We start from the raw sequence: 1,081,734 nt of genomic DNA on the forward strand, positions 1-1,081,734 counted from the left end.
TGTTCTCCCTCTTCAAAATGCTTCTCTCTCCATGCTGCTCCTCTCCAAACCACTCTTCATGGACATCTTCCCAATATCCGATGTCTTCCCATCTGACATTCTTCTACTCCCAGTGCATTCCTGTTCTCTCAGTAGGTTATTCCCTCTAAGTTTCTCTATCCTTATTGTCCACTGAGTTCCTGTCCCCAGGCCGTTTTACGTCCCCAAGTACACACAGCAAAGCTGGGATAACTCTGTTTGAGTAAACACTCCTGTCAGGATACATATGGGCTTAGTCCGCTCCTCATAGGCCAAGTTCTATGTGAAGTTTGTTTGGAAAGAACTTAATCAGATGAAGAATATCAAAGCACAAAATTAAAGTGATTGTATATAGCTAAGGTTTTATTTAATTGTTTGAGGTTGCTTGTTTAATAATCTTCCTCCTGAGCAGACACAGATTGTAAATTTATCTTCTGAGGATTTCTAGAGTTCAGCAGCCAGAAAAAAAACCTAAATTACTAAAGCAGGTCAATGACAAGCATTTCTAACCGTTGGTCCACGGACTGTTATTTTATATTTAAACCAGTAGCTATCATCTTAAAATGTCAGAGAATGATCTATTATTTCTCTTTACTCTCAATACACTTGCCTATAGCACTGCCACACCCCACTCACTTTTAAAAAAATCATCCCTCCCTGGAAAATTTCAGAGGCAGCTATAAAGAACATGTTAAAATACACATATGGTTTGTTGGTTTTAGACCTGTTGGGAACAGAAACAAGTTCTGTAAAGCTACCTTTTGGGCAGGGCTAGGGTTTTTATAGCCATAAAGTTCCATCCTGACTTTCACAATGCAAACACTAAATACAGCAATATCGCTGTGACTGCTGTTTGTGCCTTTGTGAAGTATCCTCCTTCCCTCTGGAAGTTCTCTGCTCAGTTGCAGAACACAGCACACAGTTCCATGCTTCTGCAGTTTCTGAGAGCTCCCCAAACCACCTGCCTCCTGCTGCTCCGTGTTCGCCTCTCCCATTGCCACTTCTTTTTCAGCACTGCTTTTTTTTGCCTGCACTGGCATGGCTCATTCTGCACCTTTTGCTGTGTTAGAGGCAGCAGCTGCAGTGCTGTAGCAGGGAAAAGAACTAGCTGTGCTACATACCAGGGAGAAAAAACCAGCAGATAATAAGATATGTCACAATAATCTCCATTTTTGGGGGGCAAATTATTGCCCTTTAAGTTGCATCTGAAAACTGAGCTCTTTGCACATCAGTTGCTGAAACAGATGCTGTCCACAGCTGATGGCAGAGCAGCTCAGCCCAGCAAATTGTGCATAAAGCTTTTCTATGAGGTAAATATTACATAGCAGTGGCATATCATGCTATTCCAGACCAGCACAGACTATAACCAATGCCTGTCCAAATCTGCTGGCAAAACCCAGCTTTATACCAGTACCACTTTAGGAATATGCACAGCCCAGATCTAAATGTCAGGCATCCAGCAGCAACCCAGGAATGCAGCATGGCCACTGGGTCTCGGGGCTGGTGCCCAGGGTCCCTTTGAGTAAAACGTGAAAAACCACTATTTATTGAACTCCTCTCTGCCTGCTCTCCCCTTCCTTTTTCCTCTTCCTTCTTCCTTCTCACTGCTCTACTTTTGGACATTTGCTTCAGGAGCTGCTTCTCTTACCCCAGACATCCTGTACTACACCCTGCCTCCTGCCTAGACTCACCTCCATCTCTTCCCCTACTTTTTCCCTCGTTTCTTTTTTGCCTTCCCATGTCTCACCCCATTTCAACCTCTTTTCCTGAACAATTTCCTTCACTCAGACTTTTTGGTTCCCTCTTTTGAACCACTCCAACTTCCAGTTGTTGCCTCATTCTGTCCTTCAGCCACCAGCCCATATGAGGTCCTCTCTCTTCCCTGACCCAGAGCTTGTGTCCCTTGTGTGGTACTTCTCACACTCTGCTGGTCCTTCCTTGCTGATCCCATTAACTGATGCCATGTCCACGTGGCACTCAGGAGACACCAGAACAGGTGCCATAGATGTACTTGGACCATTTTAAGCACGCTGGCTCTGACACAAAGCCAGCAGCATAATCCCAGGAGGACTAGGGCTGGTGGCACATGCACCTGGTGGCAGCCTGGGCTACTCAGGGTGGAAGCACTGCTATCAGCAGCGCTGAAGCCCACAGACAGCAGGGGACAGGCAGGAAGGGGGACAGACAGCAGGAGACAGGCAGGCAGGGGACAGGCAGGAAGGGGGACGTGGCTCCAGTGGAGACCCCGCATGCTGTGCTGGGATATGCAGTGGCCCCAGAGGAAGGACAGACTTCTCTTCTGAGACCTGGCAGTGCTGGCTGAAGGTGGCATCTCTTCTGGCTGCAAGCTACCACCAGCTGCAGCAGCCAGGCCTTGCAGCCATCACAGGGCTGGTTTGGATTTGGGGAGATGAGGAGCACTCCTACAACCTGTCCTCCATTGGGGACACATTGAAAGGGGGTTGAAGAGGGTGGTGAGCAGTCTCTGGAACAATTAGGATTGTCCAAGTGAATCTCCAGGTCTTTAGAATCCATTTGAAATCAGCCTCCTCTCAGTAGGAGAAGGGGAGAGGCAGGACTTTTGCTTCGCTGAAATTCTTGTAGGATCCAGAGAGTGGCTCCATCGCCTCACACGGCTGAGGGCTGCAGCTGGGAGAAGATTACAAACCCCAGGTCTTTTCACTTTCCCTCTCTGCAGAAATCCCCCAGATTTCTGGCTTTGAAACAAGCTGACTTCGCCTTGCCTGCAGATCGGGGATGGAATCGGGAAAGAAACCTGCTGGCATGGGCGGTGCCGGTGGTGCCGTGCCGTAGGCAGTGCAGCGAGACTCCCACTCCCCCAGGCAGTGCCTTGACCTGAGGCTCCCTCGCAGAGCACTTGTGAGGGCTCTCCTACATGCCAGGGCATTTCGGAGACCCATTTGTTCATCTGGGGTAAGCAGATTGACTGATTGCTTGCTTTTCTCTGTTCAAGTGTAAGAGGAAGCAAAACCTTTATTTCTTTTTCCCCTCAGAGATTCTTTATAAAGCATTATCTCTACTACTGTCAGCTGACAACCTTTGGCGTCACTACCACTCAGTGCACTGAAGATGCCTCAAGGTGTGTCAGTCGTGCTTCACGTCAATGCGCCTTGATGTATCTCTTTGGCTGGAATTGAAAGGTACAGTTTCTAAATCTCCCGGTGACCCATTTTGCATGGATCACTGGTGCGCTAGAATGTAGCTACTCCTTCCCATCGTGTTAATGCAAGTTTGCCTGCGTTCAAAGCAGCCTGGCCTCCATGTGCCACGCTGAGCACAAACGGAGAGCTCGCGCTTGGGTCTCTGTGTGAAACGGGCACGGCTGCTTCAGACTTAATATCTTCCACACAAGTTACATGCTTTAGGTGTTTTCATTGCTCTATCATAGCCCCTTTATTTAAACATTGTAAATTCTTTTGCTTGATAAACACAGGCAGACAGCTGGGTTTTCTTAATCTTGGGGCTTGTAGTCAGCAAGCACAGTGAATGCTCCCAGGTTGCAGAGGCACCCTCTCCTGCCCGGGTCCCGTGGGCCCTGCCTCAGCTAAGCTGGGCAGCAACGCTCAGCGCTCACCGTGTCACCAGGAAAAGGACCAAAAGGCCTGCGAGGGGGCTGCTCTGGTCACAGGTTGCCTGCCTGAGTGTCCTTGAAGCCAGCCCTGGGGACAGCCCTAATTAGTACTTCCAGCGCAGCCCTGTGGCTCCCTGCGCTGTGCTGGCTGTGCACTGCCCTGTCTGCCGGCACACTGGGATGGGAAGGTGGGTGGCGGGAAGGCAAAACCTCAGGGGCCCTTCTAGAAGGCCCTGAGGCCCAGCTGTGATGGCAGATGGGATTCATGGGCAGCTCCAGCCCCGGGCATGCTCAGGCTGCCTGCGAGGGCAATGCAAATGCAGTGCACCTGCCCGCAGGGTGCCATGGCCTCCTGAGTCCTTTAAAGGATGCATGGCTGGGGTACAATGTAAACCCAGTGCTGATTTAGTCCAGGAGCTGGTTCTGCTGGGGTGAATCATTTAACCATACAAGCACCCCATGGCTCTGCCTCTCATTTCCATGTTGTGGCCTTCTTTTCCCACTCCACAGAGGAAATGATGGCCCGATCCTGGGCATGAACCGCAACAGAAAAACGCTAGGGAAACAAGGAAGCATTGGAGGGCATTTCAGTTATATATACAACTGAACAAATCTGGGTGATTGGGTCAGATCCTCACCAACTTTGTTTGTCATGTGCCTATTATCCTCTAATTTTATTTCATGAAAGCTGGGTGTTGAAATTAATGCTGCATTAAGAGGTATGTGGCAGCTCACACTATCACATGTAATGTTCCTGCCAAGGTACAACTGTACCTTTGTCATGATTCATATTTTCAAACTCCCATTAAAAAGGTTAAAAACGGATTTTCAGTAGTCCAGCTGTGGGTACCTCACATTTTTCTGAGTCTCGTTTGCCTAGTTAAAACAAAAAAACAAACTCTAGACACACCAAGTTTTTAATGAAAAATTAGTCTGCAATGCAGTTGTGTGGTCCTGTCCTTTTCTGGGGTGCACAACAGGTCCAGTTCCCTAAAATGACCCAGTAAGTTCAAACGAGCTTACTGGGATTATTGCACAGTAGTGAGGGCTAAACGTGGGGACCTTGCTGCCTTTGCCTAGGTCTGTCCTTACATAGGCAGCACTTGTTTGTCTACTTCAACAAAGTAGACACTTCCAACTGGGAAGTGAGGATGTGAGCAAATGAACGAGTTACTGCAGGGCAAACAGGGGATGTGAAAGTTCAGCACCTCAGCTACTACCCAGAAACTGCTCTAATGTATTTTTTAACCCCCTCATAAATGCAAACTCACTTTTCCTCTCCCACAGGGAATGATATACTTGGCTTTTGCTACAAGATGCTGTGGGTAAGAGGGTGCAGGTGGACACTTGCCACCACAGAGCAGCCAAACTGTAGGTTGATGGCAGTTGGTTGTCTCCCTAAACTCTGGGGCAGAACAGGTTAATTTCCCTAAAAGCCCCACTGTAAAATCCTGATTCAGGGGAGGGAATGGCATGGGAGCTTCAGTTCTCAATTGGCCTTTGCTTCACAGCCACTTGCAGGCAGCAACCTGGTTTGACTAAAATTCGTTAGGTTTCAGCAACAGGAAATTGCAGATGAGACAATGCTCTGTAAAGTGCATTTGCTCAGTTTCAGTTGCAAGCTGTGAAAAGTAGCAGCTCCCTAAGCTCTCAATTTTAACCCTGCTATTAATACAGTTTTTTCTAATAGCATTGAGACTAATGTAGCATGAGGGTCTTGTTGTAGTAAACAATCTCCCAATGATGTTCAAGAAACCCACGTCCTGTCTTCACACAGTTTGCTGTCTAAATGTCCCAGCAAACTCCCAAGCACCTTACAGTGTCCCAGCCAAAATACAGATGGTTAGGAAGGTGACTCTATATTAAAACCTAGTTTTGAGGTGTTTCCTGCACCAGAAAGCAGAACAGGCACCCTGAAATGCTTCTCAAGGCAATGATGCATGCTGTTCAGGGTTCATGAGAGGAGAAATTAGGGTTTTGGCCAGTGTCTTACTCTTTTTCCTTGGAGAGCCCCAGGGACTGTTCTCATACAGGTGCTTGGAGTGCAAGGCAGGAGAAAATCCTTGCCCCGAATTTGGATGGGCTTTGCAACCTGCCCCCGAGGACTTAACACCACTCTGGTTTCCACACTGCTCTCACTGGTAATGTAGACAGTCTGTGGTTGTATAAAAGCTGTTCAAGATGGTTGAATAAACTGCTAGGACTCGCTGCAGCACTGAAACCTGAAAATATATTCCTCCCAAAGCAGACAGGAGAGGGATGGATGCATGGCTGATAGGAGCAAGGCTGGCTGGTGTCTGCCCCATGGCGAGGTAGTGACTCTTCCCACTCCCTGAGGACAATAGGCCCCATCCTGGGAGTGGACTGGTTTCAGTATGGGACTCTTCATCTTGATCCAGTTTGGATGGGTCAAGACATGTTGAGACATGCCCTTTCAATATGCTGCATTTTATTAAAAACAAAGTAACTGTTGGCCAGATTGTAAAACTAGGTGGGCCTCATTTGTCTGTCCCTACTGTAAGCCAATGAAACCTTCAACATATTCAAACTCTCACCTTTTTACCCATTTGAATGAAAAAGCATCGCTAATAAAAGAAAATGACTCACCTAATGCTAAACCTGAGCTCTGTAGATCAGCTTTGATCAAATTCACTGACATTTGGATAACTGCGTTATTATAACTAAAACATCTTTTAAAGTTTTTTTTTCCAGACGTTCATTCTTTAAAATTTGCTTTGATCACTGTGCATATCCTTTTCAGCAGAAATTTGTCCACAGAGGGTGAATTTTTTTCATTTGTTTTGCATATGGATTCTCTTTCCTTTGTTCATATTTTAAATCAGTGAAGGTACCCTTCAAGTTAGCCCTTACAATAAAAATGCAGCTACTGTGTGGCTTTTAACAACTCATTTAACCCATCTGTGCTTCCATAGTCTTGTTAGAAACTCAAGGCAACTCACACTTATTTATGCAATCAGGCTGATCATGAGGCTTAATTAGATTTTTTTTAGGATAAAAGAAACATTTCAGAAGGGTAGAGCAGGGAAGTGACGGTCGCTGTTATGGTGGTCTGACAACACCAATTTGTTATAATAGTAATATGTTATAACAGTAGTGTTACAAAATGCTGCACAGAAGGATATTTCTTTCAGAAAGTAGTTTTGAATTAGTTCAAGTGCTCCAGTTTCCAAATAGGAGTCACAATCTGAGACAATTAAAATAAATGGAAGTAGGAATGTGCCAGGACAATTACAAATTAAAAGACTGAAATCACTGGAGATGGAAGGGCAAAAATTTGCCTGTGTGTAAGTATGCATCTGTGTATGAAGCTCAACTTTAGATGTTGAGGAGGGTAAAGTTTGACTTTTCTTTTTCTATGGAAAAAAAATTCACACATGTATGATGCAATAAAATCTAGTTTAGCAATAGATAAATGCATTTGTAACCAATTTTTCCCTTTCAAGCAGGCAAGATCACTGTTCAAGCTTTAATTTGCTAATTATCGTTTATTGTAATTTGACCATGCAGCTGGGGAAGGTGGTGGTGATTGTTCATCAAAGAGGGCAGCTGCCGGGCTCTAGAGTCAAGATAGTCTTATTAGTGGCTTTTTACAGCGTGGGCAGAGTTCTTGTTAGAGCTTGTAACAGAGGTGGATTAACCACAAATAATTTTTTAAACTTTGAAGTCTAAAGCTGTAGCACCTTTTGCCGTATTCTAGGAAAAAAAACCAGACACGTTCAGATAACATTCGCTGGTGAGATTCTCCCCCTGGCTCGTACCAAAGTGCACTCTTCACCCTCCCAGGGCTGCCTGCGCGGCCATTTTGCAAACACGGATCCTTGTCATTCGACAGAGTGAGCCCTGGGACTCCACACGGCTTCTGCCTCCGATAAAACTATTTATGAGCGCACACACTTCCAAAGATCGGGCCCTGCGATCATTAGCTCCACACCAAGCTTCTTAGCGATAGCTTGTTCTCCCGAAGTACTTTAGGCTGAGAATGCCTATTAGTATAAACCTGCTTTAAAGTGGAGATAGTAATTTTTTAATGCAGACATCCTCTAATATTTTCATGATGTGGCTTATACCTTAATAGATAGCAGTTGCGGTGCAGATCTGGCCGTGCAGTTGCATAACATATTTGCGGTAATGAGAACCCTTGCCAACATGGAAAATTAATATTAAGAAAATCAATGTAAGGAAAATCTTTAATAGGTTTTTGTCTGTGTCTATTGCAATTTAGCAGTTAGCAGAAGAAACGAATTTAGTACCAGGTGAGTAGCCAGCTCTTCAGAAATCATGTTTTGTTGACCACATTTTAAGACCTGCTGTTTTGATTTAGCGCATCAGGAGCAATATCTACTTTGTAAACAACAGCATGAAACACCACACTCAGGATCCCGCCTGGCATACTCAGCTGTCAGAACCTTGCCCACAAGAAGGAGTTCCTTGGCACTAATGCTTTTCATGTTGGTGCCCGTTCTGTCCGGGGAAGTGCTTTGAAAGCTCAGAAATTTCAGCAGGGCAGGAGAGCAGCTTAATGCCCAAATCCGCCTACCAGTGACTGGGTGAAAAGACAGTTTTTCACAAGCAGTGTCTGTCAAATCCTTTGGCAAAACAGAGTAGCTGTTTTCCCAATAAGAAAGGCTGCTCATATTTGTTGCATGTCCAAGGACCGCAGTGTTACAGCAATAGGGCAGCGTGCAGACACCGCTGAGCACAAAAGGGGAAGAAATCCTGGATGGGGACCAACCTCCTCTGCCTCCCACCCCAGCCTCTGCCCCCCCCAGCTCACAGCTGCCATCCCATCAGAGAACACCAATATTGGCATCAGCTTTTGTTCAAGGTGATCCATGGTTTAGGTGTTAGAGTCTTTTCAGCCTGGGTTTCTCTTGAATGAAAGAAGACTTTTTCTCCTTTTTGCTGCTAGGAAGGTAGGTACTGACCCCCTTTATTTCCTGGTGATTGTGGATATTAGGAATGATGCAAGCACAAGATATCTGGCACGACATTACAGAAATCAAAGGGAAAAGAATTCTTGGAAGAAACCCCATTTTTTTCAATTTAGACAGCTTGAAGTTGTTTTGTTTCATTACCTCCTACCTAAATTTCTTGAAAACAATACTTAGCGAGAGGGAGGGATTTCTTGGTAAACATTGTGTATTGTGTGCTATTTTTCAAGGAGTGGGCAGACTCCTAACAGCCTCTGAGTGCTCCCTGAGAGACACCAATTGTGAGAGGAAGGGTAGTATTTGATCAATAAGAAACGTGTGTGTGTGAACACAAATAAAAAGAGCAGCAAATCCAACCCTCTTATCTCCCTTCCTTCTTGCATGCCAGATCACCTTTGGCATCAGCTCCAGTCCTGCAGCTGCTGTTTTCAAGCAGCTCTCATCAGCACCAGCCCTGGCTACTGACCTGCTCTGGGTGCAGATTCAGGCCTGGTCTTTCCTCATCCCTTCCCTTCACCCTTTCATTCCCACAGCCCAAAGGATGTGGAAAATGAAAGTCAATTGTTTACTCAGCAGTTCTTAAGAACTAAACAGATATCAGAAGTTCTCTGGAAGTGAAAGATGGCAATTATTTTCTAAAACACTGCCATATTTTTTTTTAAGAAACCCTCTGCTGCTCATCCTTTCATTACTGAGGGTGCGCAGGGAACAAGGCTTGTTTTATCACAGAACGGACTGTCTTCCTGGAAACCCAAACAGACACACAGAGAAATGTTGTTAGGTTGAAGGATCTTTCAAGATTTGGATAGCTAGTTTTTCCCAGATAAGAAATAATTTATTCTTCATAACTAAATCAGAAAATCTTTAAAACAGATTGACTAGCAATGTGTTAATATTCATCATCATCTTGAGTACTGGCAGTGGCTTGATCACATTTTTCAGAAATGATACATGAACAAAACATGCTTATAAAAGATAAATATTGGTGCCCATTCTGTGCTGTGCATGCCCGTCTCATTTATTTATCTCCCCAAATATTTAATGCAACTTCATTTTTCAACGTGGATGGTTAGTTCATAGTTAGTTCATACACAAAAAGTAACAGAGTAATGCAATATTGCACTTTTTTTCCCCCTTAAGAATGAGATAATTAAATCAACTTTTTTTTCAGTTGCCTAAGGTATTTTTACAGAAGGTAGATAACACACATATATATTTGGAGACACACACATTAACACACACCCAAAATATATACGATGTTTTGTGGCTAAACCAGTTGCTTTTGTCATCAATAATAGCAAAACATGGACTGGATCCAATTGCTTTGCAGTTTTCTGTCACATTAATGCAGTATAGAAATATAAAAATAACATACAGTGGTACTTACCGTATTACAGGAGGAAGTTTTCTGTCTGGATTTTGAACTCTATTCTCATCTCTATTAGAAACCACTATTTTATCTTGCTTTACAATGTTCCTTTCTCATCACAAAAATTGCTGCTTATATTCACATAAGCCATTCGGCAGAACGATAAAGATAAAAATGTGCACAAAGAATAGAGGACGAAAGTTTATATCAAACAATACACATCAAAGCAGAGAGACTTCACTTCCTTTTTGCTACCTCCACCCGAAGATTTTCACATTAATCAGATCATTACTACATCATTGCTAGTAGCCCCAAATGGCTCATATTAATTCACTTCTTCTCATTGAAAATGATTTTTTTATTAAATCCTTAAGTATCATTATATCAAAATAATATGCTAATAAACATTTTAAATAGTTGATAATGTAGAACATTTGCCCTTTTAATTTTTGCTAGGTGTACCCCAAAACAAAAACATGTCAAAAGAGAAAAGAATCTAAAATTTCAATTAATCTTAGCCAGAAATTCAAGTGATGACAATATCGAAGAGACTTTGTAATACCCAATATCCCCTGACAATATTTCAAATCCACATATATAAAATATAAAATACAAAATAACTTCTTGCTTGACTTCGTTGACCCAGAATTGTCAGTAGAATGGAAACGTCAGTAATTCCTAAAGGTATCAAAGTGTGATTTGCTCTGATTTCAGCTTAAATTATCTGTTTGTCTATATCTGTCTTTTCTCTCTTTCAGAAAGCAGAGGGGATTTGTTCGTTCATGGTCTTTAAAAACACTGTCTTATTTTCATTAAGCTAAGCCCACTGCTGATGTAATTCTTGCATTACAAAGGTCTTAATTTAAACCATGACATAAATGCTTTTCATCAGTTGATTTTTTTGTTCTTTGTGCCAAATTTCTTGCATTTTAAAAATAAAGAATATGGTGTATAATAACTGCTGCGGGACAGGCTGCTTTATTCTTCAATATGAAAGACAAATGGGGTGTGACATGCATACGTTTCAACATGCAGCACTTACTTCTTCAGGACCTTTACTTTTTCCACTCTTTTCTCAGTAGACTATTTCACTTCCTTTGAATCAGGCCTAACGATAACACCGGATTGGAAGCACGGTTCTCGGCGTTGAGCACACTGACGGGACCAAGAGGTGAAAAGTGCTTCTAATCTCTCTCCTCTCTCTCTCCCCCTCCTCTCCCTCTTCCACTCCCTGCCTTCCTCTCCTTCCTTCCCCCCTCCACTCAAGGATTTGGGGTCTGCAGATGATAACTTACAGAGCGCTTTGGAAGAAGGGTGGGGATGCATTCCTAACACCCCAAATCCTGGTTTGCATTACACATTAGGGATTTCAAAGCACACCAAGATTTAATCATAATCAGAAAGAAGAGAAATCGTTTCTACAACATTCTGCAGTATCGAGTCTTTTTTTTTTCTTCCTTTGGTATCCCTGTAACCAATACAGCAAAATTGTATTGCCCTCATGTCCTACTATTATTGCAATGATCAGTGAGCTGTGTTAATGCACCTGGGAAAACTACATAACTTGTTTGGATATTATTTTGAGTTTAGGAGCTTGGTTAATTTTAAGACAAAGTCAAAAGACACTAACTGTTTCTCTACTTACGTGTGAGAGTACAGAAGAAATGTTTCTTGATTAACATTGCTACAAATGAATCAAGATTACAATGGAAAGGATGCAAATATTTGATTTAAGTAGGATTTTTAACACAATCTACACTAACACCAAACTGCAACATTAGTTCATTGATCTCCACAGGATAATATTGTCAAATACAGAACAGATTTAGAAAATCTCAATTGAATTTGTGGAAGGAGTAAAATCTTTCAATGATCTTTCTGCATCGACTGCATTTTAGAAGATGTTGACCTGATACTTCTATGTTTGTCCTGGCTTTATACTTTGTCTTTAAAGCAATGCTCTTAAAATTGCCAAAACCAGGATACAGGGACAGGTTGACCGTTAGTCTGTCAACTTTCTTGTATTATGCAAGACATTAAATGAAATGGAAAAGGTGCCTTTTTTTTACTCAGATTAATTATTTGTAATTAGTTAATTTTACTTGAGGTAATAGATTAATTCTTTTTCTTGAACATTGGGAATCTAAATAAAATTGAAGCTAGGGAAACAAATATTTTTCCTATGAAGTACTTAGGACAACAGTATGTTGAATACTTCTAAAATGCAGATTATATCCAGGTTGGATATTATTTGGTCTGTTATTTTATCTTTTCTCCTTTATTCACTTCATTGTCTGTGCAACGTTCTCTTGTGTGAACCTGAGCTAAAGAAAGCGGCGCTATTCTGTAAGGGTGTGTTCATCTTTACATATTTTAAACCTATTTTGATAGATTTATATCAAGGCTGAAGTAATTCACTCTGGGAAAAAACTTGGCATCAAAACTTTTAAATACAAGCAGATTTTTCTTTCAAATTTTTTTAAAGAAAATTTAAAAATATTTCGGCATGTTCTTAAAGGCAAAGGTTTAAGTCCTGATTCATTTTAAGTTAATGGGAGCTTTGCCATGACTTCAGTGGAGCCAGGACTTCCTTCAAATGATGGGAAACAATTACGTTTAGCATTTTCAGATGGAAATTTTGTGCTTGTATAAATTAGAATTGTCTCTTTTTTTTTTTTTTTTTTTTGAGGTGGGGGTGTGTGTGTATACATATTGTATAATCCATAGCGTGAACTCATCTCTGGATATCTTTCTGTTAAGTGACTGTCTTTTTTTCATTAAGATAAGTAACAGTTCAACATATGTGGTTACTTAAGAAATTCCTCAGGATCTTTAGTGGAGTCTTTCAGGATAAGATGTGAAATCAGCCGTTGTCATTCATGACAAAGATCCCGCATAATTTTTCCAAAGAGTTCGGCATGCCAATGAAGAGTGGATCAGCATGAGTGATTGTATTTTGCCCATGCACTTTCCATCTGAGGTTTGGATCCGAGATGGGACTTCTGCCTTTCCTGCCCTAAGCTGCCTTCAAGTACCGCTTTGCATTTTTGGCCTGGCCAGGCCAGGAGAGCTGTGAACTTCATTACCTTGCCTTGCTTCACAGAAAGGCAAGGTTATCATTGGTGAAATCCTGCTCACCTTAATCAAAGACAAAACCAAACCCCCAGAGAAGGAGTTAAGGACTGTTTGAGTGAGGTACCTGCAGGATGGGGCTGGCCTTTCTCTGTCCCTCCAGTAAAGCTGTTCCAAAGAGATTTATCATACCTGTCACCTCCAATTGTTTTCAAACATCAGCGATACTAAAGCTATCCAAGGCAGATGGTACAATTTTTGTACAAGGGAGGAGTAGTTTGACCAAACCTACCCTGAAGTTCCTGCCTTGAACCATCAGAACCCCAATATTTCCCTGGGGATTTAACCCCACATGTGGCCAAGTCAGTCAGGCTACTGTAGAAAGGACAGCCCCTTCCCCATGCCAGCAGGGTGGGACAGAGTCCAGCTCTGTGTTTCTGGATGTTAGAAGCTGGACCAGCTCTACTGTCATAGTCTTAGATGTAAGACAGCATCTAAGGCCTTTTTGGGTGTTTCCTGTGGATGTGAGATTGATGGTCATTCTCTGGTGCAATCCTGCTTATTTACAAAAAATAAAAAGTCTGCTTTCCTGAACCCCATAAGGGATGAGCAGCAACATGCAACAACTTTTCCTGGAATCACTGGCCAGCACTCCCAGAGTTTTCTACTGAAAGGCAGCTCTGCTCCCTGCTTTCCTCCCGGCTCTGACATCAACAGTGGCTCAGCTGCATCCTGGCTGTGGTTTCTCCACAAATTTTGTGGACCTTTCTCACTGCTGCTTGTATGCTTCACATTGTCTGCACCAAGGAAGGCTGGGCTCCCACACACCACAGGTGCATGGGCTGTGCAGCCTGGGGAGATCAGAGCTTCCATCTGTCTCCACAAAAATGCTGTGAACCTGAACAAGCTGGGTCAGCACCACACTATGGCCATGCCCTCCCCACCGAGGCACAGGTATGACAGAGCTGCCCTTGGCATGTGTACCCTGGCTGCCTGCCCTTCTCAAACTCTGGTCAGAAAGCTGAGTGACAAGTGTCACCTAATTGTCCAAATAAAAAGTTCCTTCTGCTAGATACACATGTACCATGGCCTTCTGAGCTCAAGTGTGTACCCTACTGTGCTCGTGATGAACAGGCAACACTGCAAAGTCTTGAAAATGCAAATGCTGGCAGTAAGCACTGAGGTGAGGCTGAAAAGTGAGTTGGATATGGCAAAAATCAGTGATTGCTCTGTGAGCAAACATGGAAACAGAGCCAAGAGAGTGAAACGCTGGGCTATTAGGAGGAATAGAAATGGAGTCCCTGTATGTCTTGGCTGTTCTCTGTATGTAAATGTACTATTGCAGTGTGTAGCTGCCTCCACACATACACTTTCGTCACTACATTAATTTCATCCTTCTGTGGGGAATAACTACATTACATGTTAATGCTATCAGTAATTTGCACTGTTAACATTCTATCATACTCCCAAAAAATCCAGTGAAAATCTCATATTTAGAATAAAGAACTCTATACCCCCAATCTAAATCTATGTATGTGTGACCAAACATCATTTTTTGCTGCTAGGATGAAGAATTTTCTAGATTTTAGAAGATTTTTTTTTTTTTTTTACATCAGCATGCAGTCCAAAGCCCAAGGTAGATCCCAATGTAGAAGCTAGATGTTGGACTGCCAGGCAGCCCTGTCACAACTGGATGTTGCCTTATGCTGCTGTGTTTTGTGATACAGCTTTTGTTTCCACACTTGTGATCTGTTATGTTATGGCTGTGACCAAATACACATGGTTGATGTACTTGCAGTTTCAGTTAAATGTATGAGGGGTTTAATAGTGTGATGAGAACTTGTTATTTCAATTTGCACAGCTTTTAGTGGATGCCAAAATAACGGGCTTCTGTGCGTCTCCGACCTTTTAAGCATTGTAGCCTTTTAATTTTGTTGCTCAGAGTAACCACTGCCCTCTATATATCCATCCTGCTCTCCATCTGGTATTCTGAGACTGCAAGCAGTAGTAAAGGTGGGGCTACAGACATCAAAGATACTCATATGTCTTGAAACTAAGCACTGTGCTAAACTCCCTTTAATGCCTCTGTGGGAAAGTGTCTCCATATGTCATCCCATGTATTTTCTTTGCTATTTAAAGTATTGCTTAATGGTACACTAAGCTGGTGGAAAACTATTTGCTTTGTTGGGTTAGTTCTATTCGGGCTTAATGCAGGGCTGGGTAAGCACCAGAGCCTGCACACGGGAGCGAATGGGACCAGGAGCATCTGGGGTGGGAGGAAGAGGGATTGGGGCACCCAGCAGGCAGTGGGGTTTCCATTGCTGGGAAGTGGCTATCAGTCCAGCTGAGTGGAGAAATCCTTGGCTGGCTGGGACGTGTTGAGGCAGGGGTGTAACTGGACTTGCACTTCATCAATTGCACAAACATTCTGTGGGTAAGTGGGGTCTGTATCTGTGAAGTATTTTCAGACCTTGTAAATCCTCATCCCCATCTCCTTTGCTTAAGTCCTACTCCTTTTGGATTGCTCCTCTCAGCTTCATGCTTTCTCTCTCTTCTCAGCAATTAGAGCACCTGCCTGCACTCCTGTCCTCATTTCTTGTCTTCTCTGTCTTCTGTGATTCTCTCAACTCTGTAATCACTCTTCTAACAAGTCCTCTGGAAACTCCTTTTTATGTTCCCCTACTGATTTTCGAAGGACTCTTTCAGGTTTTGACTTTGATGTCCTTCCCTGGTTTCTGTACACTTCATCTCTGGACAACCTCCTACTAGAAACAGATATGTAGAACTCATTACTGTGCTAACAAGTCATAGACCTACCACGCATCTTCTGCCACATCCTCCTGCTTTCAGTTTAATTGCCTACATTTTAAAAAAAGCCCATCCATTCCCATTTCTTAAATCTGGGCCACACACATTCAGGAATGCAGAAGTCATGAGACCAGAAGGACAATCACTCCTTTTGTCTGGTTATTTATCTGGACTTTAAAGTCAACTTCCTTTAGAACCTTGATTTTTCAAATTTGGGGTTGTTGTTCCCTCCTCATTTATAACTACAGATCAAATGCCTTGTAAGAATTTGTTTTTCTCAGAGATATTATTTCTTTTCGTCTCTAGCACATGGTGACATCTTTTGTGTCTTTCCAACTTCTGTAGTTGTGGAGAGGCCATTTCCCTCTGGCCATTCTTTGACACCACTTGGGCTACTGTGCTTTCTTGGTTGCTGTCCTATTTCTGCAAGATACCCCAGGCAAGAAATCGAGTTAAGAGGTAGGTTCTTGAAAATGAAAGTGATAAGACTGATGTGGTGGCCGATTGGCCAGTGGTACAAGGGACAGAGGGAGCTCTTGGTAAGGCAGTCTCTGGTGCCAAAGACTTCAGTTATGGTGAGGGACAGAAGCCTCTCCCAGAATGCCATGTTTGGTTATGGTGCTGTACCCCGGTTCAGCTTGCCCGGTTGGCTCCTGGTGTTGGCCTCACCCCTGTACTTACCCTGAGCTGTCACGTGCTCGGGGTCATTTGCCTCTGGAAACCTTCACAAGCTGTAGCAATAAACTGCTTTCTGTGGAACTCTACACAAGGACCCCTCTCAACTCCTTGCTGTCAGCTTAATATTACTGAAGCCATCCCTGAGTCTGTGTGTTCATGCCTGTGAGCCACGGAGCCGGCAGGGAACCCAGACTGACAAGACTATCTTTCAATTCACAGTCTACTTATCACTAGCTTGACTATTTCACCTGTGCTATTGCAGTGGTTAGGACCCCTACTCTTGCAGTAGGACTTGTCTTGTACTAGAGAGGGTTACATTAGTGAAAGTCTTTGTGGACAATCTACTTGATCCAGCCCTTAATCTCTCCTCTGTGCTCTCCTCCCTGCCTTTCTGCACGATGGGACCAGGGTGGCCGAGGCTCTTGTGCGAACGCCCTTGGTACAACCCTGCCTGCTGTTACACAGTGTAACCCCTTGTATAGGTGGCTGCACTCCACCCCATACGCACTTTTTCATTGCAGTATCACAGGAGGAAAAGTTAGAAGACTTTAAAAGCAATGTTTTATTGGAATAAAGGTGATTTTTCAAAGTTGACTTTTAAACAGATAGTAGAAAATGTCAAGGCTTCTGCTAGTGTTTAACTGTAATATGGCATTGATATGGAGGATGCATTATCAAAAGGTAATAAACTCCAATCCTAAAGGATGTATGTGGCCAGCACTTACACTTATTCCAAGATCTTTTTTGAAATCTTACTATTCATGAACCATGCATGACTCAAGCTTGCCATACAGGAGAACTGTTTTATCTCTCCCTCCAGTTATAGTATTTATAATAAAAATAGACATTATGGTATACATTTAATATAAATAGATATAATTTTACTTTCCAAAGACATGCAGTTATGGAAAACTACCTTTGACCATCAGAAACTGAGTGCCCAATATGTGTTACCCAAAAGACTTCATAGCATTTCAGTCTGAGAAAATCAGGTCTCATACCTTCTCATGAAGCAGCCTGGTACGGCGATGTGAGAACTGCTTTTCATTTGGGAAGGCTGAAGAGAAGGGATTTGAGCAAACTAACTCCATACATTCAGGACTAGAAAAATGCTGGTACATAAATTAAAACTTTTCAGAGAAATCAAATTCTACTCACTTTGTTGGAAGTACAACTCTGTTTCCAGCCAAAGGAATGAGCACGGTTGATCCCTCTACATATAGCTTTTTGAGTTTGGCAATTCAAACACGAGAGAAAGTATCTCTCTGACTCTTCTATAGAGGAACCATTTTTCCTGCACTGATGTGAGTTGGGCTGTACCAGTATAAGTGAGGACAGCACTTGACTTGGCCCTGTGTTCATGCTTATAATATTGCCCCTATTCACAGAGTGGAAACTTGCTGGATTTTTCCATTAGGAGGAGAAATTGATGATAGGAGTCAGGAATGTCTTTGGTTTATTTACAAAGCATGTACTCAGAATCTTGTTTCTCTGAATGCAGCAGAAACAAACAACAGGCACTTTTCTTACTCAAAGTTTCCAAGCCTGAGTCTGTAGTGCGGTGTGTATTCCATAGAGCCGTGCTGCTCTGGCTTGGGCCCCTGGCAGGGCTGTTTCCCTGGCTGCTGCTCCTCAAGGGCAGTGAGGTGAGACATGCACATGCACACGCACACCCAAGCCTCCTCCTCCCCCCATCCAAGCTGGCTTCCTAACCCCCACATGCCACAGGGGATTCTGGTCAAGCTCAGCCTGCTTCTGGCCGAGCTCTGTCATGATCCAGGTTGCATCTTCTGTTGTCTCCAGCCTCCTACTCCTGAAGGGACTAGAATGCTCTTTTCATTTAACTTGAAGGACAGACACGTGCAATAGCTTTTTGGAGGTATGTGACTGCCATGAAAAGCCCATGTAGATACAACCCACATGTGCACATGCACACACGTGCACACTCCTGCATGCACACACGCAGAACCTCCAAGCCTTTAGAACTGCTGATTAACTTGTAGTATAACAGAATTATAAAATTGTTTCATAGTTGTCTAAATTATTTATAATTCTCAGTTCCTTTATTGTAGGCATGGTTTCACGCTAGTTTTACAACCAAATAGCTTATCTCAGATCTGTTGCATGAACTTTTTTCAAAGGGAAATAGGTAAATGACAGGGAAAAATCTTGACATTTAGGTATAATTTCTGAATGCCTGCAACAAGACAATGTTCTCACATTTCAAACAAGTGCTAATTTTTATGGTATTGACCCAGTCACTCTTGAGCTCTGCTGATCACATTTTGACAGGAGGGTACAATGTATAATGTCAAAGAGTTTTCATTCCATGAAAAAAATTTCCTAATAATTTCAAACTAAAAAGGTGGAGATGATGGGCAGGCAGAATTATACTGTGCTATATTTCTCAGCTCACAGTCTTAGAGTTTTTTTCCATCTTTAGTAATATTTACTTGTAGCAAAGAACATTAAAATAGTTTTAAGTGCAAGTGAAGCTAAAAGCAGACTCTTACCAAAACCCACTGCACAAAAAGTGGAAAGCTGATAGAAGAAGATGTTCTCATGCCATTGTAGCTTTGTAGTATTCTCATACTTTCTTCTCAGGACAACCTGCTTGTTACCTGAATTGCATAAAGGTTCCCTTTTTCTCTGATCTCTACAATTCCCTGATCTCTGTAATTTGTGAATTTTCATATGTAAAATTGATCTGATTAATTCTATTTTAAGTACATGTACAATTCTAAAACAATTTAAAAACTATTGCTAGGTTGGGGTAAGCATTAAATTTATCACATTTACATCAAATAAGAGAGTAGGTAGTAGTTTATGAAACAGATCCTTTGAACCCGATGTTGGACCCATAAGAAATGGATGTTTTCAATGATTCTTTTCATATGTTTATTGGATGCACACATTGCTTATATCTGTCAATACCATTGAGAGCTATGACTAGATAGGGCAAAATAAACATTTTTAAACATGAACAGACTGCATTGGTAGCAGTGGAATGCATCTAGCTAGCTAAAGACCTTGTCCTCAGGCACTGAAGGGATCATAATTACAGTTGCAACTCCACCTTCTGGCTTATTTTGCTCTAAGGAGTCCAAGATTTTGGATCTTTTATTTGAATAAATGTGGATACTTCCTTCAGGGTTTGAAAAAGGGAAAAAGTGACAGCTACATTCCAAAGAAAGCTTAGCTGGATGGAAAATGACTGCTTGCAATACTAACATGCTCTTTGTTTAGTGGCACAAATCACTATCATCACTTTTAAAATGTGTAACTAGAATAAACACTGGATATGAGAGCAAAGACTTATCTTCATTTCATGAGTTGAAGATTTCCACATGAAAATAGATGTATATGTGTAAAATCTTTTTTTGAACAACATTCAACAAATTTATGGGAAAAATACCATGGAAAGCTCTTCTCACCAATGGCATTTGGGCTACTTTAAAGGAACACACAAAGGATAAATGAATCACATGGAGATGGAGAGTGAAAAAGCAGCTACATCCTTGAATAATTTTGTTCTGTGGTAGCAAAGAGTCTGAAATTTTCCATAGTTGTCTCCATATTTGTAAAGCTAGGGTACTGCCACAGACACTCTTCTATACTAAAGACAGTATTTTTAACATTTAGTATTCCTCTTCACAACACCCATCTGTAGCAATCAATTTTGTGATTACTCTCAATGGCTTCAGAACATTCAAACTCATATATTCCTGGTTAGAAGGGTTTTAAACATACAGCTCTCTTTTTAAAAAGGAATATACACAGATATGGTTATAAACATCTTCTTTCTGCATCCTTAGAAATAAATAGAGACTGAGAGCCATACACGGGATTTAATGGAAGAAGTTATAACCCTGTGTAAAGACAAGCACCAGCAGTGGAACAGTGATAAATGAAGCTGTTCAGGCTCCCTGGCATGTTGATTCTGTGGAGTACATTTTACTGAAACAGTTTCCATATCATGTTTGGCCTCATGAATGTTCAGTGGTAGAGGCCAAATCCTGTCTTCAGTCCAATCTCTGCAATTCCCTTCAACCACGTCGCAGCTTTCATCTGTTTTCTTGCATCAGATTCTTTCACGGGAGTTCAGCCCTGCCAAGCATCTTGAAGTTGTATTACCAAGAATGTTTCAAGCACAAATCTCTTAGCCTCATCACTGAACACAAGTGCCTTCGCCCAAGTGCAGGAAAGGTTTCTTTGCCTTGAATTCAAGGAGAAAAACTGGCAGTTTTGCACCACTTTGAGTCAAGATCTTGGCCTTTAAAGCTGTGGCATAAACATAGGTGTTGAGCCAAAGCGGGATTTGGACTTTGGAAGAGGAATCAGTGTCTGTAGGAATCTGTGAAATGTTTCTGTGTGAAGAGAACATTCTCCAGTATGTCCCTAGCCTGGCCTGTCCGCAGGGCTTGGGAAAAACAGCATCTTGATTTTCTCCACTACAACTCACATTCACAGACTGAAATTATAGCTGTGCCTTGGTCTGAACAGTTTTCACCCCTTCCATCCTTGGGGTGTCAACTCTTTCTCCCTTCTTGTGAGCAGAAATTAATGGAAAGGGAAGGAAACTTTTGTTAGTCTTGGCTCAGGGCTTCCTGGGGCACTAATAGGCTGACCGAATTGTCAAGATCTCCCCAGAGGAGAAAGGACTCAGCAAAACAAAAAACCCCATGATGAGCAAAATCAAAACCAGGCAGGAGTGTGAGGTTTGAGGGCTCACATGTAGATCAGGAAGGTATCAGGGGATCACACCGGGCAGAGAACTCAAAAAAATGCTCATCAGGCTGCAAGTATCTGGTTATCCTTAGCTAGACTGGTGCACCTTGATAAAAAGCCTTTCCTGTCATCATCCCTCACGCTCCCCTACCTCACTGTGCCAGGCAGCAAACGTGTGCTGAGGGGACATGCCCTCTGCTCCTGTCCTGCTCCCTGGCAAAGGGCCTGGTTAGGCTCCAGGCAGAGCTGCTCTCTTCCCCTTGCTAGTACCAGAACAGCTTCTGTGTAAAAATGGAAGACAAGAGAAGGCCTTTCGCAATGCTACCATGCTACCAATCCCAGTGTAGACAAGCCAGTGCAGGAGCACTGCCCTGCTGGTACTGGGACATTTAGAGGGTCATGGATTGGCTTTTGTGGTGCTCAAGCGCATTCCTGACTGGAGCCACTTTTAAGAGAAGTTTCAGGCTAGGGATGGGAATGAGTGGAGGATGGTAGAAGGAAGCCAACAAGAAAAAGCAGCTGAGGAACAGCAAGAAAATGAAGAAGGTATTGTGTCTTTCCCTGCTGTGAATGGGACCATTTCACTGGAAGAAGAAACATCTGAGAAATAATTTTAAAATACTGTCTCAAAACAGTTAGGACTAGCAGACATCAGTCAGGGGAAATCTGTCTTTAAGTTCCAGACTCTGGAACTGTATTTCTATTGTGTTTGAACCAATTCAGTCAACCCCACTTAATTTCCATTGTTGAGGGAATCTAAAATAGGCAGGAAAATAAGAAAAAAACAAAGTCTACTGGAGAGATATGCCGAGAAAGAAAAGAGCATTTTGAGAAGAGGGCGGAAAAAATGGAGAATTGACAAGAAGAATACAAAATGTAGAGCTAGTGAAGCAAATTTTTTGGTGTGGTTTTTTTTTGTTTGTTTTTTTTTTCTACAGCAATTTTGTCATCAGCCCATTGTAACCATCCACCTGTACAGTATCTGTAAATAAACTGGGCATAACAAACTAATCTTCTGACTTTTCTTTGTGTCACCCTTATGGGGAAAATGCCACAAGAGAAATTTATCTGACACGTTGTCATTTCTCTTTGCATTTTAAACCTGTTCAAAATGAAAAAGTAAAGCAGTTTGTTTGAGTTGCAGAAGGAGTTTTGGCTCACTCCCCACAAAAATATGATTATAAATTCCTCCTGCATTTACTGTTGGCATATTATAAACAATTGAGTCCACTGATTACTGGGTTATATAACAATTTTCATGTTATTTGAGACCTAATTCATCAGGTGCTCTATGAAAGTGACATAGGTATTTTTTAACATCTAAAATTCAAACTAAAGGAAACTTTTTCTGTTCTGTGGGGTTTTTATTACTAGCCTGAGGAAGAGGAAAGAAAACTGTGGGAGTTCTTGCCTCATACTCCCAAGATGATTGCTTTCAGTGCAATTTTTACCCATTTGCAGCTGGTCTGTGAGTATTCCTGCTCTATGACAGTGTTGTCCCCATCCAGATATTCAAAAATGTCAGTGTCCTTATTTAAACCTCTGGGGCTCAGCCTCTGCGTTTGATTCAAGATTTTGAAAGTCTTGGCATCAATCCTAATGCTTCTTGGTGAATTGTAGAGCATGAAAGAAGCTGCATTTTGATCACCCTATTTTACCTTAGTGTAGAACACTGAATTACCTGTCAGAGATGGGGAAAACTCACGGGAATGAATATAATCCATTCATTAGGTTATGGTCACAAAGTCCTTAAGGGAGTGTTCCAAAACCAGAATGCTGGATTTGGTATTTCTGTGAGTTAGCAGAAAAACTTGACTTCCTATTAACTATATGCCCAGCAGTGCCAAAATTTTTAATAAAGCCATCAAAGTCACAGAGCAGTACCATACTCAAGTATTCCTGTAAGACATACTACAAATAATTAATTTTTTGGAAAAGCTTTCTGAGATCTTCAAAACACAATTGTAGAAGAGATTATCTGTATAAGAATGACCCAGCTGAAGAACATAATTTCAGAAAACATTACTAGCCACACTATGGAATACATAGTTCCATGCATTCTATTGTATTCTATGTATTTGTCATATTCTGATGTATTCTTGCAAACTGTATAATTTTGCCTACTACTGCTATACTGAGGCAAACCTGAACCTCGACTATTTGGATAAGTGAGAATGAGGGTGTTGTAAACTTCCCTTTTCTGCAAGTTTCTCACAGGTTAAAAGGCTTCCTTAAAGAGAAAGTAAAGCATGTCCATTTTGTAGTTACAGCCAATTGGACTCACATTGTCCCTTAAGTTCTCTTCAGCTTGATTATGAAAGGAAACTTATTATTAATAAGAGAGATTCTCTGAGCAAGCTAGCAGTCTTCACTCTTCCAGTTTGACTTGTCAGTTGGGGAACCAGTTTTCTGATATAAGGACATTTTCCTAGTCATAAAGCTGTGGAGACCATCATGTTCTTTTGCTGGACTTGTGGAACACCTAAGAGTATTTGGACCCCTTTAGATGACACTGGATTTTCAACATACAACAAGCACATACTCCAAGATTTTTAGAAAGGATCATAGATCCCATTTGATAAAATGTGCAAGTGAGACATAATGTGTAACTTTTTAAACTCATAGTTCAGGAATTGATTATTCATTGATAAGAGGTTCATACAGCAAAGTAAGAACATACTGAAAAAGAACTTTATTAGATCAATTTCTACAGCAGGATTTCTGGCCCACAACAAGCAGCAAATCCCACGTCCCACCTTTGATTCCATTATCAGCTATTTAATGGCATTGTTTATAAATATAATCATTATTTGTACAACAGTGTCACTTAGAAGTTTTAAATATGAGCCCACAGTTGAGTCATTCCATCTCGGGGATTCAGTTTCCCAATCTCATAGTAATATTTCAGAGCCATGTTGTTAGGAAGGCTTAGCAATGTTTGCTGAGCCCTTTGAAGAAATGAAGCAACATATTAAGGTATAAGGAGGGTTGTTATTTTTAAAAAATTGTAATTACTTTTCAAAAGCAAACAATTTTGGCAAAGTGATAAAGGGCAGAAAGAAAGAGGGAGTGTAGGACTGAAGATAGTATGTTCATTTTTTCCTCACTAAACAATAAACTCTTTAAGGAGCACTATATACTTTCATTCTCATTGTTCTATCACCCAGCCTCTTGCACTCAAGAGCAGTCATTTCATATGTATATTTACACTTCTCAGGCCATAGTCTCTGCTCATGCTTTTCAGCACTTTATACATTTATTTAAGGATCAACTTGGAGCACTTACTTCTCCTTTTGAGAAAACACATCACATTCACACATCACAGCCTGCAACTGCAAAACTACTATAAATCATAAAATATCACTGACATTCCCCTTTCATCTTCTGATAGATGCTCTTTTCAGGGGTTTGCTTTTATTTAGGTTGCTTTGCTACTTTGTCCTTGGGATTGAAATACATCATCTTTAATTTCTTTTCTCAGCCAATAGATGTTTTTTCCTCCTGATAGTGCACAACAGTGGGATTTTAAGCTGTTGGTGTATGCAAGTCCATCCATGCATCTTTGGCAATCAAAACTACACCACAAAGTCAAGTCCTTTACCAAAAGGCAATGCCCATATCAAAACCATTAATCTTACATTACGTCTATCAGTAATATATTTCCTGTTAATTTTTTTTTGTCTAAGTACCACTTTGGGGATGAAAAACATGAAGGTACAACTCAAACCATGACATTTGTGTGCTATGAGGAATAGGATAAAATGCTGACTTTGCTTTCCATGGTTTTAAGCTGAATTCAAGTAGTATAAATTAGGTAAGTGTCCAAGTGAGAGGAAAAAGTAATGCAGTCTAATGAAAAAGACTAACACAGAAGAGACAGTATCAGGAATGGAAGGGGAATGTCTAGAGGACAGGCCAGTGAGAAATTTCATGGGCAGTCAGATGTGGGATGAGATTAAGAGTGTGTTACTGCAGAGATGCAGTCAGGACCATTAAAAAAAAAACAACAACCAAAAAAATGAAGAGGATGTTACTAGTTTCGAGCTCTGCTGGTAATTCTGCAGCATGCTTTAACTTTATCCACAAGTTGCTGCTTGTTGGCTCATTAAGCCAATCCACTTGCTTTTTAAATTGCCTGTATTGCTGATGATATGCATGTAAATATTTTGTGACAATATTTTGTGACAACTACTTCCCATCATTGAAAATATGATCTAGTTCTGACGAAAAGGTGATTAATGAGACTCCACAGCTCTTTTGAAATTTCTTTTGTATGACTACGAAAAATAGAAATATAATTTAAAAAATATCCTATTCCTGATGAATTTTAAACAAATAAGCAACAAAGAGTCTGGTCAGGACAGTTTGGGTAAATTTAGTTGGTGTGAATCTGTGGCTAACATGAAACAGCTGGATTTATGGTATTCCACCAAACTTCTTTCTGTTTTCTGCTTAAAGTCACCATTAAGTCCATTGCTTGCTTTTAACTACCTAGTTTCTAAAAGCTGTACATTACTTTAAATGGTGTGTTCTGTGAATCTGGTCACAAGATACTGACTTGACTGTGCATGAAAAATATGCTGGAGATAAACTGTCTGTCTTTCTGTCGAATAACAAAACGTTCAACTCTGTAAATAAAGTTAAGGCAGTCTATTTGGAACAGGAATTGAGCTCGTTTTAAAAGCTGCTTTCTGAAAACAATAATCTCCTATCTCTAAAGGTGAAATGGGCTCTTCTTGGATTAGAAAATACTGTCTTCTTCAGCATTTGCAGGATTATGTCTCCACTGTGTGAACCCAATATTCACACAGGATTGTGTAATGGTAAAAGTATTTGCCTGGAACAGCCAGCTTTATGATTGACTGATGATATTCTACTGAAGATTGAAGCGAAGATAACATTTTCAAAAGAAAAAAATATTGCTGGCACTTGACTACCTGTTCTGTACAGCATTCATTCGCACTTGTCAACTAACCAAAATAAAACCTTTAACGCTGCCAATTTGTGACCCTCTTTGCTGTAAAATATTCTGTTACTAAATCAGCATTTCTCTGCTGCCTGTGTTTGTCTTAAACCTTTTTGTGAAACAGTATCTACCCCCTTAGAGCCATTTACTGCTCTTGCTGTGTACGCAATGAGAGCTCTGTGCAAAGATCAAGGGGACATTAGGTGTAGTTACATCCAGGTGATAGTGATGCAGGGTTTACTTTAGGGTTGCTCATTTATTAGGATACATTTTGTGTGTTCTTACTGAAGGATAGCTCAGTGGTATTGGAGCCTGAACTCATTGTTCTCAACATTTAAACACTTTTTATGCTGAATAGTTGGGATGAGCTGGGGTAAATGTTTTGAGGTTTTTTAAGGTAATGAGTGAAAGACACATGAAACTAGAGTTATGTTTTACCAGCTTAATACAGCCATAAACTGTACTGCCTGATTTATAATGAGAAAATGTTAACATTTCTTATAATAATCTGTGATGAATAGGAAGTGTTTTTGCCTATGGCTATATTGTGCTAGGGTCTGATTATATCAGAGCTCATAAAAGAAAAAGTCAGAAGGGGCCACTGTGATCATCTGGCTCTGCCTCTTTTTTTTAATAAGCCGTGGGACTTCCCTGAATTAATTCCTGTTTGAACTGGAGCACAAAGTTTAGAGAAGCAGCCAATCTCAATTAAAATATTTCCAGTGATGAAGAGCCCACAGCAACCCTTAGTGAATTGTTTCAAGGAAAAACTATGCTTGCCCTTACATTTTTGAGCCTTATTTTTATTTTGAATTTCCCTTAATTCAGCTTCCAGCAATTAAGTCTTATTATGCCTTTGTCTGCTAGACTAACACTTATTTATCAAAATCGTATTCCTGTCATAGATACTTACGGTCTGTGATCATCTCGACTCTTAGCCTCTTCTTTTCTGAAACAACAGATGAAACTCTCAGAGCATGCTATAAAACTTTTTCTAGTGGTTTAATCAGTCCCATGGCTCTTCTTCATAGTCTGTGTAATCCTTCAGCATCCTCTATGGATTGAAAACATCAAGAATGGACTCTAGCCCATCATGAGTCCTATCAATGCTAAGTGTAGCAGTGACATCATCTTCCTCGCTCTATGCATGCTCTTGGATCCCTTGGATCCCTTTTGGCTGCAGTGCTCATTGAGAGGTTATATTCAGGAAGTTATTGACCATCAACATTCAGAGGTTCAAGTCAAAGTTAGAAATGTACTAAGTAACTTAGAAGTAAAAAAAAAGAAATATTTCAGAAGATATTCTGAATTATTTATATTATTATTTTATTTATATATAATATATATAATAGCTATAATTATATATAAATAGATATATAATATTTATATATATATATATATTTTTTTAATATGATGTAGGACCAAATTACATCCAAGCTGAACATAGCTGGATAGAGGTGCAGGAAAAAATTCTGCTCACTGCCTGCCCCTCTTATACGTCTATGTATGTGGTTGTGTGCAACAGCTTTCGTGCTTAGAGAAGCAACAGGGTTGAACTTCATGTGCTCCACTCCAGAGCACATCAACTGGTGGAGGAAAGCGAGGAGAGAAAGGGGTGGATGGCTTCACCCACAGCAGAACTTTCTCCCCATCTCTCCACAGTGCTGTGTAGGTGGGCTGGGCAACGGAGGTCCTCTGGCATTCCCTTCCTGAACATCACCAGTCCCAGAAGACTGTGAGGAAGGAGCACATGGAGAGGCAAGGGGGTGCCTGGAGGTGGATTTCTCCAATCTACTTGACTGCAGAAGCCTGGTTTTATTCAGTTTCTAAAGCAAGGGTAGTGAGATAGTCAAGACCATATGATAGCCTGGCAGTATTCCTTCAGCCTCGCATGCTGTTTTCTCTAATCAGCTTCCTCAAAGTAATTTTGCACTTCAATTTGGAGAATGAGTAAGCATCCTCACACTACTCTAGACAACATCATCAGTAGTTTGTGTAACTTGCACAGCCACCAGCCACTCACCCCCAGGAGATTAGCAAAAATTGTGCTAAACCTTCTTCCCGTGTTTAGTCACTGTTGTTGCATGAAATACTTACATAAAATCTGATGTAGGTATTGTTGCTGATGCTTCCTTTGCCTTTACTGTGGCAGCATAGATGGGCTTCAAATTCATAAATACTACTGATATCAGCCAACAGTACAGGGTAAAAATGGACATGTTTTAAACAGTAAATTAACCTGTGACAATGTCCCCATAGGAACTATACTTACACTAATGTTTCATTTACTGCATTTATTTAGGATACCAAAATTAATTGCAACTACCACAGCCAATTTATGTGCTTAGCATTCTGTTACACACCCTTGAAGTCTGAAATTCATTAACATCATACATATTTTAACACACTCATCTGTCTCTTTCTCTTTCCTTAACTGTGTGTAGGATCTAAGATATTTTCCTCGGGGCTTGGAGAAGTGCTGCTCCACACTGTGCTGTAGCACAGGGTCTTGGATATAGCCCATAGGAGTCTAATGAGTGTTTATCTTTTGATAGTGCCAAGAGGCTGTCTTGCAGTCAATCCTTCCTGTGTGGCTGTAGTTTCTCAATGTAGTGCTGATCATATCTCAGTGAAGGTGGATCTTACTATCCTTCATAGCAATGCCAATGACCCAGTGTTGCAATAACGTCTCAGAGAAACACACTGCTGTATTATATCAACAAGAATTTACTCCTTCAGTGCCCTGATTTTTTTCATGATCACAGCTTGTCCTGGGGAGATCCCCAGTTACAACAAAGTCTCCTGTTTAGAAGGCAATCAGGGTTCTGGTTGTAGTGAATACCCATCTTTTCACATGCACCACTCTTCCTTGTTCTCTCACCACCACTAGTGACAGTGGTGATGGGGCTATGAATGTAGAAATTTGCAGACAACATTGTGTGCAGCCTCAAGATGTTGTTCAGGCTCTTGGTACATGTATTTTTTTATTCAGGAAGGGCTGGCTATATTTTTTTCTTTGCTTTTTGCAAAGATAGAGTCCCACACTCTGTTCAGGCCAATGCAACCACCCAAGCTAACACACTCCTAGATTAACTTACCATCTCTCACTTGGGAAACAGTTCAATTCACAACATGCAGCTCAAAACCAAAGAAATATGGGCTAAATTTATGCAGCTGTGACAGTGCTTTAACTTCACATTTGCAAGAGATGTATGAATACTTATTATCTTCTAGCTCAAAATTGTAACTTCTCAGTGCATTTTCTTAGAAGGTCCATTCCTACTATGCTGCAAGGCCTGCTAAGGGTTGCTGCAGTTTTTCACAGCATCTTTTGCTGTTTGGACCACATTTCCCCACATGCCTCACATCTGCTTACCAGGTTCCTGGATATTCTTGATATAGTTTGGCCAGTCTACTGTGCCTCTGGCTCTCCAGATACAGAATTCTCTTCCAAAATCACTCTGTGTTATTCTTAAGAGTTTCTATTTTCAGTCATCCAACTGCCCTTACATACATTATCTTCTGTGCCCAATTCATCTTGATAGCTCCAATATATTTGAAAAGTAAGCAAATTTTTTCCCTGATGGCTGGCTACCCTATCAGAAATCTAGACACAAGCACTTGTAAATCTTTGTCTTGTGAAGTTTGTTTTCAGATATTTTCCAAATGCCTGCCTTGAAACCATCTGTATAAGAATTAAAAAAAAAAAAAGAAAACTATCCACTTCACACATACATTGGGCAGAAGCTCACTTTTTCTTTAATCCTTGGTTAAAAACAGTGTATGATTGGATTTTCTATCTGTCAGAGTACTTCTTGCTCATTTTCACTACCTTCACGCTGTAGGACTCCTATGGCTAAAAATTAATTCTTTATATAAAAAAGTAGAATTGCTTTGCAGAGTCAGAAGATTTTGTTAGAAGTTGCTTATGATTTTCTGCCCTTAAACTTACACACACAACTCTATGGCCAGACACTCTTCCCAGTGCATATTTTCAGCCTTTTGGTAAGAGTGACCTTGACATAAAAGCTATGGAATATTTCTGTCTTCAGTGCAATGCCCCAGTTCTGTTTCAATTGCATAATATTATTTACTATTAATTTTAGTTATTGCATTTAAAGGTGTGAGATATGTTCTCTGATAGATGCGATGGCAGCATTATGCTGAAATTTTCTTTCTATAGCATCTTTCCTCAGGAGCTGCATCAAGGGTTTCCAATTCATTCAAGATTCTTGGAATAAATATCAATAGGTTTTTTTTATAGTTTATTAGGAGAAATAAGAGAAAATAGCAATGAAAAGCATAAATATAAGAAATTAAAATATATGTGAATAAGATTATAAGAATATAAATTGAGAATGTAATGCAAAAAAGGAGACAGCAGTCAGCCCTTTTCTCTCGTCTGCATGTCCTCCTGACCACTGCTCTCTGGGAGTCAGATCTTTTTAGCATTGTCTCCATGCTGAGCCCAGCAGTGATCCCTCAGCTCGCAGGGAGCCACGTCAGCATCTGGCATGGCACAGATCCCTGCTGTGCAAATGAGCTAGACAGGGGCTGGCAGAGGATGGCGTAAGGCAGAACTCGTTTGTTCAGGCACATTTCTACCACTTATCAGCCATGCCAGCTCAGGCAAAATTTCTTCATCAGCAGCGTAGACACATCCTAGGCTCCTGGACATTATTTAATGCATGAGACTAAACAATGATCTTGTGGGACTTTCTGTGAGTTCAGACCTCAGTGACATTGTGTGTGCCTGCTTTTTCGCACACATATACAGGAGGAAGCCACTACAATGAAGATTTTAAACCAAAGCAGTATCAAGCCCAAAAGAGAACTCACTGGACAGGAGTCTGTTCTGTGGCATAACTGGCATACAAGTGAATCAGTCTGGAACTGCTGATCATACAAGAAATTAGATGACTGTAAAAAGAATGTGACATCATTTTATGCAAATAATGACTTGACGCTTAGAATGTGACTGGTATTTCATTATGAAAGGATACAAACTCTTAATTGATAGTTTGGTTCAATTGCTACCAAAGACTGGCCAAAAATGGCTGGAAGACAAGCACACGGTCTCAGAGTTGCTGTCTAAGTCTATCTGACTTCCTACTCCTGCTTTATTTGTAAGACAGAAAACACTGACTTTCCTGGGGCACAAGTAAGGTGCAGGTCTTTCAGCATTGCTTGCTGATGGGCATTGAGAAATTCCCTGGCTGGCATAATGACCTTGAAACATTATGGAGATCCTGAAATTAAGAAAGCAACAGATCAGCATAGGAACCCCACATAAAATTGGGTTCTCAGTACATAGGACTTTCCTCCTCAGTTCCATTGTTTTCTCCATTGTCCATTACTACAAAGAAACTTCAGCATCCTGTCCAGAAGCTGCCTTGTATTTTAACCAGATGCCCATTTTTGATCTGAGGAATTGAAACTCCTGGGACACACCAAGCACGCACACATGCACCCACCAGCATGTCTAACTGCAGTCTGAAGAGCTGAATAGTTTCTTTTTCCCTGTAAGAATTTCCCAGTGCAGCTGAGGAGTAAGCTAGACTAGGTTGAGTGAGGAGCCTGAGAACAGCTTCAGGGCTGAAGGCATGTGTAGGTTGGATCACAGGGTTTAGGTGTGTCGGGCAGGCCTTGAATAGAGAGGACACAGGGCAACAAACAGTTGATAAACAGTAGTCAAGCTCCAGGTTTTAAGCACCTCAGTGATCAACAAGTGGAAGTCTCATGGAAGTTGAGAGGCCCTTGATGAGGGGAACATTGCAGAGGCCAAGAGCCACAATTCTGAGGGGCTGTTGACAAAGTACACCTTGATACACTTGTGCTATATCTTCACTGGGTAGCTGGTGTGTGCCTTGTGCTGGGGCTCTGGCCCACCGCTCACACAGGTACAGGGCTCAGCCAGGCTGAACCATGACCTCTGCAAGTGCTTGCCTTCCCTCATTGTAGCTGCAATACTGGGAAAGTTCTGCTGACAGGCAGTACATTAGGCAGGCTGCAGAAAATGGTTCCAGCAGAAAGGCTGGAAGTCATATCTCCATATTGCCGTTAGCTGGGTGGGCAAGAGGAGGGCAAATTACTTGGAGAAAAGTTGAAATAATTTTCCCCGAGTCCTGATAAAATCAGGTTCTCTATGGGGTGTGTCAGCCTTTCTGTGTCACTTACCCAACCCTGAAAAAGGGTTGGTAGCACTGTACTGTTTGCACCTCAATCATAAGTCACATAAGAATCAGTAGTTAGGGTTGTCCTTTCTTGCACTGTTTTGAGAAACCTCACTTCTGTCATGAAACTGCTCTTACCTTATTTTTAAATTTCTTCTCTGACATGCCTGAAGTCAAGAAAAAAAGCCTAAAATCAAGGGTGATAAGAGCATGCTATAAGTAATGTCCTCTGAAACGTCAAATGAGCTTCCTCCTAAGATCAAGTAAGGATACTCTTCCAGCCCAGTTGTTCAGCAAGATGCTACCAAAATCCTACTTTTCAAAACAAAGATGATCCTTTGTTTCTTTCAGGGATAAAAATTTTAAAACCCTCCCCTGAGAAAATCTGGAGAGTTTTTCCAGACTAGAGGAGCAAATCTGTCCCCCACAACACTCACTCAACTACTTTCAGTCCAGCCGATTCCTTATCACTCAAAATCTGAACACCTTTATTTTAAAGTCTTCTGAGGGTGGATCTATCATGAAAAGAGAAAAGACATGAGAAGGAGGCTCTCTGCACATGTGGAAAAATGATCTAGAAGAAAGTGGGGAAGAGAAATGAAATGTGTTTCAGTAGGAGGTTACATTACAATTCTCACATAAATTGGGTCTGGCAAGAACCTGTAAAGCAGAGTTCTACATGACAAACACATATAGGGAAAATCTTCATGTATCCACATATTTGGTTTAATTTTGAAGTGCCGCTGCAATGTGTCTGCATAGGAGAGAACAAGAGCACGTACAAGTGAAAGCAGGAGAGAGTCAGTTTCTGTGGCTATGCCAGCAGGGCATGACTGTATAATTTGTAGTGTGGGAAGAAGCTAGCATAGAAGAGCTTTGCAATGTTGAAAGTATGATGAAATACCTGGGTTAAAAGATTAATACAAAGAGAGCACATGAAGAATCATAGTGAGGAACACAGGAAGCCGAAGGATCAATAAGAGTAGTCCAGAGAGACAGGGAGGAACAGCACGTGAAAGGCAGAGGAGAAAAGCAGGGGACTGACTACTGGCAGTGTAAGAGGAAACACCTCGAAATAGAAGAAGATAGGAAATTTAAATGGGAAGAAATAATGTGAAGACATTGAGGAAATGCAAGGCAAACAAAGCCAACTTTAAATTTTTTTTGGTAAGTTAGGAGTTTTCTAGGGTGAGGACTTTTTGGGGGGGGATTATTGCTCTTTTGGTATAAAATGCACTATAGAGACAGAAAAGTGTCTACAGTCAGTACCATCTGATTGTTACCTCTCATGATTTTGGTTTGGGGTTTTTTGGTGAGCTGTAGTTTTTTTGATTGGCTAAATTCTTGGTGGTTGATTGGTTGGTTTTTTTTGGTTGGTTTGGGTTTTTTGGTTTGGGGGGAGCAGTGGCAGGATTTGGTTGGTTGGTTGGGTGGGTTTTTTTAGTTTGGACAAAATTTTTTCCTTTCTTTACAAGCTCTCTTGAAAAGCAGCTCCTTCTAGCTGTACCTGTGCATCTCTGTTACTGGCTAGTGTTCAAACTGTCCCATTTACTTTTCAAAAAGAATCAAAAAAAGTGTCATAGATTTTGTCATGTTAAGGGAAATTCTCAGCTATTCCTTGAGCAGTTAATTCTCTTCACATCATTTGCAGTGAAAGATAAGGTGTGAATATCTTCCCTCCTAGTCTTGCCTGAGATATTTCCATTCTATTCTGTCAGGATTTCCATTTACAGGTGGGATGTAAGCATAAAGGGTGCAGCAAAGAGGAACACAAGCTAGAAAAGGGAAGTAAGGAGCCAGGCAGAAGAAAGATGCACAGATGGATGAAACAAAGCAAGGGCAGTCAGGAGAGAGTCTATGAAACATAACCTGGAACAAAAGTAAAGCAGAATATAGAATAAAAACTTGATAGGTAGAGGAAGTGAAGTGACATGAAAACTGCAAATAGAGCAAAAATAGAATTGAAAAAGAGAAAATTAGTAAGAAAATGAAAACATAACAAAATTTGGGCAAGAAATCTAGAATAGTGGGAGAAACTAAAGGAAACTCTAGGGCAAACGAGAGAAAAGTAGAAAGAAAATAAGTAGAAGAAAAGCAGAAAAATAAGCCAGAGAGTAATTCTTTAAAAGAGTAAATATTGACTGAGGTCAGTGTCCTTTTATTTATAGGGGCTGTTAGGGAAGAGATGTACTATATATTTATGAAACACCTGGGAGGTTGGAAACAAATGCTGGAAACAGGCACTCCTGCTGGAAGACATATTTTTGCTTTCCTTAGGCCTTTCATGAACACATAGTTAGATCTCTGTAGCTAATTAGGCTGCTGCATTACTGATAGGGTATATTGACATTGAAAAAGAGTGGACAGGAGGCACAACAGGTACAGTGATGTGTATATAAACATTTCTAGCTACACCCTCATGGGAAAAAGTTCCAACTCTCTCTATGCAGAAAACAAGTCATGACCTTTGAGAAAGTAAGCGATAGAGACAGGTCTAAACTGCCAGATTTTTATTCCTGTCCAACAGGACAGAAAGGGATGCAAGGGAAATTAGAAATTTGGCTTAGTTTCTTGAACTTCACTTCTATGTTACACACCTCTGTTTATTCCACCACAATGGTTCAGGTATTTGGGCTTTTCTTGGATCAATTTCTACACCAGAACCATGTCCAGTTATTCTATATACTTTTTACCCCAGTTTCAAAGCATTATCCAGATTAATATATATAGAGCCATTGACTTTGCTCATGTGTATAAGCGCTTACCTTTGTTTCTAAGGCCTTCTAAATGCTTTAATTCACAGAACAGATTGTTCTTTTGGTGTGAAACCATATTTTTTGTTGGTTAAACACTAGCAGCTGGATGGACTTTAAATGTGTTTTAATAGGGACCATGAAATTGCCCTTTTGTTTTACATCTTCTTGTACTTAGATTGTGCCCTTATTCCTTGTATTTATTCACAGTATTTAATGTAGACAGTTAAAATGCTTATAAGAGAGAGGCAGGGAACAGTTTAACCTCTGACAAGGGCAGCATTTTTAAATTCAACTGTAAGCACTTAGTTTAGGAAAATCTGTTTCCACTTTTCTGATGAACCTTTAAAAAACAATTCAGGTTAACTACATACAGCAAAGCCATGATATCAGCCTTGTCACAAAAGGTCAAATCCTGCAGATCCCTATTTGTATGAGAAGTTCTTCAAACTGTGAGTCCTTTTCAAGTGAAAGGAATACACACATGATTTTAGGATTGGCAGAATTTGGCCTCCAGCTAATCACTTGGCAAAATTGTGCCTCCACAAAATTTGTTGTCTCAAGTAAAACTTCATAATTGGTTTTTGATTCCTTCACAGTAGTATTAAGATCCTTTAGGAAAAAAGACTGCCAGGTGATTAACTTTCCCGGGATTCAGAATGTTTGCTAAAATGATAACAAAAAAAGCCCCTAATAGCTGAGTCATAGAATTTAGAAAACCAAAGCTTTACAACAGTGTAACCTAGAGATTAATGAATTAATCTAATTTCCTCTATGGATTTGAATAAATGTAAAAATAGAATTAGTCTTGGAAAAGCTGATTTCAAAATGAAGGATAATCTAGTCACTTTAAATGGGCCAAATTCTGTAGCCTTACCAGAGGATAGTTCCCAATGTTGGCATTTGATATCAAAGGAGTATTACCTGACTCAGGGCTGTAGCTCTGTAAAAGAAGATGTTACTAGAGCTGGCATTTTTATTTGCTTCCAGAAGTATTTTCAGAAGTGAAGCAAGGTTTCCCTTTCCTCTTTTGAAAGCAAAGAGGGATTCTTCTTTTCCAGCTTGTTTGGTAAGAAGTGCTGCACCACACCACTGTCTCTTCTTGCCTGCTACAAGAAGAATGTCTCCTGCTGCCTCAGCAGATATTTGAGGGCACTACGTGTGTCAGTCTCTCCAGGGATCCTCCTGCAGCCAGTAATGTCACTTCATATGGCTCCATTGCATTGCAAGACAACACGGTATGGAATGGTATCCAGATCCTATCAGAAAGGAGCAGATAAAATCCTCAGAGCAGGCATTCCTCAAGGAAGGTTCACACAAAAAAACAAAACAGAGCTACTGTAGGTCAACAGCAGAACTACAACTGTTCACAACTCCACGGCATCTCTATCCAATTATTCCAAAGGATTTGGCAAATGCCCAAAAGGAATGATATGGTTGTCCACTTTTGTAGGAAGAAACAAACTGGATGAAGTTAATTTCTTTCAATGACAGACATCTGTGATTTTTTACAAATGAAATGTGTTCCAAAAGGCTGGGGGCAGCAATATAGCCCTGAAGTTAAATATTATTTTATTCTGAATGTATTTTCACTAAATCAGGCTTCAGATATTGCATGAGTTGAATTAGACATCTTAATAGAAAACTCTTTGTGATACAAGAATCCTCTAAAATAACCTGAAAATAGCTGCTCCATGTCTCTTAATGCCAAAATTTTGCAGGCTGCTATCTCTAGTACTCTCCCTCTTTTTCACTGTTCCCCTTTTTGAATCTATCCCAGATGCAACACTAAATACCACTTTATCCAAGACCTATGCTTCTTCCACCTCTGAAGAGGAAAGGAAACCTTTATCTGGAAATATGTATTTTTGGTTGTTTGGTTCTTAATATGTTTCCAGCTGTTTCAGATTAGTCTCAGAGGCCTAGGTGGTATACAGAACAGAAGGCAGGTGAGACCGTTCATGATAAATGAAATTTATCTCATGAACATCAGCACCTCATATGTGTACAAGTCTGTTTTCCCCGTTGCCGAGTTAATTATTCTTGGTAATAATATTGAGTCAGACACATGACTATATCATTGCAGACAAACCCATGTTATTAATGCATTTTCACTAAAGTAATCCTTGCCACAGGCAAGATTTTAACCTTCTAAGGGGTTATAAGCTGCTCATGCACGTAGTTGCTCTACCCAAGGAACAGACTGTGAACAAACTTAAACTTGTAGTCCTGGTTTATGTCTTGTTCTCCCTCATCTCTGGGGAGGAATGAGACACAGAGCCACAACCATTTCAATATCTCTGGAAATTCTTTGATACAGATGAAGTTCTATGTAATGATCATTTATGAAAAAATCCTGGGTGAACAAACACTTCTTTCTTAGTGTCCCTGCAACTTCTTTATTAGGTACAGGAAGAAAGAAAAACACCAGCTCTTGTTCATGAAGGAGATAAACCCAGCTGTCACGCAGCCGCTCAGGAGAGTTGAGTCCTGTTTGCTCCAGTGACTAATTCCAGCTGAACAGAGCACATCTTGTCTTTGCTGGCATTTCATTTTGAAGGACCTTACCACCCAAACCCTGGTATCTCTGTTTTTAACTTTCCCTGCCCTGGTGGCTGGCGGTGCATCTGCCTGTGGCTGGAACGCAACGCAGCTGCCCCAGCGCTGAGCACCGGCAGCAGCGCTAAAGAACACGCTCTTACTCAGCAGAGCAGTTCCCTGCGTACCCTGCAATCAGCGCTGCTTACTCTTCTGACCTCTTTTTGCTGTTGGTAGCACTGCAGAGCCAAGGAGCTCTGGGAGGGTGAGCTGGCTTCTATTCTGTTTTGTACATCTTCAACCAAATTCTCAGCTAATTTCCTGTTGTGGAATCTTTATTATCAACAATGACCTATGAGGCAGAACGAATACTTGTTACTTTCAAATCTCGTGTGGAAGCTGCAGGTTGCCAGCTGGAAAAAAAAAAAAAGATTTCTGACCTGTAAATTTAGCAAATATGATAGTAAAGTAATCAAAAATGAAAAATAAGGATCTTCATTTTGTCCCAGTTAAAGACTAACTAAATTATAAACTCATTTTTAAAAAGTGTCTTTTTCAGTTTTGTGTGTGTGTGTGATTTTTCCTTTTTTTTCCCCTTTTTTGTTCTTAAAGATGTTCTTTAAGGCTCTGTTAAGTCCCTTGGTTTCAAAGCATGTTGAAGCATATAGTTTTGTTAACCCTAAAACTGGCATCCTAGAAGTGTCAAAAATGAGATTGGCTTAAAAATCTTAAGTTCCAGAAAAAATAAGGTGGAATTTTTAAACTCCTAATCTTTTACCACATTCATATTTTTAGATGTTACAAATGTGACCAGTAGAAAGGCACACAAAGAAAAAGCAGCTTAAAACGGTCATGGGTTCATTCACATCCAAGAATGGCAGTTATAAAGGAAGAAGCAAATATTGAAACTCAAGATAAAATCTTGAGACTTTTCAAAACTGAGCACCACCATCCCCCCAGTCTAAAGCAGCTCTTGTTCTGGAATCTGGATTGTAAATCTCTACTAAGAAGGTAGAGCAAAAATACAGCACAATGGTGTCATTTCTGTAAAGAAAAGTTAACTTTAAAAATATCCTGAGAGCAAAGCCACTTAGAGCTCAGCAGCTGGAATGAAAATACCTGAAGCACTGGAAGACTTGCAAGTGCAGATTAAGGTATACTTCTCCTAGCCAATTTTGTCCCCACGTCTCTTTGCTTTGGAGGTGAAAACAGTTAAAACCAACTAGCTCCTTATGCTTTGTCGAGGTCAACAGTAGTTTTAAATGTGAAAGGACTGAAGAACTTAGTCCTTTTTCAGGTAGCCATTATAGCAAGACCTGTTGATTGTATAGTTGTATATGTTGATATTTTAGGAAGTCCACAGAACAGTTTAAATTATTCTGAGATGAAGAAAATCATAAAGAAGAAAAGCATGTAACTGGAAAGCATCAGTCCTAGTGGAGAGTGGACTAAACCAAACTATGCTGTTAAAAAGAAGGGGGGGGAGACGTTTGCACAGTTTGTAACCTACAGAACAAAACTCCATCTTGAGCAAGGATCCAGTGGCAAGAAATGTAGTGCAAATAGAATTGGGCAGGAGGAGTAAACAGGGTTGAATTCAATCTGTATTAGAAAGCTCATAGTAGCTCTAATTCTACAGAAATCACAACCACTCAACATAGTAAACAGCCTACAGGTAGAGATCCTAGTGCAACTTCAGAAACAACAAGAAAAGTGGAGATCATCTGAACGACCTCTCTACTCCTGCAAAAAAAAGCGCTGAAAATACATCATTGTTGTACTGAGGACTAAGTGCTCACTCAAAGAAAGCATGAAAAGTGCATAGATCTACAGGGCATAAGGTTTTCCTAAGTAATGCCTCTCCTAGGTGTAAAATACCTTTTCAAGAACTACTTATCTATTGTTCAAAAATGAGCTACTTTTGCTGATACAGAAGCCCATTTTATCAAAGCTTTTCCTGAAATCCAAATAAATTGTTCTCTGTGAACTTTTGTATTTTTATCAGCTTTGCAAAACTCTAAAAAGATAAAGTCAAGATAGAAGACTAATCAAACAGAGGGAGCTTTTGACCAGCCCTAGATGCAGTGAACTAACACAAAGTAAGTAAAACTAACGTGTGGAAGCAGTTTGCATGAAATTATTGTCAGCAGCTTTGCTCAAAACACAGACCAAAATTTTTCTGAGAGTCCAAATGCCTGTTACATTTCTAAGAATGATTTTATTCCTTTACTATCCCATTTGCTCCACTTACTTTTGGCTGGAATGCACAGAATGGCTGACTTCTGTGCTGAGTGCAATTTTAAGCCAAACCAGTAATAACGTTTTTTGAGAGCTGCTCCCTTGAGTTTTCCCTCTCAGATCTTCACACTCATAGAACCTGAGAAGTTGGAAAACTTAGATTGCTGGGTGTTCTTTCAGGTTGAACTCCTGAAAATTATTTCAGGGAAAACAAAATTAACATACGGTGTTAATTTCATTTCAGAATACACAACTTCTCTGAAAAAGATGAACAGAAAAAAAGTGACAGAACTAGTCCATGTTTGAGCACCTTGGAATTTGGGATGCCTTTATCGCATACTCTACCTTTAACTTGATGAGAAATTATCTGTCTCCTGAGACAGTGGCCATTTTGTTTGCAGTTGCTGTTAGGTGAGAAAGGTGCACTCTGTTTCCTCCAAAACCAGAATTACTTTTATTTCTTGGGCTTTTTTCTTGAAATTAAAAGAAAAAAAACTTAAAGACCAAGAGAAAAGTGGAAAGGTTTTGTGTACATACATGGGTATAAAAAAACCCCAAACAACTAAACCAAAGCTAATATAAATATAAAGTAAATAAACATAATCTATAACCATAGATGGTGTTATAATTTGGTACTTACCTGCATTTTCATATATATTTTGTTGGAGAGAAAATAGGAATCTGCACCAAGAGATGTTGCAGAGCTGCAGCACAGTGTCCACAACACCCTTTTCCAGAAGCAGTTCAATACACAGCAGTTCCAGGCTTTATCCCTCATAATTACATCAGGTGTTACCATTAGTCTGCACACCATCAACATAAAATATTTTACTTTTAATCAGACATCTAGCTATTGATTGTCATTTCAAAATTACTCAAATTTTGAGTAAAGAATCCAGACTTCAACTGCCAGTGCAAACCTACATTTTCTGTGTCAACTGCTGATCTCCACAGGGGCAATAAGAAAACTCCAAAAGGCAGTGGAAGAGCCCCTTGCTTAGTATCCCTACCAAGCAAGCCCATTTTGTCCTTGGAATAATGCATTGTATGGTATTTTCTACCTTGTTTGGTATTTAGAGTTGGAATTTATTGCCAGGCTTCCTGGCAGCAAGCTGTGCAGGTTGCAGGCGGAGGCTGATGGAGGTGAGTGAATTAATGTGGTGGCTGTTTGGAATGTCGTCCAGCTGCCAGGGAGAATTATGTTTGTTTGCCTTTGGCACAAGTGTGAAAGGAACAGCCATAGATTTCAGAAGTGTGAGTCTACATTTTTATATCTCACACTAATGAATACATTTTTTTGTATCCTATACATTTGGGGAAATAGAATTTATTTGTAGATTTTATTTACCACTTGTGTGGTAGAGAAAGAATGTTTCCTCAGAGACTGAACTTGTACTTTAGAAAAGAAAAAGCAAAAAAAGAAAGAAAAAGAAAGAAAAGACCTGACTAAGCCAAAACAATGTCAGTTAAAGTCATCCAAATTTCACTATTTTTGCAACTATATCTAAAGTCAGATTATAGAATGAGGAATTTCAGCAAGATTTGAAAATTTCTTCATGTAAGATTGTTTTAGTGGTGGAGAAATGTTGCTGAAAGACATAACTTTGTATTTGTTTCCTGCTGGAAATTTATTTCTTCCAGTCAAACCTTTCCTTTACCTATAACCTGTCAGTTATCCCTACCCCAACCCCTGTGCTATCAACAGAGGGATGATAATGCTATTTGTAATGTGCTCTGATGTGAAAAGTGCTATGGAAAATTGAATTGTTGTTGCTGACAGGACCAGAAATTTCCCCAACCAGATCTGTCAATAGCTGACACTAAAACAACAAGGTACAAAGTGCATTTGAAGACTGTCAGACACCATTACTTTTTTGTTTTCTCTAGCAAACTATTCCTTAGATAACTGAATTGACCTAGCGTTGCTTAAAAAGATCAAGTGCTCAAAAGATCAAGTGTCTCAGAAAGAAAAGGCTGGAAAGAATAATATTAGTTACTCCATACTATGTAAAGCCTAATGATCTCTTGTCCCATTATAGTAAGTAAATAAAACTGTCACTTACACCTCTTCTGTTGATCTTAGTAATATAGAAAGGAAAACAGCTTTCTAGTTTTGGTACAGTAATGAACAAAACCCAATAATTTGCAAAATTATCTATTTTTAATAATTTGCAAGAAGTCACACCATAGGACAGATTTCAAAAAAGACAATAATGAATACCTATAACTAGTATCTTAGTTTCTTTGTACAGGCATGTAACTTACACATATGATCAGAAAAATTGTAATTTCAAATAAGCTTTGCAATTTAATTTTAATTATTCTGAATTTATTGTCTATATGTTAATTGATTGTTGTTAAGACTGCAATATACTGTAGCATACTTTGATGACTATTTGAGGAGCAGCAAATATATTAAAGAGAAAATAATTTGTTGAGCCAATATTCCTCAAATCCTTGTTCCATTCTAACCACTTAAAGAAAAATATTTGCAATCTTAATCAGAGCCCTTCAAGGAAGCAAAGATGTTTTAAATGGCATATCCAGCAGAAGAAAGAAGAATAGATGTAAGCTTGCAAACAAGACTATTTTCTGGTAGGATGAAGATGTGAGATGTCACTTTGGAGATGGGATTAGGAACGATGAGGCAGAGACAAGAACAAGGAAGAAGGAAAAAGGGGGGGACAACAAGAATAAAAAGAACAATAGAAAATAGGGAGTGGAGGGTAAATAATGCGACAGAGAAGACTGAAAATAAAAGTCAGTGGGGACAGAGAAAGAGAATAAGACACTAAGGGGCGGGGGAGAGAGAGAACTACAAAAAATGAGTGTAGGGCAAAAAATCTGTAAAGGGAGGAAAAGAATCTCACATGAGTGCTAAATTTAAGGAAGAACGGCAAGTCCCTCTTGGATGAATCAGTGCTTCCCAATTACCCACATGCAACCCCTCTAAGTCACCCTATGATCATGACTGCGCAGCCTCAGTGCCAAGACAACTATTTGGAGCTGTGGTCCAGTGTCAGAGGGAGCAGAAAAGATGGCAGAAAGAGTCCTGTGGCAGGGAAACCTCACTTCTCCCCAAGCCAAGTGTTCCTGCCAACAGACCCAGCTGCAGCTGGCTACGGCTGGAGTCACTTGGTACTTGCTCTGCACGCAGTGTGAGCGACCCAAGAGCCGCAGGGGTGCTGCAGGCAGCCAGACCGCTACAGCTTCCCCTCTGCTTTGCAAGCCAGTGCCTAGGGAACTGAGGGTAGAACGATATCTGAAGAACAGAGCAGCAGGAGAAATAAGGAAAAGGAAAACCAAAAGAGGGCAAAAGAGGGAAGAGAGTAAAAGAGGAAAGCAATTAGTGGTCATGGCCTCTTTACAGCAAGAAATGACTCGTACTACATACATAAGTGATCCCTAGGCGAACTGTAAGCGGGAGAAGCACAGCAAGGAGCCTGCTGTGGATCTCATGAGCTGAGTAATATACACGAAAGCGTAAGAGTGACACATTTCTGTCTCAAACCCAGCCACTCTTAAACATGGAAATACTTCTGCTAGGGCAGTTCAATGGCATATATACATATCAGTTCCTTTCTGATCAGCTTTGACCTTTTCCAGAAGGCAAGCCTGGATTTATCTTCTTTATTTATTTTGCCAACATGGCCGTATTTTTCAGCATAGTAATTAGTTGAGTCAGTAGAGCTCTGGGAATAGACTTCCAGCTGACATGTGCTCCCTCTTCTGGTTGGCATTTGCTTCTACACACCGAGGTCAAAGTAAAGATAAATTTGGGTCCTCTAGCTTCTTAAAGAGACTTAAAACACTTTGTTTACTCTATTTTGATACGGCTGTGAGATCTCCGCTGCTCATTGTCCTATTGGACCAAAAGGATACGAACATTGATGCACTTGTGCCTTTCAGACAAAAGATTTTACCATCCATGAAGTCTATTCATGGATTTGTTTGTTAAAATAGTATTTCTACTGTTTTACTGATATGAGCATGCATTAGCGCCACTGTTTTCTTCCCCACAATGAAAGGTCACTCATGCTCCCTCACACAGCCATTCCCAGCTGAGCTCTTGAACACAAGACAAGCAAAGTTTCATTTTGGGGGGATCTGATACATTATTAAAGAAGCACTATTGCAAGAAGTCTTGCTGGTCCACTTCATTTGAATAGAGAGATAGTGGGAAAACGCAATGCTAAAATATATCCTTAGTGAAAGAGCTCAATCTAAGAATTTCTGTGAAAAGCATTCGATCCTTACTTTGACTGTGGCCTGTTGTGGCATAACCATGTGAGCAAGTACCTACAGTTGGTAATGGAGTGGCTCAGTTCAGAGGGCCAAAACCTGCTGTCTGCAGGAATGGGGCTGTCAGGGCTGGCTCAGCACTGGTTATTGAACTAAACTCAACAGCGATCAACTCTTGAATTCTAATCTTGTCTCTAACACCAACTCCTGGTCAAAACCAGTTATGATCTTTTGGATTTGCTTCTACATCTACAGAGAGGGAATAATCCTTGCTTGTAATATTTACCAGGCACACTGAAGCAGATCTTCAGCATTCACACCTCATATCATCTGTTAAACTGCCTCTACTTGACTGGGGACTAGGTCACACCTCTTTGGTGCTACCACATAAATGTTAAAACTTAACCATCATCTGGTCTTCAAAAAGAGCAGCTCCAATTCCCTGCCTTTTTTTTTTTTTTTGGAAAGTAACTCTTTGAAATATTGTTCTAATAAAAAAGAACAGAATAAATGTCTACTTGGCCAGTTCTTACGTCAAGATCTAGGACAGATTGCTGGATAGTATTTAACATTCAGAGTGGAAGTATTACTTTGGCCCTCAGGCAAAATGAACCAAAAACTTGTCTACAGTCATGCCAACAACAAATACTGAAGAAAGCAAACATTTTTTTTATTTTAAATATAGTCTTTGAGTTTTTTCAAATAGAGACTAAATTTGGACCATTGTCTTGGAAATAAACAGAGAAAATTTAGATTTTTTTCCTGTTAATCAATTTTCTAAATATTTAAATTTAAAATAACCTGTCAATTTCTATTTCATCTTCTAGAATTTTGTCTTTACTGGTTTTTAAACGTTTCCTACCATTTTCACAGTTCAGTGCTTACAGACAGTAAAGCAGCTGAACAAAATAGGCACCTACTAATATTTCCAGATCTTTTTCAACCCACAGGCAAAGCTATACTCCATTTGTCCATAAGAATTTCACTCAAACTTTTGGGGTTTTCTTTGGGGTTTTTATTGTATGAAATCAATATTCAAATATATATTCAGTTAAGTTATCAGCTAATGCTTGCTAGATCTTACATCAAATCTAGAAAAGTTAATTTTTATCGTATAATCCAAATGGAAATGTAATTTGTGTGAGATTTGCTTTACTATCATTATCTACCACATTATTGCAGAATGAATCAGCACATTGCTAAGACAATATTTGCGGGACACAAAATGCTCACAGTACACAAAAACATTTGTTGATTATGTGATACAGATATATCTCAGATGCATATGTATCTAAAAATCTTTTTAGCAACACTATCTTGTTTCAAAGAAACAAATCAAATAATGCATACTTTCATTTGAGACCAGTGAAATAAAGCAGAGCTGATGGGGTTCATACTCTTTTCTGACCAAAACTCATTCATCTAACTAAATATTTACTCTGTTGGATACCCAATTCCTTGTCAACCCAAAGAAAAGCCGATACTTCAGAAACATACATCTGAGGCAAATATTTTACAGCTATAACACACAAACAACTCCAGTGACAGGAATTCCTGTGTCACATTATAAAAACCTGAGATATAAAAACCACCACACCCTGCCCTTTTGCTTGTATCATTGGTCCCCAAACTCTGCTTTGTGAGTGCCTGCTGAGCAGATTGCGGCCTTTCAGGGAACACCACTGGGCACAGGTTTGGAGAGCCCTGAGAGGCAGCAGAGTAGAGCACCATGGCCTTGTGACCAAACACACCACACGGGTCCCCTGGCATACAGTATAGCTCACAGCTGGACAATGCTCCACAGGAGAAGCACTTGGCCAGCAGTGCTGCCCGTTCTCCTGAGAGAGGACCAGAGTTGCCTACCTCAACCTTAGAATGGAATTTCAGTCAAAATGAGGAGGAAAGGCTTCACTTGTTGTGGTAACAAGGAAATTAATCTTGCCCAGGGCACATTCAAGTTTAAATCACTGCTCTCAGATTTGAAGCAGTGTCTGAAATGGGGATTCACCATGACAGGTATATACTTAGCCACAGTTATGTGTCTGTTGTCTGTCTCCTTTGTGGATTCTCTTGCTTTCAAAACATGCTGAAAAGTCTTGATTTCACTCTGCATCAGAATGAAACCAAATGCCAAAACCTCAGAATTTTTCACGAAACAGAGTCCTTGTTTCCTGGCCAGCCTTATTATTGAACCTTAATATGATACAACATGTGTCCATATTTGCACACATGGTCCACAGCCCTTACACATGTGTAAATCCTACTGAAGTCATGTATAAAGGATCAGGCTCTAAGGCTGTTATAGAAAAAGTTCATGTTTCACTGACTTTTTGGTATTCTTTGAAGATATTACATTTAGAGTAAATATAAAGAAGTACATGTTATATGCAAGATTTTCAGAGAACATTTAACTTCCACACCAGAAGGTCACATCTAAGGCAATATGGTCTTGGAACAAGTTCAAAGTTGTCACACTTGATAAAAATAGCTTAAAGGCCACATAACTGTGCTGGAATATGGGAAAACAGTGGAACATGAGCGGGGGAATGATTGAAGGCCCCATTACTAATTATGTACATACTTTGTTGCTATTGAAAGCTAGGTTTCCAAGCATGTACATGGTACTTAAGTTAAATAGAAGTCCAAGCAATTAAAAAAATATGAATGCTTTTGCATTACTATATCTAAGGAAAGAACCTTTCACAAATATAATTCCTTAGAATAAAGGAAAATCTTTTAAAAATAAACAAACAGATGATAAATGTATCTAGGTTTTTTTTCTGTTTGTTCTTAGTTTCAAAATTATGTTTATATACTTACATTTTTGCACTGCTTGCTATTATTTTTGTAATATTTTATTGAAAATCAAAAGATATATTTATTTTGTTAATATAAGAAGCTACATTCACATTTTTTCATATTTCACTTCAAATTGCTGCAATTTTTTCAGTTTCTTCTAACCTCCTGAAAGAGGGACAAATGTACACAACAAACTGAATCTCAGGAAAAGTTGAATCACACTGGAAGATGGGTTGTTATAGCACAATATGTGGTACATTATTAATACAAGTTTACATTAAACTGCCTCCTGAAATACACACCATATTGGCAGTAATTAGCCCTTAGGACTGTGTTCTACATATTGGATACTTGTCAAACCACAGTCAAATCTCCTGAGGATGCTTCAGCCATACATTTAAGTGAGTGCAAAATAAGGTCCTACAGCCCTTCTGCAAACTGATTCACTCACACCAAAGTCCCACTAAAGGGGCAGTTTTTCATGACTAGGACACTCAGTAAGTCATATGGGTCATATGTTTTACACACACAAAGCCACACCATACATCTTCCAGTTTAATGTTTTGATTTATTGTGCTACTATGTTAATTTTGCCCTCGTAAAGAATGACATGCAGAGGAATCTTTTACTTTGCGTGTAACTGAGAAATTTGCTATATTTTGCACATACTTTTTAATGATTGATGGCATGGTGCAATCCTTGTGCCAAAACATGAAAAAAGCTAATGTTTAATGATTTTGTAATGCAAGACTCCTGACTTAGTTTTGCCCAGAATTACTACATGCAGGGCTCAGTCATGTCCTAGTCCTATTAATCTCAGTGCGGCTCTTGATGATGAGAAAACAAAATTGCTACCTTCCATGCTTGGGAACAAATTTTTCATTCACCTGTATTTTTCCCTGTAGAGAAATGGTCTCAGATAGAGGTATTTTTGACCAGGTTTGGTCTCATAGGAGACTGATATATGTTACCATGGAAGGTAACATATTTTATGGCAACAGTCTGCAAAAGGTATGTTCTGTGACAGCAACAGGGTTTTTTTTGCCATAATAATGAAGTGCTTAAGAATTGAAGATATTCCTTCAACCAGAGAAAGACACCTGACAGCAAAGGTGCCCCACGCCTCCCATGATGCAAACAGCTAACAGGAGGATTTTATATCTTTGAGGATTAGGAAGTAAACGATTGGAAAAAGGGCCTGAAAGCTGAACTCCAGGAGGTGCACTGGATACACAGAACTTTCTATACATCGCTTTTAAAATGTATAACCATGGGAAAGGTTACATTATATTGCAGCAGAGAAGCAACAATGTAATTTATGCTGCTCAGTTTAAAAGCGTCACATTTTTATACAATAACAAAAAAGTAGGGAGTCTGAGTCATTAGAAAAATACTTGCACAGCTGGTAAATTGTATTTTTTATGGACCTTATACATGTGATTCTAAGCACTAAGTATACACATTATTAGGGTCAATCTAAATCCAGGCTGATGAAAAATCTGAAGTGTTGGAGGATTTAGAATCTTCCTGTGGATTTTGTTGTAGCCTCCACATCTATGCTTTCATTAAAATAATATCTGTTCTAACTTCCCAGGTTTTAAAAGAGGCCTTTACAACTCTAACCAGTGCACTGTCTTGTAGACTGTGCAGCCAACAGATTGAAACAATACCATCAGGATATATGTAATAACTACTATATTTATTCTGTATTTTTTGTCTTCCTGGAATGGATTGACCACTGATTCAGAAGCAAAGAATTACTGTGATATGGCCCTAGCTTCTCACTCAATTGGAGATGGCAATGTTTTAGTGGTTTTAGTGCCAACCATCTATGAAAGAGCACAAAGGTAGCATGCCCCCAAAGAGCAAGAAGATCAGGGTCTGTGCGGCTGTTACAACCCCACTAAGAGGATTGTACTGCTCTGTACTTTCATCTTTGTAAAGTGAGAGTGAAACAGTCCATCACAAAGCTGGGGAAGAAATGACTCGTCTGCTGACCATTCTTATTTTGTCTTGGTGTCCGGAAAGAAGTGCTTCATTTTTTTACTGCGGCTGGACAAAGACAGACCTACTGGAAGTGCTCCCAGCTCCCTGAAGATACTAGGATGTTTTGGGTTAAACTCATACTCTATTCGGGCTTGGGTTCACCTTCTTTCCCAGTCATATTTACACACCACATTTCTTTTGGCTGTATTTCTCTGTGGTCACTATATCCCTTTGTTTACATAGGGGACAATTCTGAGAACTGCAGTGAACAGGAAGGTTTTTAGTCATCTTGCCAGTTCATATTATTTGCTGCTGGAAAGACCTTGAGCTGGTAAAGATTGGGAGGCATGCAATTCTCCATGAGCTAGTGACCATTGCTTTTATCTCAAATGGTTTTAAGGGCCATCCAAGTAATGCAAACTGGATTTACATTACTCCAGTCCAATGAATTGGATCTCATTGAAAAGATTTTGCTACCAACATTTCTTGCAGTGGAGCAAAACTAAAAGCTGCAGTCAGGAATCAAAGTAATGTTTTACAAGACACTATACAAACCCAGAAAAAAAAGATGATCCCTGCCTGAAAAATATACAACGTAAAGGTGTCACTTGGCTTTATGCTTTCCCCAGATGTAGCAATTGGCATGTGTTTGTACATCAGCTTTGCTGCATGAAAAATGGTTGCATCTAATTACATCCTAAGGTAACAACATGGAGATATAACTGATGGATGGGGAGCCCAAGGACATAATCATATGACAGTGATCCATTGGACAGGGAGGGTATCGGTTCCCTTGCTCCTAGCTGTTGTCGTATTGATAGACATCCTGGTGACAGTAAATTTTATAGAAAGGAGATGACAAAGTATAATGAGGGTTTTCAGAGGTGTTTAAAACATGTCATCTCCATGTATGAAAGACTGCTTAGGTGATAACATGCACAGAGTAAAAAACTTGGTGTTGGGATGGTTATTTGCATCTCTGCCAGCGCAGAAGGGCCTAAGCATCTGCAAGAGTAAGGAGGGAGAATAAGCCTAATGTGCTTGAAAGGAGTGCAAAGCACTGAAAATTAAATCCTTCATCTCTATTGTGATAAACAAACAACTTAATGGAGGGATGCAAAGGGGAGGTTGGTACTTTGTAGAGAAATGGTATAAATTTGCAGTAGTCAAGTGCTTTAGAAAGGATCCTCTTGTACCTCAAGACATGAGCTGATGAGAACATGAACTTTGTCTTGCTAATTAATAGCAGCTGTTCCACTTTCAGAAGTTTTCCATTTGTAAAGTTCAGGTTACCTTGAGAATTTTTTCCCAGCTTCCCTAAAGGAAGTATTGACCATTTTTCAGTATCAAATTTGCGTGTTTGAAAGAAGCAAGTACACTCTGCTATGAAATACCACTACTTCTCCCTTTTCACACATATATGTTTCTTTTTGAAAAAGAAATTGTGTGACACATTAGAAAAAGCAGAGGTATGAAGAAAAAATAGCCTAAAATGACTCAGTTTTTCCAGGTAATTTGTGACCAGAATTAAAATAAGCAGCTGTCTTCTGTTGCTAAGAGAATATCTTAGAACACTAAATTGTTAGGCCTAATTTGCATTTCTAGAAATATCACATTTGTTTGAAAACACAATAAAGGTTATGACAAAACATGTGGATGAAAGAATGAGACCCATTGCTGCAAAGCAGGTGATTCATGTAGTGTCAGCTTTTCAAATAAAATCTAAAAATTAATTTTGGAAAGTTCTTTCCATCTTATAGACTTGCTGATATTTGTTCTTAGGCATGAGCTATCTATGGAAATCTTGAATAAACTATCAGAAACGTAGTGTCTGGATATAAGCAAGCTTTATTTTTGCAGCCCATGTCACAAATGTAAACTACTGATAGACTGAGTTTGTTGTATGTACTTCATTTCTCATACAGACCTTGAAAATTTCCAATATCAAGCAAGATTCAGAAAGGAGTGAGAGCCATCACTAATAAAAGATTTTGCAGTATCTTACACAGTATTTCAATAATCTCTCACTTCAATCATGCTATAAACATTGGCACACTTTATAAAAGTCTTTCAAATTTTGGCTACCATTAATAACCTGGGGTAACATTCTCCCCATCTTCTGGGTTTTAGATTATACAGAGAAAATAATAGGTGAATATCATGTAACTGAAATGGCATCCACACCATCACATCCATCATCTTTGGACAAATGAATGATATCAATCTGTAAAGAACTCTTCCCTATATTATGCCTGGATGATATAAAATGTGTAACAAGAAGTATAGCAAGAAGTTATTTGCATCACATCAATGCATGTGGGATGCAGCACACTGGAAATCAATACTAACTGATAGTCTGTTTCAGAAAAGAATGGACTGACAAAAAAAAAAACAGTAAATCCTTGGAATGAAATGTAAGATATGCAATCCTGCCTACTCAGAGAATTTAAGATTGAAGGGAGAAGTTTCAACTTTCTGCAACTTCCAATTCATCCCTAGGTTACTGTTGTTACCAACACTGAATTGAATGTGGGCAGGAAATTACATGAATGAAAAGAAAAAAAGATGGAAAGCAAGCAACTGATAATGGCTGCTGCAACAGCAAGAAGCACTCACTTAAAAGGAAAAATAAATACAGGGTGTCTCAAAATTAGCAACCAAACCAAAAATGTCTCAAAACTGCAATGTGATGAATAGACTCTACACCTTGTTTTTCAGGGGCAGAGGGAATTCTGAGCAGTCATTCTATCAGAAGTGGGATCCTTGCAGAGCTTTTACAGCTATGGATTTTTGGAGAGGTGTGAAACAGCTACTTAATTTCCTGATAAAATACATCAGAAAATCATTTAAGGCTAACATCTGTAAGTTCTTGGAGAGAAAAAAAGTTAGCCTACCTAAGGCCTGTAAATTATATGCTAGGACAAAGACCTAAAGTATTACTAAAAGTTCTGGAAATGACAAAAAGCCTCTGTCATACAAAAGATCTATGTATCTCAATTATCAGTTTTCCATATTTTCTCTTTAGTCCTTTATCCATTTCACAGTCTGATTTCAATTTATACAGATTGATTTAAATATTAGGACCCATGTCTACTTATCTATAAAGTCCAAGAAACCCAGAAGATCAGCCCTGAAATATTAAAGATTTTATTCAGATGGAGCTGAGTCTGCCATTCAGGTTCCAAGGGTGACTTTGTGGAGCTGGCACATTTTCTTGGCTTTGCAGCTCCTGTTGCTGTCCAACATGCCTGATATTCATTAATATCAGCTCTATAATATGTAAATCAAATCTAAGATCATTTTTGTTCACATGATGCAGAAATTTTAGAACAGACTTCAGCTTCTGCAGGAATGTTCCTGGTACAGCTGCAGGACAAGCCAAAGAAAGGGCATCACAGACTGTTATAGTTTCACTGAAAAACTCACTTTGCCAAGAAATATTGAAAGGAACTGGATTTTAGCATAGTTCCAGCAAAAAGGTTCCTGAGCTTTGCCATTTTTATCTTCATCCTCTAAAGAATTGTACTAGTTTGAAAACAAACCAGTGGGAGGCAACAAGTCAGAATAACAATTTAACAGGGAAATCAAAAAATAAAGCCAGAAAACACTGGGTTAAACTGACAGAGTCAGGATACAACCTGACACCCTGTTAGTCAGGGTGGTGGTGGCAGTCCGATAAAATGGTGGCTGCAGTCCTCCTGAAGTGATGGATGTGGTTCTGTCAAAGCAGTGATCCTGTAGGAAGGGGCTGCTCTTCCTCAGAAGGTCCAGTGGTGGCTGTGCAGCTCCTGTCCTCTGGGAATCCAATGGAAAAGGGTGTCTGTAGTGTTCGGAATCTCAGATTATATCCAGGAGGGAATGCTTGGTTCCTCCTTCTGGGTGGAGCATCTCACAATGGGATGATGAGTCATGAGGCAAGGTGTTGATGGGCTCATTAACAGAAGATAGAGCGAGGACGCAAGGAAACACTGCCCCACCTGGTTTCAACAGCTCATGAGGATGGTAATAGAATGCACTGCAACCCAGGACAAGAACCAACAAATGACACAGAAAGAAGCTGTTGGTTACTTTTAAACTTTTGATAACATATAAAAATTTTTACTGAAGAAAAATTATAATAGCAGAATATGTACAAATATTTATTTGAAATATATTGACAGCACATTTATGCATTTCATATTTACTGAAAATCATTCATAGGTACAAGTACCTATAAAATCATAGACTTGTCATTTTTTGTAAATGCAAATATGTAAATACCAGAAAAAAGTGATCATTTAACTCATGAAAAGCAGGACTATTTTAAAAGACTGTATGCTAGAAGTTGTCATTGAAAATACACATTTTGCATGAACAGTATAGCAACAGTCTAACAAACCCTGTGTGAAACTTTTAGTGCATAAATCTCCTCATACCCAGAGGCGGTAATAAGTTACATGTTTCTCTACATACTCAGTTTGAAATTGTCAAACATATATTTCATGTACTGGAACCAGAAATAACATCTTCTTGGCTGACTTTTTTTTAATGTATTTCATAATTAGGTGTAGAAGTCAAAGATACCACTTTCTACCCAAAGGATACATAAATCCTTCAAGTGTATCAGAACAGGTCAAATACTGCTATATACCCTAAAATTTCACTATTGCAAGGTAGGTAATTGTTCTCCTTTGTCACCAATTCAACAAAAACTTGAAAAACACTTTCCAGTTTTAACTTTCCCGGTTAGATAGCCATGCCTGCCTCTCATGATTTACCTGAAAATTATACTCCTAGAAGACTAAACTGTACATTTCCACCCTGTTCCATTCAGGTTTCTTATCTTGTCATTCATTCATTCAGTCATGTGAATAAAATTCAGGACCATGCATTCTGGAGATGTAATACTGCCTCTTTATTTGAGGTTTAATAATTCCCAAAGCAACCAAATATATATACAAAGAATTTATGCATGCAGGCTACATTTTAAAACACCAGTCAGTTACTGTAGCTAAATCCTTACATTTGAGTGCACCCTCACTGTCTGGACCAAACTGTTTCCAACCCAACCCTGCTCACCCGGGTTAAGTTGGTTGTTAGTCCATTGCTCACCCTTGGGAAGAGGGGATTGGACAGAACCCCGTTAACTCAGAGTGAACCTACAGAGGAGACGTCAGGTGAGACTGGTGAAGCTGGAGCCAGGTTAGCACCCGAATCTGCACAAATGTGCCCTGCTCTCCACCGTCCTGAGCACTCAATCCTCAAACTGCTGCAGGGATTTAAATTTAGCAGAGTTGGTAAAAGCGTTTTCCTAGAAAGCCAGATGAGGCAGCAATGAGCTGGCATTATACAGCAAAAGCTTCCAGAACTTCATGACCTTTGATCACTAAATCAGTACTTTCCTGTTTAAATCAGAGTGAATGTAAATGTTCCAACAGACTCTTGCCCATAATCATAGTTACAAATAATAAATTTATTTTGATCTTTTTTGAATACTAATTTTCCATTTTAAAGGTCCCACAATTAAATCTATTTTCCTTAACACTTGAAAAAAATTACCACTTCAGGACTATGGCTGAGAGCTTTTTCACTATGATTTTCAGGCACAATTTAGGGAATAGAAGAACAAGTAAAACTTATGATAGACAACTGTTTGCACCTTAAAATTTAGAATATACCAAAAATTCAGATTACAGTGAAAGCATATGTGCAATTTTAAAAAAAAAATTGCTTTTATTGTTTCCAAATTTCAAATCGATGTGCATTTTGGTGAACTTGAAAATAACCCCATAGTAGTATGGGGTCTATTAGAGTAATAAAAGTGGCATGGCAATTTTTGTTTCCCAGTTTCTGATTTATGATTTAATAATTAGGTAACATGGCATCACCAATAACCTATTTACTTCTAATAGTAAAACAGATTGATTTACATTGTTTGTTTTTGTTAATGTAGTTTTTTAATGTTTGAAAAATATTAGAAGATACATATTTTTAGTCAATTTAGTTTGAGCTCAGGAAATTCCCAGTAAAACAGAGAGGGCAAATCTTAATATGTTTATAGTATATTATTCTTATATATTACAATATATATATATTTATACACATATTTTACACCTATCTATAATATACTACATAATTTACTACAAGTGTAATCTGTAGTAGAAACAGAAAAAGGAACCAACAAGAAATTTTACAAATCAACTAGTCCATGTTTTAGCACCTAGAACAGGAGGAGAGAAAGAAGCCTAAGTAATTTTTATATTCCTCACAGGTATTTCTGAAATATCTCTATTCATATTGATAATTTATGATTACGATCTCCCTCACGCTGTCAGTCTCATGCTGTCTACAGGACACCTCAGTAGGGTCTAAAGAATCACAAACCAGCCGTTTTCTGCCACATGAATACATTGAAATCTTCTGGGACCAGTTGCCTATATCCATGCTGCTGTACTTGGAGGCATTGGAGCAGAACAGACATGGACAGCAGTTTGCTCAGTAACCTAATTAAAGGATCCAGCGTTAGCTGAGGGACACTGTGAAGGAGGTTGGAGGAATAAAAACCTTTTTCCAGTTAAAAAAGAAGATCCTCACAGGTTGTCTCTCAACCCTTCTTGACAATAACCTCAGACTGTCTTATGTCCTGCAAACTGCCCAGGTCAAACTTTAAAAAATCTATTTAGATGTCTATTTTCCATGTTTTTCCCCTTGATTGCAGCCTCAGGGAGTTTGCCCTGGTTGATGCCATGCCTGGAGTGCTGTGTCCATTTCTGAGGTCTCCAGCTGAAGAAAGACAAGGAACTACTGGAGAGGGTCCAGTGGAGTGCTATGAATTTCCTTAGGGGTCTGGAGCAACTCATGGATGAGAAAAGGCTGAGACAGCTGGGGCTGTTTAGCCTGGAGAAGGAAAGACTGAGAAATGATTTTATCAATGTCTATCCATATCTGAAGGAAGGGTGCCAAGAGGATGGAGCCAGGCACTTCCCAGTGGCGCCAAGCAGTAGGATGAGGGCAACAGGCAGAAAATGATGCACAGGAAGTTCCAAGAGAACATGAGGAAGAACTTTACTCTGCAGGTGACAGAGAACCCAGGGAACAGGCTGCATAGCAGAGGTTGTGGAGTCTCTTTCTCTGGAGATATAAACCCTCCTTGATGCAATCCTGTCCAGCCTGCTCTAGGTGAACCTGCTTTAGCAGGAGGGTTGGACTGGGCGATCTCCAGAGGTGCCTTCTAACCTCAACCATTCCCTGATCGAGTAATCCTGTAACAGCCACTTAATCATCCTCTACCATTTTTAGATTTTCCTCATTTTTTAATGAACTCTATTTTTCCCCTCCATTTTGTATTTCATTGATCCCACTTCTGTTGCAGAAAATGGGAAATACCCTATAGCAACAACACTGAAGCCAGAAACACATTGACAGACTCTTTTATCAAAAAAAAGTACTCTGCAGGTAGATATGTTTCATGAGGACCTCCTTGAAATGCTTTTTTTTCATGTCTGGCCAAAAGTGACACCATTCTGTATATACTTTTTCAGTCTCCAGGTAAACTGTATCTACTTTTGTTAGCTTTTCAGGGATTTCCAATCATTCAAGTTATATGATTGAACAAGATTCGCATACCACTAGATCTTCAATTTTTAATTATACCTATCCTGCATGTTTCAGTGAAGTGTTGAAATCCTGAATAAATTGGACTAGCTCAAGGAGCTGACATTTCTAGAAAGCATGCCCTTGTTGTTGCAGTATGCCCAAACTCATTACTGCACACCACCTGCCTACTACCTGCAAACTCCCCATGTACTCAGCTCTCATCCCTTTGTACATCAGGGACCTTCACAACCTTCTCCAGCTATTCTTGTTTCATACCATCCATTTCCTTTCCTTCAAAGATTTATTCCTGCATGATCCCTTCCTTCAATTTTTTTTTCCATTTTTTTTCCTGTAGGAAATAAATTATTCAGGGTGTCAACACGCTTGAAGTAGAACTGAGATGGAGGTAGTTATAATGAAATGCTAATAACTGCCAGGAAAATTACAGAGTTGTTCTCAGCTGCTAGGTCTGCCAAGCAGCTGCCAGGAGCATTATGTGTTTCCCCTACTCTTCTTCTCATTTTGGATTTGGATTCTCATTTGGATTGATTTTTCACCAAAATAGGGTGCTGTCCTCCAATTCTGAACTTTCAGAAAACATTCCAGCACTGATTGGATATGTCATTCAATAGTAATAACATAATGGACAAAGAAAGAGAGAACTGTTTTTCTGTTGAAATAAGGGCTTTTGATGCAGGCTTAGGGTGTGCTTCAACATTACGCTTATCTGTTGGCACATCCCTCTGTTGTGTCAATGCAACTCTGTGGGGAGGCCGTGCTATAAATGAGGTTGTTTCCATTAACATTGATTATTTCACTGAGCTGGCTTGCAGTGCAGACTCCTGAAAAGTTTTACCAGTAAAATTCACGACTCTAGCAGAGAGACAGAAAGGTATAACAGTTCTGTAAAGGAATTCTTCAAAAACGTTCATCCTAGAGAAATTGTTTAGTCAGAAGTACAACTTTAATTAAAGACCACTGACACTGTTAAAATCTTCCTGTCCCTCACCTGCCTGCTACCACTTCTTAGCCACAGGTTAACATGCCACAGGTGCTGAAGAATGGTTGACCATACCCTCAAATATGAGTTGTGGGAGTGGTGACCACTGTAAGAAGAAAAGCAGTCCAAGCTACTTTGACTCTTTGAGAGGTGAAAGACTGCCTTATGGGCAGATGGTGATTCATGAGCAAAGATGGCACAGCAAGTGAGGCAATGGTGTATGCAAAATGAAGTTTGATTCATGGTTAACTCAGCATGTGTATACCAGAGGCAGACCAGACAGGTAATCCAACAGGAGTTGGAGCCTCCAGACCTTGATTAGCTCAGCCACATTTAAATACGTGTACTGCTATAGTGGTAGGCTCCTACCCAAGCACTTGCTGTTTGGGCTTCACATGAACTATCTCAGATGCTGTATAATGTTGTCTTATCTGTTTTCAGCCACGTAACTACACTGGAGATTAAACACGTGGGATTTCAAATTTCCGTCAGGAATATGTAACTCAAGAGGCATATCCCAGGCCTTCCTTTAAAACTCAAACCAGAGGCCTTTGTAAAAGGTTATTCATTATCTACATCAAAGCCATGCCCACAGGCACTGCTTACTGCACTTTTCCCTGACAAAAATGAGCCCAGCTCATTTCCAGATCACCCACATGCCAACATGTCAGTCTGCGAGGATTCTATTAACTCACTTTCCAGGGCATTTTCCGGGTGCCACAAGCAAACCCAAGGGACTCGGGGCTGCTGGAGAGGGCTTTTCTTTATGATCTAGAGAAGTGAGAAGCACTCTTGGCATGCAGAACATCAAGGGTGTTTCTGGGCGTCAGGAACTACTCTCACATCTGAAATGGTGAAATTGAGAACCTAAGCAAAACCTTGCTGTAAACGAAGCCAGAAAATGCCCACCTTTATTAAGAAGAGTAGGAACAAGAAGTGTTTGCCACCACTGGAGTTTGCCCCACACAGTCATTTGTCAATTATAACAACCTGAACCAAACCTTGAAGCTGGTCGAGGCAGTGGCACATCTCAGAGGTCCACAGCGCTCCGGATCACAGCCCGCCATTCCCAAGCTCCCCACAGCAGCGGATCCCACACCCCTGGGGTGTGGCCGGGCCACTCGGCCCTGGGAGGAGACTGTGTCGAGTGCTGCGTGCAGTTCTGGGCCCCTCAATTCGGGAAGGACATTCAGGTGCTGGACAGGGTCCCGGGAAAGGCCGTGGAGCTGTTGGAAGATTCTGGAGCACAAGTCCTGTGAGCAGCAGCTGAGGGAGCTGGGGGTGTTTAGCCTGGAGAAAAAGAGGCTCAGGCGTGACCTTATTGCTCTTTACAACTGTCTGAAAGGAGGCTGTAGCCTGGTGGGAATTGGCGTCTCCTCCCAGAAAACAATCGAGAGAACATGAGGATATAGACTCAACCTGTGACAGAGGATGTTCAGGTCGGATATTAGGAGGAATTTCTTCACTTAAAGGGTGATTAGACACTGGAATGGACTTCCCAGGGAGGTGGTGGAGTCATCGTCCCTGGGGGTGTTTGAGTAAAGACTGGACGTGGCACTTAGTGGCACGGTATAGTTGACACGGTGCTGTTCCGTCACAGGTTGAACTCGCTGACCTCGGAGGCCTTTCCCAGCCTCAGTCATTCTGTGTCCCTGCGGCTCCAACACGCAGCCCACGCGCTCCCCCACATCGCGGCCCCGCCGGGGAAGCCCCGCCCCTCCCCGGCCGCTCCCGGGCACGTGACCTCCACCGCCCTCAGAGCCGCCGCCTGGCCCCGCCCCGCGCTCGCGCCAAGCGCTTCCGGCCGAGGGCCGCCGGAGGAACGCGCATGCGCCGGCGAACCCGGAAGCGCCCGAGCGGCGGAGCCGGGGCGGGAGGCGCTGCCGGAGGCGCTGCGTGCGCGGCGCTCCCGCGGCCCGGCCGGCCCGGGGTGGGCGCGGAGCCTCGGGGCGCTGTGCAGGGCCAGGTAAAGGGGCCCTGAGGGGGCGGGGGGCCGCGGGGGGGACGTGCGAGGATGTGTCCCGAAGGTATGGGCGCAGGGTTCCCGGGTTTGTGGAGGTATCCGGGTGGGGCTCCGGCGGTGACGGGACAGGGAAGGGTCTCTTCAGGACAGTGGGAGTTTGGGAAAGAGTGTGGAGAGGGATGGGAGTCATGGCAGCCCCTAATGTAACTTCAGCTCGGTTCATGAGGGATGTTGGTTTCTTGGAGTTCAGGGTGGCACGAAACTGGCGGGGTTGCCTTGTACACGGTGCTGAGACCAGTGCATCTAAGGCGATATTTTAGTGTGGAGTCTTAAAAGTGAGAAATTACCCATTTTTGGTGTTACCGATAAAAGTTTATCCTTTTGATGACTCCAAAAAGGAGTTTTCTTTTCACTTAAGTGCTGTGTGAAAGCATGGTAGACTGCTCAATCACCTTTTCTGTTTCTTCGTTCATTTAGATTTTCTTTTAAACAAGCTAGTTACTAGCTTGTATGTGTGTATATATATATACACACATATGTATGTGTGTGTATATACATATATCTATATATATATAACCTGAAAATCCAAAAATGCAAGTAGACGTGCTTGCATCTTTCTATGCATTTTATCTTTATATGTAACTATATGAATCTCTGACTATAAACAATGTTTAGAATTATTTACATACATTCAAGCAATGGGAATGTTACATTATTGAAAATTAGACTGGAGATACATAACTAATATCTCAATCTCGTCCTCTTTTCCTAGTGTGTGACCTGTAATACAGAGGTCTGCCAGAATGCTGGAGTCCTATGTAACTCCTATTTTGATGAGTTATGTGAATCGTTACATAAAGAACTTGAAGCCTTCAGATCTGCAGTTGTCACTCTGGGGAGGAGATGTTGTGCTTAGTAAACTTGAATTAAAGTTGGATGTACTTGAACAGGTATGTTATGTTTATAGCAGTTACAGTCCGTGTCTTTGATTTAAAAGAAATTGACTGAAATATTTTAGGTCGGTCTGCACAGCTAAGTAATAACTCAGTGCTTGCTGGTTTTCTTCTTATGCAAGTATTTTTTCCCCCTGCATTTAGTTATTCTTGCTTTAATTTCATGCCATTTGTTTAGCAATGAATGGTAATTCTTACACATTCTATAAGTTATGGAGTGTGAAGAGAGGCTGTTTTGTGGACGTGTTTCTTCTTTCAGTAACTATTATTTTAGGGTATGAACATAATTAAATTGCTTTTCTAGTCATGTTTACTAATTACATATAGTAACTAAGTTGAAAGGTCACAAAGTAAAGTGTGATCTCTTTTTAATTATGCATGCTAAACCCATTTGTGCTCTTTGTATTGTTTTCTGACTCCAGATTTCATCATTTCCAGTTGCATCTAAACTTAAGAGTAATTGAGGAATAGATTTGATCATCTGGTTTCTGTGGATTGAATCAAAGACTCAGTAGAATTTAGCTTTAAAATAACAAGGCTGACCAAGTAAAACACTAGATACAGAATTTGGAGCCTGCTGTCAATATGAACTGGTAAAGCCTTAGCACAGGGGTGATTTCCTTTTATGCTTATCTGAGTTGACGGCTTGAGTGTGTGAGGCCGAGAAAGCTGCTTTCTGTTGTGCATGATGTAGCAGGGCTTAGCTGGAGTCCTGTGGCCAGATGTAGTCCAACCAAGTGAAGGAGCTGAGAGAAATGCAGTAAAGAATAGGAAATTTAGACAATACATCCCTTGAAAGAAGAATAAAATATACAGGGAATGTGTTTTTAATATTGACTAAAATAAGGTGAGACATGATAGGGCAAGAATTATTTGGATCTGACAAGAAGGAAGTGAATAAATTGCATGTTGGGCGACTTAGGTTAGACATAAATGGAAATCTCATTTATGTGTTGGATTATGAGACATTGGAATAGGCTGGTTGTCTCTTTCAGGGACACCTTTTAAAATGTGAAAGAAATGCATATGGTTAATTAAAACTCTCTGATCCTGTTCTGGAAGAGGAGACAATCTTACAAGAGATCTTGTCCTATTTTCTGTGCTTTTTAAAGAACCTTACTTGTCTTCCTTCAAGCATTTTTTAGCCACTGTATTTTCTCTCAAGTCTGTTAATTGGTACATCTTGTCCATACAGCTGATGTTCTGTAGGATGTGTTCCCTCGTGAGCCTTTTTAAATGTTTATGTTATAGAACCAAATAAGGGTTGATCAGAAAGGAGTTCTGGAGGTCATCTAGTCCAACCTCCTGTTCTGAGCAAGGCTGTCAGATAAGCTTGTGTTTTTCTTCAGCTGAATCTTGAAATCTTGAAATCTCCTGTCTGACGAGAATCTCCTCTCTGGGTTAGCTGTTTCAGTGCTCTGCTGTGCAGAGAGAAAGTTTGTCCTAATAACAAATGATGACTTGGGATGGATCTATCAAACTTACTGTATTACCTGACACTCTAAGAATTTTGCTGCTCTCATTGTTGATGTTCCCTTTCCAGTAGTTGCAGTTTTCTGATAAATGATTCCTTGCTTGTCTTTGTCTGCCTATGAACCGAGTTCCTAAATATCCAGCTCAATCTGATAATGTCATGGCTCTTGTGGCAAATATTGCCATATGTACCCATGCTCATTTGAGTGGGAATTTCGATATGCAATAGATGCAAAATTTAGCTCAGATTCATTATTTTTACATTATTTGGCTGGGTGTTTGTGAAATGCAGTTATCTTCATTTGGCTCTTATTATTCTTCAGAACTTGTCTGGACCCACAGACTGTATTTAGAATGTCTTTCTCTTTTTTTGTGGAGGGGATGCTGTTTATGTCTGCTCAGCAAAACCCTTTGAGTAAGCAGTATGTGGTAATGCAAAGTCACCAAGCCCTTGCAGCTGGCAGGAGCTCCCTTGAAAAGCTGCTCTCTAGAAATTACCAGTATATATTATTTTAGTTGGGTTCTCTCCCTGGGTGGATTCATGATACCTGAAGTTAGTCTTTCTGTCCTGTGTTGCTATCCCCAGCCTGGTTCCCTGCTCCTTATGTGGCATGAACACAGCTTTAATTTAATGCTTCAGGTTCTTAGATACAAATGCACCTATCCAGGTTGTATCTGTCTAGAGCCTTAAACGTTTCCAGAGAATTCCATCTTTCGTGGAGTTACACTTGGACTTTTGGGAATGTTAGCATAGGTGCCAAACTACCTGGACAAAGCACCTTATAAAAGGTTTGGAAACAGGTCTGTGCTTCCTACTCCCTGCAGTTCACTGATGTTAGTGTTCCCATGTCATGTTGTGCTCTTATGAGCCACTGTCATAGGTTACCAAACCACTACAGCCACCAAACAGAATCCCAAAGGACAGATGAGAACAGAGCATAAACTGCTGTTTGTCTTACAGAAGATTTAACTTTATTTTTGGGACCAAGTTGGAAGCAATATCTCTTGAAATCAGATGTAATACAGTTGTTGACATAGAAAATTTATCAAATGTGAAGAGAATGTTCCAGTACCTGAAAATACTTTGCATGTTTTTTACGTATGTTTATGTAAGTTTCATACTCTCATTAAGTTAAGCTGAATGTCATTGTAATAACTCTTAGGGTCTGTCCTTCTCTCTGTCCCATTTTTTTTGTACAATATCAGTTCTGTAATGGAGGTCAAGTACTAGTTTGTACTCGGCCTGAATCTTGTAGGTACAGTGTAGCTTTTGTATATAATTGTGTCACTCTCTGAATAGCCAGTTAATTTTATAATAATTATCTTTACTTAAAGATTAAATCTAATAAAATGCTGATATTTTTTCCTATCCTGAATCATTCAATTACTAGAAGACTAAGCAGTCCAAGAAATTTTCCATCTGTACACAGTATGCATATTGTACAAAAACTGCTTCAAGAAAGTAATTTGTAATAAAATTTTGAAATTAATATCTTAAAGAGTGTTTTTTGGAAAAGTGTTTCAAGCACTTTTGTAAACTTTTGTGTGAAGTCCTCATAGTACCAGAGGTAACAGAACTACCTCTGAACTTGGTAAGTAGCTTGTGTGTAGGGTATCTGTTGATACAGTGGTGCCAAAAAGATGAGATACATTGTGATCTCTTCTTGCTGCTTGTGTATATTCCCATAATTAGTTTTTAGCTGTTTTGCAAATGCAGAAGGGAAAGATGAAGTAGTCATGGGAAGACAAAGGATACCTAGATCTAAAGATTATTGAGTTTTATTATAGTGTGGATTTTTCATATCCAAAAGAATTTGTAAAGAAAGAAATATGAAAATTTCTAATATACTTAAAATAATTTTAAGGAAACGGGAGCATTGTAATATCCTTATTTTAAATCTGTTTTACGTGCCACTGGTTACTTGTGAGCTAGGGCCTTGACTGTGAAGAAAAGGTATTTGAGTTAACACTGATGTGGAGAACAAGTACTTGCCTATCACCCCAACCTTTAGAATAGTTTTGTGTTTTAGAGCAAGGGGAGATTTTAGCAAAGGGGAATTATGATCACCTAGTCTGCAGTATGACAAGTTAGTCAGTTATTTATGGGTCAAGCCCAGAAAATTGTTTTTAATCATATGATGTTAGTTATTTGTGGGTCAAGGCGAGGAGTTTGGTTTTAGTCATATATATTTTTGTGAAAGATTCATATGATTAAATGGAAAATCTAAAATGCAAAGTGTAATCAGTCATGGGTACAGAAGAAATATTAAGAATTTCAAGCAGTACTTAATGAAAGGAAAAAGACTGTGTAGGAAACAAGGAGGAATAAAAATGTTCTTTGTTACATTGTATTATGAACAAGTTACTGAATTCGGCACACATTTGTATTGTCTACTGAATAGTACAACAAAGAGTTCTTCACATTGCTTTATTCTAATTCCCTAGCTGTAACCAGGACAGCATGTTTCCTTAATGTCAGATAAAATTTGTAACTAAATTTCTTTGAAAAAGAACTATCTTCTAAATATGTCGGGCATTTGCTTTTATCACCTTTATTTTGAAATAAATCCTACTAAAGTTTCTTTCAGCATTTTGGAGTTAACTAGACAAAAATGAAAATGTGTTAAATACATCCATCAAATAGTAGAAAAATAGCTATTCCAGAATGCCTTTTGAAGTAAAGACAAGCCAGGATCTAAATAGACATTGTGATATTGATGAGTGACAAAAACTTATGCATCTACAAGTCCAGAATGGGAATTAGTCTTTGGAAGACAAAAAACTTTCTATCATTGTTAACAGTGGTAGTTTGCTGCTTTGATCTCTGAAAGCATTGTCTCTTATGTTGTAATGTATTTTTCAATTGCATGGTTTTTTATAATTTGTTGCTGTGCCACACCCCATATTCCCCCCCCGCCCCCCCCCCCCCCCCCAAAAAAAAAAAAAGCTCTGGGACAAAAGGCACTACTTAAGTTATTGTATGATTAATTATGTAGCAAGATCTGTAGCTAAACAACCCAATATTTGCTTTTCAGTGTCTTCACTGAAACTGTCTGGATTAAAATTTTGTGTTGCTTGTGAGCCTAGGGCTGAATTTTTAGGAAAGGCTTTTTGGCTAAAATCATGAAGTGTAGTAGTGAATGACATGAAGAAAAAACACTTTGTAAAAACAAATTAAAATTTTTCTTTGTACTTTTAATGAGAAAGACTGTAACTGTCATCTCTTAGAGTGGGGATTGAAATTAGATAGGACTTTATGTAAGCATGGCTGAGGAAGGAGTCAGGAGTTTCCCTAGCATGAGATGGGTATGGTTTTTTTAAACTTCATTAATCAATACTGATTAAGACCCAAAAACTAACTTACAAACTGAAAGTTGTACTTGGCAAAAAAATAGAGTTATAATTTTGTGTAGTTTCCTCCTCTGAAGTTTGTCAGCAGTGAATATACAATATTCTTAGCTCCTGGATACAAGGTAAACTTTTTCATAGCACCAGTAGAAAGGTTTAGGAGATATCAGCTGCAGAATGGGGGAGTGTTCCCTAAAGTTGCTCCTATTAGCAGCTGTTGTTGCTCTGGTGGGTAGGTATTGGTAAGAATGGTTGACTTGCCTCTAGTCATACCAAAGACTATCCCAAGATGCAAACCTGTCACACGTGTCAATAGTGGTTATTTCAACTCTGAACTTAGGAAATGGTAACTACTTAAGAAAATAAAAATTTTTAGTGGGCTTTCAAAACATATCACCAGGATTTTATTATATATTAATTATTCATTAATTTATCACTGATAAATGTATATATTTCAATATATTTAGGCAAAAACTGACATTAGCTAGCTTCACAGAAATATTGTATAGGCAGACTTTAAGACTTTATAGTACATATCAAGCAGTAAATGCAAAATGCCCTTGTCCCCAGATTTTATTCATACAGAAGTTCTGTACAGCAGGGATAGGTCTAGGGTCCAGCAGTTCAGGAAAAGAGGCTTTTTGGATCCACTTGTAGATGTTTGTCTGAAATTCCCTAGCAACTTGCCTGCTTGATTTCAGAGTTTCATGGACCTTCTCTGTGTAACATCTATTCATTCATAGAAATTCTGAGTTGAGTGATACATGTACATAAACTGAGCCAAGGGGGAAAGGTGCTTAAGCCCTGGCTTGCCAGGGTGATTCCAGAGTCTGAACAAATGTTCATGTTCCTGAGTTTACCAAAATACAGTTAAGAACCTGGGTGTGCTGGTTGGCAGCAGGCTCAGTAGGAGTCAGCAGTGTGCCCTGACAGCCCAGAGGACAAACCCCTTCCTGGGCTGCATCAAACTCAGCATCACCAGCCGGTCACAGAGGTGACTGTCCCTCTGTACAGCCTTGGTGCGGCCTCACCTTGAGCTCTGGGTGCTGCTCTGGGCCCCTCAGCTGAAGAATGAGGGTAAAGGATGTGAATGTGTCCAGAGGAGGACAGCAAAAGTGGTGAAAGGGCTGGAGGCAGCGTCCTGTTTGAAGGGACTGGGGACTTTGGGCTTGCTTTATTTGGAGAAAAGGAGGCTGAGGGGTGACCTCACAGATCTCTACAGCTTCCTGAGGGGTGGACAAGGAGAGGAGATGCTGAGCTCTTCCCTCTGGTATTCAGGGATAGGACATGTGGGAATGGTTCAAAGCTGCACCAGAGGAGGCTTACAGTGAACATTAGGAAGCATTTCTTTACTGAGAGGGTGATCAAACACTGGAACAGGCTTCCTGCAGGAGGTGAGTGCCCCAAACCTGTGAGTGTGTAAGAGGCATTTGGAGAATGCCCTTAATAGCATGCTTTGACTTCTGGTCAGCCCTGAATTGGTCAGGCAGTTGGGCTATATGGTCATTGTAGGTTGGCCAAAACTGCTGCCCTGCATTTAGGAGAGTTAGATTCACTTATTTCTCAACCTGAGAACATACTTGTTGGGGTTTTAGTTCTCCTCCTGTTTTTCTTTTTCTCTTAAAGGAAATTTCCCCATACATGTTGCCAGGGGGACAAATTACTGAGTTCTTAAGGAAAACAAAGGACCTGGTCATAGGAGGAGGGGTGCATCTCTTTCACCTAGGTTTGTGGGCAGTCAGTTCCTGGCATTTGGACGGAGAGAGAGGCTGCTTCTTCAGCTGCCTTCCTTCTACTGGAGAGACCCCGGGATCCCAAGCCCGCCTTCCCTACCCCGCTGGGAGCCGGGCTGTGGCCGCCCTGCCCCTGCCGTTGCTTCGAGCCTTTGCTACGTTGTAGCTGTGCTCACCCTGCCTGCCCAGACCTCCGGGGGGTTCCCACTGCAGCTCCGCAGTTTTGATACATCTCATCTGCCACCCGGGATTTGTGTTTGTCCCTGCTGTTCCAGCCTGCTGTTCCCGAGGGTCCGGCCGGACACCGGGATCGGCTGCCCAGGGGTTTGTGAAGCCTTTGTCCCATCCCTTCCCGGGATCCCAGGGCACCGGTGCCGCGTGCTCCCCGAGCTCGCTCCGGAGCGCCCCCTGCAGCCGCGGGGGAACCATCGCACCTGCCCTGCTCACCGGGAGCCGCCAGCGCCCCTGCCGGCTGCGAGCGGAACTGCACCCGAGGGGAAAGGGCCTGACAGCCGAGAAGGCTGGGGCTGGGTTTGTGATTGTTTGCTGTTACTGCCAGAGTTATTGTTGTTTGTTTGACTGGTTATACACATACAGATATATAATAGTAAAGAACTGTTACTCCTATTTCCCGTATCTTTGCCTGAAAGTCCCTTGATTTCAAAATCGTAATAACTCGGAGGGAAGGGGGGTCGCATCTGCCATTCCAAGGGAGGCTTCTGCCTTCCTTAGCAGACACCTGTCTTTCAAACCAAGACAATACTACACCTGTAGTTCCCAGCATCTAAGATGACAATGAAAACACCAGGCTATAAGCAACTTGAAGATGTGTTGTTTTTTCTCCATTAAAACTTTTAACCTTGATATTAAAAAATGTCAGAATATGAGATTAGAAAGGTGAAAAGATGATTCATCACTGAAACCTGAGCATTAGAATACTTAGTATTTAGAATGCTCACTTAACATTCTGGCATACCAAATATTGCTTCTTTATTTTACCGTAAACACTTGTTATTCCAAATCTTGATTGCTAGTCCTGGGACCAGTTCTCTAGCCTGACCCTTCTGTTGGTTAAGTGTTAAACTAATTTTTTGCAGGAGAACACCTGAAGCTACTGGGGAAATTTTTGTATTGTATGTACCCCAGTTTACTTAGTTGGGTACTTTTAATCTAAACTTTGGCACCTTACTTCCTTCTGCATTGATGCAAGCAGCAGCTGCCTCCCTGCGGCTGTTCTGCAGAGCTGTGATCTATGCATTGGCTGGATGGAGTGCCCAGGCATTTTTTAGGAGTTCTGGACTGACTTGCACTAGTTTTTAAAGCAGTGTGACATCTACATTACACCTTAGTGTACAGGAGTCTGGTTTTGCCAATGAAAAATTTAATAACTTTGTATTTACTAAGCAGTTTGATGTGAAAGGGGCAACAATAGGCCAGTCTTAAGAGCACTGACCTCTTAAAACTCTTAAACACTGAAATATTTTGAAAGAAATTGTCTTCCTGTGGCATGGTCAGTGTTTAATTCCAAATTTGTGGTCTTCACAATAATACAGGTTGCATATCAGTTTAAGTATTTACCTTCACCTTGTTTGTTTTTACTTGTCCCTTGAATAGTGAAACATTTTGCAGTAGCTTCATGTGAGCGAGAGGTGGTTTTAAACTATCTTTTATTATCGAGGACATCGTAATCCAAGTGTCTCCTTTGAACAGACTAATTATAACATAATTGTACAAGTGATTATAAAGGCAAATGCCAAGTCCTGTGGCACACTGCTGATTAGGGGAGGAAGAATAACTTTTGACTTGTTTCGTGATAGAACCTTACTATTTTGAGTTACAAACGTATCTGGAATTTTGATATGTTTCAGTAGTTAATTCTGCATTCTTTGTTGTTGTTAGGAGCTGAAACTGCCATTTACTTTTTTAAGTGGGCATATTCATGAACTTCGGATTCATGTGCCATGGACGAAATTGGGATCAGAACCAGTTGTCATCACTATCAATACAATGGAATGCATCTTGAAGTTAAAGGATGGTGCTCAGGTGAGAAATGTGATGAATGCTTTTCCAACATTGTGAGGTTCATGAGAATAAGAGCTTCTATAGGTCACTTTCTTGAAAGCCTTCTGAAGAATCCGGCATGTGAAGTTGGGGTCCCTTTTATTTCTGAGAGGCTAATGTTGTTCTTGTCATGGCTAATATCTTCATGCTTATTTTTAAACTCTTATTATCTCTAGCTGTGTTCTTGTAGATGTGAAAGCAACTTAAGAGTGCTCTATTAGATTTTCCTATGACTAGAGAAGAAATGGATTTCAAGAGCAGTATAGCATCCTGTGTGTTTCCAGGTTCTGCCTCCCAAGAAGCAGTGCTGGTTGCTTGAGTCAGCTGTATGTGGCACAACTCAGCACTGGGCATTTTTCAAAACTTGTGTTGCTGTTATTTAAGGAATGCTTTGAAGATCCTGGAGTGTAAATAATTTTTACCTTTAGAAGTTACATTGCTTGCTTGAGTGTACTTGGAAGACTTCTCGTATGTAAGGGTCTTCAGGGATTCTTTTTCTTTTAGTTGCTCAGAATAATTTGTGCATTAGGCTGTTTTCACAGGCTCAGGAAAGGTTTCCTTCTGACATGATGAAGCTGCAATATGCACTGGCTCAATTTTTTTCATGTGTGTAACTTAGTTAACCAAAAGTACTTGGTTACATTAATGTTGAACCTGTGGGGTCTTTTTAAATCAGTATGATGCTTTAATTCTAGAGAGGCTTACAAGTTTGTTTTGCTTGTTGGTTTTTTTAAAGCCTTATTCACATTTCAATTTCAACAGTTCTTCACTTATGTTAAGGATCATGCAAACAAAAATTCCAGTTTGTGAAAAACTCAAGTGTTTGGTACGGTGCTTGATGAGCTGTTAACATTTCACATCAATAACTAGATACAAGGCAGCAAGAACATTGGAAAACACTTTCCTGTTATGTTTGGTATTTCTTGTTATATTCTTTTACAGTTACAGAGCTAAGAGGCTTTTTTGCTGGTGTAGAAATCTCTAGTCTTAGCCACCCAGAGAGGACATGCTTGTGTTCTGTAGTTACACTTGATCTGTGTGCATATGTGCATATATACACACCAACAGCCAAATACTAAATATTTTTCCTATGTTAAGGTAAGCTTTTGACACCAGATGTTCCATGAGAAATGTGTTTTTGGAAGCAGCAAATTACAACTAATTATGAGTTGCAGAAAAAGATTTGTAGCCCATGACTTTGTGCAACTCAGAACTAATATTTGATATGGGACCTTGCAGATGGCTACTGCTGGAATGATCAGATTTCCTGCTTGCATGGTATTTGAAACTTAAATTTTGTGGTGCATACATCAAAAGGTCAAGTGTCATGAATGTAAAGCACTCTCAAAACAAGTATTTGTTACAGATGTTTAAGATTCAGAGGCAAGAAAAGAGTTTTGAAAATTGCAACTGACGTTTGAACAAATTATTCAGTGGTGTGTATGCTCAGGAGGGTAAAATCTGGGTCTGTGCCATAGAAGGATTATCTTTGACTAACAAGAATGTAGACGAAAACACTTTTATAGTGTTTTCTGAGAATATGGTTTAAAAAGTTGACAGGTTGAATTTCATTTTTTAAATTACTATTTGAAAGTGTTCAAAGTAGGACAGTGTACTTGGCTAAAAGCAATTGTCATAAAAATTTCTGTAATCAGTGAATAAAAAATATGAATGAAATGAAATATTTCTGTGGAAAATTATAGTAAAATGAACTTACAGTGAGTTTAGCACCAGTTGGAACTGTTCTGCCAAGAACTTCATATCAGTGAAGAGCATAATTAGCAAGAAAGTTCAGTTTAGTTCTCAAATTGATTGGCTTGATCCTATATTTCCTTCCTCAGGTGAAACCTCTAATGAGCACATGCATAGTTTCACCTGAGCAAAAAATAAAGTTCTTGACCTCAACTTAGTGAGATGTGGTTTTTTTGGAGAGGTGCTATTTCAAACTGTTTCTGTTTCTGTTCTGTTTAATGTGAAGATTAAAATATATGGCATTGTTTGAAGCTGTCATCCAGTGGACCCTACAGATTTTGTGCAAAGGAAGAGACGGTTTTGCCCATGTTTTTGAAGAGTATCAGTTCCCTGGGTGCTTTTGTATATATATATGCTTTGCTGTGATGCTGCGTCATTGTTAGTTCAGCTTCAGTGTTAGTTCAGTTTGCATTTTTTTGTTGTTTACTCTTATTGCAGCATCTTCTCAGCTAAATTTGGTTTAGATAGTAATGGCTCAACTTCTAGTTTTATGCAAAAATTCTTTTTCTAAGCAGAAGTGTTGTATAAGTAGTAATTTCACTTAATGTACAAAATCCAGAATTATGTAGCATTAGTTCTATTTACATTTTGAAGGTCATTGCTTTTCCCCTTTTTCTTCTGTGCTTTTTTTCCTTTTTTTAAAATTTCTATATCTACATCTAAAAATCAAATGTTAAATGTGTCTATTTTATGAGAAAATTAAATTGAAGTGCATCAGGAGCAGAACTTTGCAGTGATTAAAGTGGTGTTCTGTTGAACATGCTTTGTATGTGCACTTTTGGTTATGAGTTAGCTTAGTGTCAGTACTTGAAATAAAATTTGGCTGTGAGATGTTTCACATTGCTTTTTGATGTCTGTCAGCCTAATGCAGCTGTGCCTGGCTTTTTTTTTTACTCTTGAACTAATCTTCTGCAGCACTGAGTTTTAAGTACGAGCATTTATACTGTCCTCAAATATGGTGGTATGATTTTTAAATCTGTTCTTAAACACTTAAATGTGATTCTGAAGTTTGCTTGACTTATATTTGAGTTAATAGTAATTGACTGTCCTGACACTGTTCTCCATGAGTGCTATGTTTTGTTTTAGAAGGTGGTTAAAGTTCCAGTATTATATTCTTCTCATTACCTATCTCTATATATTAAATCTCCAGACTTCATATAGAATTGAAAACACTTTGTTAAACCTGTGTCGGTTGCTGTTTTACATCCGAGAGGTTTTTGTCCTGTTGGACTATTCTTAACTCTTTTCTCTTCTACACAAATTCTTTTTTTTTTTTTTTTTTTTAAAAGCTATTTGAAATTCTTTGCTCCTTTCTCTTCCCCTCTCCATGCTAAGATATCTCTGTGCCCAAGCTAGGGGCTTTAAGTTCAGGTAGTGCAAATTGGGAAGGACAAGCCTGTAAGCCCGTGTCTGTTTTCTTCGCCTTCCTGCCATTATACCTAACCACAAGACTATTCTTCATGTTCAGCCTTGAGTTCTGTGGTTTTTCATCTTGGAACTGATGCAAATGAGGAGATCAAGAAGAAATATGTTATTTGTATTACTGCTTCACAGTTGAGTCCTTGCCTTTAAGCAGAACACAGTGCACCAGAAATATGCTGATGTATATGAAAGCTCTCTGTACTCCAAGAGTAATTAATGATGGAATTGGGGAAGACTGTTAGGTTGAAGCACTTAGAGGGGCACAGGGAAACCAAGCAGTTTGGATCAGCATACCAGACAATTGAGTACTGCTCCTTTCATGAGGCATTACAAAGAAAGTTGTGAAGGAATATAGTAACTTTGTGGAGGCATTGGAGAACAGCCCACAAGCATGTCTGTCAGAATACCAAACACATTCTTACCTGACAACTGGTAGAGACTGCCACCAAAGAATGCTGGAAGCAGAAATTGGTCTTGACCAGGAAATGATTGAGATGGGAGATAAGGTGTGTTGACAGAATATGCAGGACTTGGAAGGTGAAGACAGAAGGCTTGTGTTTGAGGGTATAGTTATATAAAGTCTTTTTGCTTCAGTGGTAAAGTTAGCTCCAGATCTGAAGCAGAGCTTTAGTGGTTTTTTCCCTCACCTGGGTTGTAGTAGTTCAGTCAAATGTGGCTGTATGGACAAGCAGTGCTGTTTTTTTCTGTTTGATTCTGTAAGTCTGCTGTTCTGTGACTGCAAAAATATGGTAAGACTTGAGGTCAGAAGACTTCGCTAACAGTCTTTAGTGGCTCACCTTTATGCTTTTTATTTGCTCATGTGGAAGCTCAAGGTCTTTATTTTTAAAACAAGTTTCATTTGGTACTTACTTTCATAGTAGTAGGTTTAGTTCAGATATTGAGTTTAATTTAAATCTGATATTGAATTTTAGCTCTTGTATGCAAAATTTAAGGTGAAGGTTATATTGAGAATTGCTCTATAGGAAGCAAACTATGTTATCATCTAGTGTTGAATCATACCAGGTTAAGGATGAATATGAAATTCTTATTAAGCAGCCAGTTCTTGATGCTCTTATTTGTGTTTTAATAGATTAATAAAAGAAAAAAGAGGATCTTAAGTTTGTGTGTGCATGCATACAAATTAGTGTATATATAAGTAACAAGAAAAATTTTCCATATTATTTTGAATTTAAAGAAATTGCTTCATGCAAATCAGACTGTAATTTAGTATTTTCCGAAGGTTCAGGAGGGCTTGGCAGACTCTTTTGTTGGGTTTTGTGCCATTTTTTGTCAAGAACTCCTGTCTGAAGAGCTCTTATGTTTTCTATGGATTGGTTTATGTGTGCAAAAGTGTTTTAGTAGGAGGTTCTCATCTAAGGATATTATCCTTTTAAGAGATAAATACCATGCCCCACAAATCTCTTGCAAAAACATTTAGTAAACTTACTCTTTCAATAGAGGAAGTAGTAAAGGTAGGCTGTAACAGATGCTAGAAAAGGCCTTGCAGCATTTGGTTCAGACAGTTTGTTGTCTTCCTCCAGTGATTTTAAATGAGAGGCTGAGGAGGAGATGAGCAGCTTTGCTTAAACTGGATAAATACTCACATGTTCTAGCTGGGCACGAAAGAGTGATCATGTAATTTACATATTTTTGTTCCTACTAACCACTTTAATAGACTTTAAAAGCGAAGTATCTGATGCTGTAGATTGCAGTAATTCTGCTTATGAAAGAAATTGCCCTTGTGAATTTGTTCAGAGACTCCTGCAGGCATATTCCTTAATACTCTAGTTGTAGGAGTCCTGCCACTGCCCTTGTGTTGCCTCAGTCTGAATCCCTGTCTTGTTTACCTGAATGCCTGTTACTGACGTTATACAATCTTAATACCTGTTGTAATAATGACCAGGCTGATTTTAGAACCATAGAATCATTTCAGTTGGACCTTTAAGATCATCAAGTCTGTTAACTGTTTTGACAACATGAAAAGATTTTCTTGACAAGAACTGCATTCAAAATCTGAGCTATTTTCAATATCAAAAAGCTCAAAATCTGAGCTCTTTTGATTCAAATGAATGCACTTTGCATGTTATGAAGAGAAAGTAGGGTAAGGGTATGGCGCTGTGTTGGTATAGGTGCTGTACTTAAGAGTTTTCCCTTCAGTTCCTGTAGCAGCTGGAGCAATAGTATCTAGTGAGTAAATGTTGCCTTTTCTCATCTTGTTTTCTGAACAAGATCTTCTCTGTGTACCTCTTTGTGGTGATGTTCAGACCAAGTTTGTGATTTTGAAGAAACTCCTGGCTGTTCAGGCTGACTGTGCTTTGACCTCTGTTACAGGGTTGTCTCAGAACTAATGGGCTGTATACCTTTTTGGTCAAACTACCATTTTCCTAGAGTACATTAAAAGGAAAATGTGCTACAGCTGTTAATTGGAATGAGAAGAGCACAAGATTGTGTGAGTTGGTAGTAGAATCAATATCCTGTCATGGATCACCAGGCGTAGTGTATCTTACATTGGTGAATCCCATGAAATGAGTTTTCCTTTTTCAGAAGCTGTTCTGGCAGCCTAGGTTCAAAAAGTCTACATCTAACCTACATTTAATGCCTGCTTGTCTGTTTTTCATAGTTAATGTGTCTGGGACAGTAGGCATCTCACAAAATATCAAATTATGAACATGTGCAAGCACCACTTTTTTTTCCCCTCCTCTCCTCCTTTGTGAAAGCACATCCCTCTAGTGTCCACTGAAGCTTTAGCAAAATTGCATGTTCTGCTTATATAAGGGTTCAGAAAAGGGTTTATATGGTAAGAAAGAGGAATCTGAGCTTCCAAAATAATGGATTTCTATCACTCTGTTAATTTTTGTAATGATTTAAGTAGCAAGCCTTCTTCAAACAATCTGGAATTGCTTTCTCAGAATGTCATCTCACTCAAACTAGGAGAAAAAGGAAAACTGTGATAGTCAAACAGGTCCCATATTACAGGCAAAGACCAGTGCTTGATATCTATGTATTTGACACTGTCAGGAGACAGCAAATTATTTACTCATATTGTATTTCCAGCAGTGTTTTGAACTCTGTATCAACAGTAGAACATTCCGGTATGAGATTATTTGTCAAGAAGATTTCAGTGCACATTTGAAGAATTTGAAGCATATGAGAATGCAGTGATAGCTTTGTTAAGGAAGATAATGGACACTGGCACAACCAAGCAGCCGTACTTCAGATTGTCAAAGAACTTTCTTTCTCAGGCATTGTGGTGGGTTGACCCTGGATGGCTGTCAGGTGCCCATCAGAGAGCTCTATCACTCCCCTTCTCAGATAGACAGGAGAGAAAATATAATGAAAGGCTCATGGGTTGAGATAAAGATAGGGGCAGATCACTCACCAGTTACTGTCATGGGCAAAACAGACTTGACTTGGGGAAATTAATTAAATTTTTTTACCAATCATATCAGAGTAGGATAATGAAAAGTAAACCCAAATCTTAAAGGTATCTTCCCCCACCACTCCCATCTTCCCAGGCTTCACTCTGTTGCTAATTCTCTACCCCCTTTTGACAGTGGCACAGGGGACAGCGAATGGCTGTTGTGGTTAGTTTATCACACTGCTGCCGCTTCCTCCTTAGTGGGAGGACTCTCTTTGTGCTCCAGTGTCCCACGAGGGACAGTCCTCTCCAATGTGAGTCCTTCCTAAGGGCTGTAGTTCTTCATTAACTGCTCCAGCATGGGTCTGTTCCATGGGATGCAGTCCTTCAGGAACAGCCCAACAGATCCCAAGTCCTGCCAGCAAACCTGCTTCAGTGTGGGCTTCCCATGGCATCACAGTGTCCTTCAGGCATCCACCTGCTGTGGTGTGGGGACCTTCACAGGCTGCAGGTGGATCTCTGCTCCACCATGGGCTACAGTGGCATAGCTGCCTCACCATGATCTTCACCATGAGCTTCAGGGGGATCTCTGCTCCATGCCTGGAGCAAGCACCTCTTCCCTATCTTCACTGGCCTTGGTGTTTTCAGGGTTCTTTAGCTCCCATGTCCTTATTTCTCTCTACTCCGGCTGTAGTGACTTTTGTCCAACCGTTTCTTTTTCCGTCTTAAATCTTTTTCCTGGTAATTACCACTGATGGCCTTGGCCAGTGGCAGGTCTGTCTTGGAGCTGGTATGGCTTCCATCAGACATAAGGGAAGCTTCTAGCAGCTTCTCACAAAGCTGCCTCTGTAGATCCCTGCTACCAAAATCTCGCCCTGCAAACCCAGTCCAGGCATGAACCAGTGAAGACCTTTGTCCTTCGTACTAACAAACCTCAAGGTTATAGTCTTATTATCATGCATACACACCTCATACTTTTGCTGGTGTTTATTTTGTGCTCCTATGTACTGTAGAATCTATTGCAGTACTGGTAGAGAGCAAGAAGTTTCTGCTTTTCACATTTTGGAAGTAAAGCTCAAATTTCTGTTGTCTTGTTCTTTCTGTTGCTTGAACTCTCTCTTTCTAAATGATGGTTTTCTTTGATTTGCAAAAAGTGATTGAAAGACTGTCCTCATAATACAGTGCTGGTAGCTAAAAAGCTAAAGTGACATGGCTGTATTATCTCATAGCTGCTATCTCAGTGGAGAACTGCTGTGTAAAACAACTCTTTTTCAGCATTAGTAATGCCTGCCAACTGTTGGGGTTTGGTTGAAACTGTTCAAGGCCTCAGGTTCCCTAGCTGCCTTGTTCTAATTCATAGTACTTGATCTTTAAGTATACTCATATGCTTGGTTTGACTTAGGCGTATGGACGAGGCTTCTTGTCATCTATTCCAAGTTGCCTTTTTGCTTTTCTAAAATTTAAGTATTTAAAATTAAGGATTGTTCGGGGGTTTTTGTTACTATTTGTGTGTATTGGCTTAGACTGGCTCTTTGCCTTTTTAAGGTGTCAGTTGTGTGTTGAGAAACATGCCCTTGCCAAAAAGGAAAGAACTCTTTTCAAGTTCTAAACAACTCACTGCCCTCCAAAAAAACAGCTTAATTGCCCTTTAAATTCAAGAAAGACAGAAATTTGTTTACTTGTGTATAAATGTAGATTATATACATTAATATCTCAATTCTTTATACACAGTGCATGTGAACTTTCTTTTAACTGCCAAATCAGTGTCTCAGGTTTGGAGTCTGGATTTGGACCTCTCTTAAATGCTTGTGTGGTGCTAGTGCTGTATCTCAATTTATGACCTATCTGTAGGCTGTTGAGAAGCCTTGCAGCTGCAGAGACTGTGGCTTCAATTTTTGTCCTTCAGCTGGTAAAGTCTGAGGCAGCCAGATTGAAACGTGCATATCCTGCAACCAAGAGAGCTCTTCTGGAGTCTTGCTGTAGTGTCCCAAGTAGATTTACAAAAGTAGGCACTAAATGATTTATATCAGATTTATGGTGTTGTTAGCTTAGTACAAGACGCTTGTTAGGACTTTTGGAGTTTTTTGGTCTGATGTGGAACATCAGCTGGGATTCTGTCTTTCTCAAGTAGCAAGAGGAAAGGATAATGCAGATGGGAGTAGTACGTGAAGGAATGCTGAGGCACCTAAACAGACAAATCAGTTAGGTGAGAAGAGATTAAAAAAACCTGAGGGATGTGAAGGGGAAGGTTGGTTTTTTGGGGTAGTGCGTGGTGATCCTTTAAGCTTTCATATCTTTACAGGTAATTCTAAATAGATTGTTTAATCAGGTGAAGGTAGCGCGCTTACATGAAGAAATTCCTCTTGTTTGCCCTGGAACACCTGACTAGGTGAGAAATATCTCTTTTATTTTGGTGGAACCTTTTCAGGATGCCATATTTTGGAAAGAAGTAGTCCTAATTTTAGATGTGTTGGAGTAGTTTTCCATGTATGTATATTTTTTTGGGAATATTGCATAGTGCTGAATTTATTGAATCTGTCATAATATTTTAGACCTAGTAATTTAATGTATTAGTATTTTCTCCTATGCTTTGAAAAAAATATTTTCAGAGCAGATTACTACAACACAGTTACTGCATGGGTTTGTTCTAAAATAGAAGTGGATCTGGGGCTTGCTGTTTTCTGAATCAACTTGTATTTCAGCAGAAATCAGTGCTTTATGTGACATGTGTTTTGGATTTGTACTTTTTAAAAGCCTTGGGCTTTTGGGCAGGCACTCTTAAATTAGTCTGTGGTTCTCACTATTTTTGTTAATTCCCTTATTTTTTTCTTATCCTGTTCTTTTACATGTGTTGGTTTTTTTAAAAATACTTAAACTCTGGGCACTGACTTCTTACCTAGATTTCTCCTTTCTACTTAGAATTCTGGTTTAACTATAACTGTGCTTTGACTATTGGCTGTAGAAGTTGATTCCTCTTCTTTTTGGAATCTCTTCACTCATCCACGTGTTGTGTAAGTGTATCCTTATCTGATCAATCTCATTCTACTAAATTATCTATTGAATAGCTATCAGCTGACCTACTGAACTGATCTTTCTGAACTATAGCCAGTGCTCTATTTTTTTTCCAAGAGTTGTGTTTTGGGACTAGAGAGTGTCCAAGACCCAGTGTCTATATTGCAATGCCATGTCAATGCAGTTGGCAATTTTAACATTGGCAACTCAACATGGAGAGTAAAGCAGCAGAATAGGTTAATTTTCAAAACTGAGTTGTTTGGGAAATAACATAATGAGAATTCAGAATCTCAAAACTTAGTTTTAAATCAAGAAATGTTTCTAAACATGTTCTTTCTTTTTTTTTTTCAATATTATCTTTGTTGATGGAAAATATTTGTTTTTATTTGCTGGAAGTTGAAGTGTTATGAGCTTGTTGCACATGGGCTAATGCTTCTGAAAAACAAGAGCTAGATAGCAATCTATGAGACTTTTCCTGGAACTGGAATGTATTAGGATTAGAGATTTGTTGGCATAGAAAGTGCAAGCTGTGCTTGGGAGTGTGTTCTGACAAGCATTTCCCCGTATCTTCGTTGTGGAAAGTTGTATATTGTTGAACATATTGTTATCAAGTAGGGCACAACTAACAGTCAACCCATTTATCTCTCCCTGTCTCTCTGCCCCCCCCCCCCCCCCCCCCCCCCTCCCGGAATGCTCCCATAGCATTCTCTAAAACTACTTCTAGAATTTGACTGTAACTTGCCACTGGTAAGTCATGCTCCATTAAGAAAAGAAAAATTGGAAATCAAATTATGTGACCCATAGCTGTTTGACCCCCAGATATGCACATTTCTCTTTATTTATGCACATGAAAACTAATAAACCTATGCCAAATGCCTGTGTTAACAAAATATGTATTATTTGTTTTAACCAAAAGCAGGTGTGTCTCTTCTCAGCATGACAAATCATATTTCTATGCTCATCTCTGTACGAGTTCTGACCTGCAATACAATTTCACTCCAGTGAGCTGCCTCTTACACCTTTTGACACTTAGAATCTGTACATATCCCACTTTGCTTGTGAAGTAGTTTGAATGTTGACAGTGTCAGTAGCCTTGCCCATGTGAAGGGGAAGAGTGTTTGTCTCAGAGGAAGCCCATGTTCCTCCTTTTACTCATTTAAAACTGTAGTTCTTTATTTTCTACTTTATTGTTCTAGATTCCTTTGCTTGGGGGATTGTGATGTTACTTAACAAGTGAGGAAGCAGCAATGACACCTTTTGTACTGCGCTGCTATAGGAGCTTGTTCTCGATACATACCTTTGGGTGGGTTTATATATGTGTGTATGTATTTATGCCTATTAAAGACAACTTTCCATCTGACTTTTTTATTTCATTATTTCTTGATAGTAAGAAGGAACAGTTAGGACAGGAAATACAGATTACACTCAGTACATAGGTAAACAGTTGTTTTGCATGTGTTATAATTTCACATTAATCCAGTTAGTAAGGCAGTGAGAGCAGGCAAGAGCCATTTTCTGATTATTTTGTGGGCAGGCACTGTCACACATGCCCAGCTAAATGGTAGTCAATGTATATTAACTTGTTTCCCTCAAACAAAACCACTTTTTTTTTTTTCTGAAGTTCTTTCATGGACCCGTCTTCACACGTTCTGTGATCACTAGAAAACTGCAGACCCCAGACTATTTTACACTACATAGTACAGCTGTACTCTGGAAAGTTCAAGAGTGTGAATGTTATGGTTGTTTATAAAGCAAGTCACCTGACTATGCTGTGTGGCAAGAGGAGATTATATATAAGAACTTTCTAGGCTGCAAAATGAACTTGGAAACTGAATGTCACGTTGAACTGGCAAAGCATCAGTTAGAAAGGGAACTGTTGAAATGTAAATAATAGTTTTGTTCTGTATCAGCTATGGTAGTATTCACTAATTTTTCAGTGAAGTGGCTGTGCTGCTGGGGAATTGAAGGAATTACATGCAGCAAACCAACATCATAGCAAGGAAATGGATGGCATAATTTAAATATTAGAGCTAATGCAGCATTGAGTGATTTAATTTGTATTTTAGAACTGTGGAGTATGTTGTGGGTCTCAAAATTGTGGATTTGAATGTGAATGCAATAGAATTGCTTTTAGTGCAGCTTAATATGCTATATTGCTGGCAAAAATCCCAAATAGTCAACAGTTTAGTAGGTAAAAAACCTACTAATACCTCTAACTAATGCTAGTGATTTGCATATGCTTATGTATTTCAGATGAGTTTACTTGTGTTAAACTGTTTATTGCCTCTGGGATATGTGTGAGTACAAAGAGGGTTTGTCTGTCTAGATACACGAGTTTTCTAAAATCTACTTTGAGTGCTTATGTTCAGGAAAACTTTGTCAAACTGACTGGTACCTCCAAAAGGTGAAAGGGCTGTTGGCTGTTCAGGTCTTCTGGATGTTCATTCCTGACACAAGTCCCCTTGAAGATAATTCTGTGGCTTTGTATGTCATGCTTTTATTATCACATCAAAGTTAGCAGGAAAAAATAGCACATCATCTTGCCAGAAACTTATGTGTTAATACATAATGATTTTTGAAATATGTAAGTAACCTAAATGCCAACACTTACAAAGATAATTACAAGTGTTCTATTTGTAAGTTTATGTATTGGGAGACTATCCATGGAGACAGAGAGGAGGGTGATACAAGAGTTCATCTATTTGAGGAGCTGTGTTGCAGGATAGTCCTGGACAAGAAACTGACTGAATTGGTCTGTGCTAGCCAGCCAGCAGATCTGTTCATCCCTGCCACAGCCCCTTTACTTCCCTTTGGTGTATACAAAGCATTTGGAGAGCAGAAGCTGGTGTATCACTGATGAGGCTGAATTTGCATTTGCTGTTAGGCAGCTCAGGGTTTAAACCTACACCAGCTGCTTTTAAAAGAAGGTTGCCACAGCATGTCTTTGCTGTTCATGGTGGTACACCAGGTAGAAAAGGTTGTTTGGTTTCTTTTTTGCTGTGGTTAATCTGGTAAATTAGTATTTGGGAGTGATGTTATGGTATGTATTCCTGAATATTGGAAAGGAACCCATTTGCACAGGAGCAGAGACTGACAGTGATTGCTGCAATGTAAGAGTTGAAACTCAGATACCACAACATTGCTGATTTATTTTCCAGAAAATAGGTTTACTAAGACAAATACAAGTACTAACATGTGAATGGTGTATTTGTCTTTATAAAGTACAGATGACCTGTTCTGATGTGTAGATACAGTTGTATAAAGGAGAAAGATTAAGAGTAATCCCTGTCCATTTACTGATCTTTACTCAACTTTTTCCCTGACCTACTTACAGCAACGAAATTTAATGCCAATAGTCAGTGTCTTTGTTCCTAGGTACAGGGAAAAAGGGTTTATATATCATCTTTGGCATAATTCATAGAAGTTTAGGGTCATATTCTGATTCAGCTTTCCCGGTGTAGGTCTGGACTACTTCAATTGATTTACTTTGGAGTAATTCCAGACTTATCCTGATCCAGCTAACATCAAATCAGGACCCTACAGTCCAGCTTTGTTTCATGTAGTTGGGTGAAGAGTTTGGATTTGTGTGGTTTAATGGGGAATGAGGTGAGGTAATGCATTTAAAAATATGTCCTTGGAGAGGAAGTAGTTTTTCCTCATTTGTTGATAGATTAAAGTATAGATAAATTTCTTGGAATATATTTTAGCTCCTCATTACAGCTGAACCTACTATTTGAGAATGGGCATGATTACAGATTTTGTAGTGGAAAAATCCTGTAATTTATTCACCTTCAGTAAAAGCATCTTAAAATTCCAAAAGACAAAATACTCTTAATTCTTTCAGTACAAACTATGCTCTGACATTATAGCTTGTTCTTTTTGGAAGGAGTAGTATTTTCTCTAAAAGGGTATAATTGGATTATAAATTATTAGATAAAACTTAAGGAGAAGAATTCCCTTTACTCACCTATTGCTTGTGGCTTACCTTGCAATACCTGCACTTGAAGAGTGGCTCCTGCTAAATAATTGATGCACAACTGATGTAGATTGTGTTTTATTTTGAGCACTTATGGATAATAATAAATTCAGTCTCAGTGATAGTCACTTCTTCCAAAAGAATGGGTAAATGTTTAGGTATAAATGTGTGCTTTCTTTTCTAAGGAAAAGTCATTGTCTTTCCTCTTTACAGGCCGTAGAACCTCAGGGAAATTGTTCTGTGCTACTGGCAGTACTCTGGACCATCTAGTCTTGTTCCAACTGTTATAAAAGTGTGAACTTAAAACGTAAATGTTTATTTCTTTGCCTCTGGAGAACATTGAACAAACTTGATTCCTTTTTTGAGAAACATGAATTTTTCTTTCTTCCCTGTCCTCTGGTGTGTTTTAATGGTTCTGCCACTGACTTGCTGAGAAACTGTGTTCTGAGGCCCTCAACTTGGCTTCAAGGGATCCACTTGGCTTCCTTTACGCATGCAAAGTTCTACTGAGCCCAGAATGCTATGAGGTGTTATCCTTCATTTTCAGTTAAAGTCCTTATGTATTGCACCTAATTGGAGGATGAACAATGCAAAACTGCTTTTCCTTTTTTATTTTATATGCGTAAATCATTCTTCTGGAAGTTTTTGTCATGTAAGGGGTTCTATTGATTTGAGTTATTTAATTTGCAGGTACTTTCAGTTAAAGCTGAAAATGTCTTTAGGTTTCATCAGATATCAAAGCCTGTTAGGCCTGTTAACCTCTCAGCATTATTCAATATTTCAGATTAGTTTAGGATTTCCAGAAATGAATTCACAGCTGCTGCAGCAGCAGTAGTGTGTAATTACATAGAATTAAACCCCAAGATCATTAGTCCTGTTATTCTAAAAGTGTGTTGGTAATGCAGGACTACTTTTTAAAGAACCACAGTGGTTTTCCATGCAGTTCTAGGAGGTGAGAGGCCTCCTGATCAATGCAATCAGTGTTGCTCTGCTGTCTGCTATGGGGGAGCACAGTAGACAGCAGTGTTCCAGTCCTTGGGTGGGTGGGCTGCTTTCAGGTTTGTTTTTTATTCCCAGTGGCAGAAGAGTGTCATATTTCACAGCTTCTGGAACACTTTCTGTAGGTGAATATCATCTGGATTATGTTGTATATGTGTGTAGTTCTGCTGCCTTCTGGAAGTCTCTGCCTTCCTGTATCTCTACTGGATTCCAGGTGTTTAAGTTTTCTACCCTGCGGCTTTTCCCCAGCAGGGCCTGATGAAGACCTGAGAAAGCAGGTAGACAGGGATTTGCTGCTGACTCCATACGATTCATTCAGCCTGTTCTTGATGGTCCTCTTCCCATATGTTCCTCAGATGTGGACAGTGATGATGTTGTAGGATAAATGCATTGTTCTGGCAGTGGGAAGTGGACATCTTTCTTGGAAGCTCTTCAACCCTTTTCCCAGCATGCATTTAAAGATGGGCTTATTATATGGTGAGGGAGAGGCTACAAGCCCCCTAGATAAAATGGTTGTGGGGAGCACACTGTCTGCTCCACTGCAGTCATCTGGTGTGCAGCTGAGGTTCTTAGGAGAGGCAGCCAAAGGGAACAAGCTAGATGAATTGTCCTGCCACACTGCATATGGCCTGTGGGTTATGAGTTGTTCATCGTAGATATTTGCTTATGATCCTTAAGAACATTAAGATTTTGCAGTAAAACTTTAGAAAAATATTTAACAGCATGAAAAAAATCTGCTTAAGCCACAATGAACTCTCTAATTCTTTTTACCAGCCTTTCACAAAGAGAGAGCATCTGGTGGACAGAATAGATCAGAGTCCTGAGTGCATATGCTAGTGGTTTCATTGTCATCAACAGACATTACATTTTTGTTGATTTATTTTGTGCAATGACTAAGACTTCATTTCCTGCTCTGTTAAGGATGTTCTACTTTGCTTGACTTGTACAAAAATGAAGTATGGTTGTTGTATCCATATAAAAGTTGAAAGCAATTGCATGGCATGGAGTTAATGGTGGACATATCTTTTATCTACCTTATGTGTATGCACCAGTTCTTTTCATCTGAAATCCTCTAGTTGTTGATGATGCTAAACCTTCTGCAGTTAACTTTCCCTTCTCAGGACTGTAATCTAAAGGTCAAGATACTGTAATCTATTCTTCATTTATTGCATATCAAAGAGTATTCCTCTCATAAATGTGGCTTATAAAACTTTAGTTTATTACCCATATACCAATTGTTTAAGCACTTCTGTTCTCAGTCAAGTAGAACCAAGTGAACTGTTCATGTAGTTGTAGGAAAGTCAGAGATTCACTTCTGCTGGTGTCTGTATAACCCATCAACTTGAAAAAAGAATATGCTATAGCTGCTCAGTCATTTTACTTCTGGCGTTTTTGATGAAAACATAATTTCTGTAAAAATGGTGGTTTTAGTGTCTCTTGTCTGGGGAAAAAAAAACCAAACAAGATACTGCATTTGGAATAGCACAGGGCAGTATTTTTCTGCTTGTCAAAGCAGGGCCCTCATGTTCTTGGTCCTATTCAATATTGAGCTGTATCTAATTGAACAGCTCCTGTGTTGTGTGTGAAGTGTAGCTTGGATGTCTGGTTCTCTATTCTGGCCTGTGTTCCTGGCTGTGTTTCCTCAGCAGCGTTGCTGTCTTTTTCTCTGAAGCACCTAATGAGGTACATGAGGTGCCCTGTAACTATGGTTACAGGGTACCGCCAGGGAGATGTTCTTTTGGAGGAGAGAGCTGGCTACCCTCAGAGCTTGTGTGTCTTGTGGCTGCATTTTTTTTCAGGTGCATGTTTTCTTGTGTGTGAAAACAGCAGAGTATTTTCATCATACAAAATAAAGTTGTGCTGCTTTCAGTAATGTTGGAAAACTTTATTTGAAATAATAGAAATGGCGAAGTTTAAATTCTCAGAAATCTGAAAGTGAACTTTGATGTGTCCAACTAACTGTTTCTTTTTCCACCACTTTTCATCTTGATCTTGTACTAAAAGCAAGTATCAAGGTTGTGAAACCTCAGGAGCCTGACTCAGTGAATTGGCCTGTATGTTAGTATCCGGTGAGGGATGGACTTGCCTCAGAATTGCCAGCTCATGAGCACTCATCTTCCCTCTGGCTGTGCTGGACCTGGCTAGAGGTTGATCATTCTGGCCCACAGATTCTTAGTTTAGGATGCAAGTATAAGATTCTGACTCTGTTTAAGGGTAAACTGCAGCTAATTTGAAACTAATACTAAATGTCTTTACACATTGTTCAACCAATCTGATGATTATACTAATACCAGGATCCTATCCTGTCCTTGGCACCAGTGGGATTGGTATGAGTTCTGTGAGTGTTGCTTGTTAATAAAAGATGGATCGTGGCTCTTGAAGTATTTTTTATGATCTGCTGACACTGGTATTTCATGATTTCAGATTTAGTAGGCTTCTGAATCCTCCTGAGCGGAGAACAATCTGATGTGCTCCCTTCTCATCTTTTGTGGGAAACAACTTGTAGGCAGTTTTCTGGCTCCAGAATAAATGATGGCTAGTGCCACAAGGAGAGAGAAAGCTGAGGGAATTGCAGCTAGCAGTTATGAAGTGATCCCCTGCTTGTGAGATTCCACTCTGACAGAAATATTAAGGAAGCATGGTGTGATGGGATTGAGCTTTTTGAGTGGTGGTGGTGCCCTTCTTCTTTCAACTTCGTCCTGTCCTGCTCTGCTTGAAAAGAGTTAAAATGGCATCACACACATACCTATTCCATTCTTGCCACTTCCTTCTGCCTCATCTTAAAATGATCTTAATGGTTCTTTTTTTTCTGTCCTAGTGCTTTTGATTCCTGTTTTTATGATTGTAATATTCTTGGATATCTTTACCCAATTAAAACTCCTAATAGTGATACTTGTGTCTTTAACATGTCACACACTAGTATTTTATATTTTTGTTTTTCTATTTGAAAAAAATTATTTCTTGGATTTGTGCAAAAGGCTTGCTATATAGGCAGAAAGTGAGGACATACTTAGGTGATTGTTCTGCTCTTTTCAGTTTTCATTCCTGTCTAAGGAGACATGTAATGCTTTAAGTGATTTATAAAGTAGCCTTGTAAACACATTCAGGTCATAACAGCATTATAATTTCCTTCATACGTCATTGTTTTCATCACTGGACACTCTTGTAATGAATTCAAGTGTGATATGATCCTTACATTTATACTGACTTGATGTAACTTCTTGCACCAATCACATCTTGATATTTGTTTCTGTTCTTGAATATAAATTCATATCAGGTCTACTGCTGTTACTGAGTGAGAAAGGGTTTTGTTCATGCAAGGTTATCCTCTTTTTTCCTGCAGTTTAAGAAACACAAGTGTATTCCCAAACACATAATTTGCCTTTGCTCTGGTTTTGGTTCACTGCAATGTGCAGCCTGTTCAAAAGAACAGGGACTTAATCTGTGTCCCGTTCTGATTCTGAAAGGCACCATGTATGTAAAAGCAAATACTGAAGTGTGGTGCTACTTGCTTTTGACTATATACTGATTAATCAGTAAAGATCCTAAATGAGCATCAGACCAGTCTTGCATGGTGTGGAGATTTTTTTTTTTTAAATTTGTGTTTGCACTATTGTTTCAGATCTTGTTTTAGCAATGGTAGGAGAGCAGGCAGGAAGACGTGGAAGGGAGGAGAGCAGAAATGCTTAATGACATCCAGGTCAGCTCATGCATGTAGCAGTTTGGTAGGCTAGAACATTATCACAGTTATTCTTAGGAGATCTCTCAGGTAGTTAAACCTGTTTTCAGCTTTCTCTTCCCCATGTACTTCAGATCACCACTTGCTGTGATACTTGCTGCTTTGTAAGGTGGTGTTCTGCTGCCTGAGCTTATTCTTTGCCTTTCCAAACTCTCCTTCCCTGCTTCAACCACCTCTTTCATTTGACAAACCCACAGTGCTTCAATTGCTACTTCATTTTGAAGGTGAATATAGATTTATTGGAGCTATTGCATAATTGATTTTGTTTTAATTAAAGGGGTGTGAGACATGAGTAGTAGAAGCATGCTCCCTGTCAGAAAGCCAGCCCTTAGAAACGTCTGCAGTCCTGAACCAGTTTCTATAAATATTTGCTCTATTCAGAATCCTGATCTAAACTAGGCTGAAAATTAGCATAGGAACTGATTAGAAGACAAAGGTAAATTTTCCCAATTCTTACAGTAGTTGGAAATGTTTATTTCTTTAAGATTAACGAGTCTTAAGGATTGAGAAGTATTTATCTGACAGAATAAGTTATGTAGTGCTGTCTCTTTGAGTCTGATTTTATGTGATAAAAATTCAAATTTGGATTCTATTTGGATGAATCTCATAAATTTAAAAAAGTGAACACTTGCATGCTTTCTTGTGGAAGTTTCAAAGTACTTGCATTTGGTTTGGTAGCAGAGGTAGTGTGCATGGAGTTTTTTGAAGTTGGTATTTTTTTGTCTGGCAGTAAAAATGCAAATAATAGTTGTCTTTATCTTCTGTTCATAAATGTCTCACATTAAAAAGTTTTTAATGAATACCAGTTCATTTTTGGAAAAATTGCCTTTTCTTTACCCTCTTGGGAATGCTACTTTTGTCATGTTTTTCTCTTTATGCTTTTGGGAGCTTTAATTTCTAAAAGAATTCTATTTCCTGCACTCCTTAAATATTTGATGTTTTATCCAAAGCTTCTTATATATATATCTATAAAACCACTTTATACTCTCACTAGAATGTTAAATATTTAAGACTGAAGTCAGTACATCACTGTAATGTCATGCCATTTATGATCCATTTTATTAAGCCATTGCTTTCCCAGTGTCTTAATTAAAATCACCCCTTTCATGAGAACAAAGCTATATACTCCATTTAACATAGAGAATGGTCATTTGTAATATGAATTTAAATAGAAATTTAAATGACAAGAGCAATGTTAAATGCAAATATTTTTCTCTGCCTTTTTTTTTTTTCCTTGCTATAGTCTAAGACTTGGAGACAAAAACTTATGCAGTAATGTACCTTGGAATTTGGTTGAAAAGAGGGTTGACGGTGTGGTTTGTTTATTTAATTATTGTGTGTATGAGGCTCCAGATACTATATTCCCACACATTGAGTTGCATTATCAGTAAATCAGTTCTTTTACTCCTGTAAAACAGCAGCTGAGACAATCTTCTAGCTACGTTTAAGTTGCTGGAAAAAGTCCCTAATAAAACTGATGAGCTTATCAGATTTTGAAACTAGTCTCTAGTGCATGTAGATATTCAGAGACAATTGAAACTAGCTGCCTGTTGGTGTTTGCTCTGTGGACAGCTCATTTTTGTTCTTGCTGGGGCGGGCACTGCCTTTTGTAGAGTGTGCAGAAGGCTGCTTGTCACTGTATGAGATCAGCTTGGGGACAGCAGTATTGTGCTTCACTACCCATACTGTAGCTGCTGAGAGGTCTGCCACGTCCTTGTCTCCCAAGGTTGGCCATCTCATCCCCTGCTGTCCGTGGCCCTTCCTTCACCTTGTCTGTGGCCCAGCAGCTTCTGCAGTTGTCAGAACTTGTGTAGTTTAGTAGCTTTACCCAGTGTGTTTCACTGCTGTGATATGTATTGCTCTTAATGAAATTCTGAAACCAATAGTTTGTTTGGCCAAAGATAATTTTGAAAATGCTTAACCATTTTAATTTGGTACTTAGTGGCATTTACGGAGAATACCATGTGGGTAGCAGGTAGTTTTATGATTCTCTGGGGGCCATGGTTTGCTATAGCTGGTTTTGTTGTACTCTTATTCAATAAATGTTTTACTGAATATCTCATAACAAGCTGCTCTTAGACACTCATGGTGGAATTTTGTAATATTGCTACAATAATCCACCTGTATAGATTTCAGCAGAATGCTTAATGAATTAAGTCTTCCCCTACTGCTGGCGTCCCACCCTCAGCTGGCGAATGTCCCAAACTCTGCTTGAAAGGTAATACTGGGGCAAAGTAACTGGGAAACTCAGGCTCCTTTTGCCTGAGAAACAAAGCTTCTTCCACCAGAAATAAAGGGTGGGAGGGAGAAAAGGAAAACTCAAACCTTGCTAGATATGTAGAGGTAACAAACATACCATTCATTGCTTATCTGAAATGCTTTAACATAGCTTCTTCATTCTACTTATATTGTCTCATGTGGTTCTGTTACATCCAGTTGTTCCTGTGCGTATCTGAGGTGCACACTGGCACCTGGTTTCTGAACACTGTGCTGTGGGATATAAAGATGGTTTAAAAGTAGTCATCTAAATTACTGTACATTAGTATGGAGAAAAACCTGTTTCCAATAACTTTTATAGGTCTTGCAGTATTTATTATATATCTAGTAATAGCTGTGTATGTAATTGTCTTTATATGATCAAAATACATTATTGGACATACTTTTACATTCAGATTCCAAATTAAAATTTACTGTCAAATGTGAGTGAGGTTTCTTTTTCCATTTAATAATGCTGGAACTGAGATCTACCACTGTGTGCAGTTCCACTTAGTATTTTGTAGTTGATTGAAGTATTGCTGCAAGATGTTAATGGGAATTTTCTCATGCTTCTTGGTTTGGCTGTTGTTCAGAGACTAGTTTTCATAACTTCTTCCAAACTATTTCAGTAAACTTACATATTTTGTGTTTCATAAGCCACTTAGTAAATTTTGATCCCTTTAAAATCTTGTAGAGAAACAACCACACATTTGAGTTTTACATAGCAAAAGAGATACATCAGAAAGAGAATATGGGCAATGTCTGCGGTTTTTTTTTTTCCTCTTTCTTAGATTAAGCCAGGTGACTGGCCATGCCATGATATACACTCTTTGAAGGCTGTATTTTTTTTTTGTATTAAAGATGCTTTTAAAAAAGTACTTTGCTTTTTGTTTCTACCATTTTGCTTTCATTTTCCTTTGTATTTTGTCATCATTGTGGTATCTCACTTCTATTTCTGATCATCTACTAGTTTTGGCACTATTGGTTTTTTTGGCACGATTCAGTAGTCAATGTTGGAATAAACAATTATTGAAGAAGCTTCCTACTGTCCTGGATGAATAGGATTTTAACACCAACAGGAGCTTTTTGATCATCTTCTTACAGAAAGCGTCTATAAATTGAGCTAATTTTCCCTGAGCTTTAGGGTTACCATAAATCACTTTTCTTCTGTGGGCTGAAATATGGCACTCAAAATATTAGTCTAGTGCCTAAAGGCATTTCTTGGGTAGACTTATGAAGCACTTTTAAAAAACTTGTTCAGGATGTTTGTGGGCTAAGTAGCCCTAGGAAACCAAACATCTCCTTGCATATTTGGAAGTATAAGAGAAAATTTCCTCGTGGTGATTTCTTGATTCTCTGATACTGCCACAGAGTAGGTGCTCTGGGCTAATGGTACTTGCAGCAGGGGAACAACGTGAGACTATAATGTGGAAAGCAAAAATAGAGTACTTCCTGCTTTTCCCTCCTGACATTAGGAAAGGGAGGAAGATTTTGTGTTCAGAACTTACCACAGAGGTTGGAACACCTTAATTTGACAATTTTGACAGTAGTAAAGCTGGGAAAGGACTCAACTGGACTAGTGGTCTATGGCTGGTGTATACTTTGAGATATTAGGTAAGATGAGTTATATATCTTTTGGTTGTATGAATATGGGTGGTTGGGTGAACTTAGCATAATGGAGTGTATTAAGCCAAGTGTAATATTTGCATAGGAGCAGTGAGTGACAGAATAAAGGGGGTGGAGACCAGAAAAGTGATGAGTCTGCTGGTGCTGCCTCAAGTCCTCTGGGATGTGATGTGCACCATCTATTTCTGCATATTTGTTTCCTCAGCACTGTGTGGAACATGCCCAATCTTTAGACTCAAAAAGCAGCTGTTGGAGTTTTTGTTTAAGTCAACTGAAAAGCCCCACTACTTTTCAGTGCTTTATCTTTTTTTCCTGCAGTTTTATCATTAATGCTGCTGATGCAGTAGTCAGCAAAAATTCATTTTGGAGGCCCTCAATTGTGTGACTTTTAAAGTTGAGTTTAGAGATGGTTAAAATATTTTTGTGAGAATTTATTCTTGTTCAAAAAACTTACAATGTGCAGGTGTTTTGTGTAAATGGTCCCCTCATCTTTGGTAATTTTCCCTTTGGGAGAGAACCCCAAGCTACTGCCAGGATTTACTCTCTGTGGTTGCTTTCTGCAGCTGTAAATCAACACTAGTAAGAAACGAGTGATCAGGTGCAGTACCTTGAGTAATTCGCAGCCTTTTCTATGTGTCCTCTTTAGCCTTCAAGATCTTTTCTGATTTTAGGAATGTGTAAATAATGAAAATGGTTGCTGTGTGTTTAAATGTCTTGATGTGACCCCTTGAAAATTAGTGCTGTGCACCTTATTTCAGCATACCAGTCAGAGGTAACTACTGGGATGTTATCAGTGATTTACATTGATCAAAACTCTCTGAAAGTGAAAAGCTACTGTCTGTGTTCATCTTTAGCACCTAATTGCAGTGCAAAGCTTTTATTCTAGAAAAAAACCCACTTGGTCCTATCATAGAGAAACTAAGAAATGTGTTTAGTCTTATGCTGTCACATCATGCCTGTTGGGTTTGGAGAGATTTTGTGCTTGGAGCATAAGGAATCTTCAGTCTGATACAAGAAGAATGTATTATTGAAAATCCAAATACATTTCTGTTCTGATTGGCCTAAAATGATGTAGTGGTGAAGATGGCTTGCATTTTAAAAGAAAAATCTAAGCTCTGCTTGGTTTTCTAAATCAAGCAATTCTTACTTAATAAATATGTTTTTAACTGTATAATTTTAGCACTCGTTTAGTAGACCAAAAAAACTCTAAAATACCTATACAGTTTAAAAACCCGATCAGGCAGGAAAATGTTCACATTGAAGTGTAAATTTGAGTGGGGGGAAAAAAACGACCAGGTAAAGATCTTTAATTTACTAAAAGTTGTGGATGTTAGTTGCAGCAGTAACAGACAAAGTTTTTCTCCCTAACCTAGAACATGCAAAGTTTTTGATGAAATACAAAGTTTCTTCACTAGTAAAGTAGAACACTGTGAATACCATGGACAAATATCACTTATTCAATACTTCTCACCAAAAACATTAATATAGTATTTTGCAAAGTCAAATACAGGAACACAGATTACTTGTAAAAAATGTGCTGTATTTGGGATCTCTGTGTTTTTTGTCTTACATCTAATTTGCATACTGGATCTAGGGGAAAAACTGTAGTATGAATTCAGTCCATGGAGATAGTTATGGGACATTTTGTTCATGGAAGAAGTTGTAAAACAATGTCTTAATAGATAATGATATTAGATATCGGAAACTTTAAGCAAAAGTTCATAAATATGTAAGTATACATGCAGAAACCCATATGTAACTGCATGTTGGCTTAGCTCTAAGCATATCTACATATACTGTGTGTGTGTTAATCTCTTATTTATATACTACACTGATGAGCATTACACAAATACCCTAATGAAGTAGTCTTTTTTGGAAAGTAATTAAGGACTGTAATATAGTACATTTGCACATAGGAGCCGAGGGTTTATAATAGGCAAGTGTGCACATAATGTGATTATAATTCAGCCACAAAAGAACAGTAGAAGTGGAAGTATCCTTAGGTCCTATGTTACATATTAAGTTTTAGTTAGAAATGACACTTTTGTAAGCCTGCATCTGTATATCTGTATGAAGTATTCATAACTTAAATTTGTAGTTAAAGGATAGCACTGTGACTGTTTGTTGTTGTTGCTGTTGTTGTTTTTCTTTTTTTTTGTAATCTAGAGTTTTAATGAAAATTTAAAATTATATATACAATTGATAACTTTAAAATACCCTGTATCATGATTTGGCATGAACCTTTGGCTTCATAATATTGTTGCTCTTTTTTTTAATCTACATTGTTCCTAATTTATTTTTCAAAGAGCTACTGGACCCCACAGGTTGTCTATCTCCAGTATTGCATCTCTTATTTTTTTTAGCCACCACATTGAAATTGCAACTCTTTGATTGTATTTTAAATTAATTTTTGTACACTTTTTCTACTTAAACTATCTCTTTTCAATCTAATGCTTGTTGGAGTATGGGATAGCTTAAAGAAAGAATACCTGTGGGTAGAAATCTGCTGTTCATCATTTGGTTCAAGTACTTATCTACATGTAAGCATGCCTGTGTACTTCCACAGAGGAAGCAGGATTAGGATGAAGTTCTAACAGCCAGATGGTGTTTCTAGAAACATAGAAAGTCACAATGTAGGGAGCACAATCAGTATAGTTAAAAACATGGATATTTAGAAATCCTTGTGTGGCTGTGTTAAGACTCATATACGTAAGATGCACTGCCACAATCATGTCATGCAGTAACTTCCTTTATATGCAGTATATTGTTTCTTTGGACCTTCTATTGCTGCTTACAATCTGATTTTGAGACTTGCACACACAAAAAGGACTATTTAGGCACTCAGTGCTTCAATATTTGTTCAGTTTGGAGGTGTGTGGTTTTTTGCATCCTGTCTTCTTTGCTAGGAAATTTGCAAATAATGTACAGGCCTGCTAACTATATGAAAGTTAGATGCAGTTTTTTTCTGATAAAGTATAAAATAAATACTTCATCTCTTTGTTCAAAAAATCACAAATTTGTGTTCCTCCCACAACAGTAAGTCTTGAGAATTGGTTGACCATGCTTACATGAGAAGATTCAGAATAAAGCATGACTCAAAATGATAGGGTTTAGAGCCTTACATTTCTAGAGCTACTTAGAAGTATGTATGTGTTGATACTTTCTGTTGAACAAACTTAGTTTTTGAAACGCTGTTTGGATATTTATTTTAATGGTATATAAGACACATTCAGAAGTGGTAGTTGCAGTTTCCAACTTGGTTCAGTTTGCTCTGTGAAATGGGTAAAGATCTGGTTCGCTGGCTGTTTGAGGGAGAAGGAAAAAGAGGAGAGTAGTGAGGAAGCCTGCCTGGATAGAATAAATCAAGGGTGTCTGTGTATGGTGGATTCAGGAGTGAAAGGACCATGGTCTGTGCCACAGGAGGGTGCTAAAGCATGAATGTGATCCCTGGGTGATTGCCATGGATGTCAGACAATCCTCAAATGTCCTAGTCCTTAAGTTATTGGTATTATCTAAAGTTTACAGAAAGACTTACCTATAAAGTGAGGGATTTGTCTTCTGACTAATGAAATTTTCTGTTGCTCTTCAGGACTGCAGATAAAAAGCATCAGTCAAGAAAAGCTCTTTTAGTTTGACATGAATGCAGTTGCACTTACATGAATTTATAGTATTTTGGGTAGTACACCTTAGGTTAGTTCTTGAAGGTGCTGCAACTATCCACGATTGTAATACTTTGTAAAAGAAGTGTTGGTGAAACCAGAATGAGTTGATGACTTAATGGTATGTTATGTGTGATTATTTGTGTCAAACTTAAATTTATAAAACAGATCTCACAATGTAAACTAATAGATAAAATCACGATGAATTAATGATGTAAAAGAATATTTCTGAGAGTTTTAATTTCTTTTTTAACTTTTTATTTCTTAGCTGATGTTATTCAGTAGTTTTGTTACAGATGATGTTCTATGTTTTGATTTGAAACAAGATACAGTATTTTCTTCTTCCTCACGAAATGCTCTCTGAGCTTTCCTTCTTGGCATTATGTGAGATTAGAAGATATTTCCAAGCTTTTTTTACTTTCCCACATACATATTTTTTTCCCCCAAGTTGTTTTCAATCTTATTTCTCCATCCTGTTGTCCAGTTCTAAATTTCTTCCTGTTGCACGCGGCTGGAGTCACAGTTGAGCACAAACAGTAAGAGTCCTGTCTCCCCAGCTCCTTTCAGAATGTTTATATGTTTTGTTCCTTTGGGCACTCAACTTCATTTCTTTCTGACACTCACTTTCCTATCTTGTTTTAAACATGTACTTATTCTTTCATTGCAACTTTGACCAAGGATAAAATATATTTTCCATTCAAAATGGTTGGCCCAAATTTGGAAGAAGGTATTTTTTTATTTGATATTAAAAATCATCAATTTAGTTAGTACTAAAAAAGGTATATTTGAATTCTGAATGTTCAAATTTGTGTAAGGAAGTGACATGTGCATGGTGTTCACTAGAAAGAGTAGCAAATGTTGAATCCTAGTATAAAGTCCATACTGCCTGAGAGCAGGTACACTGTATTTTAAATTAAACAATGTGATAAAAAGTTACATGTTATGTTAGAATATAGACATTTTATGTAAAAGTTTGCAACATTTACAGTGTAGTGCTGATGGCTGCACTTGATTTAATATATAGGATTCTGGTGGTATTGTGTGATAGAGTGCTGGCTGTTTTAGAAGATAAATTACTGTTTATTTAGGTTTAAGTTAATATTTCAAAAGCTTTCTTACTTAAAAAGTAGAGTATTATAAATAGCAATAAGTTCTCTGAAATGCTCTACATATTATAGACTGACAGTTGCAAAAGAAAAGACTGATTGTAAGTAGAAAACCTGTAACTACATGTTTTGAGTAAGTTGCTCTTATATGTACTTTTTAACATTGATTAACCAGGAAGTTTTTGCAGCCATTCAGCCAGCTTTGTAGTTTAGTCCAATAGTTTTAAATAATGTTATTTAAATAAGATGTAATTGATAAATTACATTTGGTGTAAATCTGTACTTCTTCATCATGGTGTCTGAAGTCTAGCTTAAAAAGCAAGAATAAAAATAAAGTACAAATTCTCAAGTGAGTTGTTAGAAATACAGCAGAGCTATTAATGTGTACTCGAAAGTTAGACAACAAGCATTTTGGGAAAATTATGTGGAGGTTTTGCTTGAGACAACTAAATAATGAAGCTCTCAACTAGCCTTCTGTGTTTAAAATTTGATCAGTTGGAAGGTAAGGATACTATGCAAGTTAAGAGAAATGTTTCAGACAGGTATATGGAAGTATCTAAAATCTGATGGACAGTTATACTCAGTAGACTTTGTTAAACCTGTTTGGGTATTCATACATAGCATTAATACAATTATATAATGTAACATGTATGTTCATAGAATGGATGAAAAGCATACTACATGAGAACTACTGGAAATAAGACAATGAAGTTTTATCTTAACATAGCACTAAAAAGTGCTTTTTTTTGTAAATACTATTATTACTTTACTATGTTACTGTTATTACTATATTACTATTATTTTTGTAAAGGTTGTGCTTAGTTTTTAAAAAGGAGAATAATTTTTTATTAGTGTTGTGTTGGTGTTTCAGTCTCCTTCTGTAGGTTGTACTGTATGCTGAGATCTTACTTTTTCTTTAATGAAATGCCCATGCTTCTGAATTTGCAGAATGCAGTGTTTTAGTCTTCCTGTACCTGTGGCTGAGAAATCTTTCTACTTGAACCTTCCTGTACAGGCAAAAATGTCCTGAAAAGGCTGCCTTGGGAAAAATTCCCTGTTACGTGTTCTCTGAAGAATGGCCACAAGCTCAAATTTTGCTTGGACTTATCTCGTACAGTAACTGAGGAAGAAGGGACATCTAGGCTAAAATCTCTGATGCAGATGCTTTTCAGTTGCATTGGGTTTTAAGACTGAAATCCTAAGGAAACCAGATGTGCATTTCTTTATCATTCAGTCTTCTCTGCCTCTTTTTTTGCACTGCCCCATGAAATTTTGAACCTCCTGTGTAGTTTCAAACAATTTTGATGGAGAATTAGTCACTGTAAGGATAACCTAAACACTTATGAAAATCAATAGCATCTGGAGAGACTCTAGTGGGTATACTCTTCCTTTTGACATTGACATGTTTAATTCCTTGCCATTTCATTACCTCTTTGCTCTCTTTCTGTCCCCAGCACCTGCCAAAAGCCAAGCTCTAGCCAAATGATGCTCAGCACTGAAAAGAGCTTGCTTGGATAGCAGGTTCTCCAGGCAAAGCTTTGTGCCTCAGGCCTTTCACTGTTACATGTCAGAGGTTTGTTGTGATGATGGAAATTTGAGAGCTGAGGATTACTCAATTTGCTGGGACCCTGCTGTAGGTCTGCTGTTCAGTAGTGTTTGGGATTAGGAGAAAATTTGGTCTGGACAGTATTCTACCTTTGGAGGAAGTGGGTGGCAAGGTTATGTTGTAATAAAAATTATTACTACATCCTGGGCAGGTGCTTGGTGGAGAAAATTCTTGCACATGGGGTCTGGCTTTCTAATAAAATCCAGTAGGAAATGTGTTAGGGGAAAGTACCCTCTAAAGAAAGTGTGAGCTACAACCCATCAGAACCACATGGGGAAACAAATACCCTCAATCATGTAGCACCACAAAAGAAAGTGATGTCTTGGTGAATTCTGGTGCTGGTTGAAATAGTGCTGGAGATGAGTGCTAGCCTTCTGGCAGGTGGAAGAGAGCATGAGAGAGTGACCTTAATGGATCAAGCTTTTGCTAATGGTTCGCAGTTGTTGTTTGATGAATCAGTGATAGGACTGAGCCATGATTACAATGACGATTTGATGTCATGGTGAACACTGCAGGAGCATAGTTGATAAATGCTGGAGAAGTAGTTCTCAGCCATTCTCAATATTCCAAGGTACCTGCAACAAGGATGAGAGTATGTCCAGTGTTTGGTACAGTGTCTTCCAAAATAGCAGACACAAAAATGTAAGCAGGTGGTGTAAAAATGTTTGTTTGTTGCAGTGCTGGCCAGTTCAGTAGCTGGACCTGTAAGAGGGTGAGATGCTCCTCTAAGAGACCCCAAATTGTGTGTTAGGCTGGATGACAGTGAAACAAACTGGTCTGGATTTTTTTTGTGTGGAGATTAATTGTTTAAACTTGAAATATCTATCCTATTTTGTTCTGACTTAATTTTCAAGAGATTTTTGAATAGGTATCAGTTCTTTTATCTCTCTTAATTTTATTTACTTGTTTCTCAACACAAGTTGGAAAAGAGAATAAAAATGGGTCACTTCTCTTAGGTTTGCAGCCTGTTTTCCTGAGTGTATTTCCTGTCGCTCTTTTCTCCTAGTCCTTCAGGGTGAAATTGTTTTAGTCACTCTTCTTTCTCATTTTCAGTGAGAATATATGGGGCAGAATGACCCATTTTAGCTCACATTACCAGTTTTGCTGAAGGAGCTCACCTAGCACTAGTCTTTCTGCTATGTCTTTCCTCCTGACTCTTCCTTTCAGTCAGCCTGGTGTGGGAGTTACTGAGTTAAGAGTTCTATGCATTGTGACTTTCGTGGAACAAACATGTCAGAACTGACTTTTTTTTATCCCTTCCATCTTTGCTTCTACAGTGATACTAAATCTTGAATATAGCCTTCAGTTGCTATTGGTAATATTTCTTATTTTGGTTTTTTTTGTTGTTGTTGTTGTTTTTTTTTTTTTTTTTTGGTAGCTCTGAGAGTTCTAGTCATGGATCAGACTTCACTGTGTTTGGTATTAAACGCGGAATAATGTTACAGAATTAACACCACCCACCCATATTCCCCCAAGCAAAGCACTGCACAAACTTCCTGTAACACGAGGGAATGAAATCTTGAAAAAGCTTATCCTAAGAGAAATTGCAGAAAAGTCATTTTGAGATGTTTATTTCTATTAAAAAGCACTTACATCATGGTAGGTGGCCTCATAACTTTTAAAAGTACAGTAAATTTATCACAAACTTTACTAGATGATCAGTTAACAGTTTTTAATAAAACTTTCTTAACATAATGAAAAGAAGATATTTGTACAACTACCCTCAAAAAGAACTTGCAAAGTAATTTTATTTGTTACTCTGTCTTGAGTGTTGAGAAATTGGGGTATATTTCTGAGAACCACTTAGTGAGAACAGCCTGTTCTATTTATCTTTGGCTCTATGACCTTGTCACCATAGACTTTCAGATGCTTGACAGCTCCTTTTCTTGTAAACAAAGGAACGTTCCTTTCAAATGCCCTGGATAATCAGCTAATCAAAACAGTAGCAACATCACAGGGAGATGTTGTTGTCCAGAAATCAATATGAAGACGGCACACATTTTAGATATCAGTGCAAACAGATTCCTTACAAAGCTTTCTGGTTTACCTCTGAGGCTGCTGTGGCAGCTTTTTAGCCCGTCCACAGCATTTGTGTGGATTTTTAACTTGTACCTCTATTTTGGAGTAGACTGTGCTATGCTAATGTAGAATTAACAAAACATGGCTTATGCTAACACTGGGAGGCGGATGTAGCATCCTTATCTAATGCGGGTATCTTAAGCGTGCCTTGTTGGGCATCGCTGCTGGTTGTTCCTGTTAATTTAACATCAGCCAAGATCGCATGCAGCAAGAGGCAAATGGAGGCTGACCCCGTGATTAAATTATTTCTTGGTTGCTCCACTTTGTCTGTTCTGTTAACCAAACTTAAATCTTGTTTGTTTGCCCCACTCTTTGCCCCAAATTCATTGGTATTTCTCCTTTGTAGTCTGGGACATAATAAGAATTTATTTTTGACATGTTTCTACATGAAATAGTGCTGAAAAAAACTTTGGTAGAAAAAAAGACTTTCCAGCATGTTCTCATCTGCCGTAGAGAAAGACAGCTCAGTCTCTGAGCACTCACTCTGAGATACGTGATTTGAAAAGATTTAAAACTGAGTTTTGTTACAGTGAAATAAAAACGGACAGTCTCAAATAGTCTTTTGAAAGTACTGGAAGTGTATATATAGAACCTGTAATTTCTATATGTAATACAGAATTCCTTAATTATTCTGCAAAATTGTAACACAACCTGATTTGGCTAAATTGTCTTCAGTATTCTATACTGTCATAGTTTTAAAATATACATAATTTTAATGTTAATGTGCATTAGGGTGTTAAATCACACCTTGCAAAAGATATACAAATGTCATATTTAGGTCACTGGATTTTCTCTGTTTCAGTCTTATGCTTCTAGTTTGCTGTTCATTAGAAAAAAAATAAAATTAATTTTCTGTACTAATTTCTAAGTAGTACTTAGCCTGTGTTAGCCAGAAGTGTTATTCTGAGGTTAGAAGTGTAAGATGAATCAATTTCTCTGTTTATGCATAATGCATATTAGCAATTGTATACCAGTGGAAAAGAGCCAGATACCCTTTTGAAAGCAAGATCTTGATGGCGCTTACCATTTTAGTGAAACTTGTGTATTTTAAAGATAGTATTTTTTAAAAAATTGTATTACTTTTTGTTTCATTTTCACATACTGAGGAGTCATGGTGCAATTTGGAACAATTTCTGTTGAACTTCATGCCCAAAGCAAGTCCAGTTAGAGCAGATTGCTGCAGGGCTTGGCCAGCAAAGTGCTGAATAACTCCAAGGACTGAGACTCTACCACTTCTTTGAGTAGCCAGTTCAATACTTGATCACCCTTCTGATGAAAAAGAGCTTGCCCTGCTTGGAATTGCATGTTTCAGATTTGTACTGTGAAAAGATGAGTGGCAACAGACACAGCCTGGCACCCACTTCTCTGTACCCTCTCAGTATGTAGCTGTAGGCAGCAGTCGGATCACCCTTCTCCAGGCTGGACAACCCTAATTTATCTCAGTCTCCTCTGAGAGAGAGCACAGGACGTTGCTCCTGTGCCCCAACCACCATGGTGGTCCTCTCTGGGATCTGCTTCTGGGGTGTCTTGGAGAGCCCTAGACACCCTAGACTGGGTGCAGTATTCCATACAGTGTCTCACAGGGAGCCAAAGGCAGAAAATAATTGTGCCCCTGGCTTCACCCTTGCTAATACAGCCCAGCACAGAGTTGGCCTTTGCAGCAAGGACATGCTGCTGGCTCATGGGCAGCTTGCTGTCCCCTGGGACCCTTGGATTGGTTTCTGAAAAGCTGCATTCTAGCAGTTTGGCTTTTAGTCTGCAGCTCCAGAGTATCTTTATCCCAGGTACTCCAGCACTCAGCATTTACATCTGGATTTCACTGAGTTCCTGACAGCTCATTTCTTCCGCCCCTTGAGGACCCTATCAATAGCAGCCCTACCCAGCAGTGCATCAGTTCCTCTCCCTAGGTTGGTGCTATCCACAGTTTTGATGAGGGTGCACTCTATCCCATCTTTCAGGTCTTTAGTAGGGATGTTAAACACCGTGGGCTTGGTACTGATCTCTCAAGGATGCCACAAGTAACCAGTCATCAGCTGCACTTTGTATCCCGAACACAACCCTTCAAGCTCAGTGGTCCAGCCACTCTTCCACTGAACTCCCACTCTCCAGCTGATATCTCACCAGTCTGTGAATGAGGTGTGTGAGGAGACTGTATCAAAGGCCTTGCTAAAATGAACACATCCTGAATGTTGCTTCTAGCCTTGCCACAGGCAGCCAATTGCTCAGCCATATGAGCCCTGTCCATTAGTGGGAAATAAGTTCTACTCTCCCAGTTTTTGTGTCTTGCTATTTAAAATACATTTTACAGAAATATGAATGGATGTCTTTTAATGACTTGTAAAGGATATTAAGCTTATTGTTTTAGAAATGATAAAGGATGAGAAAAAGCAAATTTTATAGACAAAAAGGAAAAAATGGGTATGGAGAACACTGCAAATTTGTGTAGTAGGTAATTTGAGTCAGTTTGGGTTTTAAAATTTTAATTTGTAATGTTCATTGGTTTTAAACAGTTTCTTCTTTTTTGTTTTTATGGAACCCAGTTTTCTTTGTCTAACTTGGTTTTATGAAAGCAGAGGGACAGTATTTGCATAAATAGCTAAGTGATCTCCAAGAGAACATTATTTTCCCATAAAGTGTGCTGCTGAGGCATTTTGGAGATCTTGCACACTGAGTAGGATTTGTGTTTTAAAATAAGACTGTGTCTTTTTTAAGGAGAAAACTGTTTTGAATTTGGAAAACATAACAAACAAAGGAAAGAATAATGAACAAAGATTATAAACTCCACTTACTAGAAAGGATCAAAATAAACCTCATCTGTTATTGTTGTGTTGAGGTATTGTCAGTTGTAATTTGCTCTAAACCTTGTAGTAATGGTTTTAAATTGCAGTAGAAAATTGACTGAGGAGCTCAAATATAACTTTACTAGCCTAGGTGTCTTTAGCATGTTACTTATGACTTACATAGTTCTAGAACTAACCATAGTGCTTCATAAAAACATTTCAGCTGACTACTGGATCTGACACATCTGTCAGAAGTGAAAAAGGAGCCTGGTTGTGCAAAATTGTATTTATCATCTTTGCATAACAACACCCCAAACCAGGACCTCTTGTTCAAATTTAAGTTTTCTGGGCTCTACTTATGATACAAGCTAGTGAGAAAAGATACTTTTGTACATGAATTATCTTATCTAAAAATCATCACTCTAGATATATCATGAGTATTTTTAGTTTTCCAATGCTGTGACTATTGTTTGGAATCACTATCATTAACGCTAAAATGAATGGAAGTTTGTCAAATCTCATACTGTAACTATAGTTATTAGCACTTCTAGAATGTAACTCCCTTCCTACCACCATTATGATTTTGACTTCAACTTTTAAGTGTTTGTCATCTGGTGTGAGGTGGATTTATGGGAGTGCAGTAATTTTAGTGCTTTTTGGCTGGGTGTTACTGATGACATCACTGTGATCTAGACACAGCGTGTGACTCTAGTTGGTTCCAGTTTTAAATAGTTTCATAATTATGCTAGTTTTGGCAGTTTCCTTGGAACTTTCCCCATCTCTTTAATGAACATGTTTTACTTCTGGGATTATGAGACAACCACATGTTTGAGAAATTAATAGTGTGCTCTTAAAAGTTAACATTGAGCAGAAGTGTGCAGATACAGAAACCTTTTGGATATATGTGTACTTAGGAATGTAATTTTTATAAGTTCATGGCCACTCTTATCATCTTTCAGTAATTGGAGAATTTGGCTTATAAAGTATCAGTAACTCTTGTGAAAAATGGTGTGTGTTCATGCTCAAAAAACCCAAAACCAGCCCATGCAGCTCTAAAATATTTTTGATAATTGTGTAATGTAAGGAAATGAATGGATGTTATCCCAGATTTAAAAAAAAACCACCCTTTTTTTTCAAATGTCAGGTTGAATTCTTCTTAAATGTAGGTGTACTCTGTTACTTCATATGGATTGAGTCACACAGGTATATTTCTTATATAAATTTGTTTTTTGTTTTGGCACCCTTTTGGAACATGTACATTTTTGCTTGTGTTTAGGTCCAAATTGCTGTAAATGATTTCCAACCATTTTCCATCACAGCAGACTTGTAGCTCAGGGAAATATAAAAAGGTTATTATATTTAATGTGTTTATAGGTTGAGATTTGAGACTTTGTTTCAAAATTAACTCTAAGGATTCTCCTCCCCTTTCCTTTAAAAAACCAATCCCTTCTCAAAAGCCGCAGTCCTGGTGTTTATTCCTAGCTCTCTGAAACTGGTAAAAGCTTAAACCACTCTTACTTAATCTTTGCTCGTAATACTCAAAAATACTGCATAGATTTTATGAAGTTTTGAGAACATGTATTGAGCATAATTGTAGCAGTATGTAGATAGAAAAGTTAGACTTGAATGTAATCAGGCTTGATAGAGTTAACACTTTAGAAAAAGAATTTCCTCATTCCCTTGTCCCCTCTTCTCTTATTTGTGGCTGACATAAATATTAAAAGTCAAGTGTAATGTGATCCTGTCAGACCAAGGTGCAGCACAGCATTCTGTGCAACCCATGAGGGAGCTTGGGAAAGAAGGAAATGTGGTAATTGAGCTTGGGCTTTTTTGAAAGTTCAAAATATAAGTAGTTGTATAGTCACTTACCTGAAAAAATATTTTCATGCTACACATGAACTAGTTTCCAAGAATTTTAGATTGAAAGTGTATGATCTAAGTTTTCTCAGTAAACTGGAGAGGAAGGAGTGTTGAGCTTTGCTAATGGCAAAATACATGTTGATAAAGAGGCTTCTGTCACACTGGGCTTAATGAAAGCTTGAAGCTCTTGCTTTATCTCAGTCAGGTATGCCATGAAGAGAGAGGTGGTTTTCTAATGAAATTGCTCCATAGTTCGAAGTTCAGAGAGAGTCTTCAGGAGATTTGCATTCCTCAATGAAAAGTATCAGAAGTTTGTCAGAGATGAGTAAACAAACAAAACAAACAAATGCCCTCTAAACAGAGTTGAAGCTCAACACCCATTTCGGGGTTTTTATGCACTGGAATGAGACTTTCCTGTATGATTAAAATTGCCAAATAACCATAAATTAAAAAAACATCCAACAGCTTGCTTTTCAATACTGTATTTGTTACTGGCAAATCTCAAATCTTTTGTGGTAACTCATCCTTCTTTTAGAAGCTATCATCTAGTCTAATATATGAATATGCCTGTCTTATGCAATTGCCCCAAATAAGTTAAAGCTTCTATCTTAATTTTATTTTTTCCCCGACTAAGATTATATTGCTCTTTTTTTTTTTCTTAGTGAAATGGGATTTCCATTTTATCAGAAAGTTTCCCGGTTTTGTTGTTCTAAGTACAGAGTGGAAGGAAAAAATTTTTTCAGTTACTTTTGAAGTTTTAGACTTGTATTTAAAATGTATCATTCCATGTAACTTAATTTTTTCAATGGAAAAAAAAATCCACATCAAAGAGCAAGTAATGTGAAGATTCTCTTTTGTAATTTCTCTGAGATTGTTAGAAATACCAGGCAGCATGTGGGGAAACACATGATCTATCCTGTACAAAAACCCAGCACAGTTTAAGCTGCTTGCTTTTTGGTGTTAGGAGGACTTAAGAATATTATAGTTCATACTGTGGTGCTTGACATTTGTTTCCCAAAGCTTCTTTTTGTGAGCAAAGTGTGTGATATGATAAGTGGCATGACCCAGAAAGCATTTTTCACTTTTTCTGCAAGAAACTACATCTATCAAAGTAATTTGGCTTAGGTCAAAAGCTGTGTTTGCATCCTCTTTAACCTGTTCTTTTAATACATTTACAAGAATATTTGCATTACTTCTCTTGGCTTTCTTACACTTGAGCCTGGTAGTTAAACTGTCATTCTGGAATGTAATGGGAATACTACTGGTGTCTTTAAAATCCTAGATTCAGCTAATTAAAGTTTTCTTGTGTCTGCGACTCTCCTCCTGTAAGGCTTATATCACATTCTGTAATTATGAGCCATGTTTCTGCTTCTGAATTCCTTATGTTGAATGAGCTATATAGAAGCTCAAGAGGAGCAGGTGCCCTCAGTTCATTTATCTTTTCTGGGGTCATGTTTTACTGTTATAGAAGTCTGCAAAAATATTTTGCTTTATGAATCAACTTCAATTAGCGGTATTAGGAAGGATGTGAGTCTGACATCTTGGAACCATCTGAGGTGGTTTCATGAGTAGGAATGTAAGCTCATACAATTAGGTAGTTTCTCATACTTGTTTTGGAAATCTGCAGGGCTCTGTCTCTGAAGGAACATTTCAGCAGAAATGGAGCTAGAAGAAATACATTCAATTGAAATGAATATTTAAATGACAGGTTTCTTTTTTAAAGTAAAGTTAGTGAAAGTATTAATTTTATGTTGTTTAGCTCGTTCGGTATTAACTTCCGTAGTACAGGTTTGAATTGATGGAAAAACAGTAACAGAAATTACAGAACCTTTACCAAGTTCTCCCCACATTTATTTTCTTTGTTTTGTTGACTTCATTGCTTTCTTTTCCTCTAGCCGGAAGACCATGAAAGTTGTGGTTCCAGTTCGACAAACCGCAGTACCACAGAAAGCACGAAATCAGCAGTAAAATCACGACGAGTTCAGCAGTCTGCTTCTCCTGACCCTGATTTACCTCCAGGTAATCCATAATTTCAAAAGCTGGTTAGGTGTTTTCTCTAACTCAAATACAAATGTTTATTCAGATGGCCACAGTGTTTAAGTTAGATTGTTACATTTTTGTCTACCTACAAATCACATAAAGGTTAGTGAAATACTTGTATGCTAGAAAATAGAACCAAATCACAATAAAATGTAGTTTAATGCTGATAACCTTTCTTTCCATTTTATCAAAGTCTTACGTTCACATAACTCATTTGTAGTTCAAGGTAGCATCATAGAATCATAGAATGACTTAGATTGGTAGGAACCTTAAAGATCATTTAGTTCCAACCCCCAGTTATGGGCAGGGATTCCTTCCATTAGGACCAGCTTGCTCAAAGCCCCATCCAGCCTGGCCTTGAATAAAACGTCTCTGGGCAACCTGTTCCAGTGCCTCAAAATAAAGAATTTCTTTCTATTTTCTAGTCTAAACCTGCCCTCTTTCAGTTTAAAACCATTACCCCATGTTCTATCTGTACACGCCCTTTTGAAAAGTCCCTCTCTAGCTTTCTTGTAGACTCCCTTTAGGTACTGGAAGGTTGCTATAAGGTATTTCTGGAGACTTCTCTTTCTCAGGCTGAACAACCCAAACTCTCTCATGTTTTATTCATGTTTTTTATTGAGTTCTGTATCTACGGGTAGAGATTTTTCACCTTTTTTTTTTGCCCAGATATGGAATTTGAATGTGAATGTGAAATTTGGATCCTGAACTTGGAGATATTTTGTGATATAAAAATGTCTAAGGAACTGTGTATCTGATTACTATTGCCTCTGAATTTGGATATGAAGTTTCATGCAGAAAATTAAAATTGGAGAGTACTGGAATGAATTGCAGTTTGCCTTCCTGGGGCATGTAATTTTAGATGGGTTAAAGATATGAGAGTTTTGTGTTTGGCTTTCTTGCTGTCTTTTGTTAACAGAAAGTTTATACTTGACATGAATCAAAAGACAACATTGAAATTTAGTGTGTGGAATACTATGTGCTACAGAGTATCATCTTGCTTTGGAATGATTACTTGAGGAGCCAGGTCTGGAGGGTCTTTACAGCTTTGGGATCCAATAAACTCCAGTGGCTTGGAATTGTGGGAAACCTTTTCCTACCATGGACAGCGCATCAGCTGTGGCAGCTCCTTGGCATTTGGTTCTTTGGGTCACACCTGCAAACAACAAAAGTCAAAGGCTACCCAAAAATTGTATGATTTTATTTCCTTCAGTGACATTTGTAGGATTTTTGTAAGTTACTTCCTGTGTGGCAAAATTGCATTAATACAGTTGTATTGATTCTTGTAAACTACAAAGTTGCAAATACAGGTGGCTTTGATTTTGTTTTTGAGTGGACAAATAGCACTGTTTAGTATAGATCTCCTGTGTGATAAAATGGCCTAAGCTTTAGTTAGACGTGGAGTCATCTACTTAGGTTTTGGTTGGTTGGTTGGTTGGTTTTTTTCAGTCCTTGGAGGATGTGTGTATCATATTTGTGCTGTATTTTTTAAAAAAAGATTTATTTGTCCTTTTGTTTTAGTGTCCTTGGAGATGAAGCTCTAGAGGCAAAGTTTAGCTAAAAATGTAACTTTGACAACAACAGACTCCTGCTAAACTTGTTTAGATGCGTCCAGTCTGATGCTATCAATTCTATGGCTATAGAGATACAAAGTTTTTGGAGTGTTGTATCTGAAACTGCATTTGTAGTGCTTAATAAACAGTGCAGCCTCCTGCCTTCTGGACAGTTTGAAAAAAACATACTTGTGGATTTTGTGTTGCACCTCAGGAAGGAATTTAGCTCTACAGATTTTCTGGTGGTTTTATTCACTTACCATAGAAAACCTATATTTCAGTGGCAAAGATGCTCATAGTGTTATTCTAGAAATCACAGGAGTATAAGTAACCTTTACCTGCTTTTTCCCACTTGTATTTGAAACAAAACCCTTTTAAAAAACCCCTCCAAACATGAAAAGAACAAACCCTTTATTATACATGAACTTGCGGATGTTTTTATTATTTTGTTTTGAATAGTAGGAATTACCGTTTCTTAAAAGACTGTTCTTCACATCTGAAAATCTGCTTCTAGTATATTTGAAGCTAAACTTAACCAGGAAGCTGGTTTTTGTGTGATACTTCTAACAATATACTGTACCACTAGCTTGGAAATACCTTCATAGACAGTTTTTTAGGAAATCCATGACCCCTATTTTATTTGGAAGATAGAACTCTGCTCCCTCTTTTTATGCACTCAGCCAAAAAGACATACAGATGAAAATGGTGTTGCTCTTTTCCTGAATGCCTCTGGAAACTATCAGTACAACTTGTCTTTTTTTCCTTCTATGATGTAATGTTTTTGTCATTCACAGCAGGAAAATGTATATTAGATTGACTTTGAAAGATCCTTGAAAGCAAAATATTGAAAAAACTTTGGACCTGTGGCAAGACAGCTTCACTTTCTTCAATGAAATTAGTAGCTTGCTTTAAAATCATAATTAAATAACTGGTTATAATTTTATAGTTGCTAGTTAAATAGTCTGCAAAAATATTTCTATGCTGAAATTAGGAAAAGGAACTAAATGCCTTGTGCTGCCTTCTGTTTATATACAGCTCAGTTTACATCACTCTGGTGATGAATATGGGTCTCTTATGCCCCTTAATTATTGAAATAATACATCTGGTTTTCTGAATTCATATAAACTAAAAATGTTATCGTTTGAAGGAGTCAGTGAAAAAATCCTTAAAAACAATTTATTCCAGATAGTCTTCAGTAGTTTTAGATTGGTATGCAAAAGAAGCAAATTCAGATTGTGTTAGAAATCTGACAGTACTAAGCTCTGAAAACATTGAATTTAACTGCATTTCTGGATTTCCTTTTTCTGGTCGTTGACTTTGAATCTTGAAAAAAGGAAAAAGTCTTATGTCAGCTGTGCAAATTTGTAGTTGTGGAACTCAGGAAAATCACTTATGTAATGGTAAAACTTTCCATATACTCTAAGGTGAAAAGTTATATTTGAGTATGAAAAAGATGAATACCTAGAAAAAGCATAGTAGAATGGAAGTAGCAACTTAAGTATTTTTGTAGTTCTGACAGTGTTTTGATGTTAATTTTAATTTTTAATTTGAATTAAAATTGTCAATATTAATGAGTCTTATTTAATGCAGGTTTCAGAAAACTGCTCTTGAAACCTATGGATTTAAGCCTGTATCATTAGCTGGCTTTTTTCAGCATAGTCACCAAACTAGAACTTGATAGTGTGTATTAAATGTATTTTTAGATGTGCATAATGCTATAAATTTGAAAACAGAAATTTTAAGGCTTGCTTTTTTCCAGCACAAGTGAGTCGGATCCATAGTTAGATCCAATATACGTGAAAGACATGAATATGGGTAGTATTTAGTTTCTTTACAATATTGTTAAAAATATGACTGTTAGCCACATACTCTGAATTCCCAGATGAGATGATTTTTCCAATCACATTACCGCTAAAAAGCATGTAAATGGATTTGTTCCCAACAGGCTTCAGTGCAGGTGCTTACTATTTGGGTTGTTGACAGAAATTGTTTTTGAAATGCCTCACAGGGGTCCTCCTGAACAAGATGTGGGTGTATTAGGTTTTAGAATGAGAAAGTACCAGGTGTGTTAATGCTTAGTTAACTTATAAAAAAACCTGAGGGACTACCTAGGTGTAATACATGCACACTTGAAAAGTAGCCCAGCAGCTGATGTTCACTTTTCCAAACCTATTTCTAAATATCTCTCAAGTAAAAAAGTAATTGTTAAAATTCTTTGTCTACAATAATCCATAGTGTTCTGTTTCCTTAATTAGTTTGAAAGTTAATTAGTTTCTATGCTCTATTGTAGCCATAGTTTTTAACTATTTTTTTTATAGTAGCTTGCATTTCTAGGATGTGATTGACTTAACAACTACACAGAATGTTAGAGTTTTAAGTCATGTTATTTTATGGGTAAAGAAGGTACAATTATACATAGTTTGTTTAAATTTTGGTTTTTAAAAAAGAATGCAAGTTGAAAATAATGAACATATTGAAATAATGATTTTTTTTTTTAACTAAATAAATGAGTCTACCATGTCTTCCTTATCATTCCCAAAAATTTGTTTTATTTTATAGGTTATGTTCAGAGTTTGATTAGGCGTGTTGTAAACAATGTCAACATTGTGATCAACAATCTCATATTAAAGTATGTGGAGGATGATATTGTTCTCTCAGTCAATATCACTTCTGCAGAATGCTATACAGTGGATGAGTTTTGGGATCGAGCATTTATGGACATCTCTGGTGAGTAGATATTTTTTGTTTTACATATAACTGTGGAGGCACTCTTAAATTTTGAAGTCTCATAAAATGGCTTTTTTTATCAGAAGTAAGACAATTTCTGCCTGTTTTGATTTGTACTCTTTTTTTCATGTCCTTTCCTTAATTCTGATGAGCCCATTGTAATAATATAGATTGATTCTTACTGCATCCTTGTATGATCAAGGATAATAATGTGCCACTGCTCGTACATACATGCATCATACAAGATGGTTTGTAGTCCTCTGCCCACACTTGCCATCCTGTGATGATATTTGAATTTGTGCTTGCTGCTGGCAGTGAGTGCTTAGGCAATTTTTGTGAATGAGCAGTAGCACATTAAGGCATTCCATTGCACTTGTTTGTGATGATCTTAAAACTCTAAACAGGCTGACAAGAGAGGCAGTAAAATGTGCTGCACTATAGTGAGCACAGCATACCAATTGCAAGACATGATCCTTTTCACTTCACATGTTCAGGGGAAAAAGCCCCCAGCTTCTGACTCTTTATCTTCGTCTTCAGTATTTGAATGTTTCAGTCCTTGAATTGCCAACGTTCACCTCTAAGTCTAGGTGCTCTTGCTGACATTGGATAGAGGTGGAACTAGGGCACAGTAACTGTGCTAAGATCACACAGAAGATTTCAGGTAGAGTGGGGAATTCAATTAATGTTTTCCTGAACCTTTTTTTTTTTGTTCTGGCTAAAATAATTACAAACTAATATGACAAAATCACAAAATATATTTCATGTTAAGATCGCTATAATAGCTCGTTTCTTTTGGAAGGTTCAAAAGAAAACTTTGGGGGATAATATGCAAAATTGTTTCTGGAAGAATAATGAGAATGATATTTATTGTATGCTTCCACATGAAACAGTACTCTTCTCTTATAAAAAGAGCAAAGGTACGGCAAACGGGGTGAAAATTTAAATTGGGTATAACTAATTTGTCCTCACTTCCTGTGCATTCAGCAGAAAAAGTCAGACACAGGAAATGCTTCTCTTTAGTTACATAAGCAAGTACTTTGCTGCTGATTTAAATATCAATACCAAAAAACTACCTTTAATTGCTTTCTTCTAGTTAAGAACCTGTATGCATGACTTACTTTTCTTATGCAATATATTTTTTTAACCCATACACTTCTTTTAAAAGCCACTGATCTGGTACTGAGGAAGATGATCAACTTTTCTGACTGCACAGTATGTCTTGATAAGAGAAATGCTAGTGGTAAGATTGAATTTTACCAGGAACCTCTGCTGTACAAATGTTCCTTCAGGACTCGTCTGCATTTTACTTATGATAACCTCAACTCCAAAATGCCATCAATTATTAAAGTAGGTATCCAAAATAATTTTTGCTACTCACTTTTGAAGTTTTGAGGCTTTTCAAAATACCCTTTAAAATTTTAAGTAAAACAAAAAGCTTATGCTGTTGTGTTTAGCTAAAGAAATTTTTCAATTGTGTTTTGATCATATGGTGCAATTAGTTTATGTACAGAAACAGCACATAATTAAGGAAGTGATACTCTCTAATATTTTCATTTTTTTCCTGGAGTTTAAAAAAAACCCATAATTGTAAGGGAGGAAAGAAAGTCTGCAGATAATCTGTTAAAAAACCCCAGTAGTATACTTTAGGGTGTCTGCACTAAGATGCAAAGGATTTTTTTTGCCTTAAGTTATTGTTTCAAATGTAGCTCCAACTCTCATGAATAACAAGAAACTTCAGTGTATTAGCACTCTGCAGTGAACCATGTGAGATGGATTAGCAAGCCAAACTCAGCTCCTAGTAAGCAGGGGTGCAGTATTAAATATTATTCACAGACATCTGACACTAGGTGACATCTTTACACTTTGCAGTGCAGAAACCAAGTATTGAGTTGGTGGAGAGATTGCACTACCTTACACTGTTTTTTTTCTGCTCTGAGTAGTCATGCATCTCCTCCCTGCTCTCAAAGAAGCCAGTGGTGCCCATCTAATCAGCTGAGAGGTTTTTTTTAAATTAAGATGCAGACAGTGTTAATAAAAAATAATCTCCATGTGTATGCACTGCAAAATGGTAAATGTTGAGGTAAGTTTTGATGGGCATTTCTCAAGAATATAATTAAAAGTGTCACTTAGTTCATGATACAATTCAGGCAGCCCTAGGCTGCTGTCAACTTGAGGCTGGGAGTTCAGCGTGTCCAGTTTGTCAAGTGCCCTGTATGCCTTTGGTTACTTTACTGTGTGGGAACTGTAAGCATTTGGTTACTTTGAGCAAATTTCAGGATTTGTGGATATGGCAATGACCATATGAGGATTTATCTGGCTAAGAATAGTCACAAAATGCTGCACACAAATGCCTGGTGGTATGCATGTTTGCAGAAGCTTCTTTTTCATGTGTGGATCTTGATTTATGCCAAGACTGATTCTTCATACTAGAAAGAAAAGCTTTTTCTCACCCTTCTTTGTTCAGAATAGGTAGCAATTTTGGAAGTTTGCCTATTTTGAGTTTTATAAACAAGGAGTTGTGTATTCAATGATACTAGGACTTCTAACATTGTGCCTTAACTTCACAATGTATATGAACTCCAATGATAATAAGGATTCTTCATGACTGTCTTTAGCTTACCAGTTACAGGCTTAGGTTCTGTGGTGACAGTATGCTGCATATAGACAGTAAATCCTAATGTTAAAAAGCCTTATTCTTAAGTAGCCAAAGAGTTCTGTTAATTTTGGAGAACTAATCTGTACTGAGCTCATCCTATATGCTAAGTTTGGAGAGCAAAAGTTTGTGGCCAAATTACAAGTCTCTGACACTGCACTTCAGTGTAAATGCTGACAGTCTTCCATATATTTTAAAATTATATAGTTGTAAAAAATGATGGTTGTTATTTTATTGCTTACAATTTTTAGTGGATACTGGACTAAAAGAAAACTCATGCTAAAATGCACTATGATGGACTATAAACTTCTCTGGTCATCTTTGTTGGCCATTTTTTGCCTCTGCCTTATTTTAAGGCACATATTAGTTTGTTCCAAGATGTTTTAACTTCTTTTTTTAGTTTATATTTTGATTTTGGTTTTGGTTATATTGCACATAGTTTACTTACTGGAGTTAAAAGTATGCCTAATGTTAGACAGTAATTTTGTTACAATAATTTTATTTTATGCAGCTCTTATTTAATGAAAGGTAGCTTTCTTATCTTGTTTGGCTTTGTCTTTATAGAATAAGCTCATACACAAAATAGCTGTTTTACAGCTAAAATTTTTAAAGAAGGATAAGTTTTCATCCCAATAATTACAGTCTTTGCAAAGCTTTCTTTCATTTAGTGAAAAGCATGTTAACTGCATGTTTGAAATGGAATATTCAGAGGAGCCAGTTTTCTGCACTTCAGTTGGAATTAATTCTTCCCCTCATTACTTGGGCACTTGAAACAAAGTTTGGAGTGGGAAAGAATCAAAATGAAGGACCTTGTATATTAAAACAGTATATCTAAAGTTTCTTTAGCATGCAGAGATTTTAAAGAAACTCTATAATGAAAAGTTTAATCAGATGCTCTTACATCACTTATATGTGAGAAATTTTGCCAGCATCAACTTTAAAAAACAAATACAAAAGTGTTTCTGTATGTGTAAACATGTTACATTTGACTTTTCAACTGAAGATCTCTTGTGTGACCTCCCAAAGAGTGAATGTTTTTGGTAGTCGTTGTTTGCAGCCCTTTGCCTTCTGTTGTATTGCAAATCTCATTTTTGGAAATAGAATGCCCATAGCAGATGAATATGGAGTTGTATGGTTTAAAAGTGGGCTTTACTGATGGCAGAGCTTTGTTATTATTTGCTTTTGTTCTCTTTTCATATTATAGATTCACACATTAGTTGAAAGTTTGAAACTTTCAATCTCTGATCAGCAGCTTCCTATGTTTATACGTATAATGCAACTTGGGATTGCTCTTTATTATGGAGAAATAGGGAACTTCAAAGATGGGGAAAGTGAGGATTTGATTTGCCACACGAAAGATATTTTGGGAAATATCACAGGTAAATACAGCTTTTAATTTGTAAGAAGAAATGTTAAAAACATGTGTTTCTTTGCTTTTTGTGAATGTAAATATCCAAGTCTAGTTCTTGCCAAGTATCTCATCAGTCTGCAGTTGTTAGAGGCAGTTCATTGTGCTGGGTAAGTATGCAGTGCTTTAATGTCTTTGATGTTATGTTCCATAAAGAATTCTGATGGTCTTAACTAAACTGATGTTAAATATGATCTAAGAAGACCATTTGAGGAGTTGTGACACAGTAGAGTACTTTGGATTTATCTGTCAATACGCCATGCAACAAGGCACCTTTTCATAAGCAAGTCTAAAACTGGCAGCAGCCACATCTGAGCTAAATAAGAGAAAAGCCAGTGTGCTTTTTAATTTCTTTGAAAATGATGATTGAGAATAGATATATCAGAACTTGTTCGAAACAGCAAAGTATTACTTTACCCTGTTTCCATAGTTTTGTCCTTTTACACTGTCTGGTCTCAACTGCTTTTTATTTTCATATAACATGTATTCCCTCTTCTACATGATCTTTCACGGTAACTTGCTGCAACAGGTTCTTTTCAGGAGCATTGCAGTGATGACGGGTGAATTTTCTTTACCTTTGTGGTTGTTTCCTGTCTGCTGCTTCCCAGGCACATTGGGGTGACTCTTGGGGTGATTCTGTGCAGGGCCTGGAGTTGGACTCAATGATCTTTGTGGGTCCCTTCCAACTCAGCATATTCTGTGATTTTGTGAATTTATTTAGAGATTTTTTATTTTAATTTTAATCTCCTCAAGACAGAAGTTTTGGTTATCTTTCCAAGATTGGATTTGAATCTGGGGAAATAGGAAGAGACATTTATCTCACCACCCCAAGAGCGTGACAATGTCTAGAAAATTCTTGGAATTTCATTTGAAGGTGACACAGCTCTCATAAGCTAGCCTTAAGTTTATAATATTTCAGCAGTTTGAAGCTTTGTGTAAACTATTAAATTAATTAATTTTGTTCTGTTTAAGAAATATACCATTTTATTTTGCATTAGAAGACTATATTTTTTTCTTATTTTATTCTGTGTTACTCTCATCTCTGGTTTCAGAGAAATAGATACATGATTGATAAATGAAAGGAGTGGAAATTTTTTTTCCAAAATACAGCCTTCACTGTTGGTTGGCACAGATAACTGTTTCACTCTTATGTCAGATGTAGAATTCTCTGTAATGTTACTGCTATGTGGAACTGAGCAAACAAATAAGATATCTGTAAATAGTTCTCTCTTGTTTTCTCTAAAGCTTGGTTTTCTGCACTAGAAACTCTGCATTGCAAGAAAGGAGAAGTTCATTACACAAGACTTGTGATTAGAAGTAATTAATATTCTGGAAATATTGGCTTAATATTCTGCTGAGACTTAGAAAGCATACAGGTTTTAGAAAAATGATTAGTGTGTGTTTTAATAACTTATTACATCTAACCAATGTTTTGTACTATTTACAGGAGTAAGTGTGAAGGAGTTTTCTCGGAAGCACTGCTTTCAGACAGAGGGTTGTCTTTGTATCATGAATATCTTTCTTTTGTTAGCATGAAATTTCCCCCAAATTTGGCTAAATATTCAGGCTGTAGAGGATTACAATGTATTTAGAGTTGCTTGAATTTCATACCTGCATTCCTGGTGTCAATAAGGCAACTAAGGCCATTTAAATACAGGAAAGATGCAGGAGAATAGAAAAATCGTATGAGTCAATATGAGAATAGCTGGGATGGGTAAGCAATGAGTTTCAGATGAAAAGATATAAGGATTAGAGACAGAGAAACTGGGTAATGAGAAAACTGGAATGAAGCTTTAACTGTGGAAGAGGACAGAAGTCAGCAGAGCCAAGCGGGTTTTACTTGGCTTCTTTTGGTTAAGGTGTGAAATGAGTGGTGAAACAAATACAGTTTAAGCAAAGGTTAATGTTAAAAGGCATCTGCCTACAAGTATTCAGTCTTTTTTGCATCTAGAATTAGAGATTCTTACATCCAAATATGTGTAAAATCTTTGGTAATCCATCCCATCATCCTTATTTTTAATGTATACCTTCAGGAAGATTGAATTGCAATTGATCAATCCCATTTGCATTCTTTTGAACAAATGTGAATATTACTTCCTAGCTTTCCATAAAACAGCCATCTAAAAAAGAAATAATATAATGTAACTTCATGCTGTTGTACACAATATTTTTCAGAGGGGTCAGTGATTAGAGTAAGATTGCAAAAGAAGAAATCTGTAATTTCCTACGCGATTTTTGTTCAGCTATGCTGTGCTCTAACATGATCATTGTACTTGATTATATGAGCATATGTATTTGACAGAACTAACTCCTTCGGAGCACAAGACAGATGGCAATTGTTGGATGGCCAAGCCAGAGATGTAGAAGCAGTTCTAGAAGCCCATTTCTATCTTTACTGCAAAATATTTTGCTACGCAGAGGCTAAATGGTCACTCCATTTATGCTTGTTTCCAGTGTCTTAATTGTCAGTTTGCAGTACCTTCTTTGGTTTATAGCAGTCAAATTCTGAATGAGGAAATCATCTATATTATTTAGTGATACAGGAATGAACATATACAGTTCTGTCCTTGAAGTATGTACTAAGTTTCGCTCATGAAGTTTCATGGCTGATTCAATGAAATGAAAATTCATGCTATTGCCAGCAGGGATAGTGATGCATTTCTTCCTTCTTCCTCTAGTGCCAGCACTTGTATTCGTGTAGCCACAGGCTAAGCTGGATCACTTGTGCCTGGCTGAAAACTAATGCAGACAGGGGAATAAATAAACAAATAAATAAATACCAAGAGGGTAATTTTCTACTGGGTTAATTCCAGATTTATGTTGAGAGATACCAGTTCCCAGACTCTTATTACAGATAAATACCTCAAATCCTTCAAAAGAAAGTAAATTTCTGAAGATCGAACTTGATTTGAACATGCAAACAATGAGATGCAGTCACACTGCAATCTTGTAATATATATAAAATATATTTGTTAACTGGAATCACTGCCCTGCGTTATGGATCAGGATTGTTCCAATGCGAACTCGCTGTGGATGGCTAGAAAGAGTGGCTGTAGAATCCTGATGCTGAGTAACATTTTGTCCTTTAACAAACTCATGTATGTGAAACAGGGTTTTTGTCATTATGGTTCACTATCCTATATGTTTGCAGGTGATGAAGTGGTTAGTGTAGTTAATTCAAAGCAAAGAGATTTTATGTTTCCCAAGTACATACTCCCCTTCATATATTCCTTGTTATAAAGGAATTTACATTGTATTTATATTTGAAGTGTTAAGAGGATGTTGAGTGTTGCTTATGAGGCTGGTAGGCATTTCCTCTGAAGTTTGGTGGTTATATAGTGGCTGTAGTAGTTTTAATTTAGTGATAGAAAATAGATACATCTTCCTCTTCAATTTTCTGTCTCACAGTACATAGATAGAGGAGCCAGGCTAAAATGGTGCTGATTTTAATGGTTTCCAAAATATTAAAAAATATAATCCAAACTATTACTTGGCATATTTTAGTGTTGTCTCTGTGTACTGCCAAGAGGAGTATGCTAAATGATGGCTGAATTTTATGGCCATGTAGACCAAATGTTATGGATGACCGGGGGTCTACACATGTGCCTTTTTTTCAGTTTTTGCCAGACCTTCCACCATTTCTTTTGTGCTTGCCAACAGCAGTCTGTGCTAACTACTTGAATCATGCTCCTTATCAGTTTTTTTCCTTCTGTAGCTGACAGTCCTTCCTCTTGGCTTTTTCCAAGATTTTACATGCACCTCTTCTGTATTTGCTGTGTTTCAATATTTATGTTTGGATTGAAATCTGATCCCTGAGACTTCTGTGAAGAGAGCAGAAAGGAAACTTGCATTGCCTTTGTGGGAGGAGGTGTCCTTGCCTCTTAAGCATGTGCAGAGAATTCTCATGAGTGGTTTTTTATTACTCTTTCTTCCAGTATGCAAGTATAAATAGAGTAAAAGGCTAAAGACTAATTAGACTAAAAAGGTCTAAAACTGTAAGAATGGGATCTCTGAGTTTAAAAATAGGTAAATAGAAATTGAATATGCCTATTTCTGTTCTCAGTTAAATGATTCATTAAACATATCCTTCACCTACAGGAACAGTACTGCATCCTGTACTGCCTGTAGTAATTCTGAAGTATTTAATAGCCCTTGTGAGTCCCATAAGAGTGGTGATGAAACCAGATAAAAGCTTTTTGTGCTCTTCGTACATGCAGTTTTACCTACCTGTTTGGATCATGAGTCTTAGACTTGAGTCTTCGGGGAAGTTCTTGTTTTGCTCTGTGTGCTATCTCTAATAATTTTCACAGAAGACCAACATTTTGACTTTGGCTCACAGATGGATACCAAGTTTTTTGAGCATAGATAAATTTTGTATCTTAGAATATTTGAAAAGCTTGGTTTTAAACGAAGGAGGTCTGCAACCTTAAGTTTTATATCTGTGCTGTATTTACGTTTTTTTTGCATTAGGCTGTTGCAACTGAAGTACTTTTAAATTTCATTTTAAAATTGGAAACTACAAGATCATAATATATCATCATTTAGTAAGGTTTAATTTTGCAGCTTTAGAAGGTTTTTAATGGAAGAAGCCTTGAAAGCTTGTGGTATAGATGGCAAATTCTGGTCTCACTGCAGATGTGTGATACTAGAACTATGGCAAAGACCCTTAATATTTTTGGAGGAAAATGTTAATGAATCAAAGAAGTGTTTGAAAACTCATATTCAGTATTTTAAAATTTCTACTCACTTTCTATGATTATAAGCCAAGTACTAGTGAATGCTCTGTGGAATACTGTCCGAGATAAATTTCACATACCATAAATTTGAGTTTAATAAATAAATTTTCAAATATGGTTTATCTGAAATTTAACTGGGTTTTTGTTTTAAAAGGCACAGAAGATGAATCAAGCTTAGTAATGCAATATCCTGCACAGTATACTAGTCAAGATCCTTATTTACATCAAGATGATGACCAGCAGCAAGGATGGGTTTCTTGGGCTTGGTCTTTTGTTCCTGCTATTGTGAGTTATGATGATGAAGAGAATGATTCTAGTGGAATTGATGATGGAACAGCAGAACAGCAGAAATCTCAGTCCCTCAAGGATCCTATTATTTCAGTTGGATTTTACTGTACCAAGGCAACAGTGACTTTTAAGGTAAATATTTCTCTGTGTTATAAAGGATTCATTTGACTTGTTGAGGAAGTGCATAAAGATTTCTGAGTGTTTGTCTATTGTTTGATTCAAGACAAATATTGTTGGTGTTATGATGGGAGTATTATATTCATGAATAACAAGAAATGTGAATGCTGAAAGTTCCTCTTCCATTATACTGGACTGATAATGCCAATGTGAGTCGGTTTTAAGGTAGCATTTGAGTGTGAACTTCATAATATTTGAAGTAAACCACTTAATTTACTTAACACTTCTTAATATTTTTTGATGGGAGAAAAAGCCTGAAGGCTTTCTATAAATGTTTATTGCAGTATTCTATCCATCTAATGTTTATACAAGTAGGTATTTTTTAAATAAAAATTTTAGTTTATAGTTTCATAGAATTTGAGGAGTTTTTAGTGACTACTCTTTTTTTGGTCTGTTGTGTGTGAAAATATGAATTTAACTTGATAATGTTGAATTGATTTTCTATAGGTTGAAATTGCATTGAAGAAAAAATGATAAATAGTGCATATAGTCTGAGCTATAAACTGTGTATGTAGAGAAGGATTTAAGTATTACCTCTATGCAAAGCTGAAAATTATGGCTGGCCTTCTCTCTAATATTTTGTAAGCTTCCAGAAGGGAATACGGAGAGTGAATAAGATATTGAGATGTACTGACAGAAATTAAAAATTAAGGTACTGAATTAGCAGAATACTTTTAACATGTCTCAAATTGTATGCAAGCAATTTTATGTGCATAACTGCACAAAGTGCCTCTTGGCTTTACAATTAAGCATGTATTCAATCAAGGTCAGAACTTTGCCACAGAGTAATTTAGGGTTATTTTTGACTTTGAGCCTTTCAGATGAACTGCAATACTTTCATAACTCTCATACAAGAATTATGTGCCTGATTATATACCCAATACTATCAGGAGCTCCCTGTCCCTTTCTTGCCTGTTTGGCTTGACATCTGTGCACAAGAGTGTTGTATGGGGCTTTATGCCTAATTTAGCAATTTTTTTTTTGGTGGTGTAGAATGGCATTTAGCTGCTCAGCAACTGTTAGAAAGGGTAAGACAAGTGACTTTAGAAGCTGTAGACATTCTGTGGGGAGGTTGATGTTTTAAGCTTCAGCCTCCTGAAAAATTTGGTTGCAAAATTTGAAGATATCAGCAGCATTCAAGCATTCAGTCATGTTGTTTTGTGTCAGTCTGCTTCAGCCTATATTAAAAGAGGCTAAAAATAAATAATGGAATGTTTTTTTCCCCTCCATTTATTGTATCCTTGGGAAACACTTGAAATGTGAACAAACCATCAAAACTCAAATTTCTCATTTATCATGGCTCAGCATCTTCTTTTGCACTGTGTCATACAGTAGTAATTTTGTGCTCTTGTTCCTCATGCAAGAAAATGCCTTAAAAATAATATGAACTTCTTTTTTGAACATGTGTTTTGCTAGAGAGGGCTTTCCTAATGCTTCATTTGCAAGTTCACACATTTTATATTAGGAAGTGATTAAAAACTACTTAAAATGTAACAGTTTGCATTCTGTAAATTTTAAATGTGATGTATGATGCTAATATGGTGACAGAAGGAAAACAGAATTCATTGTTCTGCTTGCATGCAAGGAATGTTTGGAATTAATTTGTGGTTCATCTTTTGCTTAAAAAATAAGGTCAAGTTTCTGCATTAACATTTTGAATAGTTGGTATCATTCCAGCTAAAAATTATGCCAAATTAAATGTACCGTTTTCTAATAATGGTGAAAACTATTCTTGTAATTTCTGAGTTCTTTTAATCAATTAATTGCTTTTCCTCTACAATAATTGCACACAGGTGAAGGGTGATCAGTGATTCTTTTTAATCCAATTTTCTTGGACATTTGGGTTACAAAATTTTAAATTGAAACAGCATCTGTGTATCCAGTTTTGAAAATGAAAGTGTGTAAATATTCCTTTGTAAAAATTAGAATTTGAAGTATTTATGCTGTTCAACATAAACTAACTCGTGTTTTTTCATGCCAAATATAATATATTCAATATTGTGTTCCTCTTTTCTTGTTTTTCTTAGCTGTAGGTTGTGCTTTTTAACCTGTGTGTGTTTTCCCATTTTGAATTTTTTTATCAAAATCATGCAAGAAATGTAAATGCATGTTGCTCTCAATTGAATTGACATGAAACAAAAAGGAGTATGGTTGTAATCAAAATGTGTCTGTAATATTATCATGATATTTAATTATTTTCTGGGAATAATGAATAAAGTATTAATGGATTTTTACAGCAGTTTATAACCTCATTTGATATTAATAATGCAGCTGTATATCTGTTTCATCTTTTCACACAGTTTCTCTTTAGATAAGCAAACTAAAAATACTATAGTGGATTTTAAACATTCTGTTATAGCATATTTCCACCAGTATGAGACATTCCAATATGGATAATGTGTTTCAGCTGTTTAATTGCACCTGTTTCCTGACAGTTAATATTTTTTTGCCCATAGTTTACTTTGTCTTTATCAGTTCTGTGTTTTAATGACAGTACTGCTGTTTAATAATAATATTGACTTTTATAAGGTGTTTATCCTGTTGTTCTGTAGCTCACTGAAATGCAAGCTGAAAGTAGTTATTACAGCCCTCAGAAAGTAAAATCTAAAGAAGTTATATGCTGGGAACAAGAAGGAACAACAGTTGAGGTAATTTTCCATTGGCAGGGCTTTTTTGATACATTATAAGTAATATACCAAATAGTTTCAAATAAAATATTTTTTAATTATTGCGTTGCTGACTTTTCATATTCTCTCATACTGGATGTCTTTATTGTAATAATCATGTAGATACTAACTCTCTAAACTTCGGTGCTGTAGTGGTTAAACACTAATAATCCCTTTCTTTCAAGTGCCCTGTATGATTGGTGTTTGTTAAAACTCTAAATTTATAAATGAAGCATATTTTGCTTCATTTTTGTCCATCTTCTCTATTGCTTGTGGAGTAGAAGTCTTAATATTTATCACACTTTTTTTTTTTTCTCACTAGGTCCTTATGAAAGGTGAACTTTTTTTTGATTGCCAAATTGGTTTTGTTGGTTGCCAAGCTATGTGCCTTAAAGGAATTATGGGAATTAAAGATTTTGAAGAGAATATGAATCGGAGTGATGAAGTGAGTATGTTGAAATATCAGTTGATTTGCAGAAAAAGCAATCCTGTTATCCTTTCTTAAAATATTTCATAGTAAAAATTGAAAAGACTGATGTTACCAATTGTGATTTTTGGATGTTACTGTGATCTAGAACTCAATGTCCATTCCTTAGAGTTCAAAAGAGAAATACCTCAGTCTGAGAAGAGGCAGAACATAAGACGTATTTTTTCTTTTTGGACAGTAACCCATTGTTGCCTTTGTCAGCATACTTTGATTTTGTATAACAAATTAAAATACATTTGAAAATCTTTGCAAGTACTTAAATCAACAGAAGATTGGAAGGGAAAAAATGTGAACACTGCATGCTGAAGATAATAGACATGTGGTACAAATACTGAATGAGTGTCTTACCTCACTTTTCAGTAAGACTGAGAGCAGTATGACGTGAAGGAGTGAGACAGTATTAATTTTTGTATTTTAAATAGATGCAAATCTTCAGTTGCCTAACACAAAATCAGGTATCCTTATGAACTACTTTAAAAATATTTAATGAAGTGTTGCATGAAATTCTGAATTCAATAATGATGATTTTTAGTTGAACTGTCGAAAGAATAGTGCCCCGTAGATAGAAGAGTATTGGGGAAGAGCAACTATTATCTATGTTTAAATAAAAACAAATAATGCAGCCAAGAATAGCCACGCTAGTGCCCTGGGAAGTCTACAAAGTATTTTAAAGGGAAAAATTAAGAATGTGAAAGAAAATACCAAATGCCTATATTTATGTCAAATATCTCCTAATGTGGGAAATCATATACGGTACTGTGATAGGTATGATGGGGCAGCTTCTTAACTTTTCCCTGTGAGAGTGTCATGGATCGGTATCCATCTCACTTGTTTCTGTATGCAGTGCAGAAAACAAGAAAATATCCTTACACAGCTGCTGAGTATGACATTGTTGGGATTTCAGGGATGCAGTGGGACACACTACATGACTGGTGTGCTGCAATGGATACATATAGGCTTTTCCAGAAAGAAGGGGTGGGGAAGCAAGGGTAGGCCAACTGGAAAAATGCTATGCTGACGTTGTTAAGGACAAGGGAGATGTGGTTGGGCATGTGAGGGTAGACAGCCACTTTGTCTGTGGAAACTGACATTGTCAGGTATAAAATCGTGAGGGAATTGATTTTTTTTTTTAGACTGAGGTGGGGTGGGTAAGCAAGAGAATTTCACTGAATCATGGAATATTCTGGGTTGCAATGGACCCAGAAAGAACATCAAGTCCAGCTCTTAAGTGAATAGCCCATACAGGGATTGAACCCACAACTGTGGCATTATTAGCACTATGCTCTGACTAACTGAGCTAATTTCCTTTAGGTTAGTTAATGAGGGACATTTGGAGTTTTATTCTTACTCATTTTTCTGCCACTCTCTGGTCTAATCCATGCTTTGTGACAGTGGTGGTGATATTACTTGCCTGTCGTCTGTGTACTGTTATGGTTGTGGGATTGTGCCTTTCATAAAGGTTCTGGCTCTGCCTGTGATTGAGATAGATAATTGGAAAAAATAAATCTCCTAAATAACTTATTTGGTTTCATAACTCTTGTTAGGAAAGTTTTATTGGTTTCAGAAGGATGGAAGTCTGCGAGAAGGCATGTTAAAATCTAGATGAATAAAGAATGATAATGTAGCAGTGAGGTCATACGTGGAAAAAAAACTGATTGTCTTGGAGGGGACGGATGCAGCATCTGAAAGGATTGTTCAGCCAGAAATGGAGTATGCAGTGACAAGTTTGTGTATACTGAAGAGGATGGGGCAGGATTTGGAGCAACAATGATCTGAGGTTATTTGCTGTTAAAATGCAGCTGGTATGTTCTGTATCATGAGTTGTATAATACTCATTAGCTCAGACCATTTTTATTGATTTGAAAATGGGGAAGGAGTGGACAGGAGCTTAGCTTTAACAAATAAAGTTAATTTCACTGTTTTATCTTCATTCATAATGGAATATGCTCTTGAGGGATGCCACTCTGTGTGTTATTTGTGTATAATGACAGAATTGAAATTGCTCTGCTAACTTGACTGTATATTTTTTTTTCTCTCCTGCCTCACTTTCTACTGCCTCATGAAGGAGGCATGCTTCTTTAACTGTGGAGAAAATTTGAGTGCGAAAGGAATGACATACCTTACCAATTCACTATTTGATTATAGAAGTCCAGAAAATAATAGTATTCGTGCAGAATTCATATTGGATGCAGCTCATCATAAGGTCAGAGAATTACATTTTTCTTACAGAATAATTTCCAATGCTCTCTAATGGATTTCTTAAAATTATTTAGATCTGTGTACTGTTAGAGGACTGAATTCTCTTTACTTTTTCACATTTAGCTGAATCTTACTTTGTAGCTGGCCAAAAAAAAAAGTGAATCTGTTTGTGTTAAAAAAAAAAAGACACCCACAAAAACTGAGCCAAAGAAAGAGCCAAACTGAAAAAACATGTCCAGAAGAAACCTCAAACTCCCCTCCTGCCCCAAAAACTGAATTAATGTCATAGTTTCCAAAAGCAGTAACCACAGAACATTTTAAGAGGAAAAGAGACACATGAGAGAATGCTACCAAAAAGTCAAGCTTTACCAGCACATATTTTAAACCCAAACAGTAAGTAGTCTATGGTCTTCAAACTAAGAAGTGATGGCAGATTTGGACAGTGTTAATTCTATTGTTTGTGTCCTGTATTTGTCTACTTAGAGAAAATTTTGCTAATTCTGCCTTTTGTGGAGACAAATTTTCAGTCACCTCTAGTCTCTGTTGTTGTAAATTGTGCAGTAAAACTTTATTCCCTGGTTGTCTGCAATTATTAAAGACTGGTTGCAATGACCAAGGTGGTCTTTTCCAGGTGTGTTCATAGGTGGAGGTCTGTGCTGTTTATTGTACAGATAAGCCATTTACAATTTGGAATGTATCTAATTTCCTTTTAATTTAAATTTTACTATTTCCACCTTTCTAGTACTATTGATGAAGTGTAACCCTGAAGAATCACATGAGAAAATGAAATTAGTAAAATCACAAGTACTTAAATTCAGACTTTTCCTATAGTTTGTTTTAGTTTTAAGCTTTACTCTGGGTTTGGTTTGTCTTCAATGCTTTTACAATCTGCCTATATTTTTGGCAAGAGAGGAAACAAATTTGCTGCTAATGTATTGTATTATGTATAAATCCCAATGTTGGCATGAAGTCTTGATAAGTTTCCTACTGTTGAAAGATGAACCCACAATATTCCTTGAATAACAATGCCAAACTGAATGAACTGAAGTTTTTAGTGTATTTAATTAGGTTGATGTGTTGCATGTAAGAGGTCAAATGAAGAATATTTACTTCATTAAAGGTACTAATTGACTAGAAGTTATTGATGAATTGGTCAGCATGTCCACAGGAATTATGGATGTGCATTTGTGTGGCCTCAAATGGAAGTAACATTACCTATCAGGAAGGTGAATTCTTTGGGATGACCTCTGTCCTTTGCTTTGATAAGCCTTTCCCTGTGTTGATGCACAAATCCAAACATGAATATATCTCTCTAATACCGGTCTATCAGTTGCTAGTCTCAAGATTCTTTCCTTATACAACATTTTCTTTGTTTGCTTTGCTTTGTTGGTAGGAGACATACACAGAGATAGCTGGAATGCAGAGGTTTGGGGCTTTCTACATGGATTACTTGTACACAATGGAAAGCACCAGTGGCAAAGGTACCTTTTTTTTCCTTTGTTTACCCTGATAAATAATAGAAACAAAGACTTTTAATGCCCAGATGGTCCTTGACCAGTTGTCCTCTAACTTACCTTAGATTTACCATCGGGATCATCATTAAAATGCTTTCATCTTCATTGATGTCTTTCAGAGATGAGTTGTTTAGGTTAGCTGTTGATTGTTGGTATTCTTCCTTTTTTATTTTTCTTTTCCTGCATAAGTAATCATAATGATATTTTTTATAGCCAGTTGCTAAACTGAAAGTAATTCTTTTGTAGTGGTGGAGTTCATGAAATATAATGTCTTTTTTTTTTTAAAGTTATTGACTTTGCATGTAAAAAAATATCTTTTAAGAAACTGGTTGAAGAATGAGATTGATTATATACTTGGCACAGAAGATGAAAAGGACTATTGTTTTTCTTCTAAGAAGAAAAACTCAAGGATGCAAGATAGTGTGAAGAATTATCTTTAAATATATGTACCTAAACAATTTGATGAGCAAATATTAGCCTAAACCATGTGCACATAGATATTGGCCAATTCTAAATAATTTTTGAGATTCCTATCAATTCTTTTCTAAGTCTGAGAAGTGATTTTAATGCAGTAAATATATCTAGTTTTGTAGTGTCACAAAAGCTGGGACAAAGGAGTTAATCTATCAGCAAGTAGTATGTTTATATTCTTAGCATTAATTGTGATACAATTTCCCCCTCACTCCTGAGAAGGCTGTCATCTACAGCTGCTGCTCTGCAGTTTTATTGTCAAATTAATAATACCTTCTTCCCCATCTGTGTATTTATTATTGTGAATACTATTTCTCTGGATATCTGTTGGAAACCTCTTGCTGTTTTGTGACTGAACATTTATCTGTCCTTGCTTCATAGTCCAATTCATCTGGATTTTGGTTTTTTGTGTTTCTATTTCTGTGTAAGAGAAATCACAACTCCTGATGTTCAGTTGTCTTTTCTTGACTTGGTGGACATTAAGTCTAAAAGCAGTAGGAAAGAACCTTCCAGTTTCCTGAGAGGATGGATTGTGAAAAACTTGCAAAAATAAGTAAATGATGCTGTTGCCTTCAGCAGTAGAGGCATACCCCAGGCAATTTAACAGTTCTTTCCTGACTGAGGCTTTCCTCTGTACCATGAGCGTGGAGTGAAGCTCTGAAAATGTACAATTAAGTCAAACTTCTACTGCAGACATCTTCTGGTTTTAATAATGATATAATGTTTAATTGCACATTGAACTCCTATGTAGAGAAGTTGAAAACCTCGGGTAATCCTTATCTCCTCTTTGAATCTTAGTATAGAATTAAAATATGCACAGACTATGTGCAATATGAAGAAAAATTGATTTTGTGGAGTATTTTGTCTTGTTTCTCTGAATGCATAAGGAATGTTATGATCATATCTCTTCCTGACTTTTAATTAACCCTTTTCAGAAATCACTGAACTTGGAAGGACTTTTTTCTTTTACTCAGTGCCAGGCTACTCATATTTTTTGACTACATTTTTCCCTCCTTAGATTCTCCTTTTTTTTTTCTTTCCAGAAAGGCTTTCTCAGAGCCTTGGCTGCTATTTGCTCCATCAGACACTAGGAAAACACCTCACAAAATGTATCTTGGTTTCCTGTCAAGTCTTTTTTTTCAGTCTTACTCCTTTAGTTTCAGCAACCTGCTACGTAAAAGAATGGAATAATTAATTTTTAAATTGTTTAAATGGTTGTTGTTTCTCTAGAGCCAAGAACTTAAGATCTTATATTTTTAAATAGTTTTGTTCCTCAGAAAAGCAAATGTGATGCTTTCTGCTAGTCATTTTCTACCTAATTTTTCCAGATTGTGGGTTAAATGCGTAGTTGTTAAATAGAATATAAATAAATAGGTGTAAAATACTTACTTAAGATGGTATAAATATGTTAAGATTTTGAAAACAATGTAAATCTGCTGTATTTTTAATGTGTTGTTTATATGAAAGTTTGCATTTTACTATTTATTTTGGTATAACTGTTTTTAGTTACAATTAGTGCACACCACATACCACAAAAAACCTAACCCAACTTAAGTCATAGGAGGCAGTTACTGTGATTGTAAGATTTTTATCTGCCAAGGCAATTTTGGTTTGACACATTCTTTGCACCTTTAACCTTTCCTGAAGCATAGGATTACTGATTAAACCACAAGTGCCTCCTGGATAACATTAACCCTTAGGAATTTCATCTGTCACTTACAGAAGTGCATTAATCAATTTCACTATTTTGAATGAAAGCAAGGTAGTCATGCACAGTAGTCTTATTTTGAAATTCTGTCTGTCTTCCTTTATTTTTCTGGTTTTTTGCTTCGTATTTCAGTGCAGAACAATTTACCCGAACCATTATGTAGCCTGTCAGTTCCCTGACCACTGATTTGCATGACCTACAGACCTAGCAGGGCATGCTGTTGAAGTTACCTTTTGTTTGTAATGTGTACCTCTCTGCTTTGCTGGCAAGTTTATGATGCAGCATTCATTTTGATATTTTTTGTCGAAGTAGACATGATTTCCAGAGAGCTTGAAAACTCAGTGATTGAAAATTGGCTGTCTTTATGCATCCATGAAGTTTCTAGTCACCTGTGATCACCTACTTCTGTAGAACCAATAGATTTTGTGTCCCATTCTCTTTGCACTTAGTTGGAATTGTATGGAGCTGTTCCAGAAATTGGTTTGTATAAATTCTGACACTTAAATATCCTGTTCATATACATACAATATATACAAGCAAGTCTGGTTTTTCTTCTTTAAAAAGGTAGGCTGTTACTACTTCTGGCTTTATTATTTTTGGACTTATTATTTTTTATGTGATGTTACAGTTTTTTACACCTTTTGGTAGTGTTCATCTGAACTGAATACCATGTAGAATTGGAAGGATAAAAGTATGTATGTTAACTGCCTATAAAATAAATGCAGAAGTCTGTATGCTGGGTCTTAAAAAAATCTTTTTCAGGTTTTATTCAAAAGGTTGTAACTCAGTTCCAACTGAAGATTTCAATAGGTTTTATAAGGTAGTGTCCTTCTGTCCTTTTATCTTTCTTTATTGTTCTTTTTCTTCTCAGAAAAACGACAAACCAAGGGAAGCAGAGGCTATAAATGCTCTCACCATCAACTTCTGTTAGCTTTTAAGGATAAAGTTAATTCTTCTGCTGAGTGTATAAGCCTCTAAAGACCTGCAGAGCATTAGGCCAGCTGTGCATCAAATTTGGCATAGTCTCGGTTTATTTGGGACCTTTTTCCTCACCAGTGCTTAGAAGCAACAATGTTTTATGGAGTATGATTTAAACATAAGGGAAATAAACCCCTATCCTTGCTTCCTTTTCCCCCAAGTTCAACTTCTCTCAATATAAAGACTGTTTTGAATGAGTGCAGTTAAAAGAGTTCAGTAAAGGAGAGAGACAAAAGGGTAAATGACTGGATTCCTCTTGGGCAACCAGAAATCACAGAATTGTTAAGGTTGGAAAAGAACTAAGTCATTGAGTCCAACCGTTAATCCAGCACTGCCATGTTCACCACTAAACTGTGTCCCCAAGTGCCACATTCTTATATTTTTTGTACACTTCCAGAGATGGTGGTTACAATGCTTCCCTTGACAGCTTGTGCCAATTCCTGTAGCCAATTTCAGTAAAGAAATTTTTCCCAATATCCAATCTAAAGTGCCCCTGGTACAACTTGAGGCCTCCCATCCTGTAACTTCTTACATGGGAGAAGAGACTGACCTCCTGCCCCTGCTACACCCTCCTTCCAGGTAGATGTAGTGAGCAATAATGTCTTCCCTGAGCTCCTTTGCTCCAGGCTAAACAACCCCAGCACCCTCAGTTGCTCCTCGTAAGTGTTGTGCTCCAGGCCCTTCACCAGCTCCGTTGCCCTTCTGTAGTCTCAGAATCCGTTTAATCTTGATGTTTATTTTGTCAGACTGTTCATTTATGTAATGGTCAGCAAGACATTCAATGTTTAGTGCTTGTGTCAAAGCAATGAAGACACTTTCAAAGTGATCTATTACGGAAAAAAATCAGAGTGAAGTTCTGCAAACTAAGTATGTTAGAGGGATGGGGGTATATTTTTACAAGTCATACGTGACAGGAAAACTTGAGCTTCTAAAATCTGCATGATTTAACTGAAGAATTTCCATGAAGTATGTTTAGAGAAATAGTCATGCTGTTTGGTAGCTGATGAGTAGCCTGTATACAGTGAATGTGTGATTTTGGTCTACCTTATTATCCTACTTTACTAAACTACTCGTTTATCTCTGTTGGCTCTTAAAAAAAAGCAGTCTGAGACATAATGATATAAAAAATTTTCTTTCTTGCTGCCCGTACATCAGTGAATGGTGGTAAATGTGAACGGAAGGAAAGGTTTATCTTAGTTGGCAGTCTGGTTCTTCTAACCTTGTCAAGGCAGCTCACCTTTCAAGGGCCCAGATCTGTCATGTGTCTTTGCACCACACCTTTTCCTTGATTATTAGGATGGATATCTTGGTGACAAGCTGTAGAAAGTTTTGAACACCACGGCTGTCACTGACATGTGGGGTTGCCATAGAAGTATAGACACCTCCAAAGAGTCCCAAATTTGAGAAACAGGAAGTTCATGGAAGAGTTCCTAAGTTGTATTGTGCTTGGAAGCAAGGCAGAAATTTGTCCTGTTTGCTCTGCATTTACCAGGAATAGTTTTGTTAAAACTCATTAAACCAGTCATTGTATATTTGTGTGTTATATTTGCATTGTTATATTTTTCTGTATGTTTATAAGTCTTTGATCACAGAATTTGAAACAGAAGTAGCTGATAAAAAATGTTATTATGTCCAATTGTTTTGTGTAACTTTTTATAAAACTTCTTGTAGTTTCTGGGAATCAGCAAGACCTTTCTTCAGTAAAGAGTGAAGATTTGGGAAATGTTCAGGAGATGTCGACAAAAAGCCTCATTGTGGGTCCACTCAATCTTCGACTGGATAGCAGCGCAGTACACCGGATAATGAAAATGATAGTTTGTGCTCTGGAGCACGAGTATGAACCATACAGCAAAACTAAGCCAGGTTTGCTCCTTTGCATATACACAAATATACTGAATTAAACCAGACTCCATTTAGGGCTCTTGAAGGTGCAGCTTTCAAATAGTTAAAACTGCAAACCTCTTGGGGATTTTATGAGTCCAAAGAGCAAAATGTAAAATAAAGATAAAATTAATAACAATATCCTCATCAGTGTTGGATATACTTTTGAGATAATTTCAGACACTTTGAAAGCCCTTTGTTGTAGTCATAAGCCTCATGTTGAGTAAGAATGGCTTATTTCATTGTCTACTCTAGCTTAATTTTGGAGTCTTAGAGAAGAAAGTATTCCTATCGGTGTTTATTAGTTCACAATAATAGTCACACAGGATGAAAATGCATGGGAACAAGTTATGGTAAACTGTTAAGATGGGTTTCAGAGAGCAATACAGATTTCAGGTAGAGAAAATCCAGTTAGTATTGCATTTAGCCTTAGGCAGAACCAGTGTGGAATAACATTATTAACTATGAAGGGGTGGGGGGAGCTTTGCACTTTTTGCTAGTCCCTAGGCATTTCTAAAACATTGACTTTATATATTTTAGTGAAACATATGTGATCTTGATTTATTGTAGATATTATGGATGGAAATAGAACTATGCCAAGCTCAGAAGAAATAGCATCACTGGAAGAATACATTCCCACTAGACTTACAACGTTCACTGTTCTTAAGTGTACAATTATAATCCCTGTGGCAGAATTCAATTTACTAGACCACTTGCTGCCCATAATCATGGGTGAGAAGGTATGTATGCACAGATAATAATTCAGTTCCTTATATCAGTATGTGCTGTTTTATATATATATATATATGCATTTTCTTACTGGCCTGTTATTCCACGTGCTGGAGGTATCACTGAGTTCTGGATTAGTTTGGTGCCCACGAGCCTTAAATTCAGATACCTAAAAGGAGTGCTGTCTGAGTAGTTAGACTTGGAAAGTGAAGGTCTTGTGTAAGGATAGGAAAAATACTTTTGAATAAAAAAGGTTTTAAAGCATCAAGCAAATGAAAAAGCAGTTGCTCTGATCTTTTGATCAGAAGAGTACCTGTTCTGGAGGTCTTTGCAAGCTTGGTAAAGTGTGAAATCTTTCAATACAGAGGCTCGATAGAGACTGCATAGATGTTAACAGCCAGGTCTGTGCTAGTTCCAGACAGGATGTCAGCAGGACTTGGGCATTTAACTGCTGAATGACTAGCTCAGAGAAACAGAAATTTCCTAACAGCCTTTGTTTGTTTTATCTTTTGGGTATGCATAGTATAATGCCAACTAAAGAATCCTATACTGGTTTTGTTCTTATAGGTCTCCTTCTTCAGTGCACAAAGCTGAGGTAGTGTAGGGATAAATCTATACTGTAGGGGTAAATCTGTGGCTTGTAGTGAAGACTTGCAGTAGGTTTATCTCTCATGCCAAAGGCTGGAAAGTGTTTTATGCATAAGGACAGAGTGGGAAGAAGAGAAAACCCCATCAATTCTTGAGTTAAATTTCTAGGAATTTTTGTCCAATATTTCATCTGATAAACCGAGAGAGCTGTGATAGCTCATCCTGAAGAAGAAAATGCTTCGAGGAAACCTCACTGTGGCCTTTCAGTACCTGAAGGAGGCTTCTAAAAAGGAGGGAGAGGGAATTTTGTACAGGTAGATAATGACAGAACAAGGGACAATGGTTTTAAACTAAAGGAGATCAGACTTAGTTTAGATGTTAAGAAGAAATTCTTTATTCAGAGGGTGGTGAAGCACTGGAACAGGTTGCTCAGAAAGGCTTTTTCCTTTTTAGCACTTTCTAATACATTGCACTGAGTAGTGCAATGGGTGGTGGTGCTTTTCACCTTATGGGCATGGGCAGATGGTATCTTTATAATGGGAGAACAGTCCCATGTTTGTTGTAGGTTTGAGGCATAGAAGTTGAATTCCAGTGAACTTTTTGTTTGGTGTACTCATTACTCGGAGTCTCAATTTACATTTCTTGAATGAAGTCAACCTTATTTAAAATAATGATTTTGAATTTTAGATTGAAAATTGTATATACATCAACTTATTGTCCTATTTTGATGCATATTTAATAAAATTTTTAGATTTGTAGTGTAATTTGGATTGGAAGAGATGTTTGGAGGTGTTCTGCAGGAGTTCAATGTCCTGGTCAAAGTAAGGGCAGGTTGTTCCAGGGGTTGTTCTGTCAAGCACTGAATTAGCACCTCTTCTGTCTCTCTCTTCTCTGTACCCTCCCAGTATGTCGCAGTAGACAGCAGTAGGATCCTTCTCTGGCCTTCTCCCGGCTAAATGACTTTAGTTGTCTATGTTTCTCCTGAGACAGAGCCCATGTGCTCTAACCCCATAACCACTTTGTTTCCAACAAACTTATTCTGGTATGCCCATGTCCAACCTGTGCTGGATGCAGTAGTCCATTTTAATGGATACTATAAAAAATAGACCTGGATGTCGAAAACTGTGGTATTTATTTTCTATGGAATGGCATTGTCTTTTGCTGAGATACCTGGCATAACTGTGAATACATAACAGATGACAGTGTAAAGGCTAGATCAGCATGAGATTATTATGATGATAGTGCTTTGGAGTGATAAAAAGGTAAACAAATATTTTATGGGACGAAATATTTTGACTTGGCATCGGCCAGCTGGCAGGTGATTACCAGCTATTCTCACTCCCCTTCCTCAGCAGAATGGGGGAGAAGAATGGGACTGGTCAGGTGGAGGGGGAGATCACTTAACAATTACTAGTATGAGCAAAACAAACTTGTCTTGGTGCAAATAATTTAACTTATTGCTAAGAATCAAAATAATATATATCCCCTATCCCTCTTTTTCCTTCAGACTCAATTTCACTCTGTCATTCCCTGACTCTTCTACCTCCCATCCCACAACAGAGGGGGATGGAGAATGGAAGATGGGGGTCAGTCTATAAAACTGATCTCTGGCACTCCCTCATTCTTGCACTGTTCTGCCTCAGTGCAAGTCCTTCCTCCAGGCTTCAGTCCTTGAGGGAGAATCTGCTCCAGCATGGGCTCTCCTCAATTCTGCAGTGCCCTTCAGGGCATATCCACCTACTCCAGCATGGGGGCCTCTGTGGGCTGCAGTGTGGATGTCTGCTTTTGTGTTGTCTCTTTCATGGGCTGCAAGAGACTCTGCTCTGGTGCCTGGAGCACCACTGCCTCCCCTCCTTCTCTGCCCTTGCTTTTCATATTGCTGCTTCTCACTTCTTCAAGTCTTTGCAGCCTGTGTGGCGTTTTTGCCCATTCTAAAATCTGTCTGCACAGAGGTGGCCCCAGTTTGGCTGAGGAGCTCAGCTGTGCCTTGTGGTGGGGCTCCTGCAGCACTGGCTGGAATGGGCTGAACCTGGCCTGGGACAGCCCCTGGTGTCCCCTCACAGTGGCTACCCCTGACTATCAGCACCTGGACACCTGCACCCAAGACAATTCCAGATAAAAAGTTGATTATTTTAAACTTCAAAGAAGGTATTTTGAGAAGATTTGAGGATTCATAGTATAATGCCATGGTATCTGTAAATAGTTTATTACATGTAGATTTGCTTGCATGTTTGGGTAAGAACATACAGATATGATAAATAATACATCTGTAATATAATTATTACATGATTTTTCCCCCCCGCCCTAGAACTTAAGCGGACTGTTAAATGCTGCAAGTTTCCAGCCCCTGCGGCCTTTACCTTCCATCCGAATTTTGGTGGATAAGGTTAACCTGGAGCACTCAGTGCCAATGTATGCTGAGCAACTGGTGCACGTGGTCAGCAGCCTTGGCCAGCCATCCGACAACCTGCTTCACTACTGTTACTCACACTGCTATCTGAAGGTAAATGAGGGCCTGAGATGTGTTTCTTACTGCAGTGTGCTGAAAAAAGATCGTGTACGTATAGTTAATCCTAAGTGTTAGCAGGTTTCCTGTAAGAATGTGTTCAGCTAATCTAAAAGGCCATAGAGTAAACACATTTCACAGAATGTTGTTGTTTGGGATTGCTGCTTCTGACTTGAGCCAAGTGTTTTGTAATACGCACAGGGAGCTTCATGTGAGGAAACTGCAAACTGAAGCCCCAAGGTTCTTGTGACAAGACTGAATTAAAAGAATTCAGAAAGAAACCTTTTTCCTCCTCTGATAGAATGCTCTTATGATCTGTATATTGCTGTAAAACACACAAACCTGATGGGATGTTAGCGGAAAAACCATCACTAGTAGTATTGATAGAGCAAAACCATCATAGTGAAGATATGCAATCAAAAACTGCTACCAAAGAACTTAATTATTTTTCATTATAAGAGGACAGATCTCTGAATGTTCTCGATTAAAGATGCATTATATGAGAGGATCTCTTATTGTGAGGCTGAGGGAAGCCTATGGTATGGAAAACTATTTTGAGATGGTTCAGTTGCCATCTGCTCTGAGGAGGAGTTTTAAAGCAGGCCTTTCCAGCCTTTTAGGATGTGTTTAGGCAGTTTGAAACCTTTTGGGTGCCACTAAAACATAAATATTTACTACTACTACTGTTAATTTTTCTCAATTTCCCAGTTATCTCTTCACTTCCATGCTGATATTTTTAGTAAGAATTTAATTATTTAAATCTTTATTATCTACATACAAGAAACTGTGTTCCAGAATTGCATGGCAAGCTTTCAGTATTCTGGGTGACATGTTTACGTTCTGTCACATGTAAAGTGATAGGAATTGCAGTACTGCAAGCCATCTGTATGTTTTTCAGTTTGAGAGGATTTTTTTTCTCTTCAGAAAACTTTTTAGTAGCAAAAGTTGGACATCAGCTTTGAGTTTTAAAGGGTTTATTTGTTAGCTTTAATAGTGGCTGAAGTGTCCTGTTCTTGTGAAGGGTGGTAAAGCATGTTAAAAGGCAACTCTACATCAGTTTGTTTGCCATATTGAACAGGGAAACATCATAAAGAATTTTTGTGATGAATCTTTCTTTAGGCAGGCTCTTACTATGAAAAAAAGCTTTGAAGGGAACCTTCTAATTTCCTTAAATACCACTCTTTTGTACCAGTGTTGTTATAATTACTCAAAGTGATTTTACTTTATATGAAAGGCAGTATGTAATCTGCAAGTCTAAAGGATATAGACTGAAGTATTTGAATTGAAAAATTGTAATTCAGCATTTTTTAAAATTCAGCAGACTGTAGTTAACACTTTTTGAGCGAAGAAAATATTTTTACATGCATTTCTAGGGCATTATTTGAGGTAGATTTTTTGTAGCTATATTTATGTTTGGGGAAAATGAATTATCTAAAAATAATACACAATTTATTTAATATTTACTGAGTATATTTATAAATACATATATTATGTTATAAAATATCTTGAAAGTAATCTAATCATGTGAGAATATACCATTTGACCAATTGAATTTGTTCCAGATATTTGGTTTTCAAGCAGCACTGACTTCTTTGGACACTAAAGGACTATACTGCATCCCTGTTCCAGTTATCCCCTCATTCAGTACTGCTGTTTATGGCAAGTTGATCAAGTTCCACAAATATTGGTGAGCATTAAGCCTGTACAGTGTGTTTAAGTCATGTGCACAATTACATTTGCATTTTTTATGAGTGATTAAAAAATGCCAAGTTTCATATATATCTGTAAACTTCTCTGTCTCCTCTATCGTATTCTGCTATTATAGCTGTTATCATTCATGGGTTTCTTTGTAAGGATAGCTGTCAATAAACACTGTAGACCCTTGTTTGGCTGAGAGAACTGGAGCATGGTGGTACTAAGTCTAAGGTCACTGGTTCAGTCCCTGTATGGGCCAGTCACTTAAGATCAATGACCCTTGTGGGTCCCTTTCAACTCTGCATATTCTGTGATACAGAAGTAAATGGCTTTCTTCTAGACCTTGTAGGTTTCTGGAACCAGTTACCATTCTTTCTTGAGCTGATACAAAAGCTGAAGTTACATACTAATGGGAAGCTTGATTTTTTTTTTAACTGAATAGGTCAGCTTTTTCTTTTTTAAACTCAACCAAATAAAAATCAACAAACTGGGGGGTAAACTCCCCAAATATCCCAAACCCACATCGTTTCTACTACACTTTCCTTTGTTTCTTATTACAGTTGGAAGTGTTTCAACATTGTGATGAGATATTTAAACTGTTTGTAGTAGTTCAGATGTTAAATAGAAATATTTTTCTTCTGAAAACAGTTCTGTACTTTATTATGAAATGTGCTATATAATTTTTTTAGCCTTAAATGCCATGGAAATTCAGTGTTTATCTCTACAGTTCAAATCATGTGATCATAAATGTCAGTGTGTAATAGTTTATATTAATAGGTTACATTTATAAAAACTATTTTCAGGAAAATGCATTTTGGCAATACTTGGGACAAGGTATTAGTTTTCTTTATCCCTCATTTTGAGCAGTAGCTGTCTGTAACATTACTTTATGATTAAATCCATGCAAAAAAATTTTACATAAAGTGACAAATTATTAAAAAAGCATGTTGCTGGTTAAATACTTTGGCTTCAAACATTGTGTTGTATAGCTAATTTTAAGATACATTTGTTTGTGAAACCTTAATGGATTATACAAAAAAAGTCTACATCTATGATTATTCTTAGTGTCATGTAAAGAATATACTAATTTTTCTCTCACAAGCTGTGATACCATGTTAAATGTAAATGGGTTTTAACATTATCAGCACACCACCAGGTGGTAGCAGCCTAACTGACTTTGTCGTATTTTCTATCAATAGTTTACAAAAGTATTAACGACTTCAAATTAATTGCTGTTGTGTTGTAATATTTTGCTAAAAAATAAATGTTTCCAGGATACCCTATAATCAGCACTAATCAGAGTACTTCAGGACTTTACAATTGACGACCTTTCCTTTCATTATCTGACATTTAACACTAAGCTCTGGTTAGTAATCCTGGTTAGCGAACTGTAAGAATAAATTAGTGTTGAATGGCAAACTTAGATTTCTTTACTATATTGTAAACCCCAGGTGTAGTTGTGAAAAATCAAAAAAATTATTTTAGAGATTAGTTTTTAAAGACATCTGTCATCTGACAAGTTAATGGTATTCAAGTGCTGCTGCTTTCTCATGAGTGTGTTTGTGCTCTTCTGCGTGTGCTTGTGCTCACTGTGCTCTGTCTCTTGCTCACTCACACTTGGTTTCTTGTGCTTTTCCTCGTGCACTGTTTCACACCTGCCCTCACACTCTGCCTCGTGTTCCTGATCTTGCCTTTGCGTTCTCTGTCTTGTGCATTCTTGGATTCTCTCATGCAATTTGCCTCTCTTGTATTCTTTGTCTCTTTCTTTTAAAAGTGCATTGTACTACCGTGCATGCCCCACTGGAAAGACCTGTAGTTTTGGGGAGTGGAGGCAAGGGAATGGTCTTGCCTTAGAACAGCAAACCATCTATTGGCATTTATTAGGAGATATTGTTAGATCAGCACTTATTGTAATACTGTGGTCTAGTGTGTTTTGATAGTTTTCTCACTTTTTTCCTGTGATGTGATCTCTTTCTATGACTTATTTATTTTTTAATGAAATAAAAAACTTTATAAAATGAATTTATTCCAACAATTTATCTAAACTAAGCAACACCAATTTGTGGTAATAAAGTAGAAAAACAAATGAGTACAGCAGCAGCCTGGGTAAATGAAGTGTAGTTTGAAGTGAATAAAACTCCAGATGAAACGCATCAAATAGCACTTCAGCTAAATCGAAATCAGCATGAGGACTGAGAGCTTCATTGAAGTCATGCAGTGAGTGAGAATTAGTCTGGTAGGATAACCTGGTAATGTCATTAAACTTAAATTCAGTCCTCCCTCCCAAATTATACCACCTGCTTTATTTGGATTTGTGGATTTCACATTCCACAGTTTCTTAAAGTACACACATCTGATGCTACATGTGTTCTTCTATTTCTTCGTAGAAAATACATACCACAGACCATACCTTTTAAAAACAAAGACATTTTATGAACTGTTATGGAATCCCTTAGGTAGTATGTTTTGAGTTAGCAGTGAAAATCTCAACTTTATTTCTGACATAAATCAGTAGGTTTCTTTTCTAGTTTCAGTACAATAATCTCAAAATTACTGTTATATACAGTGTATAAAATACTGTAGTAATATTAATTTTTTTAAAACTAGTTGATTTGACATTGGCAGGATGTTTTAACAGATAAAATTTCAGCAACATCAGCCCAGTGAATTCCAATAAATAACCATAAATAGCCATAAATTGCTGTTTTGTTTACCTATTAGATTGATGTCTCTTTTAATTTCAGTTGATACACTTTCTTCATATAAAAGAAATGTGCTCAAACTCACTAGTTAACTAAGTCTTGAACATCTTTTAAATTGCATAGCTAATCTGTTTTTATTGGAAAGTACAAACCATCTGGTCTTTTGTTTTTGTCAAGCGTAACAAGATGCAAAATACAATGTTAATGTCAATATTTTACAACTGCTTTATGTAGTGTTGCATGCCAGATTGTAAAGCAGCTTTCAGAGCTTTCAGGAGGATGTCTAAAACCAACTGAGAATTAGCAGAATATGGTTAAAAGCCTAGAGTGAATGACAAGAATGTTTCTTGCCAAACAGAAATCTTAGAGAGGAATTAGCTGATTTTCTTTTATTTTTTGGCTACAATGTCTGTGGTAACAGATAAGGTAATCTGGTGTGAGACACTTCAGTGTTATAACCCTCTATCACTTATAAAATACCACTTCATTGTACTTCTGACAAATGCTGAATTGACATTACAGAATATAGATTCTTAATAGCCTTCCTTTTATTTTTCTGGTATCTGATTGATAGTGAAGTGTCCTCTGTATATTTTCAGCTAGGTATCAGTCTAGTTATGTGTGTTATTTTATTGCTGTTCTTAACCTGTCTTCTCTAAACAAGTGTTCCAGACTCTTGTTTTTATTTTTTTTTATCAGGTCTGTAGGGAGTTTTTCACTTACTGTCTCTACCTGTGACAGATTTTGAGACTCTGAGCTCTAGTAGAATAAGGTTATAAATAAGAATGACATTCTTATCCCTGATTGCTTTCTATTCAGCTTCTTGGTCCTGTAGTCTACTTTCAAGAGGTCTGTTTTCTTGATAGTGAGTCCCCTCTTTATTATTTGGAGACCAGAGCAATAGCTGCTGGTTTGCTGCCTTCAAGGTAGCACCAGTACAGAGTTGACTAATAGCTAGTCATGTTAAGTTTGAGTGTGTGAATTAACCTTTTATAAAGAGGTTGAGAGCCTGCTGGGTAAATTATTATCTAGGACCTCATGGTCTGCACTTGAATTATTAGAGTACAGAACATTTAATTGGTTGTTCTTGAATTTTTACTCTATCAGAACAAACAATCCTGAATAGAAACTTGCAATTAGATCTTGGTAATTATTGGTAAACAAAAACCAGTATTTGAGATACTAAACAGATGGAATCTTTGCAGAAATTCTTTCTTTTGAGCTATTCTCTGCAGACTGCCTTAAGAAATAAATTTTAGCTTAAATATATTCAGTGTGCTAATCTCTATCAAGCTTCATCTTTCTAATGAAGAAGGATTTTTGGTAACAGGAGATTTGATTTGTGTTGGCATTGTAATTTCATTTCTTTAGTGTTTTTACTGAAGTGCTAATCATTATTGACAAAAGCTGGAAAAAGTTGAAAATTTGCTCTGGAGTTAAAGGCAGTCACATGTATGATATGCAGGGCACCTCAACTGTCCAGAGATCTGTCACTTGTTTTACTTGTGAAAGCTGTGAATTACAGACCTGACATAGTTATTTTATTAATATGTGCACTTATAGTTCTGAAAGATCACTTCAGAAATTTAGATGCAGTGCTCTTCACATGGAATAAATATGTGTATTTTCTGTAGGCTCTTTTCATGAACTCTTAAGAACATTTATATAGCATAGCTGCTCTTAATATTATAACACAGATTTAACTGTAAACATTTACTGTATCCTTAGAATCTGCTACATTTAGAGTAGATTGGCACAAAAGGATATAGCTGCCTTTTGGCTAACTATTATGCAAAGATTTTGAGAAATATACTTTGCCACCAACCTGAACCAAAAGCATTTTTTCTTATCTCGCTTCCGTAGTTTTATTTTGATTTTGTCACTATGTAGTTGTGAAGTGGTTGCTTTGTACACACAATTTAGTTTCTCTTTTATTTTCTAGCTTTAATAATAACATTACAAAACCTGAGGATTCTAACTCCCTCATTACTACTGTATAAGCTTTTGCTCAAACTTTTGTTATTGTGAAGGTGTTTGTATTTTTATATAGCTTTACTTCCATTTTCTTTCATCATGTGTCCCCTTACAAGGTGAACATCCCTCTCTTAATAGAAGCCATGTACCTGGTATTCCATACAATTGTATTCTTATTAATAGAATTTGTTGTTAGACTCCATACACAATTGAGTAAGGTCATTACAGGTTCTAGTCAGGATGTGCACCTGCTCATGTCTGCTTTAGAGGTCATCTTGTAAATACTGTGTGCATTTAATGGTATCCCCATGAACTGACAAGGATGAGAGCAATTCATGTTGATCTGCAAGCAGGGTGGTAGATGGAGATCTGGCTTCTTACACAGTAAGAAGTTATTTAGCAAGGGAATTAGGTTCTGCTGACATGGCCTTTACCAACAAGGTGCTACTGTGATGATGGAGATTTTAGGATTTGCTGCTCACCAAAGAGAGGATTAAAAGTGTATAATGGGGGATCAGGTGAACTGCCTGTTTTTGCTACTTTTGTGATTAAAACATCTTTGCAGGGTATGTCCAGTGGAGTAATCTGCTAAGAACTAGAAATCACAGTAGATTTATGAGCTTTTTGAGAGTCACGAGATGTAACTGTCATGTCATTCAGTGCAGTTGTCCTAGTAAGAGGCAAGCAGATCCTACTGGCAGGTAACAAAGAACCAGATATCCACAAACTGTGAGCATTAGATCATAAATCTAAGAAGTTTTCCAATAAATTGACACGTAGGTCTTGATTTTGGCAGTCTGTTTTCTTGGCTAGTCACAGTAGATCAAGAGTCATGTCAATTTAGATTGGATGTGGATTGCATTTTACACGGGCAGTTGAGGGGCATGCTCATTTCTTGGGTCAGAAGCAGAAACAGGTTGAAAACACATGAAACTCATTTTGTAGCATTTGGTTGTGACTATTACTTATGTCAGTAGTTGTATTTAACTGCCAGATGAAAATTTGGGGTATTCTTCAAAACAGAGAAGAACTGGGGTTGAATGCCTGAACAGATGCATTCAGTGGATGGGACAGGAGAGTTTCAGCCACCTCAGCATTGTGCCACTTCTGGATCCGGCACGTGTTAAAACGTGTTTGAACTGTTGAGATTTGCCAGTGATAGGGGCTGTGAGAAAGCAGAGCACAACAGTCGTTCTCTTGGGTTCTGCAGAGGTGGTTGTGTGCCTCACGTGTGAACAGTCAGTCTAAGGAGTGTGCTGGGTTGCTTCAGCATTGTCTACTTCTCTGCTATTGCCTAGAAAATGCATCAAAGAACATAATGCTAAATCAGATTTTTAAAATAATTTATTGTTAGCTGGTTTTGGTAGGACATTAGGTGAGCAGTGAGTGGCACTTTCAGAAGTTTGATTTACTGTGCATCTTAGTGTTCGAGGAGTAGGTATGTCAATGTTGTATAGCATATTATGAACAGTAATGTGGGCTGATTTAACAGCTTTAACAGAAGGACTTTTCATTGATTTTCATTGACATATCTTGCTTTATAAAAGTTCAAGGAGGTCATGTTTGTTTATAAGGATGAAGTTATTTAAAGAACTTTTGTGGAACATTTCTGATCTGCAGTGATACTAACATTTTAAGTTTCAACAAGAACCTTTTGGGGCACTTTGCAACTGCGCTGTTCTGGAACACTTGGAACAGTAGGGGTTTTGCATTCTGAGTACATGACATGCAGCTTGATTAGTGTAACAACAAATTAACTTCAGTTGCAAACCTCTAGTTTAATTTTTTTTTAAAAATCAAGTCCAGATCAAATGTTACTGTTCTCAGCAGATGTGGCAGGCAGCATTCAGCAAATCTCTTAAAAGTGCACTTTTAATCAATGTAAATTGGAAGCAGTTGTATTGTTCAGTATTGTCAATGAGGAGGAAATTTAGCTGACACTAAAGGGTAGTCATTGGGAGTGTTTCCAGTGTAGTTATTTAGACTAATTAATTGTCAAGTCTTGTCAGTGAAAGTAAATTAAGCTTATTAACTAATATCTGTCCAGGGAAAGTGATTGCACATGGTGAATAGTTAATCCTGGTTTTTGTAACTTTTGCCATCAGGATTTGCTGGCATTTACTAGAAACAAGCAAGTGATATTTCAAAATGTGCAGGATTGTCAGGGTTGAAACTGCATTTTGGTTAGAGACTGGTGAAAGGTATTAAAAACCCAGTCTTAAAGCTGAAATGCTGTTACATAGCATAGAACCTAAACAAAAATGGAATCCCTAATGTATATTCGTTTTGCACTGGATGTATTTAGAAATTCCGTTTCTCTTAGTGGTCACACTATCTGTATAAAATGATCTGGTTAGGATTTTCAGTGATATTCTCTGCCGTGATGCTTTACCCATGTAGACTCTGGCTAGAAAGATGCAGTTCTTCACACAGAGTTTGTCCTTTGTTTCTCGAGAATTTTATCTGCAGTTTGGTGTCTTTTTTTTCTGCCTCTAAGTGTATCTGTGAATTATGAAGAGAAATACAGTCTCTGGTTGGCATCTCTACTGCTAAATAACACATTGCTAGAAACTCATCTGTGACTCTGGGGCTTGGTGTTTTCTCATGTCCCAGCTCATACACATACCTACCTGTAGCTTTCCGTTCCACTCCCAAAAGGTGGGAAAAAATAAAATTAGGTCTAGGAAGGACATATGGTGGGGCTTCAGGCTGAGGACAGCTTCTGACATGCTTGGGCCCTTCAGCACTGTTTGAGAAAGTGCCAGCTGCCCTGGCCTGAGGCTGGCGGAGAGCAAACAGGTCAGCAGTATGCACAGCACAGACCATTACTGGTGCTGGCACTCAGCCTCAATAGCTGGCAAACAAGGATGCTTGAAACATGCACCCTGAAACTGATTGTGGTGTCATTCTGCTAGCCAGCCCTATTCAAATGTTCATTGTGACACAGAATTCTAAAGAACTGTACTTTAGTGTTGCAGTTGCTCGCTCACATTTCACCTTTTTCTTTACATCTACTTTTCAAGGTAATGCCACTGGAGTTGATAGGATTCAAAGCACTGTTTAAAGAACTTGTAGTCATTAAATAGAATAACTTGAAGGGAAAAAAATGGCCTTTCATTCATTAGGACTTAAAATAATTCTACAGGCAACTATATTGGATTATTCACCTTGTTTATGAAATAATGCACCTTACCAAAGCTGTGTGTTTAAGGGCTTCTTGAATGAACCATATACTTACTGATTAAGCTATATAAAATGCTGATTTTGCATTATGCTCATGGAGCATTGTCATGTTACTGGCCAGGCTGTAGCATATCCTTTTTTGACTGTACACAGCCTCACTCTCAAGTGGTAGGCATCATTTCCACCTGAAGTGAGGTACCAGAAACCAGAGTCTTAAATGATGCACCTACTCTTACAAGCATGTTAATGTGACTCTCAGTTGAAGCTGATGACCATGATAAATGGTGACTGAAAAAATTTTATTTAAAAAAAGCTGTATTTATCTTGACTCAAATAAACCAAATAATAAAGGCTCATGTGGATGTTCAGCTGTCCATAATACCTGAGCATCTTTACTGCACCTGTGTTCATCTCTAGGTGGAAGAAACATACTGTCCTGTATCCAGTATCGTTTGTTTGCTGTATTCTCCTCATGCTTGTTTCGTCTGCGACCCAGAGGTGTTTTTTCTTTTCTACAGGTGTAGTCCTTCTCATAGATCAGGATCTCTTTGGTTCTAAGCTGTGTTTGTTTCCTTACACACAAACACTATGCATTCTCAGCATTTTTCCTCAAGCACTTCTAACTTAGTTGTTTATAGGTTTTTATTTTTTATTGCTATTTCTTTAGCAATGCCTTTTAAAGGAAGTTAAAGTAACCTGTCAGGTGTACATACTGAGGAATAGTATTGAATGAGTACTGAGGTACAGTACTGAATGCATATAAACATCTGGATCTCCATTTGGGCCTGTATGTTTGGTAAATATTCTCTGGTTTTCATTATGTTTTAATCTTTTAAGGGACACCAGCTCCCAGTTTCTGAACAAGATTTTTTTAGCATGGCATGTTTTGGATGAGGATGTTAGAGGGCCATTTGAACAAACAACACAAAAGAGAACAAGTCAAGTCAGGCTCAGGTGGGGTATGAAGCTCTTAAACAGTAAACTGTGAGAATAAAACCTGTTTATCAGATTTGGAAATCGTTACACCTGTTGCAGATACTTCTGATATCAATGGAAAAAATGGAAAGGATTATGTTAGTTCAGACACCAGTATGAAAATTGTGGATTTGTTTTTCAATTGATCAGATTTTTTTTTCCCATTATAACATGCATGTTTTTAAACAAAAACCAATATGATTCTTTTCTTTGATGTTTAACTGTTTTTTTTCTTTGAGTTTAATGGCTGATTCCAAAATGAACAAATGAACAGAAGGAAATATTGGGTGAACATGATTAGAGTATTTATTTGATGATAAAGAAATATCCATGGAGAATGACAGAATTAAGAATCTGACTTTTGTATTTCAAATGAGCAAATATAAGTGGGATTTCTGTAATGTCACTGACTTAGTCTGTTGCTCTCAAAGTACTTGTATAACTTTGATTTTGCATACATGTTGGATGTGGCTGTGCATGGATATAATACAAGAATATATCTTTTTGGTGTGTTTTACTGACTACCTTTTCTTCATTATGTGTGTATGTGATGATTTTGATGGTCTTGAAGACTCACTAGGGCTTGTGGAGTTTTTAATTAATTAAATAGATGTTATGAGACACAGTGAATAAACCAAAACTGAACACAGGAAAACTGTCCATAAAATCTGCTTCAAAGGTTGTATTATTTTTGAGGAATGAATGGTGTAAAGTAATGCTGGAGTCAGTACTTAAAGATGGTAAATTTGGATTTAACAATAATTGTACTCTTTGAAGTATAAAGTATTATGCATTTACTGAGATTTGATGTTTTGCTTTAAATAGCTTTTGATAGCCTTTAAAATTCTTTTGAGGTTGGTACTTAATGAGGCCACAAAATAATAATTTTAAAGTCTTTATACTCTTTCTGCAGTTAGGCAGTGTATACATGTGAACCATTAGCACACCTTGTCCATTCATGTCCTTGCTGTTGAAGACACCCTTGATTCTTTGTTGTGTCTTCACCCTTGTGAAGACACCATCCATTCTTTGTTATATTAAAGGCTTTTCTGGTAATCAAAAAAACAAAACATGTTTCCCTGTTTCCAGCAACGTGTTTTTGGTGCTGTAACTTCTCTCTTAAAGGATAGTGGAATTGGCTTTTGAGGTACTGTAAGCCGCAGAGTTAAGTCCTTTTGTGTAGCAGTGTGGCTGGATTTAAAGGATCTCTCTTCCAACCCCAGCCATTGTGATTTACCTTTCTGGATTTGACAGAATTCAGATACAGAAGTACAGCTTTGTTTCTTTTAGTCTTGTGTATTTTGTTTGTGACATCTCCATTTAGGGTAATAATTTTGTTCAAATAATTTTGTTTCACTAATGCAGACATGCACCTTCTTACTGTTCTGACTAGCTATAAAAAATTTACCAGAATTTCAAGTAACCTTTTTTCCTCTCATTGTAAATGTGTCCTTTTTTCCCACCAAAATATTTTATCTATTTATGAAAGAAAATACACAGCATGCAAAACTTTTTAGAAGAAATTCACAGAAGCCCCCAATCATAACCCACTTAGCTTTTTGGAGAAATTTTTTTTCTGAGATCAGTTGTTAGTGTTTACTTGAAGTTGGGGTTGTGTTCAGCTCTTAAATCTTTAGCAAGGAATTTGAAACTGTGTTAGTTCCCAAGAAGACCTTTGAACTGGGTTTGTCAGTGCAGTTTTCTTCACTGAGCACCAGCACGTTTGAGTCCTTCTGGCTCCCTGTTTTACCTCCTAATGGCAACCAAATGGTTCTGTGTGGCAGATTTAGAGGATTGATTTAATGGCTGTTTCTGCTGCTTCTGGGATTGTGTGAAGGGGGTAGGCGGAGAGGGAAAGGGAGAGGATGGGGTTACTTCCCTAGGCAGTAAAGCAGGCTGCACTGTGGGAAGGAACCACCCTGGTGGCTTCTGAGATTGGATACACTGTAGTATCCAAAGCAATGGTACTGGATTTATAAAAGCTATAAAAAAGAATAATGCTTGCTTTGTTTTAATTAACACAGATCTTTGTGGTTTGGAGGTTTATGGCCACTGGCGACTTTTACCTGGTCACCTCTGGTGATTTTGGTCATCTGCAGCTGTTTAGTTACAGCATCAGCAAGTTTCAGCTGTTTCCTTCTTGTCCCCCACCTGCAACTAACATTTACCTACAAGATAAATGATGATGGATAGCATTTAGTTTGGCATTGCTGCTTTTTCATGTAGGATCTCTTTTTCATCAAAAGGTACAAGGCACAATTAAAACGTAGGTGTAAAAGCTCTCTGCTTTTCATTATTGATTGTACTGTCTTTATTAAGTCAGTAATTCCCTATTGAAAGTCCCTGCTTCTTTCCAGACTTGATTCTGGCTTTTTTTTGCCTGTAATACATTTTGATTATTGGCCACTGTAATCAATACTGATTTTTCTCATGGTCTTTATATTTGGATCTTGTGGAACATAATGGAGCTAAATGTTATATCCCTTCCCTTGTTTTCACTAATACCCACCATCAACAATCTAGGAGGATTCCTAGATCCAAGTAAAAAAGTTAGGCCTCCTTGGAGAAGTCAAGAAAGACTGGATGTTTAAAGTGTAAGTTATTAAAAAACTACTGAATTCTCATTGAGGGCATTCCATGGGGAAAGTTTCTTATCCCTTTTTTTTTCAGATCTCCACCCCATGCCTTGTGGAGTTCTGAAAATGCAGTTCTCTAAAGATGTAACTTTATGCATAATATATATGGTTTACACACATTGAACAACTTAAGTACATAAAGAAGATTGAGGTTTGCTTATCTCTTATCTCTTACCTCCTATCTCCTCAGAGCAGGGAACTTGTAATTTTATTCTTTTATAGATTACTTGTATCACTTTAATGATTATTTCTGGAGACATGTGTTAACTAGTGCTTAGAAAAAGAATTTTTTGCAAAGAAAGAAATAGCAATTAGTCCCTGACATCCACTTGCAATGTGATGGCAGTTCAGATCCCTAGCATCTGTCCCATTGATGAGTCAGTAAGCTGAATTTGATCTAAACATCCTAAATATGTTTCTCTAATGCAGCTGCAGGTTTAACATGTTCCTGCATTGCAATTTCAGCAGCCACCTTAGTATGTCATGTGTCCAAAAATAAGACTGAAAACCCCCAATCCCTTGTTGGTGTCAACAGATTTTTAGCTCAGATCTGTTGCATTTTGAGGCACATAGGCAGTGACCTAGCTAGAAGTGATCACAGACTGCTTTCTTGCCTGCTTTCTGAAGCTTTTAATCCACGGGTAAAAAGACTCATCTGATGCTTAGTACGGCTCAAATCATGTTGGGGGAAATTAGAACTTTCTTACCTTCACATTCCAGGTGTTTGTTTTTTTCTTGCACACTTTCTTCTTATGGTGTCTCATAGCAGATTACAATACAGGTCACTGTTTCTCACTTCTTGCTGCTTCACAAACCAGTATTATTATTTGCATGTAGCAATCATAATTTTTAATCTAATGGTCATAACTTTAATGTCCAGGTGGGACAAAATTAATTAAATGATTTTAAAAACAACCCACATTTAGAGCTTCTGACATGTCCAGAGTTGTGCATTCTTTCATTAAAAGAGATTTTTTTTTTCAAGGTTTCTTCCTTTCAGATATATTTTGATGTTATGATTTTTTTTCTTGCACTAAGCATTCATTTTTGCTTTACTGTATAAAGCTGAATTTTATTGTTCCATTAAAACACACACTATACTGAGAATTGAGAATGGATAGCCTCTGTTCATTTTCTAAGCCATATTAAAGTTTGTACTCTGCCTATATTGTTTTGTTTTCACAATTGTTTCAAGGAAATCTGTGGAGATTTTATTGAAGTTTGCATATAACTGAACACTTTGCAGAAGTTTTTTCATCACTGACTATTTATATTTCAGAACTGCTATTAAAAATCTATACAGAAGTCTGTTTTAAAATGATACAATTCTTCTAATCCCATATGTAAAATTTTCAGCAATACCAAGTTAATGTTTTGCTTTACTGGAAAAAAAAAAAAAAATTGGTGAACCTTTAAGTTCATTGTTTTCTTCCTTGTAATAAATTGTATGATTTACAGTGTTTCCTACAAATAAGTGGCCAGGGCAGCTGCAGCTCCTGAAAATTCTCTATGTAAGAGATGATGTAAGATACCAGGCAGCCTTAAGTGAAGTCTATAGAAGAGCAGAAGTTTTGAAGACATCAGTCTTGGAGACATTTTTGGAATGAAGTGTTCTAAAGCAAGTTTAATTGTTTGGGGGTTTTTTTTGTGGTAACTAACTTGGTCCACTAGCATGAATAATTTTATGTCACTCTCTGAAGGCTGAAAATTGTGTTAGTATATGTGGGCATGTGATATGTTTGGGGTTTTTTGTGAATAGCAGAGACTTCAGTTTGGCATTTCAAACAATAATAGTTCCATTTCCCTTCCTACATATTCCCTTCAGAGGTTTGATATTTGTCATTAAGTATCTAGACATTGTTTCCTTTGCAATAATAGTAGTTACTTAAATGTTAAGGAAAAGGATCAAAAATTTTCTTTTATTTTTTAAGTTGATATGAAACATTAAAATAAGTAGAAATACAGATTTGTTGTAGGTATGTCGATGAAGCCTTTGCTCATGTCTTATAAAACCAGCATACACTTTCTGCTTCCCTAAGAGGGAAAGTGTGCAAATGCTGACTGAAATTATTTGGGCATTCAGATTACATTCAGGTTTTTCTAAGGCACAATTGCTAGGTTCTAGTAGCAGGTTACTGGCTTTGTTATTTTGGAAAAAATGAACTAATAGTATTTTACTGTACAGGATATGAGTAATAACAAAAATCAAATTTTTTCAAGCATTTTGCAGGTTCCAGCTTTGCAGTTAGGGACTCTGTATAAACCTCTGGACCCAGCTGTTCACCGCTATATTCTTTCAATCACTCAGAGGTGTTGATTTTACAAGAATGAGTTGCTGTTCCTAAAGTCTACAAACTGAAAATATTTCATAACAGGCCTGTGAACCTATATGGATTGGTTATATGGGTGCCTATGCATGCTGTATAATAAGGACCAATTCATGTTTTCATTCAAAAACAGCAAAGAAAGCTATTTTCTTTAATGGTATGCCAGATTTATTCAAATATTTCAGCAAGTCTATATTACAGTTTGTCAGCAAACTGGGTACAGCCAAAGTGTATTTAAAAATCATTTAATTAGGACAGATTCATTTTCACTCCATGCCACTACACAGCAAGACTTGCTTGTTCATATTTCCTTAAATTTATTCTGGAACTTGTCCAAGTTCAGCTTTAATGAGTAGCCTATCCTGCTAGTTACATTAGGATTTATTTTCCCCTAGAGAAGAGTGTTTGAATTGGTAGTTTTTTAACCTGTTCAGTTAAATGAACATATGTTCAGAACTGCATCTTAACTCTTGAGTGTAAAGACTTGAGAAATAATTATTCCTATTGTTGTTGCAGTTCTAAAATGCAGTTTAAGCAGTAGTTTTAGACCCAAACTATGTGCCACAACTTTTTTAATATGGTGAAGAGTTTTGATTTGAAGTTGTTTAATGCAAATTTAATGATACAGTATAGAACCACAGATCTGACTTGGTTTACTGAAAAAAATTATTTGTACTTGTATTTTCACTTATTACTTAAATATATCTCTTGGGTCATAAAACTTGGTTAAATATAGCTCAATACCTTATTAATGATGTATTTTCTGTATTAACAGGTGCAGGTTGGTGGCAAACTTACATTTTAAGATCTTTTAAATGCATTATTTGTGTTTCAAAACTATTATAATAAATCCTGAATTATAATTGTACTTTCATCATTAGCTGGGTCTAGTTAAAATTTCCTTTAAGCAACATTTGCTGCACACATGGTACAATGCTTCCCCTGCCTTGATGTTTTTTCCTATAAAAAAGGATTTATTTTCAACTTCCCATTCCTCCAAACTTATCTGAAAAGGACCAGAAGTCTCTATTCCTATGGGATTTTTAAAGTACAGTATGTGTAGAATTTGCATATTGTTAAAAAAAATTCATATGCTGTTACTACTCCTAAGGGACAATTTTATGTGAAACTTTTAAGTTTTGAATGTAGCATAGGTCAGTACAGTAGCTGTAATGTGTATTAGTCAAATAGTCAGACATTTAAAGCAAGATCTTTTGCACTGCTGTATTATATGCTGTGTTTGTCACAGCTCTTCAGTTTCCCTCTGAAATACATTAATTTGTTAATAAAAAAGTGTTTAGATGGACTTACTGCAGAGTCATGTTCATTCTGAAGTTTGCTGAAAAAGGTTTTCTACCTTTGTTCCTTCCCAATTTTACATTAGGAAACACATCTTTTGAAATATTCAGACACTTTGTTCTGAAATACTCAGTTTTCATCCTGCAAAACAGTATTCAGAAATAGGAGGGGGGAAATAGAGAACGTGTTGTGTGAAAGGATAACAAAAGGAAAAAATACCAGAACGGAAAAACGTAACTGCACTTTTGTAATGAGATAAATAAAGGATTACAGTACTTGGCTTAAAAAAAAAACCAGGAAGCATTCTGATGTCACTATGCATTACATTTCTTTTTGCCTGCAAAAGTTTTTGTAACATGCATATCTAGTTTTCCAACTTCAGTTCTGTGTAAAAGAAGTGGGTTATGCTGTCTGTCTAATCTTAAGCTTTAAAAGAAATTATTTATTACGTATACAATTTTGTTTCACAGGAATAGGTCTTCCTAAGTACAGAATTGCCTTTTATACTCCTTTACTCATGCACACTTATTTTTCTTAAATTGCTATATTACTGAGCTTGGCTTTAAACTCTAGGAAATTTTAGGAAAACAAGTTCAAATTCTAACGTGAAATGAACATCAGAAGTTGCAGAACTGTAATCTCCACCTGTTCTTTTCAAAGAACCCAGAGCTGTTCTTTGAGTGGCTACAGGCATATGTGTAGATTTTGCACAGAGCATTTTCTGATCTGAAGAGTTGAAATGGGATGCATGTTTTCTCTAATTGTATCCACAAGACAGTGGTCATGTGTCCTCTTGTGCATTTGTGTGGTAGAAATGGTCAGAATATGCTCCAGGCTCTTTATTCCTTTTGGGTGTCTGAGTCAAAGTGTTTTTCTTTAGTGGTGTGGTTTTGTGGTTGTGGTGGTGGTTTTTTGTTGGTTGTTTGTTTGGTTGGGGTGGTTTTCTGTTTTTTTTTTTTTTTTTTTTTTTTTTTTTTTTGTTTTTTTTTTAACCAGGTGGTCTGTCTCTATTTGCCTGACTTAATACTGGTATTATTTTCAGCTTTTGTTTCATCTCTCCTTAAAGTAGTTCTAATTTTCAGAATAGGTAATTTTCTGATGTTTAGAAAAAACACATTTTTTTAAGTGGATTTTTTACACCAGCTAATTTCAAATGTGTTCAGATGCATTCTTTCCTATGATTTGCACTTTTTGTGAGAAGAACATTGTCAGGAAAGGTTTGCAGTTTGTTTAAACTTTAAACTGAAACAGGAAGAGCTTCAGGAGATATTTCCTACCCTTTTGGTGACATGCTGTGCTGAAGCTGAAGAAGAGGCTGGAATGTGGTCTGGTCATGTACTCCAGAAAGATCTGTACCTGTCTGTCAGCAGGTGAGGCAGGTGGGAGATGCGCAGTTCCCCAAACAAGCATATGTAGCTTCGTTGTTCTGGCTTGCTGTTTGGTGTCCGTGACTCCTGTTAAAACAAACAAAATCCAAACAAACCAACCAAACAAGGCTTAATACAAGGTCTCTTCTTCAAAGGCCTCTAATGAGTTTTGATTTTTCTAGCAATAAAGGCTGTACCTATAGGTAGGTTCAAACTTCAAAGACAGATTTATTCAAACAGTAGACCGGTCTTTTTGCAGGGGTGTTGTGGGGCATGGTGTTTGTTCATATGAAAGAAATTTCTACTACCAGATGCAAGGCTGAGTTCTCCCATATAAACATGAAATGTTTTTCCTTCATCCATGTTTTTTTCTGCAAATGGCATTTGAAGCTGGCAGTATAATTGTGTCATTAGCTTCAAATGAGTTGCAAATCAGAGGCAGTCTTGTTGCTCGTTTCCTCCCGGTTCTCAGTATTTTTGAGACAGGTAATCCTGATTCCCAGCTTTATGAGGTTGGAAAACCTCATTCTGAAGAGTACTGATTACTATTACAGAAGGTTACAACATCTGTTTTTGTTTGTTCTTTGTCCTTCGTCTGTATTTACATCTGTTTTCTGAGAATCTTTCATGAGTATCTTCTTTCGTAAGAATCAGTTTTTCTTTTTATTTTCATATTAAAATAGTGAGGAGCAATGGCTATTGTGGATGGGCTTTATCTGACACTTTGATCTGTGGTATAGACATCCACAGCTAAGGAGTATTGTAATGTCCCTTTATAAGCAGTGGGCAGAAACAGTGACCTGCAGAGACATTTCATCCTCGAAACAGGAATGAATGGATCTCTGTTATGTCTACATGTGCTGTTTTCTTTCAATTTACCTTAAAAGGTTCTAGACCACAGTCTTAGCCGTAGGTATCTAACCCTAATAATTCCTCTTGGTCCAGAGAAAATGGTTTTCACTTAGCTGTTTACTGGTATTGACAAGGAATTAAGGGAGGTGCTCTGTTTAGGACTTAGAGTGAATGCTTGTATGTCCAAGTCTAAACTGAAAGTGATGATGTTATCTTTAGCTGTACCACTGTATCAACGCAGTAGTTGAAAGATGTCTTCAGATGTTCAGAATGCTTATTTCCAAACCATGCTTCCTAAAGTCACATCTGCAGCTTATGGGCCAAAAGTGTTAGCAGCAGAATATTTTATTACGTTCTGCTTCATCTAGAGCATAGTGATCCTGGGTCTGAGAAGCGATGAAGTATTTTCCTCTTCACAATTGTCTTGGTGAAGGCCCACTCTCCCAATCAGATGCAGAATGTTCAAGAAGTCTGCTCCTTGTTACCAGAATTTTGTGGCACTTCATGCTGCTGGAGGTTTTAGAATTTGAGCATCACGAATGGCGTGCTTCTGAATTCATGGAGCCTCCTGCAGAGTCTCTACTGCTAGTGCTACCCCTCATATGTTAGGTCATACAGCTGCTAGCATTTTCTTTTGGACTTAGATAGGAGATGTGGTGTATTATGGCTGCTTCTGAGAGTTCCTTGGAAGGTTTTGCTGCTCTGAGGAGTCATTGAGTATCTGCATGTCTTTACATTTTCAGTCCCTGAGCGTTTTGGTGAAGCATGCTTTTTTTCCAAGGCCAATGGATTTTGTGTGCTGCATCAGCAGCTTTGTCTCATTTGAGGTTCTGATTTCCAGTGGAACATTAACCTACTATTTATTTTTAAGGGGCTTTAAGCATGTCCCTAAAATTTTCTAATGGAGGAGATTCCTCAAAATGAGAATTAGCTAATATGTGCATCAGTGATTATATTTCATGGGATCATAGAATGGTTAGGGTTTGGTGCAACCTTTTAAGATCATTTAGTTCCAACCCTCCTGCCATGTGGGACATTAGAGAAAATAATGCTAAATAACAGAAGAAGTAAATTTCAGTGATGAAGTTGGAGGTGATTAGGGCAAGAATGATAATGTTGAAAACATGCTACAGGAAAAGGCTCCAAACTGAGATGGCTAAAGAACCTTTATAGTTTTTGTTGAATGTAGAAAATCAGTCTGTTGCTTTATTTCAGGTAATGGTGTATATTAGGAAGAAAAATTAAATTACTGACTTTGCTATAGTTTTTGTAAAGCATTCTTGTTAGTGGTGGATTATATTGTCACAGAGGAATTTATTTCCCAAACAAATGTCCTCTACTTCGCCCTAGCAAATGCCTGTCTCCTCCTGTTGCTCCTCCCCAGCTGAAAGATAAAGGGCATTGAAAAATAGTAGAATCACTTAATGAGCTTTGTCAGCAAAATACGGAATGTGGACTTGTTTGTATTTTGATGTATGAATATTGTCTATGTGTTTTTTGGGTCACTAGCCATATGTCATTTAGTGATGCACTGTAAGCTTTTCAATAAAAAAAAAAAATGGAACATTCAATTTTTGAACAAATGTTTTCTGTGTTTTTAGTATCGGCACAATTTTTAGTAGCTCTTTCTGGTGGGAGCACATGGAATTGCTTTTATTGAATATTTTAAAACCAAGAGATAATTAGATAAAAATATGTGATTTTTTTCCTGTTATGTTCTTGAGGGAGATATAAAGTTAAATCATGTAACAAGTACTGTTTAGGTTTCATTTCAGTGTCAGTAGAATCAGCTCTTACAAGAGGAAATCTAATAGGCACACAGTTTCAACCTTACAAACTAACTTCTTGTACTCTGATATTCTGTGACTAATTTTTAAAATGGTTATTTTTATGTGCCAAAGTAATGATTTTCTTTTTTTTCTTTTATTATTTTAAACAGGACCAAGCGAGCTCATGTCCCACTAACAGAATGCATTTTTGAGCTCCCTAATTTAACAGTTCAAGCAACTAGAGCTCAAACCCTTCTGCTTCAAACTATTTATCAGAGCTGGTGTCATCCTGTTGGGAATGTCAGTTCAGTGGTGGTAAATGAAGCTTTACTGAATGAGGTTTTCCAAACTTCAGGTAAATATGTGATGCTTCTGGTTAATTATTTATTGTGATACAGAGCACTGCTAGTGAGTATGCATACAACTATATCCTTTAAATCCAAGTTTTACTTATGGTGGCTAACAGACAGAATGTTTTTTGTGTGTATATGGGTATTTATAGCTTATATTTAAAATCCAGGATGTAAGCTAAGCCACCCAGCCTCACTCCTTGGCACCAATTTCTGGATGCATTTAATTTTCCCATACAGGATAATTTTTCCATGCTTCCCTCATCCGAAACATCCACTTTTGCTACCTTATATGGTACAAATGTTATTACTTCAGGATCATTTAGAGGTGAAACTGGATTATTAAGGGCTTTATTAATCAATGGCATACATTGATTTCTTTAGAAGGGCTGCAGATGTTTCTCATTATTTCATAAATAAATGTTACTTAACTTATGAAATTGCTGAAGATGTGCAAGTGTTGGTGATGATTACATAAATAATGAAACTTGTTATTTGTCATCCTTTTGTGAAACACTCATAGATTTTGGGAATAAATTAAGGATTTTGACCAGTTTACAGAGGTTTACAGAGGAAACCAGAGTTTTCAAGTACATAAAGGTCATCCAGAATATATATATATATATATTTTTTTTTTTTTTTTTTTTAAGATTTCTGTGCAGGCTAGAATAATTTAGAGCTATTATTTTTATTTGTTGTGAATAAACCCATAAAAAGAATAACAGATATTTTGGAATATACAGCATTGCCAGTCTTGGAGAATGTGTTAGAATGATTTAGGTGTAGAAAATTGTGATTTGAAGCAGAGTGGTGGATTAGACCACTGGAAGTATTTCAGCCCTGCTTTTCTTGACCCTTTACATTCTTTTTTTCACTCCTCCTGTTTATTGACGTTAAATCTGTGTTGATCTAATGTTGCAAAAGAACTGCTGTATTTTTGTGTAACCCTTGGAATTACTGTTTAAAGTGCTTAGGTTTTCCATTTTTCATAAAAGTCACTTTTGTCTTCATTCATTCATTCTGTGTGGGTCACCTAAGAGTGGGATTGTGACATTTTATTTTCAAGTCCTGATACTTGTGAAGGTAGCAGGTTTACAATCCACTCCATGGAGAAATCTGAAAATACACTTGTTTGATCACTTCAGATGCGCTTAGGGTTTGCACGATTTCAAACTAACCTGTTTTATTATTTAACGTATTTCAGTCAGTCAGTTCAATGGACTGTGAAACAACTCTGCTAACAGTATCTTTGCTGAATAGAAATCTGGAGCATGCATTTTAAGTACTTCAAATAAAATAAATGAACAATATAATGCACTTGTTTTGATCTTCTCTTGTTCATGGCTTAATGTTTCACCTGGTAAATTTTACACTTCTGTAGTTGTGCTTGGCATTAACTAGACTGAAGGCAGCTTTGCATTCAAGGCTTTGAAATGATTGCTGTCAATCCCTTTGTCCTAATTTTTGGATTGATTCTGTAGGCCTACAAACTTTTGTTGGAATACTGTTGTGTAAAATATAGTATCATGCCCTATTGAAAGTCATCCTTGTAATTAGGGTCAGCTTCCACATACTTTAACAGTAATGTGTATGCGTGTAAGCCTCTGAAAAAAACACTTGACTGTATTTGCACAGGGAAGTTGAAATTTCAGCTTTTCTTTTGTCATTTTTCTTTCTTTTTTCCTTTTTTTTTTTTTTTACAAAGTAAATATGAGGATAATGCAGTCAATAAGGAACTTGCCAGAAAACAAGGCACATCTGTTAAACACTTTTACTTACATTCAGCTTAGTTTCTCCAACATAAAACAAAAGCTGATGAATGTTTCTTGGGAGTCCTTGTTTTGAGTTCTTGCCTGCCACTGCATGCCCTGGTGCTCCTTTGGGCTTACACAGAGTGACCTTACGTGGCTCGTGTGCTGGGCCTGGCAGTAGCTTGATAAGGTATTTGGGCTCCTCCTCATGCCCTTGTGTCTCTGAGAATCTTTGTGGGTGAACAGGTGAGATTTACTTGTGTAACCTAAAATCTCAAGGGAAATGTTGCCTTTTTCTGATGGTATTGTGTTTTCCCTCTGAGCAGAACTTGTTTTTGGCTATGTACGGAAGTAATAATTCAAGAAAATAGCTTTCCATCCTCATGGTGTTGTGGATTGATTGCTTCTTTGATTAATTTAGTATAAATAATGGAAGTATAAACACTTTTTTTTATTTTTCTTGCCTTCCTTTTCTTTTTCTGATTATGTTTATATTAAATTGTAGCGTTCTTGCAGGAAAAATCAACAATATGCTCAGATTCCCTTTCTTTCACTTTATCCAGTTTTTCAGGGAATCTTTTTCTTGAAATTTATTGCTTACATTCTGCTGTTACAGAGAATTATAAGCTATGTGTTTCATTAATACAGTGGCACAAATGTTCTTCTGTGTTTACATTTTCAAACTTCTAAAAGCCGTATTTCTAACTAGTTAGAAATATAGCAGGGCAAACAGCTATGTCTCTATCCAGATTTTTTCCCCTGTTAAAAATAAATAAAAAAGCCCTCCTTACACATGAAATTATTCTGACAAAAAGGAAAAAAAAAAAAGGGCTTATGTAATTTACCTTCTATTTTTAGTGGTCTGTTGTTATCCCAAGGTTTCCAGCAAATCTGCCTGCTACAGGCAGGATCACAGGATTTTATGTGTTCTTGATACTCAGTGCAACATCATGCTTGTTTTATAACCTGTGGATGAAATGTGTCTTCCTATAGAAATGGGCTAGTTATTAGCTACCCATCCAGATCTATTCTACCAAATTTGAAATATACTGAGACTTGAATTTTTTCTTCTCTGGGTAGCTCCTTCCATGTAGCTGGTCTCAAATGTGTTTGCCATTTTTTTATATAGCCTACTACTTTCTTAGCTGCCTGTGACTGTATTGCCACTTTTTGTGTGTGATTGAAGAGTATTATTGGACTGAAACACTTGCTGCTGAGCTCTTTATGTCTTTGTTGGGGCTTTGTGTCAGGTGCTGTTGAGAGTGTTAGGCTTCCTTAACACATCAATTCAATACTACTTGAACTCAAAAGTGATACCAAAACCTTTGTAACCTCTCAGCAAAGATTTTTTTTTTAGCAGGAATTATGTTGAAAGCATAGTTGTATGCTTTTTCCAACACAGCCATCTCTTCCAGTTTTAAAACTTTATCACTGAAACTTACAATATAGGCTCACGATATGGTCTAGGATGTTCTATAGGAGAGGAACAGATAAATTAAGGGAAAAAAGAAAAAATGAAAAGAAAGAAAAACAGGAGGAAGAGAATCACCTAATAAAAAGGGAAGAGAGCTGCAGAGAAAGATAAAACAAGAAGAAGCAGGTAGAAAGAGTTAAAGTAGAAAAGTAGAAAGAGTTAAAGTAGAGAAGCAGTAAAAGTTAAAAAAACCAAAAATTAATAGGAAGACAAGTACAGACACATGAGTAGCAGGAGTGGAGGAAACCTCAGAGAGGAGCACATGACTACTGGCCCTTTCTTTCATCTGCTGTGGAGAGGCTCACAAGGTACAAAGGCCCCTTTGGGGACCTGTTTGCTAGGTAACAGCTGAAAGACCTTCTATGGATCTAGTTTAAAAAGGGAACTCTGCACTGTGTGTTTCCACAAACATATGAACAGAGTTTATTGCTAGTATCTGGGGTTCTGTCCTAAATTTTCACCTGGAGCAGAAATGTTATCTTGCTCCAAAACTTCTTTCAAAGGTGATTGAAGCTGAAGTTGGTCTAGGGATTCAAAACAACCTCTCTGAGCTCTATCCTCTACAAATTCTTCTTGGTAATAGATTAATGGAATACCAGAAAGGGAAGATTGCTTGAAGATTAACACTCTTCTGTCCCCCATCTACTTTCTTCCTTTTGCTCTTCAGAAACCTTTTCCTTCTAGGAGAAAGACACTTTGCTCAAATATTCCCTAGTTTGTTACTAGATTTCTGTCTTCATTTGATCATCTGAGAATTTATCTTTTAATTAACTTGCCCAAAGGCAGGCTGTGTAAAAAAAAAAAAAATTTGAAGTCTCAAAAGCAAGTTGTGTGTGTTTGGTTTCTGACAGAATATAAAAATGAAGTGCCTGTACTACCTAAAATTTCTATTTGTCATACATATTAGTAAGGTCTCTTATCTTAAAACTTCCAGTAAAAGATGTGTACAGTACTGTGATTGATGGAGCTCAGAACTTGTGGAGGACAGACAAAATGAGTATGTCAAGAAAGATGTACGATTTTTACACTAGAATTTTTTTATAAACATGTTTAAATATTATGTCTGTCTTAGCTTGAGATGATTTAATTCTGCTAAGAGCAGGTTTTTAATCATAAGTTACATGGAATTTAATGGAATTTCTGAAAGCACTTAACTCCCCTCATTGCAATTGCACCTTTTGTAATCCATATATTTAAATTTCTACTTGCAAAAAGTTCTTTTTAGGGTTCTTAGAAGGCAAGATAGTTTAAAAAAGAGATAAACAATTAAACTTACTACTTGTACTTGAATGATAAAACCTATTCATTCAAGATTGATGGATACTGCCTGAAATAGTTGTGCAAGAACACAAAGAATAGAAAACTTAAAATAGATGGGAATACAAGTGACAAAATGCAGCATAACAAACAGAAAGTAAAACAGCTGCAAACAGCTTTTTGCTCTTTTTCATGGTTCAAGAAAAAGCATTACTAACTTTTTAATGCATTACATCTAAAATAAAAAAAATAGCACAAAAGCAGTCTTCAAGCCACATGTAACTCTTTGGAAATCTATGTTTTGATTTAATTTTATAAGCCTTTTGGTATACAAGCACAACAGCATGTTACATGTCAGCTAAATAATGTTAGTTCTTATGCTTGTGAAACATCCCGATTTTGCATTTCAGTCAGTGTAAATCTGGAAACAAATATGAATTTGAAATACAACATGCTTTCTACATTATTGCATGTACAGATATTAATATTATTACAATTTTTATTATATAATTTTTAAAATAAAAAGTAAGTGTACAAATTACCAAAATATTGGGAAAAGGGCACCAGGTAAGATCTTTTAAAGGCTGACCATGATTAATCCTTTAGAGTAATTTTACTGTGTATTCTTTCCATTATTTGTTAGTAAGTACCTGAAGCACTCAGTTTCTAACCATTTCAGCCTGCCAAGAAAATACATACACAGTCACAGATGGCTTTAGTTTACTCTGGAAAACTGGAACTTGCTACCACTTTTTCCTTGTCCTGTTCAGGTAGTTCATTATTTTGTTGACAGTTCGGTTCCATTAATCTGGTATTTTTGGGAAAATTGCTTGCAGACCTTACATTTCTCTACTGAAGGTGATCAAATAGGCATTGAATCCCTCATGTAAATGATGTCTTAAAGTTAAAATAAAATCTATTTTCCAGAAAGTAACTGTAAAACTATTTTATGCAAGATTTCATGTGGGATACCTTAATGGTTGAATAATAAATTTTACCTCATAAAAATGAAATTCAATAATACAGTAGCTTTCTCAGCGCAGTAGCATCTGGTTGAATCTCATGAGAGCCAATATTTTCCAACTCATTAGGATCATGTCGTTCTGTATGTCGTCAACATTGACTTAGCCAAGCTACCTTTACTTACATAACCGCCAAACTATTAAATAGGTCTCTTGTGGAGTGAAGTCAAATATTCCTCTTATTTTGCTTTTGCCTTGGAAGAAGAGAAGAAAATGTACATACTGTAACATTTAAACATCTGGTCTAAACCACATCAGGGTAACAGTGAGGAAAGTAACAGGATTCAGTATTCTTCCCAGGTGTACATATAAAAAAAGGGTTGTGGAACTGCTGCATAGTTCTTTTAACCACTTAGGAAAAAGACTAAAATAAGTGACTTGCCTTTCTAATACCCTTGTTTTTAAAACGACTTTTTTCCTCTCGCCTGCTCCCTTGCCACCAAACTCCAAAACACAAAAGCCAGCAAAAGCCCAACATTTCAAAGTTTAGTGGTAATGCAGGTTGTTCAGCTCTAATCACTTCCTTTCAACATACTGACATTTAATCTCTGTTCCATATAACATGGCCAATTTTACATTCATTTTGATGGGTATGAATTGAAATTTCTGTCTAAAGTCGAAGTGTAGGAGTGTATTCTCATAATTGCTTGGGAGTGGCAGGACACAGCTGTATGGGACTTGTATAAACAGTTTACTGTGTTGTGTGGGTGATTAGCCACTCGTGTCCTCATCCTTCATATAGGCCCACAAGGCAGTGTGTAAATAGTATTATTTTTATATGTTGTACATTTCTGTGAAACTCTGGTAGATTATCAGCTCTTATTTCAGATGGAAAAGCAGCATGGATAAGCAACCTAAGCACAATGTCTTCTTTAGCTTAATTTTTTAAGCTTAATATAGTCATGTATAAGGTGTTATTTCCTCTTATAGCAAAAATTTTCAGTGATATTCTTAAGTCATGAACTGAGTTGCACTGAAAGGAGATAGGTGGGATATTTTATCATTTCAGTACGTAATCAGTGAGATTTATCTTGCTGACTATCTGAATAAATCCTCTGCCAGAAGCAATGGTTCTGTTGTGGCCTGAAATGAGGAACTGTCATAGAAAGTATGCATTGAAACCTGTAATTATGACAGCTTTTTTTTTTTTCTGGTCTAATTAATATGCAACAATAAGCTTTGAAATTGAAACATACAGTATTCTGGTGAAAGAATGGTGGTAGGCATACTTAAGGTGTTCATATGAGCTTAACTTTGGTATATGATGTTGTCCTAAAGAATCTGATATACTTAAAGATCCACATGAGACTTTTTAAATGTCTGTTGTGTTGAAAGTGAATGTATACATGCTGTCAACAGTACAGTGAAGAAGAAAAAAGAAAAAAAAACCAGTAGGTTGTGAAAGGAATACATGCATGCATGAAATCCATAGCTGTATATAAATGTATATAAGTTTCTTAAGTTGAATTATTTCAGAATTGCAGGAGAGATCAGTTCAGTGTGTATGCTGAAATTAACAACAAACTCTTGAGTATGTTGGTGGGCTACCAAAAATCAAGACACCTAAGCTTAGAGCTATAAATAGTGCCCTTACTCCAGAGTCTGTAGTTTATTTGCACAAATAGCAATGGAAGCCGTGACTGAGAGCACCTGTTTTGTTTGTTCAGCTGCTAGTTTGATGTTATTTCTTGTTCTTGTGCTTGGATAGCAGAGAGGTAGGCTGTCTTTTTGCCTTGTTCTAACTGCCAGGTACTACATCAGGTGAAAAACTCTACAGGGAGGTTGAGAGGGTGGCTTTTTTTCAAAGAACAATAGAGAATATTGAGCCTAAATTACTGGAATTCAGTGTTATGGCAAGAAGGCTAGGAAGAACATAAGTCTGGAATCTGCTGCGTAATAGGAACTCAGAATTTTCTGAGGGGCGTTCAGAGCACACACAAAACAAAACTTCAGAGATAACAGAAGGAAAGGTTGGTTTTTTGTGGGAGGGCCCAGAGAACTTGTTGTCAAGTTTAGAGTGAACCTGGAAACCATCAGTGGTTGCTGATATAAGAATGAATCACGAATGAGAAGGCCAAACCGTTTTCTTGACATCTGTGTTTTTTAAGAAAAAGTTCATGCAGAGGTTCTGCAGTAGAAGTATTGATGCCAGTCACTGCCATTTCCTTAACACTGTTCTTCAGAAGAGCAGAAGGAAGCTATTTCTTTGTACATGGCAAAAAATAATAGGGTTGTCAGAAAATTCAAGTTGGAAGGGTCTCCAGGAAGTCTCTGCAGTTCAACCTTCTGCTAAAATCAGAGTCAGTTAGGGGATCAGACCAAGTTCTTTAGGGCTATACCCAGTCAGACCTTGAAAATCTCCAAGGATAAGAACACCCTCTCTGTGCAACCTGTGCCACTGCTTGACTGTTCTCATGGTGAGAACATTTCCTCCATTCCAGGCAGAACCTTTCATATTTCAGTTTATGACCATTGTCTTTCATCCTACTACTGTGCACCTCTGTTCAGAGCCTTCATCACGACCGTCTCATACATACGGGAAGACTGCTAATATGTCAAGTGTGTTACTGCTGGTTTTGACCTTATTAAACATAGAACAAAACTACAGCTGAGAAATCCTAATTAGTATTAAGACCCCGTGATGGTGACTCCAAAATTCTCTTCCTGTTCTAATTCTCATACCAATTAGATTTAACCTGTGTGTTGATGTCTCAGTACATAAAAAAGTCAATCACTCTGTTGTCTGATTAGCAAGTATACTGATGTATGACATGAATGAATTCCAGCTCAGAATATCAGTCACTCTGTGCTGGTTTGACATTTGTGGAAATTCCAGAAGTCAGTATCTCTCCTTTTCCCCTTCAGATTAAAGAATTCTATATTGAAGGATATTAGTGTATGTAGTGAGACATTCTGAGAGGAAATGAAAATGCATACAGATGCTACAGCACAAAGAAATGATCTGTAGCTTATGTCCTTTATGGTATAATGTTTTCTGTTTATGGTTTCATTGGACATTTTTTATTATGTTTGCTTATTTCTTTTTATTTATTGAAACAACTTGAATCACTTCAAAAGAATTTGGAATGCCTTATAGTGCATATCTTCCTCCTCTTTTATTCAGAATGAGACATTTCACAGTTTGGAAAGGAACAGACTAATTACAGGTTTTGATCTTGATGAGGCAAGAAATATCAGCAAGGAAATTTTTAATGGAATAGATTATTACGGAATGTGAATGAAATGAGAAAATAGTAAAGATAAAATTGAAATATTCCTGTGAGGAAATTATTGTAGTAAAAATGTGTTTATTGTACTAGTAATCTTCAGAAAAAAAACCCCAAGGCATAATCAAAAGTAGATAGGTTTAAGAATAAGCAACTATTAAGCATGATAGAAGCATGTTTTCTGTTTGCAAATATGTAACATTGATGGCTGACTTTGAGTAGTAAGTTTATGTAATATGTATAGTCTTGATCAAATAGAAGTTGTACTGAGTTGAAGTCATGGGACAGATTCCAAGTATTGGACTGCTGCTTAAAACTTATTAGTGTCTACAGTACTAAGAGTTAAAAAATATTAGTATTCTCTGAAGTTACTTTTATAGAATGAACTCTAGTGAATGGTATGGAAAACTAGTTTCCATTTGTGAGAGCATTTTGGTACTTGTGGCAAGGTAAGATGATAAATACCAATAGTATTCTTGCCATAGAGATACCAGAGCATTATGTACTACAATAGTATTTTGTAGTCTGATGTCCCATGTGATTTCTTATTAAATTAAATCAGGCTTTTAAAAAAGATATATATACCTTGTAATTATTTTAAACCAAGTGATTATAGATCCAAATACCATTTTTAAATTGCTGGATATTCAAGAAAAATACATTCTTCTGCAAGAATATATCATGTGGGAGAGTTGTTAAGCTGTTAAAATTGCAGACTGTATGAGGAGTAATTATTGTGTTTCTTGTAGTTGAGAGTAATGTTTTTCCTACATGTCTAGTCTGCCTTACAGTCACAGAATATAATTAATACAAGGTACATGTAATAATGTAATGGTAAGGACAGAAAGTGTGTTTTTACTGGAAAATACTGAGCTACAATTATAGCAGCTCTTTTCCCATTAATTTTCCAGTTAGTGTTATGTCTCTAAAGGCAGGCAGTTCTTTTGGAGAAAAATTCTACCAAAGGTAGAAATACACAGTAACATTAAAAGGTAGTAATGATAAGGCAGACAAAGTCAGTGAAATATTAGCTTCTCAGGAAGCTATAGTAAGCAAGATAACTCTTAAATTAACATTTTACAGTTCTGATTTTGCTATTGGAAGGTAATCATTAAGGAACTAATATAGAAAAGGATGTGTTCTGTTACAGTGTTATTTCATGGTATCCAGTGAATGTCCCTTCTGTTTGTGTGAAGCATAATAGGAAAATTAAAAATGGCACAAGCAGATGTAGCTGATTTGATCTTGCTTTGAAGCGTTGTACTGCTGTAGGCAAGTATTCCTTACTGCATAGTATTGTAAAGGTGTGTATCACACTTAGTGAAACATTCATCAGAATCTTGGATTCTAAGGAGATGTCAGAGGTCTCTGTATAACCACAGCTCCTGGATTTTGGGATCTTTGCTTTATGCGAAATAAGAGCTCTTACACCTGCTTAACATTCTCCAAAACATACTTTGTCACAGGGCTGCTGGCCATTCAAGGAAAGTAATCAGAACTATTTCCAGAAACACCTTTGTTTTAGTTGGAGATCATCTAAATAAGCAAAGTCCCTAGTCTGAGCTTAGTTTCTTTCTTTTATGACTGTATCAAGTTCAAACCAAATGTGTTATGCCTTTTTTTTTTTTTTTTTGCTTTGAGTGTAGCATGCTGAATAAATATTATGCTGTCTTATGCTTCTCCTAGTTTCATGCCATGGCTTTGTTGCTGCATCTTGCTTATGCTCTTTTCCTACTTTTACTGTATTTTTGTCAAATCCTGTGATAGTCAGCCCATTTCTTTATGAACTTCTTGGTTACAGTCTTTATCCATTCTTCTTTTGATTTGCCTCTTTTTTCTTCTTTGATACATAACAGGGGACCTGATCAGTTACGTATGGATAGGTAGAATTGTGTCTTGTATGGTAGTTTTAAATGTTGTTCTCATTAAAGGTGCTTTCTCTGAACGGGGGTTTATGGTAACCATTTCCCTCTCCCCCCTTCAGTTATTGAAGGGCAAAGGAGTGACTAGAAAATACAGAAACTAAGAAGAAATGCAAATCTTGTGTAGTGTTATAGAAATGTTTTAAATCTTGACTGCTGGAAAGGCTGTTTTGAACTATTCCAGTTAATTACTCAAATTTTCCGATTTGCAGACATGGGCTTTTTTTTTCCTCAGCCTGCTGTTGGAAGAAGAAATGCTTAATTGCTCTATGGGGTCTAATCGTTTTGAGAAGCTACATTTAGTTCTTCACATGAATTGTCCCCATAATGGAATTATATTATAGTCTGTTTCTGTTTTCTGAGCTAAGTGAATACTGGATGATTTAGAGCGAAATGCAAGAATTCCAACATTATAGAAGCCAGCTATCTTGACACCTCACATGGGACTTGGAGTTTCCTTCATATGATTTCTTGGATTTTACCTGGCTTGTGTGGCATACTGCAGCTGAATATAGCACTTCTGTTATGTCAACTGCTTTATTCTTTTGTTAGTTATCACTTTTCATTCTCCTATATGTAAACTCAGATTTGTAATGTAGCCGAATATCAGGTATTTTAGTAATTGGAATTACTGGAGAAAGTTTTCAAAGTAATAATGATTAAAAATACTAATAAATTAACCACTTGCTTTGTTACAAGGCAAGAAGACCAAGAAGAGTTTTCAAACTGACTGATAGCTTTCCTAGCTAACTTAGGAAGTCAAGGAGTCCATAGGGTTTCCATTTTCATCTATTTCCCAGAATATTTTCCTTCCATTTTGCTGTCTTTTTAAGGAAAATGTTTAGGAAAAAAATCCATTTTTTTGCTATCTCAGTATCAGCCTATTTTGTGTGAACTCAGTGGATTGTACTCAGAAGTTATCTGGTGTCTTTTGCTTTCAGTTTGGGTAGCAAAAAATACATTCTTCAAATATGGTTATGCCTGTTTGATAGATGGGTCCAATCAGCTTTCTTTGTGTTTTCTGATATTTTGGCTTTTGATGGACTATACTAAATTCTGTTCCTCTCATTGAACGATTGTGTCATCTTAGAAACTCAGACCTCAAAGTTTGAGGTGCAGAATTACTGTTTTTTCATTACCTTTGGATTTGTGAAGAATAAATCAGTCATCCATCTACACTGAGTTCAGCAAAAGAAGTTAAATAAGAACTTGATTTAATTGTTTGCTTCATAAAAAGGAAATTTTCAAACTTCTGCACTTCCAAACAATGACTAGGGTTAGAGAATAAAATAGGGGTTTTGTCAGATGGTCTTTGGATATCACAAGAGTGTGTTGTGATTTGTGATGAGACATGAGTCCATTTTTACCCTGTAGAATGGAGAAGAGTGGCAGCCCTGCCTTCCAGACGGGTACTTCCCTTGCATTAAAGATGTACAAAAGCAAAACAGTTTCTTTTGTTACAGTCTTTTACAAGCAAAGCAATTGGGAAGAGAGAGGATGATTTATTTTATTTATGTATTTATTTTTTAAACTAGTCATACTGTTGTTCATGCTTCTCAGGATTTAAATGTAATTTTTTATTGGTGCTTGACAGTGAATATTGCTGTTGGAAGTAGTTATGACTGTGCTTGGTATGCTCTGTCAGTAAACGTCTGACTGGCCGGTTTAGAATTGTAGTGTATACAGTGTAAAACACCTGTTAGATATCTGTTATACTTGATCTTTTTGCAGATTCTTTTAGAGTCCCTCTTGACTTTTAAAGAACATAGTTACTGTGTGTATTCAAGAGCTTTTCAAATGCTGTGGAATTGTGTTATAACAAAGATAACGTATGGTTCAGAGGGGTGAACTGCGCTATTCTGGGCACGGTCTTAGGAAATTGTATCTAAAAATACACTGTTTGTGCCAACAAACTAGATCACTTCAGAGACATTGGGAGTCCATAGATATTTACGTCTACTCGTTTAGACTGAGCATAAGCTTTAAAGCAAAGCTTTGAGGCACTGACATAACAGCATTTGCAGTTCTGTTGAAAGCTCGTATGATTGTGTCTTGCTATAGCTCTCATAGCTCCTGGTTTCATCAGTTAACTCTGTATTCCGTTCACTGGGCTTAGATGAGGTGGTTGTGATCACCAAAGTGCTAAGCACTTGATCTTTTGTCTTTCAAGAGAGCTTTTCATAAAACTTGCTTTGATGTGTACTTCATGTCCAGGCTACTTTCCCAGTGGGATTGCTTTTATGCCGCTGTCTATTCGTATGTTGCAGTATCCCATATGTTATCAATGAAACACAGCTTGCCAGCAGATTTTGAGCTTATCACCAAGGTAGTACCTCTACCATATTCAGCAATAAGAACAACTGCTTCTTTAATTCATAAAATTTGCCTTCTATAAATTTGCACAGTCTTGAAAAACTCTCTTCGCAGGTACAAAATATTTCCTAAATGCAAGGAAAAAACTGTCTGAAAAAGGGAGTAGTACTGGACCAAACTATTGTCATGACCTCAGTCTTCGCATCTCATGCCCTCCCACTTCCTTTGCTGCCTTCATTTGAATGATGTGCTGAGTTTGAATGTAAGCCTTTAGGCAAGTTTCTTTCTAACAATGTCGGTAGAAAGCTGTTCTAACTTAAAAACTGGATGGAAAAATGATCAACAGAAAAGAGCTGGTGATTTTTACAGCATTGCAGTAAGCGCTAAAAAGTCCACACGCATGGTTATGAGATGAAATAAAGAAATATGGTACAGAGCATTCACTGAAAACACATTTTTTTCAATATCTGCCTATTAAGCATTCACTATCAGGCATTCAGATGTTGTATTTGCTATGGTAACACTTGATGAGAAAATTGAGCTGCAGCAAAAGAAGCTGCAGACTTTATAACAGAATAGCTTGAAGTGCATGCAAATAAAACAGATGATTTTTTTAGCGAACTGACTGTGTATTTCCCTCTGTCTTACATTCAGAAGCTGGTCTGAGCTATGAAGGTTGTCATTCAGGTTTCTCTAATACTGTCCAATCTTTTCTGGAAGCCATTGAACTGTACACATGCTTCCAGGGTGAACATGAGACCATTTTATTGTACCAGGTGGCTTTGTTCTTAGGCTTTCAAAATGCCATGAGTATCTGTAGGTTAATCAGATGGGTATCATTAGATTTTCTTCAATTTTTCCCTTGAAATTCTTGTTTGGTGTAATGCAGTAAGATTTACCTGTGTGTAGAATATAAACTTCTCTATGCATATTGTGTCACATTCCTTAATCTCCTTGGCAGTTTGAAAGAGTACTTTTACTCTGTCATTTGGCTATAATTGCACATGTTGAATATAATTGAACATATTCTTATAATATGTTTATTTCCTATGCATTTATGGTACTTCAAAAGCTTCTATTGCAAAGAATGGAGAAACTTGAAGCTTTAATGTGCTAGTCTGTGTTCATATGGCTATGAACCACAGTGTAGTTTTTGTAGCCAGCTCTTTGCTTTCCTTTACTGCTGTTTTGAAACTGTTTTCATTAATAATAAGTTGTAGTCAGTTAAGTCTTCTCATAATCTAAAGGGAAAAGATATATTCCTCATTTCTGTAAAACCCACTTCAGTTTTCTTCTACACCTAATAGTCACGCTCTATTTCATTGAAGTAGGACAGAGCTTTCTTGTTTTAGCGATTATAAAGGTACTTAGTGCAGTTGCACTTGAAATTGCAGTTCAGAGCTGAAGTACCCTTATGAGTGCTTCCCTGTTTGGATACTGCTTACCAGGTGGAGCTCAGGAACCTGCTGGCCGTAGTGTCAGGATGCTTTCTTCTTTTAGTAAGCCATAATATCTGCCATTTGCTTTTGCTTTCACCTATATTAAATACAAATATAACCTCTCAACCAAGTGTTTGTATTCAAATGTTGAATATATTTTGTTGCCATTTTTTCTTAGCTTTTCCCAATTTTAAGCATATAAACAGAAAGAGCATCAAGCTGAGAAACAACTCCATGGTGGTTCCACTTCAGATTAACGCTCTACGTTGTCTTTTCCTCGCAGAAGTCTCAAAGATCACCTTGACTTCCAAATGCTGCTCAAGTCATTCTTTTGAAAGGCCACTGATCATCTTAAGACTTACGTGGACTTTGGATTGGGACATGAGACTCATAACAGAGATTGCATGCAAACCTTAAACAAATTCTTAGTAAGAGGCAAATCTACTTGTATTTCGGTCAACTGCATTATCTATTCAAAATGTAACTTTTCTGTCTAGCATAATGAGATACAAAATGTTCCATTACCCAAAACAAATTCCAGTTAAAAAAGATGCTTTTTATGTTGACAATAGTTCATGACTGCAACAACTTTATGAGACTGCTGGGGTTTTTTGGTAGATTCATGCTGGTGTTTAAGTACAGGAGGAAAATCCTGTGGACTGTATTTTAAAAGAATCGAGGCTGGATGATCACAAGGCTTCTTTCTTTTCCTATTCATTTTGTGTTACTTGATAGTTCACAAATTTTCTGTTTGAAATGTTGGTTCCCCCAGTTTTCTAATTGAGGCCAGCTGACTTCTGAGCTATCCTTTTGTTCACGTTGTCTGTTTAGTGCAGTTCACCCTTTCTAGGTGCTAGCTGAAGTATATTTTGTTACTTGGTTTTTCTTAACTAACTCTTTTAAATGCAAGATATTAAATCTTGGTAGTCTAAACCCCAGGAAACTGATTTGAAGTTAACAACGAGTAATTTAAGTTCCTGATGATTGTCATGGCATTCATCAGTGTAATCTTTAAAACAAAAAGAAAACCCAAAAACCAAAACATCAGACGTTCTTTTATAGTGACTGACCTATTTCATATACTAGTGGAAACATATCCTTCTCAGGAACTTACCAAGCAGTAGCTATTGAATAATCATCTTTATATATATTGCTGGTAATTCAGAGATATGTTGTCATTTTAGATGTTGGCAAGAACAAACCTCTCTTTTTAATTGGAGCTAATTGGTTTTCATTGTAAGGCATTTTTACTTAGCCGACTACCTCAGATGTTTTTTGTTTTTTGCAAATTCTCTCTGGCAAGGGTATCTTCCTTATAATAAGGGGAAAAAATCCTAAATATGGAATTGTTTCAGCAGCATTCTGCTTAGTCAAGGTGTTCTGTGGAGGAGATGGCTTGGGTTTGTGTGATTTCATTGTTTCTAGCATAGCTGTTCATACTGTTTCCTTGCTACAAAAGTTAATACTCTATGGACTGCTATGTAATGTGGATAGAAGCCTTTTGACTGTTCAGCTATCCTTGCTGTTGGGTTTGAAATGCAATTTTCTGGCACTGAAACCTTTGATGTCAGGAAGGTTAGATAACTTCTTTGCTTTCTGTCCTTGATGTGGACCATCAGCTTTATTAGCGTTGGAATCTGTGTCAGATGAATTCCTTAAGCCTACTGTGAGTTCCACGTGTTTTATCCTGCTTTTCACAGTACAACATAATGTTGTACAGTGCTACTCTTCTTAAGCTTTTAGTTCCACACCTGTTTCTTTGTTGAAAAAAAATGCTTCCAGAATATATAAGTACAATGGAGTTCTCTTTTATATCATTCTCATCTGTGTTAAGAACTTTTTGATATTTCAGTTGTAGGACTGTTTCCCAACAAAAGTCATGTGACATCAGCAGTGAGGTGCAATAAGAGCTCTCTTAGGATTACTTAAAATAGAATGGAAGACTTTGAGTATATAAGGTTGTGTGGCCTTGAATGTGATTTTTATTTGATATATGAGCTGTGACATAGCTGTTGCATGACTGAGATGTGCCTGTAAGCGATGTAGTGTACAGATGGGGTTTCTCTGAAACAAAGCCAGCGACTAAATCTGAATGTGCTCATTTAAAGGGTAAAGAATACTTCATAAAACATATGGAAACATTTCTATGTTTTTTCATTAAGAAGGCTTCTTACTCCTTGCGCATTTTTTATGATTGTTCATGCTAATGCGTCATTTACCTGAATCAAGACTGCCTGTGCATCAGTTCAGTTTAGTGACATTTGTGTAGTGGTATGAATATTTTATTAAAAAAACCCACTAAGTATACTTTTCTATTATTCTAGAGCTTTTCATCATTTCAAAGGTGAAATAATCCTTTTCTCAGAACTGTTGGAAAAAACCTCACCATTATGTGTTGCAAAACACTTCATTTAGGAAGACTATCAAACAATAGTAATAGGGCTGTTGCACAGTAGGATTTGAATTAAATGGTTTTTGGGATCCACTGGAATAAAATCCAGAATTATATAAATTTGAACAAGAAATGTACACCAAACTGATAAAAGAGGATCTCACTACTCAAAGTATGAATACTGAAAACGTGCAGGAACCATAGCAGCCCGCAACTCAGCAAGGTTTTTCTGTGTCATGCTATGTCAATAGGAGAATTGAGCATCCAAAGCATCTGAGCTTCTGTGGTCTGTAATTACTTACAAGAACCCTGTGGAAGAGACATGCATTATTAACTTTTGTCATTTTATGGGAAAAAAGAAAATACAACATTTCTAAGTACTAACTGGTAACTTTTTCTACTCAATTTATTTGCAGGGATGTGAGGTGGAAATTTCAAATCCCAAGTTTTCAGTCCTGCCCACATATTTGTCTCCTGATTTCCCTGATTAGACTGTGCTTTAAATGCGGAACGTCCTTTAGCAATAGGTATAGCATCTAAGATGTTATGAAATGAATTTTTTTTCTACTATGATATCAAATCCATAGTGGGTTTTAACACTAAAATGTATTAAATTATTGTAGTGATGGCATTTATAGATGCTTTTCAGAATTACTAATTTAGCAGAACAGGGCCCTGATGCTTGAGGTTCCTAGGAAGTAGGTCAAAAAAAAATAATATTTACCTTAGAAAAGAAGGGTATTAAGTACATTAAAAAGCAATGGTTTGTGTTTTCTTTACAATTGTCATGTCTCATCTATAATGGATCAAGAATTTTGCTTTGCGCCCCTCAGACCCATGATTGCAGTGTGTTTGAGTCAGATTTTTTTTTAAACTATTTTTTCAGTCTAACCATACGCCAATGGAAGGCATTAGGGTTCAAGAAATAAACGTGGAACACTTGCATCTAGCTCTTACAAAGTCATAGATAGTCTTATAGAAACTTTTGGCACCTGTTATTCTTGAACACCCTCTTGAAGAGTTTTGGTGCCAGATTTTGGTTTGTAGGCATGTTTATAAGGTTAGGAGGGTTTTAAAACCTCGTTTGTCCTGTCTTATAAAGGATGTGATTTCCTTTTGTTTGTAGGATGTAGGACCATACTACTTTGTATAGGGGCACTATGCACTGCACTCCTGACTGTGGCTTTCCCACATATATAGTCAAGCAGATATGTGCGCAGTTTGTTCAGCTTGTAGATCCAGCTGGAAGTTATTCCTTCTGATGGTTGTTTTTCAGTCATTTTTGTTGGTTTTTTGGCTTATAATGTGCCCACATGTGCATGAGAGGCAGCTCAAGGCAGAGGGGATGATAGCATTGCCCCAATGGAGAATGCCTCATAGATGAATGAATTTATAAGCTGGTCTTGGTATCACTCTCTGCAACAATCTCAAGCTCATATTTTAATGCATCAGGTTCTTTTACTTTTTGAAAGATGTACAGTCTTGCAGATGAAGATCATTTACATTCTTTGTGTGCTTAATATAACTATTAATACTAGCTTCTTACTGTTTGCACTGGACTTTGGTAAATGGCACAGGATTATTTGCACTTCATCTATTAATGCTGAAATTGATTCTGTCTCAAGGAAAAGGATGTCAAAGTTGATGAAATTTTACATTCTTCTGTGCTGTAATGTACTTGTAGCATTGTGCCAAAAATAGTGTGTTACTCTGAGAGGTAAAACAGTTGAATTTTTTCTTATTAACATCCCTACATTGAAAATTCACAAAGCAGAGGTCTGCAGTCAGCGTGTAGGTGGGATTTAGTCTCTCGATTTTGAAGGAGGAACTTTTCATAATGCAGAGTTTTCTATACTGCTACTATTTGGTGGTCATTTCAGAAGATGTCACTACTTAGCTACTCTTGTATGGTGAAATTTCTGCACATATACTGTTGTAAAAGTTTCATCTGGATTTTTTTTTTTTTTTTACCTTAAAGGGAGGGGAAAATATAAACAGTGAAAAGTTGTCGTCATTTGGGGATGTAAGAGGAGAAATTGGAAGTAGGAGCAGAGAAAAGAAACTTTTGATTGTAGGAAGGTACATATGGAGATGGTGTTTGCGAAGGGATCCTGCAATTGTGAGGAGTTGTGAAGCAAGCCTCTGTACAGCTGCAGGAATATGCAGTGCAAAGAAAACTGCTATTCTTATCCAAAACTCTTCGAAGCATTACTATTATCCACGGTATAAAACCAGTTGAAATATTTTTAGTAAGACCTGCCATGCCTCGCAGTTTGGATAACAAGATGATTTTTGGTTCACAAGAACAGTCCTTCTGGTATGGTATTACTGGAACAAATACGAATTTATCGTATTTACTTTTTGGGGGATGGTGCTGGGATTACTTTGGTTTCCTCTGTGTTTGTGCAAATAGACAAGATGCATCTCCCTTAAGTCTCTCAGGCATTTTTTTCCTTCTAATTAATTGATTTCAGTGTACAAAAATCTTCTGTACATCAGGCTGTACGGCTGTATTCTGTGCAGTTTCTTACTAAAATAAGTAAATACATTACCTCATCTCCTAATTGCCTAGCTATGCCACTGATGACCCAATCCTTACAGCACAAAGTTGCTGCCATTGAAGCTCAGCCAAACTCCAGGGACCTCTCTGTAATATGCTGCTGTAGGCAATTCTTAGCATGTAGAGGCAAACACCTTTTTCCCTTGATTTCATTTCCACTTTCATTTGCCCTGGGATTTTTATTTCCTAAGGAAGATTGACATTTCAGTTGCTTGAATATGTAAATGAGCTACGCGTTTTGTCATCACTGGGTGCAATTAAAATATCTTTGTTTTCATCTTTGTTTCTTTCTATTTCTCGAATGTGTAATATATTTGTGAGCAAAGTAACTGATTAGCAATGCTGCTTAGGTAGTTTACATGGTGTTCTAAGATCCTTATCATTACTTTCTTTTTGTTTGCTTTCTAATTTCTCAGTTTATACATTGCAGTAGAAATGTTGTAGAATTCTGCAAATCTTTAGGAATTGTTAGAGAAATGTTAGCTTATGTGCAGCTTGAAACCAGCTTAATGAGTTCTAAAACTGTGGTGTTCATTTAAAAAAACCCAAGCAAAACCCAAAACATCATCTGTACAAAAGTTGGAGTAATTCTAAATTAGTAAGTTTCTAAAACTGCCAACTGCCTCCATTTTTAACATTAACAACTGTCTTCTGGAGAAACAAAATCTGATCGTCAGCAAGATTATTCTTAATCTCTCTTTGGCCTTACCCTACACTGATGATGTGCTTAGCAGAAGAAATAATTTCTTGTGTATGAAATTTACTTTTTTTTTAAAATCTATGTCTTGTCTTTTTCTTTATGCATTGCATTTATGTGTGTCCATACCAGTATGGACATATTAAGATTCAAATGCCTTTTAAAGAAGTGTTAGCATAGGTGTTAGTATGTGTGCTATTAGGGTAGCTTTACTTTGTTAGAAAGTAAATTTAAATTTCTTTTTATTCGGATCACTGTTTGAGGTAAATTCTCTTTCACAAATCATGTTAACTTCTCTTTCCTTGGTGTCCTGTTGTAAATATTTTATGTCTTTTGTGTATTTTCTCCTGTTGCAATGCATTATTTTGATATTCCAAATCTTTCCACCTATGAATCTAATGGCAGATGTGTAGTTTCCTGTGACAGAATGAAGCCTACTGAAAGTTAGTGTTCAACATCAGTTGCCATTTCATCCAGCTGATCTACACATCGCTTCTGTGTACTCTGTGAAAAGTTTATTAGTTACTGTTTCCTCTCGGAATTAATTTGAAACATATGTCTGATTATTAATTATGCATTCTGGCTGGTGTGTTGAGAAAATTTATTTCCTGTATTTATTGACATTGTCTGAAGTCCTGGGATCTACACTATAATGTAATCACTCCAAGTAGTAGCTAATACACTTTGATGTAAACAGAGAAGCTACACATTAGAATTTTTTCTATGATATAATTGAACTTAAAGAGGATTTTTCCCTTGCTCCCTTGCTTATATGCATGTCATTTGAAGTTTCCTTACTGTGGTTCATTATGCATTTGCAGAGTAGGGGCTTCCTAGCAAAGTAGGGGCTTACTGCAAAGGTAGTTGCCTTTCCCATGTGCTGTAGTAGCATAATGGAAAGTCCTAAAAGAAGATGTAAGTGAAAGCTTAATTTAACGTCTTTTGTTTGATTGTTGGGTCGAATGTCACCTAGCCCTTCTTACCTTTAATTCTTTGATGACTTGTCATAAGATATCTTCTTTATCCAGAAGAAATAATTGAGTTCTTCACAGTGAAGTTGAGCTCAATTTGCCATCCTGAGAAGAACCACAGGCTTGCCTCTGGAAGTAATAATTACAAATGAGCAAGAATACCGCCATTGCAGATGCAGTAATTTTAGTTTTGTTCCATAAGCAATCATCCTCAGAGCAGAATTAACTTGATTGTGGACAGCCCAGAAACAGACTAGGGAAGGATTTGATCCTCTCCAAAAGTCAATTAGTGCTTTTGTGTGGACCTCCTAGCTCAGACTCCTGCAATGCTGGCATATATGAATTTAAGATATGTATATCCATTAAGCATAGGCTTACATATTTGTTTGTGGGGCAAAAATCTCATAAGGTAAAATATTATGGGGTGTGTGTGTTTCTTTCTGGAAAGTGTCTGGAGACTGTTAAGCAGCAGTAGCTAATGTGAGGTCTGTGAAAATGCGTGGTGAAGAATATTCCATGTTAGAATACAGTGTTCTAGACATGAATGTAATTTTTCCACAATTGTAGCAGTGTATGCGTGTGCCTATAGGACAAAATTAAGGCAAATGAAATAACAAACATCCTTGTAGTATTTATTATGTTCCAACTTTTCTGCATTATAAAGGGAGGAGATATTTTCTGTCTGTGACATGCTAAATATTGAATTAATTTCCAAAGGAATGTCTGCTTTTCATTTTTAAGATGGTATTGTATTTAATGCATTCTAGGCATGTGAAAATGATTATGGAAATGAGGGTCTGTGATCTGAACTTCACTGCCACTTGGGTGCGCAGTGTAACTTGTGTTAAAGACCGCTGTTATTCAATACTGCTGCTAATAAGGGCAGTTCTTTGTTAAGTGCAATAATCCCATTTTATTTCTCTTTAGGATACTTCTTTTTTAATAGATACAGGAATTATATTCTCACAATTGGAAGTTGCATTGAGAGCTTCATTGTTGACTTTTTAATGGTTTTATGTGGAAAAAGTGATTTGTCTGAAAAAAAGTTCCATTAATGGAAGGCCCCATATCTTTATTTCCTCATTCCACCACCCGACTTCCCAGTATCAGAGTTCTAATTTTTATATCAGTATTTTTCCAAATATTTAATAAAGTGTTTCTAAGTAGCAAACAAGACAGTAGCTCTTCTGACTTGGACTAGTAGAAGGGCTGTTGCCATTTGTCTTTTCTCTTACGGATTGTTTTTGAGGCTATTTCATTACTAATCTCTCACATATAAATCTTCCTTCTCTGCTGATGACTGTAACTAGCAAAATTGTGGCATTATAGTCCCTCTGGAAGAATAGTAGTTGCTCCTTATGGTGGGGCAGTGTAAAATTACCTGGATTGAGCATCTCTCAGTTTACAGTTAACTAATTATACTAATTGGAAAAGTTTATTAGTTAACATTGCTCAGTCATAAATTAACTTGCTGAAATACAGTGTGTGATGAGCTACATTTGGACAGTTTGAAGTGCTTAAGAGAATTGAGTTCTTAGCTTAAGACAACAGCTGGTTGGAGTGCTAGAAAAAAATTGATTTTCACCCGTGAGCTCTCTGTCTTAAAGTCCAAGGGAAAAATATTAGTTTTCATCGTTTTATTGATGTAAATAAGAGAATATGCAATGTCTTGCTATATAATAGAGAAATTTAGTTGTCTTTAAGGATTTAATTTAGATGGGCTTTAACCATAGATTCATAATTAATATGTAAATACTTAGCAGTGCTATAGAAGTAAAGGGGTTTTTAAGATTAATTAACTATTTGGCTCTTCAAGACTTCAGGATAATAGAGGACAAACAGTGTTTTATTTTCGTAAATAAGCCTCTTCATTTCTTTGTTGAAAAAATTGTACTTGACTGGAATTAAAGCTTTAGAAATGTATTTCACCAAAAGATCTGCCAGGAGAAATTTTTTTTCTCTCAAGAAATCATCACATGAAATCCACATTTTATGGGCATGTTATGTAAGGAAACTACTTTTCAACGCACATCTGATACAAGTAGGTAGTATGCAAATAGTTTATCCTCTTTTCTGCATGGAAATCTTTGCCCTGGATCTTTGAGTAAGTAACATGAAGTTAGAACTTCATTTTAATGTGGAAACAAAAAAGAATATGTAGGTTATTTATCAAGTTATTTTGCCTTAAACAGTATTATAAAATACAAAACAGTGGTCGTCACTTACTGATTTAATTAACAGTAGATGTAAGAGATACAATTTACTACCAAAAAAAAAAGTAAAATCTCAAAGATGAAGCAGTTGTGTAGTTTCCAAGCAAGTAATACAGGACACATTTAAAAAGCATAAGAAATGGTTTAATTTCATTAACTGTGGTCTAATATGTTGTGCATCCCACTCTTCGTAAACCACAGTGGCATTTACTGGCTATTGCTTCAAAGCACTACTGGTTTTCATCCCTTTTCATTGGCCAAATGTGTCATAAGAACATTAACTGAAGTCTGGAAAACAGTTCTCATGGATTTTGCTTTAATGATAAATCTAGCATATAGTACACTTGCTGATATAATCAAGTGAATGGAATTTCCAAAATCTTGACTTAATGTCTTTTAAGTATGAAGCAATAATGTTTTTATGAAGTAGCTTTTAAATGGCATTTGTTGAAGTGGAGAGCAGCTAGATGAGAAGAGTCTGTTTCTAACTGCAATCAGCAATGATCATAGTATCATATTACAGTCACCCTATAAAATAGCTTGTATTTTAAGAAAAATGGGGGGAAAAAAGGAAGGTAGGAATGGAGAGAAAAGCAAGCATGGTCTGTGTGATGCCCGAAGGGGTCTGGAATTGGTTACAGTCGGGTAATGTTGCTTCAGCTGTTTGGGCAACAGTAGTATAGTTCTCAATATAGGAAGTTCTTTATCAATTATTAGGTTTTAAAAATGTTTTGGAGATACAGTCAATATGCGTTTCTCAAGCATTTTTATTATGTAGGGTGGCTTTTAAATTCTAATGTTTACCAGGATAAGATTTAACTAAAATAATGACCATAATTATAGAACCTTTTGCAGTTCTTCCCTGTATTTCTCTGTAATACAAAATCTTTTTTAATCACTTTTGCATTTGTATCTGTGTAAATGGAATGTATCTCTGCACTGTCCATCTTTTTCAGTTGATAGGCTTTTTGAACAGGGAAGATATTTTCTTTTGTTTCTTACAGAACACTAAATATGTTAGTGATGGTGTGTTCTAAAATTTTTCACTGCTGAGTCTCAAACTTTAATCTAGGGAACCTTTGTATCCTTCAGACAATTATCATTCTCTTCTTTAATGTGTAGCATCAATGAGTGAACTGCAAGAATTTTCTGTTGTTGTTGTTTCAGCAGTAGCTTTCAGTTTTCCTGCAATAGGCAAGGTGCATCTACTTCACTTAAATTATCAAGGTCTGCCAGCTTAACATTGCGCAGGAATGTCTTGCATAATAAATGCATACAAAGTTGGGAGACATGAAATGCTCTTACTCTGCAGTGCTGTTGATCAATATTCTTGAATACTTCCCAAGTGGGACTCTTCTATACTTTAATTTGTATTATTTAATTTTAAAAAATGGCGTGCTATCTGCAGCAGAAAATGAATTTCAAAAATGACTTTATTTCCCTAGATTTTCAGGTTTTTATTTGCTTCTAAAGGGTTTGATACAGTCTTAGGCAGGATGTGAATAAGACATACATAATATAACTGTACCTAAAATGCCAGCCAGCTAAGGCAGGCAAATTTTTGAATTTGAGTTTTAAATTAAAAGAAAACAAAAGTGTGGATTACTTGATTGTGAAGAAATTCTAAATATGGTTTGACTTGTGCAAGCAAAAATAACATAGTCATCCCTGCCATGTAGGTGTATAGACACATCCTTCATCATAAGAACTGTGTTTCCCTATCCATTAGTTCAAATAAGTTCATTTTTTTCCTGGAAAAGACTTGTTGAAAGTGCTTTGCTTACCTGAGGTCTCTAGACAAAGAAGAAGGTCTATGGCTTGATTTAGTTGTATTAGAATGCAGTTCTTCAGGATATGGGAACAGTCTGAGGGAAGGTTGCATCATGATGTGCTTATATCTTTAATTTTTTAATTGGGACATGTTATCTTGGAGGGCTCAGACCACATTCAAATCCATACATACAACAAGGCTAAGCCAAGTTCCACATTTAGTCTGCTCAGGGAAGTAGGTCCTGGTGTTCTGCTGGCTTTTATGGACTTAACATTTTGCAGAGCTCTACTACTTTGAGTGTTCAGGGCTCTCCTTCTTTGTCGTCTGTCTCTTACTAGGACATTCCACCCCTCACCAACCGCCTTGTTCTTCTCCTTGCTCTCTTTCCCTCTTAAATTTATATTCTCTTACAGTTCATTGCATAATATTAGTACATAAAACCACTAATTTCTCTTTTAAAATTCTTTTGTAACATTCACAAAAACATTTTCTTAAAGATATCCTGAGAAGTCACATTTTTGCTTTATGGGCATCGTATTATTTTGGTCTATAATATTGTGGTCATCTTTAGCTGTTTTTCAAGAAAGATATTTTAGGTTTTTAGCTGAAGTAGGGCCAACTGATTTCTTGGAAGCTTTTATTAAGATTGTAGGTCATTTTAATAAAGCAATTATTGTTCTTTTGAATGTAGTTTTTTCATCAGTGTTATAGTATGCCATTAAATCTTGAAAACTTTGCCATCAAACCATCAGTCAGTTTCTGCCCTCTTCCATTTATTATTGTGTCTTTGATATGAACTCTGCCTTCAGTTTACCAGGTTAGTAATTCCATTGTTAAAGCTTTATACATGTATTTTGTAGGCTGTAGATCCAAGATGGGTGCAAAATATGTATCCCTGAAGTTAAAGATTTTCTGTTGTGATTCAGAAAGATAGTTGTTTGAATGAAAAGGAATAATTTACTCTGCCCTTTACATTTACCCTGTGTTGGAAGAAAAGGATTAAAAGTGGAAGAATGGTGAGGAGGACAGTAAATTTGCCCAAGTGACCTTGCTGTTGGGAATGCTAAGAATACCAGGCTGGGAAAACTCCATTTCTTATGCCTAGTGCTGTTCACCTTCTGTCTGTTTGGAGAAGTAGAATTCCTGTGTAGAGATAACACTAACAGACATGTCTGAGCCTCCTGCTGGGACAGAGTGAGAGAACAAAAACTCAGAGATCATAAAAGCTCAGCCTTGTGATAAACTACACATGCATGAAGCCCTTTGGTATACTGGGGCAGGAAATGGCCCCTCCTGCTGTCAGCTGGGATGAGCCGAGCCTAACGGAACCTGTGTCCCCATGTGTCTCTCTCCGCTGGGATGAGCTGAGCCTAATGGCGCCCGTGTCCAGGTATGTCTCTGTGTCCCCATGTGTCTCTGTCTTCTGGGATGAGCTGAGTCTAATGGTGCCCATGTCCAGGTGTGTCTCTGCCACCCAGCATTGTTAGTGAGGGAGTGAAATAAATCTACTCTTTGCATTTCAGCTGTGGTTTGGTGGTTGCTCTGGTTACCTGTATGTGTTGATTCATACTCTCTATATTCTAAATAACCATTTCTTGTTTTGAAGTGTTTCTTTCTGATTTTGTTACATGTTGACATGTTTTAGTGGCTTTTATACTGGATATGGCTGAGTACTGTTCATCTGAGTCTGGTGCCTTTTCAGCATTTACTACAACCTGTTTGGCTTAAAAAACCATCTACCTTTATAGACATGAGGAAATGACTGTGTTGTTGTTAGTTACATATCAGTAATTATAGTGATTAGATCTTATGTTACCATAATATTAACATAACCTTCCTGTACATTTCTGAGCCACCAGTAGTGATATTCCTGGTGGATGACACATATGTGGTCTTGAAATGTCATTAGGTCATGTTTAGGAAAGTGACCTTTAGGAAGCCCCTTCTCTTCTTTCTTGAAATGATGCAATTAACTTAATGAAGCAGGGGCAGTTGGGAATGGATTCCTGCTCATAGTGTTCCCAGGTGCTGCCAAGTCCTGGTCTATGCAAGGAAAAATGTGGTTAATGTTCTCAGTGCCCGTCAGTGTCTACTGTACCGATGTGTCAAACTGACATCTTCCTCTCAGCACATGAAATCTGGAAGAGCTGTTATGAGTATGTAAACATGTCACAGTCAGAAAAGAGAGCAATTTATAAGGTCTGGTAAATTTTTGTGTTTCCAAACAAACACCAAAGAGAAGCAAGCACAGGTGCCTGCATATTTGAACTCAAAGTTTAATGGCTGAAATTAATCTAGGATTACTCCTGATAGTGTTCATAGTTTCTCATCTTTTCTGAGGCAATTTTTAAATGCTGAAATACTTACCATACGGTGATGGTTCTGAATAAATAGGTGGCAAATAGTTTTAAAAATTTTCTTCATTTTCTTACTGATTCATTTTATTATTGATTTTGACATATGAAGTTTCTTAAAGGAAACTTGCATAAAATTAAGTTTACTGCTTTTTCTGGTTGATTAAAATGTTTTTAACATCTATATGACCACCATGGAATTCTGTGGATGCTGATGTCTTCTAAACAGTATTGAGAGAAAGTAATTTTAAAATGTAGTTTTAAAGTATTAAAGTTTTAAAATGTATTAAAGTCAGTGTAAATAAGCAACTTAATCACAGTAAAGTGTTAATTCTGCAGTTCTCTTTATCAAGTGTTTTTAGGAATTCACCTGTGATCTAAGCAGTTACAGCAAAAAAGAAATAGAAAAATCCTCTTTAGCTATAGTAAATGTGACAAAGCATAATATATAACTAGTAAGAAACTTTGATATACTAACTATAATTGATTCCAGCGATTTGTCTGTTAAAGCCAATGCAAATAATTGTAACATCTGTCAAAAAGCAACCACTAGCATGAAAACCTTTTAACATTTTGCACTTAATAAACTATTTTATACATAAACTACCTTATTGTTTATATTAAAAACTAAAAAATATTCGGTCTGTTCCAGCCATTCTAACAAAAACTTTAATAAGTAGACATTGCATAAAAATGACACAATCCAGCAGTTATTTGGTAAGGCCAGCATAATCATAAATTTACCATCCATGCTTTTCCAAAAATACTAACCCATATTGTTCTCTCTGGACCTGTTGCAGGGATGACTAATCCAGCTGCTGAGGTCTCCCTTTATGTGTTTGATGGAACACTTGGCTTGCTAGACTACAGCTGTGTGTTTATGTGCAGTGCACACCTGCAGGGGCCTGACAAATAGCTGTAGTATGCGGAGTATACAAAATTACCCTGGCAGTGCTGCAAATAAGGAAGTTTCTGTTTTGAAGTCCATATGTGTGTGAGCTTGAGATGCCAGCTGGGGTATTTATGTTGCATTGCACAGATGTAAAACTGCCAACTGATTTTATACCAAATAAAGGCTAATCTTTTTATACATACTTGGTGTCAGAGTTATGAAGTGGTACATAAGAATGTTCTCACGACTTAGCTCTTTTAAAATAAAAGCTGACATTAAAAATGCTCTAATGCACAAGATGCATAGATGCTAAGGACAAAAACGTGCTTAATTTACTTAGATATCTGCTGTAGGATGGTATTTTAAAGGTTTTATTATTGGTGATATATAGTTTTTAGCTGCACATAATCAGGACTTGATTTATTGTATGCATATACACTGTGCTATATATTCCTTTTTCCAGGAAGTCACTTCAGCTCTGTGGTGAATCCAGTTTATGGGTTCTGAAATGTGAAAGCCCAGTTTATATAGCTACCTAACCTGAAAGCTTTGCTTTCCTGTTTTCAAATGTGTTTGAGCACAGTGATAATTTTTCATCAAATATAATATGTATATTGAAATTTGTTATAATTTTTAGTAAACCTTGTTTGTGAAGATACTTTCAAAGGTAATACTTGCTTCCAAATACTAAAGAAATTACAATGGAAGCACTAATTTCATTTGCTAAAGCTAACAAATAGCACCGATATGAGTTCTGATGGTTTGATGATTTTAGTCAGTAGCTTGGCTTTTGGTATGAAGTGTTTGTAAAGCCAACAAGGTGAAATTAATAGTTTGTTTTGGGTACTTAAGTACTGCATGCTTAATCCTTTTTAAATGCCTAAAATGAAGGCTTAGCAGGGGAGAGAGGGTTAACGTGCAGATGTGAAAGTGGACAACTTTTGTGCTTTTGACTAGTCACTGGAAGTTCTCTAAGCCCATAGTTACTTTTTTAGGCTTAACACACTTTCCTTTTATTAATTTTTTTTTTGCATTACTGTGTGAAGCAATTTTAGTAATGTTTTTAATTTGTTGTTTATTCTGGGCTACTACAACATTTGAAGATGTACAGAATTCTGCTTTGGCTTACTCTGTCACAATGTCTACTTGAAATGCATTTATGCTACGTGTGTAAGAACAAAGGAAATGGGAGCAACGTTGAATTGTATCACTATAGAATGTGTCCCAAAGGACTTAGGAATTTATTTTGCTAAATGTAGTGCACAGCTTAGAACTGACTAGCCATCACACACAGCTCACCAGGCTGGTGGAGTTTTTTCAAAGCAAAAGAATTTCATACATATGCACATATGCATGCACATGCTCACCCTGAGAGAGCAGTCTTGGGCTTCTTGTGCTTAAAATGAACATCTGCAAGTATCCCCCAGAAGCTCCAACATTATCCAGGTTCACATGGTTTAGAAATAGAGTTTTTTGATGACTGACTTTTAGAGCAGAAACCTCAGGCATTGCTATTAGTTAACTGAAGAGTTGAGCTGTACCCCCATAATACTGCCAAGGCATATCCTCTTGGCTAACATAATAAGTGTGCCTGTGAGATGCTCAAACTAGCATTAGCTGCTGAGAACTAGTCTGAAGAGCAGAGAGGGCTGGGAAACAACACAGAATGCCAGATCTCAGTGAAAAATGGAAACACTTCAAAAGAAGTTACTTCTGCTAGATGAGTATAGGAAGTCTTAACTGTTGTTATATCCTCTGTTTAGGAGGTATATTTAAGACCAAAAGAGCAGAATTCTGTTGGTGGGTGAAGAAATATGTTGCCAAGATGGTTCAGTTATTTTGTGGCAGGACCAGCTCTGTTATAGAAGGATATCACTTCAAACAGATTGCCGCCACTGCAGGTTGCAAACACACAACTGAAGGCTTCTAGTTCTCAGCTCATGCACAGATGTCTTTCAATAAGTTTAGCCAGTAATTTCTTCAAATTGCTCAGTTTATCAGCAGCACATGTCATCAATCCTGGAGTGGTTGCTCAAGTCAAACTACAGAATCCTTAGCTTACAGACACAGCTGCAAACAGGTGAACAGGCAGAAAGTAATTTGTGCAGCTTGGTGGCTGTCAGACAAAAGACAGACAATCTGTGTTTAAAACAGATTGCAGGCCTGGCATGAGCCAGACAAAAGGGATTTCTACAACTGCAAATAATTCCAAGGTTAACATATTTTCCTTTCTGCCATTAGGTGATTTGTTAAAATTGGAAACAATGAGCATTATAAATCTACACAGAAACTAGAGATAAGATGAAAGAGAAAAACAGATTGCTAAATAAGTTTACATCCTTCTGTTGAAAAGCATACAACTGGTATTCATATAGCACTCCTTTTTATAAACTGAGTTATAATACCTATAAGGACATTTAATACAGATTTTAATTATGCTAAGGAAGTCTAATTGGGAAAAGAAAAAGCATTGTAAAACCAGTAAGTTCATAGTATTGTTCCTCTGTCTTAAAAATTTGACCTTGTTTTCTTTTCAGAATCTCCTTGGGTTATCATTCAAAGGTACTGTGAAGATTTTGCAGGATTTAATTTTAATTTTGAAGTCCTCTCTTCCTCAGATATTTTAATATTGGGTAGATTTATCAATATTTACTGTACCAAGTATATCAAAGTGAAAATTTGTAGCAAACAAGCTTACTGTAGTGCTAACCTAATTACAGTAAATAAGAAAATATGCAATTACCCTATCACAGATGTTACCTCAGATATGTGACTATAGAATATCTATTCCTTCCACTTCTCATGGGCTCAGTAAACTTGCCTTGACCTCAAAACTTCTGTAGCCTTCCATGAGGTACTAATCAAGCTAATGTAATATAGCCCTTCTTCCTGTTTAGTTCAGTAAGTACTTACGTGCAATAATATTGATGGGTAATTCTATGCCTAGTTTAATTTTTGGCAAATTTATTTTCCATGTTACTTAAAATTTACCAGCAGAGAGAGATTGTGGGTGGAAGAACTTGCAAAAAGTGACTGTCTGCTCTAAAGCAGCATCTGCTTTTGTGATGATATGATAGGGCATAGGGGATAAATCATTCTGCTTTGAAATCCATGGAACTCAGTGTACTTTGTTTAGTGATACATATTATGATGAGTTCATGAATACAATGGATAATCATGCAAAAGTGTTTACAAAACATATTTAAGTTGTCCCATCAAGAGCCACTGTTGTTTCCTTAATGAAAAAATTAAAATATGTTCTTTTTGTTACAATCATGCCTGTATTACATACTTGAATCCAGCATAAGTATTGTTATAATTGAAGACTACTGTTGTTAGGCTACTTTAAGTTCATACTATTATTAAAATACAGCACTAAATTCTGCAGGGAAACCTGATGCTGAGGCTGAGTTGAAAAATTCTTTAAATTTCTCAACTATAAAGATATCAGAAGCATATGCTTTTATAAGCTATAGCATGGAAGTACCCTTTTTCATGTTTTCTGACAAAATGCAGATTCCAAGATTAAATTGTGTCTTTAATATGTGTTATGTTACAGGACTCCTTGCATTCGGATGTTCTTCTATTTTTTGGATCTTAATAGACAGTAAGGTTTTTAACATCTCAAAAATTAATCACGCTAATGGATATTTCCTGTTCTTTGGCCAGGAAAGATTTTATACTAGGTTCTTTCTTTGTAATGCTGACAGCACATGTCCTGCTTGTTGGTTGTGCAGGGTGTATGCTGCAGATTGCAGCCTGACATTGCTATAGTGTTCTGTGCATGGGCTTCATGTATTCACTGTAAAGGTGAGATCATCATCTTTAAAGGATGGTTTTAATTTGTGTTGGTGAATCAAGTGGATACTGTATTTAAGGAAGGGGAAAAAAGTGTATTCATGCAGGTTGCTGTCTGCAGTCCAAATTGCTGATCAGAGAGTCTTTATACACATTGGTAATGTGCTGTGCAATATAAGCTGAAATATATTCCACAAGGGAGGAAAACGGAATAGGTTACATACGCTGTTCCTAAGTGCAATGAATATAAAACTCCATTACTCACTTTAAGCAGGTGCTTTTTATATGAGGCTTTAAAGAAATATAAAACTGCTGGTGAAATGATTGGTTTGTACAGACACGACTTAACTTTCAGTACTTTGACCAGATAAAGAGGCTAAAAATATTTCTACCAACATTTCTTTAATGATTTCAAGGATTAAAGGTTAATATCCTCCTAGTGTAAGAAACTGCCATTCCAGACACTAAATATACTGTTTTCTTTAAGTCCTCAGGAGTTACACAAACTATTTAAAAGAAAATACAAACATGTCTGTTAAACTTAGAGCATTGTGTTTTTAAGTTGATATCTTAAACAGCCTATATTAAATTGTTGGAAGGAATACAGTGATATAAAGAAATGCAGTGTGATATAGAAAATTGTGATGAAGAATGATGCTCCTGTTAGAAAAAAACCTCACTTTTAATGAAAGTGAAATCTTATAATCTATGTGCATGGAAAACCACAGGTAAAGGGGTAACCTCAGACCTTTTATTTAAAGCAGCATATACGCTCTGAGAAGCAGAATCATGGGAAGATTGTTCATGATAATACTGATATATACTGTATTTTAATCTTTCCATTTAATTTCTGTCATATTTTACATACCTGCTCTGTCTGAATTACTGTTTTCCTGCCATTTCCTACTCCTTTATAGTCAGTGATTGTAGCAGCAATTTCTGTAGACCATCTTTTAATCATGTGATTGTGGGCTTTCTTCACTTCCCAACTGAGGGATGTTAACATTCTCTTTTGCTTCCCCCCATGCTTAGCAACTCAGGAAATTAACTGTTAGTGATTACACCTTAGATGTTCTTTATTTTTGATAATACCATTACTGAACACATCTGACCTTCTTCTGAATTTTGATGAAACCTTTGCAGTTTCATCACTGCTTAAAGGATTACTATATCCATCCTCTAGAATCCTCATCTTGTTTACCTTTTTACTGGCCCATAACTGTTCTCTCCTGTATTCAGTTAGCTCTGACTGAGCCTGTGACAGATTTCAGCCACTGGATATTGTGTTTGACAGCAAACAGGTGACCAGATGTCTTGTGTGTTACAGGGAAGTTCACAATCATGTGTAGGTCCAGGTGATATCTGGCACTTCTTGTCTTTTGCATAGTAGGTACGTTACATAGCACTATAAGGTTTGAATCTGTTCTGGTGAAGGAGGCTTTTTAAAGGCAGTACAAACTCATATGAAATGTTTATTAGTTTTATAGGTGCCAAATAGCTTATTTGAGTAGGTGTGCCGTAGAGAGAGGAGCTCCACAGGTGCAACAGAAGATGATAAGGTCTGAGATGAGCTCTGATTTGTCTGTGAATTTGTTCTTTCATCCTACAGTTTGCTCTGCTAGAAAGTTTTTCTTCAGTTGCTACCCAGCTTTTTACTAGGAGTTGTAAAATGCAGACTGTAATCCAGAGTCTAAGATAAATTTCACTTTTTGCTTAGTGTGTTTGAAGATAAGCCCTTTGAGCTAGTACTGGATTGACCTTGAATAGATAGAAAATGCATTTCAGATTTTTTGAGATCCTATTAGCATTTATAAATGAGTGGAAGTGTTTTCATATATTTTACATGTTGACATTTGGCATGAGCTATTATTCTGAGATACAGCAAAACTACTGTATTTGAAATGGATAGAAGGGTTTTACAACTGAGATGGAAGCAACCAATTGCAAGTGCGTGGCTTCCAACCAAAGGGTGTGTTACTGAGGGTGGAAACTGTGAACTCTTTTCTCCATCTATCTGTCTTCATCCTTTTCAGGATCTTGCTTCAAATGCTTTACTGTGTAAGTTTCTCAAGTTCTTATTTTTCTGTATCCTGGAAGCATTTGTATCCATGCCACTTGAAGCACTTGTCTACTGACAACACATAGGTATGAGGATTAATAGGACATGCTTTTCGAGAGTTAAAATCCAGATTTTGTATGTTTTTTTGCATTTTCTTGGACGACAAAAGTTATTTTAATGCATCAAGTTTGGCTTCTACCATTTGTCTCAAGTGATACAGAATATCTGAAATGCAGCTGTTGAATTGGGCAGAAAGGAAAATCAGTCCTTTTCTTTTTAAACCTCTGTTTACAACAGTAGGAACAGTAGCACTTAAGGTGCTTTAATCCTGTTTCCTGACCAGTGTGATATTGCCAAATCCAAAATAATGGCTTCAGTCAGGTATATTGGCTTTAATTATAATTGGCGAGGACTGAATAGCCAGAATGTTAGCAATAACGAGGTTAAAAATAAGAGATTGCCCAAAACTACACTTTTCACAGCAGGGTTTAGAGCTATTTACAATACTATTTATGTTTAGAGATGGAAAGTGGTATTCCTTTTTTAAATGTTGGCTATTTAGATCAAAAAGATTCACAGTCCAAAAGGGAGCAGGAGGAGTCTGGTGGTGTGGGATGAGGTCAAGATTGCTCATGGCACAGGGGTTTGTGATTGTCCGCGTTGCCCAGGCCTGGCCTTCTCTGACATGTGGCATGGGACATGCTGCTTGCCACTCCATAGCCCCACCTTGGCTCGCAGGTCTGCTATCCATTGTCTGAGCTGCCCTGGTTTTTCCCTACAGTTGCTGAGGTAGAGCTGTTCCCACCTCGTTCCTCTGCTCTCACAGCACTCAGGCCCAGCTTTGTGCCTCTGCCAAATTCAGTACAGTTTTTTGCAGCAGATTTCTCTCACAGACCAATTGCTACTAGTGAGATTCACATCTTCCCCCCCACGTTTTCTATCCTGAAAAAACTTAGCAAATTTCTCTCACAGTAGTAGTTTAAATAAATACTACTAATCACATGTGAAGCTTAGCAGTCAGTGTGCAACACTTGAAAATTGTTGTCCAGCTGTGCTCCAGTCAGTACCATTTTGCAGGTGGAAACAGCACATTGGGAGTTATGGTGGTCTATAAGGGAATGTTTCTATTACTAGAAGGGAAGCATGGTTAAAATTTTCACCCTTATCTCCACTAACATCACCTCCAGCTGCACTGTAAAAAGCACCTGGAGGAGGGTGTTTGGTCATCCCATTACTTCTTTTGGTGAACTTGGCAGTGTTAAGTTTGCAGTTGGACTTAATGATGTTAGAGGTCTTTTCCAGTGTAAATGGTTCTATGATTCAGAGATTCTGTGCGTTTCAGTGGTAGCTGTTTAGTTCTTCTGTTAGCATTCCAAATTAAAACTACATTTTACCTGACTGGAAAAATCACTTAAAATAGATTATCGATAAGGAATATTTAAAGGTTCTTGTTACCTAGGATGCCTTAAACATATTGTTCCAAATGTCCTATGTTTCCTTCAACGTTGTTTTTTGAACCACAGGTTTCTTATTTACCTCTCCATTTGAAGGATTTTAGAAAAATCAAGAGGCTTTTGGGTTAGGGCAAATGGCGACCTGTATGAAGGCCATTGTCTGGGGGATCTTGAAACAGGAATGTAGCAACAGGGTTTTGCCTTTTTTAAGTGACTCTCCCTATAGGTGAAATGCTGCTGCTCTTTAGCAAGCTGGGAAGTATTTTGCAATATGTCAATCTCTGTTTATAATGATGGTCCTGCATCTTGTTTAGTATTTAGGCAATGGAGAAACTTTAGTTAGTTTACAAGCAGTTTAAGGATTTAAGTGATTAGTTAGAGAGATTTTTAACATGTGCTTTTTGCAGCTTATGTTCTGATGAAGAGAATGATAGATACTTTCCTTGATAAGTATTTTATCATTGTTGCCCAAGAACAAAGCAGCTTGACCTTCTTTAGGGAGTATTTCAGTCTGTCACTAAATTTCACCCTTTCGTGCATTTGCTTTTTCTTTCAGTACCATGGTTGAAGAGAAAGCAAAAGCAGAGCTATTTTTTAGGACAGGGTTCTCTTATGTGTGGAGCTCTGGCACAGAAGCTCAAGACAGTAGAAAACCTGTCCAGTTCACAATACATTAAAGGCAAGACAAGTCTACCATAATCCTGTTGTTAGTGCCCTGTTAAGTCTTGGGAGTGGGTGGAGATGAAACAATAATTTCTTGGAATAGTGATATGTAGACTAAAAACTGGTTTACACAAAAATAAATAACTATGATAATCAGAATAGAAACTGTGATGTTAAATAAAGTTGAGTTAGAAAAAACACCCAAACAATTGTACCTTGACAGTTCCTTAAAATAAGTTGCCTGATTTACTGTTTTGAAGAACTAAGAAAATAGTAGCCTGTGAGTATGTACGTTAGGGTTGAAAAATATGGTCTGTAGACTATGGTGACAGATGAAAAACATGAAATTGTGAACACAGTAAAGATGCTTGAGGTACTTCATTGCAAAGATTCATATTTACTACTGAAAACCCCCAGAAAATACTTATACCCCAGCTTCTACATTTAGGAAAACCTCTCTTTGTCTCTGTTTTTCCAGTTAAAAAAAGGAAGAGGGGCATGGGGGGTGCAGGAGGGAACCCCAAACACAACACCCCAGTGTTTTCAGGTGATGTGTGTGAGGAAGCAGAGTGATTGAAAGAGATGTTGAAATTCCTATGTTGCTGCTGTTTTATTGCAAAGAAGAATGTGAAAGCTTTATGCTGTCCCAATGCTTTGAATGTGAGAAGTAGGACTGGTGCCAGCTATAGCTGGTCTTTGTGGCTTCTATTATGTTCTTTCGGGAGGGAGGAAGGAATTAAATTTGGTTTTAGCTTGGAGTTCCTCAGAAGGGCCATCTCTCTAACCAAGTCAAATACAGACTTTCAGAAGTTCTCACTGAGCACTGCCTAAGCAGAGACTGAACACAGATGAGTATCTCTCAGGAAGGAAATGAGGTTTCTCTTATGCTTCAATTTGTTTACTAGCTTTCTGTGTTAGTCATGTAAAACCTAAATATATGTTTCTGTGAAAGTAATTTGACATTTTTTGTCATGATTCCAGTAAGACTTATGCCTCAATGTTATTTCATTTAGTTAATAGCTCCTTACTTTTATTCATGGATTGATATTTTTACTGTTTGAAATAATTTTGACAAGTATGTGACAGTCTTTTACTATATGATGTTGCCAAACCATAGTTTATTGGTACTTAATGCTTTAAATATTGAAATTTTTCCTTCTGAGGCTGCAGCCTAAATGTGGGGACAATTCATGTGGAGTTGCTTCTAGAAGTTTGTCATGCCTTACTCATTTCCTATTTCATATTTTGCAGTTCTTTCTTTTATGATCTTTCTAAAGAATTATTGTATTTCAGGGATTTGGCAGTGCACAGTCCTGACTGTTGTCCTCAGAATCAGTAACATACCTCTTTTGCTGATTTTCTGTCCTTGTTATTGATCAGTTTAGATTTTGTTTCATTGCAAATTCACCTTATCACAAATGGATTGGTAAAAGATGTTCATTGGTAAATTCACTAATTAGGGAATGTTTTTAAACAGTACTTAAATTAAATGAGTGCCTAGATTTCTAGGCTTGTTAGCAGAAATCCTGAGCTGATCTATAAAGACATAGCTGTGACCTGCCTTTAGGTATTTGTTTCCCCCCTGCTTGCACATGGAATGGTACTGAATGCAGGAGTGTGGAGCAAGCTGTGTGGTTGGGTTATGTACATGGAACAGACCAAAGCTATACCCAGAAAGTTGGAGGGAGGATGTGAATACCTGTTTCAAAGTGTGGGAAAACCTTTCTTGGCAGCACAATATTTCTGTACGTGTATCTGGAACACAATGGCCCTTTAGGTTTGGAATTAAAGTGAGTTAGTGTGTGTGAGGTGTCAATTGTCAAGGTATAGTAGATTTTTAGTTAGAAAACCTTTCTGCCTACTTTTGGGTTTTACCGTATGGAAAAAACAGCCTTTTAAGTCTTTGGTGATGTGATGTATTCTATGTGTCTGAATCAAGTGAAACAGGCTATGCTTGATCTCCAGGTATACACATGGCTACGTACTGGGAAGGAAACACCTGACTTTTACTGCAAATCATTCTACAATGGGCAAGATGTTTCCAGAAAAAAAAAATCAGACATCTAGAAAATTTATCTGGAAGGAGCCATAAGTTATATTTGATGGAGACCAGCATATGTATCTCTTTCTCCATAAAGTCTTTGATTCCCCTGTTCCTGGTGAAAATAATAAATTAACTGAAGAAAAAGTGATTTGTACTAAAAAAAAGGTGTTGCCCTAATTTGACTCCACTGAGCAACAAAGTCAAGTAAATCAGAGTGCTGCTTCTGCAAGTGTGATTCCAGAAGAATGAGTACAGCACAAGTTCTACTCTCGTCTTGCACCTTGGAAATAAGCCTTTCTCCTACTTCATTTGCAGGATGTTGAATTTGCATAATGTTTGCTGTTGGCAATGATAGATTTGCTTTTCCTAGTTTCTGTTAAAATTCATGCTCAATGTCTTAATTAAAATGTTGTGGTTTGTTTGTCTCCATACAAAATTTGAGTTAGTACATGGAGGCATGGAGCATTTCTTATCTAGGAGTTTGAACATCTTCATGCTCAATCAATCCCTTAAAACACTACTTTAAAAAAGTTCGTAAACGTTGAGGGGAGGGAAAGAAGCTGTAGTCTTTGCTTGCTTAAACATTTGTCTGCTGAAATAGGTATTTAAGGAGTATCTTAGTTATGTGAACAACCGTTGAGACTTCAATTTTATGATGATATTGTCATAATGAAAGAAATAAGGGAGACTCTTTAGGAGGAACTAAAGTTACAGGGATGGAAACTACAGATAGAGGCGTATGAAGGAAACAAGGCTTCTATCTTTTCTGTAGAGCAGCTTGCCAGTTTGACAAGTTTATGAGAGATGGTTCATAATTTCCAAAAATTTTCAGAGCCTGAAGAAAATGGCCTCCTATTTTAAACCAAATCATTAGAAATGGTTCACTAAAAGTCTCTAAACTTTCTGTGCCTTGAAAAAGATTTGTAACTTGGCAAGGGCAATCACCTTATATTTAGGTGATTTTTGTCTTTGTAATGAAAGTCTAGTTAGACATTCCAAGTTTCTTACTGTATTCTCTGTATAGGATTTCAGTAATTAATAAATAGGTTTTCTGAGTATCCATCAGACCAGAGCTGTGAAACCGTAGTGGAATTTCTGGCAACTTCTCCTTGATTACTGTGCTGTGGTTATCAGGTGTTGAAGCTGAAAGCAGTTTGCCATTTGACATCAAAGCAACATAGGAAAGGAACAGTCTGAGTATGCTGTGTTTTTCTAATAGTTTTCTATTTTCTTTTCAAATAGTTGAAAACAATGGACGAAGTGTTTACTATCTCTATAACAGAAAAAAAATAGTGTATTACTGCTACCAGTTACTTCTTCATATGCATGGAAATAAAATTGATAATTATATATGACCATGAATATTAGGGGTTTGTGGGTTTCTTTAAGGCCAAGCCATTAAGCTGTCCTGGCTTCCCATCATGATCCTTAACTGCTGGCTGGGTGAAAAAGCAGTTCATTGGCTCATTTGAGCAGTGCTTTGCTGACTGTCATGAATATAGTAACTGGTCAGTTAGGGCAAATACACCCATGTTTTCATGAAGGTTGTAGAAAATAAATGTCTTGAATAATGTTGTCATATCTTGCTGAAATTCAGTAAGTCCAGAACTTACTTGTTGTGGGACTAGGAGTAAACAGAAACAAATAGGGAGCACAATCACACTAAACTTGGTTCCTTTTTTTCAAATAGGATACTAAACTAAAATGTAAGTTATGCATGTAAGTAACATGGAAAGTTTTAGTCTCAATGCAAAGAAGTTGTTCAGAGTGTCCAGTTGTCATCTAAAAGTGAACTCCATTATGGAAATTATTTAGTTTTAAAAGTACTTAGTCTTCCATAGTGAAGTGAGAGAAATGTATTGGAATGTATTGGACATCACACCTTGTATTTTGATTCTTTGAAGTGTTGCTGAAAAATGAAAACAGCAAGAAGCAACCAGTTTTAAGACGGCTTAAAAGATGGGGATCAAATTGTGACCTCAATTTGATTTGCTTTAACTGTAATAGTGGTTGCTACTAATAGTACTTGATATTTGTTTTGGAATTGGCAAAAACTTTTTTTTTTTCATTTGAACACAATGGCCTCTATTTTGTACAGAATTATAGGAACTATGAGGAGGCAGAAATGCCTACAGATACCCTAGTTTCTTTTGACGCATTTGTGCATTGTGTCAGATACCATGCCTTAGATCAAAGGATATTTTCAGCTTTAAAAGAGTCTTACCATGGACAGAAATGGGTATGAGGGTTTATTAACAAGACAAACTGGTAGTTGGTCTTTCAGACTGAGAACTGATGGGGTGTTGTAATGGAAGGCACACAAATTAGTTTCAGTGAGCATTCTTTGAGCCTGAAGCCTTCCTGAGTCACGAATTAGGAAAAGTCTGGATATACCTCAAAGACAGAAGACAGGTTAAATTTTGATGAGAAAATATACCTGTAGTGTGGAACCTACTTTCAGATGGCAGTCTGCTTTACCAAGTGCTGTGTGTGCCTTCATATGTTGCTTCTTTTATTGTATCTTGGAAAGTACTTTTTATTCAAAAATTATTTTAATGTCTTACCAGAAAAACCCCCCTTGAATACATATCAAGAAGACTGCTTGCTAAATGATTTTATATGCACTATGAAATACTCTTCAATCTTTAGGAACTGGAATAGGCACAGTGAGCTAAGCATAATTACTAAGTTTAATCTGAAATCTTCTGTTTCCTATAATTTTTTTAGGATTTTTTTCCTTACTAGTTAATATATATCAAAGGTTGTTCTTTGGGTTAAGTCTTTTGAGAGATTTTGCAAAAAACCTAATTAATTAGTTCTGTAGATAATATATTAAATTTCTTTAATGTGTGTAATAATCTTGAAATACGTATAAAAATGCTTTTTTACCTGATATTCCACAATACTTTCCTTGCATAATTATGGATTTTGGAACAAATTCTATGTTTCATACACAAGGAAATGGTTCCATAATTATACTAATGTTTGCATAATTAACAAGCTGCTTGCCAATTTTAACTGACGAATTCCTAGTTGCTTCTGCATGAGGGGAAAAAAGAACCATAAAAAAGGCAACTTCTGTTAGTTTTTCCTTTCATACTTCTTACAGGTGTTGAAACTATTTATTTCTAATTTGCAAGTGAATTTATGTGTTTTTTTTCCTGATAGGCAGTGCTGTACAGAATTGGAGGGCTGGCTTCCTCCACCTATGCTCTGGGGCTGTTTTAGGGGGCTGCCCTCAAGCTCTGCCAACATATCTCACTCTTGGCTTGTATGATCCCCTGCTGCTTCTGCCGCAGTTCTAGGCAGCTCTTCAGAAGTGACTGCCAATAGCACTGACTTCTTCCAAGTGGTGCAGTAGTTTTCTGGTGCTCACAAATGGGGGCTGAGGAAAGACCACCAAAACTTATTTCCACTTGTGACCCAAGGCAAGATTTGAACTCCAGTTTCCGCTGAAAAATGGCAAGTGTGCCATTGGCCTTATGTACCGCTCAGCTGCGTGGATTTAATGCTTTACATAGCTACTGAGTAAAATGTTGTTGTCTAAACAAAAGCTGAAAGCACTTAATCATTTTAAGATCCTGGAATTAAATGGTCATAATAAAAACATGAAGGAGAATAGTTGACGTGGCACTTATAAAGTGAAAACAAAAGTGTATCTATGTGTGTATATGCATATTTATTATTTCAATTTCTAAGTGGTCTTGTGTGTTTTCCTCACAGTATCTATATATATTTAATGCATAACTGTTTGTATTTAAAAAAACCATAAGCAGCATTCTTTCACTTTCATTTAAAAACTGTGAATCACAACAAAAATGCTGTAAGAACATCTAAGGTAGATAATTAAAATATAATTAAGTTTAAATGCCTTGGTGAAGGAATATAAAAATATTTAAATTCAACAGGCTAGTACATTTGCAGTTTTCTTTTATTAGGTGTGAAATCTAAGAATCCCCTGCCAACTCTTGAGGGCTCAATCCAGAATGTTGAATTGAAGTACTGCGGCACATCATTGGTCAAATGTGCCTCTGGGACCGTGGGATCAATAAAAATTTGTGCCAAAGCCCCAGGTATGTGCAGCTGGACCATGTAAAACTTTATTGCCTGTATAGGAGAATTGGCCTTGCTTTTTACAAGGGGAGTTACTGAAACAAGAATTTACTCGTTGTTCCTATGAATCAGAGAGGGGTTTTTGTATTCTGTTTTGGGGTTTTTTTGTTATTATTAAGTATGTCATGATGATCCAGTCTTGCCTCAGTATAGTCAAATTTTACACTGAATTAAAAAAAATAGATTTTTTTTTTCTGCTGAGACAAGTATTAATCTAGAAGCATTCAAGAAATAGGAGAAATACAGAATACTTTCACCTAGCTTTATCCTTAGCATAATTTTGATGTGTTCTCTTGATTGTTTAATGCCTCATTTTCCATTAATGCTACAAGTATGTATTTTGCTTGTGAAGTTTTTGAGGACTCTCTGATGGTTTTTTTACTTCTTAAAAACAATTTTTCTTGAGGAGCATATGGGAACTTATCAATGTCTATGATATCTTTATGTATAAAAGCAGCTAATGTCAAGAACATTAAAAATTAAGTGTCTGTAAATTGAGTTCATGGTGATGTTTAAATAGATTATTTTATAAAATTGGGAAGGAAATTACTATTTTAAAGATAGTCAATTACTTCATTTGAAATCCTCCTGGATGTCAAGGCATTTACAGGATAAACATTAGGTAGGCTGTTCAACAGTTTATATGATGCTGCTTTTCTATTTCCTCTTTTAATTCTGTATTCACAATGTTAATTAATAGATGTTCTCTTTGGACTAGTGAATGTTTGTCTTGAAAATTTATCTTGTTACACTAAAAGCTGTAATAAGTCTAATCTTTATCCTAGGTGATGGTGGAAAAGAGAAGCTGATTCCTTTAATTCAAGGCCCTTCTGACACCAGAGACTTACACAGCAGTAAATGGCTCAATGAGAGTAGAAAGCCAGAATCTCTCTTAGCTCCAGATTTGGTAGCCTTTACAATCCAAATTCCACAGTATATGGACTACTGCCATAATTCTGGTAAGTACAAAACTCTTGTTAAGCTGGTATCACATTACATTTTTCCTATCCAATGTAATTTTCAAAAGAGGGGCTTGATATAAAACGTGCCAAATGTCAAAGTATCTTTTACACACACTGCACACATTATAACTTTAGCTCGCTGTGAGACAAAAGAACTAAAAGCTGCATTTTGATGTATGTCTTCTTCAGTAAGGAATGCTTCATTAACTTAGGTTGCCTTTTAAAATAATTATATGTAACTTTTGTAAACTAGGCGGGGGGAAGGATGAGGCAGGATCCATGTTGAAAATATCAGGTCTATTCTTTCTTCCTGGTACTGTGTTGGGCTTCTTATACAGAAGTTGACATACTGAATTCTAAAGGGTTCATATAAATTTGTGTGATAATTTATTATTAAGAATTTGTTTAGCATAAAATTTGTTAACAGTTACAAATACTGCAGGGCACACATCCGAACTCATCAAATTTGGTGGCCTTTAAAAGAGAAGTTAATAATTTGTGAGAGTTGTTTGGCTAAATTTAAGGGTGTTGTTGATTTTGTGAGTATAAATACTTTTATACTGACATTCTTATGGTTTCTATGGTCTTGAAACAAAATACTGGTCTGTTTTAAGCAACACTGACAATTTTGAAATGTGTCTAGTTTAAAATAACTCATGTAGTTTGTGAAATACACATGGAACTAGGTTTTGCTGTCAGTGTGCTGCTTCTTAAAAACCATGCTTTCATGTTTTTCAAAGCTTATTCTATTGGCATGCTAGGCATGGAATGAAATGGGGGAAAAAAACAATCCAAAAATATCTAGGTTAAGGAAAGCAAAAGAATTAGCTGACCCCAGTATTATGAAACACAGAAATAACTTGAACGCTTCAAGTGTGCTTTTTTTCCTCTGTTTTTTTTCTGTGAAATGATTCTTGAATGGCATTAGTCTGAAAAGTAACAGTGAATTTATTACTGTCAGTGCAATTTTTATGTGCATATGTAAGCAACATTTGATTCTTATGTGGAGTAAATATTTGTAAGCACTGTGCACTCCAGCAGTTGTTAGGTTATTTTTTTTAATAATTGTACTTCTATGTTTCTTGGAGAGCATCATGTTGGAAATGTTTATAGCAGTGTTTTTATAACAATTATCTTCAGTTCCTGCTCCTGAAGCATTGCCAAAAAGCAGTTCATGATTCAACAATATCTGAATTACTCAGATCCATTTTTAAACAGAAGCTAAAATCTGTTGCACCTGTTGACTCAAATAACTTTAAATGTTCATAACAACAGTATTTATTACTATGATTAATTGTTGCATTTTTTGAGGATTTTTTGGATTTAATTTTCTGACTTTAATCTTAGTCTGTTAGTTATATTTTAAAGGATCTATACTACAGAATTAGTGTTTTTGTTACAGGTTGTAAGGTTCTCATACATTTTTGCTTATCATTATAGATAGTCCAGTTAGATGGCTGAGAGTCCTTGATGGGTTGTGACAGGAAGTGCTTACCAGAATTAAGGCACTGACAAATGAAGTGCTGGCCAGACTCACATGCAGGGACTTTGAGAAGCAAAACATTTTTTTGTAATAGACAATTGTCTGTGGTACCTGTTTTGTAGATGAAGGAACATGCTTTAAAAATGTTAAGATCTTAGAGTTGAAAATGTACTGGACACTTCACCTACCCCCTCAGTGTCTCAGGAAAGTTGTAGTGATTCTGTGTACTCAATGGCATTCTCTAACCTGCGTGTTCAGGCTTTAACTCTGCTCCCCTAGATCTGTGAGGTGGCACCTGTGAAGAGTGACAAGTGAGAGGAAAAAGCTGACTGATTTGCTAAAGCTTTGGTCTCAGTCAATAGGAAGGATGGCATACTGCAAATGATTTTATTTTTTTTTTAACATAAACTAAACCAGAATCAACTAATGTTTCAATTGTCTCAGGTTCTATACAAATGATCAGCAAAACAAAAGCCTTTGCTTTCAAATACTTGCTGTAGAAACTGGGGCAATTTAATACAGGAGATATGGCTATCATTTTCATTATGACTGTGAAAATTACATGTAGGGAAAACATGAAATGCTTTGAGAGCATAAAAATGCATTTGCTGTCAGTTGCAGTCACTTCTGGGAGTTTAAAAAGCTATACTGGATGATTTCACAGAAAAAACTCATCCTTTGGTAATAAGAGGGCTTTTTAAAGCTGTACTAGTAAAGGTGATTGTGCAGTACTGAAGTTGTGCTGTTTGTGAAATTTTTCCTAATAATGTTGTATATAATTATCTGGAATAGGAATTTGGACTAATTAATTCATTAAAGGGAATGGAAAATAACTTGGTCAAAAATCAAAGCAGCTGTTTGGTTATAAAATGCTAAGGAGGAGGTCGTGCAAATGGCATGAGCTGCTTGAATAAATCAGGGCATATTTACCTGGAGAACAGGTAGGGGACTGTTCCTCCTCCTCTAATTGTTGCATAAGCAACTGTCTACTGTCTTGTAGCACTTGACTCATATAATTCAGGGTGATCAGGACAGTTGTGCAACTTCCTTCTACAGCTTGTCTGTATGTGGCCCTGTAAAGTTTGAGGATGTATTTACAATCTGAGGGATAAAGCATTTGACACCAGTATGTTCCTTTTTGCTATTTCCCTTGTGCTGTTCAGAGGAAGAGGAAAAAGAATATAGTTCTAGTAGTACCATACTGCATTGAGTACAACCATCAAAGGAAAAAGCTCTAAACTGTACTTTCAAAAAGGGCAGCATTTAAAGCATGTGATGTGTAGCATGCACAATGTAATACCAAGTATAAAACAAGTGCATATACAGATGATTACCCGTCAGGAGTGTTTTACTGTCTGATGCATAAAGTGTCATTATCACAGTGGAAAACCTATGGCAAAGGAAGTATTTAGAGACAAAGAATGTAAATATGATTTTGTTTAGTCCTTAAATAGAAGTCTGAATGCTGTGATTTTAATTTTGGCTACTTCTGTTTTATGAAAAACTGCCCCAGGTATCTCTATGCGTAGTTGTAAAAACCAGTGAATATGCTCCTCAGTCTTTAAACTGCAGCATATAAAATAAATACAAGAGAGGAGATTATTCCATTACCCCAGGGCTTGGGGAGGTCTTCTTACTCTTTCTCTGAAATAACCCTAGCTTTATTAACCCTGGGAGCAAGCTGCAGACCTTGTTTGTTTCACCTGGCCTTAGAGAGAAGAGGGAGATTTCAAAATGAATGCTGGTGTTAGTGGTTAATTATGAACAGCTGTTGAATAGATGAGGTGAGCTGATTGCGCTCTATTTGGTTTGCCATATTGAATAATTGGGAGTACGTGCACAGCCAGTGTATGGACAGCTTTATTACAAATAAATCAAGGGGAACAAAAATAAAAAATACAATTAATAAAGTTTTCTCTGAGATCAGCTTAAATAGTCAATAATGCAGCAGTGAAATAAGGGAGTAAACAAAAGTACTTGTATTCATATCAGGCTCATATGTGTTAAATTTATATACCCAGTGGAGCAAGCAAGAGTGGGAAAGCTTCTCTAATTTGTCGAAGCTGCATAAAGGCTGAAGAGCAAACATTCAACCTTATAAAAGTTGGTATTTCTTGTTTAAGTGATATGTTTCTCAAACTTCCAAAACTTCAGAACTTTTTTCCTCTGTCAGTATTTTGATTTAGATAAGATCACTCCATTCACCCCCTTCCCATGCCAAAGGGAAAAAAATAACTAAAGAAATAATATCTTCAAGTACGAAAAAACTGCCATAGAAGTTGTAGCAGCAGGAACATAAACTTTTTTTTTTCGTAAGCCATCTGATTTTTATCTGTTAGAACTTACTAGAAAGGAGGTGAGAGATTATAGGTACGTTTGGTTTTAAGCATATACACCTACATATGCCCGCGAACTTTCCCTTTTTTACAGTTAAAAAAGCATTTCATTTACATATTTTTAAATTTAATTTTGACTGCTTGCACTAGGGATATTAGTGTGAATTTTGAAGCTGGACCAATGACATTTTTTAAGTTCTCATCTAATTTAACTGATGAGTCCTTGTGGTAGTAAGTAAATAAGTAAAAAAATTTCTAGTAAAAGAGAATTCATACTCTAATTTGAAGTATTTTGGAAAGATTTAACACAATGAATGAATAAAAATGCTTAGTATATTGGAGTAATTAAAGACAATTCACATTTGTGGTTTGGACATAAATGTGTAAAAATTATACCCATCTATCTTATTGCATTTCCTTTTCTCTCCCTGAGGATTTCACTATGTACTTTATCTGTAATTGTTGCCAGTTTTCTATCAAGTTCCCACTGGGCTTCTGGTGCAAAAAATCTTATCCTCTCGATGACAGAGCTTGCCTGAATGATTTCATGCTCTTAGCATTTTTGTTCACGGGAATTAGGGGGAGAATGTAACTGCAGCTGAACATAGCATCTATTTTTGTAATTTTGAAGTTTAGACTCTGTTATTGGAACTAAATGAAGAGATGCAGGTGTTCTCCAGTTCAAGTCCTTTGGGATTTTTTGATGGTAGATGCTTGAAAAGAAAATGCATGTGTTTCCAGAGTCAAACAGCAGCTGTGGACAAGGATTTATGTTTTTCTCAGAACTTTGGGATTTCAAAATGTTACATTTAATCACATGCACAGAAAGGAGAGCAAATGTTAAAGATGTTACATATAAAACTAGGAGACTGATCTTTTTACCATACCAACTAGTTGTGGGAATAGAGGAACAAAGTGATCTTTAATCTTAATATGCACAATTTCAAAAGGATTATGATAGTTGCCAGGACTCTGGTCTTTTGAGAGCTGTTCTCAGGCAGTGCACAGCATTTATATCTTCTTAATTGCTTTTAAAATCTGGTTTATTCTTATATTTTTTTGTTGGAAAAATATGAAAGTTAATAGTATGAGTTACTGAAAACACAGTATTCATGTAGGCTTATTTTGGAGGGTGGATTTAAATTCGATAAGTATACATTTTTAGAAAAAATTTTCTGGCAACGTCCTGTAGTTTTCAAAATTTGATTTAAAATAGCAGTTCAGCTGCCTGAACTGCAAGGCTATATTTGGAAGTTTTCCTTCTGACAGAATGTGTGGGCAAAAGTATTTTGTGGTAATGCAGTTTCTCCCTCCCTTTCTCTCTGGTGATTTTGCAATTAGTTGACTGTAGCAAACAAGATGTCTGACATCTTAACTTTAGCTGAAATGCAGGCAAGGGCAGCAGATGGTGGTGCTGCTGAGCAATTCGGGAAGGGAGAATGGTGTGGGGGAGAGCAGGTTGGTAACAATGGTAAGTGCCAATTTAATTACTACCAAGGAAGAGAAAGTAAAAGCCTCTTTTAACATTCACCAATTTGTGTGTGCTCCATTCTCTGCCATTATCCTCACAACCTCAGTATGTTGAGCACTACAGCCATGTTAAATAGCAAATATTTTTCCAGAGTTGAATCACCACTGCATCATCTACTTTCTTACAAAGATCCAGCATATAGTACTTATTGTAAGAGAGAAGTAAACTTGTCCTCAAGTGCAGTCTGTTCCTCTGCTGGCTGCAATTGTAGATTTCGTGTTCATAGGAGTAGCAGCAGGGAGGGACGTATTATACTATGCTAACTAGATTAAGACTACTTCCAGTGAGTTGCATAAATCTGGCAACTGCCAGTAGGTTCTGGTTATAGAAAGGTAATTGCACAATGCAGGAATAAGACAGCTTGTTCAACTTTCCCTCAAGTAATTCTGCAAATCCTCTTGGGCAAGAGGTGTTTTCATCTCTCTGCTTATGTTGAGGTCAGTTTCTCTCAATATGCCATAAATCCTTCAGCTGTACATGTGTTCTAGAATTCTGAGATTGTGACAAAATAGGATTCTAAGTTTTGTAAAATCTTACTTTAAAAATTGATACTTAAAAAAAGAAAAAAATGAAAAAAACTACGCAGTCATGTGAGTTCTTAGGAAGTTAGCCTCTGTAGTCAAGTTCCCTGAAAATATCTCTGGTTTTCTTTCAATCCAGACTGACTTTGAGATGTACTGTTCAGCTGCACTGTGGAAGTCAAGTCATATATTTAGTCAAAGAAGCACTTTTTGCCTTTTTATCTTTTTTTTTTTTTTTCCCCCTTAATAGAGTCACTTAAGATTAAGAATTTGGTAATAGGGCAGAATACGAACAAAGCACAGTGAAGATGAGGACTCAACTCCAAATGCCAGGAGCCTTAGACATTACACTGGGAAATCTGTTGACTGAGGGAACTGGAAATCCTGCATCTCATCTGGATTTTTAACTTTTTCTGAAAAAACTCATTGTCTGACTTTCTCTTTTCTTTTAATGCAGGATGTGTTCTGCCTGTAGATAACATAGTTGAGCTTGTAGTTCTTGGGATGGTTTGGTCTCGAGTGGTGGGTAGTACAAGGTATGCAGTCTTTAAAGTACATGAAGGAGATCTCTCCACCTTCTCTTTAAACAGCTCATAACCTAGAAAATTCTGTAAAAGTAACTAAAAAAGTTTTTTAAAAGCCTTTTCTTTTTTAAACTTTTAACTCATTAAATGTGTAGAAGTTAAGGAATGGCAGATATGAGATTATTTCTGCTACCTTTATTTTGTGTGTGTGCATGTGTGTTCCATTGGATTTCTGTTCACTTTACAATCTGGCAGTATCAAAGTGTTCCATATGGCCACCAGAGTCATATTTAACACTTCTGTTATTGAAAAAAAAATCTGCATGTGGGTTCAAATGATAATTTGTATTTTCATAACAGTAGAGGCTGATGTATCTGTGCTTCCTTTGTTTATGAAAATACATTTACCTTTTTAACTTATGACATCTGGAAAAGCATTATTCAGCAAGGTGACTAGATACTTATTGTTGGTTTGGAGTGTTTTGAAAATGTGACAGGCATAGGCTCTCAGCAATTGCTGACACATAGCTTTGGACATTGAAATCTGTTCTTAATTGAGAAAATATATGTTGGCCAGCATATTGGGATAGTTCCCTCCCATTTTGAAAAAATGCCATGGGATCTTTAACTTCCATTTGGATGCTTCCCAGACATGGGCATAAGGGACTGTAACTGTTTATTTTCAAATAGTGTTTAAACTATTTCCAGGTTTTATAATTGAATTATATTGCTCTCACTGCCTCATTAGTGATGTAAATGATTCATACAAGATAGCTACTTTTTTTGTAATGAAATGCTAAATAGATATGACTGAAAATCAGTAGACTTGCTGGTAAATTGTAAATGCATTTTGACTAGGTCAACTTCTGTTTTTTTAAAATTTTAGTCACAAGCAATTAAATAGCATCATAGCACATTTGATAAAAAACAGTGCTAAATGAAGTATCTTATTTTTAATGCAGAGATTATTATATATAAATATATATTTGTTCCTAATCTAAATATTTTTCAGTTATTTTCATGATTCAGCTCTGTAGCAGGTTAAATAAAGGCTACATTTCACTCCCAACATTCCAGTGTTCTGGTTATAATACAAATGTACTAATAGTCTCATTTTTATGATTTAGGATGCAGTCAGAGTGAATATTCAACCACATTGTCCCTTTCTACCCAAACATTAGTTCCAACAGAAATTCCTTCCTATGATGGTACAAATAGTCAGTTGTGGTCAACAATTAAAGTTGGGCCATTACCAAGTGACTGAATAGCTAGTTTTATGTAGAAAGCAGCAGTTCACAGTCAAGATTAAACAAAGCAGGTTAGAATTTTAACAGTATTTTATTTTTTTAAATTCAACTAGATAACCCCTGTGATGACTCCCAGTTTAGGACAGACTCCTATAGCTGACCAAACTGAAATAATTTTGAACAGACAGATGATCTTTAAGGTGTCGAACTTTGGAAACATTTAAATTAGTTCTATTTTTTTCATGTGCTGTGAAGCTTCTCAAAGTCAATCTCTATTACCAGAATCTCTATGTTACCAGAAATCTGCAAACTGTATAAAAATTAATACTACAGGAACTATAATTCACTTGTAACCTTTAGACCATTTAATCACTCCTGTGCTGTATGAGCTGATTTCATTTTACCTGTGCACTCAAATAGAACTAATACATTCAAGATACATAATATGTACTTGTGTAAGTTGACAGAAGTAGTTAAAATTGATACCAGGAAAACAGTGCACTGTATAACTTTTCAGTTCTAGTGAACAGCTAAAATTAGCTTACCTATATAATGTGAGCCTTTAATGTTGAGTATCTCTGTATGACAGATTTTAAATACAGCAAATTCAAACACAAATGTGATATATTTGAGGTTATCCTGACATTCTCAGTATCACGTGGAATGCTAAATCTATTTGAGAAATGCAGGGATAGGATTAGAGTGGATATATAGTTTAGTTAAATAGCCAAATATTTTTAATTCTTAATTTTAATCTGATTTACACTCTTCAGTAGAGGAAAAGGCATTTTGAAAAGGAAAAAAACCCATTTGTTTTTCAGAAGTCATATCTGAAAGAGAAGATTCTAGGTGTTGCAGCCAGTTCAGATAAGACCAACATATGCTGGAGCAAAGTAATTTGCTGACCTGACTCTTGAGTTTCCATCCAAACACATTTCTGCTGCTAATTGTTGATACTGAGTTCCACTTGCAGCACAGCATATTAGTGCATGCTCTGGCTTCCTGAGTGTTTTCCTAATTTCTGATGTATTTTCAAGGTGAAGTAGACAGATCTGGAAAAAAATGTGATTTTTTTCCTCCAGGAGATTTAGAAAACTGTGTATTTGCAGAATAGCAAATAATTTAGGGATTCTACTTCATGAACTTACGAGAACATTTCATGGTTATGCAATGAATGGGTACTCTGACAATGTGAATGGGAGGGATGGGGAGTTCCAAACATTTCAGCTATTACAGTCCAAGTAAGAGTTTGCCTGCATCTACCAACTCCTAACATTTTAGCCTGGGTTCACCATCTGTCACTGTAGAGCTTCTGGGGCTGCTCGTCTGGGATTTGTGCCAAGCTGAAGAAATATCTTTGGCTATGCTGCCTCATGTCCAGATATCTTGCAAAAATAGACCACTGCCTTTGGGAAGGTGGACATGAAAGGAGTCGTACTGACCAGAGTTTGAGCCATGGCTTTTTGACTTTCAGTGTTTATAACTGTCATGCCAGTGGAAAAAAGACCATGTTCTAATAATGTGATGCAAACAATAAATGAAAATATAGTTTAATCAGATATCTAACATTAATATTCAAATTAATAATCTGAATAATTGTCTGTCTGCCTCTTCCCGTCTCCTGCTGCCCTCAGAAGTACCTGTGCTTGTTTTACTTCTGGAATAAAAATGATTAAACCATAAAGAAATATTGTGTAAACACAATTTAAACTATAAAATTAGAACTAGCTTGGCTATCATAAGAATTTTTCCCCCTTAAAGTGGGGAAAATAATGGGAACTTTGTAAATAGAAACAATGCTTCGAAAAACAAGGCAAGATACAATTGAATGTAAGAATTATTAAAACCAGTATCTGGCTCAACATTAGTGAGCACGGTTATGGAGCACATGTGATGATGGATCATCACTTCTGGATAGTATTCTTTTCTCTTCTGTATGTCCATGGTATAGATGCAATCAGTCAGATGTCCAGTTTAGCTAAAAGTTGATAAAGCACATTTTTTATGTATTGGTCTTTGCATTAATTATGTGTACAGCATATTTCTTATTTTTAGTGTCACTATGTTCATGTTTGGTCATCTATTCAATAGAAATAAATAATGAAATGCGAATAATATGAATTATCTTCTGTACTTTTGGGCTCTCTTATGTCCCTGTTGTGATAAGAGAAGAAGAATTCAGTATTGAGCAAATCTTCTTTCAGGTTGTGACCTGAAGATTTATACAAGACAATGAAATATGTTCAAACTATCTTTGTAGTATTTGAAAGATGTATTAGCCTAAGCCGTGGATCAATATTTTTCAGACAGTAAAATTATTGCAAAACAATTCTTTCTTACATGTTTCATAATTAATTATTCAATGAAAAGCTTAAAATGAACCTATTATATTAAAAGTGTGGTTTTAAACCAACTTTTGGAAAATCTTACAGATAGAATGTAATTTCCTGAAAACAGATGTGGATTTTCAAGGGCACATATCAGTCGTTTAAGCAGTTGCATGTCTAAACTAATAAAATAAAATTTTAATGCAAGTTGCAGTCAGTTGATTAGATTCTTTTTAATTAAAAAATAAAATAATTAAGACATATTTCTATCTTTCAAAGCAGGAGTCATAAAATATAATCACAATACTAATTATGTTCAGTGTAAAGATTTTTATAATAATTTGAAACCAATAATACTACTTTTTTTTTCACTGGTAACATAAGCAGAACATAAGCCTGTGAAAAGGATGACTTAACACAACTGTTGATGCACTTCAACTGAAACATCTTTATCAAGTTAATACAAGAAGCAGTCATGCCCTACTTGAATTACTCATTTATAATGGCTGAGCAGCAGCCTGGATGTGGACTTTGAAATCCTGGGAAAATAAGATGCATGCATGCATCCAAATGTCTAGAGTCTTTAAAGCAGCTGTAAAATGTTGAAGTGAGATGTCAGCTACTAGCTGTTGTCTACATTTTTAGTCTGAAAGGAAGTGTGATCATTTAATTGCTAACCAAGTTTAATACTATTATAGTTGTTACATCCTCAGTTCAAAACTTTTTTGTTTCTAGGGCCATTGGAACATATTGGCCTGAAGAATCAGAATATTTGTCTGCTTTTTTGCATACTTTTATTGCACAGATGATTCCAACATTTTTTGAAGATCTTATTTGCTTTGTTAAAGTACATACATTTTTCTCTAACTTTTATTGTGCTTGTAATAAGGGAATAATAATCCCAAAGATGTGTAAAATATCAAAATAAAGCACATGTGTGGGTAGCAATTCCAAAATGGCTACCTTTGTGCTCAGTAAGGACATAAGAGTATAATAGCTGATAAAAGCCATATATTAAAAGGATCTCTGTCTGTTTGCACTATTGAGATGTTGCTGTGTGCACAGTTTTTTGTAGATGATGGCATTGCCAGGTTCCTTGTCTTCACAGCCTGATTTCATGTTTTCTTTGAAAAGACAGACATATAGGAAATTAACTGTTCAACTTTAATTTTTCTTCAAATTCTTGCACAATTCCAAAGGGTGTGCATCCCGTTATACTTGAAACAGAGATTTTTCATTAGAAGTGCCAGATGTTTCTCAAGTATTCTCACACTTCCCAAGTCACCAGCATAGAAGTAAACACTCTTCTTTTTACTGCAGGAATTGTACAAGTTCCTATGACAAGAAGTGAGTGAGAGCAGGAAAATCCAGTTTTTCATGTTGGAACATCTGTAAGGCAGTGTGAACTTTGTGTTGCACTTTGGAGACAGATGATAAAGTCCATGTTGTATCTATCCAGGGATATTCATAATCATCTTACAGCAGTTGGTGAGACTGCAAGGGTGCTTAAATAATCATTCAGGAATTGGTCAAGTAGCTTTTTTCTTCTTTCTGTTACAAGTAGAATTAAGATGACTTACCCTTTGTCTGTTTCCTGAAAAAATCACTATCTCAAAATCATGATGGAAGGAGAATCTGTTTTCTACACAATGGCAGCAAATTAAGCCACCAACTCAGAGATTGTGCCGTCCTTCCTGGTGCTGGGCAAATGGAGAGGTGAGAATAATCCACCTTAAAGGTAGAAGTAGGGTGGTTAAAAGTCTTCACTCATATTTTTTCCAAGGCAGCCCTAGTAGAGTTACTGGGTATAGCTCTTACGAAAGCACTTTAAACTAGATTTGAAGGAGGAAAGGAATAAAACCAGGCTTACTACAGATAAACCTGGGGGCAGTATGCCATTGTCTGAGGGATGCTGTGGTAGCAAGGTCCTTTGGTCTGCCACCTCAGTGGAGGTAGGGGATGGAAATCCATGCAGCAGCAAAGACACAAGGGTTATTGAATTTTTAGAAACTATGGAAGCACCTGAGAATGGTTACATAGGAATTAGGGCTTGTCATCCCCAAAAGGCAGTAATGAATAGTCCAGCTGAGGTGCATTTACAGCAATGCACACAGCATGGGCATCAAGCAGGAGGAGCTGGAAGGCATTGTGCAGCAGGAAAACTGTGATGTAATTGCCATCATGGAAACATGGTGGAATGATTTGCACAACTGGAGTGCTGCAATGGATTGCCATTAACCCTCCACAAGGGATAGGCAAGGAAGGAGAAGTGTTGAAGTAGCTCTGGATGTTGGGGAGCGTTTTGATTGTCTAGAGCTTAATGATGGTGACAGTAGGGTGAGTGTTTAAGAGTCAGAGAGAAGGACGACAAGGCCTTGGTGGGAGTCTGCTATACACCTCCCAAGCAGAATGAAGAGGCAGATAAAATATTCTATTAGCAGCTGGGAGAAATCTCACAATTGCTGGCCCTTGTTCTCATGGGGGACTTCAACTTACCAGATGTCTGCTGGAAATGCAATACAATGGAGAGGAAACAGCCTAGGAGGTTCTTGGAGTGTGGAAGTTAACTTCTTGACACAGCTGGTGAGCAAGCAAACTATGAAAGGCAGAGGCTGGACCTGTTGTTTGTGAACAGGGATGGGCTGGTGTGTGATGTGGTGGTTGAAGGCCTCTTGGGCCCAGTAATCACAAAATGACAGAATTTTTGGTTCTTGAAGAAGTAAGGGGGGTGGGGGAGCTGCAGATCTGCTACTTTGGACTTCCAAGAGCATACTTTGGCCTGCTTAGGAGACGGGTTGAAGGAGTTCCTTGGGAGACAGTCCTGAGGGACAAAGGAGTTCAGGAGGGCAGAGCAGAATTAAAGAGGAAAGCTTAAAGGTATAGCAGGCTGTGCCCATGTGTTGAGAAACTTGAGCTGATGAGGAAGTGTCTGACATGGCTGAACAGCAAGCTTTGGCTGGAAATCAGGAAAAAAAGAAGAGTGTATGACCTTTGGAAGAAGGGGTGGAAAACTCACAAGGATTGCAAAGATGTTGTGAGGTAATAAAGGGAGAAAATTAGAAGGGCCAAAGCCCAATTAAAAATCTGGCTACTGCCATGGAAGACAATGAAAAATGTTTCTGTAAATACATCAGCAACAAAATCCATTATTGGATGCCGGGGCAAACATAGTGGCAAAAGATGAGGAAAAAGCTGGGGTACTTAATGTCTTAATGCCTTAGTCTTTAATGACAAGACCAGTTGTTCTTTGGGTACCCAGCCCCTGACCTGGAAGACAGGGTTGGGCACAGAATGAAGGCCCCGTAATCCAAGGGGGAATAGTCAATGACCTGCCATACAATTTAGACATACACAGGTCTGTGGAGCTAGATGAAGTCCATCCAAGGACTTGGGGGGGCTGGCAGAAGAGCTCACTGAGCTATCTTCCATCATTTACCAGTGGTCCTGGCTAACTGGGGAGGTCCCAAGTGACTGGGAATTGGCACTAGTAACCCCCATCTATAAGATGGCAAGAAGGAGGATTTGGGGAACTCCAGGCCTGTCATCCTTACCTTGGTGCTGGGCACTGTTATGCAGCAGATCATCTTGAGTGTCATCATATAGCACATGCAGGACAACACAAAGGGATCAGGTCCAGCCAGTGTGAGATTAGGAAAGGCAGGTCTTGCTTTTCCAGCCTGATCTCCTTCAATGACAGGGTGACCTGCCTAATGAATGAGGGAAAGGCTGTGAATGTTGTCTACCTGTGTGTTAGTAAAGTCTTTGATACCATTTCCCACAGCACACTTTTGGAGAAACTGGATTTTCATGGTGCGGTTGAACGTATTCTTTACTAGGTAGGAAACTGGCTGGTTGGCCAGGCCCTGAGAGTGGTGGTGAATGAAACTAAATCCATTTGGTAACTGGTCACTAATGGGGTTCCCCGGGGCTTAGTGTTCGGGCCAGTCCTGCTTCATATCTTTATCAATGATTTGGACAAGGAGATTGAGTGGGCCTTCAGTGGGCCTGTCCAGTTTGCAGAGGACATCAAGTCAGGTGGGAGTGTTGATCTGCAGGAAGGTGGGAAGGTCTACAGAGGCATCTAGACAGGTTGGATTGATGGGCTGAGACCAACAGTATGAGGTTAGACAAGGCAAAGGGGCGGGTCCTGCACTTGTGTTATAACAACCCCATGCAGTGCTTCAGACTTGAGGCAGAGTGGCTGGAAAGCGGCCCTGAGGAAAAGGACCTGGGGGTGCTGGTCAGCAGTGGCTAATGTGAGCCAGTGTGTGCTCAGATTGCCAAGAAGGCCAGTGGCACCTGACCTGGAAGTGTCTGGCCAGCAGGACCAGGGCAGTGATTGTCCCCCTATACAGGGCGCTGGTGAGGCCTCACCTCAAGTACTGTGTCCAGTTCTGGGCCCCTTAATTCAGGAAGGACATTGCGGTGCTGGTGCTTGTCCAGAGAAGGGTAATGGAGCTGATGAAGGATCTAGAGGGTAAGTCATAGTAGGAGTGGATGAAGCAGCTGGGGTTGTTAAGTCTTAGAGAAGAGGAGGCTCAGGGGAAACCTTATTTCTCTCTACAACTGCCTGAAAGGAGTTTGTATCCCGGAAGTTGATCTCTTCTCACAAGTAACAAGTAATAGGACAAGAGGAAATGGCTCCAAGTTGTACTAGAGGAGGTTTCAATTGGTTATTAGGAAAAATTTATTCACTGAAAAGGTGGTCAGTTGTTGGAATAGGCTGCCCAGGGAAGTGGTTGAGTCACTGTCCCTGACAGCATTTAAAAACATCTAGACGTGATATTTAGGGACATGGTTAGTGGTAGACTTGGCAGTGCCAGGTTGATGGTTGAACTCTGACCTTAAAAGCCTTTTACAGCGTAAATGATTCTATGATTCTATCTAACCAGGGAGGACAATATTTTATCTTACACTGTTTTGTAAAGTGGAGTATTTTGGATGGGTTTGCATTGCTGTTTTCCAGTGAGGTTCTCTATTGAGCTGCTGCAAGCATATGATGGAGGGATGTTTGCGGTAAGAATGCACCAAGCCTTTACTGTGGCTTGGCTCTGCTTGGATTTAGATGCCACGGATTTTCACCCCTTCTCAGATGGCAGCAGCTCAGCTAGCTCCAGTAAAAGGTTTCTCTATATTGAGATGTGAATTAACTGAAGTAGGTTACTCCAGAATACTTGCACTTGAGAGCAAAGAAATTGGTAATTAAGAAGCATAGTTGTACAAAAGTAGCATGAGGTAATGCTAAGGGAACAAGATGTTTTTCATTCATTTTCCGTGAGGTCCCCCCCATAGCGAAACACTTGCAAATGAATGCTGCTATATTGGGAGCCAGTACAACTCAGACTCAGTTACAGCAGCATTTTGGACCTGGCTTTGAGGAAATAAAGCAACATCTGAATTCCTGCCATGCTTATCAACATGGGGAAAGCAAAGTTCTTCAACTTCTGTGTAGTAGAGGTACCTCTGCATGTTCCTTTTCCTTAATTCTCTTGCTAGGGGTGGTTATTGGCTCATACGTATCAGCCAACGTGGAGAACTGCTGGTTGTGTGTTCCTGAGCCTTGGACCTAGTCTTTGTGGGTGTTTGGTTGGGGTTCACACCTCACAGGGCTGTGACTCTCACCAGCATTGGAACATCAGAAGCCTTTCTGGGATTGCTGCTTCAGGGAAATAGAAACAGAGTAGCAAATAATAATTAAAAAAAAAAAAAAAAAAAAAAGGCAAAAAAGTGAAACTAACCCAGCTCGCAGTCCTACTTATTTCCATTTTTCAGAGAATTTTGTTTTCTTTAGAGACAAAGCCCTCTTTTTACCCTTCATTTCTTAAACTGGAATGCCACAATAAGAATTTGAAAGGGCCAGAGTCAATTTCTTAATTAGGGTTGGAAAAAGTGGGAATATAATTACTTACCAGACAGCTGGTATAATTTTCCTAAACGTTTTCATGTTTAGCTATACTTGTATATAAGTACAAGGAGAGAAAAAAATATCTATTCTCATTCTGTTGGTGAATAAAATATTCTGAGTACTGTTGAGGTTTGGGAGGAAAGCTTAGAAAAGTGATGGTGTAATCCATGGTGCATTGTGTGACGTAGCCCTATAAATATATTGGAGAGCTACAACTTGAGAGAAAATATAAATCTTTTTAGCTCTAGATGTTCTTGTTTCCCAGAGGATTACTAGTGGAACAGGAGGACAAATTCTTTAATTCCTTTATCCATAAGTCAGTCCCTTTGGAAAATCTCCAGTTGGTTCTTCATACCCCAGGAAGAATGATAGCCAAACACTTGTTGTTTTTTGACAAATTCTACCTCGTTGCTGTCAGTACCAGGGCAATGTGATCAACATTTTTTTAGAGAAATGCAGACAAACTCTCCTTAATGTATGTGGGATAGAAGATATACTCTGTGTGTGTGTATATATATATATATTTATTTATTGTGTGTGTGTATACATATATGTGTATATATATATACACATATATATTAGTGTGTAATAATGTCTTTTAGTATATATGTGTAGTGATTTTTTCCTGTTAATTTCCAGTAATTTTCCTTCATAAAAGAGGATAATAATAAAGTATCTTATGATCTCATAGATTTTTTGTACTTCTTTTGAGAACTCCACCTGGCCTTGTCCTGTCACGAGTATTCACGTGCAACACTTTTGAATGAACTTTGCATGCCAAATTATTTTTTACATAATAGATCTTTTAGTTTATATTAACCAGTATGCATGCTATCAACACAAGTTTAGAGAAAATCAGTATTTTTAGCATTATATGGCTCCTTTACTAAATTCTTACTGTGCTTTTATAAGTTAAATTATCTTCAAACAAATAGGCTGTACCTAATAAAGTACATTATCCCACTAGAAATTCTGAACAAAAGATACTGTGTGGCAACTTGAAATATGACCAAGGCAGCTATCATTGCTGCTTTTAGTAGTTTCAGAATAACATTACACCTACTTAGAACAGCAGAATGTGCCTTGCATGTCAGTGTGCCAATGCAAATAATATTCAGACTTTCTACTATGTTTCTTCTGTGAAGTGCAGTTTAATATTTAGTTACTGATAGTGCCCATTATTATTGTTATGCTTTGGATCAAGGAAAAGATAAAATAGTCCGAATTACAAAGCATCCAATAGCTTGAATTTTCTGCCCAAGGAATAACAAGAAGTAGCAGACTGAAGTTCAAATTTATATGGTGAATAAGTTTGAGTAGTTTTCTGTGCCATTAGCGGAACAAATTAAACTTTTGCTGCTTGAGTGCATATACCTAAACAGTGTAGTGTGGGAGGATTATCAGCCAGTTAGTCTTATTGGTTTATTGGCAGTAGAGCAGATTTAAACGAAATTTTCCCATGGCAGAAGTACTGTATCAGCGATCCCAGAAGTTTTCCTAAGAAATTTATGAAGTGGTATGAAAGTAAATTACTGAAGAGCCATCAAAGCAAGTATGTTATTAATTGACAATTTATTGACTTCATCCTTACTGCTAGTTAAAAGAAAAAAAAAGGATTAGGATTCCCACTACACTTTGAAAGCTGCGTGAGGTCTTTGTACGACATTTCAGTTAACCTGTAATTAATTAACTTAATTTAACAAGTATTAGTAAAAGAGTAAAAGCACACTTATTGTGATGGATCTATAAAAATAGTCATAAGATCAATGTAAATAAGTAATGGAAAGTGTGAATCTGGGTCTGGTTAGGGCAGAGTGTAACACCAATTATCTTTGATCTTTTGAGAAACTTAGTCCTTGCTCAAGGAAATCTCTCATAAGCATCACTGACTAATTGCTAAAGAACTGCTGGGTCTTTACCCTTCAGCTTATGGTCAAAAATATATTGCTGTTTATTATACTGGACCATTCTTCTGTGTGTAGCTTCAATACACTTAATTCAAACAAACTTCAACTTGATTTTGTTATTTTACCTATATTAAAAGAGTAGAATAGTGGTTACAATAGAAAGAAGTGATCTTCTGTTTATTCCAATTTCTTCTATTAACTTGCTGCTTCTGGCTAATTATTTAAGTCTCTGTTTATCATTTCATCTGCAAAAATATATGTTACCATCCATGTGAAATGTTATGGGAAATGCCATAAGAATATTTTCAGGCTTTAAGTTGGAAGGTATTACATGAAGACTGGAATTTTGTAGTGATGGTAGTTAGGTATTAGCGAGCATGCTGTCGGTTTTATAAGCATCTAATATTTGATATAGGAATTTAATTCCTACTAATATTATGTAGAAGTGGATGTCTCCTTAAACTTAAAAAGAACAATCTAAAGCTGTTTTTTCCAGATCATTAATGTACATTTTAAATTTAGAGCTTTTAAAATGTCACTCTTAATTAGACATGTACATTTAATGACAGGAATATTTTTTCCTATTACTAGTAATCCGTAAAGCCAACTGCATGTAAAACACACAAATTCTCTCCTTTTCTGCCTCTTTCTGACACCTGTGAACTTTTTGGTTGTTTTCAATGACTGGTAAATTGTTTTCCAGGTAGGAGGGAGAATGCTTGACTTTGACTCACAGTCTAATTTCTTGAGAAAATACCATTGTGTGCAATGTGTCAACAATAGAAGCTATTACAGAATATTTTTCTTCTCTATCAGATTTTGGCCAATTTACCCCTGAAAGCAGTCTCCTGGAAATCTGTTTAATCAGTAATACTGTTTTGAAAACAAACATTTTGTAAGGATCTGTCCTTTTTCATTAACAGCTGCAAACATTATAAATAAATCTAAGTCTTTTTTTTTTTTAGTCACTCATGATATGCTTCCTTTCTTTGCTTTTGTCAGTTTTACCTACTTTGTTCATGGTACTTCAACTTTGATCTGGGCTAATTGCCATTAAATTCACACCACTCACTGACTTGGCAAGCCAGAGCAAGTTAATGCTATTCATCATCAGGAGACCAGTTACTTTCTTCTGTCCCCTCTAGGCATGTGCTTGTTTGTTTAACAGCAAAATGATTTGAGCAGTTTTACATATGCTGCTCCTGCATTTTCCCATATGAAAGTCAATAGCACAGCAGAATTCTACAACTGAAAGTTTTTAAATAGGTTTATTGCTTAAGACATAGGTATATTAATTTTTTTTTTCCTTGCTGCTTCAGATGCTGTTTCTATCCCACAGCGAGATTTTACAGGAGGAATTTGGAGCTTGTCCTTGGGTCAAGGAAGGATTTTTGTCTGTTTGATGCTTCTTCACTTTTCAGAATACAGAATGTTTTTGCCTGCTAAAACTATTAAAATACATGTAAATGAGACAAATACAGGCTTTTTTCTAGGGCTGGTTTTTACACTCCTCAAATGTCTCAGGCTGTCTGATCTTGGGAGAGGAAAAGACAAAATCTCCCAAATCAGCGTCTGTCTTGAACTTGCTCATTGTCTTTGCTGGGCTGATGTGTTAGCTTCTGGCACAGCATAATTTACCAGTGTTAATGCTGATAGGAAGGAATTATTTTATTAAATAAGCATAGTTATTATTTTTAAGCATTTAAAATATTAAAATTATATTTTAAATATTAAATCATTCTGATGAAGCAAGTGTATTGTATAAGTTTCATATCTATGAGCTTGTTTTTTTTCTCCAAAAGTAGGAGGATTACCTTCAGTGGAAAATGGGATAGTGGTTATTTTTAACCCCCTTGTGCAATACTACCCTCAAGAATAATTTATTGACCAATAATAGTTCGTCTTCCCCGAGAATGTAATGAATTGAGGCAAGCTGTAACATCTAACACATTAATAATAAGAATAATTAAAAGTATGAAGTAGATTTTTATAATATGTAGAGTTAAATTGACTCTATTTGAAACTGATGAAAAACTCGTTTGGCAGCATTATTGTTAAATCCTCCTGAAGGCAGCTTGGGAGATAATAATAGTAGTTCAAGCCTTTGCTAGTGTGTTTCTTGAATCTTTCATAACTTTTTGACCTTTATTAATAATAATTTTTCTGCACCATGTAGTTTTGATATAATCACCTCTGTTTAAAAAAAAAAAAGAGGGGGAAATACATTTGAAAATTCAGAACATATTTTTGATTGTAGAAAAAAATATACCAATGCTGCTTCCTGCTCCCCTCCCATTCAAATTGAAATTTCTGATTTGATCAAAAGTATTTGAGGTGTTGTTTTTTTTTTTAAATGAGCATCTGTACTTTGAGTTATTTTCATTTTGTTTTGGTTACTTATTGTTCATTATTTCCAGTTACTGGTACCATCTAGTGTTTCTAGTGCTTTTCAGTGTGTCTTAAACCTGCAAAATTAATGTTACTGGAATATTATTTTAATTTTTGTCTTAGACTTCAATGAATGATGCTCACATCACTGTGTGGAACAATTGAACAGTCTAATGCAAAGTTTTTGAATTTTGATAACGAAGATAATTAAATTATTTCTTCATGTCAAAGATAAGTAATGAGTAAAATGGAAAGGGAAAAAAAAAGTAACACTGGTCTGATGGGAAAAATGAAGGATAGAACTGAATTTGGAATAGGGCCCAGCAAAAGCAATTGGACAACAATTCTCATTTGGGAAGTACTGAAAATCAACAGTGTTGTGGTGAGCTGCATCCAGCTGCAGTGCCATCATTTTCTGTTAGTGGGATAAATGTGAGGGCTTGGTACCTGGTCCACTTTGGTTCTTGCACTTCTTTTTCTGGATAGTAGCAGTCTTAAGAATCAGTTTTAACAGAAATGCTTCATGGTGCCATCATTGTTCAAACAAGTTCACACCGCAATAGATTGCCTGTCAAGTGCAGGATGACAATCAAAGCAGAGCTCAGCCAGGTGCCAGAAGCAATGTAGCCAACTGTGGAAGTAGCAACCTGACCTGCACTGACTCGCTCTCTTGCTTCTAACAGCCCACACTAATAAGAAAAAAATGATGCTCACAACAGTTCTGTCAAGTGGATATGTTGGAAATTGTGGTGTGAGAGCATGAATAGTAGCCTTAATGTTTAAATATTTCCAACTACTGTGCAGATGTTGTATTCAGGATTGTTTTGGGTCCTTAGGGTCCTTCATCTCATTTTGGAATGATGTAGTGTAAAAGCTTGTTGTTTGTTTGGTTTGGTTTATGTGATACAGTTTTCCCATAAGACTTGTATTAATGTTCAGGAAGCAAGATTTAAATAAGAGACTGTTTCTTGTTTTAGTAAAGTTTGAATTCTTTCTCCAGAAGAATAAAATGTGATGTGAGACAGTTAAATACAGTAAAAAATGAAATAAGCTGTCCAAGCTGAACTCACTGGACCACCCAGGTCTTGGACCACCCAAGGGACCAACAACAAGCAATTGCCTGAAAGAGGTGGCCTTTTGCTGGAGGTCGAACAAGTTGTATTGCAGACCTTGGATATATTCGGTAGAGATTTCTTACTGCAGTTGGCTGGCTGCCTACTGGAGATGGTCATTATTCTATATTCCCACTGTATCAGTAATGTCCCTGTAAAAATGGCATTTCTTATTTACTTCTGACCTTAAGAATTTTTTTTTTGTCTTTTAGGACAAAAGTAAAATTAGCTGCTTAGTGATGTGTTGTTGCTAAGTAGAGATTTCAAGTTACTAGAGTTGTGTAGTGTCATATGTAAATATAAATATATATATAAATTATTTATATATTTTATATATAAATAAAATATAATATATAAATTATTTATATATTATTATATATAAATAATATATAAATGAGATTTTTGAATGGGGGGATATTTGGTGTCATTGCAATGAGAATTAAATTGGAAGCACTCATGTAAGTAATTCTTCATTATGCTTCTATTCCTTCATTGTGCTTCTATTTATGAGAAATGCTACAATATGAAACCAGAGAATTCAGTGTTAGAATTGCTGTGTTCGTAAGCTTAAATGGCCTTTGGAAAATGTAGAAAACCTCTTAATTTGAAGTTATTCCAAGTGACAGGTTTTGTCCTTGAATCCACAGTAAAATGATGTATATGAGTGTGTAAATATTTTCTGTCATTAAAAATAGCCATTGATTTAAAATTTCCTGTGGCAATCATAATTTCAAGATGGTTTCCCATTCTGTTCTTTTTAAAATTTGCTAGATAAAGTGTAAGTCATCTAACTTAACCACCCCAAATCAGCATTTTTATGTACATGCTTTTTCAGCAATAGTTTTATTCTAGTGATGGTAACTTAAAGATAGAAAGGATACAAGGAGGGTTTGCTGAAATGTAATTAACTGTTATGTGAGGTAAAAATCCCTCCATCATGTATCAGTAAAATCTTCTATTCCTATAATCTTGTTTTAGTAGCTAGAGAAAATACTTAAAAGTAAACAGCTGTACCTTATGCAAACCTTCTCTTAAGTGTATAGCTTTATTTCTTTAGAATTCTTTTTGATTGTTTTATTTAACATCTAATTATCTGATTTTTCTTTTAATCCTTTCTTAAAACCAGAGTAAAGGTAGCATCTAATTTCTCCTTTTTGCAAGCTGGGTGAAGCACTGGCTAATTAATTTCACTCCTGTTAGAGGAGTGAAATTTATTTTATAGCTGTTAATCCACATACTTTTGTAATACTTTTTCAATCTGAAATGAATACAAACATTGTTATGACCCTGTTGAAAGACACAAAGAACTCCTGTGGCTTTGCAAGATAGGAAGAAGCTTTTGAATAAGGAGGACTTCAATTAAAGCCCTCTAGGCAGGGCTAAATGTTGTACTTGTGTGTTATTGTGGGGATATATACATGTTTACACTAATTTTGATCTGTGTATTAATAATAGTTTAATTGTCAAATTAATATTATTCATATAAAAGTTTCACAACTACTGTGTTGTAGTTTCATAGAATGCTTTGGGTTGGAAGGGACATTAAAGATCATCAGGTTCCGGCCTCACCTTCCACTAAACCAGTTTGCTCAAAGCGCCATTCAGTCTGACTCTTCTTTATTTAATGATGTTAAATAGTGATGGGGCAGACCCCAGAAAAACATACCCAGACTGGTTTTTTAAATATTAATTTATGTATAAGGAGTATGAGAATATAGATAGACTTGAGTCATCCACATCATGAAATGCAATTACATGTGCCAATGTAATAATAATTTTAAGTCAGCTTTGTTTGACAAAACATCAGTTCACATGTCCTACAAGCCATAAAGCCTTCTCCTTTTACCACTTTATAGTCAACTGAGTAAAACAAACAAGTTCTGAGATAAAATAGTATATTAATTTTTAAAAATTTCATTTAATAAACAATATGATGAAATAGTAACAGTGATGAAGGAAGTGGTCAGTATTATTTATAGGTATAGAGATAAGCCTTGCATTCTTATTACTAACCTTTCTAATTTTCCTCCAGTTCTCTAATGCTAATAAGTCATTGCAAATCCATGTAAACAGACTCCCGATGAATGGTTTTACTGAGGGGAATGTTCTCGGCAGGGCTTTGTTAACCTGATGTTCTGTGGTTTTGCCTCGTAAAACTAGCAAAGGGCTCTCTGCATGGAATGTTAATGGGGTGAAGTAATGAATGCAGGATGGGATGTAACATTCAAACATGCATAAAGTTGGGGGTTTGGAGGAGATCCTTGCAGACAGTAGCAAAGATAAAAGCATTGGAATTTTTTTTTGTTTGTTTTAAGCCAACAGTTGGATCTCTGCTGGAAATCTGGCTTTGAAATAAGAACGTAAGAAAAGAATTAGAAATTAAGCTACATAAATTTCTTTTAATTTGGTCTTGGTGAAAGAAACAAGTTGAGGGTCATCCCTGAGGTTTTAACACAGTTTTAGAAACTATTCCTCTTTCAAAACATTCTTCTGACATACGTGCTTTTTAGTTCTGCATCAAGAGATTTTCTCTTAAGGGGTAGGTTGCTTGTGCTATACTTTTGCTTTCTTTTCAAAAGTGTTTTTTGAGAAACATGCAACTGAACTATTTCAGTTCCTGGAATTTATAATTGCTTTTGTGGGGAAAATGTATTCAGTGCTTTGTATTCCTTATATGCTTGATTCTTGAGGAATCAAGCAGTTGAAATTTTTATACAAGTGCAGTGCTAATTAGTTACATTGTTCAGGCACGACCTGATCTTGATTTTGTTGTCCAGTGAATGGAAACATCTATGGATGAGCTGGTTTTGCTCTGTCTGAGTGATGTTTGTTGGTTGAGGGCCCAGATTAGGTCTGGTGAGGCAGGTGTATTTATTTCTGTTACAGTAAAGCCCACCCATAACTGTTAATCTGAGGATGTTGGTCTGATCATCTCTCCTTAATGAGTTGGTCATTTCATCCTCTCACTACTCAGTGTGCAAGTTCTGCTGCATCAGAATGGCTAACCTGAAGGGCTTTAACCTTTCCCTGTAAATTTATCAGAAACATGACAGCAAACAAGATGTGTAACTGTGATTTGAAACAGATCATCTTTTTTTTTTGGTGAGGGGATGTACTTTTTTTTTTCCACAAGACAATTTTTAATTTCTTATTTAAATACAGACAGGCCAGTTGCATAAGATTTCACTATAAGGAATAAGAAGTAGCGATGCTGCAGAGAATGGATACAGCTTGTCTTGGGAATAACTGCTTCTCCAGATTTGAGGAAATAAAAATGATCGCTAAACATTGACAGTTGAGGGTATGATAAACTAAGCACTGTGAGAACTGCTTACTAGGTAATTTGAAAAGTAGATAATCTCAGCTGTTTGATAGTAGATGAGACCTGATCAAACTCAAATTTGCCTATTTGCTGGCATTTGCGTCTATGTTAAATGAAAGAATTGGGGTGGATCAAGCTCGATTATTATTCTCAATTTTTACCAAGTTTTGAGAAAACAATTTTGTAGCACTGGAGAAAATACAGGTGTTGGGTTTTTCTGGGGGTAGGGCTAAAGAAGAAGAAGGGTTGAGAGACGGTATAGCCTTTGTAGTACTAGCATTGCTGACTGATACCAGTTATAGATAAATTATGGAATATGTATATGGAGTACAGTAAAAATGGTCATGAGAGAAAGTGGAATGTGAGATGCTTACCTCTATCAGTCAAATGTTGTTAGAATGAACAGTAGCACAATACATACATTGTAATGATTTACGTGGGCTTGTACAATTCACCTGTTTTAAATAATGAAGTGTCTTAGCTTATTCTTAAAAAGGTAGTTAAGAGATAGCTTTATAAACTGTATATATTGATAAGGAAACAGGCTTTTGAAACTTTTCAGAATCAAATGAGATTGAACAGTGATTATAGAACAACTTAAACTCAAGAGCTGTGTATTGTAATTATCAGAACAATTTATGAAGGGTGATCAATGTGTTCTCTAATACTTGTAATGATAAAACCAGATGTGGGCTTTTTTAGAAGTTATGTTCAAGTACAACAGCTATGTTTGAAGGCTAACTGAAGAAAGTTCTGCTGCCTGCTTTTCAGTAGAATTAATTAATTAAGTGGATGGATCTTGACGCATTGCTGTCTCTCAGTACATGGTACTAAAAGATTTCTGTGGTAGAAATCCTGTTTGGTATGTTAGCAAATAATGAGCCATTACTACTCTTCCTCAGAGTTTTTTGCTAACTTCTTGATCTGTAGAATTCTGTAGTATTTGCTATGAAGAAAAAACTTCAAAAGAGTAATGTGCAACTTTATGTCAATGATTGTCTTGGACATTGTTTGACTGTTAAATACAAGCAAGATATGTAGTGAAGACTAAAATTGCAACTGACCCCACTCTTGCAGGCATTCAGTTGTGCTCTCAGTAAGATGCACAATGCTTGTTTCTGGTCATTCGGGTTACTTCAAAAGGATAGAGGTTTTTTCTCCTGTTTGATAGCAAAAGTTAGAAGAAGTTTTTCAATATAAGGCTTGAAATATTTGAATTTTAACCATCTGTTGAATATGTTGTGTATTGGTTCATGGAACAGTGATTGCATTGCAATGATGGCACCCATCACTGCATGTGTCTCCATGGATAAGGGCCTTTGTCAGTGCCTAATGAAGATACAGAATTTGGATGAGAAGTTGGCTCAAAGCCAGACAGATGAGTTAATGGCAGGGGTTGAAGACAAGCAGCCTGGAGGAACATGTTATTCTTTGATGGAATGCAACCAATATTAATTCTTGGAGCACAGAATGTTTATTGACTAGGTGCTCGTTAGGCCAAACTAGTTTAGTTTTTGTTCTTTCCTCCACCACAAAAAAAAGGGAAAGCTGGTTTAACGGGACAACTTGTGCTGACAGTTATGTAACAGCATAAAAGTTTAGGAAATCAGGAGTGTGTAGTGGCAGTTCCAAGGATTGTAGAGCCGGTTCTTAGAATCACAAGCAAAAAATCAGAGTATTCTTATGATTATTCCATTTTTCTTTAGTTAATTTTCTTTTTTGTACTTGTGTATTTTAAATATAAATGAATTCTCAGTCGTTGAAATGTGAAATGAGTCTTTAATCAAGTTCACTTTTACTTTGTGATTATAAAATGTGGGACACTGAACCTCCTTTTAACTTCCAATATAGTGATGCATCAAGTGTCTGTTGGGGCTCTCAGTTTGAAAGATTGCTTAATTAGAATATTTTTATTACTTATGATAATTTATCCTTATAATTGTCTTTTAATGTTATTTTGAAGTAAAACTTTAGCTAGTTACTCTTAAATGACAACTATGAGTGGAATAAGCAGGTATGGATCATGCATTTTCCATCTCTTGAAGAATTACTCCATGCGCTGCTTGAAGAAAAGCAAAGAATAATGATTACAGATGAAACTTTGAGAGATTCTGCTTCACATTTTTTTAGGAAGGCTTATTTATTGTTTGAATTATGCCAAAACATAAGCAAAATATAAATTGCATAACTTAAATCTCATATCAGAGGGTCAGTGATATTTCAGTTTTTCAAAACAGAATCACAGAATGTAAGTTTCTGCATGAGTATGACACAAGCAGACAATATTTATATATTTACTTCTACCTCACTGGAATGAAAGAAGTTGCTTTTGACTGGTAAAACATATAAACCTTCATCTAATATGACTTTTTAATGTCTGTCCAGGGTTGAAAGTTGTGTAGTCTGGTTTAAAACTGGATGATAAAGCTTGTTGTGAGAATAGAAGCCTGGAAGCAGAAGGCAGCCAAAAGTTGATTAATGGCTAGTAGTCACATTTAATTCAGTTCTAAGTGTGGAATTTACTAATAAAGCCCCTTTGGCAAATCTTCAGTGATTTGAGGTAGAAGTTTCACTCACATGAAATTTAACAGGTGATTGGGATAGTGTTGCATCATTTGTGAAAAGAGCAGCTTGTAAATCTGTTCCATTTGAAAAAAATCAGAATAAAATACATATAACTTGACTCTTGAGCAGTGTTAAAATACCTCCACTCTGTCAAGTTCAGGGTTCTTGGTTCAAAATCTCCATTTGCATCAGCACATGTGTTTGACCCTCACCAAAGTCGTGGGAAGCTTGTAGAAGTCTTATAGCTCACACATTCTCCTGAGCACTAGGACTTGGAGAAGACCCAGAGAAGTCCCTACATATGCACTCCAAGACTCAGGAATGAATTATTTTCCAAGAAACTAAACATTGGTTCTTCGACTGTTTGTAGCAAGAGCCTTTCTGTAGTATTTTTAAACTTTTCAACAGGGTTGTTTTATGCCAATACTAGTAAAAGTTGTATTTGTTTGCTGAAAAGGTCATGAACCTAGTAGGATTTGGGGTCAGAACAGAGCATAGGAAGTCTAATGTTAGTAGGGATTGGATGGTTAGCCCAACAAAAGCCAGATTAGTCTGCATGTGATGCCAGGAACCTCATAAAAGGAATGTTTTCAGTATTTTACTTTTTTCTACTGTGCTGTCCCCTTCTGCTCCTTTAAGCCCAGATCATGATTTTTTTACCTGACGGGTATCACATATACCTTTTAAAAAGAAAATAAATGCATTAGAAGAAGAGTTTGGGCTAGCAAGAAACTTGCAGAAACTGTCAAGTTGTAGGAAGCAAACACTGAAAATTAATCATCTGAATCCTCAAGCTTGGGGAGTTCAAATAAAGTTGTGACAAATATTTCATGTTGTGACTGACATTTGAAGAGTTTAATGTATTTAGGTTATTCATACAGACCTGCTCCAATGTTTTGTTTAAAAGAGAGTGAGTTTCTGGAAGGCATTTGTTGCTTAATCATATGAACTATGATTATGGTATCATAGGAGCAAAATTATCATTCTACCATGAATATTTAATCTTAAAATGTGGACTAGAAAAATTTCTCAGCTGCTTTTCTTTATCCTTTTAGCAAAGCAGAGATTCCATGAAATGTCTTTCAAAATTTTGGTTTATTTTTGCTTATTTTTAGTACACTGCAAAGGAAAAGATGCAGGAAACTAGAATTGAAACAATTATTTTTTAGATTGTTAATTCAGGGACTCTTCTCACATACGTCATGTTTAACAGAGAATTTAAGTTAAAGCTTAGCCCTAATGTACTGATTTGTAGGTTCTTTTTCCCTTTTATTTATTGGAAAAATCCTAAATGTTTCTTAAGATAGTTCTTCTCTACCACAATCCCATAATACAAGTATTAAGTAAGTAGGAATAGTTGGGTTCTGTGAAGCTGTTATCACTCTTAATACTGTGTGGCTGCTGCTGAAAAGGTCAGCTAGCTGCTGGTTGATTTGCTCTTTCTGGCTTCTTCGTTTGATAACCCAAATCGGAATAGTTCTACTTCCTTAAAATGTCAAAGACCTAGATCTGTCTTCACCTGATAAAGAACAGGCATTAGGGCTTAAGAACTGTCACTACAGTCTCATTAGGTTATGCTGCTGATTTATAGATTTGTCTGTGGCACAGCTCCTTGACAGCTATGTCCTTTGTTAACACCTTTCTTATCAAGCTTTGCTTTCTGCTTTCTCTGCTGCTTATTTATTTGTTTCTTCTTCTGTGAGGTCTGGCAAAGACAAAGTATTTGGCTTTTTGTTGCTGTGTGGAGGAGTGCAATCAGTAGCTGCAGCAATGGCAAATGCAGGGTTGGGGCAGTGCTTTAAATTGGTGACAGGAGAGCAAGTTTTGGATAGAGTGAGAAGTTTGTTTTACTTTTCCACAATTAGAAAGTGATTGCATCCTCCTGAGTGCAACACTAGACATTATTGTCTTGAGAGGTCTCCTCAGGAGTTGTTTAGTTGGTTAATTTGAACAGAGCCTGTTACTTCAGGCTGCTTGTGCTCTTGCAGGACTAATGCAGAGAATCCCATGTACATGTGGTAAAGAAGACAGTGAAAGGAGAATGATCTAAAAATACATGAAGTTCTCTAGTAACAGTCTTACTGTCACAAAGAGAAATGTTTTATGCAATTGAAATACTGTTTTTTTGGAAAGGAGAGAAAAACGAAGTTGCATTTAGCTGGTTGGGAAGCCCCTGATGCAATTACTGTGTGTACTAGAAGTCCAGACTGTAGGGCAGGCTCCTTTCAATGTTTTTGCAATACTGGGAAATGACAATCGTAGAATGGTTGGGATTGGAAGGGACCTAAAAGATCATCTCGTTCCAGTCCCCCTGCCATGGGCAGAGACACCTTCTGCTAGACCAAGTTGCTCAGAGCCCCATCCAGCCTGGCCTTGAACACTTCCAGGGATGGGCCATCCACAACTTCTTTGGGCAACCTGTTCAGTGTCTCACCACATTCAGAGCAAAGAATTCCCTTCTTATACCTAATCTAAACTCACTCCTTTAAAATTTGACTCCATCTCTTCTTGTCTTCTCGCTACGTGCTCTTGTAAAAAGTGCCACTCCATCTTTCTTGTAGGCTTCCCTCAGGAACTGGAAGGCTATAATTGGGTCACACTGAATCCTTTTCTTCTCCAGGCTGAACAATCCCAATTCTCTCAGCATTTCCTTGTATGAGAAGTGCTCCATCCCCCAATCATCCTGGTGTCCCTCCTCTGGACTTGCTGAAACAGGTCCATGTCCTTCCTATGCTGGGGACCCCAGGGCTGGATGCAGCACTGCAGGTGGGGTCTCAGCAGAGCAGAGCAGAGGGGCAGAATCCATTCCCATTCCCATCCAATCCAGTCCTGCTGCCCTCCGCTGCTTTGGATTCAGCCCAGGACATGTTTGGCTTTCTGGGGTGCAAGTGCACTTTGCTGGGTCATGTCCAGCCTCTCACCCACCAACACCCCTAATTCTTCTTGAAAGGGCTGCTCTGGATCTGTTCATCTCCAGTCTTTGTTGATAACCGGGGGTTGCCCCAACCCACGTGCAGCACCAGCACTTGGTGTTGTTAAACCTCCTGAGATTCCCATGGACCCACTTCCCAAGCTTGTCCAGATCCCTCTGGATAGATCCTGTTCTTCAGGTGTGTCAACAGCACCACTCAGCTTGGTGTCATCTGCAAATTTGCTGAGGGTGCACTCAATCCCTTCATCTACATCATTAATGAAGATATTGAATAACACTGGTCTTAATACCACTTTTCACTGATACCCACTAGGACTCAGAGCCATTGACCACTACCCTCTGGATGCACTTTCTTACCCATCTAACAGTTTACTCATCAAATCCTTCTCTCTAACTTGGAGAGCAGGATGTCAAAGGCTTTACAGAAGTCCAGATAAATAACACCTGTAGCCCTTCCCATGTCCATTGATGTGTTTACTCCATCATGGAAGGGCACTAGGTTGGTCAGGCAGGACTTGCCCTTGGTGAAGCGGTACTGGCTGTCCCGTCTTCTCCATGTGCCTTAGCACAGCTTGTAGGAGGATCTGTCCCGTGCTCTTCCCAGGCACAGAAGTGAGTTTGACAGGTCAGTAGTTCCCAGGGGGTCCTCCTTTCTGCCCTTTCTAAAGATGGGTACAATGTTTCCCTTTCTCTGGTCAACGGGGACTTCACCTGACTGCCAGGACTTTTTGAGTATCATGAGGCTTGGCAGCTACATCAGCCAGTTCCCTCAGGACTCTCATCAGGTCCCACAGACTTATGTACATTCAGGTTATAATTATTTATATTATTTTGTTTATTAGATTTATCATAAAAGATGCAAAACCTGATCACATTAATGCAACAGGCTACTTTCCCTGACCACGGCTTTTATTGGAAAAGGATGGGGATGCTGAACATAACTTCCTGTAAAATTTTAATTTGATCGCTGGAAGTATAAACCTTTACCCTGTTTTGTCTTAAGTAGCAATGACAACAGATTCTTAATTATAATGGTATTGGAAAGCACTGTTACAAACTGCAAGGGGATTTCAAACTTCCCATCTATTATTTTGCTGAATTGCTCTGAAAGTTAATTCATTGTGATAATGGAAAACTCAACAATTATTAACTCTCTATATGTATAAACCTAAACATGTTTTTCAGTCAACAAGTGTTTCATGAGATTGCAACTAGTGAATATTTTTTTGATAGTATTTGAAAGATGTATTTAGGTTTGTCCACTCCCAACGAGATGTTCAAATGGCAAAAAAAAAGATCATTTTCTTTGAAATGGCAGACTGGCCAATCTCCTAAGTGCCTTGTTTTCAGTAATTTCTTCATTCTCCTTAGATTGTCACTGTGCATTGCATTTCCCCATCTCCATTGAAACTCCTCCTCAAAAGCTCTTCTTTTGTGAACCTGTCAGCTGTCACGGAAGCAAGAATTGGAAAAGGGTATGTTAGGTCACCCAGTCAGCCTTGCTGCTGGTGTAGTGAGGAGAGGTCAGCAAACAGGGGTGGTTCTGTCTCCCCTGATATATTTTCAAGTAGCTACTGGCACATTCAGTGTAAAGCCCAGCAGTCACTTGTGTTTTCTGCTAAGCACTAATGGACTTGGTCCACATAACCATGGTGTTTCAAACATCACATTATGAAAAAGTTTTGGGTTTTTATTACTGAATCTGAGATCTCTGAAAGAAACTAAATGTTGATGGTAGGAAGCCTGTATCTGTGAAGATGTAGATAATATATATATATAGCGTGTATGCATGTGTTCCTGTTGCTAAGGCAGGAAAGTCCATACGTGGCATTTGAGGAGACAGGAGTAGTGTCTTGTAGCTGCTTGATACCTACGATGATGGCCACCCTGACCACAAAAAAAAAAAAAAAATAAAGCAATCTGGGGTGCCCTGAAAGGAAATCAAGCCTAAATAAATAAATTATATGATACATAATTATCTAACATGAGTAATGGATTTCATCTGTAAAACTGAAGCCTGTAAAGGCTCTGCTCTACAGATAAAAGGTAATGCAACCTGAACTGGTAGTTTGGTGCAAGTGAAATCTTTTCATGTCTTTTGGGATATATGTAATTGTTTTAACTACGTAACACAAAACAGGTGGATACTAGACTGATTTAAAAGGGGATGATGAAGAAATAGAGGAGACAAAAAGTTTTACCAAGTACATATATGCCCATATGTATGCATGTATATAGGTATGTATATCCAGGTGCTATTTTCTCTCCATCCTGAACTTTATATTGGATATTTCATTTGAAGAGAATAGCCAGGTCAGTATCTAATACCATAGCTTTGTTGTTGGGCTTAGCTGATCTAATTAGTTGTCAGTGAAAAGGTGATGCTCTTGTTATTCTGAATGTTATAGGTGCTGTGGTTATGAGCACACAGATTGCTTACATCCACTGTCAGTATCAGACCAGTCTTAAGCTGACTTAAATGCATATGTGATGTGACCTGATTGGATAATTAGCACAATTAAAGATAGTTTGATCCTATCCCTTTGAGAGAGTGGAAACCCTCCATGGCTTCTAAAATAAATAGGAATGTCTGACAAAAATCAGAGGCAAAAAAATCATGCTATGTTCCACTCAGTTTAGGCTGTAAATTTTATAATAGCCTGATTTACAGCCTGTGGAGTTCAGGATTGATTTATTTGCTGCAGTGTGCTTACAATTGTTGTTAAACTCTGACTATGCTGTCATTTAGGTAACATCAAGCTTTTCAACCCAGTAGGGAAAAATGGATAATGTGTGTTAGTTTCTTGTAGTCAGGGAACTAGATTCCATGACTTAAAAAGTAAATGTGCTAAAGTATTTTATTTTTACCTTTTAATTTTTTTTCCTCAATTTTTCTTTTTTCTTTTTTCTTTTTCTTTTTTTTCCTTAGTCCTGGCAACAGCTTCTAACACAAGAACAGTACCTGGAAACTGTTTTTATATTGTTCTGTTAGTAAAGGAGAACAGAATATCTTCTTGATTTAAGTGGAGAACTTAGTGCCCCTGACTTTTTACCAGGAACCTCCTACGCATGCAAGGACTAGTACATATTGAGATTTCTTTCTTTCAGGATGAACTTGTGCACCAGGGATGTTTCATGTTTGCTTTTCAAAACCTAAACCTTTCAGCACGTCTTTTCATAAGTAGAATTAGAATTGCTAGTGTCAAATCCAAAATGTTTATCTGAGAAATCCTGATTGAAAAGGACAAACAAATGTCTGGGGAAAGATTTTATCTGATACAGTAGCTTTGTAGTCTAGATCTCTGTGGGTATTCTGGTCAGAAGTGCAATTAAGACAGTTGTTAGCATTCTCTCTCTTTGTACAGGTTCTTAGCATTAACAACCAACATCTTTCTCAAATGGCCAGAAAAATCCATATGCCTTAAGAGGAAACTCCCTGTTAGTTCCAAATTATGAGGAAAGCTGATATCTTTGCAGCCATAAAGTCAGGTTCATGTGTAATGCACCCCACAATTCCCCCAGCTGTCGGCTGGCATGACAGCTATCAACATAATCACTAGACATGCTCTGTGGCTCTGACCCTTTCCTGCCCTTAATATAGGAAAGTGTCTGTTCCATGAGCTAATGATCAGACACAGATAATAAGGCTTTCCTTACCCCAGAAAACTACTTCAAGGCTGTCATGCTCTCCTAAGTAAGGATCTCTTTAGCCCTAATACAGCCCCTGCTTCCCTCAAAAGTAACAGAGCTTTGAAACTTCACCGCTGCTTTAAAAACTGCTAGTCAAGCATTGTTTGACCAGTTACTCCAGAAGTGACATCAGGCTATTGTATCTTCAAAATTACTAGCTGGCTCCAATATACTTATAGTTATGGTCAAAGCCTTCTCTCATCCTGTTAGCCATTTTAATTTCTTCTAACTTTTAAAAGGGTTATGCATTACAGTCATTGCATAACACGGCCACTTATAGTTATTTCTGTAGTACAGGAAGAAACTGTGATTTGCTGCCAATTTTCCTTTTAATTTATTGCTGAACTCACAGACGTTCTGGTAAGTCCTTAAAAGAAAAAAAAAGGCAAATATAAGCTATCATTATCATCAAATATGAATTCACTTTTTATGGGGATTTAATTACATCTAAGAAGTTGTGGTACTGCATGTCATTTTGCAGACCTCATTAGAATTTTTCAAATCTGAGTTTCAAACTTTGACTTCTGAATCTTGTGTAGGGAAGTATTATTATTCTCATTTTCAAAGTTGCTGGGAGCTCAGCAGGCACATCTTGTTGATACCAAAATGTTTTATGCAATTGCTTCAGACTTGTATCAACTACTGTATTACTTTGTAGAATATGTCTGCATGTTTCCCAGTGTAGCGGGACTTCAGTGGTGTTTGGGATTTCATGTCCTGAGATGAAATTAATATTTACAAATAACTGTGATTTTCATTCACAGAATCATTCTTGAACTCAGATTATTTTTTATTTTACAGTTCAAACTACTCTTATTTTCAGTTACTTTCTTGTTTCCTTCTGCTCTGTTGATTTTGTGAGAATAAACAGAAGTAGAATCTGTAAATATATGTTTGTGAGATGTTTATGAATAGTGCCTGGATGAGCTGCTGGAGGGGATGGAGAAGGTTGTGAAGTGGTGAGAAAGTTGGCCTTTGGAAATTCAGAGTGAGGGAGAAATAGGTGTGCCTTCATTGAAAGGTCATAGGAATGGCTGTTTTCATCTGCAGTGTACGTGCACAGTTGGAGGCAAGGAGGCTTCCACTCAGTTTTGCAGAATTAGATGCAAATGCCATAGCCTTTGCACCTTAAATGATGGTGTTTAGGATATGCTGGGGTTTATGGTAATCATATGATTCTTATTGAGTAGACTCAAAGTGTTACACCACCTTGGATGATGGCATTTAGAGCCAACTGAACGTCATTATTAACATTTTATAACCTGGTTATGTAATCTCCATCTCCAAGTAGCTGTAACAGTGGTTTGGAGTTCTGTTGATATGATTAACTTAATTTCTGACGTTTTTTCTCTGTTTTAGTTATTAAGTAGTTGTCATTGAATGAATCTTCAACACAAAAGAAACTTTGTATTTATTTCTTTTGATTGCTTTGGGACATTACAGTGCCTTGCAACTTGTGTTAACTTCTGGATTTTCAAACTTGTGTGTGGTATGAAGCCTGCTGCACTGCAGAGGGCCTGTTTTCACACAGGTGCAGCTCCAACCCTTTTACCACAAAAGATCGAAAGCTGTTGTGTTGGCAAAGTCGGAAGGCTCTTTGGAGGACTGCAGTGGGAAGTTTTAGTGGGGGGAATAGGGTAATGATCACTGTATGTTTGGCGTATTTTCTGGGTTTTGATTTTTGTTGAGTGATTTTCCATGGAACATTGTAAACGTTTATGCTTCTGTAGCTCATTCCTGCTGTCTCTCTTCTAATAAATTATGGAGCTGTTTGCTGTGTTCCTACAGCCTTTCACCTAACACTGAATGACTTCTTCCCTGTGAATTACCAGTATATTCAGGAAGCCATTGAATAATTTGTGGTGATTTAATCTGGTTTTGTGGAAAGGCTGGGAAATAACTCGCTTTTTGCAGAGGCACTGATGAGGGTGGTTTTTTGTAGCTAGTTTGGCAAAGTCTGCCTAAGGGCTACAGAATGAAGGTTGTAAGGACATCCATCTGGGTGTCTGGCTGGCCTCTTGATTCAGGCCAACTTCAGTTCAAGGCAGGAGTTGCTGCTCTGAGTGTCCAAGCAGAGGTTATCCCACCAAGATTCCAGCTGCTCCATGGAGGCGGATGGAAGCTGCCCTGATAGAATAATTTACATTGAGGTTAAATTCTAATCCAGGAAGTGTTACTCTGGTGAGAATCCATAATACCTGATTTAGTATCTTGTGTCTTCAAACATTATGGACAAATGAGTTCCCATCTGATGCTTATCTTGGGCCAGGGCCGCGCTGTAGGTATTGCTTTAGATTGAGTAACTACAATGTAAAAATAATAGCAGATTATTGATAATATGGGTGATTACAACCACCAACAAATAGATTTAGGCTCTGGTTGAGATTTTTAGTATTGTATTGAGAACCTTGTGTTTAAGGAATTGTCTGTGAACAAATTAATTAAGGTGACTCTTTAAGGTGTTTTATTTTCTTTAACATTACTGCCCCCATATGGATATAGTCAGAACACACAGTGGAGGTAGGGAAGTAATTTTGTATAATAAAGCAGTTTTGGGGTGGTTTTTGTCAACTCTGAGTTCTTAGAGTTCAACTTGCTTTTACTTGCTTGGTAATCAAACAGAGCAATTATGGCAAGCTAGTTGCTGATGCCCTTAAACAGGTAACTTGAAAAGAAATGCACTTTTAGAGTAATTATAACTCATAGTTTTGCAAATGCACCTGTAATCCACAGCTTTTCTAGGAATTTGTCTTACTGCCAAATAGAGATTCAACACTTAAACTTTATTTGTAAGTGAATTTTTATGTGAGTGTAGCTGCAAACTTTTAAAATCTATTTGAATATTTTAAAATATTAAATGTAACCTCTAACTTTTGAATAAAGTCATGTAGCTGGTACGTGCAAGTGAATTAAAGGTGATTTTTGTTAAAGCTCAGCATGGTTATCTGGAAGAAATACATATTCTCATTTAGTTTATGTAACTGTCACTTAAGTTAATTTTATTGCTAGAGTTAACTGGTTTCTGTGAGCAAGTACTGAAAAAAAAGGAACTCATCTTTTTTTCCATAACTTTGTGGGGTTCACTGTAAAGTACTAAATTTTCAGTCCTGAACTGGTTGGATTGAAAGTTTATTTTTAACAAGCCTCATGCAGTAAAATCCAAAAATAAGGAATTAATAAAGGTTTGCTATTGCCACAGCAGCATTTTTTTAAATGGCCATTTCCAGGCAACTAGGGGAACAGTTAAAACTTTTTTTAATCAGCTAAAGTGTTACAGTGTTGAGTGTTCTTTATTTATTCCAAGTAGCTCATTCAGTAAATTCTTCGAATGTCCCAAAGGGCTCTGTGTGGAAAGGATGTTTACAAGTATAAAGTCAGTGTTATAGTTACACTATATGCTTGCTTAATGCCAGTTTGTTTTAAACACGCTCATGTAGGTTAGCATTTGTAATAGTAACTTCATTAAGCACAGTGATAACACTTGGTAATCTTTAAAATACGGCCAGTAGTGGTTTGATTTCTTTTATTTTGATGAAAAAATGTTTTCTGATTTCTTCTGCATTTTGAGACCATTAAAATGATACCAAACAACAATTTTTGCTGCATACAGCGTATCTTCCCCATCAAGGAAGTCTTTCATTCTCTTCAGCTGTATGTGTGTAATTTGATAAAACTCATTATTCAAATGAAAAAACATGAACTTGCCTCTGAAGTGTGAATTTATTTTGGATAGTGTTTGTTCATTGTCTGTAGGAGAAAGAATGGGGGATATGTAGCATTTACATACTTTTGTATCTAAAGTAGACCTTTGTAAATACTACTGAATTATCATTTCAGTAACTCATTAATTTTTCAGATCTCTTGTAAGACTGAGGCTTTCATTTACAATATTGGAATTAAACTAGCCCAAAATAACATAAAGACCAAATGAAAAAAGGAATTACAAATGCCCCCTTAATGTAAGAAGAGCACGCTCTGCATGGTTATCTGTTAGGGATTGAAGTGTTCATTCTGTTGTAGTGTGTAGCAATTTGCCTTTCAAGCAGGCAATGCTGCAGAGCGGCACAGAGAGCAGCAAGTCGTGTGCGTGACAGCGTACGCTGCCGCTCACTGGGAGGAACAGAAGAAGAATGGAAACATTTTAAGCTATGGGAAATGAAACAGAAGCTCAGCAACATATCATTCATGCCCTAATAATCTATTGATAATTAGCATATAATATGGTTTAACAGGAGTGATAGTATTTTAGGAAAGAAATTAGGTTAAAAGAATGTTTACTTCTGACCCCACTTTGCAGCCAGATAAGAATTAAAGTCATGCTCCGTGGTAATGCATCTGCTGCTCTTCTGTGCCATTTTAGGGCAGACGTAAAAGCCAATTGCACAGGAGATAGTAGTAAAATGACTACAGAGAAAAATTAGCTGACATAGAATGGAGTGGAAGAACAGCTGTTGTAGTGGAGCTGAGTGACACACTCCTTGTCTTGTGCCATATTTTCCTTAAGGGAAAAAGCAAGATCCACATGGTCCGAGTTAACTGACTGTTCTGTAACATCATTCCAGTGAATTGCTGAAGTGAGAATACAAAATATGTAGAAGGTTCTTGTTCTATTACCTTAGCATTTATTGAAATAAAAAAAACCAAACAAACCAAAACAACAAAATACTGTCTTATAGTTTTGTTCACTTTCCCTTTCCTGAATTTCCTGTTTCTGAATTTCTTTTCATTTATGTTTTAGTTAAATCTGTTCAACAGAAGAATATATTTGAAAGGCTATTTTCACATTTGGCTTACAGCATCAAAGTGTATGCAGGACCTCAACCTACTTTATTGATAATTTTTGTATAAATTTGAAATAGAAATAATGCCAACCTAGTAGGAACTTTATAGATGATAATTATTTGCTATATGAGACCTATATTTAAAGATTGCCATAAAACTTCAGTTACCAAAACTGAGTTACAAATCAGATTACTCTAAAGTATTTGTCACACTGTAAAAGTAAATGGTACCTTCAAAAAATAAATTGTATTACAGATTCAGAAAACTAAGCATAGTCACGAAACAAAACCAAAAGGGTAAGTGTAGGACAACATGTCTCTAAGAGTATGGGGTATGTGAATGGGTCAAAAATGAAAATATTACATGTTCTTGAGGGGCTGGCTACATTTGAAGAAAAAAAAAGATGCCAATGAGAATAAAGATATTTGGTATGTTAGGAATAACATGGACTTGCAAAAGAACATGAGACAGATAGAAGGAAGCTATTGGATACCAGAATGAATGGATGGGAAGGAAGGTTAAAACTCAGAGTAACTGGTTAGAGTTAAAAAGATGAAACACAAGTGTTTCATATCATCATATATCAGTATATAAAGAACATAAATTAGTTACGCCTTAAGAACATATTTTTAAGCTTTGATTTGGGATTTCTAACCTGTAGATGTTGCCATATGGCTGAGTATTTTGAGTGGGTTTTGAACACCTAATTTTCACTAAGACCAGCAATATTGCCAGAGCTTCCCATGCTATCATTTTCCATTGATTCTCCCAAACTTATCAATGGACCAAAAGATAGTGTCAGGCTGCTCCATTTAGTTAATTTCAGTCATATTATTCTACCATGCTCTTGTGGGAACCTACCATGTTCTTGTGGGGGAATCTCTTACAGAATTTTAAAAGAAAAAAAGGCGGCCGCCAAGCAAGCAAGAAAACTCATGCCTATTCTGTTGTCTTGTCCTCTAAAACTGCTGTATTTACCACTGTCTTCTTTAGTGTCACCAAAGGACCAACAACTTGCAACAATTATATCAGACACAATGTGTATTGGTGCTTTTTCATCCCCAAATGCAGATACAGCTTTTATTCACTTCAACAAAGTAAATGTTGTAGCAGAAATTTTGCAGCACAGTACACATATATGCAGATTGAATGTGTTCCTTTGTAGTTCCTCAGCAGAGGTGACAGAGTTCTCCTCCTTTATATCTGGAGCTTCAGTAGGGCACCGTAGGGTCCATTTTTCTGCCCGTATAACACCGCTAAATTTGACCTGAATCACCAGAGGGCACTGCTGGGTCTCTTTAGAGGCCCATAGTGTCCGTCTCTGCCTGGGAGAGAGTTGATGATTATAGAGGAAGCTATAGTTTTTCATAGCTTATTCTCTGATAATGCCTTTTTTCCTTCTTGACCCAATAAAAGATCTAGAAAGGAAATGATAGAAGATGCATCTACTGAGTTTGGGTGTGAGTTTGTTTCTTCCCCCTCTCCCTTCCATTTTGCCAAATCAGCATGTCTCATGCATTCTTTCTTCAGGCACCTAAGGTATAGTTCATGGGCTCTCATTTAGGATCCACAGTATCCTGGTAATCAGTAATCATGAACTTCTGTGTGTCAACTCGATGCTTCCATTGGACAATATGAAAACTGTGATGCCTGTAAAAAAAAATATATATTGCTGGTGGTACTCAAGAGGGAAAGATCCTGCCCAATTACTCTCTGCCAGCCAGCATTCCCTGATGGAGCTGGGGGCTTGGGAGTTGAAGGCATAGCCAGACCAACTGGGGAGGATGAGTTAGTTCTGGCGGAAGGTGCTGGGAACTGTGTGTATTAGTTTTTCAAGTGGCATCTGTGGGGGATTCTCATCCCTTTCCTGAATGCGATGATCTCTTGTGACAAAAGTCTTTGCTAAAACTCTTTGCATATCCTGTGGGAATGGGGATATATATATAATTCTGGAGGAGTGTTTTAAATAGAGTTATCTCTTAAGTTATAAAAAAAAGATTATCAAAAGAAAGTCTATATCAGCATTTCTAGATATTACAGCAATGCTGGTATCTCTTACATTAAAAATCTGTCTGTAGAATATGTTAGAGGAGTTAATGCTAAGTGGTTTTGTGATATTGTGAAGAAACTACTGTTCTTCTACAGGATAATACAAGACTGAATGAATTTGTGGATTTTTATTAGTAAACAGGGTATGGATTATCCCCATAGTGTTATTATAATCACAATGTTTCATTGTAGAAAATGTGCTGCACATGAAATACCTGTTGTTCAAAACATCAGTTTTAAAATAACTTTTTTTCAGTGCCTGTAACCGGTTCACTAGCCACTACAGCTGGGGAGCATAAGATATGGGCACAACTACAAAAAGATTAGATCCACAGATGATCTATTCATTAATTTGCTTTATTCTGCTTAAGTGAAAAAGTCATATCTAATAAGGAAGTGTACAGTAGGTTCTTTTGATGTTAAAAGTGCTCATCTTTCATGTTTGAGAACCATTTTTTACCTTGATTTTTAAGCAAAATTAGTGTTCATTACATTGTGGTCTGACAAAAAATACATGTTTAAAACGGATTATTTTTAAGTGGTGTATTACCTTTCTACCATACTTCCGAGGCAACAACTTTTATACACTATCTGTTTTATACTTAGAAATATTTGACTTGGTTGCAGCTTATGAATACACACCTAGGATAGATGCAGAAAAGTCACAGTTTAAGTGAGGTTAATCTTGCCATCCATGTTTACTTTTAATTGTCATCTTTTGAAATTGGATACATTTGCTTTCTCACAGCTCAGTTTCATTCACATTTAAATACTGCTTTTGTGTTTTCTTTCACTCTTTCTGTGCTTTTGTGATTGAATTAGAACTATCAGAGTATTTCTTTTTTATAGCTATTAGAATTATTTCAAATATGGAACATCTTTTTCTTAGTGTCTGGGAGTTTTTATAAAATTCAGGTTCAGCCTGTTTTAGTCATAAGCATTCACTGAAATCTGTTATCCTGCTCTTCTATAGCTGAATGTATTGACAAACAAGAAGAACTAGACTATTCAAAAATACAAATCCTTTAGACTGTTAAATAATGTTTCTTGTAAGTTTGTAAGCACACTACAAATTGTTAAAACAGAAAATCATAATTCAGCTTGTGATAAAGATCTGGTGCTATGCAGGAAGATGTTCTGAACTGGGTGGTTGTGTGAAAAGGATTAATGTAGAATTTGGCATAAAATCATCTGTGTTAGAATATGTAAGGGTGTTAGGAACAGGTGCTTTTAATGAAATAACTGAGGACGCTGTCAGGTCTTCCGAGGTTTGACAGATGCAGGCACTAATGTAAACGTGCTCTCATGACCACCAAGCAGTCCAAGCAGCACGATGCGGTGCCTGCTTACTCAGTGAACTTTGCCAATTTCGTGGCAATCCAGACAGGAGCATTCCAGCTGACGGTACAAGAATTTAGAGCAAATTCTGTTAAATAATGTGCTTCCAATATGCCTGTGACTGTAGCAGATTGCTGTTGTGAGTCTCCCTAAAGGCATACTGTAAACACAACTGGATTGATATGAATAGAAGTTATTGTCCATAAATTAAGGAGGTACTCAAGTTAGTGTGTAAAAACAATGGGATATTCCTAGCTACCAAGGACATGAAATTATTTTCCAACAAATTCTCTGGATGATAAGAAAAGATGAAAGTTCTTTTCTTTACACATATCTGTAAAATAAGAACATGAAGTCAAAAACTTCCAAGGTTGTCATATTTACTATTCATCTGCTTTTCTCCTGGACTGGAAAGAGCTAAGTAAACAGAGTTATTCTGAACTCTCTTGTCACGTTCTTCAGTTGGACAGTGTTTAGCATGTAGCTTGTCATTCCGGAGATAGCTGAGCATAGACTAATATCTACTGAAAATTTGTGTGTGTTTTAATAGCCTTTGGATTTGGTATAAATTTACATAAAAGGAGAAAGCAGCTGCACAGCAACAGTATTAAAGCAGATAAAGTTTATTCCACATGAAATTCATGATGTGATAAGGAGAAAGAAGCAACTGAAACACAGCAGGTGTGTTAGTGCTTCTTTTGTTAGCAGTGTTTATCAACTGGTGTCCTCTTAAACCCATGACTTAGTGAAGCTTTAAAATTACTTAGTACATAAACTAAGTTTTGTTTGAATGAAAACTGCATCTTTTAAATGCATGTACTTCAGTCACTTTTAAACGGTCTTTAAATGTTCTCACAATTCTTCCCCACTCAAAATCCCAACCCAAATGCCAAGTATCCACTTAGTATCACAAAATATAAAGCTGTAAACAGGCACAGGACTTTATAAACATCTGTATTTTATTCCAGAATTCTGTTTTTTACATGCAGTGTTATAATCATAATAATGGACTATGAGGTTAATGAGCTGGGGAAGAAGCAGCTGGTCAGAATTACTTCCCTTAATTACTAGAAAAGATGAGGTAAAATCCTACAGCTTTCTTTTCTCTTCCAGGTACAGAAACACCATAGTATGCTTGCTGTTATGTTCACCCCTGGTTTTAGAACTGGCACCTCTCCAGCCCCAGCACAGAGATACAGCTCTGACATATCTGGATTAGCAAATGATTTGTTTAGATAGTGCTATGGTTACATAGTAGGGACCCCATAGGGCCCCAACATGTGGTGTCAGGCAGAAAATTTAAAATTGCAGGGCGTATCTAAAGCATGGCTATAAGTGTTCCTTTTAATGTTTCATTACTTAGAACTCTATTTACTTATTTTCTTACTCCTTTTATCTGATTGAATTTCTTTTTTATTAGTTTTAATAGTCTGACTTGTGCACTAATAAAAGCAGGAAATCTTGATCTAAATAGTTTTTACAGGTATGTTTTTTGCTGATCTGTAAGTATGATGCAAGAGCACACACCACGCTTTTGGAGCACATCCCCAAAAGATCTGCTTAGAAAATTAGCATTCTGAAGACAACATGATATATTGTTAGCCATCTGCAGTAATATTTGCTTTGTAAATAAACTCCATGTTCTGATAATGCTTGTGCAGATGTTTTATACAGTTTACTTAACAATTTTTTTGCTAAAAATCTTAAATGAGGTTTGCAAAATCATGAAGCTGCAGTGTTCAGCTTACTGTCAAAATAATACGAAAGGTTACGTGTTTCTGTTTATTTGTAACATCTCTAGCAGAAGACACTGTAAAAATGTGAAAGCTGGTTTCACTTAAAAATCACTTTTTCAAGACAACATATTTAAAAACTCCCACTGTGACCTAAATGTATGACAGCAGCTTTCTACACTTCTCCTAGTTAAGAGATGCAGTTTTATAATTTCCTTACCTGTGTTTTTCCAGTGCCCATATTGGAGAAGTTTATGTACATTTAAAACACAACAGTAATTTTTTTAAGTAACTAGACAGTGTAGTTTGTATTATGAAGGAAGAGAACCATTTATTCAAGCCCAAAAGTGAAAGTAAAATTCCTGTTCTCCATCTAGCTAAGCATGAATTTAAAAGACTGATTTAATTAAGCAAAATTTTGGATTTATTAATCAAAATGTATGTATTCAATTAAAATTTACCTTGTTTCAATTTTTGTAAAAAGCTTAGCAGAGGTGGAAGAGGTTAAAAATTTTTTGAAAATAGGTATGTTTACATAATACAATGAATGCTATAATATATATTATCCATAGTTAATATAATACAGATTTTCTATAGTTCAAAAATATTAGTTAGCCTGTCTTAGATCCACATGAGTGGCATTCATAACACCATGTCTTAACACCATGTAAAAATGCCTTTTTCAGCTTAAAAGAAAATTAGGTTATATACTAGTTTTTTCAGTTTTTTGCATGCATCATGTTTAGCACTTCCGAATCTTTATAAACATTTATCTTAACAGCTGACCTTAATTGTATGTTCCAAATTCACAAACATAATGGTATTGAGAAGAATAGCTTCTACATCAACTAAATGATGATTTTGTAAAAATAGTAAATGGCAAATAACCATCTCCCCCGTTCACTGCTGGTAGAAATTAACTGCACAAACTTTGGCTTTGTTTGCAGTTTTGCGCATTAATTTCTGATATGAAAAAACAAAGTTACTTTTTCTGCTGGCTGTGTTGGAGGCTCACAGCATTGTTTCAGGAAAAGAAAAAAGCACTTTTTATAATAAACTAGTTTGGCAATCTGGATATCTTTTAGGATATTCTGAATGTTATCATTCTTTTTTTTAAAAAAAAACTATGTCATGATGTAATGTAGACACGTAGTTTTGTATTTAATGTAGACATGACTGAATCTGGGATTAAATAGTCTAATAATTGTCTATTTTTAGATTTTGTTTCTTTACAAGAAGATTATACAAAGGAAAGCTATTCATTCTGATGAGTTTACTAGCATCCCAGATGAATGTTAGAGAAGTAACAGACAAAACTCCAAGTGAGGAATCCAGATTGTGCTCTATGCACTGAATATTTTCATAGGTAAATTCAATCAGAATTCTGGAGAATTTCACAATATGCAGCAACAGGGTATTTATGCTGTGTGGGCATTTTTCAGTTAATAGTACACTGTATATCTTGAAAAGAACCTCCAATATGTCATGTAGTTAACTTGAAATCTTCTTTCTGAAATCCCTTGACACTGCAACACATTCTCAAGACTTTTTGAAGCTGGCTCCCCTGTTGTAGATGTGAATATAATTATTTCCACATTTGAGATGTCAGTTAGTCCTTGCCTGTTCATGTCTTGGTACAACCATTTCAGTGTATGTGGAGATGCTCGTCTGTCCTCTCTCCTTTCTTATGTGCAGGTTTCGTAAGTTGATGGAGGAGTTTTGGTTTTACATGACAGGTGTAATTCTGTCAAAGTGCTACTGTAAATCTCAAAATCAACTTATCTTTAATGGTCTTGTGGCATTTCATTCAAATTTGGAATGAAATTAATATGATATTAGTAAGTGTACCTCTAAAATGTAAATGGCCTTATTTATGTAAACTGAGTACACATTTGATGAAATATCTTTTTAATGTGTTTCTGCTGTAAATCACAAATACTTTTGAAAGCACTGCCTATGCAAAAAGGACCAAGATTGACTGTCCTTTAGGAAATTTGCCCATTTTATGTTCATAGTATGTAAGACTAGAATATCTTTCCCACTGAGTAACCAAGCACTACAGATTTTATATTTTTCAAAGTTGTTTGTTTTAAAGAAAACATTTGCTTTCAACTTGAGCCCTGTGTATCAAGTTTCTGTTGAAGTGCACATATTAAAAAAAGAAAAGAAAAAAAAAAGTTTGTGGCTGAACTGCTTGTGTAACTTTACCTACCTTGCAGTGTCATGACTTTAACAGTATACAAACTGTGGCTATTTTTATTCAGGCTCATTGTTTGGCCACTCATATATATGCTATTTATTTCAGTCTTGAATCACTGCTATAGAGCATGAAGTCTTAAGCAATAGAAGGGAATATATGAATTAATTAGGACTTCCTATTTAGAAGATATATAGTTTTTTGTTCTTACATTACTTACATTACTGCTACAGAAAAGCATAATCTTATGTGGAATTTCTACTGTAAATCTTGCTTGCCTTTCTAAATTACTTTTGTTTTCCTCAGCCTCTGTGCCTGTGGGTGCATTGTTAATTGAGCACCTCAGAAATTACGTGGAATCATCTATGTGTTCTCTGTTGCCTCTGAGAAGCTGTAATGTTTAAGAAAAAAGGAAACAGAAACCACAACTGTATATTGTTCAAATTACTTTTAAAAGGAGGCACATGAGGCATCTACTGCTGAAAATATTTCAGTTTTATAACTTAAAGTGAAAGACCAGTTGGTATCCGTAGTCACAACATTACAAATGTTCAACTGCTAAAGAAGGAATGAAAATAGCTCCCTTGGTGCCCTGTTGCCATAGGGGAAGAATCCTGTTGCAATTCCCAGAAGCATACTGCAGTAAGAAATTGCAAAATACAGTTTTGGCAGATGATAGTGAGGTGTTTGTAAATGCAGAAGCTGAACTGTATTAAGAAGCTTCTTGGCAGTTTTCAGTGAATTTGCTGGTTTTAGTTTAAAATCCATATTTTAAAAGTATATAACTGAAGGTTGTATTGAAAATCACTTAGAAGGAGATATATTGAGGCATTTCTCATTTTAACTAGATTATTAGTTCCCAATCCTCCTATAATGTTGTGTCACAGTCGAAGAAAAGGTGTAGCACTCTACCAATCCAGCCATAGAGAGAGGGAAGATGCAATTCTTTTACCAGTGTGGTTATGTATATTGTGGTGCACAGTTAACTGCCTAAAGGTCATAGAAATAATAATTTGTAAATGTAGTAAAGCTTCGCTCTGCTGTTTTTCATAATAGAAACCTTGAGAGAGATTATTAGGCATTCTCACAGCTTAGGTAAGAATAATACATTTGGGTCATGACTGATACTATTCTCTGCATTGATAGAGGTGATGGTATGTAGTCTTCTCTTCCCTGCTGGCTCTTGGGTGATATCAAGTATTTCAGCAAATACCTATTTCCCGTGATTTCAGAGCCTTGGAGCAGACCTCAGCTATTTTCTGCCTATTATATCTGATATAGATATATAGTCTATATATAGAATGGTTCTGTATGACTAATTCTTTCAAACCTAGCCTATTTAAGATAGCTTTGAGACATCTGCTCTGTCAAAATATTATTCCCCTCACTCACTTGCAAGAGGTCTCTGTCCATTGACACGTTTTCTCAGTGGCTTGCCTGTCCATGGCCTTTCGGCCTTCAGCTGAAGCTCTCTGTGCAGAAATTTGCATGGACTTCGGAGGGGTTTTTTAATAAGCTGTTTTGCAGAACTGTCTACAGTGATTAGAATTTGTTTGTTGCATACATGGAGACTCTGGTATCTTCATCAGTAACATCTGTGTAAACTGCCTGTAAAATGCAGCTTCTGGTGGTACTTACAGAATTGCATTCACACATACCTAGAATAATGCAACGATAAAAACCTACAGATAATATTGCCTTTAGAAGAGGTTCTGGCATTGCAGCTTGTCTCTGAGGTCCACATCCAGATGGTTTGGACATGGAGATTTTCAAAACCCATTTGCTTTGGAGTTGACTACAGTAAATAGGCAATCATTTAAAAATGATGAAAAGAAAATCATTTAACCAGTACATGTGTATACTTTTTGTGCTTTCTGCTCTGGGATTTGGAGAATGTATAATGCATTTGGCATGGAGCATAGAGTGAATCAGGGAGGATAAATACTGAATAAATGGTATTGTGAAACAGAAGTTTGCAGGTTTGAATGCTTAAAACTGAACCTTTTGGCTGACTGGAGCTGGGTGCAGTTTTCAGAGAATTCGCTGGTTTTAGTTTAAAATCCATATTTCAGTTCTCTGTGTACACAATGCATTTATGCAGTGGCATAGAGGATATTTTCTGTTTATTGTGTGTTCCTTCCTTCCTACTGAACGTTGATCTAACACTTTTCTAGAATAAAAAGAAATGTTGTTTTCTTAGGCAAAGTAGTCAGCTCAGTTATCATTTACATGTGAAGACATGAGGCCACAATACCAGTAGGAAAAGTGTGTTCATCTGTATTGAGTCAGGTGGGATATTTGGGAGTTCCTGCGTCAGCACGGTTTGTGGTTACTCTGGATAACTGAGCAGAGCTGGTCACCACACTGATGTTTGGCTAGGGCAGATCAGGTCCCTGCAAGGCTCTGCCTTTTTCCATAGTGAAAATTACCATGTTTGCCTATGCCTGTTTCTTTTCTCCTAAATAATTCACTCTATCTCAGACTAGTGACAGGACTTGAGGAAATGGCAGGAAGCTGAGGCGGGGTGGGGGGAGTTAGAGCAGATATCAGGAAAAGATTCTTCACCCAGAGGGTGGTTGGGCACTGGAACAGCTCCCCAGGAAAGTGGTCACAGCACCAAGCCTGACAGAGTTTAAGAAGCGTCTGGACAATGTTCTCACCTGCATCTTGGGGGGTGTCCTGTGCCGGTCAGGAGTTGGATTTGATGATCCTTGTGGGTCCCTTCCAGCTCAGCATGTTCTGTGATTTATTTATTTAATTTTCTCTCTTATCCCTTCTAGATAGACTAGTTTCTTTAAAAATCTATGATTAAACAATGTGTGCAATTTTTGTAGGCAATTCCACTAGATTACATAACTAAATCTGCTTTGTACTTGTTGATTCTCTAGAACACCAGGTTGGAGCCATAGTACTTCTTATTTTATCACTGAAGTTTTCACAATTTTTTTGCAGAATAGAATATCATCCAAAAGTAATACTAGACTCCTGAGATTAGAAGAAGAGATTTGTTGCCCGACTCCTCTGATTTCTAGTGTCAGTCCATTAAATAAAGGAATTAGCAAAATTCTTGATAAAACATCCATATGAAGATTCTGTTTCTAATCTTCTTGAGAATGGATGTTTTCAATAGTTCATTAATTCCTTGGAATGACTGTGTTTTACAAGTGAGACTAAAAATCTTTGTAACATGAAAAAATGGCCACAACAGCCTTTAAAATGGGACTGAGGAGGTCTCAGCCAGGGCAAACAAAAAATTAGGAAAATTGCCACATAGTTGCTTCAGAGCTTCAAACAACTTCTTACTTTAATGGAATGCAGTCTCCTCATGATCCATAGGAGTAACTGTAAGTGGTACTTGTTCCATACAGAAAATGGAAAGGAACAGCCTTGACATTGCAACATGTATCTGAATTCATTTGTCAGAGAGCTAAATAAGCTAAAATTCTCAAGCTTTGGTTAGCATTTTGAAAACCTGGTCAGGAATGATCAAGTCTAAGGACTGAGAGTGAGATTGACCATCAGATTTATAATAGGGACTAGTAGATAGTTTTCTAGTGGAACTTCAGGAGGAAAAGACAAAGGGATCAGATTTTGGTAGAAACCTTTGTAAACTGCTAGTTTGTGTTACTGAGTTTCTGAATACCTGCTTTCGTAGCACGGTGTCCATTAACAGCCTCTGCATTGAGTCAGTTTGGGCCACCCTGCAGTGTCTGACTGGAAACACAGCTCTCTGGGCAACTCAGATGTTACATTTCTCCATATTCTTTTATTCATAAAACAAATGTTCTAAACACTTCATATTTTCAAAAGCATTCAAATTTTCTTTACTTGCTGACAGTATGGTTTTGAAGTCCTTATAGTATATCCTTGCTTTCTGTCTGTTTAGTCCTTTCTGTCAGTTGAATTTAGAGTTCCTCACTTTCCTTTTATTTACAGAATAGTAAGTGTGGTGGTCAAATATATAAACAGGACCTAAAAGTGAACAGGACAAAATGATACTTAAATGAGACATTCTTGCAATAAAACTGTAGAATTAAAGAAGAGGAGCTATGCAGCTCAGCATAGGAACATTGCCATTACATTTTCGTAGAGATGATTCAGTAATCATTTAAATTAAGCTGATATTTCTGTATACTACAGCTGCCTACACATTTTCTTTTTTTCTTGATCTTTACTGCCTATTAAACTGTTTCCCTGAACCCACGTCACCATATTCTCTAAAGGAAATTAAAGTTTTGCTCAAATGATTTTGGATAACAAAGCAGCCTTTCAGGATAACTTTTTTTTTTCTTTCAAAAACATGCAGCACACAAGTTAAATACGAATTTTCTAGCATTTTTGTGAAAACTTTTATCTCAGCATGTCACAAAGTTTTTAGTCAGTAAGAAAGACAAAATGCTAAATGGACTTAGTTCCATTCTTAACATCAAGATCATAAGAAATGACTGAAGGTTGTTGTCCATACCTTGGTTTGATATGGCTTGCTTCAGATTGTTTTGCAGAAATGTGTCTTCTTGTGCATTGAAAAATGATGCCTTACATACAGCTCTTTGTGTTAACCAGTGTATCCAGGAGTTTTGTGTTTTGCCTCATTATGTTTTATCTTTGAGTATACTTCTATATCATAATTCTATAATTCAGCATTTGTGCGCATTTGAGTATATATATAGACAAAGACAGGATATTTTTTTCTTTAAAAAGATGATGATGGCTTATCAGAACATTCAACTGAAATTAGGCCTGTCTGATTTAGTTATGATTAACACAAGATGGACTTCTACATTTATTTTTTTCTATTAGCTACAGTAAGCACTTAGCTGTGGCACATAATTTTAACATCTGAAGTTTATCTCTGGGTCCTGCTGTGTGATTTAATAATTGCAGTTCTCTGCCTTACTTTCTCTATTTTTGAAATAAAGATAATGATGTTGACCTCTTCTTTTTAAAAGTTGTTTTCTGCTATAAACCTCAGTAGGAGTTAGAATGTCACAATAGTTATAGAAGTACATTCTTACGGAAAGTTTCTGAATATCAAAAGCTATTTTAATTTAAAAAAAATAGTGCTAAAATATCGTGGGGTATGTATTCTTGGGCAAAGAATAACTTGTATGAGGGAACTGTGTTATTACACACCAAAGTGCCTTAGTTTATGGGAAAGTGTTAGCCCACTACTTTTGTTTTAGTGAAATATTCTAATATTGGTCAAAGCAACTAAACTAATTGATCTCAGAGTTATTTTAAGCACTTGGTGAATGTAAAACTCTGTGCAAGTACAGTAGACTTGGAGGTTTTTTCTGAGATAAAATTGGGATAATGTTTACATCTGTAGGCATTCAAGTCAACCTTGAGTAGAGACATGCAGACATATACTTCAATAGTTAGACAAAATGTATTAACTTACTGTAGCAGCTATAATGTAAAAATAATTTTTCACATTCATGTAAACTTTGATGTGGCTTGAAGTATCTGTTTCGCTTGTCTGACTCAGCAATTCAGGATGAAATGCAGGACAGTGTCTCTTAGATAAGCTGATTATTTTGCGAGCTGATTGTTTTGCAAGACAATCATATTGACTTTGCCCTTGGTATTCCAAACTAGACCAAAGTTGTTTGATTATTTTTATGCTGTGTAACTGCAATTTCTAAATCTTCAGCTGTCATTCTTCATTTTGGGATGTTACTGAAAATGGCTGTCATGCCACAGGATAACTAATTGTTAAAGCTTGTTTGGAATGTGGGTAAGTGAGCCACAGCAGTACTGGCAGTAAGCAGAGTAGTAAAGAGGAGTCTTTTTCCCTTAAGATATTTTCACATTTAGGGATTTACAATGCATCTGCTTTGAGTCAGCTAGCAGAAAGAATTAGTTACCTATATAGTTTTATAAAATAGAACTCTTCACTTAGGTGTCAGATTGGCATTTTTACAGTATGCCTTAGTGAAAATGCCCTTCAAAACAGTAAGAAAAAAAGTAAAAAAAAACTTTCTTCTTTCAGGTATCATTTAAAATAATGGGATACTAAATTAATGATGCTAACTCAACCTGTTAGCATCTACATATCATTCATGTGTCCTGAGACATTTAGGAGTCATGAGTGCTCAATGCTAAAATAATTCATGGTGCAGTTTATATAGCAAGATGGTGTAATATTTGTTTAGTTAGTTACAAAAAATATACAAAACTTGTCAGAATTAGGTGTTATTGTGGGTCATTCAGTTTGTTCATATTTGTGATCCCTCCGTTACAGAAAATGTACATCAACTCAAACTTGAGTTTCCTGTACAGGTTTTTCAGTTCATTTTATAGGGGGATTTCTGAAATGCCTTGCTGAAAGTTTTTACTGGAAATAACATGAAGGTGTGTTTGTATACTGCTTACCCACAGAGCAGAATTTGGAAAAAAATCTGCCAGGGTGGTCCTTTACTGTTGCAAAAATTCATTTTCAGGCGCATAAATCACAAGAATATTTATTGTCTGTTCTTCCTAGTAATTTTTTTCCTCCAAATTGTTAGGAGTGACTCAGTAATGCAGTTTACTCTTTCACAAGGTTTGTGCATCTCCAAAAAGCATTTTTTGCCAAGGGTTGCCACCTCCCTTCTCCTTCCCAAAGTGCTCATTCACTTCCACATTCTTCTTTCACTGTCCTGCTTCCTTCATCCTTTTCCTGTCTCTTTGATATTTGAGGCCCTTTCCTGTTGTTTTGTGATGACTGAGCATTCCTCAGCTCCACAACTCTACTGCTGAACTCTTCTGTATTTCACCTATCCTGTCTTTACCTCTGGCCTCTGTTCTTTCCAGCTGAGTCCTCAGGGTGGGTGTCCTCTTCCACCTCACCAGAAGTGTACCACATTCCCTTTTTTCACCACTTGTCTTTTTCCCCCGAGTTTCTATGGAGAGAGCCCCAGGCTAGTGACCCCTCTCCTCCCTGCTTTTCCAGCAGCTTATGCTCAGCACTCCAAGTGGGAGGAGGTGGCAGCAGAGCCAACCCAAGCAGGAGGCCCCAGTTATCTTCTGCAGGCTCCCATCCCTCAGGAAAGAAAGTGCTGTTGTTGCAGCTGTCATCATCCAAGGAGTCTCGTCAGGAAGCTCATCCACAGGATGAGAGTGCCAAGCATCGCTGTGCTCTGCTGCCTTCCATTCGTTGTCCTCCTCTGCCTGCCTGCAGCCTCCCTGTCTTTTGTTCTTTCAGGAGAGAGTGGGAATTTGTGAAGGAAGGAAATTATTTGCCCAAGCTGAGCCTGGCAAATGACACCATGACTCAGGAAATTCTCAAACATTAAAGATTACACGGTGTTGGGTCCATACTTGTTTCTCAAATCTGTTACTAGATAGATGTAATAGATAACTCTGGCCAGAACTGAGGTCTGGAAAGGAAACCCTAGTATGCTATGGGACTAAGGTCTGTTTTTTTCTGAAATGTAAATTTAATTAAAAGGAGAAAAGGGGATGGGAAGAAAAGGAAGTTCTCCACAATCTTAATGAAACCCAGGGAACTCAAGCATTGCATTTTGATGGAAACAGAATAGCAATTAATTTTTTTTTTAGGCATATGAGGAGTCTGCTGCCAGCTTCAAGCTTGATCCTCAAATCAGTGAGAGCTTCTTTAAAAACTGGGGAGGATTCTTATTTCTTGGCATGAAAACAGGAGGCAAATCTGAAAAACTTTTTTTACTAGGTATTGATTTTGAAGAAAGCTGTTACACAGAAAACAACTTTACATAGGTGATTAAACTGCCCTTAAATACGGTGGCTGAGTAGCAAACACAACAGTAAATTTCAGTAATTTAGTGTGACAGAAGTGGCTTAGGAATCCGAAGTTACCTGAAAGTCAACTTGAAAGACAAATTTTGTAGCTGCTTATCTGAGTACTTCTTCTGGGTTTTTTTGTTTGCTTGTTTTGTTTATTTTTTTTTATATCCCAGATACAAGCTATCAAAAGGCAACTGGCAAAATGTTTACTCTTTGTGCGGCCTTACTGAAGAATTTTATGGGATTGTGCTAGTGTTGACTTAATTGAAGGGAAAAGAGAGTTTCAGTTCAAAGCTTGACTTAATTGTATTGAACTTGCTAGTTGTAGCTATTTTTTTTCAGTAATCAAGAAACTATGTTATTAGAATGTTGTGCTATAGTAACACTGTATTTTTCTTTTCAGATGTCTGCTAGAAATGTGGGATTTTCTGTTGACTTTGCCTGTAGGCTGACTTTATGCTGCACTCATTGGGAGGTCTGTCTCCCACTTGTCATATCACATATATATTAAACCTTTCATTAAGTACTGCTGACAACAGGCGGTGTCTCTTCAAGATGCAGGATTCTTTTACTTTGGCATATAAGTATCTTATAAAAGATAATGATTGTAGCATATATTTTATCAATCCTCTGTTGCCTTCTGCTTCCTTTTTCTGGTTTCCTGCACATCCTGCCGCAATGGATCTGCTCTTACTTGTGTGTTACCCCTTTATGCTTGACATTGGCTTTTCCTTTAACTGCAGATTTATTTCTAAGGTTTATTACTGACATTTAAAACCTTCAGCTCACATGGACTAGTCTGTGTATAGGAGTTCCTCACAGTGTGTGTTCCAGCTCCAAGCTTGTGCTAGGCAGATGATTTATCTTTGTGTACTTCTTGATGGCCATTTTCCCATTGTGCTTATCAGGCTTTTCTTGTGTCACCCCAGGTTGGTGGGTCCTCTGCCACTTGGAATTCAGCCGGTTTAAAATTTTGTTATATACAATAAACTCATAACTTATATTTTTTAATATTAATTTCCCATTTATAATTTTTCTGATGTGTCTTTTGAGGCACATGTTTTTACTGTTTTTTAGAAAGTACATTGAATTGTGTGTCAAGCTTTCTGAATGTATTTGAATTTATTATTAAATTCAGATTGCTGCATAATTACATTATATACCACAGAGTAAATGTAGTATATATTGTTTTAGGAACTATGATTCTTGGTATTATAGAACTACTGTAATTCTGTGGAATTTGGTGTTGGGATCTTTCAGTAACCAGGATTTAGTTTTAAATTTATTTTTTATTTATTTAATTATTTCATTTATTAATTTGTAGTAAAATTGCAAAGCTTATGTGAAAAGATAACTGCCTACTACTACTTGCCTCACTTCTTCAATAGAATTGATAATACCTTTGTATTCATTACCCCTTTGCTTCTGAATTGTACAGCTCTGTAATTATGTTCTGCTGCAATAGATACATTATCATTATTATACACTATTAGAAAAAAAGCCTCACCAATGTATCATCAGATTTTTAATGCAGGTTTAATGGAGATAGTGCTTCAGAAATTAGGTTTTAGTGTGCATGGTTTGATGTATATGCTAATGTTTCTGGGTACTGAGATAGTTTTTCTCCTTTTTTGAGCCTTAACATTTTCCATGTAAGTTTTTCTTCACAAATGTAAGGAAACTAGAAGTTTACTTTTAAGAAATAAAGTAGCCCTGTCTTGTCCTAGGTCTTAGAAGGTGATATTTAAAGAAAATAAGATGTATATAATAAAGCTTAGGAAAATCCTAAGAGTTCACAGTACGGAAGCTGCCAGTGTTGTCAGAGTTAAAAAATTTGCCTTATTTTGCCTAACTCATCCTCTAAAGAATATTCACGACCATTATTACAGGAAAAACGTTTGTCCTGAGCTTTGGACAGAGCACTAGTGTGAAGTAGGCTTGCCTTTATTAAAAGAACTCACTGTCCTGGACCATGGGGTTTTTTTAATTGAAGTTGTGGGGAGTCATGCATTATATTCTTCCCTTTCTGTCAAGGGTCTTTTTGACTCATTTTTTGCAGAATTTTAATGTTGGCTGAGAATTTGAGGGTTCTGTGTATTCAGTTACACAAGCAATTTTGTGGAAACAAGCATTTTTCTTGACAAAAAATTATTAAGTAAAATCAAAATGCAAGTTGCTGCAATTCTTTTATGTGTACATATCCCTAGCACTGGTAGTGCTGGTAAGTTTCTCACTTTGAGTAAGTTATTGACATTTATGCTTTAAGTATTATTATTTATTATATATGTAAATCCAAGCCAAAAAAAAAGTCTGCATTAAAGATGATTTGTGTGCAAGAAAACTGAATACATATAAGGAGATTCTTGAGAAGGTAGTTTACATTTTTTTTCTCTTTTCTATGGTCTGCAGGTGCCGTTCTCTTGTCCAGTGTACAAGGGTTAGCAATTAATGTTGATCCAGTCCTGTATACTTGGCTAATCTACCAGCCTCAGAAACGAGTTAGTAGACACATTCAGCAGGTATGTATTTTTGAAGGAAAAGGGATGGGGAGAGGGGAAGCTTTCACTTCTATATATCCTGGTAGTGCATTTTTCCAAGTATTTGTTGTTTGTTACCTCTTCTGTGTAGTTTTTTGCACGCACTGTTGATCTTATTTTGAATTGTTTAAAATGATAAGTTGGCATACTAAAATTTTAATTTCACAATTTTTTCATTTTTATTTAAAAGAACAAAGAAGGTGGGTTTGTGTTCACCATTTAGGATCATTATTTTGCAACTAATTTTAACTACTGAGCCCTCATAAGCCTGAGTCTGAATAGTACATCATATTTTAAATATTGGGATGGTCTATCAAATAACTGCATAACTGATTATAAAGTCAGCATTCTTATTAAACCCCATTTTAATAGGAGATGAACCATACAGTTCATAACTTGACAGAAGTGAACACTGTAGCAGATTCTGTATCATGTCAAAATACATTTTTGCATATGAAGTGCTTGAAAAGAAGAAGCTAAGGCTGTGGGTCTGTGTGGTGCAATGGTTTCTTTGACATATTATTAACCCTAATTTTCATGCCACATACTCCTGACCTGAAAAGAACAATGGTTTTGCCTTAAACTAGACTTACTTATAACTGTTGTTTGGCAGAATTTCCTGGAACTTAAATTTGCTATAACTGCTCAGACTGGTGGTTTATGTCATGTGATGTTCTGTCTCACAAGTGGTCAGTTATTAAGAGATAAGTGTAAAAATCTTTCGATATTTGTCTCATAACTATAGAACACTGTGCATGTCAGAGAAGTTTCCTTCCGGGCCCCTGAAAAGGGAGGATAAACATGACTTGTAAACATTTGTTTCTTGTATGTAAATGATCTTGCTGGGTAGTAGTTGTCAAACATTAATTTGAGTCCCATTAAGCTCATTCTGCACCAGCATCTGAAAAACTTCACTGTGATAGTGAAGTTTTATTATTGTTTTAATAAATTTACTCTGCTTTTAAATGTATTGAGTTATTCTTCGTTCCAGCATTATAACTGGAGCAGCACAACATTTCCTGGTATATCTCTTTTGCAAAACAAACCATTTTTCTACTTCTTACTGTTACGTAGCCCTCCAAAATGTAATCCTGCTTATCCCGCTTATTTCAAATGTTTGTATAAAAAGTGTCTTTAACATCACTGTATTTAATCAGCTGTTAGTCAATGCTTTCTCTTTTGATACTGGGTGACCAGATGGGTTAAGTGACTGCATTAGGAAACTTGTTTGTCCCAGGTTTTGATCATCAGTGGAAAAATTTTTAGCCAAATTTTGTTTAAGTATTTATTTTGTAACTTGTGTCATTACCTTATACAGTCTTCTAAATTTTTTCATGATTAAAATTACTGTGTCACAATTCTAATGTTAGCATTTAGAATGTCTTAGAAATTTGAAATGATTTTAAATATGAGTTTATAAACCCAACTGTCAATGTCATACTATTTTCATCATTAACATAACTGTGGTAATGGACTGCATGTAATAATACGAATTAAAGTGTCTGTAGCAGTCATGAAGAAACTTTATTTGAAAAGAAAACTATACCTGTATTAAATTAGCCTTAAACACAGATTTTTTTCTTTATGTAATGCTATAATTATCCTAGAATAAGGATTCTAGTCAAAGTTAGGCCTTGTGCATTATTTTTTGGAAAAATTCAGCTTGTTACCACAGTCTAATTAGTATAACCAAACAAAAATGCTCTATAAAGCCTTCCTAATTTTTGAACATTTAACAGAATAGCCAAAAGATGTGATGCTTTCAAGCAAAAGTTATGGTCAAAATGTTATTGATTGGTAAAGCTCTTTTCTTCCTCTAGTCTGTCAGTCTTATACAACTGCAACAGACAAAAAAGAAAATACTTTCTTTAGAAGTTCTTTGAATGATTCAGAGATCTTAAGATATTTTAAGTTTTAACGTCTACTTAATACAAGGGTTTTGCTCTGTCATTTTGAGTAAGTCAAAGTTGTGACTTCTATCTGAGAACACAGAGTTAGAAAACCTTTCAGTACATTTGGCTCTTGTGTATACATTTAACTCATAATGTTAGTACTTGATACAATAAGTTAAATGAAAATACTAATTTATTTCAGGGTACAACTATAGTCATGTAAACTTCTGATTGCATAAAAGACAGGGCTGGGATTGTCTGGCTCCCCACAGGGAGGGGACACCTTTACATATGAACTTTGTCATATTTGCCTTTTAACTATTATTCTGGGATTTTAGGTTTAGGTTTATAATGCCAATTTGGTGGTACACGTATTTTTTATCTACTGAAATCCTCACCGTGTCTGTTATAACTGGTTTTATCTGAAAGCATGAAAAGTTAGAAATACGGAACATAATAAGCTGCATTTTTACAAAACTCATGGCATTTCAATGTCTTTTTCATAAAGCCATGCTTTGTCTTCTTTAAGATTAATATGATGAAGCCACTGAGAAATGTAATTCTCTTTGGCCTCACTGAAATTTTATTCAGCTGGAACAGAACAATGACTGACTGCTGTGCTGGGCTGTGGGGGTACATGCAGCCCAGTGAGGATCACCTTTCTTCATTTATTGCTGTTGTACTACTGCTAGCCAAAGCTCTGTTGGCATCTTGCTGCCCAGCAGCTAATAACTGTAGAACTGGTGCAATAACTGAGTCCATTATATTGATGTTCATTTTTAAGAATACTTTCGTCTGTACAGATTGTTTTTGTAAAATGAGCTGTAAGTGTAGTGACACTCAGTGTGGGAGTAGTTTGTGCACCAGTTGCTTCTCTGCTTAAACCCCTTGTGTTTTTTTAGTCTGAGTGCCCTGTTGAAAAAGTAAATTCTTTATAAATGCCCTATGAAAGGTTAATTTGAACAGAATTTGACAAAGATACCACTATAGAGTGACTTCTTGTACTCATGCTGTTTATAGCTTGTTAACAATGCCTCTCAAATAAAAAGCAAAATAAAGCCAATTTTAAAGGCCTTGTTTCCAGTAATTTAATATTTTATTTTGACATTTTTGGAAGATTTTTTCAGGTGAGTCTTGTGGAAGCAAGGCCTTGTTTCTAGTAATTTTTAGCTATTCTTTAATATTTTATTGTGACTATTTTTAAAGAATTTTTCAACTGTGGCTTTAATTTTGTAAACCAATGCTGGTTTTCATATATTTGCTCTCTTGTAAATGCCCATACTTAGCTTTACAAGATAAAAATTTGCAGAGTTTCTTTTCCTTGATAAGGAGCCTTACCTATACTTTGATATGGGACAGTCAGTATGTGTGATACTTTTTGCAAAAAATTTATAAATGATTGCATGCCATCTTTCTCAAATGCACATTACTGTAAAGCCTTTGTAACTTGTCAATACTTTTCTTACATTATTGATTTCTGTGAGCTAAGATGCATAATTTTAGGGAAAGACTGAATTATCAGAAATATGCACACATAGATGTGTAATATAAATCTGTATTGCTCATATTTCTGTCAGTTTTTTTGGCTGTTCCATACATGTGCATGTGTTACTACATAATTTAAGGAGCATTTCAGTAACAGAATAGATCTAAACCCAAGAGGTCAGGTTGAACATTATTAGTCATATATACTAAGTCACTCATTCCAGATTCATCATGCTTTAAAAACACTGGAATGTAATACACCTACCTGATTTCAGAATCCAGATTTCTCCCTCTTCTCATGAACATCTGCACCTTGGAAGACTGTATCCCAATTCAAACCCAAGAATTTTTCGTCAGCTGTATAGGTAGATTAAAAAGTCAGTCATTAACAATTCAGTATTTTTTTTTCTTCAACTCTGCTTTTTCTCTGCTCATTTTCTTTTTTCTCTACCATTATCTTAGGAATTTTACTATGTTATAAAATCCTTTTACAGCTTTATGGAAAGTTCAATGTGAACTGAGGGTAATATCAATCTTGATGTGTGTACTTCAGGTGGTACTTCATTCAGAAGTCTGCACCAGAGATCTCCCTGGAATTTTTGACTAAGATGAAGTAATTTTATCATCATGACTTGATCAGTAAACTCTTGTAGAACAAGTCGAGCCTTTAAATTGTTCAGTCTTAGAATGACTTTTGGAATATTGCACATCCTTGATGCTTTAAGAGCCAAATGCTTCTGATCATGAATGGCAATGAATGAATGACACAATGTAAGAGGAAGTTTCAGTACCCACACTTAGCATTTTTCCATGTTGCAGCAAAGTCGGCTGTTGAGGGCAGAGCTGTGTTGCCTCTTTTTTCTCTTTTACCTTGATAAATAGCTGGAAAGGCTTTGATAAAACAAGCGTGTTTCTACAGTAAACATAATTATCCTCTTGGTGTGCACAGACTTCTCAAATTGTAATAGATTTTGATTTCTGGTATTGCTTGCAGGTCAGAAGCACCGTGTTTATCCCTATCAGGTTCTGTCATCTCTTACCCCATGGAAGGCATTTAAGTTTCTGAAGGATACAGAAATGAAGTTGCTGCTTGCTTAAAGAACTAAAGCTATATGAAACTCAAACCTTATATCTTCTGCTTTCAGAGGCCCCTTGAAACTGGTGATGGAATGCTTTCATCAGTTGGTGAAAATGAGGGGGTTCTTGGCTGACATCAGTCCATCGCATAGGTTTGGAAACATTACAGCTAATCAGTGATCAGTCTTTTATCTCAGCAGAACACTTTCCCAATACCTGAAATGCATACCTGAAGCAGTCATAGAATTTCATCTGAATTAGCAAGTTCACCTGCCAGGAAAGAAGGTGGTTTTGTGAACCCCAGGGGTTAAGCATGCCTAGTCTTTTTATTTAGCAATTAATTTTAATTAATGCAATTTTATTCATTCATTTCATTTTAATTGGGAACTAGGCCTAATGCCTTGCTTTGTTTGAACTCTCTGAAAAAATGTATGTGTATTAGTAATCGTAGAAATAAAACACTTAGATGTAACTCGGTAGTCAAGCAGTGATTGCAATTTCATGTCATTAGAACTTGCTGCAAGGTACACAGGGTGGATCCTCCTGGCAGTCACAGCTCATTCTGGTACAGTTTGGACAATCCTGTAAGCAAGGGTAAATATTCTTCTCTAACCTAGATAGTGATTGCATGAAAGTGATCTTAGATGTTCAATAAACACCATGTCTTGAGCAGAACTGCTCTCTCTCCCCACTGCAAAGACTTTGTTTATTTTTTTTCCTTGCTGGTTGCAAGCTCCTGCACATGTAAACATTGGGCTGTGTGCATGCAGCATCCACCATATGGGATAATTGGGTTTAGTACCATCTCAAAGACAGCAGCCCATGTCTGGGCTGAGGCTTTTGAATTTGACATTTCACAAGCCAGTGATAATATTTAGGTTCCTATCTTGGAATATTCTTTTGCCTTTGGTTTGATATTAAGGAGGTGACTGTATAGGCATCCCTCAAATGAAAGTTACTCGGCTGCTCAGTTGTTCAAATTTTCTGTTAAACTTTTATCTCATGTTCCTAGATCTGCCTGCAGTCTCTTCAGTCTCACACTTGTGGGAAATTATAATTCAGAAATAAAATATTTAATTACAAAACATCCCAAGAAAAATAAAATATTAATTTACCTAAGGCAAATTAGTCCTCTTTATAGTGTATTTTAGCTTTAGTTAGTTGGCATGTCTCCACATAAATCAGGAAATACTTTGGCCCATTGTATTTTTGGCAAGTTTTTTTTTTTAGCTATTATTTTTCCAAGCCTTTCTCTGATTTTAGATCTTTATCATTTCCAAAGTTGACCACATAGTATGAAGTAAAGAAAAAAAAAGTATCTGTTGATCCATTTGCATGCTTAAGTGGTATATATGTGTGGGTGTTTTGTGCACACATACTTAATATGGTGTTTAATGTGTCAGATTATTTGTGCCTATAAAAATTAAACTAAGAAAAGGATTGCTTTTCTGTAGTTTTTCAGCCACTGCTTAAAAACCTAATTGTAATAATTACATTTGAAAAGTAGTAACCTTTCTTATTTTGAATTCCATTAATTTTTATTATTGTAGTATTCTGTATATAATTGCATTGCATTCTTGCATTGATAGAACTGTCAGTATTCTAGAACAGAATCTGATTTTGACTTTGTGTCAACAAAACAGCCTCATATAAATGCTGCTGTCGTTTCAGAACTTTGTTACATGCTTTTTATCTTTTATAACACTACCAATTAGTAACCATAAAGCTTAATCCCAAGTAGGTGTATTTAAGCCTTACTGCATACTTTATAGCTGGCTTTTTGGATTCCAAAATTTTGGATTTTTGATGAAATGCTTATGATAACACTAGCCTGCAATGTTTCCTTTCCCATCAGATTCATCTTCTCCTGCAGCTGTGGGGCTCTTGTCATCTGCTGTTTCCCAAGCCACAATTTCCTAATCAGTTTGTGGCTAAACCCCAAATCTTGATGATCCTTTTCCATATAGTTCAACACTGATCTTTCATCTTCTGGATTCTTTTAACCAGAAATCTTTTGCCAAAAACCTGACAAGATTGTCCTGGGCGTCATCAGCAGCAACATCAGGCTTGATTTCAGTGAGCAAAGATAAAACAGCTGTTTTATTGTCCAGATCAGCACTCAATATTCAGTCATAATTTTTTCCAGCTTTATCTGGCTGTGATAGCCTTGATGTTTTTCACTCTTTGACTAGTGGTGTAACTTATTATATTTTGCTGATCCATTTCTTCAGTGGTTCAGAAATAGATACAGCTTCTTCAGGCAGTATTTCCATCCTGTTGTCTTTTGTACTGTCCTGTAGTGTCTGCATTCATTCTTCAGAAATTCTTGCTTCACTTTGGCAAGTCAGTGTTCTTGCAATGTTACATCCGGAATTGCCAAATCACGGCTCAACAGTTGCTGTCATGGGAAAGCTGCAGATGGCTATGCCTTATGAAAGGTTGTATCAGATAAATTGCAAGATTTTGAAAATAAGTGGTGTAAAATGTCTGATGAAAGTTTACAAAACTTCAAATCCTTTCCCTGTATGCAAGTGGGAAGTATTTCTGTGGTGCAAAGGTTGTCTTTTCAAAGCTGATGGGGATTTTTGTTGGTGTTATAACTAGAGGGTATGCCAAGGTGGCATGTTACTGTATTCCAGAAAAACTTCTTAGTGCTTTCGGAGACAAAGCTAATGACTGTAGATAGAGAGGGATGAGGAGAGATGAGAGTTCTGTTTGTCATTGACATTAGTATTTTTCTATTAACTTTGCATACCACTGTATATATAAATTGACTGTTTTCACTGGAGTAGGATTAAATAGTTGATTGTCTTATTTTAATTTACTTTTATAGTGGAAAATGGTGAAGGCGTTTGGAAGTCATTCCCCTTCAATTAAGTGATTTTTCTGTTTGTTTTGGGGTTTTGTATGTGTGCACATATTGCACACTGCTTGATTCAATGATCTGTTTTCTATTGGAGAAAATTTACAAGCACATTGCCCGCCTCACACGAATTTGTTTCCCACAGAGATTCCTAATGCAATGTGTGAGGTTTCTCATTATGCAGTTATATGGATTACATTTTCACTCCAATATGAACAAAATTAAATTACACAAAAATTAAGATGCGTGTAATCCTAATGTCTGATCTTCAGAAAAAAACTTTGTCATCTTTAAATGATAACCCTCTGCAAAATCAGCAGTAGAAGTATTCTGCTTTTGTCAACTGGGATGCATCTGCAATTTACATAGCAGCTGATGTTACAGCAAAATGTTAAGTGCCAACTGTATAGCAACATGGAAGATCAAATTGTTTTTAATAATTTTGCCTTTTCTAGCTTGCATTTATAAAAGAGTAACAACAAAGCCAATAGACTCTTTTCATTTGTTCCAGAACCCATGTGGATTAATACACGTCACTCTTTCCTAATCTTAAAATAAGGATGCAGTACTTCAAACTTGGTTTTAATGTCTTTAGTTTTGTATAGCAGTTTCCCATTTTGAGCAGTTTCTCATTTATTGATGAGCTTGAAAGACAAAGCAATTCAAAATCAGTAGCAGTCAGTTAAATCTTATATTTAAAATTTTTAGAAGGAGCACAATAATGTGGAAATATCCATACATCCTATATTTTTAAGTTTATTTAAGGTTAATAAATTCCTTTGGGTTTTCATAACTGGCTAAAATTTTCCAGTTTCCATTAAACATTTAGATAATTATTTTACTTCAGTCATCAGCCAGGTTTATTCATATGATTTTTGGTTGGCTAACAACCATGATACTCTAAGTTAGTTTTATTTCACTTTTTTGTTTTCATAGAGCTTTTCCTCAGACTAACAGGACTGAAATAAAGAACTACAAGTGCAAGTCTGAATGTAGCATTTCATTTCAATTTGTTTTCAAAATATTTGTGCTCCAATCGGTGTTTCAAGTTGTCTTCTATACATTTCAAAATACGTAGTTAAAACAGGTTTCTCCTGACAGTGCCATAATTCAATATTAATGTGTTTTGGGTTTTAGAGGTTCACAAGGTGCTTCTTTTTCTAGCAGTCTGTAGGAGCTGTTCCGCTTGGTGTGTCAATAACTCGAAAGAAAGAGGATGAAGCATCAGTTGGAAGTGCACCTTTGGCAAGGCAGCAGTCAAATCAAGCCTCTGAGTATGCCAGCAGTCCTGTCAAAACAAAAACAGTAACAGGTATTTCACTTAATTGAAACTATCCATTCTGCATCTGCAACCTTCCTCACTTACACACCTCCACAACTGAACAGCGTCAGCTGTGCAAGTACTGTGGAAAAACTTTCAGCTTTAGAGAAATTAAAACTTTTAAAATTAAAACTAATCAAATGTATAATTTTCAAATACATGTTTATTCTCATTTTTGTTTCGGGCTCTCTTTGGGGCCCTTATAGTCTCACGTAACACATTCTGTAAAATGAGATAAAGGAGATCTGCTTTCAATAGAATATCTGCTATTTACCTTGATATTTAGTCCATAATTTTGTCAGACTTCACACTGTGATTAATCTCTTAATTTCAGTCAGTCTGTTTACATTGCTTAAAGTCTGGCATCTGTGGAAGTAAAGGTTTGTGCATAAACAGTTAAAATTCTCTGTTTTCAAAATCAGTCACCAATAGAAAGTGCATTTGTTGGCACTTCTGCTTATGGAGTTCAAGAAATTATTTATTTTAGGAGTATTTTCTGGCCACTTAAGAGTCTAAAGTGAAACTTCATTATCACTAATCAAGATAATATGGTTTTTTTAAATTTCTAGTATGTTTATTCATATGGTACTGTCGGCAAGTAGTAAAGTAGGTGATCATCCAAAAAAAATTACTATCCAGCTGAGACTTTTAGTGATCCTTCTGAAATACACTGAACAAATTCTCTTTTCCTTTGCATTGATGTTTATTTTCAGATTATCATGAAGCACTTCAAGATGTTGTCTGCTGAAACTAAGATTGCAGTCTTGTTCAATAATTGTCGAGTTAAATGTTATTTTGTGATTAAAAGGGGCTAACTCAGAAAATCTATTTGCTGGATATTAGTGGGTTGTCATCTTGTCACTGGTAGTAAGACAGCAGATTAATGTCGATGACTTCCATTTAATTCATGAATATCCTTCATTTTTACCATTTATCCATTTATTTTTACAATTCATCTATGCATTTACTTTATTCTTGCCTGTGATGAAATGACTCTGCCAGGCATATTCTTCTTTTGACAGTATTTATCATCTGTTCTGCTTTATCAACATCATAAATTATATGATTTGTTTCTTCTTTATGTTAATTCTACCTGTGCCTGCAAAGCACAAAGGTGTAGTTCACTAGAAAAACTTCCGTTATTTTGAATATTTGACATTCAAACCCAGCTATTTGCATGAATAGATTCTAGATTTATTTTTTCTTCATTTATTTAACCAGTTTATAAAAAGCAGGCATGTAGTTTGCAGAAATAGCTTTGTACTTGGATTTTGAAAATTAAGTGTCCCAGTCTGGTACCTACTCAGCGCAGTAGCCATTTTAGTTCTTTAGTGTTTGTTATTCCTCACTTTGAGTATTATCTTCTCTGATCACACCAGAATATAAAAGAAAACATTATTGTTCAAAATCTAGAAATGCCATGGATGCCAGTTTTGCTTTTTGGGGGCAGGGTTGTGTGTATGAGAAATAATAAAATGAAATTATAAATTATAAAAAAATGTCATAAAAGAAAAAGAGGGGTTTCTGTGCATCTTAACTTCTTTCACCTTTTTAGTTTGAAGTCAATATCAAGATCTGTTTTCAGTTACTGACAACAGACATTGCTGCAAAAATGAGAAGTTCATTTGTAGATTTCATTTGTTATCTGCCACTTGCTTTACTCATTCAGTTTATCCAATAAGTTTAGCCTAGATACTGACGATTTTCTGAAATTAAATAGATATTTGGCTTCTCTATTAATAATTTTGCAGCATAGAGTTTGATACTATAGAAATGAGAGGTGATGATACTAATTCTCTCAAGAGAGGACCTTGACTAAGCATTTTCTTTTTTTGAATTAGAAGCAATCTTCTAAAGAAGAGATTATTGAATTTGGTTTCATTAATTTTCAACAGTTAAAATTGTTGAAAAAATGCTACTATTTTTTCAAGTGAATCTATATATACATATCAGAGGGTCTACTGGGTTTATTTTTAAGAGGCAGTGTGCCTGACACTACCGTGTTGAAGGTCAGCCTGTTGTCATGGTTTAACCCCAGCCAGCAAAGCAGCTGCTCACTCATTCCCCCAGCAATAGGATCGTGGAGAGACTTGGAAGGGTAAAAGCTGGAAAACTCGTGGGTTGAGATAAAGACAGTTTAATCCAGAAAGCAAAAGTCACACACACAAGCAAAGCAAAACAAGGAATTAATTCACTGCTTCCCATAGGCAAGGAGGTGTTCAGGCATCTCCAGGAGAGCAGGGCCCCATCAGGTGCAACGGTGACTTGGGAAGACGAACTCCATCACTCCCCTTGCTTCTTCTCACAACTTTATTTGCTGAGCATGATGTCATATGGACTGGAATATCCCTTTGGTCAGTTTGGGTCACTTGTCCTGGCTGTGTCTCCTCCCAACCTCCCATAAAAGCCCAGTCCCCTGCCACTGTGTCAGTACAAAAAGCAGAAAAGACCTTGGCTCTGTGTAAGCCCTGCTCAGCAATAGCAAAAACATCACTATATTGTCAACCCTGTGTTCATCACTAATTCAAAACACAGCCCTGTACTAGCCAGCATGAAGAAAATTAACTCTACCCCAGCCTAAACCTGTAGGTACAAAAATGCTGTTAGCGAGGATTTTCTTGCTATTTTCTAAGTCCGTGAGAGACTTTTCTCTCTCACAGAAGAGGTAGCAGAGTTATGTAAACAACTAAACCACCTGCAACCTTGAAAAGTCTTTTTTATGGTATAGTAGAAAAATATTTTGACAATGGATGTTTTGGGATTTTGGCCAATCACGCCCAAGGGGTGGCTGGTCCTTTGTCCAATTAGACTAGGAAGAAAAAAGTCTATAAAAGAGTTTGTAAAATAATTAAATAAATCAATCTTGCTGCACAGTTCCTGCCTGCTGGATCTTCTCCTCCTCCTCCTCCCTATGGCTGCGGGACACGGTGATATACCGTAGGAACCAGGCCTGCGGTAATATAAACCCAGTACACCTGTGTTTTAAAATGTTTATGTATTTGTTATACTCTGGAGATAAAATGTCAGGTACAATATAGCTGAAATATTTGATATTTATGTGCAAAAATTATGAGTAAAAATACAAAATTAATGTCAAAGAGGAAACACCTTGTATAGTAATTAAATTAATTGAAGAGATGCTGTCTGCTTCAGTAGACCACACAGATTTCCCTTAATTAAAAAGAGTCATGTAATGCTGCAGTGCCATGCAGGCTTGTTCTGTGTATAGTCCCCTGAAACTTCATGTAATGTTGGAATCTTTTCCTGTGGTTTCCTTGTGCCAGGTTTGTAAAAACTGGCTTTGTAGTGGAAGATTCAGGGGACAGCAGAAGCTAACACATATTTTGTGTCACTGAAATAGAAGATCTCTGATTACAAAGCTACCAGTTATAGAGGTTAGAAAAGGTTAGATGCAAATGTGGAAGGTGAGATCCCGTTCTCAGAGAAGTTTCAGTGGCTTCTTTCTTTCAAAATTTGTTTCTTTACAGCTGTATAATGTGTTGGAACATGAGGAATGAGTGACCACAGTTTATTAAACTAAAAATAGAGTGCCTGTGATTCTTCTTCTTTCTAATTTTTCTGGGTCCCTCACTCCCACCATCTTTCAATTTATTTCCTCTCTGTTAATTTCACCTACTTTCTGTCTGAGTTTTCTTTCATTATTTGTGTCACGTTTTTACAACAAGAATACCACACTGATTATACATCTAGGACGTCTAATGTTACCAACTCTACAAAAGCATTCTAGGTAAAGAGGCAGTGATCCTTGTACAACTCATCTTTATTAATCATCAGGGCTTTAGCTACACATGTTCCAAGTTGTCAGAAAACTGAGATCCTACATTGATAATGTTTACATATGCATGATCTTTGCAGATTGAAAGAGATTTGTCTGAAAATCATGCTATTCACGTTGTGATTTTGAATTCATTCTTTTCAGGTCTAGCATGATCTCAGCAGTCACTCCCTTGAGAACTGCTGGAAACCAACCCTATGTACTAAATTAATGCAGTTTGTAATCACAGCTGTAAAATTATTTAAAACGTTGGTCTTGAGTTCAGTTTATTAGTTAATGGCTGCAGACAACCTTGCCAAAAATGTAGCATGGGAAAAGAGCAAAACTACTATCTATATGGCATCTGTGAAAATCCAGAGTTACTGTTCTTAAGTCTTGAACTGTAGTTATTTATAAATCTCCTTAACCACAGCGGCTTCACAACCAGAGTAAGATAATGGAATATATTGTTTAAATCTGGTATGATGTGGCTGTGAACAAGTAAGGTGATAAAGAATATTGAAAAAAAAGGTTACTTCTGTTTGTCTGTCCACCCACTTTTCCTCCCATTCTCAGCAATTCAGCAGTTCCATGTTAGTTCAATGATTAGTGATCCAGAGACCTACAGCTGTGTATAGAGGTAGAGCTCTCATGTCTCGATAGAGGAAAAATGATTGCTATGTAAGTGTGTAATTATGTAATATATGTAACATACTTATGCAGGAAGATAGTAAGGGCTGCAGTAGATGAATAGGTCAATCCTTGAAAGCTGTCTTGGGCACACTACTGAATAATGATTTAAGCCCAAGTGTCTGTTTTCACACATTCAGGATGTGTTCATTACTAAAATAATCTGTAATTTTCATTCATATTTATAAATTTTTTATAATTATTTTCACATTTTGTTTGAAAAATATAACATTTTTCATGATCAAAGATGGAATTGAATATGGGGGTTTTGTGGTTTGGATTTTTTACTGCCTCCTGGTGAGGTCTTTTTTTTTAGCCATGACACTGAAATTTAATTTCACTAACATCTACCATGACATCCAACATTTATCAGTGTGGAAGTAACCATGATATCACAGATACAAATTTAACATTACCTTATGAGGTGTAATCCAATGACTATGGCATCTAATTTTTCAGTAACAGTGGGAAAGTAGCCTCACACATGATCTTAGTATGAAGAATACCTTTGATGAAGGAGGCTACTTTAGAGAGGTTGAAAAGGTCACTCAGAATCCTGAAAGCTGGCTTTTGTTATAGCCAGAGAACAGGTAGGTAAATGGAATTTAATGTATCTTCTAAGAAGTCACGAACATTCTGGTTGGAGTAAGCTCCATAACCTGTTATGAAAGCATCTGAAAACTGACTGCCTTGTCCCATGACTGAACATACCCTTGTCAAACAAAATTTTGCTGATCCCTGTTACGCAATAGTGAGATGTTTGTTCATGGTGCAGGTGGTGACTGCATTTCAGCCCTGTCATGAGTGTACTTTAGGCCTGCAAAAGGAAGCAGATGTTTTTCATTGCTATGTCTAGCACGTGACTGCTCCATTTTATTGTCTGGTGGACAGATTCGAAGGGCATTTGCAAAAGAGAGTGAAACAGTGGTGGGTTTGGGGCAACATTTTTCATAGACCAGGTCTGCACTTCACACAGCAAACTAGTCTTTTAATTCCACTACAAATTCAGTATTAGTTCCAAGTTCAAAGCTGAGAAGAGAATCCAGCCTTGTTTCCTTCTGCAGGAAGTGTAGATGTGTTGCATAAGAGTATGTGCGTATGGAGAGAAATAAAGGATATAAAAGCATTGCATTTTGGAAAAATCTCTTGTTGTCTGCAACACTGATATTTTGTTCTTTGGAATTATGTTCTTACAAAGAAATAATTAAAGAGTTTGAAATATTTAAAAATGCTGTTACACCTAGTCCATTATTTGTATTTCAAGTATATGGAGGATGGTGTAATAACAAGAAAATTGAGACCTCTTGTCTTAGATAGCCTTTATGTTTTCTCTTCTGTATAAATCACCTGAATTCTAATAAGGGCAGCAATCCTTTTTCCAGTTTCTTGCTGGTTTACCCCGCTTACTTGTTTTCCCAGAACTTGTAGAAACACCATCTTTAAAATATTATGCTTTTGAATTTGACCAGCAAATACCTAAGGAGTTACAGGACAAGTAAATGAATTGCATGCATTTGCAGAGAATATCGGATTGCATAAGCCTTCTTTCCATAAGAAACCAGGTAAAGAAAGATCCCCATCCTTCCTTTCAATCACTTCTTAACTTTGGTAGTGTAGATATAATAAAACTTGAGACGCTTAAGTTAGATACTTACTATAACTGGAATTTCTTGGGGTTTATGGGAAGTGCTAGTAATTCGATTTTGAAAGCTTTACTGAATTCTCAAAATTTCTTCAAAGTATACATGAGATATTTCTGAACCACTATTAAATACTTCTACATAAAACTGAAGAAGGGACAAGGCTTTAAATTTAGACATGTCTCTATTTTATTTAGAACAGCTGATTCCAGACAAATTGATGGTTTTATTTGAAGTTTTATCTTAAGTTAATAAAGTTTCTACTGAAAAGTTTCAGTGTAGCAGAATAGGACCTGTACATAGCAAAACTGGATGCAGTTACTGATTTTTGTTTTTCTTAAAGTACAACTAGAATGCAGTTAGATTCCTGCTAAAATGAGCTGTTGGAATGCAAAAAACTGGCAAATGTGAGAGAAATCTGGCTGGTAAGAAATCAATGGATTATCTGAAGTATTTGAATTAGTAGGTCACTATTTCTGCTCAATGAACTGAATGATTATCGTTTATTCATGCCTACTATGAAATGTTGACTGATGATTAATTTGGGAAGATGAATGAAATTAATAGATGCTAAACAGGTTAAGTAAAATACTTGAAGGAATAAGTAAAATCAGGAATTTAAATCTGATGCACATTTACCTAGGGTACCTGAAAATACTAGGATTTTTACAAATGGGCTTTAGTTCTTGGATTATTTAAAAGGAAGGTGTCCAGGCACAGGTGATTTAGGGAAAGTTTTTAATGGCTGGACAGTCACATATCTATATCGAAAATGAATTGTTCTGAGTTTTGTCAGCTAGTAAAATGTTTAACATTTTTGTTGTGGTGGCATGATTTCTTCAGTTCACTGTGTGGATTTCAGAAATGTTAGTAACTCAAAGCCAATGTCATATATCAAACATTCTTTCTGTATGAAGAAATTCAGTGTTGAGAGAGAGCAAATGGTTGTTTATTTTTAAATTATATTTATAATTCTAAGGAACTTTGTGTATTTTTAAAAAGGCAGAGTACTAGGCAGAATTCCACATTTATCAGAACTTACTGCAGATCCAAAAGCTGAAATTCTTACTTCATGGTATAAATTGTATTTGGAATGGTAACTGATATTAAGATAAATTCAGATACGGACTTTAGATATGAACACACAAATATCACATTTTTGTAATTACTAATATGGTAGCTCAATTTGGCCTCTGAATGGCTGGTTTTGATTTTTACAAGTGTCAGTCCTCTTTTATTTTTGCTTCCAGAACTGAATAGGTATTTTTTGCCAGAAACCGTGCAGCAATCATTAACAATTTGGTGGGAGAAAATGCTGACCATAGGCATTCCCTAGCCAACATACACTTTCACACAGAAAGATCCTTTCTTGTTGCACAACATTAATATCACATTTGTCTTTGTTTATTGACACATGTTAAAAGCCTCTGTGTTTTAACACTTACTCTGCTGTTAACTCATTGGGTGACCATACAAATTCATACCTCTCTGCTGCCATTGTCCTGCATGTAAGGGATTCACTCTCATGCTTTGCCAGGGACTGTGTGGCTCAGTTATTATCTTGATAAAAGTAATGTGTTATCTGCAGTGTTAGTAAAGTAGAATTCAAGAATGCTCAAAGGCCAGTAAAGAAATTATTTATGCAAAGACTACTCAGTATGCTGGCAAATATATTGCATATTTTTATAAGCTTAAAAGGACTTCCTGCTGTCATTTAAGTACTGCTTTTATTCTCAAGCATTCTGATGGAGAGTGCAAACTTCAAAAAGTAATTACCATAGTCGATTCTTAGGAAAAAAAATACCATTTATATAAATAATTCAAGTATCATTCATCCAGGAATGGAAGTGTGGGGAATAACTTGTCTTAAGACACCTCAAAAATAAAATGTGAATATTTGTGAAAGACTTCTGAATGGTACTGATGGTTCAGAAAATATTGGTAAATGCAGGTTTGAGCTTCTCAGCATGGTTTCAGTGAGCTGCTGCTTTGAAATTGAATGGTGGGAAAAATAGTGCATTAAGATAGGAAGTATTTTAACAAGATATTCCTCTGTGCTTTTGCAATTCCTTGTATATGTAAAATTTTTTAATATTAAATCACAGAATAAAATTATTTAATGGAAGTGTATTATATTTGGAACAGAACTTTGGCTGTCATATATACTTACACAAAAGTGTGGATGATTTGTAATGCCTTCAAATATCTTTATAAACACATATGTTTAGTTCTATTGTGTCGCAAGTATAAAAATATAGGGACTTGTGAGGAAAATTGGAAGGCAAACGTATGGACAAACAAGCTTTTATGTAGCAAGTTTCACTGAATTTTTACTTTTATATAGTATTATACACAAAACCAAAAACCTGCTGATTTACAAAAAGTTGCAGGTCTTTAGAAGGTGGTGGCTGTTTGGGGATTAATTAGGGGAGTAATTTTGGGGTTTTTTTACATATGAGGAAAACAATTCATCATCTGTAAAAAAAAAAAAAAAAATATATATATATATATATATGTATGTATGTATCTGTAGGCCATTTTGATTTTTGGGGGGTTTTATAAAGTTTGAATTTTCTCCTCCACTGTATTTTGATCTCATTTCTAGTCCTTTAGACCCCGTGATCAGTTCCTTAGGGTGTTGCATTTGTTGCAAACACTTTAGTATTTTTTAGTTTGTTTTTGTATGGAAAGACATATCTAATGCATGAAACTGAGTACCTGCTAGAGAAATCCCAATGAGTACTTTGACTCTGCAGACTGCTTCCAATTTTAGTAGAAGAAAAATCTTTCTAGAAAAAGAGCCATGTAGTAAGAGTGCACTTTCTTTGGATTGCTTTTTTCCTTTAATGTGTTTTGCTGTGATGGCCTCTTGGTAACTGTGGTCAGATTGCACCAGCATTTTCCTCAGCTTAGCTCCCTTCTGGTGTGTGAGAAGCTGTATGACAGATGATGTGATGTTGGAAGGAAAGCTTGCCCAGCTTGCTGAGGTCATGGGACAGACACATTTTGGGTACAGTCATGAAATGTGATGGAGGAGAGAGTCCTGCTGCCTGGGTGTCTGTCTGTGACCTGTCCTGAAGTAGGAGCACTCTGAGCTTTTGAGCATCAGTGAAAGTGTGGGTTTGCCTGCAGCAGGATAACCTTTTCCAGCCAGAAAGAAGCTTCTGCCTTCTTAATGCATGAGGTATCACATGAGGCACACAGTGGGACTGGAGAAATGAGTCCATCTTGTGCCAGAGAAATTGAGACCTGATAGGTCTGTACCACATAGAAATCAGGAATAAGGCACCCCCCTTTAGTTCAATTGCTAGCTGTAAGGAGATGAAAGCATGAGACCATCACTGACTACAGATTATCAGGAGTCCTCAACCCAGTAATGGAAGTCTCTGAGGTGTGGTTTTTTCTGCATTGAATTATTTGAGGAAACGTCCATTTGTCCCAAATCGCACATCAGTTTTCTTTTCCCTTTTTCTATTGCTTAAGTCACTGTATTAATAGCACAGAGTAGTGTCATTTTCACAAAAGTTATTTTTATTTTCAAAACTTATGTATTTTCTGGATCAGACTTCTAAAAGAACTCATTCCCAGTAGGCTAAAAAACACAAAGAAGGAGACATGTCTGTATAAGAAAGACACCTTTAACTAGAATTTATACCTCTAAGTCTTGCTTGGTGGAATCTCCTACAAAGTGACTACTTTAATAATTAATTTTGCAGGATTACCCCTTGGAACTCCCTTTGTACTTTAACCAGAAATTGTGAAATGAGTTATGAAAACTGCTCCTTCAATGAGTACTATTTTTTGAAAAAGTCTGTTCATTATCAATGTGTTCTGAAATTGGTAAGCGTGGAAGCTTCTGTGTGATTGATGTGGTGTATATGTTTGCAAAAATATGAATTAAATAATAAAGGACTAAAATGTTCCTGTACACTGGTTTTCTTAAAAATTCAGCTGGTGTAACCTGAAGCAGTCCCTACTCTGGTGGGTTTTTTCCCCTCATCAATTTGGAAGTGTTTCATACGAATCGTATGTTTTATCTAGCTATTGCTGACTGGCACCTGGGTTCAACACAAGACTGATTACATTGCCAGGAAATGTTTTGAGGTTTTCAGTTCAGTAGTAGCTAAGTAGCATAATTATTTTAGGAAAATACCTTCATGCTGAGACAGATGAGGCTGATCCAGTCTACATGTCTACTGTAGAGGACTAGCCAAACACTCATGGTAGCCACACCTGACAGTGTCTTATCAAGTGTCATTTCCTGATGTCCTTGCCTGACAGGGAATTAAGACACTTCTTTCCCAGCATCCCTTCAGGCAAAACTCTGGGATTTACAGTACAGGAAAAAAATGTACTGCTTTTTTTTTTTTTCTCTTCAGGAGTTACTTGGTTGCTTGTTTCTTCCTTCCACTCTGATATACTTTTTATTCCTTTTCTATTTTCTATGATATATGGTTGAATGGTTCCTTATCTGTCTCCTGGATTTTGAGACTTTCGTTTTTTTGGTCTCTTGGTTGAGCATGAGGGGTTATAGTGAAGCTGGATTTTATCATGGATATTTCTGGAATTTTGCAAGTTTGAATTACACGTTTATGAAGAAAAACAGGAGGTACTTCAGTGAGCTAATTTTACTTTTAATTCACAGATTATTTTTTCTGGCTATTACACTAACTGAGTGAGAATTAGCATTGTTTGTTTTCCTGCAAATAAAATATAGGAGATTGGAACAAAACCTAGCTTTAAATCCCACTCATGAGGGATGTGCTTGTTAAGCGATGTAGGATGTTGAGAATCCCTGCTGAATGGATTGTAGAATACATAGGTTTACATTGTGTTTATCTACTGATCCTGAACTGAAGTATCCTACCTGTGAAATTCCCAGAGTCTCAGAGTGACTTCGTATGCCATTCTCACCCTTACCCACCCTTGTGTTGTAGAGTTCTATGCTTCAATGACTCTTATTTTAATATTTCTTGGTGCTCAAGGTGTTCCTAATTTTTACCTTGTAGTGTATGTGTAGTGTAGGGCCTGACTACAAAGAATATGATGTGAATTGAGGTGGGGTAATAAGTTAAAGGAGAACAGCTATTTCTTGATTAATCTCTTTGTTCTAACTTAATCCATTCATAATGTGGATGGAAGACATACTGCATGGCATAAAACTGTCTGTGTGAGAAGATGTTATAAAACAGCTATTGCACGCTGCTTCTCCAGATGGACAATTTACATGTTTGTCTCTCCAGAACAGCTGACAACAAACAGTCCTGAAATGTCATGCTTTTTACACTCTCACAATCCAGTTTTCATTCCTTATCCTTCTAACATATCCCTAATTGGAGCCAGGAATCTCTGAGAGGAATAATTATACTACAGCCATAAAAATCCTCTTTCACTCTCTTGACCACCTCTCTTTCTGAGTCTTTGGATTCTGCATCAGTTTAATAAAGCGACCATTTCTCTTTAAGATGATTAAAAATACTATTTTTGAGGGATTTTTTTTCTGATAATGTTACTGAACTCTAGCCTTGAGGGGGAAAATGGCACAAATTAATTCTTCCAGTGACATTAACATTGCATATTCTTGGCAGAAATTCACTTCTTAGATGTTTCAGTTTTAAATCTTCGCATGTTCCATTGCCTTACTGAAGAACCAGTGATGCATATCAAAGAGCATACATTTTTGCTTACCTTAGTTCAATTGATAGCATAATTTTGTCTTAAGAATTTTTCTGTAATTTTCATGCCACATATTTCTCCTAGCTGTAAAATTGGTAGACATAAATCATCACACACTGATTTCAATTTAGTTTAAATTTAAGTAATGAAGTCTTCATAATTTATTCCTGCAGTTTTGTCAGCTTGACAACATGTAGGCCAAAACTAGAAGTGTTAAATAAGCTGACAATAATTCGGTGGGTATCCCAAAATACAAGGAGAAGGATACTCTGTAAAACATGTCAGAAGGAACTATGCACCACTCACAGTCCTCTTTTGAAGTTCTAGTGTGTTTATATTTAATTTAATGTTTGTGTTATTTAAAATCTTTTCATGTTCATGTTATTAAATAACTAACTATTTAAGGAAATGTCTCTTTTTATTAGAAAACATTGAATTTTGCTGAAATATTTCATACTTTATTACCTTAAAATTTGACAAAGTAAGAAAATAGTTTAATTTTTATGCCTTTTTTTGGAAGCATACTCAAGTTTTTTAATGGAATTTTTCAAAGAAAACAAATTAAAGGCTGTTATTTAATGTGGTCTGTAATTTCTTACAATTTTAGAAAGGTGAAACCTTAGATGACACTGGCAGCAATGTATGTGAAAACCCCTTGGATTTCGATTGCATCATCAAATAGGTTATCACACTTTGAAAACTGTCTTAATTTGGTTAAGTCAAACATTCTTCATATTATTTTCTTAGCAGTTCATGTTTAAAAAGTTGGAGCATTTAATTTTATTGGTTTGTATTTCTCACAAGGCTTAACTGGTACAGTTGTAGCGACAAGTTTAAAACAAATTACAGACACATTATTATTATGTGCATAGTGAGATATACACAGTGAGAGAAAGACTCTTTTAGAATGTAAAGTAACTGTTTTTCTTTGCTATCAGTAAGTATGTTATTTACTTAGATGTTCTTTTTGTAACTGAGTGTTTTTGTTTGCATTAGAATCTCGTCCTTTGTCACTCCCTATGAAAACCATGCTGAACTCATCTGAAAGCTGCAGAAGTCCTGAGGAAAGAATGAAGGAATTTATTGGAATAGTATGGAATGCAGTTAAGTGCCTTACACTTCAGGTAAGATGAAAAGGAAGGGAAAAAACCCCTATGTGTTTCCAAACTTTATGATACTTTTTATGCATCCTAGTGCTTTTTATTAGAGGGATTTTAAAGGAGCTCCCAAGTTTTATTGTCTTATTTCAGTAGTTTCAAAGTCTGAGAGAATGAAAAATAAAATAAGATTTTGGGTAAATTAAGCAAAGAATACTTTGGGTTTAAATATTAGGTTTTGAAATACTGTTTTGTACTTAAAGGGAAAGATCCTTCAAAAATTATATGAATAAAAATTGCTTGTCACACTTTTCTGTATTTAAAAACCAGCAGTCAGTTTTGCAGAATGCTTTCTTTTCTAAAACTATCTGAGGAAAGTGCATATGATAAATATGATAAATATGTTACACTGTGAAGGCTCAGCAGCTTACTTTCCTACTTTTTCATGAAGGACAAGTAGATGGCTGCTTGGATGAAAGCATTTTGATTTATACTGCTCTAGATTGTAGCTGCTGATTAGTGAAAGCAGAGTTTTCGTGCAGCAGTATAGATGCCACGTTAGGAGTCCAGTGTTAAAATTGCAAGAACAAATACTAGATGGTTTAGAAGTGCTAAAATCAGGACTGTGTTGTTCCCAGTACTTACCAAGTGCTTATTGAGAAATTATCCTAATTTAGAATTACTATAACCTGTGCCTCTTGAACCATACATTCTATGAGATCAGTATTTTATGGTACATCAGGATATAGTAGCAATTTCTTTTTTTTTTTTTTTTTTTTTTTAATTAAATCACAAAATGCCAAAAAATTGTCTTTATTTCAACTTTTGGCAAGTTTTTTGTCTTTATTACAGAAAGTAATTGTTGAATGCCTGTTCCTTCTTGCTATCAAGAAATATATTTAATAATATACAGGCTTATCCCAGAATATGTCTATCCACCCCTCTTTTATGTAAAAAGTACTTAAAATTCACAGTTTTAGAAAGTTTGAAAGTTTTGCCTGAGCAAGAACTTTAGACTTGTCACCTGATTGCAGAACACAGTGAAGTTGAGGAGATGCTTTCCATTAAATCTATTTAGTTTTCAGCCTTCTCTTTCATCATTGTTTCATGAGTATTTTGCTTGTTTTCCTTTCTTTCTTAATATTCTCACCACTGTAGATTAAAATGTCTAGATAAGAGAGAGAATTTGTAATCTATTTGAAGGAAGCAGTGTATTTTGGTTATGTGTCTGGGTGGCACTTAGCACAGTGAGACTCCCTATATAAATGAGGCTTATAGTTTGAGTCAAAAATATTAATATAACAAAGGGGGAAAACTGAATCAGGACTATGATACTTGGCTCATATGGTTCTCATGATACTCTTTTTTGTGAGCAACAAATGTTTTGAAGAATGGTTAAAATGCCAACCATGAAGTTTGTGTGTTACTAGATAGGAAAAAAAGGTAGTGTTTCTTTCTGTGGAGATGAAGACTGGTGGCAGCGATAGGCATGGGTTTTCTCAAAGAGTAATTTGTAAATATATTGCTTCTCTGACCTAACATACAAAATAGAGCTCACACTGGCAGAGGTATGGGTACTTTTATCTGGTGCTTGAAGTTCTAGATTTATTTACTTATTACAGGTTTTTTTTGGTGGAGTACTCATGGTTTCTATTTTCATGATTATGACCATGAAATGATAATTTTAGTTTTTCTCTGTGTTGAAATTAAACACCCCTATGAATTCATACAATAGCTTACACACTTTGTTTCATCCTTATGCTTTAATTGTACTTTGTAAAGTGTTTGCCAGTATCTTCCCCGAAGTCTATTACATGTTATCAGCAAAACATTTCAACAGACTCCAAGGAAGCACTACAGGAAAGCTCAAGTATGTTCTTCCACATAAATGTGCAATAGTCCCTCCTTGTGAAATATGAAGGATTTATAGATATGTTTCCTGTTCTTTTTATTACTACTAGAAGTCCCTATGTCTAATTTATTTAAATATGTTTTTCAAGACACAAATGACATATATATAGCTTGTTTCTTTCAATACCATCCAAAATGGGAAATCTGTGCAAGGCAATATATAGAGGGTAAGAAAATGAGTATCATGACTCTGTTTTGAAATTCAAGTGTGTTATATTTATTTTATTATATATAATGTACATTTTATTAAAATTATATAACTATATTTGAATGTTAAATTCATACAGATTTTCTGTATTATTATTTGGCATGAAAAAGGGAAATTTCTAGAATAATTTGTCTGGTTAAATGCTGGAGCACTTAGACTCTGTGGCTTTTTTTCTAAAGCTAATTTTCATGTTCCTGGATCTTTTAGTAACATGATTGTAGGACAGAAAAGTCTGTAGTTGTCATCAGATAAAACTGAACTTTGTAACTTAAAATCATCAACGGATTATTCTTTTAGTGGAACTTAGAGTAAGTAAATGTGTTTGGAACCAAAGTAACTGGAAAGTTTATTTTGGATCCAAAGTTGGTATTTGCTTAGGCCTAGCCCTGGCTTGCTTCTGATAGAATATTGCATGAAGATTTTTTGCACTGGAGTTGTGGTAACCTATTAGTATTTAAGGGAAAAGACTTTCATATTTAATTAAAAAATGTTGGTTTATTATTTAGTTGTTGTAGGATTTTATATGCAGCCTTGAAGTCTTTTTGGCAGTTACACTGTGTAGGAGGGTAATACTCATTTTTCACATGTTCTTCATACTAATAGTTGCTAAAGTTGTGAAGCAGTATAAACACAATTCTTTTTAATTGGCTGTTAATGCTGAATTCCATTGAGAACAATGAAGGATCTGTATTAAAAGTAAATTATTTAATGAGTAATGTTGCAACAAGTGCCAACCACATAAGAATGTAATTGTTATATATAAAACTTAGGTATGTCATATGCCTTCAAATATTCCTGAATTTTTTTGAAAAAAAATAAATCCTTTACCTGAAACTATTGAAAATTTTAGTTTCTTTAACACATATAACTTGTAAAAATTTCTAACCAAGTGAAACACTGAAAGGCGAGGAAGGGAAGGACAGAATTGATAAGACTTCCTGTTCTTTGAACTACGTTGTTATCCAGGGGTCAGGAAGAGATTCTGTGACTTGTAATTTAGCAGTTTCAGCTCTCAGCAGTTATTTGTCAATTATGAGATAGGATTATTTCTTAAGTTGGTTACTTACCACAAACCAGCAATAATTTGAGTTTTCTGTAACTAAATAAAACCTTTTTAAAAGGTTTAAAAGCTTTCTTAGAAAAGAACAGGAATACTATGAAGCACAATGACACTGTGTTTTAAGTGGTCAAAGAAAATGTATCTGATCCTTATTATGGTCATTTTTATGTACAGGTAGCCTGCTCTCTTAGTTCTTTTGTGTTCTGCTTTCCATTTATAACATTTTTAGTTTTGCCTACCTTCAAGACATGAATTTCTGTTCTTCCCTTTAAGATTGTAAAAAACACTGCATGTCTGGCTCAACTGCAGATGGTCTAAATGCAGAACGAATTTGGATGTTGGCGGCTGAGCTATGGTCTTATAATACTGGGTGCACCAGAACCTGCACATGAGATGTGTAAGCAGTGGTTCTTTGCAGTTTGGGGAGTCAGTGCAAGTCTGTACCCAGAAAAACATGTTACCTTTCTGCTGAGAGCGTATGAGGGTTGCTGACTAATGCAGAGAGAGGCAACTTCCCAGGAGAGATACCCATATGCAAGTGTCACCTTGTAGCAAGTCTTCAGTGCCTCTAATTGATTTTTGTAGCCATAAAATGTGGGTTATGAAAGGGAATGTCCTTATGGTATCACTATCATGAAAGGCTTGAACAATCTGTCCCTCTTCATTGCACTTGTGGGGAGTCACTTGTTTTGTTTTCTTCCCTCCAACCTACCCTCCTCAGTTAGGAAGACTTAATTTTTCAGCAGTATTTATTTAACTCTCCTCTCTAAGGAACAACATTCCTTTTCATAAAATAAGAATTAAAAATACTCCAGTAACTTAATCTTTTCCTTTTTATATACAAGAGTCATTGGACATTTTTAGGCTTATATGTTTGTAAAAGTGTAGCGTGTAGAGTTATGCTTTACCTAATGTTTTACAAGTAGAAGGGAAAATAGTGCTTGCTTCATTGGTTTATCATTAGTGTACATTATTTAGCACGTATAGGCCTTGACAGAATAGAAATGAAAATAGGGGGTGATCCTGTTTCAAGAATGTAATAATTCGTTCTCTTTAACACATGAATGTGTTCAGTATTGGCAAACGAACATGTTGCTACCAAAACTGAAATCAGATCCTTGAAACAGAAAGGATGTTGCCATGGAAAAATGAAGTAACACTCAGTGCAGCTGCGAAGCATTAATGAATAGGATATTTTTTTAAAAGATCATTTGTGTTTGGTGTGGCTTGGAGGGTCCCAACCAGATGGTTTCCATGAACAGGATCTGACCCTCAGCTTGAGGACTTCTTACTGGCAGATTACTTCATTTTCTTTCCCTTGGATTGTCAGATCCTTACATTAATGCAGGATTTACTGCTGCAGATTTATATTCAGTTACATAAATCAGTCACATCTTACATTAAATTCACAATTTTAGGCACACAGTTTAACGGTTATTTAAAAAGTGTAAAAAGATTTATATGATAGCTTTAATATATACTATTGATGTAGTTTAATTTTAAGAATTTGGATTACATATATTTTGAAACACTTTCCGATTGGTGAAGCAATCTGTAGCGCACATTCTCACTTTTGTCCAGCATATAATTCCATCATTTTAGGTGTGCTCTTCCATTCCTTCCCTGGAACTTGTGAATAGGCAAATTTCCGGATTCTGTGAATTAAATGTACATAAATTCCATTGAAGTTGGTAGTTGTGAAGCTGCCTCCAAGAAGTTCAAAAGGTGCAACTCAGTTTTGCACTTATTGGGCCCTTGTGCATTTGACTTGGTAATTTCTTGTGTGATTATAATAATTGCATAATTTGCTCTAAAATGGGGACTTTTGCCATATATTCATTGTGTTCGGCTTTGAAATCCTGCAGTAATGTTTTGCAAAATTTGTTATTCATATAAAACTTTAAATGAAACACAGGTAAGCAAACTGTATCTGTAAGCAACTCTGTAATATTACATATTGTCAATTTTTAGTGAATCGGATTTAGGATCCTGCTGACTGCACCAATTTGTCATGAATGAGTGATTTAGAGTAACTTAAAGAATCATAATCAAAGGCATTAGCAAAGGTGATTTTAACATGAAGTCATAAAGGTGTAACTTGGTAAAGTTCAATAGCAAGGTTTGCTCTATCATTTACTACATGGTTGAAACATACAAGGGAAAATGGAATTAGAATAAATTTGTCATTATTTACATGGAGGCCGAAGATGGAAAAGGATAAGGTAACCCAAACACTGAGTCATGAAATTCAGACTGGACTTCCTTGCTTGCCAAACCCCTGATGCTTAGGTGCAGCTGGATCTGATCTGGACAACAGTTTGTATCTAACAGAAGAAATACAAAGCGTAAGGAAGTCCTTCCATTGAGTCATGAGGTTCAGAGTAGATCCCCTTGCTTTCTAAACTGCTGATGGAGCTTAGGTCCAATCTTAGTCTCAACTTTGACAACAGTCTATCTAAAGGAATTACCTAACATGGATTTCATTAGTTTTATTTTAGCATGCTATCAGCAGCTTTCTGATGTTCTATTGCAAATAAGGGATCTCTCTGCCTTGGGTTACGGAAGGAACACTCAGTCTCAGATAAGGAATCCCAAACACTGGAAGGCATCCCAGCTCAAGGGGAGAGTCACTGGTGTGCAGTCTAGTTGCAATTTAGAGAAAGCTTGAATTGAACTCATCCAGAGATCTGTTGCTAGTAGAAAGGCCTCTCTGCCACTCGGAGCAACCTTGAATGGTGTCCCAGCTCAAGGGGGGATCACTGCTGTGCAGCCATCCTGCCTGGCAGGGAGAGCTCAAAGGCAGATCACTTAGGCTGTCATTGGCTTGTAGTCAAATTGCATGCAATGGGAAGGGCATGCAAGAGACTCCTTGTACCCACAGCTTTCTTTGTTCCTTGATAACTGAGTCTTGGAAAAAACACATTCAGGTGTTATGTTTTAACATGATCAGGCATGATGCTCATTGGGTCACTCTGCTCTTTGAGGGTTTCCTGGAGGAGTTCTTGACCTGGCTACAGCTCAGGCCTTTACCTCATTTGGAGCTTGTACGGAGCTACTGTTGGTCTGGTTAAGGAGTCTGAGTGTATCCATCACACATATGGAGGCCTGATGCTATCATTTAAAGCCCACCAAAATTCATGATCCAAGTCCCATTCAGTTGCTTGAAAATGAATAACAAAGAGTTGCTTGTGTAAAAAAAGAATTTCTATCAGGAATTAAAAGGGGTGAAACTGTTGTGATTCTACTTCAGTATTCTTGATACAGCAAAGTAAAATAAACCAAATGTGATCCAAAGAACTTTTCTTTGGTACAAAGCTGTAGTGACCTGTAAACGAAGTGCAAGAACTCCACTGAGTATTGAGATCTCTTCTTGAGAGTGCTTTGTAAAACATGTCCTCTAGATCCTGCTGCTGGTAATGCGAAGTATAGTATCTCTTTACGTTGGTGGAATTTTTGGATTATTATTACCACATGGTTCGTATATCCAGGCAGCATTTGATGTTAATCATTATAGATATGTATATATATGTGTGTGTGTATGAAGAATGGGTGATTTTTTATAAACTGTTTACTCAGCAAATGCAGGGATAAAACAATAATTATACTGATCATAAGTTCTTTTGTCATCTATTTATCATTATTTCACAATGGCTTGACCTGCAACCTATTACTAATAGACCAGAAAACTATCTAATGTGACAGTGTAAAAATCTTTGCAAATTGACACAAAGACTAATTTTCCATTAAAAAAAATCCAAATCTATTACATCTGTAACAATACACCCTAGCTTTTCATCCAGTATAAATAAAGTACACTCTGCAACTTTGGATCAATAAACTACTTATCAAAGATGTAATTAGCTTCATTTTACAACTCAAACAGTTCTAAGTCCAGAAACAAACACAGACTTCGTGAACCAATGTATTTATTTTTGCAAAATTCTACTTATATTTTTCTGTAGTGAATTCTTGTCAGGTTGTCTAAGCAAAAGGGCACAAAAATGCTGAAAGAAAGATGAATATCTGTGTACTCACTAGGCTGGCAAAGTACTTACAGTGCCATGGAATTCTAGCTCTATTACAAATCACTACTGTGGTCTTGAAGGCCTAATAGCCTCCAGGGAAGAGTATGAAGTACAAATCTTGGTTATTGCTTTTAAGCTGTCTTAAACGATGTCAAATCGAAAGAGTGTTATGTAAGTTTGCAGCAAACAAATGTTTTTATCACAGCTACAAATAATATCTTGTCCAACAATTTTTATGCTAGGCTTTTCCAAGCAATGTGAAGAAATGAACTGAATCACAGCTTGTATTTGCTTAACAAAGCATTCAAGTGTGCAGGCTGTTGGAGCCTTTCGATATCCAGGTGCCAGAATGGCACATGTAAGAGCCAAGGAAGACTAACAGTCCGTAGCTTACATCACCTCTGAATTAACAAGATGCGATGAGTTGAGTTCTTGGTTTGGACTTGCTCAGCCTCTCTAGAAGCCCCTAAGAAGATGTCAAAATGGTCAGACATGTTTCAGGGTAACAACATTGAAAGTAAAGAAAAAAAAAAGATTTTGTATGAAACCATATGTGCTGCTTCTTATTTGCATTGAAAAGTGGATAAAAGCTGTATAAACTTTGTCAACTTTATTACTATCTCTTTGTTTATGTATACACCTCTCTGTTTAAAACTCAGTCAGTTTTTCTCTCATTTGTGTTTTTCCTATTTTTTCTAATGATTAACTTTTTTGTACTTGCTCAATACTGTTGACTATTAAGTAAAGGCAGAATTTTCCCTGAAACAGTTCTTTATAGAAAATAACAGCATATAAAATTTTGACTAGTTCTAGAGACTTAGCTGTTGTTAACAAAAGCTAATGAACAGCAAAAAGTGGAGGGCTTTCTCGTACAGAACATTTTCTGACTCAATTGCACTTTGTAAAAATCTGTTGAAATGTAGATATATGTGTGTTCCCTTTACATGGCAACACCTTTCTGATGAATTTACACAGCAAAAACATCCTTCTTCTTTCTCCCCTCCTATAATCATAATTTAAGAGCAAATATTATTTTCCAGCATTTTGCTTCATCTTTTCTCTTAATTCAACTAAAAGTTTAGACTATTTTCAGTCAACTGTTAGGCATTAATAACTTCAGATTTTGTACCAAGGTGTATACTCCACAGTGAGGGGGAAAATAATCTGTTTCTGAGAATCTTTCTTGGCTTTGTCTTTTCAGCTTGAAGTGCAGTCTTGTTGTGTATTCCTTCCAAACGACAGCCTGCCTTCTCCAAGTACTATTGTGTCAGGTGACATTCCTGGGACTGTGCGAAACTGGTACCATGGGCAGGCCAGTATGCCTGGCACACTTGTCATCTGCTTGCCCCAGATAAAGATTATGAGTGCTGGACACAAACACATGGAACCATTGCAAGAAATCCCATTTGTTGTGCTGAGACCCATCCTGGAAGAAGGTAACGTGATAAGCTCAAAAAACCTAACTCTTTTGTTTCCATTTCTAAATGTTATAAAAATTATCTTCATTTTACTTTGAAAATGTCTGATTTTGTACTGCTTTTTTAGCAGAATGTTGTTATGTATTATTGATGTCTAGCTATCTTACTTACAAGGTTGGCCCCATGGAAATCAACATGGAACTCATCATCAAAGAGCTACTTCTGTGATATGTTTTGTATATTTGAAACTAAAATAATTCAAAAGTTCAATTTTTACCTTCAGTGGTTTTCTTATTCAAATTATGGTGTAGCCAATGATTTTGACACAACAGGAAGTGACAGTAAATCATGAATTCCAAGACCGAATGGAGACAGGTTAGGAAAAACTCCTCATCCCACCAAGGTCTTGCGTGTAACATTCAAACTGGACATTAGTTAAACATTCTTCACTGAGAGGGTGGTTGGTCACTGGAACAAGCTTCACAGGAAAGTAATCATGGCACTAAGCCTGTCAGAGTTCTGGATGCATCCATACAATGCTTTTAGTCGTATGATTTAATCTTAGGTAGTCCAGCAAGGAGCAGGGAGTTGAACTCAGTGATCCTTATGGGTCCCTCCCAACTTGGGATATTCTATGATTCAATATAAAATGAGAAAAGAAATTCATAAGTATGGCAAACTGTCGAAAGAAAAGAATGAGACTTTAATGGTCATCCTGATAGGCAACAGTTGTGTTCTGTGTTGTGACTTAGGAATTGTAGCAAGCATTTTGTAGAGATTTGAAGAAAAAAATTGTAAAGGTTGAGGAAAAGTACAGTAGTTCTTATTTGAAAAGCTAATATTTGATAGGGGTTTGAGTTGTAGACCAGCTCAAGGGAAGATTTAGCTTTTAACATTCTGCAACTGATTGAGAAATGAAAGGAGGAGATAAGCTGATAAGGACCTAGGAAGTGAAAACAAGTTGCTTATGTTCAATATTTTTTACTGTGTTTTGTTTTTTAATAGAGCCCTTAGAAATGATCAGAATAAATGGAAAATGGACTTGCAGCAGTGTTCTGAAGAAATAGTGATGTAAAAATCTTGTTCTATATATATTTATATGAAAACTTGTGTACTGGAAATAGGTGAGGCAAATATTCTGAACCATCTTGAGCCTTGGGTTCCAGGTTTGTTTTAAGGACTTCGATGAGAGCTAGGCTCACAACCCAAATTTCAGATTTCATGGAAATGCCAGTATTTGTGGTATATGTCCAGCCAGCAGCTCTGGCTGCACACAGCCCCTCACTCCTCCTCTCTGGTGGCCTGGAGGAGAGAATCAGAAGGTCAAAAGTGAGAAAGCTTAGGGTTTGAGATAAATACAGCTTAATAGGTAAAGTAAAAGCTGCAGTTGCAAGCAAAAGCAAAACAACAAATTAATTTGCTACTTCCTGTCAGTAGGCAGGTGTTCCAGCCTTTCTGTTTGGTTGTTTTCTTTGGTTATTTGGGGTCAGCTGTCCAGGCTGTGTCCCTTCCCAACTCCTCGTGAACCCTCACTTTCCTTGCTGGTGGAGCAGTGTGAGAAGCAGGAAACACCTTAAGCACTGTCCAGCAATAACTAGAACATACCCATACTATCCACAGTTTTCAGCACAAATCCAGAACAGTACCATACCAACTACTATAAAGAAAGTTAGTCTATCCCAGACAAAACCAGGGCATTGGTGTACAGTTAGTTACCAATGTTAGTTCATTGTTGTATTCTCAAAATGTATTCTTTAGAAAGAATTCTTGCTTGTATTCATTCTAAGATGAAGAGAGAGAGATGCAACAATTGTTCCATTGCTTTTGTGACAGCATTTTCTGAGAAAATTATTCTCTTTTCTGTGTACTTACTGCTGAAATATAAACAATTTAAACGGCATGAAAAATTAAGTCAAAATCACATTCAAGAACTAGTCCTGCTACTGCATTTGAAATTTGTTAGGATTTATAACATTGTGTTTCTTCTCCCTTTGGTCTGCCACTTACATTGGACTCTTCTTCCTTCTGTATTTTGCCCTAAGTCATGGCAATGGAAATAAAATTGTAGTTTTTAGTATTGAAAGTCATAGCAGAGGTGCTGCCAAATGAAAAGAAAAAAAGTTTAAAAGAAAGAGAGAAAGGTATATGTGTTTTTCCTAGTAACTTTCAGTAGGAATGATCTAATTTGCTAATCATAGTGACAGAGAGAAGATAAATTTAACCGAAGTCTTTTGTTTGTTTTAAACGGATGATGTAATTTAAACCATTTAAGAAAGTAAAAAGTCATTTGAATTTTGTCAGACCCAGATTTGAAGGAAAGATCCTAGTGAGAGAAAAGAATCCCCCTGGTTGGGATAAAGCCTATGGTAAGGAATTTATTTGTGTGTGGCTTTCTGCTCTGGGAATAATGCCAAACAGAAGTTCTCACAATCTTGATTTTTTTTATTCTCTAATGGAGCCTTTGCCTTCTCCCATGCCAAGACTCCCTCTTAAAGAGATTATTTCAAAGTTTTTTCAAAGCTTTAAAGTCACCTTCTTTGTTTCTTCCCGTGTAGAGGTAAATAATTTTTATGGACTTGTATTGTGAAAGTCTCTTAATTTGCTTTCTGTCTTTGAACAAGACTTCAGGGACACTCTGTCATTCTTCAGACATGCTACCATCTCTCAGAAATTATATTTAGTCAACATTGCTTTTCCTGGTAACCATTTTTTGGATCATTCCTTCTTTATAAAGAAGATATAAGTAAAAGGCTTTTTCACAAGGGTGTGTTGTTACTTTTAAGGAAGCTGTGTGCTCACTGATGTATTTTTCTTATTACATGAAAGACTAAAAGAGGACAAAAAGGGAGCATATTCCTACTGTCATTTGGGAATATTTCATCCTACTCAGATCCTTACTGACCTCAAGATGTCAACATACTGTAAAAATAGCTTATACACTATCCCACAATCCCATTTTTCCATTTGTTTTCAGTGTTTTGCTGCATCTCGGAGGTAATTTTAGTTTGTAGGAATACTTTAAAGAGCATTTTAAGTACTTTTACAGTACTTTCATTCAGAAACATAATGTAGCTCAGTCATCCTAAATAACTAAGTAATCCATAAATGGATTTATCTATGTAAAGAATGAAATATTCCTTTGAACTTCCGTTGAATAACAAGTGCAATTAAGGTATTGAATTACATTGAGTATTATTTTAATAATAAATAAATAAAATTATCAGATAGAGATCCATGAGGTAGTAGTATTTACTGAAGATGTTAAAGTAGAATCACAGAATCATAGAGCCTGGAAGGCCAGGTTGGAAATGACCTTGAATGATCATCTGGTCCAAACTTGAATGGCAAAGGGACCCCAGATGGCATTATCCAACACCCTGCTCATTTGCTTCTCGAAAGCCTGCACTCTAAGGAGGCTGTTCTGGTTAATGATTATTCCTACTGTAAAAACTTCCTTATATCAATATTAAATCTCTCCCAGTGCAACTTGTACCTGTTGCCCCTTATCTTCTCTGTTTTGACACCTTGTAAAGAGGAGGACCTCTGTCCTATTTGTAACTGCCTTTTATGTAAAATGGTTACTAAGAAGAAAGTAAATAGTTAGAAACTCAGTTTGAGCAAAACTGAAATGTTTAGAGAGGTGCTTAGAGTGAGTTGTGACTTTCCGTGCACATCTGACTTCAAATACTTGACAATTCATCTGTATAATCTCCAAGTTGCAGCCTACAGCGATAGGATAAAATGTGGTAAATATAGTTGGACAACATATGTTGCTGTGGTCAGAACTTCTGGACTGCCAAGTGGTCTTCCAAAAATCTAAACTCTTATAACAGGAAAACAAGTTGAAGACATGAAGGGAACTTTTGCTTCAGGTAAAGCACTGGTTTAGAATAATAATAAAAATTTTTAGTATTGATGAAATTCTCCTGTGTTTAGAGGTTTACATTTTGAATTATATTAGTTAATGTTTTTTAAATAATATTAATTAATTATTAATAGAATAATATTCCTCTTCGGGTTCATAGTAGTAAATTTTATTAATTTATCTTTGTAAAAATGTTTGCTTATGTCGGATACAGTAAGATACAGATCTTTAGGTAAGACACAGTAAAATACTTTTAGAAAGCAGTGTTCAACATATCTTAACATTGTTGATATTGCTGGTAATCATACTCACATTTTCAGGTGGATAGCCATATACTGACAGTCATGTGAATCACTGTATTCCAAATATTTAAATTTGAAAGATGGCTTTTGTTTGTGAAATAAGACAGATTATATATCTTCACAGAATTTTCTAACATATGTTTAAACTCAATAATTTGTCAAGTGACTTACAGGGAAATAGGAAATTAGGGCTACATAGACTTCAACCTGAAAACAGAAGCTAAATGTTTTAAGTAGAACAGCAGTATGTTGGCGTTCTTAGAAGTTATCAGTTTGCATTAGATTTTAAAAAATGTTTACCTATAAATTTGCAGAAATTATTTTTTCAGTTATTATATTTAAGATAAATATTTGGCATTGAAATAGTGTGCTGTTTCTCAGAAGGGTTTGTGTGTGACCTTAAAGATTAGGGCAGGGACTCTTCACTAGACCAGGTTGATCAGAGCCCAGTCCACCCTGGCTGTGAGCACTTTCAAGGATGGGGCATCCACAACTTCTCTGTGCAACCTGTTCAGTGTCTTGCTACTCTTGTAGTGAATAATTTCTTTTTTATATCTAATCTAAATCTACCTTCTTTTGGTTTATTTGAGTTTGTATTCAGTGTCACCATCTGTAATAGTAATTACTATATTTAATTTACATTATGATAATGCCTTGTAAAATTAGTTCTCACATTTGAGAAGCTGGGATTATGCAGACAGAACTACTTCCCTGTTGCATGATTGGGAGGATGTAGAAGTGACCTAACATGTAGTGATTGCAGTATCTTTTTTTTAAACATTGCATGTCACATGAGAATGAGGGCTTTAGAAATGCATGTAAAGAGCCTGCAGTGTGGGTAGAGAAAGGGAAATGAAGACAGAGTAGTCAGGTTGCTTTTTAAGGATTGCAAGGGATACTACTATTAAGCCTGGGAATAGATCCCAGAGCACATGCATGATAAAGCTTTCATGATCTCTCTCCTATCATTACTAATTTTAAACAAACAAAATTCCTCTTTTGTAGAACTGTCAGCATCATATACGCAACACTGTGTACAAATACCGTATTTCCAATCTGGTTTTTAAAATAAAGATAAGTAGTACATAAAAATGAGAGCAAGTGTAACAATTATTAGTAGTTAAGTACATTTATCAATATTATATGTCATGCATATGGAAAGTCGCATTATGAACATGAGTAATTAACTCTAGCAAAGAAACAAAGGGCATCAATAAGTACCAGAGAAAGCTCTAGTACATACCAAATTATTTATTTATATATTGGAAAAATAATTCAAAAATTATGTAGGAAAGTAGTCTTTCCAAACTACTGCAAGTAACAGATAAATGATACATGGCAGTTCATTTAAAATTGTCTGATAGTTGGCTCAGTCAACTGCCAAATACCTGAAAGTGGTATTTATAAATTTAAGAAGTTATCAAAGCAGTGGAAATAGTTTAATAAATAAATTTTCAAATACATATCAGTGATGATGCTCTAAGAAATTAAAAATAAAAATTTATGATAGTAGTAGGGCAGGAATTAACCAGAATCTTCACGGTAGTAGTGGTCTTTCATGTGTATATTTTATAGTATTTACATAATAGTTGTTGGGTGCACTATCGTTTCACTGAAGGCAATTCCAGTTTTTCCAATTTACTTAAAATATTTCAGAATTTCATCAATTAGGTGACAAAATAATAGTATACGTAGATAGAAAGGTTAGATGTAGAGAAAATTCTGCTAAATGTGGCACTGATTTTCCTTCCCACCAAGAAATCATCCTTTAAATTATGGGAAAATCCTATAAGCAATGTTGCTTTTGATGTTTAGATGCTTTGAAGTAATTTTTATAATAGTTTCATAAAATAAATTTGCAAATGAATGAAGGTACATTTTTTTTTTGAAAAACAAATAAGACATAGGTACAACAACAAAACAAGGATTTGTCAGGTGCACAGTTCCAGTAGTGTTAGGACAAGCACATAGTGTATACAGAGCTGAATAAGAGGTAATTGATGACATCAGGGGGAATTTTATAGTTTTAAATTCACTGTATCTTTACAAGAGTGTTTTTTTTCAACATACTGTGGTTTCTGTACATTGATAAAATTTTATCAGTGATTTCCTTTTAAGGTATATAATGTGTGCAGTCTAGGAGAGCTACCATTCATTTTTTTCCTTAGATATTCCTTCTTTCTAATCCATGAAATATAAACTATATTAATTTACTGTGGTGGTCACAGAGAAAAACTAAGTTCATATATAATAATTAGAAACTTGTCACTGGAGTTGGCTTTGCATTTAGTTTTTTTCCATCTATTACAATTTTTTTTTTGTCTTTCTTGTCTGTCTGAACTTGGAAAAAAGCACAAATTAACTGCTTCAAAACTTTTAATCTGCAAACCTTTTGAAAATATTTTCAAGTTACTTTGAACTGATTTCTTCAGTATGTAATAGCTTCAAAATAAACTACTGAAGTTTTCAGTTTGTTCTTAGGATGAGGCACATAGGATTTTCTGATGCATACTTCTGACTATATAAATTTATTGCTGAAGCCACCTGTGGAAGGAAAAATAGAAGTCTTACTAAAATAATATGGTAAAAAGATTTTAGAATGAAGCTTTCTTTTCTTTTCAAATCCCTTCTAATATCTTCAAATAATCACAGTTACCAGTTGGTGCTATTTCTTTGGTTATGATTTCTCAGCAGGACAGTACTGACTGCAGGCCACATCAGGCAGGAAAACACATTCTTCATATATTCTTTAAAAACACTGGTTTGAATTTTTTGTTGTCCCATGAGACCCAAGGGGCCTATCCCAGTGTACCTTTGTCTACCATTTTCTCCTCTGAATCTCAAGACTTGCTCCCATGCTTCTGGGGTATTAGATATAATTTGGACTCTTCTTATCCAAGACTTAGGCCAAAATTTTGAAAAATTAAACCCCATACCAAATAACTTTCTGAATTTTCCTGTAAGAAGGAGAAATTTTCTCCTTCTCTTTCTCCAGATGAATGTTCTCTGTACAAAGATGAAGACTGTTTCAGGCATGGCTGAGGTTTGTGGATGCTCACCAGCCTGCTCTGTTTGAATCTGACACTGCATCCAGCTGCTTTTACATTACTTCATACTGGGACAGACAGTTTCTCTTGGTGGATTGAAAATTCCCATGTTGGGCACACAGTCTCTGTTGTTCAGGTTGTGACGAAAAGGCACAACTTCCTCAGTAGAAAATCCGATAAATGGGATGAAGACTTCCTTTAAAGAAAACAAAACTAAACAAAAGAAACCCCAAAGCCCCCCTGAAATATTATTATGTTCTTAGACCTCTGAAGAGCAAAAACCTGTATCTGTTTCAGGTAAAATCAGAATTATCCATGTATCTTTCATTGCCTTATTTTCCTCACTTTTGAGTATTCTTTGGGTTTTGGTTCAATGTTTCTCCCAGTGCCTAATTTTTTTTCTCTGGGACCTGGTTATCATATGTGAGATTGTATTTGGTTTACATGGCAAGGTTTTGGTAGTGGGGTGGACTGCAGGGCTGACGTCTGTGAGAACATTCCAGAAGCTTTTCTCATGTCCAACAGAGCCAGTTCCAACCAGCTCTAGATGGACTTTCCCAAGTTGAGTCTGTTCTGCCCATGAACAATAACAGGTGAATTATTTCTCCCTGTCTTCCAGCCTTTTGTTATATTTTCTCTTCTAGTCCAGTGAGTAAGGAGAGTGATAACAGCAGCTGTAGTGGGTTTCTGACACTCAGCCAGGGTCAACTCACTACAGGAATTCTGTTTCAAGTTCTGTAATCTGTGTGCTCAGTTTCCCTCAATTCTAGCTGGTAGAGTTGTGGAAGATTTCCCTTAACCAAAAGGAGTTCCTGTTAGCCCTTTAAAGAACTACCTAAGTAGTTCTGTGATCCTGCTTTGGAAACTTTTATGTTTCATCTATTGACAACCTAAAGAAAACTGATTGTATGGAAGCTGTAGGCATTTTGTTGTTGAGCTGTGCATTGCCAATTCCCTTGCTGATTATTCTTCATAATGATTCTTGGTAGGATGCCAGGAATTTCTTTGGATAGGCTTCCTCCTAAATACAAGAAATCAAGCCCTAAGTGTATGTCCATAATAGTTTGTTTTTATAAAATCCATCACCATTCTGTTCCTAAGAAGTTAAGTGAGACAGTGGAAAGAGCTGCACTGTGAGCATTGGGATAGGCTTCACTCTGTGGCACCACTGCGTTGAGGTGCAACCTGTAGACTTTTTGAGGAAAGAATTCGCTTTTTTAGTATTACAACCTGTAAATAGGTATAAGTATATAGTAGCAGGAATTGCCTCTGAATTGCATCGATAATGCTGAAAACAGTGGGGAGTGGTTTCTGGATATTCTTCACTTTGAGGAAAATGATATGAAGCAGAAGAATTTCATTAAAGTTGTTCACAGTTTGGAGTTAAAATTCCCAATGGATTTCAGTTCTTAGAAGTTGTAAAAAATTTATTGCTATTGTTTAGATTTTGAAGTATAACATGGAATTGATGGTTGAATTCTATTTATGAGAGTTTGGGATCAGTTTAATGGTTGTTGATTGCACTTGCTGACTTCTAAGGTGGTTTAGAACAAGGCCTTTGCTAACTGTGTGAAATTATTACCCTACTTTTTATTAAGCAACTGTTTAACTGTTTTCCCTTCTTTTTAATCACTAGGTGATGCTTTTCCATGGACAATTAGTCTGCATCATTTCAGTATATATACTCTTCTTGGACAACAAATGACACTTAATTTGGTAGAACCAATGGGCTGTACTTCTACTTTAGCTGTAACTTCACAGAAACTGCTTCCTTCAGGGCCAGAATCCAGGCACTCGTTTGTCGTCTGCCTCCATGTTGACCTTGAATCCCTTGAAATAAAATGCTCCAATCCCCAGGTTGGTACATTTAATTGATTTATGAAAGGAAATTTTAAAAAAAACTTGATTTAAGTACGGCTGATCTGCATTTTCGTGAAGAGGGTCTCTCTCTTAATTTTTTTTTTTAACTGGGCCATCAAGATCAAGGTGCTTAGATTGAGATTAGCTTTGAAGCTTTCTCAACTTTTGTAATTTAAACTCTTCTCCAAATGTAATAGCTCTAGCATTAATGCATCTTTTGGCTGATGGAGCTAAATGAATTGCAGATGTACCATTAAATGCTACAATACTGTTCTGCTGTCACTGTGGATTCTTATATTGAAGTGGTTTAATGTAATTTTTTTTGCTACATTTTCACAGAACTATCATGTCTTTGAACCTAATGTGTTTTTTAGGCAAGCAATGGTATCCTCCAGTAAAGGGAAGAAAAAACAGATGAATGCATGTAAACAAAAGCTACCACCTCATTTGTGTTTATTAGAAGGAAAAGGTGTTCTTAGATTTTTCAGAAAGTACACCTAGTGTTTTAATGACTTGGACCTAGTTTGATGTAGTTTCAAATAGAGTAGGTGTTTAATAATATTAAAAGTGGAATGGCATTGTTATAAGTGCAAGTCTTACCTAAATGTGAGTTGAGAACTAAAAAGAAAATTGAAAAAGACAGTATTTTTCAAGCATTCCTATTAAAATGTAATTGAGTGATTTGTTTTGCAAACTAAGAAAATATTTCAACTAAAAAATTGAAACTCTAAGCTCCATATAAATCACATTATGAGCATAATGACATGTTAAAATGAAGTTGTAGTATGGAATATTAGGTCAAATGTTGTTGTCTTAAAGGATGTCCTTGTACACTGTGATGTTATTAATTTACTGCAATGACTGAAAAGATGCAGAAAAATTATTTGAGTTTACTAAAGGTTCTTGAACTGTCTTTCCCCCTTTACATGTGCCTTACTTGTCCTTTCTGCTTTACTTATGCAAAAGGGAAGAAAAAAAAGCAATCAGTCTTCTTTAACCAGATGTCGAAGAATAGAAGATGAAAAATACAGTTACATAAACAGCATTTGATAGTTATAAATTCACAGTAGAGTAACTACGAAATTTGATTCCTTACAATGACAGGCTGTATTTTTTCTATAGATGACAGCCTTAAACTAGGTGAAATTTGGTGAATTTGTTAAATGGTAGCAAAGGTGAAGTATTATATTTATATGACTATTATGATTTAATATGAAACCATGTTCTGATGGTTGTAAAGTCAGTAGATACTTCCAGTGCGCAAAATTGCCAGGATATTGTCTTTGGTTGTAGTTTTCAATTTTGTAGTAATGTGTTATTTTTAAAGTATAACATGCTGTAACATATTGAGCTTTACAGATTTTGCCAAGTAGTCAGTGGGGTCTTATTGAATTATGTGTGGTTTTGCTGAGGAGGGGAAGGAAGCAGTGAGAGGGGGAAGCCTTTTTTATCAAATACTGGCAGTTATCCTTTTTGTCCTACCATTTTTCTTCTCTTAAATAGCATGTTCTAAAAATAATTATTATATATTAACTGTTATGCTCAAAAATACTTAGAAAGGAGGGCGGCCTTACACTTACACTAGCTGTTCTCATATAATCAGAAATGTATTGGCAAAATACACATTTGAAAACGGGCAACTAACGAGAGAAGTAGAAATCCTTCCATTTTAATCAGTAACAACCAATGGAGTGCATTAAAAATAACCAAAGATGCAACTTTATCTGAAGTTTTGAAATTTTATTTACATGTAGACATGTGCCATCTTTTTTGTTTTAATGAGGCTTTATTGTGAGGCTTTTTGGTATTTTTTTACCTTTTAACATAACTCCATGAAAATCATCTCCCTCTAATGAAAGTGTGCGTTTTTGTTTCATGAACTTATTTTGTCCCTAGTTTCAGAGCAGGATAGAGTATTTTGATCATACCACTTGGTTGGCTGTTTGCTGGTAATGTTCAGAGACATGGCTATTACTGTCTGAAATAGCTACTCTTTCAGAGTGGCTGGAAAGATTCTAGCCTGAGCAATTTAAAAAAATCTCCCTGTCAAGGTAAGTAATTATTAGCTTTAATGATTAGGATTACTGCAACCCCAGGAAGATTTAAACCTTTCAGTGTTGGATTAACTGATGACAAACCTCTTCACCTTGCTGTTTGACCATATATGTAAGCACAAGTTCCTTCTTTTGCATTACTTTGTGCCTTTAGGAACAGTAGCATAAATAATTTTCTGAAAGCCCTGCTTCATTAAAAACAAATATAGCTTAAGTTATCCTTTGGTTTCTTGAAAAAAAATTGGGACATGGGGAAATTGCAAGCATGTATGATTTGGATATCTGCCTGTATTCTATTAAATTTCTAGAGATACTTTTGCCAGCAAAGTGTCAACAGCAGTTAATGTTATATTAGTCAATCAATTGGGTGGATGCTACATTAGTTAGTTACATTAGGACATTAGTTGAGCTTCCTGCATTACATGGAAAAGACTCAGGAAAACTTAGAATTTGGTAATCTAAAGGTTACCAGTGCCTATCAGAGTGCTACAGACACAAAATACTTTCAAGTATAACTGAAAGAGCTCTTCATCACCGCTAGAGTTGTTCGTCTGTAGATTGCTCTGTGTATGAAGAAAAAAATGTACTGTGAAGTTTATCTCCTCTAAGGAAAATTCTGTCAAAAGATTATATGACCTGCTCTGTGTAAACCTTGAAACTTCAAAAGAAAATCCAAGATGAATTAAGAAGGTTTTTATAAAATTCCAGCATTTCACCTCTTAAGAAAGGACTGCAGCATGTACTTTGAGACTTCATCACACATTCTCACGCACAAAATCAAGTACTGTTTTCTATCAAATGTAGATTGACAGCAGTGTTTTTTTGCATCTGTTCTGCCCACATAAGAAGCAGCTTCATAGAGCAGAAGTGTCCTGAGGCTTAAAGTTCTTACAAATATGAGAATTTCAATTTTTTATAATGGCAACTTGGGTATGGTATCCAGCTGTGAATCTGCTTATATATTATTTTCAGTTTTCTCTGACCTTTTTTTATACAGTATATTCCAGTATGTTGTCATACAAACTCCATGATTAATGCCTATTTACAAAAACTTGTGTAAATATCTTAGAACTTAGTCAAACAATGTGCAAGTTAAACAATGTGTTTCTGAATATTGGAATGACATATACCAGGAGACTATTGAGTTTGGTAGTGAATATTCTTCCAAAGGCAGATCAATTTCACATGCTGCATGCAATCATTATTTTAATACAATTTGAATGATTAATTTTGCATTGTTAATTTTTTATAAAGTTTATGTTTGCCTTTTCCTACAGACAGTATCTGTACATGTGAAATATACGATAAATTACCTTTGCTTAATTGTTAAAATTTCTATTAGTAAAAGTTTTACAGGACCATGTTGTTATGTTTTTGAGCTATGTACCATATGTTTAAAAGCAAAGATTATTTTTATCAAAGTCACTATACTGTAACTGATGTTTATTATTTTATTTGCAACGTAGTTGCTTACTAGAACATTATAAATGGTGAGAAGTTCAGTTCTGCTATAGTACAAGTCTGTGTGGAGGACTTTGATAATTTTTCCTTCATCTCATTAAGAAAAGCTTCATCCTAATATTAAGTTTTATTTTTTCCCTTAGGTGCAGCTTCTGTATGAACTGGCTGAGATCACAAGTAAAGTTTGGAATAAAATTCAGAGGAAGGGAGTTCTACATCAATCTGTGTCTTCTGTCTATACTGAAACCATGACAGGACCTGCTCCTCCTAGTTCTCCAGTTAAAAGCAGCATTGGTACCATTCCACCAGATACCAGCACATACAGTCCATCTGCTGACATTGGTACCACTACAGAGGTATTTTTATTTCTTAAAAAAATTTGTTGATTGAGTTCTGACCTGCAAAATGTGGTGGTGTGCAGTCAAGGAAGAATCAGAAAAATCAGAAAGAGTAGTAGAGTCCAGGTGGAAAGTAACTTTGCCCCAATAAACTAATGAAGAATACTTTATTACTCATTTTGGCAGAACAAAAGAGAGAGAAAAACCATTTGCTGTATTGGGCCTATATTTATTATTTGTCTGTATTGTTTCTTTTTGAAGTGAGTGCATATTAGCTTGTGGCACAAAACTGTGGTTAGTGTGTTCAGGTCAAGAAGCATAAGCAGTTTTTCAAGTCCAGAATTAGTAGAATAGTAAGGGTTGTTTTGGAAATACCTGTGCTACTTGTGAGCCATTCCAAGTAGTGAGCCAGTCACTCTGATGCCTGGGTCAGTAGATAGCTGCTGTGTGTAAATTGTATTGGCAGCCAGGAGAGGTACCTGGGCTGTGAAGGCTTCCAAGGTTGGCATTGTACCCAGCTGTGTGCTCACCCCACCTCCATCCAGCCACTGCTGAACCACAATGCCACCTATGAGCTACTCCTGAAGCTCAGTCCATTCACCTCTCTCAGCTGTGCAAGTCTTAGAACTGCTTTTGTAGCTCAGTCACATGAGCATTTGGGTATGCATCTTCAGATATAAGATTGGCCACTCGGTTTTATGTATTTCTGCTTCCTTAATTTACAACATTGTGTAACTGCCAGGGGCAGTCTGGTACCTGATCATAATGTCCGTGTGCGCCTAACACTATAAATATTCGAGGCAAGGGGAGTAGTCCTGTGCTGTACTGAGGAAAGCAGGCTAATTCCTTTATCAGCATGAATGCAGTGTTAAAATTCATCCATGGGTATCATTAGCTGTAAGTCACCAGGTAGCTGGTAATAGAGTAGAATGGGTGGTCACAGGAAGCTGTACAACTGCACAGGCATAGCATTTGTGGTTTTCTTAGTGCCCCTGTCAGGTTTACTAGTTAAAATAGTGAGTTAATCTTGTTTGTGCTACAGGAGAGAGTCAAAAATGTGTAAGATGAGTTGAAGGGATCCCAGGGTATCACATATTTGCAATTCTTTGTTTTTAACATAAATCTATTAGAATGTGGGGAGACTTTTCTGAATGACTGGGTTTCAGTCTCAGGAGAACCCCATCAACTATAGAGACACCACACAGAAGAGTTCTGAAATACAGGCAGATACACAATAATTTGAATTCTGAATGCAATTACAAATTCAACATTTGGTCACGATTGGTTTAGCCCTATTTATAGTTTATATTAATTCCCAGGTTTGGGGAAAGTGAAATGGTGATTGCTGATGCCTACTTTTTATATGCATCATACATGCACACACCCCCCAAAGAGGCAACTGACATTAAAAGGTCTTTGAGCTAGAGTTTCAGTTATTAAATTGTTCCACTAAAATGTTTCTGGATTATTTGAGTAGCCTTGGTTTTGGTGTATTTCTATGCGTGTATGATTTCAGTTGTGAAAAATTTTGCCATGGATACAGAATTAAAGGTAAGCAATAATAGTAAGAAAACAATATGGTCACAAAAATAGTATTTTTCCACCTACTCACATCAAATCAATTTCTCATTGAAATCAGAAACCACCAGCTTTATAAATAACAATTTGGTTTTGATCCTCTATATGGACAGCAGTATTTGGAGTACATGCTGTACTTGGAGCATTAATTGAAACTATTCAGTAATTGTTTTAATCCATATGTTACCAAGATTATTTTGGTAATATGAGTCCAAATTCAGTGCTCACATCCTACCCTTTTGCAAAATGTTTTCCATCATTTATTTAATTTTCTTCTTATTCTCAACAAATGTTATTCACTAGCTAGATAGTTTTTTCTCCTAAAAATTCTAAATTATCTAAATGAAGCTTAGTGAATTAGTGAACAAGGGACAACATTAGAATAGAGTAATTAAATAATAATACATATTTCTATAGGTTTGACTTAGAGAAATTTTCCAGAAGTTATTTATCAGACTATTTTGTTTATATATTTCGATGGTTTTGAGCCTTGAAATCTGTCAAACAGAAAATGCTTTGCTGCCATAGCTATGGGATTTTTTAAGTTTAGAGATTTTATAGTTACTGTGTTTTGCTCTGTGGGAAACACATGATTATTTTTAAAGCTTCTTTCAGCTGCAACAGACTTGCTATAAAATAAGAAAGCAAACTTGCACAAGTGTTTATATCAAATAGCAAAAAAAAAAGTAGTTTGTTTATGTGATTTGTGAATGATTTATATTTTAAGCTGTGTCTAATTCTTTTCTTGCTGACAACTTGATGTGAGCACCACGCTCTGATGTGGATAAAGCTACCTAGGCTTACTGACTTTTTGCCTGGGTGGTGGTAGGACAGGGGAGCATGAGTGAGAGGCTTAAATACTGGAGGCTGGAAACAGTTAATCATTTTTACCATCCCTGCCTTGGAAAAGGTAAGGTAGTACAGACTACAGCAGGCCACTTGTTACTGTTTACTTAAGTACAAACAGTGGTAGAAGTGTTTAGTCCTTGGGGAAACTCAGTGATTGAGCAAGAACGCAGAAGTTATTTTGATAAGGCATAGCATTAGTGTGGCCAAACTGTGATCATCCCTGAGCTTTAGGCAGGCCAAGGATGAAGGCCTTATATGTTTGGATCTTCCTGATGAACAAAGATAAATTCTGGTAAGAAAATAAACTCAGTATATTGGTCAATTTGCAACAATTGGTAAAAGAATTAAATTGTATATTTTAGGACTTGGCATGAGAAGTTGTGGGAAAATAGTTCAGGGTTTCTGACTCTGGCTTGATTTTTCAGTAGATCTGGAAACAGAGCAGAAAAGTAATGCATAAACGTATTTAACAATAACATGCTGGGTGCTGAAATTCCAAAATGAACATTGAAACTCCATGAGAAACAAGAGCACAGTCTTTCTTCTTATTTTGGTTTCTTAGTTTTTCACTGCAAAAAAATTCTGTGAATTTGAGCTTATTTGGGGGGGAAAAAAAGATGTCAGCTACTGCAGAGTATCAGTTTTTCAGGCCCTTTGACTCTGCCTAATGGTTGTGGTTACAGTACCATGAACAGAAGGCCAAGAAGAAATGCAATGTCTTCCATTTCTTTTGCCTGCCAAAGGACAGTCATACAACATGTTATATGTGTCTTCAGAGGAGCATCTGCCACTGACGAAGAGAATGGGCCAATTCAACCTTTACACATTTATGTGTTTTAATGGCAGAAAAAATGTAGGTAGTATGTTGAAGTTAAACTGTTGAAGTAGGCAGAGGCAGTACCATGTCACCTCTGACAGGGACAGGGTGTTGAGCAGCTGGGGATGTCTTTTGACAAGCTCTGCAGCTGCCATGGCTGCCAGCAAGAGGTTATTGCTGAAGGCCGCAGCTGAACCCAGTTTTAGCTACACTGACATGCTGCCAGTCCAAGGGGAAGTATGGGTAAGTGACCTGGAATACTGGGTGGGAATTCAGTAGCCCAAGTACAGAATAGCAGGGTGAGGTGAAGCACAAGTGAGTTGAGGCTCTTGTTAGAACTTTCAGGCTCTGTGGTAGAATGGATTCCAAAACCTGGCAATTTCAGGTCCAGGTTCTAATGATACCTCTGGGTCGGTATCTGTAACTCTAGGGTAAATGCAGTTCTTCAAAAATCTCACAAATACTGTCTTAAGTAACTTTGTGCCAAAATTATCAACTGACTGATTCTCTGAGAGGCATTGTACATAATTTCATATATTCAGAAAAATAATCCTAAAGGAGTGTGGGAAAAATTATAGCCTGACTTCCTTCAGAGTAAAGTTATCTTTCTACTCCAACCACTAAATAAAAATAGCTCTCTGTGGAAAAGGCCCTAACAGAATGCATGAAACAGCTGAAAACATTAAATTACAGAAATAAGAGAAACCAATTACAAAATTCAAAAATTACCATGGTGGCAATACTTATTTGCTGTTAAGTGTACCCCTTTAAGTTAATCAGCTATTGTTTCTTCTTTTTTAACTATCAGAAATGTAGAGACCTGCCAAAATTTTAGAACAAAGTTGATTTTCATTCAAAATCCATTTTGGAACACATTCCGTGGGAGAGTGGGGGTGTGTGTGGAAGACGAGAAGGAGACTATCTCTCATTCCCACCCATTCCATAACATTTTGTAAGTTAGGGTTTGGCAAAATTAAATGTGTTTATAGTACAAAAAGAACTTGCAAAATTCTTCAGATTAAAAAAAATAGAAAAGAAAAAAATTGCTTTTTATAGAATACAAAGAATAGACAGTCACAAATGGTTCCACAGAACATCAGCATTGGCTTGAGCTTTGGCTTGAACTGTAAATAAACATGTAAGTATTGTTTTTCCCTTTCCTTACTTTAATTGGCTTTTATTTCTTGATACTTTGTGAAATCCATCTGAAAATCTCAGCACAGGGAAATTCTCTTTGGCTGGCTCCTTCATTCAGATATGCCTGCTGAAGGGATCCGCCCGCTCCAAAGTACTGTTGACTCCACTGTCTTTCTAGAGCATGTGAGGTTTGATGAGAAGGGTCATCTCAGACACAGTGAAATTCCAACACAGAAGCATCATCTTTTGGGGCATTCATTCAAAGGCAAATATGAAGGTGTGGGAAGTTACTGAAAGGCAGAGTCAAAGGAGCCGTATAGATGTTATACAACAGAAACAAATAGGAATTTATTGGCAGAAATTGAAAGGCTCAGAACTAATGCCATTCTCATGGCATGAAATCTCAAGTCATGAAATAGGTTGAGGCTTCTCTGATGTCCTCAAAGAATGAGGACTTTGCAAATACTCATTAAAACAGGAGATAGGACTCTCAAAGCATTGTGGTTTTTTCTGGTTTTGTAAGGATACATTTTTCACTCCTACCTTTCATTGCTTTACAAGTGAGCAGAGTAAATAGTTGAAGGGAGGCAAGCTAGTGTTTGCAGAGGATTGACACGGATAGTCAGGGGACACCAAAAATGGCTGGGTGATGTCACTGTCTTACTACTGGAGCCTGCCATTTGAGGAGGAGCAATAAGGAGTAACATTGGTTAGCACTGGAGAAGGGACTGCTCTGCCTACATCCTTTCAGATGCTGGGGAACTCTCCAAGGCTGCTTCCCCCATACTTTTTCATTCTAAGGACAGGTGCTGGCATCCTTGAAGAAACAAAACTGAATTTTTGTTTACAGTGTTGAAAAGATATTTACTCTTCTGTTGCTGTGAGTTAGTGCTGCCTTGTAGGATAATTAAGTGGCACTGAAGAGAGTAGAGCTCTTTATGGAGACAGTAGGAAATGTCTTGCAAGGACATGGTTGGCAAAAGTATTAAGAGATTGGACAAAAAAGGCAAGAGGCAGGAAGGATTTTGCTGAAGAAGCAAATAGGAAATTCAAGTCGCAGTTTGGCAAAAAGGAGTTAACCTCTGCCCTGAACATGTTATTTAGCAGCTTCTACCACACCTTTTTTTTTTTTAGCTCATTTTGTTGGGTGTCTTATGTTCCATGAGCCTCTCCTATTTGGGAGCTAGATACATAGTGAAATGAGCTATCTGAGGTGTCTCCAGTTAGATGTCCTGCTGTGGTAGGCATTAATTATTCTTAGATACACAGCAGGAGACAGGCCCTCCTTATATTTAGTAATTAAATTTGCAGACAGTGTAAGAGTAAAACAGAAGAGGAAGAGTGAACAAACACTAAAAGCAAGAGGGTCATACTAAATCCATGACTTGGAGAGAGATTTCAGGGGGGATTGTGTAAGGAAGTTAGCTCAATTAGAATTTGATAGGGAGCAAATGCTTTTTGCGCCTCTGGAGTCTCACAGTTTTTCAAAAAATGGTCACCTGTGGCTCTCCAGGTAATCTGTTCAGAGCTGTAAGCAATAATGCCTTATATAAGAAATACAAAAATAAACAGAAATACACTTTTCTTTCATGCATTCTGTTTAACGCAAAGCCACTGTCACTATAGATAATTGAAGGTGTGGTGGAGCTTAATTTTCATTTCAACACTTCAAATTACATCTGTTGAGGTGGTCCAGGTATTACAGTCTCTTGTTTAGGTGTTATTTTCCAGAAACATACATTGGTTAGTTGGACAAGCTTTCCCTTCCTCATATGAATGAGTATCTGGAATGCTAAGTTCTCTGTGTCAGCTATTGACAACGTAGATAGTTTCTTCCCAATTGTAGTAAGGGTCACTGAGCTTTTCAAAGGTAAAGGTTGCTGCACAGAGATAAAGTACCTTTGCTGTTTCTCTCTGTGTCCTCTTAAGAGTTCAGAAAATCTATAATTAAATTGTAGGCCTGAGCTGAATAAAAATGTAATTTGTCAACATAAATGCTTCCATATGAGTGGTGTCATTAGGTTTGGGATAGGTCCTACCCATCCAGAAAATACATTGCTAACAGAATCTCCATACTTGCATTTTCCAGCCTTGGACTGCAGAATGGGGCAAGTACTGTCAGATTTTTATTTTTGCTACTGAAAGTAGGCTTTCCTGGGATATATGATGTTGAAATGAGTGCATTCTGACTTTTTGCCTGACAGGTTAAAATGGTTTCAGTCCAATTGTGGTGTTTACTGTGTAGGTCTGACTTCCAAGTTGTCCTCCATAGAAATAATCTTGGCTTCTAATTAGATAAATGTCAAGCATGTTGTTCATCATAATTTACAATGCCTAATCCCACAAACCTTCAATGAAATATAAGACTTCGGGTGTTTATTAGTCTGTTAATCTTAGAAACAACTTAGTGGATCAAAGTGACTAAACCTTATTCTTTTTTTGGTGCTTGAATAAAGAAAACTTGAAACACATGGTGGAGTTGCAAGTGAAGATGCTCCTGGATATTCAGTAGCTTCTGGATGACATTAGTGACTTAGGTGTCCCTTGCATTCAGTTTAATAGGCTGTAAACACTAGGGGCTGATGAGCAGTTACAGTTTGCATCTTTCTTTCCCTATCTGGAGGCAGTAAGATCCAGCAAAGGAGCAGGATGAAGTCCTTCGGCTGGTAAATATTACCAGAACGTGCCTGCATTGCTCTAATAGGCCCACATAAAAGGATTTTCAGTATAGCTTTCATTTGCCATCATGTGCTCCTATAAACATTAACCTTTATGTCTTTTTTTGTTGAGGCCTTAACATTTTAGGGAATGAACAGAGATTATTGATGGCACAGAAACTTCTACAAGCTCATTTGTCAGCATCTCATACATTTAAGAATATTACAAGTGACAATCATTTTTTAAACAACAGAAATATTTAGAAAGTGGAAAATAAAATATTTCCAATTCTTACAAAAAGCTATTATTTTCTGAAATATGTTTCCAAGAAATTACAGGGAAGCACAGACAAGGGGGAAAAGAATGATCCAAAGCCAGTGTGTACATTGTGTAGGTATTATGGCCTCACTGGGTGGCTCTTCATTTGGTACTTCCAATGATTCTTTCTTCCTTTGCCTTTCAGGTATGTGCAAGCCTCCATATTGCTTTTCCTATTGCATCTCCAAATATTGCTATTAGCCTTTGTTTTAAATTGATGATAGTGTTTCCATAGTGTAGAGCTGATGAGGAAAGTGTGCTATGCCAGGGAGACCTGTCATAAAACCTTACAGTTTTACCATTTAGTCTTTGCCAAAGTCTGTTACCTCTACCAAAGAAAAGAGAAAAACGTTTTGTTTATGTTTTCCTGGTGTTACAAATGGCTTAATTCAAATATATTTGGGCATCTGTATTTCTATAGTTTGTGCATCCATACCAGTGGAGATAGGAAAAAAAAATAAAAAAAGAAGTGCGGAAATGCAATACTTAGTTTTCCTATAAAAGCTATTGCTTTTGTTTTGTAGGGTGATTCTCTTCAGGGTGGTGATGATTCTCCATTCTCAGACTCCATTACATTGGAACAAACAACAAGTAATATTGGAGTCTCAAGTGGACGTGTCAGCCTATGGATGCAGTGGATGTTGCCAAAAATTACTGTAAAATTTTTTGCTCCTGATCCTAGAAATAATGGCACAGGTATTCTCTATTTTTCCCCAATGTACCATTTTAAATTCCAAGCAGCATAGCCTATTTTACAGCACAGTATTAGCTATTCAGAGCTTGTATCAACATTACTGAACACTGTAACATAGAAATAATGAGTTGGAGCTCTATTTTAAATAACAGCAATGAACTGTTGTTAGGTTACTTCATGCAAACTAGAATTCAGTGTCCTTCTTTGGCATAAACTTTCCCCTTTTAAAAAACTAACCACACAAGAGAAAGAAAACTTTAGTATAATTAGAGTAAATATCTCGGCTAATTTTTTTTCATTTTTTCATCCCCCCCCGGAGTTATGCTATAAATACCTAAACTAGAAAACCCATATGTATGTTTCTCAATACATTTGTATAAAAAGGTTTGGATTCTAGTGACACTTGAATCAAAAAGTGCTTTATGAGAAAACTCTGAGTAGAAGTAGCATAATCCTATTTACAAAATGTAGTGTCTCAGTTATATTTCTTGCTTAAAAGCCTTCAAGTTTCAGATTAATAATTTTTATTTTCTTTGACTATTGCAGAAGTCTGTATTGTCAGTGAATTAGAGGATCTCAGTGCCTCAGTGGATATGCAGGATGTCTATACCAAAATCAAATGTAAAATAGAAAGCTTCAATATTGACCATTACAGAAACAGGTAATTCCTGCGAGCTGTTACGCTTTAATTTCAGGCTGAAAGATAAAGGTGGGGTGTGTTTCTGTTTTTTTTCTTCTTAATTCTTAACTTGAATTTAAGGTAGATATTCAATTTCAGTTAAATTATTTTAACCTTTTAAGTAATAAAAAACAATTGCGTTTCCTCAGAATTAGATCTAATTCCAAAGAAACACATAGAAATCATTGCAAATTTAGGAAGGTGTTTTTTTCACACTTACTGCTCTGTTGATCCATTAGACCAAAATAGCTTTTAGCTTAACGTCAGGATGGGAAATTCCTGAAATGTTGGTTCATGATGTGTTAACAAGTGCTGCCAGTATTTAGTGATTTATGGTATCTTACACTTACATGCTGAAAAGAAACAACTCCATTTTTCAGAAACATCTATTGCTGTGACAAAGCAGAAGTTAATGTCGTGCAGAGAGCTGAGCTGATGACCTGTGTTGTGTCACATGGCACAGTGTTGTGCAAAGACGCCCGAGTAAAACTTCAGTAATTAATCTCACCCAGTGTATCATCAACACTGTGTGAATTCAGAGTAGGTAGCAAGGCCTAGTCTGCCTTCCCACTTTAGCAAGTCCTGTTGTCTGGCTGGTTTGCTACACCAACGTGACTGTGTCATTTAACACCCATGTACACGGTTCTACAGACAGATTGCGTGTGCCACCTTCTAATTTGTATTGCCCATGAACACACTAGTCTTGACAAAGAGAGAGCCTATGTAGTCTTTGTTCAACTAGGGTAGCGTTTGCCATTACAGATCAACAAATTCATACAAATTAAGAGATTAAGAGAAAATAGAATAGTTGTGTTACTCCTTGTGAGGAAAAACATAGTTAAAAGCTTTAGCACAGCTTTTGGCACTGAAAAAAACTAAAATATTTTGGAGCACAAATCATTTTGACTTGGGAACCAATGTCTGCAAGGTCTTATTGAATGCTTATTGTTCCCCGTGTATAATAGGAAGGAGATTTAGTATCAATTTAGCAATGTTACCATAGTTTCTTTATGATTTTATTCCTTATGAGCTGTCTTAAAAATTATTTCAATTTCTGTCTTTTTGCCTAAGTTAGAAAGGCAGTTATTGTTTGTATATAATGTAATATTTGCTAATTAAAATTTTTTACTTTATTTTTAAAAATCTTTTAAAATCATGTCACAATGCAGGAGTGCCGAGTGTGTCCTGGGGGGCATCAGGCACAGCATCACCGGCTGGGCAAGGGAGGGGATTGTCCTGCTCTGCTCTGCACTGGAGTGGCCTCATCTTGAATATTGTGTGAAGTTTTGGGCACCACAATAGAAGAAAGTTATTAAACTACTAGAGAGCATCCAGAGGAGGGCAACAAAGATGGTGAAGGGCCTTGAGGGGAAGCGGTATGAGGAGCAGCTGAGGTCACCTGGTCTGTTCAGCCTGGAGGAGACTGAGGGAGACCTCATTGCAGTCTGCAATTTCCTTGTGACAGGAAGAGGAGGGGCAGACACTGATCTCTCTATGGTGCCCAGTGACAGGACCTGAGGGAATGGCCTGAAGTTGTGTCAGGAGAGGTTTAGGCTGGATATTAGGAAAAGGTTCTTCACCCAGAGGGTGGTTGAGCACTGGAACAGCTCCCCAGGGAAGTGGTCACAGCCTCAGCCTGACAGGGTTGAAGAAGCATTTGGACAATACTGTTGGGCACATGGAGTGACTCTTGGGGATGGTGCTGGGCAGGGGCAGGAGCTGGACTCGATGATCCTTGTGGGTCCCTTCCAGCCCAAGATATTCTATGATTCTGTGAAATCCCAGTAGCCAGTTCCTCTTAACAAGCTTTGGGGGGAAAAAAAAAACCACCAACAACAAAAAATGCCTAAAAAACCCCAAGAAACCCAAAACTTATTCCACTTGACGAAATTATCACTCTTCTCATTTATATTTTCTAATCTGTTTGGAGTATCTTTCCTGTGTGTAAATCTCTGTGGACTTAAACCGAAAGCAGAGAATAGACAAGGTGAACTTTCTGTCTTCCAGGCCAGGGGGAGATTGGCAGTCAGGACATTTTGAAGGAATTTTTCTGCAAAGCAGAGAAAAACTTTTGGTGAGATTTCTTTAGTAAACTAAGGTGCTTACCTCAATAACTCTTCTTAAGCAACATACTTCACTTTATTCTTCTATATATTAAAAAGAATGATTACAAGAATTATAGTACAAGGCACACTTTAACACTTAAAATCTAAACTCGTCTAAATAATACTGATTTTGTAACATATGAATACAGCTTTACACAGTGTCTGTGTTCTTGTAATCTTTCTCCTTGTTCTGTTAAAGCTGTCTGCTGCAAATCCAGGGTAAGTTCCTTTTCTACACACAGGATTTTACTATATTTTTATTCTCATATGTCTTGACCTCTTGCTGTAGGTTGTCCTTTCACATAAAATTTTACAGTTACCTTTTTTAATATCTTTATTTTTGTTTGATCTGATTGAATTTCAGCTTTTTAGGAAAATGTATGGCATAGGTATATCTTGCAGTTACATCGAAACATGCAAGCTAAATGTAAGCAATTTTTTCCTTATAGCAACTTTTTTGTTTCTTTGTTGTTTTTTTTTTCCGATCTTCCATGCCTCGTTCATTACCTCAAGCCTTGGGGAAGATTCTTGGTCTCTGGGGCAATATGGAGGTGTGTTCCTTTCATGTACTGACAAGCTGAACAGACGTACCTTGTTGGTTCGACCTATCAGCAAGCAGGATCCTTTCAGTAACTTCTCTGGCTTCTTTCCCTCTGTAAGAATCTTTTAAAAAAATTTTAATACAGAACTTTCACTAATAAATGCTATCAAAAAAGAAAAAGAAAAAAAAAACCCTTAAATAATTTCTTGTCTAATTTTTTTTGTACTGAATATATTTCTTGCTTGTATTGATTGTGTTATTTGTGTTATTTCCATCTTATCCTTTAGTAATAGTTGTCATTTTTTAGTAGATAAGGGAATGAGCGTTGATAGTTCACAATCTTGTATGTAACAACAGACAACTGAAGTCAATGAGATTCATTTATGTTAGAAGTGAGCACATACAGTATGTTTGAAGGCCAAATATGTAAAAGCCAGTACTGAATGCTGCATTTTTTAGTGTAATTCTGAGATCTACTTAGGGATTTAAGTAATTGGTATTACTGCAGTATACCTTTACGCAACCTTACAAAATTGTTTCTCTGATTATGATAATGCAACAATTAATAATTTCATATTTGAGTCTTTCTTTTGAATGCTTGGAACATTAATTGCGGATTCAGAATATCCCACTGTGAAATATTTAAACCATTTTCTTCTTGCCTCTTTATCCTTGAAGGACTTTATGTGTTATGACATTGGCCTCTTTATCCATGGATCTATGGAATTATTTTATGTTAGTGAAAGTTCTGGATGGTCTGATTTATTTTCATAATGAATATTGATTGTGAATACTTTCTCTTATTCTATTTGTTTCAGTTCTTATTGTAAATTAATTTACCGATTAGTTTTAATTCGTTTAATTGTAAAAGCTTCCAGTTTTCCACCATTTAAGCTATGTATCCTGTTTATTTAAGAAAGAGATGTTATTCTTCTACAACAATGTTTAAATTAAATTAAATTGATTTCAATCAAATATAAGATGCTGAAAGAAGCAACTACTTGCAAAATATAGTTGCTTTCATTTGTGCTTACATGATTAAAGCTAATATTTAAATAATCTTACAGAATTCTGTCAGCATGTTTATTACATTGTTAAAATGATGGTTTTTACATTTTTCCATCATTAACAATGACTAAAAAACTTCAAAGATAATATGGAAACTGTTCTATACATCTTGTGGGAGCTAAGCATTTAGTTGTCATCTTTAGCTAGACAAATCTGTCTTAAGTGAAGGAATCTGCTATTTTTAAAGTACAATGCAATGTATCATGAAATTATGTGCTTTAGCATGAAGCATAGCTATTTTCTTTAAATACTCAGAGGTGATGAGGCAAAAGTAGTTCAATACTTATTTAGGTGACTATGGGCTGTTTATACACCCATTTTGAGATGGGGTGAAGCTATCTCAGCACCCGAGTGATATTTTAACAGCTATGGTGTCTGCACGTACAGAAGGAACAATGCAAAGGGAGTAACATCTACAAATGTTTTAAGTGAAGGAGGAATCAAAATATATAACTGTATTAAAAAATACCAGAAAGATTTGGTAAATGTATTTTCTTGAATATATAGGTTTTTTAGCTGATTAGATATGACTTTGGTGAAACATAAATAATTAGAAAAGAAAAAGATATTGAGAAATTCATGGTTTTAGATGACACAATGCAGAGAGGTGTGGACATGCGGTGGACAAACTGTGCATCCAAAAAAAGGAAAGGTGTTTTGGTTTTTTTTACTATTAAATGACTGTAGAAAGCTACTAGAAAATATAAAACCCTAAACATCCTAAATAACCGGAAGTATGGTAATTGATGATTACATGTAGATTTTTGCAGCAGTTCATTTCTTTATTTATTTATTTTCCCTTGAAACAGACAACTGCAAAACTTTTAGATGGTTCACACCAGCAACATGGATTTCTTTCTCTCACTTATACAAAAGCTGTGACAAAAAATGTCCGGCACAAACTGATATCAAGAAATGAACGAAGAACATTCCATAAGTTGTCAGAAGGTCACACTGATGGTTCTCCTCATTTTCTCCATGAGATCCTTCTCTCTGCTCAGGCCTTTGACGTGGTCCTCTGTTTTCCTTTGCTAAATGCAATTGCAAGCATTTTTCAAGCCAGGTTGCCAAGGAGTCAAAAGGAGAAAAGAAAATCACCAGGCCAACCAATGAGGACTCATACTCTGACTTCCCGCAACTTGCCTCTGATTTATATCAACACTGGTGTAATAAGAGTCTTCTTCCCCAAAAATGAGGAAGATCATCATACTGCAGAAGGTACAGTATTTTATGTTAGAGCTTTTTTGCTGTTCAATATTGTAGACAAATACTTCTAGTTAAGTCACTGACCATTGCTTCAGTTTTAAAGCTCAGATTTAGGAAACATCTAACATTCATGCTATTCTCTGCACATTTGCTCAAAATTTCTTTTAGCAATTTATTTGATCCTTCCTTTCCTGGTAACTATAGAGTTTGCATTTAAAATGTAATTATAAAGAATGGTCAAGAATTTTGGAAAGAGAGCCCAGTTCTGCAGTGTTGATTCGGTGTCGGTTTTCATTACACTGGTATCAGTGCAGTGTTCCATAGACACCTGTCCCGGCAGTGGAGTGTAAGCAAGCAGCCTTAGCTCTTGTGGACATTGACACCTGGAAAACTGTGTAGTAGTAGATATCCTAGTTTAGTCTGGAAAATATTATTCAAATGTACCTTGCAGATGATGCTCAACAGATGATGCAGTTTAGTACTTTAGTTGAAGCTATTCCAGCTCTGTTGTGCAAGGCTTTCGGGTATTTACGGAATTTAGGTAGTGCAAGATGTTCATAAATAGCTGTTTGATTAATGGATAATGCTTGTTCTGTAAGATACTGTTTTCCCTTTGTATGTAAAAATATATTTCCATCGCTGTTACAATCTTTATAGATCCCTGTTACAATCTTTATATATAAATAGAGATGCTGATGTTAAAATTAGACCATGTAACAGCTAGTAGGAGTACATTCACTTCTCACAATTCTTCTAGAGATTAAAAAAAGTAGTGTTTTACTATTATCATGATATGTTTACATAAGTTGTGTAGGTATGGAGGATTTTTTTACCATTATGTACAACAACACACAATATAATCCTAAGAGTATAGTCTTTAGATTTTTCTCATAACCTAATTGCAAGAAGTGCATGCAGTTATAATTTACATAGATCATTTTTTTGCCAGCATCCTCTACAATTTTCCAACTGGGAATGCTGAAAACACAGGAAGATAAAATTAGACTGGCTGTCTTGGCAAGAAAGAATTATGATTCTAGTTGGAAGGAAGTTCTAGGGCAAGCTGTCAAAGAAATTTTTTGTAAAAGTATGTTTTTGTAGCTCTGTAGCTGTATACTTCATTAAAAAGAATTTATAAAAAAATTTGTCTTTTTGCTGTTTCTTGCATAAGAATGCCTGCAAGGAGCAGAATTGCCATGGTTAAGCAGTCAATGTAGGAAGAAAAACTGTCTGCTTTTAAAGCATAATGCTAAAGATTATCTTTACTAAATTGATAAGAAAGCCAGCTACAGTCTTCCACTGGAAAACCCTGAAATAGCATCACTATGAAAATAAGTACTGTTACTTCATTTCTTCTTTCACCCAGATTTTCCCAAAATCTCATTTGTTTATGAACACTAAATAAATTGTTTCACTCTTCTCCTGCTTATTGTCTACAAGAACAATACTGATATCATACTGATAGCTACAAAAACTACCCTGCTCCCAAACCCCACATGTAATTGTGACTTTGCATGTATAGTTAAAAAAAAAAGCGCACAAATCTCTTGTTTACTCACAACTTGCACAATGAACTGCGGTAGACAAACACTGAAATAATCAAAATCGTGTTTCTTCTTCTGGGGAATTTGCATACATGCATGCATGACTACACCCACAATTTTATAATATTTTAGTTTCATGGTTTTTGCAGCAGCACCAAATTAACATTTCTTTTTGTGGTAGATCTGAGGGCAGCATTCTATCCTTGGCAATAAGCAATGCCACTTTCTCTGAGTTTGATTTGTTAATACATCAGGTGATGTTTCAAACTCTGGCCAACAGCCCACACTTATTTAGCAATGAAGTAAAGATAACTAAATATATAAAAGCAATATATGACAAATAGGAACAAGAATTATTGTACAGTAGAAGACTATAAGTAAAAAGTTTAAATTGCAAAAAACTGATAAGAAGTTGTAAAGACAGAAAAAATTCACGTCTGGCTGGTTGGAGGACAATAACAACCCTTTTTTGTACAAACTAGGAGCAAAATATCAGGAATCACTACAAAGGACATGATAAATTTCTTGATAGAGAAAAAGAAAAGGCAGCATACTGAATAAATGTATGTCCTGCATTTGTAGAAGTGATATATTCTTGTCACGAGCAAGAGAGTCATGAACATGACTCTCTACTTTGAAGTCTGTCGTAACATATGGTCTGTAACATCCTCCTCACTTACTATTTAAGTTTCAAATCAGTCAGGCTGAGTAAGTTGTGCTCAGGGATCTTAGTCTTCTGAGGCTAATTTTTAACACACCTTGGAAGAACAGGTTTTAGACAGCTGAAGGTATATCTAGTAAAATGAAAAGTGTAATGTTCAAATAAAATTTAAGACAGGTAGTTTTTATTGCTCTCCCTCAGATAACGTAAAAGAAAATATATTACAGGATTCAGTTAATAAAGAATTACATATTTGTTACATGATAATAAATATAGTTTTATGGAAAACTAGACTTTTTAAAAACATCTGATTTCCATTCTTCATTGTGGTTTCAATTCTTTGTTGATAAAATGTTTTGCAAAGATTTGATATGCTTAGACTTTTCTAGAGTGTCTGACATTTTGTCTCATAGTATTTAATTTAAATACGTCCCCATACTGTATCTGTGGAAATGTTAAATGGATTAAAAATGGCTAACCAGGAGTCTAAAAAAAAATCCACAAAAACTCATCAATTGGGAATAATAATGAAATTGGTGTTTAATAGTCTGAAAGTAAATATAAAACCATTGCTGCTATCATCAGTGAATGCTGCAAAGAATCTCCTGAGGCCCTGCATCCGGGTTACTGTGTTTACATCACTGCTTGTAGAAAATACAGTAAAACTTCTAAAGCTAAAGTTACAAGTCAAGGAAACAGTTTACACAGACTGGGTCTTCAGGACTGGAGAGACTATCCTGGGAAACAGTGGCTGAAACAGCTTGAGAGTCACAGTAGACTGAGGGAAAAGAAACAAGGGAGGTAGTGGTACTTCTGCATATGGCAGATGATGGAGTATCATGTCCAATTTGCTTGCTGTTATAAAACTGAGTATTGATAAAAGTAGAGAGGGTGCTGAGAAGTATCACAAATGTTAAGTGCTAGATGAGAAGGCTTAAAAGGAAGGATTAAAAGAGCATAATGTATTTAGCTTAGCAAAAAGATGACTGAGAGGAGTGGATAAAACCAAATGAGATTGTGAACAACATTATCACACTTGAATCTGTAAGATTTTCCTAGATTATACTTACATTGTAAGTATAAAGTAATATATGTACAGTATTATATTGTAAGTATACTTAAATTGTAAGTATGTTTTAAAATGTAGTGTAGATGTTTTTCCCCTCAAATTTTTTAATATCTGCTATGACTGTGATTGTTTACTATATTATTCCCATATTTTGAAAAGCATGGGTTAATGAATGAAGGTATGAATTCATCATAAGTCATATGACTCTAGAAACCAGCTGAATATATTAGTTCCTGTGATTTTTTTCTGGTTTAAAATTGGCATAATTTATTGACCTACAGTAAACTGTATGCAAAAGGTCCATGCCCAGCCTTGAAAAAAACTCCTAAAATACTTACACAATAGAGGTCATTATGGGTAGTCCTGTGTTTATTTTACTTTGCTAAGTGTCAGAGACAAATTAAAATTCTTAGCCTAAGATATATTTTATTAAGAACCCCTTCCCAAGACTGAGGCATCTGCCACCTAGTTAAGTTGCAGTTACAATCAGATGTATATTTAATACCATCGCTCCATTTTCTTATGTGAGTACTGGAAAACAAATATCCAACACCTAAGTGTATAGTGGCAGTACTTAGTACTTAGTACGCCTTACTAATTTTTGAAAATATGAGTTCAGATTTAGTCAAAAAATGGAGTTTTTCATCAGCTTAACTTTTGTATCTTATTTCTAGCAACCAAACCATCTGTAAATAGTTTTGTTTTGCTTTGGGGGGCTAAAGGATTTGTCTTTACTTTGTAAGTACATGAGGTTCTTTTAAATAGATCACTTGTGTGCTAATATACTTGTGTATCACAACTTGTGTTCCCACTTCGCCGCATATTTACTGGGGTATTCCCTACAACAGTTTAAAAATATCATATTAGAATTTCTGTGATTTCTTCGATCTGTTCAAAAATAAACATGTCTTTATACATATTTAGCTGCAAAGCATGGTGTCTTTTTCACCAAGACATTACTGGTCTGAGGAAATAATTTTTTAAACTTACAGATTTTGCTGATTCTTACCACACCAAGCATTTTACACTTAAGTAAAATATTTAAACTATGTTCTACTGTAATCTTGTTTTCAAAACTCATGTACAAGAATATTGCAGAACTTCCTTGGATGTGGGAGCAAGTGTGATGTTGTTCCATCCGTGTTACATCTCACATAGGTGTTGCAGTGAACCATTTCCTTTTGGATGATGAACTCTTTGAACTGCTCCGGAGTTTCCTAGTTAATATAGAGTCTTCTGAGCACAACCTTACCCAAGTGCTTTGTCTGTGCCTGCTGACAGAGTTAGCTTTCTACAAAAAATCTGGTGCTGTTTTATTTCTGGGCAGAACTTTGGTTTTCTATCTAATATGACCACTGCTTTTGTAACTAAAAAACTTTACATGTGGCTGAAATTTGAAAATCATGGAGATAAGTGGAAAGCAGAGATTTTTCTTCTTGGAATAATTTCGTTACTGATGTGAAATTTACTGTCCAGTACTACATCTTGTTCTTTGTATATGTGTCAGATTTCAGGTTCTCTTGTTTCAGTCCTTGTGTTTGAACTTTTCATGTGTGTTGCAGCCGACTCCAAATGCTACCAGGATGGTTATATTGTGATATCCTGCAGTGTTTCACATCTAAATAATAAAAAGGGTGCATGATTCAGAGTGGTTTACATGCTGATATTTCAGCAAATAATTATTGGAGAAACAAACAGATCACAAAGATTCTGTGATAAAATGATTGAAGTAATTTTGAAATAAACCTCCCCCCCAAAAATGTGTCAGAGAAAATGAGAAGACACAGACTGGGATTTGGTGGTGTGATAAAACTTTGGGGAAATGAAATTACAATAGTTTTGCCTTTATGTATCACAGCAGGGCTATTGATTTTATGTTACTCCTGTGCAAAATTGAATCCTTAGCAAATATTCTTATGTACATTTCTTTTTATAAAATAGTTTTTTAGTGTTCCTACTATGTGCACTTTACTTTTAATCAAACACATATTTTCCTCTCTCCTAACTACAGCTAATCCATCAATTAAAGAAGACACTTTGGTTCTCAAGATTGGATCTGTCTCTATGGCTCCTCAGGCTGACAACCCTCTTAGTAGAGCTGTGCTCAGAAAAGACATTTATCAGTAAGTGTCAGGGGAGGGGTTTGGCCTTTCATATATGGTCTCAGAAAAATTCATTCTGGGAGAAGTTAATTGATCAATAAAATGGGTATGTGCAGCCTGTAAAAATACTTTTCACATACAATCTTTTGATATTCAAAACCAGGTTTTTCTGATTTTCTTCACTTGTGGGCTTTCAAATCCATTTAGAGAAATCAAGTTCTGCTGTGAAGTGCTGATGAATAACAGAATTTAAATGTCAAATCACTATGAAGTTTAAACTCACAGATGAGAACATTTTAAGGGTCTTTCTTTTATTCAGCTACTACTAAGTTCACCTTAGAGAAAAGGAAATTTTTTGTGACTACCAAAGTGTTCAGTAGCCATATAGTGAGAAGGAGATAGATCTTAATAATATAAATGGTAAACATATATTCAAACTGTAGGATTCTTGATGTCATGGAGATCAAAGCTTAAAGGAACGCAAACTTCTAAGGAGCTCTTTCCCAGTAAACACATTTTCTGTGAAAATGTCATGCTCTGGATTGTGTCACTAAGTATGTGCAAACCACACTAATCATATATAGGCAGCAAAACTGGTGAACATATGTAATCAACATGATAAAAGTAATATATGATCCTTAGTAGAGTTGGCACTGTTGCCAGACATGAAAGTAGGGTTGCAAATAATACCAAGTGAGAAAAGTCACAGAAATACAGATGAACAAGTGTCTTATACTTCCCGTTGGTCTGTTTTTCAGATGTGGCAGTATTTTTAACTACTTCATAGTGCTCTTCAATAGAAATTACAAACATCAAAATCTTTTCCCAGCAGTAAAACATTTACTGCCTAGAAAATGACAGCAAGTTTTACTTTTGTCAAGACTAGGATTTTTAGGAGACCATGAAATATCTCCAATTTCACTTCTGATCACTTAGAAGTTATAAGAGAGTATTTTTCTTCATATTTCCATGTGGAAACATTTAAATTAATGGGTTTGCTTGTATGTTTGGTTATAGTAGTTTATCCTTTGGTTTTTTTCCCTTTTGTTTTTAAATGAGCATTGTATCTTTTGTATTATGGAGCTTTCATGGAAGAAGTCTTACAGCCTGGCACTAGCAATGGCTTTGGGTGGCAAGGCCTGATCCAGCTCTCCATGTGCTCACAGATGAAAGAGATCTTCCAGACATTTGTACAGGCTCTTCCTGCTTCTGCTCTTTCCATCTGAGGAGACTCCCATCTGATACCTGCTTTAAGAGTTAGAGATCCAAATGTAGGTTCCACTCTCCTCATAGCAACAAAAACTTTATCACAAAAATGGTCATAAAGTGGAATCTGCAATTACCAGCTTCTGTAAGGTCATTTCAGTCACCGAGGGGAACTGTTCCTTGTATGCACATTACAAACCAGTGAGTAAGCAACTCATTTACATCTAAAATCAATGAGGCTATGCTAGTTAACATTTTTGAGTCTGTATCCTTGCCTTTGTGGCTTTACCTGAAATGCTGAAATTCAGTGCTTTTCAAATCACTCAAATTACTTAAAGGTTCTGATGCTATTTTGTTTTACTGTCCTGTGGGTCTTATATACATAAATGTTCCAGACAAGATTTGTGCAGTATGTGTTTGGTTTTCATATGCTCCAGTCCTCCTTTAGAAATCACGACACCAAATGAGTAAGGTAGAAATAAGAGCTGGCCCAGAGACATCTGACTGCTACTGGCATTTTGTGACCACTCTCCCAATATCATGCTTCTTATGTCTTTTTCTGAGTTTTTTGACATTTCAAGTGATTTCCTCTGCTTCAATGACCACTCTCCTAATTTATCCTCATCTGTCAAATGATTGTCTTCTCTTTCTTTCTTTAATCATCCAATCATACTAGCTTTACTGTTTCTAAGACATATCAGAGCAGAGCATCAAGTTACATTGTAGTATTTTATGGGACAATATTGAAGTTGGTAGTGGGTGATCTTTTGATTTTGTGAGGAAGGTGACTATTTTAATCTGTTTAGGCAAGCTTGAACATTTTCAAAGAATAAAAAAAAAGTTTAAATTAAAAATATTTAGATTGCTGTTTGGGGTTGAACTAGATCTATTTTCTAATTACAAATCCTTTGATTCAGAACAAAGTATATCTACAGAGGCGGGCTTGAAGATATCTCTTCATTTTTTTACATGGCAGTCACTGCTGTTAGACTGCTGGAGTTCTTAGTAAAGTTAATTTCACCATTTTTCAGTTGTTTTTTAAATAAAATAGTACACAGGATTTTGTATTGTTGGGCAGGACATACATTCTGTATACAAGGAAAAAAAAAAAACAGTGGGATATTATTAACACATGATGTTAGGTCTAATGTTAGTATTTGTTTATCCAAATATGAGAGTTCTTCTTACAAAGTATTTGTCCTTTTTAAACGTGCCCATGGTACTAGATAAAAAACCTGGAGCTAATACAAAATGCTTAAAAATTGAGTAGTAAAATGAGCAAACATACACAATATGTAGCTCATGTACTTAGGTGAAAGATTTCTTAGTAAATACTAACAGAGGTACAAGTAGGACAATATCCAGTGTAAGAAACTCTAAAAAAAAATAAATTACAGCAGCCTGTTGGTTACTGAAAAATTAGCAGCTACAGCATCCTATTAATCCCATCATGTCATCTTCTGTCTTTTTCCAACCTCTCTTCTCTAATTTGATGCTGCTGTTTTTAATAGAATAAAAGAAAATAAATTGTTGTCTGAACCACTGTCTTTACAGTGTTTCTGGAGTGGGGACACAAACTTAATTTGTGGTGTCACTTTGCTTTAAACTGTCTTCTGTTTAGGCCTGAACTACAACCACATGCAATTAGTGTCACTTTTGTAGTGCTTCATGAGAAAAAAGAATTCTTGCTTCTCATTTAGAAACTGTTCTTTTAGGAAAGGCTGAGAAACATTTTCATGGCTAGGGGCTGAATAGTATTTCCAAATATCTTTTGAATTTGTTCCATGAATTTATACATGAAAAACTGGATGTGCTCATATGTCATTAGTAGAATGCCAGTGCATGAAAGGTAAGTTTGGTACAGCTCCAGGTCATACTAAAAAAACCAGACCACTTTTGGCCTGTAAGTTGAAGTGACTCTACCTATTATGTCTTAGGAAAAAGAGCTTACATGCTAATTTGGAGAGAGAACTAAACTGAAAATGGAATGTTGGAAAAACAATGTGCCTCAAACATTTGGGCACAAATATTGTTTCAGGTGATTATTGGAAGTTGGAAAGAAATATATTGACATAATAACTTCAGTTTTCCTATCCCATATAAAAATTAGTCTATTTCCTCCAGTAGAAAATGGACTAATTTAGTTTTGACTATTAATGTGTAATAAAGAAAGATACATGCACCATAACAGCAAATTTAGGGTTCCTGAAAGAAATATGGTGATACATTTCTCTCTGGTGACAGTAAGACACAATGTCTCTTTTTCAGTTTCTTTTTTCTGCTAAATTGTAGGAGTTGGTTTGTTGGTTTTAATGATTTCTCATATCCTCTGATTCTTAAACTTCAGCTCCAGCTGTATTTGTCTTCCACAAATATGAGCAGAATTGTACATCGCCATCAAGAAACTGCCAGCTCTGTTGATTGGAACTCTTGTAGATTATCAGAAGGCCTTGGGATGGGGCTGGGGAGCAGAATAAAGGAGGTTTTGGATAAGAATGCAAGAAAGGTAGCTGCCTAGCCTGGCTAAAGGGAGGGAAGAGCAGTTAATTGAAACTGTGAAGGAGTCGGTCAGAGTAAATGAAGTTTCTGCTAAGCAGTGAAGAAGGGAACTATATTTTTGTGGGCTTTAACTACCTGATCATATTAAACTTGGGATTGGGAGTGAGTGAGGCTGCTGCTTGTAGATGACTCTGCAGGCTACAGAAAAACAAGATGATGTGGTCATTTATTGCTTGTGTGATTGTGCTGTGTGTGTTAGAAGATTTGAAGTGGCCAAATGAGTAGTCAAATACATTTGACAAAACAGGCAAAAGTCTAGCAGTTTTGGGGAGGAAGGATGTTGAGATCAGGAAATCATATTAATGTCCTGATGCAGGGAAAGTCAGCCTGTTATGTGATATTGGATAAATTACATTGGAGAGAAATTTTATAAATGCTGTTAAGTACAGGAAGAAACAAGCATCTTTTTGCAGGCAAAAAGTTTCATTTTTCAGGCCTGGATTTGCTCTTTGGCTCTCTGGTGCCTAGTATAAAAAATTCAGCAGAAGTTTCTTTTCTTAAGATCTTCATAAAACTATCTCATCTATGGTTTCTTTGGTCCCTTATATGAATGGAATGCTTCTGCTAGTATTAGTGTAATGAAAGTAAGAACTTAACTACACAACTTCTAGCAGTTGTTGTGTTCATTGCAATACTTTGTTTGCTTTGGAAGACATCAGCTAAGATTTCTTACTTGCAGTGAGCACTTCTCTGCAAACTTAAGTATATGATTATGTAGAAAGTGCTAAAAGCAGTTATGTGGCTGACTGTTAAAAAAGTCCAAGTTAAGCATATAATCATACAGTAATTTCAGTTGGAAGGGACTTCTCTAGTTCATCTAGTTCAGCCTCCCACTCAAAGCAATTAGATCAAGTTGTTCACTTCTCTCTCCAGACAGAAAATCTAGCAGATTATTTAGATGTTTGATAATTACTTATCAAAAGAACAGACTTTTGATTACTATAAAGCAACTCTGAAGGCACCAGGAAAGAAAATCCTTTTCCATCTATGGAGATGACTGCAGCAGAATAGCATCTCCCAGGGAATTCAAAAAGCCACATTTTCTTCTTTGTGTGTCTTCACATGTTTTCCTTTTGCCATTTCCTAGGTTCTTTCTATTTTAATAAAAGTGGCTAATGTAGAATATCAGCATGGATAAATTATAGTGCTTTAAGGAAGTGATGAATCAGATGTGTTTGTCGTCACTTTGATCACTTCTCTGCCCAATTATGTCACGTTCTATGAGATAATTTTGTCACCATTCAGATTACAACAGTATTTTCCTGTATGTACAAAGAGTGCCTAGTGCACTTAAGCTGAGCATAGTTGGAATCCTTGAACACTTCTAGTCAATGGAAACATGACATAAACACTAATGAATTTTTTAAAAGTGTGTATGTTGGGGATATGAACAGTGAATAGCTAAGCTATCAGCAGAACTGGACACTTTCAATAGGAAAATGGTTGAGAAAACTTTGTCACAAGACCCAGAAATTCTGTTTCTCTGACTGAAAAAATAAGAGGAAGTAGATGCATGGATATGCTTAAATATGAAGCACCACAGAGCTGAAATTGAGATGACGTTTAGTTCTACTTCTGTTCTGGGATAAGGACCCTATTACACCAAATACTGTGCAAATGGTCTGATCAATCATATAGGTAATTGCTGATCATCCCCAACAGGGTTGTTTTTAGCAAACTGTCATGGAATATTAATTAATAAAGTTTTAGGGAGTGTCCATGAACAGATGGAGTAAAATAATGTTGAGTTACAATATTGTTAATGCAGAAATGAGATTGCTGACAATGGAGGCTGTTGTATAAAGGTCATACTTATAAAGTCAGGAATAATACTGCTAAACCAAAACTAAAATTGTGTTCTGGGGTTTAGGTAAGCAGAATCCCAAGCTTTCCTCAGCTTGGCCAGTAAAGAGCCTAATTATTGTCCCTGCTCTTGATTCATCATTTTGGAGATCCAAGGATTTCATTCATGTCATATATCAAAGCTTAACAGTCCAGGTCTGAGTGTTCCATGGTCATTTTCATGTGTAGATCTTTCATAGATCAAAGCATAAAGCTGTCCCTAGACTGTTTCCAATTTGTGACTGTAAATGGAAATTCTTTAGACATGCCTCTCCCCCAAGAACATTACATGCAAAGAGTTTACTCATGAAAAGGTAGCTGTAGATTTTTTTTTATCAAACTTTTTATTAATACAAGCCTTTTCTTATTATAATTTTTTTGATTTTTGTAGTTTACTGTTTTTCACTGTTTAACTCTCAAACATTTGCAAATAGCAAAACAAAGCTATTTTTCTTATAGAAAATCTGTTATTTATCTTTATTTCAAGGAACTCTGTCTAGAACATCCTTGTAATAATCATGTAATGCCCATAATTGGTTAACAAAATTTCTTCAGTGAAATAAGGAGTAATAAACAATTTTCTGTGTCTGTGCTGATAGTGCTGGAGTGAAGAGAAGGAAAAAATGATTCAAGGAATTTGTGAAAGAAGCACATACATAGCCAGCAGTCTGTGTGGAAATCTGTTTTTTCTTTCAAATGTGGTTTGGAAAATCAAATGCTTTTCAAAACTTTTCAGCAGCACCCACATCTATAAGCATCTTCTCTTCAGAAATTTTTGGACATGTTTATATTTGAAAAACTATACCTTGAAATTATTGTTGCAAAAAGCCTGGATTTTCTATAACTTTATTATGAGTAAAACGTTTAATTTTTGATGTTTTCCTTTTCAAACCAAGTAACAGTTTAAAAACTGTTCTGTTTTTGCAGAGAAGTTAGCATTAAGATAACTAAATGTTTCCCAGAATATGGACGTAATATGAATAATTTCCTTTTAAGAATTTATTATTTTACAAAGGTTCTATTAAGACTTATTTTCTATTTTACCTTTTTTAGTTTTTAATACTTCATTGGGGCTTATTTCGTAAACAAACACAGACTTAGCTAATGCTGACCAGAGTTGCTTCTTCTTTCAATAAAGGCAACAAAGGTAATCAGGGAAAAAAAATGTATGCACTAGTTTTTGTGAGAAATGTGAGCTGCTTATTAAATTGTCCATATGTACCATAGGGAATTAGAAAAATTATCAGCTTTAGTATATTGTAAAATCTCTACTGCAATTTTTTGTAAATTTCAAAATGATTAAAACTGCAGAGGTAATGCTATTTAGGAAGAAAACTTTTAAGAGAATAAATTCTTAGTGTTTTAAAAAGTATTTCTTTGATTGCATATAAGCTGTGAAATGGGATTGCATTAGCATCCTTTTCAGTTCTCATCTGTCTGTGTTAAGCAAAAAAAAAACTCTAACGGCAATGATTTTGAAATTGTTCCTGTAATTTATTTACTGATTTTTTTCAGATTTCAAACCAGGATGGTTTCATTTCTTAAGATAGATAGATATATTTATATTTATATTTATATTTATATTTATACACCTTTTTTTTTTTTTTAGCAGGATGCTCGCTACATATAATTTGAATATACAATTTTGTTTCTTTTTTGTATTTAATAATCCTTGGATTTATTAATTGTTGAACTGGGCTGTAAATCAAAATATTCATATTAAATAGCAACTTCTAAATATTGTTCTTTGCTATTAACTTGAACACATGTTTTTTAGCATAAGGTTGTCTAAAGACTTAAGAAAATTATCTTTATCTTCTATAAGAATTCTATACTACTCTCTGGAGTAGGGCTTGGAAGGAAAGTCTTTTCCTGCTTTACATTTCTCTCTTCTTCTATCTTTAATAGACAGGCAGAAAAGAAGGTCTGCTTAGACCTTTTGCCCAGTAAAATATTTGTATATATGGATAGCATTACATGCAAACACCACTCCTAATTAGCATTGGCATGTTTGAGGCTATTGCAGCAGTTATTAATTTAAAACTCTCAGTGGAAACTGATTGTAAAATAACAGCTGGAACTGCCCATTTAGTTTGAGAAATGTAGCTTGTTAATTATCTAATACCAAAAGCTATTCAAAGCTAAATTTATATTTGGAATTTGGCTTTAAAAATGTTCAGCTTTAACTATGAAACATGTTTTTACTTGAAATTTCTTTGTGAGTTCTACAGGCATCTTCAACATAAATAATTTTCCTAAATACGTACATTTGAAATACATTTCCTTATAGTGTAAGAGTAAAAAGAAAATAAATTTTATAAGAAAATAATTTTTACAACTTTACTTTTGTCTTTAATTGATCAGTTTAATCATTGTATGTTCTCAATACACATACCTACTTCATATTTTTTCTTTCACCTAGTAGCATAGAACCTGATTCTTAAATAATTTTAAATTTCTTTGTACAGTTCCTCAGAGAAAGGAAATTGAAATATACTTCATAGAAACATTCCTATCAAAGAGTAGTGTCATTATGTCATTTAAGCATCCATTTGTTGTTAATCAGGGCTGCATTTCTGGAAACCTTACAAAGTATGTTGGGGGAAAAGAAAAACAAGTACGTATCAATAAAGAAGGAATTTGAAGGAATAACCAATTAATTTAAACAGATCAAAGTTGAAGCATATAGAATTGATAAAGACATTTTTGAAGTCGAGTAAGTCTTATACAGTGCATATATCAAAAATATTTTAATATGAAAAATAATGTCCTTCCTCAATGATTTATTCTTACTTTCAACTTTGTTTTGAGGACTTAATATGCATTCTATCTGCAAAGCTTTTCCTTCCTTTCTGCTTCTGACTTGGCTGAGGTGTTTGCACAACTGGGTTCTTGTCACTAGCTGCATCCCAGTCCTTCTTATGGAGGGGTGGGGAGGAGGAATGAACTTACTTCTATGGAGACTCACTGAGATGTGTTTATGTGTGGCCAAAAGCCCTGCTTTAGAGGCAGATGGAGATTTCAAACAACAGCTTCAGAAATCTCTCAAAACCATTCAAGTTTGATCTGGAAGACCATGGGAACTTGCTCACATGTTTGGGAGGGGCTCCAGTGTTGAGGTATGGTGAGGAGAACCACTCACCTTGGGCACCTTGTGGAGGTGCCTGTTCTTCAGCAGTGCAGGACAATGCAATGGTCTCCCCTGGCATTATGGACCAGTTCAGTGGCAAATATGATGTGTGTGTGCAAGCCAGTCATAGTTAGTGCTTAACTTTCCTAGTTAAGGCACAAAGCATTTAGTTTACAGTGTGGCTAAGATTGTTTCATTATTCAGGTATGTGTCATTTAGATTGGGAATGGGTTTCCAGACTCCCTTTAAACTGGATTGTGTGTTCAGATCATTAAATTCTCAGGTTGGACAGTTTAACTGTGAACTTAGGAGCCAGGCATGAAGGATGCATCTCTTCTAAATGGAGTCTGCAATGTCTACGTACTTTATATAATTTATCGTAGCATATACTTCATTTCTTTGACTAATTATGATGCCATCATTAAACAGCTTAAGGTCAGAAGTAAATAGCAGTTGTAAAGTAAAACTTTCACAAGGGCATTGCTGTCTCTGCTTTGCTCATGTGCTAGTTTGTTCTATAAAAAGTTTTCTCAGCTGTGGGTGATCTTAACTACTGTATCTTCTGCAAAGTCAAGGCTAAGTTAGAGATACACAGCAGCCTTATCTCAGAGTTTCCTTGGTCTTCTGATACTTCTCACTGTCTCAAATACTGTTTTAACACAGTTAATAAGTATTTTCTGTGTGGTATATGCAGAGCTTGGCATGTGAAATCCATACAACCTCAGTTTTGAAATCTAATATGTTTATGGTGACTGAGTGGAGCAGAGATTAGGATTTCTTTCATTTGTGCTGGTTTGAGATGCTGTTTAACATGGGTTTTTTCCATTTCCTTTTTTTCCCAAAAAATGGCAATTCTGCTGTGATGAAGCCAATCAAAATAAAATCAAACAAATTGTTTGGCTTTTTTGGCTAATTCTAATCCTTTTAATCTTTTGATTGTATTCTGTACACTTGAATGCTCCATTTCTTGAACTTCTTGCCTTGATATTCCCGTCTTAAGATTCTAAATACTTGTTATACATAGGGGTGGTTTTTTCTTGAGACCTAAGGTCATTGCAGTTGTTCTCATCTTCTCCCTAGGAAGAGTAATTTCTTTTCTTTTTTTTTTTTTCTCCATGTTTTGCACATTTTGAATGAACCCCTCAGATAACTCATGTCTCTTCAACCAGCACTGAAATGTGCCTCCTTCATTAAGATCAAGCCTGTAACTATTTTCTTCCCTTAACTATTATAATGGCCCTTTCTCCCATTTGAAAATATTTTCCAAGCTTCTAATTCCTCCCTAAAGCAATTCATGTTTTATCACAGTGGAGAGAAAACATGTCAGATGTTTGAAGAGTTCTTTGAGCACAGGAGTCTATCGCCCTCCCATCCAAGCAAGTGATGTGCAGACCAGCCATGCCTAGTGAAGGGGCTAGAGGAGTCATGTGTGGCCCCAGGCTTCCTTGGGGCAGCCCAGAGTGGGGTGCATGTAATGTCAATTTTTAAGCATTATTTTACCCATGATCATTCGGTAATGAGTTTTGTGCCCATTTAAACTGTAAATATAAATTTGAACTCTCTTAAGATCTACTTCTTCGTGGTGTTCCTGTTTGTACTTGTGTATAAGAAACTGGCTGAGGGACCTGAAAGAAATAAAAAGTGTTGAGGCCATCAGGCAATTGTTTTCAATAAGGTTATTACCCTAAGCCTATTTGTTGTATAGGCACACAAGGATTAGCCCTGGCAAAAAGGTGTATTTTATCAGCCTGGGCTTGGATCAGCTTAATCTGTCATCATGATCTGGGCTTTTGAAACAGCACAGAATTTGACACTGTGTACTAAGAATTTTTAAATAGTTCTTAGATTCAGCATTAACATTATTAAATAGACTGTAACAATTTAAAAAGGTAAACAAGAAAGGGCACAGAGACAAAGAAAAAACACATGAAATACCACTTAAAAATCCCAGCATGCTTGTCACTGTTTACATACTCAGCAACTTTAATGCAATGAAAAACTTTTCAGGTAAAACTGGGAAATAAAAGGTAATCTGAAAGATAGTATTAATTTTTCTGTGAGTTGTATTTTTGTTTTATGTTTGTTATAAAGCAACGTTATTGACGTTTTTAGATTTCTTCAAGTTACATCCCTTTAATCTTTCTTTTTCCCTTACCTTGGTAGCTTTATATTGCGCCTGTTATTGTGAAATACAGGGGGAAATGAGGGGAGGTGTTTGGGTTTCTGTTAACATGGAAGAAAATAATTAGAAAATAATAATGGTACTTACAAATGAATGCCATGTTACGAGCTGGAGTGGTTCCTCTGTATGAATTACTTAAGTAATGTTCCTTTACTTTACACAAACACCTTACAGTTTCTTCCCAGACTTTACATTGCTGATTCTTAAAATATATGATTGAATTTACATATCAAGGTTGCTTTTCTGTCTTATGTACTGAAAATTAACATATAAAAGTCTTAGCTGCAGTAAATGATTTATTCTAAAGGAACTGAGGAGAGCTTTTAAAACTTCCTGTTCTACAGTTTTCTTCATATCTGTTTGTGAGTAAATATAATTTCCATTGGATCTGGTTTCAAACAATGCTTTTTGTTGAAAAGTATTTTCCAGTAATGTATAAAGCAGACTTCTTTTCTTTGTAGTGTTTTTAACTCTAACAGGATCTCAAGGTAAATATAATGTAAGTTGTGTGCTTCTGTAACAGAGAGAAGCATATCCCATTTGTAATGAAACATTTGTTAACTTCTGTATACAGATTGTGGTTCATTCCATAAATATTTGTGGGTTCTCTGATGTCCCTCACAGGGTTTTATCTATGACAAATTCATACCACAGTTCTTAAACTACATTTTGGATAGAAGATTTCTTTCTTTTGCAAAACTGTTTGCCAGTGTCTTTCATTTAATGCTTGTAAGTATTTCAACTTTGGTTTTCAATTATTTAACAAAAAGGATTATCAGAAATATACAGAATGGTAACATGTTATTTTAGCATATTTCTCTATGGGATACTCTTCCAAGCTCTCATGGCAAAATTAAATCCATGTTACTGTTACCCTGGGCAACTCAAATTTTACTATTTGTAAATAGATTATGGTTCCTAGCTCTTAACTGATTTTTCCAATATAGTTTCACTTAGCTCAACCACCTTAAGTATGGTCAAAAGTCATGCTTAATGTTTGTTATGTTTAAGGTCTTACTGTGCTATTAAACCTGAATTAGGCTGCAATAAAAAAAGAAAGAAAGACAAAAAGGATTAAAGGTCATGTACAGTGGTTTTGTTGCATTTCAGAAGCTATTCTTCCTTTTTTTTTTTTTTTTTGCTTAAGGACAAACAACCCACCACTTTTTTTTAAGGGTGGTTTGTAATCTTATGGGCTTTATTAGTTGTTGGACACAAAGATAAACGTACCATTCTTCAGCCTCTCAAAACATTTTTCATGCCCACTGATATTTTTGTTGCTCAGTTTTGGTTTTTTTTTGTGAGAAGGCAATGGCCAGCACTGGTATGTTAATGGCTAACACAAGGGCATGTTGAGAGTAATAAAATACAGAGATAGTATCAGGCATCTCTGTTAGTTTCAATGTAAATGATTGGCATAAATTAGCTACTCCAGTTTTCTGTCTTGATATTGTGTATTCTCCAACACTAAAAAATAAACAGGTGGTACAAGTAGAACATAGGAGTATCTATAAATAGATATGCCCTGTACTTGCAAGAGAGGAGCAGAATAGGTTTGAACCCTTTCTGATAACCCAAATTACTTAACTATTGAATAGTATTATTTAATCTTCGTATGTGACAATTTTTCAAGGAACAGGAAGAAACTTGCAGATTAGCAAATCTAGCTGCAAAGCAAATTGGAAATTTCTGTTTCCCAGTTTAAGGTTGGAAGTGTATAAATACGTGCATATATGTATTCCAGAAAAATACAGAGGAATGCAATTCTCTGGCATATCTTTTTTAACTTCTTTATTCATACAGCTTGCAATGATTGATTTTTCCATGTTTTTGACATAGTCAAAAAAATGCCTGATACATTATCTGATACATAACTGCAAGTGTTGTTGAAGTTGTTTTCTAAAAATAATTTTTTAAATCTATGTATTGTATTTTTCACGCATTGCAGCTTGTAAGAGTGTAACCAATTATATTTACTAAGCTGGACTCAAACTACAGGTGCTGGAATTTTCTGTTTCCCAAATGGGCAGTGTATTTGTTTGTGTGTTTGTATCTGTGCAGTGTCCTTGCAATTTTTTTTTTTTTTTTTAGCCCCAGGTAGAAAAATAAAACTCTTAGGTTTTCTTTATAACCACCATCATTTAAATATTTGGGCTGCATCATGGAGTCAGTGAACTACCTGACGTTGGAATCTGTAGTCTTCATGGTCAATATTGTGAGTACAAAGGGATATTTTGAGCAGATTTGCATCTTTGTTGTTTCTCTCTTCACCCCTCATCAAATGCATATTTAGAAGTAAAAGTCCCCTTCAATATATTTTGTTAGGCATAGATTCATACTGACTTAGGAGGTGCCATAAACAATAATCTAATGGGGTTTTAAGGAGGAAAAAACACTGGCTTTAACATGACAGGTAATATATTCCATAATTAATATGGAGTGAATTTTTTTATCAGGAGAGTTTTCAAGGGATGTTGAAATAGACAAAGTAGTGCCAGGACTTCAGGAAAGAAGAATTAAAGGAAGGTTAGTTTTAAGACTGTGTTATTGATGTATTTTATAGTATCATATACAGTATTTCAAAAATAGTTTCAGCTTGCCATTATGAATATGGTGATTCTATAAGAAGAAGAAGAAAATACAAGTGGCATCTTGAGAAACTAATGCAATCAGCGTCAAGTATAAATGTGAATTGACTTGGAAAGTTAAATATTCATGTTTTAGAATAGTTTCTTGTATTATCCATGTTATAAACATTATCTGCTGCAATAGACACATGCTGAAGGTATGCATTAATACACATTGTTTAATAGAAAGGAAAAGCTGGTAATTATTTATTTATAATGTTCTTTTCTGCTTCAGATACAATTTGATTGATGTCCCGGTATGAGTTTGATATACTGACACAGCAGCAAAAAGAAACCTTGTCCCATGTCAGCTTACAAAACACACTGAGGACAGGCCTTCCAGCCTCTTCCTTTATACCAGGTTGTACTGCACCACTTAGAGAAATTCCATGCATCAAATATGAAGGCTGTGTTCAGTGAAACAGGTATTTCCAGGTGAATTTATAGAACATCTGGAAAAACTGAGGTATTGTACCACTTAACTAGATTAATAATTAAACCAAAGTAAAATGCAGGCTGAAAACAGTGGGAAAATCACAAGATTATCTTAGTCATGTGGTAAAGCAAGTAGACACAAAATATTTAAAATATTGAAATGAAAGATCCTTTGACTGCCAAACAGCATTAAGTTTTGACATAAAAATATTTCTACCATAAAACAAAAGCATAAAAGTCTTTGGGTTATATTGTATTTTGGCTTTTTTGCTAGTCCCCTCCCCAGACTTCCACTATTTAGAGAAACTCTATTCTGCTTGGGTTTTTTAAGGAATATTTGGCATCCAAAAATATCATACAGACCTTCCATTGGAATTCTTCATACTTATCATTTATACAGTCTGTCAAGTGTATATTTATACAGCGCTCCCTGAATTTGGGTGAATGCTTCAAAGGTATAAAGAGATTTCTCAAACTGTCTAAACATTAAACAGTATAAAAATGAAAAACTGATTTTTACGAGTTCAGACTTGCTCATGCTGTTATTTTTGCTGAGGAATTTAAACAATAAAATTATAGAAGTAATTAAACAGATGACATCTAAATGCACAGCTGCAAAGTTCAGCTTTGTTTCATTTTACACGTTTTTTGAGAGAGGCTAAAATTACTTCATTGTTTACTAGTACCATACCTTATTGTTATAGGGTATTCATACTGTGTTCCAGAAACAACTCTAGAAGACAAGTGCACTGCAGAAGTTCTTCAGCTTCTTTGCAGGCAATTACTGTACCACAGCCCTTGTAACAAGGGACTACTTTTATATGTCTGGTCACCTCACAGGATATGTAGAGCATTTCCTGCCCTTGGGACTAAGAAAGGAAGCAGAGGGCCAAAATGTTTGATGTGTGAGCTACTGTAATTCCTTTCATGTGTTTAGTAGCTTTTATATGATCAATGCACTGCTACCAGTCCTGACCTTGGTATGGCCCAGTTCAGTAAAATCTGACCTTCCTAAATGGATAGCAAATGGAATTATAGTAGCACCCACCCGGCACCACCACTGTGATTAATAAGCGTGAGGGGGTGTTGGTTATTTTTTTTTTCTCTGAATAGCTACCTATTGGGTTTCAAAATAAAAATATTTAAGTAGTCTGTAGTGGTTTGGTCCAAGTTACTCATTGCTGTTTACCTTCTGTGAGATAAGAATTAGGAGAAATGCAAAGCAGGCACCAATCTTGAAAGAATATAAAGAAGTTTATTAACAGGCCTAAAAGAAGAAAAAAAATTATACCACCTTCAGAACTCTCCTCCTCCCCCCACTTTTCTCCCTTCTCCAAGTGACAATGTAAAAAGACAACTCTTCAGATGTTCAGTCTATTTACCACTTCCATAATAACCTTGTTCAGTCCATTTAGGAAGAGGAGTCTCTCTTGCTCATGCTATGAGCACATTATCACAAGAAGACAGCTGCCCGGTTGGTTCTCTGCTCACATGTGAGTCCCTTCCCCCAACTTGCAGCTTTTCCCACAACTTTCGAGGGTCCACTCTTGAAGGTTTTTGGGGTACAATTTTAAGGTTGAGCCGTTCAGAAACAAAAGTTCTCTTCACCCATCTCTGGGAGCATTTCATCTCTAAGAACAGAGGCCCTTCTCCTTCTGTGGGAGCAAAGGGTCCTACTCATCTTCATCTTTAGGACTATCTCTGGGAGCATCTCTAGGGACTGAGGTTTTCTCCTTTCCCATTTGGAGCAAAAGTCCTCATCTGGTCCATCTCTCCCTATTCAACTTCTCATGAAATTACAACTGTGTCAGCATCTGCCTATCTCAGCGCAGGTGCTCTTGCTCACGAGTTGAACTGAACACTCCACCCCCCAGATCTTCATGAAATTACAACGGGTACTCTGATATATCATAGCTTCACAACAGACTTTCAGCTTTAAGCATCTCCTCTTTCTCTTCCCTCAGGTTTCCAGCTCTTCACAGCACTAAAAGGGTTAATTTCACCTTGGCCTTTGCAGCTGGAATGTGCCTTATCGAAGTGGAGAGGGGGAGAGCCCGAGCTGAGCTGCTCCGGCTGCTCACAGCAGGGCTGCGAGGGGGGGGGGGGGGGGGAGGGTTACACGGCTGGAACAGGCCCATGGCTCCAGGATGGCCGTGGCCTGGCCTGGCCTGGCCTGGCCTGGCCTGGCCTGAGCAGGGCCTGGGCCGGGCCCACTGGCCCCCACACGGGGCCTGCAGCCACCTGTCCCAGCGCCGGAAATGAGAGAGAGCCTCTGCCTCGGAGTTTCTATTCTTAAGTGTGGATCACAGAGGCGGTCACAACTTTAAGTGGCTTAAAGAATTGTCCATATTCAAACTGGCCAGCTGATGGGTTCTGTCAGGTCATAGAGGAAGCTGTAAGCACCCCTTTGCAAGAACATCACTTCCAGGACTATGCTTTGCTAACCTATGACATAGTCACATAAATAGAATAAATAAATAGTATATCATTTAAAAATCATAGTTGTTGATTTTTATCCATATTTTATATCTTTGCATTTTCAGAATACTCTCAAAATGTTTTCTATGCAATTAATTATATTCACAAAATTATTTTGGCTTTATGCCCGTAGTATAAATTAGTAGACTGTTGAAGAGGTGGATTTTGTTGTTTACAGATACATAATAAACAAGTTTAGAGAGAACAGGAATGAAATCTGCCTCTCCTATTTTCCTTTGGCATGTTCTATCCTTGCAAAGGGGGAGGCATGTCCTGCAGACCCATGGCAGGCCAGCCAAAGGCGTCTATCTAGTCCCAAACATTCTTGTGTGCAACATAAGGAGACTCTGCTCTCCTGCACGTCCATGCATCCAGTTAGACTTGTCACCTCGAGTTCTAACCGAGAGTGTTTTCTGTTCCTTCTGAGAGGGTGTCAACCACACATGCAAAATAGGCACAAACCATTGCATTCCATTTGCTAGATTTCTTCTTCTGTGTTCAAGACTAAATCTCTCTTCTCTTGCATTATGATAGCTCAATGAATGTCAGTCCTTTTATAATATGGTTTGGGATTAAATAAATACCTGTATGACTCAGTAGTTGTGGTTAATGAAACTAGTCAAGTAGAGGACACACAGTAGTTAGCAAAATGTGATTGTAATTTTACAGTTTTTCATCTCTGAGCAATTTCTTTCAGAACTGAGGACTTTTTTCTGTGTTGTCTGTTTTTAAGAAAAAGCTTACAAAGTAATTGTAAGGGAAGACCTGTCTGTTTCAGCTTGGCAAGAAAAAGCTGTGTTGAAAAATATTAGTAAAGAAAATAGTATATTTGGATATTTTAGATAAATTTTGATTATTACTATCATTATTTTCTGTAGAAGAGTTATTGCTGCACAACTAGAAAAGTCTAGAATCAGAGAGGAGCTAACTGTATTTCTAACTCTCCCATCTACATGTCTCAAAGTGACTATTTAATAACCAGCTTGGAACTTTTTAAGGGAAACACTTGTAGGTAGAGTATTGTGATGGCTTTGTTGAAGATCCTGAATGACATTAAGAGAAAGTTCTCTTAATGTCATGCTCTGTCAGCAACCATGGTTGTCATAGTAGTAGATTCTGTACTGTGCTTGAAGTATCTAGAAGCTGAGAATGAATTCAAATAGCAGAATTCAAACCCATTTCAAGGTTGAATTTTCTAAACATGTATCTAACACATCCTTATTCCAGACTGACAGAGAAGAGACTAAAAGACATGTTAACAACAATCAACTAAAATCTTACTGCTCTTTTATTTGTTTAACTGTTCTAAATGATAATGAGTGTAGATGATTTGTTCTATACATCCAGGGTTTTTTTTTCACCAGGCACTTTGGCATTAATGTATTGAATCATGTTTTAGGACATGCTAATCCATAATTGAATCATATATTTTTTTTCTTTTGTGATGTAAAAGTACTAAATTCCCATATGCATATCCTTGTGTTACCTAATGATCTTTATAGCTATTTATTGTCTCGTCCTCTTCTTTAGCTTTTTTAATACCTATACCAGTTCCTCTCCTCTCAGTGATACTTCTCTCTGTAGGTATACAGAACAAAAAATGGACCAGTGCCCAAGAGATAGAAGTCACACATTTATCGAACGTTAATTTGAAAAAGAGGAAAGTTACTTGTTACACTTGCATTTGTGCATCCCTGTATCAATTGTTTGAAGCAGTCTCGAGCAATCAGAAGAAAATTTTGCATATGTTTCAGTCACTTTTTTTTGTCAACGTACTAACTGTACAAGTAATCTACCTCTTGGCTGATTTATGTCTATGTACGAAAATGATAAACACTATAAATCATTATAAAGTTAGAACTGATGAGTATTGTTGACCACAAAACATATTTAGTTATAATGCAATTAATAACTTTTTCCTTTGTATTAGTGATGCAATGTACTTGTCCGCTATGTAAATGTTAAGAAGTCTTCAGTCATTTTTATTTTGCTCATAGAGCTATCACTGATGTTTTCTTTTTACAAGAGTCCTATACATATTATGAAGATTAACCACTCTGAATTATAGGACATCTGCCATGTATTTTCTTCTGTAGATAATGTTGATGTATCTGGCTGTGCAGAACACAACACAAGGGCTAATCAGACAGAATGCAGTTTTCATTGTTAAAGAGATTCATGTAATCAGTAGTATCACTTGCTAATCAGAAAAGCATTAAGAAAAGTAGCCTTTCTTTACTCAGTTTATATTTTCATTCAATAAAAATTTGCACGTACCCAATCCAGAGTATGCTGCCAGCAAATATGGAGGTGGGACAGTAGTTGAGTTATTCGGAGGCTGAGCTGGAGAGGGGAGAAGGGGCAGCTGCCAACAAAGCCAGTCATATGTAGCATAATTCCTGGAGAAAAGAGGCAGGAGCAGTGAGAACTGATGTTTACTGCTGATGGCATTTGAAAGCCTGCTCTGCTGATCCAGACTAAAATAAAGATTTCCAACATCCTGGCAGTCATAAAACACCACAGGTAAGTCTTCCTATGGACAGATGGCAGGGTGGGGAAGTAAAGCTGAGGTTACCCTTGTCCCGGAAGACATGTGTATCACTCAGTATGGCAGAATATGTACCCAGGATCATGTGAGGACCTTCTCTTCTTGCCTAAGGATGTCTACTCCTCTCTTCTTGCAACATCAGAATGTTCTTATCTGCTGCTTTTCTTTAATTTCAGCTTTAGTGATCAGATTCCATAATTCTTCCTCTTGCCCAGTGTTGTGCTCTCCTTTTCTTTCTGCTTAACTTCTCATTCTTCTTTCCATCTTCCTCACAAATAAGTGTTTTTAATATCTCCAAATTTAGGCACCTCCAGGACTTCCGTCATGAGAAGTCATGCTACAGGATTTTTTTATTCTAGTACTAAGATCATGATGTATATCATGATATATGATGTTGGGGCAGTTCTGTTTCTCTCCCAAGGGCTCAAGTGTTAACTTGTCTGTGATAAAAACACATCTATTTGATATAATTAAAAAAACCCAAAAAATGTAGTTGCCTTTCTTTGAAAAGCTGATTACTCTCTGAGGTTTTACTTAGAGAAGCTTAGCATTCTTAAAGGCCAGTGTTGTTGTCATAGATTCTCTCGGCTTAACACATTTTTGTTCTGTGCCCTTCCTAATACCTATAGCATCTCATTCCAGATGAAGTCCATTGTGTCCCTAAGAAACACTTGCTTCAATTTCCCTGTTTGGTACAATACATTCAGTAGCTTTTCAAGGAGGAAGCTTTATTAAATTGAATTGGGGAAAAGGCAGTTAAGGTGCATTAGGTCAGTGATAAATACTGCTGTGATTTTTACAGTATTCAGTCACATCTCATGCATCGATGAGGGGCTTTCAGACTAGATTTAGCCTGGGACTTCAGAAGCTTAAGCAGAAGAGGAAGGGGTCCTTTTACATGTGTGCCACAGGTTTTACCCCTGTGAAATAGAGAGTATATATTTATCCAAGCTTACTGTCTGTTTCCTTTTTAATTTAGGATAGGAAGTATCTTTAACCACCAGAAAAAAACCTTTAATAATTGAAATTTGGGTAGATAGGTTTGTCATCTCTCTGCTTGGAAGCAGAAATCAGTGCATACAGAGATCCAGTAAGTACTAACAAAAATTAGCTGTTGCATGTAAAGTCTGCAAATATTTCTTAATTAGTACATAATTTATAGTCTTTAACTGCCATTTTCCTGGCTTATGTAGGTTTTTGTAGGTCTGAGATAAGCTGTAAGTGAATAAATATAACTTCTTTACAGTGGGTCTAAGAATTATGCTTATTCAGCAGCATGTAGTAACTGGTTCAACATGAATTGCTTCTTAAATAAACATACAAAAAGCCTGACCCAGACTAAATCAATTTAAAAAAAAGAAAAACTTCAAACCTGTGTTTTCTGTTACATGCTTATGATTGTCTTTGGTTGCTTGTGATCTTACTGTATTGTTGACCAACTGTTGTATTCTACCCCACCTGCCAAAAGGTTCAGATAAGATAGTGAAGTTGTTTTCAGAAGAGGGAAGCAATTGAAATCACAACCCCTACCGTACATTTCAGCTGATAAAACATCACTTACGCTGGAGATAGAGAAGTCATGAATTTGGCTTACACTGTTTTCCTGAATTTATTTGCTGCAAGGATTTCAGAGACTGCAGAGCTCAAACAAAGCATGCGTACTTAAGATTGGGCCAGTTTTGCTGTGGTTTAACATACTTTTATCCTTCTAGGAGGTATACAACTAATAAATTGGAGGCATAGTTAGGTAAATTTTTGACATGGAAGACCAGAAATGAGGGCTTATGTAAATGCCTGTGTGTAAATTGTTGAATGGGAAACTAGAAATGAGGGCTTATGTAAATGCCTGTATATATATTACTTGTTTGGGAAAAGGCTGTATTTTGATCCTTGTATAAAAATGGCATGATGTACTTTCTGAAAGCCATAATGAGCTTTGTCAAAACATCAAGGCATTAATTACGAACCTTTGTATTTTACATGTATGTGCAAAATATGTGTTTCTTGAAATGGGTCAGCTATAGAAACACAGTTTGTTTGCTTGGATTTCAAAAGTATGTCTGAAGGATCAGAAGAAGAGTCCTGTATTACATATAGGAGATTGCTAATAGTAGGAACAAAATGCAAATGTGAACTTTTATATCAGCATGAAAATATTGAATTATTAGCCTGTAATATCCCAAAGTACATTAAAAAAAAGAAAAAGTGGACAAATGTTGCACCAGCAAAGCAATACACTTGTACCTTGTGTTTAAATAACACCCTTGTATGTTTTGCTGCTCCTGAAGATGTTTGCCAAAGAGTGATTTTGTTGTGGTTTCTGTTTAAATAAGTAAATTTGTGAGGGTAAGAAAGCCATTGTCACAATGGGGAGTTTCAGATCAGCTCATACAGACACATTGTGCTCAAGGAATTTGGTTCACAAGATCTGAATGGGTTTAAGGAATATCTAGGTGAACCTATTGCACGTTACCAAGCTGCTCATAAGAGAAGAAATGAAAAATGCTCACTGTGAAGTACGAGAAAGAACAGTCCATTATGCACGTGAAATTAGTATCATATTCTGTTTTATATACATAAGAAGGTTTCCTAAAATACATAATTTGGTGCTTTATTTAAAGTAGTATTTCACAAAACATGTATTCCAGTATTTACTTGTACTAGACAAAGTATATAAATAGATATTGGATCATACAATAATCTACTGTGGTGTTTTTTTTTCTTTTTTAAACTGCATTCATATTGACAAAATAATGCCTTTAAAAGAATAATAAAAGGCACAGTGGTTGTGGTTAGGTATGTGGAAAGTTTACAAACACATTCTTAAGTTTTAAGAAACCACATTTAATTTTGAAATACCACTACTGACATAATAGATTTTCAGTGTGTTTCTACTAAGCACTTAAGAAAGTTATAGGGACTACTGAACAATGCCATCACACTGCCTCACCAGAAGTGACTTGATCAAAATGGCTTTCCTGTCATCCACATGCCTCTGTGGGTACATATGATTAATTACTTAATTTTCTTAATTGCTAACATACTCCATTGGTGACAATGGCAGTGTATTAGCAGTTTCAACTGTATTTGGATTTAGGCAGCATTGGGATTGTACTTTGAAACAGATTGCATGCTTGTAGTTTGCATACCTGTACTCTGAGTTTGCAGTTTGGGATGTGCTACTTTAATAGTTATTTATTTTTAGATAATTAGTATAAAATTAGCACAAATTGCAGAATTATTACTTTTGCTGGGAAGACAGCAGCTGTAAACTAAGTCATTCTGGCATAAGACAACAACCTTGAACAGAACAGCAAATTGGATGTCATATGCAAATAAGAAGCTTAAGCTTCAACACAGATGTATGAAATCAGTAATGGACTACAATTTGTGATCATAAATTGAAGGAAAAAAGTTAAGATCCCCTTGCTCCCTTATTTTGAAATACTGTGATAATATAATGGTGAATTCCTTTTATAATATCAAATGAGCAGTGCACAAAAGGCTGTATTGTTCCCAGTGTAGAAAGGGCAAGATAGTTTTTTTAGTATTTCTCAGTGCTTATTAGCAGAAGACAAATGGTAGTAGGAGACTCCTCTCTTACTGGTCAGTGGTAAAACTGAGTGGTCTCCCTACTCATTTAATAACTCTTGAATGTTTTGTTGAAGTTGAGTCTGACTTTCCAAAACTCAGCTCAAGACTGAAATACTTTGTAAAGTTGAATATAGTAGAATTCAGAAGAATCCACGAGGAATGTGGTTCACTCAGAAATGCTTTTTGCTCACTTGTCTGAAGAATTTTATTTAAGAAGCACTGTGCTGAAATACAGTGCTAAAAGGATTGAATTGTTTTTCCATCATCTTGGAATATTCTTTTTCATTTTTATTCTTGGATAAATTTGAACAGTGGAACAATTGTCTCACAATGAACTTCTTGGTTGTACTGATGTGTAGCTGTTCTTTGTGAGGACTTGAATGTGACATCCTTTATCCATTCAGTGATATGAATCAGTCCTACTTCCCCACACGGCTGCTCATATGGACTTGATTGGAAGTGCAATGAAGTCAATGCATTGATCTCATATCAACTTTGGTACATCTGGCTAAATTTAGGAATATATTCATTTGCAGATCTCCCATTGAATTCCATAGGAAAGAGGCAGATGGGTATTTTTGAAGATTTGAAATTAAAATAATGCTTAGTGTAGACAAAAATGGCAAAATTGATACCTTCCTTTTGTTAATTTGGATCTTAACGAATATCTGATTGGTCTGATTTTGACCTTTGGTGATTTCTTTTCCTTTTTTGACATTACAGGAGAGCACTAAATCTAGGAATTCTTCGAGACCCTGGATCAGAGGTTGAAGACAGACAATATCAAATAGATCTTCAATCTATCAACATCGGTACTGCTTATTGGAATCAGTTGAAACCAGAGAAGGAAAGTGGAAAAGGAGGGGTTTTGACAGAGAGTGAGAGAAATTCTCAAAATCCAGCACTTGAATGGAACATGGCCAGTAGGTAGGGATTTTTTTAAAAACTTACTCTTCTCTGAAATTACACAGCACAAACACTGCAGAGAGTATGCATGGTATACCTGAATTAAATAATTCAGTGCTGGTTTTGCTTTACATTCCAAGCACATTTCCATAGAGTTTTGGATTACACATTTGAAATGCATATTACTGTTGTGGTTCCACTGTAGTTACTGTCTAGTTACTGTGGGCCTTTGCTTCCATTATAAGCTCTTCTCTGAGTGACTTACTGTCTGTCCATAAAAATAACTCCAGGGCCGAGACTTCAGCTTCTCAGTCTCTATAAGGAATGGGAGGTTCTGTTTTGCGGAGGGGTTTGGGTGCAGGGTGTGGTTTTTTGTGGTGGTGTGTTTTTTTCTTTGTTTTTAAACTTCTTTTGTTTTTATTTTTACAGAGCTTGAGTAAAACCAGCTTAGACATTTCTAAATTAGAGAAGGATAAAGTAGAACATTTCCTATTGATTCTGAACTGGTTTTTGCACTTCTATAACTGAAACCAGATGAATTTTGAGAATGAGATATTTCAACTGAGTCTCCTTTATTGGGTATTGTATATGTGCACACAAAGCCCCACCCTCTGGTTAAACACGGTTGAAAGACAAAGCATGCATCACTTGCCTGCTATTTTAAATTTTGAAGTTTTCAAATATAAAAGGGGGGGGGGGGGGAGTAATTGGTAATTTGTGAAGATTTGACATTCTTATTTTCATTTTAATATACTTTTTTATACTTAAAAATTCATACAAGTTTAAAACTAAATTTTTATAGACTGTGTAGCAGTCAGATTTCACTTTTCAAACTGGCAGTAATAAGGTCTGATGGCCAAGAGCAAGCTTTCAAAAGTAATTTTGTGTATTTAGAAGCATTTCTTCTAGGAGATGCCTCTTTGCCTATACATTTAGCTATTTATTTTCATTTAAAAGTCCTTTATATCTAATTCGTGCAGAAACAATCTGATTTTTATGAAATGTGTGCATAATTTTATGGTTCCCAATACATGATTCCTATTTGCCTTTAGGGATGAGTTCCTAAAAGTGTTATAGAAAAACAGGCAGGATCATCCAGAAATAACTATTTTTTGCTTAATTTTCAGTAAAATGGGATGAGAGGAGTCATATTTTTCTGAAAGTAAGGCAAGTTGTAGCAAAGTTGTTACATGAGAATGGCACACAGACTGAGCTTTGTAAGTGATGTATTGATTCAGGGCCAAGAGGGCAGATAAGCTCACTCTGGAGGAGACCGTGCAGGAAAAAGATGTGATCAATAATAAATTCCAGTTTATCATTGAAAAATAGAGGCCAGGAAAAGCAGTTCTAACCAAAGAAATAATAAAATGACAAGTAGTCACAGGAGTACAGATAAAAATTTCAGCACAGAAATAGACTCTGATCTTAATTTATAAGATCACGTGGTTCCTTCCTATATTTTTAAAATTTATTTTTTAAAACTCATATAATTCCATAGATGTTTTTTATTTTAAATTCCTAGCCTTAAAAATGTGTATGACTTTCTAGTTGGGCCCTGATGTTGGAGAAGTTCCCCATGAATTTCTGTGTCACAAAATTCCACATCCACTGGAATATCTTGAAAAATAAGATTATGTTAATATCCAAAGGACTTGCAGCCAATTTGCAACTTAAACTAACACAGCAAAATCAACCACTGAGAGATTGGCTTTCCTTTTCCTTTCCATTGGTGACTGAAATCCTACTGCCAGCACACGTTGAGTCTGAGCTTTATGGTTATAGATTTAGATAGGAAATTTGGTAGGGTTCCTGAAAAGCTAATAGGACAAGGAAAGCAGCTATTGCAGACAATCTTGAGTTCTCTTTTTCTTTTTTTTTTTTCCATGTAACTGCTTGGACATGCTTCCTCAGCAGACTTCCAAAATGAATTTTTATTAGAATACAAATAAGTATATGTGGTTTAAAATTGCTTTTGAATGAATCTTCTACTTGGGTTTTAATTTAGATCAGTTTTAATTAAATACATTAGGTTTTCATCTCTGGCGTGCAATTATAGTATTTTAATCCCAGCTTGAATTTGTTTTCAAGAAAAATTATGAACGCTTTTGTATTCTTTTCATTTTTACACATTTACTACAGGTTTTTTCAGGATCTTTCCATTTTTGCTTTTTAGTTGGCAGTCAGTTTTGCTGTATCTGGGTTTATTTTGTGACCTGTGGAAGTGATGTGCTGAGAACTGGAAGAACCTGCACTGAACTCTGCCATCCATGGCACTGTTTCCGGCATGCAGCAAGAGGGCGGCTGCAGGATGTTTTACAGGGTGCTTACTGTTTCCAGGGTTAAGTTTATCTTAATATTTACTGCAAATACCACAAAAGCTTTAGGCTTTAACCTAATAGTGATACCATTTTTAAAAATTCTTTGTTTCTTATATGTGTTTAACCTGGGACATTATGAATTGTTTTTGCTGACTTATTTTAGGGTTAATTTCTTTGTTTGGTTTTAATATATTTCTGTTTCTTCTTACCCAGTGTTATGGTATATTAGGATCACTGGGTTTAAAGATATCTGTTTCCCTCATTTTTGTAATTCTTAAGTGCTATGTGGGGCAGTATAGAATCTAACCTATATCCAGGTTTTTCATAGTTACTTTACAGAAAACGTCAACATCAATACCAGCCATTCCCTTTCCATTCCAACTTGTAAAAGCATTACTGGATTATTTCAAATCAAAATTGCAAAAATTTTGAAATATATTGTATTTTAATCTACAGCTGAAATTTGGCCTGGTTTAAAAAATTTGTGTGCCAGCCAAACCACTGTAAGTAGGAGATCTATGGATATCACACAAACAAGTATCTGAAGGCTTTTGACATAATTTATCATTTAAATGCTTTAGCAATCTTTACACTGAAAGTAAATCCTTCAGATTTTCCCATCACTTTTTCTAGTACTTAATATATTAAGGGGTTGCTTTTTTTTTTACCCCCAACCTTACATTGCAGTTTGGAAAACAAACCATCATATTCTAAGACTAAGCTGTTGAATACTTACAGGTGTTTAATGTAAGATTCTTCAAGAAGGGCTATAGTGAAATGCTGGTGTGATGCCTCCTTTGTCTCTGCAGGTCACCCCAAGGAGACTGGGGGAACTGGAACACACTCTGTTAGGGTGGATGCAGTCTTGCAGAAAAAACTGTCTAGATGCTGTGCTGTACTGAGGATCTGGGATCATAACTCTTTCCATTATGAAATGTTTATACTTCACCATAGATGTTATAAAAAGCTCCCTAATGGTGTAATATATAAAAAGAATACTGGAAACAGTCAGACAGTTCTAATAAGGTTATGTACAAATGAAACCTGTCCACATTTATTCCCTTTACCAAACAGCATGTGGGGAACTGGGAGTACTTAACCAAAAGAAGTTTTCTTGATTGAAAACTGCTTTTTCAGCTTGCAGATCTCCTCCTCCCTCTCCCTCCACTCAATGGAAAAAACAACAGCCCTGAAGGAAATAAAGAAATATATCCTCTCTTGAGGCCTCGCCCCCATCCCTGTGCAATCCTTCTACAGCTCCCAGCAGCAACTTCTGCTTCCTGAAGCCTGAATAAACTTTGTTTAAAAAAAATAATAATTGAGCTTAAAAGCATTACTTCTCTGTGTGGTAATGAATTGAGTGTGGCAATATACTGCGTTACAGTTTTGTCCTTGGCATACCACCATCTGGAATAGCTCTCATGGAGTACATCAGGGAGCCAATGATCTGTTGTACAAAACTGAACAAAATACCACTGCAAGGATCCTCAGAAAGGTTTCCTGCAGATTTTTTCTTTGAATAATTTTCATTTTCCTGCTTTTTTGGAGAGTTCTTGGCAGCTTGCCAAGTTCTAATGAGAAAGACCAGAAAAAAAATGATCGGTAGATCTTTGTGTAAGGAAGTAGGGACATTCCCCTTGAATCTTTTGGAATAAAATGCAATGCATTTTTATTCAGTAATTTATTTTAGTTGCTGTCTTTTGTCGTACCTGAAGTTGTGCTTGTATTTGTACTGTACAAAGCCTTTCTCAATAAGATGGGGCGTTTTATTTTTTATAATAATCCACAACAAAGAAATGCTGCACAGCATTCTTCTTAAGGTAAAAAATAGCTTTCCTGAGGTCTTAAAATATAAAAATAGTAATTCATTACAACTAGGTGGTTTATCCTTTTTCATTATCTAATTTTGGTTATTAGATGGTCCTCAAAATGTTGCTGTGCTGTTTTACTGCCATGTGACATGTCTTTGCAACACCTCAGAGAGATGAAAGGATGTGAATTAGTCATTAGTAGTTAGATATCCTAATACATTGCTAACACATTTGTATATCAGGGATTAGCTGATTTAAACAGCTACATGGGAAGCCTGCAAGAGAAAAATCTTTCATAAGTCTCAAGTTAACATGCTGTCTTAAATAATATCTTTTGACATTTTGTATGCTTCAACACTACTAGAGAACACTTGGACTTTGTGGCCTATTTCATGCTAATATTTTTTTTCTTTTTCACATCACAAAATTCTCCATGAGGACTCATCTTTCTGTAGCTAGTAAAATTACATGGTGCAAATGTGCTTTTGATTGTTATTCATGTATTGAATGCATACAAGTTTCTTCCTGCCTTATGAATTTTTAAGTATATAAGGGCTCAAAGTCTAGATTCAATAAGGTATTATTAAGAAAAAAATATAATTAATAATAAGATAAACATTTCCAAATGTCATATCTAGGTTATGTTTAGCTATTAGTGGCCACATTTTCTGTTTGTTTTGATTAGTGTTTTCCACATGAGAGTCATAGTAGTAGGACTTAGTCCTACTTGTCCATTTTCTCAGCTTATCCAGTCTCACATCATCGCATCTCCTTAATTAGGGCAACATCATCTCTTTGGCAGTCCTTCCTCCTCGTATAATTTCAACGTGCTTCTGACTGGATATAATTAAATACTGATGATTTGACTTGATGTAATCAAATGTTGTTGCTTCCATTGCAAAATTCTGTTCTTCACATTTTTTTCTCTCTTCTTCCCACAACATTTTTTGTCATATTCATCATTAAATGTCTTTGCTTTTGCAGTACTTCCAGACCCCCTGTCTATCCATTTCCCTTTATGTGTCTTATTTGCTTTGACACATCTACACTCCCTTCTCATCAGACCTCATCACACCAGTTACCAAGACTGACACATTCAGTGTTTCGAAAAGGCACTTCCTTGCTCACTCCTGTGTGTTATAAAGGCATTTCCTGCGAACATTCACATATTTATTGCAATATTTTATTCTAAATCCTTCAAAAAAGCCAATTTCTAGTATACTGTAATATAAAAACTATAAGACAGGTTGCCACTGTATGGATATCATTGCCTATGCTGCTCTTAGTAGTTTACTTTTACTTCCCTGTCTGTGGGTGTGTTTTTTCTTAAATTGTAAGCCTTTGAGGACAGAGACCATTTTCATTCTGTGCTTTTGCAATGTGGATCTGTGGTCCATAACCAGAGTTTATGTTATTGTGCAGATAAAGCCCAAATTCTGCACTAAGGCACCTCCAAACCTTATCACAGTTGCTTAACTGCCTTGTTCCTTTACGTTAGCATATGGTCTTTCAAATGCACTTACTTTTAAGTGTAGATGATCAACTGCTTTAACATCTCTAAAAATACTAGCTTTTCCTTTTTTTTCCAAGACAAATATATAACAGATGCATAAATGAACCACAGAATGAATGTGCTGCAGACATAGAGCCATCATTACACTCTTCACAATCAAGTTTTTTCATAAGCTCATGTGGCGTACACCTGTGTTAAGTTAACATTGCACTTAGGTGCAGTGTGGAAGACTCAATAATTCAAAGTGGAATTTGTTTCTTTGTTCCTTTTGTGCTCTTTCTCATATCCTCTCTCTTCATTATTTACTGTTCTCTGTTTGCCTTCTGTTTGTACTTACAATTATTTTCCTAATACTTGATTTGGCTGAGGTTAAAATTCACCCACAAGAAATTCAGAAAGTAGTAAGTTGAGCAGGACAGGGATAGCACATAAGTATGATTTTTAAAATGAAATAAAATAATGCAGTAATCAATATATATTACCAAAAATGTCCTTTAAGATGCAGTGTACTCGGTATCTACTAGAATAAAGTATGAAAATTAAGAAATGGGAATTAAAATCACACATACTAGCATTTCAAGAAACTTCAAGTAGAAGTTTTCTAACATATAGCTGCGTGTTCTTTCATAGAATTGTTCTGCTATTTAGCTCCGTCATTGTCCTGAAAAAAAGGCATTGCTTTCTCATCCCATTGAGAAGGGGAAATAGGAATTGGGTAGAAAACCATTTGGTTTAAATCTAAAATGAGGGTGATGGCATGGAGAGAAACAATCTGACCATTTTCTCAAGTTGAAGATGTTTACTAACCATTAAAAATTCTGATTTCTAATTTGGGGACTTGATGAGACTAATCTTACTTTAAAAGCCATTATTAGAGATCAACAGAGCTATAGCTGACCAAAATGTTAACGCCTTAAGGTAAGATGGTAGTTTTCCCCACTCACTAACTGGCTTACTCTTAGGCAAACTGCACACTTCTTAGGGTAGTGTGCAGCTTCCTCAGCAGTGAGGGTCATTTGAGGCAAAAGTTTATTAGAGTTGTGCTCTGTCAATCCTGGCTCTGTGGCATCTGCTCTTAACTTCTGCATACTGTTGTCCTAAATAAATTTAAAAGCTTTAAGGCCTACCCCCACTGTATAATTCATATTCCCTTATAGATCACCATCTTTTCTAGATGTTTTGAGGACACTTAAAAAAATTATTAGTAGCATTTGAAGCATCAAAATTAAAATAGCCTAAGCAGTAAAATATTTTTTTATGTTTTGCAGTATGAATTTTGTGTATTTTGCAGTAGAATGAATTCCACCTCAGGTTATGATATCTATTTCATTTATTTCCAGCCTAACTCTTGGCTTACAAACCATTAGCATTTGAGATTGTTTGCTTTCCTACAGAATCCATTACAGAACCATTGCTAGACTATGCATCTCAATACTCCTTTTGAATCAAGAGATTTCAATACCTATTACACATGCAGTCAAGCAATTTCTGCATGGACATGCATATAACCATATTGGTTAATAATATTAACATGGATAACTCTAGCTGATGGTAGGGACTAATTCTTTATTGCAGAGTTCATGTGTCTGGCTCATTTGTGTGATTTATGCTGATGCCTGAACTGCCATGTCTTCATTAGAGATAGCAAAATTAAAGGTAATATAGGGAAATGTAACTGACATGCTGATGAAGAGTTCTACATGGATCTATTTATTTCTTCTTTAGGGCAATGTAGTTTGATCTTTAAACTTGCATCATTTCATAGTTGCTAATTTTGTAAGTGTAGGAAAACTTCCTGAGACCTATAACTTTATTTTAGAGGATTTTTAGAATTAACCTTGGTAAAATGTGGGTATTTGATGTTTCTACAAATGATAATAGGTAAAAAAAACCCCCAAACTGTCTTGATGGAAGGAGTCTCATTGGAATTTGAAGTGTATCCTCTTTTAGAGGCTGAACACCATCTTTATCTCATTACATTTTTTTCCTTCGTCAGAGGCTCTCAGATGGCATTTTGTGGCAATAGTTTATTTGACCTGACCCAGAAGATTCTGGCCATTTGAAATGTGTTGTCATAAGCTATTAGTGATCCATCTATAACAGAGTTGTGCTTGTAGGCTTACTGTTTGGTTAAAGGGGGAAAAAAACCCAACAAAAACCTCAAAACTAAACACCCAGATGAAAAAGAAATACAATTATTGAGTCTAATGACACAAATATTTTTGGTAAGTAAATGTTGATATTTAGCTGAAAAAGCACCAAGAACAACCAGTGACAGAAGGAGTGGAGGAAGACTGACATCCCTGCTTTTTCAAATAGTTTTAAACATCTTGGGCAATGGTCACTAATTTCATGTGGGAGTCCTAGTGTTGCATGGGATTTGCTAGTTTAATTTTCCAGGTATTTCATTCTTGTGTCAGTTTTGTGCATATTTCTTCAGCACAGACTTTTAATGCACAAATTCAAATATTATGTAGGCTTTAGAACAGCCATTTATAAAGTGAAGGGCATCCACAGGCAAGTTTTAAAAATAAAAACTTGACAATAAAACTTGATAATAAAGTTTGCATTTTTTTAAAATTATTGTGTAGAGTGTATTAAATGGGAGAAGAAGCAATGTCAAGTGTCAAACTTGTCTACCTGGAGATAGGTTGAAGAGGCAAATATTTAGACATACTTTTCCTGTGAAATGAAGATAGAAGTCTGCCTTCTGGATTTGGATTGGAATTAGTATGATTTATAATAATGATATTTAATTATTATGAAGGTAGTAATCAAATGCCGAACTGGTATTGAAGAAGTTTTTTGCTACGTACTGAATGTAAAGATAATATGGAAAGTTTTTGCCTCTCAACAATTTACAATACAATTTCATCTTTACTTTTCTTTCCCTTTGTTTCCTAGCATAAGGCGGCATCAGGAAAGGAGAGCTATTTTAACTCCAATTTTAACAGATTTCACCGTTCGAATAACTGCAGCTCCTGCGATTATTTTTACAAAAATTGATGCAGCAGAGAATTTACACCCAGAGGTTAGTACAAAGTGTCAACAAAAATAGCATAACTTTTAATATGTGGATAATCTTCATATTTTACCATTCCACCATTTGAAGTGTTCAGGTGTGTTTTCAAATTGCCAACTGGAAAAAGGTCACGAGCTGAAATGTTCTTTCTCTGCCGGATAATAATTTTTGTATAGCATTCAATATTAAAGGCAGTCCTGCCAGAGGCAGATAAGCTTATTTTCAGTACCAAAAATGGGAATCCTTTAATGATTTCCAGGATTATTTTTTAAAAGTTTGTGATGGAAAGGTGTTGAGAAGAGGTGCAACATAATGATACATTGTATTCACAAGTTTCTTGTAAAGAAACCTGAAAATGCAATCTATGGACTATCTATAATAAGAAAGTTAAGCTGAGTTCTCTTAGCCAAATTTCCAAGACCCCAAGCTGCCACTAAGCATCCATTTCACTGCCTTTGCTATGGGGTAATTCCAGGTACTCAGATTTAACAATCACTTTTGCTGGTGTGTTGTTCAGCTTGTTCATGATAAGTCTGTGAAGCAAGTTACACACAAAAGGTATTGGCTCACTTTTTGGCATTAGTTCGTAACTCAAGAACATTTTGTATAAGGAAAAATATCAGAAAATTTTTGTCATCTCATAAGGATAAATTCTCTTAAAAGCTACCTCCTGGGAAGAGTAAAATTGGTACAGGAATGTAAAGATAGTAGATGTGTATTGCAACATGCAGTAGGTATACATTGTTGGAAAACAATAGCTAGTGGGCATAGAAAGAAGAAATCAAGTTTCATATTTTGTGTAAAGGGTCATCAAAAGGGCAGATGGAAAATTATTTAATGCAAAAAAGAAATAGAAAGCCCCAGTGTGGCTAGGAGACATAGAAATTATTCAAGTTAAAAAAAAAAAAAAATCTGAGCTTTGCTAATGCTTATGTTCAAGAATTTCAGTGTTTTCTGTTCATACATTCTTCTTGTTATCTATTCCCTGGATGACATTCCATCATGAAGGGAGAGGTCTAGTTTAGATTAGAGTATGAGCATTGTGCAAACTTCTCATGAGACAGAGCAGTTCTTCTCCCCTTCTGGACGGGTTCTGTTTTTCATCTCTTTATTTCTTGCCAGCAGTGGTGAAGATCTTTATTTGTGCTAGACAACACCAATAAAACAGTGGCTATCCAGCTAGTGTTGCCAAGGTATTAAGAATGGCTTACAGGGAAAGAGAAATCAATTAGATTGGCTATCAGTGAGTTCCAACATGTGATTTCATTATAAATCAAGCAGAGTTTATGTTTAAATTAAAAAAAAAAGTACATCCTTTTCTTGGAAGGAAAGGAGAATTGGAATCATTGCCAAGGACACTCTGACAGCCCACTGATACTAGCAAGAGATGGAAACAAGGCCTTGTGCATGAGATGCTTTTCTTTCAAAGTTTGCCTTAACAGTTATGCTATTGAAAGCTGTGCAAAGAAGCAGCCACATCCTTCAGAAGTGTGACACACCAGTTTCTTCCTAAAACAACCAAATTTATGCTATATATAATGCTAAGTATTGACTACAGTGGAGAACCACAATACAGTTATATAGAAGCTTATTTTCCCAGTAGCTATTACCTAGTATTTCCCCTTAATTTCACAGGAAATTTTGGTCTGTGGTCATTCTTTGGAAGTGAATGTGACAACAAATTTGGACTTCTTCCTTAATGTGGCTCAAGTACAACTTCTTCAGCAGCTGGTACAAGCCAATATGGTTGGACTGGAACCTTCCAGTAGCACCACTGAGGTAGGTTTTTCCCTGGTTTGCAACTGGATTTTTAAAAAATCCATCCGCAAAGTACTGTAGCTATGAGTAGGTGTTGTACCATCTAGAAAAAATTGTGTAGGTAAACAAAATACATGGTTTTTGTTGTTTGTGTGGTCAGTTTCAAAATGCATTCTGACATTGATTTAAGAATAGAATGAGTTATATGAATAAGAATATTATTCAGTAAATGTCATTATTTATTATATTCATTATTATAGTGGTTCCACAACATCTTATGCACAAGGAGATTTATGTAAATGATGAAGGAAACAAATTTTTGAAAAGTAGGTTTTTGAGGTTATTTAGTGTTGAACTTGAACTTTATCGAATCTGTGGTATTTTCTTGTGAGTTCACATGCTACACTGTCCTTCACTAAAGCTAGTAAACTATAAAATTTTCTCTGTGCCTTGTAACCACTACTCACATTAATTGTCTTCTCTCAGGTCCCTAACATTCAATTCACCTCTGAATATTTTCATACTTCTTTAGCAATAATGTTGATGGGTACATCATGGGGGATCCTTCATCTGAACAGTTAATCTCTCCTTTTTGTCTGGAATATTAGTGATCAGCAGCTGTCTCTTGAATTTTGTCATTCTTTATTACTGGGACGTGATACCTCAGTTTGTATTGAAAGCTAATCACTGTGACAGACTGCTAGGTTTAAATTTTACACTTCTGGGATGACACAAAAAAAAAAAAAAAGAAAAGAGAAAGGATAGGGAAAACTTTTGCCCTAAGAAAAAAATATGTATTTCTTATCTTCAAAACCTGGAATCTACTCAGGCTGACAGCATCTTTAAGATAGTAGGAGTTAATACATGACAAATTCCACTGGAATGGCTGTTGGACATATTGAGGTACCTTCACAAATAAGGCAAGAGTTAGGGAAAGAGTTACTGAGCAAGACACAGTCAACTATTCCAAGAATCTGGCTAATGGAAGACCTGAAGAAGACTTTCTCTTTCCTTTCCTGAATCTCACAGTTTCAGCATTGCACATGAGTCTGGGTGGAAGCGAGGAATGCTCTAGAATAGCCAAACTATTTACATTTCTCTCTCTTCACCCTGTCAAAACCCCAGAAGCTGTTTGTTTGTGTTGATCTAGGCATCACATCATCCCCCCACTCCTTTATCCCTTCACAATGATAGAGATAAATAAGGGGCATTGTTTCATTAACATTTGGAAGCATGAAAGATGATGAAAAGAAATGAAGTGTATTTTTTTTTTTCCTTGGATACTTTGCAGACACAGGGCCTCTTTTGGAGATGAATACTGTAAATTATATATAGTAATATCTTCAATAAATTATTTCTAGAGTACTGTTTTCTCCTTTTCAGTGGAATGGACAAAATCAAAATATTTGAATGGATGCCAAGAATTTAAATTTTGAGTTGGCTTTGTGCAGAAGGGCTGCATGACTTACTTGGACTGTACAAACTTAAAAGGAATTTGCTACAAAATTTCAGAAAGCCTTTTGTAGAATACATCCTGAGATACTTATTTGTTCTTTATTCATAACTCCCTTGCATCACTGAAGCCTCCTGTTATGAATAATGGGAATATTTCTGGCTCAAGGTGTTTGCCTTCTCTTTTGTAAGTCATACAACTATGTCTGCATTTACTGTACTGAAAATGTAAGTGCATTGGTTGGTACTTTTTGTCCAGTTCTTCTTCAGTATTGTGTAGCTCTGTGTGCCTAAATGAAGCTACCCCACCCTCTAATGTATGCACATTTATTATTATTCTCATGGTTCTTCGTTAGTCAACCGAAAGAAACATAATACACTGATTTTATGCTTCTTTTTTTATCTTAGTGAATCAAATCAGGAGTCTGCACATAGCTTTTCATACTTCACACCTCCATATTATTTCATTGCAAGAATCAAAATGTAATTTGGGTTGAAGACACTTCTTGAAACCATTCCTTTGCTCAAAAGAAGACTAATGTGCCAGCTAGACTACGCTTTTCAGCATTTTGTTCGATCAGATCTTTCTTTACTTCAGAGGAATGACCATCTGGATAATTGTCCTGTGCTTAATTACGCTTGCTTTGGCATATTTTTGTCTTTATATCCATTCAGAATTTTGCTTGATAAAACTTTCAGTCATTGCCTCTTAACATTTCACAATACCTTTCCAAGAACAGTCTGACTTAATCTTCTTCATAGCCCTACTTTAAGTAACTGGAAACAGTAATTTGATGCCCCACCATCATCCTTATCCTTTTCTTTTTCTGTCTGAAAAAACCCAGCCCTCTCACCCTCTCCTTATAAATTCTCTCCCTTAACCTTTTAATCCTCTTCATGATCCCCTGCCCATTCAGGTTTGTCAGTCTTTTTCTTCTGCTGTTGAGCTCAAAGCTAAAGACAGTACTCCAGATGTTGACATGCAAGTATCACATCATCTCACCTCTCATCCAGTGGCTGTGCTGCTGGTAATGCTTCCTAGTAAATGCTCAGTCTCCCACACTACGGAGACATCCTCCTATCATGTGTTTAAGTTGCTGGCCACCAGGACTCCTGGGTTCGCTTCTACAAAGCTATTGTGTAGCATTGGCCTCCAGCCAGTTTTTGATTTGGGATTTTATCATCTCACAGATTCACAGAATTTAGGTTGGACAAGACCTTTGAGATCACTGAGTCCAAACTTTGACTGATCATCACCTTGTCAGCTAGACCATGGCAAGTGCCACATCCAGGTCCAGGACTCTGTGTTTACCTTTGTCCTTCATGAGGTGTATGTTAAACCATTTCTCCATTTTGTCAATGCCCCTCTGAATGGCAGCCCTACCCCTCAGTGTATCAACAGCTCCTCCCAGTTTGGTGTCATCTTTCTTTGGATATGTTTTGTGTCATTGCCGAGGTCTTTAATAAAGACATTAAACATGATCAAACCTTGAGGAATGTCAGTCAGTAACTGGAGTTTAGCTATTCTTTGGAACATTTACCATTACTTTCTGATTTTAGTGGTCCAGTGTGGTTTTTACCCACCTCATAGTCCATCCATTCAGTTCACACTTAAGTTTTTGAAAAAAAAGTCAGCTGTGGAAGACTGCTTAAGCTTAGTCAACTTTGCTAATGGCAAAGCATTATCTAGTATTCTGTCCTCAGAATCTATCATCTCATCACAAGAGGCAATCATATTGGGGTAAGGAATGACAGTCATCAAAGTAGCAACCACTTGTTTAAACTTTAAAGGTGTGATTTCCAAATGGACTGTATTTGGTGGTTTACAGGGCAATGCCGTAAAGATTAGTGTAGACAAAAAAAAAAGGAAGCGATGATTTATGGGTTAATCTCTTTTTTCTTCAAGTGTTTTAATATTCTGTAAAAAGTTTTATGCCAGGTCTCCAGTGCTGTGTTTTTACTTATTATAAGCCCTAGCTTTATACTGTTTTATAAATCTTTGATGTACAGTGGACCTATTGTACTGACTTCTTCATAAGGTATAGTCTATTATTGCAAAGAATATTGCTTTGATCTACTTGACAGCTTTAGAGTAAGGACACATATGTGGTGTTTGATAGATTACCGGAGGGGCAAAGAATGTTGCTGCCTTTTTGTAATTATTCACTTTTTCAAAATTAATATATGCCAAATTCTTAGAAGAAGAACGTGTAATACCTACACATGGAGAACAGAAACAGGAGTGCTAGGAAATTAAATACAAATATAAGAGTGAAGTGCAGTTAATGTTCTGATTTTGTTCAGTGATACATCTAATATTATAGGTGAGATATTAATAAAAGGGCCACATTTCTTCCTTCTTAGAAGAATTTTTAATATTCTGGTAAAAGTATTTCCAGTATAAATGATAACTCATTTTACTGCTGATCAGTGATAAAACAGGTGAATTTTCAAGGAGTTCATTTCTTCATCTGGCAAATGTATTTCCTGGTGTCCATCACTTACCACCTGGAGATTTTTGGCAAGACTTATTTGTCATACTATCATTTAGAAGCAGAAAACACAAGAACTCCTCTTTGAAAAAGAAATTAAACACAAACCAACACACATCTTGGTCTGCTGCTGACCATGTAGGAATGCATGGATAACATATCTTACTGCAAGTCAGTGAATGTTACACTCCTCAAATATGGCTACTGAGCACATTACCAACTTCTACTTCCCAATAAGCTTGAGATTAAGGCTAGACTTTTGAAAAAATATTGATTTATAAAAAAATAATTTGTTTAAATTTGTCATAAAGAATGTCCCTGTCTAATAACTATCTACACTGGAGGCATTGAATGCAAAGTACAGTTACTTTGTATCTTCCTTGAAAAACATAAAAGGTGCTTTGAAATGCTTACTTTTTCTTCACAATATCTCTGTGAGGATTATGGCTCTAGATGAAGAGGATTGCTTTTAAAATTCAAGGCAACTTGAAACATCTGAACTATTTTCCAGAGGATGTCTATCAAAAGTGTTCACTCACTTTCTGTTTCCTATGGTATATTTCTCCTTATCCCCTCCATCACAGGATCAGTCACAGAATGGATAAGGTTGGAAGGGAGCACAGTGGATTCTCTGGTCCAACCTCCCTGCTTAAGCAGGGTCCTCCAGAGCACATGGCACAGGATTGTGTCCAGACCGTTCTTGACTATCTCCAGATCCCATACGCTCCCTGGGCAGCCTGTTCCAGTGAACCTGCACAATAAAGAAGTTCTTCTTCATGTTCAGGTGGTATTTCCTGTGCATCACTCTGCCCATTGCCTTTCGTCCTATTGCTCAGCAGCACCAGGAAAAGCCTGGCTCTATCCTCTTGAAACCTTCCCTTTAGATACTGATGCACACTGATAAGGTCCCCTCTCATTTGTCTCTTAAGTCATTCTGAAACAGGCCCAGCTCCTCAGCCTTTCCTCATAACTGAGGTCCCCCTCATCATCTTCATAACATTCCATTGGACTCACCCCAGAAGCTCCACATCTCTCATGTACTGAGCACCCAAGAACTGGACACAGCACACCAAGTGAGGCCTCACCAGAGCTGAATAGAGGGCCCCACTGGTCAGCCCCCACTGGTGCCTGGGGTTATTCCTCCCCAGGTGCAGGACCTGCATTTGCTTTTGTTGAGTTTCAGATGGTTCTTCTTTGCCCATCTCTCCAACCGGTCGAGGCCCTTCTGAAGGGCTGCACAGGTCTCTGGGATATTGGCTGCTCCTCCCGGCTTTGTGCCATCAGTGAACTTGCTGAGGAGGCATCTGCCCCTCCATACAAGTCAGAGGAGAAAAGTTAAACAAGACTGGATCCAGTATCAACCTTTGGGAGACACCACTAGTTAAAGGCCTAGTTAAACCCTGTGCCAATGATGACACCCGTCTGAGACCTGCCATTCAGAGAGTGCTCATTTCACCTCATCCCTATTTCTCAGGTTATATAGTCTTGTTTGTTTATTTTCTGTTAGCCCAAATGCATATTTCCATAGGCTACAAGTCCATAGCTATCCTATGCAGTCTGAAATTCAGATAGGTAGCAAAAATACTAATAAAAATAGCATAAACTCTTTCTTGAAAGAATAATAGCCAAACTCATCATCTTTTCCTTGAATCATGGTTATTCTCAAGTTTTTAATTGCAGTGAGGAATGCAGCACTCACTTGGTTTTTGAAAATATGGAAATATTTTCTCACAATTTAAACAGAAATGAAAAAATTGTCCCTTTGGATCCCTCTCAGACCTCTTTTTCCCCTGGCTGGCACTCTTTTATTCCTGCCGAAGCAATGAACAAGCCTTCCAAAGTTCTTCAGCGTACTTGCTATTATTGTATTTATGTGTTGCTAGCCATTAGACTACAGTAGGTCATGCACAAATTTGATGATTAAGAAGTTATTTTCCTCCACAAAATACATGAGAAAAACTTCTTAAAGTGCAGGAGAAACTGTGTTTAACAATTGAGCTGATGAAATATGGACTCACATGTGCTGGCAAAACAGTCCCACAAAGAATGATCTGACACTTGAAGTGTCTGATTGGAATTTTTCTTCATAGCTGATGCATATTTCAAGCATAATTTGCAGTCAGAGCAAATAGGCAATGGGCACAAGCTGTCATTCACCTGGGGGAAGTGTTGAGCAAAACGGGGGAAACCTGGTTTGGGCAGATCTTTGTTTTCTTTCAGAAATTCTAGGCATGGCCTGCTGGCTAATGTCTTCTGCTTCGTTAAAGCCTGCTTTTAGGTGTTTGACCTTTGACCACTCTGCCTAGGCTGCACAAGTACTGGCTGCAGCAGCGTTTGTCAGCTTGGCAGGTGATACTCTGCTTCTAGACCTGGCTCATGGCCAATCACTGAGTAAACCCCACCAGCAGGTTGGACATGTTCCATAGGGCAAACCCCTGAGTTCTGATAAATTGCAGCAACAACCCAGCAGCTTCCTGAATAAATGATACTAATACTAGGGGGGAGCAAAAGTTGTTTCAACTTTGGCATTTTGTTATTTTACCACAAAAATTACATTTGGAGTCTAACTAATATAAATATTGGATATTTCAAAGTGAAAAGACATGTTACTTATATTCATCCAAATAATGGGAAAGGTTGGGAGAAGTATAGCTCCTATCTGCTTAGATACCCAAACAAGTTAAGCAAATGCTTGATTGAGTAATAAACAACACACCATTAGAGTGAACTAATTAATAGCTGAGAAGCGTCCAAAAGGGAGAAGGCATATAAAACTCATCTATAGCAGCTGATTCCTCCCTACCCTGGCTGAATCTGATTGTGTACTAATTTGTCACATTAGACATACTGCAGTAACATTTGCAGAAGGTGTCATTCTCTATTGCTGCAGAGAAGGCTTTAAAAAGTTTTTCTGATAAGTTTTAAAGCCCTGTAATATGTTGGCTCAGGAAGTCTGGAAGAGTATGCTGAAGAAGCATTTCTCTGTGCTTTCTTTAATTATGGTTTTTTTTCTCAAAGCATCCACTGATATCTGCTTTTAGAGAACAGGAGTCTAAAAAAATCTTTATTCTAACTCAGTAGGACTGTTATGTTCTCTTGTAATTGATTTCTGTTTATGACAATCTCACAAACCTTCTGCTGTTGCTGTAACTTTACTATAAGATAAAGAACATGGTCAGCAGGATATATGTACAAAATTGCCATTACAATTGCATCACACATAAAATTTGAAGGAATGATAGCTAATGGACTTTATAGCTTTTTTTCTGACTGATGATACTTTAGCAGAGCAACCTCTTGAGTGATGAGCAATTTAATTACACTTTAGTCAAGGCTATTAATTACTTGTGTGAAGATGAAAAAAAATTTGTTTTTGTTGAAAACAAGCAGAAATTTGTTTTCCATTTGTATTTTGCTTAGAGAAAAATCACAGTTAGAAAACTGGTAAAACAAGTTCCAGATAATACTACTTAAGAAGCCAGACAGTCAAAGTGCGAAATGGCAGATGCACATGTTGCACAGATGTTGTGTTGACTGGTTAGTGTTCTTATGGAACGCTTGTGTAATTGGAAGTATTTTTAGTAAGTTGAAACTTTGAGAAGCTGGCATTCCCATTTGCAAGTTTCTTTTGAAGAAGCTGTTTATCTTTTGTCTTTTAATTACTGAAATCTAAGGTAATCAGTGTTAAAGAGCCAAAGCAGTCTTGGTTTTTGTATTTTAAATAAATCAGTTGAATTTAGGTATGTCTTGATATCCTAAAATGTGTTGGCACATTAAAAAAGCTAATGCTGTGTAAAGATAACTTTCTGCGGGTTTAAAAACTTTTTTCATTATGCATTTGATATTTGTTGTAATGAGTGAAAACAGAGCAAACTTAGTCTATGGTATTAGTGATGGCTCAGAAACAGTAGGTATTGAAGTGCAAACTGATAAAATATTTCTCAGAGAATTTTGGGGTTTTTGTAGCTTGCACAATTACTGCTCAGATCTTGTGTACCTGCTCAGTTCTGCCCATGTTTTAGAGCTTTGAGCTTTCATTCTAGGGAATAGCAGGTCACACAGCATAGAGTACCGTAACTTTGATATCCTGAGCTATGAGATGCTTTCTAGTGGATCTTCACCACTGCAATTGAAGAACGGCAAATTTATTGCAGCTGGAATTAAAAAGTTCAGTTTATTGATAAAATCGTTAGCAACAATCTCATGCCCTGGGATGTGTGAACTGCATTTTTGCATGAATAATCAGTAAATGGAGCTTCCTTTTTTTAATGACTGTACATTTCAAAGAGTAAGCTATTATAAAACCTCTAATTAGGTTACAAAATGTACAGTTTCAGATACCAGAAATGAAGAAGCAAAGCAAAGAGAAAGTAACAAAATTTGGATTAATTAGATTTGAAACACTTAGATTCTCAAGCAACTTGACAAGGGTTTCGTTTAAAATTAGGCTTGGTTATTCTCACTGAGTTTGTTTTGTGGATTTGGAAACAATGGAATATATCCAGAGAAGCATTTTCACAGATGAGAAGGATTGAAGAAAGCCATAGTTTCTAAGCACACACCACAACTAGGTCCCCAAAGTAGCTCTAATTTGTGTCACTGGAGTTAGATGTCTTATGCTTTCATTCTTGCAGAGTGAGGCCACTTCTGTGTGTTTCAAATCGAGACTGCACCTTGTACATCCCAGAAGAATTTGTAAAAGACAACAACTTCCACTACCTAAAAGCTCACAAAGTTTTGATAAGGAAGATTGCATTTCATGTCAATCTTTGTAATGTCCTTAGAATGTGAAAAGGGAAAATTAAGAAGTAGGAGACAAAGGAAAATCTGTTTTGCTGTAAAGATGTGACCTTTAGTTTCTCGCCTAGAATTACAAGGAAAAAAAGAATGTTTCAAACTGATTGTTGCAATGAAAATGGTTTTTTGAAGAGATCTTCATGCTTAGATTCTGCAAATACAAAATTAAAGGGGAAAAAAGTGTTTATAGTCTCTCTTTGACATACATAGGAAAATTTTTTTTACAATGAAGTGTCTCTTCAATAAGTGTTTGGACTTATGTAGCTGAGAAAGATGAACAAACATGCGAAATAAGATAGATACTAAACTGACAAGGTAAAGAATTCTTAGTTTAGTAAAACCAGACTTGAAATTACAGATTCAAAGTGTACTTCCTTTTTGCTAGGAAGAAACTGGGTTTTCCTGCTGATTTTTGATGCCCACAAGCATGCAAACTATGTGGGGAAAAAATGGAAAGTTGTATCCTATAGCTGTGTAAGCACTTCATGATTCAACACCAGTTTCTAAGGACATTTTCCTTAATGTTTTCTGTGACCACTTCAATTAAGGTGACAAGATGTTCATGCATATCAAGATTTCACATAAAATATGTCTGGGGAGGAATTTACTCAATACAATAATCTGCAAAGAAGTTCATAAATAGTATTCTTCCAAATATTCCTTGCTTCAAGACAAAAGGATATTTTGTATTGTTAATGAAAGGAAAAGTATTTCACTAGAATACTGTGAAGCTTCATATCAATAGTGTTGAAAGAGTTCCAAGCTGGAACAAATCTAATGGGAAAACATCTCATAGGAATTGTTGTTATTTTCTGGAAAAAATAAATTATAACAGCAAAATAAAAAAGTTACAGTGAGACAGAAAAAAAGCGAACAAAAACCTTGAAGTGTTGGTTTTCTTCTATGTTCTCATCAATATTAATTAAAGACTCAAGGTTCAGGGTTTTTTTCTTTTCTCTTTTGGTGTTTTCCAAGTGTTTTAAGGTAAAACATGATGGGATAGAATAATTTTTACATGAGTTTTAAGTGCAAGTCGGGGTTCAGTCCACCTTTTTTTCTTTTTCAGCCTACAGTGCTTGATTATCTGAATCAGACCTTCTTCTGCTCAGTGAATTGCATTTATTCCATCTTGTACTACCCTTAGTGAAATAGTCTAAAAGACATAAACATTCTGTACAATCTCTGTATTGAATACACTGCCTAGCAATATTTTGAAGGTAACCTGTGAATTATTTTTATAATCATTACCTTGAATTTGTGCTTTCTTATCAAAGTAAAACAATAACTGAATGGTATGTAAAGTTAATTCAAAACTTCATAATTTCTGATCATTTAATGTATTGACCGAAATAATCTGAAGTATTCATTACAGAGATAATAAAAATGGTGCTATTAAAAAGGTCCAAAATTCAAACTGTTCTTTAGAATAAAACACGTGCAAGAAATCATATTGGTTCATTTTTGGGGAAAAAAAGTTAGAAAACCATAAATTGAGTAGGAATTATTATAGATTTGCCACAAATAGCAAGTGTAGTCAGTTGTTGACATACATGCAGGACAAAATCACTGAAGGCAAGACGGTGGCTTAAACTCACCCTAAAGAGAAGTGTGAGAGAACACACGCTTGGACTTTCTCACAGTGTGGACACTGGATGTGTCACAGTGATAATTTGGTAAATGTCTGACAAGGAGACGAAAGTTCCAGTGTTAGGTCACACGATGTGAGACTGAGGGTTCTGTGTTCTTTGATCTTGACTAATCTTCTCCTTTGAGTCATCTGATGCTTGTATACAGGGGTTTGATGCTGTGGCAACATTACCTTTAAACAGCACTAGTGACAGTTTCTTCCCTGCATGGAACATCACCTGCTAGGTAGTGTGGAAAACTTGATTCGTGACCACAATTATAAATACATGAATTCTGTAATTTCCTTCATTTTAAAGCACAATGAGATTTATTTTTTTTTTCCTAAAGAGAAAGACGAGAAATATAAAGGGGAAGGATAGTTGAAGCCAGTAAAGAATTAATTGAAGGTATACTGAGTGAGCAGTGAGCAATTTAGATTTGAACTTCCCTGTTTTCTTTGTGAGAAGAATCCTCCCTTTTTTCCCCTGGTGTTCTCTCACAAGGAACAAATTTTTCATGCATTTTAACCTATTTTTAGATGTAAATAAAGCTAATATAGTCACTCTGTATGTCAGTCTTCTTCAAACAGTATGTAATATTTTGTGTTCTCAGACAAATTAGAAAGTAGAATAGAAGTCTCAATATTAATTAATTTTTTTAACTGTTTTGTAAAAAAAAGGAAATGTATGGTGGCAAACCAAAACAGGTATTGCCACTTAGGGAAAGCCCTTTTCAGTAGTAGGCAGTAGTTACCGTTCAATCACTTGTGTGGCTTGTGATGGACTGGCTGATCACCTAGGGATAAACATGCTGCTTAGTTTCATATTGATTTTCTTTAGGACAGAATTCCACTTTAGTACTATCCTGTTTATTAAGTAATGAGGCATAATTTTCAGAGTATACTGCTGGTGATTATATGGCTGCCATCCTAATTTTTCAATTTTTCTGGCCATCTGTAGTCTGTTTTCATATTCAGGTAATGTTGTATCATCTGAGACTCTCTAGTAGAATGATACATCCTGTTATTCATGCCTGAGATTTTGTCAGGATACAAATATAGCTATTTTTTCACAATTAATTTGTATGTTCTAGCAGAAATTCATGAGTTTTTTATACTGTTTGAAGAGTGACAATACCTGTGTGAATGAATTTTCTTTTAACTAGTCATGACTTTAAACATAAAAAAGCATAGCCTTTTGTGTATATAAAATCTAATGGATCAAAGTTGTCCATGGGGTCCAGGTTCTGTTATTGGACCCAGTTAAGTGGTTCCTGTTTCCTGTGAAATTAATTTGCATGAGTATAAACTGCAACGGTATCCTTGTACCATTTACAAGCAGTTTTATGCTGACCAGGATTATCTATATTTTATAGTTTAGTAATTTTATAATGTTTGAAATAAAAAAAAAAAAAGCCAATCTATAAGCAGAAGTTTTTATTCATTATACCTTAGTGAAAGAATGGCATCTGAATCAGTTTCACCTAAATCTGAAAATCTATGTTCTGTAGCAGCTTTGTAAGATGGTGAATTTTAAATTTTAAAATGGCATACATTTTCTATTTCTGCTAATGCTAAAGGCCTGAAACCTTGACATGTCAAAGGAAGCTGTACAAATTAATTTGTGTGGCTTTTTCAAATATATAGTAACATGAAGACATGTAAAAAAAGTCAGCACATTTAAGACATACATGTGCATAGAGTTGATGAAGAAAATTTGCACCGTGCATAACTTCATTTTCTTTGTAAAGATTGTTCCACAGATTAATCTAATCCACTTAGATAGTCAGTAGGCTCACTAGACTTAATTGCTTTATTAAGTTGTTAAAATTTGTAGAATGGCTAAATCTTTTGAAATGTATATGACATTAGAAGTCTTCTGATAATATTTACCATTGAACTGTTCATATGTTCTAAACATAATCTTGTAGCTCAGTAGTGTCAGAGAGAGTGCCAAAAACGTAACTTTTTGAGAATGCCAATAAAAACACTTAGCTGGAATGGCTGAATAATACTTGCATCATTTTCCTGGTACCTTTACCAGTACTTGGGTTCCCACATAGCCACTTGTCGGATGTTTTCCTGGAAATAACAGATATTTTGGTTAGTTCAAGGACACTATCAAAATAAAGTCCTTGCCAATATCTTGAGTCATTGCCATACCCTGTTTCCGTTCTTAGGAAGCTTTGTCTCATCATTTGATTTTGTTGCCAAAACCAGTGAGGAGGCATCATTTTGAAGGACTGTGCAGTACTTCTTGATACTTCATATCAGCAAACATCTTCATTCCAGTGGAAACCTAGATACTGTTCTTATATTGGGGAAAATGGATGTGATTTTTCTAAGAATCTTCAAAGCAGAAATCTTGCTTTTCAATTAAAAAAAAAAAAAAGAGATTTAGGGATGAAGTAAATCCACACTAAAGGAGGAAACCTTAAGAGGAAGGGTCCATTTTGCAGACATGAAGACAAAACACGTGAGGATTACTCCAAAGGACATAAGCATGTATGTGGATGTGCACACATGCAGAGGTTTCACACAGCGAAAACCTCTCATGACAAAAGATCTGAGTTCTGTGTTAGCCTGGAATTTTTAGAAATGCACAATTTAGTTTTACACTTCAAATCAAAGCAGGTAGTGTTTTTTAACATTTGGAATTGCTTTGCAGTTTCATTCATACCCTTGCAATGCTGCACAAGTTGCATCCAGAGTCATGCTATGAGGATTTTGAGATACCTGAATTAAAACTAGATATTTTGAATGGAAAAGTATCATTTGAACTTTACACTTCAGTTGAGCATTCCACAGGTAGACAATTGTTTCTGAATGTTAATATCCTTCCCCTGATCATCAACAATTATTTCTAGGATAATGTGGGCTTCTGAGCTTCTCTGAATCCAAACAATTTATTTTGTTCTGTGTCTTGCTTGGAGGAAAATTCACTTGTGTCAGTAATAATAATTTTCCACTTGTCTTGAACATTTGAATATTTCACTGAATTTTGGTTGGGTGGGTCAGAGAAAGTAGCTATGTTTCTTCGTGGACACACAGTGTTCAGAGTTGAAGGATAATAAGGAGCCTAGCTCTATTTAATTTCTTTCTAACATGTTCAATGTTTTCTGCCACCTATCACATAAGCCAACCTAGTAAAATTACAGTGAACTAATTTTTAGTGCAGTGTCATGCTTTGGTGACAGGGCTACAAAGTACATGCATAGGGTTTGTGGCTTTGGTAAGTACAATACAATCTGGTACTGTTGGTGTTCCCATTTAGATAAAAGAGGTAGTTGTCCCACTGACTTACATTGCAGAGTGTTTCTCATTAGTATGGAGGAGATTAAAGAGCAGGACAATACTTCCATTTTTACAGCTAGCTTCACTCTGATTGAGTTACTGGTTGCTATATCAAATGTTGAAATCATAGATTATGATTGTCATAAAAGATTGGTATGAGTCATGCATGTGATGCTAATAACATGTACTGAATCACATTCAGGTTTGCAGCCATTTCTAATTTCTCTGAATTTATCTCTGCAGATAATTGGCTGCCACTACCTTTTTAGAGAGAAGACATTTTAAAGTTCTCAGTTGTTTATACATAGTATGCAGCTTCAGTGTTTCTGCTGTGCTTAATGGGTTTGCTTAATAATCTTGCATATTAGCACTTTTTTTCCTCAGTGCATGCTCCTAGGCAATATTTCCAGCTCTTCATTCCACTGAGACTGTACCTTCCCCCCAGATTATCTGTGACTCATTGTATGAATCAAGACTGGAAGCTTCATTCTTGACTCATGCTAGGTAAAGGTTTCCACTAATTTTAACTTTCTCCATCAAAACACTGGAGGAATAATGACTTAGTAAAGTATTCTCAGAAATTAGCAGTGACAATTATTTCAGATTATTGGAGAGCTGTTTGAATTAGAGAATCCCTAAAACTGAAAATCCGTTAGCTTTACTGAGTAGGAAGCCTGTCTACAAGTTTCATAAAACTGGTATTTGTCTGAACACCAGTGATTTAAGACATTATTTTAGAAAGTCGGGCATTTTTTTCTTCACAGAGCTACAGGGACAATTAGATAATTAGGTTTGTGGGTTTGCATTAGTTCACCTGTTTTCTTGCAGTAGTTTGTATGTCTTTTTTTGCTTTTCTGCTGTAATATGCTGTCTGTTCTCTACAGATCATCCTTTTCTTCTGATTCTTTGCCTTCCAAAACAGGAACAGAAGAGAGTAGGAGAGATTCAGAATCACAAATAAATTATCTGCCAAACTGTCATTTTTTTCAGTGGGAGGTGTGCACCTAACTGATCTACATGCTCTTCATAAAGTTCATTATAAAGGCAGTAGTGCCTTCTCCACACAAGATAAGTGTTGATTGCATATTGAACATCTGGAAGTTTTACCCATTGTATTTCTATTGAATCATTGTTGTACAATGTAATTTCTGGGTAGACTTGGTCTTGGTTGAGTGGTTCATTGGGTCATTTTCCAGATATGTCTGGGAGCAAGCCCACCACAGCAAAAGAATTTATGCCCAGTTAAAAAAACTATGCTTAGAATAATACTTAGGAAAGTATTTTAATAATACTTAACAACTAAGAAAAACAAACAAAAAAACCCGAAAAAAAAGCAGCAGTTGTTAGTGAACCAACAGGAACTTCATGGCCCAAAACTGGAAAAAGATTTTTATGGAAAAACAGTATATGTAAATAATATCCAATAATATCTGCAGTCTTATTGCATCTTTATTATAGTACATCATAGTAACAGCATATAGAAGCATGTAAATTTCAGAAGTGTTTTTCTTTAAGAAGTAAACTTTGTAAACTGTATCTGGGCCTGCTAATGGAATTCAATGTTGTTACCAGCCCACTGAATGGCTCCAATGGAATTGTAGCACTGCAGATAAAAGCTTTGAAAATGTCAGACTGCTGCAGGATGTGTTTCACAATAGTTCTCCACTGATTTTCCAGTAAGGTATAAAGTCCAGTTTCAGTGATGCCTTGTGGGACTACCTAAAAATAGAGGCTAAACAAAATTAAGAGAATAAAAAGTGGTTATATTTATTGAAGGGCCTTCAGGTACATTAGGGCAGATGAAGCCCACCCAGGGGCTATACCCAAAAATGGACAACGGGGTCATGGGTTTTCATACATTTATAAGTTTGCATATTGGGGGTTAATCCTCCAATTGCAACTTCAGGTGATGAAGTCATTTACCCCAAGTTTGCTCCCTCCAACTCACTACTGTTTGTATTTCTTGGGGCCTGAGACAGTAAGGTGTCCTTGAGTTTCAGGCCTAGAGAGGAATTGTTTTTTCTGTCCAAAATGGGAGGACAGTAGCTAACAGAGTATATGGAGTTTAGAGTTACACACCAAAGAGTTGCAGAACTACAAATATACAAAAAATATAAAAGGTAAAATCCTAAGGCATCATCAGCATGATTCGAGTGCTGGGTGCTTTGAAGCAGCCTCTCACCACCAAGAGACTGAGGGAGCTGGAAAATTGCCAGGCCTGATCAGTCAGAGAAGCCTGAAGATGTCACCCACTCCTGAGGGGAGCTTGCAGAGGTCCTCTTCTGGGCCTTTCTTTCCTGCTCCAGTGCCATGATTCTTTTCTTTATTTTAATTGTTTTAAAAAAGTTCTGCAGGTGCAATTTAGGATGCAATTTTGAGGCTTAAGTTAATCCAAGATGAGGTGCCACAGCGTGTACTTTGCTGGACTGCTTTGTATTGTACAATGAACCAGTGAAGGAAACAGAACAGACCAAAAAAACAAGTACATTTTTTCTCAGGTTTTTTGATTGGTTGGCTTGTTGTTTTTTCTTCCTGGGATTATTTTTTTTGGATGCTTCAAGACCCTTAACTGGCTGTTTTACTGTCATATAAGACACAAATGAGAAGACACAAATTCAGTCTGGCATGGAATTGTACACCAAGGCTGAAACAAACAACTTGCTACAAATGGGGATATTTTGTCATGGCCTTGTTACCAAAAAAACATACTCTGGAATTCCTAATTTTGTAGTTTTTAATTCACATGCCATTTTATGTGCTTTACTTCCTCAGGTAGTCTTTAAAGTATTCTCAACAAATTGAAACATGATTTAGTCAAAGATCAGTTTAATTACAAGTTGATACAGGAGAGATGTAGTAACCTAGGGGAAAAAAAAGGCAGTAAGGTACAGAAAGATAATTTTCCCGACATCTAGCAGCTTTAAAACCTGAGGCACTCAAGATCCCAGCACATGTTTCAGTGAGTTTGCCAGCAGCTGGATATTTCTCACTGGAGACTCCTGCACTGTGCATTTTTCTGTTTGTGGCATGTAGTCTGACTCAGTCTGACTTAATTACTGGAAATAATGTAGAATGAAGTTTGTTTAGTTGGGCAGCATCTGTACATGAAATCTTTTAATCTGCTGTGGATTTAGTTATTTTAATTGCCTTTAAAATGCTCAAAATGGATAAAGTATCTAATATATAATAAGAAAAAGATTGTACCATTTGATTCTGGGAATAGTTCATTTAACTGTACAGTTACTCATTTAAGAGGCTGAAGATAGAGCCGGTATTTTGAAAGTCAAGTACCAAGTTACTTCACCACATTACAATTAATGACTTTTTATTGTTCATAAACAATATTCATCCTCTCTTAGAAAATGATGCCTAAATTTCTCTTTTGAGGCTTCATTGAATTCCACTTTGAATTGCTGCCAGGGTATTTGGCATTTTCTTTCTGCTTCTTTTAATTTATTTTACAGAATGCTCAATATTAGTCAGTTGGAGAATATTCCAATTTACTCCAATGGGAGTAAGTAACTTTGTTAAATTTCTCATGTTCGGAAGTCATAACAGTGAATGATATTTCTGATATTTCTATATTTAATATTATTAAATTATTTAAACTGGATGGAAATGTGACCCAAAACTGAGACTGGTAAAATCAGTCTGATACTGAAATTTTGATACTGAATTGTTAGAGAATGTCCTAGAATCATAGAATCAGTAAGGTAGGAAAAGACTTTCTAAGTCATTGAGTCCAACCTTTGACCAAACACCACCATGCCAACTAAACCATAGTACTAAGTGCCACGAGTAGTTGGTTCTTGAACACCTTCAGGGATGGTGACTCCACCATTTCCCTGGGCAGCCCATTCCAACGCTTAAGCACAGTTTCAGTGGAGAAATTCTTCCTGATGTCCAAACCGAGCCTCCTCTGGCAGAGCTTATGACTTGTGTTCTCTTGCACTTACACTATTTGCCTGGGAGAAGAGGGTGGCCCCCACCTTGCTACAGTCCCTGTAGGCATTTGTAGAGAGCAGTAAGGTCTCCCCTGAGTCCCTTCTTCTCCAGACTAAACAAACCCACCTCCTTCAGCTACTCCCTGTAGGATTTACTGTCTAGACCCTTCACCAGCTCTGTTGCCCTTCTCTGGACACCCTCCAGCACCTCAATGTCTTCTTGCAGAAGTCCAGGTAGACTACATCAACAGCCTTCACTAGGCAGGTTACCTGGTCATAAAAGGAGATCAGCTTGATCAGGCAGGATCTGCCTTTCCTAAACTTCTGCTGACTGGGTCTGATCCTGTGGTTGTCCTGTATGTGCCACATGTACATGTGCAAAATCAAGGTGAAGTTTCAACTATTGCTTTTGAAAATGTTCAAATGAATTATGCAAGCAGACTCACATGGGAAAATGCTGTTTCTTGGCTTTAACCAGAACAACCCTCCCCCCCAAAAGAAACCCCACACAAAACAAAAACAAACAGACAAACCAAAAACAAACCAAAAAAACCACCAAAAAAATCAGAAAAGAACATACAAAATTGAGCAAACCCTCACCATGTCTAAAATAAATATGCATGTGTGTGTTAAGGCAGTATTTTTTGTATAAAAGCAAAGATATTAACTTAAACTTTGAATTTAAAGTTGAAAAATAACACCAAGAAGGCTAATGCTTATAGTAAAAGTATTAATGAAAAAATACTGTGGAAAAAAGAACTGCCAGATTTCATCCTGGTCTTTTTAAATTGAAAGCCTTTATTTGTAAAGAAAAAAAAATTGAACACAGTTTCTTACTGGCCTTCATAGGGTAGCAAAATAAACATATTGTTTGTATTAAGATGAAAAAAATTAATTTTGTTGGCGTTAGAAAGGATTTAGCACTTGCATATCCATGTTACAATTGGAACATTTAACACAGCTTTGATTTATGAATACTTGCATCAGTGTTTAACGGAATGTAGCCTCTTTACTTTTGAAGAGCTGGGAAAACATTGCACAAAGAAACTGAGTTTGTATTGCTCCTTGCCATCACAACTTGCATGTAATTCCTGCCGTATTGTGAAAACTACAATTCCCATCTGAAATAATTCTGTACATCCAGAAGCTTATATACACAGTTACACTTCAAATCGGTATCATTTGTTTTGCAACAAATGCTGCTTAAAAAGAAAAATCCTTAGAGGAAAAAAACCCATTTGACTTTTATGAAATAAACTACTTCAGACATCTCTGCTATTTTTGTTGCCTCACTTTGGCTCAATTTAATAGTTGCCTTTTGGAGGACAGCTTTAGATTCATGTTGTAAAAGGACTCTTTCTGCAGTTGGATGGATACAAGTAGAAGCAATCTGTCTAGATTTAATAGTAGAACTGAAGTTTTAATTTGGAACTTTATTAGACTGGAGGACATAATTTAGCAGTCAAATATGTTTGTATGTGTGTCTTTCACTATATTTTCCATGTGAAATTAATATGTCAATTTGTAAAATAATTTTGATAATGGTCAGAATTAAATTCAGTCATATAACTCATACACTAATCATAATAAAACTGTTTTAGTTGCAGTGTTCAGTAGAGCAGTGTGGCAAATAGAGGTCCTTTAGATAACAGTGATACATTAACTAAATTTCTAAACTGTTGGAAACTTTTTGATGTAGTAGATGAAGTACTTAAAAAAAGGAAGAAGTTATCCAGTATTATCTTTGTAATTCCAGTTTAAGCACAACAGAAAATAAAAACGGAGCATGCTCCTTTTCTGTAACTTACTTCTTCCAGTAGGGAAGATTTTTATTTCCATGTAAATATTAATACTTTTTAGCAAAAGAAATAAAACTAGGTCACATGCAACAGTGATGGAGCAGATGTGATTGGCACTTTGATTTTGTGGTTTCACACTTGTGAGTCTTTCCATAACTTATGTAATGTGAAGCATGAGCTCATGATTGGCCGAAGGGTTTTTATCATAGTAAAGAAATGACTGGAAATTTTACTTCAATAGTGTCATTATATAACCATAATTAATATGAGAAGCTGGAAAAAATATGCAAATGTGGATGCTTTTCCTCTAGAGCGGCTGCACTTCCAAAGATTATATTGCTTACAGTTATTCTATTAACTAAAGAGTTATTCTGTCAAGTACCAGCAAAAGAACATAAAAATGTTTATAGTGAAATTTGCACATGCTTACATTCGCTATTGTTGAAAATTCTTGAGGGATTAAGAAATATAATGTGGCAATTCTGCCAATTGTTGTAAAACACTTCTCTTTTATATGGAAAATGTGTTAATTATTGGTCTAAAGTAAAAGGTTGTGTGTTTACCTTGATGATTTTATTTCTGCTCTTTATGGAGTGAAAACTTTGAAGATGTCTCTACCATCTAAATACTGTGATCAAAAATGGAAAATAAATAAGACTTACCTGGTTAAAATTGCTGTGACCTGAGATAGGACTGCTTGCCAATGTTGAAAGGCAAATCTATTTATTGATCCTTGATTTTATGATGTACTTATGTGTGTGTGTTCTACAGGACATGCCATTTCAATGCCCTTTCTCTTGATAGATATATGTGCCATATGCCCTAGTGAACTCAAGAGGTTAAGCTAGTCAAGTTACCTATCTCAACACATGAAAAGGAAGAATTAACCACAGTTCCCCAGCTACTAGTGCAGCTTTCAACACCTTTTCTGTGGTGTGTAGTATTGATAGGATATATAACTGTGAAAGGACAAGAAAATGCACTGAAGTGATCTAAGAAATAAACTATCATCTTGATGTGTTTTCTCTAGCTATTGAAAACCTTTCCATATTGCAACTTATTCTGACAGTGAAACTGTAGAATACCTCTGATTTAAGTACCATCTGGTTATGCTCATAGCTTTAAAGCTATTATCTCAGCTTAAAATTTCAGCATCCTATACTTTTTTTTTCACCAAACTATCCATTTTTAAACCACAAATATTTTTCCAGTCCTTTCAGATTTTATCTAAAAGTATATTTTAACAGTATTTAAATAGTTCTTAAACAATAACAATTTATCTTGATAGATGACATGCTGTGTTTTTTCATTTTATTTTAATTAGCCATTGTGGAACCAAATTCCCTTTTGTTTTATTCCTTTGAATACTGTTTAATTATAGTTATCATGCCAAATATCTTAAAGGTTATTTTACCAATACAGTTTCATTTAACATAAGCCATGTGGAATCAATAGTCCTGTTTCCTAAAGTGAATGCTTGGAAAATCTTACATTCATATGTTAAGAGTACACATCCTTTCCTCATTAGCTGGAAAGTACAGGGATTTTGGCACAGGTTCTGTGTGGAAGCATTGTGCAGCTTTTATACGGATTTTGTTTTTAGCCTTTGATGACACTGTTTAGAATAGGAAGTATCTAATAAGTAAAGCATTTTGTCTAATGTGCTGCCAGTGTGTTTAATATATGCCTGGAGGTCTGAAACATTATCTTCTCCACTATAGTAATATGCATTTAATTCTCTGAAAGCAGAAGGTCGAACTCTTAAAAGGGACTCAAAGTACATTTTCAACTAAAACAATTAAAAACACATGGTATAGGGGACCAGAGTAATGTACGGTTGGTTTTTATGGTTTAATCATGATCATGTTAATGCACACCAGTAGCTAATTAAAGAAAACTTTTATTGTTCATTTTAAATGGGTTATGTAAAGAGTAAGAGAACTGATATAATACAGCCCAATGATAAATGTTACCATTACATTTGCTAACAGCAAGATGATATTGCTGTTCTTGACATCTTTAAAGTATTGGCCCATTTATTCTGTAATACAGCACAGAATCATTTTAGAGTTGTTATACTGAGACTCATTCCCGCTCATCTCCTTATCCCATTAGAGGAATACCTAAATGGTTCGCAAGTTTATTACTAGGCCTATCTTCAGGTTAACTGTGAAACATCGTTGGAAGGCTTGATGCTTTACTGAGCTGAAATTGATGCAAGAAGTTCTTCACTTTTCTTTTGTACTCGGTTGTGTTACATACAGCTGTCTTGCAAATCATTACTCACATGCTTCAACCTTTATAATATATGTGGTAAGACCATACATAAGTCAGAGTTTCATTGTGGAACCGGGTGGCATGGAAAACCGTAATAGGATATGGTGTCTTTCACCTTTTGGGCGCTGGTTCATATTCCATACTGCTTAATACTGAGCAGAAATTGCCTTCTGAGTGTGGTTCAGTGACCTGCATGAATTGATTTGGGGTCTCAGTAAAATTTCTGTAGTCAAATGTCCACATAACAGGAAGCTCAGCAGTTGGGACCAATTAGCACCCTTGCAGCAGTCTGCACAGAGAACCTATATTCTGACTGGGGATGGAGGCAGAGCTACTTTCTGACCTTACTTGAGGTGCTTTGCATAGACCAGAACATTTAACTTAATTATAAAAAGAGTCAAGGGAAAAGAACTAGGCTTCAATTCAAATCTGTTTAGGTGTGAGAAGAGAGGATCCATTCAGAAACCAGAACTGTGATTTCTCCCTCCACTTGGTCATACACATGCAATGTTTTTCTCCCTGGAAGGTTGTCACTTAGCGGATGACACCATATTTTCATTTCCTCTGGCCAAGTCATGCATAATCTAAATGTCAGGTAGCTGCAGAAATTTATGCTGCATAGAGGAGAGCAAGAGAATACCGTGTACTAACCATAAGAGTGTCATTCACCACTGAATCATGCTTTCTGAAAACATTTTTCATCAGACTCAACTAATGTCTGTGTAGCAATTAAAAATTGCTGGGTTTAGCAGCATATGCTCTCAACTTCATTTCAGGCAGCATTTCCATGAAATTATATGGCAAGATTTTTTCACAGCGCCATCCTTTCTGCCTTCTGCTTGCCCTCAGTACATGAGCAATGAAACCATCTGTACCAATTTTAAAAGTACCATCAGTGCAGGGTGTATCATCAGTACCATCAGGATATGGGTGAAGCACTTTTACCAGGCAGAGAGGCTGAGGTGTAAATAGCCTAACTTTGCTAGGATATCAGGAGGAATGAGGATTTCTTGGCTCACAATGTAGTGATTCATTAAAATGGTCTCTAGTTATTTTTACAGAGGCTGCATTAAAAGTGGTATCACATTTACAAGTCAGTGATATGAGTCTGCCATAGAAAACAGCCACAAAGAATTTTATTGGTTATTTGAAAAATATGTACATGAGTGAATCTGAAAAGATTGTAACCAGAGCTGGCGAAAACCTTTTCAAAGAAAATCTCAGCTAGTTAATGGTTCTGTTTTAGGATTTCCTCTGTAATACTTTTCCTAGTATGTTCATTCCTTTAAAGAAAAGGAGAGAGGATTGTTCCCTTTGTTCCATAAAGCACAATATAAAGGAAGGTCTAAAAAGCTTGCTTTTTTGTACCTCCCTCATCACCCAATTTCTGCAGTACATATAGAATCTAATATATTGCTGCATAAAGACCACAGAAATTTGAAGAAATTGAGTAATTCACTGCCCTTCATTCCTATAGTTAAGTTGCTGATAATTTTTTTTTATTTATTATTCTCTTTCAAAGAGGAAGTTAAGGTACTGTTTGCTCTAGTTCATATTTCAATTTTTGAAGATTCATTAGGGTGCAGAAGATAAGAAGAAATTATTGAAATAGGTCCTGGAATGAAGAAATCAAATCATTGTGTCAATATGCAGTGTCAGCCAAAAAAACCAACACAATACTGGAAATCTGGTTGGACAGGGAGAACAAGACAGAAGGCAGCATTTCACTTTTATAGAGAACTGTAGTGGTTTCACTTCGTGGGTGCTTTGTAGAGTAGTCAAGAAGTGCATAGTGAAGTTACAGAAGTAGAGAAGGGAAGCTAAAAAGATTAAATGTGCTGGGGCACCTTCTTTGTGAGGAGAGACTAAAAAGGCTGGGATTTCCAAATCTGAAGAGGAGAAGGCTGAGGGGAGCTGTGATCACAGTTCATAAAGTCATAACAACACTAATAAAGCTCAAATGTGGACCTGAACAATTAGTATACTACAAAAGATCGGGGGAATACGTCACTAGGAGGAGATGGTTTAAAGCAATTTTTTCAAAAAAAATTGAAACTTGTTGCCCCCGAAGGTTGTGGAGAACAGACACTGTCAGTGTGTTCAGAAAGGAAGTGGATGAATTCATGGACAAGAAGCCCAGAAATGGTTACTGAAATGACAACACAAACATGAACCCCTGGCATCCTGCATACAACAGCTGTGGATGCCTGGGGAGAAGGAGAGGAACAGATTGCAGGAAGTGGACAGAGTTCATGGTATCTCTTAACAGAGTTTCCTCCTGGTGCTATCAAAAACAGTGTACTGGGCTAGGTGGGTCATGGATCCAACCGAGTTGGGCATTTCTTAAGTTAGCTCCTGTACAGAGCGGTGCAGAAACTCTTCTGCAGCAGCACAGATGGAAGTGTTAGTTATGCTGTAGAAGCTATACAGGGTGAATATATGACTCTAGCCTTCATATGAATCTGAGGAATTAGTCATACATCAATTATTGAATTTTTGCAGATTATTTTTTGGCCATATATTTTAGTATGTGCTCCCCACATTGTCCTCAAGCTTTTGATAGGATTTCTACTTGTTTCATGAACAGTGTTGAAAGTGGTTTTTCCTGAAGTACTTTTTTGACTTGGGATATCTCTGTCTCTTGAGCTGAGACTATAAGGTCTCTGGACAGCCTTGCAACTTTTTATTTCACTTTTGCATTTTGTGTGATAGAAGGAACACTCTTTGTGTATGTGTATGTGTATGTGTATGTGTATGTGTATGTGTATGTGTATGTGTATGTGTATGTGTATGTGTATGTTTTCTTTTTGGAATATTTCTATATGCAATGATTTCTCATGTGAAACCCTGTGAATGTCACAGCCAATACCCTATGTGGCCTTGGTAAGCCAAGAACTCATACCCATCACCAAGATAATCTTTAGATAGTTCTGATGTTTCCTTTAACTTTGGTGTTTTTTATATAAGGCAGCTGCCATTTCCATGACTCTTAAGAAAAATATTTTTTCTACAAAATACTTTTTATACATTTAAGTCTATAATTTCCATTTAGTCTTTTTATATTTGTGTAGTGGATTAATATTATGTTCTATTTCATCTAACCACAGTACAAAATTTTAGTGACAAAGGTGACGTTTTGAGCATCAGTGCTCAAAATTGGAAAACAATTCTAACTAGTATTTTTATTTATAATACATTATTTCAAAGATATATGGTTTATATTAATCCATATATTTCTTATAAATTCTTTAGATTTTTTTAAATAAAGAGTTTAATTTTTTTAAAATGTTGTTTAAGCCTAGAAATCCTTACCCCTTGCTCTTTTTTTTCTCTTTCACATACTTTTTTGGCTCTTCAGCTGTTGTGAGTCATCATTTCATTTGAACAGACACCTGCTGTGTTTTTATGAGTGATTACTGTGTTAAAGTTAACTCGGCAGATTTTTTTTTTCATAATTCTCTTTTTTGGCCTCATGTTTATGTAGTGATTTTTTGCTGTGACTGAAATGGAAATAGCTGGGATATGGATATCAGAAGTTAATATAACATTTTCCTTTGCAGGTTTCCAAACAAGAGCAGAAGAAGATGGATGTGGCTGATGGAGGAACAGTTGAGACTTCTTCCCGCTACAGCGGGGCACAGGACAGTGGAATTGGCAGCGACAGTGTTAAGATCAGAATCATTCAGATTGAGCAGCACAGTGGTACCAGCCAGCACCGCATTGCTCGTCCTTCCCGCCAGTCTTCCATTGTGAAGAATCTCAACTTCATTCCCTTTGACATTTTTGTTACAGCAAGTCGAATCTCACTGATGACTTACTCGTGCACTGCCTCACCTAAATCAAAATCAGTGCAAGATCAGAAAGATGGTGAGAAGATAAGTAAAAGCTCCCTGAACCTTCCAGAAACAGTCTCAGGCAGCAGCCATGATACCAAGAAGCCCAGTCAGCCGTGCATCTCCTCTGTCACAGCAGATGATCTTTTGAACAGTAACGTTCCCCTGTCTGCTGGGAGAAAAACGGGACTTTTGTCACTGGAAAGTCTGCACGCTTCCACAAGATCATCTGCTCGACAAGCCCTGGGTATAACCATTGTACGGCAGCCTGGGCGCAGGGGAACTGGGGACATAGAGCTACAGCCATTTCTCTACCTGGTGGTATCACAGCCCTCTGTGCTCCTCAGCTGCCACCACAGAAAGCAAAAAGTAGAAATATCAGTGTTCGATGCTGGCCTTAAAGGAGTCGCCTCAGACTACAAATGTACAGGTAAGAGCATTTAACATTCGGTCCTGGTTATAACTGTGAAAATGATTGCACGTCTCAAAGTTACAAAGGGTGGTGGAAAACAGCTGAGAGAACTTCAGGACGTCTTTAAATATCAATCGCTAAATATATGTATTTTTAGGATTATACCTCACAGCTGAATCAAGTTAGATGTGTAAAATGTTTGGTATTAATTAAGATCTAACCTTTTAGCAACCAGTTCTTCCTGTTTTTTAGTATTGCTTTCTCATTACCAGACTGTGACAGGGACTGTTGCATTGCTGTAACTTCTCGAAGTTTTCTAAGGAAGTAACAGTTGTAAGTTCTAAGGAAGTTGTAAGTTGAAAAGTAACTTCATACAGAGCATTTTTTATGACTGAATGTCACAGTATTTTCCTATACTAGACTACTGATAAAATGTCAATATAAACACTGTAGAAGCACCTGGTTTTTTGGACATAAGCTGTAAAAAAAATTAAGTGATCTTTTAAATGGCATCAAGTGATGTCATGTATTTTAAGTTTTCATTCATCTGAGCAATAGGGTTTTGCAGGAAATTCCATCACTTAATAAATGCTTTTTTTTTTTTTTTTTTAATTCCATATGCAAAGCTTATAATGAGAGATGTCCAAATAGCTGTTCAGTAGAAAATATTCTGAAATACTCTTTTTCTGCCTTATCTGTACCGCTGAATAGAGAAATCAAATGATTGCAATTAGTCTAGCAGTCAGTACTGGGTATAATGATTTCATGAGATACATCATTATGGAGTGTTACCCCAAAAAAGCAGAAATGAGTATGCAGAGATCCAGGTGAACATACAGCCAGCATGATATGGGGTTTCAAATTGTTCTCTGAATGAGAGCTGTAGTATTGCTAGTTTTTCCTTTACAGTACTCTCAGCACTGCAGTTGTGAAAATAGTATACTTTTCTGTGCAACGTTGCCAAATCTTTGGTGAATGAGATTGTATCTTTAGAAAATTAGCATTAAAATAATGTGCTTATGCAAAAGACTAAGAATGCAATCTTAATTTTTCTCAGAAATCTGAATTGTAGTGGAACTTTTAAGAGGGATTAAACAGTGAGGAAGATGAGGTATTGAGTGGAAGAGATGATACTTAAAACAGGAGATTTGTTCTCTGCTACATTTTTTAAATCCTTCTTCTGTTTTCATATTTCTCTGCTGTTCCTGTTCTGTCCTGCCTTGCAAAACACATCTGTGTCATGAATTTGATTTACTCCAGATTCTCATGTGTATTTATTAAATACTATGTAAAATGTGGTCACTGCAGAAATTGATGTGAAGAGAATTCACAAAGCAAAGCTTGAAGGAAGCTTGGAGTAGGTCTAAGATCACATCTTCATTAAGTTAGTGCTTTGGAAAGATACAGTTTCTGATGTCTGAGGTATTCAAGTGTGTCCTTGGTATAAGCTGCCACAACCAATGAACTGGCCAAAGTTCTGTCCATGCTGCTTCTACAATTAACTCTTGAAGTCTTTCACCATCTTCATGTCTATGGCAGTGATTCCAGAAAACACAAGCTGTAATAAAGTCTTCTTATAAATTGAAAGTGGATCAGAGAGCACAGAAGCATGGTAAGAAGTCTAAATAATAAAGATAGTAGGAATATACAGCCTGAGAGCTCCTCAGTCTCCATGGGTTGCTCAATTGGAAGAGCAAAGATGGGTCTTACCCTGTTCTTTGGCTTTATGTCTCCATGTCAGGCAAATGTAAAAAAGTGTGTAGGCAGGACTCAGACATTATGTGAAGGCAGAATTTCTGGTCTCATCCTGCTGTCTTTGTGCACAGTTATAAGTACCTTCCTCGTGTATCACACAGAACCTTGCACTTGCTGCCAAAGCAGTAGTGCTCTTTTCAGAAGAGTTTGAAAGGTGGGTGCCAACATTCTAGTGCCTAGAAATACCATCCTAAATATATTAATAAGTTAATAAAATTAAGCCACACTTCAAGTTACACACTAATTCACTCAGCAAGATAGGTAGTATAAAGTTTTTATTGCCTCTTGTTTAGGAAGACCTGCTGTGCTGGTAATTGCATCATTTAGGATTAATGTTGTCATACTGCTGTAGTAACATGTTAGTTTGGGAAATTTCTATTTTTAATTTCTAACATGTATTAGAGGGAAAATAGCCACGAACTATATATGTTATATGTGTGTGTGTGTGTGTGTGTGTGTATGTGTGTACATATTACAAACACTCTATATATTGCATATCATATAATACAGAATAAGGAGCTATTTGTGGCATTTTTTGTGCTGCTGTGGTTGATTTCATCACTCACACCAACTTTTCTTGATATTGTGACTATTTGCTGACAGTTTTGTCTGAAAGAGATGTATCATCCATGTGAAGAACAATATAAAGTTTATTTGAAAGAAAGAATTAGATTCTCTCCTTCTGTACAGTACTCATGCACTATATTCCTGTATTTCTCTGTGTATCTCCTCTGTAAGGACTGGAGAGTAGGAAGAAGACATAAATGATGTTTCATTTACAGTTAATGTTGCTAAACCGTATTTCCACTTAGTCTCTCTAGAAGGCTGCTCTTGTGTATATACATATACATGCAACTGACTCTCTATTATCTAACATAGAATGGGAAGAGAACACAAGCTAAATATAAAAGATATATTTTAACTGGATTTTAAGAACTGAGGGAGCATATTCCCCCTTGAAAACAAAACAACCAACCAAATCATAGACCTAATAAAAATATTGTGTGCTTTCCATTGTGTGATGGAGATAGGCAACAGCACAGCAGCATCTAAAAATTTCAGGCCTATAACATTGCAAATTTTGATTACAACCTAAAGATTGAGACTTGTCTGAACGAAAGTAAAAATACATTTTTATAAAGTTTTGTTGGTAATCCTACAGGGGTGTTTTCTCATTACTTAAACTAATATGGTTAAACTTACGTAGTTAAGGTATTATGAAATATTTACATTACCTTCAAAACATGCTAATAAAATCTCTCTCATTTAAAATCATTCTATGTATTCTATGCATTCTACACCATATACACTGCATAAAAGTATTTTAGGAATGTTTTAAAACATTTGGGAAAATTGCTTGTATCAATTTAGGTGTGAAATTCTGAAAACTTGAATAATGTTAGTTCAAGAGCTGTAGATTCATCTCTTGTGAAATGCTGTGCCATTTCTTACAGCTTTCCTAAAAGAAAAAAATCTACAGTTCTGAAACAACTCTCAATTTTTTGCAAGGCAGAAACAAATATGAAATTCTATTGTGAAATTAGGAAGGTCTTATTTTTTGGTTGACATTAGTTCCACAAAAAATCTTCAGGGTGAAGAAAACCTGGTAGTAGTCTGGATCTAGCTGTGCTTTTCATCCTTCACTTCCCAGTAGTGTACTTCTAGGAAATGTGTTGTTTAGCTGTAAGTCAACGAAGTTTGTCTAGACTTTAGAAATACTTCTAACAGGTAATTTGATGACAGTCTGTTTTATGAACCTTTTTATAAAACAGGGAAATTATCCTTTAAAACTGTACCAACATGAATTTTAAAGAGAATAATAGTCCTTGGCTGGTGACAGAATTAAGGGTTACTGCTTCATGATGGTTTACTGCTTTGAACATTGTGTAGAAATGAAGATTTTATACTGTTATGAAGCCATATGTATTTTATTTAGGACAAGGGTTTTGTTATTAGTTTTGAATAGAGCATAAAATTCACAATCTTGCACATTAAACTATCACTCCCTTTGTGACACAGAGCATTGTACAGTGGCCGAAACACCAAATTTCATCCATAGAACTTGGCTCCTCTGTCACTAGTTGTGATTTATTTTTAGCTTAATTTCTGAAACACAAAAGAAAAAAGAACTTAAGAATTAGATAGGAGGAAATAGGCTATTTAAAAGTTAAGTATTCTTAGTTTATTAATTAGCACTTAGTAGCAGCACATTTCCATCAAACCAGTGTCTGTATGTGGGAGAATTTGCCTGCCAGGGTGCTAAAGACCAAGTGGTTGTGCTTCCTCAGTCTTCTCTACAACCAAGTCCACTGGCAAGTCAGTTTGTAGAAGCAGGAGACTTACTAGGTTGTTGAAGTGTTAGCTCAGTGTTATTATGGTTGTGCTAAACTGCTTCATTTGTGTTTTGTAATTGTGCAGCTTGATTGCAATTATGCTACTGCAAGGTACAGGAACTTGAAATCAAAGTAAATAAATTAATCAAATACATTTTAAATCCTTAGGAAGTGGCACTAGACAGACTAGTTGCTCTTTCAGTTTACTTGTAAGATTCTGTAAAAATAGATTGAAAGATACTGTAAAATGACCCTTTTTTATTAAGTGCTCATCCTATATTTAACAAAAAGTCATCTGCTAGCTGTTAGTTTTTGCAAACAGAGTTTTGGCCATTTTTACTTAAATAAAAGTGGGTGCAATTGTTTTTAATGTAATCTCATAAGCTGCTTTTATAAATATTTTTTTTTAAATCTTTATTTGCTTTGTTTCAGGTAATGTAATCCAGATACAAAATTGCCTCATTTCCTGACCACTGTGCTCTGGGCATTCTTAAAAAATCTTTTTTCTATTTGTTTGTTTGTTTACTTTCAAAGAGGAGGTTGTGGTGCTTGGTTGTTTCAAGGGAGAGAAATTTCTCAGTAAATATCTGTTATGCATGGAATTTCTTCAACTTCCGCCAAGAACTCATTTGCAAAAAACAGTCACTGTGAGGCCATCCAGAATTACTTTTGATTTTTATTTTATTTTGTTTTATTTGACACCCACGCCTTTGATGGCAGGGGGTCCATGAAGAGCAGATGCAGTAGCTAAGACCACATGTAACCTCTGATCTAATGGAAAGCCTTTTCCAGGCTTTTGCATGAAGAGCAGCACTGGCTGGCTCTGGTGGGAAGTCTGATTCACTGCCTCTCTGTCAGCCTGTGCTTCTACATGGCAGAGAGAGGATTTAAGGCTGTTTCCTAGTATAGCATTGAGGGAGTTCTGCTGGAGTCACCTGTTCGACTCTGAGTATATTTATTGTCCACTACATCTGCAGTCATGGATGAGGGGGGAATGGTGCAGCCCCCACCCATAAAGCCAAATTGGCCTGGGAATGCACATTCCTCAGGTTACTGTAAGTGCTCATTTTTGAACTTCCTGACACAGCACTTGTGAGTACGCTAGCAGAAATGTTTTTCCACTTGTGTTCTTTAAATTCCAGTGGAAACCGTTTTGAAAACAAGACCAAACGTTCCACTTCAGAGTTTCAAATGCAGACATGATTGCAGCATCATACTGGCTTTTCAAATTGACTGCAGACCAAAATATGATTCATCCATTGAAATAAAAGCACATTGCAGCACTCGTTTGGGCTGGGTAGCGTTCCAGCAGAGCAGGCCAAGCTGCTGTCCCGCACACACACTCGGTTAGCCCTGTCCCCTACCTGGGGCTGACGGGGGGCTCTGGGTCCCTGAGCTCCCCCCCCATCATTAAAGCCTCCCACAGGCTATGCCCTCTGAGCTGGCCTGGCTGTCAGCTACAAAGAGGAGCAAAGACACGTTTTGGAGAATGAAAATCTTCAAGATGCAAAATTTCTCCTGCCTTCCTTGTTTCCTTTCCCCTTACTCCCTGTTTTCCTCAGAAGTGTGGGATTTGCTGACTTCTGTTAACAGAAGACCAAGGGGATAGCAGTGAAATCAAAAGCTTGCAAATTCAAATCAGGTTCAGGAAGATATCTCATGAACTGTGGTTTGGAGCTGAGGTCTGGATCTCAGCAAGGCTAAAAGTGGATTTGGATGTTTGTGTGAATTCAAAAATAGCCAGAGATTTTTTTTTTTTTTTTTTTTTTTCAGAGGGGAGGGAGGAAGGTAAATGTGGATCTATTGAAGGCTTCAGCGTCTCAGTCTTACAGATTTTAAATTACAGTCATGTAATTTAAAGTCTTGTCGATCTGTGATAGTTGTCTCACCATTTTTCTTTTGCTGCCACAGACAAATTTTTCACATGGTGTAGAGGATAAAATTTCTGGCTGTCTTCACTGCTCCTCGCTTCTCAGTCCTTTCTTTTCTCTCTCTTGGCTTGCTGTGGAGTAATTCTAGCCTCTCCTTTTACTTATATATGCATCCCCTGGGTTTTCTCCAGCATTTTCTTTATACAAATAACTGCAAATTTAAGTGTTGATTTTTGGGAGAATCATAGAAAATGGAAATGGAAATGACCTATTATAATACATTATTCAGACCAGTTCCCTGCTGATGCGTAATTGTTCCCAATTGTATATTTTATAGTGTTCTGTCAAGTGTATTTTTAAACATTCTGAATGCTTCCATCATTTCCTTGAGAGACAAGTCCTTTTTCTAGTAGCTCTCCTCGTCATGAATTCCTCACTTTTCACTCTAAAATTCCTTTTTTTCATTCAATCGCTTCTCTGTTTCCTGTGCTTTTGGCATAGGGGTTGATTGACTGATATTGGTTTATTCCTTTTCTGATTCTTGGTCCTATGAAAATGAATGTGCTATTTTCTACCCTTGAAGATATTTTAATAGGGATACACATCTTTTGGTTGTTTGACCTTTGATGTATATATATTTGTATTACCCTCATACATTTTATTTGGAACTCCCCTCAAGATTTTGATATACACAAGCATAGTCAATTTTGAAACCTCTGGATTTTAGCTTTCTTATCATTACATAAAAACTTAAACCTGGCATTTTTGGCTGGACAGCCAACTCTGTTACACAGGTTCCAGATTAACTCTATGCCATGGACTTGGAAGCACTCAAGCTGGCTCTTTGCATGGCCCTTTGATATTATTACCTCTGATGCAAAATTGTCAATGCAATACCCCTGCTTCCAGAATTAGCTCAGTTTCACTTGAACTTAAAAAATGCTTGAACTCAGTAAGATCAGTGCTGGGTTCAAAGTAATATACTTTGTTGGACTTGGGCTAATTTTGTGCATTGAGGTTTCTTTGTGTTGTGTTCCTAATACGTACATTTTGAAGTCCTTATTGTTGTTCACATATCCCAGTCCTGCAGTGCCCAGGGGATGAAGAGATGACAATGCTGCACTCCTTGGAGACATGACAGAGCAAAACAATCTCTTGAGAGTCCCTTGGTTGCTTTATTTTTTTGGTTCTGTGTTTAAGTGCCGCAGTTCCCAGTGACCTGAGGGCAGTTTGTATGGTTAATGTAATATGTCATGCAGGGATCTTCTGTTACATAAGTTCTTTTCATCAGAGATATTTTCAGCTTGAAAGAGCTACAACTTTGAAATAATTATTAGGTATTTTATAATGTAAAAACATCTTAGGATAATAAGACTACCTGTAAGTATATTTTACAACAGAAATGTTTGACTAAATTTAGTGGATTTTCTGAAAAGCTGGTGGAAGATATACGTTGCTATATACAGTATATGATGATATGTTCCATAAATGAGACAAAATAATGGCATATTGCAATGTTTTGTGCCATATTGGTACACCTAAATGTTTATATTGATACTTAGAGGAGCAGTAATTTAGAAATGAGTTTAATCAATTCAATGATGTTCATTGAGCAATATTCAGTAATGTTTGCAATGCTTTACAGTATATATTCTAAAAAACATTAGAATGTTAGTTGTTTATGATGATCTACCAGCACAAAACGTTATTTTATAGCTCCAGGACAGAGATAACATCCTTGTTCAGAACAGCTATAAATCTGTGTTTTGAAAAAAATGTCTACCTTGGTGGTAAAGAGGATGATGATGATGATGATGATGAGCAACAGTAGTAGTAGTAGTAGTAGCAGTAGTAGTAGTAGTATTTTCAGTATACTAACAAATACCAGATGCAGCAAAATATTCCCTAAAACAGTTAGTATAGAAAAGGGAGTGTGCCACATCACTCTGGCTATTGTAATTAAAAGAAAAAGAATCATAAAAATGTAGAAATTCTCATGGAAAATATACAAATCTGTTGTATGCAGTGACAGCTCTTAAATAACTGTTGAGAGCTGACTTTACAAATGTGTAGCAGGAACAGAGGAAAGAAAAGGCTGTAATGTATATGCCATACAGTACAAATACTGCTATAAAGTCATTGCCTGAAAATTGATCAAATAAAAACAAAAGAATGTGCTAACTTTTGATCTTTTCCATATAGATCTAAAGTCATGATCAATTGGTTTCAGTAGGTTCTTTGAAATCACATAAGGGTTCATATGTGCCAAGTTTTATATGAATCACATGATAAGGTCAAGAAACACAAATTCCAAAGCTGACTTTATATACCCAGTCCACATATGACTGTGATACCACAATACCATATGTTGACTATAACAGTGAGTATGTAAATCCTACTCCTGAAAGGAATTAATTCAGTAAAACTCAAAGCAATTATAGCAGTTTTTAATTGACTGAAAAGGAGACAATAGCTTCAAAAAAATCTCCTTAAGTTGTTAAGGATGAGACAGACATTCAATAATTAACATAGCAGACTCGATAATAAACAGTGATTAATTATTTATAATTTAAGACTGTAAGGCCAGAATTGAGAACGCTCATAATGAAGGTCATGAGTCCCTAAAGATTAAAAAGCCTTTTTACACTGCTGGTTTTGCTATGTGTGATACATGGAAAATGAAGACAAGAATAGCACTTGGATGGATTTAATTTTAATGTACTGTTGTAGTATTTCAGAGGGATCAAAGGAATGCAATTAAAGGTGGTACCCAAGAAGGGCTACTGATTAGCTACTGAGTGAAGGTCCAAAGGGAATGATACAACTGCACTGTTGTCATGCTCTGTTCCTGAGCTCTCATAACATTCTGGTCTTTTTGCCTTTATAGTTTCCCTTTCCATTATTATTTTCTCTACCAAGCAATGACAATACAATCTAGTAGCAGATTTTGAGCCCAGATTCTCTTGTAAGATGTCCTTAAGTATCATTACTTAATCATTAATTAAAGCTAAAATTGTGTGCTATTTATAGTCATTTTATTGATGTATTTTACTCGTATTTTACTTGGTATTTTTGCATGTTTTCTAAATTTTGTATAATTAGAGCTTTACCCTCTTGCCCATGTATGTATGCATTATTCTACACATGCATCTGTCTGTAGGCACAAATGCTATGTAAACTAGTCATATTAGGTATAATATTTACCATATTACATTTAAAACTTTTTAATTTTGTCTAATCAATTTTGTATGTAGCATTTTGTTATGTATCATATTCCTGGAATATAATTAATGACTATGATAATCATCATCTGCAGATCCTGGGAAGACTCTTCCAGAAGCTCTGGATTATTGCAAGATTTGGTTGCAGACAGTAGCAGGAGAGGTAGATGCTAAAAGTGGTATTCCACCTCCTCTTATCACTGTGCAAATTAAAGACTTCCTTAATGGACCAGGTAGGCAATGCACTTTAATCTTCCTTTCCTAATGTAATCTGTAGATATGCACACATAGACACAAGATGGGGCCTTGAGCAACCTAATCTAGTGGAAGGTGTCCTTGCCCATGGCAGGGGAATTTGAAGGAGATCAGCACTAAGGTTCCTTTCAACCCTAATTATTCTATGACTCAGTGATATTAGATAATCAGAAATGTGTTGTATTCCTAGCTCATGAATGTGAAATTTTCCGCCAGCAATTACCCTGAATGAAAGTGAAAATTGGGGAATGGGCAATCCTGGACCAGTCATTGTTTTAAGGTCTAATTGTTCATTTTCTTCCCACAGTAAATTTAGAAAGGCTGAATTTGCCAAGTTTCCAGCAGAATGAAGCCTACCTGCCTCTAGTCCTAGAAAACTGAAATGTTACTGCAGTTGTGTTTAGAAAAGATTACTTTTATAATGTTTCTCAAGATTTTTCTAAGCCATCTTCTCTTGGGTTCTTTGAAATCTGGATACCTGGCATTGGAAATTCCAATCATCCAAAGTGTTGATACTGTAAAATTTTTAAATTAGTGATATTGTGTTTCTTTAGTTAATGTAAGTGCTGGTTTTTTAGCATTTACATAACAAAATATGACTTGAAATTCCACTCCTAGAGCATCAGAAGCTCCTGAAAATTGCATTCTGTGTTTTGTGAAGTATATATTTATAGCTACATTACAATATAGAATAATTGAGGTTATAGTGAAAGTTAGAAAATACATCATAACTATTTTCTCATATGCTTATTTGTTATAAATTGTTGAATTGTTTAACTTATTTTTTTATCCTGAATATCTTCACACAGCACGGAGTGAGCTGTTATCAGTCATTTAGTGAGCAGCTCTTCAGTGCTGGATTTTCCTGTTCATAGTTACCTATTCATACAGTTTTACAGCACATTATCTAATCCTGGATCTACAGCAGAATTACCTTTGCATTCCTTACAGCTGTAGCATCTGAGCACTACAGAAATACTAATTTACCTTCACAACCCTCACAAAGATAATGGAATACTAATGCCCTTGCCATTTCACAGAAGACAGCTGAGACACAGAGATATTAAAGGTTTTCTCATTGTATTAAGGTTATCAATTTAAAAGACACAATTTAGTTTTCCAAAATACTTAAAAATATAGCATTTGATGTTGGAAACACAGCTCATATTGTCTTTGGGTGAAGCAGTAATCACTTCTGAATATCAGAGCCTAAGACATCAAATTGAGTAACCAGTGAATGAGACACACATATTTGGCCCCTGGCTATAAGTACTGTGGTTAAATAGCTTGAAAAAACATATTTTGCACACAGGCAGAAGTCTCAAGGAAACAATAAAGTATGTGAACAACCTCATAATTGCCCCTTTTTTTTGGTTTTCCATGCTATCTAAAGACATAATTTTAGGGAAGACTTTTAAAACCACCTGATAATGCAGAGCTTTTGTTATATTGATGTATATTTGGGTACATTATTAGGCCTTTGAGTCTTCAGACCTACTGCATGTTCTGGTGCCATTTGAGAAAAAAAAAAGATTAATTGATAGAAACTTTGGCTTTTCATTTGAATCAGGAACAGCACAAGAGTGGTAAAGATACCTCCTATCAGGAACATTTTATCACTGCTGCCAGAATGGTTTTCTTTTATCCTTCTGCCCCTAGTTACATCCTCCGTCCCCACATTTGTCAGATTTCCATATTCCCAGACCCTTCATTTGTGCCCTCCACTTCTCTCAAGGTGTTCTCACTGTAGTTTCCTGGCACAGCCTTTATATTTAATGTATTACACACCTGAAGATGTTTCCCTGATGCTGTCCTGTCAGTAGGACAGATTCCTAACTAAACTAGCAAACATGGAAGTTGGTACCAGCTTGCAAAGTGTATATTCACAAGTAGTGCAAGTGTCCACCCCAATCTCACCAGTCCAGTCCTATCTTGCATTAGTGTTAAATCTCTCCCCTCCGTAGTGTTTGGCTGAATAGGGAACAAGAAAACCATAAATTAATGCATCATAATCTTCAATTTATTTATTCTTGCAAAGCATTTAAAACTTCAGAGATTTCTTCCAGGATCTATTCTTAGCCAAAAGGCATTTTTTCATTATCTTTTTGCTGCTAATTGGAACAATCATTACACATGATTCAACCGTAATTTCTCTGAATTTTAATGAAGTGTTTGCCAGTGTAGTATAACAAAACAGCTCCACCTTCCCTGCAGATTTTCCTAACCTCACCTCTTACCACTATGAGATCCTCTTCAAATAAACTAGCCTTTACCAAGAAGCCTTCCTTGGGGGATGGAAGTTTCATTGGATGAGTAATGGAAGGCTCATTCTGCTTGTGATTGCATCAGAACAGCACATGCAAGGAGTTACAAGAGCTTGACAGCTCCTCAGCAGGCTACTGGAAAATGAGTTACTAATTCCCTGTGGGACAAGAAGTCCTCTAACCACAGCTTCTTCCAGGGTGAGGTAGCTTGGCCGTCAGCAGGCCTGGAGAAAGTGTTACACCACCAGATCCTAACTCAGCTGGCAATTGTTCTTTGAGGACAAGAACCTCAGCAAAAATCCCAAGAGCTCTTGCAAGGTCAACAAACAGTACGTGTGATGGGAGACAGCTTAGCTAATAAATTGAATAAATAAAGGCACCACTGGAGTAGAGTTATGTTGCAGGCCTTGAAGGCTACTCTTTTGGTGAATATCTGGCAAAGAATGCTGCTACTAAGTGACCTATTTTCTAATGACATAGTGTGTGTGTTTTCATACTCATTTATGTATATGTGGTTTATAACTATAGTAAGTAAATTGCTGAAATGCATTATATGTACTAGGAGGTGCTGCCTCTTGATTACAGATGATCAGCTGTTCTGAAAAGTCAGCACATTTTTGAAAGCTGTGCCTATGCAGACAAAAATCTGGTGTAGTAGTTGGGATAACTATACAGTTTTCTGTGTAGATTTTAAATGTTCAGAGTTCAGTGGTTTAACTGTAATGCCATTTTTCTTTCAAAATACGTTGGTGGTGTGCTGAGGTTAAATTTCAAATATAAGAATCAAACATGCCTATATTTTATAATGCAAAATACTATTGAGCAGTTAACAGAAAAAAGTCTTCAAGTGGTTCCCAGTGTTTGCTGTGTTAGACAAAACCAGTACTCCTTGCAAATAGTTTGTCAGCTGAAGTAGATAAGTAGATAGTGTTCCACAGAAAAATCGTATGGTTTCACCACACAGGAAACCAGGTTGTCAGTCTGTATTAGCTCGGAGATCAAAAAACTACAGCAAGTAGCTAAACTTGGAAACCACTAATTAAATGAGAATAACAGGATACATTAATGCACTTCTTGCCACATGAGTTGATTATTTTGTACATTTTTGGCAACTAAAGAAAAACTATATTTCTTCCAGATTTAAGGTAATAGGATCCTAGGAGAAATAAGCATTCATCATCAGGCCTGTGGGAACAGACCTCAACTTTAACCCCACAACATATTAAAGGACTATTCCTTCTCTTTCTATAGAAACTAACTATTTAAAACTTTTAAAATTCCATTTACATCACTTTACATGACCCTCTATCTTTTATATTCAGTCTGTTACTGGAATGTACATCTAATTCTTGTCTAATACATAGAAGTGAACTATTTATTGCTTAAGCATTAGATATAGATCATTAGGTGAGGAAAAAATATGACCATCTTGTTTTAATAGCTTTTGAATAATTACTGTCTTTACCTTCTAGTCCTTCTTCTGGATTTTTTTTAAAATCACCTCTCTTAGCTATAAAAGCTGTCTTTTTGATGCAGTCTTTCTGGATGTAAATGATACAAAACATGTTTATGAAGTACAGCTTCATACAAATTGCCTTAAAATACTTACACACCAATTATAGGTGCTTTATACTGAAGTCCTCTTTCCCAACTGGTTTCTTGGGAAGGCATTGGGTTAGATGTGAATTAATGGAGGTCCTTCATTATTCATCTTTATAAATAATTTCTGCAGAAGACAATATCCAAATAAACTAAGCAATGTGTCCGTCCCACTGAAAGATCAAGTGAGAACTGGTGGGTTTCTCTTTCATGCCAGTCCCTCCACACATGATTTGGGCTCCACGAGGGACACAGCAGGGGATCTAGGCTTAGACATAAAAAACAATAATCAGAACTGCACCATGGCACTCTCTCCAGCCTTTTTTCCCCACTGTTTGCAGAGGCAACAATTGTATCCATTACCAAGGTCAGTGGTTTGGAGAAACCTGGAAAATAGCAGCTACCAGAAACCCACTAGAATAATATCTCCAGCAGGTGATAGATTAGTTGGAACAAATTGGAACCATCGCACTTCAGCAATCCTGGTTTCTTTCAAGCTGTTTTAAAAATGTCGTCATTTTAATACACAATATCAGCCCTGAGGAACAGTCCACAGCAGGTTAATTTGAATCATATGATGTATCACTGCCCTCAGCTGACATGAGCTCCGTTCCATGTGTGAAGCCATAATAAATCCATTCCCAACCGAGGCAAATTCCCTGTGAGAAGGTGAACTAATCCAGGCCTCACACTGGCATGTTAGCCCTCCATAATTGAAAGCAGGGCCACCTGTTCCCAGCACAGTTAGCCTATAGAGAGAAAATTAGCATTAGATCAGATACTTAATATATTGAAAAATCATTCATACTACTTGCAAGTTCAGCTGTGTGCTGCTTAGCATGACATCATATATAAACCTAGGAATGTGCCCACTTGATCCCAGTTTAACAGTTTTGTTAACCATGGTGTTTGTTAACTTTGAAAGGAGAATTTTTTGATTTAATGAGAGCTGACACGTGAGAAGGGGAACTAGCCAGGGTGCAGACTTTTCTAATTAACTCTGGGTCATTTGCAGAACTTTTGAGCTTTCTAGTAGGTTTTTTTTCCCTTTGCTCTTTTACAAACAAGTTTTTAAAGCACTGACACTGTAGCCATGAAATTATATTTATTTGATTAAGAGGGCAAAGAGAAATATTCCAAACAGGTGTACCAGCCTGTAGGAATTGCTTTGGATTTGACACATCTATTGTCTGTAATATCAGTGTAATAATGAGTAAAATTATCAAAGTACCTTTCTAAAAGCAGTGTCTACAACACTTACTTTAAATTTAGTTTCTTATATGCCTAAGTACTGAAAATGAAAACTGCACAGTGAAGCCACATGGATAAGTTGGTAAATACTTTCTTTTAATTCTTTTAACACTTATTTCAAACATTTGCTCCATTTTCTGAAACCTTCTTTTCTTCTTTTTTTTCCATGTGTGTCTTAATATAGATGTATTATTCAGCAGCTAAGCAGAAAACAGAGAGTTAGTATTTATGGGTTCTTTTCTTTTTCTCAATTGTGCTCCATGACCTGGAACAATTTATTTCATCTCACTGTATTGTGCTTCATCTTTCCTGACTCTCTGTTGAGAGAGTTAATGTTTCCCTTAGCCAGGCTTTTCCTTTCATGATAGTGCCTCCCGATGCCCCCATTATAGTTTTTGGCCTCACCACCCAGCCCTTGACACATTTCTGAGCTGTATTTGGTAGCTGCACAGTTGCTTAATTTCAGTCAGCATCTACTGACTAGCAGTAACCCTCCATTGTTTATTAACCTTGACCTACAACAATTTATCCTGGTTTACTTGTGACAGTTTTAAAAAAAAATGAATAGAGTTGCATCACTCTGAGCCTTGCGTGAGATCTCAAAGCTGGGCACTGGCTAGCTGGAGCTGTTAATGTCTAAGTGTCACCTTCATGTAATGTCAATGTCGTACTATGTCATGGAAGTAGGTGTTGTTCCCCCTGGGGAGCACCTGGCATGGCTCAGGGTGATTAAGCTCCCTGAAGGCTGTAGTTTGCCATATTGGCCTTGGAGAGCTCTTTCTGTGGGGCTGCAGCACGCAGACACCAGTAGGGAGAAATACTGAGCAGTGACTACCAGTCTCTTCTAGACTAACTGGCATCTGTCCCACAGAAGCAGAATGCAAGATGGACTGCAGATGGCCTCTGAAGCCTTGTCTCAAGTTTCTTCCTCATTTTCCCTTGATCCAAATTGAGAATGATGAATTAGAGGATAAAAACAATTCGTTTGGATTCTTCTTGCTTTTCAATTTCTCTTAATTTGTGTCTCTTTTGATGCCTGACCAGAGACAATTGAGAACAGTAGAACTAGTCTTCTCTTTACATGTCTCTTTCCTATTTTTATAAATTTAATTTTTGCAATTCAGCCATTACCCTGTTGCTGAAGGGCCACCCTGACTCCAAATCAGGATCAGAGCTCAAGATTACCTTCACCTTCCTCAGATTTCCTCTGTTTAAAGTCCCTACATCAGGATGGGTGGCTGAGGGAGAAAGAGTATCAGTGTTGGTAAAATGTTTTATACCATTGTCTGCTCCTCTCCTGTTGAGGACTAGGAAATTAAATAATCTTAAGAGTTTAGGATAAATAGTAGTTTCTTCTATAGAAGTACTCTATATTAAGAAGTTTAATATTTTACAGCCTTCTTTTTTACAGCCGCCTTGGAGTTGGGGAGAGTGAGATCCATGTCCAGCCTCAAGGAGAAAGACCTGTTTTTTTCTGTATTAGCTGTAAGAAGTAAAAGATCCACTGCTGAATGAGAGTTATGGAAAATGAACAAATTCTTAGAAAATGGCATATTTTTCTCTCTCACACTTCAACATTCCTCAGTCTTCGAAAAGATCCCAGTCTTATAAATGATAGAATCATTAAGGTTGGCAAAGACCTCCAAGATCTTTAAGTCCAACCTTTGACCTAGCACCACCATGTCAACTAAACCATAGCACTAAGTGCCACGTCCAGTAATTTCTTGAACACGTCAAGGAATGGTGCCTCCACCACCTCTCTGGGAAGCCCATTCCAATGCTGAACCATCCTTTCAGTGAAAAAATTCTTCCTGATGTCCAACCTGCACTTCCCCTGTCACAGTTTGAGGCCATTTCCTCTTGTCCTGTCATTGGTTGCCTGGTAGAAGAGGCCACTCCCCACCTGGCTCCAATCTCCTTTCAGGAATTTGTAGAGAGTGATGAGGTCCCCCCCTGAGCCTCTTTTGCTCCAGGCTAAACACCGTCAGCTCCCCCAGCTTCCATTCATAAGATTTACTCTCCAGACCCTTCACCAGCTCCATTGCCCTTCTCTGGACACGCTCCAGCACCTCAATGTCCTTTATCTAGTGAGGGGCCAGAACTGGACACAGCACTCAAGGTGCAGCCTCACCCAGTGCCCAGCACAGGGGCCAGTTGCTGCCCTGGTCCTTCTGGCCACACTATTGCTGATACAGGCCAGGATACCACTGGCCTTCTTGGCCACCTGGGCACACACTGGCTCATCCTCAGCTCCTGTCAACCAGCACCCCCAGGTCCTTCTCCAAGACGCAGCCTTCCAGACACCCTTCCCCCAGCCTGTAGCGCTGTATGGGATTGTTGTGATGCAAGTGTAGGACTCACATTTTGCCTTATTGAACTTCATAGACTTGGCCCATTGATCCAGCCTGTCCATATTCAGTTTATGACTAATTTTCGTGGCATTTACTTTCTGGTATTTAAGATTAAGAAAATACTATGGTAGTTTATTAGTCATAGAAGTAGTAACATTGTGTACATTAACTTATGTCATATATATTAGAATAAACCCACTGACTTCAGTAAGAGCTGGAATTTATCTGGAGCAACATGCTAGGAGCTTTTGTTATTTTTGTATTGCTTATTCTTCCTTAACCCTCTGAATAAAAAGTCCTTTTGAGTAATATCATTATCCCAAGTTCACAGATGAAAATTATATCTTCCCAGTACAAATTTGAATGTTATGGAGAATAAGGGTAAAATATTCATAACCCTGATTTTTTTTTCTGAAGCTCTAAGTAATAAAATGTCAAAGAAAGAAATTGTTTCAGACAGAAGTTTCAGAATGCTGCTCATAGGTTTTCTTTTATAGTTGTTATGATTTAGTTCAAACAGGCCATATTGAATCCATTGGGTTTTTTGTAATAGATTTCAAAATACATAATAAATGTAAGTAATATGATGACTAATGGGTCAAGTGAAGTTGGAACTTTTAAAATGAGAAAATAGCTGGAAACGGTTTTCAGGAAACTATTCCAGTTGATTTTTGGTCCCCCACAAGGTGTACATTAACATAAAACTCCATAGAATCGCCTCTGGGACCTGAATTCCCTCTCTGATTTCATTATTCCAAAGTGTTTCTTTTTTGTTCACTGTTAAGTCATCTCCTGGTGTGGTGGGAGCATATAATAAGTGTAATTTATTTATATTTATCTAATCTCCTTTTAACTCACTAGTTGTTTCATCATTCTGTTTCCTAGTAGCTGTTCAGAAAGTTGTAAAGTCTAATTAGAAACTAATAATTGAAATACATGGATTTACTGGGTAGTCTAAAGAGAAGTAGTGAAGAAATTGAGGAAGAGAAAGAGCAATTCAAAGTCTACACTCAAATGCTATACTGTAATAAAAAAATTGCTTTGATACCATCTAGTTCAGTTTGATTTAAACATAACAGAAGTAACTCACTTGATGCAATCTATTTGTAAGCACAGTAATTTTTTCACTTTTTTTTTCTGGAAATAGATAACAGCTGGCAAAATAAATTACTGCTAATATGTCTTAAATCTAAAGAATGCATTGGGTTATAATTTTGGTAGCCAGTCACTGGTAGGCAAAGGAGAAGCTCATGTAATTGAGGAGTTAAAGGCAGCTTTGAGCTACCTTTTGCACTGTCTTGATTCTGATGTAATTTTGGACAATTCAAAGAGTTAGTTGAGTTACAGGAAGACTGTGTTTTCCTACAGGTATAGAATTTGCACAGTGTTATGTGCTGTTCTTCCCTAGGTGTTTAAAATAATCTAAAAAAACCATTACACTTGGATTTTGCACCCCAAATATTTTATTCCAGTTGAATCTGAGTGACTCTTAAATTGCTTTTTAGCCTATTTTGACTCTCGTGAAGCTGCTGAACATCTATCTTAATCAACTCCTATAAATAGCTCTTCATATTTCATCAGTTTGCATTGTTCTGTCCATCACTTAAATATATTTTCCTTAGTAGGAATGTTAAAGTTTCTTTTACATTACTAAGGATAAAGTGTAAAAGAGGTCAAAGACTAAAGATTGCTCAGTTGTGGTGTTTTTTTTTTCTTTTTGAATGTTTTACTTAAAATGCCTAAGAATCTCTTTACATAATCTTTAACCAGTTGTAAAAATAACCTATATCATTATGAGATAGTTAAAATATTTGCAGTGAAGGTTCCAAAGTTGCATTTCCTGCAATTATGCTTCTGGCTGCCACCACATTCTGTCAGAGCTGATTTAGTGGATTATAATAACATCATACAAAACTTTGTCAAGTTATCAGTCATGACAAGATTTTTCTGTGACGTGCACAGTTTCCAAACAGAAAAGAGGGAAGTAATTTGCATTTCTCTGGTGTCCTGGTGGTCCTTTTTTTATTGCCTTCTTGGATGAGTGGCCAAGAGCAGTGATAAATCACAGACCCAGGTGCCAAGTATGTTCCAGCACTGAGCTGCACCAGCACCCTGTGTCTTCTCTGCCCTGGCCCAAGAAAGCTCCAAAAAGAGCTTCTGCCTTTGTATTTATCTCCTTTTCAATCTTTCACACTCAGTTTGCTTTTTGGATTAAGCCCTTGACACCTCTTGTGTCAACTTATGTCTAAGAAGATTTGGGGTGTCAGGGAGCTTTGTTGTTTTTTTCCCTCTTCTGGGCTCTATTACCATAGGAAAGTGTTGGCAATTGTATGTGCATTAGATAAAGCAGTTAGATGAGAAAGTTGCCATACCAAGGAGTAAGGGTCCTCCTTTACTAACTTAGAAACTTAATTATTTAGCAAAAACAATAAATAACATCTATTCTATTTTACTCCTTTTTTGCTACATTACTAAATGAGAAATTTAAGTTGATAAGGCAGTTTGGGGTTTTTTTTAACATTTCATTTTAAAAACAGTCCTTTTCATTTGAATATTGCAGATGAATTAATGTCATAGTGTCACATGGGTCTCTACTTTCCTCCTAACTCCTTTCTCTATCCAAAGGAAGGAGAGGCCCAATCATGTCTGCTTAGAAAGCAGGCAAATCTTGGGATATTCCAAGTGCCAGGAAGGGTGGGGAGTTTTTTGAAGTGTTATGACATTTTTCTTCCCATGGTTTTAATTAAAAATGTCAGTATATAAGGATTTTGAAAAATCTTCTAAGTTGATCTTGTGTGGTTTTGGATGCCTGAAAATCTTCACAGAATCACTGAGGCTGGAAAAGACCTCTGAGATCATCAAGTCCAACCTTTGACTGATCAGCACCGTGTCAGCTAGACCCTGGCACTAAGTGCCACGTCCAGTTGCTTCTTGAACACCTCCAGGGATGGTGACTCCACCACCTTCCTGGGCAGCCCATTCCAGTGTTTAACACCCCTTTCCAATCCTGCTTTCTTCTAATGCCCAGTTTCCTAGCTTTGGTACTTGCCTTTCTACTAGGCTCCGATATTAGCTAGTGTTTTGCCAGTTCCTAGTTCAGTGTGGAAGGCTTTCAGTGCAAGAGAAAGCATTTTCAGAAAACCATTAATTAAAATTAAAAGTTACTGTTAAGATAGTTTTTCAGTCTTTAATTTTAGTTAGCTGTAGCTTGTGGAGTATTGCAAACATTTTTCTAACATTGTTTTGGATTTTTAAATTCAGCTATGACAGACCTTATACAGCCATTAATAAATTTCTCTTATATTTGAAGAAAATGTGCCAGATATTTTTGGGGCGAGGGGATCAGAAAAGTACTTTGTCATGTGCCTGTGAGTCTCTGAAGTCATTATAAACCTGTGCTTAAAAGCAGCTCTGAAACTCTGCCCCTGCAGCCCTTTACCGTTGGTCTAAAAAATTACCTAAAGAATGGGAGAATCAAGCTCATTAGTTTGCATCAATGTTAAGAGTAAGATGTGATCCTGGACAACTTGAAACTTCGATGAAATATTCATTAATCTGTGTAAAACCTTCAACAGACAGTGTTTCCTGTATATATTTATAGTGAAATTCAAAACTAAGTAGTGCTGTTTGAACATTTAATCTAGTTTAGATATATGCACAGAATTTTAATTACTATTGGTTCATGGGGTTGGAGCAGTGGCAATCAAACAAAGGGAAAAGCACTTTTCCCCCTAACCAGAATAGCTGTCTCATTACTGGTTAAAAACAGAATTTGAAATGAAAAATCCTAAAAACTCAGTTAAAAGCTGGATTTCTGTAAGGAATTGTTATGTACTGATACTGCAGCACAGAAATAAGTTTCAGCCTTCATGAAGTCCTGCTTCCTATCTGTGAAATAATTTTTGGTAATTCCTACATTTCAGTTACTAAGATATCGCTATTAACAATGTTGTTCATATTAATTGTGATTCCTAAAAATTCTGTGAGTCTTTTAGTAGTCTGAGAAATACCAAAATCCTTTTTGGTAAGGAGATGAAAACATTTTTAAAGTAATAATGATTTTTTAAAAAATTTAAAAACAATAAATTATTTCAATCTCTCTGGAAAATGAAGAAATCTAAACATACCTCAGTGTTTGTATTTGCTCTTTATTTCACATTTCATCTTGAAAATGCATTGAAGACTGCTGCATATGAGCTGTGTAGGGAACAACAGAATACACATGTTATTCACTCATTTAAATGTGTTGAAAATGTTCGCTGTTGGCTTTGGAGTTTAGTCAAGTAGTTCTTCTGGATATAAAACTCAAGAGAATGTGAAGTATATTTTTATTCTGACACAAAAGAAGTAATGTATGTACCCTCCTACACACTCAAATAAAGTGTGTGTCTTTCGGATAGCTATGGTGATCCCTGGGAAGAAACAAGGAGATTAAGATCCACATTGTGCCACGTTTTTTCCTTTAAAACTGTATATAGTGAAAGTTGCTTATAGTATTTTTCATTATATTTTAATTCAGATTTATTGCTAAAAATATTGTTTTGTTATGTTTTAACATTGATTTGGTCCTTTTAATGAAACATGGTGGAAATATTATGGAAAAGTTATTTCCACTCAATGCCTAATATTTGCACACAGCTTGAATAATTGCACTACAGCTTATCATATTTCTTTCTCCAATTCTCCCCTACAGCTGACATAAATGTGGACATATCAAAACCGTTGAAAGCAAATCTCAGTTTTGCCAGACTTGACCAGTTAAACCAGTTCTTGAAGAAAATCATAACCGCAAATGACGATGTACCCAGGAAGGAGGCTGCTCCATCAGCCGGCATTATTCCAGATGAGGATGTCACTTTTATATCCAGACACCCCAGTACAAAGGACTTGCTACCTGCAGTGCACACCAACACTGTGCAAAAGGCTTCAGTGCAAGAAAACTTGTGGCAAGCCCTTTCCTGCTTCCAGAAAATTTCCATTCACACCGTTCAAATGGTTGTTTTGATGGAAACCATCCCACATCCCAGCAAACCTTGTTTGTTAGTCTCTTTCTCAAACCTCAGTGGAAGCCTGAATATTAAAAGTGGACATAAAACTGCAGGTAAGAGGCTTTTTTTAAAGTTGGAAGTGCTACTGGTTTGTCTAAGTGGTGGTCTAATGACCATTTCAAAGTGTGGGGCATTGCAGGGAACTGCTCTAGCCAACATCATAAATCCACAATAGAAAATAGCAAATCCCTGATAGACTCTATTACCTGAGTTTTCCTTTCAGTGAGGCAGCACCCAAGAATGATTAATTTTGTCGTTAATATCCCCCAGCTTGTAATTACTAATTTATTGATGGAATTCTGGCTGAAATAGTGGTTATGAGAACCTCTCCTCTGGTATTCCAATAATTTAGCACATAATTCAAAGGGCAAAATTTTGACAGTTTTCACTCTATAACTGGATTTTCTTGTTAGGACCTTTGTTTCTGTCTTTAAAAAATGTAAAAATAATTGTTCAGAGCCCTGACAGGTGCTACTATGTAAATATTGGGTCATACTGTTATTCTCCTCCAGATTTATGAAGTTTTCAATTTTTACATGTTTCCTCTGCACACCTGAGAGTCACACAGGGAAAACAGGCACTCTGGCCTCAAATGAAGCACTGCAAGGAAACGTTACACCTCGGGTACAATTAACCAGATACCAGAGACTCATTTAAAATGAAGATATTTTGAGTGTCATTGTAAATTGTTTTATTAGTATTTCAATAAAATTAATAAAATGGCATATTTCCATAGTGTGGAGAAGAGCCAGATGTAGGTAGTTGGCAGAGTAGCTTGTGAGGTAAAATGGTCTGTAGCTGAGAGGAACAAGTTGTTGGCCAAGTGAGGTGGTGATTTATTTCTTTTTCATTAGAAATATTTTTTCCTCAGGCCATCAAGTTTCAGTTCTTCTTTATTGTTTTAAAAGTTAAAAATGAAAAATTTAAGGTTCATAGGACATGAAAACCCGTGAAGGTGCCGGGGCCTGAAACTTTTGATTTATCCATTAATAAACAGCAGTGCAGGCAGGAGCAGTGCCTGTGTTCCCACGCTTTTCCAGTCGGATCACAATTCTAGCATAGAAGGCACTGCAACTGAGTAAAAGCCTTTATAATGTGCTTCAAGTAGTTTTAGTTTTGTTTCTGTGTAATAATCCTCTTCCCTTCCATTGTTTCGCCTGTATCGTTTATGCGTTATCTGTCCCATGGTACATTATGGTGTCCACATCATGCTTCGGTATGTCAAAGCCGGGCCACTCCATCACTGTTCTATAAAGCAATTTGGCAAACTCACGCTGTATTTCACTTAACCCTGGAGTTTTCATCCTCCCAGAAGGAGGACGTACCTTGCCTTGCATGTTAAGCCTCAGAAACATTTTCAGCTACAAGTTCTGTTTCTTAATTCTTCTGTCAGTCTGAGGAAATCAATCTTTATTTTACGTGCTGTAAGCCATACATGAATCTTCAGTATGGTCACAGTCTGGCAGGCATTGTGAAATAAAGCAATACTGATGTCAAATCTAATGAAAATGGACATTAGTTATTCTATGTAAAGAACTTTCATAACCAGACAATTAATAGACATCAACAGACAATTTTCACTTTTTTTCCAGTTAAAAATGCTTTATCTCTACTTTATAAAAAGAAAAATACATCTGCATGAGGTTTTGCATACTGTTGTGATGGTGCAATAAATTAAGTTTTAATAAGAGCAAAAGACACACTTCCACGAAACTGACTGAAATTGTCAAAAAAACATTTAAGAAATTGCTTGGATTTTTTTTTACAGTTTTTAATCTGAATTTAAAGTGCTGATAGAAACCAAAGTGGAAATTAGAACTTCAGGAGAGAAGATAAAATACTTAGTGTGGGGGAAATGGTATCTTGTGTTAAAATCCTTTAGAAGAATACCACAGTTGCTAACTAGAGTTGTTTTATTATTACAACGTAATTATGCAAGCTAACTCAATTTGTAAAAGTTTGTAGCTGTGTCTTGAGAGGAAGGAGCATTTAAATATCTCAGTTCTTCACTACTGTTCTTTTTATAAAAGGTTTTATAGATACACCTTTTGAGCTGAACAGGGTTAATGTCAGAGTTTTTTTAATAGAATGAAGCTAATATGTGAATACTTCACTGTGTCTTTGATTTTACAGTCAAATAACTATTGTGACCATCTGCAGCAGCTGCATTTTACGAATTATTTGCTGAACCAAGCTAAGCGCAATGACAAAAGTAGTCATCTCAGATGTACTGTTAAAACGGAGGAAGAAAAAGGAGCACTGCTTGCCTTTTGTACAGTATGGCCATCTGCTGTACAGATGTTATTATATAGAATGACTTCAGATACAATAATTGTAGAAAATTTTCATTAAAACCTCAACAATTTGCACTTGTTTACTTGAATCTGCATAACTCCCCAGTGAGACAACACAATACGCTTGGGGTTTCTTTGGTTCTCACTAGCTTGCTCTTTGATCCTTTTTGATGTGCTGACTTTAATAAACATAGTTAAAAACACTGTTCAAAAACATCATGGAAAAAACTACAAAGGAACAATTATAGCAGTAGAAACTACTCTAATCCCTTACTTACGCAAGCTATTTTTAGTGAAATATGGTTTTTTACACGTTTTATGTGGCAGTGTTTTATAAACAGTGTAAACGGCTCCTTTTCCAGATGAGTTTTAATGCAGGAGATGAAGTTGTTTTGTAAGGAATCCTATTTGCTAGGAATTACTGAACAAAAAAAACCTTGCAAGAATATTTATTGTCGGCATTTTTCCTCCCTTACAGGGGGAAAATAAAAGTGCATGACCTTGTGTATTGCTTTCATTTCTTTTCAGCTGAAATTAAGAAAAAAGCTTGCTATCCAGCTTTTTTTTTTAATTATCAGTTTTCCCTCTAGACTTTACTGGTTTAATCATGGAAACTACAGGCATTCTGGTTTCTTTTTTCTTCTTAATTTCTTACAAAACTAAAAAGTTTTAGCTTCTGAAAAACAGAGGGGCTAATTAGTTGAATGATTTCATTCCAAAAAAATAAATTGTAAGTGTTGAACACTCATATTGCAGTTGGATCAAACTAAAACCACTCTATCTCTATATATCTGCTGCGCTGTTGTTCAACCCCAAACCTTTAGTGTGTCAAGGGACTTCATTTTTTGGACATTTTTCAGGTTTGAGTACAACAGTTACTTGTAATAACATGGTTACTATTTCTGTTAGAATACTTATGTTCCTCTCTGTACTCATGGTTAAATACTGAGTATTTTGGTTTTAGTAAGGTAATACTGTTGTAGACTGTGTTGCTGTGTACTGGCACAAAACAAAAAATAATAACACAAAAACCCTCTTTAAAAAAAAAACTACTTTAAAAGAGGTTACCATTATCGTTTTCCTGATGCCCTTAAGGGTAGAACTTTGTCATACTGATGTTCATTTTATATTTTGTGGCTTGGAGTTACAAGTTAAAACTTGTACCCATTTTATACAACTAAATACCAAACACTTAATTTGGCAGCTTGTTCGTACTATTGATGAAAACCCCAACTCCAAGAACTGTTTTTATACTGGTTCAGTGATTTTTGTCCTGTGAAGTATGTGGCATCTTCTGTAAAATGCTTAGAGCTCTAGTCCCATGTACCTAGTCAGATCTGAGATCACTTGGTACTGTGCTTGAGGTGTGTGACTCCTTAACTCTCTCACATTGTATTAGAACTAAAATAAGTTTTAGCAAGAAATACTAGAAAATAGAATGCAATTTTAAACATATGGCTTTCAGTTAGTTTAGGTTTGTTGTTGAAATTAGCACTACCTACCTGCCAAAAGAGCAGATAAAGCAAGAGAAGTTGAGGACCATTCTTTCCACAAAGTGAAAGACAGCGAGAAGCCTGTAACCTCTCAGTGGAGCCTTATTTTACTCTGGCTGAACATGGGAGGGAAGTCTTGCTGTTCCGCATCTGAACTGAGAGAGTTACAGACATAAAATATTCCAAAGATCATACACAGAATTCCCCAGTCCTTTGTCCCATATGTAGAGATGATTACTTTAGCATATAAATAAAGGGGAAAAAATAAACACTAGTTGAGCCTATGATAATTGCAAGTATTTTTACTAAACCTGAAAATAATTACATACTTGAGATACTTTACAGAACTATTAGAAATTAAATGCAGATATGAATTGGTATAGAGCAAAGACCAAACTTCGTTTTGGAGTTAACTAACTCCCTCGAGAAAACTCTGCTAAGGCGTTGTCATAGCCTTTGTATGCTGCAGATATGCAAGCTATCCCATGGAGAAATAAAACTTTAAATTAGATATGACTACCTAAAATAATATGCAGCAGTAACAAGCCATTTACAACACCCAGAAGGCGTTTGTTACTTTTAGAAAGAAATATAAACTCTTTCCAACACTTGAACAATAGGAAATTAATTCTCTGTCAGTAAAAGCCAGAGGACAAACTAAATATTTAAATGGCCACTGAGGACTGAGGTGGAAGTGCAGCTTGTAGACAGCTATACAAATCACTAACAAACCTTAATGAATATTGGGTGTGGGCATCAGGGTCCTGTCAGATTTGACACTGTGTCCCAAGTAGCTTAAACACAACACTCAAGGAAAGGTGGAGACCTCATCAGGTCTCTAACATCTGGGATTTTATTTGTCATTTTGGCATATCCTGCAAGCGCAAAAGAAAGAGTAAAAGGGGATTATCCTGACAATGAAATGAGTTACTGAATCTTGTGATAATGAAAAGCAGAAGAATTCTAATTCCTTTCTATAGTCCCTGAGGTGGAGGTGCGTTTATAGTTCTGCAGGAATATAACGTAGTAGGGAAGAACAGATGGCCTAAAATCCATGAAACAAGACACCATCTAATCCCAGGACTGAGTACCACTATTAATCCTGGTCAGATTCCCTACTGATACTTTGTAATAGGGTTCAGAATTGCTACTGATGAACTAGCAGGTTAACTTGAGAGAGTGGAGTAAAGAAAAAGAATAAAAAGTTCATTGTAGGTTGTTTATTCAAGATAGTGTGCGCTAATTTTGTAGAACTGCATTTGCAGTTTGAGTAACTCAGCTTTAAAAGTATTGCAGATGAAATTTTCTTCAGAACAAATATGGTAGGGTTTTTAATCTCTTGAGTTTTTACTGTGAAATTGATTACCTATTTTTTGAGATTGGAATTTGTTTTGATAATGGGATCCCAGTGCTGTATGTGGCAGTAGTAGGTGATACAGTATTTACATGGAGGTCAATTTTATAGATTGTTTAAATTCATGAGAAAATAGATATAACAGTTAAATCTGAATGTTTTCTTTATACATTTTATGCTTTCTGTGATGTTCTTCCAGTTCAATCTTCATTTTTCAGTGTGAGATACAGAACACAGAGGTTAGACATTATTTCTAGTCTTAGGGACCAGTTCCTTAAGCTGTTTGAATTGTTGATATACTGACGTATTTCTTCTTTTTGTATGTCAAGAATATTTTTTTGGGATGAAATCACTAGCTTACTGCCCAGAAGAAAGGTGCAATTTTGTAGGAAATTCAGGTTACGCTAGCCACACGTTTCTACACGCTGCCTTGTGGTAGCTCAGTTACTCAGCTGATCATTGGTTGAGTGAGGGAACTCACTTCTCTGAAAACTAACCCAACAATAAAGAAAAGTTTGCCACAAGATTGACTCCTTCAGCTGGCTCACTGGAGAGGTACACTTTAATGACCATGCTGGCACAAATGAGAGTACAGAGAAGTATACAAAGGAGGAAGAATGGAAGGGAGAAGACTGGAATAAGCCTGGACTTGGACTGTCCTTGATCCTCAGGAGCCACATCCCAAGAGTAGAGGGAAATCTTTCTGGTTTGTGTGGCCCAGGTTTATCTGTCAAGCCTTGGACTTCCACAAGTATAATTGGCCGGGTTATAGAGGCCCAAATAGAGCTCAGCTGCTGCCAGGCACTATCTTCAGAATGGTTTATTTATAAAGAAAAGTTACCCTCTAGTTCATGGACAATTTATTTTACTAAAGCAGTTGAAATCCACTGGATCAAGTGTAAACCCAAAGGAGCAAGACATCAAAGCTGTAACTCTAAATCAACTTTGTGGTGATTTTATTGGGCTACATTTTGAGTGGCATCCCCTATTTTGTAAATCTTCATTTGCTGTGCACCATTCAGTGTCTGATTTTTCAGTTGTGCTAAGTATCTACAATTTCAAAGATCAGTGAGATTTGTAGGTACCAGCTATCTCCTGAAAATAAACCAAAGTTTTCAACCAGCCACCTAAAATTAAGATGTGAAAATCCATAGATCTTTTTGTAAATTGAAGCACATCTCCATGCCCATCTGTAGAACTTGAGTAAGAATGTTTAGCTGCTTTTCTGAAACCTGCTGATTTCTAAAAATAAAATGTTTATGATAAAAGAACCAAGTACTACTCATATCAATATAGCACTCACTTTTGACAGCTGGACTCACAGATGCAAAATGAACACTATTTTTGTTGGTTTATATTATGCATTTTTCTCCACTTAATTGGAATAACATAAGGCAATATCGAACTTTACAAATATATTCTAAATTACTGTACTCCAAAGACAGCCTGGACCAGTAATTAAAATCCTTTTGGATCTAAACTTCAATATGCCCTCTCTGATCAGGCATCACAAAATCCAAAATTACTAAATCACCAAGTGAATTGAGATTTTTCAGTTATTTAGTATGCAGTAGTGTAAAGAGCATGATGTACCTGCCCAGTTATTCTTTAAGGGAGATGAGCTCATTTCAAATAGATAACCATCTTTGACTTCTCTTCTGATTCATCACTGACCTGAACTCCATTTGAACCTTGTTAGACACAAAACAAGCAGGATTCCTGGCCTGAGCTATAAAATATAATTAAGCCCTTTTGAAATGATGTGTAAAAGAACATAGCTTTACCCCCACTATAACTACTACCACCACCACAACCAATAAAGTTAAATCAAGCACTGCCTGTAATGGATTAAAATAATAAATGTTCCTGGATTTTAGTGTTTGAAGTACTTGTAGAAAACAGGCTCCCAGCAGCCAGTACCGCTGAATGCATGGGGACATTTATTAGTGATGAATTCAAGGGTTTGGCCTGCTTAAGATCATTACTTTCTGTTTACCGTGTGTTACACATCTCATGTTTTTACAGAGCCCATATGTGTCCCAATGTAATGCTGAAAAACTCTCTTTCACTAAAGAATAGCTAATTGGTAACGTGTAAGTATTGTTCTCATGGGGAGAATGAACTATCATAAGATTCAGCTCAATGCTAATGAGAAATCCAGTGCGGTCAGTGGATTGTTAACTAAATCTCTCCTGGAAAATTGTTCTTTACTATGCCTCACCATTTGTTTGCTACTGCTGTTTCCAGACTTGAATAAATTGGCTGGCCCTTAAATTAACTGCAGTATTTCCCCTGTAATTATTTTCTTAGCTTTGTTACCCTTTCTTCTCAGAAGATGGTTTGTCAAGGATACTTGTCAACAGAGCATTGTAACTGTAGTATAACTACTCAGTATGTGATGTATATACAATTTTCTTAAGAGGAAAAAATTATGTAGATAGTTGTATCAATATATTAGATATAATGGCACATTTGCTTTTTCATACCTGTCTTGATGTCACTGACAATCTGAAAATAGCTACTGAAGTTACAGATATGAAAAGTGAATGTTTGGAAGCAAATATCACAGACTATTTTAGTAGAAGGCACTAAAGAAAGCCACTTGCTAATTAACCTTCAGCAGCCAGATTGTATATCTGCCACCCAGGCATGGAGGACCCCTGGGAGAGCCTGGACTTCTTCCTTCGGAGGGAACCACGATCCCTTGGGTGCGAATACAGTCGACAGGCTGCTGCTCTCAGTGAGACCACATTGTTCATATGCCTCTGAACCAGCACAGCTGGATCTGTGCTCTGGAACACACTTTTGCTTCTGAGCTGCCCCACATGCAGAAAAGCAATTCTCTTCATAGTGCTATTGTTTGTAGTAAAGCTACTAGCTTTTCAAAAGAGCCAGTTCAGTGCCATTTGCTACCTTTATTAAAATACATGTGTTTTCTTTTTCTTAATTCTCTTGTCCCCTTTTGAAGCTTGCCAATTAAAATCATGCTCTATGTTGCATTAGGTGGCAGTACAGTGAACCAAACAGCATTTGCAGCTAAGGAAGAGCAAATGCACAGGGAATAATAGGAGGAAAAAAGCTCCCTCTACATTTCTACTAATTTCATTTGGAGTTGATTGAAATATCATCATTGAAATGTTTTTGAAAACAGAAAGTCCATAGTTTATGCCAAAACATTGTCTTTTGCTTTGTTAACCAGGAAAAATAAACAGAACACTTTCTTAACACCTGTATTGCTTAAGCTCTAAGTGATCATTATTGTAAGGCAAAGATTGTTTTCATATATTTGCTGCATCTATTAAAATGGCCCAGCTCTTTCTTTTTCTATTCACACACATGGGTTTGTGCACACAGCAGTTTAACAAGGATGGAGCCGCCTATTTTTGACAAAGGCTAATGCAACTCTGCTATAATTATATATAAACCCTAATCTAACTATATGTAAAACTGCATTAGGGTACTCAGATTCTGTGAGATGTCTTTGTAAATCTTAGCATAAATCAAGTAGGTACTTAATGTTAGGAAAAAAAGATGTTAGAATATCAAAGTAAATGTCTTTAAGTAAAATTTTTTCACTGTTCTGTTGTACTGAATTCCACCTTTAATTTTGGAGCAAATTAATTTCTTGAACATGACAAGCAACTGCTAGCTATTTTTCAAACCCTCTGACACTATTTCCAACCATATAAAAATACTTAGATATTCCTTTTGAACATACATCATCATAAAGGTAGTCCTTCCAATAGCACACAGAAGCCTGGTCTAAGTTCTCTTTTGCTCCATTAGCGTAGATGCATTTTGTGGTGCTTTTGTGTTTCTGGCTGGAGTCTGACAGGGGAGGGCTGGCAGCATTTTTTAAACACTGTCCAAAGCAACTGCTTTGTATTTATTAGTCTCTTGGAGGAGTATTTTAAAAGTCATGAAACTATTTGTTCCTTAAAAGTAAATTATTGCACGTACTGAAAAGTGCATTGGTGTCCATGAGCCAAAATCCAAACAGCACAAGTTAACTTCTACATGTCACAGCAATCATTTATGAAGATATATTTGCTTCTGTGTGCTGCCATCTCAAGTTCACTTCAAATGGAGACTTTGATTTAATCTATTTAAACTGAAGGTGGACTTCTACAATAGAGGTTTGTGAGAGATGCATTGAAGGACTGACTGAGAATAGTGTGTGGGAAGGCAAAAACAGGGGAAAATTATTTTGCATCTTTACTTTTCTGAGGTGATTGTTTTAGTCATGGGAAAGCACTTCACTGGCTGAACATACGCTTTTATGATTTCCATAGAAATAGTACCCTATTGAAACTTCTCTCAGACACAGAGATCTCTTTATTTACTATTGCTTTTTAAGGTTTGTGCATACTTGCTCTTCATTTGTTTTCTTTAAGCTTCCTCAAAACATCACTTCATGCAAGTTTGTCTAAATACTCTCTCCGTTATATTTTTTGGACAGTGAACAGTGGTTTTTATACTGAATCACTTCATCCCTGAAAGGACATGCAGATACAACTGCTAGAAGGGACAAGGATGTGATTCTTGTCGACACAAGAGCAATCTGGGTCACAGCAACAAAAATAAAAATTTCTTACTGAGTTCCTGAGCTTTTCCTGGTATTTGTAGGACACAATCCATGGATGTGTCTTGTAATATTTCATGTATTGAAAGCTAACCAACACTTCCTTATTCTTAATTGTTTCTTCATTTCTCATTGTTTGCTTAGCATTTGAGAAAGGCACTGCTGATTTTGAACAAGCAGTATTATGTGCTGAATGCTCAGTTCTGCTTCTAAGCTGTTGGATATTGTGTTTTCTTTGTACTTTGTGGAGCTGAGATGACAACACAAAGAGACTGCAAAGCATAATCCTTCCAAGTGTAATCCCAGTGAAAGAAAACATAAATAAAACCACTTGCATTCTGGCATTCCTTTTCCCCTTTTGTTATTTCTGCAACTTGGCACATATTCTAATAAAACTATAGGAAGAACATTTCTCTATATTGAAGAATTGTGCAATAGTTACCAAGAGTTTCTTCTCTGTCAAATCAAAATTCCGTATAAAATATGAAAAAAAATTAATTTCCAAATATTGTAGTGCCTCTTTGATGCTAGTTTTCTTGATTGTCACTGAAATTCAGTGTCACAACCCACCTTGACCAATTTCTGTCCCATAAGCCTGTTGCCCATGAGAGCAGATGCAGGATTTCAGAAGCCAGCCTAAATAAAAAACCCCAAAGCTAGAACTCCTTTCCCAGTCAGTGACAACAGTCCTGTTGATTGGCATGGGACAATGGTTTGTTCGAGCCCTTGATGGTTCTTACTAAACTCCAGCTGCTCAAGGGAGAGATGGTTTAGGTTTGTGGTTCCTACTCAGGCTGGACACAATTCATTGTCGTTATTACTATGGGGACTGCTGGACCACCTTCCTAGTGGTTGCTGGTTTAAAAAAAAAATCCAAGAATTTCCTTCCATTCCAAAAAATAGTTTTAGTATTATGAAATCGTAACCCCCAGGATGCAGACAGACTTCTTCCCTGTATACTAGGAGAGGTTCATAGGAGAAGTTTTACTGCATGTATTCAAAACAGTGAGTTGTATTTTGGGGGGATTTTTCAACCAGCAAAGTTATAAAAATATTAAATGAAACTGTACCTTGAAACACCTGTGTATAAGCCTTAGGTGTTTTTTTAATTTTTTTGCCTTTTGTAAATTTCTATTTTTAATTAGAAAAATAAGCTGTGAGCATTATAAAGTATGGTGACATCCAGTATTCAGGGTGAGTCTAAGTATTAGCACCAAAGGAGATAAAAGTTAAGCCAACCTCAGATGTAGTACTTTCCCTGTAAATATACTAAAGAAATAGAGATATTAGGTATGGCTTATTTTATTAAACAGTGATTTGCAGTCAGTTAAATTAACAAGAGCTGGGATATTTCTAGGTGATGTTTCTGTCTTCAAAATGTTTGTGTCTTTAATGAGAGTATGTAAGTTCTGTCATAAATGTAATCTGCCATTATCATTTTTAGGTTTTATGAAGCTATGTAAAGTACAAAAGGTTACGATATGAAAACTTTAAACTCTTTTCTCAGGAAATGTACATTATATATTTTGAGATAAGCATTTGTTTTGAGTTATTTGAATTGAAACAGTACCCTTCTTCTTCTTCTGCTAAGCACTCCTAAGTCTAGCAAGGTGCTATGTTATAGTAATTAACCTGGACAAAAGCAGAGGGAACTGTTCAAAATAGCTATTTCCTGTCAGTTTGAAATATAATCAATTGAAGCAGCTGTTCTTGTTCTTAATAGACTTTTTTGAAAAAAAAATACTATAGTTTAATGAAAAATGTCTCTTCTTATAAACCTTAAAATACAATGCAAAAAGTCATAATGTTTTGGCAAGTAGTTCTTTGTAAGGAATGTGAATGAGACATACCTGCTCTGTAACTGCAACATGGTATAAAGCCTGGCTGATAGTGTGGGAAGAGCAAGCTAAGTAAAAACCAGGAAATTTTTTAAAAAATTACAAATCTTGTTGCCCAACTGTGATGCCCTTGCTTGGAGAGGAGAGTGATTGTCCTCACAAGTATTTCCATGAAAGTCAGTGGGACTACTTGTGTGAGTGATGGCTGGCAGGCAGGGATTCCCAGGCTCATGGTAAAGTGAATTCAGGAAATAAGCACATAAATGTTGGGAGAATAACTGCCAGTGGGATTAAATTTCTCTCTCTCTTTTTAGGAATCCATGGATCATCTTTAGTCCTTGACATAAAAGATTTCTTACTTAAAACAAGTCTCAAAGAAAGAGCCAAATCTCTGATAGGCCCTTTTTGCTGCTCTGTTAATGTGGAAGCCAAGTGGTGTAAGCACAGTGGTGATCCTGGCCCAGAGCAATCTATTCCAAAAATCTACATTGATTTGAGAGGAGGACTGCTGCAGGTCTGTATAAGATGGTTATGGTTGTGCTGTTGAGCTGGACTAGCTTTGGATGATTGCGTTTTTGTAAATAAATTGCATGAAAGCCTGTAAAGCTTTGCATCCTACAACTGGCTGTTAGGTTGGGGGTTTTTGCATGTTTATTTGGGTGGTTTTTATTTTACCTTATAAAATAAGTATCTACTCTTCCATGTAAACTGTTGATTGAAAAATTTTGTACAGTGTTTTGAGTTTGGTTTTTTAGTTTTTTTTAATACTACTTAAGCTCTGTATTGTAGCTGTATGTGTGTGTTCCTTAAAACTACTGGATCAAATTACTAACACTTAATATCTAGGGCCCTGTTCTGATGGGTGTGTGTTTGTCTGTCCATGACCTATGTATCTGTAATGCCTAGGGGTAGCCTTAAGAAGTACATATCCTTTCTTTTTAAACTTACACGAATTTCTCAGGGGAGTAATTGCAAACTATTATTTGTAGCAATTAATGCTCAGTTTTCCATGCTATCCTCTCCTTTTTGGAAGTGCCCACAACTTGAAATCAATCCAGGAAACATGGGAGTTCTTGAAATGAAGAATAGATTCTGTGGGGCTTAAACAAGTAGGCTTTAAGATATGTCTTGTTTTAATTATTTCTATTATAGTATCTATACATACCAAATGTTTTTAAATAAATACATAAATCAAGTGTATAAAACACGAAAAGGAAATTTTGACATTTAATTGTGTCATTAAGTTTCATCCCAGAACTGGCATTAGAAGTTCTTAGAACCACAGCACTGGGATAGGGTTGATCAGATAACACCAATTTAGAAAAAATGTATCTTAATGAATAAATAAAGTCAGTTTGTTTCTTTGCTGCTTTTGTTATTTGTTTTTCACAGGTACTTGGCTGAGTACCTCTATGTGTTAGTAATGAAATGCTTATTTTATTTTTTTTCCAACAATTTTGGGTTTTGACAAGTACCAAAAAAAAAAAAAATCTTAAATCTCAGAAAGCCATTTATTATTAAGAGTATAATTAAGGACAATTAGCTTTTGCAGAAGATAATAAAATGTTTGGTCTGGCAGAATAGATTTAAGAATGCTGACAAAATCATTAGCAGTTCTGTTTCAAATTAATTTATTTATGGCTAATGATTTTACCAGCTCTAAACATGACTTCATCTGTCACTGTTAATTTGTATTGCAGCAGAACCTTGAGAGCTTATGTAAAATCGATGCCTCATTGCTGTATGTTGTAGTAGGAGTTCCATGCCCTGGAGTTCCCAGCTGCCTACAAATGAAATTAATGAAAGTATGAGGGAAAAAAATGTTCATCCCTCCTCTATCTGTGGGGAACTGGAGCCTCTGAGATTGGCTTAAGGTGACAGAGAGCTTCTTTGAGGAGGTCCTAAAGTAAGTGTGGGACCCCGAGACCAGAGGTACTCTAGAAACCGTAGCAGAGATGTACTAAATTCAGGGGATGACCTGCTTAGCCTGGGAATGTTTAGCTCAGGATTGGCTGTGGCTGTGTTTCAAGAGGGTCTTGGTTTATTCTGTGGGCTTACTTGCAGATCCATGGCAAGGAAAACCTGCCTTCTTGACAGCTCTACTATGCTCCCTTTAGGCATCTTTTGGGTTTTTTCACATTTTAGAATTGGTATTCCACCATGGAAAATTTGCGCTGCTCTTTATGTGCACACCTGACTTGTTTACTTTACTCACACCCTTACCATGTTAAGTTACTGTCTGGGGATTTTGATTTCATCCCACACTGGTTCCAAGTCTAATTTCTGTATTAATTGCTAGTTGCTTACTTGTCTTCCATGTTGCTTCAAGGCCTGCTTCTGAACATGGAATCTAAAGGACTTGTCCCCATTAATAAGGCTCTCTCAAACAGGAGCTTGATTTGAAAAAAGCAGCAATACTTGTCAAAGCTGGGAGAAAGGAATGTCTTCTTGCCTTTTATTTTGCTACAAAGTGTGTGAATCTTCTGGACTTTGCATGCCCAATTTTATTAGATATTTTTCTGTATTTCTGTTTTAAACTTAAAAAAACTTTGAACTTTTTGACCTCACTTGGAAGACTTACAGAACACGCAATTCATATGCTTCAATTTTGTGCTTAAGATGATCTTTCATATGTCTTTCGAGTCATATTCTTTGCTGTGTCACTTAGTTTTAAATGTATTCCAGAATTCCAGTTCTGGAGCAACAAGCTCTTTGAAGAATTTGAACTTTGTATCTGTAAGGGGTTTTTGTCATATCTTAAATGGAGAAGACCTGTGACCAGTCCTAGCATTATGTTCTTGAATATGACTTTTAAGATCTGTGGTCTTCCAGGCAGCGTCACAAGTGGTAGGAATTAATGCTTTCCTTCAGATAATGAAAAGAACAGATTTGACACATGGTTTTGTAAAGATTTTTTGTTGCTTCTGTTCTTTATTTTAACATTAAGAATGCTTACAAACAATAAAGGTCCAAGTAGAGCAGACTCAAATCTGTATGAAGTTCCTTATGTTTTGGGGAGGTGTTTTTCCCTTCAAAAATGGCTGAATATTTGTATGTAATTTTTTCATCTTTTCTCTCTCTTTTTTTTTTTTCTTTTTAAAGGTTTTCTGGGGTCAAGAGCATTTGAACTGTTTAGTTCTTCTCCAGGAGCTTCTGTGGCAGTACCTGACTAAAAAGGGCAGTGTAGAGACCTTGATACCTGAACGTACATACCCCACTTGTTTTTCTGCGGAAAGGAATCAGGCCTCAAAAACTGAGCATACCTCAGATGATCTGAGAACAGGCCTATTCCAGTATATACAAGATGCAGGTAAGAAGGATATAATTTTGGCTCTCTTTTTTTCTTTCTTTTTTTTCTAGATTAAAAAGTAAAAACAGTAGTAACCTATTAGACATTACTTGCCTCTTACAGTGAATAACTATATTTTTTGGAAAAGCAGTTGACATCTGCTAGAATTAAAAAAAAAAATACTTTGAAAGACTTTTTTGATTTCTTTCCATTAAGCTGTAATGTTTTAAAAGTCAGGGAAATTGCTTTTTTATTTTCTCTCCTTTTGATCCTGAGGGATTTATTTTTAATCACTTTGGTTTCATAAACCAGCATGTTTCTTTCTAGAAATTGTATAACAGATTATAGCTTTCTTTCATTTGACAGAAGCACAAAAGCTGCCCAGTGCCTATGAAGTTGTGTTTTACAATGAAACTGAGGATAGTCCAGGAATGATGCTGTGGAGATATCCAGAACCCAGAGTGCTCACGCTTGTAAGAATTAATCCTGTTCCTTTTAATACCACTGAAGACCCAGATATTAGCACTGCTGACCTTGGAGATGTTCTTCAGGTGGGTAATGAGTTTTCTACTTTCAGTAACAAATGAAAATATTACTGCTGTAAAGTGAAAGTTTTCAAACTGAGATTTATTAAAAACTAGCACAAAACAAATGTCAGGAGCTCTATAAAACCAATATGAGGTACATTCCACAGCTTGAGCACATCTTTAGTTTCAAAACTGCTTGTACAAACATTTTACCCACTTACCTCTAAAGTTTTTATGTTGCATAATAAGCTATAGCCAAGTTTATCAGTTCTAGTTTGCGAGCATGCTTTTTTTATTTCCTCTTTTTATGGTTTCATCCATCAGTCTTTGCTTAAAGATTTCATTTGGTTTGAAACTGAAACAAGAGGAAAAACCTGGTCTGAAATTTCCAAGATCTAGTGGAATCATTGAAGTAAAATCTCCAATCTGGCCATTCTCTCCTGTTTCTGTGATGGCAGATAGCTGTGCTGCTTCTAGTAAGATCCACAAGGTAGAGGCCAAGAGTCTGTTTTCTCTCATTTTGCTTCAAGAGGGTTGAAGTGGACGGTACAATTTGACTGTGTCAGATCGTGGGACTTCTCTTTTAAGGAGAACTGAGTGCTGCAGTCTCTGTGCCTCAAAAATAGACCATACCTCAAAATTAGTGATCCTTAATGCGCTGGAATTTTTGCTTTCTAACGTATACAATCAGGTCATTAGATTTTCTCCTGTCTAATGTAATTCTTTATAAATTCACTTATTCCCTCCAGACTTACTTTGACTTTAGCTCAGTTTTAATTCTGGTAATCTCAGTTTCCCTTTTGTATTACAAATTGGACCTGTCATTATTTTTTTTAATTTCCATCTGGTTGTTAATCAGAATAGTGTTGTGAGTCAAGGGAAATAAATATTTCCCAGTTCTTCCTATTTGTTCAAAACTGTTGAATTATATTTCATTATTGCTAGGATGTTAAAAATTGCTTTTAAAATTTAATTATTCACCAATATGCTTTGAGTTATGAATAAGTAGCATAATCTTCCTCAGATAAATGGTATAATGTTATTACCGTGCACATACTGTTGGTGAGATCATGTAAGTGTCCTGCCAATTTCTTTGCCCTCTAGACAGCCAAATGTCAGCTCCTTTCAGTTATATGAAAATTAAAATTAAATGGAAAAAAATCAGCTCCACTTGGCATGAGGTTTGAATCAAAGATCAAAATTGTGTTATTGTAGTCTGTCTTGAGGTTGCTATGAAAGCCGGCATTTTGCCTTCTTCCAGGCTGGTATTTTTGGAGCACAGTACACCAATTTTTTGGTATAATTACATTACACTCCCATTATAGATAACAGACATCATGAACCATTATGTATGTGCTTGTGTAATAATATGACCCTGTCCAAGGGGGATATCAGTTCTTCTTCAAGTGGGTATACACAGCTGGACTTTCAGTAGCACAAACGTTCTGCTTTGTGCTTCCATACGATGGTCTAGAGAAGAAAATAATGGAATCACTATGATTGCCTTGGAGAGTGAGAAGCACTCTGCTACCAGTGATCAGGTTCTGTCAGCTTCTATTGGGGTTCACGTAATTCTTCAGATTTCTACCACAAGAGAAAATATAAGGATATCAGCCAAATTAGAGGACATCTTGTCAAAAACTCTGCTCTTGGGCACATCATGTGCAGAAATGCCTGCAAGAAGATCCACATTTTGGCTGTGGGCCATTAATTATGGTGGTAATTGCTGCCTGGCCCAAGGTGATGGTTTATCACATTTTCCAGAAATGGCCATACACCTGATGAACAGCCATTTTAAACATGGACAGTGTGCATTTTTTTAATAAACTAACAGAGGTATGTGGGTGGAATAAGTAATACAGAGTCAATTTTTAATTTCTTTAGGTAAATTACATTTACCAAATACTCATCTCAAACTTCAGATTCTAATTTAAGTTAATCATGGGGCCTTTCATCAGCTCCACTTTTCCCCCTGTATAGATGTATGTTAATTAATATACTGTGGATTTAGTGCATATGGAAAACTCATGAAATACAAAGAGAAAAATGATAAAGCAACATTTATTTTATTCAGTTCTTTAAATGAAACATTAGAGAAACATCTGCAAGCCAAGGACTTCAGTTTTTTTGAAAAAAAGGGGTCTAAATATAAAGACAATAATGATAGCAAGCTATATTAAAATTTATTTTTAAAACTTTCCCGGGATTGTGTATATGTTCAAATGTAAGGAGGACCCATAATGTCACCAGCTGTGTTACCCGTCTCCCTTAATCCTCTGCTTCACAATGATACAGTCAAAGGTGCACTTCTGTAGTTTGTCTTGGATTCAAAGTTTTCCAGTTGCATGTTCTTTCTTTCTGAGTAAGTTGCTATGACATTTCATCTAGCTTTCTGTCTTTGTTAAACTTTTAGCATAACGTTTTAATCATGGCTAGGTTTTAGAAGTCTCTGTTTTTATAGCTGTTTTTCAAATTCCTGGAACTTGCAAAAGCTTCACCATAAAGAGATTTTTTCTAAATATTGAAGGTGCATGTTATGTGCTACAGCCAAAGGATAGAGAACAGCTTCAGATTATAAGTTTATATGAACTATATTGTTTCTGTTGAACCTTACCTTGCTGCTATTTCTAGATTGCCCCAAGAGCTGTTTTCTTGTGCTTTCCCTTGTGTTGTTGCAAAGGTAAGCAGTTTCACTGGTCAAGTTTCTAATACTTTGTTTTTACAGTCCAAACATTGTTGCTTTTATTTGTGGAGGGAACAGGAAGAACTGATGTCTCTGCCATGGCATAGCATGTGGCATTTTCTTTAGCAATTTGAAATAGAACTTTGATCTAATTGTTTGAAGGAAGTGAGAATCCTAGATCTGATTGCAAGAAGTATATATTTCTTTGGGGAGATTGAAAGTATCTGAATTTGTTGTACTTCCTGTTTAATAGACATCGCAAACACTTTTAATTTTTAAGCCCTTATTGTCCCATTTTCACATGCTGCAAATGTCCTTTGGCTCTGTGTGATTTACCATTATTTCAGGTAACTAGTATTTGAGGAAACACCTTTCAAAGGTGTAGGATCGTATTGACATGAGAATAATATTCCCACCTCAGGACTAGAGGGAAGTCCAGACTTGGAAAATTGTCACAAATTTTATTCAAAAGGTAAAAAAGCAAGATGAAGTAGCAATGCCATTATTTTTAAAATATTGAAGATTGATATATTGATAAGTCAAAAAAAGGGACGCTCTCTGAGACTTTCTCAGCCATAACAGATGAAACTTAAATTATCCAAGTATACTGCTCATAGGAGGAAGTCTTGTGGTTAAAGACATGTGGATGAGCAACTTCAAAAGCCTATTTTATTCTGTGCTTAAAGAAGGTATGTACACAAAACCAGAGAGAGAAAACCTACTGTTCTTGCTGCAAAAAATTAATTACTGCTACATTTAGGTCACTCTCATGTGCAGATAATTTCTATAATAAAAACTGTGCAGGTGTTTATAAATTTGTCTCATCCAGTATTCACATGTGAAGATGTATGGCATGCCTCAGTTTCCTGGTGTAACTTTAAGCTATATTCTACAAGGCAACCAGCTCGTCATTACAGGACAAAGGTCTTCTGTTTGCTCTGTGATGGTCTTGTTGTGTGGAAGTTAAAGTTGGAATCTGTGGGAGTTGGAATCAGTGATGATTCTCATTCCTATGAAATCTGACCATAAAATGTCTTTCACCAAGGACTTTGAAGCATGGTAATAGATTCAAGTAGATTTTGGTTTAGAATGGATGTAGAAATGTCTCCTGCAGAGGTATCAGCGTGGCAGAAGATACATGAGCGTCTTAGGAGCAAGAATGGGCTAGACAGTCTAAATTTCAGAGTAAAGGCTTCATAGTGTCTCTCTTCATCTCCTAAATGATGAGGACATTGGCTTGATCTGGCTACTAGGACAGCTCAAAGAGAATTTGTGGCAATTTCCTCCATCCTGGTTGTTCTGGTTGCCTTGGAAGAATGGTTAGGAAGAAAGGAGTAAGAGCAATTTCTAATTTCAGACAACAGTTTATGATTATGCAGGTAATTCCATGGTCTCAGAACATAAAGAAAAATTGAATAATAAGAATAATATACTCCACATCATAACAAAGGGCTGTATTTCAAAACTGTTGTGTGATGCTAAATTCAACTGTGTTTGTACAGTTCCTTGGATCTGTCAGGTCTGTATTTGAGGAAGGACAAGTCATCTTCGTTTCTGTGATATTTTTAAAATTCAAAGGAGGGAAAGCAGGAAAAGAAAAGCAGGAAAAAAAATCTGTTACTGATTCATTAGTGACTTTCACATTGTGCAGATACAATATGAAGCTAGCTACATTTAGATATTTAGCCTCAAAGACATTTCTGTTGTATATTTGTTCTGTGGGGCTTAGAACTGTATTTGCACTGTGTGTCTGGTTTCCCCAAAGTCTTCCTGTGTCTTCCTGCAGTCTTGAGAATCTCAGATTTATGTTTATCTTTGCCTGTGATGTTGTTACACTTTTCTGATGTAATCTGGGTTATATTTTTATATCATTTATCTTTACCAAGAACGAGGTTGACAGGTTTAGGTTGGCAGGGGAGAGAGCAAAGATTGGGGGGGGAGGGGAGGGGCTCACCAAGGTAGGAAAACAGTTCATATGGCATCAGGGAAATAATTCTGCTTTTTTGTGCAGGCAGGTGAACAGGACACACAAATTATGTCCTGTACAGCTGGAGGCCTATTTAGTGAACCTTTTACAGAGATTCTCCTTTATTGCCATTCCATTGTAGAGTTATCTTTCCAATGAGGGATGTTGCTGGCACTGCCACATATCTCAAAACAAAACGCTATGTGTTGTCACAGGAGCGTTTACTCAAGTGACATGGATTTAAAAGCAGGAGAAAGCCAGATTTGCCTAATCAAGGTAATCATACAGTGTGTAGTGCTCCAAAGTATGAGTTATCTGATCTATTTAAGGTGCATCACTAACACCAACTTAAAATTCTTTCTCCTGGATTGTCATCCAGTGAGAGATGCAAGCTGTTGAACAAAAAAAAAGATAAACTACAGCATTTGCTGGTTTCTCCATATGAAGTTAAAATAAAATATCTGCTAAACTATAACCCTGACAGGTTTTTGTATTTGAGGATGTTTCCCTTGTGTACCTGCCAGGATTCTTATTGCAGGCAAGTGTAGTCAGCATTATAACAGCTGATGAAAAGATTAATGTGTGCTGAGGTCTTCTTTTTTGGCCTTTCTTCTTTATATAGTGTCCTAAGAAACAGAGCAAAGTTTAGAAAAGGGGTGATTAAATTAAGCAAATCTCAAGGTCTACTGAAGAAAATTTTAGGGCAGTGAGTATAGCTCTGAGGTTGCAAGGGCTTAACTGGGATTTAATAAGGAAAGACTACCTTATTTTCCTTAATAAGGAAAGAAAACCACTGTGGTAAAATTCACACAGAGCATTTCCAAAGGTGGTGAAATCTCTTTTAGGAGAACATAAAATATTTCCAACTTCAAAAGGCAGGGATTCAAAAAATTGTTGCATTGCCTTACATGCATGTGCTATTTAAATAAAGCATTTGCAAACTTGCTAGTCTGGAATCTGATTTTTTTAACGCTGTCAGCCAATGAATAGTAATTTTCTAACACCTTGTGGCTGTTTAAACAGTGGCTTAAGGAAGCATGAGCTAAAGAATGACCGACATTAGACCTACTGTAAGTCATTACTCCAGGAAGGATTTGACATGACAGTCAACAGGAGAAGAATTATGATCAATGTCAAAGACATTCATTTTTCCTTTTAACAGAGAATACTTCATTTTTGGCTGGCTTTGCTTCCTTTTTACTTTTCATTCCCTGTTGGGGCTACAATATTCAGCGGGGCATTTGAGAGTCTGGGAAAAGTGCTTTCTGGGAAACCACAAATTTTTGATTTATTTCTTATATTCCCAAAGCAACAACAATTTTGGAAATCCAGATGATTTGTGGGTGACAGGTTAGTGATTTAAGCTCATGGTGTTACTAGATAATAAGCTGTAAAGTTTAACTATGCTTCTTGATAAACCTGTTGGTTTGCAAGTTTTGAATCTACTGCCACACAGTTCAGTACTGTCTTCGAATAATGAGACTTTTTAGATGGATGGAGAAATAATGTGAATTGCTCAGAAGGCAAATTTGGTGCTTTGTCTGCTTTTTAAAGCTTACATTTCTTGTTAATTTTATCTTTGGATGTTATTCAAAATTACTGTAATAGTCACACTACTACTATATAAAGACTCTATGCAGTGTTTTTATTATCTCTCTACTGTGTGAAGAGTTGCAACAAGCTTGAAAAGAAACAATAGTTGTTGAACATATCTGATCATAAACTAGAAGTGTAACAAATGCCATTTATTCTAATGTAGGGAACCTCTTTCTCAGCAGTAAATGCAGTGTTTCCATTCATGCATAAGACAAAAATGGGTGCAGGTCATCACGTAAACAGCTGGTCTGTGTAAGAGGGCCATAGGTTTGTTTGTAGCTTGAGCCACTTACACTCCAGATGATCTGCATGTGAGCACATTTTCTGATCTGAGTTTTGCACATGTTTTCCAAAGTTAAGACTCTGATTATTAATTGTAAGTATTGTCTTCATTTTCTTGCAAGGAAGGAAAGAGGGACTAAAGAAGTTGGAGTCTTAAGCAGATGTTGAAACAGAGCCCATTCTCTTTGGGAATTCCAGCTTTAAACATTATTTGTGAACTTCCTTGCCTGAGAGTAGGATTATCTCAGACTTTACTATTTTGTTACTGGTTTGTGTGTGTATAATCTTAATTATCTTGCTGTGTGATCTTAGTGTTCCCTTCATCAAGATGAGACTGTATCGTTTGTCCTAGAGTTTCTGTGCAGTCTGCAGGGAGTTAAGCGTAACTTCTTGGGAATGTTAATGGAAGTTTTGCATAATTTGCCTGTGCATCACAGTGAAATTTACCCTTAGGGGTTACTGAGCCAGTGAAAATTCTACCGGGTGCCAGAGGACTGACGAAACCATCAGATTATCTTAATGACAGATTTACACTCTCCTCGTGTTCTGTACTCTTCAGATTTTGTGACTCTGATTTATGAAACTTTGCAAACCCAAGTACTTCCGTCTGTACACCGACTTTGTGGTACTTCTTCTAGGAGTCAGGCTTTACTGTGGTGAGAATATGTGGTCAAAGTAGCTCATATACTGAAAATTGTAAGGTACTTTATGTATTAATAGACTGCTAACCTCAATCCCAGTGGTGACTACATTTCAACAGCATAGTCCCTATATTAATAATAAATACTGAAGCCTAGAAAATTAAAAACCTTAAATGAAACATGGAAGATAGTTCCTGTATCAGAAAGAGAGAAAAAAGTGTATTTCAAGAAGTAGACGAGTCCCGAATGTCAGATGTCCAATCTGAATGCTTTTGTTTCTCAACAGTTGGAACAACACATTAAGATCTAATAAATTAAAGAAATATTGTTGCTTTTGCTATTTAAAAGGCAAGTGGTCGTCACATAAACTCAGTCTCAAGTTGATTGACAATTATTAGAAAAGTTTGACACTTAGCAGTGCGTAATTTTCCTGTTTAAAGTCCTGCAGAAATCTCAGTTACAGCCCAGCACTATTTTGTGCTTTCTTAACAAAAGCTGTTAGTGTGTTTAGAGTAATTTTTCCATAATGGAAAAAGCCAGTATCTGTGACAGATTACATTACTCCTCGCACCTGCATTTGCTCTGAACCTGCTAGCCTGATAAATTGATAAGTTGGTCGCATGTTGTTTTAAAAAGGCAAAGAACATAGTTCCTAATAAAAGAATGCTACATATTTCTTCTAAAAGGTTAAAAAGCATTTCTCAGGGCTCTTAAATTACCATATTCTGATACCAGGGGAAAATAAAACCTGGGCTTAGAGCCTTGTTTGTACTTAGAAGGCTTTCCGGACAGGAAGGCAATCTTGATGCAATTCAGTAAGCCACAATACCAGTGGGGCATTACAGGTGAAAAAATTGCAGCTGTACCCCTCACCACAATGTATTACAACTGTACAGTGGAATATTTCCTGTACAGAAATAGGGCTTGGTTAACTTTGTTTCCCAAGAGTAGATCACATTAAAATGTTATAAAATCATGATTTCCTGCATTTGAATACTTGTGGTTTCTCAACTGGTTCCAATATTACAAAAGGTTTTTTATAGCTTCTATTAGTTGAAGATGTATAGAAGCTTTTTTCCAAAGTCAGCTAAAAGGAAGTTATGTATTTTTAAAGAACAATTTTTCTCAGAAGACAAGAGTTTTCTTTCACATCTCTTTATTATAACTCTATTTGATATTTATTTTATAAACTGCAGGACAGATGTAAATTTAAATAAAATGAAATAAATGTACTTATAGGACTATTATATGTTAAGTGGAGTTGAAAGAGCCATGGTATATGTCATTACTTAGATAACAAAATAGTAATTATTTTCATTAGTCAGCCAAAGACCTCACTATGGATAGAGGAAGAAACTAAATCAAGCACATATTGCACATTAAATTTTAAAGTGAGTATTTTTAATTTGTCTTAGCTTTAGAACCAAATTTATTTTTAAAAAATTCAAAGAGAATTAAAACAATTCTGTGAAGAAATTATATGGCATAATTTTGAAAAACATCTCCAGCTGGGGTGTCTGATTATTCCAGGGTGTTGAAAAATTGAGACTGTACCGAAGTGGAATAACTTTTACTGCCTGAAATATACAGGTATGTAACACTTCAAACTGCTGTCAAAGTACAGAAAATCATACTGAAAACACAAAGGAAATTGAAGAGAGTGGGACAGCAAATACTTTGTACAACTAAATGATTTTAATCTGAGTACTACAGCTAATCCTAACACTACTAACATAAGGCTGTATTTTTACCTCACTGTAAGCCATCACTTTTTTCTGGTGGTTTGGTTGTTTGGTTTTTTCCTTTCATGAAATGGGGATATTGGTGGTCTGTAGCTGTGCCAGGAGCGTCTGTTTTCCACACAGATATCATACCATCTTAGCTCTGAGGAAGGCTAAAAAAAAAATTCTCTAACAGTGGTTTGTAGCATGATTTCACAGTGTCAATCACACAAGATAAACAGGAATGTGGATGTTGAAGTATCCTACATTTGTCCAAAAAGTAGGTGTTCCGCTGGTCAGATTGAATTGTGTATGTTGTGTGAAAAGGCATATTACGAAGTTCTATTCTATTTAATATTATTTTTCTTTTGGGCATATTTTCTACATATTGTATTTTTCTGCAAAATTCTTTTGCTAGTTTTATATAAATAATACTTCAAAATCAAATTCAAAACTAATGTTCCTGGTAGTTATTGCCAAGCCTTTTTCTCTTATAAAAGTCTGGATAAAACTTTTTATTTCCTGCTACTGCAACTTCTGTTCACCTAATGAGAGAATTGTATTTTTAAGAAAGTTGGCCCTAAACCAGTAAAATATCTTAATAAAAGAATAGCTTTATTACAGAGCAATCAGTTTATTCATGCTCAGGAAGCTGAAGTCAAAATCTCAGTATGGGTTGGTGTCTGACTCAGAGTGCTTTTAGTTTGTGTTGTGTTCTGCCTCATTCACTGAGGTGGCCCTGCATGGACAAGATAAAACACACACACACTTCCTGTCTTCTGTGTGCATTTTTTTGTACAGTAGTTGTTTCTGGACCAAGAATAGCTTAATTTCCAAGAGGAAGCGCCCACGATCTGGGGGACTGAGATTCAAGAAATGAATGTATCTTCTGTAAAAGCTTCTTTTCTAGCAAATCCATCAATCAAAAGGAAGCATCCCTGAAAGAAACATTAGGCACATCCTGTAACCCAGCTGTTAATATCTATCTTTCTTTCTCAACTGGACAAGATGTATTTTGCGACCTAAGAAATCTGCATGTATATAGTTTAAAAGTTCATTTTTTTATATTGAGTTTTAAAATCACATGCTTCAGTATTTAAGGCATAATACTTTTTGTACAGCCTTCATTCAACAACTTCAAAGAAGTAGGCTGATGGCAGTAGCTTTTTCCTAGAGGCAAAAAAGATGTCTGTGAAAAAGATGGGATTAGTTAAGTAATATTTTAATTATTTCTCTCCTAGTTGGAAATTATGTCCATGTCTGAGACCAGTTAGCATTCTGACAAAATGTGTATTGAATAATAGATATGATCGTTAATGGTAACATGACAGATTGTAGAAGTGCACTGGTGTTGGCTCTCTGCTCAGCTACATTTCAACATTGAATTGTACCTGTAGACAGATAAGTGCTGTGCACCCAGTACTTTTCAAGTCCAAATTAGCCAAGTAGTCTAAAGCTGTGAGGATAACATCAGCTCACAGGAAAATATAGAAGCATGTTGTGATCTTGAAATTCTTTAAAAGCACTTAAGGGTCAACACTCATTTCTCTATCAAGTCTTAATATTACACATAACCACAAGTGGGAATAAGGAGTATCCATCTGTAAAACACAAGGATGAAATTAATAACAGAGCATTAACAGGCTGTGTAGCATTTCTTGACCCCCTAGTTTCCAAGTAGGGATTAAATTATTCTGGTACAGATAATGTGTGACACAATATATGATCAATAAGAAAAAACACAATCTATCACACTGTAATGCTTTAGTGGGAGTACTTCATGTTGGTTACTAATGTAATACTGTTCTGCTGATAGATTACCAAGTATGAAGGGAATTACTTGAAGGATGCAGTGTTTTATGAGGATTTTCAGGTTTCTCATTGTTTGACTTTTTTTTTTGGTGAGATGTGTATGTTGGAGGTTTCAGCTCTGCGCAAATCAGAGATGTTTCTCATATGTGTTAGTGTAATATACACGAAAATTTTTGTCTTAAAATAGAGTGAAATAAGATTCAGAGAAAACAAGAATCTGTTCTCTTCTAATTAAAAAGATTTTTGCTCCAAGGCAGCTATGTCCAAACAGTTGTTTGTATCCTGTACATGCAGGGGGCATGACTGGAATTGTCACCTGGAGACAACTGCTTTTCTTCCAGTCAGAATTTGCCAATACACCATTTTCCTTCTTCTTTCAAACACTGCCATGCAATTTTCAGATCTCCAATGTCTGTAGTTCACAGCGGTAAAGAGAAAAAGGAGCCGCTTTCAATTTCTCTGCTTAGAGTTTAGGTTGTTTCATACAGCTTTTCATTTCTGTTTCTAATCTCTGTTGTTAATGCTGCTGAAAAGTAAAGCATTTGTCTGTGTCTTTGCTCCCTGTTGCCATAATCATCCTTTTAAATAACTGTGTGTGCCATAGTGTGTGGTTTTCTAGCAAAAAAGAGCTTGGAGATTCTTGGTTAAATTTGAGCTCACAGTTAAATAATACTTTTATGCACACTTAAGTGACAGGTGCATACAATCATTGCAATTAAAACTGTCTTTGAGAGCTATGGAAGAAGACAAAAAGCTGCAGGGAAGTGTCTGCTGGAGAACCAAGTTTGTTGTTTAGCAAAAAAGTTAAATATGCTTTGTTTGTGTTTGCTTTTTTAGAGGCAGCCCTAGTGCTCACATTTTCTAAGAGGTAACAATTATTTGGATTATAGCTCAGGTTTTATTCAAATATTTTAAGGTAAAAGCACCATACTTAATTCGACATGTGGAGAATTTTTTGTTGCAACTAGCTCACTTATTCCCGCTGCTGATGACTCAGTTCTGGCATTATAATCCCTTTCCAGGCTTTCACAACTATTATTTTTGGCAGCCTGTATTGCCCAGAGCTACCATCTTTCCTTAAACTTATCCAGATTAGGCATTAGTAATAAACCCCCTAGAACAAATAAAGCTAGATATGTAGAAATCAAAGATTCTAAGTCAACTAAGTCTTTTGCAAGCTTCAAACTAGAAAGCTTACAGTTTGTGTAGTTCCAAAGCATGAGCTGTATTTTTATAGGCAATCACATAATGTGTGCCCTTGATTTGTTATCTCTAATGTACCGATGACACTTCGAAACATATTGTCTCTTGCTCTGGTAGATTTCTTGACATATTACAACATAGTTAGAAAAAAATTGTAAACCAAAATAAAGAGGAATAATCTTTTCTTCTTGCTGACCAGTCTGCTTTAACTGTTTAGTGATGTTTTTTCTGGCTACTCATACCACTGAGTTCAGCAATCACTCCTGTGCCTTTCCAGATTTTTCGTAATTCACTTTAGAGGTTGTAATGAAATATACAGAATCACAGAATGGGTAAGGCTGGAAGGGTCCACAGTGGATCCTCTGGTCCAACCTCCCTGCTCAAGCAGGGTCCTCCCAGAGCACATGATACAGGATTGCACCCAGGTGGTTCTTGAATATCTCCAGTGAAGGGGACTCTACAATCTCTCTCAGTCAGCCACACAGTAAAGAAGTTCTTCCTCATACTCAGATGAAACTTCCACTGTGTTAGTTTATACCACAGACCACAGCCTGAAGAGGAGTTATGAAGTTATTACTTCTTTATGGCATAATAATTGTTTTCATCATTTTACTTTGCCATCTTTTCCTCAAGAGGTGTTTCAATAGATCTACCGCCTACGGGGTGGGTGGAAATACTGATGTACCTTCTCTTTTTTTTTTTTATTTTTAAACAGGATGTGTGAAATCCAGTTTGGGTTTTTCAAGTTTTGTTCTGCCTTTATTTTTAATCTTTATTTTCTATCACTCTATATTATTTTCCTCTATCCTTACTGATAGTTTTATGATTTATGTATTGTAGTGCCACTTAAGAAATTCTCTTAATGTACTCTCTAACTTGTTCTTCCAGCTCATTAATCTTAGTGGGGATAGAATTCATCACCTTTCCTAGCCTCCTTTAAAATGCCCATTACTTTCTATTCTAATCCAATTTTATGAGATTCTTGTTAGGGAGATTTGCATACTTAAAATGAGTTTTGTTTTGAGATGTAATCTAAGAGAAATAAGTATGCTAAATATGATAGCTTTGTGAGACTTCTGTTGCACACGTTACTCAATAACATTGATAAGAAAAGGTAATTCAGATGTTGATAGACATTAGGAAGCACAAGACCAAACTAAGTATTCAAATATATTTAATAAGGTTCCTAAAAGAATCTCAAGGTATTTTAAGGACTGAGATTAAAAAGTGTGCAGAAATAAATACTGCTGTATGTAAACTATATATGCAGCCATGAAAGGCTGCAGCCTTTTGTCAGAAATTAAACAGATCCTTTTGTAATTATGTAATTCCAAGACTTTATGCTATAGGAAGTATGTCAAGTATTACAATCTTTAAACAAACTCAAATGTTTTATTAGCAGTGGAGATTGTGAAGGTTTAAAAAAAGAAGTATGTGAGGGTGAATGGCTCCACAATGTAGTACAAAAGATAGCAGATGATGGAAGCTGCTCTTTATGTGTTCATAGTTAACATAGGGGAGTTCTTTAGATGTATCCATAATTGAAGGGTAGGAACATTGCTATGTTAGAGTAGCAGTCTTGAGTGTTTGTCCACAGGCATTAAACATTCAAATAATTTAGCACTGAGAAGTTCTGAAAAAAATCTTAAACTATAGTGGCACTGAGATCAAAAAGAATCACTTTAGTGTGACTTTGAAATACGGCCACAAATATAATGTGGTATTTCTTATTGCTGCTGTTGTGCACAGCACTGTTGTTTTCTGGGTCATCAAGCCCAGCCTCCTCCCATTGGGGCAATGCTTGTTATTTTCTCCATCTAATTAACAAATCAAAAGCAGCTTTCATGTCACCAAGGCTGTCCTTGTACATCCCCATCTTTTTCTGTACTGTTTCTAGCCTTACACTTTATTCATAGGGCAACTCAATTTTGACACGAAATTTCTATAGACTTGATTTCTATTAATTGTTTCTCTCCAGAGGTGTCTGGGTGGATCAATTATGTTCCTGTTGTTTCATTTCATTTAGTCCTCAACTCTCCACAGCAAGAGTTAATAGAGTTTTAAGACGAAGAATTGGAAGCATGGCATACTCCTGATGAGTCTCCACTGATGTTTTATAGAAATGAATTAATATTTGTCCCTCATTTTTGGAAATATCTCACCTGATGTGTCTCAAGATGGCATTTGCTTTTTCCAGGCATCATCATACTGCCTCACAATTTCCGACTGACATTTACAGATCTCACCCTTTCCAATTGAATATGTACCTTATAAACAAATGTGTTATCTTTACACATATGACATGTGGTTTTGATGTTAAATCAATCCCTTTTTCTCACACTTTATTCTTCAAAATTAAATCAGCTCTCCTGATTGATACTGCTGTGGTACTCTACGTTATATACATTACTGGCATCAGAGGTTTACTGACAGTTACCAGATTTTTTTTTTTTGTCCTACATCTTGAACTAAAAAAATTTTAGTAACTGTGGTTGCTTTTTTCAGTCTTCACATATCATTGTGACTTGACAAATGTAGTAAAAATCCACCTTTCAGGCTCTGTGGTTCCACATGTTAATTCCTCCAGAATTCTTTGGTGATTATTTATGTTCCTTTGCCGTCCCCAGCTTGAACCACTGAGCTCCCTGAATTTTCCTTCTTAACCTTCATTCCTGTTAATTAATCAGCTTGCTGTCACCTCCATCTGCATTATAATCTTTACTGAATAACAAGGAAGAATGTTTACAAAACTTTTTCTACATTTACTTGCATCTCTGCCATATTCTTACTTTTTTTCCCTAGTTATTTATGTATGCATGTCTATGCACAAGTACACAGCGATAAAACAGGTAATAGGACATACCTGCAATTTTTTCTTACTATTTGCTTTATGTCAGCTTGACTTTTAGTAATTCAGCTAAATATGGCAGTGTACAACTGCTATAACTGTGGATTTCTGTACCTTAATTCTAAAATCTTCATAGCTGACTGAGTTTGCATTTAAATTCATATTCTCATTCACTTTCTTTCTATTACCAAAAAAAAAAAAAAAAGAAAAAGACACACCTAGGATACAACCCTTTAAGATCTATACTTTTATTAAAATTGGTTTTCTATTGCCTATAGAAATGTCTATAATAACATTCTCTCCAGTTCAGTGATACATCTAGAAATAATTACAAGTGGATTATTTACAGACTTAAATTTAGGGATGTAATTAAGCACAAGCTACTATGTATTTATGTGGTTTCATTTGCATTTATTTGTCTAGATATTCCTTGAAAGAAAAGATCATGTGCTTACAAGTACTTCATTATTTCACTCAAGATTTTTAGCAATGTGTTGGCCCACCACAAAGTGTTGTGTTGTCTATTACAATTACTTCTCTGCATCATTGATTATTTTAATAAACTTATATTTTGTTATGTAATAAAAATAAAACAAAGAGTTCAAGGAAAAAAATAATTATTACTAGAATCTCTTTAATACCATGATGCGTAGACATCTGATGGATTTTTTGGCTGCATAATACAAATACTGGTTAGATTAATTGCCTTTGTTATTCATGGTTTCCTGTGGAATAAGAAGCTGTTTTTGTACAGAGGAAGAGAAGGTTGAAAGTATTAGTCTGCAATGACATTCTGAAAACATTTTCATTTAAGTCAAGACAGCACAAGATCTCAGTAATGGTTACAGTTATGATTTTCTATATGACCATTTACTTTTATTTAGTTTAATTAGTTTTACACTTTTAGTGTGTAGATGAAAATGCATTTGCAATCAAGCATAAAGTAATTATGCCTTTTCCCTTTTATCACAGGTTCCTTGCAGCTTGGAGTACTGGGATGAGCTTCAGAAATCATTTGTTGCATTCCGGGAATTCAGTCTATCAGAAAGTAAAGTCTGTGAACTCCAGCTGCCCAGCATCAGCCTTGTGAACGATCAGAAAGAGCTCATAGCCTCTGACCTATGGAGGATTGTCCTCAACACCAGCCAGAATGTGGCTGATGACCAGAGGTAATTTTAAAGGAGGAGGGAAAAGACATCTAATGCTACCTACACTCCTGAAAAATCTGTTTCAAGAGACTTAGAAATTAAGATGCTGTTTTCATATGCAATAAGAGTAGTTAGTCCTGCATGAGCTTCAGACTGTAGTTCACCTTCACACAAGGGCATGGAGTGTGCACAAAAAGAGCTTTCCTTTAGATTCATAGGCAGCCTGGCAGCATCATAACCATCCATTTTTTGAATACGAGACTTACTGAAAAGTGGAGACAAACAGGTCCTGAAACCTCTTAGCTGCACAAGGCAGTAAAATCAGCTAATTAACAAAAGAAGGCTTAGGTGCAATCCATTCTATAATGTAGTAGTAAACATTCTTCTTCCATTCAATACTTACGCATCACCTTGATTCTCTCCTCAGTGCAAATCAATGACTATTTTAAATATATTGAATAAAATGTTATTTCAATAGTATTGCATTATTATTCACACATTGCTTACTATGCTAACAGTAAAAAAAATTAAATCAGTGTTTTGAAGCACCGGGGATCCATTTTTCATTATGTTTACAGCTAGAAACAGTGTGCAATGACAGATATTCACTCTGTTTGCGTTCATTCCATTTTGGTTAATATGTAGAGTAAAAGAAATGAGTACAAGGTCTGTCCAGAAACAGCAGTGGAATTGCTTTCAAAGACCTGCTTAACATTTTATATTTAGAGCAGAAAACCCAAAATTACTCTCTTGCGTTGTTGGTATTGGCTGATTCTTGCTGCTTGTTTATGAACCCCAGCTTCAGTATGAGTATGTAGCATCCATGTATGTGATGAACAAAGCTGCAGAATTCAGAGAAATCAGGGAATATGAGCATGGCTAACAAAATCAATGAAGAAAATTAAACATCTGGTTTCCATTAATAGTATCAGGTTGAAAATGATTTCTTGATGTTAATTGTGAAAGAATGCATTTTCATCATTGAGAAGTTAAGTGTTTTAGACAAGGTTAATTCCTCTGAATGTGGGACCCTGGCAGAATTGCCTTCCTGGTCAGCTTAACACCACAGAAATGTGAACTTGGTGGGAACTGGAAATGATGTAGTGAAATTTAGTAGATTTTTTTTTTATCAAGGCATTTAGCACTGTAGTCATGTGTATTGTTTTCTGCTCAAATAGGGTTTATCACTATATGCAATGTTTCATTCAGGGAGCTCTGATAAGCTAATGAGCTGTAATTGTTTAGAAACAACAGGAATTAAACTGAAGCATTTGCAGTTCACTGCACAAGGATAGCAGGAGAGGAAAGAAAAAACAAAAAACATTCACCACACTACTGAAGCATTTGAAGGTAAATAAACAGAAGAGAAAGAGGGAAGTCAAAGGAAAGTGCCTTGAACTGACACCTGCCTGTCCAGAGGCTTCAGAGTCACTAGTCCTGATACTTTTGTTGGCCTGGGAAATTCAATAATAGCTTTGAGAAGTGTGGTTTATACCTAGATGCACTAACAGTAGACTGGAAATTTAAAGATTTGTATAGGTCAGGGTGAACTCCTGAAGCCAGAAACCTGTGAGATATACAAGGAAACCCTCTGATTTCAATCAGAGGAGAGAAAAAGTTATATTCCCTGCTTCAGCAGTGTTTTTAGTTTGAAGGCATGGGTTTGCTTTCATGAAACCACACCTGGAGTACTGTGTCCAGTTCTTGGGGTCCCAAACTTAAGAAGGACGTGGACTTGCTGGAGTGATTCCAGAGAAGAGCTACAAAGATGATCAGAGGGCTGGAGCACCTCTCCTGTGAAGACAGGCTGAGAGACTTGGGATTTTTCTGTCTGAGGTACAGATGGCTCTGAGGAGATCTTAGAGCAGCCTTCCAGAGCCTAAAGAAAGCTGGAGAGAGACTTTTTACAAGGTCATGTAGTGATAAGGGGGGATGGATTTAAGCTGAAAGAGGGCAGGTTTTGATTAGATATTAGGAAGAAATTCTTCACTGTGAGGGTGGTGAGGCACTGGAATAGGTTGTCCAAAGAAGCTGTGGATGTCCCATCCCTGGAAATGTTCAACCAGGCCAGGTGGGACTTTGACCAACCCAGTCTAGTGTAAGTTATATTCTAACACCTTGGCAGGGGTGTTGGAACTATGATCTTTAAGGTTCTTTCCAATCCAACCCATTCTGTGGTTCTATGATAGAAATTCAAACTGGTCTCTCTAACTTCAAACAAAGCTGCACTGCAAGCTTTCATAAGGATGACTGCAGAAAGGACTGGTGTGGAAGAAGTAGTCCTGACCAGTCAGCAGTGATCCTTCTCAGAAAAACTTAATGGGTCAAAACAAGAGCAGCTGTTCCTCAGGTATGAGGCTTTGATCTACAGTGTTTGAGGCACAGTGTTTTTTTCTTGGAGACAGAGCAAACATGCCAGTCACATGTCACTGACCTGGAGATTCAGAAACAGTGCACAAGCACTGAAATGTGTATGGTTACAGCTACAGAACAAATTGAAGGTAATGGTTAAGCCCTAAGGGATCATGTTCTGTTAAAGGAAAGCCTTGTGTAGGGGGTGGTGATGTAAACTGTGGACCTGCAGAGAAGGAGAACCTTTCTAGACATCTAGTGGCTTATAGGAAGTCCATATTGGCAGTAACTTTCCTGAAACTGTGGCTTCTTCAAACATACTGCTACTGGTATGGATAATTTCTTGTCACCAAGCACTCTGAAATATGTTCTGGATTGTACTTAACCAAGAAATGCCAAACTTTCTTGGTTTTGAGAGAGAGACAGTGCCCATGTTGTGGTAAATTTCAAAGTCTTGTTTCTAAAGCAAGCATTTAACATGGGATTTTGCAGACTTGTGGGAAGAGCCTTAAGGCTTAATGCTAGTGCTGACCCAGGGAATTCTAACACTGAGGGATCTGCAAGAGCAAGAAGCAAAGACTGTATAAAAGTTGAACCTCAGTTTTCCTTAGACTCATGATGATTTGACATTAATCACATGCTGCAACTGTATGATTGATTAGCAATTATAATACACTTTTAATTGTAAAGTATAAAAAGTTAGTCTTGTTGAAGTTTATCTTCTTAGTTTGATGTTATATTTTGGGTCAGACTCTAACCCCTGCCATATGCATGCAGCTGCTGCTCAATCATAATATTTTTTCCTTAAAATTCTGCAGGGGTTTTTTTTTGTGGTAACCTCTATGATATGCTACTTATTAATAGCAGAGAGCTGATCCCTTGTGGTACTTTATTATCGATTCCTAACATCGGTTATAAGGTATGAAATTTAGGTGTCTCATGAAAACAAGGTTTGTGAGATGTGAATTCAGCTGATATGATGAGCAGTAGCTGTTGGGGTGAAATACATCAACCAATAATGAATATGGGAATATGCAAAGATGTCATGATTTAAATCCTATGGTATGCAAGCTTTTCTGAGATCTATCAGGAACTAATTGGAAGTATAAAAATCAAGGAGCTATCTGGTGAAGGGAATAATATATACATGTATGTTGTTTATTTTTGAGAATTTTGTATCCCATTCATTATTTCTATGTATATATAAGGTTTACATGAACATTTAGGGAAGTTTATTCAGTGAATGAACAAATTTGAACTCCTAAGTGAAATAATTTAGCATTTCCTTGGGGATGTAGTACAGTGTTTATGAAAGAAATCATACATGGCATAAATGACTGTTTATGGAAAACCTTAAAACAGGGGATTACAAGGAAATTATCACAGAATAAATTATTTTTATAGGTTGCATTTGCCTATTGCAGGACTAACAAATCATAATTTAAATTACTTTTTAAGCTCTGTTTGGTTGGTGAGACACTAAAGCCCCTTCCTGGTTTGGTTGGGAATGATTTATAATTTTTTGTTTCAATGGGTTACATTACAAGATGTTTTATATATTTGTGCATCTTCTGTGGAATTTAAACAGTATTTTTATAATTACTGACATACTAATGTAAAATAGTAATTGAAAGTGCCTTAAGATACAAACCATGAAACAAGTACAAAAACTTCTAAATAAGCCTTAAATTGCTACTTTTTAAAAATTCAAGTGAGGAATCATGATCATGTTTCTTGCTAATTGTTTCAGCTTTTATTCAAAGTAAATGATGTACTGGATTTTGACCTCTAACAATTTGGGTTCAGACCAGCATTTGAGTCATAAATTAAATGAGTTAAGTGGTCTCTTTCTTCTTCCCAGTGGATATTTTCCCGTGTTGTAGTTTCATCACAAATGGCAGTTTTGGTTTAAATATTCCCCTCTTAAAATAACAAGAATAATGCAGGTCACTGGTAAGTCATTGTTCTCGGTTGCCATATATTTAACTTACACTGCTTTGCATGATGTGAAATATCATAATTTATATGACTTCAAATGTAGGTATTTTCCATTTTAAATATTCTGGTATTTCCCAGCACTTAAAAAAAAAAAAGAAAGAGGGGAAAAAAAAAAAAAAAAACAAGAAGATGAAGAAAACTCTGGTATTAAAGTCAGGTCAGTTTTTTTTTAATTTCCTCGATTTTGCCACATCCATCCTGCAGCATGATGTACCAAACAAAAGCAGTAGAATTTGGTTCTTCCTCTTCTTTCACAGCTGAAAAATTGTGGACAGTCCACACTGCGTTTTGTAGCGCCAAGACAGCCAGGCAGTGTGGGGGTGTTTTTGTATTGTATGCACTTGATGAACAAATTTTGATTTCACAATCACATCTACTTCTGATATTAGTGCTCCTACTGTTGTTCACCAAGACTTAATAGAAATTTTCCTGTGCTTTCAGTTATCACTGCTTTATTTTCTGTTTATGCACAGCATGTGATAAAGGTCTGTGGTTTTTATTTCTGTGCTCTCTGCAAAGTCAAAGAAGAATGTGGCAGTGCTACAGGTCTGATGGAAGTGTACCTAAGCAAAAAGTTTAAATGGGATTTAATTTAAAATCACAGGGTCATGGTAGTGACTAGAGTCCCTCTTTAAAAACTGTTTATTTACATTATGAGTTTTCGTTACAGTTGGGTTTTTTAAAGGAAATACTACATTAATTTGATTGCTGCTTTTATTATATTTTGTACTGTAGCTGGTTTATACTGTTACAGTATTCTTATTTTCATGACGGGGGGCTGTAATTCTGGATATGATTTCTGGTTGTGTGAAAACCAAATGAACCCCCTCCCAGATAAAACAAGTATTCAAAAAAAGTCTGGGCAGACGGCAAAAAAAGATGGCAGATTCAAAAAAAGTCTGGGCAGAAAACAGTGATGAAAGATCCTTGTTGTATTTCTTTTCAGATGGTTCCTACAAGGTTATTTTCTCTCTGTAGAGACTTTACCTTCTTAACCATGGTTTAGGATGCACTGTCCTGCTCCTCTCAGTCCAGCACTGACAGCGCTTGTCCCTCCCTGGCAGGAGTAGAGGATTCAAGGCCAATTCTTTCCCATGGAGCAGCATTGTCCCATCCTCATTTGCTGTTTCTCTCTGGTTTTAAGCATGTGGTTGGACTCTGAATTTTGCAGGGAATTGTTTCAGTGGTGGGCCTTTTTGGTTTCTAAGGTGACTCCATCAGGAAACAAAAAGCAGCTTTGAATCTTTTTGTTCCCAGCATTTTAACTTGCAGAGTATTACCTCTGTGTGGTCTGTTGCTTGTGGGGCAGAAAAACTGGAGAAAAATATGGCTAAATGCTTTACATTATCTTCCTGGTATGAGGCTCCTGCCACATTTCCTTCTGCATCAAGCATGTCCTGTTGCTCTGTCATCATGGTGTCTATGAGTGAGAAATTACAAAAGTTCCACCACAGTAAAATGCTCAATGAATAAAAAGCAGATATATAAAATTTGACTGAATAAGTAATTGGAAGGTTTTGTTTGGTGTTTATTCTATGAAAATATGCATCTCCAAAACAGATCAAAAGAAATAAAAATGCTTCATCACTGATAGATGCGTCAAGAAGTAGGTTTCTGAGGAACAGAAATAGATATTTTCAGAATAAACATCAATTATAAGAAATAAATTTAAGAAATAAATCTCCTTCCTCTTTACTGCAATCAGTGTTACAGCTGTCGATGCTAATTAAATCTTAATTCAGAATATCAATGTGCAATTAGTTTTTCTAGAAGTTCTTCATAGTTTGGTTAACATTTTTTTGCGCTCATCTACCCTTTTCTCTGTTTTCATTTCATATGTTCCTGAATTTCTGCTTCTAATCAAAATGCAATGAGCAAACAATCTTAAAATATTAATACTTGCTATGAGAGAACTAACCAGTTTCAAAGATTCAAAAGTACTTAGTTGTCTAAATCAGCATATGAATTTTTGTCCTTTTGGATTTGCTTCCTTGCTTTGTTCCAGCAATCTAAGAAATATCCATGGCAGAGCAAAGTAAAACATCCCATTTCTCTGTGGTCCAGTCCCACAGATATTTTCTCATGTGCACACAAAGAATAGTTTTATTTCCAAAGATGCCAGTTCTCAAAAGGCCTACAACACTGTTTTTGGAAGGTAAACAAGCAATTTAAACACGTGAAGAAACACAGGAAAGCAGTGTATAAGCAATATAAAATTCTAATTAGGTCATTTATGTTTCATACCTTAGTGACCTAATCCATTCTTAATACGCTGTCATGATTCTTTGATAATTAGCTAATCTTGGTTGGGTTTTACTGCTGCATAAGTATTTTATGTCCATAAGTTTTAAGATAGAGCTGTATTTAAGCTCTGTAAATAAATACTACACTACATAGTTACTGCAACACAAAATAATACTGATAAATTTACCTATCGATGGAATTCCATGTATTTGCAGCTGAACATTTTGAGTACCTTCTATATTTGTGCATAATTTTGAAGTAAAACACATTGCATGATGAAAAATCTGGTCCTAAAAGCATAAGGTATGTTGCTTGGAAAGCCATTGATCAAATTTAAACTTATGTTTGAATTTAAAATATCTTTAAAATGTCAATGGAATTGTATTTGTGGTGTTTGATAAAAACTAATGACTTTCTGACAAAAATATTAAGTTAACCTTAGGCCATCTTTCATTAAATTTTATTTTAAAAATAAAGACAGTATTTGACTGATATGGTCGTTATTCTCTTGAATGAAATCTGAACTTTTAAACTAAAACTCTCCAGAGCCAAACTTCAAAGGGAGTGCGAATAAGGAACTTTAAGGATAGTTTTGGCTTAAATTAGAAAGTTTATTTGTACTTCTGTGGTGTCTTAACAGCCTATAGAATTGTGATGTTGTGTTAGTTTCTCTCAAGAGACTGAAAGATAATGCTTGGAAATTCATGGTGTTAGGAGCACAGCTATGAAAAAAAATCATGGGGTGGAACTTTAAATGAATAGTTAATATCTTGTAATACATGCTAGTAAAGGGCTCCAGGCTGAGCTTGTAACACTTGGAGATTCTTTTTGAATTCTGATTGTAGAATGAGAAGGGCAAAGGAAATAAAGCTTACATAGGCTAGGGGTTCGTACACAGAGGTAGTTTGATGGTTGCAAGTTGGTTTCCTTAAAATCAAGCGAGCAAAGAAATCATTCTCTTGACCAGATAAACTTTCAGCTCATTCTTATAGCTTTAATAATGATAATATACTCTGTTTAGCTATTTCAACAATTAAAGATACCTGGCATATTTTGGTTTTATTTTCTGCAAAGAGGCTTTGGGTTTGTGGTTCAAATATTTGTAAATTGAAAGTGCAGTTTGATAAAGGCATGGAAGGATTGCAATCTTGTCTGTTATGTTCTGCTATGGAAAAAGTACAGACACTGACAGCAATTAAAATAAAACCATGATGTTGTCTGTGTCAGAAAATGCATGTGGAACATCATCAATTCATCCTGTAAGGTGGTAAAATCCTGGAAGTGCTGAAGTACTACTTTGTTATCTTCCTTCTGCAGCTCAGAAAGTGAATCTGGCTCCCAAAGCACATGTGATCAGCTTGTGACCCCCACGGCATTAGCAGCTTGTACCAGGGTTGACTCCTGTTTTTCTCCTTGGTTTGTGCCATCACTAAGTGTGTTGATCCAGTTTACCTGTTTGGAAGTCCACCTATGCCATCATCTTGATCAACTTGGCACAGGTATGTACTGCTTTATGTCAAATAATAAAAACATACAATTCACTGATGCTGGTTAACCACTCTTTTGCTCTGTGTGGTCCCCATTTCCTCATTCAAACAGATATTCTTGAAATAAGCTATCACAAAGAGTCACCACTGGCACAGGCTTCAGAGTGTGATGACTTGTGTGCACTGAGCCAGTCCCCACAGCCGGCAGTGAGGCTGGATGAGCAGCCCCTTCCTGCCACCGGAACGGGTAACTGTAGAAGCTGTGTGCTTTTCATAGTCTGATTAGGGACAGCAGGTGCCACTTCACTTTTGAGCCATCTTAGTGAATGAATTTGATCTTTTACATTTTCCAGCATATTAACAGTACTATTAAAATACTTGAAGATTTTGCAACCCCCTTAGTAAGAATTCCTTGGAAGAGCTCTGAGAACTGCAGATTGAAGTTATTTCAGTTATGATCACTTTTGGAGCTACATCTGGTTTTGTTCAGTGCTCTCTGTCATTGCATTAATGGCAAATACATTCCAAGAGATCCTTAGATTATTGTCCGATTTTCAAATGCCAGGAATGTTTTCTATGGAAGATGGACAAACTTCTTGGATAATTTTGACAAGGCCAGCTATCTTTGTGAGTATTTTTTGAGTTTCTGCAAGTATTATAATATATTCATTATCAAATCATCCTAAGACTGACATTCAATGACTAGCAAATAATTTCTTCTCTATCAGCTACCTCTGTCAGTACATAATCTTCCTCACTATTACAGTCCAGTTCCAGATGCTCAGTCTTTAAAACTACATGTACTGGAAAAGGCAAAAATCAGATTAAAATCAAACACAGCTGGTTTATTTCTCAACAGTGACTGAATTTATGTTGTTGTTACTGTTGTTATAGCATCTCAAGGCCTTAAGTTTTGGGGCTCCTTTGTGCTATGTTATACACAAAGGGAGCACAAAACTTGTTGTATCCATTACACTTTTGTAGAATAACAGGGCTTGATCCTGGATAGGGATGAGTGTTTTGGTTCCAAATCTGTAGAGCACTAGAGCATATGCTAATTTTAAGCATGTGAGTACTTCCAGCAACATAAATAATAACATCAATGGAAATATTTGCATGCTTAATGTTGCACAAGGGGTGTACGTGCTTGCAGTGTCTGCTGCCTCAGTGCTCGGCACTTTGCACAACTAAAACTTCAGCGAATGCGGTAAGATTTTTTTTGTGATAAATTTCTCATGCTTTAGTGTCAGGATATTGTTTTGTTTCATTTCTAGAATTATGGGGTAGTATGTCACATTTCAGTGGGTTTGTGGTCTTGAACTGTCCGTAATTGCAGCAAAGACAACTTCCAGCGTGGAGCCTGTTGGCCTGCACAGTCACATGTCAGCAAATACTATATTGCTAATTTTTATTGTGTTTGTAATGTGCTATGTGTGGAATATCATATACACCTACTATAGCAAGAATTCTCACAGAAATATGGTCTCTGTTCCAAATAGGTGGCAATCAGAAGCCTTGAGCAGTGTGTAGATAAAGCAGTTTCGCTGGCTGGTCCATTTAGCATGAGAGGATTTTGGTTTGCAGATACTTTTTGTTTGCAGGTGCTATTAATTATGATACTGTGTTTAATATCTGACAAACAGTGTGAACAGGATTCATTTCAGATTTCAGAGATGTCAACTCTTTAATCAATTTACTTGTTTTCATCTTATGTACAAGCAGTAAAAACACAATTTACAATATATACATACCGAATGCAGCAATGATGATGTTCTAGTCTTGTTTGTTCTTCTACTTTTCAGCACCACCAAAGTTTCTGCAGCCATTTTTATCTGATAAGAACATGCCATCTGAACTGGAATACATGATAGTTTCCTTTGAAGAGCCTCATGTATATCTTCGTCAGTGGAACGATGGGTCAGTGTTCCAGGAGATCCAGTTTTCGACTCGAGCTGACTGTAAACTTCTGGAGTGTCGAAATGTGACCATGCAGAGTGTTGTGAAACCTTTCAAAATCTGGGGGCAGATTGCTGTTTCCAGCAGCACAGCAGGAAGGCTGTTGGACTGCACGATAATGGTTGACCCTATTTTCATCAACTTTGGCCAGTATGCACTTCATTCTCTAAATACAGCAATTCAAGCTTGGCAACAGGTATGCAATTAATGAGAAAAATATGGCTATTGTGATTAATTTCATAGCAAATTAGAATATCAACTGCTTTCATTAAAAATATTCCAAGATTTAAAAGCTCTAACTTAAACTGATAGTGTTTTTTCCTAATAAACATTAATTCTATAGTAGCAGTGAAAATTAGGAAAAATTATGTAAAGCTAAATGTAGCCAGAACTACCTGAGTTTCAGTGAAACTACATGGATTTATATCAGAATAATCAAAGTCCTGGTCTTGAAATGCAAAATACTCCATTAATTTATGAAAAGGTAAGTGCCACATGATACATCAGCTCAGCTCAGTCTGAGCAATTGAGCATATTGTTTCCAGCTACTACTTCCATCCTTATTGAAGTTCAACACTAGTTTCACATTACATTCTGTGCAAGCAGCATTAATGGCTGAAGCCAGTCCTACTATAAGAAACTTGCTTCTGCAATGACCCCTCAAAGGCCTGTAATTCCCTTACTTCACTACAGCCTTGAAATCAAATCATTCTCTTCATCTGCCTGAAGACCTATGTGGAGCCTGGGAATTAATTACCTATCATGGCACTACAATAACAAAGCCCCCAAAAAAGGATAAAGCATCTGTTTTATATCAAAAAATTCTTTTTTAAGGGCATTCCATGGTTTTCTTGTTGCAAAAGGACATTCATAAAACAAGATCTAGTGTGATTTAAATCTTTACAGCTGGCTCAAATATCAATGTGAACAAAAATCTTTGTAGCTCCAATTTCTGTTTTTTGTCATATTTTGAACAATGCTTTTAATAAAAAACAAACATAGAAAGTATAAGAGAGCCCTTGGTAGGCTGTTTAAAATATTTCTGACTTAGTACTAGTCCCTCATCTAAGACATGTGTGGCAACTACTGCAAAATGGCCTTCAGAAAGGTCAGTTTCCTCTTTGGATGGAGGAAAAAAAAGATCTCTCAGACATAGCTATACATATAAATAAAATATGGTGCATAAATATTTAAATGTTTTAAACCACATCACAGTGTGAATGACTGACTGACTACTCTGTGCCTTGAAGGAATATTCTGAGTTGAAAAAAATTGAATTGTATATTTGATTAAGTAGAGCCATATGTCGCATAGTATATTGCTGACAGGTACATTCTATGAATAGTTGGTACTGATTTATACATGGATTTGGCAATGTTAACATGAGCCACAGGAGGATATACTTCTGTAATTGTTGCTGTAATTTTCTCGTTTCCTCTCATGTCAGGGGTACTTGCCACCATGTTCTGATGTGGTGGGTATCTAGCCCAGAGTATTTGAGATTAAAAACTTTCATTGCTTTGAAATTAAGGAACAGTTAGCACGCAAGTGGGTTCAAAATGGCTTATTAAATTAATTGTTGCCAAGATGTTTTTTATGTGACTTTACCTCCAGTTTGAGGGGGTTGGCATGCACTGCATGGGGAGGGAATAAATTTCCCAATAGTAAGTATTGTTTGATTTTTGCTGTTCACACAAAATGCAATATAAATGCTACAAATAGAAGCATGAATTTAATAACCAGGAAAGGTTATTTGAATTCTCCACATATTTTTTACTGGATTAAAATCTGCAACAAGTGATGTTGGAGTCAATAGACAGACAGATGAAGCATGAAACAATTTGGCCATGCACCTTTAGGTCAGGAGTTCAGAATTAACAGAAGCCTATGTCAGTGTCTTTGTTTCCTGGATATGGACTGTTTTTTGGTGGTAGTGGTTTTTTTGGTTGTTTTTTTTTCTTTTTTTTTAATTAATTAATGGTGAACATTTTGAAAGTGGATTAAACCTAAAAAATACCAGGCTTTATACTTCTAAGTCACATGCTGAAAATCTGAGAGGATTAGCACTTTTTAAAAACGGTTTCCCCTTTTGACATATTTCACTGTCTAATCTGAAATTCCTGTTTAACTACAAGCAGTAACTGGCTAATGCACATGTAAATGCAAAGCTAGAGTAATGGGTTTAATAATTAAAGACCTGACCAAGGAGCTTCAACATTGTTATTAATTTAGTTTTATTATTTAATAATAACACACAGACTATCAAGTGAGGTAGAAAAGGCATGTCTTCTGTGAATATACATGTGGTAGAATGTGTGGTGGTTTTTTCCCTTTATTTGGGCATTTAAGCCTCCATGAATTGTTTTACAGCTTTAGTGCTTTGAGATATCTAGAGATAGAGGGTCAGCTGAGAAAACAGCTCCCCAGGTATGGCATGAAGTGTTATTCCTGGGAAAAAGCTTTTCCTTTGTGGTCTCGAATATCAACTGTTTTCCTAAACTCCTCAGAAGTTAGAAAAGCTCCTGTTTTAAACCTGTTTTAGACCACTAGAACTTCTTTTCCTCAAGATCTGCATGGTGCTTTTCTGCCTTTCTGTTGGCAGTTGCGTAAGTTTTCTTAATGAGCTGGGATCAGTCAAAATTACATCTGTGATCACTGTCGTTTCCCCATCTTTCTACCATAAGCACAAAGAACAAAGGGAAAAGGATACGGAAGGTTTCTAGCTGATAATGTCAGGATGTTACCATGAGAGTGAAGTTTAAAGAATCCTAAGGAAAATGTTCTTTTCTCTTAGAGGGGCTTCAAGGGAGATAAGAAGTTGCTAAAGACTTTCTGTCAAAAAAACATTACTAGGTGATAGAGTGTGTGAGAGTGTGGGGGGGGTGGGGGGGGGGGAGAGAAAAAGCTTGCACTGGTCTTTGGTAGCTTGTGAAGCACAAAGAAAATAGCTTTGTGCATATAAAGAAGCCTAGGCTTTTATGGTGTGGGTTTTTTCCAGATCCAGAAATGCTTTGAAATAGCTGTGAGCTAAGACATAAGCAGAAAGTCCTGAGACAGGGAAAGCCTGGTGACAAGTATTATGTGGGATGTTTTTCCCCCTCTCTGAATAGAATTCACAAAATATTTGAAAGACCAATAAAGGAGAGACACTTTCCAGGCCTCTCTGAGAGAAAAGAACAGCTGAAAAATGATCTAAAGAGGGGCAGGAAATTGTCCCTCAGGAACTGACCCTAATCTGTATCTGATTCAGGCTGTTAATCTTTTGCTGATTCTTTTGATTTGCTGTTTTAATTCAGAGAGGGTTTTTTTTTTCTAATCCACACTTAGGTGTTTTCAGCTCCTGGAGTCATCATTCAGCCCTTCAGCATCATTGCCACACAAATGTCTGGTTCTGTTTGGTTTTATTGTGCGTGGTTTCTCTAGACATTGTTTTATCAGTCAAGATTTTTTCACTCCATCCTTTTGCTGACTTTTTTTTTTTTTCCTCCTTTTCTGCTTACTCTAGAAGATTCTACTATCAGACTTCAGCAGCAATGTGGGATCCAGTTCCCTGTGATTGGTGCAGGGTGTTGCTGCAGATCCCCAAGGACAAAGAAGCATGGGTTTCCTAGTAGCCACACTGAGCTAAAGCATCCTGAAGCTTCCTTGATGTTCCTTTAGTCATTTGTTACCATCCAGACTGGAGGCATCCAGTCTGTAGCTTTCTCTTAAGCCTGGCAGCACAGAGCAACACCTTGTTATGCAAATCTTGGTGTTCCTTGGTTAAAAATTTGGAACTATTATAAAATGGAGCCTAAAATACCTCTTTCACTTAACTTTGAGAAGTGTTGCTGTTAAAAGCATTGGATTCTAGTAGCAAATCTAGCTTTCAGGACTAATGATTAATGGCAGTCATTCATCAGCACCAAAATGTGTGCAAGTCTATTAATAATTCCTGATAGGATAACATTCCCTGAGCAGAATTTAGAAGTTATATGCATGCCAAAAACTTGCTGGACTCTCTTTTCCCTCTGGAAAATGCAAAAACCTACAGTTTGTGTTTACTTACTTGAAACTAAGTTAGCTAGTAAGCTAAAAAGAAGGAAGTTCATCATCTTATGGCACTGTTCTTTCAATCTCTGTGTAATCAGCACGAAAATGTATTGGAGTGAAAAGAAAAAGCTTTTCTTAAATTCCCCTGGGATTATGTATTGGTTTGACTCTAACAACATGCTGAGCTCTGTGGATAGTAAATCCTCCCTTTTAAAAAGAACATTTTGCAAAGCTGTAACAGGAAAATATATATATTTGCGGTAGACTTAGGGGTATGTGGGTATGGCAGCTTGACAGTAAAAAGTCATAGATCCTCCACTAGAAAATGCCAAAATAAACTCTGCACTCCGAAGGGGCACTGTAAATGTCAGCCTTTAGCACACCCAGATCTGCTACTGAATGTGATACAAGCATACTGCTCTGTAATGAGTTTTGCTGCTTTGAAGAAGTGCAGTTTTGGTTGTGCTCACCTGGCTCCTGTTTCACAAAGATTCCTGATCTTATGCAGAAAAAGTAATGAGACTTGGGAAGAAGTTTTAATCTAAATATTCTCATGCTAAAATATTCCTAGGGTAAATAGTATTTGCACAAATACTCCCAGGTGATCATTCTGACATTTAGTTAAAAAAGGAATTACAGCCTGCCTTGATTAAGGACAAGAGGCAACGGACACAAACTGAAACAGAGGAAGTTCCATCTGAACATCATGAAAAACATCTTTACTGTAAGGGTGACCAATCACTGGAACAGATTGCCCAGAGAGGTTGTGGAGTCTCCTTCTTTGGAGATACTCAAAAGCTGCCTGGATGGGATCCTGTGTAGCTTGCTCCAGGTGAACCTGCTTTAGCAGGGGCATTGGACTAGGTGACCTCCAGAGGTCCCTTCTAGCCCCAGACATCCTGTGACTCTGCCTGTAGATGCACCTTAGGTTGTTCTGGAGTAACCAGCAGTGAACATGCATTCAAGGATGCTAAATTGGACATACCTTGCACACTTCACTTCTCGGGAAAACTTCCATTGCCTCACCCACTAACATGCTACAAGCAATGTACCAGACTGCTTTTCATGGATAACTGTGACTGCATAGGGAGATATGAGGAAATATTTCTCTCCCTCTTATTTGATCTCTGAATTTCTGCAGGCTTCCAGGCACATTGTTGTCAAGGAGCTAAGGGACCCGTATGATTAGAGGCAGGGAAGGTGCTGGCTTTGTTATGTCCATTTGAAAGGTCCACTGAGAGAGCAAGGAGGGGAAGCAGAATCAGCTCTCAAAAGCCATGGAGGTTTTATAAGTTAGAGACAATGTCATGGGAAGAAAGGATGAGAAACAAGTAGCTGAGCTATGTTGTGAAGAGGGAAATCAACCAACAGAAAAATATTGTCATAAGAGTGTGCTAGGAAAGATGGGTCAATTAAGAGGTAACAAAAACCACAAGAAGATGAATAATTAGTGTTAGAACCATTAAATTGTATAAAGACTATCCAAATGTTGGGTTTCTTCAAATAATTGTTGTCATTGCTACATAGTTGCTTGCCAGTGGAAGGTGCCAGCCCACTAGTGACTAGGGCAGAAATATATGAGAGATGATCTCCAAGTCGTTAGTCACACTGTGACCTCTCCCATACAGAGGATTATAGTTCGTGCCTTCAGGGGTATAAGACCTGTAGCTGTGGCAATTTTTATGACTATCATGTAGTCTCATTGTGTCAACAGAGTGACAAGCAGCCAGACAAAATGCAGAAGGAGATGGATGGAAAGTTGCTGGAGAAAAAATACTGTAAATCTAAAATACTTTTAAAACCCATGATTTTTTAAAAATTTTTTTCCTATTAAGTGCCATTATGCATTTTCTAACTAGCCTTATGGAGCTGTGAAAATACTTTCCTCATGTCTCCTTTTTTTTTTTTTTTAATTGTCTTTTCAAGTGTTGTGGTATCAGGAAAGAGGGAGTCTTCTGCTGATCCACAGCAATATTTCAAAGTAGAAGCAGAAGTTGGGGAAGAGGAGCTCAGTTGTCAAGCACTCAGAAACCTCTTCATGCCTCTCTGCTCAGCCTGTTGTACTCTGTCTGCCCTATGTAACATACCATTTCCCACAGAATTTAATGTTGTCGATGTTTTTTACCCAAATTAGAAAATTTCATTTTTATTGTAGTTTTAAATCTTTAAGAGTTGCACTACAGAAACATAAAGTAAAATATTTTAAGCCTTAGGATATATTTTGTCAATCCAAAAACTAGGTTTTGCAGAGAGTACTATGAGGCCAAACTAAGGGAAGAGATCTTGAATTTCTGTGTTGTAATACTTGCCACTGGGCAGGCAGCTGCCAAATGTCCTGCAACTGACATTGCATCTTACTGGCTTTCATATCCTTTTCCTTTCAGAACCGATGCCCTGAGGCAGAGGAGTTTGTCTTCAGCCATTTCGTGATCTGTAATGACACCCAAGAGACACTGCGGTTTGGCCAGGTGGATACTGATGAGAACATTTTGCTGGCTACTCTCCACAGCCACCAGTACAGCTGGCGGTCTCACAAGTCCCCACAGGTATGTCAGAAAGAGCCCTTCCAGGGCAGCATTTGCTAAAGCTGATGGTGGCTTTATGCGCTGATTCTTTGGTTTTCTCTGTGGTCTCAACTATCTCTAAAGCTCCAGTTCCTTCAGGAGTCACACACTGGGGCTGCAACACAGAGAAAAGGTAAACAAAGTGTGAGGAAAGCCAGGAGTCTTTAGAAGTTACTCAAGGGTAGAACTGGATGTGCACTTTTTATAAAACCAAGCAGTTGTGTGGAGCTTCTGAAAAAAAGAAGGACAGCTTGCCAGGTTTCTATAACTAAGTGATCAGTGTTTACCAAGATGTACATTAGAGATTTGGGGAATTTTTTTAATTAATTGTTTTTACCAGAAGCATCTGTTCACTGAAATTGTTTGCAGAACAGGGTCAAACTGGACAAAGCTCTCAACTTAGTGCTTGCCTTAGAAAATATTTGAAATTGTCAGAAACACCCCACTTATATAGTTTAAATAGTACAGTTTCTGGGTTACTGGATTTTTTTTTTTTTAGGATAAACACTGAAACTGAAATAAAATATTTTTAAACTATCAAAAGGAAGTATTTCAATGAAACTATAGAATCATTTAAGTTGGAAAAGCCTTTAAAATCACGGAGTCCAACCCAGTACTGCTAAGTCCACCACTGAACTATGTCCCTAAGTGCCACATCCACACATCTTTTAAAGACTTTCAGGGATGGTGACTCAGCCATTCCCTGGGTCACCTGTTCCAGTGCTTGACAACCCTTACTGTGAAACAACTTTTCCCAATACCAATCTAAACCTTCCTGGCACAACTTGAGGCCATTTCCTCTTGTCCTATTACTAACTGTTACTTGGGAGAGGAGACCAACACTTGTGTGGTGGAGAAAAATAGACTTCTCATCTTAATTGAAGACAGGGCAAGAACTTAAATTGAATAAAGTGTTTATGAAACAGCAAACCCATTTCTTCTCTTTTCTTAGTATATACTCAGCTCCTGCTGAGTAGGAAACTACAGACCTATGCCACCCCATTTGCTGAGCAGTAGTCCTGCCATGAAACATTACTAAAATTTTTACAGATCCTAGGAGGAATGTAGTGAATGGAAGTTCCTAACTCCTCTAGAGCCCCAGGAAATACCAGTCTTAGCATGTGAGAAAGAAAGTGAATTTTGAATGGTAATTCTAAACGGGAGCTGTGCCCACTTTCACTGCTGACAAGTTTCAAGTTACACTGGGAGGCAGAGATGGTAAATTTGCTGTGGTTTTCATTCATATGTCAGCTAATGGATATGCAAGACTACTGAATTTTACATGATTGTGGTAATCTGTGCAGAGCAAATTCTGCCAGAGTAAACAGTTGTGGCTGACACTGAAGTCAAGGTGTAAGTTAAGAGGAAGCCAAGCTAATAAAGGACCATCTTAGCCCAGCAAGAGAGGAGCTGTTATAAAAAGTGTGTGCTGGTGTAGTAGTGACAGAGAGAGGCCTTTGGAGACTTAGAGACCCTGGAGCGCTGTACGTCCCTTTCCATGTTTTCTCATACGCGCAAAATGCCTGTGATGCCCCATCTCACAGGCGAGCAAACCAAATGGTGACTGTGTTCTGTGCAGCTGGACATGTGTCAGAGTGTGAGACAGGATCCCCACTCATCAGGTGACACAGGATTACAGCTGTTGTTATTCCCTTTGGTTGTGTGAGGGAGAAAGAAAGCTGGCTAAGTGTGACCTCTATTTCATAACCAATTATCATTTGCGTTTGTAGCAACCACCCAAAATTATATTTAAACCTTTTCATAAATACATGGAAGAAGAAGGAAATATTTAAATCAATGTAAATAAACCCAGAACTAAGTAAGGCTTTATTCTTAAAAATTTGTTACATCCATTTTCTGGTTACTTACGTAAAATTATTCAGTCGTGAGAATCCTCATTTTAGATTGAGCTATTAAAGATGTAGTTCTGATTATGGTGTATATTCAATAATGGTGCAAACTGGAAAGAGTTTTGAAAATGAAGATTATCTCAAGCAAATGGAAAGTGGAAGAGTTAAAAAGACAGCTCATTACTGATACTTTCTCTTAGTTGTAACTGAACTGCTAAAAACCACCAGCAGATATATATATATGGCATTAGACATCTAACACCTGGAAAACTTAAGCAGTGCTTTCAGTCACAGAGTTGAGCAGTTCAAAACATTCCATTTTCATGGCTGCTATGTAAGTTTCTTATTAAAGGAAAAAAATAAAAGTGCATGGTGAGAAGTGGAAAAGTCCATCAGAAAACCAAATCACACATAAGGGAGTGGGTGAGGTGACAGTAGGAGCTTCAGATTCATTTTTCAGATATTCATTCTTCAACTAACAGTTGATGATGTCAAAGGGTTTCCCCATTCTGTTTTGCTCTGATCAGATTTAGATTCACTGAAGAATTGGGCTGATAAAAGGTCAGGAGTGTCATGATGGATTCCCATGTCCCAGGAGATGGCAAAGCTAACAGCTCACTCCTGACTCAGCCACACTGCTGGCCAGCAGGCTCTTCTAGTAGGGAGGTTATACCTCCCTTGTCCCAACCTTTGGAATAATTTCAAGACAATTTCTGCTCTCTTAACATTTTTAAAGAGCCATGTCTTGCTGGGAAATTTAGAGACTAAAAAACAGCACTGACTTAATTTCACTGAAACTATATGGAAGCACACACTGTTGAGATAGAAACAAATTTTCTTTACAAAGCTCTTGTAAAGAGAGAACCTTGGCATTCCCCCTGTAAGCTTATTCATTTGGTTATTGCCAATATGAGTCATTGTAAATACAGCATGCTTCAGAATGGCATTTCATCTAAACAGTACAATCCTTTGTCATTTTAAATCATACAAAACAAGTTTGTTTAAATATTATTACAAATGTTGTCGTGTACGTTTTTTTAATGATTAATACAAATCCTTGAAATGAAAACAACAACTCAATCAAGACATCAGGTTGTCCCTGTTACACTATAGCACTTTTCTAATTGTTTCCATGCAAAACCATCTAGCAGCTTGTTATCCAAAGGTCAGAATAATGCCCAACCAAGGACAAACCCTCTGAGTGTCATATTCATGGAATGCTGGATGACTTCATAGTTATGAAATTATTTCATTTCTCATGATAATTCCTGACTTGCCAAGTTAGTGAATTTTAAGAACTCTGAGAGCAGATTGTAAGATAAATGTGAAATAATCCATACTTCTGGAGTCAGGGACTTCCCTTCAGGCATTAGTTCATACTTGACTTACTTGACTTACTCTTGGGGATAAAATGAGTTAGGACAAGGTCTTAGATACCACATTCTCTTACTGGGAAAGAAAACCAACTTGCACAACTTTGGCTGGCTCATGTTTCTTGTTACACAGGCACTAAGAAGCAGCGGTTGCCATGAAATACTTTATTTAACCTCTGCAAAATGTTTTTTTAGTATGGCAAGGCAGTTCAGTTAAATGAAAATAAATAGTTTTAAAAGGATTGTATTTCTTTTACATTCACATCAATAAAATTCTCCATTTTTCTTTTGCTAATTAAGCATAGAGATGCGGTAATTGCCCATTTAAATTATTTAACACAATTAAATATATCTACACCTAAAATATTTTTAACAGATAATTTTATAATGCTTTATTTACATTTAGAATTAATTTTATTAATAATGGAACTATAGGCTACAATTTGAAAAATTTCAACTTTTTTATGTTACGAAAACAGCTATAGCACACCAAGGGTTTGGATTTATCAGCTCTTGATGGTGTCCCTCCAACTGTTTGGCTTAACTTAAAGCTCCTTGCTTCCTTCATTTTTTCCCTGCCCAGATCCTTTACATTTCAGGGAACCTAAACTTTCCCTTTTAAGTTTCACTCTGATTCCTGCAAGTCTCGCTAGTTTGGCTAGTATTTCAGTAATAAGTCTGAGGTCCGATGCTCACTCTTCTACGCCACTCCATCCCCCACATTTTCCTCAGATTTCATGAGGTTTTGGCCCCCCTTAGGGATAAGACACCCCCAACTATATAGTCCCTTTCAGAGTTGGGGTAGGTCCAAAATTGATGATATTTGAGGCTTTAAGCAATTCTATCTAAAGCTGCCAGATCTTGTGAGTTCCTGTTGCAGATTTTAATGAAAGTTAGAGGTCTGTAAGATATCATTAAAAGGGAAGAGAAGATACATCATTCTTGTGCTCTACAGACAACACTGGCTCCTACATTATTATTGGATCCAGTCTGCACTCCTTATCTTGATCTTCACATTGTTTTGTGGGATGGGCCCCAGTTACATCAAAAGTCATGTTTGTCTCCAAGACAGCTGTGTTTTTTAGATGAACTGGAGCATATGATACATAGGGTGAAACTCCGAAGTTAGAAGAGATCAGATCTTCCTAGTAATTTACTCAGAGTTAAGGAATTCTGTCTTGAAAGACAGTAGGCAATTGGAGGGTCCCACTAGGGATCACAGCAAATGTAAAAACCAGATACTCATGTGAGAGTCCCCTGAATGTATTCTGCAGAGATTGTTTGCTTATGAACAGACAGCAGAAGTTGGCTATAACATGCTTGTTATAACTAATTGTTTTCCCTACACTCAAACTTCAGCAAAGTCCTCTGAGGAAGCACAGAGTGATGGATTTAAGTTCATTTGTTTGCTTTGCTTTCTATGCAAAACGTAGGGTTGCATAGGAGAAGTTTTTACAAGTAGCAGCTCTCATACTTTTCTACAGTCTCCTTCCAGGGTTACAGTAACAGTTTCCCATTTTCACTTTTCATCATCTTTAACTTGAAGCAGCAGATGTAATGGAGAAAAATCAGTTCCTATGTTGAATTGGGCAATGACATCAATGAGAATGTGGTTATAAATAAAATATATTTATTTCTTATCAAAGTAAGTAAATACGCTCTGTCGTTTTATTGTTACTTATATAGAATTTGAGGGAAAATATGTCTATCACTTTTCTGATTATACACTTACAAAGTCTTGAGTAGATATTAGTATTGGTTAGTACATTATTAATACCTTCACTGGAACACATTTAAAATTTTTCTTATTTTAAGTAGTATGTCTGTGAACACTATGTCTAAATTTTATAAACATACTTCTTAAAGGCTACTATAGTTTAACAAATAGTGAATTTGCTATTTAAGAACCTCCTCATTCTCCTACAAAAAGTGACTGAAGCCAAATTTTGATTCATGTTGCACGTCCAGCAGGATCACAATTCGTTGTTATTCATTTCCAAGTTGCGGTTCTTTCAAATATTGGGTTATATGATGTGTAAACTTATATGCAGTACTCTGTAGTTCAAACTTAGAAACTGTAACTTATATATCAGTTGTTATTGGGATATTTTCCCATTTTACTGTTTAGGTATGTTACAGGTTCTCTGAAAAATCTCCTGTACTTTCATAATCCTCCCCAGGTCGTTTAGAGAACAACATCAGGCAAAAAAAGTTGTAGGTTATTTTACACTGTTCAAGTAGTGAGAAGAATGCTGTTGCTTTTTTGGGGGGTCCTGCATTCTAATGCTTATACTGTCTTACATGTAATTGAATTTCTAGGTATTGTCTGGGGCAGATAAGGATTAATATTATCCATGAATCCTCATAATCTGGTTACTGTTCCTTAACCAAAAGACTCTTCTTCAGTGTGTAGAGTGAGTTTGTATCCGTGAGGTTGAGGTCTGCTTTGCAGGTTATGTTGAGATTCACAACATCTCCAGGAGCCCCCAGGGTCAGACTTTATCTGTTAACTGTGACCTTTTTTCTAGTAGTCAGCATGGGAGTAATGGAAATATCCTTTTTCCATGCTCTGTACTGGCTTTCTGTCTTACAAGGGCAGATGGCATAGAACTGGCCCTATCTCCCAGGTCACATGAGAAAATGAAGCCAAAATGAAATTCAAGCTGTTTTGGTGGCCACTGCAGCTGGTAATGTGCAGAATAAATATTTCATTCACTGCTTTTCCAAATACTAGTTGGTTTTATTGTTGTAAATCCTAATCCTAGTCAAGAGCCACCTTGTATTGTGAAAACACAGTAAAAAATACAAATCAAGCTTCTCCTTTAATTTTTCAATTAAAAATTTCTTTGGCTTCAAGTCTTAGAATTCAACTCCCATCCCCAGAGCTACATTTCCTCCATGCTGATGCATTATCACAGCTTTTATTTTACTATCTTCTGTCTTTTAAAATAACAACTGTTCTCACACCATTAACCAGGTCCTCACTTGATTCTTCTGAAGCTCTCAAGAGTTCATAGCAATTACACTTGTTCCCCCCCAAAAAAACCATTTTCTAATTTTACTTAGAAGATAAATACAATCTAAAGAACCTTGGTGAAACCAAGCTAAATCTGGTGAATCTACAAGCAAAGTAGAAATCAAATTTGCATCACTAAGCATTTTGAGGGCTCAAGCTTTAAATTACTTATACAGCTGCAAATTTATGCCTTTTCTGGACAGGCTCTCTCTCTTCTTAGTCTCACTTTTAATCCCCCATTTTAGTCCTCATGCCTTGTCATATGACACTCAGCTTTATTTACTCAGATCATATCCTTCACTCACACATCTAGCTGAAAACCTAAGTAAATTTTGAGGAGCACGTAGAAACATTCTGTGAAGAGGCGTGATAACGATATTCTTTATTTTAAAGATAAAGCTTTTCTAGCCATTTGCTCCAATAGGAGCAGCTTCATCTTAGTCTGCCTCCCTTGAAGTAATTTCTGTTCCTCTCAAAACAGAAATCCATAATGGCTAAGAATTACAAATCCAAGCCCCAGCCAAGTCTAGTCAAAACAAAACTCTCTGGGTTATCTGCTGGTATATTTCCCTGACAGAAAATGCAGAAATCAAATATTTACATGAATGAGTGCCTATCTTCACGTATACAATAGATAGTCTGTTTAAATTCTCTCTAAGCTACAAATTTTCACTTATCACTGGATTGTATTTGTTAGAATGCTTTGAAGTCCATTTTTTTGTACCTTTATGCAATGACTTCTCTTTTCTCCTAATATATGTCCCATACCTCACTATACTTGTTGAACTTTTTTGAACAGAGTGTCTAGTAAATTCTCAGAATTAGCATAAAGCTTGATGAGTGAAAGGGAGTTAATGGCAATTATTAAAAATCTGTAGTATCATGTCTGTTTGATACCTGTTTGGTCAGAGCGAGGTGCTAATAACACCAAGGTTGTGGGTTCAGTCCCCATATGGGCCATTCACTTAAGAGCAGGACTTGATGATCCTAGTGACTCCCTTCCAATTTGGAAAATTCTGTGAATCTGTAAACCTGTTTTCTGCTAAAATAATGCTAATGTCTGATTACTTCGTTCTCTGAAATCACTTCCATTTTTATTTCCTGCCATATATCTCTGCATCACTTAGTGTCATTTGCTAATTATTTCTAGCCATCTTTTCCAGAAATCTCACATTTAAATAAATTAATCATCCAGAGATCCTTTTTTGTTTTCATGGAATGCATGTTTCTTGGCTCAAAAGTAAATTTATACAGTACCCACTTCTTATACTCTTAGGTCATTAATACAAATATATTAGATATCTTTAAAGTAAATTATGAAGGCTGTAAACGTTCACGTTTACCGGTATGCAAATTGCATGTTTGTAAAATAAGAAAATGCCTATATATGATAATAGCTTTTCTTTATTTTTCTTTCTGAACCTTGAAGTTAAATGCAGACTAATCGTTGTGCTACAAAGAAAATTAGTAAGGCATCATTTGGGAACTAATGACTGCTCAGGGAAAGCTGACAGCATGTTCCTTGGGAACATTCAACTCGTGAGCAAAGCTGTTTATACAGGGTGGGAGACATCCTAACCTTGTAGCTACATGCAATTACTAATCGTCAATTATGGCATTACATGACATCTATCTTTGGAGCACACAGTATTTTGTGGACCTGCTAGCTGAGACTGACCACTTAAGTACCTTTTCTCATTATTTGGCTGTCATTTCCAGCTACTATTCTCTCCAAAGTAAACAGTTTTCTTATTTCTCCTAATTTTCATATGTGATGAGATTTATTCCCAGCTGCCTCTGTAAGAAACTGAACGTATTCCAGCCACTGCAATTGGATTTTTTTTGTTGTTTTCTTTTTCCTTTTCAGTAACTAATACTTCAGAATCGAAGTGACATGTTTGTTTATGAGTTTGACTATCCTAGTGTATAGCCTCCCTCAGCATTACCTTGAATAAAGCTGTGCCCACACGTGTTCACATCCAGATGCCTGTCCTCGAACACACGGGCATGTATCAGCCTTTGTGCTTCCAGCATAAAACTCATTTGAATCTGAATGCAACAGTCATCACCCTTGCAAATTCAAAAGCCACCCACTGAATGGATGTTATTGTTCTGTGTGTAACTTGTGCTGAGGATACCACAAATTGCAAACAGGCTACTGAGTTGTAATATCTTTAAAAGTTACTGCTGTGGTTGTTTCTTAAAACAATGAAGGAAACCCCAACATCCAGCCCTTCACTGAAGTCCAACTGACCAGACCCATGGTGAATGCTATCTCTTTCTGGAAACAAATCATGGAAGAACACAGTATTTACAAGTTCCAGTTTTTCCTAGTATAAATAATCAATCTTTGGGCCTGATCCTGTTCTCAGTTACTTAAATTAATTAATGGCAGATGTCCAAAATCAGAGTGAAATTCAAGCCTCAAGAGAGAATTCCCACAAGGCCTTCATATGACTGTTTTAAAGAACTTAAGTGATGCTTAGGCTCTGTGCTGGCCCTCTGCAAAGAATAAATTTTACCCAGAATGCTTATTGCTTTGATCCCTTATATATAACTCACATCCTTAAGTTTGCACAGCCACAAAAGATCCATACAGTGCTAAATAGCCAGATCTTCAGCTGGTGTAAATTTATGTAACTTCATTGACCTACATGGAACAGTACCAATTTTCACTACTCTGGCTTAAAGAATCTCCATGGGACAGAGGTAAGTGCGTATGGTGGGTAAATGGATGAAAGGCTCTTCAAATGATGAAAGACTATATTGCTCTGGAAGTGATTTAAGTTAAACTGGAAAAAAGCCACTCCTTTTCCGGAATAAATCACATAGGGAGTATAATTATGCAGTTAAATTTCTTCTCATGCAGTCAAGCTTGAACTTGCCACCACATTTGTGTAAGAAATGAAACGTTTCCCATCTCTCAGCAATATACCACATTCTGCATTTAACACACACATACATGCAAGCTATACATGTCCTTCTTTATTTTGAAGGGAAGGGTGTTCGTAATTTTCTGTCTTATTCTGAAAGCAAAAAATGTGGCATGGGCCTGTGTTCCATATCACCTTGCTGGTAATAGAGTGGGTTTCTAGAATAATTTCAAAATCAGTGAAGAAAATCTCTTATTTCCTGTTTTATGCTCTCTAGTCTACTTGCCCCTTTTTTTTCTGAACAGTTGTGTGCCTAGATGTTAAATATACTGTTAAAGCAGGTAATTTCTAGAAATGCATGATTCAGAGTCATTTTATGGTATTGTTTCTTCTTCTGATTGTGTCTGAAATCAGAATTACAGACTGAATGGATCATTCAGACAACTGGTGTGCTTAGCATTGCTGAGATTTCAAACCAAGAATATTTCTCTGTCATGGGAATTTATATCCTACTGCAAGGCACTTTTTTTTCCTGGTTATGTATTGAAGTAGTAACTTCTTTCTTTCCAGCTGTTACACATCTGTATTGAAGGCTGGGGAAACTGGCGGTGGTCTGAGCCATTCAGTGTGGACAATACAGGGACCTTTATTCGCACCATTCAGTACAAGGGCCGGACAGCATCGCTTATTATCAAGGTTCAGCAGCTCAGTGGAGTGCAGAAGCAAGTAAGGATTTGATCCAGTTAGGAAAAAATAACATGAGTAATTTAAACTGTTGCCTATTCATGAATTAGTCACTTTGTTATTTATTCTCTCCTACTGGGATCTGCAAAAAACAAGTATAGCAGTCTTTGGGGGCTATTTTGGGGAATTTTTACAACTTTTTTCTTCACTTTGGTGTTGATCTTAGCATTTAAAAGCTCAGTTACCAACACCTATTTTATATGCTCCTGTAAACATCCCTTTGCATGGCTCATAAGTTCTGACAGTGCTAAGTTACACAATCTCTTCCATGTTTTAAGCTCTTGAGGAACAGATTTTTTTTTTCTTCTTTTTTTTAAAGAAACTGTTCATAATATTTTCTGGGTTGTAATTCAGGACTCCATATTTTTTAAAGAGAAAGAATTACCAAATTAACATTTGAAAGTGAGCTGCTGTGCAATAATAACTTTCCATTTACTATCTTTGTAAAGAGATGTGTAATAACACTGCAGCTGTTCTTCCTGCATTGGCAGAAGCCAGAGCATGTGGTGGACAGAACATGCTCAGCTCATGGATGTGGCAGAGCGCCTTGTGCTGCACAGCACAACAGTAGAGCTGACCAGACAGGAGCAGTGCCTGGTGTCACTGAAAGCCCTGCTGAGATTTCGCTTGGTGGGCTGTAGCTGTGGTGTGTGCCCTCATTCATGAAAAAAGAAATGATGATGGTTGTACAGGGATACCCATGGAATGGTGTTCCCTGGAATAGCTTGGAAAAAGTCAGATATATTTCTACAATAAACAATTCATGTGTGATGGACAGCAACAATGCCGAGTCTAATTTGGTCATTTTCTAGGTGGGTGCACTTAAATACAGAAACAAGTTACAGTCATTTAATGAAATTGTAAGCTTTTAAACAGCAGACATACTGTGAAAGGTCTGGATCATTGGCTTGTGATGGGAATGTGAGGTATCAGTAGAAACCTTTCTGAAGTACATCCCTGTGACTGCTCAGAAATGTCTCGACATTCAGAGACCATCACAGAACTCTTAAAATCCAAACCAGAACTGTCAGCCATGGGCAGTACTGCTGAGTTTAGTGGGAAGGAAAGTGGATATGTCACGTGTTTCTTTCAAGCCTGAATACTGCCTTAGCAATATTTTAAGCATTTTAGTGCCTAGATTTCTATGAAATTGCACATATATTTGGCCAATAAGAATAAGGTTTACCAGTCACTGCCTTCAGCAGTGCTTGGGAAAACCTAAAGTAGGGAGATTATTCTTCTACAGGTTTTCACTCTCTAATTCAATTTTGACTCTTTTTTTCACAATTGTTTACATATGAGCTGTATTTTTTGTGTGTTTTAGATCCTAATCTGTGGAAGACAGACAGTCTGTAGTTACCTTTCTGAAAGTATTGAACTGAAAGTGGTTCAGCATTACATTAGTCAAGATGGACAGGCTGTTGTTAAAGAACACATCAACTGCCTTGCAGCCAAGCAGAAATTGCCTTCATATATCCTAGAAAACAATGAGCTCACTGAGTTGAGCGTGAAATCTACAGGAGATGAAGACTGGTCCCAAGACGTATGTCTAAGTTCTAAACACACAGAACACAGCACTGTCATTCAGGTATGACTAGAAATGGGTATATGGAACAGAACACTAAAAATGTCTGAGAGAACTGAGTACTCGCATTTAGACCTCTATTTGATATAATGAAACAGTGAATGTTATCATCCTGAAATAATGTTAATGTAATGCTGATCTTTCTGCAAACAGGTACCATCTTCAAAGAGTTCAATTACATATGTGTGGTGCACAGTTTTGACTTTAGAGCCCAATTCACATGTGCAACAACGATTGGTAAGTACATTTAATGTCTCTGAAATCTAAATGTTTATGCCTTACATGTCATATAATAAATTAAGGTCAGAATGACCCACTGTAAAGATTTATCAATAGTTTGTTTTGACAGTTGTAATACTGAAATAAAATTGGCTTTAAATTGGTGTATTCTTTTCTTTTTATAGATTGTTTTCAGCCCTCTTTTCATTGTAAGGAGCCATCTTCCAGACCCTATTATCATACATGTAGAGAAAAGAAGTCTGGGACTGAATGAAACACAAGTGATTCCAGGGAAAGGACAAGAGAAAGCACTGCAAAATATAGAACCAGATCTTACACACCACCTGACTTTTCAAGCCAGGTAAAATACTCATTTTCCTTGAAAATGGTTCATTTATGTGGAAAAGGATGAATAATTTGCACTTAAACTTCTTCTGCATTTTTTCCCCAAAGTATGCTGTGCACAGAGGGGATATGACAGAACAAGTGTATGTAGCCTGAAATGATATCATAGGAAATATTAAATTTGGTATAACTATCCTAAACACACTGGCATTTGTTTGATTAAGCAGTCCACATTCTTGTGTTTTAAAAAATAAGTTTCTGAATGATCTTGAAATGTTTTTTTGAGAATAGTGAAGAGTTTTTAGGATCATTACAGTGTCATGCATGCCAATAAATCCTCAGGAACTTGTTGGACATCATAACTTGATTCACCCACAATTAACCTTGAGAGTGTTCTTGCTGCAGAGTACACTTGGGAAGCCTCATTAGAGAAAATGTTTATGCTAATGCTTGATCTTGTTGTGTAAGTGACTGAGTCTGTTTCCAATGACAGGGAGGAAGATGATCCATCAGAGTGTGCAGTCCCTATCTCAACTACTCTTATTAAACACATAGCAACTAAATCCCATCCAGGTGGCAATGTCGGCCAAGTGCTCTCCGAGTTCTATGGCACCACTAGTCCTCCCCAGCCTGCATGGCCTTATAATAGGAAGGATTCTGAGAGGTAATTAATTCCCTGCTAAACCTTCTTCATGACTGTTGCATTGCATTTCCAAATAAACTGAAATCACATTCTGGAAGACTGTATGTGATGAACATTGAGTATATTTTCAGCAATTACATGATTCCTGCATGCAAACTGCAGAATCTGTGGCAGGTGGGGAAAATAATGAGGTCAGCCTTAGGGCTGCCCTTGTTTACACTAAGAAGATTGCATCAGTATGTATTTTTAAAAAATGGAACAGTTTTTTTGTGAATGCACTTTCTTTACTGCAGCTCTAGAGGCTGTTGTTTATTCAGCTGGTGTTTGTTTCAGTACAGAAACAGGGAGTTGCTGTAGAAGTAGTTGTTGGGAAAAAAAGGAAATGTGATTTGATGACTACAAAAGTCACAGGTTTAGTTCTGAAAGACAGTGGTAACTCTGTTAAAGCATTTATTAATTGACTAAATTTAGGTTGAGCTTGTGGAGTTAAAAATATGCCTTTATAGTCTACATGTATCTAGATCTTTCTGACAGCACCTCAGTGTGTTCCAGAATGATAAGGTAAAAAGAGAAGTTTTTCTATTTCACAACCGGGAAAGCCTTGCAAATTTCTGAAAGTAACACCTTATCATTTGTCATCTTGAATTCATTATTCCTTTGACTTTATATTTTTGCTTATTTGTTTTTGACAGCAATGAACAGCTCTCCCAATGGGATAGTCCAATGCGGGTAAAGCTGTCAGTGTGGAAACCATGTGTTAAAACTCTGCTGATTGAACTCCTGCCCTGGGCATTGCTTATCAATCAGTCCAAGTGGGACCTCTGGCTGTTTGAAGGAGAGAAGATTGTTCTTCAAGTGCCTAGTGGGAAAGTAATTATACCTCCCAACTTTGAGGTAACTTTGCCATTCACATTAGCAGGCACAGTTCTGCTAAATACACTGATTCTGGAGAATGGTTATTACTCCAGATGATTCCCACTTTCCAGTCACTGTCTGTTTATCTGTTAGTCATATGATGAGGAGTAGCAATAACAATAGGAATTTACCACACTGACTGAGTCACTGAGTGGGTAGCACAACATACTTGGTAGCAATGTTTGAAAAACAACATCCAAAAGATGCATAGTTAAAAAGTGACTGCAAAACATTGTAGGAAGAAGGTCTTCATTTCATCAGCAGCCTTCTCCCTTTCCTCTCAGTTCAGCCAAAGAATCTGCAACATGGGTGTAATGTAGCAGCCCACGAAAATTGCTGTAAAGGCCAAGGAAAGACTTTGGCCCCTGCTGTGCCAGCGTGTCACTTGGGAAATTGTTGACTACAGTAGCAAAGGTGACAGTGTAAAAGGAATGTTTGGTTTGAGAATGCTTTATGTTATTTCATAGCTTTTAATGTTACCAAGGAAAGTTGATAATCACATAGGATGAATTACAATATAGGAAGATATTTTAGAATGCCTGCCTTCCTTAATTCAGAGGTTTGTGTAACTGATCTTCCCACATATCTTGGCCATGCACATTTTTTTTTATTAAAACTCTGATATTCTTTAATATTGAAATAATTAAAATAATTTGACATAGCAGCTTGTCGATTCCAATTTTACAATCTGATACTCCCTGTTTATTTTGTCATCTCTTTTCCCCCCATGTCTGTCTGTTGATAAAGAAAAGGTCTGCCTAGTAACACATCTCAGTGTAGACTATGGCCTTGATCCCCCATGAGGGTCACTTCCTTATCCACCTTGTGGTTTCAGCTATCCTTGTACCACATAGAAAGGGTCAGAGGGAGAAAGGCAGGAAATTATATTCACTGCCCACTGGAAACTGCATTTAGAAGTGTAGTGGAAGTGTATCAAATTGTCAACAACTGATAATCAGTCATTTTTTCACTTGCAGGAAGCTTTTCAGGTTGGAATATACTGGGCAAACACTAACACTGTGCACAAATCAGTGGCAATTAAACTGGTTCATAATGTGACCTCCCCAAAATGGAAGGATGCCGATAATGGAGAAGTAGTAACATTGGATGAAGAAGGTTTTGTTGAAGCTGAAATTAAACTTGGTGCTTTTCCAGGTCATCAAAAGGTTAGAACAAAATTATGATGATTTGTAACTTTATCATGTAAAAACAAAGTCATATAGCAGATAAAACAATCAAATGTATGCAGTGTGAAAGCGTCTCCCTAATTATGTTAATATATGTCCAACATAAAGAGAGTATAAACAGTGTATGAAATATAATTTAAAGAAGTAGATTGCCAAAAACATACTGTGCAACCCTTAAAGATAATACAATATCTCCTGGAAAAAGAATTAATGAATTCTCAATCTTGTTAGAATAACATTGACAGATGCAACTTCAAAAGTATGTGATGTGGCTCCAATTACGAAGTGCATGAATATAGAGTGGATTGCTGTGATTAGAAAGAAAACAGTAGTTCTACTGCTACATTTCACAACCTTTTGTGGTTTTGTGTGACTTCATCACAATTTTCATTGTTTTACAGTTGTGTGAATTCTGCATTTCTTCCATGGTTCGACAAGGTATACAAATTCTACAGATAGAAGATAAGACAACAATAATCAATGATACAGCATATCAAATCTATTATAGGCCACAGATTTTTATTTCCAAACCCCACTCAGGAGAAGAGGTAAAGCACTGTAGATACTCCTTTTTGTTTGTTATCTGTGGAAAATGGTTGTTTACATCTGTATCTTTATTTAGATGAGCTGCATGTAGCAAAGCTTGGAACAGAAATATTTAGACATAGTAATAAAGTAATAGTGATAAAGTAATTTATATAATTTAGAATACTGAATCCTGGGTAAATTCAGCTCCAGTAATTAACTGTGATCAGAAATCTGTGCAAGCAGCAAATTCTTGCACATTGCAGAATTAGTTCTGCCTGTTCTCCATCTGTTCAGGCACTAATGGCCATTTCTGTAAAATAGGCAGCGTAATCCGTAGTAGCTGTTGAAAATGTTCTCAGAATTTTTACTGAGTTTGCGTGTAAAAGAGGTATATTGGCCTGGCAAGCTGAAAACATTTTGTTATCCTTTTGGGAAGATTCCAGTTATCTGAACAAAGCTGCAGAACTAGAGACGTGCCCAAAGTTTATGTATTTCATAAACTGCATTAAATTGTGAATATCAGTTTTCTAATAATCTCACAGAATATTTAAGGATTAGCTTGCAGGAACCAAAATGTATGCATGGTCAATATATTTTAATCAACCGTTTATACTTATTTATTGAAGATTACATTTACAGTAAAATATGTGGAAAGCATTCTCAGGGTCAAACTTACTAGAAGAGTTGGCAGATCAACAAATTTTTAAAGTTCCTCTTTCTGTATTCTTTTCCTTCTGCTTTAGTTTTCTTTACATCAGTATCTACAGTTGTGCATCACACATTTTGTGGCAGTCTTATGGGATGGGGAGTTGAGAGAATGTTGAAGCTAAAATCCATTCTTAGTTTTGTAACTATAAATGGATTTTGTTCACACAGTCGTGTTACAGCAATGTAACTTGATTTTGGTAGAGCTATGTTGTACTACTGAGAGCTGACCATAGATCACAGAATTACAGAATCACAGAATGGCTTGGGTTGAAAGAGACCTTAAAGATCATCTAGTTCCAAACCCCTCAGCATGGGCAGAGACATCTTCCACTAGACCCTGTTGCTCAGGACCCCCAGATAGCTGTGCTGCAACCCTATTCTGAAGACAGAATTTGGCCAAATAGACCTTAATGCAATGTACTTACTGCAACCATTAGTTAGTTGTGGTCATTGGCTACTTGAGAGGGTTCTGTGCAAAATCGACATGGATAAACTCCCTTTTAGGAGCCAGCATGCCATGCTACCACCACCTTTTTTTTTGTTTCCAGGACTTCCACTCACCTGACAGTACGGTGTTCAGCATCGGCGCAGCTGGGGCAGGCTCCAGAGAGGTGCTGAGCGCCGTGCCCTGCTGGGACCTGATGTCGGAGCTGGGTCCCTTGGCGGCCGGGGCATCTCTCGGGGACAGGCGTGTGGTGCTGAGCTTCAGTGCCGGGAGCCGCGAGCTCTGGAGCCTCCCGGCCGTCGTCAGCGCGGAGTTCGCGAGGCAGAGCGTGGCGGTGCCCACGGGCACGTGTGCTGAAAGTGGATTTTGTACCAGGTACTGTGTGCTGAGCACTCACCAGCAGTGAACTTGGCTTGTTGCTAGAAAGCCTCAGCTAGTCAGAAACCATAAGAGATTAATGCAAAAGTCCAAGTAACACATGCCCCCATATGTAAAGGCAAGTCTTACTTTAATTTTAAAATTGTTATCTTCTGATAGTTTTGATGCTTTTATTGCAAACAGTTTAGTGATATGACCATGTACAAGTTAAACACTTTTTATAATATATGGCCTGCTATTTTATTATGTGCATGCAAATAAGATCATGAAAAGCTTATATTGGGGAATTAAGGTTTTTTTTAACTTGTGAACAACAATTTAAGAGTTCAAGGAAAGTGTGTAATAATACAACACAAAAATTTAGGCTTTATTTAAAAGGAGACCTATATTCTTTTAAGCATAATAAGAGGATAAACAAGAAAAGACAAAAGGGGTGAAACTGTTTTGAGATTACAGCAAGGAAAGATTTCAAGTTTTAAAGCTTGAACTGTGCAGTTGTGCATTCTACTTACAAACCTATGGATCCAGCTAGTTAAAAATAATCCAGTGACTTGTCAGATGACCAGCTTCGTTTCTTGAACCTGATATCTGAATCTATTCATGGTTATACTGGTACAAACAAGAAACAATCTGCTGAAATTAGAGAAGCTACATCAGTCTATATTACCAGTGATGTGATCTTTCTCTTGCCTGAAGTGCTTGATATCATTCAAACCCTCATACAGTTCCTCTGCAGATTCCAAGAGGTGTCATTGTGGATACTAAAGATTCTCATATAGACTTCAGATTTTTAAAAAATTTAATGGAAAGAGTAAGGAAGGGATTCCTTATCATTCTACCACAGAGAGAATGGCATAGAGACTCTCATGTTCCTAATAATTTTAATTTTCAGACTTTGGAGTTTTTAAAAGTCACCATGAGGTTAAGATTTTTTAGCAATAGCCAATAAATTTGCACAAGAGGACAGAAAGAATTTATGTTTATTCATGAAGATATTTTATGTAGCTAATGAGTAGAACTAAATTAATTTAATCTCATTTTGGAAATTGATGTAGTGATGGTCTATAACATTAACATTTAAAAGAGCAGTAGCATTGTGGATCATTCCAGAGGACCAGTCAGTTAGAGTTACATATTTATTGAAATATCTTTCATGTGTATCAGAGAAGTATCCATGCAAATTCTTCTGGAAAATTTTAAAGATTTATGTTGAAAATTTGGGTCTACAATCTCATGTTTTTAATTTAATATAAATCTCTGCTGGCTAGGGCTCTCATCTTGTAGACACACATGTTCAGTTTAACTCATGAGTACTCTCCATGAAGCAATTTCTTCTCTCACGTTTTTTAGACTATTTCCACATGTTCTTCTGTTGAAGTAGAGATATGTACTTGCCTAAATGTAGATAAGTATCTATGGACTTGGAACTTGATCATAAAGAATTCCACAGATACTAGTTTTGAATTTTTTTAATTGTTCAGGATAATATGTAAAGATTTCATTGAAAACATGCAAAATCCAATATATCTGCTTCTGTTTTAGGGCTATAGCACTGACTTATCAAGAGCATCTTGGCGTGACGTACCTAACACTTACAGAAGATCCTAGTCCTCGTATAATTATCCACAATAGGTGCTCCATTCCATTGCTTGTAAAAGAGAATTTCAAAGGTAGGTACTATGCAATAATTAGAAACAGTGCACTGTTGAAGTATATCTTATTTTACTGTATCTCCAGTCCAAAACTGAGTTCAATATGTGTTTTGGTTATAGCAAGAACTTGATGCCCTTGTAAAAGTCTGTCTCAAGGTGAGAGACTCTGGAAGCTATTGGAGCTAATTGTGAGGTCAGGAGTATGAACTTAAATGTCTCCAGGCTTTTGGGTCTCCCTGGTTCCAGCTGTCAAGGTGACTCAGCTCAGTAGGAAATTCATAAGTAGTGGAGTTTTGTTGACATCAATGCAATCCTATGGAACATTTATATTTCCTCAGATTTGCAAATGTAACACAAAACAAGTTGTTAAAGTTCTGGTTACAGTAAGTTAATGTAATGATCAGCGGAACATTATGTGTGTAAAACTTAATGAAATAGAAAGAGAAAAGGAAAAAACCCAAACATACAATATTCCAACCAATAGAAAAGCAATGTTTTTATTTATTAGTAATATTTCAGACAAAAACTTTCTCATTTGTGCAAGCATAGATGAGTTTTGATTTCATACAGGTTTTAGGAAGCTCTGATCTTGTATATTTTATAAAATTTCAGATACACCAAAGTTTGAAGTTTACTGTAGAAAGATTCCAGCTGAATGTTCGGTTCATCATGAACTTTACCATCAAGTCTCCAGCTATCCAGACTGCAAAACAAGAGATTTATTGCCCAGTATTCTCCTGAAAGTGATGTCATCTGATGAATTAGTAAATGAATGGAGTGATTTTGTGGACATCAACAACCAAGGAACACAAGTAAATCATTATAAACCACTTCCTAGTTCACACCATAAATGGTGGTCTTCCTGATCTGCACAGTACATCAATCCTCTGCAATAAGTGTTATCCTTTCTGTTGGTTTAAGGGGGTTTTAACTCCTGGGAACTCTCCTGCCTAAGCCCCTTCCTGTGGAAGTTTTAGAACACAGGCTATCGTCTTTACTGTCACTTTTTAAAAATAGCTAGATTGAAAAGAGAGGCTTTATAACACTGATTTTTTTTCACTTCTTTTGAATCGACCTGGTTTTGCCTGAAAAAATCAGTCTTGAAAATTTCTGGGCTCTGTAAGCAAAGAATGCCACAGGATCCAGGAAAATTTGGTGGCTTAATTATCAAGGGATTTTTATCTTTATATCTTGTAGGAACCATCACTGTCATTCTCCCTCTATGTCTTTACAGAAGCTACTCATGTCTCTCTAAAACAAAACAACCCCTCACTTTTCTTTCCTTCTGTTATTTTTCTCTGGGTCTTGAGGCAATGAAAGGTTCCTTGACTGGAGTAATTGTTTTTGATGAGAATTTTTTCCATCTTTGAAGTCATTAGTTTACATGGAATCAACATAAACTGCTTGGCTCTTTGAAAGAAATACTAGTTTCAGATGTTTTCCCTGGGCACCAATCACAAAATGCTCTTGATTATTGAGTGTTATATTATATAGCAAGTAGTTCAGTTCCATTCAGCAAGCCAGTCAAGCAATGCAAGGTTTCAAATTTCAGTCATTAATGTTATGCCAGACCAGGGTTCTTTATAAGTATCTGGCTCCTAGAAGGAATTAGATGCTAAGACAACATTTGGGGATCATTGTCTACTTGAAGAGCTCTCCAGAAAAAGTGTAGCCTTCTGTAATTGAAGTTTTAGGATGTACATGTTGAAAATTTTCCCAGGATTTCTTAGTCTGTCTTTCTCTTAGAAAACTATGAATATAAGTGAATAAGAAATATAGTAATAGTGTCACATACAATTCAGTTCAGGTTGTGAAACAACTGGGATTTGGAGGATCTTAGGTAATGTGTATTTATTCTATGTAGTCACAGATAGGTACTTATTTTTCTATTAGAAAGTAAATTAAAAGCTACTTAAAACTAGTACCTTAATAAATATTGAAGTGTTTATCATCAGAATCATCTGAAATTGGAATTAAAATGACCAATCTTCAAGATCGGTGGAGGTTTATTTAGAATAATTAGAGTTTTGAAAATTCTGTAAATGTCCTTTTTTCTCCAGTTCCATGTAGGATTGTGAATCTCTTCCAGACAAACAAAGGATTAAAATTGACATGTCGAAATTAGAAATTCTCTTATATGTAATTCTCAGAAGAATAAGAAGTTTGATTAATAAAATTGAGTTATCTGTACAAAGTTATTATGACTAGTCTAAGAAGAATCAGTTTCAGTGCTGATCCTACTAAACTTCCAATTGTTTTTGCTTCTGGTGACTTCGTAACAGCAGTAAAGATTCTTCAAGACAAACAGCTGTTTATTTTACCTGTGCTAGCCCACTATCTTGGTGTTATTTCTTGAGCTTGAGTTCCTTTACATTATAGCTTCTGTCATTGCAATCGAGTAAACAATTGTGTTGGTAGTAGCCTTACAAGAAAAGAGAAGCCAGCTTACTCTGACAAGGACTGCTGTGAATTTTCCAAACCTTTAAAAGACTTTAATCTTTTATATTCTGGAGAAACACAAAACTTGCATGGAAATCATACAGAATTAAGCTCCAAAACCAAAACATCACTTCTTTAAGTAGGATATTCCTAAAGACAACTTGTCCAGAATGACAGTTTGTACACCTGTAAGCAAGACACAAACCTGTTGTGTCAAATTCTCATTTTTCCTGCCTTTTTAGATGTTTTATGCTTTCCAATAGTTTTTTGCCATTTCCTTGTGGCGGCACCTTGCCTATGAAGGTGTTCTCACCAGTTTAAATGGCTTAAAAATGTGTTCAGTGTTCAGTTGTTATGCAAATATTCATGGATCCAAAATATTACTTTTCATTCTTCATGTGTTTTCTATCATGCTATCAGCAATTCATCTACCCAGCTCTGAGCTAGGGTGTAGCAACATAATGTTATTTTAGGGTTTGTTTTCGAGAGGAGAAAGTGGGATTTTTTGTGTAAAACTTAATGAAATAGAAAGAGAAAAGGAAAAAACCTAAACTTCATCTTGGGAGCTTCAGGAACATGCCTTTCTTCTTAATCCAAAATCACAAATTAAAATTTCCTATTTATTCTTCTTATGTAAACTCCACCCTCCCCAGCATATCTTGCTTATTTCTGGAGAAGTTTCTTATTAAAATGTATTCAGTTATTCAGTTGAAGGACGAGGTGCAAATTTCATCTCCTTGTACAACTGAAATACTTAAAGTAGCAGAGCAGTTATTTTCTGAATCATTGAAATCTGACTTTCTTCCTGAACAGTGTCCTGATTTAAGTAAAAGATCTCAAGCAGAAGGCATTGATAGTATTAATTTAATGTATGACACTGAAAACAGTAATTTCAGTTACATTCCATGTGTTTCTAACCCTCTCCTCTAGATTGTGTTCTTAACTGGTTTCGGCTGTGTTTATGTGGACATCACCCATCACTGTGGAACAATAGTCATAACCTTGGCCCCAGAAGGAAGAGCAGGACCCGTTGATATCAACCTCAGCAGGTACATAAAGTGCATAAAAGATGATAAAAAGCATTGCCAAACACTACTGTGAGGTCAGTCAGCTTTCTAAGTGTTAACTGACTTAGAAACTTTGTCTTAACTGTTTGTTTTGTTTAATACTGCTGCATGCTCTGTAGCATGTGTTTAGACCATATGGCTTTGTATATAACAGTTAAAAAGGACAATCTGACATCAAAAGTCATGTCACTTTAGGGTAAACACTAGATGACTGGTACAAAAAGAGGACCTGAGTTGTTCATTAAATAAAAAAAGACATTTTCCATAATAATTAATTTTGAGTGTGTTCATTAGTTTAAAATGTATTTAACTAGGTCCTGCCATCTGTAATCTTACAACCTCCCAAGGAAACTTACTATGCAAGAGCTGTATAAATAGTCTAACAGTTAGTAATTAATTGTACTTGATTATGGCACCCTTCTTAGGAAGATTTCCCCATTTCCATAATACACCACAATCTGGTCCTCAGCCTCATTCAAGTGCAATTGTAATACTACTTATTTGTAAGCTGCAGAATGCTTGGCCTCCAGCAATCCTGTTACAATTAGAGTGGAATTTGTTGTACTGTTTTTATTTGCATTGTAATTAAGTATTAATCCCCAAGCAACTGGTCATCAGCAGTACCTAATAGTCCATTTGCTAGTTAAACTTGGCAATGGGCAGTTTACATTGCAGGGGGAAGGCCCTCAATGGCATCAGTATGAAAATACTGCAGCAGCTTCATTGGAGGGCACTCACTGCATGTGGTATGAAGTGATTATCCATAATAGTAACCTTCAGTGAAACATCTGAGGCTGCACATGAATTACCAGAAAATTGTATTTGTTGTGTGTTTTAATATTTGCCTCTGTAGCAAACATAATAGGGAATTACTGTGTAGGTAGAGACGTTCCTGTCCAAACTATCCTGTTGATTGATAAAAAAGACAGACAACCCTAGTGTAGATGTATACTGTCCCATTTCTTAGAAAACCTCCTGGGTGGTATCCACTGTGGTGATTCAGGTTACCAAATCCCAGTAACATTAGCAGGACTTGCACAATGAGTTTCCCGTGTGTTACAGAGAATGTCTCTCTTGATAGCTCTTTGAGCAAGCAAGATGCCAGGTGAACTCAAAAGACAAGAAGTAATAAAACTTACTTTCCCTCCTGTCTAGAAGTCAAGAGCAGACCCTGTCACTGAAAATGTTCATCAGTCAGTTAAGTCTTGCCGCATTTGATGATATTACAAACCATAAAGTGTCATCTGAACTCCTGCGTCTCACAGCAGACAATGTTTTCCTCCACATGGCCCCAGCCACCAGCTCCCTGTCACAGGAGTTCCAGCAGGACTCTGTGGAAGGCCTCCCACAATTTCATAGTCTCCAAGTGTATTGTGAAGACTTGCAACTGGACAATCAGTTGTACAGCAAATCCAATTTCCATTTTGCAGTCCTGTTGTGCCAAGAAGAGAAAAATGAAACCGTGCAGTGGTCGAGAATGAACAATTTCATTGTTTGTAACAAAGATTTGGAAAGCTATAAGGAAAACTGCTTTATAAAACTCTGTATTGCTTTTTCCGAGGAAGAGAATTTCATGTTTCACATGAATGACCTCAGCTTTGAGCTCAAACCAGCTAGGCTATATGTGGAAGACACCTTTGTTTACTACATTATGACTTTGTTTGATACATATCTTCCAGAAAACAAAATTGCTTGTAAATCCATGAATGCTTCAGATACTACCCCAATAGTGCCTGAGCAAGTGAGAGAACATGCAAGAGCTTTAGTCAAGCCAGTGAAGCTAAGAAAATTAAAAATACAGCCTGTTAATCTCCTTGTCAGTATTCATGCTTCATTGAAACTGTATATAGCCTCAGATCACACCCCTCTCTCCTTCTCTGTGTTTGAGCGAGGACCCATCTTCACCACTGCCAGGCAACTTGTCCACGCCTTGGCCATGCATTACGCTGCTGGAGCACTTTTCAGAGCAGGTCAGTACTTTTCCTTAACACACGTTTTCATTGGATACCAGGATTCTGTGAGTGTCACTCGAGATGAGTAACCTGAATTTTTGTTTTCCTCAGAGACTGTTTGATAACAACACTTTCAGACACCTTTCAGGTCCTATCATACAACAGAAGGGAAATAAAATCACTGAGCAGACACCTGTGAAGATTTGCAATGTTGTGCTAAACATTAGCCAGCCACCTGAAGGCTTTAGCCACCTGTAACCCTGAACACAGCATAAAAATGTGTTCTAGCTGGCTTAGGTTTTGTCATTTTATATTATAGCAGTAGTCAGAATCAACCCACACTCCTTATATAAACTCTCCAAAACAGTGTTTAATCAAATTATTCAGCATGTTGTTCTGTGTTCAGAAGTAAATTATAGACCTGAATGATGTTTTGTTGTTAAAAGTCCTTTTGGCTGCAGTTTATGATTAGAAATTATGTTTTATGAGTTTATGATTAGAATTAGTTTACTTCTTCATACAGCCTTCAATCTAAACTGGCACACAGATGTTTGTTGTCCTTTGATCCAAGAACTATGAAATTTGCTGTTAGTAAGTTTTTCCCATATAGGATCAATAGCAAGCAATTAGTCTTTTTATGTTATCAGGTACATTTTGTCTTCCTTAAATACTAATGTAGAAATAATGAAATCTGGTCTCTGATGTGTCTTGGTGCAGCACAGAATTTGTGCCTGAGACAGAAGGAAGCTCCTCTGTGATCACACACAAGTAACATATTCCACCCTGGAGCATGGGATTTATTTCCCTGCAATACTAATGGTCAGATTTTCTGAGATCCTAATGCTGCCATTTGGACTGGAAGCATAACTGCAACCTGACTTCTGTGCACACTTTCCAAAACTGTACACATGTATTTTAGCTATTTATAGATGCTGACTTTGTCTTTCACTGTGTCATACCTGACTCACAGTGCTCATTGTGACAACAGTATACACAATTGTGCACCAGAACAGTGTACCAATTCATTATTTTCTTGCAGTATTATGCTTCCAAAATTTGCAGGTTTTTCTTTTGGCTACTTGTTTGGATTTGTTTTGCAGTTAAATCTCATTGTACAGAAGGGCAGATCTAGATTCTTGGTAATTAAGAGTGAAACTGTAGCCAAATATGGTCCACTGTGTAAATGCTTCTCCCCCATGACTGGCTCTTTCCTTCTGTGCTACCCTTGCAGTGTGCAGCAGTGCAAAGGCCATCACTTGCTGTGGGATCAATGATGTACCTGAAATCAAGCAGATTTAAGTATTAAGAAATGAGGTTTGCTTTGGTGGAACTTCTCTTCAGGAAAATACATATGCATATATACTTAACTCCCACTAAAAGCACTAAAACTAAAATGTATTGTTTGAAAGGTGTCACTATGATTAAAATGGTGAATTGTACTGATTAATGTTTGCTTTAGCAAAGAAGGTGGTTTATGTTGAAGACTTTGTGACACTTGTCAAAAAAGCTGTGTCAACAAAGTAAAAAAAGAAGAAAAAAATCAAGCAAAAATCTTTATATGATCTGCAGATCCTGAGGTTTTTTTCTCACCATTAGCACAATCAGTCTCTTATGGAAGAGGACCTCATGCTTCTGCATTTTAACTACATTAATCTGGAATATGGGTTGTTTGACCTTTTGCTCACCACTGTCTCATGCATAAATCATTGTTAGCATCTGCACAGACAGCATTCCCATACAGCTATACCTTTTACTCGGGGATATACACTCTTTTACCCTTAGTTGTGTGCAGGATCACTGCTGACCTGTGGAAGGGGGCAGGATTTGCCCCAAAACTTGCAGAAGGGGGTGCATCAGGCTGTGCCATGTATTGCAAGGGAGTGGTCAGAATCCATGAAAGCCATGAATGGGGTTGGAGAACTCTGTTCAAATATGCTGATTAGCACTGCTTATCTCAAATCAGCCAAACTTGCAATGGAAATCTCCCATTCTTTTCTAATTAAGTTGTCCCCTATATAAAAGTTAATAAAATTCTATTCAAAAATATCACTGGTACCAGATCTGACCCTATAGTTGCCTATAAAGAAAATTCAGTGGCTCTCTGCTAATACAGTCATTTATGTCATGTCAGTGGATATAATTACTAAGCATAAGTGGGAAATGGTAACCTGACGGGATACTATATTTCTGCAAAGTAAAATGCCACACAGAGCTTGTGAATTGAGGGATTATTCCTGGTTCCTCATTCTCCTATTCCTGACTTCCTCCCACATCTTCTTCCTTGGGTTGGGTGGTCCAAGCTGGCAGTGAGGAGCCATTGGGTTTGCTCTCAGCATTGGCCGAGAAGGGGCACCCATGCTGCAGGTTGCACGTTATTCCCATGCACTCTCCAAGGGTGAGCACAATCCATCCAGAGCTTCCAAACCTGACAGGTAGGGACAGATTACCACAAAGCATCCCTGGCCTACCAGGCAACCCATCAGCTTTGTGTTTAACTGTTTTCATTCCTGGTTTTTATCTCTTTTGCATTCCTGAACATGCTGGCTGGCCCAGCAGGCGAGTGGAGTTGGAGTCCCCCGTGTCCCAGCCTTGTGGTACCTGCTGGGGATGTTGCAGGGCACCAAGGCACTAAGCTGCAGTGTCCTGTAGCCACTTTCCATCACACCACCACACAATACAAGGAATGTCAAGAATATTTGGGGAAAAAAAAGGCTCTAAGGAATTAATGCAATAATATTGATCAGAAAAATCAGAAAAAACATCTCTCCCATCTCCCAAAAATATCTCAACACCTCCCCACCCCTCCAGCTTTTCAGCACTTTCACACAGTGGCAAAGATAATTTATTAAAAGTCCTACAGCAAGGGAATTGCAGGCCCAGCCTGGAGCTCTGGCTTCCTCTGGCCCTGTCAGGAAAGGACTGCCAGGGGATGCCCCTTTCCAGGACAGCAGGGCCACAGTGTGTGTTACTGCTCTGTTCAGTGTGTTGCCAGTAGCACTTGGATTTTGTTTTCCTAGTCCATCACACCCTCCCTCTTAGGTACACTCTGGTTCCTGCTTTTTATATTACAAGTACTGGAGTTCTCAACCTGCCAGAACTGAAATGTGGGACAGATTCAACAAGAATAATAGATTTTCCAGGAGCTTAGAATGATAGTATGAGATTAATTCATTTCATATGAGTAACATTTTCTCTTCTGTTCAGTTTCATGATTCAGCCATCCACAGGAATGACTGGGAGGGGTTAAAAGAAAACAAGAAAAGCATCTGGGTAGCAGGAGTTTTCAATGATGAGATGGGAATGAGGAGGGCAGAGCACAGATCAAGGGCCCTCATGGGAGAGCAGGAGACCAGTCTGTCCATCCTTCAGTCTCCTGGCCCTGTCACACCTTGTGCCACTCTGACAGTGCCAGCTGAAATTTGTGGTACCAGGGCTCAAAGACCAAACCGTTCCTGTTTCACATTTATTGCCATTTCTGAATTGCTCTCTTTGGGCTGTCAAAAAAAGAGTTATGCAGCACTGTTTCCCTAATAAATCTGCTGCCTACCAGCCTGAGAAAGACAAGACCTGCAAATAGCTTTCCAGCAACAGATTGCTGCGTGCTCAGCCATCCAGCAAGCTGCTGGCAACCCTGCGTTTATATAGGAAACCAGATCTGCAGATACTTCTCCTGGGATATGCATAAGGAATACTCCCCTATGAGTAACCTAATCAGCATGTAGATGTCATTGCTGTTTACACAACTGTACTGAGCAGAAGACATTTGTCTGGCTTTCACTGCACTCTGAAAGAAAATGATCAGCTTAGAAGGGTTGGGGTGGATTTAAAATAACTTCTTAAGCACTTGTCAAAAATCTGCATCCCTTTTCCTAACACTCCATCAAGCAATTGACCTGCACACTCCTGTAAAGCAGTACATTGTATCAGTGTAAACTCCCTGTCACAATTCTATCACATAAGGATGTGAAATCACAACGCTACCTTACAGTGTCTAAAACCAACCCAACCATCAGAGCTTGCAGTCCCGTTCCTCTGTAGCTGTGAGGCTCTCGCATCCGCCTCCCTCACACACTTTTAGCAGAAATACGGGAAGCTCCTGGAAGGAAGTAATTCTAAAGCTATTTGTGAGTTTGCCAAAAGGATTTCTTTGATTTACGAAGTATGAAAGATTGCCATTTCTGAATTCATAGTGGATGAGTTATTTCCTGTGTTTTGCTCAAAGGAAGATCATAATGCTATGAATTCTAGTGTGAAAAAGATAATTAAGGAATAACCTTTTCACAACTGCTGCTTCTGCAGTTTTTGCAGCTGTAACATGTGTCTTGTTTCTCCACACAGGCTGGGTTGTTGGATCGTTGGAAATTCTTGGAAGCCCAGCTAGTCTGGTGAGAAGCATAGGGAATGGCATAGCTGATTTCTTTAGGCTCCCCTATGAAGGGCTGACCAGAGGCCCAGGAGCATTTGTCAGTGGAGTTTCCAGAGGAACAACATCATTTGTAAAGCACATTTCCAAAGGTAGAGCTTTCACTTTATTACTCCAACTACTGCTTTGTTGTCATGCATTGTTAAAGTTTCAAGCAATAAAGTCTGTCCATCCTTCAGTCTCCCGACCCTGCTGTGTCTTGTGTTGCTCTGACAGTGCCAGTTGAAATTCCTGGTACCAGGGCTCAAAGACCAAACAGTTCCTGTTTAACTAAGCTAAGAGGGTAACAAGCTCACATGTAATGTCTCATGTATTAAACAGATCACCACTTTACTGCAGTGCATGAGAATGTTTCAGAAACTTCAGAATTTTAAACCTCCCAGTGGGAAATAGATATTCACTCAGCAAGTATTTCATGTGATAACTGCAGAAGTATTAAAGGTGTTCTGCACTTCTGCAAGCCATCAGAAATTCTACACTCAGTCGCCTCATCATATTTATTATTTAAAGAAAAAAAAGTAGATACAGTTGTCATAACTGTGTGAGTACGTGGATAGGATTTGACAGTGGGGCTGGCCTGCCATGGGAACAGGAGGAGCTTGTCCTTTGCAAAGCTGTACAAACAGTGCCATCGCGTGGCTCCAGCCGCCGTAGAGACACAGTGGCTGCCCCGGCGCTGGCTGCTGCTCCAAGCCTCTGCTCCAGCCTCCCACAGGACACGGCCTCACGACTCCTTCTGTAAATATTTGTTTACCTTTCCATCACCCCCCTCTCCATTTAGATTAGCCTCACACAAGTCAGGGAACTGGAGAAAGATGTTCAGATGAGTTTCTGTTCCCACCAGCCAGGCAAACCTGGAGCAGGCTAATGTAAAAGGCGTGACGTGGACCGTAGCAGCAGCGTGGTGATGCTTAACAAATAGTAAAGCATGTTACACATGGGTGACTGTTCACTTGACTTGCTGTTCTGCTCATAAGCTCAGTGTTGCAGTGAGGCATACAATGTCTCCATGGTTTAAATTAAAGCATTTTGATCCAGACCCAAATGTATATCTCCATGCGTTTAGGTACACTGACGTCAATTACCAATTTGGCAACAAGTCTTGCTCGGAATATGGATAGGCTGTCACTGGATGAGGAGCATTACAACAGACAAGAAGAATGGAGAAGGCAGCTTCCAGAGAGCCTGGGAGAAGGACTGAGACAGGGGCTCTCTCGTTTAGGCATTAGCCTTCTAGGTAATGTACTATTAAATATCAAGTTAAGTGATAATACTGTTTTCTAATCTGCTCACTAGCCTTTTCTAACTGTGAGTTATAATTCCAAATTTGGGGGGGGGGGGGGTTGGTGTCTTCTTGTGAAAAAGCCTCACAGAATGTATATTAGGTACTGTTTATCAAGATTTAGTGACTTTTGTATATGATTTTTGCTGATAAAATAATTGCAGATATAGAACGAGTTTGCATTTTCTTTGTGAAATAATATTTTCGCTGGTACATGATGTAGATCTGAGGGGGAAAAAAAGAATAATTCTGCATCGGGCAGCGTGACTTGTAACTAATTCAACAAGAAGACGTCATCATGCTGATGTTTACTTTCCAATGAATTATAGGAATGCCTTCTGAACTGCTTGTTTTTGCAGCACTGTAGATATCAGGGATTCTTGGGTTTGTTTGAAAACCACTTCAACTTAGTGCAGATGTTAAGTAAGCTTTGATGAGGAATTCTGCTTTTACAAAGAGACCCAGATCATCCTGATTCAGAGTAATTTTATTCATCAAGCAGCCAAGTGGTTTGGTTAGAAGGGAAGATTAGTCTATCCATTTCAAAATAGTACCTAAAAATTTGAAAACTAACCCACAGTGGAAGAAGTCTCTGTGAGAAGTTTTGCAGTAAGGGCTGGATTTTCTAGGTTACTTCGACTTGTCACACAGCAAAGGAATGCAGAACTGTATTGTTTGGCAGAGCTCCTCAGTATGTATTAAACAGTATGAATCTCTTAGAGATCAAAGTGACCAAAATCAGTCCAGTGCAAAAGGTTAGAAGAGTTGAAGCTTGAAAGGATTTGTCCCGTTTCCTAATCTTCAGTAGTGTACACAACTCCTAAATTTGCAACCACAACCCTGAAAGCCCCAAAGAGGAAGTGGTAAAAATGTTACAAGTTTGGGTTAAGTTGCTGGGAATTATTTTAAGCAATAACATTAGATGATGTGAAGCATTGTCATTTGATAATGCCTGTAAACCGGAAAGCGAGTGTCCTGGGAGAAATGTGCATAAAGGAGAAATTCCATATTATTAGTAGCCACTGTCCCAATAGTAAGCTGTTACTGGTGTTGCAAATCAAAGGCAGTTTGGAGGAGGTTTTATTTTTCCCTCTTGTTTTATTGGGCTAAGGGCAGTCAGGTTGAGTTGCTGGATGAAAGATTATACTTTTAGAAGCACTGTCAGCCTCTGGAGTGTATGTGCTGGTGAAATGGTTTGGTGATCTCGGCTCAGTTATTAATAAAGCATTGAGGTAACATGGTGTCTGTATGCCCTTCACTGACACACTAGAGCCCTTCAGAGCTAGAAACATCAGCTGTACAGCCTGAAGTAAAGAGCAAAACTTTGTAGCTTTGGCTGTAACAAGGCAAAATTCCTGCTGTTCAGGAAAGCTGGGAACTCGTCACATACATGCACAAATACGCCATTCCTGCACTTCCCCGTGCACACGGATTCCGTGGTTCGCGGGAGTACACCCGAGCTAAAAGGAAAGCAAAAAAATAGAGCTAGAATTTCAGTGTCCCTGATTTCCTAAAGAAATCAGACTTCATGTTAGAAACTTAGAGCTTCATATTAGCATTTATACAGTGCTCCTCCACAAGCTAGGGTCTTGTTCTTACTCCCATTGTTATTATTTAGAGATTGCTCACTGCTAAATACCTCTTTTCTTAGCAGTGGAGGCAGTGAAGCACCCAGATAAATAGCTACAGTTACTGTATAGCTGGACATGACAAATATGGAACTCTCACTAAGGGAGAGATAAGAAATATTCCACTTATTTATATCAGTTTTTTATTTACAGCTGATTTTTAAAAGGCATGTTTCCTCTGTATAGGCAGCAGCATTCATATAAATTGTGTCAAGAGCTAATTATGAATAGACCTATGTTTCAGTTTTTACAAACATGTTGGAAAGGTGCTTCTGTCCTGACCATTTAGTTTAAAGAATATTGTGGCTTCCCCCAAAAAAATCAGTCATAGTTGAAGGGACGGTATCACTGTGCTGCTTTTTTTCACCAGCGTGTTCAGAATAAACATGAACATGCTTACTCTAAAAGCACTTCAGGTTCTTCATCCATAACAAAGCAAAGAGAAGCTGCAGTTATTTTCCCTCGCAAGGATAAAAAGTTTTCTGAGCACAGAAATGCAGAAAGCACAACTATTTGAAGCTGTAATTTATATTACTTTCTAATTGTAAAATTGGAAAAGTATGAAGGAGATTTCTATGATAGTCACAGTACTCTCATGTTCATAGAAGCCATCTGACCCATGCAGGAAGCTAAGACAATTGCAAATGCAGATTTTGTGCCTAGGTGAAGTCATGTAAGAGCCCTCAGTTCACCAATACGTTGTGGTATCTACCCAGAAAGTTGAGTTGCCTTTCTGATTTTTCTGAAAATCTGGCTCACAGTGGCCCTGTTTCAGCAGAGCACTTAAGCATGTGCTTAAGAGCTTTGCTGAATCAGGGCCAAAATCATGTACTCTCGTCTCCTCCTCAGTGCAAGTTGTTCCCTGTGGTACATTCTTGAGTGCTTTGTCCTGTCTCATTTTAAATGACTCAAGCACTGTCAGGGTGTTGTTTGATTTGATTGTTATCTTTGGCCAGCTGTTGTCTTCTTTTCTAGTTTGGGGGAGATTTCTGGGTCATTTTAGTAACACTTGTGTGTGAAAAGAAGCAACAGCTTATGATAGGTGTGTTTTTTTCTATGTTTAGACAAAAATGCAGTGAAATTGTTTGTAAAATATTTAGGTGATTGACTCCCCACCAAGGAACTATCTTTTGCATTTTGCATGACAGGGTCAAAGTTAAAATAATAACTTATAAGCATGTAAAAGAGACTATTGAAACTATAGGCTGTATTTTCAACTACTGGTCCTAGTCAAAAATATTATATTGAAGTGGCTGCCTTTAGGAAGTTGAGCATATCTGAATAACGAAAAAGCTGACAACTATTCAGAAAGCTATTATTTACAGTGGCAGAAGTGCTCAACATTTCAGTTACTCCTTCCTGCTTTTGGGGAAGTGGATTGAGTCATATTGACTGGCAGTGTAACTGTCCTGGTAGAGAAGGCAAAGCCTGGGTTTCAGAAGCTCAGATTTTTGTTATTACGGGTGGTGGTGGCTGTTCTTGCTGTGCACTATCACTGAGTCAGGGCCACTCTTTGTTTGCCTATCTACAAAACAAGATACCACAAGCCAGTGCTCATCCTGAAATTGTGTGCTATTGCACACACTAATTGTGCAAATACATTAATGCATGGCAACAGGTGCTCTTTTCTTTGAGCTGTATTTTTGTGATGTTTGCTGTGATGAGACTATGCTTCAGCCATTTTTGGTGTGAAACACTTGTGGCAGTACTGAAGGACAACAGAGAAAAGGAAGCAAAATGGCCTCAGCTTGGCCAGCTTCCAGTCTCATGGCAAAGCATGGCCAGTTTCTCTTAGTGGGGGATGTTTTCCAATTGTGTCTTGCTCTGAAAGAGTTTGTCACAAGCAGTCTGAGCTTTGCCAAGGTCTGTAAGCTGTGCTGCATTCACCAAACTTTGTCAGTCTGCACAGGAACCACTTGCTGCCCATAATCAAATTCTTCTTGAAGTAATCCAGTGATATATTCTGAACTATCCGAATTTTGTAGCTATCAAAGTAACTTTTTTATTGTTACTGAGCAACATGTATTAACCAGAGTGCACCCCATCTGATGTTTAGCAGATGTTACGTTGTTGCTGGAACCTCTTTGGTCAGTAATGGAAGAATATGTTTTTGTTTTGTCGCTTTGGTGTTTAATTTTATTGAGGTTTTCTTTATACATGCATAATCTGTGTGTACATATGTGGACATGCATATAAAATCAAATGCCTAGGGCAAGGAAAAAAAAGAAAAATGGAGAATGTTTTCATTTAATAAAAAAATACTGGTCAAGGGACATTACAGGGAAAGGACAGGGACAGCAGTATGACACTGTGTGAGAGTATGAGAATGAGAATGGGAAGGGAGGAACCACTACATGTGTTTCCATGTTCTGCTTTCCTGATACCCTACTGAAATCTGACAGGGAGAGACTTTTTGTGGTAAGTCCATCTCTCATGGTGCTCCTGCCAAGAACTATTAGAATGTAAGAAGCCGCACGGGCACAGGGAAGATGTGCTTTGCACAGTTTCTGGTGTGAGGAGTGCCCTGAACCTCAACGTGTGTGTCACCACTCTCTCACTGTTGCTGGGTTTTGAGGTTGCTCAGGCCTATGTTTCTTTCCTTTGCCCACACATGATGCACACAGGAAAGGAGCTGCACAGATCTGGATTCCCCATGCAAGGGTGGTAGGACCAGCCACTCCTCAATGAAAGGAGTAAGGTTATAGTTTATTTTGTGATTTGTGGGCATGGCCACAGCACATAAATGAGTTACAGCAGTGAGTTGCAATTCAAGATAAGGAATTACTGAGGAAGAGAAGATAATTGGTTGTATTTTTGCAGGTAGAACAACAAGACTTGCAAAAAGGATTTGAGGTACAAAAGGGCAATGTCTTCAGAGACAAGTTCAGAGCATGCATAAAATGCCAGAGTAACAGAAACTGTGGTATTACTAAAAACTGGCTAATTAAGCTATATATTATGGGGGGCACTATATATATGATCTTATATAACACAGTCCCAGCAGTTTCCATTCCATTTCCTTGTCCTCTGAGCCTAATTCCAGCTGAGCAGTGCCTGGAGCATGCCACAGGTCCTTTGGAGTAGGCTCTTATTTATTATTACCTTATAACTTTGCTCAAGTGTATTGCAGTAAATAATTTACTAGTGCTAGGACTTAGGTAGATTACATTTTATAAGGCAATAACTTCTGTTCTGAAAGTGCAGTTGTTGTGGATGACCTCAACAGATAGGGTGAAGGAGGTCACAGGGTAGTATAATATTGTAAGTTAGCAGAACACCAAGCATTGTTTTATGCCTTCAAATGCATCACAATTTCACTAAAGACTGGACAAACAATCCCAATTGTGTCATGTGGTGTTGGGATATTATTTTAGTCAAGCAGCAGGAACAGCTGGTAAGTACTAACGAATTGAAAATTGTATCATTTCAATGGCATGGCATTAAGGAAAAACCTTCATGGCCTTTATGGTACAAAAGGTGAATGTTCAGCTGCACACTCAGCTTCAGTGAGTGACCTCAATTAAAACCAGGCATCACTTTAAGATAGACCAGCATTTTCTGTGGAAATACTATACATTTGTCAAACAGCTAGTCATACAGAAGTTGGAAGAAGTCTCTCTAAGAGGAGAGGAAGGCATTTATGGGGGATGCAAGTTTCTTGAATTGCTGATAGATAGTATCCCAGGGAGAGGAATCTGGGGAAATGTGTGCTGCTTCTCATCCTAGTCTTTTCTTTGGACAGAAAACTGCACAAGTACAGTATTAGTTCTTGTTGTTCAAAGTCAGCAATTTTTTCATTTATCCAATGACAATAACTAAAACCATCTGAAAACCAGTTAGCAGCTCACTGCCTAGTACATGTCACGCTGGTAAACACATGGGGCCAAATACCTCGGTTGTGATTGTCCAGTTCTGTGGAATTATGCCTGGATTCCCTTCCACACACAAAGCAGAACCTTCAAAGATGTGTAGGTTGCAGTAAAAATGCCTGGTAACCAGGATGACACTCAGTCCTACTCCTTAAATAATTGTTTAATCTTGATATTTGCAGCTGCAGGTGCAAACTGGGAGCTGGCAAAGGAGCCTGCAAACTTCCTTTTTACTGAGCAAAGCACCTCGGATTGAGCAGACTGGTGTCGCTTTGTCCAATCCTTGTACTCTTAGTGATTTCCAAATAGCTTATCTATCAAAATTACAACAACTAGAGACATGTCTGTGGTTAAGTGGCTAGTGTAAACTCAAGATCAAAGAAATGTCCCACCTCACATACCTGTTTACATTTAGGAAGATTTAAGTTGAAGTTCTCTGTTGATACTAAAAGCTGGGAAGGTCACTATGTCACTTGTAAAAGTTTGACCCATGCACATTAAAGTAAAATATGATGGTTTTCACAAAAAAAGTAACAAAATGTCTCAAAGTCTAATTCTGGTAATCTTAGTAATATATCAAAAGTTGCATTATCTTATGAACATTTCTGGCAGTGGAAGAGGATATAAAAATGATCTATTGAATACAAGCAGTTTTTATTCTCATGAAGTCAATCTCACACTTATGTGAAAATCTCATTTCCACAGCAGCTCAAGTCATCTAAAACTGGAGGATTTTATTCCTAGACCAGCATTCTCAGAATTGTGACACAGAATGAGCAAAATTAAATTAACTCAGCAAAAACATTTAGCATAAGTAGTTGAAAGAGGGAAACATACTGTAAGGTTAGGTGATCTAAATGTTTAGAAAAAAAAGGTTAAGATCTAACTAAACTGAAGCTAAGGCAGTGTTTAGCTAATTGGTCACATGCTAAATAGCTGTATAAGAATGGGGTACGGTCTCTAATCCAAACAATATTCAGGTCCAGTAGTAAGACTTCGTCTTATTCTGGAATATTAATCTTCAGTACTTACTGGAGACTCTTGTTTTTTCAGGTGCAATTGCTGGGATTGTGGATCAGCCAATGCAGAATTTTCAGCGAGTATCTGAGGCCCAAGCTTCAGCTGGGCATAAAGCCAGAGGGGTCATCTCAGGTGTGGGGAAGGGGATCATGGGCGTCTTCACAAAGCCCATTGGAGGGGCAGCTGAGCTCGTCTCCCAGACAGGTTACGGTGAGTTTCGTATATCCAACATCTCCATTTCAATTTTAAAATGCACTTCATTTACAACCTGCTGTGTTCTTACTTACCCAGCTCAGTATTGTGTGACTTAGAGAAAGGTTCAGAAATGCCACCACTAAATACTTACAAATGCTGTGCTGCTTTTCTGAAACGCCATCGTGTTGTGCTTCTCGCTTGTGTTACTGATCAGCGATGTACAGCCACAGAAACACAGAATGCAGAAAGCATGAAGTAATTCTTGGAATACAGTAGAATTAGTTACAGAAACATATGTGCTTGCAAAATAGTTTTTGACATAAAAGGATTAGAGCAACACTATGTCCAATTAGAGCGTTATTTTGAGATTGCTTTGTTATGGCAGGGAAAGAGCTGTGCTATCTCTACGCAAAGAGTGAGTTACATTGCTAGGAGAAAGAAGTGAGTCATGTAGTAAGAGCATCCCCTTTAAACTGGAGCTTCACAAGAAGACAGTCCTGTGTTCAGATACAAGAGTAACCTTTTAGCAACCAGAGGTGGGGTTTCCAACTAGACTTAGCACTTAATGGCAGTGGTGCTAAATCCTTTCAAATTGATGGGAATAATTCTGGACGAACAAAAAGTGTAAAAGATAAAAAGAAAATACCAAAATGCACTAATTTCTTTGCTTCCAGTATCAATTAATCCAAGCTTCCAGTTTGAATATTTAAGAAGAAATGCTGGTTGGAGGGAGTCAGGGAAGAGAAGCTGGAAGATCTATTGATAGAAGGACAATGTGTCAATAATTTCACCTCACTAATTATACCAGACGAACCTTGAATATTTAAGACTTCAATCACTAGCAATATTTATGCTTGTGATGTGTTGATTAGAATATGAGTAGTTCTCATAGGGCTTAAGTTTAGGATGCTGCCCACAAGATTCACAGCTCATTCTGTCTAGTTAGAGAATAATGAAACAATTATTAGAATTCTTTCAAATTAACTTTATCTTGTTTGTATGAGCATAAATAATAACTGTTGTCCTGAGTTATACATCCCATAGCTGTAAAACCTCTATCAGCAAAATGCGAAGGCTTTTTCTGTTGTCGGCTGTCTGTGCGTTGGCTTTGCTGCCCATTTGGGCATTATTATTTCTAGATTTAACTCTGCTGCCATCTTTATTAAGAAACTCATAGTAGTAGAGGGACACTTTTCATTGCAGATATGGTATATAAGACAGCATGTTTTCCATGACCATGTGACAAAAAGAGTTAGCCAGGAAAAAACATAAGAACGGTATCAATAATAGCTGACAGTGCGTGAGAGGAAAATACACAAGAGTTCAAGTAACTCTTACCCACAACTGAATTGGAAGTGGTACTGTGCCTCTTGGGGGGGACCAAGGGGTGGGGGACCACACAGAAATAAACACATGTTCTCTCTGTCTCCATCTGTAAATAACATTTTCACTCACATAATGCTGAGAACCTCGGTAAGCCAACTGTTACAACTGGGATGATGCTTTTAAGTATTACCATCAACATGTGTGCTAAAAATTAAAGGGTTTGTTTTCATTGCTGATGTTTCGTTTAAATTATTATCCATTGTGTAAGAGGGAATCTAAGTTATTGACACCCTTATGCAAAAATGCCTTTGGAATGCTTAGACAAAAGAAAATCTCTTTGTTTATTTGTAAAGAAGTATATTTGTTAAAGAGTAACTTTGCACCAAACCACATAACACTAGTGGTTGCTGCACAACCTACTTTGTGTCTGTTGTGTAAAAATTTTTAAAACTACTTAATTTGTGAATTTTTTTGCAACCCACTCATTCTTTCTGGTGACCATGCCTCATCATTGAAAGTTTACAGGCCATCTGAAATCATACATACTGTATCATCTTCAGCTTTGGAGAGTCTCTTTAGAAACCTGCTGCTTGTAGTCTCCATTCTGTGCTGGCACTAAGAAGAATTCACAATAAGCCATATGCCCCAGGAGATCTCATAAATGTATATGGATCTGTGTTTAACAGCTGGATTAAGTAACTGAATATTTAAATACAGTATGTAGGCAAACTTGCCTTGTAATTTGTACCAATCATGACACGTATATGAAAGTATTTTAATATTAAGCAAGAAAGTTAACAATGATCTTGATTTTTTCTACATAAATCCTAAGTGATGTGTCCGATCCTGCTCTGAAGGGATGGCTCTCAGGAGTGTTATGTTTCTCTTGATTGCAAGAGTGTAGCTGATTCATAGAACACGCAGTGGGGGTTTTTTTGTTTCTTGCTAACTCAAGATCACAGGGGTTAAGTGCACAACTCTTGCATTGTAATATTTAATGAATTATCTTGACTACAGCTTCCAGAGACGTGACATCATTTTGGATCTCCACTATTTTATGAACTGCTTTAAACAGATGACATCACTGCAACACGTAACTGCTTTGTAGACAACAACTACTAAAAAACCTGAATTCTCTTACCACAGGTATTTTACATGGAGCTGGACTTTCTCAGCTTCCCAAGCAGCGCTCTCATCCAAATGATCAACATGTTGAGCAGGCTCCAAACAGCCACGTCAAATACGTCTGGTAACATTATTCAGACCATTGCTCATTTTTACATCCACATTGTTTATTAATAGGTTCTGGCCTCTGGTCAAGTTAACAGGCTGCTTCCCTAGGAAAGGCTGAGTTACGGCAGTTTGTTTAGGAACATTAAACACAAAGGTAGTGCATAGAAACCCAATCTGCAAATGATGGGCTGCTGATCTGCATCCAGCTTTGAAACTACAGAGCTGATCTTTATTTAATGGTATTCAGTGAGTTCTTACTTATTTATCATTGCACTGAGCCCAAGAAAAATACTGCACATCTCCAGAAACAGCTGTTAGTGAAGATAGCTTTATTTTCTGCACTGTATTTCTAAGCCACTTCTCAGGGTAAGTTTTCTATTATCAAGGAAATAGGATGGGAAATAGGCTAACCTAGCACAGATATTAGGCCACTTTTGCAGTGAGTTATTAAGGGGTTTTGATAAGTAGTAATTTCACATTCATTCTTTAAATCTGAAGTCCTACATCTTTCAGCAATGGAGTTTTGAAGTTCACTCCCTGGCTTATTCTACATCTGTAGGTGATAGCTACACGCTTAAGTAAAAACGTAGTGATCAAAATAAGCCCTGGAGGATCCAATGCACTACACTGACTAGTTCTTTTTGGTCTTTTTTTTTTCTTTTTTTAACTTGGTAATGCAGGAAAATGCTGCAATCTCTGGGAAGGCCAGAGGTTCATATGGCCTTAGATGTCATGATTGTGAGTGGATCAGGCCAGCAGCATGAAGGCTGCTTGCTGCTCACCTCAGAGGTGCTCTTTGTCGTGAGCATCAGTGAAGACACGCAGCAGCAGGCATTCCCCGTGACTGAAATCGATTGTCTGGAAGATGATCAGCAAAAAGATCTGCTGAAGGTTCAGCTAAAACAACAGAGAGTGCCTTCTGACTTAGAGGTAAAGACCTGAGTATGTTTTTCATTCAAAGAAGAAGATACACTAAGGCTGGTGCTTTTGGCAGTGGGGTACTCGCCTTTGGGATGGGAGGCCAGAGGTCGAAATGCCAAACCAGGAGACCTGCACCTCGTAGTTCGCTGTGTTGCCCCTTGGATGAAAGGAATGTGTCTCATCCCTTCTATCCTCTTATTGATTGTGATATACCATATCTATGACAGAAATTTTCTGAGGGAAAAAGTAGAGGAATTCTGGTTTCTTGATGCTTACCTCTTTTCTGAAAAGGTTCTCATGGCTACATATGCACAAGGTGTTTATTGCTTGGCAAGTCAGCATTGTGCCCTGCGCCTACAAAGTCCCAGAAAAAGCAGTTCCTTTTACTCTTCTGGGAATTTCCTTAACAGTTCAGTGGTGCTGATGCTCCTTTCAGCATGTTTTTAGCTTGTCTCTTCTAGAATAGTGGTCTTGCTTGGCTGTATTTACTTACTATTTACTTGGCTTCTTCTTCAAATGCTAGCTTTAAACTAGATTAGTTCATCTCTGAGATTGCATGCACCAAGTGTTTGCCAGTAAGAGCATAAACCCTTCATGTTGAAAGATGTCTAAGCCATTTGAATACTGAGGTTTTTGGGTTAATTATCTTCTTTTAATGGCAGAAGAATGTTATATTTTTACACCTTAGGGAAACAATGTTTATTGTATTAAATTCTCAAGTAGAATCATATGAGACAGCATTTCAAAAATGAACATGCATGTCCCAGTTTTTATAAAAGTGTGCCAGGTAGTTTATAGACTGCTATACCAGAAATTTTTGTTCCAAAATAAGAAAAGAACATGTAAAAGCCCATGAAGTATGAGGTGTGACAAAAAGTAGGAGCACCTTCAGTCAAATCCTATCTTTGCTGAAGTCGCTAAAGAGTTTTGCCATCGATTTCAGCAAGGACTTCATCTGTGTTGCGACAGCACTTGAATATTTTTGTGAAAGCTTTCTTTAGTGCTGAATTCTCTTATTTATATTTATTGTCTTTCCACTAACCTCAGTCTCACAGAGAACTGTTGACTGAAGTTGCCTTCTCTCACCACAAAGCTACATGAGGAATTACTTAAATTGGGAAGCAAGTGGGCAAAGCTCAGCTTTTTTTGTCCCTGAGTGCTGAGTGGTTGGTGGAGGCACACATCAGACTATCAGAGTCCAGACTGTCCTGCTCAGTCCAGAGCTACTGTCCTGGAGAGAAAAAGAAGAAAAGTTGTTCTCACTAAGGCACTGGATGCACTCAGCCTATCCTAACCCTAACTTTAGCATCAGCCCAGATCTTTTTCTTATTGGATTGGAGTGTGATGGCTTTTGTCTTTGCATCTGGTTATCCAAGGGGCGAGGAGTAGGCTGCTGCTGTGGGGGAAGAGCAGCTTGCCCAAAGGTTGCTGCAGCTGGATGATGGAGGGTGCAGAGGGTCTGCCTGTTTGGGAGAAGGGAAGGCGAGGGACAGGGGGCCTAATTCCAGTCCCCACAGCTGCTACAGCTAGGAATGTGTAGGATTTATGGCAGGTGGGTCCCCTGAATGCACAGAGCAACCCTGCGTGGCACGTGCAGAGTCCAGTGTTCCCACACGCATGCGCTCATAACACCCTCCTTTGGAGGTACTGCACCAAATACATCTTTTTTTACTGAAGTTCTGGATGGAAATATGGGAGTCCTACTAAAGTGGTGCAGCAATGCAACTCTAGGATTGAGCCCCCCAGCCTAAATACAGCATCTCTTTTGCTGACACAGACTCTTGAGAATGCAAGGAAAACGTATGGCATGGGAAAAGTGCATGTGTCCCAGGTAGAGCCAAGTCAGTGATGGCAAGACAGCAAATGTTGAGTGATGCTGTACAAAACAGACCTGGGCAAAATATTCCTTCAGAATGCAGACACTGATACTGAAAATCTTGTAAAAAATTAAAGAAATGTGCTGTAAGGAGGAGCAGTTGAAAGAAAAAGAGAATAAAAAAGTTTGAATTTTTTTCTCTTAAGGCAGCTAAGGCAGCTACACAATAAAAGATTCCAAAAAGCTTCATATAGAGTTTTAGTAATTACTTAGACTCTTTTTAAATTAATATTTACTATGGTTTTTTAGTGGATTGGGAAATCTCATGCTTGGTGATTCCCTTTCTGCAGCTGAATCTGTGGTCCTTGAGGTGTCATGTGCAGCACTGGTGCTGATGGGAGCCAGAGCTTCCCTTCAGCTCCCTGACAAGAGCTTCTACAAACTCTTCAGATGTGACTAGGAAAAGGAACCTTAAGAACAAGTTGTGACTTGCAGATGAGCAGCCTCTGAGCTGCAGAGTGATGCCTAAATAGGCACAACTCCTCAGTATTAATAGTAGGTCATTGTGTTGCACTGAAGGTGTCCTCAGCTGAAGTGCAGATATGTGTGTGCATGATGACATTTGCAAAGATGGCCTCAATTTTTAGCTGGAAAATGCCCAGTCAGGTCAACCAAAATGTTATGAGTTTAGCAAAGTAGAGCTAATGCTACCAAATGTAAGTTATCTCTATTTTTCTGATTAATTTAGTCAAAGATGCTAGAAATAATACAAAAAAATTGAAACATTTCATTTCAAGGCTATAAAAATCCACTTTTTTGGATTACTGCTCACAAAAACAATTGCCAAAAGTTTTGTTTCAGCTCTGCCCAAAACAGTTTCTCCCATTCCCTCTCCTCAGCTTCTTGGAACAGTTAAGAAACAAAACATGAGTTATTCTACAGCTGTAATCACCAGAGATGTTATAGAGCATATTTTGACTCCTTCAGCAATAGGTTTGCCTGATGCCTTGTTCGCCTCCACAATATATAACTCAATCCATCTGGATAGGAATAGCCTGGATGGATTCTTAAAAACTCTGGCACTGACAAGTTTGTTATTGAAAGGGAAGCATTAATTGTATTTGGATTATCTTCCAAAGTAATTGAGACACTGCTTGTTTCCAGACAGATGTCAAACTCAAAAGGCCTGCTCTTCCAGCTGCTCTTGGTATAGCTCATAACATCAAGAAGACAACAAAAAATTAAAGGGCCCTGGAATTTCACATATTCCAGATTTTTTTTTTTTTGTGACGATCTGCAACAGGGTGTTCACAACAGTCCTACATGTTACTGTCTTTGGAGCTGAAAACCAATCTTCGGACTTATCAAAGCAATGGAAAAAAAATCCTGAAGAGCTGGATCTCCTTAGTCAGTGTGCACAGAGGAGCCCATCAGTGGACTGCACAGCACAGGTGTTATAGCTGCTGTGGAATTGCTGAAGGCTTATTCTTTATAAACCATAATGGGAGGAATTTTAGAAAAATACTGGAGTTCTTAACCGAGAAGTATGGCCTTGTATTATGAAGAGACATGATATCTGTAATATTCCTCTAGGAGGTGCATTAAGCAAGCCTTGATCAAGTTTTGAGTTCTTGAATGATCTGGATGTTGACACAGTAATTGTTCAAAGCAGTGGACACTTAGTGACAATCTTAGGTCCCATTTAGGAAAAAATGTAGAATGGCATCAGTTCTAATATTTCATCTTGACAATATAAGCCAAACTGAAACTGGCTGCAGAAGCAGACAGTTACAGATGAAGTCATCTAGAAGCAAGCAGGGTCCCAGTTACTTTGGAAGACCATCCAACAATAGTTAATATTTCCTCCTGAATAATTACGCTTTATCTGTGGAAAATAGCCTGAGGCTGAATGAAGAATGGGTTCACAAGAGTAGGTGAGTGGGATGCCAGCACCATTTCAATCTCCTTTGGTAAGCAGGATCTTCTGGTCAATGTGGAGGCAGAACCCAGCTGCCCCTGGGCTTACCTCCCTTGGAGAAATCAGGAAAAAGTGTGAAGCCACCTACATGCAAGATTTACCCTGTAACTTAAAATCCAGTTTACATAGGTGGTACTTCAGCATATTTCTCTCCTTTCAACTGCTGAAACAGACTGACTGCTGAGATACTTTCTCTGAGCCACCAGACCGAAGACATGGTTCAGACACCGTTGCCACTGTTAGCTGTGAGTCTGCTGCAGCAGTCTGCCTTCTGATTTTTCCCTCCCTTAAGGTCATTCATGGAAACAACTCTTTCCTCTGCCCATTTCATCATTTCCGCTGTTTCTAGGCATAGGCTTCAACCTTGAACTTCTGAGCTTGTTCATGAGCCTGCTTCCTTTAGCAATTTTGTGATGATGATTGAAAACAGTAGTGTTTCTACTCACTGAGCAGCAAATCCATCTCCAAAGGCATAGTAAGAAAACCAGAGGGGACTGTTTTCATGTGCATGTGATACCTGTCACTATCTATCATATTAATTCTTTCTTCAAATAAGCAACAGAGTATTTAAATGAGTCTTGCAGTCCAAAGACATGACAAGATATTGATTGTGGATGTTAAATTTAATCTAATGGCACTGTTTGAAAATACCTATCTAGCAAGACCTGTAAAACTCACTGAAAGACAGGCAGAAGACAGGCTTTACATCCTTTGCGTGATGTACAACAAGGAAATCTTAAATCCTACAAAAATTAAACTGGTCAGCGATTCTCCAAGTGTTAAATAAGGAAGCATCAAAGCCTAGCCCTATGATAGTTGCTGCCATTTTTTTCATTGTCATATTTTGGAAATAACTTCTATTCTGAATGACTTAGCTTGTCATACTACTGTAGCATCCATGGTGGTATTTCTGCAATATAGTTTTTTTGAAACCAAGTAACCAGCTTGATGCCTGCTTGCTTGCCTTCCCTTCTCAAGCTAGTCATAGTCATCTTCAACTTCTTCAAAAATAAGGACATAGCAGATTGATCTTCCAAAGCCAGGTTTGCCCATAGCTTTTCTGGGTAATACTTTATCTGGTTGGAACCATATGATAGATTACAGTATTTGATCCACTGTATTTTTTTTCATCTAGGGTAGGTCGCTTGAATCCCTCTTGCTAGGACCTTAAACCTCTACCTATTTCAGCCTGCAAAACATAGATCCTTTAATGTCTTCTCCAGAAACAAAATGCCCAAATCATCTTTAGTAAAACCCTTTTGTTTAGAAAAATGTCTTTGTGTGAATGATGGTTTTGTAACCAGAAGCAGATGGATATATCCTGCCATAGAACATTCACCTGAAAGGTAGCTTCTAGTCTTCATTTTGAATCAAGTAAGTTAAAGGCCTAAAATATTTTAGCTAAATAGAATTTCTGTGTGATAAGCCTTGCCAAGAGCTACTGACATTTTTCTAAAAGAGGTTTCAATGCCTTTGCTGTATACAAGGAGTTGATCTGTTGTAAAGTTCTACTCTTGACCAATTCTCAAAAGATACTGCTTAAATTTTCTATGGCAGAGTTAGAGCTTCTCAGAAGTTCAGAACAGCAGAGGAGAGGACTAATTCACCAAGGACTCAACTACGGGAGAATATTCATGTTTTAAAAAATCCTTTAAAGTATTGTAATATTTCAAGCAGGAAGATTTTTATCAGAGTAATGTGGAAGTTACTAGTCTGTACTACTCAGTTCAGTTACTGTCAAATACTCAGTAACTATTTTATCTTATCTGATTTCAGGCCGAGGGAGCCAGAGAGAGGCTGTCAGAACAGCAGTACAACCGCCTCATGGAGTACATCACAAAGACATCTTATCACCTCACTCCCAGCACCACCACAGTGCCAGCTCTGCAAACCGTGGCTACTGAACAGCCCCCAACTATAACAAAAACCTATCAGTATGTGGTTGATCCAAATTTTGCCCAAGTATTCATTAGCAAATTCACCATGGTGAAAAATAAAGCCTTGAGGAAAGGATTTAATTAATAGTCATTTCGGGTGCATGTAGTAATTACCATACCAGTTTGAAAGCAGTGCTTTCTCTGCAGTAACCTACATCAAGTAGAGATGCTTATAATTTTTGAGGAGGTAGAAATTGATAACAAAGCCCAATAGCTTTTCTAATCTTGACAACATTCCTGCTCCCTAGCCAAAATACTACTGCTGGAAGGAAAGTGTTCTGGCAAACGAATAAAGCGAGAAAAAACAGCCTTGGACTATATCTCAATCAAAATCCTTTTTCTTTTTGATACCCAAAAATTAGAGAATAGGGAAAAATTGCGTGCATACAGATGTTGTTACCACACACAGAAATGTGTATCAATACCTCTATATCATATTTTAGAGTCTGCCAGTTTCTGTTATAAACCAGGTTTATAACTCAGCTGTAAAAACTTGCTCAAGGCTGAGCCTTTCCCCCCCACCCACACTTCCCCAACATGTGCGTCCCGAGGCAAAACATTTTCCCCCACTAAATCTGAAAAACCCAGTGTGGCTGTTTTAAGTTACTAGTGACAGCTGGGTTTTAGCACCACTTTAACCTTAAAATAGCTTCCTTTATTTGACTGAAGTTTTGCAGGACATTAGTCCATAATGTAAACTAGTGCCTTTGTGTGGTTTGGAGAACAAAACATGAACTAGAACATGACTTTATTTTTAAAACTGTCTGTATACAGAAACTTTATTTTATCCACCATCAAATTTTCAGAAGTACTTTCAATGTATGTATGACTGTGCATTGTCTGTTCATTAGCTGGAAGCCAGTAACATGCAGTTCAAAAATTTAAGAAACAGAGCTGTCTCCTTAAAATCTCTAAGCTCAATGTAACCCAGATGTGCAGGTGCTAAGTACAGCCTTGTGGGGTCTTGCTTATTTCTGATCTGCCACCACTACATTGTATGTGCTCCCTTCAGCCCTAATTCATTTTATGCTTATCATCTTCAAACTGTTAAAAACAGGAATATTTAGAAACGTGACCTTTCAAATATGTACTAAGCAAAGTGAGATTTTTTTTTAAGTTGATTGAAAACTGTGGACCCACAGGCACCAATTACATTAATGATGCCATCACAATACACTTACGAATATATGTTAAACACCTGTATTTCTTGTTGTAGAATCAGTCTCTGGGCGCAGTTAGATGACTTTACAAACCAAATCTGGCCCTGGCAGTTTTACTTTAAAACCAAAAGCTTACTTGGTTTCCAACTATGCATGTTAACTTTTCTCCCCTTTTCTATATGCTTACCAAAATGAATTTTGTCTGGAGATTCCTGAACATGGCTGGAATTGGAGTCAAAAACTGGAATAAAACCTGATCACCATTTGGAGCGTATGCTTTATAGTTAATAACTTCTATGCATACTTGATATGACCAAATGCACAGTAAATAAGAATGTGGTAACTGATATGTTTTTCTCTTGAGTTCTGTTTTGTTAAAAGCTATTTCTAAAAGCTGTGTCTCTCATCTGCTGAGAATAAAGGAGGCTGGGGTCTGCATTGTCCTTTTCTGACTGTGAAATAAGCCCATCCATTATCAACATTTCATACAATGATTTTAAAATTTAGTCATTGTTTAAGTAACACTGTTTAAAAAATATATGTGTATATACACACATGTGCTTCATTCATGAATATTTTATGGAAGTTGTTTAATACTTCTAATTTTGCATATTGATGGATAAATTGTAATATAATTGTTTAAAGATAATAAAGCTATTCCTGTAATACTTGGGGGTTTTTGAGCTGTTTATTCATTCAGTTATGAGGTGTCGAACAATGATAAGACTGATGTACAGCTTCATGAGGGCCCCATTAGATCCCAGTTGGTCACTGGACTTTGTAGTGTACCAGAAAATGCAATAGATCGTGACAATACTTTGGAAGTAAAAACTGGTGACTAGCTTGCCAAAAATGTGTGCTGAAAAGTTTTATGCTTTTGTGACTAACTGAATCAAAACAGCACTGTAGTCACCGTTTCAGTTAGACTAATCTGTTCCTTATTTATGGAGTACACAGACAAGCCAAGGGGATGCAAACACACCTGTAAAAAATGAGGAACAGCAGTTTCATTTCTAAAAGTTTGTAGATTTCAGCCATTGTTTAAGATACATTTGTGTTTTTCCTGAATTACATTCTCCTGGAATAAACACTTGCTTAAATTACACTTTTCTTCAGTGAATTGAGCTGCATCTTTACTGCATTAGGCAGGTTCTTTCTCCCCCTTCTGACCACATGTATGGAAACGAGTGGAGACTGCACATAAATCAACCTCTCCTACATATGAGCTGTGTGAACTGTGAAAACAAAGTTGTCCAAAGAGCAGCTGCCTGTACTTAGCTGCTAAAGCAGTGCAATGTGTACTCTTAAAACATGCCTACTCTCATAACGCTCTTTAGACCTGGAGAGCTCACAACTTCAAATCTATCTTTTTAGCTTGCTTCCAGAACAATCAATCACTCCTCAAACACTTGAGAATAAAGTAAGCTAGCCAAAAAATTTGACAGCATAGTCAGGCAAGACCTTTCCCAAAGTAGTTCAGGTCAAATAATTCCTTTTTATATATCATTTCATACATAAATATAGCAAAAACCTTCAGACACTTGGGATAGTCTCAGAGAGCAGCCAAGTGTGTTTTTCAGCTCTGCATCTCCTAGAAACAGCATGCCAGACCCTGTAACAAGCAACTGATTAGGGCTAACTCACAGGTCTTGTCCCACTCCAATTCTTTGTATGATAGAATTAGTTGAACTCTTGCTGGCAAAGGGAAAAGAAAAACAACCAACCAAACCAAACAAAAAAAACCTGGTGGGTTGGTGCTGATTTCAGAAAAGCAGGTTGGTTAGGTACCCAGCTTTGCACTCCCTTCCTACTCCAGAGGAAAGCAAGCTGTGGTTTGGTTGGCATTGCCTCTTGAGGGAAGTACTTGCCTTGCATCCGGGTGTGAAATCAGGATGCATCCAGAAAGCAATTGCAGCCTGCAGACTCAAAGCACAGCCACAGAAGTTAGACCTCACCTTTCTTTGTTAAATACATTTAGCCAGAGACATAGCTGAGCTCTGCTAATATCTGTGGAAAACTGCCTTCCCCCACAAAACTCTCATTTCTTTAAATCACATGTGCTGGTAGCTGAAGGAACACAGACTAAATAACTGCTGCTGGCTACAACAGTTTAGAAGAAACTTAAGAATTTAACAGTAAATTAATTCATGGCAACTGTGAAGAATATAGGGCCTAGAACAACAAGGGAAGTCACATCTATTAGCCTGCACACCTGGCAGTAGCAAGTTTCTTCGCCTCTGAAACTAAGACTGAAGACCTCTGGCTATTTAAACCTGCAGACAGGCCTGAGAAAATGTCAGTACTTACTGGCATACACTGTTTATACTGTACACTGGGAAGATAAATGGGTATCATTTGCTATTGTTAAGCTCTGGTTTACATTTATAGGAACTGGGGTATTTTGATTACTAGATGGTTTCCCCTGCATCACTAATGTCAAATTCTTCCTTTGCTTAAAGGAAGCACTGCCTGAATGGGAAGTTTAAAGAAAATCCCATGTTGATCTATAAAATGTTCTGGATCACATACATTACTTATGTGCTTTCATTAGTCCAAATGTTGTTCAAGGATACCTATTAAGTGTTAAGTAGTTAATGATCCATGTAAAATAATAAGAGTTACTCCAAACAGGATTTGAACTGAAGACCTTCAAATACAACACAGATGGCCTAATTTGTCATGCTGCTTCATACAAAGACTTCCTTCCTTTCATGCAGTCAGCTTTTGCCTGCTGTCCTAGTACCCACATTCAGCAAACAAAAGCTGCAGTCCTAGTACCTTCTTCATCCTGAGCAACAGGCAATGACAAAGCCTGTTCTCACTGACAGGTATCATGGCACAAGACAGAGCACCATGTCTCAGACTGCACAGAATATAGCACAGATCCAAACTATGCTTAGCTGACTACTTCCAGATATTAAGAAGATATCTAAAAGCAGCATGCCAAGATTTTAATTACCATAATATCCTAAAATATTTACTTTGTCTGCCTGTATCCCCTTTCCTCTTGTACACCAAATACACGTGAACATTCCTGCAGTTGGGAGTCATTCTCCAATCAGAGTAACTAATATACCTTGGATAAGAATGGGCATTTGCATAGTCTGTAAGTCTTGCTGTGACAGTCTCCTGCTGTAAGGAAGGCAATGCAGCGATGACAGCAGAAAAAGACAGAAAGGTTGGCTGGTGTATTTCCAGAATTTCTATCCAAATTCTTTCCTCTCAAGGTCAGCTCACCAGAGGTAACACAGACCCCTCCAGAAATCCATCCTCTCCCCTCTTGCAACATCTGTCCTCTTGCACATTCCCATAAGCAGCTGGGACAAACTAGCTGTCACTGCTTAGGGATATACTGTGCTATCAAATACGGAATTTGGCCAAAACAGAGATGTAAATAATCCCTGGAAGAAAGACAGACTTAGTCACCTTGAGCAAGTTCTGAAGACTTTCCACCACTCTACCCAGCACCTGAGCCTTTTAAGTATTTCTACATTAATGGAGACAACTAAATGTCACTGACACATGTATTTTATTTATTGAGTTGCATTAGAGTGTGCCATGCACTGAAGTGCACTGCACTTAACACTTCAGTGAACAAATAAGGTTCAGTCATCAAGTCTCCTGGAACTGAAGGAAATCTGCAAGATAAAAAAAAACCATTAAGTTATGATGGACAAACTTCATGCTCTAAGTAAACATACTAGTATGTATGACTGCAAAGCAGCAGAGAGAAATGTTTATGTGGTAGTTTAGTCTAGAGGAATTCCCCGTTATTTCCTGATGCTTGAAGATTCACACACCCTTCATGTGGCAAACAGAAGTGAAACATGGAACAAATCAAGAGCTGGAACAACACTGCACAGCACATCAGATTCACTATATATACTGCACTGGTAACTGAATCAATCTTGCTGAGGGCCTGCAGGATAAAGGAATGCAGCTTTCAGATAGGAGCCAGAGAGGAAACAAGTGGTGCAGGCAGCCTACCAAGGAAGGAAGAAAACCAAATTCAAATTGCTTCTCCCCTTTATACTGAACACAAATCCAAGACCAGCTGTGCTCCATGACAAGAGTCATGGAAGTGGTTAGCACCAAACTCTGAGCTTCCCCCTTTATTCCATGGCTGAGCACACAGTAGACACCAGATACTACTCACATTTATAATTGCACTTAACTTCCACTGTCAGTATCACCACCACACTCCACACCAAGTAGATGGAACAGTGTGAATTCACAGGGAGGTGCCAAGGTGCCCCCATCCCCAGCAGGAAAAAATTTGGTGTAGAGTGCCATGCTAATGAACTAATGAACTCTCCTTCCTGCCTACCCGACCCCTTCCTAGATCCTGGGGCTAAGTACGGATTCCACAGAGAGTATTCTGTGAGGTTAAACCACTCTATTTACTGCCCTACACAGGACATGAACTGTAAAAGAGGAGATGCAGAGTGTGCATGATCACTGTACCCTTTAGGTAACTACATCAAAAAAAGGCTTCACATTCAAAATAGCTAAGATTTAAACTTCTGAGGCAAACAAAAATGTCTTCCATCTGTTCTGGGTACTTGTCCTTTTTTAAAAGCCTTTACAGAACATTTGAAACACTGGCATTGTTTTCCCCTTCTACTTTTGTATTCATGTGCAGGCACGACAAAAAACAACCTCTTTCTACTGTGAAGGAGTGAAAAACTATCTGTTCTTATATGAATAGGCTAAGGAATAAGAAGCATCAGCAATTCAAACAAAATCACATAAGATGATTTGTCTTCCATTTTCTTTTGAGCCAGTACAACTAAGAAATGGAAGAATTGTTTAGGAAACATTTAATTTTAACAGGTGCACACAATGTGCAATTTTTTTTAAGCTGCCAATGGGAACACAGGCTGAGTGGAGCTCTATTTGCACTGAAATAAATCCTGCTCATGATTTCAATTAAATATTGAACATGCAGCCTTGTTGACAGTGTTTGTTTCATATGATTTTACCACCAGATGGCCCTTCAGAATACACTGATGAAGGCCACCTGACTAAAGAATGCAATTCCAGTGTCTAAAGAAGTTTATAAGTGACTATATATTCGCAATAGGACTGAACCAGAGGTAGAATTACCAATATTTAAACCAGGTAAATTTATAATTTCATCTTTTATCTTTGCTGCAGTCATAGCTAAAGAAGAGCAGTATCCCACTCTCACAAAACAAACAAAAAAAAAAACCAACACTACCAAAGGCTGGAACTGACATAAGGATTTTTTACCTTTTTTTCAAATTTTTAGAAGAGATAGAACTCCAAGCTTTTTACGTAATTGTGTTATGCAGAAACCAGATAGTTGCAGATTGTCATAAAACAGAATTTAGTATGCAGAGTGTTAAGTACAAATCTTTTATTCAATCTTGCTGCTTCATGCAAACAGACTGAGAAAATCCAGCTGGCCAGGATAATTAAAGCCACAGATTATCACATAATGATCACAATATGAAAACATTCCAAAAGAATGAAAAACTATCATTCTAGATTAGTCTGAAGTCATGTTAGGAGAAGCAGAGAACTGAATGTAAAAAATTTGCAGCAAGAAAGGGGGAGGAACTCTTGGTTGAGTTGTCACATCAGCCTGGGCAGCTCAGTGAGTGTAGTTATTAGTAACTACAACATGGTTGAAATCAAGACTTTTTTCCTGATTTTACTAGCAAGGGGGAACAAAGTTGGGTAGTTTTTCCTAGAAAAGGCAGTGTCAAGTGCTAAAAAATAGTATTGTGAACAAAGTTCTATTCAAGCTTCATACAATATGGCAAAAATGTGATTATTAGTACACAGAGCTGTATGCCACTGTGATTTTTTAATATATGTACATGTGTATATAGATGTATTTCCCCTCATGACTCGTCATCTTCCCCCTCTCACCAACTTCAAAATACAAAACTATGTGCAGAAGCTGTCTCTGTTTCTTACATTAAGATGCATGCTATGAGGGAGAAACAGCCTCTCCATTTTCTCACTCACTGTACCACCACAAGTATGTAAGCAGAAGATACAGACAGCTCCAAGTTAAGCAGTTCAAGATGTGACAGCATCAACATGGCTGTGGAATCAGGCCAGTCTTGGAGTTTCATGTTAGAGCTTTGTCTCCTCTCTGTGGTTGTGTGAGGAGGGCAAAGGCCTGGCATCACCACTCTGTCTCCTACATCACACAAGTTAAACAAATCCCGCAAAAGGTACTCAGGAGCTTCTATCCTGCCCTTACTCCCAGGTCCCCACTTCTCCTGTTTCTTCACATTTTTATTACCCAGAGGTCTCTTGAGTGCAATTTGTATCCTTTCTCCTTGGAAACCCCTTTTGATTTTATAAAAAAAGGAAGACCCCCCAAGCAGAAGCACAACATCTCACTGAAATCATCTCATTCCTGTTCTAATGCAAAGCAGTTCACTACCTGCAGATGCAGCTTACCATCATTTGGGTGGTGCACACTCAAGCACACCAGCTGCCTTCATGGCTTGAAAGTCCTCCATGGGATCATAGCTTTTATAGAACTCTGCATAAGCTCGTTTTCTGGGTTCAGCAATTCCAAACTGGAAAGTAACACACAGAAAATTAAAGTTTGCAAAGCTTTATGAACAGATTTCTTTTCTGTTAGTCTCTATAATTTCTATCAGTGGCTATTAGTCTAAAAGGCCTTTAGCTCAAATTTTTAAACATCCCTTTGTTCCTGTTAAAACCCACAGGTTGGGCTACTTGATCATTGGTCAGGAGAACAAATGTCTGAAGTAAAACCTTAAAAGGAAGTCTGTTACAAGGTAGCACATCACACTTTCAAGATCCAAAACCACTCCATCTATACTGATACTCAAGTGTCCAACATCCTCCCTGCTAAAAGTTTTATACAAAACACATGTCATTATGGCAATAATGTCATATCATTTGTGCCTGTGGACAGCTGCAAAACTCTAACTCCAGATAAAATGGCATCCTACACTGAAGGACTACATTTGAGCTACACTGTAAGTCAACTACATCTGGTAAAATTTTACAAGGCTGCCAAGCCACTCTTACAGCTCACCAACATAAAAAGATACAATCCTCATTCCGTGGACACCCACTCACCTGAAGCACAGGGATATACTCAAAAAACTCTCAAAAATGTGAAAAAAATTCCAACGTGGGTTTGTACAACAGCATCTACCAGGGAACAGAGCAAATTGCTACTGAGATCCATGTTACTTATTCTAAATCTGGTCTGCTACCTTACCAGTGTATTAACGGGGGTGCCAAATAAGGTACAGACCCAGAGACTATTAAAAAAAATTATATTCTAAGTCTGACCACAAACAAGCCTGTCTATCTCTTATCAGATGTGTTAAGTACATGTGTGAGCTTATTGTTTCTGACAGACATTTGTGGCTCTGAGAAGCTGTGAAAAACCTGAAATTAACTTCATTTTTAGTCACTTTTATCAGCAGCTTCCTGAGCACTCAAATGCTGCCAATAGTATATGCATGACTTCAATGGGAAAAGCAAGATCCAGTTCTTCCACAAGAATTCAGTGTTGTTTGCTTCGTGTATGAGATCCCAGAAATATCTAGTAAGAGCACTCAAGAACAACTACTGCTCTTATCTTTACCAGAAGTCAAACCTGTAAGGGTGTTTTTCTGGAAATGTAATGCTCCATTTCCACACAATGCTTCAAAAGCAAGGACAGAAAACCACATTAGGTTTTCTCAAACTGATGTCTTCAGTGTGAAGGATGAGTTTTCCAAACTGCTTAAGAGCAAGTGTCCTGAAATCAGTCAAGAGATAAAGTAAGACTTGGACAACCCTCTCAAGTCTCAGAAACTGTGGCAGACAAAACACAAACTATCTAATGTGCATCAATTCTGAATGGTCAAGAGCAGTTTGGGACTAGGAGACTTAAGGTCAAGTTGTCACGAATTGCGTGATCTTGAACACACTTCATAAAGCATCAGATTACTCATATCATTTCCTCAAATCAAGATTAGGAAGATTTATTTGGGCTTTGGAAACATGCTCACAAAATTACATTACTAAACTTTTCTGATGAACAGTTCAACCCAATCTCAACAGAAAAATATTATGAGTTCTTTAAATACTCCAATGAGCCCAGTTTATAACTGAATGACTACACAGCCCACCTTGTATAAAGTCGCACATCCCATAGATACCACAAATGCCCCAAGGAGGTGAAACTTCATCCGCCGGGCCAAAAGGCGCCGCATTTGTGGCTTTGGCAACAGTGCAGCTGACATGGTGACAGTATTTCCTGAAAGAAAAAATGAAATAAGAGAATTGTAGGAGAAGCTCTACTGAATATAGCTTTCTGTACTACAAAAAGATCGCTTTTTTATTGTGTAATAATCGTCTTCACGATATAAGCAACAGTGCTCCTATCTGACCTTCCAATGAGAATATTTAAGGGACAAAATTCAGCCTATTTATGATATGAATCTAGTTTAAGTTCTTACACTCCTTACACCCAGTATTTGTGGAGTCAAGATTGGCCTTCGTTGTTCACACTAAATCCTGCGCTTCCCGCAGGGTCTTCCCTCCCAGGCCTGCTGTCCTATGTTTATGTCAGAAGACATTCTAAGCAGTACCGGGGATGGCTGGAACCGGCCCCACGCCGCTCCCCGCTCCGAGGGCGCTGCCGCCGCCGCTGGGCTTGGCTCCGCCACCCTCAGGGACGCGCAGAGGTCACGGGGCTGTCGCGGGGCCGCGGCCGAGCGGAGAGCAGCGGCTGGCGGACCTCAGGATGGGGACGATAAGGGAAGGAAGAGGGAATTAAAGGAGGAAGAGGGAACAGCGGGAGCCGCGGCGGCAGCGGGGAGCGACCTCACCTCGGCTCCCACCAAGGTCCTTCCGCGCCGCCGGCCGCGCTCCCGCTGCGGTGCCGCGATTCCGCATGCGCGGGGGGCCGGCGGCCTACGGCGGGCGGCGCGGGTCAAACCCAGCCGGGCGCAGCGCTCGGCCCCTGTGGGAACGAACCACAGAATCGATTAGGCTGGAAAAAGGCTCTGAGATCATCGAGTCCAACCCGGGACCGAACAGCACTGTGTCAGACAGACCCTGGCACTGAGTGCCAAGTGCAGTCTTTCCTTAAACAGCCCCAGGGACGACAACTTCACCACCTCCCTGGGCAGCACATTCCAATGTTTGTTTGATCATCTTTGCTGTGAAGAAATTCCTCCTAATGTCCAACGCCAGCTACCCCGGCACAGCTTGAGGCGATGTCTTCTTGTCATGTCACCTGTTACCTGGCAGAAGAGCCCGACCCCCACCTGGCTACAGCCTCCTTTCAGGGAGTTGTAGAGATCTATGAAGTCACCCCTGAGCCTCCTTTGCTCCAGGCTAAACACCCCCAGCTCTCTCAGCTGCTCCTCACAGGACTTGTGCTCCAGACCCTTCACCAGCTCCGTTGTCCTCCTCTGGACACGCTCCAGCACCTCAATGTCCTTCCTGAATTGAGGGCCTCAGAACTGGACACAGCACTTGAGGTGTGGCCTCACCAGTGCCCAGTACAGGGGGACAATCATTGCCCTGGTCCTGCTGGTCACACCATTTCTGATGCCACTTGTCTTCTTGGCCACCTGGGCACACACTGGCTCATGTTCAGGTCCCTTCTTCTGTCTTTAAGGTCCCTTCCAGCCCAAACCATTTTGTGATTCTATTAAGAGCCATGGGAGAAAACCAAGTCACCCACTTGAAGGATGCCCTGGGTGACACTGCTGTGCTGAGGACCTCAGGCCTTTATATATAGAGTTTGCCAGGAATTATTGGCCAAGCCTAGAAAGAAATTAAGCCATTTGTAATTCTTTCTAGATGCCCCTTAGCCAGTTTTTGTACCTTTCTTGGAAATGAGGAACATGTGCTTTGCCCGTGATTTCCACTTAATCACCACCTGCATGTGGAATTGTCATTTTTATTCCTGGGGAGTCTCTGTGGGATTTACACTGAATGCTATAAATTCCTGCATTGAAAAGACAAGTCCCTCCTGTGCAGTGAGGTATTCATTCAAGTCTTTTGCTCCCTTGCTAAAGCCAGCAGATCCTGACATCAAATGACAGAGATGGACTCTTAAAATTGCAGAGGAGTTGCTTTTCCTATGATGGAATTAAGAAGAGATAAGTGCCAGTAGAAAATGTCAGAGGGAAATCATGCAGCTGTGGCTACAAGCTGGGAGAATGGTCTTGCAACAGCGGTTTGAATAGAAGCAATTTGTACAATATTCCCTCAAACTGAAGAAAAGTTTGTTACAATAGTTGAGACCAAAATGAAGAATGTCAGTCCAAGAGTTTTTCCCATGTGGATTAACACAAAAGCCCCAAATGTTAATGATGTCATGCAGAAAGAATGGCAAGATACATCACCAAGGGAAAATCATGCCTGACAAATTTGGTGGCCTCCTATAACAGAGTCACAGCATTGGTAGATGAGGGACGAGCGACTGATGTCATCTATTTGGACTTGTGCAAAGCATTTGACACAGTCCTGCATGACATCCATATCTGTAAATTAGAGAGATATGGATTTGATGGATGAACCACTTCATAAATAAGGAACTAAGGAACTGGCTGGATGATTGCACTGAAGGAGTTGTGGTCAAGAGCTCAATGTTCAAGTGTAGACCAGTGATGAGTGGTGTTCCTCGGGGGTCAGTATTGGGACCAGAATTGTTTAACGTCTTTGTTGGTGGCATGGACAGTGGGATCAAGTGCGCCCTCAGCACTGTCCTCTCCAAGGTTCATGGTGTGGTCAGCACGCTGGAGTGAAGGGATGCCATCCAGAGGGACCTGGACAGGCTTGAGAGGTGGGGCTGTGCAAACCTCATGAAGTTCAGCAAGGCCAAGTGCCAGATCCTGCACCTGGGCTGAGGCAATCCCAAACACAAATACAGGCTGGGTGGGGAATAAGAAGGGACACTTTGAGGTGTTGGTGGACAAGAAGCTCCCCATGAGCCAGCAATGTGTGCTCACAGCCCAGAAAGCCAACCAAATCCTGGGCTGCATCAAAAGCAGAATGGCCAGCAGGTCGAGGGAGATGATTTTGCCCCTCTACTCCACTCTGGTGACACCTCACCTGGAGTGCTGTGTCCAGCTCTGGAGCACTGCATCCAGCTCTGGAGCCCCAGAACAAGAAAGACATGGACCTGTTGGAGTGAGCCCAGAGGAGGGCCACAAAGATGATTAGAGGGCTGGAACACCTCCTGTCTCCTGTGGAGAGAAGTTGGGGTTGTTCAGCCTAGAGAAGAGAAGGCTCTGAGAAGACCTTAGAGCAACCTTCCAGTACCTAAAGGGTGCTTACAAGAAATCTGGAGAGGGACTTTTTACATGGGACATATAGTGACAGGATGGAGTAATGGCTTTAAACTGAAAGATGGCAGGTTTAGATTAGATATAATAAAGAAATTCTTTACTGAACTTGCCCTCATGAAAGATTATGCAAAAGTAATTGGAATAAAAGTATGTCAGGTTTCATGGCTACTGTCATCATAGATAAGATACGAGTAATTTTCCTATAAACATCAGTCTTGTGGAGACAATATTTTGATGGATGGAACTAGGTTTGTAAATAAAAAAATCTTGATTGCTGTTTTCAGTAGCTTCCTTCATGGCTGGCCAGGTCATGAAATTCTTTTCTGTGTGGCCAGTTTCCCCATGTGCCTGAGATACTGCTGGCTAGGCATCTTTGTGTTACAGTTAAGATGTTAAATGAAGTGCTAATTGTTATCATCTTTTGATGTCATTAGTGTGGAATATACAGCCAACTCCTTATTGTTCTGTGTAAAGGGCAGTTTGGGACTGTGCAAATAAGATAAAAAAAAGCATGGAGAATACATTAGAGGAAGAGCTGTGGAAGGAGAGCAGAGACAGTCAGTGCAGAGTGGCTTCCTGTCACACCAGTTTCTGAATGGATTATAGGGCTAAGTGTAGTTTGGACCTGAGTGGATCCTGTGCATCCAAATGCATGAAAGTAAATAAACCTTCTGAAAACAAGAAGGTATGTACAGAGATGCAGAGACAACAGCAGTTGTTTCCTTCCCAGCCCACCCACTCCCTGGGGGTTCTGACACCTATTCCAGTTACCTTTGGGACACAAATGTTAGTATTTTGTCACTCAAAAGGTGTCACAGCTATCAAAGTAGAATGTTCAGTCCGTTTTTTCCTCTCCAAAATACTGTAGAGCCAGCAACAGTTTACACTTCCCCATTGTGTCCTTGAAAGGGATATCTTTTGAAGAGTGAAGGAAGGCATTAATGTGAAATTATTTCTTGCTTGTGCTCCACTGGAATTGAAAGAAAAATTCAGTTCTGACTTAAGTGAGAAGAAATTTAGTCAGTGAATCCTTGTCTTTTCCACAAAGAGTACCAGCTCTGATACTTAGGACTGTACTTTCTGTGGTGTGGACTGATGCCAACTAAGAACAGGACTGTGACAATCAAGTGATTTTGCATACACCACAAAAAGTCTTTAGATAATCGTAATCTGGATCAAATTAGAACCAAAAATCCATTGGAAAAAAGATTACATGGGACATCAGCAATCCCCTGAGCCAGACGCACTCCCAAATAGTTTAATAAAAAATCTACCTATCACAAAAGAAACAGAAGTTAAACAATGCTATGGGCCACATATGAAAATGCATACATCTGGGTTCATCCTCCCCTTTCTGTGCCAGAAATTAACTGATCAAATACTCTCTTGCCACAGCTGTGCCTACATCAACCAATGGTGCTGTGGAACAAAGATATGGTGGCACAAGAAGTTTTTTAACAGAATTGGAATGGGAGCTGTACAAAAAAATAAGGGTGAACCAGTGATTCCTAAATGGAAAAAGTCAAAATTAGTAGGGGGAAGAAAACATTTTTGTACTTCCAAAAGAGCAGTATAAACAAAGGAGAAAAATAGAAAAGTTCAAATCACAATAAATGGAGCAGACAGGGATTTCACATGCTTTTGTTAATTTTGTGCAAGTTTCTGAAATAGAAAAATCTCCAAAAAAGTGATTTCCTAAGTTTTATTCCACTTGTAAAGAGACAGATTTTGGTATATTGAATACACATGAAATAGTGAAAGAATTATGCCAATGATCCTGTGTTTGGTTCCATCATGAGTTACACTGTTAAAAAAAGAGCTATTTCCCAAGTTCCCAACTTGCAGTCAAGACATGGCTAATACGTGTATTCCAGCCCAAGAACCAGAAAACACACAGGTTTCAGAGCTGTGACATCAACATTCATGTGACACTTTGTTTCCTGGAACATGGTTCTGCATTAACTGTTCTCACTCTGTAGTCTTCTAGATTTGGGGCATCTATCTGAAACCAATACACTGTTTATTTTAGCAACAGGAGACCCTTGGTTAGATAAATTGGGCTTTTAAACAAGTAGGACTCTATATGTGCCATTCTTACCTAGAAGCTTAACTTAGACAAGTGTTACTTTGTTATTCATTGCCATTATGTTCTACATTATCATCTGATTTCTTAGAAAAAAACAAATCCACACCCACAAGAAACACCTCCTTCCAGTCTCTGTTCCTTGCTCAAAGCCCTTTAAACAATGCCAAGATTCTTCTGTCTTTTGTGGTTTTAAAAGTTATGTAGCTTGTCTGCAATGGAAATAAAGTCATCAAAGAAACATTTTTATACTGTTCCTTTGCTCCTCTGGATTTGAATAGAGGTGCCTTACTCTGAGAAAGCTTTTTCATTTCTCGTCCTTGTTTTTCCAGGAACATGTGGCACCACCTTTACAGACAAATACTCCAATCTAAAATTTAACCACTCAACACATAAAATCGTTACATGTAACTCAGTGTCTATGGTCTCTACAGGCCCATCTCAGCAAGTGACAGCCCACCCAATGTGGGCCACAAATATTCCTAGTCTGCATTCAGCTCCAGAAAGTGTCTAGGGTAAGAACAGCACAGGAGCAGAGTTACTCCCTTAAAAAATGAAAGCAGGGACCACAACATGAGGACAAAAGGCCAAGTTTTCCTTTCCTGTTCAAAGCACAGTTTGATTGATGTGCTGTGGCATGGTTTAGTTTCACACAACAAAATTCTCTAGCTCCAAATATCATCTACCATACAGAAACTATTGTATGGCAGACAGTGCTTGCATGACATGCCCAGCAATCCTGACGAGTCCCTACATGCACCTGGTACATTTGCCAGTACTCCCCTCCTTGATTATAGATGTGTTACTGTAAGTCTGAGCTGAAGATTCACAGTAGTCCAAAGCCATTGAAACAAGGAGTGTTCTTCATAGATTAAGAGTTTAGGCCAGACCCTTTGTTAGCTTCTATTTTTCCTAGATGTGACCAGTGATCATCAGACCTCCAGGAAAGCAGAAAGTGGCCAACTGCTGCTGTTGACACAGCTGTGATTTTGCTCAAGGAATTAATTCTCCCAGAAAATAAAAGACCAACTTCCCTGTGGGTGTTAAACAGTGGTTGTGAAGTGGGAAAGCCTCCTTCAAATAGAGGATCAGACTCACTCTCCACAAGGTATTACATTTGTGCCTTCCTTGGTTAGCGTCACGGTACTTGCTCTGGACAGCTCTTGGCTCAGCGTGCTCCTCTTGGAGGAGAGGGCTGCACAGAGAGGAGAAGGGGCCTTGCTCAGGTTGGGGACAGCACCCTGCAGGGTGACATCTAAAAATTTGCAGCAGTAGGATTTAACCTAGGGATATCTTTGCTGCTTATTCAATTTACCTAGTACAATACAGAGCTCGTTCTGACAGAAGAAGATTGGCCCAGGTTATATATAAAGATCACTTTGCAATTGGTTGCTGTGGCAATTTTTAGATTTTTTCTCACAGATTTCTGAACATCTCATTTTAGTCTGTTTTAATTCACACTGAGGTGATGACATGGTAAGTGTTACGAGATGTTGGCAAGTTTTCATTTCTGTGCCTGAAATTAGAGTCTAGAAGGAGTGAAGGGTGTCTCAGATTTGTTGTGACTTGTATCATCATACGGCAGTCACATGAATCAAATCATCTCTACTTATGAAAAGAGAGTTCATGAACACAATTAAAAACCAAAAATAAAATAAAAAGAGATCCAGAGATGATGTATTTCTTGACCTCTTTATGATCTGGTGAATTAATTGTGAGCCTGAAATCTTATTCATTGTTTCCAATTACATTACCTGGTCTAGTAAAATATTCTTCCTATAAAAATGCCATTGCTTTTGTTTATTTTGGTATTGGAAGAATCTACCAATTTAGGATTGCTATGTTTTGCAAAGGCTCCGTAATTTCTATTTGGTATTTGATGGTATTGCAAATATAGTAGATTTTCTTTGTAATCATAACCTTGGGAACATTTTAAGTCCCCAGAGTCAGGGAGTCTCTGACTACAAAATCCCCAGACAAGCTAAAATCCATCTCAGATTGGGGGCCCAGGTTTGAAAGGTGAGGCACAGTCAGACATGTGAGGCTTCTAGAAAGTAATCAAATCATCTGTTCATGTTTTTTTAACAAACTTCTTATTGGCATAAACTTTTAAAAATATCTATACTTAAACCAGCCTGTTTTAACTTTACTGTTTTGTTTGAAATAATCTAATTAGGAAATTACAAGTCTCAGTTTTCTACTGCATTGAAACTTCTGAACTTCATGATTAACAAAACTGGCAATAGATAACAGTATAAGCAACCTTAAGTATATTTTGGTTAAATAAGTTCAGGATACATTTTCCTGAAACAAATTTGGCCATGTTCAATACGGCATTACATGTAAATGTCTGGAAAAATTGCAGTGTTTTTCCAAGCAGGAGGCATGAGATTACTATAATCCATAGCCCCCACCACAGTATTAATTAGCGTGGCTCACTAACCAGGGACATAATATTTGTAAATGAAACTCTAGAAGGGCATCAGTAAGGAACAGGATGTTGAAGCCAAATGGAAAACATGAACCAATAAAAAGCCTGAACTAGCTAGAAGTGCAAGCTCAGCCTTTGAAGTTAGTTCAAGTACTGCATGCTTTAATTTTGGTGTAATCTTATGATGGAGGTACAAACAAGAACTCAGAAACAGATTTTGTAACATTTGGCCCAATTGTAGATGAATCAGTTTGTTGATGGTTACCAACAATTGCACAGCCAGAGAAGCTGTGGTCTTTGTTAAATTAGATTGAATAATTGGCTTCAGTGGGAGTTTCGGGTGCAGAGCAAATGAAGTGTCATGGCCCTTGACTCTCGTAAGATTCCTTAGCAGAGGCTGAGCTTTTGCCTTCAGAACAACCTGAATATGGATTCGGAGAAAATACGTCCCTCAAGGGTTCATCTATTCACTCCCCTGCCCCAGCATGGGTCTGAACATACTTACTCATTCCTGGCAGATGTGCATACCTTATCTGTTTTAGAGCCCCTCTGATGACAATAAGGATACCAAAAGCTCCCTGGGCAGTTTGTTTCCAATGCTTAACTATTGTCTCAGAATACAATCTTTGATTAGTACTACGTTACCTTGGCAAGCCAAACTAAGCCTATGTATTTCTGTGTTTTGATTTTGTTTTGCTTTGTTATTTTTTAATATCCTTTCATGTGGAACTGCAGTGACAAAGCAATGCTTTTCTGGTGTTTCACTCAAAAAAAAATTCACTGTTTTTGTCCTTTGGACAGTTTTCTGAAGACCTGCTATTGCCAGGTGCTGAGCATCTCTGGAGACGTGAATTAAGAGAATGAGTTTCAATACATTCAGCAAATTAAAGGATCAGGCAGCCAGGAGTTAAGATGATCTTTGAACTGGAAGGTCATAACTGGAAAATGAACATAATCATACACACTGTCCTTTTTTTAGATGGAGCATTCACTTCGTTAGCTTGAAAATAGTAAATAATTTATTGTAGTCTTTAGTGAATAGCCCCACACATGCTGTTAATTACTTTCTCATTTGGGAGAAAAAACACAGCAAAAGTTAATTTTTTTCCTGCATATGCTTACTAGAAGAAAAATAACTCCCCCAAAATGCATTTATTTCTCTTTTCAGCAGCCATGCAGACCTCTGGAAGGAGCCATATTCCTCAACAAAGCGAGTGTAATGGCTCTGTTTCTCACATGCAAGTGAGTACAAACCCAAACATTGCAATGAAACAAAGACTTTAATTTCAAAAAAATAATGCAGAGGAAAATAGCTGAAATATTGTATTAAGAAAACAATTATATACACAAAACTTAAGCCATATGTGATTATGACAGTAAAACAGTTTATCAAAGAAGGCAACTTTATGCATGTGTTGGATCGTGTGTGTGTATATATATATGCACATATATGTGCCTGTAAATGCAAATACAAAATGCCCATACAAAACTATAAGGGTGTAAATTATTCTAGAGATGTCATAGATTCAATTCCCAAAGTACCATTTTCAGGAATGAGTGGTATCCAAGCCAATCAGAGTTTACAAACCAGTGCCGATCTCTTGGGTCTTACAGCTGGCACGAAATCCATTGAGCTGCCTACCGGTGAAAACTACTAAGAATGCTTTAAACTTGTTGACTGCATTTACTGCTATAGTCACCATGGCCTATTGTAGTGAATAATTCCAAAGAAATATCTGTATTTACTGACTTAGTCAGATGGGGAATATTGCATAAACTATTGTGTGCCTGTGCATTCCTTGAGTGTGATGCTGTGGTCTTTTTCTTGCTTGCCTTGTCATTTGTTTCATTTAACTTTCTCATTAATGGCACAATTGCTTTCCTTTGTTCAAAAATCCTATTCTGAGAAGCAAGTATTACTTTCTTCTTTAACTTCTTGCCAACAAAAGATTTTCAAATGCATGTGGTACGGAGGAATCGTACAAGATTGTTTGAGAGCAAAAAGAAATATCTAAAATTAAAAGCACAAATCCACTTAATACATTCCCATTTTTCCTTTGACATGAAATGAAATCTTAACGTGAGAAATGCACACAGTTCATCAGCATACTCTGAGCAAATACATAATTAACATGTGGAATAAGCAAAGCTGTTGTCAACACTTTCACATATGTTACCACAAAACTAAAATATTTTAATTAGTAGAGAAATAGAGGAAAATCCAAGGAAATACAGCCTGTGCTTGATATAAAAATTAGCTTGACTCTATGAGTATTAAATATAAGAGAATCTCATCTCTTCCTTAACTACTCTTACCATACTAGGACACTTTAGTGGGTCCTGCATAACTCAAATCTGCTCCAGCGCTCTGATGAATAATTACTTGGCAGCGATTGCTGTGGCCATTGTGTAAATGCTTTACTAAATCATTGGTAGAAATCAAAATGTGTGAGTTCAATAGGAGGTAAGTAGAAAGTGTAGACTTTGGTGTTTTGTAATAATCCAATTTGCTGGACGTACAGAACCTTATTTGAAGGCTACTTTATAAGAGTCAAAAAGAAAACTATATAGCAATACCATGTGGCTTCTGATTTGGGAACTATAGTTTAGCCTATTAGACATGGACCTGTTCCAAAAGTGCACATTCAAACAATCATGCATGAAGGAGTTGGAAACACAGATGTGAATTATAACTCTCTGAAATCCTGGGAATGCTCCAAATTAGGTGGGTTTGAACTGTAAGTACAGATCCAGATCTAAAATTTTTGTTCAAACCTGTCTTTCCCTAACATTTTTACAGTAACTACTGAATGTATTAAAACCAACAATGTTCCATAAGCTTAAAAAAAAAAATCAGTTAACCCCATCTTAGCTGTATTCAGACATGATTCACAATGGCTTGCTAAAAAGACTTTTATTAAAAGGCAGTAACGAAAATCACCAGTTGAATGCAATGGCACAGTTTAAATAGGTCAAATTTAAGTCAGATTACTGCAGCTCCATTGGCCACATAAAGCTTCACAGTGATCACTTTGACCCAGTATTTAACATTAGAAACATAAATAATTTGAGGATTTTCTTTTCTGGGTTTGGGACAGAACTTTGAAACATCTGTTCTTTTTTCAGTCCTTTTTACAGACACATGCTAAAGTCAATGTTTTTGACTAGAGGAATGATGTGGTTGGGACTGGGGGCTGGCTATTTCACAAGCATAGAAGTAGTAGAGGATAGAAAATGTACCTGTAACACTGTATAGGGCTAAAGGCACAGAAGGAGCAATGAAGGAACACCTGCCATTTTTCAGTGCTCTCAACAGCAGGAAACTGAGGGTCCCAAATTGATGCAAATAACCAGTTCATTGATGCTTTCATCTGTAGATTTCATTACTCCAGGTTTCTCTAAGTCAAACATATTTGCAAAGTCAATCACAGTGATTTACATTCTCATGTAAATGATGTAGAAGGTGTGGCACAAATCAGTCGGGCCTTGGCCACCTCATACTGTATAGTAAGAGAAACTGGGTCTGCTCCATCAGGTCTACTACTGCATCTGCAAAACACTTCTCTCCATTGCTGATCTCAGTATCTGATTACTAAAAACTAGATTTTCATACCTTGGAGGAGACAAATGAACCCACAGTTCATGGTCTAAGACAGTTCCCCATTAACAGTACTTTAAGAAACAGCCATTAAAAGGGGATCATGAAGAGTACAGAGGCAATGGCAGAGCAGCATTGCACAGACACAAATGAAAAAGCATTTTGCCCCTTTAAATGGCCTGGTGATGGCTACTGCCACTCTTGTAAACTGATGTAAGTGTGCACCTTAGTAACATAATGCAGCACTATGCAGTTTCAGGAATTCATCTCATAGTCTGATATTTTGTCATGCAGCAGCAGAAGAGAAGTCAAAGCAAAATGTATAAAGCCCCTTCTGAAGGATGTAATCACGGCTTGTGTTGATATCAAAAGTATTTGAATGAGCAATTTCAGGACTGCACTCTCAAAAATTATAAACAGTTTTAATAAACATGTCAGGTCTGATGAGAGTAAAATGAAATACACAGTAATAGCATCTTAATGTAAATATTTATGAATTTAAATTATGTCTTAAAAAAATCCAAAATAGTCCTACTACTATTATAATCCATTAATAGGGAGTAAACATCAAAAGTAAGTCTGAATGAGTATGACTGGATTGTGTATTTTGACACCACTAAAACATAAATCTATCCAGAAGAGCTTTCTAGGCTTGCAAGTCTCTGAAAAAAAGAACTGGTTCTATTGTCTGTAACAGCAAACTTCACAGAGAACTGTTGTTCTGCTGTAGAGACCTCTGAATGTCCCGAAGTATAAGTACTTAAAAGAAACAAGGAATAAATTTTAATTGTCTGAAGGGAGAGGTGCTAGGGTTGTTGAGAAAAACTTTTCTAGCTCTTTAAAAATGCTGAGCTTACATAGGTGGTAAATCAGCAACCAGATAGAGAATAGATCTCAAGAACAAGACGAAAAGATAACAGCAGTTCAAGTGTTATGAAGTTATATAGAATCACCATTCAGAAGAATAATATTTAGTCAGTTCTCAGGCTCTCTGCTGGAACTGGTCCCTCAGGATGAAACTTAAACCACTATTCCATTTCAGGTGTATCACCAAATAGCAGTTCTGGGGTATCTGCCATTGCATTAGATTAGATCCAGTAACCCAGAAATTTAAGGGTCCTGTCTCTTAATATATTCCCTGTTCAATTGCCCAATATTTCTTTAAAATTGACACATAAAATGAAAATAATGATATGACATGTAGTTCTAGCTTTACTAATACATGTGGTCCTTCTCAGTTGCATACTGAAGACATGGCCTTTGGCACTAAGAAAGTGCATGTGTGTGTACTTATACACATATATATCCTTATATATTTCAGCTGTCACAGAGACAGAACTGCAAACTAGATTGAGAGTAAACTTCAGTTTGCAGCACTTTGAGTGAATAGGGCCAGTCTGAAAAATTCTATTCACTAATTAAGTACATAAAGTACTTCTTTTTAAGTTTCATAGGCATGTATGGTATTAATGATCATAACTGTCCGGGACAGTAATTTTTGCATGAGGTAAATTTGCTGGTAAATTTTTAACTATTTGGCAAGGCTGGAATATTCACAAGGAGTTTTATCATTTGTGACAAATACCTGGATAATATTTTTAATTTTTGAAGTGATCCAAGTGTTTATCATGTCAGAACTTTCAAGCATAAGCAATTTCTACATGTTATTTAACTGCCTCAAAGTTCCATGAAGGCAAGAATACAGCAAAACATAAACTGCCTGCTATGCTCCAGCATTTGGTTACATGCACTGTACTGACCACAGCAGTAGAAGGTGGCCTTCCATGTGCTTTTTAGGGTGACATACATCACTGCATTTATGGCATTTCATGATTCTTCTTTGCCTTTCACATTAATGAGTGGTAGGCCACACAGTACCACATGTGCTTTGCTCACTACAAGATGCTGCATTCCAATCTCCTCAGATGTATTGAACATTAGAGTTTACTCCATTTGTGAAATTTGGGAAAACATAAAAACCAAGGAAAGTATTTTGTGTTTTACTCCCTTGTAGCTTCCACCAAAAACATCTTTCTCAGGTAACCCAAACACAGAAGGAGTGCAGACAAGCATGAAGCAAACTCTGAACCATAGGGAAAGCAGGAAATGAATCAATGATCTCCCTTGCTCCTTCTGTGAGAATGTATGAGCAGGGCAACTACATCCATAAAAGAATGTGTATTTCTTCCCTGCCAGCCTGTCTGAAGCCACTCCTAATGGAAATCCCTTACAATTCTTGCTCACTCTTGTGTCGAGTGAAGAAGACTATTAGTTGTCCTTAGCTGCTTCTCCACACTGAGGATGGAACCACTCTTGGATGGTCCTTAGCAGCATGATCTGAGAGCTCCAACTGAAGAACCTGTACTTCTGACAAAGGAGACAGGGCTACATAGCTCATTCTCCTTGTCCAAGGGGTCGGGACGAGTAGCAGGAGACAGTCCTATCCCTAACTCAGGGCTAATCCTCGGGGACTCAGCTTGCTGGAGCTCACTGATCAGCCTTTCTTTTACATGCGTTACACACATGTAGACAAGAATGGAGCCAACAGCTTTGTGGCTGGGGACTGGTTTTTAAAGTGGTGTGAAAAATGTGGAGAGGTCTAGTATCATCCTGTCTCTTGCCTAGCAGTTAATTCTTCCCCCACCCCTTCTTAATTCCCCAATTAATCCTTGGTCCTTAGTCCCCACATCACTGTGCCCCAAGTCTTTTAAAAATTTTTTAGAAGTTGGGAGAGCTACACAAGAGCCATGAGCTCCTGCAACCTTCTGTTGAGTAATGCCTTGGGACGAATGATATTTTATAGAAGTTCTCAATCCCATCTGTGTCCTGATAGATTTTAAGCCTTTCTTGTGGATCAAAACTCAGAAATTAAACAGGAGGTGAACTTTGAAACAGGAATCAGACTGAACTGGGAGCAAACAACGAGAGCGTTTGTCTTTATAATAACTCACAGACCTCATGAGTTATCCTCAATGAACAGAAGTTGTGTGAATTGCATAGTGAGAGCAGTGTGCCAAAACACACTGCTTCAGGGCTGTCAGTTCAAGGCAGTGTTTTACTTATTCATTAGATCAGGCACTGAAGAACTGTGTTTGATTATAAGATCTTTAAAATGGAGACTATCTACTAGTTTGTGCCATGCATACTTCAGTGGAATATTACTGTGATTTGAGCCTCAAGGTGTATTATTAAATTATTAACACAGGAGCCAGTGTCACAATCAGGTTGATACAGAACACATTGGAAGATGTTTATTTTCTACCCTTGATCCCATGGTTCTTAAAAATATTCCAAGTCGTCATCTTTGCTCTAGAATTGTAAGAACAAACCTTGCATGCACATTACATTTGTGTCTCCTGGCCACCTCCATTGAATGTCTCTGCATTGCCTTCCTCAGAGAGATTTTAATGTGCCTGAAAAGGTAACAAAATGTCATTGCTGTGTTCAGCCAGATGAAATAATCAGAACAGTTCTTCAATAAATGCATAAACTCAAATTGGGGAAATTAATTTATTGCAAATTAGAATAAATCATTACTGATTTGGGTAGTGGGGGAGAGAGGGAAAGAAAGTAAGAACATTGACACACTGAGAGAAAACACTTTTCATCTGCGTTTCCCAGGTTTAAGTTCACTCCAAGCACCTCTTCTCCCCTCCTTGTTACCACCACAGGTCACACTCTGTCCCTTTGGTGAGGCACTGGGAAGCCCCTTCTTCCTTCTCACTATTTTCCTCTGCTGCAGCATCAGTCCTCCACAGGCCACAGGGAGTATCTGCTCCACCATAGAGCATCTCCTCCTCCTCAACTTCCTCATTAACCTCTTCCTCTTATATGTCCTCCTCTGCCCTTGGTGCTCCCTGTTGTTTATCACTCTTTGTATTCCTTCCTCCACTCTCTGGCTTTCTTTGCTCTTTCTGAAATGGGTTTCCCCAAGGTGCCACCATCTTGGCTGAGGGATCAGCCATGTATTGTGATGGGTCCATTGGAGGCAACTGGGACTGGCTGTGCCCAGCACATGGCACCCCTGGCCTCTCTCACAAGCCTCCTGCTGCCAGCCTCGCCATTTATCCCAAATAGACAAGGTGTGACCTGCTCTGTTACAAAGTGGAGGGAAGATGCCCCATCAAGAGCATTGAAGGTCTTGTGTGGCTATCTCACCCTACCAGCAGAGTGGTCAGATCACTATAGGATAGTGGCAGGCAAATTTCCAGTGGCATTAGAGAGTGGGCTGCAATGGAAGCTGGTGGGAGAGACCTCTCAAATTACTCAGAATCTCAACTTTCTTATTGTGTTAGCCTGTACCGCAGCCTGACGCCTGGCAGGAATGCAGTTCTGAGGTCTGGAATAGCAGGGCGGGCTAGAGATGGCTGGGCTGGGCTGCAGCAAGGGGTGCAGGTGTGTGGTGACTGGGCCCAGCTGGAGGGTTCTCAGCCACAGAGCAGGAGCAGAGGCCCTGTGCCAGGACTCCCCACAATGATCCAGCTCCATGGAGAGCAGAACAGTGGTGCAAAAGGCAAAGATGCGTGGAATACAGTCACACCTGCAAGGCACCTGAGGCCCCAGTGGCTGGATTACTTTAACCGCAACTATAGGACATGATAAGAGGGCAGAAAGAGAATGTGAGGAAAGGAAGGAATGCTGCAGTTTTCTCTGAAGTAATTTTCAGAAAATGCTGCCACAGGAAGATTATGTTCAGATACTTGGAATTTTAGGAGGACTAGTGAGGGCAGGACACCAAATTGCCTAAAATAGCAGTGCTAAGTACAGAATTAGAAGAGGAAGGAGAAGCAGAGAAGGAAGGCAGCAATATTCCAAGTTCTATTAATTTTTTTAAGTCCACCTAATTTCAACATAGGCTTAAAAATACCAAAACAAAACCTCTAGAGGATTCTTCCTTCTAGAAATTCAAGCTTTGAAGCAAAATCTGGTTTTCTGTCTTTAACAGATTTTTTTGCTGTCCTACTTCTTTCTCTCAGTCTAATATTTAATTGGCTTTGGCAAAGGTGATCTATGCTAGTTCTGTGTCAGGTTCTTGACAGTAACGTCATAGGGTCTGAGATTTCTCCAGTCATCTCATGTTCCTATTTAAAATATCTTAACTGGAAAGCTTAGATAACCTAATTTTAGAGACTGCCATTTTGCAAAAAAATTCCATCAGGTCAACATTAGATCCGCTAACCACGGCTGGCGTGAAAAATAAGCTTGTTTTCATATGGAGGCTGTACACCTTCAGTTAAACATGATTTGGAGTGGGATAACTTGCTACTAATTAGCATCAGCACTGGCAGCAGGAAAACTAGCTTTTAAGAAATCACATTTTAAAGCACACTTGTTGGCAGTCTGCTACTCACTTCCTGCTTCTTGGGAAGATTCACAGTTTACGCTTTGTGGGAATGGTGGCTTTCACAGAACTTTCAGGCTTCAGAGAGGACACAGAGAAGGAATCTGCATATGGAAAAAAAATTAAATTTATGTGAAATTGAAGGAACTGAATATTACATAGTGCTTTTGCTAGCCCTACTGCTAAATGGATATTTTTAATAGATAAACAGACGACCTATGAGGATGTTCACAGCTGAAGCAAGGATGAAGCAATGCCTCTCACATCCTCCAAAAACATACTGACAAACTTTGAGAAAGAGGTTTCAGTATCTGCTTGAATGTAAGCTGATGAAGCACAAGAAGCCAGGGAGGTGGAATGCGTATGTGATTGCCATGTCACTGCAGAATGAAGAAATGGCTTTATTCCTCTCTGCAGCAGGACCTGTGCAGTAAACACAGTGCTGATAACCTGCAACTTTTACTTTTCCTTTCTTAGAAAATATATCACTCATGAGAACAGCACAGAGAACAACTTCCCTACAGACAGCAAAAGAGAGGCAGAGGTTTCTGTACACAACTCAAAAGAAGAGCAAGCAAAGTCCTTGTACTGTGAGAATTTCACCTAAGCTATAAGCTTGTCCTGCTAAACTACAGAGCTTGGTTAATAACCTGCAGAGAATGATAATGAGGGTTTCTCCAGATCTTCTTGTCTTTTAACATATATTCTTTCCTGCTCCAAGGCTTCTATGTACTTGGAATAGGACCAGGAAGCCTGCAAGAACCATCAAAAGCCATCAGCCTTCAGGTCATATCACTGTAGTTTCTGATGCATTTCAATAGTAAGATAAAAAACTTGTTTATGTTATATTCCTACTACTGGATAATTACAAATATTAAGAAGATTTTTTTCATTACAATATTGGAATAATGGGAAAAACAGTATTGTTGCAAATAAGTAAATCTCAAAACAGCATGATTTAAGCAAGTTTGACAGATACAATGTTTATATTTATTCTCCATCCCTGGTCTGAGTGTTAGTCTCTCTCATCTTAAAAAACTTTCCCCTCCCAAAATATCATTTGTGCTATCAAGGACTTGATTTTATCTCTGTGCTATACCCTTACTCCTCCCGTAGGACTATGATTGCTCTGTTTGATGTAAACCCAAAATAGCAACTGATTTGTGGGGTGAAGAGGAGACATGTATAAGAAAAGCTGTTTCTAGAGGATGTCCTTTCACTGGTCTCATTAGCCTCAGCTCCTTCTGCCTCCCCTCTCCAGCAGAATGCTGCTACCACTAGAGGCAGATCAACTGAAGATGTCATCCTTTCCTTTTTTAAGGATAAAATACTGCTTTTAAAGGCAACAACCACAGTTCAGATTGCATATAAATAATAGGCTGCTCTCCCAGTATGAGAACTGCACTTTTATTTGACCTGGTTTTTATCTTACAGCATGACAAGTTTGGAGCCAATTTATCATATCATGATTCAGTACTTCAGAACTTCCAGCACCTTCCTACAGTAGGAAGGGGCTTGCAGAAGAAACTGCCCTTTAAAAGATTATTGTTTGTTCTGCCTCTTCTTGAGGGGATATACTGGCTTGCTCAACTCACTTTTTTTTTAATAGGTATGAGCAAAAGTAAAAAGGTCCAGTCAAAGGTAAGAGTGTAAGCTTATCTATGGAATTCACACTGTGGTTACAGATTTTGGGGGTATTTAACGGTGCATTTTTCTATATTCTCTTCACTAACATAATGCCATGAGAAGAGCTCCATGGAATACAAGCAGTGGCCAAATTTACAGTGATTTACTCCTGATTCTCATGACCTATCTGGGCTTAAATGGTTGCACAGGTTCCCCATTATGTTCTGGCAGTGCCAACTCAGCCATGAATGATCCCTTGATATGCCCAATGTAGCATGTCTGTTTTTCCCATTTCCCAATAAAATAACTGGTACCTCAGACTACCGATTTGATGCATACTCAGAGTTGTTATGGAAGAAGTCGTGAAGTGGTATTTGCTGTCAGATTTTCAAATACCTGGATTTCCTAAAGGAGTTCAGCTTCAGTTTTTGACATATGACCAGAACAGGACTCTACCCTAAACCAAGTTCTTTCAGGATATGAATTTCACAACTAATGAAAAGCTTTTTATTTCAGCACTGAACTACCTTTTATTCAATTTATCTTTAAATACAGATTATTTTTAAATCCATACACGATAGGACCTTAACATTCTTTACCTGTTAATACTACTCAGAACCTACATCTTAAAAAAAATGAATAAACAACCAAAAAAAATCACCTGTAAGGTAGGTAAACTTACAACTGGAAAGCTAATTGTAGAAGAATGAATGGTTATTGAAGAACCATGTGACAGCAGTATTCAAAATCAAACTCCCCCTTCCCCTTTTCCCAAGATCATTTTATCTCTTGAATGACATCTGTAGAAACATGTTTTATTTACCTTCCTCCCATATCCATCTACAGGTGCTAAAGATGTTTCTGATCCTCTCTTCATATCAAGCTCATCTACCAAAATACTCCTTGGCAGTTGAGTCAAGGGCTCAAGCTGAGTCAAGGACTTAAACTGAGTCAAGTTGATGAGTTTTTTTCCCGCTTCTTTACCCTGCCAATACTAAAAACTCATAATTAGATGTGAACAATAGTTACAGAGCTAAAGAAAAAACAAAGTCTGAGGAACCAAAAATTGTCATTGGAAATGAGATAGTGTCATTTGCAGTAATGTTCTGTAATGCTCAGTTTCATAATTCATCATGTTGGGCATATTAAAAAATAGTAGCTGCTTTTTAAAAGCATTTCTTTTTTCTAGTTCATGTTTCCTGTCCTCTACACTCCTGCAAACCATCTTCCTTTCAGATTCAATACCTGCTCCAAAATATAGCTAGGTGACAGGGCAGATAGACAGCAACAGAACATATTTTAAGGACAGAAAGGACATTGTGAGCCTCTAATTTGGCCTCACGTATAAATATAGAATGTAGGATTTGTGATTCATTCCAGCTTGGTCCAGTACTGTGTACAAACTACAGCATACAAGTTAGGAAAATAGGCAATCTACAGTGAAGACCAAGGCACTGTAACCCTTGGCAAGCTGCTCTGGTGACTGACTATTTGTCATTTTCACGTTGTTTTGTTTCGCCTTTGCACATTCTGTCTGATGATCCCAAAACCCTTTATAAACATCAACCGATGGTCATATTTTACCTCACATAGTTAACCCCACAACATCTGCAAGAGCTGAGTAATATAACCCCGCCATGTTCCAAGTGAGAAAGTGAGAAAAAAAAAAAGAGATCAAATGGTTCCAAAGTCACTTACTAAGTCCCTGAAAGATCTGAAAAAGGATCACACTATCTTGTTTCTTTGCTCCCAAAGTGCCTTTTCCTTCCTCATCATTCCCACTGTCCTATGAACCTATATACTGTAAGAGTGACTTCTGGGTACAGAACTGCCCAGGCAGTGTGATGCTGATCTTCTCTGTAGAAACAGGCTCAGTAACTTCTGTGGCACACACAGTTGGTGGAATAGGGATGCCAATGCAAACACAGAGGCAGCATGAACACTACTGCACTGCAGTTTATGTGTGCTGGCTCTCTCAATGAGAATGGTGAATTAAGCGAGGTCTTTAAAAATGACTTCTCATAATAAATTAAGCAATGTTATAGCGAATTTAGATCCCATGCCATTACACCACTTACTAACATATAAGCTTATTGCTAAGAGAAAAGGAAAATAATGTTGACGGCTTTCTTTGCTAAGGACATGGAAAGAGTAAGTACAAATCTACAGTGTAAATTAAAGCTAAAAAGTTAAAGCTATTTTTTGCACTTGAAAGCAAAAAAATCCAAAATCTATTTTGGAGATAAAATGCAATGATGTATACAACCAATTACTAGTACTGGCATCAAGGCAGTATACAAAAAGTGACTAATATATTTGAAAGCATGTGGCATGTGCATCTAGCAGCTAACAAAGGAACAAGTCCATTGCCAGGATGCCTTTGATAGAATTTGCCCCTTAAATAACAAATAGGCACACACAAAAAATATTGAGATAGTCAAATAATACCAAGTTATTCATCACTGCTCAGTGAAAAGCTCCTTGTCTGCCCATTTTTTCTACTATGCTACATAAAAGTCCAACTCTTATCTGTTCAGTTCTAAAACTGAGGTGAGCGCAGGTAGATTCAGTGCCCAGGGGACACATGTGTAAAGGAAGAAGAAAGCAAATTCCTCCCCTGCAACTATGATTGCTCTGTTTGACATAAACCCAAAATAGCAACTGATTTGTGGGGTGGAGAAGAGATACATATAAGAAAAGCTGTTTCTAACCCTTGCCAGAGCTTTCCTCTCATTCAGTGAGCCTGGTGGAGCAGAGGAACATAGTCCTTATTTGCCAAGAAATCATCACCTTCCACAAGCCAACAAGTGAACCTGCTCATGTTAGATGAACCTTACCAGTATCCTTCAGGGACACTGAATCATTTGAATAGTTATGTTGTCACCGAGAGGACAGAAATCTCAGGCAAGAGAACAGGAAATGGCAAATTCTTTAAACAGTAACAGAAAGGGAAAAGGATTTTAAAAATACTGGAAAAATTTTTCTGTTGCACCTTTCTTTTAAGAAATTTTAAAAGGTAACTGGTTTACTGGGTTCTTTTTTTGTGAGAATAGTCTACAAAGTGTTTACTGAGCTGCATTCTCTGCCTGACACTTTCTAAAACTTCTTACTCTCTTTCCCTGCTTAGAAGCGTAATTCACTTCTATTTTTTCTCCATAAAAGCTAGGCTTTTGCCCTCCTGCCCAAGATTTTCTCTTTATTCCTTGATCTTTATCAGAAATTTCACAGACAGGCAACAAACAGATGGAAAATAAGTCTGTGAAAATGCAGAAGTGCATTACTTTGAAATATTGCATTCTTGCACTGTAAGCATTGCCAATGGCCTTGGCAGATATATGTATATAGAGACAACGAGCTTTGAAGAAAGGAACAGGAGTTCTTGGATTTTAGACTTCCCTTGACATTGGTGTGTGGCCTTGAGTAATGCTTCACTGGTCCTCAGCCTTCACGTGCCTAAAAGAGGATAACAGTGTATACATGTTCTTATGGGCCTGTGACTTTATCTGTCCAGATACCTGTGTGGTTCTTGTCATGTGTAACGTCTCAACACGTGTACATGATATTTAAAATATGTAAAGGTCTTTGTAATACTACTTATTATAGTTTGCAAGTCCAATAATTTCTCTGCCCTTAAAAGAATGTTCTCTCCTCAAAGCTCGCCAAAAAATTGTATTTAATAAAAAATAAACTTTTTCAAAGCCTATAATCAATAGAAAAAGAAATCCATTACATTTTAATTTTAAAAATCCAAGAAAAACAATTTTACAAACAAGCATTCCACTGTAGAGGTCACAGTTCTGTTAATGTGCTGGAACTGCCTGGAAACTCTCTATGAACAGTCTAACAATTTCACTTTCAAAGCTGAGAAATATTCAAGAAAAGGAAAAGATTATGCAAAGCATATAAAATATACTATATAAATATTTTTTAAAATAATGTGCAGGATTTTCAAATAGTCCTTCTGGAAAATACATATGAAATCAGTTTTGGTTTGGGTTTGGTTTGATTTCAGTTGTGATACAGAACGTAAATTCTAATAAAAAGGTCTGCAGTAGCCCATGTACACATGGATTGTACACAGATTTGTTTTTCTTAATTCAACCTTCTTTTTTTGCTCTTCTCTTGGCACAAAAGGTGACTAAAATACATTTTTTCTTCTGGTTAATGAAAGGAGTATTCCATTGACTCATCTGCTTCAAGTTAAACATATGTATATGCATTGGCAGAATTGGGAACTAATCACCTTAGGACTGGGTTGCATGTAAAGCTTGAAATCTAACAAGAAGATTTGGTAGCTTTGGATCAGGCTGAGAAAGGGACATTTTAATTTATGTATCTTTGCTCATGTTATTCAGTTCATCAGCAGTCACCTGAAACATTATGAGCCTTACCTTTGCTGTTATCCCTTCCTTCTTTTGCATCTTTCCTTCCTTTTTTTTCTCCAAGGCAACTAGAATTTTGTCACGGTCCGTATTGCTTTGGAACTTACAAAATTCTGGCCAAAATTTAAACAGAAGAGCAAAAATACTCATCTGCGCAGGAAGAAAATAAAGTCAATCTTGACCGTATTAAGGAAACAGTTGACTGTAAAATAAAATGCAGAATGAGATAACTATTTTTTTTGAACACACAGCCTTGTTCCTCCCACGTACTCCATCCTGACATTTCAGCCCAGCTTTGCTCGGCACATGCTTTTCATCAGTGTGTTTATTACTGGTGAGAAATCTTCCTAAAACACAGTTAAAAGGCACTTTCTTTTTTTATATTTCCCTAAACAATTGTTTGCATTAATGAAAACATCCATCATTTTTTACAAGTATTCTTGATAAAATATACACCAGTAGAATTGCTTTTGCACCACTGTTCTGCTCAAGTATTTCAAATATTCAGTTCATTAGGGAGAGGGCTTTTTCTCCCTCCTTAAGAGAAAGGAAATACTTTTTTGCCTCTGGAAAGGCTCTTAAACCACATTACACATCTATGAGCAAATCTTGGATAATTTTTAAATGATATAATCTCTCACAGGGTCGTTTTTGAACTAGAATAAGAAAAACAATTTTAGAAAAGCAAACAGAGGGGCTCAGTGAATTCTGTTGCTGCACGTACTAAGGCTCACATTTTTCAATTTATTTAGATGTTTAATTTGCATTGAGAAACTTGGCTTCAAAGGAACCAAGCATGCTCAGCACCTCACTGCTTCTGGCTCAACGGGCTTGAAAATGACATGTGAGTCACTGTCAGGTTCCAGTCACATCATTTTGGCCTAGTTCTTCCTTTGGTTTTGTGCCACATTTCTGGAGTTCACTGGGTTTTACACAGGCTGAAATGAGACTTTCTCTTAGGACTTATATGAACCCCTTTCTCTGACAAATCATTCATCTTTTGTCATCCAAACACTTTATGGACTCACAGTTGATGTCTGAAGGTGTTGGTGGCAATTTTATAGGAAAAGAAGAACAATTACTTTTCTTGCAGTACCAAGGGATAAAAAAATAGTAAGTCTGTAGTAAAGGTTCAAGAATTGCTATTCAACCTGATTAATAGAAAGATCAGAGAGAAAAGTGTCTACAGCCATTTAATACACACTTTCTGTATAAAGAAGAGAAAGGCATTTGGCAAGTTAAGTTGTCTTTATGGTTTACTCACATCTGTATTTTTCATAAAACATGAAACCCACAAACTTTCTAACTACAAATTACTTCTCTGACATTAACCAAGTGGTAAAGAACAAGCAATTAAGAACACAGACAGAATTAATTTCTAACGCCAGAATTCCTAACACAGACCTGGATAACACCTTTCAAGGATCAGCTAGCTGTCAGAGATTTTCTTTACTGAGCAGTATATATCCAAAGCCTCTCTTTCATCTCCACCAGTCTCATTGAAATATATGATTGTAGTTTTCTCCTTCAAGCCCAGGCTTATGTGTGGAGTCCTAACTGTCACATAAGCAATGAAGACTGTTCTTAAAATCAGGCATGCAGTCTCTAGCCAGACCTGTTACACAGGTCGAGATTCGCCCGGCTTCTTACCTGTGCCTCTCTAAAAATGTAAGGTCCCAGTTCTTTCCTGCGCTCCACAATCTTCTTTGCTTGTTCAGGTGGGATATCAATCTGCAAAGCTGGGGGTATGGCAGAATTAATAAAGCAGTCAATAATAGCTGTGATCTTTTTCTGAACTATGGCATCAGCACAATGAGAATGGCACAAGTCCTGAAAGATGAAAAATAGCCTTTTCAGTCAATGGAGAGAGACACACGCAAGAACCTTTACAGGGGGCCAGTGATCAAAGAGTAACAGTCATACAAAAATAATTATACAATAAATTCCTTCAGTATGCAGGGCAAAATTATTTCGGTAAATGTGCATGGTCAAAACCATACTTAAGACATGAATGGGGCTTCTGGTTTGCAAATGCAGACACATAGAAACCATTGCTTTTAGGTGATAATCCCTGCCTGCATGTTCTGATGGAACAGCTTAGTTTTTAAGTACATTACTGGCAAATAGGAGACATTTCTGAAAAGAGAAACCCATCTACAAGTGTGAAATGCACTGATTTGCACAATGAGCCTGCTATGACTTGCATAGCCATGGTAACTAAAAGATAAAGAAATGTTTTAAGTGCTCCAACAAAAGAGGGGAAATATTTAGAGGGTACGAGATATTTTAACCAGGAATGTTGTCACAAGAGGGGACAATTTCAGCTACCACTAGAATCTTCTATTTATTGAAATCTTCTACTTTCACCATTCATTAAGATTTTTTAGTTTCCCAAAACCTCGGGGTTTGAAATAACTCTGTGCACTATAGAATAAAAAACAAACCTGAACTTACAGGAATGAGATGTCAGAGGAACACTGGGCTTTTCTACTTTTTAATGTGATCCTATTGTTCTTGTAAAACCTGTTATTACTGCGTTTTGACACCCTGAGAATGCCAGCATTAGACTTTGACATGAAGGAAAAATAATTCAAAGAGTGTCCTTCCAACACTTTGAAACATGAACTTTCCCTCTGTCCATCTATATCAAGAAATTTATATAACACAAGGAGACTATCACATATATATTAAGAGACACAATGATCACTCTAGAGTTTTCAGGAAGAGAGCTCTTTAAATGAAGAATCTGAATTCAGTTTTGCTATAGAAGGCTATATATTTACTTTGCAAAGAAATTAAAACCATGGCTTTTAACCAGAAATGTGTTATGTGAAAGAGTTGGCTTGCTTTATTATGAATACTTTTAGTTTTGGAAAGGAAAAAAAAAAGAATGATAACAACTATAATAAAGAAAGTAAGGCAATGCAAAGACATATTCATTATATCCTAAGAATATATATTACGGCTTTCTTCGCTCATCTAGCATAGAAGGCAGAGAGCTGTAGTAAGAGGGAAGACAAACAAGCCATATGATATGAAGAGAGATGAGACCAAGCATAGATGAACAGATGGAAATGATCCACAGAGTTAGGTTTCTTCATATTTGTTTAAAAAAAAAAATCTTGGTTTTGGATTGTCCCAAGATGTGCCGCCAGCCTGATGGGTTATGGGGAGCGATGCAGTCATTGACTCCTAAAGGGAGTTCTGTCTAAACTGATGGCATGATAGGGCTCAGACAATACAAATATGCACTGTGCAAAGTGCTGCCCACGCCTTTGGCAATATTCCTGCAGTTCAGCCTGACCCACAACACTCCTACTGCTCCAGCCCTTTGCTTCTACAAAGAGCATCAACTGCCAACCATGACAAATTGCATGCATGGAGAAATATGGTCAGATTGTACTTTTTCTTGATAACAAGACAAATAAAATTAACATAAATTCAGGAAAAGGGGTGGGACAAAAAACAATAAAGGCTTTCTTCAGAGAGCAGTTCTACAAAGAAAAGAGTTTAACCTACACTCCACATTAATTTGCAGAAAGTTTCCATGTCCTCCATAATGTAGCAATGAAGAGTCACAAGTCTCAAAAAAACTTCAAATATCTAGAAAAGGATTTATGTTGTGGAACACCAGGTGCCTTCATACGAGAGTTTTAATCTAAGCTAGTCATTCTGTAACCACGAGAGAGACAGCAGCAACCCCAGAGAGCATTTCAGACTGTGATTCCTTGCCTGGGGATCAGAGCCTTTGTGAGGAAGAGAGCTTGTCCCCTGGAAACAGAGAAGCTTCACCTTCTAAAGCAGACATCAAATTCAAATTCATAAAATTAAACAGTGAAAATACATCCACACGCCTGCGGAGGCTCTCCAAGTGCTACTGCAACATCAGCTGTGTTTACAGCCCAATTTCTGACCATGCTAGCTAATCGCATGCTCCCTGCCTGCCATGTCCACATGGGCTATGTTCAGGAGCCCAGGAGAGGTTCTGCACTCTGGTAGCACTTTTGCTATCCTAGAGGCAAAAGGAAAGAGGAACACACGAAACACCTGTGGCGTCCCTGCATTCAATCCAGGGTGTTCCTAGGAGGTTGCAGTCTGATTTAAAGTTTCACTCCAGAGGTTTTCCATTGGGTTTCAACACACATAGCAGCAATTTCACAAGACTACATGTATTTGGGAGAGAGGTAATCCTGCTGACCTTTCCCATCACATTTCACTTTGGTTCCAAGCTTAGCTCAAGTCAAATTTGATTCTACAAAATTCAAGGGAGCTGGGGTCTGCATTGTACATATAGTTTTTTTGGGGTGGATACCATCTTTACATCTGTAGATTTGATTGAATTTAAAAGTTACCTCTCATTTTTGAGAAATTACAAATTCAGATAGCAGCTGTAAAGACAGAATGAACATTTTAATGCTTGCATATTTCTACTGCTCAACAGATGTATATCAAACTCTGGGCATTAGTGAGTTAGCAGTGTTTCTTTAGAGACTCTGAAGAATGTTACAGTTTGAAAAAGCATACAGAAATACAGGGATAATGCATTTGAGTCAAAAATAGCTACCTTTAAGAAGTGAGGATTTTCATTGAAGAAAAAACCAGTTTAAACAGTGAAAGAGGCTTTACTATGAACAACAGAATGCTCATAGATATTTTTCTTAAAATTCTCCTAATATGCAAGAATGGATGCATCTGCTTGCAAATTGAATACTATTCCCTTTGCTCCATTTTACCACCATACCTTATACTTTTGCACCTCTTGCCAAAAGAGCACTCCATTCCCCAGTAGGTCTCCTTTCAGTGACACAAAACGTTGAAACAGATTTCCTGTCACTGGATCCAACAGTGCTTTGCGGAAAGCAATTATTTCACTAGATGAAGAAACGCTCTTATTGTCCACATGCTGTCAAAAGAAGAAATAGATGCACCAAATAAACTTTGTTTCAAAAAGCAGTAACAAAGGCATTAGTTAGTGTAAACTGTCTGATTCTTATCTTTGCACTGACCCTAACTTTCAGTAGTTTATGAATTTATGACATGGATACAATAAAATGAGGCAAGGTTTCATTTCTTCCTTTCCTTTTTTTTTCCCAGTTTGGTTTGGGGAACATTTTTTGGAAGATGTGATGGGAGAGGAAATGACTGACAATGATTTAGACCATATGACTACAAAGTATAGAAACAGCTATTGTTATTGATTATGAAAAGGGGCTACTTTTCTAGAGAACAGTTTGAGTTTTATGCAAACAAACAACAAAGAGAAAGGAACACACAAACCACAAAGCTTGAAGTTGTAAAATGCTTCTGACAGGGATCTCACCACCAAAATGAGGTTTGAAATGTGTTGCCGTGATCGCCAACAGAAGCCAGAGAGTTTGCTCTCTGTGAAATAAAGCTACAAATAGCAAAATAGAATTTAAAATCTTTGAGACATTTTGGAAATCCTCATGCTGCCAAGCACAGAACAGTAGGCAGCCAGGAAAGGGTGGAGAAAGAAAGATGGCTTATGCAGGGACAGTTTGTTTGAACTGAAGTTCATGCTGGCCTGCCTTCCTGAACAAACAGTTCTTGTGCTGTTGCTGAGGAGCAAGCCAAACAACCCCCTTTTGTTATCAGATGGATGAATGAAAACCATCTTCTAAAAGTGGTTTAAAACTCTTGAAGTCCTGGAGGGGTGGAGTGCTGTTCAATGGTGAGCATGGGTATGAAACATTTTTAGTTGTTACCAACAGTCCTGGAAATCTAACCTGATCCTAAGCTGAAAGGGTTTCTGCAGCTTATCTTAAAAACAGGGGTTATGCTCAGTGTCCTGTTGCAGAGCCTGCCGGGGTGAGAGTGTACCCTGGCAAGAAGGAGGGTGGTGGCTGTCCAGAGGGTCCTTTGGTTAAAATAAAGTCAGCTCAATTCAGGCAGTAACACTGGATCTTCTCAGCCCTTCTCCAACTCTCCAAACATGATCTATTCCCTGTGACCAGGATTTAGGGAACTTTGGGGAAAAATTATTTCTAGGGCATATTCATGAAGGGAAGAACAAAATGTTGCTTCCATCCCTACACCAGTATATAAACACTGCTTATTTTATGGGTCAACAACCTTGAAGCAGAACACGGAAAACAACCATCTTCCTGACAAACAGACGAAGGGAAAACTCAGTTAACAGAACCCACATGCACTTTGGATCCCTTTTGTGCTGATGGTTTGCATGGATAATTGGTGACCGGGTCTCTAGTTTGATTTCAACAGACAATAAAAGTTCAACTGAACAAATGTACACAACTTGTATGTTGGCAATCACAAAAGTTCACTGTTCTTCAAGAGGAAAAAACTGGCAAACATCTGATGAAATGTATTATTACAAAGGTTTAAAAAGTTTAAATTTGATATTATCTCAGTGCTGTGAGATTAAAATACAATTCTAAAGGAAACAGATACTGTGAGATATGATTAAACCTGCCCACTCCGCTGCATATTTCACATTCCCTTTTGTGTCTGCACATAATCCACTTGCAATAATAAATAAACTACCAGATGCTGGAATGAACAGCTTGTCCAAATAAGTCCACTGCATGCAAAATACAGATAAATGTGAATTAGAGGTACAATATGAGTTTGAGGAGTGTTAATAGTGCTCCAAAGCCCAGGACAAGAGACCTTTATTTTCAAGTATGACCTCTCCAGACAGAAAGGAAGAGAAATTTACCATGAACATCCAGCAGGGAGCTAATCGGGAGTAATGTAAGTAATCAGTCCACTATAACCATTACAATCATGATTGTTTTCAACATTACATTTGGGCCTCAGACTGTCAAAAGGGAAATTGTGAAAAATGTGCAAGGTCCAAATGAAAAAGACTGTGAAACTGCAGACACAAGAGACACAGTAAATTTTACTTGCCTTCCACATCCCGGTTGTCTTTTGCTGGTCTTTGTGTGAAAGATCTTCAGTTATGTCCCTTATCTATAATTGAACAGAAGATTATTATTTTATTTTTAAAATATTCTTCTTTCTTGTTCAGCCTTCTAATGATTAAGACCCCAGTGGTAGAATAGTTCATATGTCTTCTTATGGATTTTATGTCTGAAACTTGTCATGGACCTGCGCAGAATGCCATCCCTTCTTCAGCTATAAATGAGCACCTGCTCATTAAGACTGGGGAATCAGAGAAGACAAGAGGCAATAGCAGTCAAGCTGTGCACTCAGTAAACTGGTTTACTTTACCCATAATGTTCTGAGGGACCACTTATGTGAGGAATAAATGTTGGGTTTGATTTTTTTTAGTATGAGATGTTTTTAGTTCCTTTGTACAGCTGTATCAGAAATACAGACTTGATCCTGCAACTTCTTTGTAGCAAAATTACACCTCAGACAAAGGGCAGGTTTCCTGAATAAGGAGTACATAGCATGCCCACACTGTTTTGTCACTGTGAAATATGAAGCCAGTGGAGAATGTCATCTGGTTTCACTTCTTCTAAAATACTTTCTTCAAAGAACCTTTTCATCCTCTGACTTTTCAATAAGAAAGAGAAAATAGCAATCAGACATAAATGGAGTTAGGAAAAGACTAAAAGCTCATTAGAAGTATGTATTTCCTGTAAACTGTTTGAGTTGAATACAGCATTTTCTAAACTACTTGGGCTAATCTCCCAGCCAACACAGTGCAGCAGGTGCAAAAAGAGGCATGAGTTAGCTTCCAGACCTGGAAGCAGCTTTAGCGTTATTGCTTGGTCTTTTGCCAGGGCTTGTAAAGGAGGCAGAGTTCAGCTAAAAATGGCAGAGGGTTAGGATTTTTTTACAGAATTAACATAATCATTATTAAAATTACCATTTCTCTTATTAGAATGTATATCTTTCAGATTCCTTAGTGTTCTGAATCAATAGAAAGGATTCTTTATATGCACTTCTGACAACACTTCTGACAACCTTCTTGATGTTATAAAGATGACAGAAAATGAGTTTTATGAATCAATGCAGTTGCATATGTGTCTGCTTGGTGGAACTGTGAAGTTTCCTTCTGCTATGACATTCACATGTCAGAGCTGTTGTGGAAGTGGAAACCCCAAGTCTTTGCATCTGTCACCAGCAGGATGATCCCCTTCCAAGGATCACAGCCACACAGGCACTCATAAAAGGCAGATGTTAGCTCTGCCCATTCCTCAGTCTTTCTAATGAACCAGCAGGAGTGAAAGGCTCCTCACTCCCAGCTTTTTGGCAACTTTCTGAAATAACCAATTGGAACAAGGCTTGTAGCAGTTAAGCTCTCCACTCAGCAGAATTTCACAAGTCCTGAAGTAATTTCTACAGGCACTGCAGCTCCAGATGGGAGAATGTGGACAGCATAAGAGAAAGAATTATGGCATGGGAAGCCCACTCATCTGCTTGTGTTCTGGTCCCCTTGGGCAAATCCTTTACACAAAGCACTATTTCTTCAGTGTGCAACTTGTATGGCCAAGGCAAAATGGCATAAGGGAGAGTGTAGCACTACAGCAAAGATTAGTTCACTCTTCTGGCAGCCTGGATGGCAGCAGAGCTAACACCAGCTCCTTCAGATTTAGGATCTAACAGTAATACTGTCAGCTAAATTAAGCCTTCAGATGAACCTACCAAGATAAATGCTTCAACCTGTACATGCTTTCAATGTAAACTGAAAGTAAGATGTGGTCTGCTTTTCCTCTAAACCTTTTTATCCCAATGGTAAATTATGAGCCAAACAAAAAACAATGCCTGTATGTGTTGCCGTTGTCAAAAAATTACCTTTGCTTGTCCTTCTGCCCCATGGTGTTCATCTGCCAGGAACAATGGCAGCCATTGTTTTTCTAATCTCTTCTGGACGCACTGCTGAACTTCTAGCAGAACGGCTGCCGAAAGTTGATCATGAAGTCTTTGTCTCCTTCCTCCACCTGAATGCATTAGCTAAGCAATCCAAATACAATAACACATGACATAAACTTTTGTGTATACCAAAAGTCCTTTATCTCTCTACATCCTTGATTTAGCAAAGCATGAGCTTAACTGTAAGCAAAGCCCTTAATGCATGCTTACCCAAGGCTCACATGTACTTTTCATAAAAGGGAACAGATTACATTTGTCCCTACCTATAATAGGATACAGACTCTGGCAAATAATACCCCAGCTTGACCAAGAAAATTGCCTAAGTATCAAGATATATCAGAGTACCACAGCTCAGACTTGCTGTCTGTGGCTTTACTGACATACTAAAATAGAAAGCTGGAACAAGTCACTGTGCCTGAAAGTAATTTTTACACTTTTTCTGAGCTGTCTTGTGCATGCTCTGGCCATGGCCACAGATCACAGTTTAAGAAAGATGTTCTGTAAGTGGTAGGGAAGAAAAGCCTGAACAGGAAGGAAGGGACCTACACAACCAGAACAGAACCAGATTTCTGGCCAAAAATATAGGTAAGATTTGAAGAGATAGCTTGGGGAAAAGCTGGAGCAAACCCACTTGTGGGTTTTTATCTCAGTCACACTCACACTGATTGTTCTTTATGAATAGTTCTGTAACTGCTACCTTTTCTTTTTGTTCTCTGGTAGCTGGGCTGTTGGGTCCAAAGAAGTACTTGTTGTTTAAGTACTTGTTTTTAATGTCCTTAGATTTTTCATTACTTTTTTCTTTATCCTTGTGCAGCATCTTTTTAAACTCTTCAATATCTAGCCAGCACATGAGATCCATGCTACAGACAAATTTAAACAGAAAGTTATTTCAATATTGAGTTAATTTCATCAACATTCTAGGGAATTATTAGTTTAACCACAACCCACCAAAGTATTCAAAACCTAAATACCAGGTCAAATTTTTTGTCATTTTTTCTCTGCTAGTACCATCTGCTGAGACCATGGCACTTGCTGAACAGGCAGAGCAAATACACATCTTAGAGATTTCACTTAGGATGCCATCTGGAGTACCCTGAAAGGAGTAACTCCTCAATATGCCACTGCTAAATCCAGCAGGGACTGTGAACCAGAACCATAGTGCAGAGCTCACAGAGAGAATGAAAAATGAAACAGATGAGAATTTGAATCAGTATTGAGGCTGTGAGCCACTGAGAGACAAGTCGATGCATCCTGCTCTGTCTCCTTGTTACATCACCTGAGAAAGGAGCAGGGATGACAGCTGGGAACATCAGCCCAAGAAATCATCCCCTTCTTGCCCCTTGTGAAGTTCTAGAGTTTAAGTCAGTCTGTAGTTAAGCAGATAAAAACAATTAATGGTAAAATTTGTTTCTATGGCTTTTTGTGGGCTGCTTTCTCATAAATTACCAATTCTACTAATTTAATTAGTCAGTCAGTGAAAAATCATTCCAATGATGCAATTCACAATCTATATTTTGTTCATAATATCTGAGTATACACTGTAAATTTAAGTTTGTTTTCATAGAATCATAGAATGGTTTTGTTCTCTAAACCACGCAACAGAATAAATGACATATCTACAATTTTCAGTTTTTAATTTATATGACTGTTTTCCGACAGTATCTTATTAGCTGAAGTTCTGTGAGCATTTTAGTGAGTACATTCACTGTATTTGCAGCAGGAAATATGAAACATTGAATTCAGACAAATCTGTTTCAGTTTTCCATTCAGTTAATAACTGGCTTTTTCAAAACATTAATCTATGAGTAAAATGTTCAAAGGGATCTGACTGATTTAAGAACAGATGTTCTCCTTTCAAAAGTCTTTTGAGACCGTTACAGACCTAAATTCTATTGAGACTAAAATTCTTTCATTTGCTAGTTCATCACAAAATGACTAAGTTCACCCAAATGCAAGTGATCCAAGTTACTGTGGTTTATGGAGTAACTCCTTGGCATCTACCTATGACAACGGACCAAATATGTACATCTAATTTAAAAAGCAAAATATATAATCTTCAAATGTGTTAGATAAACCTTTTAGTGGTGACTTATCCTGGCATACTGGATCAGGAGCACATCCACAGTCAATTAGCCTGGCGAGACTAATAAGTGTAATTCATTAACCCAAAGTAACACAAATTGTCCTGCAATTGTGTGAATATATCCCATATATTTAACAGAGTATTAATTAATGGAGCTTTGTTTAGTTTCTTCATTTTGTGTGCAGGTACTCAGCAGCCTTTCCTTCCTGAAACTTGGATCATTTGCAATTGGACGTTATCAGAACCATAAGTTTTGATGAAAAGGCAAATTACATGTCTGTTTTTTTCTGAAATTTTCCAGACTGCATTAGTTTTAGGATCCCTTCAGATTATAGTACCATTAAGCACCTTTATTGTAGCATGCCCACTGGACTCCAGAGTAACTGGTCTGAACCCAGCCCTAAAACACTTTAGTGAGACTTTTTCAAATATTTTTCTTCATTATGAATTTTTACAAAAAAGGAAAAAAAAAGTCCAGAAATTAAACATTTCTCTGCCTGGCTCTACCAGTTAAGATGGGACTTGTCTGTGACTAACAAAGAAGCAGGAAATACCAGACACAATTCAGCATACCTGTCCAGGACCTGTTATCTGCTGATTCCTACCATTTCCCCAGTTAGAGAGGAACTCAAGACTAGTGGTCTCCCAACTGCAATGTGTGAAGACCATTTGTAGATGGGCAGGAAGAAAACATTAAAACTTTAGTAGCACATGTATATAATCTATAAAAAATTAAATATACACATATATATGTATATATATTTGGGTTCCATGCTCAAAAAGTTTTTACTGATGAGATGCGCAAGCAAAAATGTTTGGAGACCACTGCTCTAGACAACTAACTCAGAAGTTACCTGACTATAAGCACCTACACCATAAGAATATCCATCTGAACTCATTATCTGCAGCTCTTTTGTAGTCACTAAGAAGAAATAACCATTTTAGGAATGATTCAGCCAAATAGGTTTTAGATGTTACCTTCAGAATTAGCTGTATTGTGTCCAGAAGTGTGTAACTCTCTCTCTGACTACAAAGGGAACAATGTGACAATAAGCAGAAGTGATGACATTGAGTCTTGGCCAGAGGAGTTCTGTGCCAGATGCCCCTTTCTGGGCACTTTTGAAAAAGCTGACCAGTATCCAATGGAAAGCTATAGCAGTGCCTGACTAAATTAATAGCCAATATGCAAAGCATCAACTCATGGGAACCCATTAAAAGAAGGAAGTGACAATTTAAAGACAAAAAAAAAGTGTCAGCTTCTGTTTAAATCTTACTTTTAAAAACAACAGGCTCACTTTTTCAAAGACTGTATCTGCTACAAGCTAGTATTTAAATCTGTTCAGCAAACACAAAACTGTGGTTGCTGTCACACTATGAGAATAACATGCCTGTTTTCTATTTGTACATTTTTATAATAACCAGCTTTAATTTTTTAAATGTACTAAGTTGAATCTGTACTAAAAAAGAGAAAATTTTACTCATTATAGGCTAATTGTTCTACTCGGGGGTTTGCCACTAATCAAAGCAGAAACTGAAAGCAGAACTGTAATACAAATATGTTTTGACAGGAGAATTTTTACCCCAAGAAAAATTCAGTTGTCTGAACAATGTGCGTGTGTATTTCATAAATATGCAAACACATTTTTGAAAAGACTAAAATCTGTCAACATTTAGATAGACAAGATCCTCAGAAAAGATTTCTTCTGAACTTAGAAACAGGTAAAATAATAGTAATGAAGAAACATACCTAGCAGAATGCTCATTAAGAAAAGCCCAGAACTGTTCTAACTTCTCTTTGTCGTGGATCAGATCAGATAGATTAGGACCTGCCAATTCTTTGGGAACTTGATGCAAGTGCTGATCTTCTTTGAGAGCCCCAATGTCAGCAACAGTACTCTGAGGGGAGAAATTATTTTGCTTGCATAACTGGTTTTTTCACCTCTGTATTTTGCTCTGTCTAATAATTATTGCATTAGATAACCTATCTCTGTAAAATAGCCTTTTTGATTGCTGAGAAAATAAATTGAGTTAAGGCTCCAGCTCCTAGTAAGCTTTACTTTTTTATTTGCTTTAAACGTATCAGTGTGTGAAGGTTCCATAACCAAATAATCCAATATATACCTGTAATTCACTTGAAATGGAGGTATTTACTCAAGAGCAGGGACCCAAAATACATCCTACAGACTTTAGGTCTGATGTTGATGGAACTGACAGAAGACCTGTATATCTAATTAACACAGTGGCTGTCAATCAGTCCCCAAAATGAATGGTAGAAATCAGACTATTTGCTTTTTCAAACTAGCATCTGGTTAGTCTTTCATTGCTGATACTCAAAGTGTGAGCCCTCTCTGATAGAGAAAGGGTTTGTTTTTGTTAGTAGGTACTTGTCTTACCTCATCCTTCTTGGAACTACTCACTTGATGCAAAGCCTGGAGCTTTCTAAAGTACACGGAGTCCAGCTGTTGAGTTTCTTCCACCAACTCCACCTAATAAAAATAATATCTTATATCACCCCTACAGTACACATAGGAAGATGGAGAACTACATGGGCACTTTGCCAGTGACAGTGGATAGAAAATAATACATTTGCCAGTAATGAGACTGATGTTTAGAAAAGACAAGAAGTCACATTCTTGTGACAAACAGTTCTATCAAAAGCCCTGGTAGAACAAACTTTTCCCATCTGTGTAGGATCAGATGCAGATTTCTACAGAATATCACTAAATAACCTAACTATAAGCAAATAACTTTGAATTCAAAAAATTGCTAAATTCTATTGTGTACATAATATATCGTGTATGTATTATATTGTGTATATTGGGTCAGACATGCCTGACTGCCTATACCAGCAAATTGTATGTCAAAGTGTCACTGAGAAGCAGAAAAACAGTTCTTAAAACTAGGACTCTCAATAGGAAATGTCAAAAAGACAGAGTGCCACAGATTTGGAGAAACAGAAATTTAAGATGAGAAAGATGTTAAAATATCTAAAAAATAAAGGTGAAAGCTTTCCGACTTTCAGCCTGGCCCCTTCCTTAAATAATTAACTGTGTGTGATTTGAATTCATGAAGTATTGGCACTTTTAAACTTAATTAGAAGCTGTATGTATGTAACTAGCGCAGTTCTTCATGTTGTGTACAAACAATCAGCAACTGCAAGAGATATTTGGTGACCCTCCTGGCTGACTAAACCATTTGAATGCAGATTTTAGTATATTTAGCAAAATCAAGCCAATGCCTTATACTGATCTGCATGCCCATTACAAAGATTAGAAAGCTGTGATTATCTTATACAAGTGTTTATGTGCAGAGAGAGAAGAGAATGTTTAGAATAATATTCATGATACTTTCATCTAAATGTGAATACCACACTAATCACTGTGTTATCTGAATGTCTTCAGGCTCAATGTAACTTTATTCCATTGTTATAAAGTACTTTGGGCTATTCTTTCCCTTAAAAGAAAACATAGTTTAAAAGCAAATTGTAAAATAATTCAGAACATTTTTCATAAAGTTTAAAGAGAAAGCAGATAGAGGCAGGATGAGAGTCAACAGTAAAAAGAAACTCTCTTAATTTCATGTTTCATTTAAAGAAAAAACGTAGGTATATATACTGAACATGTCCCAAATAAACAATTTTGGACTCACCTAATTCTTGATAAAATATCTTGTTTCATTATGGGCCAAATACGTCCTGCTATAGAGTAGAACAAAGGGGAAGAGTAGAGCCAGGGACTGAACAAAATACAAAGCAGACTTTGTGCTTGGGAAGAAGTGTGCCTAAGTATCAGCCTGCACCTAGTACAAAGAGACTCTAGTGCCTCCTAGAACAGGTCGTTTTATGTCTCTGTACTATAACTCTTCACAAACACACGTATTGTACAGTCAAAAGGATTTAGCTGTTTTTTCATGCTCTGATTAAGCTGCTTGTGTTATTAGAGCACTGAGAAGTCTGCACGTAACTACACGCGCAAAGCCACGCATCCTCTAAACTGAAAGGGCAATAGATTATCCTGTGGTTAACTCAAGGGGATGTAAACTGCCACACATATTAAGTGAAAAGAGAAGTATATCTCTTCAATTCTTACTTTGGAGGAATCTTTCCATAACTAGAAGTAGTGAAAACACAGTATTCAGAAAGCTCAAAAGCAGACTCCTTTTTATGCAAAAACAATGTAAAAAACCCTCAGCTGTGCTGGTGACTTGACTCAGTGAGGACCGGCAACAGACCCTAGACAACTCTTATAGTATGCACAGAAAATACACAGTTACAAGAGACTAAAACTAGTCTGATAGGAAGTAAATAAAATTTCAGGTTCATGGAAAGTAGCAATTCCAAGGTGCACTGAAGGTCATAAAGAACTATAGCTGAAATAATTTAGAAAAAGTAATTTATCTGAAAGGTTAGAAAAGATGTTGAAAAGCAAAGAAAATATTTTACAGATGTGTTTGGATTAGTATATTTCATTTTACTAAGCTTTTCAAACTTTCAAAGTTTCTAAAGGATACTATGTTATCACAGGATGAGAGGGAAAGTCCCCTTGTGAATTAATTAGAAGGTAGAAAATCAAAACCAAAGAAATAAATAACTTTCATTATGGGGTGGGGTTCCTATTGGAGTCTCACAGGGATCTGCACTGAGGTTGTTTTTTAAACATTCAGAAACTATCTGGAAAAGGAGGTGAGTGAGAAGACAACAAAGTTTGCAAAATTATTCCACAGAGCAAAAAATTAAATTGACTGTGAAAAGCTGCAGGATATCAGGACACTTCAGCATCTGCATGATAAAAGGCCAGCTGAATTCAACGATAACAAACATTAAGTCATTCCAGTGAGCTCCAAATTAGGGCTTTCCATTAGTAGTTATTACTTGGGAAGGAAAGCTTGGAATCATTGCAGATGGCTATTAGCTTACATTTTGCACATCCACTCAAAGTTCACCGGGAGTCAAAAGGCAATTAGAATGACAGGAACAACTAGGAACGGAACAAAGAGCACAACAGAAAACATGGTTCTGCCACTGGATAATCCTTAGTGCATCCAGACCTTGAGTACTGCTTGCATCTCATCAAAAGAATGCAAAATAACACATACAGATGGGGGAAGAAGTGCAACAAAGGTATGGAACACCTTCTGTAGGAGGAGAGGTCAAAGTGTCTAGGATTCTTGAGTTTCAAGGAGATCTAATTGAAGTAGGATACAGTAGAAACTTGTAAAAACATAACAACGTTGAGAATAGGACATTGAGATAAGATAACAATTGTTCACTTCTTCCTTATGACATACAAAACTAGGGCACCAGGTGAAATTATCAAGGAGGGGTTTGCAAACAAATCAAGATACGCATTTTTTTCTCCTATTGCATGACTAAACCATGAAACCCACTTCTACAGTGAGGCTGAAGATGTATCACTCAAGATACAGTTTACAGAAACCCATGGGGGAAAAAAACCTCATCAAAGACTATTGAAATCAAAAATGTGGATAAGATCTCTGATCCTTGAATTTCCTTGGTTGCAAAGCACTGAATATGGCTGTATGTTTCTTTTCTGTTCTTGTACTCCATTCTTAAATGTTTAATACTGGCTACCACCTAAAAGGCTTAGAAGACCATTCTCAACTTTGCTTTTAGGTATCTATTTATCCAGTTGTTCTTACATGCATGCATGATATAGAACCAAAAATATACTGTACTACAAAACTGCAAAAAGGATTTCAAAATATTTTGCAGGGGGAAATGGGGGCACGTTATTACAAGCTGACAGAAGTATCAGCAGTAAGTGAGGATATTTCCTATAAATTGGAGATGCTTCATCTAATTAGGGTCATAGTGAAGAAAAACAGGAAAAAGAACTAACTTCCTGCCCACTAACTCATGATTCCTCACTGTAAGTTTCTCCTTCCATATCCAAGAGAGAGATGTTAAAGACTTGAAATTAGAATCATAGAATCACAGAGTATCCTGAGTTAGAAGGGACCTACAAGGATCATTGAGTCCAACTCCTGGCACAGCACCATCCCCAAGAGTCACACCATGTGCCCAAGAGCATTGTCCAAGCACTTCTTGAACTCTGTCAGGCTTGGTGCTTGGCCTGGGGAGCTGTTCTAGTGCACAGACACTCTCTGGGTGAATAAACTTTTCCTAATATCCAACCTAAACCTCCCCTAACACAACTTCAGGACATTCCTTTGGGTCCTGTCACTGGGCACCACAGAGAAGAGATTGGTGCCTGTAGACCACTTTGTCTCCCCTCAGTGTCTTCCTTTCTAGGCTGAACAAGTGACCTTAGGCCTTGTAGGCTTCCCCACAAAACCCTTCATCCTCTTCACAGCCCTCCTCAGGACATCTTCCAATAGCTTCATATCTTTCTCGTATTGTGGCACTCAGAAGGAGTTTGACCTACAGATAGCAACTTGTAGGTAAGTTTGCAAAGAACAGAGAGCCACAGCATCCACCACTGTCATCACCATTTCTTGTTCTTATTCGTCAAAGGTACAGTCAGGATTGCAGCCATCTCCTCTGACCTCCATGAGCATGCTCAATTCAAGCTTTCAGAGCATTCTGGGATTAGAACTGAGTACACTTCTGAGCCACTTATTTAGAGCAGCATTCTAAAAAGTGTTTGGGGCAAATACATGGATCACCATATCACATTTCCTCTATGCAAAGCAGTAGCTGCACTTAAATTCTAAACACCAGAAATGCCTACTATCACTGCACTGACACTCTAGAAAACCACCTTACTATGTGCTTATCATTAAAAATATATAGTGTTTGTGGGCAACCCATCATAAAAAATTACTTCTGATCACTGGTACAATTGCAGAAACATGAAACTTCTTGAGTGCAAAGAGAAGTTTTACCATAGCAAGATGCGTTCCTCCCTAATTCACAGGCCAAGAAGTCTATGAAGCACACACCTTCTTTTCAGATGAGAAGTCTGCTCTCCACAAGAAGCTCAGCCTATTTCCACATATCAGGATAGAAAGGAGTGAGTAAATAAAACATCTTGTAATACTTCTCCCTTCCTGAGTATAAATACAACAGGGTTGCATATGAATGCTCTTGCGATTTTCTTCCCTAAAATAAGAATTTTTCATGTTGTCATCCAGATATTACCTTTCTGTAAGTGTATTTGTCTTCTTCCACCATTTTCATCCATGGTTCCAGCAGAATAGTGAGGATATGTTCTTCTGCTGGGTCAAAAAGGTCCTCAAAAGCTGGGTCAATATTCTGATAAATCATATTTTTCTTATTCTGATGAAGTTCAATGTCCATACTGGCAGATGGAGCAATGTAAGTTGCATAAAGGAACTACAGTAAAACAGAAGAAAACTGTTTCTTAGCCATCATCCATTTCAATGGTTACAGACCCTTGAAGGAGAGAATTAATACATATTTGTGTGCTGTATGTTCAGAACATATATCTAATTACAGCTACCTTATTTTTACTATTATTATTACTGTGTCCAAAATTCAGTTATTGACATAATGGATCCCCCTGCCATTTTTACTCTTACTTGTTTAAAATGGTTAGACCACAAAGTAATGCTTAATGCAATTTTCACTTGGATATATTTGGCTGATACTTAGATTCAGATAACCACAATTATTACAGCAACTGCACTCTTCATGAAGTCACACTGTTGTTTTGCAGAATATGTGCTGAGCCAATTAGTGAAGGCATCTTACTTCTTCTAAGAGATGTAATTTGTAAATTTGAGGTTAAAATTAATGAAATATTATATGATTTCATTCTGTGTGGAGGTTCTCTTGCAGAGTTTTTTGACAATGGTGAGACTCATCATAGTACAGGATCCGTGCAGGAGATACAACTGCACAACTAAGGTCTAAGCCCTTACCAAAGCAACAGTTACAATATGCTTCTTATCTGAAGCACAGAGTACAAGGAGCAGAAAGCTAAACCTGGAGGATATTTCCTTCTCCCTAACAGCTCGTTCTTGAAGCACAGAGGAATGTTTTTATTTATTTCAATTTTTTTTCGTACAGTCCCCTACATAAATTCTTGTCTTCTAAATGTTTCATAAGCTATGCTATGAAAATGAACATCAAAAACTCAGAGTAAAACACTTTTTTTTCCAGGAATATCTTGAAAGAGGATATTCCAGAATAGCTTTCTAAAACTTCATGATTCTGACTGCAGCTAGGAACTCAAGCAAAAAAGGATGCTGCCAAAATATATTTCATATAAATATTTTCTCTTCTTCATATTGTTAAAGTCTAACTATATTTCAAGCATACAGCAGGGACCAGATTAGTAGCATAAATCGGAATTTCTCTCTAGGATAGCACTGACAAGTCCATTTTCAATATTTATTATCATCCAGGTTTGACAATGAAGAATTCAGGATTCTGATAATTCTCATTTCCCTATGTTGCTAAAGTCCAGCTGTAACTAACAGATATACAAAGCAACAGAAGAGAAGAAAATAATACATTTCATCTGTGTTCAAGCAGTAATAAAATACTGGTGTGCTTAGATTTCAAGCACAAGGGGAGAATGAGTACATTAAATAACTATGTTTCTGTTTGTTTTAAATTAATGTTGATTTATTAGACTCTCTCTTTCAAACAGCAACAGTAATAGAGTATATCCCCATTATTTTGGACCTTTACAATTTGAAACACCCTTTAGATTCTCCTGCTATTAGCTCACTGAGGAATATAGGGCTATGATGGCTGACATCCATCCCCCAGTTAGCTCGTTATGATTATTGTATTTATTGTGTATGCAGGATTCTACACTCTTTCCACTTTTCCATTTTCACTGAAAACAAAGATGGTTTGTGCCTACGGTGGCCCACGTTATCAGTGCAATAATGATCCACAGGTGCAAGGTGTAAGAGAAAGAGGACATCCATAGGAAGAGTCCTAGCTGAAAACAAGACTACATTATCCTAAATTAAACCCTTCTCAGCAAATCCCTAGGTACATTTAAATTTAACAACTTTAATTATATTTGCAGTGATTTCAAAAGTTGAAAATTATTTTGAAGAGCCCTAACACTAGGAAAGTTTCAGTTAAATCATGTTAAATCTGGTCCAAAACATTTAATGTATAAAATTAGCCAAATTAGAAGAGACAATTCCAATGATACAAAGATGTGGTATCTTTAAAAATAGCCTTTTTAAAAAGGGGTTAACCATTTCAGTTGTCCTTAGGACTACATTGCTCTACCTGTTATGACTTATAACAGAAGGGATCTGTAAATTAGAAAAAGCTTCAAAAAGAGGTCCTCAATATTTTAGCACGAATTAACCTAGTTCCTTAAATGAATGATCATTTGAACATAGTTTTAAGAATAAAATAAAAACAAACACACCACTAGTTTCTTGGGTGGAATTCCTTTCCCCTATGATTTTGTATGAAATAGGTTAACTTGAGTATATTTGCTACTCTTCTTTAGAGCTGGCAAAAAATACCAGCCTACCAAGACAGAAATTGCCCAGACTAAGAAGTGTTGACCAAAAGCTGTTGACAATCTGCTCACACGAACACTGTTGTAATATATTGCCACATTAGGGATTGCCTTTACAGGCTGCTCTACCTGCAGAATCCCAGTTCTGTGTAATTTCACATGCAAAACCAGAACATAGTAAAGACAGGTGTTTTTCTCCAGAACCAATAGTCAGGGCTGGCAATACACATGAAGCAAAACTTTAGAGGTGGTTAAGCTAGCTAGAGGAACGCACTTTTCCAAACTCAAAGAACCAGACCCTTGGTGGTGTAATCATTATGGCCTCTTCATTTGAAGGATGCACATTTACAGTGTCTGAGGATTTGGCATCTTTTTACTTGAATTCCTGTAAGAATCCATTGCTATGGGACTTGACCAAGTAAGTAAATACATACACTTGGGGATAGGAGAGAAATTAGTTTTCATCCCTGTGTCCATTGCACAGAGTTGAGGTGCATCTGTAGATCTGCACAGATTCAATGGCAAGGACTGCAGGAAAACCAACTGAGAAGACATGCCAAAAAAGAGGAAAAGTGCCTGTTCACAGCCTTCAACACTGGGCAATGCAGTTTGCAAGACACGTTTTATAAAAAGCAATAATCATAGCCTTTTATGCTGCCATGTAATGGAATTCTTGAGGTTTTCCCAATCTCAATGGAATATTGAAACTGTTATATTGGTCAATCTCCTAAGGGATCAACAGGAAAAATTACATTAAATGAACTTACAGGTTAACAAATTCATACAAAAATCTGAAGCATATGACATCAAGTGCATATTAAACTTTGTTGATTCATTGTTTTGTTCCTATTGAAAAACACAAGAATTTTTCTACCTGCCAGCTATAAATGCTCCTATAAATATGTGACAGATTGAACCCAAAACCTTATCTGCAAATTTGGTCAGTTTGCAAATTGGAATTACTTACAACAATTGGAATTACTTACAATTACTTACGAACCTCATTATACAAAATGCTTAGAAAATTCAGATTAAGACTTTGGCCTCATTTATGACTTTCCAAATCAGGGGTTGTATAGGCCTTGGGTTTTGGTGTGAATTCATCCCCAGACGAGAAGGCTTTGATAAGCAACTTCAGAATGACGGGAGTGAAGCAAGAAATGCAAGAAAGATTTAAGTCCAAGTGCTTTGTACTGCTGCCCAAAGGAATGGATATTGCTCTGATCTAAACGAGGGGCTTGTGCAGCTGCTTGGCAGAATCATATGATGGAAGAATGCAATGCACTGGCTGGTGTTAAACAGAGAGGCTAAACTGCCTTAACCTCCATCATCACTTCCCACTAACATAAATCTTGTATCTGACCCTAGAAGTTCACAATAATGAGGACTCCCTTGATCTAAATTGATTCTAGCATTAAAATTTTGTATTTCCCATAACTATATTAAACTTTCTAATTCTAAATAACCTTTTTTAAATTAAAACCCAATATTTCTTTATTGGTTTCATTTTAAAATTTTTACACTCCTGTGCCCATGTTCACAGTGAATAACCATGTGCATTCCTGGATGATTACCAGTACTTGTCATTATTCTTATCCATCAGATTTCATTCTCACTGTACTTTCTTTCCCCAGGTGAATGTATATATACCTTGGAAAGCATTTTATTACTCTATCTATTATAAAGCTGAGATAACAATGCCTAACAAATGAAACAATGAGTAGCAGATACACAGCAATCAAGGTTTGTTCTTGTTTCTAAGAGGAAACAGGCAGCGCACATATGGAATACTCTGTCTCTGTAGGTCTCTTTCTGTAATAAATAGTAAAATAAATATGACAATGTGTCATGCGAATCCGATTCGCATTCTCTTAGGAGTATTTGGAGTGGCTGTCTTCTTATGCCAAAGGTGAGTGGAGAATTTGGGAAGGCATCCCTTCCGTAAGCAGACTCTGTAGATTGGTTGCAGCTTGACTCTTTACGGTGTTCCAATGAAAACAAGTATAATTTTTCTGCAGCCTTAAAAGGCAAGCTTGAGAATGATACCAAATGTTGCAGCACATGTGTTGATTTGTTATGTTACATTTCAGCTGTTAGTTATGCTAATGGAACAGTTTCACAAATTTCGTTTTGATGTATTTATTTTAATGGCTATGTGTATGTCCTGTCTGCAATTGCCTGGTAACACTGATTGTATGATGTTCTGCTGTCACCACCAGGCCAGCACTGGAAATAAGATCAGTGGAAAAGACCTGGGCCTTAAATTTTCAGCCATGCAACCACTGCAAGAAGAATGTAAACCGGTGTGGAATGAAACCAAAATGAAAACCATCAGAGACCGTAAGCTAAGCTTTGGCCTGCAATAAAACACATAGGAAAAAGGTGACACAGACTAGATATGATCAGCTTGCATATCTGCTGTGAGGAGGTCCCCAGCTACACATAGGCCTGGGCAGATGCAGGAGACAGTCAGATTTAAGGAGACATTCAGTTGCCCACAGCCTCAGGCTATAAAAAGAGCTGGAGGGGAAAACACCTAAATAGGGTAGCAGTTCAGTTTATCCAGTATGAGACAGGAGAGAGGGAGGAATCCATGCCCTGGCCTCTGCTTGGAGGTTCTGTACAAATAACACTGATTCAGATGAGAATTCTGGGCAAATACGCAAAATTCTGTCATTTGCCCAATAAAACCTCCAAGAAGGAAAAGAAGACAAATTCAAGGATGTCCAGATGCTCAGTAACATGTCATATAAAGATATTATTGTCACCTGCTCTCTACAGATATTTGTTCCAATGACATGTGAAGTAGCTTTGCTCTGTTACAGTATATATTGAAATATGCGGATAGGATATACTCCTACAGACGGTTTAGAGAGGAAAATCAGACCAAAGTTTCACAAAGTGATTTTAAAAGTTCCTCAGAGTTCTTCTAATAATATCACACTGTTGCAGTTTCTTTCCCTGATGGAATCAGTCTACTCTGCCATCAGCACCACTGTGGGCTAAGTACATGCTCAGTTATAATACTCTTTTATTGAAAATATCAGTTCCACTTAACATTAAATGAGGGTCTAAAGATCTATTTAGGGGAATGACAATCATGGTAAAGATAATAATGATGCCCTGACAATCATAAAAATTAAACAGGGCTGACAAAGATCAATTTTCATTACTGAGGGCATTATCTGAGGTCTGTACTATGAGATCTGCAATTCTAACCCCCACAAGAGATGGAAGGAAAGGTACAGGATAATTAGATGGTTTAGAAAAAATACTATCTCTGATGTTAACACTAAGCAGACAGTTTCCAAGTATGACACAGTGTAGCAAAGGGGAGTTTAGGTAAACTGAATATAATAGATAAAACTGGGAACAGGCTGCAGAGCCTGGAAATCAAACTATGCACGTTCAACGTTTGAATCAAGAAATTCCATGGAAACAATCCAAAGAGCTTCTTTCATTGTCCACAACACAGATTTACTTTAGTGTGGGTTGTCCAGATTTGGAAACTTTTCTATTTTCTATCTTCTTTTCAGTCTTTACACTGAACAAATGCATTTGTGGAGGGAATGAACATACGTATTTTTGAAGGAAAAACACATTATTTACAACTTACTTGAGCTTGCTTGCATATTTGAAAATGTTGAAGGGTTTCTTGGTAAAAAAGCTGATGATAAGCCTGTAGGTCGAACCAAAAGTACACACTGTTCTTCCACAACTAGAGATGAAAAATATTGTAAGTTATTGCTACCCAGATATCACAACTTTTTATAAAGCTGACTTTCCAATGCAAGTAATAGCTCCTTGGAGTCATCATAAATCAAGCTCAATTTAAGATGGATTTAATCTTCTGTTGCATACTGGCAGAAGGACAACATATTTAATAGCATTGTCACAGTGATACTCTATCTTTTATTGTATCCTCTATGCATAATTGGCCATTAAAATCATTAACATTGTAGTTAACATTTGAAGAGTAACCACATTTCAGTGGCATAAAGCCAGGGCTAAAGAAGAGATGCTGATAATGGACATGCAGAGTTTGTGTCACAATAAAATAGCGTTTTGCAGCAATAACCAAAACAATTAAATACTGTGTACTTGACATATGTTACTGGGACTATCATTACATTTTTATTACATGCATTTCTGAGACCCAGAATCTTGGCCTCATCTCATAAATTCAAACAAACAGCAAAAGATCTTTCAAAAGAAGTCTAGATCTTTCCCCAAGTCCTCTATCTTAATCATGTGTTTATGGGGTTCAGACCCTAAAAATACCCTGAAACCCCCCATCACTAACCAATAAAGAATGCATTCTGAAAAGGTAGGGTAAGGAACTTTGTTCCACAAACCGTAGCCTTCTGGACCTGGAACATGAGTGAAATAGGCCTCACAGCTGAAGAGAAAACTTAAAGGAAATCATTTTGAAAGGAGTCTGGCATCTGGAAACGCTAGAGACACGTGGGTGGTTGCCCATCTCCAATGAAAAAATAAGTTTATTTATATTTCTATCTATACACATTTAATATTTTAGCTGAAGGTATTCAGCTTTGGAAACACTGGATCTTGCCTTCTAGAAGCCAGAGGCATTTCTAGCTACTGCTGCTGGATTCTGGGTTGTGCTAGTGGTGAAACAGATGTCCATCTTGATTGCATTCAAATCTCCCCTAAAGACTCAATTTTTCTGCAAAGCCACTAAGCACTAACTCAATATGCATAACTTGTTCCAATCCAATCCTCAATTTTACACCCAGCAATGAATGATAGACCTGCTGACTACATAGAAGAAATAGTGTTATATTTCTCAGAAATCCAAGGAGATTCATGGAAGCATAAGAACGTTTTCAAAATATTGGAGATTTTGGACATCACTAACCCAAAAAGTAAGAAGAAATCAGATTATTGTGAATAATAGCACAGCAGATTTTCCATCTTTTTAGAAAATGGTTTTTGTGGGTTAAGACCTCATTTTTTTCTGCCAAGTTAAAGGTTAGTTTTTAAAAATTATTAGCCTTTTTTTTTTATCCCTGATGGTACAATAAGAATTCCAATAGGTTTGAGACAGTAAGAATCTGACAGCTTGGTTAAGACCTGTCATTAGTTTGCATATATACACGAACAGTTTATTGTTGTTGAGGGATTGGAGTCTCACAAGTAATAATTCATCCAGTCATCAATCTTTCTTTCTCCATTTCTTTTTTTTTTTCAGTCTGGCTGCCCTCTATAACTTGGCATTCAGTCAATTGTGGACTAAATTATCACAGAGTAGGAAAATATTCATACCTTATTCCCTGACTTCTCACAGAATTGTGTGAAGTAGTAGCCTGCTCTGTTCTCCAAATAAAGAGACTGCAGCATGCTTTCAATTCCTGATCCCCCAAAGACAACACTGCCAGCAGCACTTTCCCCCTGGACAAATAAAACATAGTTATACAGCAAAGAATAACAGGCTTTCATTATTTTCAAATGTCTACATTGCAATGGAAGGCCATGAAGTGTGTTCAATTAGTATCTTCATCCCAAGGAAGTAGCCTCCATTTTCTACTATGTATGCAATTGATCATAGCCCTCCACACCATTTTCCCACTAAATATTCACATCCAATGGAATAAATCTGATGACTGAAGACATGCAGAGTAGCTAAGTGATCGCAGCGTCCCTTAGGTGGTTCCTCAATACTTAAAACAGAAAGACAAACCTGGCCTTAATTCTGTCATTAAGTCTTTAGCTCTGGGGAATTCCAGTGATACTCAACAACATCAGTTAGCTGTCAAGTCTCAGCTCAGGCTACTGTGTTTTGAATTAAGAGAAGTTAAGAGGTGGTTATTTGGTCAAGATTCAAAGCATTTAACTATCATGGAACAAAAGATACATCTTCTGGAGTTACACCACTGACATGAACAACAAAATCATGAGCAATTCAGGGAGCCAGAAATTCATGCTTGTTACCATGGCTAGCTCCTAAAGCATGTGAGGAAGAATACACCCATTTTGTCAATGCTCACAGAGAAGCCAGAAGAGGCTTCTGTAAGTAGTAAATTAACTTCTGGTGATCACAAGAGAGAAATTATGGCTGACTTGCTGTCTCTGATAGCAGAAGTGGAAGCAGATGAGTGTGATGGCTGGCGATCAGCTTCTTTCCAAATAGTAACAGGGATGGAGAAGGGCCGGAGGAAGCCCTTTTTGAAGCAGAGTAGGAATATCTCCCTCCCCAGTATGAAGTTAAACTCTGAATCCCTGCATTCCACTTTGCATCATATTTGTAATGGCAAATTGCGGGGTCTTTACTGTAGGTACCAGTCTAACCACTGTAAATTTATGGTATTTTCCTCCATCAGTAAGAGGAAAACTGCATATGATGATGTATAAAAACTAATAGTTCATAGTGCGAAATTCTGCTGAATATACATTCCCAACTGTAAATGTCCCCTAATTGCAAAGACTAACATTTTTTTCTGTCAAAAACAACAAAGTGAAATGATTGTAGTGAAGTAATAAACAAAGCGTGATTTTGAAGTACAAAACAAACAAGCATGTACTCAACTGCTCAGCAAACCCTGTGCACGTGTGAGTGGGCTCAGATTCCTTAACTTTTTTTCTTTTAGTTGTAAGCCTGTGGGTATCAATACCTCCATGAAACAGCAGGCTGTTTTGAGACCATTCCACAAACCAGAAAGGTTTTGGATAAATATTAGATTGCCAGATGTTGACATCTCAGATGTTTGATTTGTCAGCATTTTAGCAGTTGTTCAGAAAAGGCTCATCTGTGCAGCCTGTCTCTCCTGAGGTTTGCTCCACTGAACCTCTCCTGAGGTTTACTCCTGCTTAGCAGGCAATAATTCAATAAAGAAAAAAATGAAGTACACAAGCAATAAAGAGGGATTGTACAAATGAAACATTTTCCTCTAATGAATGGTATGATTTTAATGACTTTCTAAGGCAGATTCAGTTTTCACTGTAAGTCTGGTATAATTCCCTAGGCAATGACTCCACTGAAGCATTTATCCAGAGAGTTTTCCCTAATAGCCTACTGAACACATGGTCACTATGGAGAAGATCAACACTTTCCAGTGAAAATAAACATCTGTGTGTGCCATGATTTCCTGTCAAATAGGTGACAGATACAACAGAGAAAATGCAGACATTCTAATTATACCTCTGCATAAAGATTTGACATTGATAAAATGAAACCAATTTCTCCACATTATTGACTACTTCATACTGCAGAATAAAATGTTTTAACCCACAATTCAAGACAACTAGTATTTTCAAGCAGTACTTACATGGAGCAGCTCAGCATAGGTATACTTTCTATGACCCTGGTATTTTGAGGCTTTGGTCCCATCCAGAGCTAAGCTATGAATCATGTCTGTGCCCACTGATGTTGGCCTGGATCACAAACAAAAAATTTTCAATACATATTTAAGAAAAATCTAGGGCTGCTTAGAGAATGAATAAATAAGAAGGGGCAGAAAAGTGGTGTAATGACATAGAGAATAGTAGAGGAAAAAGTACATGGAGCTCAAACTTATAATGAAAAAAAAAATGTAGAGGAATACCTTTTTCATACGGCCCTGTGGAAATAACTGGCAGAGCAAGACTGAGGGTTAGCATTTGAGACAGGTTTAAAGAATATGAATGTATAGAATATCGACTATTATATAAGACAAAACACTTGTATTTGGGGAAATAAACCCCTTTGTGTTGTGGCATAAACAAGGGAGAAACTAATCAGCTAGGAAGGAATTCTCCATGCAAACAATCTGTACTGTAACTGTGCTTCACTAAGCAGATAATTGCATTAAAGAAAAGTATTCATGAAAACAATAGAATCAAAAATACTTTCATAAATATTTGAGGTATATTAGTGTGCAGAAAGGTACACAAGGGACTTTAGTACTTACCACATTCTACTGCTCGAAATATCATCCCTTTGGAGAATCTGAGTTCCTGTGAGAGTAGGTGGTAATCTTGATGAACTCTTCAAAGAGAAATTTGGTTTAGCTAGTTTTAATAGTTGTTGGTGAGTTAGTTCTACTTTTCTAAAAGACATTACAGAAAAATAAGGCAATTCTGATTATTTTTCCACTTTTTTGTTTTCTTAATGTGTTCTCATTAACTGCTCAAAAACAGTCAAGGGTTTTCAGGACTATTCTTCCTTGTCAATCACAATATGTAAAATGGCAAGCTGCAAAAATCTCTGAATATTTTTCAAGATTTTTCAGCATACCTTAATAACCACTACATCTTAAAAAATACATTTTTAACAGGTGGAAATATGTTACAAACACATTGTACAGAACTACAGAGGATGTCAGGTGAAGAGGATGTGAATGTTTTGTGAAACTTTAGGAAGATTATTTTATGTCAGCTCACTGTAAGATAGATACAATCACTCAGACTGGGAGAGAAAGGGGTCATTCTGCCACACCATCACTGATTATTTTGACAAAATCATGCTATGACTTTTTGGAGATGCCAATTGCATTAAGAGTGCCCTCAGAAATTCACCCAGAGCTGCTGCCCTTTCTAAGCTCTTGCAAGCACATCTAGCTGGAAGATTCAAAAGTGCAAAGTTCTTCTGGGGAAAAGAAAATAAGAGCAAGAAATGGGCCATCAGCTGACTCTGTGATGTTCATGGTACCAGGTCATAATTTTTGTCAAATTCAACAGGGGCTGGAAAACCTGCATGTTTCTGTCTGCCTGACCTACAGCTAGTCCTGGGTCATTAGCACACCTTGTGAACTGGTTACTGTAAGACACAGGTGCTTTTTGCTCCCCATTCCTGCCATGATCAACAGGAACCTGGCTTCTGAACCCAGCTTCTTCTAAACAGGAAATCTCTCCCACTGTTTTCTTCCATTACCGCCATGAATTAGATTTCAAAGGAAGTAACTGTAGCCCCAAACTATCCAACTTAAAGTAACAGAGGTGTGTGCTGACAAATCTGTGGCATAGCCTATACAGTTCTTGATAAGGGAACCACAGTTTTAATCCACATTCTCCAAGTACCATGTTTCCTGAGGCTGAACACTGTACTGCTGAAAACCTATAGCTTTTATTGCAGTTACCTCTCACATTCAGGCTTTCAAGAAGGAAAAGAGCCAAAACTGAACTGGCCACCTGCAAGCTACAAACTGTGAAAAGGTCTGTTGAGTGTCGCATGGTCCTCTGCAGAAAGCAAACACCATGGGTAGCTGATTGAAGGGCTGTAGTGATAGAAAATGAGCAGAATTCTGCTTTTTTTACAGACATGAAGAATAGATCCAGGTTAACTGCAGTGAAGTTGTAAGAATTATTCTGGATTAAAACAAGGCTGAGTGGCAGAAGCTGCATTGCTAGAGACTTAATTTTGCAGTTCTGAGACCTTCAAGCTAAAATATCTATCCAAAGGACTTAGGTAATAGCCAGGGTGTAACTAAGATAATTTGACTCAATTTATAGCAACTTGTTGCATGAAGTGGAATGAAATTTTATTGCATTTTTATACATAACCAATATACCAGGTGGCTAAATCTTGATTTCCTAAAAAACCAAGTACCTTGTTCTTGTTCCATTGAATTCAAGGAGTTTTGTCATTATTTTTGATGGGACAAGGCTTTGTTTTCAATATTGTGATACTACTTACCTGAAGAAGGGAAGGTGGTGCGCCAGACTTTTGGGTCAGTGGTAGCAATGATACTATTTGTGGGAAAGGATCAATGTCCACTCTTGGTCTCTCTTGACATGTGTGCCAGAACTTCAGTTTTGCACTGGCAGCATCTACTGCTGTTGAATGAGTGACACAAAATCTGGGACCCCTAGGGAGAAAAAACAAGTAAGTAGAACTTTCCAAAATAATGAAACACTGGGCTATTTGGCTTCTTTTTTTTTTTTCCAGTGATGTTGTTTACTGTACCAAGATATGGTGCTATATGCACCTAGAATTAAAAATCAGTTTGCGTCAAAGGTGTGTTTAGATACTGCGTGCTTCCAAATCTAAAACTAAACTACACATAAGTAAACTTAGGTTGCAAATTCTGCACCATTACACAGTTGCCTTTCTATCAGTCTGCAGGAAGGTATGCCACATCCATCCTGCAGCAAAGCATAGGAAAGGATTGCAGGCCACAGGCCAGAGACCCCAAGTCATGTGAGAATCCACAGCAAAGTTCACAATTGCAGGTATTTGTTTATGCCTGCAATTTGTTGAACCTCCTTGGGGAGGAGAGGACACCTTCAAAATTTAACCCATATTTTGGAAATAGGTTAGATTTTATATCCTCACTTAAGTTGTTAATACATAAAAGTCATTGGTATGACAGGCATTGAACAGTACAGTCTCAGGGTCAAATCCCACAAAGACATACACACAGAGCATCCTCAGAACCTGGGAAGAGCAGTATGGGGAACAGGTTAGGACAGAATTAATCTCCTGTGCCTGGAGGGGTTTCCCTATACTGCAGACTAAAGTTTAGTTGAATATTATCCAAGGCAGAGAATCACAAAGCAGCTCAGGTGCTCTGGTAGAAAAATAACAAGGGCTCATTAAGGCAGATCTATCTGGCTTCTCAGCAGATTGCAGTGTAGTTTAGGCTCAACTAAAAATTCATGTACCAGTACTTACAATGACATTGCTTTTAATAATTGCAATGGGATAAGTGACATGAAATAATAGGCTTATCAAAGAAAATGGGGATTTATTAAACAATAGAATTTTATTTCACATCTATTTTTTCATACCAGTAAAGAAGTAGCGGTTTCACTACTTCAGGCTGAATCCGTCTTAAATGCATTATATTCCACTGATCTCCATGCAGTAATTCAAGTCTGAGTAACACTTCTGAACTGAGGAAATAGTCTCCACTGCTCAGCAAGTACAGTTTTTTCATCTTACTGAGTTGCCTGCAGTCAACAAAAATAGTCACATAAGCATGCATCAAATGCTGTACAGAACCAACTACAGTTCATCCTACTGCTTAAACTGTTGCCATGCAACATGTTTTTAATTGCAAGTGGCAGAAACCAAAATAATTTTTCCACAAACTAGAGACAGGTTGTATATAAGACAAAATGTACAGTGCTGTAGAACAGATTGTCTGAATCCAGCAGGATCTTTCATTAAAGCAGTTTGCCATACTGATGTCCTACTTGTGAAATTAATTTTTTTTATTCTTTATTTTCTTTTTGTTGCCATCTGTTTTCCAAATCTCTTTCTAACACAGCCTTAATAATATGATGATACTGACTTCATGTAAGCTTTGCAAACATGACTCTACAAAAAGAGTTTTATCCGCTTCAGCAGAGTCATCCCAAACCTTGTCAGGACACACATTTAATTGTGTCTGTTTATTCAGACATTACAATTTATTCTGAAATCTCAAAACCTTCATTGATCTATCCAGGTTACAAGTATTAAAGCAATGGGAGTAACTGTTAAATAATGGGAAGTACCTTTGTTGCCTTGTAGCATTCTTAAGAGCCTTTAGTCTTTCAATATCCATCCAGAGCCACCAGTATCTCTCCCCAAGTGTTCCTTTAATGAACTTCTTGAATCTTTCAAACTCATGTCTGTTGCCAGTGTCATAAGTCCCGTGACTAATACACCAGGCCGCCCTGCTGTCTGGCCCACCACTTTCAGAACGTGAACTTAAGCTTACTTGTTCAGGATCTTGTTTTCTTATGTCTTCCTTGGAGTCCAAGGCTGTAAGTGGAGAAGAACTTTGGTTAAAGAGTGACTCTGCAGTACCATGAGCAAACTCATTATTTGCTAACTTGTGTGTAAACACTTCAGGCTGTTCTGTGGAACTTTACGTTACTTTCAATGTCAGCAGCTGGCTGGTGGGTCAGTTCTGAAATGGGTTCCTTCATGGCAATTTGAGCAGATGCTGGTATGAATTCTTCTGGTTCCTGAAAAGTTGTGCTTCCCTGTTCATTTTCTTCTTTTGCTGCACTGTCCCATTTCGGGTCTAAATAAACTCTTAACTGTGTGTGGGAAGGAGGTTCAGCAATGGCCACAGAATAGCCCTCCTCAGCCTCTCTGGATCTCTCACAGGTAACATCGGCTTTTGCAGATGCTGTTCCTGAAGGGGAAAGGAAACTCTTGTTTGTGGCATTTCTTAGACAGGTAACCTGCTTCTTTGTCTAACTACTTAGACATTCCTTTCAACTTCCTCTGAAAATAAGCCATGTCTAACTAGTGCTGGCCACTGTCACAGACACTCAGATTAGGAACATGGCATAGAGATCTCCTGCTCTGCACTTACATAATTTCCGAACTACGTATGGCAAAATGTGTTGATATTAACATAAAAATCAGTGTGATTTAAAATATCCTTTCTTAATTCTAACCTACTTCAAATGTTTTCACTTGACAAAGAAAAATTATAGCCTCTCAGCACAGGTCTGTGAAATGGAAACATGGAGAATCCTTTCACAAAACCTGAGACAATTATGGAGGGAGATACATCTCTGAGAATGGAGAGAGAGAGAAAGCTACTAACATATGAGCTGAGGGTTGTCTTCACCTTGCTACTGTGTAAAAAGCAGAAGCAAGGCTGTGCAGTCAGGTATATGTCCATATGTGCATCTGCATTTTCTCTCCCAGACCTTTGAAACCTGATGAACAATTTCAAATAAATTTGAAGATAGATAGGATTCCAAATGATTACATTTTACAAGATTCATAAAAATTGGCAGTCAAAAGACCTTTAAGTGCCCAACATAAATATCCTAAGAAGATGGCTGAAACACATCATACACTATCAAATACCCAAAGAATCCAGACAAGAAAGTCTTTCAAAACATACAAATGCCTCTCCTCCCAAAAAACCCAGAACATCTCAACTGAAATTTACCGATTTCTATGAGACAGAAACATGTAAGAGAAGAAGCTACTACTATCACGAAATTACTTGGCTACTAGCTCAAATTTTCACTTAATGTTGTAGCTATGGAAAGAAACAAATGCCTATTTGAAGCCTCACATACCATGTGATACTCAGAAGGTAACAAGTGGAGTTAGCAATAATTCCTTAGAAAGCCATTTCTTTCCACCTAGTCCGAGCTGTGTCATAAACCACAGGGTTGGACCCTTGTTACTTACCCAGATGGGTACCTTTTTCAGGTAATGATTCGTCTCTTTTATGCTGCCCAGGCAAATGCTGAGTATCTTGAATTGTACTGGAAGCTACAGGATGCATAGATGAATCTGTAGTTTTCATAGAATCATCTTGTTTTGCTAATGTAAACCAATCCTTCACCTGAGAAACTGTAGCCTATGAAAAGAAGTTTCATAGAACAACTAAAATTTCTCTGTTTATTGCAGTATTTCTGAGAGCTACAGCTTACTGTCCATAGGAATTTTGTGCAGTCTGTTTGTGTAGATTTCTGTAAGGATTGTTCCCAGTGCAGAGAGCTGTATGACAGTAGCTGAGCATGCCTGTATGAACTGAGCTTCTGTTTAAGTTACATACAGCTTCTTCTTCTATAGCACAAAACCTTCTATAGCACAGACCTCCTTCTATAGCACAAAAACCTTTGAATATAAAAGCTATTTAGAGAATCCGAAAATGGTTTAGGTTGAATGGGACCTTGAAGATCATCTATTTCCAACCCCCCTGCACTAGACTAGGTTATTCAAGAGTCAGTTGTCCCATTAGGTTGTGACCTCAGTTACAAAAATTCTACACAATTCATTCAATCTATCTTGATGTTACACCCGCTAAACACGTTTATTTTACCTCGCCAAGTGATACATAGAACTTCTTCATAGTCAATGAAGAGTCATCCTCCTCAGGAGGGGGAGAAATTGGGCGTTGCTTCCATATCCAGGGAAAGTAGTCACTATCTATAATGAAATTAATGCCACTCTTGCTCCATTCTACCTGTGATATCAATTTAGCTAGTCTAAAAATAAATGTTGAGACAAGAAAATAATTAATTTTAGCTTTTAATCAGAGAAAACAGTTGATTTGTCCACAGAATTGGCAATTTAAAAAAACTGTCTATCTAAAAGAAATTGCTACAGAGAACTTCATAATCTGCTTTTTTCACAGAATAATGGAATTATAGAATATCCTGATTTGGAAGGGACGCACAAGGTTCACTGAGTCCAGCTATGTATTATTTCTGCCTTCACCTGCTGTCACGTATGTAAATGCCAGTACTGCCACTGCACAGCTCACCAGCTTTACAGATAGTGCCCTACTTTGCACTACCAAGCTTTACCAGTAAAAATGACTTCTTTCAGGATGATTTTGCATATATCCTGCAGTCCCAAGCCCTGCCAAGAATCCCTTGAACATTCTGTTCACTAAAATTGAACTGTTCTCCCAGACTGCAGAAACCCTGTATCACTACCAGATACTACAGCTCTGGTACCTGACACAAGCAATTTTCAGCAGTAATGCCACAGCACTGATCACACTGATCGAACTTGCAGATGGTAACAAGACAGCTGGCACTCTCATGTCCAGCAGGCTGCTCTGTGAGGATTTCATAGTACTGAACAGTTCTCCAATGCTACTTTGCATTAGTGTGAACCTCACAATGTTCAGGAAAGGCAATCTTAGAACCACATGACAACAGTGAGGATGTTCTGCCCTCAAGAACTGGGCAGAACTTAGTTAAGTTAGAAAGAAGTACAAGCCAACCAAGTCACATGTGAAGGAAAGATGAAGCCTACGCTTGAGCCTACAACCAAGCAAGTGCTCAGTTTTATTTGTGCCCACTATTGGACATAAATAGGATTTAATTCTAGAGTTAGGGTGCCTTGGTCTTGAAAGACAAGTTTCCCTTTTAGCATCTGAACTTATCTTGATTCTGATTCAGGAAAGCATCTTGAACTACTGAAGTCAACTGAAATTAGGTACAGGCTTGAAGTTGGTTTTATGCAATTGTCTTGGTAACTCTGCTTGATCAAATCGTTTGCTATAGCAGAAGATCAAAGTTATTGTTTCATGAGGCCCAGATATGTGTAAAGCAGGCTGTTAATAAAGGTATAATTCAGCACTCTCACAGTTTGCTTGTTCTTTGCACACTTTTCCCCCATTGAACTTAAGTGCAGTCTCCAGGTTATTGAAAATAAAAAACATTTTTAATTTTTTAACTGTAGAAGTCTATATGCCAGTAACCATTCTGCCATTACAATCAGTAAACATGAGTTTTGTGAACCGTACTGCCCGGCTGCCTTTTTGGGCCCCTAAAACATGCTACAATCATCTGCATCTAGACACAGCCTTAAGGGATGGAGAGGTAGGTCCTTCCAACAAAGCACACTAGGTCTCCTGAACATCTGCTGAAAGGACATCTGGAAAAACACTGCAAGTTTGTAACAGTAAGTCATCCAGCTGTGCCATGGCATCCCACAGAGAACTTTGCTAAAGGAACTCTGACAGTGGGCCCAATGACACAAAATTAATAATTGAAATAAAAAAGACTTGCTGGTTTTTTCCAAATTCATTTCATGGATTTGTAATTTCTACTTATATAGCTTACATACTGATAAGCAAAAGATGCATTGCTACCATGATATCTCTGAGGAACAGAGATTTAGAAAACAGTAAATCCCATTCTTGCTCTCTGTAATGGTGTAGTATAGGATGTTATTCATGGTCAAGGAAAATTACAGCATGATGAGTGAAAAAAGTCACTGACTTTATGCAGGTCACTAAAATTTTACAATAAAGAAAACAGGACAAAAGGTGGGCAAAACCACTTTAAGAATACTACCAAGGTGAATTAAGCAAAAGAGGAAAACATACATGTTTAAAACGGAAAGACAACATAAAAGATTGCAATACCTGTATTCAAAGTAACAGTCACTTTCTAGAAATGCTGGAAGCCTTTCTTTCTTAATCCACTGAATTGCTTGCTCTTGATTGAGTTGCTATTAAAAAAGAAATGCCAAAGATTTGCAGTATTCTTGAGTTTCTTGTCTTATTTGCCACATAACAGATTCTCTACATCCCCCTTCTACAGAAACATTGTCTCAGGAAAACAAATGTAGAGTGAACATCACCTTTGTGCTGGAACAATTACTTTCCTATTAAAAGCTAAAAAGGTCTAAATCTGATTTCACCTATTAGAGTACAACTTTTGTAACAAATCATGAGTGGTTTTTCTTCAGAAATAATGTGTGTAAGAATCATTCTTTTACTGTACAATTTCAAATGCAAATTAGATGCACAAAAATTTTCTGCAATAGAAAACTGCTAGTTTTTCTGATTTTAACACATTTTATAAATATCAGCTATTGTATTTTTCCTCAAGAATTTAAAGATTAAGGAACCCTTAAATTAAGTTATACTTTCAGAATGAAGGAGCTGTGGATATTAAACCCAAAATCAAACAAATAGAAATCCAATTAGTTATCACCTCTCGTGCTTTTATGTTGGATCATTGCATAACAGCATCGCACACAGTCATTTTCATAGTGGAAACCTACGTGTATTATGACCTGGAGCCACAATAAATTTCTGCTCAGGCAGTCAAAGCCTCCATGCCTCGTTGAAGTAGAAAGAGACCTGTCTCCAAAGAGTGTTTTGGGGGTGAAATGGAAATGTTGAGCAGCAAACTACACAGAGACAGCTAATAAAGAAGCTACACTTAGATTCTTACACAGGGAGTGAGATCTCTGACTATGGGCGATAACAACTCATAGTTGTTTCCCTTAGAAATTACATACAGCACTTTCTAGGGTTTTTTTTAATAGTGTGCTTTTCCCACTCTTAGGGGATGATCTATTTTATTCATCTGAGGTGCATTTTTCCTTTTAGTGAAGGTGAGACTAATTATTTTGAAGAATGCAGTAACTACCCTTGTCCATAAAAACAGGTGAAGTTTGGGCAAGGACGGATACTACTTGTTATATCAAGTAATTAATTTATGTAGATCACAGCTTGGATTTTCTTTCCATGAGCTAATATTCCATTCGGGGCGAGGGTTATTTCTGCCTCATATGTATCTGTAGGGGATCAAAAAAATCTGAATTACTCAGAAAGTGGGTGGTTTCATTTAGAGAGAAGAAAATATTTCAAAATATGGAAAGCTTATGTTGGCAGTGGCTCATACAATGTAATTTGTGGAGATGGAGACTAATTACTCCCAACCACACAGTGTATGCTTCTTTTTGGCAATTGACAAGTTTTTTTGAAATACAGAAGATAGTCTCTTTATTTTGGCATTTAATATTTATGCATTTACTGACTTACAGCCCAGTTTTTTATCCGAATGATTCATAACATGCTCATGTCTGTATATGGCTGGTACACAAAATTATATGTCATATCAGAAGGAAAGAATCTCTATTCTTTCCCCATCCCCAGAGAAAGATGCTACATTTAATCTGATAGGGTTTGTTACCTTGGTTAGCTTCCTGACCCAACCAGCCTTAGGCCTTGCTAGGACCTGATCCAGCAAAGCTTTTAGCACATGTTTAAGTTTAAGCATGTGTTTAACTTCCTTTGATTAAAGTGAAAAACATACTTAAGTGCTTTGCTGAACTGGGGTTTCTCTGAAGTAAGGTATGTGGGATGCTAGCCAGTTTCTTTCCATAGTTGTGATCAATTCTACACAAGTCCACAGATTTCTTTTCTCAACATATTTTACACCACTGATATTGACTATCGATGAGAAGACACCTATTTCCATATCAATGATTTGCAAATCTGCAAACACGCATGCAGAGAACTTTTGCTTATCTGTAAATTTGTAACAATCTGAGAAGGAAGTAAAATACAGAGAAAAATACACCGCATGTATTTCTTAGTCAAGATGTGTTTAAATTCAGGCCATAGCCTGAAAGGCCTACTAGGATTTTCCAGTCATAACTCCTTTCCATAAGTAACCTGCCAGTGATGACCACTCAAGGTGACTTTTTGTAAGCAATGTAACATTCAAAACAACTGTCAATTTCTTCAGTCGGTGTGAAGGCAGCCAAAGCAAAGCAGACAGCATCACCTGATGACTGAAAGATCAAATCCTATTTGATTTGAACAGAACTACTGGATAAGAGTTGATCTGGGGTGGCTTCTCTTGGTTCAGTCATTGTAGTACAGTGAATGGAGCTGACTTCTTTCACCTTGTGTAGTTGCAGTAACCATTGGGGGCAAGCTGTTTCACAGGCCATTTTGTTCCTGCTCAGACTTGAGATGCCAAGCTGAACTGGATGAGGCATCTATGTTGCCCATCTAGTAAAGGAGGAATCAAAAATAAGAAGAAATACCACCCTTTCCACCCAAAAGGAGAAGAAAGGGTACTGAGGTATATTGCTCCCCAAAAGGCTATAATGCTTCCCATTTATGGAAAATATCCCGGGGAAAGAAATGGAATCTTAAATAATACAGAAGCCCTGTTTCTCCAGACCACATGAGGGAAGAAAGTAATAGTGAAATGGCTTTGAATTTCTCAAGAAAGGCCATCCACTGTGGTAAGGATGGGAGGTTAGCCCAGAGAGCCACACTTGCACAAACACACAGCATTTCCTCAGTTTAATACTGAGAGGAAATAAGAAATCAAGAGTAGCTTCTTCTGCTTTTGTGCTCTCAAGCAAAGTATTTGTGAAAATCATTAATTAACATGGGAGGGATGTCTGTGGGCCTTGTCCTTTTGTATCACTTGTCCAGTTTAAATGCAGATAAGTGCAATATCACATTCGTATAATTTTGTTAAACATCATTGCCTTTGACCTCTCTCAACACTGTTTTCTCTTCTGAAAATCATTAATCTTATATGGTGAAAAGCAGAAGTCTGTTATAACTCCCTGCTTTTCTCTCAGCTTTCCAGCTATGACATAATTTTGAGCAGCCACTGCAAAAAATGTAACAAGAGCTTAAACTGGCCTTGAATAAAATGAAGTCATGTCAGTCACATCCATTCAAAATAAGCAAGAAAGGAACAAACCAAGCAAACCAGTGAAATACTTTTTGTCCTCAAAACCTTTTCTTTAAAGTCCCACATCCAATTATACCAACTTGTATTCTCTCAGGTGCATAAGATGCTTTAGCTCCTGATTTTAACCTTCTAGTTTGTGATGAAGATGGCCCTGGAAGTAGGTAGGTAAGAATACCAAAACTGATACTGTCTAAGCAAGCCTGAAACCGGATTTTTTTTTTTCTGAATTCCAACCCATTTTTCCATTAATTTAGCTTTCTTCTTGCCAAAGATTATTTTTTCTGGCCATTTCAATTGATGCTAACCATGTAAATCCTTTAGGAATTAATGGAAGAGAGACTTATGTGTTGCCAGACCACAGATGAGCTCATAGCCACACAAGGAAATTAATTAATAAGGAAAGACTGAGCTGCATTAGTTTCAGTCAATTTGCACATTCCAGGGATCACTAGTAAAGTAACTGTTGTCATAATATTTTTTCTTTTAATATTAAAAAGTATTCAGACCACACAGTTGAACCCTGCCCTACAGAATCTTCAAAATTCTGTGCTACAGGATGTGCATCTGTAATTCCATTCACTTGTCTGCTAGACACATGTGCATTACAGGGCATAATTTGGCCCATCATTATGTTTTCCTAACATAAATTAACATTTTTCCCAAGCTACCAAGCCAAACACAACAATAACTATTGCCAGTATTTCTACAGTAAGATCTAAATATAAACTCAGGGGCTATAAGATGCTTACCATAGTGTTGTAATTTGGATCAATACCGAAAGTTGGAGAACCACTGTGCATTTTGGAGAGCTGCCCATCATTCTCTGCTTTCCTTAGAACATCATAAATGGGGCTTGGAGGTTTCTGATCATGTAGAATCTTTTTCGGCTGGCCTTCCAGGCATCGTGGGGGATAATTAACTACTTCAAAAGCCCCAACGTCAGAGTTAAACTTCACTGGCTGGGCAAAAGTCTGCAAAAGAAGTTTGGAAAGCTTATGGTACTGTAATAAGGCAACTGTCATTTAACAAATTGCTTTTTATCGTATAGAGGCATCCTACAGAATACAAAATTGTATTATGAGTTTTCTTTCTCTTGGGGCCTGAAATAGTAATTTTTCTGCATTCTTGTTTTCGCTGTATAGCTTTCCAAAGCATTCCTACTTTTTTATCCCAGCAATGCTTAATTGTCAAGAATTTAATTCATTCTAGATCACAGACCATTATTTTTCACATGTAAATAAGAGATCCAGTACACTGATATCTAGAATATATAATTAACTGTGACTTTAGTAACTGTCCCAAAGATAAGTACACACCTACAGTATCAGATCTCCAGTATTATTTTCCCATTCATTATTATCAACAATCAAGGCTTGAAAATATTAACCATGAAACTGACCTCTTAAATGTGAGATGAATTTGAGGAAGATGAATCTGAAGATTTTCATGTGTAGGAAAGGTTTGGCACCATATTGTTACGCGTAGGTTGAACAAGTACCAAAACCCATGCCCTGTAGTAAATTTTATTATACATCACTAGTTCAGGCAGATACTGTATAATAGATGAGGTAGACTAAAATTCAGTTTTGGCCATGCAGTTGTGACTTTTGTCAAGGCACAAAACTCCACTGCATGTGTACACACTAAAACAGAGACATCTTTCATCTTTTAAGCTCTAATCTTAGGTATTTCCCTGAAAGACTTTCGAATTATCTTACTTGAAATGAAGAGGAAAAATATGGATGAATTTTACAGAAGTCATAGAGGATACCCATGACTGTTATGAATAGGAGATTATATAAAATTTATGTCCATTATGTACTCTATATTATATAGAGTATATAAGCATCTCTGCAGTCAGCTGGACAACACGGCATGTTGTATTTAAGCACTCAGGAAACTGTGGCCACACCTAGACCCAGTGCCAAAATTCATTTTGGCTTCATTCCAGACAGGATCCCACCTGGTGTTTGTACAGTTGTCATTCCCCTGCATGTAATAGGAATATTTTATTTGTTCAAATACTGTATTTTTAATTTCCTTGAACTTTTTCATATATCACATATATGCACACAGACATAATTCATATACATTCTAAATATGCTAAATACATGCTACATATAACATAGAAACATATTACAGAACAATTTGATTCTTCTTCACACCTGTAAAAGCCCAAAGTAATGATATTACAGTCACCTATTTTGTTGCTTCTGTTTGAAGCCCCTTTGTTGATCAATGTCCTGTAGAGCAATGCCCAGAATTGAACCATGTGGCTGCAACATGTGGTTTCAACATTCCCTACTTATCCCATAATGTCTCACTGTGGAGGCTCAGCCTGGCAAAGCACACAGCATGTGAGAGCCTTAAGTGTATGATTAGTGCCTATGACATCACACCACCACTGCTCAGGGCCATGCATTGAATTGCACGAGTCTGTTCAGTTACCAAACTTCAGCTGAAATCATGGATTGGTTTTTGTTCTCTGACACCTTGTGCCTCTCTTGGCATTCATTTTCTCCAGGGCACTCTGCAGGTTTTAGTGGTTTTTTTTTCCAGATGTACTGAACAGCATCTAAAAAACCTTTTATGTGTAGTAGATTTCCCTACATTCAGACCTCCTCCCAGTTTTCTATGTGTACACTTAATTTACTTTCAAACCTAATTTGGGCTGCTACGAGCTTTTAAGTGACTAACTGTGCAACCTTAATAGCCTTTAAATGTACTCTTCCTTATATATTCCTTCATGTTTTAAAAAAGAAACAGAAGAAAGTACACTAAGAAACAAAGTACTTCCATTTCTTAGCATGTGAAATGCTCTCACAAGTGGAAAAAAAGCAAGCAAAATGCAAATTTTGTAATAAAGGGCTATGTGACTAGACATGATGAGATTATTTTAGTTCCATGTTTTTCAAATTGAAAAATAAGCAAATACAATATTAGTTTATCACATATATCTACTTCTATTTAATCATTTGTAACTTACTCTAGATCTAGGGTTTTTTCGATATATATTCTGTTTAGCTGAACAGAAAACTATGGCAACTTTAATATAGTGAAACAGATGCTAGTGACAATTTTTAAAATGTAAAGTGTATTGCTGTTTTGGGAGTCTGACTCCCAATCATTTTAAGACAAATATACTAATGGAGCAAAAGAACATGCAGTGATGGGATCGGAAGATTTAGACTTCGTACACTACAAACTTGGCTGAAAAAGGGGGTTCTAGTCCAGACTTTTGGGGTTTGGATGTAGTTACACATCCCCAGGGACATCAAAAGGCATGCATACTTCTATCAAGTCAGAGAGTAGCCAGTAGACTTGACACTAGTAAGGATGCATCTGGAATACTGCATCCAGTTTTGGGTCCCCTGTACAAGAAGGATATTCACATATTTGATCAAGTCCATCAGACGACTACCAAGATGGTCAGAGGCTGGAGCACTCACTCTTGAGGTACAAGCTCTGGGAGGACTAGCAGCAGCCTTAGAGTATTTACAAGGAGATTGTTGAACAGATAAAGTCAGGCTTTGTAAGGCAGTGTACGGTGGGACCACTTAGCATACACTGAAACAACAGAAGTCTCAACTAGATTATAAGAAAAAATGTAATTGTGGGATGATTAGCATTGGGACAGGCTGTCCAGAGAGGAATCAGCTGTTGGAGGTTTTCAAGACCAATTGCAGAAAGTGCCAAGCAACTTGGTGTCAGTACTAAAGCACTGACCCTGCTTTGAGCAGGAAGCCACACTACAGACCTCCTCAAAGTCCCTTCCAGACAGTAATCTATGACTTTGTACAAATCCCAGATTCCCAAGAGAGAATCTCTCTATCTCTCAAACTATCATAGAAAAGCATTTTAGAATAGTTCAAACCTTTCTGGAGAAGCTTGCTTTAAAAAAACTAGAATGATAAATCAGAATGTTTTTATAAGCACAACAAAAGAAGAGATAATTCCTAATCTTCTTAACTCATCACCACCACAAAAATGATAATGTTATGAGAAAAATCAAGTGGAAACACACAAAAACACACCCCCAGAACCTGATTTCTTGCAGGAAACATTTTCACAGTTACCATACAGGAGTGAGGATCAGTAAATCTGTTTTCCTTTCAGTATGTGTAGAACTTTGGGGCAAAACACACAATCTAACCCTTCTCACACATTACAAGCCACAAAAAAAAATGCACCAAGAAACTGTTCAATACCCTGTAGCAAACTAAAAACCTGTGCAGTGGAAGTCAAGTACTGTAAAATTCTGTAACATTTTACAGGACAATAATGAGAGAGGTTTATGGCACCACCAATATTCCGTCATTGCAATAATGAGAAATCTCTTTAGTGAAGATGCTTATGTTAAGGAGTGGATGATAGTCTACACTATAAAGGAAAGGGAAGAAGTTATCCATGCCAATCTAATATACTAAGAAATTTCTTTCTTACCCCACATTTGGCAAGTGCTTTGGCTTTTTACAGACAAGTAAAATACACTAACCACAGACTAAGTGTATCATTCTCTTTAGTTTGAGCCAATTTTTGATGCTTTGAAGATAGAAAGGGAAATCTCCGGAGAAATGATACCTCAAGATGTTAAGAAAAAATAAATCAAGTTTGGCAGGAGCCTTGAAGCTTGGGATTCATACATTATCAACGTAGCACAATAAATAAGATCAAGGACTTGAGAATACCAACAAATAAGAAGTCTACAGACTTTGCAAACTGTTTCACTCACAGGGAAGTCTCCCCCCAAAGCCAGTATGATCAATGTCACCCAGTGTAGTAATCTCAGCTTCAGAAAAAAATCTCTGAGCAAATAATAAAAAGCTGTTTTCAGACTGTGGTACAGCAATACTATTAAATAAATAAACAATTGCATATACTTTTTTGACAGCAAAGAAATTTCTTAGCTGTCAAATGCACATTGAATATGGTTTTCAGCTGAAAAATAAACAGAATACATAATTCTGAAACCTGAAGTTATACACTTAACTGAAGGGAAGACAAATTTCTCTCAGTCCTCCCATAACAGAAACCAAAACAGCATCCATCACCATGTTGCCAGGATATCAGACATATAAATCTCACTGTTCTCTGTCTTAACAGTTTTCAGATACACTCAACTTCGGATACAATTAACAAATGTGTAAATATGCTCGCATCCCAGACCCAAATAATGTAGTTTGATCCCAAGAGAAACAGAATGACCACAGTTTGGCTGCTTCTTAGGTTAAGGGTGGGAGTGAATAGAGATCTCATCCAGGAGCATTGCCAAAACTTCCTTAAGAAGGGTATATGTATATCATAAATAAATGTCAGTGAGAGTCCACACCAGAGGAGAATTTGAGCAGCTCTATGAAGTGTCTGGAAAAATTCACACTACACATGGTCAATGCAAAATCTTCCATTGACTTTAGTGAGTCCAGGATTTCCCTTCTGTTGTTGAGTAAGACAAAAGTCGTAATCACATGTCACAATCTAATTAAGAGAGAAGAACATTTAGAGTAAGCACACTATCAATAAGGAATGTAATCAGGAATATTTTGTTTGCTTCCTTCAATGTCAAAGACATGATGCAAATTTTAGTCCTGGGTAAGTCTCCACATAACATGCATGTAGGGCCTTCTGTCAAAGCCTTTTAAAGGGAGGTTATATTGGCAACTGCAGCCTCCCTCCTCACACCTGGAAAAGACGAGGAAACTAATGAGCATGCACTGATGCCTTGAATAGATATTTGATGTATGGAATTATTCAAAGTCATCCTCAAAGCCGTGAAGGGCCTGAACTGTGCAGCAGAGTGGATTGCTTTTTTGCTTTCTGCCCTTTCTGTAATCTGCTACTCAGATCAAGCAAGATTTTATTCTTGACAGCGCTAGGTTTGCAGGACCTAGGTCTTCAGAAAGACCAATTGGCCCAAGCTTTGCTACTTGGGCTTTAATTGTTTTCAGAATCATCACCTGCATCAAATGCTGGACCCAGACTACTTGGAGGAGAGCTTTTTCAGTGAAAACAATGTTCAGAAGAAATATTCTTCAAATCTAAAGTTGATAAAATTATGGTCACTTAGTAGATTTCTGCTGCAAGGGAAACCAACAACCAGGGACTTGCCACCAAAGTGTCATCTCCTGAATGTGCTTCAATTGAGGCACTTTTGTCTCTAGTGCAACTCCTTGAGGCTGCAAAGAGGAGGAGTGTGCCTTCCTCAGGATCACTGGTAACTGGAAAATGACAGGTAAGACCCAGCACAGACTTGGGATGGAATGAGTAGCAAGCAGCTTGTAGAGTGCAGGAGAAACAAGCTGACATTACTGTGATCACCTTCAACACTGAGCTGGATGGCAATTTCTGACTTCTGAATTTTCATTCCTGACTAAACACATCCTTGGATGTTTTTAATACATGAATCAGAGATTCAAATTCTAGCCTGAACTCCTAGAAATGGAAATATATCCAGGCCAATGTTTCTCTTAAATCTTTCATTTTACATTAGTTACTAAGGAAGGTGTAACTCATTTGTGTGTCATGTAATTGGTTTCTGCTACTGTGAAATCACTGTACTACTGGCAACAAGTACCCTCCTGAGGTTTTTTGTATTATGTATTTCAGAAATACTTTCTGTAAATTACACTTTATTACAGTATATAGCTCTTTAGAGTACCTAGATATTTATGTCAGATTACATTGAATGCCATTATAACAAGAGGATCACATAAGGGATACACTGTAAATCAAAGCAAAAAAAAAAAAAAAAACATGAAAAACCTGTTGCTGCTATAGCAAGTCCCCAGTGATACAATTTTCCATCTACTAATGGTGCATTATAAATCAATGCAGAGGCAATCCCTTAAAATAAGCATATGCTCCCCCTGATTTCTTGTATCAAGTCTCACAATATTTTCAGTTTAACTTGTTGCCTAACTACTAGCACACCTGGGTAATACTGTTCCCAGGCAACAGTGTATAAGCACAACAAGAATAAAGCAATGGAAATTTCAATGCACTGTTTTAGTAGAAGCCTTCTGAGAAGGAGAGGGAAATCAGGAATGCAAGGTATTCAAACCGCAGAACTCAAGGCATTAACAGAACTTAATCCTGAAGAGGATAAATCCTTAGGAAAAGATCAAAGAGAAAATAAAACCAATTATGAGAACATTACAGTTAAAAATAGCTAATAGATCATCTGTTTTCATGAAGATATGTAAATATGTAAGAGACCATGCATCATCTTAGAAACCTATCAAGATTACCAGCATAAAACAGTATTTACTAGGAGTGACTGTGAACTCTTTTCTGTGGACTTCCAGAGCTGTCAGGAGTGCCTGGACAATTGCTGCAGTTCAGAGGTGCTGAGCTGCGCCAGGACTGTGGGCTGAGGAGACCTCTGAGCCCAAGGAGAATTTTGGCATCCAACAGATGTCCTGAAATTTGTGTATGTCCAAGGAGATCAAGAGACCAAAAAGGCTGAACTTCTTACCCACTCCATCCTCTGCAATTTGGGCAAAACTTGAAGCATAGTTTCCAAATAAGCAGAAAAGGCATGGAAGATGGTATTCCTGTGCTAAGAACAATCTGGCACATGGAGGAAGGCCTGGGTTTAAAACCTGAGTAGTTAGGCTTGGATTTAGGCAGACATCCTAAGGCAGCTGTGGGGGGAGGGGGGCAGCGGGGGCTGGGGGAGTAGAGATGTTGAAGGAACAAAAAATCCAGCCCCCTCACCACACATTTTGTTCCATCTGTGTCTCTAGCTTTGCATACTCTTCGGAATCTTGCAGTGTGGTGAAAGCATATAAAGACCGAGCTCCTGAAAGAAGTCAGTATCAACACTGTGCACAAAACTCACACTCTGACATAGAGTTAATACCTCCAGATTCTATTTTAGGATTAAATTTGGCAGGAGGAGCCCATTCTACCATCCTTAGTAGTGCAATTTCCATGCTGTGTACATTTACACAAATCTATGATGTGGCTTAGAGAGACAGCTATGTCTGGTTCAATTTAGTAAGCCAAATCAGTCAGTTATGAATCACAACTGAACTTATTTCATTAGTGGCTTCACCAAAGTCTGAGGTCCAAGGACCATCAAGAAATATTCTGCGCTCTCCTAATGCTGGCAGTGGTTCCTACCAAGCAAGCTGTAGAATGGATATATGTTCTTGTAGTGTAGCCTGTTGGACTGAGGTGCCTCAGGAAGGGAATGGACTGTGGGGCAACTCTGTGGCACATCAGGTGGGAGCCACAAGTGACACTGTGGAAAGGCCTGTGCTACCTGGCAAGGGACTTTGTAAGGTGTCAGGGCCAAGACTTCTAAGATGAAGCTGGATGAGGTTGCCACATTGAGGGAGCAGGATTGTACATGTGACTCTCAACTGAGTATGGGGAGGCAGGCTAGTTGATAGGGAAAAGGAGCAAAATATAGGAGAACTGGTTAAATACAGGGTACTGGGTATGATGGTTTAACTGGATCAGCATACAGAATACAGGATAAGGCTGCATCCTTCTAGCTGCAAATGGGAGAGAAACAGGAGGGAAGTGCCAACTTTGAAACCTTCTGAGCCATGAAGAGAAAGAGTTTGTTCTTTGTTGGAGTGAGAGCTCCTCTGAACCCAGGCCTAGAGGAAAGCCAAAGCAAAGGGGTTGAATTAAAACCTTTGGATAAGCTGAGATACATGAAGTCACACCAAAGTGAAATAGAAATATAGATTTTTAACTTTTAGTAGAAATATATGCTAAGTGCTTTAAACATTGAAAAGCTGCAGCAAAGAGACCTTAAACACAGTTCCGACTGCAGCAGTGTAACCTTCACAGAATTTCTTCACTTTAGACAAACATAGATGGAACTATACTGTTCACATTTTTTAGATAGAGTGTTCACATAAACAATAAGAGCTGATAGAAACTATATATGCAAATCTGTGTAATACCTATGTAACATTTGTGTAAGACAACGACTACTAGAATTAGACCAGGATAGGTTAAGAAAAGAAAAACTAGAATCATGTGTTAATTTTATTGGTCAATTAACAAATATAATCCACATTTCTGTAAGTTTAGAGTAGAAGAAGAAGCTGTTTTCTACTTGCTGTTTACCTGCTGGTGCTGCTGTTGCTGCTTGGCCTTATCATGTAACCCCTTCGAACTCTACCTTCAGAAAACTATGAGACTATGAAATAAAGAACTTTAGCAGGACAGCAGCCTCCTCTGCTCTTTCACCCTCATCCAAAAAGGGAGGATATCCCATCAAAAGCTCAACCATTCTTGAGCTCAAATGTTAATTAATCACTGAATGCATTGCCAGAAAACTGTAAAAGGACAAACATTCGTTATGCTGTCATGCTGTGACACTGTAATAGAAGCAGACACTTTTTAAATAAGTATTTATGTGTTTTTCTCATTTCCTATTCATTTTATTTTAGGGCATTGTGATTTAAATACATAAATTATTAATTACATAAGTTTAAATACATAAACCAAGAAGGTCTGGTGTACATTCGGAAGAGCATTGCCAGCAGGTCAAGGGCTCATCAGTACATCAGAGACATGGAGCTTCTGAAGCAGGTCCAGTGGAGGGCTATGAAGATGATTAAGGGACTGAAGTGTCTGTTATGAGGAAAGGTTGAGGGAGCCAGGCACATTCAGGCTCAAGAAAAGACAAATAAGAGGGGACCTCATCAATGTCTATCAGTATCTGAAGGGAGGATGATGCCAGGCTCTGCTCAGCAGTGCCGAGCAATAGAACAAGAGGCAACGGGCAGAAACTGGTGCACTTGAAGTTCCACCTGAACACGAGGAAGAACTTCTTTACTGTGTGGGTGACTGAGCGCTGGAACAGGGTGCCCAGAGAGGTGGTGGAGTCCCCCTCACTGCAGATGTTCAAGAACCATCTGGATACAAATCTGCGCCATGTGCTCTGGGATGACCCTGCTTGAGCAGGGAGGCTGGACCAGATGACCCACTGTGCTCCCTTCCAACATGACTCATTCTGTGATTCTGTAAATTAGCAAGATAACATCTGTCTCCAGAAGTCCAGATGCTGGGCTGTTCTTACTGATAGTAACACTGAGCACTAAGAGTTGCTACCATTAAAATACAGATATATTGTAAAAGTCATTTAAGTAGCAAGTGGCAAAATATAAAATTTTCCGAGATGGATTAAGTTACTCTTAATCTTAGTAAGGCATTTCTTGTATTTTTCAAGGGATTTCTGTAAGGTACTTACCGGAAGACTCAAAAATTCATTAAAGTAATCCACAAGCATATCATCTGTGGCTAAGCATTCTTCCTATAGAGACAAAACCACAAAGCATGGCTTGTAATAACTTACACTAACATGGTTTGAATGCACTATTGCCTCAAATAGTATTTTTTCCATGAGATATGACATAGAAGCTTTTGCAAAATATTATTTCCCATTTTTGAGAATATAGTCATTGCATCACTGTTATATTCTAGCCATTGCACACTGCCAAGGTCCTTAGCAATTTAAAACGCACACATGAAGGTAAACCCTTTGCCAATAAATTTATAGATAAAGCTTTCATAAACCCAACAGCTTCTAGATGCTGAAAGTCTGCATGTTTACGTTTGAAAAAATGTGCATAAGCTAACAGTCTAGAAATTCTCCACATTGTACCTTTCTCTCTCGCACTTGGGAAGAAGGAGAGTATAATATTTCACCAGGGCCACCTTCTGCTCTCACGCTGCCACTTGGCAATGTTTGAGGAATAAAAGGGAGTTCACTAACCTATAATTTGGCTCAGCAAGCAAGCAGTGTATGCCATACTTTGAATCTGACAGAACTGGGAGACTTCCTGTTGACCTCACCCAAAGTAAAGACTGCATCTGCAGGTGTTTTTGTATCCTTTTTGGCCCCTGCATTTTAAATCCTGCTAACTTGACTCAAAAACTGTAGACTAGAAGTTGACTTTTTTTTGCTGTTGACAAATACAAAAGTATGTCTCCAAATCTTACCTTTACTGTACTCAGTATCTCCACCATCCCCATTTCAATCCAACAGAGGGGAAAACTGGAACATCATTCCACTGGTCTTCAGGTATGTGTCTTCAGTATAATGAAGACACTTAAATAATTTTTAATAGTTTCATTTTCCTGAATATTCTATAATTTCAGCCTTGCAAGGCAAGGAGAATGCATTTAAATCTAATGTGTTTGCCAATAGCAGCAAAGGTGTTGCAACACAAATCTTTTTTCTCTTTCTTAAGTTCATAGCATTGAACTGTGCTAGTGAGGAATAGCATTAAAGAGAGGTTATGCACAGAGTACAGGCAGGCCGTATCTTGATCCAAACCCCAGTGGCCTAACTTAAATACAGATAGCTTGTGCTCAGATAAGGAAGAAATCTGAGATAACATGCATGACACGTCAGGACTAGACCTAATGGCGTTTGCCTGGCCCTAGTCTGCCAGCATTTATTCCTTAGCACTTGTGGTTGCTGTTATGACTGATACAGGACAGGCAAGGTAGCTCACACTCACTAGAAAATGCTGCCAGTGCTGAAAGCAAGGCTTTCGTGCTTTATTTCCATCACAGGCCTGTGGCCCAAGGCAATTGCAGTGCCACAGACTTAGAGATGTTTGGGCGCTGATTAAATAGAAATTACCAGAGTGCCTAACCCATTTTGAAATCAACATAAGATCCTCTCACTAATGTCGATAGGCAATCAGATCCAGAAATATCAATTCTGCAAGTGTTAACACAATCAAGAAAAGAAATTAATTAGAAACAAGCTATAGTCAGCCTCATATTTGGTTTGACACTGACAAGGATGAATCTCGAGATAGGACTAGATATGATAATACGTCATGAAAATATTTTATTTTTTTGAAAGGACTTATTCAAAACAATTAATTTATTATTGGCTGAAGTATAAGCTCTTTAGGATTATGCAGGTAATATGTTTTTAATTTCCCAAAGATACAATTCTTTGTAGTCCCATATAACAGCAAGAAATGTAAACACAATGGTTGATTAATAGATAAAATGTTTATGATCTTCTTAATGTGAGCTTTATTACTTACTGCATCTATATATGATATAGTTTCCCCTGGGTTTTGGAGGTTTTTTGTAGACAGTCTTGTTTTCATTTGAAATCATAGTTGCACTTTTGTATGCGCACATTACAGGTTATGGAGTTGCATGTACAATACTATAGCTTAGATTTTTGTGTCAGAAAGCATTTGGTTTCATTTCTTCCCATACCATCTCTCCTGCTGCACAGTCCAAATTATGACTAAAAAAAGCTGCCTTAGAATTGCAGCTGGAGGTTAAGGTGTGCTAAAAATTGGTCCAAAACTTATGCTTATGTTGGTTCTGTTTATGGTAATAAACACTATAAATAAAACAGTATCTAGAGGTTCCCAAAAGCAGTATCAACAAATTTATACTTTAAAATACACAGTGACAAAAGCATCCAAAACAGGGAATAGGCAAACATTACCTGAGTTGCAACATTAAAGGTGTCATTTCTTATGAGGTAACAGACAAACATATATACCTTTCAAACAAGAAGACAAACATCAGGGAAATCCTACAATGAGTTATAAGCAAAGGGCAGAAAAAATAAAGTAAGGAGATTGCTAAACCTGTCATGTTGAATCTTCTAGTTATTTGTTTCCTTCCTTCATCTTAATTCACTTTCATTTCCATCTTTATTCTCCATAGTCTTCTGTTATTTTTTCACTAATTATTTTCAAACAAAGTATTTTGTCTGACAAAATTTTAAGAAATTGCTCAGTGATCCATACTTACAGAAAAGAAATGAGAAAACAGACAACAGTTACCAAAATGTTTTTTTGCTTTTTTCACTCCATAGCTGCAGGATGAAAATAATGATCAAGCCTTACAAGCATACTTACTAACATTTCTTCTGTTATACATGGAGGTTCTGAAAAAAAGATATTAAATATGTTATCCAAGTAATACAGTCAAGCTGGTTCAACTACAATACAGAAACAAAAAGTAGTGAGGCATGACAACTGTTCTGGGTATTCTGAAATAAAATAACTTAGTCTGAAGAAATAAAATAAACTAAGAATATGCAGTAATGTTGACCCGTGCACAAGAATTATTTAAATATAATTCAAGTATTATTTGACTATATTATTTCTCATACATATCAGTTAACTTCATGTCACCTTCCCTCTGCAAAATTGACAGCTAGAAGCTTGGTGGTTTAACGAAAATACAGATTTGTAAGAGACTCGCAAAGCTTTGAACAGCAAATATTACAAATCATGTGACAAAATTAAAAAGATACAACTGTGTTCCCGAATAATCAAATCTCATTCATTCTAGGAGAATATCCTGTCTTTAGTGATGCCATTTGAAGGGACTAAAGTTCTCTCTTCGGACTGATGAATTCTGCCGGGCAAGCTTAAACCCGTCGGTTCAAAATGCCCCTCTTTTGTGCCACCGTCTCTGTACCTGAGGCCGCCGCCGTGGGGCCCGACCCCCGTGTGCCCCGGAGGCAGCCCAGCCCTGCGGGGAGGGCGCGACGTACCGGTGGTGAGCCTCTTGGACCGCATCGCGGGGCCCGCAGCCGCCAGCTGCGAAGGGAGATCCCGGAGAGCGGCGGGAGCAGCGCCAGGGCCGCCGGGCCCGGCAGGGGCCTGCGGCCGCCGCGCCGTTGCCATGGCGCTGCAAACAGGGCTCGGGCAGTGCCCAGCCGGGCACCGCGCTCCCTGAGGGAGGACAGTCCCAAAGGAAATGCCTGAGAACTAGAAATCTGAGGATACTTGTAGCCAGAAATGAAACTAAACGCTCCGAGAATGTTAGTTTCTGCCTTGGCTCCAACATGTAAGGAAAAGTCACGTTTCTGGTGGGGTCAGCAAAAGCTGTGTGCAAAGAAGGAATTCAGGCTCCTGTGTGAGGATTTCAGTGGGATTTAGGTATTTCACAACTGGAATCTGAAAACCATCCTGCCTAGCAAGTACCTTATCCTAGAACTGCATAAATCCCTCAGGATTTTTTGGCATGAAAGTTCACTAAAGATTACTGCTGCTTATTTCCAGACCAGCACTACTTTTAGCAGCTTGGCAAAAATCCCACTGGGATCAGTTGTACAAGATGTCATGTATGCAAGGCACATGAAGGGCTCCTCTGAGAAGCCTAATCCATCAGCCAGACTTGGGAAGTGCCCAAATTGCACCAAGACCTTGCCATTCCCAGAAAATTATCATTTGCGTCCCCTTTCACAGAGTAGTATATTCAGTTGTACTGCTCAGTTGTGAAAAAAAGTTTTATTTTAACTTGGACATGATTTTGGTGGAAACCATGGTTAAGTAAAAGCAGAACAAATGCACATGCTCAGGGACTGCAGCTTAAAGTCCAGGAATTGATGAGTGTTAATAACGAACAAGCAGCAAATCTGTTACCATAGAGGCAGGGGAAATGGCTTCATCTAGAAACACATGATGTTTTGCACCCTGTACTCCAGATATGCATTCTCACTCCTGGGGATGCCTGTCCAAATACAATCACTGATCTGATTGCTGAATGCCAGAATAATGCTTCTTCAAATTGTCTCAATGGAGTATTGTTAGCTGTCTGATTAGCTTTTTAGGGTGGTTTGGATCGGAGTGGGGGGCGGGGGTGTCCCTTAAGGGGACTATAGTATTTCCAAAGACCTAAGAGATAAGCTGAATAATAGTTATTCAAGATACACATTTCAGCCAAAATTTTCATAGAGAGCATACTCAACAAAAGTAAAGAATAAAATATAAAGATTCAGACTAGTTAGCTATTGAAAATTTAAATATCAGTATTCTGATGAAGTATTAACTATTCTTACGTCCTCTATATGCAGATTCTATTCAATAAGACATGACAAACAGTAAGCTAACATCAAATTTCCTAGTGCTATGTATCAGGACATATTCTATTGTCACTATGAAATATTTCAGAGGTATACTTAATGTATATGTAAGAGAAATATGCAGAACAGCCCATAAAATGCGAAGTTAAACTTTTTCAACAGGTAGAAGAATGGCACTCCATTGCATTATGAGCCTGGATTGTCTCATAACCAAACTACTTAATATGATTTTAAATGTTTAAGCTAATGTTCATTCCGCTCATTTTCCCCCACCCCTCTTTCTTTCTGATGTAGGTATAAACATAGTCCGCAGTGTATAACTTTCTCCTAAACTTCCCTAATTGCTTGCAATTTTTGAAGAAAATACAACAGGAACATAATGAATTAGCTTTTTTTTTTTTTTTTTTTTAAATTAGAAGTGGAAGCTACAAGACAGCTCAGAAACAACTGAAGTCTGGGAATGAGTCAATTAAGAAAAAAATAATACTTTAAAAGGTCCTCTTTCTATCCTTCTGTCATCAGGTATATTTTGACATAAAATTCTTAGGTCTTTGTGCTGTTTCAATGTGCTTCAAAGATTACATTTAGGATTAAGGTCATCGAAAAACACACACTGTACTCTCTCATGGAGAATCTATTAGCGGTCATCATCACTTTTTCATTATCCTAGTTAACAACACACATTTAGGTCAAATACTTTGTGTGTGTGCATTTCAGTCCTGATTTTATATTGTCAGTTAAAAGTACACTATCTAGTGAAGCTGAGATATAAAGATAAAGCTCATTTCCCTCTTTTTTCACATTTCTGTTTCCATGCTCTGATTTTATTTTAATTTTTATTATTATTTAGCTTAGCAGATCTGCAGGCCTACGGGATGTTTCATAACTATAGTCAAAGCCATGATCTATCCCAAAAAGCATCTTATCCTGTAGTAAAGATGAATGGCTAGACAGGATGGGGAAAAAGTTCTAAAAAATATGATACCTGTAAAATATTAGGCAAAAGAAAGCAAAAATACTAAAAGTAGGTTTAAAATTGTTAGAAATTTTAGAAAATGGTAATCTATCAGAAGGCCATCACAGGCAGAGACTGCACTGGAAGGCAAGTGGAAGGAAAACATCAGTTGGTCCACTTCATACCTACTGGCGTTTCCCTCGTCTCTATTAATGAAGAACCATTTGGAGAGGTGAACTTTCAGTCAAGCCTTTAATCTGTCCTCCACAAATCTCTGACATTTATGCTTTCTGCCATTTATCAGGGTAAGGATTTCTAAGTATTACCCAGGCAAAGCAGTTCAAAACTGCTGAGACAACTTTGCCCTCAAAGAACCACATGTATAAGTTATGCCAGCTTGCTGGATGAACAAGCCTCCTTGGGACTTGCTCAGGTAAAGACAAAATGTAAACTGGATTGCTTTATTAAATCCAAATGCATAGTTGTGTTTGTAGGTGCTAACCTGTGCGTGACTCCTGGAAGTGGTCATAGTGAAGTCATGAATTTTCATGTAATTTTCAAAAGGTAGCAAATACTAATAACAAAAATGCCAATACACCTCTAGAGAGATACTCAAGGGCAGCTATTGACTTTCCATAGAAACACTGCATCTCAGATATAAGGGCGAATTTCTTGCTATGACACCTTTAATACCTAAATATTTTTACAGAAATCCAACTTTAGTTGGATATAACTACTGTTTCTTTTTCAGATGATTACCACAGAGATTTTAGTTTTGTATCTGAAAGCTGCAGTCACATACACTGAAAACAGGTGCTAGGAAACCTATTTAAATATTGACTGTAGAAGTGCCAAAGTGGGAGTCAGATCATGAGAGGGAAGTACAAACCCAGTGTCAGATAGCTGGCCCTTAAATGCCTTAAATTATTCTGTTGGCAAAAGCACAGAGGCTGCCTGTGGTGATGGTAAGGCCTCTGTGTTGAATCTGATAGTCCCAGTTTACAGGCATGGTTTAATGCAATTCTATGGCTGTCAGAAAAAATTAGTGCAAACACCTGAGAAACTGTTATTGGGAATATGAACAGTCAAAAGAATTTGAAAAGGAGAGAGAAAATATTCCTGAAGATAGTCTAGGTGAAGAGCAAAAAATCAAGTGCTTAAAAATAAAATAGGATGGGTCAATAGCATCCTGGCCTGTATCAGGAATGGTGTGGCCAGCAGGACTAGGGCAGTGATTGTCCCTCTGTACTTGGCACTGATGAGGCCACACCTCAAGTTCTGTGTCCAGTCCTGGGCCACTCACTACAAGAAGGTCATTGAGGTGCTGGAGCTTGTCCAGAGAACGGCACTGGAGCTGGGGAATGGTTTAGAGCACAAGTCCTGTGAGGGAGGAGCAGCTGAGGGAGCCGGGGGTGTTTAGCCTGGAGCAAAGGAGATGCAGGGGAAACCTTATCACTCTGTATCTACAGCTACCTGAAAGGAGGTTGTAGTGAGTGGGGGTCTGTCTCTTTTCCCGGGTATCAGGTGATAGAACAAGAAGAAATGGCCTCAAGATGTGACAGAGGAGTTTTAGATTGGCTATTAGGAAAAAATTCTTCACCAAAAGGATTGTCCAGCACTGGAACAAGCTATACAGGGAAGTGGTTGAGTCACTATCCCTGAAGGAGTTTAAGGAACTTGTGACACTTAGAGACATGGTTTGGTGGTGGACTTCACAGTGCCAGGTTAATGGTTGGATTCAATGCTCTTAGTGGGCTTTTTCAACCTAAACCATTCTATGATTCCAGGAACAGTAAAGGAAGAAATGTAACCTAGCTTTGGGCTATCAGCATTAGAAACCTTTAACTACTGGAGGAGAATCTCAGAGGGAAGTCCAAAGAGCTTTACCTCTACAGAAGTCTTTATTCAGATAGTCACTGGAGAATACTTCTGGACTTGTCCATGTTGCCAATGGCCCAAGGATTCCTATAAAAATCTTATTCTATCAGGACAATGTAGGGGTGTCTTACCAGATTTATGTAGCATATCTTTCAGCTGAAACATAGATACAGATCAGAAGAAACTGTGACAGTTATTTCTCACAGAGATTTCACTGTCAGATGATGTATCCAAAGGTTTGGCACTATGTACAAAAGATTGCATTGTTACTGTCTATTATCTGTTTTCCATGTAGATAAACTGGAGTCATGGTTTGTAATACATTTTGGCTGCGCTAATTTAAGCTTTTCAAATTTATTACCACTTCCTACTTCTAGTTGCACAAGTAAATTTCATTACTTCTTTTTTTTGCGGTCACTCGCAGCTTGGTTTATGTCAGGTCAGTTTCTTGATCATGGCTTAACAGGAGTTCCAGTCCACCAAAGCTCCAATGCAAGAGGCATAATGAAGAAGCTTCAGCAGACAGGAATAGCATATGCCAATAACATCAGACACATCCTTTAGCAGATCATCTCCTGGCAGTAGGTGTCAAATACCAACAAGAAACACTACACACATCCCTTCCTTGCTGTCAAGCAGGTGTCAACAGCAGTCCCCAAAGCCAGGATTCCCCAGCTGAGTTATCCAAGTGAAATATTACTGATGCACCAAGTTTGGATAGCAGCAGAGCTGTTTGAGACAAAACGTCTCACTGACCACCAGTTCCCACGTTTCTGTTACACTGCTGTAGTTGCTGTGGAGTTCTATAATGAAATAGATAGGGAGACTCATTGAGCAGAAAAAAAGAATCAGGAGGAAAAAAAGAAAAATATTTCATGTTACTCCACTTCAAGAACACAGCAGTGTCTACTCAACAGGTGCTGAGAATTGTACGAGAATCCAGAACTAATAGGTGCTCCTTAAGATTTCAATAATGCTTCAGAAAAGCATTTAAAAATTACAGCCGTCTTCTTTTGTAGGTATTTGACTTTCCTAACTACCTATTGCTCTGCTAGACTCCAGGAGTACCTAGTTAAAAAAATAAAGAACACTTTAAGTTACCAAATTCCCACCCTGTCTTCATTTAACAGACAAACAAAAACAGAACAAAAAAAACCAACCAAACAAACAAACAAAAAAAAAACCAAAAGAAAAACAAAAAAAAAAAAGGAGAAAAAGCTGTCATTCTGACATTGTTTAAAATATGTTACATGGGAATACTTAGTCTTTTCCAATTTGAGTTTAAAAAAGTTAATGTTTTCCCTTTCTTGTTTACTAAAGCCTTCAGAGCATCAATTAAGTATGAATAAAATCCATGCGATGTTTTTCCTGTAATCATTTAAAAACCATGATAGAGGAGGTATAATAATGAATATTACAGTATTCATACTTCATAAAACCATATTGGATTTTATTATCAAATATATTTTCTGTACTTGGGGAATAAAGTCCAGAGCTTGCAACTCCTGAAACTACCAATTCTCAAATGCTTCAACTGCAACACTTCCATGAAAGAGTTAGGTTTTGGAGTTAGGCATGGAGACTGCTGGATAATCCAAGTCTCTGGCTGAGAGAGGAACTGGGCCAGGAGGCACTGTTCAGGCCAGTCTATAAGTCCATGATCTTGTCTGGTTGCTGTAGGACCTGGCTGCGGGCCCAGCACAGCTTCACTTTGTAAAGGAGGCCCTGGAGAAGTAATACCATCCGAACTGCTTCCCAGGATGCTCTCTCCTCTTGTAGATTTTGGTATGCAGCTCCCGGGGGCAAGAATTATGGCCACCAGTGCTTTAAGCCATGCAAAATATTTTGCATTTGTAATGTTGAGTCAGTATGTATGGGTTAAAGAGAGAAGGAAAACTAGAGTTCTGCTCTGTAAGAAAAACCTTTGGTGCCCCCTTGTGATATTTTATCGTCGGCATTTGAAGTTCAGGGCTATTTTCAGTGAGGAAAGCAGTTCAACATTAAGATGGTTTCACATTTAAGTAAGTTAATTGAGCAAGCTTTCAAGAATTAGTTTGTTTTATTGGTATCTACTCCATGTTATATGACAGTTTCCCAGGACTACTTTATGCCAATTATTTAAGCCAAGGAAAAAGTCCAGAACAGGAACTTAAATAGTGTCCCAGGGAGCATTTCTGTTTGAAGCAGAAAACAGGACCCATCATACTTTCTCATATTATGCCTACTTGGGATACAGAGTCTTGAACAACTTCAGAAACACTTCCAGCAGAAATGCTGAAAGGTAACTGCATCCCAGTAATAGTTTTTGTACATCACAATAGAGTACACAAGGGGAAAAGGAAAATGAAGACTAAATTGCAGTATTCACGGGAGTGCTGCTCTTATACAAATCTTTTCAAAAGAGGAAAGAATGTTTGCAACACAAGCAGAACTCATTTTTAAAAGCCAAAAAGGTTGCTATGGCCACAATCTCCATAGCATCTAATCTATCAAAATGTGCACCAGGAAAATGTGATGTATTCAGACCAGAGGTAAATTTCATTTTGTATCCCAGTGGTCTACATATAGGCTGGGTACTGTGGTACTGAGTCCTGGCAGAACTTGTAGGAGATGTGTTCTTTAGACCCCTAATAATGTATTACACTCAATTCAGGACTTCAGGAACTTTAGTGTCTGCTCAGTGAACATGAGATAGGACTCCTCCCTTTCGGCACCAGCAGCACTTCAGGATGATAACATTTTTGCTGAAGTGGAAGACTGCTGCACAACTGCTGAGTAATTCAGCACTAATCTTGCAGCTCCAAACAGTAACTTTTACCAAGCTTTACCATGTTTTCTAGGGTATTACTGCTTCCCAGCTAGCTGTCCCTCTTTTTCCAAAGCTACTATCCTTCTACCACTTCAGCTGGTTCTAGTTATGACACAATAGCTAAGTTTAAGTAGTTTATGGAAATAGGTTTTTTACTATAAGTCCAGAGTGAAAAGCAGCAGCTGAAATATGTGCACAGTTTCCACATCCCATGTGCCTACAGAGAGATTAAAGTGCCTACGGAATTAAGACACAAGTACTGGGGCAGAATTGCTTTTGGAATGAGTATTAAAGCACAGAGTGGAAAAATTAGAGGGACTTTTGAGTTGATTTCATTACTACTCATCCATTAGCACCCAGCTCAGTAAGGTCGTACTAGCATTTAGACTTCTGACAAGCTTGGGTAGGTTCTAACACTCTTCAGAAGCTTGTCAAAGAGAAAAAATGTGTTAAGTCTTTTTGTAATGGCTATTTCAACTAATCAGAGCTCAGAAAGTAAGAAAGTGAAAACAAGCTTTGTTTTTGTTTAACTAAAAATAAACACATCATTCCCAGAAAGCAGTCAGGTTCTGCTGTGGCATCTGACAAGTGATAACAGAACCTGCTAGATATTTTGCATTGAAAAAATCCTGTAAGATTCAGTACAGACAAAAAATTTGCACCTGTAAAAATATAATCACATCAAATACTACGTCATCACAAGACTCAAGAAGAGAAAGGAAAAAGCTTGAAGCTTAAAAGAACAAAGTACAAGGTTACACATTTAAGGTTCAGTAGAAATTAATGGCAAAAAATAAGGATCTTTTCAAAATTTGTGAGAAGAATGTGGAAGTACTACACCAAGCAACTGAACTGTGAATGTGCAGAAGACCTATAAAAGAAATATTTATCTTAGTATGCATTGGTCAAAGTATTTCTTATAGAGAAAAGAAAGCCATATTATTCAAGGTCTTGAGGAGGTTTCACTTGGAATACTGGTTGAATTGACTCAAAGAATAGATTCCAGTGGAATCAGTGAAGAGCTGTTAGACGCATCTGTTGTTGGATTCTCTTAAAAGATGAGTCTGAATTCAGAGGATTTTTGTCAGTGAAAGAACAATCATAATATTGGGGAATAAAAGTCTAAGAGAAGGATCAGATATACACAATAGCTATTTTAATAGCAATGCTGAAAAAAAAAAAAAACCCAAAGGCAACAGGTTAAGCAATCTGAAATAGGTCAGCAACATGGTAATGGAACAGTATTCTAACCAGTTTTAAGACAGAACTTGAGGAGCTGCCATAAGAGCTTGGCACTAGAGTCCAGGAGTCCCTTTCTAATCTAACTCTGCTGTATTTCTTCATGTGCCTATGAAAACAGAAGTAAAAGAAATTACTTCTTGTATTAAAATTAACCAGCATGGCCTCAATTGCCTAAGGTGTTCCAAAGAATAACCAATATATGGAACAGGAAAATGATCTGGCATATGTTGTTGAGCTCCTTAGTTTAATGAACAAATTTTTTTATCATTTTTGGCTAGTTAGTGATAAAATGTGCTAACATTCCATAGCCTATAAACAATTCCAAAGATTTATAACCATTTTTTGCCTAAGCTCTTCCATACTTGTCACCAAGGAAAGAATGATCAGAGACTTAAGTAATTTCAATTTCCTTCTCACAAACCACTTGAGGTTTAGGGTTGTTGCTCCAAAAAAAAAAAAAGATTTATGAAGTAAAATTCTTGCAGCAACATCTGTCAGCAGCAAAAGGTTACTTCCAATAATTCTATTTTAGAATTTAAGCCCACAGTTCTGGCTTAAACCATCATGGTCAGAAAACTGAATTCATTCCCTGGGCATTTGTAGGCAATGTCACTCCTCCCACTATAGATCATGTCTGTCTGAAGGGAAATCAGGATTGCAAAAATAAAGTTTTCAGCAGCCCTATACTAACACAAATATTATCTTGAACATTATCCCTATGTTCCAGAATGAAAGACAATTCACTCCTCCCTTTCCAAAAAAATCTGTTGTCAGTTGTAAGAAGAAATCTTGAGCTGGAGAATAACCATAGGCAAGATATTTTAAAATACTCTTGATCATTGTCATTTCTACTCCAGGAGTACATTTGCATTCTTCTTATCTGTGCTACCACCTGACCTCAGGTCTCCAAGAATTAACTCAGCCCAGTAGAAAAAGAAAGATACTAGATGTGAATCCCTAGATTCCCTGATACTTGAAAGCTGTTTTCTGTTCAGTTTTTTTTTGTTGGAAGAGAGGTGGGGTGGGGGTCACTTCAAGGGTTTAGAAGTGGTGTTTGTGTGCTGGGGTAGTGAGTTTGGTTTTGTGTTGGCTGTTTGTTTTCTTATGAAGAACTTATGTGCTTCCTTTGCTGTTTCATTTAAGTCCAGACTCATAGCTACGTGATGTGTGATGGAGACTAATTGAGAGATATAGTATAGAGAGAAAAAAGCATACTAACAGGGACTCTATTTCCACTCTCCTACCCCAAATACTTAATTTCTGTCAATAAAGCAATCATATAATGAAAGAATTTTTATTCCTTTCACCCAAACTATTAGAGACTATTAGATAGCTATCATATACCTTGTGTTCTATTAGATATACTTAATGTGTAGGTAAAGAATAACATCACTATTTTATTTCTCCCTTGTGTCAGGGCATAAAGCTGATTTTATTTTAAAAGAAATCTTAAAAAAAAAAAAAAAAAAAAAATCACTGTCATGGAATATATTTACCCAGAGATGAGAAGTCTAGCTTTCTCACTTCCCTCACCTCTGGTAGAGCAGTAACAACCACAAAGAACACATTTCACCCAGACACCAGAGCATAGATTACATTTGTAATCACTAGATTACATTTGTGATAGACCCAATTGAGCAAGACACGTGATTCAAGAAGATATATTTGTGAGACAGATTGAAAAGGAAAAAAGAAACCAAGAAACTTCTAAATATGCCAAAAGAAGAGAAAAATGTTTAAAATTGTGAAATAGGATCCAAGTATTTTTTTCCTTTCAAGCTACTCGTTGTTGAATGGATACTGTAGACATCAAAGATACTACCTTTAAAAACAAACAATGCCTGTACCAAAACCAATTTACTCTATCCTCCCTGAATTGTTCTGATATTAGCAAAAGATAACACAGCTCTTTACCAAATTTTCTCAAATGGAAAAGATACTTAATAACTGGTTCTTGAACTGAGTTCCCCACTCAAAGGTGCACCTGTTTCAGTAACACTTTCAGAAGTATTGAACCCCATGTATTTCTGGATTGGGCTGCAACATTCACATCAGAAGGCGAGCTAGATACTCTCATTGCTTATCATAATTTGCCCATAAATTTCAAGAATGCATTTAAAGCTTTTTTTTTAATTGAGACATTTTAGAGATACTGGCATTTAGGTAACATGCAGGGATGACAATGGCAGTCTGAAGTGTTATGACATGTAGTAGTTAATCTGCATTGCATTTACTACCATCCCCTACTTTATTTGGTAATTCAACAGTAAGAAACAAAACTAGTCCAAATTATTATGAAGATAAATGACATATATTCAGATTCTTGTGTAATATAACTTCCTGTCTAGAAAGCTGTTCATTTTAACCTTTAACAGAAAGTATTAATCATTTCTAAAATTGTATACTTACTTATTATATACTTAAGGAATAAAGAACAAATCCATTGGTTCTTTGAACATAACTAACTTTTAAGTAGACCTTGAACACCTAAAGTTCTAAGCAATTAGAGAAATGCAAATATTAAACAAATCAAGTCATTTAACCACTGTCCCACTTGCAGTCTCCTCTGCTGTAATGAATTCCATTCTTCCTAATCCAAACCTATATGCACATATACTCTATATTCCCTAGCTTGCCCCCAAACCCTTCTCCTCAACTGTTCCCTTAGAATAGACAGAGCAGTCTTCAAGTTGCTACCAGTCTAACCTAAGAACAAGGCATAGGCTCAGCAAACACAGGTAAGTATGGAATTAAAAAGTGTTGATACTTATATTCAGGCAATAAACATGGCATCTTCTGGCAGATATATTGGGTTGACTCCTTCTTTAATGATAAGATTTGGTTAATAGAGTTAGTGTTAAAACTTCTATACCATTTTGTTAACCATGTTATCTCTCCTCCTTCCAAATACTATGTAAAACTACTATGCCAAAAATCAAGAATGGTAAAAGTACTAACCAAATTACAGATCACAACAGTTATAGATGAGAAATAAGAAGTGATGTCTCTAGAATATCCTAAAGTGTATTATCCTGGTCCACTGGGCTTAAACATCCACGCATTGCGTAAAAAAAAAAAAAAAAAAAGAAAAAATCTTAGAGGTTACTTACAATTTTTAGACACTAAAAATAAAGGGATGTGTGAATAAATATTAAAAGAGGCAAATACAAAGCTTATGGTTTACTTGAAAGCTCGTTTTTTTTTATCAGATTTTTTAAAATAGCTCAGTGTTGAGGCTTACCTACAAATACACAGTAAAATAACATCAAAAATATAACACAAAAGACAACATCAGAGGGAAAGTGGGAATAAACACCAGCTGACAAGTGTTCTGCAAGATGCTTGTGACAAATGAACTTTTTGAAAGGGCAAGTAGGACAATATCAATTGTAGAAGTCAATTGATATTATATCTTCATAGAAGTACTGTGTCCATTTCTGTCACCTCTATTTCAAGCTGTTTGTAATTGCTAGGATACAAAACAAAACCACATAAAAATTGTTTGAGGTCCAAGAGACAGATTGAGTTTGTTTTCTATAACAGATCAGCATATTTAGTTCAAGAGCAAAATACATGAATTCCTTAATAAAGCTAGAGATAGCGGAAGAGGGATTTCCAGCTGTAGATAATCCTTTAGCTCAAGTAGAAGTGTGAAGGTGATCTGGTATCTGGGAGCTGAAGTCAAGTTAAGCAAAAAGGTAAATTCACAACAGCAAAGGTGATGCCACAGCATTTTTAGATATGTGAATATATACAGTATTACCTGACATTTTCAAGACAAAAACTTTGTAAAACTCAGTACAACAGAATATCCACAAAGCATCAGTTTAGTTTATAAATTACTATTCTATTGAGTTCTGTTACACAGGCTAAGAGAACAACAAATTAATTATTCCAGTAAAAAATTCAAACAACTAATATATTGGTTTTGACATATCAACATTCATATAAATTGATGTATTTTTTGCAAATGTACATACTGCCCCACTTTGAGACATTTTAAAAACAGTTACTGTAATTTAAAGTGAATAAATAAATCCAATTTCAAAGACTTTTTTAGAAATAATTTTAATTTGTCTTTAAGACAAGAATCACATTTTTAAACATCTATGAGGTACTGTAAGCTAAATACTGAAGACTACATTTAAGACACTTTATTTAAAAATTAAGGTGTTAGTAAGTTCCTACCTACTACACAACAGGTAAAACAAGACATAAAATATTTTTAAATGTTCATTTTTTAAAAAACAAAAATATACTATGTTAATTAAGATATATACATGAGAGGTTATCTTGTAAGTCAGCAAGAACAAATGGGATAATACTTTCAAAATGCATACCTTTAGGAAGAATAGGAACAAGATGAGGAATTTAGGGGGAGGGGACAAGGAACTAAGTGTAAGGAGTTACATGCCTTACAAATTTAGAGTCTTTTTAAATTTCTTTTGCTTTGGGCACTTCCTGGTGGAGCATCTTTTTTATTCTTCCGTTTTGCAGATAAACTATTGCACTCTTTTGACCCATGGAATGCATGCAGACATAAAATACAGAACTCAAATGCACATGCTTCTCTGCTACATAGCCCCCTTTTCTTTACCAGTTGATATTTAGCAGGATATTGACATCTTGGACAGGGTTTTAGAGCTTCATCTGTGAACAGAGTTTTAGCAACCTGTAGCAAGAGGAGAGAGAGAGGAGCTATTAAGTCTTGTAAATGAAAACTTTCTAAAAACTGAAAGTGAAGCATTTATTAGATACTTACTTTCATGTATTCTTCCTGCCTACTAGCTGAGTGGGGAACAGAACTGCATCTCCTAGGTGTAAGTGCAGTGTATGAAGGTGGTGTCTGTAAAATAGGAGTTCTGGCTTGAGCCTGAACAGGCCTTAGAGCAGATCTATTGAGAATATTAAGTCTTGTAGCAGCATCTTCAGCCTTCAATAAATATTCCTGTTAATTTATAATTATAAAAAAGAAAAAAGGGGAGCAAATGAGGATTTTATTTCATTTGGGATTTGCAGCTGGATTTTACTTGATTGATTTTTTCCCTCTGCAACAACACATAAGAAAGGAAAATTATATATACTGCAAGTATTTACTATTAAATTATTATATTCAGCAAGTGTTCAAGAGAGAAATCATTAAAAACCAAGTCCCATGAGCAGGAGAAAAAGCCAACTGTCTTTTAGCACACTCTACTGGTGCTCATGTTTCTAAATTAGGACATCTCTATAGCAAGTGGGCATGTATCATGTGGAAGATCTGAAAAAAATATACTGCTACTAATATGCTTGATTTTCAAGATGCCCTGTAAAAAACCTTCTGTATATCCTTCTGATGTTCACCAATACACTGTGACACAAGCAGACCTGAAAATAATCAGGAAGTAGTCTAGAGCGGGCCCTACAGCACTGCAGACTAGAGTAAAATGGACAATGAGGAACAGCATGGCACAACACTATGAGCAGAACTTTAAAGCTAGAATTAGTCAAGGAAGAGATCCTACAGGATTCTCAAGAAAGGGCAGGAAGGTAAGTAAGAGTCTTTCATGGTTGAAAGACTAGTAGTCCAACTGCAGACAACTGAAAAGCAGTAAGAGCCATTACATTCTCCTGTTAGAATCTGTCGCCTACTCATTTTGGAACTCTCTCAGTCAAGTTACCCTTCTGTAGCTTTACAAGGTATTTCATCTTTCCTTCTATCTTCTTTCACACTTGAAAAAAAAACCCACCTTTGAGAACCACCTTACCCGAGCTGCTTCTTTCAGCTGTTTCGTGTACAACTTTCTCCTCTTATCTGCACTTCTGTCTTGTACAATGATTTCACGCCAGCTTTTGCTTACTTTCCAAATGCTGGAACAAATAAAAAATTTATCCACTCTCAAAATTTCTCAGGTAGTGCAGAAGTCATTATAGCAAGACTACCTGGTAAAGATTTTTGCATGGTTTCATATACTCTTGGTCATTTTACAGACTGTTGCTATAGACTATTTCATAATTTTGCTATGAAACATCTCATACTTTACGTATCACTGTATAAGAATAACAGAAGAGTCTAGACAACAACAGCAACCTAAATAGCACAGCATATCTTTGACTTAAAAAATAGTTTCTTCTTCCATGTAAGCCACTTAACAAGATTGTTTCTAGTCACATTAGTGTTAAGAGTTCTGAAAACATCTGTGCCCTTATACTTTCATCTATTCGCCCATTCCCTTTGTAACTAACAACAAATAAATCAAGAGCATTGTGTGAAATGTAACAGTTCCTATTGATTAGGAATTAATCTAGAATACTGCCCATGAATCAAAATTCTTTGATCATCTTTGTGCTTAGAAATAACTGAGGAAATAAAATACACAAGAAAAATTATAAAAAACTTGTTTTGAGTGCTATGCATTACTGGGAACTTGTAATGAGAATAAATTACTTTCTAGGCTTAAAGGAATTTTTAATATACTTTAAAATTTACAAGTACTGTGATTTAGTTTTGAGTTTACTAATTTTCTGTGTTTGCTTAGCTTTTTAATTCCCCTATTTATTTTTAGACCTACACAGAAAGACGTACTTAATTAACAGGGAGAAAACTTTTCAATTTTCTCAGAGACAAACATTTTATTGAGAACACCCAGTATTCCACAAGTTATTCTAACTCATTTGCAGAAGCACATCTTTTTCCCTTTTGTGTGAAGCAATAGTACTTACCTGCATAGACTTTCCACTGTCAAAGCATCTAAAACTATAGCAAGAACATGTTTTAAATTTCTATCTTTTAATTCTGTTAAAATATCTAATTTTTCAAGGCCCATTTTCTTGCCAATAAGTCCAGGAAGAACATGATCTAATGTAAATATTTCTGTTCCATCAGTATTCTCTGAGATTTGCTTTTGGTACAATCTTTGTCTTTGCAAGCAAATTTCATGAACTATTTTCAGAGCTGGAGTTCTTGAGAGATCTCCATGACTTACAACCAGGTCTCCACTAGGGTGTTCTTTTAGAACCAACTCATGATCTTCACTGACAAAGTTTCTTTCTTTTGTTAATATATGCATTGAAGTAGGACTGCCATGATTATCTTCCGTCTCTGACTGAGAGCCTAGTTCCCGAAGAGTGGATAACCTTCTGACTCGTTCAAGTTTTCTTGTCTTTCTTTTACTGTCTAAAGTTTTGGATTCTTCTTTGTGCTTTTGGAAGAGCTCTTGGAAAGATCCCTCGTAATCAGACAATGAGTCTCCTGACTTGTCCAAAGGAAGTGAATTATATCCGCTATCCTCAGGTGTAGAAAGATCTGGGTAATTTGCTGCCTTAACAGAGGGAGAGTTTATATCACATAGTCCAAAGTTCAAGTTCTCTACAGGACTGGTGATACCAGTCATGAATTTACCCTCACTGGCCTCAGGTAACACATTGTAAGTAGGAGTCCTAAGCACCCCATCATTAACACTCATAAGAACATTTTCATTGAATTTGTTAGCGTTACTAACAGTGACACCCTTACACGGAATTGGAGATAAATTTTCTGATTCTAACAATACGGGGTCCTTACACTGGGACTCATCTAGCGTAGAAGTCCTTTGTTGTGAGAAGGAAAGCCTCCGTTTTGGAGAATCAGGATTAGAGTCCTCAGGTTCTGAAGTGCTAGTTGTCAGAGGTTTGTAACTTTTATCTTTTGGCGAATTTGCAGCAGTTTGTGAAAGCTTTTCTTCAGAGCTCAAAACACAAGAGAATATTTTTTTCCTGATGCTTCCTGAAGAATTAGGTTGTCTTTGACAGGATCCTACAGTTGTGCCAGCTTCAACAGCCTTGGGTAGAAGCAGCCTCCTGCGTAGTGAGGAGCCTTTTCTACTTGATTTAGGAGTTTCAAAGAAATCTGCACTTCTATTTGCTTCTCTTTCTTCTGATAAGGAGATAGAATTCAATTCTTTTTCAATAGATGGTGACCTGGGAAAGAAGGCATTTGGATGAATGTGCTCAGAATGCTCTTGTAGCAATGATACACTTCTTACACTTGGTGCTTCTTCACATTCTGCATCAGGATCTTTTACTGACTCGTTGCTTCTGCTGTCCAGAAATGCTGAAGTGCAACATGTTTCTTTAAAATTTGAGTATTTAAAATTGCTGCTGGAAGGTGTTAATCTATTTCTTTTAAGAATATTGAACCTTGCTGGCTTACTGTCTGACATCTTCTGCTTGACACTTTGACTTTGTAAATGAAGATACCACTGTTGTTTCTGAAACAAACAATAAAAGCAGTCACCAAAAGCCCCTCAGATTAGTGAGAAAGCCTTGTCTAAGTCTATCAAGATAGCAGTCATGACAAAAGTATTTTCATTAGCCTCAGTAGAAACAGTGCTTATACACAAACACAAAAGTAGATAGTTAGAATGAGTGATTAAAATGCCTATTATACTGTGAAGCAAATCAAACATACATCCATTTAGCTAATTGACCTGGCAGTCCTCATCTGTGGAAAAACACCTCAAATAAGCAACACAGCAACTAGAGGCTCATTGGTGCCGAAACTGGCAACAAAACTCCCCATCATTCCAGTAGGGGCAAGATTTTATTAGCACTGTGTAGAAATGCAGAAGCTCTGGTAATAGACGAGTTTAGACAAAATGCATTTTCTCCTTAAGTAAAATGAGAGGATTAATCATGAAGTCACAAGTCTACAAGTCTCCCTATTATTTAGATCCCTAGAGTCCCCAGAGGGAATGAATTTGACCTCTAGTTACAAAATGAAAAGTGCTCTTTTATCTGCCTTAACATTTAAATGTTATTTTGTAAAGAAGCTCTCTGCTTTTGCTCATCTCTGTGGGTAAACCGAGTGTTCTGAAGGCTTACCTTTCAAAGAAAATGACTGACTATAAACACACTTACCAGGTACATAGCATTTAAGAGCTACTGTGTATTTTCCTAGAAAAGTTAGAAGTGGCTGATGCACACCCTTAAATAAAAGATATGTGGAACCAGGCTTACTTTTGCCATTCATACACTGCAGAGTTACTCCACCCTAACCACAGTGACATTGGGTCACTGCTTTCTATGCACAATAACTGTACAAAAGATGTTACAAGTAATGCAGCAGAGGGCTGTTCTCACAGCCCTCTAGTAGGTAGCCCTCACTACCAAAGTAGTTCACATTGATGCCATGAAGATTTTTTGCCTTCTCTTTTATACCCCTGTTATACCTTTTTACAACTTCTGTATTCTTAGTGCTTTTTGCCTACATTCTTGGACTTGTTAGTCAAGCTAAGAGACTAAACATTTTAGAAGCTTCGTAGCTAGGGATCAGTGTGCCCCAGACCCCAAGGTCCTCTCCAATACATGTTCTGTGAACCAAGATAGAACCATCCAGGGGAAGGTTCCTTGGGGAGGGGGGCTCACTTGAGCCTCTCATTGGGGAATCTTTGATAGGTATGCTAATTAGTAAAACCTATAATGTTATACCTGATCTTTGGGGGTAGACTTGGCGGGGTGCATCTCGATGCATATGACCTGGATGTGTGCACCTAAGGATCCTTAAAATAAATACCAAGGTAAAATCCCTTTTCCCCTTCTAATCATGTATGACTCTTGATTTTAAGACCAAGAAAAGGCATCAACATCAAGGTTGCAAGTCTCAACAGTTTGTATCAGCACCTTTTACTGGGGTATGTTACTGGCCTCTAAAACTGATATTCTGGAACATAAAGCCTAGAAATAGCAACTGAACTTTCAAAACAGACAGAAGTAGGAATCTTTAAAGGAGGCTTAAGCACCAAATACTAAGACACTGCTAATATCCCAAAAGTCCTGTCTTAATCTATCCCCAAGCCACTAAATACAAGCAGTGGGAACCCAAACTGCCTGAGGTGAGGCAGAACGATTCTTTGATGATCTTGGGTCATTAATTAGCATTTTTTGACCCATATAGAAGGCACTTTTTAAGATTATTGCAATATAAAAAAATGTTTTGTTTTCCACTGTAAGAAGACAGCAACACAAGAAGTTCAAAAGGAAAAGGATATTAAACAGCAGAATGACACCTTGGCTTAAAGACATACACAATTTTGCTAATATCAGTATGAAATGAAACAGACTTAAACAGATAAAATCTGTACATATAACTGAGAAAAGCTCTTCCAGGAAAGACAGGTACATGAAAATTATTGCAAGACAACAACAAACTCTGAAGTCTGGCGTGCTTCCTTTCCTTCTCCCCTTTACCTCTACAAGTACCTAACTTTCCCATTTGTTTTCTGTCTCCGCTTTTTTCCTTATTCCCTGTTTTACACAATGAAATAAGTGACAGCACAAATAGGAAACACAAGGGCATAGCTTTAAGCTAGTGTTTAATGAATAGAGATTACTTCTTTGCTATTGCAGTACCAACTCCAAACAGCATTTAAGGTTTCATTTGTATCACTTCTCCATGTTTCAGTAGATCTGTAAGTACTGGTATCCCTCAGCGGTTGATCCTGGGCCCACTATGGTTCAGCTTATCCATCAATGACTCGGATGAAGGGGCAGATGCCTCCTCAGCAAGTTCACTGATGGCACAAAGCCGGGAGGAGCAGCCAATATCCCAGAGACCTGTGCAGCCCTTCAGAAGGGCCTCGACCGGTTGGAGAGATGGGCAAAGAAGAACCATCTGAAACTCAACAAAAGCAAATGCAGGTCCTGCACCTGGGGAGGAATAACCCCAGGCACCAGTACAGGATGGGGGCCAACCTGCTGGGAAGCAGCTCTGCAGAGAAGGATCTGGGGGTCCTGGTAGACAATGAAGTGTCCATGAGCCAGCAGTGTGTTCTTGTGGCCAAGGGTATCCTGTGGTTCATTAGGAAGAGCGTTGCCAGCAGGTCAAGGGAGGTGATCCTGACCCCCTACTCAGCCCTGGTGAGGCGCCATCTGGAGTGCTGTGTCCAGTTCAGAGCTTTCCAGTTCAAGAAAGACAAGGAAATACTGGAGAGAGTCCCATAGAACTATGGAGATTATTAGGGGACTGGAATACCTCAGTTATGAGGAAAGCCTGAGGAAGCTGGGCCTGCTTAGCCTGGAAAAAAGGAGACTGCACCCCAACAGAGAGAGGACCTTATCACTGTCTATCAGTATCTGGAGAGTGTCAAGAGGATGGAGCCAGGCTCTTCTTGGTGGTGCCAAGTGATAGGACAAGAGGCAATGGACAGAAACTGGTGCAAAGTTCCATCTGAACATGAGAAAAAAGTTCCTCACTGTGAGGGTGACAAAACACTGAAACAGGCTGCCCAGAGAGTTCATGGGCTCTTCTCTGGAGATATTCAAAAGCCACTTGAACACAGCCCTGAGTAATGTGCTCTGAGAACCCTGCTCAAGCAGGAAAGTTGGACTAGATGGTCTCCAGTGGTCCCTTCCAGTCTTACACGTTCTGTGATTCCATGGTTTTAGGCAATAGGCTGAAAAGGCTTTATCATGAAACAGAAAATAACTTTTTCCTATATTTTTAAATCTCTATGCAGCACAATTATTCATGCTATAAGCAAAGGACCACATGAGTGTAGCTTTGCTTTCTGTAAGAAGAGGAAGACCTATAAGAAACCTGTCATAAAAAGAGGGCATTATCTCCATGTACTCTACAAGAAGAACAGAAGCTTCATTTTTATGCTGAATTTGGAGAACTGCAGTTAGTTAGCAAATGTTGCCAGTAGATATTACTTCCAAAAATGTTGATAGACAGAGATTTAAACTGAATGCTAGAGACACCTGTTCAAAATCTCAACCCCCCAAAAAAAACCAAACCCACATACCCACACTTGCCTTTAGAAGTATTAGCCTTTCCCCTAAACGCAGTCAAACTAACCACACACTTAATAAAAGCCCAAAGGTTTCCAGGCTTAGGAAATTAATAATCAGGGAGCGTGCTGAAGAAACAACAAAAGGAAGACCTCATGCTTGGAGTTTCATTCTCAGGCATTCTATGGGACAACAGAGAACTGAAAATAGAAAAAATTTTAAATATTTCGGTATAAAATAAGCAAACTTTCAAGTAACATAAAAATCACGGTAAAACAAGATTTTGCAGCTACAAGGGAGGTCAGAATAGCAGAGTTAAAGAAATGTTGGTAACTCAAGTAAAAGCCAAACATAATGCTGTACAGAGGCCAGTGTCCGGCAGGGGGAGCATGTGAGCGCACTGCATTGATTTGGCTATTAGAAAATATGACAGGATAAATAAAATTGCCATTGACACTGAGTGAACAATGTCCATCCATTAAGCTTCATTTCACTTCTTTTCTATACCTCATTCTATACCTCTCCATTAATTCATACTTTTTTATACTTATTTTTTCTTCTTTACCCTCTACATTTGTGAGATCCCTCTTGGAGTATTGCCTTCAGCCCTGAGGGCCCCAAAATAAGAAGGGCATGGACATGTTGGAGCAAGTCCAGAAGAGGAACATGAAAATAATCAGAGGGCTGGAGCATCTCTGTTCTGAAGACAGTCTGAGACAGAGGGAGTTGTTCAGCCTGGAGAAAAGAAGGCTTCAGGGAACATAGTTGTAGCCTTTCAGTACCCAGTGGGGGCCACCAAGAAAGCTAGAGAGGAACTTTTTACAGGAGCATTTAGTGATACGACCAGGCATAAGGGCTTTAAAGTGAAAGAAGGTAAGTTAGGTTAGACGTTAGGAAGAAATTCTTCACTACGAGGGCAATGAGACACTGAAACAGGTTACTCAGAAAAGTTGTGGAAACTCCATCACTGGCAGTGTTCAAGGTCACCTTGCATGTGGCTCAGAACAACCTGGTCTAGTAGAACACAAGCCAGTGGGAGGGGCTTGGAACTAGATGATCTTTAATATGCCTTACAACCTGAACCATTCTATGATTTACAGCAAACCCCAGAATATACCTCAAGCTTGTATATGCTTTTTTCCCCCCAAAATGTACTACCTGTACAAATTAAGATTTAATTTAACACAAGGTCTCATTTTACAAACACGGAAGGAAAAGCCTTTCAGAGGTGCTGAACATCCCTCATAATAGAGCAAGATTCTACTTATATTCATAAGAGATGCCTAATAAAACCCCTTATAACAACTGCTTTTTATAAGCATTTCTTTTTTATCAAGAGAAAAGTTTCATCTACTAAATTTGATACATAACACCACACCTTTTTCATTTGGGGATTTTTAATTAGTTTCTGAAAGTTTTTTTAACCTTGTCTTAGATGTCATCAAACAGATGGAGGGAAGAAAAAGGCTGGTCACATGACTAGTCAGTTACAGAGGAAGCAACAAAATCCATATCTACTAAGTGTAGATTTATGTACTCCGTGCATTTCACGTATCTATTATTAATTTTGCAGTTCTCAAATCAGTTTACAAACTTTCTGAGAGTTTACCGGACAAAATAATTCATATTCAGAGACCCAAACTAAATTTAGGACAGGATTGATAGATTTAGACAAGGAGTAATTTCTAACAAGTTTAGCTTTATCAAGCACCCTAAAGAGGTAAAATTGTTGGTTATTAGAAGGCAATGTAGATGGTGCCTCCAACTTAGACATAAGTTCTAGGAAGAGTTATACCTATTCCTAGTAATTTACATTCCTCAGTAATCCACACCGAACACTTATGTATTAAACAAGACGGTTTTTGCCTCATTTTAAATCACTGTTCCCCACTGCTAACAAAACAAATAAAGACAAAGTTTTGGTGATACAGAAGTATTTTCTCTGCTATGTAAACAGACATGGCATCTGCAGAAAAACAGATTCTGCTCTTTGACACCAAAGTAATTGATACCTTCAAAAGTAATAATACTGAATATGACATAGCCAAGTCCTATCCACATGATGTGGGTCACTTACCCTAATTTGTGAAGCAAATCAAGATCTTCCCGTGCAAAGGTGCTGTATTCAAAGTATTGCTTACCCCTAGTGATAACCTAGTGAGAAAGGAGGTGGAGAGAAAAGAGAGAGGTTCAAGAGAAACATTACCCGTCAGAGGCAGTTCTCAGTCCACATATATATATATGTGTGTGTTAACTGCAATGCCTAATTACCCAGCGATAGTGATAATTGAGGTGTAGCTGAGGACCAGCACCCGAGGGTCTCTCAGTCACCTGGGATGCCGGACACGAGCAAAGCAACCGCTTCACCCCCTCGTCTAGCAAATCGGTGGGCACAGGAGCAGAGCCTGGAGGCCGCCCTACAGCGGGTGCAGCTGAGGCGGCGGCGGGGCTCCCCGAGCAGGGCTGAGGGCGAGGAGCAGGAGTGAAGGCGGGCTGGAGTGACTTCAGCAGCTCTCGGCGCTCGGCCCCGGGCCCGTTGCCCGTGGCGAGGAGCCGCTTCGCCTCTCCCCACCCACACCGGCCTGTCGCGTGCGGCCGCCGCCGCTTTCCCTCGCTCGGGTTTGAACTACCCGCCCTCACCAACCGCTGCCTCCCCGCCCCCTCCGCGCTCGGCCCCGGCCGGGAGCCTGAGGATACCGGGAGTGCCCAGCCTGCTCCTCAGGGACGCCAGGTAACACTGGCGAGGCTCGCCCCGCTCCTCACGCTTTATACTTCAGCCCCGCGGCCCCCGCCGCACCCAGCCCACTGTTAAGCGCCCCTGAGTCGTTCCTGCCCCTGCTCTGCTTCTCCTCAGGCACCCAGCGAGGGAGAGGTTTTCCCGCCTCTGCCAGAGCCTGCTCCGCTCCCGGTGGAGGGGGAATGAGAGGCAGGGGCGCCGGCGCTAAGGGACGGCTCAGGGGTGCCTGAGGCACTCACGGATAATAACCCTTATCTGCACCACAGCCTTTAAGCTCGGTTTATAAGGGTGCTGGTTAATTTGAGTTAATTAACACCTTTTTAACCGACAGCCCAGGACCAAAACAGTCACAGAGCGTTTGTCAAGTACATTGCCTTCAAAGCAGTCGGGTGGAGGATCCTCGACTCCAGAACTGCTCAGATCGTCCTCGAGTCTCCCCCGGTACTTTTTGTCAGAGATTCCAGGAAGGACCATTCTCCATGGCTACAGTGTAGAGCACATTTTTCACACCTTGCCCTGTCGTAAACGGCCTAAGAGGTACTCCTGTTAAATTTGTTTAAAACCTTGTAGTTATTGAGAACCTGGCGCCTAGGTTTTGCTGTGGTTTTAGTTTTTCTGTATACTAAAAAAAAAAAAAAAGAAACAACAAAACAAAAAAAAAACAAAAACCACAAACCAAAAACAAAAACACCAAAAAGTCGACCCAAACCAAACAAACACAAACCCGCCAAAACTACGAGTACGTGGATGCCTGTGTTTCCTGGGCTGGGCAAGGATAACGTGAGGCTCCACACGCTCGCCTATCTGCTGGCTTCACACCGGAGAGATGGGGAATTTCAGACCTGAACGAGAGACCTAAAACCGACTCTAAAAGCGACACCTACATTTAAATAAACAAACTCCAGGCTTAAGTAACGTCATCCCTGTACGTGGGGTCTGACAACTTCTCAGCCTTCCCCTTTGGCAACTCCGCTCCTCCAGCCTCTCGCATCCCTCCTGGCGTGAGGCAGCCTGAAAGGAGCCCGAGGAAACACGGGCTTAAAAATTCCCGACACAGAGCCGGCGGAAATCGTCATTTTTAGGGAAAGAATATTGGTTTATTTGACTACAAGGTAACAGTTATGGCTAAAAAGAGAAAGACTCTTGGGGTATCTTCCCCATCCTTTTTAAAAGGAGAAAACACTAGACACTTTCTGTAATGTAATAGAACTTTTCTGAAAGTGCTTTCTGTAGTACCGCCTGTTTTGAACAAAATTGTTTTTCAAATATTTATATTTATTTATAAAATACCTTCTCAGTAAAATTGGAAGCTTACTAGAGGGACACAACAGCTGCAAGCTCTGTCTCCGTCACTCAAACCTGGATGGACTTATGCGAGTTGAATTAAAAATATCCAAGAAATGTAGCAAGTCGTAATGTGATATTTTATGCAATACACGGAAGTGTCACATTAGAAAGTGTGATTTAACAAAAAAAGTCCCTCTCCCAAAAACCCACCCCAACAAAAACCAAGCAAACAAAGAAAAAATCCCCAACCAAAACCTGAGAACGCTACTTCTAACAAGTAAAAAGAGGTAAAACATTCTGCAACAGTCGCACTGCGCTCCGTTACGGCTTCCCATGTCAAAAGTACTTCTGCCCCTGTGCCCTCCCCATCTCGACGCACAAGCCTTTCCTCTCACTTGCCTACCAACTCCCCAAGACCTGTTTCACTCTACAGAGCAGTGGGAGTCTCCCACACAGTCTCAACACTTTCTGCTACTCTAAATCCAAAGGAGCATCTTTGGGGCTAGAATTTACCAGCCCGTGGGAATGGGAGTTACTAAAGCACTCCTCTCGTAAGGGGCAGGTTTTATCGGAAACGGCTGAAGTAACTGAAGTTTTAAGATCTGGTAAAGCATCCTATTTTTCCAAGGGAATGGTCAAAGGTAGCCAATAATCAAGCAATTGCATTATTTCTTTCTTAATAATTGAGACATTATTTTCACAGGATTAAGTAAATATTTCATGGAGGTATTCTTAGTAAGTCCTTTTAAATTTATCGGTTTAACAAACGCATTTTTTAAATACTAGCGAGCCTAGAGAAATAATACCAGTTTTTTTTTTTTTTTTGCTTATTTAGGAGTTGGTAATTTCTTAGCATGCGTTTACCAGGAAAGATAGAGTTCAGGCTGTTTTTCTCCTCTGTTTCAACCTCTTGGTACCCACCCACATCCGCGGCTCCGTGGCGGAGGAGAGGATGCAAGTAGTTACCTATAACCTAATACCTCTGCCTTTTACAAACTCTTTTTCTTGCCCGTGCTTTATTCTGGCACTCCAAAAGTTATGCTTAGCTTTATTCTTACACAGCAGTGTGAAGAAGCAAGTCTAAAGTCATTACTGTGATTTCATTACGTTTAATTCAAACACAAAATTAGGAAAACTAAAACTATTTATTATTACCCGAGTTAGTTTTAGGTAAGCTACAAGTCATATATGAAGGTGGTTTGCTGGTAGGAGAACATCAATGAATCACAGCTGATAAAACCTCATCCGTATTAATTTGAGTGCTTAGGAAACAATTTTTTATTCAGTATTCAGGAACAGAAGGAGACCTTTCCTTAAACTAGAGAACCTTTGAATGATCTAGTAGTTTAAATTGGAATATTCGCAAAACATAGTATTCGTTAAACATTTTTTTGGGGGAGCGGGGGGAGAATAAAGCAAACATACCTGATTCTACAAAATGCCAATCGAAGATTCAAAATTCCTACCGCCAGCGGCGTGGAGCCAGTGATAGAGCAACCGGTGTCATTTCAAACCTTGCCTGCACTATTTTAGTTCAGCACATCGGGAAATGCCAACATATGAACTTCTTTCATGATAGGACTTTGCACTTAAAATGTGTAATATGTATGTTTGTCATATGTTAGGCTTCATGTGGGTACATACGATACCGACCACGACATCAAAATACCAAGATGCCGGGTTTATCCACGAATTTTAGGTAAACTTATTCTGGAAACAGAGAGGACCTTGACGTAAAACACCTCGGTGGTTTAAAACTCCGGAGCCATATGACCAGACCTGGCGCGGGGCATTCTGCATCCCGAGTATGTTGGGCACAGCCGAATAAAAGAATGAAAACGCCGGCTACCTTGGCGCTGATTTTACCTAACCGTGCAGCTTACTACTTTCTTCATTGGAAACTGACACTGCTATTCATATGGAAGATTGTGCCTTAAAATAGGCTGTGTGCCTTTTTGGTTTTTTTTTTCCTTTCCCCAGGTGGTTAACACCCATAATTGAATATTTATTACTTTCTCCACCTAATTACTATTCATGCTGCGGAGGCCGGACCTGCTGGTGGGGTGACGCACGGTCCGCCTCCGCCGGCGCCGGGCGCTCGTCATCATCGGGCGCCGGGGAGGCGGCGAGGCCGGCGGAGCTGCGGCAGCAGGCGAGCGGCGCGGGGCTGCTCCGGGTGTTTGTGTGTTCCCTTCGCTGCTGGGCCGTGGTGGCGCGGCTGTGGTGGGTAGAGAAAGGCCGGGACCAGCCTCGTGGGCTTCGCTTCTGCGTGCCAGACCCGCGGGACGGTGGGGGAGGTCGGAATTGGGGCGGGATGGGGAGCCTGGGACCCGTGGGCTGTGGGAAGGGCTGTCTGCTCTTCTTCTTGGGCTCTGCGGGACGTGAAGGAGCGGGTTAGCCTCTCTTACGGGTGCATAAGAGATGCTCTGAGAGGGGACCTCATTAATGTGTAAAAATATCTGAAGTGGAGGGTGCCAAGAAGATGAAGTCAGGCTCCTCTTGGTGGTGCCAAGCACTAGGACAATAGGCAGCAGGCAGAAACTGAGGCACAGGAACTTCCACCTGAGTAGGAGGAAGAACTTCTTTACCGTGTGGGTGACTGTGTACAGGAACAGATTGTTCAGAGAGGTTGCGGACTCCCCCTCACTGGAGATATTCAAGAACCATCTGGGTGCACTCTTGTGTCATGTGTTCTAGAATGATCCCGCTTAAGCAGAGGTTGGACCAGATGACCCGCACACATTGGTGCATCGCTGTGCCTGTTGGCTCTGTCAGCTTGGTGGCACTTAGGGTTGCAGGGTATGTGAAGGCCAGCTAAATTATACCACCTCCCTGCAAAACACATAACTATAGTTCACTGCCGTTCTTAACAGCAGTATAATTTTGCAGCACAAGCAGCACTAAACCCAAGTTATGTAGCTACAGCTGTGATCCACCTTAGTTTAGCTCTGTGTTTTAGAAGAGTCTGCTGTTTTCCAGTGCCAGTGGGTGACTGCTCATATCTTACTGCAATGTGCTGACACAAAAAAACTGTAGTGCATGCAAGTTAAGGTGCCACTATGGTTATGATGTAGCATAATTGAAAGCTGTAGAGTTTAATGGATTCTTTCCAGTTCTCTTAAATGGAGTGATAATGTGGGAGTTTTAACAAGATGTGTTTATAAGTGTTGATCAGACTCTTTAAAGAATGAGCTGTCCCTGTCATGTTTTCAGTATCGTAATTTTCCCAGCTGAATTTATGCTGAAACAAACTCTGAAGATCAGGGAAATAATCTTTGCTGTCATTAAGCAAAAGCATCTGAGAGCCATTCTCATAAGGAAACATCAAGAAGGCTATTTACTGGCATAAGGGTTAGGAATTCTTGTCTTCTGTGTCAGACAGAACAGGAATACAAAAAACAGCAGCCTCAAAAAACCTACAAGGAAATATTAATGTTCTTTTCTATACTTGCATTGGGTGGAAGAAATAGTGTTTATCTGTGTACAGTAATCGCCTTAAAATGCATGGCTGCAAGCACATTTACATGTTAGGACAGGATTACTTAAAGCTTGGTAGAGTGTTTGTGGAGTATATGTAACTATTCAGTCTGATGCCATGAAGAAACACTTGTCTTCAAATAAGTCTGAACAATCAAAACCGTTATAGGGCATTAAGAGGTGTTTGAAGAGTAGCCTTGAATTACCACTCTTGATTTGGTAGAATTTGAAGGCTGGAATTTCATCTTTCTGGCCCCTCATTGTTTGGGGTTTTGTTTTGCTTTTTAGTTCCTATTACTCTTCTACCCACAGTCTGTTCCCAGGATTTCTATAACTTAGAACAATGAAAAGTACATTGGGTTAGCTAGTGTGTCAGAGGGAGAGGAAAGATGACAAGGCTCATCTTCTTTGTTAGCACCATTGTTACATGAGTGATATTAAAGAAATTATTGAATTTTACACTTCCAGCAAGGAAATTCTTAACATTGGCAGGAAGGAGGAAAGAAAATGTTACTCATTGAGCTTTAATGTTTAAAATACTGTTTAATAGAAAATATCATGCTGTCTTCCTCTTTGGAGGTTTTCTATACCAGATTGGTAAAGCTCTATGAAACCTGATGCTTTTAAGAAGTTGAACTAGATGACTTTCTGAAGTCTCTTTCAAGCTGAATTAACCCATGTCCTATGTATCAAATATAGATGGAATTTGTTTGTATTTACTTTTAAGGAAGTGATTTCATCTTCTGTTAGCTTTAGATTGAGATATTAAAATGATTGTGTATGCCTTGAAAAAAAAAAAACAAAAACAAACCAAAAGACCCCAAACCTGAGCTAATGTGCATGTTGTGTGTTTTTTGTTTAGAACATGGATTCACAGAAGGACGTTCAGCCTCCAAAGCAGCAGCCAATGATTTACATTTGTGGAGGTAAAGAAAAGACATTAGTGATTTTTTTATTATTTGTTGCTGGAGATTTGGTGTTTTAATAATGAATAATGCTTAGTTATTATACTGAAGGGTACATATGTACAAATAGTATCCTGCAGTGTGTATCCTGATGATCTTTAAAGCTTTATGCATTGATGATAACACATAAATGGGGTACATATGCAGTGGTGGAAGTAATTCCCTAAAGCTTTTGTTGCTGTGTGGAGCTCCTCCATCTCTGCATGTTTTATTGACAGTGCTGTAAGGGCACTCAGCTTTCACTGACATACTGTAGTCAAATTCTACCTGTTACCTATGGATGAATCAACAACTTAAAAATAGGTGATTTTCAGGAATCCCTGAAATATTTTGTATTTTAAGAAAACAGACTCTGGGCTTTGGATGGCTGAGCTGAAATTTTCATTAGTAAACAGTCCAGTATCAAGTGTGGAATGTGTTATGTGCAGTAATATTTGGGTGATTTTTAGCAAGATTCTCTTTTATCTTAATGTAAGTGAAGCTTGCTTTTTACTGTCTCTTTTTCTTCTTTTCATGGTATCTTGTTATCATTCAGCTCTTGATACAGATTCACTACACTTGCTCTGTGTGTTTGCCACAAATAGGAATTTGATTGTCACAACTTTCCAAAGTTATCTGTGCATTAACAATGCTGTTTTTTTTTGCCCACTTCCTTTGTCTTCCTCCATAATATCAGAATGTCATACGGAAAATGAAATAAAGGCAAGAGATCCTATCAGGTGCAGAGAATGTGGCTACAGAATAATGTACAAGAAAAGGACAAAAAGATGTATCCTTTTACAAGTGCACTTGAATGCATTTGGGAAGCTGTGGATGGAGACAAGGGGAAACAGAATGGACGATTCAAATAATTACGTAACAGTTCTTCAGAGTCAAAAATCAATACAGTGGAGCAAACTACTGTAGCACAATCTCTGCAGTGTGATTTGGCACCTTGATTTCTTTCCTGGCACTTTCTCTTTTTTTTTCCATTTTCTATGCACGATATATTAAGTTATGATAATCTGCTGGGTGACGTACTGTGAATTGTTGATATTATTCAGTCTCTTATTAAAGATGGCTTTTGAAATACTTTATGTAGATAGTTGTGACTTTAGATTTAGACAGTCTCTCTCTTTTCCTCACCCCCATCTTTTTTTCAACCACAATGTATTTTTTTCTTTAACTGCATTATTCCAGTGGTAGTTTTTGATGCCCGATGATCTCTGCTGAAGACAGTGACTTCATGATGTAATCTTTCTGATCACTTTGTTCTGTAAAACTGTGTGTAAATGCACACTCTTATTTGTGTTCTAAGAGAAATATTAAAGTTTACTGTAATACTAAATTTTGTCTATATTATCTTCCAGCAATAGATTTCTAAAGCTGTTGTTTAAATTGTAGTCAGAGTATGCAGTTTTTTAAGTTCAGTGATAATGGTATTCTTTTTGAGTTATCTTTGTTTTCATTACTCTTATCTAAACTTTATTTGCATTTTAACTTTGCTAAATGTTCTTTGGACTCCTGTGAGCTGCATAAAATAACTGATTTGAATTAAATTCCACTGAAATAAATAAAAGGCTACAGAAGGCTAGGTTTGAAACAGATCTGGATTTTCAAAGAGAAAATTTTGAAGGACTTCAAAGCACCCAATTCTGGCACCCGATTTTGGATGTGTCAAAAGTATGGATGTCTGGAAGTGTGGAAATAATCTTTTCTCTCAAAAGAAGAGGGGGAGGGGAGGCAAGGTAAACATTAAGAAGCAATGTGGAAACAAATTTCCAAAGTGCTGGTTGATGGGTTTGTATTCAAGTAAAGAATTAGATCTGTGTTACCAATTTAGGTAGCATCCCTAAAATAGGACCTTGTTTTGCTTTTCAGATGACTTCTCAGGGGTCTGTAATAAGTGATGGGTTTGTGATGATGAGCCAAAACTTTTTGCATCTGTCCATTTGGAATGTGTGTTACACAATACCACTGAAGTGTACTACGACATACTGCTGGATTGTATGTGCCTGATCTCTGTTTTGATGGTGCTAATGGGTGCTGTTGAGATAATGTGCTGAACTCATCACTGTAATAATGTCTTTTTTAAGGTCTGCATGCCTGTATGATGGCTTATAAATGAACTACAGTGGCTTGTTATAGGGGATAAAAGAAGCATTCTGAGATGCTGTTTTGGAGCTGTTGGTTAAGATTTTCTTAGATATCTGATTTATGCTATTAAGACTAGTTTTTTTTCCTGGAAACCAGATACACTCGGGTATAAATGATAACCTTTTTTACTACACAGTTGCGATCAGTTCACCAGCCTGGCCTGCACAGTGTGCACCTTGTGCCTGCATACCAGAACGAAGGGGTCGGCTACTGACACGTCTGCTCAGAAGGGTGGGAAGGTCGCCAGCAAACGGAGGCGGGTGTGGCCCCTCTGTGGGCACGCCGGGTGCCTCTGGCTGCCAAAGGCGGCGAAGTACCTCCGCTGCTTTCGGGAAAGGACACGGAACTGCTTTGGAGAGCAGCGCCGGGGGAGTGCAGGGCTGACGGGCAGCAGTGGTGTGGGCGCCTGGGGACACCGGCGTTGGGAGAGGGACCACCTGCTCTCCGCTGAGTAAAATACTACGCTGAAAAACACAAGGATAATGCTTATTAGAGCTGCACCGCCGGGTGCGGTATTTCTGCCGGCCCTCGGCAGGCGCTTCCGTCAGCCCTGCCCCCAGCCGCGCCTGCGCGGCCTGAGCGAGGGACGGGCGGCCCGCCGCTGCGGCGAGGGACTGGCCCCGGGCCCCGTCCGTGTCCCAGAGACAGCGCGGCCCCGGGCAGGTGGGTGCCGGTAAACGACAGGCGGCGCCGGTGTCGCTGCTGGAGCCCGGCGGGGCTCTGCGGGAGTCTCTCCAGGGCGTCCCTGGGGAAGGCAGCGCCGTGTCCCTGCCGCCATGTTGTACATAGCAACAGTTGCTAGACTCGGGCCGGCCGCGCTGCCTCGGCTCCGGCGGTGCGTGAGGGGAGCCTTGGGTACCGGCTCGAGGTAAAGCCCTGACTCCGGGTTGGGGGATGTGTGTGGAAGCTGTATTGGAGAGGGGCGCGCCGGGCTGTGCCGGGGCTGTGCCCCCGAGCAGCCGCGGAGTCCTGGTGACCGCGGTGCCCGAGAGCTGCGCTGGGCAGCTGCCTCACGGCCATGGGAATAAACTGGAAAAACCGCCGGTGGTTATGAGCTCTTTATTATTATTTAATTATTTCCTGCATTTGTCCCGCTTCCCATGCGTGTTATTCCTTTTCCAGTACTGAAACTGTAAAATCTTGGGGCAGAATCTCTATGCAACACCTAATTATGATCAGTTATTATTTAAGCGATACTGTATTGTAAACATTTTTTTGTAACTACAAATTAGTATGTGTAATTATGCAAGACATTAGAACACAATTGTTTTAATTTGGTTTATAACTACACATAGTTATTATCACATACTAGCTAGTTGCTCTTACTGTATTCTTAAAAATAACTGATTGCTTTATACACTATATAAAAGGGGAAAAAGAGAATTTCGGCTCCATAGCGCTTGTGATCAAAATAGAAAAAGATGCAGATGAGCAGATAAAAGGTACATGGAGACAGAAATGAGTCCCATTTGAGTCCCTCACTTCATCAGTTACAGACTTACTGGGAAAGATTCAGATTAGTGCTGTAATATAATCAGAGACCCAGAAAATGCAGTTAGTGAGGAAAGAAAATCTGATTTATTTTGACTACAGAGAAGCCAAAAGTTTTAGTTCTTTTAGATACCCTGCACTGGTTAATGTCTTCCCTCTGAAAAAAGGAGTGTCCCCCACTATCTTCTCCTTTATGCTTATCCCACTTGCTTAAAACAGGTATGTGTTAAATAGAGAATGAGGTAGGCAAAAATTGGAAATTTTTCTTTAAGTGGTCTTTCTGAATTGTTGTGCCTTGCAGAAGCAGTAGGCTTGCATACTCTTACAAAGCATATCTCATACTTCTGTCAGTAAACCTCTGTTCAGGACAGTCCATGTGATCAGGCCTTCAAATCTGGTATTTTTTCTTTTATAGGTCTGCTTGCATGAGAGGGTAGAGTGTGAACAGGTTTATTCCTTAAACTGGCATTACTTCAAAATATAACTAAATGTTTACAGAATCACTACTTTTTTTTTCTTTTAGTATTTAGTTATGGGTGATGAGTCAGTACCATTTTTGCTGGGTGAAGGAACCACTAAAACATATCAAATACCTATTAGTCATCTGGACTACAAATTCATTGAAAAATGCACAGATGTTAAGCACCTGGAAAAGAGTCTCAGGGTATTAAGGTAAATGTATTTCTTTACCTTCATTAATAATTATATTCCTGCTCAGTAAGATTTGAGGGAACCCTTTTCTATATACTCCTACTTGTCTGAATCTGTTTGTAACTTTCTAATTTAAAAATTAAAGTACAACGTTAAAGTAATTATGCTAAAAGTGTCCCAATGATAACACTAGAAATCCAAGTCCTTACTTAACCATCCAAAAGGTTTTAGTAACTCAGTGTCAGGGTTTTGTCAAGTGCTGCCACTCTGTTTTGGTTCTCTCATAATCGATGTTGCCTGACTGGTAATTTCAGATGCCACACCTGTTTTACTTCTGCTGTAAATGACACAAGCTTCTTTTTTATGAGCACTGTGGTGATAATTTTGAACTGTGTATGTGGAAAAAATTGGAAAAAGTTTGAAGGGTAACTGGAATTTTCTAATAAAAATGTTGTTAGATGATAGTAAAATTGGGTTTTAACAAGAAAACAGTGTGACTGTGTAGTCACTGTAGTGGCTACACATGGAGGGAAATATTGAGGATGTGGTGCAGTTTAGGTCTTTTTCATTAACGTTTGTATCTGTGCATTTTAAAGGTCTGGTGAAGAGGGATGTTACCCTGAACTTACATTGGTTTGTGAAAAGCGTATTGAGCATTTAGATCCAAGGAGCAGAGTTCTGAGAAAAGATAAGCCTCCAGCCACAGCTTCTGATTTCACGGCTGAAGAATGGGAAGCAATTAATAGTGAACTGATGGTACAGTGTCTAATTTATAATGGTCATAATATAATCATGGTGATGTATCAATCTTCTTCTTGTGCCTAAATCGAATGTAATTATTTGATTAAAAGAGGAAATGATCAAAGGATTATGTTGAGTTTTAAAAATTATTTTCTTTCTTAATGTCACTGAACCTAAACTGCTCATTTTAGCTCTACAGATTTTTTTTTTTGTAGATCACTTTTTATTCAAAACAGCACTATTGCTTTTTGTCTTAATTGCTTTTCCCCATTAAGAGCAGTACTTTTTAAGGATAATTTCTGTACTGCCTTAAGGTAAAAATATTTATTTATTTTCAGAGCTGGCTGACAGAAATGAATGAAGATGATAAGAAATCACAGCTCCTGAGAACAGACGCACCAAATGAAAAACAAGATAACTTGCCTCCCATTCGTTGTTCCAGCAGCTGCCTTCCCACTAATCAGGTATCTCCAGTTTTTTGTGTTGATTTTAAGTGTTAATTGCAGGTTTTTGTAAAACTGGGGGATTTTATGTGTATGAGCTTCTTACCATTTTGCCTTTCTTAACTAGATTTATTTTGTTAACCAGAAAATAAAAACCTTTAGGTTCCCTTTCAAGAGACCAATTCTTAAACAAAAATGCTTTCATAGTACTGGCATGTGTATTGTAATAATATTTTAATTCTGATCAAGAATTCACTGCCAAAGTAGATCTCCTTAAACACCCTTAATATGTTCTTAGATTCATATTTCAAAGTACTGTTTAAGCATGTGAACTAGACTCCTTCTGGATGAAATTATTCCAGGAGATTTTCTCCAGCTGCCAGTAGGCTTTTGTTCCATGGGGCCAGTCAGGAGCTAGTCCAAAATAAACACCCTGGAACACATACATGGAAGTTAGACTCTGTGTAGCAACTGTTTTACTCTGTAGCCATTTCTGTATTGGGTAATGCCAATGTATATGTAGCCTTTGATTCCACTTATTTTATACCTTGCGTTGGTATTCCCACTGCAGTCATAGAGCATATTTCCTAATTTAGCCCTTAAGCAGACTTAACAAATCTTCATAACTACAGAACAAATATTTACATTTTTTCCTAGGTTCTAGTTTCCTTATGTTTGGATTTTCTTTATGGTTTGGGGTCGGGTTTTTTTCATTTATTTATCTACCTGAAATCAGTTTTTTCTGGCCAGCTTTTCTTGCTAATGCTAAATACAGTGCTACTGAAGGGATTGGTAGACAAGTAGGCATGGATGGGATTTTTTTGAATTGTCATGGATCGCTTCAGTCTGATTCTCAAAATTTTCTCTGAAATTCTGGGACACTGCTATAAGAAATTCATTAAGCATTGTTATTTTTGGAGGTTTGTGAGTCAGAAATATTACAAAGGAATCCTTACAGGTGATGATATTTCTTAGTAATTGCTGTTTTTCTTGAATAAATATGTATTAGTAAATGCCTGATTTGTGTTCCTGTGTTGTCAGAAACTACTTCTTACTGTCAGCTTGGTACATAGATGTTGGACCAAGACATTTGGGATAGCTAGGCAGTCTCTGTTACATGGTAGACAAAGAGGCTGGGGATTCCAGTGAGTGTTTTCTAAGTGGTTAGGGTTGAGAATAAAGTGTGCTTTTGTTTGGTTTAATTTGTGTTTGTTTTTTTTTAAATTAATGTGTACTCTTTCATATTTTGCGATGTATGTTTCTATTGACTATCCTATTTCACTGAGAGGGAGTGTGCCACTCTAGCTTTATCTTTGATTCATGTCCTGTATTACTACTAGAACAGAAAATGGTATACTACCATTTGAACTCAGTAAATCCAGTTTAGAATGTAAGCATAAAGTGATGGAGAGAGTCTTGAAATCTAGGATGCACCATGTTACTATAGAGGATGTGTTCTTCATTCAAAGACAAAAATTTATTAACTTTTTTTTCCTCCTCCTTTAAACCATGCATCAGTCTTCAGGTCAAATTTTGTTCTTTTGTTCTTCAGCTTTTTTCTCCATACAAGGTTTAGGTGTTAGCATTATTACCCAGGAAACCTAGATAGAGCTTTATGCTTTACCTGTGGTATGTGATTTCCATTCCCTTTGTCTAAGCAAATGGCCTCCGAAGGAATTGTAACCTGTTCTGGAAGAGAGAAGGCAAGCCTGAAACATTTTATGCAGCAGTACAATTAAATCACTACTAAATCCCTACTGAATAAAAAGAAGCTGTTTTTATAGCATACACTAAATTTATACCTGTAACATGAAATCTCAAAAAAAATGAATAATATACCTAATCAGCTTTTCTTTTTTTTCTTTTTTTCTGATAAAGCTATGTGTCATCCTACAATTTTTAAACACGTTTGGCTAATCAGTTAGGACTATAATTATTTTTCAGACTGGCATAATATAATTTATAAGTGGGATCAAGTTTAAAGTCATCGTGATAAATTTATCCTCTCTGCTAGAATGAAATGCACAAAGCCTTCCACAATTTTATGTTGTTATTTGGTTCAAGACTGTTCATCTGATCTGATGCATAAAAAGTTCAGCATTTTCAATGAATCCAATTCTGGAAATCATTGACCCTAAACCAGTGGATTGCACTAATGGGTACAAGTTTGGTAATGGAAGCATCTTGTTTTGTCTGCAGTCAGATTTTCTTGCTGATACCTTATGTAGGTATAGTTTCAATTCACTACTGATAGTTTATAACTCTGTATAGTGTTTTCTCTTAAACGGTGTGGATCCATGCAGGGGATTTTCCAAAAATGGACTGAAAAAGAGTTAAGTTTATGCAATATCTCCCTCTATAACATAATGTGGAAGTTTGTCTTACACCCTTGTTTTTCTGTCATACTGCCCAGAACAGTCTTAACTGTCCACACTGCATAACTATTAATTTTGCTGCCTCATTTTGTCCAGGAGAGAATTAAAGCATGTGTTTAAAGACATTTATATTCAAAAGAGTGTGATTGCAGCTTAGGTGCCTTGACCAAACATGGTTTCCTAATACTATTCCAGGAAGATTTCTGTCCTCAAATACCTCCTCATGCTACAGCCCAGGGCATGCAAAATGCATTCCAAGTTTTATGTTCTAAAATCCACTGTGATAGGATCTAATAGCCTTCATGTTGTTTTGGGTATTCTGAACTGGAAATGAACACTGGTTAGCTGACATAGAATAGTAGTGTCTTAGGCCAGCACACGGGGCCCACAGGAGAACCGAGGCCAAGTTGTGTCACCTGTACTGAAGCCAATTTGTGTGTTCATCTTTGGTCCAGAAAGTGTTCATTGGACTTCCAACCCAGTGAGATTCGTGCTTTATGAATTATGGCAGGAAACATGACAAGCACAGAGATTTTTGGTTTTCAGGTTCCGCAGCATGCAAGCGTACGTTTTTCATCAAAGCCTCTTGGATGAGATGCTCTGAAATACTACTGATCGAGAAATTCCTGACTCTGTTGGAACCACAACTTGTTTACAATTATTTCAAAAATATGAGAAGTGGAGTTTTTAAAATTGTGGACTTTTGAGTCCGTGTTTCTGCCTTATTCCTTAAATGTACATGGTATAGTTCTCTCCCTAAGTTGGAGTTGCATTAGTATAAGTACCTTATGAGACTTTCTTCTGAGAGTTTCAATATTTTTGCTTATTTAAGTTAAGGACTTCTGGTTTGGGAAAAACTACTTGATATTTATTAAATTAGTACATTTATAATATAAACCTGGATGGATATATAATGATAACTCATGTTTCAGGAAGGCATATTTAGGAGCTCCCTCCTCTAAACATGTGCTGATCACTAAACATATTTGTCATTTTGTCTAGCTTCCTGAAAGACATAACATTAATTCTGGAGTTATATGCTACAAAAGTTCGTGTAACCTAACATTATAGATAGTCAGAAGTGTTTACAGGAAGGGTCACATTTGCATTATGTAAATTGAGGTGTTTACATTCAGCTGCAGAAGTATGTCCTTGTTACAGTGTCTGTCACCACTGGTAAAGCGAGTTTACAGAGCTTCTGGTCATTTCTTTGGTCCAGTTTATCACATGCTGAATGGAACTGGTACAGATATGATCTCTATCAGATTGTTTGTTTAAACCCAGAAAATTTTAAATCTGCAACTCTACAAAGAATTACATTGGTCTAACTCAGTGAATGCTGGATTGCAAGGTAAGAGGAGGAATGAATGGCCAGGATAGGGTAGATAGGAATATTTTGAACTGGCTGTTCCACTGTGAAATACCTGTTTGGAACCACACCTTGCTATTAAGTATTTTGAAGTCAACAAGCAGGGAGGGACATAGAAGTAGTATAGTCTCATGACAGAGGTAGAAGAGATGCCAAAGGTGACAGCTATGGAAATAGACTCCATTAGCATAGGAGATGGGTTGAGATACAAGGCAGTCGAATCTGATTGTCAGAACTGGTTGTTGCAGGAAGGTCCTCAAGATAAATTTTAGGTAAGGCAAACCTCAATGATGGATCTTGTCTAAAATCGAGAATGAATGTAAATAATCTTAGAATTGGCTTCAGTGAAGTGATAAATGGTCAAAAGAAGTCTAGACACTACTTCGAAGTCATTTATTTGCAAATTTGTTGTGAGTGTTCCAGGGACTACCAAAATCTGTGCATTGAATTCTCTTGGGAAAGGGAAGGCTAAAACCGGGTTACTGATTCAATCTCAGTGTCAAAGATCTCATCACAAGGCTGGGTTTCCCCAAGACTGAGTTCTCCCTTCCTGTATTGAAGGGATGGTTGGGAAGATGGCATCCCAAGATACTAATTAGAAGGTTTTACTCAGTGCCACTGTGATGTATAACCGGACACCGGACAAAACGTGTGAGACTGAAGAGGTCCTCAAATTACAATGATATGTGAAATGCATCAAGATTTTCTTTGAACCAAGATGAATTACATTTTCAAGACTGAGCTGAGATTAGTCACAAATAGTGTTGGTTACTAGGAAAATATGTACTGCAGAAACAAAAAAATCCACTGTGAATTCCACTGCAACAAATTGTTTTACAGGCTGGCTGTTTGTTTCTCTTTTAGAACAAAAAATTGAAAAACAAACAAAGAAGCAAGAAAAACATACCACGGGATTACAGTGAATGGGACAAGTATGTTAAATCCCTTATATTTCAGTTTTTAATAAATCTTACTTATTTGCTTAACTAGGGAACACAGTTGATGCATTTTGCAGAAATGCAAAATTTCAGGCAAGTGTAACACTCAGGAAACTTTGGTTTTTCTTAATAAATATTCTGTTAAAATGTGAATAACACGTGTTGCTAACAGCTGAGAACAAATTAGTCTATGCTTTTGTACAAGCTGTGTGAAATATAGTAAGCAGAAAAATAAATAAAAATTGATTACTTAATTGATGAGATTTTTGAAAGCAGTTCTTGGGTTATTTAACATAGACTTATAAATTTGGACTTCTCTATATCTAAAGCCATGGTTCTAAATTGAAAACAAAACTGATTAATACTTACTCCTGCACTGAACCTCACTAACCTCAAAGAATGAGCTTCAGGCAGGTGCATCAGTTTACTCAGATGCAATTACACATAACAGAGGTTTAGCCAGTAACTATTTTTAGAATGGATGGAGCTCTGTTACAAAGATGCTCTGCATCATGTAATGGTGGCATATTACCCTCCCAAGTTACATGACAGGTTGATGCCCATATTGTTGAAAAGCACACACTTGTGTTCTACATGGTAGAAGCTTTTCTGTAGTTCCTGAAATTTGGAATATGATGCTGTAGAATCAGAGTGAGGCAAAAGTTTCTAGTGCAGTAGATGGGGAGCTAAATCTAGATATTGTGGGGTTTGGGTAATGAAACTATACCCCAAAGCCCCTATAAAAGCCCTGTTCTGCATAAGTTTTGCATATCAGTTATTTTCATGCACGTATCTTTCACAAATTGTTGTCTTCCTGCTCAAATGTGAACGAAGAAAATAGGTTATAAAAATAATTTCTGCAACAATTTATTCTTTACACTTTTATGTACACAATCTTTAAGTGCTTTAGCATGCTGATAATAATACAGTTTGTGAATTTTCCATAGAGTATATTTATTTTGGATTATGAGTATACTGAAACAGAGTTGTTTGAAAGACATTTTCCAATTTAAAGCATATCATGTTTTTAAAATGTTTTGAGGATAACTTCAAAACTTTCAAATAATTGTTTAGGCAATTTCTGAACAAAATGTTTGGGTTCTTATTTTTAAAATATTTATTTGAAATGTGGTTAATTTATAATAATTAGGTAAAAGTAAGCTAGCAAAAGATCAGATTCAAAATGGAGAACAATTAGCCTTATGTGAAAAGGTTTTGAATTGGATAAATTTTCAAAATACTATCTTGATTTCCAAAATAAATTATTCATATTGTCAAGATTATTGTGAAAGGAAAGGCTATTTTTCATTCTGCCCTACACAGAAAAGCAGTAAGAATAATATTTCTAGTGTAGGAATTTATTATTTTTATATTTGTTTTACAGTACTAGGGCAGCAATATTTCTTTGCTATACATTCCTAAATACTGTTTTCAGAAGCTGCTTCAGAGTAGCTTTGGAAGTGCCTGAGACTACTTATCTCAGGTTTACTGTACAAACTGCTTTGAAGCTGTTTCTTAGTTATTTTGGCAAAGGCTGATAGAGATGTTTGATAGGGCTAGGATTGAGCCTGATGATACTGTTTCTTAAATTTTACCATTGTCTGTTTTGGGGGGAGATGTCTTTTTTTTGAGGAGGTGAGGCAGAGATTTTTGTTAGTCACAGATAAGTGAACACAGCCTGTATCTCTTTTCCTTGGGTTTATAATGGAAATATGGTATGCCTTCCTATCAGCTGAGGAGTCTTGCTATGAAGCACTATTGAATTTGTCATTTTATTAATTAAAGGTTTGATGTGGAAAAGGAATGTTCTAAAATTGATGAAGACTATGAAGAAAGTAACTCAAAAGCAAGATTCTTCAGTAGGCCAAGTCCACCTGTAATTGAAAATAGAATTGACACAACTGGTAATATCTTAGAAACATAATTTTTCTTTAGTTGTAATACTGTGTTGTAGAGTATCAATACGTGTATCAGAGTTAAAGTGCCTTTATTTTTCAGCCCGTAAAGATGCTAAAAGTTGTTAGATCATCAAGTGAGCTTGAAGCCATGTTTGAAAAAAATCTAGTCTTGCTTAATAAACAGTAAGAATGTTTATGTTGTGTTTAGTTGAGAGCACTAGGTAAAGAAGTAAAGCATATATCTGGTATTATCAATGAATGGTAGAGGTTAGTCAACTGCTTTTTTCTTGCACTCTGAATTGTATCAGAGTACCTGTCAGAAGAATTTAGTATTTTATTACAGAAAAAGAAATTCAAATTTGTCTTTTAGTAAACCACGTGCTTTTTTAAAAAATGCAGACTATGAGATTAAAAGTATTTCATCTGAGTGTTTTGATTACATCTGTGCAAGTTGTTAGTTCTTGTTGTGTAGAAATATTTTTTGCTAGGACTGACAAAGAGAGAGAAAATTTTTATTGCTACTCGTGAAAAAGAAAAGGGCAATGAAGCCTTTGCCATTGGTGATTATATGGAAGCAGTGACATATTACACTCGGTGAGTAAATGCTATTGTGTTCTTTTATTTTAATGACTCTTACTTGTGAATGTTGTTTTTAGACCAATGTAATTGAAGCAACTTCTTATTGAAGCAACTAGTGAAAATTAGATTATTTTCATGAGGACAAAAGGATTTGACAGAAGAATATTTAAAGCACTGATGCATCCTGATACTAATTTTTATTTATTGGGAAGAGAAGGGGCTAGATAGTGATGGAATACAATCTGCAGGTGTCACAAACTTCTTCAGATTTTTCAAACCATAGAGATTCAAGGGCATGTTTACAAAAATAAAAGGATAAGTAGAGTGTTAAGAAACTAAATAAATTACAAATGTAATTTAACTCTGTGCTTTGAAATGGTAAGGACTTAAAAAACCCCAGAAATCAGAAGTGTCAAAGTTGTCATTTAGAAATTTAGCATCTATGGGAATCTTGGGGTATTAATTACCGGTGTAAATGGAAGGTAATGCTATGACACTACTGTGAGATGAAATGTGAAGATAATTCATGGGCTATGATATAGGGGGATAACCTTGGAAAAAAGTATGAGAATGTTAAAAGCATTTGTGGTCAGTGCAGACAAGTATGGAGAAAACAATGAATAGAAGTAGTGTGGAGCAGCAATAAAATAAATATTTAACAGATTTATGTTTAGGAAGAATCATTCATATTGTCACTGAAAGAGGCAGGGTTATGAAAATTTACCTGGAGATTGCTGAGATAGATAGATAGATAGATAGATAGATAGATAGATAGATAGATAGATAGATAGATAGATAGATATGTGTGTATGTGTGTGTGTGTGCGCGCGCTTCTAATGATATTCATAGAGCACAAGCTGCTTAACTGAGGCATTTCATGTGTGATGGGTTTTTTTTTGTTCTTGACTTGCAGCCTTAAGATCTTTCTTGTTTGGTGTTTTTTACACAAACATAAAAACAGTATATAGCTGTATTTCATATACAATAAATAAAATACAAATACATAATATAAAAATAAGTCAAAATGTCTGCTTTTGGAACATAAATAAGCTACTAATTACTAGTGATAGGCAGGATCCTTTCTAATGGAGAGTTTTTCTATTTTTGACCCCCATGGGGCATTGTATGCCTTCTGAAATGTATGATATTGACAGCATGCTGTTCTAACTGGTCACTTTTCTAGTCTGAAATCTGTTTTCTTAGAGTTACGACTATTTAAGTAAAATATTTTGGAGTGAATTGTTAATAATATGACGGGGTTATCTGTATATGGCTAAAATGGAAAACATAGAGTCTGACCTCTTATTCTTGCCCATTGGCTCTCTTGACTGGCTTGTCAGTCTCTTGCTTGTTCCAAAACAAACCTCACACATTCAATCACTGCTTAGACTAGAATGTATCTTTACTTCTTCCTCACCCTCCTAGCCTTTCTAAAGAGCATGCGCAGATGATCCCACCATATCTGTTTTCCCACTGGGATCATAGCTGCAGAGACCTTTTATTCTTTTTCTGTTTCCCATGTGTTGCTCATTTGTGGACAAGCATTTGAGATTGTTCTCAATCATGTTTTTCTCACATGGAAAGTGTGAGTATATTGCAGTGTGCTGTCTCCCTGGCACTTCCATTGCTACTCTTCCCAGTGAACACAGTTTAGAGTCCTTGCAACATTAGCGATGTTGTTGGCAAAAATTCCCTTACACCATTTTGTTGTGTGCATCCTAGCTGTCCTTATTCCTCAGAGAGGATCATGTTGCAACAGAAGCTAAAGCCCTACCTACAATACCAGCCCTGCAGCCAGACATTGACCTGGACAGTTCATCCACTGCTACCTGAGTCTTTCCATTTTACCAGCAAGATCAAGGAGAATCCCATGTGTTCCCACCTCCCATGCTCTTCATCATAACCCCCAGAGTTGTGTAGTTGCTCTTCATACTCTCAAAGGTTTCATTTGTTGGAGTCTATGTGGATGGCAGGAAGAGATAGTAGTCTAAGTGACAGATGAGCCACAGCATCTTCTCTGCAACATCTCAGGTCTGAGCCCTGGCAAGCAACAGACCTCTGAAGACAGTAAATCTAGTTGGTGGATGGTTACCTGTGGTCTCACAGGAGGGAGTCTCTAACCACTACTGGGGTTAGAATACCAGTATTAATATTGTTATAGTACTTTTATCAGCTTCCAGTAGTGAAGTGTTTCTAGATTCAAGTTTTCTGACTATGAGTCTAATATGGTCAATATTCCCTTTGTTTAGGAGTATATCAGTAATACCAACTGCAGCTGTGTATAATAACAAAGCTCAAGCAGAAATCAAACTGCAGGACTGGCACAGTGCTTTGCAGGATTGTGAGATGGTACTAGATATGGAACCTGGCAACATAAAAGGTAAAGTAGAAAATAAAATTGCTCATCAATGTATTATTTTATCTCTAGCAAATAAAATGGTACATGTTGTTAGTTGACTTAACTGAGCTTTAGGTCTAAGTACAAATAAGGAAACAGCGTAGCTCCCCAAAGCAATTTTAATGGTTCTTTGAGGGTTAGTGAAGTTTTATGCAGTTCATCCTATTGATCTGTAATGGGAATTCTTATGTGGTAGCATGTTTTTCATATGATAACTACAGGCCCTCTTGTATATGTGCAGTGCAGTGTTTCCATATTACCCACAACAAATTATAAATTAATTTAAAAGTGATGTGAAAGCAGTCAAAGTTGCTGATTTATTCCTTTCTGAATGTAACTAACTGTATTTGCATGGGTGGAGGGGGGAAAATTTAAAAACTGTAAAGGTGCTTCACAATCAATGACTGCTGCCTCAAAAGACATCATGTGAAATTGCATCATTAAAAATTATCAAGGGAACAGTTATTACTAATACAGAAGTAAGTGCAGAATTTTCAAAACTTCATAACTACACTTAATATGTCTAGAGAAAATAGTGTACTTTTATTCATTTTATACTTTAAATACATAAATAATACACTTCGTTCTTTTGTAGCTTTAATGCGCCGTGCCACTGTACACAGTCATCTGCAGAATTACCAGACAGCTATAGAGGATCTGAATAAAGTGTTGTCTGTTGAACCAGAAAACTCTATAGCTAAGGTAAAGATCAGTGACTTGAATATGGCTAGAAAGAGATTGTATGCAGTTGTAGCAAAAACTGAGTACAGTTTATGTTGTTTGATTTAACTATGAGTTTTGAGGACGCACTCGATCTGCTGTGCCATTGACCAGTTTCCCAAGATCACATGTGGTGGAAGTAAGTTACTTGAATGTGGCCAGATCTTCTGTTCAGGAGACTGTGAGGAAGTGTCTTCTCTATTAATGTAATTTAGGTGCCTAAAACATTTTCTGCTGAACATGCTTACAGTATTAGTGTCAGCTGATTAAAGATATATGGAAATTTCTCTTGAAAAGATCCATTAAGGCAGGTGCTTTTAAGTTTGAATACATAATGAAAAGAAAATCAACAGAGATGCCAAGCTTTTTTTGTTGTAGTGGTAAAGTTAACCCAGAAGGTGAGGAGCTGGTTTCTGTCCTCTTGTCAGCATGGTGTTATAAATCCTAATTTCTCATCTCCAGGGTAGAATGAAAAACCTTCCATGCCTTCTGATAAATCTGGACCCTTCATAACCAATTTTGGATCAAAGAAAGCCAGATGCTTTCTTTGAAAATATAGGTCAGGACGCAGTCCTTGTACTACTTCAGCTGTTTAGGAGAGGACTGGTTTATGTCCTTTCATTGGTATCTTAGGGGTGTTTTGCAGGTTAGAACAGTCCTTGCATTTGGACTCTGCATGTCCTGAGAATCTTCAGTACTGGGCAGTTTTGATAGTAAATTGCTCTTTTTGTTAATTATGAGTCCATCATACTACTACCCTCCCAGTTTTTTTACATATGGCTTCTGGATGCTGTCTGGATGATGTCTCACCCTCTGAAATCTGTCCAGCTCTTGTTGGTGGCATATTGTAAGCTGCTAGCAGTTTGCTCATTGCTGCTTCTTCCCATGGAGTTATTTGATCACTGCTATTGCTTGAATCAGTGAAAGTGGTACAAGTCTCCTGTGTCAAATTCACCGTATACAGCATTTATCCCTTTTAGGGTGTTCCTGGAGCTAAATTCCTGTCCAGAATAGCTTCTGAGTTTCACATCAGCCAAGGAATTACATGTCTCTAGATTTGAGTTCTAAAAGAGATTTTGGCCTTTTTTTTTTTTTTTTCTGTTTATAAGACTGAATCACTAAATAGCTTGTCAGTCTGTGATGGCAAACCCCACAACAGTCTTTGTGAAAAGATGTATCAAATAGGCTGTGCTGAGACTTCTTAAAATACCAGACATAGATAGTCACTCATTTTGAGTAGACTGTTCCATTAATTGCTTTGCTGAGCAGTGCTTTTGTAGTTGAAAGCAGATGTCTGTACTTTGTCCTTATCCATGCCAGCTATCATGCCTTGGCTGGCACATCTAGAAATGACAAGTGCTTGGCAGGGCATTTTTTCAAGTTTCTCATTGCTTGGAGGATCCTCAAAACCCTCTTGAGCTAAATATGAATGTATGGAACATACGCAGAGTGCACGTTTATATCCAGAATCACTAATATAAAAGTGAATTGCCTGTCAGTAGCTGGAATTCTTCAAGGTACTTTGTCCATGTGAATCTTTGCTTGATCCTGTGCTTACCTGTTTCTTGAGACAGGAAGTACTGAGATTGCACTCCTTGCACAGCATGGAATTACATTCAGAATAGCACATAATGTTGGGTGTGTCTTACTCTGCTCTAACACTGTAAAGTGGTTTAGTGGTTTATGAGTTACAGTGATAGTGCTGGGTTAACAGTTGGACTTGAGTGCTGGGTTAACAGTTGGACTTGATCTTAAAGGTCTCTTCCAACCTTGACAATTCTAAGTGCAGTTAAAGGGTGTTTTTTGAGTAATGGAAAAATGTAACGGAATGAGAAACTGTTTGATCATCGAATTGCAGCTCTTACAAGAGGAGCAAACCTTATCATTATTCAACTGTGTCCTGCTGCTGCACTGTTAAGAGACTGTTCTGGTTAAGAGACTGTAACTGGTTGTCTCAGTTATATTTCTCCATCAGATGTCCATTTGACATCAGATTGTCCATAGCATAAATTTTGATTCTGATTTTAGGCTTTTTTGGAGATTCTCTAGAGAGCCCATTTTCCACATCTCTTCTTAGTAGACCATGCCAGATCTCACAATCATAAATCTACTTTTTTGCCTTTCAAATTTTTTTTTTTTGCTTAAGCAGTGCATTCAAGAAAGTATTTCTTTATTTATTTATGTGATATCTTCACACAAAGATGTGAAGATACCTTATATCTATCTTTGTAAGAGAGAGAGAAATTGACCAATTATCTTGGTTTGATGTTGACTCTTGGAAAATTCACATTTATTTACCCTCTTTTTATATTGGCAACATTTATCTTGATAGTTCTTCAGGATCTTACATGGATTATTTAACAGAATGTATTTGCTGTACATAAATTGTAATTTATATACATAACAAATATTGCTGGTTTTTTCCTGTATTATAGAAAAGTCTGCTAGAGATTGAAGAGAAACTGAGAGGTTTAGAGCCTGTATCTGAGCCTCAAGGCAAAGGAAAAAGAATACTTATTCAAGAGCTGGATGATTCAGAAAACGGCGAAGAAAGAAGGGAAAATACAGAAGAATGTGAAAGACGTGGTGGAGATAAAAGTAATGTCATATTATTTCCTATTTTATGTCCTGAGGAAAAAATTGTTGTCTTTGAGATTGCAATGTTTATTCACAAAATTCATCCATATTTTCTTGCAAAGAATTTTGTCTGTTTGAAGACTAAAATTACACTGACTACTTAAAGTAGATCTGAGTGTGAAATCTAGAATCCAGTTTTATTACACATCTTTGTAATTCTTTCTAGAATGGGCATAACAGAGGCAAATGGAAAATGCTGCTATAAATCACCTACATTCCTGTGCTCTGTGTAATTTTATACCTGTCCTTTGATGTGAACCCAGTTAAAATTTTCTTCTGGTGTTAGAGAACATTTTCTGTTCCTGAGATCTTTCTCACACACAGCTTTCCTGCCTTTCTACTAGCATATTTTTCTTGTGCATTTTTCTTCCCATGCTTGCATCAAATGGTGTAAAAATGGCCAAGTGTAATTTGTCAACATCTGTAATTTTTGTTGTTGTTTGTTTTGGAAACTGTCTTTTTTTTTTTTTTTTTTTTTTAAATTGTAAGAGGTCATCTCTGTGCTCTGAAAGTTTATACTGGAGGTAAACAACATGTAATTCTTGTACTGTATGTAGTGTACAAGCAGTTGAAGTGTATCTCCCATTCCTGGATAAGTGTGTGACTAAATGCACGGCTGCTGAGATGAAGCCACTGGCATAATCAGAATGCACGGCTTGCAGGAGGAAGTGGGGCAGCAGGGGCTATGAAGGCTTGCATTGGCAGGTTGCTTTTAGATTCAGCTGCGTGGCTGGCCTCCAGCCTGCAACAGAATAACATCCTGAGGCTGATTTCACCCTTCTCTTTTCTGTTGGTTATGTTGGTTCTTTAAGGTGTCATGGCATGACAGCTGTGATTTTTATGTTTTGTGTGTTTTATCTTGAAACTAAATCAGTCTGTGGGTTTTGCAGCTTAATTGTGAATGTTGGACTGTACATGTGTGATTACAATAATGCATTATTGGCACAAAATGAGGGAAAATAACATTTTTCCAAATCAGTTGGTGTCTACCAAATCTCCTTACCTAAAACCTTGGAAGAAAGGGTGTATCATGTCCCTGGCCTTAAATGTCAGTTAATTTGGGGTTGTTTTCTATTGTGAGCATTCAGATGGCTATGTGCCTTCTAGCTCCATAGGAAGACATCCATTCTGTTGATGAAAGGTTAGGCTTTTAAACATAAGGAAGATTGTCTACTGATGCCAATGGCAAATGTGTTCCTGTGATATACATAAGTATTTCTGAGATTTAAGTGGCAAGCAGTTTCATAGATTACTCTATGTTTTCTTGTACAACTGGAAACAAATATGAATTCAGTTCAGTAAATGAATGAAAACATTCTGTCAACCTAACAGCAATAAGTAGACTAAACGTCTAGTCCTGTAGTCATAAACAGTCCAGTAGTCCATGTAGCCCAGTCATGTAGTCATGTTTTTTTCACATTCTAGTTGGTAAGCCTAATGCATTCCTACTAAATTTACAATTTAGAGATTGGAAAAAAAATCAAAATATTTTTTGTTTTCTTTAGCTCTGAAGAGTTGATTTTTGAACTTTGAGCAAAACAGTCTAAATAGAGTGTAGTCTCTCTTCATCTTCTATTTAACTGAAAGCAAAAGTAAATAGAACCCTTTATGTACCCATAGAAATGGAAAATTGCTTGCATCCTAGAGACTCTAAAAAGCAGTATTCAGATACTGTAAAACCTAAAAATCATATATGTACCTGAAAAAGGACCTGGTATTTTGACATGTTTCTATTAGTTAGAACCTCAAGTGATAAATACAGTGTAAAAATAAATTGATCTATTTTAAATATCCCCTTTTAATTAAGAAAAGTTTGTTGAATTGTGTGGTATTTACTTGGTCTATTGCAATATTAAAGAATATTATATATTATATGATATTAAACGATCCCCAAACTTCAAATATTCCTGTTAGAGTATTCAGTGGTTTGGGTTTTTTTTAGCTTTATGGTGGTCCTTCAATTTTAAGTTTGTTATTTTAGTAATAACATAAATTAAAATTCTTTCTAGTGTGTATTTGTTGTCATTCTGGTCAAATTTCTGTCCATACTTTTCAGTACCTTTCTTTAAGTTCTCCTTGGAATTTATAATGTCTTGACTATTTTTTTCCCTTTAAGAAAAGTTCAGAAGTGTTGGTATTTTTTTTTAGCCCAGAATACTGCTTTCATGAATACATTTCTCCGTAGATACAGAACATTATTTATAAACACTGAAACTAAAAGACAATGAGAATTATATTTGAGAAGTATAGCTGTACAATTTTTTGCATGCTGTTTACTCAGACATGAAATATTTAACTAATTAGCATTACCCAGCAGCTAAGCAAGGTAACTATCAGTATTCTTATTGTCAGGGGGACTCCAGACTCCAAATGCTATAAATGTTTCCTGTTTAGTCCGGGACTGGTTCTGTGCACCTCATCTTTAGGAAATTTCCTCCTGTATTCAGGAAGTAATATGCACATTCACATCACATGTGCCTGCCTTGCTTTTTCTTTGTGTCTAGAAGTTGGGATGCTCTTTGAGAGTGTTTTGCTGTGTTTTCTAAAAGCTCGTCCTATCACCTGTTCATCTGTGACATTTAAAGTTTTTTTTCTGTTTTGGTGTATGTACAATGAAAGCATTTTAGCATGTGTTTTAAGGGAGTTGTTAATATACTGCTGTCTTCATTCATCTGCCCAGTATGCCTTTTTACCACCATTCTCCCTAGCAAATAGACTTTAAACCTTCTTGGCATATTTCGCACCACCAGTTGGATGGGTGGATGGATGTCTCAAATATAAATAATTTACGTTTTACAAAAATGTCTGTGTGGGTAGATTTAGCCTATTGTTGTTCCCACTGTAGAGTATGAACTTACTATTAAACATGGTATTTAAAAACAGGGACTACAGTTAGGTAGGAGGCACTAAAGCATCAATTGTTTCTACAAGTCTTATGCTTTCCCATCCTGTTCAGTTTGATTTCAGTAACATTTTGTGTGTTTAAAAAAAAATTATTTCTTTCATTTGGAACCATCTGGAGTTCATCCGTATTGAGTCAGCTTCAGATGTTTAGTTAAAGTCAATTGAAAGTATCACTCCAATATATGAAAAAATTCTGTTGGACAGATAAACACATCAAGTGAAGGGGAAGAGAGTATTTTAATAGTACCAAAAGACAAGTTGTCCTTCTGTGACTAGTGGTATCGAGAGTCAGGCTCTGCAGAAATCTGTATTTGAATACTACGGTGCTAATTTGGTAGGAATTCAGCAGAATAAAGAAGACAGAGATGTTACTATCTAATATCCTTATTCTATGATTTTTCCTAAATAAATTTGTAATAAATAAATACAAAAGTTGAATGATCACAAGTATGCATAAAAGGATTTTTGACATGTCTAAATGAAATCTTCTTGAGAAGGATTTATAAGCTTTTATCCTGCCTATTCTATGTTATATTTGAGGAGAGTTTTGTATAACATTACTGTTTTTTTCGCTTGTGATCTAATTTTAACATGCAAGCATTTTGATATGGTCATGGAAAATCAAAGTGTCCGTGTTGTAATAGGTTGTATTTAAAGAGTTAATTTCAAGGTGAGCCCTGTACCATTCTGACACCGCAGGACAGGGGTTCCCATGTGCCCAGCATGGAGCAATGAGGCTTCACAGTAACCCCTTCTCAATAACAATTGAAAGTTACTTGTAAGTAGGAATTCTTCTGTGTCCTTAGCAGTGTTTTCTGAGGCAGATAAGCCCCCCTAGCGTTAGGATGCTGCAGGCTTTGGTCGGTGTCTCCCTGCAGCACCCCCCTGTCGCAGCAGGCCGATAGTTCGCTCTGGTGATGCGTCTCTAACCCCGCTCATTAACGCCCTTGCAGCCTCCGCCGCGGCAGCCACAGCGCGGGCGGCAGCCGGGGAGCCCGCGATGGGCAACGCGCACAGAAAGTCCCACGGCAAAGGCGGCAGCAAGGCGCAGGACAGAGAGACGCACAAGCAGAAGGACTCCGATGAGAGCGGATTAAAAAAAAGCGCATCAGAGAAGAAATCAGGAAAGCATTTGTCAGACCATAAAGGTGAAGTTAATGGCTATTTACGCAGTGATGAGAAGAGTGAAAGCCCCGAAGCTGAGGAGATCTCCAAATCGCATAGAGAAGCGTCTCAGTCGGCTGGTGGTGGCAGTTCCACTTCACTTCCTCGTACTGCAGCAAAACTAAAAAGTGAAGGAAATGAGTTATTTAAGAGTGGACAGTTTGGAGAAGCTGTGCTCAAATATTCGGAAGCAATTGAATATGTCATTGGTCTAGGTGAGTTTAATACCTTATTCTTAAATCTAGAACTGTTTAGATGATTTAAAGGACCTACAAGTGAACAAATTTAGCCTGCCCCTGGATTTTTGACAGGAGTTACTGTGCAGTAAATCTTTTGTCATTTCAGTAGACAGAAATTCACGTGACAGAAAATATTGGACAATGAGTGAAATAATGTTTCAATTTTCTTGCGGTAGAGCTGTTAGCATTTATTTATTTTTGAATACTTAGATATTCTAGACATGATAAAAGAAATCTCTTTACTGCTTCACAGTGTTAGCAAACTGCATCACTGCAGTGCAACTTGGAGCATGTAAGTCTTTAATTCTTGAGCCTAATTTCAGTAATACTATTTGATTTTAATTGTGACTTCTTTTAGGAGAACGAAGTCCAGACGATTTAAGTATCCTGTACTCAAACAGAGCAGCATGTTACCTCAAAGAAGGGAACTGCAGTGACTGCATTCAGGATTGTAACAGGTAAATTGGAACCTCCCATGTAGAGCAACAACATTCCTGGTGATGATTAAACATTTTAACTGATACAGTGCTAGTGCTGTTTGACTCAGAACAGTATCAATAAAGTCTGATTCCCTGTCCAAATGACAGATACCTTTGTTACATAAACAGTCACATGGAAACTAGGAAAGGAATAACTTTTAAGTTACTGTCTTACTGTGTAAAGGCAGTTTTTAAGCTTATTGTGTACACAGAAATGCGTAGCAGGATTAATATCGTTAGTATAAAAGCAGATTGACAATGGTGTTCTGCAGTAACTTACATATAAAAGCTTTGTTAAGCCAGATACTTATCACAGTATTGGAAATTGCTTTTGAGCACATGTATGGGGGGTGTGTGTGTGTGTGTGTGTTCTCTGTGTTTGGTTTGTTGTTTTGGCTTGCAGTTTTTTAATATATACTTGACATCATTATAAATGGTAATTACAGCTGTTAAGGAATTGAACTAAAATCCTTCCTGCTTATTGTGGCTTTTAAGGATGCAGGAGTTAGAGAAGATCAGACACCGTCAATAACTTCCAAACATTGTGTCCCACTAAATTATTACTTTATTTTTGATGTTTTGGGGTTTTTTAATATTTTCATAGATTGAGTTTGTAATGCTGAGGCTTAAGGTGCAAAAAAGTATCTTAAAATAATTAGAAATCATATTAATTAATCAGTTGAGATTTTTTGTACAGCAGAACTCAACTATTAAAAAGGCCCTCCAAAACGAAAAATAAAATATGGATGTACCTTTGTGGTACAAAGGTACAAAACATTTAACTTGCTGTATATATTCCACCTGACAGAGTAAGTTTCCTAAAAAAAATTACTTATTAGAAGGATTTTGTTAAAATAGATGCAGGATCACAAACAGCTGGCTGAGATAGCATATTTAAGAGCCATCACGTTTTTCTATTAAGAAAGTGCGAAGTATGTAAGATTTCAGCTGAAATCAGTAATACAAAGGTTTTAGGTTTTGTATTCTTACCAATTAGAAGCTTTTTTTCTTACTACTTAATGATACTGTCCTTAATGTCATGCATATTTCCTGGATGCACAAGGACCCATGATGCTTAGTGGTAGAAATAATAACAGAGGTAGAAATAATTTAGAGACTGGGAAGCAGAACTGCAAACCTGCAAACACACATAAATTAGGCAATGTCAAATAAATCTTCAGTAGGCAACACAATATAATAGATGATCTACAAATAGGTTACTTGATTTCAAAGTAAAAAATTATGTAGGGTTATATTAGGAGAAACCTTCTCCCCATGAACAGTGCTTGGCATTGCAAGAGCTTGCCCAGAGATGCTGGGCGGAGATTCCATCTTGGAGGTTTTCAAGGCCCAGCTGTATCAAGCCCCAAGCAACCTTGTCTGATCTTGGAGCTGACCATCCATACCTGTAGTAGAAAGTTGAGACATCTCAGTCTGGATTGCTTTAAGATTTCATGAAATCAAATTGTCTAGACTAACCTTAATTTCACTATTTCAAAAGTTTCTCTTTAGCAAGAATCATTGAAAAAAGGTAGTTGTTGAGAAATAAAGCCTTTGTGAACTGCTTCATATTGCTGGAAAAGTGCATGGTGTTTGGAAGGAGTTCTAATTGCACAAGGTTGATCTTGGTGTTGACCAGGCAGACAATCAAAAGTGTAAACAGACAAAAGGCAGGCAAAAACCTAAGTCCAAAGAAAGACAGGTGTATATTCATGTCCTACTCAATGGGGTTTTTAAGTGCATACTTTCATTTAAGGAAGAAGAACTGAAAGTCATGTAAGCAAAAGCGCCATATACTTGAAATCCTTGTAGATCTAGGCATGACTTAAGAAAAATAGCTTTTGCTCTTAAGCAGGTGCCATTACCTTAATAATGTCTTGGTAATGAGAGCAGTTTTCCAGATGGAAGATAGGGTTTTGAGTACAGTAAGCTGTAGTAAAAGCACTAACAATTTCAAAACTGGGTGTAATTTAGGGTGTTAATATGAACCACTTTAGACCCATTTTCCTTAGTTATTTTACTTTAAGTGCCATCTGAAGTCACAGAGTTACATGTAGTTGTGTATATTATAAAATAGTTTTATTATTATTATTTCAGTTACTCTTTTTCAATCCTGCATTTTTCTTTTTGTTTTCTCCAGAGCTCTGGAGCTTCAGCCATTTTCCCTTAAGCCTCTTCTACGCCGAGCAATGGCAAATGAGTCAATGGAGCGGTATCGACAGGCATACATTGATTATAAAACAGTCCTACAAATAGACAGCAGCATCCAGGCAGCAAATGATAGTGCTAACAGGTAACTCCACACAGAAATTTTCTGATAACTGTCAAAATAGAAAAGTAGAATGTGAATTTGTTTTATATGCTCCCTCTATTCTGTACCCTCAGAGCTGTTGCACAACTAGTACATTATAACTAGAGGATCAGCTGTTCATTTAGTTGTGTTCCCATAATTTCAGTTTTTGTCTCCTGGCAGTGAGTCCCTTTACTGTTTTTTCAAAAATGTAATATTGCAAATGTTTTAAGGTTTTTTTTTTTACTAGTGCTTCTACTTGTTTTCTTTCCTGACTTCTATTTTACACTATATAAAGTACTAGTTTAAGGTCCATGCCTTTTCTCTGACATCCCGTTCCTTTTCATATTAACAGTCTTTCTGTGGAAGTTGGAGATTTATGTTAAGTGTGAATCCTGCATGCTGCAGTTGTGGAAATACTGAAATAGCTTAATACAGTGGTTGGCTACAAAGCTTAGAGGTGTAAGAAATATAATTGAATATTATTTTCAAGTATTAATTCTTTAAACATTAATTCTTGCTGCCAAGAGAAGACGTTGGAATTTCTCTAATTATATTGTAATACTATAAAGTTGAAAACAGAACAGCCATTAATCACTGAGTGGGAATCCACGTGTGTAACTCTTACAGTGGAATCTAGTATGGTTTTTTTCTTCCTAAGGCAAGGCCATGAGCACTTGCATTATTCATTAAAAAGTCCATAATATCTTTCTTTAAATTCTGCTTATTTGACCAGAGGAAATTGTGACACTTCATCATCTCTTAGAAGTCCTATTTTTTTGATAACACAACAAATCATTAGTGATCTTCTGTATCTGTGGTGATAATAGAGCACTTGGATTGGTGGAATAACTGCTTTTCCTGGTACCTGTGTAATTAATACACTTTTTAAAAATCTCATTAGCTTATTTTATCTGCAGATGATTCTTTTCATATTTCTCCTTGACTTGGAACTTGCTTAGTAATAAGCTTATTTCCCTTTTCCCCTTAACACTCTTCCTTTTCTCCTCTCTAGGCCTTCCTTATGTTTTTAGCTTCACTGCTCATTACTCTTTCCTCCCTGGCAACCCATCACCTTATTTCAGCTGCTTCTTCCTTCTTCTCTTCTGCTGGTAATTCATTTTTGCTTGCAAATTATTAGTTTCTAAACCATAGACCTCCTGCATAATTTAACTTCAACTATATTTAAAAAAAAATATTTTATCTTTGTAAATTCAACTGAAATTGTTTACTAAAGTATTCATTTTCATTTCCAAAGTAAGAGACCTTTCCAAAAACAAATTTTAAGAAAACATTACTGCCTTTTAACTTAAAGGGACAACCCCAAATGTTTTTTTTTTTTTTTTTAATATTAGGAAGATAGGTCTTAACAACCTTCTTTTATTGGAGGATTTTTTTGTTTTTAATTTTCTGTGGGAAGTTGGATGGTGATGCTATAGGATGCTGACAGGAAAAACTCATCATCCTGCTTGTGTCTGAGGGTGGGTTTGATAAACCATGTTGAAGCTTGTCTCTCTGTGTTTACATAGCTAAGCAGACATTCCAAAAACCTTATAAGCAGTTGCATATTTTTAATACCAAGCTTTTACCTGATCATTATGCAATCAAAAGGAAATAATTGAGTTTATGTACATAAGCCAAACAAGTATATGCAGTTATTTGACTGTTTATCATATTGATTAGATGATGCTAAACTGTGTCCTTTATTGGTTCCTGGGGTGATTTTTTTAGATAAACTGGAGAACTGTCTCTTTTAATGGTGTATGCCAAATAACTGGAAATTGCATTTCAAGCATGCTTTTAATTAGTGGCATTTTCCTAGCTTTGTGAACACCCACGGATTTCCTGCTTTGTGTATTTTAATTTCCTCTTGAGTGTTTCGTTTTTTGCTTTTCCCTGTTAGAAATACAGAAGCTCTAATGTGTGGAAATACATTTATGCATTTTGTCTTACTAAATTAAAGTTTCATTCCAGTTGTCTCAATTCCTTTAGTATCAGTGAGCAAATTGCATGAAATGGCTTGGGAGCTATTTTTACAAGGTCCTGTATGAGGACTGTGCTGCAGAAAGAAATTTGTGATCAGCTCCAGAACTGCAGGATTATTGGGTTGAGTTGGGGTGTTGGTGGTGGGAAATGAGTGTATTTGTCCCAGATTTTTCATGAGACACCTGTGCTTTTTAAACTAATCATGGCACACAGGTATGCATTTTTGCAAAAGACTCTGCTTACATTATGATATTACAAGAAGTGAGTTATCATCAGATACTGCAGGATTCTTTCAGTGGATTTTGATGAATTAGAGTTTCTTCCTCCAACTTTTTAAGCCCATTATGATAAATGAAAAAATAAATAGGAAGTCAGTATGACTCTGGTTTCCTGTAGAATTGCTCCATTACTTTCTATGGGAAATATCTAAATGTAATTAATTGATGTGTTAATATGAAGTGTACTGTTTTGTTGCCTAATAAAACAACCTGAGTAAATCTTTGGGTTGTTCAGTTTATGGTGTTGTGCCGCATTTTTCTTAGCAGTTGAGTTCAGGCTATCATTAAAATCCTAAAGTTTTAGTAAAATTAGAGCAGAGCAGTACTTGGACAAGTCACCTTGTTGGTATGTCCTATGAAATACTTAGGAATGGTGCAGGCAGTGGAGAGCCCCTGCAAGGGCATATGCGGTTAACACACATTAAAATAGTCTTTTTGGTCACTTAGAAAACAAACAAAGCAACTGCATTATACTATGGAATGTGATATTCTGTGAATGAAAAAATTTACTTTCGAGTTAAAACCACGTTTTTTATGCAGCATTGTGTAAGACAAACTCACTCATTATATAGCTCTACAAACAGACTTTTTAATCTCTATAATTCTTTAAAATATTTTGGTAATTTCTATTTTACATAAAGGAGATTAGAACTGGTGCTGTTTCTTGTATCGGTGTTTTGATCAGACCATAATGGGAAAAGAATATGATCTTGAGTGCTCTGACTCTGTTGCCAAAGTATTATACTGATGCTTTTTTTTTTTTTAATAGCTATTATTAAAATACTTTAAAAGAACAGAAGTAAGTAAGAAAACTCCATTGGGTAATTTATGTTCATTCTGTGTTGTTCTTCATGTCACTTTCAAGGTTCTTAATTTTTTTTTTGGGGGTGTGTATTCATGTAGTATGTTTTTCACACCTGTGTTAGATGGAAGTGCACCTGATATAAAAATTTCAGTTTTATTTGCTGTACTATCAATATGACTTGCTTTGCTACTCAATTCAGAATTTTCCTTTGTTAAAGTACAAATTAGATTTATTACCAGTTGAACTTGATTCTTAAGCCCATTTTGAGATTAGATGTGTATCTCACTCTTACTCTCGTAATTGGTGGTGGTTTTTTTTAAACACTACAAAATTTCGAAGGGAACCATGAAATCTTAAATGGCTTCACTTCCTATGTCTACTTACGTCTTTCTCCAAAAGAGAAGAAGGTAATGGGAAACTCCCACTTAAATGGATTTTGGATTGAACCACTCATATATGGAAATAGTTGACATATATGTGTGTGTTGGTTTAAGAAAGACTAAACAGTCTGTGCTGGTTTGGCCAAAGTTAGAAATATATCCTCTGATAGAAGGCAGGTTACAATCACCCCTCCTCCACACCAGGTTCGGGAAAAACTGAATTTTCTTCGAAGGAAAGTGAAAGAGATAAAAACTATTTATTTAACAAACACACAGGAAAAGAATAATAATGCTAAATCATATAACCTCTCGCTGTGGAGAGAAAAACCTGGGAAAATTTCAGAGTCCTTCCATAATCTCTCTCTCCCCCTCCTTGGAGATGGGACAGGGTGGTGGGCCCCCCTCCAGGGCCAAGGCCTCAGTGGAAATTCCTCCCGATGTATTCTGATGTTGAAACCGTCCAGCAGAGAAGAAGGCAAAAAAAAGAAGTCCCAGGAAAACAAAAATTCAACTCTCTGGAGGAAAAGGAGCTGAAAAACTGGCCAAAAGCTGGCTGGAAAGCAAGCAGGCTGCTTCCCCACCCTTGCTCTGCAGAAGCAGACAGGTTTTATCTCTGTGACCTCGGAACATGAAAACAGACTGCTTTGAAAAAATACACTTTTCTCTCTCCCCTCTCAGGCTCAGTTTCATACTAATTTCTGGGCATAGTGTAGCAATAGGAAATACAACATCAAGTCACCCCAAGACACAGTCTTTATATAATTAAAGTATTTTTAAATGGGGATTGGTTGATACATTTCTGACTGTATAACTATAAAATGCAACTTAATGCAAACTACTTTGTGACCTGCATTGCTTTTTTTAGACAGTTGTTGTGGAAGAGATTTCATTTGACATTTGCAAATTTAAGTATCACATTTTGCCTGAGAACGTTGTAATATACACTTACTATAAGTAACACCTATGAACGGCTGAGAAGAATAAACAAAATAAATACATGGATTTTTTTTTTCATATTTCTTTACTGGATGTGGTAGGCAGCATTTAGAGCTTAGTTGCAGAATCAGTCATTGGCTTAAATATTTACAGGTCATGCTGAAATCAGCTTGTCTTCTAAAGAGCAGCATAATACTCTAAGTGGAAAAAGTATAAATTTTAAATGGATGCAATACTGTTGACTGTGACAATATTTTTTTTTATTAGTCTTAAGGATAATTGTTCAGGTTTGGCTTTATTTTAAATTAGAATGTTGCATTATTTAATTTGGTTGTAAGTTTAATTAAAGTGCGAGTTAAATGTATGAAAAGTCATGTTGGTGGGGCTGTTCTTTTTCAGAATAACAAAGACTTTAATAGATCAGGATGGTCCCAGTTGGAGGGAGAAGCTGCCACCAATTCCAGTTGTTCCAGTTGCTGCTCAGCTACACAGGTGGGATGGAGGAAGCCTCACTTCGAAAAATAAGCCAAGTACTATGGACATCAACAGAGAAGAACAATTGCAGATGAATCGTATGTATAGCTAATGCAAATACACATTCAGGGAAAAAACCTAATTAGAAAATGGAATGCATTTTAACAATGTCAAAGAAACTGCTTTAGAAAGTACTTTTTAGAGACCTTTGTGAAAAGCCAAAGTAGATGACTGTCACTTACGTGATTGAATTTAATGTGCTTTGTGGAGCACAGTTATGGTAATGTTTTTAAACCAAGTGATGTAGTCTGCAGTATGTAATTTCTGAAGTTACATAAAATCAGCAGAAATAGTCATCGGCAAAATTAGCAGGATCACCAAACCCCAACTCCTGGCCCTGCATAGGATACCCCAAGACTCACACTATGTGCCTGAAGGCATTGTCCATGTCCAAACCCTTCTTGAACTCTGTCAGCCCTGGTGCTGTGACCACTTCCCTGGGGACTGTTCCAGTGCCCAGCCACCCCCTGAGTGAGGAACCTTTCTGTGATACCCAACCTAAATCTCCCCTCGCTCTGCTTCCTTGGGTCCTATCACTGGTCACAAGAGTGAAGGTATCAGTTCCCTCCCCTCTGCTTCCCCTCCTGAAGATGTTGAAGACCTCAGTGAGATGTTTCCTCCAGGCTGAAAAGATGAAGTGACCTCAGCTGCTCCTCATACAACTTCCCCTCCAGACCCTTCACCATTGCTCGTGGCCCTCCTTTGGATGCTCTCTAATGGCTTCATGTCTTTCTTACATTGTGGTGCCCAAGATTGCCCTCAGCACTCGATGTGAGGCCACACCAGTGCAGAGCAGAGCAGGACAATCCCCTCCATTGCCTGGCTGGCAATGTTGTGCCTGATGCCCCTCAGGATGAGCATCGGTGGTTTCCCTGACATCATCATACAGTTACAACACAGTTTTCCCCCAGAAAAACCACCACCCAAACAAACATCCAACTTTGGCAGAAGACATTCAGGAGACATGTTTCAGAGATGTTCTGAACTTGTCTATGCATAATCACTGAGTGCTGAACACTAGGAAACTTATTTCCTTTTTTTCCCCTTCATTGCAGTTTTCATTTTTCTTCTTCAGTAAATAAGGTGAAGGAAGCTCTCTGATTCAGTTGTTAGTGACATCAAACGCTCTTTTTGCAAAGGCTTTAACCCTGTGATTCCTTATTCAAGTATTAATTGGTTTCCCTTTGAGTTTATTTCAGTATAATGTAGTACTGAAGATAATCTCCCCTTGATTAATACGAGGGTGACTGCAGTTTGTAACTGGGCTGTTGGCCAAATATGTCCCAGTGGTGGGGTTATCTGTCTATAATGCATTACTGCAATACCAAATGTCCTCCAAATGCTTGGGCAGAATTTTGATGCAAAACATGTCTCAGACTATTTCAAATAGACCAGGCTTTGTTTAGGCTGTGTTTATTAAACAATTGTTGTGTAACTGTTTTCTTCACAGAAGGCTGACTCTAAGGTTCTGGTTGCCTTCTCAGGCCTCTGCTGCATCAGTGAGACCTGACAGCGATAGCTGGTATTGAAAGGCTGCCAGCAATAATGTTCAGTCAGTAGTTAAACCTTACTGTTGGCTGACTCTTTTTTGCAACAATTGTGTGTTTCTCTTTGTGTCTTACAACTAGAGTTATAATTTAGTTGTGTGTTTAATGTAGTTTATTTTTTCCCCAAGTCCACATGTAGTTTTCTGGCATAGGAAATGTTCCTATGTTCCTAGAACTCAGTGAGTTTAATTATTGGTTAAAATTGTTGGTTATATACAGTGTTGAAAATCTGAAGCTTGGCAAGGGGCTCATATTCTTCAGTAGGGTGCAAAAAGTAGATTATTTCACTATGGTTTACTTAGAGTTATGTTGCTAATTATTGTTTGCTCACAACAGAGGCATGAAGCTGCAGTCGGGATCAGTTTTTCACTGCAAACACAGCTAAAAACTGTAGCCTAACCAAAAAAATCTGCAGCAAATGATGTGGAATTAAGAAGGAAAGTCAATTACGGAGTAACACAGTATTCTTAATTAAAAAAAAAAAGTGTGGTTAGGTATTTCCAGATTCCTCACTGCATCTTTTATAAATAGTTGTTAATAGAATATTACTGATGTATCCCTAACTCCAACTGATGTGACAATTTGTTTGTCATTGTCAGTTTAGCATAGTAATTGTGGTGGTTGATTGCAAAGAGAATAGTAGATCAAACTATGGCTACCTTGGTGTGATGGTGGAGGTCTGGAAGGCCTTCAGTCCTGCTGATTAAATCTCCACCATTGTAAAAGCAGGATCTCAGTGGAGACAGATAGGTCTTCTCTACCACACAGAAACTGTGAAAACTTAAAGCTGTCTGTTGCATTCCTGTTATTTTCAGCAGAGTATTTACGCTGGTGGATGGGGAAGTATTTGTTGAGCCAAATGTATCTGGTGGTTTATGCCTTTGTTAGAGCAGCAGGGGAGGCTGGGGACAGGAATGGCCGCATGCAGACTTACAGAGAGACTCCATCGCCAGGCATTAATCCTTAGTCTGCACAGATCATGCAGCTACCCCTAATGAACTGACCTTACGTAACACTGTGATCCTTTTGTGGTGTAGGTGAGGAAGCTATGGAGAAGTTCAACAGGTTGAAAAATGAAGGGAATGATTTTGTAAAAATGGGGGAATATGAAGAAGCTGCAAATAAATACAGTGAGTGCATGAAGTTAAATACTGAGGAATGTACTGTCTACACTAACAGGTAAAGATCCAAAATCGAATGCTGCTTTGTGGGATAACAGTAGTTACGTTTTCTCACTGCAGATAGGGATTTTGCATACCTTCACTCACTGTTGTGAAAAAGGGATTTTTTTCCTACTTGGTAAGTGTTCATAATAACAAAATGGATTTATTGTTAAACAGCATTTTTCAAGGGGAGCAAGTATTAATGTCACTGATACATATCTTAAAATCGTCTATATAAATATAGTAGGCAATAGTAGGTGTTTTAATTAGCATAGCATTTTGCAACATTTTTTGAGAATACTGGTATGATTTGAGTTAAAAACTTAACATGCAGTAGCAGTATCTCAGATACAAAGAGTAATAATTCAGAGAAAATGTACATTCTGAGAAAATAAAAGAACACAGTCATACATCAGCTTCATTTTAAAGGTTGACCTAATTCAGCAGTATAATTCTTTATGCTGTAATCTTACCAGCTTTTACAAACTTAAGAAGGATTTGATTAGACCAGTACTTGAAGAGGAGAGTTCCAAGTAATAATTAGGTACAGAGTGCAGTGTTGTTTATTTAATCCAGAGGACTATTTTACCCAGAATGGCTGTATGAAATCCATATTACATTAACCACTGTACTATCATATTATACTAACATAGGCTCTGCTTTTAAAATACTTGCATATCTGCTTAACTTTAAGCATTAGGGATACTTGAATTTTGACTTTTATTGCAGGAATTGGCCTTCTCCAGTGATGTTCTTGATAGTTAATGGTTTTATGTACTTTAAAAAAAATCCATTGAGACTGAATTGTGTGAAGTATTGTAATTAACATTTGCGAGTCAGATAATGTTGGCACTCCAGCAGTGTAGAATTACTTATATTGCAGTATATTCTTTTTTTCTGTGTTAGAGCTCTCTGTTACTTGAAACTGTATAAATATGAAGAGGCTAAGCAGGATTGTGATCATGTTCTTCAGATAGAAGATTCTAATATTAAAGCTTTTTATAGAAGAGCACTAGCGTACAAAGGATTACAGGTGAGGAAAAATAACATGGCAGGTATGCTTCAGCACTTCTAAACTTGCTTATCGTCTTCAAAGGCAATGAGGTAGTTGCTGTCAATGGGTGAATACAAAGTACTTGGTGTGATGGTTTATTACTTTGTAGAGCATTAGGCATACATAAAACATTATATAAATACTTTTGCTACATAAAAACCTGCATGTTGATGTAATAATTTGAGAAAATACAAGAATACTGTAATAAGTAAGGATTGACTGGAGACTATTTAAGCAAGTTTCAAATCTGTTCTAATGTTCCTAGTATTCTCCTTCTGGGTATCCTGGTCTGCTTTATCTGTCAAGGAGTTTACTATAACTTGCTGATGACAAATGGATTCTCTCCAAGTCTGTCTTCATCTGTCCAAACTAAAATCTCAAGCTGTCTTGGCATTTGCTCATGTTTAAGTGCCTGACATACTAAACCAGGGTTCTAATTATTGTTTTCTCTCTCCCCCAAATGCATTACAACCCTTTTTCAGTACTGTACTTTGTCACTCTGTGGCAATGTCAGTACTCAGCCTTTTCCACCTGCACGTGGTGGTGTCTCTACAGCGCTCATCTTACATACAGTTTTTAGAGTACCCTTTTACCTCATCATCATAAATGCAGACACATTGTTCATATCCATCTGTGACTTCAAATCTCATGTTCCATCATTTGAACATGTCGTTCAGTTTGTCCCTCCCTCTGGTGGTTCCCCATCTTGAGTGACGTTAAATTAGCCTTTACCCTCCATAATTCTCCCACAGCAATCCTTGCTCTACCCATCAGTTCTTACTCAGTGTTGAATTATCAGCTTCTTGCTTCTGTAGGCTCACGATGGCAGCTCTTGTCACCTGCTTTGTATTAAATTTACAAGTGTCTTTAAACAAGCATCTGAAGTGCTTTCTTCCATGTTGCAGGAGTGGACTGGAGGTCCACCAAGTTTCATCTTCATCCTTCAAATGGACACTAACCTCAGACCTCCATTATGTTTGATGCCTTAACAAAAAACTACCTGATGGTGTCTCAGCTTACAAATCACCTGAGAGCCTGTTTCTGCTTAGCAGCATACCAGCCTATTCTCAACCCATGTTATAATTCCAAATGCAAGTCCTAGGAATGTGATACATTTTTTCCTCTGTTGCAGTAACTATGAAATTGTGAAAGTGTGAAAAGTCCTAATTTTGTGTAATGTTTTTTCTGTAACTGTGCTAAGCTACCTGGTATTAATCTCTAACCTTATGTTGTTGAACGTGATAAAAAGTCAGTATAAATATAAGTACATAGTGATTCTACCAGACAGGAAAAAAGGGTATTACCCATTCACACTCAAGAAGAAGGTCGAGAATTGGAGAAATAACTTCTGCTTTTTTGCATATCCTAGAAAAAAATTGCTATTTTTGTATTATTGAAGACAACCTGAAACATAGTGTTCGTGAACTCCTTCAGGACAGTCTGAGCTGAAGACTCTCAAAATGTTTTGTTGTGGTTGGATTTAATGCCTTCATTATTGTTAATTTCAGGGATACGAGTGATAGGTAAAACCAGAGAGAATAACGAAAGTGATCTGAAGTTGACAAATGACTCTGTAATGAAAAATTATATAAGCTAAAATCATGTAGTTTGGCAAAGACCTAGCTAAGGTGGGAAGTGTTATTTGTATACAAATAGCCAGACATTTAACCACAAAAGCTGCAGTGGAATTTAATGTAGTAAATGAGGTGGTTTTTTTACAGATTTACCGAGATGTAGTTAAGGGAAGATCTGAAAAGAGTGTTAGTGAGATGCATTAGGCCTGTGACATAGGACACAGGACCCCAAACACCATCTCCTACAGGTGGTAGTCCACTCTCTTGCTTTGGGTACAGTCATCATCTTATGATTTTTGTTGGGCAGTCTGGGAGGCTGCAGTTCTAAATTCAGTAGAGTTGGTTGCTGACCCTTGTTACTGTTTTCAGAAGTCTGTTCCAGAATCTCATTTCTCTATAATTTGTGAATTCTCACAGCTGTAATTCAAATTATTTAACTTCATTAGTAGTGGCTTTCTGATGAAAGGCCCCTGACCCCTTTGTGCATTCCTTTGTTAGGGACACATAATTCTCATTCTCTCCCTCTTCCTTCATGACCTGGCAGGCTTCAGTTCACCTGCTGACATCCTGCAACCTCTGTGCACCTTGAATACTGGCCACCAGTGTAGAACAAAATATTCTCTGTGGGAAAGAGTATGAGTGACTTGGACACTGGCTCCTCTGTTACAGTTGAGGTGCTGAGGAAGTACCTCAGGTGGTACACGAGGATTTATTTTTTTCCATGATATACAAATGATTTAATAGTAACCTTACAATACTGCTGGGGAACAGAAGAAATACTAGACCACTCACACAAGAAATTATGTTGGTCTTTTACTGTCTGCATGGTCTTTTACTGTTTACTGCTACATTTCATCTTTATTTCTGATACTCCAGCCCTTGAGATGTCTTGGTTTTTCTACGTGATAATTCCAGTCTTCCTCAATTGATGCTATTAACTTCATCTCTCCAGAAAATTTAGTCTAAAAATAGTAATTTATATGGAAAAAAATTCAAAATAAAAGCATTAAACAAATTACAAGACTGGTTATTGAGGAACTGCTTCCTAATGCCACTCTGTCAGTGTGTTTGTCCTAATCTTGTTTAGCCCAGAGTTCATAACATAATCCCAGTCTCCTCAAGTATTAGCAAAATTTCACTGTAGGAGATGGTCCATTGGATTGGAGCCCAGGAAGATACATCTTTAATCAAAGCTCAGTTTAGCTCTCTTATTTGCAAAGCAAGTATGCAGACTTGTTGGACTCATATTGTATTCATTGTGAAGTAGTGTTACACTATAAGCAATTATGCTTAAAAGCAGAAAACTTCAATAATTTGCTCTCTGATACAGGGAATAGGTTTCTGAGAATAAATTATTTCATATTACATATTTAATTGGAAGTATTTAGTTACAGAGTATTAACTCAAACTCATTCTCATTTCCTTCTTCCCCTCTAATGAAATTACAGTATCAATATTTAGATTATTTTTGTCTACTTAGTGTCCCGATCCCAGTATTTTTACCTTTCTTACTTGTTTACGACAGTATGGTAGTTCAGATTTATTTTTCTAGTGATGTGCTTATGAGAAAAATATTTTCTTCTATTTACAGAATTATGAAGCCAGTGTTGATGATTTCAACAAGGTACTTCTAATAGATCCAAATGTTGTTGAAGCACAAAAGGAATTAGAGGATGTAACCCGACTGCTTGACCTTGACAGCAGTGCTGGATCTGGCAGTCGACAAAAGCAAGGGAAGAAAATAACCATACAAGAGGTGGTATACCTGTTCATTGTTTAAAAGCAAACACAACAGAAGCCACACATTTGAAGAGATAAAGTTAAAGCTTTTGTTTGCCCATCTTGAATCTGTATCTTTGGGGGGATGGTTTTATTTTGAGGGCATATTGGAGGATTTTTACGTGTGATAAAGCTTGGACTGCTCACAAGCGTATTCAGAACTACAGCAAAAAGGGAAATAGTCCATTTAGATGGCACTAAACTTGAGGATATGTTCCTTGTAAACAAAAGCTGCTTAAACTTTGAAATACATGTTTTACAGAATGCAGCTGTGAAGTAGCAGTTTTGCTTTTGAAGTCTGTACTTCTTGGGCAGCCTCTGGGGCTGTGCTGGCAGAGGTCTGTTGTCAGCAGATGTGCTGGCTGCTCCTATGCTGGTGCTAAAGTTACGGGTCAGAAAAATGAAATCCTGCCCTAAAGAGCAAGAGTAAAACATATGTAGGATCTTACAAAAGAAACACAGGATGTAATGTTACGTACAGGATCAAAATGTTAGCTTTGCACAGTTCTGGATAGAATTAGGTGATGAAAGGATTTTCTCAGTCATCTGATTTTTTGGATTGTAGCTTTTCTGGTCGTTTAAGAATTCTTTTTCCCCTTTTCATTTAAAAATGTCCAGTTAAAATACATAATTACAGTCTGTACAGTGATACTCTAATTCAGTAATGTAGTTTCAGAATGTGGTATAATGGAGGCTGCAGTTACTAATACAGAAAAAAAAAACGTTCTTGAAGTACTTCAGATTGTCACGAGCTCATGGATTTTATGTAATGGGCATAAGCTGGTATAGTGTTTGTTAAGCTCTGAGTTGTGACAAACAAAGGGACCTGGAAAGCGTTTAGAGGAGGTTTGGGAAGTGACCACATTGTTCAGAGACCAGCTAACTACATTGCTGGCACTGGTAATTTTTCTAGGTGTGATGCAGGAAGCATTTTTGTTTGCTGTCATAGTTACAACTGCCCCTGTGGAGAGGCTCTCCTCTTTTACCTTCTGTAGTCCAAGGTGGTTCCATGAAAACAGACTGTAAAGAAGAATAAAGTTAGAAAAATAATTTATCATCATTATTCCATGTTAATTGAGCTATAATTATATAAAAGACAGTCACATTTTCTCCCTCAATTCTAAGGATTGTTGAAAAACAGAACAAAATGTCTGTAAGCCAAATGCAGTATTTTCCAAAAATTACTAATCCCCTGTTCTATGCAATACAGTATCTTCAGACTTTTCAAAGTACTTGGCAGTGAGAGACATTGTTCAGTAAGTTTTAGTCAGGTTATACTAAATTCACAACTCTTGATGGTTTGAAATAGATTTTAGCAAGTGTAGTTGGCCCCATAGTTAATTTTCTAGTGACTGATTCATGAAACTTGATAGAGGCTGCAATCTCAGGAGAAGTTAAGTGGACAGTGAGGCAGTTTATTCATGCTGAGCTTTCTCCTTCCACAGTAAGACTCCAAACAACCTGATCCAGCTGCCATGTGCCTGTACTGCCCTGGAGGCACAGCAGAGAAATGAAACATGTTTGTTTTCTACCTTGACTCCAGTTCTCCTTATCTTCTGGAACTTCACATTTAATGCATGTGTAGAGTCCTCCTTTCTCTTAGAGCCCTCCTTTCTCCAGTGCTCGCCAGGTGTGATTCCTGGTGCAGTGCCAGGCAGTGAAAGGCAGTGTAAAAATACACACTTTTGACTATGAGCCTTTAAAGGTGAATTAGAGAGCTGCTTTTCTGGGGAGCAGTAAGACATGAAAGAACAGGGGTGCCTTTTTTTTAGGAAGAGCAGGATGCCATCTTTAATCTAGTGATATGATGGATATATGCAGTTTATGAAGTTTCAGGTTATGTCCACATTAAGTGATCTGTTGCCACTTTCTTTGTGAAGGTGACTGAACCTGATGAACAGGAAGAGAGACAGTTTGCTACATCAGAAGATGCTGAGACTTGTCACGTTCCTGCTGAGGAAGCTGTTCCAAAGCTTGTGCCACGAAAATCCTCTGAGAAACTCTGTGTTTCAGAACCATCCAATGCTTATGACTTTGGTCAGATTATAAATGCAGTGAATGCCAATAAGGATAAAGCTGCTTGTGCAGATCTTTTAACAGTTACTGATCCAAAAAAATTGCCAGTGCTGCTAAGTAACAAACTTGAAGGAGAAATCCTTTTGATTTTTATCCAGTCATTGGAACATTACGTAGCTGGAAAAGATCCTGGCCTTGCATATCGGCACCTTTTCTACTTAAGCAAAGCAGAAAGATTTAAGGTAAGAACCTAGACTGAATGTGTACTTAAATTGCACAGAAATCTAAAGGAAATTTTCGTATCTTAAAAGGAAACAATGCACAGATTTTTGTATCTGTCAGATACCATGATTTTCAGTCAACCTGTGCTGATTATAAAATAATTTGTTGGGGGTTTCTTTCAGGTGGTGCTGGCCCTTCTTAGCAAAAATGAAAAAGAAGAGGTGCAGCAACTGTTCGACTTACTTTCAGAAAGCCAGAGTGCTCAGTACTCGCTGGAAGATCTTGAGAGACTTAAAAAGGTTTATGAACTTTGAGAAGTTAAAGTTTATTGGCTGCATGCATATAGTGCATGTGTAGATGAATGAATGAACGAACGCTGCAGACTTGCCTGGATTCAAGTGGGTCTTCACCTGGACTGATGGAATTCTATTTTGTTTTGACAGCATATGCACATTTAAAACTTGCTGCTCTTTTCTTCTTGTAGTTGTATACATCTCTAGAATTTAATGCCCATGTGTGTTCAGTAAGAGAGTTCATTTCATTTGGCATACTGATTTTATTTACACGGTTAATTATATACAGAAAAATACATTTTACATTATATGTGCAGTGTAAAGTACCTTGATGGTACAGTAGGTAAATACACTTTCAGTCATCACTTGTTACATCATTTTGTGAGTTCTGTGTTCTTGTGATAAAGAAGGGTCTTCAAGATAAACGGGTCAGTTAGCAGTAACTTTGCTAAAATGAGTTTACAAAAAGTATTAACATTTTTCAGAAAACTACTATAGGCCATCTGTTTGTTCAGTATTCCTGGTCTATACAAAACAGATTTAAATATTTTGGCTCAATACATCTCAACAACAAAGGGGAATGAATAATATATTAGCTTGTCATGGAAACAGTTATTAAATGGATGGGTATGTTTTTAACAAGTGAGTAATTTTTAGTGCAGAGGATTACTTTTCTTCCTGTGTGTGTCAGAGGATCGCTGGTTTTCTGACTTTGTTTGGGCAGTGACAGAAGAACAAGTGGCTGCACTTCACAATAGAAGTATTTAGCTCTGAGGTTTGTAATGAGATTATTTAAAATACCAGCTATTTCTGTTTACAGATACAGTTATAAAACTAAAAGTAAAACAATTTTTTTGGACCAGTATGGTTTGTTGTTTTTATTTCAGGCATTACTTATGTTTTATATTTGATTCTGACAAAGTTCCTTCAAAGGTGAAGCTTTTAAATTTTTCAAATACCCGAATGCCTTCTTTGCACAGGTGATATAAATGTATATCAGACTCACTTAGCACTTCAGAGATATCATTAAGTATATTGTTCCAGTGAAAATTTTTCTCAGGTATATATTAATTAATAAAGTTTTTTCTTGAAAAGTAAAATTATGGATTCTTTTCTCGTTCAGTACTCTTTAGGCTTGTAATTCTGAGCTGTATTATGACTTTCATCGTGGAGTGCCAAGAATGAGTCTTTTAATTCCTAAAGCATCATCAGTACAACTGATATTTAGCAATTAACAGGTTTTCACTTCCTGTGTGTGTGATTGCCTCAGATTAAGGCAGACCCTGAACTTTGGCTGGTTGAAGATATAAAACACTGGCATTTGCCTTCTGTCATTTGGGTCCTGCCTCATTCAGGTTTCATTTGAGATTGGCTACTTTTTTAGACAGCATGTGGGAGGGCCTGACGGAGAGGCAGAACAATTTCTAAAGACATGGAACTTAGAGAAAAATTGAATCAAACACCTGTAAGGGACTGTACTGCTGATTTGGCCTGAGCAGCTCAAGCCAAGGGCACCAGTCTTCAAAACTGAAGGGGCAGCATTAGACCAGTGGAAGGCATTTTGGAGGCATGGGGTGCAGAATGGAATATCAAGGTGTGGATTTCACCATTTGTTTGACAGGTGAGCCCAGCCTAAGTCTGTTCCTCTTGCCTTCGTCTGGGAAACTGCCTCAGGGCCAGTGGGAGAAATCTCTGCAGCTCCCAACAGCTGCTGCTGAACAGCAAACGTGGGGTCACTTGTCAAAGACAATGTCCTTGGCCAGGTGAGGCCAAGTGGCCTCTGCAGAGGCAGCCACAGCATCCCTGATGCCTTGAGAGGCCACCTAAAAACACAGACTAGACAAGAATAAGGGAATGAAGGTAGATATTTATTTGAAGGGCCTTCAAAGATACACCCTGGGGAGTCCAGAGGCTATTGCCAAGATGGACCCCAAGATGGATGACAGGTCATGAGATCTTCACACTTTTGTAACTTTGGTTCATTTGCGTATCAGGGTTAATTCTCAAAGCTTCAGTTAATGAGGTAATTTCCCCAAGCTTGCCCCCCCTTTAGAGGCTTGGTTTACACATTTTTGGCCTAGGACAGTCTGAGTGTCCTTGGAGAGCAGGCCTGGAGAGGCTTTGTTACATCTACCTAGCTTGAGAGAGCAGAAGTGAACAGGCTACAGGAAACTTCAGAGTTACACACTAGGCAGTACAGGATTTGAAAAATATGAAAGTTAAAACCTAAGGCATCATCCCAGGTGTGGCACTGGAGCAGCTGCTGACCACAAGTAGCTCCTTGCTCACCATGGAACTTGCTGCAAAACACGTTTTGTGTCCCATCTGTGTAATGGTCAGCAGGAGAAGCCACAGAGCTGCTCAATTCCTGCTTTCCTCGCTGGGCCAGGAGCTTATCTCCCCCTGGGCAGTCCCCCATTCCTGACACTCTGGTCTATATTGCCCCTCTGACTTTTGAGCACTTCCATATTTTAAATCTTGTTTCTACTCTGTGCTCAGCCTTTTATTTATGCTGCTTTTTTGTTTCCCTCTGCCCTCCATAATCATAATCTCTGCTGCAGCTTTGGCTGCTCTGCCAGGCAAAAGTAAGACCGTAGCTGCCACCTCAGCACTGCAGTGCACGGGCTCAGTGTGGACACAGCGCCCAGAAACAACAGAGTGGGCAAAGTGGGGGGGGGGGGGGGGGGGCAGGAGCACCCCAAATGTCTTACCTGGCTTTGTGGCAGGGAGACCCAAATCCCAGGATGGTGGGACACGCTTGGCTTATCACTCATCCCCTCAGTGTTAACATCCACCTCTGTAAAAACAAACCAACCCAGCCCAGCAGCGGGACAAAAGCAGGAGGAGAGCACAGGTTCTGCAGGTGATGGGAGCAGGGGAGTGAATGTGACCCTGTGGTGGCAACAATGCAGCCACACACACAGGACGTGTCCTGTCCAGCCAAGCTAACCAGGCCTGCAGAGACCCAGCTGCTTGTGGAGCACATCCATGGTTTTCATACGAGAGCAAGATTCTTTCTGGAGCCACTAAAAATGCAGTCTGGGGCTAGGGAATAGCATGGGAACAGAAGGTCACACAGTTGTTATTTTGGTCCTTCAAATGAAATTTTTCATTGAAAAATTTTGACATTTTTTGAGAAGCCAGCTAGCTCCAGGCTGAACAGCTGCTGTCACCCAAAGGGTAGAGGTGCTACCAGGGCAGAGTGTGGTTGCTTCCCTGGCCAAAAAGTCAATGTACCACAGGGCTACCACTCTTTTCACTCTCCTTGTGTAGGGGTGCAGGCAGTGGTGAGAGCCCAGGTGCTGGCAAACCACAGTCCATGCCCTTATGTGGGATGTATTTCCACTCATCAGAACCTGCTCTGCTTTACGTAATCCAGTTGCACAAAATAAAGGGCTACTCCTGTGGCTGCCAGACCTTGCAGAAGACTTAGACTTGTTCGTTACAATAAACAACTTGGTTTTGAACAGCAGGGAACAAAGCTTTTTCCCTGCTCTACATCAGGATTTATGACCCAAGCCAGTGGAACTCTGCTCAGCGCCTGTGAGCTGCAGCTACCCAAGGGACAAAGGGCTGGCAGCTTGGAGCAGGGGCTCCCCCCAGCTGGCTGAATGGGGACGAAATATCACCTCCCCCTGAGTCCTCGCTCGTTCCCTGGGTGCCTGCCTGCGTCCACCCCTTGGGATGTAACATTTCAGTGGAGGCACAGCCTCCAGCTGTGGCAGTGCCCTTTCCTTGCAACCCTGTGCCACTTCTCTGCTGCTCCTTGCTAAATGCCACCCTTGTAAATACAGTCAGTGACGTAAGAGTGGCTTCCCTTGTAAGCAAGGGGGATTATAAGGGGATGAAGTGCCCATCACACAGAATGCTTTGCTCAGAAATGTCTTGAGCATGCAACCTGCGAGGAAAGGGAAGCTCAAGCCCACACAACCCCCTCACCACTGGTCTGGTGCCTAAACACAGCCACTCCAATTTAGGCTGTTGGGAATTTTAATGTCCTTATTGTTGAGATGGAAGCAAAAATAGTCCTTTTGGCAAGCCAGCTCACCAGGATCTGGTGCAAGGAGAGCTGTGCCTTGCAGCTTACTGGGTACCTGTGTGCAAGCAGGTGCTGAGACAGTCACATCTCAAGGATACTCAGTTACCTGGCCTGGCACACAAGTGAGGTGCGACAGCAGATTCATCTCCAGAGCCATCTTCCAAGACTTGGGGTTGTGTTCAGCACAAAACTTCAGTGCCACCCATGAAGCTGTGGATCAAACTCCTCCTTTTCCTCCAGACCAGTTTCTTGATTACCAAGTACCTCATAGCCACTCCTACCCTTTGAGACTGAAGGTAACACAGACATTGTCACCAGTCTGGGATTGTGCTGCTCACCCAGATCAGGCCTGGGGGTTCTTCAGCCCTCACAGGGAAACCATTTTACTCCCACAGCAACACCAGATTATTCCATCTGAGAAGACCAGTGTGTCACCTTTAGGACTGGCAGGAGCAGTCAGTGTGCTCTTCAGATCTTTGTCATTTCAGAAAGTCATTCTAAATAAATCTCAGTGTCATTCTAAAATTTCCACTCAAGACTGCTACAGTTTCACCTGAATTAGATAGAATATTAATGGATTTTAAGTTCATTAATTCTAGTATTTTTCAACCTTCTGCTTGATTATCCTTATAATGCATTATTATCCATGAGAGTGGTGGCATTACTAAGTAGGCAACTAAAAATCAATCTGAATGACTGGAAGAGATGCAAGTTAGTCAAAAAATCTTTATGCAACAGTAAAAAGTAATTAGCTCATAAATGCAAAACTTTGTGACACTGATTGAATAAAAGGATGAATGTACAAGCCTAAATGCTTTGCTACAAAAGACATGCAAACATCATGAGGAAAGCTTTTATGATAGCTTTTATCTATTTAATGCTGTAACTATCTCAAATAGTCTCAGATACAGCTGATATTAAAACAAATTTCCTCAAGATCCACAATCTGACATGAATTAGTCAAATTGGCCATGAATCATGAAAAATACTTCTGAAAAAGAACCACCATGTTGGGAGACCAGATGTAAACTTGATCTTTCCTGAGATTTATTTCAGTGAAAAAAAAAAGCTTTGCTTTATTGAATTCTTACAACAGATCTGTAAATAAGAGAAGCATCTTCTGCATTAGTGTATTAATGGAAGTGTATATTTTACTTTTTTTATAGACTCAAAATTTGGTGCTGCATTAAATTTATTGGTGCTGTTAAGACTTCCTCATATATGAAATATTACCTCTGAATTAAAAAATGTTACAAAATTAATCAGCAAAACAGTTTTCTGCTAAAAACTTATCTCCAGAAAAAACTTACCCATCTTTCAACGTTACCTCTTAAAGTGATGCATAAAATTATCAGATGATTTCAGAGTGACTAAAAATAATGGTACTATTTGATAAAACTTACTTACAAGAGTAAACTGTGCTTTCAATTACCTGCACAGCAAAATTGAGGTCCTGAGAAATTAAGAGGTAGGTTTAAGCTTGCTGAAATAGCTCTTCCATCTGACAGAAGCATAACTTACATATGGGTGTGGGATGAGGCAATCCAGCTTGGGCTTCTGCAATACATCCGCATCGGTTTTAGTTTCTCACTTCCCCAGCCTCTCATGATGCAGGTGAGAAAATGAGCCTAAGGAACAGGCAGTTCTGCTGAGCATTAAAAATCAACAGGTGTTACCCAGAAACTCTGGCCAATCTGTGGTGTTTCTGTGCAGGCCATGTGAACTGAGAAGAGCATCACTTTAGATGGAGAAAGTGGAGTTTGAGTTTAGTCAGCAATCTGACTTGTGCCAAGAGGGTGCAGTTTTGTTTAGAGAGCTCATGCCAGAACCACATCCCTCTCACAAAACCTTTTACTGTCCTGCCTGCCAGAGAGGCAGCTCAGATTTCTTTTCATCTTAGAGAAGGCTGAAGTCTTGTACAAAATGCAAGTGACTTTAGATCTTACATTTCCAAGAATCAGAGCATTCAACTTTCAAAGCACACCTAGTCAAATGAAAATATTTAAAGGCAGCAAGAGGTAAGAGCAGCCAGCACCTTACCGGAAAAACGGCTCCCTGGGAACACACCCGTTTTTAAAAGGCTGATCAGCACTTACACAACAGACCACTAGGAGTCAGTATTTAGACATTTATTTCAGATATGCAGTTTACACGCATATTATTGAGCAAAACCAAATTGCAAATATACAAATACTGTAACAAGCATTACCAAATAACATAACTGGCACTAGTGTTATAAGCTATTACTGAAACTGGTGAGGGTAAGTCATGGAAGAGGACTGTAGCTCATGGCATTCTTTTCATCCAACTAAACTTCCAGTAGCACCATAATGGCAATACATGAAACACAAGACAGAACATTGTTAACTGTTATTCTGAGATTCACAACTTTTTTTTCCATTTTAGTGAATTACTGAGCAAAAAAATGTTAACAGTGCAGGCGCTTTGGCCAACTTCAGCTTGTGTTCAGCTGTACATCTTCCATATGCAAAAGAAAAAGAAAAAAGCATATTTGGAGCCCATCTTTGCACTTGGGCAGTCATTGCACTGCACTTAAGATTCCGGGACTGAAGACAGGCATGTCTTGCAAAGAGATGTCAAGTCCACTAAAGCCTGAGTGAGTCTTTGGTAGGCCAATACCTCATTATTATATCTATGACAGTCATTTTATTCACTAGGATTTTCTTTTGTGATCCAAGGTGGCCAAAGAGGACATTCTGGAAAACATTACAGTAAAATCCTCAAACGACCAGGCACTTCAAACCCAGTCTTTTCTAAAGGCACCAAGAATGGATGGGGCACCAATTTTCCCCCTAATGAAAGGTGACTGCATCTGCTTGTCTACAATGCTTATAAATCACTGGATTGTTATTTTACAGTTTTTACACACTATATAGTAGCCTTATCTGCTGCATGACTGGTTGCATGAATAAATAGGTAACCCCACTGTTCTACACAGGTGATGTCTCCATTCCTATTAAGTACCAATTTCTTATGTTTTAAAATTATGTAAAAGCCATAGCCCTGCTCAAAGTGTACACACATACAAACACTTCTGACACAGGCTACATCCATCTCAAGATATGCAGTTCATTCTACATGCATTCTAAATACAGTGTGTCCAGTTATGAAACAAAATTATCATTCTGAATATTCACTGTTGAAGTATGTTTGTATAGGTCTCCGCAGGTCTTTGCTTCCCTTAAATTTAAGAGTTCACACAAGAATGGTTTTAAGTCACTAATGCTCAGCTAACCTTTACCCCAAATCTCATATCTTCCAAGTGAACAGTGCAGGACATATTATTCATTTCAGCATTTTACATATTAAGAATTTACCAATTTTTATCTAAATACACCAAGTATACGCTTTCAAGCAAAGTTGTGGCAAAAATACAAAACATGGACATATTTGTACTGCTGTAATGCACTTGGTTAAAGCCTTCATGTCTCTTCACACAGGTTGAAGATCCATTTGAAGTATTTTGCCTTATCAGACAAGTATATAGAAAATGAAGTTATATCAAAACCTTGCTTCTGCTGGTCACCTGAAACTTACAGAAGTCGCTTATGATTCAACCAGCTTTCAGACAGGGTTCTTTAGTGGCAAAGATATTTTTGCAGCACTTACAGATTTAAATTTCAGTCTGAATAGCAGTGCTTAATTCCACAGCATGTTGTGAGTGGTTGTTGTTTGTTTCTTTCAATGTTTCACCAACGCCTAAATCTACGCCTGTTGAAGATCCATTATTAATGCTTTCCTCAGCAATGTAACTCAGCTGTGGAACATCAGTGCTTGGAGCTGTTGGAACAGGCACAGGGATTCCACTTGGCTGTGGAGAGTTTTCCAAGCGATCGTTTTCCACCTCTGGGAGAACACTGACGGTGGTAAAGCGAGTGTGATAGTCGCTGGAACCATGGCTACAGGAAGTTTTCATACTTTCCATATCTGAGCAACTGAACTCAGAGAAATGGCTGGAGTGCGAATCTGCTACCGATGGAATACTATCGCTCAGAGAGGGAGAGTCAAATTCACTGGAGTTTGTGCTTTGCTGTTCCAACAGCTGAGCATCCATGTCCTCTCTCGTCTCATTAATCTTCATGCTGCTCTTCTTTCTCAGCTTACCTTTGCACTTCTTCCCCGCCGTGCTGTCCTTGGACCACTTGGTGGCGCCGGCTTTGCCTTCGGGCGGGCCGGAGCAGCCGGCGGAGCCGCGCCCGGCAGCGCTGCCGTCCTCCACGCTGCTGCTCCCGCTGTGGTGCCGGAACTTGGCTGGCTTGGATTCGATATCCACCTGCACCTCCAGGCTGTTGCCTTCCCTAGAACAGGGGAGAATCCGTGAGTGTTAAGTGGCCATCGGAGGGCAGAACAAACTCTTGCTGCTTTCCAACATACCACAGTGAAAGCGAGAGGAATGTATCTTGTAAAGAGAAATATTTAACCACGTAAACAGTCCAAAGGAAAACACAAAGTCTGAAAGACCAAACGCTTTACTGAGCTACAGCAATGGCATTCCTCTTTGGAAATAACCCTGGCAAAATGTAAGCAGTCACATGTAATTCCATTTGTAACAAAATCTGCTGTTTCAAAGTGTGATCTTGAATGTAGAACAGCTGAGGCATGCTTAGAATATCCTTTAGTAAGCAAGGCTTATAAATATTCCATTTTCACCACATTTCTCTTACCTGTCCAAAGGGATGTAGGAGTTCAGGATGGATCCTGCCATTGCTTTGGTACTGGCATTGTCACTAACTGTTCCCAAGCTAACTGTGCCAGATTCTCCACTCAGACTGTATCGTTCTTTCTGCACATCTGCTTGTACTTCCAGTCTTTGAGAGAAAGAGAGAGAGTTGCACATACTACCACAACAGTTAAAGCACACTAGCTGAAAATTAGTGTCACCTTGTAGATGGCAGTGAGTCAGTAATAAACAGAGTTCCTGAGTCACTCCAGTACTGATGTGCTTAATTACTCTACTGACACATGTTCTCCATTCCCACTGTCAAAAAGGACTACTTTTTGATTAAAACCAAGCAAACAAAAACACCTCAAAGCAAAACCAGATAATTTCCTAAAGGCATTAACCAAAAGTTCTGGATTCTCTCCCTCCTGAGATTCACAAGGACAACTTCCAGGTTCAGCTACAGTTCTTTTGCAGACAGTAGTACACTATACTCTAAAAACAGTAGAAACAATCAGAAGGGTACATAAATTCATGACATGATAGTTCCCATGTTTCCCCTGCTGCAAATTACTACTAATCAAATAAGAGGCAGAGAACTGTGTTCTGTACTCTGCTTTATATTGTATTGCTATCAACTGCAACAGGAATAATAGAAACCTGAGCAATCTTAAGTTGGGCTCAGCAGATAAGACAGAAATCAAATTACAAGCTTTTTTCCATATGTCTTGTTTATCTGTGTTCTGACAGTGAAATTGAAGTGGGTTTTTTTGTTTTTCACTCTCAGCTCTTTAAAGAAGAGGGTATGCATACCTCACTGTGCAGTCACAGCCTGAAACATCTGTCCCAGCATAGGGGAACTCTTGATACTATCCCACTGTCTTTATTCTCTATAGCCTGGACTGCGAAATTACTCAAACTGAGCAGTGTTGGCAGCTGATTTAAGGAGCAAATTCCATCCTGAACTCTACATGCTAACAATCCTTTGTACACACTCCCTTTCTCTTCAGGGTGCAGAAGAGCCAACTACCAGAAAGGTCCAAATTCACAGAAGGCCACGCGACAAGAAGCTGCCACCTTGGCAAGGCCAGTGCTCATCTGCCTCGCCTCCTGCCTGAAGTCCATGTGGAATGCACACTCCACATAGGTCTTCTGAAGGCACAGCTTGGTGCCTGCAGATGACAGAACGAGTCAGCTGTTCTGACTTTTGGGTGAGGTGCACCAGAGAACAAAACTGCATTAGACATGGGCTGCCTCCCTCTGGCTCCTGCCTACAGGCAGCTCTCCTGGGGAAGCAGGAGAACACAATCTCACGCCCCACTTACCCTAAACAAAATCAAAGTCTTGAGGATTGTGGTCAGGCAGTATCTCTTGAAATTCAGTAAGTTTGTCAGGGATGAACTGTTTATCTCCCAGAGACAGTTCCTTTTAATAGGAACCAGTATCAAAAACCAAAAACTGGAAAACCGAGGAGGTGCACTTCCTGTGCCCAGGAGCAGAGCAGGACAGAGCAGGGTGGGAGCACACCCTCACCTGTTGAAGCAGTTCACCATGGCACTCCCCGAGAGGCTCCCCGTTATGCTGGCCCCAGCCAGGGCCATGGTGCTCGCTGTCTCGCTCAGGTTGTCCCGGATGGCTCCGATTCTGTCCATGTGGCTGCCGCTGGCGCTCAGGCTGCCCGTCAGCCCCCCCACACTCCCTTCCCCTATGCTGGGGTTGTGACGCGCCTCTGCCACCGAGGTGGTATCTGGGCAGAAACAAAGAAGGCTTGTCAGGTACAGAAGCTGCACTCAGTTGTTTCTAGAATGTGATCACAGAAGCTGTTTCTGAAATTATGCTGAGAAGGATTTATAAAACATACTGTCACAAAAAGAGAACTTTGTCAAAAAAAACCCCCAAAAAACATAAACAACCAGAAATAATTTAAAAATACACCTTTCTTGGAGCTGCTATAATGGTTATGCCTGACATCACATACTTAAGATAGCAAAAAATTAACCATGGATAGGACAGGAAACATGGAATCAAAGAATACAGAGAAACCATATCACACAAGATAGTGCCATGTAATCAAAAAATTGAAGCATCAGACCCGTCTTTAGTTTGCCCTATTGAAAATAAAAAATGTAACCAGCTTCCACAAACCAGGATTCTGAAAGAGCAACAGTAATGTTATGTTAAAACTTTTACCTATGGAGAAGACTTCAGTCTGGCTTTGATTAAGTAGGCAAGAAAAGCTTTTATAGCCCAACAAAAAATGACACAGAGGAGCTATTATCATCTGAGAAGTTCAATTTCAGCAATGAGCAGAAGCAGCCTCAAATGCAAATAACTACTCTAGTATCTAAGATAGAAAATACAAGTCACAAAGCCCGTATTTATAGAAAATGGAACACTGAATTTTCTTACCTACAGCTGCATTTGTTCCACCAACATTTATATCATTTTCATCATCAAATTCTATCCTGACACCTTTTCCATTGCCAGCTGACACACCACAGCCTCCACTTCGGCAGAGGGAAATTGGAACAACTCCATACACATAAGCCAGCATAATAGGAACACCAATACCTACAGAGGGAAGTACAGTCTTTCATTAAAAGTGACTTTTATTTTAGAGCCTTTCATAAAGACAATTTCATTTTCCAAGATTACTTAATATTTGATTAATATCACACTTGAAACAGATAAGGAGGGAGCAAAATTAAGAAATATTGGTAAATCACTAAGGTGAAATGACAGGAAAGTACTTTCAGCAGGCAGAATGTCCTCTGTCAGCACTGGCAGGAAGAGAAGCTTAATGACTGATGAATTAATACTTTCAGTATGTCCGTAACATACTTTACAAACAAAATTACTTTCAATATTCACAAAAGCTCCACTGGGGACTGTACTAATGTTCCACCTGAGAGGCAGAAATAGCAGAGATCTATTTCAAAAGTATTCAACTAAAAATATTAGTACCTCTACTGCTTTAATAAGGGGCTTCAATTTACATCCACTGAAGGCAGACATGGCTTTGCTATCAATTTAAAAGGCCTTAACATTATTATTACTCTGGGATTTTTCAATGTAAGTTTTCCTTAAAAGTAAACAATTCTGCAGAGCAGGGTGGGAGGAATTAAGGGAAACCAGTTAAAGGTTCTGCAGACTAAAGCACACACAGATACACACACATCCATCCCACCACTTTGAGTGGACTGTGAAAGTTAGTCCTTTGGCATATGAATTACATCATCCTAGGGCTTTGCTGATGGAAGTATATAGAAAATGCAAAAATGAGCAGACTGAAAAATGTCAAGGTGGCACATTCTGAGAAAGTCAGGAGAGAAGCAGACCTAATAGAAAGGCTCCTCAGTCTAATCTAAAAGATGGGTTCAAGTTACATGAAGTCTTCACTAGAAATTTCTCCCATTCAAGGAGGAACTCCATATTCTTATGGTCATTATTCTGGAAACTACACAATGCCCTGAGACTGGAGGCCATGTGTTAATGGCCATGGGGCAAGAGTGAAACTCCACAAAATAAAACCTAACTGCTTTCCCTGAAAAGCCACATTTCATCTCTGTTCAGGAATAAGAAAACAGCTTGAGAGAAATGAAGTAAGACAGACCTATAAATATGGGACTTTGTCCCACCACCTGTTTAGCAGGGATCTGACACCACAGCCACATGAGAAAAATGCAATGCAGACTGACACCAGTTTCACGGCTGGCATATCCTTGTTTGCACAGTGGTCCACCATTGATAACAGGCAGTTTAAAGCCACAGCCTCCTGGTCAGTTTGAACCATCACTTGCTAAAAGTGGCCCTGTCGTCCAGAGGTTACTCATTACTCTTTGAGCATTGATTCTGGCACAAGGGGGAACACTGCAGACAACACTGTGTGTACAGGGGGATGATCCAGCTTAAAATGCAATGGTGGGTCTTAGTGTGAGCCACCTATCCTCAGCAGCTTACTGTGCAACTGTAAAGATGCCTGTGCCGCAACAAAGAAGCAAGGCAGTGCCAAACAAGTCCCCTCCTTTCAAAAAAAATCTGGGTTTACAGTGATCTTGAAATTACCTGGGAAGATGAGACAGTTATTTTGTAACAAACAGCAAGATTTTCCTTAAATGCTATCCTCAACAATCACTGTGAGAAAGAGTGTAATGCAATTCAAACTGACTCCTGGAGCAAAGCAAGTGCCAACTACTGCAATGCTAAGAGTAAGAGACCATTTTTGTTCTGCATTGAGAAAAGTTTGATATGAAGTTATTAAAATATGAATAGACTCTGTGGCAACAGTTTTTTTCTTGGTCATTTAAAAAACCTTTAAATACTTCAATCTTAAAAGCCGGGTGTGATAATGTGGAAACTTTAATTTTCAAGATAAAAATTACTTTTACTTCTTCAGGAAATGCTACATTAAAATCAAGTACTGTATTCTTCATTCTGCCACAATAAATGTATAACCTCAGACTCCTCCTTGTCTTGGTTCCCTCACCTGTAAAAGGAAACTACAGCACTTATCTCACCTGTGTTATTCATGAGTGTTTATAGAGTTCTGGTTGCAAGGTGCTACCAAGACACAAAATAATAGTATTTGCTTACCTACAGTTACTGCAGCTACAACTGGAGAAACAATTACAGATAAGGTTACACCACCTGCTATAGCCAAGTTTCGCTTGTGCTTTGAAATGTCTTTGCCTTCGTATCGATTGTGAATCTTGAAAGAAGAAAAGAAAGGGGTTTTAGAGTATTATCAACACCAAGAATACATTGATGGAAGAAGTGACATTATTATATTATATTATATATATTAGTTTGGAGCTGTATCCTGTTCTCTTCCAGAGAGACCACATTCTATGTCATGATTTATTTCTTATCTTAAAGAAAATAAAATTTATACCTATCCTAATTTTAGGCAACCTCTTACAAGTAAGAAGTCCTCCCATCCAGCAATTAAGCATTTATTCTCAGCCTCAAGTTTGAAGAGCTAAGTAATTGAAGGGCTTTGTTTAATCATTACTCCAGCTTACATGGCTGGGAAAAGTAGACAAAATTTCAGGATAAAAGAATTGCCACATGTGATCAAATTGACACTTCTTATTCCCAATCATCCTTTCCCTGAACAGTATGGAGTTAAAACTTTCACAAATTACTAGATCTATGGAAACAGGTTGACATAACAGAGCTATCAGAGAGCCTTCACCAAACATAGCCTGGAAGGAGGGGAAAGCAAGAAGTCTGTTGCTCCAGCACCCCCTCATGACAAGCTACTGAGACAGAAAATGTTTTTGCAAACCTGAGTCTGTTTACTGAGGAATCTGCTACCCAAACCTCCTACTGATGGTTTAAGTCTGCAATAACTCTGAAATGTGACTGAATTAAACTCACCTGCCACAAACCCCACATGAACCTAAAAGGCCTTTAAAGAACATTGCTCTACAGAGATTTCCCACATTTTTGTGTTTCATTTACTCTCTTTAGGAACATGGCTTCTCAGAGGTATGCACTACATCTGTCATCATTCTTGGCTAAGATATAATTACAAAAGAACAATAGGTATCTTAATGGCTGTCACAAAGCCAAGTTAATCCTCGCTCCATCTAAAGAAGAACACAAGAGATGAGTGCCCAAGAAGATAATGACAAAAAATGAGCTGGATGTCATGCTCTCTAAATTATCACGTTACTGAATGCTGTGCTTCCTAAAATATAATTTCAATTAGAGATTTGGAAGGGTTGTTCTCATTTTGGAATAAGTCTTTGTACTTGTTCAGGCAAGACAGGCAAGGAAAGGGCAGAGAAGGCACTGTGCAAAGAGAATCCATTTACTTGCTCTGAGGTACATTATACAGAGAGAAACATGGAGTGAGGGAGCACATGAATATTGAACATGCCTATGGATTAAAAAGGAAAAATTGAACATGAAAACTCTCACAGTATGAGTGTGTAAGAATTACAAACCCAGAAAGATTAGGTTTCATGGGGCTCTGAGCAATTAGCAGGATCACCTCAGGTGCTGAATTTTACTGTTATGGACAATTATAACTCCCAAAACAAAAGGCATAATACAACAAAGAGATATCCATAAAGGTTACTGGATTCCTTAAACACAAAGCAAAAAATAAAGAAATGGAAGGAAGAGGTTACAGAGTAGAAACTGATTTAAAACATCAAGATAAAAGGTTACTCTGGTAGAAACTACTATGAAATAAAAGACTTCCAAATATTGACTAAATAATAAAGAAAAACCAAACAAAAATACTAGGCCAGAAGAGAGATTTATATAAACACAGAAACCTATTAGGTTACAAGACTTGTATCTATAAAACCAGGAGGACTAGCACTTCCTCAAGGAAACTCTATCAAAGCACAAGCACAAACTCTTCCAATGCAAAGGACAGACAGAATGTTGAAAAAGAACAATGAAGCTTCCTTTACCAAAGCAGCAGCAGCATTAAGAAAATAGAAAGTAGGTCAGATTACTATGAATGGGTATAGAAGAACAGCATGAGGGTGTTAGGCCAAAATCAGAAAGGTTAAAATAGAGGAGACAAAAAGCAAGAGATATCAAAGTCAAGGAGAAATTATTCTTCAAGTACAGTGCTAGTAAGAGGAAGACCAAATTGGATCAATTTGCTGTTCAACAAAAATGAAAGACAGCCAGCAAATGAAACTGGAGACAGTTCCTATTTCCTTTTCCCTTCAGTTGTCATTGAAGATCAATGGTGAGCCAGACAACTGGTGACAAAGTAAGATCTGTACAAATGCAGCAGATTGGCACGTACTTACATGAGCTGATCTGAAAAATATCTCAGCAGGCCCAATTTCAGAGTCACTAATAGTAAGTTTTGAAAATTATTAGTAGTAGATGTCTGAAAAAAAAATCCAGGAAAACTGGAAATGGTTAAATGGCAATTATAATCTTAAAAAGGGTACAATACAAACCAATAAGCTGAGGAAGTAAAAGACCACTGAACTGAACTTTGATTTCCCGAAAATCGGGAACTTGCAGACATCAAAGCAAACGTAGGAAACAAAAAGGTCACACTGATTTTTTTTTTTCAAGTAGAAATCATGCCAATTTAATTTTCTCCTGTAACAAGATAACTTAGCCTTGAGGATGGGGAGAAACAGATGTCACACATTGACTAATGAAATTCTTACATTCTTGTATGACAAACTCAAGCAGGTTATAATGGTCCAGACTGAAAAAATGGATGAGAGAAATCTATGAAGCTTTATGTGAAACTACAGAAAACATGTGAATAGTCATTAGGTTTTATAACTACCCAAATTGAGACTCTTCACTCCATACTTTTTCCAAGAGGTATGCCTTGGATCCAAGTACTGAACATTTTCATTAAAGTGGAAGATGGAAGGAGAAGAATATATGTGTTGAAATTCACGCCAATACAACCTAGCATGGTTGCAAGAATGCCAGAATTTGCTCCAATCATGAGAAGCTGAAAAAATGGCCTGAAATGACCAGATGCAGCTGAATGGCAATGAGTTCAAGAACACCCTCAGGAGGAAGCCAATTGCTTGAATTACCAGTACAGTGGGAAAGGGTTTGTGTTTCAGTGTACACAAAATGCAAATAGCACGCTGTTGAAGAAGAGGTAACTGCTAGTTACTGGCACAGAATCACCCTTTCATTTAACTCAGCAGTAGTAATGCTGCAGCTTCACTGCTGTATTCAAACTGGACAAAAACAAAGGTGGCATGAACAACTACAAGGAAATCCTGAAGAGGAGAATCAGAAACCTAAACTAGTGTGTTTTCTTGACAGTTTGTCAAGAAAAGCTGGAAGTGCTAAGTTTGTTAAGAATGTACTTAAAAGTACCATTAAACATGTAACAGCATATTGCAGAATAGAAGGATTCTCTACATCAGCTGAAGAATGGGGTAGTAGGAATTTAATGTAAATTCTCGTCCTATACCAATGTTAAAACCAATAAACTTTTCTACGAAAACCAAGCTTAAAGGCCCTGTGAGATCTCCATAATCAGATGTTTTGAACAGCAAATGCATAACAGGGGTCACAGAGAAATGACCACTAAGCACTGGGGTACAACAGAAATTCTCATAAGGCTGCCCTCACAGACTAATGCTCTGAGACTTTCATATATGAAAGGTGCTCTGTGATGGGGTCCTATCCCAAAATATAACGAGAAAAGCTAATCATGCAGATGTAATTTGAAACAGATTAACTGCTGCCTTCTTCCTCTTCTCACTTAGAAGGTTCCAATGACTGTATGGGACTAAGCCGTAACAGAATAAAAGAGTCAAAAACCAACTGTAGCAGAAAGCAGGGTACTTACTTGAAAGAAAAAAAATTAAATAAATACAGTGGAAAAGCTGCACCCCTGAACTTTTTGTCTAGCTGACACATGCCCTCTTCCCTCCCCAATAAATGCAGAATTATGAGTCTGTGCCAGTCACTGTGAGAATCTATGCTGATAAAAGCAGAAAAATAAATCTTCCAAGCCATCATTTCAAAAAGCCCATTTCCAAAAGATCTAGATAACTTATGACTATATCCTAAATTACATATAAGAGTTTGTTGATTACTTTATAGTAAAAGCTATTATATTTTTTAAGAGGAAATACATCAACTGCCTTCTGATTAACATGATCATTTCTAGCTCCTTCACAAAAGAAGTAAAATGAAGACAGGCTAGCTAGCACCAAACACACATTGGTGGACTGACCCAAGGCAATTAACAAGCTGCTATGTATAAATGCTTAAATATGTGCATGCACAAACCTGAACTAGCATAATTTTATACTAAAATTCCGGTAACTATCTGCTTTTAAGAAAAAAAATAATTTTTTTTCTTCCTTGTCCTCTAAAGATTGTTTAATTCTAAGGGACACAAGGGGAATCAGAGATTAAAACCAGAGCAATTTTGAAAAAGCATGCAGGAGCTTTCATGGCAAGATGCAGAAACTGGAAATTGTTCAGTGTTTTGCTCTGCATGTTTTAAGAGAAACTAGATTTTTAAAAACACTGCTTTTTGTTCCTGTACAACTGACACAAATATCCTTAAACAAAGCAGGGATTGGTTGGTTTGGTTTTTTGGAGATTGACTGGGTTTTTGTTTTGGGTTTGTTTCTTTTTTTAGCAGCCAGTAAAGATACCCAACTGAACATAGCATCACCCAAGCCATACAACAGAAGGTAAAACTGAAGCATACTGGGAGTTGAAGCACTTTTTACCTTACGTCCCACATATACAGGAATTCCAATAATCATAGCAGGAATAGCAATGCCAGCGATTAAGGCAATTCCTACAGGTGCTCCAACAAGTGTCCCCAGTTGCCAAAGGATTTTCTTCTTACGGCTCCATGGTTTCTTCCCCCAAAATGTGCAACCTGATGGGCTAATAAAAAGAAATAAGAAAACTGTAAAGAAACTGTAAATAAATCAACATAGCTATACACTACTGAACATTTCCCTAGTTACAAAATTATTGTCCTTAGGTTCAAGTTACAGACATTATGGGTACCAAATCATCAGTTATTTCTTCAGATTGTTTTTTGCCTTGACAGCATATTTTGCAATGTAACAAGAAGCATATTGCCACACACCAATCTATGGTTCACAGTAACATGATCAGAACTTTTGGATTGCCTAATACAAAGACAATACAGCAGTATTAAGACATTAGTAAAAAGAGGGTGTGTTAATCTAAAATACTTGATTTGTACTAAGAACATGTGGCATGCATAAAACTTACAAAATACTTTAAAATAAAAAATAATAAAGAACTAATTTAAATACATGTATTAAAACTGATTTAATTCTCCAATATGGATTCATCAACTGTGATTCTCTACTCTGAGAGGAAGAAAGCCAGACTTACAGCACTTGGGAACCTCCTTCTAAATACCTTAGAAAACAAATTACCAACCACATAGAATTTTTTTTTTATTAAATGTACCTTAAATAATGTAAATCTGAGATCTCTTTCATACATAGCCAACAGAATTCACAGCCACAGACAGCACAAGTCATATGATTGCAGCTTCCATCATTCATTTTTATTATATAAGCAGCACAGCGTGGGCATGGCTTTATGTCATCAGCTGTTTAAAAATGAATATTAAAATTGTATCAGTTCCTTGGACAAGCAAATATAATGACAATACAGACATACATTTGGGAAAACTGATTGAACCATTATCTGAAAAACTGAAGAAGTTTTTTATAAGGTTGCTTTACAAATCTTCACTTGGCAGTGACTTGTTATCAAATTTTTTTTTACAAACCTTGGACTGAGTAAAATTAATGAAAACAAGGTGTATTAGACCACATTCAAGTAATTGAATAGTTAATGCATACTCTCTGTTCAAGGATTTTCTAAGCTTAATGAAACATATATTAGAGTCTGACATTAAATATGTATGCTAACACAGGACTGATAATATGGTCTCTTTAAATATAATCCCCTTTTACATTTCATGCTGTTATGAATCTTATACTTGAATATTCAGTCTCCACTCTGTTCACGTATCTCAAATCCATCTCTCTGTTCACATTAGTGTACTTCTTTGCCAACTTCTTCTTGAGTCCTTTTCACAGCCCTACTTTATAGTTACTTAGTCCCTAGAAAAATATACAGAAGAAAACTCCGGAGAATCTCTACGTTCCCAAGTCAAATGTGGAAAAATGAGGTTAAGTGACCTGCTCTGTCAAACAAGGGGTCATTGAGCAACAGTGAAATACATGCACACCACAGTTATGATCTTCATTCCTGGTTAGCACTGGCACTTTGGGACAAGCTATTTATTCACAGCAGCAGAAATACCTTGCAGCTCCTAGTGCAGAACTCCAAGTCTATTGCCTCAGTGCTATGATGTAAGATAAAGGAAGAGTTCATATTTCATAGAAAGAATACCTAAAGAGGTGCAGAATCAGCAGAAAAAAGTACCTCTACCAACTCCAGTGCCCAAGGAATAAGCAGCTGGAAGGATTCATTAGCTACTCCCATATGGGAGCACATGCACAACCTACAGGGCAGTAAGTAAACTGAGCAAGTTCTCCAGCACAGGGAAGGCAGAGATACTGCTCTTCAGGTTGAGACAAATTGAAAGGGTAAGGAAAGGAACTGGTGTGCTAATTTATTTAGCTTATTTTTAAATTTATTTGAAAGCTAGAGCAAGATGCCAATTTTTAGGGAAAGATGGGATGCATTGTTAAAATAAGCCAGTGCAAACTACAAATTAGAGACTCTCAAGTCTGGGGCTGGATTGGAGAAAAACAGCTCTAACTGCAACGTGCAAGTGAGACTCTTTACCCCAAATATCTACCTTGCTTTACAGGCGGACACAAAAGCTGCCAAATAAATCAGAGTTTGATTTAATTCAGAGCCAGTTCCTATCAACAGCAAACTGGAATCCTGATGTGCTAAATACTACTCTGAATAGTTTATCCTCTTTTTTGAGGAATTACAAATAAGATCAGCTTTAAGAGATGGTATTGTTTGCTTTCTGGCAGACAAGACAGATGAGCATTTCCTAGAAAACTAGAAAAGTACTAGAAAAGCACTAAAAAAGATGTCAAACATCAGAGCTGGCATCAGAGTAATAGTCTTTTGAAAACAGAAAATCAGTGGTTACGAGTTTTAATTTTAACAGCTGGGAAATTTCACCTACAGTGGAGAAAACAAGTGTACCAGTGTGGAAGTGATACAACTAAAGAAGTCAACATGCTAAACATGTGGGATGCCTTGCAGTAAGTTCATTTGATTTCACATTTTTCAACTATGAAGTAAGAACTTAAAATGCTGATGAGTTTTTAAGACTTAAGTCAGATGTTCTGGCCACAGAGTACTTCAAAGTATAGCATTTAAAATTTTAATCCAAATTTAGAATTGTAATTTTATTTTTCTGAAAGACAAAGCACCTAGTATCTATCTACCATGTCACTATTCCATTCTTTCATTTTCTAGGGTTAATTGTGCAAATGTACAAAAGAGATGTTTTACAGACACAGCACCCTAGCAATAAATACCTGCTGCTCCAGATTCCTGGCTGTAACTAATAGATGAGGAACGAATTGTTCTCAGGCGCAGACTCTGAGCTCTCTCCTGGCGAGCAGCATCACAGGTCTGGTTGGGATGCCAAATTTGCTTACAGTGGTAGCAAAACTCAGTCCCACAGCCTTCTCGTCCACATGTCAGTTTGGGGCAGCTGGCACATCCAAACGCGATTACAGCATATCTTGAACGATCAAGAGGGGCAAGAGAGAATTTCGTTAATAAAACCAGTTCTAAGTATAGAGCAAAGCTGACAAGACAGCTGTCAGAGTAGCTGAAGCAGGTACAAAGGCAGTGGATGGATATCAGGAGCTGACTACCTCCTTCAGGAGGTGGCCAGCACCAGTTCCTGAACACCTCTTTCCACAACTCTATTGCCATTGCATTAGATTAGGATTGTACAGAAATACCATAATCACTGCAACACTCACTCACCTTACTCCATGCAGTATTCAAATATACTGTATTTAAAGCTGAATGCAATACTGTAAGGTTTACAGTCACAATGAAACCACAGTTTAGAAGAGTGGGACAATAAACCCAAAAAAGGTGTTTAAGCAATGAGGAAAAGTTATAGTTTCAGAGGTGTCCAGTCACTATGGGTATATCTAAGTTTGACCCTGTCTATAATGAGGGAGGATCCCTGCTAAGTGATCTGCAGTGTAACCTGTAGCTGTAACGACATCTGATTTGGCACTGCAAGACGTTTTAGGATTTTACTAGTTGCCTTTTATCATGAATACCACTATTTACTTCAAATAGGTATTTGTTATGTATTTTATTAATAGGATTTTGGTTTCTCAATAATTAGGGCATTTTTAAAAATACATTTCAAACTGTAACTGCAAAAATTGGTAAAGAGTTCAGGGCCTCAATGCCACCTTTACTCTGACAATACTACAGAGCTCAAAACCTCCAAGAACTCTGAGACTTACAAAACTGTGTTACACTACTTTGCAATCAGACACAACATGAACAGCTGTAGAGACAAATCTATTCCTTCATTAGACCTGCATTTCAAAGTTCACATAATAAAAACACAATGTGTTCATATTAACAGTAAATACAAACTTATGTATATATGTTTCTTAATTACTACCCATTGTAGCTTTTTTCAATGCTTTTATGCAATAGCTTTCTTTTAAATATATAATACTAAATTCACTGGTATGAACATCTAAAATAGATGTATGGTTTTATTCACATAAACAGGGTCCCTGGGTAGACTTCAACAGATTTATAAATGCAGCAAGACTGAAGTTTCTGCCTGTTCAAATAAGGGTATTTTTACGCCAGTCTGTTTTATAGCAGTTGCATAAATTAACTCAATATATTCTTTATTAGTAATGATACTTAAAAAATTATTCCCACTCACAAGCCTATCTTAAAATTTAGCTATTTTTATTTAAGAGTAGCTAGATCTGAAACTCTGCAAAGTTAAGGTAAATCCTACCCCTTCCATTATTGTTTTGTAACAGCATATTTGAGGTTCCCAAGAAATTTTGCAAACAAATAGAGGACTTTCAACCTTTAACTTAGAGATGATGCAGCTACAAATCATACACATGCTTGTCTGTTTGCAAATACTTCTTGCTTTCCAAGTAGAGATTTATTTCAATAATTGCTAGACTCTTCTATATTGCTGCCAAGTTAATCAGCTTCATTTTCCCCACTTTTTGCAAACTGAAGAGATAATTGCTTTGCATGTACACAGAGACTCCAACCCAAACACTTCTTCAACATACAGGGATACATTCAAGGCTTGCGAATGTTAGACCAAAAAAACTCAAGTGCAAGACACACTAAAGTATCGATTTATATCCTGCCTCCTTCCTATCACTAATAAAGCATAGGCACATCCCTGAAAGCATTACCTATTTGGGAATGCTGTATTAGGCACACCTTTAGAAAGTAACTATTTAGACCAGAGCAAATCTCAGTTCAAACTGTACAGGATTACAGGTTTTTAACATTTGCATTCTTTTTAAAGGAGAAGGAAAGCCAGAAGTCATTGTTTAGGTTGAGAGAAGGGAGTAATACCCAGTAAAACGCAGTAAAACAAAAACCAGAGGCAGTGAGCAATTAATTGAAGGCTGCACAGTGAAAGGACAGATGAAGAATTTGTACTCTTTTGCATGATCTGCTTTTTGCTTCATAAAGGTATGAAAATTTAGGAATCGCTTCTCTCTTCTAATGATGTCAGCAATACAATCTCAGAGCAAAACCATTAAATAATTCAAACAGAAGAAAAGACAACACATTTCAAATACTGATTCAGTAATGCTTGTTAAAATGACACTACAGAACTGGTATGAAAACAGAATATAAAAATATTGGTCCAGGAGAAGGCTCATGAGGTCTCCTGATCAGTGCTCCTTCTCCAGGGAAGGATCACCTATGTGACAGTGTCTCCTATCAAGCCACTGCTGGTAGGTTATAGCTGGTCCAGGCTTTTACAGTGTTTCAGGTAACAACAACGATCAGCATGCATCTGAGCTTGCAACAAAAGATGAGGATTAAGCACCCCAGGGTCAGACAGTCGGTGGTGTGAGTGGTATGGACCATTCTGGCACTGGGTTGCTGTAGTGCAGGAGACCCCTCAGCTCCAAGGCAGCCCCATCCAGGACAGAGCTGCTGCAGCAGAGGTTCTCCTCCAAACTGATCTGTTCTCCGGTTGGGAGGATAACAAGTTCCCCACTGGGACAGAAGTAATAGCAATATACTTGGTACTGCAGATAACTTTGCTTCAATATCTGTTTGGTTCATGTTTTGCTGTCCCCAGAGGAAAAAGCTATGTACTTCTTAACTATTAATTGTTGTTTCCTTAGAACCCAGGAGACCAAAGATGTAAAAAAAACCCCAAAGTTTTAACAGCCTGATCTAGCTTCTCTCCATTTTTTCATTTCAGGGATCAAAGTTTTTATAATTATTTGCTCTTTATCTGGTCCAGATTTTTGACTTATTGTGATGCCCAAACCCTGAAACAGTATTACATGGGATGCTGGATCAATGCTGAGAAGAATTAAAGCACTCTTGTGCACCACCCATTTTTTACCTATTTGTGCAGTAAGTTTTTCCTACCAAAATGCTCCACTTTTCACCTATTTCCTATTTATTACAGTACTTGTTCCTAGATGCTACCCTCTGAAGTTACTGCACCTCTCCTACTTCGGGATTAATTGCAAATTTAGTAAATGCATTCCATCCAGCTCCTTCATGAAATATTTGATCCATGCTAAAAGGTCATAACCCTAATGCATTCCACTAGTACTACATTTCAAGAACTGTTCAGAAAAAGAAAAAACCCCTCAGCTTTAACTGCATATTGTACAACTTGATTAGCTGCCAAGGCAATTAGAAACTGCGACTACTGTTGCACCACATAATTATTAAAGCAAATGCTTGCTGATCTGAAGTTGGTGTGTACTGTATGTCATGCATAATCTCTGAACAGTGTTTGTTAGCAAAGACTCTTCTGTGGAAGTCTGAGTAGTGTTTGCTTCCCTAAACCTTACACCTGTACAGTTCCTTCCTTCACCTTCCTTCTACGCTCCAGCACAACATTAAGTCCCTGTTATTATTTTCTATACCACTCCCACTTCTCCTTCCTGCCTCCCTCTGTGTGCTTTCCCTCAGTTAGGCACATACAGACTCGTCAGACAGTGCTGCAGTGCTGCCTGAAAGCCAAATTTAAATTTTTAACTGGAGGATTCATACACAGGTATTACTCTTGCTGGAGGCACTACTGATGGTTTTTCTTTTGTTCAAGCAGTATGCCCTTTTCCCTAAACTACTTAGATTAACTTCTGCTGAATGCTCAAACCCTGCTGCCCAACATATTTAAGTGCTCTGAAGGTTTCAAAACAATCAGAAGAAGGATGGGAAAAAGACAAAACATGATTGCAGGAGCTCTTGTTTGTTTAGGATGACCACCAGAAAAAGTGATCCTCCTGAGAAGCATCCAAATAGCCAACTTTATGCCACTTTAAACTAGTAATGAGAATTCAGTGAGGAAGAACTGTCTGTGCATTAAAAGCAGAATTAATCTATCACTGTGAAGCATTTCCCTGCCACTTTAACCATATTAGGAAAAATCATGGTATCAGAAGTGCAACATAAGGTTGCCCATGCAGTATGAGTTTGTTCCCTTCACAGAGACATTGGCAGAGTTTATCTGCCTGGCAATAATACTGTATTTTCCACAGAACTCCACTCCCAGAGTATGGAGCATGCAACAAGCAGTTCTGGAGCAACGATTTAAATACTTGCCACACACTAATACACTGTTGTGGCCCCACATGATTGCATGGAACTTTAACTTGGCTCTGAAGACCCACTTTTTATTTTTATAATGGTGTTATCCTCAGCAATTATCATCACAGTTTCTGACCACTGAAAGATCCTTAGGAGTTTTTTTTTAAAAAACAGATAAGAAAATTGAAGCATAAAAACCAAAACAGGTTAAACAAACCTGCCTTGGCCTACTTAATTAAGAACTAAAAAAGTATCTGAACCACTGAAACATGGCTTAATAGAAAATACTTTAATAGTTCCTAAATGCTTCTCCTCAGCTTGAATAACAACTGTAACACAAAAACTCAGGGCAAAGCATACTTCTGCCTCTTAAGTAATACCTTCTAATTGTGGGGTTTTTTTACAAAAAATCAAAATATTAAGAGTAAGCTCTACTGGCTTTGTCCATATGACTTCGTTACAAGCTCGTGCAATCAAAACATCCCTCAAGTTATTTCTCCTTTTGTCCTCAAACTACGCCACAGCAATGCCATCCACTTTGGACCAGATATGAAACTATCACATTTCCAGTCCCTGCTTTTGACTTGCATTAGCAAATTCTGTTTCTTTCAAAGTATGAAACCAAAATTGTATTTGAAATAAGTCCTAAACATTAAGCACCTGGTTATTAGTATTGGAGTATTTAACCTACCTACCAGTCAGTCCTATTTTGCTTGTTCTCTTGTAACAATCTTCCTTTTCTTCATTCTACTTATTGCTCATCTGTGTGGCTTTGAAACAGAGCTGTCATCCTGAGTTATTAGTGCGCACTGCACATCTGGATTGCAGTCATGGCTAAAGATTATAAATCTTTAAGCAGTATGATAACATAAACAATCTCTAAAAAAGCAGCTTGCTGCAGAATGGCATTATGAGACACCAGCAGAAACCACGATGAGCTGCTGCTCAGTAGTATTCAGGCTACTTAGAATTCAGCATGGTTTCAGAACTGTTTAAAAGTATTAAAGTAAAGTTAAAACATTATGCTCCCCAGGTAATAAGCAGGAACAAGCTGATTATCTTATATCAGAATCCTGCTGACAGGCAACAAGTGCTGTCTCAACCAGCCACAAGATGGAAGATATCTGAAGCAGGGAATGGCCTTTTAATTCAAAAGAAAAGCTTAAATCATTTTTCACAGCTAAAAAGCCAAAATACCCACTATGCTTTAACAAATTAAGTTAAACTACAGTCACCACGTTTTCAATTCTCTTTAGCTTGAGCTTTGCACCATTACCTTGGCAATGCAACATCTAAATTTCTTTCGCCTGCAGTAAATAAATGGCAAGCATCTACCAATAAAAGTTTCTTGACATTGCTGAAATTCTCTCTGCGCAAAAAAAAAACAAACTACTTGAGAGAGCATTTTATTTTGGAAGGTGGTTGTGACTTGGGTGGTTCTTATTGTTGTTTTCATTTTTATTTGTTCTGATTTCTTGTGGTGTTTTTTTTTTTTTTTTAGAGAATTCCGCCTGCTACCGACTCGTACAACTGTGACAACACACTAAGTAAAACAGGCAACTTTTCAAAAATCATAATGCTGTGAAAATTATGTATTTACACTGTCACTTTTTTGCAAATATAGGAAAAATACATACCCACAATCTGGAGCTGGGCACCACCTACAATCAGGATCCGCAACCAGCCATCGCCTAAGCATAAACTCTTCATATTTTTCCATCAAGATGTCATCATTTAATATCAAACGAATATCATGAGGATTAAAACGTTCTGAGCATTCTGGGCAGCTAATATTAACTCTGCTCTCAGAGATTTCTATCCGGAGATACTGACGCAAGCAATCCACACAAGATCTATGGTGACAAGTCATTATCTCTGGGAACCTGTCCTTGGAGTGCCGCAAAAGGCACAAGGGGCATTCCATGAAGTCTCCGCTTGGTTTGCTGCTAGAGGTTGTTCCGTTATCAGAAGAGGTACACGTGGAGAAAATAGAGTTCTTGTCTGTACACATTTCTGAATGAATACTTTCAATACTTGCAATTCCATCAACACCTCCATTTAAATCCCTAGACTTGCGTTTCGTGTCTTTTTTTCTCCGAAAAAGTGAGCCCAATGAAATTCTTCTTTTCTTTGGCGCCTTTTTAACCGATGGCAAGCTCACAGAGGAAGCAGAAGACTGGAGGTCCCGATCAGAGCCCATTTGCCGATGTAAACTCATGTCTAGGTCACTCATCAGAAAGGGGTTAAATTTCATATACAATCCTAATCATTTTTAAGGATCAAACAGAGGCAGAGGACACAGGCATATTACTACGTAATCCAGTTTGAGAGCCTTTATGCAGAAAATTCACATGTATCTGCTTCCAGCAGATTCTTCAGAAGAATTCCCTGTGTTCGGAGGAGAGATGAAAAAAAGCAGCATTAGAATCACAACCACCACTATTGCTTCTGAAAGGTCACAGCACTCTAGTGACCTGTTATTCCTATTACTACCATCTTTTCCTCACCATCTGACCCAAAATCTCTTTCTGTCAGCTTTTTCTACCCTTTACATCCTTCTTATCTTAACAAGCCTGAAACTTCCTTCTGGTCAAGGACTATCTTTGTTACACTTAATCAGTGCAGAGAATGGCATCTGCACTCCGCTGCTCCCTGAAGGAGTGGGTGCATGTGTCTATGCATGTGTAGAAATTACCAAAACTCAGGGTGACAACTAAGTAAATGTGCAAATTCTTCTGTAAAGCTTAGCAACAGGCTTACAGCATTGGAAACTTTTCTGTTTTCTCTACCTTACATTTTCTGCACATGTGATAAGGTCAAGTACAAATCCAATACAGTTAATTAAAAGAAAGATTTCTCAGTGTGTTTTGAGTCCATTTAGACTGACAGCAGAAATTAAATCACTGTGTCTAAACAGCTCAAGAGCTCAAGATATTCTCAAAATCTGAGGGTTCTCAGAGAAGTATGCATATTTATAACATAAGGCATCTGAATATTTCAGAGAGCAGAGCTGCAGAGTTGAGTGACAGCCAACACTGTTTGACTGTATGGAAGTTGAAGGGCATGGCAAAGACTACAGTTAAGGTGACAACATTTGAATTTTTTATTAGATGTATTTCTGAAAAAAAACCCAAACAAACAAAAAACAAACAAACAAACAAAAGCCTCCAAACCAGATTCCTATCACGTATCAAACTTCAGTTATTACCTATGTACAAGATGACACCAAGGATTTCCTTCTGTTCTCTGCTGCTCTGCTGCCTAACTCACTGCAGAGTGAGAAGAGAAAGAAAGAACTCTTCCTATTTTCCTCTGACAAAGGAAAAAGCGGCAGACTATCTCCAACCAAAACCACTAACTTCTCCCTAAACATGCAACTATTCCCACTTCTTGGAAGCTTCACTGTACAAGAGGAATTTTTTTACCTTTTGGTGAACTACATCTGTAACAGAAGAATGAGAAGGCATTTCTTACATGGCACCAGTGTTGCATATCTGCATGTTAACTACTGCCAGCGTCCTTTCTTACCTCAGTGCTTCCCAGCTTACCCCCTAGAAAGGTGTGAATGGGTTTCTATGACTTACCAAAAGATAAAATCAGAAACTGGATACTAAGACTAACTCCGAAGGTAGAAACAAAGTAATATAGAGATGAATGCCACTGTTTACAAGAGCTAAGCAGTCTGCACACTGGTTAGAGACCGGCACAAATCCCAACACTTGCTGTAGTCTCCAGAATGGGATCACTGAGCTGCTTGGGTCAAGACTAGAAGTTTCAGAGGATGGCTGACCAGCAGCGGAAACAGGAATCCCTTTCCAAAGAGGAAACACAGAAACAGCCCACAGGCTGTCCACCTCACCACAGCAATGCATGCAGCAGGAGCCACTGCTGGGCCCTCTTCAGACCACCACAGGTAGCCCTTTGTATGTACTAGCAGGTAGCCAAGACAACACTACTCAGACTACCACCCAGTATAGCAGTACAGCACAAGAACACTACTTTCCTCAAGCATAAAAATTAAGAAGAGAGAAAAGGAAAAGAAAAAAACCCCAATGAAAAAACCTGTACATCTGGCTTAGATAAAAAGAGGTCTTACATTTTGAGCCCCCAGAGTTTTTTTGTAATTAAAAAGCCACTACATTCTATTTTTCAAATGCTGAATTATTACTGCTTTCTTCTTTCTTCTTTTTTTTCTAATAAAGGAAAATATTACCACTGTGAACCTTTTAAAAAAACAATCTTAGTTTACTCCCAGAGTCTAAAATAAAGAGTCTAAATATTTCAAGAACATAACATACTCTTCCTTCCCTCCTAAGGAACATTTTTAGTCAAAAAATCTAGTCAAAAGGAATCTTGGATGCTTTACCTGCTCCTGTTCCCAAAACAAATTTAATAATTTTGCAGCCGCTGTTTCTCATTAAATGAACTAAAACATTCCCTGACCTAAAAAAAAAGGTGAAAGTGAAAAAACTGCTCCATAATTTTGACAGAAGACAACATCTTTCCCTCCAGGATCTTGGTATGATGTATCATAGATAGACACAACTGGTAGACAGTGTCTGAAATATACTACAGATACAGCCCATGGCTGACAATAAATTATATTTATATGTTTAGAAGTGCAAGAATAACCTTAAAATCATTTTTATAATTGGATAATTACTAACTTTGTTATGTTCACACATATACTACCAGGGCAGAGGAAAGTGCCATCCTCCTAAGCCAGGAGAGTTCATGAACAAAATGAACAGCAAGGAAAGCATTCATTTCAGGCAAAAAGTCATTTGTTGTTGTTTGTTTTGGTGGGGTTTCTTTGTGTTTTTGTTTGTTTTTAAAAATAAAATAGAAAAAGGTAGGAAGTAAACATAGTAACACAGCCAAATCTATGACTACAAGCCTTCCCCTCCTCCCTTTCTCTGGAGAGGAAAGAATGTGTATTACAGCATTTCTGCCAGTTCCAACAGATGTATAAAATCAAGAAATAGCAGCTCTGGTGATGAACCAGTTGTACTTTTTTTCTTTTTAAATAAACAAAGATTCTCCCGTGGTGTAAAAAAAGAGACCAGAATGTCCCCACAGTTCTCTCTGCATAATGGAATCTGATAAGCAGTCTCTTTAAAATAGTAGATTGCTCTTCTAAGGAAAATAGTTAAACTTTGACAGGATTTTTGAAAAGAAAAGTTGCCAGTTATTTCAGACAATCATAAATTATGCTCTTCAGATTTAAAAGCATAAAACTAGTTTTAAAAGCCATGCTCTTCCTTATATAGTAATTTTGGATTGACATTTTAGTGACGTTCAAAGATGACTCTGTCGAAGTGAAAAGATTTCAGTAGATGATTTATTACAGGAAAAAATGAAGACAAATGTTACAATGCTAATAATGATCAGAGCTGTACAAAATCATAAAAGCTTTACTAGCGCAATCTGGAGCACTGGCCAGTTCTCATGTTGCCCAACCCAACACAGCATCTGCGTGTTTCTGCTGACAAAAAGAAGTAAAAAATACTTGATTCTGTACAGCCAGAGAACACAACGGCTGTATTATTCCAGTCACAATGAGTCCACATGAAGGGGATATGCTGTTTGCAAACTGAAGCTCCGAAATCCAACTACTTGAAATGAGCTGAGACACACAAGCTATGGTAATAATAAACAATCTGATTCTGAGGCAACATCCTTGCAAGTTTTGCATTACTCTAACTGACCGGTATAAACTTTGTCAACACACAAAAGAAACTAATACGGGCAACAGCAAAGGGACAGAAAAACCAGAGAGTGCAAATCCTAAAAATTTAAGTTCACCACTGTTCTCAACGTTTCCTCAAAAGCACTTACTGATTACAGAAAAACCATATTTCTGGCTTCCCACCATGCCCAAAGCCCTACCGCAAATCTAAATTACAGCCATGCTTTGCATTCTGCTCGTGCCACAGACTTACCACAAAACACTAGCTGCCACAGCACAAACTCACCTTGTCATTTGAGGATGCATAAATAACATTTACAGTTGCAACTCACCTAAAGCTCAGTATTAAGCTGCTATCTGCTCCTTCTGCAACCCTGCCTAACACTATTTGCTAGGAAAACCAAATGAGCATGCAGCTAATTTCTTTCAATAGTTCTTTTCGATCATGCTCTTTTAAGAAAATGCTATTGCTGACCATATAATGAAAGGGAAGGGAAAGGAGATGGGAATAATCTTGCAAAGGGAGAAGATTTCAACTCAGGAGATGACGGGGGTGACAAGTATCTTCTAATATGGCTCTCCACAGCACAATCTGCTTCTCTCATCAATTTCAAAACACTCTGGGAATGCCCTAAGGGCAGCTGAGAATAACCCTGCTGATTTTGCAAGGAAAGAGTGACAAAGGCCTACCTCCATAAGCCAGCTGCTGGGGGAGACCAGCTCCCTCATGCTCCTAACTGTCCTCCAAACACATCAGAGGCACAAGCTCAGCATGCTCTTCCATTACATGCTCAAACTGGTGTACAGGGGCAAAAAATCAGAGTCTGCCATCAGGACAAACAGTTTCACATATGTTTGCAAAACAAAGGCAGGCTTAAACACTTGTGTATAAAAGGAGAAAACCCACCATGAACATAGATGTAACTACATCCTCACTAAAATCCCTTAAATATTCCCTCGTGTAATTGGTGCTTAAATGGCAAATCTAGACTTCTCCTGTTCCAAACAAACTCTCTTCATCTCAGACATTTGCTCTCCAATGATTTAACCAAGCGCCAATTCTGTTAGCACACTGAAAACTACTTCTTAATTAAAACTGACTACTAATAGCTTCCTTTCTGACATCTGCAATTCCCAACATCTATACTCTCTAGCGGCTTTCTGAAATGCACTGATCCAGCTTAAAGAGAGCTGTAAAAAAAAAAAACCAAAAAAAAAACTTTCAGAGCTTGAATTTCAACCACCATCACAGATCATTCCTGCCTCCCTCTTCCAATGAGCATCTCCTGTCAATCACACAGCATCCTAAAATTTCTAAGCTGCGATGTTCTTAACATCTAACTGTCTAAAAAAGGTATCAAAAACAAATTTTCCTTTTAATTTAATCCATGGTCTAAGAACCATAAACATAGTGGAATAAAATGTAAAACAAAAATATGCAAAAGCTGAAGTTACTAAATGAAATACCAAGGCACAGGATTTTGAAACGGCAAGCAAGTGCCTCATTTCAATGGCCATTCTTTAAATGTCAGCTCATTCCACAATCATTTTTAAAAGCAGGGGAAAATACAGACACTTTTGCCTGAGGATTTCTAAAAGAATATACCCCTACTTGCTTTACACATGCCTCAGGTTCAAGTATACATCTGGCATTGCTTACTTTAAAGAGGAGGAACTGCCTGGAAAAGTTAAACATCTTTGACAAGTTTAGATTTTGACATCTATGTGCTTCTGCAACACTCTGTCCCATTAAAAACATCTCACTATAGTCATGTCAATGCACATGGTGTCATGTGCATGTTAGGACTGTTACTTGGTTTTATTACAGATTATTTAGTACAAGCAGAACAAACATTTTGCAACTTGGACGAAAACAGATGGAAATTATGTTGAAACAACAAAGGTTCTGGCAGAACCTTTATATACAGTAAGATGAAAAATCAAATCCTTTAATGGTAACATAATACAGCATATTGTGTTAGGCACATGCATATTGTGCAGGTGAAATGTTTAACTGCAAAAATTAGCAGAATACCTTTATGACTCCTTCAGAACATTTCCCTTCATAAACTAAAATCAAGAATAGCAACATTTTCCATGTAATTTTTCAAAGACTGTAAAGATACAACTTAATTTGTTTGGCATTTTTGATGTCTTCTAACTTTGATTTCTAATAAAAGGTGAAATAAAGGGTTGATAGTATTTGGATTAAACTGAAAAGTTAATTCTACAAAAGAAACTTAACAAATTTGTATCAGAAGATTTCTCAACCCTTTAACACAAACTCAGACATACAGATACTTATCAAACATTTACAGTGATTTGTTACAGCATGATGTACAGGATGGAAAAAAAGTCATTAAAAGCCTCATAAATAATTCACTTAAATCAAACTGAACTGTGTAAAACTACTTTCAATATATACTCATGTAAATTTTTCTTCATTATTACTATTCTCCTTCGAAAAAGGGCACCAATATGGTAGTTTACATTTTATGAAAGTCTTACCTTTCAGGCACTTTTGCAGGAAGATATCTTTTACTTTCTATCCTGCTTTGTTCTAAGAGCCACATATGTGAATGCTTCTCTTAAAGCATGAAGAACATTTATTACAAACGTTACTGGAGTTGCTCCTACTAGTAGTAAATCCTTTCCGGAGTGAAAAGTACTTGATCATTTAGCTAATTACATCTAATTTCTTTATGCTTACAGTGGACTATTGATAGTTGCAGAGGCCATTATTTCAAGAACAGAATTCTCAAATCCACAACTAACCAAGTTTTTAAAAACCTTTAGAAATCTGCCATGTGAAGATTTAAACTTCACATATCATCTTTAAATGACAAGAACAGTTGCAGTGAAATAATATCACTTCTTCAATTTATGTAAATCCAAAAGGCTGGGAGCAGAGTTCCCAGCAAGTACCATACCAAGCATTCACTCACTAATTTCATGTTGGAGCTCACTGTGGGCTCAGCAAAGGTGCTAACAAGATCTGGGACATGCCCATATCAGCACACTAAGCAGAACAGGGTAGGGCCTTTATCCCCAATTTGAAAGGAAGTCAAACCCTCTGGAATAAGGCAGCTCAGCACATGTAGGCCATTAGACCAGTGCCAAGTGAGGAACAAGGGGTCTTCCAGGAGCAAAAGGAATTGTTTTAACATATGAAAGATTCTACAATGCAGAGTCAGTTTACTTTTGGGAAAGTCTTCTAATAATTGGTCTCTCCTGACTTCTTATGGCGAGATTTAGATTAGATGTTAGGAAGAAATTCTTTACTCAAGAGGATAGTGAGGCACTGGCACAGGCTGCCCAGAGGAGAAGCTGCAGATGCCCCATTCCTGGAAGTCTTCTAGGCCAGGTTGGATGGGGCCCTCTGATCAACCTCATCTAGTGGGTGGTATCCCTGCCCATGTAGGGCAGGGGGGTTGGAGCAAGATTATCTTTAACATCCCTTGCAGCCCATAATTCTATGATTCAATGTTATTAAAAACCCCTGATATTCACGCATACTATTATAAAGAATTAAGAGAAAAGCATTTGTGAGACAGAGATTAAATTATCTCTACTGCACTGTTACCATGTCTCAGTTTGTTCTGACTGCACTTTATTTTTCCTCAAAGTCCTGTGTCAATTATCTGGAAACTCTATTCTCACTTACAGAACAAAGCAATATTGTTTGTAAAACAATGACACAAACAGACTGACTATGAACCCACTTGGGCTCAAGGCCTGAGAGAGTCAGACTGATTAGGCATAAAAATCAAAAGATTGACAGTATTTAAAATACAGAGAAGCCTACAGAATTGCCAAAAGTGAACTGATATACAGTGTACTGTTTTAAAATTCTCAGTGGTATGTAGCACATGACAAACCAATCCTGACAGCTAGAGGAATTTTGAACAGCTTATTAAAAAAAAAAAGTTATGCTTCTTCCTTAGAAATTTATGAGCAATACATCCTGTATCATGTGTCCATGACAGCTGCTATTAGGAAAGGAAGTCTTGCAAACTGCTCAACTCATTCTGAAAGTCTCTGAAGAAATGATTGGCAACTCCAGCAAAACTGTTCCTCTTGCAGATAATGCCTGTAAAGAAGAGAGTACACTCAAAGTGCCTCCCTCAGTCTGGTGGCAAAAGGGAAAGAATTCCTTAAATTCTAAAAACATTAATTTTCCAAACCAGCAGCATTAAATCTGGGTATATTGTGTGCAGTGGTCGACCAAAACTAAGAACTCAGTGGAGGGATGCTTTCTATTTGTGTATCTGCAGGCCTGCGTCTGCTGCAAATAAGACTATTTGCAGTTTTCCCTTATCTAACTCAGCAGAGCAATCTTAGTTCAACCACGCACTCACTTGCGCGTCAAAAACTCCTCCTATGCACTGTGGTGCATTCTGCAAACAAATGTACACCAAACTCTGCCAAGAGGAAACCGAAGTCTTGGAAACACTGAGGGGAAAAAAACCCACAACATAACCAAACAGGAAGCAAAACAAAAATCACAAAATGTTTAACTATTTTAATCCTTTAATCATTAAAATCCTCACACTAGGACAATGTTTTCCTTGCAAAAGTAATTGGAATATATTCTCTTAGTGCAATGAGGAGCATGTATCTTCTCGTTTGAATATAGTGGAGAGATTTATTTTTTATGTATCCATATCCATATATAGACATATAAGCAATGTTCTAAAATATTTGACTAGCTAGTGGTCTGAAAAGTGAAAGCAACACTAATGGATTTAAAAACTGCACAAGCTGCCTCTGCCTATGTACCAAAAAAAGAGGTTTAATCTAACTGTATTAATACTTTCACTCCTGCAGTTGCTTTTTATTGTACACTATACATTGCAAAATAATCAGAGTAAAGACATACACCAGTGAAATAACAGAAGACCGTTTTTGTTCCCTGCAGTGTCACCAGTCCTGCAAGTGGAAAACATTGCAACACTTCTGAATGATGAGCTAAGTTCTACAGAAAACTGTTCCAAAATGAAAATAACCAATACCAGCAGATTTCCAGAATAAGCAGATTTAATTTCAGGTCTGTAATTTTGCCTGGTCAAACAGTAATGGCTACATACTGAGTTCTGACAAGCTTTTGTTTTCAAGCAGGCTTACAAGTTAGCCCCACTATAAAAACAAACCAAATAAAGTGTACCAAGATACAAGGTGGGACAAACACTGTAATAGAGCGATCTGGAACCATGAGCAGGAGTTCCAGAGAGAGCACACAGAATTTGAACAGCATACCAGAGACAGCAGCTTGAGGGGACATGTAAGAGGTTACAGATTGCAGTTCCTGGCTCCTAATGATTTTTAAATTCAGCAAGAGCCAGAGCTTCTATCTTGTGCTGAGGGAAGATATTATTGACTGATTGACTGTCTGACTGGCAGCATCTTCCAGCTCTGTTTTATCTCTGGCATAAACAACCTCTATTTTGGAGGCAGGGGAGACAAAAAAATACAGGAAAACAACCTGCAAACACCAACATTCCACCCCCCCCCCCCGGTCGATCTTGAAATACCTTTGCCTCAAACTAAGAAATGCTGGAAGCTATTAATGGATTACTTTTTCAAACATTTGGTGCTATTTTACCATTTTAACCCTCCCGATATAGACAGATATACTTATACTTTGCATAAAACTTTTAAAGTAAACTAATTAAAAGGGAGCAAGTTAGTAAAGAGTTTTGAATTCTTCCAGCGACATCAAGTTAGGCTGACTAAATGAGACCTTACCATGGGGATAGATAAGAACTTGGTTACAGTTTCTGAAAGTCAGTGTGACAACTCACAGTAACTTACTTTGCCAGCATCTCAGCCCTTGAGAACTGAGTAACTGCCCTGCACTGGTCTCCTTTGATATACCTCTTTACAGAGAACTAGTAATTTTAGTAAATATAATTCAGTATAAAACTTTCAGAAAAGCTTGGATGACTGAGTGAATAATCCATGCCTGTCTATTCTAGCAGCGGCAAGTCAAGGATACAGACAGAAACTATGACAGAGTTTTCTGAACTCTGTTATGGCTAATGCCACAACTTTTGAAACTGCCCTCAGGTCAAGTACAAAGCTGCACCAGCCTAACCAACCGCTCCTGTTCACTCAAGAGGTGAGATTAGGTCAAAACCGAGCTAAACACATTCAATTCTCCTCCAGCCTGACCTACTAATTTATTCTGTCAGTATGTTAACTGAAAAATCCTGCATGGATATATTTCAAATTTCCAAGTCAGTTTTTTGTAATGATAGCTCTAAATTAACTGCTGCAATATCAAATACAGCCCAAGATAAAAAAAAAAACAAAACCAAAAAAACTACTGAGAGAAAAAGAGACAAAAACAGGGGAAGGTCTAGCCAGGGAAACAAAAATACTTCATCCTGCCAGAAACACTGCCTGTAGCTTCCAGACAGGAAACTCATTGCCTCCAGAAAAACCACTGGCGTCAGGAAAGGGCAGAAGTACCATGAAACTTATCTCACAGCTGAACCTATGTAAAATGAAAGGAGAACATTAGAAAAGGAAGGTAAAGACAAACCAACTAGCCACAGATCTTTGCTTATGAATACACTAGGTGAAAATTTAAATCTTACTGATGTGTCTTTGGAGAAAGAATTAATGGAAAAGATTATTCTAGTCCTACTGAAAATAAATAAATAAAAAACGCCAGGTTGAAAACATAGAGTCCATTCAGCACAAGAGAAGGGGAATGATCTAGCAGCATTTACAGGCAGACTCTACTAGCATTGTAAATAGTGTAAACACTAGTTAAAAAGCACAAAGCAAGAAAAAGCTGAATGACAGTCATTTAAAGTACATCTCATGCTGTACTAACCTATGCTGGAAATACAGTACATGCCAATAGGAGGAGTTATTCTGCCAGCACAATTATCCCACCTACGAAAACATCATACTATGCCAAAAGATATGCTATGTCAGCACACAGCAGGATTTAGCCAGGTTGATGAGAGTTCTTCCAACATTTTTCACTGACATCAACACAGACTGAGGAATACGCAGTGTTTCTCTATGTAGAACAACTGCTGCACATGATGGGTAGAAAAGTCATCACAAACACACCACCTCATGGCTTTAAAGACCTATCTTGTGAAACTTTCTTAGTCTTTATTGCCTTGCTAATGGTGTCCAAGCATGACTCAACACAGGGGAGTTTGTGAATCCCCTGCAAGCCACTACATCAGCCAGAGGCCTTGTGTCAGGTGACACACTGGGTCACAAAGTGCTGACAAGACCCTGGCAGTGCTGCCATGTTCTGGATGGTCAGAAAGCTTCACACCAAACTTTAAAAAATAAATACTCAAAAGTTTCCTGCTATGCTTCATATTTTACTAACAGAATACAAAGTCAAAAAAACCCACAGAGGGCCTACAGTGATGTTCCTCTGCCAGCTGAGGATGCTGCAGCAGTTCCTAGTGCTTAGTGACACAAACGAATGTGTGTCAAGATGTAACTGCACTATTCCACTTACTCTACTACTTTTAAATTGGTGAATTACACCTCCATTGCCAGGCCCCACAACACAGCTGTATTCTGAAATACAACTCCCTTGCCCTCATGCTTTTGAAGACGGATTGTAAAGCCTTCTCCACTCACTCCCTCACATTCAAACTCACATACTCTTTTTTCTGTGTTGGATGTTATTTTTTTCCTCCAAAGCATCATCTTAAACAGCTCTTTCTACATAATTATGGAAACATCATTAGTTGGGGCCCTTTGTGCAACAGACTGTGACACATCGTCTATTTCCAACAATTACAGGTAGAAAATACAAAGCAAGCATAATGCAATTCCTAGAAAAGCTACTGTGCTTATTCTCTCCATTATTTAGAACAGCTAAACACTTCCTAATTATAGTCTCCAAACAAACCTGTATTATTTCAGGTTCTGAGGTAAAACCATACTTTGTGGTTTTTAAATAGTAACTCTGGTAATGTGCCTTCAACTGTACCCTTTTTAGTAAATATTTTTAAATCTGACTTAAGGTGTTGGGGTTTTTTAAGCTTCCCAGACCACAGAAACATCAGATTTGGTAAACTGAATTAGTACAGAAGGTGGTGCCTCTAGCCATGACTACCTGTTAGCCTAAACCTAAGATACAGCCCTCAAAGATCGAGATTCTTTTTTCCTTTAAAAAGCAGTGTAAATTTGCAAACACTACAGAAGCTTCTTGTTTATTTTTAAAATCAGCTGCAATCCTGCAGCTTGACTCTGAATCCTGTCACAGTGACATCCACAGCTCTGTTCTGATGGCCTTAAATGTATCTTTCCTGAGCTGTTTGCATCCAGATAAACCTTAGATGAAACAAGGACCTTAAACTGAATATAAAACACAGGCTTTCATATTTATTTTCAAGTGAAAAGTATTTGTTTAATCAGCAATAACAGAAGTCAAATCTCAGTTCATCTTAAAAACAAAATACCGGTTTCTCTGGTGGCTCATAAATTCACAGTGTCTTTGAGTCCTTGCTTTCTTTCTACTTGCAAGTTAACCATTAAGAATTTCAAATTGAAGTAGATGATTACTGATTTATTTTCTTTTTGCTTATCTAAACCTAGTGTTAACACTGGGGGGGGGGAAAAAAAGTCCTTGAGTAATAGATTTAGTCTGCCTCTAAAAAATACCTTCACTTGCAACACCAGCAAATAACTGTTACAGTAATCACACTTTAGAGAGCTAAAAGCAATATCCTGCCAGCCAGTAGTGTCAGGCACAAGTATTTACAGAATATTCTGAAATGCCTGTAATAAATAAATGGGACAAAACATAGTTTATCAAGTACATTTTCTACCCACAAAAGATACACAGCGAGTAGCAGGCTCTGAGGACGACTCCCAGTGACACCCCCACAAACACTGTTTCCATTCCAGCATGCCATTATTCCAGACCGGAGCGACTGAATGTGCGCAAAGCAAAACCTCACCCTAACTTTGCTGACGTCAGAGTTTTCTTGCCAGCAGACGCTTTAGAAATAGTTACATTAAGTCTCCATTGTGCTGTGTAACTCAGAGCTTGCATTCCTGAATCGGAAAACGAATGCAAAAGAGCAGGAAGAGGGGGAGGACAAATTCAATTTTTCAACCCAAGATTACAGCTGTATCTGGCACAGTCTGACCATGTGACTGGCTCGCTTTGCAGGCTTCAGGTAAATTCTCTCTGTCAAGCAGAGGCAGGACGGGAACAAAGCAGTGGCAGGAGAGCCGAAGGGGTCAGCGGCGGCCGGAGAGCCGGCAAGGCAGAGGCGCAGCCCTGCCCCGTGCGCGTCCTCCCGGCCGGGCTGGCAGCAGCAGCCCCCACCTGGTACACCTTGTCCCTTCGGGCCACACCGCCTGACCCAGACAGAACGAGGGCAGACGGCAGTGCATCTGCCGCCTTTTCCACCTTCCAAAAACAAACCAGATGCCTCAAGCAAGAAACATTTGAGTTACTCTAAAAGCAGAAACCAGAGCCAAAGCTAACAGTTTGGACACACTGCAGATTGCTGAAGACTAAGGGATTGTTGAAACTGCCTGCGGACACTGGTCCGTGGTGGTGGCAGAATACCTCACACTGGCTGCCTGGGGAATGAACAATAATACTGAAAAGATATCTTAAAATAACTCAGAAGTCTCCTCTATTCCCTTTTTTTTTTTTTTTTTTTTTTACAGTGGCCAGGGCTCACCTTTGCACCAATCCAACACCAGTAACATTCTGAATTTTAACTCAGAAATGTAGCATTCACTCTCAGCAAGCAACACAAAAACATGAAGGCACATTCATAAGTGTGACAGCTCATGTCATAGATCCTCACACTCGAGTCTGTAAGCCATAGGACCTTGCAACCATCTTCATGCCTTACTCTAAGCACTCCATACACTTACAGTAAAAGGCTCCTCATTTCAGTTAGAGCTTCTGCCTGACATCCAGCAAGTGCCAGATGAAACAGAAGAACCCTGAGGACAGCATTCTGAAACAGATTTATAACATGGATTTTATAAACCTGCACTGAACACTCAAAGATAATGACATTTAGCTTCCACAGCCCTTGACATGAGTCTGTTCGTTAATGAAAATCATTGGGAGAAAACTGAGCATGTGACAGAGACACCAGACACACCAGAGATGATGTCGACATCTGAACGAAAACCAACACAAAGAGCTTCAAGTTTCATGTTTACAAAGGGCCACATCTGTCTCTAGATAACCTGGTGACACTGTCAAACATGACTGAGTTAACTGAGCTTACTATCCTGTTCTAACTCAGTGCACTGTGATCTGGACAACCCCTGTATTTGTATTTGCTATCTCCCAGCAAGACCAGATCAGTACAAAATACCTGGACATGACACCAGCTGTTCTTTAGAAAGTCCAGATATCACAGCTTTCTTCCCCTCAACTGTAAGGATTACTACACAGGTATAACTCTAGGCTCTGGTCTGAACCCAAATCTTTCTTTTGGACCTTTAAACAGATTTTTAGAATACGGTTATGTTTTCTCAGCGTGGCTGGGCCTCGAGGAAGAAACAGCCAGAATAAACAAACTCTGAAAGTATTTAAGATTTCAAGAATGGATTATTACAACCAGCTCCATTCTTCATGCAGCACAGAAGTGCCTACAAAAAACATGAAACGCATCTGTGCAAGAGATTATTTTTTCCTGCAAGTCTGCTTTATAAGGCAGGGTGAAACTCTCAACAGAATGAATAAATATTCTTGATGACTGTTTCATATTCAGTCTGAAATGTACTTCTCTAGCCTTGTTACACTGCAATATGTGTGTGGTTTCCTTGCTACAGCTAGCATGAGACAAGAATGAATCATACACTGTACCAGTGCCAGAACAGAGAATAAAACAAATGCAATCACTGTTATTGAGGAACAAAAGTCCCCTACAAAAATGTCGGTTGCACATCTGTTTCCATTGTAGGATTAACTTTTTCAGTTACTTTACCTGAGAAATAAGGCATATAAAATGTCAAAAAAGTTCTAGTAGTCTAGAAGTGAGACATTTTAATCAGATAATTTTAACATAGCTAAGTTGATAAAACAGGAGCTTTTATGATTTAATAGTTATTTAGAAACTTGAAGTTTATGATTGAAAACAGTAGATAATGAATTCTATTCTGCAAAAAATGCTGTTTCTTTAACATTTCTGATATATTGGCTATTTTCAGTAAGGGGAACTTACTCTGTTTTCTGAACAACTACTCAAAATAAATAAATAAATAAAAATAAAAAGGCTGTAACTGAAAAGTTACTCAGAAATTAATTCTGAAGTTCTTTTACTTCTTTTACTGTTCTTTCACTCACTTCTTTCATTCTCACCTCTTTTAGGATCACCATTATGAAAAAAGGTATCTGTAACAATTCACTCTCTTGTCCTTATTTCTGACCTTTCTGATTTGCAATCCCACTGTTCACCACTCATCCTCAAATAATTCCAGTGACAGAGAAATATCAAATACTGTATGAAAGAACATAAATGATTCTTCACTCTTTTTAAAGTTGTGTGCAACTACAGAAGTACTCTGCTGTAGTTTTAGCCAGTATTATTAAAGAGCCCTCCTCTGAAGAGCAAATCTGTTGTCACCTTGCAGCTATCACAACTATCACAGCAGTACAACTGTGAGAGTTGTGTGATAGAACTTAAGAAAGCTGAAAGGTCAAGGCACATTTAAAAAGATTCAAACATCACAACAGGTAGGGATTATGAATGATAAATGCAAATAAACTACAAGAACAATATTCCAGGTCAACTCATATGTCCCAACACTATGTCTGAAAAGGGTTTGCTACAGCTCACAAGACTTATATTATTTACTTATACTAGCAAGCCTTAATTTAAAATTAAATGTATGCTGAGTGCAGCCTTTTTAAATACCTGCTGGTCAGGCTGACTGTTCCATACTGGGAAGGTAACAGCTACACTAAAATACATACCATTTTGTTTAAATTTCAATTTTGATATAACTGAAATAGTTTGTATCTGCCCACACTTCCCCATTAGAGAAGCTACAGCACCTTCAGCCGCGTTTGCAGCAATGGAAGAGCAAAGCATTACTAAAACTTAACAGGTTTCCCTGTCTTGGTACAATCCCTCTCCTGGTCTCTCCAAATGTCCAGTCACATAGTAACGTCAGAAGCCACAATCCTAGAAGACTGTTCTCTGAGACAGAAGGGGGGAGAAGAAAAATGAGAAAGAGAAAAGAAATCTGAAATAGGTGAAGAGAAAGTCAACCTGTGATAAAAGGCACAAGGATATACAACTGACACACAGATGCAGTATTGTTTGTTCACTGATTTGACCTCACCAATATGGCATACAAATTACTGAGAGGAGGGAGAGAGGGGAGGATGTGACACATTGTTCTCAGGACAGTAAGAAAAAAACCCACAAATATCTAGAAGTTTCCTCCTCCTTATTAGGTACTCACTGGTGTAGAGTAATTGTGTAAGTGACATCTACTCCTTTCTTAAGTTTGGCTAGATAACAAAGAAGGAAATTAATATAAAAGTTTGGATCATGTCTATATTTCAGCATTCCTGACTACTCTGGTTTCTACTTTGACTTTCTACCTTAGTAAAAAAGCTTTTTCTAATCCTTTTACATTTGTCTGCAGTATCACGATCCACCAAGAAAACTGAGCTACCAAGTCTTTTTCTAGCCATGATGACAATAAAACTGTTGTGTTGAATGACTTTTTCATGTAGAACCATTTCCTAGAGTGTACTTAACTATAGTACCTAAAAGTTCTACACTGCCATGCCATACCTGGCAAAAACAAGTGAAAGCTATTGTAATCATACCGCTGCTAATGTGATTGTAGACAACAAAATTCTTACCCTCCTTCTGCCCCCTAAAACATCCTTTCCCCAATAAATCAATTACCTTGTGACCTACAATATTATCAAACACTCTTCGGGTAACAGAGGAACACAAACCTACACTAAGAACTATGAGGACATTTAATATTGCACACTTGAATGCTCAAAAATTAAGGATTCCAGAAAGCAAGCTGTCCATAAAAACTAAATACAGCATCCCCCATATCCAGTCAGTTGACAGCATAGCTGATGCACTGGAAGGCAATGCAAATGTTGGTCCAGTTTCAGCACGTATGACGTCTGGCTGTGATATCTGATCCTTGTCACCATTTCCAGGGACATCAGGACATCTCTTCCCCTGTCCACAACAAATATCCAACTACCAGGAGAAGCAGATATAGATTAAGTGGGGCCAGTTGCTTCCCACCCAAGCAGTCCTGAGTATAGCACCAGGTAGGTGAGCTCCAGTAAGAGAAGCTGGAAGACTCCTGCTGGGTGCCACTTAGTGCTCTAGCAATCATTTCCAGGCCTTTGGGAGACCCTAAAGGCTGTGTCCAGCTTCTGAACTTCCAGTAGAATCACACAGACATATTGATTTTTCCGGAGCTGGCCTCATTCCAGCAATGGCTTTTTCTCATTTCCATACTAAATGAGGCTCCATATCTACATGTTGTATATTTTTTGCTTTATAACAACATTATACAACACTGAATTCACAAATACCACACAAATCCTTAAGACATTTTTACTAGACTAAAGGCTTCAAAATCATTAACAAATCGATCTTCAAAGCAGTCCTGCAAAATCTTCATAGAAATTCTGCAATGGAAGATTATTTTTCCAAATTTGCAAAATGGGAAACGACACCAAGGCTAATGGTGTCACTTGAAATGAGATTAAGATATTGTGGGCTGCCAAAGCTGTAAGGCTGTTTTGCATCAACATAGGACTGTATAGGTTCAAAACTTGGGTTGAGCACTGACAGCACTGACCTGCTGATCAACACCTGAATGTCTAAAGACGGGCACAGAGGAAAACACCTAACTACTCTATAAGGGCCTTGCCCAACACCACAAACACTTTACAAATGAGGTGCCACAGACTCCTTGCTCTAGTATTCCCTATCTTAAGTTTATACCCCAGCACACATCAAATAATGTGGCTGTTGTCTAATGATTTAAACGCCAATAGTATTTTTTCTGTCGTCAGGGCATGAGAATGTTCTCTTACACAAATTTTCTGCAATTTAATAGTTTGCAGACACCAAGTGACAAGATTTAGCTAGCATTAACTAGAATTAGTTTCTCTTTGAAACTTCTATCCCCGTGACAGAATTGATTAACACTGCCCAATGGGTTTCTAAAGATGACGACAAACCTAGAAGAATGCCTTCTCTCAAGGACACTACAGTCTGCTACAGCACGTTTTGAACTAGGGGTTGTGGACTACATCTCAAAGGAGGAACCCTGTAAAATAAATGCCTGCTTCTGCAACAGCAGACACAGGTGGTAGCTCAGAGGGCTGTGCATGCAAAGCTTCATATAAACCTTTCCATCCCTTCTCCCCAGATGTTGGTCAATAATTGGCAGGGGTTAAGGACCTGTGAACAGTCTCTTCTTTTCTTTTATCATTTTCTTTTGCAGGTGCTCAAGTTTGAGAGCAAAAATGTGAAATGGAGAAAGATATCATAAAAAGAGAGATTTGGTTAAAAAGCAGCTGTTTCAGTCCACCTCACCCTCAGTTCCTTCATGCAACCTTTTCTTCCTGCTCTTCCTCACTTATCCCTTTTCCTTCTACCTCTTCTGTTGCCTCTACCCACCACATTTTCCTGTACCTCCTTTGAACTGAAGGTAGACAGCTCCCACTTCGTCTGAAGCCTCTCATCCTGACAGAGAATAAAGAGCAGAAGGAAGCAATCCCCCTTCTCACTTGGGTCTCTCATTATTGACTTGATGCCCGGCAGCTGTGATTCAAAATTTAAGTATCTCACCACTTGCTACAATGGCTGAAAAAGTGTGGCTGTATGTGAAATGTTTAGAATTTTGGTGCCACATCAATCAATCAGTCTTTAAAGAAAACGCTCAAAACCACTTTCTAAAAATTTGCCATTCCTAGCCAGTTTTCACAGATAGAATAAAAATGGAGCAAGGTTTCTCTAAGAAAATAAAAGCAAAAGAAAATGAAAAAACCCCCCGACCTCTGATCCAAAACACAGACATTATAACATTCTCAGAGCAGTTGCACTGCACTGTATTTTTAAACATTAAGAAACCTTTCCTCTGCATTCTCAGAAACAGTATTTGGTGGGGTTTTTTTTGTTGTTTAATATCCAGGCTGAGCTGCAAAATATAAATGCTTCAGACCAAATACACTTTGAATTAAATGTAACCAAAAACCTGAATGCCTGGTTTCATAATGGAAGTATTAACCTTATATAAATAAGATACTGACAGTTCTAAGTATTGTATACACAGTTGTATACACAATACTCGGAGCTCCTAACAAACTCCTAAAAAGAGGAATTCTTTGATGTTTACTTGATGTAGTAGCCCCAGTCCAAATTAATACCTATCAAGACCATTTCCATTGTACCATATACTTATAGCATATACGTGCAAGTGCATTTTCTCATATCCAGTATAAATTCTAAAAACAAAGCATAAAGAGAAAGGATGCATCACTCATTTTACAGATAGATGTTTGAAGCACACAGATAATGTGACTTGCCAAACTCTCAGAGACAATGCACAGAACAGCTGATGATGGACAGAGGAGAACGTGTCTTACCTCACAGCCAGAATGAGATGGCAGCAATATCAGCCTCCTCTGTCTGAGCTGCTAAGCATCAAGCCACAGTAACTCCACAACTTGTACTCACCTGCTTGTATTCTAATATATGTAGCACACCGGTCCACTCACCATAACGGGCTGTCCTTAATAACATTTATAAATCCCACCACCATTTGGAACAGAAATAAAGCATGCCTTTTCATATGTAACTCCATGATCTGTCCCAAATATCCACAGACTGTGTCAGTACAAACAACTGTTTCTCCCTTTTATCTCCTGCTCATTTTACAGTACAATATCCTCCACAGGACTGACTTCACTGAAGAAAATCCCTTTACATTTTCCTTTGTTCAGCAAAATATATGGTCTGTAATGGTAGCCTGAGGGCATTTAATGCCATTCTACAGTACATCTTTCTCATCCTTGAAGGAAAGACATACATATCTAGAAGGAAAGACAAACACTTGATAAAAAACAGAAAAACAATTTCAAAGAACTTAATGTACTGACTTCTTAAATTATAACAGAAAAGTGTTGATAACTTTAGAAGGAAAGGTCATGAGGAAATGGTTTTAAAAGCTTGAAAGTCTTGATCTGTTTCTTCAAAGTGAAGCGTTCTTCCCTAACCAATAAATAAATATGTAAAAGGCCAAATCAGCTATATTATCACTCAAACTAATTCAGAAGTATAAGTTCTAAAAGGATTTCAATAATATACTACTGTAATCCCAAGTTTAATTTTAAAACAGCTATTTAGGCAATCACTTAATTTGATTATGTTTTGTAAAAGAAACTGCAAACTTCCAACTGTCTACTAATTCATAAATTTGCAAATTACAGCATGAACTACATGAAAAAAACCCTGTTGGAAGTGGTCAGGTACTTGATTTAAAGGGAGGGGATGTAGCTTTTGTGTAAGACATTCTTTCAATACCTCCTTAAAGGCCAATCTACTCAAATGTAAATAATACAAGAATGCATTAAAATGTTACAATTTTAATACACTTCTAGATATCACTAACCATGAGAAAACACATGCTGTTATTTAAATAAATCAACATTCCTGACTATCCTCCAAGTTCACCAGAACGTAACAAGTCACTCCTGGTTTTCTGAGTTCAGGATCCTGTCTCCAGTGTATGTAAGACTCCATGGTGCAAATGACAGGTGAAACAAATCTTCTACTGGTCCCAGGCCCTAAACACGAACTTTTAACTTGTCAGAATGGTTTCAGATCCAAAAAGTACATTCATCTCCCAGCCAGTATGTTCTAGTACCTCCTATACTGCCATACATGTAAATACCAAATCTCTCTCTCAGCGCTTTGAATACCCAAGAAGATCCATGGCAATGAGCCCAACAGCCTAATGAAACAGCTCAAAAAACAGCTCCTCCAAAAATCAGTACTTAATTTGCTACTAATCCAACTGAATACATTCTTGTTCTCACAGTATAGTATGAGGACAGAAGTTCTAACTTATCCTCATCTTTCTCATATGAGAACTGAATTTCCACCTAGAAAGATGTGAAGCCTTGAAACAGCAGTGTTAGCCAGGAAGGCAAGTGCATGACCAGAGACTGACAGAGGGAAGTACTGTATAAATCTCTGCATCACTTACAGCCACACACAGCCACCTGTAATACAGTAAATTACATACTTTCTAGATTTACAAACAAACAGTTGGAGAACACTTGTTTCTCCTTTTGTCAGTGATTAGCACAAAACCAGGAAATGAATCAGGCTGAAATAATAAATCTTGAGAAGAAACACCATGAAATTTCTTTGTCTTACATAAGATTCATTATTTTTTAAAGTGACAGGAACTTCAACAGACAAATTGATCTAAAAATCATAGTTTTAACAGACAGTAGAGTAACTATGGACTGTTCAGAAAAGGAAAACAGATTTGGGTCTTCTTTCTCTTTTATTATGTCATATCACAGGTGTCTTCCACAGTCTTTCTGATGCATCATGATCCATATACAAGTTCACTGACTGATGGAACACCAGCCAAGATAAGAAAGACGGGAGGGCTGCCAAACACGCATCAGTGCCAAATTACAGTGATCCCTTCATTTTCTTTCCAGCTTTGCCATATAACAAGCTTTATATCCAACATCCCTGGGCCTCCATTTTACAGATAGGTTGTTGATAATGCATTTACATTTCACTAGGACTTCCTTCAATGAACTGTGATAAGTAACATGCAATGACAAGTTCTGAAATCACTTTCCCATGCAAGTGCAAAATCTGTCATCTTTGAGCATCATTTCTTTTGGTCTGTCCCATCTGTTATTTAAGAGGAGTGAAAAATAACCATGTTAAAAAAAAAAAATAGAGAAGCTAGCTATTCAAGAGAATGTCTTTCCACAAAAATTTAAAATGGCAGTCAACAGCCAGATTATTTTGACTCGTGATGTCACATGACATTTTAAGACTGCTTTCTAACTGCATATACAGAAGAACAACAGAACCAGGCTATAACCCCAACCAGAGACCACACTAATCTCTTGCATTTCAACTCTGCACCAAAATATTCTCCCCATCCCCTAGCCTCCCCCAATCAAAACTCATCTATGGGGGAAGGAAATGAACGAATGAACAAAATTGCATTCTGAGCAGGTACAGTTTTTGTCTTAAAAATAAATTTTATGACAAACTGAAAGCACATTTTTTTCTCATTTGTGAAGTGTTATTAAAGGTGTGATAGAACCACCCTGGAGCATGCTGGATGTCTTTCAGCTAATACTAGTATCAGTTTTAGTGATTTAATCCCAGGCTGCAAAGTTTTCACCAGTCACCTAGAGGGGTCAAAAACAAACTTGTATCCGCAAACCTACATATAATTTCAACAACATGCTTTCCCATGCTTTCCCAGTCTGGGCTGAGGAAGAAACCTGGATTCAGATTGGTTTCATTTTAAAAGTGGAGGGGAAATTTGAACTCCTGTCAATCACTGTATCAGATACTGAGGAAAAAAGGAATACAGCAGGAACATTCTGATCCCCTGCACATCACTAAACTTTCTTTTTTTTCCTTTACAGTAAAGGGTGAAATAACTCCCTCCTATTTCCATATTCCCTTCTCATTACATGTAACATCTACAGTAGTCCACATATTCCCTTCTCATTACATCTAACATCTACAGTAGTCCACACATTTTATCAAATAAATTGAATTTTTAAAAAATCCAATATTGTAATACCAATCCAGTTATTAAAAATAATTATTTTTATTCCAAATCTTATTTTTTCTCATTATTTTAAATGCCTCAGAAATATAGTAATTAGCTATAGAATAGTCAGCAATCACAACTGGCAAGAAGGAGAACTTTTAAACTGATGCCTTGGATCTCAGATGTTCTAGTAATTCAAATTCTGACTTTTAAAAAGAGTACTAGTATACAATTTTTGCTGAAGAACAAGCTAGTCAAGTGTTAAACTACACATATAACCTTGAAGTTAAAATTTTATGGCCAAATAAATGTGCATTAGTATTTCAGTTTTCCAACAAATGTGTTTTGTTGGTTTTTTTTAAAATCCTTCCCAAAATACCAAATACATGATGGAAAGCAATATACTATATTATGATGTAAGTGTACTAACTTATTCTAAGCAATAAACAAACCTGTGAAGAAAAGCTCCTTAAAAAAGAATTAACTTCATTCTAATGAATTAAAGTACAGTCTCATCTAGCTGTGACAGATTTCTTATGACCAATAATTTCACGGTTTTGATGCAAACATTTAATGTTAGGCCCTGAATAAAGGCAAGAGGAAGTCAGACTAATTACTAAGCCAGGGAAAACATTAAGTTTAAAAAACATAGTCGTTGTATTTTTATGTAGTTCACGCCTGGTCTGGCTTGTCAACAAGAATAAAATATTTCACTGATCGTGGACTTGATAAATGTTTCTCCAAAGCTACTGAAAAGGGGCTGTGAAATAGAGCTGAACTGGTAAAAATCTTGGAAATTACGTTATTTCCAGGAGATTGCTGAAAGTACTTTATTACAGAGCATAATATCAAAGGAGCACATTTTAATGAACAGTTTTGATAACAGACCAAAGCAATCAAAAAGCATCATGGTTTTTAAAATGCTAACCACACATTTATAGAGACACAGCAAGAATATTAAACACATGGCATCGCAAGAGAATGCAGGGAAGCAGTCCTCACAGGTCAGATCTGCAGAAGAAGTGAACTGGCAGTGAAATCTAAATATGACAGAATTTCAGGAGCATTCAATACTGTAGCTGTAGCAAGAAAAATGAAAACAAATGGGTGTCCAACACATTTGCATATTTGTGTGCATATATCAGCTTATTTGAAAATAAAGTACCTGCAGACATCCTAATTAAGCAACCTTTGCCAGTGAAAACTACTATATTTTAATTATATTCCTTAAGTAATGTCCTGGTTAAGCAGAGCATGAGAGAGATGCTATCTGGTCTGTTTTTGGGATACTCCAGGTAAGGAGTCACTGAAAGAGAAAAGACGCTGCCCTGCAGTATCACTACAAAAAAAAAAATTATCTGTATTGCCTCTTTCAACCAGGGAGCTCATCTCCATGGAAAACTTTTCCTTGTACACCACTATAATAAAGATATGCAAAATTAGAATAAATCCAGGAAACCTTTTCCAACGCAAATTCACAGAATCAGTTACATTAGAAAAGACAACCAAACAATTGAGTCCAAGTGTTAACCTAACACTAAGACCACCACTAAACCATGTCCCTAATATAATCTGAGGTGTCCTAAAGCAATAGTTCTTTTCCTGTGAAAGACTCAAGATAAAAAATCCTTCAGACTTATACACATGAATAAAAAATGTAAGATAGGAAGGTATGTTTGGTTTTTATTTATTTAAGAAAGGAAAGTGAAGCTGCTTCACTTTTGAAGGAAGTACTTTGAAGTCAGGAGCTTCACTGTTTACTTGGAACCATTTACTTCCTCCTATAATTCCAAAGAAAACAGTTACACAAATACATTAGAGGAAGCAGGTGCATGATTTCATTGAAAAACTATTTAAACTTCTGAAAAACAAACTTTATGACAGCACAGATCTTCCAAGCATTTCCTTATGTTACCTGCTAGAACATATAATTTAATATTTATCTCACTACTTTACTAAAAGAAAGCAACCACAGGGTTGCTTTCACAGTACTAGCAAGCAATGCTCTATGGCCCTAAACACAAAATAAAATTATCACAGTGCCAAGAAAAGACCAATGCCACTTCAAGCTGTAAATATATGAAGAAAATCCTCAGCATCACCAAAATAATACAGTAGAATACCTAGGGACATGATCGTTAAAACAAACAAACAACACAACACCCCCCTCTAAGCTAGATTGCATAATTCCATGAGATACTACATCACTTGTTTTCAATGTGCCTTCAGTTTTAGTTCAAATACACTTCTTATTTTATAAATCAGTTATCACTGAAGTTACAGTAACATCTGGACTTGTTCAAGACTAATTAAGCTAAATACAGCTTTAAGAAATGTATTTCAGCAGGAAACAATACATTTACAAAATTATATTAATGTGCAATTAGGCAGCTTGCAGGTTTTTTGTATTTTAATATAATTTCTTCCAACAATGTACAAAGCAACTTGGTGTGGACAGAGACACAGCAGATCTACATGAATGTAGGTAGATAGATATGGATGTATTTTAAAATATTAAAATATTTAAATATTAAAGAGAATACAACTCCTCCAATGTACAGAGCAAGAGGCTTTGGTATAGAAGGACTTTATGCTCAGTAAGCTTCACTACATATTTTCAGAATCCTACAGAAGCAGCCCACACTGACTTAGCTTCAAAGGGTTAAATTAGTATAAGCAGTGGCCCATGCTGTCTCCTGTTGCAGGTTAACCCACCCCAAAGCAGAAATTCAGAACAAGACCACCTTTCACTCTTCAGACCGAGGTCACATACTTTATTTAAACTGCCTGTAATAGAGGTTTAAGCAAAATCTTTTGATCTGAATAGGAGCAAGGACACTCACTGCATTATATTGATAACTGTGGGTTAGTAAATTCCAAGAGAAGGGCAGTAATAAACAGAAGATATAACATTTTAAATTACTGTGGCTATTTGCTAAATTAACAATGTCCTTCTGCTAGCAGCCAAGTTTCCAAACTAGTTTGTACACTGTTCTGTGGGACTAACTCCAAAAGGCAATCATTTACCAGAACTCACTCTATAGATGCCAGATACCAGTAGCAGACAGAAGAGTACAGCAGTCCTACAAAAGGCAGCAGCAGGCTTTTAAAGCAAGGATGGATATAGCACCTCATGGTTAAACAGCAGATGTTATGGGGGAGGAGATTGTAAGCGCACAGTCAGATTAAGTCATATTGGAAAAATAGAACCATGCTATTGAAAACAGAAAATAAAGTAGTAAGTTAAATGCACTGTGACTCACCTCATTTTTACAGTTTAGCAAGTAATTTACTTCAAAAGACAGTAATTTCTTGTTAAAAGAAAGGCTAGTTATTATTATGACTGCCTGACACTTCCCACTCTAACATCCTATTTTCCAACCAGTTTAGAACCTTCTCAAGCAAACTGGGCTGAAAAGTTATATACTAAGATCTTCTTCAGAATTCTTATTTCAACCAATATACTTAAGACAATAACAAAAAAAACCCCACCACAGCTCAAAAAACCACAACAATCTAATGAATAAGATTATCCTAGAAGAGAAAATAAATCAAAAACTTGCAGTATTTTCTCTGGAAATGTTTAGCCCTAGCACACTTTGAAGCTGGAATTTGCATTCTGGCCTGTGTAACTTGGATGTGTATTTTATCACCCTTCCAGCAATGTGAATATATCCATGCTTGCAAGTTTTTGGGAATGTGAGAAAAAGATACCCAGTCTTCAGCAAAGAGCATATATTTTATCTGCTAATATCTCTACTAAACTTCATCCAGCCTGGAACTGAATACAATCTTCCTTTCACTTCCAGGTAAACAATATACTGGATCAAAGTACCAGAAAATAAAGGTAGAAAGCTGACTTATCCTTTTCAACATCCAACTATTAGGTGGCAGCAACGCAGAAGAAACTTCAACCAAGCGTGGAGCGGGGTGGGATTTCAACCTAAACCGTGTCGTAATTCTAACAATAGTCAAAGTGGTGGCTGCCAGAAAGGCGACTGAAATCTGCACCAAAATTGGATGGTTGAACAGCAACTGCATCAGAGCATGATAAAGAGAAAAATGTAAGAACAAAATGGGGATTGCAGAATGAGGAAACCAACAGTTGTTGTTCGGGGAAGTAATCTGTGAACTTTAGCACAAATAATAAGAAATTATATATGAGAGACAAAATGGACTGGCTGATCCCAAACACTAGAGGAAAACAACAAAGGCAAGAAAGAGATTCTACAGAGTAGTTGAACAGGGAACAGAGAGGAAAAGTTATCTCCAAGTCACAAGAGAGAAAAAGCAAAGACATAAGATTAGGTATTGAAAAGGATATCATTTTAGATCATCTAGGGTATCATCCTAACAAAAATCTTAACTGGCTAAATATGAACGGGATTTGCATAAAACACTGTTAATGATGCGGAAAGTAAAAGTTACATTGCTGGTGACAAAGAAAAAGCAGCAAAAGCAGCTTGTACTGTCAAAGCAAGTCTTCCTCTACTGCCCATCCTCTACAGTCCAAAGACATCCACAAAACACTACACAAGCACATGGATCATACTGTCTCAGGTCAAACCCTATAAAGCATGACAGAGTATTATTAGATATTACTAGCTCAAACAGCACTGTGCCTAGTGAGCAGCTTCCAAACCTCCTGATATGACTGCAATTATTATTAGTAATGGCTAGGAAACCACACACAAAGTACACTAGAAATAATTCTCTTTACTTGATGAAGTTGCATTTGGAAATGATTGCTGAAGTATGTTATGACAGTTTAACTGCACGGCTTTCATCCCTTCCCCCCCCCCCTCAGTATTTTTGCCTGGCATACACTTATTAGGTCACTGGTCAGGATTTTGTTTGTTCTTACTCATTGTGCCCCCTATAAAAATAAATAAACAAACAACTGCTGCATAATACTACATTGAAAGCAGAAATTGGTTTCCTCATAAGTCATTGCAGAGCACCAATATATTAGATAAATATTGCTGAAATAGTCAAAAAACATACTCATTCCACTTAAGTAGCATGGTTATTATCTCTGTTAACAGATACAGTATTAGAACGTGATTAAGGATTAATTTATTTACCACCTCAGGTGCCTGACCTGAGAAAGACTAAATGAAACTAAGTTCTTGGGCATGTTACACAGCAAGTACGTCCAAAGATACCCGCAGTATCAATCGTGTACACACATCCCCACCCCTACCAAACACAGCCAAGATTCAGATGCCTATGTCAGACAAGATAAAAATCTTTTTTTGCTCTATTTGCATTATGTCTCTTATTCAATGGAAATAACAGCCCTAGAGACTAGGTTTATTTCTGCCCAAAGTAGATGGATGCCCCAGTAGACAGGGCAACTGTATTCTGAGGAATGCTTCTGCAGGGGAAGAAAAAACCAAAAAACCACATCTGTATAATTAAGAACAGTAACTTAATAAAGGTAGGCAGAAAAGATAATCCAACTACAGTTGCTTCTTCAACTTCAATTCTGGCCTTTCTTAACATTTCAGGATTTTACCTGAAACCTTAAAATGACAAGTAATTGCACGCAGTGGCAGAATCAGTTTCACTTTTCATTTACATGTGCAATCCTTCACATTACAAAGCCTGGGCAAACAAGTCATGTAATTGCTGCAGAAGTCATACCTTATCATTTCTAGTATTTCTAGTGCACTCATGATCATGTTTAACCGGTTTCTGTGAAACACAGTTAAAACTACCAGGATCCTAACATTACCTTCCCTGTCTTTACAATAGACAACAGTTCCTGCATTCTATACACTATGAAAATCTGAGCCATTCTTCACTTACAAAATGCACAGTTTTGCAGAATGCACACTAGGTAAGTTAAAGTCACTGCAAGTAGGTACTAACTTTGATAATACTCCAGTCAACTATTTTTATGACCTGACACTCGTGATAATGAAGTTAAATCTAATAAACCCCCATTTTTTTTGAAGGAAATCAGATCACAAGACTTCATCACCTAATACTCCAAAAACCACCCATATGCAGGTACTAATCTATAGTTAACGCTGTACAAAGCACCTATTTCAGGGATGAACTTTAAAGGTGAATAGATCTAACAGCAAAAGGACTGTGTTTTACAGAGAGCTTCACTACCCACACTGCATTTTTGCAGATAAAAGCATCAATCTACCCAAGGCTTCCCATAAAGTGTTGCATTTCTGTTCACTGTACTGCCAACTGGAAGCTCCTTCCTTTCAGGATTCTAATTTATTCTCTCACAGAATGACTTTTAGCCCAATAAAACTATTCATCTACATACTTAGAGGTGCATGTTCATCATTTCATGAGGAATACTAACCATATCAAATATTCTTTATTACCAGTATTTTTTATTATTTTTATCCACCAGAGAGAAACAAAAGCAAACTTACAGATAGTTTAAGAGAGTCCATCCCACAAATGCAGCATACTGTGGCTTTACATTAATTGTGCATATGCAGTTTTCCATAAAGTGGCTTTAAAAAAGCACACAGTGCAAAGATCCCTACAGCTTGTGAAAGGTAACTCAGGTTGCAACTGTGACTTACAAATTATTTCTTACCCTTAAAACAGAAAGATAATATTGTATTGATGCCTTTTCCTGGTCTTAAAATCAAGAGTCATACACAGTTAGAAGGGGAAAAGGGATTTTACCTTGGTATTTATTTTAAGGATCCTTAGGTGTACACGTCCAGGTCATATGCATCGAGATGCACCTCGCCGAGTCCCTCTATGTGTCTCCCCCCCCGACATTGGGTATAACATTATAGGTTTTACTAATTAGCATATCTATCAAAGATTCCCCAATGAGAGGCTCAAGTGAGCCCCCCTCCCCAAGGAACCTTCCCCTGGATGGTTCTATCTTGGTTTACAGGATGTGCTCTGGAGAGGACCTTGGGGTCCGGGGCACACTGATCTCGCTACGAAGCTTCTAAAATGTTTAGTCTCTTAGCTTAACAAACAAGTCCAAGAATGTAGGCAAAAAGCACTAGGAATACAGAAGCTGTAAAAAGGTATAACAGAGGTATAAAAGAAAAGGCAAAAATCTTCATGGCATCAGTATCACCTTTGAGATAAGAAAAAGGATATGACTGTATAGCCCTAATAAAAAGCCAGCAATACCTCACACCTCACAAACAAAACAGAAAAAAGGAACAATGAAAACAAAACCATGTCACCGTCTTCATATTTTACTCAATCAACAGTTCTTGGTCTCGATCCAGCCATGATATTATGCTGATTAGGACAGGGTGTAGGAAGTAGGAAGAAATCATTTCCATTGCTTAACTGTTTTAAAGAAAAAGCTGTAGCATTGCTGGGCAGGACTAAACAGGATGCTTCTATTTCTTAACCCATTCCCCAGTAAAAACACCTCCTGCAAAGCGTAAACTTATCTTTTGCTGTTGAATTAATCTGGCACATCATATACCTTATCTACTAACAAAGTTAAACACTGAAAACAGGGAAGTTTGTTCTTCCTTTCCCAGACATGCAGGCAGCATGTAATCCTAATAATCTAAATTCTTGCAAAGCAGGATATATCTCTTTGTTTATCCTTGATCTCTTTGCATGAGTTAGTTAATCCATTACCTAATTCATCTTGGAATCATCTTTAATTGTTAATAATGGAAAGACTCAGGACTCCTGTGCTGAGTTTACAGGCTCTCTTCTATTCTTGCCCTGGCTGAATTTCTGCCTGGTGTCAGGTCACAGAAGGCAAAGTCTGCTTTTCTGTAGCTATGCACAACCATCACAGACAAAGCCCAAACAAAGCACACTGGCACATAAGGGGAAAAAATGCAAAAGCAAATAGGAACAGGAAGGTGAAGAAAGACCGGAGATAAAACAAACAAAAAAAAACTAGTCACATAGGAACTTTAAGAGAAGAATATTTTTGGTCATTAGGTACTAAAACCCCTCAATCAAAATGCAGATGGCTTAAAAGCACGCTGGTGTGAAATGAAGAGTAGCGTGCACAACAGCTTTGCAGCTTTCTCCCCTATGTTGTCCCACAGATAAAACTTACACTGACTGTAAAATCTTACACTTCAGTAAAGCAACAGCCTGACTTCACAGACTATAGGCACTAAGGTTTCCTTTGCTTAAAAAGGAGCTAGAAGTTTGATACCTCCACCTCTGACCCTGAGTAAAAGGGCTCCTGGTCTCCCAAGATGTATTTTTAGCAGTATCATATAAAGGAAAGCTTAACTTCTTCTTTTGAAAAAAGCGAACTCAACCAAAAAGTATCGGATACAGCTTCACAGGTAAAATGAAAGTGAAAAGGTAGCTGCTCATCTCAGTAAACTGAAGCAAGGTCTTCAACTCAGGAAAAAAAAGTATTTTAAAAGGCTTTATTTTGTTTATATTGGACTTAACAGTATAGTAGAACACAAAATCAGAGCACCTCCATCAGGACACACAGTGGAGAACACACTGAATAAAGTTATTTTTCCAGTACACAATCTAAAAATAAAGTAACCTTGAACACACTCTGCCTTCCAGACACATTTCTTTGCATTGATCAACATATTAGATTGCTTATTACAGAAACATGAAAGGAAGGCCCAGAGTAAGATACTTCCCAATGGCTGACCAGAAGAAAATGTTTCTTATCAAGCTTCATCTTTGCCAGCAGGATCATGTCACTGCAGTCATTATTTAATCCCATCCAAATGTTCTTTCACTATCAGCAGTCTGAGGGACACCTGGAAGTTCCCTACATAATGCATTTTGATATGAAGGAGAAAAGCCAAACACTATGTGGCAACAACCACTCTCTGTCAGCACCTTCACTTACATACAGTTCCTGTACAAATGTTAATTAATACTCACTAAAACATTTACTGTGAAAGTCCTGTTAGATCTTGATACAAGGAAGAGATGCAACAATGAATATGGGCTTGGCATATGGCCCCAATTTTCAGGTCATAAAAAGCCTAAAGCACTCCTCAACTATCTAATTTACACAAAATAAAAGCCTTTCCCAAAAAAAGTATAAAAATTTCCTCTTGAAATAGAGTTCTGAATGACAATACTGCAGAAGATCTGCCAAAACATCCCTCCCCTTGTCCAGTTTCACAGAAATATACAGTAAGTTCTGAGCACCATGTACTTTTAGTGAAGAAAACAGATGAATGATACATTTAGGCACAGCAACACCAGTAGTCTTTTCATCTGGAATGCAACTGTTATGGTGCTAAGAAAGACTCTTATTTGTCTAAGAGCAGTTAACAAGGTTATTTTATATAAATATTTAAAAATAAAAACAAGTTTGGTTGAGTTTGCACTAGTGCTGTGGTGCCATCACATCCAAAACACTAGCCAGGCAGTGCTGCGAAAGCCCCACGCCTCAACTAAAACCTTCAGTCCCACCTGAACCTGCACTATTCAGAAGATCCCCCGAGGTTCAAGACTACTTTGCACTCCCTAAAAAACACTTACTGAAAACACATGCAAGGTAAATTTGTCTTACCAGAAGTCGTACACAATGCACTGAACACTACGTCTGGAATGGTCTGATAGATTAAGCATTTTAGGATAAAAATAGAACTTGATTACTTGATGTGGCTCACAGAGTTTGGTTTTATGTGAAAAATCTGATCATTAACCAAGAAACTTAAAAGCGATAATTTTATTTATTCAGGATATGCAGCATCAGTGAAACACAATGAGAACAAAGCAACATGATTCTTACTGCACGTAATTTCCCCGGAGTTAGGCCTTTTGCTGAAGCAGTTCTTCATCCACTAAATGGAACAACAGAAGGGGACAGCCAGGAGCTCCAATTTAGAGTAAGCTCTAATCTGCCTTATGGGAGCAGCTAAAGAACCTATGGAAACATGTTTGTTTAACAGTAATTTGTCTCAACTATAAATGGAAGCAGAACAGAACTGACATAGTCCTGCAATGATGGTTTGTGCTGAACAATAACAGGATACTTGCATTAACAGAGTTGTGCTCTATTTAGGAAGCAAAAACAAGTGACTATACCAAACTCAATTAGTACAAACATTTATTTCTGCAAGATGCCCTTCAAATGTCTTGCTGAAGACATCACTAGGGGATATGCTGGCCTCTAAAGAGAGGAAGTTTTAATGCCTGAGGAAACACCTGTATATATGAAACTTTAAGCTCATTTCATTAGGTCATTTTGCTAACTTGCTTTAGGTTAAAATAACTCTTATATCAGCTTTCCAGACTGGTGCAGTATGTCTAGATGCAAAGCGAACTTTTGGAAACTTCCCCTACAAAAAAACCAAAAAACAAAAAAAGCCACAACAACTATTCTCATCTTGTAAAAGGTAATTACAGTGTTTGGCTACCTGTCCAACAGGAGGCTACCAGTTGCCCAGCAGGTGACTGACTTCAATCCACAGTTTAAGGGTGGAAAAGCCTACAGTAATCTTTCCATCACAAAAAAGTAACCTAAAATGAAAGTACTCCTACTTTTTCTTGTTCAGTGGATAAGCCCCAACGTACAGTTAATTCTTTTAAGAAATATGCTACAACATCAATGAAGTTAAAGCAAAACAGACACTGAAAGCCCTTTTCCCATGCCTTAATGATGAAAGATGTAAGAGTGGTATCACAAATGACATCTCACAGCTCACCTATGGGGCTTTTCTTCCTTGTCCAAATTCTACTTTGAAGAACTCAAAGACCATTCTAAAGCTGGCATAAGACATGCTCACAACAGTAAGAAAACTTCTTGTAGAGCCCTGTAATATTCTAGTCCCACACAACATTTACAGCTCTTTATAGATACCCATTGCTTTGGTTTGGAGCCTTGAGTCAGTACTTGCACTAAGAGGAAAAAAACAGAAAAAACAAGCAACCCATGCCAGAAAAAGACCAGCAATCAAAACCAAGGTAAAACACAGTTATGAAGTGCTTGAGAACTGCCAGAAATGTACATGAAACAATCAAGATCACTGAGGAAAAGACTAAGCCACCTTATGACTCAGATGAGTGAAGTCTCTTCCAGAAAGTCTCTTTTAATCAATTAAAAATAAACTTACAAGAAAATCTGCAATAATGAGGTGAACATTAGTTTACAGAAGTTTGGAAGAAATCTGTCAATCCATGAGTATCAGCAATAGACTAAATACCTATTTATTATCACAATGCACCAAGAAACAAAATAAATCATAAAAAGTGCCTGAAGAAATCTGTTGAAGTAATCCTTCAAGTGAATATTTAAGAGGGAAGAGCATAATTCTACTTTGAATTCTATTTGTAAGTTTCTTTCTGAGTTAAACTACAGCACAAAAGTGTCTGAAGTGCAATCCATATACAACATACAAAGGTATACGCTTTTCTTTAAAGATTATTTCATTGATGATTTAAAATACAAACTACTTGAAATTAACTAAAATTAGAATAAAACAAGAATAAAACTTCCACTTCAGAGACTCAGAAATACAAGGAAGTCTCCTCTTGTGAAAAATAGGAACATTAAAAAAAAACCCCAAACAACTGTTTTAAGAGGTACTGATACAGCCTCTTCCATAGTCTTCCTACTAGGGAAAAAAATGGTACATTGCAACACTAATAAAAACAATCGGTTCTCTAAGTCTCAATGTAACTTTTTACCTTCTTGGTAGAAGTCTACCTCCAGAAGTCTACCTCCTCACATGTTCTTAGCAGTAAGATCCAACACCATTCCCAGTGTCTTGAAGCTGTATTAGGCACACCAATTCATTCAGCTACACATCTTCCATCAGTTAACACAGAAGGCACAATGGAAACAGAGCTAAGATAAACACAAGACAAAAATCTGATATCAACTTCTTTATGGATAAGCCAGTGTTAGAATTAATACTTTTATTAGTCATTCAAAGAGCTTTCGCTGACCCTCAGAAAGAACTGGATTGACTCACATCTCAGCTACAAACCAGAAATCACACTAAGAATAGAACCCAAAACATGTATCCATCAACTCATTTAATTCAGGTATTAAAATTTATTCTGCTGGTACATTATGTTTACATACAATTCAGAAAACAAATCACAAAGCTAATATGGATGTCTGACCTTGGGCCAGAGTGAACTGACCCCATAATGGAGACCACAAGCTTGGCTAAAGGCCATCAGAGGACTGTGGTCCAGAGCACTGTAGCTGTACTTCAGAGCTCAAAGATCTTTCTTAGTGCTTCCAAACCAGGATTCAGAAGGCCTATGAAAAGATTGAGGCATCCTACATTGTCATCCTGGAAGGAAGGAGGGTGGTGTGTGTGCTGGATCTTTGTAAGGAATACTTTAATAAGACTAAGCATGGATCTAAGAGACCCAGTAAACGGGAGAAAACCCTACATACTGGACTAGTTAGGAAGAATCACCTAACCACTGAACAAATTCAGTCTGAAGTTTTTCTAGTGGAGAATAGTAGCAAAATGCTGTTAATTAGGAATATGGGAAAAAACGCATATACCATATCTTTTCCACCACAGAAGGCTCTACCCAACTGCCAAACGAATTCAAAGGCTTGTGTTCTTTCACAGGTTGATAATATTCACATAAAACAAGTTTTCCTAATGCATGTATTAATGCTAACTGGGAATCCCATAGCTAAGGGAGTTTTAATGATTCATTTACTAATGGAGAGACCAGAATTTGTACTCACTACAAAGGTAAACAAATACATCTGTCAAGTATCTTCTTTCCTCCTCAGCCTCAGCTAGCACAATTAATCAAAATCTGATGATTGTTTGTTATAAGGAATGTGTCATTTGTCTGACAGATTTAAGTTGAAGGGGAGAGAAGAAAACCACACTTAAGCATTTCAACTCCTTTTAGAAATGGTGCTCTGATGTCCAAAACTCAAAAATAGCTGACAACATAAACATAACAGCTAGAATTCAGCATTTTATAAATGCTGAATTGTATAAAATGCAGTTGAAACCGGCATACTTCAAGAAATATGCACACAGAAGAGTTACACATATGTATGACTTTTACTGAACTTGTTTTTATGATTAGCATTATTTTCATTATGCAAAGGTGAAACTTTCATTTTCTGGACAAACAGGCCAAGTTCACATGCAATTAAAAATAAAAAAGTGCTTTCTCAGCTTTTTGAAAGCTTGAAGTACAAGCATTTAAATGTTTACAGTTAAGTAAGTACCAGATTTTGTAAACTGTAAGTAATGTTACACAGCCATCATTTCTAAGCATTCAAGCGAATTCTGTTAGCTAGGCAATTCAGAATTTTACTTCAGTTTGAGCTGGATATTAAACTAAAAACTTTATTTTCCAATGAATTTAGTAAGAAACACTTAATTGGATACTGAAATACGGTTCTTCGACTGACAAAAAGTTTAATTATTTAAAAAAAAACACCAAGGGGGGAAATTAATTTTAAGAAATGAATTTATGTTTAGTTTCCCCCCCCAAACTGCCCTTAATAAAATAATGCTATCCTTGATAATAGTTGAGATAAAGCACTTATCAGTACCAATGCCAACTACACTATTTTAACAGAAACAAGATTTGTTGTGCTCATGGAGAAACACAGGCACATATCCAATAAGCAACCATAAGGGCATGAAGGCTTCAAATTTTGTTTTCTCTGCTCAGCAGTGACAGCATTCTAGTACTGTCCCTTTGGCGTATCCCCATAATTCCATTCCATACTACCCCCTCTGGCAAAGCCCCATTTCCTTCGGTCAACAGGCAGTACTGGAGCAGAAGAAGAAAGGCAGAAGGACGCCTTCCCTTTGCCAGCCATCACCTCTTCAGCTCACTTACATGCACGCTGGCTTTCACACAGTTTGTTAGCAATTCTTCCCTATCTTTCGAACGTGCTCCTGCAGTAGCTGCTGTGTGTGTATTGCAAACTGCCAGGTGGAAAACTCCCAGCTTTGCAGAAGAACCTGTGCAAGGAAAACACTCGACAGGACGCGGGCTATTCCCACTGCTTGTCCCCCACCACCTTCACAGCGGAGATGCAGTATCCCTGCCAACCTCTCCACTCCTCCGACCGACCGGATCTGAGGTGGGCAACAGACCACAGAGAGGTCAACCAGAAACTCTCAGGGGGGAGGATGCGAACGGTGCCCCCGGAGTGCGGTGGAGGCCCGGGAGCTGCTCGCGCTCCTCTCCCTGTGCCAGGTCTCCCGGTGCCCCGCAAGTTCAAGTGCCGGAGTTCCCAGGCCCCCGGCCCGATGCCGCTGCCGGGCGGCGGGAGCTCGGCGCCGGCCGAGGGGCCCCCGCGGCCCACCCGGGCTGGCAGAGGGCGGCAGCTCCTCCCCACACACCGCGTCCGCCGCGCCGGGGCCGAGCGGGACCCACCCGGGGCTCCCCGAGCCCTGGGGCCGGCCGTGCCCCCCTCCTCCACCACGGGCCGCTCGCTCCGCCCGGGGGGAGACAATGGGCACGATGACTTCACCCTCCAGCAATGTGAGGAGCAGCGGGGGACGCCGCCGACTTCCCCCCAGCCCCCAGGACGCTCCCGGGCCCTCTCCCCCCCGGGCTCGGGCTCCCGCCCAGAGGCGGCTCCGGCTCGGACGTACCGCTCCACCCCTCACTCGCCGCCACGCTCAGGGCGGCGGCCGCCGGCGGAGGCCCGAGCCGGGGGACGCCGCCACCGCCGGGCCCCTCGGCGCCCCCCGCCCCGCCGCGGACCCACCCCCGGTACCTGCGAGTCGGCGAGAGGAAGCGGCGCCGCTCCGCCCGCCCGAGCCCGGCGCCGCGCAGGAAGCGCCTCCGTCCGTGTGTGTGTCTGTGTGAGTGTGTCTGTGTGAGTGTGTGTGTGTGTGTGTGTGTGCGTGTGTGTGAGTGAGGAACGGAGGGGGCGGCACCGCCCGGCCGGGGCGGGGCGGGGCGACGCGGGGCCAGGGCCGGGGCCGGGGCCGGGGCCGCGGCTGCCCGGGGAGGGAGGCGGCGCCCGGGCCGTCTGTTTCCGCGACGCGCTGAGCTCAACGCGCACGGTGGTGCCGCCCCTCGCCCGCCCCCGGCAGGGCGGCCCCGGCGGGCGGGAGCGCTGCGGACCCCGCGGTGGGGCCGGGGGTGCCTCCCTGTACCCCACTCGCTGCCGCTCCCGGCGCGGTGCGGGGGATGCTCGGAGCCGGCGGGGTGGGTGCGGTGTCTCTGCCCCCGTGGTGGGGGACGCCGCAGCGCTGTCAGCTGCAGCAGCAGCACAAGGTACAACGTTATATGTATGTACAATTCCGTGGGCTTCACACCCATGGAAATGGAAAAGTGCGAGGCGAAGAATGAATTATCGGGGCGTTTGAATAGGGTCGTGCTGCTGAGCGCTGATTCATTTGCCGAAATGACAAAACCCTGTTTCCGTGCTGTAAGATACAGATTTATCTTCTTTTCACTCCCCTTGCCATTTGAAACAGAAGCTGCCTCAGAATTTGCCCAGAAGCCCCCAGCTTTTCCTTCGTGGCATGGCCTGTTCTGCATTTAGCTGCGGTCAGCCTCGGGCTTCTTGGTCTCCCGCGTCCAGCAGCCGCAGCCCTGGGCTGCCTCCGGCCGACCTGTATCGCTCACCCGTCCCTGTGTTCGGGTTCTCTGTCTCATTTTGCTACCGACCTTCACGCCGTCTTCCACGGGATTCCCTCCTTCTGCAACCCTATCGTAGCTGCCGCCCTCTTTCCACAGCCTGCTCGCTGCTCCTGACCTCCACTTCTGGCCCAATTCCGAATCTCCTCTGGCATGTTGCAGAATTCTCTGCATACATTCTTACTACATTGGTCTTTTTTTTTCCTAGTTAATCATTCATACTGTCTCATGTCATCTGAGAATTCTGTGGAACTGGAGCTGATCCTGTGCTTATGGCTAGTGGTTCTTCCGTTAAGCTGGTATGAAACCTGAAAACTTACTCTGGGAAAACTTATTAATCACCCAGCCTGCATTTAACGTGTGTGAAGACAGTAAAATGAATAAAATGTACCATGCTTTTCCTGTGGGATTTGCAGTGTTCCATCAGTTAAAAGCTTGCACGTATACTTACCTTTATTTATGTGCATCATTCCATTTAAGTCAATAGGACTACTTCCAGTACATCAAATTAAAAGTAAATACAAGTCATTCCATGGTGAGATACTTAACCTGAAATGACAGAATAGACAATTACAACAAACAGGGAGGGGAAGTGGAAAATGAGGGTAAAGGCAATGAGATTATACTGGAATTTTGGCATGTTGTGTACAAACCACAGCAGTTCCCTCTTTGCTTGTAAAAGCCAGTGGCTAGGTGAGTTGTCCAGGCTCCAGTACTGCAAACACATACCTGTCGCTTAGGGCGTGTAAATGGTGCCATTGTGTTCGGCTGGATAAGATATACAGAAGTTTATTGCATACAATAACTTGTGGAGTAAAGTCTTGGACATTTTGTTATGTATAGGATTTGATACAGAAAAAGGGAATTAGAGAAAGGGAAGGAGAAAAAGACAAGAATGGAGGTGTGTGAGGGAAAGACAATGAAGAGAGAAACAAAAAGGTTAGCATATAGAATAGCATGATAGGATAGTGAACAAATTTTGGAATAGCAACAGCAAAGCATTCTACCAGCTCAAATGTGCAGCTACAAATAACACAAAAACCAGCCAGCAAAGCAATGCAGTAATGTATTAGTTTTTAAATGTCCAGAGGGATTCAGCAGATCAGTACAAATGTTCTGAAATCTCTTGGCTAATGCTGGAGAATAGGAGGGGAACAGACCCCAGGTGTTTTAAAATTCTGCAGTGAGACATTGAGCAGTCACTGTGGTGGTCAGATGATTTCTCCTTGAAGCTGATGAGGGGCAAAGCAAATCTCCAGCCAGCCACCCTCCTGAGAGTTTGGCAATAGAGAGCCTGCAGCCAAATAGGTGCTTTTCATCAGAAGTATTCAAAAGAGTCAATTAACCAAATACACAAATCATAGGGAAGAAAGAAAACCTTTTCTAGACAAGCTGTAGAGCAAAACTGACAGTTTGCTTGCTTGCTTGCTAGCTTATTATTGTAGAACAGGATGACAAAAAGGTATTAAGGAAAACTAGGGGCTACTCAAACTCTTTAGCAGAGAGGAAATACCTTATGCACACTGCATTTGGTGAGGCATACAGGATTTAAGAATGCAAACTAGCCTGTCTTTCCAAAACATTTTTGAAGAACATCTAGGATTTAACCTTTGTGGGTATTTAATTCAGTTGCTGGCAGAAAAGTACAAAGTATTATATCACAATACAAAAATACTGCCCTCCAGGCAAAGCATCTGGTATGTTCTAAGGAGACATAAGCACACACACATGCTGTCAAACGTGGAAGGATAAAAATCATGTCAGCATGAAGAGAGGTGAGCACAGAGGGCTGAGGAAGGGCTTTTTCTCTCCATGGTAAGGAATGGAGAAATGGGTATGAGATGGACAACCTCATCTCAACTTTGTATATCCGTCTCATAATCTCTGCTTATCTGGACTTCTGGCCTCAGTGTAATTTTGATATTTCAAAATTTCACTGCTATCTCATATGGTAGTGTAAAATCAGCACCTTGGGCCAGCCTTGGATGTGTTGGTAGTCTTTTCTTTAAACTTATGTTTGAAGAGTATCAAATATGATGGGTAAATGTTTCCATGTCTCTGATCCCACATCTGAGTCTCCCTTTGAAATCTTTTATCTGAATATTCAACCATCATCTTCAACATAAAATTGGCAAAGCCAAACTCTATTTTTGTATAGGTAATTTCATGTTTCCTGCAGGCTCTGTCATCATCTGGTCTCCAGTCCATCATTTTTAGGGAAAAACCTGTCCTCAAACCTTCCCCTTTTGACGCACACATTTATGTCCTTGATCTTTCTTTCATCTTGTTCTGAAGAACACCCTTTGTTGGAAGATTCACCACTCTCCTACATTTTCCAGCTCAACTGTCTTGTCAATTAATTTTTTTTCCTGGAGACTTTATTTTTAGCACCCCTGATTTTACTCATCTGTCTTACAGTGTTGCCCCACAGATGGCTGCATTTGCACAAAAAGCATTGCAGAAGATTGATGTGGCAGCAGGAACAAGTGGCATAGGGAAGGAAGAGAACTGTCTGGATCAATTTTGCCGCCGGAAAAAAAGTAGTATGGAAATGCATTCTGACTTGCAAATAAAGAAGAAAGGATAAAAGCCTTTGATAAATTAAAATATCTGCAATAGGCATGGATAGCAAAACAGAGACCAGGCATGCAAAAATAGGAAACATTAATAAATACCACTACATAACAAATATTATATATAAATACAGCTAAGAGACAAATTGCACAGGACAAGAATAAGTGTTGAATACCATCAGGTTTCTGTTTGCCCATTGTGAAAGATTATTTGCCATGCACTGACTGTCATCAATTGTATTGAATGCAGTAGAATTAAAAAAAAAAAATTAATACCTGTGTACCATGAAGACACGGCTAGGATAATGGATTAGTGACAAATAGAGCTATCTAATGTAGATGCAATCTCACTGATCCAAGTTACAAAGTGGCAAGATACCAGTAAATAATGTGCAAGCTGAGAACTTTCCAAATTTTTGGCATGTCATAAAACATTAAAGATGAAGGCTTCAATTGCCATTTCAAACATCTCAGGTATCTTAGAATTATGTCACCTGATCTAATCCATTTCTGTAGTAGTCAATAAGAAAAAGTAGAACATTTATAATATATAGAACTGCAGTCCCTAGAACATGCCTACTGCAAGAAGGAAAATCTGTTTAAATAAATAGGTTTATTTCCAGCCCCAATGACAGAGAATAAAAACAGGTTGAGAAATCTGGGTGCCTGAATCCAAAAAATGCTCCTAAACACATATAAGATGTGACTCAACTTGCAAGACTACAAAAGTCTGCAAAAGACTACTATATGAGCTTAACATTCCTCAAATGCCTAAAACTCTACTTCTAGATGTAATAGTTAAGCTCTGGAGGTAAGGAGTTGCAGGATGCAAAAATGATACCTGTGTATTTTCTTGGAGTTAGCCGTTTTTAAAGGCCAGCTGGCTATCACTGTCAGTATCCTTACAGAACTTCAATTTGTTAGAGAAATAAATGAAAATCAAGTAAGAGTTATACTGCAAAAAGCAGCAGGCTATCATTTCTGTTGCACAACACTGTTTCCATTCTAGTCTCCTGAGCTTTCCTCCTCTGTTAGTCGGAACAGCCTGAAATTTCTGTTTTTCTGGGTTCAGAAGTTATGTGCTTATTCTCTGCCCAAAGGTGAAATTGTTTGTGGAAAGCTTGAGCAAGAATGTTTTTGCTGGTTTAAGTGTGAGAACAGTGGGATGGGGGAAATGTTGCATAAAGGTAAAAGTGCTTTAGGGTTTTCTAAATAACTTTTTTCATCACAATGAAGAGATATGAAGAGATGAAAATCATGGTGGAAATAACCCTGCTCAGGGAAGACCTATACTTTTTCTAAAGTTGTCCTCAAGTAAGTTCTTCAAGCAGCATATACAGTCCATCTTTGTCAGAGCCAGGGAGCATTTAGACTTGACCTTCACTGAAATGAAGGGCAAGTATCTGCTCAGATTGAGCTGTCCTTTGAGTCACAAACAGCTCCTCCATATTTTCATGGTGACACACTGCACCCCAAAGTCCTGCCCCATTACTGCCTAATTCTTCATGGGGTGGCTCATCTGCAGTATATCTACAGGTTCCTTCATGAATAAACTGGGATTTGGGAGGCTGGTGAGGGAGGGGCTTGATGTCCACAGGGGCCCCACTTCAGTGTGCACTGTGGCTACACTGCTATTGGTGGTGCAGGACCTCCAAATGTGTTGCAGCAGGCCTTTGTGGCCTTCTCTCTCTGCATGTCCTCATGCCACAGTTAAGTATCACAGGCATTTAAAAATATAAACCATCTATGTGACAATGAGGGGCCTCTGTCAACTGTCTGTGGGATGTGCAGAAGCAGAGTGTTTCTCCTCAAGAGCACCTTACAGTGTTTGCTGACCTGCCTCAAGTCCATGGCCAGGAGGTCAGTGGACCTGAAGGCAGCATGTGTTTGCAGCCAGGGTACCAGCTGCCAGCCTGGACAGCAGAAGGAAGGGATTCTGGACAGGCATGACATGACACAACCCATAGTCACATGCTGTCACGTGCGATCATGCTGGGTGTTACATGTCCCACATGAGCACACATTGGGTAAAGACAGTAAGCAAGGTGTCCTTCTCAGCTGGACAGGGAGTGTACAGTGTCTGACCCTCCTGTGGCCACAAAACCATCTTGTCAGGGTGCAGCACAGGCCAGGGACTCCCCATGGTGGCAGGGCAGGACCTGGCTGCCAGGGCCTGTCCCACCATTCCAGCCCTAAGCCAGGCAGCTGGAGGCCCTGGGGCAGCCCCAGCCCTGGAAAGCCCCAGCCCTGGGTATTGAGCACCTCCCTGGAGACAGGCTGAGGCCAGGTTGGGACATGAACCCACAGGTGTGCCTAGCTCAGTAAGACCCATCGTTGGGCAGGGGCTGGTGGTTCCATGGGATCCTGGGCCATAGGCGGGCACCTCAGGGTCCCAACACATCATTATGGAGAGACTCAATATGGCTTTGCCTCTGGCTGACTTCAAGAAGTGCTCACAGAAGCAGAGCTCTGTCCAGGAGCAGTGCTGTGTGCAGTTGGATTGGTGGATGAAAAGTATCAGAGGTGGTGAGGAGCAGTTGCCTTTAGCCCCTGCTTAGGCAACACATTTTCTCATACTATAGCTGTGAGAGCCCACAGCAGGCAGCAGTAGGACTCAGGACCTCTGTGCACAGTGAACTTTTCAGAAGTGTGTCGTCCTTCCTGGCCTCACCAGGGCAGACAAGCCATAAGAGAGAGTCGCTTGCTCTACGTGGGGAGCTGCAAACACATCTCTGCCCCATTGTCTGGCAATTCCCACTTATGGTAAAACATTCTGCAGCCCCAGCCACTGCCAAGGGCAGAGGACATGAGCAGAGCACTCTGATGCAGCCTGATTCTCCCCAGCATCGTCAGGTGAGTCCTACAACTACAGTGCTCTCCTCTATGCACTGAGGCTGGCACTGGGGTGGCCATTTCGCTATGAGCATTGTGACTGTGCCTGCCTTCCTGCCAACATCACTGGCAAGTTTGCTGTTTACTGTGATTGCTCTCAGCATGACCCTCATAAAGCAGAAATTCTGGCCTTTACCTCTTGCCCAGAAGTCTCCTCTGTTGTCTCTCCTTCCTCAGGCTAGCCAGAACCAGGCCTTCCAGAAGTGTGAAACTCTTGCTTCCTTGGATGAAGCTGACTCTGGACACAAGTTAATAACAGCAATTTCCTGTGGTCAGGAGCACCCAATTCCAATACTCTCTCCAACAGTTTCCAAGACTTCAAGCCTCTTTTGTGTCACACAAAGAGGGCAGTGACTGCAGTGCTGTGAGTTTACCCAGTAATGGTACATAATGTAATCTTTGACAGAGAGCTCTAAATACTGTTTTTGATTCACAATAGGGAGCATACCAGGACGTGCCTACATTGACCATGATGCTATGTGACTGGAAGAGAACTGCTGGTCTCAAATGTCTTTTGCTCATGCAAGAGAAGTACCTGAAGCAGCTGAAGAAGAGTCACACCATGTGCCCAAGAGCACTGTGCAAACGCTTCTTGTCAGGATTTGTGCTGTCACCCCAAGACACCTGGGGAGCCTGCTCCAGTGCCCAACCACTCTCTGGGTGAAGAACCTTTTTCTAATATCCAACCTAAACCTCCCCTGACACAACTTCGGGCCATTCCCTTGGGTCCTGTCACTGGGTCCACAGAGAGGAGATTGGTGCCTTTCCCTCCTCTTCCTCTGATGAGGAAGTTGTAACTGCAATGAGGTCTTCCCTCAGTGTCCTCTTCTCCAGGCTGAACAGACTGCATCACCTCAGACGCTCCTCATATGGTTTCCCCTCAAGGCCCTACGTGGGGGACTTTACATGCATTTGCATTGATGTCAAAGGGAGGAAAATGCTGTGATGTGTTTTCTTCTCCCTGCTGTCCAACAAGGTCCCCAGGAGCTGGTACTCCATCCAGCTTCATCTCTGCTGTGCTACAAGTTGAGTGCTACAGCTTTTGGATGATGTGCTGACTGTGCCTCTCCTTCTCAAAAAGAAAACAGAATTTATTTAAAATATATACAACATATGCCTGAGGCCATACTTGTTAATTTCTGGAACCAGAACTAGCCTTTTTATTTTCATTCTAGAATTTGCCTACTGTCCCAAAGTAATCAAGTCAGGAATCAGAGGATTTGGCTTCTCTGAGGACTGTGTCTGCCTCAAGTTCTACAGAATGTACTGTGTGTATTGGTGTTGCTTCCTTTTTTCCCTTTTCTTTTTCCTTGGCTTGTTTTCACAGGGTTTTTTCCCTTGATTCCTTTCTATTTTTGCATTAGATCAATTTAACACGACACCTAAGACTACACTCGCTGTGCCCCCTGCTCCACCCCCTTCACTCAGTTCTGGCCAAGATGCATGGACAGAGATTTCCTCTCACCCAAGGGTAATGAGTCACAAAGTCTAGATGATTAGAAGGAAGGGTTAGGGTTTCACCTGCTTTATGGGAGATCATTTTCTCCTTCAGATACTATTCCTAATCCTACACTCACTGCAGATGCATTCTACTACAAGACCTGCAGAAGTGAGTCCTCCCTGAAGACTGCAGTGCTATTCGTTGCTTTATGGAAGGTGTTTCTGCACCACATTTATCCCTAAAGGGTTAGAATTGACATTTGGCACTGAAACTTGTTTAATTTTTTGTTTGTTTGTTTGTTTGAAGTTTTGATAAAGTTCAACCACTGAGATAGTCCAGGCTTCTGCTTGAAGCAACAAAAGGGCAGCCATACTGCTCAGTGGGCAGGCTCTCTGATGTTGTTGGAGGGCTTATCTATGCATTTGAACCAGTTCTACTTGGGTTCAGCTTGCTGTGCAAGCACAGAGCTCAGTGAAGAACAACAGCTCACCAGCCTTCCAGGCTGTGAAGTGCTCTGTGTTTGTAGCATTAGTGCTGACACTGAGTTGGGTCAAGATCTTGTTACCCTAGTCTTTCCACTGCTGATTGAATTTTCTGGTTTTTTGGCCTTCACTTCCCTAGGGAATACTGAGATTATGAGATTTGGTACAAAATTATTCCCTGCAACAGTAACAGGCAACACACATCTCTGCTTATGTGGAGGTCTCTGCAATGCCAGGGCTGTGTGTTTTAAGCTTTAGGTCATCCCAGTTCACCATCTATTTATCTGTCAGGTCTGGGCCATAAAATATAGAAGCTGAAGTTATTGGTGACTAGAATTCATTATTATGCCCAGATAGTTAGCTGACATATACAAAAGGTTGGATAAGTTTATGATCAAAAAGAAATTCATGTACTACAGAGCTGAAGAAGACAACAAGCTAATGATGCAATCTACTAACCCCTGACCAGGGAAGAATATGCACCTCCACACATGTATTCAGTCTTCATAGGAGAGGGTTCCTCTGAAGCCTCAGATGTTGCCTGCTACTGGAGACAGGACTCAATGGAGTAATTACTTTAGTCATGACGACAGATGCTCCAATGACATCAGTGGAAATCCTTTTCATGGTGCTGAATTACAGCTTGACAGCAGCGATCTCATGACAAACTCCTTCTGATTCCGCACCTGCGTTGTGACAACTGTATTGCTTGGTTACATGAAAACAGTATCACTGCCTAAGGGGAAGACAAAATGACAATACATTTATTTTTATGAAATCTTTGGATTCTGTGCCATCTCCTATTTGCTTTCTGTATTTTTTTATTTTCCTTTTTGCAGTATTCTAGATTTATTGGGACAATCTTTTCACTGCTTGCAATTTTCCACTGCTCTGATGTGGTTGCTTTCCCACTTGCAATTTCTTTCTACATACTGCTAGAATTTAGAAACTAGTGTCACCATTAAGATTTTTCTTGGTTGCAATGGACAGGAGTGAAACATCTCCCCATCCTAAAAGTGAGTTTAATGTAGTTATCAAAGGTTTGGAGGGATGCTGCTTATTTTAGTTTTGCTGGCAAAAAAGGAAAAAGTCTCACAAATTGGGTTCATATAATCTATTATAAGTATGTGTGAAGACTAATTTTTAAAATTTTTTTTACTTACCATGGTAAGTAAAACTTGGAGCCTGACCGCCTTCAATTAGGACATGAAGGATGAACCATAGTGTTCTGAAGACTGGAGATACTTAAACAGTTTATATTCTGACACTGAAGACATAGGTTAGTATAAACATTTTAGGCAGGTCACTTTTGTGTGACATACTGTAGCCTCATGTGAGCTAGTCTCTGAAGAAGCTGTATGGATCACCTTCTGGCTTCATCTGCCTTTCTTCTTTCAGTGTAGAGAAAGCACAGATTATGATCTTAGGTTCAACCTTACCATTTGAATAGTTAAGGTTAGGTAAGATGAATTCTGTCCTCAAATTAGCGAGATATCAGAAAAGATATCAAATATTCATTTTTTCGTTCCTTCACAGCATTACTAAAAATCTAGGTAGTGATCCTTGAAGAATTATTTGATATAATAAATGTTCATACTTAAAAGCAAAGTGCTATGAGTAGTCTGTGATGATAGCTTACATAGTTTAATTTGCAAATAGACTCTTATACCATTTCCACAGCTGGAGGATTCTGTCAGCCAAATAACAACAGGCAACTGGAAGCAGTGAGGGAACCTCTTTGCAAGGATTTTTTTTTCTGTGCAGAGATGTCAGCTAGCTGGTTGGTAGTTTTTATTCCTCTTTATTCCATGTGAAACCTTGATTTAATGCTTCTGCAGTACCAGAGTAAGGGTCAAGCCACAGGACTTGTACAGCCAGGTCCCTCAGCCATTGAGAGAGCCCCACGTGGGCTTAAAGTATGTCAGGACTAAGGGAGGGTTAGAATAAGTAGAATGAGAAAGTACAAGATCATAGGTCTTTGTACCATACTGAACTGTCATTTTCACCCTCTTCATAGAATCACCCTCAATACTGATAGGGTAGGAAGAATCCAGAGAGGAGAGAGTTAACATCCTCTCAGTGCTGTGCCCATGATGGCCTGCTTTCTTTTTGTCTAACTGCTAAGCAAAATACAAGTTGCATAAATAGAAACACTGAATATAGACTGCAGGAGATTATTTTAGCACTGTATGAAGACATGATGCCAGTGAATATGTAATTTGAATATATATTTTTGTTGCAAGGTCTAGTGTTCTCTTTTACACATAGGCACACACATAACAAGAGCAGTAAGGCTGTCAGTTCTGGCCATCTCAATAGTGTTGCAGAATTCTGAGGAAGACGACAAAACATTGCATTCAGTTGAGAAATCAATTTAAGCAGAATGCGTAGAGAAAATAGATTGTTATCTATAGAAAAGGGAAGTTAAGGGCAAATGGAACTTCACTAAAGTATGCTCTGTGTTAGAGAAAAGAGAGAAGTTCTATGCCACAAATGAAGTTGAGCTTAATCAAGTTGAGCAATTAAACTTGTTGAGCTAGTATAATTGCAAGAAAAATTATGAATTATATCTAAATATTAAGTTCCTGAAACTGAAATGGATACTGGCAGAATATAAGGTACTTATATACCAATGTCAGAGAAATAGTCTCAATAGTTCATATATAGAATTAAGTAACAGGGCAACAAGAAAACCATGTGTAATGTTTTAACAGGAGTTAAGAAAATCTTTGGGTGTCCAAACTGACTAGTACTCGTGTTGCTAAAGAAAAGCACCTAGATGTATCTTCTGGGCATTTTCCATTTCAAAGTTCCTTTTGCCTCATCCCTGCTGTCTATGGATATCTTCACATTATAATGTTTCAATTGGCAATTTTTTCATCAATAAATAAAACTGGCCATTGGTATATATCTAATCCTAGTGCCATTCTCTAGAGCCAGGTAAATGAAAGACAGTTTAAAAATAGTTACATGGAAGAAAACTCTTTCTTTCCCTTCTTTCATATGCACAGATAGGCTTGGAGGAAAGTGTTGATGACTTTCACTTTCCTTTGGGAAATATGGGGGAGCTTTTCCAACTGGCTTGGCCAGAATTTACTGGAGCAGAGCCCTGCCATGCACTCCTAGTTCTCTGCAGCTTGCTCACTTCCCCAACTCTTATATACCTTCCAATTTAATGAGATTTTTTCCCCTTGGTGTTTTGCAGGTTTTTTCTGTCCCTTCTTGTTTTTCAGTGGAGTAATCATGCTTTCTAATATCTTATCCAAAAGGCCAAGATTTCAATACAGCTTTGGAAATACTGCATGCTGTGGACTTTCATTTGCCTCTTGTTTGTACCTGCCTTTAAAACTATTAATAGGAAAATGCAGAAAAAAACCACCATAACTTAACACATATAATACTCTACTGAATATTTTTTCCCCCCGAAACTAAAAATGATGTCTTGGTGTCAGTGCACAGAGCAATAGTGAGACCAATTCTTTTCAAACTGTCTAGAAATTTCTTACTGTGACCTATGGAGAGCTGCCTAGTGGTCCCCACAGACTTGTCTTGTGTTGCTGGCTCCTCATCTTTTCCAGCTGCTAGATTCTAGTAAAAGCAGGGGGGAAATGGTATTCCACAGAAGTAATGAACACAGCTGCCCCAGGGGCATTATGTGAATGTGTACCAGAGAAAAGAAGATTTCCACAACCCTGGAAGCAGGGGAGACAGAATTTGCAAGACAGTCTCTCTGACCTGTGATCTACCATATGGAAAAGTTGGACATTTGAGTGGGCTTTTAAATCCTAGTTTGATTAACCTCTTTGTAGTCATTCTTTACCCTCATCTTCCTCCCTACAGTTACAATACACTATTCTAAAGTACTTCTTCTCCAAATCTAGATCCCTGGAACATACATGTAGGATGAGAAACTTAGTTCCTAAGGCCAAGGATCTTATCCCATTACTCTGCCAATGCAGGCTTTTTTAATAGTCCTACTCTTAATCTAATTTCTTCTCCAGTCCAGTTTGAAATTTTCTCAGTCAATGTAGAATTCAAACAGAACTGTAGGCTGTATGAATAAGCCTAGCCAAATGGGAATTTGTTCTGACTAAAGGTCAGGTTTGGCCTCTGAAGAACTGTGTAGTGATGAGTGTTTGGTTCCCTTGAAAATTGCAATTGTATGGAAATGTCACAAGAATACATGTATCTTTATTTAAAGAACTGGGATTTTTTTCCCCTCTGGGTTGTTTAAAGCCACATGACTGAGGTATTTTACAGTGCAGCTGTTACAGATGACTGTGACAAAATCTCCTTTACAATGAAAGGAAGGCATGGAAAGTAAGAGAAAATCTATTGAAACTGTGCTTAGGGCTTGTCATTTACTTTTTTCAGAAGAAGACTTTGGTCAATCCTGCCTTAGTACCCAAGTGACTGGGTTGCAGGCTGGAGAGCTGAGAGGTTCAGCCTGCCTCCACACACCTCTGAGGGGTTGCCTGTGGCTCTGGCTCCTGATACCCCACTCATCTCTGAGCACTGAAGCCAGGGAGAGTCCGTTTCATACTACAACCCATTTCACGCTACTCAGTTGGTGTCCCATACCAAATTCAAGGTCCCATTTAATGAAATTCTCTCCGTATCTGTCTTCCTTCTCTGGAACAAATAGTGATCCCAGTATGTCCTTAGGGTTACAAGAGATTTATTTTAGTTAAAATGAAAGAGAGGAGAGACTCAAGTACCTACTACTGATAAGCAAGTAGCTTTTATTCCAAAAGAAAACATGATGTGAAAAAGTATGTGTCAGACAGAGGATTGCAGAGGCGTACCAGTGGATGTTCACACTCAGCATGGCATTTACTGTACCCTTTTGACAATTAGCACCTCTGGTGTAACCCAGGGCTGCTAAGCTGATACAGAGCTGGCTTTCCCTCCATGGAGGATACCAGTGAGGTTAAATATACCCCTGAAGGGGCTACATCCTTCTGATGCATCACTGGAGCAGAGCTGTGGGCAGCCTCAGCCTCCTCTCAGGGCTGCTCTTCCCTCTCACCCCAGCACCATTCTCTCTCCAGAGCACAAGCAACTTCCCACTGTTCCTGAGCAGCAGATGCTTATGATGCCAGTCCAAATGCTTGCTAACAGCATGAGCAGGTCCTATGAAACAGTCCTAGCTGCAGTGAAGGACAGGGAGGGCACCTTACTGCAGTTACAGCTTCCCCTTTTAAATGGCTGAGTAAAGAGGAACCATTTGGAAAGGAAATGAAAGCAGCAGGCGGATTGCCAGGGAGAGATGCGGGGTCAGAAAGGGAGAGGTGGTGGTGTATTATATCCTAGACAGAATGCAATTGAAACTGCTGGGAGGGAGCATGCTTCTGGCACATCACTCTCTTCCTCCAAAGCATGGTTGTGTGGGTGCAGCAGGAGTCAGGGAACAGCTCTGCTTATTGTGTGACTATTTGTTATTTCAGCCCACGACAGACTTAGGGTAGAATTACCTAAACACTCAATATTCACATTTTGAAATATTCCTTTAATTCCAGAACTATAAAGACTAGAGATCTTACGGTTTTCAAAATGAAAGAGAACCATACAATAACTTGCAGACACACATAATAGCTTTTTACAAGAGGTTATAGTCAATTTTCTAACTACAGTTAATCTGTAATGAATGTAAAAAATCTCACACCAGCATGCAAGAAAGGGAAAAGGAAGACAAAAGAAAACCTATTTACTTTTAAAGTCCTGTTGACAACTAAGATCAAAATTTAGGTTTTGAAAAACAGTACATTTTACCAGGCAAAATCTAATGAAGCTGATTTTTAAACAACTTAGCACAATTATGTTGATTGCAAGAGCACTTTGTGTAATTACTTGTGGAAATGACCATAATTAGCCAGAAGTCAGCAAGAACTTTGCAAATGTTTCCATATACAAGGTTTTCATCCTTCTATGAGATGTTCAGTGCTCAGTAAAATCTCTTTTCTTTAAGCAAATTAAAAGGTGTGGTGCCGTATGTTCATAAATGACGTGTCATAATCTGGATATCCAAACTCCCCAAACTTTGGGACAGTTCTGAATTGTTACGTGACAGTTGGGATTTTTTGGAGAAGATGGGTGTCCATTGTTACAGTAGCACTACCCAGTGATACATGCAACTGCATTATATTATGCAAATGTGGATGGGGAGGAATCATGCCTTTTCTATAGAAGCTCTGCCAGGCATCTTGTCAAAAAGTTAATTTCAGTGTGATAAGAAGAACAAAGAACAATTTTAGGAAGGGTTTGATATTTTATTCATATTTAGATTAGGTCCAGAGAGATGATGAGAATGTTAATTGGTCTCCTTGAAGAGACAGACGTTCCCACCAAGCAGAAAAATCATCTCAAGCAATTGGGTCTTTTTTCTTCATTATTCTTTTTTTGCCTTTTAATCTCCACTATGCAAAACTAAAGGGCAGTTGAAGAAAGCCAAGACAAATGGCAAGAAAATGAGCACATGAAGAAACTTCAACTGATGAAGGGATTTGTGAATAGCAGGGACAATAGTCAAAGCAGGTCCTATCCTTCTGAATAGAAATTAGTTTGCTAGGACCTTTCATAATTGTTTATGACCTATTATTGTTGTTATCATCACAGAACTCTAGTGAAAGAGGAAAGTAGCTGATGGAAATTTATGGCAACTTTAGAGATAAAATAGTGACTCCGTAGAAACTTTTGCTGTTAAAAAGCAACATTGAATAGTTGTAATAATCTTCTCTGTTTAACCAAATGGTCCTGGTGATAAAGACTTCCCAGCAGAATGTTCAAAATACGACTCTGAAATGACTATCACCATAAAACTCAACATACTGCCAGAAGAGTTGTGTTTTTAACAAAACTCGCCTCAATGTTGATCAACACAGTGAACTTTCTCTGTAAATCTCCATCCAGCTGGATAAGGTTTGTAAAACAAGTACAACAAAATAGATTAGCTCTAAAGCTCAAATCAAGAGGTGGCAAACCCATGGGTGATTGTGCCAAAGCCCTGTTTTTCAGCTCTGACAGGCTATCTCCTAGATTGATAGCAGTTTTCCAACGTTCAGTGTTATTTCAGTTGGCTATAGTACTCTTGTTTCCTTGTGTTGTTCCATCTCTGTTAATGTTTATATCTGTCTTTGGACTTTTTTTCCACTGAGCTCTTCTGCTTCATTAGCACTGCTGCTAAACATGATGCAGGAGCCTAACCTTTTGGAGACTGTTGACTTTGCTAGGACCTGATCCCCAGCTCTGTCCCACCATGTCTGACTTGTCCTAGTCCTAGTAGTCTGAGGAAGAAGAGTAGCCGTGTCATAACCTGATGTGAAATACACCCATCTGTTATGATACCAGAGGGCAAACCAACCCCACATGAGTAGGGTGAGTAGCAACACTACCTGCTTTTGTCATCTTGAGGTAAAGAATTTATGGACAAGGGAAGGGACCAGGCAGGGGACTTGCTGCCCTCCCTGCTCATTGCGGAGTTGGTGCAGAAAGGCATCAGTCAAAGCAGAGCAGTTTGCAGGGGCTGAGGAGGAGGGCATCTCTGGTTAGCCTGCCCTAAGCAGTGGGGGGCAGTGGCTATCTGGCCAAACAGGCCTCCACCAAGAGACAAGCTCTTGTTCATGTGGGGCTGTGGAATGACTGCTTGTCTTTGGGGAGCTTTTTCTGCCCAATAAATTCCTGTTCGGTCAAGTCCATCTGTTTGACTTTCCTTTGAAGATAGGACATACTGGGCATTTGGGTAGGAAGAGGATGGTTTCCCTCAGAGGCTGGCTGGAGGCTTGAGCTGATGTTTCCTTGATCAGTCTGGAGAGTGAGCCTGGCAGATGGGTAGCATGATGGTAGTCTCTGAGACAGAAACATTTCCAAAAGAATTACACGTAGCAGAAGACTGAGTCCGATGGCATCCCAAGCTCAAGCCAGCAATGTATCCTTGTCCTGTCGCATCCTCTCCTTTCCTATCCTACCCTGCTTCTTATGCTCTAGCTAACAGTACAGTTTCTGAAGAGGCAGAAAATGCAGCACTGTTGTTAGTGAGGAAGCAGTCAATGCCCTTGTGAATGTCTTGGGCTGTGATGATCCACAGACCAGCATAAATTTGGGCTTAATTTGGTTCTGGTTTTTGCTGTCAGAGGAGTGAGTTCAACTAAATTTTTCCGCCTCGGTAGGACATGATATCAGATGAGAATTGTCTGTCTATGGACACTACTTAAATGTATAGCAAACTGGAATATAATACTCCAATCTAAACTTTAAAAAATGTTAATTTAAAAGACAATGTTTAGTTTGTAATTTCAGGGAGTGGATCAGAGCTCCACCTGGCCCATGACTGCATGACTCCCATCAAGGAGCTATTATGGTACATGCCAACAAAGGGGCTGGCTTCAGGGCTATGATTACTTTGGGCCCATATTATTTATTCTTACTTTGCAAATGAAATGAGTCTGCTTGTGAAGTAAACATCCATCATGCTCCATGAAAGACTTGGGAAGCAATGATTCCTATCTGAAGTGAGCTCCCATGTAGCTCAGTTTCATATGTAGCTGTCAATAGCTCTGTTATGGGCTGCTTGGGATACATCAGATGTATATCAGATATAATTATCCTCTTTTGTTAAAGTGTCACCGAGTCTGGCACAGCTCTTTAAAACTGAGCACCTGCCCAGTCTACAGTGATCATTTTCTTCACTTGCTTTAGCAAACTTTCATGACCTGGAGAGGTTTAACTGCAGTTAGCAGCAGTAGTGTAAAATTAATTACTTTTGTATATTCCTGTGCTGTAAGCACTGGGTGCAGCTACTGTGCTGTAATATTAGATTAAACTGAGTACATTATTAGCTTTATCAATGATTCATTACAATCTTAATGCCAACCAAAAGGACACAGAGTACCCATTTACCACTGTGCCTCTAGCAAACACTGCAACACATACAGGAGCTTTTTTTGGAAGAGCCTTTATCAAGGAATATAAAGTAGCAGAAATTTCCTGAGTTCAGTACATGTGTTTCAAGTATATTATATCAGAAATAGGAAAAGAAACCCCTGCTTTTAACTTCAGACTTAAGGCAAGGTTCTCAAGATGAGACTCTGAGCCATGTGTTCCAGGCGGCCAGGATTAATATAAAATCTGTGTGACAGCAGACAACTGTCAAGTAAGAACTAGACCATTTGTAACACTGATGGACAATTTCTCTCATGTCAGTCTGTGCAAAGGCTGGAGCAACTGAATGCAATTGTGAAATAAGCTTGAATGAAAAAAAAGACTCACAAAGACTCTAAGAGGCATGTGGCATGTGAGTGATTGCCTCCTCTCAGCCATGCCTTCTTGCCTTTCCCCATGTTTTGGAAGGTGTTGTCTCCTTGATTCATTGGTCCACTCATTTCCTCCACTGAAAAGTCATTCCTCTTACACTCATCCCTTCATAGCAGGCCCTGAAGGAAGGGTGGGCACTTGGAGTGCTATTAATATGTAGAAAAATGCTAACTAATAAAAATGCTAACTAATAACAGAATAAGGAGAACAAGGGAATTTTTCTTTTTCTCTTCCTTTACCTTTTGGGCCAGGATGAGACCAGTCATTCCAAAGAACAGACTTTAGCTGGTACAGATGTAAAGGTTTCCCAGTCCTTTTGAGAGCTGAGTAATTGGCTTGTTTTATGCACACTTGTCAACAACTGTATACTCACTACCATGGGCTTGAATCAAATCCTACTACACCCAGCGGTATAACCACTGATTTCAGTTAAATTAGTCTTTATTTACACTGGTGAGAATGAGGAAAGGCAGGTTTGCTAAGCACAGCAGATCGCAGAAACCAGTCTTTTTCTTCAAGGGAGGCATTAGTCACCACTGCAGGCACTTTGATTTGTTAGTCTGTACACGGCACAAGTAGGCTTTCAAGAAGGCAAAAGAGTATTTGCATGGATTTCATGGGATGTTCGGTGCTCTTGTAAGAGGTGTGTTGGTTTTGGTAAGGTTGGTTAAAATAGGCAATTGCCTGTTTCAAAAATGAATCAGTGGAACTCCAGAAACAAACCCTACTAAGGGTTAGAACCCAGGGTTCCTGTGTGTGAGACTGACAGGTATTTCCTTTACCTGTGTCCCAAGAACAGCCCACAGATGTTTATAGGGCATCTCTATTAGTACCTGAAAGATGGGAGCAGTGCCATGTGGCTCAATACTCGTGTATGATTTCTATTACTCACTGGTAGGTATTTGAATGTGCCTTATAGAGCTCAAAGTCCTTCCAAGAAAATAAATGGTTATTAATGATAACAATTAGATTACTGGAGCCTTTGGAGCCATGCTGGGATTCTCTGACCCAGGACCAGGAGACTCAGTAAACCATGAGTAAGAAAATTAAACTCCCAGTGATTAGGTTTCGTTTTACTGGAGATAAATCTGTATTTCTACTGGAAAACTTTTAGTGCTTAATGACTCAAAAATAACTGGAAACTACTGAGTACCACTTTTGCCATTTGCAGATAGATGACAGTAAATGACATTATATAAATGAAAAATCTAAATCATCAGATTCACATATTTAGCATTTGAATGTCTCCAAGGATGGGGATTCTACAACCTCCCTGACCAACCTGCACCAGTGCTCAGTTACCCTCACAGTGAAAAAGTGTTTTCTTATGTTAAAACTCATACATTAAATCTCAATTTTCATGTGATGCACATAAAAATAGTTTTGGAAAGTAAAAATATCAGGTTTTGCTCTCTCTCCTTCAAACTGAGTAAGCAAAATGGGCAAGGTCTACAAAAGACAAGTAAATAGAAGAAATTGAAAAATAATTTCCTGTGAGAATGCTTCTTTTTTCAGCCAAATCTAATTAGAAAGGTAATTTCCTAGAAGCTTTCAAAATTTTTCCCATTCCTTTCACCAACATTTTTGCACTACCATTGCACATTATGCATGGAGCATGTCCCTGAAGAAACCTGGAAGGCCTTGTCGTTGATATGCCTCTCACAGCCTGCTGATGCTATGACACCAGCAGGAAAACCAGCCACTGTATGTTAGCTAGGCTGCAAGGCAGCTGGGAAGGGCAGTGCTCTCTTACATACTCAAGACATATATATATATATATATATATATATATATATATATATATATATATATTTGCACATATATATACATACACATATAGTTCTGCAAGCACTCTATGCATATACATATATTAAAAATGCTGAGTATTTTAAACAGTACATATGTACCTTAAATATAGAGATGCACTCTTGTGCATGTGTGTGTGCATATATATACACACAACCATATGTGTTTAAGCTTTATTTCTCCTTTATTGCCTTCCTCCTATACTAGTCTCCTTAGACATTAGGCTTTGTGGATCAGATGCTATGCCTGAACTGGTGCATCTTGTCTTGAGGGGGAAATGAGGGTAATCCTGTAATATAAATCACAGAATCACACACAATATTCATTTGTAATTCAAAATCTGTGTTCAGAGAACATTAAGGCTGCAAAGTCAAGCAGACAGAGATTGGAAAGACCAGGACCAGGGAGTCCTTTGCCACTTTAATTCAGTCCCTTTGCATACTGCTAATTACCTGATCATATATTCTGGTTTTAGCTTTTTCATCACCTCATTCAGTGTTTGAAATGTGCGGTTCTAACTTACTGAGCAGTGAGGCAAGATTGGTTTTCCCCTGACTGCTCCACAGGTAAATTTACATCCTAGTTGCTGCATGCTGTTCAAACACTGCTACTGGAAATAAATGGTTGTTTCCACTCTTCTGTAGGGTTGATGTCCATAGCTAATGGAAAACTGAGCTAGACTAAGGCAAGGTAGTTTTGATTTGGCAAAACTGAGATAGATTAAAGTGAAAAATTAAAAAACTTGGGAGACATGATTTGAGATATACCTATTTTTTCACAGTATTCATCACCAAATAATACTTATCATTTCAAAGCTTAGCTCCCGAAGCTGAGTTTGATGCTCAGCAGTTCTGAAAAATGAGCCCACAGAGCACCAAGCCACCTTTAACTGCAGACAACAGCCCAAGCCACTGAGCCATCTGAATCCAGATATGAACTTCTTTGTTTTATGTTCAAGATACCCAAGAAGTAGAAGAGAGCTCTCCAAGATGTGGTGTGGGTCCCCATATATGCTGTGGTGAGAAACACTGATTCTGTGCTGCTTCAGGTCAGCACACATGAACAGGATCCACAAATGGAGTTTTGGAATGAATTAAATATGAAAATGAATAATGCACCTTGTTCAGCACTCACGAAGAGACCCAGTTTGAGACCACATTTAATTTCATACTCCTCTTAAATATTACATTGTCATTGCACTACAGAATGATTAAAAAAAAATCCCAGGCTATATCCTGAGACAAGCAGTGGAGGTTTTGGTAGCCAGGCAGGGAGAATCAGGAGCATCGGCCTTTGGGAAGGTAGCAGCAGCACTGAGAGCTACAGAACAGGTGAGCTGTCTGGATATTTCATGAAAACCATCCCCTTTGACACCATTCCTTACCATCATTAAGTTTCAAAGTCAACCTTGGGTGTATTTCTTTGGGGCTGCCATTTCCCATAAAGATTCTCCAGCTTTTCACAGCCTCTGACATACTTGCATCTGTTTGCACTCACTTTGGGCTTGGAAACATTTCTCAAGAGAAGGAGCATGTCAGGTGAATTTTTCTAAAAGAAGAGGTAGATTTCTTGAGCACAATTTGTTGGTATTGCAGGAAAAGTATGGTTTGTAAGAAATTTGTCTCCTTTCAAGCCTTTGGGCTGATTTTTTTCCCATGGGCTATGTGGCTCTAGTGTCTGCTCTGTGCATGGTGTTCCCAGCTCATCTGGCATGGCCAGACTTTGTGCATGACTCCAAGAGCCTCTGCTTTTCTTGTGACCTTTGAATTCATGTCCACACACAGAGCAGTCTCCAAGCTGCTGCGTGCTGCCTCAGCTCCAGCCTTGAAGGACTACCTGAGGTGCAGCGCCGGCTGAAGAAAAACCTGCCCACAACCAGCCCATAAGATTTCCTGCTTGTAATTCACAGAATAGATGTAAGCTGTATCTGGATGATATCTCATGCCTGCACCTTCCAGGTACCTTTCAGTCCCTTGTGACTGAACAAGCAAAGAGAGGGAGATGTAGGTATCAGTGTCACAGGGCTTGCTCTCTTTTTGCCTCTTTTGGATCACCTGTGGGCCACAGAGCTGGTGTTGCAGCCAAATGCTCACCAGGGATGGGGAAGGCAGAAGACTGAAAGTGCAGAAGATTTCTGGGGAAGGAGTGTGCAGGTGACCATGTGAGCAACCAGGGATGCGAAGGACTGGAAGGCTCGGGTGTGTGGCAGAGAGGAGATGAGAGAGGACGGAGTCCTTGGCATGGGACAGGCTGTGAAAGATGTGAAGTGGAGGGTCCACTCTAGAAAAATGGCAACTGAGGAGTTTTGGAAGGGGTCAAGGGCCAGACCAAGACCGACAAGTGTAGCTGCAGGAGCAATAAGGTGTGTGGCCTTCTTCCCTCGTACAGCTCAATGCTTAAGGCCGGGAACAAGACTGACAGGCAATTCAAAGGCTTTTTAGGGACACATGATAACCTCAGGGGCTCTGAGAAGCAGATGCACAGTGAGAAACCAGCTCACACAAACAGGACAGGGGGACTGGACAGCCTGGCCACCATGTGGTATGCAGTGTCATGGGGCAGGCCTGCAAGGGGAAAGTGAGAATATCCCCTCTTGTCCTGTCTGCAAATTCATACTGGGAATTAACATTCAGTGTTTGTGGCAGTCAAGAGCTCAGCTTGATCATCCCAGAAGCCCTTTCTAGCCCTTTTCTCAAGCCTGGACATATATATTGCTGCACAATGCATCATCTGAGGGCATTTGGTTCATACAGCAAGCACAGCATCCCTGCTGAGCCCAGACATGGGACTGCCCTCTAAATATGCCCTTTCTGTGCCTTTTGCTAAAAGACGTGTGGAGGGAGGTACACAGTTATCCCATGTACATGCCTTCACCTTTCTGATGCCTGTACACTGGTTCTCATGACAGGATCTACACTGGAGCTAATTCTCCGGACTATCAACAAAACTTCTGTTGGCTTTAAGAAGAGCAGGAGTGGATGGAAGAATCTGTAAAAATCTGGTTTCAGGTAAGAGGGATTTATATAACATACCACCAATTAGAAATAATTCAGCTAAATGTGAAAATTAAAATATATTCAAGAAAACAATAGGAGGGAAGCAACTGACTTGAAACTGGACTTTTCTTCTATACTTTTCATTTTTCTATGGTTTAGAGAAAACAACCCCTCTTATTGGAGTTATCTGACTCCACAGCCACTGCGGTACATCACTACACATTTTTTTCTACCATGTCTGGTAAGGAAGTGGAAATCTGTTACCAGGGTTTCAGGTACAAGCCAGAAGCATGGCATTTAGTCACCTGCTCCTCCCATTTGTGTGTTAGATCAATGGTGTGGACCACTGTGAATTAATTGCTATTCCCTTTTATGTACTCTAGTTGCTTGAGACACTTTTAAATATCCCAACAACTCCAGTATTGTTTGCTGACACTTTCTAAATTCTCTGCTCAGCATCTGGTTGTCGTGATAGCATCAAATGCCCCATTTCACTTGGAGGCAGCCAGAGGCTTTGGTTAAGGGCCTGTGCAGGTGTTGCGGAAACAATCCAGGGCAATTTGAGTAGCATCTAAAAGCCATACTGTTTATTTTTCTGTTCACATGGGCTGCTTATCACAACCACCTGGAAAATTCCACACATGCAGTTACCCCAAAATGGGGCTTTGTGATAGTGCAAGAAAAATGGTTATTTCATCTGATTCACTAGCAGTAAGTCACCAGTAGGTAAAGCATATTTGGTGTAGAGTATGAGAGCAGAAAGACAAGAGGGAGTTTTAAATATAAAGGGAGTATTTGTTGATATGAAAGATTAACCCAAATTTCTGGGATTGGTGGCCAGAAACCTCCTCCCTGGTGGCCTCAGCTCCCACCATCAGCTTAGGCTTGTCTGGAGTTTTGTTGTGTGAAAGTTACAGCTGGGTCCATTTGTGCCAGGGCTGTGTGTGTGCCACTACTACTTGGTACACGGACAGCTTACACAGAAACACCCTCTCACGGGTGTGGAGCATTTGCTTTCTCTGCTGCTTTTCGTTAAGCTTGGCCAAGGTGGGAGCTCTGGCTCGGTGGAGACCCAGAGGTATGCTGGGGATAAGGAGGGTGCTTGTGTGGCTGGGAAGGGAAAGGCAGAGCACTCTAAGAGTGCCCTGGGCATGGTGTACCTGTGGATGGCCACAGTGTCCAAAGGGCCCAGGGGTGTGCCGGGCTGAGCTGCCGGGGTCTGCCGGCTCCAGCTTTTGCGTACTAACTGGAACACAAGGCAATAAATGAGGCTGAGATTAGGGTGAAGTGGCCTGTTTTCTGTGTCTGAAGCTTCATGTGGGGTCACTATCTCAGAAATAGCATAAACAAGAAACCATGAGCCAGGAAAGCAAAAGCTCTTCCCTGTGCCTTGCTTTTTTCTGAGGTACAGGCAAGGTCCTCTTCACCTGTACCACATCACCTCTCAGTTCTGATGAGGTGCTTTGGGGTGGCTGAAAGGGCACTGTGATACCTGTCCTGCCTTTCACCAACTCTCATTGCTAGAGCAGTGCAGTATTCTACCCAGCCTTTTCCTTCCGTCTCCACCTCAGTCTCCAGCCTTTTCTTGTGCAAATATGCGTGGGGTTGTAGTCTGAGTGGTAGGAGTTGTATGGCCATTCCTGCGTGACCTGGAGCATATATGCCACAGCAGCTGATGCAAATAAGGAATAGGGAAGTTGTCCTTGTGATCCTGATAATGGGGTGTGTGTGGGGATTCCCTCTCCTTGCTGTATCCCTGGTGTTGCACAAACAGTGTTAAAGAACTAATTTCTTTAAGGGCACACACCACCAACACTTAGAGACAGTTTAGCTAGATAGATGTCCAGGCTGAAAAATCTGTGTACCAGGGAATCTAATGCAACACATTAATGTAGTGAAATCACAGTTATCTCTGGAAGTTATCCCAAAACCATTTGGGTGTCATAAGAGGGTGATTTCCCTGAAGATATTCCAAACCCTCCCACAGTGACTGGTGTGCTCATAGTAAAGCTTCCTGTACTGTCATCCAGATTTTACTTTTGCTGTGCAGTGTAAAACTTTTTCACTCTGCTGCTTCCTTTAACATATTGCCCATTTTTACAACTGATTCAGCATCTCTTCCCCACGAGCTATCACATCACTATTATCTTCCTTTCTAATTGTATCTGGCATTCAAATGGCATATTTTACAACCTTATCAATGAGATTTGTGTTCTCATTTGACCTCAGTCTGTCAGAGATTGGAGGGCAGGGAATCCTTGAAAGAGCCTCAGCCCTAATGATAAATACTGAAGAGGAGAGGCATCTTTCTGTGTGACCTCTTGCTGTGTTCTGTAAGAAACAATGCCCCCAGCCTACTATAGGCTGAGTATCTGTACCCAATGCCACAGGACCCCTTGCCTTCACTGGGTTCAGCAGGCATTACCAGAATATACACAGTGCTACACAAGGTAGAACTTAATCAACTGTTTCAATGCGAGGACTCAGATGCCTGTTCTTTCCCAGCTCTCTCTCAATTTTCCTGGTAGGGATGAGAAATGTACCCCCAGTCAGCACCTGCCACAACGTTATGAACAAGCAAGAATTCCTCTGAAGCTGCCCAGCCACTGCTGTTGTCAAGTCTCACTGGAAAACATGCAAGAGTGGCCTGCTACCTTTGGTTTCTAAAAGGATTCACAACATTGGTATTGTTTGTTTGTTTGTTTATTTTTTTCAAATATGGCAAAATCTAAAAGACCTAAAGGTTAATGGAGACTAATCCACTACAAGACTAAGAGACTGCCCATCCTCATATTGACATCTCCTATACTGTGGATTCCTCAGGTCAGAGAATCCCTTTTCTGTGCTTTGTAAAGCAAAGCAGGCTTTTGTGGTGCTAGATATCTGCTCAGGGAAAGCAGGGTTCCTGGTCTCAAAGTGTTTAGCCAGGTAAGGGCTTCTGCACAGCCTCCACAAATGCTTTTCAATTCCAGAAAAGTGCTGAGCAAGGCCTTCAGGATTTAGCCCATGAATTGTGATTCTCATAGCACACAGGGTTCCTGAGATGATCTGAATTAAAATTGTGTCAGGGAGGTCACTCCTCCTGCTTATGTTCCTGGTGGGGCAATAGTCTTAAAGTTTGTAGCTCTCATATGATTGCAACTTGTTGCACAAGCAGCAATTACAGATGAAGTCTGAGCTGCCTGGCCTGTGGCTGCCTTCCTGGGTCTCGTTAGGCATCTGTGGATAACTGGATGGATGGAATGTGCTAACAAACATATTCCCCCCACAGCAGGCTTGTCCTACTGCTTGCTTACATCAGTCACATGGAGTGATTTGCCCTTACTCTGGGGTAAGGGCAAATCAGGTGAGTTAAATAAAGTTCTCAAGTATAGGATTGTCTCCAAACAGCAACTGCATAGAAGAACTTGGGAAGGGAGGGAGGGCTGGTATATAAGGAGTTTTTCTATAGCTCTCCTGTGCAAGGCTGCCTTGCAAGGGAAGCTTCTGGAAAGCTGAAGCTATGTCTCCTTACATTTTCCCAAACCACCATGAAACACTAGAGAACATGCAAGACCAGTCAAAATTGTCCAGGTGCCCTGGAAGGGGAAAGCAGGCTGAACTGGCTGCAATGTGGTGTAGCCTACAAACCTAGTCCATGCACATGAGCTTGTCTTTGGTCTGGGGCTGCTGGGGCTGCTGTACCCTCTTTTCTCATGCCCATTGGCAGTTTTCCAGATGTCTGTGAGAGTTACACAAATCTCACACAAGGTGTTTGTACCAAGTAGGCACTACTAGGTTGTCCTGGAAGAGGTTGCCATTAATTTTTTTCCCTCCCTCTGATGACACATTTTCTAAACCACAAAACTGCTTTGATCTGGACAACATTAAGAGTCCTGCTGTGCTGTGGGTTTTCCCTGTAAACCTCTTGGCAATTATGCACACTGGCAGCTATGCCTCCCCAGGGGGCCACTGCTCAGAGGTCCTCCAAATGGACCATGCCCTTTCGTACAGCTCTGGACCTTTTTTCTTCCTGTGACCTTCATACACAGAAGTTTTGCTTGTCATTGAGCCTTGGCTGCCTTGGGTGGCTGCAGCTGGTAACGTTTGAGTTTAAACCCTTCATGTATACAAGAACTTGACCAGACGTGAGCCTCGCACTGCTGACTTCTTCCTCACATTCCTCCTCTGCAGCCAGGCCAGCACACAGAGATTTTGCAATCTTGTGCTACTGTTTTATGACCCATGTGGACCAATTGTGAAAAATTGGCTCTGACTTGGCGTTCAGGGCAGGAAAAAGGCTAATTTCATCTTATGTGTGATGATCCAGCGTGGTGCTACAGTGTGCATCAGAAAAGTCATCCTTGGAGGTCTGCTTATTCAAGCAGAGAGTTTGGTTTCAGCTGACCTGGGTATAGTCATGTTACTGCCTGAAGGGCTGGGTTGGGGTTGGATTCCAGTTTTTAGGGCAGATGGCATATGGGAGGTTGTGTGCTAGCTTCCTGCCTGCTTCTGCCTGCAGCTGGATGTGGTCCTGGAATACACTTGTGCTAATAACAATGAGGCAGCGGTAGAGCCAAACCATTCTGCCTGGCAGCCTGTCTGAAAGGTTGTCCCTTCTGTCCAGCAAGGAGTTTGGAGCATTTATGTAAAGACAGCAGAAGTAATCTGCTCCAGGGTGCCTATGAGACAGCATGAAGGAGCCAAAATGGTTTTCAGGTATAGAAAACACAGCTTTTTATGGTTTTGTTCTAGACCTCACTGAAACGGAGGCAAAGTTTTCAGCTGCCACCTGCTGTCGAGTGCCCTGCAGAAGTGTAATTGGTGGTATCCATCCATTTCCCCATGAGCAGTCATCCATATAAAAGCTGTCACCAGTCACCTCCACAACTGGGCTACATGACAGCAGTCCTGGGATTCCTGATGGCAGGAGACTGCCTGATCACCACAGGGTGTGGTGCACCTCACCATCTCTTTTAAGGGAGGGTCAAGGCCCTTTGCACCGTATTAGACATCCCTGAGCCAGGAAGCAGCTCCCTGCCTGGGTTAGTGGCCAAGAAACCTGCCTGACCCCTTACCTTTAGCATCAAGTGTCAATCAAAGGACACTACTAACAAGGACTTCAGCTCACTCTCTGAAGCATGCTGGTGCTTCATGCATTGCTAATTCTTATGCCTCTCCTCACTTCAACTGCTCTTTGCTGCAGCTCTGGGTAGAGGCAAAGTGAGCAAGTTTTCTTTCTTTCTCCCATCCACTGAGTGTCTGCTCGCAAACCAAAACATGCTTCCTCTTCCCATTTATCTGATTTCTAAGGAGATCCAGTTTCTCTGAGTTCAGTTGCTTTCCTACCTCCTCTGCCCCTGCCTTTCTGGGCCATGCTCAGCCACAAGTGTGAGCTATGCAAAATGCTTGTCTCCCATCAGGTGTAACAGATATTCCCATCATTTCTGTTCAACTCCACTGCCAGTAATAAGGATGTAAATAATGCATGAACTGATGCTAGATGGGGATCAAATATGCACAGCTGTGAGTTGTTATGTGGTACCCTGCTTTAAGGTTGGTGAAAAGAACCACTTTACAGCTACTTACAATTTTTTATTCTCTTCCCAGGAACTTTCATCTGAATGTGCTCACAAGATAACATCTTAATTAGTCACAGTCCTTGTTATAGTTTCTTCTTTGCTGGACTTTGTTGGTTAAACACCTGAGCTTCCCAGACCAGGGTTATAGCAAAGCCCATTGGAAGGGGAGATTTTTCACTGTAGGAGTGCAAGCTGAAAGGTAACAGGGAAGGATTATTTTCATCTCCTTGTCTCTCCGCTCACTTAGAGTAGCTCTAAATAATACAGCCTAAATCATCTCCATCTTGAGGCCTATGGACACTTTCCACCTTTGACTGTAGAACGGAGAAAGTGCAATTGAGGCAGGATGTTAGCCTAGGAAACGAAGCAGCCATTACCTCTCCAGAACATTTTGACTGTGTCTTATTTTCAAGTTTTTGTATTATGTGAAAAGACAGCAAATCAGGCACAACACAAGGCAAATTGTCTCTGAAGCCATCAAAATTGTCACTTTTGGACAGTTTTGTGTTCAGCTATTACAAGTATGCTTTTCTAAATCTTTTCCTGTCTTTTTTGATGTTGCTGCTTGCTCACTGAGACACATCAAAAGGCTTGCCAAGTTCCTTTTTTCTTCTGCTCAAAAGGCACCTGACACACAAAGGTCAAACACTTTTTCTGATGCTTCTGAGCTTGTGCATTGTGAACCAGCTGATGCCTGTGAGTGTTCTTTTCACAGCCCCAGGAGGACAGGCAAGGCAGCACCCAGAGCACAGTGAGCTCAGGTTGGGACAACTTTGCTTTGCAAATCATCTCAGCAGGGATGACTCAACCCTAAGGCAGGCACGTGCTTAAATGGAGGGGGACTATCATGAAATTTCCATCCTTCTTGGGCTGGAAACTGCAGGCAGACAGAGTGGATGTTAGACGATCAAAGACAGTGGAGATGTCAAGTGTCCAGGCTGTTAAGGTTATAAACAAGGTATTTTAGGAACAGAAGAGGGTGAAGGGCCCATCTTCTGGCTGGTCCTCATTCTCCCCAGAATTGGGATGCCATATGGGGGATAAAGCAGGAGTCTTTGCCTCAGTGCACTCCTTCTCATGTGGGAGCAGAGGGCAAGGCTGGGGCTGCCCATTGGGCACGAAACCAGGCCTTGAACAATGGGCTGAAGCTTGTGGGACACAGCACCTGTGTCATTCATGGCCCATCACAGCGTACCTGGCCTTGGTGAAGACATCATGTACAACACTGTGAGGAAAGACTATTGCGATACACAGAGTTAAGCTGAGGCTGTTCAGCACTTACTTGAGTTTTTTAGGTTATGTCACTTTGCAGTTTCTAACAAGCTTCATCTCATCTTCTTGGATGTGGAACTTTTGTCCCCCATGTCGTGGTTTGATTCTGGTTAGGTGCCAAACACCATGAAAAGTGGTGACTTTGTTTAAGCCATTGCTTTGTTCCTAGTGGTAGCTGTAGGGTGTTGTCTCTCAAGAACTGTAAATACAGTGTCTTCCTTTAAGTTACCATTCCTTTTGATGAGTTGTTTTTGGTGAATGAGGTGAATCATTGGTGCTCATTGTTGTGCTGCTCTTCGCTGGAGTATTGAGTGCAGACTAACACAGGCATCAACTCAGGACCCAGGAAGGACATTCTCCTCAATGGAGGGCAGAGGGAACAGCCCAGCCATGCTTCTCTCCCCCAAACATGGGCATCACCACTTGCCAAGGTGAGGACAGGGATGGGCAGAGGGGACCTGTGTGTCTCTTGTGATGAGTCTGCAAAGGAATCTACATTTTCTTTGTCTTTGTGAGGGAGAGAGGCTTCCGGCCTGAATATCTGCATCCAGGCTGCCTCTCAACACTTTGGAGCATATTCTCTGGGGAAAAAAAATCAAAATCCAGACCAATAAAAGAAAAACAGTTGGAAAGATTATGACTTGTCAGTGTGCAAAGCCCAGGCAGGAGCAGAGCACACCAGCAAGCAGAACTCTGATAGTCACTCAAGGAGGCAAAATCCCTCAAGGAGATAACCCTGTGGCTCACAGCTGGGCGTATGAGAGCAAGAGAGAGATTTCAGAAGGAAATACATAAGAACTACAAGATGTGCTGATGGCCATTTTTTGGCAGATTTTCCTCTGTGTCTTTGCTAACCCATGACATCTACTTATTGCCCAGACATGAGTTTCTTTAAGCTGGGTCCGAGAGAATGAGGGGGGGAAGCCGAGTGAATTCTTCAGCGTGGTTTGTGTTCAAGAACTCACAGACTCCCCTGTACTCCCACCGCTGCAGAGCCAAGGGAGCACCTTCCTGCTTTTAGCCAGCTTTCGGCTCTGTTTCTCAGGAGAGAGAGATGGAGAGTTAAAATTCTTTGCTTTTTAGCTAGCCTGTTAGCTGAAGCAAGGAGTTTTCCAGGGATTGTGGCTTCTTCCTCTTCTCGTGGAACTGTTCAGCTTTGCTCCAGTCCAGAACCCCATCACCGGGAGGCCCCACACCGCAGCCTGGAGGGCCCACGCCACACCCAGCTCGGGAGAGAGCAGAGCCACACCTACAGAAAGGACTGAATCTACCAGGTCTTCTCCACAGCGAGAGGTTTTATTATTTAACATTATTCATTATTTTTTGTGCCTGCATGCACCCTGCTTGTTAAATAAACAGCTTTTTTCACTTTCCTCCAAGAAATTTCTTTCTGAACCTGGTGGGGGTGGGGCTGCAGAAACCTGCCTTCCATTAGAGGGATGTTTCATCCTAATTTGTTTCAAACCAAGACAACATCTCAGCAGCAAGAGGCATTACCTGGATGCTAATTATCTGTGGTCATTAAAAATCCCTTTTTAACTTTGTTGAGAAAAACAATCGTCCGTCCAGCACCCTGCAGTTGTGCTTCCCTTGGTGGCATGCTTCTTTTGGCTGAAGGATTTTCAGAGGTGTTAAAAATTGTTATACACCCAGCACTCACACGGATTTCCTGGATGATGTGTACCAGAATATTACATTTGGAATATTTGGAAATCCTGGCCAGGATCCTTTCTCGTTTCCTCTGCTCTGCAGTGCTGCTGTAAGCATTCCCAGCTGCATCCCTGGATGTGGTCACAGAAATCCCTCTCCTCTTTGCTGACATATGGAATGGATAGCTAACAGCTTTATTGACATTTCTGTAAAGGGTGCAACTGTCATAACAAAAAGATACCCAGGCATCCAATTTAGCTACAAATTTACCTCTGTCATACTGACCCTAGACCTGCAATTCTGAAATGTACTGCCATAACCAATACCAGATTTTTGCTGTATGGATACTAACAACTTCACATATTCCCACATGCTCTTTGTCATCCTTTTTGTATCTTCCTTTTCTGGTATGGCACATTTTGAGTATGAAGTGATACAGCCAATCAGTAATAAAGCACTCGGATGGCTTCTGTATCAGTGATCAAGAAAATAGTGTCAAAATTGGGGATTAAGGAGGGGAGCTGAAAGAGAAGAGGCTTTAAATGTCATGTAATGATGTCTAATAATACATTGTCAGAAGATGAAGTAACATCTACATCTGGATGAGAAAAAAAAATAGTCATAGTTCCATTTTCACATCCAAAAGCTTATGAAGTGACAAATGGTGTTTATCCTATCTGGAAAAAATGTTATTCTTAATTGTAATACTGTCACTGCTGCCAGCTCTCACAGATTCAGTATGTGGCTTATGACAAATGGTGTCTTTTCAAGCCCTGGTTTGATTATATAGGAATCTCAACAATGCTTTTCTTTTAAGCTTGAAAGTATCTCTTAGAGCAGAACCTGAAGACTGAAAACTGAAAGACAGAGAATTCACTATATATTGATGTTTTAAAATCTCATAATTTTTAAGGAAGTGTGATAATTTCTTCTTATTTTTCAGTTTTCCAAGTTAGTAATACCACACTCTGGGAAAGGAAGGCATAATATACACAGGTAGACAGACACACATTTGTTGCCACAGTGTCTCTCTGCAGAAAATCACATTTATCAATGCAAGCCTTATATTTTTATACACATATCGAATGCTCATATATATAGAAGGTGGAGGACTATGTAATTATACTTCTGTTTGTTCACCTGATTACATTTCCTAGACTTATCTGGGAAGATACATGCATAATACCCTGAAGATTCTCCATACCATAAGATCACAAGGAGAAACTTTCTGGGAGAAATCTAATAATGTGATTAAAAAAAAAAACCCAACAAACCAAACCTGAAAAAAACCCAGCTATATTTTTTTTAGACACTAGATTTTTCACATTAAGAAACAGCAAAACTAGAAATGAAGAAAACTTGCATGAGATAATTTCCTGCAGTTGAAGATTGGTGGGAATATGCAGGTAAATCCAACGCTTAGCTGAAAGCAATTGGTGCACATATTTTGACATATATATTTTTATTGGACATCAAAGAGCATTAAAAAGGGGAAATGCCCGTGTCATAGTTTCCTGAAAGTGCTGGGCACTCATTCACATGCAGAGGAGCAGTGCTTCTTACCTAGTGAGCCGTCACTTACTGTGACTGTGCAACACTTTTCAGAAACAAGGGGACAATGCATGAGCAGGAGAGAATCTTTCTGTCCCCCAGACAGAACAGCCAGCTTTGTCACAGGCAGTTTTTGGGAATGCTGTTGTAGAATGCAGGAATGTCTGACTGTGGGGTTTTGACTTGAAATAGATCTTGGTCCAGTCTGAATAAACATTTTAATGCTTGGCCACAGAAGGATGTTGTCAAGAGGATGGTTTCACACACTGGAATTAGAATATTTCTTGTAAACATTAGCACAGCTTAGTTCCTTTGAACGTGGAGGTGCCTTGCCACAGGGGACCACAGAATTTATGGTCATGCTGGCACACTTCCTCTGGCAAACAGAACACCAAAAGCAATAAACTTAGGACAATGAAGCCAGGCAGAGGGGAGGTGAGCTATGGGAGCACCTGGGGGGTACTGTGTCTCCAGGCTGGGGCTGGGAAGGTCACTGTTGAGATGCTGCTAATTTCCATCTATACAGAGCTTTGAGATCCTTGCTTGGACCATGCTGTGGAAGCATGACACCTTGTAGATAACAGTGCCCTGAGTGGAAAATTCGGCAGGAGCCTGGCCAGAGGAAGCCTTTGGAGTCACTGAAGGAGTCCCTCAAACATGCTGCCTAGTGCTCAGCAGCAGGGAGTGTGTGAGTGAGCACTTCAGTGGCTCAGCCCCTGTGTGCTGGCACATTGCAAGGGTGGGTATTCATTTGGGCCATCCCAAATTTTCTGGGGTTAAAAGGACCCAAATTATCAAGATGATGGATTATTTAAAGTGAGTCATTTCACCCAGCTGATTCCAACAGAAGGACATTTGGGAGCAGTGTCACCAACTGCTGAAGGGACATCTGTCTCCACCAGAGCTGAGCAGCAGGAACTATTATTTGGTTTGAGAATAGCAGGGTACGACACACACCCTTCTAGAAACAACCATGGGATATGCAGAGGACCGGGCAACTGGTTTCCTTCAAGGATTTCAAGCAAAGGCTTGGTAGTGGCTGTATTTAGCAGGCAGATATTTACTGTGAAGTAAACAACACAGTTTTACAAAGGCTGTGGGGCTACTGTCGAAATGTGAAGGTGCTGAGACACTGCTTTGTGGGATTCAGACCAAGACCCTTTGTGGCATTGCCAATCACCAATCCACACAAGGAAAAAGTAGAAAAAAATCCATGCATCCACCTGTCACATCAACTAGCTCTTGCTGCCAGCACTGGCAGCTGTGGGAACTATAGTAGGGTGAATGCCACCATGCCTGGTCAGACAGGGTGTGGAAGGAAGGCTGTGCATGGTGGCAGTGTGAGGGCAAGGAATGGCCCTATTGTGGGAGGCACTGTGCTCGCAGCCTCTGCCCCAAATGAGTAGATCCTTTTTTTTACACTTTTGGAATATCACAGTAGAAGAAGCTAAGGCAATGGTCCTGCAATGTCTCTGGGTAAATTTTTGTCCCTGCTCAGCCCTGGGCCTTTGTTCTTGAGTGATGCCTTCCCACTTACATAGAACTGCAGCAGGTGAAAAACAGCTGGATTGAAGGATAGAATGGGTGTAAAAACTTGGGCTGTACCTCTTGTTTCCAGCAGAACCCATCCTTATCTAGAGCAATTAATAGAAAATAGTAGATTCCCTTTGGATTTACACCAGCATAGGAAAGCAGAAGCTCCTGAGAAGTCCATGTTCCCAGAAGAGCAATGTACTTTAGTACAAAGCACACCCACCCTTTTCTCTGGCCTCTTCTTTAGGATGACTCATGCAGATTTCTGCTTTCTGTTGCCTTCAATCACTCCAGTGAGTCTGCTGTGATTCAGCTATTCTCATTTTGAACTCCTTCAGAATATTTAGTCAATCCCAGCTTACCAAGACTGGAAACTAATGAAAACAACATGACATGATTTCCAGCGATGCCTGGTATGCTTAATGCTCATCCACCTTTCTCTGCTGAATTGTCACACAGCTTCTCTGCAGGAACACAATCAACTCTAACACTCTTGCCACTGTTGGAACATCCCCAGGCATCGGGATGTTTGCCACCATCTCCACTGAATAGTTCACATTCCAACCAAGTATTTTTTACCACATGTTTTGAAGAAAATATGATGTTACACACACTTGAAATAGCTGGGAATAATATTTTGCAGGGGCAGATGGTATAGGGCTGTCACTGTGTGCCTCGAGAGTCGTCTTTCCTCTAAGAAGAGGATGTCCTATCTGAAACAGAAAGATGCAAAATCAGGAAGGGTCCATCTCCAAAGATGTTCAGCATGTTGAGCAGATGAGTCAGAAGCTTCTCTGTTTAGACCTGGAAGATTGAGAGGGGGTCATGTCTATGAGCTCAAGTACATGTTTGAGTGGGAAAATAGATATAAAGGGGATCTTGAAAAAAACAGCTGATAGGGAGAACCAGAGAAATGTGTCTACAGATCAGCCTGGCTTTTTGCAGTAAACAATATAAATAGATACTTGACCAGGACATCAAGCTGCTTTAAGTGGGAAGAGATGAAGGAAAATAAAAAACACAGCCTTGTTGATTAGAAAGTTCCATTGCATTTAGCAAAGGCCTGAAGGAACTATGGGATGAGGAAAACTTGTTTTGGGGAAGGTTGCCAATTGAGCTGTAATGTTATTGTAAAAAAAAAAACCTGTTTTGGTTCTTGCGCAAGTCTTGGGAGGCAGTTTTTTAAAATTCCAGGGAAAAGAGAAACCAAAGCAGCAAGATCAAGTGGAATCTCTTTTCTGTCTTCTTTTGTGAGCAATAACAGCTCAAATTACAAATGAAGATTATTTGTGTTCAGGATTCAGCATGCTACCTTTTCATTTCCAGTGCACATCTGTGAACCATCTAAGTAGTTCTACAGCAAAAACAGGAAAGAGGAATGATGACATTACCCAGTGAAACAAATTAAGGCAAAAAAATCCAAAGATAACCAAAAAATCCTGTTTGGAAGGAAACTCAAAACTGAGAATTCCCCCCCCCCCCCCCCCCCCCCCCCCCTTTTTAAATATACTATGAAGAGCATAAACAGCACACATAACAATTTTTTTCCTTTGGGACACAACTGCAAAACACATAATGGAAAAAGACACTCAAAACAAGTTGGCCAGAAGAATGGAGCAAATGCCTGGCTCATATGGAAATACCTCAGCCCTGTTGCTGATCTCAGGTCCTCTGCTTCTTCTGAAGTAAAAGCTCCAGCAGCACTGCACACCCACGGATTGGATCAGCCATTGGCTCATGAGTGACAGAGCAAAAATTTGACTTCCTGTAGAACACAGGACATTGCCTAGCCATCTGCAGATCCTCCTGGGCACAGGGTGTGAGGAGATCAGAGGAATAATCCTGGTCCTTGTGACAAGTTGCTTTGGGGTACTACCAACACCATCAACAAAGCCTTTGGTTTCCTGGAAACAAATGCTTTTCTTTTAGGCAAGTTTCTCCCTCGATTCCAGATTTCACACCCACCTCTATTCTGTGAAAGATAAGTTCATTAAAAAGTCGTGATCACGCCACACCCATCTCCTCTCTAATGTGAGCAATCCTGGCTTTCCAGGCTTTCCTCTTGAGGAAGCTGATCCCTTTGTCCTTTTTGGTTGCCCTTTTCTAACCCACTGTATTCTTGCGATGCAGAGACCAGAACCACACACACTACCCCAGATGTGGGTGCACCACACTGGAAGAGCCTCCCTGAGGATGTCCACCATTTTCCTGACTTTCTGACTGCCACGGCACACTGACCTGAGTTTTTAAGAGAATAGTCCATGGTGACTCCAACAGCATTTTCTTGAGTGGTGGCTGCCAGTTGTGAGTTCAGAACCATGTATACATGATTCAGATTATTCTGCAGATTATTCTACCCAAGATATCACCTTGGTGAATGCTGAAGCTCATGTGCCACCCTTCTGCCTCCTCCCTTGGCTTTGTTAAGTACTTCTAGAGTTCTTCACCTACAGCTCAGCACTTCACCAGACAAATGAGCTTGCCATTGACTGCAAACCACACACACATCCTTACTCCAGGCTGCTGGTGAGGATGTTGAGTAGTACCAGAGTGACTTCTAGGGCTGCTGTTGCTGCTGCTTCTCCATCCTAAAAAAAGTCACAGTTGAGCCCTTACCTTTCTTTTCCATTTCCAAAGCACAAAAGGACCTTTCATTCAGTCCATGATGACTTAGTATCTTCATAGCCTTTGTTGACAAACAGCCAAAAGCTACCTGAAAATCTAAATACAGTATGTCCAGTATGTCTACATTCTTGTTACCACCCCTATGGACTTCCAGCAGACTGGTTGCAAGGTTGTCCCTTACAGAAATCATGTTGACTGCTTCCCTTGACATCACACTTCCCTGTGTGTACGTGGTCTTTTGGCTCTGCTGTTGTAGGCAGGATGGAAGTCAAACTCTTGGGCCTGTTGTTTTTCAAAACCCCTCTAGCTGGGGGGCTACAGTGGCAGCTCTGCCCTCCTCCTTCTCCGGCACAGATGCCACTTGTAATGGCAGTTTACACACCTTGGGCCACCAGTTCTGCAGCTTCACATGTGAACTATTCTGTCAGTGGTGCCTGGTCCTACTGGTTTACTGACCTCCAGCTTATCTGTTTGGTCTATTACTTCCAGGGAATTCAATTCAGGTTGCACTAACTCCTCTGAAGAATGGCTATCAAGAATATGCTGGGTTTGGGGCTGTCTCTCATGTCTTCACCAGAAAAGACTGGAACATTAAACCCAGTGAGCATTTCTGCTGTTTTCTTGTGTTCCTCAAGAGGCCTTTTACATATTTGTCCTCAAACTAGTTGGCTTTCTGCCTTTGCTATATAAAGAACTATTTACTATCAGTCTTTGCAAGGCTCAACTCACATTATTTTTTAGCCCTTTTAATTTCTGGTATATGGTTGACTTGCCTTATTTTATGGGCTTTCCTGTTCTCCTAATTTGGGTAAGCTTCCCATTTTTAAAACATTAACTTACTGCTTGTGATAGCATCCTTAATGTACCTCTTGAGCTGTGAAATGGCGTTTTTGGATCACATAGTTTTCTTTTCAAATTGTGTCAAAATTTTCACCTGAGATTTTAATACAGTATTTTTTTAACAGCATCCAGGCTGCCTGTTCCCTTCTGGCTTTTGGACCTCTCTGTTTAAGACTTGCTTCCTTTCTTTCCTTTTTTTCTTTTTCTTTTTTGTTATTTTTTTTAATCTCATTTTGATAAACCTCTCTTGAAAATGAATATCCATGTGCTGAATCTGCTTGGGTTGTTCTCTCCCACAACACTGCCCTAACTGTACTGTGATTACTGACACAGAATTGCTCTCCCAGTAAAATCTGAAGTAGGTTCTGTGTGCCACCCAACACCAACTCCAGAATAACATCTTTTTGTGGGTTCTATGCCTAGGTTTGGTTTGCTTTCTTTTTTAAACAATCTTTTATTTGTGTTTGTGGATCTCATGTTGATAAAGATTCAAATGTGGATCATCCTAGAAAATGCCTTACACACGTAGCTTTAATCTCACTTAACAGTTCACAGAATCACAGAATCAAACTTAGTTGAGGTTGGAAGGTACCTCATCAACCCACCCCCGCTAAGAGGAGGATCAGGCATAGCAGGTTGCTCAGGGCTGTGTTCAGTTGTATTTTGGGTATCTCTAAGGATGGAGGCTTCACAATCCCTCTAGCAAACTGTTCCACTGTTAGACCACGTTCACAGTGAGAGATTTTTTTCTTACATTTAAATGGAATTTCCTGTATTTTGGTTTCTGCTCATTATCTCTCATTCTTTCTTTAAATATCTTTGAGAAACCCCCTTTAAGTAATTGCAGTGATAGAGTTCTGAGAGGTCTCAGCACAGCCTGGCCAGGTTTTTAATTCATGACTGTCCTTTTCTTTGTTAGGATCCATGTAAACATTCCCTCTGTTTAGTACACATGAGACTGCATTTGGACTACTGTGTCCAGTTTGGGGCTCCTAGTAGAACACTGACAAACTGGAGAGAGTCCAGTAGAGGGTCACCAAGATAGTCATGGTGACGCAGCACTCACTGTGGGAGCAGGGACTGAGAAAACTGGATTTGTTTAACCTGGAGAAGAGAAGGTTGAGGGAAGGTCTTTATGCTGCATACATCTTCCTTATGGGGAGTTACAGGAAAGACTGAGTTACATGCTTCTTGGATGTGCATAGCAAAAGGAGAGAAATTCCAGCTGGACATATGGAAAAAAAATTCATGGGAGTACTTAACCAGGGGAACAGTTTGCTCAGAAAGGTGTTGGGATCTCCATACTTAGAGACACTAAACACCTGGCTGAACTAGGCCCTGAGAAACATGAAGTAACTTAAAAATTAGTTTTGCTTTGAGCAGTAATTCTTCCTCCACCCTTGTTTTTGGCATACCTTTTCCTTAAAGCTCACCTATAACTTATGGCAAGATAATTGCCTTCCCCTGGCATAAGCATTTGTGAATGCCAGGCTTCATTCCCAGTCAGAGCAGAGAGCACGGTTAATGACGCAGCTCTCTGGTAACAGAACACGTTTGGCATCTCCCACTGCCTCACAGTGCTTGGAAGCATAAAGCTGAGTGCCCTCCAGGGCAGTGAGGGCAAGTCCAAGATGAATAACTCTTCCACTACAAGGCAAGATGGAAAAGACTTAGAACAGTCATGAAAACATTGCTCCTTTGCAGGCAAACTTATCCCTGCTTTTCCATCCTTTCATGTAATCCACCCACCACAGAAAGTTGCTAACTAGGACTTGGAAAGTAGTATGTGCATTAAATGAATGGGTTTGGCAAAGGGAACATCTGTTTATGAGTAACTTCTTGTTCTCTACATATGATAATGGTTATGGATTAGTGTGCAGAATACTGGACTTGTTTACAGTTCCTAGGAACTGTATATTTTGAATCATTAACAAGGAGCGCTTTCAAATGCAGAATTTCTCATCAACACAAGCGTTGCTGCTTTTCCTCTCCCTCAATAGGTGCAATTCAATTTGCAAATTAAATATCAATGAGAGTCACTTAATGTTACTCTTTCAGCAGCCACAGAGATCAACATTTTTATTGTCACAGTCTGTTCTATTTAGTATATTGATATTCATGACAGTAACCCAGCAAAAATAGAACCATTTTCACATGGTCTCTGAAAGATACTCCAGTTTTAATCTGACATGACACCAAAGAAAGTAGGAAATATATACTGGGGCGGGGGGGAGTGGGGGGAATGTGTCTGCTCGTTTAAAATAAACCTGGGAAACAGAGAATCTAAAACAAAATTATCTCTAGCTCAGACTATATTTATTTGCACTTCTTTCTCGTTACAGAAGGGTAGTCCCTTCTAAGGGAGACGAGCTAACCACAAGATTAATGAGGAGGACTCTGCATCTAGTGCTCTTCTTTAAAGAGTTTTCCATGATCTGACTCTCACCTTTTCAGCTCACATGCTTCCTTCTCCTCTTGCTTTTCACTCTATTCTTTAGGCAGCTCATTCTCTTGTGGAGATACTGCAATAAAATAACTTTTTAGTAGAAGTACATCTATGTAAATCCCAGCTAGTTGTTAGGCTGACTTAAGCTCCGGCCTGTGTAAAACACAGGTTTGTAGGGCTGCAGATTTGCTGAGCTCCCTACAGACAGCACATGGCTTTTGCTTGTTTCTCCCTGTCATTTTCATGTGGTATTGCCTCTGCCTTGATGCTTATTTTCTCTAGATTGCAACGTGAGCCTCCCAAATGCCACCACTAGTGTGTGACTGGGAGGTCTGCATTCCAGTTCCCCATATGAGCTGGGAGCAGAGAATAGTCCATGACATATTCCAGTAAGAATGCCTTTTTTAAAAGAGCTTTTTGGCAGCACTCCAAACACAGCAAGTGCGGGATGAGGATCTGATTTCACCTCTAATGCAAGAAATATTCATGTGAAAACTTCTCTTCCACGGGAGAGATTGCAACAACAGTTAAAAGCTGTAATTAGTTTCCCCGCATTATCTGATTTTGATGAGCATGCACCACACCCTCCACAACCACACTCACACCCTCTCATAGCTGAACTAATCTGAAGGGAATCGGTTGTGTGTTTTCTCCTGCATCAGAAGAGATACTCAAAATGACTTGGGGATGGCTGGGCAAGTTTATCAGACAAGACAACAAGAAAAAAGTATCAAATCATAAGAAAATTCACATGACTGTATTTTTGACTTTTTGTTACTATTTTGCCCATTTCAGAATCTGAGGAAGACTCTAGCTAGCATGTGCAGTGGTCTCTGAGCAAGCAAGCCCAGGACCAATGCCCAGACCATCTTTAAATCAGCTACCCCCCAAAGAACATTTTTTGTAAAACAACTAACCCATTCTCTACTCAGCAGTTTTCAAGAAAGACCTACCAAAAAATAAGCCTAGGTAGTAGTGTTCACCTCTACTAGCTACTAAAAATCAGCAGATGGGCAGAGACATTTGCTTCATGTCATCCTGCAATGTTTCACACATCCTGCACTTGCTAATCCCTCACAGTCTCAGTACTTCCTATCTTGCTGTATACCACCTCTCCCCTTACCACACTCTCTTGTCTTACCTTAGTCTATTAAAATTATTGCATGAAAAATAAACTGATCTCAAAGCAATTATTCCTAACCAGTACCATGAAAATTGCTGCTTGTCTCAGACCTATAATACAAGCTCAGATTCCCAAAGTTTTATGCATAGTTTTTGAGTGCATAGATAGGTTGGTCTCCTGTAAAATTACACCTACAGTCCTGTCCTCATTTATGTCCTTAGACCTTCAGAGCTATTATGATGATATGATGATATGATATGTAATGTCAGGAGCTGGACACAGACACTTCCCATTATTACAGGAAGGCTTAGGCTCCCTTATGGAACCAAATCACTCAAACAACAAAGATTTTGACTCGCAACAAAGGCAGAGTGGCTCCTTTGCTATCTCTGGTGGTTTGTGTGAATGTTGAAGACATGCAGACACAGCAGAGAAAAAAAATGTTAGCAACTATATGCGGACAAACAGAAGTCTTCAGAGCAGGAAAAATCCCCCACCCTTGTAGAGACTTCTGGCTGAAAGATAATGTCTTTGTTCCCAGCTCCAAGATGCTGTCACTCCTATTTGATTTCTTCAGCTCTAAAAGAAACAGACTTCTGCACATGCTTTGTAAATGAAAGGGATTGCATTGAAAAAATGTTTACTGTTATCTTTTTCTTCTTAACAGAAAGTGCCTGTGGGGTCCCTCCCTTCAATCAACAGCTTGTCAGAAAGCATCAATAGTTATACTGAAGGAATTTGATGTGTTACCTTCATCCCTATTAGCTATTATTGATCCAGAGGAAGGAAAACTAAGTTGCACTGGATGGATGCTGGAGTCCCTGAGCACAGACTATATTGGAACTGATCAGATATTTGAGCTTTGATAACTTTGTTCATAAATTTTCCAACACACTGTTAAAGAGAGGATACAGCCTGCGGCAGATATGAGCCTGAGAGTTCCTCTTGAAAAGATTAAATCTACCATCTCTTCTAGGGGGAATGCACAGTAAGGAAAATTACAAACTTGAAAACATTCCAACTCATCTTCCAAAAACAAAACCACATATCAAAATGTTATAATCTACTCATTTTTATATTTAAAAGTGCAAGTATTTTTAAAAGCTCAAGATTATTTCCATCCATAAGCTCTAGAAAAGTAAACCATCCATCTGGGTCTCAAATTGTTATATAGGTATATATACTTACAGGTACAAAATGTGTAAGAATATAATAGGATGTTTTGCAAGTCTGAAACTTCCAAAGTTAAACACCTTTAATAAACCATCTTCTCCAATGATGAACACTGGATAGTCTAAAACCACAATTAAGAACCCCAAATATCTTGAACTCTGCCTTACTCCTCACTGTATCACACTGATTTTTTTCCTCCTGTGAAGACCTCGGGATAACAGAGATGTGAAAAGAGGCCAATGGGGGACAACTGTGTGACATCAGCTCCTGATGACAATTACCACAGTGGCAGAGCTGACTGTGGAAATGTAAGGTGCCATGGCAGCTGGGTGCCTGACCCTTTCCCGTCTCTGAGGTGTAAAAAACTCCTTTACTTAATTCTGGGGATCAGACTTCTTAGGTCTGTTGTCACTGGTCGTATTACCATGACATGTAACTATTTATTAAGGCTAATAGTCTAACAGCTAACACCTCCCCTGCCAATTGGTGCATAACCTCTCACACACAATGTCTTTCTAAACATGAAGATTTATTAACAGAAAACGAAAAAGTTAAAATATCAGGGTGATGGAAAAAACCTGAAACCCCTTTGACTCAGTCACCCCTCTGAACGCATCAGGCAGCACATTTTCTACCGCCAGCCATAGCAGGCAGATCTGAGCAGGCTTCTTTTGTGACCATGAACTGTACTCTGAGAGTATAAACACAGGATAAGAACCTCTCCAAACCCGGAGGGCCGCAGCACTGCCTGATGTGGCATCTTTCACTTCCAGCAAGCAGTGGAGAGCAGGGGGGTAAAGGACGGGAGCCCGCTGGGAAGCAGGACTGTGCAGCTGGGACAGGGGCCTGTGTTGAACTTTTGAAGAGAAAAGGCTTTCCTGTACATGAAGAGCATTTTAAAAGCTTCCTCTCATGGCCTGAGAGTTCACAGGCTTGGTAGACAGACTCTGCTAAATTTGAACACCGTGGCCCCGTTGAGGAAAGTGACATTTTTCTCTGGAGATATATCCTGGCTAGGATGTGGTAAATCATTTTTTGAGAAAAACTTTGTTAGCAGTCTAGCAGGGACATCCTCCCCTTCCACACCCCCAAAAAGCGGGGGGGCGGGTGGGGGTAGGAGCGGGGGGGGGGGACGGGGAGGGGTGGGCGCGGCACTGGGCCAGTGCAAATGGCTGGGGCAGGAAATGAAGAACCAGGAAGGGGAGTGGGATACAGGGATCCAAGTAAGGATCCAGGATCAATATTTGAACAGAACCAGAATCAAGCCAGCAAATATGTTGTAACAAAAGACTCCCTGGAATTCCCAGGGTGTCTGTGGGAAGCCAAGTCCTCTTAGGTTCCTTGGGAACTCCCAAATGTGCCTGTGGTGTACAAAAGCAGCTTTAAGCATCCTTGGGCCTCACCCAAGTACAAGCCAGTTACAAGTCAGGATGGTCAGTTTTTGACCATCAAATCCATGAAGCATAATTTTCCCTGTATTCACCAAGCAATTTGGGAACTGGATATAAAAGAGTCTTTGTACCATTCAAGACAACGTAGTTTAACTCTGATAGCTAACACACAGATGGCAGCATGGCTTTTGCTGCTCCACATGCTCTCCCTAAATGCCCTGTAGCTACCAACAGCATAAAAATAAATTTCTCCTGCTTCCCATTTTTCTATCACCATTTTCCACAGTACGAGCATGCCCACATCTGGATGGCTGGGGATAAGTATTATTCTATTGCAGTAGTGAGAAGGGGCCAGGAACTTGCTGTGGTAGGCACTGGTTACCCAGGCAGAGGCAATGCCCACTTGGAAGAACTCAAGACTGCAACGGAAGATGAAAATGGAAAGATGAAATATTGAATGTTCATCTGAATGCAGTCTGGATTCTTCTGAAGGAGAATGATCAGGGCCAGTTTTTCCCCATGATCATCTCTTCAGACTTGGCCGACAAGATGATGTCTAGGATGCTGTCACGCAGATGAGAGCATTTTCCATCCATAATTAACCATCTCTGGCAAAAGAGGTGATGAAGAAGTAGGCAAGAAAGATTTTATGTGATACTTAGGACAGATTTACACCTCTTTGTACTGTCTGAATGATGCAAGGAAGATAAAGGCCAGTATCACTGAAAGCATTTTAATCTTGTAGTTGATCATGAAGTCTGCTCCAAAACTGGTTACCACTACCCCTCTTGCCACACACAAAAGCATCACAGTCACAAGACACTGACAACCACATGAGCTCAAAGTCTGAAGTCTCATTCTTGCTTTTTTTTTTCCTGTGGGAAGTCCCTGTTTAGATCAAATGCATCATTACTGTGGGAGACACAAAAGCAGAGCTTTATAATTTATGATTATAATCTGTTTTGGGACATACTTTGCATTTCAGAGGTGTTAATCTCAAAATACTGGCCAACTTCTTTGTCTTCACAATATCCTTCTATTTCAGAAGTTACAGTGGTTGCAGTGTGGGGAAGTTCTTTCTTTACTTTTTGATTTAAAGGTGCTGGGCGGTCCTGCACTGAGGCAGCCATGTAGACCTGATCAAAAAATTATAACTGAATTATTTTCCCTGTAAAAATGCCTCACCCTTTCAGAGCTAGTTTTCCAGATAGAATATATGCTGTGCCAGGGAAAGAGGAGGGAGGCTAACACTTTCTGGCCTGAAGGTCAGGGCACCCTTTCTGGATGAAAGAGCTCAAGACTTAGTTACTATTTGATTACTAGACAAACATCTAATCTTTTCTCATGTCCTTTTAGAGAAACAAAAAACAAAACAAAACTTTTAAAAGACCTTGGTGTTGACCTACTAAGATAATTTGAAAATTCTAAAATCTAATCTGTTCTTGTGGGATGGCATGAGCTTTTCATTTCACATCCCACTCAACCAGTAAGTTTCATAACGGAAGCAATATCTTTTAGTGGGATTGTACTTCCCCTCAGCAGCCCTTCCCTCTAGAATTGGGGTCATTTAGTTTGGAAGAGACCTTAGAAATCATCTTGTCCCTTCTCCTGTTAAACATTAGTCCAGCAAGATCAGATGGCCCAATACCTTGTAAGTCAAGTTTTGAATGTCTGGAAATGACACAGCTTCTCTGAGCAGCCTGTTCTGGAAGGAAGTCCCTCCATGAAAATTATCTCCCTAACAGCTGAATAAATTTCCCATGCTGCAGTTGCTGCCCATTGCCTTTTATCCTATCAGTGTGCACTACACAGAGGAGTCTGACTCACCTTACTAAGCTGGGGAGAGCAAAACCATCTCCCTTAGCCTTCTCTTCATGGGACTGGACAAAACCAGCTCTGACTGCTTCTCTGCAAACACCATGTGCTCCTGCCCCCTCACCGTCCTGGTGACTCTCTGCTGGTCTTGCTCCAATTTGTCAGTGAACTTCTTGAACTGGGGAACTCCAGAGCAGACATTGTACCCCAGCTGTGGAATTCACAAGTGTGGAATACCAGAGAGGAATGACTACTCTTGACCTGCTGGCTATATTCCTGCTAACACAGCCCAACATATGGTTGGTCTTTGCCAACATATTACAGATCACAGAATATTCTGAGTTGGAAGGGACCCAGAGGGACCATCAAGTCCAGCTCTTAAATGAATGGCCCATTGTGCTAGTTTAAAAACAGTCAAGTTTTTAGTGGGCTGGAAGAGCTGCTTGGAGCTTCTATGTCTGGCACAGAGCCAGTTGCTGAAGGCTCTGACAATGGGCAGGTTACTAGCCCACTTAGACAAGTTGGTAATGCCTCTGTAATGACATGTTTAAGAAAGGAAAAACCGGGGGAAGCTCTCTTTCTTGCTCCACTCTGAGGGCTGGTGAGGGAGCCCCCAGGCCCCTTCCTGGAGAGGGCTGCCGGGCCCTTCCCGGCGTGGCAGCCAGGGCCATGCCACCGGGGGGGCCATCCCAGCGCTCTGAGCAGCCACGTGGCAGAGACCGTGTGGCCGGGACCAGCACCGGGAGCGCCCATGTGGCTGGGATGGCGTGGCTGCTGCCATCTCAGCATGGCTTGCAATGAACTTTACTTGCTTAGCTGCTTTTAACCACCCATGATGCAGACAGAAGGGCAGGGGCAGCAGTAACTTTTTCCTTTTCAGCACCCCGCATGAAGAGAGGTGCGGAGTGGAGCCGACGGCCGGCATGGCCTATGTGGTGCCAGCGGAGACCATAGGGCCAGTGGCGAGGGGGATGGCGAGCAATTCCCCACTACAGAGCCCAGACAGGATCAACCTCTCAGCATTGTAGAACTCTATAAAAACTTTTCAAATGATAGAACTTGAGACCAAATGAAACTTGTGGACACCAATTCTCTCCCAAGTCAGAGACAAGGGAAAAGGGAAGACATAAGGAGAAGCAACATGGCAGCACTGAGGTCAGTGAAAAAAAGGAGAGGGAGGAGGTGCTCCAAGCATCAGAGCTGAGATTCTCCTGCGAGCCCTGGTGAGGACTACAATACAACAAACTGTTTCCCTGTAATTCATGAGGTGCGTGGGGGCTGCAGAGATCCACGCGCAGCCCGTGAAGAAGAGTACTCACGCTGGAGCGTGGGGATGCTGCAAAGCTGTAATCTAGTGAGGAACTCGAATAGAGAGCGATGACCCTTGCTTTTAGAGATAGAGGAAGAGAGCCTTCGCTTCCAAACTAGAACAGCTCATCCTTAAAAGACTAAACCCCATGAACTAAAATGACCCACACTAGGCAGTTGTGGGAAGACTGCTTGGCCCGTGGGAGGGACTCACACTGCAGCAGGTTGGGGCGGGACTGCTGCTTGTGGAAATTAAAACCACACTAGAAAAGTTCACAGAGAACTATCTCCCGTGAGAAGGATCCCACAGCACAGCAGAAGAAATTCTTTTCCTTAAGCATACTGAAGAAAGATTTTTAAGAAGTGAAATACTGACCAAAACCCCATGTTTTGTTTCCTTGCATGGTCAGTGGAATGAGGGAGGGACTGGGAAAGAAAAGTGTTCTGAAGATTTGCTTTGGTTCTCATTACCCTTTTTACTTTTAATTCTGTTAATAATAAATCTTCTTTATACTGTTTAAGTTTTGAACCTGTTTTGCCTTAAAGTTTTTTCTTTTTCTCAAGAATCCTTATCTCAACTAATGAAAATGAAGTTTTAATTTCCCCTCCTCTGCTTAGCTATAGCAGAGGAAAATGAGTGAATAGTTTTTCGTGGATGCCTGGCACTTAGCCAGCATCAAACCGCGGCACCTATACAGGGATTGAACCCACAACCTTGATGTTATTAGCACCATGCTCTGACCAACTGAGCTAATCTCACATCCAGCTTGAGGCATGCAAGGACACCCAGGCCCCTTTCTATAAAGCTGCTTCCTGGAAAATTGGCCAGACTGAGATGTTGCACAAAGTTATTCCATCCTATGAACAGGACTTGGCATTTGCCTTTGCTGATTGTCATGACGCTCCTGTCAGTCCATTCCTCCCACTGTCAGGGTCCTTGTAAATAGCAGCCTTGCCCTCCAGAATATCAACCCCATCCCTGCAATTGGGTATTATCCAAAGGTTTCAGTTGTTAATACACACATTAAAAACTGTTGACCCCAGTACCAGTCCCAGGGGAACACCACCAGTTGTAACCTGCCACCAGATGGATTTTGTACTGCTGATCCCAACCTTTTGAGTCAGGCAGTCCAGTCAATTTTCTATCCAACTTATTGTTACTTATACACTCCATATCTGACCTTACAGAGATGTAGTGAAGATTTTCGGGTGTCTAGAGGATGTTTTGGGAGCTGCAGACCATGTATGAAAAGAAAACCACAATAAATTTGGATTAAAATATATTTGTTTCATTTTCTGAGTGCTTGACATTGCAAATTAACTGAGTTTTTGTTTATACAATTTTATTTATATTTATACCAAGTGGAAAGTGTTAATATGGGGCTCAAACCCTTTTAAATGCTGGGGGATGTGCATGTGGGTATGCTAATGTGCTGCTTTTTGTTTTGTTTTTGTTTTGGTATTTTTTTTCTGATAGATGCTTTGAGATCCTGTGGGTGAAAGATGCAGTGGGAACAACTGTGTGATTTTTCTTGATGAATCTCACTCACTGCAACTACAGTGACCTATACTATTAATGTTCTACTTTCCCACAAATCTTCTGCCTACAGTAATGGATTATGTGGTTATTCAGGTTTCTCTCCGTTTGCCTGTTGTTCCTCTCTGTACTACCTGTGGTTCATGAAGACAGCCCTCCCAGCTGCAGCAGTCACTACCTTCCCATGGCACTGGCAATGGCAGAAGCACATCTGACTTCAGGATCACCCCAATCTTTCCATCTGTCCCTTCCTTCTCACATAAGACTAGGCCATCCTTGCAACAGCAAAAAATTAGTTTCACTTACAGTGCTGAGAAACTTTGAAGTCCATTTGAACAGATGCCAAATTTACTTCATAACCAACACTAAATGGAACAGTGGGGAGGATGGAAAGATTGTATTTGAGAAGGGAAGGTTTTTTTGCATAGAAACTGAAGAAAACTTTTTAAGAAAGCTCAGGACTCTTTACTGCACCAAAAAGACAGACAGAGCTTTTGGAGAAAACATTAGTTGTCTTCCACAGATAAAACATCCACTTCTGAAGAAGAGGGTTTGTACTAGTGGACCAGCTGCGGGCACTTCTGGCAGGTTTGGATGGTGGAAAGCCCTGCATGTCACAAGAGACACACATAAAAAAGCTTACTTGCTGAATGGGTCACACAGTGGAGTGGGTGCAGCTTGAGCACTGTCACTGCCTGCCAGCACCAGGTCTCACCATCAGAGGAGCCATCCCAGAATCGTGTGCTTACAGCAGGCACTGGCTGGGAGATGGTCATCTCACTGAAATTTCTGGTTTGCATCTGCTTAGACAATGAGAAGAGCTTAGTGACAGCTTTCCAACAACCAAAATTAAGGAACTATTCAAGGTCTTAGAAAGTGGGAAAAGGAAATAACACACAAGTTCACAAAAAAGCTATTTTGAGAAAAAAGTTTCTGTCTTCCCACAGCAACTGCAACAGCTGGAGCTATTCATTAGCCTGCTAAGTTGCTTTGGATATCTGGATGAAGATGGGTGTTATCTGAGGAAGCGAAGCTTGACCAAAAATAGCAGGAAGCAGAGCCTAAAGAGACTGATGCTTTCTTGTTGAAAAGTTCAATTGGAAAGCACGAACACAAGGCAACAGTGAGAGAACAAACCCCAATGGACACATGCTGGGCACAGTGCTTTAGGCAGTACTGGAATGCACTCAGAGATGATGGGGATGTGGCTAGTCATAAGAGCCGATGTAGAATAAAAGCTTTGTAAAATTTGGCATTGCTGTAAGTTCAAATGGCTGTATCTCAGGGTGGAAAATTGTTTCTTGCTTTTTTCGTTGCGTTTTCAGCATACACTGGGACCCACAGACCCAGGAGAGCAATGGCTTACCATGCTCTTACTCTGTGAGGACTATCCTCATAGCAAGCCATGTATCTGATGGCTGGACAGCATGAGTGATGGTTACTATTTAATGCTAATGCAAATATTTTGGTGATATTTTAAAAATATAAATTAAAAAGTAATGGTATGCTTTAGAAGAAATCCCAAAGTTGATTGCAAATTAATGCCATAGACACAAAACAGAATGAAGTAACTTTTGGGGAGGAAAATGACAATTTTCCTCCATTTTGCATAATGATGTATGCTCAAGCTTGTCAGAGAATGAGGAATACTAAGTCAGCTTAAATGGTCTGTGTTTTTCATTCTGTTTAGCATGAAAAGTGACAACTCTGCTCAGGAGCACTGCTGCCTACAGAAAATATTTTGCTGACTTCTGCAGACTATGGCTCAAACTCTTGTAATGTCAGGTGGTATCTCCCCAGAAGTAATTTATTTCTTGAAGTAGCCTTGTAGATATAAAAAGCCTGTTATTATTACCAAGCTTTGCCATCAGCAGTCTCAGCTTAAGGGTACTGTGGTGATTAATACTTGGGGAATGTCTGAACAGGGTTTGCATGCTGTGGAGGAACAGGATGCTTGTGCCATGCCTAACAAAAATTGGTCTGGGTCTGAGCTGCAGAACACAAGGTTAGACATGATAAAGCACATGGGTACTCTTGGAAAAATGGTGAATCATGTTCTACTGACAGAAAGTGGTTATTTCAGGGCAAGAACTAGAAGATGTGGAGAAGCACACAGTCAGCACTTAAGGCCAGATACAGCTTTCAGGTAAACACCTCAGTAACTCCATCAAGACAGAATCTACTTACTTCATATTTGCTTAATTAGTTTGGTAGAATTGGTCCCTGATTTTCCATGCTGCACTTTCTCTTTCTTTTTTTCACTGCTTGCTTTTTTGCATCCTTTCTTAGCACCAACTACCAGGCTTCCACTGGTTTAGTCCATTCTGTCCACACTCATGTTTACACTCTTATTCTACTTGGCCTGTTTTACTTGAACAGAACACAGTTATGAACATTATAAAGCTTCATACCCATCTGTGACATCTTTGTTCCCAAAGCAGCTATGATGGTCAAAAAAAAAAAAAAAAAAAAAAAAAAAGAGAGGTGCCATTTCAAACAAATGACACAAGGAATTGGGGTGCCTTGGTGTGGTTTCTGATGCCACTCATAGCCAGTGGGCTGAATCTACTGCCCTTCAAGTCATCAATAGTCTTTCTGATAAATGACCGTTCTTGTCAGGGATCCAGTACCTGCAAGGACTCTGGAAATCTTTCACAATGGTAATCTTATGCACATCATCCTTTTTAGAACTACACTGCCTATGACTTACAAAGGCTGTGCTGTGCTGGGCTCTGTCCTTCATCGTTAGCGCAGGGAAAAAAAGATACTGGGTACATAAATTAAAAAAAAAAAAAACAACATAGAGTTTATTATTTCCATTTTTAATACCCAGGAAGCAATCATGGCAAGATGATATTGCTTTCTCACAAAAAGGCCTTCAGTGTAATATAAATGATGAATAAACATGGAAAGTAAAGACAAAGCCACTGAAAACTCATGAGGCAGGGTGCCATTTCAACTGAGTGAACTACAGAACTGAATCCTAATTTTATTTTAAAAAGAGTTATACCCCATTATTCCCAATGAGAGAGTAGTTTTCCTTGCCTGAATCGCATAGACTTTTATTTGGTGTAAGTCACTCTCTACATTGAAAGACAATTCTAGTCTCATTCATTTAGCCTTTCTGTTTTCTGCTGCTGAGAAGTCTAACCAACTCTCCCTTACCTATGGAGAGCTGGTTTTACCTTCATTTCCTTTCCAATATGCCATTCAGAATAATTTTCCTGCTTTCAGGACTTGGTCTTCAAAGCACCTCGTCATTAAAACTCCAAGTTATCTATTTTCATCACCATCATTATTATTATTATTTTTCCCAATACAAAGAAAATGCATTCAGAGTTTAAAGCTAAAGATGGGGCAAGCAGAGACTAAGCATCTTAATCAATATTTAATTTAGCTAGATTTGCTACTTAATTCTGAGTAGCCAAGTTCCATGCATTAATAATTGCACCTCTTGGTTTTTTGCAAGCAATCTTTACCAACACAAGCATTGCTGCAAGGACTGAGAGAACAAGTTAGAAGCTCACAGTTTGTACTTATTATAGCTATTTATCTTAATATTCCTTAGGAAAGGATTAAGATAACTTGGCTGTAAAACTACCTCTTCCAAGCTTAAGCTTATTTTGATGTCACAGAGAGCTGGATAGACCTAAACTGAAAGAGCTTTCAGAAAGCCTCAGCTTTCTGCACAGTGATTGACTCTGTCATCTACACTCACAAAAGCAGGCAAGCATCTTGTTACACGCGTATCAAGCAACGAGGCCCGTGGGAAAGAAGTATCTATGGACGGATTCTTGGTAGATGTTTCAGAGATGTTTATTTCCCCAGCCGCATGGGCGGGGCTCTGCTCAGAAACTGCTCAATCACGGGACCCGAGGGTCCTTGCCTGTGCAGGGGAACACAAACCAACCAATGGGGAACGAGGCTGACCAGGGGCAGGGAAACCCCGTGCCTCCCCCCCCAGGGCCCCTCTGTCAGGACCACATGGCAGGGGGAGAGCCCCAACATTTCACCCGTTTATTTTTAACAAAAAGAGATTTAAAACTTAACATTGAAAACAACTGGATAAACATGAGATAACAAGGACAGTTTCAAAACAAAACAAGCCACCCTCCTGAGTCTTTAAATGTCCAAACAGATTCTCTGGAACATCTTAAGGCTGACAGAAGGGAGACAGGACTCTCCGGGCATGCTTTGTGGGGAAACTGAGGCAGGAGAGGGTTTCTTCCATTTGTACCTGTTGGAAGTCTAAACAATAATAGTAGTTTCTTCCCTCCCCCTCTTCATCCCCTCCTCGGCATCAGAGAGGAGTTGTAGGGAAAGGGAATTGTATAGGGAAGCCATGGGGTGAAAAACGGATTAGGAATAAACTGGGAATGGGGTACACTTAGGAAAGGGTTCATATTGGGTATGAAAGTAGGTTGTGGGTACGGAAGTTGCTGGGATGGATATTGTTTATAATTTTGTGCATAACAGCTGCCTTTGACTGGAATACCCCCAGGCCCAGTAACATTTGCTGCTTGTAAACCCTTCTTTCCTTGCACCATTTTGAATTGCTCTCCATCTCCCAAGCTTGGGATGCATTTTTCAGGGTTATTCTTTTTAATAGCAGTTCTATGAACTAATATGTTTTCTTGGTTGTCACATCTCATTATAAAACCATAATTTTGTTTAACATTGTACCATTTTACTATTCCTAAAACCTTAGCTACGGTGATTTTTTCCTTTTTCCGAGTGGCTGCTATTTTCTGTCTCGCTGCACTTTTATTTTCTCTTTCACTTTCGCTTGCTCCCATGTTGAAACTTCCAGGGTTGTCAGTGCTGCCGGGGCTGTCGGGGCTGCTCGTGCCTGCGCGCTCTTCCCGGGGTCACATTCGGGGCCACGTGGGCCGGGCCGGGCCGCGCCGCTCAGCTCCCTGCGCGCTGCCGCTTCTGTTCTCAGCTGCGCTGCCGCTGCCTGGCGCTGCACCCACGTCTCGGCCGGGCCCCCGAGCGGCAGCCCCCCCGCGCCCTGCTCCAACACGCATCTCGGCTGGGCACGGCTCCGCTCCACTGCCGCTGCCGCCAGCCGCCGCCCGCGCGCCGCCCCTCTCGTTCGGGCGCTCACGGGGCTCGCTCCACCACGCGCTGCGCGGGGCCGGGTGGGCACTGCCGGGTCGCGCCGCTCCCACCGCACCTCGCTCTGCTGCCGACACTGCAGCTCGCACCGCTCCGCCTGCACGCGGGAACTGCCTCGCTGCTGCTCGCAGAGCACTCGGTCCCCGTGGTCTGGGTCACACGGACTCTGAGGCACGCTTCCCTTCGCCAAGACACAGCTGACATTGCTCAACAGTCTCAGTAATTAAATAATATTCATGAAAATATTCTTCCATCGGCATATATTTTGACTCAGAAATTAACTGTGTCCAAATGGTCTTCCAAAAGTCTTTGGTAAGAATTAAATCCCAAGAAATGTAGAAAAAGTTCTTAAACAACCAGGAAAGGAAATGTTTCAGTTCCTTTTGAGCTTGAAATAAGCTAAAATTTACAAATCGTTGTTCAAGAATCTTTTCAAGTTTAAGATCAATGTCCATACGCGGCTCGGAGAGCCAAGAGTCTTCCCATGGTTCCTCCATAATTTAGAGATGGAACAGCAAAACGAAACAAGAAGAGGAATCCAGAGTTTACTCACAAATCAGCCACTGTCCTTAGGGATCGGGGATCGTTCTGCCCACATTATCAACCATTTGTTACAGCGGGGATGCTGCAACACGATGTATCAGACAACGAGGCCCGTGGAAAGAAATATCTATGGACCGATTCTTGACAGATGTTTCAGAGAGATGTTTGTTTCTCCAGCCACATGGCTGGAGCTCTGCTGAGCAACTGAGGCAAACACGGGACCCGAGGGTCCTTGCCCGTGCAGGGGAACACAAAACAACCAATGGGGAACGAGGCTGACCAGGGGCAGGGAAACCCCGTGCCTTCCCACCAGGGCCCCTCTCCCAGGACCCCATGGCAGGAGGGAAGGGACCCTGACAGCATCTCATCTTAGAGCTGGTTCATTAAAAAAACATAACAAAACAACAACCCAGCTGTGGCAGAATAAAAGGAATGTGCCTTCACCTGGAGAGTACAGCAGGGTGACTTGGGGATACAGAGACTAAAATCTGCCCAGCCTGGTGATTCGTAATAGCTAAGATATTTGTTTGTTTACAAATTGTAACAACTCCTTGAAGAGTATTTGGCAATATAAAATAGTTCATCTTGTCCTTAGAAGTTAATCTTGTGTTTAGAAGAGGAATCTACACTTTGCACAGGGTTTTAATGATGCTTAGAGTCTGTCAGTTGCAGCATTCAAGCAATGTCACCCGGCTTATCCATCTCTTCCCCCATTCCCAGAGTAACTGTCAATCAATATTCCCTCCCTTTTGTGTTTCTGTCATAAACTATAATCAAATATTTACATATCACTGAACTGCTAAGACAAAGTCCACTGCATAGCTGCTTGTCCTAAGTTAGCTGCCCTGCTGAGGCATACCAGTATTTCTGTGAATGGATGAGCTGCCCATATCCAAAAATTTTTTTCTGAGCTTTGAATGGTTGCAAACTTGCCTGCAATTCTCACAGCTGGAAAGAGACATTATTGGTTTTTAGACAACTTTGTCAGTCTCTACTGGGTATCTCTATGTACAATGAGCTTCAAGACAATAAGATGGGCAATTCCACAGTGGAAAGCTGGAGCAATACCATTGCTTCAGTGGAGTTATTCTGGATTTACAGTGCAGAAAGTCAGATTGGAATCTGGACAACTAATAATGGGTCAGTAAATCCTTTTCTCACCTTTTTTTCTCCTCCCCAAGAAAGACAATGAAGCTAAAGAAAAAGAAACTAGACCAAAAATAAAGTGAAGTGGCTGTTGCACACAGTTAATGCTGCACCCAGTGTTCTCATGAAGAACAGGGAGTTTCCACATGGGAAATTCCCTTAAACTCTGTGTTTATTCTCATGGGAGATGAGCAAGCAGCCAAATAAGAGAATGCAAAGGATTCAGCTGCTCCAAAGGAAGACAGACCTTAGATTGCAGAGGGAGAATCAGAATTGCTATTATTTTTAAATTTAACAATCACTGTAAGCAACAGACCTCTTAGTGGTCAATGTGGCCAACACAGGCCTCAACATGAACATCTAAGGAGAGGGGTTCACACTTGATCTTGCCTCAACCTAGTGCAATAAAATATATGGTAAAGGACATTTTCTCAAGTACAACACAACAGAAAATAGAAACAACACAGTTTATGCATGAGGTCTAAGACTGCTTAACTCATACGTCTTGCAGCACTAAGAATATTTTTTAGTCTTGCTGTTTCCTACCAGATGAGCGTCTGATGTTGCACCAAGAGCCTCCCCAAAGTTAGGGTGACACTTCAAGGCAGCTTTTCACAATGCTGCACCCTGAACAGTGGTGTTTTGTTCCCACAGTCCAACACTGTGCACAGGGGTAGTGAAAACAATGAGTTTCACAGTCAAAATAAAGCCTCACAAGCCTTTATCAGTACCTTGAGTTCCCTTTACTCTTCCTCCCTCCTGTCTCTCAGTGGATTCTTGATTGCATTTACTTTTCTTTTTCCCTTGAAATTTCCCAAACTTCTTCCTTCTGGATACCAGCTGGATACCAAGTTGGGCTCCAGCTCTGAGAACAGACTGCTCGCTTCCTCTAATGCTGTGAGGAGTTTTGGCCCTGATGTCTATTGCACAGGACCAGGTGCTGCCAAGGGCTGTAGGAGAACTGAATAAGACCTTTAAGATACGATCCTGCGTGACTGCCTGGACTGGAAATGCAGTGAGCAGAATGGATGGGACTTGGAAATGCTACAGGAAATAAACCAGCTCCTTTTTACAAACTCAACTGTGGGACTGGAGCAGTCTGAGCAAAGTAGCTCCACAGCTAGTCCAAGACATGGCTGGAGAGCACTTCCCAGCTTCTTGCATTCAAACATGCAGTGTCTGGCCTGACTTCTGAGACTGAATGCTAGATTTAGGATCTGGCCATCAAGTGCTGTCATTAAATGATGTGCTAAGAATGGAGAAATGTCACTGAAGACCTTCCAAAGCTCTGATTCCATAGCTCATACATCCTCTTGCTGCCAAACTTGTTTTCAGAATGAAAACTGATCCCCTGCTCAACAGGGAAATGTGAGACCCCCTACATCCACCAGAAAGAAGAAAGGGAAGTGTCTTGTTCACAATCCTTCCTACTCTGCTTACACTGAACCTCAGCCACTGGCAGTGACACAAGGAATGAATTTCTTAGAAACTAAGAAATGGCAAACACTTGGTTTGGCTTCTCTGTTCTAATCTTGTTTCATTTCCATTATGAAAACAGGTAGGTCTTCCATCCTTGGCCATGATACTGGATCTAAATCTTCTCTGGACACCAATTACTTTTGCCCACAGCCACTGAAATCAATGGGACTTCACACACTGGTGCAGAAGTATCAGCTGGAGAGTGATGATGTAAGATCAGAGCTTTTGTCTGCAATTCATGCATGCCTAAGAGTGCTAAAGAAATAATGGTTAACAATGAGATTATTAATTGACGTATCAAGGAATTTATATTCCTTTGTCATGAATATATTGGGTAAAGTGAATATAATTATGTTGAGTAAAAAATCCTACAGGCTTTTAGTACCAGTATTAATTTTAAAGACTTTTTATGCATGTTAATGACAACATCGCTCAAATATTGTAAGTTATTCTGATTTTACTGGCAGAGAAGCAGAGGTTAAGTAAGTTTTTTAAGGCCACACAGCAAGTAAGTCCTTGGATTTATAACTCCCAAATCTGCCTTCTGCTCAGTCCAGCAGGTCATGCTGATTAACTGTGGAATGCATATTTCCAACAAACTCTTAAGGGACAAGAGGAATCAGAAGGAACAAAAGGTACCAAAAAAAGTAAGCATTAATTCTAAAAAAAAAAAAAGTTTTCCACCATTTAAAAAACACAAGTCAACTTCTGTTCAAGTTGTCATACCTCATCAGTGCGTTAGCCAGGAACAGAAGCACTAGAAGAACATGAGGGAAATTGTCCTGACAGCATTTTTAACAAAACTAAAATAAACACAACAGCTTTATGTCATGAGATTTCCAATACAAAGGAAATCTAATATGTGTCTGAGATTTCAAATGAAGTTTACGGAGGTTTATCCCAATGTAGCTGAAAAGTTCAGAGAAGCCAGAACTGTGCCCTTCCATGTGGATATTGGCAGCCAGGAGACCGTAAAAAACAAGCAGTGATACTGTTATTTCAGCTTCTTGAAGACTATTTCTATGCTACTGCTCTATATTATATAAGTCTGCTCCTCAGAGTTGGACCTATCTGTACGTACTGGAATACTTATAAAAACCCAAACCTGTTTCAAGCAAATTAAGAATTTAAATATTAATTCACTTGTTTTAAAGATGAACCATTTTCAGAAAACTAAGAAAATTAAATGGAACTGACCCTGAAATTTCAAAGACCTTTTGTCAGACATTAACCAAGACAAGTGTGAAAGGAAGTGCTGATTACGTGACAATACTACAACCAGACCATCTGGAATCTGGAGCAGGAATAAAGAATTCATTTCCATTCCATCCAGAGTCCCCATCCATAAAAAGTTAATTTCCTTTTATAGGTAAACAAAGGGAGTTGCTCAACCTGACACAGCTACCTGAATAATCAGACAGGACTTGCAGAGGCCTTAATGCACACAGTGGTTCAAGCTGCAAACTACCTTCTCCCTGTACCCTTTTCTGACTGCACCTCATTTACATTTACACACTTTATGACATGGGACAAATCCCAACCTATTGCTGGCAGATTAAAATTAAGCACCTGCAACAATCTTTCTCAGGTACTGAAAGACAGGTTGGTACTGAGAGTCAAGTGACAAAGTATCAACAAAAACCCCCTCAGAGATTAAAGAACAATGGCCTTGTTTGAACTTGACTTTGGTTAAAGTCAAGCAGCTGGAAAAGCTCCTGATCCCATACTCACATGTAAAAAATAGATGGAGAAATAAATCACATATTCTGATACTTAATTTAGAACCTGACATTCTAAACTTACTCTGTGGGTAATTAAGTCAGAGCCAGACACTACTCCTACTATGCATTACTGTTTCAGAAACTGACTTCTGAGACCTGGTATATAGAAACATCTTAAATAATGTTGCAAATAAAATTCACATTAAGAATCTTATTAGTTTCAGTCAAGAGAAAAAACTCAAATTTTGCTAATATTTATTGTTATAAAACTAGGAATATTTTGCTCACTTTGAGAGCTCTGGTTAAATTACACTTAGGTATCTGTAACTGGAAGAAGGAAAAGATTTCCGCCAAACTCTTCTTTTTGCCAGGAGCATTGGAGCATGTCTGTGTCTGCCCAGTTTTCCTCAGAAACATCTGCAGTTTCTAAGGAAGTTGCTAATCTCTCTGTGAATCTTTCTCCTTACTTTTTTTGATCCATTACTTTGAGCATTCTTCCTTCATGCGCCAAAAAGTCACACTGAAACTCAGATCATAACCTACCCAAACATAACCTACCCAAACCAGGGGAAGTTACTTAAATGAAATATTTTTATGAAGAAAATACGATCTGTGCTGTGCATGAGTGGCTCTCACACATGGTGTGTGGCCTCCAAGCTGGCCATGCGGAGAGCGCAGACTACACAGCACTGGCTCCACTTCCTCTCCTCCCCACCGTGGCACTGGGTGCAAATCCTTGTCTCTTCTGTGAAGTGACAGGGCACAGCCACAAATGCCATGGTATGTTCACAAAGCTGGGTAGCCATGCAGCTGGTTCTGCCAGCTCACAGACTCTGGGTGGTGACTGGGAACCACAGTGGTCTCACCTCTTGACATCTGGTTTGGCCTTGACAGGCTGTGTCCTACACCACTTCCAGCAGAAGGGGAGCATCTGCAGTACTGTGTGTCCACTCCAGGGGCTATTTCAGCATCCTCCATTTGTCTATTATGAAGCCATAGCCAAAAGAATGGTGGTAAACCTCGGCCATCCCTGTATGCTGATCTCTGCTGCTGCTGTGCACTACAAATGTCCAGAGACTACAACAAACACCCTGTTCCATGGAGCAGAGAGTGGTCTCCATCCAGTCCCACTATCCAGTCTCACAAGTAGTGCACAGACTCCTTACATCCACTCTGACCTAAACCAAGTTCAGCTTGTTCACAGGTCACATTTTGGACATTTTCTGTTGACAGGTGAAGTAATCCACACACTCAGTTTGATTTAATAAAAGTAACAGAAGAATTAACTACAGCATTAAAGAAGGGAAGTAAAACTGAAAACAAGGCTCACACAACAAGGTTAGCTTCTTGTATCTTTATTACAGGAAAGTCTAAATTAAAAAGATGATTACTACTGACAGTAGTGAACTAGTGAACTGGAGCCAGCTGTTAACCCTCTCTTCAAATATGGTCTCTTCCATCCCATAAAGGGCTTTCACTCTAGACAAAGCTAGGCAAATAAAGATACCTTGGAAATGACAATGGCTCAAGTAAGATGGGGGATAATGTGCTATAAGCAATAAAGATGAAAAAATTGAAAGAACTTACAGGGAAGAAGTGTGTTTTATGAGCAGAATCCTCAGTGCATATGAAATGGGGTAAATCTCAAGCCAAAGTGAAGCATAACAGAGGCATGGAGTGGAGGACAAAAGATGAAATTACAAGAAGGGGCAGAATTAGGAAGAATGCAGTGGGAGTGAGTAAATTTCTGTTAGGGCTACCTCACACAGCTTCCCAGTATAAGCCCATGGGGTCAGAGGTATGCAAGCACTAGTGCCAGGGCATGGCAAGGACGCACATTGAGATTGAAGTAGCAAGTGCCTGGGTGCTGGCAGGAGGTGAAGTCTGTGGCCTTGTACCCTTACATTAATTAAGATTTAAAAACTGACTTGCAGTTAAGATTACTTTCTTGGCTTAAAAATGCATATAAAGTATTCCTAATTGTTCTACTGGAGCACAGTTTGTTTCTTGGAAGAAGACACAAGTTTTCAAAATACACCTTTGAATTTCAGAACATACATAATGGCCTAAAGTTTCTGCAAAATTATTGTCCTTTGGGTAGAATGATTCAGAATGGCCAATACAAAATCCCCAGGGTCCTGGAAAGCCTGAAAATGCTCTGAATAGACACCTTTCCGGCTTTATTGCCACACCATCTTTTAATTCTCCCAAGTGTTTGTTCCACTTCCACCTCCTTGGTTGTGCTGGAGGACAAAGTTAAGCCAAGGCCAATAGTTCCTCTAACCAGTGTTGAATTTCACGTGAAAAATGGGACAAAAACCCAAGTGTTTAACTAAACAAACTGTACTACACTAGCAAATGAGCTTCTCACTTTGCAAAACAGACAGCATAACTCTAAAAACCAAAGAGAGCTGACATTTTTAAACTGACAAATTGACTTACTATCAAAGTAATGGTGCTCCGTGGGGGAAGCACACCTCTGAGAGGTAGATGATGTTATCTACCCTTCTTCTATCACCAGGACCAAGAAAATATGTCACTAAGTCAGCACAACAAATAAAAACAGAACTGGTGGTATATTAAATACCAATCTGATGACAAACACCAGAATTCCTTAAATCAGACTTATTTCAACTGATCTCACTGGAGGCCTTGTTTGCTATTCCTAAATACCCTTTTGGCATAGGAGTGCACAGAGTAAGGACACCCACATGCTCATTATCTGTGCACATTTGCAGGCTGTAGTTCTAGTAAACATTAGATTTAAAAAAAAAAAAGTTCCTTGAACTTTGAAATTAAGAATAAAGCTTTGACTTCCATTATAATTAAAAACTTTGAGAACGGCCTTCAGTTCAAGCCCTATGTTCACCACTGGTGTTCACTGACTGACACAAGGGTTCAAATCAGTACCATAAATGAGAAAACCACCAATTCTGTAAGGAAAACATCTGGCAGGATTGTGCAGTCCACATACAAGCTGTCATGACTCTCAATAGGATACTTCATTACCCTTCATGTCGTCTACAGAAACTGGTCTTGCCAGCTGAAACCTATTGATATCCACACACTTTGTTTTTGTCTGAAAATATCTGTAGCCAAATAAACCAAGCCAGATGTTCAGCCTGCAATGAGACAACAACAACATGAGGATGAACATATGGCATTTCAATTCTTACATCCCAGCAAAAATTCACTCTATTACCTAGTTTTCAGTATGCACACTTCATTAAGCCAGACAGCCTTTAAACATTACTACCTTCACACCCCTGCAAGGCTATGTCAGCTTTTCTTTTAGAAAACTTACCTGCCAGAGTATTTCTTTGAAAAAACCCTCATACTAAGGAATTTGGCTTATTAAGGAATTCATATTCTACAGATCAAAACAAACTTACTGTGATTTTCTTCTTGCTTTGCATTAAGAGAATGTTATCTGTTCTTTTTTCTTTGGCAAAGGAAAATGAGATATTATTGCATATACTTGATCCTTCATCTGGATTCCTGCCTTCTGATATTTAGATAAACATAACTTAATACACCAGAAATATTTAATGTTTTACAAAGAGCTTCTGTTCACATTTGGTAAAACTTCTTTTGCTAACCTATGTGCAGAGGGATCCCTGTACAAGAGGAACCAGTTTGGCTTCCACATGAGCAGCTGTTAATGTAGGCACACATTCAAACACGCAGTTGTCTGAAATAGCAGCGCTCTAGACGTTGAAAGTCAAGAAGGGCCAGCTCAGGTTGCAGGGCTGCACGGCCACCCCTGTGAGATGGTGTAATCACAAGCCAGTGAAATCCTTCTCCTGCTAGGAAGCTATTACTGGTCACTGCTCGCACTGCTTACAAGCGTTGGGACTGGCCTTTAAGCAGTGATTCATGAAGGTATCACACTGCTCTGCCTGCCGTGCTGCTGTCTTGGCTCACTGCAGTCACTTCCCTCCTAGTTTCTGCAAACCATACATAGCACACAACAAATTCTGTTCCAAATGTCTCTCTCCCTATTTTTTCCTTATCCAGAAGGTAATTTAAAATCACAAATGGAAAGGATGTGTCACTTGAAGCCATAGTTGTGACTTGTTCACACTTTGACTTCAGAAGATATTCCAATTTGTTGCTTTTTAGTTATGGCAATTTCCAGTAGATTCCCCGTTCCCTTGGCATTAATGAAGAACAACAGTTTTGTCTCATCATAGTCATTAGGAAATACTAGTTGCTCAATGCTTAGTTACAGAAGTGAATTACAAACTGTAAATGCCTACAGCAGAGACACATTTTTCAGGGTTCTGCACACGCAGACTGCTCAGCTGCAACACCAGAGCACCCATCCTGCTTTGCGTAAGAGCACAGACACACCAGATCCCTGTCAGTCGGGGACTTCTACTGTTCATCTCAGATTTCTCTGGCAGCATGACTCCGGGAACACTTCACTTCCCAGCAATAAATAGCAAAGAACTACCAATTAGTTGCATTTGTTTCCTAATACTCAGTGTTTTAAAAGTGTTCTCCCCTTGAAGCATTTGTTAGAGCAGTACAAAAAATGCCAGGCGACATAAAATTCAGCCGAAGTACTTAAATATGATTAAGATAACAGGCACATCATAATACTCTGTGAGTGCCTGTCCAGAATTATCTCTGTTGTCACCATCAATGAATTCAATATTAATACAGATTCAGGATTCATGATTCAACAGTATTTCAGCAGTTAGAGAGTTCACAGAGAACTGCAGGTTATGAAACTGCAATGACATTTGAATTCTTCTAGAAAGCTCCAACACCACAGATGAAAAGTGCAGGAACAACTGGCAACGTTTTCTGTAACACTTTGGATCGCTGAGGAAATTTTAAAAAGTGTATCACAAGTAACCAATCTACAATGATTAACGTTAAAATGTAAAAAAAAAGAACAAATGAAGGAAAAGCATTCTGACCTAATTCTCACATCACTGAAGACTTATTTTAATGACCAATTCCAATATGAATTTAATAAAGAGCCGACTTCAGAAACAGGAACAACTTCAGAAACCAGTTAATTTGTGTGTCAGCTGAGGAAACTATCTGTTCTGTTAAACATCAACTTTGGGTAACATTTAAATATATGCTAGACATTTTTATAAATCCTGAATATGACACCAGACAGTATTACCCTTTTTTTCAGTTTTCAGGGAAGTCATCACTTGCAATTTGTACTTCTGAATAAATTACTTAATTTGCATTTCCCTAAGTAATTATGACCAAATATATCTTGACTAGAAAAAGAGCTACTTAGCTAACTAGCCAGAGCTCATAATTTTTACTTATTTAAATTATTAAAAACAGCCTTAGATATTCATTGACTCATAGTAAAATCAAACTCCCCATTAGCTGCAGATGCAGAAACTACCTAGATCTTATGTTTCAATATTTCAAAGTGAAACCATGTTCTTTCTCTCATAGGAGCTTTTCATTATGAAAAGCCTCACAGTGCCAGATCATGTCCGGTAATTAAATACCTGTTGTGCAGTGGCAGCCAGAAACAGTATCTACTCAGACAGTCACTCAACAGAACATCCCCTTCTACAATGCAAATTACCAATATGAGTGAAAACAGAGCCCTTGAAGATAAAGAAATATGGTACATTAATAAGTCACTATGAGGTAAGGTAGGTGTGATCTTGCCATGGGATAAATGTGAGCACCAGGACAGCCCACTGCAGAGGAACCTGTGTCCATCCTTTTTACACTCCCGTTTACCTTGCGCTATCTAGTCCACCAAGTTGTTTCATGTCACTGGAAAAAGAAATCCCTTCATACCTCCATGTTTGTTTCCCCTCTCAATTCCTTATTCCATTTCCGCTCATTAGTCTAAGAACAGCTTGAGACAACAATCTGTCTTGAATTTAAAGAGTGACTGATCTTGAATCTGTATTAACATTATGAAATTAATTTCTGGTGGCAGCAGGGATAATTCTGTACCTGCACTTGCAGGATAATATGATGCACCTATTATCTTAATCATATTTAAGCACTTCAGCTGAATTTCGTGTTGCCTGGCACAAAAGTAAGTACCTGGATCAAGGTACCAAGACACCACTGCAAAAATAAAAGAAATCTTATTTACAGACAACCCAAGATCGAAAAAACTACTGAAATAGTAAAGTAAAACCCCCTAAGACAAGTAAGCTAATGTTACAGGAGGCAATTCATTCTTTAGAAGTCCTTGAAAAGGAAGACATTAGTGTTTGTAGAGATATTGAAAGGCACAGCAGACCTTTTCCAATAACAGAGGTATATACAGAACAAACTCCACTTTTATCAGACATTTATCATGTCCTTATTTCAATGAGCAACGTTCATTACACAGTGAAGTTCAAACAGTGCTTTGGATTTCTTTCTGGTTTAAAACATGAAATATGTTAATTTGAAATAAAAATTTTCAAACCTTTTTGGTGTGTAGTTCCTGTACGTGTGCTTATGCACGCAGCAAAACAGGAAAGGCTACAGCTTGGTTTTCTTGGTTATGTTTCATATCCCCTCACAGGTAATCTTAAATTTTGAGAGGCCTCTAGACCACATGTTCAACAACTGAATCTAAGAGAAGAGAGACAGGCAGAAGCAATTTTTATTCAGCAACAATACTGTAAATAAAACAGGCAAATCTAAAGAAACTGTGCTCTAAAACCTCATTTACAGCAACTCCATGGTTGCCATTTCTTGTGTAGGGAACCTCCCCACTTCTGAAATACTCATTATCCATGCACGTCAAACTCAGTAAAATGAGTTACTGCTGCACTAATGTAATAATAAACCAAAACATATTGACTATATGTATTTATTTGTGGCATTCACCCATACTGAGAATACAATTACAAATTATGCAGATAATACATACTGAAAGACAATGTCATTAATCAAGATGCATGGTATTATTAACAGAAATGTACTTATTTAGACAAGTAAATGTAATTTAGGTATATGATGAGTTTATATTTATCTGTTCATGAACAACGGTACCATAACTGAAATACTCAGAAGAAGAATATGCTCTCTTTTGGGTTTTTTTTAAGATGCTTTCTTTTCTGCAGCATTGTGCTGCTAAAAATGTATTGTGTCATTGAACTCTAACTTAAGAATTGAGATCAAGATTTATTCAGATGCAATTTAGAATGGGGTCCAGCTCCAGCAAAACCCATGTCACACATCAAAACAAAGACAACAACCCCCTTCATTCAAATCAATAAACAAGAAAGAAAAATATACATGGTACCAGAACAGAATAATGTAGGTTACATTTAAAGGTACAATAAATGTTTCATGTTATTTAGCAACAACTGAGTGGCTAATTAAAAAAATAAAAACTGATTCCTTATGCTCACAGAATTCATTTTGTTTGGGATTTTCAAGGCAATGGCAACAAAGAGAATTAGATGTCTAATGGGCATGGGGTGAGAGAATCCACTTTCTTTGAAAACCTCCAACTTACTATGCAATACCTTTCTAGCTTTCATAAAGGAATATCTAATGGATTTTTATCCCTAGATTATTTACAACAAAGGGTTTCAAAGTACAGAATGGATCAAGATCTAATTTCATACAATGCTCCTAAATGTTAGTATTTTAAACACTTTTATTCTGCATACTCAGAAAATAATTCACAAGCATGTAGGTTCTGTCTGAAAGCAACTGAAATGGAAAACAATTCTAAAAAGGAATTCTATTCAATTGAGTTCTCTCCACAAACATGAAAACACAATTATACGGTTCAGTCCAATCCTTATGGGATGAAGAAAAAGTTACCCTTCATGACATTTTTCACAGTGACCTTACATAACTATTACATACATGGCAGAACACCTAAATCACTCTTTAATTACCCTTACAAAGAAAGGTTTGCTTAGCAACACTTCAACAAAAATGCAAAATTTTTAGCCCAAGGCTTCTTCCAAAGCACAACAAACAGTTTTATTATACAATATTTACTTCAGGCAGGTATTAACAACATTAAATTCATCTGGGAAGACACACTATCTCTAATAACCTAATAAATAAAGGAGTGATCTATACATCAGAGACATAGAAAAACTTGAACTATTTCTCATTCTTTTTATAAACTAGCAGATACGAAACTGTGGAGAGGCATTAAAATAACTATGGAGTCACAGCTTATCACTGTCTATATATCAGAATGTGTATTACATTATTTAAATTTCTTGAGGAGGACTTTTCAGAGTATTTTTCTTTCAACTGAAGCACATACAAAAAAATCCAACAATAGATTTACCTCTCTTCATAGGAAAAATAAACCAAATTTGGTTCTGTACTAGAATATATTTTTCATATGCAGGAATTTAGTATTCATAATGAAAGGCCTTTTCTAATCACAATATTTTATCAGAGAGGACTATCTTCACATCTTGCTTGCAAGTCAACATAAGTCAGAGGTAGCTTAGGAATGCTTTAGAATTTAGTGTTTTACTTGAAATTAATTAATCCCTCTTTCATAGGAGTTAATAGCAAGTACAAAAGGCAAACAGTATATACAGCTGCCCCTGTCTGCACCAAGAGAATAATTCCAAGAAGCTCAAAATAAGATTAGATTAGAACAGGGAAAAGGACACTGTACTTCTTTGCATTTGCTTCAGTGCACCAGTTCAGGCTGGTTTTCTACAAAAGGAAGCACCCCACTAACATAATATGCTATTCCAAGGGACAGAAGAGCGATGACAATGATGAGGAGCAGCACCCTCCAGAAGCCCAGGTCTTCCACAAACTCTTGCCATGTTGTGCGGAAACTGGAAAGAACTCCTTCACCTTGCTGTAGGTTTGGATTAAGAAGGGAATGGCTTTCCATTGCACTACAAAGGATTAAAGTTAAAAATACATCAGAGGAAAAGAATGCACCTGTAAGTATGACAGTGATCCTACTAAGGGCAACTGAAACATTCTAAATTAAAAATTAAACCCCCCAAATGATTTATAACATTGCCTCTGGTAAATCAAGACAAATCAGATCAGGAAAAAACTCCTAAACTTACTTTAGCTGAAAGGACATTTTATTAACCTGTGCAAAGAGAATGACATTTGTTTATGTACAACTGCACTGAGTTTTCAGGCCTGCTACCCAGAAGCCTTCAAAGGTCAGTCCCCATAATTCTTACTAAATATGGCTTAGTAAAATATAATGAAGCATAAGACCTCAAGAGGCACACATTATTTGTTGTTAAAACAAAGCATGACTAAAAATAAACTCTGATGAATAAAATGCAAACTTTAACTATTATTAATTTAGAAGCTGAATTCTGCAGCAACCATTACTACTCTCCTGGATGTCTTTGTTACATGCCACTTCTCTAGCATAAAAAAAATCACAGAAAACAATAAATTTGGATAACAAGAAGTTCAGAAACTTTCTGAACTAGTTGGCATTGCTGTGTTTTCTGCCATATGGCAGTGACTGCTTTGATGTTTTAGTATTCCACTACCAATCCATCAGGCCCCCTTAAATTGTCAGACTATGAATTAGGGACTGGATCTCACTTTTAAATGAAAAGCAAATATGAAATCTGAGTGAGGCAGTATTCTTGACAATGGATCACCTTTAGAAAAGATGTACGTTGTCTCAAAATATTGCATGGCTTCTTCTGTAATTCTCTCAATTTTGCTGGTTTGACAATTGTAACAGGAAACTATCTGTTGCTTACGAAAAATCTCATGAAGACTAGGGAAGCTTCCTCATAGCTTGATTTCACTTAAATTTTGGCCATCTGCAGCCTTATTACTTCTCTCTTGAGTGAAATTACATGCATGGGTGTTTACAGGATCAGGCCCTGACAACCACAGAAAGGAAATGGTGGAATCAACCACATACGCAATGATGTCAATAGCAGAATGTAAGTAGAGGAAAAAAACCCATATTTTTTCTCCTCCCTTTTAAGTGCTTTCAGTTACCATATTCCTAGATATTTCTTATAGGACTAATAATAAAAATAAAAATTAAAAAAAAAAAAATCTGGGAAAAGTAATTTCCAAGTCAAAACTAATTGTAGAAATGCTGCTGTTCTTCATGACAGAAATAAATTGAAAAATGATGGTTATCAGAAAAAAGTCTCATTCATGAATCTCTCTTCTAAGATTACACCATGGGAGAACTTCACACTATTCATATGGTATTTTTTTCTCAGGAAGTACAACCAGTGAAGAACAATTAGCCTGAACTACCACAGCTTGCTCAAGTATTGCAGCATCCCATGCACAAGATTTCAGGAATTTCCTACTAAAAGCCTGTATTTTTGTTTTTTAAATATTTACCACACTGTAAAGCTATTTTAACTTGCCCATAGCTGCAGGATTTAGTCATCTTCCTTGCTTATTACGATTTCCCAAGCAAAACAAAGGGTTTAATAAAAGACAGCCCTTTGTGTAGAACAGAACTTCTTAGTAAGTACTAACTAGTTAATATGTAACCACAGAGAGGTTAAATAAAGGTGCAACACAATTTAAGTTAAAAGATTACATGCCTGCTCATTAAAAAGGGCACAAAGAAAATATTTTTGCTATTTTATATTATGAGCCAATTAAAATCAATGTTATACAAAATATTTTTTCTTATTACAAATTACAGCTGCATAAGAACTGGTAATGCAGCAACATATCCTCAGAAGAGTTTGTGCCACACAGCACAGACAGAGGTTCTCCTGTGTCCAACAGCAGGTGGGAGTTCACATTTGGACACACTTGTGGCACAGCCACAGGTCCTGCTGGGCTGTGCAGGAGGACACATGACCGTGTGAGAAAGGGACAGAGGGAGCTCTGCCTCCTGGCAGCACGGCTGCTCCTCACCCACAGGAGGCCAAAGCAAGAAAAACCAAATTTGACTTGGGAACAGAACTCCGGCCTCTGCTTCCAGAGCACCAGCAACTGCATGTAACAAGGAGCAAAAAACTGAAGTCAGAGGCTGTTTTTAGAAAGAGAGTTATTTCTCCATGGGTTCATACATAATGTAAGAGTGCAGAGGGCAGAGGACAGAAGACATTAATCCAAGTGTCTCTAAAATGTGAAAATAATACGAAGAGGGAGAAGTGAAACTGTGGAGGTCTGAAAAGCCAACTGGTAAAAAAGACATTATTTATTTACAAAGCAAACAGCACACAAGCTCATTTGCTTTGGCTCCTGTAGGCATCTGCTATTTGTTACTTTAAAAATAATGTATTTCAGACATTTTAAACACGTTCCCAAACGAGCTGGGTACTGCACTGTTTATGTCTCTATGCCTGTCCCCAAGGAGAGTTGCCGACTTCCTGGCCAAAGCAAACAATGTAACATTTATGAAGGACAAATAACAGAAAGGAAGCTATGTTCATTAAAGGGACACCATCAAATCAAAATTTAACTGGGCCTGAGCTGCTGGTCCGTATGTTTAAACAAAACCAGCCTAAGTGCACTTCTGTGTGTCAAGAAACTTTCAATAAAAGTTAGTGAAGTCAGAAAGGTAATATGCACTAATTCTTATAATGTATAACCATGTAATTTTGAAAATAAAATTAATTTTCTGTTTCAGGGCTTAAAACAGTCTCTCTGACAGGTGGGGTATAAGATACTGATGTATAAGAACTTCATGTCTGCTCACTGGGAGTATTGGGCATTATTTCTGCAGTTTTGTTAGTTTCACCTTTTCTGTTTACTCAGCTTAGATCTATACAGCCTCTTTCCTGTTTACAGTACAGCTTGTCTACATTTTCACTTAAACCGAGCAACAGTTATACAACAAAACTCCCTGTCTTTTGTGATATATTGTTCCAGTAGTCATAGTTCATGGCCATCATTAGACAATATAAAGAAAGCCACAACCCTTCTGAATGCAGGTAAAGAGCATAACAAGACGTACTACAGAGCAGAAGTCACCATTGCTTTATACAACAGGACTGAGAGTTTTCTTTATGTAGTGAAATACATGTTTTGTGCTTTGTAGGACTTCATTGCATTTTTGAGGGTAGCATTAACTCCTGCAACTGACTAATGCACCAAGCCTGTTCTCCTATGTGTTTGTTTTCCACTGAGAAACTTCGATTTTATGGCACACCGCTTTCAGTAATTAAGAGCTGCATTTTGTTCTACAAAATTACAATTTATTCCTACTGGTTTCCTCTTCCTTGTAACCCCAGGTTTTTGTCTACGCCATCCCAATTTTCCTCAAGGTTGCCTGTATCTCACTTCTTGGTATCACTAACATGCTTCTACTTCTCATGATTTGCTTTTTTCATTCAAGAAAATTCTAAGTAAGCACAGTCCCAAAACCAGACCCTTAGGAATTCATTAGTAACTTCCCTCTAACCCAATACTTTGCCTGAAATGGTCAGCAACTTTCTCAAAACCTTCAGTTCTGCATTAACTGTCTCTTTAGCCACCACGAAATTCTTATTCTCCATCTTTTCCAGGACTACTAATGATAGAAATTTTATATACGGCACCATATAAATCTTTTATTCAAGTTCAGATGGATGAAAAGTCTGCTGCCCCTTCTTTGCATAGACAATCATCAAAAGGATGTCAGGTTAGCCTGTGATACTGGCATTTTGCATTTCACACTTGACTTTTTGGCAGGTGGTAGAATATTTATGTTTGGGACTCTGTAACGGAAATGAATAATTATTTCTTTAAATTTCTACCATAAAATTAAAATCTCAATAGGAGAAGCTCTTTTTTTCCTTACATTTGATCTATTTAAAGAGATTTTTCCAAAATTTAACACTCAATTTTGATTTTGTCTGATAGTATCAGGCCAAATTTGATATTATCTGTTTTGAGGAATAAACAATCAAGTCAAAATCTAAAAGCCATAAACATTATTTCTCCTAGTAATTCTTTTTGTTTGGTAAATACCTTTCGCTTTCAGCTGTTTGCATTGTCTCCAGCTTTGAGTGAGCTCCTCTGTTAAATCCTTTCACCTCTTGCTCCTCTAAAGATTCCAGCAGTCTAATCACATCTTTATTCACACCCCTTCGTTTGGCAAGAACAAGTGGTGTTGCACCTTGGTGGTTGCTAAAACAAGCCCATAAAAACACATAAGAAAATTTTAATATAGAATTTTTGTAATAGGTCAACTCAGCATATTACAATTTATTAAGTCCTAAGAACTGTTTTCTGTTTTATCAGACAGTGATAAATTCCAATCTATCCGAGTTACAGCACAATTGGCTATAGAAGAAAATCAGTATATTTAGGTTTGAAATTGCACAACTCTTTTCCCCCCTGTAATAAAATCAGAATTCCTAGGACTCTAATATAATTGGAATCTCTGGGTGTTATAGAAAAAATAACCAAAAAAAACCCCAGTAGATTTATGGCAATGTTCAAGTTTAAGCTTAACTTCAAGAATTGTGCAATCTGGCTCCTAATAGTTCCTTTTCCATGAGGGTATTAGGACATGAGGCAAAAATGAAATAAAATACAGATGGTTCCTCTGCTGCTATTAAAATAATAATGAATAGGTCCAGAGCTGCCTTTAGACCAGGAATTTCCACCAGAGCTGTTTGAAATGAGGGGGAAAAATCCCACCCCACAACCCATAAATAATCCGGTTTACCAATAACTAGTTTTGCTGAGTTGAAAACATTACTGAGAGGTGAAAAAGGCACAGATTTAAAAACTCAAAGGTTTTGACTTCACTCCTGGTTTTTGCACACATTGTGAATATGCAGAAAAGTTCCACAAACAAAGTGATTCAGTACAGGAATGACACAGCCAGCTATTTTGCAGCTTGAGAGCTTCCATCTGAGCACTGGCATCTGACAGCTGCTGGAAGCCAGAAGGAAAGAATATACAGTATTCTGAGTCATAGACTTTGAGGGAGGGCAAAAACACTGAAAGGAAGCATTGTTACCAGAGGAGTACGGGAATGAACTTACACACACATATACTGTATTTTTTTGTCTTATATAGTACAACAATAGAAACTGGGGTGGAGGAAATTCTTTTAAAGTAGTCAGTGTCATTTTTTCTTTGGTGCCAACCACCCACACCTGGCTGTCTGGCCAAACCAGGGCAGCAATGTCATCAATGAGGCAGAATCAGATTCAGCAGCCCACACCAGCTATTTTCATTTGCTTTGCTTGCTGCACAGACTAGCAGAAGTGGCCTCTTACTGTTTTCCTGCCTTTTTATTTTGTTTTTTTTATTAAGTGGTATCTTTATAAAGTAGAATTGCACCAAATACAGCATTTTAGCAACAGCAGGTTTATATGCAAGGCTCTGGTGAGAAAAGACTAATATATTATAAAATATGTACTGTAAAAAGTGACTTACCAAATATCAATTTTAAGTCCATTAGAAACTAGGAACTGGATGGTATCGACATGCCCACACAGGTGAAGGGCTGTGTTACCCTGGTAATCAGTGGCTAGTAGGTCAGCACCAAATTTATGCAAGAGTTGACAGATGTCTACATTTCCTCTGGCTGCAGCCAGGTGAAGGCCAGTTCGGCCTCGGCTGTCACGAATATTTGGGTCAAAACCACTCTCTAACAGTCGTTTGGAATAGTTAAAATCTCCATCAATACAGGCCTGCAGCAGCGGCACATTTGTCTGGGAGGAGTCGTTCACAAAAACGTAGGACATTGCTCTGATTCTCTTAGGAGGAGGTGACCAACCTGCAAGGAAGAGTGAAGAAATGATGGTGAAACCAGGCAAATAAGCACAATGCTAATATTCAGTAGACTGCTCATGTTCCCAAACAAGAATGCAAACTAGCTTATAGGCCAACTCTGAAATCTTCCTTTTAATACACGTTAACTTTATGTGCTGCATTCCCTTGTGGTGATATGGAAAGAGCTCACACCTCTGGAAATAGCAGCAAAGCTGTGTTATGAGAGAAAACTGCTAAGATCTCTGCCACAAATGCAATTTGGGTGATTAGTTTTCAACCTAGTAAGAAATCACATGTAGTAGTACTGATATTAAAGGGCAAAACACCACAGATCGGGACAGAAAGGAAGAACCTTTCATAAATGGGGAAACTCTAAACAATTCAATCCACTGGTACAGTGACACTAACTGCAATTTTTACCAGCTATAAGCAAAGCTGTTCTAATGGGATTTTCACCCTCTGAATTTGAACTTCAATGCACAAACTACAGTACAGCTAAAAATGCTTGATTAATAAAAATACTAATTTCACCATTCTGCAAGAAATATATTTTTCAATAGCCTTTCTAGAACATTATTTTTACAGGGCCAGAGATACACAAACTACTGAACAAACAAGAACAGCAATACAGAATACAGAAAACTGAATGTATTAGGTGAAATTGCCCACTGAAAACTGGAAGTGGGTACAAGGAAGACAATGGTAAAATCAAGTACAGAGCTACTGTGGGTTTGACTAGAATCTCAACATGGAGAAACACACATGTTGTTTCCTTGGCTTAATATTAAACAAAAGATTAAGTCCTTTTCTGTAACAGGACTGAGGAAAGAAAGAGGAAGACTGGACTGAAAGAGGAAGATAAATGTTTCACCATGGATTACTTGGTATAGAATATTTGATGAACTATGATTTCAGTTTTGCAGAAGAATATTTTAAGGATGAGTCAAATAATGAGGGTATGATGAGACTGTGTGCTTATGGGACACAGAAAAGATGACTTGAAAACAATAAGGAAAAAGAGAATGATTTAGCAAGAGAATGGTAAAATGTTCATGAGGCAATTTTAAGAAGCAATGAAAACACCTAGAAGACTGGACAACAGTCCTCTTTTTGCATTGCCTCAGAGAGGAGGTAAAAAAGAAAAAAATCATATAAACAAGTAAAAATCCTCTAGAAGAAATCGCAATATAGACAAGACAAAGTTCAAGTGACAGGAGGGAAAAGGGATTTTACTAGAAAAGCTTTGAATAGAGAGTGAACTGAAACATCACTTGATACAGTATTTTTCACTTGACCAAGGTTTCTATTCTGGGCTCATGGTGTAGCAGTGTTCTAATTAACTATCTGAACCTCTTATTAAAACTGCTATACACAGATTTAAATTTTCTCGTCTATATAAGGTATCCTTCCACACCAGTGCACTCATTCAGCCTGGAGAATGGAAACATGGCCAGTAGCCAAAGAATTCAATTTAAAACCTCTCCTTTTTTGAGAGTTCATGTCTGTATTTTATAGCTCTTCCCCTATGTTTTAGATCAAATTCAATATCAAAGTACCTACAGAAGTAATTTCAAAATGTTCACACGCTGGTCTGAATAACAGCTCTAGCACTGGGGGGCTGTTGAGATTAATAAATCATATTTAAACTTCACTAGGCTGTGTTTCCTATCTGGACAAATTCTGCTACATATATCAACACTGTCTAGTTTTCCAGTGCAGGAATGCAGAACCTTTTTTTCTTTATTGGATGCTGGAAAGAAAGAGACAGAAATAAATTCTATGTCTTGGTATCTGTATAAGGAATGATTTTAAGCAGAGTACATTCCTCTAGGCTGCAAGTATGTTTTTAAGCATGGGACAGCACATCACTGGCTCAAGAACCCTTTTCCACAACCATCTCCAAGAGCAAGTGGCCAGTTCACTGATACACTGTAAAACTTCGCGCGAGACTGGTGTCATGTAGGGCACTTCCTTATAACCCTATACAGCAAGAAAGGACAATGTAATTACTTGCATTTTCAATGAATATGTTACAACCCCCTGGATGCTACAAAGCTAAGATTCCCAGAAGACAGCAATTTCAATTTTCTTGCCCATTTTCCACCCAAATCACAAACGATATGAGAATTCTTCTTCCGCTCTGCTCGTCCAGTCTTCGCTGAGAAAAAAAATGGGCCCAGTTTCTCTGTGATGTGATTGTGACCTTTATATTCTGCACTAAATCTTCCCTAAAGCAAGATCATAAATAATTTTAAAACCTCCAATTATCAGCCATAGTAGCAGCATATCAATAGCACAAACCCCTACTTGCACTTGACAAAAAGATTGTGATTCGCTTGTAAAATAATGCTCAAGTGTTTAAACCTGCTTAATAAAACAAGGCCTAACAAAAATCAACATGAGAATATTATATGGAAGAGACTTATGCTATTTGAGAAACAGCATGGCATGCTCTGTTAAAGGTAAGCTAACATCTGTATTTTCATATCAGACGTGTATGTCTGGTAAAGCCTTACAGAATTCCCCAACTTTGATGAAACATTAGCTAATAATACCAAGACAAAAAAGTCACCTCCTTATCTTCTCAGAAAAGGATGCGCAAAGACTAGCAGTTAACAGAAAGTGCAACCGGAAGTAATTCTGATTCAGAATTTATTATCACTAGAATCTTCTAGAACTGATCACTGATGTGTAGAAGACTAAAGTAAAACCTTAGTATTTCACAATAAGAAAGACAAAGATGAAGCAAAACCTTCTTCCCAACACTTGAAGATTGTGGACTAAGCAAATACATTCACAAAAAAAAAAAAATCTGGACCATCTGGTTCAATTTATCTTTGTGATTAAAAAGATTTTTTCTACTATTTCACATATGGCTAGCTAACCTATGCCAAATACAAGCTGCATACAAAGCTGAACTATGCACCATCTTTAAAATGTCAGTCCCCAAATGACATGTTCTTGCCTCAAAATTAACCCGACTCAGCAAAATTTCCTGTGTAACAAAACTCATTAAAAAATTGCAAGTCAACTTAATTAGGTATTTTTGATTAAACCAATGGTGCTTATATTTTGGCCCACAGTATCAAAAAGCTTATTGCTTCAATGACTATCTAACACAACAGATTTAGGAGCAAAACTTAGAAACAAAATGGCATTAGCCATTCCCTTTAAATTGCTTCTGAAAGGTGAATCAGGTAACAACTCTGAACCTGTCCATAAGCTGGTACACTACCAGTAAGGACTGATTTCCCAGGCACCAATTAGGACAAATGGACTTGCATTAGTAATAAGACAAAAATATTGCAAAATGACCATCCTGAACATCCCTAAAAATTACTACTACCAGTTAAATAAATCTAATTTTTAAAGACTGAATTAAATGACTGCTTGTAAAAATGCATCACTATCTACTGAAAATGTATCTGTTAAATAGTATTTTTGTTAAAAAAAAAGGTTTGCTTTTAATAACTTGGTACTTTGACAGAAAATTAGTTTTTTGAAAAAAAGTATATTCAAATACATCCTCCCAAGCTAGAAGGATTCCCATTAGAAAGGCATAAGAACACATTTTCCCTAGATTTATACATTTATATAGTCTCAACACATTGTACTTCTTAATTAATAATTTTAGCAATTATGCTGTAAGCCTCTTCAATGGCATATGTGGATCAGTACAGGATAAGAAAATTTAATCAAAGGAATGCTTATATTAATTCATTCTGTAAAACCAATTTAATAGGAGTCAGTTGTCTCTCACTATACCGGGTACAATGGTAACTCAGTGTCACACACTGATCTATTGCAGGACACGTTCTCGCCTGCAGAAGGCAGCAGTGATCTTGAAAAATTCAAACCACAGAGCTAAATGCAAGTTCTGCCACCTCTTAAAGTAGTCCTAAAATTTGTGTTAACTCTGCAGAGTTTTATTTCACAGTAAATATATGCTGTTGTCTCTACTTTCTCATTAGGTTCAACAGCTACCAAACAGCCCCAGGAACAGGAGAGAACGGCTCCACATGAGAGACAGAATCACCCTTGGGACCCATCCCTCCTCTACAAAAGTATTAACAAACCTGCCAAGTTGGGATTAATCACGCAGTCACTGCTCCATAGGACATACCAGTTCTGCACAACTACAGTATTTCAGAGCACATTCAGGAAAACTGAACTAATTGTCCCTATTGTAAAACAACAAATCAGTACAACAGAACAATATCAGATTGCTCTATCCTTGAGATGCCTCAGTATTAACACACACTTTGACATTTAGAACCTAAGCATCAGTAAGATTACCAATAGAGAAACTGCCACCACCAAGAAATGGAAACTAAAACAAAACCAAGAAATAGTAACCTCCTATGCCAGCAAACACACGATATGCATTACTTGACAAATTTGCATTTGTCAACTCCCTTGTGGTAAACAGCATCCTCTTTCTGTAATACACTTTGAGAGCACTTCAGTGGCAGTGGCTTGCAGAGCTCTTCATTATTTAAGTGAATGAAAAACATTCCAGTACTTTCCTTAAAATGCTAAGGGGGAAATTCCTTGCTAAATTTTCACACACACATGTATTTATGTGAGGTTTATGTGTAAGTTACTGAGAAGTCATTTAACTGAATAAATATTATATTCAGTAAAAAAATAATGTGATCAACTCATTTCCATTTAGGAAAGAAGCGCAGTACATACATAAAAATCCACTTAGGTTCTGTATTTTCTATGAGAAACCTTTATCTTTTCAGTACAACTGGAACAGTTTTATGGCTCCACTAATATGGAACTGCTGCTAAAAGCAGCACCTCAGATTAAGTACAGCATGATGCCTATTTTACACACCGCTGTATTTCGCAGCATTTCCCCTTTCTAACTTTAGCTATTTTTTCAACAGTTCCTGGATTTGAGGTATCACAGCAGGTTTGTAACACCTTCATCCCCTCTCATGCCCCTAGTCAGCCACATCAGTAGGTGATAATAGAATAACATTATTTATGCCATTTGTTTTCAATCATTCCCATTCCCTTATGCAGACATGAGACATACAGGTACTGTTCTCTTTATGTCAGGACCACCCTGTGAGTAGAAACTCTGGTGCATTGCATATACAAAGTATGCGCTACTTTACAAGTACAGGCTACAAAGTGCTTTATGAAAAAGTTTTAACAACCATTACTGCTCTTAGGGATCAGCAGACAATGACATTGGGAAACAGGGAGCTTTGCTCATTATTGCCCAGTATATCAACACTACAAGATAAAAACTATACAAGACCTCAAATGCCAATCCAGGGTTGCAGAATGCTTCCTCAGATAAAACAGTACAAGCTTTGTGTATTTATGTACACAAAACAAGGGACCAATAACAAAGAGATCATTCTCTTAAAATATCCTTATCAACAAGCAGATTCACAAACATTTTATCCTTGCTAAACTTAACTGTTAATTCAGTTGCATTACATGTTCCAGCACATTTAACTTCTATTAAATATATACTTAAGTATTTTTGAACACTGCTCATCTTTCATCTTCTGCACAGGAACTATTTAGGAAAAAAGGCAATTTACAGATTTCTTCAAATACTCTGTAACTTTAATTCCCCACAAATGGCTCAATTAAACCAGTATATAACTGCAGTACTTCTCTGATCTTTGTGGCCAGTTTGAATACATCTGCTTTTATATAAAGTTATTGAATCATATCGGTCATAATTATCAACCTCTTCACAAACCTCTACTCTAATTCCTTTTCTGTTTCTGCTGGGAACATATAGGGTGTATGCTGGTCAAGAAAATATTAAAGGTTGCTACATATGGTTTTGTTGCTGGTTTATTTGTCTGGTTTTTAACAGAGTAGAGAGAATTTGTTCCAATCTTAATTAAGTGTTTGTGTTTAAATTTGCCGCAGACTGGGAGCAATCTTCTGGAAAAGAAGACAACACTGACAGAGAAACAAAGGATAGCTCCAGCTGGCTGCAGGCTGCCCAGGCAGGCACAGCACCGGAGTCTGGATGGACACTGCCACCACGTGGACTGATGAATTCCTGTCCGACGGGAGGGACGCACAGAATCATAGAATGGTTTGAGTTGGGAAGGGCCTTAAAAGGTCATCTGGTCCAATCCCCTTGCCATGGACAGGGACACCTTAGACACCACCAAACCAGGCTGCTCAGAGCCCCATCCAGCCCGGCCTTGAACACTTCCAGAGATGGGGCATCCATGGCTTCTCTGGGCAATTTGTTCCAGTTTTTCTTCACCCGCACAGGAAAGAATTTCATCCTTACATCCAATCTAAACCTGCCCCCTGTCAGTTTAAAGCCATTCCCACTTGTCCTACCATTTCATGCCCTTGCAAAAAGCCCCTCTCCAGCTTTCCTGTAGGTTCCCTTTAGGTACTGGTGTGGTGTGTAAGCCTGGACTCACACAGACCACTTTTTCTACATTTGTGGTGTTTTCTGTTTTCCTGGGAAAGAAATTATGAACAGCCTGAAAATAAGGTTTTATGAAACTTTATTAAAGGATCCTGAAATCCAAACTGCTACTTCTTTGCAGTATAAACAGCATTCACATTTAAGCTTTGATCCTCTGTTAGTGAAATGAGGACTTTGGTATGTTGCTTGAGTTCTGAAACCAAAGGCATTTAATTTTAAAAAGTATGTATTTATGCCTGTTTCTTAAAAAAAACCCCAAACTGATCCAAAACACTGCCCCGCCCTCCCAAAAAAGCCCAGTCCTTACCTAGACAAACAGTAAGTCTGAGATGACACATTTACTAAAATGGGGAAAAATGTTCTGTGGCCACCAGGAACCATCAGAAATCAGAACTCAGTGAGAGCAATAAACCAAACTAAGAACCTGTCACCAAATGACTTATTTTTATATAGTTCATATTTTCTTCCTTTTTTTCCTTATAATATATATAATAGCTTCTATGCCCTTAGTCATACATAACCTTGATGACATGGCCTTAGTGTGCAACATCAAATCTGGTTTAGTGGCTAGTGAACAGAAGCAGGTCACTTCTGAAAGCAGATGTCTCCTAAATCTGTAAGTCATTTATATGTAACTGTATGCTTGACTTTACCTTCGAAAAAATATATTGCTCTGCTTGTTCATTGAAGTTCATTATTTTATACCAATGTTGTATTTATATCAATATACTGATGGTAAGACAACTAACACTGTCAAATATGCAACTCTTACTACAATTGCTGGATACACATATTTCTGCTCAGAATTTTCACATTCACACAGTAAATCATTAAACCAGTTTATCAAAGACAAAAAGTAAACTGATGTAGTTACTCTTTCAAGTATTCTAAATATCTATCAACACAGCATGACTAAAAACTTAATTGTATCATGGTGGATCATGTTATGTGACATAGTAAGATGAAATGGTAATACTATTAAGGTTGTATTTCTAATTAATATATACATAGTGATACTACTTTTGCATAAATAGTTACTTCACCATGCTTAGGCTCAAAAAAATCCTCCATGTAGGCAAATATGTAGTACTAGTGTCTGCCCAACACTGTCTTAAAGGACTGAAAGGAGTAAACCAGCAGCCTAAGCGTTCCCAGGACAACAGGCAAGTCTGAGGAGAATCAGGGAGGCCAGCCTCAAGCTCCTGATCTGCACAGGGGCTGGAATTGAGCAAAAATGCAATGAAAGATGACTGAAAAGAACCTGAGAGTGAAGTAGCTCAACTGGTGTTTATCAATTGCATGAATTTATCCTGCTGAGCCTGGAAACAAAAGACTTCACATATACAAGGGAAACTTCTGCCTTTAGATAACTTAGTAAATACCAGTAACTTGTCTGTAAAAGACTTAAAATTCAACATGAAACCTGGTGTCTAGTCAATGAACAGGAAATACCCATGTTTCTTTAAACAGGTTTGACAAGTTCTATTTGAGAAAGGATGAAGAGAAACTGTAAAAATAAGTCCATGTCAATTATTACTTTTCTGAAAAAGAACCCAACACAAAACTAGCCACAGCAGATCACAACAAAGATCAATTTAGGCCTAGTATAATTTTTCAAATGGTGGCCAAAAGCATACATAATACTTCTTCCATTCAAATTGGATGGGGTTTCTACATATTTGGCACTGCCTCCACATCTGAATCTGCTCTTTCTCCTCTTCAACACAAATACTTCTAATACCCACAACATACTCTGGTAAGCTCTCCAACTGAGCTACCTGTGACGAACAACATCTTTTGATCTTGCTGAATCAGAGGCTTGGTAGATTCCCTTGTGGACCCTCACCTCTGCTGTGGGGAGAACAGACAGAGCACCTCTGCCCATTCTTTTCCTGCCTCTCATCATTCTACAGGCCTTCATCAGCCTCCTCAGACATCCCTTTCCAGGATGAATTTTGAAGTCCAGCTTTCTTGGTAATTCCTCATTTGGAAGGGGGTCTGTGTCTGTGACCAGTTTTGTTTTGCTTCTCTGCATCTCACTCATTTTTACTCTGTTTTCTGAGCTGGGAGACAGAGCAGGAGTGAATCAATCAGGATGTTCAGGGTGAACCATGGATTAACACAGTGGTATGACAGTATTCTTTGTTCTTTACTTGCTTCTCAGTAATATTTACTGTTCATCTTTTTCACTGCTGCTTAACACTGTTGTTATATTTTCATTGAACCGCTAATCTTAAATACAAAATGCACATTACAGAGAGCCCAGTATTTCATATGGGAATTTAGGATTCTCTTTATGCTATCTGAATCCCTCTACCTACACCAAACTCATGTGCCAGTACATTGTGTTATCCAGTTACTCAGTTTTACAGTGGTTCTTCAGCAGCTTTTCATAGCTGACCCTATCTTTACTACCCATGTCCAGGCAAACACTATCACCTTGTTGTTCACTGCCTTTTCTAGGCTTGACATGCAAATTCTAACAGTTCAGAAGCCAGAACTACAATTATTCCAGTCTTGATCGTAAGTTCACTAAAACTGGTGTCCTGGATCAGACTGATCCCACTCACCCAGTGCTCTGTCTTCAACAGCGGCCATCAGAGATCCCCCTTTGGGAGAACACATGAGCCTCTCTGCTTCCTGCAGTCCATTCTCCACACACACCGCAGCAGCCACTACAGTACATCGGGGACCTCCCTGAGCAGCTCTTTTAGTAGCCCTTCAACAGACTTCTTGTCCACTTTCTAATGCCTTCCTATACCTGCTCACACTGCCATCACAGTGGCCCTGCCATCCTTCCCTGTATCCATCTGAAACCACCCTCCCAACAGCCCCAGCAAGCAACTCCCATTTCAAAGCCTCAAGACTGGATGAATAACTCTCACTTTATTCACTGCCTTCATTATGTAAGTCTTGGTCATGCCCCAGCAATCTCCTCTGTGAACAATTCTGACTTTCCAGTCTTTCCTCTTAAGGAAGCTGATCCCCTTGTCCCTTTCAGTTGCCCTTCCCTATCCCACTGTATCCCTCTTCCAAAGCAGAGACTGGAACCATACACACTACCCCAGATGCAGGTGCACCAGCTGCAGCAAAAAATGGTACCCTCTCTCTTCTTCTCACTACCTCTCTGAGGACAGTCACCATTTTCCTGGCTCTCTGGCTGCCACAGCACACTGAGCTTAGGTTTTCAGGGAACATTCAATGGTAACTCCAAGCACTTTCTCTTGATTGGTAGCTGCCAGTTGTGAGTTCACAAGCATGTGAGCATGGTTTAGATTATTCTACCCAAGATGTCATCTTATTTTATGCACACTGAAGCTTATGTGCCATCTTTCTGCCTCCTTCCTTTTTTGGCAATTTCTTTTTGCTTTCATCATCATTTTTCAACTCAACCACTTCTGCACGTAAGAAATTTCTTTGATGCTATAAGCATCCAGTCTCCTCAAAAGCCTCTGGTATGGTACTTAGTTTTAATGCTTCCTGAAGATCCACATCACCTGTACCTACAACCCTGCTCAGTAACCCCAAGTAAAAGCTGATGAGCCTTGGATGTAGCAAGCTCTTTGAAAATGTACCTGATCTCAGCCCCTAACATGCAACATGGATAGGCATATTCTTCTGTGGATAAAAACCACTGAGGTGAAGAAGACAGACAAGCATTTTACACCATCCATGGGAAGCCCATACACCAGAAGCCTTTTCTGAAATGTGCTGCCGCACTTTTTCTGTCACCATCCACCACTGCTGGTCAGACACTCTTAAGAGGTCTTGAGCATGCTGAAAGAATATCCTCAGTGAGCATTACAGGATTTATGCCTTTGAGTTTATATTATAAGATTCAGCTGATGTAGCTGCATTACTTGGATGTCAGAAATTTGCTGACTGACAAAACTGGTGTTTAAGCAGCTCTGTTCCACTCAGCCAACTGAAATTTTATTGATAAAGTAAAAGAATAAATGCCACTCGGAAAAATGGTGTTGATACATGAATGAAAGCCAGAATCTAAGTCCTGTAAGTACAGACAAGGCTGCAGTGAGGGACTGCATAAGATAAAACCTTTTTTTCCACATATTTAGTATCATCTTTAAATAGCAAAGCAAACCACAACAAAACTGACCATTTCAGTATTTGTGCTCTTGACTTAGAAACACAATAAAACACTCACAATGGAAATTTGGTGGAACAAGCCCATGCATTCAAGACAGGCCTGTCACCTACTCTAACAGCATTCTATGGATGGTCTCTCCAGAAAGCTCAATGCTTCAGGGATCATGTATTTCACATAACACGTATAAACCAATGCCTTATAAAATATCTTACGTGCTTATTAACTGATCTATCTGGAAGTGGAATATCCACAGCTTGAGATCATGTGGGAAGATATCAACTGACAGACTAATCAAAAGAAAAGAGTGGCAGCCCTCAAAATTCCAGCATACCCAAATCCCTAGAAGAGCCTCTAGTAGTAGCTCACTCCTTGGACAACCAAGTATCTCAGGTCCTGAGCTGCAGATGAGGACTTCAAGGCCACATGTGCTCAAACATTAAGTTCAAAAGAATGTGAGGTGAGATAATACAGTCAACTTAAAGCATTGCTTCAAATCCCCAGCTCTTGCTGGTGAGACAACTTTAACTAAATGTCATGGGTTAGCCAAAACCTGCTGAGAGGAAACGTGTTGCTGATTACAGATCAGAACCAAATTTTAGAGTACCCTCTTGCAAACTCACACTGCTCTGGTAAGAAGACAGCAGATGCACATGCTACACTTCAACCTTCAACTCATCTCGGCTTACTCTTCACACAAAAAAGACAGCAATTAGCCATTGTCATTTCCTGATTGTCACCAACCCTACTATTCAGACTGTAAACATTACTATAAATATTTTTCTTCTAAAAAACAATTTAACAAGTTCTTGCTAATAATCTATTTCACAAATGAACAAAAAAGAAAAACTGATCCATAGTATACAAGTAACACTAAGCTCAGGACTCTGCTGCAGCAAACAAAACCATTTTTACAAACCAGTCACATTCCATCTAATAAGTGTTTGGTTTTTGCTCTTCCTTGACCTTTTGCAGGGCTGGTCCTGAATATCAGTGCTCTCTGACACTTAGAAATTTTCATATATTATTAATCCTAAAATCTATGTTAAATTATTCATGTATTAACATCATCCTTCAGCTCAATTTATTCACTTCACGGTGTTTACCTTGACACTTAAATAAAAAGCAAAATTTAAATTATTCTGCAAAATTTTAAAAAGCCAAATGCCTCTTCCAACACTCTTAATTTCCCTGCTTGACCTTAGCATATGTCATAGGTTAGCAAGGATAGTCCCGGAAGGGATGTCCTTGCTGAGGGGTGCTTACAGCTTCCTCTGGGACCTGACAGAACCTATCAGCTGGCCAGTTTGAATATGGACAATTCTTTAAGCCACTTAAAGTTGTGACCGCCTCTGTGATACACACTTAAGAATAGACAAACTCCCCCCAAGCTCTCTCTCGTTTCCGGCGCTGGGACAGGTGGCTGCGGGCCCCGTGCGGGGGCCAGCGGGCCCGGCCAGGCCCTGCTTGGGCCAGGCCGGGCCGGGCCACGGCCAGCCTGGAGCCATGGGCCTGTTCCAGCCATGGAACCCCCCCCACTGCCTTGCCGTGGGCGGCCAGAGAGGCTCGGAACCTCCCCCTCTCCACTGCGGCCGAGATTCAGCAAAGCGGCCCCGCTGTCCGGCAGAGGCCAGGTGACCAACTGCGATAAGCCACATTCCAGCTGCAAGGCCGAGGTGAGATTGACCCTTTTATTGCTGTGAAGAGCTGAAAACCTGAGGGAAGAGAGAGAGGAGATGCTTAAAGCTGAAATTCTGTTGTGAAGCTATGATATATCAGAGTACCCGTTGTAATTTCATGAAGATATGGGGGGTGGAGTGTTCAACTCGTAAGCAAAAGCACCTGCACTGAGATAGGCAGATGCTGACGCAGCTGTACTTTCATGAGAAGTTTGGACAGGGAGAGATGGACCAGATGAACCAGATGAGGACTTTTGCTCCAAATGGGAAAGGAGAAAAACCTCAATTCCTAGAGATGCTCCCAGAGATAGTCCTAACAATGAAGACGAGGAAGCCCCTTTGCTCCCAGGGAAGGAGAAGGGCCTCTGTTTCTTTGTTTCTGAATGGCTCAACCTTAAAATTAAAAACCCCAAAAAACTTCAAGAGTGGACCCTCGAAAGCAGTTGCAGGAAAAGCTGCAAGTCGGGGGAAGGGACTCACATCGCGAGCAGAGAGACTCCTCTTCCTAAATGGACTGAACAATATTTGGAAGTGGGTGGCTGTCTCATTGTGATACTGTTTTCATAGCACGAGCAAAAAGAGACTTCTCTTTCTAAATGGACTAAACAAGGTTATTATGGAAGTGGTAAACAGACTGAACATCTTAAGGGTTGTCTTTTTACATTGTCAGTGGGAGAAGGGAGGAAGGTGGGGGGAGGAGGAGAGTTCTGAAGGTGGTATAAGTTTTTTTTTTTTTCTTTTCTTCTTTTAGGTCTGTTAATAAACTTCTTTATATTCTTTCAAGTTGGTGCCTGCTTTGCATTTCTCCTAATTCTTATCTCATAGAAGATAAACAGTAATGAGTATTTTAGACCAAACCACTACACTAAATTGGTGTTTCTACCTGGTTACAAACCCAACCCGCGACAGCATATCTTCCTGTTTCTGTTCCACTTTTTAACTGAGAATGATTAACATTATACAAAGAATTCTAGAGTTCTGTTCATGGATAATAGTAACTCCTTTAACTGGATCGCTGTAGTCAGCATTTAGTTTTTCCACAATTCAATACCTTGTAACTACCTAACATTCTTTGGTTTTGTGTTGCTTTCAACTGGTAAGAATTTCTTCCATAAATTTTTTACTTGCAAGGTTACAATGGTAAACCCTCATTCTTTAAATTGTTATTGTACTTACTTCATACTCTAGTTCTCAGGATCACCCAATTCTTTCTGTATAGTACTATAACCCTCTTCTATATTGCCAATGCCTCCCAACTCTTCATTACTACCAAATTAAGACAGCCAAGTTTCAAATACTACATCAAGACCTCTATTAAACATTAAATAAGATTGGCCTCAAGACTGATCTTCAACGAATTAATTTTATACCCTCTGATACTCAGATGTGATGGATGTTCGATTCAATATTACCCACCATAGTTTGTCTCTAGTTACTTCCCTATCCTGTCAACAATTCAGGGGTTATCCCTACCTTTTCACCACAATAACAACGTGCAGCAGCTTTAGTGTGGTCTAGAAAATAAAAAACGGAACTACTCCATTTCCCTTAAAAACAGTAATTGCTTCATCAAGAACAGTTATGAGAGCAGGTTAAAATACGTACTTCAGTTTCACTTATCTTGTTTTCTCCTGGAAAGCACGTTCAAAGCCGCACACTTACCAACGCCTTGTCAGCAGGGCGGCCGCGTTCCCATTCCCGTCCCCGTTTCCCCCCCTCCCGTGAAGGCTGGCACTGCTCCCGCTGTTCTCCCACCAAACGGCACCATAGCGCTCCACCTCTCTGGTTCTCGGGCCGGGCTCTGTCCAGGGCCCATCCCCGGTCCCTACCCGGGCCCGGCACAGCCCTATCGGGGGTGACAGCGCCGCGCCGTGCCGTGCCGTGCCGTGCCGTGCCGTGCCGTGCCGTGCCGTGCCGTGCCGTGCCCGGCCTCCCGCTGCCGCCCCGGCCCCGCGAGCTCCCGGCCCCGCTCCCGCCGTACCTGCGCGGGGCTCTCGGGGGGCGCGCGGGGCCGGGCGGAGCGAGCGGCCGAGAGGCGGGGCGGGCGCGCGCGCCCCCTCCCGGGCGGAGGCCGCCGCCGCCGCGCGGTCCGTGACCTTCCGCCGCCTCGCGGCGCGCTTTGGCCGGGGCGCAGGGACGGGACGGAGCCGCGGTGCGGTGCCGGCCCGCCGAGAGGCAGGGAACCAGGAATAGCGTGGCCAGCAGGACCAGGGCAGTGATTGTCCCCCCGTACTCGGCTGTGAGGAGGCCACACCTCGAGTACTGGGGTCAGTTCTGGGCCCCTCAATTCAGGAAGGACATTCAGGAGCTGGAGGAAGTCCAGAGAAAGGCAATGGAGCTGGTGAAGGGTCTGAAACACGAGTCTTATGAGGAGCAGCTGAGGGAGCTGGGGGTGTTTAGCCTGGAGCAAAGGAGGCTCAGTAGTGATCGTATTGCTCTCTATAACTCCCTGAAAGGAGGCTGTAGCCAGGTGGGGGTCGGGCTCTTCTCCCAGGTAACAAGCGACAGGACGAAAAACGTCGCCCCAAGCTGTGCCAGGGGGTAGTTGGGGTTGGACATTAGAAGGAATTTCTATACAGAAAGGGCGATTAGACACTGTCCAGGAAGGTGGGAGAGTCCCCAGCCCTGGAGATGTTTAAGGACTTAAAGACCGGACCATGGTGTGGTTGATAGGGTGGTGTTCCAGCAGAGGCTGGACTCGATCGAGGTCTTTTCCAACCTAACTGATTCTCTAATTCTGCCATTTTGACGCTGTAGTGTGTGCTATCCCTACAACACCACAAAAATCAGCAAGCTAAAAATTCAGGCAAAAGTACAGTGCCTCTGTTCCTACCTTGCTTTACAAGGTTCTCTGAGTAAAAGTGAATGGGGGCGGGGGTGAGAGGGGAGAAAGGGTGGGGACTGAAGTTATTTGACTTCACCCAAAATATTAGTGTAGCTTTTTTTTTGGATGGATGATACTTCAGCAGGTCACTAAGTGAACCACAACAGTCTGGTCTGCTTGGAAGGATCAGAGGAAATGCGTGCCTTTCCCAGACAATGTCCAGATGCAATATCCTGCTCAACCATCACACCAATTACAGACACCCACAGAAACATTATAAACTGATACGTAAATACTTTTTCCCTGCTAATAGAGTAGCACCTTTTCCTGTCAACCCTTCCCTTTCTCTTTGAACAGTGTCTGGAGAAAAACAAAACAAAACATAAAAGCAGAGCCTCAGCACCCATTCTCATTAGTAACTAGAGTTGTAAAAACTCTAAAGAACAGTGCACAGTCAAGGAATTACACTGAAGGGTTTTGGGGATTTTTTTGCTTTATAATTCAGGACTTCAACAATGGGTTTATTATTTTCAGACAATTCATTTTGAAAGACAGTATCTAAAATAAATTATTAAGGTCCTCTTCTCTTATTTTCTCAAATACACAGTCATCTTCATTTGGCCTAACTAAAAATCTTTTCCTTGAGATAGAACCCAAATTAATTATATTCAGTGGAACAAATAAACAGTTAGAAGGGCATGTGCATTTCAACAATCATAGGTAGATACAAACATAAGCTAGAAAATGTCACATAATACTGTTCTGGTTGATCTCTGAGATATTTCAGAGAGAACAGAAAATTTTTTTTTCTGCTGAAATAGAACACAAGAACAGTTGTTTCTGCTCTAAGGCTTATTACAATGTACTGTATGTGTCGATTGAACAGTTCCAAATGGGCCACCATCGATGTTATTTGGCATTAGAGTGACCACAAGGACATATATGCAGGTGCTTTAACTGCCTAATAGGCCTTCTGAATTAGATTGACTACTGTTAATCACACATTCTGTAACCAAAACAACTGCATAAATGTTACCTTTCAACACTACTTTTCCTAAAGGCTACCAAGTACTGTCTGAAGATTCTGAATACCATGTCATCTGGCAGGTATAAGCAGGCAAATTATACTATTCTGTTGCCTGTATCTGCATTTTTCTGTTGTATTAAGAAAATCTATGGCACTGATTTTTCTTCTTAATATATGTTTGTAAAGTAAATGTCCTGAAAATCTAATAAAAGTGTCTATCATGAAGCTATGGTAACCATGCTGCAATAACTAACATCAAGGCATTAGGAAGCTGGAACCAGGTTTTGCATACATTATCTCTGTAAAAGTTATTTCATGCCTGTTCCAAGATTTATAAAAGACATAACAGCAGAATTGCCTAGGTGCAGGCACTTCTACATCACAGCATCACTATCTACAAAGTCCATCTATGCTTCTTCATTCTCCTGCTAAATCTTACTGTTGCACTAGATTGTGTATTCAGACAAGAATTTTCATGCTGTTATGCTCATCTTGTAGTATCATGTACTCTCTACAGGATAAGAAACAAAATAAACCTTACATTTTTCTTCTCATGAGTCAGCAGGAAATATTTGGTATAAATTTCCAGAGTCTTTCAACAGCATCAGTTAAACTTTTCTCCAATTCAGAGCAAAGATTTCTAAGATTCTTGGGAATGCTAATGCCAAAATTATAAAGACCCAACTCAACACTTTTTCAAATGAGAATGTACAAAAGATAAACTTTTAAAACATTTTTCAAGCATCTTGCTTGAAAGAAAAATAGAGAAATAGCAGAGAAAATCATTAAGAACCGTAACATTGCGATCACAGCATTTAAAAGCCAGCTAAGAATGGTTTAAGATTTTACATTAATTCTTTAAAAACACAGGTTGATGTATGAAAACCTAAACCACTTCAAATTTGCTGTATAAAATGACATATACTGCTCCATACTACCACTGTTTAACTCAAGAGCGAGCATACCTTGACTGGCTTTAACAGCTCTATTCTAACTATCAGCTTTAATTTTCTTAGCTCACTGAGTTTTGTATCAGCAGCCAGACACAGCTGATAAGCTCAGTGGTTTTCTGTTGCCCTGTCCAAGGCTGTTCTTCTCGCAAAAAAAAATTATTTTAAATATGTTCAGGTCAGAGCAATGGCCTCAAGCCCAGAGTGCCACAGAACTTAGTCCTTGCTAAAACTTCGCCACAGCAAAGCCACTAAACCACAACCTTCAGTCTCCAGCACAGCTGCAATTCTAGTCAGAAAATGTTGTCAGCGTTGTCTCTCTTAATCTTATTTGCAAGTTATTTGTGAATGCTGAAGGCCACACCAAACCAGGAATCTTATCTCCAGTGGTAACAAGTACAGAGCACTTCAAAGAAAGGGGCAAGTGAACCCACCACACAGTTTAATCGATTTGCTTATTGAAGAGCAGTTAGTGATTGGTTTTATGGTTTCTGAAGGTACAGCAACATCACTTTTTTTTAAGTTCAGATTGAGTTTTTAGAAATATTTTTTTTTAGAAATGTTTTTCTTCAGCCAATCACACACTGTAACAGAGGTATTTATTTTAATTCACTTTATATTATTCCCCTTCATTCAACAAATTACTTGAAAGAGCAACATCTTTTAGTCATTTAGCTGTTCAGGAACCATCAGCAATGGATACTGATTCCTGCAAATGAACTTGGAATTGCATCTTTTATGTGATGGGAATGTCTGTGTATGGATATGTAACGTTAAATTTTCCAAATGGGTATGATTCTCAACTAGAGAGAAAAACAAATGCATAAACAATCCTAGTGTGGAATCTAAGTACAAGTCTGTCAAATATATCAGCATAAATCCATATGCATATGGATATACATACCTGATCTCCGAATATATTCTGTCTTTCTGTAAATTTCAAATGTGTCATTCAGAAACACTTGCAATAAGCAAATAAAATAAAGCAAGGTGTTGAACCCATCAAGCTAAAATAAAATTTTTTATTCAGACATGTTTTTTGCCCTCTTCTTCCTCCCAAAATTCAAGTTTTCCTCCTTTTCCTACCCAAAGAAGTTCTTACTAAATTTTTTAGAAGTTTACCTAACCAGAAAAACAGAGGTTGGGCTAAACACCACAAGCAAGTACACAGTGTTTTTACATTTTGGAGACAATTTCTCACTCACTAACCTGTTTTTGTTGGATGCTGTATTTCTTACTATTTTTCATCTATTCAGGCATCTTAATCTCTGGAACAGATTGACAAATGTAAATTTATAATAAGCTGAAATGTTCTTCCAAGTACTGTAATAAAATATGCTGAGCAATTCAGCATTCAGTTACAACCAGCAGCAACAGTGTAGGAAATTAACTGGCAGAGTGGCCCTTCTCTCACGATTTCTCTGTTTTAGTACGAACTACTATTGACAGCTGATTAGTTACATAATGAATGCCAATCTTAATAATTAAAAGTTTACTTCTATGAGATCCAATCTTTCCCAAGACTAAAATTGGTCTTTTCTTCTGAATCAGTTATAGTTTGAAACTATGAAATAACATGATGTTCATTGCCTCACTGCTCACTCTAATCAGCATGGGCCTAGAAGATCACACATGGTCTTTTCTTTTTTCCTCTTCAGACATTTTCAGTTGGCAGACAAAGTCTTTAGATAGCACAAGGTTAAACAAAGACACTACTAATGCTGGAAATAATTTTTTTAAATATCAATATCTAAACATACTTCCATCCTGAAAGGCCCACACAAAAGACAGAAGTATTTTAGCTACAAATCAGATTTTTAGTTTATTAACACTTCTATTTAAAATCAAAAATTTTCTCAGTGTGAATGTCACAGATCTCAATTTGGTCTAACATTGCAGCAGATGGAGCTAGCAAGTGAAGTGGGGAAAAATTGAAAGCCAGAAATGGATATACCAGGGTAGTGCAGAACATACAAAAAATTATACCATCTATATCCTTACCATACTCAGAAAAAGTCAAAGTCAAGGAGAGAGAATGTAAAACATATTATTAAAGCTGTGATGATAAACCTTCTAACATTCAGAATAATATTTCAGTAAAACTGAGCAAAGATGTGCTTTTTAGTCAATTAATCCTGGACTGAAATCTTGGAATGAGCAAGATAATTTTCCTCAATGGTACTTCTCTCAGCACAGTTGTAAGAGTGATAGAGTAGCAGTCTTATCTCATATTAAATACAAATTCCTATACCAACACACATGCTCATCATTTCTTGGCCTTTGGCTGCTTTCATCATCTGTTCTGATACTATTTTCTTCAAGCAGCTACTGAACAAAAAGGTCTAAAGACCAGAGAACTTTCTGATTTCTTAAAAATGACATACTTAACTCTTCCACTCCTTCTCCAGGAGAAAATTACAGTCCCTAACTACTGAACTATCATTTTCCTGACTCAGTAAATTTGACTCTCTTCTTAACATCCTTATAGTGCAACAAACGAGCTGCAGTTCCTTGTGCCCCAGCCTCAGCATGACTAACCCTGTAAGATTACATTTTACTCTGATCCTTTCCTAAAAGGATTGAGAAATAACCTGCTTTGTGTACAAAATTATCCAGTTTCATGTGCCTGAGTCATTGTACTCAAATTGGAGCTCCAGTGTGTCGTCTTTACTATCCTTTGCAGCACCCTGGAAAAATAAACAAACAAACAGAAAAACCAACCAGAAACCCTCTAGCCAATGAACACAGGGAGCAGCTAAAAACAGCATTAATGTGTTCAGCCTTAAATCAGAATCGGTCAATTAGGTTCATTTTATACAGTATACAAATAAAACAGCTGAAATCTCTACCAGAACACTTTCCCTGTGGGAAGGAGCAAGTGGGAGGTAGGAAGGGGGAGTCTTTGTGAGCATAAACCTGGCTAAAGCAGTTATTTTGCTCCCTCACAAAACTCTGACTTTACCTCCAAAAGGAGAGGAAAGGGGCAGGTAAAGCATGACATGGAATGCTAGGAAAGGAAGAAAAGGGCAGAGTAAAGCAAGATATTTCACTTCTGTAAAGGCTGCCAAGGGAGTATGTTTCAGAAGAGGTTTGGAGGGGAATATGGGCAAGTGGAAGAGATTTAAAACACATCATCCCCTTCTCCCCAGACCTTCCAACCTTATTTTCCATGAAGAGGAAGTGAATGTAGATACAAAGTCAGTGAAGTACTTATAAGAAGAGTAACCTGCCAAATTCTTAACCTGTTGATTTTAAAGCTGACCTCTTTGATTTGGTTAGTAGGTGGTGTTATACAGCAGCTGATCTCATCATTGCCAACATGGATGTCAGCTGAACAGCTTTCTTCTGTATAGTCACAAATAAAAGGATCAAACATCAAGCTGAACATACCACAGAACTGCATTTCTCAAATCTGCATTGGGAACTGCACCAAAAAGACAGAACTAATGCAATTTGCTGTAAAGGCAAGTAGGTCTAGTGATTTGGAGAGAAAAAAAAAAAGGAAAAAAGAAAAGAAAAAGTGCTATAAGACGAATGTTTAAAATTCCTAATACTCTTTCTTCTGGAAGGACACAGATTCACCACAATAGGTTCAGTGCTTGATTCAGAGAATAGTGCTCACAGTCCAGAGTTAGAAACTTGATTTTTTTTAACGGGATATAATGAAATGGGTCTTTTGGATGATTATCAGATATGATGACAGTAAGAGATAAAAATAACAAGTAAGAAATACTGTGAACAACAGACCCAGCAGTCTGAATTTTCATCTGGTTGCCTAAACTGAATGCCAAACTTTTGGACCTGAGTTTTGCAGAGAAGAATAGTATTCAGTTGAAAACTTCTTGCCAGTCCTTGGGATCCAGCTCATTCTGTTGGGATTTTTTAAAAATATCAACAGAAATAGGAATCTCCTTTTCTATTTGGTCATTCAGTATCTTACCAGGAGATGGGAGACCTGGGTCTCTAGTTCAAATGACTCCACAAAACCATGCTCTGTTTTTGAAGTCACAGCCCCTAGTATCATTTCTTAAAAAAACCCACTCCTTTGTTCTGTTTAAATCGATTTTTTAAATACCATTTTACCTTTGCTTTGTTTATATTTTTTGTAGAAATTCAAGTTCCTACATCTGCTCGTCTGTTGATTTAACCCAATTCCTATTAACCTCCTGGATTGCCTTAAAAGAATTTTTAAAAATAGCAGCAAAAGTCAGCAAAAACATATTTCCTTTTACATAAACATTTAGAAATACATAGAAATAGAAAGCTTGTGGTTTATTTTGGTTTTTAAAAAAGCTTTTTAAACAAAGCCTTTAATTTTAGGACAAATTCACTCTACACTGTTCTTTCCTCATGAATTAATAGTTTCCTAAGTTGGGTGTAGGTGTACAACTCAACACACCTACAGTTCACTTACACGCTCTCATATCATGGCAGAGTGCCTACATATTAGGAACATTAGGATATATGTATCACCTTGAAAATACAGTGGATAGATACCTAAATGTGTCCTTTTTGTGTAATATTTTTCCCATGCATAAGACATAGGTGAGTTAGACTCTCTAATACAAGGGTTTGAAGGAGAAAAAAACCCAAAACACCAGCAAGCCCACTATCAACAGCTATATCCAACACTTAGAAAAGTGCCACAAAGCAATGCCAACAGGAACCATTTCTAAATATGTCAAGAATTTGAATAATTTAATGTGGAAAAGGTAACCTTAAAGTTTACAAAGTCCTTTCAGTTTTACCTGCATATGTAGCAAGTTCAGTGAAGTTCTGCAATCCATCAGCAGTGTATCGAGAGAAGGATCCCAAGCCAAGGGGAAAAAGTAATAAAACATGAAGAAATGCTTCTGTTGAATGGTGGTTTGATTTTTTTCAGCTAAATAAAATGGGAGCACAATCCAGAAAGATGCCATTACTTACCACATTAAAAACCACCCAGCCAAACAACAGATGTGATCTTGAAGTGTGTACTGTACTCATTCTTTATACATTGTAGCAGAATGGAAATAAACTAGAGTCAGGTTATCCAATCTCTCCACGAATGGAAGTAAACTAGAGTCAGGTTATCCGATCTCTCCACTTTGATTTTGGTAGTACCAAGCACAGAAGTTACATAGAGCTAACATTTTTCCCTCCTTTTCTCAAACAACTCTGGGTTTCTCTACGCAGTAGTTGGTAAGGCTCCTCCTAGAGCAGCCACTGCCATGCTGCAGTGCTGGCATACAAGACCTAGCCTGAAGCCAGCTAGCTGCACCACCAAGCACTGTGGAGCTGTGGCAGGCTGAGATCAGTGCAGCAGCAGAGCAAATTGAACACTCAGTTATCCACGTGCTGGGGGCACAGCTGGCCTGAGCCCTTTGATCTAAAGCAGCCAGGGTAAATCTCCGCAACCGTACAATTGGAGCAGCACAGGCTCCACAGCAATACAGATGTATCACTTGCACTACGCTGGGTCCTGCAGCCCAGACAGCCCCATTTCCTACCTTTGGGCTTGGAGCAGTGCTAGATGGAGAAGTATCTACTCAGACAGTTTGCCATAGCTGAGAAGCATGCAGTTATTTCACTGGACTGCTAGCTCTGCAGTTCATAAAGGCATGTATAGGGAAACCGAGAAGGATTAGTAGAGGCCAAGCTCTACTGCAGTAGATTTAAACCAGACAAGTTACCACCATCAAACAACAGGTTCTTGAGTAGCTTCAAGCCAAGCAACTTTCCTTGCTGCCACCAAAAGACATGGTCTGTTCTTCCTCTTCTGCTCCATTCATTCGTCTGCTGCAGTCAATACAACTCACTAAGCAAGCAAAAGTAGATTTCTTTTTTTTCTTTTTCATTGTAAGGAGAAGTAGACCAGAGCACAACTGCAGCAAGGAGCCATTAGACTGGTCCTGCTATACTACCTAACTGCCCCCTCGGGGCACTCTGACAAATGGGACCTTTGCACCAGGCTCCCTGTCCCCAGGGTTTATCCTCACCCGCGAGTCAGCATTACCATTTGCTGCAAGCAAACAGAACCAGGGGACTGACTCAGGCCAAAAATAGGCCATCAAAACCAAATAAAAAATAAAGAGCCAGTATTCTTAGACCAGGTTAGCTCACCAGTCCAGTTCACCACTGTCTGCCCACACAATTCCACCAGCATAACGGAGGGGTAGCCCAAGGAACAAGCAAATGAAAGGGGAAGAGTGCTCTGCTGTTTAAGCCAGGCCACTTACCAAAAGAAATGCTCAAGCTATGGTCTCAGGTATTATGTATATTAGTGTATAGAAATGAGCACTTCAGATGGAAAAAAGTAATCCATCTCTGCCCAGAGGGGCAGCTTGCAACTCAGAACCTGAAGTTCTCTTCTATATTGTTTACAGGTATATTTTTATTTGTAGCCCCTGCATTGTGCAAGTATAAATATTAGGAGGCAAGGAGCCACAAAACACCTCTCTATTATTCTGAAAGAAAGAGGGAATAAATAGCTAGCTACAGTAGAGGACCCTTCAAGAGTACTACAGTGCTAAAATTTAAAACATGCAGCACCACAGAAACCAGTTGATTCCAATGAAAAATTGGCCTCAGAAAAAAAAAACAACAGCCAAGCTGTTGAAACTTGAAGGCTTCATAACTAAGTTATTCGGGGGATTTCCTTCTCTGCTTGTAGTAGTTGTCATGCATCTTAGTAGTTTCACTTAAGCTTCTTGCTCACCACTTTCTGATCCCAAGCTTACAGTGCAACTCCATCATGCTCTGAAGACTCACATAAGGAAGTTCCAGTTCTGCCACTTTTTTCACCACTGGAAAAAGAAGAAAAACCACAGAGACATTTGGTGAAATCTAGTGAAATAGCTCAACTACTTTCATGTAGTTTTAGAGAAGAAAAACAATGCTTTTAGAGAAGAAAAACAATACAAATTCTGGAGTAAAGTAAGGAGACAAGCTAATTACAGGACATGTGGGTGCAAACTTCCAGGACTGGTGCTTTTCTGGAACAGATCACCCGATGAGATGTATAAAATGTCAATGTACAGCAAGAAAAGCATGTCACTCTTCAGTGATCACTACTTTTCCGCTTATTTTTTCAAAAAATGTAAGTCTAATAGGCCCAAACCTATAACCATTTAATTCTAAGCCGATAGCATGATTCAGCAGAACACTTAAACATACCTTTTCAAGCCTGTGAGCATCTAAACATTTTTTGGCAGTGGAATGTAGGTTACATTTGGACTTGATGTATTTGTGAGTATTATCAAAGATGCATAGAAATGTAATCAACTGAAAAACTTTTCTATTCTCTTGTATATCTGATCATATCACAATACAAGGCAAAAAAAATTTCATCTGGAACTGCAGTGCAAGATACATTTGAGACATAGTAACTTCCAAATGTGTACTCAGAGATATCTTTCACAGCAGAATGAAATGGGCAAGTGAATAATAAATAATATAGACACAGACTGTAAAGTTCTTACCTCACTAAGTAAGCCTGAGTTCCTTAGTAAGTGTAGTAGTAACTGGATCTTCATTTTAAAAAACATTCAGAAGAGCACTCTATGCCAATGAAAAGACTGAAAAAAGCTAAATGACTTGTGAAAAACGGGGTTCACTCTCCTGTGAGAATTTAAAGAGTTTAATATAAGGACAATAAGAGACATATAAAATAAAGCAAAGAGGTAACGGCTGGGTGCCTTGGTGCTCTGCCAAGAGCACACCTGATGCTCGAGGATAGTCCTTTTTATACCATTTTTACTGTCTGTTCTTTATGCATATTCAAACTTTTCCAAGAGCTGTTCTGCATGGCCCCTCCTTGGTCCCGCTGTTTTAGAGCATGCGTATTCTTCTGCCTTGCGGTTTTATTTCTTTTGATTCTTGGGCTTGGGCTCGCTAGGTGAGAGTTGATAGTTGAGTGGGCCTCTTAATTCCCCAGACAGTCAGGGCTGATTGCAGCTTTGGGCCTCTTTGCCCTCCCCCCCCCCGGGTGGAGCGGTGATAGCAGCTCTGGGCCCCCCTGGGCCCCCCATTCTCCAGGCAGAGTAGTCTTTGGGCCCCTTTGTTCTCTGGACAAAGTGTTGATTAGCAGCTTCTTGGGCCTCGTCCTCTGTTGCTTGGAGGTTATCTTACTTGCTCACACTTGCTAACATTCTTGCTAAAAAGAAAGAAAACTACATCCACACAGCAAAAGCATTTCTAACATTATATAATATCTACCTTAATACTTTGCGAGAAGCCAATATTACAATATATGTTTATAAGAGACTGCAATGCCTAACTTAACTCCAGTCAACAGCTAAGAGTGTTCACCATCCTCATGTGGCCTGAACCTATCCCAGTCACACAGGCCTGGATCCTGCCTTATCCACATACCCACCTGCATGGGAAACAGGACATCAGCAGACCAATGAAGACACAAAAGCCTCTTCACACACTCACAACCCTGATTTACAGCTTGCTTAATAACACTGTAGTCAAACTTCAGTTACTGGCAGTTAAGTAAAGAAACATGTAATGATATAAAGGAAAGTAAGCTAGAGACATTGTTTATAAATATAACAAGAGAGCTTCCTGTCCTATTGTTAAACTCAGCATGTGATCTGTAAATTAAGAACTGTTTTATGTAGGTATGGCCATCTGATTAAATGCCTACCTAGAATACACACCCAATAGTTCCCATGTGATAAAGTTGCTACGTGACTTACAAACTCAAAGGGATGACGCTCATATGTGAAAGTCTTACCCCTACACCGCACTCTCTCTTGCCATACTTTGTTCCCCACTACCAGACTTTCCAAGATGTAGGGAGAGAGAGCTTGAGGGAATTTATCAGACCAGATGGGTCTTTTAACCTGAGCAGGATCATGCAAGCCTTGTTCAGATTTCAGGTTCGGTCACTGAAGCCTACAACAACAACAGCAAAAAAAAATCCAAGGGAGGGCTAAGTTAAGCACCTTGTAAAACTTACCAGAGAGCTTTATCCTCACAATCTTGAAAGAAAAATAGGCTAAAATATTTTATAAATTCTCTCAACAGACCCACCTCACACAATGTAACCTTCAAAAACAAAGAAGTTCAGAAGCTTCACTATATACTAGCATGAATAAAGAAGTGTTCAATACCTCTGAATAAAGAAGTGTTCAATACCTATTAATGTAACTGCTTTTAAATTTTCCCTTATGTCCCATTGTCTTGGTTTTGAAAGACAGGTGTCTGCTAAGGAAGGCAGAAGCCTCCCTTGAAGTGGCAGATATAACCCCTTTCCCTCTGAGTTATTATAATTTTGAAATCAAGGGCCTTTAGGCAAAGATGTGGGAAATAGGAATAACAGTTCTTTACTATATATATATATAGATATATAACCAGTCAAACAAAACAACAATAACCATGGCAGTAACAGCAATCACAAACCCAGTCCCAGCCTTCTCGGCTGTCGGGCCCTTTCCCCTCGGGTGCAGTTCCGCTCGCAGCCGGCAGGGGCGCTGGCGGCTCCCGGTGAGCAGGGCAGGTGCGATGGTTCCCCCGCGGCTGCAGGGGGCGCTCCGGAGCGAGCTCGGGGAGCATGCAGCTGCTCTGGTGCCCTGGGATCCCGGGGAAGGGTGGAACAGAAGCTTCACAAACCCCTGGGCAGCCGATCCGGGGCTCTCGAGAACAGCAGGCTGGAACGGCAGGCTGGAGCAGCAGGCACAAACACAAATCTCGGGTGGCAGACGAGATGTATCCAAAAGGGGAACCCCCGGAGGTTCAGGCAGGCAGGGTGAGCACAGCTACAACGCAGCGAAGGCTCGAAGCAGCAGCGGGGCAGGGCAGCCACAGCCCAGCCTCCAGCAGGGCAGGGAAAGCAGCTTTGGGATCCCGGAGTTGTTTCCAGCAGAAAGAAAGACGCCAAAAACGGGAACCAGCAGCTCCTTTCTCTGCGGCTTCTCTCTCCAGATGCTGAGAGCAAACTTCAAACACGCCCAGGTGAAACAAAGAGTAGCCAGGCCCACCCCACCCCCAAATGGGCTGCTGTTTTTGTCTTTCTTAAGTATGGCCATTTGTCCCCTAGCAACATGCATACGGGAAAAATTCCTTTAACAGAAAAAAAACCTAGGACTAAACTAAAACCCCAACACCCATTTAACTGCTCATTTAAAAGAAAATATAACCACTCCCATATTCCAGCATGTGAATTTGTGATGAGTTTCATAACTTTCAAAGCAATGTAAAAATGTAATAAAATAGACTGTGTTTAGTACTGTCATGAATTTATTCTCTAATGCAAGGCATCTGCCATGTGTTTCCAGATCTTCACTACTAAATCCTCAAATCCTGTTTTACAGTGAGCACTATGTGCTCTGAGTTAACAACATTACTCATGAGCATCACAAATACGTATTTTTACAGGATTTGTGTCTTTTCCAGGCTGATAAAGTTCTCTTGTTTTTCTAGGAAATATCTGTATGTCCTGCCCCTTTAGTGAAAACACCAGTCTTGTAGCGTTCTCTGTCAAGGCTTCTGGCAAGAGCAGAATTAAGCTCTGTTGAGCTTTCATTATCAATAGTGCATAAGGAGGAGAAACACTATCTGGCTTGACATTTGGGTTGCTTTTAATTTGCTGTGGCCTCTCTACATCGTCTCTGAAAAAGGGCAGAAGTAGCACCAACAGAAAATGCAGACAATATTTGCAGAACCAGCTGCACAATGGGATAGTGGGGACAGAAAAATCAGGCAGAGGTGAGCCCACTAACCACTGAATCTGATTGGGACAGTTGTCTTATTATGGTTTAGGTTCTGAAAAATCAAAGCCTAAGTTTAAATAGCCATAACCTAAAAGAATACAGTACCATTGAAGCGTTCCTAAATTCCACAGTGACCATAATCACCTGAGTTTGCTCAGGAAAAGTGGTGTGGCAATTATAAGAAATCTCTTCAGTCCTGAGAATACTACTGTCATAGCTATTGTGGCAGATCATGCAACTTAATGCTTTGGTCAGGGAGGACGGACTTTCTTTGTCTGAGCATAAAGTGGAAGTGTCAGGTTTCTCTTCTTCCAATACACTTCAAACTCTGTGTCACAGTGATGGCATTGTAAATTCATCTTCACAGTTCAGAAGGGTTTTCTCCAGCTGTATCAGCTGTTTTAAAAAGCAGACGTTTTTGTGCATAGAAAAAAGTAGATACCAAGCTAAATGTAAGAATTGTTTGCAGTTAAAATTATCCCTCTTAATATCAGGGCTGTTACCAGAGAGGGCAGCAGACCATTAAAATCACTTGTCTCACAGTCAATTCAGACACCAGATATGATGGGAAGAAAGGTTCATAAGTCCAAACACAAAAGACAAAAAAGTGATTGTCACCTTTTATTCTTCTGCCACTGTGCTGTTGTCACAAATTAATTCAAGAAACTAGTCACAGACTAATGTGTTATCCTTTAGTAGTATAATACTAAGCATACCAGATAGCATTTCCAAGGAATGGCAAACACAGATCTCAGATTTAGTATGATTTTGGCTGGTTTTATTTCTTGGTTCAAAGCACAAACTGGTATATGTTGCCTGAATACCAGAATATTAGGGAGTGATGGTTGTTAAACCTACCTCCACCACAAAATAACAGTGAATGTCGTAGCAATTTACAGTGACAAAAGTTAAATAATTCCCAAAAGTCCTATTCCATCTTTAAGACCACAAGAGAAGAAATGGTATCTGCAGTATTTTAAATGTTGTTGTTTCTTTACAGTAGCACATAAACGTTAAACATATATAAAAGCAACATACAAAGCAATATACAACACCACTGACTGGCTTGGAAATTACTGTGACCCACTGCAAACTGACAAGTTTATCAAGTACAAATTATTAATGTTTTTTAAAGTATATTTAAAAATCCTTTCCTTACTCAAGGCTCCTATACACATTTCTTGTCTAAAAATGTCTCCTTACTTCTTCCATCCTCTTAGCACCTACTTCTCTCTTCCCAAATCAGAATTCCTATCTCCCTACCACCCTCAAGGCTTTTTGCCTTTGGCATCTCCCACCTCATGAGTCTCCTGTTGCAGAGTCTCCTGCAGGCCGACTCTGACACTTACGTTTCCCTGAAAGAACCAGTCCCAGCATTCCCTCAGGTGGTGCAAACCCCAGGGCAGAACAAAGCCAGCAAGGGGTCACCTTTTGTTACCCAGTTTATGGTTCCTGTGCACAGATAGTGTAAGTTCTGAGGCTGGACTAACACCCATCAGCTCGACAGAGCACAGCAAATACGTGTTCAGCTCCTTTATACCTGTGGCCAGTTGAGAACTGCCTTCACAAGCTCAGATTGCAAAGGCACAGCAGAAACACGGTGCACACTTCTGTAAGGTGAGAGGAAATTTCAGAATCCCATAACAAAGAGCAGCACCCATCTGACAGATGTGTGCTTTGTTATTGCTGTTAGGATTAGGAAATGAGGGCAACCAAAGAAGCCTTGCTCATGCACACACGTGCAAATACACAAAATAGGCAGAGCCATTGCTGCTCCTCCTCTTCTGGCATAAGGAGGGAACTCCAGCTGAAAGTTTCAAACACAAACCAGCCAATTGTGTAAACAATATTTGGTTGCTACTGGTTTCAAATTGTAACTAGCAATTGTTTACTGTGTGTATTCCAACAGCTGTTACAGACATCCCAGAGCCAGTGCTAAAACTGCACCAACACTGCAAACACACAGTTCCACAGAAAGCACCAAGGGACACAAAACAAGTAAAGAGAAGCACACAGAAAAAAAGATGCATCAGTTGTGCACTCAGTTTTAACAGCAGCTGCCAGCCAAGACATAAGTGAAGACTAGGTAATTTCTGACTTCAGTGTTCAAGAACTTTCACTCACACTATGCCAAACCAAAGGCAACTTAATTATGAATGTGTCTCTATATATTTTCTATCATATGTGAAGGAAACCTGAACTTGACAGCTAAATGCCATAGAAGCAGAAGACATGTAACATTAAGAAGTTAATTCTGGATTATTCTAAGAACCCAAAAATCTCATCTGCAAAACCAGCAATGCTCCTCAGCCCTCTGGTACAATAAACTCCTCAAAGCCCACAGAAAATACTCTTGTATATCTTCAAATAGAGAGGTTTATCCTTTCCTAATTGAAATTATATTAATTTTTGTCCACTTCTCACAAATGGAAACTTTCAACACAATTCTAGAAAGCCATTACCTATAATATTCTTTCTGCAGTGCCTGATATCTGGATATAAATCTAATATTGCTGCCATCAGTGAGGTGAACGTCCAAAAAGGCTCTCTGGGTTTGGATCTTAAATGTATCCTGTTGGGTAGAAATGCAACACTGTTTTATTGCTTTCCATATTGATAAAATCCTTCTGAAGATGCTGATGCTCCATTCCCTATTTACCCAAGTAAAATAAACAATTGAGATTACCATTTAGTACACATAAAGTTATTAAAATTACTATTAAATCTTGCAGATGGCAAAAAATAAATATGCAGAACAGCAAATGGGAAGATACTGAAGAATTAGAGGAGGGTCTTTTTGGTGTTAAGAGACACAGACTACCTCGTGTGTCAGTGTCTGTAGGCATGATGCAGTGGCTTCCTAGGAAGTACAGACTCCAAAAAGAGGAGGTGGATACACAAATGCAGGTGAATATTTAAAGCCCAGTCTTGCCAAAAGGAAAAAGTGCATCCTTGTACCTACACCTAGGAAAGCGTCTGGTGAGAATAATGAGCCTACAGGTATCTGAATAGACTGAGCCACTGCTACAGGAATGCTGTGCAGTGCCAGTGCCCAAGGTCCAAACCACTGCACAGTGAGAGGGGTATAAAGAAGAAACCAGAAAGCATTTAGGTCATGAGAACACAGGTTTCAAATAAGTGATCTCAGAGAACTGTCCTTTGTGTAGACATAATAAAGGGGTGATTTGCAATCTGGAAAACTAAAGCACAGAAGCTAGATCCATTGGCTGTCAGCTGATGATACACAGAGTCAGACTAGAGGCAAAGCTGACATTTCTAACAGTGAGGTAGTGCACAGAAATGGGTTATTCTCTACTGGTTTTATATCAAGACTTTATATGTCCCTAAAAGACTTTCCTGAGCTCATATTTAGAAAGTGCCATGCCTTGCTCTGCATGAGAAGTCTGTTACTCATTTCAGGAAGATGGGGACTAGTTTGAGAACACCTTCAGGATTCCATCTGGATTAGGTGGCAGAAACTCATCACTGCATCTCCTCCTCCTGTTGACTGCCCTGTATCAGAAGACAGCAGTGGTCCTTCTGGCATTTTTGTTAATTGAGAAGAGATACTTCCCTTGACAATCATAGCAGAGGAAAATGCTGGAATTGTACATAACTGCATGAAACATTCAATTTTAGTTCCTTGTATCCACCTTTGCTAGCTTGGCAGAAAATATGGGAGGGTTCCTGGGAACCCTTAGGTTTCAAGTACTCTTGGCACCTTTCTGCAGAGTCTTCATGGTGTCTGTATATAGGAGAATCTCCCAACTCCTGCAAGGTTAGCAAAAGCAGGGTGGCAGAGTTGATATTTATGCTGTGTGCTCTATTACCCCTCTTTGGGTACCTTGGAGAACATCCTAGGATGCATGACTCTAATTTACTGACTCATTTCAGATTGGTAACTTTTTTTCAGTCAGAAAGACTATATTTCCCGTAAATCTGACTCAATTAAGAATTGTTTCAAGGTAAGATCAAGTACAAACAACAAGTGTTGGTTTGGGGGTTTTCCCAACAAGAACTGAAAATTAAGAACCTGTTATAAAAGTTTGTAGAATATGTGGGGGAAAGCTGAGGAAAGCCAAACCAAAACAATCTTTCTTATTTAAACAGACTTCTCACGGATTTTCCTGACACCCAGTATTTCACCTATCTGCATACCCACACACCTGTTTACATGTATTAAGGAATAAAAGAACCTCTTCTCAAGGCATTGAGTCCTTCTAGGGATTTAATCTTTATCCCCAAATCTATTTCTTTCTTATCTGGGAGATAGCTCTAGTTGTTCCTCTTATTAAAACAAGCACTACTTTGCTTCTGTGAAGTTACAAAAGCCCCTTTTGTAAGGGACACAGAGGATCATCTCTTACACAGAGGATCATCTGCCATGCTTTCTTGAATACTGTTTTCCTGGCATGGGAAGGAGCAGACACTTCCTCACAAATACCTTTGGCACACATATTTTGGTATAAAATACTTCACATGTGATAAAAATGTATGTGAAGTGTGGAACAAACACATGCAAATATCAGAATGAGATAAAGACCCACCCCTCATCATTGACTCTCAACGAGGAGCTAGCAGGTTACTACAGAGCCAGTTTACTTGCCGGGGCTCAGCAGTGCTGGGGGCTAAAGTGTGCTCAAAGGCTCAAGTACCACAGTAAGTGCTCCTGGGTGTGTGCTGTTTATGATGAAGCCTCCACAGGGAAAGGACATGGAGGATTTCATACATCTACTTCTCCCAGATCCTCACTGTCACCCCTGCAGCTTTTACAACCTGGATATGGGGTACCTCACCCACTGTGGCTACCCAGGGCTGGGAACACAGGGATCATGTTACCCTTCTGCCACTCCAAGGGAGTCCCATCTCACAGCACACTAGCCTAGTTGCCACCTCCCTACTCAGCAATCATGAGGGGAAAAAAGACAAGCATGATTCAAAGTTTCAAGCTACTTCCAAGCAGTTTCAGTTCTCCAAGAACACTGTGCAACATACCAATAGGCAGATTAATTTGAGGATCTTCAAGAAAGGGTGTGTTAGAGGAAATGAAATCTGTCTCATGTAGAACAGTCACATTAAGTATCACTGTTTAATACTTAAACCAGCAGTTTCCACATCTGTCTTTTTTTAAATGGCATTATTTTATTTGATTCTACTGAACTACAAGCACAGCTTCACATCATGGCATTGGGGACAAATTCACTACTTATCTCCAACTTTTGATTACTGTTCTCTTTAAAGGGACATGTGGTAATAGAACAAGGGAGAATGGATTTAAACTGAGGGTGGGTTTAGATTAGATATTAGGTTAGGCCGAAAATCTTTACTGTGAGGGTGTTGAGACACTGGAGCAGATTGCCCAGAGAAGCTGTGGATGCCCCTGTTGGGGTTTTTAGTTTAGTCCTAGTTTTTTTCCTGTTAAAGGAATTTTTCCCATATGCATGTTGCTAGGGGACAAATGGCCGTACTTAAGAGAAGACAAAAGGGCCTGGCCAGGCTTTTGTTTTCACCTGAGTGTGAGTTCAGTTCGCTCTTGGCGCCTGGAGAAAGAAGCTGCAGAGAAAGAAGCTGCTGGTTCCTGTTTTCGGCCGTTTTTCTTTCTGCTGGAAACAGCATCGGGATCCCAGGGCTGCTTTCCCTGCCCTGCTGGAGGCTGGGCTGTGGCTGCCCTGCCCCGCTGCTGCTTCGAGCCTTCACTGCGTTGTAGCCGTGCTCACCCTGCCTGCCTGAACCTCCGGGGGGCTCCCCTTTTGGATACATCTCGTCTGCCACCCGAGATTTGTGTTTGTGCCTGCTGCTCCAGCCTGCCGTTCCAGCCTGCTGTTCCCGAGAGTCCAGGATTGGCTGCCCAGGGGTTTGTGAAGCCTTTGTCCCATCCCTTCCCGGGATCCCAGGGCCCCAGTGCCGCGTGCTCCCCGAGCTCGCTCCGGAGCGCCCCCTGCAGCCGCGGGGGAACCATCGCACCTGCCCTGCTCACCGGGAGCTGCCAGCGCCCCTGCCGGCTGCGAGCGGAACTGCACCCGAGGGGAAAGGGCCCGACAGCCGAGAAGGCTGGGACTGGGTTTGTGATTGCTGTTACTGCCATAGTTATTGTTGTTTTGTTTGACTGGTTATATATCTATATATATATATAGTAAAGAACTGTTATTCCTATTTCCCACATCTTTGCCTAAAGGCCCTTGATTTCAAAATTATAATAACTCAGAGGGAAAGGGGTTATATCTGCCACTTCAAGGGAGGCTTCTGCCTTCCTTAGCAGACACCTGTCTTTCAAAACCGAGACACCCCATTTCTGGAAGTGTTTAGGAACAGGGTGCGCAGGGCTCTCAGCAATCTGGTCTAGTGGAAGGTGTCCCCGCCCATGGCAGGGGGATTGCAACTGGATGATCTTTAAGGTTCCTTCCAACCCAAACCAACCCATAATTCTGTGATTCCCTTAGTAAGGTTATGACACAGCAAACCAAAAATAAGAATCATCCTAAACTGTTGCGTTTGGGGATTTCCCTCCCCCCTTCCTTTTATCACCTGCTTTTAACCCAGCAGGCAGAACTGTCCATGCCAGAAACTCCACACATTGTTCAGTGTTACAAATATTTGTGTTTAGCCTCTTATCAGTGAAGTATTGTTGAGACCAAAGAAAATTACTTACATAAAACAAAAGGAGGAAACAGTGCAGTCTGTAAGGCAGAAGAAGACAGTGTTAAGTGAAGGAATACAAATACAGACATGTCCCAAAAATAACATGATAGAATCAAGCATAACTTTAATAAAAATACAACAGAAAAAACACTACCACTGTTAGCAATGATCCATTCAGTAAGTGCACGTGGCAATCCTAACCACTTCCAAAATTGATGGAAATTTATTTTTAAATAAATTTGCAGCAAAAGCTCAGATTTTGTCCCAAACAACTATTTTAGTTTTGGAAAGAGCACTAGAGTCTTATCTACTCAAAACAGGCACCAACATAAAGAAACCTTGTGTTTTGGCAATAGTAGATGTTCAATAGAATTATTCATGTTTCCTACACTTTTTGTCCTGAAATTCAGGAAACATGCCATGTAACTTGAATTGGACACTTTTTTGTATCCCTTAATATTGTTTGAATATCCCCTTAACAGTGTTACTATTACCTGTAGTAAAATCTCCTGAAACATCTAGAACTGCTGTCTACTACCCACTAGTCTATCCCAGTAGCTTAAAGCACAGCTCAATCATTAACATAGGAATACAGAATAGTACAGAGCTGATAAGGCATTTTCTTCGGGTTTTGGTTTTGATGAAAAAAAGAAAAGTTTTCATAAAGAAAGAAAAACAGAAACAAACAATAAGCCAACAAAAATGGAAACAAACAGAAAGAACTCAAAAAATATGTATTTAATGTAGCAAGAAAGATATCTATATATCTTTTTATTCCTCCCATTTTTCCTTTAGAGAACTTAAAGTTAAGTGATTTTGTTTTAACAGGAGTCAAACCTGAATCCTCAGCAAGCTCTCAGTGGGTCTGTTGCTCAGCTAAGAAGCATGGACCATAAAAGGAGAAAGGATGAGAATGAGGTCCTTATTACAACAGATTTGAAAAGAACAGCAGGTCAGGAGACTGAACTGTATCTTAACATTGAAACAAAAATAAAACAGACATCTTTGAATTAAAATTCTTCAAAGCTTTCTATGCCAGAAACCTTCCCCCTTGGCCAGCATACAAGTCTGAAAGTATAGGAACTTCCCATATGAAATTCAGATGAAATTCAGTTCTGTGTCCAGCTGCACTTTTGAAATATAAGTTAAATAAATAAGAAACACAACCTAGTTTGATATGAACAAGTAACATTTTTAGGGCAGTGCTGAAATCTTAGGTACTCAGTCTTCTGTTTGTGTACATACACATCCAACACATTTGTGAGTTACTGAGTGAGAAGAGAGGAATGTTCCAAACATGCATTCCTCCATTGCTTGCACAAATGGTGTGTTACAAGGTCAGGGAAGCAGAGATTGCATGGTCAGAGACAGGGGCGCTAGCCAAGAAAACACAGCCTGTGATCAGACCAGCTTTGATTCCTGGTAACACCTTCAGATTTCTGGGTCACATTTTACCTACATTTCCAATACCATACACACCACAACTCTCTTATGGTATTCAATCCTTGGCCTCATGCTTGCTTTTCAGAAAGAGGGAACCTTATATCAGAGTCCCTTCCTGAAGAACCACATAAGAACGCCACTTTTTGCCTGTTATCAGGCTCTGCTCTGTTATATTTGCTCAAGTACTCAAATTTTTCATCTGTCCTTTCATCAGCACCTGAATCCTTTTTCTCATGTTAGAGGCTGGTGCTCAACACAGACTGGAAAAGGTCAGCCTCCTAGATTGCCAACTCCAAACTTCTGCTACTTCAAGGAAACGTCTTAATTCTATTCATAAGTGCATAATTACTGGCTGTCCTCACAGCTGCATCCTGAATACACCACATTTTTCCATGGGTGCCCAACACAGACCATAATCTCAGGTTACATTCAAGGATATCGATGAGTTGCATGGAAATGATAGGGATTATATGGACCTGCTCATACTGTCTTTCTCCTGATGAAAAAGGAGAAGACACAACATAGTCACAAGGTCTCCTCTTGTTAGTGGCTTCTTGCAAGAACCACAGCATTTGTCTTTAGGAGCTGGAGGTAGTAAGGGATATACTGAATCAGTCTTTCCAGATTGGTCAAGTTTGCAGAGTTTGAAAGAGTGGAAGGGCAGGGGTGTTAGGTCATTCAGCTCTGTGTTCAACTCTACTACATGATAGTGTTGGTAAATATTTCAGCAATGCTTGTTTTGAGCAAAATATCCATTCTGTCAAGCTGTCTCCCGTCATGTTGGGTGTTCTGCTGTCCCCTGACAACTCCTCCCATGAGATAAGTTACTGGGCCAACAGCCAGAGTATGCCTGCTGTAACCTCTGCAGCAGGAAAAGGTGGTGCCAGGCAAAACCAGGCGCCTGGAAAGCAGGATTAGCCTGCATGGGCTTGTTCCAAACTTGGAAATTTGGCCCTGTTAGATATGGTTGGGGGAAACAGCTGGTTGGTGTGATGCTGAGTGCAGACACAGATGAGTTATGTTCCATACTGTCAATAGCTGCAGTAAAGCCATGGTCCTTGCACAGCACTCCCACTCCAGCACACACTTCACAACCCCATTCAGAAGAAAGACAGGACAAAGACCAAAAAAGTCTTAAATTCAGTTTGATTTTTCCCTTTGCATATTATATTTTAGTCAGTGACACATACAAATCCCTTCAGGTAGAAGCTTAAATACTGCTGTTTAAGGCAAATCAAGAAAATGAAGTAATGGATTTTTTGAGAGAATAGCCCTATTCTCTCTCATAGTAAAAGACAGAAGTGAAGGTGAAAAAAGGTCAGCAATAGAACTTTTAGGGAAAAAATACCCTAGCAAGCTCATTCACCTTTAGTTTCCCATCTTTTCATTCTATTAAAAATGAAGATTTCTATTGTAAAAGCTGTACTGGTTTGACCTGCAGACATATCTGTGCTCAATAAATTGCTATGGTGGCAGAAAAGTGACTGCTTCCCATTCATCACCACCTGCAGTGCAATCCCTCTGCCACTTCTCCCACATCAGCTGCCAGGTTGCTTGCACAGGCGTGTGCTAACTTGTTTCAGGCTGCCAAGACTGACTACTCAAGGGCAGTCCATGCCATTGCCAGTAAAGGAACATACTTTTTCATATTTTTAATGATATTTTTATTCATTAATCATCCCTCTTGCAATATGACATGAGCAAGTTTGGGGTAATGACTGGTTTTAACACTAAATTTCAGTAACACAGAAACATTCACTATGTTTTCCCTCCTGAGAAACACGTAGGACACTAAGTGCTGCCTACACATCTTCAACAATGGGGAAGAAAAGAACAGCACAGAGGTGCTTTAAGAATGAACTTCGCTCTGTGTCTTTCAATGCTGTTAGAGAAATTTTGTCACTCTGACATAAAACATCTCTCAAGTCACAGTATGCTAATAAATACTAGAACATGCACCACAAGGCCAGTTTGTTGGGTGAGATCCTTTAATAGCCAAAATGAATACTTGTTCAACTCTCAGTCACACCAATAAAAAGCACTGTGCACAGGTGATGACAATGAATGCACTCTTGTCTTTCACAGAGTTATTTGATCTCTATTTGGATATTGTTCTTTGTCATAATAAAAGAACACAAAAAGCACTACTGCTTATGAAGCAGCATTTATGAAAGCACAGCCATTTTAATTTTCAATTGTAAGCAAATAAAGCTGTAGAACTACTGTCTTTGCCAACCAGGAAGCCTAAACATAGCTTATTAAAATCCACTGTATTGTGGAACAGAAATTTGGTTCATTTTATGTCTTGAGAATGTACTGACTTTGTACCATTTAAGGAATAATTCTATGCCTATCTTGACCTCTACAAAATAACTGACTGCTTTTGGTAGCACAGTCATCACATGCCTTTATAAGCATAAACACGTGTACTTAACCTGCAAAATTAGTACTGCACATGTACTTACCAAATCACCCCTCCTCACCAAAAGGGCCTGGTGTAGAGAAAAAACTAATATACATTATTTCTGCTGGTACCTTAAGAGAAATCCACAATGTTGTCATGTCAAAAGACATCTTTAAACCCTGGAGACTGATATTTTGAAGAATTATTTCCTGCCAGAACTTTGTAGAAGAAAAGTCAGTTGGCAGTGTTTGACGACATATTGCAGGCATTCCTGATGGATTTAACTTTCTTTAGCAGCCCTGTTATCAGTCTCATCAAGACTAATTAAGACTCATCAGTAATTACTGGGAGTCATCTGTAGGGCTATAGCAGGCATTGGATCAGAACTAAAGAGACTGCTTCTCACAACAGAAATCAGAAATCATTCACTGTCTTTAGCACTCCAGTAGGTCTGAATTTAAGAGACTGTAAATAAACAGTATCTTTTTATTTACAAAGTATGTAGGAAAAACCTTTCTAGAATTTGTTAGGAATACTTATTCACACCATTTTCTATAGCCCTCCTGAACTCCCCTTACCTACCTTAGTCACACATAGCAAGTGAAGCATTATTGAGACACAAACCTCTTATTTGGTCCTTCAAAACTTGCCCACTTCCCAGAACAGTTCACTTCAAGCAAGGTTATCACAGCACACCAAGCGCTTCCCAGAAAACGAAAACAGCATCCCCTCCCTAAAAATGCTGTGGAATCATACTGCACCCCCCTGCTCCAAAACACTACTATTCTCATTAGAACCACAGCAACAGGAAAGGAGGAATGGAAAAGGGACATATGGCAACTTGCAATAGTCAGACACAAGCAAAAGTTATGAAAGCTCCAAGCCTGCCAAAGAAAGATCAGACATGCCATGGGCCACATTAAAATGGATTTGAAAAGTCATCTAGGCTACAACAACCTAAATATATGCCAGATTCTGCCCATCAGTACAACTGCAAGATAAGAGAACACGACATTTTCCCAGCAGTCATCAATACACTCATCAGTGCAAATCACTGACACTATCAAAAAGCATTTACAATTGCAAAATCCAAGAATGTGTGTAATCCTTCTATTGAGCTCTCACAAAGACTTTCCTGTGAACTGTTTAGAGGCAAAAGATTCATCAGATATGCCACGGAATATAAAAACAAAGGAAGCAGTTCTTTCCATGTGAGAAACAAGTTTGTACATGGAGAAAAAAACAATAGCAATACTATTATTATTGCCACGCAGGCTTCACAGAGAGCACTCTGTCATTGGAACTCACTGTTTTACAAGGCAGAGTGATACGCTAAGAACACAAGGAAAGGAAGATAGCAGAGGAATTCTTGAACTTGGGAGGTAGGATAATATTTCAACTCTTTCATATAGCAAACTATTTGGCTGAAAAATTCAAAACTTACCTGTTGTAGCTTTCAAAAAGAATCTATGAAGACATCACTATTTGTAATATTTGAATCCAAAGTAACTGAAACACAAAAGGAAAATGGGGAGGGAGGAAACCAAATGTAGCCAACAGATGAAAACATGGCCACTGTCTCAAAACATGACTGTTGACTAAACAGTCAGTGTTACTTTACTCATCCTTTGGTTTCTGCCCAACTGCCTTTATCAGTCTGTTAAATCACTGAAGCTATGAGCAGGGAAAAAATACATGGAATGCTGTTCTTCTCCCAAAGCAAGACCTCAGTAATGTTCTTGGCCATGTAACTCTGTGGTCACTCATGGACAGTAACTTTAAAAGAAATGAATACTCAAGTGGAAAAAGAGAATAATCACTAAGTAAAACTTTAAAGACTAACCCTGAATTTCTCTTTTGTAAGTCTTGGCACAAAATATCTGAGGCCAGAGGCTACAAAACCTCTGGAAGCTCGTTCCCCTGCAACTTTGGGTAGTTGAAATGGATTTTTCTTTTTTCTTGGCTTACATGAAATTCACAATACCCATTCTAGGGATCCTGCAGATCCCTATGACACAGCACATTGCACTGAGATTTAATTTTTCTACAAACTCTTCCTATAATTCTCATAAAGTCTTCTTGCAAACCGTTGAAGGGAGGAGGTCTGTGTTACACTTCTGCTTGTCCAAGTGCCTGTCTTTTTTGCCTCTGCCTTTTACACACTGGGTCCCACATCAGCTCTGGCAGTTATGGAGCAGCAGAGGTGGGTGGCTCCACTCACTGATCCAGAGGGACAGCGAATGGACAGACTACAGACTGTTCAATGTGAAACTGCACTCTTACATTTTGGGAGACCTGCTGAAAGGCAGCTGCCTCAGAAATAAGAGAAATATGATACCCTGATGTTCTATACCCGGTGAACCAACAGCCAGGACAGAGCTGCAACATTTAGCCCCAGCCTTTTAGATAACACCCTAACTCAGCTCAGTATAGAAGGTAGACCACCCTGCAGTCACAGTTGTAGACACATCCCTGAAGGTTTAAGCCCACATATGAAAGCTGATCAGGTTGTTATAGCCAAACTTACCGTTCTGAAGATACTGCTCCAGCTGCGACTGCCTCTCTCTTATCTGCCATTGCTTTGGCCATTGTCAGGTAAAACTTTGGATGGGAAAGCAGGCACAGTGCTCCCAAAAAGCTGCCTCAGCTGCAAAACAGACAAAGGAAAGCTAAACAAAAATGAGGAAGTATCCATAGTTTCCAAGGAGCTTTCAGTGCTCTCTTGTTTTGACAGCAAGATATGATGTCCTGCAAAAGGCACAGGGCACCCACCCAGAACCTCCCTGATGGACCTCGGGGCCCACAGCAAGGGCACTGCCTTTATCAGGGCAGCCACCAGAAGACGGCCCAAGTGAGCAACCTCTTTTTGTGTGAGGTCCCCATTCTTATAATCTTACCACTTCTGAGCTCCTGCTCCAAGCCACAAAAGTTAACTTTAGCAGCTAGGTCTTATACACAAGTAAGGTCTGGTTACAGATGTCTTCTCTTTCCAGTATGTCCATACAGGATTTCTTTGTTCTGTACCCACATAACTATTTTTTATGAGCTGGTAACTTCTGTCCTTGTGCTACTTCAGAGGCTTTTACTCTTTTGTCTGTGAGAGGTGATAAAAGTTATCCGATCAGCTAATATTGACAAGGGAAAAAAAGACACAAAAACCAACCAACCAAAAAAAAACCCACAACCAAACAACAAACCAAAAAAAACCTAAATCAAAAAAACCCTAAACCAAAAAAAACCAAAACAAAAAAAAAAAAAAAAAACCCACAAAAAAACAAAACAAAACAAAACAAAAAAAAACAACAACAAAAAAAAAATCTTCAATGAAGAAAATTATCAGAAAGTTTGATTCTTCCTCCAGTTATTACAGCTGGCTAAGATGGGCATAACATCTCTGTACAAACCCTACATCATCTATAAACAGACCTGGAAGTACTAGAAAACCACAATTACACTACTTTACAATTGATATAAGATGGCTCCAATAGGTTTGGACATTTGACAGTATTTGGTCACTTGAAAGTATAAAAATTCTCTACTGTACGCAAACACTCTCAAGAGAAGGATAAGCTATGTTTACTTTCTCAAAATGCACATTACTAAACACAGCAAAATACAGCAAGTTTGCCTGGAAGCATTCTTTAACCTAAATCAAAACAATGTGTCATCTGATCAGTAAAATGAGACTCCCTACAGAATGCTGAGACATTACTACTAATTAAATTTATGCACCAGTATTCTACTCAGCAATTAGTGTCATTAAATCATGGGAAAGATGATATTTTCCCCTCTGGCCCTTGCTGCCTGAGTCTTTCACATGACTCCAGCAACTGAAGTATGAAGGAAAAAAAGTTTATTACTGCAAGAATTAGCAATGCCTTTTCTTTTTCTTGGCTAAAACCAGGAGTGAAGCATATTCTCACAACTCCACTTTCCCTACACTGACAACACACTAGCATTTCCAAGGTCTTGATTTTTAGATATGATGTTTGAATCACTCAGAGATACAGTACATGCTTTGGTTTAATGTAAAGCTAACTGCAATAGTGAGCGTAGAGTGGTTTTTATTTTCAAAGCTCTTCACATGCATGATGATTTTCCTCCAGGGAAAACTTATCTCTGCTCTACAGGCAGGCAAACTGAGGAAATAGAGCAAGAAAATTTTCCAGGAGTCTGACAACCAGGTGGTCCTCTCCCTTCCCTCTGTGTTCAGACCCTGCCTCACCTACACAAAGTGGTGCCGTCCGTTATCACCACTTCACACAAACTGAGACTCTGACCTACTTAAAAAAATAATTAATTCATGTCGGTGCCTGCTGCTGAGGATGCAATCGTGCGTCATCAGGATCTGGGCTACAGAGAAGAGAAACTTCTTGCAACTGATTACATTTTTTCACGTCCCAAAGAATTAAAGGAAAATGCCCATAAACTTTAAGTGTGTACTTGTGTATGGTGCTGAAAACTCAGATAGGGTGTTCCAACCTGGTGGAAGAGGTACTTAGTCTTCGTCCAAGACTTCCACCTAAAATAGATAGAGTAGCTTCCCTAACTATGACAATTTTAAGCTCTAAGAGCTATTATCTTCAAAAAGAGGAGTAAAGACACAGGCCATAGTTGCTGCTGGCTTTTTTTCACCTTTCTGCAATGAACATTCCTCTCCTCAGCAGGAGACATCACCAGTTTCAAAGCGTAGTTGACCAAAATTAACTATCTCCTACTTAGTCTAGTGTTCCGGTGTCCCCTTTTTCCCGTACATGGTTTGTCCCAAATTAAAATGTTGTCAATCAGTTTGTTGCTTCCCCTCCCCTTTTAACATTGTATATGCCTTGCTCTGTTTGGCAATCCTCCGTGTATACCGCCCCTTTCCCCTCCCCTGTTCTAGAAAGTTCTTCCCCCCTCAATGTCCCATTGGTCCCTTTGAATTTCTCCCCTCCCCAAGCTCACTCTCATTGGGTAGCTGTGTACAGACCTGCCTGTGACCCCTCCCCTTCACTTCTTCTATTGGCCCTGAAGTTGTTCCTGCCCCTTGCCCCACCTCCCGTTAAAAGCCTGTGTAACTGCCTTTCCTGGGCTTTTCAGTCCCTGGTTCCTGCTGTGGGTGCTGTGTTCGAGGCTCCTCTTCCTTCTTGCCTCTGCCTTCACACATAGACCAGTTAGTGGATCAAGAGCCCTGCCCAGTGCAGCAAGACGTTTACCATTTGGGTCTGGGGAAGCTGATGCTGTGAGCTACTGAGCTCACTGGGCTTTGGTGTTAGTCCTGCCTCTGCTGTCTAGATCAGCTGTTTCACCCAGGGCCATGCTGGAAATGTGCAGATCTCGAAGTCTGACTGAATAACAGAGACAAAAATGCTAAACAGAAAAAATAGAGCAGCATTAAAACTATACAGCTATTATGTATGGATTATATACAGAAGGAACAGGCCTATAAGCCTCTCCTTCTCAGTCATTTGATTAAATATTAAAAAAAGGAGGAGACACCATTCAAAGATAAAATGCCTGAACACGTTTCATGGGAAAATAAAAATTTATGTGTGCAGAAACCGACAAACAATCAAAGGTATGAAGCCATTCTGGTACATGACTGACTAAGTCAAACTTAAAAAGATATTTTCTATATTTAATTACTTTTTACCAATTGCTTTACCATGACTTAACAGATTTTTTTGAACTATTTCCCCAACAGTCATTTATAGGTATCACAGATGCTAAAGGACTTAGTCAAGGGTGGCATCATGACCAGAATCCACCAATGTTGCATTTCACTTTTAACCCTACAGAAGACACTTCCTATTTACTCCCTGCCTTGAAGTAACCCAGTGAATACTCCCAACAACTGGAAGAAATGATTTGTTCTTTTCAGTCCTACAATAGAAGTAGCTTAATTATAATTCTTTAGTCGGTTAATGATTATGGTATTTCTTTAGAGAGGGACCTGTTAAGCAGCTGCCAAACTGAAAAGCCAAATGCAACCGTCACAAAATCACGAAGGCAGAAACCAGGAAGGGCCTGGAAATCCAGTGACATTTTTAAAGCGCAAACCATTGTCCAGATGATCTCGATCCCACTCTAGAAGCTTTTGTAACTTAGTCTTGCAAGAGAGCCTTACCTCTCCATAAGTAGAATAAATCCCCAGAGCTCTATTAGGGGTGCTCTGGTCAGTGTGCAATCCCCAGAGACCTCTCAGGAGAGAGCATGACTACATCGCAGAGCACTGCCTGCCTGTCCTCGGGTAAATCTAAGCCAAAGCTTAGATCCTTCAAATGCACGTCCATCTGCCATGTCCATTGACACTCCAGCTGAAGGTGTTCCCAGTCATTTGCAGAGAATGGCTGCACAAATCTCAGTTCAGCAAGTGAAAACAGCCCAATACATGTGGAATTCATCCCAAGCAAAGGGAGACTTGTCCTTCAGCTCTCCTTCCTACTGCTAATACTAAATAAAATACCAAGACAAAAGAGGAAATGAAAACTGGATTGCTAGAGCAATCAAATGCTCTAGCTCCTAAAAGAAGAAGCAAAAGGGGAGAACACAGAGCCACCTCTGGACTCTCTTAGAGCCAATACAAAGTCTCATCTCCCAGAGGAAGGTTGAGCCTGTAGATCCTCATACCAAGACAGGCACCTTCTGTCAATTCGCAGCCAAGTGCCTATGCAAGAGGACAAGGGCTAAAGTTGCACCAGTCTCCTCAGCATTTCTGACAGCCCTACCTAAGCAACTCATTTTAAGCAAGATCTCTTTTAATATATCATTATTGGTTGATCACACTTCCCATTTCATGATTTTCCTTGGGTCCTTAGCTTAAGGCTGAGAAACCCCTCAGGAGATGAGGCACCCAGGGGTAAGTTGCTCACGGTCATTATATCTGCACCTCCCCATTCAACAATGCGTCCAAAACATCATATGCTCCATCACCACACAGTGCTTCTGAACAGCTGTTCCCTTCATACTGTCCTTTTTGAGAGAACAACTGCTCTGGGAGACAGTGAAGAAACAGGCTTTGGGAGTGTCCAACAACAGAAGCATTCTCAGACTAAAAAGTGATGGGAAGCAGGAAAATGCACAGAAAAAGAAAAGGGGCAGATAAGGCACAGCCTCAGAAACAAGAATTATGTGTCCTTTCCATCACAAGTTAGGAGAGGAGCTTGTAGAGGTGGAATAGGAGAGCTTTGAAAATTGCTACCCTGAAAGGGGCACAGTTAGTTCAGCAGCTTATCCAACAGATGCCAGAGACAGACCCTCCAGAGTAGTATTCAAGAAATACCCTCAAGTATAGCAATGCCGAAATCTGTCCATGACAAAGTTTATTTGAAATCTACATCCCTTACATCACAGAATTGTTTCATCTGTGGGACACTGTGGTCATGACATGTGATCTGGTCACTTGTGGTGAAAATTACTTTATCCTGGAGTTTAAGGCTTCTCATACATGTGCATTTTTTCTACATTAACAGAGTATTTCAAGTAGAAGAAGCAGAACAGGGTATAATAATTATAGACAAGCAACCTTTCAGAAGAATACGGAAGGCAGTTAAGAGACAACAGTGTAGTTGTAAACTTCAAGACTAAGTGTGGGAGCTACCAACAGCAGGAATGAAAGAACTGAGAATAAAAATCAGCTAACAAGTTCTAAAGCCCAGCATGAGGCAAACTCTCAGTTACCAGGGATGCAGAGAAGGGAATGATTTTGCTGAGAGGACTAATGATGTTAAAACCTGTTGAGCAACAAACAGTAGGACTTTTAAAAATGGAAGCAAATGCATAAGCTGATTTATTAGTTCAGATAGGTTATCCAAAATGTTCCATTTACCAAAGCAAAATACTACTGTGAGATGTCCCACAGGGAACAGAATTGCAGAGCTGTGACTCCAAGGGCGTACCTCAGCAAACATTGCTTCTCATGGCAGCCCTGCTGTGACTCAACTGCCTTTTAGCTGTGCTACTCCTACTGTTTGTGCAGTCATACAGAGTTGGGAGAAATAGATTGATACCCATCCAGATTTACCGGCTTTAAAACTGCTTCAGAGTGGTCCTATCACTGCAACTGAGAGCACAGCAAGGAAGTTGCCAAGAGAAGAACCTACCTAACTCACCAGCCTAAGTTTTCATCAAAAAGGGCCCTGAAATAGGGCTATTGAGGTAAAACTGTGCTGCTCAGAAAGGATAACAGTGTGTACCCTGACTTGTGGAAAAGCTTGAAGAGATTTTGCTTGGAGCCAAGGACTGGAAAAGGCCAGAGAGCATAAGAGAAGGCTAGCAAAGAGAAGGCTGACAGCCACTCTGCTTTCACAGAAAAGCTCAGCATCACATGCTCCCCTTTACTTTCCTAAGAAATCCAGAGGAAGGATAGAGGGGGACATGACAGAGGCAACTCAACAAGGAACAAAGCAAAAGTAGAGATAAACTGGCAGATTTACCTTGAAATCATCCACTTCTGTTGCCTGGGGCCATACATTATTCTCTGAAGCTCACTATTTCTTGGAATACTTCAAACCTGTGTTCCAGCTGTTTTGTAACTGTCTCTGTGGAAAGGGTCACTCCTGAGGTATCGATTTAGGCAATTCAAGATCCAGCACTTGGTTAACCCCCAGCTTGTCAAAAAAAAAAATCCAGCAATCAAGTGTGCAATTTGCCTGGACTGACTGCCATACACTTTCTAGAGTTGTTCATGGGATTAATGACCCAAATTAAGCAGCTGCACCTCTCTGCCAGAGGCCAAGGAAAAGAGGTGCTTGGAGCCAACAGCTGCTGCTGTTTGGCCAGGGATTCCCATTAAACAGGCTTACCGTACCCTTCTGCCACAACTCTTGGCTTTCTTTTGGATTTGCCTCTCAGACACTACTGGATTTCACCCTGCAAATATGTGTGCTCCACAAGCAGCGCTCTGCCCTCCGACAGGGCAGCATCAGGAGAACCAGGCGGGTGTGAGGGCCAGGTGGGAGGGATGGGCTCAGGGTGGCACCAGGTGCACCCTCACCGGCTCAGAGCTGTGGCTGTGTCGCACCCTGCGGAGCAGGAGCCCCTCCATACACACCGGGCCTGGCAGGACCCAGCAGCAGCACTGGGCCCAGCAGCAGCACCATGCCCTCACACTGCGCCTGGCCCTGCCGTGCCTCCACACCGAGCCCTCACACCGAGCCCTCACACCACACCTGGTCCCGCTGCGCCCTCACACCACGCTCTCACACCGCGCCCTCACACCGCGCCCTCACACCGAGCCCTCACACCGTGCCCTCACACCACACCTGGTCCCGCTGCGCCCTCACACCGCGCTCTCACACCGCGCCCTCACACCGCGCCCTCACACCGCGCTCTCACACCACACCTGGTCCCGCTGCGCCCTCACACCGAGCCCTCACACCACCCTCTCACACCGCGCCCTCACACCGCGCCCTCACACCGTGCCTGGCCCCGCCGTGCCTCAGGGGGGACCCAGGCACTGAAGCACGGGGGCTGGGCAGAGAAGAAGTTCAGAATAGCTTGGGGAAGGAGCCTACGAAGTGGTAATTCATTATGAAGTGATGGTAATTCACTGCTTCTCAAGGAAGATGAACTAGCAACCATCTGGTGAAAGGGGTATGCAGCAGGTTTGTAAGAAAACTAAATCCTTTCTTCACAAAGTGCCTCACTGGAGGTCAAGTGTAGTTAAAATGGCACGTCCATTTCTGGCTTCGGACTTCCTTTTATCGCTAATTCCCAGACAATAAGGGTGATTTATTCTTGCTGTTTTTCACAGCTTCCTTTCCCATGTTTCTGGTACCCTTGAGGGAAAGGCACTGCAGGGCTGGGTCTTCTCATGTGAAAGTCCTTGTAGACTTACACAAGCAGCGCTGCTGGAGATGTGGAATGAGTTCATTAACATGGAAATGATGCCACTGCAGCAAAGGGCCTGATACAAGCATGCTATGCTAGCCTCACCAACAGGCCCTTTTGCAGAGGAAGAAAATTGCTTTGTGAAGGCTGTGATTGACTGGATGACCTGGGGAAAACCCCTTCCCAGTAAAACAAGGCTTATACATATTTTTCAAGAAACAGGATTAACTGTGAGTATTGTGGATGAAATAGAGAAGAGTAAGTAAAATAAAATTGTATGTGTTCAATAACTTGATTTGTTTTTATTTTTTGTCTGTGCAGCCAAATGTAACCAGTCTGGTGACTTCAGCAGCACCCCCACAACCAACTCTTAGCCAGCTTTACAGCCTTGGTGTCACAGTTGCTCTGGTGTACCTGGGAGACGAGGCTCCCCACACCCTAGGGAGCTCTGGAAGGGCTTTTCTTCTACTCCTGAGCAAGGCTGCTGTGTGCATCCTTGTTTGTATCCCAAGCCACTTTGCAAATCCATGTCTCCACTTCTGTAACCTGGGAGGTTAAGCACCTGCAGAATGAGTTTAATGGAAAAATGTGAGGTATAGAAGACAGAGGAGAGAGCTACGCTCCAGGTCACAGGAATTTTCTACTGTTGTTGTTCTAGGTTGTTGGTCTCCTCTGATCTGCCTAAATCTGGTTCCTGAAAACTACAGGAGGGAAAACTGAGCTTATTTTGGTGGTGTCCCAGTTGCAGGTCGTGGTGTGGCGTGGCTCTGTTGCTGTTCTATACCACCCACATATCGCTGCTGGGGACATGGTTTTGGGGGGAAGCAAAGGTGAGTGTGTCACTGAAACTGCAGGAAAAACAGAAACTCTCCAACATCATCTTTTCAGTGTTAGAGAATTAGCATTACATTATTCTGGCCATGATGTTATTTTGGCCTGGATGTGCAATAGAAATTTCATCCACACATACCTGGGTTGTACAGTGAAAATCATTCCATCACACATAGTTCTATACCAAACTTTTCACATATTTATGCATAAAAACCCCAAAGAAATTCTCATTTGTTGGTCCTAAATTACACAATTCTTAGCATTCAATCTCCTATTGGTTATTGACCCCTTTGCCTTTGATGCTAATTTGGTCCTCATTCTATGGTTCTTTTATCAATCTTTTCCCAGACCAGGTGTCTCCGACTGCACCAGGGGGTGATGTTTGTTAATATTTGGTTATCTCCTGTGTATCTTGTGGCTACTCCAAATCTGTAGATGTTAAGCTCATCAGGCCTCACCCAGCATTGGTGAACAGAATCTTTCGAAGAGAAACTTAATTCCGCTCCCCCTGAGGCAAAGGTGAGCAACCTCCTGACTAAAGTTACATCAAAAAATTTAAAAGCTGTATCATTTCCAACAAGTGCACCCCAAACTGCACTATTTTCACCTCCCTCTCCCCAGTGGGAAGGCTGTCAGCATCAGCCCTGTGGACCCTGTCCTGTGCCATTGCCATCCATCCCCTCCTGTTTTCTCCAAGACACAGCTACAAGACGTGGTGCTGAAGAAAAAACATCGAAACACAGAATCCATGTGGTGCTGAAGGATGGCGCCAGGGAACGGAGGAAGTGGGGGCAAGCCCCAATCCAGCCAAGCCAGGGGAAGCTGAGCCAAGCCCAGCAAAGCTGGGCTGAAAGGAGCTGAGCAGAGTTGGGTGGAGTCAGGCAGAGCAATCAAAATTGGTGGCGCTGGCAGCAACCTTGCAGAATTGAGTCCAGCATCCAAAGCAGCAATGTGGAGTCAAATCCACAGCGCTCCCCAAGCCCCAGCACAGCACGGACAATCTTGCTTTTGGGAGTTTGTCCATTGTTTTCTGTTGTCGCAGGCCCAGGGACAGGAGGGAGCTGCCAGCGTGGTAACAGCCACCGTCTTGGCTTTGTTCTGGGACCACGTGGAACTAAGTCGAGGTCGTGAACACCTTTTTGTGGATAAAGCACCTTCTCTTTTTGCATACTCTTGTTACTAATATTGCTGCTGTTACTGTGCATTTCTTAACTCCATTGCTTGTTGCTCTCAGTAAATTGTTATCCCAACCCATAGTCTCTGCCTTTGTCCCACTCTTACTTGAAGGGTCAGGGAGGAAGTAGGTAGCTTACTTAGTCAAATCTTTGGTGTTAAGGATTTGCCACAGGTGGCAAATCTCTAGCAGCAGTAAGAGACAGGATTAAGTAAGCTTCTGCTTATAGATATGACAACATAATATGCCTGGGGCCCACTTTTTGAAGCGTAACCTCTGTTTTATGTCATCTAGTGACTTCAGGTTTAACCTAGAACACATGTAACCCAAGGTCCCAGTAACCAAAATGTGACACAGCCTGCCCAGGGCATCATTTTTAGTTTTTGAATGCTCAGATACCATGTGGTATACTTTAAAACGTGCTTAGAGCTATAAAAAAGTACAGATGTCTTGCCAGCTATAGCCAGTTGGAACATTACAGGATGAGGGATGTTTCCTTAGCAGGTGACATGGGAGATAGGATATTCTGCTCTCAGTACTTAATGTACAAAAGGGCCATTATGTTGGCCTATCTTGTCAATTCTTTCTTTCTTAATGATTACGTTCCATCCCAATACAAGTGAGAAATCTAAATTTCAAATTATTTTTTTGAAAATATTCTTCTTTTTTTCTTTTTATCCAAGTTGCATCTACGTGTGGTCTTAGTGTAGCTTAAAACATTTGTTTCAAATTTGTGTTCAAATGCAATATCCTAAGGATTTGTAACCTTGCCAACTGCATTTTCATTTCCACACAGCCACTCTGTCTCATTGACCACGTCCTGTAGAAGAAAAGCGAGACTAAAAGTTTTCCTTCAGCGAGGTAGTCACACCACATGGACTCACACAAAACTACAAAAGTCTAGTGACAACTGCAGCCCCAAGGACTGTGGCTCTCCCTAGGATATTAGTTTGGACCACAACTCCTAGACCTATTGAAAATGATTACAAATCCTTGTTGTTTGGGGGAGGTTTTGGATTTTTTTTTCAGTTATCCCAAGCAGAAATATGTCTACTAGATGTAGATTTCAGGAAATCTTTTTTCCAAGACTCCTAACTCAAAATGTTAAGTGGCTACCTTTGAACATCCAGTTATCTGTCCATAGCAATCATTAAGAATGTTACAAAGAAGGAAACTCAAGATGCGAGGACTGAAGACACCATTTATTCAAAGGTAGACACCTATTTAGCGCAAAAGGGCAGTAAGACATTGCCAGACTCTAAAACATCTTAATTTCCACCACCTTGCCCCCTTGTCCCATGGACCCAGTGAACTCTGAATTCCCTAGACTTCAGCAGAGCAGCAAAGAGAATGCACAATCCAGACTACCTTCTGCACCAAACCTTTGATTTAGTTGCTCATAAAGCCACATTTTGCTTGGAAAAGCAGATTGCAAATATAATACTGCACATTCATTCAAACCGCTACTCATTTCAGGAGCAGGCTTTTGGCTGCTGCTAAACTCTGAAGTGTTTTCTGTGGTGGAAGACACGAAAGGACTGAAGGAATGAAATGCCAGAGGATCCAGCAAAATCAGCTTAGCACTGGCTGGCTGCAGGGTGCAGAGGATCAGCGTAAGCCTCTGACACATACTAGAGGGAACGTGTGGCAGTAGGAAGTGCTTACTAGTCAGGCTGCCTCTTAATCCAAGGGAACAGTTCTCTACTGCCATTGAAAAAATTGATTTTTCTGCATGCTCCATTGTTTTACAGTAGTATTGCAAAGACACATTGGTAAAGGCACTAAAAAATGACCTGTTTGCTATCCTTAATATTTAGAAATAAAATAGAAGACATTTATTAAATAGGCATCTGCAGCAGGGAATTAGGTCATAATCAAGACTGTGATGAAGAAATAAACCCAATACAACCCACAGCTTTGTTTTCTTAAGCCGTTATGATCACCTCAGCAGAACTGCCTCACTGTTTCCTTCCATCACCAAAGTTACTACCCAGTATTTCATGCTGGTACAGATGCTAGTGCGTGACACACCTACAGAAATCTTGTACAAACCAAAAGACTTCCTGTTCTCCTTTTTAGTTTCCCCATAGGCAAGATGTTAAATAATTTGCTCATTCTTACAAAACAAAAATTAGTTTGGTTAACTCCAGCAGACTCACAGAACATACAACTTGTCTAGGAAAACAAGCAGAAGTGAGGTGGCCTCTTATTTTACTGCTAGTGCCCTGAGAATCCTGAAGATTTTTGTATTATCCTTTAGACCTTCCATTAAACCTTTAATATCATCAGATTCTTCAGCATTCCCATTATGGTGCTAAATATTTTTAGGTCATTAAAACTGTCTCTGAAGTTTAAATGTTTTTATAGTTGACATTACATAAAATCAAAGTTATAAATTCAGCCTCTTAACATGTACATATCTTCCTTGAACTACCTCTTTTGTAGGATTTACCATCCAATTTCAAAAATTCTTAATCCTAGACATACACCTCAGCAAGACTGCAACTGAAAGGCTATCCCAGTCTGTCACCATCAGGACAGGACTGAGTGTAAGAATTACACAAGTTTAACCTAATGCTTTTACAGCAAAGGATTTTAATTAGAATCCATTTACACCAGACCAATTTCACCTCATTATGCTAAGCTTATTTCTCAAATTCCATAACAGAAAACATGAAGATCTTTGCAAGACAGGAAAAATAAGGGGGCTCTTGAACTGTCTTTTAGGGGAGTTCAGAAAGCATACTAAAGGGTTTTGACTGCAACAACAGATCAGAGAACTCTGCTATTCCTGCCACACAACAGATTTCAGAGACTTCCAGAACGAACTACTCCCTTCTTGTGAATTCCATAAAGCCTGTACTCTCTACATACAGCAACTGAAACCCAACAGATTCCAGTGGCTAAAGGTCATGCCTTCCTCCATGACTAACAGATCTTAGTGCCTTTTTCCCAACCCCATCCCAGCATGCCAAGTTTTACCCTCTTCTCTGTAAAAGCAGGACATGCCATTTTCACTGCTTCATTTCTCACTTTGCATTACCAATTTTTAAAAAGCAACTTATAAAGCCAATTATGGGCTAAACTGGGCAGAAAATACCCCTTCCCATTCCACAGGTCTGCAGAAAGTACTCCCTCTCTAAAAGGGGGGGCGGGGGGGGGGGGAAAAGCAGTTACAGGGCAGCAACTGTAGGATAATCCATCTGTGGATGGACAAACTTCAGTGTATCTGCTAACTCACACAGTGAAAGTTTGTTTTACAACAAAAGCCCTTTTCCTCTCCTGGTTATGCATTTAACACTTAGCTTGATTACGCATTTAAGTGTTAATCCCACAAAACTCCCAACCTCAGTATGGTTCTGTAGCAAATGAAACAGCTCATGTGTCAGTGCTGCCTCTTCCCACTTTAGTGCCATTCCATTTCACTGCAAACTCCTTCTAGTGACACAAACTGACCTAAGATCCCATCATCCCTGGGTGAAGACAGAATTACTTCTGTGCTATTGTACACTAGACCAGATTCAGATCAAGTGGCAATTTATTAAAAAAAACCCTAACATTTCTCCCCCTCCCTTCACTTCTACTATTTAGAAGACAGTCTACAGGTGTAGGCTAATCTTCTCTACAATCCACTAAAGCATACTATAGAGTGGGATTCTAACTCTGCATTCTGGATGACAAGCTTACGAAAATTACACTGTACAAAAGAAACCATCACAACTAAGTCAGTGTTTAAGGAATTTTTATTAAACCAAGAATTTTATAATCCAAATTATGTTTCTTTGCTCAGCTATCAATTCTCACTGTCAACTAAAACAGTGGTGATATTCTGAGCTTTTCCACAGTAAAGAATTACAAAATTAAAGAAAGGAATGCTTTAAATTTTTGTACTGTGCTGAAAATTCTTTTCCCCTGGGTTTATAAAACATTAATTTGTATTTTTTATTTTACTATTTTTTTTTAAATTTTAAATCAATAAGTAATCTAGGACCAGCATTTGTTTTGCTAGCCCCGGCGTTGCTCTGTACGTAAGCTTCAAAGTTTCCTTTCCTTTTTTTATTTATTTTATATTTTGCAATGTTTTTCTCAATATTTAATAGTTTTTCCATGTTTAGATTTTTTTTTCTTCGGTGAAGCGAAGTTCTAGATTGTAGTCCCGGATAGTTCTGCAAAGAAAAACAATGCTGTTACGTTTTAAAATGAAAGCAGCACCTTACACATTTTCTGATATGCTTTCTGCTGCTGTATGCCACACAGCACTCTGGGCTTTTGCTGTATCAATGACACCAAAGTTCTTTAGAAGCAGAGTATCAGAGGTCCCCCCACTTTTTAGGGACACAAAAGTATTCAAAAGTCTGTGATCCTTGGCAAGATAAAACTGACTCTAGGACTGGGCAGTACCTCAGACAGCACCACTTTAAGCACAGTGTTACAGTGATTGACCTCAGGTCACATCTACTCTTGAGGCCAGCACACTGAGGCTCATCAAATAACTACTCTAGTAGTATTTTCAAGTATTAAAACATCATGAAGCAGATGGAGTAATGGTCTCAAAGTCTGGGCATCTTAGTTTAGGAGAGACAACCTATTCAGCACTTATCTCCATTGTGAAAGTGTCACTAGCAAAAAAAAAAAAAAAAGTGTAAAAATCATGACTCAAATTTTGACTCCAAAAGGAAAATTGCAGAAATTAAAATATCAAGAAAAAAAGAAAATTCTGTGCGATCAGATGTTAAAGCAGGCACCTTCAAATGACAGTTACTAATGTAGTAAGCAAGTTCACAGGCAAAACCCAACTAGACAGAAGAGATAACAGATTCCTTTTTATGCTCAACTTCACATTTCTTCCCTATCAAAATTGTTAAGGTACCACCATTTGCCTCTGTCATGCACAATTAAGACACCAACCCCACAGAAGGCAATGAAGAAAAATCATTATTTTAATTGACATTAAATTCACCCAAATGTGAAGTCAAGACAATATATAGTTTAGTTTTCACTTACTGTACAATTTTAGAATTTGGTAAGTATATTCAGATTGCAGTATAAATAAGCTCTTTAATGACTTAACGGTAAAAGGGGGTTGGAATACCTTTTTAAGCTTATTTCAATTCCACAAGTTGCCCTCAAACAACAGTATGAATAGTAGCGTTTGACAGAACTGCCCGTTTTTGTACATATGCCTAGAACAAATTCCAGCTAAATGTGCTGTTAAAAACAATGACACATCAGTAACTTTTGCTAACCAAGTGAGCACAGAAGGTTTTTACCATAGCTGTTACTTCCTGTGGCTGCAAATGACAGAGCCTGGACACATGCTGCTTGCAAGGCCATGGACCAAAGACTTGCCCCAGTCAACCTATGGAACTACAGTGGTCTGACTTACTTATTAAACACTTGGAACCCCAGTGGGATTATTAACTGCCTTTTGAGCAGCCTCTTTAGCTTGGTGGGCTTGTAGTACGGCTACAGCTTCATCAACCTGTTCAGTAAAAAAGAAAAATTAATTAAGGGAAGCATAGCAATTTGTTTATATTTAATAATACAGTGGAAATCATATATATCAACAATGCTTGCATTGTTAAAAAGAAAAAGGAGAACATTACAATTCCAGTTTATGCAATGTAAGTCACTGTCACCCTTTGAGAGAGGATACTCTTGCCCTGAGCCACCGCTGCATTGCTGTTACTCCACTGTGCCAGCACAAACACCTGTTAGAGCCACGTAGACTTTACCACCTACGGAACCAGTGCAAGGCCGAAGTCCCCCTACCTTCGAACGAAGAGACTCAGGAGACTCGAGCATGTGGAGGAGTTCAGAGTTGTCAATCTCCAACAACATACCAGTGATCTTACCCGCCAGAGTAGGGTGCATGCTTTGAATAAGGGGGAACAGACGTTCACCTAGAGAGAAAGAAGTTAATCATGGACAAATCCAGCCTAAATTTAAGGGATAAGGGAAACAAAACACCTTGTTCTACTGCTAAAACAATTTACTCTGCATTTTAAGATTGATAAAAGTGTACTTTGACTGTCCTTCTGCTACAATGCATAGAGAAAGGTATAATGTACATACCTAACATCTGCTTTTGTTCTTGTGGAGGGGCAGAAGCCAACATGGAAGCAGTCAAAGGTTCCTGACCTTGCACATGGACAGCAGGCTGCAAATTAATTTAACAACATTTGAAAATTAAATTCTACTTCATAATTAGGTACAGCTTCAAATAGCCAGTAATTCACAACTCAGCATACACAATGCCTACAGTGTCAGAAACATCAAAGAAACTAACAGCTATGTCTATTTAATCAACTACTACTGGTTAGAGCTGAGTGACGATGCTGAAGGTTATTAGAAACTGCCCCACTGAGGAGCAAACACAAGAATTTAGGCTAAGGTGTGAGGGAACTGAAAAGTATGAAGCAACACAGGATCACATCCTATCCCAGGTGAACTTGAAATATATTCAACTCCCTAGTGCTTTTACTCTACTGCCAAGATGCAGAGCCTGAATTGCCCTCCCATCACCCTCACCACCTTCCTGTGCAAAGAGCATCAGTGGAAGCACAGAGCAGTTCCCCAGATCACGTACCTGCTGCATAGCAACCTGCGGCTGCGTATTGAGATGCTGCTGAGGATTGCGAACACCCGCAGCGTATTTGTACTGTGGTACTGTGCGCACGGCAGGAGTGGCTGCAGTGGCTGCTGCTGCAGGACGTGGACCCATTGTTTGTGTTGATGTATTAGCTGAAAAAATAGTAACATAATTCCATATCCAAATAATTATTATTACAATTATTTTTTGCCCAACAAACCAACTTGAATCAAATACCTAAATTAGGTATTGTGCTATTGATTCGTCTTAGTAGTGTTGTCAACTGTCACATTACTGGTCATATCCAAAGGTTCAAACCCTGAAATTTACTGGGTGCTACTATCCAGTCATTTCACTCATTAATTACCCTTTTTACATGCTACTGGAAAAAGATCTGAGATAAAAAATCCACTTTGTTTGAGTATTAATGTAATTTCATTGTAAGCTAAAGGACATTCGATTTCCTGAGCACATTATGTCAGTCATTCTAAAAAAGATACTTTTAGGAAGTAGATGGCTGTCTAATAAATTCTGGGAGAATTATGCCTCCAGAGAGGTTGTGGAATCCCCATCCCTGGAGATGTTCAAGACCAGGCTTGATGGGGCTCTGAGTACCCTGGCCTAGTAGAGAGTTCCCTGCCTCTGGGGGTTGAACTGCATGACCTTTAAGGTTCCTTCTAACCCAAACCATTCTAGGATTACAGCCAATTCTGGTTTCATTCAGTGATGTGCAGATTTTGCTTTCATGATACTGGCTCACAATAATAAAATATGTATTTATGAAATATAAAAAAATTAGTAAGAGCTAAAATTGTATCATCTCTATTTCTACATGCAACCTACTATTACAATTACTGCAACTATGTTTAGAAATTACAGAAGCCATCATACTGTATTACTGAAGCACACACAAGAATAAGTACTTCATCCTAAAGAGATGGGATCACAGCTGGAGTCTTTGCTGGGACAGTATTTAAAGCAATTACTAGAAGGTGATACTAGCTTATTCATTAGGAAGAGCCATAAAAGGAGGATGTGTTACCACATGTGATAATAAACTTCCAAATGCTTTTGCAAGATCATGCTGAACCAGCAAAACTGGAACAGAAGTCTAATACCTAAAGTTTGCATAAATCAAACTCACCAACACGCTGCGTTGACATGACTCTTGGAACTTGGGAAGAAGCTGGTCTCATGGTACTGAACGGTGGTCTGGGTGCTGCTGGGCGGATAGCACCAGGCATGTTTTGGAATGCTGTGGTTTGGAAAAAATATGCTGTTACATGCTGAAACACTGAGTGGTGACAACACAACAAAGAGAAGACTGATACTGCAATGCCATGAAAATGTATTTGAAAGTGCAAAGGTAAATGCTACAGAGTTTACAGCAATCACTGGAAAGAGGTAAAGAAGTGACTTACGATGAGGTCTGGCACCCTGAGCAGTCCAGCGAGGACTAGGTCTAGCAAGTTGAGCAAGCTGATTAGTAGGATAGTACGCAGCACGGTTCTGAGTCTGCCAAACACAACAACATCACTTAACTTTGTTGTCTGTGAAGGGCATGCTGAACAGCCCATCACCATCCTACTATGAAATTGAAATGCTGAAATCATGGACACATGCTAAGTTATATTTACTGTTAAATCTAAGCAGATTTTAAACACAGTACAAAATATACAGTTACTTATCTCTACACATACCTGAGGAATAGCTGCCATGAAGTATCCTGAAGGAGGTGCTGGCTGGTAGGGGTTGATTACAGGATTAGGTACTGCTCTTACACTTGCCATCCTCTGCATGTACTGGTTGGTGAGATGAGCTTGGCGCTCCTCTTTACGCTGGGCTAGAGCTACATATAATGGTTTAGTAGCCACAATTCTACCATTCATTTCCGTGACTGCTTTGGTGGCTTCTTCTGGTGATGAAAAGCATACAAATCCAAATCCTTTGCTGCGGCCACCTTCCATCATCACCTGTCAGTACAAAATTTAATTTTATAACTATATGTCCTGTGACATACCTACTGAACTTGCATGGGTTTCTTGTTTCAGCTTATTAGAAGTGAGACCACAGCTTGTTTTACTGAGTTTTTTATAAAAACGAGTATTATTGTGTAATTAATAGCTAACTGTTACCTGAACAGAGATGAAAATGAGCACAATATTGCACTGGAAAGATGTAATTTTTCTCACACTAGTCTCACAACTTAGTTTATTTCAAGAAAGGATGATCATATGGTATTTAACCTGACGTGTACAATAATCAAGAAAGCTTATGCCCACATTTATAGTGGGTCACATCTGTTACTGAATGAAATAAACTTTTCTTCGGTGACAGATCACTACTAATTTTCAGAGAACAGATAAGCACAATCGATGAACTTTTACCTTTGCACTAGTGATTGTACCAAATGGGGAGAACTCTTTTCGGAGACGCTCATCATCAATCCCATCATCAAGATTTTTCACATAAAGGTTTACACCCTAAGAAAACAGGCAAGTTATTTTTAAAAGCAAGTGTTCTGTGTAAATCTCAAAATACCATGTAATAAAGTTAGCCCTCTTGCTTTAAAACTGAACCTGGTATCTGGTGATCCTGTCCTGCTTCATTTGTTCAAACTTGCGCTTCAGCTCCGTCTGTCTTTCCACCTTTTTCTGAGCCCGGCCAACGTAGATTTGTTTTCCATTGAGCTCCTTCCCATTCATCTCATCTACAGCCTTCATTAAAAAACAAGTTAGCAGTGCTTCATACTCAAACATTTTTCAGACATACAAAAAACCACAATTTAAATATAAAAAGCTACATAAGGATTATAGAAAAAGAGATAATCCATCTTAAAATACCACTAATTGAAACAAAATACCCCAAAACTTCCCCACTTATGCTAACATGAAAATTGCTTTCCAAGTATGCTTCTGTCTTGTTGAAGACAAGTCACAAGGGATACAAACCACTTTTTTTTATATGAAGCTGGATGAAAAATCCCAAGTTGCAAGAACTATTTCTCCAGCCTTATCTTGCTAATGGCAGAGAAAAGTAAGCAAATAAAGTTGAAAAGCTTTAATTCACCTAGTGCTATCTTTAAAAGTAACATCTGAAACCACAGTACCCTATCAGATCTTTCTATACTATATGTTAAAAGCTATGGATAGCATGTATAGCTTTTTTTTATTTTTCACTTTTAGTCTTTCATTAAGGAAATACTTAGAAGTATGAAAATATGAACTACTTCTGTTACAACTCTTCAGATGTGAAAACTCTGGCACATATGTGCTCAATAATTTAAAACCAAAAGTCACCAGTTTATTGTATATATTTATGATCAATTTAGACATATTTACAAAGATAATGGAATTTTTTATTATTTAAAATACCCAACATGATTCTGACTACAGTAAGAGAAACTATTCATCAATTAATGTATGCTAGACTGAAAAATGTAGATGTTAAGACAGACAGGATTTGTTCTAATCTCTCACTTGTACACTTGCAGTAGTGACAAATCACCAAAATGCCTTTTGAAAAGCAAACTTTGTTTGTTGCCATGATTTGTTCTGTACTGCATTTTTTTCCTGATGCTATGTCCCTACTGTCATAATCAACTGACATATCAAAGCAAACAACTGACAAAGAATTAAGTTATACAGCATACTGGCATGTTATAGACATATACACAAATAAAAAGGACCCTTCTTGCAATGTTACCCCTCAGAGTAGAAGCAACATCACATGGCTCTATGACTATTTTCTTACAACTGTGCCAAACATGCTTTATAAAACTAATAGCTTTCCTGCTGACTTTGCAGAGCTACAGTTTTGAAAACACAATTCCTTCTGCCTTGCACAAACATTTTGTGCAACCAAATTGGATCCAATGATTCAGAGATGTAGTAATTTACTGTGCTGTATATTCCTCAGCATGAGAGAGTCCAAATATCATTGAGACCTTTAAGCCCAACTACAACAGGTTTTTAAATTATTCAAGATTCCCCATATATGCACTAGTTCCAGCTGTATCACAGTATCTTGACTTAACAGGCTCCTTAGACCAATTGACATTTACTCATAAGAAAGCATTCTAAATTACAGAAACTGTGTTAAGTAATTTAAGGAGTGAGCACTTCTTTCTGTAGCATCGTTGACCAATTAAAAAAACTTAATCACTCAATGAAACATATTATTTGGGTCTCAGTTACAGAATTCCTAAAATTAAGTCCAAAAGCTTACTTTTTGGGCATCTTCGTGTCTTTCAAAACTAACGAAGCCAAAGCCTTTAGATTTTCCACTCTCATCAGTCATAACTTTCACACTTAGAGCAGGACCTAAAAGGAGAATGAAATACTTATGCTTCATATACAGTGTATTCTTCTCACCTTTTGAACATCCTCTTTAGAAGATAAAATTTAGTTTATTTCACTTGTATTACAAAGGACTCCTGCACCAATAATAGTGTCATCCATTAATATGAAATTACTAATTTGCCCCAAGGAACTTCATCCATTATGGCTAAAGTCTGCCATGCTGAGTTTCTTTTTACTGCATTTTCAACCAAAATTTTACCTCAAAGTGAATGAAATTTATTTTATCATTAAAAATTATGACATTTAAAAAGTATTAGCACTTCCATCCTTTGAAACAGGTACTGAAAAAGCCAGAGGGAGGCCTTGCAATTAGGTGTACATTTTACTATTTATCCTGGTGAAAGAGCATCCTAGTTCAGCAATTCCAGATCTTTGGAAAATTGGAGTTCACAGACTCAATTGGAAGTAGCTAATTTAGCTGTAGCAGCTAAATTTGCTACTGTTTCAACCACAGATACTTGAAGACCAGAAAGGAATTTCCTGTACATGATGCTTAAGGCTGCTACAGGGTATTTCTTGTACAAGGGCTTCCCTTGCTTTACATAATATCCACTGGAGAACATCAAAAGCATACAGGGAAGAAAATTTTTAAAAAAAGCTGAAGCTGAAAATAAAAGGTGAAGAACTTGTAACTGCATTAAGGGATTTGCCATTTCCTATTTTGATGGTGACACATCATATACATAACTAGATCATGGTCATATGTCTGCCATAATTTTGCCCTGTGTGTAACTGAGGATCAAGGCAGAATCTCATAACTTGGCAGTGGAATAGTTCCATATAATTTTGTATTAAGTCAACCACCACAATACAACTGAATAACAGAGGTAAGTCTGCAGGTCAGTGAAAGCAACAGTAAACTCATTTGTCACACATCCTGTAGGTGCACTCATAACATCAATCTGTACTAAACCAGAGAACACTTCTATTTGCAACTTTCAAGAAACGGCCAACCCCATAGACACGCTATTTTCAGATTATTGAAAACAGTTCTGATGACAGGATTATATATGCTATTCTGCCTATTTAAAATTCAGATATTACTGCACTTTTGAAACTGAAATTAAGTACCAACTTTTTAGTAACCTTTATTACATTTTTAAATCAACATCAGACAGCCCTGATTCCTTGTATTTCAGGGCACTGTACAGATAAGATACAAGTAGCAAGCTGAAGTTCACTTGTGTTTATATAAACATTAAGACATTACCAAACTTGCCAAAGAGTTCCTTAAGTCTCTCATCATCCATGTCTTCTCCAAAATTTTTGATGTAAACATTGGTGAATTCTTTTGCTCTGGCTCCAAGCTCTGCCTCACGTTCCTTGCGGGATTTAAACCTTCCAACAAATCTAGTTGTAGGAAGAACAGAGTAATACAGATTAAAGCAAGTCTCTCAAGGTTTAAACATTTACTTTAATCCTCTAGCACTGTATTTTATTCTTAATCAGTCTCGTTCACTATAGGTATGAAATTCTTTAGATAAAATATTCATGATAAAACTCCATCAGAAAAAATTCCACTATCCTTTGCTACATCAGCATGTTTATCCCAGTTAAGAGGCATGAAAATGCTTTCAAGCCATTGGTGAGATTGTTCACTCTTACAAAATAGCCTTTGACAACAAGAGCTCGACAATGGAAAGAGTACTAAGTAAAGAGGCTAAACAGAAATTCTAGATAACAGCATAATCCCTCTGCCATACTAAAAACTTGGCAGCCTTAAAGCAGTCACTGCTCTCTGATCCAGTTTTTAAGCAAGCAATATTTAACTAACTGCCCCCACTCCCTAACACACCTTTCCAGCCTATATCAAAGACTTTTTTTTTTTTTAAAGACATAGTGAAATAAATAGTTCAACTTGCTCTTGAGTCAAATACCCTTGCAAATTGGCTGGGAGCACCAATGTCAATGACAGCTCGTACTGTCAGAAAAAGTACAGAACCTGAACATAACATTCTGCAGCCCAAGGACCTGCCCTAGCACAGAGTGTACGTGGCTGACATTGATTTCTGACTGTAGCAGACTCCTCCTTTAAAATTTTATTGTACTAACCTTATAGTTCCAAATCTGGCAAATGCGATACAGTAGCATCCAGTAACTAAGTAATTTTTAAACTTTGACAATTTCACCCAATTTATAGCAATCAAGTATAGTAAGAATGGAAGTGCAGTGTGTTCAGCAGATTTTGATAGTGAGTGAAGTGTTTTAATTGACTTCTAAAAGACTAGCTTGAATAGAAATTCAAAGCAAAATTAACTCTCATGATATTATTTTACCCACGTGCTTTTATGACTGCATGCTGACCATTTTTATTAATTTAAGGTTATATAAACATGGATGCTGAATAAAAGCATCCACAGTATGGCAGTCAAGAACAGAACAAGCAGGAAGACTAGCATTTCATGTACGTCCTCCCTATATGTGACTTGATCTATCCATTTCTAAATATAAAAATAATCCATGATGGTAACCTGATGCTGATTTCTGTTATCTTTTTTCCAAACCCTCCTAAGTATTTAGAAAGCTGTTCTTTTGCAATTATACCAAACACTATAATGATCCCCCTAGGCATAGCTGTGAGGCACACTCACTCCCCCAGCCTAAATATTATTAAACAAGTTGCCAAATAACTTTTTTCCTACAATGGTGAACAGTGATAATGTTTAAAACATTACGCTTCTCTAAGTTTTATTTTCTACTCCCTAGATATGCCTATTAACAGACATTCATACAAAAATATTAGTCTGATCTGACCACTCTTTAGTGCCAAGTAACTGTAACTCTTAAGTATCAGCTGACTCCAAAATATGGATAACGCACCTATCTCACAACTCTTACAAAGGAAGTATTATTCAGAATACTCAATGGATTGTATTTTATTTCAGACCAGTTAGATCAGAAAACCAGGGAAGATGCCAAATCCTCATTACAGTAGTGGCTTGGAAGACAATTAATACAATGATTTTTTCCTCCAGAGTCCATTATTTGCCTTTTTGAATTTAGTCTGCCTTTAGAATAGGCAGATAACACAATTCTTAAAATCCCTAGCACTAAAACTCTACATCATCTTAAAATAAGAAATTTTTAGAACCTTCCTTTCCTAAGTAAGCTTTTAAATCTTTGCTGTAAAATGAATTTCAGTTTGCTGATACCCAAATACGTATTTATGTACTTACACTTTGCGGTCATTAAGCAGCATACCATTCATTTTTTCAATTGCTCTTTCTGCAGCTTCTTGTGTCTCAAAATGTACAAATCCATAACCCTTGGATCCATTTTCATCACACACCACCTATTAATGAAAAACCTTGTTGTAATACCCATGGAATGTTTCCAGCATAAATTGAGAAGTCTTTGTGTCAATATGTTTTATTTTCCACTAACCTTACAAGACAGGATGTTCCCAAAAGCAGAAAATGTGTCATACAAAGCTTTGTTATCAATTGATTTGTCCAAGTTTTTGATGAAGATGTTTCCTACACCGCTTTTGCGTAGAGATGGATCGCGCTGAGACCACATGATGCGCACTGGTTTGCCTTTAATGACATCAAAGTTCATCGTGTCCAAAGCTCGTTCAGCTGGAAAAACATTATGGAATTAGTAGAAAATGCTAATTATCTTAATAAGCACACAAATACCAGCTGAATTACAATGCTTAATAATATTTTTACTATTTCAAGTCCAGCACCATCACCAAGATGCAAACCTAAGCCTCCAATGTAGTCTGTTGCATGCAAGGAAGAACTGGCAAAAACTCATCAGCTAAAGATGCACTTAGGAAGTAGCACAAGTCAGCTGAGCAGGCTGTAGAAATCTCATGAGCTTATAGAATGAGGTCTATGAAAAGATGGTACGGTGACAGGAAAAAAGGCAGCAAGTGGTGGCCATTACAAAGTTTTTACATTTGTGAAAACCAGCTGGCTTATCCCAGATCACATAGGTGTATACTGTGTCAATAAAAATGCTTGTAGGGGTACTGCTTGTGCCTATACGAGGCCTTTTGCAAACGTCAACCCAAGAACACCTACAGTACCAATACCTCTAAACCAACAAAATTTCCTTGCTAGGTGGATGTTCAAACCTTGCTCAGGCAGCTGTTCCACACAACTTCGTCAGTGACCAAAAAGATCTGTGATGAAATTCTGGGCAAGACAGTTCAAAGAGATTCAACACTAGCACTTATTAAGTTTTGAGAATCTGAAATGATACATATATTTTAAAAGCTCACAATGAAATACATAAGAGCTCAATGAAGGAGCAAGAATTAAAACAGCAAACCAGGGTTAATGTAAGCCAGGTTTTGTTACTCCAATGGAGTAGTTTTTCCAGTAGAACTCTGTAACTAACTTTTTAAACCCTGCATGTAAAATCAGGGGATTTTATTTGTGTATTTAGATGGGGAAGTATCAAGACTTGTTCAGTTTTCACATGTCTCTTCAAAGCCACAAGACATGTCTGTGATGTTCTAAGTCAACAATGTATTTAAGCACAAAAGAGCAATAGTTCTCAAGTACAGCAGTTCCTTTTCATCCCTGTTCCTGTAAGTCTGGAAGAACACTGAAAAAAGTCCCAATAAATACCTGAAGTCACAGCCATTGGCATTAACTCACTTCACTGTAATTTGAAAATATCAGAACAACACCATGTTAACACAACTGAAATAAGCTTAGCATTAGTTAAAAACAGCAATCATGTCAGTTAATATTTTTTTGGAGGACCAAAGGCCAATCACATTGTGAAAACCCTTATTTAAGGTTTTTATTCTTTAAGTCCTGCTTTTATCTTGAGCTATGTTGTTGCATGTCACAGCCAAAGACAATTTGCAATGAGCCTGGAATTCAGCTGATACACCATGTTTTATTATCCTTTCTTGTGACATTGTCAGATTAGAAATAAATTTGACGATTATAGTCTCTGAAAGACATCTATGGGCATTAAAGAGATAGATATCTAACATTTTCATGGGGAAAAATATTATTGATACTATTACAATATTCACATGAGTAGCAACTCAGCAACTGATTTAAACTGAAGCCACAAAAACTACATGCCAGTCTTCTAAGTAAGTTAATAAAGCTTTCAAAAACTTTAATATAAATTAAGCAGAAGAGAAAAGGCAACCTAATACTGTTAATGAGAAATAAAAGTAATTGGAAGGCTTTATACTACAAATGTGGGGGGGTGTGGGGAGATGAAAAAGAAAAAAAAATTAAAAAGGAAAAAAAACCTGTGGATATCAGACTGACCACAGTAGAAACTTGTAAGACTTCACTACTGCCCTGGATGTCATTAGAATTATTACTGCCAGCACCAATAGATGTGTCAGCAACAAACAGTTCATTATTTCCAGAAGTTGTAACAGGGCTTCCTTTACTAGAAAAGAGGCTTTTCTAATTCATGCTAATTGCTTCTAGAATAATCCTGACACTCCTTAAAAATGTGTGTTCCTAGACACATTTCCCAATCATCTGACTCAAAGTTGGGTCCATGGGTCCTTCGCAAGCATTACCACTCTTAACAAATAGTGAGCCCATGTCTTAGACCAGAGCAATTTCTCCACATGGAAACTCCAACAGCTCTCCTCATCTCTCCTATGGAGCAGCAGTATAAGAAACTTAAATACTTCTGCTTAATCAACACCACATTGTCATTCCACGGTAGATTTTTAAAACATTAGTAGACTCCATCTACAACCAGGTACAAGCTACTGTCATTAAAATTACCAACGAGTGAAACTGGCTCACTTTCATTACATTTCAGTCATAAAAGGCTGTGCCGGTTGCAGGAGGCAGCTCCATTCAGCAGCAAACTTGTTACCAATGGACACACCTACCCAGGCTGTACTTCTGCTGATTCTGCTGGAGCTCTTGTTGAATGACTCACCAGCTCCCATTTTAGTCGACTGGACAGTCCACTTTAACAATTTCAAAATCACACAGAATATACACTTAATGCTAACCTGTGCTAAAGGTAAACAGCAAAAGCTATGAAATAAAAAAGCTCTGGGAATATAACCATTCTAAAAATCCAAAGGATTCTGGTGCAGTTTCAGATTACTCAAGAATATTTCTAGTTTAGTGATTAAGTAAGATTGCCTGAGTTTTACTCCAGACTATGACTCAAATTCAGAAAAGTCACAACTCCGAAATGTGTGCATACCTCACAAATGTGTCATCAGGCCTAATGAGTTTTGGAAGAGCTTTGAGATCCTTCGTTTACAGACAGCTGGTAATGTCAAGCACACCTTCAAAGCTGTTTTTCAAAACCCAAGGTAGTTACTAGCTATTTAATAGGCATCGCCTGAGATGTAGCTAAAAATTTGGCTAAAGCAATAAAAGGAATCTAGTTTGGAAGCAAAATAAAACCAGTATTATTGTAAGACTAACCATTCATCCTCAAAACTCCTATTTCAAGGCTGCAGTAAATTAACATAATGATCTACAAAGACCCCCCCAGCAAATGCTTTCTAGGTATTTGCCAAGAAAATAAAATTCTGAAAATCTTGAAAAAGTATAATCGTGCCATACCATTGAACTGTATTTTAAACAACTGCTTCCAGATATGTGCCAGATGCAGGTGGATACAGATGAAAAATTCTTTTAGCTGAACTAGACTAGTTGTAGCCTAAAATATGTGTGTCTCCCAAAGTCTGAAAAATACATGTAACATTTGGAGTAACAGCACCTTTCTAAGAGACATATTCAAAAACTCTGAATTGAGCCCTGCTCAGGTGAAAAAGCTGTATTTGTTTCCACATTTGACAAATTACAAACCAAGTCATAAAATACACTGCTTGCTCAAGATAAAGTCAGCCCTTATGGAACTCTCTCAATACTAAGGAGAAGAAGCATTTTAATCACCTTCGGCTTATACCCTGACATTATTGTACCACAGTACTGACCTGTGCTAAGCCCTTGTTTTACTTTCTGGGAAACTGTACCATATACACTTTTATTGAATGAAAGCAAAGTATGTCAAAACAAGCATTCAAATTGTCTCATCCTAAAGAATGGCTGAATAAATCAAAAGCTCTCTGAATTGTGAGAGCTGTTAACAGGTGAAGTATCTGTCTATTAAGAATATGAGGCAGTAACTTTTGCTACTTACATACAGATAACATCAGTACACCAAAGTCTGATCTGATAATGGCTGTATGCTAAAGCTAATTTTGAAAGCCAGTTAAATTCAATTGCTTGGAAAGTTTGTAATTTCAGTATCTCACTTTCAAACGTTTGAAAATAAAACCATTATAATAGAAAGCTGTTTACTTAAATGTACTTGAAATCACGTATTTTCTAGTTGGTCAATTACTACTTTTTTTAAATTGGACTCCATAAAACTTAAAACCGTCACATTCGGCTCTTTTAGTCAAACACCCTCCAAATGGATCACACTGTTCCCAGTGTTACAGAGAAAGTTTCTTTACCGATATAACTTCAGAGAAGCAGCAAGACTTTGTAAAAAACCAAGTTTCATAAAAACACGAGTTGGGAAACAATGTCAGAGTTTAGTGCGAAGTCACACGGATGAGAGCACAGCTCGGGCTCCAGCTACATGAGGAAGAAGCACAAGGAGGCCCGAGTAGTTTCATGCCCTCCCTGCACGTGACAGACCTGCCATGGTGTTTTAACAAACGCTTCGGCCTGGACGCCTGTGAAACTACCCAGCCACGCCGGTGCGCCCTACTTCCTTCTCCCGGCCTCTTAATCACGCACTCATACACACACAGCTCCTGCGCGGTTATTAAAAGGTGCTAATGACTGCGATGTTTTCCTCAAGCTACCCTTCATCTCGGACGGACGTGAAGAGCCGCTCGCACACTCATCCCCAACCCCCTCCCCTGGAGCGGGGCAGCCCCGCCGGGCCCCGGGGGCTCCCCCGCCCACCACCGGGCCCCCGCGGCCGCTCTCGATCCGCGGAAGCGCCTCCCCCCCGCTTCTCCGGCCGCCACGAGGCGCGGGCGGCCCGGGCCGCGTGTGAGCGGCAGCCCCGCCGCCAACTTCCCCCCGCGCCCCGCCGGGTCCGCCCCGTCCCGGGCGGCAAAATGGATGCGGGGCGGCGGCCGGGGCGGGGGGCAGGGGACAAACATGGCTCCGCCGCCGCCCGCGGCCCGGCACTCACCGTCGGCGGGCTGCTGGAAGTTGACATAGGCGTATCCGAGCGAGCGACGGGTGATCATGTCCCTGCAGACGCGGATGGAGAGGATGGGCCCGGCGGGGCTGAACTTCTCGTAGAGCATGGCCTCGGTCACGTCGGGGTGCAGGTCCCCCACGTAGAGCGAGGCCATGGGGTAGCTGGGGGCGCTGGGGTTCATCCTGCCGCCGTCTCCCGGCGCGGGGGGGGGCGCTGACGAGGCAGAGGCCGCGGCGGTCGGTGCGAGCGGGGCCGGCGGAGGCGGCGAGGGGCCGCTCGGACTCAACGGCTGCAGCGGGTGCGGCGGATGGGCGGGCGGGGGTCGGGTCGCTCCGTGCGGGCCGGGTGGAGCAGGCGGCGGTGGGTGCTGCGCTCGGCGGAGTCGGGCTCGCTGTATGTCTCCTCTCGGCTGCGCCGGGTCCGGGGACTTCGCTTCACCGGGTTATTTTATATCAAACCGGCCGTTTGCAGAAAGGTTGTCGGGAAGGTTGGATGAGGAAAGAGGATTATTTTTTTAAAAGGTTTTTTTAAGATTTTTGGATTTTTTTTGGCTTTTTTAAATATTTTTTTAGTAATAAATGGTGCTGCGGGGCCGGGCCGGCGTGTCCGGGTGGTCCGGAGCACACGCACTGCGCACACAGCTCCGACGGCGGCCGGGGGACAAGGGGGCGGCCGCCGCCCCGGCCGTGCTCTATATATACCCGCCCCGCCCCCCCGCCCCCGCCGCGCCGCGCGCCACGCAGAGCGCCGCGCGCACCGCGCACGCGCACCTGCGAGCAGGGGTGGAGACACGCGCGGCAGCCGGCGCGGAGCGGCGGCTCCGGCGCATGCGTAAGGGCGGGGCGGCGCGGGGGGGGGCGGCTGCGCAGGGAGCGCGCCTGCGCCCGCTCGGCGTCACGGGGGGCGGTGTGTGGGGGGGGCGGCTCGGCGGCAGAGCGCACGCGCGGGAGGGAGCGCACATGTGCGCGGGTCGGGGGGGGGCGGGTAGAAGGGCGCGTGCGCGCCGAGCGGACCAACGGCTGGCGCGGGGCGGGGGGTTAGCGGCTCGCTCGCGAGCTCCGCGCGCCCCACCCCGCCGCTGGCCGGGCCGCGCGGGGGAGCGCGCGGGCGGGGGAAGGTCGCGCGCTCGGGGCCGGAAGGGGCGGCTCGTGCGCAGCGGCGGGGGGGGAAGTTTGGAGCTGCTGCGGCTTCGGGAGGAATAGTGTCACTAGGCCGGGAATAAACCGAGTTTAGCGTTTAGGCTCTGCTCTGGTCGTTCCTTGAGTTAAGCGTGTTTTATCGCTGTGTTTTGTGCTAAAGAAGCTCGGTCTGTAGGTTGAAAGGCGTTGGGAGTTGACTGGGCATCTTTTTTCAGCTCTCTGGGTGGGTGAGGTGACTGCCCTTATCCCGGGCAGTCTGGGAAGGTGGTGTAAGGCCACATTGCGAATATACCTGTGGAAACTTGTCAGCTGAGTTTCGTGACTTGTGCCATATACAGAATTTTTCAGGGAAAATCACACACAGAATCACATAACCAATTAGGTTGGAAAAGGCCTGTGAGATCATCGAGTCCAACCTTTGACTGGACACCACCATGTCAACTACACCATCGTACAAAGTGCCGCCTCCAGTCCTTCCTTAAACACCAAAGCAATCCTGTGCAGTTTGAAAAACCTTGTTTTATTTTTAGCTGGCTTCTCTAGTCCTGAAAAAAATCAATCCTTTTGTGAGAAAGGAAAATATTTTCCTATCAATTAGAATTCTATGGGGCTTTTTATTACCAGCTAATTAAATGTGTTTCAGATTCTTGTAAAATAGTAGAGTCAAATAAAATGTGCTTTGTTCCTGCTAAACAAATGTACATGTACTTACACTTGTACTAAACGCTGAACATTAGTGCAAGTGTAAGGCAGGAAGCCAGATCGTGGATTTGCAGAAATCTTGAAGATAACTGCTCTTCTATTTCAACATAAAGAAAAAGAATGGTCTGCAGTTTTGTATCTTGTTTTGTTGTCTTGTTTTATATTTTGTATGATGTTTTATTTTTCTTTGACCAGCATTTTCCATTATGGGTTTAAGTAGAGCTGTAGGGGAGAGTACTTGTGGAATTTTGCTGTCAAGTGTGAAGATTCCACCTGCACTGTAGCTGCTGCAGTTTCACTGTCTCTTGTAAACCCATGGCAGAGCTGGCATCTCCCTGTGTGTGCCATGGCAAAGTGTGACATCTTTGCTCAGCCCCCACCCTGCCCTGGCTTTAAACTCAGGTACCGACTTGAATCCGAAGCAGCTGACACATGAACACATCCTGCTGTGGCAGTGGTGGCTTCTGTCAGCTGAGTACAGCAGATGGCCTGCATCAGCAGTGTCTTATAGTGAGGTTTGATGTGTTTGTTAAAATTTAAACGGTGATTTTTTTGAGGAAAATAAAATTTCTCAAGTTTAAATACTGGTTTATAATGCCCTCCCTAGGATGTACTATGTACTGTTTCTGGTCTCTCCTCTCCTTACATGGTTCTGTTCTTCAGCATGTCTCCTTTCCCTAAACTGTCTTTTTTCATACTGCTGCTTCTTTCACACCTTTCTGTCATTGGCACTTGGTCATATTATTACATGTTTTTTTCTTCCCTTGGTGTATTCCTGCTCTTTCTTGTGATTTAAGTTGCTCTGTTTCTACCCTTGGTACTCCTGGACAATGGCAAGACAGAGCCCAAAGCATGGTAAGGCATTTCTCCTTTACCTAATTTAAGGAATCAAATTTGCAAGTTTTTTTCAGCACAGAGAGGGACTTCTTGGAGATCTTGTCTCTTAACGAGGTATGACTTCAGAGTTTTCTAACACTAAATGCGATTAAGGCAGTAAAAATGCACTCTCAACCTTATACGGATATCCAAAAGAGTTCAAATTATTGCTTAAAAGCACTGTAGCTTTCTAAGTAAACTTGTCTAGTATTTGTTCTTTCAGCAAAATAGCGTATTCTTGAGTCTTGTCCTCATAAATTGCTCTCCTTTGGCTTTGACCCGAAACAAGCGTGTAACTTAGTAAAAGTTTTATGTCTGTTGCCTCCTCACTGCCCGCCCCAAAGCAGCAAACGGGACTTTAGAGAAAAGCCCTGTCACAGTAGGAGGTAGGTATAGCCCCTCTCATGGTGCCCAGAACAGTATCTTGTCCTCCTCTGTAACAAACTGACTTTTCAAGATGTGGCGTAAGTGTTCTAAGGCAACAGGAAAGAATGTTTTCATGTTTGAGGCACAGAATTTGCATTAAACTTTAGATTCTAATACTGCAAAATTCTCCTAGTTGATTTAGGATTAAACCTTGCAAAGGACGTAGATGTTTGTGTGCTTGGTTCTGCTGACTGCTCAGCAGAACTGCAGTCCAGAGCCCTGACTGAGATTTGGGGTCTGGGCGGAATCCTGGCAGGAGAGCCCTTGTTGAGTATTACCTGATATTCTCATCTGGATCTCTCCAAGATCCATTTTAGCTCTGCTGCTGCTCTCAAGTTCTTCATGGTGTCTGATAAAAGTCACTGTGGAGAACCTGTGTCATCAGCTGGGCTTATTGCCCAGACCAGGTGTGTGTCCTGTCCTTGCAGGCGTTACACATGGGTGGCTGGGCCTGGAAGTTGGCATTCTTACCAGAAACTACTTCTTTGAAACCCTTGGTTTGAGATTTAGCTAGAATATATAACTCAGCTTCAGGGAATTGCAGTCAAACAGGGATTGAATGAGGGGCAATAATGCTTTAATTATAAATCTTTGAAGTATTTTTGCAGTCCAGATAAGTTACCTGGACATGTTGCCTCCTTTCAGGTCACTGTTCATAGAACTAACAAATAGGAAAAAAAGTAAAGTGTACACAATATTTTTCACTGACAGTAATTGATAAATATTTCAGAGTTCCAGATACATTATTTCTAAGCATAAGCTCTACCAAAGTTAGATAAAGATCCTTTGTAACTTAAAGCTCTAAGCAGATACAAGATTTTTCTTTTGTGCCAATGGTATTATGATTTGTGAATGCAATTGGTTTTATTCTAGGTTATCATGGAAGTAGGGAAGTTATTGAAATTCATTCAGACTTCAATAAATTTTCTCTCTTGCCTAGGAATTATGACTTTTTGATACGCGATGGATAGCATTAAACTGTTGGAAATTATGCAAACCCAGCTTTATAGTTAGCCACAGGAAGCATTTCTAAATAGTATCTGTAAAGTGTCAATATTGAAGATTTTCTTTTAATTAACACAGCTGAATAGTTAGAAAGGTTTTATTGTTTACCCAGCTTTATAGTTAGCCACAGGAAGCATTTTTAAATAGTATCTGTAAAGTGCCAATATTGAAGATTTTTTTATTAACACAGCTGATAGTTAAGGTTTTATTGTTTAGAATACACACATTGTTTCTGAGTTCAGGAACTGCTTGATCATTTTCACATATCAGCGTTTTCCTTTGCTGTTCAGCTACAGAGCACTGCCATGTGCTAAAATGGCAGTGTGAAAGCTAAAACCTTGATGGTCTGTGTTAAAGAGATAAGGAAGAACATGTACCTTTTGAAGGGGAGTGCCAGTTTCTTTAAACTAAGTGCCTGACTGATAACACTGTTTGCTTTTGGTAGCCTATTTAGTCCAGATAGTCTTTTCAGTGAGAGATAATCTTTTGAGCCCAGCCAAACACAAATTCTGAGTAATTTGTTTCATAAAAAATGGGGGGGGGGGGGGGGGGGAAGGTATGTCAAGACCTCAGAGCTCTGTATTTTGAGTCTTCTTGAACGTGGGCAAAAGCAATTTTGCTCTCTTGTTTTTGGGACTATTCTGCATTCATACAAAGAACTGTATATCTGTTCACTGAACTTGTGAAGGAGAAATCATTTTGGCAACAGAACAGGGAAAGAAGTGTCATTCTCAGGCAATCATGACATGGGAAAGGTAATAGTTAATTACTTTGTAATGTGCCTGAAGCAAACAAAGCAACAGGCTTATGCAGTGGGATTGTTTTCCCTAATGCCCAGTGCAGCTGAGGAAATAGGAATGTAGTGAACCAAGTTTGGTCAGGAAAATTGCCTCGAGTATACTTTGTCTCCCCCTCCTCACTCTAAAAATCGGTTACTTATTAAGCCTTAGGAGATAGTATCAGGTTTGGAAAGATGGATGGGCAGAGGAAGAGGTACTGGAGCTGGGGCTGGGCAAGGAGCTGATCTGGGAAGGCTCTGTCTGGAGTAGAGGGACAGTGAGACGCAGGAGCAGGGCAGGTCCATGCCCGGCTGTCACTGACTGCACTGAGGACAGGCTCAGCTGCTTTGGGTCTTCTGACAGTTCTCCCTTCCTTCCCAAGGGTGAGCTTCGTGCTGCTCCATCCCTGTCCCTAATACAGCCTCTCAGCAACATCATCTGCTCCATTTCACTCTGCCAGATACACCCCCCTCACTAAGAAATCACCAAATCAAGGTACTGTGAAAAACAGACTGGTGTTTCCCTCTGCCCTTTATTAGCTACAGTTGGAGTTGGTTAACTCTGAGGCTTGCTCCCTTCACTGTATAGCTCCAGTATTTCTTCCTAAAGAGCTGAAGTATGTGGTGGCCGATTGGCCAGTGGCACAAGGGACAGAGGGAGCTCTTGGTAAGGCAGTCTCTGGTGCCAAAGACTTCAGTTATGGTGAGGGACAGAAGCCTCTCCCAGAATGCCATGTTTGGTTATGGTGCTGTACCCCGGTTCAGCTTGCCCGGTTGGCTCCTGGTGTTGGCCTCACCCCTGTACTTACCCTGAGCTGTCACGTGCTCGGGGTCATTTGCCTCTGGAAACCTTCCCAAGCTGTAGCAATAAACTGCTTTCTGTGGAACTCTACACAAGGACCCCTCTCAACTCCTTGCTGTCAGCTTAATATTACTGAAGCCATCCCTGCATCTGTGTGTTCATGCGTGTGAGCCACGGAGCCGGCAGGGAACCCAGTAATAGAAGTACTCTAATCAAAAACATTTGAGTATTGTGCTGCTGTTCCTGAGTGTCCTTGAAGTGCCACACAGTGACTGTAAAATGTTGTGTACTTGGGGAAACAAAGTTATTGCCATATTTCTATGCAAGCACCTAGATTATAGACTGTTAAAAAATGCAGAATTTTGGGGAGGGATGGGGGGGATGGTGTAGGGAAGAGACAGGAAGAAAGCATGGTAAATATGAACACTGTATCATCCCAACAGAGATTTCTCAAGTTTTTTCATATAAATCCTCCAAGAATGGCAGTTCAGTCTTCTCTAAGGCAGTCTATTCTGGTCTGGGGCCTTACTGTCCTTAACTTGGAAATTATTTTCCTAATGTCTGACCCAGGTTTCCATTTTTGCAGTTCCTTCTCATTCTATCCCCAGTGGAAGTGCAGAATCCTTCCCTTTTCCCTTTTCCCTTTTCCCTTTTCCCTTTTCCCTTTTCCCTTTTCCCTTTTCCCTTTTCCCTTTTCCCTTTTCCCTTTTCCCTTTTCCCTTTTCCCTTTTCCCTTTTCCCTTTCCTTTCCTTATGCTACTCTTCCAGGACATGGAAAGTGTTCTGGTTTGTGGTGCTGGCTCAGGGAGTGGGTCAGATTAGAGTGAGCTCTGGCATGAACAGATAATCTGTTTCAGATGGGCATTGCTGAATTAGCATGTGTACAGGATAGTGATTCTTGTGCCAGCATGTGCCAATCTGTGATTCCCTGTTCCAGAGGAAGCTGCTATTGCTGTGCTATGTCCACAACTTGTGCATGATGAAGTGCCAGACCTTTTGTGTTGTGGGGATTTTGTGTGGATATTCCATTTACAAAAGGCTGATGGTAGTACCATAAGAGTGTGTTGCTTGAGAGAAAACATGGACTTTCACTGGACCAGCTGCAGTTCATTCAACTGCCAGGAGAACCAGAAGGACCAAATAGCAAAGCATGCCTTGGTCCATTTCAACAGATAAAGTCCTTTAGCAGTTCACTATGACTTGAGATTACCCACATACAGGACAAATTTCTGTGTTCCATGGATAATGCTTTGCCCTGAAATTTTCTCACAGTCTCAGTCCAGGCTCTTTGACTGTTTTATTATGGTCCTGACACCTTTGAATCAGTAGCCTGTAATCTCCTAACCCAGTGCTGAAATCCTGCTGGTCTGAGACACCAGCCTGCAGCTTGTCTAGCGCAGCCCTGCAGGCCCTGCCAGCCTGTGATTAATTATCTCAGTTCACATGGTGAGCCAAAGAAAACTGCAGGGACTGTCTGAAAACCAAGTACAGAGAGGAAAAGTCAAAATGAAACTCAAGTAGAATGTGATTCACAGGCCTGTGCGAGACTGAGGGAGGGCAGAGAGGCAGAGTGGGTGGCAGACTGTGTGTCTCTTGCAGCCTGATGCTGAGCACTGGAGTGGGTCCACAGGGGCAGCATGGTATGGGAAGGATGCTTGCTGAGGAAGGAGCACACAGGGCATGGAGACACATAATTGAATGAGATTTTGTTGACTCTCTGTTGGCTTGATTGAACTCTCACTCTTCATGTTGGTCAATATGTGTCGGCTCCACAGTGCTGCACCCACCTAAGGATTTGTGGATCTGTTTGCCAGGCTCCCTTCTCCCACTGCCAGCACAATCTCTATGCTGTGCTCCCATTTCCAGTGTTACTTTGCATCCGTGGCAGGAGGGTCTGGGGAAACATGTTTTTGAGTTGGACACAAGACCTGAGATCTGAGGCAGGAAGAGAATGGCACATAGCAGAGAGAAGGTGCAAACAGGATTGAAAGGATCTGTGATTGAAGGGAACTGGTGACATGGAGGATAAAGGGGCAGATGGAGAACAAAAAGGAACAGACGATAAAACCTCCAAGGTTCTGTGCAGGGCCAGGGGTTGTACTCATTGATTCTTGTGGGTACTTTCCAACTCAAGATATTCTAAGACTCTTTATAGGAAGTGCCATGAAACTCTGACCCAGGCACAGATGACAGAACCTGCATAAAGCCCCATCTCATATAAATTAAACAAACACAATTGTTTGGACAAATGTGTTCCACTGTGAGGAGTTTATTTCAGTAAATGCTTCTGCCTTTAACCCAATTTTAGGACATTGCAGTTTGATTTATTGTGTTGCCAAACTGTGGGCCTTGCTTGTGACAGGAGGCAGACCACTTGCCCATAGCATGACATGTGCTTTGTGGCCAAAGCTGACCCTGTTCCCCTCTCCACTACTACACCACAGCAAAGTTCTCGTGGCTCAAAGGGATCAGACTGGCCGGCAGCCACTGCCCTGCAATATGGCTCTTACCTGTGTGAGGTGGGGAGCAGGGTGCTGCCATTGTTACATACCATGATAACTGTTCTGTTGGGCTATGTTTTGTGGTGTCTGGCTTCCAAAGCACTTTGGGTTACAGCTGGGACCCATTGTGGCCAAACCTGGTGTTTTCACATACTGGGAACATAGCCCTGCCTGGCCATCCTTTAGAGGGCACTGACTGACTGTTTGTGGTTCCATCATCTGCTGAATGTACCCAGGGGCTTGTTACCACTGAGAATGACTATTCCCCTTTCCTGCTCCCTTCTTCCCTTGTCCTCAGGACTTTCTCCCATTCTCCAGTCCATGCTGTCCTGACCACTTCCCTCTTAAGGGCTGGTTGATTGTAGGATTGGGTTTTATTTTTTGCACTGAGTTAATTTGGGATGTTTTAGTGATTTAGATCTGCTCCCAGAGCCAGAGCTGACAGAAGATAGCAGCAGGGTGTGTGGCCCAGAGACAAAGGGAAACTGTTCCAGTGCTGATAAAATGCTAAATGGCCTCATGGCCTCCTGTGAAATTATGTCATTTGCAGCATATTTCTGGAGGAATAATTAACACTATTTTTTGGTCACGCTGTTTTGCCTAAAAAAGGGGGAGAGCAGAAGGGAAGGAGAGAGATTTAAGGCTTGAATATTGGTGAAAGGACTAAAGAGAGAGATGATACATCAAGAGGGGCTTCAAGTCCTGGGGCTGGGGATGGGAAGAGGATTTCAGTGACTGTCCAGGGCAAGGGGGATTTCACTAAGAACTGTGAGAGGTGTCTAGGGCAGGATTAAATGTCTAACATGTTTGGCTCGTGTCCTCTTTGTCCTCACAGAAGGGCAGGGCCCAGCTGGTATGGATAATAGATGGTGTGTCTCTGGCTAAGCACCTTGGTCTCTCTGAAGACCCAGATTCCTCTCCCATTGCTGCCACATTATCAGTGTTAGATAAAACACACTTAGTTTTTTTTGTCATGTAAGGTCATCAATTTAGACTCCTAGAACTGCCTCCATCCCTCTTGCCAGGTTTGCACCTTTCCCCTTGGGCTTTGTATGAGTCTGCAAAGAAAGAAAGTCAGTGAGCAGAGGAAGAGGAGCACTGGGCTGGGAGTGGAGCAGGAGCTCTCCAGCCAACTAAGATAACCACAAAGCTAAAAGCCCCATCTTTGGTCCTTGGCCCCTCAACAGCTGGGGCTGTTCTCCTCCCAGCTGAGAGTGGCTCTGCTTCCCCTGGTGCAAGGGAGTCAAACCTGTCCAGTTACCTGCAACTCCAAGAGGCAGGTAACAAAATGCCAGGTAAAGCAAAAATTAGAAAAAGATGTAACAATATACGAATTCCACACCCTTCCTAGGAAAGATGGCTACTCGCTGCCTTTGACTGGGGAGCTGAAGCAATTGGACTTATTTTGAAGCATGTGTTGGGATGTTGAGTCTCAGCCATTTCTGCAGAGGAGCAGAGCAAAAGCACTGGCTGCTGGAGCCTGTGGCACATACTGCCTGCTTCTGGGTGTCTTAGAGGCATCTGAACGTTTTGGTGCCTTTCTGCTTCTAGAAATGTTCATCCTGCTCTAAGCATCCATACCTCAGTGTCCATCCATACATTGCATGCACCTGCTGTCCCGAACTTACGGTGTTCTAGTGAGAAGTCCCAAACCCTTAGTTGTGATAGTGTGTTCCCATGCAAGCTCACTGGAAAGCCTCATGATGAATGCCTGGTGAGGGCTTCTTCCCCCAGGCTGATGCATCTGGTGGATGTAGTAAGAGAGCCAGACACTGGTGACTGGGCCCAGAGAAGTGAGTTACCAGCCGTTCATTGCAACATCAGCCTTGCTCCACCTTGGCCAGGACTGGGTGCCACGGGTGTTGTATGGTGGAGCACGAGCTCTGCTCCACAGTGAGCTGATGGCTGGGAGGAGAAGGGGAGGGCAAAGCATAGCACTAGGGCTGTGTATAACCCATCCAAAAGGGGACTGGAAGAAGGAGAGCATAGAGGGAATTACATCTAGCCCAGCACTACAGACTTCACTCAAGAGCTTCAGAAACATCTCTGATACTCTCTTTGCTTGGCCTGCATAGTTTGGGGAGCATCCTGAGGCAAACCCTTCCATCCTGGTTCCTACTACACTCACGTGCAGCCTTCCCCCCGGCTCTGCACTTGCTCTGTTAGTACAAGTGACAGGATCCTCTGAAAAAGCACAGGATGTCAGCTGTCATCCACTGAGGATGTGGCAAATGCCTATGGACAAGCAATACTTGAAACATGCCTGCTTAAAATGGAAGATGAACCATTAAGTGGCTGGTGATTCTTAACTACAGTAGAAGGAGCATAGTGAAACCCAAAATGAAAGGAAAATGAAATAGAAACAGCTACTAAAAATGTCATTGCAAAAGCAACCCAAGGAAATACATAAATGTAGAAAAAAGAATGGTCTTTTCATACACTGCAAGCTGCCAGTTTTTGAAAGCATCAGGAAACAAGCTGTTGAGCAGTGGAATGGATAAAACCAGGCTCCCAAAACGCAGCTCTGATGAGCTGCCTGGCCCATGAAATCTCGCTGCCAGTGATGCTGCTGCTGGGCCAGAGGCAGCTGGGGGCATGGCCACCCCCGCTGTGCCCAGGTGCTGAGGGGTAGCTGGGGCATGTGCTGAGTAGCATGTCATCTGCCACCAGACCAAGCTCCTACCAGGTGAGCTCAGCCTCCCTTCCCTGGACAGGGCTGCTGCTATCTCTTTCTTCTATGCCCAGCTACCAATTTCCAGTAAATTTATCAGAACTCCAGTGTATCTGAGGCATCTTGGCCAAAGTTGACCAAGGTTACCTAGGGATACTGAGGAAAAAACCAGGCTGTCAGGCCTTGGGATTATACAAGTCTCTTGCCTTTATGAAATGCAGACTGAAAATAAATCCAGAGCTCGGAAAAGTAGCAAATGCCTCTGACTGTTGCAGGGTGCCAGAGATTGAGATGAGTGATGTGCTTTGTGGCACAGAGGCACCCAGTACTTTCACCAAACATGACACTGAGCTGGGCATGCAGCACCAGAGGGGATGTCCAACCAGCATAGGGATGGGCATCCCAGTGCAGATCTTCATCTGGTGGGAATCTGCTGCTGCCATCTTCTGCAGCTCTCAGCCTGGGTTGTGCCTGTTGTGTGTGAGGTGTGAGGGCCTTCAGCAGGTCAGATGCCCCAGCGCTGAGAGCAGGGATGCTCACGTACTACAGTGGTCTTGAGTGTGGAAGTCTTTGTGAATGTGCACTTGGATTTGGAGAGGCAGAAATGCAAAGTCAAACAATTTGTCTTTGATAGTCACAAGGATCTGACTTACACGTGGATGTAGACTGGTTTCTTCTAGTTGGCTAGGGTTTTTTTCCAGGTATTTTTCTTTGTAAGAACAAGTTGTTTTATCCAGCTGCACCTTTCAGCTCTGCTGCTGATGTTTTTGTGCTCTCTGCCTGTGGTACATGCTGCATGGGCATGAATAAGCAGGTATCACTACAGCACACTGGCAGACTCCCAAGGGATCTGCAGCAGTGAGCACAGTGATCCAAAATCATCTTCCATATCATGTTGGCAAAGAACAAAGCCCAAGGGCACTGATGCCAGCTAGCACAGCTGAGCAGGGAGGGATGGGGAAGTTCTAACTCCTCCATGTCTTTTCTGACATCACTGTCCCGTGGGGCACATGCTGGATGTTGTTCAGCAGTCCCTGTGCTCCCTAGTGTTGCAGCCAGCTTCACATGGCAGCAGCACAGCTTCACTGGAGTGAAAAGGAGGTTAACAGCAGTCTCTGCTTCCTGCAACAGTGCCACTGCAGCCAGGTTACTGGTCTTCAAAAACAAATTGTCACTGTTCAGCTATTTTGCATAAAAGCAATTCCCCCTCCATCTTCATAAGAGCTGGCTGGGCAGCTCAGACTTAACAGCTTCAATTTCTTCCCCGGGGCACAGCCAAGATGTTGCCAGATTATTATCCAAAAAATTCCCAAATTCAGGAGGAAGTCTTTGCACTGGGAGTCCTGGTGGACAACAAGCTGTCCATGAGCCAGCAGTGCCCTTGTGGCCAAGAAGACAAAGTTATCCTGGAGTGCATTAGGATAGAGTGCCAGGAGATTGAGGGAGGTGATCCTGTCGCTCTGCTCAGTCTTGGCGAGGCCTCACCTGGAGTTCAGTGTCCAGGTCTGAGATTTCCAGTTCAAGAAAGACAAGGAAATACTGGAGAGGGTCCAACAGAGGGTAATGGAGGTGATTCACAGAATCACGGGGTTGGTTAGGGTTGGAAGTGGCCTCTGGAGATCATCTAGTCCAATTGATTAGGGGTTTGGAGCACCTCAGTTAGGAGGAAGGGCTGAAGGAGCTGGGCCTGTTTAGCCTGGAGAAGGAAAGACTGAGAGGGAACCTCATCAATGTCTGTAAGTGTCTGAAGGGAGGGTGTCAAGAGGATGTAGCCATGCTCTTCCCAGTGGTGCCAAGCAATGGGACAAGAGACAACAGGCAGAAACTGGTGCACAGCAAGTTCTGTCTGAACATGAGGAGTAACTTCTTTACTGTGAGGGTGACAAAGCACTGGAACAGGCTGCCCAGAGAGGCTGTGGAGTCTCCTTCTGAAATGACTCAGAAGCTACCTGGACACAATCCTGAGTAATGTGCTCTGGAGACCCAGCTCATGCAGGGAGGTGGAACTAGATGATCTCCAGTGGTCCCTTCCAACCTTACCCATTCTGTGATTTTGTGAAGAATCCACAACTACCCTTGGGCTACAGGAATGTGGAACTGAAAAACAGGGCTGGCTTCCCATGGCTCTTCATTCTCACTTTCTGAGTAATTCTGTCATTTTGAGAGTGGAAACAATCCTATATTCTGCTCCAGAAGGATCAGTCCCAGGAAGGCATGAGTGTCCCAAAACAGACCACTCCACAGGAAATTCTGCTGCTAATTAGCTTTGGCTTTCCTGATTTTTTGTATAATTTTGCTTTTGCCCCACCTTCACTTCTTTGTCATAGATGAAGCCTTCTGCCACTGTAGCCAAATGGTGGCTGTTTGGGACTGGAGCACCAAAATGAAAGGCTTTCTTTTCTGCATTTTGTTCCCTTGGAAAGGGATTTGCCTCCATGCTTTACCCGATGTCCAGTTACCTGTACCTGGCACTCATCTCTGCTCTTCAATTTTCCTGCCTATCCCCTTTCCGTCTTTGTTCTTATTGCTGGGTCCACCTGAAAGCCAGCATTTTTTATAGCCAGGATGTACCACTAATTCCCACTGCCAGGGAGCAAACAGGAGCCCTGACATGTATTGCTTGGTTTATCAGAAGGCAGGGTTGTATGGTGAGAAACTGCAGCAGGCAGGAGTACACAACCCGTTGTGCAACCCCCTTCCCTGAAGGAAAAAGTTTGCCATTACCTACACAGAACAAGTCCCAGCAGCCAGCAGCACCCTATGCTCCTTCCACACTGCTGTCCCCCGGCTATGACATGGGGGAAGAAAACATGGGGAAGGAGATGTCCTGGCATTGCTGAGACCTGGCTAAGAGAACAGGCTGCCAGCACATTGTAAAGCCAGGACACAGATTTGGGCCATCTCCAAGTGCCTCTGAGCAACCTGTAGGAAGTACTTGAGGGCTATGGGGATAAGTGAACCCAGCTGAACCCAGCTGCCTGCGTGGGTGAACCCCCTCACTCGCCTCACTGCCAGGGCTCCTGGTGGGGGTGAGGCACTCTGCAGCTCCCCTTTCCCCCGTTGCCCTGCTCACACCACACGCATCTGCAAATTGCTTCTCTTCATCCCCTTTTCCCCCTTTGCAAGATGGTCAGAACAAGAGTTCCATCCAAGAGTTTCCTGTTCTCTGAGTTACTTTTTTTTTTTTTTAAATAATTTTATTGTTTCTTGCTCAGCCTCCTGACAGATCCCTAGCTGTTTTCTTGGACTATTTGAAGCCCCTTAGTTGCTGCCCCATTCTTTGCTGGCACAGAAGTTTGTGGCCAGGTTGTGGTTGCAGAACATGAATCACCAGCTCTGAAGAGCCTGGCACAGTTTCCTGTGTCCCAGCCTGTGAAAAACGAGGTTCACTCTCCTGTGAGAATTTAAAGGGTTTAATATAAAGACAATAAGAGACACATAAAATAAAGCAAAGGGGTAACAGCTGGGTGCCTTGGTGCTCTGCCAAGAGCACACCTGATGCTTGGGGATAGTCCTTTTTTATATTATTTTTACTGTCTGTTCTCTATTAATATTAAAACTTTTCCCGGAGCTGTTCTGCATGGCCCCTCCTTGGTTCCACCTTTTTAGAGCATGCGTATTCTTCTGCCTTGTGGTTTTATTTCTTTTGATTCTTGGGCTTGGGCCCGCTAGGTAAGAGTCGATGGTAGGGGGGATCTCTTAATTCTCCAGACAGTCAGGGTTGATTGCAGCTTTGGGCCTCTTCGTCTCTCCGTGCAGAGCGGTGATAGCGGCTCTGGACTCTCCTGGCCGCCCGTTCTCCGGGCGGAGCAGCCTTTGGGCCCTTTTGTTCCCTGGACAAAGTGTTGATTAGCAGCTTCTCGGGCCTCAATCCTCTGTTTGCTTGGAGGTTATCTTACTTGCTCACACTTGCTAACATTCTTGCTAAAAAGAAAGAAAACTACATCCACACAGCAAAAAGCATTTCTAACATTATATAATATCTACCTTTATACTTTGCGAGAAGCCAATATTATAATATATGTTTATAACACAGCCCTTCTCCTGCAAGCAGCTACCAGGCAGGTTGTTTTGAGCCACAGCCTGTTTTTTAAGCATTTTCTGTTGTTATTATGGAGATTCTGCAAGATTTTTTTCTCAGTCACTGAGGAAATCAGCCTGAAATACAAACTGGGAGCAGAGGGGTCCCAGCTTGGTCTTATTTGGTGCAGAATGTCCCATGGCCCATCAAGGCACTGGAGCACGTGCTGCCTCCATGTGTTGCTCATGAGCTGGATTGTGCCTTGAATCTGTACGTGGGGATGATTTCCATACTGAAAACCAGTAGGTATCACACCTATCTCCTTCTGACTTTCACATAGGTCGTGGAGATGAAGTTTGCCTTGGTTGTGGAGCCAGGAGTGAGTATCTTGACTAAATACAGATCTTAGGCTAGGGACACAGGATTTGAAGCAGTCAAGTTAGCAGGTTAGAATTGTAGACTAGAATCCTAGAATAGGTTGTATTAGAAGGAACCTCTTATAGTCATCTTGTCCAACCCTGCTGCCATGGACAGGGACATCTTCAAGTATATGAGGTTTCTCAGAACTCCAAGCTGACCTTGAATGTTTCCAGGGATGGGGCATCCATTACTTCTCTGCACAACTGTTCCAGTGTTTTGCCACCCTCATCATAAAAAACTTCTTCATTCTATCTTGAGTTCCATCCCATCTGCTGAGCTTGGCTTGACCCTACACAAGGTAAGATATTTCAGATTACCAGACCTCCCAAATTACTGTCCATCAGATGAACCATCAATTGTGACTAATATCTCTTCATGCTGCCAGTAAAGTGTGCTAGTCTGAAACCCAAAAGAAAGTGGGAACCACTCAAGAGTACTGGGCTGGGTCTGGATCTGTCTGTCTCTTATCATGAGGGTCTTGCAATTCAGTGCTCATGTACATCCATGTCTCCCAATATCTTTGAAAAAATATGCAAGCAATAGAATGGTGCTCAGGCTGTTTCCTTCACTATTCTCCATGAACATAGTTACACCCTTAACAAAGCCATCCCAAAACAAATGAGTAGTTGGTACCCTCTGTTCCCAGCTTTGGTATGAGAGCCAGCCCACAGAGGCTCTCCCGGCTCTACTGGCTCTCCTCCTGCCATTCTTTAGTCCACTATCATAGTAGTGGCACAAAGGCTTTCTCCCTGCTGCGAACGGGGATATCACAGCCAAGGCTACATCATATACCATTATCTCAAGTGTCAGGTCAACCAATTAAGAACAGTTACCTTCTCCATCTCTTCCCCTGTGCCTTTCAGCTATTGCACCAGGAAAATCTGTTTCCTAACAGAAGAGCCTTGTTCTCCACTGCTGTTTTGACTGGGATCAGGTTGGTGGTAGCCTGCCTGCTGCACCCCCCACGAGTGCTTGGCTTGGGGCCTGCCCTGCCTAAGCAGGGGGCAGAGGGCTGACGGGAATTTTCTAGCTGTGCCCTGCCCTCTACCTCACTGCCAACCACTGGGAGCCTGAAGGAGGTGGCCAGAGGCACTGGTTCCAAGATGCAACTCCCAGGCACTACTGCTGCTGCTATTTATAATTTCCCCTGCCTGTGCCATGTGGATGAGATAATAGGATAGCTGTTCTGCTATGCAAGCTGTATTTGTTTTTACCACTGATGTATCTTGCTTTGTCATGGTTTCCTTACTTTAATAGGAAGCTTTTTTTTTTTTTTAAATTAAATGACTCGCTAATTTCTGTCACCAAGGAGGATGGGGCACATGTTGGAGAAACTTAAAATGTTTGCAGTGAAATCCAGTGTCACAGAGCAGAGGTGTACAGACTGGGAACTGACCATGACTCACCACTTCATCGCTCTGAAGAACCATATCCAGAGATGACAGTATTAGCCACTTGGTGGCTCCTCCATGCATTTTTGGTGGCCTGATCATCCAGAGGTTACTGGCTCCTTACACTGACTTCTGTAGGAATCTTCATGTGCTTTTTTGTCCCTTTGCTGGACCAAGGTTGGAGTGCCCAGTGTGCTATAGGACAGAGTCTGCCAGGTAGAGCTGTCTAGTCACTAGTTTCTCTGACAGCAACAAGGATTGAAACATTTCTCTGAAATACAGTGACAATCCAGAAGGGAATGAGATCCTATCTGCAAAAGCTTGCCTGGAGAGCTGAATGGAAAATTATAGTCCTGTAACACCATTTACAAAAGGCTGGTGCAAGAACTTTTTGGCTAATTAACACGCCCTACCTTGTCTTTTGAAAAGCAGAACTATAATTTACAGGGGGGCTTGATCCAGAAGCTGGGATCTCAGAAATTGCATATGTTTCTGTAAATATCTGATTCATGTCCAAAATTTGCTGCTAGCTTCCACTAGTATCTCAGGACCGAATGTGTGAGGATGGGCTCTGCTTCCCCTGAAGTTCAAGCTGTGTGGGTCTGGACACCTCTCTTATTTCACCTGTACAACTATTACTCCAGCTTGAATTTAACCTATGTTTATTTGACAGTCTGAATTCAAGCTGATGGTTACAAGCCTGTATCCTGAGAGGACCTTTCTCCCAGCGGCTGCGGAATCCTCCCTGCAGACCTGGGCAGCTTGTCACCCCAAAACAACATGGGGTGGAAAGCCACATTTGGGGTGTGTAACAAAAAAGTGAATTTAAGAAAGCCATCTCTCTTAACTTGTTGCTCTGTGATGTCTCACATGCGGGTGACCATAGCAATCCAGAGGAGCTTATTTTCTTGTGAAAAAGCTGATTTCTCCTTTCTTGAGTTCTCCTTCAGCCTCCACTTTTTTAACAGTTGATTGCCATCCCTGTTCTGTGAGTAACGAATCTCAACCTCACGGTGAGGCACACAGCTCTCACTGCTTCTACTGCTCCTCTGGCTTCCTTCCTGTTGCTTCACACCCTTCAGAGGTTTTAGAAAGAAGGTAACAGCAGAACAGAGAAGGTTGTCCTGAAATGCTGATCTCCTTTTGCTGATCTCCAAACGGCCGTGTCCTGCAACCTTCATGGAGAAAGGAAGGATGTCACCAGGCTTTTAAACTCACTTTTCCTGGCAGTGCTGCCTCTCCACCCAGGGGAAGCTTATGTCTCTTGGGTCTCCTGCCATCCACTTTCTTGTGGCACAGGATGGGAGTCTGCTCTTCTTTCTGTGTTAAAATGTGCAAAATGATTAACCTTGAGGACAGCTTCTCCTCTAAACCATGTGAGGCCCTGAAGGAATGTCCAAGATTGCTCCCAGTTGGATAGGAATAACTGAATCAAAAAGCCTCAGCCTGCTCCTGCTAGCCCATGGTCCATCCCCTCAGACATGTTCCCCAGGCATGTCCCCAAGGCACGTCCCCAGAGCACAGCCCCTTTCTCTGCAGGCTACCAGTGCTTGGAGGGCATCCATGCCCCTGGGCTGGAGTTGGGCTGGATGCAAGCAGAGGAGAGGCCAGAATTACCCCTTCTGTGGCGAGGGAAGCCCAGTGCAGGGTTCCTGGCTGGCTGGAGCTGCCTTTCAGAGGCCACCAACTGCATGTCCCCTGTACCACCACACTGCTGGGGATGAGAGGGAATGAGGTGTGTGGGAGCAAAGACAGCCTGTCCTCCAGGCACTGTGCTGTGGATGCTGGGAGATCACTGTGTTCACGCTCATAACTCCACCACCAGCTTGTGGCCAGTGACTAAATAACCCTGGAGTCAATTTTTTATTATTCCAGCACATGAGCTCCTTTTTCAGCAAGACGATGTGGCCCCTGGGAGGCTCCAGCACTGATGAAGCAGCTGTCTTGCTGGATTTCCCCTCCTGCTGCTGATGAAAACCACTGCTTCCTTCCACAACCCCTTCCGGCCCCTCCCTGTCCTGTTCCCCGGGGTAGCCAGGTACCTGCTGATCTCCCCAGTGCTACCTCCAGCCCCTGGTAGAAATACCAAATCCCCACACTGTTTTTGTGCTCCTGATCCCTTGCATCCCCAGGTGAAGGACAATGGAAAAAGCTGGTCCAGATGGTACATGCTAAATGCACTGAGAGATCTCGGTGTGGGTTTCAGGGCTCCTGACAGCAGTTGGGCATCACTCCTGAGTGGCACTTGGGCATTTCGCTGTTGACAGGCAGAGGTGCTGGAGTGATGGGCAGGCACATAGCAACTCTCCATCTCTCTTACATGATGATTTCTTTTTATGCTGGGGAACGTACCCGGCTATGTTCAAAAGGATGCTGGTGGCTTTCCGAAAGCAAATACATGTGCTCCATCAAGAGTGATGCTGCCTCTCTTCTTCCAAATGTGTGGGGGGGTGAGGCCAAATCAATCAGTTAGCACTGATTAACCAGGAAGAAAAGGAAAGCTGGCTCAGGTAACATATCCGTGCACTCTGAGTACCAGAGCACAGAGTGTTCAGGTCAGGGTGCTCCTCAGTCACAGCCTCAGACACAAGGAGTAAGCTGTTCCTGGCTGCTTCCAAGTAGACAGTAAGCAGAAAAGCACCAGAGTTGGGCAGGGTTGGCCTGGGGCAGGAAGGGATAGGGACCAGGTGCAAAAGGCCAGGGTCAGTGAGGCACAGTCACCCCACAGGGTGCTGGCTTACAGGGCTGCCTTGCGAATATACCTTATCTCAGTTCTCCCTGGTTCTCAGACATTTACACTTCATCACTTTGATTCCTCTTTTTCTGCATTCCAACCTGCACAGTGGCAAAGGCAGTGCTGCAGCAGCCCCAGGTTTGCTTGGTTGTTTTCAGTGCCATGTGTCAAACAGACCCCAGAGCTTCTTGGTTGCAGTGCAAAACCATGGGGCTCCTCTAACCTCAGGTGCTCAGTCCAGCTCCCAGAAAGCAGAGTTGCCTCTGCAGGTCTGGCCCCATCTGTTGAGATGTATCGGATCCACTTTGTTGTAGACTAAGGGCTGGGATACACTTCTCTTCAGCAGGGAGCTCTTGTGTGTTTTGTCCAGTTGAAATTGAAGGCATTGCTGGTGGGAAGTTCTGCCTGCTTGGGTGAATGGGACCTGTATGCACACCTGAAGAGGGTCATTAAGGAATATGGGAAAATCCACTGTCTGCCCAGACTGAGACACCTTCAAGAGCCAAATTTTTGTCCTTCACACCCCGAGCTCCGACTGTAGCAGCACTCCCTCAGCACAGAGCTTACATCTGAGGCCTTCAAGTCTTTGGCTAAAGTCGTATCTTGCAAGGGAAAGGCAGAGACAGACCTTGTGAAAGTGTCTTTCCTGTAATGGGGGCATCTTAATGTGAGTTCAGCATTTGCTGAATAGGAATAACCTGGTATCTCTTCTGTACCGCCTTACAAACAGCGCCAAAGTGCTTACTTTTTTTTAACACAGTATTTTGCCACTTCATTATCAGTGGAAACAAAACTTACAGCTGCTAGGCTTGTAAACCCTCCTACTTCCAGAGAAGTTGCCTGTACCTGGCACTTTGGCAGAGGCAGCCTGATGCAGCCCCACACAGGTCGTCCTTCCCCAGCATGCCAGGGGTAAGGCTGCTCGGGAAGGCTGGGAAGAACAACACAGTGTATTTGCTACAGTATTTTAAGCACAAAGACACATCACACTATGATTATTTTCCATGTGGATGTGAACACATGAAACATGGTGTAATTTATGTTAAAACTGCAATGCATGAGCTGCTAAGGTGGCCGAGGATTGAGCGTCAGCAGCAGGCTGCAGGTCGGATGGCAGCAGGCATCCAAGTTTGAGGAAAGCTCGAGGGCAGGTTCCTCTTGATCCTCCAATTTATGTGGCATTTGGTGAGGTCTACATGGAGATGGATGTTTCACCCTCTGCTTTCAGTGGGAGACATTGCTCTCAGCTTCCCCAGGAGTATCATGGGCAGGAGTGGGTGGAGACTGAGAGCAGGTCACAAGAACAGTCCTTGCAGTGCCGTATGTGCCCCTGTCAGCCTAATGAAAGCCTAATAATTAGGATTGCCATTCTCTTTATTTTTAATTATGAGGTAGCACTTTATTGTAGAGGGCAAAAGTAACCCTGTAATTAGCTTGTATGATTACTCAGTTATTAGCCAGTCTCTGACGCTGCAGACACCCAGGAGAACCCTTGGCAGGCTGTCACAGGGCTATGTAGGTTGGATGGGACCCCTGGCAAAACTTCCCCATCCTACTACTGAGACCATGCACAGACCTGGCAGGGACAATGACAGCACGAGGCTCCAAGCATGAGGGGATGACCTCTGGCAGTGAGGTTTTGCCATCCAAAAGACTTTAGCTCAGCTTCTCTGGGCTGCTCAGGCCTCACCATCCTGCATCCTCAGTGCCCCCAGTCTGGTTTCTTTCACCTGCACAGGCACAGGTGAAAGCTCCAAGGCCCCACCACGCTGACACCCCGCACTGATGGGAGCAGCCTCCTGCCAGAGGGCATTGCTTAGCACTGCAGTGCACAGCAATATCCAAACCGTCGAGGGCATGGGCTGAGAAACTTACGCGTTTATAAAACAAATTACTTAAGAAAGAAAAAATGAAAGGGTGCAGAAGGCTGCTGTGAGCAGTCCTGTGCTTCTCAGCCATCTGACCCCCAGCTCGTGCTGGTGCCTGGGGTTGTTCCTGCTCAGGGGCAGGAGGTGGCATCGTCTCTGCCCAGGCAGGTTGCAGCCTGCTTACCTTGCTTGGATCTGAAGGACTGAGAATTTTATGGGTCAATGCAGTGAGAGCCAAAGAGGCTTCACTGGGCATGAGGCAGGAGAGCAGTGCATTGGTGCAGGGAGCAGCTTGGCATCGGCCTGGCTGTCTGGTGCATGCAGGCTCACAGCTGTGCTGAAAACATGCTGGACGGGTTAATTTTTCCTTCTGCTGGGCAGGTGCAAACATTGTTCTCAGCTTAGCTGCCATTGCTGCCTGCATCCCACGCTCTGCTGAGCTTGTGGGGGGTTTCTTGTCCCCTCCTCTCACCCCCGCCAGGTTTGCTTCTTTAGCTGAGCCATTCTGGGGGCTGGCTGGTATTTCAGTCCATGAAGAAATTAGTAACTGATTTATGTAACATCTCGTGTGACTGCTGCAGGGTCTTCACAGAGAGACAACTGTGAACAAGTATGCTATCAGCAGAATAAGAAAAAGGGGCCCAGAACACACCCCACAGTGAACTGTGGAATCACACTGCAAGGCCAGATGCCACTCTGCTGCCGTGCAGTGGCACCTGTACCTGTGTGCCATGGCCGTGTCCTGTTTTGCTGCAGCTCAGCTCTGCAGGGGAGGCCCAGCAGCCACATTATCACGTTCTTCCCAGGGCTGACCAGAGCCTGTTCCCACCTTGAAAAGGAGCTTCTGGTCTCCTCTGTTTCTCCAGACATCAGGCCAGGCCCCATCCCAGCAGCATGGCACTCAGCACCGAGGTGCTGTGTCTCCCAGGGCCCGCTCAGGCTGGCATCGCCCGCCAGCAACGCCTCTCCTGCTGCCCCTGCCCAGCTGCATCGGTGCCCAGCAGATGCAGGAGCTGCGGTTCAGCAGGGGCTAGGTGCTGGAAGCTCTTGCTCCTCCTCCTGGCTCCCTGCTGAGACTTTGGTGTCTGTCTCTCACCTCTGGTCATCAATGCTCATGGTGGGGCATGAGGGATGGTCACCCCACACATGCATGGGAAAACCTGGGCAGAACAATGCTGAGACATTGGATCCTGAAACTCTCCCTGACTCTCCTGGGTCTGAAGCTTTCAGCATGGATAGTCCAGGGGTTATTCTGAGTGTGCACATGTCCCTGGGCCACTGGTGGCAGACCTGACATCCCTGTGCAGGAATGGAAACCCCACTGGTTCAGCAGTGGTGGGCAGGAAGGCTGAGCAACATGCCAGCATCCCTCTCAGCAGCTGTGATTCAGTAGCAAAGGAAATAACAAAGAAATGCTTGCAAAATAAAAATGCTTTTGATATGAATAGAAATGTTTATCATAATCTGGATTTTTTTCATGTAAATAAGGCTCAGAAAATGTGTTTTGTCAAAATGACACACAGCGAGCTCTAGTAGGTGTACCCATCTCAGGATAAAAGGAACAGAAGCCACTCACTTGATGAACCTGAAAGCTTTCTTAGAATTACAAAAGGAATAAATGATCTTAATCATATTAACTCCTGGGTGGTCGCCTGAGCCTTTGTGAGCAGTATTCATCACATCCCAGACAGTGTAGTTTTAAGCTCATACAAAAGACAACTTCAGATGAGCTCATGGTCTCCTTTTCAGCAGTGTAAATTATTGATAACACCCAAAAGGCTGGGATTTAATTCCAACATGAGCATGTCCATTTCAGCAAATCTCAGTGTGGGAAGACAACTGCTGCTCTTGCCAGTGAAGGAGCGCCCTGTGGCAGCCTCCCAGGGCCTCTGCCACAGCCTCAGCACCCACTGGTGAGGGGAGAGGAAGGGCTGCAGGAGCTGGGACATTCACTTCTGCCATGCCAACAGCTGGGTAGGGGATGTGGCCCCGCCTCGCGCCTCCCACAGGTGCCGTTCATGACCGCACTACTTGGAATGGTTCTTGCCCAAGGTCACAGCGGCTTAGCACGGCATTGGCCAAGCAGCTGCAATCCTAACATCAGCTGTTGATGATCATGTTTATAAAGCTGCTATATCATCATGCTTATAAAGCATGAAAAACAATGTCTGGATTGTACCTTTGCCTCCAGCAGTGTGTTTTCAAAGGCAGTTTCTCAGACTGTCTTGATCTCAGGTGAGAGGTGCCACTAAATTTTTGCCATACTGACATCGATTCAGCAGCTGTTACCAGTCTTCTTGATCGTGAAGTGAAAGTTCTTTGCCAAAGGACTTATTCAAATGCAAAGTGAATTAGGCTTTTTTTATCTTACTGCACATGTACTTCAGGAATTTAGGAATATTAAGAACCCCCAGAGACTACCTTCTTTTCAGTTACCATGGTTCATCTTGACAAGCAGCAACCCCCTCACTTGCAGGCAATGCCAGAGTTTTGGTTTTTGATGAGGGCAGGTGGAAACAATCCTGTGTTGTTTCTGGAAATGGTGCTGGAGTCTGGGCACATGGTGGGTGAAGTGTTTTAAGAAAAATTGTCACAGGGCAATGGAAACCAAATTAACCCCCCACTCTCCCTTTCCATCCCCTTTCCTCCAACTGAGCTCATAGGAGATGGCAAACACTGTAAAATTCAGTTTATTACCCAGGATCCTACCTATGTGTCATGGAGAGATTATCAAGTGAAAATGCACCAAGAGATGCTGTGCCCAACATTTACAATCTAAACTTGGTCTGATACAAGGTACGGATTGGTTCCTTACAAATCTTTCATGGCTTCTGTCTCCAGCTCATCCTGGTTACTGCAGCATGCCCCCAAAATCATAATCCTGCAGCAAATGTTAGGAGATCTCACCAGCATGTTGTTTTCATTAAGTAACAACACGAGGATGAGATAAACTCACTTAGGAAAAGCCTTCATGTGTATTGTCTATAAACAGAAAGTTCACCTTCCTCTTTCCTTGTGGGAAAAAATAATGAAGCAAAGTGCTTTTTTATTGCCTAACCTAGTTTCTTTTCAGGAATAGAAAAAACTGTAAACATTTTTAGCCTCAATTTATATCTTACACAGGAGTAGAGTGTGTGCAGGACAGCATCCAGCAGCAAGTGACCTCTGCTTCACACAGGAGTGGCTCATGGATGAATCAGTCTGGTTTAGATCATAGATGCTCACACAAAATATGGCTTTGCTCCACTGGATGGAGAAGCTGAGTACTGCACGTGGCTGTTGCAAGTTTGCAGAATCAAGCTCCTCATGCAGGCTGTGTTTCCTAATGGGCTGTGATCACAGAGGGTCGTCCCCTAGTCCCAGTGCTGATGCTGTGCCTCATGCCCTTGAGATCAGGGACCTCACCCAGTAGAAGATGCAGCTTGGTATTCAGCTGCATCAGTTTTCTGATTGTGAAACCAGATGAAGAGATGCGTTGGATAGCCCAGTCCTCCTGGGAAAGAAACAGCAGGGTTGTAAATCTTTCCCTGCAGTGTAAACTACAGCTTTTGCCATGATGCTTTTGCTCTCCATTTGCAGCATATGCTTTCTGCCTTGTTGAGCTTCCAGTATAGTTTCTCTGAAAGATAACAGCAAGGCCCGGGCTGATTTCAGAAACAGCTGATTCCCTGCCCGGGATTTCTCGCAGCACAGCACAAGGACCAGCCTCCGTACCTGGCCTGTACCCACTCCCCCCGGCTGTGTGGGGGCTGTGTGGGGAAACAGGGCTCCTTTCCTTCATTTTGCAGGGGAGAGGAGGTCAGTGTCCTGGTGAGCACCACTCCATGCAGGTAGCACCAACATGCTGCAGACAGCGTTGAATTAATAAGAAAAACATGTCCAGGTCCCATTTGCAGGTTTCCCAAGTGCTTTTTCTGCTTGAACACTTACTCTCAGCAGCATTTGGATTTGCATGTATGACAGGTTGAATCAAAGGTTTATTGTCTGCACAGCTCCTCTGTTTCTTCAGAGATTATGATTTTGGCAAGAAACAGCTTCTCGAGGCCCTGGGGTGACTGTAGGCACAGGGGTCACTGCAGGCACCAACCTGGTTAAGGGGTGGCTCTGCTGCCCTCCTGCTTCAGCCACATAAACACAGAATTGAGAGAAACCTGGAGGGTTTTGCAGGAGTCGCTTTCCCCACTGCTTGGCAGCGAGGGAATTCGTTATAAAAACAAGAGAGTTAAGAATCTCCCTGCTCCTTGTATTGTCGTCTCCAGCCATGCAGAGGGTGCCCTTCTGGAGCTCCTCATGCACACCAGCTCCAGAGCAGTGCCACAGCTGCCTGCTCCCAGGAGAGGGACCTTTAAACACACGGAGCCTGGCAATGATGGACAAGGCTGCACACACAAAACAGAGCAGGCATGAGTAAGATGCAGAGGGGCAGCTCCTCTGACTTCAGCCATCAGAAACATGGGTTCACTTGCCCATCACAGGAGGGAAGGGCATCTCCAGGAGATCCCAGTGTCTCTTACACACAGCATTAGTCACCCATGTAGAGGGACCCATTCTTTTCTGTTGGCTTTAGAGGGGGCCACGTTGAAGCCTGCTTCTGGAGACAAGTGGAGGGAACACTCCCACTCTGCCTTCCCCATCTACAGTACCAAGTCCGAAAGTTAGATGCTTTACAGTTTGGCACCGTGGCCTCTTCTATGGTCTGATGCGGAGGAATACTGTCCAGGGGTCTTTGGGCTCAAAACTGCTCCACTGGGCTGGATGTGGTGTTGAAATGTGGAGCCTGACATCTTTCTAGTCCGTGACCTACCACACCAGACACTTGCTGTCAGGAGACAGATAATGATGCTGTCCTATAATCAAGGCAAAAAGAAAGATTTTGGGTATTCTGGACAGAAAACATGTTGCTGCTCTACCACAAGAGCTAGAATTCATTATTTAATGCAGAAAATGAAGTTCCAGTTTGAATGGCCAACAGTGCTCATTTGCAAGCACCAAGGCTTCAGTACTTCGGTCTCTGGACATTTCTCCACTGAGGTTACACATAGCAGATGGAGCTGCCAGGCAGTTATGGACAGAGAAATGAACTGCAGCGTGGTGTTCAGCCTCTCAAAGAATTCTGCAGGTGCACTGAACGACAGCTGAGAGCATAAGCCCTGAGGGCACGTGTTTGCTATGCCCTGTGGAGCTCAGCACATCATTTGCTACCATTATCAACAGGAGAAACATCTCTGGAGAAGTTCTCCTCTTCTCTCAGATAATTCTGTATCTTCTGAGAATTCTGAGAAACAACACACCCTTCTCTCAGTACTCCTTCCTCAGCTACAGAATAGTCAGACTTCTGCATAGCATCCTCAGGCTCTCTGCAGAGAGGCAGCTGAAGGTGGGTGTCAAATAGTTTCAACAGTAGCTCTTAAGTAACTACAAGAATACTTGTTTTTCATCAACAACATGAACAACATTTTCATTTTTTGAAAGGTAGATTTTATTTCTTGCTGTAACACACCACTGAAGTTGCATTAGAGTGTCTGATAAGTTCTTGATTTGTTATTTTGGTGGGTTTTTGTAGATGCTGAGGAGGCTAGCAGAGAAAAATTCTCCACTTTTTACTGTCTCATGAAAGTCTCCGTTCTCACGCAAGCTATCTGTCTGATGGTTTGCTAGTTGGTAAACATTTGCAGGTGCAGGGCTGTTGTGAGAACGAAGTGGAATTGTTTTTAGTTTACTGGGAATAATATTTTGAAATGGGTGGTTATACCTCTTAGCCTATCACCTTGGTAGGTGGTTGACTGATGGGCCAATCATGTAATTTTTCTTTTGCGATCCATGCTATAAAAAGATGGGGTTTTGGCATTAAAAGGTTGGCTTTGATCATCTTCTCTGACCTGAGTGCATGTTGTTCTTTGCTGTCCCTGCACGCAACAGCGACAGGTTTTGTGTTTTATTGTCAGATGCACATGGTCTTATAGGAAGGCATTTCGGTCTATGACACAACTGGAAGCCTTAGCACATGCCACATGATAGAAAAGACATAAATAAAGAGGATCTTGTCACAAAAAATAGTCAGTTCTGCAGGACTTGCAGTAAAAGAAAAATGTATGATCAGAGTGTAACAGACGTTTCTTGAATCAAGAGAAGGTCATTTGGCTCATCTCTCATGGACATTTTATTTCATCATGAAGGATTCTTAATTGATTTTTTAATTTGTTCCGGGAGCCTTGTTAGGGAGAGTGTGATATAGCTTTTGCTCCATATGTGATATGGAGTCTGTTCCAAATTCAGCTTACACTCCCTCAAAAATATCTGTGATTTTGTATAAGGTTTTAAGTACATCTTGAAGTTCCTTGTTTGAATAATAAATGCTTTAATCAAACATTTCAATTAAAAGATCTCTTATATGAACTTAAGCCAAACCTGGCAGCCCTGCAGACTGAATTCCATTCTTTAGCCAGGGAATAGGAGCAGGAGCAAGGCAGTCAGCTGATGCCTTTTCCTGGTCTTAAAATCAAGAATCAAACAGGGTTAGAAGGGAAAAAGAGATTTTACCTTTGTATTTATTTTAAAGATCCTTAGGTGCACTATGTCCAGGTTGAACGCACTCCAATGCACACCACAATGCACTCACACAATAGATCAAGTATAACATTATAGGTCTTACTAATTAGCATATCTATCAAAGATTCCCCAATGAGAGGCTCAAATGAGCCCCTCCTCCCCAAGGAATCTTCCCCTGGATGGTTCTATCTTAGTTTACAAAACATGTTCTGGAGAGGACCTTGGTGTCTGGGGCATTCTGATCCCTAACTGTGAGGCTTCTAAGATGTTTAGTCTCCTAGCTTGATAAATAAGTCTAAGAATGTAGGCTAAAAAACACTAAGAATACAGAAGTTAGAAGGTATAAAAGGGGCATAAAAGAAAAGGCAAAAAATCATCATGGCATCACAGCCACCTTGAATTTCTCTGCCATGTAGGGGCAGAGAAGAACTTAGGCTTTCTCATTATCATTCCAAGAAGATGTAATTTCCTATTATCATCCCACAAAACTTAGAGAGCACTGGAGAGGGTCGGTGTGACTGCAGCACAGAGAGCTGCCCCTCTCTCTGGCTGGCCTTCCATGGGTGAGCTGTGTCACTTGCAGTCTGCACTGGAGGCCTGCAGGAAATCCATCCAGCTCCTTGTGGGTTTAGCCCTCACAGTGCCTTCCCTGGTGGAGGAGGAGCTGACAGACAGGGGAAGGAGATTGGTCACATTGTCCCTCCAGGTTCAAACGAACTGAATTCCTGGGGGAACCAGTCTGGAATACTGCATCAGTGATGACAATGATGGCCATACACTGATGCTGCCCTGACGGCTCAGGACTGGCTCTCCATTCCCTGGCTGACTTTGTCATTCACAGCGTCAGCCTCGGACAGGATGTTCACATCCCAAACTTTAATGACCATAATGCATTAACTGACTAACCTGCAAAAATGCCTCAGGCATCCACTGTACCTGCCTGCTGGAAGGGGAACTTCATGGCTTTGCTGGAATTTGCTCAGTGTTTCAGAGAAGAGAGACACAGCTGGGGGTGCAGCCCTTGGAGCCCTCCTGTGGTCAGCAGCAGGTGCTCAACACACACATCGCCCACTCCAGGTGCTCATGGAGACAGGGAAGCAGCATGACTTAAGGAAAAGAACCAGGGGAATGAGCTCTTGAACTTCTCTGGGGAAGAAGATTCCTTATCCTTTTGTAACAAAATACCATATATACAGAATTACCAGTGAACAGGCAATTCAGTAATTGGCCACCTTGTTTCATCCATTTTATAAAGAAAAGAGAAAAAAAGAAAAATATTGAAATTCAGAGATAGAAAATCCAGATCTTTTTTAGTCTGAAGTTTTTAGCGTAAAGTTTCTTTTTAAGTCACCTACTTGGCTGAAACCAGCCCAGCAACTTCTTTTTCTCTTCCCTTTGCTATCAGTCCCCAGGTATTAGTAGGATAAAGGAGAAGGTGACTCATGAATCAGTGGCTCTTCAGAGGTATGAGGCACAGTCTTGGGAGGCTGCAAACTCATCACAAACTTCATCCCTGTGATCATTGGAAGCCACCCTCCCCCTCCAGACATACATTTTCTGTCACCACCAAGTGGCCATCTAGGCATCCATTTTAGCCTTTCATCTGACTTCCAGGGGTTTCCCTAATTAAGTGCAGTTTGACTAGAAACCATCCTGGATCCATCCTTTACATTTCCATGGGTTGGGAACATGAGGTACTGCAAAATGTTTAACAAGGGACTTTGGAGATTTTTTTCCCCTGCTTTTATTATGTTTACCCCACCGTAGGAAGACTGTCCACTGCACCCCAACCATTAGAGCTATTTCCTTCCCCCTCTTGAAAAACCATCACCTTCTGCTTTCCTAACCCCACACCTCTCTCCCAATCTGCTGAACACTGCTGAGAAGCCCCAGGGCTTCCTTAGGCAGTTTGTCTATCCTGGCAGTTGCTCCTGGCAGCAGGAGCCAGGGAAGGCATCTGGGTGGGCAGCAGGCAGGTAGCTCCCACATGATGGCTGGAGATTGTCCTTGGCTTGAGCAGGCTGCAACTGGGAATGTCAAGTCTGATTTTCATTTTACTTTGCAAGCCTATTCAAAACCTTGGGCCTTGTATATATGGCTGATTCCAGAGCAGGGAAGAATTGTTCCTGGTACATACTGTATCACTGAAACAGTTACTGAAGCAGAACTCCCCTAGCTGACCAACCCCTCAGGATAATCATTTTGAGCTCCTGCAGTAATGGAAAAGGAGAAACTGTTGAGCCTGTGATGATATGCTCCAGCACTCACCAGGCACTGGCAGATTTTTTAGCTAAGAAAACTCCAAATAAATTAGGCACTCCCTTTAAAAGTCTTAATCTGTGCAGCATTTGGTATCTTCAATGATGACATCATTTTACTGGTTCCCCATGGACCTTAATTGTGACCTAAATTTCTATTGTGGATAGCAGTACAACCAAAACCAGATTTTCATCAACATCTCATCAGTTTTGTCAGTAACACAAGCCCGATATATGCTTAACAGATACATTCTTAATTTAGAAAAAGGTGGGGAAAAAAGATACAAATATAACTGTGCTTTTGAAGGTCACATTTAATGAACCTGATCCCATTTCACACTAAGTCCAGACCATTTCTCTAGGTCGCATTCTGTCCAAAATCTCTCATGTGTCGAGTCCATGTGTGGACAGCTTGTGAAACACCTCCCAGTCCTACAACATGGAAGGTCCCACTGCATGTGCCACTCGAATGGTCCCAGCTCAGAGGGCTGGCTTGGAAGTCGGGTTGTGTAATCTCCTGTGTGCTTTGAGGTTGAATTTTTTCTGCCTCACTTCCCTATCTCTCTCAGCACGTCTTCTTACTTCCTTTTGTTTTAGTCTTGCCATCCGCATTTTCTTTGCTCACCTCAACAAAGTGTCTGTTTGCATTCTTTGGAAAACAGCTATTTATCTTCCAGAATACTTAATGCCACAGACTTATCTTCCCTAACACTTAAACATAAACTGTTTCTATAGCCCAGCTGTGCAACCTGCTGTTTTGCTGGGGCTTTAGCACACAATGAATTTCAAGCCTGACAAAAATAGACTGGGAAAAGATGGATAGTCTACAAAACTTGCTATGCAAATGTTAGACTTCCTTAATACTACTGATGGGCAGCAGGAAGTAAAACCTGCATGACCTGCTGGCCAGAAACCTTATGCCTTGGCACGTCAAGCTATGCTGGAATTGCAGAATGACTATCAATCTGCTTCATCGTGGAGGAGGAAATTGCTCATTGCTGGTGTTCGCTGCCTTAGGTAACAGACATACACTTCTGTTTCCCCATTACAGGGTAGGCACCTTGCTTCTGTAATGTTCTGCTGCAGTGCAAGAGTCTGTCACCCCTCTTGGTCACTGCTCCTCAACACATGGCATGATGAGCACGTGGAGGTGAATGGCCTGGACTCACCCTGCAATGCCTTCCATCACTTAGCTTGGGTGAGAGCTCAGCTGCAAGCACTGAGGAGTTAACCTTCCTCTACCTTGAATGGAACGTGAAGCCACATAAACAAAAACTGGCAGGTCTCAAAAGACAAAAAGATGCTTTGGTGAAGTTCAGTGTTTTCTTTACAAAGCTTACTGGTATCCCCTTTGGCCACCCCAGGAACATCCTTTGATCAGAAAAATTCTCATTCATGAAATGCCACTTGCTGGCAACCCAGAGACAACCTCACTGACCTAGAAGGGTTCTCCAGTTTCTTTTGGCAGTAGGAGTGGAATTAGACATGCTGATGCTAAATGGCTTAGCATTAGCAGCCAAACAGCTTAAATGCCCTGTCCCAGAAGGTTAAACTGCAATGAGCCTCTTAAAAAACACTCAGTGCAATGGGCAAGCACTTGGCTCTGTGGCACAAGGTTGGGAATCAGTCTTCCTCTCACCTCCCTCTGGGGCTACACAGCAGCAGAAAGCATTAATACAGAGGAAAACATTTCCAAGTATTACTTTTGAAACGTAAAGAAATAAAATTATCAAATTTAGATGTAAAGAAAAAACCTGATGGAATTAAATTTGACATTAATCTAAGGATATTCTACCTTAATAAAGATTTATACTTAAGCAACTCTTTCCTCTCTAAGGAACCTAAAAAATTCAGCAGCAGGGACTTGGCTGTTGTGTCTGTCCTACAGGTCACCTGGGGTCCATGCCAGCCTGCCTGGGATGGTCTGCTGGGATGGCAGCTCAGGTGTGTGACATTTACATTTTACGTGACTGGCACCCTCATCTACAGCTAATGGCACTGCCAGTGGATGCTTCCAACGATACCACTTTACTCACCAAAAGATGTTGATTCCTGATGAAATGCTCCAACTTTAAAGCACTATAGTAGAGTTTATACAAGGGACCAGGATTAAAGCAAGGAGAAGAAAGAACACAAAGCAAACAAACAGTAAAGGAGTAATTTCTCCCACTGAAACCAATGTTTCCTGCCAGGCAAGAAATGTCCAGTCAACAATTTGCTAAGTTGCTTCAGAGAAGCACATCTGTAGTAAGAAAGAAACAACCATAAAACACACTCAGTCTAAGAAAGAACAAAACAAAAGGAAGGGAGCCTATGGTTGAAAAAGCTTATTTTCTTCAACTACTTTCCAATCCAAGACAAGCTCCAGACATGTAATCCAGGGTGTGACATATTTGAAGTTCTGTCCTTGAAACCTTTTTTCCCTCTTCCTCCCAGTCAGGAGTCACATGAAATAATGGGTCTGCAATGAATTACAGCATTCCAGATCTGCATCAAGTAGTTGAGTTAGGGGGACCCTGCCTTTCAGCTTCTTTCAAGGCTACTTTCAGCCACTACAGTCTGGTAATATCTGGAGGCTTTGCCAGGAGGGCAAAACAACCATCTGAGCAGTGACCTTAAAAAGTTTTTGGAAAAAAAAAAAAAATCTGAAAAATAAAAAACTTCTGCAGAACAGCTCTACCAGAAAGCTCTCCAAAGATATCTCAAACTGCCCTGTTTGCTACAGGAACCTTGAATCTTCCAGAAATGTGGGCTCCTGAGAGGCCAAGCAAAACTGCATGGCTTGCAGAGTGAACCTCTAAAGCCCTTAGGAACTCCTACTTCCAAGCCATAATTGTTGCTGTATTTTGCCTGGGACCAGAATCTGAAGCTGTCATTTTCTCCCTAGTTCTGAAAAGGCAATTTGGCATGTGGCATGACTGACTTGGCTCTACCCTGTATTTCACTGCTAATAAGTGTTAGCCCACTGGAAAACCAGCAGGTGCATATGGTGGAGATAAGGCATGCCCAGTTACAGCCTCACCCCAGGATCCAGGAGTTCTCCCACACCAGACAGTGCTGACAGGATGGCTCATGCCCCTCGTGTAAAGCAAATCTACACCTCTACAATAGCTCCTTCTGTTTCAAGCACACGGTTAAAGATGGAAGTGCTTTGCATCTATTGAAGCTACACCTCAGCCTCACCGAGGAGAGAAGGTAATTTGACTCTCAACTCAAAGAGCTGGTGATAATGTGAAGTGCTGACTCCAGGAAAATCACACCAACCCTGAGACTTAAACCAGGAGAGCTGCCTCAGCTTTTCTGCTTTCAGCTGGAAACTGAATTACACAGGACACAAAGTCTTCAGAACACTTTTCTGTCACTCATCTCTCAAAAGCAGAGTTTGGAGACAGCAGAGCACAATGTAAAGGAACATTGAATTGAGCTTAATTATCTGGATTAATATTGAAGTTGTCTCTTATCATGAATATTTCTGAATTTTTCAAAGACCAAGTAGATGTTATGGCACTTAGTACTTGGTAGGTTTAAAAATGTTTTCTGTTATTTCAAATCCAGCTACAAGAGGATAGGAAAAAAAAAGGAGAACAATCCTTAGGACAAATGGTTTTGTTACAGAAGAATAAACATATAAAGCAACCTTTGCTGTAGAATTCATAACCCCAAGAGTTGAAAAGCATGCTTAGGTCTCACTCATCACAACTAGCAGCTCCTACTACTACAGCTGACAGGCAATGCCAGTTTTCCAAAGGGTGGGGTAGGCAAAAATCATTTTCAGTTAAATCCATAGGATTAATGCAAGGTCTCTGAAAACACCTCAAAGGTAACAGTGATTGCTTAGAACAGTTCTCCTCATGTGAGTTTTGAGGCACCTTAAAACCACAACAGTAGCAAACAAATTCCCCTGTTTAAAGGGTATTTTGAGTAACCATTTTCAGTAGGACTGGAATTCCCTATCTTCCAACAGATTTTAACTGTACCTTGGAAGAAGATAAAGCTACTTACCATTAAAAAAAAATCCCAAGAGAGCTGGGAAAAGTGGCTACATCTTGACTTTGAATAGATTTTCTTTCTGTCTGTACTTCTTTCCTTCTGTCCTCTGTCCAGAATCCGGGATACCAGCCTCCCAGAACCTTGCTGAGCTGTTAGTGGCAGTAAGGAATCACACCCCATCACAGATGCCTGCTGCACAGCTGCCTCAGCAGAAAGAGCAGCCAGCTGAGTGAGCTGCCTTTCCAGAAGTGCAACAGGCACTACCTAGGCTGTCAGGGCTGCGTCTACAGTGCCTTGAACTGCACCTTTAAAGCTTATGCATGGCCAGGCCGTCATCCTGGGAGGCTTCCCCTTCAGAGGGGTACAAGGCTGCTGGGGAGGCGAGGCTGCCCTAGGTGCAATGGTGGGGTTCCACGCAGACACCCCCAATCCCTCCTGGTTTTGCCTGTTCAAGCTGTGTCGCCCATCCATCATTTGTAGCCCTGTGCAGATCCCAGAGGAATGTGTGCAGTGTGCAGTGTCAGTCTTGCACTCAACACTCCGAGCACGTGAGGCTGCCAGAAGCATTTTCTGCTCAGCGAAGCAGGAGGCAGCAGTGCCACACTTCAGGGGCTTCAGCGTCAGAACAAAGACGCAAAATACGTGAAAATGTTTGTAGTAAGAGAAGGCTGACCACTCAATACAGGACATTTTTTCATCATCACAAATTGTAGATCACTTGAGTGGAAGAATGGGGGAAATGAAGACTTCAGGTGAACCTTCTGTGGTATTTAAAAGATCAGCCTAACTGCTGAGATCAGAGAAGGCTTTCTTAAACAAAACCCACCACACCATCCAGTGACCTACATAAATATACCTTTGTATTTTGTGTTTAAAGGCACAAGAGTGGAATACAGCAGAAGAATATACTCTCTTGATTATATGTGCTTCTTAATTTTCAGGAATACCTTGATTTCTCCAGGTACATGGAATAGCTTCACAGAGCCCTATTACTCAAAGCTTTCTTAAACAGTTGGACAAAGGTTAAAAAAAGAAAAGAGGCATTTTCCAAGGTACATTGTTTCATCTAGTTTAAACCATGCAAGCTGAAAGCCACATCCTTTTACCAAGGGAAGCAGCCAGCGTCTTCATTAAAGCCTAAGAGACAGAACTCACATTTGCCACAGAGCCGTGGTCCTTCCTTTTTAAAAGTGGATCAAATACCCGCACTGGAAGTTTTTTAGTCATGGCCTGTCAACTTGCCTCGATTCCTGACTGGAATGTAGCCCTTTGTTTCATAAATGTATTTGATTACTGCTTTTTCCTTTTGACAAGTGCTTTCATGTATTAAAGAAGTCATTGTTACTTTTTCACTGGTGACTGAGAGATGTACCAAGCTCTCCTTAGAAAACCTTGTTAACCTCTGCCCTCCATACTCTCCCCTTTTCCCAGTTCTTAATCAGATTCCAATTTTTATTATGTAACACCTTCAAATTCTAGGAATGGTGACTATGGCCCTAACTGCTTTTATAAAGGTGTTACATTATCCTAACCACCTTTACTACCAATCTTGACCCTTAAATACCAGGATAAAGGGCTTAGGTGCTTCTGGAAATGGAACATCCTGATCTAAATGCAACGATGTAAACTTTTTTTTATACAAGAATATTTAATTTGTCAAAGTAAGATCTGTAACTTAGTTTAAGTCAATTCCATGTGCAAACAGGTAAGGCCACTGAGTTCATGTTCAGTGAGGTGGTTCAACTCATTCCTCCAGGAATCAAGATTAACCTGGTAACTTTTCACCCCAATAAACAGTATCTAAAACTAGAAAATACTTACACTGTACTTACAGGTGCAGCTCAATCAAGAAAAAGCCACTCAAGCTTCCCTCATGTTGACTACATAAGAATAACAATATTTTAATACAATTCAATTACTTTCCAAGGTAAGTACATGACAGGGATGTGACACTGTCTGAAAATCAGTCTCAATCTCTCTGTAACTATTTCAGTTTCACACCAAGTATCCACAAATGCCACAGTTACTCTGAATACCATGGGTGCACACCTCCCTGGGGAAGTGGAATGGAAGAGCACCATGGCTTCATTACTCTGAGCTTTTCCACAAACTGAGCTGTAGTGTCTGAATCCTCTGGACAACATGAAGACTCCTGCCCAGTTCTCCTTTACAGACCCAACAGTAGCAAGCCAGGGGTTTCCAGATAAATAGAACTATTCCAAAAGGTCAGCTCTTAAGGAAGTTTTTATGCCTCTTGCTGTAAGTCTGGGGACCATCTACATTTTTAAGGTATCTCCAGAGTTACAATCAGGAACAGTCAGAAAGCTTAGGCACCTAAAAGTTGTAAAGTAATTAATTAGAGCAATCTTAAAATAGGTATGATGTATTCAATCTCAACTTCCCTGACATGAACTAAATGTCAAAATTTGTATTAAAATTTTCCTTAATAGAAACACACTTTCATATTAAATTTCTGTATAGTACTGCCATTACTCTAAAAGGTGTGGGAAGACAGATGACATGAAATCTACACCAAAGGTAGTTGAAAAGTCCATTCATAAAACTTTTATTCCACTTACATCAACTTAATACACATGTTCTGAACAGTTATGCTTGGATTGTTCATGAAAATTTCGTAAGACATTAAACAAAGCTAGCCATCATCTCAAGTTATTTCCCTGTTAACTATTTTTACAGCACATGCATGTTAGGCAAGTATCAAAAAAAAATCACAAAAGCAAAAAACCTAAAAAAGTTAAATACATGGGTTTTTGTTTTACTGCTGTGCTCGATATACAGTGTCATTATGAATATCAAGCAATTCATTTTTTACTGCATCTTTACTTGTACATTTGTTCTTAGGTTGCTTAAACCATTTAAATACAAATAAAATGTGTAGCAAAAATAATGAAAGCAACAGCAGGTAACTTTACAAATAATGGAATGTGAACCGTTTCTCTGTCCTTCTCTAGAGAAAGCTGACTGGGTTATCAAACTGTCTTAAGGAACACTTCAGCTGCAATCAAAGATGTACACTTGATTGGAATATTCCACAGATGTCACATGTTCACGTGACATGCAATATCTATGGGACATCAGTTTATTTGCAGCCATGTGTGCTCCAGCTTGGATATTCATACTAACTACACCTGTGGCTGCAACATTGATTATCCCTTTTTTCCATCATGACAGACCAATATGCAAGCAGTCATCTTTGCCTGACATAGAAAGCTGTTTTAACACTGGCCTTGTGGGAAGCCACAATGTACCAAAAGTACTATGCCAAACATGTAAAACTTGTATAAAAATTTCACAACCCTATATTGGCCACCTCAGATGAAAACAGATAAATTCCCCAAATGTTAACTGGCTCTATTCCCCTAATATTAAACAAAACCACATGGGAAATATAGAAATCCAAATAGAAGTAACATAAACCTGTCAAATCGTAAACAAAAACTATTTGTGGGACAGCATGGATGACAAATGGTCTACTGTTTAAATTTCAGAATGAGGCAGACGGAAGTTGGAAGGCTGGTTAATTCTCCCCTCCTTCTCCTGCTTCGGCTTCATCTCCTTGGGTATCCGATGTCCACAACTGTTTAGCAAAGGAAACAGAGTAACAGGTACATTATTATACATTTATTACTGATGATTAGTAAGTAATTTTTAGAAAGAAGGCCTATGTCTTAATAATAACTTCTAAGAGGTCCTACTAAGCACTGTGAAGAAAAAGCACACACTAACAGGAATCTATTTCTTGGCTACGACAAAATGGAAATTCAGCTTTAGGTGACCCAACCCTACACTGCATTTAATGAGTAAGTTTATGAACAGTCAATACCTATTAAATTGTCTGTTTCCATTCCTTTCTTCTTTGCATCTGTTTTGTGAGTTCTTTTACTCAGAGTTCGGATTAAAACACAGGAGATGTCGAGCTTTTCTTCTGACTCAGATGTTTATTATTTCTTATCTGTGGTACAGCTGCATGGAATGTGCCTCTAAGTTGACAGGTGGAAATGGCCCCTGAGTTCTACCTTCCAAGGCCTTTTAAAGCCCAAGCTACCCAATTACGGAATACCAACTAATTTATTTTTACTTATAATCCAGTAACTAATCATTCGTGTTCTGCACTGGGGATTTTTTGAACCAGAAAGAAGAGCAACTAACCTACACCCAAAATCCTCCCTCTTGTTACATCTATATTACTATATCCCATAAACCTAAATTTTCTCAACCCAGGGTTCCAACAAATACCCAAGTCTCTTACCCACGAGGCTGAGTAATATACGACTAACAAGCAGGCAAGAATCAGATCTACAGAACAGATAACAGAGAATCAGGAACTAACAGCAATTTGTTTCTCCTCAAGCAAGTTTCACATGCCTTTCTGAAGGAGAGCTCCAGTAAAGGTATCTCTCCACACCCAATGCTATAGCAAACACTACCTTTTCTCCAGAACAGGCATCTGAAGGTTTTTTCTGTTTTTTAAACCCCAAAATATTTCACCAAAATCTCTATCCCTTGGCTCTGTTCAGTTAGTTGTGCTCCCCCTTAACAACTTTCAGAACACGGAGCTGCCAACTTGGCAGGTAGGGCCAGGAGGGAAGAACATCAGGCTAAGCGTGCACTATGCACAAAATGTTGTTTTCAGCTCCATAAAATCGTACTAAGGAGCCACATATCAAGATTAAGTACCAGCTAAGGAAACTAAGCATCAGTTCCAGAGCAACAGCCAGGGCCAAGAAATTATTTTGTGAACCAAGTATCTCCATGCTGGCTACTTCCAAACTATTACCAGTCCAGAATGATTTGTCATCTCACTTTATGAAGTTAGAGAAGCATTAAACAAATCATCCACACTCTGTAGTATAAGGTGGTAAAACATAAAACTAACTAATTCTCTCCACGTACAGTGCTATACCACTGAATTCTCACAGAATGCTTTTATTTTTAAAATCCATCATCAGGAACTTTTCATCCTTTCAGGAGCAGAAGGCACTAGTGAAACCTGCACAAGACCAGTAGTCTTGTTCTTGCTCTGAACGTAATGCACAGTATCTGCACTTAATCTTCCTTGCTGAAGGCATTAAGCAACAAGTTATTTTATTGGAGACAACAGCGCACCAGTAGTCTGTTTCTAGACCCGCACTGTGATCTTTACTACATTATTATAGTACCACATTAGTCTCAATTTCAGTGCTATTCTCTTAAGGAAGAGTTAGTAAGAACAGTTTTATCAGAATTCTATCAGAGGTTTCTATCCTAAATGATCACCCCCAGAATACAGCCACAGAGTCATTTAAGATGGAAAAGACCTTCAACATCATCAAGTCCAACCATTAACACTGCCAACTCCACCATGTCCCCAAATACCACATCTACACAAATACCTCCAGGTGCAGTGACTCAATCACTTCCCTGGGCTGCCTGTTACAATGCTTGACAACCCTTTTAGTGATGAAAATTTTCCTCATGTCCAATCTAAACACACATATTCATTAAGATAAAAAGCCTGAGTGCTATGAAAGGGGCATTACCAATTTTACCAATTGAGATACTGAGATCAGTTCAACAAATCTGCTGGCGGGAGGGGGGGGGGAACTGCTTAAGAAGAAGGGATGCCTTTTATTTAATAAAAGAAAACAAAACAATTTCATAACAGAGCAAAGAAACAATCTGGCAATTCCAGTAAAACAGATGTTGATGGTATGTTAGACAGCACTCTGAACACTTCTCTGCCTTCAGTCCCCACTGAGAATGAACACAGACTTCTTCAGCCATACAAGATTCAAGGCAAAACAGAACCAACAACTGAGGAAAGTGCTCCTGCACAGAACTGATCAACATTCTGAATCACTGTCTAAAGCCCACCTACCTCAGCTGTGCACCAGCCCGCACAACTTGCATAACTGGCAAAACAGACCTTTTTTACATTTATGAAATTCACTGTAGTCTTTTGTCAGTCACACACACATCAAAAGTTATTTTCTACCTCAAGAAGTTGCGGATAAACATGGAATCAATGCACTCGTACAGATCACGCTAAGCATTCAAGGCAAGACACATCATTCATTCAAGAATATGGAATCTTGCATCTATTTACAGCTTTCTCCCTTATAATGGAAAGTTCTCATCAATTATCAGGCCTACTACCCTAATTCACACACTATAGTAGCTCAGGCCAACTTTTGCTTGTGCGAAACAATTTGCTTTCCAACTGCTATGACAAGCTTTACATTATTTTTGCTGGGAAGCCAGCAATTGAAGTCAGCTTCTATTCTCTGTTTCAAAACCACTCATTCAGAGGGCAGCTCTTGAGCAATCCCACTCAAGAGGACAGTACACAGATGTTGAGAGTGATACCAACCCTCTATCTGTCTCCAATACAGAGGTTGAGAAATCATTTCAATTTGTTTTGTAAGCAACAAATGGAAAAATTACAAGTAGTTTTTGCAGCAATGTTGCCATTCCAGTGGAAAAGGCTCCAAAAGAGAGAAATTAAATGTTAGACACAAAAGCAAGAAGTATGGCAACTCCAATTTTATGCAACTCTACAATTCTACTTGCAGTTATTTTTAAAGCAGTGCATTTATTTTGCAAAGGTCTCTGATATTAGATGCACAAAGTCTTAACAAGGGGCTACATGTGACAACAAGAGGTGCTTCTTATTTTTCATTTCTTGCTTGCAGCTCTTCTCCCCACAGACCAAGGAGTGAACTAAGCCATTAATTACACTATTGCATGTTTGCTTACATTTAATTTCATTCGCTCTAGATGTTTATCTTTCCCAGTTTTAAAGTTCAAAGTAGGTTAAAAAAATCCGCACACAAGATGAAGGTTTTGATTATTCTGACAACTTACACCAAAGACAGCTGTGAGATAGGGGAAAAAAAAAAAAGGAATTAAGACAGTTGTTTTACAACTGCCATGGAAATAGCCTGGCTATCACTGATTTCAACTTCAGTTTTACCAAAATTAAAACCTCCAAACAGGTGCTTAAATGGACTTGCTAGCTGCTAGCTTTGTTTCCAGTTTTCATGCAGAATCTCTTCCTCGCAGATGTATTCACACAGAATAAGCTATATGAAATTTGACATAAGGTTTAAAGAGGGAAATGCAACTATTCTCAAATGCTGTTTAACATTGTGTAGTAGGTTTGCTAGTCACAGTCCAGACTGCATCATTTAAACATGCTAGATTCCTTGAATAAAATAACCTGAAAAATGTGGTTCATTTGTCATCTGTCAGAAAATGTTAATTAGCAAGCAGACAAAAAAAAAAAATAGGCAGGAGAAAGATTTAGCTCAGAAGAATGATGTACTGTAGACCTATTTCTAAGTGACAGACAGCTCCACGGCCAGGAACAAAAAGGACAACTCAGAGTGCCAGGAAGACCAATCCTGTCACCTATATGCAAACTTTGATGATACTCACTGTCAAGTTGTCTCTCAGTAACTGCATTATTAGCGTGCTGTCTTTGTATGACTCTTCACTTAATGTATCAAGTTCAGCAATTGCTTCATCAAAAGCCTAGTGTTATAAAAACAAACAACTCCATTAGCCATGTGACAAAAGGTTATGCAAATAATTTAAATGGAATTTCCCCCTCTTTGACTTACCGTTTTTGCAAGGGAACAGGCTTTCTCCGGGGAATTGAGAATCTCATAATAAAACACGGAGAAGTTCAGAGCCAGGCCTAATCTGATGGGATGTGTTGGTTGCATCTCCTTTTTACTGATTTCAAAAGCTTCTTGATATGCCTGTTGTGATTGCTCCACTATCCCTTAGGGAAAAAAAACAAACACAAACAAAACCCACAACAAGTAAGTAATTCACACACTGTATCCAGACACACAGTTAGGACTGTGTTCATGCTCAAATGAAGAAACCATGTCAGGAGTGAACACCTGTGAATGAGCACTTTACCTAACAAGTCACTATTTAATGGAGATTATATTAAATTACATTTTCCATTTATTAAAAAAGAGGAGAGTTGTTACTGACCAAATCGCAGGTTTGAGTCTTTCCTGACTGTCTCTTCTCTTCCTGTGGCTATTTTTATTTACAAATGTTTGCAGCAGTTTTGTAGCACTGAAGGTAAAACCCACCATCTACCTGACACACTACCACAATTTCAATGTCTTTAAACACTGCAATGCATTAGAGATACACATTTTAGTCACAGGAAACACCAATGACCTTTGCCTGTAATGCTGAACCCTTCCAGTAACAGGCATCTGTGAGTCTCCATTCAACTGCTTGGCAAAAATAGTGTGGCATACTTCAACTCAAATACGTATTTTTAAAAGCTTCCAACATAGTTCTATTTCCAATGCAGATATGAAAAGCATTTTTACCTAACTTAAAAGTTCTAGAGCCTATAAACTTCCAAGGGAGAAAAATTAATAATTTGGCCCCTTTCTTTTAGAGATTAATCTCTTGTCACCCTTAGTTGTTTCAGTCGTACAAGTTATAAACACTTGGCAAAAAGCAGAAACTACAATGTGTATATGAAGATTGAAGAGCTCAACAGTTTCTTTCCTCACTGAAGGCACCTGAACTTAGAGCAGGTTCTGCCTGCACAAGTCAGAGATCATGGCCCAAACACAGCCCACAGGCTGCAGGGGCCAGCCAGGGAGGCTCTGGATGCTGAGCACAAAGGGGCCCTTGTTCCTCAGCTCCCCACCAGCATCTGAGAAAAAGGTGGGCAGAAAGTCATTCAATTCAGATGCAAAAGGACTTCAATCCTACCACTTCTGGATCAAACCAGAAAGGCATCCAGCAAGATGTCTGCAAGAGTGCAGTCACATGTATTCAAAGACAAAGAAAGGAATTTTAAGGCTAAGGACTCGAAAATACAGCAGTATTTAAGTAAGGAGTTTTCAGACTCCAAGAGTGGAAACAACTAAATATCAATACTCAGGATGTCTATGCAATCAGTTTGTTCACCTTTAGATACTCACAAAAATTAAAGCATCATATTGTTCTCTTCCACATGGAAGAGTGAGGACACTCAGTGCACAGTTCATCAGCACGGTCCTCTCTATGTTCATCACTAATAATGGAATGCTTCAGATCAGACAGCTGCCCTAATATCTTGAAAATTACCAGATGTTAGTACATTACAGTTTAGAAGAACTAAGTTTACTGCAAGTTACATTTAGTAATTTTGAGAAATGTTTAAGTCTTCTCATAATGGAAAAGCCTTAGAAAATGGTGCTGTTTATAAAAGTCAAAACAAGCAGAATGAAAAACAACTTCAAGGAATGAAGCTGAGAGTTTTATTTTTTTAGTAATTTTTCTTTAACAATTTCAAAACAAAAAGCATTTTTTTTCTCCTTATTTGAGAAAACAGTTACCTTTTGAGCAATGATTTGGAGCACTTAATGCATAATTTGATGTATTCTGTTAATTTTTAAATCAGCCACAGAGTATAAAAGTTTTTAACCTTGAATTCTTTAGAAAGTGCAGCTCCAAAGTTCAAGGATAAAATAAGAGTAAGGTACCTGCTTGACATTCCTGTCTGCTAGACTGCCATAAGGAAGCCCCATTTGATAAAATAAACAATGTGGTTTATGAAGACAAAAGTCCAATTCCCAGAGTTGGGAGCTTTATATTGTTGTTGTATTTACTGCAAAAGGCTGGAAGAATAGTGTCCAACTCAACAGCCATTCTTTCCTAAATAATAATTATTGACTGCTCTTCTTCAAGGTCACAGACAACATACAGGAAAAGCCTGTGACATGAAACACTGGAGGTGGGGGATAAATTGAAAAAATGGAAACCCACCAAAAACTGCTCCACCAGGAGACTGCGTAAAATAAAAATAAACTTTAAAAGCACTTTAAACAAAGATTTTCACAGTCTAATTTTAGAGCCTGTAACTTAATCCTCAACAGAATAAGAAACTCCAGGATTCAAAATATTTTACCTCCTATGCATGTGAATAGAGATCACTAAAATTACCAAAGGAAAACATGGTAACTCTCTATAACAGATCTAAAGTACTGCTAACACATACAGTTCTGCAGTTACCAAGACTGGGTCAGTAAACATCAGAAATCAAATTGAGCCTTATGTACTAACTCTTAGGATCTTTGTGTAACTCTCTATTATCCAGCATGCTGGGGAAACTGGGCTTCACTGTGCTAATGTGGATATAACACATATGCCACTAAAGCAGACACATCTATCCCCTCGAAATTATTCCACATCTGTTTCACCTCTATGCCAAACTCAATCTGGTCTCTGAAGTCCCACCAAAATCGTTCTGTGCCATACTGGGGGGTTTATTAGCTTGAGAGCAGCACGAGCCACAGGGGCTGCAGGTGCCCGGGAGCTCTGTGAGGAGCTGAGCGGGTGCTGCCAAGGGCAGAGCGGTGCCGAGCGCCGGCTGCACAGCTCAGCGCCCACACCCCCGAGGGTGCCACCTCCGTGGGCTCAGGCTGTCCACACGCTCCCACGCATCCCAAATTCCTGCAGGCTCAGGGCAGCCAAGTGAGTCTGACATACCAGGCTGGCTCTGTGCTCAAGTGTGCTGCTCCCCAGGGCACGCTGCCAGCAGCCCTGAAGTGGCTCCAGGAAACAGCCTGGCACTGTTTGCTGCGAGCTGGATCTCAGCTAATGTATTGCTCTGAACTGAAGGTGACTCTGCATGGAGGCAGCAATGCTGTTAGGGTGTCTCCAACTACAGCAGGTAAGAAGCCCAAAATGTTAAGTACCTCATATTAACTTTTCTAACTAAATTTAAGTGAAGGCAACTTACCTGCAATTGTAACAAGCTGCTTACATGAAAATATAAGAAACTTGAGGAGATAGAAGACATTTGGACATTGAAAGACCATGGTTACAGAAGATATTTTCCTAACAGTAAGATTAATTTTATTAAACCTTTTCTCCTCCAGGAGAAACAACCTCCAGCTTGTTTCTAGTCTGTTTGCTCACTGAACCTATGCAGACTTCTTATATTCTGTAGAAATGCAGGAAAAATGGCAAGAGTAAGTCTTCAGAAAGCTACAAGACTACAAGGAAGTAAAACCCCTAACGTTCAGACAGACAAGAAATGCATAAACCTGTACCTTCAGTGATAAACCAGGTACATGCATGCAGAAGTTGGAGACGATTTCAACCTTTTGTGACTCAACACCTGTTTCGCAGTTCCATCGGCATGTACATGGAAATTTTTGTAACTCATCTGAAAGCCAACAATCTATGCATAATTTTCCTTCAGAAAACAGGAAGCCTATTACTAAAGAAATTTACATCCAAATCAGAAATACTCTAAAATTAGAGTTGTGTCGCTGCCCCACCGAAGGCAATCTAATTGGACAGTGTTCATCCATGAGCTGACATACAATACCTTTCTTGTCATCTCCAGCAGCAACCTCAGCCAAGTAACGGTAGTAGTCTCCTTTCATTTTCAAATAGAAAACTTTACTTTCTGCTTGCGAAGCATTAGGGATCAAGAACTTTTCCAACAGAGACTAAAAGGAAAACAAAGAACACAGTGTTTTGAACATACATACTTTTACAGCATGCTGAACCAACAATTCAATTATATTTTGATTTATTTCAAAGTCAAGACAGCTTCACTTTTTGCTTATTTTCTTCACATCCTACATAACACAGTCAGCTAGAGAACGTGTTCTGGATTCCAATCCTAGATATAAAAGGAATGCTGCATTGTGTGCCTTGATAGGGAGAAGGAGGCTGCGTCAATTTAGCAGATAAGTTTTATATGACCAAAGGATGGCATTCTACAAGCCATTATACAGAACCATGGCAAAAATAAGACAGTCCAAAGATTCTGGGCAGAGGGTATATCATGGAAGAAAGTCTCCATCCACAAAATACAATAAAAGCATTTGATACATCAGTTGCCAAATCAGAGACTCAATTATTTTACAAACACAGGCAATAAATAAGCCTCCTTAGCCCAGTTCCCATTAACTTGAATGCTCTACTGGGATCACCAGCAAGAAACCACATGGTGAACCTGGATTCTTGCACAATCTTCCAGACAGCTAACAATCTGACATTCAGCTCTGTAGCACCTCTATCTGACTTTATGTGCTGCCCTAATAGGTGTTTCCTCTGTCTTCCAAAGCAAAGGTAGCTCTCTGGAGTCACTCCACCAAATCCTCCCCATGGGCTGACAGTTAAGACCAGGTTTTTCTAGATTATTCTAACTATAGCATAGTTCCCAGCTGAGGCAGTCACATAATTTAGCAAGAGTTCTATTGTGATGAAAAGAAAAAAAAAATTAAAAAATCACTATCTCCAACACATTTAGTCAAATTAAGGTACAAGCTTGTCAAACTTTGTGATGTTGAGTGCTTGAAGTCAGACTTTGTAAGAAAAGCCACTTATTTAAAAGTCAAAAAAGGTACAGCATGCCTGAATAGTCAGAATTTAATCAGAGGCTGTTACATATACTTGGTGAAGGCTATGCAGAAAATAATTTTTTAAATGAAATTTTAGTACAAATTTTTGGCCATCTTTTTTTTCCCTGTAGATTAGATGACTGACATTGCAGTTTTGCTTCAGTTTTTTAGCTTGTATTTCCAATGATACCACAGAAATGGACAAACTAATTTAGTTCCAACTTAGAGAATGATGGCTGCTTTACAGTACTTTCCTCTCAAGGCCATCCAGAAGGTTAAATTAATGTCTCACAGGACATACTCTTGGGATAGGCATACCCTGGATATGGTACGCTGCAACTACTGCACTGTGACATGGGCACCTGTGGTACACCTGCTCTGCTTAACAGGCTTACTGTTAAGCTACAGAAAACTGTAATTCATAGCAAGAGCAAGAAGAGCAAATCTGGTGTTGGTGTTTGTTTTGGTTGCTTTTTTCTTTAATCGAAGTACTGCTAATTCGGTACTAATGCTAATAATGAATATTTATTGGTAGACTCAACGTTGTGTGAAATTGCTCAAAATGGAGTGACCCATCATAGCATCTCTCTCATCATTTCTATCTCACCAGACAGATAATAAAGACATCAGGCTGACAGAAACCAAAGTCAGACAAGGTTCAGCTATGCCTATGCTACAATGAGATAAAAACCTGTAAGTGGACTTTCTTTAGTGGCTTCAATGTAGTGGATTTATTCGTTCATCTATAATATTAGGCCTTCCCAGTACTATGGGGCTTGGTATATAACTTCATTTTATAACCACGCAGGGAGACACTGAAAAATACTGCATGTCCTTGCTTCCCATCCAAATGACAGCAGAGACAATTTTTTGGCAACAGAAGGAACTCAACACAAGCCAGTCAGAAGCAGCAGTATTTTCTTTGGAGACAGTCAAACGGGCCGCCGAGCTGCCTCATGCCAAAGGCACCCATCTGAAGGCATCCCACCACATCAGGAGAAGTGTTCAGAGCCATCTCTGCCCCAGTGAGGCTGGGATGTAGCAGGAGGCTTGCAGGTTTATGGGTCACACCCCTCAGCTCTCTGTTACTACTTACATGCTCTGTCCTCACCATTAGAGAGCTTCGAGGTTTGTAGCTATGACATTTTCTTGAGTGCCAAGCAACTCCAGTTACAACTGAAGGTTACCAGCTACTGAGAATGAGGCTCCTTATTAGTTCTTCTCTGTGAGACTTCAATTAAGCCAGGTGTGTCAGTCTGCACCTACCCTTCTGGCACCGAGCTGCCCTCCTTCTGCCTCCTCCATTAATTGGCAAGACCAAAATATTTTCAGTGATTCCAGAAACAGAAATTATTCCTCATCTGTATTGTAGGTCATCTGATTAAAATGTACAGCTCTACTCACTCCCACAGCAGTGACCAAGCTCCAAGATTTAAACTTCACTTAGATCACAAACAAGGTGAAGTTGTTTGCAAACTAAATGGGTGAATTGCACCGGCAATAGTAGGAAAGACTACTCATTGTCTTCTTAAACAGACCAATACTAGCAGGGCAACAGGAGCTTCAACACTGTAAATCTAGTACTGAGAAAAGTTCTACAGCCATGTCGAATTTCAAAGACTGATGAACTGAGAAAATCCCTTTAAACAGCTATTTATAGAATATAGCCAATGCAAAGAGACTCTGACTCAAACTGCACTGGGCGCTTACTCATATTTGGATGAAAGAGTCTATTCTATACAAACAACATGTAGGACTGGTGTGCCACTATCTTTGGAAGAATTTTATTTATGCCAAATACTTCATAAATAGCAACAATAAAACCTGCAAGCAGATGAACATTTAAAAGCTAGCATGTGGAATGACTGAAAGGAGAACTCTACCCTGTTATTTATTTAGTTTTATAAATTCAGTTTTTTCTGTATGTATTAGTCCATTTATTTCAGGATCTATTTTCTTTTACTGGCACAAGTAGACAGAGACCACTCCTTTAAAGTTAGCTGAAGATTCAGAGTACACTGTTTTATCCTAGAGAGTGGCTGTGAAAGCACAACCTGCATGGAGGTGGTGTGGCCACAGAAAGCCAGACAGGTAAGACCAATGGAACTACTAACCTTTTAAAGTTCAATTACGGAAGATAGCAGAATCAAAAGCACAACAAATCTAACAATTTGTTATTTGCCAACACATCAGCTTATGGGGAGCTGTTTATCTTGGGGATTTTTTAATAGCTTTAACTGCAAAGTGTCTCTGGAGGATACAATTTTTCCCACAAGGAAGAATATCTTGATATTTAAGTCCTGTTCATAGGTTTGTCCAAAGCTTCAGCAGTACCAGCAATACATGCCCACCTTCCCTCTCCTTCACCAGTTGATAGGGCAGTGTTTATTAGTATAGAGCTGATCACCATAAAGGCCACTGAAGTGGTAGCAGCTAGACCAAGACTGGATCAGTAAGTGCTCTGTATTTACTGAGTTTGTGTGATCTGCACCACTGCAATGCATACAACGCCCTGACAACTGCAGTCCATACAGCCCATGTATATTATAGCTACATTAGATATAGTTAAGGTCTCAAGCTTGTTCATGATGTTCCTGCTATCACGCAAAACTCTCATCCAGTTTTCATATATGCTAATACATGAGCAGTTAATTACAGCATCTTGATCAGCATCTGGTAGGAAGAGTTTTCCAAACAAAACTAAACTACCACTCCCTGCTCTTGAAACCCCCCAAGGACATAGCAATAATTGTCAAGAGCTTTTAATTTGACAGCAAGAATCTAACTGCTGTGAAACAAACCATACCATTGTAAGTCAACCAGGCAGATGCAGCAGCATTTTAAAGTACTTTTTGGCCCAAACCTGTAACAGCTTGTACAAGTGCTTCTAGCACTTTTTCTAAGTCTTTTCAGAAAGATTTAATGGGAATTATTTTTTTTTTTTGAAAGGATGTACTAAATCTGAGTATCAACTCTTACTAATACGCTGGCTGTTCAAAGATCAGGCTTCAACACTTCACACCTGCAATTCTGGTTATGACTAAGTCAACAGCTTTCTGGTTCTCTGGACTGGCAAACAAACATGTTCAGACTTGGGAGATGTCAGCTGTGCTCACACATACCATTGATAAGATTTGGTACCTTCCCCCATCCCCAGCATGTACATACTAGAGGGAAGTCTTTGTCTCCACAGACACACCAGAAGCTGTCTGCACACAACTTGGAATTAATCTAATAGTGAACTTCAATCCTGGCTTATTTTAAACACTAAACTGGAAAGAGATTGACTTTCTTCATTCTTTCACACATTCTACTGCCTGAACAGGACACAGTCAACAGGTGGCAACATGAAGCACAACACATTTTAAGCCCATTTTGATGAAAGGCTCTATGTACCTTTTCCTGTGGTTTTGCAAGATAAAGTCTGAAAGGTTAAGAGTTACCAGACTTACTCAGGAATGTGAAAGAAGCCTAACAAGTAGTAACAAAAAAACTCCAATAGCCAACCCTCTCCAAAAAGCCTGTCTACTTCTTACTGCAAGTGGACATGCTTCAGTAGTCAAACTGTGGTGAGGACTGCAGGTGAAGACAGGAAACCAACACAAAGACTTGAAGAGTCCTTTCCTGACACTTGAAGCCTAAAACTACTCTTGTTTTAAAAACATTTGCATCTTGCATCGGCCAGAAATCTATTCCCAAATCCACCTTAAGAGCATTAAATAATTTTATTTTAGTGCTCAGTTTTGCCTTGTTGCTTCTAGTTCAGTGCCTATTTCCCTTTATTAAAGGCTTTGTCTCAGTACATGTTATTGCCTAGAAACTTTAGATAATTATTAAAGCACTAGAGACAATTGCAACAACAAATAGATTTTCTATTTATATATTTCCCTTCTGACAAGCAAGAAAATAAGAAGAGTCATCAGATTTTAGAAAAATGAAGTAGAAATTAGTGGATAATACATAGGTAAAGTACTGAGAACAAGAAGCCTTATTTTTAAATACAAAAAAAATTTAATTTTTAAGATAGCTAGTTGAGTAAAAACATTATAACTATTGGAGAAATAAAAAGATACTATTCTTGCACAAAAGAACCAAGGTGCAAAATGGCAAAACTCCAAAATAATACACCAATAAACTTTAGGTAATTTAAATAGTATCTGTTCTCCTCTGAGATAACCTGGCTTTTTGTTTAATAAATAAACAGGCTTTTTGTTTTCATGCAGTATCAAAAGACACCTGACAATAGTTATGACATTTTTGTCTAATTTTGAGAATAAATTACACAAGAGTACTAGCTGAACTTCAACTCACTTGTCACCCATCTATGGTGTATGACATAGGGATGAAGATGACATGGAAGAACTCTTGTTTTTTAAATTAATGAAAAAAACAATATTTTTTTTAAGCTCAGCCTAAAACGAATTTAATATTTAATGACAAGAGCCTGGTATTTTCATGATGGAATCAGCATTCCACTATCTTTCTCCAAGACATTGTAAGAACACAAGAGGGATCATACTGGCTGACGGGACTCCTCTGTCTACTAACCTCACTGCAACACTGCCCAAAAGAGGATGCCACTAGAAAAACACATGAACAAAGCAAGAAAGTGTCATGCTTCTCTTAGCCTCCATCAATGCCCAGGGACTTCCTGAGCCAGATGTGGTTTCTATGAAGGTAATAACGTTTGAACAGGCTTCTTGTCCACATTCCACACATTGTTCAAACTCCCATTACATCAAAATAACCTTAATACCCACAATGCACCAGAAGAGAAGCTGTAGATACCTGCCTACCTGTACATAAGAGTGCTACTTTTGTCTTTAATCTACTTCTCAGTTTCATTAAAAAAAAGAAAAGACACCTATCAACTCCCATTAGAAGCTAGCAAGTGATTTTGCATAAATGTTTTCCACACGAGGATTAGGAAAGTTATGAGCTATAAAACAACTCATGCAACTAGCTGCACTGCACAGATTGGCACACACACTACAAAGGGTTTAATTAAACCATTCGTGGCCAGTCATCTTATTTACACACATCCATCTGAATTGTTGGAGAAAAGTGATGAATATTTGCATTTTTAAGAGGAATATTTTTAGACAATCCCTTCCCAAACCCTGTTTTGACCCTGTTTAGGCTTACTATGCTGCTCCTGATTACAGTTCTGCCCAGAGTTTGGGATTAAGGGCTCTGCAACTGCTGCCTCCTGGGTGACCTCCAACCCTCTTGTGGGAAAACCAAAAGGACTGTTGTCAGCCTTCTACTCCAACCAAAAGTGAAGCTACAGTTTAAAGTTAGCTACAGAACACTCTCTACTCATTTGCCCACCAGAACAGGAATACAAGAAAAGCTGTCATTATTAGTGGCTGCTGAGGCACTGGAGATCTCTGCTAAAGCATCAGCTGAAGAAGGAAACCAGCCTGCTGCCTGTCCTCAGTACCAGTTATTCTTTCTTCCCATCAAATTGGCTGCCCACAGAAACAGCAGCAGAAGTTTGAGAAAGGTGATAAGGCTAGCTGGAAGAGATGAGGCGAGAAGCATGACCCTCAGCAGGGGAGGAATTCAGAATTTAGGACAAAGAACCTTCGAGGGGGAGGGAAGAATTTGACTGCAGAGTAATTTGCAGCATTTATGCAACAGTGGCAGATGTGAAGTGCATAGGGACAGATGTAATTGCTAAGAGCAGGAGAAAGGTACACTTGATTAGCAGTTTTGCTGTAGTCAATCTGGTGAAGATCTATAAAAGAAAATAGAGGAAATGAAGTCTGAGTAGTAAGAGGGTAACTGAAAAAAAGATCTAAAAGGACTAATGGACAGAAGAGACTCCCATATGACAGAAAGAATGGCAAGAAATCTTAGTTTATACATAAAAATACTACTAAACCAGTCTAAATGTGTTTCCTTAGAAAAGAGAACAAAAGCAGCCTCGCGTATGGGCAGGCAAAGGAAACATGGAAGAAGTAGGACACCCTGAAAAATCATCTTCATGCTGAGACATATGCTGGGGGATAGACACCAGTCAGTAAGAAGTAGGTGTATGCACAGAAATGCATACAGGCTACTTGACATGGACACACCACTGGTCAGCAAAAAAAGGAAAGCACCTGAGGCAACGAGGAACAGCATCTCAGTTCACACTTTTACAGCCATCCATGTAGCTCCCTTTGCAGAGCTGCCTTCCTCAAATTAAGACTACCATATCCTTTACTAGCTAGTTTCTTCTACTGTTTTGCTTTCCAATTAGTAGTTATGGCAAGGGAGGCAACTGTGCCTTGTATCAGGATATGCTCATTTGAGAGAATTAAAAAGACTGCTCATGTGTTTCATGCCAATCATTACTGTTTTTTACCAAAGCATGCATAACAGACATGATGGTAAAGGAACCAAATTCTGAAGCACAGGCAAAAACACTCCTCCAGTTTAGTAACCCACTCTGAGGAAACTCATATGAAAGGCAGCAGCTGTAAAGACACTTAACAGAAAAACATTAAGATTGAAGTCTTGAATTTTTTGAGGCATAGCTATAGATACTAATAAACAGTTTCCACTGAGGATCAAAGTCAATATGCAATTTTTACCTGGGCCCTTTTTTTTTCCATCATCACCTCATTAAACTGCTTCTTGAAAACTGGGGACTTGCATCAAAATAAAATGGTACCAGATACATCGATCATTACTCTTTTCAGAAAGAGTTTTCTTTTCATCCTCTGAGAAACTTGAGATAATAAAAAACTGAAACCAACTGAGTTGGGTGAGAATTTCTGCTCAGAAGGTAGGTCTCAACTACAGCTACTGTGGCTGTACTCCAAACCAGAACACCTCTTAAGCTGTCTTAAGACTCTACAGTTTCGGTGTCTAAACAAATACTAATAAAACTCCCCATAAATATGATGTAACACTTTTTATCCTTGATCAGATATAGAAGCAGGAGCCATTTATCTTTAGCAACTTGCACTCTGAGCAGATTTGAAACTTCCTGAAGCAGTATGTGGATTGACTAGGGGTTCACTATAGCACAGTGTTAATAAAAACATTTTATTAGGAAAAATGCCATTTTAGCAATGTAAACCTATTCTGCACTAGGAGACAATGACCAGTTAAAAGATCAGATTACCATTGTTAAATCCTTTGTAACATAATCACAAAGGGTAACATCCAGGAAAAAATGCACCACCAACAAAAACCAACTGACAACTTTTCTCTGCCTCACTGAATCAAAGAATCAAGTAGGCTGGAAAAGACCTCTGAGATCATTAAGTCCAACATATTATATCTGATAAAAAAATTTAGGAATTTACTGTTGGTCTCAGCAGAACATGACTTATTATTACTTCTCCTTTGAAGAGGCATTGCCAATCTTCTGTCAGATTTCAAGAAAAATAATCCACTGCACAAGACTGACATTCAGTAAAAAAAAAGTTTAAGAAAAAATCACAAACTTAATTCTCTTCCATCAACTTTAATACCACAAGCTTTCTCAAACTATTTCAAAATGGTAGTCAACTACTGCCTGAATGGACAACCAGCTTCAGAGGCAGGAGCTGGTGTCTGCCCATAGCAAAGAATAAGTGAAGCATTTGAGAACCTGTTTCAGAAATGCACTTCTGTCATGTGCACAGCAATGAGACAGAAGTTTCTAGATAAAACCAGAGATAGTGCAGTATTTGATCATACAGATGTGCAGAGATAATGCACTAACACTGTTCACATTCTAAATTTTATGTTTCTACCACTTACAGCTTCCACAGGCACAAGGAGAAGCTGATATATTAACAATGCAGTGTTTCTGCTCTTAGACTTCTAAGCAACCAACCAGTGAAACAAATACACCTAGCAGCTTCACAAAATTTCAAGTACATGCAATGAAGTTCTTTCTTCAGCAGCACAAAGATGATGAAGAGTTATCTGTCACAGGTGACTAAACTGATCAACTTACTTTATTTTGCTGTTTAGAACTGCAGGTCAGCAGCAGGTACATAACGTACTTGAACAAGGTTGCTGCCAAATAAAGCAAGTTGTCGCTTCAATACTTTTGAACAGTATAAGCACTCTGTACCTTTTTACTGTAAATCAATGCCAATTATTAAACATTAATGCCAAATGAAATTAATACAGTGGGCTAGTGGTTGTAATAAAAGTTTTTTCTACTTCCAATAAATGCAAGAGGATGTAGATACATGTACATATGTGTATACACGTGCATGCACAGTTAATATAAGAAGTAGATGCATTTATGCAGAGCACCTTAGCTGATTTTATGATAAATGGGAGCATTAAACATACATGTCAACATTATGGATGCCCTTCTTGCTACGATTAGAATAAATTAAAAACAACACAAGTAATCTCGTATTTAAACTGATCCATGAATGATGTTTTAATTATCAAAGATTCAACAGTTTTACAACAGTCTAATTGCTTAAAATAGTAAAGGAAATTACTCCAGCTTAGGTACTGCTTTCACTGCAGGAAAGCAAAAAAAAAAAACCATAACAAAAACCAAACCAACAATCCAAACCAAAATAAAAAAACAACAGCCAAAAAGAACCCCTCCAAACCCGAAAGGGTGTAGCTACAATCAGGCAAGTAAGTGGAATAACGAGGTTGATACAAATTGCCTCTGCTTCTTCCCTTCAATATATGTGAGCAATTATACCAACCAAACCCTTACTGAAAAAGCCAGACTTGGAGAGTTAATCAAAAGCTTAAGTTATAACCACCCTTAGCAAGCCCTGGCTACATTGTGCTCTGCAATATATAAAAGTTCATTCAGAGAAGCATTTGTGAACCAGAGTACTCACAGAGTATTTTCACATACGCCACTAACACACGTTATCAACTGCCATCTTTTAATGCAAATTCTAACAACTTGAGATGACATCTTGAGTTCTACATCCAGGTTTGAGCTCCACAGCACAAGAAAGACACAGATACACTGATGGGGCTATGGGGCTGAGCACATGAGGTACAAGGCAAGGCTGAGAGAGATGGCTTTCTTCAGGCTGGAGAAGACCAGCAGATCTTACTGCTGCATATACCTGCCTAGAGAAGATGGAGCCAGACTCTTTCGTGAGGTCTACAATGACATGACAAGAGGCAGCAGACAAGCTGGAACATGAGAAGCTCTGATTACATGCAAGTATTCTTTAACAATAAAAGTGAACAAATATTAAGACAGGCTGCCCAGAGAGGCTGTGGAATCTCCATGCTTAAAGATAATAAAAATTTGACTGACAAGGCCTTGAGCAAAGTGATCAAACCAGATCTGTTCTGAGCCAAGTTAAACACAATGACCTCCCTTCCAACCTCAATTATTTTGGGCACCTAACTCCTGGATTTCAACACATTCCCCATCCCCTATCTGTAACAGACATTTTTGCAAATATAAGGTTCAACAAATGCCTCCCCTTTTTTCCTGAGAAAAATGACACAGATCTCAAAGACAAGTGCAGTTAAAAAAAAAAAACACAAAACACATTAAGCAAGCCTGAAGGGGTCACAGAACTTAAGGTAGTGATTTTCAGTCAGAACACTGAATTTCCTGTATCAGATATCATCATAGCAAGGTTGTATGGTATTGTCAGACTACAGGTTAGCTGTGCTCTTTATCCATCAGGAGGACACACTGAGCATACAGTGGCTGAGTTTTAAGAAGACAATTCACACATGTGCAAGTCAAAAAGCATACGGCTTCTTGTAGGAGAGAAGACTAAATTTCCTAACCCTGTCATTAAGAATTATTAGACAGGTTTTATAGAAGTTAACATAGTAACCTATTAGATGTTTGCAGGCAATGAGAAAATAGTTCCACAGTAATTTGAGAACGATGGCAATAGGCATTAATTCTGTGGTATGTTCTTTAAAAAGCCATTTAGATGCATTCGGAATGGAATTACACTCCCTTACCCCACTGAACTGCAGCCCCATGACAGGTTACTAAACATTCTACTCCCCCTCTCAACAATATACATAAAAATGAAATGTAAACCTAAATTCACTAATCTGAGAGGTAACTGAACCTTCTGTTCTCACAACTACCACTTCTAAAAAGTGAAGCATCCATAAGAAGTGCAAGGAAATCTCAAGTATGAGCACACAAGGAGTACCATCTTCTGCTTCTGAGCGTGAAATTAAGAAGAAATAATGTAGTGAAGAAAGCAAACAATTCATCTTATTGGAAGGTCCTGAACAACACCATTAACCTGCTGCTTTTCTGGCAAGAAGGGAGTGAGGAAAAAGTGATGAGTAGCACCTATGTGCAACAGTAACTCCAGAAGGCTGAAGGGGAGCCAAGGTTTGTGGAAGTTCTCCAGACCTTAACAACTAAAAAGGCAAAGAAACAGTGAAAGGGTGCTTGGGCACTGCCAGAGAAGAGTGTTACTTAGGGTATTTCTGTGGTGGAACTTGGAGGGGGAAGCCACATCACCCAGAAGACTGGGCATCGGGCAAGAACATGGGAACTGCCCCATACTGTGCACTTGGGGGACATGCAGGGACTGCCACAGTATGTGCCAGCCTAGGGAAGAGAGTGCAACTGTCTGGAATTACGTTCATACTAATGTGAAGACAGCCAGTCATGTTTTCAATTACTCGTTTACACTTAGCTCATGTCAGAGTCTACCTGAAAGCTACCAGAGCTCCTGAGAACTTCTAACATACAAGCAGTGCAGGGTGTTAGCTATTCAAAGACCTCTCCATTCTTCTCTGTGTTTCAGAACTCTTGTTAGCTGAAAAATTCAGCTTACTGCAGATTTAATTTGAACCAGTTCAGTTACAGCTCATTTGTCTACTAAAGGCAAAAAGCTGTTTAAAGAAAATCCACACCTGTTATATTAATAACAATTTTTATTATGGAAATGACAAAAGATTATTACAGATCATTATACTGGTACTTTAGACAGACCCTCCTTTCTACTATAAAAACTGAAACAGGACGTGAAGCACACAGTTACCTAACATGAGGAAAAGTACTTAACTAAAAGCTTAATTTCCTGTATCAATTGGAAATTTTCTATAATACTCAAGCACTTTTCAGATGCTTAAGTATAGCAATGTACTTCCTTACACACAGTGTCACACAGACTGTATTACTATTGAAGAATCTGGAAATACAGTCTTCATTGCCACAGTGCAAGGAGCTTGTACTACACTCAATGTGTCACAATTACTTGATGTTTACCAGCACTACCAGACCAACTCCAAACTAGAGCTGGTTACATTACACTTTAATACACTTAAATGCATATATGACAGAACTGGTGCTGGAACAAGGTATTTTAGGTGTCTCTTCTTTGTACAGCAGCACTTTGAGGCTGCAGCAAACAAGAGGATGAGTTCAACTCTTTGTGGAGTTGCAGAGGTACTCCATGGCAGGTTCAAGAAAAAAGGATTCAGGAAGTAGCAAGGATGCAGATACTGTCTTTTCCCATTGCAAGGTCAGTGTAAAGGAGAGAAAGAAACATTTGGACCTGACCACATAACTATCAAAACTTTTATCATTGGGCCCAATAGGGATGAACATGCAAGAAAGAACTTCGTCATTAATTGCTCCTATTCTCTCTGAAAATTAGTAGAAGAGATGGAAACAAAGTCCAGGAAGAATTTAGTATACTCAGTATCTACAGGATTAGAGGAGCTACTTCTTCCAGAACACTAGATTTCATTCCAACAGATGAGGGAAGAGAGCGGGAAGATGCAGAGGAGCCAGCTTTGGCCACACTCTTCTATAGTCACAAACACATTCTCTAAATTGCTTTCCTCCCTTCAACACTGAAGTTAGGACAGCAGGCATACTCAGCTGTGACGTAACACCCCTGGGCATTAAATATTACTTAAGACACTAGCAGACAACTGAAGACACAACAACAGCTCAAACAGAGCCACAGCCTCAATAAAAGATACAAAAGTTGCTGAGCTGCTTTTGTACTCTAACTGATAAGGCTCATGACTAAAAGCTTTCAAAGTTTAACACTTTAGGTCTTATTAATTAGTGGCATACTTCACACCAATTAAGGTTTGGTAAGCCTCGCTTTTCACATTGCAAACAGTTATAGACTAGATTATGCTGCATAAAAATTACAGAGATCTTCTGAAAAAAAACCCAAAAACTAAACCCAAACCCTAGTTCTATATTTGCATGTAGCACTGTGCAGACTTCTGTTCATAATAAACAACTACATGTTACCACAGCTCTTTTTTTTCTGTTAAAGAGAAGTGGATGTCAGATAAAGCAATACAGTCTGCCACGTTTCTGGGTGAGTAAGAACATACATGAATAAGATCCTTCAAGAAAGAAAACAAGAGTATGTTTTTAAATATAAATCTAATTCTTCAATGGAATTGGCAACATCAAAGGTAGCACATGTCATTTGAAAGTATTTTTAAATCCTATCCTTTGAATACAAAAGTTTTCATTTTTTTCTTTTTAAGTCAAAAAAGTAGGTTTTTTACTGCTAATCACTGCCTAAGGCATTGTTTCTTCTGGACAGTAATTTTTCCTTAACATATTAAGAAAAACTGGACTGGCAGTGTTAAAAATTAGTCAGTCATTAGCTTCTTAAAAATAGTAACATGTCAGAGAACAATAACTTCTTTGAATAATGTATGTCTCATTAACACAAAGAAATTCAAGTCCATTTTGAGATTCAGAAGATTTAACAAGACTCTCCACCCATATTCCGCCCCTCCCAGGCACTCTAGTTGCTGCAGCAAACTCAAAAGCTGGGTTTTGTTTTAATTTTTATATTTAGCATGCACAATAAAAGCGAGCTTTACCTTAGCCTGTTTCCATTATCAGGCAAAAAATTAATTGCAAACACTAAATTCTTCTAAGGTTTCTAAATCCAGATTTAATTAAAATAATTTCTTAAATCAAAACGTAGCTTACAAAAGAATTTCAGATCACTCTCAGCTGAAAGCATCCACCCCCAGCCTGACTTTTCCATTAATAAAACAATTAAAGAAAGAAATAACAACCAATTAGAATGCCAGATTTGGATCCTCATTTCCTTGGCTTGAATAGATGAGCCACCACTTTACAACACAAGTAGCAGTAAATCAGTTCTTTCCTAGGAGTAAGTTCTGCATTTCCATTTTCATAGTGGAAGTTAAAGAGCTATCCTTACACAAGATAACAAAACATACAAAATTGTGTGTGTTACAATAACCATAGCAGCCAGCCTGAACTGGAAGCCAAGACTCAGTTATCCATGCTGACTCTTACAAACCCTTGGAGAACCAGTCTTCTAGAAGCTATCACCACCCATATCATTTAGTTATCTCACACATCAAGCAAAATTTACGCTACTCATTGATCTTAAATTTTCATTTGGTATCAGATCTTCAGGCACAAATGTAGCTATTTAACACCTCCCTCATGTCGCATGTCATTCTGTCACCTGCAGTTGATCCCTGGTCACATATGGGGTGACACACCAGCAGGGTCCACAGTGCAGTGGACAACTCTATTGCTGACAGTAACCTCTACCTCTCAAGTGGTCGCAGGACTGAACAGCTGCTCCTCGTGTGTGCTCACTGAAGCACCAAAGGCATGTGCAGTTGAAAAAACCTGACAATCTGGAATAAGCATTTGGAAGAGGCTTGGATTTCATAAACCAGCCTCCCAGTGAAAATACAGCGTTGCTTGCTGTGTACATGCACATTTTAATGTAACTACAAGTCTCAGAAAATGCCTAACTTGAACACCCTTTTAGTTTGCTACTAAAAATTTTAAGTTTAAGCGGGTATCACAGCATTTCTACTGCCTCTCCCCGCAGGCAGTTTTCTGCACAGCTGAGTCATAACTAACATTACATCATCTTACCCAGGGAGGGGCACAATTTCCGTAGAGTAAGAACTACCTCTTACTATTACAGCAGCATACTAAAGTTGCAGAAATCAAAGAGATCTAGGATACAAATATTGCATTAAGGGGGAAGGGCACTGGGGGAGGAGAAACCCTCAAACTAAACCTGTATACAGTTCAGTCTCAGGGAAATACGTTGACCCTTCATAACTATTACTTTATGTACAATAATGTTTCTACATGTCTCCAAATTTATTAGCATTCATAACTATAATCTGTATATAAATAACCAGCACATTAGAGAGAAAGAAAAATTCAGACATTTTTTAAACCTTATCATCAGAAATAGCAAAGGCAACCACGGCTTTACTGACAGACTAGAAATAGTCCCAGAGGGCCCAGTACCATTTACTCTGCAACTTTAAGTAAAAATGGATCAACAGTTTCATTATTTCTCACCAGCACATCATTGCAGATGTCTCTTAGCTCAGTCTCAATTTTCTCTCTGTATTCTCGAGCCATCTGCTGTTTTTTCTCAGCTCCTTCCGTCTTTTGTTCAATACTTGAGACGACTCTCCAAGATGACCTACGGGCTCCTACAACATTTTTATAGGCAACAGAGAGAAGATTTCTCTCTTCGTTGGACAACTCAGCTCCTTGCTCAGTCACAGATTTCATGCAACTTGCCATGTCATCATATCTTTCAGCCTGCTCAGCCAGTTTGGCCTTCTGCACCAGCTCATTTTTATCCATGTTGATATTTCTAAAGAGAAAAATAGTGAGGCATTATTCAGACATTGGTCAAGGACAAAGGAGTTTTAACTTCGTAAGCAGAGCAACCTGCACTCTCTAAGTAGTTTGGAACTGTAAGAAGTACAACTGAAATCCAGAACAAAGGCATACTAACAGCATTTGATGCTCAACACGTGGACACATGGAGTAAAGAGTTAAAGACACTGCTTCCTCCTGAAAAACTTAACTTTTAAAAGTATGTTATTTCAATAAACACCAAAAAAAGCATCCAAAGGTGAACTGAAACAAAATAATTTCTGTCTTACGAGCAAAAATGATCCAAATTCTTTGCCACCACTCTTTCATAAGACTACATTATCAGTGTAACAAAACTAACAAAGAAAATATCCAGTAGTAAACTTTCAAAAGAGACAACCATATAAAGGTTGGACAAACAATACCAAGCAGCATTCTGAGCCTTAACAGAATCATAGAGTTACATGCAGAAGTACTTCACATACAGATCTGCAGATGAAAACCCACACTGGATGTTAAAAAGTCAGAATGCAACAAATATCTAAATCACAAGTTGTACACCTTCCCACAGTGCTAACTCCCTTTCCCAAAATGGAAATCCCCATTATGGGATGTTGTGTGTCAGGTATTGCTGCTCTGCCCGACAGGCTGTGCTTTAAGAGACAAAAGAAAATTTTACTACTTAAAAATATTACTTCAACATTAGTATTTCAGATAGCACAACCTGGCTGAGACGCTTCATAATCTGTCTTATCAGCACTTAAAAAACATAAAAAATGAAGCTCTGCTGAGCAGAGGTATTGAGAAATTTATTTGGTAGAGGAGGAAAAAAGTACTTGTCCCTCACCCCCCATTCTTCCGTGTATCCTAACGTGATCATTTGGAGGAACTAGGATACATTATCCTTTAAAGTTTGACAAGATTATTAAAGCATGAACCAATTTTAGTCATGAATGCTTTATATATTTCTGTATGTTCCACACATGCCCACCAAGCACCTTAATTTTTAACCACTCTGACTTTTGTCCTTTCATGTGATTTCAGGAGAAACAATGGCAGGGCTATGTTCCGTCTTTGGGAATAAATTAAGCACATTCTAACATTCCAGGTGACTACAACTTTTAATAGGTCCGGTCCCCAACAGGGGGGCACAAACCCGGCGTTTGTTTCCAGACGCGCGTTGAAAAACTTGCCCGCACCGCGCGCGGCGGGGTTAAGGAGCCATTTTAAAGCAAGCGTTCGGCGGTGGTTATTTACCACTCAGCATGACCGGGGAAACGTGGTCAGAACGCCGGCCCCGCCGCTAGTCCCCGGGGCACCGCAGGCTGCCGCGGCAGCATCCCCGGGCGGCAGCATCCTCGGGCGGGCGGGCGGGCCGCCCGCCGCCCCCGCGGGCTGGGCGCTGCCGCGGCTCCGGCACGGCGAGCGCGGTGACAGCAGAAAATGGAGCGGCCCGGGGGCGGGCGGAGCGGAGGGCGGGGCGGGCGGGCGGCCCCGGGGCGCTGCGGCCGCTCCTCCCTCCCTCCCCGCGCCGCGCCCGCCGCGGGGACACCGAGCGCCGCGCCCGCCGCCTTTGTCACGGCGGGTGGGCGCCGGAGCCCGGCCCGCCCCGATCCCGCTCCCCTCCGCCCAGCGCTCCCGGGGGAGGATGCCGCGTCCCCGCCCCGGCCGAGGGAAAGCCCGCGGGCCCATCCCCGGGGGACTCGGCGCGGGGGAGGGGGAGCGGCGGAGGAGGAGCCCCCTCCAGTCCCGGGGGAGCCGCCGCTCCCGCCCGGACCCCTCGGCCGGGGCGGGGAGGATGGGCGGAGGCAGGGGGGCCTGGGCGGCGAGAGGGGGGGTGGGGGGGGGCCTGGGCGGAGGGAGGGAAGCGAGCGCGGCCGAGGGGCGGCCGCCGCCGCGACTCTTCCGCGCCCGGCGGCAGACCACACCCGGCTGCGCCCGCCGCCCGCGCCCCGGCCCCCGCCCGGCGGGGGCGACGCTCCCCTGCCCGCGGGGTCGCCCTCACCTGCTGCCCCCTCCGCCGGTGCTCCCCCCCTTTTCCCTCCTATCCCCGGAGGAGAAGAGCCCCCGCCGCCCCGCGGAGCGGCCCCCGCGTCCCGCTCCCTCCCCGCGGAGCCGCCCCGGGGGGAGCAGGGCGGGCTGGGCGCTGCCCGCCGGCCGCCCCGCTCAGTGCTCCCGACCTGCCGTGTGCGGGGGAAGGGGGGGGGGGGGGCCGGTCCCGGGCGGCGGCCCCGTTACCTGTGCGCGGCGGGCGGGCGGGCAGGCGCGGGTGCGTCGGTGCGGGCGGGCGGCCGGCGCGGACTGTGCGGTTCTGGCGCTCGCGGCGCTGCAGCCTCGCTCCCTCCCTCCCTCCCTCTCCCGGCGCCGCGCACGGGGCGTCTCCGCCAATCACCGCGCCGCTCCGCGCGGGCCGCGCGCCGCCCGTGACGTCAAGCGGCGCCATGGCAACGGCGCGCGAGGGCGCGCGCGAACCTTCCCCCTCCTCGCTCCCCCACCCCGCGGACACGCCCAGGGCCGGCGGCGGCCCCGCCCGCGGGCGCGCGCCTGCACCCCCCCCCACCCCCCCCCGCCCCCACCCACCGAGCGGGGCCGGCCCGGGGCGCCGCAGGTTCGGGGCCGCGTCCCGCCTCTCCCGCAGCACCGGCCCCGGCCCGGCGGGGAGACCCCCGCACCCGCCCGTGGGCGGCGGAGCTGTGCCCGCGCCTGCGGCACAGAGCGGGGGCGGCAGCGCCGCCTCCTCGTGTGGCCGCCGGGTGTGCGCGGATGTCACCGCCGCCCCCCGCGCACACCGGGCGGGCTCTCCAGGCTTTGTGCTGCCCAGAGCGCCCGGTGTCCCCAGTAACCCCCGCCGAGCTCCGCGCATGGCTAGGTGGCTGAGCCCCCAGGGGACGGGGGGACCGGGACTGTCCCGGCACACGCGCGATTGCGGGACGGCTCCGCATCGAACCGCGCCCCGGGAGCCTCATCGTGCACCGGGAGCGCGACACATGCTGTGGGTTAAAAACGAGAGGTCTAGAAGAGGATGGGAACCCGGGGGTGGTGGCAGGGCTCTGGGAGACCCTCGCGGGGCTGGCAGATGGGAGCGCAGCGGCTCTGCAGGCGCAGGACTGTCCCTCTGGAAGTCTCTCCCTTGGAAAGGCAAGTGGGCATTTCGGACAGCACCACCGAAACGTTGATGAGAACGTGCTGACAAGAGTAGGAAGAGTATTAAACATTGCTGTTGTTGGAAATGCATTTTCATTTTTCTAAAAAAAAAAAAAAAAGTGTTTCCTAAAGGTCTTGGAAGTCGGTATTCACTTGTCCCTTTTCTGAACAGCACGCCCCAGCTTGAATCCCTGTCTCAAGTATGCAGTGTCCTGACCTCTCCTGCTTTCTTCTGGAGATCTCTGGGATCAGCGCTGTCTCACAGGATTAGAAATAAAATGGAGAATAACAATATGGAGAAAGCCCCTCGATATATTTTTTGAAAAGGGCCAGTTAGGCTAAAGGTTCTCTTCTAGACTCACGTGGAATCTGGCAGTGCCATGGGACAGGAGCATCTCCAGAGTGGGAGGGGGATTCCCTCGCGGGGCTTGCTGCAGGCGGCCGTGCCCGCGGGAGACCCCGGGGCGCTCTCCGCAAGCCGCGGAAACCTCGGGCCGTGCAGCCGCGCTGCGAGCCCAGCGGCAGCAGCTCCCCGAGCCACTCCCGCCCGCACCAAAAGGACTCGCTCGACTGTTCGAAACAACTCACGCAGGAAGAGCCCCGGCACAGGACGGGCCTGTATTTATGTCGACAGTCATAAAAATCTGTTGGTGGGGTAGTGTGAGGGAGTAGCGTAGGAAGAGTGAGGTGCTTGTTTCTGGGAAAGCAAGAATAAGTTATGGATGTATTTGCGTTCTAGAGTGGCAGGGTGCAGGTTGGTTCGGTACCAGAGAAAACAGCATCTACAGATTCTCCCGCAGATGCGCTGCCTCCTGCTCTTGCCTGCATGCCTCTCTCTGTCTTTTCCAGGCAGTTTCAGGATAGCTTCCCGGCACCGTCCTTGTTTTCCTTCCACCCTGCAGTGACAAAGCGACTGTAGATCTGAGACTGAGAAAGTTATAAGAACGGAGTCACTTTAATCTTCAAAACAGTGATCCTGTATTTTGACTGAATATCAGAAAAGTGCTACTTTAAGCTCCTCATGATAAAGTTGACTTTTTAAGAACTGGGCTTTTTTTCATTGTGTCATATAAAGAGCAGTTAGTTCTTCCATGGTGGCATTTTACCTTCAGAGTTTGTTCCTGGATTTCTTACTACTTTTCCTTGTGGCCTAAGATGTATCTTGGGGTTTGTCATAATGTATATTTTATTCCATGTAAGTTTTGCCCCTCAGCCTCTGTTTTCTTAGACATTAATATAACAGTGGGATATTTAAAAAATTATTTCTCGTCAGTTCTAGTTCCTTCCATTAACTCCAAGGTTCAATGAATTTCGCTCATGTTCCTATGGAATATTGTTGGAAATATTCCAACGATATGTGGAGAGAGCTAAAAAAACCAAAATGGGCAATGTTGTGTAGAGTGAAGCTCACTAGAATTTACTAGCTGTGTCAGGTTAGAACATCACTGTTGCTTAATTTAAATGTGAAGAATGTAACCTTCCTCTTTGGTTTCCAAACAATGCTTTGTTGGAGTATACAGGTACAGAGGGGTTTTTTGAAACAAACATTGTAAGGCTTAGGTTCATAATGTATTCCAATACATAGTGCTTCTTCATCTTCTCTGTTTTTATTTTTTACCATTATTTTCCACTTTAGGAAGCAATAGGAGGAGAGCTTTAGAGCTGTACTTGAACACAGATGGTATGATGGCACAGCATTTGCTGCAACTTGTTTCAAGTTATGTTACAGAGTTCATTTTTAACATAAGCTAAAAAGATTTATTTTGTAGAAAAGTCTCATTGAAATGGCAACCACCCAAATATAGACTATACGTTTTTAGAGGTACTTGAATACTTTGTGGTAACATGATGAAAAATTAACTGATACAGGGAAAATTGTAATCCTTAAAAGTGCATAAAGAACCCAGACTGAAGCATGCATTAGATGAAGCACAAGTGTGTATTGCTTTTTGATATTTCCAGGAAATATATGGTGGAACCCCTTGTGAAGTAGGCTGCAATACTGTAGGCAGTGTTAATAGTTTTATGGAAGGAAAACATCAGCCTTTCCATTCTGTCCTGTCCTTTCCATTATTTTTGGTTTTGGAGTGAACAGAACATCTCCTGCAACAACCCTAATTGCCACTAACCATAGTTTTTGTTTGCTAACAGCCCCGTGCGTCAATAGACGCTGCACTCCTTCCCCTTTAAGTGCACTATTTTGCCGAACACCATTTCCACTCCTCTGGATTTCATGAACGCTGCTATTTGAAACGGATCCAAGGAATTAGACATTACTCACCTTTGCATATGCTGTCCCTTGAACAGATACTCTCCTGCTGTCTACTATTCTTATATTTCCTGCACTTTTCCCCTATTGTGGAATGTTTTATTTTGTCTTGCTTATTGCAGTTTTGACCAGGGAACTTGGTCTCCTAAAAACCAAGGCTTTAAGCAGCTTTCCTGTTCTTTAGATGTATTTTCTCTGTTGCTCTCCTCACAGCTTTTTGTTTGATGACTTGCACTTTCACTATCTCAGACTCTCAGGCGGCAGCCAGCAGCAAAAACTCATTTGTAGAGTTAGAAACATTTACATATGAAAGTACATATATGCATGTTTATTTACACTCATTCTTACTTTACTTTCTTACATGAGAAGAAGAAATGGAGGGGTGGGGAGGGGAGAAAATTACTCCAGATATCTTTTATTTCCCCTCTAAAACAGCTTTTAGTTCTTCTTCCCTCCCGTCCTTTCTCCACAAGTGCTTAGTTATTCTTTCTTGTGCTTAAATGTAATTAATTAAAAGTAGATGAGTACAAGGTAGGGTTATCCCCATACTAGAAGAGGATGGCAGGATTTTTGGGGGTCACCCTCACATACACCAGGAATGACAACCCAGGAAATCCATAGGAATAGATTTTAGAAGTTGGTGAATGCTGTCAGGACTGGAAGGCTCACTGGTGGTGACCCTTGGTGCTAACCAGGCTGCTGCTAGAAAATGGAAATGTTCTGAGTTACTGTTGGTTGGTCTTTGTGGTGTTGGTTTTTTTGTTTTTTTTTTTTTTTTTCTGGGAACAGGAAAATGAGGAAAAGCAGCCTAGCAAAGGGCATTTCCCCAGAGACCAGGAGATGATTCTGCAAATTTATGGCCTGCAGAGGGAAGAAAAGAAGAGTTGGCAGCTCTGTCGTGTGCTCTCCTACTGTTAAGAGCTACATTTCCAAAAGCTGCTTGCTTAAAATCCTGACTGTTGTGATTTTGTTACATACCTTTCTGTGCTGATTCTCAGGCTACATGATCATATGCATATGGGTGTATTTTTATGCAGCCTTTGTGTGCTTCTCTAGGGTTTTGAACTTCTTTCCCTCCACTTAGCAAAAGTAAGATCCTTTGATTATTACAACCTTTCTGGAATAAAACATTTATTCACATTTTTAGGAATATGTCTTACCTATCTTTATTTCTTTCCTTGGCCGCTGCCTGTGATTTGCAAGCCAAACTTCAAGCTTTGCACAAGGGAATGAGACCTTTTGTTCATCTACTTTGTAGTCTGATTGTGCTTTTGGATCAACGGATACCCTTCGTCCTCAGGACACTCTTGTAGGTTGACCCAACCAAAAGACTTTAGTGAAGGATGCATGCATTTAGAGTATTCTTTTCTTTTTTGTTCCCTTCCCCCACCCCCAGTGTTCTAAAATGAGTCAGATTCTGACTCTCTGTCTGGTGCCAGTGATAAAACATGAATTGTGGATAAGGCTACTATTTTCCATCACTGAATGGAAAGTGGTTGGATCTGCTGGATCTCACATGGCCTTTCTCTCTGCCCCATCGAACCTTCTGTAACCTTGTCATCCATCTGTAGTCTAGTTTTTTTATAAAAATTACAAATCTAGCCAAAGAATCAGTGTACCAGTGAGTCCTGTGTGAGTAATCCTTTACCTTGAATTCAAATCCTCAAATGATTTTGTATATGGGTGGATTTAAGTATCTATATTAGAGAGTTAGTGCATGGTTGGAAGTGTCCCTAAGGGTCATTCCTCCAATTCACCTGTCAGTACAATGCAAAGATCCTTTCCACCAAAATAATTTAAAGATGTTTGCTAACATCTTGTCAACAGTGACAAGTATCCAAGAAGGATGTCAGGATACCCAACAAATAAATGGCATAGAAATGATGAATTGTAAGTTACCACATTCCCTGATTCTGAAAAAAAAGTAATGTAAAATGGCAACTGCCTTCACAGAACCTGTCACCAAGTGATGAAGATAAATCAGCACTATTCTTTGCTTCCTACTGACCTTTCTGAGAAAGGAAGATAGATGCTGGTCTTCCTTGTTTAGAAAAAGCTGAAACTTATGAAGGTAAGTTTGCAGAGGGGTCACTAAGAGCTGAATTTACTCTAAAGAACTTAATTTCTGACCCTCAGTGTATGAGATGGGGGAAAACGTCAAGAACTGGCTGCACTTACAGGGCTGCAATAACTTCCAGTAATCCATTAGCTGAAAGGAGGGTTTGAGAGGTCTGGGTGGAGAGGCTGTCACATACATATATATACATATATATATGTTTGTATGTATGGATAGGTTCTGAATCTCATTTATTTCCTTTCATTGTAGTGTTCAAGTATGTTAGTGGCATTGTAAAAGTGTGCAAATTCTTGAGCTGTTGAGAGCTGATTTTGAAAAAAAGGCATCATGCCATTGCTTTGGGTGTATCTGCTTTCTTAGGGAAAATCCGGTTTGTTTCTCTACCTGCACTGATCTTACAATACTAGATATGAACTCAAAAGCTGCATGTAAGAATAAAGTTCATCACACATGAGTAAGGTTGATAATTCAGACTATTTTGAGATGCAGCTAGGGAGCAAGTGTTTTGGGGATGCTGCTGCAGTCATTAGAACTTTGAAGAAACCAAATGAAATATCCCCACCATCAGCAACAAGGAGATTTAACATGAATGTTTAAAAACTTGGCTAGACAGAGGCCTGCAAGTAGAATATACATGGTTTATATATTATAATTTTATTATATTCTCATTCCTATCTGATTGCCCAATGCTGAGGTATTTGCATGTCTTCCAAAGACACACTGAAAGAGCCCATCACATCTATTTTCTTCACCATTTCTCCCTACAGGAAGCAAGATGAATGGTGCCGAAAGGGGCACGCTGTGCCCTGGGATGTGTGAAGCTGGTTGGGCACCCGCTCCACTGGGAGCACTGACTGAACCTGAGTTCTCTGGGGCTGCAAGTATGAGTTTGAGTTAACTTAGCATGACATTGATAAATTCACTGTGCATCAGTCTTATCCCAATCCTTCACACAGGGCTGAATTACTGAATTACTGAATCCAGAGTAATCCTTATCATTTATAGATGAATACAGTTCTTTACTCTTTGCTAACAATAGCCATTGGGATTTGGGAACTCAGAACTCTTAGCTTGTATTCATTTCCACTATGTGTAACTGCTCTTGAGTGAGCAGGATAACACTTAAAAAGTGTTGCCAGAAGAGACAGGATGTCTTGAACCAAACTTGAGACTAACATTATTCAATTATACCTACTTAGATTTATTTTTGGACTTATTTTTTATTTATTTGTTCTTACTAGCTAATGTTATTTTAATGTTGTTTGTCAGGAGAAAGGCTCCATAATGTCTTGGTTCAAATCAGTTGTGCCACTTAATTTTGGAGCTTCTCATGTTGCATGCATTTATCGCGAGTTTGTCTCTTATTTTTAAAAGAGAAATTATTTGTTTTCTTTGCATTCCTTAGAAATAGAACATAGTTGTTGGAGTTGAAGGGCTCAGGAAAAAATGCTAAGGTGCAAGTCTTATAGGGTATGTTCTGAGGATTTCTGGAGGACCTAAAAAATGAAACAGCATAGCTCCTATAGGATACATGCCAACTTCTAAACTCTCACTAAAAACATTTGCCATTAAAAGGATCAATGGGTCACATATTGAACCTATATGTCTGTAAGATAATCCAAGGAATTACTAATACAGTGAATTGTTTATCAGATGATAATTTGAAGTTAAAAGTAAAATGAGACAGCACTTCAAAGGTCATTTTATGAGGTGGTCCTATAAAAGACAATTTCTAGGGTAAAAAAACCACATTAATCACTTACTGGTATCTGAATGATTTGATAGAGCTGTGGATGAAGGTGAATTTACTAATATATTTCACCTAAATTTTCACAAGCCCTTGGCAAAATTATCACAACAGGCTACTAAAAAAATTCAAAATGTAGTTTTACAAGGAAAACTTAGGCCCCTAAATACATACTAAAGTGACTTTATTCAAGTTATAGGCATTAATAGCACTTCTAATCTTAAAGCTTTGCTTAATGCAGTACAAATTTATATTTTCTACTGGTAAAATTGCTCAGTTCCCTTGTTTTTGCTGCCGAGCATGTGCAAAACCATCTTGACAGCTCCAGGCTGCTAAGCCCCAAAGAAATACATAAAATAAGCATTTTCTTGCAAGTTTCCTCACAACTGCCTGTCAGCTTCAGTGTTGCATCCCAGCAACCGATTTCAACTCATTTTATTTTATACTGACTACATTTATCAGAGTTTATTTTATATTCATGATAGGATATTGAAGGAAGCTCTTAGGGCCACAGCATTTCACATGCTGCCGAAATGTTAGACAACATTTGGCATGAACAGGATAAGAAATTAAAACTTGGAATTTTTTAGCCTGGTTGCCTTTGAAGTTAGGTTTATGAGATTATGTTGTTTATCTCTCTGTACATTCTGCAATTCCCCCGAAAAACTTTGGGACTGGGTTTCAAGCAAATTTGAAAGATGAGCTGAAATCTCAAGATAAATAAGGTCTGTGAAAAACTGCAGCTGTACAGAGTACAAAGCGTGTAATGAAATGCCTGTGCCGAGGAAAGGCAGGTGGATGCAGCCCTTACGCAGTGGCTGAGAGCTGCCAGCCTGATGGACTGTGCTCAAAGATTTTTGATTGAGCATAGCATGTTCCCTATAGACAGTGGGCTTTGGGAGAGGACCTGAGGTTGTAATGGCAGAGGAGATTTTAGGAGACAAGGAACTTAAGTCTATGAAAACAATCAATCAAACCCCACCTTGTTTGTTCAGTTTCTTACAGAACAACTTGATCCTCTTGCCTTGCCTCTTCTTCCTCCTTTTAGCCCTGAACACCTTTTTTCCTCCCAGGATCTCTGGAGTCTGTTACTATCTTTGTATTCCCTTTGCTCTCCTGGCTTAGCATCAATTCCTGTAACTGAACCGGTCTAAGAATTCTGTCTGATTTAGAAATGAGGTCTCAGATACGCCCTGGTGTGAGCCAGTTAATGGCTGGCTGTTTCTTCCTCCAAGAAGTTCAACCAGGCTGTTAGGATGTGCTCCTGTCAATAGTTGTAACAAAACTAATTGGTACTTACCCCTTTCCATCCTGACTGGAGAATCTCTTGCTTTGATATTTATACTCCTGAAACACTTGTGCATTCTTATTATGCCCCCTTGCCACCTACCTGACATTTTGAAGACCCAGCTGTTGTGTGTGGGAACTAATTAATCTAGTTTAAGAGAAGCTAACTAGAATGAAGCGAATTATTACTTTTTTAATCTATACACACATTTCAAATAGTACATTGCAGTGGTTTTATAATATTCCTGTATGGAGTTTTACAACTGTCCTACAGGGTCTGTATTACTCTAAAAAATGTGTAAGTGTTGTATATTTTACAAATCAGCTTGGCTAGAGAAACAAAGAAAAATGCTTGCCTCCTTTTTGTGTTTTCTGTCAGATTCTTTCACAAGATGGATAGCTTATCTAGCGTGGAAATTTTTGTTGTTCTTCTCTGGTCAATTATCTAAACAGGACACAATTGAGCTGATGTCAAAACAAAGACTACACACATGCATAGTGCTGAGCTGTGATAAAAGCCGCTCTTCTACACAACTTCCAGCTTGTGAAACCTGACTGGTTTTGCATAATAAATAAGCCCCAGGAAGTAGAAAATTAGTGGGAGTACTTGCAGTGTGGCCAAGTTACAGTTTTACAGTCGTTTAAAGGTCAGCAGCAAATTGACATCTACACCCAGTCCCGCAGGAAAAGTCTCTGTAGGGACAGAGCTCCCAGGCAAATGTCCATATGATTTCCCTGTGGCCATATGGAAAAACCTGAGGCTGAAAAAGGGGCTGAGATCACATTTGCAGGCTAGTGCCAGAGTTACCAAGCCAATCTTTCTTGTCATTTATCTAGGGCAGACTTTGAAACCTAGGCCCCAAAGAAAGATTTTTGAAGAAAAAATCCAGGCCTAAGGTCTCACAGGGCAGGCACTCTTTTTTTTCTCCCAACTTTTGGATTCTCTTTTTTGTATTACCTAACTTGAAAAGGATGTTTCAATGAGAAAGAGGTTAAACTGCTGAACAAGACTACCAAGTTTATAGATGATATTATCTCTCAAATAGTTAATGTCTCACTTCTCAGTTAAGCTATTTTTTTTTCCAAACTTGGCAGGCTTCTGGCTTGGCTAATTAAGAGTGCAACTAGGCTGTAACCAGATGATCTCTATGATACGATAAGCAGCATGTGAGAGCAATAATAGCAATAGACTAACTTCAGAATGCTGTGAGTTGCTCTGAGCTTCACCAACAGATTTGTTGATCAGCTCCAGATTTTACAATGTCATTTTTCTTCTTTTACAGAAAAACTGTCACCAGAGCTGGTTACAGCTCACGCCTGCAAATGCAAAAAGTTGTATGGAGACAACAGCGCACAGGAAGACTTGCTAGGCTATGGATTAAGCCAATTTTCAGAGAAGAAGGTGTGCACAAGGAAAGCTCAGAATTCAAAAGCAGAGATTAGGTGCCTTTCTAAGAAGAATAGGTGGAGGGACAAGATTTGGGGAAAAGAACCTGCTGAAGAAAATGTTCCACTTACTATGAAAACAGAAAGGAAGGAGGGTAATAAAAGAAGAATGAAGCCTATTTAGTCAAAATTTGGCTGAAGAAAAAGAAGTAGTAAAAATCACTACTACAGATGAGATCCATAGACGATCTTACAGGACATAGAAAGATATGTACTGTATCCTGCAACTATCAGAAAGCACATGGGGTAGGGGTTTTCTTAAGAAGCAGTTTATAAGACAAAGTAGAGATTTGGAGGTGTCCAGCTATAGCTATGGTTGATGTTCAAGCAGGAAGTTCTCAAAATGTCCTGAATTCCAGGCTTATATCCATCTATCAATGCAGTCTATGGTACAGCTGCTCAGCACTGATGAAGAAACTCTCTGAACTTTTTGTTTTCTCCATCTCTCCTACTGGTAGCTGGTGATGGGGAAAGCATGGTTAGGAGTTCTCTTTCTGATGAAGCTTTTAAGTTCTCAGTGCATAGGCACTTGATCTGCAACACCAAACCTACTCCTCAGCATCTGGACACAAACTCAGGGAAGATTTTTCCTGCAGGTTTTTGGGTAATGAGCTAGGCTGACGTACCTGCACGTCAGCTGTAAAAGAAGCCTCTCCTGGCACTTGTACAGTGTGCCACTCCCAGGAGGATTTGAGAGCTTGCTTGACATGTCCTGCCCAAGGCTCACACATTCCCTGGCACCACTCTGACATTCATACAATTTATATCCCCAGCAGATCACTTCCCCAAGTAAATATGGCATAGGAGCTCAAAGGGTGGTCAAGGACTGTTCAATACATTCATTTGGATATATACAGCACTAAAGTGCTTTTTTCCTGTTCCTTGGTGCTTTGCCACCAACAAAAAATTCCCGCTCTTCCTCCTGCCGTGATCTTCCTCCCACAGACCAGCCTTGCTGGAGATTTTGTCTTGCTCCTCCCTTCCCCAGCAAGCTTCTTGCTCTGACAAATTCTCCCTTGGCTACAATAGCTCCTGCCGGGTTCCTCCCAGTCTGTGGTCATGGCTACTGGGGTGTGAAGTGTTTTGCCCACCTGAGTCAGAACTGCTCGGCAGCTCCTCTGACAGCACAAAGACCAGTCCCAGCTGAGCCGTACCCAGCCATCCGGCTGGCTCCATGAAAAGGGCTGGATGTGAGCATATCTGGCCCCAACGCCACAAACTCCCTTTTCACCCCTACCAGCCTGCAAATTGCTTCAAATTAATTAATCCATCCTGCATGTAATTTGAAAGTGCATTTTCTTCAGGGAAAAAATAAATTGCAAAAGAAAAAGTGTCTCTACCTAAAACCAAGCCTGAGTTTTGGGAGTGGGAAAGAATCCCCCAACAAGATGACAAAAGCACACAGTATATTATTTTGATTACAGTTGTTCTAACTGAATATTTTTACAGAACTGACAATTATTAAAGGGATTCAAAAATACAGGAGATACATAGTTTTTTTCCTCCTAGTGTTTTGAAATCTATCTCCATGTTTGCTAGAGATCATTTTCTCTGCTCTCTTGTACCAAGGTTCCCAAGTAAGATAATGTTTTTCTTGGAGTTTTTGGGGGAGAGTCTTAATTAATCTTGATTAGACATTTTTAGAGAAGGCTGGCTGCCACAAAACCATGGATACTGCAAAGGCAGTATTTCTGAGATATGGTATCGGTGGGGGCTTGTTCTGTAATCTTGTGGGGGGATCTTTGCTGGACCAAGTGCATGCTGCTCTTTTCATGTCACACCTGTTGTGTCCTCCTTGGAGCATCTGTTCGTTACTGTCAAGGGACGCTGGGCAGTTGGCTGTCCACAATGCCGAAGGGAATGTCTTTTATCAGGTTGGGGGGGCATTAACACGTGGTTTTCTTGTGGAGATGACAGCAGCAGGTTTCTGCATATGTTTGTTTCTTCCCATCTTCTTTTTCATGATGAATTCAGTCAAGGTTTGATTTGTTTTATATGGGGGAGTTTTGGTCTTTTGCTGTACTGCTTACTGCTGCAAGGAGGGCGCTAGGGAATCCTGATACTCCTTGGAAAGACATCCTGAGTTTGTTTTACACAGTAATCACCAGATAAGATGCAAAAGTAGTCCTTAGGGCACAGAGCAGAACTAAATCTTTTCACCCTTGTTTGTGAGCTCTGGACAGCAGACTGTTGCTGTTGCTCTTAGGATCAATGCTCTGTTATTAATTTTGAACAAACATGACAAACATTTAGCAGGAGCTAAAGATCCCCTTGTGGAGATTGATAGCAAGAGTGTGCCCTGAAGAAATGGATCTGCATTCTCTCAGGTGGAGGAGTGAATTGAATTTGGGTTCTCCATGTCTTGGGTGAGTGCTCTTCCCACTGAAGTGCTGTGTTAAGGTGATGGGGAAGAGAAGGTAGGCAATTTCATTCACTGTAGGAAAGGAAAGCTTGCTCTGCTCACAAGAAGAAGAAACAATCAGCTCTTAATTTCCACCAAAAAGATATTCTTCCCTTCAACCTGCACATGGGCAGAATGATGATGCACCATTGGAGAGATGGTGCAAAGGATCTGGATGCCAGGCCTGTGCATGCAGCAGCAACAGCAGCAGCATTTTCAGGAAAAAACTGACAAGACTCCGATGGGGCTCTGTGATGCACAGCAAGTAAAAGGTATCCCTCTGTGTAGGCAGAAAGTCTGTCCTCTGGGAAGTACCAAAATCTTGCCAGAACTTGACATGAGGTGGGTGGGAAGGAAAGGGAGGTTTCCATGTTTTAGGCTGAAACAACATGCATATTCACAAGCCTCCATGTTCACGGTCTTTATTGCTGTGCTGGGTTTAAGCAGCAGCCAGTCCCACTTAGAAGGCAGCTGTGTATGGGATGGGCTGTGGGTTGTTATTCCTACTTCCGTAACACTTGCGTGTAAAAATGTCAACCTGTGCTGAGATCCAGTTAGGCTATAAACACAGCAAGCTGGAATCCCTTGGAGAAACAGAAAGATAGATGACTTGCCTGCAGACAAACATAAAAGACGGTGGCAAAAATAGTACGTGGTCTCTGGACTGAAAAGCCAGCATGGAATCAGCTTGGTTTGTCCTGTGCTTCCCACAGCTCGCAGACAGATGTGAATATGTTGGGCTGAATTGGAATCTGTTAGATCTAATTAATTATAATATGTTAAACAATTAAAATAATGAAGATCAGGCACAATCAAATTTCAAAACAAAGAGATTTAGCAAGATTAGGCTGTTAACACTGTACAGATGATGCCATTAATCTTGCCGGAGGCCCAACATAAATGATACAATATCTAGCCATCTGGGAAGATGGTAAACTGGAGGTAATACCAGGTTCCCAGGGAGCAAAATGGATTCCCTTTTGCAACCTTAGTTTTAGACAAGAAAAAATACTGAACATATCAAAGCATGTATATGTGTGCACATGTACCCTAGGTGTGATGGCTGTGAGTCATACAATTTGTGGACTTCAAGGGCACAGGGAGTTCACAGCTTGAAATGCTTGGTTAGTTATATGCACTACTGTACTTCCCATTGAAGTTTGTAAGAGTTATTCTGTTATTTTTGATCACTTTAGCACTGGGGAAGCTGACTTTGACTGACAACTCTGGGAACAGAAGTTGTTCTTTGTCCATAAACAGGTACAGCCCTTGAGGAGATGAGAGGGGGCTTGGGGCCCCATGCTCATTCCTTTCCGGGCCTCTGCAGGATCTCATCAGCACTGTTGTCAACAATAATGCATTTATGACACTCTGGCATTTGTGAGAAGAGCCCACTGTGTGGTTCACATGAGGCATGTTCCCCCCTGGAAACCCAGATCTGGTGGAAGGTCCTGGAGCCTGGGCACAAAGCCATGGGGAGCTGCAAAATACCCCACAGCTGTTTGTTGGAGGCTGAGCATGGGAAAGAACAATTTGTAACAGTTGCTAATGGAAAAGCAGGTGAATGTGACCAAAAGCCTGGCCTGCTTTCACAGGTAAAATGATTTTACCAGAAAAGGAAATTCTTTTTAAAGAGCCAAACAACAAAGACATCTGAGGCCTCCTGTGGGAAATAAGGATGAGCAATCGGAACTGCTGGTTTTCTTTGTATAATTGAATACTGCATTCCTGGAGGGATCTTTTTATTTGGTTCTTTGCTCTCTCTGGTTCTTCTCTACAATGAACACAAGCTGCAGTACAGAAAATAGAGATAGTCAAAGAGAGATAACACTGTACTGAGAGAATTTAATTAATAAGTCCTTGTGGGACTGAATGGGTAAGTATGGAAAGAATGGAGGAAAATGAGCAAAAAGAAATCCTATTAATGTCTGACTGTATTAAATATTTCATTGAAAGAAAGCAAAAGATGCACCAAAACAAGTTTAGAGTTCTTGAAAAACCTAAAGAATAATATTAGGCAATGTATTTTCTCTTTTGCTTTAGACAAACTTAGTGCTGTGCCGCTTTCAAGGAGGACAGTTTAGCAATAGACATCTGAAGACCTCAGAAGGGACCGGGGAAACAGAACAGAGGGAAAGACTCCCTCTTTTTTTTTCATAACCACCACCTTCCACAGTAGTTCAGGAGACACCTGTGAAGTCCTGCGTGGGTGGATGCCGGGTGCACCAAGACACAAGCACTGGACGCCCATTGCCCCACAGCACGCAGTAGGCAGGCAACAGCAATGCTGTTTAATTTCAGGCTGACCCATGAATGAAAGATTTTTGGCATAATGATTTTGACCTCTCTTCTGTCCTGTCAGCTGTTACTTCCCAATGCCCTTGGGCTCGCTGAATTTGCTCTTGCTGATGGCCTTTATATAGTTCCTCGTCCTGGTGCTTGTGTTGAAACTTTTGGGCTTTTAGGTTTTTCAGTAGATTTTGGAACTGGAAATTAATATCACATATCCCAGCTTTTATTAGAAGTTTTGCTGAGGTCCAGAAGTTGCTGGAAGCCTGATACTCTTCACCACTTACTGGCTGTGAATTATGTAGCTACCCATATTTTTAATTTCCTTTCATTTATTTGTGTGTGCAGGACCTCTGTCATGACCAGCAGGAAACTCTCCCCTGGGTACAGAGAGGCAATTCAGCCTCTGTGCCAACCCTGGCTTGTAAAAGCCTGGCAGCTCTTGACAAACAAAGCCTAGAAATGTTGCTAATAAAAGCATTTATTGAATAAATCCATATGTGACAAAATGATAGCTGCAAAAAGCAGTAGAATTGTTTTTTAATGGATAAATCTTATTTGAAAGGTAAAGCTGAGCTGGGAAAGCTCAGAGAACAGTCACCTGAGGATAGAGCTTTGAGCAACGTGGGAAAAATTAGAACCAATACGAACAATATAGAGGATAATAGATTTGAGAACATCTGCTTTGAGTGGAAGCTTTTATGTAAAGAAAAGATAGGATAAGCCTGGATTTAACTTTGGTATTTGAACGTTGTCACAAATAGAGATAGCAGAAGAAGCTCTCGTTCCCTTCAGCAGGCCTGCAGCAGGCAGGAGCAGCGGGGGCCCTGCTGCCCAGCGCAGGGTCCCGCAGGCTGCAGAGGGGTGCAGTGGGCAGGCTCTGACTCCCAGCCAGGGCACAGCAGAGCTCCCAGGCCCAGGACTGCTTTGCACCTCTGCCACATGTGGCCCCAGCCTGTCAGCCCGTGACAGCCAGGGTGCTGAGGGAGGCAGGGCGCTGAAACCTCCCTACGGGGCAGGGAAAGGAGCAAAGGAACAGGGATTGTGTAAAGGCTCTTGCAACAGCTGAAGAGCAGCTCTGCTGGAAATCCAAAATTTCCGTGGTAGAGGATCCTGATTTTATGTCTCTCTGCTTGAAGTGTCTTTGCTTTGGCCTTTCCTGGGTGATCAGAACTTGGTCTAGACAAGATGCAGAAAAAAAAGGTCATTGTTTAAAAAGAGACATTGGGACAGTATTTAGCCACAAATTCCTCCCCCCCCCCCCCCCCCCATTTGCTATCTGAATTGTTGCTTAGATACTGAATAGAATTGGTCCTGATGGGCTTTGGGCAGGTGATCGAATATTTCCTGTTGAGGGATGGGAAACTCTTTATTAGAACTGGCAGTGGCAGATGTGTTAACCTAGAGGTGCAAAATATCCTTCCTGGGAATAAGCAGTCTCCAGCAAGGACAGACAGCTCCTGTGGCTGCTGCTGACATTCATGAATGCAGTATGGGAGTACTCAAACTAATTCAGGAATTTCTTGGCACACATAATATCCACATTAGGGAGATGTTTTGCATCATTTGAGAGACGGTCTAGCTTGTCCAGCCTCTTCAAAGAGATTATTGGAGAAACTATGAAAACAGCATATCAGGATTATACAGGTTTACTGAGAGCTAGATAGAAATGAAAGGGAGGACTGAACAATGTTATGGAAGAATGAAAACAAGTAACATCTGAAAGTACAGCATCAGAACTGAATCGGCAGAGAACTCCCAGGTGAATGTCACATGCAAACTTGTATTTAGAGAAGATACTTGAGAAGCAATGAGTTCAATCTAGCAAGGAACAGATTTTTCAAAATGAGACATAGGGAAACAGTAAGAAGCACCTACTATGTTTGGACTATTACACACACAGGTGCAAGTGCCCAATTTAGAAATGAGTCTGACATTCCTGCTCACAATCTAGGAGCAAGTGCATGTTTGTGTGCACATATTGCTGTAAATCAGTCTCATCACCTATGAATATCTTGCTTTTGGAAATGTCAGTATTTTCTGGGAAAAAAAATATTCCTCTCTTCAGTTTCTTCCCAAAATAAGATGCCTAATGTTGGTAAAATTATTTCAATATTTATCTCACTGGCTTTTCTATAATAGCCATTTTCCTATATACTGCTTCCCAAAGTGGTAGTGGTAGAGCTGTGACAGATCATCAGAGAGCATCATGGGCTCAGTGCATGCAAACCATTTTTAATTAGAAAACATCTTAGTGAAAAAAGTCTCCCAGTTTCCAAAATTTGGGCTACTTAAACCTTCAGAAGTATCTAAGATCCATAATTTATACTATGCTTTACTCTTAAAAAAAAAAAAAAGGTGGATAAAAGAAATAACAGATCAAAACCTTATACAGGGGAGAATAGCTAGAAAATAGAAGCACATTGTATTTAATTCACAGGTAACATCCCCTTTGCATTAAAAGTGAGCCAGGGTACCACTGTTGTATTCCATTCCTCAACTAGCTGGAATACCATGTAAGTAAAGGCCAGCTCTGCTGTCTGGTCTTCCTTCTTCCATTGCCTGGTGGTTTTGTTGTTCTGGGGATGAACATGGGATGCTCTGCTCCCTGCCAGCCCCAGCCACAATGGTTTCTGTCTCGGGGAGAGGCCTTGATTCCAGACATTTTACAAAGTGCCTGCTGTATGGGACCGTATCACTGTGAAGAGTAAGATGGGTCTGAAATATAGAATAGAATAGAATAGAATAGAATAGAATAGAATAGAATAGAATAGTGGGGGGGGGGGGGGGGGGGGGGCATACAGAGATCATCTAGTCCAAGCAGATATTAGATATTAGCAAAGCCTTCTACATGTGTTGCATAGTGTTTTGTCACCAAGTGCAGATTGCAGATGCAGACCCCCAGCTCCCCAGGGAAATATCCACTACCACTTGCTCCCCACACAGGGTGAGTACTGGGCAAAAACAGCACAGGCACAGGACTTCAGGCTGTCACAGCAACACTAGGAATCAGACCCGGGAAACAAGGCTCAGAGAATCACAGAATAAGCTGAGTGGGAAGGGACCCGCAAGGACCATCGAGTCCATATCTGGGTCCTGCACAGGACCATCCCCAAGAGTCACACCAAGTAGCTGAAAGCATTGTTCAAACACTACCTGAACTCTGCCAGGCTTGGTGCTTGGTGGCTGCAGTGGTCGGCAGAGGAGCGCAGGGAGCCAGGGCAGTGTTTGCTGTTGGGGGTAAAGGGAGGGCCCCATCCTGCAACAGCATTTCTGTCTTCACTCTTCCTATCTCTGCAGTAGGGGTGGCAGTAGCAAGCCTGGTTTTCCGTCACAGTGCTGCCCTTCCTTCCCCTTTCCTGTGGCAGGAGCAACTCAGCCCTGGCCCCTTGTTCTCAGGATAGCAATTCTCAGTGCCACCAGCTCTTCTGAGGAGCCTTTGATTGATTCTGCCTTGAATTCCCCATAGCAGAGTGCTGCAGTTAAAGCTGGGGACTCACAGCAACCCCTGGTCCTAAGGCAGCCCACAGGAAAGGTATGAATGTGTCCCTCACAGGAGTTCTTAAGGAAAAATCAAATGCTTAAGTTATATTAGGATTCAGAGCTTGCAATCAGGTTTTGCCCCAGCAGAATAACCTCCCAGCTAAGGCAAGGTCAGTGAAACTGGAGAGCTCGGCCCGTCTCAGCCTGCAGGGATCTGAATGCACATATCCATCGGGAATATCATAACCACCAAACTGTGCTGCTGCCCATCCAACAAAACCAGACCTTTTCACTGCAGGACTCACAGAGGAACTGCTGCCTCATCCTCCAACCCTTTGCTGCCTCTTTCTGAGGGAATTTAGGCAATCTGCTCCAGCCTTGAACCTGTACTATGAACTAGCAAAAGCACTGGACTCAAATGCCTTTGAAATCACTTTGCTCTATTTCTTCCAACAATTACCATTTATATACTGTGACATTTAAGTGTCCCAGACCCTTGAAGCAGAACGACTGGGCAATTATAACCTGCATTTGTTGTTCAGCTTGTGCCCCCCTCCCGTGAGCTGAACCGTGAAAACAGAGCTCACGCCGGCTCTGCTCTTGTGAGCAGGCGGCACCATTTATAAACCTCCAGGATGGGGCTTTATGGCCCGTCCACAGTGATGGATGCACAAGTCCTGCAGGTGCACAAAGCTCGATGTTCAAATAGTCAGTCTGGTCTCCAGATTCTTCCTTTCACAAGGCCTGAAAAGCTTCTCAATAGAAAAGGGCTAATCTGAATTTCCCATACAAAAATCCTGTTTGTATCTCTGTTTGCAGACTCGTTTCTTGGCTTATTTACAGTGGAGGGTGCTGTATAAAGATTATTTATTATCAACCTCCCTGGGAATGGAGTGGGACTCTTTATGATAATCCCTTGTATTTCTTTAACACTTTAGCCCTGATTTCCTAGCCCTTGGCTAATGTTAGCACTTCAGCATTGCAATGTCTCTTCAGGAAGGTCAGTGCTGTTATCCATGGGTTACAGGTGGGAAACTGAGGCACAAAGGTCTTAAATGTCCACTGGCATCTCTGACTGCTGCGTGAAGTGAATTTAGATGCAAATCATTCCAGCTTCAGGTCTGTGACAGCCCTCTCACAACAGGGCCAGCAGGAAGAGATGAGTATGATGAATTGTGCCATCCCAACAGTAGTACAGTTTGCCAGCTTTTGCCAGGATATGGGGAGCTCTAAACAGGACTGATGGGTCACAGGGCCTGGGGCCTGTACCACCTTCCATCACCATTGCTCTGGGGCAGTGACTTACACTGGGTCCTTAGGTAGGACAGATGATACAAACAACCACTGTAGAATTGCCTGGTGTTTTCTATCAAGAGACCTTGATGAGAATCAGAAGGTACATTTCTAACACAGCCAATTCCTTTCCAACCACAAAGACATCCTTCCTTCCCCATGTGTATCTGTCACTTGTTTCGATAGCTGCCGTATTTTTCTAACATGAAATAAGCACACATAATAAGATTTTCCTCCCTATTTCTTGAGTTTATCTGATACAAACATATTTAGGAACAGGATAACAGAGCAGAATGCCAGCCTTCAAACCATAACTTTTAAAGTTGGGTGAAAATTAAAACAAAAATAGATATTAAATTTGAGAGAGGCTGAAAAAGTTCTGTTGGAACTTGGAGGAATTTCAAATGTTATTTTTAACCAGACATTTAGCTCTTATGGGAAACAAAACTTAGAAGGACAGATATAATTAGGTCAGATATTGAGAAACTTATTATGCTTTGCTACAGATGATCCCAGGAGAATGTAACTCAAGCCCTTTTTCTGTATCAAGATTCAATAATGGTTCTTCGCTTTTTAGTGTAAAATAAAGTAGGATAGAAATATGCTTTGTATTACTAACGGCTTCAGCATGTGAAGCAATGGATATTTGACAAGAAATCTAAGGACAGAAGGCAAGATTTTTATTTTTCTTTGTACCAAAATACATAACATTATGCTAGCATCTGTGCCTGCTTTTGTTCACTGCATAGATACAATTGATTTACTGGTGCATCCTGGGAATATCTGATACTTGGTATCTCCCAAGCACCACTGTGCAAATATTAACTGCACCTTGCAGCATGATTGCAATGCAGACATTATTCCTATTACAAGTGGGGAAACTGAGGCAAAGAGCCCCTGTTGTTTGATTACCACTGAGCCTGTGTCACTGTTGCAGTCAGGACTTCAGAACTTCTGCCTTCTGCTCCCACTGCTTCTGCAGAGAGATCCACCTTGACACAAGAAGTATGCTTCATGCAAAACCAGGGAAGAAAAGCCTTTATCAAAAGAAGAAAGGAGCCAGTAGGTGGCTGATAGTGTGGTTAACACATGGATCTGTCATTACTCACAGCATTTATCATGTCTGTTGCTGTGAAGCACACTGTTCTTCTTTAAAGTAGGTGTCTAATTTGAAGGATACTGGTTTTCCTAGCAGCTACATGATCTGGGGAAGGAGATTTGGTGAGTTGCCTGAAGTGAGATATTTCACATCATTTGTTGTAAAGTCTGCCCAGAGAGAGGTGAAAGTGGACAGGAGTCATGCTAGGCAGGTCCTGGTTACCAAGTTTTCCCAGCACAGCCCCACTGGCTCAGGAGTAGAAAAAATAATATTCTCACTAACAAAGATTTGCCAGTTCTCCTGGAAACCTGAAGCCAAAGCAGACACAACACATAAAGGTGAAAAAAGCTAGAGAGCTGGAATTTTTCAGGGAGATGGTTTAACTCTGTCAGCAGCAACAGGTCTCCACTGGTAATGTAAAATGTTTCTCCATCCTACTGGGAAGTTGTGTGTATAAGTATTAGCAAAGCTTTTGTAGTGTAGGATCAAAATGCAAATATCTACAGTGACTGGAGTATGTGGATTTGGAGTTTGGGTTCAAAACTTCATCATAGATGAATGAAATAGGAGGAGTCTCTTCTTGTTGCTAGATCATGTCCAGGCCAGAAGTGGTGGTAAATCTGAACAATGCATTTATCTTGAATCCATCTTGAATCTAAAGCAAAGAGCAGCCAGATGCAGTGGCAGGACCATCTAGAGCTAACTAAGCACACTCAAGACAAGCTGATTCAACTGGTGTTTACCTGGACCAAGACTCTATACCTAACATGGCATTGGAGAAACATTAAATAAGCCAGGAAACATCAATATTTCTTATAATAGTTTTGATAAGTATAGGTGAAAGGAAACCATATAAATTCCTATGGTAAGTAAAAAATCTCATGCTTGATCAAGACAAAGTGGTGGAAAGTAATTGATTCTGGTGCTGCATATATTTGTAGCAACACAAAGTGTCATCCATCCCACTGTTGCTGATATTCAGGAGTTTACTCACTTTCTATACTTGTAAATGGTAGCAATTGCAGTCAAAGCTTCCCTGTCTGCCACAGGAGGTATTAAGGTTGATGTGCCGTTCAGAATTATTGCTAATGACTACAAGGTAGGGATATTGCTCTTCACCTTCAAGGTAGTAAGTGGTGTCAAGCTATGGCAATAATTTCCTGGAACAAACAATGTACTTTTACTTTCTAATGTAAAGTGTACTCTTATTGATGCAATAAACTGCAACTGTTTCTTCAGGCTGTGGAAGACTTCCAGTAACTCATAAAAGCCTCAATCATGTAATTCTGTTGGGTGCTGCTTCCTCCCAGTGCCTTGCTTGCTGATCTTGCAATAGGGGCCATACAAAAGAGACAGTGTACAGCAAATTTGGCCATTTCCAAGCAGAGCTTGATTGTTTTCTTTCAAACATGCCACTTCTTATGTGCAGTTGCAGAACCTCACTGCCCCAAGAGACTCAAATTGGCTGAGTTATAGCTCAAAGTCCAGAAGCAACCATTCCAAGATAGGGAACTATCTTGGATAACTTGTTTGGCATAACACTTCGTGGTAGTGCCCAGACAACAAACTGACTTAAATTGAAGCTAATTAAGATTATCTGAAGCTGCACACGCTTTCCTATACCAAGTAACTCTGCAGCCACACTTCTACAACAGTACTTTCTTACCCACTGCTTCTTTGTGTTTCTGATCTGAGTCATCTGTCACGTCTATCTCAAGCCTTGTCAAGCCTTGTATAGTTCTGCCAAGAGAGTGAATTTCCTTACTCGGGGTACATTGGATAAAAGAAGTTTGATTGGTTTAATTTTGTTTTCTTTGCTGGGTTTCTTTTTTTTTCCGGAGGGAGATGGTTTAACTTTCCTCAATCCAAAAAACCTATCCCAACAAAGTTACTTTTTTGCTTCTGTACAAAGAGTCTGCTTTTCCCAGGATACAAATATCATGTAGATGCATAATATTGCACTCTAACAACTGGTATAGCAGTTGACAGCTCTCTCCTGACACAATGTCTAAGCTCTGAATTCAACACCTGTGTGTTCCCTGCTGCAGGCAGTAGTGCCTGCACCTCTAGAGTAGTGGTAGGGGAGCAGACAATGCAGAAAGCAAACTCCACTTTGGGTTTTTAAAATGCTCAGCTAAAATATAGTATCAGGCCAACATGGAACTTCATCCTCAGGCTTTGAGAGGTGAAATTGAATTCCTTTTAATCCTTGAAACATCATGTTTCACTGTTAGTATTCAAGGCAACCAGTAGGACGGCTACTTGCCTTTTCTATTTTTCAGAGGAAAGCAAAACCAAATTTTTTCCTGGTTTGATACCAGAGAGACACTGTCTACTTGAAATAGAGCCAGTTTGTGAAAATGAGTTAGAAGTCATCTCCTTGCCAATTTTTGTGGGTGTTCATCCTGCCTGGTTAGCAAGAAAAATCCTGCAGGGAATCTCATGAATGTCAGTGCAAGCAGGTAATGAAGAGCTAAGCCTCTGCTACATTTCTTTCTTCCTTCCTTTGAGGAGGAGGAGGAGAGGGGAAGGCAGATGGTAACTCTTCTCTGGAGCACTGTGCGTATGTCTGTTTTTGAAGCTTTACCTCTATAGATTTGATGTGTTTGACTAAAGAATTATATCTTTGCTGCAGAAAACAGGAGCAAGACATCAGCGTGTTCCCTGACTGCATTTCTCTGAGCTGGAGAAAAAAGTACTATGGAGAGCAGGGAGGGGAGAGGGCAGGAGCTGCTCACTGCAGAGCAGTTCCAGCTAGAGGAGAAAATATCTGTGACTACTGCCAATGTGCCAAGTGAAAGGTGTTAGAGAGTGTTGTTCAGATTTACCAAATTGATGTGATTTACTGAGCTTTTCTTTCATCCCCCTCCAAAGATGTTACGTCTGTTCAAATACAATTTTTACTTTATTGCTCACAGTTGGAGATGTTTCACACAACGAGGCCCAGGTAATATAATGCAGTTTCCCCAGATTTCTCCATGGAAGCACAAAAAAATGCTTAAGCGTTCTTATTTTTTTGGATAGACCCTCTAAAAATTAAACCTAACCCCCGTTCTAGCAGGCAGTTTGTGGCAGAACAGTAGGAAAACCTATTTCAATTGGGACTTTATAGGTACATTAAAATACATTTTTTTTTTATTCAAGGTAAAGACATAGCCTAGGACTTCTTGGGAAAAAAAAATCCAAACAAGTCTTTAAGCCATTGTTACAGTAAATTTTGTTCATTAGTCTCTGATCACATTCTAGAGAAGACAAAAATGTGCATACTTATAAATCCAGGGGAAATATTTCCTAAATTCGGGGGGCATAAAGTGCTCCTGCTTCAGCCAGCTGGAAAGTTTGGAGTCTACCCCATTCAGGGGAGGAAAGGATGTTAAAAACATATTTAATTTTATGTTGAACACACTGAATGGTGTTCATTTCAGCAGTCACCCTTCTGAAAACATTTTATTCCAACATATTACCATAGAATCACAGACTGGTTTGGTTTGGAAGGGATCTTAAAGATCATCTAGTTGCAATCCCCCTGTCACAGGCAGGGACACCTTTCACTAGACCAGGTTGACCAGGGCCCCATCCAGCCTGGCCTTGAACGCTTCCAGGGATGGGGCAGCCACAGCTTCCCTGGGCAATCTGTTCCAGCGTCTCACCACCCTCAGGGTGGGGTTTATATTGGTTTGACTGCTCTTCTGTCCTGCAGTGAGCAGCAGGGCAGGATGGAGATGGAGCCAAAGGTGCACTGCCAGCCTGTTCAGGAAATGGTAGACATGAAGTTTCTGTTAAAGGCCATCTCTGTAAACCTGGTGCTTCAGGTTAGCATAGAATACTTGGGTGGAATCTGGCTAAACTGATGCCAGGCAGTGTTTGTTTTTGGATTGCATCTGTGCCAATGTGGGAAATGGAGTAGATGTTTCTGGACTGTGATCTGGCTCCTTTGAGCAGTCATGCACCACAGCGTGCCTTTCAAGTGGTGAAGAGCACCTGTGAGCTTCCACTGGCTGTGCTAGAGCCAGGCATGGTGCAGCTGAAGGGGCACAGGCAGGATTGAAATGGCTTTGGTATGGGACCCAGAAGGAACAAAATGGTTTGAAGTCACCTTTCCATGTATCTTCACCTTGATTTCTCATTCTACTCTGAAAAGAAGGCTGGGAGACGTCTCATTGCTTCAGTATTATAAAGTTAGGAAAATAAGAATTCTTTATTTAATTCTGACTATTCTGCAGTAGTTTACTTCTGCTTTTGTATATATTGCACCAAACACAGACTTCCAAAAATCTTTGCCTGTTTCTTTCTGTTGGACACAGCTAAGGAAGACACAGGGAAGTCCCAATGAATCAGCATGCAGCTACTTCGGCCACTGCTTCTGCTGAGATTTCAGCAACACACGCAGCAGTTGTGGAATGCCTATGCTGCTTTACATTCAACCCCTGGCTTATTCTGAAATAACTTTCATGTGTAGGCAAGCCAGGACAAGGCTGCAGTGCTAACCACCCTGTCTTTCTGTCTTCAGGAATTCTCCCGTGGGAAGGCAATGCTTCATTTCCTCTTTAAAGAAGTGATTCGTCCCTGTATCTTCCACAGCTGCACAAAAGGGGGGAGACTAGACACAGGATTTGTGTAAAACGAGAGTCTGGAATGGGAATAAGCAAATCAAAACTCCCTTCATGTGAAGTTCCCACCCACCATTGTGCAATGGACCCAAACCAGAATACTGAGACTCCTCTCTAATGCCAGGGAAATTCAAATCCAGGTCCAACTTAGAAGCCTAGGAATGAGAGGTAAGGTAATATGACACTTCTCCTCGGGATGGCTGTTCGAAAGAATGCAGGAAGAATAAAAAATTAACCCTGTCTGCATGTAAAGTGAGCCACATCCCTCCTCTATTTAAATCCGGGGGAAACGCCTCCCTTTTGCATCGTTCCTGTGCCCCAGGCAAGAAAGGGCATGATACAGTTCTGATGACGAGGGTCTAAGGGATGTGGAGTTTGTTATGAATATAGCAGACTTTGCAACACTGATTGTGCTGGTGTGGAGAGGGCATAACAGAATCAACATTTTAGGAATGTCCACTTTCATTTGATGCAAAAAAAAGTTAGTTAGCAAATAAGTTGCACTTGATATTTATGTTTTTATAGGTGAACTTTACCTACACTGGAATATTTGGTCAGCTGCATAGCACTGAATTCAGAATGTGCATTGTAGCATCATCTGCAATGAATAAGTAGCAAAAAGAAAACAGGAAAATGCGGGCCTGCTTCTGCATGAGATGGGCACCCTGATGGCAGAAGATACAGAGAAGGTGGAGTTACTGAATGCCTTCTTTGCCTCAGTCCTTACTGCAGGGGTGGCTGTCAGAAATCCCAGACCCTGGCAGCAAGAGACAAAGCCTGGAGAAATAAGAACTTCCCACTGGTCGAGGAGGATCGGGTTAGAGTTAATTTAGGCAAACTTATCACACACACATCCATGGAGTCCAATGGGATGTGCCCACAAGTGCTGTGGGAGCTGGCAAATGTTACTGCTCTCCATCATCTTTGAGAGGTCACGGAAAACAGGAGAGGTGCCTGAGGACTGAAGGAAAGCCAATGTCACTTCAGTCTTCAAAATGGGCTAGAAGGAGGAGCCAGGGAACTACAGGGCAGTCAGCCTCACCTCAATCCCACGAAAGGTGATGGAACAGTTCATTCTGGATGTCATCTCTAAGCATGTGGAGGAAAAGAAGGTGATCAGCAGTGGCCAGCATGGACTCACCAAGGGTAAATCATGCTTGACCAGCCAGATTGCTGTGATGGCACAACTTGCTGGGTAGATGAGGGGAGAGCAGTGGATGTTGTCTACCTCGACTTCATCAAGGCTTTTGGCACTGTCTGCCATAACGTGCTCATAGGCGAGCTCAGGAAGCGTGTGTTGGATGAGCAGAGTGAGGTGATTGGGCGCTGGCTGCACAGCAGAGCTCAGCGCGTTGTGGGCAGATGCAGAGTCCGGTTGGAGGCTGCAGCTCACGGTGTTCCCGGGGGTCAGCACTGGGCCCAGTCTGTTCACCTGACTCACAGTGAAGGACGAAGGGACAGAGTGTACCCTCAGCGAGTTTGCTGGTGGTTCAATAGTGGGAGGAGTGGCTGATGCCCCAGAGCGTTGTGCTGCTGTTCAGTGACACTGGGACAGGCTGGAGAGAAGTTCAATAAAGACAAGTGCAGAGTCCTGCACTCGGAGAGGAATAAATGGGGAGGAATAAATGAGAAGGAATAACTCCATGCACCAGCATGGAATGAGGGCTGACCTGCTGGAAGCAGCTCTGCAGGGAAGGACCTGTGGGTCCTGGTGGACAACGAAGTAAGTGTCTGTGAGCCAGAAGTGTGTGTGCCCTTGTGGCCACTGGGGTGATATCCTGGGGTGATAGGAAGAGTGTGGCCAGCAGGTCAAGGGAGGTGATCCCTCTACTCAGCCCTGGTGAGGCCACATCTGGAGTGCTGTGTCAAGTTCTGAACTCTCCAATTCAAGAAATACAAGGAACTACTGGACCAGGTCCAGTGGAGGGCTGTGAAGAAGACGAGAGAGCTGGAGCATCTCTCTTACGAGGAATGGCTGAGGGAGTTGGGCCTGTTTAGGCTGGAGAAGAGATGGCTGGGAGGGCATCTTATAATGCATACGAATATCTTAAGAGCAGGTGTCAAGAGAATGGGGCAAGATTCTCTCTAGTTCTGCCCAGTGGCAGGATAAGGGTAACAGGCACAACCTGAAACACAGGAAGTTCCATCTGAATATGAGGAAAAACTTCTTTACTGCAAGGGTGACAGAAAACCTGGGTAACAGGCTGCCCAGAGAGGTTGTGGAGTCTCCTCTGGAGATATGCAAACCTGTCTGGACATGATCCCATGCAACCTGTTCGAGGTGAACCTGCTTTAGCAGGGGTGCTGGACTAAGTGATCACTAAGTGATCTGATTATTTTGTGAATAAAATGATGCTAGAACTCAGTACCACTAACACTTGCTTTACTGTCTCTTTTTTTCCTGGATCTGTGGTATTTATACTATGGTACAGGAGTGGGAAAGAGATTTTGGAGGCAAACACAGCAGCACTCTCACGCAAAGCTCCCATTAAACCTTTTTTTTGGAGAGGGAACAGATGAAATTTGAAAAAAATTAAATTTGAATAAAGAGCCTGGGGCAATGGCTGATTTCCACTTCAGCAGACATCAGAGATGGGCAAGGCAGTCTCAGCTATGGTGCCGTCTGAAGGCTGATGCTTTTGCTTCAGTAGCACTGAAGTGCCACCCACAATCAGCCGAAGTTTTGTTCACTCACTAGAGCCAGCCCCTGTGATGTTCTGGTCTGGAAGGTACAGGAGTACCAGCTATTGCAAATAATGCGACCAAAATCACTACAGACACACAAACCTACTTGCTTTACAGTGTTGTGGTTGTGGATTAAAGGCAGATATTTAGTCCTGAGTTTGCAGAGGTGCTTAGTCAATGCTGAAGAAGTGAAAATCTAAGGTGGGAAGTGCTTCTGACATTAAAAACGGGACTTGCATACTGCAAAACCACTCCAGTATGGAAGGTTTAAAACATACGGTGACTTTACTTACTCCTACCTTTTGGATCAGTCACTATTGCAGTTAGCTCAAAAAAACCCAAGGCAAACCACAGCCAAAACTGTGGAGCTGTATATGGTTTTGACTCAAAACTGTGCAAAAATGCATCCCTCCAATGGTTTGGGGAGTTGAAACCATAATTCCCCTCCTCCCTCTGCTTCATAATTTCCAGTGGGAAGGATACCCATCAGGAAACTGAGTTCTGCTGCCCCCCAAGTTGGCCTCAGTTTGCTGAGAAGGGCTGTGAAGAAGTCAGGGAAGCTGAGCTGAGAGTTTGTGCTGGAACAGTGAACCCCATAGCTGAACTCTGGAAAGGTCTCAGGTGGTTCTATTTAGAAGCTACAGCTTCTATCAAATTAGTTATAGGTCCCTGTGGGCCTAGATCTAGGCCAGTTTTAAAATGATCACAGAGTTTATTATATTTAAATATGTACTCCACTCACAGCTTGAGTGGTAGTGGTGTGACTTCTAAACCAGGTCAATGACTAATCAAGGGCAGTTTGTACTAAAAAAGAAAAAAAATTGTGGCACATGCATGACTTCTAGATGAGGCCTTGTGCCCCACACTCTTCCAATTTGGGGCTTGGCAGCTCTGGGGTCACTCTGCTCCCAAATTACTTCTAGGCATTTTCCTGATGACTCTTTAAGGTCATTCTGGTGTTTTACACAGTTTTAAGTACTAAGTGGCTATATGATGGTAAAGCTATTAAGGATATGTTTATACCATCTTGAGGATGACAGTTCCTCATGCACACTAGTATAATGTTACATGTGTTCGTGTCTCCACACAATTGTGTCTACATATAAGTGCCATATATCAAGCGCTTGTGTGAAATTGCCCTGGTTTCTAAAGCTGTGGTGGGATTGATACCACCTGATTTCAGGGCTTTTCACATCTCTTCTCTCAGTTAAGCAATGGGGCTCCCTTTGTAGTTAAGAGAGGAACAGGTACTTAAAAGGTGTTTTGCCTCATCTTCTTTTTACATGTGCACAAGGACAAGAGAAATCATGTTCTGGATACGTTGATTTCTCTCCACTGACTATCAGAGGAGTTATTTTCGAGCTGCCATCCCAGCACCCAATCCTCTTGCTCCCCATGCCACTCATGTCTCCCTGCATCCCTGACTGATCATAGCTTCCACAGGAAACGTGTGGGCAGGAAATGCAGTCAGCTGCACCATGTAACCCTGGCCGATGCTACACACAGTGCTGCAACAGAGATCCTTTCTGAAGGTGGGGCAAACTGCAAGATACATCTGTGGGAAACGGAGACACTCAGGTATTTGTCATGGATAGCCAAGAGACTAGAAACATGGTGGTCCTGAATGTTCTTCATAAACCCAGCATAGGAACCACACAGCACACCAGTATGCTCTGCTATAATTTCTCCTATTTTTACAGACTCTTATTTTTCTGTCTTATGTCTGTAGTGAGGAAGATTTCTCTTTCCTCATTCTCTTCAGGCCTTTTAAGTCTCCATATCTTGTCTGTCTCAACACATCACTCTTCAAGGTGCCCCCCCCCCACACCCCTGGCCCTGTTAGGGTGGCAGCCTGCAGAGCCCTTTAGAGACAGGGCCAATCCCACCCTGTGCTTGGTTGGCCCTGCCTGGCCATACCAGACTTTTGCTGGAAGATGACCGGGGCTGCCTCAGCTCCAAGCTACAGGGAAAGCCAGGACACAGGGAAACTGGCCAACAACCCAAACCCACCCTGCGAGTGTGTACAAACAGGTCTGGCAACGAGCCTGGCCTCCCAGGAGCTCAGGGAGAACTACCACCACGAGCAAATGTAAAACATGAAGAGAGGAGGACGAAGGAAACAGCCGAGCTTTTCAGATGATCTGAAGCAGGATCTAGTGGGTGTTTCACTCCTTTCAGTTTCCTCTGAAAACCCTGGCTCACAGTGATAAGATCACATGGTTGCACAAGCCAATTATTGCACAATTTTGTTCCAGGAGGTTTAAGAGGCTGCATGTTGTTTTTTAATATACACTGCCCCCTCTGGCATCCCTCTCTGCTGCTGCCTGGCTGCCAGGGGCCAAGCTCCCACAGCAATCCGGAGCACAAGGGGAGGGGAGCAGTGCTGCAGAGAACCAGAGAGAGGCACAGTTTTATGGATCACGTCAGCCAGGACATGCCATGTCCTCAGGCAGCATAGGAGAAAGTGGGAAGATGCTGGTCGGAGAAGCTGGCAAGCAAGTGGTGTCATTTCTGGAGCACAGGAGGTGTAAGAAGATTTTTCTGCCTCTAAGTGCCATTCATATTCCTGTAGCTGGCACTGCATGGTGACAGGGTTCAAATTATTTGACTTCCATTTATTTTTGTTTCTTTTGCGGTTTTCCTCAGCTATGTCAGAACTTATATAATCTCCATCGGGCTCTGATATTAACACCGCATTAAAATGAGCAGGGAACAGGATTCACACTGCTGCTGCTTTTGCTTAGAGACAGGTGTTCTCTGAGATGGCTGAACGACAGCAGATTTTTATGGGGAAAACTATCTTTATAACAGATAAGGCTAAGAATAGACGAACTCCTTGGCTTGCACCCATCTTTCAAAGAGACATCCAGATGGGAATCCTGAGTCCAGTGAGTCAGACCGTCTGTGCAAGATGAGGGGGCAGAGGGCTCCTTCTTTGCAAATCTTCTTGCTAGATAAGCAGGATTTTGAGAGCATTTTCACTCCACGAAAGCTCCCTGTGATCTCACAGGGAGCTGGGGGCACCCATGCAGCAGGTTATGGCTGTGGGCAGGACTGCAGTCGTGCTGTTCCTCACACAGTTCAGCCATCAGCACATCCCTCACTGGGGGCTGCACACTGGTAAGGGCCTTTGCATACTGGGAAAATGCTTCCAAGAAGGGAAACATGATGGCACTGTTCCAGGAAATGATGTAGATATGTGCTCAAATATCTGAGAGAAAGGGCCTGTACCTCTGATGGGTTCAGAGAGGTTTTTGCACAAAAAAGTGAAAGGAGAAGGTGGCCCAGCTAGGCTCAATTAGTTCTTTTTGCGAAGTTCCCGTTTTCTCTCCTTGCTGGCAGTTGGAAGGATACACAAAATGCAATATTCTAAACCAAGCATGGTCAAAGAGCAAGGTGGTGCGATGACTCCTTGAAGCTGCCTATCTGTTGTTTTTCCCACATGAGAGGCATTAATCCCTTACTTGATTGGATGTGCCACAATGAGCTTGAAGGTACTTCTGAGCCAGCACAAAAGTGCTGGCCAGATAAACACAACACTGAATTTGGGAGTCTTTTTTTTTTTTTTTTTTCCAAAGTGTTTTTAAAGAATTAAGGATAACTGCCTTTGGATTAAGTGGTTTTAGGAGTCATGCCTCAGGAGGGAACTAGGTCATTCAGAAACTCCAGTGGACTGCTGCCAGAAACAATTTCTTTTAAAGGCAGTACTTGTATAAGTGAAATGAGAATATAGAAATCCTCAGTCTTACACCTCCAAGTTGACAGGTAAGTGAGATATCTGTTGAAGGAGCATCCTTACAATAAAACACAGGTCCCTGGGGTACCATCAGCAAACTGGATATTCTTTAACCCCCATATATAACTGTGTTTGTGTGAATGACAAACAGGAAAAAAACCTACACTGTTGAAGAAAACCACAACTATACTGCAGAAATTTCTTTAAAGCTGTAAAGATAAAAATCCATATTTTATATGGATTCACCTACTCTTAAAGTCAAAGCCTGAAGGAATGTCTTTGGTGTTTAAAGAAATGGCCCAGTATGTATCTTGCAGGATGGTAGGCTTCAGTATTGTGAACACTTCTAGGGCACAAAGCTAAATAAAAGGTATTGCATATCTTTTTGTGTGGGGGATTCTGTCTCGATTCACATGGCAACTTAATTTATACTATCTTTGTTATGTGAAACAAACCAGACCAGCTGTTCAGTGTCAGCAATGAGAAAATGCAGCTTCTGAGATAATGGAGACCAGTATCACTGCTCTAGTATGCTATTACTGGTCCTATGGGAAAACCTTTTCTATGGCAAGGAAAAATAGTGCACCATTTATTTTTAAATATTTTACAAGGAATACTCTAAAAGAAATGTCCATGAAGCAAAGCAGTGATGGAAAGTTGTTCTTGTTTCTTGCCTATGATTATATTCGCTAAGGAGGAGAGCAGCAGTGGTCCTTTGTCCATTTTACTGAGGTGACGGTGTCTTCGGTGTACCACACATCAGGGAAGGATCACTGCTACTTGCAATGTGTTTTCAGATGTTCTCAGAGAAATGAGATATTATAGGATAAGGTGTTAATTCTGTCTGATCTTGCTGTTATCTCTATAAATCCCAGAGGCAAATAACAGGGATCTTAGCAAATCACTCCCCATCTATTAAGAATGGCATTTCAGGGTTTGGTAGAGCAGCAAATTAATGCTGCATTCTGGATGACTGGTTGAAGAGGTCTGATCATCTCTTTAGTTTCTCTGCTCATGGATTTTAAATTTTCAGTATTCAAGGATGCTGACAAACATTGTTTTCCCCGAAGCTACTCCTCTGTAATGTCATCTGTATAACCCAGCGCAGCACTGTGAAACAAATGTACCTCTTTTGTATTCATAACATGAGTTTTTCTTTTGCTTATGCTCTGTGTTCAGAATAACTAAGGTCCTGATCTATAACACAGCCTAATATTCATAGAAAATACAAAAGTGAGATATCTCTCTGCTTTGTGGTTCTCGATCTGGTTCTTTAAGTTTCTGGTTAGTTATGGAGATCAGCTGTGTGTGTTTGGGAGGGGATGGCTGTGTGTCTGTCAGGAGCAGTGATGCCAGGGACAGAATTGTTATAGTTATGTAAGACAACAGCATGAAACTTCTGGCAGGTATTAGTTTCACAGGAGAAGTTAAAAAGAGAGATGTCTAAGCATTGAGTGAAACAGTTTCTCCCTTTTTCAGATTTTCCTCTAACCTTTATAACTCACTTGTAGCATGTCAAAGACAAGATCTTAGACATGACCTCATCAAATGCCACCTAAAATCCCTGTGGATATGCAGACAGCAGGTGGAACTTGTTCAGATATTTCCAGAGGCTCTCGCAGAAGACTCCCCTGGGCAGAACTGGCCAGATATTTTCATCAGCTAAAGATACTTCTGATAGAAAACTGTCTAGGTGCCACTAAGTACTGGCATTTATCTGGCAGCAGATCAGGCAAACAACCAGTGCCCCCCCTTCCTGATGGTACCGAGTCATGGAACACCTCTGTCTGCAGAAGTGGTCCAGAAATGTCTCTGTCAGACTGGACCTGGTAAACCTTAATCCCAAAGTTCACCTGACTGCCCTGACCTCCTCAGTATCCCACTGGTGCTGTTGATGGCAGATGAATCTCCCTCCATTTCCCTCTGGAAGCTTATGCTGAACCTTTCATTAAGTTATTTATACCCTTGCTTATGATCAGAAGGAGAGATACAGAACCTAAGCCCTTTAGCAAGTGGGACCAGCAGGGCTAAACTCAGGAACAGCATCTCACCCCTGCTTTTGGAGGTCAATACTCCCTCCCTTCCTGCCTGGGTGCAGGGGAAGCACTGCCCTCTGATTGTAGGAATTTCATCCAGCTGTAGCACCTCTTTCTGGAAGCACAGCTCCTTCCTTCAGTTATTGGAGCAGTCACCACCTCTGATCCTGAGGCCATATGTATGCTTTGGACTCTCCGCAAGATCCCCCTCTCCTGTATTTACAGATACCTGCACACTGATACTCTGCAATTTATTTACCACACTGTGGTTTTCAGAAGAGGACATCTTATCCTACATGGAAGAAGACCCAGAGCGGAATGTAAGAGTGGAAGAGAGTTTTGATTCAAAATTTCATCGTGTTCGACCATGAGGATTAAATGCAGAACTCAGCATTTCCCTACGTACGTAAGATAATATTAAAGATGCAGAAAAGATAACATTAAATGTTAGTAATTTCATTAGATCAGTCAAATAATTCTCCCAATTCTGTACATAAAAAAAAATTGGCCCTCATTGTAAATACTCTAAATTTTAACAGAATAAAGTGATGGCACTCTGGACTGGCACTTCTGTTTAGATCATGCAGTGAATTATGCTTAGACAAAAAACTGGATTAAAAAGCTAAGTGGAACTTGACAAACTATCAAAAATGTTTTATGTGAAGAAAATGTAGAAAATGAGTAATATTTATGCATAGTTAAAACATATTTGCCAAATGCTGAGGAAACGGGAAATATTAATTAATAGTGCTTTTTTACAGCAGAAAATTAATTGAAATTATTCTGAGTCCAGTTCTGTTCTCCTTGTGCTGTGACTAATCTAATTGAGATGAATAGGCTACTTGTGGAAAAAGAAACTACTCAGCATGACTAACTTTGGTGGAATCAAGTCCTCCATGAACATTATTAACCAGTTTTGAAATACAGTGCTTATTTTGTGTCCCTCTACTCAAGGACAGGCAATTTGATTCACTTCTTTATTCACCTCATTTCCAAGATACCCAGAAAGGTGTCATTTTGAAATGTGCCAAGAAAAAAAACACATAGTCATTAGAGGCACAAAAGTTATCCTTCCTTACAGGTGAAAACTGCTACTGTATGTACAGGTGGTGAAATCACACTCCCAAACTGTGCACCTCAGGAAGGCAGCACCTCTGCTGGGGTGTTACGCTGGTGGAGGCTTAGCACCCTCAGTGTCAAAGTGATGTATTGGGTTTTCCAGTGACAGCTGAAGGCAGATGACATAAAAACACAGCTCAAGACCATCCCTTGGATTTCTCAAGGCACTCATGTTCTGCAGCCATCTGCTGTACAGAGCCAATGCTCTCACTGGTGCTCATTATGAGACATGGGTTTAAAGCATTTAATGTAACCACAGTCTGACAGACAGAAAAATGTTTGTCCCCTTAGGGAAGATATCAACAAAAAGCACATCTGGATGCAAAGCAAAGCTTTTGGATCCCTTCCTTGTGGCCTGACTCCATAAATGTTGAAGTCAATCTTTTTTTTGCCTTCAGGAGGACTTAATGCTTTTTATTCAGAGATGTGTTAACACAAAAAGATCAGAGAGTAGAGGTGGCATCCCACACGTCCCACTGGCAGATCTCCGGATTTCCCCAAAAGGAAATCCTAGTACTGTTTCTGAGTCCTGCTTTTTGTTTTCTGTGTCCTGTGCAGGCAGTTCTGCCAGCCTCCAAGCAGAGAGGAGACATCTGGCCACAGGTGCCCAGGCCTATTGAGTTGGTGCAGTTTCCAGATAATTACTCCTTTTCTCTCTGCATCTGACCTAACAAAAGAACTTTTTCCTTGGTTCTAATATTGCGAGATGGCTACTTATTAAGCTTTTCTAATTTATTCAGTTTTAGTCTTTACATAACGAGCTCTTATAAGACTACAGACTTTCTGACAATCCACTCCTCAGCATTTCTGCTAACGATGCTGTGGATTCATCGGAAGATGGAAAACACAGGATATAACAAAATGTTCTGTGTTCAATGTTCTATGTTTTACCACCTTAGTGATAAAACGGTCTGCACTGCTGGTTAGAACATGATGACCAGTGTCCTGCTGCCCACACTGGTCATCTGGCAGACTTTGGGCCTTACTCTCACCCTGACCTTGCTGATACTGCTGTTACATGAAAGGAAAGGCCTGAGATGTAACATAATTGAAGCACAAATTGTCTAAAGTTGTGAAAACCATTTTTTAGTTCTAGCCCCCTGCATAGTTAAGGCCTTAACTAAGTGCATCAAGTCCCAGACAAGGTTGTGCATTCCTCCAGAAGTCCTAAGTAAGTGAGAGATAACAGAGAAAGAAATGTCTTGTCATGCAAGACAGGACAGAAAAGCAGGCATGTAATTTATGCTATGATCTAGGATCCTGTGAACATCTGTGGAGAGGACCACCCCAAGGATGAGTCACCCCACCTACTTCAGACACCTCTCTTAGGAGTGGTGAGTCACCCATGACAGTGCCTGATCCCTCTCCTTTGATTGCAGAGGAGTTGGGAGGCAGCCAACACACAGCAGCCGCCCAGCTTCTCCCTGGCTGGTGTTAGGTAAATTCTGCCTCAGCTGATGGGTGACTTCACCTTGTCTGTGGTGGTGGCAAGTGAGGAGTAACATCTCTGTCCTTCCTGTTAAATATACAGTGATAAGGTAGCACTAGTTGCTGGAAGCCATTTCTAGAATGAGGTCCAGAACCACCTCAGCTTAGGTAAATTTTGTCCTTTTCAGGCCTTTCTGTCTTTCTTTTGCAGAAAGGGCCATGAACACTTGCAGTCCCTCAATTACTACCCCCCATCAGAAATGTGTAATTCTGCCTTTAAACCTGTATGGTTGGCATAGTGATTAATGAGATTTGATTTAAATGATAGTACAGAGGCTGAAATAGTTCCTTGGGGAACCTCTTTTTTCATTTCACTTCTGTTCACAATTTATATACAAATTTGAATCCCTTCATTTCTCTAAGCCTGTGCTGTTCATCTTTGAGAGCTGCCTATGAAGTGTTAGTCAAGCTGAAAGCATTTATAGGAGAGACCTGCTTTTTACCAGGGCCTCCTAAGTCCTTTCTAAATTGATGACGTCTGCCAAGCAGAGGGAGAGAGGCCTTGTTGCTGGGCCCATGGTGTTTCCTCATCCTAGTTCCCATCGTGTTCAGTGGGCTGGCAGGGGCCATGTGGTATGTGAATCGTGTTCTGTTTGTATGCAGACTTACCCATTTCATTTATGTGCTACTTACATGGCCCCTGCCTAAACCTAGCATTACATCCACATGTCTCTACAGAGTCAGTGGGTTCATTTAGGACTCTGTGATGTGTAGATTTTTTTTTCCTTTTAGCAGGTACTTTCATTTATCTGCATTGCATTTCCTGTGCCTTGAGTTGCCCTTCAGCTAGATTATTTTAGGTTCTTCAAAGATTTTCACCACTATGGTCACAAATGTACTAATTTGAATATGGTTTTTGACATCTGTGGATGTTCTTACTTGACCTTAATCTTCCATAAATCCATAAATGATCAAAAGTCATACAGTCTGAGTTCCAGGAAGTTTAGTTGCACGGATGATAGGAAGAATGCTTCTTCTTCAGTGTGGATAATATGGACACAGTCTTTCAACTGTGGTAAAAGTGTTCTTATTCTGATACCATAATTCAGGCCAAATCTGTTACTACCATATAGGTTGTGGTACATGACACCTTTTGGACCAGCTGATACCAACCAGAGGTTCCCATCACTCTGTGCTGATGCCATGGTCCAAAGCCTCTGAAGGAGGCCTGTTTTCTTTTTAAGGAGCTTGTCATAGGTTAGCTAGCATAGTCTCAGGAGTGATGTTCTCACAAAGGAGTGCTTACAGCTTCCCCCATGATCTGACAGAACCTATCAGCTGGCCAGTTTGAATATGAACAATTCTTTAAGCCACTTAAAATTGTGACCACCTCTGTGATCCACATTTAAGAACAGACAAATGCCCCCCCCCCAGCTCTCTCTCATTTCCATTGCTGGGACAGGTGGCTGCAGGCCCCATGTGGGGGCCAGTGGGCCCGGCCCAGGCCCTGCTCGGGCCAGGCCGGGCCAGGCCACGGCCATCCTGGAGCTGATGGGCCCTGTTCCACCCGTGGAACCCTCCCACAGCCCTGCTGTGGGCAGCAGGAGCAGCTCCGCTTCCCCCCCCTCCACTTCGATAAGCCACATTCCAGCTGCAAGGCCGAGGTGAGATTAACCCTTTTAGTGCTGTGAAGAGCTGGAAACCTGAGGGAAGAGAAAGAGGAGATGCTTAAAGCTGAAAGTCTGTTGTGAATCTATGATATATCAAAGTACCCTTTGTAATTTCATGAAGATATGGGGGGTGGAGTGTTCAGTTCAACTCGTGAGCAAAAGCACCTGCGCTGAGATAGGCCAATGCTGACACAGCTGTAATTTCATGAGCAGTTTGGACAGGGAGAGATGGAAGCGATGAGGACTTTTGCTCCAAATGGAAAAGGAGAAAACCTCAGTTCCTAGAGATGCTCCCAGAGATAGTCCTAAAGATGAAGATAAGGAAGCCTCTTTGCTCCCAGGGAAGGAGAAGGGCCTCTGTTCTTAGAGATGAAATGCTCCCAGAGATGGGTGAAGAGAACTTTTGTTTCTGAATGGCTCAACCTTAAAATTAAAAACCTTAAAATTAAAAACCCCAAAAACCTTCAAGAGTGGACCCTCGAAAGCAGTTGCGGGAAAAGCTGCAAGTTGGGGGGAAGGGACTCGCATGCGAGCAGAGAGACTCCTCTTCCTAAATGGACTGAACAGAGTTATTTGGAAGTGGGCGGCTGTCTCGTTGTGATAATGTTTTCATAGCAGGGGCAAGAGAGACTCCTCTTCCTAAATGGACTGAACAAGGTTATTATGGAAGTGGTAAACAGACTGAACATCTCAAGGGTTGTCTTTTTACATTGTCAGTGGGAGAAGGGAGGAAGGTGAGGGGAGGAGAAGAGTTCTGAAGGTGTGGTATGATTTTTTTTTTTTCCTTCTTTTAGGTCTGTTAATAAACTTCTTTATATTCTTTCAAGGTTGGTGCCTGCTTTGCATTTCTCCTAATTCTTATCTCACAGAAGATAAACAGTAATGAGTATTTTGGACCAAACCACTACAGAGCTTTAAGGAAGAGGGGTCTGAAATGAACATTTTCCTTTACTACCCACCTCTCAGTTTGGACACACTCATGTGTTGACTTGAAGGTCATGTTTCAGCTTCAAAATCCCTTTCCATAATTCTGACAGGTTAGAATATGAAGCCTTGAGCAGAGGAGAACTGAATCTGGGGAGTAACTGCAACAGAAGCTCTGGGGGAATATCCTACCAAGCCAAATTTCTTGTGGTTAAGGAATGCTACCAAAGCCACATATCTCATATTGCAGTTTCTCTTTGGAACAAATGACAATCCCTTTAGCTAAACATTAATATTTTAAGCATGAGTTTTATTCTGAAATATATTTTTAAAAATCAGTTAAAATTCTATTAACTATAACTCTTACAGTTAAATTAAATAGCTTGTTTGATTGATGGATGGCATATGTTTGTCAGACCAGTAAACTGCACTGAGCTGTAACCCAAGAACCAGATGGTTAATTATTGCAGTTCTGTGCAAGAATTGATTGGGAAACCAGGTGCTCACTGTGTACACATTAGGTAGAAGTTCCTGAGAACAAGGTGCCTCTGTAAGATTGTTGTTCTAGCTTGAAACTGTGTTGAACTTATTAGAGTGGAAAGAGAGTGGTATGAAGAACATCTTAAGAGGGCAAAAAGATTATTAGTGTCTGGGCTGCTAGGCTGTTGTTTTGAGTTCTAAGGACATTTCCCTTTTTTCTCCCCTGTGTTTAAGTAGGTATGAAACGCCTGTGAAACACTTTTTCTGATGTGCAAGAGTACTTAGACAAGTCTTTCACATATCAAACCTTACTGTATCCTACTGATTATTTCCTATAAGCCTTCCCTTGTACATCTCAGTAAGTGAATTGTGTTGTGTGAAGGGAAGCTACCTGAGTCATCATTAAGCCTTTCATTTTGTGACAAAGTTGCCATGGCTGGCATATTTCCCAACAAGTTCCTCATTCCTAATATCTTGTTCATGAAATCTGTAGAGCTTCCAGTGCCCATGAAATCAGGAACTATAAAAAATAACCAGAAATCATGCTAGTATCTGTCACTTGCTATTCTTCTGTTTTCCAAGCTTGTCATCCAGTTAGGGAACATAAGATACACTGTGTGACTAGTCCAATACCGGTAACAGACAGCAACTTGTCAAAATGAACATTTGCAGACAACCCACAGCATAATTTTTTTTTTTTCTCAAGTGTTTAAGAACACTTACAAATAACAATTACATTCAGGAAAGCCTGAGAGTACCATTCAAACCAACTAAGTCTGAACTTGTATTATTGACTTGGTATTATTTCATATTCTGAGTGTGATGTGTGCATCTTGATGTATAGGATCAACCAGAGAGAAAACAGAATGCAGTGAGCCAGACTGCTTTAAGATAGCAGTACTCTGGTTGGCAAAAAAAAATTTAAAAATTAAAAGATTATATGTCTAAAATCTCCTACTAAAATCTGCCGCTCCATCATGATGCATTAGCAAGACTTCCATGCTTTGAAGACCGAGCTTTGCTGGTGAATGCTGGCTGTTCGAAAAACCTGACTGCAGATCATTTGCTTAATATTGTGCAGCAAAGATGGGAATGAAAACTACATTTCCAGAAACTTAACTGGGAGCTAAGGGACACAAGTCTCTTCTTGCATCCCAGCAGTACTGCAGCTCAGCTTGACTCCAGAAGGACTGGTGATCATCCAGCTGAAATTCAGTACAAACATCAGGATTAGCATGAGAAAAAATGGTGACATTTCATTCCCCAGGTGGTCAGTGGGCTTGAAGAGGCTGCCTCAGAAGGAGAAGAAAACAGGTTCCCTGAAGGGCTGGCAGCAATGCAGAACCGCAGCTCAAGGCCTCAAGGTGTTAGTGCAGGGTCAGCTGCAAAAGGGTGTCCTGCATGGAAACCATAGAGTCCCCAGAGCTATGCACTGAACATGCTCACATATGTCCAGCACAGTAAGTATTGGTGATAAATATGATGCTCGTATTTCACTGTCAAAAAACCCAGAGGAAATATGGATGAGGCAATTAATGCCATGAGCACCCTGCTCCCAGTCTGGAGATGGGTGGAAAAACTGAAATCCCACATCCTGATCTCACAGCACTTCTGTACAATTCTCTGTTTTTCCTGCTTACATTCTTGCATGCTGGCAGCTTGTGCAGCAGACAATTGCCTCTGCAGGGTCCAGCATGGAGCAGCAACCCTCTGAGTGGGCATGTGTTGTGTGGGGCTGTGTGGGGCACAGGGAACAAACCCCAGCAGGCCGAGTGGAACAGCATTTACTTTGCCTTGCTGTGCTCCCTTGGGTGAAGGTACCAGCAACAGCTTTACGCCATTCATGCCTCTGGCTGGGAAACTTGGAAGCTTTTGGTGCCAGACCACAATGCCCCAAGGCTGGGCACTCTGCCCTTGCAGGACTGTCTAACATTTGCAGAACAGACCACCTGGAGGCAAGGGAAGAAGGGTCCACCAAGCAGGATCCACAGAACAATGTGCCAAGCAGGGCCCCGCCAATGGTGGCCTGCAGGAAACATGTGAGACAGCTCTTGGGGCTGGATTCTGCCCATTATCAAGATTTGAGGGAGATATGAATCCTGCACTCAGGATTTGCTGCCCTTATCTCCCTCTTCCCCCTGAAATTATGTCCCTAAATCTTTATTCCAAACCTAGACAAGGGGAAGTACCAGGCCATTCAGAAGGGAAGGGATGCCTCTCCAGTCCTTTTCCAATGGGGTACAAGCCCCTCTTGGAGGGAATTCGAATCCCCATTTGCTACAAGAACCCTTTGCCAACTGGGTATCAGCTCCTACCATTGGAGGGAGAATTAGTGCTCCCAAACTGCTGTTTTGCATAGTGAAATCAAGCACCCAATGGTCTAATAAGCAGGAAAAGAAAAATGGACACAGCTGTGCCTGGTGCTCAGGCATGTACCTCCCTGCCTCAAGGCAGGCTCGCAGGGCCAGCTTGCCTGCCACCGTTTGGGAGGTTTCTCAGAAGAAGCTGTCTCCCCTTGCCCTGGGCAATGCCAGCCTCCCAGGAGATACCTTTTCCCCAGGAGGCAGTTAGGCTGCCTGTCTTCCTGACACCTCTCATCACCTCCCCTCCCTTTCCATGTATGCTGCAGTGGGTGTCTGTGCGGAAGTCTCAAGGACTTCCACACACGCTGTCCCCAGCTATTAGTCTCTAGGGTGAATGGTTGTTGGCTGTGGCCCCTCGGGTTTAGTCACCTGCCTTACCAAATGCCAGTAGACATTCAGGTCAATTGATTGCACAGGCTTGCAGAGTTGGGTTTCTAACTGAGGGCTGGGTCTCCAACAGCAGCTTCTTGAGAGCCAGAGACAGGAACTACCTCCTAGAATGTTGCACTACTAAAAGCTCTCTCCCTGGAGACCTGGGAGAGCAGTTTGAGGCCAAGCTCTTAGGCAGGGGGTGTGGATAAAACCCATCTTATTTCTTGTTCATGGGTGTAGCTAGTTACATAATATAAAATAGGTTAATTGTGGCCCAGATTTACCCTGGCATAAAAGCAGGTGGAAGCAGTTACATCAAGAGTAATCTCTGGCAGGGGAGGCAGCAAAGATGATGCAGCCCTATGGGAGGGTACAGCAGTTGTACATACAGTCACTCTGTGTTCTGCTTTGCAAGGAGAAGGCTGAGAAAGGGCAAGTTTGCAGGTTCAAAAAGAAGCCAGAGGAGACTATGCGGGCCTGGATTCTGAGTCAGACTAACCCTTGGCAGCTTCTGGCAGTAGGAGCCCTCTCATAGCAGAAACCAGAGGAGTAAGTCTTTGAGGACTGGCTGTGACAACAAGGTAGCAAAAGGAAAGGTGCAAAACTGGGAATACTGTAATGTGGGATTACTGTAATGTAAATGCTTCTTCCTCCTGGGGCAGAGAAGCCCCTTTCAAACTATGAGGAGAGCAGAGCTGCTCTTGTCCCCAGGCCTTGACCCCACCAGGTACCCTAGTGAGGAGTGTTGAAACACCTTTTTCCAAACCACTTGCAATGATGGTTTGTTTTCTTGTCCAACCTTTAACATTCTGTCAGAGTTGCTAGTGTTGTACCTCTGCTTGCTCAGACTCGTATTTGATACATGGATGAAGTAAAGCAAGACACAGCCACTTGTGAGTGTGCATTGAGAAGTGCTCAAAAAGGCACCTCTTCCAGCATTGAAGTGCCAAACATCAGTGCAAGTCTGCATATAAACTCAGTGAGTAATGAAAATAGGAAAGAAAATCACTAATGGTGTGTGAGCTGACAGCTGAGACCATGGGGCCATCTCCTTACCCAGAGGTGACTGGGTGCAGGCTCTAGAGGAAGACTGAGTAGGCAAGCTGCAGATTTAGGAGTCTCTACTTCAGGAGAGCAGATTTGGGCTTGTTTAGGAAATTGCTAGGCAGAGTTAACTTGGAAACCAGTGGGAAAAAGGTGCCAGGAGTCTGGCTAACTTTTAAAAAAAAATCAAAAGCTGAGAAACATAACTTCCTGTTGGGCAGTCAGACCAAGAGTTTCAGGAGAAGAACTACTTGCCTAAACAAGGATCTTCTCAATGATAGAATGGTTTGGACTGGAAGGGACTATAAAGACCTAGATTTAGTGGCAGTTCTGCTTTAACAGATGACTGGACAAAAGACCTCTTGAGTCCCTTTCAACTTTGTCTTTTGTGTTTCTTTGATTAGACCTGCTTCTGAAAGAAATGGAGGTGGATTGCTTCTGACCCAAAATAGCTGCCACAACCCATGGCCAGGTGCAGCATACTCATACAGAAAGCCTGAGGCTCGCATGGTCCCATGCAAGCCAATAGTTTCTCCATCTGGGTGGGAACAGGCAGTTACAGGACAGGTTGATGGGTGCTAACCATGAGAAGCCTGGAAGCCACACTGCCCCAGCAGGGTCTCAGCCACCCGGCAGAGCGTGGCTGTGGCATGGAGGTGACCACAGGGCTGGACAACAAGGAGCTGCACGGGAAGCATCACTGGTGGGGTGGCTTTGGGGTAACATGGCCAAAAATGGGATATGTGGTGGTTGTGGGCATGGCAAACCCAACGTCCCTCTCAGAACTATGCCATTCCAGAGCAAGGTTTTTATCTTCCTCTGGTGTGACTGCTGAGCCCCCAGCAAGGGCATGCTATTCAGCTGGGAGCCAAAGGAATCCATCTGACCAGGTTAGCCCCACCCCTTCCCCTTACTATGGAGAATTGTAAGAGAGAATTGTAAAACCTGCCTGCAGAGGCACATGGCAGAACAAAGGAGCACATGGCGGGACACAGATGCTTGTCTCCACCGGGGCCTGGGGGGGGAAGAAGTGTCATGCGGCAGAGCCCTACGAAGTGTGTTGCTGATGTGGCAACACGGGATCGGTCACGCCATAGAAGGAAATGCTGTGCCTTAGAAAGGTGTATAAACCCAACGCACTCCTTTGAATAAATGGTTTAGATTCCCTGCCCGTCTGGGTCTGGGATTCAATCGCCGACACTTACCTGGCCTGATTTCATGGATTTGCTGTGTGTTTGTTGCCTCTGTTCTTGTTGCTCCTTCCCTCTCCATGCTTTTGCCTTATTTTGGCTGCAGCAGCCACAGTTGTTAATTTCATTTTATTCACTTGCCACGTACAGGGAAGGCGCCAGGAGGAGCTGGGGGAAGGGGAGCCCCGGCAGAGTGTGCAAGTGTGCATATCTGTGTGTGAGTGTGTGAACACATCTCCAGGGCAGGAGCAGAAGCAGGCTGGTTACTCCTTGGCTGTCTGTCCTCAGAAAGAGGAGGAGAAAGTGCCAAATATCATCTCAGCAGGGGATCTGCTAGTCAGGGAGCTGGAAATCTTCCCTCTCTTCAGAGCTCTGAAAAATCTAAGAGTATTATTCAAGTTTTTCACAGTTCCCCTGCATCTTCAGAGAGATGAAGTAATTTTTCCCAGAAAGTGTGATGTTCATTAGGATGGTGAATGAGGCAGGAAACTTGCCAGGTATTTAAGACAGACCACAACTGGATGGACTGGATCCAGCTGTCAGGCGTCTCCAGAGAAAACATGCTGAGCTCCACCAAGATGGTTAGGTGAGGGAGGATTACCTCCTTTGCAGAGCCTTCCTTTACCACACTGGAATAGTCTTAATTTAGGGTTTGGGCACTGTAATTTTAAAAATATGAGAAAATCTTCATTCTGAATGCCATCAGGAAATAAGAGATATCATTTTCTCTACTTGGGGAGCCTTTACAATCTTTCTCCATAATAAAGAACTAAAAAAGCAAGACAGCTCTGCATAGACAGACAAATAATACAAGTGCTTTCATCACATAAGCCATCTTGATTTATGTGCCATAAACCAAATGTGGGAGCTCAAGTCTTTGGCTGGGACCTCAGCACTTGTGGTTGTTCACCATGAGAATTTGCCCATGCAAGAAGACCTGGCTCAGTAGTAATTTTTATTTCTACTTGAGCACAGACAAGCAACTCTGGGCTCAAGGCTGGCCTGGTCTTCCTGTTCTATGTTAGCATGCACTATGAAATAATTGGGATTCGATTAGTTTGGATTATGTCATCCTACAGAAAAAATCCTTCAAAACCAGGATGAAGTCTGCATGAGACCTCCTGTGGCTGGTGCTGTGGGTGGCACAGATAGGCAGGGCTCAGGCCGAGACCTGGACACCAGAAGACAGCATTTGAGATCCTCTTTTAATACGATGTGTAAAAGCAGAATGTTGTACTCTTCATCGGCATGGTTCCTTGAGGAGATGCCTCTATATGTGGTCTTAACGGCATGGAAATGGCATTTCAAATTTTATAAGAAATTTATTTATTTATTTATTTCCAGGAAGAACCTGTCTCTTTAAAATAATATTCCTGGGATGTTAAGGCAGGCAGAATGACACAGGAATTATAGATACTTCTTGTTTTGCCACTGCAAAGTACTGGAGAGTAAGAGCTGCTTGTGACTCCACCTGAGGAGTGAATTAAATGCAAGAATGTATAACTTGCTGTGGAGGTATCTTGCCTTTAAGATCTTTTCACCCTTTTTTGCTTTTAACAAAAACAAGCCCTGCTTTGCAAAGAACTGAATTACTCATTCCAGACTGACAGATTGCCTTCCCATTTCTGCTCTATTCTGAGCAGTTGCATTTTTCAGCTGATACCTGGAAAGAACATGGTCTCTTAGGAGGCTGCCTAGGATGGTAAGAAAATACCTGCCTAGATGAGTCACTGGGGAACAAAAAGGAAGATTGAAAGCTGGAAGCATTAAGGTACAGAAATGTTACAGGCAAAAGAAGAAAATCAGCATAGAGTTACTGTATCCAAGATCTGCAGTTTAACAAGAAAAACATTTAATTTTTAATAAAACAAAACCCATTGGGACAATAGAGAAGGCATGGAGGGAATTTAACTCAAAAGAATTGTCAAGCTATGGTTAACACCTTGGAGGCTCAGGTTAGCTTGCCTGGAGGTCAGGTATGCATGTTCCATGCAGCTCTTCCTAGTTGTACAGGTGGGGTAACACCGTAAAAAAGAGATGGCTGGTGCTAAGTGCATGTATGTGGATGCATGTGTGTGTGCAGCATTGCTAACCCAGCTCCTGAGAGCACCAGCAAAGGAGCTTTCACTGTAAAATTAAGTGATTTTATTCCTCACAGCTGCCAACCAGAGTCTGAAGCGTGACTGTTTACAAGACACAGGTCACCGCTCCCGTCATGCCACAGGGCAGCCCCAGCTCTGGGTGTTCTGGGGTTGCCACTGGGCTGTTCTTTGGGGCACCAGCTCCTGCTCATGCCACCCAGTATCCTGTTCCCAGCACCATGGTCAGACCTGGATGGCAACACTTTAAACAGATTGACCCAAGCTCTATCAAGCTGTAAGAGAGAAACAAAATACCACTTACAGCAAGGTCAAAACACTTGTCCTCCTTACCTGCTAATAGGGTGGAAAAATAATTAACTGGGGCAGAGTGTTGACCAGCATGAGGGGAACTGGGCAGATCATCGGTATGCAAGCCAGTATTTTCCATGTGTGCACCCCTGTGTTTGTTCACACTGTTTTTAAAGGTATCTTTGCAACCAGAAGGTGTTTTCCCATACTTTTTTTGTTAGTTTAAATGAGCTTCAAGAGAAAGTAAGTGGAAGGTCTTGAAAACTACCAGGCTCACCCAGAGTGGCCTGGTCTATCTCAGAAGCTGTTCCTAAAATGACAAAGAGCTCTAAGTCTCCTGGATTGACTGTGCTGCTTTTAAATCACCTTTTCTGAGTTACACATCTGATTCTCACAGGAGATGCCTATGGCTTTGTGGGTCTCTCATAGCCAGAGCTATTTTGGCACTCAGTGGTTGTTTAAAATAAGTAACTCAAGAGGCCATGTCATTAACCACCAGCTGTAATTAGCAACCTCACTTTGATGGCCTTGTGTCCCCATTCACAGTGCCCCAGAGCTGCTGGATGGTGGTCAGTCACAAGCACAAGTAATCTACTTGCAGCAACAGTCTTGGCAATAGTGAAACTATGGAAGTTCCATCCCAGAGTCTGATACATTTCTCTCCAGACTGGGTGTGAGCTTCCCACAGTGTGGCTTTCCAGGATCCTGGAGTGTCTGGCTCAGTAGCCAGAGGCTGTGTAGCACACTGTGCTAGCCTGGCCTTGCCATAGGGTGAGATACAGTTTTCCATAACCACGCTGGGGTGAAGTTATTTGTCATAATTTGAATAAGAAGACATTTTGTCGGTGTTCCCAGGTAGATCAGGAGTAAAAAATGAACATCCTCCAGACTTCCTCAGCCTCATCTTGTCTCCAACGTTGTACTAAAGCATGAGTAGACAATGACCTGAAGCCCCTCTCATTACAGGCATGTGGGATGCATCATGACAACAGCTGCCTGCTCTTATTACTGTCTGCCCTCTTTTGCACTTCCCTTCCCAGTTCCATTTGCTCTTCAGTCTCAACTCTTGAGTTTTACATGTGGTTTCAATTTAGGTTTATTCTGATGTGAAATACTGGTAGAGCTTACTGGGAATGAACAATGAAACCCCTGATAGATGCTTGGGCTAAATTCCTGCTGAGATCAAAGCCCTGGCTATACCTGGATAAGGACTTTAGCCTTAGGTCTCTGTTTGCATTCCAGCCATCCCTGCCAGGGTTGCAGCCAGCAGTTGTACAGGACTTCAGCTAAGATGGGCAGCAATAAAATAAAATATCATAAAGCAAGATGTCCCTGCTCATTGCAGGGGCTCAGACTAGATGACTTTCCAACCCAAATTATTCTATTTTATGATAATCAAGGCCTTTCTCAACATGCAGACTAATGTGGAGAAATGGAGTCATGGGATTTCCTCACATCCATGAGGAGGGTGTTGGATGCCACTGGAGGAGCATGAGACACTGCTACTGGAGAAGCAAGGCAGAGGAGGTGAACACACAGGCAGGAGCAGTGTCTGTAGGAGCTGAGGGAGCTGGGGCACAGAGCCTCTTGCTCGGTGCTGCCAAGGGAAGCAGCTCTGTCCTGTGGGCCCCTTCAATGGCCAGGGATGCAGCAGGGCCAGCAGGTGCTGTGAACAGCTGCACCATAGCTGCCCAACCCTGCACCTTGGTTTCTCCCATGAACAGAAGAAACCTCTGGACACTGAAATATTGCCTAATGCTCAAGCTGTGGGACCATACCAGGCTGGTTTTACTTAGACTGGAGCAAATCAGCTGCTTTTATTGCAGGTCCTTCTGACTTTGCCTGTGTAGGAGTAAAGAAAATTGCCGCTTGACTTTTCCTGTGGAGCCTGCAGTGTGACGGGATATATTTAATCTGAACAGGCTGGCTAATGCAGCCCTTTGAATCAGGTTTGGCTTTGATTAAGTTCTAGCATATATTTGGGGCCAGCAGTTTCTTTTCACAATAGCACTTTATGGCTCTGCACATTAGGACTCTCTCAGGGCATGGTGTATTGCCCAGCATGGGCAGCCTCAGGCCTGTTCAGTGCTCTCCTGCCTAGTCTCTGGGGCTGTGCTGGCGCAGAAGGAGCTGGGGGAAGCACTCTCGTGCGGGAGGCAGAGGCTGTTGCTGTGCAGTCTGCAGAATTCCCATGGAGATAGTGCTTGGCATGTGTCTGAAGTTCACCTCCACACAGAATCAGGAGCACCTCTTATCTTGCTACTTTGCCTGAAAAACTTCTTATACTTGAGTGGACTGATTATAACACAAATAGAGCGACCAGGGGGACTTCCGAGGGCCCTGGAGCATGGGTACCTTGCTTTATTCCAGCTACAGGCTGCTTTATGACTGTTTTAAGGAAACATTTCCTTTTAAATGGGCATATTTGTTTGGTTTTGAAGGGGAGGTGACTTATGCAATCAAGGTCAAGCAGCCTCAGATTAATTTCTGGTTCCTTTTACAGAAGAAAAGTTGCCTTGTAAGGCATGTGACCCCAGCAGCAAGCTATCTCTTGATGCAGAAGTTGTTTTTCCTCCCTCTCAGAGTGAGCAACCTGGAATGAATGATAACGAATAGATGCTTATCCTGAAATGACTGTGAGCTGCAGTGGCAGGAGTTGAAATGGGGCTTTAAGATGAGAGGTGGATGGAGGAAAGGAGAGGGGATGGGCTTGGGAGATCACCAGTAGATCCTGAGGCCTCGGGTGCTTGGGTCCCCATGCCAAACCTAGCACAGGCATCAGCAGCTCTGAGTAATGAAGCTTTGTGGTGAATCTGGTGGTGTGGATTTCAAGGAACAGGAGCTCCAGCTTCCCAGCAATCTGCACAAGTCCTGCCCTTTGTTTTTGCCAGCTCAGCAGAGAGACACAGAGCAGGAGCCTGGAGAGCAAGGCTGATATTTGTACAAGACATCATTACTGGAGGGCACAGGTAGGAAAACAGGATGGCAAGGGATCACCTATTCAAAACATTTTTGCAGGGACTTAGATTGCTGAGAATCTGCACCTGTGTCTTGCACATCACACTGCCTGTTTGAATAGCACCCTTTAGGAACCAAACTTCTTGTGTATTAACCATCAATATTCAACCTGGAAGCAAATTAAAAAGCAAAGTACAGCCTCATGGCAGGCTAGGTATGGGCCATCCACAGGAGTTCCCAGTTCCTGGAGGGAACCCATCAGTTTACAGCACAGTTTTAGTTGGGCCTGAAAATATAGTGTCTAGTTCAAATATCCTAATTGTTTACAAGATTGGGGAAATACTATGTTTACATGCTATTTACAAGATTGATGCCAATGAGAGTTACCACAATTTGAGTATTTATTAATTAATTGTAAGGTGCCGGAGCTATGGGACAGATGAAGTCTGTGAGACTGATTAAGCCCTTCTTCATGTCAGTAGCAGCAGCAGGCAGAAAAAAATAAGGACTCTAATGGAAGAATTTGATGAATCCATCAAGCAGCATAATCAGTCTGCTGAGAAATGAGCAAGCAGCCAATGTGATGCAGGAATGGTGTCACTGGGAGGGCGAGGGGACAGCACGGTGCCTGTTGGCATGACCTGAGGTGTCAGCAGTTTGCCAGTTGCTCGGGGAGCCTGTCCCTCGCAGGGCAGCCTGCAGCACGATGCAGCTGCCCAGCAGCCTGGTGCCTGGGGGGGTCCTGCCCACTGCCCACTGCCCTTGGCTTGGCCACAGCCCAGCACCTTCTGCCCAGCTTTCCCAATGCCAGGCGTTAGTGCCACGGCATTTGAAGACAAAGCCAACTGAGGACTAGCCACAGGTCAGCTTCCCAGTGTGCTCTGGGTGTTTTCTATTGGACAGAAAAGCAAGGTTGTGTTGAAGGATTGTTCAGCCACACTTCAAGCAGGCTACTACAGCATTATATTTTCTTTTCTTTTTAAAGATAGAAGAGAGAGAAGAGTCAGAATTCTCTAGCATGTGTATTGAACTTCAAAGCAAGAGATCACGGTGTATTTCCATAGGACCTACAGTTCTGTGCTCTGCCCATACACTGTTTGCCAGCAGTGGGAATGGACACGTGGTGATTGACCCAGCCCCAGAGCTAGGCACAGTGCTGGTGGCCCACCTGTGACACTGATTTCCTGACAAGGATATCACAAGGCACAATAAAACCTGTTTGTTTTAGCAGAAGTGAAAATCAATATTTTCCAAGTGCCTCAACAGCCAGGCAGTGGTTGAGCTGAATAGTTATTTTCAGCACTACTAGAAGGCCTTGCTCTCCATTATAGACAAAGCTGCAGCTCCCAGCAAACACCTGGGCAGATGTGTTTTGAAAAGGTCCTTGATACGGCTCCTGCAATAAGCACAGCCAAGCTATCCACGAGTTAGCACATTGGAGAGACAAACCAGCAGAACAGGAATAATCCAAATCTAACCCAGCACCATCTGCCACACAAGGCACTGCGGCTGTATACAAGAACCTCATTAGTACCTGATGAGAGGGAGGCTGGGCCCACAAACAATCTATTTGCAATACAGGCTGTGTGTGATGTTGTCAACATCCATGTGGCTCATGGAAAGGGGAAACTTGTCCCTGGTGGCAGCTCTGCAAGACCCACAGGGAACCACAGGGCAGGTGTGGCACCTCCTGGGGGTGCAGAGTTACACTTGGACCTCGCCAGGGACCAGCCTGGGAAAGCCTGGGGGTGCATAACAGCAGGGGAAGACAATGCCCAGATAGGCTTAAATTCTGTCCTGTAGGCCCATGTTGGTCAGGGTGAAGGCCAAAAGCAGTGGAACCATGAGGAACCAAAACAAAAAGCAGCCACATTCATCTCCCTTGCCCCAGACTGGCAGCTGCCAGGGACAAGGGGCCAAGCCTGAGCGCCACTGACTGTACTACACCCACTGAGCTGCTCACAGTGGCACCTGCCATGGCCCCAACAGGTCCTGCCAAAGCCACCTTTGCTGTCCAAGGTGTGGCAGGGCCCAGCACGTGCTGTGCCAGTGATGCTTCCAGCACCAGAAGGGGGCAAGGAGTGACTTGACATTGGCAGAGGGTGTGTCACTGTAGCTGTCTTCCCCCTCAGCTCCCTCTGCCTGGCATCTCCATGTGGACACAGTGGTGGGGGTCTGCTGTCCCCATGGGCAAGGGGCATTTGGGGCCCAGGTGCCACTGTTTGCGGGGGGAGGCAACAAGGGTGGTGGAACTGCTGTGGGGGCTGCAGGGAGAGGAGAGCCTCACCCTGGTTCTCAACCTCCTCTCTTCCTTCCCTCCTGCTCACAGCTTGCCAGCAGCCAGCCCAGGGCCTTGGAGGCAGAATTTGTCCCTTGGAGGTGGAAGGACAGGGCTTGGGCACTACCAACTCCCATGAGATGACTGTCAGGCTCGGCTGACCCCTCCTCCAGGGTCAGCTCCTGCTCCCGACTGTGGCACAGACAAGCTTGTGATATACGGTGGGCACTGGTGTGAGGCCAAAGCTTGTTGTTAACATTATTATTATTTTTTATTGCTTTATGTTTAGCTGAGCGTTTATGTGATCTCTCCTGCTGGGCAGCTCTGGCTCTTCAGGGAGGTCCACAAGCAGGCATGGCACAATGAAATCCCAGCTGGGCGGGGGGGGGGGGGGGGGAACAACACTGGGTGGTGGGTGGGGTCAGGCACAGGAGGGTTGGAAGGGGAGAGGGTGGCAACTGAGACTTCAGTGCAGATACAATCCAGATCTATATATAAAAAAAGTAATTAAACAGAGGGAGGCAGAATTAAAAGGTCACTTCGGGGCTGCCACGTGGTAGCATCTTTAAAGCCATCATGCAGTGCAGCCTGGTGTAAGAGCACAGCTCTGTTATGGGTTATTGCATTACAAGCTCCCTCATTTTCTCTCTCCAGACAGTGAAATACAAGGGTCTAAAACAGGAAGGCAGCTTCCCAAAAGCAAGACCCTGCAAAGGGGGAGGGTGGGGAGGCATAGTGCTGCAGCAGCCACCTGGCTGCGTAGCCCAGGGAAGAGGGTTATGTGCTTCCTTGGCTTTGCTCCTTGCCTCAGGGATCCTGCCTGTCCCCAGGGCTTCTCCTGGGAGGAAGAAGCCATGGTACAGGGCCATAATTGTTTTCTTTTTAAGGCAGTTAGTCCAAAGAATTGGACTGTGCCTTCTCCTGCTGCTTGTTAAATACCTGGGATGTCGGCTGCCTCCCTCCCCTCGGCTTTTGCGTTCTTCTCTCTCATGATCCCATTGTGGCATTGCAGCTTCTAACACCCTCTGACACCCAAGGCTCTGCCTTGCTCACCAGATTTCCTGCTCTCATACATTTCATCTTCCCTTTCCCAGTGCAGCCTCTTGAAAAGTTACTTTTCAGTTCAGTCACCACCTTTGCTTCCCTAGATATCTTGTTCATCTGTTTTCTTTTGCTTTATGTGTTCTCTTGCTTGTTCGTTGGGTCAGTCACAGGCCAAGAGGTGGCAAGGCACTTCTGTCATGCCCATACCAGCAACTGGGACCTTCCTGGTAGCATGGGACACTGTGTTTGTCTGAGGAAGGGGTAGCAATTCAACCATTCCAGCTGTTTCTGTACTTTCAAAGTCCTAAGTTTGCAGTGCCTTTTTAGAGCCTGGAGCAGTGCTTTGTTGGTGCAGTTTCTTTGCTTCTCAGCTCGCTCTGTTTTGAAGCTAGATGGTTTCAAGAATTATAGCTGGAAAGCATTGGAACAGGCAGGCATACTTTGCCTCTCTTCACAATTACAGTGCTTGCACACTTAGAATGATTTAGTTCATTTAGCATTTTAAATTCCACGCAGTTTCGGGAGCACGGGGGGATACATTAGTATGAATTATTTCCTGCCAAACAATTCTGCTGTGAAGACTGCCAAGGCTGCTCGAGGTGTGCTGGGGGCAGAAAGCTCACTCCACCACAGCTCCAGGATCCACATCTTCAGCCCTGGAGAAGGAGTTTCTATGGAGACATTTGCAGTAAACAAATGTATGCCTTCCCCAGTGTGTGCAGGCACTGCAGCCCCAGCCGTGAAAGCTCTTGGGCTGTATTTTTTGGCAGGGGCTGATACATATGAACCCCACCCAGCCCCATGCCCCCTGCCAGCCCATGGCCCTGCTGCCAGCAGTGCTGTCTTTGCACCTTGGAGGATGGCAGGTAGGAGCAATAATTCCCAGTGTTTTAGCTAGGGGATTTTGAGGGGTCCTAGCTCCTGGCAGAGCAAACAAAACTCCCATTAAATGTTTGTGTACATATAGCCAGGGAGAGCCACAAAATCCTACACAAAAGCAGAGCAGTGGTTTCATGTCTCTTCCCAGGGTGTCTCCAGGCCCTGTACCCCTGTCATGCATCTCCCCATACTGCAGTGCCCATGGCTGGAGACCTGCACCCCACCTGACAGTGCTGAGCATCCCTGGGCTCCAATTCCCAGGTCTGCAGGGAACTAAAGCCCCTCCTGTCAGTCTTTGAACCACTTCTTCCCTGAGACAGCTCAGCAAACCAGAACACGAGGAGATGATGCTCAGTTACTTTCTGCTGGGTTTACAGTCATTTCTACACTCCCTTGTGATGCCCCAGCAGAGCTTTCCTGGTTTATTCATGATGGGCAGTTTCTCTATGAGTAAAATGTCTGTGACTTTTTCTCACAAAGGTAGATATAATAGCTCTAGTACCCCAGGCAACATTGCCTGTGTAATATCCAGAAACTGTGCTACAGCTTCATTATTTTTCCTGTTAAGGCTCTTCTTGCTGCTCCAACTCTGCTCAACGTCCCCTGTTGGACTGCAGTGATGCATCATGCTGGGCTGCTCAAAGGCTGCTGCTTCTCTGGGAAGTACTGTCTGCCACCCAGGTCTAAAGCAGAGGCCTGAATATATAAAATATGCTAAACATTTTGCCATTATTAGGCTAAAGAGCAAATGCAGTCACCAGTAACTTTGATCCCAGAAGACCAGCACAATACAAAGCAGGGATTCACCAGCTGAGTGCACATCCTTATTTTTATCATGGCATCCAACAGAGCAATCGCTAATGGACCTGAACAAAATTTGACCCATATTGATGTCCAGATTCTGAGCTGAGCTGGCTTAGGTGCTGGCTGCAGCTCTCCAACAGTACCATGCCCTTGAATCTCAGTGTGAAACAGAGATAGAAGAGGCCCTTAGGATACTGGTAACACCTAACTATTGGAGACAGGGAACTCAGACCAAGTCAGCTGAGTCTCTGGCCTTGTTTCAGCATTGGCTTGTGCTTTATGGGGGGACAAGGGAACAGGCAGGTGGCCATGGGGTGCTGGAGGTGTCTCAGGGAAGAGCAGACCAGCCCCATGCTGCACAGAGCAGAGCGTGCTTTGCCAGCAGCACTGCTGCCAGTTAATGGCTGCCGCAGCTCAGCCTGCCCGGCAGTGGGGGACCCTCGGTGCTGCCTCACCATGGGCACTCACACAGAGGGGCTGCACAAAACAGAGGTCACTTCACGTTGAAATCCCCTTATTCTTGCTCAGCTAGCTGTAAGAAAAGGTTATTGGAGCATTTGATGGAAACACCACATGCTCCAGAAGCATGATAGCACAGTTTTAGACACCCATCCATTCCTATCCCTACCTAAGACCCAGGACTTGCCCTCTGTGGCACCCAGTGGAATTGTCAGCCAGGCCACGGCCCTTTAGGGTCCCTCATGTTTTGGGATTGCAGCAGGGCTGTGGCTTGACATCTCAATATGACCCTCAACCCCTCTCACCCAACTACTGCCCATGGGTGATGGGTGAGTGGCCCCCACATGTCGCCCCCCAGCCCAGGCAGAGGCTGCTGCTGCTGCAGGTGAGTGCCCCCCTTTCAGCCAAACGAGTTAATGAGGGTGGCTGCTCCTGCTTGGTTTTCTAGTTCCCTTCCTTTGAGAGTTAATACATATCTTGCTCTATTTTTTGCACAATAACAACAGCGCAGCTCAGGGGAAATTTGCACGAGGAAAAAAAAGACTATGTCAGCCAACTGTGGCTTGTTTTATTCTCCTGAAAATGGCTGGAAATTGAAGGTGTGCTGGGACGAGTGCCTCCTGGGTGCACCCTGCTCCTGTCAGCACATGGCCTCTGCTGTAGGCATCTCCCACACCCAGCTGGCCTGACCCCAAGTGACCAACCTCACCTTCTTACATAAAGGCACTTCCTGAATACAGGTTATAAAACTCCGTTGGTTTCCAAGAGACACAGGTGTCCCAGCACCATGGCCTGCATATAACTCAGCTGTCTTGTGGGGAAGAAGCATCTTCTGATCAGAGATGTTGCTATGGCCAGCAAGGGGGGTGGTGACACTTGACAGGTAAGCCAGTCCAGAGGGAGTCCCTGTTTCCTAGCCTTGCATCTTGCTGGCAGAGATATTCTGGGGATCTGTTGCAAGAGGTCATGGCAATAGCCTAAGTCCAGTTACCTCTGCTCTCATGGGACTACTTCATAACCCCTTGGTTTCTTTAAACTAATTACTGCTATGAGAACTCAATGGCACAACAAATGTGTACAGGCCTTGATATTGCTGAACCCTGGCTATGCTATACAAACAGTTCCAGTGAGTGAGGTTAGGAAGAACTGTTACTATAGACCAAGACTAAATATACAGGCCTTCTTAAACCAGTGACCTCTGGCAATACGAAAATTATCTTGTTAGAATAGTATGTATTAGATATGGTAGGTAAAGAGATAGGAGAGTGAAGGGAGTAGGTACTTGCTCTGCAGAAATACAGCGACTGAGGAGAGACCCTGTGATAAACTGCTTGAGTCAGAACAGTGAGCATCTCTGCAGCACTTGGGGTGGGAGCTCAGCTCTAGCAAACGTGGGTTATTTGGGTTCTGCTGCTGTTATCAGCTTGGCAGCCTTCAGAAGTGATGCCTGAGCTGTCAAACACAATGCAGAAGTGTTCTCAGCTTCTCTGAGGGCAGGATGCAAAGAGAGAGGAGCTGCCTCTCTGGAGCTTGTCGCTGGTCACGGCCTGGAGCAGACGTGGGCTCACGCTGCCTCTCCACAGCGATCTGGGGGCCTTTTGGGCTGGGGCCACTGTGCTCTGAGTAACCCAGGGGCTCAGCTGGCTGAGGGAATGGCTGGATCACAGCCCATTCCCTCGCTGCAGAGGTGAGAGACGCTCTGGCTCTGCCTCAGCACCTGCTTATGCAGCAGCCTGGTGCCACTCTCCTCAGCTGATAGTCAGAGCCTGTGATTGCGATGAGCCAATGCTGCCCTTTTGCCCAAAGCTGCAAACCCTTCTCCAGGTTAAGGGAGTGTGTGCTGAACTGCTGCTGCCCAGGAATTTCCCCAGGAATATGTGTACCAAGGAAAGATATACTGCACATTCCCCTGAGCTTGGCTTTGTGTTCCAGAAGGCCAGCAACAGACCCAAGATTGTCTTTAGGAGCTGCCAGCAGGATGGGACCTCCTGCCAGCACCTCCTGGCCCCACCAAGCCAGAGGAGCTGCTCTCTGAGGAACTGGTCATGCAGGAGGATGAGCCCCAGCCACAGGCAGATCCCCAGACTGAAGATGAGACAATTACAGGAGGAACTGACAAATGGAAGCCACAGAAAACAGAGCTGGCAGTGTCTTGGAATACCTTACTGCTTATCAGGCTGCTGCAAGGCAGGATTGACACTGGCTGTGTCACTTTGGACAAATCTAGCAACCAAACTTTTTCTTGTTTTTTTTGTAGCTATTCATACAGCACTATGTATTTACTGGTTGCTCTGCCAGTACCACACCAGGTTCACCATGACCCAGGAATACCAAAAGAAGGTGGATTTCAGTGGGTTTTTGTTCTTTCTGCATGAAGAGGAGCATCTGTGGTGAGGCTTCTCCATCAGGGCAGGGAGACTGGCATCCTGGAGTCCTGCCCTGATGCTCTAGCACAAGAGCTCCACAAGCTCCAGAGCATGCTACCATGTGAAAGCTCTCCCATGAAGGCAAAGGATAAAGGGATACTTTCAGCCTCCTCTGCTTCACTGCCTTGATTCTGAAATATGTATGTAGCTTAAGCCCTATTTGCAGCATCTGGTCTATGTCCATCATGATGCAAATTGTAACATTAAGCAGAGGTTTTGCCATAAAATGGGAATGTTTTAATCATAACCCTGTTTGATGCTGATGCTCTGAACCCCACTGCCTTCCAGCACACCACACAGTGCAGGAGCCCCAGCTCCATGCAAATATTGGGAATACTGTGGGACACCAGCCAGACTGCTGCATGTTCTTCCGAGATGCTGACGTGTGCCATGGGCGCTGGTTCACAGAACTGTGTTGTTGTGCAGCCCGTCTTGGGGCCATGTGAAATGAGCTCTGAGGCAAAAGGAGGATGTGAAAGGAGGGGAGGGCAGGAGGGAAAGTCCTGCCTTACTGCAGACTCTGGCTGGCAGCACACCGGCTGGGTGGTTGGTTTGCCCTCTGGATTTGGCTCTGTGCTTTAGCTATGTTGGTGAGGTCCTTCAGGTTTTTAGAAAAGAGGGATTTGGGCATGCCCTAATTAAGGGAATTTCCTGGGCACCCAAGGCACTGAGGGAAAGGAAGAAAGGTAGTATAGTACTGGAGAGGGCTGGGGCAGCTTGGAAAGGATCCCTGGCCCAGGAGCTATGTGAGGAAAAGAGGAGAGAGAGAAAAGCTTGAGCAGGTTATGGGCATAAAGACAAGTTTTCTCAAGGGAGTGGGGCCACGAGGGTTTTCTCAGCAGAGGAGTGAGCTGGGAAGAAGAAAGGATGAAAAAAGGATGCCAATACACCAGCAAGTGCAGTGGCACTGATCACATCATGGCAACATTCAGGGAATTTGGGCAAATCTTAAAGTTGTAATGTTCAAGAAAGAAACTCTATTTATTTAGCTTTGATTAGTAGTAAAGAGCACAAAGGTCTTGTGTGACCCTGATGATTAAATTTCTGAGAGTCTAATACATCCAGCATTCCTAAAATCGAACATTAAATGAAGAACAAACTAACACAGTTGAGCCAGCTGGTGAATCAGCTATGAGTACAGCATCCCTCTGCTCCCCTTCACTGTGTAGGGAGCACAACCTCCTCCCCTTCTGAAGCACAGCAAGCAGCCAGCTCCCACAGGGGATCTCAGGTGGATGGGGAACAGTGCAGCCCACAGGAGCCCTTGGAGAGAGTGTTACGTCCCCTGCACCTTTGGCTACATAAAAGAGCAGAGTTATAATGAAAGGGGTGTCAATCCATAATTTTTGGACTATCTCCCAGAGGATGCCAAAACTCTCCTTTTGGTTTGGAAGGACCAGCTGGTCTATCCACCTCTCCTGCCCAGCCCTGTGTGTCCCATGAGAGGAGCATGTCCTTCTTAGTCTGGAGGCATCCACCAGCTCCACGTTCAAGCTCTGCCATGCATGAGCAGTGGTTGGTGCTGGGTGGGTGATGGTGCCACAGGATACCTGATTTCAGAGCTGTGCCTGGCCAGGCTGTGCTGGCCCTGGCTCACCCCAAAAGCACCATGTCACACAGGCCACACCTTGTTTACAGCCCCTGGGATGGTCAGTCAGATTTACATCTCTGACCCTTGGGCTCAGAAAACCTGGCAGCACCCATCTAGGTCCTGAAGTGTGGAAGCAGGCACCAGCCCTTGGTCCCACCATTAGCATTTTGGTGTTGGTCTGCCAGTGACCAGGACACAAAATCACTTATTTGCTGCCTCTAACTGTCAGAGCATCTGAACTTCATGAGCCCAAGGCAGTGGGGCTGCTACACAGAAATTATGAACCAAGTTGTAACTTCAAATATCCAAATAAAACCTAAAGTCTCATTTTCAAGCATCTGACCAGTCTCCAGGAGCTTCTTGTTTGATTTCTCAAACACTCCAGTAGTTTGTCACACCTTATGGCCAAGCTTGCCTTTTCTGCCTTGGAGCGAAATGCAAGGAGCTCATCACAAACTAACACCAGCCCTTTGCTAGAAAAAAGATGTTTTACATACAGCTCCTGAGGATCAACTGCTAGTGGTCAGCTACCTAAAGGCCTGCTGGAGAATAAACTCGTGATCTGCTGGTCATGCCCTTACTGATTTTTATGCAGTAACATGGGTACTAGCAAATGGGGTCTTCAGCTCAGGGGAACTCCCCTGGCTGAAATCCCCTATGGGCATAAAACTAACTTAGGTACCATCCATCACCTAAGATGGCAGGGGCTCTGCTGCTGAGCCAGTGAGCAGGGCAGGGATGAGCACCAGCATCTATGGAGCGCTTGTGCCTTCCCCTGTTGATGGACTGAGGGTGTCCTGGAAAATGAAGTAAAGCAGTAAATCCAACTGGAATGAATTTTAACCCCTGATAGTTTCATGACTTCAAATTTATGTCAGGTTCTAATGAAGCAGGAAGAATGGAGTTACCTTTGTCCCTGAGCTAGATAACATGTGTCCTTGGGGGGGGATTGCATCTCCTCTTGCCATGGGAGCAGAGGGAGAATGCCTGGCCCTGCGTTGCAGGGATGGATGCCTGCAGGGCTGCCGTTAGAGACAGTATCACAGTAACTGGTTTCCAGAGGCTGAATTTAGGTTTGTGTAGGTGGTATTTCCCAGCTGTGGGTGTCTGGCGTTGCTACCTTCCCACAGGGTTTCATATGTGGAATTAACCCCTCCACCACCAAGCAATGAACTCAGCAAGCCCTCCAGTGCTGGTCAGGGCCACTGCGCAGAGCACCCAGTCCATAGTCCTGGCACCCACTTTCACTAGGGCTTGCTCACAGCAGAGGACTCCTGGGCTCCATGTTGTGCTTGGGAGGGGACATCCCCGGGGGTGCCAAGACCTGCTCCCAACTCAGCAACACCCCACTTCCTTCAACTCCCCACTCATGTCAGTCTCTAGTCATTAAACCTGTCCCCATCTCCTTGCTCTCCTCCAGGTCAGCCACCCCATATCCTCACCTACTGTCCCAGTTTTCCCTGCTGGTTTGTTCCTTCTCTGCTTTCTTTGCCATTCCCCATCTCCTGCCAGCCAGCCTCAGGCTCCCCAGGGCTGCATGGCCTGACACCATTTCACATGCCCAGCAACAGGCAGCCCTGGCCTGAGGATGGCCTGAGCACGCTTCGGTCGTAAGTGGCTGGTTGGTGCCACCTGCCCTGGGTTTCAGCCTGCCACTGGGATTGCAGAGCAGCAATATACCCTGCTTCTGTTCAGCAGCCACTTGCCTGGCTTTGGAGAAGCTTCAGCCAGAAAGCTGAGTAGAATTTAAAAAGTCTGAAAAAAAAACTTTAGCAAGAGAAATACTTTTTAAAAATTACCTGTATTTTTAAAATAAAGTGTATCTGCTTATCCATAAAACCCAGGAGTTTGGGTCATGCTCTAAAGCCACTGAGACTTCAGGAGCAGGACTCCTCTCACGCACACTGACTTTCTAGAAGTCAAGTCTCTTCTAAACTAATTGTCAAAATCCATACAGGAGTGAAGTCCCTTGAGGATACATCTTGCCCAATCCTGAGCCCTACCTTGGGTATGAAGCTGTACCTTTCAGGGATGTGTCTTCTCCAACTGTCCAAAGGAAGATCTCAATCCAGGCACTTTGCATTTCAGTCACTGAAGAAGAAAGCTTTCAAATGGTAGGTTGGAAACCAGTGCACATGATGATTACACATTTTTTTGTTTCCTAGTAGTTCTTTTTATGTGTTATAAAGAATTTATGATGTTACATATTCATGCCTACCCAGCAGGGCTATTATTTTGCACAACCCTCACAGTGCCCACCTCACTCCAAGGACATCCCATGTCACCTGAGGCAGTCAACACCCCTGTCTTGAACACATTGCTGTCCCTCCTTGTTCTCTTGGGTCTCAACACCAGGCTTGCCTGGTTGTGGAAACCCCAGTCCATCCACAAGGCTCGACAGCTGCAAGCATTCCCATGAGCTGGCCTTGGACACGTGTCCCAGCAATGACCATGTGTGGGGGCAAGCTGGGGAAGAAATGCAGCTGCACAGGGGTCTGCTCAGCTGCTCTGCTGAAGGGGTGCCCACGTGCAAGGTCATCATCCTGCCTTGGGGTGGTGAAGCATCCAAACATGCTTCTTTTAATATGTTTTGTTGTAATAATTATATCTTGGTAGAAATTACATGCTCAAAAGTAAGGAAATGACAAGGTGCTTACCCTGATTAGCAGATCTTCATTGGATACTGAGTCTTAATTTTATGATTGGAAGTGAAAAGCTGACTCACCCTCCCTGGCTACCTTCAGCAATCATGCAGCAGTTTTCTGGCTTTGCTCTGGAGGCATGAAAAATATCAAGGCACAAAATGAACACAAGAATCATCCAGAGAAACAGCCCAGTAACAAATAGGGAAGTGTTGCTTTGGTAAAAGCTAGACAAGAACATTATGAATTAATTCAAGCTATAACAATGACTATTGAATGTCTGGAAAGATTGTAGAAGTGCAGTGTTATTACACTGTGCAAAATTTGAGGTAATTTGTTCCTGCAATTTGCTTTGTTTCTCTTGCATTAATGTCGGTCTAGAATTCCTCTTGCAAAAAAACCAAAACAACAAACCTTGCAAACAAAGGTAATCAGCAAATCCAACTCAACATTAAACCCCCTGAGACAGATGAAGCCACAAAGGCTGGCTCTAGCTGCTCATGGGCAGCAGGAGCCCTGTGCCACCAACTGGAGGCACCCACCCAGTGCATCCTGCCCTCGCTGCAGCCACAGGGTTTGGGGCTCCTCATGTAGGATTGCGGCTCTTGTCTCCCTGGATCCATTTCCAATTAGCTTAATTAAAAGAAAGACAGCAATGCCTTTCTGACCAGGACAAAGCCAGGTGAAAAAAAGGAGGCTCTGGATGTCCACCACGAGCTACCCCAGGCGTGAAGCCAGCAGCTTCACGGGGTGCAGTGCTGGGACACGGAGGACGCAGTCCTTGGTCACTCGGATGCACAGGTCAGTGGATGTTGGCTGTACACAAGTGTGCTGCTCGGCAGCTAAGAGGAGTAGATTTTGCAGATCGCAATTAATTCTCCCAGGCATGTGAGCACTGGAAGGAACGCTTACAGCTGTGGACAGTTTTATCCTCTTTGCCAAGAGCAGAAAATGGAAGTGCTGCAGAAGAGATAGTATTATATCCCCAATCTCCTTATTTAATAGTGGAACAAAATGTACTTTTATTCCTGTGCAGTTTGCAGCAACAAACTGAGGCTTTCTTCTTCTTACCCCAGGGTGCTTTCATTTGTTCTGCCAGGCCCTTCTCTGTCAGTCAAAGGATATACATTATTAATGTATGGACTAAATGCTGTTCTCACTCATCCCTTTGCTCTCAAAAGCAGCACTTACGTGAAGAGGACAAGCAGGATTTGGCCCCAAGATTTTAATTGTGTCACTCCACTGAATTGGTTTAACACAGACTTAAATGGGAAGCTTTTTGTTCTGATTTTTTTGGGGTGTTTTAATTACTGAAGGGGTTATTGTTTGGCTAATTTAAATCACCATGGAAGGGAATACCCTGCTAGCTGCTTGAAGAATTACTCCTGTCTGAAATGGCAAGAGATTAAGACTGAAAATACAGCTTTATAAATTGTGATTATAAAAGATGGGATTTAATTTCTTAAGGGATAATGTATGTGCAAGAAGAGATGGCACCTACAAAGGCAATTAAAAATTTTGAAGTAAGCCTACAACTGAAGTTGAATCAGCATCCAAAGCATGTTTTTGTCATTTCATAGGCCCATATCAAGACATACATGAATTGTATGTATGCAGAGCCACAGTCAAGTTGAGCAAATTCAGCACCTGGCTGCTTGTGCCCAGAAAGTAATGATGCTTTGGAAAATACAGGATACAACAGAACACACATGCAAGCAGCACTTTGGATAACAGTTAGAGAGGACTAAGGCATATTCATGATCCTGAGAGGATGCTAAAAGTAATGGCTGCAAAACAAAAAACCAAAGTTCTTGCCCCGATGTCCAAAATGGAAAGGCTGGACCAAGCAAGTCCTGCTCCTAAGATTTATTCAGCACTTGAACTGGCTAGGTGGGATCCCTCACGTTGATTTTATACTGCTCACTCGCACTTGTGCACTGCGCACTGTGCTGAGGAGGGGGACAGGTGGGCTGGCGATTAATTTCCTCTCACACAAGACAGGTGCCTCCAGATAGAAGGACACTAAATGAAAAACAAACGAGATGATGAAGCACAAGAAAGAGAAAGAAGTAAGCAGGTTGGACAGGAGATGCTGGAAATTCAGCAAAGCTGATCTGCAAGGTCTTGTGAGTTCAGGGTTCAGTGGGGGTAAAACCAGAGTGGTAAGCCTTGACCCGGGAACTAATTACGTTAAATACATAGTGTGAAACACACCCAAGGTTTTTAAGGAGCTGTCTGGTTGCTCACTTCAGAACAAGGGCTGCTTAGGTTCACCGTGGTTTTAAATGTAGGGAGAGCAGGTTTGGGCTGCTCTCAAACCCTCCTCTCTGGGTTAACTCTTTACCAGCTGCACATTCATGTGGCAGTAAAAGCCCACTTGCCCAGTGCTATATTGACGACTGCACAGCAAGCAGTGAACAGAGGGCATCGTGTGGGGGCAGCTGTGGATGTCCAGCCCTGCTCTCTGCCCCATTTGGTCCCAAGCCTTGCCCTTACATCTCTGACTTGCCAGTTCCCTGTCACTAAATAAGGTCATGTGGGATGAAGAGCTGAAAAGGAGAGGGCAGCATGGCGGAGAGAAATGTAGTCTTTAAAAAGGTAGATGAATTTGAATGCTAAGGGCCAAGGCAGTAAATCAGAATTTAAAAATACATAGTCTGAAAAGCAAAGACCTTGTGGCATAAACAACTCAGTGAAGAAGGAGCAAGAGAGCCCCTCTGCTGCTCATGAACTGTTTATCCAGTGAGGAACACAGAGAGGCAGAGAAAGAGTTGTTTCAGCATCTATCAGCTGCAACACCTGGTACCTGTTCTGCAGGGGAAAGACTTGTCAATGTGACCTGAGAAACAGGACAGTGTGGCTGTGACCAGTGTGCATTTGGGAAGTCTGGCCACGGAGCTGGAGACAACTGTGCTGGGTGCTGTTTGAGACCACACGGGTGGATGCTCCAAAGACAGCTGTGAAGATGCTGGGAAATAGGAGAGAGATGGGGAGGATAACAGGAACAGCCTGACAGCTTCTACCAGCTTCTGGGATGCTTCCTGGCAAAGCAGGGTTTTGAAGGAAGGAAGGGAGGTTGAGAGTGAGGAGAGGAGAATACAGGAAACAACAGATGAGGTCAGTGATCTTTTGGGCAGCTCTTTGCACTGACACTCTCCAAGGGTGTGTAAATGAGCAGGGCCAGGCAGTGTATGTGAAGGCTGGACATTAGAGGGAGGGGTGCTGCACAGAGGAGATGTCAAGGACCTGGAAAAAAGCACTGACTAAGGAAGGCAGAAGAATCAGCAAGACTTCTAACTCATACGGAGGGATCTAGATGGAGACCCGACCCAAACCAAACCAAGGGCTCATGGGCAATCCAAAGGGACACAATAGTTGTAGCAATGCAAAAAAGATTAAAGGGTAGAAGAGTTGTGGGCAAGAGGTTAAGAGCTTTCTTTGAGGAGTACAGAGCTATGGCTTTTGGTTAGACGTTCATTTGGAAATGTCAGAGAGAGTGTCTGTGATTTATTCCACAGTAAAGAAGAAGACTGAGGAGTTATTGGGAGTAAAAATGGTAGCTCACTCATGTTTTTGGAGGGGAAAAACTTAATACAGCTCTCCTAGAAAGCTGGCTGGAAATGGGGATAAGGAAAAGACTGCCATAAGAATGGCAAAACTAGAAAATGGCAGTGGTCGGAAGACAAAATAGGTTTATAAATAATGTTGGTTTTGATAGGTCTTCCTAAATTAAAAGGAAGACTGTTTCTACACAGTATGAATCCACAGACTGGGATCCACTTTTTAAAATAGATGGTATTTACTATAGCTTAAAAAAACCAAGAGATGCCTTTCTCAAAAAATAAGCAATGTGTTCTGCAATCTGAAATCTTGTAACTAAGAAACTGACCCAAGGGTGACCACTGGGATTAATGGTTCAATGTCTCTACATACCAATTTGCCTGAAGAGTGGCTTGAGACAGACCAGTCTCAAAAAGAATCTTGATTTTAAGTTAAATTCTGCACCATCTGTTTCATTATAATCTGCTTCCATGCATTCTCCAAGGGGACAGTAACAACTTTACTTGTTTTAATAAACTGGACAACTAACCTTCAGGAGGAATAACATTTCAACACTTTTTCTCATAATCAGTTTTAGCAACAATGGCAATGAGCTCTTAGCAGAGCTTCTACCTGCCTGAGAGCCAGGGCCCCTTGCAAAGGAAATTCTGGAAAGCAGCACTTTTTGGCTGTTGAGTTCACAGGTGACAATTCTGGTTCTTTGGTGGAACTTTTCAATGTTCCCATTTCTCTGTTCTAGTCTTCTCTTGAATAGGGACTGCTTTCGTTGGGCTTCCCTGTTCATTTTCTCCCACAGAGCTTCCTGGAAATGGAAGGACTTCTGCTCTCTCCCTGCCAGCTCTACAGCATGTCATCTGTTGGAGTCAAATTCTGGTCAAAAGCAGCTCATAAACTTCCCTGCTGACAATGAAGTCTCAGCACCAGTTTTGTTTAAGTTCCCATCCAGTTCTTCCCTTCCTGAGACACCAATTATATACAAGCCTGTTCAACTGTACTTGAAGAGATGAGTATCTGGGTAAAGATCAATGCAGCTGAGGAGGTTGAGTATAGACATACCCACAAGGAGGGATGGAGGAGAAAAAACCCCCAAACACTCAAGCACTTAGCACATTCATTACCACATAAGTTACAGGGATGGTGTGTCAGTACTTGCAAAATATCTGTCATGGGTGCCATATAAAGCACATTTTCATCAAGACATTGTTAGTTTATTGCCTCTAAATGGACCCTAACCATCATTAGCAATCAAGCAATTCTGAGCCAGCCTCAAGTGCTCAAAAGCAAACTTTTCATGTAAGCAAATGCACAGTGAGCTTTCTTACAGTCTCTAACTGGGATACTGCCACTGCCTCTCCTTCCTTCCTCAAGCAGGGCAGCTGTCAAGGAAAGGTGTTTGTCTTTGCTGAGCTCCTGCAGAAATGCAGACTCCCTGCTGCTTCCCCGCTCCCAAACACAAGCTTCCTTAAACAGGCACCTCAGTTTGCCAGACTCTTCCAGGGGCTGACTCCTTACTTGCCTGTACTCGGGAAAGGGATTCCATACCAGGTGCTTTGATGTGAATTCACCTCCCTGATTAAAAAATGCAAGCACCAAAGAAAATTTGTCTTGTAGTCTGGGCATTTCTCAAGTGTTTCTCTAATGTCTGGCACTGGAGGAGGTTGTTTTGCAGCTCTAATCCCCCACCGTCCCCCATAATGACAGAGAGCCTTTCCTCTACCCAGCCATTTTCACAAATAGGAACAACAGGATTGCCTTTAAGATACCTCCCTTTCAGCAAATATGCCTGTCCTGAGCCAGGGGTTTTAACAGTTCAGGCCTAGGGCCAGTTAGACACGACCAGTTACAGAGACTGAGCTCCATGAACCTCATGTTGAGAGGGTAGCAGGCTGGCGGTCAGGAGTGCAGTCTCAGGAAGCACCTCTGCAGATGCCAGGCTGCTTCTTGTCCCTTTGTAGGGAGTGAAAGGTGAAGTCTCGCCACCACTGACTAAAAACAGACAGCACAGTCAAGGCAGTATTAGCATTTAACATTAGCACTGGACAATTTTACTGTTATATTATTGTGCTCCTACCCATTCACCCACCACCAGTGGGGAAGTGGGGCACAACACAGAGATGTTTGGGTCCTGAAAAACTGGTTGGAGTCACAGAGCAAGCAAGAAAGGCAATTAATTTCAGAAGTGTCTAAGAGAGTGGCATCCAAATCTCTGTCCATAGAGCACTAACCTCTCTGAGGTCCACAGAGTCATACTGCCCACATAATTTCCAATCAAAAGGTTTATGATAAAAGAACAGGAGAAAATTTGAGGACTGTCGGTGACTATAGCCCAAAAACATCTTATGACTATCAATTACAGTTTGTAAAGTCTGTCTTGGTACAGCACTGTATGTGTTTTCTAGAACAGACTAAAAATGCATCTTCTGGCCATGCATAAATTGTCTTCTGATATACAGGCATCAGTTACACTGATTTCAGTAACGTATGTGACATAGATTTTACAAAGGTCTTCAAGCTAGCAGCTTTCTACACATGCGAGTATTTAGCACATGACAAAATTAAGTTCCTGCTGACTTCAGTGATGTAGAATTCAATTATTGTTTGAGAAAAATACAGGCAGGCTTTGTCCATTTAGAAGTCAGCCCAGAAGCTGAGAAGCTGTCCTTCTTCGCTGTTGGTGGTTATGGTGCAAACAGTGTCACATTCTTTCAGCTGCGTAACAGCTCTTGTTTTCAGACGCCTAACAGCAAATTCTTTGAATGATTTACTGCAGCACCAAAAAGCAGCTGTTTACTATTTCTTAACCTTACTTAACATGGTCCTTAATAAACACTATTTCTTAGACCTCCCTAAGAAAAATATTCTCTTCTAGCACTGATCTGGTAAGAGCTAACAGCAGCAGTAGATGTCCCTTAGAAAATCTCTTAGGGTGAAGCAATTTTTTCTAAAATCATAATGAATCTAAATTTACTTTCTAAATAAAAATGCAGCAAGAGAAAACCAGTCACAAACAAAAATTATTTTCCCCTCAGTTCCTGTGTGGAAAGTAAAGGAGCTTCACTGACGTCCTGATCAGTTCCCTTACTGCACACAGCCCATTGTGATATAAAATCTGAGCTGTGTCTCCAACAACAGAAAATACAACTGCATTAAGCATTACTGTAATAAAAGTGAGTAATGACCATAAGAATAATTGTGAATACCATGAGGACACATACAAACATTTTAGACTTTTTGTGTGTTTTTTTAAGACAACATCATTCTTTTATTATTCTTCTGGTTGGAAAGAGTTTTCCCTCTTCAAAGGATCCACAAATATTAACAATAAAAAAATAAATAAAGCAACAATTTTATAGAAAAATATGCAGTGATTATCAACAGCTAAAGAAAATGCGTACCAAAAGAAAGTAAAAATCATCCGTAGGTAATGGCTACTGAAATTTGAAGGCATATCAGGAATAAGAAATTAAAAATTAAGGCCTATCCTGATGGTCTGCAAGTATGCTGGGCAATTAACATGGATTTGTTGTCCAGGCATACTTTAATTTTGCAAAGCACTGAAAAAGACCCAGAGGCAGCTTGTGTATTACTCTTTTATCAGTAAAGCAAGGGTAAAGAGACAGCAGACATCATGTACTCTTGTGAGGGGTTGGATTACATTGGCATCCATATGGAAAAGACAGGCAGCAATGATCAAAGTATAGAGACAGTCTTGAAAACCAGAGGAAGAAATGGCCAGAATTGATGTCTGGTGAAAAGTCACTCAAGCATTTAGTCTAATTAGTGCTCTGCAGTTCTATACCCAGCATTAACAACTGTTGCACATTCAGATTTATCAGGCCAGCCTGGTTCTTCTCATTGCCTGTAGGTAAGTAAATACTCAGCAGAGCTCAAACTTTAATGAGAATACTCTCACGTGTTTGGGGCCTTGAACGGATCAGGATGGAGTACATAAAGCTTCTGATAGCTTGACAGTGGGCAACCATGCAAAAAAAAAAAATTCAAAGAGTTCACCACAGTGGTTGCCAATATAAGAGTGTGGATCCCGAGAGACAGACAAATGATGACTCAAAAGTCCACACAGTAACACCATCATTAGCAGAGTCCAAAACCACAGCTGGGGTTCTAAAAGGCAGATACAAAGACTGCAATATATCTAAGGAAAGCTAAAGTTAAGTATAGGTCCATTACCTGATGAAGAAGGAAAGAAAATGAAAGATAAGATTTACAAATAAGTAATAAACAGCATTTCTGACTTCACTCAAAAGTTAACAAACCATGTTAAGAAGTTCAAAGAATAAGCTAAGTAGTCAGAGGACTTTGATGGAATTCAAGTCGACAGCAGCTAATAACTCTTATCCTAGGATGCTCCAGCAATCAGCCATGTCACTAGGAACAATGAGTGTTGCTCCCTGAGAACTCACAGAGCACAGGAAAGAGCCCAAGAGAGTAGTGGGACAAGCACAAGGAATTTAAAGAGACTCTTGTCAGTCATCCTAAACCTGGAAAAGGGCTAGGATAATTTTTATAAAATTCCCTTTGTAAATGCATATGAAGAAGTAACCAACAGCCAGACAAGATGGATTTGGCAAAAACAAGTACGCCATACCTCACCACCTTTCATCTTTCTTTGTGAACACTGGCCTGATGGCCACAGGCACACAGGATCCCAAATCTCCCTGTTGTTGTAAATGCCTTTGACATTGTCAGTCTGCAAAGTCCTCACAGGTACAGGGCTCCAATCCATACTGACCACAAAGAGAATTACAGCAGTGCAAAGTGTTCTCAAGAGGCAATTACCAAAGGCTTACTGGAGTCTAGCAAGATACTCAAGCAAGGTCCTGCAAGGCCTTGCCTGTAATCTATCCCATCAGTGTGTTCATGAACAATACAGACTAAAGAGTAAAAGAGGACAACTGCAATATCCCCCATGATACCACACTTGGATGAACTGTACAGTTTGGTCTGAGATCCCTTAGAGGCAGGTATGTGCACACTAAATAGAGGCCCAAAGTGGAAATTATTACTGGTACCAAAATGAATCTAGGATGTTGCTGCAGAAAGGCTAATATAATTCCAGTGTACGCAAGTGCCAGACCTTAGTCATTCCAGCTACTCTGTGCCAGCCTCAGCCAGCACTTTGGGTCATATTTTGGACCATATGATTTAAGAGCACCAACTGTAGAGGATCCAGAGCACCAATTGCCAGACTTAGAAAATGTGACCTATAAAGAGTGATTCAATTAACTGGGTTTACTTTGAAGACTAGGAGAACACATTAGCAATGTTCAAATGAAGGCACCATTCACCACATCTATTGCCAACAAGAACAGTAAGCAATTGACTTAACTGGCAGGGATAAACTCTTGCTGTGATAACTCTCCACTTGTACAGTTCAGCAGTGATACATGTTGCTTACAAGGTCACAGGACCCCTTTCATTGGAAGCTTTTAAGAGTTACAGGAACACTTGGTAGTTCATCCTGGCAGATTTTATCCAATCTCTGACTAAGGAGATGGACTAGATAAATTCCTGAGATTTCCCTTAATCCATAGTCCTCTGAAAGACCTCCGGCTTTCAGTTCCACTTTAAACACTGTGATTTTGTCACAGCTACAAAGAAGGAACACAAAAATACATTTGTCATATCATCGAAGTGCTGCATGGACCTTAGCTTTAAATATTTAATGGACAGTATTTCTCAGAGGAAAGCTGTGCCATATTTCCTGAAAAAGCTGAGACACAGCTTGAACAGTTAGATAACTATGTTGGGACAACCATAGATTTCTCCCTTCCGAGGAACCCCAGCGTGAAAAGCTACGTAAGTCAATTATAAAACATACATACAACCTCATCTACGCTTTTTTGAAAGCTACCAAGATAACGCAACTCCCTCAGCGAGTCTCTATTGTGCCTTATCTATACAAAACCTGAAACACAATAGAAAATTTATTAAAAGATTTCCAAATAATTTTAAAAATGAACAGAACAATTCCACAGACAGCACTTGACACCCTCCCACTGTCTGGACTAGAGCAAAATCACATACTGAACACCAGTGCAAAGTGAGTTTTGCAGCTGAATTCAAAGTCCACTGTAAAACCTGTAAGGTTCTAAATAGGTAAATCAAAGGCCCCCAAATCACACACAGCAGAAGGTGGCTGAGTAGACAGAAGCACAAATGGACCTTTACTTCGCTTGTGGATCCTATAGGACTAATCAAATTTACTTGTCAGGCTCTGGAAGATCATGCTTCTAGTAAAGCCCAGTAACTCCCAACTTGTTTCTGTGAAAATGGGAAAGCCTATCAGTACTTGATGATAAAAGACATTCCAGCTATTAGCTCTTCTTATCAAGATAGGAAAATAGTTCAATATAGTTTACAGAAATGCCACAAATTCCTTCATTTACTATGTGGTTTGCAAACAGCCTATGGTCATTAGCTTTACTTACTTGATCTGAAGTGTTTTCAGCAAATAACCAAAAGGGATGGTCTCCAGGGATGTTTCAAGAGCACTGCATGAACTATTTCCCTAAGGTACACAGCAACTGTCTTCAACTTCTGTCTTGGATTTTTCACACACCTTGTTGATAGCAAGAAACCAGAGGCTCTTAGATAAGTAGAGCAGAGGTACAGAAATAAGCCTAAGTAATTCTGAGTAACAAAAATTGAAAAACTCTTGATTACTCAGTAGTCCCCAAGATAGCCTCATCATAATCACACCTGCTAACTTTTTACTCTCTATCATGAGACTTTTTTTCAGAATATTTTAAACCTCGTTTAAAATGCGATTTCAGGTGCTGTTCAGATTCTCAGATGTGGGTTTCTGAAAATCCAAAATCCCTCCTTAAGTTGCTCCACAAATATCCATGCCAGCTGATGTCCATACTGTCATCCTTTACCTGAATGCTGACCTTGAACAAAAACAAATCTTTCTCAAGGGAATACAGGAAACTTCCCATGTCTACTTTTCCTCCTTGCATAGTTAGCTTCAAGTTACATGGCTGTCCACAGCCAGGAAATTAATTTTCTAGGTGCAGCAATACTTGATTTTAAAAGCAGGTAGGATTTTACATTTTTAATTCTCTTTAATCAGATACATTACAATGCACAACTGTGTCTTTAGCCAGGTACCAAAGTGTGCTATCTTTGTACCAAAGTGTGCTATCTTTCAGATCAGGAAGAGATGATGGAGAACTAGTCTTTCCTCTGATCTTTTAGGTACAAGTACTGCAGGTGTTCTGAGGACTACTGCCACATTTAGTACAGCCTTTATAACAATTCAGTCAGAGCTTTCATTTACTTCTATAATTGAGATGGCGGTTATTGTAGCTGGGGATCTTATCGAGCTGAGGATCATCCTTGCCTTCTGACACATAAACCCCATCATTTCATAGGGTATTTTCAACTTGAGCATCCTAAGAGTTCTGAAAATACAATTCTAACTAAATGTAACCATCCCACTAATGATGCAGCTTTCCAGCTCTTCAGTGCTCATTAACAGAGATTGTTTATGAAACAAGTCTTTTATTTAATGCTACACAATCTGAAGGAATAGAACATTTACTTCACCTCAGGCCCAAGTTTTAGGGATACATCCCCAAACATTTTCCAGAGTAAAACCAGATTATCAAATACCAATCAGCGCAAGAAACATCTTTTCCATTTCTACTCAGTATTTTTAGACAAACTACAGCATTAGAACATTGAAGTATCTCTCCCCCATACAGCACAAAGGTTGAAAGCAGATTTCTTGCCTTGTGGAGCCAGTTTGTCAGGGTGTATGTATTGATAACACTAAAGAAAAATAAATGAATCGTTACATTCTGATGTCAGTTGTACAAGTGCAGTAGTGGATTACGCTGAGGAGAATAACATTATCTATAAAAGTTAAGTGGTATACAGGTTATCCCAGAGTGACTATAATACAGAGAAATTTTATGCCAAAGTAAGTATTTACAGAGATACTGTCACAGCAAAGAGGACAGGAAGCTAGTCTCACAGAAGTAGTTCAATAAAGAGCAAATGAGTGGACGAAGACAAAGGTTTTGACTTTATATAATAAAATACCAAGTGCATTCTTTTAAGTGAATGAGTCTTTGAGACTATGGTCCTAGATTTTAGGAAGCCATTTGAAGGTCAGATGTATAGTCCTGCTGCAAAGCAAGGGTTACTTGGACTGCCAGAATTTTTACATCCATTGTAAACTCTGAAAATCACAGCAATTCTAGTACTGCTTCTTACTGCAGGGTCAAAACTAAAGCTCTTAAGCAAGCCCCCTCCAAAATTCCAAAGATGAGATTTTGTATGGTAGACCTTCTAGCACAATTTCAGATGTTTCTCCACTACTTTTGTGCCGTACATCTGGGATTAGAAGACAGCCCAGAACACTTTAGGGGTAATTATGTTTATCTGCTCAAATGTTCTTGGCCAGAGTTATTATCCAGCTTTTTCTTGTCAATGCGACTTTAATCACATCCGATTTCTTTAAGTAGCCATATTATTTTAGTTACTTTGGCTCTTTTCCAACAGGCTTATTTTAAGCTGGTTGTGAAGGAAGGTTATTAATAGCTGGCTATTTTACATATTCCTTCAAGAGAGAAATAACCAGACACATTTGAGGGGGAACAAGTGTGGCTGACTGCTCAAAATATCATTAAAAATATTTTCAAATCCAGTTTTCAACTAAGAGGAGAGTTGCTTTAACCTAGTATTTGGCAAGCATTTTTCAAGCCAGCATTTCAATCCTGCCACCTCTCAAGCTTCCTCAGCCATCTACCTAAATAGAAAGGATAACAAGCATAACCAGAGTTCCTCCAGTGCATGACTTCAAGGAACATGATCCCTCACAGTAAAGGAATCCCATTCATAATGGCTTGCAGTACTTAAGACTCCAGTACATAGGACAAAAACGTAGGAGGAAGTCTCATGATTCTCATGCAGCTGCTCAGGGGTGTGTTGCACTTTGAGCCATCAGCTTTGACCACTAGTGGCTGGGCTCAAGCAGGCAGCACACTGGACAGTAAGTCTGAGCAGCTTCCCTCTCCAGTTTAAGATTAATTTACTGTAATGTACATTACTTGCAGTGGAATGATACTGCTCATGTTTTGGCAGGATGGGGAAAATTCCACTTTTGTCTTATTCATTATTTTATAAGGCAGATAATGCAGGAAGGTGAAACAGAATTTCTACAAGGAGTTAATCTGTGATATTGTAAAATCAAAGTACTACTTTATTAAGTGAGTTATTTTACACAATATGAACATCAATATAATTACAATTGTAAAAAATTTTTTATAACAAGTATGGACTGATTTTTTAGGATTTCCAAATAGGGCACAACTGTACATTTACACAGAATTGTCTTTGCATGAAGCCCAAGAGGGAACAGCATAAAAATATGAACGTTTCTGTAGCCCCTTCATTTTTGCTGATCAACAGTTTTAGAAAAGCAGCTGCAGGTTTGTTATGTAAGGTCTGACAGTAGAAGAGTCAATAGGTGTCATGACTTCACCTATAAAAAACAAGAACAACTCGGTTAAGCTGAACCATTACACAATGCTGGTTACGTTTGCATGAATGAAATACCATACTACTGCTTTTTACCTCATTTCAGCCTTTTATTATAACCACTTTCAGTGCCTAACAACTGGCTACTGAGAAATCTCTTCTACAGTTAACAAAGAAATTCAGATTTTTCTGCATTCAGTTGCATAGCTTCAGGAACAAGAAGGCTCAGTTGTTGGAAATATACTAAATGACTGTTCCCATTACACATTTTTTAGCAACAGACAGATTGTACTTATGTATTTTGTTCAAAGCAAAGCTAACACTTCAAAGCAAGAACTAAATAATAAAGTATTTCTACAACACTAAGAATGACCATTTGAAATAACATTAATCCCTTTTAAAACAACCTCTGGGCACAGTGAAATACCACAGCCATTTCACCCATGTAAGAACTAGCTTGCTTCTTTCTTTTAACACTTCAGGGGTGTAACTTTAACCTACAGTAGTCTTCATATTAAAAGAATGGAAGCAAGTTTTAAGTCCCAGTTTTTGGTGGTAAAAAAACCAATTTATAATACACCTTTCTCAGACAATCAATTAAAAATTAAGGTAGTGACCTGTAGACAATTTTATGCCTGAACATCAGCCAGTTCTGGAGGAAGTGGAGTCTTAGGATGCTTGCTTTCAAAGTGCTGTTTGAAGGTCTTGGGATCCGGCATTTGAGTCTGATTAAAGAGAGACATTAAACTTTATGTACAGTACAAGAGTTAAATAATACCACAAAACCTAATCCCTGCTATATTTTATTTTCTTTCCCTGGAAGCCAACTGCCTCCTTGATGACACTGCTCTAGTGACAGAAACACCACTAATTTAGCTGCAGGGTAAGATGAGTATTTAACCACCTATTTTCAGAGGTGCTTTTAAGCACTACTATCACGCTTGTTTTGGCATGTCCATCAATGGTGCTATTCCAGCTAGGTATCTCCTTGCACATCTTACTTCACAGGCTGGTTTGGTGGAAAACCTACCTCCTCATCATTTTCTTTTTCAACATCTTAAAGATAAACATTTATCCTGTTCAAAATCAAATCTTTATGAAAGCTATTTATTTAGTTTACCAATAGGCCAAAAAGTTATATGGCATGAACTGATTCTTTACTTGGTACAACCTACCTCAGACCTTTGCTATGACGCATTTGCAGGCATCAACTGCCCAAAGTGATTGATACTACAGCCTGATTTCACAACAGGAGGACTGGTTACAAGTACTTAAGTAAGCAACTCTTAATTTGGAATCTTATTTAAGACATTTAAAGTGGCAGATCTATTCTAGGACTGACCATTGAAGTGAAAACAGCAAGTTTATCCTTCAGCTCCAAGAGAAGCATTCAGGACAACCAGCCAGAAAGAAAAGTACAATCTGATTAGTACTCACATTTCTGTTTTCCCATCAAGTAAGTTGTTCTAGCAAAAGTTACTGTGAATCAAGCTTACATTAGACCTTTCGGCACCACTGCTTTTCCTCTCTACAGCAACATCGATAACCACTGATTCCAAGACCCACCAATTCCATCACAAAGAAAATATGTTTCCAAGTGGAGACTAAACAGGAATCGACCGCACACTTTTTACATTTTCTATCTCATACTAACAGCACATGCAGACCACTGTAACACAAGAGGCAAAATAACTACCCAAACCAGACCTGTACATGACCTCTCAGATTTTCTATCTCAGTTGCCAGTACAGCTGAGTAATCTGTAAGCAAGTCACATAACAGATGCAAACGCTTCTTATAGCAACAAGCTAGACAACCACTTAAGTATTTTAGTTTCCACTATAAAATCTTCTAAAATCCTGTTCTAGTCAGGAAGACAGCCCTCTCCCTACAGTACTATTTCGACTTCAGTTCCTCTTACCCTACAGACAGTGCAGGTATATATCAAGGCAGCCTTGGCTGCAGCCTTCTGATCATGTCCTTGTTTCTTTTTTTGCTCAGCTTGCTTTTTGGCATTTTTCTGCTGCGACTGAATCTTCTGCTGTCCACGAGCCATATCTACAAACAAAAAGAAGACATTTAGTCTACAAACATGAGAAACGACTGCTGCTATCTGACTGAGGAGCTGTAACCATGAGCACAATGCAGTCATGCGCTCTGTCCACAAAGCCTACAACTCCCATAACTCAAATGCAACAGACATCTGCTCGAGCTCTTTGGCTATGTAAAGCCTCTGGGTTCAGTATCATTCTTAAAATACACACCAGAATTATTAGGCCATTCTAAGGGGTTTTCCTCTACTAAGATTCAAGCTCTACTTTTGAAAAGTGTTTTCAATAGTCAGAATAATTAAAAGTTTCCTTTACAGTTAATAGAAACTTATTCTCTATTTCAAAAGATATCAAAAAATTCAGAGGTTTTGTTGTTTGTGCTTTTTTTTTAAATTAAGACTCAACCTGTATCGCCGGAACTTGAAACAAGTTTCAAGAAAGGCAATCAAAGTATTACCCAAGGTGTTCTATTGTCTTCTGTTGTAGGTGCTTGTGAGCTACTTTGGAGTTGGGAACACCAAAAACAACAGGTCACCCCTATTTATTGAAGGTGATTTTTACAGGTGGCTATTGTATTTTTATTTCAGCCACATTTATGTGCATATGATTTCTTGAAAAGAAAAAAGACTGCCCTCATCAGAAGCCATTACTCCATATAACACAGGAGCACAAAGGAAGCAAATGCTACTGCTATATGCCATTACAAGGTCCACCAGAAGACAAAATGAGACAAGCATGTCACAATTCAGGGAGCGTCAAGACATTGCATTTCACAGCAGTGCACTCCACCTGCATGCAGCCCACCAGGACACCCAAGTCAGTCTGCACCCCACCCCCAGAGCAGATGCCAGACAGGATTTGGGCACACCAACAGAGTGGGATTCAGTGTGTGGTTACATAACCCCGCAGCCCAATTTCTGCTATTGTCTCTCTCTCAGTCCCTCATGGTCCACACACGGTTCAGTCGCGCAGCTCTCTCAGAAGCACAACACTGACTGCCCAAGCACAGGACGGCCAGCGAAGGCCATTGTTCTCAGGACAACTTGTAAAGTCTCGTGTTCCCAGGAGGGCAGCTTGGCCACCGCCCCTCTGGGTAAGCTAGGCACTTGCCCCAAGTGTGGTACTTGTGGGACAGACACACTGCACGGCTACACCAAGCCTGTCATGCGATCATTCCCATCAGGACAGGTGGCCTCCCACTGTGAGAGAAAGGCCTATCCAAACAGTGGCTGATCTCTGGTAAATACGTGTGAAAAGCCCTTAAAAACGGTTATGAAAACGAAGTTTCTATGAAACATGTCAACAACGTGAAAATTCACTAGTGTTGCGGGAATTTTTGGATATGTGCCTAATGTGTGAGCAAAATGACAGCCCTGAGACCCAGAACAGCTCTTCTGGATTGAGAAGCACCTCTCAGGCCACAGCCTGGTTCTTTCATGGCATCAACCACCACCATGTAACCCTCTGCAGAAGAGCTACACTAGATCTTCAGTGTTCCCTCCTCTTCCCCCACCAGTTTCTCTAAAAGATAATTCAGCTAATGAAATTGAACACAACACAAATTCCATTAACAAGCAGATAGAAATACATGTGCCGTTCAACAGTTTCCGTAAGATACAACACCGAATGTTAGTAAGACTAAAAGTGCCAGTCAATGTTTCAGTGGATATTACAACTGCTCCAGAACACCCCAGCCAGGGCCTCACACTGTTTATATACAGCATGGCTCAACCACAACACTGGATTCCCACTTAAAAAAAAAAGAAGAAGATATATTGCCAATGACTTTGCATACACTAGAAGGAACAGCAGGTGTTATTTCACTTCTATTTTACCAGCATTACGGCAATCGTCTAGAAGTCAGAGGATTCCTGACATAAAATACTCGGATGTAACAAAAAAGAATTCTTTTCACAAAGTGTTTGCATATTGCTTTGTATTTTAGTGCCTCAATAAGTACTACATTACAACAGCCAACCACACTGAGCTTTCATGTACTTGGCAACTGCTGGTTTTAGTTAAGTCACAGACAAGAAAACATGACCACAAACATTTGCTCAAAAATATCAACCACCATACAATGCCCGACACCAAAAATTCGCAAGTCTAAATACTACAAGTTACATTAATACAGCTGAAACACAGAGTGTTTCTGAAACAGAGAAAACTAATATTTAGACTATTATTATTCTAAGAAAGTGACAAAAAAAATAATCCCAAAGCTCTTTTAAAAGAACGATGAGTTCCTCTACAAGGCCAAATCAGTAATTTCAATTGCACAACACAGCTAAGTGTTGTTTTCCCTATCAGGCACACCCTCAGAGAGTCCAGCAGACCTGCCTGTCTCCAAATAAAGAACACGCGAGCACGTAGGAAACCGAACACATGGAAAAAATCTACTGCCAAACCGTAACAGGAGTTTTTTCTGCCAAATCATAACAGCAGCAGCAGCACGGGCACTGTCGGGAAGCGAGGCTGAAATCCGCAGCACAGCCATGCCTCACACGGGGTCATTTCCTTGTAAGTAACCAGAACCCGAGCGGAGTTTCAAGTCCTAAAACTGGACACCGACAGCTGCTTCCGCTGTCACTTCCAGAAACACCCGGCAGAAACACACAGGCACCGCGGCCTCCCGAAGGGCTCGGACGGCCGCTCCGCGAGGGACGCCCCGGCCCGGGCCCGGCCTCGGCCTGCAGTGCGCAGGGACGGGGGGGGGGGGGGGGGGGGCTGCGGCCCTCGGGCGGGCCCGGAGGGGCAGGGGCGGCTGCAGCCCCACCACGTTCCCCGCGGGAGGGAAGTGACCACGGAAAGACGGACATACAGAGGCCGCAGCCAGGGAGCGGCGGTCCGCGAGCGGAGCGCGCCTCGCTGCCGGGCCGGGCCGGGCCTGCTCCTCTCCCCCCGCCCCGCCCCGCTCCGCTCCCCTCCCCTCCGCTCCGCTTCCCCGGCGCTGCTCACCCGTGCGGGATGCGGGCTGGGCGGCCCTGCCGAGCGCTGTGGAGGCTCCGCGCGGCCCCGCCGCCGCTGCTCGGGAGGAGAACGAGGAGGAGGAGGAGGGACCCGAGACCGGCACTGCGCGCGCGCCGGACCCACCCCCGCGCCCGCGCGCCCGGACGGCGCTGGCCAATGGCGGCGCGCGGCCGTTACATAACGCCGGCGTGGGGGGGCACAGGGACCCGCCGGCCGCGGGGCCGGGAGGTCGCGGCGCTTGCGCGGGCACGGGTTCGGGTCCCGGCGGCGGAGGGTCCTGTGCGGTTCCACCGCGAACAGCCGGACTGGGTGGCTGGGGCTGCCAAGCCCGGCTTTGGTACCCTCGGGACCGTGCTGCACTGGCTGTGGGTAGGGGCGCGCCGGAGTTCCGCCCTGGGCGGGGTCCGGTCCTGGGGCGCACCGGGATCAGCCAGGACAGGGAGCCTTGCCCCGCCCGGTTCCCGGGAGCGCAGCCCTGGTGGGGCCCCGGCTCTCTTTACCTGCCGAGCCCCGGCTCGCGGTGCCGCAGCGGCCGCGGGATGCGGCAGCGCTGCCCTCGGACCGTGGCCGCTTCCCGGCGGGCCCACTCCCAGCCACATTCCTCTGTGCTTGGCGTACAGGCGCGGCCTAAAAATAGTGCTGCTCCTGCTCCGTGGGATCCAGATCAGTGGCTCAGGAGAGGCTGTCGAGAAGGCGCTGGAGAGGAGGCCAGGCGGGGATGGTGGCGAGGATGAGATCCTGGTCTGGCTGCAGTTCACACAGAAGGCCCATGTGTAGGCTTGAAGGGTTAAGTGAGTTGAAAGTAGAAGGAGATGGCCTGGGATGAGAAGCAGAATTTTATTCAAGTTTAAAGTGCACTAGATCTGGTTTGGACACATTTAGCAAGGATCACAGAGGAAGTTTACAGGCTGTATCCACTGCATATGTGATTTGAAAGGTGCTGGCTTGCATGATTATAGATGTAGGCAGGCCCTGTAAGGAAGCGTAAAGGAGCTCTTTATTTTCTATGGTCATCTTCATAGGATTCAGCCAAAGGAAGGCAGAATGTTTGTGCCTTCTCACATTATACACCTGTTAGGAAAAGGAGAAATACAGGCAGCATCTCTGCTTAGAGATGACATTCTGTCACTCACTGAGTAATTGTTGTAGCTTCAAAACCTGGCATCTTGAACAGTTCTGTGTCTGGGGCAAAACAGCAAGCATAATATGCCTACCAGAGAAGCTATGAGATGTTGGCTTGATGTTTTGCAGAGCTTAGGCTGAATGATTGTAATGTTCTGATCATGAGAGGAAAATGCAACAACAAAAAAATCCCTAAAGAAGTACAGTGAAGGTTTTAGGCTGTTACCATGAGTCTTGCCTAGAGCATGATGGCAGTTATGAGGGAGCTGTATAGCAGATTTCTGACATTTAAGTCACTGCAAGTTGATCTAGATGTTGCAGCATCTAAGATGAAAAATTAATTTCCTAGCATTCTCCTTAAAAAATAAAAATCTTCCTAACATTCCTGTTTGAAACTATGTCTTCCACATTAAACTGATAACACTGAGAATGCTTATACCAGGACAGTGCAATCTATGCTGTATTAAAATGATCTTGTCAGCAGGTTCTGAACTTTATGGAAATAGGCAACTATAAAAAAAAAAACCATTCAAAGTGCATATGTGCTTATGGGGTGGTGTGGAGAGGAAGGCATTTTGTGTCTTGTGCTTGTAAGCAGGTGGCTTTCAGAATGAAGTTTTGCTTTCATCAGGGAGGAGATTGATGAGTGAAAAAGTGGCTTCTGTCCTGGCTGATGCTATTTTTGAGGACTGCTGGCCTCATATGTGGAATTGGAGAGGGTTTTTCAAGGGTCATGTTCCCATACTATGGCATTGCTATACATCTGGCTGGACAAGAATTTCAAATAAAGTGGATCTCCCAAGTACATGCTGAGCTCTGGCTGGTCTTGGAACCTTTTTCTGCTTTTAGGAGAACAAGGGATAGATCTTTCAGTACAGGGACTGCAGCTGTTTCTCTCTCTGCTCTGTCTTCTGTCCCTTTGTGCTGTAGATTCTGGTCACAGCATTGGTCGCTGTATTGCCCAAATCACAGCTTTGCAATTTAGATCATTCCAAAGAGACTGCTAGGGAAAAAAAAACCCACGGTGAAAGAAGAATATAAATGCCCATAGCTGAGATTTCTACTATGAAGATAATAAGGAAAACTTCCCATTCACTGTAGATAATTTTTCAAAATTGATTCACTTAATGAAAGTTATTTGTCTCACCAAAGGGAATATCTCCATGCAGATGAGCAGATTAGCAGACAGACATAGGGTAGATGTGGTGAGCTGTTAGAGAGGCAAGGCGGGCCTGTGCACTGGATACTTTGCATAGCTCTGACAAAATGAACCTGTGGTAATTGTAGTTTATCTGGCTTGTGGACTTCCTCTCCTTTGTGTTGCTCCCACATGAGGTGAAACAAACCAGAGTGTATGAACAAAAGTGTAAATAGAAGTTAAAATGTAAAATAAATGCAAGCTTTAGACTGAAATGTTGCATCTTAAAATTACTAGAAATATACTGCAATGCTTTTCTATGTCCTTCTTGTTTAATTGCTGTTTTCTAATTTAAAAACATCTCCGAAACCCTTACCAAGTACTCTGCATTAAAGTAGAGTGAAAAACAAGAACATCTCTCGGTGGTTAATGGTAGACCAAATGCAAGGTGTTTATTACCCCAAGCCAAGCCTAACAAAAATGTTTCCGTGATTGCAGTTCACTGAAATCTTTGGCAGCATTGTATGCATAGAAAACACAGCTCCTTGGGGATATGGATAAGGCATTTTAGCTCTTATGTAGCCCCTAAAAATAGTCCAAATTTTTTTTAAAAAATTATCTTCTCATGATGAGGCAATTGATGAGAAACAAGACTTCAATTTAAGCCCAAGCTTGAATGTGGTGAACAATGTGATCAAATAAACCCCAAAGTTACAATCTACTGAGGAGGGAAGCAGCAAAGGAAACTGGAAGGAGCAGTGCTGAGAGGCAGAATTGTTTCTTAGTTTGTTGTTTGTTTTTTTTTTTAAACGGTCATGATTGATTGTTATTCTCATGCTTATTTCTCATCCCCTTGGATTCCAGCCCCCCATCATTTTCTGTGCCCGCAAAGAGGTGTAATTTCTGCCATTAGGTCAAAATACCTGTTCTGGTCAACAGCTACTTGTTGACACTTGGATTTTGTTGCAGGTCAGTTTGAGCTGTCTCACTGTGGCGTGACTGGTGTCCTCACCACAGTTCCCTGCTGGGAACCAGGTGGCATTTTGACATGAGTTACTAAACACATTTTGAAAGCAGTTGTGGGGTGTAGGACAAGTTTACTCACAACAGCATAGGTGGGGCTGCATCTCCCTTGTGAATCAGCCCCTGTGCATCTGCCAGGTCCTCCCACTGCCATTCCCTGCTGCACTTACTGTGGTGTATTTTTCCTGTTCATTTGCTCCTGTGCTCACTATTGACCATGTCACATCAAACATCATCTCAGCTGGCTAAATGTTGGCATGTGGCCAAGGGCTGCCCTTGGCCACTTGCTTGCAGGGAGGAACATGCTGGTACTGTGTGCCTGCCTGTTGAGGGGTTTTATCTGGTGCCCCACCACGACCCCTTGTCATGTCTAAAGAAGTGAAGGAAAGGGAGGGAGATGCCCTGGGCCTGCAAGTGACAGCGATCTTCTCACTAGATTTTGTGCATCCAGACCAATGTTGACACAAACAGAACAGCAGAGATGGGCTTTGAACCCAATAACCTTTGAAAGAGTATTCAAGGCTGATGGAAGGGTGGATCAGAGTCAGCACTGCTGAATATCAGGGGTGGGGTGACATGGGTGCAGGCAGAACCTAGCCAGGCTGGAATCCTGGTAGTTAGGGCTGTTTGATAGAAAACATCATGCAGCAGTGCCTATCCAGCTTGGGGGCCTCACAAGGTAGTGTTTTGCTCGTTTACCCTTTCTCTACCTTGTGGACTTTCACCTCCTCCCTCCCCCATGCGTTAGCATACCATTCTTTTCCCTGTAAAGGCATTTTGCACAGCCACAGCTCCAGCTTTCATACATCCAGTTCACGCCTCCCTGACACAGCATTAACTCCTGTCCCTCTGTTGACCCCAATCGCTGTGTGCTACTTTTCCAGAGCTGGGGTGTGGGCACCTCATGGGCTTGAACAATATTGCTGTTGTGGCAAATACAAAAAAGGAGTGAGATCTTAAACCACATATTTGGCTCACAGATTCAATAGATTCTTAGCACTGCACTGGCCTGAGGTGATATCAAGTCACAATACATACATACTGCAGAAATAAATATTTTAAGGCACGTGATGGTATGCCTCCTTCTGCACGCTACTGTAGAACAAGGTGTTCTGTAGTGCACAGTATGCTGATCCACAAGGTTTAAAAATGGAAAGCAAAGGTAAGAAAATAGAAGAGTGAACAAAGTGAGAAGGAAAGCCAAAGACTATGCTCTCTTTTGGAAAGAAGATGGCACAGCAATGCACTCTTTTGGCAGGGCACCTCAGGCTTGTGGTACCCTTCCAATTCCATGTTAGCTTTAAAGAACCAGCCCCACTAGCAGCCATGCAGCATCTTTTCCTGGTTTGCCTGCTGCCATTCTGAACAGCTTCTTTGTTTCAGGGACACCTGATAGATGGCATCCTCCTGGTGATGTCCAGCACATTGCCAGCCTCCCTGTGCTCCTCACTGTAATCCTGGTCCCTTCAGTAGACTCCAGAAGCACATAAACAAGAGGGACATTGTCCTTCATAGCAGGACAGTGCCCCCTTCTTCCACACCCCCAGCAAGCTGGCAGTGTAGCATGTGGCCACACATTTGTCAACCCTTTCCAGAAGTTGATATAACTCTCACTTCTACCTCACCTCTACCATGGGCTTAGGCTCTCGTGCAGCAAGGCAGCCGGCAGAAATATTTCTGCCACCAAACCTTAAATTAGGACAAACCCAAGGAAGTGTCCCAAAGTCAATGGTAGATTTTAGTGGCACAGAGACTCCAGCTAATTGTCCTTTCTCTGGGTTTGGTCGTTTGTTTTTTTTTCTTCCCATAGCTCCTGACCCTTTCCAGCAAGAATGGACAGAGCTGCTTCAGTGAGCATTCCTCTCCACTGGAAGGGCAAAAACATGTACAAGGGAGGATGCAATAAGGACTTGCCCACCTCCTCTGTGAGACAACAATCTGAGGGCTTGAGGAAAAGGTTCATGAAGAATGACAGATGGAGGCAGTCAGAAGCATGGAGATGCAGTTCCTCAAAGGTTTCAAGGCATATGCACCTCCTGGAGAGAATGGGGCAAGACTGCCTTGTGACCTTTAGGTATTTTGCAGTCTCTCCTCTTTTAAATCCATTTTGTTGGAAGTGAGTTTTGCTAAAAACAACAAGGCACAAATGCCTTTCTCAGCATGTCACAACTTTTTTGACCAACCCACATAGACAAACTGGAGACCTTGAGAACATACGCTTCCATTCTGTATAAACAGTTTAAAATAGATTTTAGCTTTGCTCAGCATTACGTACAATTACTATTTTTAAATGCACTCTGATTAATCATTCCTTTTTTTTGCATGTGCCCTCCATTCATGCTTTTGAATCTTGTACATGTTCAAGTCCTTGCCTTATCATGAAAACAAATATATCTCTACATTTTTAATTCATTCCGAATACCAAGGTTTCTCTTCTCTCCACCAACACAAATACACGTATGAGGCATAAAGAAAATCCACACACTGTATCATGTGGATGTTAAAACCTGCTGCAATTGTGATTAAAACCTCTCACAAACATGCCAGCATTGCTGACAACTGGCCTCTACCCTCACAGAGAGGAATGCATCCCTCAGCCTATGCTTCTGAGTGGCTGCACATCACAGAGATGCCTCTGTGTTGAGGTGGCTCACAGTGTTCATTATCTCTGCTTCCTTCTTCAGCCCATCTGCAATACTACAGTCTTGTACTAGAAATATTTCGGTAACTGCTGATCGTACCTTGTGAAGGGGCAATTATTTCTCATCCAGAGCCAGCCTCTCTATCTGTTTTTCAGTCATCGTGCAGATTTCATTGCCATTCTAGAACTGGTAAGGGCAGGGTGGGAAGCTCTTCATGTTTTCCAAATAGCATGTAAAATCTTGCTGGATAAGGAAGCAAAAGGGCAGAGGTGCATCTCAGAATTACACATCAGAGAATAAGCACAGAGTGTACACAGGAAAGGGCTCTGCAGCTGTGGGATAGTCTCCATGGAAGAGAAGCAGCCTTGGACATCCAAAAGTGCCACACAGGCACTGCTGGTTTTCCCAGGTTAGCAGTGCTGGCTCAGTCCCAGCAGTGTGCTGCTTCAGGAGGAGACCAGTGACAAACATCTGCTGGATTTCAACTTTCTCCTTTTCAGATGCCCTGTTACACTCACTCTGGAGTCACTGCATGACTTAAAAGCAGGAATCCAAAGAGCCTGCTGCAAACTGAGCTGTGGGGATTGCTCTGATTGCCAGTGTTTCCTGCCAGCTGCTGACAGCACTTGGAACATAGTAAGGTCTAGCTAACAAGCACTGGTGGATAAACAGGACCTGGCAAGAGAAATCAGGAGAATGATTTGGTTTGCACCAGGCCACTGGACCCCATTTCTTCATGCAAAAGCTCGCAGACTGCTGCACCAGAGGAATGTGCTGTGGGATGCAGAGCAGAACAGAAAACACATTCCTGGAAGGAGCCAGCAATGCCAAAAGATGGCAGCTATGTAGAGGTAAAAGACTTTACTTATGGGACAGCAAGACAGGATGTCTGTGCTAATTGCCAGAACTTCAGCAGCTGAGTTACTGTGAATATACGAAGTCATGTCTCAGTAGATGCTCGTAGGTTTACTCTTAGGACAGACTGCCATGGGATGGAGGAATGGAAAACCCTTTTCCTGCTATATGGCTGGTGTCTGAGCAGCACAGGCAGAGGGCTGTTTTTTCACTCTGTCCTTTAGCCTGGCTTTTGCTTGGAAACTGTGGGAGAAAACCAAGGAGGATGAATTAATGCTTCTGTGAAAACACTCAGTGCACATCTCTAATCAGGCAAGACAGAATGGCACTTAAAGAAGAGTCCCAAGAGCTGGTTGTGAGGTAATATTAGGTACAGACTTTGCACATTAGTATTTCCTAGTCTAGAAAAATGTAAAGCTCTCATTCTCTCATTTAAACTACCTGATTAAAAAAAAAAAAAGACTAATTTTAATCTGACTACTGGTCTGCAAAGCTAATTTGAAAAACTCTGCTCTTGCAACCTGGCTAAAAAGGTATAAAGAAGTGAAGTGGAAATGCCTGGTGCTGGAGACATGCCTGTTTGTCCCAGTGGGAAAACTTCCATGGCCAAGAAGACCAGGTTAGAATACAAAGGCCTGATCCTGTCTAAGCATAGACAGGAGCAGCTTAAATACCTGCAAGCTGCATTCTCTCCATCCCCAAACTGAGACTGCAACCCCTTAATGTCCTGCACTTGAGCCTTCCTACTCCCACATCTCCAGGGTACCCTTCTTCAAACCAGCTGTCCCAGGCTTTTCCTGGTACTGTCCCCTATGTCCTAGTATTCATGGTAACAACTCCATCTGTTCAAAGCCCAAACCAAAGGCTGCCTGCACAACATGAGCCTTTGCACATTTCGCCTATTCCCTATTTTAAAATGTGCACCTTTAAGCAAAATAAATTTAGCCTGGAAACAACCTTTCAGGATTATTGCTTTTATTTTTTATATATTGCTTTATATTTTTCCCTGTTACTGTAAAGAGTTCCTTGGTGAGAGAAATCTTTTGCACAGATATTTAAAATCAGGATTGGATCCTTTTTTTACTTTTCTATTTGATTAACCAAAGAGCTTAAACTAGTATTGAATAGTATGTCGTAAGAACAGGTCCTTGTGGGACTAATACTACCGAAAAAGACTGGCAGCGAGGATGGCTCCCCATTAACAATTAATTTTTGAAATTTCATACAGTCAGCTCCCAGTCTGTTCTAATGGTTTCCATCAGCCTATAAACAGGACACCTGTATTTCTCTTTTGACTTCTCAAGACTGTGCTGTGGACAACCTGCTCCCCAGAGTGACCGGGTCCAGGTCTTACTGTCCTGACTGCTTTATCGGGTGCCCTGAAGTCCTGAGGGTCTTCCCCAGATCTTTCTCTGGATGCCCCTTCCCATATGCTAGGCAAAATTTCCACAACCAACACTGCAAAGCCTGATGTTCACGAGTCCCTGTGGATGCCCTGACACCACTGCTGACTTGGAAGCCTCCATCAGTACCCAAATCCAGCTGTGCATGTAAAACACACCAGTGGAAGGATTCAGGCTGAAATAGCTGTGCTGAAGCTTGAATCCCTTTTTCCTCATCACTCTAACCCTGCAGCCCCTTGCCAGCACAGAGCCTTGCTAATGCTCCTCACAGGCACTGCAGCTCATAACTCCACCAATTAGACCTCACCCTGGGTCAGGAAATTACCTTAGTGCTCTACACAGTTCGAGAGCCTGTGGCTCTCATTGCTCGGAGAGGTGCTGTGGAGGGCGAGGTGCTTGGGCAAACAGTGATGATACGGGAAAGAACGTATGGCTTTGCTGTCTCAGCACTGGAGGTGGCTTTTTACCACACCTACCTTCAAAGAAGGCAGAAATGTTTGTCTTGGGAAAGAGGAGGAGATGGGAGGAACCACCCTTGTGCTTAGAACAGCCCAGGCAAGAGAAAAGACTCGCTCAAGTCTCTGTGAATTTCTTCAGGGCTGTTGTGGAGAATTATATGACAATGCTGAAAAAACAGTGAAGGACACAGTTGGCAGGCTCATGGCAGGCTCACTATGCACCTCTGCTTTTTTATGATCCTGTGGAATACACTGACCTCACATGCTGGATGCCCTGCTCTCAGTTGTCTCATGATGGGACAGCTACATTTTTAAATCTCAGTGGTGATGTTAGATGTGGCTGCAGTTTCTCTGGGATGTGTTGCACAACACACAGAGACCCCGACACATCAGCATCCTGCCCTGGGCAAAGGCATTGTGGCTGTGGAAACCTGTGACTTCAGCCAACAACGTTCTCAGTGCAAAGTACTTGGTTTTTAACAGTTAGGACAAAGCATGATGGCAAGGAGATATTAAACCAGCAGGCATACTTGCATGTTGTCTCTCATCTAACCTTAGTACATCCTGAAGAGTTTTAGGTGGGATTTACTGGAGCAGAAATGATGAATCAACTTGATCACATGGTAGGAAGCCTGGTTGCTCCTGAGTGCCTGCAGCTCTTATGCTGCTTGTGAGAGGAGAGACAGCAGATTAGAGAATTAAGGTTACTTGCCCTGGTACAGTCTAGAGATGGCACTTCTGACCAAGGTCAGATGGCCTCTAGGAAGGGCCTCAAGATCCTGTTACTTAGACTAAGGGGGAAACAGCTGTTCCACTGTGCTGTGACAGAAGGACTGCAGCAGTGATATCCAGCACAAAACCAGTAATCCTCAAAAAGTATCCAATATCCATTCTTCAAAGAAAGGGCTGAGTCCAGACTGGATAAGTCTGGTGTTAGCAAACATGTTCCAGCCTGCTATCTAAGTCTCTATCACAGACATAGCAGAATCTAGAGAAGTTAAACACCAACCCCTTTGGGGTAGCTGCTCTCCAATAACATCTCCAGTGCTGCCCTTCAGGCACTGATTTTGAAGGGGGCTCACAGCAATCCAATGGCTCATGTCACAGCAGAGCCCTAGCCAGCACTAGTCTGGATAAGGACAGAATCAGTATAATGACAGATAATGTCAGGTAGGAATAACATTATTCCTTAACCTATGAGGAAGGTGGGGCTAAGAATTTCTGAACTTTGGTTTGATTGCAAGGCATTCTAAAAGATAATCCTGCATAATACTGTGGGCTGCATTGCTCATGGGCACTGACATGCACAGGTCCATTAGCATTAGGAGCATGGCAAATGCTCAGACAACAGGTGTACTTGACCTCCTCTCTGGTTCTGCTCTCTATTAAATCAAGTCTTATGTATGATAAATACTGGCAGAAATCCAGCCCACCTCTACTGGTTTGAGTGCTGTTGCCTGTGTTTAATTCTTTCCAGAAGGTGCACAAGTGAATTTCAAAGAGGTGCAGTTGTTCATTTGCAGCTTGCACATTGTATGAGAATGTGGTACTCAGCCCTGAGCTCCTCATCTGCAGGATGTGTTGCAGTTCTCGACAGCCGATCACTGTGTTTTTCTGCCAATTTCTCTTCATGGTCTGCTAGCTGCAGTTTTGGAGATCAGACTTGCTCCTTGGCATCTATTCAAGCTGTAGAGTCCAATTTATTTCTAGCACAACATCCATTGCTTCTGCAGTATGTTGACCCAGTCTGTGCAATCTTCCTAACTCAGAAGAAGCTCTCATTTCTTTTCTGTTGCCAACAGACAGAAGCAGCAATTAAGATGATGACTGCATTTTTAAGGGATTTCTCTTCAGGAGGAGTATAGCACTCTGCAATCAGTCCCCAGCAGTCTCTCCTCTAAGGGGGAGCCTTTACAAGCACAGGGGGTTCTTTTGCCACAGAAATGGAAAGGCTCAGCTGAGTACAGGGGTCCCAACCATGCCAGCACTTCACTTCAGCCTTAGATAGATCTCACCCAGCTTTACATTCTTTCCATTGACTTTATGTTAAACTTTCTGTTACATGCACTGTGTCATCAGAGATACTTTGGCTTTGCTGGCAAGACTCCTATATTAGTAGTTACATTTTGTTAACAGGACCCAGAACTGGTTGAGGTAAATTGGCTTATTTGGAGCACAGTTAGTGACATGCACAGTTGGTCTGACCATGTATTCTTCTGGAGCATTTTCCCATGGAGAAGAGGCCTATACAGCCATTCAGTCTGTCTGCCTAGGAATTTTGGACCCATTGGCTGATTTCAATCAGGATCTGAGGGAGCAGTTAATCAGCAGGGGCAGCCTTCCATGCACAGAGCATCCTCCCCAGGTCCTGAGAGCTGCACTGTGAGTTTTGCTCTCAGACACCACAAAGTAACATGGAACAGACATTGCATCCCACCTATGCAAATTTTTGGGGGGTTGTTTGTGTCTATTTGGACACCAGAGAATCCAGCTATAAATCCATGGGAAAACAGATTTCTTAACTGTGCTGCTCAACTGCTTTTTAACTTTTTAAGGTAAGAGTTTTATTATAACTAAGAGCACTGGCTCTACATCCAAAGAAACTCTCAGGTGCAAATGACTTTACAGTCATCCTTTTGCTGGTGATACCTGCATTAGCTCAAAACTGCAGCATAAGAAAAACAAATGAAGAATTTCAGCAAGTGACAGCGATGTTAATTACACAGTGGTGCTATAAGTGTATTGAACTTTGTAGTGACAGAAAAGCACAAAGCTGGCCCCACTAAAAAGGACTAAGAGTTTCCTAAGGCAGAAGAACCCAAGCTGGTACACAAAGAGCACCAGAGCAGGAACATTTCCCAGTGATGGGTGCTTCACACTTGTGCTGGATCTGCAAGAAGCACCGCAGGTTCCTGAGGAGGTGGCATCAGCCTGCTGGTGAGGGAGCTTTATGAAGAATTAAGTTAATGAAGGCAACATGGAGCAGAAATACTGTCATAGCAGAGGGGACCCCTTCCTAAAGTGCTTCCTGCTGGTTGTGCAAGCAGGGCTGGCATTGCAGGGTGAGCCAGTAAGCACTGAGTGCTGTGGGACCTGCTTCCAAGGAATCCAGAGCACAGGGATCTCAGGCAGCCAGCAAGCCTACTTTGTCAGAGAAGACATGGCAAGGAAAGGACATCGTCCATGGGCAGTCTAATTAAGACCTACTACAAAGACAGTCTAAGGTGATCTCACTCACTTTTATCTAGGAAATGCAGCACATGATCTCAGGCCAGCAACATTGCATACAGGGGCGAGGGGACAGGCTGAGTAAAACTGGTTTTCTGAGGCTTTATGCTTTGTGGTTGGATGCAACAGCATAAGCTCTTATCATAGCCTTCCCTTTGGGGCATGCACAGGGTTGCACAGGATGCAGACACACGTAAGTTCTCTTGTGGGGTTCTCTGCTCTCTGAGATGTGATAAGCTCATGTTGGCCTCCCTTCCCTTGCTAATTGGGGGAGTTAGCTAATTGCTAACCCATGACAGGGAGTTAAACAGACTATTCTGTTTTCTGTGGTCTTTTCCCACGAAACTAATAGTAAAGCCATATTGCTGAACTATCATGATGGGGAGAGCAGTATCTTGCAGCTGTGATTTAAACCTCCTTTGCAATATAGGATGAAACCAGGTGTTTGCGTGAGCTTCCTTCAGCAGATACTTCCAACAGATGCAGGACATGCTGGGAATCCAGCAAAGGAACTTAAGAAATATATATAGGACCCTCCTACCTGAGGCACAGCTCTACCAGGAAGCAAATCCCCCAAGTACATGGCTATCGGGAATGCTACTCAGTAATGCTACCACCATGTCTTCTCTATGGAGGAGAGAGCTGCAGTCTTGTTTGGGTAAGGTGTGTGGTGGGATTCCCTCGGAAGCACCATTAGGACACAGATTTCTTGGAGCTTGAGAAGTTAATTGCTGATTTCTGAATAAATTACTGTACTGCATTCCTTCAGGATTTCAAAGTGTGTTAGACCAAAGAGCTGAACAAGCTCTCAGTGTTTTGTTTTTTTTAACTAATTAGCACTGGATATAGACCTGGTCAATGAACAAGTTAATAAACATACAGGACATGTGGGCTTAGTAGAGAACTGATTTGATAATTTTGTTGCAAATTTATATTGCAACAGAGCTGTCTGAAGGCATCTTCTTGGCAGTCATCACTTCGCTAAGAGCCATAAAATAATTCTTAGCCATTGCTATTATTTGTCTTACCGTTTTGAAATACATAGTTGTAAAAGGGTGCTAAAAACATGCACTTTGTTTTCTGCACTTCTCTCTGTCTTTAATGTATATAAACAATCCTCTTAATAGCTTATCCTCTTCTCCACGAAAGTTTGTGCATGAGAGTTAAGCATGCTTCTGTTCTTCAATTGTTCTTTTCTTTTGCCTTCCTTTTCAAAATTCAAAACACCAGGGATCAAGAGAAGTGCAGGCTGAGCTGGCTGAGCCTGCAGTGACACTCGCTTCCTTCTGCCACCTCGCGGGCTGTGGCTACAGTACAATGAACATGGTTTTTCCAGCATAACATACCTTGTTTTTCTCTCATATTTAATGAAAGATCCTGTGATAACAGGAAACATTATGCATTGTCACTGCTGGGCATGTCCTGACTCTTCCAAAAGGAGTTTCCCTTCCCTGCGTCAGAGCTGTCGTAAGCGGGAATACCTTTTAGAGCGGTGATGACATCTCGAATTGTTTAACCTTGTCATTGCAACAGAAGATGAGAGACTCACCTCTATTATTACTGGATGATTTTTTGTTGTTTTGTTATTGTTTGTTTGTTTGTTTGTTTGTTTTAAAATTTGCGTAATTCTTTTTAAACATGAGGCTTGAAAAAAGAGCAATAGTGTCTTGTTCTGGGATACTCGAAATGGCTCAAATAAATGTTAACTGATAGTATAATACAACAAAAGATAGTTTAGAGCAAGCATTAAATGAGGTTTTTTCCAGGAGTGGAGCAGTTTTCAACTGGAGACTGTGGAGTGTCATAAACTGATGTTTCCTTGATAAGATTGAACACAACCGTGCAGCACTGCATAGTCCTGCACTGGGGAGACAACAGGTTGATACAGAGAGCCAAAGAGCTCTTCCCTTCCTGCAGTACTGGGAGACGGCTGGTTGCTGTTCTCTTTATTTGTTCTTTAGGTAACCAAGAAATTTTAAATCAATTTGAGCTAAACTACCAATAGAACAACTATGTTATATCAAAGCAAATGTTGAAAATTGAGCTCTGAAAAGTCAAGTTGGACACCTTCTGTGGATTTGATTTCACCAAGCTATCTCAAACTGAAATACAGAGGCTGAGTGTTTTTTCTTTGTGAATAACTGCAATTGTAGTGGTGGCCTTGGAAGGACACTGACCTCTTAAATGTAGCAAGTCTTTAAGAGGCATGCAGCTACATTTAAAAATGTTTTCTCTTGCCCATAGTTAAATTTATGTTTGTTTGATGAGTTGTAACTGCTCCGTTATCTTCAGAGTGTTTTGCAAAGAGCCATGAATCAGACTTGTTGAGTGAGCCCCAGTATTTTGATTATAATACAATCATTTTTATTAATGTATTCATGGGCTATGCTGAAAACGTAATTGTTCGGAATAACTTTCTGGTGAAGAGCTTGTTAAAATCTTTTAAGACATTCAACATATGACTGTTCCTCTCTTACAGAAGGGACTATATAAAGCTCAGAGAACACACATAATCCTGACTTCAGAAACATGTCCCAGTGAAAATGTTCCATGCTGACACTTGAGGTGTCACTGCTTGCACCTCCCACTGACCCATTTACCCTGTCTCCTCAGGAAGTTGTAGGGCCTAGAACAGAAGTGTTTCCAAAAGAGCATTCAGCTTCCTGCCCAGCAGATCTCAATTCTCAGAGCCTGAGTGACCCCACAGCTCTCCTTGACCCCCATGAAGGTGCCTGCCAGGTGCACCTGATCTCAGCGTGGGAGACCACACTGAGATGACCTAGAGCTAGAGCTGGAAGCTGGTGCAATGCCTACAGAAAAGGCTGATGCACAAGCAGGTCTCTGCAGGGAGACTTGATTCAGAGAGAACTCATCCATGCTGATGCTATTTCTCTTTAGGCTACTAATTAGTGCAGCTCAGCATAACATGCTGTGCTGACGCAGTTTGGAGGTTTAGCCTGTGTTGCTTTGCATCCTGCCTGGCAGAAGCTTCTGACCCGATGTGTTTTTTTGGTTGTAGTTCCCCCAACACACCCCCACAGAGCAGGTCCCAACACCTGCAGCCATGTGCAGGGGAGAGCAGAGGCACATGGTGTTGGGTATAGGGTCACTACGGTGCAGGGGCATCACCCACTCCTGACCCCATCCCTGCATGTCCTCTGTGTCTCTAGATATTCCCAGCCCATGGATCTCCCTAACCTCCCATGGTCCTCAACCACCCCTAGAGGTCCCAGTCCCCATAGACATACCCAACCCCTGGAGGTCCCTAACCTCTGGAGGTCCCCACTAGTAACTGCATCAGTGTCCTGGTTCTGGGTTCCATGGGGCCAGTAATGTGCATGTGATGAAGGGTGACATCTGCCACCAAGGGCCTCGGGCACACAGTGAAGGTGTCAGCGGCTCTCAGTCCACAGTGCCATCTGCACATTCACTGTGATCTGGTACTGGTCCTTCTGGGGCTTGATGACAATGTCAAATCCATGCCTGTGCCTCCTGTTGTGCTGTGGCAGCCTTGGTGCTCCTTGCACTCCGGGTGCCACACCATGCAGCTCACACCCAGCTCCTTTGTGACTTTGAAGATGAGCTGTAGCAGCACCCACACTGTGATGGACACCAGAGACACCCAAAACTTCTCAGCCCAGAAGCTGAGCTAACCCCCAGGTGCTGATGGACTGCTGGCATGTTAGCCTTCTGAAAACGAAGGCAAGCAAAGGAATGCTTGGGCTCAGGATGGGGGCCTGACAGGGTATGCTGGCTCCTCTGCAAGTTGCTGGGTGGGCATCACTGGTCAGTGGGACCTGGGGTGGTGCTGGGATGTTGCAGGCAAAGCCCTCCACTGCTTTTCTTGCTCAAATGCCCCGTTCCCCCAGTGCAACACCATGGGACTTGGCTCTGCCATGTTATCCAGGTTGGATGGAGACATCAGAGGTGACGTTGACATCTCATTACAAGGCCTTGATGTGGGACACTGGCACCAGCAGGAGCAGCAGCAGGGACCAGCTCTCCTTGCACCAGGATGGTGTAGCCAGAAGCCTCTGCAAAAGAGTGTGCATAGGCTCTGCATGGAGATAGCCCTGCATTTCGAGTGACCCTTTTTGCTTCTCTTGGGTTTCTGTGTCTTCTCCCCTTATCTTTCAAGGCCCATAGCTATATCCCAGGGAAGGCATCCCCAGGGAGGCATCCCCCTCCAGGGGACAGACAGGTAGCACATCATGAAGACAGCTTGAGAGTATCTCTGGAGGGGGATTGTCAACCAAATAGGGGAGTGCCTTCATGGCAAGGAAATCCTTCCCTGAGGGGCTAAAGGACTTGGAGACCATGCACCCCAGCTGGGTGTCCTCAAATGGGCATCAAAGAGGGAGGGAGGAGAGCATCTTGAAAGGGAGCATCAAGGAAGGAGGATGATGACAGTGGGGGGGTAGCATGTGCTTGAGGAAAACCTGTGATTGACTGACTCACAGATAATGGAGGTACCTCATAACATGATCTGACACGGTGCTCCTTTCATATAGTGAGAAATAGCTGAGGGCTCCATCTTTCTGTTACACACAGATGCTGATTTCCAAGGACTGGAGCCGTCTAGGGCAGTAATTAAGCTTTAAATGGAGAGATCAAATGTAGAATAAATATCTCATTAACCTTGACAAAGCACAATCTTTCTTTACAGCTCATAGCAAAAGAGAAAGTGAGTGTGAAGGATGGGATAAAACAGGCACCAGCTTCCCTCCCCCTGGAGAGTGGCATCTGGCACTTGGAATATCTGCTCAGCTGGATGGGCCTGAGAACACATCCACCACCTCCTCCCAGAAACCAGTGAGGTCCAGGCATTTCAAGGATAGAGAAAGATTTTCTAATCTTTCCTTGCTGGAACTGGGAACATACTACAGTGTGGCCATGGATGCAGAAATCGGGGGGAACAAAGCAAGAAACAGAAGGTGTTTGGTTCTAAACCCCAACATTTGGGCTCTGTGCCCTGTGCAGGGAGATTTGGGATTTTCCACTCTTGGGACTATTGTGGTTTTTTCTAAATACCCATCAGGTGAAACGTGCAAAACAGGGCTCGGAATGTGGTACTGCCTCAGCCATGTGTGCTAATCGTACCGTCCTTGAATGTTAAGTTCAGAAGTTTGCCAGCAGTAAGATTCTCTGGCCTGCCTACTCAGGTCTTACATTTCTTTGGTCCCTCTGGAGAAGACAAATTATGAGTTTAGCCTAAGCCAGAAAGGAAATGTTGGATGTGTTTTCTTATTGTGAAAGCCACTGTTTTTGAAAGTGGCACAAAGAGAAGCTTCACCTCTCTCATGTGTGCCTTTGTTAGCCAGTGGAGGAGAAGGGAAATACCAAAAAGCCTTCACAGTAAAAAGGACTTTTCCTAAGGGTACAGCAGGGTTAATCTGGGCATTTATTGCTGAAATTACTCCATTAATGTTCTTATGCAAATGAAATGTGAATCCTTGAAAAAAAGAGCCACTATGCCAACTGATTGAAACAAGACAGGGCAAGAACTAGCTAGCACGAGGTTGGCCTGTTTGATGAGATAATAACAGCCAAAAGGATGTAGGTCAACTTCCTGAGACCAGCGTAACTAGTCTTTACTGGTGTGAAACAACAGAAGCTGGCAAAAGCTATTTTTCTGCTTTCTGGGTGTTGTTGTATGATGAGACAAATAGAAACGTTTGTCTAATAGAAACAAAAGTAAATGCAACTACTGAAGCATATTCAAGTTGGGAACTTAGCTGCTGGATCTTTCAGAGCAGTTGCATCTGTATGATTCACTCAGGAGGGAGCTTAAATATACTGTCAGGTTCCCATCGCTCATACTGCTGAAACCTTGAATTTGGGCTGCTTTTATATATACATACATACATACATATGTATATGTATATGTATATGTATATGTATATGTATATGTATATGTATATGTATATGTATATGTATATATTTGGGAAGTTTTGGATCATCAGTGAAGGCTGCCAATACACAGATAACACAGATAAGGCAGGAATCTTTGAGTCCTTGATGTCTCACAGACAGTGGGCAACAGCACCCCAAGCTGAGATGGGAAGACCTGAACTGGTGAGTGCCTGGGATTCCTCATGGCCACCAGCAGTGAATGCCACACTAGAGGCTAACTCATGGGCTGTGATGGGACATGTTCAAACCCACCTCTCTGTGGGTTTGGCCACTATGAGACATTCAGCCTTAAGGGATGAACCTCCATTCACTCTTCTTTGCACTCCTTGATGGTGGTAAAGCCACCACTGGATGTCCTGCACTCCTGTTCTGGGAAGTGAACATACTGAGTTTATGTGGCAGGGTTTTGGAGGGTGATAGGTGGGGGTGGGGTTTTATAGGGGTTGGCTTCTGTGAGAAGCTGCTAGAAGCTTCCTCTGTGTCCCATAGTGTCAATGCCAGGTGGCTTCTACACAGACCAGTGGCTGGCCAAGGCGGAACTCATCAGCAATGATGGCAGCACCCCTGGGAAAGATGAGCCCATCAGTGTTGGTGGTAGCACCCCCAGGACGATGTATTTATTAAGAGAAAAATGTTATTGCGCAGAAACAATTGTGGCCAGAGAAGACCAGAATAAGTTTATGTGATAGCAATAACTCTGCAGACGCCAAGGTCAGTGAAGGAGGGGGGATGGAGGTGCTTCAGGAACTGGAGCAGATTCCCCTGCAGCCCATGCTGAAGGCCATGGTGAGGCAGCCCATGGTGGAGCAGATATCCACCTGCAGCCTGCAGAGGATCCCACACCAGAGCAGGTGGATGCCTGAAGGAGGCTCAGACCCTGTGTTAAGCACATGCTAAAGCAGGCTCCTTACAGGACTTGTGAACCTGTGGGGAAAGGAGCCCATGCTAGAGCAGGTTTGCTGGCAGAACTTGCGACCCCACGGGGCACTTGCACTGGAGCCAGCTGTGCCTGAAGAACTGCCCCCTGTGGGAAGGACCCACGCTGGAGCAGTTTGTGAAGAACTACAACCCATGGGAAGGACTCACACTAGAGAAGTTCATGGAAAACTATTTCTCATGGGAAGGACCCCACACTGAAGCAGGAAAAGAAGTCCTCTCCCTGAGGAGGAAGCAGTAGTAGAAAAAACGTGCGATGAGTTGACCACAACCCCCATTCCCTGTTCCCCTGTGCTGTCCCCCTGTGCTGCTGGCAGAAGGTAGAGAGTCAGGAATAAAGTTAAGCCCAGGAAGATGGGAGGGGTGAGGGGAATGCGTTTTTAAGATTTGGGTTTAATTCTCATACTACTCTGATATGATTGGTAATAAATTCAGGTGATTTCTCCAAGTTGAGTCTGTTTTGCACATGACAATAACTGCTGAATGATCTCTCCCTGTCCTTACCTCAAACGACAAACTCTTCATTGTATTTTCTCTCCTCTGTCCCTCTGAAGACAGGAGTTATAGAGTGGCTTTGGTGGGCACCTGGTGTCCAGCCAGGGTTAACCCACCATAGTGACCCAGGCTTGCAGAGCTACAGAGCCTGAAAGAAGAGCTGGGGACGCAGGCATTTGGCTCCCCAGTTGTGTTTGGCTCACACCTCTCCTGCCCCCATTGTCATTTGAGATGGGAATAAGGAAGGTCACAGTCTGTCCCAAAGGCAGGTTGCTGTTGGTTTTAATGGAAACAGGCCCTTTGCAGATCCCAGTGCATGGGCTGGAGGGAGACATCTTTGTTATCCCTGTGCAAGGAGAGACCTCAAGGGCTGGGTTTTCCTCTCATGTGGGGCTGGAGCAGAGAGCAGAGCATAACCAACTGGGCTGACAGTCAGTGCAAAGGCAGGGTGTGCATGCTTAAATAGCATGGCCTTGCTGAAAGATGGCCTTGCTGAAACCAAAGTACACACAATGCCTCAGTGCCCTCTGTTCCTCAGGAAACAGACTGCAGACAGCTGTGGACAGATTGCAAAGTCCTCACACCTGAGAAGGAAGATGATTCCTAAGAACACTACCCTGCCAGAAGTGCTTCTGGGATCCCTAGAGCCCCAAGGGTGCAAGGTCCAGGGCTGGAGGCTTACACTCGATCTGTCTCAGGGCTTTGGCAACCCACAGCTCCTTCCCCTGTTGCTACAGAAGTCAATGTTTTGCCACCATATAGTAAACTTGAGCTTTTTCATTTTTTTGTCTCTTAGCAGGTCTGTGAACACAATTTTCCTTGCAGATCAGAGAAACAAATTCCAGGTGGATTTAGAAACTACCTTCCAGACTTCACACACTGCCACACAACAATGCGCCAGCCTATCTTATCCCACTTCATTGCATTTAATTGTGACTCCCCAGAGGTTTGGTGGGGAGGGAGCCTGCAAGCCACCTGCTGCAGAGAGGGCTGAGATGCCACTGACTCCTTCTGCTTTCCTTTGAGCCTGGTAGAGCAGATGACAGATGTCTCTTCTCCTTTCAGAAAACCTTTCTGTTCTGCTGTTCCCACTTTCATTCTCTCTCCACACTGTTTTCCATGATCACACACACTTCAGCACCTGCCTTTTCCAGCTTTTCATCTGACTTCCCAGTTTGGCTTCCACTTTCAAATCTCTTCGCACACTGTCATCTCATCATTAGCTGCAGAGTCTCCCCCAGTATTAGCACACACTCCAGCCACTCCACTGACTTTTATCTCAACTTTCTTCTCCTTTTCATCTTTCCTCTGCCCTGGACTCTTTCCAGTATGATTCCTTAAGTGCAGGCTGTCACATACAAAGCTCTAACATTGTCTGACCCTGTTTTCTGTTTCCATTAGTATTTTAGACTACTAATGGAAAGCTGGGGACTGGCATGTATCACCTTTTGGTTTGTCCTGTTGTAAAGAGATTTTAGCAAAGAGAAAGGGCAGGCGCTCTGGGGGTTTGGACACACTCAGTGCCTATTGGTGTCTGACTCCAGTGGGAATGGCCAGTCAGCCTTGCAACAAAGCTCTTCCTTGCAACAAGACTTTTATACATAAGCCTCATAATTAAAGGCATTTCCCCAATTACTTTTGCATTAGTATCTCAAGAGAAGAGTAGGTAAAATAATGCATTAGCTTTCAAAGTAAGTTGTCCAAGTCTGGTTTTGACTGGATGTCCCATCATGGGAGCTGTACTGCCAGAGGACAAGGGTCCTCTTCACTGTCACATTTACTATACTTTACTTACGTTTTCCTATTTTCCTATTTTCCCCTCAGATTTTGCTATGAAAGCCAGCAGTGGCTATCAGGAGTGTCTGCTCTCCCCTGCCATCACCTGACTGCTGTAGATCAGTGGCTCACCACTGAGTTTCATGTGCGTGCAATAAGCACTCAGAGATGATGTTTTTCATCCAGGTAGGAACTGTAAGTTGTGCAGGCTCAGATTTTGTTGGTGATCTGTATGAAACAAACCCTCCTTGCTGTGTAGTGGAGTTGAATTCCTTCAAGATTCAGGAAATGTAAGGAACAAAAAAAGTTTAAGTCCAGGAGAAGGGCAAGAGGGTTGTGTCTGTTAAAGAGGGAGGTAAATGAAACAGGGATCTTCCTTAGGAGCTCCTCTGAGCACAGACCGGACTGACGTTATTTCTCTCTTTATTTCTGTGATGTGTGCACTCAGTCAAAAGGTTTGTGTCTTTGTTCATCTGAGTTCAATTAACCTGGAACTTTACATACTCTGCTTGGCACATTTTGGGTGGTGAACACTCTCAGGCTTTGGCATACAAGTGGTGTGTGCTACCCGGAAACAGGTGTGAGACAAGACAGAGCAAATGCTAATAGTCCCCTGAAACTGTCACTGAGATTTGTGGAGACATTTATGGCAAAACCATTAATTTTTCCTGTAACTGAAGCAGCAGTTCGTTTATTCTGTGCTCTTTCAAGTAGAAATGTCCTCCTTGCAGCTCAGGTGCAGGGAAATGAAAGGCCCATCTTCCAGTATACTCTTATTTTTCAGCATATGTACTACACTGTCCAATTGCAGTGGCAGTGCTGGGATGGCAGTCTTGGCTCTGGCCAAGTACATCTTCCTTCTTCATGTGGCTATCAGTCATGTGCCTGCTGCAGCCATAGTCCATGCTTTGGGGGATGTTTTGTGGGTTCCCCCAAGCAGCCCTGCTGAAACAAGCCTCTGCCCTGGCAGAGCTCTTCAGGGCCCCAATGATTGCAATGCCTTTGGGCTCTGGTTTTCATGAGTGGCTAGCACTGGAAGCAGGAGAGGCCATCCAGGAAGTCTGTGTCTGTCCTGTGTGTGCTGAGACCCAGCCTGGCCCTGTGGCATGTCCCTGGCTCCAGTATCAGCCCTGAAACAATGAGCCGGCAGCATGATCACCTGTTGCTCTCTGCTGGTAAAGCTCCCAAGGAAAACCCAGTGACAGGATTCTTTTATACTTGCTTCTGGCCTCCTAGTGAAGCATTTTGGTTATTCTGCTCAAATGGGTTGTTAATGTCAGCAGGTGCCTTTATGGGTCAAAGACAGAAAAGTCTGAGATAGAGACAGGAGCCCAGGTAGCCTTGCCACCTCACACCATGAGAGGACAGAGGTTAGTTATCCACAGCAGCAAGGGAGAGATCTCTCAGGATTTATATGCACAAATAGGCAGATAAATACACACACACATATATAAATACATATAAAGCTCATCTACATGAGTTATGTTCTGTGTGTTCCCTAATGAATGCACCAGTTCTCCTCTCCTCCATAATATATATATATTTGGTTTTGGTGCAGCTTCAGAACTCGAGAAGGTTTTCCTTTTGCAGGTTTCTAGGTAGGGGTAGAGTGGAGCTTGACCTACTGCTGACCAGAAACTTTAAGTGGAAACCTTGCGTAATTGAGCCCTACTGTTGTACCTGTTAACAGCACTTGGTGGAAAGGTTATGAAAATATTCCTGAAACATTTTTATCCAAATAGGCAGGATTGTGTGGCAGGCAGGACTTTGCTACTTCCCACCATAATGTCATGTCAGTGATGGACACAGTTTTTTCTGTCTTATCAAAGGAGGTGTCCTGGGCTGTTGGGAAGCATGGAGTTTGAAGGGTGGTCACTATCTAATGTTGCCTTCACAGAGTCGCAGTGTCCATGACTGCCAAAATCCTGCTCCCCTGTGTCCCTCTCACTCCTTGGATACTAAGAAGAAAATTTATGGCCCTGAATAACAGTGGTGAATGTTACATCAGTAGTTTTAATGCTGGTATAAAGATTACTACCCAAAAGGCAAAACTAAGAAGAAAATATGAAGAAAACTCCATGTACTTGGAGTAGCCCTCTTTAATCTTAATTGTTTTAGAAAAGGATGCATGACGCTGAGATCACTTATGGACTTATACTATATTCAACTGAGAAATGAGCTTTCTGCTACATGTCCCTTTGATGGCCTTGGTACCTGGCTGACTTCTCTGTATTTCAGTCCTTACTTGCCTGGGTGTGACAGTGATTTCAGACCCTATGGAGCACTGTGATGGCAAGAGCATGAAACACCAGCTGCTGTTGTGAGGTTTTCAGGTAGATGGTATAGCCCAGAGCAAGGGGCTGTCTCATCATCACAGTCTGTTCTAAGGCCTTGTCTTCCCAGATCACCAGAGCTAGAGCAGAGATTTCCGATATTAGACACTGCTGCCAAGGGCATCCTGTGCCTGGAGGCTCCAGCAGATCTCACTCACTAAGCTGAAACATTAATGCTGGCCTCCTCTTTGCATGGAGCAGCTGCTGTTATGGAGAACTGCAGACATGCCTCTGCTCTCACAAGTGGCACAGCTGGAGCTGCACCCCATGTCCTTGCTTCAAAGGAAATGGGAGAATGCAGAGGGCAGTGCAGACCCTTGCTGAAAATCATCCTCTTCTAGTAAGGGGTGGGTAATTTTTCATTTAGGTGTAAAATGTTAGATCCTTCGGGAAGATTGCTTTGCAAGCACAGACTTAGACCTAAGGTGTAATTTGCTCTCACTGTGTGCCAGAGGAATCCCACTGCCTTCTAAGGCATATCAAGTGCAGATAGGGACGATGCACTGATTTAGCAGAGAGCTGATTTATTCCTTAGGCAGTCTTTCCCTTTTGGCATCTACTTGTGCAATCATCAGCTCCTGGCTGAGTTACTATGGTAATAAGAGTATATCACGGGCACTACACTTACTCACTGTCGCCTGGGTCACAGGAGAGGAAAAATAGCAGAGCAAGCTGCTTAATTTCTTCGTTTTCTACACACCCATTCTAAGAATGTGGGAAAGAACTGGAAAGGACTGGAAGTCCCTACAGCTTCCACGCCCTACTAACCATGTTTCACTTGCAGTGCAGACACAGAGCCAAGGCACTCCTTCCTGTGCCCCCGTGAGATATGCCCTCTGCAGCCCGTGCAGCTCCCAAAGACTGATGTGCCCAAGGAGCAGGATGTGGCAGTGCCACCACATTTCTCCAGCAGCACTGTGCAGTGGGCTCTGGGAGTGCCCAGGGACAGTGCTTCATGCTCAGAGTGCTGCAGATTCATCTGAGAGGGCTTCAAGGGAGAGGAGTGCTGCACCAGGACTGCGAGTGCTCACCCTGTCACGCTGGGTGCTGCGCTGCAGGCACCTGGAGGGGCTCACTGCTGCCCGGTGCAGCACCTGGGATCACCCACCTGCCAGTGTGCACCAGGGACACTCTCGCCAAGGGATAAGGAGGTGATGTGGGTGTGAAAAAGATGTGCTGGACTGGTCAGACTCAGAGCCTGGCTGCTCATGCAGGGACTCTGCTGGGGACCAAAAGTGAGAGGGGGAACTGGGCTATGATGCCTGCTATGCAAACACTATCAAACCTGCCTTTCTTCTAGGGTCTAGAAAGCTTACAGAAAAATCCTTCCCTTGGTGCAGAAACCCCCGTTTCATGGGCCATGGGGTATTAATGGCACCTTGTGCTGAGACTATAAATGTGCAAGTGAGAGGCAGAGGAAGAGGAGGACTCTCAGGTCCTGGTCTTGCAGCCATAAGCTCTGCTGTCTTCCATCTTCACTGCTTCAGTCAGGCTATTTTTATCACTTGGGCTGCAGTTTTTACTTACTATTTTTATCCTGTGTTACTGATTACTCCTGATTATGAAGGAATTTAAACTTGCTTGGCATATGTTAATGATTCTGTGTTACATGGTGTAAATCAGAGGATGGTGTCGGCAGCCAGAGCTCAGGAACAAAGTCTGTGTAGGGACCCAGCCCCAGTGTGGCACAAGAGAATAACACATTGTGTTAGGGCCAGGCACTGTCAGTTTTTATAGCAGAATATATAAGAGCCTCTGCTGGTTTTATTCTTCCTTTGCTTGACTGAACACTCAATCAGGAAGAGTTTCTAAGTCACCATCAAAAATAGCCAGAAGAGGCAAATCCAACAAGCTGTCAGGACTGATTTTCCCTGAAAGATGAGTACAAAATGCTGCTCTTATTTACATTATTCATGCACATTTTTCTAGTTCTAAAGGATTCACTACAGCATATAATGTACTACATCTAATAAAATGAACTAATTTCTCAGCAAATTGTTCTACTTTGCCATAATCCACTAGTGGGGTTTTTGCTTGCATCTGTTGGAAATATTATTTAATCAATCTGGAAAAATTTAAGCTACACTGGTCTGGAAGAAAAGAGAATCTTGTGAATTATCCACACTCAGTTATCAAGATCCTTAGGAGCCAGAAGAGACAAGCCTGCAAGTGACCTCCAAGGTGACCTCTGCTCCTACCCTAGAGGAAGAGAAGAGCAATGTTTCCAAAATGAAGAGCCTTTCCTCCACTTGCACCTCTGCACAAGGCCCTGGCCCACCTAACGAGAGCCCTGCAAGGTCAGCTGGCGTGGCTGGAGCTGCTCTGAGCACGTGAGTGCTGTCCCCTCCAAAGAACCTGAGCTTAGATGCTGAGACAAACCGAGGTACTCCACACTTAAAGAACGGTCCAATTTCAGAAAGCGGATGGCAAGCGAGCAGAAGGAAAGGGCTGGAAACCATTTAAGCTGCACCTGCAGCCAACAGTGGATATCTACAAGCTGTCAGTCCTGCCTCAGACAAGGTATCATTTATCCTCCTGTATAAAGACATCTTGCTCTTAAATGTGTAGTTAAGAGAAAGAATTATTACACTAGTAAGGACTGCATTTGCACTTAAATGAATTTTTAAACATCTTCTTGTTTAACCTTCCTGACGGAATAGACATGTCTGCCTGTGGAAAAATTGAAAAGCAATAAATAATACATCCACTGAGTACTTCACCTTGGGAAAGGTCACATTTTGAAACATCTGTCTGTTCATCAAATTAAACTTTCTATTTGATGGAAGGGAAATTGTTTGGATTCAAGGACCAGTAGCAGAACTGATTGTATGATGGGTCTTTGAGTTAAAACAATAGCATCAAAAGCCAGAGCACTGCTGCTGGAGCAGCCTTCTCCTGCAGGGAACACACAGAGTCTTACTGCTTCAATACCCACTCAAAATAATTAATAGTGTATCTGTAATATGACCCAGTGAGTGAACCTCTTCTAAACTCAGAAATTCTTAATGGCTACCATGCTTCAGACTTTGGGACTGGTTTCTGTGGGGATTGTGGCCCACGTGTTCCTGCAGAGGACTGGTGCTGGCAGAGGGAAATCTTAATCTGGGCAGAATCGCTGTACTGGGGCAGCCCACATGCTTAGTAACCCTGCTCTCCCTGCCAGGGACCCCGCCCTGCTCAGCCTCAGGAACAATGTCATGATCCTCTTGTTGGAATTGCTGTGACTAAACAAGAGATGCCCAGGGCACTTCCAAAAGCTCAGGACCTGGAGCAGGGTATGCAAGGAAACCACCTCCAGTCAGGATGGACACAGGGGTAACAGGCATCCGAGCCGAAAAAATCATGACTCCGGCACACGTAGAGCAATTTGTGATACGTGCTTGGGAGACTCCTGAGAGCAGGAGCACAGCAGAGCTGAGGTGTTGCATGTAAATCCCCTTCTTCTGTCATGCATGGGGCGTTCAGGGAAGTTCACAGAGACTGCATTTTCCAGGCTGACAGCCATGGCTCAGCACTACAGGGGTGCAGAAATTAGAGACAAAATGGGGAAGGAGCTCTACTAGGCCAAGCTGAAAAGCTTCTTTCATGCTCGTCATGACTTAGAAAGCTACCCAGTATCCGTGGGAGGCAGAAAGCTGTGTAGGAAGTGGAGGGGGAGGCTTGTGGGGGAGCAATTCACAGGCATCAGAGTTGCTGGGGTGGCTTGTTGGGCAATGGCAGGGACATGCTGTGGAGAAGTCCTGGTGTGCAGGGTGGGGTGAAACATGGCCTAGGCTTGCCATGCAGTATGTGGTCGGAGGGAAGGGATATTTAGCTTAATTTCCAACTTTATGGTTAGAACACTAGCCTTTTATTAGAGCACAGATTTCTGGATTTATGCTACTCTTGCCTTGTGTTTTACATGATCTAGGTGCTCTTTACTGGCACCAATGCATTCCAGTAAAGCAGTGTTGTGGACATCCCCTGCTGTAATAGGGGGCATGGCAGTCTTCTGAAGCAACTTTGCTTTTTGCAAGGCTGTCATGGTCAGTTTAGGAGCAATATATGAGAGCTTTTGGACAAAAGCACTGGACCCATGTCTGCCTGGCTGTGAAAAAACCTTTATGCTTTGCTCTACCTTGCTCTTCTTTGCTTGACCTGACTCTATTTGAATGCAGCAGCCCTATTAGCTGCCTCAGTCATACGTGCAAGGACAGACCAGCTTTTCTGGAAAATTATAAACACACACCTATCAGTGTGTACATTCAAAATGCAGGCAGAGCCACAAAAGCAATCCTAGGAGTGATTTCTTAGTAAGGTGCTGCTGGGTGTTGTACATGGTGTAAACATGCATGCATTGGAGTCATGCATTTTCTTAGTGCATCACTTATAGACAGGCTATGATGACTATATATGTTGCATTTCTGCCATACCTCTGTCCTAGTAGAAGGCAAAGCTGGAAAAACAAGGCCTGTATCAACTCCTATCACAGCCATAAATTCTAGGAATGCTTCTGAGGCAAGTTAAAACAAATGAGTAATTATCATGACTGACAGGTACTCTGCAGCGACCAATGAGGTGCCTACCAATAAATACTAAAAATCTCTTAGCAGAGGAGTTACAACTGTGGCTGTCAACGTGGCTATAATTAGGCAGCTCTAAGTGAAATGACTTCTTCTCAGATGTACTCCCTTGAGAATCCAAAGATCTGGATTGTCATACAAAGGAAGGAAATTAAAAGGGGCTGTTCACTGTTTGTGTTGCAGGGCTACAGAGGCCAGTTAAAATGGAGGCCAGGTAGAGTGGGTACAGGACTCAAAATAGAGCAGGGTTGGTCTGCCCCTCAGTCCAAACTGTCATGCTTTGCATTCCCTTTCTGTCTTCTTTTCCATGGCCTCTCAGCACCTCACAAGTACCAGAGTTATGCCTCTCAAACACCCAGAAGTATTAATCACTTGAAAGAGGAGTTAATAATCTCTGAGTTGTTGAGACATGCTGAAGGACAAGCTGATAAATTTTCATTGCACAGTGGGGAACTGTTCCTCTGACTGGGATATCAGGTTGATGACAAGTTCAGAAGTCTCCAGGGAAGCAGATGAAGAGACAGAAGTTTTCTGTTTGAGCAGGAACAATCACTTATAAATACAAAACCTCCTGTGGAAAAGTCAAGCAGTGTTAAAAGAGATTCATACCTCCCTACTTAAGGATTAATCTTTGCATAAAGGCTAATTGTTGCTGCGCAACTTCTCCAGTGCCTAAAACAAGCATGTCTTTCTTCAGCATCATGCCTTCTATTTTTACAGTTTAGAAAAAAACCCAAAACCACCCATGAAACATTTGTGGACAGAAATAGCTCTCCAATTACCACTGAATTCCTGTGTATTTTTCATGCTGGATATTGCAACCCTCATCTTGGTCTTTACATGTGGCACCACTTTTTGCAGTGGGTATGTCTGAAAGAGACTCATCCTTGAGGGATCCATACTGGCCTAAGATGGACTGGGCTGTGATGTGCCTGCTAAGATGAAGCAGCAGCCGTGACAACAGCAACTGAGAAGGATATTAAACTATCATTGATTAAGTCAGCTCTGACGGTAATGCTGAAATCAGCCTGACTCCATCCTGGATGTTGCAGACTAGACTGCATTTCCACAATAATAGAAAACATCGCTTTTCAGCCTTGCTTAGTGCTGTTGTTCTGGGAACAGAAAATTTCTACTCACTCCTCAAAATGCTGATCTGTTGACTCATTTTTCAGGTGAGATGTTGTTAAATCTTTCTGGGTGTGTTGCTGCTGCATCCTGTTTGTGCAGGAGTGATGGGCTGAGTTTTATTTCCTGTTCCCTGTGTGCCCATTCTAACAGCAAATGGCCTTGGCTTAAGAAGTAGGATTTTGTGATTCTAGAGATGCCTCAACTCACTGCTTCTAATCTTTGTAAAGGATTCGATCCATAAAGGCTATGCACCATTCAGCAACTTTCCAAGAGATTAGAGGTTTACATGAGTTTGATAGGAAAGATATGTGCTAATGTCTTTACAAACAAATCCATGTTTGGTGAGGGTATGGGTGTCAATGTCGTTGAAATGGGTCTTAATGTCTCTACCAACTTCAAGCCACAGGTTTGTTACAGAACCCAGACAGTTTGATTCCTGAAATAGACATATGGGTCCACACAAGCCTGAGTTTCTGAACTTTGGGGGGAAATGACAGGTTCAAGGGGGAAATATGTGGTAGGTGGTTCAGGAAGGCTGTAGCTTTCTAGTACCTCAGCCAATGGGGAAAGGAAGAGGGCAACATGAGCTGGGAGTTTAGGATAAAAAGAGGCTGTGCCCTCTCAAACCTTGAGAGAGAAAACCCTGTGGGCATATGCCCCAGTGAACTCTCTCCCTTCATTTGAATAAAGTTGTAGGATTCCTGTCTCCTTTATGGACACTGGCTTTTCATAGCATGATTTTCTGTACAGGTTGATGTTTTATGTGGATCTCATGGGCAGCAGGAGCCCATGGCTGGAAGATGGCTGTGAGGTCACATCTGTTACATCCCTGAAAGGCCATTCCCTGCAATGGATGTGCCTGCAGTCAGGATTTAGGACTCAGGCCATTGACTCTGGGTAGTGCCACACTTGTCAAGTTGTGACTTGGCCATCACATTCAGCTGTAGAACCAGAATGTTTATTTCACTCCTGAGGAAGACAACGGAAAACTTGAAGGATTGAATTAACCTAAGGGTAAGTAATTCTAGAATTCAAATTTCCAGGTCTTTTTACTCCTTCCTTTCATGTTTCAAAGAGCCGCCACCCACATGGGGTGACAGTATGCTGTCACCATCAGTACACCTGCATGGAGGACAGAAGAGCAGCTCCCTTCTGTGAGTCACTGTGCTCCCCTCTGAAACATTCGGTATGATTAGCAAGGAGTCTTGTAAATATGCCTTTCCTCCATCTGGCAGTTTGATCCATGTTCCCCTGTCATCATTTTTGATGGATTCATTTCACACGTAACACAAGACTGTCTCACGGGTGTTTAAAAAGTGAGGCAGTTGCTAGAACTCCAGAGCAGAGACTTTCCCCCGTGTCTCTGCTGGCTGGTGTTATCCACTGTGTGCTAGGAGGAGCACCTCACCTCGCAGAAGTCTCCATCTCTAGGTTTGCCATGGTGGACACATTTTTGACAGTATAAAAGAAAGTGTATCCAATGGTGACCACTACCAGAACAAAAGAGCAAGGCTGAGCACTAGCCAGTGTTTTCATGTGCAAAGCTAGCACCACCCACACATGCTTATGAGAGAAAGAGGTGTAGAGGTGACGCCAACACTGTTAGGGACAACTACAGTCGAGGGAGGGGTAGAGGTGCATTTTCAAATGAAAAGTGGGAGTACAGCTTTCAGATGAGTCAGTGAGGAAGAGCCCCCGCAGAGGAGTCTCACACCTCTTTACTGCCTTGCAGAGCTGCTTCTTGCTGCCTTTTTGCTCCTGTCCTACTTTCTAGGAAAGCTGCAAAAGTTCACTGCATTCTCACAATGCCCCCAACAGCAATTCTGAGCAACCTGCACTACCATAGCACTTATTAAGCCATACAAAGAGAAATCTAAAGATGACAGACAACACTTTTCACCAGCACACCTCCTTGCATGAGTAAGAGCCGAGCCTGAGTTGCGTGAGGTGGAGAAGGAGTGTATCTGAGAGTTTCTATGAATCTCACAAGCATGTAACAGGAAGAAGGTTTTACATTTCTGTACAGAAAATGATGGTGCAGAGAGGATAAAGAAGTATTCTGCAAACTCTGCTTTAGGCCTTCATTACTGGTCAGAGGACAAGATCTGTCACTGTGCTGCCAATACATACACAGAGATGCTTGCATCAACAACAGACCCATCAAGAATAGCACTGGAAAACTTGAGAGCCCAGCCATTATATGGCCTTACGGTCTAGAACTCTATTACATCCTCTGCTTTTCATAGAGTCAGACCAAAAATTGCAATGTAAATAGCATTTTGGCATCCTTCTTACAGGACCCAACGTTCATCCTACCAGTGGCAAGACACACTTGCCCATGTTTCTGTGATCCTTGGGAATAGGGTGATGGGGAAACAACAATGAACTGAGTAATTTGTTCTGCTGCATCTCATCCAATTCACCCTTCCTTTCAGAGAAAGGGTTCTCAAGAAGAGTCTGCCTTCTTATTTTTTATCTTTGCAAATCCTTGACTTACTCTGTACTAGGAGAGAGGACCAACTGGACTGTATTTCCAAGAGAACAGTCCTGATCTGTGGCAACCACTTTGAGTTCACAACTCTAATCTGTCTGTACGTTAGATTTTAATCAAACATTGGGTAAAATCTGTATCACTGAAAGGAAGATCTTTAAAAGCTCATGAAAAGAACTGGGTTGCAATTCTTCAAAGTAAAATTTTAATATGTTCCTGTTCTTCTCTCCACTTTATTTGCACTTGTGAATTTCTACCTAAGGATGCTGTAGAAATGCCAGCACAAAAGGAAGTACCTCTTACACACTGAAGCTAGACTAGTGGGGCTGATTCTTAATGAAGTCGGCATGTTTGCAACCAGTCCAGAAACATCATTCACTCATTCAGCTTCCAACACAGGCTGATTTGTAAAGCAACTCCTGGCTGTTAGGGTGAAGGAGAATCTAAAAGGACTGGAAGTTTACCCTTATAACACAGTTCTTGGTGCTCGAGGCACGAGCTCTGGCGTGCCCCAGGTCAGAGACAGTCCAGCTGCGTTACCTCCACGCGTCGCTGAAGCGACTTCGGCATCAGGAAAAGAGCTGCTGGCTGAGCCAGCTCGCTGGCTTCTCTGCAGAGGAAACACGACAGGAACCAATGGGATCAGCTCACGTTAGCTCGGAGACAAAGGAAGATAGAAGCTGTTCGGGTCTGGCTTCTAACAGGTTTAATGCGATGGGATGATGATGAGGTCGGATTGATGGGAATAGCTCCTCGGAGCCTTGTCCTCAGTTTTATAGGGAATTTGAAAACCGCGGGGAAAGGGGAAAACAACCAATGAGTTACAAGCCAGGGGGAGGATACAAGGTAACAAGAACCACTGGGAGGAAACCGAGAGGCGGGAGTTATAACAGAACCAATGAAAGACCGAGTAATCGGGAATTTTCCCGAGCCGAGGGAGGTGGCTTGGACCCGGGTACCGCCCAGGGGGTGCGGCTTAGGCTTCTGCACCTCCCCCTGAGTCTGACTCTTCAGGGAACTCGATCCAGGGGATGGGCTGGGATTGATTGGCATTACGCAGCCCCAGCCCTGCAGTGGGCTGGCTGGGTCGCCCCAACACCCTTATATTTATGTTGTCACAGAGAAGTACCAGTTTACTGCCTACCAGGGATTTCTAGTGTAATGTCACCTTGCTATTTATGTATGCTGAGCATCAGAACTTCCCTGACATCTTGCCTCTTGGGCACAGGAGTTTCTGGGAGTAAGCTGCTGGTAAGTATTACTCAGGCAAGACTAGCAGCTCAGGAAGACTCATCCATTATCAGAAAATAACCTTTAAAACTAAAACTTCTTTAATAGACTGATACTGAGAATGTGCTGGAGAAGGTACAATATTGGAGCTTGAACCAGAAATAAAGAGGAGATAGCAAGATCCTGTTTTAAGGGTCTTAATAGTGCAAAATTCTTGTTTCTGTAGGACCTTTCACTATGATATTTATCTCAGAGAAAAACCCAAACCAAAAAAACTCTGATCAAGCCACATTTTGAAAATGGTCATTGGCCAATATCTACAGCTCTGATAGTTTCAGAACTTTGTATTTTGAGTTCAAATTTATTCTCAACCAGACTATGATCCTTCACGAACATCATATTAAGAATTTTAAAAGCCCTTCCTTTGCTATGATACATCTAAAAAGGTAACAGAAGCCCCCCTCAACCTTCACTCTGTGAGGCAAAACAAGCCCAGTTCCTTTAGGCACTGTTAATAAATATATTTTCCATTCTCCTGTCTATGGTTGCAGCTTTCTCTTCCCATGGTGCAGTCTTGAGTTCTTCCTCCTTGAGTACAGGTCTCTTGAACTGTGCACCGATGAGTTCTGGTTATATATGCCTGGGAATAAGTCAGTACTCTGCTTTAGAGAAACCTTTTTGGATACATAAAGTATCTGTTTACCTTTTTCACAACCATCCCATCATTGTCATGATATGATCAACCACTATCCTCATTCCTTCCTTGCTGCAGCCCTCTCAGAGCTATGGGTGGCCTTTTTGGAGCAGACACTCTTCTGGAGGTCACACCAATCTGACACAGCTTTAGCTGACTGAACAGTAGGTTTCACAGCTACCTTTTGAGTGCGTGAGACACCTTCCACAGGAGATTCGTGTGAGATAAATTTTCTCTACTAAGACTGAACTTCCAGAAGTGCTTTTCTTTCTGTATCACTAACAAAGAAGCCTAATTAACTGTTTGCTTTTGACATCTAACCTCCAAATAGCTCCTACTTTCATATATGGCTTGTATTCTGCCCAAAAAGTGCCACCTTATTTGCACTGCTTTAGGCACCAGTGGTATGCAGTGCTTTTAATATTCCAACTCTCTTTCATGCTGACAAGACTTCAGAACTTTCTCACTTGTGCCATGGTAATAAGTGAAAATCTTTAAGATTATCAGGCACAACACCTTGAGGAATGCCAATATTATTTTCCTTCCCACTCAGAAACTCCTTGCCCAAATTGTCTTGTGCTGGCTCCTTATCCACCGTGATACCCAGTTCTAAGGGTATTTGTCCAGTCCAAGACAAGAATTATCCTAAGTGATCAAATCAACCTGGCTTAGCAAGTTAGCTTGACAGTTTAGCATCCAGGTAAAAAAGTTGTGCCTGGGAAATCAATGAGAGATACCAGCTGAGTTTGCCCCAGTAATTTTATCTACATAATTTTTTACTTACCTTTAGGTCTTAATTATTCTTTCCTTCAAAAATTGTTCTAAAGCTTGCTCATGATTGTAGAAAGACTGATAATTCTCTGCCAAGATAATCTCTGTGTTTCTAGTAAACATGGGTATGGTGCTTACTGTTCTGCTGTCAGGCTGCAGCACTCCTAAATTTTAAAATCTGTATTTTATACATCAATTCTTCAAAACCCTTGATGCAGACAGATTTGTTTCTTCTCTCAGTCTGAGCACACTAAATGCTGTTAGCTTCTTGACCACTTCACTTATGGTTATTCCTGTACCTTCACCTTTTTTCCAGCCAGTCACCCTTTATTTTCTGGCGTAGCCAGAGCAGGAAAGGAAGTGTTCCTTTGTTGTGTGAATTTACAACAGCTGCTGCAGGTTCCCTCTGAAAAGATGAACAATGATCGTGCAGAGATAGCATTACATACAAAACTGCCTTCTGCTATTAACTTTTTCAGTTACTAAAGCACTGTAATGTTTTACAAATATATAAACCTCTCTATTGATGAACTTTGAGAGAGCTGAGGAGTCCTGCCAATGTGAAGCTGAAGATGGTACATTAAACTCTAAGGAAGGTACTGCCAAAGCACCTAAGGAAGGAGTTATATCAGAGAATAAAGGTTAAACTCGGTAGTTAAAGCCTTAGGCTTAGGCAGAGGCTAAAACACACATTAATTTACCTACAAGGGGCAGCAGGAGCACCAGGAGGCAAATTTAATTTCACAGTGGAGTCTCTAATGAAAAGGGTCTGCTTTTGTGCTGGTCAAAGTCAACATCAAAACTCCCTTTGGTTTTATCATCATCCTGTTCTTGCAGAGTGTTTTTTGCTTGCTTGGAGCTGAATAGAACTACCTACAAGCTCTTTCACATGGGCATTAGTGCCTGTTGGGTACCAAGGAAATGGATTGTCACAACTTACCTTGTCCAGGTACTAATTGCAGCATAAGAGCTTTCTAAAAGCACACAGTAGACTAAATGCACCCAGTTCTCTACTTACTGATTGTTCTTACAGACAGTATTTAGGGAACCTGGCAGAGACTGTTAGGGTGCGTGTTCTAGCTGAACTGGAGTTTATGCTGAAGAGGGGAATTCTTCTGTCTGACTAACAGCGAGGTAGCTCCCAACTGCATGTTCTCTGGCACTCTTGTGTGAAAGTTCTTCCTTTCCTCAAGCAGCACAGGTTTCATGTCAGACAAGACAGCAGAACCTTGATAATTCATCTGCTGCTAATTTGGTGGAAAATCACATTATCTGGTGAACTATTCAAAGAACAAATGTGGTTTTAAGTTTGCACCTTAGCTTTATTAACCTTTGGCTGTGTAGTGTGTGTCCCGTGAAGTCTTATGCATCCAAACCAGCTGGACATCCTTACCAGTGCATTTGGGAATAAATGCATTTTGCAAAATGTTAAACCTAACTCAGAGGTTCCTAAGGGAGTCCATTAGTTACTGTAGCAGAATTCCAGGGGCTTGGCACCAGCCCCCCAGAAGTGAGTGTGCAGCTGTCCTCCTGAGAGCGTTGCTGGCCTCAGCCAGTCTTAAAAGGACAAGTGCTGTGTCAGGTCACACATGCAGCTTTCCCAGCAGCTTGCTGCCCTTCTGTGCAGTATGCTCTACTGCACTCCCAGGCCCAATTTGCTTAGCCGATTGCTTAACGTGCCATGCTCTATGGGGGGGTTTGAGACACATAAAAAGAGACTGTGACAGGACCAAATGTACTGTCATCAGTGACCTCTTGTAAGCAGCACACAGGCTGCAGGATGGCAGTGACACAGCCACCATGCAGCCAGGGGTTACGGCCGTTGTGGATCTAGTCCTCAGTCAAACACACTTCTGCAAAGCCTGAGACATTCAACAACAAGTGGAACTCCCGAAGGCACCCAGACTGAAAAACACCTGGAGCTGGGCAGTTGCAATGGCTGGTGGAGGTTCTGTCTGTCCCACAGGACATTGCAGCTTTGGGGAGGAGCTCACTTTGCACGTCTGTGAGCCTGCTCTGTCAAGTCTCCTTATTAAGATACTCAGTTTATAAAAAGGCTTTCTGCAATAATGGGTAGCAAATGGAAACCAAGGATACTTTTGAAAAGGCTCTCTAAAACTTATTTCAGCTTCTATAAATGAGCAAGTATTTTTGAATGTAAAAGTGGTATAAGGAGGCTAATTTTAATATAAGGATGACCACATGGTTCCTGCTCATGGAGTAGTAAGATCATTTAACCATGGAGTGTATTTTATACATTAGTTTGGCATGTTTGCAAACTATATAATGGAGATGTTTTAGCATGTCCTTATAAGAGATGAATGAGGACAGGATATTTGTAAAGCTAACCTTCTACAACCCTATAGTTGTAATAGTGTAATGTAAATATATTACCTAGTATGAGAAGATACATTGTTTCATGCAACTGAGCCACATATATAATTTACAAATGTACATGCAAATTTTATACTTCTGAAAAATTATAAAAGAACATATTTATGAAAAATAATCTGATGTCTGCCATTTAGTTACTGCTGTGGTTGTGATACTAGAACCACTAAGGATCTGCCTTTGTTAGGGTAAGATCAAGCTTCTGGTTTATACTGTGAAAACAAATGATGTGCATAGTTTTAATCACAGTTCTGTCATTTAAAATGATCAACTAAATAAAAGCTCAAGTCTATATGCCAGGAAATGCTGAAGATACTGGGAGGAACTCTGGATCTGAGGCCCTGACAGGAATGGCTCTCTCATGCTTACACTGTTTATTGGAAGGAATTTCTCTGCACTCTGCAGCTGCCTGATTGATTCTCAGATGGGGGATTCTTTTAATCATGTTAACTTAGCAACAGAAGGGTGAACTTAGATATACACACCCAACTATAAACATTTTATACGGGGGTATTGAATATCCTACCAACTTGGCATCTAAACAAGATTTCCTGCCCAGAAACATAACACACTGTAAAACCAGCAAAGTTTTAAGTTCAGAGAAATCTGTGTTTTATGCTGGTTTTCAGACTTACTGAAGCCTGTTACTGAACTCCTGTGTGCAGGAGTTACAATCTGGGCAGCTTACATCTGGAGCAAAGTGCTTGTCTTGGCTGTATTTTTGGCATAGCCTATATGGCCGTCACAGACAGAGAAGACAGAGAGCAGGCCCTTCCATGACATCTGAGAAGTCAACAAATGCATAGTTAGCCAAAAGCGTGAAATACCTGCATGCTAGCTTCCAAAGCTAGTAGAACAAATTGCAGCCCATTAAAGGAGCATACTGTCCTCAAGAATGACAATCTTACTGCTTTCATGCCTTGTTTATCACTTATGGTGGAGACAGAATGGAGCTGCTTCTAATTTACACGACAGCAGTACCCTGAAGCCCCAGCTGAAGGCGGCTTCCTTCCATCCCACTGCGCTATGAACATTGCTTAGTATCTGGCTCCTACCTATGCATGTGCATGACTAGTCAGAGTTATGTGCTGTTCTGGTTCTTGCTAGCTGCCCTGGTGGGAAGTGAGGTGGAATTCTATGTCTTGATTTTATCAAAAAATCAGAGATCAAAATTGGTATTTATTTCAGAGTTGCCAACATTTATTTCCAGTTACAATTTCTCTCTACTCTGACTTAATTTTGGTTTAGCCTGTCAACTGAGTTTGTAACTTTATCAGAAAACCTGAATCCTGCCAAACCAGGAAATCAAAAAATTTGGAAAGAACACCCCATACCTCCTGGATGGATATGCAGTAGCAGGCTATGGCTCAGATCAGCCTGCAATTTTGTGGCAATAAATTAGCCATCACATAGCCTGCAGGCTGTTTGCCAATGTGGCACCTCTTACCCCAGCAGGACTTGAATGTTCCCTTGGGATTATGAAAATGTGTTAAAGAATCAGAAGCCCTGTTGTTTAAGGAGCAGGATCATTTGGGTGTGGGACAAACACAAGGCAGAAGTCAGCTCCTGCCCCAGGGATACTACATTAGGACAAGCCAAAGGTGAGAACAGAAGTACAAGGTGAGATGAGTCCTGCAGGTAGAAGTTCCTCACTGCTGCCAGTTCAGGCTTCTAGGCAAGGTACAGCAGTGCTTGACATTGGAGCTCCAATCATTCATTGATTCATTTGGTAAAACAGTAGAAAAGTAGAAAGAAATGGTTTATTTTACTAGAAATTATAACCTACAGTTCTCAGAAATGCAGAGAGTCACCACTTAATGTGCTGGCATGCAGGAAAGGCTACAGCTGACCAGAAATTATATCCTGTGGGTCCAAGAGTCAGCACAAAATCAGTTCAAACTGATGGTTAAAGCCCTGCAGGCCTTCCTTCCTGTGAGCCTTGGCAGAAACATGAGCACTATTGAAAATCAATGCAAACAGAAGTAAAGCAGAAAGACTTATTCTGCCTAGACAGCTGATCTGTGGGACCTCCTGGAGCGGCAGTTTCTTGTGGAACCCTTGTAGTCTAGGTAATCTCAGGCTACAGTGGAAATGGTCTTCCCACCAGATACTCTCAGAGAAATTTCTTGTGCTATTGAATAGGCAAGACGGAAACTCACAGGAGATCTCCCTGCAGCATGTTACTGATTTGTCATGAGAACTGCATGGTAACATGATTTTATGAATTTGTCTAAAAGTAAGCTGGTCATTGACAGCAGTTTCTGGTTTGTTCTAGATATAGGACTATCAAGACCTTCATTATATGCCCTATGAAGCATATTTGGACTGCCTTCCCACAGCCAACTTAATCTGGTGGAATCCAAGCAGTATTCTCATGTGTATCACAACTGGATACATAAAGGAAGACCTGCAGTTTACTAAAAGCTTGAGTTTCAGGGTTTGAAATAGTTTCTGTGTCCATGAGAAAAATCAATCCAAGAAGTCATGTTTCTGCTATCTGCTGTGCCTTCTCTCCACCTATTGGCCCTTACAGACAACCCACTCCAGAGGTTTTCCAGAGCTCTGCTACCATTTTCAGATTTTTGGTCTCTAACTTCACACAAACTGAACATTCTTTTCTTGTTCATCTATAAAAGGCAGTCTCCCCAAACCCACAGCTTAGTCACTTTGCAAACGTGTAAGATTTCCAGTGAAAAAGAGCTGGTAATTTCATAGCCTCAACATTTGCTCCTCACTAAAAGAAACCAGGGCAACCAGAGGCTGGGATTTCCCTGACCCTCCAGATAAGCTGCTTCCCTACTGGAGCTATAGCAATGACGTCTGATATTCAGACATCTGGAGTGAACTCCAAAACTATAGCAAATATATATTAAAAAAACCCCAAACAAACAAACAAACCAAACTCATTATTATTTGCATATAACAAAATGTAGAAGGGAAGGATTCTTTTGATATGAATTTTTTCACAAGTCCTCAAAACTAATGGCTTGAGTCTCTCCCCAGTTTTTGCTGGAGACAGCAGAGCATGGCTGTGTGTAGGAAAGCAGCGTGCTGTCAACTACAAACCGGGTGTTTGTGAGCCCTGGAACTGCCTGCTGTGCAGCCAGACGGAAATTGTGAGATGCGGATACAAATGCCATGAGCCTGCGGAGCGCGGGGCGGGAGGGCAGGAATGCGGCGGCGCTGGCAGCCGGAGCCGAGCCCCCAGCAGGGGGTGGGCTCTGACCGTGCAGGAAGAAGCTGCGGCGGCTCCGGGAGAGGGAAATCCTCGCTGCTGCCCGACTTACTCCTCAGTGGCAGAGAAGCGGGATGCAATGGCCCGCGTTTCTAAGATTGTACTGCTGTGTGCTTGTGGTGGGTGAAAGCTGGTTTCCCCGATGGAAGCTGAATGTCCTTGTCCTCCTCCAAGTCACGGAGGTCTCAGTAGCAGAGCTCACTGCAAACTGAAAAGGCATGTTTGCATGAATTAGTGAGCTCTCTTATTTTGGAGATGCACTTTTTTTGACAGCAGAAATGCTGGGTTCTTAATGTCCACCTTAAGTTCAGAAACATCTGACCTCTCAGAGACTACAAAATTACTTGTCCTGCTCATGCCCCTGAAGAACATGAGGAAGCGTGGCATAGTGAGCTATGGGAGGGCAGGACTGCGGTTTGGCTGCACCTGAGCTCCTCATGCTCAGACACTGAACAATACTAAGCTGCATGACTCCCTCTCCAATTTCATATGGACTTGCTATGGCACTGATCTTTACATGCCCAGGGCTTCCATCACTGTGGTATATAGAGGGTACCACAGACTGAACCCCATCCAGCCAAAGCCAGATGTCTGAGGTTCAGATGCCCTGTAATGCTCATGCACAAGGGCTGGAATGATGGTTGCACAGCCAACCTCTGTGTTTTGGAGTGGTTTATGTGGCTTTGTGACCTTAATGTTAACTTCTGTGAATGTTTAACTGCCCAGGTTTTTACAGACCAAATTGGAAAACAAATCCACCACATGGCCTTATATCCACACCTGTGTGGGTCACAGGTGTGCAGCTGAAACATCTATGGTATGACACCCACCTCTGCTTGAGTGGAGGGTGTAACAGTTCCTAAGCTGATGGCCCTGAGCTGCCGCTCTCTGTGAACCATCACTAAGGGTGGTTAAGCACACAAACCACCAGATGGAGAGCTTCAAGGCACCCAAGCATATAGCTGCAGCCTGCAGCACCCAAACACAACACTTGGGAAGGGAAGGGAAGCCATCACACTGGAAGGGAAAGCCATCTTTACATGGTGGTCCTGTGCTGGAATTTAATACATCTCCAAGGATTTTAGCTGCCAAAGTCTAAAAATTTCCTACTGAAAAGAACATTTTCTACATCTTTTAACATTTTAATAGTTTGGGCTAAAGCTACATTCCTTTGGCTCCTTACCAAATTCATGCCCCAATGTAGGGACTCACTCAGGTTTGCACAAATGTGTGGGTTTGATGGTACAAAATGACTGTACATGATTTTAACTTGGGCAAGAAGTGTTTCACCCCTAACTGTTTCTGGTCCTGGCACAACTATTTTTAGGAAAATTTCAAACTGAAATTCAGCCAGAAGCAGGCAAATGCTATGAGAAATTTCAAAGCAATGAAGTTTGGCAGGGAAATGGGGTGGAGCAGCCCTCTCTCTACAGGGTATCTGCAAGGTCTGAGGAGGCTCAGGAGGGACCTTATTGTGCTCTACAACTCCTTGAACGGAGATAGCCAGGTGGGGATTGGCCTCTTCTCCCAGGCAGCCAGCAACAGGACAAGAGGACATCACCTCAAGCTGTGCCAGGGGAGGTTCAGGTTGGACATTAGGAGGAATTTCTGCATAGAAAGGGTGATTAGGCACTGAAATGGGCTGCTCAGGGAGGTGGTGGGGTCACTGTCCCTGGCGGTGTTTAAGGAAGGCCTGTACATGATACTCAGTGCCATGGTGTAGCTGACATGGTGGTGTTCAGCCATAGGTTGGACTCGACGATCTCAGAGGCCTTTTCCAGTCCAACTGTGTGATTCTGTGAAATTACACCAAAGTGCATCTGGCTATGACAGAGCCAGCAGAGAGTGAGAAAGTTCTTCTTTCTTCCCATCAGATGTAGATCTGCCCTTTTGGTTTTGAAACTTCCTCCCCCCCCCCCCCCCCCCCCCCCCGCTTTTTTTTCTTTTTTATTTTTCATTTCCCTTACTAAATTTTCCGGGAAGATGTCAATTTCTATGTAAAAAAAAATGCTGCCCTGCTCGTCTCAGGTGAGAGGCGCGCTCCTCATGAAGGCTGCAGGCGGCCCGCAGCCCGGCCCTTACTCACGAGGCACTCTGGCGCCCCTGATCCTGTGGGTTTTATCCCGCCGTTGTTCCCAGCCGCTCCGCTCCTGCTGCTGGCGGAGCCCTCGCTGTCCCTGACCCGCAGCCCCCTCACAGACCCGCTCCCCGCCGCGGGGGCCCTTTGGCCGCGCTCGCAGCCGCGAGATGGCGGCGTTGCGCCGCCGGGGCCGGGGCCGGGGCCGGGGCCGGGGCCGGGGCCGGGGCCGGGGCCGGGGCCGGGGCCGGGGCCGGGGCCGGGGCCGGGGCCGGGGCCGGGGCCGGGGCCGGGGCCGGGGCCGGGGCCGGGGCCGGGGCCGGGGCCGGGGCCGGGGCCGGGGCCGGGGCCGCCATGGCGCCGCTGCACGGGCCGCTCGCTCCGCCTCACGGAGCTCCGCGGCGCGCCGGGCGGGAGCCCGAGAGCTGAGCCTTGGGAAGAAGCAGGAAATGGCTGCGCCTGGGTGGGCGGGAGTGCCTGAGCGCCCAGCCGAGGCCGATTTAGCCACCCCGGACCGTCCTCTTCCACAGCTGGTCCACTAAAAACAAGTGATATCATTTAATTTTCTTGCTTCATGAAAACAGTATTACTTGGACCAAGTGTCTCCTTTTCTATAATAAATCACATAGGTTTTTGTTTCACGTTATTTTTAAAAAAATAAAAATGGAGTTGGTTTCAGCCTATAATACCTGCATTCTCTCTTTCTTATCACGTATCTTCTTAACAATACAGTTGCCTTCATCTCACTGGCTTTTCTCTGAATAACAGGCATTACTTCGACATAAGTGCTTTTCCTGCTCTGTGCATAAGTTATTTTCCCATAGTTGTGGTTTTTGACTCATAGCTTGAGCCTGCAGGTGCTGAATCTCTTGTAAATGGCACCGAGTGGCATCTTTCCTCTGACAGCAATTCAGGAGTCACATAAACCCATGGCTGGACACAGGATTAAAACCAGAACAAAAGAGGCATTGAATAGGATGACGCAAGGGTTACTCTCCTTTGGAAAATCTGAAGGGCAGGTACCATCAGCTCCAGGATTGAGCTGGTGCCAACTGGCCACAGATTTTATGTACCTGTGCTGTGGTTTGGCTGAGTCAAAATTCAAGCTTTGTCATTCAAAAGCAACTCTTTTTGTAAGGTGGGAGAAGCAATGGCTGGAGTCCTGTGAACGTCTGGGATAGAGGTTGCCAAACATGTAGCTAAATTTGAGAGTATTTCTGCCTTTCTGAAAAGTGCAGCTGTTTGCAAATGCTGTAGAAAGCGTCAGCTTTGGGAATAGTGAGGAGAAGAGGGTTTTGAACAATTCATTACAGTCTGCAGGGGCACTTGGCCAAAAGAACACTTAAAAAATGTAGCCTAGTAGCTGATAATCCATCTAATTTAAAAATTTCTGAGAGCAATGAAGCATCCTCATTTTTTATACAAAGCTAGTGCCAAACTCAGCTTTTGTAGGATCATTATTTACTTCTATATTGCCATCAGAAGAGAGAGAGGTGTGGTGATGGAGTAAGTCCTATTACAGTCAGTCCATCAATTCTCCACTGTCTGAACCATACTGTCTTCTAGGCAGCTGTAAGATTTCTTTGGAAGCTAGTCCTTCGAAGTGTGTGAGAATATTTTTATTCCTTCATTCAGAACTGAGATGAGAGAGCAGCAGATGATGAAAGCTACAGGATCATCTATGCAGAGGGCATGGTTTTAGGATGAAAGCCTCTTGCAAACACGAGCCCTCTGTAAAATGGGCTAGTGAACTCTTAGACAACTGTTTACTGGCTCAAGACATAGCTGAGTGCCTTCCTTTGTCAAAGATTGTTTTTTTCCATAATGTTAGAGAAAGAACTGCTATAATAATTATCACCAGTTCGATTTTTGTTGTTTTTTACACAGAAAGTATTTAATACAAAACAATTCCTGCTGTGGACTATAATGCACCTGCACACAGAGTGTGTACAGAAGTGAAGGCTGACAGCTCTGAAGGAAATTGTGTGTATGCTGCTGGGAACAAAAGTCCCATTTCCAAAATAGGATTGTTTGAAAGTATCAGTATCATATTGCACACCCTATTATCCTATATTACTAATCAAGTATATGTAAGTGTTTTTCGACTAGAAAGACTACTTACATATAAAGTTGCACAAATTTATATCAGGAGTAGCCAGTTCAATTCTGTTTGTCAGGAGAATGTGGGAAAGTGACGGAGCCTGCTGCTTCAGGATGAGCAAACAGAAGAGGCTTAGTGTTGGCAATCATTTGTGTGTCCATTTGGCCAAAAAGGTAGCCCTTGACTGTGGAGGCTGGTAATTAATGCCAGTAGGAGTTGTAACAAAGCTCCAGCGTCCCATGCGTTTCTCTGTGGGCTGGAATATGGTGGATGAAATATGACTTGTACTTTGAACCCAGCTTCTAACCCACTGAAGTCCAAAGCACTTGGAGGAGATACCAATTGTTTGTGCATCTGGTAGGATCTGTAAGTAAAATGTTTTCAAGTGACAGGCTCAAACAGGGTGAAGAGCTCCAGAATACTTGACAAGGATTAAGGGAAGCAGTGGCTCTAGAAGGAGATGGGGGCTTTCCCTCTGCTTCTACTTCCTTTCCATTCCTCTGCATTAATTGCGGGTTATTGCTTACTGGCCTTTAGAGAAAATCTGCAGCATCACCAGCTGCTCTTCAATTGAGATCTTTTTTGGAAGAGAGAATGGTTGGCACAAAGCTGTTGCAGTGCTGAAAGTGCATCCATCACACAAGCACACATGGCTCCTATGGCCATAGCAAGTTTGCCAGGTGGGAAAGAGAGCATCAGCTAAAGCAAAGGACCTCTGGAGATGGACAAGGCCACCCTGCTGTCTCACAGGAAGGAGATGCATAAACATCTTTTCACCTGCACCTACAAAGCAGGAAATCAGGAATCTTGCCACATAGGCCACCGTGCTACTCCCTTGTTTTTTCTCTGGCAGGCATTATCTGTAGGTGTGAGCATGAATTTCCTATAGGATGTATTTTCTGGCAGCTGTTCCCTGCTATTCAGAGAGGGGAAAGACAGTTCATTTACAAGTGCTTTCAAATAATCTTATGGGGAGTCCAGGTATATGTATGCAATAACTGTAACGGTAGTTGCATGCTTAAATCGCACAGGTCTCTATAAAGGAAATTATACATTACCCCCATTTTAGATGGATCAGATGTGTTTGTGCTCATCAACAAAACATGCCCAGACTTGCTGTTGAGCACAGAGGCTGGCACAGGGCAGGCTGTATTCCCTGAGTTTCCCTCCAAAGTGGAGGGGCTGCCTCTTCACGTCTGCTGGGGATGGCCTTGGGTTGCATTGACTCTTGAGCTGTGTGGGGAATTGTCTGGGACACTGCCAGTTGGCTTCAGCGAAACTGATGCCAAGGATTATGTCAACAGTTTATACAGGATTGAATTCCAATGCCCTGGAACATCCCCCTGGCAGGGTTTAATTTATACAATAGACCTAGCCAGAGAAAAATGAAGTGCTTTTCCCAAGGTCACGTAGAACGTTTTGAGGCTTAATCTTGGGAGATCCCTTGAAAGATACAGTTCCCTGGTCCACAGTACAGCAAATATGTCACAGATCTTGTGTGTGTGCCTAGACTTTAGCATGAGAGGTGCTGTGACACAGAAAGGGATTTTTCATATTGTTTCTTTTCTCAACTTGGAAACACACAGCAAACAAAATGAACTCTTGGGATTGAAAGCAGCAGAATTACACCGGGGCTAAATTAGGTTGTTACATGAAGCATCTTTTAGGAAAAAGGATTTATTGAACTCTCCTGAGGCAGTATATACCTTTGTCTTTAACACCTAAGCTCCAATGCTTAAAACCAGGCATATAACACATGATTTGAAACACCCTGGCAGAATGACAATATTTGTCTTCTCATATTTAGTTTGGGTTCATTTAAAATTAAACTTAATGCTATTTCTAATCCCTATCCCAATAAACCAAGACTACACATTGCTGTTATGATATGAAACTCTTGGGTATCTGTTTTAGTAGCAAAACTACTTTCAGTGAAGGCCAGAGTTCTTGAAATTGGATTTTGGTGAAATATAGGTGCCTTACCTCCAGAAAGTAATCCAAAAGGCATTCTCTTCAGTACAGCCTAACTCTATTAGCTCCTGGTGCTAATAAGGCTAAGGCTGTGGATTTGATCCCCATATGGGCCATTCACTTAAGAGGTGGACTTGATGATCCATGTGGGTCTGACTGAGAATATTCTGTGGTTCTGTAAAGTACCTATATTCCCTAGGCATGCAGGAAATGAAGGGAATGTACTGAGAAAGTAGGCACATGTAAACTCCCTCAACATCTAGACTTTTGGCATGAATAAACCTGAAATCCACCATTTTACAGCCTAGTTTTACCTCTATGCACATCTCTGAGATCACCACAAAGCACTGTAGCTGCCATCATTAGGATGTGGCCCTTATTGGTGGCACTTCCACTTACCACTCAAACATAATGGCTGACATCCTTGGTTAGTGTTGGGAAGCACCTGGATCCAATACTCCTTCCGTCCCGAAGGCATTCAGACCCACAGCTTTCATTACAATTTGTATTCTCTAACCACCAGGACTGGGGCTGGCAAAAGCAGAGCTGGGCCCAGACAGGGAGGCAGATCTGGAGCAGGAAGCGAGAACAAGCCTGAGGGTAGAGGGCAGAGGGAAAGCCTGGATTGTGATCATGCTGAGGAGGGGAGACTGAGAGGTAGCCTTCCACTTTGTGGGCACGTGCTCACCGGTCACTAAATTATCATGGAATGGGGTGCTAGTCACCTCTGCCGTCTCCTGTGGCTTCCTTTTGGGAAAAGCAGTGCTCAGGTCAGCCAAGTATCTCCTTCAGGAGAAGACGGTGAACTTCAAGAAGGCAAAGAAGTGCAGGGAAGAGGAGAGGATCAGGATCTTAGGCTGTGTGTTGGAATCCTAGCTCAGTGCATGGGATCACTGCATCACCTCCCTTACAGGAACAGGAGCCTGGCCCTCTAGTTGTGTCCTGGTCTTTTTTATGAGCTGCTGTGGTAATTCTTGTTGTGTTTCTACACCACCATGCGAGGAGGATGCTGCTTTCCAAGTAGCACATAGTGGTGGTTCAGCTGAGATCTTCTGCTTATGACTGACCCCCTGGAGAACAGAAATGCCCTGTCTGACATTGCCCCATCGGGAAGCTGATGACTGTCTTTTCTGACATGGGTCAGAGGTCAAGAGCTATTATAAATTAATTTGAATTAAAGCTGTAGACTTGGTATAATTGCTTGAAAAAATAATTGATGTCTTGACACATTATGTTGTTTTATGGCTTTACTTGCCTTCCCCTTTCACACACAAGCATGGACATGCTTATACAAATGCCCAGATCCTGGACCTCAGCAAGCCTCAGTACTTTACTAATTGTGTCCAGCTTTGGGCTGAAGAAAACCTGAAGGATAGCACTTCCACTGAAATATCTCTACCAAGCCTTTAGAGCAGTAAAAAACACACAGTACCATCTTCCTGTGGATGCACCAGAAAAATTTGACTGATATTTTTTGGTTATGACTTGTGCCCTTGTATGTGTTGGAGAAAGTCCATGCATGCTCTATTCAGATTTAAGTTACAGGGAGGCTCCAACAGAAATGACAGATAACATCATCTTCTTGAGAACTTCTGTCAGGTGTTATTCCCCATTCAGGTTTGTGGACGTGTTTATGTGTTCGGTGCTGCTGCAGGTTGGTTGATTTTTTATGCTTATTGTGGTATATGTCTTTTTAATTGGGTGTTAAAATGCAAGCAAGATTAGATTAAGCTAATAATTACTGGAGGGTGATTTGCTGAACTTAAAGTAAATTAATAATCATATGGTAGTGGTTCTATTGGCAAAAAGGACTTCTCTTTTTTGTCTGTGTCATCAATGCAGTCAGCATACGTGATTCTATTTTTCAGCTGTGGGGGTGTTACTGCAAAGTCAGGGCACTTGATCTGGTGTCTTGCTATTGGTTTAGGTGTGCAAAATACAGCTGAGCATAAGATAAAATGTTGGTAGAACAAATGAAAAATGGCAGTTACTTTCTTCTGCACAGAAGAGCTTTCCCTGGAGGATTCTTTGCATTCAGTAATTCAGTTTCATGGGTTTTACTTGAAGAAGTGATATTTCACAGATCTCAGTCTTTCACTTGTGGCTAGTTTTGTCTTTGATTTAGTGCCATGTTGCTGCCTGTTCCAAGCTTTCCTTCCCCTCCCCAAGACAAGCCAGGACTTGCCTCTGCCATGTGCTCCTGAACTCCTTTGTTCCAAGCGCGGGCAAAACCAAATGTAACTCAAACTCTTTAGCAGTGTCTCATTGGCCGGTCACCCCGGGTCCGCCCCCAGTCCTCCCCTTTCCCCTTCTCCGAATAAAAGAAAGGACCAAGAGGGGGCCTGCCCTCTTTGGCTTGCACCCCTTCTGCGAACATCTGTTTCTGTTTGAAAGCTTCTAATTGCAGGAATTGGGAAACTGAAGACTGTATCGCTCCCTCTTTGCTTCTGCTGGTGGTATCAGTTTTGCAGCTACCATTTGCCGCTTTTAGAGCTACTGAAATGCTGGATTGCCTGTGCTACCTCTCTAGGCTGCCTGAGGCTTCCTAAGGCACTGAACTACTAGCCTAGCCGGTAAAAAGCTGTAAGTATCTCCACAGTGCCACATATAAAAAATTTAGTCTGGAGAGAGCTAAGACCCAGTTGTGTGATAGCTGGAGTAACAATCAACTTACAGCATGCAGAAGAAAGCAGAATGATCACTAAAATCCCACAGCTTCGGAGTACTGTTGAGTCCTTAGTCCATGCACATCAGCTGAACCCAAATAATTCCTTGGCCCAACCACACAGAGTATCTTCCATTTCTTCCAAGGTTTCAGAATATCACTGACAGCAGCAGCCAGAGCCAGTTTGCTACGCTTGCCTGTGCAAACATGGGAAAGTGCTTCTGGTGGATCCCAGGGTGCAGTTTGAGCTCCTTGCTATTTCCCAGCTCAATCCCACTCCAACATCCAGGTGGGATCTTGGTGAGCAGCTGCCTTTAAATCTGCTCTGCACCTGTAAGGGTTCAGATTCCCTATGCTTTTTGTCTTGCTATGGATGAAATTGCCCAGTCATTAAAACCAAAACTCCTGGGAATATCTGTAGGCTGTGGTATCTGAAGGTACAGAACAAGTCTACAGTGCAGCTGTAGCTAATCCTGCTGCAGAGTAGATAATGGACCAGCTGATTTCCTGAGGCTTCTGAAAACTCTTTGTTTTGTGGAGAGATCGCATCTAGAGGGAAAAAACACTGTTCTGTAGTTACCATAATATAATGGTGGTCAGACAGAAGGATGATAGTTATCCAGAAAAGTGTAGGAAAAGAAGTATCCCAAATGCAGCTTGCAGCAACCAGAGACTAGGGTCTAGCTGGTTCAGTTAATGAAATTATGCCGATTTATACCATCTGAGAATTTGGTCCCTGAAGTTTTCATCTGTATTAAGTCCTCAGGGAGAGCATATATTCTGGTAAGGGCATGTTCTCCAGTTCAACAGTGTTAGCAGGACAGAGGGATCTGATTGGTGTCAGACCACAGACATATCTTCTTCAAAGACTTTTTCTTCATGTGCTGGATTCCATTTTTCAATCTTTTTAAATTAACACATGGTATGTTCTTGCCACCAAACTCTGTACTGGGGGAAACTCCTATTGCTGTGGTCAGCATGGACTGGGGATCACCAGCTGGAATGAAGGCCATAGTTGGAGCCTAGCCTCCAGGGTGGCCATCATGGGGCACCAGCCTTTTTGCAAAGCACAGAGATATGTAAGATCTGTCCATAAAACTCTTTCTTATACAGGAAGGCAGCTTGAGAGCTTGCTTGGGCAAAGTCAGAGGAGGTGGATTGAAACTTTGGACACTCCACACCATTTTCCATCCTTTTTCAGTCTATCCAAGCTGGCATACATAAGTACGAGTTTCACAAGAACTTTATTCTCATGCTGTTTTCTCTTTGCAAGGTTATTCTCAGCATATTAAATAGCTGTTTAACGAGCTCTTTTTTCTCTGAAATGCCAAGCTGTGAAAATGTCGAGAAAAACAAGAGCTGTCCCTTGCCACCATATGCAGTGTCTTCTGAGGCAAGATCCTCTTCAAATCTAGCATTTAGGAGGCATAGTTTTTATGGAGCGACTATGTCCTGGTTGCTGAGGGACTCGAATAAATTGAAAGAAAGTGAGAGAGCTCTCAAGATATTTTAGATTAACCTTTATAAAGATGAATGTATTTTAAAAGTCATAGTCAAAATGTCAGTAGTTTTGGGACTGTTTGTTCATTGTTTCATTTAAAAGCTGGTAAGCTGAGGTGGATTTCAGTGCAGTTGTTTAACAATAAATGTTGTTAAAGAAACTCAGAGACAATTGTTTTATTATAGTATTATTGTCCTGCCTTATTTGAAGTCTGAATTTTCTGCCTCACTATTGTTTGACATTATCCAAAGAGAACACCGGGAGTGATGTATCAGATCTACTTAACAAAGTGCAACAGAGAAATCAGTATTTGGGCAAAATCACTTTTATATTTCTCTACCACTTGGCCATGAGGGAGCTAGTACATTAATTTCACAGCAGGAAAGAAAATGCTCTCTTCTCAATATGTTTTAAGTTTTCTTTCTAAATAAAGGGTTTTATAGGTTATACAGTATCAAAAATGCTAAAAGGTTCTACTCTATTTTGTGCTAGTCAGCTGTAAAATTCAAGCTCATAATGAGATGAAGTGAGAACTGTTTTTTTATTTAGAATCATAGAATCATAGAATCTGCTGAGTTGGAAGGCACCCACAAGGATCATGGAGTCCAACTCCTGGCCCTGCACAGGACACCCCAAGAAGCACACCATGTGCCTGGGAATGTTGTCCAAATTCTTCTTGAACTTTATCAGGCTTGGTGCTGTGACAACTTCTCTGAAGAGCCTCTTCCAGCTACCTTCTAGGTGAAGAACCTTTTCCTGGTATCTAATCTAAACCTCCACTGCCTCAGCTTCATGCCATTATTGTTTCTACCACTGCACTTTTTTATTTTTTTTTTAACTGCATAAATTATGTTCCATTCAACATACCAGTTATACACAACTAATCTGTCATTTGTTTCTGTTATTGTTGATGTTCACTGAATGTTAGAAGGGTTTGCACTCATAGAAAGTCCTGTCAGTTTAGGAAACAGCAGCTGTATAAATACCCGTGAAATGGTTTTGAAGGACTAATCAGTCTTAAACTGCCCTTCCCAGGCATGCTGTGTTCTGCTGTAGGCCCCTGGGCATTGTGATCTGCAGAACACAGAAATAGCCTAAGAAATGTACAACATATGGGGCGAAAGGATGCCACTGCACTGCTCCTGGGGGTCTGATTCCTGGAGTGGACCTTGCCCCAGCAGCAGCCAGGTGGTGTCTGGAAGCAGGCCCATCGCTGTTTCTCTAAATTGCTGTGTCAGGAGCTGGTGAAAGAGCTGGATATGTACGAATGGGCAGAGAGGATGGCACCACAGCGAGGGGCAGGTGCCTGAGGCAGTGCTCAGTGCTTGGCTAACTGCACACAAAGCTTTGCACAGGCAGCACTTCCCTGAGCTGCTGCACGCACAGAGGAACCTGGGCTGGGACATGCTTGGCAAGACTGTAGTTGTCCTCTCCCTTACTCTCCTTTTCCAGTCTTCTGGAAAAGTTTACCTGGCAGGCCGGGCGCACCTCTTCATTTTTGGGTCAGTTGGGGACATAAGTGATGACAGTCGCTGTCTCCCATAATGCTACCCAGCTGGAGGGGCATACAGGCTTTGCCTGTCTGGGCTGCACGCCTTCCTGAAGCATGCAACCCCTGGCTTCTCCAGACGATGAAAACTACTCGTGTTCTAACCACTGGCACCTGCTATCTTGGCAGTTTCCTGTGCTGCTGCTGAGACAAATGCCTGTGTGCCCTGGGGGCAGGGCGAGGAGGGCCTCCCCGGGCTGCCCCGGTGCTGTACCGCTCTGCAGTGCTGGCCACACTGTGATGCACCTGCCAGGTGCATTCTCACAAAGCCACTCCCAGCAAGCTGCAGAGCCTTAAACCTTGCTCTGTGTCTGCAGCTTACCTACCTACATGCCCTAATCTACAGACACCATCCTTTTAGTAAGTTGATACGGAGCCTCCCTGCTTACCAAACCCAGTACCTATTCCAGCCAGGCTTGCTCTTGCTTGGCAAGGAGTGTACACAAGAGCTTTGCCATGCTGTCTACTTCCAAATGCAGTGGGTGGAAAGCAAACTGTATCCACATATCCCTACGTTCCCCAGAAGTGGTGTGTCTCTGCAATGGAGAGGCACTGTGGAGGTTGAAGATGCAGCCGTGGCCCTGGTGCAGAAGAGCAGTTCTTCATCTGCAGTGGTATCTGCTCTGGATGGTGGACAAACTAAACAGCGAATGTTGTTAAATTTATGGTGTGCACCTGATCAAGAGCTCTTCGGCCAAGGAGTTCATGTCCTTCTAGCCCAGCTAGAGAACGGTTTATGGAGTATGAAGAAAGATAAGCCTTTTAATTGTCTTTTAATGATTGCTAATGTTTCATCTCTATCTAAGATATTTGACTAAGCCCCTTGGCAACAGGTTCTGTCAGGAAGGATGCACAGTCCATGCTCCATGGGAGAGCTTTATGGGTGAGCTCATGACTTTACTCCTTGTTTTGTTCCTTCTGTTTTAGGCTGCTGGCATGGACTTCAGCGACCGCAATGTCACAGATACAGAGCAGAGTGGGGAAACAGAGGGAAATTTGGCACCAACTTTTTCTTTTTTCTCCCCTCCTGCTCATACATTAGGTCCATGAATCAGGTGGACATAAAGACTATGCTGAAGGAAAGAGAGAGGAGATTACTGAAAATGGGATAAAATACAACATGAATTTGCTCAAAGTAGATCGTGCCAAATTAACATCGTGCCTTTTTTAATAAGATAGCTGACCTTTTCAGGCAAGGCAAATGCAATCTGCACTAAAATGTTGAAATAAACCAAATAATTTCTTTTTTCTATTGGAGGAACATGAATTTTGATATAAGGAAAGCACTGATAAACAGGAAGATAATGGTGGGTTAATTCTAATTGAATGAGAAAAAATGTGCCAGAAACAAATACTGGTGGAATACCTCCAGTACTGGACTTGGAATGGACCTTATTTAATGCTTTATTCCTAACTGTGTCACCAGAAGTGAAAAGGAGGCAGTAACATAAACTGATGACACAAGGCTGGAAACAAAAATGAGGTGAAATGTAGTAATGGATGTAGCAGGAATAGTGTAAATGCTATGGGCTCTGAGCTGGCTGCTGTAAGGATGAAGATGTTCAGCTCTTGGGCACCACTTGCTATGAATACAGCCATTTGCCAGGGGAAGGAGATGACTGGCTGGATGGGAGTGTGTCTCACTGGAGCTGGTGCATGAGCTGCATCATGTTGCATTAGTCAGTCACAGCATGACTGTGAGCCACTGATAGACAGGAAGCATTGTTCTAGTGTGTATAATATGTAAGGCTGACCAACAAAGCAAGGGCAAGTTTAATGCCCTGGTTCGGGACTCTTTTGAATGTCAGCTGGAAAGCTGTGTTTGCCTGCATTCCCAAGGGGTTTTTTGAAGGTGCAGGGAAGAGCATCGCAAATGAGCAGGGGATGGAAAAGCCTATGTTATGAGAGGAGAGTCAAGTGTCAGATTTGTTTCAGCTGGCAGGATGAGGTGAAGGGGAATGTGGCTGCTGCCCAGCAAAGGGTCTGGGCATTTCATAGTCTGGACAGAGGTAAGACCAAAGGTAAAAGACAGCTGCCCACAGATGACTCCAGACACCAGATTAGCAGATGTGGTGCCCCATAGGTTTGCTTTCTAACAGTGTGGGGTAAGCAGCCTAACATGTTTTAAATAGTGCTTGATTCATTTATGTTTGTATTACATATTTACCTAAGATAACTTACAGCGGGGCTCAGAGCAGAGGTACCAACCTGCCATACTTTTTCCAGTTCTTTGTGAGTTGATGTTATTTCAGATTGGGTGAAATTTCAATTGATCAATCAATCAACGCATATAGTTGTCCTTGCATAAATTTGAGAAATATTCCTTCCTTACTGAAACACCTAAATTCCAGGGAGTATCACAACATCAAGGAGGAAGTGATGCAATTCCTGACTGATGTATAAGTCCTATCCAGTCTTCAGCCAGTGCTGTTTCCTGGGTACATATACCCATATGTGTGTGTTCATGTGCAAGGCTGAGAATGGCCCAGTAGATGCTGGGATGCCAGACCAGCAGTAACACTGCATTGAAGAAATAAGAAAAGGAACATGCTGTATATTTTTTCATACCAATACTTGTACATGCTCTTACCGGTGCTTCTGAAGTCTCATTTTGGCCAGTGAATACACATATCTTTGTGCACATACGTGTGCATGCACATGCATTTGTATGTATAGCTATCGTGTCTAAAATGGAGAAGTGGAGTGGAGAAGAGGTCATGGAATCATAGGATCACAGAATCACGGAAGGGTTTGGGTTGGAAGGAGCCTCTAAAGATCATCTGTTCAAACTCCCCTGCCACAGGCAGGGTCATCTTTCACTAGACAGGTTGTTCAAAGCACCATCCATCCTGGCCTGGAACACCTAGGTGTATAGGTTCAAATGTAGGTGCACTGATTTTACATGTCTGCATTATAGCACATTGTAATTTCAAAGATGATCACACTTCCCCTTCTGGAGAGACCACAGGGAAGATACTGTTGAAGTTAAATTATGGACATGTACAATGATGCCCAGGAGGACATTCCTGTGCTTCCTTTGCAATGTCATTTGTGACACCAGGACAGCCCATGATCCATCACATCCAGAAGAGTGATGGAAATCAGTGTCCAAAGACCAGGGTAGGAGGGGCTGTTGTTGTAGGGGAAATCCTGCATGACTGTATCCTTGCAGGTATTAGTAAGACCTAGCTTTCGAGTGAACTTGTCAAGTTCAAGATTCCTGTGGCACGTGATTACACCAGCAACTAGAAAATGCTCCATTGTTTTATATGAGGAGACTTCTCAGGCTGCACCCGTACTTGGCAATTTAATTGTGTCAGCATAACTGGCTACAGCTGTAAGTGGACAATTTGTAGCATGCACAAAGTAGAGATTTGTTTTTCCAGAGTGACATCAGTTTTCCCAATTCCTTCCACACAAATGGGAATATTCCCATTGCTCTGGTCCAGCTGCCAGGCACACTTCTGTGAGCACTCAGCCCCTCTATGCTGTGCTGAAACAAAGATGAAGTGTAACCAGACACTTGTCTCCGTGAGATGAGCTTGTATTTAATATTCACGAGCTTTCAGATCTGCTGGAGCTATGAAGCTTCTACAATTAACAAAATAAACTCATGTAATAGATTGAAATAGCTTATACTCAATCCTTATTCTAATATGGATGGGTCTTCTATTGGTCTATAGTTATATGAGAAAGGTATAGAGATGTCTGAAATTTCTCCTTAATAGTTCTATTTTTGTTTAGCTATCACTTGGAAAATATGCAGGTTTTAATTTGAAATGTTTTATCCTAGGTGTTGGATTTTGTATGATTTTTAAGAAGAAAATTGTTTAATTGGATTCATGAAAAGTGACTTTCATCTTTAAAAAAAGATAGAGAAAAGCACATGTTTTCTGGCTCTGGGAGGGTATTGGAAACCACAGGGTCTGGTATTGGTGGGAAGGACAAAGAAGAAAGGGAAAAAGCCACCTTTCCATAAAAAATAAAAAATTGCTCACATTTACCTAATTTTGAAAAAATTAAGGTCAATAACTTTTTTCCTACTCCTTTTCTTGCTTGGTAGCTCTTCAACTTTCTGGCTGGAAGTTTAAGCTCCAGAAAAGTAGAAAATTGAATGAAGCTGCCTGAGGCAGCACAGAAGAATTTCATCCCGAGGAGGCAGCGGCTGGCAGTGCTGTCGGTAACAGAGCTGTGTAGGAGGACGCGCGGAGCAGCCTCTGATAAGAAGGCGCGGCCAGCGCCGCTTATCGCACACGTGCGTCGGGGGCGCGCAGCACGGCCCGCGTGTGCCCTCGCTCCTGAGAACAGCCCACGCTGGGCACTACTCAGCAATATGGTTCACACAGCTAAATCATTTTTCCAATACGGAGTCTTTCAGCTAGGAAGAGCATTTCCAGGTAATGGAAGTTTGCTATGCACAGTAAATTTGTGACACCTTTCTATGAGATTTTAGCTAAGAAACACAGAAAGAGAAGAGACAAAAGATCCAGTGAGAGACTATTTCTCACCTTCCTGAAACCCTCCTCCATGAGATGGGATCTGTACAAGGCAGCTCAGGCCTTTATTATTTAAGTCCATCTTGACACAGTGTGATAACTTCAATCTCCACTTTCTTCTAGCACATATTAAAACCCTTCTCCCCAGACGCTCAGCCAAATAAATGTCTATTTATCTCATTTTTCTGCTGCTGGAGGTCTTCAGGCTGTGTAGGAGGACACAGCCTGCACACAACTCCTACGCAGACTGCAAAGAATATTTACAAGCAGTCTCTCTCACACAGGTCTTAGCACATGCACAGCATTCATTTCATTTAGTGTAGGAGGTTTCTATTTTTGTCTTAGTACCTCCCAATAGGCTTTGCTCTAGCTCACATTACATTGTTTTTTTATATATGGTGGACAGTCTAGAATGATAACAGGGATGCAACAGTGCAAAATGGCTTCAGACTTTCTTTTCTATAGGACAAAAGGGAACTGTCTGCTTTTTCTCCTAATTTTTCCATGCAAGCTTCAAGTAGCACCATAACTGGACAACTATTGGATCAGAATCGGACCATTTAGTTAGTACCCTGCCTCTTGCACTGACCAGGGCCATAGACCTCAGAGCTGACTGGGAACAACTTGGCCATCCATGTGATTTCTTGACACTCCAGAAAGCAGGTGGGGAGCTTTAAATACTAAGCCTGAGACTACATTTGTTAGGAAGGGTGTTTCGGTGCATAAAACATTAAATTTCGATTCAAGATACCCAAGATTTTTTATCTGAACCATGGATCATCAAGAAAACAGGCCGTTCACTTTAGCTGTCTTTATTTTCCTGGTCACTGGGACATATTGGGATACCATAGTGATGGTGCCCACATAGCTTCCAGGAAGCTACTAAGATGCCAAGAGGTAATGTCCCCCTGCCAGGACTTGGTGTGATGGCAGGAGTACCCAGGGTGTGTCCTGGCTGTGTTTCCAGACTGCAGTTTCTTGGATTTATAGCTCAGTCACAATGGGCTTAGGTGACAGATTTGTCCACACTCCTGTGTTTGTATGTGCTTTGATTAGAACTCCCAGAGATTAGGTGGAAAATTATCTTTCTGTCTTCAGAGGAGTCTGGGCCTCTTCATAGAAACCTCTGTAGCTTGTCAGTGTGAAACAATGCTCCTCCCACAGGAGCTGTATGCAGACTCACTCATGTTTTACACAAGCCACTGAATCAGTGTCAAATGTGATCATTTATGGTCATTCCTCAGTCAGCCTGGACTCCTTGAGTGGATGAGTGACCTTGAGTTAGTGGATTTTAGGCTCTCTTGCCAATTCCCTGAACTGTCTCCCAGATGAAGTTTATTGTGAGTATCTGTCTTACCCAATAGAAAGGCAAGAAAAGATGTTCAGCTAACTACCTACAAGATATTCTCTACTTTTTTTTTTTGATGATGAATGAAGTAAAATATGACCTTAAAAGCATCAGTACACACTACAGCTGTCATGTAAACACATCAGATATACATCTGCTCTTTCTTTGTTCTTTACTGAAATTAGAGAAGAAGACTTGTGCATACCTTCCACTGTGTGGGCTCCTTTCCATCCCTTCAGCAGTGATCTTTTCCTATCAGGAAGTCTTTCAGTGATCTTCCTGTGAAGGAAAAAGACAGGTGAATGGATCTGGAGAAGCTGGGTACTGCTCTTGCCAGAAATTGAGGTCCTTGTGAACAGGTCATACCTGATACTCTGTGCTCCAGGGTGCAGAGGACTGTGGTGGTGTTTACAGGTGTCACAGATGCTATGATAGGTGGAAAAATTCAATACTGTGTCTTGGTCCCAAGGTAGTCATTGCCTTTTGAAGGAAACAGGATAAACACTACGAAGCAGGATAATCCCAAATGTGAGAGTGGTATGTTAGCCAGAGGCTTGGCATCCCAGAGGAATAGCTGGGGTAGGAGGAATGAAGACTAGGCAAAGAATTCTAAGCTGGTACTTCATATATCTTTTAATTTTTATCCTAAAACTAAATACTAGGTCAAAGATGGCTTCATCTTTTGACAAATTATTGCCAAGGCTCAGGGTTTCCGGCAGGCTGTAGGCTGAGATGGACAGTGGGCACTTTCACTGAAGCACTGTAGGGTTTGTCCCCAGGGTGCCACATGGGCACACAGCAGTCCTGATCCCTGGCAGCTTGAATCCAGCCCTCAGTTCATGACTGAGCAGCAACGCAGAGTGCTGTGGAATGGCTGACAAAAGCACTGGCTGTGGAGAGGGCACCCATGAATGTGAAACTCAAACAACCTCTTGACCCACAATCCACCTATAGTTCAATCCACTCCACTCCATCAGATAGAAGCCGCTTGCAGCTATGCAAATAGTCCATCCTGCCTGTCTTGTTGGCCTTCCCTCTGCCCGACGTAATTAGTGTGGTGAGTAAATAGAACAATGAGGTCAAATACAGGGCTAGATTTTCCTTGAAATTGTTCCAGATATGGCCAGGACACCTGAAAATGTGGTATCCACAGAGCCTGCTCTGGGAGCAGTAGCTGCAACATCTGTCCATCCAGAGGCAGGATGAACCAGAGTGGGGTGGCAAAGTTACCAGCCCCTGAAACTTTAGGCTGATGCTTAAAATAAGTAAAATGCCATCTGTATTCACTGATTTATGTAACAACCAGTATTTTCCTTGTTTGAGCTCTGAAGTTGTGCTCACGCATTCCTTTGCTTCAGATGCATTTCCAGGGCAAATTACAACAGTACCTGACATGGTAGGGGCTTTTTAACACGGCATCAGGCGCCAGGTGATATTTTTATAAGTATTAAGTCAAGATAGTCTGCTAGGGAGGCAGGCAAGCCCAGTCAAGTTTTCACATACTCATTCTATGGTATGAAGCCAAACTGTGAAGTTTTCCAAGTATTTTAATGAACGTGTTTCAGACCTTTTTATTAACTTTTAATGCCTCTTTATTTTGGCAGTTCAGTGCTGTGCTACAGGAAAGACCGACACCCTTCAGTGCTGTTCCAGATAAATATGCCTTAACCACAAATTAACACTTGTATCTTGTACTGCTTCTGAAGCTGAAGGCCCCACGATCTGTCTGAGAATTGCTGTTTGCAGTTCCAGTCGTGATTGTGCTAAACGAAGCCCCAGCCAGCTGAGGATCTAGCAGAAAGCACTCCTGCCTCCATGCCTAGGCACAGTTGGCAACTTGAGAGAAATGTGGGAATGGCAGCCTTGTCTGTTGGGCTTTCTTGGAGGGATTTTGGAGGCAGACTCCACTTCTGGAGGACGGAGATGGGTGGCAGGGTGGGGAGGGAAAGGGGTTCATCGGAGGAGCAGCTCAGGATGTAAGGGAGACCATGCAGGTCTGTCCTGCTCTGAGCCCTCTGCACATGCCATTGTAGCCCCAGTGGAGAGTGACGCTGGAGGTGCTGCATCCCTGGCCTCTGCTTGCTTGGCTGGGTAAATCTCCTTTCTTTACTCTCACAGTTTACTTTTGATTAACAGTACGAGATGTATTCAGCATTCTTGAAGGTGGGAGATGCCCATAAAACACTGCTTTGCTTTCAGAAATTTGTTTCCAGATCTCCTTTGGGGGTAAACTTCAAAATTGGGATTGACATTTCTATTTCTCTATAAAAGAGCCTGTTACAGTCCAGGCCTTAAATCACTCCCTTTTTACCTAGAAAGCAATAAGGATATAACCTCTACCTCCCCAAAATGTCCTCGAGCCAGATCCTGAGACATTATTTCAACAAGTTCTTCCACCAGAGATAGACCAGGCTGGACCTACATGCATCCTGTTAAGTCTTCCATTACTTTGTCAAATTTAGGAGATTTCCAGTTCTAAATAAAGTGGACACACATGAATGCAGCCAGAGTGCAAAGTAAGTGTTAATATTTTCTTTGCCCTTTTCATTTCATTACTCTTTAACAGTCTTATAAAAAAAATGCCTTCTCTATACTCCTTCCTGTTTGCTGTTTTTGCTTTTTCAGAAGATCTAGGCTGATCTAAATATAGTGAAATATATCAGTGTCTCCCACATGAAGTGTGTTCAGCTGTGACTCGAGTGTAGTTTTGCACCACTGCCTTCTAAATGTGCAAACACATTACCAGGCTTGCACAACTTCCCTGTGCATGTACCCATGAATGAAGTCAGCAATAGTAAACCACAGACCAGGCACAAAGACCTGGCTCTGTAGGTCATCCTGGCTCAGACTAAAATTGAATCCTTTGTGCCTTGCTACATTGGAGCAAAGCCCCCTGTGGAGTATGACCACCTCCAACCCCACTTCTAAAGATAAGTAGTGCTGTTGCATGGTACTGGCAGAGTAAGAGCTTAGATTCATTCTTGTGAAAAATAATGTTCATGTGTGAATTCTCTTATTTTGTTGTTGCAATACTCACTTGCTTAAGCTGTTCCTTGATCCAAATTTCAGATCTCATCAGCTGGTGATTACTAGAATCAGCAATTACAGGCTGACAGAGAGCAATTCCTAAAGTGTTTGAACTTGTTTCTCAACAGACCTTGTTGAGATCAGCTCCTGGTCAAGCCCAATACAGACACCTTTGGACACTTGTCATTGCTCTGGAAGATGGTACTGGAGCTGACCCCAACTGACCACAGGGATATCCCACACCATATGGCATCATGTTCAGCATTTAAAACTAGGGATGAAGGAAGGAAGGAATAGGGTGACACGTTCAGAGTGATGCCATTTGTCTTCCCAAGTCACCATTACATGTGATGGATCCCTGTTTTCCTGAGGGTGGCTGAACTCCTGCCTGCCCCTGGGGAGTTGTGAATGAATGCCTTGTTTTGCTTTGCTTGCACATGGGGCTTTTGCTTTACATGTAGTTATCTCAATCCATGAGTTTCCCCGCTTTTACCCTTCCAAATCTCTCCCTTATCCCACAGAGGGGGTGTGAGTGAGTGGGTCTGTGGGGCTTAGTTGCTGGCTGGATGTAAACCACAACAGGTCTCCAGACAGTGCACGTGGAACTGGCTGAGGCTTTTCAGAATGGTGCTTGTAAGACCAATCAAGAACTCCTTGAAAGTGCTTTCAATCCTTCACTTTCTTGCTTGCTCTTGCCAGCTGTTTCTTTCCTCTGGTCTAAGAAACTTGGGAGTCTTCAGGGCTTTATGCACAGCCACAAACCCAGAACAGGTCGGCAGACAGGCAGCTGCTGAGGACCAAGTCACTTCCTCTTGTACCTACAAACTGTAGGTTCTGTCACTCCATGCTCTCTCCTGTGTGACAAACCCTGATGATTACCTGAAATTAGTCCTACAGGAGTGCAACAATCAGAATAAATGGGAATCTTGTAAATGTCACATTGTGCCTTGAATGACCTGTGGCTGTTGAATGTGTGGCTTTGCTTTTCCCAAATAGATTGAAGCTCTCTTCTGCATGAGGACTAGATCCCATAGCAGCAAGCAGCCTTTTTGGCAGCACAGCCTCTGCAGGCAACAGACCCTTTTCTCCTATGCGTGAGATTATAAGCATGGTAGAAAAATCAATTTTCCTTATTTGTGTGTCACATCCCAAAATTTAGGTGACTGCAAAGGTGGGGTTCCCCTGCTTCTTGCACTTGCATGAATTAGATGTCCCTTTTCATGGATGCCTAGGTATCCACTTTGCACAGGGGCCCAGCTGAAGCCAGTGAAAATGTGGAATATGCCCACATACTGCTATTGATAACCCATCTATTCCCAGTGTGTAGCTATGTGCTCGATTTATAACTCCCTAAATAAACCATGCTCTGGATTGCCCTTCCTTTGGGGTCACCAGTGGTGCTCCAGACCTGAGTACAGATGTACAGATGTGCCCCACAGAGAGAAGTGAAATGATTCTCCTAACTGCTGGTGTCAAAGCAGTATTGCTAGGGCTTTCAAAGCAGGCATATGAACACATCAGCTGGGCAATGTCAGGACTGGGGCCCCAACACAGACATGCAATAAGAGTTCACACAGTCTCGGGTCAAGCCAAAAGCACTCTTGCAGCTGGGGCCTGTGCAGGGCCTGGGGGTGGCCTGGGCAGGGGTCCAGTGGCATGGGCATGTCACCCAAATAGTCTTTGAAGAACAGTTTTCAAGTTGTTGGGGTTTTTTAGCACAAAAGGAAAAGCCAGCCCTATTTCCCTCAAGTGACATCTCTCCATTCTGGCCAAGGGTCACTGTCTTTGACAAATGTCCACCACTGGCCAAAACCACTGTAGTTCCATCATTGCTGTAGATCCAGGTTTCTAAGAGAAACGGCTTATGCAGTCGTGTCTGAGTGTGCATGTGTGGGCGGGTATGTCCGTGTGTCTGGCTGTTTATCTGCCTGTCATCCCCTGCTGAGCTGTGAAGCCACTGGCTGACTCAACTGGATGTCAGACATATAATTAACTACCTATTAGTTTCACAAAAATAAAGGAGTAGAGGGAGGAAAGAGAGGGAAAAAAACCCACCAAACTGTAGAAAAAGTGGCCACAAGAGCTTGCAATTTATCACCCACCAGAGGGTGTGTATGGGATAGTGGTTTTCAAAATGTTCCTGCTGCAAAAAAGCCTCCAGTTGGCAATTACTGGTTCCTGGAAGCCAGATCAGCCATTAATAACAGAAAACCCCACAGGAACTCAGGTCTGCTATGTACATATGGGGATGCTTTTAAACAGCTTCTAATCTGACTGGGATTTGGTGGATTTTCACAGGCACAGGAAGACCTGTGTCCCATGCCAAGCTGTAGCACCGGTGTCAGAACATCTCAAGAGAAAGGTGATAAAACCATCTGCACTTCCCAGGGTGAGCACTCCAGTGCCTGGCCCAAGGGTCCTCCTGCAAATGGCTAGCCCATTCCACCATTCCTGGCTAAGTCTCAGATGCAGGCTAGAGGTTGAGACCCCGAGGACAATTTTGTCTTAAAATAGTTGAAGTTTGGCAGTCAGGAGCAGGGTGGGTGCCACTGGGGAGGATCAGATGCCCTGAGTGTTAGCCAGTGCTGCAGCAGGTGCTGGGAGCAGGAACTTGTGGGGAGCTTGGCACTGTGAAGGGGCAGACCTCACTGGACACAGGGACAGGCATTGGATGGGAAGCTGGGATGCCTCTGTCACTACTTGTAAATAAAATAGGCCCGGGTCTGCTTTCTGGGCTGGGTATGGGCGGTTAAGCACAGCTCCTGTCTGTATGATGAGGTTCTCTGCTGTCCCCTGCAGGGTCAGCTGCTCCAATCAGGGGCGTGGTGGCCCAAATGCCAGGGCCACTGCTTACAGGGGGAGCTGGGAAAGGGGAGAGGTCTCCCTGGGAGTGGGAGGGAGTGGGTGCCATGCTGCAGCATGCAACCTCCTGCTCTGCACAATGAGCCTGAGGAAAATTGGCAAGTGGGATGGGGCAGGATTTGAAATGCATGTGAGCAGTGGAGGGAAGGGGGCTTAAGCAATTATTTGGGGCATGAAGCAATGCAAAAATATTTCCCAAGAAGCCCTAACACATTAGGTGCTGCTGAGGTGCTTCCTAGGAAAGCAGACGCCGTGGCTCTCAGCAAGGGCTGCCTGCTGTGCTGTGCAGGGCAAGGCAGCCAGCGTGCCTGGGACACAGGCAGGCAGCAGCTGCCAGCCTTCCCCCAGAGATCACTGCAGCGTTACAGGAGCCTGCAGAGGTCTCACACTTTGCTACTAGGAGTGGTTTCAATAGTGTGAAAACTATGTCTGAAGAGTTAAAAATCCTGGCAGGCTTTGTGCATCTCTATATGCAAATACCAGTTGCTAATCTGACACAAAACATGCCATGGTCCGTGGCCTATCAGGCTGTGCTCACAGGAGAAGGGGCAAGGATGAACCCCACAGCCGTTGGGTGGCTGACACTCATCCAGTTTCTTGTAGTGTTCTGCACCCACAGTCATCCTCCTCAACTCTGTCACAGTCCAGAGGTGAAAAAAGTAACATTTTTATTGTTGGGAGGCCTGTGTTAATTGGGTGCAACTGCAAATGCCCTGTCCCCTTGCCAAGAGAAGCTTGCAAGCACACACCAGCCCTCCCAGGGTGCTGCTAACAACTGATGCATTATTTGAAAATCAGGTCTGGAAGAGGCTGGTGGGTGCAGGAGCCTCCAGTGCCCTGGACACATGGATGGGGACCAAAGGCCAGAACTGTGTTAGTGCTTTTCAAACTCAGTTAAACCTAGAAACTCAGCATGCTCCAGACCATCAAAACCAGGTAGGAGTGTATGAAAGCAAGGGAAAAAGGACATTTGAAAGTCACACCAGAACTGAAGATTCAGAGATAAATGTCAGTGGCACTGGAGAAAGCAGTGACACTTGCAGCATATACCTAAAATACAAGCAAAGCTATGTGATAGAGCAAACACTGGGAATGAGGGGAAAAGAGCCTTCTCGAACAAAGGTAAAGGCAGGTCTGGGTGAGCAAGCTGGAAAAATACTCTAGTTCTTTTAGATGATTTTTCACATGAGCGTCATTTATGAGTTCGCACATTCAGCATGACTGAGGAATACTGCAGCCAAAGAGGGGGCACACAGTCATTTTTAATCAGATGCAGCTACTTGATGTATTATGTTTGATAACTGGCCGCTGAATTATGACTGCAAGTTCAGACATGTAACTGCTCACCCCTCAACTTCTGGGAAAGACTGACCTGAGACATAAAATCCATGAGGGAAGATGCAGAGTCAAACTCTGATTTAAGTTTATGACTAGATGGCCCCAGCACCACAAGAGCTGTAACCTTTGACACTGCTACTCCAGAGAAAACTAAAAGCAAGTCTGCTCAGCTTGCTGCAGGCTGAAGTTCCAGTCACTGGGATTTACAGATTTGCAGAGGCAGATTCTCTGGATCTTCTCTTTTGACTGCAAGAAGTGGCCTCCCCAGTAATGTGCTGGGGAATTCCACTTTCACACCAAACACTCCTTGTGGCATCTTTAGGAGAGCTCAGCTGGGCTGGGAGCTGCTCAGATGGAAATATGACACTGACAGGCACCACTTTCAAGGGTGAGGATGATGTGGGCAGAGTTACCCATGAACAGAGAATAAAACTGTAGAAGTTGTGGGAAAGAGCTGAGAGCTGCTTTTCATAATGTCTCATGAGGTGGATTTCATGACTTGTACTACTTCATGGAAGTTAAGAACCCAGCTGCAGATTGCATCCAGTTGCCTCTGGTTCAAGCTCAGCCAGGGGAGAGGGTGGCTGGAGCATCATATCCTTGTCACTCCCATCTCTTGGAGTTTGAGAGCGTGACAGAGCGAGAGCTGTACTGGGTGCTGCTGGAAGCTTGGATGCAGTCTCTTTCCATGACAGTGAGAGAAGTCTGTGATAAGTGCATTTTCACTGTTGACAACAGCTCAAATCAAATTTCACCACCCTTTTACCTTGAGCAATTTAGTCATCCTAAAGTGCTAACACAACCTGCTGCCAGCAGCCAGCTCCTCTTCCCTTTCCCAGTGGGGAGAAACACATTACAGCCATTGGTCCTTACATTCCCCTAAAAATGCTAATTTCTCCACCATGGCTAGATCTATTCAAAGATGCATTTTCATCAATGTAGCACTACAGCAGCAAGGGAACAGGGAAGGATGGGGCTGGACCAAAGGGCTCCAAAAGAGACTTGGGGAGAGCATGATGGGGCTGGGGCTGGGGCCCAGGCAGGGCTGAAATGCCAGCCTGGCTGGCCAACAGAGCTCACAGCAGCTTGGCCCCTTCTTCCAGCACCTCTGCCAGGGACACAGGGTGGGAAGCTGCAGTATTGGAGACAGGAGACTGCTGTGTCTGCAGCTCATGGAGGTTGTACCTGATGTAAGAGCTCCCTGGGGCAGCACCAGTTGAGCAATGAGACAGAGAACCCTCTGTGACCACAGGTATGTCAGAGTAACTACAGGAGGTGGTTTTGCATCATCTGTAGGTATGGCCCAACTTATTTAACAGGCTCCAAAATACTTGGTCTCTGCACTGCAAGTAATAAAAGTGACTAGTATTCATTTCTTTCACAGGGTGAGCTTAAACGAGGCTGGCAAGGGATTTTACAGGTGTCAAATTGTTTCTGTGCATTCATACATAAATGCCAGGTATAACAATAATTGTTTGAGTTGTTTTTTTTTATTTTTACACAGTCATAAAGTTGTAACTTACTGCACAGCAGTCTTTTCTCCAGGTTATCTCACAGTGCTGGCTATGCTCCTGGAGAGAGAGAAAAAAGTCTTTAAAATATTTAGTTCCAAATTATTTGCAAAACCTGTCCAAAAATACATGACATTTCACTAAGGACTTTTGAATCACTAGAATATGAAGTAAAATCTGATGGGACATTTCTCACACTGAAATAAAAACATTCTTTAAAAACTGTTCTTTGCAACCCCTGCCTTGGCATAGCCAAGGGGCTTGCTGACTAACAGAAAAGGAGGCTTAAAAGGGCTTGGAGGACAAGGCTCTGTAAAGAAACACACTCAGATTTTCCTTCTGAAAGTGTCTGTCATCTGCTGCATGGGCTAACCTGTGCAAAACCCCCTGTCCTCCCCTGAAGTTGGACATCCAGGGCAAGTGGTCTCCTTCAAGTGTGATGAGATATTCCAAGACCGGATTAAACTGCTTCCCAAATCCGAAGTGCTGCATAGGACCTCAAATATATCTCCTACCTGTGAAGGCTGCCCATAACACCCCATGCTATTTTCACAGATAATTGCACAGACAGAGGGAGATTTTATTTAAATGGCTGCCATAACTTCTTTAAGCCATTGAAGGAAACAGGCTGGGACATGTCAGTTGTCTGCTCAGGCTTTGTTAGAGGCTTTCATCCTGCACTGCTCAAATAAGAAAAACTATGAGATCACCGGTTGCTAAACACTTGACGTGATTTCCCAAGATTTGCCTCTATGGTTAAGTGCTCTGGTAATTTGGGTGGTGTTGACAGAAGCCCTGAATATTACCCAAAGCACTTGGTGATTATTTTTTTCTGCTGCCTCCAACAGGAACCCCCATTCCAGACAGAAACACTGTTCTGCTGCTAATCTTGCACTAAAAAATCCACCTTTGTGTTCCAAATGCCTTCCTGCAGACCAAGATGCTCCTTTGCTCATCTCCCAGGATTAAGGATGGAATGGGGTGGGACAGGATGGGACAGAGACAGATTTCTTGGGCTACCTCCACCTATACATCTTTTTAGGTTAGTATTTTGAGCTTAACATTTGAAACATAATTTCAGGTTGCATTGTAATATCACATTCCAAGTGTGGAGTGGTGAGATCTTTTAAAAATGCATATATAATTTATTTTTCGTTTGTGACAAGGACAAAGGGAGTCTTTTATTTTAAAAAATCTGTATGGCTGAGGCCCTGCAGCATCTGGTATTTGCATTCCAAGACAGAACTGTATTAAATTTTCCTACATGCCTTTTTGTGCAGTAAATGATCATGAAAATCAGTAAATGTCTTCTATACATTCAAAAGCTGAAGCAAAAGGAGGAAAACGATGCTACCTGTTGTTTCACGAAAACCACCAAGTCTCCTAATGGGAGGAAGCATTTCTCCTGTGGCATCCATTCAGCAGCACGGGCCTTAACCAAGAGCAATCTCCCCACCATTCTCAGAGGCAGGACTCCAAATCTTGCTGATAAATACTGAAAGACTCCCAAGGACTTTTGCACTTGTTGATTAAGAAGCATCATGACAGCCACTAGAGAAGCCACAGCAAAGAAGGCTTGGAAGACCCTGGAGAGGTGATAGGAAGGAAAAGCAAAACATATGCTGGCAGTTCTTAGAACTAGAAATATTTCTGAGCTTGCCTTTCCATTTGGATGGTCTGGAAGGTACAGGCATTAATCTGTGATACTTGTTATCCAGATTTAAACTCTTACACAGTGTCACGTACACTGCTTATAGAAGGAAAGCATTATTAGTATTTTTAACAATGATATAATAAAAATTATTAGTTACCAATTACTTATAAAATATTGGACTGAATATTACTTCTGAGCAATGCTGGGGTTGTGTTTGGCTGTGTTCTTTGTGTAAGCCTTGCAGTGGGGCGAGGAGGGAAGAAGTGAGTGTGATCACATGCTAATTGCAAATACTTTCCCTTTTTTCTTACAAAGAAAGAAACATCAACTGCAGTCCAAGCAGCACAGATATTATAATAGCCTACACCAATCTGAAAATAAGATGGGTCTCATGACCTTCCCCTAGACAACACAGGATGCCAATAAGCACATATGCTTTTGAAGGAAAACCCTGGGACCTGCCACCTTAAAAGAAAGCTCAGGCTGAGGTCATGCTGAAGCATTCTGGAGTGCACCCATCCTGGGATTTTGTGTAAATTAAGCCATTGAGGAAACTGGCAAAAAGCAGCCACAGGCGGTGGAGTTGCATAAGAACCTATTTGTGTGTTTCCTTGGGTGTGAGGATTTGTGTTTGCTCTTTATTTCACAGAACTGAAAAGATTTAATAAATTATGTATCACTTAAGGAACAAATCCTTTACAATCTAAATTCTTCTGACATAAAACATTCATTGGAAAGGCACTACCTCTTCATCCTTCCCCAGTCTGAAGGAGAGACTATATACTACAGTGAACTGTCCAAGAGATGTTTATTCTTTGTCCGTCATAACTTCTCTTATCTCTGGCAGAGAAAGAATCCCCTGAGCTGTGATGGCTGCAGTTTATTTTCCACAAAGGCTTGCCATCACTAGCTGGGCTGTAGTCAGACAGCACACTGTTTGCTTTGTCCCAACCAGCCTTGGGTAAGACAAGTTCCTTGTGTCAGAACTCAATTGTTAAGTACTGATTGCTTTTCTATTTCTTTTTTTTCCTCCTCTACTAGTAGTACATAATTAGGCCTATATGAGATCTTATTCCAGTTAAAGCTGCAGAAAACAGAGTATGATGCTCTTCAAATGTCATGGAAGATGAGAGACAACTCAAAAGTTAGGAAATGCCAAAATGGAAGTTGCTCAAGCAAGCGGTCTAGAAGGGCTCACATTCCCCACTGAGTCCTGGCTCTGGATGGTTCTGGCAGTGTCTCCCAAACTGCATCCCTGAGCCCCTTGGGCCCTTGTTCTCACTGCTCATCCTGTGGGATCTCTTCTAGTAACTCACTTCTCACCTGGTTAGATGCCACTATTTCTTTACCACCTGGAATATGTCCAAGTCTGTTTGTACCCTATTGTCCTTGTGACAACACTGCCCTTTAATTTAAATCGTGTTTGTTTCCTGGTAGTTACTTCCTTGATTAGTATTAGTACCTCCTTGCAGTCTTTGTTTTCTGTGCTGAATGAGTCTGGGACACCATCCTAGGGCAAAATGAGGTAGGTCATACCCTGGGGTCTCACCACTCCCTTGCACAGTGGCCTCAGCACTGCTGTTGCTGGCTGGAGATGCCATCCTGCAGCGGTACAACAGTGGTTTGCCCATTGTCGTGCTGCTGTCAAGGAAAGCTTCCCGGCCTTTTGCTCTGACTGACAACCTCCCACATCTTGCAGCAATACAGCACTAAGACATCCACTTACTGTTAATCCAATTCTCCAGTTTCTGGTTGTCCTTCTCACAGTGTCTGGTTCTACAGCCCCTCAGGGACATGGTAGAGATCCCATCACTAGCAGTTTTCAATATGTGACTGGATGGGGTGCTAGATAAGCTCATCTAGGCTCCCTTCTGTGTGAAAGGTTTGACCAGGTGATCTTTCAAGGTTCCTTCCAATCTGGGCTGTTCTAGAATTCTGTGATTCTACCATTAAAAACAGCAGCCATCTGTGGTCCAGTTTGCATCTGAGAAGTGACTTTTCTGCAGTGATGAAGCTCCTGGTAGCGTAATTAGTGTCAGTAATGTTGAGATCTCTGGGCAATCCAGTACCAGGGGAAGGCAGAAAACATGGTGGCTGAAGCAAGAGGCCACTCACAGTCATTGGTCTTGTCCAGACCGAGTGCCCACCACAAAACTCAGCCATCAGTAGCCCTTGTTCCTCACAGACCAACCCCACCACTTTTCCTTCTACCTCTGTTCCCAGTTCTCTCCTATTCAAACAGTCCTAGTCCTTCCCATGCCCACAGGTCTGTCTTCAATCAGCCCTGCTGTCACTGCTGTGCCCAGAGGTCCCCACCTCTTGCTCATCCAAGCAGTCCAGTGCTTCCCATGCTCTGGTTCCCATTTGCAGCCTATCTGCTCACACTCTCAGCTCTCAGCCCCCTTCTTCTCCCCTTGTGCTCCTTGTTGTGATCCACCCCTCTGTCCCAACTCCAGAAAGCCTTGCTGGGCAGTTTGTCTTCACAGGGGTGCCTCCAGGGTAGCCATCCCAGCAGGAGAGCTCTGGAGAGGCAGAGGTGTCTGCTCTTAGGCCACACATAGCCTGGCATGTGCTCAGTGCGGATGGAAGCCCAGATGTATTCAGCTGCTGACATTGGCAACTACTGCTGAACAAATGTGAATTTCAAAGGGATTTTCAGAAGCAGACTCCTGAAGCAGTACTTTTTTTCTGTCATCCTCTCCTGATGCTGTGCTAACTTTCATTATCTTTCTCTGAAGCATGGGAATGGCAGAACTGTTCATATGTATGAAAACAACAAAACTACACAAATAGTGTATTTTTCTTTATTCTTACTGCGACTTGCAGCAGAACCATTTGGCTAAAATTTCTTAATATTAGGTTATCAGCCTCAAGCTGACAACTCTTTCAGAAAAATTCCTCCCAAATAGGTCAAGTCTGGAGATGGGGAGCTGAACCTAAGGTCTCATAATGCCGTGTTTCTGAATCCTTACCCTTATAATAGCAGGTGACATGTCTCAGACCTATGGTTGTGTAAAATAATCCACAGAACTACCTGCTCTTTTCACCTGCCCAGAAAAGCTCATGAAGAGTTGCTGGGTGTAGTAATCTGTTTGCAGCATGCTGGGAGGATGGAGCAGCCTGTAGGTGTCCAGCAAAGCTCCATTCAGCTATTACACACTGGGCAGAGCCAGAAGGTTGGCTGGAAACAGAATGGCCACTGTGGGTTCAGTTATGAATCATGGGAGAGACCTTTCTGTATTTGGTGACGTGATGCTATGGTGACCAAAACTCCACAAACACTTCACAAAGAATAAGGCCAAGTGTTTTCCGCTCCTCCTTAGGCAGTGATGCTGCCTGGGAATAACCTGTGGTGGTGAATTCCTGTGAGCTGATCCTTTTCCTACATTGCTCTGCTGGAATATCCTTTGCTGGGGTGAAAGACTACTTCAGATGCCATTTATGACCCACTTTATCTAGTGGACTCTTTACTGGTAGTTACCAGTGAACAACAGAGTCCTTGTTATACTCTTCAGAGTCCCCTTGTTCAGCCTAAGTACTGCTAACCTTTTGTACAGAACCCAAACAGCAAATGGAGTCATCCTGCCTCTTAACACGCAACGAGCCACTCATTGTAAGCTTTACCTGGTGATGGCTGGAGGCCCCTTCAAAGCAGTGTGTGCTTCCAAAAGGTATGTTTAATCACCATGACTGCACTGCTGCAGTGGGAAGGCTGCTTCCCAAACCATGCTCTCCAGGTGTTCATCCCTCCAGGTGTTCTTTTAGAAAAGCATTTTGTACAATAGCTACTCTTCCATTCTTTCCAAGTTCTTCATATCCCATTTGTTTCTGAGTCACCTTTAATTAATGCCACTCTTTAAATGCTTCCAACTGCTCTGGCTAAAGTGCTGATATAGCAGAAAGCAGCACCAAACTGAAAGGTTGAATTGCTTGTGTTCACAGAAAGCATTTATGAAAGTGAAAGGTGAGGCAAAACATTTTCACCAGGTTGGCACTGGTACTGCACCTTATTTCTCTTCTACCTGAATAAGTCTGGTCTCCCTGTGAGCATAAAATTTCCCATTCCTAAGGACCAGAAGAGCACATCACTCAGCACTAATCATGGCTCAGGTTCTCTGTGCAGCTTCTCTTGTCATGAACAAGGGATGCTACCAGGACTTCCAATCTTGCTGAAGTCAGGGGAACTCTTTCTACTCACTTCAAGTGATGGGGTAATCAAGAACACACAGGGATACAAAACCTAGAGGTGGGGAGAAGGTTGCAGGAGGGAGGAGAGTTCTTTGCTTAACTCCAAAGGCATTTGTGCTTATGCAGCACAACTGTGCAGCACAATCATGACCATAAAGTCTGATGGAAGCATTGCTTGTCATGCTCTGGTTGCTCCCATGCTCAGCAGGGCTGAAGCAACATCAGGAATTTAAGAAATCACTGCTGCATCACCAGGCAGTGTAGGTCATCCCAGGTCTGGAACACTGCATGCAGTTCCCTCCCAAAGGGCAGGCGATCAGAAATGTTATGAGGTCAAAATGACCACAGCTGGAGGACACACCAAAACATGCAGGACTCTGCAGGCTGGATAGGCCAGCAGTAAATGGGAGACAAAGAGCGAGCCACAATATTTTGCATGCTATTTCACACAGTACCATGGATGCCAAATGCCATGGTCAAAAAATGCGGCCTATAACAAACAAAAAGATTATTTGAAGTACCTCATAGCTTGTGGAGCTCACAGTTGCATAACATGGAGATAAAAACTGCACAGAGGTTCAAACAGCAGTCAGACCAATCCACGAAACAAAGTGTTGACTTAGAGATGTGAAATGCAGAGATGTGAAATGCAGAGATGCAGATCCAAGCTCCAGCTGAGGAAGTCTGAGACTCAGAATGGAGGATGCTTGGAAGGGAAAGAATGCTGCTCACTTCTTCCCAAAGGGCAGGGGCTCTCAGAGGTGTGCAGTGCAAGTGTATGAGCTTCTGATCCAACCCAGGATAGATAATTGCAGCTTCTTATGCAGTGGTTGTGGATAGAGGGACAGGGCTTGTCATGTATTTCTCAGCACTTTCTGAGAAAGGGTTGTGTTTTGCTTTGGTTTGATCCACAGTGCAGAGATGTCTCTGTGCTCCTGCAGTGCTTTCTTGTGGCTCCTGCAGAGTTCGTGAGAATAAATACAAACCTTGCTATTGTGTCAGCCAGTAGTCAGGCTTAATGACCATTTACTGGCCCATACACTGTTGAGCAAAGAGACTCCCTCTTAATGAAGGTCCTACTAAATAACAGTGTACAAATAATGCATAATTACTCAAAATGATGCTGGCTCCTTTAAGATCAAGGAAAATGGTCTCAAATTATACTTGGATTTCTTCTTCCTCAAATGACATCAACTGGTTCCCCAAGAACAAAGTCCTTTCAGCCAGAGAAGCTGTTTATAAGTAAAAAAATACATGTTTTTTATTAAAAACAGAATACTTTGAAATCACAGTAAAATAAGATTCAAAGGAATTATTGTATTATATATATCTGTAATAGCAACATGTTTATAACTAGCAGTACTTGTAATCTGCATTTTTTGTGGTTAGTAACATGGGACTCACTACTCCAACTCTGCAGGTGAAAATACAGAGACCAGGAAAGAGGATGTGACTTCTGCAAAGTCACACAATAGCTCAATTGTCAAATATGAAACACCAAAGTGGGAATACACAAACACAGAAGCCTGTTCACAAATGGGAATAAAATCTGAAAAGAATGAGCAAAGCTTTCTGTTCCTAAAAGAGCTAAAAGAGGAGGGTCACCTGCAATGGTTAAAAAAACCAAAAAACAAAACAACCAAACCAAACCAGACATCTTAAAACCACCTGCAAAGTCTCTGACTGTCTACATAATTCATACCAGCTTCCCTCAAGGGAGGAGCTGATGCAGGAATCTTCCCTGACTGCTGCAGGAGATGGAAATGGGGCCATTTGCCACAGATAAAGTGATTTTATTCGATAAACCGATAAGGCTTGGATTCTCGATAATGGCAGAGCTAACTGCACATAAGCTGTTTAACCGTTTCTAAACCAGTTGAGACATGGTTTCCCCACTTCACATCCATCCTGTGCCAAGTGAGCTTGGTTTTTCCCTTCTTTCTATTTCTATATCCCATGACACCCTATCACACTAAATTATCTGTTATCAAGATTCTCAGGGAAGAATCAAAACTCTCTTCAGGGAAGAAAAAAAAGGGCAGCTGCTTCTTGAACCCTTTCCTCAGCTCCTCTCCTCTTCCACTATTTACTTTATTTCTTTACCTTGCAAACAGCTCCAGTGTCTTGGAGCCTGGGCTAAGCCCAGCCCTTTTGTGCCCTGCAGTCATCGCTGCATCTTTAAGGGAAAACTGATTCCCAGGAATGCTGTGCATGCACATACCTATCTGGGCGCTGCACCCACACCTGCCCACCAGGTAACCAGGGCCCGCTGGCCCTCACAGCCACATTCCAGCCGGCAGAGCTATTACTCGCTAATTGTTACCTGTCAAACAGGTAAACGAAGCTTTTGGGCCAAGTCCAAACAAGCGTATATTCCCACGAAATCCTAAACCAGCAAACCTTTGACCTTTCTGCAGCCCCACTGATGATTTTTACTAGGACTTATTTAAAAGTATGATGGTATCTTTGAAGGACAGAAAAAAGAAGTGGCAAGTTGTGGTATTATTTATTGTGATTAAGCTTTCTTGTACGTGTTAATACCTGCATAAGAGCAGAGGATTACCAAAACAGGAGAGCAGAGAGGCAGCCCAATAAACACGACAGAGCTCATGTCCCCCAAATCACCTGAGTGGGGTGGCTTTCCAGTGCTGATCCAAAAGCAGTTTGTGGATGGTGAGGGACTAATATGCTAAACCTCCTGAGGGTGAAAAAGTTAGTGTACAGAGTAGCTCAGAGCCATCTGGGAGGCCTGGAACTGGCATTTCCTCTTCATTTCACCCTGTTCAGACTTGCTCCACAGAGCGTAACAGGATCAGCTCCTGTGGAGCAGGAGGGTCTCTGCACACAGCCAGAGGCAGCAGCCTGTTCCTGTCACCCAGGAAGGTTGTAAAGATGGCTAGCTTTGCCCCCCTTAGAGTTTTTTGAACATGCCAGCGAGGGAAAGCAGTCCAGACCAAACTGCTCCATCATAAAGTTTGATCCTCCTGGCTAATAGCACAGAAAAGCCATTCCCTCACAGCATAAACAGTAAGGCAGGCTGTTTTCACTGAAATATCTATAAGATTTCATATGCTTCAACATCAACATGCACTAAAATAAAAAATGGTGTTTATTGAAAAACTGCAGCTATAAATCACAACATTAAGAATAGCAAAGATATCCCTACTCTACCATGACCCTCCTCCTTACAATCTCTCTGGCTTGGACAATGAGTGCCATGGGGAGAGGACCTACACATTCTGACAGTGGGTGATATGATCTGAGACTCTTCTGAATCAGTAACATGACTCAGTCTCATTAGAGCTTCACCCCAGGTATTGTGTGAGTCTTCCAGCTCTCAGAGGCGATAGCTTAGGAAAGAGGGGAGAGTAAATCGTATAAACCAGATGTTATTAGTAATAACAGAAACATGATCTGCCCAGTAAGATGGTAATCTTTCTCCACAAAAGTTGCAGATAGCCTCCATGGTAAGCTTGATTTTGACCTGTCTCTCACCTTAGCTTTGTCCCAGTTAAACCAGACTTACATAGATCTCTCAGATGACATCCTAAACACTGAATTTTATTTTGGAAAAGATAATTTTAAAAATTTTTAATAGGTGAATTTATTATTTTTAATTTTGGAATAGCTGAGTTTTATTTTGGAAGTTACTCGGAGAAAGCAGTTGTTAGAGAGGGCTTATGCAAGGCAAACTGGCTTCTATACCTTATTTGAAGAAGCATTTACATTTTTTACTTTATATAATCACAGAATGGTTTTGGCTGGGTGAAAGACTATCTTGTTCGGGGCACTTTCCACTAGACCAGGTTGCTCACAGCCTCATCCAGTCTGGCCTTGAACACTTCCAGAGACAGGGCATCTTCAGCTTCTCTGGGCAACCTGTTCCAGTGCCTCACCACCTCACAGGGAAGAATTTCTTCCTAATACCTGACCAAAATCAGTTTTCAGTTTAAAACCATTCCCCTTTGTCCTATCACTAAATGCCCTTGTCAAAAGTCCCTCTCCAGTTCTCTTGTAGACTCTTAGGTACTGAAAGGCCACTCTAAAAGGTCTCCCCAGAGCCTACTCTTCTCCAGGCTGAACAACACCAATTTTCTCAGCCTATCTTCATAGAAGAGGTGCTCCAGCCCTTTGAACATCTTAATGGCATTTCTGGTTTTAATCCAACAAAAGCTCCAGAATGACTTTTGGTGCTTTTCTTTGGAACAGGCTAGTGCCTTGTGCTGATCTTTATGAGTTTTTAGCTGACATGAGATCACATATGCTTGCAGAACTTCAGCTCAGTCCAGTACCTTCTCTAAATTATGAGGAACTGACTCAGAAACCAGAAGAAATCCTGGTATCTAACATCTGAGCTAACAGGTTTCGTGAAGCTGAGCACAGCTTTGGGCTCCTGCAGACCCATAGGGCCATGCACATTTCTTACAGGAATTGGAAACACCTCTGAAGTTCATTCTCTTTAGCTCCTTCACAGTATTCTCTTGTCTTCTCTCACACACATAGCCTGTCAGAACCCCACAAAACTCCTCAGCAGTACAGGAATTGCTCAGGCACAACATCTGGAGGTCAAGACATGGATGAGTCCCTCTCCCAGAGCCTCCTCTGCACCCTGGGGAGATGGCCAGACTGTTTGTGGTCAGCTGACACCCACCTGCATTATCTGAATGCCCCTGTGACAGGGCCTTCTCCCCAAGCAAAGAGGAACCCATGGACAACCATTATCAAGCCTTCACTTTAAATGGATGCTGTGAATAAGTAGCTGGTCTGGCCCCACTGCTCCTCACCCAGTAGCAAGAGATACCCCAAGCCCGGCAGGGAGCAGGAGGGAAGGAGAAGGGGCTATTTCAATATGGCCAGAAGAAAAGGGGAAATGTTTTCTCTTGTGGTTCCCAAAAGGAAGCAGCATCTTGGCAGAGGCAACCTGCCCGCCAGGCCAGTCTGTCCTCTTACGATTCCTCTCAAAAACGATTCAAGCAAACAGTGGTCCCTTCACAAGCTCTATTCAGCTGAATACATTTTATTTAGGGTTCTTCTCCGTTTTCACCTTACAGTGAGATTATTCAGATGCCTTATCTGCTCCCAGCTCCTTGCCAGGCTCCAGCATGGAGTATCTTTCAGCTTGTAGCACTGTCACCAGATTCCCATGCTGCATCAGCCACTGCACTCACCAGCTTCCATGGGTATCATCTTAATGTTACTGTCCAGTAGTATCTGAAACCATCAGTAATGGTACCCATAGGTATTTTAAGATAAAAAGAGAAGATATCTTAAAAGATGACTAGGAAAAGGGTATCTGTTTAAAAACCATCATGTGAAAACTGACAGCTGCATTACTAATACCCACCTAGAACCAGATGGAAATAATTTAGCCAAAAAATGCTGCTTTTTCCTATATCTCTCATTCCTGTTTTGACAAACATTTACTGAACGAAGAGCAAGGTTTCAGGAATTTGTTGCTTCACACAGGCTATTAAGATTCCTGGAGCACCTGGGCTCTCCAGGCTGCCCTGCAAGCTGGTGTTATTTGTGACAAAGCTGACTGTCCACGTCTAGGGCTGTCACGTCTGTTCTCTCTATAGAGTTGTTGAGAATGGGCCAGAATAACTTGGTTTTCTCTTTCAGACTTGTAGAAGAACTGTGTCTGAAAACCTGTTAACTTTTCACAACTATTTATTAGCTCTGCTAGCAAACCTTACCTCTCCCCACAGTGTCACTTTTACAACGTAGCTACTGTATAGAGGATGTCTGTTTTGTAATTAGCTCTTACTGGTGATTCAGCTTTTTTTTTAACAGCTGTTGAGGAGGGTTGATTGACACGAGGGTTAAGGAACCTGGACTAGTGTTCTCATGCACTGATCACCAGAAAAGTGGACTACCACAACTCACATGGTCCCAGGCCACTGCTGGTGACCATAGGCTTATTACATTATCCCGTTTGTGACTCCAGCTTGAGCAAAACAGTATTATTCACAGAGCTGGTGACACAGAAAGTTTTCTAGCTTCTGTGGTGTTCAGAAGTGACCCATCCTGGTATTGGTGCTCGATGCATATGTGAACTTTGGTAGCAGTTCGTTTAATCAAGAGGTTGTGCAATAATCTAAAGCTGTGTTTACACAATTCAGATTTGGAAAAGCAAATGTAACAAAAAGAAGAAAACATGTAACTCTTTAGAGTTACAAAACAACCTTTCTTAATTTAAGAAATAAACATGGGATTGTCACAAACGGATGCAAAACAACTGAGAAAAAGAGATGTGTGCCTAATCAAAGCAAGCCCTGGTTAGTTCAGTGGTACCAGTGATGCACCAGTGATACCAATTCCTACAATCTTCTAAAGGCCACGCTCATAGAGTCATATGACAGCAGTGTATTATTTAAATCTCTGATTCTTATACTTCATTTGCACTTCAGGGAAAAGCTTTAGAGGGAAATACCGAGACACTGGAAGACAGATGAAATCTCTATTTTTTAAATGTCATGAATCTAAAGCACGATGCAAAGAAGGGAGTGCCACCATCTGTATGCATTCACTTCAGACTCTAAAGCAAGGTTTGAAGCTGAGGGCCTCCAGAGTGTGTTGTCATCTGCTGCAAACACAGCATGAAAGAAGCAGAAAGTAAGATAACAGGACTTGTGCGTTTGTTAAAAAGAAGAAAGAGCTCAGTTCTCAAATGCCTGTGTCTTTGCTGTGGCTCAGGACACAGCAAGCCGCCGAGACAGCAGTATCTCTGGCACTGCTTCTGTGCACGTATGGAGAATTTGCTACAGCGCTGACACTACTTGTGTCTTCCCATCTCCACACTGTCTGCTGTCCACAATGCTTGCTCCACTGCCGGTATCAGGGCAAGAATTGCCTGCCGGGGCCAAGCTGCCTGTTCTCTGCGTGAGCTAGCTGGGAGGAGTGCCCTCCAGCTCCCAGCCACTAATTAGCCACTAATCTCATGCACTAGGATTCCCACACACCATGCAGGCTTCCTTTGGTGACTTTTCAATTAGCATCACAACACCCCAAGCTTTGAAGGCTTTGTGTATATTTATCTTTTCTTCCAATTGTCAGGGCCAGCAGACATAAATTAAACCAATTTAAGAGCATCTGTATATCTATTATTCGGCAGCGATTAGCCTAAACTGACATAGCCCTCTGCCAGCTGACAGACACACTTATATTACCTGAGTGTGACTTACTTGTGTTCTTTCACAGAAAATGTGACACGTCACATAAGTTCTGCTTTAAAACTGGAATTCACTTCTGCACGTGCAGGAGAGATGTCTGCCCTTATTGCACTGATGTGTCATGTCTAGATGTAGACGATGCAGCTCTGCTGGATGAAGGAGGACAAAACCAGCACATCAGTCCCAGACTGAACAGGGACTGTACGCAGTGAATGTTAGGAAAGTTTAGAAGAGGAGCAGCCATGTGGCATGGGAAAAATTCTCTTCTGAAACCAGAGACCAGGGTGAGGAGCCTTACTATGCAGGTAGCAGCTCTCACCTACAAACAGACTGAATTCAACCATACAGGCCCTGATCAGTAGCTCACAAAATTAGATAGATTCTCAGTGGACTCCATCCACTACAGGATCAGGCGTTCTAAAAAAGCAGTATAGTGCTTCAAAGGAGAAAATGATACTTGAGGCTTAGAAAGACACAAAGATAGAGGAAGCTGTAGAATTCCTGGGAAAGTGACTGATCAGTAAAGTGCAGGGTAAGCAATTTCCTGGACACAAAGACAATTACTAGACAGACATGTAACAAAAAATTCCAATTCCTTCACATTGCCATCAAGGATTTGTGTTGGGTGATACAGCAAGCCTGGAGCCAGATTGCTACTGGCTACTGCTTCATCACTGTTGAAATTTCAACTCCTGTATTGTCATATCACTCCTATCCATCTTCATTGTCACTGCTACCAAACTCCAGTCACTGGAGCCAAGAACTGCTGCTGGGGCAATTCTCTGCATTAACAGGGTATCTCTGAGCAGAGGCATTTCAAAGCACCTTCCTCAGGCTCTAAAGGTTCTCCCCATTATAGTGTGATTGGTTGTTTAAACTGAGGTAATTGGCATGTGTATAATTTGCCTTGCTGACAATGAAGATTTTCAGATATCCTTAGTCTCCCTTCCCCCTCCCTGCCCTGATGGAAGCTCTGGAACCCAAAGGGAACAACGCAGATCAAGGGGAAATCCCTGCTCCCCATCCCCCATGTTGCAATGCTGTTTGGACTGCCATAGCATCAAATTTAACTTCAGGCATCTACTGTCTAAACCGTACAAAATTGGAGCACTAACCAGCTGTGGAGTCACTTCCAAAGCAAAGAATGGATTTCTAGTGCAAAGGACAACTTAAATGAGTAACATTCTTCATAATACTATCTATAAAAACACCTTCTATATGTACATCGTTCAATGAAAAGATCGTCATTTCACCTGTGACTTATAAAATATCTTATTGACCAGATAACTGCACTCATCTATACACTTCCATGAATTCAGAAGCTTCACTGATACTGCATGATGCTGATCCTGTCTTGCACTTGCAAAAATTCACCACCACTCCAGCCCCTGGAGGAGCTGAAATGTCCAAGAAATGGGTGCTGCCAGAGCTGCTGGTGATGGCACATCTGCTGGAAATGCCAAGAAACATCATGTGCTACAGCCACGTGTGAGACTCTAGGATAAAAGGGCTGTGCAAATGCTGTAATTAATTCCCTATGCTTACACTTGGAAGGCTTTAGTTCACCCTGAACAGAAGAGGCTGCTTTGCATGCACTTTCACAATCACTTTAACTCAAAGCTAAAATAGGGTTGCTGCCAAAAGAGGTGGGCCTCCTTCCTTTTGTTGGGTCTAGCATTCCCACAGTTTGGCAATGGAATTTTAAGGGGTCAAACCAACCTATGTACGTACCTGAAAACTAACCCTATTTTAAACCAAACCAAATGAAAAGAGGCTTCAGGCAGATGAAATAGCAAAGCCGCTGCTGGGACACCAGAGGGCAGAATTCACGACCAGGGTAAGAGAAAGAAAAAGCCCCTTTGGGCAGCCACACACTCTTCCACCAAGCTCAGGCAACCAGTGGTGATTCCAATGCATTAATTTCTTGGGGATCTCAGACACATATGCTTTACTCAACTTCACTGTAAGGAGGAGGGTTGAAGCATGCAGTTATTCCCCCTCCCCTTACAAATAAGATCCCAGGATAACTAAGGTTACAGGACCTTCTGACATATTTTCGTGTCCTGCTTTTTACTCAAGTTGCTGCCTGCTCATCACTGTGATTTTGGGGATAGATATCACAGGAATCACTGCTATGGGATTACTTTGCTCCACATTGTGGTACCAAGTTCAGTATCCACCACCTGCACTTCGTACACACATAACACTGAGAAAGATTTCATCAAGAGTTATAAAACTCTGGTGAGAGAGGACTCCACTCTGCCCAAGGTAAGACATGTCCTTAATGCCAGATATGATACCGCATCATCAGCTGTCCTGTGTAGATACTGGCATCAGTTTAGAGTTATCAGTGCAACATTCAAAATTCAACCTATGCTGCACCAATAGACTGAACCAATTAGCTCTGATAAAATGAGATAAAGACATTTGGGTTTAAAATACCACATTTCAAATGTAGTTTGTCAATTTTGTGAGTGGAACTCACCTGGAATTTTTCTCCCTCTGTAAGCTCTACCTTCAACTTTGCGAGTGGAACTCACCTGGAATTTTTCTCCCTCTGTAAGCTCTACCTTCAACTTTGCTAGTGATTTAAGCAAAAAAACCCCACAAGGTTAGATTGAGAAAGGCACCTCATACTCTCTCAGGCTCTGCCTGGGAGCTCACAGGAGGACTGACGGATTCTGCTAAGCAGCAGGTTTAATGAGCAGTTAGGCGTGATGATGTTTCAGGGGCTAAGAATCCACAAAGCACTCAACACTCTGGTACATGTTTGTCAAAACATGTATTGCCTGTCTGTGCAGTATAAAGATAAATGCATTCTAAACTGGGGAACTCACTGGTTTCACTGGGAATGCAAGAATACTTTCCAGGAGTCAGGCTGAGGCATTCAGCAAACTACCCATCTGTATTTGGCATCAGCCTGAGATTTGGGCAAGGGGTAATAAATTCCTGGCTCTGCACATACTCTGCATATAAACTTTGGCAAGTCTGTTGCTCAAAATCCTCTCATATAAAATGGAGAGGTGCTACTACCTCCCCACGAGTGCCTTGCACGCCTTCCCTGAAAGCTTCACAGGGCAAGAACTGTCTCTGGCAGATGGTGCCTGGGCTGAAAGAGTTTTAGCAACTTCTCCCTGATACCAAATGTCTCTGTCTTGGGGCTGGGAGACTGTGTGGTGCTGGTTTAGGCTCCCTCTCACAAAGGTTTCCTGAACATTTGGAAGTGTCCTCCTGCACCTAGTTCATTCTGGAATGACGCAGATTTTATTTACCTTTCTCCCCAAGCACATCAGCCATGGTATTGATTATGCAGAGGGGTAACTCCTACTTCCAATGGTGTTACAGCAAGGTCTGCCTTCCCCTTAGAAGTCCTAGTACTCAGAGCAAAGTTTATGGTGAAATAAGGAGCAACAAGCACAACTTGCCCCACCCTTCCCTGCAGGGCTATTGCTCATGTGTGGGAGCTAGAGAAAAAAGCAGTGAAGAAATGTAAATGTAAATCTGCCTGCTTTGCGCCTCACACCCAAACACTCCATATAAACAAACAGCCATCTCCAGGTACTGTTTTCAAGTCAAATAGAGACAAGCAAATACTCAACATCTCTGTCCTGGAGCCACATAAAACTTCTTCACTGCAGAATGCTTTCATCTTGCTTCTTTCTGAAGCTAAAATTTCCACTTACTTGGGAAAAGAGGAAAAGAAATAAAAATGTAAGGGAAAAGCATAGATACTGTAAATTTGTTTATTCTAAAAGATTTGGTTTCTCTACTGAAACAAAGGAGGGAAAAGTTGCAGTGCAATTCCTATTTACACACAGTGTCTAGCGCATGACATGTTAAGAAGTTTCTGCATCCTGAACCTACTGAGAAAACATGGATGTTTTATCTGATCCTTTCTTAAACTAGGAACTCAGAGAAACAAAGGTAGGGTAAAAGCAGCCTATGTCACAGCCATGTAACATCCCAAGAAGTTGGAATTACATAGTATCTTCAATATGCATTAAAAGACAATTTAAAAATCAGTAGTGAATTTGGTGGTGTATTAGTGCACACAGATAACGGAGATACTGCAAAGAAAAAATGAGGGGTAAAGCAACTTGGAACCAACCCATCGAAGTGAGCCACTGAAAGCCTGATTTCTGGGTCTGGCTATCCCACAACACACAGGCAAAATGAGATAGAACAGTTATCACATCTCCCTGGGTGTCAGGGAAGCCCTTCCAGCAGCAGAGGAATAGCAAATCTACTTTTGCAGCACTCTGAGTAGAGATAAAGCAGGCTTGTAGGTGCATGCAGGGCATGTGCGTTGTATAAACATAGTATCACTGAGATGGCAAACCTGATAGGACAGGCTGACGAAGCAGCTGTAGGGGATCTAAAACTGGGGTCTTCCCCAAGCCAGGGACTAAATGATCTTGAAGCTCCTGAGCACTGAAGTACCAAACATAGGCAGTAAGAAAGGCCAAGGGTTATGACAATAAGCTATGATCCTGCAGTGCCCAAAATGCTTGATGGAGTAATATTATATACTGCCTTTATGTTTATGACCAAAACCAGTTGGAGGCTTTCTTCTGAAATACTCCTGTATTTCAAAAGAGAATACCAAAAAGTTGTAGGAAGTGGCACTGCTACAGCTGTCTGTAAAGGTACTAAAGGTAGAGCTGACAAAACTTAAACAGAAACGCACAGACACAGGGTCTGCTGACCTTTCCACAGAACAAGGCACTGCAGAGGTGCTCTGGCCCCAACACTGGCTCCTTTTGTGCCACCAGACAATACTCTTTATCCTCTGCCCTTCAAATAAAATAACATTTGCTTGCTTCTGAGAGCATCCACAAGGATAAATGAGCAATAGCACAGTGGCTGTCAACCCCACTTCTTACTCAGTGAATTCTGAAAGCAGCTTTTTACATTTGCTGTGATTTTTTAAGTACCTTTCTCTTTGATTATAGTATTGACCTATTTTAAGGGAAAACTACACTGATTTTAAGCAAACAGGATGGTAAGTCCATGTTTCCCAACTCCTACCGCTAAAGTATTTCTGTGGATTCTATGGGCTTCATTTACTCTAGTTCTTGAGTGTGGGGAAAGTAAACAAGCAATTGTTTTTATGCCATCCTTCACCTTCTGCATTCTGGAACACTTATGCCTATTTTAGGACAGACTGTTGGAGCAAAAAGACACATTTGTCATGGCATTTAGAATGCTTATTGTTGCCGGGCAGTATTTTAGACCTGTGGAGCTTCTCTATTTTTTTTAAACTCTCAACATACTTATAACCAATGTAAAGACATTTGAAGCTCTTGGTTTTGCCCCATGTTGATCACACCCCTATTTCAATTTCTTTTAAAATGGTGCTCTGCTGGTCATAATGGTTCAAGGACTGACTGATGTGAGCTGGGAGCAGCACCCTTGGTAGAAAACACAGACTTGGCCATTCCCACTGTGCAGTGAGAGCCTTCTGTCTGGGCCTCCATGGAACTTGGAGAACACCAGCCCCTCTCCCCCAGGCACCCACTGCAGTACCAAGAACAACTGTGGGCCATTTTGTACAACTGAGGAAATCCTGTGTTATCAAGAGGAAAGAAGGGCAGAAGGGGAGAAGAGGAGGGGAGAAGAGAAAAAAAAAGAAAAAAGGGAAAAAGGTAAAAAAGAAAGAGAAAAAGAGAAAAATAAGAGGGGAAAAAAAAGAAGAGAAAAAGAAGAAAGGGTTAAAGGAAAAACAAGAAGAAGAAGAAAGAGGAAAAAAGAGAAAGAGAAAAAAAAAGGAGAAAAAAAGCAAAAATTTTGATAAGAAGTTGGGTTTAAACTACCACTGGCAATTAAAAAATGTTCTAGTAATTAAAGAAAAAAAAAAAATATATATATAGGTATTGGGACAATTTTCTTACATTCCCCAGGAGCTCTTCACAACCTAAACAAAACAACGGCACTTTACCTTCATCTCAAAACAGTTCAAGTTAGAAATACTCAAAATGTGTCCATGAATTTCAATTTTGTTCTGTGATGACACAAAGACCTTGTCAATTGACACAAGAAGCTGGACAAAGCTTTAGGAAGATGCACTCTTTACTTTTTTCTCACTGGTCAGGTTATTTACATTCTCTAGCTCTGCCCCATAAAGACAGGACACAATTTTAATGTCAGCATAATTAATGTATTTCCAAAGTCTTGGATCACATGTCACATGAAATTGTCTTTCAGAGATGTCTTCTTACTCTTTTTCACACTACAGTTTTACACTAACAGCAACATTACTGTCATTAGGTGACCTAACTGTATTTTCACAGTGTTTAAAAATGGTTTAATGAATCACTAAAAATCTCTACCAGGCAGATCAAAGCATCTGCAGAAAAGCCATCATTCTATATTAAATTCTATTGAATTGGTTCCAAAACTATGAGTAGTCTTTATGAAATAGATTGGTACTTTAATGTCTGCTAATTAAGTATGAACCTAAAATTCCAATCTATTGTCAGACTTTGCCACCTTCTTACCTGTTTAATGTCAATCCTTTCAGGATTGACATACTGTGAAGTATTTTCATCACTAAAAATTACTTCTGTTTTAAGCTGAAACAACATTGTGTGTACCACACTGCCTCAGTGCAGTGTTGCAGATATACAGGATAGTCATGTTATAACTCTGTCATCTTTCAGAGCCATGAAGTCTACATTCAAAATGAGCAAAACAAAAAATAAAGCTTCTCTTTTTTTTCTTACATATTTCCATATTGCTTTGATGAATCTAAAAGAAATGCAAATCAGCATTTCATATAGAAAGTGCCACACTCAGCTCCACACCTTACCCTGTGGCCAGGAAATGCTTGATATTCCATGATCCTCCACATGGCTGAGCTGCTGCTGTGATACATGATGTGGAGGTA

The 1,081,734-nt window shown here is 39.4% G+C and overlaps 11 protein-coding genes and 2 long non-coding RNA genes across 40 annotated transcripts; 5 read left to right on the plus strand and 8 right to left on the minus strand.

Annotated features, from left to right (window-relative positions):
- The first annotated feature begins 59,345 nt into the window (after positions 1-59,345).
- On the plus strand, positions 59,346-493,920 carry VPS13B (vacuolar protein sorting 13 homolog B). 13 transcript variants are annotated; one of them, XM_069005219.1, is made up of 62 exons: positions 59,346-59,453; positions 60,223-60,400; positions 68,857-69,000; positions 106,144-106,267; positions 110,401-110,568; positions 111,734-111,915; positions 114,426-114,600; positions 119,520-119,785; positions 122,383-122,478; positions 122,819-122,941; positions 125,049-125,186; positions 126,576-126,663; positions 131,525-131,716; positions 132,305-132,474; positions 135,360-135,554; positions 137,120-137,244; positions 156,507-156,691; positions 198,898-199,032; positions 199,858-200,031; positions 256,078-256,187; positions 264,687-264,834; positions 277,621-277,748; positions 286,127-286,361; positions 295,194-295,414; positions 299,076-299,288; positions 307,152-307,323; positions 307,868-307,982; positions 310,008-310,074; positions 312,524-312,932; positions 318,206-318,317; positions 341,621-341,824; positions 350,350-350,476; positions 352,103-352,246; positions 377,465-378,167; positions 387,425-387,562; positions 399,743-400,150; positions 411,973-412,172; positions 414,761-414,968; positions 415,314-415,498; positions 431,199-431,395; positions 439,286-439,467; positions 441,258-441,607; positions 447,828-447,989; positions 457,690-457,845; positions 459,188-459,451; positions 459,602-459,685; positions 459,853-460,028; positions 460,506-460,676; positions 461,348-461,549; positions 462,548-462,736; positions 463,159-463,305; positions 464,542-464,813; positions 466,359-466,486; positions 467,081-467,280; positions 469,838-469,956; positions 471,130-471,944; positions 476,265-476,441; positions 477,416-477,586; positions 484,182-484,358; positions 486,816-486,918; positions 487,583-487,832; positions 493,394-493,920. In XM_069005219.1, exons 2-62 carry the CDS (start codon positions 60,254-60,256, stop codon positions 493,637-493,639), a joined length of 12,012 nt encoding a protein of 4,003 aa, XP_068861320.1. In that variant the 5' UTR covers positions 59,346-59,453; positions 60,223-60,253; the 3' UTR covers positions 493,640-493,920. The 13 variants fall into 13 exon arrangements, with proteins under 13 accessions (XP_068861320.1, XP_068861316.1, XP_068861318.1 ...); XM_069005215.1 differs by lacking the exon at positions 310,008-310,074 and adding an exon at positions 310,619-310,760; XM_069005217.1 differs by lacking the exon at positions 310,008-310,074 and adding an exon at positions 310,619-310,760 and having other exon boundaries at positions 264,690-264,834.
- Positions 493,921-498,226: 4,306 nt separating this feature from the next.
- On the minus strand, positions 498,227-503,663 carry COX6C (cytochrome c oxidase subunit 6C). 2 transcript variants are annotated; one of them, XM_069005230.1, is made up of 4 exons: positions 503,558-503,663; positions 502,856-502,983; positions 501,156-501,277; positions 498,227-498,352 (listed from the first exon to the last, which is right to left on the minus strand). In XM_069005230.1, exons 1-3 carry the CDS (start codon positions 503,622-503,624, stop codon positions 501,158-501,160), a joined length of 315 nt encoding a protein of 104 aa, XP_068861331.1. In that variant the 5' UTR covers positions 503,625-503,663; the 3' UTR covers positions 498,227-498,352; positions 501,156-501,157. The 2 variants fall into 2 exon arrangements, with proteins under 2 accessions (XP_068861331.1, XP_068861332.1); XM_069005231.1 differs by lacking the exon at positions 503,558-503,663 and adding an exon at positions 503,318-503,520.
- A 13,745-nt stretch (positions 503,664-517,408) lies between these two features.
- Positions 517,409-578,304, minus strand: RGS22 (regulator of G protein signaling 22). Its single transcript, XM_069006028.1, has 28 exons — positions 578,235-578,304; positions 577,591-577,619; positions 574,935-574,997; positions 565,471-565,692; positions 561,631-561,716; positions 559,570-559,735; positions 558,933-559,104; positions 557,647-557,910; positions 557,282-557,531; positions 556,571-556,732; positions 555,477-555,648; positions 553,753-553,829; positions 553,132-553,237; positions 551,132-551,257; positions 549,462-549,563; positions 543,526-543,720; positions 538,799-538,891; positions 538,153-538,301; positions 535,020-535,182; positions 534,245-534,403; positions 532,388-532,450; positions 530,235-530,396; positions 527,144-527,323; positions 525,503-525,643; positions 521,935-522,096; positions 520,136-520,238; positions 519,496-519,589; positions 517,409-517,557 (listed from the first exon to the last, which is right to left on the minus strand). Exons 1-27 carry the CDS (start codon positions 578,257-578,259, stop codon positions 519,516-519,518), a joined length of 3,666 nt encoding a protein of 1,221 aa, XP_068862129.1. The 5' UTR covers positions 578,260-578,304; the 3' UTR covers positions 517,409-517,557; positions 519,496-519,515.
- Positions 578,305-589,616: 11,312 nt separating this feature from the next.
- On the minus strand, positions 589,617-601,154 carry FBXO43 (F-box protein 43). 5 transcript variants are annotated; one of them, XM_069005234.1, is made up of 7 exons: positions 600,878-601,154; positions 600,452-600,643; positions 600,258-600,334; positions 593,135-594,660; positions 592,180-592,282; positions 591,195-591,380; positions 589,617-591,104 (listed from the first exon to the last, which is right to left on the minus strand). In XM_069005234.1, the coding sequence occupies exons 4-7, from the start codon at positions 594,610-594,612 to the stop codon at positions 590,856-590,858; spliced, it is 2,016 nt and encodes a 671-aa protein (XP_068861335.1). In that variant the 5' UTR covers positions 594,613-594,660; positions 600,258-600,334; positions 600,452-600,643; positions 600,878-601,154; the 3' UTR covers positions 589,617-590,855. The 5 variants fall into 5 exon arrangements, with proteins under 5 accessions (XP_068861335.1, XP_068861334.1, XP_068861337.1 ...); XM_069005233.1 differs by having other exon boundaries at positions 600,825-601,154; XM_069005236.1 differs by lacking the exon at positions 600,452-600,643.
- A 3,139-nt stretch (positions 601,155-604,293) lies between these two features.
- POLR2K (RNA polymerase II, I and III subunit K) lies at positions 604,294-607,973 on the plus strand. Of its 3 annotated transcripts, none has more exons than XM_069005243.1 (4): positions 604,294-604,431; positions 606,544-606,607; positions 607,323-607,415; positions 607,826-607,973. In XM_069005243.1, the coding sequence occupies exons 2-4, from the start codon at positions 606,547-606,549 to the stop codon at positions 607,846-607,848; spliced, it is 177 nt and encodes a 58-aa protein (XP_068861344.1). In that variant the 5' UTR covers positions 604,294-604,431; positions 606,544-606,546; the 3' UTR covers positions 607,849-607,973. The 3 variants fall into 3 exon arrangements, with proteins under 3 accessions (XP_068861344.1, XP_068861343.1, XP_068861342.1); XM_069005242.1 differs by having other exon boundaries at positions 604,336-604,356; XM_069005241.1 differs by having other exon boundaries at positions 604,344-604,427.
- A 1,428-nt stretch (positions 607,974-609,401) lies between these two features.
- On the plus strand, positions 609,402-647,725 carry SPAG1 (sperm associated antigen 1). Of its 3 annotated transcripts, none has more exons than XM_069005239.1 (19): positions 609,402-609,445; positions 610,797-610,945; positions 611,521-611,680; positions 612,004-612,129; positions 616,717-616,784; positions 618,576-618,694; positions 619,177-619,282; positions 621,517-621,647; positions 622,261-622,367; positions 624,821-624,983; positions 628,880-629,305; positions 629,688-629,787; positions 631,949-632,101; positions 636,883-637,055; positions 639,602-639,743; positions 640,634-640,760; positions 643,947-644,111; positions 646,015-646,392; positions 646,555-647,725. In XM_069005239.1, exons 2-19 carry the CDS (start codon positions 610,806-610,808, stop codon positions 646,684-646,686), a joined length of 2,916 nt encoding a protein of 971 aa, XP_068861340.1. In that variant the 5' UTR covers positions 609,402-609,445; positions 610,797-610,805; the 3' UTR covers positions 646,687-647,725. The 3 variants fall into 3 exon arrangements, with proteins under 3 accessions (XP_068861340.1, XP_068861338.1, XP_068861341.1); XM_069005237.1 differs by lacking the exon at positions 609,402-609,445 and adding an exon at positions 609,462-609,650; XM_069005240.1 differs by lacking the exons at positions 609,402-609,445; positions 616,717-616,784; positions 618,576-618,694; ... (1 more) ...; positions 621,517-621,647; positions 622,261-622,367 and having other exon boundaries at positions 609,462-610,945.
- A 5,093-nt stretch (positions 647,726-652,818) lies between these two features.
- RNF19A (ring finger protein 19A, RBR E3 ubiquitin protein ligase) lies at positions 652,819-710,985 on the minus strand. 4 transcript variants are annotated; one of them, XM_069005245.1, is made up of 12 exons: positions 710,798-710,985; positions 709,909-710,033; positions 707,755-707,914; positions 673,307-674,057; positions 667,391-667,599; positions 665,319-665,463; positions 664,595-664,757; positions 659,979-660,093; positions 657,795-657,956; positions 656,919-657,132; positions 655,390-655,533; positions 652,819-655,023 (listed from the first exon to the last, which is right to left on the minus strand). In XM_069005245.1, exons 4-12 carry the CDS (start codon positions 673,921-673,923, stop codon positions 654,339-654,341), a joined length of 2,454 nt encoding a protein of 817 aa, XP_068861346.1. In that variant the 5' UTR covers positions 673,924-674,057; positions 707,755-707,914; positions 709,909-710,033; positions 710,798-710,985; the 3' UTR covers positions 652,819-654,338. The 4 variants fall into 4 exon arrangements, with proteins under 4 accessions (XP_068861346.1, XP_068861345.1, XP_068861348.1 ...); XM_069005244.1 differs by lacking the exon at positions 709,909-710,033; XM_069005247.1 differs by lacking the exons at positions 707,755-707,914; positions 709,909-710,033.
- Positions 710,986-711,114: 129 nt separating this feature from the next.
- Positions 711,115-715,127, plus strand: LOC138105368 (uncharacterized). The gene is made up of 3 exons (XR_011148450.1): positions 711,115-711,303; positions 711,878-711,968; positions 714,088-715,127. It is a non-coding gene; the product is annotated as an uncharacterized lncRNA (long non-coding RNA).
- Positions 715,128-775,794: 60,667 nt separating this feature from the next.
- Positions 775,795-797,879, minus strand: ANKRD46 (ankyrin repeat domain 46). Of its 3 annotated transcripts, none has more exons than XM_069005249.1 (4): positions 797,811-797,879; positions 783,278-783,620; positions 781,856-782,014; positions 775,795-777,831 (listed from the first exon to the last, which is right to left on the minus strand). In XM_069005249.1, the coding sequence occupies exons 2-4, from the start codon at positions 783,586-783,588 to the stop codon at positions 777,615-777,617; spliced, it is 687 nt and encodes a 228-aa protein (XP_068861350.1). In that variant the 5' UTR covers positions 783,589-783,620; positions 797,811-797,879; the 3' UTR covers positions 775,795-777,614. The 3 variants fall into 3 exon arrangements, with proteins under 3 accessions (XP_068861350.1, XP_068861351.1, XP_068861352.1); XM_069005250.1 differs by lacking the exon at positions 797,811-797,879 and adding an exon at positions 797,492-797,786; XM_069005251.1 differs by lacking the exon at positions 797,811-797,879 and adding an exon at positions 797,435-797,786.
- A 33,337-nt stretch (positions 797,880-831,216) lies between these two features.
- On the plus strand, positions 831,217-833,651 carry LOC138105983 (uncharacterized). Its single transcript, XR_011148844.1, has 4 exons — positions 831,217-831,400; positions 832,285-832,456; positions 832,806-832,976; positions 833,079-833,651. It is a non-coding gene; the product is annotated as an uncharacterized lncRNA (long non-coding RNA).
- A 3,705-nt stretch (positions 833,652-837,356) lies between these two features.
- On the minus strand, positions 837,357-853,388 carry PABPC1 (poly(A) binding protein cytoplasmic 1). Its single transcript, XM_069005252.1, has 15 exons — positions 852,706-853,388; positions 847,969-848,162; positions 847,761-847,876; positions 845,795-845,934; positions 844,451-844,545; positions 842,803-842,940; positions 842,611-842,706; positions 841,924-842,196; positions 841,645-841,738; positions 841,368-841,478; positions 840,221-840,375; positions 839,707-839,791; positions 839,404-839,534; positions 839,018-839,113; positions 837,357-837,797 (listed from the first exon to the last, which is right to left on the minus strand). The coding sequence occupies exons 1-14, from the start codon at positions 852,896-852,898 to the stop codon at positions 839,021-839,023; spliced, it is 1,914 nt and encodes a 637-aa protein (XP_068861353.1). The 5' UTR covers positions 852,899-853,388; the 3' UTR covers positions 837,357-837,797; positions 839,018-839,020.
- A 35,999-nt stretch (positions 853,389-889,387) lies between these two features.
- Positions 889,388-916,131, minus strand: YWHAZ (tyrosine 3-monooxygenase/tryptophan 5-monooxygenase activation protein zeta). Of its 2 annotated transcripts, none has more exons than XM_069005253.1 (6): positions 916,048-916,131; positions 913,501-913,804; positions 898,211-898,334; positions 894,471-894,634; positions 894,286-894,381; positions 889,388-890,446 (listed from the first exon to the last, which is right to left on the minus strand). In XM_069005253.1, exons 2-6 carry the CDS (start codon positions 913,792-913,794, stop codon positions 890,387-890,389), a joined length of 738 nt encoding a protein of 245 aa, XP_068861354.1. In that variant the 5' UTR covers positions 913,795-913,804; positions 916,048-916,131; the 3' UTR covers positions 889,388-890,386. The 2 variants fall into 2 exon arrangements, with proteins under 2 accessions (XP_068861354.1, XP_068861355.1); XM_069005254.1 differs by lacking the exon at positions 916,048-916,131 and adding an exon at positions 915,067-915,087.
- Positions 916,132-990,239: 74,108 nt separating this feature from the next.
- Positions 990,240-995,638, minus strand: ZNF706 (zinc finger protein 706). Its single transcript, XM_069005255.1, has 4 exons — positions 995,550-995,638; positions 992,462-992,598; positions 991,158-991,265; positions 990,240-990,544 (listed from the first exon to the last, which is right to left on the minus strand). The coding sequence occupies exons 2-3, from the start codon at positions 992,594-992,596 to the stop codon at positions 991,170-991,172; spliced, it is 231 nt and encodes a 76-aa protein (XP_068861356.1). The 5' UTR covers positions 992,597-992,598; positions 995,550-995,638; the 3' UTR covers positions 990,240-990,544; positions 991,158-991,169.
- Between the last annotated feature and the right edge of the window lie 86,096 nt (positions 995,639-1,081,734).

Source organism: Aphelocoma coerulescens, chromosome 2, assembly GCF_041296385.1.
Source record: "Aphelocoma coerulescens isolate FSJ_1873_10779 chromosome 2, UR_Acoe_1.0, whole genome shotgun sequence".
Taxonomy (NCBI): domain Eukaryota; kingdom Metazoa; phylum Chordata; class Aves; order Passeriformes; family Corvidae; genus Aphelocoma; species Aphelocoma coerulescens.

Coding starts and splice junctions, on each gene's coding strand:
- VPS13B (XM_069005215.1), top strand. CDS start 60,254: ATGCTGGAGTCCTATGTAACTCCTATTTTGATGAGTTATGTGAATCGT. Junction 310,761..312,523: donor TCTCTGGCTTCTTTCCCTCT/GTAAGAATCTTT, acceptor CCCTTGAAACAG/ACAACTGCAAAACTTTTAGA. Junction 312,933..318,205: donor AGATCATCATACTGCAGAAG/GTACAGTATTTT, acceptor TCCTAACTACAG/CTAATCCATCAATTAAAGAA.
- COX6C (XM_069005230.1), bottom strand. CDS start 503,624: ATGCGGAATCGCGGCACCGCAGCGGGAGCGCGGCCGGCGGCGCGGAAG. Junction 502,984..503,557: donor GGACCTTGGTGGGAGCCGAG/GTGAGGTCGCTC, acceptor TTTTTCTTTCAG/GAAATACTGTCACCATGTCA. Junction 501,278..502,855: donor GATGTGCGACTTTATACAAG/GTGGGCTGTGTA, acceptor GTTACTTTCCAG/TTTGGAATTGCTGAACCCAG.
- RGS22 (XM_069006028.1), bottom strand. CDS start 578,259: ATGCGGTCCAAGAGGCTCACCACCG. Junction 577,620..578,234: donor GTCCAAGAGGCTCACCACCG/GTACGTCGCGCC, acceptor TCTTTTTTTCAG/AACCTCCATGTATAACAGAA. Junction 574,998..577,590: donor GTATAACAGAAGAAATGTTA/GTAAGTATGCTT, acceptor TTGTCTCTATAG/GAAGAATGCTTAGCCACAGA.
- FBXO43 (XM_069005236.1), bottom strand. CDS start 594,612: ATGTCAGACAGTAAGCCAGCAAGGTTCAATATTCTTAAAAGAAATAGA. Junction 592,283..593,134: donor ACAGTGGAAAGTCTATGCAG/GTAAGTACTATT, acceptor TATTTGTTCCAG/CATTTGGAAAGTAAGCAAAA. Junction 591,105..591,194: donor GGCAGGAAGAATACATGAAA/GTAAGTATCTAA, acceptor CTCTTGCTACAG/GTTGCTAAAACTCTGTTCAC.
- POLR2K (XM_069005243.1), top strand. CDS start 606,547: ATGGATTCACAGAAGGACGTTCAGCCTCCAAAGCAGCAGCCAATGATT. Junction 606,608..607,322: donor AATGATTTACATTTGTGGAG/GTAAAGAAAAGA, acceptor CCATAATATCAG/AATGTCATACGGAAAATGAA. Junction 607,416..607,825: donor CAAGAAAAGGACAAAAAGAT/GTATCCTTTTAC, acceptor GCATTATTCCAG/TGGTAGTTTTTGATGCCCGA.
- SPAG1 (XM_069005239.1), top strand. CDS start 610,806: ATGGGTGATGAGTCAGTACCATTTTTGCTGGGTGAAGGAACCACTAAA. Junction 637,056..639,601: donor AGAACAATTGCAGATGAATC/GTATGTATAGCT, acceptor TTTGTGGTGTAG/GTGAGGAAGCTATGGAGAAG. Junction 639,744..640,633: donor TGTACTGTCTACACTAACAG/GTAAAGATCCAA, acceptor TTTCTGTGTTAG/AGCTCTCTGTTACTTGAAAC.
- RNF19A (XM_069005247.1), bottom strand. CDS start 673,923: ATGAAATTTAACCCCTTTCTGATGAGTGACCTAGACATGAGTTTACAT. Junction 660,094..664,594: donor CTGTATATGTGGGACGTAAG/GTAAAAAGTGCT, acceptor TCTTCTTTCAAG/ATTCACAATCGATACGAAGG. Junction 655,024..655,389: donor TCCTACATCCCTTTGGACAG/GTAAGAGAAATG, acceptor CCCCTGTTCTAG/GGAAGGCAACAGCCTGGAGG.
- ANKRD46 (XM_069005249.1), bottom strand. CDS start 783,588: ATGTCCTACGTTTTTGTGAACGACTCCTCCCAGACAAATGTGCCGCTG. Junction 782,015..783,277: donor GGACTTAAAATTGATATTTG/GTAAGTCACTTT, acceptor GGCTTGTTTTAG/CAACCACCAAGGTGCAACAC. Junction 777,832..781,855: donor CAAACAGCTGAAAGCGAAAG/GTATTTACCAAA, acceptor AATCCTTTGTAG/TGCAATGGAAAGCCATTCCC.
- PABPC1 (XM_069005252.1), bottom strand. CDS start 852,898: ATGAACCCCAGCGCCCCCAGCTACCCCATGGCCTCGCTCTACGTGGGG. Junction 841,479..841,644: donor TCAGGGTGCCAGACCTCATC/GTAAGTCACTTC, acceptor TCCAAACCACAG/CATTCCAAAACATGCCTGGT. Junction 839,114..839,403: donor CTGAGTCTCTTCGTTCGAAG/GTAGGGGGACTT, acceptor TTTACTGAACAG/GTTGATGAAGCTGTAGCCGT.
- YWHAZ (XM_069005253.1), bottom strand. CDS start 913,794: ATGGATAAAAATGAGCTGGTGCAGAAGGCCAAACTGGCTGAGCAGGCT. Junction 898,335..913,500: donor ACATCTGCAATGATGTGCTG/GTGAGAAATAAT, acceptor TTTTCCTTTTAG/TCTCTGTTGGAAAAGTTCTT. Junction 890,447..894,285: donor TACTGAGAGACAACTTGACA/GTGAGTATCATC, acceptor TTTGCTAAACAG/TTGTGGACATCGGATACCCA.
- ZNF706 (XM_069005255.1), bottom strand. CDS start 992,596: ATGGCTCGTGGACAGCAGAAGATTCAGTCGCAGCAGAAAAATGCCAAA. Junction 991,266..992,461: donor ATACCTGCACTGTCTGTAGG/GTAAGAGGAACT, acceptor CTCTTTAATCAG/ACTCAAATGCCGGATCCCAA.